The 1,153,433-nt window shown below is 39.8% G+C and overlaps 5 protein-coding genes and 2 pseudogenes across 7 annotated transcripts; 6 read left to right on the top strand and 1 right to left on the bottom strand.

Annotated features, from left to right (window-relative positions):
- Window positions 1–64,085: 64,085 nt before the first annotated feature.
- Window positions 64,086–80,943, top strand: HTATIP2 (HIV-1 Tat interactive protein 2). 2 transcript variants are annotated; one of them, XM_090263180.1, is made up of 6 exons: window positions 64,086–64,143; window positions 64,656–64,851; window positions 66,811–66,918; window positions 77,284–77,421; window positions 79,664–79,725; window positions 80,464–80,943. In XM_090263180.1, exons 2-6 carry the CDS (start codon window positions 64,657–64,659, stop codon window positions 80,687–80,689), a joined length of 729 nt encoding a protein of 242 aa, XP_090119306.1. In that variant the 5' UTR covers window positions 64,086–64,143; window position 64,656; the 3' UTR covers window positions 80,690–80,943. The 2 variants fall into 2 exon arrangements, with proteins under 2 accessions (XP_090119306.1, XP_090119298.1); XM_090263172.1 differs by lacking the exon at window positions 64,086–64,143 and adding an exon at window positions 64,150–64,358.
- Window positions 80,944–84,286: 3,343 nt separating this feature from the next.
- PRMT3 (protein arginine methyltransferase 3) lies at window positions 84,287–190,407 on the top strand. The gene is made up of 16 exons (XM_090263159.1): window positions 84,287–84,454; window positions 84,738–84,873; window positions 86,757–86,839; window positions 87,245–87,294; window positions 87,876–87,978; window positions 88,937–89,096; window positions 90,415–90,559; window positions 94,860–94,925; window positions 105,190–105,311; window positions 119,984–120,083; window positions 135,586–135,664; window positions 150,443–150,630; window positions 152,572–152,658; window positions 172,499–172,549; window positions 172,746–172,833; window positions 188,633–190,407. The coding sequence occupies exons 1-16, from the start codon at window positions 84,427–84,429 to the stop codon at window positions 188,740–188,742; spliced, it is 1,596 nt and encodes a 531-aa protein (XP_090119285.1). The 5' UTR covers window positions 84,287–84,426; the 3' UTR covers window positions 188,743–190,407.
- LOC150018076 (chromatin target of PRMT1 protein pseudogene) lies at window positions 105,596–106,769 on the top strand (annotated as a pseudogene).
- Window positions 190,408–239,027: 48,620 nt separating the features above from the next.
- Window positions 239,028–282,899, top strand: SLC6A5 (solute carrier family 6 member 5). The gene is made up of 16 exons (XM_090267623.1): window positions 239,028–239,045; window positions 240,096–240,611; window positions 243,159–243,297; window positions 246,034–246,165; window positions 246,512–246,685; window positions 253,607–253,748; window positions 256,582–256,714; window positions 262,072–262,206; window positions 263,958–264,061; window positions 266,928–267,052; window positions 271,962–272,074; window positions 272,801–272,932; window positions 273,824–273,923; window positions 276,398–276,498; window positions 280,335–280,502; window positions 282,744–282,899. The coding sequence occupies exons 1-16, from the start codon at window positions 239,028–239,030 to the stop codon at window positions 282,897–282,899; spliced, it is 2,388 nt and encodes a 795-aa protein (XP_090123749.1).
- Window positions 282,900–297,975: 15,076 nt separating this feature from the next.
- NELL1 (neural EGFL like 1) lies at window positions 297,976–1,053,180 on the top strand. Of its 2 annotated transcripts, XM_090263151.1 has the most exons (20): window positions 297,976–298,089; window positions 305,848–305,976; window positions 370,843–370,993; window positions 409,628–409,798; window positions 450,466–450,562; window positions 465,920–465,992; window positions 467,065–467,147; window positions 473,651–473,785; window positions 474,997–475,099; window positions 488,384–488,457; window positions 494,743–494,842; window positions 508,268–508,396; window positions 660,743–660,868; window positions 761,297–761,419; window positions 865,415–865,510; window positions 986,727–986,867; window positions 1,009,830–1,010,023; window positions 1,047,220–1,047,396; window positions 1,051,041–1,051,265; window positions 1,052,715–1,053,180. In XM_090263151.1, exons 1-20 carry the CDS (start codon window positions 298,041–298,043, stop codon window positions 1,052,763–1,052,765), a joined length of 2,427 nt encoding a protein of 808 aa, XP_090119277.1. In that variant the 5' UTR covers window positions 297,976–298,040; the 3' UTR covers window positions 1,052,766–1,053,180. The 2 variants fall into 2 exon arrangements, with proteins under 2 accessions (XP_090119277.1, XP_090119276.1); XM_090263150.1 differs by lacking the exons at window positions 297,976–298,089; window positions 986,727–986,867 and having other exon boundaries at window positions 305,866–305,976.
- On the bottom strand, window positions 483,739–484,738 carry LOC150018073 (L-aminoadipate-semialdehyde dehydrogenase-phosphopantetheinyl transferase). The gene has a single exon (XM_090263152.1). It carries the CDS (start codon window positions 484,699–484,701, stop codon window positions 483,772–483,774), a length of 930 nt encoding a protein of 309 aa, XP_090119278.1. The 5' UTR covers window positions 484,702–484,738; the 3' UTR covers window positions 483,739–483,771.
- Window positions 797,747–798,910, top strand: LOC150018072 (isocitrate dehydrogenase [NAD] subunit gamma, mitochondrial pseudogene; annotated as a pseudogene).
- Window positions 1,053,181–1,153,433: the final 100,253 nt, after the last annotated feature.

The following is a 1,153,433-nucleotide window of genomic DNA, read 5'->3' as shown; positions in this document are numbered from 1 at the left end:
GCTTAGGCTGGCCCCGCCACAGCCAGCTTGAAATTCTTTTTTTTTTTTTTTTTTTTTGAAATTCTTAACAATTATTCCTCATTGTTTTTGACCAAGGGACCCTGCATTCTCATTTTGTACTTGGTCCAGCAAATTATGCAGTTGGACCTGGATTAGAGACACAAGGAGCTGTCCCATTCTATAGTCCCAGACCCCGGACCTTTGCTGTATCAGAATTCTATGGGGAATTAGAAACATAGTTTATATTATACAAACCCCTAAGTCATATAGCCAGTTCTGTTTTATTTTGTTTTGCTTGTGTTTTAATGTCATGCATTGTTCCTCTTATTGGAAGAGAAGTTGTGCTGAATTTACTTTTGTTAAGGCATGCTACCTTAAAATGTCCCTAAAAAGGTAGGAGTCTTTGTCCAAACCTATGAGTGTGTTCTCTTATTAATTCTGGGCTCTGTATTCCACATGGGATTCCTCATTCAAGATCCTCTTATGGGTTCATGGCCAGGAGCTCAGGAGGAAATGAGGTCTTTACTGATGTCTAGGGGAGACTTTTTCTTGGTCTGCTGGATATAGAGAGGGACAAAAGAAAAGTCAGCCTTCTTGTCTCTCAGAGAACAAAGCCTGTACGTAATGCCTGTTGTTTCACAAGCCCAATCACAACTCCAAAGTTGGTGATGGCCTGAAGTAAAACAACATTCACAGAAGTAGAAGAGAAACAAAGGTTAACATGTTTGGACAATGCCCTGTTCAAAATAAAAATGACAGAGTAATGATATTTTACCTCACTGACTTTGGATCTTAGGATTGAAGTAAGATATCATGCCAAACTAGATATGTAAACCCCCTCCCTTTTAAATGTTTCTAATTTTAAGAGGAAATTATTACTAACAGTAACGATCATGACAACAAACATGGAAAACACACTGGGATAATGATTATAGATGTGGCTTCCAATCTTGATTCCTGCATGTCCTACCCTCACTGGTCCTTGGCTGCTTCATCTCAAAAAGATAGAGGTAACATGTGCTATACCCTAAGGTGTTGGGGAATATCAGACTTGACTAATATGTGCCTTCAACCTCTTGAAAGTGGATAGCCTTGTCATAAATGCTTAAAGGCAATTCTAGCATCCTAGACTCTATTATTTGGACACAGAGTCCTTCCCACCTTTGTCCCCTCCCACTATCCCTTCCTACTTAAGCACCTCATTCTTATGGTGCATAAGGGGAGTGTCTGGGTTCCACATCTGAAATGTTCAGGACACCCGTGGGAACTGGAACCTCTGTCCAGGAAGGGTTCTGGAGGCCCTACTCCCAACCACAACACCTTGTCATCTTCATGGGGTGATCATCCCAGTGGTCATCATTTCCTCACCACCAGAGTGTTACCTCACAGATGGAGGACCCAGTCTGTGGGAAAGAAGAGACCATGACTTATCGGAACATATGGTTTCTTAATTCAAGTTAAAATGTCTGAACCCTGTTGCATCTGGTGCCATTTTAGTTTGTTAAAAATGCCACACAAGGCTGTGACTAAAGGGGAAGAAATGGAGAAAAATACAGTTATTACACACTCAAGAGCCGGGTTTTGCGGCTCATTACCCAGTGGCCTCCGTGACTAATTAGGTTTTGTCACTGTTGCTGGGTCATTATGCCTTAATTTTTTTGCATAGTTATTCAGCCGTCACTTGAGGAAAAATGAAGTAGAGAAATACCCTTCTCTGCTTTCCTCCTCTGAATCACTCAGGCTAAAAAACTCTTCGGACAGAGAGTACCCGAAACTGATGAAATGATCATTTTGCCTCAAAGGGACAAAGAAGTGTTAGTGGATTAAAGAGGCGCTTCTTTAACTGATGGCAAAGACCTCATTGAGGAGCGGAGGGCACAATTCAGTGGGGAAGATCATTAACTTTGAAGTCAGTCATCCAAAGATAATGTTTGTCCCTTTGCTTCCTTTGTCACCCAACTGGCCTTAGCAACCTCTATTTTTTAACTCATCCTTGGAAAACTGGGGAAAAATGCATAATAAAATAAAGGCCTTAGGTCTTCTATAGGCCGGAGGCCTAGGTTAATTTTTGCTGGCAGCAGGGGAAATTGAAGACACTGTGGTATTAGCACAGTGGGGCTTGTGTTGGGTCTGGGATGGTAAAAGGACTCATGGTGAGAGGGGAGACATTGGTGTCAATCATGGGGAGGGACACCACAATGGCTGGTAATTGGCGTGGGTCCACCTTCTACTCTGTCCCGCTGAGCTTGCAGCCCCTGGCCCACTCTTGAGCCCCATCACTAACAAGTAAACAATTTATCAGGGTTAGGTCTCCTGCGGGTTGCCCCATCACACGCTTCATTCAGCTCTGGTATCCCCCTAACCCCCGTGCCAGCCCCACCACACACACAAAAATTTACGTACACCGTGCAATTTGGGGCAGACGCACCATGTAACAACAAATTTACAACAGGCCTACCATGAAAATGGCTGTGTCAATATAGCTGCAAACTGGGGTAGCAGAGCAGCTGTGTCGGGCCGAACTGGTGGCCCCCAGAGGATGTCAGGGGAGAGGGTCACAGGCATTGGATCATATCAGAGCTAATTATGACCCCTGCGTTTTTGACACAATTACTCACACAGATGTTCACTGGAATCAATCAATGTCTTATAAATAGCCTAGCCATTTTAATGTCATTCTCTGGATTTGTTTATTCTGGGCTTCATTTTTTGAATGGGTTGTGGGCCTTCAGGAACCAGTGTATGGGGTTTGTGGCCTGTGATGAGGATTTTGATGGAGTTGGTTGTTGTATAGATAATAGGGCACCGGATTGTTGGGAAACCCCAGCTCTGTCTCTTTCACCAACAGTGAGACCTTGCCCAAGTTACCCATTCCTCAGACTGGAAGGGCATGTTTTGCAGATTGAATGAGATTTTGAGGGGCTATATGTCCAGTATGTCAAATAATTCTGTATAAAGAGGGAAGTAACATTTATTGAGCATGTTCTACATGACATGCTTTATCTCATTTAATCCCCAGCAATCGTAGGAAGGAAATGTTGTCATCTACCTTTTACAAATCAGGTGAAGTGAAGCTTCAAAAAAAAAAAAAGAAAAAAAGGAAGGGGGGATAATAGGTATGCAATTTGATTGATTCTATTTCTAGGCTGTTTTGTTAGGGACCAGGAACACCTAAGGAATTTTAAATACACAATCTCATGTTCAGATGGATAAAACACAGTGCTTCTGCCTGGAAACTATTCCTTTGGAAGATTGGGATGGCAGGGGAAATTCTTTTAAGATGAGCAGAGCTGGTTAATACAAGGCTTTTTTTGTTTATTTATCAATTTCAGACATTCTGTCATTGACTTTCACTGTAAAATTTTTATCCAATCCAAGTCACCCCCAATTATTAGAGACAGCATTATTTTATATACCACCAAGAAAGAAAATTCTTGTTATTTATAACTTTAGGATGCTATTAATTATAGGACTGATCCCTGTTTGAGAGAGATTAAAATGTAGAAAATTGTGCATTTTAGAATCAAATATATGTACTTCAATCTCAGCATCATAGGGCTGGTGAATTTTTTCCAAATTCTTCTTGACTCAATATGCTGTTTCTCCTTGCTTTCTCAGATGCCAGGAGTCTGGGCGGGGACACAGCAGCCCCTGCATAAACAGCAAAAAAATACATGAGTGACTGAAGTGTCTGATATTGTAACGTACTCCTGAAGGAACACAGGAACCACACTTCGGGGAGGAGCATTTTCTGTCCCCTCCTGCTCTATACTTTCACCCAAAGATGAAGAAGTTTGGGCCAGAGGGCCTCCCTCTTAGCTTTTCCAGTTGGGAGTTTGGCTGCTCCCAGTTCCCTGGGGTCTTTGTGTGGTGTGGCTTGCTGAGCTCAGAGTGGAGGAAGGGAGAGGGACAATCTCCTCTGTACCATTGTCCTCCCTTGCAGCTGAGACAAAGGAGCAATTTTATGCTAATCAGAGTACATGAAATGAGCATTTTTTACAAATTTTGCTTCTTTCACTTGGAAACCCGATAAATGAGAGGAGCCTGTGCAGCCTCACTCTTCAGCAGAAAAGGCTCACAGCTGGTGGGGCCTTGGCTGGAATGCCTGCAGGCCCGGGAGAGCTTGAGGGAAGGCATCTGGCCTTGCAAGTTCTGTAGTCTGTCCTTCAACTTGGGGCCCCGTGCACTTGTGGCCAGTGTTGCAGCAGCTGGCTTTGTGGAAATGAAGCTAATATACTCACCTATTTGAGGAGAGAATGGTCCATACTAGGGGTTGAGGGGTGTAGTCTCCAGTGTCAAGGAGAAAAAAAGAAGAAAAGAGCCTACATTAACCAGATCTATATACAAGGCAATGATATAGGGAAGCCTTCCAGAATAACGCAAGTCCTTTGAAAAAGCAAAATACACAAGCTGTGCTGAGCACTCACCCCCCCTTCACAAAGTGTCCCCAATCAACCTCCTAGATCTCTTTCAGGCTTCTCAAACTCCTGAGCTCCTGCGCAGCAGGCTATGAGTTCAGTTGATTCCATGCCTTTGACCTTGCCCATGTGGCTTCTGTCATTGGTTGTGGGTTTGTTTATCTACCTTATCTATGACCTTTCCACCTGTCAGAATCTTCTGCATTGTCTTCATGTTCTGATTCAAATGCCCCCCTCCTCCTCCATGCAGCCCGTCCAGATTTCTCATGTGAGAAGGAATGTGGTCTTTCTCTCTTGTTAAAAGATAAACTGAGGCATATTAAAACTTTTAAGAGTTTATTTGAGCAAAAGCCCATTCGAATTCAGTATTGCTTAACTTGAAGTGGTTAGGAGTTCTCCACCAACAGGTCCCAGGTGACACATTGTGACACATTCTGTCATTTACTCATTCATTCTCTCAGCAAACACATAACAAACACCCATCTCCCTGTCAAGCCCTTTGCTAATTGCTTGGAATGTACAGCTGAAGAAGAGCTTATCTTCTCTCACAGGTCGAGAGATAACTTCTTATGCAAATTAGGACACTTTTAAAAGTGAAAGGGAATGCTATTAATAATTACACTGAGTCAATAGGCATAAATTGGGACTGTTACAGGCAAACTGATGGAGATTGCACTGTCCTAGTGGGACCTCACACACTGCACTGGACTTCTTTTCAAGAGTAGGTCCCAAACCCTGGGTTTGGTTTGACTGCTGAGAATACTCATTTGAGCAGCTGAGTTTCCAAGTCCCAGGGAAGAGGACAGAAACCAAGTTATCAAACCTTGACGGCCCAAGGTCAGGAACAGAGATGATGCTGAATCCCAAACTTCAGCCTAAGGTTTCCTGAATCCCTTTGATTCAGAAATTGAAGGTTGAAAGTTATCTAATAGATGGGGCAAAGTTAAGGCCAAGGTAGGCACTAAATAATGACAGTGCTGAGTCTAGTAAGGTCTGATAGATTATGTACCTGTCTTTTACCCCTCCTTTAAGGCAAGCTTCTCAGGGTGTTTGGATGTCTTCCCCTTTGCCCCTGGGGTGCTGTTCCTAAAGGGTTCAAAATATAGGCCTCAGTGGGTTCTCATACCTTGTTCATACAAGGATGGGAAGGGTCCCTAAACTATTTTAGCCATCTTTATTTCTTGAATGCCTCTCATTTCACCAGTGAGAGCCTATTTACTAACATTTATACTATTGAAAAATTTAACAGAATACTAGTTTCACTAATAATAACCCCTTTTTTGACACCAAGTATGGCAATTAGCAATAGTGTGAGCTATTGATCAAGAATTTGGCCCTCTGGAGTGTATGAGGTCTGTCTAGAAGGTATCCAGCCATGTACTATGAAAAATAGAGACATTTATAGAAGATATAAGATTCAAGAAACATTACATGGGACAATGATGCCTCAGTCCCCTTCAAAATAGGCACCTTGGGACCTCACACAGTTTTTCCAATTGCCATCAGCTGCCCCATAGTATTTTCCTGAATCTCATTGATGGTCTGAAATCTCTTCCCTTTCAAAAGTGACTTTAGTTTAAAGAAAAGCCAGAAATTGCAGGGCACCAAATCAGGGCCGTAGTGGGGCTGAGTCACCTCGATGATTTGATGTTTTGCCAAAAAACTCTGCACAAGACGTGATGCATGAGCAAGCATGTTGCCATGATGAAGCTGCCAATCACCAGTTGTCCATAGCTGTGGCCTTCTGAATCATCCGAATAGTTTCTATAGAGGAATGTTCAAGCTTAATGCAAAATTTGATTCAGATTCATTGCTCTACTCCTTCAGTCATTTTGAATACGAGGGCCACACAGTACACACGCTCACTCAACAGCATCTACTGCCCTCACTGACCAGTACAGTGAGGTCATCATTGTTCACTTATCTGTATCCTAGTTCACTCTCCTTGGCGGCCAGGCTACACTGATGTCATGCAAATGGTTCTCATTATTTTATCAATAGCTGGACTTCTTCCAGACAGACTTCCTACTGTTTCCATGATAGCATTAAGTCTACCACTGCTGGATAGCATATTCTTGACAACCCATGAACTAACCACCCCTGGAGTTACAGTTTAAGTTATCTGGCTCATCCATACCATCACACGATTATACTGAAGTATTTTAATACACTGCGGACATTGTAACCCCATACTGCTGACCACTAAACTGAGCTATCAATAAGGCAACTTCCAGAATCATGGGAGAAGGTTTATATGCTAGTTTCTCATTTCCTTCTAAGAACTTCAGTTTCCTCATCTAAAATTGGAATAACTATACCAGCCAAAACTAACAAATAAAGATTGTTGTGAGTTCAAGTGAAATGTAAATTGTTATTCTCTCTTTATGTCTCTGTCTAGTGACCTGTCCCCAGGTTTTTGGAATCACCTATTCAAGTTAATTTAATTGAATACCTGTAAACCCTGAAAGTAAGAGAATAGGTTTAATTTCCAATTCAAACTCTATAATACCAGAATGGTGAAAAATGAAATTAAGCAGAATTTTTGTTTTACTCATGCAGGACTTAATATCCATATGTTTCAGAACATCCTGAAGCGTTCCTGACCTTTTTTTCAGAATTCATCTGAATGTTGAATAGGTCTGGTTTAAGCTTTGGTCTGGAAACTAAGCCCTACTAATTAACATTTGCCTAATCCCCGCCTTTGGATCCAGGGTTGTGTTCTCAAAAAAAAAAAAAAGTGAAAAACAGCTAATTATTAGGGCTTTGATATGAGATTCTAGACATCCAGAGTTTTCCCCCTATTTAAGAGTCTTTGGTGATTCAGAACAGAGCACTTGGGAGATTAACGTAATGTTTCAATATTGTGTTTTATCCTTTGTTGTGCAAAAGGAGATGTTGACTCTTTTTCCAAGGATGGAAATCTCTTTCCTTTTTGCACTAATGTACACAACCAAGACCGCCTCTTCTTGCTTTAACTTAATCAATTTTACTTGGACAGTCTCCCTTTTGTAATTAAAAAAAAAACGGTGATTTCGTTTTTAGGCAGTTTGCTGCTGGCTGCTCTGAATCTATTTCCTCATCTGTCAAAATAGACAAAATGATTTCCCACTTCATTGACCGAAGTTGTGATAACAATTTAAGTGTTTGAAGTGAACCAGCTTTGAAAAGGACAGTCAAATGTACTCAAGCCATTACCTATAGTGTATGTTGCGAAGTTTTCATTCATGGATTTGTATTTTTATGTATTTATTCTGTAAATATGCTTTGAATGCCTTCTATCTACCAGGTAGAAAAGTAAATAAAATTATAGTCACTACCCTTAAAGAGTGTCCAGTAATGCTGGACATAAACTTTTCTCTTGCTTCTCCCTTTTTAAAAAAATCTCCTTTTCTCTTTCCTCTTTGAATTTCATCAAATCTCAAAAGTGACATAAACCCAAACTGGGTTGGCTGGACTCAAGACTGAAACAGCAAGCATTGGCTAACGCTGCCTGAGCAGTAACTTACTATGAGGGGAAAGTTTAGCAAACATTGGGAAACAGTTCTAGACTCATTTCCCTATTAGAAAAGTTATTTCTCAACAACTCAAAAAGTAAAACATTTAAATTATTTCAGTGCTTAAAATTGTTATGAAACAGATATGGTATAAATTTGTGTATGTTTTTCAGTTTAATTTATTTTGTGTTTATTGAAGACCTGTTTGCTCTCTCATGATTTCAATTATGTTGCTCCATTGTCATCGTGTTTCACAAAGGCAGGGGACATTAGATGTTGAATGGGATGTCTAATTCATGCTAAAACACCTGGATGTCCTGCCTACACATTACTAATTTGAAAGGCATTGTGCATATTTGATTTTATATTAGCTGTATATCTCAGTTATTAATTCAATTTTTCATTTTTGATCAACGTAAACAAAATAATACAGCAACAAGCGAAATAAAGAAAGAGAAATTTTGTGATTTAAAAATTGCCAATGTGCCCTGGAAGCCATTCTGCCCTAAGAACTGCAAATACGGCATCAATGATCATTTCTTCATTATCTGGTTTGGAATGTTGCTAAGTCGCCGGCCTCTGCGCCTCTGTTCCCTATGTAACTGATCTCTAAAATCTTTCTTTTGTGAACTGACGTCATTCTGTTTCTGTTCAGTCATCACATACAAATGAAGGACCGCTCTAATGTAGAATTATCATTGGTCAGGAAATATCTGTGATTATTAATCGTTACTACAGAGTCTGATGTAGAATTAGTTCATTTCTCCTGGTGGCAAAGATTGTGTGAAAAAAACACGAGGTTTGGAGTCAGCATTTCCTCATCATCTAAACCTGCAGGACCTAGGAAGACAGTGTCTCTGCAGGTTCTCAGATTCCCTATCTCCAACTGGTAATGGAGAGTTTTTGTAAGAAGCAAGTGAGATGATGGATGCTATTGTAATGCATAAGGCATAATCCAAATATGAATTGCACCTATCACCTTATTTCTAATTATTGAACATTCATGAAGTGCTCCAGAGCTGGTTGCCACACTGCATCATCTCAGGTACTTACAGCTAATTGATGTTGTATCATAATATTAAAGCTTATATTCTTGCTTTTCAGCTACCTCTTACTGCCTCTTTGGAAATGCCTGGACTGTCTGGATTCCACAAGCTATCTTGAAGCCCTTCCCATGTCTAAGAATTGCAGGCCCTCTTGCAGTCATATCCAAGGAACATCTGCTCAGAAAAGCCAGTCAATATTGTGGAAAAGTTCAAAGAATGCAGACCATTAGTAGTGTCAGCTTTACAACCAGGAGGTAATGGCATTAAAGGGAATGGTTATAATACCCAACAATAGTAACCTCATTAACCAGTGATTTATCATGATGAAAAGACCTGTTTAACCTTTGGTCTTCACAAGCTTTCTCCTTTTAACAAAAAGGCCTATTATTTCAAGTTGTCAGGAGATAATTTGTGAGTTGTTAAAGGACAGCTTCAATTACTCTAAAGACAATTACATAGAAACTGTACTCACGGCAAGGTGCCTGCCCAACAATTTTTGTTTTCTTCAAGTCATTTTTCTGGGAACAATCAAAAAGCATAGGAGTTTGATGACTTTTGCCACAGGAATCAATTGCAGTTGTACCTTCTTATGGCCCTGCTATAGCTGTCTGATTACTAATTCGGCTTTCTTTGAAACTAGTGTAAGGGAGACTTGATTGAAAAGGCCTCATGGGCAGTTAAGGTGACCTGTCAAGCTCCTCTGTCATCCCTTGTAACATTTATGGAGGGATGGTTGTGAGATCAACCCAGTTGGGTGCTGTGGGAGGATACAGCAATGGAGAGGGCTGTGCTCTGCCTTCTAGAAGGCCCTAGATTTCTGCGAGGATGGTCTTATAGCTTGTCGTTTTGAGAACCTTTCTAATGGTTCATGGAATGACTGTGTCCCTGTAGGTCTCCTGCCGGTTGGGTCTGCCAGTGGCTGAGGGGTTGCTTCTCTCATGCTAAGGAAATTGATCAGAACATCAGAGACATAGGGACAAAGAGACAGAAGAAGGTACTTTTGGCACCCACAAGGTGTGGGGGGTTGTGCAGTTGCTTGGAATTATTAACTCTGCTGGGTGAATTTTGTCTCTATGATCCAAACTGAGAAAGGAGAAAAACTGTCACATCTGTGCCACTCTAGATTGGGGCTTCTTTAGAGCAAAAACTGTCAGTTGTGACAAATTGAGCCCAATTGTATGGAGGCTTTTGTGAGGTAGACAAATGTCCATCAGGGTCTCAGACGACCACCAAACTCCATTCACTTGTGTCTTCTCTCTAATTTACACCCTTGGGTCCCTGAGGTGACAGACCCCACTATTTGACTGCCTGACCACAGTAAATAATACCCACTGGAGGACTTCTAACTGAAGATGTTTAGAGAAAGCCCACTTCCAGAATGTGAAGGCAAGCATTTCAACTGCTCGCTCACATTGTTCTATTACTGAGGCAGGGGTAAGAGATATTAGAAATGGGGTCATCCTTGATAACACTTGTCTTCAGGGGGTAACCCTGAACCCCAGTGTGGTTATTGGTTAAAATTATTACGCTGCCTTTAAGAAAACATGTTGCTTATTATTTGGGTTGTGCCAATATTTTGTCTTGTATACTGTTTTGAATTTTTGTTCTTAAAGACAAATTTCAAATTTTTATACTAGTATTTTCTTGGGGAATACTATTACCCACTGCCTGGCTTTGGTTGCTTATAAATGTTTTACTTTTGTTATAAAATTAGTTCTTCTGGAAACCTAGGATGTCATTTCTGATTTCATTAGGATGGAAAGTATAAATAACACCCAATTTTATCTTAATAAATATTTCTACCTGATTATGTCACTAAATTGATTTCATCAAAAGATATAAATTTAGACTCTTAAAAGATATCAAGACCTAAGTAATTAAACTAGTAGAGAAAGAAGAGGAAGGTTCTAATAGAATCTATTCTTAAACTGCCATTATTAATTTAATTAGTTTACTTTTGCGTGCTGTTTACTTGCTAACTTCCACAGAAGTCCTGAGGCAGTTTAAATAAATTTGCAAGACAGACAAAATGAGAGGTTAAGAAAGCATATAGAGGAAGGGTTAAGCAGTTGTGAACAAGAGACAGTTTTTTGGCTTAAACCAAAAAGAAATAGGATAAATTACATAACCCTCATTTTATAATAAATGGACATATGTAGGTTTATCAGGAACAGCAGACCCTTTCTGGAGTGGGGAGGGTGAATTCTGGAAAGACGTTCTTTATAGATGGTTTAGTTTTAAACTATTAGTTTCAAAATGAAGATCATTTAGCTCATTATCTTGTAAGGTCCTGGCCTTCACCTTTGAGCAGAGAAAAAGCCTGGACATCAGGAACACTATGTAAGTCTTGCATCCCATTACTTGAAAATATCAACAAACCAGAGGAAATTAATGCTATGTCTATTATATCAACTAAAAAAACTATAAATAAGTATGCAGGTAAATATAGAATTTTAAGTAAAGAAGCTAAGAAAACAGTAAAAATTAGATATATCAAAATCAAGATTATTACAGTATCTCATTGCCTGTGATTGTTTGGCAGACAGTGGTCAGGCCCTTTGGGGAAGAATGATGTATCCTTTCTGTATAACAGTTCCAGATGGGCAGTGGAAGCCTCAGTCCCTATTGAGGAATAAAAACTTTGAAGAATTTGGTGTTTGGGTAAAATTAATGCTCAATTCACTGAAATTTAAGGGTAAAAGCTATTTACTTTAACTATAGTTTATGTATAAAATCTTTCTAACATTTCAGGCACCACTTTGTTACCTAAGAAAGAAAACATGGCTGATTTTTTTCTGATAATTCTGGATCTTACTGTCTTTGGAATGATCATTTTGAAGAGCAATTCTTATTATAAGATAAGCTATAAACCCTTCAAGGCTACAGATTCTCCTTTGTACATCTTTCCTACTGTAGAGCTGAGGAGGAGCTGTAGAGAGAGTAGGTATCTGTAACCATTAATGAATTTAAGGGATTGCAGAAAAGGACTAGGGTAAGGAGACTTCTCTGTGCATTGACCCCAGCAACCAACCGACTTAAGCATTGTTAGTTTGTTTTAAATAAACTCCTGGTAGAAGAGTCTTAGAATTTTAGAACTGGAAGGATCTTCATGTTGAGGTTTGATGTGGCCAATTACTGTTATATTCTTTCCCCTCCAATTTCAGAAAGAGTTGAGAATTAGTCACAGATAGCCTTTGGAGCTTGATTGGAAAAATGATCTTATACTAGAGACCCAATAACATTTCTGCTTGTTACCTGCTTGTAAAGAGACAATTGGTTCTGCAGGACGGACAGTGGCTCAGACCAATTATAAGGGAAACAACTAACACACACATCCACATGCCTCTGAACCTGTCTCTAGAATAGTGCTTCTAGAGTTATCTGTGCTGGAAGACCAATTTTTCCTTTTTTTAACTCCCAATCCATAACAGAGCTATAAATTTGTCACATACAATAAGAATGAATTACTAGGCAAATGAAATGAAGAAAGCAAAAACATTTAATGCCTATATGTACACTTTGAGTGAACATTACATATATATATGTAATATATATATATATGTAAGCCCCTGGCTGGTTTGGCTCAGTGGATTGAGCGTCGGCCTGCGAGCTAAGTGTCGCTGGTTCGATCTTCCAGTCAGGGCACATCAGAGAAGGAAAACTCTGACTCCAAAAAACCTCCGCTGCCTTGCGGCATACCTCTTCAGGGGAAAGGCTAAGGGAGTAAACCCCGACAGAAAATCCGGAGCCGGAGTCCCTAAGGCGGTTTGACGTTGTAGTCAACACCGGCAACTCCTGCGGCGCACCTGAAGCCAAGCTGTATTGACTCCGTCTTTCCCTTGGACCCTTCAGCTGCGAAGAGAGGGGGTGTCTGCTGCATGGGCAACAGCAGACCCTCCATATCACCCTGCCCAGGCTCTGTAGCTTCAGCTTCACTGGAGAGGACACTCCAGCGTCATCGCAAGATGTCGACTTAACACGGGAGGAGACAGATACCGTGTCACTCCCAAGTCGGACTGCACAGCCATTCTCGGCGGTGCAGATAGACTCTTAAGAAGCTACACCATCGTCTCTCGAGACGGACGGCTGCCGACGATATATATGTAATATATATATCATTTTATGTCAAGCTTATTGAGGTATAATTTACATACAGTAAAATTTACCCTTTTTAGGTACACAGTTTCATAAGTAAAAAGGTGTACAGTCATATGACCAATCAGGGTAAGGAATATCATCATCCCAGAAAGTATCCTTGTTCCTTTTAAAATTAAACCCATATCGCTATTCCCAGTCTTTGGCAACCACTGACCTGATATCTGATACTATGCTTTTTCCTTTTCCAAAATGATGTAAATGAAACCATATATGACCTAGCCATTTGTAGCTAATTTCTTTCTTTTAACATAATGCTTTTAAAATGCGGCATGATGTTGCATGTATCCATAATTCATTACTTTTCATTGCTGAGTGGAATTCCGTTTGTATGGGATGTAGTACAATTTTTTATGCATTCATCAGTGAATGGACAGCTGGGTTGTCTCCGGTTTTTGGTTAATTACTATAAACATTCACATACAGATCTTTGTGTGGACATGTTATCATATCTCTTGAGTAAAAATCTAAGGTTGCAGAGTCTTCTGGTAATTGTATATTTAACTTTATAAGAAACTGCCCAAGTTTTCCAAAGTAGCTTCCCATTTTGCTTTCCCACCAGCAATATACGAGAGTTCATTGCTCACCAGCACTTTGTATTGTCATTTAAACTTTCTTCAGCCATGCTAATAGGTTTGAAGTGATATAGCACTGTGGTTTTAATTTGTATTCCTTTAAATAACTGATGAAAATTAACATCTTGACATGAGTTTATTTGTCCCCAATCTCTTTTTTGTGAAAAATCTTTTTTTTTTGCCTATTTTTCAATTTAAATATTTATTCATTATATATGCCAAATATTGCATTATATGTTGAAGATGAATTAGTCTGAAAAAGATCATGGTCTGTTGGAGATAATTAGTGAGCCAAATAATTAGATTATAATATGATAAGAATGGTCCAAACTTGACCATAGAATCATATATGCATGAAAATATTTATTACAGTTACTGAGACATAAGAATGACACAGGCAAGATAAACAATTTAAAACCAATTGAAACATTTTTAAATGAAAATTTTCACTTTAAAAATTTAGATAGTATATGTACAAAAATAAAGAAAAATCACTAACCTGTTGGCCTGTATACTTCCATTCCTTTTTGCTTTACACGTGTTTTTTGTTAATTTACAAAAGGCAATTGTACTACACCTGCTTTTCTACTTGAACATCTTTCTATGATATTAAATATTCTTCTACAACATCATTTTAATGGTTATGAAGGGTGAATTGTACAATTGTGTATACAGTATTCCCTCACTTATCACGGGTATTACGTTCTAGACCCCCCCCCCCCGCAATAGGTGAAAATCCGCGAAATAGGAACCTTGCATTTATTTTAGTATTTATATATTTTTAAGGCTTTATAAACCCTTCCCTCACACTTATAAACTGTTCCCATTCCCTTATTAGCCTTTCCCACTCCCTTATTAACCTTATCCACACTTTTATAAACACTACTTATGTTCTTAAACGTATTCTACGCTCTTAAACCTACATAACTTTAACAACATACGTAAACAGTACTGCAAAATCCCACAATATAGTGAAAAATCCGAGATGAATAATTAAATATAATATTTTTAAAAATCCTGCGATACAGTGAGACGGTGATAAGTGAACCACGATATAGAGGGACGACTGTACATTAGTAATATCTTAAAATAAATTTTCTATTATAGGATACAGGATTGAGCAAAAGTAGGTTTATAGTTGTTTGTATGGAAAAAGACATACAGGCTATTGTTACAATAACTTTATTAGCACTGTGTTTCGTGTACTCACAACTATAAAACTACTTTTGCCCCAACCTGTTTTCAGCTGATTCCAAATTTTAATAATTATAAACAGTGCTCTAATGAACATCTTTGCAGATTACACACTTGAGCAGTATTTTAAGGTAAATTCCTTGTAGGGAAATTTCTAGGTCAAAATATTGAAATATTTCTGAGATTTTGATAGGTGTTATCAAATTGTTCCCTGGTAAAGGTGTATAAATTCATATCTACCATTAGCATAAGATAGATGAACACTGGTGGTAATATTTTTCAAATTTTTAAATTTTCCATTTTAAGTTGCATTTCTTTGATTACTAGTGAAGTTGAATCTTTTCTTATGTCCATTTTCTCTGAGTTATATTATGAATTTTTCATTATGTCCTTGGCCTATATTTTTAACTAAATGCTCATCTCATTTATTTGTAAGAAGGTTTTTTTCTTTTTCTTTTGGTGACCTACCATATTGCAGATGTGCTTTCTCTTGCCATTTCCTTCTTTTAATTATGTTTATAATTTTTCTTTGAAGTTTTAACTTTATGTATTTTAATCTGTCAACCTTTCCTTATAGATCTGCATATGAAGTCAACCATGTAAAGTCCATTCCCACTCTATGATTATTTGAATATTTACCTTTTATATTTAAATAATTAAAGCATTTGGAATTAATTTGGATACATTATAAGGAATAAAGATATAACTTTTTTCCCCCAAATGATGAGCCAGTTGTCCCAGCTTCATTTATTGAATAATGGACCTGAGACATTTTCTCACTTTTGCAAAGTTACTTTTATCAAATATTAAATTCATTATATACTTAAGTACATTTCTGACCTTTTAACTGAGAAAAATTTACTATCTTTTCTGAAAATAAAAATGCACAGTGCCACACTCTTTTAATTACTATAGTTTTATAATATGTTCTGATATCTCACACCTAGCATAACACACACTGTGTCCTTCACATTGATTAAATACAATGCTTTTCCAAAGTGTTCTAGACTGTTTTCAGACCTTAATATTCTGGATGTACTTAAAATTATTTTTGAGTTTTAAAATATCTAATTAGAATTTTTATTTTTTCCATTTGGAATTATTATTGAAATGTCATTCATCGTCGGCAGCCGTCCGTCTCGAGAGACGATGGTGTAGCTTCTTAAGAGTCTATCTGCACCGCGGAGAATGGTTGTGCAGTCCGACTCGGGAGTGACACGGTATCTGTCTCCTCCCGTGTTGAATCGACATCTTGCGATGACGCTGGAGTGTCCTCTCCAGTGAAGCTGAAGCTACAGAGCCTGGGCAGGGTGATATGGAGGGTCTGCTGTTGCCCATGCAGCAGACCCCCCCTCTCTTCGCAGCTGAAGGGTCCAAGGGAAAGACGGAGTCAATACAGCTTGGCTTCAGGTGCGCCGCACGAGTTGCCGGTGTTGACTACAACGTCAAACCGCCTTAGGGACTCCGGCTCCGGATTTTCTGTCGGGGTTTACTCCCTTAGCCTTTCCCCTGAAGAGGTATGCCGCAAGGCAGCGGAGGTTTTTTGGAGTCAGAGTTTTCCTTCTCTGATGTGCCCTGACTGGAGAATAATTTACAGCTTTATAATATTCAACCTTATCATTGAAGGACATGCTAGGTCTCACCATTTATTTAAGTATTTGTTTTAGTTCTTCAGTAAAGTTTCATGGCTATTTTATTTAGGTTCTGCAAGTTTTGGGTTACCAAAGATATTATATTGTTTTTGTCATCACCACTGGCATCTAGTTTTCCATTATATCTTCCAACTGGTTGCTAATTTTTTACGGCATTCTAGTCATAGATCATTATTTTAAAAAACCAAATATCTTAATTGATCCCAATAGTATTTTTTATTGTGGTAAAAATATATAACATAAAATTTACTCTCTTAAGCCATTTTTAAGTGTGTAGTATAGCAATGTTAACTATGTGCACATTGCTGTGCAGCAGATTTCTAGAATTTTTTCATCTTGCAAAATTGAAATGCTGTACCCATTGAAAAACTTCTCATTCCCTCTTCCCCCTAGACACTGGTAACCACATTCTACATTCTCTCTCTCTTTTTTAAAACTATATTTTATTGATTACGCTGTTAAAGTTATCCCAAGTTCTCTTCCCTTTGCTTACCTCCGCCCAGTACCCCCCTTCCCTCCAGCAATCCTACCCCCTTCGTTCATGTCCATGGGTCGGCATATAAATTCTTTGGCTTCACCCTTTCCTATATTATTCTTACCTTCCCCCTGTCTATTTTGTGCCTACCAATTATACTTCTTAGTCCCTGCACCATTTCCCCATTCTTCTCCCTCCCCACTCCCGGCTGATGACTCTCCAAATGATCCCCATACCTATGATTCTGTTCCTATTCTGGTGGTTTGCTTAGTTTGTTTTTGTTTTTGTTGTTTAGGTTCTGTTGTTGATAGCTGTGAATTGGTTGTCGCTTTAATGTTCATAGTTTTGATCTTTTTCTTAAATATGTCCCTTTAACATTTCATATAATAAGGGCTTGTTGATGGTGAACTCCTTTAGCTTCACCTTGTCTGGGAAGCACTTTATCTGTCCTTCCATTCTAAATGATAGCTTTGCTGGATAGAGTAGTCTTGGTTGTAGGCCCTTGCTTTTCATCACTTAGAATATTTCTTGCCAGCCCTTTCTTGCCTGCAAAGTTTCTTTTGAGAAATCAGCTGATAGTCTCATAGAACCTCTTCGTAGGCAATTCTCTTCTTTTCTCTCGCTGCTTTTAAGATTCTCTCTTAATCTTTCACCTTTGGCATTTTAATTATGATGTGTCTTGGTGTGGTTCTCTTTGGGTCTATCTTGTTTCAGACTCTCTGTGCTTCCTGGACTTGTATGTCTATTTCCTTCACCAAATTTGGGGAGTTTTCCTTCATTATTTTTTCACATAAGTTTTCAATTTCTTGCTCTTCCTCTTCTTCTGGCACCCCTATGATTCAGATGTTGGCATGTTTACAGAGGTTCCTAAGCCTCTCCTTGTTTTTTTTTCAATTCTTGTTTCTTCATTTTGTACTTGTTGGCTGTTTATTTCTCCCTTATGTTCCAAATCATTGATTTGAACCCTGGTTTCCTTTGCTTCACCATAGGTTTTGTGTGGATTTTTCTTCATTTCACTTAGCATAGCCTTCACTTCTTCCCTTCTTCATTTGCTGTACTCAAGCACATCTGTCAAGTCTGTGAGCATCTTTATCACCAATGTTTTGAACTCTGATGGTTAGGTTGACTATTTCCTCATCTGTTAGATTGGCCATCTCCTTGTCACTTAGTTCTCCCACTGGAAGCTTGATCTCTTTGCTCTTTGGGGGCATACTTCTGTCTCTTCAAGTTGACAGGCTCCTGTGTTTGCCTCTGTGTCTTAGGTAAAGCTGTTGCACCTGTTATGTTATAAGGGGTGAAGCCTTAGGTATTCATCAGTGCAGGTGACCCATTTCTCCACATTGTGGTGCTGTATGTGGGGGAGGGGTCTGAGAGGAAACAATGCTGCTTGCTCAGCACTTGCCCCTTTTCCAGGCACTTCTCCCACTTCCCATATGGGACTGGCACCCCTCTAGCTGTTGCCCTGGTTGTGGTTCCCAGATTGGGTGGGTTTATGGACATTCTAGGACTGTGGAGGCCTCTAAACAAGTGGACTCTGCTGAGAGACTAGCAGTTTCTTCCTCTGCCCCAACCCCCACTGGTTTTCACAGTCAGAAGCAATGAGGCTTTATTTTCCCTGGCACTGGAACTATGAGCTGCACAGTCTGGTCTGGTACTGGAAGTGCTCTCAGATGTCCCTCTCTACTATTAAAAATGTGTCACTGTGTTTTCCATAGGCTGGACACAGCTGCTGTTGCCACTGTTGCCATTGCCATTAGCATTGCTGTCACCTCCACCACCGACACACCATGTCCTCCCTGCCCTAGCCCACCCCTCGTACCTGTCTGGATGAGTATTTCTTCTTTATATCTTTGTTGGACTTCCATGCAGCTGGATTTTCTGGAACTTCTAGCTGTCTTCAGTTTTGAGATAGTTGTATTCCTTCTTAGTTGTGGAGGGAGATTCAGCCTGTCTACCTACACCTCCATCTTGGCCAGAAGTCTCTACTTTCTCTTGCTGCAAGTTTGACTACTTTAAATATCTAATATAAGAATGAGGCAGTCTTCATCATTTTGTAACTGGCTTATCTAACTTAGTATAATGCTCTGAAGTTCCATCCTTGTGGTAGCATATGACAGGATTTCTTTGCATTTATTTTCTTAGATTTTCAAACTAAAACAATTTTGTAATCTCTAATAATTATAATTTTATCTTTATGAGTTTATATTGTATTTCTCCTAGCACTTCAGCTAATAGTTTCAAATAATTCTCCGTAATGTTCTATTTTAGTTGCATAATAGTTACATTATTTTTGTTTATTGAGGTTTTTTTTTCAAATTTAGGAATAGATATAAATAGATTGATTATCTTACGTTCAAACATTATTAAAATTTTGCAATAAACCCTACTTGGCTATGGTGCATTATTTTTAAAAAATATGATTCAGCCCTGACTATTGTGACTCAGTTGGCTCAGCATCATCCTGAAAACCAAAAGGTCACTAGTTCAAGGTACATGCCTAGGTTGCGAGTTCTGTCCCCAGTCAGGGCACGTGCAAGAGGCAACTGAGAGATGTATCTCTCACATCCATGTTTCTTTCTCTCCCTCTCTCCCTCTGTTCCTCTCTCTCTAGAATCAATAAAAATAAATAAATAGATAAATAAAATATTGCTCACATAGGTTTGCTAATATTTCGTATGATATATTTATATCTCTAATTGCAACCCAGGAGTTTTTCTTAATTGCTGTCTTTGTGAAATTGACCTATCTGTTTTGGGCTATTTTCTTGTAACAATGGGAAACTCTTCGTGTTTTTCTGTTCTCTGTAACAGTATAAATGCATAAGCATGTTTGTTCCTTAAGAGGTGGACTTATTTGTACATTAGTTTTATTTCAAAGCTTTTATTGGAGGCATTAGCCATAATACTTTTAAAAAATAAATCAGGTTTTTGGTATACAATTTACATAGAATAAAATTCACCTGTTTTAGAGGTATGGTTGTTTCCCATAGCTGCCGACTTCTGAATCATCCAAATAGTTTCCATGGAGAAATGTTCAAGCTTAATGCAAAATCTGATGCAGATTCATTGCTCTGCTCAGTCATTTTGAACGCAAAAGCCACATGGTACACAGGCCCACTCAACAGTATCTACCAGCACCACTGACTAGTACAGTGAAGTCATCATTGTTCATGCATGTGTATTCCAGTCCACTCTCCTTGACTGCCAGGTTACATCAATGTCATTACGTTAACAATGGTTGGACTTTTTCTGGACAAATCTCATATATCGTTTTCTCTTTCACTTCTAATATTGGTAATTTATGTCTCCCCTCTTTTTTTCATGATCAGCATGGCTAGAAATACCAATTTTACTGATCTTTCCAAAGAACCACTTTTACTTTCATTGATTTCCCCAATTATTTTTAGTTTTATTTTCTTCTGCTTTTATCTTTATTATGTCCTTCCCTTTGCTTGATTTGATTTAAATTTGATTTTTTTTAGTTGTATAAGATGGATTCTTAAATTGTTGATTAAAGGCTTTACTTTCCAATATAAACATTTAATACTATACATATTCCTCTTGATTATGTCAATAGCGTTTTTAGTGTGAAAAATAAGTTTGCTTCCTGCTTATTAATTTATAGTCTAGGTTGGATTGACAGATTTCTAAATCCTTAATGACAGTGTCTGCATTCTTATCATGGATCAGTTATAAGCATTTTGGTCCACAGGTCACATATGAGTATCTCTGTTTTAGAAGATGAGACATGGGTTCTAACTCATATTTGCTCACCACATGGATGAACAAACAGGTGAGGGCTGGAAGGAGAATATTGTACCATGACCTCTAATGCAGCCAACTAGAAAAAGAGAAGAATGGCCTTGTGGAAACAGCAACTCTTACTACCCCACACCACCCAGAAGAGAGACATGGTTCCAAGGAATCAGACTCCATCCCTCTCCCAACTTAGAGACAGGGCTAAGAGTGCCATTCTAATATCTAAAAGAAAGTAGAAATTCTTCAGTCCTATTTGTATAAGGAGAAAAAGAGGTACTGCTCCCACTCTCCTTGTCACCCTCCCCAATTACCACCCACCTCCCCAACTTACACGCCTCAGAGATAAACTACATTTAATACAGTTAACTAACTAAGCTCACCATACTTAAGTGATATGTCTAAACTCAACCAGCTTATTAGTATTAAAAAGAAAGAATGAAAGGTTTTCTGACTTTTAGTCCAATGTACTCTTTCCACAGTGCTGAATTTAATCATTTTCCTCTTGCCTTTTAGCTTATAACCAAAATGTAGAGCTGTGTGTGTGTGTGTGTGTGTGTGTGTGTGTGTGTGTGTGTGTGTAGAGAGAGATGTAGGTTTTAATTGTTTAAAGATTTTGATTAATCAACTCTGGTTAATAGAATAAATGTCGTATGAAAGAGTTCTGTTTTAAGAAATAGGAATTTTAATATACCATACCGTTAACAGGGAATACTTAACTTTGGAGTCTGAATCTATCTGTTTCAAAACTGTGATGTTTCCACTGTCTCATTTCTTCTCACATGTGATTACAAGCCCCACATCTTAAGCACACGCGGCTTTTCTCAACTGCACAACACCTGCTCCCAGAGTATTGACCCTAGGACACAGGGCTCTAACTAACTGTTCTTATTTTCACTTTACAAGAGGAATGAAGGCTTTCATGGAGTAGACAGTCTGTTTGAAACTGAAACTAGGGTTGAAAGAGCAGTTGCTCCTCTTACTAAATTGTCCCAAGAGCGAGAAGTCAGCCTGCTCTGTCTCCTGCCAGCCAGCCTCCCACTCCCATCCACACCCACTTTACCAAAGCAAAGAAGTATGCATCTATCTGCATAGTCATTAAAATGCACCAAGTCTGAAACTGGCCTTCTCTCCCCCTATTCTACTTCCTGACAAAGGATTGGCGACAAAAGACCTTCTTCCCGGTTTGTAAAACAGTTGTGTAAAACTGGGACTGTAAAGTCACAGTTGACTGCTTTAATGTGGAACAGCTGGGAGGGTGTAGACACACTGGCAGGTTGAGACAGGGACTGGGAATGGTCCCCCATTCTGCGAAGGGTCGACTTAGTCACACCACCTGCTGCCCCTATTATTTCAAGAGCAAACCAGTCATGACAGCCTCAACAGACGGACACACGGCACCAGACGGTGCAAGGGAAGTTAAGAAAAGATAAATTAAGTGATCAATAAAGATAAGGGACCTGCTCAGCAGTAAATGGTGTTGACAGGCCAGACAAAACATGAAGCAAATGGGCATTTGATAATGTGGAGTGTGTGGAGCTTAGCGTCAACCTTCATAGTATTGACATTTTGGAGACTACTGGGACCTTGGCCATGGATTTTCCTGGCTGGGCTAACTTGAGTTGGAGGTGGTTGTCTTTATCTTTGCATTGTACATGTAGAAGGTTTTGGGCCCAATTCAGAAGTGTGGTAAGCCACATACGTGGAAGAGGTCACTGCTGGCATTGACCCAGGCCAAACTAGACAGTGCATGTGGGTAAAAAAATTTTTTTAAGTATATTTCATTGATTATGTTGTTACAGTAGTCCCAATTTTTTCCACTTTGCTCCCCTCTGCCCAGTACCCCCCTTCCCTCCAGCAATCCCACCTCCCTTAGTTCATGTTCATGGGTCATGCATATAAGTTCTTTGGCTTCACCTTTTCCTATATTATTATTAATATCCCCCTGTCTATTTTGTACCAACCGATTATGCTTCTTAGTCCCTGTACCATTTCCCCATTCCTCCCCTTCCCCCCTCCCAGCTGATAACCCTCCAAATGATCCCTATATCTATGATTCTGTTCCTATTCTGGGTTGCTTAGTTGGATTTTATTTTTATTTTTTAGATTCAGTTGTTGATAGTTGTGAGTTTGTTGTCATTTTAATGTTCATAGTTTTGATATTCTTTTTCTTAAGTCCCTTTGATATTTCATATAATAATGGCTTGGTGATATGAGCTCCTTTAGCTTCATCTTGTCTAGGAAGCACTTCATCCGCCCTTCCATTCTAAATGATAGCTTTGCTGGACAGAGTAATCCTGGTTGCAGGTTGCCTTTCATCACATTGAATATTGCTTACCAGTCCCTTCCTGCCTGCAAAGTGTCGTCTGAGAAATCAGTTGATAGTCCTATAGCCCCCCGGTAGGCAACTCTCCGCCTCTCTCTTGCTGCCCCCAGGACTCTGTCTTTATCTTTCACCTTTGGCATCTCAATCATGATGCGTCCAGGTGTGGTCCCCTCTGGGTCCGGCTCACCTGGGACCCTCCATGCTTCCTGGACCTGTACGACCATCTCCTTCGCAAAATTTGGAAACTTTTCCTCATTTTTTTCAATTCTTCCTTCCTCATTGTGCACTGGTTGACTGTTTTTTTCTTTCTTATGTTCCAAATCATTGATTTGAACCCCGGTTTCCTTCTTTTCACCATTGGTTTTGTGTGGATTTTCCTTCGTTTCACTTAGCATAGCCTTCACTTCTTCTCTTATGCGTTTGCCATACTCAAGCATATCTGTCAAGCCTGTGAGCATCTTTATCACCAGTGTTTTGAATTCTGCATCTGTTAGGTTGTCTATCTCCTCGTCTGTTAGGTTGGCTGTCTCCTTGTCGCTTAGTTTTCCCACTGGAACCTTGATCTCTTTCCCTTTTTGGGTCATACTTCTCTGTCTCCCTATTCTACAGGCTCCTGTGTTTGTTTGCATCTGCATCCCAGGTAGGCCTGTAGCTCCTGTTATTTTGTAAAGGGTGGAGCCTTAGGGATTCGTCAGTACAGGGCGACCCGTTTAACCACGTTGTGGCACTGTATGTGGGGAAGGGGTCCAAGAGGGAACAATGCCACCAGCCCAGCACTCGCCCCTTTTCCAGGCACCTCTCCCACTTCTGCACTGGACTGGTGCCCCTCTAGCTGCTGTCCTGGCTGTCGTTCCCAGAGTGGATGGGTCTGCGGATATTCTAGGACTGTGAGGGCCCTTTAAACAAGCGGACTCTGCTGAGACCAGCAGTTTCTGCCTCCACCCCAACCCCCACTAGTCTGCACAATCAGAAGCAATGAGGCTTGATTTTTCCCAGTGCTGGGACCATGAGCTGCGAGGTCCAGTGAGGAGCTGGGAACGCTCCCCAGGTGTCCCTCCTGACTTTTTAAAATGTGTGACTGCATTTTCCACCAGCCCGCTGCTGCGGCTACCGCCGCCGCCGCCGCCGCCACCGCCGCTGCCGCCGCTGCCACCACCACACAATCTCCTCTCCACCCTGGCTCCGCCCCTCCTACCTGTCTGGATGAGTATTTCTTCTGTATATCTTTGTTTGCTGGACTTCCATGGAGTTTGATTTTCTGGAACTTCTGGTTGTTTATAGTTTTGAGGTAGTTGTATTCCTTCTTAGCTGTGGAGGGAGACACAGCATGTCTGTCTACGCCTTCATCTTGGACGGAAGTCCATGTGTTTAAAACTTGAGATTAAGGTCCAGAAAGCTGCCTCTGTCTTTTGAGTTATTTGTTGGACATTTATTCATTCATTTATTTATTCTAGCTAATCTTTAATGAGCATCTATTATGGACTGGGCATAGTGTTAGGACCTAACAGGGATGGGGGTATGGTAATTGTAATAGTGATGATGCTATAAAATAGTAATCATTTTCCTGTTGGATATTTTAGCCTAATGAAAGAGACACCACATCCCACTCTGAATACCCCCACTCTCCAAACCAGTTTAGATATAATCTCTTAAGTGCAACAGTGGAGGGACATACATGTTGGAGAGTGACTGAGTCTGCTTGAAAGAATCATGAACATTTTTACAGAGAAGTATATGAAGGACAAGTTCAAGGGAAAGCATTTCTGGAAGAAGAAGCACAAAAAAAGCACAAGGATGAAAAAAATTGGGCATCTTTCACAGATCTAGATCTGGGGAGTTCTCTAAGCCACAAGCTATTCAAAGTTGAGTGATTTGAACAACATATTATTATTAATATAAATAGGAGGATATAGTGGAGGAGAATAAAAATTTGAATTAATTTTTTGAGATAAGATTTAATGCTTCCAAGAAATGTGGGATTTTCCATAAGGCTGCTCAGGCTTTATCTCCAGATAGTGCTGGGTTCTGTGCTTATTCTTTCCATCAGTACAAAAGTTTGAGACTTGTGTATGAGGTGTTCAGTTTTGTGTCATTGTAAAATGAAGTATGTGGAAGGAGAAGCTGGGATTGGCAGAAGAGAGCAAGAACAAGGAAAGTCAGAGGGGGTGTGGCCTTAGCAGGAAAGATCTTGGTACTTCTTGCTTAGGTAGAGTTTTACAACATACACAGTACTTCTATAGAATTATTTCATTTGGCCTCCCTCATAACCCCATCTATGACTTTGAAATGGGGATAACCTGAGCACATCTGTGGGATTTCTTTTCTTTTTTTTTTTTTTTTTTTTACTATGTGGTTGCCTCTCACTCGTGCCCCTAACTGGGGACCTGATGTGCAACCTAGTAATGTGCCCTGACTGGGAATCGAACCAGCAACACTTGGCTCGCAGGCCGATGCTCAATCCACTGAGCCACGCAGCCAGGGCTGGGATTTCTTCTTTAATATTTGAATTTAAGAAAGGCTCTCTGACAATAAGAAGAAGAATGGACTTGATGGGAAGATGAGAGTAACTAAAATTATTGTGTGCCCACAGTGTGCCAAGCACTTTAACATTTATTATTTTATGTAGGTTTAGCTAAATGTAACAGAAAACTCAAAAATAAGATTAGTTTAAACAAGGACAATTATTTTTAATTATTCATGAGATGTTCAGAGGTAGTCATTCCAGGGCTAGTATGGGAGCCCAACTGTCTCAGGATTTAGACTCCTCTTGCTCTCTGTTCAATCGTCCCCAGGGCCCAAGAAGTTTGTTGAGTTCAAGCCATTGTGCCTTTGTTCCAAGAAATGGGAAAGAGTAAAGAAGGGCATTATAACACTCCTAATTATATATCACTGGCCAAAATTTAGACATGTGACCATAACTAGCTGCAAAGGAAGCTACAAAATGTAGTCTTCTAACTAGGCAGCAGTAGGCCCAGATTAAAAGGAAGAGAATGGAAATTGAGGTCAACAACTAGCAAGTTTTGCTACCGAATTATTATCTAAATAAGAAGGCAGTTCAGAGAATGTAAGGTATAGGTCCCAAGTCATAAAACTGTAAAACTATAAAGCCTTGATCAATTATAGTTCTTCTGAATCCAAATCTGAAGCTACTTCTATTACAGGGCTCCCCTGGATGTGGCTGTGGGGTATGAAATGGTGGTGGGAGGTGGGAGGTAGGAATGAGAAACTTAAAGCTGAAAAATGGCAGTACATTGAATAGCGTGATAGAAATCAGAACTGATAAAATAAAGACTCTTATACCATATTTTTAGTAATTATAATAAACTACATTTCTTGAACCTTGACCACATGTAAGACTTTATTCCACTTTTCTTCCTGTCCCTGCTTCCTCCTCCTTTTGCTTCTTCTTCTCTTTCTCCTTTTTCATGTTTTTTACTCTTTTCAACCCTGGCCAACTTTTTCTTCTCTTTTCTTTGACCTCCTTCCCCCGTATATCCACCAGAGAGTCAACAATTCTGAGATTTCAATCTGGGAGGAGAGTGTGAAGCTCTGCCTTGTCCTCAAACTAAACCCAAACGCTCCACCACAGCTTTCCTAAGCTCAGGACAAGGCTGTGCAAGCATCTGATGCCAAAATGTGATGTTGATTTCCATTCTGCTTTTGTTCCTCATGTGTTTAGTCCCCTCAAAAGGAGGGAGCAGGTGATGGCAGGGCAGGATTTGGGCATGTCTGGGTTCCTTGTCAGGGTACTATCAATTAATCTTTTACCAATTGGAAGAAGTTACCATGAACCAGGTACTGTGCTTAACTTTTTGTGATGTGCAGGACTTCACAAAGTGCACACAACCATCCTCTAAAGGTGTTCCTATGATTGATGAGGAAACCAAGATTCATAGAGTGAAGGACCTGCCTGTGGCGTGGCAGTGACACCAAGATCAAAATTCAGGTCTTTCTGGCTCCAGCCTCTGCTCTTTCTGATGGCTGTATTAGTCCTCTGCAGTGTGCAAAGGGAGCTACATGTGCCTATCTAGCCTTGACTGGGAGCTGTGGCAATCCTCAGGTAAGTGGAGGATCCCCAGTTTTCTAAAGCTGTTGTAGTTTTGGCCATCCTAGTCTTTGATTAATGTTTTGCATCTGAAAACTGATTACAAACCAAATTGGCTGTGGAACTGTTGTCCTGCTATGAACTGGGCTCTAAAACTTGAGTCCTGAGAAGGCCATGGCACATTAGTGTTGCCATATCTACTTAATAGGCATACTGCATTCAAGAATGAGTTTAGCAAACAACTGAAAGCATTATGATAGGGTGTAGAATGTACCAAGGACAGTCATCTTGTGTTTCCTTTGACTGTTCTGCCTTCATGTAGTCAAGCTTTTCTTAGCAATTTCTGGAAATGTTTTTCCTCTTCATATGACACTTGCTGATTTAAATAAGGGAGACATCAGAGCATTATGGAGAAGCCTACAGCAAAATGGCTGAAGACAGGCTCTTCTCCATGGTAGCTTTGGATCTCTCTGATGCTTAATTTCTCTGACATCAGTGTCTTCAGTTGCTTAATAGGGATAACAAAAATGCTGTTGAGTTCCAGAGAGTTAATATTGGGCATGGGTGTGTAATAATGGGCAAACAGATGTCATTTTTTTTTTGGTAACATTTTCAATTCTAGTGTATGAGCATTTTGGGGAAAAAAAGAGACCATGTCTTATTCACTTCAGGTTACCTGTAACCAGAGAGACTAATACTGATGCTACTGTATTCTTATAAGAATTAAATAAAATATTCCATGTGAAGCACCTAGCATGGAGCCTACTTAAATAGATAATGAGAAAATATTAAAACTTTCCCACCCAACTCTTTTATTTTATGTCTCTAGATATTATCACATACTAAACATTAATAAATATTGAGGTAGGCAGGATACCATATCAGTTAACAACAACAGAATAATAACAGTATTAATAATAGTCACTAATGCTTATAGTATTGTGCAGACTCTGCACCAGGCAGTATTCTAAGTGATATATATACACTCACTTAATTCACTTAATCCTCAAACCACCCTTTCTGAGGAGGGCCCTGTTATTATCTTCATTTAACAGGCGGAGAAGCAGGCAGGAAGAGGTTACTTAATTTTTCCAAGGCATCACAGCTAACACCTAGCAAAACCAAGATTTGAACATACACTGATTCCAGAGTTAAAAACATGGACAACAGACCCATGTGTTCAACTGTAAATGGCCAAACATTCTCTATAGCCCCTCCCATCAAGAGGCAGAATCTATTTTCCCACCCTATGAGCCTTGGCTGGCCTTGTGACTTGCTTTGGTCAATAGATTGTGGGAAAGTCACTACAGTTCAGAGCCTAGATCTCAGTAGGCCCCACAGCTTCTGCTCTCCCTCTCTTGAAAGGCTGCCGCCATATGCACAAGCCTGCATTAGCCTCTTTAAGGATGATGTCGAAGAGGGGCCAGCTGTCCTAGCTATCCCAGCTGAGGCCCAGACCTGAGGGTGAGGCCATCCTAGACCATCCAACCCTGGCCACACCAGCCCAGTCCATCAACACCTCCAGCCAAACCACAGAATCATGAGAAATAATAAAACGGTGGTTGTTTAAAACCATTTAGTTTGGAGTGGTTTGTTATGTGGCGAGAGATCAGACTAGGGCTGCTCATCTTCTTAGGCGTTGAGTGTCCTTGGGTGGCCGCTTAGTCTCCCTGAGCCTCAGTTTCCTTATACAAATAAGGATAATTATTCCCACTTAGCAGGATACTGCTTGTTTGGCCTCTGGTATATGGTAAGTAGGTGCTCAAAAATGTTAAATTCCTTCACTGTGAAGAATATATTGTGCAAAGATAAGCTGAAGGGGAATGCAGAGTGGCTAGAAGATCAGCTTGTAGATCAAGATGACCAAAATTTCGGAGCATGATAGGTCAGAAATGCTTGGAACAAGTTAGGGGGTATATCAAATTTTTGCTAATAGAGGACTTAGAGTGTTGGTTGCATCTTCAAGGATCATAGTACTCTTGAGATTCAGTGAATTTCTGGCTTGAAGATTATTATATGAGCCAGGATAAAGCTTTCTCCTATTTTCTCTTCCTCACTATCTTTCTAACCAGATTTCCTTTGAACCCTACTGTCCGTGCTGAGTTGTGGTTAAAAATCTGGCGTACTTTGTTGGGTTAGCCTCTTTTGAACCCTAACTTAAACACAGCAGAGAGTAAGGGCTCCAAAATGTGAGCTGAATTAGCATGAAGCACAGAGGATCCAACCACTTTTACTAACACCGTTACCAGGAGTGGAAAAAATGGTTAAAATAATAAAGGCAGAGGGAGAGTGAAATGGAAACGTTTTATTTTACTGACATAAATGTGCTCGCAGGATGGTTATGATGTTGTGTTTCATTTATTTGGTTTTTGGCTTTTTTGTTCTGTTCGTTTTGTTTTCAAAGATTTGATTTTACTGTGGGAAACGTTTGGTAATGACTGGTATTGTGTTTCTCTGCTATTGCCTATCAGGGTCCCATTGGAATCCCTTAATCTTGCTAAAAGATTCCACTAAAAAGCCTGCAAATGACCCAACTCAGACATTCTGACTTGCATTTGGTGGATGTTTTAATTTGTTCTTCCATTAAAGACATTAAAAGCATAAACTCAATTGAAATGGACTATTTCTGCAAGTGATAAAACTTGCACAGTAAGTTTCACATCATAATTTGAGGATGTGGTGGGGGCTGTGGCTTTTAATTTAAAAAAACCCCTAAAAATATAAGATAAACTTTCACAGAATCTGAGTTGAAATAGTCTCCTATACTTCTCCAAAGTTTTTAAGGAAGAAAACTAAAATTCCAAAATTCACATTTCCCCCACTATATTCTCTGGCTTCTGATCAGTCCACATGTCCCTTCTTCCCTATTTGCTGGTGCAAGTCCTCATCTCCGGGCTTTGCAAACCCCAGCACTGCTGATGAATAAACATCATTCTGTCTGCGGCGCCCCATACACTTGGGAGACAATGTTCAGCTTCAAAGTTCTCAGAATTGCCGGGCCGGTTTTGTTAACAACATTAGTGGGACCTCATTGTTGGTGTGAGGGGCGAGACAATGGAGCATCTCTTACATCATCAAGCACAAGGAGCTCTGTCTCCAGCTGTACAAACAGCACAGGAAATGGATTTTTTTTCCTTCGTGTTATTTTTTGTCTATTAAAATTATGCAAACCAGGCAAATACAACAATTGCTTTGTGAAGCCTCTGAAATGTCTAACCATTCATTTCCCAAATCAGGAGCCTGCGGCACGTTTGATGCTGAGGATTGTTAATCCCAAATGTAGAGAACTAATAAAATAATAATAAAAACAAGGCCCAGGAGGGTTGATCAATTTCAATGATCTCTTGCTCTCTATCCCAGGATTGGACTAGACAGGATGGGGCTGCCTTCAAGTAGTACTTGAGTCAGGGCTGCATTTTCTTCTCCCCAGGCCTCTCATCACCAACGTCTCTCCTTTGTGGCTGAATCGCCTTAGCGGGGCTGGTGTTTGGAGGTGCTCAGGGCCAGAGGAGACAAAGCAGGCCCGCTTCACAAAGGCGAGGGAGCCAAAGAAAGCAAAATTGAATCTCTAGCACCCTGCTCCTGAGTAAACAGACAAACTAATGGGTCTGCCATTTCTCCTCCCATCCAATTACTGGGCTCCAGTAGAGAGAATATGGCAACATCAGCTCACACAAATTCTAATACTCTTAATCCCTTCCATACATATAAACCTCACATCCACCCACATGACTTCATTACCAAAACCACCCAGGCAGGCAGTGTGAAGGAATGGACCCAGCAGCTGCAGAAACCTGCGTTCTTCAAGTTTTAATCAGCTAATGAGGGATATGCAAATGAAAAGCTTATGGGATTATGGCTTGTCAGACAGCAGTTCACCCCTAGTGATAGAGGACTAATACAGGTGTTAGTAAACGCGTTATTAGGCCCTGCCTAATTCAGGTCTATTCATGCTGCGATTGCACTCTTTAGCCCCACCATTTGTCCTCATACTGGGGGCCCAGCAGGAGCCATCCTTAGGTCTGTGGGAGGTCTGATGTGAACTCCTCGCTAAAGATATGAAGTTAATAAATCCAGCTATTGGGTGTTTAGGCGTACATGGCCCCACGAGAGGGGCTTGCTTTCTTTCCCCACAGGGGGAAGGGCCTGAGAAACTGCTGTGAAACAGTCAGAGGGAATTTTACTCAACATTATGCTCCACTTATTTCTGCCTTGCCAGACTCCGCTGGGCCTACACTCCCTGGGAGTTGCACGTAGCCCATCATTTTCTGTTTGTTTTTATGTGTCCCAAGGCTGTTACCTGGTTTCCTACCTGTACAGCCCTTCTGTGGAATATGCAGCTGAGGAGAGGGTAGGAGGCTGACTGGCTTCAATTGGGCAGTTTCCACAGAAAGGCCGCTGCCAGGCAGGGTCAAATTCCCCACTCTGCCTGCTCAGAGGCTGAGGTCCACACTCTTTTTTCTGTAATTCTGAAATCCCCAAAGCTCAGAAAACCAAAGAAGTCCCCCCCACAACTTATCTGGTAGAAAAACCTGGCATGAACTGATGTGAGACTTCTTACTTCTTAAAAGCTTTATATCCCATTGAAGTGCTGTTGTAGACACTGTTGAGTGTTTTATGTAATGTGTTACATGTTCAATGTTATCATTCTTAGATTTTTTTTTTTTAATCTGAATCCTGAAACATATCTGGCCCAAGGGTTTCAGAAAAAGGAATTATGGAGCTGAATAATCAGTTAACCCAGAGGCAATCAAGCATTAGTGGACTTATTTCTTTACTGCTGTTTATTTAACAAATTTTCATAGGCCCAATAGGAGATGCTGATTTATAAAGAAGCAAGGGACACAAACCATGGTGTGTTTGTAGGTGTTTAATGAAAAAAAAAAAGACCCTGATTTGTAATGTCTGCTGATTTCCATGGAGTAAACACTCCTAATGGCTGATACAAAAGAGCCAATGTAACATTAGCTGCCTTGCAAAATTCCTGAAAAGTTAACAGATAGGTCTGGCCAGCTGATGTTAGCTGGCCCCAGTACACCACTGGACAAGTCTTGTCTTCATGTTATTCATAGTTCAGTGCAGTGGTTCTCAAAGGGAGTCCATACGGTCAAAACTATTTTCCCTTTGTACTTAAATGTTACTTGCCTCTTTTTCACTATGATGACATTTGCACTGATGGTGGTCAATCTGAAGGCTTAGCCCAAATCAAGGTGTGGCATGCTAGTACGATCTTTGTGTTTCTGCACCACTGCATACTTTCAGGAAAACAAAAAACTTCAGGCTCTCTTAAGAATTTCCTTGACCTTGGCCAGATTGCTCAGTTAGTTATTGCGTCATCCTGATACACCAAGGTTGCAGGTTCAGTCTCCTGTCAGGACACAGACAAGAATCAACCAATGAATGCATAAATAAGTAGAACAACAAATCAATGTCTCTCTCTCTCTCTCTCTCTCTCTCTCTCTCTCTCTCTCTCTCTCTCTCTCTCTCTCCCTCTCTCCCCCTCTCTCCTTCCTTCTCTCACTCTAAAATCAGTATAATACAAAATTTTCTTGATGAAGTAGTAAGAATTACTAATTTTATTAACTCTTGACCCTTGACTACGTGTCTTTTAAGTATTCTGTGTGATATCCTGGGAAGTACATATAAAGCACTTCCTACCAAAGCATGATGATTACCTCAATGTAAGCAGAGTGTGATTGTTCAAGTCACAATGACTGAACTGAACTAGCTGCTTTTTCATGAAAGGCCCTCTTTACTTGAAAGAGTGATTGATGGACAAACTATGCTTATTTAGGCCTCAGATAAGAAGAATGTCATGTTGCTAAGGACTGGGATTTCAGGCTTGTTGTTTTTGTGGCATTTTATTTTATTTTATGCAGGAGATGTGTAACTCACATTTTTGTTTTCTGTATGCCATATTATTTAAACTAATGAAGGCATCTTGCTGTCCAAAAGAATTCTATTGGCAATTGCTTCTGTAGATTGAATAATTGGCACCACTGCTACTAGCTACATGCCCCCCAAATTCCCTTCTATATGGATCCATGCACTTAATTTTCTAAATTTTGTGGTTCATAGGGCTTGAAATTAGTTTCATGTACAATAGCTCAGTTTTTGAAATGTTCTGGCCTATCCTTGCAAAATTGAGGTAAATACTTATTTAATTGCTACCAGTTTTATATGGATTTGCTAATGTGATACTTTTCATTCTGTCTATGCCAACATCTTCAGAATTCAGAAAGGTGATGTGAGCATCCTGGTACTAGATTAAATTGACCAGGGTGTTTTCAGAGTATATTGTGCAAATGCCTAAAGAGATGTTTTTCTCTTCCTCTAAAAATGCCATTTTTCAGGTGTATGACCTCATTGCTATAGAATTCCACCTTTGGATAAAAACATAGCCAAAGCCAGTGCTTAAGTATTTTGCAGGGTAACTGAAGAAAATTTTCTGGCCTTGAAGTACGTGGGGGTAGGTGTGGAGACAGATGTCCAATAATACTTCTTTTGTCAAACTCTAAAATTGTCTCTTTCTACCTGCCCTTGCCCTGAGCCTAGATTTTGTCAGAGATTTCATTGCCCTAAAAAAAGATATTGAAAGTACTTAGATGCCAGAGTACCAGGCAACCATAAGTACTTCTTGGTGGTTCTGCTTGGTATCAGTGGAAGAGTAATTTCAAGTGAAAGTTATTGAACAGGAAGTCACACCAATATGATATTGGTTCTTAGAATACAAAATGAGCTTTAGTGCTTTTTTTTTTTTTTTATCTGTAATTTTCTCCTTTAAATAGGGGAAAATTTCTGACGTTTTGGTTCCTTTAAAGAAAAGAGGACCCAACTAAATTTCTTTAATTCTTCCATACAAAAGACTTTTTTGTTCCCTAAATAGTTTTGCTGTTGGAAATAAAAACTCAGTAGACTAAGTCCTTCAGCAAATGTTCTAAACACCTAATTTGGGCCAATACCTTGTCTTGGGATTGGCCTGTTAACCTTTCACCTTTTGCGCAGCCTGCCATGGGGGAATGATCCTTTTAAAATCCTCCCAGGCGAAGCCACAACGTGGGATGCTTAAGTCTATTTAACCTGGGGATTTTGGGAGACAGCTTTGCCACACTGTATTATTCATCATCATCATTTGTTTTCTATAGTTCCCTCCCAATTAGTTAGCCAGGGCTTTGAAAATGCATGTGATTTTAATGCTTGTCGACCATTCCTCTGTTCTGAATGGGAGAATAAGAACAGTCTCATGGTACTTCATAAAATGTCATCATGCTTATGTATTCAGATATATTCCATAAAGAAATAGGTGTTCCACATATTAACTTATATGAATAATAACTGACATTTGTAACACCCTTTAGAATTTATAAACATTTTCTTTGTCTAATTTCCTTAGTGCCTTCCTAGATACCTATGAAATAGGTGGCAATTATAAATGTCCATTTTACAGATGAGCAAACTGAAGTTGAGGGAAATAAAGGAGGTTTCCAAAGTTGCTCAGTTTGGCAAAACTGATTTATTGCCTGTTTGTATTTGTTTGTTTATTTTTTTAATTTGTCTAATAAGCTTTCAAAATGTAAATAATTTGTCTTTTCACTTGATTAACTCATGTTTATTAATAAACAACAGTGAATCCAAAGAAGAAACACTCACCGTAAGTCTGTTGTTCTCACAGTATAGGACTGGCAAGAGGATAGAAAAATAAAGCATTGGAGCCAAATAGAAAATCTGGAAAAAGGTCTGGTGCATTTGAGAACTTAAAATACAAGATGTGGTGTTCTATTTCAGTAACAATAAATGGTTCATTTTACCAATCGTATTGGCTGTCCTCCTAGAAGATAAAGATCCTTAATTCACATCTTATGTAAAACACACACACACACACACACACACACACACATACACACAACCTTTTTAAAAGATAGTTTAAATATTTCAATGTTTTAAAATAAAATTGGAAATTTAGGAAGTTTAGAAAAATATATTGTAGAAACCTGTTATGTGGGAAACCTTCCTAATCACAGGGCACCCAGAAACTGTGAAGGAAAGAGATGTTTTTTAACGTGGCAAAATATACAATGACACAATTAAAAAGCAAGTGGTAACCTAGAAAAAATATATAAATATAGTAAAACAAAGTCTTCATAGTTCTACTATATTATATACTCCTACAAATTTTAAAAGGCAAACTTTATTGGAAAAATAACATAAACAGGAAATTTACATAAGAGAAAATCTAAAAGTCCTGAAACACAAGAAAAAGAAAAAAAGGTATAACCTCAGGAGTCAGGGAGATGCCAAATATAGTAACAGTGATATACTACTTTGACCCATCAAATTGGCAAAACAGAAAAAGAAATACTGTTGTGAATTGGAGAGAATGCTAGAAAACCAGCATTTCCATAAAGTAATGAGATGTGGGAATTTGTCAGTAGCTACAAACTTCTTGGAAAGTAATATGGTAATATATTTAAAATATACTTCATTTTAATGTATTAACTTTCTATTTTGCCTCATAATCCTACTTAAAAAAATATTCAATAGAAATAAAAACATAAACAATAAGGTTCTAAGTTCAAAGGTACCTATTATAGCAATGCATATAAAAAACAAACTAAAACTGGAATGATTCATTAACAGTGATATATAGTAAGTGGTAAAATAAAAGAGTATATCTACTCCACAGAATATTGTTCAGCACCTAAACAAATGTATATATTTGTCTCTTAATCCATACAGACCATGATACATTTGTTAAAAAATAAAGAAATGGACTTAAGGCCAAAATGGAGGCATAGATAGACATGCTTTGCCTCCTCACGCAAGCACAGAAACAATTAAAACTAGATCTCAAAACAAATAACACCCCAAACCATCAGAAAATGGAGCTGTATGGAAGTCCAACAACCAAGGATGTAAAGAAACTACATTCATCCAAACGGGTAGGAGGGGCGGAGTCGCGGAGATGGGTGGATAGGTGTGGAGAGGTGGTGGTAGTGGAGGAGGCGGTGGAATGGAAAGTCCCACATTCATGTATGTTGGATAAAAATTGGAAGCGCTACCTTGGGAACAAGTCATCCCAGGCCAGATTGCACAGCTCAGGGTTCCAATGCCAGAAAGATAAATGCCCATAAGTTCTAGCTGTAAAAACTAGTGGGGATTGGAGAGGTAGAAGAAACTGCCAGATTTTCAGGAGTCTTCATTTAAAGGGCCTGCATGGATTTAGAATGTATGCAAATGTACCCACTCTGGAATTCAGCACCAAGGCAAGAGCTGGGAGGGTGCCAGATACATATTGGAAGTGGGTGAAGTGACTGGAAATGGGGCAAGTGCTGTGCAAACATCCAGAAGCCAGACAGTGTCATCGTCCTCTCTCTGAGCCCCTCCCCCTCCCCCCACAGAGTCACAAAGTGGTGAAGCAGGTGGCCCTACCTGGTAATTACCTAAGCCTCCGCCCCACACAATTTACAGGTGCCTTTGCTACATAGGCCATGCTACTAAGACAGGGAGTCAAAGCATCTCTACTTAATATGTAGAAACACAGGGAGGCTGCCAAATTGAGGAGATAAAGAAATATGGCCCAACTGAAAGAACAGAATAAACCCCCAGAAATGGGACTAAACAAAACGAAGATAACCAACCTATCAGATACGGAGTTCAAAACACTGGTGATCAGCATGCTCAAAGAAGTCATTGAGTATGGCAACAACATAAAGAAAGAAATGGAGGTCACAGTTGAGGCCGAGCTGCCTCCAGTGCCCTGGCTCGGTTGGAAACTACTCTGTCCAGCAGAGGTTTCATGACCATGGCAGAACAAATCTATGCAGGACACTGTATTTTGTCTGGGGGATATGGAGGTGGCTGTTCCCTCTAGTGGAGAACAGCACAAGACCTCCATCCCTCGTGCTTTTTATTGAGAAGGATATGCAAGGGAGATACAAGGTCAAAATTCATAAATCATCAATAGCTTTTAGGCACTTGGATTACAGTTGACAATTATAGATTACAAGTACCAATACAGAGAGCACAGTGACCAGTCTGTGCCAGGGTCTGTTAAACATCTTGATGCCACACTGGCATTAGGGGCGAGGTTTCATACATTCCTTGCTAGAGATTGTTTATAGTTAACTAAGAGATAAGAAAAGCAGAGCAAGCTCCAAAGCATAATAAGCATTTTTTAAATACAATTCCCATGGAAACCTCTGAATGGCTTTCGGTCATGTCTCCCACACAGCCTTCCAGTGTTCTGTTGAGTGTTGAGACTTAAAGACAAGCCAGGGGGGCAAGTCTGGCTCATGGCGGGGTTACAATTCCCAAAACCACAAGGAGCGGTTCCCCACAACACTAGGTGAAATAGAGAAAAGTCTACAGGGACCCATCAATGGAGGGGAGGAAGCCAGGATTCAAATCAGCAATTTGCGACATAAGAAATAAGCATTCAACCAGAAAAGCAAGAATAAAAAGAATTCAAAAACTTGAGGATCGTATAATGATCCTCTGGGACATCTCCAAAAGTGCCTACATTTGAATCATAAGGGTGCCAGAAGGAGAAGAGGAAGAGCAAGAAATTGAAAACTTATGTGAAAAAATAATGAAAGAAACCTTTCTAATTTGGTGAAGGAAATAGACACAGAAATTCAGGAAGAACAGACAGTCCCAAACAAGTTGAACCCAAAGAGGACCACATCAAGACACATCATCATTAAAATGCCAAAGGTTAAAGATAAAGAGCGAATCTTAAATGTAGCAAGAGAGAAGTAGAGAGTTACCTACAAAGGAGTTCCCATATGCTATAAGCTGATTTCTCAAAAGAAACTTTGAAGGTAAGAAGGGACTGGCAAGAAGTATTCAAAGTGGTAAAAGGCAAGGACCTCCAGCCTAGATTACTCTATCCAGCAAAGCTATCATTTAGAATGGAAGGGCAGATAAGGTGCTTTCCAGGCAAGGTAAAGCTAAAGGAGTTCATCGCCACCAAACTGTTATTACATGAAATGTTAAAAGGACTTATTTAAGAAAAAGATCAAAACTATGAACATTAAAATGGCAACGAATTTACAACTATCAACAACTGAGTCTAAAGGAACAAACTAAGCAAACAATCAGAACAGGGAAAGAATTATATATATGGAAATCATTTGGAGAGTTATCAGCAGGGAGAGGGAATGGGAAGAATGGGAGGAAAGATGCAGGGATTAAGAAGCATAATTGATAGGTACAAAATAGACAGGGAGAAGCCAAACAACTTATTTGCATGACCCATAGACATTAACTAAGGGGAGGATTGCTGGAGGGAATGTTGGTACTGGGTGGAGTGAGGCAAATGGGGAAAAAATGAGACAAGTACAATGGTATAAAAATAAACTATTTAAAAAATAAAAAGCTAGGACATCCAGAGAGCATTAAAATTTTAAAAAATGAAGAAATGAATCTGATATGACACATTTTTACTTTTTTTTTTTTTACATAAATGTGTATGAACTTACGTAGGTCAATTTAATCATGACAACTCTTAGGGTCATGTTGGTAAATAATATTAATCTCTTAAAAGCTTTAGGTAGCTATTCTCCAACAATCTCACAACTGAGCTATAATAAAAGCAAGTCTCTAACTCTATTCTGCTGCATAGATGAGTATTTATTACAAACAACACAAACAGGTCACATCACCAGTTCTGAAACTCAATTAAGTCCACCTCTGTCTTTTAGTTGCTTTATTAACTATCTTGCATGACAAGTTCCCTTGAACCAGATGTGACAATACTGCAGGGACAGGATTCTGTTTCCCTTATGGTCTATATTAGGCCATCAGAAATCCCTCAAAACAAATAGGATAAGGTCTCAGATACTATCCCCGAGAGAGTAGGCTATAGTCCTTACTAGAGTCTTAAACTCCACCCATGCAGGGAAATGGAGTATCTCTGAAAGAGTTTAGATAAGCCACATAAATTGAAGACCACCAATTTCACCAATGGGATCCCATTTTTAACATCTATCATGCTAGCTAGCTACTTACTTCACCTGTGAAAAACCCACTGTCTGACAGTCAGTGTACTAATCAGCAAAGTGTCCTTGTGTCAATCAAAAGTGAAGATTGTTGAAGCAGTCATACTAGCCACATCTGGATTAGGGCAACTGACTATTCTTGGCTTGTAACTTAAACCAACTAACACATACAAAATATCACACTGTCTGGGTCCAAGTATATTAAAACAAGTGAGCTATATCATAAGAATATGATAGGAAGGAAGATTGTACACAAAAATAATATATTGGTTGGGTAGAAATAGAATGAGAACAGAGATAAGAGAATATTAACTTATTTTTATAGACCTTTATATTATTTATTATAACAGAACTCACTCATTTTTATATTTTAGAAAATCTTAGAATGGATAAAGATGTGGTGCAATGAAATAGTAACCATAAAAAAGAATGAGATCTTGCCATTTGAGACAACACGGATGGACCTGGAGGGTATTACATAGACTAAGTGAAATCAAGTCAGAGAAAAAAAATACCATATGATTTCACTTATATGTGGGATCTAAAAAACAAAATAAATGAACGGACAAAACAGAAACAAAGTTACAGATACAGAGAACAAATTAATGGTTGTCAGAGGGGAGGGGCTCTGGGGGATACATTTAAAGGGGAAAGGGATTAAGAAGTGCAAATTGCTAGAGATAAAATATTCACGGGGATGTAAAGTACAGCATAGGAAATATAGTCAATAATGTAATAACCATGCATGGTGTCAGGTGTCAGGTACTAGCCTTATTCGGGTGATCTCTTCAGAAGTAATTGAAATATCTCATTACTATGTTGTACACCTGAAACTAATATAATATTGTATGTCAACTGTAACTGCAAAATATATACTTTAAATCTTGGAAACATATTTTAAAGATGCAATATCTTTACAAAAGTCAAAGCAAGATGGCCTTTGCACATACTCTTCTTTCTACATGAAATATCTCCCATGAGAAAGGTTATGTAAAATTCCTTTGACATAACCAGTGAGCTCTTCTTTTTTCCCCCAGGTCTCGGTTTAGATCCTATGTTCTCTGCAAAGCCTTTTTTAACTGCTCCAGGCAGCCATGAGCTTGTTCTTTGTGCTCCTATAGCATCCAGAACACTCACAGCAATCCCTATCTGTTTTTCATAATAGGTTATATAACTCATTTTATAAGGGCAGGCAAGAACTTTGCCTTCTTCAATGCTGTGTCTCCCAACAACTGTAAAATAGTAAATCCAGTTGCTAGGTGTATCCTATTCCCATTTGCCTAAAATGACAAATACATGCTGAATTTATGAAAGAATGAATGAATAAGTGAGTGAAAGTTGAGCTATAGCATGTAGGGTTTTTATGGGACTTTTGCCTCCACAATGCTTATGAAATAGGCCCAATAAGATTTCAGACTTTCTTATTCAGTGAGTTTCTTATCATTCTTTCATGAGAGTATATGTGGGTCACTGGCATAATTTTCACTGCAAACACTTGCAAACCATGAAAAGGGAGTAAAAACCTTCTGCTGTAATAAACTGCCAGGCATTATGGCGTAGCAGAGATTACAATACTCCAAACATATCATTTGAGTTCAGGGCTACCACTCAATGTGGAGTTTTGGAAGAGGCATTTCCTACTTATTCAGTTTCAGTTCCATCATGGAACTGTGCTTGGAATAGTGTCTGATACAGAGTAAGTGGTGTACATGTTTGCTCTCATCTTCATCATGATTTTTTTCTGAATTTATGTCCTCACTCTACTGTTTCAGTAGGTATTAGAGTGTTGGGTATGTTTCTTACGATGCACAAGGCTTTATAGTTTTAGAGCAATATTTTCTGAACCTTTCCACACAATAAACTGGTGTACAAGTATTTTACAACTTGTTTAGGAACTTCTTACTCAGAGATTAAGAATCTTGGCTCTAGAACCAGACTTCTTGCACAAAATTTCTCCTCTATTCCTTGCAAGCGATGTGATCTTGGGCAAGTTCTTCAGTCTTTCTGGAATTGGAATAATGGACCTCACTGTGTTGTTTTGGCTTAAATGAGCTAACATAGGCAGAGTGCTTACCAAAAGGGCTGCCACATATTTGTGGATTTACTATTAGTCAGCACAATAGGAGAGGGAGGAAAAGAAGTATACTTGTACTCAGAAACTTAACTTGTTATTTTTTAAAGAAACAAATCACTAAAATGTAACTGTGCTTAGTCTTATATTAAGCTCTGTGCATCATCTCAGTATATCATGATCATAATACTATATATTTCATATAATAATATATATAATGCCTGGTGTATTTTTCTCATCTTTTATTCTATGACATAACTTTGAGATCATTTTCCCCTCTTTCTGTAGACAGTCACTGTCAGCAGGCAGAGACTTATTACAGCCAAGGCTCCACAACGGCCCCCTGGAGAGGACATGCCTTCCCTAATGAACAATGTGTTTACTTAGTATCCTTCTCTCTCTCACTGGCTCAAGAGAAAAAAAAAAAATACACGTGGAAAATGAAAATAAAGAGAAGTTTCTCATTTTAAGTGATAATATATCTTGGACTGAATTCTTGAGAAGTTCCCAAGTTATAATGTCTGGTCTTCTTAGACAGCTAAAGCTGACTTAAGTAGATAAAGTGCTAGCCTGGAAAACAATTGGATTGTTTGAAGGCATTGATCATCCCTTTGCTCTAAAGCACACGCTGGGTTGTATATATGCGTGGTAAGAGTATTGTTGTATATTTAATTTAATAAAGAGCACAAAAAATTTGATCTAGGCTTTATGCTTTACTTCCACAAGCAAAGTAATCTAGATAATGCAGACATTTTGGGGCTGAAAATACCCAGATCAGCACAGCAATACTGGAAATGTTCCATATCTGCAATGTCCTGTGTGGCTGTCACTAGTCACCTGTGGCAACTGAGCACCTGAATGTGGCTCCTGTAACTAAAGTATTGAACTTTAAATGTTATGTCTTTTGAACTTAAATTTAAACAGCCAGGTAGCAGTATTATGTGTGGCATCATGGCTGCTGCTTCTAAGTTCTGACTACCGGGAGCACCTGAGAGCCATGAAAAGGCCTGGAAACCCCCAAAGCGGTAGCTACAGAAAGTAACAGATCATGGTTCCTAAAATACCACTCTCTACTCCAAGCAACCAGCACTCTATTGAGACATGACTGATTCAAGGGCTGGAGCAAGGAAAATAGAAGATAAGCCTGGAACACTTTTGTCGAAACAAAAAGCAAGGATGTGTTTAAAAAATAATGGAGACACATTAAAAAGACAACAAAAGAATTCTGGTTTTGGTCAAGATAATGTAAGTATGCTATACCCTGTCACTTCCACTGACTACAACTGAAAACCCAGAATAGAATGTGTAAAGCGACTATCAGAGGACTCTGGGAGGGGGCAGGAGCAGGACCAGTGGGCAGGAAGCCCAGTACTTGAGGCACAGCCAGCAGTGAACCTCCTGGGTTGCTTCTCTTTTTCCTTCCTAGATATCCTGCTCTCGGGCAGCATGAAACCCAGAACTATATAGGTGGGTAGAGACAGAAAAGACTTGAAGAAAAACTCATGCTTTCTAGCCACAGGACTTGGACGGGGGGTGATCCTATGGGACAGAGGTCTCTGATCTTTCCCTGGCCAACTCCAGCAAGGAAACAGCAGACCTCCCCTCCCCATCAGTGGCAGCTGCAGCGGCGGAAGTGGCCGCTGTAGCTTGAAGCTCTTGGGATTCTCCCGACCTGATACCAGGTGAGCTTCAGCAATGAAGGGCATCCTTCCTCCAACACTGGTAAGGTGGAGGTGGCCACTCCAGGGCTGAGTCCTTCTGAATTTCCGATATCCACCAGGTGAGCATCAGACACAAAGGAGCATTATAGTGGCCAACCGTGCAAGACGGTTGTATCTGCCTCAGTTAAGAAAGCTGAATTTATCAACACTATAGATAGTACAAATGAAGGAAGGATACAAAACTCAGAATAGAAAATACAATCATATTGGGATCTGGGTGCAACCACGGAACAGGGCAGCCTGGCCCTCTCTGTTCCTTCCAAACACCCAGGGTTGTGCTCTCGCTATTGGGCTCTGTGGAGACAGCCATCCACTGAGATGCAGCCTGGAGGGCAAGGGACCACCGACGCTCTCCCACAGCAGACTGTTACTTAGCAGAGACCAAGGTGCCACCTAATGATCACAGTGGGAAATAGAGTCGCAAGACTGTAGCAGAGACAGAAACCACCAAAGGTGGTGTCTACATTCAAGGATCACAAACAAGATTTCTGACTTTGGACTTTAGTTCACTGTCACCGACAGAATACTAATGGACTAGCACTCAGAGAGATCCCAAGCTTGCAAAATAATGTCTCGAAGTTGATCAGCTTCTGTCATGCCCAGATGCTAGAACCCAAACCAATAGGAGAGCACTGCTAAAGCAGTATAGCCTTCAGAATAGGAATTCTCCTGTAATATAGCTTCCTGGAGTGGCCATGAAGGCAAAGGACAATGGGGTTTCTGTCACTCACAAGGTACAAGTTTTTACTAATACAAACAGAACTTTGGTTCCCTCTTTTCCTAGCTATGCTATCTAAAGATGCCTTATATATAGATATTCCTCTCATATATTCCCAGCCCCGAGATCCCCTCCGAGGGTCATGTTTCCAAGTTCATCCCAGCCCTAAGAATAAAACCGAAAGCAGAACACAAGAAAAGATCTTCTTACCTTCGAACCCAGCTGACATGGGAATGTTCTAAACCAGGCCTGGCATCTTTCTCTCAACCTAAGAAATACCCCAGCTTTGATAAACTTCATCACTACTGGTTGCAATTTCTTTATTTTCTGTTTAAATGAGAGTTCAAACTAGATGAGTATTCAGGTTTTTGTTTTTGTTTTTTCCAGATTTGTTTGGGGAATGGGACTCAGGCGTCTCATTCACTAAAGTGTACCCTGTTTAATTAAGAACCATGGCATATGAATGGGTCCCTCTAATTCCCTGGCACAATGCCATGCTTGTAGAGGTTTCTTAGTGACTCTTCCACTGATTACTAATCTGGGGCAAAGCCAACTCAGCTAACCTGTTCTCCATATAGGTTCATTTTGCCTTACGGGTCTTGCCTTGGGCTGTTGTTGTCTTTTGATGAAAGTCTTAAATTAACAAGCTCATATCACTTCTAGCACTAAAACAACCCTTCCTGTTCTCCCTATTTCAAATGAGGACAGTTTCATCCCTATCATTCCAAGACCCCTTGCCCCCAGAAGCTCAGATACCAATTAGCCTCCATTGGAGATTAATAAACAATACAATAATGACGGATAAAAAGACTAATTCTTTGGCCGAGAGAATCACTTTAATTAATTTAATCCTGGCTGAAAGATCAGCTGTGCTCAGGCCTGCTCACCAGCAGGGTCCATTTATCCCAGTCTGTCCCTCCCTTAGAAACCAGGGTGTGCTTGGGAGCCCGCACTTATGCAACAATGAGAAACAGATTGTACTGTCAGGCTTCATTAGAGGTCATCATTAGTATTCCAATTTGAAGACCATTGCTCTAGCTTAAGCTTTTACCAATTCCTCCCTGGCGCATTGTGAAGTTTGGTTCAGCTGCAAAATGTAAAAATTCTCCCCGGGCTCCCAGTGTCAGGATGGGTATCATTTGATGCCTGTCACTCTGCAGCTTAAAGGGCAAATCCCAGGGGAACTGATGGTCCCAGGACTCTTATTTGAAAATCAAGTCACATGCAGCTGCCTGGGATGTGGGCATTTTAAGGAATGAACTTTCTAGGACTTAGCTATAGCAATCAGAAATAGGATAGTTTTGCCATATTTCCCAGGAGCCTATTCCAACTGTTTTCTTGCAAAAAAGCTAAAACTGATTTTTTTTTTTTTTTTTAGTGGAACCAGAGGTAGTGGCAAATAGCAATCATGATCAAAGTGGGAAACTGCTCTGGCCCAAAGCCTTGATGGAGTGGCAGGAAACGACTGTGGTCACCTTTAAAGCCAACAGCTCTCAGAGCACAATCTCAGCTGGCCTTGGGGAGACAGTCTCAGCCAGCTCACTTCACGCAGGATATGAAATTCTAATTTCCTTTCTCTGCAAACTGCCAATTTTGAACTGATTTCCCTCTGCAGAAGCAATTTTTATTTGTAGGTGATTGTGTGCACAGGTGTAAAGTTGTACATGCTTTTTACCCCTCTTCCTGTTAAGTAGATAAACAGCCTAGTCTCTGCCTGGGTTTGGGATTAGGTGATCTCTGCCAGGCGCTGCTCCATCTCCTTTCTTTTCTCACTTACTCCTCTCAGCTTATTCTGGTTATTGTTCTTTTGACTCTTTCAACATGCTTCTCTCATACCTCATTTGGTGCTGGGCCATACTGGGATTTGTTTATTTGTTTGTTTGTTTGTTTGTTTTAGAACTTGTATCTCTCTTGTACTGGATTCTAATCTCCAAATGAATGTGCCGCCAAAATCAATCTCAATCTTTTTCTTCTTTCTTCCCTCCCTTCTTCCCTACTTCCTCTCCTCTCCTCTTCTCTCCCTTTTCCCCTACCCATGATCCACCTTCTCTCTTTCTTCTTTCACTGTCATTGTTTATTTGTAAATTTATTGTCAATGTCCAGGAGATATGAAGTTCAATGTTAAAATAGGGAAATAAGTGAGAAATTCTGTGTCAATTACACTTGTCAACAAACACCTCATGTACAGGGTGGTACATTACTGATGACTAGGTCTCACTGGGGACATTTTAACAAAATCAGGGGAAAAGCTCATTTTTAAATAGCTATATGTACTTGTACACAAAATGAATCAAATTAAACCTAAATCTACTTTGCTGCCATTGTTTCTGTTTCTGTTTGAATATTTTCTGATGCTATATGTTGTGAATGGTCCAGTGTTGGCCACAAGGAATAAGTCTCAACCCAGCATTCACAGATCCATCTGGTAAACTCCACACCATCCTCCCAAGTTCAGTGCATGTCATTATTTCCACGTGACTTTCTCTGACTTCCCCCTTCCCAGTTAGAAGTAATAGCAGCCTTATCTGTGCCCTGTAGCTCTACAAGTACGTGCTGGATGCTAGCAATTTTTACACATCATTCTAGCTCTGTGTTTATGTGTCTGTGAGTACCCTGCAAGCGAGTTGTTGTTTTTTCAATCCTTGTATCCCTAGCACAGGCCTAGCACAGAAAGAACAGTCAGTAAAAACGGACTCAGAGCAATTGTAATCACCACATGGCCCCTGGCCCTCAGACCACCAGACTGTAAGTTCCATGAGGGCATAAAATATGTTCGTCTTGTTCATTGCTGTATCGTCAGCACCTACCACAGAGACTGGAGATATAGCAAATGATCAAATGATCAAAAAATAGTTTAGAAAGGCTCCACTCTTCTGGAACCCAGAGCATGGATCACATTTTAAGTCCCTCAACTCTGCTCCATAGCAATATTGATATTGATGGAGATCCCTGGTATCTGCATGAAACTCTAAAGTTCACACAGCATGGCCCTATAACCTGTCCTATTGGCTCTATGGTACCAATGCCTCTTGGAAGTAGTGAGTGAAGAAAAATGATGATGATCTCTTGGAGTTGCTATTTTACTAGACAGATCGATCAGTTTCACGAGTACCTACTCCCGAGGGGATAGAAGGTGCATGAATACTTTTTGAAAAACTTTATTTATTTATTTTTAGAGAGAGGGGAAGGGAGGGAGAAAGAGAGGGAGAGAAACATCTATGTGAGAGAGAAACATTGATTGGTTGCCTCCTGAACGAGCCCCTACTGGGACTGATCCTGCAACCCAGGCCCGTGCCCAGACCAAGAGTCCAACTGGTGACCTTTCACTTTGCAGGATGATGCCCGACCAACTGAGCCATACTGGTAAGGGTGAAGTGCATGAATATTTATTGAATGAACAAATTAATGAAATATTTACTGAGCATGAACTGAGTATACAGCTCTGGGAAATATGTTTTGAAAAAATATAAGATATAGGTCTCTCTAAAATAGGCCAAGGTAGCTCTCTGCAACCCAGTTTGTGTCCTGCATTTCTGCCCAGAGGGCCCCACTGCCTTTATCCACTTGATCATCTCTGCTTTCTGTGGTTACAAGTCCTACTCGTCATGCAGAGAACACACCCAATATCGTCATTCATACTTCAGCGAAAATTAGTGCCCAAAACTCCGTTCTGCTCCTTAAGTGCCTACTGTAGGGTTGAGCACTGAGTAGGCAGTTTATAAATTTCTAGAATTTGATTGAAATAGGAGTGGAGGAAGAAGAACTCGAAGGAGGGTTTCAATATATATTAAGGCAGCAAGGCCTGCTTGGCTCCTCTTAAGCTTTAAACAGCTACCTTTCCTTCACCTAACTCATGCAAGACCCCATGCATTCTGCAGAACTGCAAGAGAAAAGAAATGCTCTTTGTTACAAATCACTGAGTTTTAGGAATGGTTTGTTATACAACTTTACTACAGAAATAGGTGACTAGTGTTGTAGGGAAAGTGTGGATGAACAGACCGTGCATGTCATGTAAGTGAGGCACATGAGAATTTGGAACTTAATTTGGCTTGTTCTTGGTACACATTGGTGGTGTGCTGTCTGGCTACACACCCTTCAGGCCCAGGGAGGTCTTTCCCAGGTGGCAGGCTCAGTTCTCCTTGGAAAAATGCTTTAGTGCAGAACTCCTTGTAGTACACATTTGCCATTCTTGGGCTTGCCAGGATCTAGTCCCACTGCTTTTGTACAAATGATATTATTGAGATGTAACTAACAAAAAAAAACCTGTACATGTCTAATGTATAAATTTAATGAATATTGGCAATATGCATACATCCATGATACTCTTAACATAAAGTAATCAAACATGTCCTTCAACTTCCAAAGTTCCCTTGTATCCCCTCTTTTTGTGGTAAGGGTGCTTACTTCAAGATGTGCCCTCATAATAAAATTTTAAATGCACAATACCATGTCATTAACTATAGGCACTGTGTTGTACAGAAGATCTCTAAAATATATTTATCTTGCATAACTGAAACTTAATACCCATTGAACAACTCCCCATTTTTTAGCTCCTGGAAACCACCATTCTACATTCTACTGCCTGCTTTTATAAGTTTGACTATAAGTTTGACAATTCATATGAGTGGAATCCTATGGTATTTGTCTTTCTGAGATCAGCTTATTTCGCTTAGCATAATGTATTCCAGTTTTATCCATGTTGTTGCAAATGATAAGATTTTCTTCTTTTTGAAGGCTGAATAGTTTTCCATTGTGTGTATATACAACATTTTCTTTACTCATTCATCTGTTGATGGACATTTGGGTTGTTTCCATATCTTGGATATTATAAATAATGTTGCAATGAACATGGGAATGCAGATAACTCTTTGAGATCCTAATTTCATTTCCTTTGGATATATACCCAGAAGTGGAATTGCTGGGTCATATAGTAGTTCTATTTTTAATTTTTTGAGAAAAACTCCATACTGTTTTTCATAGGAGCTATACCATTTTACATTCCTACCAATAGAGTACAAGGGTTCCAATTTCTCCACATCCTTCCCAACACTTGTTATCTTTTGTGTTTTTGATAATAGCCATTCTAACAGGTGTGAGTTAATATCTCATTGTGGATTTGATTTACATTTCTCTGATGATTCATGATGTTGAGCACCTTTTCATGTACCTGGTGGTGATATGTGTGTCTTCTTTGGGGAAATGTCTTCAAATCCTCTGCCTGTTTACTAACTGACTGATTGCTGTTGAATTGTAAGTAGTCTCACTTCTTATTTCCATTCTGGATACTCCCCATTTGTGTGTAGTCTTGGTAGGAGGTAGTAGCTAGCCCTTACCCCAGAAGCCCAAGATGCTAGGTTTCACTCTCCATTCTATGTGCAACAACACAGACATGTGACATTTGATCAGACACCATCTCCCAGGGACTTTAAATCTTGAGCAAGTAGTGCAAGGATTCCGGAGAACGGGAAGTCATCTGCACTGCAGAGCAGACTTTGGACTAGAGTGTTGATGTGCCTGGGCCTGTGGGTGGTTCCTGATGCTCAACCTTCCAGGTCTCCCATGATTCTTTCACTGTCTCCCAACCTAGTCCTGCAGCATCCTCATACCTATTTAACAAACTTTTTCTTTTTCTAATATTAGCCAGAATCTGTTTTTGTTGCTGCAATAAAAAATCATAATGATACTGTCTGCAAGTTCACTTTTCATCTGCCTCATCCTCTACAGATTCCCCTGTGAAGACAATGGTGTATGTGTCAGATGTTTGAAGGGAAGGACACAGGCGAAAGAGATCTGAGCTAAACATCATAGAGTCTCAGACTTCAACTTCCCTCAGAGTGTCTTTGAAATGAGAATAAACAGACTTGTGCTTTAACAAGTAGTAGGCTAAAGTCCTATAATCATTTTAGACTGTGACTGGAAAATCTGGAAGACTACCTTTCAACCTTCCTCTTTCAGGGCTACCCAATGGTTCCCGATCTTTAACGTGCCTAAGAGTTACCTGGCATATTGTTGAAACATATGATTCTTGGACACCCTCTCCTCATCTTATACCCAAGATTTCAGTGCAATAAGATTCTGATGAGGGTGGTCTCAGAACAATACTCTGAAAAATTCTGAAGCCAGTCTGAGGATAAAACCATTACACAAAAAGAAATATTAGAAAAATTCAGAGAGAAACAAAGGCAGAGCCCTAATCAAGCTGTGCCTGAAGCTATGAATTCAGAAACCGAATTCATTCCTTGTATTATTTAAGCAAAATTAAAATTGGCTTTCTGTTACTTACAACTGAAATCATTCTGACATAAAAATATTTCATTTCATATATCATATGATTAAATAATCACAACCATACCATGAAGAAGGTTTTTGTTTTGTTACTATTTTATGGATAATGATACCAGCTAAAAAAGCTGGACTCTGTGCTTAAATCAAGCATAAGTTAGAGCCAGATTCAAATTTTGCACCTATTCTTACTGGATTCATATTTCACTACCTTCCTGAAGTCTTCCCTGGAAATCGGTCCCACAGTGATATTGGGCCCACAGTAATATTATAAACAGATTCAGTGCTGCAGACATATAATTTAATTGTTCTTAAATACCTTAATATTTCAGTATTTCTCTTTTTTTTCCTCAAACTCTGCTGTGAGCTCCTCAAAGACAAAGACCACATCTTAACTCTCTCACATTCCCACAGTAGCTGCTTATTCAATAACTTAAGACCCATATTTTTACCTCGTTGTATAGTACAGAGCAAGAACTGCAAAACACTCAGTGAAAGTTAAAGCATGCTCACACCACAGATTAGAGCCCATATGGCAAGAAGATTAGAAACTTAAGGACTACAACCACTGCTGAAAATCAAAGAGTGAGGTTTTAAATTTTGTAATATGTGCCCACCATGTCTTAACAATATTAGTAATTACAAAAGCTTATATGTTGCCTTGGTCATGAAAGTTCAAAAATCTGCTCTTAATTTGGCCTCTCAACATGACATGGTATAGTAGAAAGCAATTGTTTTAGACTAGAACACCTGATTGCGTTTCTGGCTCTAACTCTTACCTGTTATGGACCTTTGGGAGGTCATGAACCTATCTGAGACTTTTTTCTTCTTTTATAAAATGGAGAGGACACTAAAACCCATTCCACCGAGTCATTGTAAGTATCCAGTTATGCAATATATGCTGCATAAGTACTTTATACAGTAAATATATCATTTAAGATGATTTGTGTGGCAAGAACAGAAAATCAATTATAAAGTAGCTTAAGTACTCCAGAGAGAAGGTCTTGGCTTTCATAACCATAAAGCCCTGAGATGAATTAGGCTTCACCTCTTTTTTCAACACACACCTTTACTCTGCTCCTCTGATTGGGTGTATTTATTATCAGGTTGGCTTCACTGTTTGTTTTAAGATGGCTATGAGTGGGATTATGGGCTAGTTCACATCCCAGGAAGAAAGATGCTTCCAAACAGCCTTCAACCAGAGGTTCTAAATTTTACTATGATTGGACCACTTATGAATAATGACAGAGGTCTGAATTACCCAGACTGGCCCAGAGTGATCAGGGCTGACCTCAAGACTGAAGGATGAGATCAATCTCATCCAAAGTACACAAATGATAGAATGAGTGATATTTTCCAAAGGAAAGTTAGAAATGGGTGAAAAGGGAAATAAATGCTGTGCGGGCACAAATCTCCACTCCATTGTGTAAATGGCACAGCTTCAGAGTCTGATGGATGTTAGTGTCATAGCTCATTTCGGTATACATTGCGTATTTTACAGTTTTGCTTTAAGATATTGAAGAGGTCTAACTCATGATATTTCCTTCCTTACTTTTTGTTGCCACCTCTGAAATTACTGAGATTACTCACATAATGAGTCATATTACACATTTGGTTTGCAGTATGTGGAAGAGCTTAGAAAACTGGGAAGCACTATGAAATGGCAAATACTTTCCTTGTTACCTTACTTGTCACTAAGGTCCTTTGACCTTGGGGATGTTGACAAGCATGTTAGGATTGTGTGATTCTCTTGATAGTCAAGTTTCTTGGAAATTAGATTTATTCATAAAAGATGTGCCTTATAGGTTCCAAGAAAAAACTTCTCAGCCCAGCCCTTATTAGACAATCTAGCCTTAGGCATTCCTGAAACAGGTGACTCACTGGCTCTTAGTATAATAGCACACTAGTCATTTTCTGTAACAGCTTAATTTGTATAATGATTTACATTTTGTAAACTACTTGACAAGAGTCTAAGAGCAATGGATGGTTACTGAAATTTTGTAGATTTTAGGCCTAGGGGTCAGACTCCTGAGTGAGTGGTATGTCTAATGTACTGAAAACAATCACAAACAAAATTCCTAGTAGTATAATTACTTGAGATCTAAACCCTAAATCTTTATTTCTTTCTAAATTTCCTAAATATCATATGGCTTAAGATAAAAGGCTTCAGTTTCATAATTATTGCATATTTTCACAAACTTTAGCTCATTAGATTCTCACAACCTCCTTAGAGATAGGTAAGTATTATTTAGCTGTACTTTACAGATGAGGAAACTCAACCCCAGAAATAATAAAGGACTTGCTGAAGGCCAACTAGGACATCTCAAGTCCACGTCTTTGGATTTCAAGTTCAGTGTCGTTTCTACAACAGCATGGTATATGTATTTGGAAGTTTATGGGGACTGCTACAAAAATATCAAATTCACTTTGGACTCTAGGAAAAGACTTAAACATCTGTGTTAGTAAGCACTTAGAATCAATTAGTCAGATAGGAATAGAATCTTCATCTTTGGGGAGTTTTTACAAGGTCTGAAGAGTCTCCAGCTTAATCTGAACAAGGCTTCAGAAAGAGTTAAATGACTTAAAGGCTCATCTAACTCTTAAATTCTGGAATCCATATTTCAACGGCATATCATCATCGTAGGAACATTGATTACCTTGTCAGGAATGATTTACCCATATTAAAGCATCTGTTTCTGACAACTGGCATGTTTTACTAACAATTAGGTCCACTTTTGAACCATGACTGCAGAAGGAACTAATGTTCTCTGGCAGTCCATCTTATCCCAGGGAAAGAGAGTAATACCAAGAAAATGAATTCATGTTGGCTCTTTCTAAAATGTGTGATCTCCCTGCAGTTCCAAAAGAAAGAGCCATCCAGTTTTAAACTGAGGAATTTGATTTGCAGATGTAGTTATGCATGTGGCCTATCCAGTGATAATGATTCCTCTCTTTGAATTAGAGTAGGTTTGATTTAAATCACTAGTTTTCCTACAAAGAACACATTTTTTTGTTATTATTGTATATAGTCCTTGCAAATCAGATAGTTGCAGCATGCATTTCAGTATAAATGCATAATATATTAAGAGTAGTAATTTTGTAGCATATGAGAAAACTGAATGATTTTGTAATAAGCAGAACTAATTAAGACAGATGCTTCTGAAGTTATTGGGGAAGATGGTGAATCATCTCCAATGTAATATGGGCATATGGGGGCTATTTTTGGTTGTATCAGTATAACAAAAGTATTGCCAAAATTGTGTTATCTTCAAATAAATGCTTGCATTTGGATGTTTTATCTTAATAAGCATATGTAATTATTTTAACACAAACACAATTTTATTTTAAAACTTAATTACTATGCTTTCATTTTCTTTCATTCATTTACACATAGCTGGATTTGTACCAAAGAGGATAGGAGGCAGAATGCTATATTTTAATTTAAAAAAAAAGATTTTAAAAAATGCACATAAATAGTGTATTTTAGAACAACAAAAGAAACTTAAACTACTAGCAGGCAACTTTACTCTCTTCTTGTTGTTTGTTTATATGCAATTTGGGAATAAACTTAAGTCTCTCCACTTTTCAATTCCCAGATGAATTTTTTTTAATTAAATTTATTATTATTATTTTTATCCTCACCTGAGGTTTATTGCTTTCAGAGAGAGAGGAAGGGAGACAGAGAAACATCAATGTGAGAGAGAAGCATCAATTGGTTATCTTCTTGGATGCACCTGGACCAGGGATAGAACCCGCAACCTTTCGGTTATGGGACAATGCTCTAACCAACTCAGCCACACCAACCAGAGCCTAGATGAATTTTTCATTCAACTGAATTTGTCCAGGCCAGTACTATTAGTAGAAATCTTTCTGAACCTGCAGAATATTTACTGCTATTAAATGTTAGATTCTCATGCAACAATCTTTAGTGAACTAGAGAGCTTCAGTGACTCCTTTCAGTCCTTGGGACTCTTTTCTTTAAACTCTCACCAGGCAACACTTATTTGCTGAGTGATTGATCCCTAGAGACTTATGATTGACACCATGGCAGGACGATTGTTGAACGTCCAGGTGAATTCTTTTCATCAACTAAGGCTTGGCAGTCTTGTCATTTGTAAAAGTAAGGACACCATTATTGTCATTACTATTGTTATTTGATCAGGTACTGGGATTTGCCAAGAAAAATTCTTACTTGCTGGACTCTACTCATAAACCTTTCTTTAACATCATCTTAGCATATAATAGGACAATTTCATTTTTGTGGTTCTGCAAGAACTCTAATTTCTGTATCTGAGTGAGTTGCATTGTGATCTCTGCAGTCATTAAATGGTTTTCTCACCATGAGAATGAATGTGGCAGGGCTGAACTAATTATACTTATTGCCCCAGATGAGGGTGAAAATGAATTGTTTGCTATTGTGATCAGATTATGTATTACTTGCCCTGTTTAGAAGGGGTCAGTATTATGAAAATAAAATTTGGTGATAATAATAGTTACCAGTTATGCTGCAGCTATTATGTCCCAGGCTCTTCCCATACATTGTCTCACTTAATCTTCCCATGAGTCTTGTGTCCCAAGACATTCATTATACAGAAATGTACCCTTCTACCAACCTTTCTCATTCCCCCCACCTCCTAGCCCTGACAAGCACCATTCTACTCCGCTCCTCGGAGTTCAACTTTTCCCCTTCACGTCACGTTTAGGGGCAGGTCCCTGTGCCAGACTTCACAGTTGGTGCTGAGATATTTAGCACTGCAGTGCCCTCTGGTGCTTACAAGCGACTTTACAGCATTAAGACGACCACAGTCCTCTCACTGCCTTCCTTCCACCCCAACTTTCCTCTTCCACTTCAACCGTTGAGGTTGCCCGCTAGTTTTAAATTTAAATGGAGGTTTTAGCAGACTCTTAGCAGATAATGGTGTCTTTGTCCATGCTGGAATCCTCAATGCTTCCTCCCCTGCACTCAAGATTTTCTTCCCATTATTGCTTTCTCTCAACAGTAAATTGCATAAAAGTGGTAAAAAAAAAGAAAAAAAAAAAGACCCCAAAGCAGCTGGTTTCCAGGAGCTCAAATGTTTGAAAGGGAAGCGGCAATATTTATTGAGCTGAGAAGTTGACTGTGTTCTGGTAATTTATTTTTATAATTACTTAATTATGAATTCCCAGTTATAAATAAAGAATCAATGTTAATCAGATCTTGTGAGAGCAAACACATTTTGACAAAGGGCCAAACAATTTAAAAACCCAACTCAAAGGCATCCTTTAAATGACTTAAACAGGAAAAAGAAAAGAAACCCTGAGTTCTTTAAAATGACAAAAATGCTAAAAGATGTAAAAAGATTCTCTCCCCAGAGTAAACAAAAATAACCATTTTTATAAAACCAATAACTGAGAAAATTAAGTTTTTTTTTACTAAACTATCATTTTGATCTAATTGTCCTATGAAGCAACTTAATGTCAACCAAATTGCTTTCTTCCAGATCAGATTTGGCTAAATTGTTTCCAGTTCGCCTTTGGCCAAATCCTATGCTACTCACACAAGCCAATCCGTATATAAGGAATTCAGTCATCAAAATGAAATTTTAAAACTGCTTTTACTGAAATGGTATGAATTCGATTTATATCTTCCCTTATATACTTGCTTGGTTTTTCAGAGTTTTCAAAATCATATAATTTGATCCTTACAAAAAATTGGGAGATTATTTCTAGTTTACACGCAAGGAAACAGAAGTTTGTTGAAGTTAAGGAATTCATCCAAGGCCACTTGGTTAGCAAGTTGCAAAACCAGGATGAGGCCCCAGATCTTTCAGGCTCTAAACCAATTCCATCACAACAGGACTAAGAATATAAATCCTGCCTTGCCCTTAGGGATGACACCTCGGACAGAGTGCGGGGACATTTGCACTCAGTTTCGAGGGAAACAAGCTCATTTTAAGGTTAGAGTGGCTATATCTGTCTGTCAGTGTGTGTGTGTGTGTGTGTGTGTGTGTGTGTGTGTGTCTTTAGCTCTTACAGTGTGATGATATGGAAGAAACAAACAAACAAACAAAGGATTTTTATTTGGCAAAGGAAATAGGCATACAAGTCCAGGAAGCACAGAGAGTCCCAAAGAAGCTAGACCCAAAGAGGACCACACCAAGATACATCATAATTAAAACACCAAAGGTTCAAGATAAAGAGAAAATCTTAAAAGCAGCAAGAGAAAAGCAGAGAGTAACTTACAAAGGGGTGCCTATACGACTATCAGCTGATTTCTCAAAAGAAACTTTGCAGGCAAGAAGGGACTGGCAAGAAGTATTCAAGGTGATGAAAAGCAAGGACTCACAACCAAGATTACTCTATCCAGCAAAGCTATCATTTAGAATGGAAGGGCAGATCAAGTGCTTCCCAGACAAGGTAAAACTAAAGGAGCTCATCATCACCAAGCTATTATTATATGAAATGTCGAAGGGACTTACTTAAGAAAAAGAAAACTAAATAGAACAAAGAGCAGAATAGCAGTCAATAGGGGGGAGGGGGGAGGGGAGAGGGAGAGAAGGGGGATAAGTAAGGGAAGGGTTTAATTAAAGAGCCTGTATAAAAGACTCATGGACATGGACAACGGGGAGGGATATGATTGCGGGAGAGGGGGTGGGTTGGGTGGGGGAGAGAAATTGGGGGAAAAGGGGACAACTGTAATTGAAAAACCAAAATAAAAAAATTAAAAAAAAAAAAGAAAAAGAAGATCAAAATTATGAACATTAAAATGACAACAAACTCACAACTATCAACAACTGAATCCAAAAAATAAGAACAAAATCCAACTAAGCAAACCAGAATAGGAACAGAATCATAGGTATGGGGATCCTTCAGAAGGTTATCAGCTGGGAGGGGAAAGGAGGAGAAATTGGGAAATGGTGCAGGGATTAAGAAGCATAATTGGTAAATATAAACTAGACAGGAGGAAGTTAAGAATAATATAGGAAAGGGTGAAGCCAAAGAACGTATATGCACTACCCATGGACATAAACTAAGTGGGGTGGGATTGCTGGAGAGAAGGAGGGTACTGGGCAGAGAGGAACAAAGGGGAAAAAATTGGGACTACTGTAACAACATAATCAATAAAACATACTTTAAAAAAAGGATTTTTGACTTGATAAAGTTTATAATGTTCTCAAGTATTCCACTCCCCAGGTTGTCCAATATGGTCAAGAAAAGCTAACCTATGTTTGTTCATTCACTCACTCATCAATATTTATTTAGTGCCCATACTCTCTCCTCTCTCAGGCATCATCCTAGGTGTTGGGAATATAACAGTGAGCAAAACAAAGTTCTGCCTTCACACAATGTTCGATCTAGTAAGACAGTAAATAGTATAGCACAGTAGGTAGTTGAGGTTGTAGTGACCTTGTCCAATGCTCAGGGAAAGGAGAAGTCAGTGAAGAGTCAGGTGATGTGGAAGTGTACCACTGTTACATGGAGCCACAAACAGCTGAAGTCGTAGGCTTTTGAAGTTCTGCTTCCCTCTCAGACGGTGACTTTCAACCTTTTTCGTCTCATGGCACACATAAACTGCAGCACACCAAAAAATATATTTTTGCTGATTTGACAAAAACTAGGTATAATTTTGATTCACTCACACCAGACAGCTATTGTTGTGTTGGCTGTTGTCATTTTTTAATTTGAGAATCTAAGGGAAAAGAGGTCAGTGCTACTGAGTGAAAATAGGTATTGCATGTTTTTAAAATTCTTGTGGCATACTGGTTGAAAATCACTGCTCTAGGAGAGTTTTTGTCATTACGGATAATTCTTTATCTGGTCTAGTTTTGTCCTGATATGGAGTGCTGATATCATGAAACTCATAGACTATATCAACATTCTGAGCTCTTACTATGTGAAAGATACAGGAATAAGATTGGGCCCTAAAAGATTTTGATAATATCCCATTCAGCTTTGGCTATATTGTCACAGTATTTGCTCTACTTTTCTCAGTTTTGTATTCACTTCTCATAATGCAACAAATGAATCAAGGCATTTTTGAGAAATCAAAACTATGGGAAGTGTTTCTGCCCTCATTCTATGTCTTCCTAGCTCCCTCTTCCCCCTCTCCAGCCTCAGGCCAGAAGGCAGTTGCAGGACAGCTAAAAGGAAATTTCTTCACTTAGTGTTTTCAGTATAGCCCATCCTGAGTCCTCTATGCTTTGGTTCTCACCTCCTTTTTAACTTTTATTTTATTTTTTTATCTTTTGTAACTTTTAGTTTCATCAAACTGATGTACAGTCAACACAGAGATAACCATTTAACCTTGCTGCTGCCATTTTATCCTCAAACCATATCCCTCCTTTTAATTGACTACTGTCTAAGAATTTATATCTCATAGTCACTGTCTTTCTATTCTAATTCCTTATTCTCACTTTAACTACCCCTATCTTCTAAATCCCTTATGCTCAACCAGCAAAAATATCATGGATTCATAGGTCATAAAACTGAAAGTTTCCAAGGCCACCTTTTCCTTGACTTCGATGAAACAGGTTGTTTCCCTCTTGTAGACATCAGTCATCTGAGTCCTTTATGTCTTATTTCTCAGTTTTCACCTCTACTTTCTTCACCCATGAATAAATGCAACAAATCCAATTGTCTATGACTACTTGTATATGGATGTCTTTTCTGATTTTAACACAATATATCTATATCTAAACTCATGATCATAAAATGAAGTCCTAACACTAGGTTTTGTGTGTCAATCAATTATATAACTAAGCCTGTCAAATTATTACACAACAAGGTCAAATTCTTAATAATTTTTAATCATTTTTTTCTCTCCTCCCATATCAGTTAAGACCTCTAAATAATACTTTTTTTTCCCTTTTTTTCTTCCTCCAAAAGGTAATGTAGATATTTACCTATTTACAGTTCACATAATTGAAATATCCTTCACTTTATGGTGATAGGAATAAGCATAATGGTAACACTTTATGTTTCATTTTGTTTTGTTTTTAAGATGTTTATTTATGATAAGTAAGGACTTTATTTCCAAGAAAATTAGAAATAAAAAATTGCGAGCTATTTCTCTGGATGTGGTAAGGGATCAGGGCAGGGAATTCCTCATGGCTAGGCCAATACCCTCATATGTCAGAAGAGTTGAGATAATTCCTTTCCTGGGCTCTGTGATGGGGAACCTTAGCAAGTGTGGGACCCTACAGGAGCCCACCTATCAAGGGGAACATGAATTAAGGGACAGTCCCGGGCTTTTTACTCTCACTTTTCTCATCTCTACAATGGGAATAATGTTGGTACCTATCTCATCTCTACCTCATAGAGCTATTGTGATGATTATAAGAGGACAGTTGCATTTTGATGCTCGCCAGATGGGCAGGGGTGTTGTGGGGGAATGGGTGAAGAGGTCAGGTGATTAAGAAGTACAAATGGGTAGTTACAGGATAGTCATGGGGAAGTAAAATACAGTATAGGAAATGGAGAAACCAAACAACTTATATTCATGACCCATGGACTAGAACAATGGTGTGAGGATTGCCTGAGGGAATGGGGGTTGCTGGGTGGAGGGGGGCAAAGGGGGAAATATTGGGACAACTGTAATAGCATAATCAATAAAATATAATTTAAAATAAGATGACAATTAAAATATGGAAAGCACTTAAAACAGTAACTGACACAAATTAGGAAATTAAGAAATACAGCTGCTGTATCAGTCAGGATTCTTTCTTACAAGCGATCGAAACAAAAGACAATTCATTGGCCTTAACAATTATATCAAACAGTGGTTGAAGTCTGTCTCTCTCTGTCTCTCTCTCTCTCTCCCCTCTCTCTCTGATTTCAGATTTCATCTGGGTTTCTAAGGATGTGTAATATCTGAATAATAATTAATAGAAACTGATCTTTTAAATACGACATGGTTTCAAGCACTTTGCATGGATATCTCATTTAATCTTCACAATAGTATCTACAATGAGGTAGGTATTTTACAAAGAAGAAAACTAAGGCACAAAGGGGTTAATAGCTAGAAAGTGACAGAACTGAGAATCAAATCCAGCTGTCTTACTCCTAAGTCTCTGGCTTAACTAGTCCTCTGAAGATGTGAATGGGTGAATAGATGAAAAGGATAAGGCATTTCAAATAAGGAAGAATGAAGGATTATGAAAATTTTGACTTCTGATGTTACTAATAAGTTCAACACAGAATTGTGGGTTCCTTCATCTTTGTACCCACAGCATCTAACTGGTAGGCACACAGAAAGCAACTAATGAGTGTTTGACAAATGAAGTAACTCATCACCAGCATCTCCTTTACTCTCTATATCTCCAACATTGCTTTTTTATTTTAGATTTTTCATTTGAGACTACCCATCTCTCCCAAAAGTATTAGCAAATAAACTTATGCACATGGTCAGGTCACTATTTAAAAATGAAGAGAACTAATAATAAGCATCATTATGTAAAAGACCAGAGAGAATTTTTTAACACAGGTGGTTCCCAGGAAAACAAAAATTTCCACCTTCTCTGGCGCCCTCTTGTGTTTTGTGATGGAAAGTAATCAAGAGCGCTGATGGCTTCCAGGAAACTGAACCTGGATTTTCCATACACACATCCAGAACAAGGGTGAACAAGTGCGCGCACACATGAAACCTGGCAGATGAAACTTTTGTTTTCCCTCTCTGCATGTTATTTTAATATTGTTTGTGTTGTTTGCGTCAGGAATTGTAAAATGGTATGCCACTTGGGTTTCCCTAGTCCCACTAGGCTGTAATAACCTTATCAGTTTGAATTTCCTTCAGCTTCTAGAGACTCACGCCACTTACAAAAGGTGCTGATGTGTTTTGAGGAAGTATGTGTCATGTGTGTTATCTGGCAAGACTGTTCTGGTGATATCTCTCTCTCTATCGCTCTCTGGCCAAGGCTTGACTTCCTTGAGAAATTAAAGCTGTAGGTTCTCTTGGAAAGAAGAAAACATAGGCTTTCACATTTCCTTTACTTAAAAGGGCCCTCAAGCCCTGGCCTGTGTGGCTCAGTGGGTAGGAGCCTCGTGCTGCTGATCGATGTTTCTCTCCCTCTCTCTCTCCCTTCCTTCCTCCTCTCTCAAATCAATGAGCATGTCCTCGGGTGAGGATAAAATAAATAAAATAAAATAAATAATTTTTTGAAAAGGGCCCTTAAAGCAGTGCCACTTGTTCTTCAATGCCTTGCAGAGCTTTCTGTTTGTTCACTAGGGAAATGAGCCTTTTAGCTTTCCAAGTCTCCCTGTGCACAGCAGGACTCTTTCATATGACCACTGGAAAGGAATAGAGGCTCAGGAGGTAAATCCAAGGGACAGACCCCACATTGCCTTGAATCAGGTATTTTACCCAAGCAACTGGGTAAACAGGCTCAGATATTTTGGATTCTTAGTTAGACTTAAGCTGGAACCTGCATTATATTTCCATGAAACTGAATAATTTGTGATAACATTACAATTTTTAATAGTAGTGCCTGACTTTCATTTAGTGCTTAGTAGGTACTAAATACATTGCAGAGTGCTTGGCATGCAGCACTTCACTTAATTTTTACAAGTTTCCTATGAAGTCAGTACTGTTATAATCTTCATTTTACGGATAAGGAAACTGAGGTTTAGAGAGATTACATGCTTTGAGAGAACCTGTTTGGTGTAGTTTTTTGAGCCAGAAGACTGCAGTTCAGTTCCAATGCTGGCTCCACCACTTTCTAATTGGGTGACTTTGGGTGAGCTACTTAACCTCTCTGTGCCTCAGTTTCCTCATCTATAACAATAATTCCTGCTTCATAAGGATGTTGCAGGTATAATATATACAAAATGGTTAATGGTACTTGGCATATATTAAGTGTTATATAAGGACTTCTATAAAAAGAAGTGAAGCTCAGGATACTTCAGATCACTATACGGTCTCTCTAGGATGAAGAGTATGTTTATTCTCCTTATGGATATTATTAGGAAATGGATCCTACTAATATGTCCTGAAAACATGGTGAATTTCTCCTTTGTGCAGCAGAATCATCTGAAGAGCTTTAGAAACTACAGATCTTGATTCAGTAGATCTAGGGCAAGGCCCAGGCATCTTTATTTTTCTAAAGCTTCAAGAGATGCCCATGTGTAGCAAGAATTGCAAGTCACTGCCCTAGTACTTACATGTTTACAAAGTTCTTTTCCATAATAAGATCATATTTATTCCATGTTTACTACATGCTAGATACTAAATGCTTTAATTTGCATCATCTAAAAATTCCATGATATAGGTAATTATTATCATTCATACTTTACAGATGGGAAAGCCAAGGAACGGAAAGAAACTTGCCTGATGTCGCTTAGTTAGCTGGTGGCAGAGCCAGGATTTTATACCAGGTGGAATGATGCCACGGCCTGTATGCTAACTACCAGCCTATACTGCCTTCCCATGTGGTACGTAATTTGAACTGTGCCATTCATCTGTGCAGTATGCTGGCTTTGCCATTACCCCCAATTTATGGATGAGGAGACTAAAACTAAGGACTTGACCAAATGTACACATCTAGTTATTTTATAAGTTCTTTGTGTTCCCTCCTTCCCTTTCCTGCTTTGGCTCTTGCCTTCATCTCCTAAGTTACTCTGCCACGAGCTTCAACCAAAAGCCTCTTCTGTCTTTATTCCCTCTGCACACTACTTCCAGCGCCAGCTTCATCCACTAAATATAGAGTTTATCAGACAAACCTTTTGTTTAAAATTGACTTAGCATTTTTCCTGCTGTGTAGTGGGTTGAGTAGTGGCTCCCAAAATGATATAGGCCTCCTAACCCTGAGAACTTGTGAATGGAAACTTGTGTGGAAAACGGACCTTTAGAGATGTAATTAAACTGAGGATCTCCAGATGAGACCATGCTGGATTATGTGGGCAGGCCCTAAATCCAATGACAGATACCCTTTTAAAAGATAGAGAAAAGACACAGACACACAGAGGAGAAGGCCATTTGAAGACAGAGGCAGAGATTGGAAGTCTGCAGCCAAAAGCCAAGGAATGCTTGGAGACATCAGGAACTGGAAGAAGTGAAAAAGAATTCTGTCCCAAAGCCTCCCTCTAGAGGGAGCGCAGCCCTGCTGACACCGGGATTTCAGACTTCTTGACTCCAGAGCTGAGAGAGAATGAGTTTCTGTTGTAAGCCTCCCAGTTTGTGGTCATTTGTTGCAGCCGCCCTCAGACACTAACACCATCTCTACACCTCCTCTTGGCTTTCAGGGCTCATGACATGTGTGGCTTCCCTGCTCATCTGGCCCTGTGTCTGCCCTATCTGCTGCTCCTTCACTGTCTTCTGCAGGGGACCCTCAAGTCCTCTATGTGCCTTCCCTCATGTGGGAAAGAAAACATGCTATGTTAACGGAACTCCCCTCAGAAGGGAACTGTTGATTGAGGTGACATGAGTTGGGAAAGATGGGCAAGAACATGGGGTGGTTGTGGGCAGGGCACCTTTGCCCATGAGTTACTTGCCAAGTCTGCTCCTTGTTTTTTTTTCTTACCCTTTGCTATGTTGTCTCCATTAAAGAGCATGCCCAAGACTTAACAAGTCATACCTCATCCTTGAGCATCATTTGTAAAGTAAGAATGTTTGACAAGTTGGTCTCTGACTCTCTTTCTAGGCTTCACATATAAAGTATACAGAAATACATCAATGCAAAAAATTTCCTTGAGCACCTACTAAGGGCTAAACAATGTCCCAGGAGCTGAGGTTAAAGCAATGAGATAGATGTGTTGCCTAACCTCCCAGATTAGTCTTCCTGGGTTGATGATTATTGTGTTCTGGGTCACCAGGATGTCCAGAGGGGAGGGGTGAGGAGTGTGTGAATGTATAGGGACAGTGACACCCAAAAGAGGCAAGGAATAGGTTTGTTTTATTCTTCTTTGGGGTGGTTGGATGGGAAAAGTTGACATGGTGAATTTGAGATGAAAATTTCCGATACACAACTGAAATGAGAGGTTTTAGAAAGGGACCAGCAAAGGTCAAGTGTATTGGCTGAAACCCTGGATATGCGTGAGCTCAGCACAGTTGGTGAAGAAGAACGCCAGGGATAGGGTTCTGGAGGTCTCCAAGTGTCACACCTTGCCCGGAGCAGCACACATGCTCTCCCGCTCCTGTGACCGGCACCCAAGTTCCCTTGGAACCAGTGAGTCCTTCCCCCAAGTCCCGCCCTCTGGGCGGAGCGAGTCAACCGCGCAGGGAAGTCACCAGGAAGAAGAAGCCGGGTAAACGTGGGCGTGGCCACCTCCGACCCCCGGCGGATCTTGGGGGGTGCCCACCGCAGGGGGCAAGGGGACAAGGAACCCCTGGGCAGGAGGGATGCCCGGATGCACCGGTTCACGGCGCTGAGCGCAGGGGCGGCAGTGGCGGCGGGTGCTGCGCTGGTGGCCGCCCTGCTCCTGCTGCGATATGAGGACGCGGGGCCGGGGGCCGGCTCCAGGTAACTTCTCCGCTCAGCGGACAGAGCTGGGCCCCCGCACCCTTTGGGCAGAGGAAGGAGGGATCGGAACCGAGGGTACCAAGGGGAAAAGAAGCTTCTTGGTGCCAGCTTCTGTGGCCCCTTCCGGGATATGGGTTGGCACCCGCCCTGCAGGTGATTCAGCACTTTCCCCTGGGCCCAGACTGTGGAGAATAACTATCTTCCTCCAGGACGAATAAACATTCCTTGTTCCCCAGGGTAAGCCTGGCCATCCCTTACACATCCTAAGATCAGCATCTGTTGATGTTATTTCTGTAGCATGGCTGAGACAGAGGCGCTGCCCAAGCTCCGGGAAGACTTCAGGATGCAGAATAAATCTGTCTTTATTTTGGGCGCCAGCGGGGAAACCGGCAGAGCGCTCTTAAAAGAAATACTGGAACAGAGCCTGTTTTCCAAAGTCACAGTCATTGGCCGGAGGAAGCTGACTTTTGATGAGGAAGCTTATAAAAATGTGGTGGGTATTTGAGCTGAGATTCAGAATGTACCCGCTGAGATTCTGCCGGGTAGACAAATTTCATGCTTAAAGACTGAACATTGCCCGCCGGTGGTGGAGGCTGCCAGAGGTGATCAGAATGTGGCCAGGATTGGTCTGTGAGAGCCCTTCCCGAAAGCTGGCATCCTAGATTGTAGGCTCCTGTAGGCCTCCTCTCACTGTGGCCTTGGGCGAAGTCCTTTTCTCAGTCTAGGCACCTATAAGGCTGGGCCTCCTACAACCTACTTGTAATGGGAGTCAGAAAACAACATTGTTTTCAGTGTCATTCAAGCTGGGTTCTCGAGACAGTCCATATTGCTTGTTCTGTCGGGTCTCCCTGTTCATACTAATGTCAATGAATCAGAAAAGGCTTTGCAGAGCAGGAACAGTCTATGGCAGTGCAAGTGGGATTATTCTCTTAGAAGAATTTGCCCTGCCTGACTTCCTGGGGCTGCAGCCTTGTGTCTGTAGGCAGAATACCCCTCCCCTGACTTTCATTTACACTTCCATGGTTAACCAAACAATACACCAGACTTCACTCTGGTGTACGCTCCCGATGTATCTGAGGTCTGAGCTTTGTGGAGAGTCCTACCCCTGCATTTAAACTGAGTTATTTATGAACTGCAGTAAATTATAGTGTAATCCTGAGACCCCTTAATTAGAGAACTTGGCCCCACAGGTTTCAGAGGTGGAACACTCCAGATAACAAATGGTCTCACAAATAAATGTTCTTGATTCCTGCAGGTCTGTGTTCACATCGTTTTGCATATGTCTTTGGTCCATCAGGCATCTTCTGTTTAAAATGGACATCTTTGCTCAGACTGAGGCAGTAACATGTAGACTTCATAGTCTGGCTTCATTGGGTGTGTCCAGTACTTCGGGTAATTAGAAACTGAAGTCAAGCTCTGTGCTTTGATAGTCTATTTTGGTGGCACATCTTCTGGTCGGGCATTTCATGCAAACATTTTTCTTCAGCATTACGTACAATGCCAGAAAAATTCTTTTGAAAGAATTGATGGTAGGAAAGGAAAGCAACATTTTATGTGAACTCCTGGATGATGGATGGGAACATAACTCAAACTTACTTTTTTTGTTTTTTGTTTTGGTTTCACAACAAACTTATTAAGTTAGATAAAGGTTCTTAAATTTCAGTGAGCATGAGAATTTCCAAGGATGCTTATCAAAAAGGAAGTTCTTGCCCTGGCCTGGTGACTAAGTTGGTTGCAGTATTGTCCCATACACCAAACGGTTATGGGTTTGATCCCCGATCAGGGCGTATACAGGAGGCAACCGATCAGTGTTTCTCTCTCACATCGATGCTTCTCTCTCTCTAAAAATCAATTAAAAAATATCCTTAGGTGAGGTTTTTTTTTTTAAAAAGTGAAGTTTCTGACTCAGAAGTATTGTTATGAGACCTAAGAATATGCCCTTTTATCAAGCATCCATTGGCTGATTTTAATGTATGTGGTTCATGGATTGGACTGAAGGAATGATTATCATTTACATTCTACTGCTGAAAAACTGAGGCATATAATCAAATAACTTGGCTAAAATTACATGTTTAAGAAGTAGCAGGCCCAACTCCAACCTAGGCATTTGAGATTCCAAACACCATTCCCCGACTACACATTATACCTCATTGGTATTCCTTCTCCTAATATGCAGACAGGTCTTTTATTTTTCCAGGGAGAAAATAATAATTGAACTTGACTTTAGAGATCTGATCACCCCTAGTCCAATTATGTGTACCGTGGCCTCATTAGTGCATTGTTGATTTTGAATTCAGATTAATTGGTTTTTGGTGGGAGAAAATGAGCTTGCAAGATTTGATGTTAAGTGGGCAGACTCTTCAGTAATGTCCTGTAATTTATTCTTTAAATGTAGAGGGGTATATTTTGAAAATAACATCAAGTTTTATATAACTGTATCCTTGTCGTCTAGAATCAAGAAGTGGTGGATTTTGAAAAGTTGGATGACTACGCTTCTGCCTTTCAAGGTCATGATGTTGGATTCTGTTGCCTGGGTACCACGAGAAAAAAAGCCGGGGCGGTAAGGAAGAAATAAACCCTTATCCATTTTCACTGGCTAGTAATGTCAACAATTCCTTTCTTTTTTCTTTTCTTTTAAAGTATATTTTATTGATTATGTTGTTACAATAGTCCCCCAATTTTTTTCCCTTTGCTCCCCTCTGCCCAGCACCCCTCTTCCATCCAAGAATCCCACCCTGCTTAGTTCATGTCCGTGGGTTGTGAATTTAAATTCTTTGGCTTCACCCTTTCCTATATTATTCTTAACTTCCCCCTGTTTATTTTGGACCTACAATTATGCTTCTTAATCCCTACACCATTTCCCCTTCCCCCTCCCAGCTGATAACCCTCCAAATGATCCCTATACCTATGATTCTGTTCCTATTCTGGTTTGCTTAGTTGGATTTTGTTCTTATTTTTTAGATTCAGTTGTTGATAGTTGTGAGTTTGTTGTCATTTTAATGTTCATAATTTTGATCTTTTTCTTAAATAAGTCTTTTTGACATTTCATATAATAATGGCTTGGTGATGATGAACTTTTTTAGCTTTACCTTGTCTGGGAAGCACTTGATCTGCCCTTCCATTCTAAATGATAGCTTTGCTGGATAGAGTAATCTTGGTTGTGGGTTCTTGCTTTTCATCACTTTGAATACTTCTTGCCAGTCCCTTCTTACCTGCAAAGTTTCTTTTGAGAAATCACCTGATAGTCTTATAGACACCCCTTTGTAGGTAACTGTTTTTCTCTTGCTGCTTTTAAGATTCTCTCTTTATCTTGAACCTTTGACATTTTAGTTATGATGTGCCTTGGTGTGGTCCTTTTTGGGTCTAGCTTGTTTGGGACTCTCTGTGCTACCTGGATTTGTATGTTTCTTCCCTTTGCCAAATTAAAGAAGTTTTCCTAAGCTTTTGATTTCTTGCTCTTCCTCTTCTCTTTCTGGCACCCCTATGATGTGGATGTTGGCATGTTTAAAGTTGTCCCAGAGGTTCTAAGCCTCTCCTCATTTTTTTCAATTCTTGTTTCCTTGTTCTGCACTGGTTGACTGTTTTTTTTCCTTATGTTCCAAATCATTGACTTGAACCCCGGTTGCCTTCACTTCACCATTGGTTTTGTGTGCATTTTCCCTTGTTTCACTTAGCATAGCCTTGATTTCTTCCCTGATGCATTTGCCATACTCAAGCATATCGGTCAAGCCTGTGAGCATCTTTATCACTAGTATTTTGAATTCTGCATCTGTTAGGTTGGCTATCTCCTCATTGCTTAGTTCTCCCACTGGAAACTTGATCCGTTCCCTCTTTTGGGCCATACTTCTCTATCTCCTCATTTTGACAGACTCCTGTTTTTGTTTGCCTTTGTGTCTAAGGTAGAGTTGTTGTACCTGTTATGTTGTATGGGGTAGAGCCTTAGGTATTCATCAGTACAGGGCGACCTGTTTCACCATGTTGTGGCACTGTATGTGGGGGAGGAGTCTGAGAGGGAAGAATGCCTCTTGCTCAGCACTTGCCCCTTTTCCAGGCACTTCTCCCACTTCCGTTTGGGGCTGGCACCTCTCTAGCTGTTTCCCTGGCCATCATTCCCAGAGTGGGTGGGTCTGCAGATGTTCTAGGACTGTGGTGGCCCTTTAAACAATTGAACTCTGCTGAGAGACTGGCAGTTTCTTCCTCCGCCCCACCCCCCACTGGTTTGCATAGTCAGAAGCAATGAGGCTTCATTTTCCCTGGCGCTGGGACTGTGAGCTGTGCATTCTGGTCTGGTGCTGGGAGCACTCCCCAGGTGTCCCTCCCTAGTTTTTAAAACACGTGATCATGCTTTCTGCCGACCTGCTGCCGCCGCCGCCGCCGCCACACCACATCCTGTCCACCCTGGCTCCGCCCCTCCTACCTGTCTGGATGAGTACAGTATTCCCTCACTTATCGCAGGTATTACATTCCAGACCACCCCCCCACCACGAAGTAGGATCCTTACATTTATTCTGTACTCTTAAACCTACATAACTTTAACAACATACATATATAGTACTGCAAAATCCCGCAATATAGCGAAAAATCCGTGATAAATAATTAAATATAATGTTTTAAAAAATCATGCAATACAGTGAGGCCTCAATAAGTGGACCGCAGTAGCGAGGGACTACTGTATTTCTTTTTTATTTCTTTGTCTGTTGGACTTCCATGCAGCTCGATTTTCTGGAACTTTTGGTTGTCTCTAGTTTTGAGGTAGTGTAGCTGTGGAGGAAGATGCAGCATGTCTGTCTAGGCCTCCATCTTGTCCGGAAGTCAACAATTCCTTTCTTGCTCACTCTTTTTCTTTACATTTGAAGTGCTTAAATGTAAATAAGATCTTATCACTTAAAATTTTATATGCTGCCATAGCCTTTGCGGTACTTTGAATACCAATGGTAAGTTCATCTTTCCTTCAAAGTAATCCCTGAGTTCAGGCCTGTGTGCTGGGGATATCATACATATTTACATAATCTTGTAAATATTGCTATCACTACATCTCCTGGCTAAGACAAACTATTGCATCAGAGTAAAAGTGCCTGGCTCACGCAGTTAGCAGTGAGCTTTTTTTTCTTTCTCTTCATAAATGTTTTAAAGTTAAAGCATTCCCTCTCACTTGAGTGGTTTGCTTCAACCTATTTTCATGCCAAGCTTTAAACTTCTGGGACAGAACATCCAAACAGAGGCACGATTCAGCTGAAGTGCCTCCAGGGGTGACTCAGCCTCCAACGATGATTCAAAGTGGTGATTCAGCCCTAACTGACTGACGCAGAACTCTTCCAACACAAATTTAATTTTCTTCATAATGGTTCTTTAAATTGCATCAGCCCTTATCCAGAAGTCGGAGTTTACTACACAGTTAGAAGTCAAAGCTTACTACATAGATCTTGGGCAAGTGTTTATCTTACTTAACTTATACTTTGACTATATGCTTTGTCCCTCTGGCAGACTTTACTTGCTGGAACTAAATGTGCCTGTCAAATATGCAGGACCATAATGTTGCCATGGGGGCTTACCATAGGGTTATAAAAGGCCCATGCATCAGAATCATTAGGGGAACACATGCTTAAGAGCTGTTGGTGTATATCAACCAAGGAATTAGGCTCAGTTGTATTTCTCTGGGCCTTCTGATGAACCAAAGGATAATTCTATTTATGCTTTGAGTAGGGATCTATTTCTAAATCTTCTGCAGTTCTACCATGTCCACTTTGGATACAGCTGGATTCTGAGCTCTGTGTTGGGAAGTGTCCCAGGATTTGGCACATTATCTCTCCTAGGATGGGTCACGTTCCTGCTCAGTGGCTAGTGCAGTCTTTTTTGTTCCAGGGACAGTCACAAGCGGCATGCCCTCTAAAAACACTGAAAAAGTTTTGTTCTCTTTAAGGTGCAGCCTGGTTTGGGTGGTGACTCAGCAAAATAAAAAAATTTAAAAAAAACTGCATTAGGCATAGAGCAGTTGATTTCCATGACATAAGGCAAATCTCATAGGGAGCTCTAGGGAAGTATAAATTGTTTTGTTGTATCCAAATTGTGTAATGCAGTTTTAATCAGAGGCCTTGGGTGTCTTTCCTATTTAGAATATTTTTTTAGATGAATTTGTTTCTCCACCTTTCAGGGTACTCAATACCTTTTGTCCTCCAAAATCAGTTTGAAAAGAAAAGATAAATGTAATTCATGAGTCAGCAGGAGAAAGACTAGTAAGCTAAATAGTCCCAGAAATGAGGGTTTAAATGGTTTGAGACCGTAGTGACAGAATATAGGCTGACATTTCCTCCAGAGTCATTTAAAAAAAAAACTAATTTAGAATGTATGCAATATAAACTTTGGCGGTGATGATAACGTTAGGCAGTTTAAAAGAGCTGACAATTCACAAGTGGCTAGGTAATCATAGTTGATGGGGCTTGTGAATTTCCAAGCTCACCTCACCTGGTATTCTGGGTCGGTAGCCAGCTTTTTCCCCTATGACCCTCAGTGTATTAGTTTGCCAGGACTGTCATAACCAAGTGCCATAACGAGGGTGGCTTAAAGGACAGAAGTTTCTGGAGGCTGGAAGTCTGAGTGAGATCAGGATGTCAGCAAGTTTGGTCCTTCTGAGGGCTGTAAAGAAGCATTTTTCCAGGCTTCTCTCCTTGACTTATAGATGGCTGCCTTCTTCCTGTGTCTCTTCACAGGGTGTTTTTCCTGTGTGCGTGCCTATGACTAAATTTCTCCTTTTTATAACAACACTAGAAAAACTGGGCTCAGAACCATGCTATTGTGTATGGCCTCATCTTAACAAATTACATCTGTAATGACCCTATTTCCAAATAAGGTCACATTCTGAGGTATTAGAGGTTAGAACTTCACAGTATGGATTTTGGGGGAAAGCACTGAAACCCATTAAATGAAGTCTATCCAGATTTCTGTTGAAACTAGTGCTACGGATGGGTCTGTTAACTTTCTTCAGCTGTTCGGAAAACCATTTCCTTTAACAGTAGCTGGTTAGATGTGCTAATCTTCCTTTTACATTCAGAAGCTGTCTAATCAATGCAGTTACTTCCTGAGTTGGCCCAATGCATGTTTACTGGGTCAGAATCTGTAACATTGGAGTCTTGGAAAGTGTTTATTAAGCAGGCTCCTTGAGAGATTCTGATGCAGCCAGCTCTCCTCTTGTTAGACCTACTTCCAGTAGTTCTCCTCACCTGTTGGTTTTGCTGGTACCTTAGTCCCAGATAGCTTCGTCTTGCTTTAGTGAGTAACTTGTGTGCTAGTGACGGTTGAAATACCCTTTAAATACTATATCTACGTGGTCTAGAGTGAAGAGCAAAGATGCCACTGAGAATAGATTTTTCCTTTTACTTTTATTTAAAAAAGGATTTGGGTAGGTAGTTTGAGGTACCTCACATCGTAGTTAGGCATGGGCTCCAACAGTCCAGGTTCTTGGATTCTGCTGAATGGATGGTGCCAGTAATGTGATTAATGAAGCCATTGTAACATTTTTTAGGTATCATTAGAGTCTCATGGCTTCTGATTCTAATGATATACTCTTCTAGTCCAGGGGCTTGACACTACAGACTGCTTTTGTACAGCCCATGAGTTAAGAATGTTTTTATACTTTTAAATGGTTAAGAAATTCAAAAGAGGAATAATATGTCATGACATGTGAAAATATAAGAAATGGAAATTTCAATATACATAAAGTTTTATTGGAATATAGCTATTCTCATTACTTTGTTATGTACGGCTGCTTTTGCCTCATGGTGTCAGAGCTGTGTAATTGTAACAGAAGCCTGCAAATCTGAAAGTATTTACTATCTCATCCTTTACAGGAAAAGGTTGCCCACTCCTATTGTAATTTCTACTGTTTTATTTGATGTCTAGGAGGGGACTTGTGAAGTGACAAGGTCCTAGATGGTTTGAGGGACCCAGATCATAGGCTCTGTTGGGACACCAGGTAGCTGTGGGACCTTGGGTATGTGGTTAGCTCCTGTGGACCACTGCCCCCTTGTCTGAGAGGAAGATGGCCACTAAAGCCCATTTGGGCTGCAGAGTTTTTTGAGAGATTTACTCATGAGTCCTTAGAACCTGCTTATTTTTCTCGCCAGAGCTCTTCCTCTAACCAAGATCTTGGTTCCGCCCTGTACATCAAATACAGAGATGCCCTCCAGGAGAGAAACAAATGGGACATCAGATTATAACATTTGTTGTTCATCGGCATTTCTGTTTTCTAGTCTAATTTATAGGGTTGGAATAAAGGAGAAAGAATCTGAAGCAGAAATATAGCTAAGTACGACCCTTTACAGAATGACAGATCTGCCGTTCTTGGAAAAGGATCCCCCTGACCTTGAGTCATTTTGGCATGCTTGCTTGTCATATCAGTCACTGCCAAAATACCTTATTGGACGAGTTGTTCGTAAGCCAGAGTGTTCCCAGTTTTCAAGCATTGGTAAAGAAGATTAGAAGAAATACTTAATAGCTTTGGATTTTAATAAGACTTGAGTAAAGAGTAATTGGACCCCTGGCCAATGTGGCTCACTTGGCTGGAGCATAGTCCCATGGACCAAAAGGTTGCAGGTTCAGTCATCATGAGATTTTGATCCCCATTTGGGGCACATAGGGGAGGCAATAGATCAATGTCTCTCTCTCTCTCTCTCTCTCTCTCTCTCTCTCTCTCTCTCTCTGTCTCTCTTTCTCCCTTACCCTCTTTCTAAAAGCAATGAAAAAGATGTCCTCCAGGGAGGATTAAAAAACCAAAACAAACAAACAAACAAACAAAAACCCTGGAAATTGAAGAATTTGCTCCTTAGATATTTGTGGAGTCTATGAAGATATCTCTGCTGAGTCTTATTACATTGTGTTTACTCTTTCAAATGGGTATGGGGAAAGGAAATTTATAGTGGGAACTTATTTAATCAATTCCTTTTTCTAGAAGGAGTTCTTATTCCTTGCTTAGAGTAGGATACACTGACTATGGAATCTTAAAGACACAATAACATAACGGACTTCATGCTCCCAGAAGACATATGGTTAGGGAAACTATATACAATTTTTCCAGAAGTTGTGTTTCTGGGATATAGAGTAGCTTGTTTTTCTATTATTTTTTAATCTGAGTAGTTAGAGAATAAGAAAAGGTGTTAATAATAAGATTTTAAAGATAGCTCCTTTCTGTCTATAAAAGGACTCCTCATTTCCAAAAAAAAAAAAAAAATTTATGTGTGTTGATATCTCTGAGTCAGTCAGCAGGAACCACTTTTACATTTGGTTTCTAAGGCCTTGAAAGCCATTGACCCCTTTGCTTTTGAGTTTCATTCACCAGCTAAAAGGGCATGCATCAGGGTGGGGGAAATGAACTTCAAAATTTGTGGGCTTGGAAAAATGCGTATTTATAATCAGCTTGAGGGCTCAGAGGATTTGTGAAATCGGTTTGGATTAACAGCCATTGATTGCTAATAAAACAATATTTAGCTTTGTCCGGAGAACAGCGATGGAGAAAGGTATGGCACCTTGTCAACCGTGCCCATTGAGCAGGGATGATGGGCTAAGCGTGGGGGTCCCCGCAGCAGCGTGGGTGCTCCTCCTTCAAGGAGCCGTTGTCACTTGTTAGCGAGGCGGGTGAAAGGAAGGATGCCAGAGTCTGATGGCTGGGGTGGTATTGATGTGCCTTAGCTGACTAATCAGATTGAAAAAGTCTCATGGTATTTATGTCACTTCAATTTTCATCAAACAATTGGAGCCGACAGCACTCTATTAAGGAGAGGTTGATCCAGAACTGAAGCCAAATAAATTAGGGTCTTAGTTTAATCAAATTATCCGTTTACTGGTCCTGGATTAAGAGAGAGAGAGACAGCGTCGGTCTAGAGACCAGTGATTGGCTGAACCTTTCCGTTATTTTTAAAGAAGCTGATGAAAGAAAAGCATTTTAACAGAGACAACTTTAATACACCTTACAAGAAATATTGCTAAAGCCACAGCAACTACAAAAAGGAATTTATTTCACAAGTCAACTATGTCATTTTATTAGGAATAATGAACCTGTTATTAAAATCAGAGTTCTGGTGCATTGGAATGAGGGGAAGAAATAGACATGGAAGAGAAATGGAGTGTTTTAGAATTTCTCTCTGTAGCTTTGGATTGTTTTTCTTGGCATACTTCCAACACATGTAAAATCTCATTTCAGAAAACGGCTCAGAGAAGAATCACATCCCTCTCTCAGGATGTGCTGAGAATTAAAATTGGTTTGCTTCATACTGATTTAAAAAAGCGACAACATAAGTTTGGATCAGTGTGTAGGATAGATCGGCGAGTCCGTTAGGGTTGAATGTCAAAGTACACAACACAAAAGGAGATGGTGTTAATTCATTCACTAAGAGTTAAGTTTCTGTTCCCTAAAGTAAGGCAGAAAAATAACACTGCCCTGAAGGTAGTGATTACAGTTGTACTGTGCCTGATGAGAAAGGAGGACAGGAGAGGCTTTGGAGGTAATAGTAATGTTCTAATTCTTGATTTAGGAGCTGGTTGCAGAGTAATGTTCAGTTTATGAAAATTCATCAAGCTCTATACTTACAGTATGTTTAATTTTCTTTTATGCTTGGGGCTCTTGTTTTAAACTTGAATTCTGTATTAGTTTTTTATAGTTGTTGTAACAAATTGCCTCAAATTTAGGGGCTTAAAACAACATACATGTATTATCTTACGGGTCTGTAAGTTAGAAGTCCAGCATGGACTTTGCTAAGATAAAATCAAAGTGTTGAGAAGGCTCTAGGGGAGAATTTGTTTCTTTACCTTTTCTAGCTCCTCAAGGTCACCCACATTCCTTGGTTCATGGTCACCTTCCTACATCTTTAAGGCCAGCAGTAGGGGATCAAGTGCTTCTCACATTGCTGAATTCTAACTTCTTTTGCTTCCCGTTTCTACTTTTAAGGACTCTTGTTACTACTTTGGCTCAGTTGGATAATACAGAATAATCTTATTTTTCAGCCAGCTGATTAGTTAGCACCTTAATTCCCCCTATAATCTTGTATTTTAAAAATTGTACTTATTTATTTTTTTATAGATGAGAAGAGAGGGAGGAAGGGAGAGAAACATCGATGTGCAAGAGATACATCAATCGGTTGCCTCTCGCACACTCCCAGTTGGTCACCCGGCCCACAATCTAGGCATGTGCCTTGACTGGGAATTAAACCAGTGACCTTTCAGTTCACAGGCTGGCACTTAATCCACTGAGCCACAGCAGCCAGGGCTTTACCTATAATCTAAATTTCCCCTTTTATTCTTTAAGTTAAGATGTTCTTTCAGTTACAGTTGACATACAATTCTTTATTAGTTTAAGGTGTACAATATAGTGATTAAACATTTATATGACATATGAAGTGATCACTCTGGTAAGTCTAGTACCCATCAGACACCATACATAGTTATTACAATATTATTGGCTATATTCCCACGGTATACTTTTCATCCCTGTGACTGTTTTTATATCTGGCAATTTGTACATCTTAATCTCTTCAACTTTTTACCCACCCCCCAACCCCTCTCTCCATTTTGGCCACCATCTGTATCTTTACCATGTAACCTAACATTATATTCACAAGTGTGGGGATTGGGAAGTGGACATCTTGGAGGGGCCATTATTCTGCCTGTCCCAAATATGAATTAGTCATTTTTGTTGTCTAGAGAGAGTATGAGATAAGAATGAACACTGGGTATAATTTGCACTCTGCTCTCAGCTCTCTTTCTTATTAACCAGCAGTTCACCAGACTGCTGGACCTTGTTTTCACATTTCTATAATGAGGGGGGCTGGGTGTGATGCTTCCTCAGGTGATATTTCTAACATTCTATGAAGGGTACATATCTCCATACGAAATAAAACATTTAAGGCCAGTAACAACCACAGGGCAAATTTTTAATTTAAAAAATCCCTGGGGCAGTGATCAACCTTCAGAGTTAAAATCCTCATGATATAAAACCTTATTTACATGATTGTGGGTACCTATGAAGTTCAGCTTTGGTAGCTTTGAGACTTCTCTTCAGCTGTCTTGAGTTTGAGGATGCCAGATTTTTGGAGGTCCCAAGAAATGTTACTACATGGAATTCCCTTGTTGGGACAGGCCCATGTCCTCCAGTAAGGCCTTGGAAATGAGTCTATATTATGTTGTTTGCACCATCCTCTCCCCTCCTCCTTTTATTTCCTCTTAGTTCTCTTCTTTTCTAATTGGATTTGACTTTTCTCTGCTTTCATTGTACTTTTATTTAGACATTTAATTACTTTTGGAGCACCTACCGTGTGCTGGCATGTACTTAATGCTGAGATGTGAATTTGAAAGAAAGACCCAACCACTGCCTTCACTGGACTGAGTCTAGGCTGGGGTAAAAAAAAAAAAAAAAAAAAAAAAAAAAATTGAGTGTGCACTTTTTACTAATATGTAAAGTATGTTGTAAAACATATGCAAAAATTGGAAATTAAACAGACTGTTCTCATAGTGCCTGGGTAGTGTTCTCAGCCCACTTTGAGACCCTACCATGTCAGAGTTGACACAGAGAAGAACAGAGAAAACAGAGGGGGAACTGTAACATTGTCAAATTATTAAAGACAAGGAAATGTGTGACTAAAAGCAGTTTCGCAGCCTGATCTTACTATTCTCTTGCTCCTTGCTGATTTGTTTGGTGTCCGTGCTTCAATGTCATATTGTCTGTTTTTTAATTTTAATTTAATTATTTTAAACCAGAAAAAAAAGTTCACCCATTATCTTTGGTTTTTTTATTGCAGTCTGGGCCATTGGATGCATTTTATTTAGATCCCATTGCCCCCTCCCCAACCCAGGCCTCCTAGCCTGCCACCTAAGATGAGTAGTAATCTTTCAGATAAGCTCACAGCTTTTTGGAAATAACTCATCTTCTTTTACCCTTCAGGAGGGATTTGTTCGTGTTGATAGAGATTACGTCCTGAAATCTGCAGAGCTGGCAAAAGCTGGAGGGTGCAAACATTTCAACTTGCTGTCCTCTAAAGGAGCTGATAAGTCGAGCAGTTTTTTATATCTGCAAGTTAAGGTTTGTGCATATTTCTCTCTTACATATATATATATAGGAGAACCCCATATAACTGACAATACTAAATAATATAGAATGCTAAATAACACAAAAATGCACTAAATGCGTTATATTACACAATTTTATTGTTACAGGAACTGTTTTTTTGTTTTTTGTTTTTTTGCAGGGAAATATTTAGTAAACAGGAGTGATTTGAAAGATAATTTCCAGTGCCTTACCCCCTTTTGATTATATAGTAATCATGAAATGAGATAGGGTAGCTCTGGTCTTGAAAATCAGCATGGAATCTTAACATTAGAAGAGACTTTGAGGCAGTGATTCTTAAACTTTTCCAAGGTAGATGATATTTTATTATTGTGTATGATTCTTGTCCTCAAGGAATTTGTAATATGTTTGTTCTGGAGGATCCCTACATTTATTAATTTGCTAGAAGGTCTCACAGGATTCAGAATATAGTCATACTTATGCTATGATTTATTACAGTGAAAGGGTATAAAGCAAAGTCAGTAAAGTGCATGGAGAAAACTAGGTACAAGCTTCCAAGAGTTGTCTCCCAGTGGAGTTGCATGTGCTGAATTTCTCCAGCAATGAGTACTGTCTACCAAAGAACTTCGCCTGAGCTCAGGAGTCCAGGGTTTCTATGGGGCCAGTCACATAGGCACCCTCAGCTTAGAAAACACTAAGGACTTCCAGAAGCAAAGCAAGTGTTCTACATAAACCACATTGTCTGTACAAATACGTGATTTGGTCATAGTAAACTCCCCATATCAGTCAGGTAATGATGGGAACAGTTCTGAAATCCAAGTTCCCAAGCCAAAGGCCAACTTTGCAAGCCAGCTTTTCTAAGATAGTAGCCTTAGCCTGCTGTGTTAACTCTTACACACACTGCTTAGAGAGACAAAACACATCTCTATAAAAAGCTAACTAAGAAACCTGTCCATATAAAAACTTATATCTGAATGTTCATAAAAGCATTATTCTTAAGAGCAAGAGTGGAAACAACCCAGATATCCATCAGCTGATGAATGGATGGATAAAATGTGATATATACATACAAAATATATTCTTCAACTGGAGAAAGGAACAAGTGCTACAACATGGGTGACCCTTGGAGACATCATGCTAAATGAGAGAGGCCGGTCCCAAAAGGCCACAGTGTGTATGATTCCTTTTGTATGAAATGTCCAGAATAAGCAGATCCCCAGAGACAGAAAGATCAGTAGCTGGCTAAGGCTCAAATGGAAGGGATGAGAGTGAGTACTACTTGGTACTGGGTTTCTTTTGGGGGTGATGAAATAGTCTAAGATTGCTTGTAAAAGTGGCAGAACTCTGTGAATATGCTAAAACACATTAATAAAAAAAAATGTTTTTAAAAAACTACCTAAGATTGGAGGATGTGACAAGTTAAGTGAATGGTATGAACAGGCCAAGGAGAAGGAGTAGAGCATGCTATTTAATTCACCAGCCCTTGAGACACCCCTGTGACTGAGCTCCTCTGGCATTTCTGTTCATAGAGATCCCTGGCATGAAAATTCATGGTTTGTCTAACAAATTTAATTTAAAGCATCATCTAGACACAATCTCACTGTCTCTTAACAGTTGGTGGGGTTTATTAGGAAATGAATGTCTTCTGACCCACTGGAATTACCTGGAAACCAAAAAAGGTTATAGCCTGTAGCATTAGTTCTTTTATGGTTGAACTCCTAACATGTTACTTAGTATCTCTGGATCTGTTTTAATTTTGGTCAAATGAGAGGCTAGGTGACTATGTAGACATTCACTCATTCAGTACATCTTTTTTAAAAAAACTACTGCATATCAGGATTAAGTGATCTCTGCCTTAACTTCTCAGACTCTTTGGAATCTACAAATATAGATTAGGATATTTGCAAGTACAGTGGATTCTTGAACAACATGGGACTTAGGGGTGTTGATCTCCTGCCAATTAAAAGTCCATGTATAACTACAGTTGGCCCTCCATCCACATATGTGGATTGTGGATTTCCTTAAAACATCTGCATGACACTTAAAAAACGTGGGTTTGAACTGTGTGGGTCTATTGAGAAAACCCATGTATAAGTGGACCCATGGAATTTAAACCTATGTTGTTCAAGGGTCAATTCTATTGAGACCTGCAAAAGCAGATTATCTTCAAAACCCCAAGTTATTCTCTCTTAAGCATTATAGTAAGTTGGTCTTGATTAAAGACTAAAACTGTGGGTTGTTTTTTTTTTTCAAACAGGGAGAAGTGGAAGATAGAGTGGAAGAGTTAAAATTTGATCGTTACTCCATATTTAGGCCTGGGTGAGTATTCGTACTGCCTTAGAGTACACCACTGCTGGTTAGTCCCTAGAAGGTAGTTTTTCCTTTGAAGAGGCTGACAACTAAGCTATCTAAGATATTAAAGAAGTTGGCTGGAGGTGGATTATTCTTAGAAGAACCCATCCCTTTTAGCTTTGAAGGAGTGGGTAGATAGTGGCTAGTGCCAGGTTCGGAATAGTGTGGAAATTTCCAGGTAGCTTTTGTTGCTTTCTTTTTAAAAATCCTCTTTATGCACTAAATAAAACCTTTTACCCACTGCGTTCATCTGTTCAGGCTGCCATAACAGAGTAACACCACAGACTGGGTGGCTTAAACAACAGAAGTTCATTTTCTCATGATTATGGAGACTAGAATCCAAGATCAAGATGCCATCGGGGTTAGGGTCTCGTGAGGCCACTCTTCCTGCCTTATAGATGGCCTCCTGTCTGTGTCCTCAGATGATCTTTCCTCTGTATGCATGTGCAGAGAGAGAGAGAGATCTCTGATACCTCTTCCTCTTCTGGAAGGGCGCCAGTCCTGTCAGATTAGGGTCCTACCCTTATGACCTAAAGTAACCTTAATTACCTTCATAAAGGCACTGTCTTCATGAACAATCACACTGGGGGTTAGGGCTTCAACATGAATTTTGGGGAAACACAGCTTAGTCCATCATACCTTCTATGGTCTGAGTGCCATTTATCATCTCTTTCTCTGCTTTTTTTCTTTTTTCTCTCTCTTTAGAGTTCTGTTATGTGATAGGCAAGAATCTCGCCCAACTGAATGGTTGGTGAGGAAATTCTTTGGCTCCTTGCCAGAATCTTGGGCCAGTGGGCATTCTGTACCAGTGGTGACAGTGGTGAAAGCAATGTTGAACAACGCAGTGAGACCAGTCGACAAGAAGAAGGAACTGCTAGACAACAAGGCCATCCATGACCTGGGGAAAGCTGATGGCTCTCTTAAGCCATGATCACACCTGAGAAATGCTTTTTTGTAAACCTCAGCATCCACCTAATCACTAATTTGAGGGTCTAAAAAAAGAGCACTTTAACCATGGCTTCACTATTTTCAGCTGACCAAGTCCAATTAAAATATGAATGTGCTCTGCATCAGCAGTTCAGTACCTGGTTGTACATGTATATACAGTTGACCCTTGAACAACATGGGTTTGAACTCTGCAGTTCCACTTATAGGTGCATTTTTTCAATAAATACTGTAAGTGTACTTTCTATTCGTTATGTTTTTCTTACTATAATTTTCTCTATCTTCCTTTAGTTTAAGAATACAGCATATAATACATATAATATACAAAATATTACTGTTTATGCTGTTGGGAAGACTCTGGTCAGTAATAGGCTATTAGTACAGTTGGCCCTCAGCATCCACAAATTCCCAACCTCAAATAAAAAATATTGCTATCAATCTATAGTTGGTTGAATCTGTGGGTGTAAAAACTTTGAGGGGTGTCAAAAGTTCTATGTGAATTTTCAACTGCACTGCGGTGGCATCCCTAACCCACATGTTGTTCAAGGCTCCGCTGTACATCACCCAGGGAACTTTTCAAACACAGAGCTTTGTAGGCTCTTCCTCAAACCTTCTGAATCTGAAATTTTGGGGTATGGGCACAGGAATCTGTTGTTTTATTTAAGCTTCCCCTCGAGATTCTGGTGCCACTGGTGGGGAGCCCGCTTTGAAATGCTCGTCTGCAGAGTGACAGCAGCAGGGCAGACCTTACATAGCCTGCAGATGACTTCTGTTCTAAAACTGTTGGCATTTATGTCTCCCAAGTTACCCAGGGCTGATTGCATGTAATTGTTTAAGTGAACATTGTGCCTTACTACTTTGTTAGAAGCTATAATAACTGAGCTGATGTAATTCATGGGAGAATTAAACAGAGGAATAAAAATAAAATGGACAGATCCTGGGTGCCTGTTAGATTGTTAGAAAATGCCTAGGTATCAGTGGTAATATGCAGTATTTTGGCCAATGGGATGATGTAATAGCAGTTAATATTTATCAAGTGCTTACTAAGTGCTAGCCCTTACACACACTATCTGTCCTTTAACCGCCTCCCCCCCAAATAATCCTTATAGATGGTACTATTGTTACTGAACAAGGGTTCACTGCCCACCACACAAAGAAGCCAGACTATGGCATTGGCTTTTGAGAAAAGAAAGCTTTATTTGCCAGTTGACTGCCAAGAAGACAGGAAGCAAGGTTCAAATCTGCAGGGCTTTAAGGGGTAGCAGTTAAGGGTTCACAAGTGTTACTTGTGAGTGGTGTTTCACAAGTATTACTCATAGGTGATGTATCCAAGGTTTAAACTTTGGTTCTGGATCTTGTTAAAAACAAGATAGGAGCAGGTTCTGCGGATACACTATCATTCTCAGATCCTAGATGGGGGAAACTGAGGCTCGCTGTAGTTAAGTGCCTTGTCAAGAGACCAAAACTAAGACCCGAAGCTAGGAAATGGCAGAGCCAGCATTCTAACCCAAGTCTGCCTGATCCCATAACTTTGTATTTTTAACCACTGTGCAAGAGCATCCGGTATCTGTGTAATTCCAGGAAGTCCCACTTAATTTTTGCTGATAAGTACATACTGTGGATGAATTAAATAGAAATATTTGGGTTTCTCCATTGGTTTGGGATTCCTATACAGTAGTCCCTCTCTATATCGTGGTTCACTTATCACGGCCTCACTGTATCACGGGATTTTTAAAAATATTGTATTTAATTATTGATCGTGGATTTTTCGCTCTATCGCGGGATTTTGCAGTACTGTATATGTATGTTGTTAAAGTTACGTAGGTTTAAGAGTGTAGAATATGTTTAGAACATAAATAGTGTTTATAAAAGTGTGGAAAAGGTTAATAAGGGAGTGGGAAAGGTTAATAAGGGACTGGAACATTTTATAAGTGTGTGGGAAGGGTTTATAAAGCTTTAAAATATATATAAATTCTAAAATAAATGTAAGGTTCCTACTTCGTGGATTTTCACCTCTAGTGGGGATGGGGGGTCTAGAACGTAATATCCACAATAAGTGAGGGAATACTGTTAACACTGAATATGTAATTGGGTGTTACCAAGGGATTTAGCAGGTTTCCCTTTAAATGTTATACTGACAGGGAGAAGATGGGCCTTGCTGGAGAGTGTTTTGTTGGAAGGATGAAGGAAAAAGTGGGATGTTTCTCGATAATGAAAGGCCTTGAATTCATTTGTTCAGCTTGTTAAATGGCTCCTAGGGGCCATGGCACACAAAGGTAGTGTGGATATATCAGTGAAAACACATCTAACCCTGCGGAGCAGGCAGATACTCTGGCAATGTCCTACAATGTAAAGGGCTTCAAAAGTAATAGTTGATGGATTCTGTTCTCTTGGAGTTTAAAGGGACATAAGTACATCCAGAAGAGTTTAGCATTAATTCAAGGCATCTGTTTCATTCAGCATATTTTTTGATGACCTATTATGAGTTAGGCCGTGTATTATGTGCCAGAGGAAGTAAAGAGACGTGGCCTTAACCTCATGGTGCAAACAGTTATAGGTAACACCAAAAACAGAGAGAGAAAGAAGCAAATGGTAGGTGCTAAGAATGAAACTAATGGGAGGCTGCTGGAATGAAGTGGAACCTACTTAGAAACGGTAGTCTAAGGAACATTCTGCCAAGACAAAGAAGTACCTATCCATCTGTAGAATATTGTTAACAGGTCTAGAGGTGGAAAAATGATGAGTCCAAATAAAAGGCTGGAGGTTGGGGCCCAGGATGAAGGGTTAAGTTGAGCTAGAACATTAGGCAGGATTATGTAGAGCCTGGTAGTCTATTACCATATTCATTTAATTGTATAAACGTGTCAAGACCATGCTAGCCTTTGGGATTAAGAGTCTGGGGCATTACCTACTGAAGTTACTGCTGCCCACTCCCACGTAACCAGTCTGGGGTTTGAATAGATACTAGGAAGGGAAGAAAGATGTGAGACATGGGAAGGTTTGTGTTCTTCCCACACAGCAGCCAAAATGTTACTTTCTAAACACACCTGACAGTATCACTCCCTTGCTTAGACTCAAATCCTTAAAAGAACCCGCAAGGCCTTGGCCCCAAGAGGTGTCTAATACACCCACACTGGCTCCTGCAGTTCCCTCTCCCCCGGTGGACTCCAGAGGGATCAGGGAACCCAGGAGCAAGAGGAATCCACGCCTCCTGCTTGCGTTCTGCCTTCACCGCCAGCAGGGGGCGCAGCGGGCCGTTCTCCCTCCGGGAACCCAAAATGAGCGAAGCTCAGAGGGCGTGGTGCCGAGTGCAAAACTTCTGTTGTGTCTCTTCGCCTCCCCGTGGAGGGCGAGGTCCTCCCACTAACGCCTGCCCGAGCCGGAGGAGACAACAAAGCTCGTGTCTAAACCTCAGACGCTGTGAACTGTTTTCAATGCTTATCTAGCTCGCACTGCGCCAACCCTGCCGCAGCAGAAAGAGGCGGAGCCCGGGCTCCCGCCCCGCCCACACAAGCTCACGTGACCAACACCAGTGTATGGAGGGCCGGAAGCGCTCGCGAGCCAGCGTGCGCGTTCTCGCATTTCTAGGCGCCCGTGAAGTTCCCCAAGTTCCGGCCCCGCGCTCGTTCCCGGGTCCCAGTCAAGAAAGTTCCGCGGCGTCTGCGCGCGCCTCTCATCCAGGTCCCCGCCCCCAGCACGTCGGGCTCCCAGGGCACCACAGCCATGTGCTCGTTAGCGTCCGGCGCTACCGGTGGGTATCCTGGCCCGTCAGCACCCGGCTTGCCCAACCCCCAGGCCGCGCCGCTGTGGGGCCTGGGAAAGACCCCTTCCTTCCCCTGAGCCCTCCGGGACCCGGAGCCCGGGTGGTGGGGCCTTGCACGGAGGGTGGGGGAGGTGCTGGTGAGGGCCGCGGAGGAGCGAGATGCGGGCAGCGTTCCCCAGCAGTAAAACCTTGTCCCCACCCCCTCCTCGTGCGCTGGGGCTGGGCTCGCGCTGGCGCGCCGGGAGCGAATCTGATCCTTTGCCTGTGCTAGGCGGCCGGGGCGCTGTGGAGGATGAGGAAGACCTACCAGACCTGTCGGACAGCGGTGACGAGGCCGCCTGGGAGGATGAGGACGATGCTGAGCTCCCCCACAACAAGCAGCAGACCCCCTGCCTGTTCTGTGACAGGTTCGTCCGCCTCAGCGCCAGGGTCCGGCCGCGTGGGTCTGTGTGGTCTGCCCTCGAGCGCTCCTACCAGGGGTTCGGAGTGAGGGCTTGTTGAGAAGGAAGACCCTAAGTGTATGTATAGAGGGAGGAACTGCGAACTGTAAGCCAGGGTGTCTTCGACAAGCCTCCTGTTTCCCCGTGTGTAAAGTAATAGGGTTTTGGACTGGATCTGTGGTTCCCAAATCTGGTTGTACACCTTTGTCACCTGAGACGCTTATAAAATAAAAAATACAGAGGCTGCACTCTGCACTGCCGTCCTTCTAAATCAGCATTGGGGTCTAGGCATCTTTTATAAAGGCCCTCTATCAGGGGACGGTAACGAATGATGAGTTTCGGAGTCACTAAACTAAAGAATCTCTCAGGACCCTCCCAGCTTGACCATTCTGTAGTTCTCGGACAAGCAGACGGCGTCTCAGGTGTAACACTCCATTTGACCCATTGAAAGAATGACCTTTCTGAGGTGGGGCTCCCCACCTATTGAAAAGGAAGGGATTGCCGCCTTTTCCCTTAGGTTAGAAGAGATTGTGATACCCATCACTTGTTCGAGGTCACAAAGCTGTGGTTTGTCATACCCAAATCCATGTGCTTTCCACTTCAGCTTCTGCCTCTTCCTCTCAACAAGCGTTGACTCAGGCCGCTGTCCTGGCAAATGGGCCCCGTTGGCATTGGCCAGGGTGACTTGAATAAACATTGTCCAGTTGCCCTTACATCCGGGTACAGTGCTGGTTGGTGGTATATTAACTCCTCTGGATTCATCACTGTTCTCATATGTAGCCACTGTTCTCACATGTAGCCGCCTGTGGATAGGGAGAGAATGGCTCCTCATGCTGGAGACGTGGTAGCATTTATTGAGTATCAGGATGGGCGTCTTTGTGGCTGCATCAGTGCTGCAGAAGGGACCTACCTGGGTAAACACTTGTTGAAAGCCCACTGCTGCGTGCGTGCTGGACATGTAAACGAGGTGTTCCTACTTGGCGCCCTCGGTTTTGTGGGTCACATCAGAACGAGGCTTGGTCCTCGTGATGTCTGTAAGGCAAGGACTTTGGAAACACTACAGGATCACATTTGAAATTACGTCACCATGGGAACATGCCAGCTGCAAAATTACATTTTATGCTTTATTTCTGAAAGCCGTTAGAGCAGTGGTTCTCAACCGTCCTAATGCCGCGACCCATTAATACAGTTCCTCATGTTATGTTGACCCCCAATCATAAAATTATTTTCGTTGCTACTTCATAACTGTAGTTTTGCTACTGTTATGAATCATCAGATATGCAGGATGTATTTTTATTGTTACAAACTGAACATAAAGCATAGTGATAAATCACAAAAACAATATGTAATTAATATATGTGTTTTCCAATGGTCTTAGGTGACCCCAGTGCAAGGGTCGTTCGACCCCCAAAGGGGTTGTGACCCACAGGTTGAGAACTGCTGCGTTAGAGCTTTGCCAGTTCAAAGCCTCCAAAAGCAGAGTTGGACACTTAACAGAAGAAAAGAATCTTATACAGGGAATTTTTATATCTTGAGGCCAACAATCTATCAAAGGGAGTTCTCTCTCTTAAAATTCTTTTGATAAATTCAATGCAATTAATTGGCAAATAAATTACCTTTGACATGCAATGGGTAGTTGGTTTATTTTAGGTGTAAAATGGAACTCAGAAGTATGAACTCCCTTTAGAAGTTCTGGATTCTTGACATTGACAGATATGTTTGTTTTCTCTTAATTGGAAATAAAACTAGAAATCAGCAGGATGGGGCATGTGTATGTGTTATGTGTATGTAGCAAGAAATCAATATGTAGACTTGGGGACTTTTTCATGAAACTCTTTTTGGTTTTTCAGGTTATTTACCTCTGCTGAAGAAACTTTTTCACACTGTAAATTTGAGCACCAATTCAATATTGATACCATGGTCCATAAGCATGGTGAGTATTTTTTAGAATGGGAAAATTTAAGTTGTGAAATTTAAGTTTCAGCTTTTGTAGAAACTTACAGTTCTAATACCAACTGCCCAATACTTGGCAGTCTATGACCTAATTTTCCTGATTTGTATTATTAGAAATGGGAATTCTAAAAATTAATTTCCTGTATTTTAGAAATGCAAGAAAAACGTTTCGGAAATTGTCATCTATGCTGGCTGTTTCCCAGTTAAAATATTAGAAGTATCAAAGTTACTGTTTCTAGTTCTTAATAAGAAATTAAAAATATCATTAAGTGTAGTTTAGAGGACAGAAATATTTTATTGTCTAATCAGGGAAGCCTCTATAGAACAGGTCAGTTAAACAGAACTCATATTAAAATAGGTGAATTATCTTCTTTTTCCCCTTTAGGACTTGAATTTTATGGATACGTTAAACTGATCAATTTTATTCGACTTAAGGTAAGTTGGTAGCTTAGTTTACAATTTTGTTTTGAAACTAAAATACCACTACCAGTGGTGAGTAAAAGAATACAGGGAAGTACTATATAAGGAACTGCTTTAAATTTGTGAGTCATCATCTTGGAATCATAGACATTAGGAAATGCCACACTATATAGTACCAAGTAAATGGATACATCATGCTTCCTGGGTCATTTTTAAGTGCATCTAAGAGATAATGTTATGTAAAAAAATAATTCGAAGTCAGATGATGGGAAATACTGATAGTATTTCTGTAAAATCAGGAATAATTTCTAGTGATTTCAAGTACTGTGGTTGCTCTATTTTTTCTGTTGTTCAAGTACTTTGTTCAAATGAGTGTTTTTAGTGCCACTTCCTCCATGTCCAAACAATATAAAATGATGCATTGAAGCCATTGATTCATCTAATCAAGTTAACAAAATGACAGTTGAACATAAATTCCTTAGAGATTTTGTGTAATGTAGACATGATTTCCTTTTTGTTTTAATTGTCCTAGTTTTTGTTAGGGGGATTTTGTCATTATATGCAGTAAAAAAACATGCAGTTAATTTTACATCCAGAATCCTACAGTTGAGTATATGAATTCCATATACAACCCAGTGCCTTGGGAAAGAGAAGAGTATTTGAAGCCAGTATTAGAAGATGATCTTTTACTTCAGTTTGGTAAGATGAACACCCTTTGTGGACTGTTTTAAATATTGTACTATACTTTAAAAAGGCAAATAAACTATTTTATCTGCTCAAAGTTAATTTTTCACTACTCTCCCCTTTCTATTCCAAAACCTCTAGGATACTGTAATACATTTAATTGTCATGTCTCCTCATGCCCCTCTTGGCTATGACAGTTTCTCAGGCTTTTCTTGTTTTTGATGACATTTACAGTTTAAAGAGGTGCTAGTGAACGAACATTTAAAGTGGAACATGCTTTGCATAGTTCAAAGTATCTTCCCAAGGAAGGATTAACTACAAACGAGACGTTAACTTCTCAGTAGAGAAATCTAGACGACACTACTACAACCAAGTGATCGAGGCAGGCATGAGGTTGAATCTTAGTTTCTTCGTTAAAGAGCTGTATAACTTTGGGCTAGTCACTTGATTTTTCTGAAATTTATTTTTTTCCATGCCTTAACATCAGGATGATTATTTATATCTTAGGCTTGTTTTAAGGATGAACTGAGATGTAATGCATATATATGAAAGATAGTTGGTGATTAATAAATATTAGGATTTTTTTCCTTCCACCTTTTTGTTTCTTCCTGGGTTTGCTTCAGTATAATTAATGCTTATATATGTGTTTAATTTAGCCAATGAATGAAAAACTTAGACTAACAGCATGCTCTTTCCGTTCAAATTGAAATAATTTGAATGTTATATATTTATTTAATTTAAAGTACTTTTTTTCGGTTGACTGCATAATAGGCACTTGTATATCCAAGGTGGGGAAAAAGTAGATTTACAGTTAATATGGAAAATAATACAATAATTAATAAATAATACAAGAATAAACTTTGTGTACTCACAATTGTAAACCTACTTTGCCACACCCTGTATTTATTTTTAACATAGTTATATGTCCTTCTTTGTTATAAGATGGCCTGATAATGTCCATTTATTTCTTCAGATGTCGAAGATCTTTATGAACCAATGTCAGTCCCATTCCTGTTCCCCAATGGACTCAGTGAAAATACTTCTGTTGTTGAAAAATTGAAACACATGGAAGCCAGGGCACTGTCTGCTGAAGCTGCATTAGCTAGAGCGCGTGAGGATCTGCAAAAAATGAAGTAATTTATCAATCTTATAGAAAATTAATTGTTTAGACCCCCAAAATAATACAACTAATAGACAGAATGTGGTAAAACATTTCATATACTGGAATGTACAATGCAGATATTAAATCTTAGTATATTAAAGATATGCAATCATATATGTTTTTATACATTGTGGACATCATTAGTTAACATAAAATTCTGTACTATTACCTGTTTTCATATACTTCTTTATAATTTTATACTAATGGTAACTGTTCTAGGGAGTGTTATCCTCTTAAGTGTTTTTGTTTTTTGATACTATCCTCCTTTGAATTACACTGTTTTTAACAGATTTCTCCATTTTACTTTTCCTCTCCTAGGCTTTAAAGTGGTGGGATTAATATTTTTAGGTTTGGGTGAAATACAGGATTAAAATTTTTATTTTTAAAGAATCAAAATGTAATTATGATATAATGTTTAATCAGGAAACCAGATACATAGGATGGTTTTCTCCAGTGAGTAAATTAGTGTTCTACTGGCTGAGTACTTCCCAGTTTAATGTGCATGTAAATCACTTGGAGATTTTGTTAAAACTATAGATTCTGATTTTAGTAGTTCTGAAGTAGGGCTTGAGAGTCTGCATTTCTACCAAATATACCTCTAGCTTTACCTATTGGATTTGTGAGTGCCTATTTGTTGGTTTGCCAGAACGTTCAGCAGAAAGGATAGTACAGCTGATTATAGTTCCCTATACCTGTTTCTGAGATTTTATGCTGGATAACCTAGTAACTAAGAACAACTATACTGTCTGCGTCTTTGCACTTCTCCCCCATGCATTCCTTATAGATTCTTAATATGTTGTGATCAAAGACGGAACCAAGGTTTAGAGCTGTAGTGGGTGGTGTTGGTATATGTCAATTTCAATTTGGGTCCACTTTCTGCCCATATAACCCCTTCCATGAGATAATAGGTTCTAAAGAATAAAGTGTTGAAATATAGTACTACATTGATTCAGCTACTAAAATAAGATTTTGAAATATTAAGAATAATAAAAGTTGAATAAAAGTAATGTACTTATTTTACCCAGTTGAAAGATACAAACAGCAATCATCTGCTGTTGGCAGTGCTTTTGTGGTTTGCAGAAAGGAATGCTTACAACTGGGTTTGAGTATGCCATTGCTTAAGATCCAGCAGGGGGAGCTTTCAGCTGCTTAAGATAGCATGTGCTTTAGAAAGCTCATCACACTCCACACTCCACTCTCTCCCGCCCCCTTCTTCCTCAGCCTCTAGCCTTTCCTTTTTTCATGGTCCAGTAAACCTGTCTCAAGGGTGTATTTCAAATTGATTACAGACAATTTGCTCAGGATTTTGTGATGAACGATGTCAGAACCGGGTCGGCATCTACTACCATTGCAGACCTCCAGGAGGATGAGGATGAGGATGGTGTTTATTTCAGCTCATACGGGCATTTTGGGATACATGAAGAAATGCTAAAGGTTAGAAAAGAGCACAAATGCACCAAATCTATACTAAAGAAAAAATTTAATAAAACAGGTTCTTAATACATATGCTGTAGAACTGCTTTTTTTTTTCTTTTCTTTTTTTAAAAAATCTCTTTGGTGCTTGCTAGCTTGAAAAGGTTACAGAAGCATCAGAGTCATTTAAATTCTGTTTAAGATCATTAATCTTAGCCCTGGCTGCTGTGGCTCAGTGGACTGAGCATCGGCCTGCGAACCAAGTGTTGCTGGTTCGATTCCCAGTCAGGGTACATGACTAGGTTGCATGTCAGGTTCCAGTTGGGGGCACGAGTGAGAGGCAACCACACAGTGATGTTCCTTTCCCTCTCTTTCTCCTTTCCCCTGTCTCTAAAAATAAATAAATAAACAAACAAATTATTAAAAAAAGATCATTAATCTTTATTATGGAATTACTTTTGCTTTAAATAGAGTATTGGTAAAAAACAACTACTGACAATTTCAAGAGCAACTATTAAATAGGAACTAATAAATTACACATTTGTCTTTAAATTACAGAGGAAATGATTAATTTTAGTGTTCTAAATAGCTATACTGGCTTCAGTTTGGGCAAATAATTCTTTGGTACAAAGTTTTATTATGAATAATTCTCAACTGTTATAGCATAACTTTTTTTACATTTGGAATCATTGATATATAGAGGAATTTTCTAAATTGATTAAATCAGGTATTTAAATTTGTTTGATTTTAATTTTTATAATGGTAATGTCCATGTAAAATATAAATAGATTTCTAATTATACCTAGTACACATTTTATTATGTCTTACAGGTTATTAAATAGCAAGATGTAATTTTTTAATTCATTAAAACTGAAAATATCTAACCAGAGTAAAACAAGTGCTGGAATTTAAAAATTATTGAAAATTTTATATGTCTATTCGTGAATTTTAGATGCCACTACTTTTTCTTGAAACCAGAAAACAAAAAATTCCTACCTAAATGCTTCCTCAAAAGAATGTTTTATCTTATGGAAGCCCGAAGACTATGTTTTCCTAAAGCACGTGCACTTAAAATAACCTGGGGATTTAATAACATATATATTTTCTTTTTTCAGTTCTGTAGAACCCGAGAGTGAAGGTTTGCTGATTAATAGTAATTGTAATTACTTTTAAAGCAGTGCTATGTCATATTTTTACTAATGACATGTCATGGTTGTGCTTTTTGTTGTCACTTGGATAATGGCATTTCATTACAAATAATAGTTATCATGTAAGTAATACATTATTTTAAGTCCAGAGTGAAATTGTTTGAAATAAATGGACTGACTGAGGTTTTCTTGTTAAATTAATTTTATTGTGTCTAGAATATTTTCTTTGAAGGAGTTAATCTAAGCCCATGTTTGTCATTTAAAATCACCCCATCAATATGAATGCCATGAACTTTTAATGCCTTTGGTATAGAAATTGTGTTGCATTTTTCAGACAGATAAGGTTGAGACTCCCAGAAGATAGTACATTTGATGTCTTCAGCACAATCATCAGGGAAATCCACTTTGAGCACTTATTTCCAATACCCTGTCCTGGATACTTGTATATATGACAATAGCTAGAAGATTTTCACACCTAATCGTTTATGCTTAAGTCCTTTTGATGTACCTACCCATTACATACAGATTTAAATCCCAGCCTGAAGTTTCCAGTGCTATCTTTTCCCCTTTAGAGAATCACTCTAAGTATCCTTATTAATATAATTCTCCATGCCATATTTCCTCTTAGCTGTTACATAATATGATTATCTCTCTTTGGAGATGAGTTAATTGTTCATAGGAAATATGGATACATTCCATTCAAAAAGCTGTTTATCCATTTTATATTTTGCTAAGTTATGTACTATGGATATACAAAATGTGCCTTATATATTTCTTCTGTTTATCAAAAACATTTCTTAGCATATAGTCTGTTCAAGTTTTTGCTACTATCAGAATCTCACCTGATTTTTATAAATAATTTAAATTGAGAAACCATATATACAGGACTTATTTTTCTCTTTAGAATTGGCCTTGCTTTTACAGGAATATTACTTGGATTTTTTTTGTTACTTAGTCTCAGATATTTCAATGACATTATTTTGACATATGTTGGGATTATAATTAATTATAAATAAAGGTAGTTTATGATCTAATCTTCTGGAGTTCAGATAAAGATTTTTTTTTTAAATTCTAGAGATACAGCTAATGGAGGGATAGATTACATGAACTTTTGAAATCCTTTGCCACTTTGCCTTTCTGAAGAAGAGTCATTGACTAATGTTGTAAATCTAAAATGCATCACTCTCTTTTTCTTTTTTCCGAGAAAAACATTGTTCATCCTGGTGAACATTTATCACAAATCATAGTACCATTAAATATATATATTTTTTACTACATTGTTCTCATTGTATCTGCAGCTGACTCATGCATTCTGTTCACTTTCATGAGATTATACATTTAAAACAATGTTATTTGTATATATAAAATTTATACTATATAACTTCCCTGTTGTCTTTAGTCTTATTAAAATTTTTTTATATTCATAGGAATGATTTCATAATGCTTTACCAGTCTTAAAAGGTTATCTTGCTTTTTAGTATTGGTGCTCTAATTTTATTCTTTTTGTCTCTTTGTTTTTCTCAATTTTAATAGGCTGGTGCAAAAGGCACTTTAAAATTTCCGTATATTACCTTATTTTGAATTGAACTGTTATTCTTGTTAGAATAAGTTTTTAGAAGTGGTTACGAGGGCTAGTCTTATTGGCTTGCATTTTCTTGTTCAGTGGATTTTTCTTTCAAAAATTCGGTTATTAAATTGAAACTGCTCTTTCTGAGGCTCTATGTTAGGTATACTTTGGATTTTGTTGCACCAGAGTGAGCATATGAACAAAGACTGATGGATGTATAGAAAGAGCCTGGGTGAAGGATTGTAGTTGAGTGGAGCAGCAGTGCATGAACTTAGGACAGGAGTTGGGATGCTGATGATTAAGTTAGAGCAGTGGTGAAGCAGTGTGATTGGTGGGCGCTTTCCTAGTGACTGCTTTCCTGACTGATGTTCACCCCTTGTAGGTTTTATTGTGTCAGCGAAAATCAATGGTTATGGTGTAAGAAGAGAATAAAAATGTATGAAATGCTATGTTTTTTAAGTTTTAAAATTAGTTAATATGTGTAAACTTATGTAAACATTAGTTTTTGGGGTTTTTTTTTTAGTAATTCTTAAAAGCTTCCAGGGGAAGATTTTAAAAGCCTGATTTAAAATATTGTTTGTAAAGCCATTAGTAATAATTTTATTGGAAAGCATGAAATTCCTCCCTTTTAGATCCAATAATTAAATAGAACAACTTGTCTTTTAATTTCAGGCTTCCTTTAAATCTTTTATTTTAATCCCAATATTGGCATAAAAATATTTTTGGGACAGTATATGGATTGTAAAAATTTTATATTGTAGTATTTTTTGTCACTTTTTTTTTTTTTTTTTAACATAGTGTGGAACTCAAAAGTAGAATTCCCAGTCTGAGATATTTTTATTCACTTGGCAACAGAGCCTTTTGCTGCTTAATTTGCTGTCCTTATGTGCCTCAACTGAGGAAATTTAAAGGGGAATCAGCTGTGTTCATGAACCAACATAAATGGTAGCATTCAGTGCCTGTCTTGGTTACAGGTCGTGTGAGACTCCAGAGTGTTGAAGTCTCATAATGTGGGCTGCAGGGCTCAAATGATTTACTTTTAAGCTTATGGGATTTTAAGCATCATTTCCTACTATAGACATTTCTAGAAACAAAACAAGATTATAAATCAGAAAGGTGCTGACAAATGACTTTCTTAGAAAAACCATACTCGAATTAAACTTCATTTTTCATATGTAACTGTAACTTTACATTTACCTGTTTTGGGGTTTTTTTTTTTTTTTCCTTTGGTATTTTAAGTAACTAATACAGGGAGACAGGCTCTAGATTCCAGGTCCTATTTAAAGGAGCAAAATAACCTGTTCATCTTATATTAGCTTTAACTATCTATTGAAGTCTTATGATAATGCGTGTCAAGATGAAAATGTGTTACATTTTAAATAACTTAGATTTTATTTGACTTTCAGTGATGTTCTTAAACTTCTTTTGTGTGTATCGGTGCTATTTGTGTTCTGTTTTCTTTTAGGATAACAATATTAAGCTTGGTTTTCCAGGCAGAAAGTAGCTATATAAACTAGCAATATGTGATAAAATAGCAAATAGCTTTTTAAAACATTTTTTATTTCTTTAGAGTATTCTGTAAACACATTTTCTCTGTCTACCTTAGGACAAAATACGAACAGAAAGTTACCGAGACTTTGTATACCAAAATTCACATATCTTCAAAGACAAGGTGAGTAGCATAGGATCCTTAGTTGAACATTTCATGTGGATCTTGAGCAGTAGAAATCCTCTGTGGGGTTCATCATTGTGATAGCAGTTAATATAATGTACTTCCGGTTTTATTTCATGGAAAACTTTTATGATGCTGCTCTGTGGTGCAGAATACTGATAACAGAAATACTGATTGGTACTGTCATTCAATATATTCTTTTTTAAAACTGAAATCATTAATTACAGTAACATACCTTAGTTAAACTTGGTTATCCAGATAAGATTGCTTAAAGCATATTTTATATTTACTGTGATTCCTTTGAATTTCAAATGTATCAGATAAACCCCATACCAAAGCACACTTTTAATTAGTATTCCAGTTTGTAAATTAGTTAATTTTATGAAGTTATTGATAGGTAGGGACAAATAATATAAGGTAGAATTTCTTTTATGTGCTTGCATTTACGACCTCATTTACTTATCGCTTTATGAGGCACTTTAAATTTTACAATTAGTCTACATAATGCTTCGGGTTATTTCAAAGATGAGCTTTCACACTGTGTGTGTTTGTGTTTGAAAACTGTGTAATTTGTTTTTCCTCACCTGTAAATTTTTTTCATTTTTTTTCTTCCTTCCCTCCATTTCAAGCTTACCTCTGAAAGTTCACGTTTTCTGTTTGTTCCTCGTTATTGGAAGTTAGTCCACTAATTTAGTCAAGAATATTATCATCTGCCACTAAAAACTTTGGTTGGGAATTTTTTCCCAAACTTTTCACTTAACATGTATATGATAACATAATCACGTTTTTATAATTCTCCTTTAACCTTTATTTTAAAAAGATACCCATCTAAGGTTATTTCATGGGCTTTACATAATATTACAACAGTGACTGAACACCTTCATATTTTGAAAAATCTCTTCCTGGTTTTTAAATTGTTTGGAGTATAACATGATAGGCTTTTAATGTTCCGTTCCTATTTCCTAACAGTGTTTCACCTGTGACTTAGTTGAAATTTATATGGTGCTCTGATATTTTTTGTCCAAAGCAGTAACTATCATGAAAGGTTTATGATGGTGCGTGTCTCTTTGTTTTTGCTGATTTCCATTATAGACACACAGTGGTTTCACTTTTTAAATCTTAGTTTTATCAGTTTTTTGTACTTAGTTATCTTTTATGCATTTTCTATGTTATTGCAGCAGAGACTAAGAATTGTTTATAGTTTTTATATTTACACACAAGTGTTAGAAAATTTTTATTTAATATGTGTGTCTAAAAAAAACCACTTTGGAGGACTTGCGGTCAAGATAGAGGCATAGTGAAACATGCCTCGCCTCTGCGCACAACTAGCAAAAAATACGACTACACTACAAAACAAATATCACCCAGAATTATCAGAAAATCTAGCTGTGTAGAAGTCCAACAGCGAATGTTTTAAAGAATCCACATTCATCCAGATGAGAAGGAGGGGCAGAGTCGCAGAGGCGTGGAGATGGGAACAGGTGGTCCCACATCCACATGTGGTGGATAAAAAATAGGAGGGATACCTCAGGAGCAAGTGATCCCAGCCCCAGTTCAGACCTCCCAGCACCAGGAAGAAAGTCCCCATAACTTCTGTCTGTAAAACTAGTGGGAGTTGGGGCGGGAGAAGAAACTGTTCTCTCTGGGATTCAGCACCAGGGCAACAGAGGAAGGACACCAATGGCATATGGGGAGAGAGTGAAGTGCAAGTGGGGAGACCACTTCCTCCTGGGCAAAACTCCAGAGGTCAGGCAGCTGCATTTTTCCCTCCGCAAGCCCTCCCCCACATAAAGCAACAGAGCAGTAACACAGGTTGCCCCACCCAGGCTATTACATCAGGTTCCTCCCCATACAACTTAACAGGTGTGCTAAGATGGACTCAAAGCAGCTCTACCAAATGCACAGAAGTAAGCACAGAGAGGCTGCCGAAATGAGACAAATATGTCCCAAAGAAAGAACAGAATAAAATTTCAGAAGGACTAAATCAAATGGAGATAAGAAACCTATCAGATACATAATTCAAAACACTGGTTATCAGAATGCTCCAGGAATTCTTAGGTACTTCAACTCCATAAAAAAGACCCAGGCAGAAATGAAGGTTGCATTAACTGAAATAAAGCTCTACAAGGAAACAACAGTGGAAAGAATGGAACCAAGAATTAAATCAACGATTTGGAACAAAAGGAAGGAAAAAGCATTCAATCAGAACAGCAGGAAAAGAAAATTCAGAAACACAAGGTTAGGCTTAGGTACCTCTGGGACAACTTTAACATACCAACATCCAAATCATAGGGGTGCCAGAAGAAGAGGAAGAGCAAGAAATTGAAAACTTATGTGAAAGAATAGTGAATGAAAACTTCCCTAATTTGGTGAAGGAAATAGACATAAAAGTCCAGGAGGCACAGAGAGTCCCAAACAAGATGGACCCAAAGAGACTCACACCGAGACACATCATAATTAAAATGTCAAAGATTAAAAGTAAGGATAGAATCTTAAAAGCAAGAGCAAAGCAGAGAGTTACCTACAGAGGCCTTCCCATAAGACAGTCAGCTAATTTCTCAAAAGAAACGTTGTAGGCTAGAAGGGACTGGCAAGAAGTATTCAAAGTGATGAAAAGCAAGGACCTACTACCAAGATTACTCTTTCCAGCAAAGCTATCATTTAGAATCGAAAGCCAGAAAAAGTGCTTCCCAGACAAGGTAAAGCTAAAAGAGTTCATCATCACCAAGCCATTAAAGGGACATATTTAAGAAAAGAAGATTAAGAAAACCAGGAACATTAAAATGGCAACAAATTCACAAGTGTCAACAACTAAATCTTAAAAAACAAACAAACTAAGCAAACAACCAGAACAGGGACAGAATCACAGATATGGCGATTATTTGGAGGATTATCTGCAGGGAAGGGGGAAAATGGGGGAAAAGGTGCAGGGGTTAAGAAGCATAATTGGTAGGTATAAAATAGGGGGATGTTAAGTATACTGTCGGTAATGGAGAAGCCAAAGAACTTATATGCATGACCCATGCATATAAGGAATGGGGGTATCTGGTGGAGGGGGGCAAAGTAGAAAATTAGGATGAATATAATAACATAATAAATAAAATATATATTTTAAAAAACCACTTTGTTTTTAGTGAAGCAGATGTGCTGTTAGAAATCTGCTTTATATTCATAGTTAGATTATTCTCTCAGACTTCTATTTTTTCCTTAGTATGTGAATATAGAAATTAAGCATATTTTGGTCTAGGACTCATCAGTCTTGCCAGGCTTCTCAGGAACCAGCTATATAATAATTAGACAACTGGTGAATCTTTTTGAACCTTCTAAAATTTTGTGATGTTTTTACCGTTATTCTATTCCAGTTGTCCCAATTTTTCCCCTTTGCCCTCCCCCCCCACTTCCACAATCAATTCCCACTCTGTCCTCCATGTCCATGGGTCATTCATACATGTTCAATGACTTGTCACTTCCTCTTTCCACCATTATCCTCCTCCCTCCCCCATTCCCTCTGGTCACTGTCATCTGTTCCATGTTTCCATGGCTATAGTTCTGTTGTTTTCGTTAATTTTGTTCATTAGTTTCCTCTTATATGTAAGACCACATGGTATTTGTCTTTCACTGACTGGCTTATTTCACTAAGCATAATATTCTCCAGTTTCATCCAAGCTGTCGCAAAATGATAGGAATTCTCTCTTTCTGCTGGATAGTATTCCATTGTGTAAATCTACAACATTTTTTTTATCTGTTCGTTTATTGATGGGCACTTAGGCTGTTTCCAGCACTTGGCTATTATAAATAGCGCTGCTATGAATATAGGGGTGCATAAGTTCTTTTGAATTGGTGTTCCAGGATTCTTAGTGTATATTCCCAGCAGCGGAATTGATGGGTCAAAGGCAGTTCCATTTTTAGTTTTTTGAGGAAATTCCATACTGTTTTCCACAGTGGCTGCACCAGTCTGCATTCCCACCAACAGTGCATTAGGGTTGCCTTTTTTCTGCATCCCCACCAACAGTGCATTAGGGTTCCCTTTTTTCTGCATCCTTCCCAGCAATTGTTTGTTGATTTACTAATGATGGTCATTCAGACAGGTGGGAGGTGATACCTCATTGTGGTTTTAATTTGCATCTCTCTAATGGTTAGTGATGTTGAGCATCTTTTCATTCATCCATGAGTTATCTGAATGTCCTCCATGAAGAAATGTCTTTTTGTGTCCTTTGCCCACTTCTTAATTGGATTGTTTGTCTTCATGGTGTTGAGTTGCATGAGTTCTTTATATATTTTGGAGATCAAACCTTTGTCCAGTGTATCATTGGGAAATATGTTCTCCCATACAGTTGGTTCTCTTTTCATTCTGATGATGGTTTCTTTAGCCATGAAGAAGCTTTTTAATTTGTGTAGTCCCATTTTATTTTATTTTTTTTCATTTATTTCCCTCGCCCTAAGAGATACATTGGCAAAAATATTGCTATGTGGGATATCTGAAAATTTTCTGCCTATGTTTTCCTCTAGGACTTTTATGGTGTCACAACTTATATTTAAGTCATTTATCCATTTTGAGTTTATTCTGGTGTATGGTGTGAGTTATGGTCTAGTTTCATTTTTTTGCATGTCCCTGTCCTATCACCATTTATCGAAGAGGCTATTTTTCCCCCTCTGTGTGCTCATGCCCCCTTTGTCAAATATTTTTTGACCATAGAGTCTTGGGTTTATTTCTGGGTTCTCTATTCTGTTCAGTTTATCTATGTGTTTGTTCTTAATGCTAGTACCAGACTGTTTTGATTACAGTGGCTTTGTACTATAGTTTGATATCAGATATTGGAATCCCTCCTACTTTGTTCTTCTCTCTCAAAATTGGTGGGGTTATTCTGGGTCTTTTGCTTCCATATAAATTTGTGAAATATTTGTTCTAGATCTGTGAAATATGCTATTGGTATTTTAATAGAAATTGTGTTGAACCTGTAGATTTTTTTGGGTATTATACACATTTTAATGGTGTTAATTTTTCCCATCCATGAACACGGCATATGCCTCCATTTATTTGTATCTTCCTTAATTTCTTTCTTCAGTCTTCTATTTTTTGCCAAGTACAGGTCTTTTATCTCCTTGGTTAAACTTATTCCTAGGTACTTTAAAATTTTATATTTGTTGTTTTAAGAACACCATCATTGTCTTTGAGTTATCTTTTCTTAATACTTTTTGATATGTATAGCATGAGAATTTAAGTGAAAGTAAGTTAGAAGTTTCTTTTCCAATATGCTCCTGAATAGATTTTGTCTTATAATATCTAAGAAAATACTGAAACAGCACAAGTGTGAGTAATCATAATGTTAATTATTGAGAAATGAAGTAATCAGAATATTTATGTATATGGAGCACATCTTAGTGGATTTATACACAGTCACTTTGCGCTTATGTTTTCTTTACTTGTTAATAGTATTATAGAAATGTGTATGTTATATTTTACACTTTCAGACAAAATACATGACCATGGAAAACATAGAATCTTTATAATTATTTTGTGTTCTGTTTACTGCTCTTACTGAAGGTATGAAATCTGCGAAAGTCAGAAAAGGGGCTTATTAATATGTTGAAGGTCTATTTCTTTAGTTCTTTGCTTGACTTTTATGATTTCTCAAAAATACACTGTAACATAAAATATTACATGTATCAGTTTCTAACTCCTTAAAGCATATTCAGGATATAATTTTCTGTAATAAAAGTATTGCTCTGGCTGGTGTAACTCAGTGGATTGAATGCCGATCTGCAGACCGAGAGGTCACAGCTTTAATCCCCAGCCAGGGCACATGCCTAGGGCACATGCCTGTGTTGCAGCCCAGGTTCCCCAGTTTGGGTCCTGCGAGAGGCAACCAGTTGACATATCTCTCGCACATTGATGTTTCTCTCCCTCTCTTTCTCCCTCCCTTCCCTCTCTCTAAAAAAGTAAATAAAATCTTTTTTTATATGTTAGAGTTTTTATATATTTTAAAGATTTGGGATACTCTCTTTTACTATGGGTACAGATTTAGAAAATATACTACCATATATTTAAATACCATTTGATAATTTATAGACTGCTTTCAAACATGTTGTCTCATTGTTGCTATACAACATTCCTGTAACAAGGCATGGCAAGTATTTATTTCCATTTTACACATGAGGAAACTTGAAACCAATAGGGTAATTGACTTACCCTAAAACAGGTCATTAAAAGTAAATAAACCTGAAGGGTTTTACGCCTAGTCTAGTGCTCTTAACCCTCTGCCACTACATTTTAAACATCATTATGCTGAAATACAGTGAGTAATTAGAGTGGGATCTGTTAGTTACATTTTAAGTCACACTTTTTTTTTATATATATACACATACACACAGTTTCTGTTCACAAAATTATAAAATATGTTCTCAAAATTATTTAAATATAATTCTTTCTAAAATGTATGAAATAATGCTTTCCTAAGTTTTATTACTATTGTTTTTGTTTGCTTTTATCTCCATTAGGTAGACAGACTTTATTATAACAACACTAGTTTCTATATCATACATACAATGTAGTGCAAGAAGAGATTTATTTTTCAAAAAGGTGCTTATATTTAAAAATGTGTTTCTTTCTCCTTTCCTTCTGTTCTCTGTTCATCCCTCCCTTCGTGCCACCTTTCCTTTATTCCTTTCTCAATATTGTTTCAACTCACAAAGCTCCTGTGGAGGCCATATGGTTTCTCAGATTCAATTTAACTTTGGGTGACATTTAATTGTGTTATCACCCACTCATAATTAATTTCCACTTGTGGTCCATGGAAGAAATTCACAGGAAGGTGCCTTTTTTATGCTTTTGATTATTAACTATAGTTAAAATTCACTTTTTTCTTTTTAAGAAAAGGTAAATGAAATTTCTTTATGATTTTATGTGTTGGATTATTCTGTTACCATTTATACGTCTTTGATTCTGTCAAGTTTTAGTTTATTTCCTCACTTACCTAATTCTGAACTAGATGTAATAAATAATTATGGTACAGTTAAAAATACAATTTAAAATAGGCTTTAGAAGCAGTTGACCTATGTTTGAATGCTAGCTTTACAGATTACTAGCTATATGATTCTGGACGTGTTACTTTCCCTCTCTGAAACTCACTTTCCTCATTTACAAAGTGAGAACTAAATAAAGAATTTTATATATAAATTATATATGCGTGTGTGTGTGTGTGTGTATGAAAGTCTTGCAAAAGAATACATACTCTAATTGGAGTATATGATACATATCTTTTTATACTTAGTTTTCATCATTCAGCAATTTTTCTTAGAGATAATTCTTTATTAACATTCTTTTATGGCTTATATATCTAACATAAGATGTCATAAGTTATTTTAATTTGTTATATTGGAAACAGTGCTGCATATTAAAGTATAAAATATTAAAAATCTTTTTATATGTGTGGGAGTACAATAAGAAGATAAATTTCTGGCAGTGGACTACCTGGGTAAAAAGATTATACCCTGGATGGTGTTAGTGCTAAACCCATTCATGAGGGCTCGGTCCCCATAATCTAATAGCCTCCTCAAGGCCCAGCTTCTAGTATCATCATCTTGGGGGTTAGGATTTCAATATACACAATTTGGAGGGGAGGGGGGACACAAACATGTAGACCATAATGGTCGTATATCATATCAGTGAGGGAAACACAGGCTTTTTAATAACATGTTGGGACAATTGGTTAGCCATCTGAACAGAAGTAAATTTGGGACCATACCTCTTAGTATATCCCATGGTAGGAAACAAACTGTACTAATGAAACCATAAATGTACTAGAAGGAAATGTATGAGGATGAAATAAGAGAGAATATGGGCACGGTTGTTCTAATTAGGATCACATCCAGAAGCCATAAAAGAAAATATTAATGTGTTTGTTAGGAAAGAATTTCTGCATAGCAAAAATCAGTGTAAGCAGAATCAAAAGACAAATCTATGCTAAGAAAAAACATTGCAAGTCCTATTTTAGAGGTATAATCTCCCTGATTTACAAAGAACTCTTATTTCATAAGATTTGGTAAGAAAATTTTGATTAGAAAATTGATAAAAAAAGGATTAGTAACTCAGAAAAATGGAGAAAGGATATAAGTCGTCGGCAGCTGTCCGTCTCGAGAGACGATGGTGTAGCTTCTTAAGAGTCTATCTGCACCGCCGAGAATGGCTGTGCAGTCCGACTCGGGAGTGACACGGTTTCTGTCTCCTCCCGTGTTGAATCGACATCTTGCGATGACGCTGGAGTGTCCTCTCCAGTGAAGCTGAAGCTACAGAGCCTGGGCAGGGTGATATGGAGGGCCAGCTGTTGCCCATGCAGCAGACCCCCCCTCTCTTCGCAGCTGAAGGGTCCAAGGGAAAGACGGAGTCAATACAGCTTGGCTTCAGGTGCGCCGCAGGAGTTGCCGGTGTTGACTACAACGTCAAACCGCCTTAGGGACTCCGGCTCCGGATTTTCTGTCGGGGTTTACTCCCTTAGCCTTTCCCCTGAAGAGGTATGCCGCAAGGCAGCGGAGGTTTTTTGGAGTCAGAGTTTTCCTTCTCTGAAGGATATAAGTAGATAGTTGACAAAAGAAGAGAACTGAAGATGACTCTGCAACATATGGAATGTTGTTAAACCTCATGATAATGGAAATGCATGTTAAAACTAGACTGATATATCACTACTTTGCATTTGCTAGATTGGCAGAAATTCAAAAGTTTCATTATCTGTTCCATGGGCTCGTCTCACCAATGAGGAAATTGACTTACCCATCGCTGGTGGATTCTTCATGAGTAGAATTGGCCTATGAGGGGTAATTTGGTTATGTCTAGAAGGGTTAAAAATATGTATATATTTTCTGACAATGTATTTTCACAGTGTTTTCACTTCTAGGAATATGATTTAGTCAGGTGTGAATGGGATAGATATGAGGTTATTTACAGCATTGTCATAGTAAAATTTCAAAAACTATCTAAATGCCCATCGATAGAGAACTGGACCAGTAGATTATATGGAATCCTGTCTATAAGCTGATATGGAAAGATCTCTATATTTTTAAATTTAAAAAGACAATGTGTAATACAGTGGGTAAAACATACTTTCATTTGTAAGAAGGGGAAGGAAAAACATGTATTGGGTTGGCCAAAAGTTTGTTTGGTTTTTGTTTGGTTTTTTTTTATTTGTTTGGTTTTTTAAGTAAGATGGTTCTAGTAGCACTTAGTTGTCTTTAACTTAATTCAAAACAATTTTGTTAGATGATATTGTGACAGCTGTCATATCAGTGTGCATTTAAAAGAAAAACATCAAAATTGGTGAATTTTTATGTACCCATTTTAATATTGGAGATGGAAGAAAATATACATTTTTGGCATATTATGCTTTATTATTCGTAGAAGGATAAAAATGCAACTGAAATGCAAAAAAAGATTTGTGCAGTGTATGGAAAAGGTGCTGGACTGATTGAACATGTCAAAAGTGGTTTGTGAAGTTCCGTGCTGGAGATTTCTCGCTGGGCAATGCTCTAGGGTCGGTTAGACAGTTTAAGTTGATAGTGATCAAATTAAGACATTAATTGAGAACAATCAACATTCTACCATGTGGGAGATAGCTGACATACTCAAACTATCCAAATCAATAAAGTTATTGGTGAAAATGAAAAATGTCTTCTATTTTATGGAAAAAACTAAACAGGCTTTTTGGCCAACCCAATATGTGCATAAAACTTCTCTTATTAATTTCACTAATGATAATGGGTATCATTTTTAAAACTTAAATTCTCAAGTTACTAAATTTTAGAAGCCAACTTATTTTATTGTGCCTATACTGTTAAAGCAAGTTGAATGCTTAATTTTGCAAATGGGAGCGAATGTGATGATATTCTATATCCATGATTCCTTTATAACCATATTGTTTTAATTGTATTGAATCAGGCTATTCTTAAGTTAATTCCTGCCATTAAAACTTGAGGTGGTTTATTTCTGTTAAAATTTAGAATTAACTAAACCTAAATTAGTACATGCATGCAATAAGGAAGTTAGAAATAAAATAAGAAGTCTATGGAAGTTGCTTATTTCACATAAAACATCTCATAAATTTATATTGTTGAGTCTGATTGCAACAGAATATGGCCAGATACACTGTTTGGAATTGAAAACAACCCATTGTAATGATACCCAAATACAAATATTACCATACTTGGTAAAGTTTTTTAAATACTAGACCTTTTCAATAACATCTGTTTGTTTGTTTGTTTTTAATTATACCAGGTAGTTTTGGATGTTGGTTGTGGAACTGGAATACTCTCTTTGTTTGCTGCTAAAGCTGGGGCAAAGAAGGTTCTTGGAGTTGATCAATCTGAAATCCTTTACCAGGCAATGGATATCATAAGGTAGATACATTTTAAGGCTTGATTTAAGATTATTTTTAAGTCTGATGATAAACAGGTTTTCTTGTCTTTAATAGCTATCTAATGCAGACTTAAGACATTTTCTTTCAGTAAAAACTTATTACAGAATAGTAAAATTTTAAGTTGGATTGACATACTTGATCTATGAATAATCTTTTTATAGTTCTCATTGATGAAAATTATTTTTATATAATTTTCTGTCTTTTCCAATTATGACTATAAGTATGGTAATTTTATAAAATTAGAAATCATTGGTGGCAGCCATTTTGTTTGGACACCAAGCGGGAGTTGGTGGCAGTCGCTGTGGGGACACAGACAAAAGGCAGGAAAGGGCAGGCTGAGCGAGCCGGTGGACCGGCTGACCAGACAGACAGCCAACAGCAACGAACTAACCTAGTAGTCCACCGCTTATGCACCTAGCCAACCGCCAAATAAGTTAACCCGAGCCCTTCCACCATCAACTCAGTTTCGGCCAGCCTCTGGCCCGCCTTCCGCAGCCGTCGTGGCAGCCCCGGGAGGAGCACTGGTGTCCTTTTCCTTCCATCCTCGGGATTTGAAGATGGCTGCACAGTCAGCGCCGAAAGTTGTGCTAAAAAGCACCACCAAGATGTCTCTAAATGAGCGCTTTACTAATATGCTGAAGAACAAACAGCTGATGCCAGTGAATATTCGGGCTTCGATGCAGCAACAGCAGCAGCTAGCCAGTGCCAGAAACAGAAGACTGGCCCAGCAGATGGAGAATAGACCCTCTGTCCGGGCAGCATTAAAAATTAAGCAGAAGAGCTTAAAGCAGCGCCTGGGTAAGAGTAACATCCAGGCACGGTTAGGCCGACCCATAGGGGCCCTGGCCAGGGGAGCAGTCGGAGGACGAGGCCTACCCATAATCCAGAGAGGCTTGCCCAGAGGAAGACTACGTGGGGGACATGCCACGAGAACCCTACTGAGGGGCGGGATGTCGCTCCGAGGTCAAAACCTGCTCCGAGGTGGACGAGCCGTAGCCCCCCGAATGGGCTTAAGAAGTAGTGTTTGAGGTCCTGGAGGTCTTGGGAGAGGGAGCCTAGGGCGTGGAGCTATGGGTCGTGGCGGAATCAGTGGTAGAGGTCGGGGTATGATAGGTCGGGGAAGAGGGGGCTGTGGAGGCAGAGGCAGAGGCCGTGGACGAGGGAGAGGTGCCCTTGCTCACCTTGTACTGACCAAGGAGCAGCTGGACAACCAACTGGATGCGTACATGTCAAAAACAAAAGGACACCTGGATGCCGAGTTGGATGCCTACATGGCACAGACAGATCCCGAAACCAATGATTGAAGCCTGTCTGCCCTCCTGTGAGAGACTCTTGTTAGTTATCAAATTTGTAAATAACGTTGAGATAACAGATGAGAAGAAACGTACCCGATTGATGCTGGAAGGACCTATTACAATAGACTATGGATGTAACTTGCCACCAGTTTGTGCATTTAATGTGTTCCTTTTATTTTTTTGATACTATATTGTATGAAACCCTTTTATCCTTTTTTGAAAAAAAAAAAAAAAAGAAATCATTGACATACAGGTTAATATTGTTGAGAATGCTCTACAGAACTAAATATTTATATTAATATTCCCTTTAGCAAACAGTTATACTAAAGACTAAGTTTTTATGTCTTTTTTTTTTTTTTTTTTGGACAATATTAGCCTCCTCCTTCAAATTAAAATTAATAAATTCCAAAATGGCTACAAACAAGGCAGAGTGGATTTAGTTTGTCTCCTAAAACTTAATTTTATTCTCTAAAAATACCTCCTTTCTTTGAGGAGATAAGTTAGGTGATTGATTTTACAATTGGCTTATGTCCTAGCAAAAAGGCCTTTATTTGAACTACAGCTTAGAGAACTAGATTTCTTTAGCTTTGTATTTAACAAAAGCCCCTTACATTTGGAACTTAGGAGTAATTTCCAGAATTAAATAATTAATAGGAGGCCTCTCAGCTACTCTTTATTCCCGCAGCTTTATTGAGAACTGACGCACAGTACTATGTAAGTTTGAGGTGTGGAGTGTGTTGTTGTTTTCACACATTTATACATCGCAAAATGATTCTCACCATAGTAGTATCTTATACCTCCATTGTGTCACATAACTACCATTTCTTTTTCGTGGTGATAACATTTAAATGATCTTCCCACTGAGACTTATGTCCTATTCTTAAAATTAATGAACATTTATCTTTCCTGAGTCGTATAACATTTAGATAAGGTTATGTAAAATGTTTAAATTTTTAGATTTTTATAGCCCAATATAAAAGTATAGGCTTGGGTTCAAGTCCTCATTCTACCACTTAGCAGTTATTTGAACATTCATTAAGTTATATCTAGCCTTTTGAAACCTTAATCATTTCACTGTCAAAATGAAAATAATAATGACTCCTTATCTGGTTATGAGTAAGGTCAATAAGTTATAAGTAAAATGTACATATAAATTTCTGACATACTCCCTGGCATGTAGTTGGTATTCTAATGTTAGTGTCTGGCCCTGGCTGGTGTGGCTCCATGGGTTGGAGTGCCGTCCCTTGCCCCAAAAGGTTGTGGATTCAATTCCTGGTTGGGGCATATACCTAAGTTGTGGGTTTCATCCCTGGTTGGGGTGCATACAGGAGGCAGCTGATCAGTGTTTCTCTCTGTCTCTCTCTCTCTCTCTCTCTCTCTCTCTCTTCCTGTCTCTGAAATCAACAAATGTATAATCTGGCGAGGATTAAAAGAAAAAAAGTTAGGTACTGTTACTATTCATTAATCAGTATCAAATTAATGTTAATGAAAAAAATTACATTGACCTTGCTTAGATTTTTCACAGATACAGGTTTGTGGTTATTCATATTGGAGAATATGCATATATGTGCAATTCCATAGTCAAGTAAAATTTTTTTCTAGTTCTTAGAATATCATTAAATACAATGTAATTTTGGGGGGTCCATAAAGAGCATCTTCATTTCCTTTGCATTGCCATCCAAACAGATCTGAGTGCCATATCCCAAAGGAGAGATTGTGTTAGAAGATTATCAAAAATTTAATGTTAATAGTAAGATTGTGATAAGAATTTCTATTAGAAATTTTCATCTTATGAAAGACCATGTCCATTTGTGTATTAATTTTGTCATTTGTTTTTTCTAAAAGGCAAGATTATATGTACTCTTGTTTTAATTCCTTTATGGAAGAAAAGGAAAGGAATAGTGATAAACTTTTTTTTTTTTGTATTGTTTTGTTTCATTTTATTTCGCAGAAGTAACTCTCATTTGTAGTGGAGCCTGGATTAGATCTCCGGCAGCCTGATTCCACAGTCTATCCTCACAGTCAATTGACTATGCTATATTTCCATTTAAGTACTTAGGGGGCATGTATTGGTTACATTCTGTAGTTTGCTTTTCTTAGAATTTACAGACTTTGAAAATCAGACCTTTTTGTTTTGGATAAGTCAACATGGTACTATTTCTTCAGCAATGTTCTCCTTTGCTTTTTATGCTGTGAAAAGATAGCTATTTACATAGTGTTCATAAGCATCTCTCCTTTGTCTTCCATTCATCAAAAATTATACTGTTGAGTGAACTAACCTCTGTTACTCTATTTGTGAATATATCTATAAAAGAATATGCAGGAAACAGTTTTTTGTTAATATCCCCACGATCTACTGGCTCATTATTCTGCCATTTAAGGAGACAGCATCTGGAATCACATGACTTGATTTCTAATTTAGGCTTTTCACTTATTAGCCTTATAATATGGGCAAATTACTTAACTTTTTAAAGCCCTGATTCCTTCATTTAAAATAAGGTTCATGGTAGTGTCTATCTCATAAGATTGTTATAAGGATTGAATCCATTTACGTTGTTTTGCGTGTAACTGCTTACTAAATGTTAGCAGTAATTATAATATTAATTGGAAGTAACAGTGATATGTTTATTTTGGCACCATTGCCTCAAATAATACTTTATGTATTTGATGTTATGTTTCTAAAATGATTATTTATTACAGATGTCCTGTTAGTAAATCTTTTTGTATTCTTTCTATTTTAGAGTCTCTGTTCTCTTACACTATAAAACTTCAAGCTTTAGGCATTTTATCTTGTACTCTCTCTCCTCCCTTGTAATCTACTCTCAACTTCTCTTTTAGTTGTCTGTTATTGCATATTGGAGCTTTTTAGAACTATCATCAGTGAAAAGAACTCTTCCGATTAGTAGGCCTTGCGCTATCTTAAGCTCCTCTGAGGCCTCTTTGTCTGAAATCTATACACAGCAGAATTTCTATAAAACTCCATAAGCTTTCATCTGTAAAAATGCGTTAAATTCTTAAAGGTGGATACTTTTTAAATGCACATTTAATAAAAGAATAAAATATATTCTTTTAAATATATTTCACTTGCAATCCTTGGATTGTGTTCAAAATAATAAAATAATTTTTATCTCTTTTCTCTTTAAAAAAGGGATCTAGTATTTCTAAAGTGAGTTTAGAGTAAGTTTTGGTTTTACTATAAACTGACATATATTAAGGCTCATATGTGTAATGTATATTACATATAAATAAAAATAAAGAAGGTCAGACTTGTTCTGAGGTTACAGACAAGTATAAAGTACAGTAGGTATTAAATTAGCAGGGCCAAGTAGAACTCAGTGTGTGAACAAAGAAGAAATGAGAAATTGTTTCTTATTCTTGCTGTCATACTTGGAACTCTGCAATGAATGATCATTTCAGAAACATAAACTTACCTAGGGATAGCAAAGCTATTCGATTGCCAGGCAATTTTTTACTTTCATGCTCAGGAAGCAGAGGTAGCTTCTGGTAATATTTTTATTACTACTCTGGTTGCCTTTGCGTCTCACTGAGTCATGGAATAGCTCATTATTCAGACTTCTGAATGTTATTGCAAAGGAGTTTTCATGAGAAGGTTGATCCATCATGTAACTAAATGCAATACTTTCAGTCTCGGTGTGACACTAAAGATGCAATCTTTTATAAAGCCTGTGTCTAGAATATTGTTAGAAATGAAACAGAAAAGCCTAGGAAAGATTTTGATCTGTTACGTTCATGTAAGTGTCCTTCTCTAGTTTATAGGACAGGCGCTTCATTTTCTTCATTTTTTTAATCCCTAACACCTAGCAAGTTGATACATGTGCTAAATGGTGAGTGAAGGTTTTTGAGAAGACTAAAGTAACAACACAATGATATAAAAAGTAGGGATAATATATAAACACACATAAGGTTTGAAACAAGATCACAAAATACCTTGCGATAAATTCTTGAAGTAAGGGATGTCCCTTTATTTTTTTTATTTTTTTCTAAATTTAACAGAAATTACATAGAATAGTGAGCCAAAGCTGAAGAGAATTTTGAACTACTTATGAGGCTCAAATGGCAAAAAAATATTTTGCTATTCAGAAGCCATAGAATTCTAATGAATGTGATCAAGACACAAAGAAACTAAATTAATTTCTTCTCCCACCCTACCAACTCCTTCATTTCCTGTTCACTCACTTGTCCTGTCTTGAGGGGACCCTTGACTACCTAACTAGTTCATTGTTCTCTAGAAGAACTCATATGACTCAATATAAAGTTGCATTCATAGCTAAGATGTATTACAGCCAAGGATATAGTCCAGGAGCAGCAAGAAAAGGACACACGTCAGTAAAGAGGCTCCCAAGTAATCCTTCTTCTCTGCAATAGTCACAGCAGGTGTACTTTTCTCTCTACCTGTGAACTTTAAAGATACATGTGAGATGACTCTACCCAAGGAAGTTGGCGTCAGTCTTAGAGTTAATAGTTCTCAAAGAGCTGGTCACATAGGCAGCACATACGTGCTTTGTAGCCAACCATTGTGTCAATCCACATCAGATACCACGTGGTCATCAGGAATCTTCATGTTCCCCTTAAATGTACTGTCATCCTGGTTTATCTTGGTCCACGGCTTCAGGTTTATAGAATAGCATCATTACCCAGTAACTATGTGAATGCCTTAATTCATTCTTATATTTCTCACCTGAATTAATGCATCTTTATGGAACTGGCTCAGTTATTTGTTTTGTTTTTGTCTTTGTCGCCCACAGCTTTCTATCATTCATTCTCTCTAGTACAGCCAAATTGATGTCCCTACCCAGTTCTCCTCCCTTTTAAATTTAAAAAGAAAAAGGAAGGGGGGGGGTCACTTTTGTGTTAAGACAAAAGATCAAGAAGAACTATAAATTAACTATGATCTTGTTATGAGATAGGAAAGTGCTGGTTTCATAATTTCAGTGCCTGTTGGATTAGTTAAGAGATTTACTGAAAATACCTTTTTATTGTTGCAGTGTCATGTTTCTATAGATTAAAGCTATGGTTAGGTTTTGAGCAGGTGTTTTCAGAGGCAGAATTCATTTAGAATGCTTTTATGCTATAAAGTAAGGTTTAGTGAGTAGCCACTTGAGAACAGTAAGTAAAATCTATGGTTTCATGAATGAGATATCAGGCAATGATTAAGGTGAACAGTTTCATGGAAGGTTATCTATGTGAATGATATCTTTGTTGAGTTGTTTTAATACAGAATTACTGGGAATTATGGCCTTTGTTATTTTCTTCTGTGTATTCTTTGAAATTTTAATCTTTTCTGCTATATTTATATTTGAAAAAGTGATTACTGATGCAAATAGGATTATGACTTGTAGCAGACAATAAACAACCTGAGCAGATGGCCTCTTACAGAACACATCTTGTTTCAGCATAAGCATTCTGAAGATATTTCTAGGCAATAGGAATATTTTGCTTTAGTAAGAAGCTTGCTTTTTTGTCTGTGAAGTTTTTGTAACTGTTAAAGCCTTAATAAACATTTCAGTTACACCAATCTCATAAAAAAGAATTGCATTAAATATTTTCTTGAATATAAGCATCCTTTTAAACTTTTGTGTAAAAATATAACATACTTATTAAAAAGTGTATGAAACATTGTAATATGATGACTAACAAGAAATAGAACATCCCAGCACATTAGATCCCACGCACCTCCATTTCCCCTTTCTCAGTGAGATGGTCTCTGTGCCTGATTAACTAGCATCCTGATTTTCATGGTGATCACTTGCTTGCTTTGCTTTATATTTTAACCCCTTAGATGGGCATCTATTTAAGATCATTTAGTTTACTCAGTTTTGATCTTTAAGGAAATGAAATTATATATTATGCATCCCTTTTGTCTAACTTGTTTTACTCAACATTATTTTTCATCTTCATGTTGTGTATAGCTGTAGTTTATTCATGTTCATTGCTGTATACAAGGTCATTGATGACTATATCATAATTTGTTTTCTGTTTTTATGGACATTTCTTATTCTCCAGTTTAAGGCTGTTATTCCTAATTTTGTTAGTAATTTTTTGTATGTGTGCCTGGTGCATACATATGTTGAGCATAGTCAGGCCTTGTTGGCCCTGGCTGGTTTAGCTCAGTGGATTGAGCGTCGGCCTGCGAGCTAAGTGTCGCTGGTTCGATCTTCCAGTCAGGGTACATCAGAGAAGGAAAACTCTGACTCCAAAAAACCTCCGCTGCCTTGCGGCATACCTCTTCAGGGGAAAGGCTAAGGGAGTAAACCCCGACAGAAAATCCGGAGCCGGAGTCCCTAAGGCGGTTTGACGTTGTAGTCAACACCGGCAACTCCTGCGGCGCACCTGAACCCAAGCTGTATCGACTCCGTCTTTCCCTTGGACCCTTCAGCTGCGAAGAGAGGGGGGGTCTGCTGCATGGGCAATAGCAGACCCTCCATATTACCCTGCCCAGGCTCTGTAGCTTCAGCGTCATCGCAAGATGTTGATTCAACACGGGAGGAGACAGATACCATGTCACTCCCGAGTCGGACTGCACAGCCATTCTTGGCGGTGCAGATAGACTCTGAAGAAGCTACACCATCGTCTCTCGAGACGGACGGCTGCCGACGACGACGACGAGTCAGGCCTTGTGGTATATATAACTTAAGATTTCCTAGATATTGCCAGACTGTTTTCTTTTGGGGGGAGTGTTGAGTTTAGTTTCTTAATTTTTCATTCTATTTTTTTCCATTACCATTCAGTCCTCTTCTACCCCGCTCCCCGCCCCCTGCAGTCATGACACTTGTCCATGTCCATGAATCCTTTCTCGTTTTTGCTCAATCCCTCCACACCCTAACTTCCATGCCCCTTAACTGTCATCCTGCTCTCTATCTACGAGTCTGTCTCTATTTTGCTTATTGGGTCAGTATGCCAGACTACTTTTCAAAGTGGTTATACCAATTTATGCTTCCATCAATAGTATGTAACAAGTTCTGGTTGGTATTGTCTTTTTAAAAAAAAATTTTCCAGTTGACTGTATAGCAGTGTTTCATTGCAATTTAAATGTGGATTTCTGTGATAGTTAATGAGTCTGCACATATTCTCATATAATTACTGGTCATTTGTATTTCTTTTAATGTGAAAAATCTGTTTACATCCTTTGCTCAGGTTTTCATTGAGTTGGTTCTTTTCTTATTTGTTGGTAATCTTTATATTTTTTAGATTTTAGTTGTTTATAGGTTTTATGTAATACAAAAGTCTTCTCTCATTCCTGCTTACCTTTTCACTGTCTTTGTAGTGTTCTTTGATGTACCGAAATTTTCAATTTTCTCGTAGCAGCATTCTTGTTTATGGTTGCCGCTCTTTGTGCGTTGAGTAAGAGATACAAACAAGTAGAAATGGAAACTTTTAAAACTTAGCTTTTTTTTTTTTCCCCAGCTTTTCTTTATTGATTATATTGTTACAATAGTTCCAATTTTCTCCCCTTTACTCCCCTCCACCCAGCATCTCCCTACCCCAGCAATCCCCCCACCCCCAAGTCCATACCCATGGTTCCTAAAAGATAACTATCCCTCCCTCTCAGATATTAAGACCCTTTGTAATCTTGTAAAGGACAATGGGTGAAGGTCTCAAGCTCCTCTAGCTGCTTCAAGCTAGACATGGTTGTCGTCCTACCTACCCTTGGGTCCAGACATCCCTAATAAGAGTGGGGGTGTGGAGGGGAGGGTGCCCTTCCCACATGGGGAAGGATCATGCAGACTCCAGGTCAGTTGGCTGTCTCCGGACAACGGTGTGCTTGTTTTAACAGGCTGGCATCCTTGTTGTGTTCTGGGGGCAACAGATTTGGCGAAAAGGGTTAAAAGACATCATTCAATCCATAACTACTAGATGACAAAAGGCAGGGATTAATTTTTCAATGTTCCACATTAGGGGAAAAAAAAAGGGGGGGGGGGCTTCTTTGGAGGAAGGTGTGCTAGGCACATCTCGCCTGTCCAAAACCCTTTTGCCCATTATATTTAGTTTGGGCTGAGGGAAATAGTTTATGTTTCCCCCCTCTCAGACCTCTGGGCCCTTTCTGTCCAAGCCATTAGGATAGAAAAGAGAAACCAGTTTTAAAGTGAAGCCCACAGACCACCCCATTCTTCACCAACCCAGCCATTTAGTTCAGCCAAACCGTTGAGTCTCAGGAGGCAGCGCTGCAGAGAGGATTAAGTGAGGCTTATGCGTACAGACAATCACTCAGGTAATGCAGTCATAGGCTTATGCCCTTTGAAAACAGAAAACATGTTAATTTATGTAACATAACCAACAAACAGGTCTCTAAATCTGTAAGACTGTCTTATTGGGAGGACATCCAGTTGCAAAGCACTTGACATTCTACTTGTCTGCAACTCTTTGGTGATATCACAGACATGGTTTAATTTTCAAGTGAAACCATATTTTAAATGAGAAGAAACTTTTAAGACGGTTAGCTGACCTATTTTACAGTCTACTACTGATCGTTGTGATTTTCCTTGAATAATGATTTTTCTCCCTAAGATTACCCTCCTTGTCTTTAAAGGGACTACATTAAGTCCATTTTTAATTTATCCTGTTCATTTGCATAAACATAACAAGAGCAGCAAATGATCACTTATGAACTTTAGTTCTGCTTTGCTGGAACTTACCCAAGGAACATTTAGGGTGACCCTCAGTCTTCTCTTCAGGGCACAGAAGCTGGGCCACATACCTGGCATTCATCCTTGCCTGTACACACCTGTCCTTTCCAAGTCTTTCTGGTTTTCCATTGTGCCTTAAGGTCCCTTCTAGCCATCTTTCAGGAAAACAACCTTCGTTCCTTCCCTGGAGAGATTGCTGTGGACCGCACAGCCAACCATGGTAGCAGGCCTTTTATCTCGCGGGCTTTTATTACCTTTGAAAGTCATTCCCAGTTCCTCAGGGCTTTTTGGTAACAACTTGAGCCCAAGTATGTCTCCTTTAGGCTTGACATTCCAGTCAAAGACTTGGTCAAAAAAAAGGAACCTCTATTAACAATTGGTCTTATTAGGTCTATGCAAAGAAACTTACGTCATTACTTGTTTAGAATGCCAAACTCTGGAGAGATTAAATAGGGAGAAAAATATACAACGTGAAGGAAAATCTTTGACCTAATATTCACTGAACTGGCATTTCCATTCTTCATATTTTCAGTTTTCCCCCACTAAAAAAAATTTTTTTGTTTGTTTTCCCATTACAGTTGTCTCACTTTTTTCCCCCTCTTGCTTCCCTGTACCTTGCCCCTCCCTTCCCCCACATTCAGTCCCTACTCAGTTGCCCATGTCCGTGGGTCATTTATACATGTTCTTTGACTTGACACTTCCCCTTCTTACCCCCTTCTCTCTCCCTCCCCCCTCCCCCCTTGTTACTGTTAGTCTACTTCTTGTTTACATAGCTCTGGTTCAATTTTGCTCATTTGTTTGTGTTGTTCCTTAGTTTCCTGTAATAGGTGACAGCATAAGGTATTTTTCTTTCGTTGCCTGGCTTATTTCGCTAAGCATAATTCTCTCTAGTTCCATCCATGTTGTTGCAAATGGTAGAAGTTCCTTCTTTCTTTCTGCTACATAGTACTCCATGGTGTAAATGTACCACAGTTTTTTGATCCACCCATCTACAGATGGGCACTTAGGTTGTTTCCAGCACTTGGCTATTGTAAATAGTGCTTCTATGAACGTAGAGATGCATAGGTTCTTTTGAATTGGTGTTTCAGGATTTTTCAGATATAATCCTAGCAATGGAATTGCTGGTTCAAAAGGCAGTTCCATTTTTAGTTTTTTGAGGAAATTCCAAACTTTTCCATAGTGGCTGCACCAGTCTGCATTCCCACCAGCAATGCACCAGGGTTCCCGTTTCTCCACATCCTCTCCAGCACAAGTTGTTTGTTGATTTGTTGATGATGGCCATTCTGACTGGTGTGAGGTGGTATCTCATTGTGGTTTTTATTTGCATCTCTCTGATGGCTAGTGATGTTGAGCATACTTTAATATGTCTATAGGCCCTCTGTATGTCTTCTTTGGAGAAGTGTTTGTTCAGGTCCTTTGCCCATTTTTTAATTGGGTTGTCTGTCTTCTTGGTGTTGAGTCATATGAGTTCTTTATATATTTTGGAAATCAATCCCTTGTCTGAGATGTCATTGGCGAATATATTTTCCCATATGGTTGGTTTTCTTTTCATCTTGCTGATGTTTTCTTTAGCTGAGCAGAAACTTTTTAGTTTGATGTAGTCCCATTTGTTTATTCTTTCCTTTATTTCCCTTGCCTTAGGAGATATATCAGTGAAAATGTTGCTACGTGGGATATCTGAAAATTTCCTGCCTATTTTTTCCTCTAGGACTTCTATGGTATCACGGCTTACATTTAAGTCTTTGATCCATTTTCAGTTTATTCTGGTGTATGGTGTAAGTTGGTGGTCTAGTTTCATTTTTTTGCATGTCCCTGTCCAGTTCTCCCAACACCATTTGTTGAAGAGGCTCTTTTCACTCCATTTGATGTTCTTTCCCCCTTTGTCAAATATTAGTTGACCATATGAACCTGGGTTTATTTCTGGGCTCTCTATTCTGTTCCATTGATCTATATGTCTGTTTTTATGCCAGTACCAGACTGTTTTGATTACCGTGGCCTTGTAGTATAGTTTGATATCAGGTATTGTGATTCCTCCTACTGTGTTCTTCCTCAAAATTGCTGTGGCTATTTGGGCTCTTTTTTGATTCCATATAAATTTTTGAAGTATTTGTTCTAGGTCTGTGAAATATGTTGCTGGTATTTTAATAGGGATTGCATTGAATCTATAAATTGCTTTGGGTAGTATGGACATTTTAATGATGTTGATTCTTCCCATCCATGAGCATGGTATATGCTTCCATTTATTTGTATCTTCTTTAATTTCTTTCTTCAGTGTTAAGTAGTTTTCTGAGTACCGGTCTTTTACCTCCTTGGTTAAGTTTATTCCTAGGTACTTTATTTTTCTTGTTGCTATGTAAAACTCAGCTTTTTTTAAAAAAAGATTTATTTATTTATTTTTAGGGAGAGGGGAAGGGAAAGAGAGGGAGAGAAATATCAATGTGTGACAGAGAGAGAACAATTGGTTGCCTCTCGCATGCCTCCAACTGGCATCCTGGCCCGCAACCCAGGCATGTGCCCTGATTGGGAATCGAACCGGTGACCTTTTATTTTTCAGGCTGGTGCCCAATCCATTGAGCCACACCAGCCAGGCCTAAAAAATGAGCATTTTCAATGCAACCAAAATCATCAGACATTTAGGGATAAATTTAACAAAATATATCTAAGGCATGAATTATGCAGATCATTACTGAGAGTGGATCTTAAAATTCATAATGGAAGCACAAATGACCTAGAAGAGATAAAAATTTATTTTTAATTTTTAATTTTTTTAAATTTAATCTTTATTGTATTTTTTCCATTACTATTGAGTACCATTATACCTGCTTCTCACCAACAGTCACCACACTGTTGTCCATGTCCATGAGTCCTTTCTTCTTTTGCTCAATCCCTCCACCGAAGAATTTTTTAAAAGAAGAATAAAGTTGAAGGATTTATACTATCAGACTTTGTGACTTAATTTAAAGCTATAGCAATCAAGAAAGTGTTGACTTGGCCAAAGATACACATCTAAATCTTAAGGGATAATTGAAAGTCCAGAAATAAAACCATACATACATGGTTAGTTGATTTTTGCCAAAGATACCAAAGTAATTCTGTGAGTTAGTGATAATTTTTCAACAAAGTGGAAACTATCATTTGTGATAATTTTTCCAAATAAGTTTTTCAACACCGTATTAATAGGTATTGATAAGGAAAAAAGTGAACATGATACTGTATGGAAAAATTAACTCAAAATGGAAACTAAAAAAATAAATAAAAGAAAACATAGGTGAAAGTATTTGATGTAAGAAAACAGTTCTTAAATATGTCACCAAAAGCATGAACACAAAATTAAAAAAAGCTAGTCTTTATCAAAATGTAAAACTTTAGCTCTTCAAAATATAACGTTAAAAAAATGAAAAAGACACAGTATGGTAGGGAATATTCACTACATATAATTCTGACAAAGGTTTTATCCAGAACATGTAAAGAAGTCTTAAATATCAATAATAATGTTATAACTGACCCGATTTTTTAAATGGACAAAAAATTTAGACGAGATAATATGAGAAAATGGTCATTTAGCATATAAAAAGTGCTTGGTCATTAGGAAAGTGCAATTTATAACCATAGTGAGATGTCATCAAACAGTTAAATTTAAAAGATCAACAATGCTCAGTGTTGACAAGGATTTGAATCAGTAGGAATGCACATATATTATTGGTAAGAATGTAAAATTGAACATGGACTTCATAAAACAAATTAGCAGTTTCTTAAAATGTTATATATACAATTCCATTTGATAGAGCAATTCTACTTGTACACAACTATTTGTAGCAGCTTTATTCATTATAGCCCAAAGCTGGAGAGAGTCCAGAATTCCACCTACAGATGTGTGGGTGAATAAAATTGGATTTTATCTGTGAAGTGAAATACTACTCTGCAATTACAGAGGATGAACTACATATATACACAAAAATATGTATGAATCTAAAATGTATCCCTATTGAAAGAAACCAGACACAAAAGGGTATGATTCCATTTATACGAAACTCCTCAAAATATAAATCTTAAGACATAGTGGAAAGAAAGAAAATCAGTGGTTGCCTATAGATGCCTATCTCCTTTTGAGGAGATAGAAATGTTATATATATTAATGATGGTGGTGGTCACCCAAGTATCTCTGTATTTTAAAATTTAACAAAATTTACCCTTGAATCCATTTTTTTCTATAAATAATACCTCAGTGAAGTTGAGGGAAAAAATTCCTTTTTGTTAGCAGGAAAAAAATCTTCTGTAATTCACATGTACATCTTTTGAGGATTGACTATTTAACTAGATACAAATTTAGCAGCTAGCGTTTTTAGCATTTTGAAATTCTTTAACTCGTTTATTTCAAATTGCGACAGAGGGGATAAAAAATATGTGCTAATCTTCCTTTCCTTTAATAAAAGAGGACCTAGTAACATTATTGACATGTATTCTTGATAAAATTCGAACTTGTTTTCAGGATGAAGTTTTAAATATTGGTTCAGTGTTTTGCAGTATTAACTATAAATAATCTTGGGCATTTATGAAGTGATCAAAAAGTAATTATATACCCAAGAAATAAGTAAACTTTGAATGTACTTTCAGTTCCACAAAATAATTTGAACAGTTTTTAAGAAATGATATAATTTGACTAGTTTTCAGAATCTATTTAACATACTAATTTAATTCATTATAATTTTCAGACTAAATAAACTTGAAGATACCATCATACTAATTAAAGGAAAGATTGAAGAAGTTCGTCTTCCTGTAGAAAAAGTAGATGTTATTATATCCGAGTGGATGGTAAGTATTTGTAAAAAAAACTACTTTTATTAGTTAAAAAAAAATAAGGTAGTTTTTTGGCATTTAATTGTATTTAATAAATGGCAGAATGGTGGGATTATTTTAAAAAGAACTACAATTTTTCAATGGTACTTGATTCTGAAATAGCACCTATTTACGGGTCATTCATATTCTTTTTAAAAAGAAGATAAATTAACTTTTTTTACTTTTAAAGTCATAAGAAAGAATTACTGTATTATTTTTCTATTTTCTAAGTTTTAGGGACCTAAATATGTTTGCCTAAAAGTCTCCAAAAACTCGTAAGGACTTATTAGGACTGTTTTCTCAAAATTAACATGATGTTGCCCTGACTGGTGTGGCTCAATGGGTTGGGCATCGTCCTGCAAACCAAAAGGCTGCATATTTGATTGCCAGTAAGGGGCCATGCCTGGATTGTTGGCCAGGTCCAATTTTGGGGTGGGTGAGAGGCAACCACTTGATCGATGTTTCTGTCCCTCTCTTTCTCCCTCCCCCTTTCTCTAAAAATAAATTAATTAATTTAAAAAATTAACATGATATTGCTTTTATTGCTATCATACTAATGTCCTATCTTTTTGATCTGTTAGGCCATGTTATCAGTGTCTTTTAGCATATAAAGTAGAACTTACTGGCCTTGTTAGAATAATAAAAAATAGGGTACATATGTAGGTTTATAATTTTCTTTTGCAATCATAAGTCTAAGCAGAATATTTTTAAATGTATGTAAAATAGAATTAATGGTATTTGACAACTGATTTGACTTACTGATATGCCAATTTGATGAAGACAAAGTAGATACTATTTCTAGAGAGACAAATTTTTAACCATTTGGAAAGTTCTAAGCTATAAAAAAAACCTATTTGATACATATATTTTCATTAAATGAAATTATCAAAAAAATTGAAAATAATCAATTGCTTTATAATTATATATTTTTAATAAACATGGTAATAATTCTAGCAAAATAGCAAGGATTTCAGGAAGTTTTTGAAATGTTCAGGTTTAATGTAGTATTAAGTTCCATCTGGAGCCAGTGACAGTCATTGTTACTCAACTGTACACAAAATAGTGTTGATTTTTTTAATGCTAGGGTGGGCTTTTAACAATTCTTAATCATAATGTCGTTATTCTCATATCAAAGAATTTGTACCAGCACTCTGATTTCCCTTATTAATTGAGTGAGAAGATATGAATTTAGTCACATGTAATTGAAAATCCAACATCTCTTTTAGGACTATAGAAAGGTTCTTTGAGGAAAGTACATTTGAGGTATTTACTTGGCAGCCATTTAAAATAGTTTATGCTATTTTGAGTTGATTCTGGTATATGGTGTAATTTAGTGGTCTAGTTTCATTTTTTTTTTTTTTTTGCATGTATCAGTCCAGTTCTCCCAAAACCAGTTATTGAAGATATTTATTTTTATTCCATTGTGTGCTCATGCCCCCTTTGTTAAATATTAATTGACCACAGAGATGTGGATTTATTTCTGGGCTCTCTATTCTGTTCCTTTCATCTATGTGTCTTCTCTTATGTCAGCACCAGACTATTTTAATTACAGTGGCCTTGTAGTATAGTCTGATGTCTGATATCAGATATTATGATTCCTTCTGCTTTGTTCTTTCTCAAGATTGCTAAGACTATTTGCAGTCTTTTTTGGTTCCATATAAATTTTTGAAATATTTGCTGTAGATCTGTGAAATATGCGATTGGTACTTTAATAGGAATTGTGTTGAATCAATAGACTGCTTTGCATAGTATTGTTACAGCTACATAGGTGAGATTGAACACTGTGAAGCGGTGTATAAAGTTAAGCAAAGGATTTTAATAATGGCCAGGAGTTGGGCAGACCCTGAGCTGGTCTTTAACATGCTCCAACCTACAATGGAGTCTAAACGTTGGGTTTTTATACTCATGCAGTCTCTTTGTTTCTTCTTTGGTGGGAAACAGCCCTACAGTATGGATATTTTATTGATGTTAATTCTTCCAATCCATGAACATGGTATATGGTTCCATTTATTTGTATCTCCCATAATTTCTTTCTTCAGTGTTCTGTAGTTTAAATGTTGGCTGGCATGATCTCCATTTCTCTAGAAACTATGTTGTTTTTCTTGGAAAATGCATTTTTTAAATACTCAAATTAGACTTTAATAAGCAAACTAAAAGACAGGCATTACCAAACTCGCTGACACCTGACTTGAAGATTTTTACCAAAGTGATTATAACTAGTTGAATAGTTCTTGCCCTGCCTAGCAGAATCATGCTTTTGGATATTGATGTTCTAGTTATTTTCATTTTAAAATCTGAAAGATGGACTTCCAGCTAAGATGGAGACCTAGACAGACATGCTGGGTTTCCCTCCACAACTAAGAAGGAATACGATTACCTCAAAAGTAGAGACAACCAGAATTTCCAGAAAATCATGCTGCAGGGTGTCCAACAAACAAAGATATAAAGAAGAAATACTTGTCCAGACAGGTAGGAGGGTCGGAGCCCGGGCGGAGAGGATGCGATGGTAGTGGCAGGCCGGCGGAAAACGGAGTCACGTTTTAAAAAGTGGGGAGGGACACCTGGGGATCATTCCCAGCTCCTGACCAGACCGAGTAGCTCATGGTCCCAGTGCCAGGGAAAATAAAGTCTCATTGCTTCTGACTGTGCAAACCAGTGGGGGTTGGGGCGGAGGAGGAAACTGCCAGTCTCTCAGCAGAGTCCGCTTGTTTAAAGGGTCTCCACGATCCTAGAACGTCTGCAGACCCACTCACCCTGGGAATAACAGCCAGGGCAACAGCTAGAGAGGTGCCAGTCCCATATGGAAGTGGGAGAAGAGCCTGGAAAAGGGACGAGTGCTGAGCAAGCGACATTATTCCCTCTCTGACCTCTCCCCCACATACAGCACCACAACGTGGTGAAACAGGTCACCCTGTACTGACAAATAACTAAGGCTCCGCCCCTTACAACATAACAGGAGCAACAGCTCTACCTAAGACACAGAGGCAAACAAACACAGGAACCTGTCAAGATGAGGAGACAGAGAAGTATGACCCAAAAGGAGGAATGGATCAAGGTTCTAGTGGGAGAACTAAGTGATGAGGAGATAGCCAACCTAACAAAATATACTTTAAAAAATCTCAAAGATAATCTAGAGGTATTAATATACAATTTAGATATCAGAACCAGTTGGTATAATAAAAAAATTAGCAGGATTGAGTGAACTTATAAGATTGTCACATTTATGATTTGAACTGTATTGAAAAATGTGCTGGTCTTGGGCTTCTTTGCCCTCAGATTTATTTTAGAGGGCTAAATCTGCAGGCCACTTTCCCAAGGCTTCAGCGACAGCTGACTTCCACTGTATTTGGAGAACTCAATGGGAAACGCTAATGGGAGGGAGATCTAAGGAAAGGAGAAACCAAGGCATCTTTCATTCTCTTTCTCTCGCAGTGCTGCTGACAGAAGCTGTTCCTTTTGTGGCCCTAGTTCCCGCTGGATGGGCCTGCCAGAAGTCAGCAAGCACTGTGTGGCCCTGGCTCTTGCAGCAGTGCCTCTTTTGTCTCTCTAGCCAAGGGGTGGTAGTTACTTCTTGGTGTTACTAATAGTTGCCTTGCTCTCCTCCTGATGACTTCTCTTATCCTTTACCCTATGTGTAACCAACTTCCTATATTAGTTTCCCTCTGTCTTCATAACCTACAGTGTTTACCTAGTTAGACTAATTAACATGACGAGCACCTTTCCTTTTGGAGGATTGGTCAGGTATGATCTCTGCCTTTATCAGGAAGGCTTTGTAACACAAACAATACTGAGTCACTGGAACCTGGAATGAAAGGAGCCAGCTGTTTGGAATCAAGGTGCTTTCAAAAGCCCTTTACTAATAAATCAGTGTGTCCAGGAGGTGATAACTAAGAACCTTCCTGTTTTCTCTTCACAAAGGTGTAAGTTAAGAGTTTGCATTATCTTACTGTCTATCTGCCTTTTAAGCATCAGTGGAATTAAGTCTATCAGATTGTATTAAATGCATTAGGTGGCGCATTAGACACTGTAACTTATGTCAGTTATTCTAAGGCAGTGAATTCTGGATGATCTTATTTCTCTAATGAAATTTGCATTTAAGCTTTTAAGTAGGCTTGTGCTAAACAGTTTTGAGTCATGTTTGTGGTATGGCAATATCATTTATAATATCTTCTAAGTCATGCGGTGTCCTCCTGACTTTGGTACTTCCACTGTGGTTTCTAAGCTGAAAAGCTGAAAAATTCTAATTACATAATTAAACAAGGAGCAGGTATGCTTTATAAAATATATCCAATGGTTTTCACACGTTTCTACTTTTGGCTGAAACAGTAGGCAAGTAGTGAATAACTATTATAAAGCCGCGTTTTCACATACCAGCATTTTAAAATTAAAGTATATTGCATAGAATCCTCTGTCTTTGAAAGATTTCTTTTTACATATAGTAGAAAGGGTACCAGAAATCTAGAATAACCCAATTTTAAGCTATATCATACATCTGTTTCTCTTTTTAAAAGTATTTTCAACAAGGAAGGGCAAATAAAGAATGTACACCCTACAGAATTGGACACAGATGTTTAGTGGACTTGTAATCCAGCATAACAGTGTAGGCATATATGGCAGAGAAATACATCTATTTTCTTATACTATGGTCCACTAACGATTCCATGGCTTAATATAGATATGTTTCCTGTCTCCAGTTGTTCATGAACTTTGCCTTTATTTTGGAAGGTATTCTTTGATAAGAATGTAATTTTAAAAGCCCAATCATTTATGTTATTGTTATTTAATAAAGTGTCACTTGCCTCTTAGATTTATGAATATCCAGATTTAGGCTTTCCTTTAATTTTATGTTTTCATTTTTATGGAATGGAATTTCTATTTGATAAAATTGTTATTAGTTAAATAGAAACAGTTTAATCTCTTCAAGATGTTAATATTTATACCTATGAGTATCTGTTCTCATTTTTCACATTTCACTCTACCAGTGGTGGCATTCTTTATTTTTTTAAGACTTTATTTATTCATGTTCAGAGAGAGGGGAAGGGAGGGAGAAAGAAAGGGAGAGAACCATCAGTGTATGGTTGCCTCTCATGCGCCCCCAACTGGGGACCTGGCCCACAACCCAGGCATGTGCCCTGGCTGGGAATCGAACCAGCAATCCTTTGGTTCACAAGCCAGCGCTCAATCCACTGAGCCACACCAGTATGGGCTGGAAGCATTCTTTATGGCTTTTTTTTCCTGGTAGCCTAATAAAAAACTAAGTATCCCTAATTCTGGTTCAGTTAAGCCACGTTGACTCACTTGGTGTTGCTGTTTTCCATCTACGTTTTTAGCTTGACCTCTTAGAAATACATAGATAAGATCCTGGAATTATAAGATACCAATCACCAGAAATGGTTCTTTTTTCATCTGTGTTATTTTCTGTCATCAGGACCATCAACAGAATTACATATTAAATGAACTTTATGTTTCGTAGTCACTCATGATATAAATTCAAGTTGCCTGAAGTCTCTTGTTGTGATTTTCTATCTAGGTTTGCTTTTCACAGAAGTGACCTAAGTTTTCTCTTTACTCAAATATTCTTGGATTTGTCATTAAAACTTAAGAATTAACTTTTCCCATCCCATCTTCCCCAGCACAGGCGTATTTTTTTAATGTGCATGCATGCAAATACCTGTAACCATAATGGTAGGTTGTCCTTTGTTCATATTTAATATTCTTTATTGTTGGTAATTAGGATTTTATAGCTTGTATCACTCAGAAAACATAGGCTAGTGATTTGGTTTATCAACAGTCCACAAACTAACCATGATGCTGCCATTGGTCACATTTTAAATGAGTGAATGTTGAAATGTTTTTGCTGTTTTTAATTTGTCAGTGAAGCCAGGCATTTCAACCAACTATTATGAAAGATAGTTGGCCTTTCCTGATCTGTTTGTTTTCTTGTCTTAAATGTTACAATAATAATTATATAAGTAGTTTAGTAAGTTAGATAAACTGAAATAATCTTAGAGTCAGGAAGAGTGTAGAAGATTAATTACACAAATTTTCAGTTGTGCTGGCATATTTTTGCATTTCCTCTTTTTGGCAAGATGTATGTTTGTAACTTGAATTTAACACGTTGCATTCAGATGGCTAGAATTCTCGTCATTTGCATAATTTTAAACAAGGTTATTTAGACATTCAGTAGTAATTTTTCATTTGCTTTTTTTATTAATTAAGGATAGTAGTAGTTTGTTAATTTCATGAAGTCATTTCATGAATATTAACTATATAACCATATTTAAATCTTAAAAACCTTCCAGAACAGAGGATTAAAAGGCATTTAAATACCCCGGTACGCAATGTGTTAAGAATTTTTAAAAACTTATATTTTTCTCTTTTATTTATATTACTCTGAAATTTTTAAGCTATATAAAATTGTACATAACCCTGGCTATGTGACTTGGTTGGAGTGTCATCACATAAACCGAAAGGTCGTGGGTTCGATTCTTGGTCAGGTCACATGCCTAGGATGCAGGTTTGGTCCCCAGTCAGGGTGCATTTGAGAGGCAACTGATCCATGTGTCATTCTCACATCAATGTTTCGCTCCCTCTCCCTCCCTTACCATCTCTAAAATCAATAAGCATGCCCTGGGGTAAGGATTAAAAAGAATTTTTTAATTGTGCATGTTTAGTATGTATTGTTTTGTGTACTTAGAATATTTTCTGAAATAAACTCATGTTATGTCCAGTGGTTCAAGATAAGGAAATAAAAGACATACTCCTCAACTCTATACCTCCTGCAATTTTTTTCTTGCATTTCTCATTCCTTTGTTGTTTCATTAGAGAGGAAGATATCTTTTCACTGCTGCATTTCTTGTATTTAAAAAAGCGATAAATAAAAATAACCAAAATGTAGAATTCAAATAAATTATATGCGGTTATATACAATTAACTGTAAAAATATTATTTTGATGAGAAAGATTAGCACTGTTTTAATGTCTTTATTTCTATTTCTCTAGTAATACTTTTTCTGGTTTGCTTAGTTTTTTTTTTTTTTATTTTTTAGATTCTGTTGATAGTTCTGAGTTTGTTGTCATTTTAATGTTCATAATTTTGATCTTCTTTTTCTTAAATAAGTCCCTTTAACATTTCATATAATAATGGCTTACTGATGATGAACTCCTTTACCTTTACCTTGTCTGGGAAGTACTTTATCTGCCTTTCCATTCTAAATGATAGCTTTGCTGGATAGAGTGATCTTGGTTGTAGGCCTTTGCTTTTCATCACTTTGAATACTTCTTGCCAGTGCCTTCTTGCCTGCAAAGTTTATTTTGAGAAATCAGCTGATAGTCTTATAGGCACCCCTTTGTAGGTAACTCTCTGCTTTTCTCTTGCTTCTTTTAAGATTCTTTATCTTTCACCTTTGACATTTTAATGATGACATGTCTTGTTGTGGTCCTTTTTGGGTCTAGCTTGTTTGGGACTCTCTGTACTTCTTGGACCTGAATGTCTATTTCCTTTGCCAAATTTGGGGAGTTTTCCTTCATTATTTTATCCCATAAGTTTTCAACTTCTTGCTCTTCCTCTTCTCCTTCTGGTACCCCTATGATTCGGATGTTGGCACGTTTAAAGTTGTCCCAGAGGTTTCTAAGCCTCTCCTCATTTTTTTCAATTCTTGTTTCCTCATTGTGTACTAGTTGACTGTTTATTTCTTCCTTATGTTCCAAATCATTGATTTGTACGCCGGTTTTCTTCCCTTCTCCATTGGTTTTGTGTGGATTTTCCTTTGTTTCACTTAGCATAGCCTTCACTTCTTCCCTGATGCATTTGCTGTACTCAAGCATATCTGTCAAGACTGTGAGCATCTTTATCACCAGTGTTTTGAACTCTGCATCTGTTAGGTTGTCTATCTTCTTGTCACTTAGTTCTCTCACTGGGACCTTGATCTGTTCCCTCTTTTGGGTCGCACTTGTCTGTCTCCTCATCTTGACGGGCTCCTGTGTTTGCCTCTGTGTCTTAGGTAGAGCTGTCAAACCTGTTACATTGTAAGGGGCAGAGCGTTCGATATTTGTCAGTATGGGGTGACCCATTCACCATATTGTTACACTTGAAGTAGTGCTTTTATTAGTATATTTTTGGCAGAAATAGTTTCCCCTTAATGGAAAGCTCTGATGATTAGTGAGAGCAAAATATGTGTTACCAGATTACCGTATTTTTCTTAATGTGTTCCACCTTTCCTGTCATGCAAACTCCTAGTAGTTTTGTAAGACTTATCTCATACATCACCTCCCCAAGTTTAAGAACTAAGAGTCCTGACATTTAATACGCGTATGGCTCTCTTTGACATTCTCTTTTGTGACATTTTTTAGTTTCTTTTGCTTATTCTTGGGACTTCTATCTTTTTATTGTTTTTCTAAAAGACTTTCTTATTTATTTTGGTCTCCAATCTGTTATTTGGGATTTTCTCATGTCTTCTGCTTTTGCCTGTTTCTGGACACATAATAATAGAATTTAACTCTGTTCCCTTGGAGGTTAGATGTGGCCCTATGGCTTGCCTGACTCCCTGAGCAATTATAATAAGCAGTGCGTCTTCTCAAAATTTAGTACCAGAAATAAATGTTTATTTGTTCGTCCATTTGTTTGAAGTGGTAATTTGGATGTTATTCATTCAGGATAACCTCAATTATCTTGACAAATACTTAATTTCTTTATCAGTTATGTTTGTTTTTTCTTTATTTTTTGGTGTGATTTGATGAATAGGCATTTTTTGTGTGTGTATCAAATTTATCAAAGTACCTTTATGGTTTGAGTTTTTGTAACTTATCTAATAAATCAGTCGATAATTGCCATTATATATTTATTAGATGTCTTCATCTTTAATACCTTTTAACCTCCTTCATAGTTTTTAATGTTTTAGCTTTCTGGTTGCACCCTGGATAAATTTTTCAGTTCAGTCCACCAATTTACTAATTCTAAAGTTTTTTCTAATAATTTGTTAAACTCATCCATTGAGGTTTTTATATCAGTTTTTTACAATTTACTTTTAGGAATTCTCTTTGGTTCTTTTAAAACTTTGCTTGCTTGCTTGCTATTATTATCTTCAAGCTTTTCATTTCATGAATCATAAATATACCTTTTAAAATCCTCACCAGAGGATATGATTTTATTGATTTTAGAGAGAGAGGGAGAGAAAGAGAGAGAGAGAGAGAGAACCATCAGTCAATTACCTCCCATATGTGCCCCAACCAGGGATCAAACCCACGACTTTATTATGTGCCCTGACCAGGGATTGTACCCGCAATCTTTTGATTTAGGGATGACGCTTCAACTAACCTTGCCACATGACCAGGGCAATTTAATTCTATTTTTAAGAGTATAATATTCAGTTATCATTAATGCTTTATTTAACTACTGTGGGTGTTGGGAATATTGTTTTAGAGAAACACATTCATCCCCTACCCTCATCCTTGAAACTGATTCTGTGAGTCTACAATAAGGCCCTCATGTGCATTTGGAAAAATCTTAAGATGATTTACTTTTTTTTTTTTTGATAGACTTGCTGATTGGATAGTTGATTAAATGAGAGTGCCATCTAGTGGAGGAAAGACAATTAAACTAATAAAAGTTTTTAAACCCTTAAAAGAGTATGCAGAGGAAGTTAGCTCTGGTTCTGAGTTATGTTCTCCACAAGTCCATGCCAACAAGATTATTAGCAAAATGTTGAATAAAGTAGTCAGACAAATTATAAAATAGTAGGAGTGGGAAGGGGAGAATTATAGAATTCAAGGACTCTCTACTTGGCAAGTGCACTTAGATTTTTGCTATTTTTTAATTTAATTTAATTTTTTAAACATTTGTATCGAACTTATTCAGGTGACAGTGGTTAATAAATTTTTTCAATATTAAAATAACCCAAACTCGATATTATTTACAGTTCATTATGAGTAGGGTTTATGCAAGGAAGATAATGAAGATTCCAATCAGTAAATTCATTCTCAAAGAACATTGGTATACAAATTTACATTTATATGTTTTTACTTAAAGTATGTTGTTTTCTATTAACAAATGACTGAAAGTCCTAACAACATTGGGTATATTGGATAAAATGCTATCTACAGTAAATCTTATAGAATTTAGAGTAGAATTGGAAAAAATGTCAGATATTGGCTATACTTCAGAAACATATTATTAGGGATTAGATTTTGTAGGCTTGTTTATTTGTTGGAAGTAATCTTTTATTTTTATCTTTAACTTCAGATTATTGACTATTTGTTACTAGACTTTCTACAGATTAACTATTCATTTTATCTCTGCTTCTTCCTTGCCTCACTCTTTGTTTATTTTATTTTATTTTTTGTGATTTTTAAAGAGAGAGGAAGAGGGAGAGAAAGAAACAGAGAGAGAAACATCGATTTGTCATTCCACTTACTTATGCATTCATTGGTTGCTTCTTGTATGTTCTCTGACTAGGGATCGAACCCACAACCTTGACATTAGGATGATGCTCAAACCAACTGGGCTACCCAGCCAGAGCCTTGCTTCACTCTTAAATGCTTAATTCTCCCTAAGGGTATATGGGTAACTCAGTTATTAGAACTGAAAAAAAAAAAAAAAAAAGACAACAGAAGCACCTTATTCTGAAGGCATCACAAGTTTTGTTTATCATTAATTTATTACAAAGATATGAGCAGGAAAATAAGGTTCTTATTTCAATGAATAATGTTAATATTCTAGTTCCAGATTTAGTCCTTTTTTAGTAATTAATTTTTGAAGTGTAAATGCAAGTTTTAATTTTAAGAAGAAAATGTTGTTTCAGTAAGATTTTTGCCCCATGAGTATCATGGGAGAAAATACTGGGTATAATTCTCTTCCAGATGGCACCCCTACAGGTGAAGCAGCAGCCTGTGAAATTACACTCTGAATTACACTGAAGATGAGCAGGGCATTTGGAGCAAAGCCTTCTGATATCAGTAATGAATGGCTTGGTTCAGAACCAAGGACAATTCCCAGGAAATTAAGGGGTATACTATCGCTGAAGGAGTCTATAATAAAATGAAGTTTAGCAAAGTGGAAAGTTGAGAGAAAGGACAATACCATTAGCAATACATATATGAATCTTTTTATCTGCTAGTATTTTTAACTAGGCATATTAATTTATCTCACAAATTACATATTATCGGTTCCACATATATTCTGGTACAATGATTGATTTTTCTAAACTGATAATTTTCACAATAGATGGTGGCCAATAGTTGCCAACTAAGCTATCACTGAAATATTATGAATCATATACCTATTGTAAATTCTAATCTTGTTTCATATGCTCTGTGAGAAATTTTTATTTCAGTACATTTGAGTACTTAATTATAATTGGAGTATAATATAATACAAATACTAAATCTTATTTTCAGTCAAGTAAATCAGTTTAAGAAGCAACATAGAATAATGATTCAGAACTTGACCTGTGTTGTTAGACCAAGGTTCACATCTTGGCTCATTCAACTGTTTCCGTGATTATGAGTTGTTTTTTAAGTCCTCTTATTTTAAGTTATTATTTGACATTCTTGAGCCTCATTTTTTTAAAATTATTTATTTATTTTATTTTTAGAGAGAGGGGAAAGGAGAGAGAGAGGGAGAGAAACATCACTGTGTGGTTCCCTCTCACTGGCGCCCCCAACTGGGGACCTGATGTGCAACCTAGTAATGTGCCCTGACTGGGAATCAAACCAGCGACACTTGGCTCGCAGGCCGACACTCAGTCCACTGAGCCACAGCAGCCAGGGCCTTTAGCCTTATTTTTTATCAGTTAACTGGAAATAACAATAATTACTTTAGGGAAGAATTAAATAAGATAACCCATATAAAGGCATTTAATGAGTATTAACAATTATCACCACTATTATTATTTGAAAGTTTGTATAATAAATTTATAATTTATTTTATTTTAATGTTTTAACAGTTGGCACTCTTACAAATAGGGACTATTTTTCCTTTAACCTATTAACATGTTTTACCAGCTAACCTTTTTCCGTAGTGTAAATAGATGCCTCCTCTTTTAATAATTCCTTGGAGTAAATTATAATTCACTTTAATCAACAGATGAATGCTTATTTTATTAGCATTTGTGTGCATAGATCAAGTTATGTCAGATTGGTAAAGATTTCTTATTTGAATTTCAGAAGTCTCTTGTTCTTTGAACACAGAGATGATGTTAATGGGGAACTAACTCGTACGAGTTAGACATATTATTGGAGTACTGTATCCACAAAAAGACTTTCCACCAAATCTTTAGTAAACATATTAATAAAAGAGCTTTGTTGCAAAGTCTTTCTTTTGTAGTCAGTTATTTTCTTATCAATGAATTAGTGTGTTGGGGGGTAAATGCCAAAGTATAGAGTTGCTAGCGGCAATTTAATTAGTTTCCTTCATAAGTGATTCAACCGTGAGAGCTGTATTTTCTGTAATTTAAATTTATTGTTAATCTCTTGGGAAGATTATTCATTCGGGTTTGCAAACCTTAAATTTTTCTTTTTGTTTGTTGTGGTCAAAGACAATTGTATTTATCCTGTCAAAGAGTTATTTGTTCATAAAACAAATAAGTGAGAACAGTTTTGATTTAGAATGCTAACATTAGGGTAAAATTTTCATAGTAGTTCACCTTAAACATAAAATGGTGAATTACATGCAAAGCACTACGCTGAGCGCTGAACTTGCCCTACTGCTCAGGGCAGTTGGCGGGTGGGCCCCTAAAAGGACAAAGGCAGACTGAAACTAGTATTAATCTCTTACTCATGATTACTTTGTCATTTATTTAATAAACTGCATAGCATACTGTTAGAATGCACTTTGTTTTGGACACCAGTAGTGACAAATTATCTTTCCATTTGTGCTGTGATTACCCCTCCTTGGTGGAAGATTCACGCATTACTGTTCTCTGAAATCTGGAGTACACTGGGGCAGTGTTCCATGAACTATACTTCAAACAGCACTAGTTGTGCAAGGTGTTGATAGATTTAGATTAAAAAAAAAAAGCGGTCTCTAGTCAAAGAGTGGGTAATGCTTGGTTAAAATATGTTCAACAGTCCTCATTACTATAACACTTCTCAGAAGTATTAATGTGCTAGCATGCATTATGAATCTCTAAGATGAGGATGTAGCATCTGGTCTTTCTTGAATCTGTTTCATTAAAGATCCCCTTTCCTCTTTTTTTTAACCAAAGAGAAAGTCACTGGGCAGGAAATACTTTGGGAAATGGTGTTCTAGACGAGGGTATCTCAGCTTTAGCCCTGTAGCCATTTGGCATCAGACACTTTGTTGTGGGGGCTGTTCTGTGCATTATAGGATGTTTATCAGCATCCTTGGCTCTTCCTACTAGGTGCCAGTAGCATTCCTCCACTCCCACCCCCTAGTTGTGACAATCAGAATTTCTGCAGATATTGCCAGATGTCCCCCAGAGGGCAAAATCTACTTGAGAAATACTTCTCTGGATTAATTTTGCAATATTCCAGAGAGTTACAGTTTTGGTTAACAATTTCCATCTGAAATTTTTCTTTTTATTTTAATTTATTTTTTAATATGCTTTATTGATTATGCTGTTAGTTGTCCCAATTTCTTTTTCCTTTGTTCCCCTCCACCCAGTGACATCCCTCCCTCTAGTTGTCCCCCCCCTTAGTCCATGACCATTGGTTGTGCATATAGTTCTTCTCAACATCTTCCTGTCTACTCCACTTTCTCCTACTATGCTTCTTAATTCCTGTACCATCTCCCTCCCTTTCCCCCCTTCCCCTCCCCACCAACCTCCTCCCATAATGTTCCTCATACCTATAATTCTTTTCCCACTCTCGTTGCCTACTTAGTCTGCCTTCGTTTCGGTTCCCTAGCTTCTGTTGTTGGTTGTTGTGATACAGTTTTCATTTTAATGTTCGTAGTTTTGATCCTCCTTCTCCTAAACAAGTCCCTTTAACATCTCATATAACAGTGGTTTGGATCTAACAAACTCCTTCAGTTTTACTTTGTCCTGGAAGCACTTTCTCTGCCCTTCTATTCTGAGTGACAGCTTTGCCAGATAGAATAATCATGGTTGTAGGTTTTTGCTTTTCATTCCTTTGAATATTTCTTCCCAGTCCCTTCTTGCCTGCAGAGTTTCTTTTGAGAAATCAGCTGATAATCTTATTGGGACCCCTTTATACATAATTCTCTTCTTCTCTCTTGCTGCTTTGAAGATTCCCTCTTTCTCCTTAATTTTTGACATTTTGATTATAATGTGTCTTGGTGTGGTTCTCCCTGGGTCCAGTTTTTTTGGAATTCTCTGTGCTTCCTGGACCTGTAAGTTATTTCCTTCTCCAAGTTCGCAAAGTTGTGCTTCATTATTCTTTCACATAATTTGTCAACTTCTAGTTCTTCTTCTTCACCTTCTGGCAACCCTATGATTCGGATATTGACCCGCTTATAGCAGTCCCATAGGTTTCTGAGCCTCTCCTCATTTTCCTCACTTCTCATTCCCTCTTTTTCCACTGGTTGACTGTTTGTTCCTTCCCTATGTTCCGATTTGTTGATCTGATCCCTGGTTTTCTCTCCCTCACCACTTGTTTCGTATGTGTTTTTGTTTGTTTCAGGAGGACTAGCCTTCATTCCTTCTCCGTCTTAAGATCGCTGTCAGGTCTGTAAGCATCCTTATAACCAAAGCTCTGAACTGAGCCTCAGAAAGATTTCACATTTGCTGTCTGGTCAGCTTCGTCACTGGGATCTCTATCATGATCTGTGCCATACCTTTGCTTCCTGGACAGGGCTGTCACACCTCCTAAGCTATAAGGGGTGGAGTCCCGTGCATGCGTCACAACGGGGCGACCCGTCTCACCACGCTGTGGCGTTTTCTGCAGGGGTGTGGGTCCAAGATGGATTCCTGCTGTTCACTCTTTGCTGAGAGACCGGGAGCCTCCTCCTCTGTCCCCACCCCCTCCAGGCCTCACAGTCCAAGGCAATGGAGGTCTGCCTTCCCCGGCTTTGGAATCGTAAGTTTACGGGTCTGGTCTGCAGCTGGGGGTGCTCCCCAGGCTCTTCTCGCCTCCCCCTAAAGATAGGTGTCTGTGCTTCCGCTGTCCTGCCTCCGTCGCTGCTGCTGCTGCAGACAGCACAGCTTGAACTCCCTTCCTTGGCTTCGCCCCTCCTACCTGTCCCGATGAGCACCACTTCTTTATAACTTCATACGCTGGACTTCCATTTATTTTCTGAAACTTCTGGTTATTTCTGGTTTTGCGGTAGTTGTAGTCCTTCTTAGTTGTGGAGGGAGACGGAGCGTGTCAGTCTAGGCCTCCATCTTGGCCGGAAGTCTCTTGTGTTTGTTTCTGGAATTTTTCTTTTGATGAGGAAGAAATAATAGTCTAGAAAGTAGAAGCACAGGTAAAGAAGGTTCTAAAAGAGGAGCCAGATATTTAAATTTATCCGCGTGTGGGGATATTGCACATTTCTAAAATGCATTTTTTTCTGTTTTCTGCAGGGCTATTTTCTTCTTTTTGAGTCCATGTTAGATTCTGTTCTTTATGCAAAGAACAAATACTTGGCAAAAGGAGGATCGGGTGAGTATAAAATTCTAGTTTTAATTACCTGTTTTAGTCTGGCAGAACCAAATGAACCTTTGGGTTTCAAATAAACTATGCATGACTGAGAAAGTTCCCAATAGAGATGAAAGATGTTTTCATTAGATGAAGCTTTAAGACATCCATTTAAATATACTGTTGATAGTAAAACATTATATAAGATATTCAGGACTCAAAGTTAATGGTATTCTCAAGAACACTTTTTATAAAAACATTAAGGACTAGATTTGGAAAGTTTTTGATTTTTAATCCTTATGACATTTAGGTTTTTGTTTTTTTGGTTTTTTTTTTACCAAAAGAGTATTTCATGTTAGATTGGACATTACTCACTTTAGTGGCAAATTTTCCATGACTTCACTAAATATATAAATCTGGTTTCTGTGTGATATAATGAGAACACTTAAATAGTGACTGGTTTCTACTAAGTTGTTAAAACACAACATAGCTAGTCAGTATTTTTAAATGGACCCCCATAAATTTGGAAGGCTTTCTTTTAATGTGCCTGGTGAAATTTATATTAACTTTGCATACTCAGAGTGAGATTATGTTTTTACAGGCTTCTGCTGTGCACAATTGTGTGCAAAAACAACATATGTTCTCTTTCAAGGCAGGGGTTATATTTTGCTCTTCAACGAACTCCTCCATTACTCCTGCAACATAGAGCATCATACATGTTTATTGAATTGAATAGCTTCGGTTTCCCTTCATTCACCTCTCCCTGCACCTTCCCTTTCTCAAAGTGTCAGAATCAGTAAATAGTATCCATGGTCAGAGGACAACTGGTAAAAGTTATATAAAAATGGATGAAAAGGAAACAGTTTGAACTAGTGACATAAAGCACTGGGCCATACTTAGATGCCTTGTGCCAATCTGTGGTCTGTGAAATTACTTTGGTAGTTATGGTACAATGGAAATCAATAAGGCCAAACCATGAAGCACAGAAAAAATACTGCAGTACAGTAGAGTTCTTTTTGTAATAGCATTTAAATGGATTGCCTTTCTTTTTCAAAAGGCTCTCATTTTATTACTGTAATTTCTGCAAACATTTTGACGTATGTTCCTAATCTCTGACATGAACATGGCTAAAATTCTTAGATATGTTGTGTCCTGCAGTTGTTGGCTTTTCTATAAATGCAGTGGCTTTTTTAAAAAAATGAGAACAACTTAATGATTAAAAATTAATAACTATCTACCATTTGTTGATTGTACAAGCTGCCAAATAATATACTCTACTTATGTTATTACATCCTCACAACAGCCCTTTGAAATTTTAGAAACGGGTGGCCTGGATAACACATATTTAGTGGTCAATGCCCCCCCACCCCACCCCTTTTTTTAATCTTAGATCTGTTGGATTTTTTTTTTTTCACTTCTTGTTACTATTTCTCTGCTAAAAGTATATTTTATTGAATTTGGTTTTCGCCTTGAAGTTTTTCTAGGGAGGATTGAAAAAACTGTTTCCATACCTCCCTCAGTGGTATTCATTGATCTTACTGAAGGAGTGACAGCAACTTAATATATTTAAATTGAATTCTTGATGAAATTCATTAAGAACTTAGAACATGCAGATAATGAGGTTACAGTTGAAATAGTGGCAGAGCTGTTTTCCAGCATCAGAGAGATAAAGTGGAGGCTCATAAGTCTAGCTCCTTCCATATTTTTATATACTTAATATTAACACTAAGATAACCTAGAGGTATGTTGAAGAGAGGTCAGCATTTAACAGCCTAAGCAGTGCTGTTGAATGTGGTTTGTTAACAGAATCAAGAGAAAAGAAAGAAATGAGTAACATGAAATAGTTTAGTTTATTTTGTGTATTTGAGTATGCCTTAATGAATATCACCAATCTTCTAAATGCTCGTTTTCTATTGCAAAATAAAGTTTTCCTTTATGTTTTGCAAAAGGAAAGATTTGCTAATCAATTAGCAGTGTAAAGCTTTTTTAAAGAATGACTGAATTACAAGAGAGGGAGACCATTAAAGACCATAAAAGCACGAAGAGACCACAGTTTACTTTTACATTTGGGTTTAATTTATGTCTCATTATATATATAAAATGGCATGGAGTTAAACCTTTATAAGACAGAATCATCCGGTAACTTGATTATTTATTTTCCTTGTTATCACCAAGAAATTCCACAGTACTTTAAAGGTACTTATATATTACTATTACTACTAATAGAAATAATAGATTTCTATTATTAATAGAAATTGGGCTTACTAAGAGTGTTTATACTAATTTCAGCTAAGATTTGCTAATGCTAATTGTGTGTTAGGGATTATAATGTTTTACATTCAACCAATGAAGAGATGAGGAAGGTAACTAAAAAAATGCTTGGTCGTAACCAGTGTGTATTTTTACAACTAGAATTAAGTAAAAACACATAGGATGACCTCATAGAATGCAAAATTTTCATATTCCAACAATATCAAGTACTGCATATCAGAAAAATTGGAAAGGAAATGCAGAGAGCAAGTGAGAGGAAGTGTGTATACTTTGCTTTATTTTTTAACAGCAGGAATTTCAAGAGTATCATTTAAAGCTGACAAAAATCAAGTTATAGGATTATAAGCACATTTAGCACTACAGAGGTAATTTTAAAATTACATTATTGATTAAAATTTAGTAGTGAGGTTTGTGGTAATAAATTTTTTCTGTGTGTTGATTGTGGTGGTAATTTCATGACTCTGTATTTTTATCAGATCACATAGATTTATACACCAAAAAGGGCAAAAAAGAGTTTCACTGCATGTAAATTATACCTCAATAAAAGTCATTTTTAAGAAAAGCGAAGATACATTTCCCACTCCTTCAGATCAAATACATTATGACATGATATGATTTCTCACTTTTCTGAAAAATATATTAAAGCTGTGCGGTAAACCTATGCTCATTTCTGTATTTGTTGCTAGTATTATCAGTGCATCTCTCTTTTTAATTAAAAATAATAATTGGGTGATTAAAAAGAGGGAAGTGAAGGGGATAAACAATGAAATGTACTAATTTTATCATTACTCATAATTAGAGATTAATAAAGAATTTTAAAAATTGAAAAAAGATATTCTCTGAGGTTGTAATTTTAAACTTAGTTACTAGAATAAATAATACTCAGGAAAAAGCAGAAAGACCGTGTAGTGAGCTACTTAAAAACAAAACAAAAACTACAGCTAAAGAAAAGATAATTTAAAATAATATAGTTGTAAACAAAAACTTTCTCATATCGATAAATATAAATAAACTAAACTCACCTATTCAAAGAACAAGAATTTTAGATTGGGTCACAAAAGAAAACCCAGTTGTGTGCACGTTATAAGAGTCACAGATAAAGTTATTCAGAAAAGTTAAAAGGATGAAAATATATTCAGGTAAATTAAAAAAGAGAAAGAAAAATGAAAATATCACTTATGATATTAATACCAAAAGAGGAATTTGAGACAAAATGTTACAAAATTTATCATATGAAACTCCAATTGAATAAACTGAAAATTATTGTAAATAATAATTTAGTATATTATAGAGATACAAAATTAGAAATAAGCAAGACTTTGATGAAAACAACTTTATTACTTAAGGATTCATAAACAAGATTTAAGTAAATGAAAACAGACCTAGCTGGTGTGGCTCATTGGATTGAGCACTGACCTGCGAACCAAAGGGGTCGCCAGTTCAATTCCCAGTCAGGTCACATGCCTGGGTTGCGGACCAGGTCCCCATTTGGTGGTGTGCAAGAGGCAACCACACATTGATGTTTCTCTCCTTCTCTTTCTCCCTCCCTTCTCCTTTCTAAAAATAAAAAAATAAAAATTAAAAAAAATAAAATAAAAATAAATTTAAAAAAATGAAAATACATACCATGTTCTTGGATAGAGAGAATTGACACCATTAAGATGTCAATTTTCCCAAAAATAATTTGAAATGAAATATAATCCCCGAGCATTGACAGTTGTTAAAGATAGGTAAGTACATGAGAGTTAATTATGTTCTTCCCTATTTTGCATGTGTGTTTGAAAATTTTTACAGGATAAATTTTCTAAAATTGCAATGTAATTCCAACCAACATGTTTTTTTTTTAATTAGGGTTAAAAGTTTTTAAAATAGGAATGGCAAAGAAAACTAAGGTGGAAGGGTGGCAAAGTGGGAGTGGGGAAACGAGAAGAATAGTGCTACCAAATATTATAACACATTTAAATCCCTAATATTTACAATAATGTACTTTGGGCTTTTGAATGGACATATGAGTTGAACAGAATAGAAAATCTTAATATAGACCAAATAATATATAACATCTTATATATTAATTAAGGAAGTAATTTACTGTAGCTAGTTGTGTTGAGACAATTAGGTAGCCCTCTGTGTAAAACAGACATAGTAGTGTTTAAGTTTAATCCACACTATAAGTTGTACACAGTACATATTAAATTAGTCAAAGCTAAAGGCAAAAAAAAAAAAAAAAAAAAAGGTAAAAATACTAGCAGGAAACATAGGTGTATTTCTTTATAAACTTGGGTGAAGGAGGCTTTCTAAATAAGAATTTAGAATTCATATGCCTTAGAAGAAAGATTAATAGATTTGATTATATCTCAATAAACTATAAATGACAGAATATGCCATATACAAAGTCATAAGAGAAACTACATATTGGAAAAAAATATTTCAGTTATCACCAACAAAAAGCTAATCACCTTAACATAGACATAGATCTTATAAATAAATAGAAAATTGGACAAAGAATTGAATGGCAGCTCATAGAAAAGGAAATAGATTACTCTTATTTAAACATCTGCTTAGTCTCTGTCATGTTATGAAAAATCTCCAGTCTAAGAAATCTGCCTTACTGAAGATTGAACATAATTTTTCTGTCTTTTCTTCATGAAGTTTTAGCTTTTACATTTAGGCCTATGATTCATACCAAGTTAATTTTTGTGAATTATGTGAAGTAAGAATAGATGTTAATATTTTTCAGCACCTTTTGTTGGCAACTAATTGGCCAAATACATGTAGGTCTGTATCTGTATTCAGTTTGTTCAATCTGTAAGTCTCATCTTTTCACCAATGCTATGCTTTCTCAATTGTTTTTACTTTATACTAAGTATTGATATCAAGTAAAGGGAGGCCTTCATCTTTTTTCTAAAAATTGCTTTGGCAGTTTGGTCATATGTGTTTGTGTGTTTATATGGTTTTCAAAATTAATTTTAGAATCTTACTAATTTTAGAATGTATTGATTCAGAATCTGTCAACTTTAAAAAGAATGCTATTATTATGACAGAATTGGCTTGAATGAATGAATCAATTTGAGAATAATTAGCATCTAAATATCTTCTTTTTTTTTTTTCAGATTTAATGTGTTTTATTGATTAAAATATTACATTTGTGCCAATTTCCCTTCCCTCTGCTCCCCTCCACCCGGTGGCCCCCCTCCCTCCAGTTGTCCCCCCCTTTTAGATTATGTCCATTAGTTGTGCATACAGTTCCTCCCAACCTCTCTCCGTCTATTTCATTCCCTCCTACCATGATCCCCAATTCCTATATCATCTCCCTCCCTCTCCCCACTCCCCCTCCCTGTTGACCTCCCCCCAATATGCTTCCCGTACCCACAGTTCCTTTTCCACTCTCGTTGCCTGTTTAGTTTGCCTTTGTTTCATCTCCCTAGCTTCTGTTTTTTAAACCAGTCCCTTTAACATCTCATATAACAGTGGTTTGGATCTAATGAACTCTTTCAGTTTTATTTTGTCCTGGAAACACTTTCTCTGTCCTTCTATTCTGAATGACAGTTTCGCTGGATAGAGTATTCGTGGTTGTAGGTTTTGGATTTTCATTACTTTGAATATTTCTTGCCAGTCCCTTCTTGCTTGTAGGGTCTCCCTTGAGAAGTCAGCTGATAGTCTAATTGGGACCCCTTTGTACATAATTCTTTTCTTCTCTCTTGCTGCTTTTAAGATTCTCTCTTTATCTTTAATTTTTGACAATTTGATTATAATGTGTCTTGGAGTGGTTCTCCCTGGGTCCAGTCTCTTGGGAACTCTCCTTGCTTCCTGGACCTGCAAGTCTATTCCCTTCCCCAAGTCTGGGAAGTTCTCCTTTATTATATTTTCACTCAATTTTTCAAGTTCTAGTTCATCTTCCTCACTCTCTGGCAAACCAATGATTCTTATGTTGGGCCTTTTATAGCTGTCCCAGAGGTTTCTGATCCTCTCATTGTTGCTTCCCATTTCCTCTCTCTGCATTGGTTGACTGCTTGTTCCTTCTCCATATTCCAGTTTGTTGAAATGAACTCTGGATTTTTTTTCCTCACCATCTGTCTCGTATGTGGTTTTGTTCCTTTCGTTATGAATGTTTTTCGCTTCTTATCTTTTTCCTGCTCTTTTGTGAATTCTGTAAGCCACCTGATAACAATGGCCCAGAACTGAGCCTCTGACAGGTTTCTTATCTGTTCATCTGTCAGGTTCTCTATCTGTTGCCTGGTGAGCTGCATCACCGGGATTTCTATAGTTGTCTGCCTCATTTTGACAGATGCGTTTTGTTTTCTTGGGCCGGCTGTCGGGGGCAGTGCCTGTGTACGCGTCACAATTCAGCAACCGGCGCCTGTCTGCGACCTATTTCGCAGCCCTGTGGTGCTTTCTTTGGGGGTGGGGGTCCAAGGTGGATTCACACAGTTATTCAGCTAGGAGACCGGGATCCGTCCTCCCGCCCCCCTGGGCCTCACTGTTCAAGGCGATGGGGTGGCTGTTTTCCCCAGCGCTGGGGTCGTGCACTGCCAGGGGCTTGACTGCCTCCGGGCTTTTTCGCCGCCCCGCCGCTGACCGCAAACAGCGCTGCCCTCTTTAACTCTTACCTGCCCGAATGGCACCGCTGGTTTATAACTTCATATGTTGGGCTTCCGTGTAGTTTTATTTTCTGGAATTTCTAGTTATCCTTTGTTTTGAAGTAGTTGTATTCCTCTCTAGTTGTAGAGGGAGACCTAGCATGTCCGTCTAAGCCTCCATCTTGGCCGGAAGTCCCCTAAATATCTTCTGATCCTAGACCACAATATATCTTCATTTTTTCAAAGTTTTCTTTATTTTCTCTTGGCATTGTTTTGTAATTTTAAATGTAGAGGTCTTGCACATCTTTTGTTAAATTTATTCTTAAGTATTTAAATTTTTATTTTTCTTATAGTTGGACATTTTTAAATTTCATTTTTCAGTTGGGTGCTGCTTGTATAAAAATACTGGGTTGGCCAAAAATCCCTTTAGTTTTTTTCCCTAAAATAAAACATTTTTAATTTTCACCAATACCTTTATTGATTTGTATATTTTGAGTGTCAGCTGTCTCCAACATGGTATAATGTTGATTATTCTCAGTTAATGTCTTGATTTGATCACTATTAACTTCAACTAGTCTGCTCTCCCACGGAGCATCATCCGGTGAGAAATCTCCAGTACGAAACTTCGCAAACCCCTTTTGACATGTTCGATCAGTCACAGCACCTTCTCCATATACTGCACAAGTCTTTTTTTGTTTTTCAGTTGCATTTTTACCTTTCTTGAAATAATAAAGCATAATATGCCAAAAATGTGGCATATATTATTCCATCTTAAATATTAAAAATGGCTACACAAAAATTCACCAACTTTGATAAGTTTATTTTTAATGCATGCTGATATGACAGCTGTCACAATACAATCTTAACAAAATTGTTTCAAACGAAGTTAAAGACCACTGAGTGCTATTAGAGCCATTTTAAGGAATAAACCAAAAAACTTTGTGACCAACCCAGTACAATTGATTTTTGTTTATTAGCTGTGTATCCTATGACCTTGCTTACTTTTCTTGTTCTAGTAGCTATTTTATAAATTCCTTAGGCTTTTTTACGTACACATTATATCATCTGCAAATAGAGACAGTTTACTTCTATCATTCCATACCTTGTACCTTTAATTATTTTTGGCCTATAACTCTTTCAATAAAATAGGAGACAATAAGTCCATTGAGATATAAATATATAAATAATCTGAAAGTTATATTAATAATGGGACCTTGGCTGGTGTGGCTCAGTGGATTGAGTGCTGACCTGCGAACCAAAGGGTGGTTGATCTCTTCCCAGTCAGGGCACATGCCTGGCTTGTGGACCAGGTCCCTGGTTGGGGGTGCGTGAGAGGCAACCATGCATTGATGTTTCTGTCCCTCTTTCTCCCTCCCTTCCCCTCTCTCTAAAAATAAATAAATAAAATCTTATGGGGGAAAAAAGAAAGAATGGGATATTTGCCTAGTTTCAAAGAACCTCACCACAAACTGTCTTTTAAGTACAATAAGAGAGTAAATATCAGTGTAGAAGCCTAGCAGACTCCACTTAAATCATGTAATCAGGGTTGGCAGCCTCAGGAATGGGAAACATACCCTTCCTGATAACATAGGGAATTTCATACATAATAAAGAAGTGGGCAGCAAAATAGAGTGCAGATATATGCTATTGACTGATCTGTGTCTCTCAAAGGTTTTATATTGAAAGCCTAACCTACACTAATAAGAAATTGCCTCTGTTATAAATTCTAGATTTGCAAATATGCTTCCCTTATTATTTCCCTTTCCATGGAAAACTGAGCCATACAGTTTTCTCACTATTCTCTTAATTTTTGCTTAGTTGCTTTCCTTTTTAGTGTTCTTTTTGTCCATCATTTCATTTCTTTACTTAGAATAAAGTTGAACATTTCCATTTTTCTCACTTTGCCTTGAAATTTTTTTAATCTTCAATTTTTCCTAACCCTTTTCTCCTCTTTCACTTCCAAGAAGTGTCCATTTACTATAGGAAAATGGTGTTTCTATTTCTCTTGTCTTCCATTTGAAAAACAAAGTGTGGCATAATAGGAAAAGTATAGACTTTGCAGTTAGACCATAAGTTGAATCCCTGCTTTGGCAATTGACTAGTTATCTAATTAGATGATTAAGACCAATAATTTGGGGTAACAGGAATGACAGCTCTGCTTAAGACACAGAGGCAGACAAACGCAGGAGCCTGTCAAGACGAGGAGACAGAGAAGTATGGCCAAAAGGGGGAATGGATCAAGGTTCCAGTGGGAGAACTAAGTGATGAGGAGATGGCCAGCCTAACAAATGAGGAAGCAGCCAACCTAACAGACACAAGGTTCGAAACACTGGTGATAAAGATGCTCATAGGCTTGACAGATATGCTTAAGTATGGCAAACGCATCAGGGAAGAAGTAAAGGCTATGCTACATGAAACGAAGGAAAATCTGCACGAAACCAATGGTGAAGAGAAGAAAACCAGGGTTCAAATTAATGATTTGGAACATAAGGAAGAAATAAACAGTCAGCCAGTGCAGAATGAGGAAACAAGAATTGAAAAAAAATGAGGAGAAGCTTAGGAACCTCTGGGACAACTTTAAGCATGCCAACATCTGAATCATAGGGGTGCCAGAAGAAGAGGAAGAACAAGAAATTGAAAAATTATGTGATAAAATAATGAAGAAAAACTCCCCAAATTTGGCAAAGGAAATAGACCTACAAGTCCAGGAAGCACAGAGAGTCCTAAACAAGCTAGACCCAAAAAGGACCACAACAAGACACGTCATCATTAAAATGCCAAAGGTGAAAACATAGAAAGTCTTAAAAGCAGCAGGAGAAAAGCAGAAAGTTATCTACAAAGGGGTACCTTTAAGACTATCAGCTGATTTCTCAAAATAAACTTCGCAGGCAAGAAGGGACTGGCAAGCAGTATTCAATGTGATGAAAAGCAACCTACAACCAAAATTACTCTATCCAGCAAAGCTATCATTTGGAATGGAAGGGCAGATGAAGTGCTTCCCAGACAAGGTGAAGCTAAAGGAGTTCATCATCACCAAGCCATTATTATATGAAATGTGAAAGGGACTCACTTAAGAAAAAGAAGATCAAAACTATGAACATTAAAATGACAACAAACTCACAACTATCAACAACTGAATCTAAAAAATAAAAACAAAATTCAACTAAGCAAACCAGAATAGGAACAGAATCATAGGTATGGGGATCATTTGGAGGGTTACCAGCTGGGAAGGGGAAGAGGGATAAATAGGGAATTGGTGCAGGGATTAAGAAGCATAATTGGTTGGTACAAAATAGACAGGGGGAAGTTAAGAACAATATAGGAAAGGGTGAAGCCAAAGAACTTATGTGCACGACCCATGGACATGAACTAAGGGGAGTGGGATTGCTGGAGGCAAGGAGGATATTGGGCAGAAGGGAGCAAAGGGGAAAAAAATTGGGACTACTGTAACAACATAATGAATAAAATATACTTAAAAAAAAGACCAATAATTTGGGCAAATTACTTTTATCTCTCTTAACTTCAGTTTCCTTTTCTAAAAATGAGGATTATAATCCTGCTTTATAGAGTCTGTCAAAGTCTCAAATGATTTGACATTACATCGTTAATCAATGTTAATTTCCCTCCTGAGTTACAGATGTTAAACATGAGATTGATTAGTGTTAGATGTTTACCTTGTAAAAATGAGAAATGAATCTAAGCATCATGATATTAAAACCTGCCTTTTATATAGCACTCGACTTTTACATAGCTTATTTCGGTGGGCTGTCAGTTGCAGTGAATCAGAGTGCTTAGAGGTTTCTTTTAGTATTTCCATAATTCATTCTCTTTCCTCATCATTATAGCAGCTTTTTCACATTTACTATTTTGGCTTCTTTCAGCGATATTGCAGTAGTATCAATATTTACTCTTGTTTTTAAGTTCATAATACTTCAATACACATTGCAGCTATATTTTTAGACTAGCTAAGCTTTGATGGGCCTATTCACTGTTGTAAATTAATGATGAGAAAATGTTTTCAATTTCCAAATAAGTATTAGTTTTTAAGATACCCTTGTTATGTAAACTGGAAGTTAATATTTTAAGCTTATTCAACTCCCAAAATATTTGCTGATTTAGTGGCTTAGTAGTACATTTATTTTCTTGTGCATATTGATCATTTTATCATTGACTTATTTCATTCAGATCTTTCTTCATTATCGTTCTTATATATTGTGAAAGAATAGTTTATTTTTACCTTTCTCCCCTTTTCTTCTAAACATTTTACTCTCTTGTTCCATACAAGCAATGATGCTCATGTTTACGAGGAATTGTTTCTTTATTCATCTCAGTCTTATCCTTTAGTGTCCAAAAGTTTGTGAGGCATTTTCCATCTTTATCTATTCACCATGTGAGCTGTTGTAGTGACAAATGGCTTCTGGGCAGTGAATCGAGAAGGACACAGATGTCAAAGCTGTGAATTTATAAATGGTCTTTTAAGAGGGTGCGTTTGTCCAATCAGCGCTTTGTTAATTTCACCTACACGAAGGAATAATTATTCAGTTATGCTTCTATCTGACAAAAATCAAATGACAAATGTGTCAAAATGTGAAGGCAAAGGGTTAGTCTGGATTCTGGCAGGTGGCCCAACATTTTAGCCAGCTGTGGAGGTGGATATAGAAGCAAACTGACCTATAACACTGATTACAAGTTGTTTATGAATATTCATGGAACTTACTAAATGAAAGATAAGTAATTTCATTTCTAAATTTTAACAAATACATAAACTGTATTCCTGTACCTTTGTGAAATATGATTAACTTGGAAATATACCTCAACACTAGAAAAAGTAAAAATCATAATTCTGTTTATATTGTTTCTTTTTCTTTCCAACATATTTTCAAAAATTACTTTTAGTGAGATGTCGTTTCTCCTTACTAAAAACTTATCCTTAATTCTTAGTAGTATAACAGTGCATCATATTGCTTCATAGACACAGAATCAGAGGTTAGCGTATTTTTTTTCTACCAAAGAGCAGATAGTAAATATTTTCAGCTTTGTAGGCCATACAATTTCTGTCCCAACAACTCAACTTTACCGCAGTAAAAGCCATAGACCAGAGGTAAGTAAATGAGTGGCTGTGTTTCAATTAAACTTTATTTACAAAAACAGCAGACTGCATTTGACCCTGGCCCATAGTTTACCGACTCCTGATATAGAGACTGATGATATTTTTTATATTTCACTAAGATTTTTAATAATAGCCTGAAATAAAAGGACTCTATGAACTATGTTAAGTTGAATGTCTCTGCACTCCAGAGGATATTCAATTCTCACGTACTGTAACATGAATGGCACGCTCTGACGTAGTACAATGTGGTGGCCCTGATAATACCACCCTCATCCATTTCTTTCTCCTCTTTATCAGGAGTATCTGTGTCTGGTTTGCTGCCTGTTTTTGTAGATAATGTTTTATTGGAACATAGCCATACTCATTTATTTACGTATTGTCTGTGGCTGCTTTCACACTAGAGCAGCAGAGATGAGTAGTTTCAACAAACACCATATGGCCTGCAAAACCTAAAATAATTATTTTACAGAAAATGTTTGCTGACCCCTCATTTATACCCTTATTATGATCCTTTTTAAAGATGAGATTGCAGGGCATTATGTGGGAAAGCCTCTGTGATTGTCATACTAAGTCCCACATAGGATGCTTAAAGAATTTTGCAAATGTATCAGGTTGCTTCAGATTTCTGCTTCTTCAGTGTTTCTCATCTTAAGGATCTGATTTAAGAAATTAAACATGTTTTCCTGTAGGTGATATTCTTGCTGGGTTAGCATTTTCAATAACAAATCAGTTACTTTGAAGAATTTGTATCAACCAGGAATTTCAGCACAGGCAAGAAGGTCACCACATCTGTAGAGGAAGCAGAGGGAAGTACCTGAATTTACAAGGCAGTAGACTCTAGCCCAAGTGCAGCTCTCAACATCTGCCTCACCCTGTAGGGAGGACTAGAGAAACCTCTCATTAGTGGCCAAGCACCAAGTATTTTTTCTGAGTATCTCACCTGTCAGGTGAGGAAGAAGCAATTGCTTTGATGCCAGCAGATCTTATCATGGGCTTTATTTGGAAGATAATTTGGTGCTGCTGCCATTGAATAATAAAATTCCTAGGGCTGTGGATAGAAACAAAGTTTGGGGAAAGGTGAGAGTTATTTCTCTACCATTTAAGTTTGAAGGCTAGCTAATAGTCTATGAAATTATTTCTTCTGTGCATTTCTTTGGTAATATGTACTTGCTTTTAATTTGTTGGAAGAGGAAAATGTCATTTATATTTTAATTTATGATAAATGTGGGTATATTTGAAGGACAGAGTTAATTTTGTTAGTCAAAAGTCAGTATTACTTTAAAATTTTTGTTATAAAGACTTATTATTAGAGGAGAGTTTCTTCCTGAATCACCCTCTTCCCTTATCACTCTTAACACTCTGGGTTTTCTTCTTCCTTCTGTGGCCCTAGCCTCTCAGCCATTTCTTCTCAGCATCCTTTTCTTCTGCACAGCTCTTACATTCTGTTGCTCATCATGTACTCTCCTTGGGTAATCTCATGAGCTCCCAACACTTACATTTCCATTTACATGCTTATGGTCCTAAACTTATATCTTGAACCCAGATCATCTCTTGAATTTCAGACCTGCATATTCAGCTGTTGATTGCATATTTTTACACATTTGCCTCATAAGCATTAAATTCTCATGTGCCTCTTGAATCTGCCCTTATTTACTCCCTGTTATAATGGTTAGTACCACACTCTGCCCAGTTGCTAAAGCTAAAAACTCATTCTTGACTCTTCCCACTTCCTCAGCTCCACAGCCAGCCAGTCTTACAGTCTTCAGTAACCCTTGAAGAAGTCCTCCTTTCAGTCCCACAGCCATCGCTACCTCCGATCACCTGGATTATTACACTTATCTCTTCTTTTGTCTCTTAGTTTTACACACTCCCTTTCAGTCTCCACGTTGCACTCCAGAAGGCCTTTCTAAAACCAAATTGGCTTACCATTATTCTTAGAATAAAATCCAGTTTACTAATGTCATTTGCCTAGCCATGTTTCTTTGATCCCTACTTGCCTTTGTAGCCTTATATCTCTCGGTTTCTCTCAAATTGGAGTGTATGTTAATTGTGACTACATATGCACTCTGCTCGCTCTACCTGGAACACTTTTCCTACCCACCCCTAACTTACTTGGTCTTTAGTTCTTATCTTACAGAATACCCCTGTTCTCTTTCTGTAAGCCATATCTGAATTAGCTATTTCTGTGAACTCCCTTAGTACCTTATAATTCCTCCTTCTTAGTATTTATAACCTCACATATAATTGCCCATTTATTTGTCAAAAAAATGTCTAAAATAAGTGTCTTAAGAGTAGGGACATATTCCATAAATTAGAATAAGTTACCTGGCACATACTTGATGCTCATTTTTACTTCTCTTTTATAATAAATAAGAGGTGGTCATATGAACTGGTCTTCTACACAACTATAACATTCCATCTCATATTTTTTACATGTCACATAATCTTTTTAAATGGTTTGTCTCTTTCTGCATGTTTCAGAGGAATATATAAAGATCTAGTACCTTATCGAAGTCAACATAAGTTTAATATTAATAAATATGTTCATTTCAGGATTATCTAATTATGCCATCCTCTTTTAATTATTTTAATAGCAACCCGTCAGTGAAATCCTTATTTTAATTTTACCATCATAATAATGAAAATATTTTTTTCTTAAAGATTTTTTAAAAGATTGAACTTGGTTATTTTCCTTTATTTACACCTTCATATATCCTCTATTGGTAGTAATCAGTTACTCGTAATTCATACTGATGGATTTGGTATTTATATTTAGTCTTTAAAAATTTCATTTTGTAGTAAAGGGAGATAATGCTAAATTGCTGGGTATTTTATTTCTTACAGTCTACCCTGATATTTGCACTATCAGCCTTGTGGCAGTAAGTGATGTGGATAAACATGCAGATAGAATTGCTTTCTGGGATGACGTTTATGGCTTCAACATGTCCTGCATGAAGAAAGCAGTTATTCCAGAAGCTGTTGTGGAAGTTGTAGATCCAAAGACTCTTATTTCAGACCCATGTAGTATTAAGGTAGGTATTTTACCAATTTTATTCTCTTTAACACTATTGCCACTTTTCTTAATTTTTATTTATGAGTTTAGTATTTGAAATTAAGATAGATTTTGTATGTGGTCCTCCAAACAGTAATTATTCCTATTTTAATCAGTCTAAAACAATTTAAAGTCTAATATTTACTAGTTAACTGTATCATCCCTTTGAAATCCCTTCCCTTCATATATTGAAGTTCCTTATACTTAGGGGTTGAGTCATTTACTTTGACTTAGTGAAGGTGAAAAGCCATTTCTGCTTCATCACCACCTCCTGGCTTTTATTCTACCTTTTATAGCCAGATAATTCATTCGTATCCTATATTCCACACAGTTTAGCTTCTCGTACTCAAATTTCTTGTAGTCCTTTCAGAGTAATTATAGATCATTTTTTCATGAAACTAAAGTCCTACTGTGTTCAGATTTTTCAGTTAATTTCTTTAGTGTTTTAATATCTTATTCTTTACATTGTAAATATTTAGTTTTATTATGAATTTTGCTATGTCACATTTACATGGGTTGAATAATAGCATATTAACTTTTTTAAAAAACAATTTGTCTGTTTTGGTTAGATAAATAAATATAGCCTGTTTAGTTTTTGGTTCAAACATTGTCTTCTCTTTTTACTCACTCTGTTACTTTCATAGCATCAATAATTGTTCTTTGCACAAAGAAGATATTCAGTAAATGTTTATTAATTTCCTTAAATGGATAAAATATTTAAAATTAGCATAGACTAATAAACATGTAAAGTTTTTCCACAAGAACAAGCTGATTAAAATTGCATTCAGCTTTTAAGGAAAAAAAAAATACAGTCTGATTCATGATTATAGGACTGTTTAGTGCTCTGGTACTGATAGTAAAGGATTTATTAGGATTCTTTGGCTCAGGGGTAGGAGTGTACAGTTATAGCCAACTCAACCCTAAGGCTGAGCAGAAAGGAGGTTTGTGGTGGGGGAGGGGAGGGCTAAATTCTCTCTCTAGCGATCTCTTTGCTCAAATGCCAAAAACCTGCTATGAGTAAACAATTGAAATAGAAAATTTGGAACTGAAAAATGGAGATGTTTAAAAAAATATGCTCTCTCTTTTAAAACATTAATGAGTTATTTATTTGTTTGTTTGTTTAGGCAAATACAGTTTGTTCTGTGTTTCCAGTACCACTACAAATAAAATGCAACTACTTTGTAACTTTTCAACTTTCTCAAACTATTTACAGTAGAGTAATGCTTCAGGTATATAGTCCTGTTATGATTTGTGTTCACTGTGTTACAGTCTACTGGTAGAAAGTCAGCCGTTGACAGCATTTATAGCATACTCTGGTCACACTGCTATAGCTGATTCTGTCTACTCCACAGTAACATGGAAGAGGATTTGCACCAGAACAGATTGGGGGCGGGGGGAGGATATTTGGCCATTTGTTTTAGTTGAATCTTCATAGTTGGTTTTGCTAACAAACATCTTCGAATACAGTTACAAAATGAATTCTAAAACACTTTGTCCTTTTCATTAGTATATGTTTTCAAGTTGGCATTTCCTATAAAAATATTGACTGCTATCACAAAATTTATAGCAGATGTGTACCACTAGTGGTATACAAAATTTTAGTTGGAACACAGGAAAACATTTTTTATTTGAAAGTATTTTAGCATATTTTAGAAAAATCTTTAGCACATCAGAGCCATGATTTGATATATACTATTCTCAGAAGAAGTCCAAGTAAAAAATACTAATTTGATTTAAAGAAAAACTAAATGATAGTTCTAGTAGCCCTTAAATTTGCAAACTCCCAAAAGTGGGGTATAAACGATTTAAGTTAGCAAAACATTGGTTTACAGTAATCCTTTTTGCATAAAAGGAAGTATTTATCTGTTTTGGTTTTACTATTTTTAATAAATTATTTTTTCCACTCTTGTTTAATGGGTAGCATATAGATTGCCATACGACATCTGTCTCAGATTTGGAGTTTTCTTCAGATTTTACCCTGAATATCACAGAGACATCCTTGTGCACGGTAAGCTATTTCATTCTACTTTCACAAATTTCACTGGCAGTGCAGTTGATTGTCAGGCTAATGAATTAATTACCACTCTTGTGATAAATGAAAAAGATTATTGCCTTTGACAGTCTATCTTTGCCTTTGTTATGCTATTGAACAGATCCGTTTTAATAGGTCAGTAGACTTCAAAAAAGTTAGTTTAGTTCAGAAGAGAAAGTATTAGGAAACCCTGTTTGCATAATTATTTTTTATATTTTTGTGTGAAAAATAATAAAGAAACTGATGATTTATCTTTTTAAAAAAATCAACCTGGTATAATAGGCTTAAGAAAAGTTAGATCTGGATTCATGTTTGGTTCTGCCACTTAATAGTTTGTTACTTTGTTCAAGTTCCCTAGGTACTCTGTACCACAGACTAATCAACTCCTTTAAGAAAAATGGTAATAATTCCTTCTATCTTGAAAAGACTGGTTACAGAGATTAATGAGAAAATATATGTAAAAGCACCTATAGTGTAACTAGAAATGTTAGGTTATTAAAATACATTAATTTTTCCTAAATAATTTCTAAATATATTAATATATATTAATACTTGTCTTTACCAGGAGACCCATAATGTTAATAAAATGTGGGCTTTTACTTAAAGTATGAATTTACATAGGTGGTATTAATACAAGTATTATATTTTTAAATTATTTATATAGTTTTAGAAATATATATCTTGAATAGTTAAAAATTTTATTGAAAATTGTATTGTCAGAAACTATGAGAAAGAGTATAGTTGTGTTAACTTTGACTCTTCAACCTGATTCCTTTAGATATTGTGTTCAGATGAGCATACAAAAGATTTTGCAGCTTCTTTAATTGTTTCAGTTTATTTTGACCCAGTAATTATTTTATATTGAAATGAGTTTTGCATGTGCTTTGATGTTTTGAGAAGTTATTCTTTTAGTTGAAGTTGGTTTTGCAGTTTTTAAAAGTTAAATATCTAGATCTCAGATTTATAATTTTGGGTCACACATTTATTTATTTATTTGATGAAAAGCAAAATTTCATCCTCCCCCTTAATTTTCCTGAGATTTTCTACTTCTGCTCTCAGTAACTGAAATAATATGGTCAATTGAAGTTACAGAGTACAGGCTTTAACTTCTAAACTTACTGTTTTGATATTAGTAGTCCTTACGAATTAAAGAAGACTCCCTGATTGATGGCAGTTGACTAATCTGTAAAGAATTCTTACATAGAAATGAATTGTCATCACCAGTATTATTAAACAATACTTCAGATCTGCTTTTGGTGACCTTCACAAATGTAAAACTGTAGTGAAGACTTCAAAAACTGTTTATAGTTGTGTGTTTTTAAAATAGGTATAGGCAGATGAGTTTATTGAGTTTCATTGAAATGTTCTATATTTTCTGGGCGTTGGTCAGGATTCTTAGTTTCAGACAGTAGAGTCCAAATCAGCTTATTTAAACAGAAAGGGATTTACTAAAGAGAATAAGATAATTTTCAGACACATTGGGAGAGCTAAAGGAAGGGACTATATTTTGAATTTCTAGAAACAACTTCTAGAACCACATCTTAGACCTGGCCTGCTACCAAGCTGCCTCTGTAAAGTCTAATGCCCCCAACATACTCGGTAAGTGGTAGCCACCACTCACAGTCCCTTTAGAACCATCCTGTTCCCAGCCCCCGGCCTTCTCAGGCTGTCTGGTTTCTTCTTACCCTTACTTAGCATATTCGCTGAAGCTAGGATATGCTGTACCCTAGTTACCAATAAGTCTTGAAAAGTAGTTTTAGCTACAATAGTGTTATTCTGTAGAGTTCCATAACATATATATGGAATCATTTTTTATGTCCCATTATTTGGGATAGAGTAGAAGCAGCTTTGTGTTAAAAATTGCACTTATCCTTCAATGATCATAGTTTTAGTCTACATATTTAAAAGAATAAAATAGAAAGCAACAAAAGAAAAAAATCCTGGTGAAGCGTATTTAATTCAAAGATTATCACAATTTTTGTATTGAAGAGTAACATATCAAATAGGTACTTTCTGCATTTATTTGTCCCTGTACGATCAAAGTTCCATACAAAAAAGGAATCAGAAGCAAACTATTTTCTTGAATCTGTAAAGAACCTTTTAGGTTCACATTTTTATTTCCAAGTCACCTGAATGGTTTTCATATAAAATTCTGGAAATGAGGCAGGAGCAGGGTTTAGGAGGAGGGGGCAGGACACAGGAGTGGACTTGTATATGTCTGATTACCGCTGAATGACATAGTTCTATAACTGACCTTGAGAGGAATGTATAGTTCAGAACAATAATTATTGGATGCATGTGAGGCACTGAAGATATAAATTTTAGTACTTAACATTCAGATTCAGCATTAACTCGTCAGAGATTATCCTTTCAAATAATTAGTCAATATAAATTGTCTTCCCATGGTGATATCTTACAGTCATTGAACACTTGCATGTCAGGCAATGTGCGAATCACTTTAACAGCATTATTTCATTTAGTCCTCGTAATAATTTCAGTTCACCTGTTTTTAAATTCACTGTTCTTTTCTTCATCTTTATCCTTTCTGCTGTTAAGATAGTCGATAAATATTTTTATTTTAAATACTACGTTTTTTAGTTCCAGAACTTACATTTTCATTTTGTTATCATTTTTTAACCAATTTGATCAATTTTTTAAAAATCTTAATTCCTTAACATTTATAATCCTTTTTCAGGGTCTATTTCCAAATTCCCTGAGCCATCTGTGAGTCCACTTCTGTTGCTTTTTTCTTTTACTTATGGGTAATATAAAATAATTTATATTTTATGCTAGACATTATATAAAATAATATTATAGATCATAGTAGGTAATATTTTACCCTACGAGAGCCTTGACCTACCTGTCAGGTAGCCGGATGAAGGGGCTCTTCTTTTATCTAATGCGGAGTTGAGTTTGGTCAGGGCTTTGTCTCACTGTTCATCTCCAGTGTCTTGAGCTCAGGGTTAGGCCACTTTTTCTTGCCAGTTTCCTGGAAAGACCATCAAAATAAAGCTGATTTTAGGGAGGAAGACAAAATCAAGATTTTATGAGGTTTGGAAGAACTGCTTTTCAGTGGGTCTCTCAATCTGGAGCAAGGGGTTGGAGGAAGAGGAAAGGTCCTGGTCTGGATTTGGCACGGTGCATTATCTAGCTGAGAATTGTTGGGCCCTGTGAAGGTTGGGTTTCTGAGGGTTGGGTTTCAGAGTGAATCTTGAAGAATAAACAGTCTAGTCGAGTCATCTGTTCTTGAGAAGAAGCATTTACTCTCAGGATTGGTTGAAAAATCTCTTGTTCATATAAATAGGTTTTCTTGAGGTGCCTGAAACAAAGAATCTCATCTTCTTGGACAAGAGTTTCTGGAATAACAGGATTGAATAGCAATGTGATGTTAACGGTGGTGGTGAACTGTGTAGTTGCGGATGATTTTGGCTTTCGTATCTAAGCACTGAAAGAAAACCTCTCTTTCTGCTTTGGAGCACAGCCTCCAGCTTCATCCACATTCTTGGTTTGCAGAGAGGACCAGCACTCCCTTTCAGGCTTCTCTAAATAATTGTGCACCATTCTAGCCCAGATCTGGCCACTCAAAATTGACTGGGTTCTCCTTGTTCCAGCAAAGTTCCTGTGATTCTGGCTTTTTGATCCCACTCTTTCTGTCTGCTTAACTGAGAAGGGCTCATCCCTCTCTGGAAATAGTTTATTTAGATTCCTTTGCTTCTAAGGTTCATCAGTGGTTTTAATAAAAAATAGGATTGTTTAATTTATCCAGTGTTGTCTTTGTGTTACATCAGAATGGTGGTCTTTTGCAAACCTCTACATACTAACTAGAAATGGAAGCCTTTTTTAAAGTTAGGAAAAATAAAAGTAAACAAGTTATCAGTGAGCCAGTAATAAATTATATGTTGCCTCTCAGTTCTCATTTTGTTTTTTCCTTTTTTTTCAAAAGATACATGTACATGATAAATGCTCAAAATATAAATTTATCTTTGGATGGAGTAAAAATATGTTTTGAGTTACTGTTATCTAAAGCTAATGCAGATGTTATTAAAAGAAACTTTTTAAGTGTTTACAATTCAAAGTTTAGTGATTCCTTACTCATAGTACCCTTTGTTTTCATTTTACTTTTTAATTAAGTTTTAAATTTTTCTAATGGCTTAAGAAAACATCAAGATGAACCTATTTCTTTGCAATAGTGTTCTTTAAATCTTTTTTCAATGCTTTTGGAAAATCTCTGTCAGTAGAAACCTACTAATTCCAAACTTATTGTTGAGTATTAAATCAGTTCTTAGTAGTTTGGGTGTAAATTGACCTAATTTTGACCTTGCAAAGTTAATCAGCTAAAGAAACTAATTATTAAAACACATCTGTGCCGCTTAGAAATAGTAAGACTTGTCTTGAAGTTGCATCATAGATTTTAGTGGGACATCTGGTATATATTTTAATAGGCTTCATTAAGTCAATTTTATGTCTTGAGGGGGGAGAGCATTCTAATTATGTGATTCTACCTATACAGTCAGTTTTAGGTTTCTCCTTGTATGTATGATCATATGAGCTAGAGTATGATCTTGAACTTTCTTCTTTTCTCTGAAACCTGACCCTTTGTAGTTAGGCTTAGATGGTGGTGGAATTCTTAAATCTCTTCATTTATTCCCAGGAACTGTTTTTTGAGTTGTAGTATGTGCTAATAGCTGCAAGTCATTGGGAGTATAGTAACAAGACAGACAGTTCTTCTATTCATGAGGCATTAATGGGGAGACATAAGAATTCACCTTATGGATATTGGATAAACCAGAGTTACTGAGAATTTTATTCCATTTGGTAAAAGCATCGTAGCTGTATAGAAAATGTCCATACTTTTTAGCAATGTAAACTGAAGTTTATAGAGAAGTTACATGTAAGGCATCGCTTCAAAATAGCTCAGCAGAAGGTGGGGGGAATAGATGAAGTAAATGTGTAAAATACTGGTTAACTGTTGAATATAAGTGGTAGGTACTCAGAGATTTTATACTTGCATCTATGTTTGAAATTTTTCACAGTGAATTTTTTTTTAAGAATCATACTGGTAAGAAATGCATAAGAGTGATGAGACAAAGGTACTGCATTGAGATAAGCTATTTCTATACAACTGAGCTCCCTGCTCTAGCTGCCAAAGCTGACCACATGCTTGCCCTGTGTCTTAACCATCTCACTTAAGTCTTTGAACAATAGAAAAGGGTTCATATGTTTACCAAAAAGACATGAAAAAGAATGTCCATTGCAACCCCGAAACTGGAAACAAGCAAAACATTCATCAATAGTAGAGTGGATAAATAATGATGTATTTATGGAGTAGTGTACATCAATGAAAAAGATGTTCTTCATTATATTCTACAACATAAATGAATTTCATGAACGTAATATTCATTTAAAAAGCAAAAAGAAATACAGAAAAGTTTCTATATTAAAATTTTTTAAACAAGCTAAATTAAATGGTGATAAATATCAGAATAATGGTTTCCTTTTGTGGGAGGACTTAATTACTGGAGGGGGAAAAACAAAAGGCTCTGGGGTCTTGGGAATGGTCTCTATATTGATCTGGGTACTAGTTGAGTGTCCATTTTGTAAAAGTTCACTGAGCTGTATCAGCAATTTACTCACTTTTACACGTGTGTTGCAAATTTTATACTTGTATACTTCAGTACCCCCTGGCTGGTTTGGCTCAGTGGATTGAGCGTCGGCCTGCGAGCTAAGTGTTGCTGGTTCGATCTTCCAGTCAGGGCACATCAGAGAAGGAAAACTCTGACTCCAAAGAACCTCCGCTGCCTTGCAGCATACCTCTTCAGGGGAAAGGCTAAGGGAGTAAACCCCGACAGAAAATCCGGAGCCGGAGTCCCTAAGGCGGTTTGACGTTGTAGTCAACACCGGCAACTCCTGCGGCGCACCTGAAGCCAAGCTGTATTGACTCCGTCTTTCCCTTGGACCCTTCAGCTGCGAAGAGAGGGGGGGGTCTGCTGCATGGGCAACAGCAGACCCTCCATATCACCCTGCCCAGGCTCTGTAGCTTCAGCTTCACTGGAGAGGACACTCCAGCGTCATCGCAAGATGTCGATTCAACACGGGAGGAGACACTGTCACTCCCGAGTCGGACTGCACAGCCATTCTCGGCGGTGCAGATAAGACTCTTAAGAAGCTACACCATCGTCTCTCGAGACAGACGGCTGCCGACGACGATACTTCAGTAACACAGTTTAAAATATACAATGGTTGTCATATTGGCTGAAAGAAATTTCTGTGTATTTTTGCATTTTTGTGATATTTCATTTAAAAAATTCATCAAAAATCAAAGGATATCTGGTGGTCAGAAGCTTGAGGAGTAAAGAATTAAAAGAAGCCCAGCATGGCTGGAACGTGTAAACCATAGTGTTTAAAGAAGGTGGGACACTGTCCAGATGTTTAACACCTTATGCTATTTGGTCTTTTTCTGAGATGAGTGGGAAATAATTTAAGTTTTTTAAGCAGAGAGTGATGTGATCTGAAAGGTACTTTGGAAGAATCATGGCTGCAATATGGAGAACAAATAGGAGACCAAAGTGGATGTGAGAAGCCAATGAATAGGCTATTATAGTAGTTCAGGTGAGAAATAGCAATGACTTACACAAAAGTGGCTTTAGTGGAGGTGGAGAAAAGTGGGCCTACTCAAGACCTTCGTAGAAGGTAATAAAATTGATAGGGCTTGAGGATAGATTAGGTAATGGGCATGAGGGAAAGAGTTAACAGTGGTGACTTCAAGGTTTCTTGATTTTACAATTTGATGTGGTGGTGCTATCTTGTATGACAACAAAATCTGGAAGAACAGATTTAGAGGTGAGGATCAGAAGAAACTTGATTATTAATATGTTGAATTTGAAATGCCTTTGAGACAATGCAAGTATTGATAGCCAGCAGGGAATTGGAATACTCTTCTGTGGCCTGGCTTATCAAGTCAGATTTGTGATATATTTGGTCCAGGTAGGATATATGCAGTAGAATCAAGAATGTTTTGTAGAAGGATATTTTAAAAATACCCCCAAATAAGCTAACACTGTTTTACAAAGCATTACATAAATTGCTCTTGAACTGGGATGTATTTTTTAACCTCTGCTGCTTCTTGAGATTAATGGGCCCTACAAGCTTTTTATTAAAAAGTGAGTCCAATGGAGTAGCATCGTGTGCAAATATAACTCAGTCCAAATTAACTATTCACATAATTAAAAACGAAAAAGAGTCTGAGAGGAATAATGGTCTAAATAGTGCAGGTGATTCTACCCTCCATTTTATTTAGTGAGTATATGCCCATTTGGGGGGCAGATGAGGTGGCAAACACATCTGCCATCTTTTCAGTTATGATCCACTTCTAAGTATTTCTCTAGTATGAGCATCTTGCTGGACTGCATGTGATTCTTGTCTCTAAAAAGATAATATTCGTAATACAACATGGCGTCTACTTCATCTGAAGCCCAGTCAAAGAAACAGTGACTTGTGTCATTGCCAGAACTGGTTGTATTGAACTTCATGGGGGATGTTAGTCTGCGGTTCGAAGCCTTATTAAAGGAATTTTTTCAGAGTAATTTTGATTATCTGAGGTTTATGTGACTTATCTTCTACATAATACATGACTATACAATAAAAGGATGTTCAATCCCATGTTCAAAGGGATTCTGTCTAGTTCTGATATTTTTTAGATTTGATTTAGATGTATTGCCTATAAAATTTTGGACACTTCCAATTGATTCCCTCTTATTTTTCATTTTTCCCTACCAGAGAGTCTAGCCTTCTAACCTGGACTTCAGAGGATTTTAACCTTTATAAAATCTGGATTTCTTCAACCCATTTTCTGTGTTTAATTGCCATCCTATCTACTTTTGTACACTCTCCCTTGGAAACATAGCATTAACAAAATCTTTATTTTTTTAAAAATATATGTTTCCCACCTCATATTAACTTTGAGATATGTGTTCATTCAGTAGAATAGTGAGAGGAATCACCTGTATTGTTAAACTGTTATATAAACCTACTTAGAGAGAATGCAAGAGTCCACAAAATGAGGAACCTTGAAGTTGAATAAAATAAGTTGTCCTTAGAGTCAGTAGAGATTCCTATGCTCAATTCTCTTTTGAAAGCCATGCTGTAAAAAGCCCCTCTGAATCTGCATTTTAAAAAATTCATTAATATTGATTCTGAAGACTCCAACTAAGTTATATTATTAAAGGATTTGAATATCAGATTGTTCTAACATTTAAGTGGAATGTTGAAATTCTTAAGCTACAGTATAGTCATAATGTAATTCTGGATAGGTATAGGGTTATGCTTGAAATTAGCAATGCCAAGGGTCAGAATATTTGTGAGAGAAACAATCACACTTAAGCAGGACTGAAATACTTATCTCAAGCATAGCAATAAGCATAAAAATGCTTTATCAAATAATCAATAGGAATAGACTCTTGATTAGAGCTGTCAGGGGAGTTCTCCTTAAACTTATCTCAGAGGCTGCCAATTAGAATTATTAGGTTGTGATAATAAATGAGTTTGACCAGGTATTTTCCTCTTTGATTCAGGCAGTTTTCCCTGCTGTAATGACCTGTAAGGAAGTAATCTTCCCAGTTCAGATTCCCTTTGACTTATGCTCTGGCAGAAATCATCGTAAATATATGCATTCAGATCTTCTAAAGACTGAAGTACCTGATGTTTCCAGATGTCTGGTAAATGTATATGTATTCATAGGAAGGATTAGTCCTTGTGGAAAAGATGAGTCAGGAATTGGAAAAATAAATTTTGTTTATATATATCGGATGATTCATAACAATATTTACCAAAAACAGCTCAATTTTTCTCTTTTTTAGTAGACTGAATGAGAAAAGGACCAATTTTGAAATAAAAGGGAGTTTTCTGAAACTGTTTAAGATCAAAGAGGAAAGTTTAAACAGTGATAGTATAGCACTGTGATTGAAACCTTTTTAAAACTAATGGGCTGAGTTTACCAGTATGATTTTAGTGAAGATGTTTAATTTCTCCAAACTTCAAATTATTTATGTGAAAAGTAGTGATATGACACTAGTACCTACTAGTGTCATATCTCTATGGGTATTATTTTGGATGCTAAAGGAGATAATACATAAAAGCATTTACCACTATTCTTAGTACATATAAAATGCTCATAAAATGATCCAATTAATATTACCATTCACTTTCCTATCTTGCCTTAAAGAAAGGGTTAAGTTTATTTTTAATTCATTCATTGCTTATGGGGGTTTAGGATTGTTTAAATTCATAGATGGATTTACTTATTTCATCAGGATTGAACTGGCCTTTTTTTTTTAATTGGCAAAAGTGTGAATGAAAACTATTTGACATATTCATATACCTAAATATCTAATATACTAGAGAAATGAGACTTTTTTCCAAAATGTTGCATTTATGCAAATCAGCTGTTTCTCAAAGCAAAATCATTCACTTTCTGCCTAGTTTTACAGTCATGTTTTTAATTTCTAGGTCACTAAGACAATGACACAACTATTACAGAATACCTTTTTCTTTAACAACTGACATGTCCCTGGCTGTCCCCAGAGGCTGCGCTATAGTGTTCAGTCTGAGTATTCTTTTCTCTGCTCATCTTCATTTGTTCATTCAGCATCCAACCACATGGATATGGGATGGGCTAGACTGAGAATTATAAGAGCCCTATTTTTGTATTCTTCCCCAAATGATGCCATCAAAAGGGCTGCATAAGTAATCTTTTAGCTGCTTCCTCTGAACTGGTAAATGCCGGTACAGCAAAAGCATTCCCAAATGCCAGTCTCATTGTTTGGATTTCCTTCTTCTCTGAGTCTTGGCTTGGTAATGCCTTAATTTATCTCTCTGATACGTTCAAATGGATAATATAATATATTTTTTAGCTCTTATAGTTGCTCTCAGCAAAGGGGTCACTATATTTTATGTAGACCACCAGTACAGAAACCAGATTCTTCACTGCATTGTTTTTTCACCCCAACAGTCCCCGTCCTGTAACACTTCCCCATTCTCTAAACTAGCTCCTTAATTTGTTAGGTCTCAGTTTAAATGTTAACTTCCTCTGGGCAGCCTTCCTGAATCCTACCGAGTAGATTCTAATATCCATTGAATATTCCTGCACTCCCTGTAATAACACTCACCATACTCTTAATGCTTTTTGTTCAGTGTCTTTTATTCAATTGTAAATTCCTATAGACCCTTAAGGGCAGTCTCACCATACCTGGTTTCATTTTCATATCCTCACTGCCTAGGCATAATACCTGGACGTTCTACCTGAACAGTGAAAACAGCTGTTCATTTGAAGTATATAATAGTGAAAATTAATCTATGCTCTTAGAAATCATACTGGTAGTGACATAACAAGTGTTGGTGAGCATGTGGTGAAAAGAGAACCCATGTGCACTGTTGGTGGAATTGTAAATTGGTGCAGCCACTCTGGAAAAGAGTATGGAGGTTCCTCAAAAAATTAAATATAGAACTACCATATGATTTAGCAATCCCACTCTGGATATATATCCAAAGGAAATTAAAACAACATCCTGAAGAGATTTCTGCACTCCCATGTTCATTGTAGCATTATAGCCAAGATACGGAGACAACCTAAGTGTCCGTCTACAGATGACTAGATAAAGACATAGCATATATATGCAGTGAAATACTACTCAGCCATAAAAAGAAGGAAATCCATTTATGACAACAAGGATGGACCTTGAAGGCATTATGCTGAATGAAATAAGTCAGACAAAGAAAGACAAATACTGTATGATATGTGGAATATAAAAAAGCCAAACTTTCAGAAACTAAAGGTAAAATAGTAGTTACCAGTGGCTGAGGCAAATGGGGAGACTTTGATCAAAGGGTACAAACTTCAGTTTGTAAGTTATATAAGTTCTGAGGATTTAGTTTATGCCATGGTGATTATAGGTAATACAGTATTATATACTTGAAAGTTGCTAAAAATAGATCTGAAGTGTTCTCTTTACAAAACTTTTGTGAAAACAACAAATTATGTGATAATTATGTGATTCTGATGGTGTCAGCTAACAATGTGGTGGTAATCGTTTTCAATATATAAGTGTAGGAAATCAACACTTGTACACCTTAAATTTACTCAATGTTGTATGTCAGTTATATCTTAAAGCTGGAAATAGAAGAAATCAGGATAGTATGATAGATACCTTTGGCGGTGAAGGTGCCTAGGATAGCTAAGTGCATAAGGGATTAGTAGCGTGCTAAATATTCTGTTTCTTGATTTGAGTATTGGTTTCACAGCTGTATTCTTTTTGAAAATTCATCATGATAGGTACTTAATATAACACTTCTGCATGTACATCATACTTTAAGAGGTTTGTAAAGTGAAAATATTGGTAACTTTCAGTGAATATTGAATGTGTAAAATTATAGCTAGGAAGAAATGTAGAACAGCTAGGGTGTGTCAATTTTTGAAATGTTAGAATGAAAGTACTTAGGTTTTAGGCTTCTGAAGAGGTGATTTCTTCTGCCTGCTAAAATCACTAATTAGCAATTTTGAAATTAGGAGGGGGCAATCCAGGTAAATTTTTAAAAATTTTTATATCTGGGAATATTTCAAGTAGGTCAAAAATTGGTTATATTGTGTTTTTCAATGAAAGTACCTTTTAAAAATTTTATTGTCTGTTTTGCTATTTTCCGTATTTCTAGGACTATTTCTAGACTAGTCAGTTTGGCAGTATCCCTTGAGAAGTATATGGCATTTAATGTGTATTGTTCCCTAGAGGAATTATGAAAGAAAGAAAAATTGCAAATTTTCTCTTGGGATAAAATAGAAAATTAATTGAAGAAGGAAGAATCCATAATTTAAGATACAGTTAATAGTGGGAGGAAGTCATAATATACAGTTTTCATATTTGTTGATTATGTTCTCTTAGTTTTAATACTAGTTATCACTAACAGAGTGCATGCTTTTTGCAGCAGCAGCTTGTATGGCTTTTGTTTGTATTTTCATCTGGTTGGTTTTTATACAGTGATGTAAGTTATAATAGTCATTTTTATACATTGTCTTCTTACTCTTTCTTTACTTGCTTTAAACTCAGCCTTTAGCTTTTGAATCCCATATTAACATTTTGAAAAAAAACTCCAAAAAATGAATTGTATTTTTGTTATAGTGATTCTGCTGCATGGATTACAAGCACTCTGTCTCCATGCTTGGATAAACTCCATCAAAAGCACATTATCCTCCTACTTCTGTGGACAGCTGCCTAATTGTATCTGCTGTAACCACACGCTGTTGGAACATGATACCAATGAAGAACAGAAATGATAAATTACTCCCTGCAGGTGATAGTGATAATGATAATTTTTAATTTTCTTCTTCCTCATAAGGTCTAGTCTGATCTTATTTCATTGGCTGCCATCCTATTACATATACACATGATACATCCTCTTTAAAGAAATACTCATCACACCAAAATACATAAGGAAGTGACTCATTTTTATTTCAAGTCCTTGTTCTTCAAATGAGCATGTATGAAATGAACTACATCTACCTATTTATATATGGGATAAACAAGCAAATTGTGGTGTAAAACATTTTTAAATGATTCAATTTACAAGTGCCATGAATTGTTTTTTTTTTTTTTCTTCTTGTGAAATTCACAGAGATGGAACAGCTCATTCTCAAACTATATTCTAATGCTTAGGAATATTTAAGATGCACAGTAAAGTTACATGCCTTTATTATTTTCCTGGGTACTTCAAAATAATTGTGGAGGATTGTCACCAAATTATAAGCATGAGCAGACTATTCCAGAAATTTACTGTATGCATGTGGTTTCCTTTCATTCTGTTTTCTTCTGTCGTCATTGGTGTTCTTATTATCACTCATTCTGTCTTCTCTCAGCCTAAGGGACTTTATAACTAAAATTTTTCTGACTGTGGTATAATTCCATGAGATTTTCTTTATTTAATTGCGGTCTTGCCTTTGCAGATTAACTCAGAGATATTTGATCGTAATGCTTACTTTTCTCCTCAGCAGTTGTTCCCTTTGCCCCTGACAAGATATATTTGTGGAAATAAAGAGGAATTTATTCTGAGGTCAGGTTTTCTAACATATCTGATCTTTTTCAAGCACATGTCAAGCTGTGCTACCGTTATTTATTACCATTGTCTGTTAGTCTTGATTTTCAATTTCCTATGCACATTTGAATGGCTTTTATAAAGAAAGGGTAAGTTCATTGAAATAAATGTTTAAAAGCTCTAGAGATGCCTTGTTGAAATGATGGCATAATGATAACAACATAGTGATACTATATTTGGAAAAAAGGGCATATTTATATTTTGCAGCAAAATAGTTTTGTCCCCACATCAGTTGACATACTTGGTTATAATGGCTTTGCAAAATAAATACCCTAGTCATAGTTCAGTTGATTTATATAACTGTGTTTCAAGTTTAAGGGTATTTTTTTTTTGCCTTTTTTTTTTTTTTTAATCTCTTTTAATTATTAAGGATCACTTATACAGAAAAAAAAAATCTTTTTATTTGAGTGGCATTCTAGGCCCTGCTTGTGTTTAACAGAAATCACCCATTTTTAAACCAGAACTTCCCTTTGGTTTTTCAGAGCCTTCTACTTGCTCATTTATGTGAATGCTAACAGATGAATAGGTTATCTGCACATAATTCTTAATCCCTGGTGAATTTCTTCCTAACATTCCTCATGCTTCTGCCTAATGTGTACTGTGGAATTGATCTTAATATTACCCTCAACCAAATGTTATTAGGAGGGTAAATCTGCATGAGGAGCTGGACATATACTATGATGCATTTCGAAGGGAAATATAAAACAGATGTGATTTCAGATTTATCCTTGTCATAGATCCCTGCCAACTTCTTTTAATCAAAATTAATTACATCTTTTATTTTTATTTTTCTTTTTTTTTTTTTATATATATATATATATTTTTTTTTTTTTGGTTTTTCAATTACAGTTGTCCCCTTTTCCCCTAATTTCTCTCCCCCACCCAACCCACCCCCTCTCCCGCAATCATATCCCTCCCCGTTGTCCATGTCCATGAGTCTTTTATACGGGTTCTTTGACTAAACCCTTCCCTTACTTATCCCCCTTCTCTCCCTCTCCCCTCCCCCCTATTGACTGCTATTCTGCTCTTTGTTCTATTTAGTTCCTTTGTTTGTGTTGTTCTTTAGTTTCCTGTATTAGGTAATATCATATGGTACTTTTCTTTCTTTGCCTGGCTTATTTCACTAAGCATAATTCTCTCTAGTTCCATCCATGTTGTTGCAAATAGCAGGAGTTCCTTTCTTTCTGCTGCATAGTATTCCATTGTGTAAATGTACCACAGTTTTTTGATCCACTCATCTACAGATGGGCACTTAGGTTGTTTCCAGCACTTAGCTATTGTAAACAGTGCTGCAATGAACATAGGAGTGCATAAGTTCTTTTGAATTGGTGTTTCAAGATTCTTCAGGTATAATCCTAGTAGTGGAGTCGCTGGTTCAAAAGGCAGTTCCATTTTTAATCTTTTGAGGTAATTCCATACTGTTCTCCATAGTGGCTGCACCAGTCTGTATTCCCACCAACAGTGCAGTAGGGTTCCCGTTTCTCCACATCCTATTTTTCTTTACTATTTTATTTATTTGTCTTGAGACTTCTAAACTGCTTTTTGGTTATCCCAAATTACCCAGTATTTTTTCACCTATTTTTGGAGGTCTGGGGGAGGGGAGGATTAGTTTCTTCTTTGATTTTTTTTTTTTTAAACTAAATTTATGATAGTTGAATTTGGGGATTGGGAAAACGTTCTAAAATATGTTTGTGTTCTCAGATCGTTTTATGTTTTAATTTTGTTGTAAAGTTATGTGCCAGTCTCTCTTCTTCATTAAGACCTATAGTCTTTAATTATAAATTCGACAATAGTTCTGCCATATTAAAATTGTCATTCTATTTTTTACCAGAGTTAAATATATGATGTTTCACTTGGTGTATGTTATACATTTCAGATTACATCTTCTGATAATGTTGTAAGAGCTTCTTTTAAACCTGAATTTGTTTTCTCTTAAGTTTTATTAGCTTACAGGGATTTTTTTTTTTTTTTTTTTTGGTAACATAGAATATAAGGAGTGCAGAAAACATATATATAGCTTAAAGAACAATTATATAAAGTAAACCCCTTCCAATGAAAGTTACTTACTAAAATCTTTAAAAGTTGTTTTAATATTTTCATATAGTTTGGCGATTTCTTATTACTATGACTATTCCATATACATCTTTACACCTCTACTCTCTGCTTTTATTCAGTTTGTTCTTGCTAATCTCTTTATTGAAAAAAAAAATTTCTTTTTTTTTGTAGAAATACTAGTTGGAGAAAACTTGTCATACTTTTTTTCATTTAGTTTCTTCTACATATTAGACACTGCCCTAGCCCTTAGGGTTACAAAGATGACTGGTTTGGGGGAGTCACTAAAGAAACTGATGCAAAGGTAATGGTTGACTTGAATGCTCTCATGCAGTATTATAGGTCATTTAATTCAAGTGTTAAAAATAACTTATGACCACAGAAGCTGTGAATTTTTATGAGAAATATAAATTATAGATAAGCAAAAAGGATATGAATATACCAAAAAAGAATATGAATATTCCAAATCTATCATCCACTTTTGGTAGATTGGTGACTATCTGTCCAGGTATATACATATAATCACATTTGATAAGGGTCCATAAAATGCATTATTCTCTTCATTTAGTAGTATACTGTGACTTTTTCCAAATCAATAAATATTTATCTACACAATTACTTCTGATAGCCAAATGGTATTCTATTATATGGAGGTATTATGATTTATTAACTGGTAGCCTGTTGTTGAAAATTTGAACTAAAATTGACATCTTATGTCTAAAACTTTGCAAGGATACATAATAATTTCCATAGAATACTTTTTAGAATACCTGGATCATTGAATATGTACATTATGTAAGCATTGTAATTGAATACCTAACATAGACTTAACAGAACAGAGAAGCGCAGAAATCCTAAGTGTAGTATGTGATAAAATTTCCCAAAGCAAATACCCCCCATGTACCTAGCACCTAGCTTAACACGTTGCATACGGGTGTCGAGAAATCTCATCATTTCAAAAAGGCATTTAAATACCCCAGTACGCAACGTGTTAAGAAACAGAATATCACCAGCAAACCAGGATCCCACCATGTAACCCCTTCCAGTTGCTACCCCTGTGGAAGGGTAACTACAATACTGGCTTATAACACTATACATTTTGCTGTTTTTGAAAAGTCTGAGTAAGTGGAATTATATCATGTGTACTATTTCGTGTCTGACTTCTAATACAAATGTTTTTTCTTTTAATATATATTGCTAAGTTCTCTCTAGGAAGGTTATTTCAGTTTATTATCTCACCATGAATGCCACATTTCCCACTAAACTGTGAATATTATGATTTGAAAAATCTCTCCCCAATATGATTAAGGAAAATTATATCTGGTTGTTTTAATTTACTTATTTTCTCTTAAGTAAGTCAAACATCTTTTTTCACATGTTTAGTAATCATTTGAGTTTTCTTTTATAAATTTTTTTTGTCTTAATTTCTTCTGACATGCTATTTTCTTACTTTTATAAGTTTAATGTACAAAAAACAAGTGACTCTTTGTTTTATATATATTATAAATATTCTCAGATTTTTTTGTCTTTTAATTTTGATACTAAAATTTTAAATTTCCCTTATATTAAATCTGTCTGTGTGTGGCATTTTAAAAGCCCTCTTCAGTTCCAACTTTTATAAACACATATATGTTGGTGAAAATTTAGTCTTCCTCCTTCCTACCCACCCACCCACTTTGCTGATCTTCATGATTACTGTGCATTCATCAATAACCCACCATATGATGTTATAATTTTGCCTTAAGCAATCATAAGTATTGTAAAGGAATTTAGAAGGAAAAGGTAGTCTTTTATAAAAACCAACTACTTATTATTTGTGCTTTTGTGTTATTTTTTATGTTTTAGGCTTTCTTCTATTATTATGGCCCATCAGAGTGAAGAACTTCCTTTAAAATATCTTCTAAAAAGTCTGCTGGCAATGAGTTATTTTCGTTTTCTTTACTTGAAAATGTCTTTATTTTGCCTTTATTCCTGAAGGATATTTTTGCTGCATATAGAAACTTAAAAGGTCTTTTTCCTGCTCCCAATAGCTTTTTCTTTTCCATCATGACCTCCAATTATATGTATGTTAGATTTACAGGTCCCTGGGGCTCTGTACATTTTATTTCAATTTTTCTCCTTGGTTTTTCAAATTAGATAATTTTTATTGATCAATCTTCAAATTCATTGCTTTCTTTTCCTTTGCCATCGCTATTCTGCAGTGCAGCCCAGGGAGTTCTTTTGTTTCAGTTATTGTATTTTTCATTTCTAAATATTTTATGTGGTTCTTTTTTTATAGTTTCTATTCTTCTTCTGCGAATCCCTATTTTCTGATTCATTTTAGTGTGTTTTCTATTACCTTATACCAGCATAGTTATAATTTCTGCTTTAAAGGCTTTGTCTAATAGTACAGCATCTGGGTCATTTCAGAGTTGGCATCTCTTGATTGTCTTTTCTTTTTGAGAGTCGGTTACATTTTTCTGATTCTTTGTATGTTGAGTAATTTTGGATTGTATCCTAGATGTTGTACGTGCTATGTTGTGTTGTGTGGATTCTCAGTAATGTTGTCATTGTCTGGAGAATGTTCATGTGTTAGCAGGCAGTCAGCCCAGTTAAAGTGAAAACATAAGTTCTGTTCAGTGGTGTCTGGGCAGACAGTGGTTCAAATCTGAGTTTCACTCTCTAAGCATTTGTTATATTGTTCTGGGTCTCTACTGAACATATATATACTTAAGGATTTAGTCTGAGACTTGTACACGTTTTTCAAATCTTAGTTTCGTTCTCTAAGCTTTTACTTGCTGGTTTGGGTTTTTTCCACACAGGTTTTTTCAGGGATTAATACTGGGATTGTGCCAGTGACTCAGGTTTTAGTTCAGTTCTCTCAGCCTTTGTTATGTTGATTTGGACCTCACCGGAGCTATGTAGCTCAGGGGTCAGGCTGAGACTTGTGCAGCTTTATACATAGAATTAGGATTCCTTCTTTCCTATATTTGTTCTACACTATATTTTTCAGAGATGAAAATTACTAGTTCCATCTAAGTTTAGTTATTGGGTTGTTCCATAAGATGCACTGACTATGTAGTGAAGCTAGCTATAGGACGTGTTTAAGAAACTGAAAACTAAAAAAGTTAATTTAACTAAAGTTTATTGAGAACCTGCTGTAGAACTGACTTGTGCTGGGTAAAGGCCATAAAAAATATAAATTACTCATAGGCTTTACTTATAAATAAATTATAGCCCGATAGGGCAAAATATTAGTCTAATAAGTACTATATTAAAATTGTATGTCATAGCACATTTACTCAGCAAACATTAATTGGGTACTATGGGCCAAGTACTGCTCTGGGCACTAAGGATATAGTGGTAAACAAGATAGGAGATAAAGGAATAAATTTAAGAAAACAGTTAAATTACTCATTGGAAAGGTATCAGGAAATCAACTGAAAAAAAACTATATTTTAGAAATGTTCTCATTAGCTGTGTGGTTTTCTGTAATAATCTATAGCTGAGTACTACATTGCTTTATGATTCTTTTTGATAGAATTATAAATAGTACTTCCATTTTCTCTTGGTATCTGAGGTATAATGAACCTAAAGGTCAGATATTGAATTTGGTTTGGATTAAATCCATATAAACCCTACAGATCAATAAAACTTCACGTTCTCAACAAAAGCAGCAATGTCATGTTCTTAACACTTTATAAGCTTTATTTAATGCCAGTTTTAAAAATAGATTAAATCAAGCTAGTCCCACTAGTGAAAGAAAAAGGAATGATACCATTTAAAGTTAAAACAAAAAGAAATGAAAAGTGTATATTCATCTGAAAAGTGTAAATTCATATGTTAATTTCTTTTAGAGACCTTTTTGTACCATCACAATAACCCTTAGACTTACTTTGGAGTTTTTCTTTTGGATATTTGCTTAAACATAAATTTTATTTGAGTACTATTACTTTTTTTTTTCCAGAAAAATAACATTTAAATATTCCATTGATCTTATTGCAAAAATATTTATAGTAATTGGCTTTAAAATTGGATGCACAATATCAGAAGAAATTCAGTAAGCTGTATTTGTATAGAATAGTATGTTTTAGTTATTTATTGCTGTGTAACAAACCACCCTGAAACTGAATGCCTTGAAGTCACAATCATCTAGATTTATTTGTTTATGATTCTGCAGCCTGGACAGGACTTACCTACTGGTTTTTCTGCTGTTCTCTCATGTGGTCTCTTAGTTTGCTGCAGTTTCTGGAAGCTTAACTAGAGCCAGAGGGTCTAAGATAGTTTAACTCACGCGGCAGCATCGCAGTGGGAGAGTCTGGACCGGCTAGGGGCCGACTGAGCCTCTCTCTTCTTATAGTCTCTCACTGTTCAGTAGTCTACCATGATTATTTCTCTAATAAAACATATTAATTATTTGGTTAATCATGTTACCCTTATTACTATATTGTTTCCATGGGGAAAAGCCAAACTATACTACTTTATTTTTACTTATAACATCCTTTTCAGGAAAAATGGTGACCTGCCATAGCTTAAGTGGTATCTGGTCTTTGAAATAGTTTCTTATTTGCATGTTTTAAAAGACTGAATAGTAAATTATGTCATGTAATTAGTTTAATCATTGATTTTTTTATTTTTTTTAACATAGGCAATTGCTGGCTACTTTGACATATATTTTGAGAAGAATTGCCACAACAGGGTAAGTATTTTGTGTTGTCTCATAAGAATTAATTATGTGAAATACATTGCATTTTATTTTTGTGCCCCAAGGTGTTTGATCATAAGCATTTTGCTGTTATAAGCAATTGGAGCTTGTATGTAATATAGTAGATTAATGTACCATGATATTAAAAGTCTTATACTTCATCAGATAACTTTAAACTCTACCAATGCAGGTCATGTTCTCTACCGGCCCCCAGAGTACCAAAACACACTGGAAACAAACAATATTTCTATTGGAAAAGCCATTTTCAGTTAAAGCAGGTGAGAAAGAAAAGTAAAGGGTGGATGGGGGAATGTCTTATTTATTCTGAAGTATACAGTATTCATTCATTCTACAACCACTTTTTGTGTGCCCACTCTATTTTAAGCGGTATAACAAATACTAAAATAAGATGGCATATCATTTCATTAAAGAAGTAATTTATTTTTTAAAAATTTTATTGAATGTATTGGGGTGACATTGGTTAATAAAGTTACGAGTGTGCAACTCCAGAATACATCATCTGTATATGGCATCATGTGTTCATCACCCAGGGTCAAGTCTTCTTCCGTCACCATTAATCTCCCCTTTTCCATCTTCCATCTACCCCGCGCCCCCTTCCTCTGACAGTCACTGTACTGTTTTCTGTCTGTTTTGTTCTTAATCCCTTCAGCTTTTTCACCCAGCCCCACAACACGCCTTCCCTCTGACAGCTGTCAGTCTGTTCTCTGTATCTGTGAGTCTGTTTCTATTTTGTCTTTTAGTTTATTTTGTTCATTAGATTCCACGTATAAGTGAAATCATATGGTATTTGTCTTTCTCTGACTGGCTTATTTCACTTAGCATAATACTTTCCAGGTCCATTCATGCAGTTGCTAAAGGTAAGATTTCCTTTAAAGAAATAATTTAAAGGCCCTGGCCAGTGTGGCTCACTTGGAGTGTTGTCCTGTACACCAAGAGGTTGTGGGTTCGATTCCCTGGTCAGGGCTCATGTGGAGGGAACCAGTTGATGTTTCTCTCTTACATTGATGTTTCTCTCTTTCTCTATCTGTCTCTCCCTCCCTCCTTGTCTGTCTTTGAAAGCAATGAAAAAATATCCTTGGGTGAGGGGAAAAAAGTAACTTAAAAAAACTTAAAACTAATTTCTGCCAGTTAAAATGTATGTTACATATTATGTAGCTCTTATCTTGAGTACTACAGAATAAGTTAGAAAACTTTTCTTTAACTAATAACTACTACTTACTAACTTGCAAATATTATCAAAAGAAATATTTTCATTTCCCAAGTGACTAAAGGGTAATATCACCTATAAAGGTAAAGTAAAAATTAAAGAGACAGTTATCCAATATGATCTTATTCAAGATATATTTGTCTAGAATGCAGTCCACTGTCTCCACCTCCTCAAATTTCACAGTGTTTAGGGACTGGTCACTTCTGCATTCCTTCGTTTTATACCTCATTGATTGTTTACTTACATGAGCACTCATAGTTCTTACATACTACACACTTAGCTCCAAAGTTAGAATTTGATTATGAAACCTTTTCTAAAATTAGACTCATAATACACATGAGTGTTTTTGTCCCTCCTTTACTGAAAGCTTCCTGACTGTAGAAAAGCTGAATGTACAACAAACTTGAATGAAAAGTAACTCAGCGTACTAGTAAGACACTGGTTCTTATCCATCACTATGGGAAATATCTATATAGATGTGAACGGTGTCAAATGCTGGCAATAATGTAGACAAAGGTAACTTTTATACTCTTCTGCTTGTAGTCTTAATTGCTACAAAAACTTTAGAGAACAGTTTGATAGCATCAAGTTAAGTATAGGTGTACCATCCTTCAAACCAGGTTTATTTTTAGGCATATATTCTGACAGTCTCTCCCACAACCTGCATCCAGGGACTTTCACAACAGTATAGTTTGTAGAAGTGAAACATAACAGCAACCTTAATGTCCATCAACAGAAGATAGATAAATATGATAGTTGCCTACAATAAAATATAGCAGATGAAATGAACCAAAAATGTCTATAAAAAGCAACACTGAACAAAGAAGTTGCAGAATGATTCCTACAGTATACAATTTATATAATTTTAAAGACAGACATATACACACAAAGTAAAAGTAAGAAGCAACACTTAAGAATGAATACCACTGAATTCAGTGTAGTGGTTACTTCAGAGGAGGATAGAAATAAGGTCAGGAAAGGCTATGAGAGGGGTTCAATGCCATATAGCTGAACTGTTTCTTTTAAAAATTGAAGGAACTGTGGAAAAATGTTAGTATTTGACAAAGCTGAGTAGTGGGTCCCAGGTAATCATTATATTATTCTCTATGTGTTTAAAATATTTCACGAAGAACTAATACCTATCTTTCTCAAAGTTTTTCAAAAAATTCAAGAGAAGGGAAGAATTTCAAGGTCCTTTTACAAGGACAGTATTATCCCAATTCCAAAACCAGATGAAGACACTACAAAGAAAGAAAATTATAGGCTAATAACCCTAATGAACATAGATGCTAAAATCCTTAACAAATATTAGCAAACCAGATCCATCAATACATTATAGAGATCATACACCAAGATAAAATGGGATTTATTCTGGGGATGCAGCATTGGTATAATATTTGCGAACTAATAAATGTGATACATTGTAAACAAAATGAAAGATAAAGATCACATGATCATATCAATAGATGCAGAAAACACATTTAATAAAATCCAGCACCCATTTATGATAAAAACTCTCAGTAAAGTGGTAATAAAAGGTTCATACCTCAACATAATAAAGGCCATATATGAAAAACCTACAACCAACCTCATACTCAATGGGCAAAAACTAAAAGTGTTTCCTCTAAGATTAGAAACGAGACAGGGTTTTCCAGTACTCTCATTAAACATAGTACTATAAGTCCTAGCCACAGTGGTCAGACAAGAAGAAAAAATAAAAGGCATCCAAATTGAAAAGGAAGATATAAAACTGTCATTATTCACAGATAACATATTGTGCGTGGAAACCTAAAGACTTCACAAAAAAAACCTAGATTTAATAAATTCAGCAAAGTAGCAGGATACAAAATTAATATTCAGAAATATATGGCATTCTTATACACCAAAAATGAACTATCAGAAAGAGAAACTAAGAAAAAAGTCCCATTTACTGTTGCAACAACAACAACAACAAAAGGGACCTAGGTATAGATTTAACCAACGAGGCAAAAAATCTGCACTCAGATAACTACAGGACATTGAAGAAAGAAATTGAGGAAGATACAAATAAGTGGAAGCATATACTGTGTTCATGGATTGGAAGAATGAACATCATTAAAATGTCCATACTGCCCAAAGCAATCTTGAGATTCAGTGCAATTGCTATTAAAATACCAATATATATTTCACAGAACAGAACAAATACTCTAAAAATCTGTATGGAACCAAAAAGACCCCAAATAGCCTCAGCAATCTTAAGAAAGAACAAAGTTGGAGCTATCACAATACCTAATATCAAACTATACTACAAGGTTATTGTAATCAAAACAGCCTGGTAACTGGCATAAGAACAGGCAATTGATCAGTGGAACAGAACAGAGAGCCCAGAAATAAACCCATGCCTTTATGGTCAATTAATATTTGACAAAGGAGGCAAGAGTATACAATGGAGTAAAAATGGTCTCTTCAAAAAATGGTGTTGGGGAAATTGGACAGGTACATGCAAATAAATGAAACTAGACCACCAACTCAAACCATACACAAGAATAAGCTCAAAATGAATAAAAGACAAACAGAAGTTGCAAAACTATAAAAATCTTAGAAGAAAACGGGCAGTAAAATGTCAGACATCTCTTGTAGCAATATTTTTGCTGATATATCTTCTAGGGCAAGGTTAACAAAGGAAAAAATAAACAAATGGGACTAAATCAAACTAAGAAGCTTCTGCACAACAAAAGAAATCGACAAAATGAAAAGAGAACCCACTTATGAGAGAACATAATTGCCAATGATACATCTGATAAGGGGTTAATATCCAAAATACATGAAGAACTTATACGTTAACACCAGGAAGACAAACAATCCAATTAAAAATGGGCAAAGGGCCTGAATTGACACTTCTCCTAAGAGGACATACGGATGGTCAGTAGACACACGAAAAAATGTTCAGTGTCACTAATCTCCAGAGAGATGCAAGTTAAAACCGCAATGAGATATTACCTCTACAAAATGGCTACCGTCAATAAATCAACAAACAACAGGTGGTGGCGAGGATGTGGAGCAAAGCTAACTCTCGTGCACTGTTGGTGGGAATACAGACGATGGATGCACCCACTGCGGAAAACGATTTGGAGTTTACTCAAGAAGTTAAAAATGGAATGCCTTTTGACCCAGTGACCCCACTGTTGGGAATATATCCTAAGAATCCCGGAACACCAATTCAAAAGAATATAGATCCCCCAGTGTTCATAGCAGTGTTATTGACAATAGCCAAGATCTGTAAACAGCCCAAGTGCCCATCAGTAGGTGAGTGGCTAAAAATGCTGTGGTACATTTACACAATGGAATTCTATGTGGCCATTAAAAAAGAAGGATCTCTTTACCCTTTGCAACAGCATGGATGCACCTGGAGCTTATTATGCTAAGTGAAATAAGCCAGTCAGAGAAAGACAAGTGCTATATGATCTCACTTCTGTGTGGAATCTGACAAACAAAATGGAAACAGAAGCATGGAACAGAACAGACTGACTGCTATTGTGAGGAGGGACTGGATGAAAGGAAGGTGAAGGGACTAGCCAAAACACACATGTGCATAACCCATAGACACAGCAGTGTGTTGGTGGGGGGGAGCGGGGCTGGGTGGGGGTGGGCAAAGTGGGGGAGAAGAGGACATATGTAATAGTGTTAAAATAAATTTAAAATATTCAATTTTTTAAAAATAAATATTTCATAAAATTATAGATTTGATTTCACTGTTGATGCATAAGTTGAATTTAGTAGGTGCAGATAAACACTATTAGAGTAAAGCAGCACCTTGTTATTTTTCACTTTGAGGTTTCGCTGCTATGGAAGCAAAACCTTGATGGTGTCATTTTTCTCCGGAAAAGTTGAGCACAGGAAATCTAAGATGAGGCAGACACAAATGAAATCCTTTTACATTCTCATTTTTTGTTTGTTTTTGTGTAGTTCTAGTATTTGGACTGATGTTTAGGAACTTGAAAGTGTTGCTTTCTTCACCCTAACCAGTCTGTGATCCTAATACTAGAATTTTTAAGGCATTATCAATTCATTTGTGCTTTATAATCTTGAGGAAGATTTAAGATGGCATTTGAAAACTCTCCTACCTAATTACAACAAAATATTATTTGATGTCTGCTGGAAATTTAAAATCCTAACTATTCCTTCCCTAGTATCCTAGGAATTGATTAGACTTTTTCAGAATACTCTGGAGGAAGGTGTGTGATTCCAGTATTGCCCTCTGACACTGTCTGCATTCCCTATTTCCTTCACTGCCACTGTATATGTACTTGTATTTAAATAGTAAGGCCCGTACAGTACAATATAGAAGAATACCCTACAGTAGCACATCTTGAAGAAAGATTTGAAAGGAAAATGTGGTTATTCTCAGCTATGGAAGTATAAAGAAAGGATCATGTAAGTACATACTACCTTTTTTTTTTTTTTTTAACCCTGCTAAGGCTCTGATGGTGGTACTAACAAATAGAAGCCAAAAGTTGTTGGGGCAGAGTACTGAATAGGACATGCTAAATGGAAAAAAGAGCTCTAGAAATCTACGCAGTATGTGGATTTGTTGAGTTTTAAATGAGTACTAGGATGTGCATATGTAAAATGAGATGCCTGACGTCAGGCAAAGCAGCTGGGGCAGCTGTGAATCAAACACTTCTCAGAGTTTACATACAGCTATATAGTATTTAAGTTTCAACCAGCTACATGAGGAGTCCATTTGGACCCTTTACAGCAGAGATTCCAGAAGGACTATAGTTTGGTTGTAGGAACAAACTGTCCCTAGAGTAAAAGCTACTTTGTATGCTCCTTAATGGAGCTTAACAAGCCTTGAAAGGAAAAAACTGAGCTGTAAGTAGTGTTAATGGCAACAAAGGAAAAGAACAAAAGTCAGACACTCAGCAACATAAAATTCATAATGAAAATATCAGTCAATAGAAACAAATAATGGAAGTAACACTCAAGCATGTTGAAACATATAACTACTTTCATATGAACATGCAAGAATATGAGAAGATATGCAAAATCTAAGTAGAACTTATAGGGATGAAAATTACAGTATCTGAAGTAAAATTGTCATTTGATGGAATTAGTGGCAGAAGAAAAGATCAGTGAACTTGAAGATATAGCAGTAAATGTATACAAAATGAAGCAGAAAGAGAAAGCAAACTTTTTTAAAAAATAATGTATCCAGAGTAACCTGTAGAAGCATATGAACCCTCTAATTTAAATGTAATTATAGAAGTTCTTAGGAGAAGGAGGGGCAGAAAATACATGTGAAGAAATAATAATGGCCAGTTTTTTAGTATTTGATAAGAACTGTAATCCACAGATGGAAGAAACCCAGTGAACCCCAAGTAGGATCAATGCAAGAGAACAACATTAAAACACATCATAAATGAATTGCTGATAAACAGGGATAATTTTTTTAAGGTTTTATTTATTTTTAGAGAGAAGGGAAAGGAGGGAGAATAAAAGGGGGAGAAACTTGATCAGTTGCCTCTTGCAAGCTCACAGCTGTGGCCCTGGCCTGCAACACAGGCATGTGCTCTCATTGGGAATCAAACTGGCAGCCTTTCTGTCTGCAGTATGACCCTCAGTCCACTGAGCCACACCAGTCAGGGCGATATTTGTTTTAATCTTAACAATAACCAGAGAAAAAGGAAACATAGAGGAACAAAGAAAGAATAACTTCAAAATACTCACCAGAAATTATGTAAGTCAGATGATAATCAAATAATATTTTCAGAGTGCTAAAACCAAACTGTCAACCTAGATTCTGTATCTAGAATAAATCTATTTTAAAAATGAAGACTGAAAAACTCACCCAGAAGAAAAATACTGAATTCTTCTCTAGCAGAACAGCAATAAAAGATATATCAAAGTAAGCTCTTCAAGTGGATGGGAAAGATTACCAAGTGGAAACTTGGGTCTAAACAAAAGATGGAAAATGCCAAAAATGATAGATGTATGAGTACATTAAAAAGCCTTTATTATCTCATTTTTTAAATTTCTTAAAAGATAATTGACTATTTAAAGCAAAATAACATATTGTGGGTTTTAAAACATGGAGACATAAACTGTTCAGCAATGATTAAAATATTAATGAGAAATTGGAAATGCATTGTATAGTTCTTACATTGTACATGAAGCAATTTAATGGCTAAGTGTGATAAATTAAGAATGTACAATGTAAATCCCAGAGCAACAGCTAAAATATTTATATTCAACCCCAAAATATAGCTAATAAGCTAGTAGTGGAAATAAAATAGAATTAAAAAAAATTCAGTTCAGAAACAGATAGGAACGAAAACAAATAGATAAACAACAAGCAAAAATGGTATGATGGTAGACTTAATATAAAATATGAATGGTCTAAACATCCAGACAGTGGAATATTATTTAGTGCTATAAAGAAATGAGCTATCAAGCCATGAAAAGACAGTAATGTAAATCTCTTCGGTGGAGGCAGGAGGCTAATAGTAAATCTACCCCTTGGTAGTGGACTTTATATTTAGAAGGTAGGAAAAGACCATGAATAGCGAATTTCTCAGACTAGGATTTCTACATTTGGTCAGAAGTAAATGGAACTATAAAATAATGAGCCTAGCTTGTTTTGTTTTGTTTTGTTTGCTATTTTATTCACAGTGTAGTTCAAAACATAGTTCCAAAAGAAGTGCTCTAAATATTTCAGCACTTCCAGCATTGTAAGAGTAAGAGTGAATACTCTTAAAGGAGTTAGAGAACTCTTACTTTAAGGTTAGATTCAGAGTGTGTGTTTTTCCTTTTCCTTTAAATATAAAGTACAGTTTTATTGTACACTTACATGGCAGTGTTTACTTAAAAAACCCAGATCATTTTCATGTTATTTGGCTTTGGAAATAGAATTAAGATCAGGCTATTTCTCTTTCTCTGTATGTACCTAGTAAGTTTTTGTTGTTGTTGTTTTGTTTGTTTTTGAGACTCCATTTATTTTTTTTCTTTTATTTTTTTCACTCTAAGCTTTAATAGTGAAAATAATGAATTTTTATTTTTTCCTCTTCTGGGGAAATGAAATTTCATTGCTCTGGAAGAAACAATTTTTAAAAACCACTGAATTTAAACCACATGAAATGAAATTGATTTTATTCTTGATTGAACCGTAACATTGCTTTGTGGTATATTAATAGACATCTGCCGATGATTAAAACAGGGTGGTGCAGCTCAGCTCCATAGAGAATGTCCTTTGTAGCTCTCACGACAGTATACACACTTAACATCACTCATTTTTTATCTATTTGACACTGATTAATTACTCCGATCTATTCCAATATTGCAGCCACTGCCTTGGCACTTTAGTCAGGCTTGAACAATTGAAGAGAGTTCAGCAGTGTGAATTGTGTATTTATTACTGTGACCTTTCATGCTGTTTAATTAACTTAAATATTAAGGTGCTATTTATACCCTCATTTTGAAATTAAGATTATTATAAAACTAGCTCTTTTACTTGTATTTTAAGACATGAAAATTATACTGAGCTTATAAGGCAGTGTTATACCTTTTAAACCTACTCAGATGTTTTGTTTAATATTGATGCTTAAAAAGTTTTTTTGTAAGAATTTAACAAAAGTATCCATTACTAATTCATCTTGACTTGAGCTGTCTAAATTGAGGAATGCGTAGAGCTCTTATAGGCATATTCTTTAAACCTGAAATGAAGAATTTGATAATGTGCTTTATAAGGACCATGGAACATTCCCGTTTTGATCTCGACGCTAAGGATTGAACAGAACATTTATAAACAAGCCAACTTATATATTTTTTAACACTTCTAAGGCAACTTAAATCAAAGAGGAGCAGCCATTAGGGTACACACACCAAATGGAAGTATTTATAAAAATACTTTACATGCCTCAACAAGAAAGCACAAAGGGTTTATTTTTTTTTAATCTGATTAAACATTCAAAAATAATACCCATCACCACTGATAATCACTGAAATGCAAATCAAAACAATCATTCTGATGGCTGTTTATCTCAATAACAAAGGTGTTTTTATTTTATTTTCATGTATTCATTCGTTCCTTTTTAAAAAAATTCTGGAATAAAAGAAAGTCTCTTATTGAAGTGGAAGACAGACACACAGGTACTATTTTTTGGTGGGGTCTCCCTGCTGAGGGAGGCCCTGGGTGAGGACCACAGTGCCAGGGGGGCAATGGCAAGGCTAGTGCCATGGCCCCATGGACTTGAAGAAGATGGTTTGGTTTCTGATAACACCTGATGATGATGAAGATGGCAGAAATATGAAACTGGAATACATTTTGTGCCTTTTATTCAGGTGCCCCACTCCTGATAACACATCATAAGGAATCAATTCAAAATTCATCTTATTCTAATAAGTGAAAGTAACATTGTTTTCATTTGCTTGTCTTTAACTTCATGAAATTTTTGTTTGTATAGTCAAATCGTCAACTTTCTCTTTTGGTTTCACATTTTAAAATATTGTATTACTATATTTACATAATTTTATTGAATCCTTTTCTCAATAATTTAAAATGTGCCACTTACTATGTACTGAATCTCCATAGTGGATTTTTTGGTTTCTAACTACATTATATTTATCTGTGTTTAGTTTTAAGGCATCACATTTTTTAAAAACAATTCTATAATTTACATACAATAAAAATTCACATTTTAATTTTATAGTTCAATGAATTTTGACAAATGTAAACACCACTTTTACCAAGATATAAAATATTTCCATCACTCCAAAAAGTTTCTTCCTTGGTCCCTTGTGTGGACATCTCCAACTCCTGTACCCAGAACAAGACAACCACTGATCTGCTTCCTATTATTGCATAGTAATTTTACTAATTAGCATTATTAATCTTAAAGTATTAGTGTTTTTTAGAATTTTATATAAGTGGAATTATACAGAATGTACTCCAGCTTCTTTTGCTCAGCATATTTTCATCTGTGTATTAGTAGTTGGTTCTTTTTAATTACCAAGTAGTATTCCTTTACATGGGCATACTTCAGTTTACTCATGCACTTGACTGCTGCTAGACTTTTGGATTATTTTCAGTTGGGGATCATTATGAATAAAGTGGCTACAAACATTCATGTAAGGGTCTTTGTGCAGACACATATTTTCATTTCTCTTGGGAAGATACGTAGGAGTGATATCATTGGGTCTTACAGTAAGTATATGTTTAACTTTATAAGAAACTGGCAAATTTTTCGAAACGACTGTCCAACTTAACATTCCTACCACCATTGTCGGTTCACCTGCTTCACATCCTTTCCAACGCTTTTTAACGTAAGCCATTCTATTGTAAATGTAGTGACATTGTGCTTTTAATTTTCATTTGCCTGATGCCTAATGTTGAGCCTTTTTTCATATAGTCACTGGTCATTTGTTTATCTTTTTTGTGAGGTTTCCATGAAAATATTTAGCTCAATTTTTAATTGGGTTGTTTGTCATTTTATTATTGAGTTGTAAGAATATAAGTATATATTTATATATTTATCTTTTCATGGTCTTAATGTTTTTTTAAGTTTTGTGCTTTTGTGTCTTAATTAAGAAATCTTTGCTACCCTGACATCACAAAGATTTTCTTGTATGTTTTGTCTAAAAATTTTTATAGTTTGACCTTATACATTTAGATCCATAGTCTATTTTGTGTTAATATTAAGAGTAATAGTTTACCTTTTCCCAAATGTATATTGTTGTTCTACCATCATTTCTTGAAAAAGACTGTCCTTTTTTTTAATTTAATTACCTCGTCTCCTTCGTCAAAAACTAATTGACAACATGTGTATAGGTCTATTTCTGAGCTCTATTTGGTCCCATTGATCTATATGTCTGTTCTTTTTTAAAATTGTTTTTGTTATTCCAGATCCTTTAAATTGTCATATATATTTTAAAATCAACTTGTTAACTTCTACTCAAAAAAAGCCTGTTAGGACTTTGATTGGGATTGTGTTGAATCTATGGATTAGTTTGGGAAAAATTGACATTTGCAAAATGTATCTTCCCATTTACTTTAGTCATCTTTAGGATTCTTACAGTTTTAGATGTCTAAATCTTACACATAAGTTGTGACATTTATCTCAAGTATTGTGTGTTGTTGCTATCATGGATTTTTATTTTAATTTCTAATTATTGTTAATGTATAGAAGTAAAATTAACTTTTTATATTGATGTTACATCTTAAAATACTGCTGAATCATCAGTTCTAGTGGCTTTTCTTTTTCTTTTTTCTTTTTTTTTTTTTTTTTGCATATTGCTTTAGGATTTTCTATGTATAAGAAATGTCTAAAAATAAAGACTTTTATGTCTTCTTTTTCCTCCAATCTGTATCACTTTTTTCCTTGTCTTGCATATTAATGCCCTGACTAGGACATTTGATAGAATACTAATTAGAAGTGGTTAAAAATTAAGTCTTTCACCATTAAGAATGATGTTACCTATAGTTTCTCAGATTGAGGATGATTCCACATATTCCTAGCTTATTAAGAGTTGTTATAAATTAATTTTGTCAGATGCATTTTATACATTTTATGAGACAGTCATATGATTTTGTCCTTTTGTTCAAAGGGTTTTTGAATATATATGTTCATGCAGGGTAGCCCTTTAGTTTTCTTCTAATGAATTTATCTTATTTTGATACCAGGATAAAGCTCCCTTGAAAAGTTGTGTTGCAAAATATTCCCTCTATTTTTTGTAAGAGTTTATGTACATTGGTATTATTTTTCCTGAAACATTTGATAGATTTTACCATTAAAGATCTCAGCCCCATTTTCTTTGTTTTCTGATGTATTTAAAGTTATAATTTTTTTCTTTAAGCACTGTTTTAGTTGTAAGCCACATAGTTTTATATATTGTGCTTTATTATCATTCAGAACAAAACCCTGTCTTGATTTCCTTATTGTTTTTATTTTCATTTATGAAATACTTAGTCTGTTGTTTAATTTCTAAATATTTTGGAATTTTCAAGTATCTTTCTGTTACTGATACTTAATTTTATTTAGTTTCAGTTAGAAAACATATTCTGCATAATTTCTATACATTAAGATTTGTTTTATGACCCAGCTGTGATTTGTCTTAGTTTTGTAGATGTCAATAAAGTCATATTGGTAATAGTATAGTTCAAGTCTTCCATATTCTCTCTGATATTCTGTCTAGTTGTTATTGCTGCTGTCAACAAAGGAGAGGTGAAATTTTCAACAATAATTGTAGAATTGTCTGGTTTTGATTGTTAGGTTTGTGTCATGCATTTTGAAACTCAACGTACAGAAATTTATGGTGTCTTATTTTTTAATTGAACAAATTATTTGGAACTGTCTCTCTTTATCTCTGGTTATACTTTCTTCCTGAAGTCAACTTTGAAATTAATATAGCCACTTCGGCCCCTTTGATTAATATTTATTTAGAATTTCCTTCTCCTTTTACTTTAACCCGTATCTTTATAAAGTATATTGGACATGTTTGCATTTAATATTATTACTTATGTTATTGGATTTAATTCCATCATTTGCCATTTGTTTTTTATTTATCCCCTCTGTCTCTCTCTTTATTTTTTCTTTTTACTTTTTTAAAAATTGAATATTCTTTACTATTTCATTTTATCTCTGCCCTTGACTTACTAGCCATACCTCTTGGGTTTGTTTTTATAATGGTCGCAACATGCATCTTTAGGTTATCAGACGCTCTCATCAAATGATATTATACCACTTCATTTGTAGTTAATAACACTCTTGCAACAGTATACCTCCATTTACCTCTTCTATCTTTTATGCTGTTGTTATAAAACATTTCTGTGTTTTAACCCCACAATATCTTGTTACAGTTTTTGCTTCAGTCAATTATCTTTTAAATAATTTTTAAAAAGGAAAAAACAGTCTTATGTTTATCACTTACCTATCATTTTGGGTACTGTTTGTTGCTCCTTTGTGTAAATCCAAGTTTCATTTTCGTGTCATTTTCCGCCTGTCTGAAGAACTTCACCATTTCTCGTAATGCGGGTCTACTGGGAAAAGATTTTGGCTTTTATTTCTTTGGGGAAAAAGTCCTTATTTTTACCTTCATTTTAAAAAGACTTTGGCTGGATATCGAATCCTTAGTCAGTAGGTTTTCTTCTTTTGACACAAAGATATGTCTAGCTGGTGGAAATTCTGAGGTCACTCTTTTCTCTCATCCTTTCTATGTAACATGTCTTTTTTTCTCTGGATATATAAACATAAGCCTTACTTTTTCTGCAGGATGTGTACTATGTATCAGTAATGGTATCTTTATGTCCTGAAACAAATAAAACTATTGGATGGTTTTGATACGTTTTACTGTGTTGTTTTACTACCATATTGGAGAATATTCAGATTCATTATGCCTTAATGTGGGGGACTTGCAGCTTTTTAAAAAAAACTAAGACATTGATTCAGTACTTGGATAGTTTAAAAAAATATTTTTTTAATTTATAATTTTTTATTGTTTATTCTGTTAGTTTTCCAAATTTTTTCCACCTTTGCCCTCCTCTGTCTAGCCCACCCTCCTCTCCCGCAAGTCCATTCCCCACTCTGTTCATGTCCATGGGTCATTCATACATGTTCTTTGACTAATCCCTTTTCTTTCTTTCCACCATTCCCCCCCACCCCACCCCTTTCCTCTGGTAGCTGTCAGTCTGTTCCCAGTTTCCATGTCTCTGGTTCTGTTTTGCTTGTTAGTTTATTTTGTTCATTAGATTGCTCTTGTAAGTGAAATCATATAGTATTTGTGTTTTGCTGTCTGGCTTCTTTCACTTAGCATAATACTCTCCATTTCCATCCATACTGTCAAAAAGAGTAGGAATTCCTTCTTTCTTTCTGCTCCATAGTGCACTGTAGTAGTCTATTGTGTAAATGTATCAGTTTTTTTACTCATTCATCCACTAGGGCACTGTTTCCAACACTTGGCTATTGTATATAGTGCTGCTATGAACATAGGGGTGCATAAGTTCTTTTGAATTGGTGTTTTGGTATTCTTAGGATATATTCCCAGCAGTGGGATTGCTGGTCAAACAGCAGTTCCATTTTTAATTTTTTGAGGAAATTCCATACTGTTTTCCACAGTGGCTGCACCAGTCTGCGTTCCCACCAACAGTGCATTAGGGTTGCCTTTTCTCCACATCCTCACCAGCCACCTGTATTTCCTCCTTAGAGAAGTTTATATTGAGGTCATTTTCCCATTTTTTAATTGGATTGTCTGTCTTCCTGGTGTTGAGTCATATGAGTTCTTTATGTATTATGGAAATTAAGCCCGTGTCCAATGTATAATTGGCAAATATGTTCTCCCATATAGTGGGTTCCCTTTTCACTTTGATAATGGTTTCTTTAGCCATGCAGAAGCTTTTTAATTTGATGTAGTGTTTCCCTTGAGATCTGGAACAGTCTTAATTCAACACAGTACTGGAAGTCCTAGCTAACCACAGCGATCAGACAAGAAGAATAAATAAAAGGCATCCAAATTGGAAAGGTGGAAGTAAAACTGTCATTATTTCCAGGAAACATGATATTGTATGTAGAAAACTCTATAGTCTCCACCAAAAAACTACTTGACCCAATAAGTGAATTCAGCAAAGTAGTAGGATGCAAAGTCAATATTCAGAAATCGGTGGCATTTTTGTACACCAGTAATGAACTATCAGAAACTAAGAAAAAAGTCTTATTTACTATAGCAAGAAAAGAAAAAAAAAAAGTACCAAGGAATAAATGTAACCAAGGAGGTAAAAGACCTGTGCTGAGAAAACTATAGAACTCTGAAGAAAGAAATTAAGGAAGATACAAATAAATGGAAGCATATGCCCTGTTCATGGATTAGAAGGATAGTTTTATATAGTTTTCTCAGTCATTTTTTATGGAGTCTTATTGGGTTCCTCCAGATAGTGAAGCTATATATCTGATGCTACTTGGTGTGATCTTACTCTTACTAAAGCAAGTAATGGTGATCAATTACAACTTAGCAGTCTCTTGTTATTTTTTAAATGGCTCTTGGTAAATAAATGGAAAAAAACTTAAATGAGAAGTATCTGTATTCAAAAGAGCATATATATCATATATATACTATACTTACTATATCACATATACTATATATGATATAGTTCCATTTTGAAGTAAAATAAAATTTGGAGCATACAGTATAAGTGTTTAGGGAGTCAGGAGTAGATTTTTACCTTTATATAAATATAGACTATTTTTTGTGTTTACTGTTTGGCCTGTTTAAATTCTGTTTTCCCATTTACGGTGTTAGTACCTTCAAGGCTAAACAGCCTTGTCATGTGGCTTTGTAAAATACAAATTTAAGTTTTCTTAAGTATAATTTTCAGTTCCTAAGAATGTCATTCCCTAGGGCTCTCTATAACATGTTTTTTTCTCCCTTAAATGCCATTCTATGTGCATGCCTTAAGTTAACCATGACTTTAGTCCTTAGGTAATTAATTCTTTCATTAATTCTTGTGAAACTGCCTTTCATCCATCCCCAGTTTTCACTTTCAGCACACTTTAGACATAACCCTGTTGTGTAATTGTTGATGTAGATATTTGTTCTTACCCTTGACCTCGTGTGACCTCATTGAGGACAAAAACCATATTTTGTGTTTTTCTCTGTATTTAGGACTCACCATAGGACCTCATATTCAGAAGTCCAGTAAAACTCCTCCCCAACCCCACATGACCACTGTAATGTTGCTCTTTTGTAAGAACTTGACAATAAGTTTTTGAAAACTAGTGAAACTTCTCTTAACAAAAAAAGAGAAGTACTGGTGTCCATTTTTACTTTTCTTTTAGACAGTTTTCCTTGAATTCTTAAATACATGTTTTGTCTTTCTTCTATAGGTGAATCCTTGAAAGGAAAGATCACAGTCCACAAGAATCAGAAAGATCCACGTTCTCTGATTATGGCCCTCACATTGAATAATTCAACTCAAACTTACGGTCTCCAGTGACAAAGCCATTTGCAGTTTTTATTGTGGGGTTGAGATGGGTAGTGAGTGGAGGTGGAGGAGTTTTATGTGAGTACGTGGATGATGGATCCTTTCCTCGTGAGTCTCAGTAGAACTGCGGTAGGAATCCAATGTAATTCAGCTAAAGAAGGGAATTCACTGATCCTAGTGGTCCACCTACATAATCCCGTTATTGGAAGTCTGGTCAGTGAGATTGAACCAAATGTGACCACTACATTAAGTTTAGCTGTATTGAAAATCATTTAAATTGTGCTAAATTTGGAACAGAGATATAGTCTTTTCCTGTTTTTAAAGAGTTTCCTGCTAAAATTTTAAACAATAGTTATTACTTAGTTATTTGGTTAATGTTTTATTAAACTAGTAACTATGCATCAGGCATTACGCATTTTATTGCAGATTTCCTCTATTATCAGTATATAGATTAAAGACCAAGACTAAGGGACTAAAATAGCAAAAAGCAAATCACACAAATCATATTTGAAGACAGTTTAGTTGATTAATTCTGTAGTTCTCGTTTTGTAGCTTCTTCCCTTTTTGCAGATATTTAGCCATTAAGTTTTCTAGTACTGCCCAGGAAATCTAATTTCAATACGTTTATTCTAGGTTTCATAAAAGTTTTTAAAGATTGGGGTAAATATGTACTTATTTACTAATATAATACCTTCTTCAGACTACCTTTTTGTGCAAAGTTAAATGTGTAACTTAATATATCATTCTTTATAATTGTATCACTTACAGTTGACTCAGCTTGAAATGCAGAATAAAAAACATTAAAAAATGTATCCAATAGCCATTAGCATTATAAAATGACATTTAAAACAAGTCTTTTAAAAATTGTTATATTAAGTATAATCGACACACAATATTATATTAGTTTCAGGTGTACAATATAGTGATTTAACATTTATTATAGACCTGACAATATGATCCCCACAATAAGCCTAGTAGCCATCTGTCACCATACAGTGTGTTATGTAATTGACTATACAACTGGAAATTTGTACCTCTTATTCTCCTTCCCCATTTTTATTCATTCTTCCCTCCTTTTCCCCTTTGGCAGCCATCTGTTGTTCTCTATCTATGAATCTGTTTTTGTTTTGTTTTGTTTTTTAATTCTATATATAAGTGAAATCATATGGTGTTTGCCTTTCTCTGACTTAAATATTTCATTTACTATAAAACCTTCTAGGTTCATCCATGTTGTTACAAATGGTAAGGTTTCATTTTTTTTTCCTGAGTAATATTCCATTGTATATATATACACCACATCTTCTTTGTCCGTTCATTTATTTACGGCCAACTAGGTTGCTTCCATGTCTTAGCTATTATAAATAATACTGCATTGAACATAGGAGTGTATATATCTTTTCAAATTAGTGTTTTCCTTTTCTTTGGATAGATACCCAGAAGTGGGATTTCTGGGTCTTATGGTAGTTCTGTTTTTAATTTTTTGAGGAATCTCCATACTGTTTTCCATAGTGGCCACACCAATTTATAATCCCACCAATAGGGCAAGAGGGTTCCCTTCTCTGTGCATCCTCGCTAACACTTGTTATATGTTGACTTTTTTAATAGCCATTCTTGCACATGTGAGGTGGTATCTCATTGTGGTTTTGATTTGCACTCCCTGATGATTAGTGGTGTTGAACATCTGTTCATATGTCTGTTGACCATCTGTATGTCTTCTCTGGAGAAATGTTCATTCAGGTCCTCTGCCAATTTTTAAATTGGATTATTTGAGTCTTTTTGAAGTTGGTAAATAAGTCTTAACAAAGGAATTGTTTTTAAGAAAGCAGAGATCTTTAAAGAGGTGGGTCACATGCTTCTTTTCAGTTGAACCACCTTTGTTTTTTTGTTTGTTTTTTTAACAAAACAAAACATACACAAGACAACACAGCATAGTTAGGAGAAGCATGAGCTCTGGAGTTAGTGCCTAGGTTAAAGCCTTGGCTCCAGATCTTACTTGCTGTGTGATCTTAGTCCCATTCTTAACCTCTCTCTTCCTCCATGAATGTGCCAGTTCATGAGTTAATACATTTCAACTATTTACTTAAATCAGTAGTTGACACAGAAAACAGTCAATGATAGGTATAATGTCATCATCATCATCATCATCATCTAGTCGAGGATCTCATCCAAAGAATATGTGACATGTACAGTAGATCAGTTTGAGAATTGTCAACCTCATTAGACGCTACCCTAATACATGGATGGGTGGAAAGATTATAAGAAATTAATATTTAATATAGCAAAAAATGTATCAAAAATTATCTTTTGGTCTTTATTAGAGAACTAGACTTCTGCCAATGAGAAAATTAACCCCTTTCAATGGTAGTGTTTCACATATAGTCTCCAAGATATTCTTTGTGAGCATGACTTCTCTTTTCACCGAGTTAAACCAACCAGCTTGTTTTCACTGTGGATTTTAATTCAGACCATTACTGGAAATGTGTGGTGCAGATAGTACAGCTCAAAGTACTTGAAATTTTGTCTAGAATGGCTTCATGTACAAATTTGAGTAGAGTGGGGTGATAAAACAAAAGTAAGGAAGTCCGTAAGAGGATAAAATGGATTTTTAAAGTAACCGTCTCATTTTTTGTTATTCTTTCTTGCAAGTGCATATTTTTTGCTACTTAAGCATTTATCAAAAATGATTACTCTTCAGAACACTTATTTGATTTTCATGGGATTTTTACCCAGTCGCTCTTGTCCCCCCCCCCCGGCCCCCCAATTATAACTAGCCCAGCCATATTCTGTTCTTTTCATTTAGCCATCCCAGGCTAGAACATTCTAATTTGTGCACCTAAACATTTTATGAAAATTCTGAGAGTCCAAATGTTAGCTCTTTCTTTGGAATCTCTGCCATTAAACTGCTGTGAAAAATAAGTACTTTATCACCCTTGGCGATGATAAATATAATGTCCTTTCATGCTGTGGCAGATGGGCATTTATAGATAGCAAATTAATTCCATCCAAGAATTTTATTTCCATTAAGACAATACATCTTTCTTCTATTTTCTTTTGTGAAAAGTAACATTATTATGTTGCAACGTGTGGAGTTCATCCAAGCATAACAGTCATCTCTATTGAGTAGAGAAATATTTCCTGAACAGAGCATTTTAGAAGGAGTGGTTCCAAGAAAATAGAACTCTTGAAGGTATACAGCAGTATCCCCAACCGCTAGAAACACACATAAATCAGGGAGCCATCATTTAACTCTTAAAGAATCTCTATTTATGGGTAGGGCAAATAGTTTTGGTTCTAGAGTTATTTGCATTTTTATCACAATCTAGATTAACCAATATGGTCTACCTGTGTCTTTCAGCATTCTGCCTCTCTCACATCTTAAAATGAAATATCTAAAATGTGTTGTTTGGCCCTAGCTGGTGTGATTCAGTTGGTTGGAGCATCATCCCATACACCAAAGGGTTGGGAGTTTGATTCCCAGTCAGGGCACGTACTTGGGTAGTGGGTTCAATCTGGGTAGTGGGTTCAATCCCTGGTCCAGGCATGTATAGGAGGCAACCATTTGATGTTTCTCTCACATTGATGTTCTCTCTCTTTCCCTTCCTCTCTCTCTGAAATAAATAAACATTATTTTAAAATTTTTAATAAAATGTGTGAAGTTACCAGTCTGAGATCAGTTCATGCTAGTCTCATCAATCATGTTACCAAGTGGAGGAAATACAGTAACAACACTGGTAAGAGCATTCAACAGGAGAAATTTTAAAAGATGATATACCATTTAGTGCCTGCTGGCCATGCCAAAAATGATCATTCAAGCTGCTGAACGGTAGCATATACCCAAAACATCCAAGTATTTGTTTTTTTCTCTCCAGCACAATATCTATGGAGTTTCAATGTGCGATGAAAGTCAAGGTCAGCAAGATAGTTGAGGTCAAGCGTTATCTACTGCAAGGTTGGCAAGCTACAGCCTGGGGCTATATTCAACTTATTGCTGGTTTTGGTAAATAAAAGTTTATTGGAGCAGAGATAGCTAATGCTATAGGTGGAATATTTCCTCATGTGACATTAATGGCTGTGGCAGAGATGATACAATGAAAAACAAATTACAAGAAATGTTTGTTTGATTTTCGTAATAGGGAGCTGAGCAACGAGAGGTACTCTATTTATGAAGACTTAAGACATCCTAAATTTAAAAATATATACACAGTATTTACATACTTAAGACCAGAGAAAGGTGCAAACAGAACTTATCAAAGGTAGAGATGGTTGAAGCCCACCCACCAGATACAAACTAAGTTGTCTGCTGGACTTCCAAGCCTTAAAAAAGGATGTGTATGAACCTCATAAATCTCTGGGTTTTTAGGAGGGCTCTAGTTCCAAAACTGCCAACATTGTGAGAGATGATTGGGGAGATTGCTTTATATCAGCTCTTTTCAACATGCTTTGGGGCTCTTTTATTATACATGCCTTTTTAATAATCTGTTTTCATTAATATTGTACTAATAAGCTACTTTTGCTGCATGCTGAAATACAGTATTTCTCTCTAAGAACAGCACTTCTGTGATTGATCTGTGAGCTGAACTAGCCACTTTTCTCATGGAACAGCATTTTTACTTGAAAGAATGACTAACAAACTAGCAGACATTGTCCTGCCAAAGAAAAGGGTGAGCTTATTCAAACAAAACAACTGATAGAATTTTTTGCTAATGATAAAATGCAAGTTTTCAAATTAGAATTTTGGAAAACATATTTACCACCGTGACCTTGCCAGTTCTTAAAAAGACAGATTAGTGATTGAAGGGAGGGGAAAAAAATTTTTTTCGTCCACCTTTTTAAGTTCTCAACTGGAACCTCTGGAACAATAGGCAGATTAACAGGAGAAGAGCATACAAATTTATATAATATAAGTTTTACATGACACAGGAATCTTCATATGGAAATAAATGAAGACCTGAAGGAACAGTTGGGCCTGACTTTTTATGTTAGCTTTGCTAAAGAGTGTCAAGGCATGGGGAGATGTGACAGAGCAAAGGTAAGTGTAGTAAACTGGGCAAACTTAGCAAAGCCTGTTTATTCGGATTCCTCTCTGTTACTTAATTTTTGGAGATACTCCTGGTACAGGGTGGGCACCTCTCACATAAGGGTTTTATGACCTGCTTCATGGGAAGGTCAGCAAGTTCTTCCTGAAGGTGGAAGAAATCATAAAAACATCAAATATATGTTTGTTCTAATGGTGGCTGTTGAACACTGGGTTACCTGTTTACTGAGAAGCAGTGGGTCACAGGAAGATATAACAAAGTGAAGAAAATAAGTTCATCACATTTCATTTCTCAGATTCCTTCAGCTTGCTATACTCAGCATGCCAAGGTGCCATATTTTGAGGTGGCATTCCCTGAACTTGGTCAGTGGTAATAGCAACTGTAATTTTTTTATCCTAGATAATAAATCAACATTTTAAAGAACTGCATGATTCTATGAACTAATATTCCCCCTCCCCCAAAAGTGCATAATGTTACAAATAACTATTCAAAGGGCAAGATAAACCACTGGATTCTAATGAAAAAAAAAAGTTTATTGTTTAAGGTTTTACATTGCCACTGACATTTAAGAAACTGCTACTTGTAAAGTTTGGGCTTAGTATTGAAGAGTATATGAGACCATATTTTCTTCGTTTATCTCAATCAAAACAACATAGTGCAGAAGCAGTTGTGAGAATTCAGCTGTGTTCTACTAAAACAGGTAATAAATTTGTAAAAATGCTGTACAGCACTACTCAAGAAATATTTTTGTCTTGAAAATATTTTCATTAAAAAATGTTATTTCTGTTAATATGTGGGTTTAATATTTAGTGAATTAATATTGTTTCTTGGTTTTAATTTCCAGTATAATAAATATTGATACCAGATAAATTCTTTGAAGTCTTTAATATATTTTTTAAATGTAAAGGCATCCTGAAACCAAAAATGTTGGAGAACCCCTGGCCTAGATTATTATAAGACCCTTCTAACTGGTCTTTCTGCTTATGACCTACTCCACCCTACCCCCATCTGTTCTCAATACATTGGCCAAAATAATCCCCAAGATATAGATCAAATTGTTATACCTTTACTTAAACGCTCCCAGAAGCGTCTCATCTCGGAATAAAAGCTGAAGTCCTTATATTTGCCAGCAAAGCCCTACACAATCTCATGCCACGTTCCTTAGCATTTCCTGCTCTCCCACGGACTCACCTCCAGCCATGGCTGGCCTTCCTCTCCTTCCACACAGGACGGGCAGACTTCTATCTGAGGCTGTCCACTCCGCTTAGAAAAGCGCTTCCCCCCAGAGAGTCACCTAACTCAGTCCCTCATCTCCTTCAGGTCTGGGTTCAAAAGTCAGTTTCTTAATGAAATTTCTCTGGCCAATTTAAGGTTGCAAAACCCACACTCACCCACCCTCACTCTTAATCCCCTCCCCTCCTCCTTTTCCCAGCACTTCCTGCTCTCATGTACTATCTGTACTTTGCCAACTTACCTTTTTTATCTATTTCTCCACTAGAATGTGAGCTCTAGGAGGATAGAGATTTTTGTTCATTTTATTAGTTGTATTGTGCACTGGCACATAGTGGGAGTTCGGACAATCTGTTGAAAAATACTGCCCAATAATCTAGACTGGTTCGCTATAATCAATGATATGACAGTTTCTCCTCTTTAATTTCTTGTTTTATTATCTATGAATTAATTATTTTGCCCTTTTGAATTAGGAAACCTGTAACATGATTAGCACGTTTAAATGTTTATTTTTTTCAGATACCATGACATTGTAAAATTTCAGAGCTTAAGGCCATAAGATGGTTCTGATGCCACAGAAAAACCCTAGGTTAACATGAATGGGTAATTTGGTCAGCATGTACACACTTAAATAGTTTGTAATTGACTTGCAGTTGATCCTTTTCATCAAGTAGATAATTTGGTATATTTCAGAATTGACAAAGGGTAGTTCTGCTGTATTGTTAAGTGTGTGAAAATTTCTTGCATAGGTAAACTTCCTTAGAAATATCCAATTATTTGTAAAACATTTTAACATTTTCTTTGTTTATGGATTAATAAGAAAGCAAGGACAAAATTATGAGTGACTCCAAAAACTTCAACATGATACAGAAACTTATAATGTCAATAATTAGGAATATTTTAGCTAATGAGAAATCTTAGATAACTAAAACCTTACAGATAATAGTTTGATAACAATAGTAACTGCAAGTTTTTTTTTTTTTAAGTGGTGTTTTTATCCTCATCTCCATCCTTAAGGTGTCTGAAAGAACAAAATTTTGTGTGATTTGAATACCTTTGGAGTGTTTTCTGAAAGCAAATAGCACATTTCCCTGCTTTGGAACTGGAGCTGAGACCGCAGGGACGTCAATGGAGTTCCAGGTCTTTGTTTCATTAGTGTGTGTGTGTGTCTCCAATGACCCTCCTGCTGGGAACCCTAATAGGATTTCTTCCCCTTACACCTTCCTCTGCCCCTATCCTCATGCTGTTCTTTGGTGTTTGGTTTAATGAGACAGCTCCTGTGATGGGGAGTAAGGGGCGGGGGAGTCTGTCTTTTCCTTAAATAGACGAAAGGATAGCTGAGAGAATTCAAAATTATATTCTCTGTTTCCTGCCATTTTATGTGACCAGCATTTGATGACAGTCCTGAATATGCTGAGCCAGGAAGATCACAGTAGCCACTTAATCTCAAAATCTCGGGCATTGTTGGGCAGATAGCATCTCACAGAAGTTCGTTTAGCCTTAATAATGTGCAGATGCATTCGCTGGGAGGGGAAAGGAGATGGTGCAGGAAAGCAGAGAACAAAGTAGGAACTCTAAAATTTTTCTAATGAAGTGAAAACATGAAACAATCTAGTTTCAATAGAAAAATTGATGAAAGTATATGTAAAATGTTTATAGTAACCATGAAAATAAGAGTAATAGATGCTGGGAAGTTTACAGTGGTATAAGTAAGCAAAATTCTATCAGAGGAAGGGAGCAATGTCTAAAATGAATGCATCAAAAAGTAGATATATAAACATTATTTAGGGATGTAAAAATGACCATGAGAAGATTTAAAACAAATTGTTTGACAAATTGAAAGAGGTTGGTTCTAGGGAGGAGTTTGGTTAAAGAGGACTGGGACAAGGGCCTCTTGTTTTCTTATTATGATCTCTTGTATGCTTTGATTTTATAACTATATATGTTATGGATATATTAAGTAATAAAAATAAAATATTTTAAATTCAACCAAAACTGTTGCCCATCTGACTCCTGTGATAGACGAGTTGGGGCTGGACAGAGAGGTGGAGTGTGGTCTGGAATGTCTGGGTCAAGGTCTGATACAGTATACCAGCTTTTGCCATTGGCCTTGTACAGGTATGGATGCTGAGCAAGAGAATTAGCAGGGCTTGCATTGGTCCTGGTGTGTATGCCTTGCTATCAAGATTTGGGTGCAATACAGGTGATGGTAAAGAGCATTAGAAAGTGTGATTTCATAACTTGAGTTATTTCCACATCCTTTTCATAGCTTGGAGCAGTAGTCTTCTCTTGAATGAGTTACCTATAGAAGATATAGACACAAAATAGCTCTTGTTGGGGAGGGGAACGTTTCTCTATCTCAGCCATGTATACAAGTCACACTTTGGAAAGAGAACTCTCAATTCTATTCTTGCTGCTTATGCTGGAGCTGGAAGGAAAATATAACTTCAGAGCTTGTTAGTTCAGAAATCTATTCTTTTGTTTGTTTGTTTTCTTTTCTACTGGTATCTATAACCACTTGTTCCCAAATGCAGGTTTGCATATGTGCATCCTAGGGAGCCTTAAAGTGCAGATCCCTGGGCACCATCCCAGGAGATTTTCATGCTGTCAGTCTTGAGAAGCATTAAGTAATCTGTAGTGATACCAACGTGCAACCTGGTATCGGAACCACTGCTTTAACCCAGTCTGGTTTATGTGACCCTCACAGCAGTCTTAAGAAACAGAAGACCAAAGTTTAAAAACATTGAGTCATTTTTCTGAAATTGCTCTTACAGTGACATCAGTATCTTAAGTATTTGTGTCTGCAGTGGTGTGCTGCTAAATGTTTAACATCCAGTTGTCTAAGAACAGAACTCCTCCCCTCAAGAGAGCCTTGGTTCGGAGCCTTTGCCAATTGTGGTGGTGTAAATACTCTTACTATGGCTGATTCCAAGCTACCACAATGGTGTCACTGAACATAGAATTAGGAATAGATGCTTAAGAGCACACAGATATTTTCACCATGTAGACACTGACAAAAGTAGACACATGTAGACACAACCTTAGAAGCATAGACTAAAGTGGAGAAAAATAATTTTGAAGTGGTAAGTTTTGAGTTCACTACCTTTGTAATATAATTTATTTACTTGTAAATTTATACAATTTAATAATGACTGAGTTTAACAACTGGCTTTCACAACCCCTGAAAATTTAGCAATCAGCTCAATGAGCCAATGCAAGCCAGCTCTCGTGGGCCCATATGTCTGATTCAAAAGCTGTCTATACTAGTGTTTAATATTAATAGCATGTGACCTGTGGAATGTAAGTTTAAATCTTTTTCTGAAACAAAATTTTAAAGGCTCAGATATGTTTGGGAAATGCTACATGGTTAATTTTCTTCTTTAAAATTATTTAAATTGGCATATTAAAAGTTTTAAGTAGTGCTGAAGTAGAAACCTTATTAACCTCAACCCAGAGCTTCCTTTTTCATGTAATAGCATTCATCATCCTGCAGAAAACCCCTGTGGGACATCCTGTGCATTTGGGGAAATCCTAGCAAAGTGGTTAAAACACTGACTGGAGCCATATTACCTGAGTTAAATCGTAGTTCTACCATTCACTAGTTGTAGGTCTTTGAGCAAATATAATCTTCCTGTCTCAGTTCCTCAACTATAAAATAGGAATAATAATGCCTGTTTCATAGAGTTGATGGAAGGCTTAAATAAGTTGACATATAGGTAAAGTGTTTAGAGCAATGCCACGGTCCTGAAAATTGTTATATGAATATAAACTGTTATAATCATTGTTACTATCCTCATACCACTTGCCCTCCAGCCCAATCATTCCAGTGTCCTTGACTCTCAGATTTCCTATCAAGTGAGGAGGAAGAAGGCAAAGGGATAGGAAGGCAGGATCTCTTGACAGTCTTTCCTGAGTTCAAAGCATTTCTAACCACATAGGAAGGATTTAGGATTTGCCATTCTGCCCAGTACTTGCCAACTGGGACTGTTATTTTAGATGTGCATATATTTAAATAAGAGTACCCTTAACTAGAAACCATTTAGATATCCATGGCACTGGTTATAGAAGTATTTACTCTTGCCATAAAAAAAAAAAAAATGTTTCGCAGTAGGCTTTTTCCTTCTGAGTCAGCATCCTCAAGAGCTGAAATTGTCACCCTTCACAGAAGATGGGCTCCAGGTTCTGACCTTCCATAACTATGTCATATCCATGGCTTTTTCCCAGTCAAGTGAAGGGCATGAACCCCTTCAATGCTTTGCCTTCTTGCCAGCTTAGCTAATTGCATTCTGCCTCAGTAAAAGGGACGGTGGTGAATTAGCACACAGAGTCCCACAGGGCTGTGTTACGAGAAGCTAGCTGTGACTTCATCCTAGATTTGTGAAGATATGATTTAATTTTTTTAAAAGTGAGTTTAGATCAAGGGCATGAAGAGGTCATTCAAAAATATTTATAAAAGGCCAACAGACAAAGTATGTCTAACCTCATTAATAATCAAAAAATAATGAAATTAAGGTGTTTCTTCTATCAGAACAAAGCTTTCATTTTTAATTGACAAAATCTAGTAGTAGCAAAAGTATGAGGAAACCAGCATTCTCTTACACTGTTATTAGGAGTATACAATCTTTTTTCAATACTATTAGACAATATATATCAGTATTTGAAATGCACTGCCCTTTAGCGCAGCAATTTGACTTTGGAAATTTATTACAGAAAGATGAAATTGGACAATTAAATAAAAGTATGTTTAAAGAGGTTGAAAATGGCTCATAATAATAAAAAATCAGAAACAAACTAATTATGTGGTAGGTTGAATTGTTGGTCTCAATCCTTCACCCCAGTCTGCATTCACAAGTCTTCATTGTAAGCAGTCTACTTCCCCATTCCTTGACTTCAGACTTGGCCATGTGGTGGCTTTGGCCAATGGCCTGTGGGCAGAAGTGACAATAAGCCTAATCTTTAAGAGGTCTCAAGGGTTTCTGCTTCCCTTCTTATGTTTCTGTATTCTCCATAGCATGTCCCAGTCAGTTCCTTAGCCCCAGGAAGGAGATGAGAGATACACAGAGGAGAGCCACACATGCCAGCCTGTAAACAGAGCCGGTATGAACTACAATGGTGCTGCCCAGCTGAGGCCAGCCCAGGTCAGCCAAACTGCAGACATGTGCTACATCTAGACCCATCTCTAGCTCTATAAGGAATTCATCTAGAATATGTATAATTTACATAGACTATATATTATATATAATATTTATAAAGACTATTTTAAGCCATTGAGCTTGTGGTTGATTTGTTATGGAGTGGTAGTTAACCAGTACAGTCCATCAAGATAATATGTTGTATGTAATGCCATTACTATGCAGCTATTGTAAATAATGATATGACCTGTATTCACTGACATGGGAGGATGTCTATTTAATACTGTTAAGTGAAAGGAATTAGATTTCAGAACACTTACCTACACATAGATATAAGGAAGTGTTTATTTCTGGGGGTGGTATCAGGAAATTTCTTTGCTCTGTGGGTTTGTGTATTGTTTGATTTCATTTTTCAAAGAGCCTCCATCATTTTTATAATTGGAAATATGGCAATAATCATATGTATTGAGAGGACAGAAAGACAGGTCTTATTAAAATAAAGAGAAAGGCAGTTAGGAAAAGAGGAGCCCAGATTAATGGAGTCCAGATTTGATATATAAAGAACTAGAAGTAGAAATAATAATAGTTAACACTGATTAATGCTTACTCCAAGTATGCTGGTAAGTGAACTATCTCGTTTAGTCCTCTTAGCAACTCTGTGAGGTCATATTTTAACTTTTCCTTATTTTACAGAGAAAGAAACTGAGGTTCAGAGAAAATAAAAAATTGGCTGTGGATTACACAGCTTGGATTTGAACCCAGGTCTGTCTCCAGACCCCACCTTCTTTCCAGTAGACAGACTTGTTCTCATTGCATGGCTTTCAGCAGAAGGAGTCACATGGATAAGTGACAGGAGGCACCAGGTATGGAATCCAAATACTGGAGCTCTTACAGCTTGAGGAACTGGGTAGAGGACATGATAGCATAGAGGACAGGTCACAGAATCTCCCAGAATCAGCGGTCATATTCTCTATCTGCCCTTAGGAGCTGAGTGATCATGTACCAGTTACTTCAGTTCCTCTAACACTGGCTTTCTCCTTCCATGTAAACATAAAAAAAAGTAAGAAAAATCTCCTCTATAGTCATGGGAATCAGTTCAGTGCCTGGCATGTAAGCTACAATTAAATGTTGCTACAGTTTTAATTTAAGTAAAATCACCTTGAAAACTATAAAAGGCCAATCAGACACTAATAATTGCAACCTACAATTTTAGTGAACACAGGATCTAAATGCAAGTAAGTGATCAATGGGCTGAGGAGAGATTGGAGTTGACTGAGAGTGTGCCCCGAGGAGAGCTGGGCTAAGGGCTGGCAGTGGGAATGCCCGGTCGGGCAGGGAGACCTTCCAGTCAACGGATCCACAGGACTTGGCAACTGGCTGGTACCTGGAGATGAATGAATGTGACGGATTTAAAGGCTCACCAAGGTTTCAAATCTGGAAAAAGTGATTTTGATGAAGAAAGCTTATTATTGAATTGTGGAAAAGATGTTAAAAAGTCAGGGGAAAAGAGATTCTCAAGGAAAGATTTGTTCATTTGTTCATTCATTCACCAATGTTTATTGAGTGCCTGCTATGTGTCTGGCACTGTAGTATACTCAAGCAGATTACGTGTGTGGTGGTGGTGACAAACAATTCTTAATCAGATAATCACAAAATAAGTGTAAAATACACCTCTGGTAAATGCAAAAGGAAGAGGTACGTGTGGCTGTAGAAACAAACCTTGAAAATGTTTCCTGAGAACGTGATGATTCAGCTGAGCTCTGAAGGATAAGTAGAAACTAAAACAGAGTTTAGTTCAGGGTGTTACTTTGTAGACGCTTTCCCAGAGGCAGTTTATATTTAGCCTTGTACATCAAAGGTTCTCAAACTGGAGTGAGCTCCAGAGTCATTTGGAGGGCTTGTTCATAGTCAACTGCTGGGACTTACCTGCAGGGCTTCTGATTCGGCAAGTCTGGGTGGGGCCCAAGAATGTGCATTCTAACAAGTTCTCAGGTGATGCTGCTGCTCGATATTTGGGGGCCACACTTTGAGAACCATTGCTCTAAATTAACCCCATGCTACTACCTCTTGCCAACTAACCAAGCTAAACAGGAGCAACTCCTAACTAATTTTTTCAGGTTGCTCCCCACAAAAATCAATTTCTGAAGTTTTTGAAATGTTTTTACACGAGGTTGAATGTTAACATTACATGTTCAACCTTTCTCTTTATTGAAAAAGAAAAAAACATACCACTGTAATCGTAGAATCGCCCTGCAGTTAGCTCTGGGTGAACAAATGTCAACGCACAGTAAACAACTGTAATGGAATCTTGGAAAGGAGAGGAGTGCCTGGCCTCTGGGCCTGTGGTGGGACGCAGAGGACTGGTTCAGTGCAGAACCAGACGGCATGTGCTGGGGGAAAGGGCGGGGGTGGTGGTTGGTTCAGGATGATCCTATAATTTATGGCATAGGAATTCTCCTTGGAAGTTGGGAAAAGGAAAACCTGCCACCTGTCATCCACTAAAAGATTTTAATACTTTTCAACAACAATCTTTAAGATTACACAGTAATGCATAAGCAAAGAGTCCTTCTAAAGAAACCTGAACAATATAGATAAGGCCTCCCCAACACTAATTCTTCCTTTCCCTACTCCAGAACTCATTTATGTTGTCAATTTGGTATTTGTTTCCAGACCCTCCTTTATGCGGTTTCTATGGGAACAATTGATTATTGTTTCCTCTGATGCTATCATACTCGGTATTGTTATACAGCTTACTTTTTTTTTTACTCCTTGGTTTATCCTATGGATTTTCCATGTCAGTACATGACTCCACCACTCTTTTCTTAATTTTTTGTATAGTATTATATAACATAGAACTAATGAGGTTCATTCACACAGGCATTTAGGCTGCTTCCTCTCCTCCCAGTTTTGTTGTTTGTTCTGTTTTTTAGTGATGACAAACAGTGCAGGAGTAAACATTCTTGCATGTGACTTCCCAGAGACAGGTACAGGTGCTTCTGAGAAAGAGATCCACTGAGTCCTAGTATTTGAATGTTTTACATTTTAACAGATATTGTCAAATTCACCTCCTAGTATTACCAGCATGGTCACTGCTTCCTTATATGTGTGCCAGTGATTGGTAATGCTAAATATTTATGCGTTACAGTCCAGTGGGAGAAAAAACAGTATTTCATTCGTGTTTTAATCTTCATTTCCTTTATTACTAGTAAATTTGAGCATGCTTTCATATTTCTATGCTCCATTTAATTTTTGTTGCTGTGAATTGCCTAGTTATGATCTGCCTATCACTCTTCTGGGTTAACTTTTTCATTATTGATTTGAAGAATTCCTTAGATAGTCTAAACAGGAATCTTTTGTTTCTGTGTGTTTTACAATACTTTCCCCTGGGTGCTTTTATTTTAACTTTATTTATGGTGTTCTTTAAGATGGAAAAGTTTTTAATTTGCAAATAGTCAAATCTATCAGCTTTTTAAGAAGGGTTTTGCTCTCTGTATCTTGGTAAAGAGGGCCTTGATCTTTTTCTTCAACTATTTTGGACTCAATAATGTGAATTATCTTTAATACCAAGAAGTTGCAGGCCCAGAAGTTATCTTACAGATGCTGTAATCTAATCATGTTATTTTACAGAGGAGGAAACTGAGACACAGCAGGGCATCCAATTTGTAATACTAACACAACTTCCCCACCTGTAGCTGAGTGACAGTGTCAGGCCTGGAGCCCAGGTTTTCAGATTCCAAGGAAGATGACTAAATCTTTCCCTGATGTAGCCACCATGGCTTTTAAAAAGCTAATATGGTGAGCCACTTGACTGAGAGAAAAATCAATTAACAGTTGGCACTGGGGGCCAGAGGTCAAAAGGTTTGGGGGATACGCATGCCTCTCCCCACAGCCAGTGCCCGTCACTCCCTCATGGGGAGGCAGAATGGCTCCACTGTGGTCACACTGTATGGCCTTGAGGAAGCACTATGCTGCCTCAGTTTCCTTATCTGCATGGCAGAGATCAATAATAACACATACTGCAAAGCTGTATTGTGAAGGTAAGTGAAATGATTTATCTATAAGGACTTAGCACATAATTCAGGTCCAAAAAATATTAGCTTGTATTTAATAATAGCAATGACATACTTTTGTTGTTCTTAGTGCTGGCACTCCCATTTATCTGGGTAAATCTTGAACACAGACTGTCTTGCTTGTCTTGAAATTCCCAGTTTATAGCCTGACACTTTCTGAGTACTAAGGTACTCAGAAAATGTTTGTCAAGTGAAGAATGAGGTCTTCTGGGAAGAACTCTCACTAATAGATGGATTTAGGCTCAGACCAGCTCTACAACGCAGGGTAATACGGAAACCCCCAAATACATACCTCTTGATCCCCGCCCCCCTTCCTCAAGGCCGAAGGCTTCATTACAACAAAGATGCCTTGTTTACAGCTCTATCCCTGCACCTTGAAGAGAACTGGGAACATATGGGCCCTCCATCCAAAGTTATTGAAGAAATGAATGACCTACAGGTATATTTCTGTCTTTCCTCCAGAGGCCCTAACTGGTTTTATTTTCTTTTCTTCCCCTGCTGGGGAGAAGGAGCACAAGGAGTTCATCTTGCTCCCCCCTCCCAGCACGACAGTGTGCTGTAGACGCATGTTTACAGAAATAAACTTGAGCTACAATGTTAGGCAAGCCAGAAGTGCACCCCAGAGAGCCAGAGTGAGCAGTCATCCAGAGTCTCAGTGCTGTGGATGGGCTGAGGGCAGGTGAAAACTTGGCCACTGATCTAAAACCATAGGACAGAAGGTAGAGGGTATTATGACATATTTTTCTTTTGGCTTATTGCTTTTGTAAGAAGTGGCATATATACACAGAAAATTATGAGAGTAACATAAAAAAACGTGACAAATACTGCAGTCCTGAGGCAGCGACTGTTAACATTATGAAGAACATCCTTGCAGGAATTTTTCTATGCATGTGCACACCCACATGTGTTTATGTGCTAGGTTAGTTCAGCTACAAATAACAGATGAGCTAAATACCACTAAGTGAATATCATAGCAGCTCACTTGTCTCTCGCATGGAAGTCTGGGTCAGTGGTTCAGGATTGGGGAGGTTCTCCAGGATGTCAGTCATGAAGGATCATTCCATTTGATACTGTATTGCATATGGCCTCCACCTCATGGTCTAAAGGACAGCATCTGCATTCTAGAAAACAGAGAAAGGACAGACTAAAAAAGACATTGAGAGAGAGGCCAAAAGAATGCGTATTTCTGCTTATATCCCACTGGCCTTAACTAACTTACATGGCCATACCCAGCTGCAAGGGACATTGGGAAATGTAGTCCTTGTTCAGGCAGCCATGTGCCTAGCTAAAAATCCTGTTACTGTGAAAGGAGAGAGAAATAGATATTCAGGGGTATGCAGTATCTGACAGTCTTTGTCATAGTATTCATGCAATATTACATAACAGATTACAAAAACAGTATAATATGGATTATAAGACCTGGAGATAAGTATGGGTTGAAATCTGGCTTAGCCCTTACTCTTTAGTTTAGTCGTCTGTAACTTGGAGTTATAACAGAACAAACCTCTTTCATAGGACTATTGTAAGGAGTGAGTAAGCTTATGAATATAAAAGTATTTAGCATGGTGCCTGACAGACAGTAAGCTTTCAGTAAAGTAAGCCATTAATCTGCTGGGGTTTTCTTTACACTCACCAATATAGCATGGATAAAGTTCTGTGTCATCATCTGTAAATCTACTTATATGATCCTTTGTAATGGCTGCATAGAATTTTTATGTCCAGAGAACATAATTTAGTTAACTAATCCCCCACTGACCACCATCTTAGATTGACTTTAATTTTTTCCCCATTATCAACAATCCTTGCATCAATGTCATTTCGTACTTGCATGATTTTCTCTTTAGGGTAAATTCCTAGATGTGAGATAGCTAGGTCTAACTTATGCATGTTTTACATGTAACCAGTTATCACCAAACACGTGTATTATTAACAGCTAGCTTCTGAGGACACTGGAGCATTCCATTACAACCAAGTTTTTGAGCACCTGCTTTACGCTGAATGTTGTGCTGGTGCTGCATAGGGTCCAGAGAGATATAAATAAGACAAGAACTGCAATTGGGGAGGAAATTAGCAATCAGGATTTGTGAATACAAAATTCAGGAAGTTATGTGTGTTGGTGACTTGAACTAGAATGGGAGTCTGAGAAGGTCTTGCAGAAGAAGTGCTGTTTCACCTGGAACCTGAGACCCCAGACTCATGGGGCTGTATGGTGAGAAGGAGAAGATTAGAGAAGAAAAGCATATTCGAGGAGGAAAGGAATGTGAGTGGAAAGTCTAATGTAGTGGCTAAGGGCACTCATTCTGGAGCCACTGTCTAGGTCCAAGGCATGGCTCTGCCGCTTACTACCTGGGAATGACTTCTTAATGCCTCAGTTTCCTCATCTTTACAATGGGGATGATAGTAATAATATGCTTATTGTGAAGACTGAATAAGTTAATGCACAGAAGTACTTAGAAGAGCTCCTGGCAGATAGAAAGCATATTGCATCAGCTAATATTAATACTTTCATCTTCCTGCCTTTGTTTAAAAGTCTTAACTCAAGACTGAGAGTTCAGCAATCATCATCAAAGCCCCCTATTCATCTTCCCCAAGGGTTCATTCAACAAGTATTGCTGAACACCTCCTAGGGAGAAGGTGTAAACAGAGTACTCCCAGACCCAGGCTCCAGAAACTGTCTGGTGTTGGGAGATATTTTAAATTAAAAATCCCACACAAACAGAAGCCCATTTAGCTACAAACCAACCTATACTGTGTAGAGGAGCACCAGGTGATCCATGAGAGCCTATCAGGGGTGTGTCCAGCAAGGACATGACAAAGAAGCCAAGACCCAGGTGATGAGGCTTCGCCAAGTGAAGGGGGTTGGGAGAGACAGCAGATGAGACAGAGGCAGCAGCCCATGGAGAGACCCTGAGGAGGGGGTGTCCAGCACACAGAATACAGCTGAAAATTACAGAAACTCTCTTCAATCCAGTGTAGAGTTCATTAAGCTCCAGGGAGCTCTTAATATTGTCAACATCTTAGAGAGGCTTTATGCTCCACAAATAAAGGAAAGAACTTATACCCATCCATTAAAAGGTGAATGGAAAGCCTTTGCTAGCTAAATACTGCAGATAAGCGTCTTCCCATTTGGCTGCAATTACCTCGGTCCCAAGTTACATCACTGGTAGTGAAATGATTAACAAAATGATGGTAATGATACCGATGGTAAATTAAATGGAAATAAAAGCAGCTCAGTGTACTGTTCAATGTCTCACTTGGGGACCACTCCTAAGTTGTGTTGTTCAGCTTCCCACTGGGAATTTCCACATGTAAGTAAATATTCTTGGTCGAAACAGCAAACTTAGACCTCTGTACATGGCTAGCACTGAAATCTAAGCTTAGGTTTGCTTCTTTCCCATCCAGGGAGAGCTCCCAAGGCTAATGTCAGTTGAGATGGATTTCCCCGTTTGAAATGTTCCAATGCATTATGTAAATAGAGGCAAACACCTTATAGGACTGACCTCTGCCACAGATCTTGACATCATCCTGCCCTAGCCAAACCAAGTGGAAAATTGGATTTAAAGAAAAAGAATCAGGGCTTCATTGAAACCCAGATGCTTTGTGGTGGCTGGGTTCTCACCACCACAGATCAACCTAAACCCACCGAGAGAAATTACCAACAGATGTGACAAGGAATGAGCATGACAGTTGTGGTCCAGTTCATGTCCTCAGCAGGTTCCTAACTGGTCAGAGGCCCTTTATTAGGGTTTCAGCCATACTCATTAGTTTTTCTAGCAGGGACACCCTACCAGAAGAGTGCGAGCCCTGGGTTATATATTCAGCTCTGCCACTTACTACTGACTGTGATTTTAGATGCATTTTTTAAAAGGCTTTCTGAACACCATTTTTTCCATCTTTAAAATAAATGTAATAATAGTACCTATTTGTGATGTGGCTTTGAAAATTAGAAAGAGAATGCATGTTGTACAGTGCCTGACCCAGACTAATAGCTCAAGAAATCAGGTTGATTCCATTTCAGAACAAATATGAATTAGGTTTTGGACGCTGATTTTTTTTAAATATGCTTTATTGTTTATGCTATTACAGTTGTCCCAATTTCTTTTCCCTTTGTTCCCTTCCACCCAATGACCACCCTCCCTCCAGTTGTTCCCCCCCTCCTTAGTCCATGTCCATTGGTTGTGCATATAGTTCTTCTCAACATCTTCCTGTCTACTCCATTCCCTCCTACTATGCTTCTTAAATCCTGTACCATCTCCCTCCCTTTCCCTCCTTCCCTCTCCCCACTGACCTCTGCCCAAAATGTTCCCCATACCTATAATTCTTTTCGCTCCCACTCTCATTGCCTACTTAGTCTGCCTTTGTTTCAATTCCCTAGCTTCTCTTGTTGGTGGTTGTGATACAGTTTTCATTTTAATGTTCATAGTTTTGATCCTCCTTCTCCTAAACAAGTCCCTTTAACATCTCATATAACAGTGGTTTGGATCTGATGAACTCCTTCAGTTTTACTTTGTCCTGGAAGCACTTTCTCTGCCCTTCTATTCTGAATGACAGCTTCGCTGGATAGAGTATTCGTGGTTGTAGCTTTTTGCTTTTCATTCCTTTGAGTATTTCTTGCCAGTCCCTTCATGCCTGCAGAGTTTCTTTTGAGAAATCAGCTGATAGTCTTATTGGGACTCCTTTGTATGTAATTCTCTTCTTCTCTCTTGTTGCTTTGAAGATTCTCTCTTTATCCTTAATTTTTGACATTTTGATTATAATGTGTCTTGGTGTGGTTCTCCCTGGATCCAGTTTTTTTGAAACTCTTTGTGCTTCCTGGACCTGTAAGTTTATTTCCTTCCTCAAGTTAGGGAAGTTCTGCTTCATTATTTTTTCACATAATTTTTCAGTTTCTAGTTCTTCTTCACCTTCTGGCAGCCCTATGATTCGGATGTTGGTTTGCTTATAGCTGTCGATAAGTTTCTGAGCCTCTCATTTTCCTCACTTTTTGTTTCCTCTTTCTGCACGGGTTGACTGTTTGTTCCTTCCCTATGTTCCGATTTGTTGATTTGATTCCTGGTTTTCTTGCCCTCACCACTAGTTTCATATATGTTTTCATTCATTTCAGCAGGGTTAGCCTTCATTTCTTCCCCATCTTGTTTAAGATCTGCTGTTAGGTCTGTAAGCATTTTTATAACCAAAGCTCTGAACTTAGCCTCAGAAAGATTTCCTATCTGCTGCTTCGTTAGATTAGATATTTGCTGTCTGGTCAGCTTCGTCACCGGGATCTCTATCATGATCTGTGCCATCCTGACCATTTTGTGTTTACCTTTGCTTCCTTGGCAGGGCTGTCACACCTCCTACTCTGTAAGAGGCAGAGCCCCCTGCACTCGTCACAACGGGGCGACCCATCTCACCACGCTGTGGCATTTTCTGTGGAGGTGGGGGTCCAAGATGGCTTCCTGCTGTATACTCTTCGCTGAGAGGCCAGGAGCCTCCTCCTCCATCCCCACCCCCTCCGGGCCTCACAGTCCAAGGCAATGGAGGTCTGCTTTCCCTGGCTTTGGAATCGCAAGCTGACGGGTCTGGTCTGCAGCTAGGGGTGCTCCCCAGGTGCTTCTCACCTCCCCCTAAATACGGGTGCCTGTGCTTACCGCTGTCCTGCTTCCATTGCTGCTGCTGCCGCGTACAGCACAGCTTGACCTCTCCTCCCCGGCTTTGCCCCTCCTACCTGTCTGGATGAGCACCACTTCTTTATAACTTCATACGTTGGACTTCCATTTATTTTCTGGAACTTCTGGTTATTTCTGGTTTTACAGTAGTTGTATTCCTTCTTAGTTGTGGAGGAAGATGGAGCGTGTCAGTCTAGGCCTCCATCTTGGCCGGAAGTCTCCTGTGTTTGTTTGCTTCTGTGTCCCAGGCAGAGCTGTCGCTCCTGTTACATTGTAAGGGGCGGAGCCTTAGGTATTCATCAGTAATGGGCAACCTGTTTCACCATCTTGTGGCGCTGTATGCAGGGGATGGGTCTGAGAAGGAACAATGCCACTTGCCCAGCACTCGCCCCTTTTCCAGTCACTTCTCCCACTTCCGCACCGGACTAGCACCCCTCTAGCTGCTGCTCTGATCGTCGTTCCCATAGTGGATGGGTCTACGGATGTTCTAGGACCATGTGGGCCCTTTAAACAAGCAGACTCTGCTGAGAAACCAGCAGTTTCTGCCTCCGTCCTAACCCCCACTGGTTTGCACACTCAGAAGCAATGAGGCTTGATTTTCCCTGGTGCTGGGACTGTGAACTGTGCCGTCTGGTGAGGTGCTGGGAGCGCTCCCCAGGTGTCCCTCCTGATTTTTTAAAATGTGTAACTGCGCTTTCTGCTGACCTGCTGCTGTTGCCATTGCTGCCACCACCACCACACTGTGTCCTCTCTGCCCCTCCTACCTGTCTGGATGAGTATTTCTTCTTTATATCTTTGTTTGCTGGACTTCCATGGAGTATGATTTTTTGGAACTTCTGGTTGTTTCTAGTTTTGAGGTAGTTGTATTCCTTCTTAGTCATGGAGGGAGATGCAGCATGTCTGTCTATGCCTCCATCTTGGCCAGAAGTCTGGACTCTGATTTTTTAATGTGACTTAAGGCTCTCTGGCCTTGAAGTTACATTGATTTCAGGTTATACAAAATTAAGTGTTCTTTTTTTTAAATAAAATTACTTATCTGACACTTAATAGCAGTTAATTTAGAGAACATCCTATCTTCACTGGATCTTATTTGCCCTGTTGGTTTAAATGAAATAGAGTTAAAACTCTAAGACTTTTAGAAGAAAACATAGGAGTAAATTTTTATGACCTTGAATTAGGCAGTGATTTCTTGGATATGAAAAAAATGTACAGCTGGTAAAAAGAGATGATTTACACGTTGGATTATATCAGAATTTTTAACTTTTGTGCTTCAGAGAACACCATCAAATAAGTGAAAAGACAACTCATAGAATGGTAGAAAATATTTGCAAATCATATATATTGGATAATAGACTTGAATCCAGAATATATAAAGAACACTTACAACTCAACAACAGAAAGACAACCCAATTTTAGAATGAGCAAAAGATTTGAATAGACATTTCTCCAAAGAAGATATACAAAAGATCAATATGCACATGAAAAGATCCTCAACATCCTTAGCCATCAGAGAAATATGATACAAGTGAAAACCATAATGTGGTAGCACTTCATACCCAGCAGTATGATTATAATAAAAAAAACAATAATAGAGTTGGTGAAGATGTAGAGGAATTAGAGTCCTCATACATTGCTAGTGTAACTGTAAATTGGTATATTCACTCTTGGAAAACACTCTGATAGTTCCTCAAAGGATAAACATAGAGTTACCATATGACCCAGCAGTTTCACTCCTGGTATTCAAGAGAAATGAAAATATACAGCCACACAAAAACTTGTACCTGAATATTCATAGCAGCATTATTCATAATAGCCAAAAAGAGGAAACAACCCAATTATCCATTGACTGATGATGACCTTGAAAACATTAGGCTATCTGAAAGAAGCTAGTCACAAAAGGCCATGTTATAGGGGATTACTCTATTTTTATATAAGATTCAGAGAGACAGAAAGTATATTAGTAGTAGTCTAAGGCTGGGGGGGAGGGTTGGGGCGAAATAGGAAATGATCGCTCATGGGTACACTTTTGGGGAGATGTTGAAAATGATTTAAAATTAGATGATGGTGGAGGTTGGTCAACTCTAAATAAATGGAAAACAATTCTGTTGTACACTTGAAGATTAAATCATCGGGGCATGATGATATATTTGGATCTTGCCTATGTTAACATTTTATGAAATAGAAGCACATCTTAAAAGGAGCTTGGCCCTACAGAAAAAGAATGAACATGTTCATGTTAGTGCACAATGAAGGGGGAGGAGCTGGGTAACTTAGTCTCTCTACTCTAAAAATTAGCTAATTAACAAGTTGGCTACCCTATATGAAAATTAGTGGTCAAGCACTTATAACTGCTAATGTTTGATGGGACACTTATCATAGGCCTGGTTTTTTTTCTAAGCACTTTCCATGGATTTCATTTAATCTGCCTAACAGCTTTATGAGGCTTCAGATGAGAAATTGAGGCTTGGGGACCGGAGCATTCAAAGACAGAAAGCCAAGGGGTCAGATGCAAATGCAGAAACTTGATTCCAAGGCCTGTGGTCACAGCCTTTTTTCTGTCCTGCTACCTCTCTCTATTGCATTCTCTGTACTATACATCTACCTGTGTGCAATGAACGTATGTGCTTAATGAGCAGTGAGTGAATAACTGAGTTAAAAATGACCCCTTGTATCATTTCTTGCACTCGTTCTTAAAAGCAGGGGTATGGTCATTTCATTTTTTTTAAACCCCTGAATTCAGCTTTTTTTGATGCCCAGACAGGTACTGTGGTTTGCTTGCAAGGCATACACTCCTGGCTCCCTTTTATCTAAACCAGGATGACTGTTCTTTCTTCTTTTTCCTTTGTAACTGTCTGTAATCCAGCAGCTACTCAGCGGGCTCCTGGAGCTCCGATTGCTCTACACCTGGGAAGTTTGCTACAGAAGCACTAAAGAAGCCAGATTTTAAAGTGCCTGCTATTTGTTTTTCTCTCACCTCCAGTCATGAAGCTTTGTTTGCAACACAGTAATTGTTCTACAGCCAGTGATTCCTCTGTCATAAACACAAGACAATGACTGTGGCAATGCAGTGAACGGTGGGAGACAACAAATTGTGCAGGTCCAGCCCTGACGTCAAAGCTTGTGCTACAGGGGTACTCACCCCTCCCCAGCCCTCCCTTTCTGCCCACATTGGAGGTCCAGCCCTATGCTACTCTCAAGCAGTAGCTTAGGTAAAAGCCCAAACCCCACGGAGGCTGCACAGAAAGACCGAAATTTCTGCCTCTGGTGTGCTTATTACACCTGAGAAACCTCAGGCCAGCTTTGGAGCTTACCATGGACATAAGTTGTAAGGAAGGTTGGTGCCCAGCCCTGGGCAAGAACTGCCGATCTCCATATGGGCACCTGGGCCCCCACCATGTGGGCATCCCTAAAGGGAAAGCCAGGCGTCAGTCCTGCCCAGGTCCAGGCCAGTGTCCCTGGGGAGGTTGCAGGGCCACTGTATCCTAGGAGAACAGCCCAGTCTCCATGGCTCTTGGGACCCCCATTGGGGCACCAGAGGCTCGTTTGGAAAGATGCTTTCTTTACAAATAACTAGTGCTTGCATGAGTGAATTGCCAAGGTCTGGATCTCTGTTTCAAAAAAATTTTTTAAACCTAAAACCCAGAGTTATATAATGACCTCCCGTGGGGTGACAAAACAATACTGATTCCCTGCCCTTTCCACATGCCCCACTGCCTCTAGAGAGGACCTCCTGGTGGTGTTGAGCCCAACCTTGGGATTCCCTGTCTACATCCAATTTACAGGTGATGGAGAGAAGGTCCCAGGGCCATGCATGAGCCACCTGAATGGCCTGATCTCCCAGGGTCAAATGTACTGCTCTAATGAAGGTTCTTCCCTTCTTTAAATGGTGTGGGAGCCCAGAGAGGGGGAAAAGCTAGATCAAGGGGTGAATCAACTATTTCCAGTCCCTGCAAGGAGAGGGTCAAAAAAAAGCACGGAATGGGATGGAAATCATTTTATTTTCCTGACTCCATGGAGATAAAGTAACACAGACATACTTTTATAACTACTTGAAGTGGGTGGAGGTGGTGAGACCTCCCAAACACTTTTGCCTGAGTAACAACAGGCCTTCCTGCCTTCTTACCTGGAAAGGTTGGTCAGATTAATTGGGGTGGGGGCAGGAGGAGGTCAGGGAGGAAAGTCTGGGCCAGAACTGCTTGGGCAAGAAAGAAGAGAGACTGAGTTCTGTTCTCTGTGTTCTGTGTCTCAGCCTTTCCCCTCACAGGTCTCAGTCTCTTCTCTAAACTACTACAGAATGTCTGATTGAAGAGACATTTAATTATCAGGCTCCTAGGATCAATCCCCCAGAGCTGAATGACTGTGTTGTGGCTTGTCAACCCCTCCCTCCCTCTCCATTTTTCAGGCCTTCCTTTCTGCATTTGTAGAATGTGGGGCTGGACTGCTTGGGTCTCTCAAGGCCCAGCTGCTGGGTCAGCTCTGAGGCTGTGCTGTGATTCACTCTGAACCCCAGGCTGAGTAATAGAATCTGAAGGTCTTTCTGTACATTTTCATGATGGTTCTCTTGGGTTTGTTTATCTCTCTCAGACTGTCTCATTCTGGCCTGAAAGAACTAGGCCACAGTCTGATGATCAAATCAACTGATGCAAGACAATTGCTTTCATTTGCTGTTTGCTTCAAATGGGGATGACCAGTTGCCTTTCTAATTAAGCCTCTCAGGATTAAAAACTCACAGGTATCAGGGCTGTTAAAATCACCAGTCCTTCTCAATCTGTCTCAAGACACCTTTCCTATCCTAAAAAGAAACTCATAAATATTGGGTTGGCCAAAAAGTTCATTTTGTTTTTTCCGTAAAACAGAAGACAGATTTTTTTTTTAATTTTCACCAATAACTTTATGATTTGGATATTTTGAGTATGCTATCTTCAGCTATTGGCTTCCAGTGGGCAGAGACCAGGGGAGCTGCTAAACATCTTTCGATGCATAAGACAGCCCCACAGCAAAGACTTATTTGGCTAAAATGTCAATAGTACCAAGAAACTTTGCAAACCACTTTTGACATGTTCAATGAGTCACAACACCTTCTCCATACACTGCACAAACCTCTTTTTGCGTTTCAGTTGCATTCTTACTTTTCTTGAAATAATAAAGCATAATACGCTGAAAATATTGCATATTTTCTCCCATCTTCAATATTAAAATAGCTGCACTAAAATTTACCAATTTTGATGAGTTTTTTTAAACGCATGCTGATATGACAGCTGTCACAATACAATGTAACAAAATTGTTTCAAATGAAATTAAAGACAGCTAAGCACTACTAGAGCCATCATATGAAAAAAATTTAATGAATTTTTTTGGCCAACCCAATAATATAAGCTACCTGTATATGTGATTTAAAAAATTATTATAATATCCATATTTCATGAGAGGGACCCAAAAAATTGAATTTATTTATAAAAAATTGTGTATTTATTCTTACATGTTTAAACTTCAGCCACCTTCAGAGTATTCTCCATTTGATGCAATACACCTATCGAGACATTTTCTTCTACTGCTTCAAACAGTTTTGAACTCGTCGATTTCGATGCCTTCTAGTACCTCTGCCATTATTTTTGTTTCACCTTTTGCACATCAGCAAAAGGTGGAATCCCTTTGAGGAATTTTTTTCACCTGGGGAAACAAAAATAAGTCACTCAGAGAGAGATGGGATAAATAGGGAGGGTAGGGCATAGGGGCCTGCCTTTTTTGGTCAAAAATTGCTGAACACTCATCCTGGTGTGGGCAGGTACGCTTGTAAATCACTCATCATGAATTTGAAAAATGTGTTGAGTCTTCAAAATAACTGAAACTGAACACAGCCTCTCACAACAACACCAGTTGGCACACTGATACAGATGGATTCTTAGAACACCCACGTAGTGAAAGAAGCCTGTATTACAAGGGGCCTGCACTCCAGAAGATAATTTGGGATTTTTTGTTTTTGGGGTTTTTTTGGTGCCCCCTTGTGTTATATATTATATCATATTACATTGCATTATATTATATTGAATTTAGAAGAAAGTAATTTAGTAGAAATAATATATACTGCAATATGGAAATGTTTGGGTACAACCCAACCAAAGACATCATGAAGAAGTCTGAAGCCAACACCTATGCACGAAACCATGTATGTGGTTGGACGTATATGACTGCAATAACTCCAAATGTGCATGAATGCAAGATTGTTGTGTTGGTAACTCAGGTACCATAAGCAATGTCGGTTTTCCAAAATGAGTTCCAAAGGAATTTAAACAACTCTTGATTAAATAATAATAATAATAACAAAATAAACCCAGCAAATTCCACTCCTGAGTATTAATATATGCCCAGGAGAATTGGAAACATATGTTCACACAGAGACTTGTACAGGGATGTTCATAGTGGCATTATTCACAAGTCAAACATGGAAAGAATCAAAATGTCTCTAAATTGGTGATGGATTTTAAAAATTGTAGAATACTGCCAGGGAATGCTACTCAGCAATAAAAAGAAACAAACTATGATCCAAGGCACAATGTCAATGAACCTCAAAGAAGATGATGCCAACTAAAAGAAAGGAAACACAAAAGACTGTATATTATATTATTCTTTTTATGTGAAATTTCTAGAACAGTCAAATCTATGGAGACAGTAAGCAGATCAGTGGTTGCCAGGGGCTGGAGGTAGGAATGGGAATTGACTGCAAACAGACACAAGGGAACTTTTAGGGTGATGGAAATGTGAAACTGCATAGTGGTGATGGTTGCCCAACTTATCAATTTTACTAAAATCAATGAAGTGATTAAATAATTGGTGTTGCTTTAAAAATGAGTGAATATTATAGTATGTCAGTCACAACTCAATACAATAATTTTTAAAGATGCACTTTACCCTTGATTTACCCTATTATTATATACCCATGAGGTTTATAGATTCACTGACCAGGTATTCCAAACTCATGGTTTAATACTGAGAAGGGGGGCCACTTGTATAATCCAGAATATATGGTTTGGGTTTTATTTGGAATCCAGTTACATTGTTCATCAAAGTTTCCAGGTATTCACATGCTGGCTAGCAGGTACTATAAAAGAGCATTTTTCTAGCAAAAAACCATGTATATGATTTTTGCTAGCAAGGGCCACTTCTTCCTTCTTCTAGAAATGATGTTCTCAAACCAGACACCCTTTCTTTCCTCCAAAGTTCTATGTCCTGGGTAGCCAGCACCCTGGATGATAAGCTCTGCTCTGAGCTTAAAATACTTCCTGCTAGAATTAGAGCCATTTTTCTCTCTGCTCTTCAAAACACCGGGCCAGAAACACCCTCATTTCCTAGCATGTTAAAGTGATCACAGAGTATCTTTGAACAATTCTCTTTCCTGGAGAATAAGAAGGGAAAGAAGCAACCCAGACCAGATGGATCTGAACTGAACACACTTTTCTCGGCACTTAATTTCCCTTACACAGAGCACAAAAGGCATTTGCCAGCCTTCTGGGAATACTTCCCAAGCAATGCCTGGAGTTGTAACCACTCAACAGCCATTAACCACATTGAGCCTCACAGGGCTTAGCTCCCCACCCACCACTGAGGAACAAGATCAGAAACTACCATTCACCCTGAGAAAATGTCCATAAGTAGTATCAACCAATCTTCCCCAATAAAAGCAGACCATAAGCAATGCTGACAACCATACTCAGGAGAGCCTGGATCTGAAGATGCAGAGGAGAAGAAAAAGAAATATCCAAGATAGCCCCTGGAAGCAAAACTTTCCATCTTCCCCAATTAAGATGTCCATACCTCTGTTGCCATTTTTGTTAATAAAAGGCAGCATTTTCAGACATCATTTCTGCTTCACCTCTCATATCATCAGCTGACAGGTCAAGTCTATTTAGTGATGGGTCTTACATCCATTCTAATTTTTGCATCTCTACTGCCTATTTCCTAGTTCAACAAAGTATATTGGAACTATTGGGACTCTGTTGACACTCAGCCAAGAGCACAAGTTCTAAAGATGCTCCTTACTAATTGTGTGATCTCCAGCAAGTTGCTTAGCTTCAGTAAGTCTTGGTTGCTTATCTGTTAAAGGGGGAAACCAGTGCCTAATGCTGACTGTTACTGTAAAGATTAAATGAGAGCTGCGTTACAAGTGCCTGGGGCTGTCACTATCTACCAGGGGCTCAATAAATATCTGTTGGACTGAAGAGAAGCGAATAGACTTCCAGTTAAATGTGATGGAATTGACATGTACTTTTACTTTTATTCCTTCCCAAAACCACACTAAAATGGTAACAAAGAGATAAAAATAAGTGTAAACTTACAAGGACACATGGAACAAAAACAGCATAGTCCTGCTCATTGTGATTTGTAAATGCAAAGGAAACAGAAGAGAAAGCTTCAATGTCACACCTCTGTGTCAGTTATCACTTGCATAACAAGCCACCCCAAAACTTTAGTTGCTTAAAACAAAAATCATTTTATTCACTCAAAGTTGTGAGTCAGCGACTTGTGCTGGGCTCAGGTGGGTGGATCTTCTGCTGGTATTAACCAGCCTCACTCATTTGCAGTCAGTGGGTAGCTGGTATGACTGAGGGCTGGGCTCTGCTGGGATGGTTTGGCTTCTCCTTCCATGTGGTCTCTCACTGTACAAGAGGCTTGCTTTGCTTCTTCACCTGCTGGTCTCAGGGTTTCTAGCGGCCAGAGAACAAAACCCAATGCATGCCTCTGCTTGTGTCACATCGGCAAGCCACAGATTCAGTGGCCAAGCCCAGATTCAATGTGAGAAGGGACTATACAAGGTCACAGATACATTGACTCCTTGGGGAGTGTTACTGTAACCATCTACCACAACCTCTGAAGCACATTTACCATTTTTCCCAATTGATGTGATCATGTTTCTATTGCCCTTGTTGATACAGTTGCTGAACGGTGGATCAAAAGAGATAAAAGCAAGGGGGCAAGTAAGATTGACTTAATGGACCAGAGAAGATGGGAACCAAAGCCTGAGATGGGGGCACTGAAAAGGAAACTAGTTCGTGTTCCAGTTCCCTGGAGATTCAGAAATTGAACACACCAAGTACATCCAAAATTCAGAGCACAGGTAATGCTAAAAACAAAAACAATGGGATGAAAGTGTATAAGAAGCACTGTCTTGACCATCTGAATCATTGCTCCTGCCCAACATAGCCCAGTGAATACCCTTCCAAATCCTGGAGTTGAGGTATACTCTGTGGAGAGGCAAAACCAGAAATACTCTTATCTTGGGGCACCAGGCACTGCTGAAAATGGAGCACCGCACTGAAAACAGGGGGATTAACCAGCTGACAGTAAGAGAAAAATAATGGGAAAATTAGATGATTTCACAATTAATAGGAGTTCCAGAGAGAGAGAGAGAGAACAGAGGGGAAAAAGGGAAAAAGTTATCAAAGACTTCAATAAAAATTCCTTTGGGGAAGGGGGCTGTGCAGTGAGGAAGGAAACTTTATTGAGTGCAAATAGCTCCGTGGTAATACAGAATGGCTGTAAGAATGAATGGGCTTTATGGATTTCCTTCTGTAATAATCACCAACTTGCTGTAGTAATGTGAATCCCACAGATTGGCTTCAGGGGTTCTGACTCAGTGCTGTTTTTTTTTTTTTTTAAGATTTTACTTGTTTATTTTTAGAGATAGCGGAAAGGAGGGAGAAAATGAGGGAGAGAAACACTGATATGTGAGAGGAACATTGGTCTGTTGTCTTTCACACACACCCCAACCTGGGACCAGGCCCGTAACCCAGGCAGGTGCCCTGACCAGGAATCGAACCAATGACCTTTCTCTTTGTGAGAAGATGCTCAACCAAGTAAGCCATGCTGGCCAGGGCCTGAGTTGGTGCTGTTTTAACTAGTGGAAACGCAGATGATCTTTATCAGGTCTTCACCCCAAATTCAATCACTCCCTTTGATTCTACCTCTGATATATGGCAGCCCACCCCTCTCTCCAACACCATGCCTCTGCAACAGCGTCTCTCACCGGTACCACTGCAGCATCTTCCCAGCTGGTTTCCCTGCCTCTCGTCTTCCTTATTTCCCTCAAATATTCTCCCCAGAGCTGCCAGCATGATCTCTGTAAACAGCAATGGCCCGGTATAAACTCCATAGGCTGACATACTTGGCCCTTCATGCTTTGGGCTCCCATCGATCTCCAGCTTTATTTCTTGCCGTCAGTCAAGCTTGTCTCCAGCTGTACTGAGTTTCTCCCCACCCCTCACTTTTGTCACACTCTCGTTTTCTGCCAAGTCTTTGCACATGTGATTCCCTCTGCCTAGAATACTATTTTCTGCTCTGACAGACCCATTGGTTATCTACTCAGAATCCGCTCTTTTCATTTTGCCTAGAGAATCCTGGAAATCCTTGATCTCAGAGAGGGCGGTCCCAAGCCCTGGTCTAGAGGTGGCCATGTTACCCAATTCTGACTAATTATTTGTACAAGGAAGTCACTATGAAACATCTGGAAGGATTTTCCCTATCTGATAATAGGAAGGTATGTAAGCAAAAACTCTCAACCCCATGCTCTCCTAGTTTTCTTTCCCAGAAATTCATTGTGAGACCTGGACCCACTGTAGACCAGTGGGAGAAAAAACGAGATACTTACTAGATAGAATTCAGACTTCCTAGAGCCTCTGCACCAACGCTAGAAACTCTTAGCACCAGACATTTTGTTATGTAGAAAAATAACCCCCTCTTGCTCATGCAATAGTTGACTGGGCATTACTTGAAGCTGAAAATATTTATGCTGGATGTAGCTACCTTTCCCAGACTAAATCCTGCCCCTTCTTCAGGCCTCAGCAAAGTCACCATTTGTAACACCCGTATCAGATTAAAGAACCCCATTCCCGACTCTATGTATTTACAGCTTCTTTAATTACAACATAATGGCTAAAAGCACAAGCTCTGAAGCCAGATTGCCTACCTACTACTAGTTAGTAACCTTGGGCATATTATTTATTCTCTCTGTCACTTAGTTTCCTCCTCTATTAAATGGGAATAAGATTATTACTAACCTTATCTGATTGTCACAGGGATTAAAAATGCATGTAATGTACTTTGTAATTGGCTCTTGATGATCATTCAATTAATGATTGCTGTTATTAATTAAAATAAACTTCATCATACTCTACCACAATAGCCTAATACTCCTCTCCCCCAGTAGATCATAAAGATCATGAAGGCAGAAGCTGCATCTGTCTAGTTTAATGCTATGTTCTTTTTTTTTAATCCTCACCTAAGAACATGTTTATTGATTTTAGAGAGAAAGGAAGGGAGTGAGAGAGAGAAAAAAACATCAATGTGAGAGAGAAACATTGATTGGTTGCCTTTTATATGCACCCCAACCAGGGATCGAACCACAACCTAGGTATGTGTCCCAATCAAGAATCAAACCCACAACCTTCTGGTGAATGGGACAATGCTCTAACAAGCTGAGCCACATGGCCAGAGGGCTATTACAATATTCTTATGGATACCTGGCCTAGAGATATTGCACTGTAAGTCTATTGAATACACAAGCATATACCACACAATGTGAACAATATATGAAAAGTAAACCAAGTCAAACATTAACCCAAAAGCAAAGGCTTTTTTTCACATGAAGCCAGTGAAAGGAGTTAAAAATAAGCAACTTAGTGAGTTCTAGAAGGCTACTGCAGGAATAATTTCCACTGTTGGCTCAAAGGACAAAATACCCATGTCCTCATAAAGCCCCTGGCTAGTGAGCTTCACTCATTCAAGAAAAAAAAAAATCACTAATCAGCCAAAAGATATTCAACAGTCAATTGTTGGGCCAATCATCCATAAGCCTTTTCCCTTGGCCTTGTTCAAATCTAGCCTCTAAAGATGGAGTCTGTAATCAAAGATAGAATATGGGATATAACTATTAATCAGAGGCAAGCAATTCCACATAACCATTCCCCAGTATCGTTCTTGTTTTATGTTGATTTACCATGCTCTTTCTTGCCACTCACACTGTCAGCAGGCCAACTCCCTCTCTGTTGACCTTCAACTCATCCTTCACTTGGGCTGGAACATCATGACAAAGTTATTCTTTGGAGTGTGTGTGTGTGTGTGTGTGTGTGTAAAGTAAAGAAGGAAAAATCTAGCACGAGTGATTGTATCCATGTATTTTCTGGTGACTGTGCAGTTTTATTCCTTCATGTTTGATTTACCATGACAGGTAAATCAGGGGAAAATACTCCCTGGTCTTCAGAAAGCTTCTACCATTGATCCTTGTGATAATGTACTTTCTTATCTCTTTCTTTTCCTCCCACCTTAAGCAATTATGGCATCTTTGCAGAGCTCAGTAACTGAAAAACTGGTTTAAAATATGGCAACTTTTTCTTCTCTAAAGATTTTTTTTAAATAACATATAGAACTGAGGGAAAGAGAAGAAAAAGGGAAGAGGTATGCATTTCAGTGAGATCCAGAAGGATGAAAATTGAATTTATTTACTATTTCCACATTACTTTTTAGGAAGAATTTGAAGAATGGCACTAATTTAATCCTTTGGGTAACACAGAGCTGGAGCCACATGAGGAATTTTCCTTTAAAAATAGTTTTTAAATATTTTATAAAAATATTTGTAGCCTCTGGATCAATCATATTTTAAACTACCTTAGTGGGAAGATGTCATCTCCAGAGATCACTCCATAACAGAGAAATAAACAACAGCAATAATAATATCAGCAACAGCTCACATTTATCAAGGATCATGCTTAGCACCTTATTTATCTTTACTCCATTCATTCCCAACAAATCTTTGATGTAGGTTCTATTATTAGCTCGTTTTTGAAAAAAGGAAGTAAAGCCTAGAAAGGTTAAAAATACCTTGCTTGAGGTCATGAAGCTAGTAGGTGGAGGAACTAAGACCCCACTCTAGGTCTGATTCCAAAGCCCACACTCTCAACCATAGGGACATGGTTACTCACATAACATGCATGACCGATATGGGGAAGTAATCTAGACCCACTGCAAAGCTGCCTCCAGTTTTCTCAGGGGTCTTCCATCTACATGTTCATGATTTGAGAAGCCTGGTTTTCATCAAAGGGGTAACTACAAACAAGAATGTACGCAGGAGGAACAAAGCGCAGCTGGCATGTGTACTTTTCTTGTTCCAGAACTATTTTTAAAGATGACATAGTTAGGCAGGTATTTTTAATTTGCAACAACAACAAAAGTCCCCATAACTTTTGGGACCCTCCATAAACCCAGAAAACTTCTGGGGAGGTAGGCCCTGCAGTCAGTTTTCTGGGAACATCCCTCATCCACCTCTCACTAGCTGTATGCTCCTGCACAAATTGCTTTACTACTTTGTGCCTCCTTTTTCTTACCTGTAAAGTGAACATAATAAGAGCAGCTGCCTCAAATTATGGGTCCAGAGGGCAAAGTCCGGAGCCACAGAAGGTCCCCAGGACTAGAAACCTAATGGAATTTGCCATGTTGGGTTTTGGAATTCTGAATTTCTTTTCATTTTCCCCCTTTCGGAATGGGAATGTCCATAATTGCCTGTTTCACCATGGTATTTTGAAAGCAAATAACATGTTTTCTAATTTCACAGTTTCCCAGATGGAAAGGAATTCTGCCCTAGGATGGATCATACAGAGTCTCACCCATACTTGATTTAGATAATTTAAATTATGAAACTTGGGACTTTTGAACTGGTGCTATTTAAATGAGATTTTGGACCCAAGTTGATGCTTTAATGGGTTGAAATGTTGGGGAATATTGGGGTAAGGTGGATGTATTTTGTATGTGAAACAGATGTGAATCTTTTGGGGTGAGAGGCAGACAACAGTAGAATGAAAAAATGTTTCCTACAAAAAGATATTCATGTTTTCTCCCTGGAACCTGTAAATGTTGTCTAATATGGGGGGAAAAAAAGTCTTTACAAATGTGCTTAAGAATTTTGAGATTGTGAAATTATTCTGGATTATCCAGGGGGCCCCTAAATACAGTCACATGTATCCTTATAAGAAGTTGGCAAAGTGAGGATTTTTTACATACAGAGAAGGTGATGTAAAGACAAAAGCAGAGATTGGAGTGACGTGGCCCCAAGCCAAGGAATAATGGCAGCCACCACAAGCTGGAAGAGACAAGAAACAGTTCTCCCCTAGAGCATTTGGAGGGAGTACAAACACCTTGATTTTAGCCCAGTGTTACTCATTTTGGTATTCCAGAACTATGAGAGAATATATTTCTATTGTTTTAAACCACCTAGTTTATTGGTAATTTGTTACAGCAGCACCCACTTCTAACTACCAAAATCTGTTTTAGTTTCTTGTGACTCCTGGAGTTACTGGGAGAATTAAATTATTTAATACATATAAAGCCCTTAGAACAGTGCTTTAAAGCATTATTTTTTTTTTTTTTTGTATTATTGTGGGCATTGGAATATTTTCAGGAAATAAGATTTTGCAGGCGTCCTTCAATAGGGGTCCATGAATGTTCTGGGTAATTTGTGTGTAAAATTTCGTGTATATGTGAATATGTATAGTTGTACATTAGTTTGCCAGGGCTGCCATAACAAAGTAACATGGACTGGGTAGCTTAAACAAAAGAAACTTATTGTCTCAAAGTTCTGGAGGCTAAAAGTTTGAGATCAAGGCATTGGCAAGATTGGTCTTTTCAGAGGGCAGTCAAGTAAAATGGCTCATTGGTCTTCCAGTCAATCAGGGAAGCACAGAATCCTTAAGTTAGTTACATGGGCACTGCCTCCATCTGACAAAAGACCCATGCACCGGTCTGGGGCGGGATCGATATAATGCTGTATGGAATATACACTGTGTTGGTTAGAGTAGTCCAAGATGCTGTAACAGTGACCCCAGATGACAACAGCTTAGATTAGATCAGAATTATTTCTTTTATGTCATGGCTAAGAGATAAGAGATGCTGGGCTGTCGGTAGCCCTGCCGTTCTTAACATCTGACTCTTACTTGTGCGTTCAAAGCAGTGGCTGCAGCTCTCATCACCTCGCAACCAACAGGGACAGACATTTGCTCAGCAAGAACGGAGAGCATGTGCTCAAGCTTTTTGAGGCAAGTCCTGAGGACATACATCGTTTGCTAACATCTCGTGGTCCAGAAGGTTGTGATTAAGGCTCACAGAGCTGTAAAGAAGGCTTGGGTATGTCATCTTAACTGGACTGCCAAGAGCTCAGCTAAACTCACTTACTATGGAAGAAGAGAACAAATAGTGGGGAAGGCAGCTAGCAGACTGCCACATATGGCTCGAGAGAGCTTGTATTGTTTTGTTTTTCCATTCTGGACCTATCCTGGCCCTATCCTTAAGGAAATAAACTTCCTTTTTTAAAAAAAAAAATCATTTCTGTTTTTATTATTTGTTTCAAGGCAATTTTAATATCAAAAGAGCAATACAAAAGGCCTAAATACAATGAAGGAACACATTCCCCCATTAACACCAATGACAATTCTCTTTCAACAATTTCGCTTTTTGCCTGTTGAATGGAATGGGAATTTAATAAATTTCACTGCTAAAAAAGTAGTACAGTGGGTCTCATATCTCCATACAACCAAGTTGTGAATTGAATGTTTATAATGCTTCAAATAGTTTAAACCTGATACCACGCCTTCATGTTTGTAGTCCTCAATAAGATTATTTTAGGGCAGTGGTTCTCAACCTTCCTAATGCCACGACCCTTTAATACAGTTCCTCATGTTGTGGTGACCCCCAACCATAACTAAAGCATAGTGATTAATCACAAAAACAATATATAATTATATATGTGTTTTCCGATGGTCTTAGGCGACCCCTGTGAAAGGGTCGTTCGACCCCCAAAGGGGTCGCGACCCATAGGTTGAGAACCGCTGTCTTAGGGTATTAGCAACCTGCCATTCAGAGAACAAACCATTGATTAAAACCACAATGATTTAAGGCTCACAAAAGTAATATAGAACCCAAAGTAAGTGGTTAAATACATGAACTACTTGTACTGATGTCTATTATTTGGTTATCATATAACTATTAAGTTGTTTCTTAGTAAATAAACCCTTTAAAGGCAAAATTCACCTCATTTGAGCTTGAACCAGAAGTTCAACAATAATCATGACATGCACAGGCTTATTGGCAAAACTGATATACAGTGTCTCTAAGTCACTATGCTCAAGGTTAAGAGTGATGCATGTTCCACTTTTACATTTCACTAAACTTTTACATGTTCAATTCAAGATTTTAAATTTCCAGGTTTTCATTCCTCCAAACTGTTTGAAGACAGTGTGCCACAGACTCAAGACTTCTGTTTCTCCCTCTATGTCCTTCAAACAAACATTTCTCAAGTGTCTACATGTTCTAGAAGGGGAATTTTTCAGAGGTGACCACTTCTTTGGAATAGTCTGTTGCCATCAAGCCTCTGAAGCAAAGGGAGGGGGAAGAGAAAAAAGCTGAAACACACAGTTCATCTGATAAGTTTTATATTAACCATTTAAAGCTGGATAGTATAAGAATGTGGCTCTTTTTTTTTTCTCAGGAAGTCTGAGTTTTGGTGTGGAAACAAGTACTTGGTTTCCCCACCACCACTTTCTCATCATGGGACTGTCAGGGAAGTCCTGACTGGGGAGTGTGGTTGTCTATCTATCAGGAGTAAACGCCCAGGCACTCAGTTCATTTTGAGCTTGTTCCAATTTGTCTTTAGTCTGTTCCAGTTCATCGTTCATTTTTAGGAAAAACAATTGATTGGTGGGTCTGCTGTTGTTGATCTCAGCTGGGCAGCACCCGGCTGCTGGACTTGCTGCGGGTACTGGATTTGAGGAGTACCCTCTGGCACCTCTTGGTGCTTGGTTGCTAGTTGGGTCACAAGGTTATATTCTCTGCGTGTAGGCTCTTGCTGCTGTTGCTTTAGTTTTCCTTCTGACCCCTTGTAGCCAGTTTAAGAGACCTTCCTGATGATGTTTCTCTTTAAGAACTACCCTTCTCCTACCACAAACACACACCTGCATGATTCAAACTGATCTGTGGGCCTAGACACTGGAATCATGTTTTATAATTTGCCTAGCTCTCTCCATTCCATTATTCTATTTGATTTTCACCTAAGCTTTGAGAGTGAGACACAGCAGGATTTATTATCTCCATTTGACAACTAAGAAACTAAGTGTCAGGAAAGCTAGTAATTTGTCCAAGGTCACACAACTCCACAGGTGCTAGACTCAGGGCATCTGATACCTAATTTAGGGCTGCTACCCTTTAGATCCGTAGGGGAAAAGACTGGAAATTGGACCGCAATTCAATTGGAACAAATTTACTCATTCTTATCAGCAATCGTATGGAAGTGGTGATTGAAAATAGTTGAAAAATATGAGAGAAACTTTACCTTTCTCAGGCATCTTAACATTACCTGGTTTTTCTCTTCTGACTTCTCCAAAATCCAGAAATGTCATGTTCTCCTCTGGCAATGCAAATCTCTCTGCTGTTGCGAACCTCCACCAGGATAGCTGGTAGTATAAACCTACCTCTCCTTTTCTTTCTTCACTAACTAGGCTTTTCATTTATGGATACTGAAAGTATCAGCAAGGTATAAGGAGGGAAGTGATATAATAAAGTTTGCACCAGGGTATAAATGTGTATTTTGTTATTTGAGAAGTATGTTAAATTGTTTTTATTTTTTTTTAAACTTGCTTATCATGCTGAATAAATTTTGAATTGGTGGAATTTCAAAGGGGGTGGTGGGTGGCAGAATAAAAATCTTTGTGCTTGGGAGGATATTTTGGCATAAGGCATTCCTCAGATGACTATACTACTCCATATCTTGGCCTGGTAGGAGAATCTGTCTTAAAATAAGATTAAGGGATCATAGTAGGAGGCTATCATTAATTAAGCACCTACTATGCATCAGGCTTTCCTCTTGAGCACATTATCTGCATGACCTAATTCAAGTCTCATAACACTGCTGATAGAAAGGGGTAATGGTTCTCATTTAATTGTATTATTTCCGTTATTTTTTTTATTGAGGTATAATTGACATATAGCATGTTTCAAGTGTGTAACATAATGGTTCAATATCGTGTATATTGTGAAATATTCACTATAATAAGTACAGTTAACATCCACCATCATACAGTTATAATTTTTTTCTTGTGATGAGGACTTTTAAGATCTCTCTTAGCAACTTTCAAATATGCAACACAGTATTATTAATTATAGCCACTATACTTTACATTATATTCCATGACTTATTTATTTTATAAGAAGTTTGTGCCTTTGACCATCTTCATCCATATCTCCTACTCCTAACCTCTGGTAACTACCAATCTGTTCTCTGTATCTATGAGCTTGGGTTTTTTTTTAGATTCCACACATAAGTGAGGTCATACAGTATTTGTCTGACTCTGTCTGACTTATTTTCTTAGCATAATACCTCCAGGTTCATCCATGGTGTCCGAGATGGTAAGATTTTTATGCTTTTTATGAATGAATATATTTCATTGTGTGTGTGTGTGTATGGCCATCCAGTTTTACCAACACTATTTATTGAAGAGACTGTCCTTTCCCCATTGTATATTCTTGGCTCTTTTGTCATAAATTAATTGACCATCAATGCGCAGGTATATTTCTGGGATCTCTGTTTTGTTCCATTGATCTATGTATCTGTTTAATGCCAATACCATACTGTTTTAATTACTATAACTTTGTAATATAGTTTGAAATCAGGGAATGTAATGCCTCCAGCTTTATTCTTCTTTCTCAAGCTTGCTTTGGCTATTCGGAGTCTTGTGGTTTCATTCAAATTTAGGATTTTTGTTCTATTTCTATGAAAAACACCATTGAAATTTTGATAGGGACTGCATTGTATCTGTAGATTGCTTTGGGTAGCACTTATATTTTAACAATATTAATTCTTCTAAGTAAAGAATATCTTTCCATTTATTTGTTTCTTCAATTTCTTTCATCAATGTCTTATAGTTTTCAACATACATGTCTTTCACCTCCTTATTAAATTAATTCCTACATATTTTATTCTTTTTGATGTAATTATAAATGAGATTACTTTCTTAACTTCTTTTTCTGATAGTTTGTTATTAGTTTGTAGAAATTCAACAGACTTTTGTGTATTGGTTTTGTATCCTGCAACTTTACTGAATTTATTTATTATGTTGAACAGTTTTTGGTAGTCTTTAGGGTTTTCTATATATTATATTATGCCATCTGCAAATAGTGACAGTTTTACCCATTTTATGGATGATAATAATAACAGCTGCCATTTGTCTTATTTGCTACATATAAGTTGAGATATGAGATTTTGTGAGATTAAATAAACTGATCAAGATCATAGCTAGTAATAAGATACCCAGTAATAAGAATTGCAATTCAAACCCTGAACCCTAAGACCCTAAAGTTGATGATATTTTTAACATAGCTTCCTCTGATTCCTGGCATTGTATCACTAAAGCATTTTTCTCTGGGCAGAGGAACAACAGTGAATTTCATATATCCATCTTCCCAGTGCACTTTTAATCAAGATCCATTTAGTACCAAAAATAATTTTAAATGTATTGACTGATATATTTTATATTTCTATGACATATAGACACATATAGTAAAGTGTTCAATATATTGAAGTGTTTAGTAAATATTGTTAAGTACAAAATGAAAGTGTAAAATACATAGATGATATGATCACAGTTTAGAAGGAAAGTGCATAAACAGACATGATATGGAAGAATATTTACCAAAACATTAGGTGGTTATATCTCTATAATAAAATTAATGTATGGAAGTGAATATCTTTATTTTTATCTGTTCATCATCCCTCCTGCACTTACTCTGATAGCTGCAATTTACTACCCCACCTTTTCTTTGGGAAATTGCTTCTCCTTCTTCATGTGGCTTTAATGGGACTTCCATTCATAGCCTGCTGCCCCACCATGCCTAAGAGTTGGACACATGGCCAAGTCGGGACTAACTGAGATACTGTGTGATTGGTCTAAGGAGTAGGAAACAAGCTAAGTCAAGCATAGCAGCTGCTTTGCGCCCCACCCCACATTACTTTGTCTCATCTCTGAGTTTACCTGCAGTTATGTTGGACGGTTTCTGTCACACTGACAGCTTCCCACCTCAAACACTCAGGTCTCTTTGTTTCTCTATTGGAGACCTTTTTCCAGTACTATGGAAACTTGCTCAGCCCAAATGCAGAGTCCACACAAGAGCTGGGGATTAACACCCACAGGGACAGTCCTCAGCCAATTAGGGATGAGAGTCTATGGACAAATTGCCTCCTAGCTTCCCTGTCCCCTGGTGGGAGAACTCTGACATGTGCTCCATGGGGTGCCTCGGAAGGACCCCAGCAGGCCTGAGCTCCAAGTGCCTGCCCACAGTCTCTTTATTGACTCCTCTCCTGCCCCTGTCTCACTTTCCTTGCTGCCTCAGTTGGAACCCTTTCCCAAATGATCTGAATCGAAGGCCTTGTCTCAGAGTCTGGCCCGTTAGAGTCCTTTCCCAAACTTCCGAAACTGAAGTAGAGGTGTAGCTATCTCTTTCCCCTAGGATGCTAATTATGAGCATGGAAACTGAGAACTCTGAGTGGCATGACTTCTATGACATGAGAATCTGAAAACATGGGACAAATGGACAAACAGGGCTCAGCCCACCTTGAGGTTAGCTCCATTTTGACCTTGACCTAGCCATGACTTGATACCTGGAGCTTCAGGTAGTTTTGTCCATTCCAACTGAAAGAGTCCGAGTGGGATGATGTTTATTTTTTACTTTCTGTTTGCACTTTTTTCTAACGAAATACAAAGAGAAAAAATTGAATGCCAAATATGACAAAATAATATTCTAAAGGGAAAAAAGAAACCATTGGAAATGTCTTTGATAATGTCACCATGTGTGGGCACAGTCCACCTTTTCCTCTTAATATCAGTAAAACCAGGCCTTCATGAAACAATGGAGTCATTGAACCATGAGTCGTCACAGACAATCGCACTCCCCAAATGCTCCCACAGTGGTGAATGACAGAGGGTCTTTCCTTTGTCAGCTCCACCAATCACCCAGACTCTTAGAATGGTTTGAATGTAGCTTCTCATTTGGCCCCAAAGCTGTGCCCAAGTTAATGACTTGGAAAAACATGTCATCATCCCTATAATCTGCAGAAACCAGAAAGAGCCCTGAATCAGGTATTTCCACTGCAGGGGGATTGTTCATAAATCCTGCACATTTCGACAATGTTTGCATTATTTATCACAACTGTTTAATTAAATCCTGTGTAAATAGATGGGCTTATTTGTTTGGTTCTAATGGTTGTAAAAATTTGGATATTGTGCATAGTGACATTTACAAATATTTGTATTTAACAAGTAATATTCTTTTCATTTAAAAAATTCCTTTATGCTAGAGAGAAAGCTGGTTTAGTTTTTATAGAAACCTATTATGGCTTTTTGTTCTCATGGCTTTTTGATAGCCAGAGGTATTCACAGATTGCTGTGCGTCATTGGAAAAAGGAACAGAAGCAAAGCAGAGCACTGTCACTCCCTGCTCAGAGCTTGGGTCCATCTTCATACACAGCTGCATGCCTGTGTCTTGAGGCAGGCATCAAAAAAACTGGTCCAGATAAGATGGATCCAATTCTCAAAAATGTACAATTTCTTTCAATACTAATTTCATATTTAGGAACCTATGCTAAGAATCCAAATTAAAGATGTAAGCAAATACAAATAGAGATAGATATAGATATATAATGCAGTACTATTTATAATAAACATTTGAAACAATCCAAATATAAACTAATTGTTTAATTAGTTAAATTGTGGAGTATTAATACTAAGAAAATCTGTGCAGTAATTAAAAATGATAATGTAGATTTCAGAGCAGGGGGGCAGAGCTGTATCAGCAATATAAGTAAAAAATACAGGTTACAAAAGGCTTAACATCACTGTCTCAATTTTGTAAGAACAAAAACTATATCTCTATGCACATGAAAGTCTAGAAGGCCTGACACTAAAATGTTAAGAGGGTATATTTTGGAGTGGTGGGAATATATATATTTTATGTTCTTCCTCGGGCTTTTCCAAATTTTCTACAATGATCATGTAGTATCTTTATAATAAGAAAAAAATTAAAACCTAATAAAAACATAATATGGTTTAGAGAAGGCAATAGGTGATATATAAGAATTAAAGAGACTATTCTGATTTTTAAATCATTCATTCAAAAATACTAAGTGCCTACTGTATGTCAGTCCAAGTAGAAATACAGAAACTTAAAAATAAATAAATAAAGCTCTTCTGCTTTTGAGGGGTTCATGATTTAGAGCACTTTCCAATAGAATTCCCTGCAGTTATGGAAACGTTCCCTGCACTGTCCAATGCAAGGAGCTTTGGGGCACTAAGGATGAAATAGGGCCCTGGCTGGTGTGGCTCAGTGGATTGAGCACCAGCCTGCAAGCCAAGGGTTTGCTGGTTCAATTTCCAGTCAGCGCACAAGCCTAGGTTGTGGGCCAGGTCCCCATTTGGGAGCATGAGAGAGAGCATGATGTTTCTCTCTCTTTCTCCTTCCTTTCCCCTCTCTCTAAAAATAAATTTTAAGAATCTTAAAAAAAAATAAAGTTTAAAAAAAAGAATGTAGTTGGTATGACTGAAGAAGGGAATTTTACATTTAATTTTAATATATTAAGTGTAGGTAGCCACATGTGGCTAGTGCTTCTGTAAAAAAAAAAAGGCATACATGGAAATAATTATAATGCTCCAGGTACTACAGAAGCACAGACACTAGAGATATTAACTCTGTTCATAAAAATCCTCTGGGAGGGAAGGAGGTTACTGAGCAGAAGGCAGCAAAGGGAAAAAGAAACTGGGACAACTGTAACAGCATAATTAATTAAATATACTTTTTTTAAAAAGCCGCTGAGAGGAGTACATTTGGGGCAGTAAGTCTAAAGTTTCGTTAGGGTACTGCAAATGCAAAGACATAGAATTATGGCGAGGGTGGCATTTTTTAGAAAGACAAAATAAAAATAAAAACTAAACTAAACAAGACACCGGGCAAAGCTCATGTCCCTCATCAAAAAAGATGAGGCAGCTAAAACTTGGCCACCAAATCCAGTAATATTAATATCTAGAGAAAGAGTCATTTTGTTACATCTCTGGGGGCAGTGTCACACTTAGTAGTAGTAATAGTGAGTAATAGTGTGCCTATTCTAGGGAAATAGTACCATTCAAACCTACTAAAACCCACTTTCTCAAGGTAGGAGGAGCTCTTACTCTGTGCCAAGCACTGTGCTAGAAGCTTTCATACACTTTATCTCCTTTAATCACAAGAAGAAATCCCATTTTACTGAAAAGGAAGGCAACTGGTAAAGCAGGCCTACCCAAAAAATGGTAAGAAAAGAAAGCAGAGGAAAGAAGTGTTGTTTACCAGGAAGTCATCAATGTTGTCATTATGGAAAAATTAGATATCATAAAATCTTCAGTTTAGTATAATTTTAATTTGTTTTATAGTTTTATGTATATAGCAAGAGTGGGATGGCCGGAGCAAAGCATGATCATATTTTAAAGGCTTTGTCCTTCAAAGGTCTTGATTAGGCCCAGTTTTACCCCAGCAGAGCTAGGAGACAGAAACACCAGGACTTTGGAAAGAAAGATTTGCCAAATAGTGGTAGCTTAGATTCTTAATTAACTAATTTTTTTCCTGAGCTCTACTCTTCAGAGAGAGACAGCAAAATAGATGTATGCTGGAATACTTCCTAATTAAACTACCCTGTTTGGGGAATATCCTCATTAATTAAAGTAGTAGGTTCTGGTGCTGAATTTTTAATTTTCATTTATATTTTACATATATTTATAAATATGACAATTATAACCATTTTTTAAAACACAGTCTTTCCCTCTCTTTTTCTTTTTCTTCTTTTCTTTTTTGTGTTCACCTCTTCCCCTCTCTCACCTCTCCTCTCCACCCACATCAATACCCATACTGCCCACCAGTAACCCTAGGTGTCGCCTCATGTGTGTGCTCCTGCTTTTTACTGGATATGTCTCTCATCCAACACACACACACTCAGTGAAATCATATTATGCACACTTTGATACACCTGGCTTTTTTACTCAATACTTCATGAAAATCTGTCCAAGCCAACTGTGTGGCTCTAAATTATTCCTTTTAACAGCTGCAAATCATCCCATGATTTAGACATAATATTGATCTAATAAGGATATTTTCCCCCAGACTTTCATTCACCAAGTATGCCATAGTAAATATTCTTGTGCTGTGCTATTGTTTGGAATAGATTCCTAAAAGTGGGATTTCTGGATCAAAAGATGGTGTGGTTCTTTTTTCTCTCTTTTTTAAAGAAAAGATGGTGCTCAATTGTTTCTAACTGGCAAGTGACCTTGTAGACTCAATTTTCCTCTCTGAACCTCTCTTTTCTCACTCCTAAACCTGGCACGTGGGACTCTAGATGACCTTGAATGTCCTTTGCAGCTTATTCGGAACTTCTCTGCTTCTGCGCCTGCACCCACTGCCCTGTGTTTTGCTGCAGTGAAGTGAGAGTCATTACTCCTGCTGACTCAGGAGCAAGCATCCTGCCTGTCTGAGTCTGGAGAATTTGGACCTACATTTTTTTGCATACAGACTAGTTACTTAGCTGAACCACTGATTTCCAAGTACGAACTCTTCTGAAATGCTATGGTGAGGGAAGCTTGCCGTGATTAGTTCATGTCTCCTTGGCGTGGGGGTCCAGGTGAGAACTGGACAATGCAACAATGCAGCTGATTACAAAGCTCTCAGCTTCTGCTGTTGATGTTGAGATTTACCTTGATCTAAAAAAAAAAAAAAAAAAGGTGCCTGAGAACACACTCATAGCAGCCTCTGTGTTTGAGCACTTTTTCAAAATGGTCCCAATTTTCTTTTAATGAAGATACGTAACTTCATTATTGTGTGACCAAACCACCAAATGGGGTAGGAAAATGTGTACAGTGATTATCTGCTTTGTAAGGCTTTCTATTCTGTCCATGTCTCCTCATACTAAACCTCTGGACCAAAGAGAAAGAACTGTTTTATTTGCTAAATCTGAGGAGCTTCGAACAGATGATTATCCCAAACAGAATAATAACCATCACTTTTGGAAAGCATACCAGGCAGCCAGCCTCAGTCTAAGCACTTTACATGAATACTCTCATTTAATCCTCAAATGACACTTGAGGTAGGTTGATATTCTTATTATTCTCATTTTATAGATCAAGAATTTTCCCCAACGTCACAGAGGTAGGGGGTGGTGTAGTCTGTCTGCAGAACCCACTTTCTTAGTAGAAAACACTGCAGTGGAATGAGGCAGTGGTAGGCAAGTGGGACAAAAACACTGCATGGCTTCTTGGCAACGTCACCTAAAACCCACATGGAGCGCTTACATCCATCAGCTGTAGAGGTTTTAAGTGTTTATGGCTCCCATACCAAAATTATCTGAGCTGAGCACCAACACAGGTGCTCACGTTATATCTGGAGTGTGGGGTGAACTGCGTTGGACACAGACCTGGGCACAAATCCTGGCTCCTCCAGTCCACCTTGCAACTTGCTTCCCCTGTCTAACTGGCCTGGCAGATCTGACTCCCCTGTTGCCCCGAGGAGGAGAGGGGGCAAGTGCTACCTAACACCAGGGTAAATGTTGGCGAAACACATTTTTCTCCTCCCTCTCTCCTTCCCTAGTGCGAAGGAGGCCAGGCCCTCTCCCGCTCCCCTGCCTCGGTTACAGTTCTCCTCTCCAGCCTTGGGACAGACCCTGGCATCAGGGCTGCCATCGATGGCTTCTTTTTTCAGTTAAATTACCTCCTCCCCCTCCATACTGCGGGGTACACACGGGTTTTCAAATATAGCTATTTATTTGCTTATTTGCAAAGGGGTGGCGGTAAAAATGATCGAGGGCAAAATCAATTGCTATTTTTCATCTTTGACAAAGTAATTAAGGCTGTAGTGACTGGCTAATTCCGTCCGAATGGCTGCACCGTGATGGATGCGGATTTATGGCCTCCTCGGCGGCCGATTATCACTCTAAACAGGCGGCCTTGGAGGGCAGGGGCGGGAGGGCAGGAGCCTACCCAGGGCGGACTTGCGCCTTTTATTCTAATTCTTTTCTTTAATACTGAGGCTCTCTCCCTGGCACTACTGAGCACGGACACACAGCCCTATATACCCAGCAAGCTGTCCCTGGCCTTCTGCCCTCACACCCTACCCTGCCTTCGGCTGTTGTCTGTCATTCTGCCCCAACATGGGATTCAGAGAGACCATTCTCGGCCTGCAGGCCCTCCCTCCACTCTCCATGCTGCCCCTCCTTTCTAGAATCTTGCGGCTGGAAGTCGAGGGAGGTAGGGAGCCAAAGCTGAGCCTCAGCTAAAGCCCGCCCCCCACACCCCAGGCGGCAGCATTTCTTCTGCGTCAGCCACCTCTGACGGGCCTGATGCTAGACTGGCTCCTTGCAGGAACCCAAGTGCGCACTTGGTTGGGGAGGGCTAAACGTCAGGCCTGGGGACTGAGCGGGCACTGGCGTCACTCTACCCAGAGCCGCAGCTGGGGGCGTTCTCCCTGCCCCAGCGCTAGCCTAGGACGTCTGTGTGCCTCGGTCATCGATGCGCAGGATGGAAGCGCCATTCTCACGCGGCACTTTGCGGGAGTGGCTCAAATGCAAATTAAGGAAACAGGACAGAGCCTTTGGTAGTCGTGACTTTCCCTGGTGAAAGTTGGCCCAGGGCCGGTGGAAGGAGGCCTCCACAGACCAAGGGATGCGCCTTGTGACACGAAAGCCGGGGGCTACCCCTTAAAGCTCTCACATCATGTTTTGGCTCTGTGGAAACTGGGGTCTGTTTTGAATGAAGCCCTGGACAGCCCCCACCACCACCACTAGGTTTTCCCTGTGGGTCCCAGAGTCTAGAGTGTTTCCCAGCACCCACCAAGCCCCAAGCACATGCCCCAGGGCTTCTTGTCTCCCCCTGCTCTCCTGAACTTCCTCTCCAACCAGATCTGACCACAAACTCACTCACCCCTTTCTCCCTTTCTTGCCTGGTTTCCTTCGGAGCGGCCCTCCAGGGAGTTAGATGCCACCTTCCCCCCACCACGCCCCGACCCTGTGGGAGGGGTAGGGAGATTTTCCAGGTTCAAACGAGAATTTATGAGCCTCAGTTTCCCCAGCTTTAAAACTGGGAGTTTCTCAAAGGTTGTCGTCAGTGCTAAATGAGACAATTCACAAAATGCCTTGCACAATGGTTCAATATTGAGAGCTTAGTAAATGTTAAATCAAAACTACAATAAAACGCGGCCCGAGGCTCTCAGGGAAGGTCTTTTCCGGGAACCTATCTTTCAGTAACAATGCGGACCTTGGGTCCCCAGCCCTCTCCGCTCAGAAGGGCCTGGCGGGCGAACCTGTGAGTGGAGGCATCCAAGTGCTCCGGAGCAACTCAAAGGCGGCAGGAGGGGCCTCCCTCTTCAGTGCCCTGGGCTCTCACCGCAATCTACCTCTGCAGCTTCCGCCTGCCAGCCCAAGAGGCACTGTCCTCCCCTGAATGGGGACAACCCAGCTGCTCGCGACCCTGAGGCGGTGGTGGGTCGGGCTGCTGACAGAAGGGAAGCGACAGAGTGCTTCCCGTATCTCCCTCCCCATCCTGGGGGTCAGGGTTTACCCGAACCAGACCCCCAGGAAGAGGGAGGAGAAGCAGTTTACCTAGGAATCCCCTTCTAATCTCCAAGTACCCCTTCTTTGTAAAAGTGTTTTTTCTTTCTTTTAATTATAGGCATTGCTTTGTACCAAAAGTAAAGTCCATCTTTTTATCGCCCCGGCCACCGAAGAAGTACCGCAGGCAGCATATCTTCCCGTGGCTTCCAGGGCGGCCAGCCCTGCCGCCTGATTTGCTGGAGATCTTGATTTGGAGGGTCTCTAAGACCTTGCCTTCCAAATCAGGCCTGGCTGTTGTGGATTTTTATTAAGAGGGCTAAGGGGGAAAAAAAAAAAAAAAAAAGAGTCTCCTTTGACTTGAAAAGTGACTAAAGAACCAGGTCAGTGTTGGAAATAATTTCTTTTTTAGTTCTCGAAAATATTTTCAGAGCCGCTTAACAGATGCAATGAGAAATTCATAATTTTAACCAGGAATTTCTCATGTATTAATAGACATAAAACAGGAATGCAAATGCCAGACCTCTTTTTTTTTTTTTTTAGTGAAAACCCAGGATCCCTCTAACACTGGTTGTCTGGAAGGGTAGGGCTGTGCAAATCTGAAGTCCGCATACATGCAGGTGGGTACACCCTTATAGGAGCAGCACCTATGTGCAGCCGTCATCACAGAGCTGTGGTGGTATGTGCAGACAGAGCCTCCTCAATCCTTTTCGGGGTAATATTCTGGAATCTGCTGCCTGCAGATTTGGAGAGGCAGCTACGGGATCCAGTGGAAGAGAAAGATGGAAACATGGTGATTTAACTCCTTCCCCTGTGCCCACCTCGGCATCCTAATCTGCTATTCGTCTCGCCTTGGGTGCAGTGGGACGTGTCCCTCCCATGTTTGCCTTAATTAGGGAGAGGCAAAGTTCTGTCATCTCCTCCCACCGCTTCGGTTTAGTAATCAGACCCACATGAGTCACACCAAACACGCAGCCCCCTCCCACCGGAGTGACAGCAGGCCATCGTACTCTCCTCGGCTGTTGTCTCTTTAAAACTAGAATCCATGGGGGTAATGATTTATCAAACTTGTATTATCAAGAAAATGTCAAACGAAGGGCACCTTGCTTTGCACTGACGCAAACCTGGCCTTTCCCAAAGAGATATAGAAAGCGCCTCTCTTGCTGGAGCCAAACCCAGTCCTGGCAATAGCTGTTTCACTCTCTACCCATTCAATCTCTTGCCAGTGTCAGACATGGTGAGTGTTTGCTTTTGTTCTTTTAAGAGAGGGGGCTGCGGGGTTAGAAAGAACAGATTCGTTTTGCTTACTTATTGTTGAAACATTCTGTACATTTTAAAAGAAGGCGGGAGGACAGTTTTCACAGCCACCTAGAATTTGCACTTGTGAACATCACCTGAGGTTGAAAAGACGTTTCCAAGGCTGTGGAACTGAGAGGTTGGCAGAGTCGCCTACCCGCGGGATTCTGGGCACTGTCCTTGGTGCTGAAATCCGGTGCCTATACCGAGGCTAGCTGCTCTGGGTCCTAGAAGCTGTTCAGATAAGAATGCTTGCTGGAGTCAAGGTACTTAGATTGGTGCAATTTAAGGAGTTCTGGTATGTGCACTCATGAAAGAAGGTTCAGTGAAATATGTGCAGTTGATGTGAAAATGATAAGATGATTATTCTCACAGTGTCATAATAATTATTGGTGCTAATATTTAGGAAGACTGGAAAGATAACACAAGGGGAGAAAGCGGAGGGAAAAACCACCACTGGCAATTTTTTAAATTTGAATCTCAAATGGGAGAAATCAAATGAAAATTAGTTGTGAGTTTTGGGTCCCCAAACAAGTGTAGGGCCATGAAGGATATCAGACTTATGTGAATAGTTATTTTGGGTTGGGGGGGTGGGACTTTGCATGCTCTTTTACATATCTGGGAATCTGGGAGTGTATGTAGGTTGTGTAAGATAACAAACCTGGTTACTATCTTGTACTTTGAGTCTGGTTTATTATTGTTGTTGGGCTGCTGTTGTTATTTTGGTCGAAAACCTTATCCCCACCTTTGCTACCTGGCGGACAGGGATGGATTTGGGGACGCTGGGATTCACACAAGCAATCTGGCCTGAAATGCTTGCAGGTGCCTGGGCATCAGCTTTGTGGCCGCAGCTTGTCTATTGCTTATGGGAAGAGAAAAAAAGGCAATGTTCATTGTTGAATGACAAAGGAAATGGGGCGGAAAATTAAAGAATCTTTCTACAGTGGTGATGGGGACATGGGCACCCTACAGTCGTGATGTGAAATCCAAGGAGGGCGGGGAGCTCATAGCTGTAGGGCTATTTCCACCCTCCCCTTTACCGCTCCAAAAAAAACGTTTCTGCCTCTTGTAGTTTGCCTCCATCAGGGTGGAGAATACTAGCTTCCTTATGTCATCTGGTTACTGACCAGATGGGCAAATCGAAAAATACTGATTGCAGTTTTTCTTGGAAAAGGAAGAAAAGTCCATATTTCAATTTGTTCCTTAGATATTGTGTCTGGACCCGAGTTGTGAACATTTCTATATGTAGATACAGGTAATTTCAAAACTGCCCTGATTTTTTTTTTCTTTGCACGAATTTCACGTTGTATTTGCAGGATTGCGGTGCTCCCAAGGAAATGAATAAACAACCAGCCAACAGCCTGGAGGCAGCCGATGGCTCCTGCGCACCCAGGACGAGCCCGGAGCAGGAGCTTCCTGTGGCCTCCGCCGCGGTGCCGCCACATGTGCCCAGGTCCGCTTCCACCGGCGCCCAAACTTTCCAGTCCCCTGATGCGCGGGTCTGTGAGGCTGAACGCCAGGGATTGGGGGCTTGCAAACTCAGTAGCCCGCGGCCGCCTGCCGCCTCGGCCGCTCTACGGGACTTGAGTGAGACTCGTGGCGTGCAGGCTTCCCTTCCTGGGGGCGCCGGGCCCCACAACGCGCTGCATTGTAAGATTCCGGCCCTGCGAGGCCCAGAGGGGGATGCGAACGTGAGTGTGGGCAAGGGCACCCTGGAGCGGAACAATACCCCGGCTGTGGGCTGGGTGAATATGAACCAGAGCACTGTGGTGCTGGGCACGGATGGAATCACGTCTGTGCTACCTGGCAGCATGGCCACCGCTGCCACCCAGGTAAGCAGGTCGCGCTTGGCCCGCTCCACCTCACAGGCGCGCGAGGTGAGCAGGCCCCGGCGGGTGCACGTGTGCTGATGGGGATACTGGTTGGCAGTGCCAGGTAATGGATGCGGGAGGCAGCTTTGGGGCTTCGGAAGCTCGCGCTGCGCTGGGGTCTCAAGTTCAGGGCATGAGGGCTGTAGTGACCCTGCCAGAGGGATAGGGAGCTCAGTTAGGAGCTGCCCCTACGTATCCCTTCCCACCTTCAGTAGTAGCGGAAATCTCGGTGCAGACTGATTTAGCAGGTGAGACAAATAGGTCCCTACCCCTTTCTGCAGACACGACTACCCCTCTTGCCAATAACTGGATCTTTAATTTTTTCTTAATTGAAAACGGAGAAATATACAGAGCAAAACCCTGATGAAATAATAGTTTTGAGTTCTATAGCCTTTTCGCTGTGAGTTACCATTTATCTCATGAGAACTCATTTGATGAGAAGTGGGTTTATATGAGCCTGCTCCTGAGGCTTAGGTTCCAGAGCCCTTCCAAAACCTCATACATAATTTTGTCATCACAATTTTGGGTGTTTTTTTTTTTGTTCATTTGTTTGTTTTCCTTCTAGAGGGTCTCTGTCAATTGTATGAGCTTCAGGCTCCACAAACCTGGAATCACCACTGCATTTGATCCTTTATGCTCAAAGGATCATGAAAAACCCACAGAGAAAATCCCAGTCGTGGATTAGGGATGAGAAACTATTACTGGTGGCCCCCTCTCCCATATAGGCTTCTGTTTTCCTCCCATTTCCCCCAGTCTCTCTCCCTCCTCTGATATCTTCTTTCCTCTGTCCTATTTCACCTACTTCAGGTTTTCCCCTCCCATTGCCTGCCCTTCCGCTATCTCCTCCCTGGGCTCAAGGGTTAAGCAGATAAAAGCAGAACATCCACCTGTATGAGATTTTGGATTTATACAGCCCTTTTGTTCATAATCACTCTAGTGTTTGTACACACACACACACAAACACACACACACACAGGCCCAAGGAGCAGGAGCGCAGCTGTTAAAACAACTAGAAATGAACATACACTTCGGCTTTCCCACTTGCCTTGTTTTGGGGGTTAACTTCTGGAGCGTTTGTCTGTGTGTATAACTGCCTCTGACAGCATGTGCCCAACAATGTGACCCCAGGTGGAGGCAGAATTTTGTTTCACATGTCTTGTTTAACCTCCGCACTGCGGCAAAAGCAGCTGGAACTCCCACCCTTCTAGCTCTGGAATAACTGGAGGGTGGGGGTGGGGCTGGATGTGGTATGTGTAGGGAGGAGTGTAGGGGGTGTTAACGATGTTCAGTATAGATCAAACCCTTTCTTTGGCTATTTTCAGCTCTGCCCATCTTTCTGTTGCTGCCTTCCTGACACCTACCTCAGCCCTTCTTCTTTCTCCCCAAGACTTCCTCTCCTCACAGCTGCTTTTTTCTCCTCCATGGGCTGTGGAACAGTGTGTAACAAACCAGGTTGCTGGAATAGGAGGTAGAAGGTGACTGAGCAGATGAAAGCTGTGCAGTGGCTTGGGTCCCTAGAAGCTTTGTGGGATGTATGGTGTCCTGAACATTTTCAGAGTTTTATTTGAGGTGGCTCTACCCTCAGCCTTTTCTGCTTAGTAGTGAGGCATTCCAGAACCATACTGCCCCAAGAGACCATCTTAGAGGTGAGCCCCAAAGGTCCACAGGCAGCTAGAGCTGGAATGTGCTTCAGGGGACAGTTATTCTAAGCCTCTCATTTTACAGATGGGGACACAGAGGCTCAGAGAGAGCAAGTGGTTTGCAGGGATTATCCAGCTGGTTACTGGTAAAATTTAAACCAGAATTTGAGGGATTAGCTGTCTCTTATCATATCTACCTTCTCTATTACACCCCTTGTTCAGCCCTCACATCTCCCTCCTGCCCACCTCCCTTACCCCAGTGCTGAAAGTCCTCCCCCCAACTCCCCCCCACACACACACACAAGGCGAGGCAGGGGCTCTGGCTGGCTTCAGGCATTGCAGCTCTCTTTCTGGCCTTAGCACAGACTCCAGAGGGAGGAAAGGCTGAGGAAGGGGTGCGTTGAGGGGTCTGCGGAGGGAGGGGTTTGTTAGGGACCTGCTTGCTGTGATCTCTAGGCATGATATTGGGGGCCTGCTTGCCTAATGAACTCTTGGTCAGGGGTTGGGGATCAAGGGACCTGCTTGCAATTTACTGACTGGTTCAAGGTTTGGGGAAAGCTGCTTGCTGGGGTGCCCTGACTGCAGGATTTGGGCACGAGGGGTTCAGGGGTCTGTTTAAGATGGGTCTCAGATCAGAATTGGGAGCCTGCTTGCCGAAAGACTCTCAGTGCAGAGTTGAGGGGTGAGGGTCCTGCTTGTAGATGCATTCTGTCTTTGGAATTGGGGTCCTGCTTGCGGATGCATCCTTGGTTTTAAAGTGGGAGCCTGCTTGCTGGGAAGGACCCTCAGCAGGGGGGAGGGTTGGATGGGACCTGCTTGCTGACCAACCTGGGGCTGTTATGCCACAATGTGCTTTTCCGCCCCCCAGGAGGACGAGCAAGGGGATGAGAATAAGGCCCGAGGGAACTGGTCCAGCAAACTGGACTTCATCCTGTCCATGGTGGGATACGCAGTGGGGCTGGGCAATGTCTGGAGGTTTCCCTACCTGGCCTTCCAGAACGGGGGAGGTATGGCTTTTCCCGTCTTTCCACCTTTGGTGCTGTAGGGTGGGCACTTGGAGGTTGGGGGGAGGGACCCAGATCCCCAAGATGGGCCTGGAGGGGAGGCTCAGGACAGCCTCATTCCACTCCAGCCCCATCCCCTGTGGGCACCAGTGCTAAGCCAGAGGGCAGGAGCTGCCACAACCATCTGGCACTAGATCCAGAAGGCTTTTACCTGGAGATGGAGTTCAGGGAAGAGGTGGGCCCTCATGATCCCTCACTGGCTCTATGTGGGAGGCTTGGTCCTGAGTCAAGTGGGCATTGATGCAGGTCAGGCTGTAATTTGACAAGTATTCAGGGATCAGTGTGCTTCACGCACCTAAATAACTTTGCAGCCAGTAGTTTATGTGGTCCTGGACAATGAATTAAGGATGTTTTAAGATTATAACTTGGAAATCCCAGCCTACACAGGAGACATTGAGAATGGGCACTTGGGATGGTGCTGAACCTAGCTGCGGGAGAACCAAGGCGTGAGTGGAGAGGGGCTGGGGGAGATGCTCTCAAAAACCTCTCAGACATGTCCCCTCACATACATCCTCTTGGAAATGAGAAGGGCATATTTTGACTAGCAAAATCATTTAGCAGAAGTGGAGTTCATTTCGTTTGCCCTAACTGGGAGTGGGCGTTGGTGGGAAGAAAATGCTTTTGAAAGAAAACCATTTCTGAAATGGTGAGGACACCAATTAGCAAGCACCCACTGCCGGACCTCTAGGATCTGTTGCACCTCTTCTGTACCCATGAAGGAGGGACTTGGCACATCCACGTCCTCTTTGCTGGCTCTCTGGATATTGTGATGCCACAGGCCAGGGGCTGCCCCCATGTCGGTTGACAAGTCTCCCTCTAGAAATAGGAATTTGTGCCTAGAACGCCTTCCCACAGCTGTTCAACTGGACCAAAGAGACCAGAAATGTGCCCCTAATTCCTCAAATTAGGCAGCTTAAGTTTTCCTTTCTTTCTTTTCTTTCTTTTCTTTTCTTTCTTTCTTTCTTTCTTTCTTTCTTTCTTTCTTTCTTTCTTTCTTTCTTTCTTTCTCTCTTTCTTTTTTTGTCTCTTGGGTGGTCTCAAGGTGGAATTTGGTACAGAGGGACAATGGACAAGTGCAGCGCCACAGGACAATTAAATGGGGAAAAAATGTTAATGTCCCTTCCTCCCCCTTGCGAATGAGGACAAGTTGACAAGTACTTATGAGGATCACAGAGCATTTGCAATCAGGGTGCCCTGGAAACTGAAGAATGTGTGCCGCCCCCCAAATCTAGGCACCACACCTGGGTTTCCACTTGGTTTTCCACAGGGAGTCCCCGGACCAAGATGCAGCAAGTGGGCGGAAGGTGCTATAATAAAGCTTTCAGTGATAGGAACTGGGGTGGGTACGAAGGACCAGGTGGGAGGGAGCTCCAGTCAAGAGAGTTTGGCGGGTGCAAGTGCCCGTACTTTGCTAGCCTGGGGTCTGCAAAGTGCGGGGCGGCGCGCGGGCACAGTGGTTCCCGGAACTGCGCGCCCAGCCAGGTGCAGGGAGGGGAGAGCCCGACTCTTCCGCACTGTGGCCGGTGGTGACCCCCAAAGCCTCAGTGCTCGGGGTGGGAGCCCTCCTCCTCCTACTCAGGAGCAGAAGACATGGATTGCACAAACCAGGTCTTTCTCAAAAACCCTGTCAGGAGAGGACAAAGCAGGACCCTTAATTATTACCGCTCAGCAGCCCAGGGCTGCCGCAGGGCCTTCCTCACCCAAGCGGAGCGCCTCCAGGAACCCCCTCCGACAAGAAAGGTCTGTCCTCCCGACAGGAAGTTGGGAAGAGGGTGCGCAGAAAGAGTGGATTAGAGGAAGATCAGCTTTCCTTCTGCTGGGCAGTGTTCTGGGCTCTGTCATCTCTAGCGCTGGAATTGGCCTGACCCTTGCAATAGCACTTCCTGGTCCAAAAACTTTTCAAAGATCGTGGCTGTTCCCCAAGCCTTCAAAACAACCTCACAGAATCTTTGAAGGGAAAGAACCCCATAGTTGAGATAAGATACACAAATAAATATTGTCAAGTGCTCAGTGCCTGGGAAAGACACCATGGGAGGGAGATAAGGGAGACTTCTTGGAGGAGGAAGCATTTGAGTTGACCTTGAGGAATGGAAGGGACTTCTTAGGTGGAGAGGGGTGTTGAGAAGTGTGTGATGTCTGAGGTGGTGGGAGAGGAATGGGTACCTGGTCACCTGTCTGTCAGAGCAGGCCTAACCCTAGCTGGCCAAAGGTGTGCAGGTAAACTCAGGTTATAAGCCAAGGAGTGCTCCCAAAGTCAAGCTTAGCAGATGTTAAATCCTTGGGGGACGGGGGTTCTGATGAAATGATGAAATTTCACCAAATCTGACTCCAGCAATGAGTCAAAGGCATGGATTTGTGGAATACTGGAAGGATTTAACTTGGGGACATTGAAGTACTTTGATGAGAAACAGAAAAGATTCAAACTGAACCAGCACACACAACCCTAGCAGCTCACAAACTTAGTGGGGAACTGCAAAAAGGAGTGTGTTTGCAGGGCGCCCTTGTATTTTTTTTTTAGACAAGGGCTTTCAAATGTCCCTGGGTGCCTGAGGTTGAGCTAGACCATCAGAAGCTTCCTGGCCAAGGAGAGGGAGCCAGCTGCCCCCACAGAGGGTGAAAGTGGGCCCAAGCCCAGCCTTGGACTCCCAGGGCTCTCACTTCCCATTCTCTCTTTCCAAGGTGCTTTCCTCATCCCCTACCTGATGATGCTGGCTCTGGCTGGGTTGCCCATCTTCTTCTTAGAGGTGTCACTGGGCCAGTTTGCCAGCCAGGGGCCAGTGTCTGTGTGGAAGGCCATCCCCGCCCTGCAAGGTGAGTCCACTCTGCTTCTCAGCCTACTCAGCCCTATCCTGCTCTCTCTGGCACCACGAAGCCCCAGGGAGGGAGGGTAGGGCTGAGTGATGAGTAGAACACACTCCTTCCTTCTTTATTTGATCAATTCCACCTCTGGGGCCCTCTGAAGAATGACCCAAGATCACTTCTGGTATCATTCCATTCCTGATAGAAGGCCTCAGTGTCCTTGGTAAACACAGAAGCCCTTCCACCATTAGTGTATCCATCTGTCAGAGAGAATCAAGACCTAGGTCTCCACCCTTGCCTGACTAAGAATTCCATAGGATTTGGGATGAAAAGAATCCCTGAAATTTTGTTTCCACAGGCTGTGGCATTGCAATGCTGATCATCTCTGTCCTAATAGCCATATACTACAACGTGATTATTTGCTACACACTCTTCTACCTGTTTGCCTCCTTTGTGTCTGTGCTGCCCTGGGGCTCCTGCAACAACCCTTGGAACACACCAGAATGCAAAGACAAAACCAAACTTTTATTAGGTAAGTGGATATAGCTACATGAGGTGAAGTACCCATTCATTCATTCTTTTATTCAATAAAGATTAATTGAGCACATATTATGTTTGCCAGGCCCTATGCTAGGTGCTGGGGCCACAGAGATTTTTTAAAAAAAATAACAAGTATACTTAATTCTAATATTTAAGGAGCTCATGGCCCAGAAAGGGGTAATAAAATGTTTGTTGGCTCAGGAATAGCTGGAGTGTTTGTTTAAAATACAGATTTACAGGCCCACCAGAGAGTCTGATTTATTAGATTTGGGGGTGGGGTCAGGAAATTTGCACTTTAGCAAGGTCCCCAGGTGGCTCATATGCATGGTACAGTTTGAAAAGCAATGAGGTCCTAGAGTCTAGGAGAGTGATACCAGCGATCCTGGGTTCACACTTCACCAAGTACTGCTCAGTGCATGAGGTAGATATCAAAACAGACACCTCAGCTAAAGACCTCCATGAAAATATACATAATGTGATACTACAAGAAAGGATGTCTGCCTGGGGTGACAGGGAGTGTTCCTGGGGGGCTGTTTCAGATCAGAAAGCCACTGCGACTTGAACTTGGGGGAAGCTGTCAGCTTCTTGGGTCAAGAGCAAGTGAGTGACTGTGAGGAGGCACAGGCAGGTTTGTCAGCAAGGCTTTCTGGTCCATAAAACATCTCAGTCCCTGAGGGTACATGCATCTGTATCAGGTAACTCCTCTGAGTATGAGTTTTCCTCATTTGAAAAAGCAGGAACAATAACAATATCCTTCATCCTGCTGACCTCATGGGATTGCTATGAGGAGAAAAGAAACGAAAGGATAGAAAAGCAGGGGGGGAATTATAAAACTCTAAAAACAGAAGGTGCCAATACCATCAGTCACATTTGAATGCTCTGGTCATTTGAACAGGCACCAGAAACAAGTAGTTGCTTTTCTCCCCAGATAAGCTGTCATTTTCGTTAATCTGGATCTGTGCTGAGGTCAGAATCCTGGGATTTCTATGAGATTAGGTTTTAGTCCTGGCCCCAAATCAGCTCTTTCCCCCTTGCAGAATGCGACATTATTTAACCTTCAGAGTGTGCTAAAAGAGAAAGGTGCATCCTTCCCTCCCACATCCCCAGAGAGATGCACATACCTAAAGGCTGTTATTCACACTGGAGTATTTTTACACACACGGTCACGTATATACATACCATGACCAAGCTCCACCTGGAGAAGCTTTGAATAAAACTGAAGAAGAGCTCAAACTAGGGACACATGCCCACTAAATTCAAACCCTGTGCACCTGGAAGTGCCTGGGAATGGGGGGTGGTGACCTGCGGAGGTTCCCAGGTGCATGGCACACTAGTGGTATGACCAGGAAAGTGTCCTTTAGACTCTCTGGGTCTCAGTGTCCTCATCTTTATAATCTCCCTGTTTGCATATTCTCAGGTTAGAGCAGTGGTTTTCAACTCAAGTTGCTACATATTAGAATCACCTGGGGAACTAACAGATAGAACCATCAGTAGTGTCTATGCCAGACCAATTAATTTGGATAATCTGGGGATGGAGCCTAGGAATCTGTAGTGTTAAAGTTTCCTGGGTTCACCTGAGGGTAGATTTCAGTTTGCCTACATCCTAGAGGTCACCTCTGCCAAGCCACTGAGAGAATTCCGCTTGGCTGCTGTTTACCCATTTGCAATCCAAAATCAGCTGCCAGAATGGCTTCCTGAACATAGTCGCCATGTTAGTCAAAGTACATTTTCCAGGATGTGGGGTCTGGAATGGAGAAACATCTCAAGGTCATCCCAGGGTCCATCCCGTTCTTTCCAGACCGTGCCTGGGAGGGGAGTCACTTTCCCGGGAGTGCCTGCTGGAGGGGGGCTGTTGCTTTGACTCAGTCTCTATGGGGGCATCGCTGGGGGCTTCCCTCAGGGACCATGTGGGTCATAGTGATCAGTGCCTCCTCCAGGAGGAATAGTAGTTCAGAAATACCATTCTCGTGTCATAATGAAATCCACTAATGTTTGTGCAGCACCTTAACACAATAATAATAGCTGGCATCACTTACTACATGCCAAGCACCATGTTAAACCCTTTTACTCATATTACCAATATTAACATGGACAACAAGCCAACGTATGGCTTTCAATATTATTTCTGCTTTCTAGGTGAGAAAAACTGGAGCTCAAGCTCATAGATAGCTCTGTGGTAGACCTGGGATTTGAACCCAAGTTTGTCTGCCTCCCAAGGCCCTGGTCCTAACTACCATGCTAAATGCTCCCTGGTCTACAAGTAGCTTCATAAATGATGTCTCTGGTATTCCTAATAAAAGCCCTATGAGTTCCAAGGGGCAGGTGACATGATCACTATTTTTCAGATGAGAACGTAGACTCAAAAGCCCAGAGAGTGGAAGTGTCAGGCTGTAAGTCACAAGGTCAAACCAGCACTGGGATTTGGGTCTCATGACCCCTGATTCTCTGCTCATCCAGGGTTCTTGAAGAATTCCTGGTCCAACAGGTTCTATTCCATCGGTCCTGGCAGAGTGACATCAGTGCAGGTGTTTCCTAACTATTTGTAGCTGAGGTTTTATGGGATAAAAAGGAAGCTTGTCTGAACAATAGTGTTCCATGTCTCAGGACTTGTCTTGAGGGGGGAATCAGAGACGCACTTAAAGACTATACATGATTGTTCATTGCAGCCACATTTCAATCTTGGAAAACAGTAGAAACACTTAAACATGTGACAAAAATTTGAGTAATCACTGAATAATTCCATGGTTCCAATAAAGTCTAGTGCATACATATGATAAGTTTTCTATAGTCATTAATAATGACTATTTATAAAATAGGGGGAAATCTCACCATATTATGTTAAATGTGAAACAGTACATATTTATAGTATACTTTTATATTTCTTAACAGTATGTGCCCAGATAGAAAACATTTAGGAAGGTGATATACAAAATGTTAACTGGCAGATATGGGGCCATTCTCTCTTTTCTACATTGTCTATCAAGGACATATAAAATAAATATGTTATTATCATGTATATATATGTATACATGTGTTTTGTTTTGTTTGAAGCAAGCTCAGCAGGTAGATTAGGCCAGGACTGTGGGTGGGGGTACCCTTGGTTGATGGAGCTTCCAATCTGGCTCACAATAACCCGGGGAACATTAAAGACAGAGTAAAGACATTACACAGCTAAGCTCTTAGTGGACTGGCACAAACCAGAAAAACTAAGCAAGCTCTGAGCACAGAGAGACAATGGACATTTTTCACTCTGATTATTCCCTGGGAGCATATGGACAGGCTAGGCAGATCTTATCTCATTCTTAGCTAGTGCTTTAAATGTTTTCATTTGTTTGTTAAAAAGTGAGATTTTTTTTTTGTGCAACCCCACCCCAATTTCTTCTTCTCTGTGTTATCTACACAGGAGCGTGTTCCCTTACTGGGAAGTAGTATTGGTCCTTTAGGGTGACTTAGCCAAGGTGATGGTGGTCTGACTTGCAGAGACACAGGCGGCTTTATAGCCCCACTGCTCTGATGGACAAGTCAGTAGTTCAGACAATGGATGTCCCAGGCTCTCTCCCAAATGGCTATTCTGAGAGAGAAAGTGTACCAGCTCCTTCCCCCAGTGCAGTGTTCCACAAATAACCTTATAAGCTCAAGCTCTTCTTCACACCCCTGTAACCCACCCTTGTGATAGCAGGCAACTAAGTTCCAGGAGAGAGGGTGATAGGTCGCCCGCCATTATGACCTTCAATCACAGCAGGGAGGTGTTTACCCCAGGGCCAGCACTGCCAGGAGCCCTGCCTCACCATCCAGACGACAGATACCCACACCAGCCCCAGAGAACAGCCCTTGCCCGTCCATGGGTAGAAGCTAAGTCTGCCACACATGTCTTAGGTGTATTTTGTAAGAAGTACTGTCTTCCTTAGGGAGACTCAACCATCCAGGTATCTGTAATGGAGAACGGCTGGCTAACCCGTGCCCTGCCAAGTGAGACCAGCGACTCTTCGGTGAAATTAGGAACTAGCTGGGTCATTTAAAATGGGAACCACATAAATACAATTTCTATTTCTGGAATGGCTTAATTTTCATTAGACCTTTAATTAAATGACTCCTTTTCTCCCTAGCCTTTCATGTGCTTTCATTTATTAATAATTGCCCGAGTAAAGAGAATCCCATTCAAACAGCTTCCAATTTAGAATGATCATTATCACCGTTCTTTGTTCAGGGTTGCTGGGCCGCAGAGCTCTCGGAGGACTCGGCCGCGGGCAGACCTGAAGGCGCGGAAGCACGCTTCTGCCATCCGGTGGTAGGAAGGGATATTGCAGGAGGCCGGAGCCTGCAAGGAGCCCTGCTGCAGTGCCGCAGGAACGCTTTGACCTTGCACTGCCGCGGCGCAGCGATCCAGAAACACTACCTAGGGAGGCTGCCCGCGCGCTTCACAATGGCTGTTTTGGAAGCAAGCGATTTGGCATTTGCCCGCATGTCAGCCATCTCTTTGTCTTAGGATATAGATGCACTTTTAGGCAGAGAGCAAGAAATATCTAATGTGCTTAGTGACAGAAAAGGGATGTGGATGGTGCTTTAAGCGTCTTCAGTCAGGTCACTATTGGGGGAAACGAATGCTTCCTCAGGAAGTATTTAATACTTATTAGTTCGGAATCCTCCTGGAACTCTGTTATTTAATTAGCCTAAAGAAGAAAATAGTGAGTAAGAAGGTATTTGGAGGATTCTAAGAGCAGTGATTCTCAACCCCAGGAGATCTTGCGGGAGGTGGTTAGCAATGCTTATAGACATTTCTGGTTGTCACAGCTGGGGGATGGATGCCCCTGGCATCTAGTGGGCAGAGGCCCCAGGGTTGCTGCTAAATATCCTGCATTGCACAGGACGGACCCGCAACAGAGAATGATCTGGTCCAAAGGGTCAGTAGCATTGCTGTTGAAAAACTCTGGCCTAAAAAACAAATCAGAGGGAAAGGACTCTTCTAATTATTGTGATAATTTTTATGCAATCTTATGAGAAATTCTGGAGGATGTGCGGGAGGCAGTAGGTAATCTATGACTGGCAAGTAGGATTGTGGGAGGTGATGTTGAGGACTAGAGATGCTCACCCCATACAATGGTGTAACGATGATGATTGAGTTTTGGATAAAGTTTATTGAGGCCAACTGTGTGCTGGGTATCGCGTGAAATTTTTTCATTGGTAATCTCAATTTGGTTCTTGCAAAATACAACTCTTATCAAAAAATGGAGGCTTGCAGAGATCAAGGAACTCAACTAAACCCTCAGGGGTAGTGAAACTCTGGAGCCCATGGTCATGTCCACTTTGCTATTATTTCCACAGAGGGAATAAACTGGGAGTCCACACACTGCATTGGGGCTGCTTGTGCTTTTCCTGTGGTCCACAGCTTGACCTCATGTCCAACATTTTTAAATGGATTTTTTGCATTTTTGGTGAGAACACCTGGGAAAGTGTGATGCTGATGGTTGGAGTACTCTCTGGTTTCCTGGAGGCCCCAGCTCTCTTTGTTACCCTGCGTTTTATGCCCTCTCCGTTTGTGCCACCAGCTGGTACCTGAAGGTGTTGAGTTCATGATCCCTGCTCTCTACCCCATGGCAGAATGTTAAAAGAGCAGGAACTCCAAAGAAAGAATGTTTGCATCCTGGTTTTTCTGTATGACTTTGGCCCCAGAGAAGTATCCTCATAGGGCTGATAGGAGGCCTCAATTAGTTAATATATATAAAGCACTTAAGACAGTACATGGTAAGTGCCATGCATGTATTAGTGTTGTTGTTGCTGTTACTTTTGCTTCTTTATAAAATAGCATCCTTTGGGATTAGTACTGGTGGACTGTCAAGTGGTCAGTATTCATAATGTTGCCAGCGATGCAGTTTAATATGGTCAGAAAGACTTCAGCCCCTTCCTATTTAAAATGAGGAAAATTTTAAATTTCCGGTTTGATGCTGATTTCACAAGAAAATGACTGTTAAATTGTCCAGTACAGTGCCTGACACAGTAAGACTCACAAGGTCAGTTTTCTCTCCCCATCCCAGCCTGGGTCAGGCATTCTCTATTGACATTTTAGACTGGATCATTCTCTCTTGTAGGGATTGTTCTGTGCATTGCAGGATATTTAACAGCATCCTTGGCCTTTACCCACTAGATGCCAGTAGCTCCCTGTCTTCCAGATGTGACAACTAAAAAATGTCTCCAGAAATTGCCAAGTGTCCCCAGGAAACAAATGCATCCCCAGCTGAGAACTCCTGGGTTAGGTCCTGCTACAGGTTCACAGGCACAGCACACGGTTGCTGCCCCACTAACCCATGTGAGTGCATTGAAAGCCATGTCACATTTATCTTATAGTATTTACTATATGTCAGCCATCCTGCCAAGCAGTGAGTTCAAGGTGAACTAATAAGTAAGGCTTCTGTGGCAGTAGCTCTTCAGGTGGTTTACTTATGTCTGATTAAATTTATTTCTGCAAACCACTTACTTTCAGCAGAGTCCTAAGGAGCTGGGTTTGAATCCCGATTCTCTTCCTCACTAGCTTTATGATTTCAGAAATTACTTAACCTCTTTGAGCCTTGTACTCATTTTAAAAACAAAGGTAAAAATACCTACTGCATAGGCTGTTGTGAACATTAAATGAGATAATGCGTGCAAATTATACAGGGCTTATTTCACCACATGGGAAGTGGTCTGTAAGTGAGAGCCACTGTTACCAAGACAAATCAGTGCTCTGAGGCTCCGTGATGAATAAAATATAGTTCTGTGGTTTATCTCCATCTAGTGTGGATCAGTGAAAACTTTCCCAAAGTTACTCTTCAATATTTGGCAAATCATCTTGGCTTTTGTTTTTAACTCGCTACTAAGACACATGTGTATATAGTCTGTATAGATGTCCCTGCGTTTCCATTTGTTCCCTCCTGAACAGATTCCTGTGTCATCAGCGATCATCCCAAGATACAGATCAAGAACTCGACTTTCTGCATGACTGCCTATCCCAACCTGACAATGATTAACTTCACCAGCCAGGCCAATAAGACGTTTGTCAGTGGGAGTGAAGAGTATTTCAAGTAAGGTGGCTTTTTTTTTTTTTTTTAATCACTTTCTAGGAGAAATCCAGTGAATTAATGAACCTTCAACTTGCAGACAGGGGGTGTGGGTGGCTGGAGGGGTGGGTTGCTCCCTCTGCACCCTCCCTACCTGTTCAAGTGATCAGTCAGGAAGATATTTCCCTGGGTTTGGCTTCTGAGAGCAGATGGTTGTGCCTCTGGGCCTGGAGATGAGAGCTGGCTGAATGCTGGTGGGGACAGAATTGCTGCTGCTGTAATTCATGGTGTTGATGCCCAAAACTTTGCAAACCCTTCATGCAGTTTGATCGTCTAAGCAGACCTTCACCTGACTAGTTTTCTTTCCCTCCTTCTGCATTTGAGAAGCAAAAAGTCAGAAACCAAGTCATGGTCAAGGATTTAAAGAACTAAATCATTTTTTTTTAAAGTTTCACCTTAGGTTTGTGCTTTCTACATCTGTATTGCCAGACACTGAGGACTGACATTCAGGGAAACTAGAAAATCCTCAGCCATTGCAGGACAATTTAGGAAAGTTCATGAAGTTATTTCTTAAGGGAGGTGAATGTAGGTAGAGCTCAGCGGGCAAATAAAGAATGTTCTCTAGTTAGGCCTAAGCTGGGGGTTGTAAACCTGTGCGCTTGGGGACCTTGCAGGGCCACCTGCCCTCTTGTCAGGTGAATGAGCGAAGAACAAACACACAGGAAGACAGAGAAGGGTGGGGGCTGGGGCAACCAGAGAGGATGCCTACCCCTGCCAGGGAGGCGGCTGCTGCTGGCCCACGTCACTGTCTCGTGGGAAGGTGGGCAGTGCCCCCAGAGTTGCCCTGTTACAAGGGAAGTTGGAGATAAAATCTGAAGCTTCATGTGTCTATCTCACTTTAAATGTTAGCAAATTAATTCAAATAAAACATTGGGCAACCCTGGCTGGTGTGGCTCAGTGGATTGAGTGCTGGCCTGAGACCCAAAGGGTCACGGGTTTGATTCCCAGTCAGGGCATACACCTGGGTTGCAGGCTGGGTCCCCAGTTGGAGGCGTGCAAGAGGCAACCACACATTGATGTTTCTCTCCCTCTCTATTTCGTTCCATTCCCTCCTCTCTAAAAATAAATAAATGAAATCTTTTTAAAAAACACTGGGCAAATAAAATGCATATATCAGTGGGGTCCTGGTTTGTGACCTTTACTTAGATAATAAAAAGTGGCCACTAATATTCCTACTAGTTGCCCAATTGCCATCCATTTCTATGCCAGATTTCTCTCCTGTGCAGACTCAGTGGGTACAGAACAGAAGGGGGACTTGGGCTGAATGATAAAATGATCCCCTTTGGAGATAATGTAGGAGCAGTGAGGGTGTGCGGTGATTCACCCTGAGCACCGAGTAACCGAGTGTGACCTGGTGGTTACATGAAGTCTGATCATATAACCCATGTGGTGAGGTATATTGTAACAGGATTTGTGAATCAGCTTTCATTGGTCTTTACTAATCCTCTGGGACCAGTCTTAGTTTCCAAGAGGAAATGTTATTAGGAGTTTCTTGGGACTCATCCAAGAGCCCTTATGAAAGAATGGAGTATTTGAGGTGGCTAAGGTACTATGGGATTGTTGATTAAGTGATTTACCCATTGCGGGGAGGAGTAGGTCCTTTTAATTGCTCAGGGAAGGTCTGGAAGCCCCTTCGCTTTGACCCTTGGTCAAGTCTACTCAGCTCTTGATCCCAGGTTGCCTCAGGGGTTGAAACTGAAATAGGCTTTCTCACCGCAGGGTACAGCCATTCCTGTTCCAAAAAGTGTGGCTGTGCCCTGCAAGATGGCCTCTTAGGTTGTCACTTGCTAGCTGACCAGAGGGGAGGGGCATGATACTGCTGCCTTCAGTTTCCTCAGCAAATCAGAAAGTTCTGGGCTATCCCTTTTACAGTCCAGTAGAGTCTAGGTTCTGGCCAGGCCTTTGCTCAGGTCACAGAAAACCACCAACCAACGAACACAGCCCTTTTATCCAGGATGGGATGGTCCAGGCTTATCAGAACCCACTGTCCCTACAACTGCCTCCTATCCTCAGGAGTGAATCTGCTTGCCCACCTACCAGCCAGGCTAAAGCTACTGCAGGCATGTGGGGGTCTCCAGGCAGGTCATGACTTCTTCAGCATGTATACAGGTTGTCAGCAGCAGAGATACAGGTAACCAGCACCCCCTGTCTGTTTGCAGGTGATACCTGTCTTTGAATGTGTTCCATGGGTAAGGTCCAGCCAGCATGTGGTCACATTTAGCCAAACTCAGCCTTAGGACATGCCCAAAGCAACTTGAACTAAAATGCAGAGCAGCATGTTTAGTCATTTAGCATCATGACCCTGTACTGATTTTTAACATTGAAAACGATACAACTACTATTGAAATACATCCTCATAAAAGAGTTCGACAATAGAGAAAACACACAAATATCATCCTTGACAGTTTAGAGTTTCTGTTAGCGATGTGACCTTCCATTAAGACATCAACCTTGGTAATGCCTGTTGCAGGGCTGTAGTGGGGTCCCCCCTGTGCTGTGGGATGTGTTGCACTTCTCCTGAGGCATGTCCTGATGACGGTAGAGTGGACATAGTCTTGTATAGAGTCTGTCCAGGCCCTAAGTGGCCTGCTAGCACATAATGAAGAACAGGGACAGTCTAGCTGGTCTGTCTGCCGACAGCTGTGGGCAGGAGCCCAGGTCAGAGACTCCCTCACAGTCTGATCTGATCAAGTCCCTCCCTGATGGGTAGGATGGGGGTTGCTGGAGTCTGTTCAAGGCTGCTGGCTCTGCTAGGAGAGTAAAGGCTTCCTCCCTCCCTCCCTACTCTTTCTCTTAGGTACTTCGTACTGAAGATTTCTGCAGGGATTGAATATCCTGGGGAGATCAGGTGGCCTCTAGCCTTCTGCCTCTTCCTGGCCTGGGTAATCGTGTATGCATCTCTGTCAAAAGGAATCAAGACTTCAGGAAAAGTAAGAACTTGTATTTACCTAAGAGAAAGCTCTGGAGCACCCAGGGGTGATTGTGCCATGAGCAGGTTAAAGAGCACTGAAAAGGGACTCAGGAGACGCAGGCACAATTCTGATTCCAGCACTGAGTAGCTGTGGGCCTTGGGGAGTGACTTCACTCCTGTCTGTAAAAATGGGATAAGAACACCTTTCCTTCATGGCTCTAGTAAGGCCTGAATGAGACAACTGTACACAGAGCTCCTGCTGTATGGTGGGGTGCAATGATTAGTTTCCTTCCCTTCCTGTTGGGGGCTGCCACTTCATTCAGCAGGTGGAACATCCCTGACATGATTCAGTCCCTCTCCCTGAACTCTAGAATGAGGGCTGCGGGCCTTTTGCCTCTTGGTCTGGCTGCCAGGTCTGTTATTGCTACTGTCAAGACACTGGGAAAAGATCAAAAGTGTGAAGTGATTCCCTTCTTCTCAAGCCCGACCGCCATGTTCTCGGCCTTTCATGCCCTTCTTCCAACTCCCAACCCAACACCCCTCCACCCCGTGTGCCCCCAGCACCAATGGGCGGCCCTCCTGCCAGTGGGATCTTGGCGATGCTTGCTGAGCGACACCTTGGCTGGCCCTTTGGAGACGCTGAAACTCCCACCGCAAGCTCAGTTCCAGGGCAGGAAGGCCAGGAGTCCAGGAAGCCCAGGAAGCCCAGGACACACGGGGTGCAGCCCTGGGGTCCCATTGTTTTCTTTAGTCTGTGATGGGTTAGGTGTAGGATGTTGTCACAGCCTGCCCTTTCCCTTGCTTTAGAATTTAATCCTTGGTGCTAGATTTTATGGGCTTCCTGGAATGGGACTCGCTGAGCAGCCCTGAGCAGGCTTTTCTTTTAGATCTGCTCACTTATCTCTGCTTCATTGAGAAAGGTTGCCAAATTGGGATCAATGATCAATTTTTCTTTTTTTAAAATGTGGAATAATGACACAGCCCTTGCGTGTGCAGACATTAATCATGGAACATTCTTTGGAAGCCTGGGTGAAGGCGGCTGAAGCTTCTTATTATAATGGACTCTTTTGTGATTGAAATTCCACCAACACAGTCATTTCTAAGCAGCGGGAATGTCCTCCTGCAGCTGAGATAAGCTCAGTTCCTCTTGCCCAGGGGCCCTAGGAGACGAGATTGGCTCCTTGCTTCCTATGAGAACTCACTCTTCCTTTGAGCAGCTAGAATTCCAGAGGCAGGGGTGAACGAGCAGGCAGCCTGCAGGTCAAATGCAGCCCATCTGACCGCAGGGGCTGCTGTGCCCCAGAGTTATGGCAAAAGCACAAAGCTAACCTAATTAGCTAGCACAGGCTGGTGGGGCCTTACCTTCCTACCTGTTCAGGGCTCCCGCTGTGAGCAGGATGCAGCCAAGTGTCAGGCCAGTAGGCTCACATCAACTAGTCATTGTCACTCCTGCCAAGTGTAATTCATTACTGTTCAAGTTTAATTCCTCTGACAGTACCTTCTGAAACAGGTGCATTCAGAAGCTCCCCTGGCTCAGGGGAGCTCGCTGGCATAGAGCCTCTGTGTACACCTGACTCACATTTAGGGCTCCCCAGGATTTATAAGTCAAACTGTGGGCCCTTTTAGTTCAGCAAGATCACTATCTGTGAAGTAAGTGCATCATCCCCACACCAAGCCTCAGACCCAGGTGAGGTGAGCAAGTGCACAGGGTGTGAAATTTAAGGTGGCACGCACTCTCAGGTTCCTGTATATGCTGGTTGAGCCCTGAGAATGGGTGTCTCCTTAAATTTTGAACTCCAGGTGCTTCACTTGCCTGTCCTTAGCCCTGGCCCTGCCTCACACATTTCTGATCTGCGGCCCACAGGGGGCCATTAGAGGGCTTTCAGGAATGGGAACACAAGAGCTGGAAAGCTTCAAGGGTGGATCCTGGCTCCAGCTGGGAGACCTTGAGCCAGATATTTAAACCCTTGCAATATACAACCTGAGCCTCAGTTTCCTCCTGCACAAAATGGGGCTAGTAATAGCTGGTCCATAGAGGGGGCCCCAGAAATGGTCATATTTGAACAGTCTCCCATTGTTAAATGGGAAGAGTTGTCTCAGCCAGTTAGACTGGTGGCAGTCTTGGGGTTTTCTTCCTGCCGGCCTGCTGTCTAGGTCATGTCCCCTCCTTGCCTCCTTCCATCCTCACTTCCCATCAGCCTGTGAAAAGATTTTCCTTAGTTGTTACCCTGCCCCTGCTGTCTTGGTGGGGTGAGGAGGTCAGACTGGTCAAGGCCATGGCCCGCCCTTGTAGGCATCCCCTCTCCCCAGCCCCATCTAACAGATGGGGGACAGCCCAGGCCATGGGGGGAGGGCAGTTTTCTCCTGAGATGTCAGGTGCCTTTGGTTTCATAATGTCTGTATAGAAGGGCTTCCTTAAGAGGAAAGAGAGAAGCAGGTTGGGCAGGAATAAGAGGGAGCAGGCCGCCCCTCCCCCACAGTGTCTAGCAATCCAAGTGCCTAAGGGCAGAGGGAGAGGAGATTGCTGTCCTGGGGACCGGAAAGAGACTCCTGGGTCAGTAGAGGTAGCAGTGCAGATGAAAGGATACCAGCCCATCCCTGTTCTGTACCCAGAATGAAAGAATTTGGTCTTGACCTGTAACTGGCTTCAGAGGAAGAAACAACTGCTCATTTCACCTCAACTGGCAGCCTGCCCCATTTCAGCTAATGGGAGCACCCTTTTGGTTGCTGAGGCCAAACATTTTGGGATCATCCTTGCCTCCACCCTCCCCGCCCCTCATTCCACATTAAATCGGTCAGGAAATTTTGTTGGCGCTTCGTGCAAGATAAACCCAGTGTCTGATCATTTTTCCTAGCTCCTGTTGGCATGCTGATTGGTACCTTACCCTCCTTCACCTGGATGGCAGCATGGCCCCCCTAACAGCTGTCCCTGCTTCTGCCCTTGTGCCCTGCAGTAGATTGACAACAGAGCACAGTGGGTAGTAGTTAAAATGTTAGATCATGTCACTCTGCCCAATTTCTGTGGCAGCTCCCATGCCCCACAGAGTATATCCACCCCACCTCCAGCAAGGCTCTACAGGATCTGTCCCTACCCCCCCACCCCCAACCCCTCTGATTTCCTCTCCTGCCTGTGCTCTGCTCCTGGCTGTTCCTAGAAGTCAGACACAGTCCCGTCTTAGGGCCTTACTCCAGCTGTTCCCTCTGTCTCGAATGTTCCCCCAGATTTCAGTTGGCTCACGTTCGCTTCCTTCAAATTCTGGCTAGTTTTGCAATGAGGCTTTCTGTCTGCCCCATTTTAATATGGCCCTCTTCCCGGAGTCCCCTCTGCATGTCCCATCCCCTTTTACTTTGCTCTTTTTCTTTTCTTCTGGTGCACGCATCCCTTTCTAATATGCCACAAATGATGCTGTCATTACTACTGGTTGCCCACCTCCCTAGCTAGAATGTAAGCTCTTTGAGGTCTTTGTCATGTTTACTGATATAGCCCATGTGCTTAATGAAATGATCCCAGGAGCTATATCTTAATCTCAACCCTAACCTACCCCCAACCCATTCCCTGCAAGCCCCCAAATCAGTCCTCATCCCCTGAAACCCCAGTGTCTGCCAGTCACTGGATCCTCCTTGCCAGGCCCTAGAGTTGGCGTCTGTCTCCTCCCCAGGGTGCAGGTGCCCCAAGGTGGGAGATGGCAGGGGGGAAAGGAGTGACTGAGCCAACAGTGCTCGCCCAGTCGGCTATCCATGCCCACCCCAGGGACCAGAGAGGGCTTGATGGGCTGAGATGGGAGCTTAACTGCATCAAGCACCCTTCCCAGTATCTTCTAATGCACTTTCGGATGCAATTGGCCTGTGAGCTGAAGGCTGCCAGTGCCACTGAGACTGGTGAGACCTAGGCAAGATGAAAGCAGCACTTCTATTCTGGTGCCCCTAGACCTGTACCACTTTGAATGGGTTGTCGCACTGTACTCTTCCAACAGCCCCAGTTGGATAACAATATGCTGTTGTTATCGCCATTTTGTGGTGTGGAAACTGAGACTCATAGAGGTTAGATCACTTCTCAACACAGCCCAGCTCATAAGTGATGGATCTGGGATTTGAACCTAGGTCCGTGGAACTGTAGAGCCTGAGCTCTCACAGCCTGTTCTCTTCATCCACCAAGCCCTGATCCCAAGGCCTGTCTTCATCCCTAGGTTTGATTGACAGATAAGGAAGGAAATCACCTCCCACCTATCGCCATCCCTAGCCAATCACAGTCCCCAAGTTCTGCTGATATTTCTTCCCAAATGTTTCTTGACTGTGGTCCTTCCCTCTCCTCCAGAATCCAGGCACTTCCTTTGGTGGGCATTCAAGGCCTCCTATGACGTGGTCTCCTCCCATGTTCCTGGTGTCCCCTCACCATCATCACTTTTAGCCTGAACTTGATTTTGTCCTAACAGTGGTTAGAGCTTTGCCCTCACACACCTGCTTGCCCACTTTCTTCCTTCACTTTCCCACCTTGCCTCACCTCATTGGCCTCTAAGATCCAGCTCATGTGTCATCTCCATCAGTCTTTTAGTAAACTCCTGGGTTGAGCACAGCACCCTCACCTGGACCTCATAATCTCCTGTGTGTATTATTTAGCCTATTAGTCAGACACTGTCTCTGTGTCTTCATGAGTCCTTTCATCTTTATGCACCTAATGTCTGGCACAGTGCCCAGTTCATAGTAGGCCCTTGGTAAATGCTTGTTGAACTTAATTGTATTTAATGATGATCTATTATAAATCAGACAGTGTGCTAGGGGTTCATTTGATCCTCACAATTATACATTTTTAAGAAAGGTGCCCTTGTCCCCGATTATAGATACAGAAACTGAGATTCAAGAAGCTTAATAGTTTATCTAAGTTCTCAGAGCTATTCACTGCTAGAGATGCAATTTCATTTGAACCTAAATGTGTCTAATTCTCAGATCAGGATCTTTTCACCTCACCAGGCTGCCTCACTTAGAGTGTCTATATAAACAAAGATGGAACGCTTAAGCTAAAAGGATGAATCTCTAATGGTGGGATTTGGGGCATCGAGCAGAGGGTGGGCTGGGAGTTAAGGTGGGGTAGGAGTAAGCAGCTGGGTGGGGAGAGATCTCCCCTCACCGTCTGTATCATGGGCTGACTCACCCCACAGCCGTGGGTGTCATCCACAGACTTAATTTTGGTTCCCTCTAAGTCGCCTTTGGTCTGAGTGTCTTCCCCGTGTCCCCAGCCCTGGCAGAGTTTGGGGAAAACTTCCCAGATGCCCTCGGCATCAGGCACTTGTGTACAGGTGGCAGACGCCGCTCTGCCTCTGTGGAAGCTCCTTGGGCATGTCCTGCAGGTCTGCTCAATCTGTTGGATGGCTCTTCCAGGTGGTGTACTTCACGGCCACATTCCCGTATGTCGTGCTGGTGATCCTCCTCATCCGCGGGGTCACTCTGCCTGGAGCTGGTGCTGGCATTTGGTACTTCATCACGCCCAAGTGGGAGAAGCTCACGGATGCCACGGTGGGCTTCTGGTTTCATATATGACACGCTGCGGGGGGAATGGCACGCTGGGACGCTGGCTGCATGACGGAGGGGTTGGGCCTCCTCCCACAGGGCATCTCGCTGCTCCCAGTGACAAGGCCCTGACAATCTTGGAATGGAAATCTGTAATGAGAAGTGGGAAACTGGGCGTTTTCAGATTCCTGGAATAGTTGTCCTACAGCACGGATAGCTGCAGAGGCTGAAATGAAGGATGAAATCCCCTTAATAGCTTTGGGCCCCTCGCACCACTTATCTGTTACTAATTATAGTGTGTTGGAAGTGGAGTTCTTCGGGCTGGGAAACAGCAGCACTTAGGTCGACCACAGGTGATTCTGTGTTAAAGGGCTCAGACGCGTTGGAGTACTCTGGCGCCCCAACACAGGGCCAGCACACGCTTGTGCTTTCTCTGTGCATCCTCCACACAGGTGCATCTTACTCTAAAATTCCCAGTGCCCAAACCTCCAGGTGAGGGGGTGTTTGTTGAATAAGAAGTGAGTTCCCTCACCTTAAAGAAGTATATGCTTTTCCAGAATATGCTAAGAACACATAGCCAGGATTGAGTTTGCACATAACAGAAACCCCTCAAATAAAGGCCACTTAAGATAAAAGTTTATTTCACTTGCATGCCCTAACGCAGCCCAATAGTAGACAATCAGGCACTGATCGGGTAACTCCAGGGTGTCATCAGGGACCCAGACTCCTGTCTTTCTGCCCTTATATTCTCCATGTACATAGTTTCCATATGGCTGTCAGCGCTCCGGCCATCATAGCAGTATTCCAGATAGCACAAAGGCATGAGAAAAGGGGCAGAGATAGCATTCTCATGCTCTTTAAAAGTGAAGAAACCCCAGAAGTCCCACATCATACCTGATCTTCACATCATTGGCCAGAAACTAAATAATATGATTATCCTCTCTTAGCTGCATGTCCCCTTGATGCTGGGAGGGGGTCCTCTGGCTGGACAAAGGGCTGTGTTAAATGGGACCACAGCTTCGTTACTGAGGAGTACAGGAGAGTGGATGTGGAGGTAGGCCCAGCCTTCGCCAATGTCCGCTTGAAATTTCTCTTTGTGTAATTTAAGCACAATTTAAAAGCCAGATTTCATATATAAAAATGATGGGAAATCTATCATACAAATCATATAAATCTCTAGCTCAAACTCTTGAGCAGCCTTCCGGAGTTTTATGAGGACAATTAAGAGAAATCACCAGGAGAACCGAGAGGCAATGTCAGCCAAGTTCAAGAGGCACATGGCACTCTATAACCCGCTCTACTGGGGCACAGAGGCTGCTTGACTACAATGAGGAGCTGTAGAATTTCAGATTTTTAATGGCAGTTATAATCTGTAGGAACATTCATTTTAAAAGGTTTATGTCATGTGTCCACAAATATGTCTCGCTGCAGCAAATTGTTTTTTGAGAGTGACTGCAGCTGAAGAAAGGGCTCTCCCCTCTGTATGGTCTTCCATGGTAGGGAACAGAAGATGAAATGTGTTTGTACTTTACTGAACTCCTCTTCTTTGATTCAAATGGAGTCAAAATCCCCCAGGTAATTCACTGCCTTTTTGGCTTCCAGCACAAATGAGGTTTCTCAGCTACATTGGTGCCAAAGTCATCTTGTCCCTGAGTGCCTTTGCCTGGAGAGGTGACATGGCATTGGTCATGGCAGACTCTCCTGTGTGGGTCAGCCTCTCTCAGCGACCTTGACTCCTCTTTCCTTTTGTCTGCCAGGTGTGGAAAGATGCTGCCACTCAGATTTTCTTCTCTTTATCTGCTGCATGGGGAGGCCTGATCACTCTTTCTTCTTACAACAAATTCCACAACAATTGCTACAGGTCTGTGGCAGCTTTTCAAGTCCCAGAGGGGGCTGGTGAGTGGGACTAGGGCCCCGGGGCAGGAAAATGGAAGGAGACCACATCCTCATACTTTATCCGAGGTAGAGCCGGAGAGTTGCCTCTGGCATAGGTGACCCCACTGCTAAGGACTAGCTGCTGGCTTTTGGTGGCCTGCACCCCAACTTGTACTGAAGATGCAGACACATGGGATGGAACAGAGCCTCTGGCAGCACTGAGCAGCTGGCTGGGTCCTGGGGGAGTCACTGTGTAAGCTATCCAGTCCATGGTATAGTTGCATGGTAGTCATTGTTCAGTCACTCAGAAAATATTTTCCTAGAGAGCACTGTAAGAAAAGAACACCTTGGTAATGGATGTGTTAATGAACTCAATGGTAGAGGTCCTATTACAATGTGTACATATATCAAGTCATCATATTGGCCCTGACTGGTGTGGCTCATTTGGTCAGAGCATCGTCCTGCAAAGTGAAAGGTTGATGGTTCAATTCTCGATCAGGGCCTGTACCTGGGTTGCAGGTTCGGTCCCTGGTCAGTGTGTGTGAGAGGCAACTGATCGATGTTTTCCTCCCTCCTTTCCCTCCTCTCTAACATAAATAATAAATAAAATAAAAGCATCGTATTGTATACTTTAAATATAATACAGTTTTGTCAGTTATATCCAATAAAGCTGAAAAAATACAAAACTTTGAGTCCCCCTCCGAGATCTATTAATCTGAATGTCTGGAGGTGGGGTAGGCCCAGGAATCTGTAAATGCAGACAGGATCCTCAGGGGGGTCCGCTGACGGTGACATTTGGTTAGTGTGATGTTGGGGGCTCTGGAACTCCCCAAACCTGACAGAGCCTGACCAGTTCCTGCAGGAGATTATATTGGAAATTTAAATATGTCTGTGACAAGCAATAGCAAAATAAGATCCATTCTCTTGGGGAGCTGATAAAAAAGGAAAGGAAGGAAGGAAAGAAGTAAAGAAGTAGGGAGGGAGGGAGAAAGGGAGGAGAGAAGAAAGAAAGGAAGGGAGGAAGAAAGGAAGAAAGGTTGGATGGAAGGAAAGAAGGAGAGGAGAGAGGGATGGACCTTGGAGTCAGACAGTTGAGTTTTGACTTTACTCTTTACCAAAACTCCAAGGTGTGGGCAAGATATGTTCTCTGAATCTCTGTCTTCTCATCTATAAAATTCAGATTATATTTTGTTGAGGGATAAAAGATGATGTATACAAAATTTTCAGAGCAATATTTTGCACATAGTATATGCTCACTAAATGGCAGTTGCCATTATTATTGTTGTTAATGTATGGGATATTTTGTGAAGCAAGAAGACAAGATTCTAGTTAAGCCATGGCCTGGGATGGCTGGGATGGCCTCACGGGAGTGAGATCTACACAGGCCAGATTTCAGCAGGTGCAGGGGAGGAGGGAATGTTTCCAGGTGGCAGAAACAGCTTGAGTTGGGAATGAGTGGGAATGAGTGTGACGGTGATGTGGGGCAGGAGCAGGTCAGGGGGACTGGATCTGCAGATGTCTGCATGGGGGCCAGAGAGAGCCTTTGTATTAATTAGTCTGCTAGGGCTGCCATAACAAATGCCACAGAGTGGGGGACCTGAACAACAGAATTTTCTCACAGTTCTAGAGGCCAGGAGCCCAAGATCAAGGGGTTGGCAGGGCTGATTTCTTTTGAGACCTCTCTGCTTGGCTTGTCGATGGCTACCTTCCCCTTGTGTCCTCACATGGTCCTTACACTGTGGCTGTATCTGTGTCCACCCTAATAACTTATATTTAATTTAATTACCCATTTAAAGATGCCATCTCCAGATACAATTACATTCTAAGAACTGGGGGTTAGGAATTCAACATACGAATTTTAGGGGCACACAATTCAGCCCACAACAGCTGGAATGACAGATGATGGTCCTTGAATTTCATTGGCCACAGCTTCTCACTAAAACGAATGACCCGAGAATCAGTGTGAACTCCGGGAAACATTGCTCTGTGCTTTGTTAGAAATGAAGCTGCGTGGTGTGGCAGAAGAAGGAGCATGGGGCCGAGAGGCAGGCAGTCTGGTTAAAAAGTGCTGACCTACCATTAATTAGCCATTACCTTCCCCTGGGCGTCGGTTTCCTCATGGGTAAACTAAGGGGCGGGCAAGGCGGGTTGTTTACTGAGCACTTGTCTGTGCCAGGAGTCATCTCGTTCTGTCCTCACAACAGCTGCGAGCGAGGTAGGGTCATTGCCACCATTTAAAATCAGAGGGGAAAGAAGAGACTTGCCATTAAGATATAGGAGAACTGGGATTTGAATTTGGCTTTGAGGCTCCATCTAGCGGTGACCTCTCTCCAGTCTAGGCTGGCTGGGGAACTGCAGCCTGTTGCCGGCAGAGGGCGCCGGGAGGCACACACAGGGCTGGTTTCTCCCCTCTGCTTCTCCTTGCTCTTCTTGGCCTGGGTGCCCCAACTTTAGTCTACCTTCATACCTTGGTGGCATTTCATGGTCCCACGGCCTTCTCTTCTGCGGCTCCTGACCCCGAAAGGCCCCATCTGCTCAATTTCTGCTCTGATGGACAGACTGGGGTCAGTCCGTGCAGCGAGGGAACACTCGGTTTGCAGCGTGTAGAGTCAGAGGTCCTTGGACAGGGCCGTCAGGGGAGATTTGTTTGAGCCTTTTGGTTTCTATAAATTCAGCCCAAGGGAGTGCGTGGTCAGGACCGGTTTTTCCTTTCCTTGTGGCTAAGAGAAGACAAGGCCAGCCTGCAGCGAGTGCATGTTGAGAAATGGCATGTGCACACAGACACATGTGCACACGTTGTGTCCTTCCCACTCACCACGCGCACCTAACGGTACTCTGGTCTCTTCCTCCAGGGACACTCTAATTGTCACCTGCACCAACAGTGCCACAAGCATCTTTGCCGGCTTTGTCATCTTCTCAGTTATTGGCTTCATGGCCAATGAACGCAAGGTCAACATTGAGAACGTGGCGGACCAAGGTACAGTGTTGTTGTCACCCTGCTGCTGCTTCATGAGATCCCCATTTAGGCTCTGCCGGGGAGTTGGCTTTCTGGAACAGGACGGTGGGTTGCACAGCCTGGGTCCCCCTTTGTGAAGGGTCAGAGATATGACTTCAGTAGAAGCTCATGCAGGGTTAGGGCTGGCTGGTCCCTAACCAGAGGGGCTGCTATAAAAGCCCCTGTCCTGCCCACTCCCACCCTCCACTTCATTTTCTCTTTTCCCTCTTACCTCAGCTCCAGTCTGAGTAAGGCCTCTCCCTGTTGCACCTGTTGGTGTGGGTAGAGGACTCAGTAGGCAAAACAGTGTCCCCGGAGCTGAGGCGGACACAGCCTGCGGCAGGGTGTCATTCTTTGCAGAGGACTCTAGAAACTGAGTACTAACACTTCATGAGAGCATTGACTTCAGAGCAGCCTTTTCCTGACAAAGCACTTTCCCAATTGGTAGGTCAAATGTGCTCTCAGGGCTTTCTGCTTAGTGAGCAAGATAGACCTGTAATTTTTTTTTCCAGTGGGTGGAAAGGTTGGATGGCAGCAGTGGGAAGGATGTAGAATAAATGTTTACTCTCTACCCAACTCATCCCTATGTTCGTGGCTATCATTTGTGGGGCACTTCCGAGTTTACAGAGAACCTTCATTTTCATCTCATTCAATCCATGTTTCTAGCATAGCATTTTGCAGAGAGAGAATGTTTAAAATTTTTATTTAACTCTTGATTTCCACCCAGCCTTGTTCTCCAAATTTGGGTGTTTGGTAGGTTTGGGGGAATTAAGGGCTTTCATTGTGGCTATTATTGTCCATCATTATGATCATTCTCTAATCAGACCTCCAGGGGATGCCTCAGCATGGGGCCCAGGCCAGGGCAGCTTCGCTGTGCACTTACCTTTCCTCAAGGAGCCCACTGCAATCCTCAATGATGGCTCAGATCCCAGCACGTGAGGGAACTAAGCCCTACAAATGTCACCTTTTTGGTGGGCTGCCGGGTCTCTCATGGCTCTCCCAGGATAATGAATGAGTGCTTCGGTTAAGGAGCCAGCATGTTTCAGAGGGTGATTATCTCTTTCCGGGGAGCCTGTGAAACCCCAGGTGTGTTTGGTTCTGTAACAGTGCCCTGAATTAGGGGAGCTGAGCTGGTCGCTCTCCTCTGTGGAAAATCCTCAGCTCCCTGGAGGGCAGGGAGGGACAGAGAGAGGGGAGAGGAGACTCTGCCTTCAGGGGTGCGTTGCACCCCAGCTGTCCTCCTTTCCTTTCAGCACAGTGGCTGGAGCAGGTAGGGTGCTGCCCCATTTTCTAGCAGATCTGAGGTGGTTTGTTATTTCTGTGACATCACTGTCCTCATTGTGAACCAGTGGCCCAGCCACATTAGTTAACACATCTGAGCTCTTTTCTGCTACAGGAAAGGGATTTGGGAGCTCATGTCCCTAAAACCCACATGGAATCCTGTTTTTCCTTTACATCAAAAGAATCAGGCAATTGCCCATGTTTCTCTCTGAAACTGCCCTTTCCCGGATTGTTTTTACTTCCTCTGATTTTAACAAGGAGAAGAACACTTCTAACAGGTTCTGACATGTTGTGTTAATCCTGGGTAGTTTCTCACTGACACCAGCACAGGGACAGTGAGCTTCATTCCCCACAGGGGAAGGGGCAAGTGGCCTGTGAGGACTTCTCCCTGACCCCATGGGGCAGCTGGCCCTGCTTATCTGAATTTGCATGCATGAGAATGATTTGTGGGTGTGTTTGATTTCCCTGGTATAGCGGAGGTTCTGATGAATGCCAGGACAGAGATTTGGGGTCAGGCCTGCATTAAGTGCCAGCTCTCTGCCTCTAGCTGGACAAACTTGGCATATAGACATGCAGTACATTTTTGCTGACCCAACATTAGTACCTGTGGTTTGGTCTTTAGTAAAAACATGTTCCCTTTAGTGACCTAACACTCTATTTTGTTTATGGCTCCCTTCTAAGGGAAGCATTTTTTGTCATAGTCATTACCCCAAATCTCAGCTATTCTGGAGTTTTGGGGGGCTGTGTGTTGGATTGGTGATGAGAGCAAGCTGTCCCCGCCTTTTACAATGAGCATAAGGAAGGCTTCTCAGGCATCTACTCCGGAAAAGCAGCTTCCTGGAAAGCCAACCTTCCAGCATCATACACATGGCTACCTGTGTAGCGGTGACTCATGGTCAGAATTCAACCCAAGTCCTACTAAGATGCTCATCCAACAGCAGGAAGATGGGGTTAGACCAGAGCAGATGGACACAAATGTGCGCTTTGTATTTAGAGTTCCCAAGTCTAGTGGTAACTGTCAGGGAACCGAACCACTAGGAAGTGCTGCCTTGGTCCCCTCACCCCTAATACTTCAGAGACTGTGCCAATCAAAGTGAACACACTCAAGCAGGCCTGACCATCCAGCCATCTGTCTATCATCTGGATGCCAACCCTTCCGCCCGGAGGCACAAGGGTTCAGGTGTATCTTCTGCAAACTCATCCATTTGTAATAGATTTCACAGCAGAGTGGCTATTCCCCATGTGCTATGACTCTTGACATATTGCATTAACCAGGGCACCTGGCTGTGTCTTAAGTGTCTCTCCAGGATAAAGGAAGCTGTCACTCTAGGTCTCTGGGGGCCTGTCTCAGTTGCTGGCATGCAGAGTCCCTTTGATCCCCTCTTGCAGGAGGAGTATAATAGTCTGTGCTTCCTGAGCCTCACCATGTTCAGGCATTGTTCTGAGCCCTTTAATGATACCAATCTATTTAATTCTCACAGAAACCTGACGAGGTAGGTAGGTACTATTATCTCCATGGCATGGGTAAGGAAACTGAGGTCTGTGCCAGAGAGAGCAAGTCTCACCTGAGATCTCACAGCCTGCTTTCCAGTGCCTGGGGCCATGGAGCCTGGACTCCACCCCTGGGCAGTGCAGCCTCCGTTGGGGTTGGAGAGACAGACGCAAGGGGCTCACCTGGGGAAAATGCTGCTGTGGCTCAGATAATCCATATTTTGAGGGGGAAAAAAAACTGAACTCTACAAAATAATGTAAAAATGTATTTTTAAAACCCACATCCCAGCCATTTTGGATGAACAGAGCTTGCTGGAAAGGATGCCTTCACCTGTGTACTTTAGGGAGGCAGCTGACGTGGAAGCAGCCACATAGTTTGAAATCTTTCTCACCCTGAAAAAGCAGTAAAAAGCCCAAAGGGCTGAATCCTGTTAAAGCGATTAGCCAAAGTCCTCCGGGAGTGGCCATTTCAAGACCTCTTGCCCACTTTACGGGCCTGACCATCGCCAGAGCACTGCCTGCCTTTCCTGGGGTTCTTCATTTGAGACCTGTTTTCAGCTGCAGTTGAATACAGATTTTTCTTTATGGTTCACATAGGGAGCCTTCCGAGGCTGGCTCTACTGTGTGCTCAATAAATGCAAAAAGCCGGGGTATCTGAGGCATTGGAGGCTTTATACTTTACCCCAAGGCCCTCACCTGATACAGTCCAATTTAAAAAGTGTTGTGCTTGAGTTGGAAAAACTCTGGGTGCTGCGATTTCTGGTTTCTACACGTGCATGGGCTGTGTATTGCCCTGGCATTCACTTGTCTCTGCCCTTTAGCATTTAGTTTTTTTCTGACAAGGAAATTCACAACTGCCCATCTTTAGCCATCTTAGGTTACAGTAACCTTCCCAGTGAGCCCCAGAGGCAGGTAGGAACCGCTGGCAGGGCTTTATGATGGCAGAGAAAATGACAGCTCAAATCTCCTCCACCAAGATTACATGCAGTATTCCTTGGAAGACCCTACTCAGAACTGCTGATTTCCAAGTTCATTGTTCACTTATCATAGAAGCTAATGTTCTGTAAGTGTTGAGTGAGGCATTGGTCTCGGTGCTTTGCCTGCATTTTCTCATCTGTTTTTCATAACCACTCTGTGAGGTACTATTGTTGTCCCCATTGTACAGAGGGGCAAAATTGAAGCTCGTAGAATTAAGTTACTTGTCTAGGGTTGCACAGCTGGTAAGTCTTGGAGTGTGAGTTCAGACCCAGAGCTGTCTGACCATTAGAACCAAAACTTTGTTAACCCTTACACTATCTATGATTTATCATCCCTTCTCTCCCAGCTAAATTCCCCATGGACTGACAAGCCCCATCTTTACCAAGCCTTTGTAGGGCAAGACCCTAAAAGGGTTAGTTGTATTTATGTTTTATGTAAATAGATTCTCCTGGAGGAGTGAATAGGAGAAAGGATCATTATAAAGGGACAAATGATGTCATTCTGGGAATGTTCTAACTTTAGAGCAGGGTGCTCAACCTTAGCACTATTGATGTTTGGGTCTGATAATTCTTTCTTGTGGGGATTGTCCCATTCAATGAAGGATGTTCAGCAGCATCCCTGGCCTCAACTCACTAGATGCCAGTAATTGTCCTCTACCATCCCAGTTGTAAAAATAAAAAATGTCCCCAGAAATTGCCCAGTGTCCCCTGGGGGTAAAATCACCTTTTGTGGAGAACCACTATTCCAAAGGGTAATTATTATATTCTTCCCCAAGTCATCAATATAAAGATGGGGTTTTTGTGTTACCTTCATGGCATACAGCTTGGCCTTGGGGTCTGAGTCTCTGTCTTGGCACTATTTTTGAGCCTCTCTTCTCAGTTCCCCAAAATATGGACCTTATTTCTCTGGTTTTTCCCTTCAAGAAGCTTGAGTTGAGATCTAATTAGGGAAATGGGTAAAAATAAGTAAAAACAGAACAAACAAACAAACAAAAAAATCCAAAACCAAAAAAACCAAAACCAGTAGGAGCAGCGTATAATAAGTAACAATTCAGAACTTCCATGGAGAAAGCCCTGTGGGCTTTCAGGAAGAGGGGCCTGGAGCTGGTCTGGTCTGCAATGATTTGTCTTATTCTTTCCAGGGCCAGGCATTGCATTTGTGGTTTACCCAGAAGCCTTAACCAGGCTGCCCCTCTCTCCGTTCTGGGCCATCATCTTTTTCCTGATGCTCCTCACTCTTGGACTTGACACTATGGTGAGCCCCTTCCCCTCCCATTGCTTCCCCAGGCTCCTTAGAACCCTCCCTTCTCCTGGGTCCTGTGTCCAGCCTACAGCAGGGGATGGGCTTAGCGAAACCTGAATTTCTTCTCTTGAGCGATGTAGACATGCTGAGGTGCCTGTCTGGGGCTCAGGATAACCTCCTATTTGTGGGCGATTCGTGAGATGGTGCCAAGGTGCCATTTTCTCCTTCTTTAATTCTTTGCTCCATTTTCTGTGCAAGTTTCAGCCTGTGTATTTCCCACCCTGGTGTCATTTTGCCAAAGCAAATCCTGTGGGGCTGGGTAAGGAAAAATAATAGGAAGTCAGTTTCACGGAAATTGCTGTAGGGCTGAGACTACTTACAACCAATCATGTTGACAGGCACTCAGAGTTTAGTAGTTGGGTGCAGAGAGGGTTTTTCCTCAAGTAGAAGATCAAATGCAGGTAACGTGGAGGAGAAGAATTTACTTCTCATCAAAACACAGTGAAACTTCATGTATCCTGATGGGTGAGTATGAGTGCAGAGTCTGGGGGGCTGGAGCCACAGTTTATAAAGTTCATATCCTGCTTACATTCCCCAACCAGGCCCAACAACGGAACGCAGTCCTAAAAACCAAACCTGATACAGACACCACTTTGCCTGGTGGGAAACACAAAGGCTTTGGGGCGCCTCTGGACTGTGTGGTCTATCTCTGATGCCCTTTTCCTGGCATCTTTCTAGTTTGCCACCATCGAGACCATAGTGACCTCCATCTCGGACGAGTTCCCCAAGTACCTGCGCACACACAAGCCGGTCTTTACTCTAGGCTGCTGCGTTTGTTTCTTCATCATGGGCTTCCCAATGATCACTCAGGTGAGTTGGGGTGGGGAGATGGGGGCTTGGCAGCTGTCTGTCCTTCCAGCCTCAGCTCTCAGACCTCATAACAATCACCAGATCACTGCCAATGCTGCAGACATGGCACCAGTTCCTTAGGGCTTCTGACCACAGAGGGAAATATGTCAGCTTGGCTACTAGTGGAACTTCCAGCGTCTTCCTAATTGAGATGTAGCCTTCTGGAGCCAATGAAACAGGTGTGACCTACTTTAAAAAAATACGAAAATCCAAATTTACTGACCAGAGACATTTCCAGTTGATTATTCATCATAAACAAGAGTCTCCAGCCATTTGAGTTCCTTCTAGTCCTCAGTGGCTTGGTAAGTTGAGTATTAGCTCACTCAGTGTATGTATGACTTTTGTTCTGTGTGTGACCTTGGGCAAGTGACCTTGGGCCTTATTTTCTTCCTCTGTAAAATGATGGCTTGGAATGAGATAGTCCTTCAGCCTCATGTATTGTAGAGACTTACAGAATGAGGTAAAGATGCAGGAGGATGCATGAGGAATGCCCAAAGACTCCTAAAGGTTATATGAAGGTCAATCAAACAGATATATTGGTAGAAATGACCATCTATTGCTTAAAGCAAAAAACAAAGCAATCTGGCTGCTCTCACATACACACCTTCAGAAGCTGATCTTGGCCTTTTAGGAGTAAGGTGTTAGATCGTTTTCTGTGCTGCGTCTGTTGATTGGCTCCAAGTCTCTGAGGGATGGCTTCGCTAACATGGTGAGGCCTCCAGCTTGCGTACTGGGTCAGCTTTAGGGAGGGGAGATCCTCCGACTTGTGTGTGTACCCGACCTCCCTCTCCTCATAGAAGTGGGAGAGAACCTGCAGCCAGGCTTATTGATCTTGTTTCTCTTCCCTGCCAGGGTGGAATTTACATGTTTCAGCTTGTGGACACGTACGCTGCCTCCTATGCCCTTGTCATCATTGCCATTTTTGAGCTCGTGGGGATCTCCTATGTGTACGGTAAGGGGACGGCCATGCCTGCTGCTGTGGTAGAACTTCATGTGGGTAAGCGGATTTTCCATAGTTAGTATGACAATGAAAGGGCTTAGTTGCTGCTACTTAGGCAACATAAAAGAGCTGCACCTTTATTTCCAAGCCTCAGGACTGCTTTGATGCAGATTTAATAGGGAAACAGCTTCGATGCCTCTTCCTTCAGTTCTCTCCCCTCACGTAGGCCCAGAGGGTCTCTAGTGTGCAGAGGCCACCCACTGAAGGTGTTGGTAGTACTAAAGGTAATTAATACACGAACAGCTGTCCAAAGATGGTCAGGTCTGCTGCTCAAAGCATATGCTTCTTTCCTGCCTGTGGACCCCAGGAAGGAACCTGGAGCCCCCTTACCTCGTGGACTGACCTCCCCAGAAAGGCCCCAAGAGCTCCTGTGGCCCAGTCCCCTCAGTACAACAGCCAAGGCTCAGGAGGAGGAATGCAGTCCCCCAGGTCACACAGTGAGCTGGAGGCAGAGCAATGTTCAGGGCGTGGATCCTAGCTGCTGGGCAAGTGCTCTTTCCACTGCACAGCGCTGGTGGTTGTCCCCTTCAGGGTTGCTTTAAAGGAGAGCTGGAAGCTCTGTGTGACCTGAGAACTTCCAGAGTGAGTGAGAAAAGCTGCCTTTGCTGAGCCCTCGACAGTGTTCTCAGAGCCAGCCACAAGGTGTGGCGACATTCTGGGTCTGAGCGGGGCACGGAGTAGAAGTAAATGCCAAAAGCTGAGGTCCACTCATGGTTTCAGGGTCCATTATTTTGTCCATGGTGGCTACTTGGACCTTTTACCATAACATAATAGGCTAAGGAGAACCTTTTTGTGCCCCGAAGGAATGCCGCATCTCTGCTTTCACCCCCAGCAAGAGACTGTCTTCTCATATAACTCCATCCTGCCCCACTTACACGTAGCAGAGAGCAGGTGTAGGGGAAACAGAACCAGGAAGGAGAGGTCTGGGCTGGGGATGGGTGCCCTGGTCAGGGGAAGGCAACTAGTCTAGCTGGCGCACAGGGAATCGGGGTGGGGGCCCTGGCCAGGTAAAGGCAGCTAGTCCGGCTGGCGCACAGGGAGTGGGGGTGGGGGCCCTGGCCAGGTGAAGGCAGGTAGTCCAACTGGTGCATATGGAGTAGGGGTGGGGGCCCTGGTCAGGTAGGTAGTCCAGCTGGTGCACAGGGAATGGGGGTGGGGGCCCTGGTCAGGTGAAGGCAGGTAGTCCGGCTGGCACGCAGGGAGTGGGGGTGGGGGCCCTGGCCAGGTGAAGGCAGGTAGTCCGGCTGGCACACAGGGAGTAGGGGTGGGGGCCCTGGCCAGGTGAAGGCAGGTAGTCCAACTGGTGCACAGGGAGGTGATGGCAAAGGATAAGAGATGGCAAGTGAAGGCTGGAAGAGGAGCCCCAGAGACCGAATCCCCCACTCCTTATGGGGCTCAGGACCCAGAAATCTAAGGTACTGGAGATTTGAGGAACAGGAGGAGCAAGTGGCCAAGGTCTCAGGGAAGCATGCCTGAGGATGTGCATGGGATTATTCTCCGTGGGAGGAGGCAGAGGTGCCCACCTTGCTCAGAAATGACCCAGAGGACGAAGGAACGAGAAGAATTAAGCTGAGACTGCTGGTCCCCTTGTTAGAACCACTGATGGTGAAGGAGACTCAAAGCCACTTGTGTCCCATTAGCTTAGTGAGACCACAGTCCTGAGAGACCTCAGGAAACAATACAAGAAACCACACACTTTGAAAACATTTCTTAATGGCTTATTCTTTCAAGGAGTAGCTTGAAACCTTCTAAGCCAGAAGTGTGTGGGGATGGTGGCTATGTGTGGCCATGAGAATAAATGTCTCCTCTGTGTGTTACTTTAGTTGAGTTAAGCAGTGACCAGGAAGATAGCAGTCCTTTGAGTTCCAGCGACGTGGGCGATGTTCCACTTGGAATTTGCATTGGTTTTGCCTGACGTTATCCTCTTACACGGAGCAAAGATAAACTGATTCATGGAAAATTGTCCTTGGGAGGGTGGCAGACAAAAAACCAATGCACAATGACTCACTCTGAATTCCAAGGCTTTCATAGTACACTGTGCTTATTGACCTCAATCTTAAGTGGTTTTGCTAGAGTTGTGGCTAAGCACATAAGGCCCCCTCTGAAAACAGCCATGCAGGTGAATATGCCTGGCTGTGGCAGTGCTGAGACACCTGGGCTGGAACAGAGCTTTTTAGATGTCATCATGGGGAGGACACTTTTGAACCTTACTGCAGAGAATATTTAGTGTCTCTTTAAATGTGCAATTTTCCCTAATCTTCCTGGCAATGAGTTATGTCTGATAGTTTCTTGCATAATAGGGGTCATGTTGACAGCAGGCGGGGGCCATCCCTAGCCAATGACACGTGAGTGAGGGGCTCTCGTGCTGCCCCCACCATGCCCCTGCTACTGCATCTCATGTTGTGTTTCCACTTGTCTGTTTGCAGGTTTGCAAAGGTTCTGTGAAGATATAGAGATGATGATCGGCTTTCAGCCAAACATCTTCTGGAAAGTCTGCTGGGCATTTGTCACTCCAACCATTTTAACTGTAAGGACTGCATGCTTTATTGTGCAGAGAGCACCTGGCATCTGTATGTGGTGCTTCCTGTTTGCATAGGGATTGTGCCTATGTGAGAGCCTGGGAAGCTGGGCGGGTGGGTCTTGTTCTTGTCTTTCAGATGTGGAATAGAGGTGAAGCAACTTGCTTAACGGTGCTTAGCCAGTTGGCTGCAGAGCACAGTTTGGAGCATCTTATGGCACATTTCCCATGGCATCAGTCATGCACTGATCGCAGATGACAATCACATGCCCCATTGCTGACCATGGTCCAGGCTGTGTTCAAAGTGCTTTGTGTATATCACTTCAGCCCCACCCCCCGCCAGCAGCTCTATGGGGTTAGCATTATCATCATCTCCATTTTACAGCTGAGGAAACAGATGCCCAGAGGTTATATGACTCGCCTAGCATTGCCACCTAACACTCAGCAATGGCCTGGGTTCAAACCCAGGCAGACTGACTGAAGAACCCTTGCTTCTAACCACTACTCAGTACAGACACTCTGTAACTAGTATAGCGTAAATTAGACTTTTAGTGTTCATTTTTATTGCTCTGAGGACTCTTTTGTCATCCTCAAATAAGGAAATGACATTTTGAGATCATCTTACTAATTAGAGCCCTTCATGTATCAGTAAGTCTGCACAGGGACTTAAATGTTCATCATGTCATCTCCTTTCTTGTGCCGTAGGCTGCAGGCTTTGCCTCCATCCACTCTTCAAGCCCAGTAGTCCATGGAGACCTTGCGTTTCCCCCTCCTCCTCCCTGGTGGGCAGGTGTCATCTCCCAAGGCTACAGGAAGCCACCAGCTGTCGTTCTGCCTGTACCCAGCAGGTGGCAGTAGAAACCAGATTAAGACCCTTCTTTTACTACACAGTACCGGCTTCTCTAAAGGAAAACAAATGAAGATGGAAGTAAAATTGTAAAGAAAAGACATGTTTTCCTTTTTAAAACTGTCACAGAGTTAGTTTTAATCAAAACACCTCAATTTCTTCCCGAAAAGACAGAAGCTTACACAGAAAAACCATTTGGCATTTACCTCCCTCTGCTTCTGAGGCCCACATTGGAACTCACATTGTAGAGGCTGCAATTTGTCTGAATAGCGCCCCCCTCGGATTCGGGGCATGACAGCTGAAAGGAAGGGAGATAGATTTTCCGGTCTCTTGAATTCAAGACTGAAATGTGTGTGAAGAACTCGGGTTTACCTAATTGGTGGCAAGGAAAAGCGACACTCTCCTGCCTCCGGTGTTCTCCGGCTCTGTCGCGCTTTGCTTTGTTCCCCCGTTACTGCTATACCTGACTTAGTCTTGGTGAAATCAAAGTTAGACTCTGTTCTAGATTTGATGTGTCTTTCCCTCTAGTCCTGGAAGAGATTAAGCTTCAGAGAATGTGATTATATTCTGTAGAAACGTCTCCTGATAATAACCAGCACTATTTGTGGAGGTCTAGTAAGAGGCAGGCGCTTCATGAACAGTGTCCCTAAAGTTCCAACCACTTGGCTTGGCCGGTGATTCTTTGCCCATTTTGCAGCTGCGTGCAGAGGCTTGGAGGGGCTCAGGGGCTTGTCCAAGGCCACAAAGCTTGGAGGTTGCAGAGTGAAGAACTGAATTCAGGCCTAATAAATTCCTAAAAACCCAGTGCTCTTTAATTTTTTTAATCCCAGTTTGGGATTAAAATAATCTTCTTTATGAGTAGAATATCAGGGAAAAGGAATTCTGGGGACTTGCTGTGTTTTCTGAGAAAGTCCCTCAACTATGCTGTGCTTTACTTGATTTCCATTATAAAACTCCTATCAAGAGACCTGTGGAAAGGTCCAGAAAATAGCCTGAACCAGATTTCCCTTCTGTGCTTGGAAGCTAGGGACAAGCGGAAGTGGGCAATTCTGTCATCGTTGTCAACCAATGAGTCTCTGTCCTGACCTTGGGCTGCTGTCAGCAAAAGGGCAGGGGTGGCCTAAGTCAGTGGCTGAATTATCATCTCTCATGGTCAGGCTCATCAGAGGGCAGAGTCTTATCAAAGCTGACTTGGCCGAGAGAAATTTATTGCAAGAACAAGTTTGCACGGATAAGTTTGATATGATATTTGTCCAACTGGAAATGGGTATAGAAGGACGAAGCTTACCTCTTTTTTTTTTTTTTTTTTTTGTGCCATTTGGCCTTTTCTATAAAATGGCTATTTGTGGTGTGCTGGAACAAGCTAAGATTATGGGTTTAAATTGCTGCAAAACCTCTGAAATAAAATTGATCATTTTTATATGTGCCTTCATGGATTTATAGGGCTATAAATATTTTCCATACAATTATTGTATACATAGTCAGATCACGTTACTGAATTATGCACACACATAAGCAGATGTATTGCTATTTATATAGTAAATGAAATGGAGCAACTTACCATAAATACATTAGGCCATACTTCTAATAGACGGGTTAATAAAGCTTATAACTCTAGGGTCCAATGTTTAAAAGGGGCCTAGAGTAAGACATCTCTTTCCAGAAAAGCAGTTTTTTTTTCCAACAGTTGTCTTCAGGCTCATGCTGCTTTGAATTGACATATTGCATTGTTACTGCACTGAAACACTCGCTCGCCCCAGCAGCCCGGGCTTTGCAGCAATAACATAGATGCTGTGCATTTGTACAGCTTCACGCTTTCCCAAAACACTTCCATAATTCAGTACAAACATTTTGGGGCAGTTATTTTACTGCATAAGATAGAACAAGAAGGGTGGGGAGGAGGGGAGAACACATGCCGTTATTATCAGGTATGTGGTTCCTGGCTGATGCTGCCATAGGCAGGATGAATCCAAGGACAAATATAATTTCCTCAGGGCAGTGCTCCCAAAGACTTGGCAAGTGGTTGGAACCCCTGTTCTGTCTCTTGGGCACCTCCTTTTCCAGCACATGTCTTCCCTTGCTCCATTTCAGCTGCACTAACCAAGTCTCTATAGAGGGTTCTCATTGCCATCGCCAGCCAAAGTAGGCGGCGATAGGAGATGATGGGTAGAAAAAAAACTGTGACCACTCTTAAAATTGAGGGGGAGCTCTGGAGTAACTGCCAGACTCCTGCTCCCAGAAGACTCCTGTGTCCTATGCAGGGTGTGATCTATATACGTTTTCTAGCAGAGACATAAAGGTCCCTCAGTTAATTAGTAGTAGAGCTGAGATTAGCCTTTTGGCCTCCTGGCTATCTGCCCACCATCTGGTGACGAGGACCCTTCACCTTGAGTCAGTTGAAAGGGGACTGTGCATCCATTCTCTTTGTCCACCGCTTATTACAGGACCACTCCTTCAGCTCTGTCACTGCGTGGGGACCACTCTGGGTCTCACTCAGCAGCTTTAGAGTCTGCTCCTGGGTGCTGGCCATTCCCCGTTCAAGGAGAAGGAGGAGATTCAATTCACTTTGTAAAAACAAAAACATAAACTTAACAGGATTTATTTCTTGTACTAAAAGCTGATGGTCCATCACAGAAAGTACAGAGAGCCCCTTAAAAACACCCACCACCCTGCTCCCACCTCCACCCATCCGTCACCTCCTTGGTGTGTGTATGTCCTCTAAACTCATCCTCTCAGCCTGTCTGTGTGTCCATCCCGACAGGTGCATTGCTCAGGTCCTCTGGTCAGCAGCTAAGTATGAGTGTTGGCATTACCTCTTTGAAAGTCAGTTTGTTCATTTGGAAAATGCATTACTAATACTTCCCTTTTAGGGTCATCCTGGGTGTCAGAGGAGATAATAGGTTTGTGAGCATCAAGCCCCTAGCAGGGGCCCCGTACCTGGTGGTGGAACGAAGGGCAACTTTGCCACCTCACTCACGTGTTTCTCTTTGCTTCCCAGTTTATCCTCTGCTTCAGCTTTTACCAGTGGGAGCCCATGACCTATGGCTCTTACCGCTACCCTAACTGGTCCATGGTGCTCGGGTGGCTAATGCTTGCCTGCTCTGTCATCTGGATCCCGATTATGTTTGTGATAAAAATGCACCTGGCTCCTGGCCGATTTATTGAGGTAAGTCTGCCAGCTCCTTTCACCTGCCATCCCCTCCCAAGGGAGAAGCTCTGAGAGCCCTGTGCATTAAACAACAGAAGTTATTCTAGGGGGAGAGTTGGTGATTAAGTGATCACAGTTGCCACCGTTTCTATTAAACCCATTTTTATTATGTATTATTCCTCTAATGGAGGCCCCGAGCCAATCCGCAGGCTGCGCTGTTATTATGCTATTCCTCAGTGCGGCGACAGCGCTGGGCCATCCATGATCCAAGTGCTGCCTCTTCCCCAGAGCTTTCTGTTCCTCTGCCCTCACCCACAGTTTAAATCCAAGTGTTTGGGTTTTAACCACACAGCATACCTTCCCCTTCCTGATGGTCCTCTCTTTCAAGGCTCCTACCTTCAAACATCTATAACCATGATATTAAAAATCACTACCCTTCCATTGTGCCTGCATTAGGGATGGTCGAGGGGTCCACGCTAATTAAAATGTCACCACCCTGTAGAATGTAATGAAAGGTCCAGAGCATGGCTGTTAGAGATGAGACTTGTCTTTATTTATCAGTTAACCCCTTCCTGGACCTTTTTCTCAATTATAGTTAAAACAAAAATGCCCACACACTCACTTTAGAGCAGATGGGAAGGGGTCTGACTGCCACGTGTTGAGCCACCACCACGTGTGGTCAGGTTTCTGTTATTTATGACAAGTCACTTGCTCAGACATGCCTCGGTCTTGAAGACCCAGAGGTCTGGCATTTCAGAGCAGGGTTTGGCCCAGGGCCCAGCAGCATCAGCACCACCTGGAAGCTTGTTGGAAATGCAGATGGACCGGACTCCAGCTGGGCTCCACTGACCCTGAGTCTTGGGGAAGTGGGACCCTGGTGTCTAGCCTTAACAAGTTCCCCAGGTGATTCTAATGCACACTCTGGTTTGAGGGGCATTGAATTAGACCAAAGTGCAGAAACACCTGCGGATGGAGGGTAGCGCGGACCAGCTATAGGGGCTTTACTCTTTGTCAGCCAGATGGAGAAAAGAAAGGGGGGGTCTCTGGGAAGTCCTGTGGAGGCTCAGGAGGGAAGAACCGAGATGGGAATAAAGCCTGTGAGTAAATGTGTAACCAGATGTCCACACAGGGGGAGCTAGCCTTTGTTTGCACTGGACTAGGAGAGAGACAGGTTTGGCAAAGGGAGATGGAGGAGTCTTCTCTCCGAGGCAGCATTCCTGTTTTTATCCTCAGGAAGTTCTATTAATTGTCCCCTTGATGTAAGTAACTGTGGCCTCCCTGACCCCCAGGGAGCTTGCACGGTCCCGGATGAACCTCCTCACCAACTGAGCCAGAGAGCTCTTCCCCTCTGAACAAAAGCTGTTTTAGCCTCTGCTACTTGTGTGTTAGGCTGAAATTCTCTAAACTGATGAGTCAGCTTTATAAGTTTACTATGGTTGGTTTGGGACACAAAGGTTGCAAATGGATAATTAAGGGGACATTAAACTAACAGCTGTGAGAAGCAGCTTCACTTGAATAGTTGATAAACATGTAATTGTTTCCTCTTATGTAATCAGAAGTATGTGTTCCTTCCTCTTTCTAAAATACATTTTTTTTTCAGTCAAATTATGCTTTCTGTAATATGTTCAGCTGAAGGATTAGAGATATCATCATTATTTTTAGCTTGTCCGCAAGAACCCAACACTGCTGTCCCTAGTCAGAAGCATATATTTTTGTGAATAGATAATTAAAATGTTTTCTCACTCTTGGCATTATATCTTTGGGGTTGGGATTTTTTTCTGGCCCTATTTATACTTTTGGGAAATATGCTAAACAAAATCCAATTATTTTGATGTAGCAACCCACTGTTGAAACTACAGAACAAAAGTAATTGAGCCCACATGTCCTTTGCAAATTGTGTTTGGCAGTGGCGAGAGAAACGTGTGGATTCCCTTCATTTGGAGGGGAAAAAATGTGTAATTAAAATCTGGGTCTTTTATCCTCTATTAATCTTGTGCAAGGCAAACCCTGAGCAATTGTAATATTGCTTGCAGTGTGATGTAAATAATTTCAAGTGAGCCAAACCCAGTCTCTTTAATGCATCGTAGCCTGGTTAATTAATGGCTGATCTTCCTAACTGCTCCTTCTTGTGGGGGACCACTTGGCTCAAGGGGGGTGTTCTGGCAAATGTGGTTGCACACAGTTTGGGTGTGTGGGGTGGTGTCTTGGGAAGAAGGTGTACTACTTCTGTGACCTCGTGTATTTTTGGCTTCTTTGCAGAGGCTAAAGTTGGTGTGTTCCCCGCAGCCGGACTGGGGCCCATTCTTAGCTAAGCACCGTGGGGAGCGTTACAAGAACATGATCGACCCCCTGGGAACCTCCTCCCTGGGACTCAAACTGCCAGTGAAGGATTTGGAACTGGGCACTCAGTGCTAGTCTGATGGCACAGGATGGCCCAGACTTGATCCCTGTTTTCCTCGCTGCCTCCCCCTAATGTTTTCCCCAGCTTTCTTCCCAGTTTTCTTCTTTCTCCCCACATCTTGGTTCGTATCTGTGCATGAGAGTGGTTACGTAGGACATAGTGTCGCATGCTGTAGCGAAGAGCTAGACAGGCCGCCTGCAGCGCTGAGCGCTGTTTGCCTGTGTCCATGGTATCAGTTTCCAGTAGGGTCGGTCCCCTGGGCACACGCTTTTCCCCACAGGAGCGGACCAACTAGGGGAGCGCTTGCCAGTGACGTCACAGTGGGCATGTGTGATTTGGTTCAACAGAAAAATATCCATGTGTGTTGTCACTGGTGGTGCCCATAAGGCATGCACTGATTGGCAGAGTCATGGGTCTGTTCATTTGGACTCAGCACTGTTGTGGAACTGAGCTGAGCAGGGTAGTGCTCTCATTCAGACACAGAAGGATCAGCACAGGGTACATTTGGAGGGTCAGCAGTGGTCAGGAAGTGTTTTAGGGTAAGACAAGGCCCGTGGGCTTGGATACCACCAAGACGATTCACCATTGGGAATGTTTCCTTCATTTGGACCGATGGTCTCAAGTGTGCCAAGGTCTCAGATACTCGACTCTGAATACGGCGAATCTCAGTGAAGAGTCCGTTCTCTTCCCTCAGTTGTCTTTCTTTTTTTTAAATAACCATATTTGTGAGTGCTTTTGGTCATTTCCTCCACCTCTGCACAAGAAGCCATCTTATAATTTGTGCCTGATTTTGTACATTCATAGTAGAGCTCATTCCAGTTTCTACATGACGTTTAGCTCCATGGTTCAATGTCATGATCCCGTACTTCTTTTCTAAATGTCTTTCTATAAGCTATAGGCACCTTGCCTTCCAACCTCTGGGAAAATGAGACTTACCCTGGTTCTGTCTCTATGTTATATATATAAGACACAAACTCTTAAAAGACAGGCAACTTCTCAATTTTTACTCTTTTCATTAATAGTCAATGCCAATTGTGGTCATAGAAAAATCAAGAAAATGGAGAGTTTAGTAGAAAGTAACCATAATATTCACTGTGCTGTTAGTGCATTTTAGGTCATGGTATTTACAGAAATTTCTGATAAATACAGCTTAGGTAAGTAGTGAGTGAACCAATTATGACTATAGCTTTTAAGAATACATTTAGCTAATTCAATTTTAAGAGTTCCCAATTCACAACACTAATAACTGCATGCTAATGAGAGCAAATCACATGTTTGCAGAGATTGGGGAAGCCATAACCTTTGTTATCTTCTGGTATCCTGAACATGCACAGATGAAGGTTTTCAAATGTAATATGTGTTCATGTAATGTGTACTCACAGTGGTGTTTTCTCTCCATATAAATAGCTTATGAATCCCTGTAGAGATGGTGAGTTTAGAATAATGTAGTCTGGGCTTTTGTTTTTTATGGTAATAATATCTAAACCTAAAGTTATTTCCTTTAGGGAAGACCATTTCAATCATTGTCATTTTCTTTTTTATGTTTTTCCAATCATTTTCTTATTTGTCTTCATATTACAGGGTCTCGGGCAAAGTTTTCAGTATAAATCTTGTATATTGACGTGACATTTGCATCCTGTTCAACCACAACTATACCCAACAACAGACCTTAATGTAACATTTGTTAAAAAAATGACTCGTTAAAAAAAAAAAAAAATCTCAACTCATTTTACTGAGCTTTCCCTTTTCTGGGGCAAATATCATTGCCATTTGCCAGTTTTCAAGAGTAGCTTATGGAAACTTTTAGAAAAGGAAACAGAGATGGGTTTGAACTTCAGCTTTTCATCTCTTTTACCTGCAATGCGTGTTGGTTCTTCCCCCTCCCTGATCTCTTTTTCTGTCTTGCTCCCAAAGCTAGAACTTACTGGAATCTACCATAGAAACTAAACCCTGAGCTCCCCTTGCCCCTGTGTTTCCCACAGTGACCTGTCTGTCATTAACACAGGTTTCCCCAAGAAAGTCATATTGCTGAGAAGCCCCCGTTATTGTAGTAGATTTCATTTAGTGGCACCAAGAGTTATCCTCTGCCATTGACACCCAGAGGAGTGGGAGAGGCAGGGGTAATAATTAAGGCTTGGAAACTATCAGCAGCCTTTCCAACTTGAAGGTTGATGAAAAGAGCTGAAAGGTGTTAGCATTCTTCACAGGACCTGTAAGTTTGTATCAGGATGAACAGTTTTTGGGTTTTCTCTCTCGCTTCTGGGCTAAAGCTTGAATCTGATGCTGGATGCCAACCCAGTCTCTGCTAATTATTGCTTTTGTAATTAAAAGGAGGGGGAAAATATCGCATGGATGCTGCCAGGTTTGTTTTGTACAAACTGCAAGTTAACTTCATGGTGAGAATGGGGACCTCCTCACCAGCCAGTGGGTTCTACAGCTGGGAACAGCTGCATTGGGGTTAATTACAATTTGTTCAGTAGAGACCCAGTAGCTGGTCCCTGAGCAGCTGGATTTTTCCTTTTCCCTACACTTTCCAACTTTTATATACATTTTCCTTAAATGTGAAATGTTCTGAACTTATCTGGGAACAGTTACCTTGTACATTTAATTTTGCCCATTTCCATAGTTATAGTCAACTTGGAGGCTCCCTTTGCCAGAGATGCGTGTGGTATCTGAGCTACTTGCAGTCATTGGGAATCTGCCCTCCCATAGACTTGGCTGAGACCCTAAGCTGTGAGATGTGTGTGACCAGACGGGTGTTTCCCTGCTGTGCTAAAATGCCCAGTCAACTGGAAGAAAAAAGAATGAATGAATAAAAAAGAAATGAACAGCATTATCATGAACTGCCACTGAGCGTTCCCCTGCAAACTGGAGAAAAAACGAGTTGCCGAGGAAAGATGTTCATTGGTTCACTGTGCAGAGTGTGGGGTGTTTTCCACTTGCGAAGTGATTTCCTAACACCAACAAATGCCAGAAGCCCATTCCGAGTGAAAAAAAAAGCCATATGTTAAAAACAGTAACTCTGTAATATCCTTAAAGAAGGAAAAAAATGTATATTTCTTAACTGTTGGTGTTGTGGCTTCTTACGCCAATATTTGTGTAGCGTATTAGTAATTTAATCTTTAGAGCTATGTGTTTGTCGTGTATAAATGTGTCCAATCTGGTCTTTTTTTTTCTTTTACCTTTATTTATCGCATGAAATCTGCGGTCAATGAAAATCAATGACCTCAACGTCTTTGAAATCTTCAATGCGTTTTTAACATGTAAGAAATGTAATCTACTTGTATTTTAGTGAGCAGCACTTTAGAAAGACATTTAACACAATGACTGTTAAATGGATATAAGACTTGGTTTGTCTTCATGCTGATGTTGCTTTGGAGTTGAGTGTTCCTTGAAGTTCTCATTCTGTTCTCTACATGTGCCCGAGTGCTTCCTGACCACCTTCGCCTGTCAGCGTGGTTTTCCCATGCCTAAAATTAAGATTCTTTTCCTGTTTACCCCCTTGGTCCTCTTCCCAGAGACTTGTACAATAACCATTGCTTAACATGTGTGTGAGGGCAAGATCACACTGCTGCTGTCGCAGCTGAGTCTGGGTTTGTGACACACTTCTTGAAGGCAGATGACTTGAGCAGAGGCATGCTGTGTGGCAGGTGATCTCGCAGGGAAAAAAGTTCAGGGTCCATGAATGAGAGTCTCCCATCTGTCTCATGCTGGTTATCATGCAGAAAACTTCCAGGCTGGGAGCAAAGCTCTGGGTGATTGAATCATGGGACTAATTTCTCCCCACAGCGGCCCTAGGATTTGTAAAAGTGAGGCTTCCTAGCTTCCCCACGTTTTCTTTCAATTGTACAGAACGATTGAGTAGTTTTGAATTGTGGTCTCTGCTCGGTCATCTCTGATCAGCCTGCAGCCAAAGAGAAAGTGTTTGCAGATTGGGCATTGATCACCTCTGAAAAGCAAGCAGTGGTTTGATTTGCCTGCTGGATTAAATACATCTTCAGGTAACCATTTGCCTTATAGGTGTATTTTATTGTTAGGATGATACTTAGTAACTGACTAGGAACTGTTTTGTCTCTCATTGTTTGGTCTTTTTTTGCACTTTATTATGGACCTATCATGGAATAGGTTTATTCTTAAATTGCGGACGTGGCTAATGTCCTAAATATAGGCATCTTGTGTGGTACTGTTGCCTATGGATAAAGATATGTTCCCTAATCAGGTCCTTATATTTTTTCATTAACTGTACACAAAGAAAATATATTATGTTACAAATGATGCATCATAGATATATATCTTATAGAGCACATAGTAGATACTGTGTATTATTCATTTAAGAGGTCATTATTCTTGAGGCCCTACCTCAAAGTTTGTATTTATGTATACAAATGCAATTTATTGTATTATATATTTGCTTATAACTGAAATAAATTAGAATTTATCCTAATAATGTATGAGTTCACAAAACCCTAAATAAATGTCAGTGTTTAAAACAGGATGATCACAGTATTGTGTCTATTACAAACACTTGACCCATATTCTTTCTTTACAAGTGGCCTTTGGGTACCTCTAGGATTGTTCATTTTTGTTGTGAGAAACATGAAGCAGAAATGGAAGACTGTCCTCCTGTGTAAATGAGATTTGCACTGCTGAAGAGACAATATTAATTAAATTGTTATATTCTTAACCATCAGAATACAACACTGTTTGCTGAATTATTAATTACCCCTTACAGAGAAGGACAGAGTGGGAGGGAGAGAATCTGAATAGAGGGACTGGGCAAGTTAAATCCTTGGGGGTGTTTTAATGATTCTCTTGTCAGTTTTCAATTCCACTTTACTTCAGCAAACAGGTACACAGTTCCTGTATTGAGTTAGACCCCAGGCAAAACTGAATACAAAGTAAAACAGTTCCAGATCTCAAGGAACTCAGAGACAGGTGGTAAGACTACTCACATTAAGCAAACAAACATATCAGTGAATGCCATCTCTCCCCTTGCAAGAGGTTGGAGCCCCAGGTGTCCTGCCCAGAGATGGGCCCTGAGCTCCAGTGTCCTGTGGAGAGACTGGCACCTGGACATTTCCGTTGCTTCCCATCAATCCCGAAGCTTGACTCTGTGGTCTTCCAATGAACACAGCGCACTCATGCCCACACCTTGGTCATCTACTTCCAAGTTGGCAGGATGAGCTGGGCCACTTTTGATGGGAAAAGGAATGCCCTCCCAGATTCATGTTGGCGACCACATGCCAAGAGCATAGATGTCTATTTTGTGGAAATGAGAATTCCACACACACTAAGGCTTGCCCATCACACTGTGCTGCAGTGGGCAGACAGAGCAGCAAATACCAAACTCGGCATAGGACCTTATACATTGCAAGGGGCAGAAGAGTAGAGAGCTTCATGGGACCAGAGTTGAGAGCTGACTCATCATCTTTGATTTTCCTTCCTGAGATCCCTTTGCTCAGTTGTATTTTCTTTTAACTTTTATTGGGAAAATTCTCAGACATGTATACAAGCAGAGCATACAGAGCAATGAACTCCCGCATCCGTATTACTCAGTTTCAGCAATTGTCAACTCAAGCCCATGTTTCTTTCCTTTATGTCTCTCCCCATGCTGAACTGAGACTTTATTTCTTTGTAGTATATCTAAGTAGATCCCAGATATCATGAAATTTCACTTCAAAATGTTCTGGGGTATGTGCGTTGATGCTGGAAATCAAGACTTCTGTTTTGAGGTAAGTTTACACGCCTCTCGGTCCAGGTGTTTAATGATACGAGCAGCGAGCAGCGAGCTAGACTTGCTGCTGCTGACAGTCTCTGACTGCTCAGGACTCAGGATCTTAAAGACATCCTGTGACTTAAACAGAATCTTGCTGAGTACTCCATCTTCCCTGACGTTGATAAGGAAATCAGACAAAATTAAGTACAAATGGTATTTAACCTTAATTGTTTTCTGAACAGTGCATCTGTTCCTTAGCCTTAAAAGAGTAAGTGATTAGATTTCTGTTTTTCTGTCTTTCTGTCTAGGAATGCTATATAGACTTGTTGGTCAGGAAGCGTTCTCTTTAGTTAATCCTTTAAGCTTCCTCTGTTGTAAGTTTCAAGTATTTTGTAAACATTCCCAGGATCTGCCTGTGAGCTCTTTCCTGGGCCCTCCCTGTTAATTAGCATATCTATAAAATCCAATAAAAGGAGGATGAGGCTTCCTGCTCTCCGCTGTTGGTCTGAGCGAGCCACAGTCCTCCGTGCGTACTGGCTATTCATCCTGCTTATTGGAATTACCTCAGCGTCCCTGGCTATATTTAACATCATATCTGTACACTACAGTGCGTATGTGTGTGTTTCTGTTCATATCTTTTACCTGTTGATGTTTAAAAGAAATTTTTGATTATAGTTGACATTCAATATTATATTAGTTTCAGGTATACAGCAAAAATGGTTAGACATTTATATAACGCACAAAGTGATGCCCTGATAAGTCTAGTACCCACCTGGCACTATACACAGTTACTACAATATTGACTATATTCCCTACGTTGACTTTACATTCCCATGTTGTGTTTTTTATACCCCTTTTAAGTAGCCCTTCCCTAATTGAGGACAATGACAAAATGTGGGAAGCTCCTTGCTCACATAATAGATAGCAGGACTAACCTGCTAGGTGAACAGGAGTCTGGAAGGAGCTAATGTGGTGTTTGCTCTCATAACTCTCCAGGCTTCCGCTGTCCAATCATTCTTCTTGTTTTCATTTGGCAACAGTTCCTCCCCCTGGACTTGGCAGGTATTTTCTTACTGAGCTTGCACCTCCTGCCTTTGATTCTTCTCTGCTTTTGTTCATGCTTCCTTCCTCCTTCTTCCCTGACATCCCTCCTGGAACCAGAGATTCAAAATCTCACAGTTGCACAGAAACCCAAAGTCATTTATTCCAGCATCTCTGATACACAAATCCCTCTACAACAGTCTGTTTGGTGGGAACTGGGTTTACAAAGAGATGTGTGTGAGATGAGTAATCAGTGTCTGAAAGAGTCACCCTGGGGGACTTTTACAACAGAAAACTCCTCCAGTGCCTTTAAAGTAGCTCAGCTTGACAAAAATTGGTTTCACTTCTCTGATTTACACCCTCTACTCTGCAAAACAGGGACCATATGTGGTTTGAGCAGCTCCGTTCTTGCCTTTTTGTGCAATCTGTAATTTTATGAGAATCTTGATACTGCAAGTGATTTAACCCAGTCCTATTCCATTTTCTAGGAAACGTCTTCAGACACTTGTAGGATTAAGAGAAAGCAACGACTGGAATATAGTTTAGACCCACACTGAATCAGAATCCCATTGTTGTCATTTATTGATCCGTTCACTCATTTATTTATTCTTATGCTATACTCAGTGTCTCAATTATTCATATGTATCTTAGTACCTAATAGTTTGTGACACATAGTAGATACTCAGTAAATGCATTTTTAGATTGAACGAGCAAGTATTGAGTATTGGTTCTGTACAATGGACAGACCTGTGTGTTGTAATGTAGAAGAAAAACATGAGTGAGATGAGGTCTTTCCCTCTAGGTTACTCCGAGTGAGTGGGGCTTTAAGACAGGCACACACATTGGCATATAGACTGGAAAGTTTGCCGAGGGCCACAGGAGGACTTAGGACAAAAACATATGGAGAGGGTGCAGAGGAAAAAATTGCCTCTTACTGAGAGGCTTAGACAGGATCTCTCGAGACAGGGACATGGGAAGGATTTTGATCATAGGACAAGCTCTCTAGGTGGATGAAAGCAGCTAAGTGCTAGACTGGGGGTAAGATGGACCATTTCAAGGAAGTGGGATGGACAAAATTGTAGAGTAGAGCATATGCTTGTGGTAAGTAAGAATGAAGGCTAAAACTGTAATGTAGAACTTAACAAAGGCCTTCAATGCCAACGCCAAGAGTTTAGATGCTGCTTGACTGGCCACAGGGAACAAGGCAGGTTACTGAATAGTGGAGACATAGTTCCTGGTGGAGGCAGCTAGTGTACGAGAGACAAAGCAGTGTCCTGGGATCGAGTCCCAGCTCTTTTTCTTATTAACACAGTCTCTGTTTTCTCATTTATAAAGATAGAACAGTTATACCCCTCTCACAAAGTTGCTGTGAGGATTAAATAGAAACTCATATGTGAAGATGTAACATTGCATAAATGTTGGCTGTTTATGACCAGATCTGTGCATCTGAAATATTGACCTGGTTGCAGTGTCAAGGATAGATTGGAATGGGGAGAGACTTGAGGCAAGGACACTGGTTTGATTGTGCAGGAAACCAGCCTTTTCAAAATGTTAGCTGTGAATTCCACTACACCAGGTTATAAATGCAGAAATATGGGGCTCCTTCAGCACGTAATCTCTTTTCTGACTCATGTGACTGGGGCCACCAGGGATCTTATTTAAAATTCAAGCAATTGGCATGGAGGTGACACCAGCTAGTGTGAAAGGACATGGCAGTGAGGTTGGAGCATGGTCCTGGAGACTCTTGCCCTGCCCGGGACTGTCATATTAGTTTCTGGATCTTGGCGGAATCTCAGAGTCCAGAGGATGTGCTGGGGCAGATGGCCTCCAGGGTCTCGGCCTGGATGTTTTAATCTCATTACTTGGTTCTCCCTCCTTTGTCCTCTCAGAAAGCAGAAGCTGAGGGATTCTGTGGTCATTTCTGAGGGATACTCACTTTGCATCCTGACTGCCTGGCACCTGCCCCCAATGCTGCTGTTGGGGAGACAGGCACAGGGAGAGCTTTGGGCCCCACCTTTAAAGTTGCATGAATTTGCTCTTTCTTGGCTGAGGGCTTTGAGAAAGATGGCATTAAAAATGAATCACTCTGTCCCACCTGCTCAAAAGTGGAGAGAACTGCTAAGTACAGGTCCATGACATTCATGATGTGCATTCTCTCTCCTTGCCTTCCTGTGAGTGCTTCATAGTTCTACACACCTTGTGTCTTGAGGTGAGGGGAAGAATGATGATGGACTTGCATAAGGCCAATATTGGCATTTTGCAAAGAGGATTGGTTGCAGAGACTGAATGTCTCTGAATTTCTGTCCCTCTCTTTTTTAGTAACATCTCTGACTTAAGCTAGGCTTGTCACCCAGCTAAAATGAGACACTTCCCAGTTCCCTGCAGCCAGGTATGGTAGGTGGACTATATTTCTTTACTGCACCCCAAATCACATGCAGGCTCTGTTCTCATTGTGGGTGGATTGAACTTCTTGTCCATTGACTTTCATAGCACATGAGCAGAGTGACAGTCAGTTTTGAGTCTATATTTTAGGAGACCTGGACTATTTTCACTTGCTCATTTGTGCCTCTTTGTGCCATGAGAAGAACTTGTCCTGGCTAGCCCCCTGGTCCAAGGAAGATGAGAGACAAGTGGGACAGAGCCACTCAAATGACACACAGACCTGCTGTGAGAAGTGACAGCAGCTTAGCCACTCTAACCTGAGGCAGACGTGCCTGGCTGAGGACAGCCCAGAAGAGCTGAATCCTAGCCAACTTGCAGCTATGTGAATGAATGCTTAGTTATATGTCACTGAAATTGTGTGGTGGTTTTTTATGCATCAGTAGCTAACAGGTACGTAGGGACTGGACATGTGATTTGGTTCTGCTCAAGTATAAGTGGACATGGTCCATGTGACTCCTAGGCATGTTCTTCTCCTTCTCTTCATTTTCTTCCACATTTGCTGTCTGGAATGTGAATATAATGGCTGGAGTACCAGCAACCATATTGAACCATAAGGACAAAAACTATATTCTCGGGGTATAGTTGTTATTTAGGAGTTTTCCTATTATATGAAACCAGGTAGAATCCTAACTCATACAAATAATAAAACAAACTGGGATAACTAGAAGGAGACCCAGGGCACCACTAAAAAATGTGGGAGAATATAATGTCACTTTGCTGGTGAGGAGAATTTTTGTGGACCGGGACTCTGGAAAATAGTCTAAAAGCATTGGAAATGACTCTTTCATGGGCAGAGCCAGTCTCATGAATGGATGTGATAGTTTGTTGCCTAAAGTAACTAGAGCAGGCTCTCCCTGTTCTGAAATTCGTGCAGTGGATATTCATCACCTTGCGTCAGGAGGCCTGCTCATGGGACCTGTACTCCAATGAGGAATGCTCCATTTTCCCTAACTCAGTGCGAGTAAGTATGAAAGGATACCTTCCTCCTCCTTTTCCTGCAGTGTAATGGTAGCAGCGTTGAGCACGTGGGACTTCTACTAGAAATAAGGGATCATTTTGAGGCCTGGGAAGAAAAAGACTGGGTGAGTGCTTTGTGGGCAGCCCAGGCCCCTGGGCGATAGAAAGAGTCTTGGTAGAGGAAGTTTCCAAGTTGACCAAGGTGATCATCTCTTCTCCACACTTTTGGTCTCCATAGTGAGGGATTTTCTTAGAACACTCCTGGCCTATTACCACACTTTCTACTCTCTTCACTCCTTATAGAGGAGGGAGACAGCCATTGGTCCTTATTTCTCAGTGAGTTCTCTTTCATTTTCTCTCTTAATCCAGGCCAGCAGGAGGAGGTGGCTATACTGAGGTCCAGCCTGGAGGAAGGGCAGGTGACCCATTCCCTTCTGGCTTTCACATTAGGCTATGTTATTCCAACACTGTCTCTATATTCATAAAGGTGCTGTTAGGCCTCCTGCTAACTTATTTCTCGATTGGTCAGAACTCATGCAGGGAACAGGGCTGCTCCCTACTGGGCTCCCACGGACCTCAGCAACAAGGCTGGATTCACAGGCTTCATCCCAGGAGAAGCAATAGAGCTTAACACTTCAGGGCACAGATTGTGCCTGAGTTTGAAGCTTGGTCTAGTCACCCATTTGGCAAATGGTGCAGTTTCCATATCTGCCCAATAGGTATAAAAATCCCACCTATCTAACCAGGTGGTTTTGAGGAATGGATCCATGGAAAGCCCTTAGAGTAGAACCCATACACAGTTACACTTAAAAAATGGAGCTGTTACCATTGTGACCGGCGTGGGGATGAGGCCAGCTCTAGGGCCTGTTGGAGGGAGGTGCCTGCTTTTCCCTGGTCTGTATCAACGGACAACATGTGCTCACCTCACATAACACTTAACAAAACCTGTATACGTGCACACCTTGGTTTTTGTCATCAGAGACTCAAAACTCGTCTAAGATTATTGATGAGGGGGATTTCATCCAAAGAATTATGAGATGCCTTTATCTACATGTCTATCTATAGATTTTTCCATTAATCTTCCTACATATTTATACCTACCTTTGCTCTACAAAGTATTTGAAGCAACAAGACAGAAGGACAATAGTTGACTTAGCAAAATACGGCTCCCTCTCATTTGGATGTCATTGAAGTTGATTTTAGTAATTGCAGTAGAGAATACTTTATACAGCATTTATACATTCATATAAAAACAGAGGGACATGCTCAGATATATTCATTCAACTCCTCTTTATGATTCCATGTCTGCTTCAGAGATTGAAAATACCCACCCAGGTCAGGCTCACAAGTTCCAAGAGCATCGGGGCTGCTATGTTTGTGAAGGCAACTGGGGTGTTTTTGCACTTACCTAGACCCTTACTAGCAAATTTGTGATTTCATTAGCCTCCTAGAGCCGCCATTACAGAGCCCTACAAAGTGGAAGGCTTAAAAGAGCAGAAAGTCTCTCACAGTTCTGGAGATTGAGAGTCTGAAATCGAGGTGTTTGCAGACCCTCACTCCCTCTGAAGCCTCAAGGGAGGGATCCTTTCTGGCCTCTTCCAGCTTCTGGTGGCCCAGGCACTTCTTGGCTTGCAGCTGTAGCACTTCAGTGTGTGCCTTTGTGCTCACATGGTGTTTTCCTTGTATGTTTCTGTCCTCACATGCCATTTTCCTCTTATAAGGACACCAGTCATGTTGAAACTGGCATTCACTAATGACCTCATCTCAATGTGATTACATCTGCAAAGGCCCAATTTCCAAGTAAAGTAAGGTATTGGGAGTTAAGACTTCAACATATATATGTATTTTTTTGGGGGGAGGTGCAATTTGATCCATAACAGCACTATACTCTCATTACCACACCCCCCACCCTCTGGTTTTACCAGGAAACTTGTTCCATGTCCATATGTGAAAGTAGCTGAAAGGCTATTTGGCCTTGGAACTGCCTCTAGCTTATGAATTTAGTTTAGATCCTAACAAGTTCTTGCTTTTCCTCTGGGGGACTTGCTGGCCCATGTAGAGTTGGCAGTGGAGCAGCTCCGGGGGCCAGTGGGACAAGGCAGTCTGACTATTGGTGAAGGCCAGTGAGGAGTGTCAGTTCTCCATGCTGCCCCCAGGGAGAGCATGCCTTGATTCATTTAACAAACACTTGGTGAGCTCCTAAAATGTGCCAGGTACTGATCTGGGTAGAGAGATACAATGGTGAGCAAGAATAACAAAAATCCTAGTCTTGTGAAGCTTACATCATATCAGGGAAGACAGAATAAATGTCAACGAGAACATAATTATTTCAGATACTCAGCACTATAAAAAAAATAAAGTAGGGTAAGGGGACAGAGTGACAGGGGCGAAGGGAGAGTCTTTAGGCAGAGTCTCCCTAAGGAGCTGACATTTGAGCAGAGATTTGAGTCATGTAAAAAGTGAACCATGTGAAGATTATGGAAAGAACATTCCAGGCAGAGGAAACAGCAAGTGTAAAGACTGAGAGGATGGTATGAACTTGGAATGTTTGAGAATAAACGATATTTTCAAAGTAGGAAGGAAAAGTGCAGAAGGAATTTTGAGCAAGGGAATGTGATCTGATACGTGTTTTAAAATGGAAGATTTATGACCTTGTTGAGATAAACTCTTGTTACTGTTAATGCGTGTGATGCTGCAAAGCTTTGACAGAACATATGTATGTTTTGCTTTATTTTTAATGGAACATGCTAAAAGCCCCATCCTATAGGACCCACTAATTACACAGAGACTTGAAGATAGAGCTCTAAAGGTCTTGCTCTAAAGGTCATGATTTCCCATTGTTGGGGTCACTGGGACTTCTAGGCATTCTGGGGTTTCTGAGATCAATAAAAAGGCCTTTGAAACAACAGTTCAAAGTGACTAAAGGTGGCTTCTGCAGAGGGGAGGGGGCCTGCCTCTCACAACATAGCATGGTTTGTGGGTGTCCCCACTCACAAGGCCTAACTAAACTTGAGGAATTCCATTTTCTTCAAGATCTGTGATTTTAATGTTAGCTTTAAATGTAACACGCTCCAGGAAAGTGCCTGGAAAAAGTGCCGACTCTGTAATGAAAACACAAAGAAAGTCAAGGCAGACAGATCCTCTCTGGGCTTGAGTTGAATCCCAGGAGATTTGGAGAATTATTTTAGTCTTGACATCAGTTTACCTCTTCCTCTTTCAGCTCAGCTTCTGGAGAGGGCAGCACACTTCTCTGTTGACTTCCCTCCTTCTGCCTCAGCTGTCAGGAGCTGGGATTTACCTGCATGTTCTCTTTCTTTATCATCTGCTAAAGGACCACAATATAAAGGGCCCAGTGGGACAGTGGCGTGCACACAGAAATATCCAGAAAAATAAGGCAGAGGTCAGAAGAACCTGTAGACGAAACCTGTTCTCTTAAGAAGTAGTGCTGCTAGTTTGGTGACTTCCAGTGGGGACTCCTGGGGGTCATAGTTATGTAAGGGTCTGGAATACGGGAGGTGAGAGGGGGCACAAGAAGTGACTAGGGCAGGTCTTTAGTAGTGAAGTGGATTCTGGAACTTTGGAATTGGTTCCTGGCAAACGAGGGAGGGTTGTTCCAAGAAGCTTCCCTCTCCTCCTCTGGGACCCTCCTGTTGAGAGTACTGTATTAAAGGGGTGGCGTGGGCTCTCAGACAGAGTGGCCCAGAGTGAGCAAGCTGGGGACCTTTAAATCATGCGGGGCTCATTGGGTATAAATCAGAGGTTCTGCCATCTGATTTCACGATTTTTGCATTTAGTTATAAATTGCATTCCTGGACGGAAGTGAGACAACCTGAGAGGTCTTTATTGGGAAGGCCCCGGACTGGAAGGAGGTCACAGAGAGAGAGGAGGACTTCTTTTGTTGCCCATGGGTGGAAAACAAAGCCCAGCTTTTCTCTCCAGGGAATGGAGCTGGGATGGGGGGAGGGTCCCAGAGACCAAAATGTGGCTATATAAGCAGAATAGGGCTTTTGACAAGGCCATCATTAAGACAGTCAACCAAGGGGAAAAAAATGATTGGAAATTTCCCCTATGTGGCAGCATAGAACTGGAATGTTTGCACATAGGTTCCCCAGAACCCTACCATAGCTCGCTCCAGCTCGGGGACCTTTCTGATGCACCCATCGCTCAGCGCCCTCTCCCTGCAAACCTACTCCCCCACCTCCACACGTGTATCCGGTCAGAAGGGCCTTCAGAGAGAGCAGTCAGAAGGTACAGGTGGTGAGCCGGCACTCAGCCATCATGCCTCGCAGGTCCCTGTGAGCTCCTCCCCACTCAGTTGCCTGAGCAAACCCCGACTAATTGTTTTCCGGGGAGGGCGCTGGGCTCGCTCCTTGGCGCCTTCTCGGTCTGGGTTCTCCCCTCTCCCCGGGATAAAGGCCACCCCTGAAGGCTCCACAGTTCTTCGTCTCGGCTGGGATGAACTGTGGCAACTTCATCAGCGCCCACCGCAGCGCTGAGACGGCGGTGGCGACAGTGGCGAGGCCAGCTCGGCTGGGCTGGAGCGTGTGAAGCAGCAAGGGCACCTAGCGCCTCCAGCTCCTCCCTTTTAGCCCCGGTCCCGGGACTCCAGCTTCGGTGCTCCCAGTAGTAGCAGTTGCTGCACCTCGCTGCTTCGCGGGCAAAGGAGGAGAATCCGATCCCAGCACGCAGCGCAACCTGACGGAGTGGCGGAACCCTGTGCTCCGCTCCAGTTCCGAGGCTAGCGCACCCGCAGCGGGGGCTGGGCTGGAGCCCCGCACTGTCGCCGCCCGCTGTGGGGGGCGGGCTGGGGGCGTGGCGGCCGGGGCCGCCTTCCCGGGCGCATCTCTGAGCGCAGCACTGGGTGCTGCCGAGCCACCTCCCCCGCGGCCCGCTAGCAAGTTTGGCGGCTCTGAGCCTTGAGTGCCTCGGGATCCAGGCGCATTTGTTTTCTCCTGGCTTCCCCGCGCCCCGTTTAGCGGGGACCCTCGGGAGCGATCCGATGGATGTGCTTTTAGTTGTATGGTTCTGTTTGTGCACCGCCAGGACAGGTAAGAACGGCTGGGGCGGTTAGAGAGCTACAGGGAAAGGGGGGAGCCCCTCCGCTGTGCCCAGCGCCCACACGAGCGTCGTGAGACCTGGAGCCGAGCTCCGCTGGTCCGGGGAAGGGCGGTGCAGCGTGGATAGGTCTCTCAGATCTCTCTGCCCTGCTCCAGGTGAAAGGGTGAGGAGTGGGACTCCCAGGCTGGATGAACCCCTGAGGAGCGACCCCTTCCAGGGGGACGCGGCCTCGCGGACGCACGAGTGAGGGGAGCCGCCGAGGGCGCGCATCCTCCTACTGCTTGTAACCGGCTTCCGGGTGGAAACCCACGGTAGGGCGAGCCCCTGAGCCCCGCACCCCAGAACTTGAAAGGTGCTCTGGAAACCGCTCTCCCTCCGTCCCGCCAGGCCGAGAAGGGGCAGCCGTGGGAATTGCACCCGCAGAGGGAGCGCTTCCGGCCGGTGGGCGCTGCCGGAGCCTGGGAGGGCGCGGCGTGGGGTGAGGGCTGCGGGTGAACCGCGCTCTTCTCTTGTCCCCTCCTGCCTCTCCCCAGTGGAACTCCGGGAGTATTTTATCCCGCACCTCTCCCCATTTCCCTGTGCCCAAGGGCTGGGCGCACAATTTTTAGAGAATTGGACCGGTGGAGACAATCAGGGAGATTTTCTCAAGCTCCACACCAGTTTTCCCCTGCTATAATTGCAGGTTGTGGGATGGGGGTGGGGGCAAGGAAAATTGGCGTTATTTTCTTAAGTTCCCACTTTGTTCTGCCTCCAGACACGCAGTTGTGAGGACTAGCGCGCCTCCTTCCTTCAGCTTCTACTCGCCCCCCACCCCACCCCCATGCCTCCTGGGACTTGGAGATCTGCTGTCTGCCCTCTAATCCAAGAGGCTAGTAGATGTGGAAGCAGGTGGGGTGGGGTGGAGTAGGAAATTGGCAAAATTAGGGCTCTCCGATGAGGGCTGGTGGGTGTGGGGCAAGTTTTCATTCCTACCCCATTCAGCCTCTGTGCGCGCTGCCGGTTTTGCACCCCAGCATTTGGTGTGTAGTCATTCCCTGCCCTTTTTATCTTTTCCGCTTTTACCGCCCTTATTTCCCTTCTCCAGAGGCAAGGCCTCCTTCCCAGACGAGGCACGAGTTTATCCGGAGAAGCCTGGGGAGGGGGGCCTGGTCTTGGTTGGTTCAGAAGTTCCCTCCGCTTGCCCCCTGGCACCCCTCTTTGGCAGTTAGCCCACCAGAGGATACTGGAATTGGGCGTCTAGGAGATCCTCCTTGGCTCATGCCATTTTCCCAGGACTGAGAGGACAGCAGGATTCCTTTTGCCTAACGGAAGAGCGCTGGGTATGGACTTCACGACAAAAGCCATCTCCATGCCTTTCCTGTCTGTTTCCCGACACTCAAAGCTTAGGAGACGCCAAGGCTCAGTCCAGCCGAGAATAGTTGCTTCTTGAGTTTGAGGCCCATCCAGCTGCGTTTGTCTTTTAAAACCAAGAACAAACTGGGAGAAACGCGCCCGCGGAAAATCAGGACAGGCGAGGCTAGTGCACAGCGTGGGCTTGTGCGCTGAGAATCCATGTATTTAACAGGAACGAGAGAGAGAGAGAGAGAGAGAGAGAGAGAGAGAGAGAGAGAGAGAGAGAGAGAGAGAGAGAGAGAGAGAGAGAAAACTAGGTGGGGGAGGGGCCACCCGTTGGTCATTTCACGTCTCAAGTGCACCTCACCACCGAGTAAGCCTAACTCCTTTGTTCTTATGACTCCTTTGAAAAGTCGGCCAAAAAACTGCCCTCTCATGGGAGTGGGCTGTACCTCCAGACGCACGGCTTGTGGAGAGCTTAGAAAACACGGTCTTTCCCCTTTCCCACACCAAGCTCCTTTACATCTTGTAAAAAATTATGTTGTAGGCAAGAGTCATTCATGCATTTATTCATTCATTCCACACACAGTTGAGTGTCTTGCTGGCTGCGAGGACTGCTTATGCAAAGAGGAGATGTCTTGGTCCTTGACTTCCAGGAACTTACAGTTCAGCTGGTAACCTAGATAGAAACTGGGAAGCTTTAAAAAAATTAAATTCATTGGGGGTAACATTGGTTAATGAGTAGGTTTCAGGTGTATAATTCTCTTAATACATCATTTGTATATTGTGTTTTGTGCTCACCACCTAAAGCCTAGTCTCCCATCACCATATATTTGCCCCGCTTTTATACTTTGCATCCTCCCCTCACCCTGCAAAGTATTTTTATTCTTTTTCTACAGTTTGATGGGGGAGGGTGGGGAAAGGGGTGGGAGTGGAAGTTTGTCTTGAGGAAATACAGAGGAGGAATAGTAGGGATGAATTCTGGGGAAGGGCGGTGGGTGGTCAGGGAAGGCTTTAATCATGAGGCAACACCTGAGAGTGGTCTCAAAGGCTTTGTAGGGAGTTTTCCAGGTGGATGAAGTGAGAGAGGCATCCAGGCAGAGGGCCCAGTTTGCGCAGAGGCAGAGGAGCATGGAAGGGTCTGCCCATTGGTTGAGGCTGGCTTCCTATATGCCACCTGGCAGTACTTGAACACCAGAAGCCACATATTTCTTATGCAAAAATCATCAGAAGAGTCAGAGATAAGGGAGGGGGGGTTATATCTTGATTCTTTCACTTAGAATTTATTGTAGTTTGAGGGCCATGAGGAGCAGCTCTCTGAGGGCAGCCTCTTTGATTTTGCCCCGACCATCATTTCCGCATCACCCGTTCATCCTCTTAGGTAGCAGAGGCTGCTTTGTGATTAGTTTATCAGGAACCAAACAGCTGCCTGGAAAGTTTGTCAAGTGGGATAGTTGTTATCGGTGCTCTTAACAGTCCAAGATGAAATAAACACGTGGGACACTTAGTGAGCAGCTCAGATACCCCTGCCTTTTAATGGAAATGAATCGATGATATCAGGCACATTTTAATTAAAGCAGCACCGCAGTGCAGTAGCGGTTACATAGGAAAAGATCTAATGATAGGTGTCACAGGACGCTGCTTAAATTGCCCATTGTTCAGAGAGCTTGTTTCAGAGGGTCAAGCAGAGTCAAGAGAGGAGGTGCCATTTTCCATTTGTTTTTTTATGGGTGAAAAATGATTCTGGGATTTCTAGGTACATTACTAATCATGAAACTTTAGAAGGCTGAAATAATTGCAGTAATACCACATTATGTCCATGAGTTTTCTCCAATGACTTCGAAGTGTGAATAATATAAAACTGATTGATTACTCCCTTTTGGGTTTCCAGTTTGTTTTAGTCACCAAGGCAGGGAGTGGAGGTGGCCCCAGGGGCCAAGTGATTGCCTTTTGCTGCCACCAGCTGGACAGGAGAGATTTCCTTTTTGAAACACCTATGCTGTTGGTTAGCTATAAACTGAATGGAGCTGTGAATAGAGCCCCCAGCCTCTAGTGATCGTGTGAAATATTGGCTGATTGGAACAGGCCTAGAGCATCTTCTTCAAGGATATTGCTTTTGGGGTATTAATGACTTCTGTAGGAGTCCGGGGGCCTAAGTTCTATCAAGTGGCTGTGAAATCCTGCTGTAAAATGAGGTCTTGGAGCATCTGTCCAGCATCATATTCCTCTGCCTGGACCAGGGGGAAACAGCGGCCGTGGTGCACAATGAGCTAGATTAGATTTGAAGTGAGCCAGAACCAGGAGGAATCGCTTAAAAGCTTAGGCCTGCTACCCTGTGGGTGGGCTGAGTGGGTCTTGGCCTTGAGTACTCACTAGACGGGGCTTGGGATCAGCTGGAAGCAGCAGCAGCAGGTGTCTAGGAGCTTAGGGTGGAGGTTCCCCATCCCAGAGCCAGGCCCCAAGTGCTCTGTGACACTGATGTTCTCCCTTCTAGGTTTTTAAAAAATATTTCTTCTCCAGAAGCTTTTTATCCTGCTTAATTCTAGTTCTTGGCTTCAGCCATTTGTAGAGCAGTTATGGCCCAAGTAGAAAACTTTAATAGAGTTTCCTTGTAAAGGGCAGCAGCTCCATGCTTGGACAAGAAGCAGAAACATTCCAGTAAAAAATTACTTTTAATGGAACCAACACTCATACTATGTAAGGTTCGGGAGAGGCCACGTAGGCACTATCTTATTAGTAGATTTTCTGATTCCTTAGGCAGTGTGCATGGTGCTCTCTTTTACATGTGCTGCTCTTGGCACGAGGTGTTTCGTCCTGAAGGGGACCAAATAAAGGAAGAGGAGAAAACTGAATCCGGAAGCTTAAACGATTTCTCTTCTTCTGTTTTTATGGGATGTTTTCATGACAAGAGCAATCCAGTTATCTTAAAGCCAGGGAAGCCCCTTCACTTGTGGGTTGTGTAGGTTGTGTGGGTGGGTGGGGTGGCGAATATAGATTTAATGCATAGATTTCACAAAGCGAAGCCAGAGTGAGAGCCTTTGTAGGTCAGTTCGGCAAGTGGCGGGGTTGCGAGGAAGAGGGCCATCTGTGCCTTTTGTAGGGTTCCACTGGGGTCGGGACCAGGGAGCTGGAATGGTCTAGAGAGGTGATCTTATGAAAGACAGATGCAGCAAACTCCAGATGCGCTAGGAATGTCCACATAGTTACCACGGGAACCTCCCGAGGCTGGGAGGCAGGTGTGATCATCCCCATTTTACGGATGAAGGAACTGAGGCTCAGAAAAGCGAAGGGATTTTTGCAAGGGCGCAGCGTTAGGGTGGGATGAGACAGGGCTGAACCTAGCTTGTAGTTTAGTGTTGTATCCACAACACTTTCTGGGTTGAGGGTGCTGTGTTCTCATTTGGGGACGGGGACCCATGGGCACCACTGGGGTGTTCTGTCAGTTCCACAGAATCTGTCTGGGGGCCTTTTAGGCTTGTCCAGCTGCAGGGCTCCTAGTCTGAGAAGTTGGGCATCTTAAGGATGACAGTCATAGTCGATTTTTAGTCCCTGCATGTTAGCTATTGCCACAATAATATGCATAACCAGCCACCAAAAACTCAGTGACCTAAAACAACATTTATTATTTAAAATTTTATTTGCTTATTTATTTATTTATTTTTAGAGAGAGAGGACGGGAGGGACAAAAGGAAACATCAATGCCTCTTGCACACCCACAGCTGGGCACCTGGTCCACAACCCAGGACTGTGCCCTGACTGGGAATTGAACATGAGGCCTTTTGATTTGCAGAATGATGCCCAACGAACTGAGTCACACTGGTCAGGGCTAAACCAACATTTATTTCAGTACACGTCTGTCGGTTGGTTTGGTGTTGGCTGATCCAGGTCATTGCACCCAAAGCAGTGATTGTGCATCAGCTTATCTGTTAATTAACTGGGCCCTAAATTCAAGGCACTGGGGCTATAGGGGTGCTTCCTTTTTCTCGTAAGGGCCCATTCCCCAGATCACTTTCCAAATTCCTGTCCAAAGAAAGACCAGCAAGGAGGTCCTCATGATTTAATTTCTGCCATATAGGTGTAGAACGCTATAGATCAAGCTGAAATATTAGTTTCTTTCCGGCCTTTTCAAGGTCATCACGAAACTGCTGGTACCTGAGCTCACTTGGAGAGAAACATCACCAGCCTCAACAAGAGGCTCGTGCTGCTATGACTTGGCTGGTAGACACCCATTTAGCTCAGTGCTTCTTTGCACACAGTAGGTACTCCGTCAGTTTTTGTGAATTGAGTCTGTGTGAGGGATGAGCCGTTTCAGTTAGGTAGGAGAGAAACTTAATAAAACCATAAACACACACCATAAAGCCCCCTAGTGACACCCCATTGCAATGAGAACAATACCTGTCCCCTCGCTGTGGCTCACAGGCAGGCCCTGCTCTTCGGCCTCATTTCCTACGACTCTCCCCTCCCCCAGTCCACTCTGTTCCAGCCACACGAGGCCTTTCTCTGTTCCCTGGACACACCAACTTTGTTCCTGGTTTGCACTTGCTGTTCTCCAAACCTGGAAAGCTTTCCCCCCAGATTTCCCTTATCCAGTCCCTCCTCATCATTTAGGTTTCTGCTCAGAAGAAACTTCCCTGACCATCCTTACTAAAGCCCCAGGCAAATTGCTTTCTATGTCGTCCCTCTGCTTTATTTTCTGCATGGCACTTACTGCTTTCTCAGATGACCTTGTTTATTGTTGGCCCTCTCCCCACCCCCTGCCCTGGGAATGCATGCTCAGTGAGGACTCGCCAGGGCCTAGCAGTGTGTGTGCTACATAGTAAGCCTCAGTAACACCTGTTGGAAAAGGACTGAATAGATGAACGAATGCAGAATGAGTGGAAGGATGGGTAACTGAGTCTTATAACTGCTGCATTTGCAAGGGGAGAACTTTAATTTTTTAGTGCAAAGGACAAGGGGAAGCCTGACAAATTGAGAAGGCGGTTATATGCACTGTTCCTTTAATTTAACCCCTGGTCTGCCTAGCCGGTGATGGGCTTCAGCTTCAAAAAGCCTTCACTGACCCACCTTCTGTGGACAGGAGCTCAGATTGCTGTGGAAGTCTCTTGTTTCCTCACAGCAAGACTAAGGATCTGGTAGATTTTCTTCTTAAATCTGTGAGGCAGGGGCTGAGGCAGGGAGGACAGATGAGGCTGTAATAGCTCATGATGTCCTGATGAACGTTCACTCAGTCTCTCTGGGACAAATTGGGCTCAAGCTCTCCAGACCTTGCCTCTGCGCCTGCATTACCATTAGAACTTGACAGCTGTTGCTGATTAAAACATTCCCAACTGTGCCAGCAGAACTGCGCTATTGAGATGCTAAGTGTAGCTAGACACAGCCTTATGAATGGCTTAACCACAGCCTCTCAGAGCAAGCTCTGGCCTTATTAATGTGTATAATTGGGAGTCACTTTGCAGTCATGAGGGTATCATTCTGTGGAATGCCCCCCTCTCCCGCCCCTGGAGGGTTCTGAGGCAGCCTTAGAGATCTGCCATTCTTAGCTGGGGCAGCAGGGGACTTGGGGCCGTGTTTCTCTGCACTAAGGTTTTCCAAAAAGAGTAGTCAGAGTGTCTAACTTTCCATTTAGAAGACTGTCCCCTTGGATGGAAATGAACATCCGCTGTTACAGGGAGCCTCTTTTCCGGCCAGTCCCTCTGGCATGCTTCTCCTCCATGGCCAGGATCTCTCTCTCCATGGCCTTCCTCTTTACCGCAGGTGGTTGTGCCTGATTCATGGGGAGTGCTTTGCAGAGGTCTCCACTGGTGAGGGGGTGTCCGATTTCACTGCTGCATAGGTCTCTGAAGCCACAATTATCAGGGCTACTATTCTGTACCCACAGTCCCCAGATTTGAAAAAGCTCGGAAACCCAAAGTTTCTTTGTAACTCACCTGACAGCAAAATTTACCCTGAGCTCAACCCACTGGGTGGCAAAACTTGACCTCAACTGGTATGACTCTATTTATAGTGTTTGTTTAACCAATTAGAGGAAAATGTTATACTTTTTGCTCAAGAAATACTGTATTTGATTATGGGGTACTGATTCAGACTTTGCTGAAGGTAATACAATATGACATATTACCTTTCAAACATATGACACATTGCGAATATGGAATATATTATATTAGGCCCTGCGGATTTAGGACAAGTGATTATCAGTGTGTATTGAATGAGGTGGGAGTGGGAAAAGGGGCAAAGAAAGTATGATGCCACTGGGGTAATGGAGCAGGGTTGCCTTCTTTTTCTCCCAGCAAGAGCATCTCCAACCACTGATCACTGGCTTCTCTGTATTCGCTGCCACTCCTGGCCCCTAATTTCTGTTCTGTATTACTGCCAGCAGTCTGCATTTTAAGCCAAGACAGCTTTTTGTTCCATTTCAGTGCTGGGCTCTGGGATGGACCCCGACCTCCAGATGGATATTATCACTGAGCTTGACCTCGTGAACACTACCCTTGGCGTCACGCAGGTGTCCGGACTGCACAATGCCAGCAAAGCGTTTTTATTTCAAGGTAAAGGTACTTCTTCCTTTGCGTGGGGCAGAGCTTGGGGAAGAGGTCTGCCTGAGGAGTGGTCACTGGGTGTGTATGGTTGGAAGATCATCTCTGCTATTTCTCTTTTGTCATAAGGAATGTTCAGAAATGCTGAGGGTGTTCAGATATTTGGGGGGAGGGTGTGTTCTGATGGTACAAGGGGGGTGCTAGAGGACATGGTGGTGAAATATTTGGCTCTCAGTAAAATATTTCTCTGGGGATTTTGGTAGAGATGTCAAGTGGAATGAAGTCCTTGAAAGCCATTGGCCAGCCATGTTATTTTCACAGGATATTTCTTTATTATCTGCATATTTACCTACAACCCTACCTTTTCCTACATCTCTCATCTAACGGATAGCTCATGAGCACAGAGGGCGTTTTATGGCTGTATTCTCTTAGGGGTGTAGCTTAGTTGGCTCTGCCCACTAAGTTTGACTACAGTGCATTACATCATTCAACAAGCATTCAGAGGCAGTATCATGTGCTTTTTAAATGCATGGGCTCCGGAGCCCGACTGCCTGCGATCAGTTTCCTATCCTGCCACTTACTGGCTTTGAGACTTTGGGCCGTTACTTAGCCTGATTCTCCTTGTGTCCTCTTCGAAAATACTCATACTGACCTCATGGGGCTGTGGCAAGGGGCTAACCCGGTGAAGTGGTTAAAACAGTGCTTGGTACATCGACTCTCAGTAAGTATTAGCTGTTATTACGGAACTCCTACTGTGAACCAGGCAACGTGCTAATGGTGGCTCACCAGTAAGAGTGAATAAGTGCAGCCCCTGCTTTAAAATAGAGTGAGGAAAACAGCCATTACACAAGGAATTATTGAATTCCAGTTGTTACAATGAAGGCAGTGTCAAATAAGTGTAGTCCCATCAGATCTGACTTACCTGGGGTGGGGGGATGGTAATGGTCAGGGAAAGGCCTCCCTGGAAAGGGCTATGTCAGTCAAGACTTGAAAAATGAGTAGAGAGGCTGGTGTAGGACGGGGTGGGGCTCAGAGTGTTTTGGGGAGAGGAAACAGTATGCATGCAACTCCTAAGGCAGAAACCAACAGAAAGATGAGAAGTGTGGCTGAAGCGGGGTCAGTGGCTGGAGAGGTAGGCAGGGGCTCATTTACATTGGACCCTGTGGGGAGAACTGCTATTTAGCTGATATCCACAGGTTTGGGCATAGTGCTGAGTTATGGTCGGTGTCCATTCTGATAGGTGGGAGGCACTAGACCTGATATTAACTGTTGTAAATATTACCCCAGCCTGTAGGACAGGTGAGTGGTTTTGTACGTGTCTCTCAGAGTGTTGGAGGCCTTTGTGGAGACTGAAGTGGGGGAGTGACCTGGTCAGACGTGGTAGTCAGGCAGCCCGGATAGTCCTCTGTGGAAATGCTTGGCAGGTTTTTTTTTTTTGGCTCATTTTTATGAAGATAACAAAAAGATTGTTTTAGAGTGACTGCACCAATATTATGGGATGAGATTTACATATTTACTGTGCAGATAATTTAAGCCTTATTAATGATATATGGAAAATCTACAGTTATTGTATAATGATACATAACAAGACTACAGATACGTCCATTTCCACTTAATTTTACTAAGGAGTTGAAGTAAATAAGCTGGGCATGGATGAGAGAATACAGGCTGGATTGCTTTTCTCTTTGCTCAGTTATTGTTGAGTGACCCTGAGACTCTGGACCTGGGCGAAGCTGCTGACCTGTCAGCAGAGTTGCTATGGAAGCCTGGCTTGTTGGTAAGCTGCGTGAGGGCAGAAGTTGCCTGTCTCACTGCCCCTAGGTCTCCGGGGCCATGTCTTGTACATGGCACATCGTAGTGATTCATAAACATTTTGAGTTGAATAAAAATGTCTTCTTTCCATAATACAGTTAACTACGAAATGAAGACCGCATTTCTTCTGTCTAATGTGCTCTACAAAAGGATATTTTGCCTGCTATACTCACTATTCATTCACTCATTTATTTAGTCCACAAGTGTGGGCTTCCTGGGCTAGAACTCGGCTCTCTTATTTCTGTGTTCTTTGGAAACTGCTTCTGGGATATCTACCAGGCTCCCACCACAGGGAGGGAGTCTTAGCTTCCTTGATGGGAAGTATAACTTCATTATGGGAGTTTACCAGAGGAGGGATTTCCCTCATAAGGACCTTTGTGATCACATTGTACCCACTTAGGTAATCTCTCCAGCTCAAGATGGATAATTTAATCACATTGTAAAATCCCTTTTCTTTTTTTGCCACATAAGGAAATGTACTCACAGGTTCTGGCAGTAAGGACATGGACATTTTGGGGGAGAGATTATTTTACTTTTTGTAAAGTCTGCTCTCTGGCTCCCTACAATATATTTCTGTGGCATCTCAGTATCTCAACTCATTATAGCAGCAAGGTGAACCAGACTGCATACAACACTTTGCTTGGAAATCTCCTTAGCCAAATGTCCAAATCCACCTTTTACAAGTTTTGCTTCCCATGTGGGTACAGGACGCAGTATGGCTAAGTTTTCTGCCCCTTTGTAACAAGGACCCTGTATCTGCTAGTTTCCAATCCCAACAATGTGTTCCTCATTTCCTTTTTAGCCCTCACCAGCAGTATTTTTAATATTCATATTTCTGATAGCCTTTTCACAATGATTTAAATGTTCTCTGAGATTATAGTTTTTTTTTTTTTTTTACCCTTTTCTTTTCTTCATTCTGAGTTTTCACTTATCATTTATATTTGTACCAACAGTGTGTTCAAGGCAATCTAGGCTTTTTCTATCATGGTCCTTGAATATTTTTCAGTCTCTTACAAGGGGGAACCCAAAGAAACTGGAATTATCTTGAGGGGGGCGGGCCCCTTGTAGTACAGGCTTCTACGCTAGGTAAGTATTCTAGGAACCCATTTGGGTCAGTGTGCCTGCTGCACTGCGTTCAGCTTAAGTGAATTTTTTTGATGACTCTTTCAGTGAATTTGTCCATTTTATGATGGGTGATTTACAAGCACACCTGCCCACACTGTGCTGAATGTTCAGCAGTTTTTGACCAAAAACGGCATGACCCCCATGCCCCAGCCACCTGATTCACCTGATCTCCCCCAGAGAACTATCTTTCCCCCCTCAGGGTGAAAAAAGTCCTCAAAGGGAAATATATTTTGCCGATGTGGAAGAGGTGAAACAAAAAATGGCAGAAGCACTAAAAGGCATCAAAATTGATGAGTTCAAAACCTGTTTTGCGCAGTGGGAAAAACATCTCCATAGGTGGAGAGTACTTTGAAGATGATGGAAGTTTACACATGCAGAGTAAATACACAATTTTATATAAATAAGTTCTGGATTCTTTTGGGTCCCCCCTCATATTAATCCACAAGTCCCCAAGGCCCCAAGGCTGCTTCACGTTTTTAGTTATTTGTTACAGCTGTACTCCACTCCCAGGTACCAGACTCTGTATTAATTCCTATTGTTGCTATAACAAATGACCACAAATTAGTGGCTTAAAACAGAACATATTTATTATCTTACAGTTCTGGAAGTCAGAAGTATCAAATGGGCTTTAGGGGGCCTGAAATCAAGGTCTTAACTGAGCTATGTCCCTTTTCTGGCTTCTGGAGGCTCCACACTCCTTGGCTCCTGGCTGTGGCTGTCCACCCTCTGCTTTGGTCATCAGATTGTCTTTTCTGATACGGACTCTTCTGCTTCCTTTTCTTCCCTTATAAGGAAGCTTGTAATTATATGGGGCCCACCCAGACAACCCAGGGTAATCTCCTCATCTTGAGATGGACAATTTAATTACATTAGCAAAGTCTCCTCCACCCCTCATATAAGGTAAAATATTTACAGCTTCTCAGGGTTAAGATATGTATAATTCTTTTAAAAAAAGATTTTAAATTTATTTTTAGAGAGAGGGTAAATGAGGGAGAAGGAGAAGGAGAGAAACATCAATGTGTGGTTGCCTCTCATATATCCCCAACCAGGGACCCGGCCTGCCACCCAGGCAGGTGCCCTGACTGGGAATCAAACTGGCAGCCCTTTGGTTCACAGGCCAGCACTCAATCCACTGAGCCACAGCAGCCAGGGTAAGATGTGGATTTTTATTGGGTGGCGGTGGGGTGCATAATTGTGTCTACCACAGGATGGTTACCTGCTGTTGGGCAGAAATATAAACACTATGATGTTTCCAGTATGTTCCAAATAAGTCCTACTTTGCAATGCAGCACTGTGTGATACAAATATAATGGAGTAGTACCTGTAATTTTAATTTTTGTAGTAGCCACATTAAGTAAGGAAAAAGAAACAGGTTAAATTAAATTTTATTATAAATTTTATTTAACCCAATGTATAAAATTATTTTTCAGCATATGGCCACAAATTAATAAACATTTTATCATTTTTTACAAAGTCCTTAATACCTAGTTTATATTTCATACTTACAATATATGTTAATTTGGAAGCAGATTTTCATCTGGAATAATTGAACTGTATTTAGATTTCATAACATTTAAACTTGAAAAAGTAGGTTTGCCAAGTTATTCCATACATGCTTACTTATCATATTTTAAAGATAGCTTTATGGAGGTATAATTGACTTGTAATATACTGTGCGTATTTCGAAGTGTACAATTTGATAATTTTGATATGTGAGGATATCTGTGCTATCGCCACAATCAAAATTACGAGCAAATTTAATCACTCCCAAAACTTCCCTTTTTAATCTTTTTATAGTCTCTCCCTCCTGCACCTTTCAGCCATTATCCCCAGGCAACTACTGATCTGCTTTCAGTCACTGCAGAGTAGTTTGCATTTTCTAGAATATTATATAAACAAAATTATATGATAGGTCCTTTTTTTCTGGCCTGGATTCTTTTACCAATTATAGTTATTTTGATATTTGTACGTGTTGTAGCATATAAAGGGCAATAACTGGGTCTTACCTTTATTTTCCTCTCTCTTTTTAAACCAAAAAGACAAACTCTATATTTTCATCGAGATATTTATGAAACAGAACCCACGGGCTGTTCACTTATGAGGAGCTCAATTGCCTGTCTCCAAAAGCATAACTCTTAATATCAGAGTTTGGTGAAAAGAAAAGGAATTATTTATTTAAAGGTTATATAGTTTTAGATTAATGGAGGATTTCTGCCATTAAGTCTTACTTTCTTTAAAACACCCACAAACACGTAGTCCTGCCTCCCCTGCCAAACAAGGCTAGTTTTAGAATAGAAAAGTTAGAGATGCCATTTGCCTGCTTCCCAGATACAGTTCGGTCTTACTGGCAGCTTCCAATCATTCGTGTCTGATTGGGGAGGTCTTGCCTGTGTCCTGGTGCTCTCCAGCTCTTAATCCAGAACCACATGGTTCTCCCCTTTTACCTCCTTGCAAACCCCGTGGAGTTCTCCCTTCCCTTTCAAAGCTGCATGGTTCTTTCTCTGCAGATGGCTGCTGCCTTATTTTTAAATCCCTGACTGAGGCCTGTGATGAAGTGGGCATGATAACCGGTTATGACCATTCACAGAACCTTGCGCAGGCCCAGTAAGCTCTTTCCTCACCATTCTATGGTCAAAACCCCTCCAGTCTCCTTGGGGCCTTGGAAGAACCAAAACCATTTGCATAACTAAGTCACTCACTACCAGCCATAGATAATGCAAAGGCATCTTGAAAGCTGTCCCCTTCCTCCATTCCCAAACCACAAGCTCTGGGGAATTTTGCGGCCCTGATCTGTAACATTTAGACCATTTACATTAATATGATTATTGACATGATTATATTTAAATATATAACTTTGCTATTTGTTTTCTACCTGTGCCATCTATTCTTTCTTCCATTTTTCTGCTTTCTGGCTTCTTTTGGATAATTAAAGTTTTTTTGTTATGATTCTATTTTATCTCCTTTGTTGGCCCATTAGATATAATTTTTTGTTTATTTTAGTGGTTCCTATGTTTAGGACTTATCACTATACACCTTCAAGTGATAGTATACAACTTTATGTGTAACATTTCAGTAGTTTACTTTGCTCCTCCTGACCATTGTTCTATTATTGTTATACACTTTATTTTTACTTATGTTGTAAGCCCCATACTACATACATTGTTATTATTTTTATGTAATAAGTCAATTACCATTTGAACACTTATAGCTAATAAGAAAATCAGTCACAAGTAGTTACTGTTTTCTGTGTTCTTCAGTTCCTTATGTGGATTCACATTTTCATCCATTTGTCATTTTCATCCTGTCCAAAGGACTTCCTTTAACATTTATTTGAGTGCAAGTCTGTTGGTGATGAACTCTTTCAGATTTTGTATGACCAAAATAAAAGTCTTTTTGTTTTCATTTTTTGAAAGATATTTTTGCTGGGTACAGAGTATTGGGTTGGCAGTTCTTTCCCTGTAGTTTTAAGAGGTTGATCCATTGTCTTCTCACTTCCATAGTTTCTGAAGAGAAATTTGTTGTCATCCAATCTTTGTTTTGCTGTAGGTAATGCAATTTTCCCCCCTGCTTTTAAGGTTTTCTCTTTATCACTGACTTTGAACAATTTGGTTATAATGTACCTTGGCATGGTTTTCTTCATATTTCTTATGTGTGCGATCTATTGAGCTTCATCAAATTTAGAAAATAAATTGGCCATTATATCTTCAAATATTTTTTCTGTCCCAATTGGCAGGAAATTCCAATTACATATATCTTAGGCTGCTTAAAGTCGTTCCACAGCTCAATGATACTTGGTTCATTTCAAAAATTGTTATCTTTTCTCTCTGTACAGTATTCCCTCACTTATCATGGGTATTACATTCTAGATGCCCCGGTGATAGGTGAAAATCCGTGAAGTAGGAACCTTACATTTATTTTAGTATTTATATTTTTTTAAGGCTTTATAAACCCTTCCCACACACTTATAAACTGTTCCCAGTTCCTTATTAACGTTTCTACTCCCTTATCAACCTTTTCCACACATTTATAAACACTACTTATGTTCTTAAACATATTCTACACTCTTGAACCTATGTAACTTTAACAACATACATGTACAGTACCACAAAATCCTGTGATATAGCAAAAAATCTGCAATAAATAATCAAATATAATATTTTAAAAAATCCCACGATACAGAGAGGCCATGATAAGTGAACTGCAATATAGAGAGGGACTACTATATATAATTTTTGATAGTTTTTATTGCTATGTCTTCAAGATCACTGAACTTCTGTATTGTCTGCTGTTGGTATCACTCAGTAATTTTTTAAAATCTCATATATTATAGTTTTATCTCTGTAAGTTCAGTTTTGATCCTTAAAGCTTTTTTCTGTGTTTTCATCTTACTCTTTGAGTAGATGGAATAGAGTTCCAATAACTGTTTCAATGTCCTTGACAGTTAATTCTAATATTTGTATCAGTGCTGGGCCAATTTTGATTGGTTAATTTTCTCCCAATGCTACATTTTTTTTCACGCCTGATGATGTTTGATTGACTGCCAGGCATTGTGAATTTTACCTTGTTTGGTGCTGAATATTTTGTATTCTTATAAATATTATTGAGTTTTATTCAAGGACACAGTTAAGTTACTGGGAAACAATTCGATTTTTTTTGGGTCCTAACATTTAAGTTTTCTTAGATGAACTGGAGCAATGCTTGTGCTAATAGCAATTAGCTAATTATTTTTGATCCTTCTGTACTCTATCCAATCCTCATGAATCATGGAGTTTTCTACTTTAATTGGTGGGAATAGGTACTATTCTCAATCCTGATGATATGCTGGGCACTGTTACCTTTTAGGTGGTGGCTCTTTGTTCTTGGGTAGTCTTCTCACATGCATGTACTGATCATACTCCACTGAGTACTGATCATGAAAGAGATCCCTTTTTTTCCCTCTGTGCTGTTGTTTCCTCTCATGAATACTGTCCTGTGAAATCTTGGTGCCTTGGTCTTCCCAGATTCTCAGCTTCCTCACTTCAGCTCAGGGAGACCACTGAGCTCTTTCTGAGTTCCTTCTCCATATGCCACAGCCAGGGACCTCTTACCAGAGCAGTCAGCTTGGGTAATTGTAAGGCTCATCTCTTTTGTTTTTCATCTCTTAAAGATCACTGCCCTTCAAGGACTGATATCCAGTGTCTTGGAAACTGCTGTTTCATTGAATATTCATTTTAAATTTAAATTCAAATTAATTCAAGTTAAAATTTATTTCCTCAGTCACACTAGTCATATTTCAAGTGCTCCACTGACATATGTGGCTAGGGGTTACTGTATTAGACAGTACAGGTCTAGAGAGGCTTACAGATTTTACTGTTTTACCACTGCTCAGTGAATATGGGAAGGCTACAAAATCCTCTCTCTCAATGTTAATATATGACAGCAACTAGCAGGCTACCTAAGCTCTTTACCTCCATTTACTCATTGATAAAATGAAGTAATAATAGTACCTACTATATGTGGTTATAGTGAGGATGAAATAAATTAATACGTAAAAAGTGCTACAATAGTACTAACCTTAATTCATTAAATGTGAGCCATTTTTAAGTAATAGGGTATAACTTTGACCTTCTTTCCTATGTGTATCAACTGTCTTGTGCGTTAATTATGTCAGATTTTTTAAAACATTTTTTTTCTTTTATTGATTTTTAGATAGAAGGGAAAGGAGGAAGAAAGAGGGGAAGAGAAACATCAGTGTGACAGAGAAACATCAATCTGTTGCTTCTTGCAGGTGCCCCGACTGGGGGCTGAACCCACAACCCAGGCATGGGGCCTGACTGAGAATCAAACCCGTGACCTTTCGGTTTGTGGGATGAAGCCCAACCAACTGAGCCACACTGGCCAGGGCAATAATGTCAGATTTGAACCTGTAGAGATAGATTGGAGTAGTGGGAAAAAGCAGAGGATTAGAGAGTGGGCAGAAGATTAGGGCTCAGTCCTTTAGGTGTATTAATTTATTTCTTACTCACTACAATCATAAAGGTAAGCACTATTATTGCTCCTTTTTAAGCAAGGGGTAAATGAAAATACCTTGAGGGAATACTAAGGGTTATCAGTAAATAGGTCTCTTAATGTTTTCAAGCATTAGTTTTCTCATCTAGAAATGGGAAGAATACACAGACTGATTGCAAATGACAGCAAGTGAGAAAGCACTTTGAAAAGTGTAAAGTGTAAAAAATGAATTTATCCTTTCCTTCATTAATTTTTATTTCTTCTCATAATTTACCATTGTAAGTCCAACTCTGAGCTAATGTATATTAAAGTAGTGAAAAAAACCTTTATTTAAATGGAAGCCCATTCATAATATTGTTAAATTTAAGTAGAAAGCACATTTAACTAAAACCACTCCTATCATCCCAACTCTGAAGTCTGATAGGATTTATTTTGGGGCTAACCAGGTGTTAAGGTTGTCTTTATTACTGTTCCTGTAGAGGGCAAAAAATAAAATAAAATTTTTATTCTCTTCTTGCCTAAAACAAATTATATTTTATTTGGGATTGGCGGTAGGAGGCAGGGAGAATGGATGCCTATGTTTAAGACAGGCATCCATCTTCTCTTAAGCTAAAAAAACATTTTATATACCAGCATTAGAGTTTTAAAAATCATTTTGGAAGACCCCTGCTTTGCCTTGAATGGGACTCAGAAGATCTGAGGGTCTGCAACTGCACTTCTTCCTGACTGGCAGTGCCTTAGTGTTAAGTGGTTGGGAGGACGTGTTGTCTGTTGATGCTTCATTTATAAGTGAACTAGAATATGGATGAGCGAACATTCTTTGTGTTGCTTTTTCTGCTTCCAGGAAAGTGCTACCTTTCAGGAGTTCTATTTTAGGAGTTTTCTAAAGAAAAAAAAAATAGCATCTTTCAAGTAACTTGTTTTATGTGACAAGGTAGAACAAAGGCTAAAGTGGGATACTTCCAGAAGATTGAGACTTTTAGAACCTGTTTGCATTCTAGGATTTTTATGCTAGATGTTGTGGAAGACAGAGGTGCATAAGACAAAGACCTTGACCTCAGAGAGGTTATAATCTAGAAGGGCCAACACAGCACGCCCTCAGAAACTCAAGTGTCATGGAGAATAGCATTGGCTTGCAGTAGGGTGTGGCTTAAGTCCCAAGTTTGTTGGAGAAATTTCTTCTCACTGGATAACCTGGGGAAGGCTCCTCGGAGGAAGAAACACCTGACCAGGCCTTGGAAGATGACAGGAATGAAATACTATGTGGTTTCTGTTACATAGGAGCACTGCCCATGTGTAATCATTGTCACAAAACGGTGCTGGTAGCTTTAGCTGTAGCTCTTAACGCTTAGAAAATTTGAGTAAGACGGAGCTCCCCAAAGGGTTTGTTTAATGCTGAACATCCAGATTTCCCGCCACCCACTGTTGCCCAAGTCTGAATTGTTTTTTCTGTTGATTGGATGCGCTTCGTTGCTAAGTACCTCTGGGAGCATTTATGAGTCAACCTCACTTTGAGTGGAGTGATTTAGTATAACTTTGCATTTAATCAATTAGTGGAGTGATTCAATTCACATACCAGCATCTCCTGAATATAGGTATTTTTGCTCTTGCCGCAGTAACAGTGGAACAAGCTGCTAGAGTGGGCTTGCAAGTCCCTCTCTGGGGCCAATTAACACCTGCACTGGCATATTTTAGAACGTCATTAAATGGTTATGTGACTAAGTGTATATCGTAGAGCAAATAAACTGTACTTATTTCCAAAGTTTGAGCATTTCTGACATGAACAGTAAGTCTCTTTTCCCAGTCTCCTTCTCCCATCAAATAGTATAGTTAGGAAAGTGAGATGAAGAGAGACAGCAGAGAATGTAAAAAGGTACGAATTCTTTTAGAAACTATTAGGTACATGAGCCAATTCCACACTAACAAATTGATGTTGGGCAAGTCACTTTACCTCTTGAAATTTCTTTTCTCTTCAGACACTGAGTAATAATGTCGTGTCTATGCTTTAAGTTATTATAAGGGTTAATTTAGATTATATAAATTTATTGTAAGTAATAAAAAGAAATATAAAGGTTAATCAATATTATTAAGAGTAGTTATTCAGAAAGCATACATTATTTAGTGGGAACCTACTATGTGCTTGGCACTCTTCCAAGCACAAGGAATATAGTGGTGAGCAAATCAGACAAAATCTGGCTCTTAAAGGGAAACAGACAAGAAGCAAATAAATAAGTGTAAAATTGGTTCAGATAACTTTAAACCATTTATGTATTCAGGAAAATTTTTCTGTTTTGTGTTTTTCTCAAGGAGTATATACTTGCAATTATTGGTTGAGCTTAATAAGAATGGGTAACTGTTGTCTGAACTGGATTTTTTTAAAAAGAAGGATGATCTCAACTTCTAAAATTTATTTGCCTTTTAATTCTTCTACTAACACTTCTGTATATGGACTGTTTTATATCCATCACACAGATGAGGAAATTCCAGACCCAGGGAGTTTCAGTAACTTACATTGTCTGTAGTGACAGACATAGGATTTGAACTCAGGAGCCTACGCCTGCAATCTATCTTTGCCCCACTCCAGCTCCCGGATGCTTTCCCCTAATTCAGGAGAGTGGGAATGAATAAATATGTGCAATGTGATAAAGATGTAGCTTCTCTTAAGAGAAACCAAAGGACATCTGGCAAAATATCTCTTGGCAGGTATTTTAAATCAACCAGGACAGATGGTATCTTGTCAGCTGGTGAATTCTGTTTAATAGAATTTTATGATTCTTCCACTTGGAAGGGCTTGCTGAATACCTGGGGATGAATATCTAGTAATCTGTTTGGCTGCCTAAGGGGAGCATGCCAGAAAATCAGAATAAACACATAGGGCTCCACTTTCATATGTATCCATTCGGAATGTAGTCTCTGTGGCCATTTGACCAGGGTTTTCTTGAGAGAGCATTGTGGGAGAAATACATCTGCATTGGCTACAGTACTCTTTGATGAATGCTGTGATTCTTAATTGGGATTTATTTTAACATACGGGGAGTAAATTCTGCCCTGTGGGAACACAGCTCCAAAATTCTAATGTAAATAAGTGGAATAACGTAATTTGATATGGTAATATTTTAATAAATACCACTTTTCATAGACGCAGCCAATGCAAGAAGTGGAGCCAGGATGCACTGATAAGCTAGGCTGGTTTAGCCCTCATGCTTGCAGCCTGTTAAGAAACACAGCACACAAACTGCCTGCCAGCGTGGGGGTGCAGTGTAGGCATGGAGCCGCGGGCCTGGGGACCCAGGTTGGAGCTCAGCTCTTTCACTGTTGACTTTGGGGTATATTACTTACCTTCTCTGGGCCCTGGGTCTTCAAAGTTGTAGAATGTTTTTAGCTTGACAAGGGATTGCTTTGCAAAACAAAAGGCAAATACAGACAAGCACAGAAGATTATAGAAGCAACAATGCAGCAGCTGTTCCCCAGAATCAACAAATTTGTCATATTTGCTTAGAACCTTAGAAAAATTACAGAGTAAGTTGAAGTCCCTATGTTCCTCCCCTAGTTCCTTTCCTCTCTCAGCCTCCCTGACAAGCATCACTAACAAGGTCGGTGAATATTCAGTTCATGTGAGTGTGTGTGTGTGTGTGCACTTATGTTACCATATGTACATATTTGTATGTGCGTGTATCGCAGATATATAAGAGGGAGGGCGTATGTATAGTGGTTATATGTGCAGCCTTTGAGACCAGACTGCCTGCATTCAAATCCTAGCTCTGACTCTGACCAGCTGTGTAACGTTGGGGAAGATCTTTAACCTCATTTTTTACATGTGTGATAAGGAGGTAATAAATCATCTGTTTCATAGGATTGTTCCCTGGATTAATTGAGTTGATTCATATAACATATTCCCAGTATATTTTTGGAAATAGAGTAAACATTCAGTGCATGTTAGCTATTGCTTTGCATGGTTTTAAAAGGTTTTAAAAAATATATAAATGGCATCATACAGTATGGATCTTTCCGAAACTTAGCATTTTACTTACCACTATTTTTCTGAGGACATATAGATCTAGTTCATTAGTTTGAACTACTGCATAACACCACACTGTATTCATTCATTTGCCTGTTGATGGGAACTTGGCTTGGTTCAGATTTCTGACATTATTTTCTCTTGTGCAAACTCTTGGTCATTTGTCCATATCCCTAATGGTGTTTGCTTCCTGAACATGATACTTCCAATATGATCTGATCCTGACACATCGGAGCATCCCCTCCTTGTTCAAGTTCATGTTTCTATTACTGCAGCCCCATCACAGAATTAATCCATAATAAACTTATTGTGGACCAAGATCCCACAGAGGTTTGTTTGTATGTTGTTTTCACTTATTACTGCTAAGCTCTGACTTCTCCCTTTTTTTTTTATCTTATGTAGTTGTTTTTTTTTTTTTGTACCCATGTTTATATCCTTATGTTCATTACCATTAAATTTCAGTGCTATCTATAAAGGGAGAGGGTTGGATAAAATCACCAAGGTCACTTGCAGCTCTTTAAAACGAAATTGTTTTTTTCAGAGTAGCATTGTCCGATAGAATTTTCTGTGGTGATGGAAACGCTCTATATCAACACTGTCTAGTACTGTAGCCACCAGCCACATGTGACTGTTGAACACTTGAATTATGGCTAGTGTAACTGAAACTAAAATTAAAAAAAATCCTCTCCTCAGGACATGCTCATTAATTTTTGAGAGAAGGGAAGGGAGTGAGAGAGAGGGAAAGAAACATCGACGTGAGAGAGAAATGTCAGTCACTTGTCTCTTGTTACACTTACTGATCTGGACCGAACTGGCAACCCAGGCTTGTGCCCTGACTGGGAATCAGACCCATGACCTTTTGGTTTACAGGACGATGCTCAACCAACTGAGCCACAGTGGCTAGGGTGAGGAACTGAATTTTAAATTTTACTTAATTGTAAGTATTTTAAATTTAAATTTAGATAGCTACATGTGACTAATTGTCATTCGATTGGACAGTGCAGTTCCAGAGAAAATGTATTGTAGTTTTAAAAGATGAAGTTGTATGTATAACATATAGGAGGAAACAAACAAAGGGCTAGAATGGCCTGTTCAGGGTCAGAATGCATTTACTGGGTGTTCTAATATTGACTTAATGGATTTTTTTCTTTTATTTTTTTTCACTGAGAATCATTTTTGTTCTAGGCACAATACTAGGGGCTAGAGATACAGCTGTGAAGATGACAGTCAGGGTCCCTGCTTTCCAGGGACTGCCCGCCTGGTGTGGTGGCCCCAGCCCTAGTTTCATGTTAGGCTCACTTAGGAAACTTGAAAAAACTGTGATGCTGAGGACCCACCTTTAAGAGATTAGGATTAATTTAATATAATGTGGGACCCACATTAGACCTTGATAGTCATGTCAAAAACTCCACCAATGACAAATCGGTAGTCAGGGTTAAGGGTCTGGTCTTGTGGAGTGTAAGTGCCCTTCTGCATAAACAGCTGGAGAGGGTCCTGTTTAAAGTCCCACTTTGGTGGAGAGGCTTTCTGCCTCTTCTGAAGTCCTCTTTGTACTCAGATGGGACCCAATCCTCTCACCCCAAGCAGGAAGGACTGCCTGAAACATGTGGGCCACGAAATCAGTGTGTTGTGTAATCGTGTCAAGCCTGGGAACATGCGAAGAGAAGCTATGAACTTTACTTCCTGGCAAACTTAAGAGTCTTCAAATTGGGTTTCTCTGCCCAGTCTTTTTTTTTTCATCTACAGGCTTGGTCAATTTTCCAGGTTCTAGAACTTGAGACTCTGAAACTCAGCCCCAGTGGGATTAGAAGAATAAGGGGCCAAATGTTTATGAGGCTGAAGGACTATTGGCTGGACCCTTGAAGGAGGAGGAAGTTTAGGGTTGTATCAGCCAGTATGGCTGGATTTCACTGTGGCTAATCACAACAAGAGCTGGTTGGTCTCCACATGTTCATCATGGGACATCTGGGGCTTCTTGACCAGGCAGACAGAGCATCCTTTACACAGGGCGTTGCTGGCCGTTAGGACAGAGGGAAAAGAGAGTGTGCAAAGCACAAGCTGGCCCTGAAAGCTTTTGCATATCACTTTTGTTCAAAGCAACTTCCATGACCAAGCAGGGCAGGGGCCTTCCCCAGGAAAAGGCAGCAAATATTTGTGAATGTTAATACAGTTTATTATAGTCTTCCCTTCTCATCACAAATATTTGTTTCAGTCTCCTTTCAGCTCACAAAACACACTCACACCCCTGCCTCTCTTTCTCAGGGGACCATATAAAAAACTTATGCAGTCATGGCCAGAGACTGAAAGGCCAAGATCGTGTGCTGGGTCTTCACATTAGCTATTCCTTTCTCTCCTCTTGTGTCAGATACCCATGGACTAAAAAAGGCAAATTATCTGCTTCTCATATACCCAATATACAAGATTATAACAGGGCTAAAATACTTAAATATTTTTGGAAAGGGGAAGAATGGAAGATATACAATTACAGCAATTTGAGGGTTTAATGGGAGAGCTATTACAAGAGCCCTCAGGGAAGGAGCATGTTCTTCTGCTCCTTGGATGTAGATTTCCAGTCTGTTGCTTTCCATGGCTCTGAGTTTTACGTTCTAAGGGGTCTCTTCTCTTCCTTCATCCTCTTTGGCTGCTGAAAAGCTCTGTCAATCCACTTCTTCCCCATGGAAGGTGGTGGGCCAAAGTATTGTTTTGTTTCTTGAATAGTCTTTTATCTAAGATTGTGTGGCTCTTTGTCTATAAAACAAGGATACTACTTAGCCATTTTCTCATCTATTTAATTCCAGTCAGATCAATGGACCAAGATCCACTCTCACAATTAATTGTGATTACCTGGAATCTATTGGGTTTTCATGGACAAGCCGGAGCCTCGGACATTTTTTTCCAACAGAGAGGATGCACTGGCGTGACCTTAATTTGTTCAAATGTTTTAACTGGGACAGAGGGTGCAAATCCTTGATTTGATTGTTGCCTCCTGGCTGAGTTTTGATTGGCCTGCTCAAAGTATTTCTCAGTTTTATCTTTTGTATTGTTTGGAGGTAGGGAAAAAGTTATCCCTTTCAACCCTACAAGTTCTGGAATTTCTGGACTGTATTCCCTTTCATTTTCATCTCCAAGGTGGCCAATTGTTTTCTTGCTTGTATTAGTTTGCTAGAGTTGCTATAACAAAGTAACACAGACTGAATGACTAAAACAACAGAAATGTATTGTCCCACATAGTTATGGAGGCTAAAAGTTGAAAATCAAGGGGTTGGCAGGGTTATTTCCTTCCAAGGGTTGTCAAAGAAAGACCTCTTCCATGCCCCTTGCCTGGAGTTGTAGATGGTTGTTTTTTATGTCTTTTTACATTATTTTCTCTCTACATTTATTTCTATGTCTAAATTTCCCCTTTTTATAAGGACACAGTCATATTGGATTAAGGCTCACCCTATAGACCTCATTTTAACTCATTAACTCTGTAAAGATCTTTAACTTCAGATATGGTCACGTTTTGAGGTACTGGGTGTTAGTACTTTAATATGTGAGTTTTTGGGGAATACAATTAAATGCATAACACATCAAGACACATACAACTTTCTGTTTTTTAAGCTCATCGGGTACGTTTTTCTCTTGTAGTTTGTTTCAGATGACAGCTTTACCAAATATTTCATCATATGTATAATGTGAGTAAACATCTTTCCAGCTTATAATAGTACAGTTTCCTTCTGCCCACTGCCTTAAGCCAGTGTCAAATATTTTTAGTTTATTGTTGTTGTATCAGTATGGTAGCACCCCAATTCTTACAGCAATTTATGTATCAACAAGAAGGCTAGGTATTGTGACAATACACAACTATCAAATCCTAGTGCTTTACAGTATCAATAGTTTATTTCTTGCTCATGCCACTTGCCCGTCATAGACTGACTACCTCCTCCTTCATATTTTCCTCTCTCTAGACAGTGTGCAGCCTCTGTCAGTGGGCTGGCCATTGTGTGACAAAGGAGAGAAGAAAGGAGTAGCATCCGCTGGTCCGAAGTGATATGGGTCACTTCTGCTCAGGTTGGACTGGCCAAAGTCAAGCTTTAAATTAAAGGAGATGGAGAGTACAGGTCTCTTTCAGCTTTGGGGAGGTGGGGGTGGGGCAGGAGAAATTTGTGAGCTTGCACAACAGACTTTGAATATGTTTAGAGAAGTTCAGAGAGATGGTGGACCAAATTCGTTACCTTGGGACTAGGCAGGTGGGAAGGCTAGAGCAGGGGCTGGAGAGAAGGACTTTGGCTTTGGTACTGAGATCTAACTGGAGTTCGCACCAGAAGAACCTTGTTTGTCAGAGACTTAACAGGTTAACATGTCAGAGTTAAAGGAATCCTTGGAGGAAGCATAGTAACCTTTGTATTCCAGAACTTTAGGCTGCAGCTCTGTCCCTTAGTAGCTGTGTGACTTTTGTCAAGTTACTTGACCTCTCAGTCTGTTTGTCATCTGTCAAAGAGGAAAGCAGTATTAACCACATTACAGGAATGTTTTGAGAGTTTCCACACCCCCCCCCCCCCCGCCACATGGTAACTGTGTAACCTTGGACAAGGTACTTAACTTATATATGCCTCAGATTCCTCACCTGTAAAATGGAGATAATAGTATGTATTTTGTAGGGTTGTTAAAAAGGATGTAATGATGGAAGACACTTAAGCCATTGCCTGGCTTGTAGAAAATGCTCAATAAATGATAATTGTTTTTATTGTAGTTAGCCTAGGTGATACACAGTTTCAGACTCCTGATAGGTAACAGTCTCCTGATAGGGTTGTTGCTCAGCTGCTCAGGCTGTGTTCATAGAGCTCATCTTCGAACAGTCCACGCACTCAGGGGGAGAAGAGAGTTTATTATTGACCCCCAGCTCCCATGGGACCAAATTTCCCTCATGAAGCATCTGTTCTGAGACTTCTGGGCTGCATGTGGGTGGATGCCAGGTGAGCCCTGCGATAGTTCCTGTCTCAGTGGCACCAGGGAGTCCCCAGAGCGTGAGGTGATGGTGGGCGGCGTGGCAGAGGGGAGGAACTTCTGGGTCAAGCATGTGAGCAGCCAGAGTGTCTGGGAGCCGCCTGCCGGGCAGACGGTGAGTCAGCAGTGGTGCTGGTGGTGGCTGTGGCACCACTTCATTGCCATGGGAACAGTGTAAGTGGCTGCCCATGGCCCTCTCTGGCCTTGAAATTCAAAGTGTCTGAATCTGGAGTGTCTTAGAAACATAATCACCTTTTTAGCCTCATTTTCTCTTTTAAAGGAGAGTTTTGAGGGTGAGGAAATGGATGCCCAGTGTGAAAAATGATTTATTTAGAATTATACAGCTTGTTAGTTACAGAATAAAAAATAGAATCCATGTCCTATGAAGAGTTAGTTCTGAGGTATCTTGATCTTTAGATCTCCAGTTTCAGCTCATGTTCATCCATCTACCATCCATTCATCTGTCCGTCCATTCATTCACCCAGCCACCCACCCACCCACCCATCCATCCATTCATCCATCCATCCACTTACCCATCCATCCATCCATCCATCCATCCATCCATCCATCCATCCATCCACTCATCCATTCACCCACCCATGCACCCATCGATCCACTCACCCACCCGTGCACCTACACATCATCTCTGCTTGGCATTTACTGAGTGCCTCCCTTATATCTGGTGCTGTGCTGTGCTGGACAGTTCTCACAAAATAACGGGGCACCAGGAGAGGAGAAGAACTGATCTGCCTCTCCTGATGTCATGGTTGGGAAGGCAGGCTGTCTGTGGAGCTCAGCCAATAGGGAGGAAATTGGAGGCACTCCGGACGCTTGATAGATGGAATGACTTAGGTTGTTAAGGCCAAGGAAGGAGGAAAGCAGCTGATCCATCTCTGGCTTGAGCTCCAATGTATGTATTGCTAGCAGCTCTGAAATGTAGGGAAAAGACGGATTTCCCAGGAAGACACCTGGCTTCTCTGAATCCCATGGGATCTTACACAAAGCCTCCCCACGGAACCAAACCATGCAGGAGTCCGGCGGCTCAGTAGCTCTAAGGCACTGTGTGGGCACTGTGAACTATAGGCAGGTCCATGTTATGCTTTCTATCCTCTAGCAAATGAAGATGTAGTTGGAAGATAAACTAATATGTATAAGATTATTAATAATACCATACCATTAATATTAATAGTTACAGTGTTTGGGTAGGAGGCAAATGTTTTATCTCAACAATCTCAACTTAGATTCCATGGATAAGCTTTAATAAGTCTGTGGACCCCCTGAAATTGCATGCAAATCATGGGTATATGCATTTTTCTGGCAAAGGCTCTATTGATTGATCACAGATGTAAGCAGTCCATTGCATGTCATCCTTGTAGCAGCCACATTCTTCAGATTAGAAAGCTAAGACCCAGGGAAGGTAAGGGGCAGAATCAGTGTTTGAACCCAGTCTTCTCTGACCCCACGGCCTGTGCTTGACCCACTCTGCCACCGTGGGCTCTCACAGTATTTATAAGGGGAAATGGAGGCAAGCCATGCTTGGTCCATTCCCACAGCTCGAATTTGTGTCCAGCAATGTTGTGTGGAAGCTGCTCTGAACAGAAAGTCGGTGTTCAGGGCCAAAACCCGAGCCCTGGGGTCATTCGGTGAGGGGAGCAGCAGTCTGAGGGTGGTGTGCTCCTGTTGGGCTCCCGAACGTGCATGATGAGGGTGGCAGTGGGCAGCTGTCCCTGTGTCCACAGAAGCAAGGGCCAGTGTGTGACTTCATGAGGCGTGTAGTTTATACTTAAGGAGGAACTTCCTGAGTTTAGAGTGGGTAACTGAAGAGAAGTTGTGTTAACTTCCCTGAGCAGTCACAGTTGGATCTGCCTGGATTAGTTTTGTCTCAAATCAGGGGAAGGATCCATAGATCTTTGAAAGTTTCCTTTGGTCACAGTTTTCCTCTGTTTCTAAATACACTATTCTTTTGATGTCTGAAGGTCAGTGGTGACTTCACTGGTGTGTCCAAGCCTGGTTCTCTCATGTCCTCATCTGTAGCCCAGCAGGGGGACATATGATACCCCCACCCCTTAACTTGGCTATTCACCTGAGGAGGTTGGCACCTCCACGAGACACCATGGGCTTCAGGGGCTTTGTGGGTCCCTTCACCCTGTGACAAGCTGCAAGGGTTTCATGGTTGTACAGCACTTTGGAGATGACCTGTTGAAATTTGGCCATACAGATTGAAACCCCATGGGAACCCATTCTGTTGGGTTTACTGGGCTGATGGTCATGGCTGAATGAGAGAGGCGGAGAGAGCTGGCGCCTCTGGAACTTGTGGCCAAAATAAGCTTTGAACACTGGAGAGTGGCAGCTAGATGAGGTCAGGAGGAGGATCGCCATGGGCATATGCATAAGGGGTGTAGAGGGGTGCATGTGAGGTCTGTGTGGGAGTGCACGTCTGTGGTTTTGGGTGTGTGAACATGGACAGGGGGGTGTGTGCCTGGGTGTAGGGCTGTGTGTGTGTGATTGGGAATTAAGACCTGGGTGTGAATTCCAGACTCACTGTCTGCCAGCTGGGTGGGTTAGTTAATTTACCTCTCTGCATGTCAGTGTTCTTGCCTGTCAGATAATAATAATAACCTCCTTACAGAGTTACTATAAGGATTAAAATAGAAACCATGCATAAGAAAATGCACTGTTCATGCTCGGCACTGCTCAGTGTAGAGTCCATTCCATGGCAGCTGTTAGTGATGTTTGTGATGGAGTAGGTGTGTGCGTGTGTATTTGCTAAGGGCGTGCATATGTGTGCCCACTGCTTGGTTTGTTCCCAGCTGTCTTAGCAGACTCTCTTTGACTAAGGAGCTTCCCTTATGCAAGACCACAGGTGTGCTCTCCAAAACTTTTTTCTAGAGAAGCATTTGATACCGAGTTCTGCTGTTTCTAGGACTTGCCCTGATTTCCTGCTGGGATTGTTCATGCATTTGCACTGCCTTTTTGGATCTTTTTCCCTCCAGCCATTATTATCTGAATTTGTTCCCTGTGCCACTCACTGGTGGAGGGAGGAGAGGACTTGGGCAGAGAGCGGGGAGGAGAGAAACATTCATGTGAGAGAGAAACATTGATTGGTTGCCTTCTCACATGTGCCCCAACCAGGGATCAAACTCGCAAGCTGGGTATGTGCCCTGAGCAGAAATTGAACCCACAACCTTTAATCTACAGGACAAAGCTCCAGCCAATAACCAGGGCTTTGTGGTTTTAAGATAGGAAATATTATGCCCTGGCCAGTGTGGCTCAGTTGGTTGGAGCGTGGTCCTATAACTGAATGGTTGAGCATTCGATTCCTGGTCAGGGCACATGCCTAGGTTGCAGGTTTAGTCCCCGAGTCCCCGGTCTGGTGCATACAATCCTTGTCAAGGTGCATACAGGAGGCAACCAATTAATGCTCCTCTCTCACATCAGTGTTTCTCTCTATCATTTCCTCTCTGTAGAAGCACTAAAAAAAAAAAAAAAAAAGTCCTCGAATGAGGATAGAATAGGAAATACATTTGAAAGTGGGTGGGAATAATGTACTAGAGACACCTAAGGATGAGGCAGTGGATGGGGGGTTGATAGCAGGAGCGAGGTCCTTGAGAAGGTGAGGGGGGCTGGAATCTCATACCTGAGAGGTATGATCTTAGGAGCAGTGTGAGCTGATTCTGGGTTCAAGGAGGGAAGGCAGAGACCGATGATTACAGAGGATAACCAGTACAGGGTATCAAGATTGGTAGACCTTTGCAAAGATGAGGTCATTTTCTTTATTTTCTCAGTGAAATAGGAAGTGAGGTCATCCACTGAGGGCAAGCAGAGGTGGCAGAGGGTTGAGGTGAGAGCAGAAGGTGTGACATAGGAGAAAAGAAAACGGGGTGATGCGATGGGATAGAGCGTGCCTCTTCACATGCCTCCCATGCCCTCATGGCGGGCAGCTGGGTAGGCGGGGGTGGGGGTCAAGGCTTCCTTCACAAGGCTCACTGATCTTGCCCCAGAGAACCCAGGAACCCACTGGCTGAGGAGGGCCACCTGTCAGTACTCAGGTGTGACACAGACTTAGATCTCAAGCTGCCCCCAGTGAGGAAGAAAGTTGGACAGTCAGCCCAGGCTTGAAACTGAACCCCCTCACTTTGGTTTGGAATGGTCTTTCATCTTTAAGTTCTAGAACTGTCTCGACTTTTCTCCTCCTCCAGAGAGGACTGCAGTTGGCTTAGTCCCTGGGCTTCTCTGGCCTGCACTGCACTGACCCTTGTCAAAATGGGGCATTAATGTACTTACTTTGTAGAACATTCTGTATTTATTTTAAAAACTGTAAGTGACTTTATTTTCACTGCAAAAAAGGAAACAATCCTAAAATGTACAAAGCAGAAGTTACTAATTTTGGCACCTTTTCTCTCTCCGCACACCGTCTCCATCCCCCAATTCGTGCATAACCTTCTCTCTTACTGTTAACTTTTTATATTTTTACTGTTACTTTTATTAGTTCCCCTTACTCCAGAGCTCACTCGGTCTCTTGTGTCTGATAGTCTGGTTTGAGTCCTGCCCTCTTGCTTGCTGCTTTGGCTCTACTGATATTCTCCATTGACAGAATTTGGGGCAGGGGAACATCAAGATGGCCCCGGGGTATCTGCTTTCAGAGATATCTGGGTTAGTGCAAAATATGGCCAAGGAGCAAACTGAAAGGGCTCCCATTGGCCGGGGGGGATGGGTGGTGGTGGCAAATTTACTCACAAAAGCCAATGATTATTGCTATCAATTGAAATACATTTTTGTTAGAAATCCATAAATGCGTGATAATGCTCAAAAGGATTATGACCTATGACCCTGAACAAGTTCTTTAAAAAGAAAATTATTTATTTAGTTTTGTTTATTTATTTATTTATTTATTTTTAGAGAGAGGGGAAAAGATAAAGAGAGGGAGAGAAACGTCAATGTGTGGTTGCCTCTCACTCGCGCCCCCAACTGGGGACCTGACATGCAACCTAGTCATGTGCCCTGACTGGGAGTCAAACCAGCGACACTTGGCTTGCAGGCCAACACTCAATCCACTGAGCCACAGCAGCCAGGGCCTGAACAAGTTCTTTTAACTTCTTTGTTAAAGATCTCAATTTTCCCGCCTTTAAAACAGGGAGACAGTAGTATCCAGCTCATGGCACTGTTGTCAAGATTAAGGAATATAATTCCTGCAGAGAGATTAGCAAGCGATTGGCATATTGTGTTCAGTAAGTGTCAATCACAATTAAAATTATTATTAATATTATTTCCATGGAATACTTTGTAAGAGTATGATAACTAGTCCAAGTATAAAAATTCAAAATGGGGAAAAAATCAAATATGTACTGAGAGCTACTATTATCTAGGTACTATGCAGCACTCTGAGTTGGAACTATCAAGGATTACAGTTTATTCATATGTGAATTTGTTTAAAGTTGATCTTCCATACAAGGTATAACCTCCATGAGTTGAGGTTCTTTATGGTGTTCAACTGCTGTATCTTAGCAATTGGGATAGTATTTGTTAAATAAATGAAGTAATGAAAAGCACTCAGTTGAATAGCATGGAGAGGGATTTCTACAAAGTATAAGTAGTGTGAGAAAGGATAATAGAGAGGATTGTGAGAGGATTTTAAGAGGATTGCAAATGTTTCTGCTGCGGGTTAGAGGGGTATGAGTGTGCATGTATGCATGCATGTATGCATATGTGTGTGCATGTTTCCAGGAAAGCATCCCTGAAGAGGATGCTCAGAGCCTGGATTGGTGGGGATGCCTCTCATCAGGCCGAGAAGAAGGCAGGAGACATTCTGGCAGTGAGCGGGTGCATAGAGGTGCTCAGTGCCGGCAGACCGAGTGAGTGACAGGGAAAGGCATGGAGGCGCTGGGTTCGCTGCGCCAGGGAGAGCCGATGATGGTCAGTCGCTGCTGGTTTTAAGCGGAAGTGCTTCACCTTAGTAGACACAGGTCCTCGGAGAGAATGGTTCACGCTGCTGTGGAATCAAAATCATAGTCACTTGGCTGCTTGTATTCTAAGAAAATTTCCTCTTTTCAAAGAGGCTGTTTCTCCATCCCAAACCCCCCACCTTGTTCTTCTCTGCTAAAATTGAATAAGAGACTGAGCTCTGGGCTTGGACTTGGATTCATGTCCTAGCTTGGCTGTGACTAACTTCATGACCTTGGACCATGTTTCACTTATTTCTTGGGGTATTATGAATTGCCAATGAGGTAATGTTGGGGGTGGGGAACTTTGTAAACTAGTAAGAGCTGTGGAGATGCTAGGGATTGGGGCTTATTTATTTATCCCTTGGAGGTGGCAGTGCCCTTGGTCTTTAACCCCAAGAAGTGGAGCCAGACTTCGCTTAAATCAGCGGTTCTCAACCTGTGGGTCACGACCCCTTCGGGGGTCGAATGACCCTTTCACAGGGGTCGCCTAAGACCATTGGAAAGCACATATATAATTAAATATTGTTTTTGTGATTAATCACTATGCTTTAATTATGTTCAATTTGTAACAATGGAATACATCCCGCATATCAGATATTTACATTACGATTCATAACAGTAGCAAAATTACAGTTATGAAGTAGCAATGAAAATAATGTTATAGTTGGGGGTCACCACCACATGAGGAACTGTATTAAAGGGTTGCAGCATTAGGAAGGTTGAGAATCACTGGCTTAAATCAATGTATTCCTTGAAAGTGTGGTTTCTATTGAAGCAGCAACTCATTCAGGTGTCAGAACTGGGGGCAGAGGTTCAGGAAGGGCTCTTTTATCACCTTACAGCTGCGCTGTTCAGTATAGTAGCCATAAGCCACTGTGGATATTTAAATTTAAATTAATGGAAATTAAATAAAATGAAAACTTCAGCTCCTCCGTTGCAGTAGCCACATTTCAAATGCCCAGTAGTCATGCTGAGTTGGTGGTTGTGTTGGACAGCTCACAGTCATTGCTGAGAGCCCTGAGGGCTGACCTGCCTGGGAAGGGGCAGGCGGTCGGCACGGGGTCAGCGGAGGGCGGAGAAGATGCTGGTGCCTTCCAGGGCCTGTTGACATGGCCCAGTGAGGCCCGTGGGGGAGAGAGCCCTTGGGTAAGAGTGAATTCATGCCTCATCAATGTCTCTCTGGCCTCCATGCTATATTTGGGGACAGGCAGGACACACACCATGTGGTCAGGTTGCTTCTTGGGAGCCAAATGCTCATCACAAATGAATACTGTCTCTCGGCCTCCTGCTGTGCTTCGCAGCTCTTTAACATTCGCAGCAGACAATAAGCCAGCCATTTTTGTCTGCCCATATTTACATTTTCTATGGAGGTGCAGAGTCTGGGAGCTGCAGAACAGGAAAAGCCCCTGTGCATTTCTGTCATTCCCTGACAGTGCCTTCTCAGAAACCTTGGGAAGGGAGAGTGACAGGGGCCCCTGGCTCAATGGATGTGCAGTGGGATTTGGGTGGGTTTCAGCTGGGTAATTGCCAGTCATGTTAACAGACATCCTGCCCACCCCCCCAACCATTCCCTGGGCACAGAGAGAAAAAGTGACCTCCCCTCACTGTGCAGGGCTCCCCAGACAGCAGGGGATGGGAAGAGAAATGACTACATGGAGGGACCGAGAAAACTCAAGGGGTCTAGATTGGAGGGGCGGTTTTGAAAGGACTCATCCAGAGACAGACGACAAGACAAAGAAACAGTCACCCTGGTACACCACCCTTATGCTGGGAGGCAGAGTCAGAGAGGACTGTTCATTCACCCCGCAAGTATTTACTGAGCAGCTCCCATCTGCCACACACTGGTCATGGTGCCCAAGCCACAGCCATCACAGACAGTCGCCCCTGTCTGCGTGGACATTCTGCTGCAGTGCGGGAAGCAGAGCCAATGCTTCCGAGTTCGAACGGCAGTTCAGACACTTTTCTAGTACACTCAGGCCTCCTCACTGCCCTGCGAGATGCATGTTATGATGATCCTCAGCTCTCAGAAGTTAGGTCACTTGTCCAAGGTCATTCGGATTGGAAGCGGCAGAGCTGATCCTGAGTGTGGCTTCTGGTCCACACTGTCCATCCTACCCTGGGCTTTGCTGCTGCTGCTCCATCCACAGACAGAGAGGGTAGAAGGTGTTCCTGGAGGGAGACAGACTGAGCAGTCCCTGCCATCCTGGGGAGCAGCAACCCCATCTTTGTGATAGGTGGCTCTGCATTACCCTGGGCCCAGGCTCTTTCCCCTCTCCTTTGAGTTGTTTTCCAAACCTGAAGAATCCTGAAGATTTCTTTGCCTTGCGATGCCAATAAGGGCACAGCAGCCTCCACAGCTGTCCCTGGAACTGGAACTCTTGAGATTTAGGACTTCTTCTTTTTCGGTCCCTGATGGAGAAGCCGCTTAATAGCACGAACCAACATTGTCTTTCCTGAGCATTTTTTAAATAGATTTTATTTATTTATTTTTAGAGAAGGGGAAGGGAGGGAGAAAGAGAGGGAGAGAAACATTGACACACAAGAGAAATATCAATCCGTTGCCTCTCGCATGCCTCCAGTGGGGGACCTGGCCCCCAACCCAGGCATGTGCCCTGACCAGGAATCGAACCAGTGACCTTTTCACTTTGTGGGACAATGCCCAACTCACTGAGCCACACCAGTCAGGGCTCTTTCCTCAGCATTTGATTTCTGCAGGCTTCAGTAACTTCTGTTTCAGTGATGTCAGGAATATTCTTTGTCTAGCAGCTCTTTGCTTGCAGAAAACGAACCTGAATCTACTTTTTCTAACATTTTCCTTTCAATACGCTGGTGTTTCCTTCCCACCTTTCTGAAGGTTTAACTTTCTTGAACAGCTTCAGCCTTCTTTGGTTCCTTCTCTGCCCTTGTTAGGCCTAATACTGTTTACTGTTACTGAGCCTTCCCCATTTTTCTCTTTCCTTTTCTCAACCAAAACTATTTTTAAGCTATTCTGGTCCTTCCTGGATTTTTGATGTTCTCCTTGCAGAGTTCAAACGGCAGCTTTCTTTGCACACGCTGGTCCCCGCAACCTTCATGTCCCCGATGGCTGCTTTCCCTTCTGCCTCGATGCACTTCTGGTTCTCAGAGTCAGTGGTCCAGGTACAGACCTCTGTCCCATCTCTCCTGGAATCCTGTCTTGTGTCACCACCAGCAGGCTTTTCTTCTGTCTTAGCTCCGCAATGTGTCACATTGCGTCACTTGGCAGAAGGTCTTCCATTCCTGTCTGATTTTCACAGATGGTATCACCTTCCCATTGATCAAATGGACCCCTATGTGCCTGAAGTCCATGAGCAGTGTCAGGATGGATATATAATATCCCTGATTAAGAAAAAGGGGGCCGAGGCATCTTAGAATTTTCCCCTGTTAAGCCACCGAGATGATCAGATTCTTTCTTTCATCTCTGTTAATATCCCTATGAACTTTCCAGAGATTGGGGCTGCCTTAGACAGTGTCTTCCGGGGGTGGTGGTTACTTCAGAGAGAACACAGACAAAGACACCCAAATCCACCAAGGTGAATTCAGTCATACAGCCAAGACTTCTAGCAACCTCTCGCAACTCCTGGAGTTCTGGGACCTTGTGCTCATGGAGATTGGATGGGGCATTTGGTGAGGCTACTAAATACGTAATTTTCTGTTCCACCAGTCACCCCTTCCTACAAAGTCCCAAGGAACATATCTGCTGGAGTCATGCTTTTCAAAGTTCAGCATGCATATGAAATGGCTGGGGATCTTGCTTACATGTGGAATCTAATTCAGTAGATTGGGGTGGGTCTGAAGACTGCATTTCTAACAAGTTCCCAGGAGGTGCTGATTCTGCCGGTCTGTGGGCCACACTATGAGGAGAAAAAGGCTGGAGGACAATGAGCGAGCAAAGGAGTATTTTCATTATTAGCTGGGGCTTCGGCCTCAAACTCTGGTGCATTCCTCTAGTGAGGTGGACTCTGTAGGAGGAAAGACTCCTTTTTCCGAGAGGAGACTGTTTCTACCCTAGGCTTCATTATATTCCTTATTTAGTTCTCTTGGGGACATGGTGAAGAGCTTTAGAGGACACATTCTCCTAAGCTGGAGAAGTTTCTGGGCCATGTTTTACCTTAATGGTTAGAGGCAAGAAAGGGAGTTCAAAAAGGTAGTGAAGGAAACCAAGAAGGAAATGACTGGAAACCATTCCAGACAGGAGCAAACACCTCTTTCCTAGACTCGAGGGTCCTGGCCTCCGTGGGCCTAGCCTTCCCCTCTCCTTCTGGCACACTGGAATCCGCTCTCTGCAGTGCTTCTGTTTGGAGATAGAACAGGTGTGCGGGAAAAAGAACTCTTCTTTGTATTCTCTTCTTCTATCTGGAATGGCTCTGTGCATACCTCTCCAATAGATGGACACCGCAGGAGAGCTACACTGAGCTCATGTAGTTTCCGAACCATCTCTAGTCAAAGACTCTGCAGAGCTCTAAGGGCTTGTGGGAACCATGCCACGGCTCTGAAACTTTTCTGATTGAAGTCCACTTCCCAAGGCAAAGACCCAAGGCTCACCTGCCAGACCAATCCCGACCTTGTAGATAGAGGTGAGGTGTCATAACAGTGATATATGACTGTTTAAAGTTTTTTTGGGCCTTCCTTTCATAATTAGATGTATATCATCTTTAGTCACTACCCAGAACCATGTATGAATCAAATGTGAGCCATGAATCTGCTCCAGGTTTTCTGCTGCCTCCCTTGTTTGCTTTCTGTCATGCATGGGTCCATATTTCCCTATGTCCTTTGCTGACTTCTCCTCAACTGCCACACTTCCAAATGTCGGACTGAATTCTGTCTTCAGGTATCTTAGGTTCTCCATCTCTTTAGGTGATCTCCTCTCTTCTCATGGCTTCAAATACCGTCTCTCCACTGACAACACTCCAGTTTGTATTTTCTAGCCTGCACCATTTTCCTGAAAGTCATAATTGAGTATCTAACCACCTAGTTAGCATCTCAAACATAAGATTTCTAAGCCACTTACTCCTAGCTCTTGTACATTTTTAAAAATTTTATTTAAAAAATTTTTATTGTATTTTTTCCCATAACTATTTAGTTACATGTCCTTCCCTCCTGCAGTCACCACACTGTTGTCCATGCATGCCCATGAGTCCTTTTTCCTTGACCCCTCCATCCCCATAGCTGTCATCCTGCTCTCTTATCTATGAGTCTCTCTCTCTTTCGCTTGTTAGTTCAGTTTGTTCATTGGATTCCACGTATGAGTGAAATCATATGGTATTTGTCTTTCTCTGACTGGCTTGTTTCACTTAGCATAATGCTCTCCAGGTCCATCCATGCTATTGCAAAGGGTAAAATTTTCTTCTTTTTTATAGCCAAGTAACATTCCACTGTGTAAATGTACCATAATTGTTTTATACACTTATCCACTGATAGGCACTTGTGTTGCTTCTGTATCTTGGAAATTGTAAATAACACTGCAGTGAACATAGGAGTGCTCATGTTCTTTCAAATTAGTGTTTTGGGTTTCTTCAGATATATTCCCAGAAGTGGGATTGCTGGGTCAAAAGGCAGATTCATTTTTAATTTTTTGAGGTATCTCCATATTGCTTTCCACAGTGGCTGTACCAGTCTGCATTTCCGCCAACAGTGTAAAAGGTTCCTCTTTCTCCACATCCTTGCCAGCACTTGCTGGTTTTTCATTTATTGATGATAGCCATTCTGACTGGTGTGAGGTCATATCTCATTATGGTTTTAATTTGCATCTCTCTGATGCATCTTTTAATATGTCTATTGGCCATCTGTGTGTCCTTTTTAGAGAAATGTCTATTCAGGTTGTTCTTTCCCCAATTTTTAATTGGATTGTCTGTATTTTTGGTGTTGTGTTTTGTAAGTCTTTTACAAATTTTGGATATTAATGCCAAACAAACAAAAGCCCTGGACCTGAAGGCTTCCCAGGTGAATTTTACCAAACATTCCGAGAAGAACTAATACCTCTCCTTCTCAAACTATTTCAAAAAATTCAAAAGGCCGGAAGGCTTACAAGCTCATTTTTTGAGGCCAGCATTATCCTAAATCTAAAACCAGATAAAGACACTCTAAAAAAAAGAGAGAAAATTATAGGCCAATTGTAAGCAAATTATTGTCCCTGATGAACAATGATGCTAAAATCCTCAATAAAATATTAACAAACTGAATATGTCAAAAAGATAATACACTATAATCAAGGAGGATTTATTCTGGGAATGCAAGGTTGGTACAGCATTCGTAAATCAATAAATTTGATTCACCACATAAACAAAAGAAAGGATAAAAACCACATGATCATATCAATATATGCAGAAAAAGCATTTGATAAAATCCAGGACCCATTTATAATAAAATCTCTCATCAAATTAGGAATTGAGGGAACATACCTAAATATAATAAAGGCCATTTTTGACAAACCCATTGCCAGCGTCATACTCAACAGGAAAAAACTACAAGTGTTCCACCTAAGATAGAGAAGAAGACAGAGATGTCCGCTTTCACCTCTCTTACTCAACATAGTACTGGAAGTCCTAGCTATTGCAATCAGACAAGAAGATGAAGAAATAAAAGACATCCAAACTGTAAAAAAAGAAGTAAAACTGTATTTGCAGATGACCTGATACTGGACATAGAGAACCTCAAAGATTCCACCAAGAAACAACTAGAACTGATAAATGAATTCAGCTAAATAGCAGGATACAAAATTAATATCCAGAAATCAATTGCATTTTTATATGCCAACAATAAACTGACAGAAAGAGAAATTAAGAAAACAATCCCATTCACAATTGCTTCAAGAAGACTAAAATATCTCAGAATAAATCTAACCAAGGATGCAAAAGGCCTGTATTTGGAAAGTTATAAAACATGGAAGAAGGAAATAGAAGAAGATACAAATAAGTGCAAGCACATACTGTGTTCATGGATAGGAAGAATTAACATCATTAAACTGTCTATGCTACCCAAAGCAATCTATAGATTCAGTGCAATTTCTATAAAGCATCCAATGACGTATTTCACAGAACTAGAACAAAAATTTCAAAAATGTATATGGAACCACCGAAGGCCCCGCATAGCAACAGTGATCCTGAGAAAGAAGAACAGAGTTGGAGGAATCACACTACCTAATATGAAACTATACTATAAGGCCATAGTAAGCAAAACAGCACGGTACTGGCATAAAAAGAGACATATAGATCAATGAAACAGAATGGAGAGCCCAGAAATAAATTCACGCCTTTATAGACAACTAATATTTGACCAAGGAAGCAAGCACATACAATGGGCTAAAGATAGTTTATTCTACAAATGGTGCTGGAACATTGGACAGATAGGTGCAGAAACATGAAACTAGACCGCCTTCTTATACTACGTACAAGAATAAATTCAAAATGGATTAAAGACTTAAATATTAGACCCCAAACCATAAAAATCCTAGAAGAAGACATAGGCAGTAAAACCTCAGACACTGCTTGTAACAATATTTTATCTGATATATCTCCCCAGGCAAGGGAAACAAGAGAAACAAATAAACAAATGGAAGTACATCAAACTAAAAAGTTTTTGCACAGCAAAGGAAAACATCAACAAAATAAAGAGACAATCCACTGAATGGGAGAACATATTCATTGATACATCTGTACATCTTTTTACCCTAGGAGTTCTCCATCTCAATAAGTAACCCCATCGCCTACTCAGTACTCAAACCCCAAACTTAGGGATCATCTTTGAGCAACTCTTATCTTTACATCCCTAAAGCCATCCATTAATTAATACAGTCTCTTCTACTTCTAAAATAAGGTAGAGCCAGATAAGGCTTTCTACAAGAAAGGTTTTTAGTTTGGATTTTAAGTGTATTTGTGAGTCATTGAGAAGTGTTAAGCAGAAGAATAACAACCAATCACTGCTGTATGTAGGATGCTCTAAAAAGGTGCAAAGTGGAGGGCAGAATACCAGTTAGGTGGCTATTTTGATATTCTAAAAAAAAGCAACATAGCTTGGAATAGGACTGTGACCATGAAAATGATAAGAAGTGATCTAATTCAATAATAATAAGACTTATTATTTTATATAACAAGAAGTCCTGCAGGAGGGAAGCTCAGTGGAACCAACAAAAATTACTGCCCCCCTTTGTGTGCCACCATTCTCAGCATGTTGGTTTTACTTTCCTCATGCATGCAAGATAGTTGCCACATTGCCATGCATCACATGTAAGCAACACAATATGCTGCAGGAGAAGAGAACTCATCTCCTCGGGGGTGTCTCTGTTGTCAGCCGAGAGAGTATGAGCTCTGCCATGGGCTATGTGACCTTGATCAAATTCTTAAACTTCCCTGGGTCTCTCTCCTTGATGTACTCATGGAAGGAATCGCACCAGATAATCCTTGAATCTATTCTAGTTCTATCATCCATCCATCGTCCATCCATCCATCTGTCCATCTGTCCATCCATCCATCCATCCATCCATCCATCCATGCATCCATCCATCCATCCATCCATCCATCCATCCATCCATCCATCTTTTCTCTGACATACATTTACTGAGGGCCTGCTTTGCCCCAGGAATTGCTATAAGCAATAGAGCTAGAATGTGGAACCAAACCAATGAGGTCTCTACTCTCATGGAATGTATAATCTCATGGGAGAGACAGTCATTAAATAATTATAAATAATTCAAGGTTGCTATGCGATTCAGCTCTTCCACGGGTGTCTGACCTTGCTTGGGTGACAATTCTTGGTTTAGTTAGTTTTGAGAGTAGGGATGGGAGAAGGTGGACTTCACACGCTTTGGTAAACATCAGGGACTAGGGTAGACTAGGGTAGGCAAGTAATTAACATCTTTTGAAAAAGAGGAAGAACATCCAGTTTTTCTAGGTTAATCTTTCTCTCTTGTAAAGTGAGATATAATTAACATACAGTACAATGAACAGATCCTAATTTAGTTTGATGAGTTTTTGCAATTGTATATACCCATAAAACCATCACCCAAAACCAAGATATAGAAATTTGCATTAATAGCACTCCCCTCCACCCACTCTTCCAGCGGCTTAGCTTTGCCTGTCTTTGGACTCCAGACAAATAGAATAATGTGTGTGTGTATTTGTATCTGGTTTCATTTTGCTTAACATAATATTTTTGAGATCCAGCCACATTGTTGCATGTATCAGTGGTTCATTTTTATTGCCACTTAGTCTTCCATTGTATGAATATATTTTCATTTCTTTTGAGTAAATATCTAGAGGTGGAGTTCCTGGGTCAGAGGATAAGTGTAACTTTGTAGGAAACCACTTGAGTTCTCCAAAGTGGTTGTTCATTTTACCATCCCATCAACAAAATATGAGAGTTCCAGTTGCTTTACATCCTCCCCAATATTTAATATTGGTTTTAATTTGCATTTCCATGATCACTAATGATGTTGAGTACCGTTTGTGTGTGTGTGTGTGTGTCTGTTTCCCTTTCCTTTATCTTTGTAAAGGGTCAGTTAAAGTCTTTTACTCATTACTGTTTTTTTAATGATTGATTTGTAGGAGTTCTTTACATATTCTGGCTACAAGCTCTTTGTCAGGTTTATGCATTGCAGATATTTTTCTCTCAGTCTCCGGTTTATCTATTTAATATTCTTCCTGGAGTTTTCATGAGCATAAATTTTAAATTTTGATGAAGTCCAATATATTATTTATTTATTTTGTGGTTTGCTTTGTGTGTCTTGTCTGAGAAACTTTTGCTTATACTCTAAACTAATGAAGAAATTTTTTTTTCTCAAAACTTGATGTCTTCAGCTCTTATGTTTAGGTTTATGCTGCATCTTCAATTAATTTTTGTGTATGGTGTGAGATACAAATTGAGGTTCTTTTTATATAGATATCTAGATGTTCTGGTACCATTGGTTAAAAATATCCACCCCCCTACTTCATTAATTTGGTGACTGTCAAGAATCATTTGACTATACCTGTGTGGGTCTATTTCTGTATGCTCCATTCTGTCCCACTGATATATAGCTTTTTTTCTTAGGCTAATACCACACTCTTTGGATTCCTACAGCTTTAGAGTAAGTTTTACAATCAGATAGTATAGTAATTCCAATTTTGTCCTTTTTTCATAATTGCTTGATAATTCTAGACACTTTTCCATTTTAATTTATATGTTAAACATAAGCTTTTAATTTCTTCAAAAAATCACACTGGGGTTTTGATATGTGCTGTAGTAAATCAAGGTATGAATTTGGGATAATACACATCTTAAAAATATTGAGTTTTCCATGAGTCAACTGATGAACATGATCTATCTATCAGTTTAGGTTTTTTCACTGTCTCTTAGCATTACTTTGTAGTTTTTAGTGTAGAGGTCTTACATACCTTTCCTTAGATTTATTCTTTAAGTTTAGATTTTAAATGCTATTTTATATGTCATACCACTTAACTTTCATTTAAATTGTTTGTTGCTGTTTTATAGAATTGCAATAAATTTTTACATATTGATCATATTTCTTGAGGCCTTGATAGATCTACTTATTTGTTCTATTAGTGTTTTTCTTTTACATACTCTATAAGGATTTCTTTATTTGCATTGATAGCTATTAATGGCAGTTTTATTTCTTTCTTTCCAATCTTTTGTCTTTGATTTCTTTTCTTGCCTTACTGCACTGGTTAGGATGTGCAGTACAATGCTAAATAGAAGTGATGCTAAACATTTTGTTCCAGTCTTAGAGGGAATGCATTAACATTTTACCATTTAGTGTTACCTGTAGGTTGTTATTTTTTTTAAAGATGCTCTGTATCAAAACAGGGAGGTTGTCATCTATTCCTAATTTGCCAAGAGTTTTTTTTAAAATTCAGGTATAATTGACATGTAACATTATGTTAATTTCAGATGTACAATATTTGTATATGTTGCAAAATTATTACCACAACAAGTCTAGTTAATATTTTTCATTATGCATAGTTATAAAATATTATTATGATGAGAACTTTTAAGATCTACTCACTGAGATTATTTTTCCCTATCATCATGAATGGTAGTTGCATTTTTGTCAGGTATTTTTCTGCATCTATTAAGATGATCTGATGCCAATTCTAGCTTTCGTTAGCTTTGGGAGCAGCCTTTTGAACTGCGGGAACTGTAGGAAAGCATAAATTTATGAATATCTCTTATACAAATGGCAAAGAAAAACTAACTCTTTTTAAATAATTTTCTCTATTAAATATAAGTTGTCACTGATGAGACCATAAAATTATTCTTTGCCCAAGTTATTGCCCTTTAAACAGAAAATTTCAAAGAGATGTCTTATGTTCCAGAAATTATGATGGTTTTAAGGTTTTATTGTTAATTAAGTCTGGGAGTAGAAGAAAAAGGTAGGGATGGATACCATGCTTGGAATAGAAGGTGTACAATTAACAGATGACACAGAGACACTTTCTCTCATTAGGTTCAATCTTTCCTTCTGGAACAGCAGTTCTCAACCTGTGGGTCATGACCCCTTTGGGGGTCGAACGACCCTTTCACAGGGGTCGCCTAAGACCATCGGAAAACACATATATAATTACATATTGTTTTTGTGATTAATCACTATGCTTTAGCTATGGTTGGGGGTCACCACAACATGAGGAACTGTATTAAAGGGTCGTGGCATTAGGAACGTTGAGAACCATTATTCTGGAAGAATGATCTTAATATGGAACAATGTGGAGCAGATAGGAATAAGAGAAAAATTAAAGCCCGATTTATTTACAAAATGGAAAGGGAGCCTCACAGTTCCTTAAACAAGCTCTAGCCCTGAGGCACAAATGAATCTCATCCAGAGAGACAGGGGAGACTGCGTTTTAATCATTCAACCTTTGTCCTGCAATCTTAGGGAAATTCCAGACAATGAAGGAGGTGCTGAAGGGCTCAATAAATATCCTCATTATTATTATTTAATGGAGAAATTGTGGATTCCAGAAAGCATGGCCTAGTGATCGTCTCATCTCTTCTTGGCACAATTCTAGATTTCTTTTTGAATTTAACAGATGGAAACATTAGAAGAGAAATTGTTGACTCTCCTGGATCTGGTTCAAGAAACTCAAATGCCACCTTTCTCTGATGGCTTCTTGGTCCCTGAAAGGCAGAAAGCAGTTCAGTTTGGCCTGTATGCTCCTACATTAATTATACTTGACTCTAGCCCTGGCCACATATTTTCTTGTAGTTTGTGTCCATTTTCTTCAGTAAACTACCTCTTTAGAGGCCAGAGCCAAATTAATCCTCTGTTGTATTCCCGAGTATAGCACAGTGACTGGAAATGTGAAGGCACTCAAATGGTTCCTGTGATAAAAGAAATGATTGGACTTGCCAGACTCACATTTTTAAAAGAATCTATGTACCACCAAACTCTTATTTGCAATAGATCAATAGCCAACTCAGAATGGCTTGAGCAAAACGGAAAGATTTTAAATGGCGTATGGAACCAAAATTAGAGATAGAATAACCTTGACCTCCTGGATTAAGGTGCTTGAATGAAGTCATTATGACTTAATTTCACTTTCTCTTCATCTCCTTAGCTCAGCTGTGTTTGGGGCTGGTTATATTTAGTCAGGCTGTCCCCTTGGGGAGCAAGCGACCCCATGCTTATATCCTATGCTCTCCCGAACCTCAGTTGAAAGATGCCTCTGTTTTGGTCAATAACTAAAACAAAACTTTTGGGAACTCTGTCTCATTAGATTGTCATGGCTCATATATCCATCCCTGAGCCAAATGCTGTGGTCAGGAGAAGGGATGATGCCGACTGGCCAGGCCTGGATCACACATCTCTCCATGGAGTTGGGGGGTGGAGTCCACCTCTGAACCATGTAGACGGAAAGCGGGTGAGTGGTGGTTCTCCAGAGGAAAACCATGGTGTAGGTACTTAAAAAAGGTAATGCACATGATGAGCCGGACAAATGTCCAAGTACCTCTGGGTTCTTGATCAGCTCATCCATTATCTCGCAGATAAGGATGCTTTGATTTCCCTGGGCCTTTAGCAGTCTCTCAGGAAGGTCTTTGCACAAGATGGTTAAGTGTGAGCTTGTTGATGATAATATAGTTAGGAGGATTTATTGTTGGTTGAACAAACATATCCTAAAAGTGTTGATTCATGAATTGATGTTGACTTGAAAGGCCATGTTGTCTGATTTTGTACATAATCCTTTCTGGGCTGGCATTTTTCAGCAACCACTTGGATGAAGGGCATCACAGGTATACTTATCAAACTTTTAAGCCCCTGGAACTTTGGGTTTCACAATTTGGTAAATTTGCAGAAAAAAAAAATTTTAAGATATGACACAGGATCTTCAACTTTTATTTTTTCCAAGTAAAGATGTAAATACATTAACTATCATCTATTCACTTCTCCAATATTTTATTAAGATATTTAATATCAACCAAGGAGGAAGGACATGATCTCATTAAAAAAACAGCCCTTTCCAAAAAAGAATAATTGACTGCCTTATACTGACATGGAAAGAAAATAATGTAACAGATGTAGCTCCCAAAATTGCAGCATAAAAATTTAATTTTCAAAATGACAATGAATCTAATTTCTGAAAGTTTCTCTATAGATTTGTCATTTTGTAGATTTATATTTGACAGTGCATTGTAGCATAGAGCTTTGATGTCAGTCTGCCTTGGACTTGATTGTTTTTTTAGAGTTTGTGGAAAGTTTGGATTCATCTAGCTCTGCTGACAAACACAGAGGAACAACACTCTTAATGCTATTTCACTCAATTCAAATATTTGGCATTATACAAAGAGAAGCTGGGAAACACATCCCTCACGCCTAAGCCATGTACACACTCCTGTCTGGGCCGGCACACCCAGCCTTTCTGCCGCTTCTCCCCACAGTGCAGGGAAGAAGCTGTGGCATCTGGTGCTGAGGTGTGCAGAAGGGATGTTTTGTGTGGTGGATGGGGTACCCTCCCTGCAGGGCTGCTGCCCCCTGGGGTGCTCAGGCAAGGGCCCTGATCATCTTGAATGCGGCAGGCAGGAAAGGAGCTGAGAAGGATGCTGAAAACTGGGAAAAAGAGCCCTGCCCTCCCTCTCCCATTCCGGGCCATTGGAGATCCTGCCTGCGGTCCCTAGTCAGGAGCTGCCAGTGGAGGTGGTGAGGAGTGGGGAAAAGGGCTCCCTCACCCATGTCAGCATCTGCGTGCTCAGTGGCTCATAGGCTGGAACCAGGGGCTGAAACTGACAGCATGGAATTTCATAGGGATTAAGATAAGGTGCTTCGCAGGGGTTCTGAGCTCAGCTACACAAGAGCAAGGTTATCATGAGAAGAGTCTGTGTGATAAAGGGCCTGGGCTTTTTAATTGGCTTGAGTTCAGCCTGAGCCAGAAGAACTCGTGCCATTAGTCTCAGGCAACCTTAATAGAAATATAATGTCCAGATCATGGGAGATAACAGCTGTGCTAGAGCGGGGTTATTCTGCACCGATAATTATTTTTTGGCGGGTGGGTGGGGCTTGTGCTTTTGCATTAACAACATCCCTGGCCTAAACCCTCTGGATGCCAGTAGTACCCCACCCCCACCCCAGGACAAACAAAAAAGCTCTAGACACTGCCAACTTTTCCTGGGGGCGGGGGCAAAGGGCCCTCAGTTAAGAGCCATTTGCCCTGGACTCTATTCTGCATGTGCCAGTTGTGCAGCTGTATTCAGTTCTGGGCTCCCTGCTGTGTGAGGAGAAGTCACACACTGGATTACCAAGCACGGAGGAGTGGGATGGGCCAGGGGGAGGTGTACAAAAGCCTTGCCATTAGAATGTTGAAGGATATTTAGACGGGAATGTTCAGACCGGTAGAGAAAGGACTCTGGTGATGGTGTGCATTGGGGAAGGACACCCCAGCCCTAAATCCTTCCCTGCTCTCCTCTCCTTCTTTCTCTTTTTCTCCTCCAACATTTATTTTTCTTTGTAACTCATCCCTATCATGCCTCTCCCCACTTCTTTCTCTGGCTTCATTTACCTTTCCACCAACTTCTTAAATACTATTTTTTATTGTGATAAAATATGTATAACTCACCCTGGCTGGTGTGGCTCAGTGGATTGAGTGCTGGCCTGTGAACCAAAAGGTCACTGCTTCAATTCCCAGTCAGGGCACATGCCTGGATTGCAGGCCAGGTCCCCAGTTGGGGGCGCATGAGGGTCAACCAATTAATGTATGTCTCACACATCGATGTTTCTCTGCCTTTCTTCCTCCCTCCCTCCTCTCTCTGTAAAAATAAATAAATAAAATCTTTGAAAATATGTATCACACAATTTACCACTTTCACCATTGTAATTCAGCAGTACTATTACATTCACAGTGTTGTGTAACCACCTCCATTGTCTATTCAAAAATGCTCATCACTCTAAACAGAATTCACCTGGTCTTATCTTTCTGCCTCCCCATCACTGGGCACAGAGCCTCACTGGAGTCCCTGACCTTGGATACGCCATTCCCAGCCTCCATGCTCAGCGTGAGTGGTAACACCTGGCTGGCTAGAGCCCTTTATAGTCCCTATCAGCAGGTCTCAGCGGGACTCTGATGGTTTCCCCTCAGTTCCTACGTATCCTAAGTCCTTCACGCCCTATATGTCCCAGCGGCTCTTCCAAACCGTGCCAGTGCTCTTATTGGGCTCCACCTCCGTCTCCTCCTGTCACACCATCTATAATCTTGTCTTTATAGCACAGCACTTTGAGTTTCCCTAACAGGACTTTATTAGGCTCTTTTCCCTCCAGAATTGCACCCTGTTATTTCTTATCACTTGTCTTCTCAGCTTTAGGCTTGGTTTCCAAGGGTCATGTGATCCTTATTTCTAAATGTTGTTCCACCTGAACCTGTGATCATACCTCCTGCCTCCAGAACCTGGTGTGAGAGCCGTACCTGCCCTTTCTGGAAATTTTTTGGTACATTCCTTCTGCTTCCTCTTCACAGGCTGTGTGAGTTTTGGGATGCCATAACCAATACCTCAGCTTAAACAACAGAAATCTACTTCTCACCACCATTTTCAAAGCTGGGAAGTCCAAGGTCAGGGTGCCAACAGGGTCAGGTTCTTTATTCGCTGGACCGCAGAGGTGTGAGTTGATAAGCAATCCAGCAGGTGCCCACTCCAGTGGAAGACGGAGCTGTCTCCTCACTGCGGCCCAGGATCCAGCCCCTCGGAGGAACAGCGTGTTTCTACAGTTAAGAAGGAGGAGGACTCTTATTCCAGTTTCTCCACACTTTGTCTCATGGCCCCTAATCCTTGTTTCATGCAGGACCCAAAGATCTCTGAAGAAAATAACCCCTCTCCTGTGAAATCTTATCCCTCTAGACACAGAAGCTCAAACCCTGCCGAAGGGTCTGGGGAGGAGGGAGCCGCCATCATTCTCTGCCTTCAGGCTGCCATTCTGCTAACAACAAACACCCTTCTGTTCCCCGCACCCCCTGCACAGACGCCCCAGAGCATATAGTGCTGTACAGTGTGGGGTGGGGAGGGAGCTTGCCTATACTGTAGGGTCTGCGCCTCGGCTCAGCCCCCCGCCAGGCCTCTCACACAAGTGAGAGGAGATTTAACACTGCAGTTGAGAAGTACCAGCCTTCTCTGTACCATCGGTGGAAAAGAGACGTTTTGGCTGGAGAGCATGTGACGTAATGTTCTCAAGTGTGTTCAACTGATCTTTTTAGTTGACCCAACTGGTACCCCTGGTTTACTTCTCTGCTGCTGAGCTTGTGTCTAGGATGCCAGCTGGTTTAGATGGTGATCGGAGAGCCCCCAAAACATTTGGGTACACGCTGATGTTGGCACAAATGGAGATTAGTTGTTTTTTGTCCCAGATTGTGAGTTTCTAGGAAAAAGTGGATCTGAAAGTGTTGTCCTTTCTCTGCCCTCCAAGGTCTGGGTGGGAGGAGGCGAACGGAGTGTGGAGGGGAATGCCCAGCTAGCGGAGGTGGGGGGGAGTGACCCAGCCGGGCTCAGAGTGGTGGAAGTCCGCTCCCAGATCTAGCAGGCGAGACGCTGAGATTTACTAGTTGAGATCCTTTGACTTAAAGATAGTATTTCTTAGGATTTCAAGCACTGTTGATATTGATACACATGAGACTGAATTGGGAATCTTTATCCTTCTTCTTTGTTGGTTTTTACACTGAACCCAAAGTTTGGTGTCTAATCCCTTTTGATGGTGTGTGAGAAAAATTTAAATGACAGCTGCCAAATTTCCTGGCTTTTCTGGCTTCTGAACTATCGGATCTGAAGGAAAGTAAGCTCAGCGAGCAGCTTCAAACCGGCAGCTCCTCAGAGTGCCACACGCCGCAACTGTGTATCGTCCTGGGGGAATAAAAATTAGATATTTTTCATGAGTGTTCAGGATGCTGCCTTATTTATCTGCCAAGGATTCAGATTCCTCTTGCTGTTGCAACTGCAAACATGTTTGGCTCCTGAGGGTCAGCGTGGGGCATGCAGCTGTAGTGGGAGGAGAATTTATTTTTTCACCTGCACCTAACCAACCACCTTTGAGTCGCCTGATGTCAGAAAGTGTCAGTCGGTGGTGAGATATAGTTTAATTGCAACACGAGATTAGATAAAACCAATATGACTAAACTGACCCCCTCAGGACCTACAGCCTCAATGTATTGATAGTACCATTCCCCTGGGTTTCAGACGGCTTCTAGTTGCTTAGAAGGGCACCCCAGTTCAAGACTACCTAGTATCTTGGAGTAATTGGTTGAAGTTAAAAAGCGATACAGACTTGGCCCTGGCTGAGATGCTCAGTTGGTTGGGGTGTTGTGTTGTCCTGTACACCAGAAGGTTGCGGGTTTGGTTCCAGGTCTGGGTATATACGTAGATTGAGGGTTTGATCCCCGGTTGGGGCACATATGGGAGGCAACTGATGGATGTTTCTCTCTTTCTCTTTGCCCATTCCTGACTCTAAAATCAATAAACACATCCTCAGGGGAGGACAAAAAAAAGAAAAAAAGAAAAAGAAAAGAAAAAAATAAATAATACAGACTTACAATTTCCCCAAAGAAGTTATCACTGTGCACCTTGCACAGTAAACACAAGAAATCAACACATGCTTAAGCTTTGGCATTCTGATTTTCTCGCCTATACCAGGGTTTATTTTCTTTATTTTTTTTTTCCAGTTTTTAAATGACTTTTATTAATGTTTCTTAGAGAAATAAAACAGTATACCCCATATTATTTTGGAATTACCTTATCATAACAAGTCTCAAAGTTTCAGTGCCCATCAATAACCACTTAAATGCTATATCATTAGTTTTCTGTGTTCTTTGCTTGTGATTAATAATGAAACTATGAAAACTTTCCATTTGATATTTCTAAGCTCTATGGAAAGATGGCAGGTGAACAGTTTTTCATCTTAAAGATTTTTTTTTTTTTTTTTTTAGCTGCACAAAAGATGGTTCTTTATTTATTTATTTTTTTCAGATTTAATGTGTTTTATTGATTAAAATATTACATTTGTGCCAATTTCCCTTCCCTCTGCTCCCCTCCACCCAGTGGCCCCCCTCCCTCCAGTTGTCCCCCCCTTTTAGATTATGTCCATTAGTTGTGCATACAGTTCCTCCCAACCTCTCTCCGTCTATTCCATTCCCTCCTACCTTGATCCCCAATTCCTATATCATCTCCCTCCCTTTCCCCATTCCCCCTCCCTGTTGACCTCCCCCCAATATGCTTCCCGTACCCACAGTTCCTTTTCCACTCTCGTTGCCTATTTAGTTTGCCTTTGTTTCATCTCCCTAGCTTCTGTTTTTTTTAAACCAGTCCCTTTAACATCTCATATAACAGTGGTTTGGATCTAATGAACTCTTTCAGTTTTATTTTGTCCTGGAAACACTTTCTCTGTCCTTCTATTCTGAATGACAATTTCGCTGGGTAGAGTATTCGTGGTTGTAGGTTTTGGATTTTCATTACTTTGAATATTTCTTGCCAGTCTCTTCTTGCCTGTAGGGTTTCCCTTGAGAAGTCAGCTGATAGTCTAATTGGGACCCCTTTGTACATAATTCTTTTCTTCTCTCTTGCTGCTTTTAAGATTCTCTCTTTATCTTTAATTTTTGACATTTTGATTATAATGTGTCTTGGAGTGGTTCTCCCTGGGTCCAGTCTCTTGGGAACTCTCCTTGCTTCCTGGACCTGCAAGTCTATTCCCTTCCCCAAGTCTGGGAAGTTCTCCTTTATTATATTTTCACTCAATTTTTCAAGTTCTAGTTCATCTTCCTCATTCTCTGGCAAACCAATGATTCTTATGTTGGGCCTTTTATAGCTGTCCCAGAGGTTTCTGATCCTCTCATTGTTGCTTCCCATTTCCTCTCTCTGCATTGGTTGACTGCTTGTTCCTTCTCCATATTCCAGTTTGTTGAAATGAACTCTGGATTTTATTTTCTTTCCTTCTGTCTCGTATGCGGTTTTGTTCCTTTCGTTATGAAAGTTTTTCGCTTCTTTCATATCTTTTTCCTGCTCTTTTGTGAATTCTGTAAGCCACCTGATAACAATGGCCCAGAACTGAGCCTCTGACAGGTTTCTTATCTGTTCATCTGTCAGGTTCTCTATCTGCTGTCTGGTGAGCTGCGCCACCAGGATTTCTATAGTTGTCTGCCTCATTTTGACAGATGCGTTTTGTTTTCTTGGGCCGGCTGTCGGGGGCAGTGCCTGTGTACGCGTCACAAATCAGCGACCGGCCGGCGCCTACCTGTCCGCGACCTATTTCGCAGCCCTGTGGTGCTTTCTTTGGGGGCGGGGGTCCAAGATGAATTCACACAGTTATTCAGCTAGGAGACCGGGATCCGTCCTCCCGCCCCCCTGGGCCTCACTGTTCAAGGCGATGCGGCGGCCGCTCTCCCCAGCGCTGGAGTCGCGCACCAGCAGGGGCTTGGCCGCAGCCGGGATTCCTCGCTGGGGTCGCGCACCGCCAGGGGCTTGCACAGCCCGGATTCCTCGCCGCCCGCTGCTCCGGGTGCGACCGCAAACAGCACTGCCCTCTTTAACTCTTACCTGCCCAAATGGCACCGCTGGTTTATAACTTCATATGTTGGACTTCCGTGTAGTTTTATTTTCTGGAATTTCTAGTTATCCTTTGTTTTGAAGTAGTTGTATTCCTCTATAGTTGTAGAGGGAGACCTAGCGTGTCCGTCTAAGCCTCCATCTTCAGGGTTTATTTTCTTAAGGAGTGCTAGAAATGTTTTATAGTCTCAGCTTAATCTTCGATTTGTCAAGCTCCACAGGCAAACCCACAGCTTTGGAAGTTTGGCAAATTGCTCATCCAGGAGGTGGAAACCTTATTCCTCCCAAGTTCTAGGCAAGTGATGACTTTAAGATGTCTTTTTGCTTTTTACATATTTGGAAACAAACCTGGGGGGAAAGAAGTTGTATTTGGAAGGAAACTCAGAAGCCAGATGTATGTGTGATAGAACAAGATGCTTATAGATTCACTTTAAAAAATGAAACCTCAAAGCTTGATGTCTGCTGTCTCTGGAGCCGCATGATAAGTGCTGACGGTTTTGCAGAGCCACGGGTTACTGTCCTTCCTTTTCACATTTATTTCTTTGCAAGGCAGATTGGAGCCTGAACTTTGAAGGGCCCAGCAGCCTTTGCTTGGGAGAGGAAACTTCTCAAAAGAGCACCATGTGGATGCTTTAAGTATCTTGCCAGGCAGGTGCGGTCACAGGAATGATTTTTAAGAGGTCAGGTTGTGTGCTTTGTGCACTTGTTGGTAGTTGTGATTGTGTCTTTCGGAGTCAATTGCTTGATGTGCAGTTTCAAGCCACTTGCACAGTGTGCAGAGCGCCCTTTGGTGTTTTGGATTTGTTCCCTAATTGTTTAGAAATGTCCTCATTAAAGGACAAGGTAAACATGGTTTCAGGTGTTGTGCTGAAGGCAGGAATGGTGGGTGGTGGGAGGGGAGCTGGGAGGAGGGAGCACAGCACGTGGTCCTTCTTTGAGATCAAAGCCCACCCCAGAAACAAAGGCTCTCGGAATACAAAAGCTCTTTGTATACTGAGCACGTCTCCTGGTAGGGATGAACCCTCTCCAATGGCTGCTATCAAACTTGTCATATTTTATTCATGAGTTGTGGTGTGCCTGGGTGAAATAGGAAAAGCAAAGCTCCAAATCATAATTATGGCATAAAAAAAGATAAAATAGTTATCATTGTGACATTTTTGAAGAATTCTTAAATCTCTCCAATAATTCCTCTAAAAAAGTTGCATGGAACGACTCGGTGTGTGGCGTGTATTGATGCTGGTTGGGGCTCCTTGGCTCAGCTGCATGCGGACCCACACTGACAGACCGTGCATGCGGTGAGTCCCAGCATAACTGAGCAGAGGCTCCAGCAGTAATCACGCATCAGTAGCGATGCTGACAGGCATCTTAGCATCTATCATGTTCATGTTAGTACTCTGCAGTTGATCAAAATATTGCATTCCTGTTTTTTTTTTTTTTTTTTTTATCTTATGAGATGTGGGGTTTGGATCATTGGGTATGCTTGGCATGGGGAGATTTGGGGGAATCGTGGCAGGAAAAGCCCACTTATAAGTGTACCTACAATCTGTCCATGTCGTGAGACGGCAGCAAAGAGTTCAGGAAGGCAGCAGTCGGTTTCCATCATAAATTTGAAGAGTAAGCAGAAGCACTTTTAAAAAAGCTATACCAACCTCACTTAAAAAAAAAAAAAGCAAACTGTTCTATAGGCCTCCTCTGCTGACATAGGGCTAGGTTGTTCCTCATTTATTAACTAATTTATTCGGAGACACCTGTCAACCCATAACTTCTCGTGCCCAGGGCCACTCCCTCTCTGGTTCAAGTTGTTTATGGTTTCAGTGTAAGATATTCATTCACTTGGGACTCATTTTCATCACCATGGGTTCTTCCGTCCATCTGTGTGCCTGTGTATGCTCCTAGGTCACCAGCTATTTGAGAAAGCTGCTGGTGAAGTCTTTCCAATGCAGTCTCTGCATGTGCCCAGCTGCCACAGTCGTGTAAGACCCTGGCTCTCGGGCAAGGGAGAAAGTGGTGGTGACACACCTTTTCCAAGCTGTCCATTAGTTGAGTGCATGTTATTTGTCGCGTAGATACTGTGATACAAGTATTATGTTTATATTTGTTACTGTTTAATGGAGGAGAATCTGAGTGTCAGAGGGGTTACATGACCTGTGACTCAGACAATAAGTGTCAGGGATGATGACAGATGCCAGCTCTTCTGATCCCAAATTCCACTTTGACACAGGGCGGTGTTTCCCAAACTTCTTCATATCATGCCACACTGGGAAAATGACTGTTTTTGCCAAAAGTGCTCTGCCTCGTCACACCAAGGGCTGAGGGGTTTCCAAACCTCATCCCTGTTGTTACCAGGGCCACAGCATCTGTCGAGAAATACCCATGTGAGCTGGGAAGTCCCCAGAAGAGCAGGGAATGGAGGGGGTTTGTGTGGGCTCTGGGTGTAGAGGGCGTGTGGTATTAGCACAAGCTAGACACGTGCTGGGGAGTGGCCACGATCTCAGATGTTGAGTGGCATGCGCTAGCAAGGAAAGGCCACACTTGGTGACATCGTGCCCTGTGCCTCATATCCTCAGCGCCAGCATTCCCTGCATTGTTGTCTGTGGGAATGTGGGCTCTGTGTTGTCAGGTCATCTAATGTTTTAACTAGATTTTTATATGAAATCTCCCAATGTCCATACCATATTCCATTGGCTCTAGGACACACCTGTTCCATTCTCATCATTATGTAATAACTGGTCTTACCATCAGTCGTGTCTCCAAGTTACGACTAACAGCTTTTTGTTTTCTTTTTATGGTGTGGAAAATATTGGTATATCTTACCATCTGTGGCACCTTGGACTTGATGAAATGGGGTGCGCGGGTTGGGAGGGTGTACCTAACTCTGGGGGAAAAACCAGCATGCTGACGCTGCACCCAGCCCGAGACTGGTCAGTTTGCCACTGTGACCTGGAGCCAGGACACCAAGCAGGACCCAGTTCTCAGTTGTGGCTGCTTGTCGCATCATTTGGGATAAACAAATACATTCTAATGCTGGCTTCACCCCAGACTGTTTTTCTTCTGAGTCTTGGGGGGTGAGACACCTTAAAGGAGAAGGCCCCCACCTGCCTGGGTTTCACTGGAAAGGAGACACACAGTGTGGTTGGTATTTGGGACTTGGCACAGTTTTCTGCCGCAGTTGGCTTTTCGATACCTAATCCATGCATAGCCACAGCATTATTTTTTGATATTTCATTTAAACAGAAGATCTCAGCATCATAGAAGCTTGTCCAACCCACTAGTGTGTGCCTCAGCCTGTGTAGTGGGGTCAGGTAAGGTGGGAGAGCAGCTTACCGGACTCCTGCTTTGATTCTCCCTCTTTTTTTAAAACATGAGACTTGGGAATCTCTTCTCAATCTTTGAGTGACTAGTTGGAGAAAAATCGTTTCTTTTTTTTCTTTTTTTTAAAGTATATTTTATTGATTATATTGTCACAATAGTTCCATTTTTTTCCCCTTTGCTCCCCTCTGCCCAGCACCTCCCCTCTCCCAACAATCCCCCACCTCCAAGTCCATGCCCATGGGTCATACATACAAGCTCTCCTGCCTCATCCTTTCATATATTCTTCTTTTAAAAAAAAATTAATTAATTATTTTAACAATAAAAAATAACAATCCCTCCCTCTCAGACTTAAGACCCTTCATAATCTTATAAAGGACAATGGGTGAAAGTCTTGAGTTCCTCTAGCTGCTTCAAGCTGGACATGGTCGTCGTCCTACCTACCCTTGGGTCCAGAAATCCCTAATAAGAATGGGGGTGTGGAGCGGAGGGTGGCCTTCCCACATGGGAAAGAATCGTGCAGACTCCAGGTCAGCTGGCTGTCCCCGGACAATGGCATGCCTTATTTAACAGGCTGGCATCCTTGTTGTATTCTGGGGGCAACAGATTTGGCAACAGGGTTAAAAGACATCATTCAATCCATAACCACTAGATGACAAAAGGCAGGTATTAATTTTTAAATGTCCTACATTAGGGAAAAGAAGGGCTTCTTTGGATGAAGGTGTGCCAGGTACATCTCACCTGTCTAAAACCCTTTTGCCCATTATACTTAGTTTGGACTGAGGGAAATATTTTAGGTTTCCCCCCTCTCAGACCTCTGGGCTCTTTCTGTTCAAGCCATTAGGATAGAAAAGAGAAACCAGTTTTAAAGTGAAGCCCACAGACCACTCCATTCTTCACCAACCCAGCTACTTAGTTCAGCCAAACCATTGAGTCTCAGGAGGCAGCAATGCAGACAGGATTAAGTGAGGCCTATATGTACAGACAATCACTCAGGTAATGAGATCATAGGCTTATGCCCTTTGAAAACAGAAAACACATGTTAATTTATGTAATATAACCCACATACAAGTCTCTAAACCTGTAAGACTGTCCTATTGGAAAGACATCCAGTTGCAAGGCATTTGACATTCTTCTTGCCTGTAAATTAAACATCTTTGATAATACCACAGACATAGTTTAACTTTCAAATGAAGACAAATTTTAAATGAAAATAAACTTTAAAGATGGTTAGCTGCACTAGTTTATAGTCTACCACTGAGCATTGTGATTTCCCTTGAATAATGATTTTTCTCCCTAAGATTACCCTCCTTGTCATTAAAGGGAGTGCATTAAGTCCATTTTTAATTTAACCTGTTCATTTGCATAAACACAAAAGAGCAGCAAATGATCACTTCTGATCTTTAGTTCTGCTTTGCTGGAACTTACGCGAGGAACATTTAGGGTGACCTTCAGTCTGCCCTTTAAGGCATAGAAGCAGAACCACATACCTGGCATTCAGCCTTGCCTGTAAACACCTGTCTTTTTCAAGTCCTTCTGGTTTTCCATTGTGCCTTAAGGTCCCTTCTAGCCATCATTAAGGAAAACAACCTTCATTCCTTCCCTGGAAAGATTGCCATGGACCGCACATCCAACCAAGGTACCAGGCCTTTTATCTCGTGGGCTTTTATTACCTTCGAAAGTCAATCCCAGTTCCTCAGGGCTTTTTGGTAACAACCAGGGCCCAAGCATGTCTCCTTTAGGCATGACATTCCAGTCAAAGTCTTAGTCAAAAAAAACCTCTATTAACAACTGGTCTTATTAGTTTTATGCAAAGAAACTTATGTCACTACTTACTTCTCTAGAATGCCAAACTCTGGAGGGATCAGATAGGGAGAAAAATATACAGTGTGAAGGAAAATTCTTGTCCTTCTAATATGCACTGAACTTGCTTTGCCATCCTTTATATTTTCATTTTTCCCCCACTAAAAAATTTTTTTGTTTGTTTTTCCATTACAGTTGTCCCACTTTTTTCCCCCTCTTGCTTCCCTGCACCCTGCCCCCCCTTCTCCCACATTCAGTCCCCACCCAGTTGTCCATGTCCATGGGTCATTTATACATGTTCTTTGACTAGACCCTTCCCCTTCTTACCCCCTTCTCTCCCTTCCATCTCCCCCTTTGTTACTGTTAGTTTATTCCTTGTTTACATACCTCTGGTTCAATTTTGCTCATTTGTTTGTGTTGTTCATTAGTTTCCCGTAATAGGTGATAGCATAAGGTATTTTTCTTTCATTGCTTGGCTTATTTCACTAAGCATAATTCTCTCTAGTTCCATCCATGTTGTTGCAAATGGTAGAAGTTCCTTCTTTCTTTCTGCTACATAGTACTCTATTGTGTAAATGTACCACAGTTTTTTGATCCACTCATCTACAGATGGGCACTTAGGCTGTTTCCAGCACTTGGCTATTGTAAGTAGTGCTGCTTAAAGTAGACCCTTTAGCATCTCTCATAATGCTGGTTTGGTGGAGATGTATTCTTTTAGCCTTCTTTTGTCTTCGAAACTCCTTATTTCACCTTCCATTTTGAATGAGAGCCTTGCTGGGTAGAGTATTCTTGGTTGTAGTCCTTTGTTTTTCATTGCTTTGAATATTTTTTGCCATTCTCTTCTGGCTTATAGTGTTTCTGCTGAGAAATCTGATGATAGCCTTATTGGTGCTCTCTTGTATGTTATTAGTTGTTTCTCTCTTGCTGCTTTTAGGATTCTCTCTTTGTCTTTGAATGTTGCCATTTTAATTATTTTGTGTCTTGAAGTGGGACCTGTTGGAGTTCATCTTCATTGGGACCCTCTGTGCTTCCTGGACTTGCATGACTCTTTCTCTCCTCATGTTAGGGAAGTTTTCTGTCATTAGTTTTTCAAAGAGGTTTTCTATCCCTTGCTCTTCTTCTTCTCCTTCTGGAATTCCTATGATACGGATATTATTACGTTTCATGTTGTTCTGCAGCTGTCTTAGAACCTCTTCAGTCTTGTTCAGCCTTTTTTCATTTTGTTGCACTGTCTGGGAGTTTTTGTCTACGTTGTCCTCCAGCTCGCCGATCTGATCTTCTGCTTCCTCTAGCCTGCTTTTAATTCCTTCTACTGTGTTTTTCAATTCAGAGATTGTATTCTTCATTTCCTCCTGGCTCTTATTGATAACTTCTATGTCCTTTTTCATGCTGCTGTAATTCTCAGTAAGTTCCTTGTAGTTTTTCTGGAGTTCCTTGTAGTTTCCCTGGAGTTCTTTGTAGTTTCTGCTGAGCTCATTGAGCTTCTCCATAATCCATGTTTTGAATTCCATATCTGATAGTTTGCTCCCTTCTATGTCACTTAGCACTCTTTCTGGGGATTCTACTTTTCCTTTTGATGGGGGGCTGTTTCTCTGTTTCCCCATTTTTGTGACTCTTATTGTTTGTTGCTGCTTCTTAGAATTGAAAAATCATTTCTTTTTTTGAGGCTTTGTCTTTAAGGATGCTCCTAAAGCTCATGTACCTGTTGGTCCATCAGCAGGTATTAACTGAGAGTCCGCTATGCGGCTGTGTGCCAGCCGCTGTGCTGGGTCCTACTTGTGCAAGAAGAATTTGATGATCATGATGCCCATGGAGGCTGTTGGTCTATGTGCAGGGAGGAGAGAACCAACAATACAGAGCATTTGTTCATTTAACACACTTATTGTACATCTATGGGACAGGTACTGTTCTGGGTGTTAAAAAGGTAGCAGGGAAAAAGCAAAGTCACTGTCTTCATAACCCTATCTTCTAGCAGAGGTGGACAATTGCAAATAAACAAGTAATTATATTAGTAATAAATCAGTAACTTTAGATAGTAACATATACTATGAAGGGAATAAAATAGCAATACTATCGAGAGAAAGAGAGGGGAGAACTGACTTTAGGTAGGATTACTGGGGAAGGCTTCCTCACACAGGTGATGTTTGAGCATATGCCTGAATGCAGGAGTCAGCCATGCAAAGATAATATTAATGATCACTTAAATTTTTAATGATGGACACTTTGCATGCCCTGGGCACTGTTCTAAATTCTTTCTATTAGTTAACTCACTTAATCCTTATAATACTCCATACTAATCCAACAAGGGAGATGGGTATTATGGGCCCCATTTTACAGAAAGGAAAGCCAGAGGCAAGGGAGGTTAAGTCACTTGGGCAAGGTTTTAGGTCCAGTAAGTGGCAAAGCTAAATGTTGAATTCAGGCTCTTTTGCTCCAGAGCCCACGTTCTTGGAACAACTAGTACAAAGGCCCTTGGGATCAGAAAAGTTTAAGGGGCTCAGAGATGGCCGGTGTGGGTGGAGGTACCAGAGGGGACGAGAGAGCATTGTCAGGGCCAAAGTGAAAGCCTGGTCTTCATTTCAGCCCCGGCTGCAGCACCTAGTCCTGAGGGGTCTTTCACGCCATATTGAGTTAGGGTTTTATCCAAATTGCATGAGGCAGTGTGGTTGGTTGAATAAAGAGTCCCTCCCCCTAAAAATACTCCTGTTCTAATCCCCAGAACCTGTGACTCTGTGCAACTTTGTGGATGTGATTAAGTTAAGGATCTTTAAGTGGGGAGATGATCCTGGATTAACCAGGTGGGCCCGGTGTAATCATAAGTGGTTATGAGATGCTAGCTGCTGACTTTGAAATGATGTAGGAAGGGGACACACCTAGGAAAGCTGGAAAAGGCAAGGAAATGATTCTCCTCTAGAACCTGCAGAAGGAGTTTGGCCCTGGGAAAACTTGGGCTTTGGTCCCGTGAGCCCCATTTTTGACTTCTTTAGAATTAAAGTTGGTACATTTGTGTTGTTTAAAGCCACAAATTTCTTGTAGCAACATCAGGCAACTATTGGGTTGGCCAATGTTTTTCTGTATGATGGCTCTAGTAATGCTTAGTTGTCTTGAACTTCGTTTGAAACAATTTTGTTTTGTCAGTGTGCGTTAAAAAAACAAACAAAAAAACCTAACCAAATTGGTGAATTTTGGTGTAGCCATTTAATATTGAAGATGAAAGAGGATATGTAATATTTTCAATGTATCATGCTTTATTATTTCAAGACAGGTAAAAATGTTGCAACTGAAATGCAAAAATAGATTTGTGAAGTGTATGGAGAAAGTGCTGTGACTGACAGAATGTGTCAAAAGTGGTTTGTGAAGTTTCTTGGTACTATTGACATTTTGGCTGACTAATTCTTTGCTGTGGGGCTGTCTTATGCATTGGAAGATGTTTAGCAGATTCCCTCACCTCTACCCACTAGAAGCCCATAGCTGGAGATAGCCAACAGACTCAAAATATCCAAATCAATAAAGTTATTGATGGAGATGAAAAATGTGCCTTTTATAGAAAAAAAAAAAAAGTAATGGACTTCTTGGCCAACCCAATAATACAGGCAGCTATTTGAGGGTTTTAAGTGACTGATATATGATTTGAGTTTGAGAACGATCTCCTTGATTCTCAGATTGATACATCGGTTAGAGGGAGAAAGAGTCAGAAAGAGGGGAAGCCAGGGGAGAGGAGGAAAGACACGGGTGGAAGCAAGCAAGCTGAGATACTGGGTTTGCTGCAGTCGTATACTCAAGAGGCTTGAGGGTCCTGGTGGTGACAGGGTGGCACTCTTGGGCTTGGCGATGAATGGAAGTGCTCGGAGGCACCTGAGAATTCGAGAACCGGCAGAGGAGGGCATGACAAAGCTTCCAAGTAGTTGCAGAGCCAGGAGGAAGACTGGAAGACAGCAGGGCCAGAAAGACAGAATGCTTCCAAAGCAGGAGAGAGGACCTCTGGGAGGCTGCCAGAGGTCAGTTAGGCTGAGGATGGAGAGCTGGTAGTTGGATATGGCAAGATGCAAAATTTGAGATGTGTCAGCACGAGTGGTACTATGTACTGGCCAGAGGTCTCTCTCCAGACCGAGCCTGTCTCATTCAGCATGGTACAGAGCCTGCTGCAGAGAACATGCTCGACAGATGTGTGCTGGAATGGGTGAAGGACTGAATTTTGAAGTGGAGAGAAAAAATCACTCTTAGCTGGGGCTCCAGAAGCTTCGCGGAGTTCGAAGAATGGGGCTGGGCCTTGAGAGATGGGCGGGGTTTGGATAGGCATGGATGGGGTGGCTGGGACTCCAGGTGGGAGAAAAATTGAGATGCAACTACATGATGGAGAAGCTCCTCACCTGTGCCTGGCACTCAGCGCTCACCCTGGGGCCTGAGAGGGCTTTGCTCAAGCATGAACTAATAGCCACTCTTGGAGGGGGTAGTTCAGGGAGCCCAAAAGAATATCTGCTGGCTAAGTGCGATCATACCCAAATAGACTCCTTGAGAACCTACCAGGCACCCTTTGAGATGAATAATCATAAAGACACAATTTAATTTACTGAAAACTGAGTGTTGCTACCCTAGGACATGTAAGAGTCAAATTATTTGCAGCAATGATTAAAGACCAATTCTCTGCAAAATTGACATTTTTATTAAAAACAAACAAACTTCAGTAAAGGGGGATTGTAATTTTTGCCCTCAGTTGTAAGATCTTGTTTGGGAGAGTGGTGTTGGGGTCCCCCTGGGAAAGTATCGAGACTTGGAGCCCCGCGGAGGCCAGGCAAAGGAAACGAAGCCTGTAAGACTTGACCAGAAAACTGGGTAAGCTGGATGCATACATGCCTTGATGCTATAGCCAGTGGGCCCCAGTGAGAAAATGCTTTATGTCCTTTGAAGCTTTTCCTGTTCTTTTACCTCGCTTGATCACTTTAACGTACCAGCAGCAAAGGTTTTAACTTAACCCAAAATGAACTCACCCTCCCTATTTTACAGTCCTCTGAAATCTTTGTGTCCACCACACCCTGACCTGAGAGAGAGTTCAACCTTCCTTCAATTGTTATCCCTGAACAATACCTGTTTTCTGTAATCAGCTCTGTTTAACATTGATTGATGAGCTTATGTGCATGCTATATGTCCTTCAGCTTAACTGCACTCAATAAAAGTCCTTGGAGGAAGGCAGTCGAGGCATTTGTCTCAGACATTTGCCGGTCTTTCCTCCCCTAGCGCAAGCTGCCTGGGAAGCCTTCATTTCATCTGCGACACCAGGGGATCTCTGTGGGTTGGGGGCTCCAACAGAGTAGTAGTGAGAAATTGGTGGAGAGGGATCTAATAGCCAGAGAGCAATTGGCTTTGAGTTCAGGAGCAAGCAGCATTTCCAATGGTTCATTTTAAGGGCGACATTAATGTTTAATATAATTGGATTAAAATCTCTGAAGAGGAGGTCAGTTTTCAAAGAAACACAGCAAGTCTGCAAGAAACCATACCCACAGCTCCCTGTTTGGACAGATACACCTGTTTCTTGGAGCTTCTGCTCAGACTAGAGTTTCAGGTGTCCAGAAAGCTTTACTGTCCCTTCTTAGTGCAGTGTTGAAAGGGCAACAATTGCAGTCTCCCTGGGAGACTGAAAGTATAGACACCCTGTGGCCCACACAGATAGATAACTGGCCAGGGAGCCCTCCCCAGCAGTGACTCTGGAACTAAGTAGCTAACAAGGCATGTAATTAGATTAATGCATGTGATCTAAGAGCTGAACGACATGCCTTTTAGGACAGTGGATGTAAAGAAGCTTCATAGAAAGCAATGCATTGAGGCATTCCACAGTATTACTCCTGTTAGGAATATTCAGAATACTTGCAATAATTGAGAAAAGAACCTCCTCCAGTGGCCGTGGCCAGCGTGGCTCTGGTAGGTGGTTAGTATCAGGCTGCAGTGGTGGTGAGCAGGCACAGGGCCTTATTCACCACTTGGCTGCTGCTGGTTTACCTGGGACTGATGCCGCTTTGTAATTTCTCTCTGATGCGGAATGTTGTGGAAGAGATTTTTTCCCTTTCCCACATTACTTTCTTGGCTCACATAGTGACCAGGCCTGCCCTACCTTAATAGGCTAGTTGTTTCTGGATGGGTCCCCTTTAGCTGCCCTCTTTCCCTCCTTCATCTCATTTGGACAGAAAGAAATTGCCAATTGGAAGCTTTCCAAGCCCCTTCCACCTGCCCAGGTACAGACTTCTGCAATGCAGAGCCCCTGACCCCTCCTAGTATTGGGTCATGCCCCTCACCTCTGACCACTGGGACCGCAATAAAGCAGATTTTACCTCCCACCCTCCCCTCATTTCATACTTCTCGTTCATTCCTCCTCCTCTGTCTGAGCATTAATGCTGCCCTCTTGGTCCCCAAGTGCCAGATTTGTGCAGCTTCTAGGGTAAAATGTCGCTGAGGCCACCAAAGTAATTTCTCATTGAGGCTCTGACAGTTTGCTAATTAATATGATTTTGGTCATTGCAGCCTGTGTTGAAGTTGAACCAATTTCCCAGGGGTGGAAAGTCAGACATTAATTCACTAAACCATCTAAATTACTTGCATACGAGAGAGAAGATAATTTCATCAGGAGTCTTTTCCTGTGGTTTGACATCTAGCTCTGTGGGTTGTGGACTTTTAAGAGCATTCTCTAGTCTTATGACAGAGGAACATGGATTCCTGACAGAAAAGTTATATAATTAAGATTCCCCCCATTACACACAGACTTAAGCTGTGTGTCTGCCTCTATGAGGGGAGGCGGGTTCTATTTGGAAGCTGGGAAAGAAGTCACCAGCACTGTTTTCTATCAGGCTGAATACGAGCTTATCCAGAAAAGTGTTGCCTTCTGCTTCTCTCAGGCACAACTGTCTTTGCCCACGAACCACGGGAGCTTACCTTTGAAACATTAGCTGCTCACCCTAGTAATTGCTCCATCCTCTAATTTAATGAAAGCCTATTAAACCGAAACAATAATTAACATGAGACATCATCTCTGTAGGAGGTTTGCATATTAAAATTACTTGCATTTCAATGCAGGCAGATTTTTATTCTTGAAACACAGCATTTGAAGCCACATGTAAAAATGATTTATATTGAACAATCATAAATTAGAGCTCGGCGGTTAACATGGTACCCTACTGTTTACTATGGAATTTGAGTCGATGTGGCAAGGTCAAGGCCAATGCAATATTTAAAATGTCTCTTTCACAACTTAGAATTAGGACTGTGCACAAAAGGGAACTGATTATAATTAGGTCAGCCCACCGCTCTGAAATTTTCAAGCAGGCTAGAGATCGTACTTCAATATATGGAAGAGTTTAGGGTCCTGGAGGAGGGATGCCCCTTAGGTAGGGGAGACCTGGCATGGGAATGGAATGGAGTGAGAAAGTTTAATGATGATTTCTTGTCTGGGGTTAGGGAAGCTATTCAGAAATATATAAAAAGAGCTGCAAAGTGGGAGTCAGAAGAGGGATCTTGGGCAAGCCACTTCCATAAGCCAGAGATTCCTTATCTTTTAAGTGAGAGTATTAATGCCTACCCAGTGGGTTATTATGACTATGAAATGTCATCATGTATAAAAATATATTGGCAAATGTTAAACTTCACACTTTAGGGCGTAGATTTCTGAGCCTTCTTTGAAAAGCTTCTCAGAAACATTGGTTAGGGGAAGGGAAATACTGAGCATGAGCTGTGCACTAGTCATGTTCCACATATTCTTTCTTTTCACATTTTTAAAAATCCTCACCTGAAGGCATTTTTTTTTCATTGTTTTTAGAGAGACAGGAGGGGAGAGAGAGAGAGAAATATCGATGTGAGAGAGAAGCATCGATTGGTTGCCTCCTGTATGTGCATGGACCAGGGATTGAACCCATAACCCAGGCATGTGCCCTGGCTGGGAATTGAACCCACAACCCTTTGGTTATGAGCCAACACTCCAACCAGCTGAGCCGCACCAGCCAGGGCTCCACACGTTCTTTCATTATTCCTTACTGAATCCTACAAGATGGGTGGTATTACACCTGTGTTACAGGTGAGGCAACTCCAGGGTGAAGGAAGGAAGCTGAGTTATCCAAGGTCACCCAGAGTTTACATGGCAGAGCTGGTGTTCAGACACTGGTTGGGCTGAGACAGATGGAGGGGGCTGCAAGGCAGTGGTGCATCTGTTCTCTTAGCAAATTTCAGATATACAACACAGAGTTGTTAACTCGAGGTGTCGTGCTATACATTACACCCCTAACGCTTACTTATCTCATAACTAGAAGTTTATGCCATATGCAGTGCAGTCTTAATCATATTAGATCTTTTCACCAGTCTCCTCTTTTTTGTTCTCCTGCCTTGTGATTCAGATAAGGCTGCATCCATCCATGCAATGGCTCTATTCAGAGGCATCCAGCTGAGCTGGGGGTGGAGGGATAAGGATTGCTGGCGGGTTGCAGTGCGAGTGTGAGGACCCAGCCTAAAGAGGAATGGTTACAGCGAGCTAACGTCTTAGTGACGGGGAGGTGTTGGCGTTCCTTACTGGCATTTGAAATGTTTATAAGAAGAGCTCAGCTGCCTCACCATGCCTGTCTTAATTACTAAAATTATGGGGGCACCGGAATCTCTTTTGATTGAGTCACATAATAATTACAAAAAATTGATTAATATCGTGTGTCACAGGGTTCCTTAGGCTTAGTCCCCTAACAGAGGAGTGGGGGGTGCTCAGCGGGCTTTATTATTCCTTAGCTCATTATTTAAATGTGCTTTTTCTCAACAAATTGGGGTCATAGTTGAGTGTCTTTGATAAACTTCTTTTGCTATATTATGTTCCAGATTTTGGAGTCAAGCTAGATTAATTATTAATGCGATACACATTTGGTTAGCTCTACCATGTGCCAGGCAGTATGCAGTGTATGGAGTACGTGTTGGTAAACTATTCTGCATGGAACTTCCCATTTAGTGGGCACATGGCCATTCATAAAATGATTACACAGATGAAACCTTGATGATAATGAAAATACAATGAAAAAATTCAGGGAACCCAAGCTGGCCAGGGCTTGTCGAGCAAACTGGACTGAAGGGGTAGCAGTGAAGCTGGCACCCAAAGAAGAGGGAAGAAGAGAGAGGTCACTGTAGGTGGGAATGCACCGAGGTGGGGAGGCGCAGAGCCCCGGGAAGAAGGAAAGCCTTGTGTGGCGGGAGTGTGGGAGTGCGAGGGGGTTAGGCGAGCAGAAAGAGATGGTGAAAAAGCAAACAGGGCTGCCAGGTGAACGCCACAGAGTGTCAGGCGAGAGTCAATTTTGTCTCCATTCAGTTGCCGTGAGCCTGGGCCGGCCATAAAACTTGTCTGCGCCTCAGTTTTTTCACCTATAAAATGGGGAGACATTGATATTTCACTCACAGAGGTGTTTACAAGTAGATTGTTCATAAATAGTCCCTGAGTGAATATACTTGGTCAGGCACCAGGTGTATGATGGTGAATGGTCTCTTTTCATGCTCCAGCATTGAGATCACACACACTGGTGACTAGCACATAGAGCACCATGAAGAGCGTGCTGTGTAGAACCAGCCTGTCATTTGGAATCTCAGCACCATGTCTTCCAAGCCCAGCATCTTTCAGAACATTACCTAAATTCTATAAGCCTTAGTTTTTTATTGTCTGTAAAATAGGAAAATAATAAAGTATTGTAAGTGAAATGATATGTGCAAAGCAGTTAACCTTGCATTTGGCAGCATAATAAGCCCCACACATTTGCTTTTTGTCATTCTGGCTTCTGGAGCTAATGGGGGTTTAATGGGATGTTATTATGAACTTGTTAGTGGAGACAGAAATTCCTACATATTTAGTGGGACTCTCCCGGTATCCCCACTACTTTCGCATTGTGACTGGCTCCTTTGAGAGCTGTTTGGATCAATAGCACCTGATGTCCTCAAAGAAGGGCTTCAGGACCTAACATTGGGACACATGTCCCCTCCTCCTGTCTCTTTCCCCCCTTCCCTCTGCCTCCAGCAGGACTTGCCCCATGGATGGCTGTCCTGAATTGGCAAATTTCCTCAGTGCTCAGAAATGAAAAGCCAACAGCCATTTCAAATGAACAAGTGCTGCTTTACCTTTTGGGACCTCTCTGACCACGAACTTATACCGGACTCAGGACGTGTGCCATGTCCTGTATTAGGACTCTGCCCCGCGCTGAGGTTCTCCGTCGAACATGCTGTAATTACGTCAGATGTCTCCTGGAACCTCCATCAGTCAAGGCTGAGGCGGGCTGCCCCCGGTGTGTGTGCTCTGTCCTGTTTCTGGCCGCTGCTGTTTTTGCTTGTTCAGTTCACCAGTCGTTGGAGAGTTCTTTTCAATATTAGGTCTAGTAGATGCTTTCCTGCTGGACTTTTAGTGAGAGAGATGCAGAGAGAGAAAAACGTAAGGATAATGGAAACACGTGAGTGTTCACATCTGCCCAGCGATCCCTCGACGCATGCCCTCCCCCGCTTGGTAAATGTTCATTCATTTTTTTTGACTCGGGCTCAGTGATACATCCTCCACGATGTCATTCCTAGCCTCCACGGGCCCTCTACTTCCTTTGTGCGTTGCCCTATCCTACCTGTTGTCGCCGGGTGACTGGCTTGCTTTGGGAGCTACCCTCGAAGGCAGTAATTGTGTTCTTACCCTCATGTTCCCCTGTGCTCAGCACAGTGCTTGGCACACAGCATCTGAGTGTTGACAATGAGCATCACCAGCCTTCTCACCCTAGAGGTCAGGGAAAAGAGAAATGGGGCTGCTTGTGTATTAGGGAAGGGTGTGAACGAGTCATTTATTCTTCCCTTCTCTGTTCTCCAGGCTCCTCCCCCAACACCTTCTTACTGGTGTTGAATCATCGCATTAGCATTTTTAGTGTTCCTTTCAAAATGACTAGGTATAGCTGGTTCATCCCAGGAAAGAAAAAGCGCTTAACCCTTGCTGCTGAGTTAGCACTCCTTAACAAGATCATGCAAAACCTCTGAGTATTTGGAACTACATTCTTCCTGCCGCCCGCATCTTTTTAAAAATGTGAAATGTTCACCCTCAGTGGCGGCTGTGTGGGAAATTACTGTGATTCAGGGGTAGCCTTCAGGTGCACTGCCAGAGGTCACAAAACAAAAAGCCTTGCAAACAGACCAAATTCAGGTGCTTGAATCATGCGGCTTATTACATCAATTTAAACTATCCAGGTGGAAGCAAGGGAAGGAGATGGAGCGGACTGACACACTTGGCACAGGGTACAAATCAGGGGGAAGGGAGGATAGGAGATCCCACAGGATTTGTGGCTTTCCTGTTGTTCATATATTCAACTTTTCTCTCCCTCTGCCCTGTCAGCTGTGTTACTGATACTGTGGTTACGTGGGCTGGAGCTGAGGTTATAAAACAGGGGGTCTAGTAGAAATGGAAATCTACTCCCTGAATTAAAAACAACAACAACAACAACTCTTCCCATTCACCTAAGACCATAATACATCCCAGAGAAGCATTTTTGATTACTGGTTCATAAGGTGCAATTGACAGGTCAGCTTAGAGGATCTTTAGGGGGGAAAATTAAAAAAGGAAGGAGGTCCAGAGGATGGGAGGTGTCTGAAGCCAGCTTGCTCTCTCTATTGGAGAAGCTCAGGGGAGAGTACATCTGCCAACAGCTGTAGTTCGCCAGTTAATTTGGTGATCAGTGATGGGTTTTATTTAACATTTCTCAGAGTGAATGTAGGGCCACAGAAGGAGTGGAATGGGTGTCAAAGTTGGGTGTTGGATTTAGGGATGACATAGCTGTCATTCTGAAGGTGGCATGATTGGTACATTATGAGTTGGTCCTTCCACTCCTGTCTCTTTGTAAGCAACACTCTTATTCAGTTCTTTTTCATCTGTGTTCAACACACTTATGTTCCATTTATTCCATGTTTGTTGACCACATTTCACAGGTTTCTAGCTTGCTATCTATATTTAACATGTCCTATGAGCTTTATCCATTACACTTGCTTTTGTTGTTCTCTCTAGCAGAAGTGAATATTTTAAGATACAGCAAACATACATTATAGTGGTCGAATATGCAAGTATAATATTCACTGTAGGGTCTCAATTGCTTTTCATTGGTTGCTTTTTTAACTCCAGGAAAAAAGCAGGCTACTGCAAAGTAGCTGACATATCACTATTTTCAATAATTGACAACTTTACATTTATGTTGATCTGAAAAATCAGTGGCAGAGAAATATTGTAAAATTCGGTGTGTACTAGATAGAAAACACCCTCAGTAGCCTATCTCCCCCACCCCCCCTGTTTTGCTATGCAGGTTCATTTAATTAATAGACAAAGTGGTGAGATAGGAAAGAAGGTGGAGATCATGGAGTTCAGGTGTGGAGGTGAGGCTCTGGAGGTCAAGGGTCATATGCTGGGGGCCACAGCGAGGTATCTGCTCAGATCAGAACAGTCTTCAGTCCTTGGAAACATGGTCCACTTTTCTTGCCTCTGTACCCTAGGAAGAAATGAAATGACTTTTTTTTGTGTACTTTTAGCGGGTGCATTATTGTAAACATTTACTCAAAAGAGTGTCTCTGAAAGTGAGGATGTATGTAAAATCTCTATGTATTGAAATTGATGTTTTTTCCATCGCACTCTGGCGAGTGTTAATGGAGTCTTTACTTCAATGTGCCAATCATTTACAAAGATAAATGAGAAAAGCTGGTAAAGGAAATGTTCTGTTGCCTAGGAGACCTGGGTGGTCAGAAGTGTGGTGGGACTGGATTAGACCATTAGATGAGGTGTCCTGTGCAGAGGAGGGGCTGAATTGGCGCTGAACATCATTTTAAAAAATTTTGTAGCTCTGGCACTTGTGAAGTACCCATCTCTCTCCTAGTTTTCCCAATGAAATCCCTTTGTTCTGACTAATATTTGTGGTTACTTGAAGGAACAATATCAATGACAGAGATACGTGGAAAATAGGTTAATTCAGTAGGTCTTTATTGGATGGCTGTTTTCCGCCAGGCACTAAGAACTGTAGCTACAACAGTGAATAAATAAATTATGCCGGCCCTCATGGAGTTTGTAGCCTAGTGGGAAAAGAAAGGAAATAAAGTGAGAAACATGAAATAGATTATGATATAAGGAAATGACAAATTGATCTCAATACATATATTAAGATAAGTGACATGGTGAGAATAACCAGAGTGGTGTGTCAGACACTTATGGAGAGCCTGCTTTGGAGGACCTGACTGGGAGGTTGCATTTGCAGCGAGAGTTGGAGGAGGAAGAGCCAGGCCTGTGAAAAGAACACTGTGGGTAGAGGGACAGGAGAGGGGCCCTGAGGCAGGAGTGGGCTTGGGGAGCTCTTCTCGCCACCAAGAAGGGTGTGATATTAGGTGGGAGAGGTAAGCAAAAGTTAATTTACATTGCCTTTCAGACCATGCTAAAGAGCCAGGATTTTATCCTGGGAGCAATGGGCAGCAATTAGAAAGTTTTAAGCAGGAAACTGAAATGATGCTGATATATGCTTTTAAAAGAGCCCTTTGCTATGCAGAGAGTGGAAAAGAGAATGAATTATGGAAGCAGGGAGACAGTTAGGGAGCTATTGGGGGTGCCCTAGAGAGACATGATGGCAAGTTGGACAAGAGTTTTAAGAGTAAAGTTGGGAAGAAATAGACAGACTCCACACATGGGAGCGCTCATGACTTGCTATTGGATTGGATAGGAAGTGTGGAGGAAAGGGAAGAATCAAGGACAAGTTTTATTTCCTTGACTTGAGAAACTGGGTGGTTCCATTTACTAAGCCTGGGAACTTAAGGAAAAAGTTCCTTTAGAGGGTTGAGGAGAGAACAAGAGCTCTCTTGTGGCCACATGCAATTTGAAATGCTTATTGGACATTAATATGGACATACTAAGAAGGATATTGAATATATGAGCCTGTTGCTTAAGGGAGAAGTTGAGGTTGCAGATACAATTGGGGGGTCATTTGGCTATGGAGGGGGATGATACCGCCCAAGAGATGAGAAAACCCATAACCAATACAGTATTTATACCCCTTTTCCCCAATGGGCATTGCTTATCGATCATGGCCTTCTTTTCATTGGGCCCAAGCTTCAGAATCTTCTGAGCTCTCTAGGCAGTCACTACCAATCAGTGGATTGCTAACTGGTGACTAAAGAGTAAATAGTAAAGAGGAAAAAATAAGTACACATATAAGTTAACCTTGAGAGTCAAATGTATTTTTTTTTGCTGGCACTGAATTCTAGGTTGAATTTATCATGAAGATCTTTGTCTGGCAGTAATGATAAAAATAATGTTAACAAACGTTTGCTAATGATCTTTAGTTTACAACAAAGCGATTTGTTTGTACATTTATTAACGTTTGAACATCATCCTGGACAGTCTTTGGCTGGGGTTTCGTAGACGGTATAGAAGCGTTCTCTAAGTGGCTCTCTCTTATCTCAGCGCTTGACCAAAGCTGACAGCATGCCACTTAACAGTACAGCAGTGAAGGCCTTCTTTTGGGCAGAAAAACAGATGTTGTCCAGGTAGGTTTATGTTGGTTGAGTCATCTTCCTGGGTTGGGTGCCTCCATGGGAGAGGACTAGTCTTCGTGCCATTCAAAGCCTGGCTTGCGCGGATGGTAGACTGTGGCGCAGACTTGAAACAGCTACTTATGGGGTTACGGAGGATTAAGCTCAGGAGGCCCCGACTAATCACCTAGTCCACATCCTCATTTTACAGATGGACAAACTGAGGCCAAACCAAGGTCAAGAATTCAAGGATTTCTTTTTTGTTAAAAGCCCCTTTTCAGGATGAGGTTCTCAAAGGTCCACTTACAAGTCTGTGATGCTGCTTGGGTGATCTTTTGAAGTAATGTGGTTTTCAAAGGCTCCCCCTTGCAGCCCTGGAGTAATAACCAAGTAGTTCTATGGTCAGTGGACGTGATTTGGGAATGAGAGAAGTTCCACCAAACCTGCCTTTGGTGTTCAGGTGTCATTCTTTGAAGAGTTTTCTCTAACTGGGCTCCCTGGCTGCCCACTTTCTGATGCTAGCAAGTGTAGTGTAAAATTAAGTAGAAAATGCCCAGTTTATTATGACAACGGTGAATCTGAGCATGAAATGATGAATGTCTCTCATTATGCGGATGTTGCAGGAAGGTTTCTGTCCAGGAGCAGGATTAGCTGGACTCTCAGACCTCTAGGCCTATTGAACTGGCCTGAACTTTCAATAAATATATCATGAGAAAAGTCTTACCCACTGAATGTTTACAGAGCAATTCCAGGCACTTGTATAAACCACGAGCATGACTTGTATTTATTCTTTAAGCAGAAGCAGAGTTGTCTGGAATTATTAAAGCTAGTGCATCTCTTTGGGGTATAAAGCAAGGACAGATTTCCCGGATGCATTGTGGAGAGAAGGACACAGAGTCCATGGGAAAAGTGGAATTGGAGCCTGCAGAGTGGGTTGGATCCTGCTAGACTAAGGATTCTCTGAAGTTGGCACCCCATTTTTTGCCTATTATCTTATTTGCAACAACTTAATCTGTTTGCAGCAGGCCCAGTTGCTCAGGGTCTTGTCAGAAAGTCACTGGCCGATTGTGAACCTGTCCAAGTGACAGGTGGGCACCGTGGCAGAGATGGCACCTCTGGCTTCTTCATTGAATGAAAGCAGCTCTATGGCGTGGTGGATGGCATCTGAAAATGAAAAGTGTTGACCACAAGGGAAAATGAAAACTGCAACCTGGATCCTTTGCACGTGGCATTTTTAACTGTGCATCTTTTTCCCTCTTCCTTCTCCTGTTCCCTCTCCTCTCTTTCCTTCTGTATTCTTTCCTTCTCTTTATCCTCCCCTCTTTCCCCACCCCGTTCCTCCTGCTCTTCCTTTTTGACTCCTAGATACAGAGAGAGAGATCCACGCAGCCCCTCACGTGAGTGAGAAATTAATCCAGCTGTTCCGGAACAAGAGTGACTTCACCTTTTTGGCTACAGTACAGCAAAAGCCGTCAACTTCAGGAGTCATACTGTCCATTCGAGAACTGGAACACAGGTAAGAAAGCTCTCCCCTCAAAAATCTATGTAGAACTAATGGAGTGCACAGAATGCCTTTGTATTTAGAGGTGATAGCTCCAAGAGAACATTCAGCTAGCTGAGCCCCCATTTCTGTTAAACACATCAATAAATTTACTTTGCACTGAGAATTTCCTTTGGGCCAAGTGGCTTTCTTGTTTGCTCTCCAAGGACCACTCATGAATGTCTTTCTTACCTGTCATCTATCTTCTGGGATACTTTACTCGTATAAAACCACAATTTGTCCATCATATTTAGCCCATTAGGCAAGTTAATTTTACTAAGTATTTATTATGTAGAACTGTGCTTGACACTGGGAATATAAAGGTCAATGATATAGACTTTTTATTCTAAGGATCATATGAGCTAGCAGGGAAGATAGATAAATACTTATCATAAAGTATTATAGGTGCAATGCTAATAATTTTTATTTAAGAAATAAAGGTAATAGTAGTTAATCCCACTAAGGGCTGTGGTAAGCCACAAAAGGCTTCAGGAATGATGAAGGAAGAAAAGTGAGTAGATATTTGACAGGCTAAATGGAAGGAGTGAAACATTGGAAGAACAGCATCCTAGAAATAGGTAGGTGGGTGAATACAGTAGTACCTGACATAATTTTGAGCACTGATAAGTGCCAGGCATTGGTCTAAACATTTTACACTAAACTTATTAACCACGTGAATATTTTAACTCATTATAAGTGAGATACTGTAGGTTTTTTTGGTTATGTGAGTTAATTTGAGGCTTTTTGGATTTTCTTAATGTCCTCGACTGGTTTAAATATATAGGTAATACCTCTTTTATAAATGCTTCTGATAGAATCAGCATGAATATATTATGGGCTCATAATTTGATTCTGGGGAGGCTGGGAACTCTTTTATTATTGAAAATGTTCATTTTTTTTCTTTCTTTGATGTTGTTATTCAATTAATTTTAAGATCTTCTTTGGATCAGCTTATATTTTGCCAAATCATATATTTCATTAGGTTTGCATTTTAGAGACAAAGAGTTGGACATTTTATTCTCTTACTTAATAATAATTTTGTATTTGTGGTTATATCTTTTTGAATTTGTACTGTGAAATATATGTATCTTTTTCTTGACTAGGGTCATCATGAGATTGTGTAATCTATTTTTTTTAATGAAATAGCTCTTAGTTTTTTTCGATCAAGGTTACTCTTTTTCACTTTAAATTTATTGATTTCTGTTTCTTACCTCCATTTCAATCATTTCGTTGGTATTTTTACTACCTTCTTTAGTGTTTGTTTTCAGTATTTTTGTTCACTGAATGCTTTATATTTTCTTGTGGGCATTACTTTGAATATAGCCCATTAATATTGCTATATGATGTTTTCATTTTCTGTACTTTCCTATAATTTTACGTTGCAGTGGGATATCCTCTTTGATCCAACTTAGAGGAGTTTTAAAAAATTTCAAAGTGATTAAATTAAAAATAGTTAATGGGTTACTTCTGGTTTTATTTACAGACATAAAAATGTGCTGTAAGACTCTTAGACTTTTGAATTTGCTAAACATTTTATTCTGAATTTGAGTTTTGCTGAAATAATGGTCATGTAACATGCTCAATGTTTTAATTTTGCAGAGCATATTTAAAAAGAATGGGTAGCTCTAGTTTGTATAGATACTTACAGATACAACTTTGTATTTAATACTTTTCAGTTCTGTTATTTGTCTTCTATGCCTACTTATTTTTACTTGAATTATGATATTCTGAGAGAGGTAGATTAATAGCTTCTATTGTGATTAGAATCTTATCATATTCTCCTTGGGTAGGTTGAAGAGCCAGGCAGGCCTGGATATGTCATGCATTTCCTGTACCAAATTTCGCTGCCCAGTACAGGGAATTTGGCCTAGTTGTGGATGAATGATAAGAGAACATGGATATTGGAGTAACTAAGCAGTCTTGGGATATTTCCCTTTTAGTTTGTGCCCAAATATGTAAGAGTAGTGCAGATAAGAGGCTTGATCATCTAGGGTATTTTTTTTCCCCCTTCCAAGTAGTACTCTTGGGCCCATAATGTGCACTCAGTAAATAAATATTGAATATATAGATGATTCATTTTCTCTCTCTCTCTGTTTAGGGCTGCTTAGAAATTCATAGCTACTTTCAAATGTCCACGTGGAATATGTTGTCCTAGGCACAGATGTTGCCCTGGATATACTTACTACAGATTGACGCTGCACAGGACAGTGAAAAGGGCAAAGGTGTTGATATCTGGAGACTGAAATAAATAATACCTTGAGTTTTTTTTTTTTTTTTTGTGAGGATTAGAATTATTTGCAAAATACCTAGCATAATTCTTGGCACAGAGTAGGAACACAACAAAAAAGGCCATTTTAGTTTTAAGTAGAAATAAAAAAAGCCATGGTGGTGGTTGCGGTAGTGACTTTGGTAGTGGCCTTGGTGGTGGTGGTGACATTGACATTTGATATTTACATCTGATGCAGAGGGAAAACAGGATACTGAGGAGTGGCCAGATAAGCAACAGTAACTTCCTCTAGTTCAATGGTTAAAGGGAAATGATGTATGAGGGGGGACCTGCAAAAAATCTGGAATTATCTTCTGGAGGGCGGGACCCTTGTAGTACTGGCTTCCCCAGCTAGGGGAGTGTTCTAGGAACCCTTCTGTATCAGTGTACCAGCTGGTGGTGTTGTGAGAGGCTGCATGTGGCTTCAGTGATTTTTTTTTTTGGGGGGGGGGGTCGTGGGGGAGACTCTTTCACCATGTTTGCTCATTTCATGATGGGTGATTTACGACCACACCTGCCAACACCAGGCTGAGTGCTTGGCAGTTTTTGACCGAAAACACCATGACCCCTGTTCCCCACCCTCCCTCTTCACCCAATCTTGCTCTAAGTGAATTTTTTTTTTGTTTATTTTCCTGGATGAAAAGAGTCCTCAAAGGGAATGGTTTTGCCTGTGGGGAAGAGGTGAAACAAAAAATGACAGAAGCACTAAGCGGCATCAAAATCAACAAGTTCAGAACTTTTGAGCAGTGAAAAAACACATCTCAGTCTGTGTATTGCATCAGATGGAGAGTACTCTGAAGGCGACTGAAGTTTAAATATGTAAGAATAAATAGACAATTTTTATTAATAAATTTCTGGTTTTTTTAGGCCCCCCCTTGTATATCACCCAGACTTGATGGTGGTATTCAATTCCCGAAGTTCACCTTTGCTGATGAGCACAACAGGGGGACAGCGTTCAGAGTCTGAACACTATCCCTAGCCATTGTGTGTACCACAGGAAGTGATCATCCAATTGCCTTTTCCAGAAAAAGTGCAATTTCTGCTAGGCTTCTGGTTATTCTCAGACAAGGCTGTTATTGAATTAATGGCAGAAGAGTTCATTCAGTGGCAGTGGCAACTTCCCTTCTAGGCAAAGGCGGGCATCTCATACTTGGTGGGGGTTCAGCAGCCAGAGGTGGATCATTTGAGAGGCTGTGATTCCTTAAACTAGGGTGACCTTCTTGGCACTGCAATACCTGCAAACGTCCTGGGTAGCTGAGCCAATTGAGTTCCCATGACTATCTTAGTTAAATAGATAAATGAAATGGAAAACTTAAGTGTGAAGATGATCGAGAAATGTACCTAGGGGCAGTAATTGAAATAGACTCTTATGTAGCGGAATGAGCACCCTTACTCTAATCTGCGTTTCTAATTTGATGGATTCGTTTTTTTATACCAATAGAACACATTGGAAGAGCAACAAAAATGAATCTGTCTTGCTGAACTGTCTTAATGACAATGTCTTAATGACATTGTGGATTTAATGTTTATTTTTTTGTAATTCAAGTGTGTTAATATAGGGCTTTGTTAAAATGCAAAGCTTAATTAACATAGATTAAATCTAACTGAACATTCTGCCAGTATATGCAACTCTATAAGACATAATGGTAAATCTTCTGTTTTTCAGTTTTATTTCTAAGTGATAGATAAAATTAAATCCAAGCATAATTACATAGGAAGCCGAGATCTAGGCACTCAAGAAATGTCATCTCCCTTCTTCTGGCTTCTTTTGACAATTCTTAATTCCTTCCCCAAATATTCAGAAGTGAAAAAAGTAGATATGCGGACCTTCTGACCAGTTGAAATGGTAATTAGGTGTTTCATATCAAGAAGTTGTTACAGGTAATCCAAGCTAATGGATTGTCCTAATGAAATGTATTTGGTAACTGCAGTAGGTTTACCTTCCTAATTATGAATTGCTTGAACTTATATATAAATGCTTTGGTACTGTCAGGTAATTTGCTAAGAATATCATAATGAAGGGTAGGAAATTCCAAGATGAAGCTAACCCAAGAAAAAACATTTTTCTTGTGTGATTAACAATTGGAGATTGACTTTGGGTGACAAACACACAATACAATATACAGATGATGTATCATAGAATTGTACACTTGAAACCTATATAATTTTATTAACCAGTGTCACCCCAATCAATTTAATTTAAAAAGACAGTACATCTCCAGAAATTGAATATCTTACAAACATTTAGAAGTTTAATTTCTTCCTCAAGGAGATATAGTATAAGGCTTATATATATATTTTAAAAACGTAGATCTTTTCTACTGTTAAATTGCTAACATTTAGGAAGGAAGGGAGCAAAGTTGAAATTGGAATCTTGTCTTAATGCAGATCTATTCATGCTGCTTTCAAAGTATACAAATGGTCTTCACATTCTAAGCATAAATGGAGAGGCTTTAGGGTTAGAACTATGCTCTGGTTAGACTGTGAGCTCCCTTATCAACATTCAGGAAATAGTCATGAAAACCCACCCCATATCATGTGTGGTGCTAGATGCTGGGCTGTGATTGTAAAGCATGCAGTGCAGGAGAAACACCACCGTGTATGGCTAGTGCCCTGCTAGGGGGAATCCAGGGAGCGGAGAGCAGTTTACCTTGCCTTGCCCAAAAGGAATGGAAAGTCCTTTCACTGAGAATTATGTTTATTAGGCCAAGGGGAATAAGTAGAAATGAGCCAGGAGAAGATGAATGGAAGAGGGTTCTGGGTGCATGCAACGTAAGAGATGGAGATCATGGTTCATGAAAAGAACTGAAGAAAAATTCAGTGTTATTGGTGGGTGGGGAGGGTCTGGGTGGGGACTAAGGGACAAGGTTTGGGAAGAAGTGAACCTGGAAGGATCGGGTAAGAGGCCAGATTATGAATGGCTTTAAAATCAATGCACAGGGTGTTAGCCTTTACTCCAAGGGCAAATGGGAGCCGTGAAAGATGTAAGTGAAGGTGTCGCATGATGCGATTTGTGTTTTAGAAAGTCACACTGGCTGCTTAGAGGAAAATGGCACGGAGAGGGCAGCACAGAGACGGGGACCAGTAAGGAGGTTGCTGCTGCTGTCCGGAATCCAGATTCTAGCTGAGAGGCTGAGTCCAGACTAGGTCAGATAACAGTGGTACAGATGGAGAGCTGTTGATTAAGAGATAATTAGGAGATGGCGGGAACTGATTGTAGTTCTGTGTGGCATGTTGGAGGCTGGAGGGAGAGGAGTCAGGGTGATGCTCAGGGTTCTGGCTCAGGTTTCGGGGGAGTGATGTGCCTTGAGAAGAAGGGTGGGGAGGTCATGCCACAAATGCAGTTCTTTGAAATTTACTTCATTGAAGGTTTCAGTTGAATGCATTAACCAAACTCTAGAGCAGCTGAAAAGGGTAGTGAAGAATGGGAAATACTCCCTGGTGAACGGGACCACTTACTGCTGAATGGAAACTTCTTGAAGAACCCAACAGCTAGAAGCTGAAAATGTGCATCATCTAGAGGTGCTTCCAAATGCCGGGAGACAGGACACCTGGAATCTGGGTTTCCATCACTTTTATTTTTATGCGTAGTGAGTGTAGATACAGCTTGAAGGCAGAGTTTAAAGGCTTCTGTGTGCCTAAGAAAGTAATTTTCAGACAGAAATGAAAATGAATGGCAGAGTCTCATGTCCAGAAAATGAGTTTTTTTCCAGGAACACACTAATTAAATAAAATTTAAATATTTGTCAGAAGAACTGAAGCTGTTCAGATGACTTTTGACCTTAATTGAAAATGAGAAGTATTATAGCAAGAGAGTGTAATGTTTTGGGCAAATTGCTCTTGCTTGCGTATATGCATGTAAAATTTTGGATTGCCTAATGTTTTAGAAATGGACAGACAGCAAATGTAGCCATTAACCTTTACTTTTTAGTAAAGTCACAATTTCATTAGTATTTATGCATAAAATCATTTGAGTTCAGTGGAATTCTTCTAGAGAATTAAAAAAAACCTGTCTTCTTTGACTTTCTTTAGAATTAGTAGTTGTGAAACATCCCAAACATCCCCCTACCTGGGTAATATTTGGTTCTGTGGAGAGAAATGTGGATAGATGAGCCTTGTCACAGATGAAGGAGGGACTTCACCCCTGACTTGCTGAGTGTTAGGTGGAAGGCGCCCCAGGCTGTCAGTCACTGATGAGGGTGGTGCTGGGCTGGGAGTCAGAAGACATGGGCTCCAGTCTCTGCTCTGTCAGTGAATACCCATGAGACACTGGCCAGACCCCTCCCGGTACCTCAGTTTACTTAGCTATCAAGGCGGAATTTACTCATTTTAAGGTACTAACCTGTGTCAGACACTAACCTGATCATAGGCACATTGGTGGATTGTGCAGTAGTGAAGAGGGCATGCAAGGGACCTGTCCTCAGGCAGCTAGTATTCTAGCACGGCAAATCAGAGGGTGCATATGGACACAATTAAACCAAATGATAAATGTCGTGCAGGAAAATAAAACAGGGTGAGAGGAGAAGATAGGCCAGAGAGGAAGGGACAGTTGAACTGAATCTAAGAAAAAGCCAGCTATGAGGAAATCAGGAAGACGGGTGTCCAGGGAGAGCAGACAGTAAGCATGATGGTCCTGCAGCAGGACCCAGCCTGGCGTGCTCAGGGGCTAGACTGAGGGATGGTGTGTATGGGGCTTTGCAAGGTGAGGACGAGGACAGCGGTGGCTCGAGGTGAGATGACAACAGTTACAGCTGCCTTGACAGTTTTACCATGTGTGAGAGAGAGAGGGCTTCTTAAATGACAGTGTGGTATTTACACAGGCTCCATCATTTCAGGTTCAAAATGATTCATTGAGCCCTAGCTATATGCAAAGAAAGTTTATATGCGAAGAAAGTTTACCCATCCATCAGACTTGTTCCTTGGAAATCAAAATAACTTCTTAATTTGTGAAACTACAACAATTACACAAATGAACCAATAAACTCAATTAGGTTTTTTTAATTACCTAGATTCCCATTCCCACTTTTCATCACTGGAGTTGGTTGCCAGTAATCCTAGCCTGGTAGGATGATTTGGCAGTTTGCCATGTGAAACATTATCATTTCACCTGGAGATACCATAATGAGGTTCTTCTAGCTGTTAATAGCCTCTCTTGAGAGGTGGAAGGCCTCATCCCCAAGAAGACAGACATGGCACAGAGGTGGACAAGTGTGTGTGGTGTGGAAGTGAGGCGCTGTGAACAGGGCCTTATGGCTGGAGTGCAGCCTGCAGAGCAGGAATGGCAAAGACTTGGGGTGCTGATGTTGGCAGGCTACTGATGAAAGGAGACCTTGCAGGATTTGTTAATGAGCATGGACTTTATGTTATAAGATAGAGGTTGAAACTGCAGGCCTATAATTGGCTTGCAGAAGTGCTTTATTTGGCTCACGTTGAAATGGTCGCCACAATATTTTTCAACTAAAATTTTTTAATCATCATGAATTAGTTGCCAACACTTAAAAATTGGGTGATCTGGCCTGAAAATCAGCTTTCCAGCTTATCTTATACATGGGTGCAAGAATTTCACTTTTCTTCTAACTCTACATTAATAATAATAGTAAAAGAAGTAATAAAGCCCAGCAACCAACACATGGGCTCACAGGGATAGGAAGACAATTGGGAAAGCTAGTGGAAATCTGAAGAATGCATGTCCTTGGGAACATAGATTAAATTATCTTTTTCTGGATATTGTATATTCAGTGTCTTGAGTTTATCTTGATTCAAACCAACAAGCGGTGGGAATGCTCTGTAGCTGTTCCCAGCATTCAGAACATGACCGTGTACTTTTTAAAAGAACAGATGAATTCATCTGGTCCTTTTTGACTTCAGCATTGTTCACAGAAGAATACTGGGCTGGACAACGGAGCTGTTGGTCTGTCTACCCTCATAGGGTGACAGCTGTCTGACTGAATTTGCGCTTCTCCTGACACAGTGAAAGGGGAGGCAGAATTGACTGCTACCTAGAATGTGCCTGATACTTGACCTCATTAGCTCATTTTGTCCCCATCACAACTGAGGTGAGATAGGTGTTATTTTTCGATCTTTGAAATCAGGAAGCTGCTGGTCAGTGAGGTTGAGTAATTTATACAAGGTTATGTAGACAGAAAATGGCAGAGCCAGAGTACAAAGCCCAAGTCTGAAGCATTTGAAATATGACCCAGGAGGGTGCTTAAGGACTTTGACCCAAATTCTTATTATTACATAAATATCATTTCTTCCCCTATGGTAAGCTTCATGTGAGTGATTCTAGTTTCGCTGAGCTGGCCATGTAGAGATTGAGGCAATTCCAGTCTGACTTGGCACACATCACTGCCTGGCACGGGAGTTCCCCCAGTAGGTTCTAAGGAGCACCGGGCCTGCAAGATAGTCTTGTAGAACAAGAGTTAGGAGGTGAAATAAACTTGAGAAAGAGGACACACCTTCTTGGAGAATCTCAATGAATGTTAGCATAAAGGCTCTTTAAAACCATGTAATAAGGTACTAGGCACTGTGTTAAGCACTACCAAAGCATTGTTGCATCAAATCTATACAAACAGTGAAGTTGGTTCTACAATTATTCCCACTTCATGGATGAGGAAACAAGTATAGAGTGTCGGTTGCTTTGTCAGGGGTCACCCAACTAGTAAAATGATGGGCATCTGGCCCTCAGCACATTTTCTTAACCAGTACATTGTTAAACGAGCTTACCATAGCATTTCCCAAACTTATATTTATCATGCAGTGCTCTGGGGAGCATAATTTAGTATCATTTGGTTGAATTAGGCTTCTAACAAACACTGGGAAATGCATGTGCAGCATTGATTCAAGGCCACCTGCGCAGTTGGGTTAGAAAGAAGTAGTTTGGAGAGTCTCAGAACCTTGAACATGGTGGAATGGGTGAGTGCGCCAGGGAACTGGTAGTAAGAGGCCACACAAGGCTTGATGGCATTGAGCCAAGTTCGTGTCTCCTTAGTAACTGGTTCTTGCACTTTGCCTTTCTGTGGTGAGCAATGCCTGCTGAAAAGGCTATTGTCCAAATGCTCCAAACATGTCCAGTGCCCAGCCAGGTTTTTGTGTGCACTGAGGGCAATGCCTGCTGCCCTTGCCACCTGGCACGTTCAGAGGCAGGAAGATGGTGCCAGGCAACTGCGATATTACTTGTCAGATGAGACTTCTTAGATTGATGAAAAGGTGCAGGCGAAGGTAACATTCCTGAGCTGTCTAGTCAATGAAAAACACAACCCACAGGCTTTACTGTTGTCATATTCCCTTAAGCCAGAGTGGGTCCCAGAAATGGGTGGACTGGCTGGTAAAATTCAGATGCTTTACATTTGAGGAAAGCCATGAGAATTTATAAGAATCTTTTCCCACTTCTTTTGTAAAAACTCTGAAATATGGTAAGTACAACAACGGCACGGGTTCAAAATTACTTCCCTTTTCATCTTTTGGAGTACCTGGGGGACTCAAAGTATTGTTTACTACGGCTCCATGGTGCCTCAGCGATGTGGAGGTAGTCCCCCTGACCCCTTGAGGTCTTTCCAGGGAAACTGTTTAGGAGGATCTGTGGTGGGTGTTATTGGAGGGTGAGATGAGGTTCTCCATTCAGACCAGGTAGCCATTGAACTTGAACCCTAGGACAGTATTCAATGCTGTGTTGATGGCCCAGGAAGTCTGCCTACAGACATTTCGAGCAGCTGTTTTGAGGCACAACTCTTGGTGCTCTGCTGTTTTTGGAAGACTAGAATAATTGCTTATTTACATGCCTGGAGAACAGTGAGGTTTCCGAATAAAGCCTGAGGTTAGGTCGCTGCAGGTACACGCAGAACTTAGGAGGTGGGTCCTTTCCTGAGCACGTTAGTGGAAAGTGGCCAGCGCTGTGTGCCCATGTGCAACCGTGGCCGGTCCAGCGTCTTCTGTCAGCTGTGCTCTCTTCTTTACTCCTCTGAAGAGCTTCTAAACACCTTTCAGAAACCAAGTGCTGTGCTAAGTGGTGGGGAGGTTGAGATGAGCCTTTGGGTAGACAGATCCGTCAACAATTACAAGCCACCAGGTAAGAGTTATAGAAGGGGCCAGTCATATCCTGTCGCTCCTTTGCTCAGCACCTTTCAGTTATTTCCTTATGGATTCAGTATAAACCCCCAAAGCTTCACCATGGCTGCAAGTATCTTTGTGATCTGGCCCCTACTTGGCCCTCCGATCTCATCTCCTGCACCTCCTACATTGTCACTCAGCTCAGCCATAGAGGCCTCCCTGCTGTTTCACATACTTGCCTCTGTCCCAAGGCTATTGCACTCATTTCTGTCATCTGAGAACACCATTCTCCTGCAGGATTCACGCATTGCTTCATTCAGACCGCCTTTCATGTGTTTATGCCTTACTAGAAAAGCCTTCTCTGACAGCTGTATCTATAATAGTGCCCCTCCCCCGCTCCTGCCATTCACTAGCCCCATTGCCCTGCTTTATGTTTTTAAATTTTATCATCATCTTACACAACATATATTTCATTGATTCCCCCTCTTCCATGACATAAGCAACTCAGATGCAGAAACTCCAGTTCTGTTCTTTGCTATATCGCCAGCACCTTAAACAGTGCCTGGCACCATTCAGTATTTATTATTATTATTATTATCTTAATCCTCACCTGAGAAAATTTTTCCAGCACTTTTTAGAGAGAGAGTAAGAGAGAGAGAGAAACATCAATGCGAGTGAGAAACATCGATTAGTTGCTTCCTGTATATGCCCAGACAGGGCACCAAGCCTGTACCCTAGGTATGTGCTCTGACTGGGGATTGAACTCTCAACCTTTTGGTTATGGGATGATGCTTCAACTAACTGAGCTGCACTGGCCAGGGTGCCATTCAGTATTTACTGAATAAATAAGAGAGAAATTAAATGCTGTTGAAACACAGAGAAGGAAGCCACTAACTCTTTCAGGGAAAAGTCAAGAAAGGGCTTATAGAGAAGGTGGTATTTCACCTGGAACTTGATGCATAAGTAAGAGTTGGCCCCGTAAAGGATGTGTGGGCTGGGAAGGTAGGTGACGGTAGGGAGGGACTGAGGCTATTTCTGGGTGTGACAACAAAAGCAAGGCATGAAGTATTAAGCCTTCCCTCCTTCTACTCTCCTCCCTCCTCTGGCTGCCTCTAGCACACAGATTACTAGCTGGAAGAATTTACCACTGAGAATCTTGTTCTCAGGCTCCCACACACAGTAAGATATGTCAAGTACCTGATTGAGCTTAAGCATGATTATGGTGAGGTTGGGGATGGGTGGCTGTATTCATTCTAGTTCAATGAGTATTATCAGCTTATAAACAGCTTTTTATACAAGTTTACAGGGTTTTCAGATCCTGGCAGAAGAATTATAGAACATCTTCAATTGATTGTAGGGTAATAATCTCCATCTCCAAAAGGATTTGTTATGATTGTAAAATGTCCAGCTGTTTTCATATGTTTAAAACTCAGTATGAAGTTCGAGGTCCACTTGGTTTTTTTTTCTTTCTTACTTTGATACTTGGAATTTTAACTGAACCTCTGTAGCTAGATCTTTAAAATTAGATAATGTTCAAACACTGTAATTAAGTTTTTTAAAAGGGCAGCAATAACTTAGAAACCAGCAGGCTCAGCCTGGCTTCTGTAGTGATTCACATGTTGCTAATCTGAATACCAGTGCTTCTCTCTTGATCATTTACCTGCTACTGGGAACACTTGCTTAGCCAATGAGGATGAATCATCAGAAAGCTCTTAAATATTCTCAAAGAGATGAGCTGAGGGCCATTCTCTAGATCTCTCTGGGTAGGCAGTAGTAATAGGTCCAGATCTTTTGTACTTTCCTCTTCTTTAAAAAACATTTTATTGAAGTTTGATTGACATACAAAAAGCTGTACCTGTTTAGTATATACAACTTGATGAGTTTGGAGATAAGTATGTATCCATGAAACCAACACCACAGTTTGTACTATCTACATATCCATCACCTCCAGAAGTTTCCTCCCATCTCATTATTATTATATTATTATTATTATTATTATTATTGTTATTATATAATTTATTTTACGTTTGTGTGTGGTAAGAACACTTAACATAAGATCTGTAGTCTTAGCAAAATTTTAAGTATACAATACAACATTTTTAACTCCAGACTCTGTGCTGTGCAGCTCTTTTCTTCAAAGAGGCTTATACTAAGGGTATCAAAGTGCTTAAGTGAGTAACTGTGTTTAGTCAGGTTCATAGCAGGCTCATGGGTGGCCCCAAGGCAGAACTGAGAGCCAAGTCAGGCTAGCAGTGGGTGGGAACAGGTCATGAGTTGGTTGGTGGTTGAGGCTATACTGGGTCAGTGAGCATATACAAGTTTGATGATTATGTGGAGTAGTAGGTTGGAAGCCTGGCAGAAAGACTCCCAGAAGCTTGCAGAAATTGAAGAGGTCAAGGTCAAGAGGATGACTTAGTACACTGGCTTAATCAGAACTCAGGGAACACTTGGTTAATGGCCATCAAGCCCTCCTAGAAAGAAATCAGAGTCGGCAGCCGTCCGTCTCGAGAGACGATGGTGTAGCTTCTTGAGAGTCTATCTGCACCGCCGAGAATGGTTGTGCAGTCCAACTCGGGAGTGACACGGTATCTGTCTCCTCCCGTGTTGAATCGACATCTTGCGATGACGCTGGAGTGTCCTCTCCAGTGAAGCTGAAGCTACAGAGCCTCGAGAGACTATGGTGTAGCTTTTTAAGAGTCTATCTGCATCGCCGAGAATGGCTGTGCAGTCCGACTCGGGAGTGACACGGTATCTGTCTCCTCCCATGTTGAATCGACATCTTGCGATGACGCTGGAGTGTCCTCTCCAGTGAAGCTGAAGCTACAGAGCCTGGGCAGGGTGATATGGAGGGTCTGCTGTTGCCCATGCAGCAGACCCCCCCTCTCTTCGCAGCTGAAGGATCCAAGGGAAAGACGGAGTCAATACAGCTTGGCTTCAGGTGCGCTGCAGGAGTTGCCGGTGTTGACTACAACGTCAAACCGCCTTAGGGACTCCGGCTCCGGATTTTCTGTCGGGGTTTACTCCCTTAGCCTTTCCCCTGAAGAGGTATGCCGCAAGGCAGCGGAGGTTTTTTGGAATCAGAGTTTTCCTTCTCTGATGTGCCCTGACTGGAAGATCGAACCAGCGACACTTAGCTCGCAGGCCAATGCTCAATCCACTGAGCCAAACCAGCCAGGGTGGTAGAAAGAAATCAGAGTATAGCGGATGTAAACCATTAGCAACAAGGTAATTATAATCTTCTATCCTTAGGCCATAGCATAGCATTACATGGCATAAATGCCTAGTGTATGTTGATTGACTTAATGAGATAAACTTTTCTCCCCCCCTGAGATAGGAAGTCTTTTTCTAGGTCAAGAGTCACCTGTAAGGCAGGTCTGCCCAGTGTGGCAGATGTAGACAGCGCAACACCCCAGAAAGGTGTCAGTGATGTTATCTGTTTAAAATGAGAACTGTGAAGTTGGATTTTCCAGCAGATTTTGACAGCTACCAAGTGTCAGTGCAGTCACCATCCTCACAGTCCTTGTGGATGCTGGAGCTGAGCATTGAAGGATGGGTATGAGTTTCTAGGTATTCAGGAATGGCAGAAGGGCAGTTACAAATGCTGGGTGGGCCGGTAAAGGTTAGAGATGAAAGCTTTGGAGGTTGGCAATGTCATTAGGAGTCTTGGGTGCTTCACTTTTCCTGAAGACCTTGCACTTGAATGAATGAATGAATGAACGAATGAATGATGAGTTTTTCATGTAGGCAATGGGATTTTCATGTAGGCAACGAGGGTAAAGAGGCTTAAAGCAGGTTTCGTTTCCACTGTGGAGGTTGATTCCTTAAGGTGCATCTAAGATGCTTGGCCTTGGAAGCTGGAGAAAACAGCTTTGCCCCAGGGATGCAAACCATCCTGAAGCGTGAAGGAATGCACTGCACTAAAGGGAGAAGAACAAGGTCTGTGAGGGGAATGCTAGATGTGTCTCACGGAAGCAGTGAGGGCTTTTCAGCACATACACCCACATCCCCGTGAACTGCAGGCCACAGTGCATTGTTGAATATTTTAATTATGTAAGCAGTTTTTAAAATATGCATTTTAGGAATTGTTATACATCTGAATCTGAATCCTTGGGAATTTGCTCTATGAATCTCAGTTTTAAATAAGTTTCCAGACAATTCTACTGCAGGCATTCTGTGGACAAGCATGTGGGAGTCACTGTGAGCAATTTCTAGCTATTCCTTATGCTGTCTCTCAGAAGGCCGGAGAGAGAAAAGAGTCATCCAACCAGGGCTGGAAGGTAGGCCAAGGCTCATGAAAACCCTCCAGAAATCCCCCAGCACCTGCTACAAGGCCCCTGTACTGATTAGGATACAGATTAGGCTGCTGACACAAGGACCAGCAGAACAGGGGCTTAGACCAGGGGAAAGTTTACCTCTCTCATGCAGCAGTTTGAATGTAGGTAGTGCAGAGTTTGCAGCCTAACTGGGTCAGGGGACTAGGCTCTTCTGTATGGTGGCCCTGGGATCTCTAGGGTATTGCCCTCTGCGCATAGTTCAAGGCGGTTCACTTAGCCAGCAGGAATGAGAACAGAATGGAGAGCATGCTCCTCTCCTCTTAATGTGATTTTCCCTTGGGCCCTTGTGGCCAGATCTGGGCCACATGGTCACACCTAGCTGCAGGGAAGGTGGCCTTTATTCTGGGTGGCCATGTGTCCTACTAAGATTCCATTACTAAAGGAAGGAGGGCAGAGTGCACCTTGGGGGACAGCTGACTTTTTCTGTCTGCATTAGTCTTTCTGATCTTTGCTGAGAGTCGTGGGCTCCTCTCTGGGCCTGTGAGTGTGAATTCCTAGAGAATTAATTTTTATTTCACAAATCTTGGTGAGGAGTTGGTTGGGGGAGAAATACCCCTTCAGGAAAATTATTGAAAGCTTGGCTGCAGAAGCTGACTTCCCTGGAAGTTTTCACCTAAAACCCCTCCAAGCAAGAAAGAGCTTTGGCTGGAGCCAATCTAAGTATTGACTGACACAGTTTAAATATGCTTGTGCTTCGTGAACATGACCTTTGCATAAAAGTGAAGGAGATAGATTATTTGTGGATGAGTGGAGGCGGAGGAGCTAGCATTTGCTGAGGGTATGCTTTTTTTGTGTTAACTGCTTTCTATATAGGTTAGTACATTATCCATCCAGCAGACCTGAACTTCAAACCTGGATCTATTGCTTATTGGCAGTTGGTTTAACTATTTTTTTTCCTGAGGGACTTAGGCTAGAATTACAAAGAAACATCCTTGGTTTTAGGGTGAGAGTGCAGAGAGAAGGAATCAAGTTGGGTTATTTTAGTCTCAGTGTTCTCATCTTTCAGATGGGAGTTCTCATGGCACCTGTCAAGACTGATGCACAGTTTCTAATCTCATTGAACCCCTTATATTGTCCTATGATCTGGAGAGCCTGTTTTCATTCATATGATGATTCAAATTCAAAGAGACATCTGTGGAACTATAGACAATGCCAGTGACATGTTATCAAGTGAAGTGACAGGAAGCTTTCTCTGTGGCTTAGAGGGATTCTTGGGGCTTATGTTAGAGGACTGTTTTCTTATGGACAGTTTCAGCTAGGGATGTACTGTATTTATTTGTTGCTCACATAACAGACCAATACAGGTATCTCTGGATAGTCATCTCCCCTGGGCATCTCTTCTTTTAGTGGAAAGTTAGAGACCCAACCTTCTTTCACTTGTCATTCTGTCCTCTTCATTCTGTGCTCAGGATTGCTCTGAGGGGTGTCTTCATTCCACCAACCAGGAAGAGAAGGATTGCAGGGAGGAGGTTTAGGGACAAATCTGGAAGCAGCAAACAATAATTCCTATTTTAACATTATTGATAGCTTCTGTGACTTTTAGTGAAACGGTCTATAACAGATCCAATTTTTGTTATAGGCTAATTGATATAAACAAGAGTTAAATTCCTGTGGCATCTCATCAAAGTTATAGTGAGAGGACACTGAACAAGGACCTGCTGTATATCAATCAGTTGGTTTCTTCTGTTTCATTTTGTTGGCTGGGATTCCAGCACATGGCCATACCTAAGAGTGAGAGAGGCTAAGATATGGGTCTAGCTCTGTGCCAACAAGAAAAGTATGTGGTCTTGGTGAGAAGCTAGCAGTCTCTTTCATGCTGAGTTTATATGAATTATCTTTCTTACTTTTGAAAACAGCATCTTCCCTGTGGGGAGAGTGGCGTGGTTGTGAAAGATAAACTTTGCTTAGTGACTTCCATATGTGGTGATGGGCACAATACAGTAAAGCATATGAGGTCTTCATGCCACACAGTGCCAACAGTCTTGGTATGTCTTTGCTGATACCACCAACTTTGTGTCCTTCACAACATCCCAGATACTGTGTCATGGAGCAGAAAGATGATTGTTAATATGGTATTAAATCTTGGATCCATCACTTAGTCAGATCTTAGTTATCTAGGTCCGATCACTTTATATCTTCGAACGTTTGTTTCTTTATATATAAATGAGGTATAATATCTTCCCTATGGGCTTATTTTGAAGATTTGAGATAATGTCTGGCACACAGTAGGCACTCAATAATAAATAATTGGTGGTTGTTGTTATTATTATTAAGCTACTGTGCTTTCTGTTTGTCAGCCCAAAAGGCATGGGTTAAATTTTTCTTAATGACTTTGTTTTACTTTGCATGTTCTGTTCTTGTAATAGCTATTAAAATCATTCAGATTTGAAACCTGATCTCTACATTTAACTTGCAAACGCTGCAGACTCAGAAAAGAACTAATGTTAGTAGTAGTAATAATAATAATATCTGTCCTTACCTTTTTCACTAATGAGCCATTTGCTTAGCTCTTTTCCAAGGCTTAGAATAGAGGCCTTGTGCCTACTGATGTCATGTTTGAGATGGCTGGAGCTATGTGCTTTATGGAACTATTTTGGGGTTCCTCTTCCCCGGTAATTGGTTATTGCCCTCTGCATGCCCTCAGGCCTCCCCTGCTCTCAGACACCTACCCGATCTCAGGATGGGAGAACCCTTAATTTCGTTCTCTTGCTGTCTTTATCCCTTTCTTATATATTTTTTCCCAGAAAGTCTCTACCAGTTAGTTTTAGTGGCTCGTCTTCTAGCTGTTTTTTTTTAAGGTTTTACTTTTCTGCAACTGTGTGACAGGTGGAAAGTGGATTTGACTGCTGGAATGAGGGTGACTTTATGGCTACCCTTGATTTATTGTAAGAATGATCCAGTGCCGGAGGGAGATGAGGAGAGGCCATTAACCAAGGTCTTCTTGAGAAAAAATACATTCGAGAGCGAATGTCTAGAGGATCCAGTCTCTCCTTTTTCCCAAGTATGAAAAGAAAAATGTTACAGACTTTTCCATTGAGATGTCAACCACTGGTATAGCCTCTTGGGCTCTGCCTTTTGGATAAGCAAACAGTATTTTATTTTACAACATTTTTCGTCTAATTTTAGACTTGAAGGAAGTTGCAAAAATGGTACAGAGAGTTCTTGTATGTCCCTCACCTAGTTTCCTCTAACGTTAACATCTCGCATAACCATGGAAACGTTAAAAAAGCAGGAAATTAAGATTGTGGTGGGACTCTGAACCAAATTACACATCTTATTTTAATTTTACCAGTTTCCCCACTTTTTTTCTTTTTTTTCCTGTTGCAAGATCCTGTCCAGGATAGCACATTGCGTTTAGTTACTATTTCCCCTTAATCTCCAAAATGTGACAATTCCTCTGACTTTCTTTGTCTTTCATGACTGACACTATTGAATAATGACCAGTTATATTACAGAATGTCCCTCAATTTGAGTTTCTGACATTTTCCTGTGATTAAATTATGCATTTTAGGGGTCATGTTAACCTTGATCACTTGCTTCAAGTGGAGCCTGGCAGTTTTCTTCACTGTAAAATTTTATTTTTCTTTTTGTAATTAAAGGAAGCAGTAATTTATAGAGGTCTTTTTTAAGCCTTCAGAGGCTACCTTTGAATCATTGAAATGACAAGGTGTGTTGCTGTTGACCTGTTTATGGAAGAAGGACTAGGATAGGGAGGTACACGCCGTCTTATATTAACCCCGTTGCTCTCCCCAACCTCGTTCTTCACCTCACTTATCTAACTTCCTTATGGCTTAAGTAGGCCGGCAGAATTTTGGCTTACATTTAATTGTAAGGTCTGTTAAAGGACATTCTTAGCATGAAAAACAGTGTTTCTAGGCCAACTGGGAAAGGGAGGAACTCTTCTTAAGAATGCATTTTCAAGGTAGGCAGGGATATATTTTATGTAACTGTGAAATTCCTGATATGGAAAGAAATTACTTCATTATCTTTTAGGTGACTTGACTTTTGAAGTTTTTTTGGCATTTGAAAGCAATTGCCCAACAAACTCTCCAGTTGCAGCGGAAGTTTTAGTCACAGTTTCAGACTCTAAGAACTTAGAGTAAGTCTCTGATCTCCTTGTTGGCATTCTTTTCCAAGAGCAGAAAAGCATAACCCTGAAATGCCCCTAATATCCAGTGAATTTCACCTCCAGTCCAACCTGCACATTTCAACAGCCATATTCATAAGACCTACATACCGATAGTGTGGCCTGCAGACCCCCAGAGGTTTTTTTTAAAAAAAACTTTTTCTATTACAGTTGTTCCACTTTTCCCCTCATTGCTCCCCCCCCCCCCCGTCTCCCACAGTCAATTCCCATGCCATTGTCCATGTCCATGGGTCATTTATACTAGTTCCTTGACTAGATCCTTCCCCTTCATACCCCACTTCTCGCCTTCTCCCCTCCTCCCAGGTCACTGAAAAGTCTGCTCCTTTTCTACATGCCCTTGGTTCAATTTTGCATGTTGTTTGTGTTGTTCATTAGTTTCCTGTATTAGGTGATATCATATGGTATTTGTCTTTTGTTGCCTGGCTTATTTCACTAAGCATAATTCTCTCCAGTTCCATCCATGTTGTCGCAAGTGGCAGGAGTTCCTTCTTTCTTTCTGCTGCATAGTATTCCATTGTGTAAATGTACCACAGTTTTTTGATCCACTCATCTACAGATGGGCACTAAGGCTATTTCCAGCACTTGGCTATTGTAAACAGTGCTGCTATGAACATAGGGGTGCATAAGTTCTTTTGAATTGGTGTTTCAGGACTCTTTGGGTATAATCCTAGTAATAGAATTGCTGGTTCAAAAGGCAGTTCCATTTTTGAGGAAATTCCATACTGTTTTCTATAGTGGCTGCACCAGTTTGCATTCCCACCAGCAGTGCACTAGGGTTCCCATTTCTCCACATCCTGGACAGCACTTATTGTTTGTTGATTTGTTGATGATGGCCATTCTAACAGCTGTAAAGTGGTATCTCATTGTGGTTTTTATTTGCATCTCTGATAAGTAGTGATGTTGAGCCTTCTTTCTTGTGTCTATGGACCTTCTGTATGTCCTCTTTGGAGAAGTGTTTGTTTAGGTCCTTTGTCCATTTTTTAATTGGGTTGTCTGTCTTCTTGGTGTTGAGTTGTATCGGTTCTTGATATATATTTTGGAGATCAATCCCTTGTCTGAGATATCACTGGCATATATGTTTTCCCATACGGTTGGCTCCCTTTTCATCTTGCTGATGTTTTCTTTTGCTGAGCAGAAACTCTTAAGTAGTCCCATTTGTTTATTTTTTCCTTTACCTTGCCTTAGGAGATGTATTGGTGAAAATATTACCATGTGGGATATCTGAAATTTTCCTGCCTATGTTTTCCTCTAGGACTTTTATGGTGTCATGGTTGACATTTAAGTCTTTGGTCCATTTTGAGTTTATTCTGGTGTGTGGTGTAAGTTGGTGGTCTAGTTTCATTTTTTTGCATGTCCCTGTCTAGTTATACCAGCACCATTTGTGGAAGAGGCTCTTCCCACTTCATTTTATGTTCCTTCCCTCTTTGTCAAATATTAGTTGACCATATAGACCTGGGTTTATTTCTGGGCTCTCTATTTTGTTCTACTGATCTATATTTCTGTTCTTATGCCAGTACTATGCTGTTTTGATTACAGTGGCTTTGTAGTATAGTTTGATATCAGGTATTATGAATCCTCCTACTGTGATCTTCTTCCTCAAGATTGCTGTGGCTATTCAAGGTCTTTTTTGGTTCTATATAAATATTTGAAGTACTTGTTCTAGGTTACCGGTATTTTAGTAGGGATTGCATTAAATCTGTAAATTGCTTTGGGCAGTATGGACATTTTAATGATGTTGATTCTTTCCATCCATGAACATGGTATATGCTTCCATTTATTTGTGTCTTCCTTAATTTATTTCTTTAGTGTTATGTAGTTTTCTGAGTACAGGTCTTTTACCTCCTTGGTTAAGTTTACTTCTAAGTACTTTATTTTTCTTGTTGCTATAGTAAATGGGATTTTTTTCTAGTGTCTATCTCTGATTATTGTTGGTGTACAGAAATGCTGTCAATTTCTGAATATTGACTCTGTACCCTGATGTTTTGTCAAATTCACTTATCAGGTTGAGTAGTTTTTTTGTGGAGTCTATAGGGTTTTCTATGTCCACTATCATGTCATCTGCAAATAATGACAGTTTTACTTCCTCTTTTCCAATTTGGATGCCTTTTATTTCTCTTTCTTGTCTAATTTCTGTACCTAGAACTTCCAAGACTATGTAGAACAGGAATGGAGAGAGTGGACATCCTTGTCTTGCTCCTGATCTTAGGGGGAGTGCTTTCAGTTTTTGCCCATTGAGTATGATGTTGGCTTCAGGTTTCTTGTATGTGGTCTTTATTATGTTGAGGTATGCTCCCTCTGTTCCCATTTAGCTGAGTGTTTTAATCATAAATGGGTGTTGTTCTTTACCAAATTCCTTTTCAGCATCTATTGATATGATCATGTGAGTTTAGTCTTTCATTTTGCTTATGTGGTGTATTACGTTTATTGATATGTGAAAATTAAACCATCCTTGCATTCCTGGGATGAAACCCACTTGATTATGTTGTATGATCTTTTAAAGGTGTTGCTGGATTCAGTTTGCCAATATTTTGTTGAGGATTTTAGCATCTATGTTCATCAGCAATATTGGCCTGTAGTTTTCTTTCTTTGTTGTTTCTTGACCTGGTTTTGGAATTAGGGTAGTACTGGCTTCATAGAAAGAGTTTGGGAGTCTTCCCTCTTCTTGGATTTTTTGGAATAGTTTGAGAAGGATAGGCGTTAGTTCTTCCCTAAATGTTTTGTAAAATTTGCCTGTGAAGCCATCCGGTCCAGGACTCTTGTGTGCTGGGAGTTTTTTGATTACTGCTTCAATTACACTAGTTGTTATTGGTCTGTTCAGACTTTCTGTTTCTTCTTGATTCAGTGTTGGAAGGTTATATGTTTCCAGAAGTTTGTTCATTTCATCCAGGTTGTCAAATTTCATTTCATGTAGTTGTTCATAGTAATTTCTTACAATCCTTTGTATTTCTGTGGTATTGGTTGTGATATCTCTTCTTTTGTTTCTGATTTTGCTTATTTGGGTCCTCTCTCTTTTTTTTCTTGATGAGCCTGGTTAAAAGCTTGTTGATTTTGTTTATCTTTTCAAAGAATCAGCTTCTGGTTTTATTGATCTTTTGAATTGTTTGTTTAGTCTCTATGTCATTTAATTATGCCCTGATCATGATTATTTCCTTCCTTGTAGTTGCTCTGGGCTTTGTTTTTTGTTTTTCCTCTAGTGCTTGTAGCTGTAGGGGTTAGATTTTTTATTTCAGAGTCTTCTGTCCTTGTTAGATAGGCCTGTGTTGCTATCAACTTCTCTCTCAGGACTGCCTTTGCTGTGTCCCATAGGTTTTGGACTGTTGTATGTTCATTATCATTTGTTTCCAGAAACTTTTTGACTTCTTCCTTGATGTCATTGTTAACCCATTCATTATGTAGTAGCATGTTATTTGTACTCCATGAATTTGAATGTTTTTGAGTTTTTTCCTTGAGGTTGGCTTCCAGTTTTAAGCCATTGCGATCTGAGAAGATGCTTAATATAATTTCAATTTTCTTGAATTTGTTGAGGTTTGTGTTGTATCCTACCATGTGGTCTATCTTTGAAAATGTTCCATGTGCATTTGAGAAGAATATACATTTTGCTTCTTTGGGGTGAAAGGTTCTGTATATATCAATTAAGTCCATTTCATCTAGATTGTTGCTCAGTGTCACAATATCCTTCTTGTTTCTGTGCTTGGAAGATCTGTTTATTTGTTGACAATGGGTGTTAAAGTCTCCTACTGTGAGTGCGTTGCTCTCGATATCCTTCTTGAAGTCCTTCAAGATTTTCCTTATGTATTTGGGTACTCCTATGTTGGGTGCATATATGTTTACAAGGGTTATATCTTCTTGATGGACTTTTCCCTTAAGTATTGTGAAATGTCCTTCTTTGTCTCTTTTTATGACCTTTGTTGTAAAATCTGTGTTGTCTTGTGTAAGTATTGCTACCCCAGATTCTTTTTCATGTCCATTTGCTTGAAATATTTTTTTCCATACCTTCAGTCTGTGTAGATCTTTTGTTCTGAGGTGGATCTCTTATAGACAGCATGTATGTGGACCATGCTTTCTGATCCATTCAGCTACCCTATGTCTTTTGATTGGTGCATTTAATCCATTTACATTTAAGGTTATTATTGATAGGTACTTATTCATTGTCATTTTTTGCCTTTGCACCTTTGTTCCTCTCTGTCTCTCTCTGTTTCTTCATCTTCTTAAAGCAGATCCTTTAGCATCTCTTGCAATGCTGGTTTAGAAGAGCTGTCTTCTTTTAGCCTTCTCTTGTTTGGAAAACTATTTATTTTACCTTCCATTTTGAATGGGAGCCTTGCTGGGTAGAGTAGTCTCGGTTCTAAGCCTTTGTTTTTCATTGCTTGAAATATTTTTTACCATTCCCTTCAGGATTATAGTGTTTCTGTTGAGAAATCAGCTGGTAGCCTTATTGGAGTTTCCTTGTATGTTAGTAGCTGTTTCTGTCCTGCTGCTTTTAATATTCTTTCTTTGTCCTTAAGTTTTGCCATTTTAAATTATGATGTGTTTTCAAGTGGGCCTGTTTGGGTTCATCTTCATTCTCTGTGCTTCCTGGACTTGTGTGACTTTCTCTCTCACCAAGTTAGGGAAGTTTTCTGTCATTACTTTTCCAAACAGGTTTTCTATCCCTTGCTTCTTTTCCTTCCTTCTGGTATTCCTATGATATGGATATTATTTCATTTTATGTTGTCCTTCAGCTCTTGTAAAACCCCTTCCTTCTCTTTCAGTCTTTTTTCATTTTGTTGCACTGTCTGGGAATTTTTTTCTATGTTGTCCTCCAGCTTGCTGACCCAAACTTCTGCTTCCTCTAGCCTGCTTTTGATTCCTTTGACCATGTTCTTCAATTCAGAAATTGTATTCTTCATTTCCTCCTGGCTCTTATTGATAGTTTCTATATCCTTTTAATGCTGGTGTAGTTCTCAGTAAGTTCCTTGTAGCTTCCCTGGAGTTTCTTGTAGTTTTCTTTGAGCTTGCTGAGCTCATTGAGCTTCCCTATAATCATTATTTTGAATCCCATGTCTGATAGTTTGCTTTCTTCTATTTCACTTTGCACTCTTTCTGGGGAATTCCTCCTTTCCTTTTAATGGGGTGTTGTTTCTTTGTCTCCCCATTTTTGTTACTCCTCTTGTTTGTTTCTCCTTCTTAGATTGATCTGCTTTGAGTTTCTCTCTGTTGTGACCTTCTGTGGTAGGATTCAGTGGTGCAGTCTCCTTGACCTCCTGAACTTGATGCTCTTGGGATTCCCTTTATGCTGTTTATTTGTGCTATCTGGTTATACTTGGGTTTTGATTGTTGTTGTGTTGCTCTTTGGTGTGTCCTTCCCTCTAGCTAGCCAAATGAGAGTCACTGGTCCCACGGCATCTTGTATGCTGTTACAAAGTTGCACTTTTTTTACTTCCTGGATCTCCCCCTGGTGGCATCAGATCCGTCCCCGTCTGGGCCTAGGAAGCCTGTTCAAGACTGCCAGAGATCTACTGCCTTTGTCTGTCTCCTTTAGTTTTTAATCTATCTAGTAGAGGTTTAATAATTATTTTTGGAATAAATGAATGAGTACATTAATGAAGCTCTGGTTTTTATTAACAGCAATAAATTATATATGGCACATCTCACAGCTTATTGTGATACATCAAACTACTTTGACATTGAAATAGAAAATCATTGTAAAAATTAAAGATTCCTCGTCAAAGCAACATTAAAATAATGATGATAATAATAGTTGGCATTTATTGAGTTTTTATAACAATCTAGTTATGATATGTACTTTACATACAATATACCTTTCACTATATGTTTTAGTGAGAGCTCAAGTGTTCTTAACAGAAGCAGCCAGGAATCACTAGACTGTTTCCTAAGGCAGTTATGCTCAGATTCCAATACTGTGGAACCATCAGCACCATGGACAGAGGCAGGCTCTACCTGGGCTCTGTTCAGAGTGTTAGATATTTCCAGCTTAGGGTGACTATCCTTTCTCAATGCACCTCTTCCATGATATTAGCCTTCCTAGTGACTCTTAAGTTTGGGTGGTAGTTTCAGTTATGGATGGGGGAGTCTGTATTGCTGCTCATAGCTTTTCATATGAGAGAGTTTGGTTTAGGCATAATTGTCCTGGCCTTGTCTTTAGTCAAGTCATTTGACTTGGTTTCTTCACTTGCTAAATGAAGATAATGATAGTTCCCATTCATAGGATTGTTCTGAGAATTCACTGAACTATTGTGCAAAGTACTTATCAAGCTGGCATATGGTGAGAACTTGATAAATGTTAGTAATTTTTATGAATAGTATATTATTTAAATGGTGTTCTTACTAAATTACTGTCTTGATGAGGAACTTTTATTTGCTACTAGAGTGGTTCTCAACTTCAATGTCAAATCAGTTTGATGTATCACAGTGAGCTATGAGATGTGCTGTATATAATTTATTACTGTTAATAAAAACCAGAGATTTAATAATGTATTCATTTATTCCATAAATAATAATCAAGTGTCTACTATATTTAAGGCCCCCCAAATGCAATGATTTACAAAAATATACATGGTTGTATGTATATTCAAGGAGCTTGCAGTCAGTGGGAGAGGCAGACCTTAATGAAATGAGTGAAATATATAAATAGAAGCAGGAAAGTGAGATCATCCCATGAAAAATCCTGGGTGGTAGAGGAGTGCTCATGTAGTGAAGTCTTCCTAGGAGGTTATATTTAAGGTGAGCAAAGGATGTGTAGAAGTTCACTAGGTAAAGAATGGGATTAAGAGTGTTCTAGGTGTCAGGGGTGGAATGTGCAAGTGTGTTGTGGTGTGAGGGAGTGTCATATGTTTGAAGCTTTGAAAGCGGGTTGATATGCAGAGAACAGAACGGAGAGTTCCCAAACTGAAGCTGGAAAGATGGGCAAGGGCTAGAGCATGTGGGTTCTTGGTGGCCATGTTTAAGAATTCTAGTCTTAAGCTCTATAGCAATGAGAAGTCATTGATGGGGATTGTAAGCTTGAAGGAGGGAGGTAGCTGGAAGGATTGGACATGGTTGGGTTTTTGTCTTAAAAAGTTGACTTTGGATTGGAGGGGATCAGAGTGGATGCAGGTAGACCAGTTTGGATAGTATGCAACTGCTAGTAAGAGATGGTGGTGGTTTCGAGAAGGGTGGTAGTGGTAGAGAAGGTGAGGAATAAAAGGATAGAGTAGATAACCTAGGAATCAAAGCAGTAGGACTTGCTAATGGGCTGCACTTCAACCCCAGGGGAGAGAAAAGGGTCAGAGGCAATGTTCAGTTTTCTAGCTTTCATTTTGATATGGAATATGATGGATGAGGAATGGGTTTTGGAGAAAAGATCAGGAGTTATATCTTTAAAAAAACATGTTTATTGATTTGAGAGAGAGAGAGAAAGAGAGAGAGAGAGAGAGAGAGAGAGATGAGAGAGAAACATTGATTAGCTGCCTCCTACACATGTCCTGATCAGTGGTTGAACCCCCAACCTTTTGGTAAACAGGATGATGTTCCATCAAGTCACACCAGCCAGGGCAGGAGTTATGTCTTGAGTTTACAGAAATTGAAGGATCCAAGTGAAGTTGTTGAGTAGACAGTTGGCTATACAAGTATACAGCTCAGAGGACAAGTCTAAACTGGAGATAATAAATTTGTGATTCACTTATTGAAGAAAGTACCTCAAGAGAGTGGAGTCAGAGTACATTTGAGCACTGATTTGACATGCTTTCTGAGAGGAGGGAGAAAGGACCAGAGTTAGAAGTAATGTACCAAGAATTTTGACACCTATGCGAGTGTTGCGTGCCTGTGAACATGCTTATTGGTCTTAACAGGAAATGGTCTGAGAAATACAAAGCTGTAGGATAAGGGCTACATGTCAGAGATTGGTTCTGTATTAGCCCCTTCTGTGTGTTTCCCAGCTCCTCAGCCCTCCTCTTTGTATGCATGCTATTCATATCTGTTCCTTTTTTCTGTTTCCTGAGAGTGCCAGGCACATTTATTATTTCATGGCCTTCCTTCCATTTCCCCCTCTTGAAGCACCTTCCTTATCCCTCTCCCTCTATCTAAATAGTTCTGTTACAGCTACCTCCTTTTGGAAACTTTCCTGGATTGCAATTCAAGAATGGATTCCCCCCCGCCCCCCTTTCTTTAAAGGTCAGGCTTGTAATGCTCTCTGTTTTTCTGTTATTTTTGTTTTACCTCATCAAGTGATATAATGTTATGTAAATTCCTTGAAGGAAGACATGTATACCAAAGGTTTTTAACTACTCAGTGCTTGCTACTTACTTAACACTTAGTGGTACCTCTTGTATGTGTGGTTTTCAATCTTGCTTTCACAGTATGCAAGCCTGGCTTAGCCTTGAGAAAAGGGGCCTTTAACTAGTCGTCATCCAGATTTGTGCTCTAAAGGAGTAAGTGACTTTAATTTTTAGTGAGAGAATATGTATTAAGTGATATTGGAAACTGTAAGGATAAAGAGGAAGCTGTGTGTAAGAAAGATCTCTTGTTATAGTAAGTGAAAAAAAGTGTAGAACAGTGAGGCTACAGTGCTACCATCTGTGTTAGAAAGGTGGGGCAAAGCCCTGGCTGCTGTGGCTCAGTGGATTGAGCATCGGCCTGTGAGCAAAGTGTCACTGGTTCGATTCCCAGTCAGGGCACATTACTAGGTTGCACGTCAAATCCCCAGTTGGGGACGAAAGTGAGAGGCAACCACACAGTGATGTTTCTCTTCCTCTCTTTCTCCTTTCCCTCTCTCTAAAAATAAAATAAACAAACAAATAAATAAATAATTAAAAAAAAAAGAAAGGTGGGGCAAAAAAGAAATATATTCATATTACTTTTATAGCAGAAACACCGCTGCAGAAAGGACAGTCTATCAGATTATGTGGAAACACTTGGACAGCTTTATACCAAAAATGAAATTCAACAAGGACCATATACCTTTCACAAAAATTAACTCAAAATGGATCATAAACCTGAATGTAAATTGCAAAACTATAAAATTTCTAGAAGAAAACGTAGAAAATCTATATGACCTTGGGTTTGGTGATGAGTTTTTATATATTATACCAAGAGTATGATTTACAAAAGAAAAATTGATAGATTGGACTTTACTAAAACTAAAACCTTCTGCTCTGCAAAAATCATTAAGAGAATGAAAAAACAACTCATGGATTAGAGAAATATTTGTAAAGCAGATATCTGGTAAGGGAGTTATATTTAAAACATACAAAAAACTCTTAGAACTCAACAGTAAGTAAACAAACAACCCAATTTAAAAATGGGTAAAAGATCTGAACAGGCACTTCACCAAAGAACATACATAAATGACAAACATATAAAAAGATGCACATTATTTATTATTAAGGAAATACAAATTTAATAATAGATACTGTTACAGAACCCCTGGGCTGCTCAAATTGAAACAAACCCATGGGCTGTTTGGTTAGGGGCCCGATTGCCCGCCGCCTAAATTATAACTTTCAATACCAGAGTTTACTGAAAAGAAAAAGAATTGTTTATTTAACAGTTATATAGATTTAATTATTTGCGGATTTCTGCTGTTAAGTCTTATGTTCTTTAAAACACCCATAAACACATATCCTTTCCTCCCCCTACCAAACGAGGCTAGTTTTAGAAAAGTTAGAGATACTGTTTCCCTACTTTTTAAACACAGTTCAGCTTTACCAGTAGCTGCCAATCATTCAATTCTGATTGGGTAGATCTTGTCTGTGTTATGGGGTCCGCCAGCTTTTAATCCAGAACCTCATGGATTCTTAGCCTTCTTATAAACTACATGGTTAGTCCTTTGTAATTCACATGGAGAGCCTTCTTTTTCAAAGCAGCAAGGTATATCCCTTCCTTAAAACTCCATCATCAGTTTCCCTTAAAATGTCTGTTGCTTACTTTTAAATCCCTGACTGCATCCTGTGGCAAAGTGAGTGTGGCAACCAGTTCTAACCATCTACCGAACCTCACCTCACGCAGGCCCTGTGTGCTTTTTCCATACCATCCCCCAGTCCAAAACCCCTCCCATCTACCTGAGGCCTTGGGTGCATTAAAGCCATTTTGCATAACAAAGACACCGGCCCCTAGCCTCAGGCATGTGAAGGCATCCTGAAAGCTGCTTCCTTCTCCCCATCCCCCAGCCTGCAAGCTCTGGGGGTTTTTGGACACCCCTGTTTCTGTAACAATACCATTACATACTTAGGTTACATGATTAGAAGGGCTAAAAAAAAAAACAAAAACAAAAAACCAAAATACAACGGACAATACCAATTGCTGGTGAGGCTGCAGAGCAAATCTCATTTATTGCTGGTGGGAATGTAATATCCATACAGCCACTTTGGAAGACAGTTTGACATTTTTTTCCAAGCTAAATGTAGTCTTACTATACAAGCCAATAATCGCACTAGTAGAAATTTACCCAGTTTATTTGAAAACATTTTTTTGCACAAACCTGCACACAAATATTATTAAGCAGCTTTATACATAATCACCCCCAAACAGGAAGTGACCAAAATATACATCAACAGGTCAATGAGTAAGTTAACTTTGGCATGCTATTCAATGATTTAAAAAGGAGTGAACTTTCAAGCCACTCAGAGATGTGAATGAATCCTATATGCACTTGGGGATTTCCTACCAAAGAGGACAGTAGGAAAGAGAAGCGGGGAGGGGTAATTTCATGGTAGAAAACCTGACAAACACTACCTTGGTCAGACAGGTTAACACCAAGATTAATGTCAACACTGTTGTGGATTGTATGCAACCGATATAATGTTATGACAATGACACTTGACCTCTATGGCTGTCCTTCCAAAAACCTACAACCCAACTCTAAGCGTGAGAAAAACAGACAAATCCCAACTGGGGAAATTCTTTGTAGAATGCCTTATCTGTACTTCTCAAAATCCTCAAAATCATAAAAAAAAAAAAAAAAAAAAGAAAAAGAAAATTGTGATCTATCACAACTACAAGGAGTCTTAACGAGATTTTATAACTCAATCCATTATGGTGTCCTGGATGAGATTGTAGAACAGTAAAAGGATTCTAGATTAAAAACTAAGGTAATCTGACTAAAGTATTGTCTTTAGTTAATAATAATGTATTAGTGTTGGTTTATTAACTGTGATAATTGTACCGTATGAATGTGAGATGTTAATAATAGGGAAAATGACTGTGGCGTATTTGAGAATTCTCTGTACTACTTTTGCAATTTTTCTGAAAAGCTAAAACCATTCCAAAAAAGTTTTATTAACAAAGCATTGCAGGGATAACCCATGAAACTAGTAACAGTGGTTGCTTATGAGGGGCACTGGGTTCTGGGAAAACGGAATACAGGATGGGAGGAAAATTTTTCACTGAGCATCTTAAAGATACGTTAGTTTTGGACCATGGAGAGAAAAATTTTAATAAAGTGAAGACAACCAAAAACCTTATATTTTTTGTTTGGGAACAATAATATTCCTTGTTTTAAAGTCTTTAATAAAACTCAGTAAGATGTGTAGAAAGTGCTCTATGTGTGTTGGCCATAACTACAACTCCTGTTATTATTTTGGTTCATATTTCTTAAGTCTTGATATTTAGAAACATCTTAATTTGAGTTCCTGGACATCTGAAGCTGTACCCTAGGCTTAAGGTAAGATGTAGTTTTGTGACTCTAAGCTTCATTCCCTCTGCTGGTTGGCTTAATAAATATTAATATTCCACTGTATTTGGAGGGCTTTACAGTCAAAACCTAATGAGCCATTTTCTTTTTTGTTTTAGTAAACTAGCTCATTGTTGGTTGCTTTCATTTTAAATTTCTTCTCCCAATTAAATTTTTTTTCTATCTTAACTTTCCAAAGTTCCATGTTTTTTCTCCTGACTCTCAGTATCTGGGGAAGTTAGACACAGCCTTTATTTACTTCAGTAAGAATAGCAAGGCTACACTCATGCTTTTTAAGGCTGTAATGGAACTGTTTTGAACAGGTGTAGAAAACCTTATTTTTACATTTCATTTAACAGGGAATATTTTATTTTCAACAACAGAGGCAGTTTGTAATTGCTGTCACCATTGATCTCTACCTTTGCTAAGAGGGTTGAATGCAGAACTAATATGTAAGTTTACAGCTGGAAATAAAATCACCAGGTAAAGTCTGAACAAAGGAAAGGGGAAGACAGAGAAATACCTCTTCCTGACAAAAGGCAGCATCACACCTTGGTGAGGCTGTTCCTTTCCATGTATGCAGAAAGAAATAGGAAGGACAATCATGGTTACTAGTTATAATTGCAAATAATCACAAATGTTATGTCATTTATTCCCTCAGAAGACACTTGTGAAGAGTAGAAGCTTAAAAAAATGATGTGTCTTGTTTCCATTCTGATGAAGTGGCTGAGGCAGGGCTTGAACACAGGTCAGCTGGACTCTGAAGCCCCTTGTCTACCAGGCATATTTTTTCTTCTGGTTTATTCTTTTCCTACTATGCCATATTGCTCTGAAGGAAGGAAAAAGATGTTGGGAGTAATGGAAGTTTGTTCAGGTAAATTAGGACATCCCTTTAACTCAGTCAAATAACTCTGTAGGCTGGAAGAGAATTGGGGGCTAGAAACCCAATAAGATAACCTTATTTAAAAAGGACCATTGAGGTGATCACTTCCTTGAAGGTTGAGGCCAAAGTGTTGGGACTTGACACAAAGATCAATGGATCAGTGCAAAAGGTACCAGTGTCTTGCTTTGATGTTTATTTCTTTTCTTTTCCTCTTAAATCCTCACCTGAGGATATGTTTAATGATTTTAGAGAGGGAGAAAGAGAAAGAAAGAGGGAGTGAATCAGGAAGGGAAGTTGGGAGGCAGGGTAAGGGAGAGACAGAGAAACATTGGTGTGCGAAACATCTATTGGCTGCCTCCCCTTCGTGCTCTGACCGGGGATGGAACGTGCAGCTGTTTGGTGTACTGGACGACACTCCAACCAACTGAGCCACCTGGGCAGAGCTGGTATTCATTTATTTAAATAGCTACAGTAATTTATGCATTAAAAATATATTATTTATTGATATTGTTTAGGGTTTATTATTTGGGCAGAACTCCATTTTTAATATTAGAAAAACATGCATACTTATAAGTCTGTGGGGATGTACACAGAAAATTGGCACTTTGAGGTTTGATCATTTGGCCAATGACCTCAGGCATTTAGTAGAGGCATATCTAAATTATAGTTTCCATTTTTCAAGGTAAAACCAGGTATATGTGAAGTTAGAGTGTCCCAGTTTCTATTGATGTGTAACAAACTATGCCCAAATTTATTATGCTGGCAGATTCTGTGGGTCAGGAATTTGGATGGCATCCAGAGGGATAGCTTGTCTATATTCCACAGTGTTTGTGGTTTCAGCTGGGAGAACCATCTGGAGGTGTATTCACTCAGATGTCTGGTTCTTACTGGTGGTTGGCTGGGATATCAGTTGGAGCTGTCAATCAGATCACCTACATGCAGCTTCCCTAGTCTGGCTTAGGCTTCCTTACAGCATGGTGGTCTCAGGGTAGTCAGACTTCTTACAGTGACTAAGGGCTACAAGCTCAAGTATTCTGGCAAACAAGATAGAAAATGTATTATACTTAATGATCCTGCCTTAGAAGTCACCTAAATTCAAAGTGAGGGGCATAGATTCCACATTTCAGTTGGAAGAATGTCAAGATTACATTGCAGAACAGTGGGTAAGATGGGAAATGATGTTGTGGGTATTTTTGGAAAGTACCATTTGCCAAACAGAATATTAGTTCATACAAGGCAAATTATCGGTCATACATAGGACAGGATGTGACTGTATTCATGCCTTCTGCCATTGCTTTCTATTTATAGTCTAGCAATAGCTTTGTGTCCATGGTTACTTCTCAGTTTTTGCCTTTTCCTCAGTTCCGTGTTCCTGTACCTCTCCTTAATGAGTCAAGGGAGTCTATTGAATAACCTCCCAGTCTAAGAACTGCTAAATCTAAGAAACTCTAAATCTCTGTGGGTTATTATCGTTAAAGATTTATTTTTGTTTAGTCCCAGCTCAGTGTTAGTCTGTGTGAGGAATGGTGTCTGCTTCATTTAGTTACTTAAGGACCCAGGTTTTATTTCATTTAGTGACACCACCACGCATAAGGCCTCAGGATCCTCTACTATTAAACTCTTTGCAATTGGCCTGGATAAGGCATAGCCTCTCTGGCCATCGTCATGTTCATGTTTTGTTGGTGACAGCTAGTCATGTCTTGTGTGTGTCCAGGGAGAAGGGTGGGGCGTGAACATCAGCTACGTCAGCTCCATCAGCTCCATCTACCATCTCCCATCCTCTCTGTTCCAGGCTGTGAAGGAGCCTGGCACCTGAGTGTTGTCAGAAGAGTCAAGGATGGAATGAAACTAACTGACCAACCAATTATTCAGTTTCTTTTCAAGTTTATCAGTTTGCAGAGTAATAGAGGAATTTAGATGTGAGCTGAACTTTGGAGATTATTTAGTTCTGATGTTTCAGACTATTTTTGTAATTGGATCTCTTATTCAAATGAGATGTTACGGAAAACTCCAATTTATAGAACAGATGAGAGTGAAGCCTCTCTCCTGCCCTATCCTTTTTCCTGCCTTAGACTTTCAGGCCCTTCTGAGGAATTCCAGGGCATTGTGGGTCAGATCTACTCACTTTTTTAACAGGAAAAGCTGAAGCACAGAGAGGCCGAGGCATATTTGCCAAAGATTTCATGGATGCTTGTATATAGGTTTAAAGTTGAAATCAAGTCTTGGTATACTGGGACCATTGCTCTATGCATTCACTTAAAAATTGTTCCATTGCTCCCACATTCCCCACAGTATGCATAGTCCATGAGGCCTCGACCTGACGTAGGGCACAGTACCTCCTCCTGGTGTTCTTGGTGCCTTCTCTGTATTATCCCAGCAGTGGGCAGTCCTGTTGATTCTGGATGGGGTCTGCCTAGCACTTAAGCAAGGGCTTAGGTTTAACAACATTTAGGTATGGAAATACTGGTAGAATTTAATATGAAAACACTTGTGACAGATGATGGGAAGGTCAGTGTAAGTGTTAGGATACATGCATAGTTGTGCACAGCCCAGAGAAGTGTTTATTTGTGGCTGCTGTATTTAAGGGGAAATTGATTCATTTTGTCATCCCTAGAGCATGGGGGCCAATGTGGGGAAGCATCTGAAAAGAGGAATAAGGCAGAATCCTCATCCAGGGTGGTCTCATAGTCTAGATGGGGGACAGAAGTATGAAGGAAGATGCTGGGAAAGCTTGGTCTGTTGTTTTCAAGTATTGGCAGGATGAACAGGCTCTTCTGGGAGCGCAGGCAGTTCATTGGAACATCACACATGGCTGAGGTCCAAGGCTAAGGGGAGAAGTGCTGCTCACGCAGTCTGGCTGGTGATTTGATCCCTTATGCAGCTTCTCCCCCTCCCCCAATCCCGAGAAGACCCTAAAGCACTTGAGGCCTGAAGAGAGAGGACTGGTCAAGTCATAGAAGTCACTAGACACTTGCTTTCAGTCACTTCCAGGGCTGTTCCATTCCCTGGTGGCACCACAGGGCTCTGACTTATAGTATCAAGATTTTGCCTCCCTCATGGTGACCAGCTGCCAGGAAGTAAAGCAATACCTGGTGTGCTCCACTGCGGTGCTTCTTAAACTCTAACGTGCACATGAATCATCTAGGGGTCTTATTAAAATGCAGAATCTGATTTATGTAGGTCTTGGTGGGGGCCCTGGAATTAGAATTTCCATAGGTGATGATGGTGCTCAACTATGGAACATAACTTGAATGACAAGGCTTTGCTGCAAATCCCAAATCTTCCTTTCAGACTATATCCAAAGCCATCAGGCCACTTGACCACCTCTCTCCAAGTTTCTCTTAGGTCTCAGACACACATCTCTATTAGTAGAGGTTTACTGCTTGGAAATATTGCATTATTCCCCTTCCAGCACTCATGAAACAGTTTTATCCAGATAAAACTCAGCCATCTTAATGCCTGTGTCAGTTCTAAGACCAATTCAGCAATCATCTACATTAAAAAAATAAATAAAAAACACATCATCCTGCCCTGGCTCGGTGGCTCAGTTGGTTGGAGCATTGTTCCTTACATCAAAAGGTTGCGAGTTTGATTCCCGGTCAGGGCAGGTATGGGAAGCAACCAATCGATGTTTCTTGATTTCTCCCCATGCTCCTTTCTTCCTCTCTGACTAACATCAATAAACATACCCTCCAGTGAGGATTTAAAAAAACAAACAAAAAATCTCCATGTCATCCTGGTTTTCATCTAAGTTGTTTATCATACAGCGCTTTTTGAATATATGTATGATGCTATCAGAAACTTTACTCAAAGACACAAGTATCCATCTGCCTAAAGATAGAGAATATTTTTTTTCTTGTAGCTGTATACTTGTGATTACCCCACGGTGACCACTTTAATGCTTTGTAAAGTGATCTTTAACATATCTGTTTGTGCAGATGATATAATACTGTATATAGAGAACCCTAAAGATTCCACCCCAAAACTGCGAGAACTGATAAATGAATTCAGTAAAGTAGCAGGATGCAAAATAAATATCCAGAAATCAGTTGCATTTTTATACACTACTAATGATCAATTAGAAAGAGAAACTAAGAAAACAATCTCATTTACTATTGTAACAAAACAAAAATAAATAAAGTGGATGACGGGGGTAAAAGAGGGTAAAGGGGGATAAATGGTGATGGAAGGAGATGTGACTTTGGGTGGTGAACACAGTACAATATATAGATGATGTGTTGTATAATTGTATACCTGAAACCTATGTATAATTTTATTTAACCAATGTCACTTGTTCACTGAGGCCATAACCCCAGGAATAATGATTAAATCTGGTGAGATGTATCTGCCTCTTCTTGTTTTTTTTATTTTTTTATTTTATTTTTATTTTGGTTTTTCAATTACAGTTGTCCCCTTTTCCCCTAATTTCTCTCCCCCACCCAACCCACCCCCTCTCCCGCAATCATATCCCTCCCCGTTGTCCATGTCCATGAGTCTTTTATACAGGCTCTTTAATTAAACCCTTCCCTTACTTATCCCCCTTCTCTCCCCCTCCCCTCCCTCCTATTGACTGCTATTCTGCTCTTTGTTCTATTTAGTTCCTTTGTTTGTGTTGTTCTTTAGTTTCCTGTATTAGGTGATATCATATGGTATTTTTCTTTCTTTGCCTGGCTTATTTCACTAAGCATAATTCTCTCTAGTTCCATCCATGTTGTTGCAAATGGCAGGAGTTCCTTCTTTCTTTCTGCTACATAGTATTCCATTGTGTAAATGTACCACAGTTCTTTGATCCACTCATCTACAGATGGGCACTTAGGTTGTTTCCAGCACTTAGCTATTGTAAACAGTGTTGCAATGAACATAGGGGTGCATAAGTTCTTTTGAATTGGTGTTTCAAAATTCTTCGGGTATAATCCTAGTAGTGGAGTCGCTGGTTCAAAAGGCAGTTCCATTTTTAATCTTTTGAGGTAATTCCATACTGTTCTCCATAGTGGCTGCACCAGTCTGCATTCCCACCAACAGTGCAGTAGGGTTCCCGTTTCTCCACATCCTCGCCAGCACTTGTTGCTTGTTGATTTGTTGATGATGGCCATTCTGATTGGTGTAAAATGGTATCTCATTGTGGTTTTTATTTGCATCTCCCTGATGGCTAATGATGTTGAGCATTTTTTCATGTGTCTATGGACCTTCTGTATGTCCTCTTCGGAGAAGTGTTTGTTCAAGTCCCTTGCCCATTTTTTAATTGGGTTGTTTGTTTTCTTGATGTTGAGTCGTATCAGCTCTTTATATATTTTGGAAATCAGTCCCCTGTCTGTGATGTCATTGGCAAATATGTTTTCCCATATGGTTGGTTTCCTTTTCATCTTGCTGATGTTTTCTTTTGCTGAGCAGAAACTCTTCAGTTTGATGTGCTTTTTATGGAGAGACAGATATTTTATTTCATTTTCCATTAGCCTCAGAGTATCTTGAGAACAAGATCTCTATTTAAATCCTTTTTTAGTCCTTCATTATGTGTTCAGTAGCATCTTGAATACATTAATGATTGACCAGATAATCTCTATAGTCTTTTTTGACCTTTGAAATTCTGATTGTTTGATTCTTCTAATGTTCTAGTTGCTTAGGAGAAATTTGGAGGATTCTCTTAAAATGGATGTCTTCTATGTTAAGGGATTTCTTGTTTTGCAGTCTTATAAAATATGTATTATATTTATTATTACTAATAAGTATGTATGTGGGCCCAGGAACCCGCTGCAATAGTGTAAGTATTTGGAGTTGGAAAATGTAATTATATAATATGTAATGTAATAAAATCATAGAGTCACACACACACACAAAGTTTAAGTAACCTCCTCAGTTTATGACCTCGGGCCTGATTCTTTGCCTCGTGCAATTGCGATAGGTCAGAGGCTGGTCTTGACCCTGCTTCCCCTTGTACTGCTCCCTTGGGAAGATCCCTGTGAGAGATGAGCAAGAGAGATGCCTTTTTCTTTTTTTCTAACGTGAGATTTGGGAATCATGAATAATAGAGGCTGAGTTTCATGATACATTCATTTCACTTCTCATAGAAGGTGAATTTTGTGTTTTAGCTTAAATACAGTCAGGTTGGTGGGGTCAGGCCAGCTCGACAAATGAAAGGAGAAGCAGTAAGTCCTTCCAAGTCTGGCGTTGACCCGGTTCTCTGTGTAGGCGAGTCATTTCTGTATTGTTCATATGAATGAGTTGCTGGGAGATAGTGCTAGTTGAGACCATCTTTGCTACTTCGACATCCTGCCTTTGAGATGGGCAGAGAACTGGTAGAAAGGACACAGGCCGTCAAATGAAGACCTGAGTTTAAATCCTGACTTGGGTATGCAGATCAATTCCAGAATCTCAGTTTTTCACTAATGAAAAAGGGGGTAATAATATCAGTCTTGTAGCTTTTTGTGGGTGATGAATTAGACAGTGTATGTTAAAAGCCCAGTGCAATGCCTGACATTTCCTGACAGATGAGGTGCCCTGATGAAGACACTTGTCTTCAGGAGAGACACTGGAGACTAGTGGGGTCTGCTTCCCGTGAGAGCCTCAGAACTGCTATGTGTCTGAGGAGTGTCCCAAAGCATTTTGTGACTGAAGTGCAGACCACTGTGGTGGTACTAAGAGTTTTTCATGGATCTGGAACATGATAACAATCTGGGGAAAGAAAAAAACTCAATTCCATGTTTTATTTGATGATGATTTGAAATTCTGGTTCATACGTGAGTAGTTTCAATGTTTCCTACCCTGCTTATCTAGGAATAGTTGTCCACTTACAGCTTTCCGTGCAGGGGGATGTTAGAAAAAAGCTTTACTAATCTCTTTACTCTCTTCACTCTGACAGTTTAATCCCTGATATCCACCATGACTTCTGTTTTTCTTTAATTCTTGAAAAAGTAAAAGTGGCAGTCATAAACATAACAATAAATCCATTCCAGGTGAATAGCCTTTTTTTAGACAATAGAAAGAGGGTTCTGAACTGCTTTCAAGTATTTAAGACACACTGCCCAGTGCTTTGCTAATTAGTTTGTGGCCAGTCACCTTGCAACAAATCAATTAATGTCCATATCAGAGGCTCAGTGTGTCACCTTAAGGGCCCTCAGGGGAACTGGGTTCCATGTGGTACAGTTGATTTTGGGTTGTGGCCCTTTGTGCTGTGTTTCAGTAAGTTTAGATTCTGAGAAACCTAGTGGTAAGCTGCTAAGTAGCGAGGACTGATGATGCCTGTAATGTACAGGAGAAGAAAACAAATCTTTGTTGCTTCCCATGCAGCTATTTTGAACTGGAGAGCAGTGGTCTGAGGGATGAGATTCGGTATCATTATATACATAACGGGAAGCCCAGAACGGAGGCACTTCCATACCGGATGGCAGATGGACAGTGGCACAAGGTCGCTCTGTCAGTCAGCGCCTCTCACCTCCTCCTTCACGTCGACTGCAACAGGTATGTCTTTGCCTTTGGATCTTTTGTGATCTGCCCTTGAAATCGAGTCACTGGGAAGGGGGAGAAATCAGGCCCCTCTAAGCCTTGCTGGGAAACAAAATCCAGAGACTCTAATTGTAATTTAACCTACCTAATGGGCCACTAAGTGTGTTGAAATGACCAACTGTAAAACGCTAAGAAAACAATTCATTAGGATGAAACAGTATCCTGTGATTATGAACAAATGTACAAAAGGTTGATTGGAGACTGGGGAATATTAAGTGCCCCCCAGTGCACTCCAGGCACTGTCTGAAATTCCACGGAGCTGTGGTCAGAGTTAACTATGATATATTGTTGTTCAGTTCATTGCACTTGGAAGCGAATAAGCCAGTCTACCTTAGAATGAATCCAAGAAACTCGTGCTACTGAAGCATCTAATTCTATTTCACTTCAACAGGCACAGCGTGACTTAAATATCTTTTCCAAATGGAGACTTTTAAGAGGCTGATTTTGAATCTTTTGGAATTGATACCATCCATTCTCTGTGGAGGAATGAGCCTTTTAGCTTGTTGGAGGTTGACAGGGCTATTTGTGAGGTCTGAGGAGTTTCACAGGAGGTGGTGGGTTGGGGCGTGAAGGCGATACTGGTCCCCAAGTCTGTCGTTGGAGTCAGGTTTACTGCCAGCTGAAAAAAGGAGACTCTCAGTCTCAGTTGGATCATTTGTATCTGGACAGCTGGGTAATGGTGGTCAAGGGGCATATTTTGATCTCACCACAACCCATTGAAAATCCTATGGGAAGTGATCTGAGTCCTATTACAGAGAAATTTTTGCATTGCAAGCACTGTCCATGAATTGTTTGTTCTCATTAACATTAACATCAAAGTGAAAATGACTGTTCAGCCACAGGACTTGCTCCCTTGGGTCCAGAATAAAGAACAGGCATGTTGGGGACAGCCTCCCTTCTGGAACCTGAGAGAAGGAAGGATAATCCAAGGTCAATCAGCTCCAGACTACATTTCTGTTGATGAGATATTTAATGTGCTCACCACCCTAGCTCTGTAGTCTCTTTTGGAAGAGGACCTGGATGGGCAAAGAACAGAAACTAGTGTCAGTCTTAAGGGAGGTTCTGCCATGTTGAAGTGAGTCATGGTCCATTTTGATGTCTTCTATTTAATGTAATTTCTGGGTTTCTGAAGAATTGTCCAGATATAATATGTGTGCATGGACAGAGTATCCATAGAAACCACTGGCTTTCTACCCTGCAGTCCTGGGCTTGGCAGCTGAAATAAAGCCAGCCTCAAGCTGCTGTCTTCATGTATTTTATCCTTCACGAACTGATTGCCTCTTTAAGTTATGCCTCCTTTAGTTCTCTAGAATTTAAGGCTTTCAGGTAGCACTCTTGCTCCCTCAGCCACCAACCATATGCTCCCCAATGGGAAAGCAGAGGAAGGAGGCACTGCTCTTTTATTGCTATGCAATTTTTTGCTTCCTGCATCCAAAAGTTTCAACTTTCCCCCCCTCAATGCTTTTTTGTCTGGAGAAGAGAAAAAGAGGAGAAAGGATATGTCTTTGCTAATTTAATGTTTTATGACTTCACAAATTCTCTGGTCCCTGTGAGATCTTCTCCCATCCTCAGCCACTTTTCGCTGTGTTAATTTGGGCAAGTTAATTTTCTTTGCATTTCAGTTTTTTAATGTGTAAGCTGGGAATAATAATACTAATATATACGCATGGATGAGAACATTAAGTGCTATAATCCATGGGAAGTGCTTAGGGTGGTTGGTGCTCAATGGTGGTGGTAGTTATTATGATTGTTGATTCTGCACCTCTGTGGTGCCTCTTTGTCTCCCAACTTTTGTCCACTCCATATCCTTCTTGACTACATCGACATCTCTATCTGGAAAGTAGGGGAGAGGATGGGAGAGCTGGAATTCATAATATTCTCTAGGGTCAACCATATTGATAAAGAAATTCTGAATATTCCTTCCCTTCTTTAGAAATTTTACACACTTTGGTTCACAGCATAACATGTTGTTTTTTTGTGTTAGATCTTGGATGGAAAATATAAAGGTGTTGCCAGTTGATGATTCATGGACCCAAATACTAATGAGTTTTTTAGGTAGGTCAGGAGAAAGAAAGGCCTGGGCAACAGGAGAGGTAAATTTTGATTCTGGTGTAGGAAAAGTCTAGAAACATAGTTCCCAAACCTGACTGCACATCAGATTTGCTGGGAAACTTATAAGAAAATATATGGGTAACCAGGCCCCATCAGATGTACTGGATCAGATCCTGAGGAGGTATATTTTTAGCAGACTCTCCATTATAGTTTTTATGCAAGTAGTCTAGACTGGGTGTATGGACTGGCACTTCAAAACCACTGGTTTAGCTAGAGGGGGAGAAGCTTGGGCTGCAAGAAATAATTGGAGGACCCTGGAAGACTAAGTACCTGAAGCAGACCTCCAGTAAGGAGAAGGAAAAGATTAAGGAGAGGGTAATGCACCGAACAAACTCACCTTCTTCATAACTTTCTTCCTGGCCAGCACTAGCAGATTTTAGGGTGGTGGAAGCTCTGGTTTACTTAGCAAGGTGCTGATCTGCTACTTCTTATCCAGGCCACCCTCCCAAGAGAAGGAATTTCACAACAGCTGGCTTTTTACTCTGTAAGTTATGCATTGACTCCCATCATGAGATTCTTATGTTGTGAAGCCTTTTACCTTTAGAATTATATTATTTTATTTTTCTCAACTCATCACCCACAAGAGTTCTGCTGGTTGGATGATCAATGGTGATATGATAGATAACATTTATGAAGATTGACTGTGCTAGGCAAAGGGCTAATTAAGCATTTTACATAATTCATTCATCCCACATTCAATGCTGTTATTTTTCTCATTTTAAAGTGATGGGACTTAGGTTGCATTAAACATATGCCATCCTGTGGCTAATAAGTGGCAGTGCTGGGATTTGAACCCAAGTCCGACTCATGAGTGTTTGCTCTAGCTACTAGACTGTTCAGCCCAACAGTGGGGACCATTGGCCCTGGACTTGGAACTGAGGGAAGGCAAGAGCCTGGTATAGTGTGAGCAATGTGCTCCTTTCTAGTATTTTCCTCCTACATGTTTTATATTACTGATCATTGGAATTGTTTGCTGAGATGTTGAATCTTAGTATTATTATTTTTAGACTTTATTTATTTTTTACAGAGAGGGGAAGGGAAGGAGAAAAAGAGGGAGCGAAACACCAGTGTGTGGTTGCCTCTTGCACACTCCCAACTGAGGACCTTGCCCACAACCCAGGCATGTGCACTGACTGGGAATGGAACTGGTGACCTTTTGGTTTGCAGGCCGGCACTTAATCCATTGAGCCACACCAGCCAGGGCAGATGTTGAATCTTATTAATGGAACCCCAGTGCATTGGCTCTGGGGTGTGTGTGTGAAGGGACGTACATTTATTGTCCCTATTGCAGGCCAGGTAATGTGCTAGGCATGATATTCCTTAGGCTATCCATGTAGGGACAATTTATTAGACTTAGATTTGGAATCAGAAAGGTTCAGAGAAGATAAGTAACTTGGTCTTAATCACATAATGTAATAAGCATAGAGCCAAAACTTTGAGCTGGGATCTAACTCCCAAACCTTAGCCTCTCCACCTCTCCACACCACCTGTGTAGTTCATGTACACTTCCCAGCACAGAGTTGCAACCACACCAGGGAGTCTTCCCAGGGGAGAGATGCTGCAGAAGGCGCAGGGGCTATAAAAACATTTACAAGCAGGAAGAGAAGATTTCCCAGGCCATTCCATTGGTCTGAGGAACTCTTAAGTGTGGCAGGATTTTCTACCCTTTTGAAGTTAGAATTGAGAAGCAGCGCCTTTTCAGACCTGATTACACAATTGTCAAAGGAAAGTGACTGCTATTTTCATCGGCAGTTTAATACTCTCTGCTTGCTACTGAGACTTAAACCTTTCTTTCTGCTTCAGCTGTTTAGCTGGGCTTAGTTAGAAGCCCCCAAAGTGTGGGTAGCAGCTTACCTCAAGTTAGAAACATGAAAGGAGTCATGTAGTTGGGTGGCCAGACTGCCTTGGGTTTTTCTTGAGCTGCCTTTATATTAATAGTTGCCAATAAAGCCCAGAGTGAAGTCTGAATGCACCTTCCTCGGCGTCTCCCTCTCTCTCCACTGCCAGCTCACCCTGAAGCCTGTCCCCATCACTCAACACCCAGAAGTCACTGACATGTGGGATTCAGTGCCAAGGTACCCTTTCTCATTCACCACAAAAGAACTTTCCTTCCTTTTTTTGGATAACTCTTAATTATTCATCAACCCTTCAAGTACTGTATTGGACATACTATCTCTTCCAGGCTGTGGAGGGTACAATGAATCCATGCCGTCAGGAAGCTCCTGGCTTATTCATTTAGTCATTGTAAATTCTGAAGTCACCGGGGCCCCCACAGTGATTGGCTCTGGTTCCTGGATTCAGAAAGAGCGTGGACTGAACCGTGTGAGCAGGCTGATTCGACAACTTGTAATAACAGCTGAGCAATGGAAAGAACTACAAATAGTCACTCTCAGCCTCTTGGTCTTCAGGTGACAGTGGAGCTGAGCTTCTTGACAGATAGGGGATGGACTCACAGGTGTTTCTAGTCAAGTGGCACATTCATCTAGCCTTTGTCCAGCACATTTTGCAATATGCAGGTGTCCTCACTCTGAGCCAACCTCCTCTTGCCTCGCTGCTGGAGAAAATTCTCTTACATGATCACATTGCAACAGAGACCCAAACTCTTGCCCCAGTTTTTCAAGACTGTGCAAGTGTGCACAGCATGCTTGTATATGCACACATACTTCTGCAGTTTGATAGTCACGCTGACAAGAGGTTAACTCAATGATTATAGTCTAGACAATAAACATTTAGATTTTACATTTAACACATGCTGTTTATTCACTGCAGAGCACATTCAATTTTTGCATACAACTGATCTTGAAGAGCATGCAGAATCAGAAAAATAAACTTATTGCAAATCACTGAGCATGTCAGTAATTCAAGGTTTCTGTCTAATATTTCAGAGTAACTTCTCAATGTGAGCATCTGTTTATATCTCTAGGTTTTAAAAATGAGATATGGTGATATGGCATCTTCCTTTCCAGAGAGCTCTTAAAGTATTTAAAAACATCATCATATTAGATTTCACATTCCTAAAAGTAGTTAAGATATATATATATATATATATATATATATATATATATATATATATATGCATCAACTTCACACAAACATTTTAACTTAGAGGAGAGGGAAATTAAGAAATGACTATCAAAGTTTATAGCTTCCAAAAGAGCCAGGCCAAGACTCTCAATCCCCCCCCCCCACTGATATATTATTCACTTCATAAACAGTAACACAGGCACAAAACTCATCATAAAAATTAACTAAAATTAAATTGAGATGCCAGTATATGCCTCATGTCCAACTAAATGAGCAGTTCCTGATCCTCTGTCCAGGAAGAGGTGACAAGTGAGTTAGGAAGATTAGACATACCCATGTGTGAATCTGAGTGACGGTACAAGACAACCATGTAAGAGATGTCCTAAGGGAATACGTGATGGGTTGCTGGAGTCCTGGTAGGGACAATCAAGTCTGGGAGACCACAGAAGAGAGAGCTTCTGGGAGTGTGGAATAGCCTCTTAATTTCTTATCATCTCAGGCGAGAATGCATGATGATTTCTGCAGCTTAACAGTTTTGCCACTGTGTGGTTTGCTTCTGTACCAGTCACATGAGAATCGGGACAAAGCCAGTCATGGTATCGGTGAGAGAAGAGTGTGTATGGGTGAGGAGTGTCAAGTTGGCAGTGAGGGAAAGCCTGCAGGAAGAGGCAGAGGAGGAAGTGTGAGAGGGGAGGAAAGGGAACCAAGATTTCATCTCTATGTGACCAGGCATATGAGCTCTGATGTAGCCTGGACTGAAATGAATATTGGACACTTCTCTTGATTTTGCCATTTATAAAGTGGGATCTACATGTAGTAATCAGAAATCAAGGAATCTATGTCTTAGCTTTTTATTGAAGATCATTCATTCATTCATTCATTCAGGCCAGGAACTGTGCTTGCATCTGTAAAATGGGAGTGATAGTAACTTTTCTAACCATATGGTTATTGTAGGAATATAGCAACCATTGGTAAAATCTTCAGAAAACTTCAAGCTCCTATATAAACATATAGCATCATGAAGTACTATGGACATATACCATCACATATGTTAGAATATCATATTACAAGTGCATTCAACTGAGTCCAGTTTTCACCTGTATAAAAACAGTGGCTGATGTCCCATGGACCGGGACGTGGTGTGTAATGTGGATCCATGGTGCAGTGTAGGGTTTGAAGTTGGTCATGTCCCTGACCTTATCCTGACTGCCAAATCCTAGGCAAGGTTCTCCAATAGTTTGTCTTTTAGTTTCATGGTGGGTAGTACAGCCCAATGGGACACAGTTTTTATGCCCACAGGGTCCCTCTAAAAATATGGAACTGAACCTGAGTGGGGAAGAAAATACCCCCTTCAACATGATAAGATCTTTTGTTGATCCTGTCAGGGCCTTGTGAATGTGGCCTGGCTTCTTTCCCTTTTTATTCCTGTGGGAAAGGAGGTTCAGAAATTTAATTTCCCCTCCAGAACTCATGAACCAAAATTATCATAGCTTTTATGAGGGGATGTAAAGCCAGGTGAAGTTTTACTGAGTGTTATAATTTCCTGCATCTCCTAAATAAAAGAGATATGATTTGCTTCTCTACTTTGAGATTCTAGCTTTTAGCACAAAACTGTTCTTGGCAGAAAATTTGAGCTGAAAGAAAATGTTAAATTTGTATGTCCCTGGGAAAGTCTTTTACTGTCTCTGGGCCTTAGCTCTCTAGGTATACAATGAGGGGCTTGAACTAGGTGATTTTTATGTCTCCCTCCAACTCTGACCTGGGCATCTCTCTAATTTGCTTAGTGAGATGCTTAAATAGAGGGCACAGGTGTTTTTGTTTTTGCTTTTTGCCTTCAGGACCATGGAGAGCAACCCAGTTCGCTCTCTTTTCTGTCACTTTTGTAGTACACCAGCAGGGGGTTTGAATCATTTGAATTGATACGTGGGAAGATAGTGCAGCATGGTACTGGTGAGCAAAGACTACTTACCAGAGATGGCCACTCTTGGTATCTCACTTGCTAACCTCCTTGCTGGAGTGGATGCCAAATATGCATTTTTGGGTGATAAGGGATGTTGGTGTCTTGTCCTTTCCACCTTGTGCTCTTTATTTCTTCCAGTGTTCTTTGCCTCAGACATGTGGCAGTGGACAGCTTTGGGTAGGGTGGGGCATGCAGGCTGCCTTGGCCATGGGGACCTTGGTAGTGTGATGACCTACAAGTTAGAGCAGTGTATGTAGCCAGCAGATGATGGATGGTCGTGCTATTGAAAAACAACACATTCTCTGAAGGGGAGAGAAGACTTTGCTGCCAAACTGTGGACACTTAAATAATGGGAGAGAATGAATCTAAAGATCTAGGTGGCCAGTGTAATACATTCAAAGTTGTAGATACTTTGGCAAAGTAGAGAGTGGCTGCTTAATTGTTAAGGCAGCCTAGACATTACTGTGTTGGGTGTCTCATTCTACTGAACCCCACATCCCCCACTTCTGCCATGCTGTGGACCATGTGGCTTATTTATTCCAACCTCATTAGGTGGGTTTCAAGTTTAACTTTGCCCTATCTTCTAATGACATCAGTAGAAGACTTATTTTTAAATTTGCCTTTTCAAGAACCTTTATCTTTTCCTCTTGTTCCCTGGCGGGTTTAAATATACCTTTGGTTAACTGTGGGCTCAGTGGCAGAGAGAGGTAGGAGGTGGAACGATGAATTGAAGTATATGATGAGAGAGTGGCCTGCATCTCACCCCCTCAATCTGTACTCCCAGACTTTCAACGTTGCAAATGGAAAGGTTAAAAAGAAATAAAATAGAATCTTCCCTATATATGGGGGTTTGTTGGCTACTTGAATCCATGAGCAGATTAACAAGAAGGCACTTTATTGCATACATCGAGGTAGAATAGAATGGAGAGGAAAATAAGACTTCATTTCCAACTCCTAGTGATTTCATCTACAGGCCTTCAGACCCATTTTGAGTTGTATTGTATTGTATGGATGGGGGCCTACACAGGATGAATGGAAGAGAAATAGGTTACAAGAGAAATAAATGTTTTCTGGTAGGAAAAAAATATCGGTGCTAGCATCTTTATTGTTGCAATTTCACTCTGTCCTTTTTGATGGATATGCATGGTTATTTCTTTTCAAAAGGAAAGCAAGGAGAGAAATAAAAAGTCAAACCAGAACGATACATGTTATGGAGCTCATTTTTAAAACATGTATATTTATATATTGATCGTCTCTGTTCCATTATGCCTTACTGGTTAGAAAAGAACATTGGGAAATAAAAAATGCACGAGCCATGAGGATTTTTTAATTGGGAAAAAAAAAAAAGAACTCCAAATATGCACTAGTTTTTGTCATTGAAAATAATTGATTTTCTGTGCTACCATAAAGAAATTTATCTATCTTTCTGGAAACTTTAATTAAATTGATATTATAAATAGTCACAGCCAGAGCAATTGGACGCAAGGAAACAGATACACAGTTGTCCTGTTCCGCTACTATTCTTTTAGGGGATGCAGTGAGTGTGAGGTGGGAAACCTGGAAGGAAAGTTTTCTCTGCATTCTTTCCCCTGCTCTGACCCCACATTCAGTTGACTTTTGTCCCTCAGTTCATCCTTAACTTCTTGTGAGTGCTTCTCCCAGCAGGCGTTCCAGAGCCACTAAACCAGCGGGTTAATGTATTTAGGCCTGCACTTGAGGGTTTTCCTGGGCAATTAGAGTGGAAATAATTTCCTTTCCCCTCCAAGGGCTTGTGTAATGCTGTCTCCGTCTCTTCCCTGGGAATGTCATGCTGCATTTCTAGTCATTAATGTCCATTAGTCTGAGGGTATCACTTTTCTGACAGCAAATTTCACACATAGGAACTTAACAAGGGAAGAGCTGGGGCCATCAGCTGGCTTCTTTGGGATACTCCCAATGCCTATATTACCCAGAATGGCATTTTATTTCCACTGGAGGTAAACAGCTTCAGGCTGTGATACATCCTGGTATGCTGATAATACCTGCTCTCCAGGTCTGATGCTGCCTTTGAAGCCGAAGCAAGGAAGGAGCTGGGGAATGTTTGGTACAAATGTTTTGAATTCTTTGACATTTCAACCTCAGAGGCCCAGTACCCTGCAGGGAAACTCAGACTTTTTTTGCTCAGTTGTTACTGAGTTGAGGTTATGTGTTTTGTAGTTTGTTAGAGATGATGTCTATATTCAATTGATCTTTACTATGGCCCTCTGAGGTGGGCTATTGTGTAGTTAGGAAGTTGCTGAGAAGTGACTTGCCCAGAGGTCCACAGTAAGTCAGGGGCAGACTGCAGCTAGAGACCAGAGGCCCTTTCTTATTCTTCTTCAGGGAATTTATTCTCTACCAGTCCCTCCACCTTCTTTTTTCCTTCTCTTCTTCCTCCTCCTGCTTTTTAACACCCTATGTGACAAGTTAACACTTCTAACTTCTCATGGAAAACGTCTAAGGCAGCGATTTTTAACTTTAAAAAAATCTCACAGCATGTATAAACTTATCACTAAAATTCTGTGGCACACCAAAAAAATATATGTTTTGCTGATCTGACAAAAAAAGGTATAATTTTGATTCATTCACACTGGATGGCTGTTGTCATTTTTTAATTTTACAATCTAATGGAAAAAGAGATCAGTGCCCCTGACTAAATAGTCAGGTGTTGCAGGTTTTAAAAGTTCTTGCGGCACATTGGTTGAAGATCGCTGGTCTAAGGTATCACATTTACACACTGAAACAAAAGCCAAGTCTGATTATTACTTTATGAGATAGGGGAAATTTGCAGGGCTACTTCCCTGTTGGATCAAAATTTACCTCATTATCAATTCTAACCACTGTTGGTCTTTAGACTCTAGAAGGCTTGTGTGGTATTATTTTTAGATTTAAAGACTCTCCTTTTTTCTTAGACTCTTGAGTGTTGATAGACAGGTTCATGACCTCAATACCACAAAGATATTATCGGGCCAGGCCTTTGAACAACCCATCATCCTCGTATGATTGGTATGCCTTGCATGTGCCTCTGTGCTGATGTATAATGGCCAAGGACCTAATCTTGAATTATGACTGACTGCAAATGAGCCATTCGGCTATTTCCTCAAATGTGAAATAGATGCATTACACTAGTCTCCAGCATTACATGGGTGGTTTTACATTGCTCCAGTATAAATTCTAATATTGACTGTTTCAAGGTGGTAAACTCCCTCTGTTCTTTAAGATGACTTTGCAATCACATGTTCACATTCAAAACTACTGGTGGTGAAATAAAGGGTTGGGTGGTAGGGCACCCCATTTACGGGGGCATTTGTCATTATTGCCTCTTTTATTGACCTCTAATTAGGTATGAATGAGAGCCTGCAGGAAATAATAAGAGTGAGGCACAGGAAGTCGGTGAGCACATTGAATTCTGAGTAATTGTCACAGATGACAATTTTTCATGGATCTTAGAGATCAGTGTGATCTCTTAAGGACTTCACACTGCAATTCTGGTCACCAGATTTTTTTCCCATGCCAACACACACATACACACAAGCTCATTTAATGTTCTTGAAGTTTTAGGCTTAAAGTTACAATACTGCATATTGCTTACAAAAATTTTGCAGTCTGGTGTGTGTCTGTCTGTGTGTGTGTGTGTGTGTGTGTGTGTGTGTTTGCATTAGATTTCCCACTCCTCTGATCTCAAGATCTCTTAGTTTTAAAAGTGTATCATATTCATGTAAGCCACAGGATCTCTTACACACCAGTTCTAGACTATCAAGTTCACTTTTACTTATCCTTAATTTTCTGGGCAAAAGAAAGAAGTCTCTTGTGTTTTACATTTTCATGATAAAATAGTGTTCATTTTATTCAGAGTAGTTTTTGATACTTTGATTGATATCTGCCTTTCCCAGGAGCTGTAAGCATCCTGGGAGCTCACCATTGTATGACCATGTAAGTATATCACAGCGTTGTCACAGAATAGGCAGTTAATTCATATGTGTGATTACCTGAATGAAAGAAAGAAAGAAAGAAAGAAAGAAAGAAAGAAAGAAAGAAAGAAAAAAAAAATGAATGAATGAATGGAAGAGTTCTAATCTAGGGGACTGTATTTGTGGCTTTTGGCCTATGAGCCCAGCCTTCTATAGATCAGCGATCCCCGACCTCTTTTGCACCAGGGACTGGTTTCATGGAAGACAATTTTTCCACGGACTGGGATTGGTGAGGGGGACAGGAGACAGAGCTCAGGAGGTGGTGGGAGTGACATCCAAGGACTGGGAAGAGGGAGGTTGGGGACCCCTGTTCTATATGATTCCCTTAGTTCAGTCTCCTTGTTCTTTGCCTCGATCTCCTCATCTGTACAGAATGGGCATCATCTTTGTCCATTCTACTAGTACAGGGTTATTGTGAAGATCAAATGAGAACCTACATGGGAAAGTGCGTTGTAAATTTCAGTGTGCTTTGTGTATATCAGGCTAAAGGAGCGGTGAAGTAATCCTAGCATTTCTGCTTTGAACTTCTGAGGATTATTCTCTTTTCGATGAAGGCAGTTAATTTTTAAAAGGCTTTTGGTGATTTCCTGGTTTGATTCACCTCACAAGGTGAACCATGCCTTGCTCTCATGTTGAATCCACATGTGTCCTATGTTGGAGGGAGCTCTGGAAGGCATGAAGGAGTGGAGGTAATTTACAGAGAGGATAGGAATATAAACCCATCACTGGGAGGATTAAGGGCATGTGCCCCCTCCACTGGAGAGCAAACACAGCTAACCACACGTGTTTTGCTTGTATGGTAGATATATCATCATCCTAAAATTCTGTGGGTGTGTTTCTTAAAACTGCATTTGAGGCCCTTAGTAAGGGACCCCCCTCAAGCCTGTTAAATTAAGCCTTTTTTGGCAGGGTTTCATGAGTGTCTCATGGTGTGTTGTTAAAACCTTATTGTGAAACTCAATGGATATATTTTTTCTTTACTTTTTATTATGAAAGGTGCTTGCCTGATTCACAAAATTAAATAAAAAGAAAAAAGAAAACATATACAGGAAGTTATAAGGATAGGAATTCTAAGGAACAATGTGATGGTTGGGGTGAACATTTTTGCAGTATAGATTTTAGCTTTATATGATAGAATATCTAAAACTTATTATAATGCATTTCCTATGTAAATTACATAACATGTAATAAAACTACTGAAGAACATAAAAAATATAAAAGGTGCAAGCTGTTTAAAACCATACGCTCTGCACCACCCTGCCCTTAATTCCATTCCACAGAAGTCATCATTAACAATTTTATTTCTTTTCTAGACTTTTTCTTTGCATATGCAAACACATTTTTTTCAATAATGAGACAGCCCTGAAAATATTGTTCTTCAATTTGCTTTTTCATTTCACAGAATAAAGCTTGATGCACCATTGAGGTGCAGCAGGAATCTATTCAGGAGGAGCGAGGGCTACTTTGTTTCTGGTAGGACAGTCTGGGCAGCTCTGTGCCTTGGTGTGTGTGGAGCAGTCTTCACCTGCAGGCTGCTAGCCTCCTGCTTTGGGCTGTGATCCATGCCTCTGGCCAGTCCCACACAGTGGTGACTGTAGGGATGGGGCAGGGAGGCCCTGCCCTTGGGTCAGCATGTCCTGTCTCAGCTGTGTAGCTCAGTGAAACCATGCCAGTTAGCCTATACTGAGATGGGGGTTATAAGATTGAAGTGGGTATGCGAGGAGGGTCAGGGGCACAATGCTAAGTCTTATTTTGTGTGGCTGAAGTGAAGCCGATGCTGTCTAGAGTGAGGCCTCAGGTGCACACAAGGAGAGGACATGTAGTTTAGTGACTAAGTGCACATGCTTTTGGAGTTGGGTGGCCCTGGGTTTTAAATCTGACTCTGCCACTAGCTTTGTGACCCTTGGCAAGTTACTTTACTTTTCTAAACCTCAGTCCTAAGATAGGGATAATAATGATGCTTCCCTCATGAGATTACAGTTAGAAGTGATCATGCCCATGGATTTGATAGGACACTCCTGGTTGCAAGTAGCAGTGGCTTAAACTCCAAGGGTATATAGTGTTCACATAAGCAGGAAGTTTAGTTGAGGCAGTGCTTGAGATGGGTTAGTGCTGAGACAGGTCCTCTGGGACCAGCACATCCCTGATATCCTTCCATCCTGTCATGCTCGGCATGCTTTTCCCTACCAAAGGGTCCCCATGATTGTCCTAGACCAAGCATCCTTCCTTCCTCGCTGCTGGCACATTGCTCCCGCAGCAAAACTGAGGCACTTTGAGCAAAGAAGAAGAGGCAATGGCTCTTGGGAAGGCTGTGAACTGTGTCACCAGCATACCAGTAGTTCAGCACTGTGCCTGGTGTCCAATACACACCTCCACGCTGCCGCCTTTGAATTTGATAGTGATGGTTCTTCTTCTGTGAAGCTGACGCGAACAGGAGGACACATTCAAGGAGACACTACCTGTGTCTGGTTAGTCAGGGGTCATTTATATACATGGCTGTTCCTGCCCTCAGGGAATCTTCAAGACTATGATCAAACAGAGAAAAGACTATCGTGGCTCCTGCCTCCAGTGTCTGTCAACCCCACTGGCAGGGGTGGCTCTTGTTCAGCTTTCACTTTGGGAAACCTGACCCCTGCTCAACTGCTTGGGGCTGCCGCCCCCTCACATGTCCTGTAAACACAGCTGCCTTTCCCACCAAGGGCCATGGAGGCCCAGCTGAGCCAGTGCCCCATGGCAGCTTTTGTCCAGGCCTGCCTTCCCGCCTGCTTGGTGGGGGTGCTACTTACCTCCCCTGGAATTAGAGTCACGCAGCAATGGATGTGACGTCTGCAGGTCCAACTTGGAGAAATTCTGAAATCTGGAGGCAGATTGCAGCAGAGAAGAAAATGAATACAACCTTTACAGTATCCGTGAAGATGTTCAACATGTAAATTATGTGACTGAGCCTTGCCCTCAAGCTCTTCCTTGCTAAGTGCCACATGAAAAAGGTGACCTGATATTTGCAAGGTGAACAATCACTGGGATTCACCAAAATGTCACTTCCTTCAAAAGGGAGGGTGCTTAGCTATGGGCTCCCATCTTCCCTCCAGGGGGAGACAGCGGCTGGTGGAAAACCTTGCAGTCCAGGCTGGGTATCTTTCATTTGCTTCTCCAGCAGTATTCTCTCCCCTCTTCTCCACTCTGCTCTGTGTCCTAGCAAGCTGACCTGCATGGGTTGTAGCTGGGGGCTCCTTTGTCTTCTAGATTCTGTCTGAATTTCTTCGGCAGGAAGAATGGGCAGGAGGTTGAAGGGTGGGAGGAGAGGGTCTCTATTCCCCTGGTTCCTTCTCTGTGGGGTCACCTTGGGCTGGCTGTGCCCCTTAACTGGAAGCCACAGGCCCTGACAGGTGGCTCTTTTTGGGTTCCTTGCCTTTTTAGGTATACGAAGGAAAGGGTTCCTTAATCCTTTTTTTTTTTTTTAAAAGAAACAAACTCTGTAGCAGTGTACCATTCCTTGTGGTTTATCGACTCCCTGCCTATACTTCTGTAAATAATTTCTTTAATATACTACAGGAGTTCTACCTTAGCCATGGGGTTATGTTTCATGACCCCAAGTGGATGCCTGAAGCTGTGAATATTACCAAACACTATATATACTGTTTTTTCCTATATGTGCATACCTATGATAAAGTTTAATGTATAAATTAGACACAGTAAGAGATTAAAAAAACCAATAACAAAGTAAGAACAATTATAAGAATATACTGTATAAAAGTAATAGGAATGTGGTCTTTCTCTCTCACTTAAAATATTTTATTGTAACCAGCCCTTGCTTACGGTGTCCCTCATTTGCTTGCTGCAGTCTTAGTACAGGCTCAATCCTTTCTGCCTCAACATGTTTCTGTTGCCTGGAACACATTTTCTGTTAGTCTTCCACCTACAAATTTAATGTTTTTTTTCTGTCTTAACTAAGCTCTTACCACATACTGTGGCCACAACTTCCATAGTTTGAGGTGCAACAGCAAAACTAGCACAAGTTTCATTTTGTTTTACAGTTTCATGGACAGAGACTGATTCTTAATGCAGAGCTTAGCAACCTCAGCATACATTTTGTTTCGTTCCTTATCAAGTTGAGAAGGAAGCACTTGGTGGCCTCTCTGTGGCATCTCTGAATTGCCAGCATCACTACCCTTGCCCTTGGGGGCCTTTATTGAGTCAGATAAGGGTGACTTGAACGCAGCATGCACTACCCTACCTCGACTGCCAGTCCGATACCTGAGATGGCTGCCGAGTGACAAACTGGTGGGCCGTGTATATACATGTGCTGGACAGCGAGATGACTCACACCCCAGGTGGGATGGAGCAGGGCAGTGAGATTTTATCATGCTACTCAGAACAGTGCGTGGTTTAAAACTTATAAATTATTCCTTTCTAGAATTTTCCACTTAATATTTTTACTACAGTTGACTGTGGGTAAATGAAACCATGGAAAGCGAAACTGCATATATGGGTGGGGGGGGTATTTTCAAATGACTGAATCTCAGTATACATGTGTCCCCCGCTCTCTGAAACCTAAAGAGTGCTTAGGAAAACTTTCATAAGCCAAAATGGCAAAAAGCAGAGTAGCCCCTGCTTTCTAAAAGTTTGCATTATACCATTTTGCCTTTATAAAAGTCCTACATTTTTTAACCAAAAGAAATCCAAACAGGGTTTTTACTTTTACAAAAGAGCTGTTACCATAATAGAGGTCTTTCATTTTAAAAGCAAAGTGGTGTGACATGAACTTTCAGAAGGCAGAAGACGCCTGGGATGGCTGTTTTCCCCTACGGCCCAGACCACTACAGGTTCAAAGTCAGAAACCCCAAATCAGTCTTGGGCTTTGCTATTTCCTTTTTGTGTGTACTTAGGCAAATCTTTAACTTCCATGAATCTTGAGTTTCTGATCATTAAAACTGGGGTGACAGTAATCCTTGCTTCTGTCTACCTCACCAGAAAGAAACGAAGAATGTTAAGAATGGCATGTGAGCCCTGGCCTGTTAGCTCAGTTGGTTAGAGCATTATCCTGATACTCCAAGGTTGTGGGTTCAACTCCCAGCAGTGCACATACAAAAAATAACCAATGAATGTATCCATAAATGAATCAACAAATTGATGTTCTCGCTTTCTCTCTAAAAGCAATAAATACAAACTTAAAAAATAGAATATTATGTATATTTAAAAAAGTGTCATGTGAACTGTATGTGCTGTGCGTGGGGAGGGGTTATATCACTGTGATATACCAGGACCTCGAAGTGGGAATTGGGAAATGGAAGCTTTGAGGAGAGCCCACAGAGCTCTGGATCCTCACCCACTTATCCAGCACAGTTAATGAGAAGCAAATCCAACAGGAGGGCAGGACCCAGCAGATTATCCTTCAAAGAAAAGCCTGCAGGAACTTCTCTTCCATTCACCTCAGCCCACAGGTCCAGCTCATGCGGAATACAGATGAGATCCATCCCCTCCAATTACCGACACATTATTTAGAGGTGACATTAGCCTCAGCTGAGATAGACTCTCTAATAACACCTTTGCTAAATATAATGATGTGGTCAGAAAAGAGGAAATTGTCAAAATAATGCCGAAAGACGTAGATGAAAAGGCCAATCCTGGCTTTTGTTTCTCGCTCTCCAGAGAGTACAGTATTGGCAAAGGTCAGTATTATTATTTGTGTTCTCGGTAATCTGACACTGATAGCTAAAAAAGAACAGCGGTGATAGTTATATTTATATTGGGAATGACTTTTATGCCCTTCAGAGGTACTTGTGAAATTATCTTGATCATTTTCCTGTTTACAATATTATGGTGTGACTTCCCTGACCCATAATCCTGACCTCCAGTAAAGAGGAACATGTCTTATTTTAACTGTGTCCCTAGCACCTGGCCAGATACCTGACATGGAGTGGATACTTGTTTGGGCATTTGTTAAATGAATGAATGAATTAACAAATGAGGGAAAGAATACTCTTAAGTGGCTGTGGTAGTCCTGAGAGAAAATTCTGGGCCTTGAAGGAGCTGACATCTAATGTTTGCACAGCATTGAAGAGATGGGTGTAAACCCACAATTCCAACACATGAAATGCTCAGGGCCCGAATAGAAGCAAAGACACAGATCAACTGTTAAAGGATTTGAATGTGGGAGAATCTATTTTTAGTGGAAATGAGGAAGGTGGAACGAACCATGGCTTGTGAGTAAGGCTTTAGATTTGAGCCAGACTCTTGTATTCATATCTGTCTCACCACTTAACAGTGGTTTCCCTTTGCCTAAATTAATTGGACACAGTTTTCTATTCAGTAAAGAAAAATTATCGTATCGTATCGGCAGCCGTCCGTCTCGAGAGACGATGGTGTAGCTTCCCAAGAGTCCATCTGCACCGCCGAGAATGGTTGTGCAGTCCGACTCGGGAGTGACATGGTATCTGTCTCCTCCCGTGTTGAATCAAGTGCGATGACGCTGAAGCTACAGAGCCTGGGCAGGGTAATATGGAGGGTCTGCTGTTGCCCATGCAGCAGACCCCCCCTCTCTTCGCAGCTGAAGGGTCCAAGGGAAAGACGGAGTCAATACAGCTTGGGTTCAGGTGCGCCGCAGGAGTTGCCGGTGTTGACTACAACGTCAAACCGCCTTAGGGACTCCGGCTCCGGATTTTCTGTCGGGGTTTACTCCCTTAGCCTTTCCCCTGAAGAGGTATGCCGCAAGGCAGCGGAGGTTTTTTGGAGTCAGAGTTTTCCTTCTCTGAAAGAAAAATTATAATTGACCGTATATTATGGGTTTAATTGAAATATGACAGGGGACCCATATATAGATTTATGTTTGGCACATAGTAAGCACTCAGTAAATATTACTTAATAATAGTAGGAGGAAAACATTAAGAAATAAAATTCAGTTAATTCCAGCCAGTAGATTAGAAGACTTGGGTTCTAGCTCTTGCTTTGCTACTTTGTGACCTTTAGCAAGAACTTCCCTTTTTCTGGGCATCATTCAAAATGAAGAGATTGAACTTGATGGTTTCTGGATGCCCTCAAACTGTGATTATATGTTTAGACCTCGGCTTGAAGGGAACACAGTAATTCTGTATTAGAGAGTATAGTGTGCAAGACTTTCCTTCTGATTTGCATTTTTTCTGCTCATACTATAATGTTATTTAAGAGAAAAGAATCTCATGTCTCTTGTGCCCCTTTACCTCAGCACTCAAATAGCCTTTGGGTATGGAGGAGGTTCTCAAATGCACAGTGGTTGCTTGGCTGACTGATTTGGTTGGGTGTTAGGGATAGAAGGAGCCCCAAGGGGTTTAGAAGAGAGAGAAAGGAAATAGTAAAGGATCATTCCATTCTTAAATTTCTAACTTCTTAGTGAAACATTATCTCATCCTCATTCACATATACTTTCATTAAAAAGAGGGCAGTCGAGTGTGGACATAAGAAAGAAATAGGAAAGGAATGAATATTTATCTGACACCTACTGTATCTTGGGAGTTTACACCAAGATCTCATTTAACCCCTGGAACAACCCTAGGAGATGTGGGAGCAGGTGTTTTTAAGGTTCTTTATTTTCACTTTGACCACGAAAAGGCATACTCGTGGAGGGTTACCCCATCAAAGTCCCTGAAGTAGGAGGCCGGTTAGAGGTGGCATTGAAACCCAGGCCTGAATGACCGTGAAGCCATTGTGCTCTCCTCTGCTGTGAGCTGATCATTCTGCATCTCGCCTCACGTCCGCAACACTTAGTCCAGTAACTTTATAAACTCAGTTGATAAACTTGCTTCCTGCCTCACCCAGTAAAGAGAAACAATCAGAAGAGAACCCATCACCGCCTCCACCAGCTTACCTGCTCCTGTACTGTGGACTCTGCATTTCCTATTACTGTGCATGTTCCACGTGTTCCTGTTTTGGGCTATTCCCTCCATTGTTCAACCTTGTTCAGGACATCACTTCAACCATTTTCCCTCTCCTGCATCATCAGGATTTTTCCCTCCATAGGACTATCTTAAGCAGCAGCAAAGCATTCTCTAAACCCATTATACAGAAATAAAAACTTTTCCTCAATCCATATTCCTCTCCAAATGATGCCCCTGTTTCTCTGCTTCTCTTTATAGTAAAAATCCCAAGAAGAGCTAGTAAACACTATGTCTTGTCTTGTCTTCCTCCTCTCCCATTTCCTCCTGAATCCATCCTAGTCAGCTTTTGGTCCCTTTTATCATACCAAAGAAACTCTTATCAAAATCACCAATTCCAAAAGGTTCCACCCAAAACCTGAAATAAGCTTCCACTTTGTTTTTTCTCACACTCTAAATATAATTTATCAGCAAGCTCTGTTAATTTTATCTTCATAATAAATCTAGAATCTGACCACTTTTCACTACCTGTACAACTATTAGCCTGCTCCAACCACTATCTTTCATCTGCATTATTATGATAGTCTGCACCAGGTTTTCCCAATTTCACTAGTTTGCTATGTTCCTATTCCCAGTCTATTTTCAACTCGTCAACTGGAGTAAATTAGGTCATGACAGTCCTCTACTCAGAACTCTCTGAAGATCTTCTCATCTCACTTAAGAGATTGAGCTATAGTATGGCATGAAGTCCAAGGTAATCTCCCTTCTTGCTGCTTCTCCACCCTCATCCCTTACAACTCCCTTCCTTTGCTCCAGACACACCTGAGTGCTTGATGTTATGTTAAAATTCCACATGCACTCTGCTTTGGGGCCATTGTGTTTGCTGTTTGCTCTGCTTGGGATACTTTTCCTTTATATATTTTCTTGACTTGCTTCTTCACTTCTTTAAGTTATTGAAATGCTGTCTCATCAGAAACTCTCTCACCAGATTGTCTCCATCTCCTTTACTGTTTTTATTTTTTTTTCATTTACCACTTCCTTTATTTGCTTATTATGTGTTTGTACCTCCTCCTCTTTCTATATCCCTCAAGACGGCAAGGATTTTTAAAATATCTGTATCTTCAGAACTTAGTACAGTGCCCACCTTGCATTAGACAGTCAGTACATATCTGTTGAAGGAAAGAATGAATGACTATACAACGTCCCTTCCTTTGTATATTATGTCACTGATGGTTGAGCACTTTGAGTTCTATATGCAGTTAGTACAAATCTAAACCAAACCATAAAACGAAGCAGATGGCATTGATTTCTTGAGCTACCAAATGGCTAACCAGTGGAGTCACCCAGGCAGACAGGCTTGCAGGGCCTGAAGGATATGTGTGACGATGTTTTGCAGTAGGTATGTAATGGAGATACTGCTGGTCTGGTTGGAGGTGCAGCTGGGCCTCCTCCTCGTTTGGGACCTAATCAGTGATGTGAAGTCAGTCAGATGGAGCAGGTGGGATGAGGTGGAGGGCATCGTTGAGGAAGAGTGTGAAGAGCTACTGTATGCGAGGCCCCATGCCTTACAAATATATATATTTCAATACACATAAAACCTAGAAGGCGTCTATCACCTCTTCATTTTGCAGAGAGATTAACTAATTGTGCTAAATTCTCCAGGCTTAGAAGAGTTAGAGATGGACTTTGTGGCACTGAAATCTCCTTGGTGGAGAGGAAAGGGAAAGGCATAAGGAAGTAGCCCGAGGGGTCTCTTCAGATGTTACTATGTGTGTGTGTGTTCTAACACACAGCCATATGTCCAGAATATTTACATTGAAATGTTTACTATCTTTTTCAAAAAAGTATGTCAAGCCCCCTCTTTTTGAGCCAGCATAATGCTGTAGGGGATATAGAATTAAATATGTATTATATCCTCTAAGAAACTTATTATCTTATTTGGAACATAAAACAATACATAGACTAGTAAACTGTAATGCACATTAGTATTTGATGCAATGCTAAACTGTATATCAACTATTTTAAGTGCTATTACAATTCAGAAGACAGATACATCTATACCGTTCATTGTGCATTTATTGTGTTTTATGTGTTAGATCCCATACTAGTTTCTAGGAATATAGAGATAATGGTGATGGTGATAAGAGTAAAAATATTAAATACTTACTATATGATGAGCACTGTTCTAAGTTCTTTAAATATGTTTTCTCTCTTAATTCTCGCAAGAGCAGTATAATGTAGGTACTGTTATTATCGACAGTTTTCAGATGAGGAAACTATCTAGCAGTGGTGAAGTAATGTATATGCTTAAGGTTATAATGCTAGTGAGTGGCAGAGTCATGCTATAAACCAAGTTAATTAGTTTAGAGTGAAGTTTTAACCACCTATACTGAAGAAAAGGTCCATGTTACCAAGGATCCCAGGATGTAGTTGGGATATAGGCAGGTAAATGAGTGATTTCTGTACTAGTGTGGTAGGTGCCACTGTAGTGTGGTAAAGGATGCTATGAGAATACAGAATTGGTGCTGCTATTAATCTTGCTTGGGGATCATGAAGTGGGGATATAGGAAACTTTCCTTTATGCCTTGATTTTTCTAGGAAAATGATTGTCTAAATCCAAATCTCTCCACCTTCTGTTCAAAACATTCATAGATCAATAAGCAGAACACATGAAAGTATACATACATTTTCAGCATAACTGGAAGCAGAGAATGTTGTAAGCTTCAATGTACTTGAAAATAGAAGAGCAGTAACATGCGTACAGAACCATTAAAAATGAGGAAATACTTTAGCTAGTGTAAATTCTTTAAAAATTAAATTCCAATGTAGAAAAGAATACTCCCAACCTGAATCAAATATCCTTTAACAAATCTTTATAGATATGAAAACTCACTTTTAATTAGAAATTTGGAAACTCAGAGTAGAAGTATACAACCAAACCAGGATATATAAAACATGAGGTGACTGAATTCAGGAAAGAATGAAAAGAGAAAGACAATATTATTTTCGTAATGAAAAATAAATTACCAAAAATCCAAAGGAGAATAAATTTAACTGAAAGAATTATAAGGGGAGGATTTAGGAAAGGCGTTGAAATAACCAAGAAAATGAATATGAAATAGAGAAATAAAAATAACCAGAAGAAAATGGTTGATAGAGAAGACAGATGAAGATGATCTATCTTATATATATAGTTGAAGTTCCTGAAGAAGAAAAATGAAATAATTGACTAGAACTAATAAAGTTATAATGTAAGATTAGCAAAGCCGTCGTCGGCAGCCGTCCGTCTCGAGAGACGATGATGTAGCTTCTTAAGAGTCTATCTGCACCGCCGAGAATGGCTGTGCAGTCCGACTCGGGAGTGACACGGTATCTGTCTCCTCCCGTGTTGAATCGACATCTTGCGATGACGCTGGAGTGTCCTCTCCAGTGAAGCTGAAGCTACAGAGCCGGGGCAGGGTGATATGGAGGGTCTGCTGTTGCCCATGCAGCAGACCGCCCCCTCTCTTCGCAGCTGAAGGATCCAAGGGAAAGACGGAGTCAATACAGCTTGGCTTCAGGTGCGCCGCAGGAGTTGCTGGTGTTGACTACAACGTCAAACCGCCTTAGGGACTCCGGCTCCGGATTTTCTGTCGGGGTTTACTCCCCTAGCCTTTCCCCTGAAGAGGTATGCCGCAAGGCAGCGGAGGTTTTTTGGAGTCAGAGTTTTCCTTCTCTGATGTGCCCTGACTGGAAGATCGAACCAGCGACACTTAGCTCGCAGGCCGACGCTCAATCCACTGAGCCAAACCAGCCAGGGGTATTGGCAAAGTAATCTCAAATAATTAGGGGGGGCTAAGAGTTTTTAATTTAAAAAATTACTACAAAATTATAATAATCAGAACAGTGTGGTACTGGCATAGGATAGACATATAGACCAATGGAATAGAATAGAGAGCCCAAAAAGAGATTCTCACATGGTCATATGGTTAATTGATTTTCAAAAAGGATGCCTACCAATGCCATTCAATGGGGAAAGGACTGTTTTTCAACAAGTGGTGATGTAAAACAGAATATCCACTTGCAAAAGAATGAATTTGGATTCTTTACCATTCACTACATACAAAATTTAGCTCAAAATAGATGCAAAGACCTAAATTTAAGAACTAAACTCTTAGAAAAAAACTTGGGGAAAATCTTCATGACATTGGATTTGACAATGATTTCTTGGATGTGACACCAAAAGCACAGGCAGTTAATGAAAAAAAAAAAAAAAGTTGAACTTCATCAAGATTAAAAACTTTAGTGCATCAAATGACACTACCCAAGAGTTAAAAGATAGCCCACAAAATGGTAGAAAATATTTGTAATTTATATATGATAAGAGAGATTATTCTTTACATTAAAGAACTCTTTTAATAAACAACCCAATTCAACAAATAACAACCCACTTCAAAAATGGGCAAAGGATTTGAGTAGATATTTCTCCAAAGATACACAAATAGCCAATAAGCACATGATATAATGCTCAATATTTTTCATCATTAGAAAAATAAAAATAAAAATCACAATTAGGATGACTATAATAAAAAAGGGAAAATAACTGTTGGTTAGGATATAGAGAAATTGGAACCCTTGTACATTGCTGGTGGGAATGTAAAAACAGTTTGGAGGTTCTTCAAAAAGCTAAATGTAAATTACCATGTGACCCAGCAATTCAGCTTGCAGGTGTATACCCAAAAGAATTGAAAGCAGACTTGAACAGCTATTTGCATGCCAATGTTTATTGGCAAAAGACAGAAACAACTCAAGTGTCCATTAACAGATGAATGGTTAAACAAAAAGTGATACAGTATTCCCTCACTTATCACGGATATTACGTTCTAGACCCCCTGCAATAGGTGAAAATCCGCGAAGTAGGAACCTTTCATTTATTTTAGTATTTACTGAATAGTACCACAAAATCCCAAGATATAGCGAAAAATTTGCGATAAATAATTAAATATAATATTTTAAAAAATCCCACGATACAGTGAGGCCGCAATAAGTGAACCACAATATAGAGAGGGACTGCTGTATAACCATGCAATGGAATATTATTTAGCTATGAAAAGAAATGCAGTACATGCTATAACATGCATGAATCTTGAAAATGTTATGCTAGGTAAAATAAGCCAGACCCAAAAGGACAAATATATGATTCTACTTATATCAAATGTCTAGAGTAGTCAAATTCATAGAGGCAGAAAGATTAGAGGTTGACAGGGACTGAGTGCTGGAAGAATGAAGAGTTACTGCTTAATCGTTAACGGAATTTCTGTTTGGGGTGATGAAGAAGTTTTGGAACTAGATGGTGATGGTTGCACAACATTGTGGATATAATTAATGCCACTTAATTGTATACTTCAAAATCATTAAAACAACAAATTTATATTATATATTTTACAACAGCTTAATAAAGTTGATAATAAAGACATATATATATATATATAGGAGAAACAAACAAAAAAATTTTTTTAGTGGGGGAAAAAATGAAAATATGAAAAATGGAAATGCCAGTTCAGTGAATATTAGGACAAAGATTTTCCTTCACGTTGTATATTTTTCTCCCTATCTGATCTCTCCAGAGTTTGGCATTCTAAACAAGTAAGTAATGACATAAGTTTCTTTGCATAAAACGAATAGGACCAGTTGTTAATAGAGGTTCCTTTTTTTGACCAAGTCTTTGACTGGAATGTCAAGCCCAAAGGAGACATGCTTGGGCTCAGGTTGTTACCAAAAAGCCCTGAGGAACTGGGAATGACTTTCAAAGGTAATAAAAGCCCACGAGATAAAAGGCCTGGTACCATGGTTGGTTATGCGGTCCACAGCAATCTTTCCAGGGAAGGAATGAAGGTTGTTTTCCTGAAAGATGGCTGGAAGGGACCTTAAGGCACAATGAAAAACCAGAAAGACTTGGAAAGGACAGGTGTGTACAGGCAAGGATGAATGCCAGGTATGTGGCCCAGCTTCTGTGCCCTGAAGGGCAGACTGAGGGTCACCCTAAATCTTCCTTGCTTAAGTTCCAGCAAAGCAGAACTAAAGATCGTAAGTGATCATTTGGTGCTTTTGTTGTGTTTGTGCAAATGAACAGGATAAATTAAAAATGGACTTAATGCAGTCCCTTTAATGATAAGGAGGGTAATCTTAGGGAGAAAAATCATTATTCAAGGAAAATCACAATGATCAGTGGTAGACTATAAAGTAGTGCAGCTAACCGTCTTAAAAGTTAAAAAAAAAAAAAGACATATATATGTAACACATAGACACAGGCAGTAGAGTGGTGATAGACGGGGGTGGGGTCAGCGTGGGGGTCAAGGTAGGTGGAGGTGGGCCAACTGGGGGAATGGTGTTGGGAAGAGGTTTTGAATAGGGCAACATGCGCAGGCTGCAGTGTGCAGATAATGTTTCATTGAGTTGTACACTTAGAACCTGTATGATTTTATGAACCAATGTCATCCCAATAAATTCAATAAAAAATAATGCAATATGCCAAAAACATTGAAGTATATACTTTAAATGGATAAATAGCATTGTCTGTGAATTACATCTCAATAAAACTATTAAAATTACAACCCAAGAAAATAAAATTTGAGCCTACATATTGAGTGGGCTAATAATCATGAATGTGAGAAAACTGACCTGTAAAGCGAACTCTAAGACATATTCTAGTAAACTTATTAAATTTTAAATAAAAGAAAAAATATTCTCATGGCTTCAAGGCAAAAAGACTAAATCACTTACACAGGAAAGAAATTTAGGTCGGCATTAGACATTTATTCAGCAACATGGAAAACAAGAAAAAGTGGCATTTTCAATACAATTGGCTGACAGAGTGTGAGAGAAGTTTCCCACCTGAGTTGAATCTTGGCGTACTGTATAGCCAGGTAAGTGTTAGGAAGGTGTCTCAAACGAAGGGACCAGAATATATAGAAATGGGACTGCATGGGACTTCTAGGACCTGCAAATAGTTAATTGTGACTGGAGTCTCTGTAAAGTGGAGACTAATAGGCTTTACAGTTCATCAAGTAACTCATTTATTTATTCATTCACTTAATTGATATTTCATGAGTGTTGTTATTAAGTGCCAGCAATGCCCAGTCAGTTACGTGTTATGAAGAGAGTTATTGTGAGATCTCTATGAGAAGGTGAGGGAGAGGCTAAGGAGACCAGAGGAACATGCATACAAATTTTCATTTATGCATGGAAATATAGCATGGCCTTGACTTGAGTAAGGCTTCGGTTATTCTAAACATCCTCTCAGGTGAAAATTTGCATTTCAGCCTTCCCATCAACCTAGTGTTGGAAGTATAAGGGGACAATTAATCCATTTAAGAGGCATGGGGAACAAAACCGGTTCATCCACTGGATAATCGCACAAGCACAGAGAGACAGCTGCACCTGGAACTGATCAGGCTGATGCAAGTGCAAAAATCAGTGAAATGAAAACCATTATTCTGGAGCATAATTCTGTGCCTGGCCCTGGCCAAGGTCCTGGGGGTTCCAGGGCAAATAGAGCCGGTTTCTGCTTTCAGGTTGCCCATCAATTACTGATTACCTCATAGGGCATAGGTGAGGAAGGCACCAGGGGAGGTGAGATCGGATACATTGTCTTCCACATGCACTGGTGAGTGGGTGTTCTAGGACTTAACAGCAGTTCCTCATCGGGGAGCAGAAATGTTTGACTTCGTGTATCTTTCTGCATATTTTCATGTTTGTTAAGACATGTAGGTTGTAAGTAACTAATATCAAATCGGATAACTTAATAAAAAAGGGCAAGATTATAAAAAGGTTACCAGATTGTCTGATGGCCTGAGCCTAAGGAAAGGGATGCAGCTGGGTCACTGGGGGAATCTGGAAAACCAACAAGCTCTCAGGTGGCTTGATACCTCTTTACTTAGGTCAGTTCCAGATCAGCATTGGGCAATAGTTTTCAAAGCAATTACGGTGCAGTATCTCACCAAGACTAAAAATATAGGTAAGTGAGGCTGGCATCATTTTCTTGATGTAAAAGGTGAGGTGGTCATCCCAAGAAGATGAAGTTATTTCTCCCAGGCCACATCCCGAGTTCAGTGGTTAAATCCATAATTTAGAGTAGGGGCCTTCTGACTCTTTTATCTATTCTTTTCCCATTTGTTTTCTTCAAAACCTTTTCTCTTCTTATAATTCCCTCACCTTCTTAAGTTTTCTTTTTATCATTCATTTTGGTTTTGAAATTAAAGGAGTCACCTGTGTATCCTTAATAATGGGCTTATTTGAGACAGCTCTGAAAACTGTCTCTAACTTATACCCTGTAATCTGAACATGAAGGGGCCACAGCAATAGGGGATAATTAGAGAGAAGAATAGGATATCTCAGTCATCTCAGTGATTTTCTTATTACCATCCATGAAATACCTTATCAGAAATGGGCCATTTTAGTTTAAATGATCAGACGGAGTTTGAAACACATTTGAAAGCATCAGACATTTTCTGAGCTCGGTGTTGCAGCCTCCTTGTTTTCCAAACTCCAATTTTTCCTCTACGATGAACAATAACTTTTTGATTAAACAGCTGGCAGTTACTATTGAATGCCTCGCATTCAATAACAAAAGTCTTCTCTCAGAAAGGAAATGTTATCTAAATTGCTTTGCTCTTCTTCAGTGATTGCGAATGTCTAAAGTCTGACAGGACTGATAGCATGAAAAAATAAAACTTTCTCTCAAGACGGTGATGATTACTTTTTTAAAAGGAAGAGCCCCAAACTAGATGAATAATTCAGCGTACTTGCTACAAAGCAGAACTCAAGGCACACAAGTTGTCCTCCCTGTAAACATTACTAAAAACAATCAAGTTGTATTGACACATTTGTATTGTGAAGACTATAGACAGCAACTGAAAGAGAGGAAGAAATAAACAGGAAAGCCCCACTTAGTAGTCGAGAGCCTTCTTTATTAATGTTCTTAATAGGAGCAGCTTCCATTACTCAGTGAGTGTCATGTGCCCAGAACCATGCTAAGTCATTTACACAGTAATTCATTAGTACCCCAACCTCAGTCCCTTCTTGCTCCCTTGCTGGCATTTCCTGCTGGCTGAAAACCAACTGGAGTCCAAAGGAGAGGGAACCTGTCAGTCTTCTTTAGCACAAAGCAAGGCAAAAAGGGGCGAAGAGTATATCTGGAATGGGCAAATGGAGATATCTAGTTTACCTAATTCATATTTCTTCATAGCATTTGCCATTATTTAAAATTATAGTTATTTGTTTCCTTGTTTGCTATTGTTCAACTACACTCTAATGCAGGCTCCAGGAAGCCAGGGACATAATGTTATTCCTGTCAAAATAAATTTACAATAGCCTGTATATATTACCCATCTATCTATCCATCTGTCCATTTGTCCATTCATCCAACTATCCAACCTACTTTCCTTCCTTCCTTCCTCCCTCCCTCACTCCTGCCTTCCCTCCCTCCCTGCCTCCTCCTCTCTCCCTTCCTTTTTCTATACAAATATTTAATAGAAAATAGTTAGGAGAATCCTTGTACTTTTTTATATGCACCACAAAAATCAGGGTTCCTCAAGGAGTTTTCTTTGTAATCCTTTCTTGTTTGTTTGTTTTTCAAATAGATAAACCTCTAGAAATGGCTCCACAGAGGAGAATGTGTCCTCTCTGCCTCTCACTCTGCCTTGGTGATTTCCTAAGCAGAGTTCCCACTGCTCTCTTCATCAGCTCTCCTCATCAGCTAGCGTGGCTGGAGAGCAGCAGCTGGAGCAGGAGCTCCCAGTCAAGCCTGACTTGACTGCTTGAGGGACATGGATGTCAAGTCAAGACTCTGTCAGAGAGATTCATTTCTGTGGTGGGGCCAGGCTGGCACCTATAAGTCTGCTTTGATGAGGGGCCTAGGAATCTGTAGTTTTGAAAAGTTTACTAGGCCAGGTTTGGATCTTCTTGGTGCTTTCCAAGGTCCTGAAAAAATAAAAAGTTCAAAGAATACTAATCCCTCCCTGAATCTTGGAGATGCCAATGTTTTGTGTGACATTGCTCTGTGGTTGTACCAGCGCTAGATGGAGAGGGGAAAAAATATTCCCCTTGTACATTGCCTGCTAGCCCCTGACATATTTCACATGGGTAGTTAGGAAATGGTCAATCATCAGGCCTTTGGGAGGCATCCATTTGCTCTGGGAAGCTTTAAACCATTACATGAGGATGTCAAATACACTCTCTGCATGACAGATGGCTTTTGGATGTTTAACATTAATATAACAAGGAGCAGATGGTGGTTGGATCCAAAGACCTTCGGTGTCCTTTCCAACCCTGAAAGTCCTGCTTATCGTAAGTGTGTGCTTTCTATGAGCCGCAGTCTTTTTGACTCACTGTAACGTCTAAGTCAAAAAGTCTTCCTTCAGATGAGGAATAAAATGGCTTACACTAAATTGTCATCCACTCACGAGTCTCAGCAAATATTTTGGAGGCAGCTAGCTGCTGTTAGTTAGCAGGGCATTTTGCTTGAACTCCTAGAAAAAATGGGGCCATTGTCCATGGCTTCAGGGTGCCGTCAGAGGCAACACCTACGAAGTGATTAGGAGGCTCTTCCTCTCCTCTCTATCCTATCAGATTGCTGCCCCTAAGCACCTATTTTATGGAGATTATAAAGCTGACCCTGGATACGATTGTCTAACCAGTTGAGCCCAGTGGCTGAGAGGCGGCTTCTGGTATTTTTCTTCTGAAAATCCTTCAAATGAAAGTACCTTTTAGAGTCTTCTGTGAAGTTAAGAGTGTTGGTCTTACCTAATAGCTTTAATAATGTTCCACTTAGAAAAAGCATTTTAGAATTTACAGCGTACCTTTATGTGCATTACCTCTTTTATGTGCATCAAACACCCGTGTGGTAGGAATTATTATTGAACATTTATGAATGGAGAAACTGGGGGCCTGGAAAGGGCCGGTAACTTGCCCCAAGTGCGAATAGTAAAGGTAAGACACAAACAGAGGTTTTCTGGTGCCAGCTCAGTGATCTTACTGTATCTCTCACTCTGTTTATGTACCCCACTGGTTGACTATTGGACTTCTAAAGAGCAGAATCAGTGGAGGAGTAAAAGGCAATATGGCAGGGCAGGAATTTACATGTGGGTTTGAACTTAGGCTTCAGCAATTTCCTGAATGCTATCAGGCAGGTCCCTTAGCCTTTGTGAACATCTATCAACAAGGCCTTGCCTTTTAAGGTTATTTCAAGGACTATAAAGTAGGTAAAGTTCTGGCATATAGTCGGTACTCACTCAAGGCAGTCAGTCTTTCTCTGTCTCTTTGAGTTTGAGGTTTACCATCTTTGCCAAATGATCCTTTCTCATCTGCCAGGACACCTGCAGGAACTGGAAGTTCACTGCCTCCCAAGGCTGTTCCTTGCCTCTGTGTTTTATGACTTCTTGAAAGTTCAAGTCTTGAGCCAAAAGTTCTTCCTTGTAGCTTACACTTTGTTGGTATACAGTTTTCCTCTTTTAGCTTCATAGAACAAGTGTAATCCTTCTTCCGCGTGACAGTTCTTCAAATATTTGAGGACTTTATCATGTCATCCTTAATCTTTACTTCTTCAAATGAAATGTTCTCTGTTCCTTCAACCATTCATCATTTGATTTGGCTCACAAGACCCTCACAACCTTGCTTGGTTCTTTCTAAAGTGTGTCTGTTTGTCATCTGAGAAATTCCTGGGCAGACTGACTCAGATTAGAATGAGATAATTATCTTCTCATGATGCAGCTTAATATCACAACATCTTTTTGACAGCTTCATCTTAGCCCATTGATCAAAACGGCTAGCTATTGCTATTGCCCTGACTGGTGTGGCTGGGTGAGTTGGGTGTCATCCCGCAAACTGAAAGGCCACCGGTTTGATTCCCAGTCAGGACACACGCCTGGGTTGTGGGCCAGGTCCCAAGTTGGGGGCGTGTGAGAGGCAACTGATCTATGTTTCTCTCATACATCAATATTTCTCTCCCTCTCTTTCTCCTTCCCTTCCCCTCTTTCTAAATATAAGTAAATAAATTTTTAATAAAAAGCCTAAGTTTTTTTTTTTTTCAATATGTATTTCTGTTCAGCCTTAGATTTCATGTCTGTCTTCGAGAAGCATAGTTCCTAAGCATGGGACCTTTCATTTTTACATATTAAATTTAATTTATTTGATTCAGCCTTAATTCCTGTCTATTAATGTCTTTTAATTCTGATGATATTATTTTAAATGTTATGACTGAAACAATCACACCAATTTTGTATTTTCCTGCAGATTCAATAAACACATTTGATATTATACTGCCAAGTCATAGGTGAAAATGCTAAATAGGACAGACTTATATGAGGTGGTTGTTTGACCCTGATCAATCAGTATCTCCTTGGGATGACACCTGAATCATAAATTTTTGGCACAGAGTAAGAGATGGTAAGAGGTAGTGGAAGAGAGATATTAGGGGCATAAAAAATGGCTAAGAAGGGGCAAGAAAAAGCAGAGTTTGACAAGTGTTTTCTAAGTGGAAGAACAGCTCAAAACAGGGCTTGATGTCTATGGGAAGGCCTCTTCTCTCTTTGGAGGGTGTTCGCATCCTGCCCGGGCAGCAGTATTTGCTCATCGCGTTTGAACACTGCTGCCTTCTCATTTACCACAATAAGGGTGTCTTCTTCCAGATTTCAAGTTCACCTTCTCATTTTTGTTTGCATTTGTATTCACTCTGCAGCCCGCTGCTAAGGAACAGGTTGGAAACCCTTTGAGCCCTGCCCTTACCCTCTGTCAGCATGGATTTAGGCTGGCATTCAGTTCTTACATGTTGGGGGCAGACCACATTTATCCCTGAAGTCCTTCTTCCTGATTAGTCTGTTTTCTCCTGTACAGCACCTGAGGTGCATTTTTAAATCTTGTCATTTGCTGAGTATCTTCTGGTTTTGTGAAACAGATTAGTGGGAGGGGACTTCAAAGCTCCCCTTTGGGGGAATTCCTGTCATGTCCTTGTGGTACAAGCCCGTGTGATGTGTATTCCATGTTTGCATGGAATTAACCACAGCCAGGCAGTTGACATGGAAATCCAACAGGTAGCTGCTGTCGCAGTGAATAAAGTAAGCTTTGAGGAACCATTTTGTAGATTCCCACGGAATAAATACTCAACAAATGTCGGGGCCAAGAATAATGCTAATGACACCAAAGATGTCTTTTGTTTTTCTAGAGGAGATCAGGAACTTTGTTATTCTCATCTATGCAGTCCAGAGGGGGAAGATGGTCTTATGCCCCTTTTATCATAAGACTCGTGTGCAAGGTCACCCACCAACAGGTTAGTGAGTGGAAACAGGGTGGCAGTTGCCTTGTCTTCTGTTTATAGACTTGCTCCAAGGAGCACCTTGATATTCACTAGTGCCAGCTAAATGGCAGCGAACACGGGGATGTATCTAGCAAAGGAAGGTCACCCCAACTTTCCTCTCCAGGGAGAACATGAACATTTTTCTTCAGTTCCAGTCAAAGCCCAAGATAAACTTCTTCACTTATCATCTTGTTTGGGCTTCATATTGTCTTATTGAACAACAACATAATACATGTCGATTAACATGGTTTCCATTGGAAATTTATTCTTCTGTGTAATTGGCAAATGTACTGTGACGTCTCTTTAGAGGCCTTTCTTCATCCAGGTAAATAAAAATCCAATATTCCTTCATAAGGAGTGTTGTTGAATCACTGCATTTGCTTTGTGTTGCGCTCTAAGGGTTTTAGCTCTTAACAGAAAATCGAGTTCTTCGCAGACTATTCACTGGCTTTGAAGCAGATAGGAAACTTGGTCAGGAGGGTGTTATTCACCAAAGCTGAGACTAAAGAGAGGGTGTACCCTGTGAAGAAAATTCCTCATGTGAGCTCTGACTCAGTGACTGACTTTTACAAGGGGCATGTCATATCCTTTTTTCATTGTTCATTCCTCTCAAGCAGTTTTTATACTTGACTGGAGGTTTAATTTTGCATAGTATTGTATTAGAAATGAGATCCTTCCTCTTTAAAACAACATGAGATAGTAATAGCATGTAAAATTCCCATAATTCTTTCAATCCTGCTTAATAGGCAGCACCTTTTAGTGCAAAAGGCCTAGAAACGTGATGAAGTGGAAACTAGGTTTTCTTTAGCCAAAAGAAAGTGTAGATTTTAGGTAGTTGTGGAGTAAATACACTACTTGTATTTGATCACCCATGGGAATGTGATAAATTTAGGTTGATTATAATGAGTCAACTTAAGCAGTAAATTGTGTGCTTGTCAAAAGGACTGTGCTTAACCTAATTAATTTTCAAGCTGCTGACTATTTTCTTGCTCTTTCTGAAATACACCTGTGGCTTTCCTGTTAGTGAGATTCAAATAGTCACCCCTCTCTCCTTCTTGGGTGAAAAGCAGTGAGCAGAGTTCATCCTGCTCTTTCTTTCAGGCTTTCTTTGTAAATCTCCTGTGCTGGGGACCACGGAGGATGACACTTGAAAAGGGTCACACATTTCACTGACTTCCATTGGATGCTTTTCCTCATGATCATCTGCATAAAGCATTTAGTGTGACTCTCTGATTTCTCAGCCTGTATTATTTGGTTTTGCAAACTGCTCATCATAAAGTCTTTTCCACTGTAATTTAAGACTTGTAGGACTATCTGACTATAACCCTCTCAGAAAAAGATAGTATCAGGGAACATTCAATCAGTCAATTAATCAATCAATCAATCAGTCAGTCAATTTATGGAGTACGCACCTACTTTGACTAGGTACTCTTCCAGGTACTAGAGATACTGATATGAAAAAGATAGGCAAGGGCCCCAATTTCAAGATGATTATAGTCTGATAGGAACAGACGATCAGGAAAGAGCTCAGATAATGTTGGAGAGTCATTTGCACTGATAAGGGTAAAGCAAGCCAAGTGATGAGTGCTTTGGAGTTACTTTATCTGGGAGGGTCTGGGAAGGTCTCAGTACAGGAGACCTCTGAGCAGGTGCAGTGATGTTTCTGTGAGTGTTTTTGTCCCTCTACACTCAGCACATACTCAGTGGTTGTAGCAGTCAGGAAGTGCAGGCACAATTTGGAGGGTGGAAGTGCTGGGCCCAGATGTACCAGGAAAGCTCAATTTCTCCTTCCTTGGCAGGGAAGTCTGGGAAAGCAGGACCAGTCAGGGACAGAATTTTAGACTCTGTTGGGTAGTGTGAGGGTTCAGAGTCATATTCATGAAGCTCTGGAGAGTATATCCAAATGGGTCATACAAGTGGGGAGGGTCTCAGAGAGCTGTGAAGAACCAACAGGTAGGGCAGTTAGGATATATAAAAGGTATTATATAAAAAAGTGTATTAAGAGCAGTCTGAAATAAGAACATAGAGTGAGGGCCTCTGCTCACTGCTGACATTTCTGTTTTCCCAGGACCTTTGTCTATGGATTGGCTAAATCCAGTTATGGTCCCAAATGGACCAAGAAAGTGCCTAGTACTGGACTGGGAGAAAGTGTTAGGTGCATCGTCCTGTGGTATTTTACACATGTAAAAGAAGCGTATTTTTTGTTGTTGGTTTGGTGATTGTGTGTCTAAACACACAGTCTAATAAATTATAAATGATTTCTTCTACCTCTTTTTTCCTGAGCCCTTCTCCAATCTTATGTGTTTATGATGAACTTGCAACAAAAGTCAAATTCTTGTAAATGTCGAAGAATTACATATTTTGGAAGGATGTAAATGGTATTAAATAGTACATTTGCTTAGAATTTAGATACATAAAACTGACTGACAGCTACTGGAAAGGGGGGCAGGGGATGGAATGAAACATGGTGAAAGGTTTAACAGAAGAATATTTATGCACAGCCAACCCGTGGACACAGACTACAATGTGGGGGCTGACTTGGGAAGGGGGAGTGTGGGTGAGTGGGGGTGGGGAAGGGGAGAAAAAGTGGGAACAACTGTAATAGCATAAAAAAATTAAATTAAAAAAGTATTTTGAGTAATTTACACAGAATTATGGTTGGAAAGAATGAAAAGAAGCTAAATAATAAAAATACTGGCATTTTAGAATGTCATGTCATATATACTTTGTCCCCAAATTTTCTTTTTAATCTGAAGTTTTGTATCTAAATAGATTGTCAGTTTGTGCCATAGCTACTCCGGTTAAACAATAACAGAAATTAGTGCTATTAATTCCTTATATTTCCTGTTGCACAGTCACTTGTTCTAGCTTTTAAATTTGTAGAAGGTGAAAAGAAACTTAAGACTTAAATTTTTTCAAAGTGATGGAAGCTTATGACAAAACAGACACTACGTTCTTGGCTTTTTTAACATTGAAGTCTCACACTCTTAAATATACTTCATGTGACAGTGATGTCATTCCTTTGAGCTATGTCCCAAAGCACAAGCAGGCATCTGGGTTACTGATCATCACAGCTCAGTGGATTCCTTCGGTGTGAGCCGCAGCCAGAGGGCTGCAATGGGTCATGTGGCCTGTGTAGCTCTGCATTCTCAGGCATCTGTGAGTGTTAGAGAATGGCAGCGCCCACTATGTTCCCAGGGCATTATGCCTATTTCATGTAAGCCTCAACACCATGCATACAGTCAGCAGTAGTGTCCCCATCTTTCAAATGAGGAAACTGAGGTACAGAGAAATTCTATAACTTGGTTAGTATCATATAGCTCGTAGAATGCAGAACTGGAACATGGACCCAAATCTGTTTTTATCACAGTTCTTATTGTCTCTGCTATGCCACACTATCTCTGATATCTCTGCTTTTGGGGTGTGAAAAGACAACAGGTCTCCTTTCTATTTTTTCTGGGAGATATATTTGTTAGGGTACATAATATTAGTCACAAGTACAGAAAACCTCCCTTATCTCAGAGTTAGCATAGAATTTATTTCTTGCATATATAGTGTCCATTTGGGTGTGTCTAGCTGACAGGTGACCTTCTAGTCATTACTTAGGGGTCCCGGTTCCTCCATCTGTGGCTTTGCCCACCTCTTTTCCCCCAGTCTCCTTTAGTCAACTGAAAGAGCAAAAGTGAGAGAGAATGTGAAAGATGCTTGAGGGAGATGTTTTTTGGGGATGAGGCAGGCCCAGAAGTGGTGCACACCCCTTTCACTTACGTTTTATAGCTCTACTTAGCCATGAGGGAGTTGTAAATGTAGCCTTACTGTGAGCCCAGAAGGAAGAGAAAGTGGCTTCGGGGAGAGCTAACCAGTCTTGGCCGTGTGCGTTGGCACATCACCTTGTTTCCCCTTTTCCTTCCCGACGAATAAAGGAATTTTAATTGATTTGAATAGCACAGAATTGGGGGTCTGGGTTCAAATTCCAGCCCTGCCATTCACAAGCAGCTTAACCATGGACAAACACACCTCTCTGTTGGTGGTGGAGTGAGGATGAAGTGATTAATAATATATGGAAAGCCTTCAGTAAAATGCTAGGCACACACTGAGTGCTGTTATGTCTGAGTGTCAGCTTCACTTGATTCTTTATTCCATACTCAGCTCTAGTGTCCTCGTCTTTGAAAGTCCTCTCTGACTATGGCAGACAGAATTCTTTCCCCTCTGCTCCCATAGATCATAGCACTTACTGAACTGAGTTGTAGGGTGTATGCATGCATATTGTCTGTCTGTCTCAGGCATGACCCAGGGGCAAAGACTTGGTTGTATTAATTTGGCCTGTGCATATCCCCACAGGCAACACAGTGTCACACACATTGTAGACAGATTGTTGATGGAATGAGAAGGTTCTATTGCTGACCACACTGGAAACCCAGCAGTTCGCTATAGGAGCTTTGACTGTTGTTTCACTTGACTTGGGTGATAATAGATTTAAGTGACAGACTGCTGTGCTCTATCTGCCTATTCCACGAGCCTGTCAACCTAAACTGTACCCTAAGGGTTCTGATTGTATTTGTCGGGCATGTTGGTGCAGGGTACAGGTAGAAATGTGATAATCCTATTTCTTGGTTTATGATATGTTATCAGCATTTCTCTGTGCAGTTATCCTTTCTCATTCATTCATTCATTCATTCATTCATCTATGTCTTCACCATTCATTCCCATTCCCTTAGGAAGACAGTAGTATGTACTTTACATAAGTCTTTAAATTTGTCTGTATTCTTGGCCAATTGATATAAAATTATTTTTGTATGTGTGTTTTTAACTTATAGACTTTATAGATCCTTTTGCTTTTTTCCCTCTATATTTAAAAGTTTTTATTTAAAAATAATTTAATTTTTCAGAAGTGTTTTAAGAATGCCACAAAAACAATCATATACTCTTTGCCCAGGTTCTGCTTTTTCTCTCTCTTTCCAAATAATAATGTGTGTTTACATATATATGTACTTACATGTATACACATTGTTATTTTGAATCCTTCGAGAGTAGGTTGCAAACATTACGACCCCTCTCCCCTCAAAACTGTAGTGTGTATTTCCTAAGAATAAGACATTTACTTAAATATATACCACCCAATTCTCAAAATCAGGAAATTGAGCATCAATACAATACTATTATGTAATCTGCAGTTCTTATTCAAATCTCACCAATTTTCTCACTCCTGTCCTTTATGGGATTATTTTTCCTGCCCCAAGATTCAATCCAGGATCCTGTTTTGTATATAATTTTTATGTTCCTTTGGTCTCTTTTAATCGGCAACTGTTTCTCAGTCTGTCTTTATTTTTCATGACACTGACATTTTAAAGAGCACAGGCAGTTAGTTTGTGAAATGTCCCTCAGATTGGGTTTGATACTTCCTCATGATTAGATTTCCTCTGTGTGGGCTTTTATATATATTTTTTGTACTCTTTTTAAGCTCTCCTCATTTTGCTATATCTGTATTCAGTTTGTTGATTTTGCTTGCTGCACGCACTTCTCTGATGAAGACTTGGAGCAAATTGGCTGGGCTGCCGGGGAGGCAGCAAGCACCAGAATTTTTCTTGTCAGGGGCATGGGGAGGATCAGGAAGGTCTCCTCATGGGAACTGTAGCACTGGAAATCACCTTGCCCCTTCAACATGGGGGCTGTGGGTCCCCACGCTGCGTTAGCTGATAGTGGGTGTGCCTCGGGTGTTTGCATCCTCAACTGTTTCTAAGTCACAGGTAGTTCCTAGGTACGTGGTAGATATGGCAGGACAGGAAGTTGATATTTTTGATTTTTCTTTCATTCCTGCGTTTGATAAACATTGATGAAGGGTCTGCTCTGCTCATTGGAGTTCACCCTCTTGTAGATTGAAAACCAAAAAGTGCTTGAATCGAAAGCTCCTCTCAACCCTGACCGATACAGATGTTTTAAAGTGAAGGTTAAGATAAATAGTTTGACCACATTTTCATTCCTTGGTAAAATGGTCTTATAGAACATTAGACCTCTGCCCTTCACCTAAGCACAGTGTTTTCTATTTCTCTGGCTGCCTCCTGAAATTCACCAACATGGAGCATAATTTTTCCATTGTTATCTCCATAGTGCATACCTAATTCTGCATTCTACTTCCTCCAGTGAAAATTATTTTGTATGCTTTACCATATTTCACAACCTGCATATTTATTACTCTTAATGACTGTTGTAAATTTTATCAAGCTAATCTGTTATAACTTACACATTTCTCTTATATTGTAAATTTGTCTTTTTCCTAATTTTAGGAGAAAACTTAAGGAAAAAAAACCTTTATAGCCTGTTCTTGTTTCAAAGCGGTTTCCATAGACCGTTTAATTTGAAATGGTTCATTCTGACACAAAAATTTGTTGAATTCCTGTGGCGAGAACACTGCCTGTCTTTTTGAAGGAAACTTATTTTTCTTTGCTTATGTCTTGAGCTTCCATTTATAATGAGTGGAAAGATAATTAGTAAAGGAGAAGCTAATATATTTAGAGCCCTGTCAGTTGAAATGTCTGTGAATACTTTGCACGGATATTTAGGAGACAGCACGTTTCTAGTGGGGAATAGGGGAGAAATGGATGATGCGGATAAGATACAAGGCTGTGGTGTGACAGCTTCCAATTGGAAGAGTCTTGTAATCATTCACTTGCCTTGATACAACTGGGCAATCTTTCAGTTCTTCCACACTTTCCTTCTGAGAGCCACTGGGGGAATGAATGCATCACGCTCTGGCAGGGACAGCCAGCTCCCATTCAGCCAGGAGGACTGAGTAGTTGTTAGACCACTGAATCTACCTGGAGATGACGCCTCCTTTGGCTGCTCTGAGCAAGAACTGGAGAATGCAAGGAATGGACAGGACCATCATCACACACTGGATTTCACAGATGGTCACTCTGTCTTTCCTACCCAGAATCTGCTGAGCATCCAAGGACAAGTTTAGTTCCCAGGCAAGCTTGTCTTTCCTCTTCTCAGCACTCAGGTATACATGCCAGGGGTGGGGTGGGGCCTGTGATCAGCTGGTGGTTGCAGGGACTTGATCTAATGAGAGCACATATCTAAATATTTGTGACTAACTGGGATGTGCTACATCAGGACAGTTGAGATAATTCAGTTGTTCAGTAGGTACTTTAAAAGATCCTGGGGCTGTTGTCTTCTCTGTATTAGTTACGTGTCTTCATATAACATTAGATGTGAAGATATATGAAGATTTTGTCTATGTGCAGAATTTTGTCTTACTTTTTTTGCTCCATGAGGGCAGGACCTCATGTGTTTGTTTAATTGCTATATCTCTTGTTGCTACATGTGGAGCTCAGACCATAAAATATGCTCAATAAGTATTTGTTCATTGGATGATGACTTCGGTAGCTTGATTTTCTAGACTAAGTGTATTGCCACCTGGGAGCTGCTACTCACATATTTAGAAGGGTAAAGCAGGTTACTGTAGACAGGAATAACAGCTAAATAAACTGAGTCAGGGAGAAGTGATGTAAAGAAAGCTCATGGGCTTTGGAACCAGGCAGTTGGAGATTATATCCCAACTCTACTGCTTTCTGATTGACCCATTTATATTCCCTGAACCTCAGCTTTCTCACCTGTCATATGGATAAAACTCCTTTACTCACAGTTTGTGGAATGTTCACTGCTCAGAGTAGACACTCATGTTACCCTCTGCCTCCTTCCCCTGAAAAAAAGGATAAAGATAGAAAGCGATGAGAGGCCCAGATAATGTGTCCAAGTGTTAGAAGAGGTCATTGGAGTACTTGACCACTGGTTGACCTGTAAGCTGGCCCTGGGCAATTGGAGGTTCCTCACTCCATCTGCTATCCTGGGAATGTGCATTCCATTCACTGTTCCCACTCTAGGAGCTGCTCAAAGATGGGACCTTGAGAGAGTAATGTGTTATTGAGTCCATCTGGACTGTTTACATGCCTCAACTCCAGGAATCCCTCTCGGAAACTTAAGATTCTGGCGGGTGGGTGTGGACATCTCCTTTCATGGGCTCCCAAGACAAGCCTCCTAGGCAAGTTCTCTTGCTTATGAAAACTGCCACCCACCAACTGGAGTGGTCTGCCTCTTTCTTCAGTCTCTCCTTGCCCTCTGGGTATGGGGTCCAATTTTGAATTTCACCCAGGGAACTCCTGAGGTTGTGAAACAACACCCAAGTGTTGTCAAGAAACAGATCTCTACATTCATGTTACCTACCTGTCATTTAAAACGTGCCACCTATTGGTTCCATGTCTCTATGGCAGAAGCTACTGCCATGAGTCCTTCAGACAGCATGTGCATGTTTTGGTTCTGCTTTGAGCCTCTATCATTAATTGTGTTCTTTGCCTCTACAGGATTTATGAACGTGTCATAGACCCTCCTGAGACCAACCTTCCCCCAGGAAGCAATTTATGGCTTGGTCAGCGCAACCCAAAACATGGCTTATTCAAAGTAAGGGCTACTTTCTACTTCTACCTTGTACTTTTTTGTGTGTTTGACATGAATTAAATCTTTTAATCTTCATAATTTTATGAAGTAGGTGCTTTGTAACTCTCTGCGAGGCAGAGAGTGAAGTGACTTGCCCAAGGTCACACAATTCATTCTAGCGCTAGGTATGAATGAGACACAATGTGGATGATCCTTGAAATGTTTCTCATTAGCTTCATTAAAAAAAAAAAAAAAGATTTTATTTATTTATTTTTAGAAAGAGGGGAAGGGAGGGAGAAAGAGAGGGAGAGAAACATCAATGTGTAGTTGCCTCTTGCTTATCCCCAACTGTGGACTTCACCCCCAACCAGGGACTTGGCCTACAACCCAGGCATGTGCCCTAACTGGGAATTGAACTGGCAACCCTTTGGTTTGCAGGCCAGCACTCAATCCGCTGAGTCATACCAGCTAGGGCCATTAGCTTAATTCTTAAGGTAATCTTTAAATTGGTTTTCATTCTCAGAATATATGTTAAATCATTTTGGGGGTATGTTTAGATATACAACAGGAAACAGATATCACTGTCTAGGAGTTTTGATTTTCTGTCTATAAAGAAGACGGCACAATAACTGCATTATGGTACTTTATAGGAACGTGGGGCTACAGTGATAAACTGAAGAAGTTAAAAACATGAAATTTTAAGATAGTCTTGTTCTTCAATGGAATGGCAGGATTTTGCTTCTGGCAATATGGTAGAATAGGTATTGTAAAAATCCTCATGCTTCAAAATGCCTATAAATGCTTGATAAAACAGAGCAAAATCTTAAAATTTATTATTGCACTTCTAAAAAAGGAGATTTGTAGGGTCCAAATATATGGAGGGGAATGAAAACCAGAATGATGTCTGCCAGTGACAGGAATTTAGACACTTGAGTTTATGCCTTATTTATTTACATTTAACTTTATTGAGACATAATTAACTATAACTATGTAAGTTTAAGGTGTAAAATGGGTTTACGTGTTACACCTATGCATTGCAAAATGATTACCACCGTAGTGTTAGCTAATACCACCATCTCATAATTGCCATTTCTTCTTTATGGTGAGAACATTTAAGATCCATTCTCTTAGCAACTTTCAAGATTATAACACAGTATTCTTAACCATTATCACTATGCTGCTGTACATTAGATCCCCAGAACTTACTCATATTGTAAGTGGAAGTGTGTACCCTTTGATCAACTTTTATCCCTTTCCCCCTCCCCAGCCCTGACAGACAACCACCATTCTACTCTCTGTCTCTATGAGTTCAGCTTTTTAGGTTCCACATGTAAATGACGGTATACAGTATTTGTCTCTCTGTCTGACTTATTTTACTTTACCTAATGCCCTCAAGGTCCATTTATGTTCTTCTTTCCTGTGGCTGTAAACATATTATTCATATATCCATCAATCTGTCTCACATCTTCTTTATCCAGTCATCTGTTGACAGACACTTAGGTTGTTTCCATGTCTTTACTATTGTGAATAATGCTTTTATGAATAAGGGGGTGCAAATATCTTTTTGAGGTGGTGTTTTCATTTCCTTTGGATATATATTCAGTGTAATGTGAATCTACCCAGACGTGGTGAAAGTGGGCACCCTTGTCTTGTTCCTGATCTTCAGGGATATGCTTTTAGTTTTTGTCCATTGAGTATGATGTTGGCAGTAGGTTTCTTGCATATGGCCTTTATTATGTTGAGGTATGCTCCCTCTGTTCCCACATTGCTGAGTGTTTTTATCACAAATGGGTGCTGGATTTTGTCAAATGCATTTTCAGCATCTATTAATATGATCATGTAATTTTTGTCTTTCATTTGTTTATGTGATGTATTACATTTATTGATTAGTGAATGTTATACCATCCTTACATCCCTGGTATAAATCCCACTTGATCATGGTGCATGATCTGTTTAATGTATGGCTGGATCTGGACTGCCAATATTTTGTTGAGGATATTAGCATCTATATTAATCAGAGATAATGGCCTGTAATTTTATTTCTTTGTTGTGTCTTTACCTGGTTTTGAAATTAGGATAATACTGGCCTTGTAAAGGGTTTGGAACTCTTCCTTTTTCTTGAAGTTTTTGAAATAGTTTGAGAAAGAGAAGTGCTAGTTCTTCTTTGAATGTTTGGTAAAATTCACCTGTGAAGCCATCCGGTCCATGGCTTTTGTGTGCCAGGAGTTTTTTTTATTACTGCTTTAATTTTGTTGGTTGTTACTTTTCTATTCAGGCTTTCTGCTTCTTGATTCAGTTTTGGGAGAGTGTATATTTCCAGAAATGTGTCCATTTTGCCTAGATTTTCCAGTTTCTGGCATATAGTTGTTCATAGTAATTTCTTACAATCCTTTGTATTTTTGTGGTATCAATTGTTACTTCTTTTTCATTTCTGTTTTTATTTATTTGGGTCCTTTCTCTTTTTTTCTTGATGAGTCTGGTTAAAGGTTTGTCAATTTCATTTCTCTTTTCAAAGAACCAGCTACTGGTTTCATTGGAACAGAATAGAGAGCCCAGAAATAAACCCATGCCTCTATGGTAACTTACACCATGCACCAGAATCAACTTAAAATGGATAAAGGATTTAAATATAAGTCGTGATACTATAGAAGTCCTAGCAGAAAACATAGGAAGTAAAATTTCAGATATCTCACATAGCAGTATTTTTGCTAATATATCTCATAGGGCAAGGGAAATAAAGGAAAAAATAAACAAATGGAAGTACATCAGACTAAACAGTTTCTGCATGACTAAAGACACCATCATCAAACTGACTGTATGAGAGAACATATTTGCCAATGATATATCAGACAATGGTTTAATCTCCAAAGTATATAAGGAACTCACATGACTCAACACCAGGAAGATAACCCAATTAGAAAATGGGCAAAGGACCTGAATAGACACTTGTCCAAGGAGGACATACAGAGGGCCCATAGGCATATGAAAAAATGTTCAACGTCAGTAGTCATCAGAGAGATACAAATTATAACCACAATGAGATATCACCTCACACTTGTCAGAATGGCTATTATTAATAAATCAACAAACAACAAGTGCTGGCAAGGTGTCAAAATGGACTTAAGAAATGAAGTACGATAAAGTACGATAAGGAATTCGTGATTCAAAATATATTGGATTAGTTAGCTTTTGATGCTTAGAAAATCAACTCAAAACTTAATGGCTTGGGAGAGCAACCATTTATTTAGTGCACAATTTAGTGAATTGTCAGTTCGGGCTGGGTTTAGCAGAATGCTTATTGTTCTTCTTAGCAGGTCCACTTATATGCATCTTTGGTTAGCTGCTAGGTTTTCTGGGCAATGGCTGTACTTGAATGGCCTTAACTGTGATGGCTCCTCTCTGTTTCATGTAATCTTTCATTTTTTAGCAGTCTATCCCATGCTGTTTACATGGTGCCTGAACCATGTTTCACCGGTTGGGCAGAAGTGTACACAGCCTTTCGAAACCTAGACTTGAAACTTGCACATTGTTATTTTTGAACCATTATCTTCACCAAACAAGGTATCTGGCCACATGTAAGGGTATGGGAAATAGACTTCCGAACTTTTTATGGGTTATCTACACATTCCCACTGCACAGGGCAGCAGTCCAGCAAGAAGCAAACGATTTGGATAATTTTTGCAATCTACCGTGCATCACCACCAAATAACCCCTGGGTTCAAACTGTTTTATAGGGAGTTCTATAACATCCAAGGAAATAATTTCAATCTTATATAAACTCTTCCAGAGAATAGAATAAATGAGAACACTACCCATCTCATTCATGAGGATACTCTGATCTTGACCTGCCTACCCCCAAATAATTACTGAAGTGAATATAGCTGTGTGTGTGTGTGTGTGTGTGTGTGTGTGTGTGTGTGTGTGTGTGTGTGTCTGGGTGTGAGGAAGACTGAGTCGGTCATTTCAAATATGTTTTTATCATCAATAAGTGTATTATCACTCACCACATTAAACAAACAAGGAGAAAAAAATCCTGTGGTCATCTTGAGGAAGGAAAAGCACTACATAAAATTCAATACTGATGCATGATAAAAAATTCTTAGCAAAATAGTAATAGAAGGAAACTTCATCAAACTAATAAAGAGTGTATAAATTGAACATGCATGAAAACATCATACTTTCAGTTTAAATATTAAGTGAATTCCTGTTAAAATCAAGAACCATACAAGAATCTTTACTACAAGTGTTTCTTTACAAGTAACAAATAAATAAAAACTTTAAAGATTATAAATATAAAAAAATGTAATTATTCCCAAATCAAATAATTATCTGCACAGAAAAAAAGATTCACAAATTATTAGAACTACCAAGACTCTTTGGAGAGTGCTGGATGTAAAAATCAAAGATGATCAATTGCTGAGGAAAAGTAGCAGCAGCAACAAATGTGCAGTTAAATAGAATACTTCATTTATAATATCAAAAACGTGTAAAGTACTTAAGAGCAAACCATAAAAAATATATACATGACAATTATGGAATAAATTATAATTTAATAAAAGTTATTAAAAGAAGATTTAATTGGAGGCATATACCATATTCTTGGAGATCAAGGCTTAAAAAGAATAAAAATGTCAATTCTTCCCAAATTGATCTCTAGGTTCAATGAACTTGTAATTAATTGCCAACAGGATTTTATTTTCTGATCTAATCTGCAAGCTGATTCTAAAATTAATATGGAAGACGAAAGACCAATAATGATGTTTCTAAAAAAGTAAAAGGAGGAGCTTTCTCTTTCAGCTATGAAGACTTATTTTAAAGTTATAGCAATCAACAGAGAGAATATAATATCAGTACAAGGATTGGCACATGAACTGGGAAAACAGAATGGAGAGACTTCATTATATGTGAAAATTTGGAAACTTGATACATATTTGAAGTGGCATTCCTGATTAATGGGGAAAGGATGTATTCATTAATAAGTGGTTAGGAAAATCAGTTATTTAAGTATTTCACATATGCTATAATAATTGAGGTAATTGATTTTGTGTAAAATTCCAGGGAATTTATTTTTTTTAAATATTTGGACACCATTCACAAAAATCAATTAAAATTACAGTTGAATTAAGTACCAAAATGTAAAAGCAAAACTTTGAAAATTTTAGAAGATAACATAGGAGCTTACTTTATGATTTCAGTTTAGAGAAGAATTTCTTAAGCAATATTAAAAACTGTAAAACCATTAAAGAAAATATTGATAATTTTATATATAAAATAAAAAAATGTTCATTAAAGAAGACCTTGGCAACAAGACCAATGAGCAAAGAAATAATATCCATTAAAGAAATGCTATACATTAATAAGAAAGATTCTCATAACTCAATAAGAAATCAGGCAAAAGATATGAAAGGGCGGTTCCCCAAAGTGGGAACATGAATGGTCAATGAATGTATTAAAAGGAATTCAGTTTCAATAGTTATCTTGGAAATGCCAATTAAAACCATTATCAGATACCATCTTTTTTACACTCCAGTCTAGCAAAATGGAAAAAAGAAAAACAAAAAACCAACAACAATGAACAACAAAAACACCTGACGGTATTAAGCGGGGCTGAGGCAGTTGACCCATTGTGATGAAAACTTGAATTGGTGGAATGAGTAAGAACAATTTGGGATTTTCTGTATAAATTGAAGATTTGCATACTTTCTGACACAGGAACCCAACTTCTGTACACATCAAAGAACCTCTTGCTCATGCATCAAAGGATTTTCAGAGGAGCATTTTAAAAAACATTTTGAAAACTTGGAAAAAAACTAATTGTCCATTAGTAGGTGGATATTTATCTACATTGTAGTAGAATCTTACAAATGAACACTAAAATCATTGAAATTGAATAAAAATTGATGGTTTGCAATTATAATATTGAGTAAAAGAGCAAGTAGCAGGAGAAAATTATAGTACTAAATAATTAATGTTTCAAATGTAAAACAATTCTATATATTTTACATATCCATATATGTAAGAAAATAAATGCATGGGGATGATAAGCAAAAATTCAGAATAGTTTATTTCTGAGAGGACAAAATGGGAATTTTATTAGGGATGGACACCCAGAAGGCTTCAACTATAGTGATACTATTGTATTTCTTAAGTTGGCAGGTGCATTTATAGTTCTTTGCTATATTTTGCTTTCAACCCTTTTGTACGTCATAAATATTCAAAATACAGAAGCATGTTATAATTTTTCAGGACAGTGATTCATATATGTATGAGCATATATACATACACATACATACACATACATTCACATACATATATATGTGTATTTTCATGTTTCTAAGAATCAACAGAAATTTGTTCAGAAGTCTCAGTTCCAAACTTGGCTCACTTTTAATGCTTTTTCTTGTTTTGTAGCTAGTTAGTTTCTGGTGAAGATATACTTTTCCTGGAAGCCTTGGGTCTATAATGAAGGGTTGCATTTATTGTACAAAGTCTCTGTGATTGGCTTATGCCTCCGCTGCTGCTGTTTTTTAAGTTTTCAATAATTTTAAATAAGAAACTCCGCAAGTTATATAACTACTCCTGAGTATATTTATGTGGGTGTTTACTTGTTAATTATTGGCCATTTTCTCTAGATTGTAAGTTTTACTTTGGTCAGAACTGTGTCTATTTTATTCAACAAAGGCTTAGAAAAGTACCAGGAACATGGTTGGCAGACAGTATACTCTTAAAATGATTGAATGTAATAGCTATGAATTTGTCTTCTTGTTTGTAAAGTGGCAAAGATATATGTCATAATGTAGAGTATATAAAGATATGTTAAAAGGACCTAGCACATAGTAAGTTTGCAATATGCATTTTTTTCCTTTTTTTTCTTATGTATTTAATGTTCGTTGTGTGCTTAACACTATACTATAGAAATGATAGGTGCTTTTTCTGGTGTTTGGTGGCTTCTGTTTGAGTAGGGAGTTTGGCTTAAGAGAGGGAGAACAGTTAGTCCTATTATATATTCCAGCTTGATGAATGTATGGTTCTCTGAACACGTAAGGACCCTTCTACTGAAGAGCCCACATTCCTGATAAACACAGAAGGCACAAATGGTGTTCACATACTTGGATGTGGACAAGAGTACCAACAATTAGTGAATGCTTTCTATGTTCCAGACCTTGTATGGCCCTATACATATTACCTCAGTTAATTATAGTACCCTTTAGGAGAATCCTGATGAGGTAGCTATTATTATCCCTATTGTATACATCAGCCAGCAGAACTCAGAGAGATTAAGCAATTTGCCAGTCTTAGGTGATGGAAATGGAATTTAAGTTTAGGTCTTTTTTAAATTTCAGTCTTGGCTCATTCACCCAAACTTTAATTCAATAAACATTTTTAGGGTCATGCTTACCATGTACTAGTCACTGTGTTAGATGATGGTGACATTTCATTTAACTGCAGCATGTCCCATGGTAGAGACAGATCCTGTTGTCTTTCTCCAGGGCTCCCGCCCAAAGGAATAGGTGGGCCCAGTGAGAAGCATCAGAAGGGATGGCATTTCCACACAGGCCGTCTCCCTAGGGATCAGGGTGAATCTCTTTGCTCCCTGGGAGGTGTAGCCAAGGCTAATGGTTCTTTAGGAGGGAACCTTCCAAAACTCATCTTCCGCTTACAACCCTGTGTGTCCAGCAGTGCTTCTGGCCATCCCTTGGTAGGGTGAGGTGGCAAGGCTAGGGAAAATATGTCAGTGTCTCATTACAGAAACTATCTCGATCAATTTAACGCCCTGTAAAAGAGGCAGCCCTTCTCAGGTGAGTCAGCACATCTTCAGGCTTTTAATATTTATCCTGTAGAAGCTGTCTCCTGAGTCCAAGAGCTATGCCTGCTTTATTGCTCCAGCACGAAAAAGGCTTAGTATGTGTTTTCAAGTTAAAATAGCATTATTCTCTATTTTAAATATTAATACTTTGCTTCCTAGGCAATGTAAAAGCAAAAATTCCTTCCTCGTCAACCCTGATTTCTGGGCCCTGGTGGATCCTTATGGATTGTGCATTAAAAGTGCTGCTGATTGAAGAGCAGAGGCTGGTGCCTGGCACGGAAGGCTCTAGCATTAGGTACTTCCTATCAGAGACACAGAACAGAGTTTGGGGATTTTTTTCACTTCAAAACTGCATGCATGTGAAAAAATAGCTGGCCAGTAGTGTTTGCCCTGTCTGAATCTTCTGATCGTCATAGGTTTTCATTATCAAGATGGTTGACTACCACTCAGTTTCTCTTTGATGCATTCTGAGCTGATTATGTTACTCTTTCAGGAGGTAAAGAAATAAAGAACAAGCGTAGGTAAGTGGCAGTGAGTTAAGGATGCTTCAGTGGCTTGGGTCTTTGGGCAGTTTCTAAACGGCTGAGATCTCAGGAAGAATTCATATTGCAAAGCCTTTCCCAGAAGCCCTGTTCCCTTCTATTTCTCTGTTAGGTGAATTAGGGTCTGAAACCTTTTCCTTCCCTGGACTTCACTGTCTCCTTAACAGCTGAGCTGTCACTGGGAAACAAAATGAATTAAAATTTTTTAATGCCACAGCTGTTTTTATTTTTTATTTATTTATTTTACCTCAGCTGGTTCCCATCATTCCACAGATGGTAAACATATGTTTATTGGCACATAGAAAAAGTGGCTATATTGGATTCCTCCCATCTCTAATTCTTATATTTCCTTTCATGCAGAAAGTCAAAGTTGCAGAGCTGGGGAATCTTATACATTTGTAGATTAATATTTCTGTGCATTAAGACTTTGGAAACAGCAGGAGAGTTAATGATATGCTAATGAGCTGACAGTTTTTATTGATCATAATGAAAGTCAACAAATGTCTTTTTTGGCTTTTATGCAAGCTGGAATATTTTATTAACTATCTTCAGGGCAGAAATACATAATTGGTTGCATTTTGAAAATCCTCCTTGAGTCTGACTTTTTGTTAGCCGGTTGCCAAAGCTTGGGTCCTTGCCAGTTTATAAACAGAACATATCTTCATCCATATATTTACTTGCCCTGCAGGAACTCTTCCCCACCCTCTTCCCTTTTCCCTTTCAAAGCGATTCGTTTCAGTGTTTTAGCATACAAAAAAATACAACCATTTTCTTCACTGTAAACAGAGTTCTGAAGGAAAATAAGAGCATTAAAAAAGAATTAGCGTTTTTGGCGGCAAAGCTGCTTTTATTTGTATTAGAAAGCTCTGAGTCTTAGAAGGACTTGCCTAATCTTAGTTATTCCATACATAAGAAAGTAATAATGGCATGATTTTTCTAATCGTTTTTTATTGCATCTTCCTGTATTTCTTACTGTGAAATGAGAATTGTTCTTGGACCAATGGAAATAATTGGGCATTAGTTCTCCAAACAAAAAACTTATCTGGTGCAAATTTATTTTTCAATGCCTGGTGAGCTGAGTGCAGGAGAGGGCGGCAACAGGTGGATGTAACAAAGAGAGGGAAAATCTATTTTTCTTCCTTTCATTAGTACTAATAGTAGAAGTTTATTAATCTGGGCCCTGCACCATAGGGGTTTATTTAGCTACTCAGATTGGCTAAGGTTTAACATTGTACTCACGATGAGAAGATGGATAGTTTAGCAAATTAATAGGGTAAATAAGATCTCAGGGGCTGGGTATTGGGCTACTTAAAAGGGTCTTTGTTTTCCAGCACTGAAAAACTATTTTAGCAAACTGTTCACATCTAATGCAAGTAAATTCATTATGGACAGTTGCATAGTATCTATCAGTTAAGGCAATTAAGATAGGACCTTATTTTGATGAAAACACCTAATTGTAGCAACATCTTGTTACCTCTTGCAATTCTAAAACTTTCTCAAATATGTTATTATTTACATATGTCATAGCGGCTCCACACTGGTGTTGGAGTTAGTAGACCTGTAGTTTATGGCCTACAATTCAGGTGTCTTTTGGGAAAGCTACTTAAAATATTAAAGCCCTGGGATTTTCATAGGTCAAATGACCGGGTGATCTGTCTTACCTCTGTAGTCCTCATTGGGCACATAGCAAGATCACCTCAGAAGCTTTTACAAAATATTCATGACTGTCCTCCCTCAACCTCCTCTAAAATTCTGAGGTGTATCACTAGTTTAAAAACTCATATCCTATATGTTCTTCACAGACTTAACAGCTCTGAAAAATGTATTGTCCAATATTGTGCAATTCATAGTTTTCAGGAGTTTTATGCTTTTAAGATACTTATTGTGCCTAACATGGGAAATATACTACAATAGTAACTGCAGGGGATACTGTGATGAAAACATATGATTTTTGCCTTCATAGTTTTGATAATTTAGTAATTCTGTTGGTGTCATTCAATTTCAAAGCAGGAAGGTTTTACTCTATTCAAATATTGAATTTGGATGCTATTTTCACCTCTCTGAACTTTTAATGAGTAAACCCTTTTGCTCCCAAAGAAACAAATAATTGACAGTAGGGCAGGGTTTTTTCAAAGTGACTTTTTATCAGAGTCACCTGGGACAGCTTTTAAAAATGAAGGTTCCTGCCCTGGCTGGGTAGCTCGGTTGGTTAGAGTGTCATCCTGATACACCGAGGTTGTGGTTCAATCCCTGGTTAGGGCACATATAAGAAGCAACCAATGAATACATAAATAAGTGGAATAACAAGTTGATGTCTCTCTCTCCCCCCACCTCTAAAAATCAGTCTCCCCCTTTCTCTCTCTAAATATCAATAAATTTAAAGAATTTTTTAGAAATAAAGATTCCTGGGCCCCCTCCAACCCTACTAAAACCAAATCTGGCTGTTGACCTGGAATCAGAATATTAAACAAATAGTCAAGGTGATTCTTAAGAAACTCGAAGTCTGAGGAACACTACAGTGATGAATGACCTGAAATAAAGCATAGATGTGAATAAATGAGATCAAATGAGGTCAGCTAACATATGCCCAGCTAGAGTTGCATTTTTCAGTTAAGTGTAGGTACATATGACATTAAATAAGGAGAAATAATAGAAATGATATCTTTTGAGCCCTTATTTCACATCTTTTGGGAGAAATTACAGTGCTTGAAGGCAAATTCATATCTATAGAAGTCTTCATGGATGATTTTTCTGGGAGAAATAAGGCTGATGGAGCTAGTTTGTAGTTTTCTACTGTATACAACTCCTTTTCTGTAGTTTTTTAAAAAGAAAAAGCTACATGCTTGACAAATTCTTCTTTTACTGATGAATGTCCTTGCACTAAATAGACCATATGGTAGTTCAATACAAGACCTTCTGGTTCTTATTCTGGGGAAGGTGCTGGAATATATGCACATGTATGTCTTCACATGCATACACACAATCAGAATTCTCTGGGTTACATTTGGTATTTATACAGTATATTGCCACCCTTCTTTTGAAATTACATTGTTTTAAATAAATTAACATTCCATTTTGATTTATTTGGCAGAAACACATTTTCATGCCATTTTGTGGGCTGACCCTCATGACCCTTCCTTAGAAAAAAATAAACAGTACTTTGAATTTTTGCATTAATGGGAACTGAAAAACTGTCAGCCCTTATTTCTGTTTTTGTTCAAATCAACATCATCAACCTTTACCTAATGATCCATGTAACAAACAACGGTGTGCCAGAGATTAATAGTAGTAAAGGAGAGAACCGAGGAGGGAAGTAGGTAGAAGAAAATGTGAGAGAGGGAATTTGTAATTTATAATGTACCAAAATCAGTAGTCACATTTTAAAAAAGTAAAAGTGCTGTGTATTGCATTATGTTGCTACAGGATGAGTAGATGAGATATAGTTAGCAAATGGATATTTGTTATTTATCCTTCAACTTTAATTCAGAGCCTTGCTGGGTAAAGTAGCCTTGGTTGTAATGTCCTTGCTTTTCATCACCTTGAATATTCATAACAATCCTTGAAATGTTTCTGTTGTGAAATCAGATGACAGTCCAATTGGAGCGCCCTTGTAGATAACTACCTGCTTCTCTCGTGTCTTTTAGGATTCTCTTCTTGTCTTTAAGTTTTACAATTTTAATTATGATGTGTCTCGGTGTAGGCCTCTTTGAGTCCATCTTGTTTGGGACTCTGCACTTCCTGGATTGTGTGTCTTTTTCTTTCACCAGACTAGGGGAGTTTTTGGTCATCATTTCTTTAAATAGGTCCTTGATTTCTTGCTATCTCTCTCCTTCTGGTATTCCCGTGATGCAGATGTTGTTATACCTCATGTTGTCCCAAAGGTTTCTGAAGCTACCCTCATTCTTTTTAATTCTTTTCTATTTTTGCTGCTTTGCTTGGGTGTTTTTTCCTACCTTGTCTTCCAAATCACTGATTCAGTTCTCTGTTACATCAGACCTATAGTTTATTTCTTCCAATTTACTACTCATTTCAGATATTGCATTCTTTATTTCTGAGTGGTCCTTTTTTGTTTTTTCTGTGTCTTTTTATATGCTCAGTATCCTTATAATCATTACTCTAAACTATCTGATAAATTGCTTGCCTCCTTTTCATTTAGTTCTTCTTCTGGGTAATTCTCTTGTCCTTTTATTTAGGGCCTATTCCTTTGTCTTTCCATTTTGGCTGCCTGGGGTGTTTGTTTCTATGTATTAGGTATATCTTTAAAGACTGTGGTTCAGACGTATGTCAGATACTGCCTGTGACTGACCCTGGACAACTTGTTTGGAGCTATCAGTCATACTCAGCTTGTGCTCCCTCTGCTGGGCCTGTTGTGTGCAGAAAGAACAAGGCTGTGCACCAAGGCTGGCTTTTACCAGCACCGGGTCTGGGGGAGGGTCAGCTAAAGTCTCAGAGCTCCCAGAGATTCATCTTAGCTGTTAAGCTTAATCAGTGATAAAGCCTCAGACTGTACTCAGCATCCCACTTTAAGTTCCACAGTGTGGGGCAGAGTAATTTCTGCAGGCAGGACTATTGCTTCCTCTAAGGCTGATTCTTCACAGAGGTGAGCACTATGCCTGAGAAAGATAGCTTCTGCAGTATGGAGAATTACTCAGCACAGGGATCCTGGTGGCTGTTCCTTCAGGTCTCTCCCCAGAGCCACCAGCCCCAGACTTTTCTCATGAGTCTCTAGTCTACTCTGCCCTCCCTTTGCTGGAGCCCAGGGTAAGTGGCTGCAAATGGAATTTTGTGTGTTAGCCTTTTAGGAGGCTCTCTGCATCTCCAGCCATCTCTCTCTGGTGGATAGAAACCCCACACCTTTTTACAGCTGGGTTTTTATCTGGGTTCCTTTCCTGGTCCTGGTGCTGTGGGCTGGGGAGCCCTCTTTGGTGTTTAGACTCCACACTTCTCAAAAAGGACTCCCCATCCACTGAAATATCCCTCTGGAACTTCAGCTGCTGCCTGTGGGAGCCCAGCCAGCCCTCTCACGCCTCCTGTGCACTCCCTACCAGTCTCATTGTGGTGAAATGGTTTCTTCTGTCTGTGCGTGGTTATAGGGCTTCTCTCCAGCTAGTGTTAAGTTGCTTAGTCAGGATGATTTCTCTACAATTTAGTTTAATTCCAGTTTTGTCCTAGAAGGAGATTTGTGCAGCTTTCACTTACTCATCCGCCATCTTGAATCTCACAAATGGATTTTCCATTTGCTGTTGGAAAGGTAATACTACAACAAATGTATTCCAGGTTTCTGAGTGCTCTTTCCATGGCTGATAAAAATAAGAATAATTTAGGGTATTCCAATAAACAGGTAATAGAGGTTCCTGATTCTTTCCTGGTCCATGTGCTTTCACCATTTCATCATCTCAGATGACAGAACATCCTGGTTTACATGGGACTCTCCTAGGAAAACCCACATAGTTGGGTCACTTCAAACTTATCCATATTCAACCTGATTAGATACAAGTTTTCTAATGTGATATTCAGTTCTCTGCAATAGTCTGTTCTTTCATGTAGATACATATACAACTTTCTCCTTAATTTACCTCTTTCTTTTACCTTGAAAAGTAGCACATGCACAGAGATATAAATGGTGACAGTTTTAATTTGAACACCTGTTTCGTTGATCCAGCCCTAGAGTGCTGGAAGGATCTTTAGCTTTTGCATATAGTGCAATACTTCTCCTTCCAGATCAAGCAATTGAAGCTCAGAGAAAGTGGGTGTTGTTGTCTAAGTTCACTCAGCCCGAAATGGACCTAGAACTTGAACCCAGGTTCCCTGACTTCCAATCCCATGCTTTTCTCAAAGTTCTCAAATGTGCTTGAAAGGTACCCTTTCCTCTTTAAGGAGTTCATTCACTTTGAAAAACTGAGCAACTTCGCAATAGGAAGAAGCTGGTACACTTAGATTACACTCCATTAATTGCTCCCTGGAATTCTTCTGCAAGAGATTATGAATTCATATGAATTCATATTAAGCAGCAGTGGCAGGGACTTCCTTCCTGTGGTGAGACTGTCTTATAATCATAAACACTGCATCATCCTTGAAGAGGAAAGGTTAATAAATGTGCCTAACTCTGAGGAAGAGGGCCTGTGATCCTGTTATTTTTATTAATATTTTCAATTAGTGTTTTACCTTGAAATAATAAGCAGAAAACAGCATCTGCTGTTTAGAAGATGAGCACATAAATGTTAAATGTTACTTCCTTTGAAAGACTTGCACACTATCTTAAGCCAATATTTTATTTATAGATTAAGTTCAATATTCTGAATGGGATTCTACATTTTCCATCTGTTCTGAAATATCTCTCTCATCAAATCAGTTAAACAAAAACACCTAGAAACAGAATCTTGAAATGAAACTGGAAAACTCCAAAGCTAAGTCATTATTTTCGTTGAGAGATGGCAGCCCAACTGACTTCTTAAATTAGGGCTGTCCTTACAGAATTAATTACAGAATTAAAAGACTACCTTTTACTCACAGTGAGATGTTGAGCAATTCTTAAGATTTCCCATCCCCAAGTCATGTTACGTAGCTGAGAGCAAAGATTATTAGGTAATATTCCCCAGGTCTAACTTTATTTACTTGACTAAGTGAATCAATAGAAACATTTTAGTTTAATATGTTTCTATTATCTTTTTGCTCCCACTTAAAAAAATTCTGTAAATTAGGTTTATTGAATGATCCAGGATGATAAGAGCATTGAGAAGAATTTTTACTGCATCGATGACTTTTCAGTCACATAGTTAAGAAATATTTACTGATGGATCCTTAGTGCTATGCTGACTTTTGCCTCAACCAGTGGTTTCTAACTATAGCTCTCTCAAGATGAATGCACATTTCATTTCTAGAAAAGGATGGCTTGGAGTAGTGCACTGTCCACTAAGGCCAATTCACCTTTTGAATGAGGATATCAGTCTTGTTTTAAAATAATCTGCCCTTTGAGAACATGTGAATGGGTAACTGCAATCTTGATCTTTGCTTTTCTCTTCTGTTACCAAGGGGATCATCCAAGACGGGAAAATCATCTTTATGCCGAATGGATACATAACACAATGTCCGAACTTGAATCGCAGTAAGTAGCAACTTAAAGCATTTGTGAGTTTTTAATATTCTATAACTTGTTTATAATATCAGAAAAATAGGTCAGGAAGGGTATGACACACTCTTTATGGTATTGACTGATGAGGTGGCAAGGTTAGTGAAAAAACTTAGCTCTACTATGTACTTCTGTGTCTTTAAGTTTCTAAAAAACTTACGTGTATTATTTTATTAGCTTTAATTAGAATTAAAATTTGAAGGTAAGAAACATTACATTAGCAGTTTGGGTTCTGTAGGTTGGTCCAGAAAGATATATTTAATTTAATTATATGTATTTTAAAAAACTTTTTTGAATTGTTCGTCGTCGTCGGCAGCCGTCCGTCTGGAGAGACGATGGCGTAGCTTCTTGAGAGTCTATCTGCACCGCCGAGAATGGCTGTGCAGTCCGACTCGGGAGTGACAATCCCTGCTGCACTTGTTACAGGTGAAGGCAGATGGCTGTTGTTGCTGCTGTTATTTCTTTAATTTTTGAGAGTTAGTTTCCAGTCCTATTGCTATTTATTACATTTTTATTTAAAAATTTAAAAAATTATAGTTTACATTTAATATTATTTTGTATTAGTTTTAAGTGTACAGCTAGTGGTTAAATGATCATATATACTTTACAGTGGTCCCCTGATATTTCTAGCACCCCATCTGGCACCACACACAGTTATTACAATATTTTTGACTATTCTATTTCCTATGCTGTACTTCATTTAAAAACTACTCTTTAAACTACTTGACCTGGATTTTTCTTGCTCTTCTTCTATGATGGATGATTTGCATTTTTTCCAGTCACCTCTCTATAAATATGAGGTTTAATTTTAACTTATAAATATTATACTGCCTTTCTTTTCAGCGAAGTCCTTTTTGCCCTGTTCTTTTTGTTTCTTAATAAAAGAGAATGATCTAGACCTGAAATCCCCTGTGATTTTGACAGTTTCAAAGTAATACTTGAACAGAAATGCAAAAACTTTTCTACAGAGGCAAACAATTGTGGTTTAAAAAATTTCGTTCTTATATTAACACTGTATCAACATTTATTTTATCTTCTCTTTATTGAGCTTGCCCGACCTGTAGTGATTTCTTAAGCCTGGTGCAAGGAATAATGGATTTACAAGAGCTTTTGGCCAAGATGACTGCAAAAGTAGGTATCTGAATTTCACTTGTGATGTTTCATTTTTCTCCATGCTAGCTGAAAGTTAGAGTGATATGCTATAATGGAAACATTTTTAGCCTTGGCATCTGTAATATGTTACTATGAGAATGGTTTATTCTTACTGAAATAGTATTACTTCTAGTAAACATAACTATTTCTGTCTTTGATACTATTAAAATGCATTAAAATATTTACTTGAAAAATGTTTAGAAGAAAGAGGCAAAATGTATCACTGTTGATTCCCTGGGAGTGGAAAAAAATTTGCCCATTGGCTATTAAACTTGTAACACTGTGAGATGTTATATATGGTCAGAGCCAAATAAGCTGAAGCATTTCATATGTAAGAATAATTGCCAATAATCAGAAGGGGCAAAATGGCTATTGTTAGGAAGAGATGACTATCACAGAAAGGCATTGTATCACATTTTTAATATATGATTCATCTTGGGATGGGTCCTGAGTTCAACAGGGAAGGAAGAAAAGTTTGCCTTTCAGCACTTTCAGTTTTATAATTCTGTATCTTTTTCTCCTCTCCATGACCCATGTAACAAGAATCTTGGTGGATCTGCTGTTTGCCAGGTGCTATGTCAGATACAAAGGAGGCACTGGTGAACTAGACATGATTTCCACCCCAGACGGGTTCCTGCTGAGTGGCAGAGCCAAACATGGAAACAAATAGGGGCTTAATATATATTCATAAAGTTTAGATTCATAATGAAAGCCCCTGAGCTTTGTGGTGAGAGGCATGAAGAAAAAGAAAAAGAAAACATGGCTAATGCTGTTGTTATGATGCTAATCAGTCGTGGACTGGAGTTCCAGCCCAGGGCAAAGACAGAATCAGGTTGGGCCTAAGAGACATTATACTCTGCGAAAGGAAGAATTTTAATAACACGGAAAATGATATATGAGTCCTATTCTACCGGTGGCTGGGACGGCTCTCTGCCATCAGCCACAGCACCTGGAAAAAAATTGGTGGGCAGGTGTTTTTTGGTGGAAGGGCTGTATTTTGGATGCACAGGTTGTGCTGCTGAAACCAATGTGTCTGTTTCAAACTATGATTTTGGCCACATTCCCTTCTGTCTGAAAAGGAGAGAGAGAACCCTTTTCTGAGAGAGAAATAGCCTGAGACGTGAGAGCCTGAAGCATCAGCTCTCACTTCAGAGTACAGTGGAGATGGGAAATGCAGGCAATGATTTGCCTTCCCAGCTTGTGGCATGGAGAGGCTTTTATTTCATATTGTGGGGAGCAGCTTGATCTCAGTACCATGAATCAGATTGTAGCTTGCCACCAAACTTTTGGAACCAGAGACACGTCACCTAGTCTCTGGTGATTGTGGCTGTCCCCTCCCTGGCTCTGAGGCTGCCCCTTCTTTTCTCAGTCCATCCTGTTATAGGCAATGGCGGTCTTTTATTTTTAATCATACGTTATCCAGGAGTCACATTGAGCTCTGTCCTCAAAGCAATATTGTGTAAAATGAGTATTTGTGAGGCAGAAGATACTTAATTGTGAGCAATGGCAAGCATAAAATAATTCAATCTACCTTCTCGCCCTGCCTCTCGCACTTTGGAAGATTTATAAGTCTGTTTCTTTTAAACCCTGGATAGAATAATAATTACACAACTTGGGTACTTCCGTTTTCACTGCATAGTTTGGAATCTGTGATAATGTAGAAGAGGAGTTGGCAATCTTTTTCTGTAAAGGGCCATCTAGTGAATGTTAGGCTTTGCAGGCCAAGAGGCAAAATCGAGAATATTATGTAAATGTTTACTTTATTTAAATGTGACCAGTTAAAATATAGCCATTGAAAAAAGGTAAAAATGACTTAGCTCATGAGCCCTATAAAAGTAAGTTGTGGACCAGATTTGGTCCATGGGCCTTCATTTGTCAGCACTTCATCTAACAGAAGCTGGAAAGAAACTCATACTAGGTCATATTTATTGAGTATTTACTCTGTGTTATTTACAGTGCTTCAACTTTTTATATTCCCTGTCAATTTAATCCTCACAACAATCCTGTGAGCTAGGATTGATTTATTAGCCTCCTTTCCAGATGAGAAGACTTGAGTTCCAAGAAAGTTAGGTAATTTTTTTTTTTTTAATTTAAGTTATCTAACTTTTCTCAAGGTAGTGGATGGGAGAGCTCGGACACAGACCCCAATTCTGAAAGTTGCATCATGACTGAGAAAGTTTATAGCCAGGAAAGAGAGGATTAGAAAGAGAGATAAGAGGCATGAGGCAGGAGTGAGTGATGGAGGTGGACGCTGCGTCAGGGGGATGAAGGTATCAATGAGAAGAGCTATAAAGAGGGAGGAAAGGAGGAAGATGTATCCAGAGGGTACTGTTGGGAGGGAAAAGTGAGCAAAGAGCCCCTAGCAGCTTATAATGGGGGAAGGTTGGGGCAAAGGCAAGGCTCCTTAACCCATTCTCTTTTGGTTGCTGCTTCTTGTGTTCCTTGGAAATATGTGGATTTTTCTGAGTCCGGACCCGAGTCCTGCCAGGACCATGCAGGACCACCTCATAGCACGTCATCTCCTGAAGGGTTTTTGGATCACAGAGACAGCTCAGAGTCAAACTGCAAACAGGGGGTGGGCCCGGTGAATTCTCAAAGAACGTATTTCCCTCTAGTCAGTGTGCCAAAATCTGAGGAGCAAGATCTTCTTCCTGTGCCTTGTGAAAGCCTTGTTTCCTTTTTATTTGGTCTGAAACTGAGGTTACAGCCTTGGGGCTTCCTTTAAAACATCCTGTTCTCTAACTCCTCTCCTGTGTGCCCTGTACAGCCATTCAGGTGGAAGCTCAGGGGTTCATTGGACTTGGTTTTTATAGAGATGCCATGAGACAGGCAAGGGAGATTTGGAGGCCTGGTCTGGTACATGGCACACACTGGGCATTCAATAAGCAATGACCGTTGTTAATTATATTGTTAAACTTAGAAAAAAAAAAATAGGCAACTATGTGGGAAAGGTGGTCCCTAAGAAAATGTACACCTTCCCCGGTGGCTGGTATCACACAGCCTGGCAGAGGCAGTGAGTTGATGTCAGGGCCCTAGTTTAGAGCCAGGTGCCAGGAGGTAGCAGCAGAAAATCCTCACACATGGGTCAGAGTGGAAGCCATGGGATCCTCACAGAGAAAAACTCAGTGCACAAGCCGGACAGGAGATGGTCGCCAAAGTCACATCAAACTGAACAGATGCAGACACTAGATAAGCCCAGGGGTCAGGTCTGCCTAGGAGGGCTTTTCTCCTCTGAGGTGGGGAGGTTTTAAAGGAAGCCCCTTGCTGGATAGAGGACAGGTCCTGGGCATAGCGGTCAGGATACGCAAGAGCCCTCTTGAAGAATCCTAGCACTCTGGCAAAACCACCCATTTTCCGAGGCGGAGAAGGAGCAGGGAGGCTGTCCCCTGCTGCTTCCAGTGAATGATCCATCAGAGACCACTGGTCTCCTGGGGTACTCTGGACATTTTCTCAGTATGGGAAGCACCACCTGGGCCAGGTACATTGCACTGCAGTGAGGCTCTGCCCCACTTTTTAAGCTCAGGATGAAGAGATACTGGAGCCTAGGAGTTTCTAGATTCCTTCTATTTAAATCTTGGACAAATCTATTTATCCAAATCAAGTAGCATTTGGAATGGCATTTCGGCTTGTAATATATTTAATTTTGTTTTGAGGAGCTCAATAATGATTTTTTCAATTAAACTTAAAGGTTTAACACAATACATCTAGCAAATACCAAATAATAGTGTTTCAGAGAAAAAAAAGCAATCTACTACATGACCAGTTATTGTGAAAATGGCTTCTGCTGTCTATCTTTGAAGGTATAGGAACTAAGAATAAATGATTTGGTCCATGGTTGCTTACATAAACAGAATAAAGATGGTAAAACAGAATAAAGATGTAGACTTGATACTGTATCTACCTTGGATCTGCAGGCATTCTTGGAGAAAATAGCAGGTAGTATAGGAATAGCTTTTGAAAATGAATTTGTGTAAATTCAGCATGCTAATATCAGTGACAGAAAACATAATTCAAATTTTGATTCAGAGTTGTTTTTCTCCTTTATTGTTGCAACAGGATGTAGCAGGGAGAGCAAGGAAGGCAAGACTATACATTAAGTGTCTTTTAAAAATTAGTTTTCTGCGTTACTGTCTGTGTCTTTCTGACACACTGTTACGTTACAGAGTAGGGCTTTTCAATGTTATCAGAAAAGGCTAAATAAATAAAGAAAACAAAAATGAAGTTCAGAAGGTAAACAAAGTTAGTCCTGAGAATAGTTTTTATTATACTAAGACTGAGGCTTTCCTTGGAATTGAGTTTTATAGTTGAGCATAGCTCAGTCTTGTTGGACATTACTGGAAACTGCCAGTATTACTCTTAGGCAAACTCTTAGATTTTCTGGGAACTGGGACAGATGTAGAGTTGCCTTTTGGGTCCTTCAGTCTTTCAGAAGTTTGCTTGGAGTGATACCGACACTAGAGTTGTTCCAGGTTTCCTGAGTGAGATGGGCACATTTCCTCCCACAGATACCCGACTCAGAGCTGGTTTGAGGAGGGATGCAGATCTAGTTCAACTCTTTCTTGTTCAGTCCCAGGTCAGCCATCAATCACTACCTTTCATAGGAACCACTGGGCTGTAGAATGAAGTAAAGATAATGTGCGCTGTTGTTCACTTCCTTTTTATCTTTTACCTACACATGGTTTTGATCTCATGTCCTCACCAAACTCTTGGAAGTGTGTTTTCCTTTTGTGTCCTAAAGAATTCCCCAAAGAACTTAATTATCCTAAATTCTAGAAAGTTTATGAACAAGCTGGAGTGTTGAATGTAACCTGCATGTTAAAAGAGTCATGGGAAGCTAGTATTTCCGGCAAGGTCCACTCTCAGTTTCTTCAGGGCTGATTGGGGCATGTGGCTTGTCTAGGATCCTGTTTGGTCTTTTCTCTGCCCATCAGTACCACCCACAAAAGGCAGACTAGAAATGAGATTTCTTGAGAAATTCCAAAAGCTTGGAGGAAGAGGATGAAATAAGAGACAAAAACCAAGGGTGGAATTACATATGAATTCCACTTCCAGAGAGTGGCGCTGTTCTCAGTAACTGAGAGGGGTCTGCATGGATTGGAACCGTAGTCGATGCAGAAAGATCAGAGCCATCGTGGCCCAGGTTCAACCATCATATCTGAAATACTGACTTGAAATAGTCTTAGTTGGATCAAAGATTGACTTGGTTTCCTGTATGGGGCACATGCTTAACATGTGGAGGCACAAGTATGATTGAGAAGGAAAAGAAAGCCTATTTGATGAATTTTTAGGAAGTTCTATTTGTTTTTTCAACCATGTAAGGAAAGGGGAAGAATTGGGAAATATTGGTACTGGACTGTGTTACTCCTTCATGTGGGTGTGGCAATAAGAGAGATGATACCGAAGTTCAGGATTTGGCACCGTATTTTGGGAGGCAAGCTGGAGTAGGCCTCATGGAAGGTGATCAGGAGAGAAGATTGGAACCATATTGAGAAGAGCTATGTAGGCACCCTGCGGGGGCTGGCTGTGGTCAGGAGCGCACATGAGGACTGGATAACCTCAAATGTTTGAAGAGAGGTTCACTCGCGCAAGGGCAAAACTGGATGTAATAGGAAAAAAGGAGAGATTGGGAGGGCTCAGGCCAAGAAAGATGTCTAAAATCCAGAGCTAACAACAAAAATAAGTATTTCCTTGCAAGATAATAGGTGTCCCACCACTGGAGATGCGTACACAAAGACTGAATCACATGATAGGGTTACTTGTGAGGACATCTGAGCTGTATAATACCTTTCAAATAAAAGATTCTAAGACTCCGTGATTAACGATAGCAGTCAGGTGACTTAGAAAAATGAAAAAAGTCCTTTCACCAAATGTTGGTCTTCCCTGGGGGTTTGGTTGCCTCTTTTGACCTTCGTCTGAACACCAAAGTGGATTCTTGGGACATTCTGTTTGGAGGATTGTGAGCTGGAGAGAAACTAGATCCTTCTATGGCTTTCCCTTTTTCTGGGCCCATCTCCCCAGGATTTTTCCTGAGAGAGGAAGCAGTGACACTCCAGTTTGTAAACCATGAGATTGTGGTTAGTGTGCGAAGCAACGGAGAAGATGTAAGCGCGTTGGAGTTCCTTCTTCCGGCCCCTGTAAACACTGTAATGAGTCCTTGAGAACACATTCATTAAGAGGGCTTCCGTGTGGGACTTCGAGCTGCAAGCACATATGTTTCTGAACACCCTGGGGGGTCCCTGAGATACAGTTCAATGTCTCATTTGGTGCTCATTAGACCATGGGAGCCAATATGCCTTAATTTAAAATGATTCCACCTCATGTAACAGAAAAATATTCAATGCCAAAAACAGATCTAAGAATCTGAGCTGCTCTGAGCAGTTTTTCCCCTTCCTACTTGAATTTATTTTTTCTTGTTGCTAGTAGCTTTGTTAGGACAGTGCAATTGAATTACAGAAATTACAGCTAGTAACTCTTGTTTGCAGCTAAATTATGCAGAGACGAGACTTAGTCAATTGGAAAACTGCCATTGTGAGAAGACTTGTCAAGTGAGTGGACTGCTTTATAGAGACCAAGACTCCTGGGTTGATGGTGATCACTGCAGGAACTGCACGTGCAAAGTAAGACTGTGAAGAAATAAAATAAAAACATTATTTTTAACTTTACTTTTACTGTTTACACTATTATAGATGTCCTCATTCCTCCCCCCTCTTTACCCATCCCCCCGCTTTTCTACCCCCTTCTCTTGGGCTGTCATCACTGTCGTCTGTGTCTATGAGTTACGCATATACTCACGTGTTCTTTGGCGAATCCCTTCACCTTCTTTTATCCAGTCCTCCATCCCCCCTCCTCTGACAGCTGTATCCATTCCTCTGTATCTGTTTTGTTTGTTTTGTTCATCAGTTTATTTTGTTCATTACGCTCTTAACAGGGCAGTTTCACTAATTATCATGTAATCTGGTTCTTCCATATATAATACTAACTCTAAGAAGTATTACTTTTGTACTAAGCACCTGTTTAGTAATCTGTGCTGTTACGAAGGGAAACTGGAAATGAATCATTTCATATATAAATGCTTGGAAATTAAAATCTACTCTGTCTCAACAACTCACTCTAATTTGATCTAATATTATTATAAAAAGCTTACTGTTTGGAGTTTGGAGGTTAGAATATCAGAGGGAGAAAGAACTCCTTTGATTTTTCAAACAACCTAGTGGTTAGCTTTATTCATGAACTTTTCTGTGCTAGAATAAATTTTGAAATGGGGTTTAATTAGACCCTAGGTGTTTATATTTATTTTGCAAGGTATCCATCTTCTCTTTCAGAGACTGTCAAGACCCCTCGACTTTCAGGGTATCCACCATTTGTATATGCCTTCATCTGTTTCGGAGAATTACAGGAGCCCTCCCACCAAATTGATATGTAAACCCTGCCCAGTTGAAATTATTTGATGCATATCTGAAGAATGCCATTATTTGTCTGAGAAAATACAAAACAAATTGTTAGAGCCCCAACAATGATTGGCAGGGTCTGCAAAAGGTATTATTTATGTTCCTGAAAAAATAGGCTTTCTGTTTTCTGCCTAATCTACTTAGCCCACATGGGCAGGTGGAAAGGAGCCAGTGATATATATCAGAAAAGTAATTGAGGTGGCATGGGTTCATTCAGGCTGGAGAAAATATTTTATTTGTGGCCCTGGAACGGACTGAGAATTTCTCACATGGCTTCTGTTTCCCTGATGAGGTTTCTGGGATGAGCTATGAGCTTTTTCCACAGAGGGAACTTTCACAGGGCGCTTCTGAGATGCCTTTCCCTGTCCTTCCTCCCTCAGAGTGGTGCTGTGGAATGCCAAAGGATGTCCTGCCCCCCTCTCAATTGCTCCCCAGACTCCCTCCCCGTGCACATTGCTGGCCAGTGCTGTAAGGTCTGCCGACGTAAGTACTGATCGAGGGTCAGAGTGGCCCTCTGCACTTTGAGATTTATTTTCTCCCCTAAAATTTAGGCCTCAACTGATTAACATTAAGGAAATGAAGCACCAGTAGCTGATGTAATATTAAATGCATGGTAAGAAGAACTGCTATATTTTAATCACCTGTGATGTGACAGGCACCTTATATAAGTTATTAAAAAATATTCTCACATTAACTGTAATTGCTTTTCTTCTTCCCATTCTATGTAGAAGGACCTGGTGTTCACAGGGATTAAGTCACCTATACAGGATCAAACAACTGGTAATGGGTGGCTTCCGTAGCTAAAGTCAGGACTCCAAAGCTCCATGTGTTTGATCCTTCTCATCCTGAATGATCAACTTAATGTCCAAATTCACTGTTTTGACATTCTGAGGTCTTGGCCAGATGTCCTGTTATTGAAAGATCTTTGTTAGGAATTTTGGGATAAATTTAAGATATAATACTAAGACAATTTTCCTCAGAGTTGGCTTGTCCAAGTTATATAATGATTAAAAATCCTTTTCCCTCTGTATTGCAAAGGGCACTATTTCAAGTGAAATAGTGAAGTGAACATAGAGATAAGCAATGAGTACAAGCTGTCATTTAGAATGCATGTTAGGTGCCAGTGACCCTGCTTATTGAATCCTCACCTCAAACCTTTTGGTGGAGATTATTATTATCCCAGTTTTACAGGAATCTTAGGCTTAAGGAAGTTAACTTACCAGAGTCACAGGACAGGTGAGTGACAAAGGTGAAATGTAAAACTAGTTCCATCTGACTGCAAAGCCTGTAGTCTTTCCTCAAACCATATGGTCTTCTGTAGAAAATGAGAGTTTAGGTTAGAATTGTGGCATCCTGTGGATAATTTTCAAGATCACTTCCATGTTGAAAAGCACCAACATCATTACGTTTCAAAAGGCAGTGAGTGGTTTAGCTTTTTGTTAAGAACAGCGTGTTACCTAATATGACAGTGGCAGTGGGGGTAGCTGGTCTGGTCACAACTGCCCAAAACTTTGTTAAACACTTTCAGAAGAAACATTTAAATAGTCTATTTTCTCATGGTTGGCAGAGCACACTCACTACTCAGGAGAGTGTATTTGGAGTTATCTAAAAATATATACTTTCTTGTTTCTGTTCCAAGAGCTTTGGATGTCACATCTGCCAGTACATATAGCTCAAGTGCCCAGCTGTTGAGCTTACAGTTTGACACTATTATGGAAAGATAGTTTTTAGTAGGTGCAGATATTTTTTTTTCCAGTTTTGATATTTTATGTAATAGTCAACAGAGGAAGTTGAAAAACTATTGGAAATTTGTATTTAAAAAATATGAGATATTTTAAATGTTCTTATGAGTTCCCTGGACAGATCTGTGAATGCTGTTTCTTAGAAGCTGTTGTTTGGCCTTGGGGGTAGATGAGTCTTTTAGCTGTTTTGTGTTTTAACCTTTTGATTTTCTAATTGTGAGAGAAGTGTGTTTTGTGTAACCTCTGGAATCCACAGAGAAGAGTAAAGATACAAATGGGAAAATTTCCCATAATACCACTACTTGGAAACACTCTTGAAATTTTAGTGGACTTCATTTTTTAAAAAATTATTTAATGTACATTTGAGATCTTATTGTGCAGATAATTTTTATCCTAGTTTGTTGACTTACCATTATCACTTAAGTGTATTCCTATGTTTTTAAAAAACCCGTATAAACCTCATTTTCATGAGCTTCATAGTGTTCCATTGCTTGGCTATTGCATGACTTATTTAATCATTTCCAAGTTGTTGTATGTCTAGATTGTTTCCTACTTTCCACTCTGATAAATTACTGTTTAATATGTTTTGTATAGAAAACACATTTTTGCATTCTATATTTTTTTAAGGTAGAATTCTTCAGAGTAGATTTACTGGGTCAAAAGTCTGACATTTTCAAGTGATGCATATCAAATTATTCTTTCACTAGAAGTGAATGGGGTAGTTATTTTTTTTAATTTAATTGGAGAATTTTAAGTTTTAAAAAAAATTTTGGTTATTTGCCCAATGTTACCTAGATATTGATACACAGACTAATTCATAGTATTTTATTTAGGTAGTACTAATTTTCTGAGTAGCTCCAATTGGTAGTTTGACATGTTTATAGTTTAATAAAATGATAATGGAGATAATTTATTAAAACCACTATGTACAAAAATTTTAAAAAAATGATACAAGGCACCTCTGGTAATTAAAAGGTTGAGGACCTTTGGCCAAGAGGATTTTCATTTTTTACTTGTTTTTAATATAACTATGCATGAAGTGGTTACTCAGTGCTAGTGCCTGGAATAGTGACGAAAGGGCTCCCGTCTGCTTCAGAGGGCTCACTTTTAAGTGAGAGACGTGGTTCACAGTGTCCAGCATTGTAAGTGCAACCGTGTGAGGCATGAGATGGGGCACTTAGGGTGCAGACGGACAGCCTGTGGGTGGTGGGAGAGGACGTGGGCGCAGGGCCTGGTGTGCTCCTCAGAGGAAGTAGATCCAAGCTAAGCATTTCTAACCTTCTAGTAGATGACCGTGCAGGTGGGTCGGTGGGATGGAGGGGAGGAGAATGAGGAGCGATAAAGCAGCGTTCTAACAGTAGTCAGTAGAATTTCTAGAGTTTTCAAATGCCTTCACATCAATCAGAAAAAGATTGCAGAATATTTCCTTTTGTTGTCCCTTAGGATAAAGTTTCCTAAGCTACTTACTCTGTGGGTTTGGGTGGGGGCAGTATTCTAGGGACCCTGAGAAAAGGTATTGATTTGGCTCAGGCGATGCAAAAGCAGATTGTTTTGTCTGCGGACTTATTAAGTGTTTATGGCCTTGTCATGGCTTCAGGAGCTGCAGCACTTACTAAGGACAGCATGTGATTGGAAGTAGGAGAGAATTTGGTCTAAGTATCCATGTCTTGGTTCACTGCTTATAAACAGTACTTTGTCCTCTTTTGAACAAGAGCCCCTCTTCAAGAGCAAGGAGATTTTAATAGTGGAGGTGTCAGGTCCTGATACTAGAACATTCCTCCGTCTGTTTAGGAGGCATCAGGGGAAACTCGAGAGCCTTCTAGACTCCTTAGCTGTGGGCATGCAGTCTAGGGAGTAGCATGGGAGTCTCATTCCGCAGACATTTGTTGGGTATCTGCTCTATTCAAGGCATCGAGCATACCTTAGCTGCCCATTAGAATCACCCGGTAAACTTCTAAATTATAGATTCCCAGGGCCCCACTTTGACCTAAATTAGAATGTCCAAGCAGTGGTGTTCTGGAGTCTGTATCTTTTTGGTGGGCAGATTTGAGAACTGTCAGAAATTTGAGGAAGACAGGGAATCTTCACCTATGCAAAAGAGCATTTCCAAAGGGATAGAGGTGGCAGAGGGAATGGGAGATAGTCTTTCTGATAACAGAGGGTTCTTATGGGTGAGTAGCAGTAAAGCTGCAAAGGTGTGTTGGGGGTGGATGATGATGATTGTGTCCCTTCAATTTGCTCAGTCATCCTTACCAAGGTTTCTCTCCCAAACACTGTCCTTAGTTCTGGTGCAATAACAGGCACATATGGCGCTTCCATTTCGTCAGGCACTGTGTTAAGCCCTTTTATGTGTATTAATTCATTAAATTTTTCAACACCTGAAAGTCATAGGCCCCACTATTGTCTCCATTTGACAGATAAGGAGGTGAAGCACAGAGAGGAGAAGTCACTTGTCCAATGTCTGTGAGCCTCGGTGGAGCCAAAATAAAACACAGGTAGTCTGGCTCCAGATCTGATGCTCTTAAACTCTCTCTTCTACTCACTACTGTCCAGGGAGATGCATGCACCACCTCATTACAATAGAGGATCATGCAATATACACTCTACATGATATGCAGTGGTAGCATAGGGAGGGGAGGGATTAACTCCATCAGAAACTTGTGTGTGTGCACGTGTGCATGTGTGTAAGTGTGTATGTACACTTGCGTGTTAGGAAAACTTCATAGGGGAAGTAATAGCTGAGCAGGGTGCTGACAAATGAATAGGAGTTTGCGCTGTGGACAAGGTGGATAAGAATACACTTGCCACAGGAAATTGCACACGCAAAATCATGGATGTAAACACAGCATTGGTTTTGGTACTCAAAAGCAAGATTTTAAAGCAGGGTTGTGTCATGATCAAAGAGCTGCTTTTACAAAGGCTGCTGCATCGAGAGAGCTGGAGGGGGTTAGGTGTGGGATTCATGCAGATTCCAGGTGGAAGTGGTGACACTGGCAGGTAAGCACTGCCCGGGGAGAAGAGAAGGCAGGGATGGATGTGAGTGGTTGCTAAAAACTGGCGCATGGTAGGTACTCCATAAGCACTTTTTGCATGAGACAAATGAATCAAGGACAGCCTGTAGGGGAGAAGCTGTCAGATTCTGAGTAAGCGCTGGTGGGGAGACTCAAAGTTGATGAAGTGAAATAGGGCAGGTGGAAGAAGTAGTTGGGGCAGCGCTACATTCTGTGTGGTGTGTTTGAGTTGGAGATGCCTGAGGAGCAGTCAGTTTGATGTGGGCGTCTTGCTCCAAGGGTTCTAGGTAGTTTGCCCATAAACATCTTTGCTGCTAGTGTGCTTGCTGCAGGCATTTTCACTGTGTAATTGCTGAAAGGCAATTTCACTATGAAAGATAGAAGGACAAAAAAATTAAAAGGGGACATAAGGAGGACATAATGCAACATGAAAAACTTAGTAACAAAATTAAAAAGACTTCATTGCAAAGAAGGAACATACATTGTCTTTGAAATCTTTTGTTTATAGTATTATACTTTGGATACATTTTTGGCTTGTTGATTTGTTTCTGCTTTCGAGATTGCAGTTTTTTGATTTTTGTTTTGCTGAATTTTCCTCTTTTATTATAAGAGGTATCATTTTCCAACTAAAGAATTGATGTTTAAGGCTCTTAAAGACTGTTGCAAATTAGTAGTTGTCTTTTTTCTACTTGCCATAACTTGATAAACTTTTGATTTTGATCGAGGGGAGGTGATTGTGCTCACCAAAAGATTTGCAGAAACTAATATGTTGTCAATTTTTTGCATAGGATGCATTCTGGCTAAGATTTATATAATGTAAAATGGGAGTACTGTGAGAACTTTATCAATGGAGAAATGAAGTGAAATTGACAAGTAGCTTAAATACATTAAACCAGCTGCAGGCAATTGATTTGTTAATGGAGAAATGAAATCTAATTATCAAGAAGTTATTTTATCTTTTATGGTAAAATTGCCAATAGTTGGTTAGGTGGTGAAAACGTGTGATGAAAATGTGGCAAAGATGTTGACAGCCAAATGACTGGCTGTGGCTCGTACGGGTGGTACCTGAAGCCAGCTGTATGAATGAACTCACAGAGGGAGGGAGGATCTGTGGGTGTCCAGCCTTTCTCATCTGGTGCTCTCTTTTACACCAAGTGCCAAATGATGGCTGAAGTATGCGCAGGGTACAAGACCTAAATAAAGACAGAGCAAGCCCATGTCCACATCTGATAGGAGTGCTAAGTTGTACCTGTCAGTTGTTGATTCGATGCGTGCCCAAATGGCAAAAGTGTCCAATCATTGCACTAGAGAAATTAGGTTCAAATTTCAGGGCCAGAAGTCTGGGTGCAAAAAAGATCAACTGGATGCCTCTTTTTCTACATCCCCAGTACACTGATGTCTGACATCATGGAGAAGTGTGTGTTGGTGCCGAGTTTCAATTTCATGGTCAGACACTGTGAAATATCCTTGTTTGCATGTCCCCGCTGTGATACGAAGGGCTTCGGGTATCCATTTACATTTCTACTCATACTGAAAGCTGTTGGATTGGAGTCCCAAATGCCCCAGCCAGAGGCGTCGGAGCCTGATTTGCCTTATGCTTGCATTTCCTCAGACATCAAAAATCAGTCTTTTGGCTGTAGAGCTAAGGTTGGATAATGATTAGGACTGATGTTAGGCATATGGAGGAAGACAGTGGCAGGCAAAGAGGGGCACTGCCAGAGAAGTGGGGTGAGTGTGAGACAGTAGGGGACAGTCTTGTCTCCTCCAGTGGTAATCCTGAAAGCTGTCCTAAGGTAATTTCATTGTAGACACTTGATATCATGATCATAGACACTCCTACACTAGTGCCAAAGCTGCAAATGGCCGGGGACGCAGAATCATGGTGGTTTTTTTTTTTTTTTCAATGTTAATAGTTTTATTATAACAACAAGACAGATGACAGTTTCTCCTATCACCATTAGATTCATGCTAGGGATAATGCTTCCTATATTATAAATGCTATTTATCTGTTTAAAACACAGTATTTACTATACTTGGAATATTTGGGCATGCTTAATAAAAAAATTATAAAACATTCCAATTTTTTAGAACTAAGCAAGGAATCTAATTTTATACAATTTACATACAACTTTCAATTTTAGTATGGAAACAATAAAATTATTTCACTTTCTGATATTAAACAATAACAAGACTAACTCCCCAAGACGTGCACTACAACCATATAATATTGGGTTGGCGAAAAAGTCCATTTTGTTTTTTCTATAAAAGACACTTAATTTTCAACAATAACTATTGATTTGGATATTTTGAGTATGGCAGCTATCTCCTGCTATTGGCTTCTAGTGCGTAGAGGCCAGGGGTGCTGCTAAACATCTCCCAATGCATAAGACAGCTCCACAGCAAAGAATTATTTGGCCAAAATGTCGATAGTACCAAGAAACGTTGCAAACCACTTTTGACATGTTCAATCAGTCACAGCACCTTCTCCATAAACTGCACAAGTCTTTTTTTTTGTTTGTTTCAGCTGTGTTTTTACCTTTCTTGAAATAATAAAGCATAATATGCCGAAAATGTTGTGTATCTTCTTCCCTCTTCAATATTAAAATGGCTGCATAAAAAATTCAGCAATTTCCGTGAGTTTTTTTTTAATGCATGCTGGTATCACAGCTGTCACAATACAATCTAACAAAACAGTTTCAAATGAAGTTAAAGACAAAGCATTACTTGTGCCACTGTACAGAAAAAACTAAACAAACTTTTTGGCCAACCAAATAGATTCTGTCATCAATGTGATGGTCTTGGCATTTTAAATATTATGTTTCCACTTTAAATTAAGTTCTGTTTACTCAAAAACAGGCAAAGACAATAAACAGGTAGTTCATTAAAAAGGGAATACAAATAGCCAATAACAACACTGACATATCAACCTCTTTTGTAATGAAAGAAATAGAAATTTTAAAAAAATAAGGTACCATTTTGCACTTATATTGACAAAGGTTAAATTAAAAAAGAAAGATAGCATCTACAGTTTATCAGGGAGTATGCAAGTGGGGGGTGGAAAGATGGTCACACATGTAAAGGTAACTGGAAGTCTAACTTGCACAGCCATTTTGGAGAGCAATTTGGCAACACTTATCAAAGCTCTAAAAAGTTTAATCCCTTTGAATCAACCATTCAACTTCCAGAAACTTTCTCAAAAAATAACTAAGCATACACCTCAAATGTGGATAACAAGATGAGTCACTGCACCACTGCTTACAATCAAGTCTGCAGACAATCAAAATGTCTAAAAAAGAGGAATAATGAATAAACTGAGGCACACCTCCCTTAAGGCAGGCAGTGGGCTTCCCCTCCATGCCATCCTCCCAACTTCACCTTAGCTTCTACCTTAGAGAGTCTATTTTCTGGAGTCTAAGGATCAGCTTTGTCGTGATCTGATCTGAGTGAAGGGAAAATGAAGGGAAATCTGGGGACTCCTGGGAAATGGACTGCTCACTGACAAAACTGAGATGTGAGGGAAAAACACAAAAGCCTTTCCTGACTTTTAGATGCAATTTTATGAAGATGTGAAGCTGGGAGTTACAGCAGCAACTCCCATGACCATGAAACAAGTCTAAGGCAAAACAAACATGCTGAGGCAAAAAAGTATCCTTAATGACACCTCTGAACTGTGTTGTACGGGATAATAAATGTTCTTTGTTACTTAAGTGAATTATATTTGGACACTGTTACTTCTGGTCAAAAGCATCCTAACTGCTATCAGCCATACAAGAGAATACTTTAGAGCCATTAACAGTTTTGCCACAGAATTATTTATGAACACTAGATGTGCAGTTAAGAGAAAAAAATTACAAAATAGTATGTTCCCATTTTTTAATTAAATAACAAGTATATTAATATGGATTCATTTGCCAAGAAAAAGGTTTTAGAAATAGTTATCTCTGATACAGTTATGTCTGAAGGAGAGGAATTTAAATGTTTTCTTATTGCATATTTGCATGCCTCAGAGATATTGTGGGTTCAGTTCCAGACTACAGTAATCTTTTTGCTGGTGGAGGGTCTTGCCTTCCATTTGTAAAAAAATGTAATACCTGTGAAGTGCGATAAACTGAAGCACGATACAGCAAAGTGCAATAAAACAAGGCATGCCTGTATCACTTAAGATTCTGCGCCCCTTTCTATTTCTTCTGTCAATTCAATGCAAATGCGATTCTGAGGAGAAAGAAAAGGTAAACATATTTCTACTAAGCTATCTTGAACTGGGAGTATGCTATTTTAATTGGAAAAGTTGTTTTTATTTTTCAAAGGGTTTTGCAAAATAAAATTTGATAGTATCAGGCATTTTTTTTAGTGAATACAGAATATTACAAACAGTTTTTATTTCCCTTTGTTATTTATCATATCATGACTTTGTACCATTTCGTATCAGAATTTCTTCTGTGAAACAAAAACAGTCCCAAAATGAAGGATCTTCAGGGGTCATAGGAACAGCAGATGATATCAAATCATTGTAAGTAAGAATAGTAAACTGCCTCTGGGATGGTTTAGAATCATCTTGAGATGAAGCATCCTCATGTCTAGGTCCATCGGGTTTCCTAAGAGCTACTGCAACAAAATGGTGCTCATCTATTTTACTTTCCTCAAATGCCCATTCTTTTTCTTCTTCTCCATCCAGAAACAAACGTGTTTCTTTATAAACCTGGCCTATATCCAGGTTTAATGGGGATATATCAAATTCAAGACGTTGCAATTCAAATCCTAGTCCAACACCTATGGCTTTTATGAAGCTTTCTTTCAGTGCCCAATTCCTATAAAACATATCCAGCTGAGTCCATTCATCTTTAAAGCTTCGGATTGTTTCCCATTCTTTGTTGGTAAACTTTCTTTTCATAATATGAAAGAATTCTGAAATTGAGCCACGACCTGGAAAACTAGTTTTCATTATATCAATTCCAACTTGTAGCTCAGGTTCAGCAGCAAGTACAGCATAGTCCCCTTGATGAGAGATGTTAAAGTTGAAATTGGGGTAAGGGTTCAATGAGTCTTTTGCAAGAACTGGTTTTCCTTTTGCAGTTCTTTGCAAACGAATATTATTCCAAGGGATATTCAATTTCTCTGCAATTAATTTCCTTATCATAAGACGACCAGCCATGGCTGCCTTAGCGTCCCGGGCAAAGACGAACTGGCCAATGCGCTCCTTCTCCTCAGGTTGGATTGATCGAACCGCCAAGAGCCATTCGGCTCGGCTCGGTAGCCAAGTGCCGCAGGAAAAGGCCCAGCGCACGCCTTCCATTGCTGAAACCAAGCAAAGCTGCTTGGCGTGGAGAACCATACGCTGAAAACGAACCTAGCCGCCGCTGAGCCTGATGGCGGGGCTGCAGAATCATGGTGGTTTTATTTGCAGCCCCCAAAGCATGCTGCCGTGGGAGGGCATAAAGTTCAGTGGACATTTGATTTTTATATCAACTGGTGGATTTGAGGGCTGGATGAGTCCCAATGTGCGCTGTGAATGTAAACAATAAAGTGCTCTTATCTCCCGGTAGGAGTTTTGGGATGAGTTGGGGGAAGAGTAATCAAGCATGTGTCTTAAGACAAGATAGCCAGTGTGCTCATACCACTGTGGGGGTGGCAAGGGGCAAAATAAGGAAGAAAAGTCTTATTTCTCTGCTTCCCAGCTTGGGCCAGGAAGCAGATGGCGGATTTGACAGCAGGGCATTTAGCAGAACTGTGACTCTGGAGCGAGCCATCTTTCCAGGTTGGCCGAAGCTGTGCTGGGGAGTGTGGGAGTTTATTAGACAGGAATTCCAGGCTTTGGAATATATGGGCTCCTCATGCAAGCAGGCAAGGGCATTAGGGAATCCACGTCATCATTAGGTCCAGTGAGTCATGATTTGTCTAGAAAATAGAGCCATAAAAGATGATTAGGGATACACACACACACACATGCACACACACACACACGTATGCATTGTGTACCTTGGTATTTGTCATTAATTCATTCTGATGAGTGGTGAGCAAGCGATGATGAAGCATTCTCTCCTGTGGGGTGGCATTGTGACTCGTACCAGTTCTAGCAAGTGCGACAAGTGGCGAGCAAGCGCCGATTGATGAAGCAGTTTTTCTTGTCAAGATGCGATGAGTACCGGGTTTGACGAGTTCTGAAGCCGATGCGTGCTGAGCTATGGCTGTGTGTATGTTTATATAGTTAATGAGGATAATAAGGACCCGATCGAGAAAATCACATTGATTCTCTACTTTTTTATTGTCATTGCTGTTTTGTTCTGAGACCTTTGGTGTCTGTTTTAATGTTACAGAGTACAGAGACGTGGATGACAGCGTAGGGAATATAGTCAATAACATCCGGATGAGCATGCGTGGGGCCAGTGGGTACTTGAAGCAGCGGGAAGACCATTTTGTAAAGTACATAATTTTCTAACCACTTTGCTGTACATTGGAAGCTCCTAAAGTATAATATTGAATGTAAACTGTAATTGAAAAATAAAAATAAATTAAAAAAATTGCATCGTATAGCAGAAAGAACTCTTATCTGGGGATCAGGAAATGTGACTGGCTTTTACTACCAACCGGAGGCTCGTTAGTTCTAGCATTATTTATTGTTACTGACACTTAAGCCCAGAGAGGCACTGAGGTTGGGGCTGGCGATAAAATTATGAATAGACACAGTCCCTACCTTTACAGTGGTTACAGTTAGCAGGGGAACTGTATAATTAACTGGGCCACTGAAGTAAAACGTGATATGTGCTGTGTTAGGGCTAGATCCAGAGTACAATACCATCACACAGTCAGGGCATCGCAAAAGTGTTAAAAGTTAAGAACAACTTATTGGGGGAAGTGAGACCTAAGTTGAAACTGATGGGTGTATAGGAAGGGAGGCTGCCAGGGAAGGTGGATGAGGCAGAGTTTTCCTGGAGGAGAGAACAGTATATGCCACTCCCAGGAGGGAGAGAGAATTCCTGGCCAGAGCATTGTGGAGGTGTGGATGTTTGGGAAGGTGAGTGAATGCATAGGAACTGGTGAGCGAGGAAGCTGGAGAGAGAAAGAGGAGGCGCATGAATGGCCTTGAGTGCTGAGTTAAGGAATTTGGACTGTATTGAGGGCATGAGTGATCTGTAATGATTTTAAAGCAGGGCTTTGTCTTTGCACTTAAAAAATGGCCTGACTTTTGTATGGGGAAGGACTGGATAAAGACTGAGACCAGAACACCTAAGCCAAGTGAGGAAGTTCAGGTTCATTAAACTGGAGGATGATGATGGCTGAAGGAAGACTGTCCATGGGGAGGTGGTGAGGGATGGAGAAAAGGAGGTTGACTTGAGAAACTTAAAGAGGGAGCTTTGCTAGAATGTGGGTACTGATTGGACAAAGGGAGGAGGTGAGAAGGATCCCACGTGGTGGGGTGTGGTGCTGGGGGCTGGGGCCATCCACTGAGAGTGAATTTGAGATTGAACAGAGTTGAGTGAGGTGTGTGTTGCAGCGGGTCAGGTTAGGAGGGAAAACAAAATTCCAAAATGGAGATTTGTACTTTATCAGGAAGTTCTGTCAGGATCTCCTAGAGTAGGAGTGAGATAGAGGCGGAAGCAGACTTGGGCAGGAGAGGCTGAACCGCAGTGCAGTAACAAAAGCTACCTCAATCATTCTTGCAGGGAGTTCTGGGGCTGAAGGACCTTTCAGAGTCATTCGCAGTTGGGACTATAAAGGCCAAAACTTTGTACTCCCTCCATCACCCACTCTTGCCTGAAGGGGACTTGACACTTGGATAGGTGGCTCTCTTTAGCCAAGAACAAGTCCTAAGTCAACCATCCCAGCAGCTGCAGGACTGTGTCCTTTGGCCATGGGAGGGGGGCATCTGGGTAGCACGCAACAGCTTCCTCTCTGGGATCATGAGGTTAAGTAAACCAGTGCCTCTGGACTTGCCCCTTCTTGTGGTGAACAAGAGCTGGACAGGTTCATTGCCAAGGTCCCTACATACTTGAACATTCCATGAGTCATAGCATCCTAGAACTAGGACACTATCACATTTAATCAACCTGTTTTTAACAGACAGAAATGGAGGCTGTGAGAGATGAAGTGATTTTTATAAAACAAACAGAAATTGGTGGTAGGGATCTCTTAGCGTGCATGTCTTCACTTCTGCTTCTCCCAAATACTTGGGCTGGAAAGATCCTCATCTGGGTGGGAGAGGGAGTGATCAGGCCTTTGCTTCCCCGTTCCTGTTGATGTGGCTGGAAAATCTCGTGGAGACACATGAGGGTCGTATCAAATTAACATATTCTTCACTTGTTTAAAAGTAGGTCAGCAAGTTGAGGCAAGGACTGTCCCAGTAGAATCTAAATCAAGTGGTGGGAGGTCCATTTTATGCTTCTCTTTTAACTTTTTTGCAAGGCCTGTCTACTCCATGTCCCCACTAGACCGTGAAGCTCACCTTTCCAAAGGCAGTCTCTCCAGGGTGTTGATAAAGCATTTACTTGGCATGGCCCATATTTCTTAGTTGTCTCTGAGCTTCTTGGGGACAGATAGGCTAAGGACATGCACTTTTCATGATCACAAGGGAAAAATGGCATCTTTCTGCACTGTGGATAAAGTTCTGATGAATGGAACATAGGTGAGTTCCCTTTCCCCTAGTCATTCATCTTAGAGCTGGAGTGTCTGAATCAAAGCTCCTGCTCCTCTACTTCTTGGAGATGATAGCTGCTTCTTGGTTTTAACTTCTAACCACATTAGTTCACTCTCTAGTTCTTTCTGCCACTGCGTCATTGAAATAGTTGTATATCCTTGGTGCAAAGGGCTCATGACAAACGTAATTAGGATGGTAGTCTGACTGGGGATTCAGCAGTTATCCCCACACTATTCCCATGCCTTATTCTAGACAAAGAGATTTGTGTCGCTTAAAGTCAGAGAGTCTCTGATCCGTGGAATCTATTGGAGTTTGATGGCACCTCTGAGGTTATTTTGTTCCATAGTTTGTCTGTCTGACCCATTTTTTTGTTTTATTACAGCAAAATGTATCTATGGAGGAAAAGTCCTTGCAGAAGGCCAGCGGATTTTAACCAAGAGCTGTCGGGAATGCCGAGTAAGTTTCAATCTTGTGATCCCTGTCGCTTGCGGGGAATTTCAGATAGGTATGTTGGCTTTAGATAGGGTTGTGGAGTGGAGCATGTTGGCCTGAGTGGGTCCCTGAGGAGGAAGACTCTCTGTGGTGCACTGAAGTCCACACACTGTCATTGTGTGGTTAGCCTGTGGTCAGCTGTGGGTCAGGTAGCCTTGGGCAAAGCTATTAAGGGCAGGATGTGAGAGGGGAAGGGAGATAGAAACTACTGTGAGTCAGGGAGTTGGTAGGTAGCCCTGGGGGGGAGGGGTTTTGACTTGTGTTGGAAGCAGTCTGTGATGCCAGCTGTGGACAGTGTCACCTCGACACCCAAGCGTCTGATACAGTGTTAGAAAATGCTTCTGTCTCCTACCTGCCTCCTCCCGTGTGTTTCTTGAATGAAGATGTGTAAAACCATAGATCTCATCCAGTAATCATTCAACAAACATGCGGCGAGCCACTGACAAATACCAGGATAGTGCATCAGTGAACAAAACAAAGTCCCTGTCTTTATAGCACTTGTAGACTAGTGGAGGAGACAGGCAGTAAGAAAATAAACAAATAAATGTACACTATAATGCCAAATTCTGTAAACAATGTAAGCAGGCTGAAGGGCTAGAGAGTTGTAAGGTGGCCATCTGCGAAGGCCTCTCTGCGGAGGTAGTATTTGAGCAATGTGCTGGATAAAGTTTGGAAGCTAGCCATGCAGTTGCTCGGGTGAGGTCTCATCCCAGGAGTGCCAGAGTGAGAGACCGAGGGAAGGAAGGGAAGCATGGCGAGCCAACGCAAGGTGGCTCATTAGGGCAGATGCAGCCCCACAGCAAAGCCTGGCTGCTTTGGTGGGGTGTCATTGGAGATGCTGACCCGAACCACTGTGTCTCAGAATAAGCCATCTTTGTTGGTGTTTGTCCCACATTATTTCATTTGCTGGGGAAAAGAAAGGACTGTATTTCAAAGATAGGGGAGGATGAGGCATTAGAGGCCTGCAGAACCTCTCAAGAAGCTTGGATTCAATTCTTTATGGGGGTTGGGGGGATTTGGGGGAGGGATGGCTGTTTCCTACTTCCTGTCTCTCATTGGTCAGAGTCTACCTCAGGGGTTCACTTCCTTGAACTTCCCTATTGTATTTCTCATTTGCTCCCTCTTGGCTGTCGAATGTGGGAGATTCCATGACCCCAGACAGTCTGGTGTGCATGCATGGGGGTGGTGGTCTCTGCACCAAAGGATTCTGTGTGCAGGAGCTCCTAGGCTGTGGCATAGGTGGGGATCATGTGACAGCAAGGGCTCTGTGATCTCTCCATTGACAAGGCAAACTGCCAGGCCTGGGAGTGGGCCAGCTGGTGGGTGGTCTCCAACCTGAGGCTGGCACATTACCACCTAGGGATGTTGGGCAGATTAACCGAGATGAAGCAAGTGAAGAACTTGGCAGAGTGCTTGCCACAAAGTAAGTCCTCCATGAATGTGAGCTGTCCTTATTCTGTAAGTATGACCGTACATGTCCTCCCCGACTGTAAGACACACGTCATGATCTCTGTATTTTGTTTTGCTTCTAAGGGAGGGAAAATGATTTGGATTCTAAAACCCCTCCTTTTTTCTTCTACCTCTGGGAAAGCTGGGATTACTAAAGGCAATTTTGCTCACTTGGCTGATGACCCCAGTATCTGCCATGTATCTGTCCCTTACACCTGACCATCTCTTTCATTTCCGGAGCAGAAGCAGTGGGGTCACAATGATGACTCGATCTCTGTTATCATCAGAGAAGATCAAGACAGGCATCATTTGAGGCTGGGAAAATATGGGCATGGATTTAAGTACCAGATTATTGGAATAGTTTGTAACAGTGTTCTTGGCTCATGGTAGTAGGTGCCCTACACACTTCGATTTCTCTTTTACTGCGTCTGTTTTGTTACAGTTTTGCAATTTAGAAAGAAGTTGGGGCAGACAGGTTACCCTCTTTGCATAAGTGGTATGTGTATATGTGTGAATAATGTCATCCTCTTTAAAAAGTCATTAAAACGGGGGCAACTGTAAAAGAACAACAATTTAAAAAGACAAAAAAAAGTCATCAATTTCTTCCTTTATTGCTTTTCTACAGTGATTTACTAAATGTTTGCTTGGTGTAGAAAGAGAAGGGTCATTGACAGTAATATTTAACACTTAGTATTTTCTAGACACTATTGAAAATATTTTAGACATATTACCTCATATACACATCAGAATAACACTATGAGGTAGGGCCTATTTTTATCCCCATTTTACAGGTGAGGAAATTAAGGCACAGGAGATCAGAGTCACAGAGCTGGTCAGTGAGCTAGGTGGGATCTGAGCTTGTGTTGTCTAGCTCTTAGCCTGTTCTCTGCCACTCCTCATAGTGTTAAACTTATTTGGAAATAATACTCATTTCTGAGTTTTAGAAGAATAAGTACAAGAGGATTGAATTATCACTTGTTAATCCACCTAAGAACCAGATTGGTTAGGCAATGGCTCTTTGCTTTCTTTGATAAAGGGTGGCATTATAGAAGGCCATAGAAAGAGCCTTGGAACACATTTAATAGATGTTGTCAGCAGGGAGAAAGGATGATGGGTATAGGATTGGAGGGCCTCAGGTCTTCTCAAGATTGAAACCCTAATGCCCTATGGTACCTGTTCTATGTAATGAATTAACTTCTCTCCAGGCATTTCAGATGGTACTACGTAACTACTATCCTTGGGAGAATTGAGCACATAATTAGGTAATTTTCCGTGATCTGTGGTTCAAATTCAGATATCCCCAGTTGACAAAGGGCTGCCTGGAGATTCATCCATTTCCATTTTCCTGGGGTCACTTTAAAGCTTCAGCACTACCAGTTAGACAGGAAACAAAGTCTTATTTCAAATAGTTTCACCAAGTTTTTCTAGAAGTTAATATATTAATTTTTAAAAATCAAGATGAGCCCTGGCCAGGTAGCTCAGTTGGTTAGAACATTGTTCCAATACACCAAGGTTGTGGGTTCACTCCCTGGTCACAGCACATACAAGAATCAATCAATGAATGCATAACTAAGTGGGACAACCAATCAATGTTTTCTCTTTCTCTCCACCCCCCTTCCTTCCTTCCTTCCTCTCTCTCTTTAAAATCAGTTAATAAGTAAAAAAATTTAAAATATCAAGATGAATAATATCTTCTAGCTGTCTCACTCAATTTTGTGTGATTACTGATGCCCTGCAATATTTCTTTAGGCCAGCAACAAATTTTACTTAAAGATGTGAATTTCATGTTATTAGGAATTCAGGTTGAAGCACAGTGATTAGTAACTTAAAAGTGTTTCTATTTGACCAGTGACATGAGGGTGGTAACCCTAAATTAGAAAGACTGGAAGAATTGTATGTTCCCTCCCATGCAGAGTTCCAGGGGTCATAAAATAACATACCGTAATCCGGAGGATGAAAAATGTTAATCATTAGATTCTTTTTACCTGAGATAGTTTTGAAAATAGAGTTTAAAAAGATTTGTGCCTAATTATGTGGCTTGCCTAAATGGATTTGGTTGCACTTATTATTATCAAATTCATGGAAAATGGTTTGTCTCTATTTAAACATTTGGAATGCTTTTATTCATTAAAGAGGTTAAAGGTTGATTATAATTGTTGACTGATTTAATAAGCAATCAAAGCAAGCATTTTTATTTAAAAAGAAACTTTCATAGTGATGATTTAAAAAATCTAGCATTTTAAATATTATTTTACAAAAGCAAATACAACAGAAGATGTGGAATTTGGAATATAGGGGGAAAAGTGTTATAAGGAAGAAAATGGAATTCACTCCGGCATCTTACTATCTAGAGATAATTTCTCTTAATAGTTTGATTTTTGATAGTAAAAGTGAAGTTCATGTTATCATCCTAGTTTGGGTTCTCCCAGGGCCAAGGGTTTATACAGGTGATTTATTATGGTAGCTCTCAGGAGAAACCAGCAAGAGTGTGGGAGATGCAGGAGAGGGGAGGGCAGGAAACTGAGCAGGGGAGAGTTTAGGTGGAAAGCCTGGAAAACTCTGATCCCTCAAGGGGTTCGGAGTGTAAATTATACTCCAGCTATTGTCTCTCCTCCAGGTGAAGAACCTCCCATGCCTGCTAGTCACTGGCTTTGGGCCTTGGGAGTGGGAGATGCAGAACTTGCAGGTAACTCTGGTTCTTTGCATGGGCAAAGGGGCTCCAGTGCCCTAGGGCGACCTCTGAGTGCCACAGGGATGAGCCATGAGCAACAAAGCATTCAGAAGCTGGGGATAAGCACACAGAACTGATAAAAGAGGTCCAACAGCATCCACTATTCTTACTTATGCAAGGAGGCAGGAGGTAATGAAAAGATATATTAATATTGAAGGCTAGAAGTAGAGGCCATAATGGTAAGTAATTAAGCATTGCATGTTCCTGTGCATTTAGCTTATGCTCCTGAAAGTAAGGTCATTAACTTCTATTGGTTTGTAATAATTGGTTTGATTCCCTGTTGCAGAAAGGAAAGGTACATCTGATAGACACTTTAGCCTTAAGACTGGTGCTAACTTGTGGGGCTACGTACCACCCAGCATGGCCAGGGTTGAGGGGTGGGAAAGCATTGTAACTGAAAAGGTGAACTGAGGAGGAATAGCAGAATAAATTATCGGATCTTTAATCCTGTTTTAAGGTAGAATCATGAGAAAAGCAAGAAAGCTGGTTGTCTTGGGACAGATCAAGGATGGAGAACAAAGGGGAAGAACAAAATGAAGACACCCCAAGGAATGCTAGAGGCTGAACTGTCTGGGCTGAAATTTATGAGAAAGGCCAGCAAGCCATGGTGTAAATTATCCAAATGATGAGTAGTTGGAGATTAAATTTACATTTGACATTTAAAGTTATGTTTATGCTCATATTTAACAATGGGTATGCCTGATAGAATGGGAATTCCTGCCAAGTTAGTGAACTCAGGGATCACTGGCATGATAGTCTCTTGGAGATGAAAAGTCAATACCTTCCTCATCCCTCTTGGCTTCCAGCTCCACCTGTTCTTCCATCTATGTTAAAAATTACCTTTTGGCCTTAAATGAGACTCTTATTCTCAAGCTTGCCTCTTGGTTGACTTAAACATCCCTTTAAGATTAGAAGAAAGTGAAGTATATGATTGTCTAACCATTAGCATACCTGCAACTAATACAAAATAATAGCAAATGTAAACTGTAATTGAAAAAAATTAAAAATGAATAAAAGGAAATGCAAGTGAGAACATGCTATACTTATAAAAAATGGAAGCGAAAAACAACATTTTAGATAAAATAAGGGGCTCTCAATGTCCCTTTTAATAATAATGGACTAATTTTTAAATTCAGAGCAAAACTGAATACATATGCTCATAATGTGAACGAAGAGGACCTTTGGTGAAGTAAGGTCATAAAGATCCACCTGCTGGTATTTAAATTTTTATTGTAAGTGATTCTATTTATATGTAGGGAAAATCTGGTGCTCATCTAAATGATCCTCTTTAGCTCCTATGTATGTGTATGTCTTGGCTCTTTGTTTCTTCTGCCGGGAAAGTCCTTTTCTTATTTTATTCCATTATTCAAGTTTCCTCAACGGTGGCATCTTCATAATTTCTCCACACCTGAGCAGAATTAATTATTCTCCCATGACACATTATCATACCTTAATTAGAGCACATTTTCTTAAGGACGTACAGTGTTTATTATAGTTCCTAGTTTAAGAGGTTTTTTATTTCTCTTTCATCCAAACTGTGAGCTCATCAAGGGCAAGGAAGATGTCTTATTTTCCTCTGGGTTCCTAGGGCTTGTGCTCCATTAGGTACTGACTCGGGCTCAGAGAAGCTCTAAGAGCTCATCGGACATAACTCCCATCTCTGTGTTCAGTGACGTGGTGCTGGTAGCTCAAAATCTGCCATCGTTGGGGTATTTGCACCACAGAAACCTGCAAACACTACAGATGAGGACTCCCCACCCAACAGTCGATTGTTACAGTAATTTCCCAGAACACTGGCAGTGACCTTCTATGGCACAGATCAGACTCAAAAACCATTGGTTGAAATTGAGGCTCTTTTGGTACAGAAAGGGGAATGTGCCTTCTCCTCCAGGAGGCTCGCCGATTTAATTTCTGACTTTGTCTTGATTGTGGAACTCTTGGAGAACTGTTAACTATTGCAGGTTGTTATCACTGCAGGTAACTGTTAACAAGAGCATTAGATCCTGTTAGATGCATATCATCTACTGAAAATATGAACCTTTTTTCTTTTGTTTTCATTTGATTTCCAGGGTGGAGTTTTAGTAAAAATTACAGAAGCATGTCCTCTTTTGAACTGCTCAGAAAAGGACCACATTCTCCCAGAGAATCAGTGCTGTAGGGTCTGTAGAGGTAAGTGGGCTTGGTGGTGTGCTGAGCGTGGCCTGGGGGTAGGAGTTGCTTTGGGGATGTGAGGGTTTAATGAATTGTTTGGTGGTAATAGCATGGGTTCAAAAAGTCTGTTCTGCTGCTTAGAAACTTGGATACCCCATTTACCTTTCTCAGTCCTAGTCTCTTTAATTATAAAATGAGGATAATAATAGCATCTACTTCATTGAACTGCTGGTAAGGATTTAATGGGGTAATGTGTAAGCACCTAGCATTGTACCTAGCATGTGATAAATGTTCAAAACACAGTAGTTCTTATAATAATGATAATGATAGTTCCTGCAGTAATGACCATTATCATTCCATATTTCTCACGAGTGGGATTGGAAGCATTTTTTTCAGCCCTTTCCATGGGCCAATTCCTACAGCCAACAGAGCATAACTTACAGTAAAATTCTTACTCATAGATTCATATACAATGTTTAAACTTCTTTGAGGAAAAATGGTCCAGGTAAGTAACACCTAATTGCTACTTAATTCTTGGGCAGAAATTGTTCTGCTTTCTCTTCTTGAAATTCCCTTCTTTCCCAAATTTATTCTCCTATCTTCAGACCCCTCAAATATCACTTTATCTCTGAAACTTAGAATTCGATGAGGAGATCTGATTAGGAGATCTTTAAGTTTATTTGAAATCTTCAAAAACAAATCCAGTGAAACTTAATGCTATTTTTTGGAAAGTATACCCACCATAAATCCTCCTCCACATTCTCAAATAGTGAGTTAGATCCCTTTCGGCTTACTGTGGAAGCTTCTAGAGTTAAGAAGAATCAGCAGTGTAGCAGTAACCTTGTGTTTTACTGGTTAACAATCTTCTTCAGCATGAAGGTTGGCACCTATTTTCTGTGAAGGGCCAGAAGGCTTCCCTTGCAACTACTCAGCTCCACTGTTATATTGCAAAAGCAGCATAGAAAAGAGGTATGTAAATAAACAAACGAGTGTGGCCGTGTTCCAATCCAATTTTATTTACAAGCACAGGTGGCAGCCCATAATGTGCTGGCGCCTTCGCTAGCACCTTCTCATATATAAAAATGTTGTATATTATCATGGAGTGTTTCATCTTAGGCTGAGATCTCTCTCTGGCTTGGTCCTGAGAGAGTAATATTTTGGTAACATTCTCAGGAGCTTTAGCATGTTGAGAACCATGAATGGCTCTTAGAATCAGTGAAGCGATAACCATGCCATCACAGTGTCTTCCTTTACTTATGTGCTCTTGGGGCTACTAGCACATTTGCCGCTGGGATGCTTTAGAAATACCTAATGATTGACTGGGATTTTCAGAGGGGTGCATTTATTGGAAACTGATAGGGTAGTTAGATAGGTCTTGCAATTTAATGCAAGGTCTGTCAATTGCTGTTCGTTGAGGTGCCAAGTGGATTCAGTTTATGGAAATCCTTTCTGATTTATGGTTTCATTAGAGCAGAATCATTGATTATCTCGCAGAAATTCAAGAGACATTTTATTGCTGTGCCCCAGTTTACAATAGGCCAGGTGTGGCTGCTTCTGCTAGCACTTCTATGAATGCATGTGCTCCTTTTCTTTCCCAGCAAAGATGCTGAGAGATGACATCTCATTAAACACTAGACTCATTTATGGCTCCCATTGCTAGCAACCCAGTGGCTTTCACTGCCTCTTCTTTGAGGCAGGAACAAGGCTTCAGGGATTAGACCATAGTTATGACAGTGATGCTTTTCTTCATCTTCCTTCTACCTGCTTTCTTCTCAGCCAGGAAGTTACCAACTCTTATTAATCAGCTGATGGGCTTTTTTTTTTTTGGAAAGGATGTATATTACAGGGATTTATGTACATTTTGATAGGAACCAGAGCATGTCTTCAGAAAACATGGTGGGAGGGACTTCTGGTGGGGGGTGGGTTGCATTAAACTATTGAGGTATGTGGGTTCTTCCGGGTTTCTCCGTTCTCCTCCCATCTCGGAATTCAGACGCTGGACTGGAGAAAGCATCATTTTTGATGAAGGCCCTTTTCAGCACCACTTACCATCATTACCTCCTTGCTCTCTGTTGACCCATAACAGAGAGGAGCTCAGACACCCTGCCCGCTCGTCCACACGCTGAGGCTTGCTCTGCACATCCGACAGTTAGAAAATAAAAGGCATGTTTGTCTGGGCAGCGGGGAATTCTTTCTTTTTTATGAGAACCTAAAATGTATATGACAGTTAACAAAAAATCAATCAAAGGTCTATAGTCTCAAACTGCGCTCTCGGTGAATTTTACTCCATATCTTTTAATTCCAATTTATTTCCCAAGAGTATCTTTAGAAGTAACATGATAGTTGCTCATGATATTGTGGGAAATACTTTTCCCCGTTGACTGCTGTTTCTTTACCTTTCCCTCCATGTTCATGTTTGCTGAGTGGAGTCTTGCAAGAGGAGGAAGGGGTTGGCCAATTACTGCTCTGACAAGACTTAGAATGCCCAGTGTGCCTCTGCTAAGGCGAATTATTCAGTTCTCCCCCTCCTCCTTTCCCCTCTCTAAAACAGAAAGTAATGAAAAGGTGAGAAACACTCTATTTGTATGTGAAGTAATTTTTATACCGTTTGCCATGTGGACTGAGATTGTGTGCTACCTGGCAGGGATCAGGGAGCAGAGAGGTAGGACTCAGATGAGCGGAAATGCATTCTCAGGGATGAGCACAGTGGTGGGTTTTCGCCTGTCTGGTTTCAGCCACCCTGATGATATTGGTTATGGAAAATGAAGTGGCTGTAGCCTCTTTCACTACCCACACCGAAGGCCCTGCAATTAGCATATTTATCATCTCGGTCTGTCTTGCTGTGAATGTCAGGTCATTAGTCTGAGGGAAATCACCCCACAGGAGTATTATTTTTCAGAGGACTAAGTTAAAACCTTACTCATTCCTGCTCAGGAAATGGAAGTTCTCTGGGGTTTATTTTCTTTAGGACTGATGAGCCACCCTATGTGAGGAGGCTTAGACTGGGAACTTGAGAAAACAGAGTACTTTCTGCTTTCTGATCTCAGTTGGCTGATTATATAACATCCAGAAAGCTCTTCAACTTTTAAAATTATGATTATTATAATGATGGCATTTTATGAATTAATTCTTTAAATGTAGGAGGCAGGGTAGATGAAGGTATGTTTCTACCATATCATTCTGTTATTTTTATGTCAACAGCTTTGAGTGAAATTAGTTTTAGCACTAGCTGATAGGCTCTATATATTTGTATATGTGAAATAATATTAAAACCCATGTTGCTGAGATATGACTTGTTTCCTCAAGTTATAACTTGGCTTGATTTGAAAGCTATTATTTTTTTTTTTGAGTCATGCCCATTTTCTTATATGATTTCATACTTGACCACCCCCAATTAACTAATCAAGAAGAGAGGTGAAGACTATAGCTTTACACTGAGTTTTCCTGTTTTTAGGACTTAAACCTAAGATCTTAGAGTTAAGAATAATGGGCTATGACTGATTTAGGGTGTTCCCTATAGTAGCCGAACTGATACCCTGACTTGGGGCTCAGACACCTCAGGTCATGCCAAACACTGTAAGTAATTCCTTTGTCCTTTAGAGAAAGAGAAAGGTAATCTGAACAGGTGGTTAAATCCTCAGGGCTGAATAGTGCAACCAGGATGCTCCCAGGGAAGAAACTGCCAGATAGTTAGGAGGGAAGACATGCAAAAAGAATCAAGGTGATAGACATTGGCAGGGAGAGGCCACTTTGCAATTGCTGGGGCCAAGGTCTCAGTCACCAGCAGCATCCCCAGAGCATCCCTAATCACTGCTGCATTTTTTTTTTGTTGTTGTTGCCTCAGGACAGTTTCTACCAGCACCTTGACACTTGTTTACCCTCATCATCCCCTTGAGATAATGCCCATATATATATAGCAGGAGCCTGTCTGCTTAAGTGTGAGGCCATGAAGTGGAGCAGGGAGGAGTGGGCACTGGAGGGGCATCTCTGCTCCTGCCTGGGGAGAAGTAATACAAGTATGCATGGGACCCCAGCAAGAAAGATCACTCATGAATTGCTAGTGCTCACAGTTAAAAGGGAAGAAAAAAAAAAAGCCAACAATCTTGAGTCTGTATTTTCAGGATTGCTCCAGGAAAACACACCAATCATTTGGCCCATCCCAGAATTCTTGAAACACTCCTCAGGGTGTAATTTTCTTCATAATGGACTCTAATTGTATCTTCAATGTTGCCAATGACTTTAGAGGGTTTTGCTGCATATATAAAACTTTCAGTGCTGGGGAAAAAGTTCTTTCCGACATCTGTTCCGAATGAGTTTATCTGTAATTTTAATTCATGTTCACTTGCCTTGTCATCTGGCCTGGGCTGACACTAGTTGAGATTATTTGTACTATTTAGGAATTTATGCTCTTCAATTAAATCCTCCCAAAGAGTCTTGGAATCATATGATCTTTTTTCCTAGCCTTCTTCACCATTTTAGGTGAATCTGTAACTGCAGTGGTTTTAGGGAAAGGATTTCAGCGTATTTGAGGTGAAAAGAGTCTGAAAAAGGGGCACTTAGTGAGAATGTAACTTAGTGCCTAAATAGAGGAATTAGCAGTTTGTAGATGGGTCAGGTCCTCTGCATATTGATAGATGGATCTGATCAAACCCTGCAGCCCTGGGCTGTGTGGGCACAGGAATGACAGGGCTATGCATTAGTCTGGTAAAGCTGAAAATGGAGGGCATTTGCAGTAGAGTGCAATTTCAGGGGGTCCATGACCTCTGTGGTCCTGAAACCGCCACAGTGGAGCAGGGTCCAGGGAGCCCTCAGAAGGAGGCACATTGCCCCAGATAGAAGACCTAATGTGAAGGCCAGGCTTCTTAGATAAGAAAACTCTTTTAAGTGTTGGCTATTGCAGAAAAAACCAATTGCTTTCTAAGATAGAACCTGTGAGGGTCCAGAGCTCAGTCTCTAACAGGCCCATCCCCCCATGGCCAACCCTCTGTCCATTAGGAGTTAAATGTTCTCACCCCCCAAGGGCCCAAGCTTCTATGCTATGCATGTTGGTTATGGGTACATAAGGGTGTCTGTTTTTCATAAAGGCTCTTTGGGCCCTATCCCTCCTAGCCAGTCCATGGGTGGAGCTGTCTCCCTACCATGGAACACATTATATTCAGTATACCTTTGCTCTTTGTGTGACTTTCAAGATTGGGCAAGCAGTAGTGATGTGAGAGGGATTGGCTTTCTAGGGTTTGAGTTAGGGTAGGGTAGGGGATTCTGGAGCACATTTTCAGATTGTCCAGGTACATCATTTCAAAAGTGATGTTGTCTGACCTACTGGGAGATACAGTAGGGGCAGGAGATTGAGGACAAGCGATGGAGCTCTATGCAAATCAGACTTTACCTTATAAAGAAACCAAGTCCTGCCCAGAGATAGTGGCCCATTCATTCCTTACTTGGCAGAAGTTACAGTGGTAAATTATAAAGATGCTTGTCCAATGTTGGCTACAGAAGCCAGAATAGTTGGATTGTTTTGCTATAATTATAAAGGGTACAGTGGGGGATTTGGAGAGTGGCAATGTGAGGGGTTTCCTTGTAACAGGCTGGGTTTAGTATATGCATATTAAGCCAGTGGATTTAAAGACAGCATACTGTTTTACAGCTGTTCTTGGTAACACTGGCAACAGAATTGGAGACACAGGGCCATGAGAGGTAGTTCAAATTTTAGACTTTCCTAAGCAGCAGAGAAGAAGTGTGAGCCCAGTGTTTATGTTTCTTCATTAACTTCCTTTAGCGTGATATGGATACATGCTGCTCCAACCTCATCATCCTTACCGTTTTTTGAATACCTCGTGTTAGGACTTGTCTTTGTGATACATTCCCGGAGCACCTTGCCTCTTTTCATCACAATAGCTCCTTGTTACCTAATACTCAACATCGGTCCATCTGCGCTGGAGTGTAAAGTGAATGAGGACATGCTTATGCTGTTCACAGCATTTTTCACTATATGCTTACTGCCTAGCACCATGCCTTAGGTACATGGTAGGGGTTTAATACATATTTGTCAAATGAGTGAATGGTACCTCTGGTAGGAACTAAAATTAAGGCGGTGTTTCAAGTACCACCGGAAAACTCTCTTCCACAGCTTTGTGTCTTCTTCCGAGCATCTGCTCACTTTCAGCACTCCTAGTGAGAGCTCTGAGTGGGTCGCATCCATCTTGGTTTCTCGTGCATGCATGGTGTTCTCTTGTGTGGTAAGTTATTTTTCTTCTGACTTTGAATTTTTAAGTAGGAATTGATAATGGAGTGTGTCTTGGAGAAAGAAACAAGGTTTGTTCTTTGGAAAGATTCAAGAATATCACAGACGAGGAAATGAGAAAGGCTGATGCATACTGCTTTCCTCAGGCCAGAGACAGCATTCTTTGAATGTTCCTGGGTGATTAAAATCATGGCTGGGCAGCTGTGTAGGGTGATGGATAGAAATTGAGTATTAGAATCATATTTGGGTGTATGGTTCTCTTTCACCATCACCTTCTGTGTAACAACTGTAGGGAAGGTTGTTAACATCTATGAGCCAGGGTTTATTCATCTTTTTTTTTAATATATATTTTTTATATTCATCTTTTTTAATCCTCACCCCAAAACATGCTTGCTGTTGTTAGAGAAAGGGCAAGAGAGGGAGAGAAACATAGACGTGTTAGAGAAACATGGATGGGTTGCCTCTCATACATGCCCCAAACAGCCTGCAACCTAGGAATGTGCTCTGACCAGGAATCGAACCTGCCACCTTTTGGTTTACAAGATGACACTCCAGTCAACTGAGACATACTGGCCAGGGTTGGTTTATTCATCTTTGAAATGCTTTTAATTTTTAGTTTGGAGGACTGTGCAGATTTAGTCATTAACTCAACAAATATTTATTGAGTGCCTATAGTGTATCAGGACACAAGGTAAACAAATTTGCATGATTATTTCCCTTGAAGAGATGAGCTTCTTTTATTTATTCAGCAAATAAACACATAATTAGTAAATTGATAACTGCCCATTATCACAATGGGAAATTGTGATAATTTCTGATTGGGAAAGAATAATGGGGCTTTATGTAGACTTGTGGGGAAAGGAAGCCTTTTCTGAGTAGGTGATATTTAAGCCAAGACTTGAAGACTTAAGTTGAAATTATTTTGGCAGGGATGTGTAGCAATGAAAAACCCTGAATCAGGGAAGAGGTTGGACTATTTAGAGGAATTAAAAGTAAGTCTTATAATGGTTGAAGGGGATGATGGCAGGAGAGAGGGAGCCTTGTTTGTTGTCTCAAGTCAAAGTTGAGGATTTTGTACTTTTCTTAAGTAAAATGGGGAGCCCTTGAAAGGTTTTTAGGGGGGAGAGTGACATGATCCAGTGTATGTTTTAAACTGATCCCTTTGTGTGGAAAACAGATTAGAGATAGACAAGATGGGGAACAGGAAGGCAAGTGAGGCAATTTCAATTTAAGAGATGATAATAATTTGGAGTAGGTTTTTATTTTTGTTTTTATTGCTGTGGAGTGGAGGAGAAAGAGATAGATAAAGAGATATTTATGAAATAAAATTAACAGAATTTTGAAGTGCTGGTATTTGAGGAGCAAGAGCAAATATGACTCCTAGTGTTCTGGTTTGGTGGCTAAAGTTGTCATAGGTGGATGTGGAGAACCCAGGGACTGTGGGTTTGGGACATAAGGTGAGCTGTGAGGTGCCCGTGAGGACATCAAAATGGGATGTCAAGTGGCCTGGTGGCTATAAAGACAAAACCTATGTAAAGTGGGACATCCTAGACAGTCAGTGTTATTTCCTGTGCACTTAGAGGGGACTGTGGACCTTTGTTATTACTACTAGAGATGGGTAGATGTGCTGAACTAGAGGCCAGAAATTTTGGGGTGCAAGTGTTTCAATTTCTGCTAAGAACAGATTGCCGGAACCTGCAATTGGATCTTAAATGGACCTACTTAAAATTTTTTACAGGATATAGAAGACTTGAGACCCAAAAAATTATCACAGAATAATCAGTAGTAGTTATTTATGCCAGGGTTTTATTTTAAGCCAGGATCTATGTCTGATTCATTTCTCTCAACCAAAAGCTTTCTACTGAAGAGTTATTGTCTTAGTGGTTTTATTAAGAACTTTAGAGTCAAATCATGACTCTGCCACTTCCCAGGTGTATTACCTTGGATAAGTAACTCAGAGTCTCGGCCACATTTTCCTAATTTGTAAAGTGAGGATAATGGTAATCTTTAGGGTTGTTTTGTGAGGGTTTCATGAGATAATGCGTGTAATATGCTTAGCACTAAGCCTACCTAGCATGTTGGAAGAAGTCAACAGAGAGCTTTTTAAAATTAAGGTGTTCTCTAAATTAGTCCAGTGCTTAGTTAAAAGTCATGATTGTGTGCTTCTAATTATAGGAGAATAATTCTGGAGATTCTAGAGTCACATATTAAAAATAGTCAAGCAAGATAACTTGAGTATTGAACAGTTTATTTATATATGTGTGTGTGCATTTGTGTGAGTGTTTGTACTACAATCTGGTCACCGCTTCTAATTCTGGAAAAGAAAACACTGATTTAAGAAAGAGGGTGACTTTGAGGAATCTCATACATCAGACTGTGTTGATAACTAGCTGAAGAAAAAGCTACCAAGAGCTATCCAGAGGACTTGAGAAAGAGACTAATCTCTTAGTAATCTAAGACAAATACCCAGGAAGGGAAGAATCTGTGTCTACATGTCATGCTGTTCAGACACCTCAGATAAGAAAGACAAAGCCTTTAGAAGGATTGTGAAGTGTGGAGCAGTAATTGAGGATTTATGCCTTGGCAGCCGACTCAGATGCTGAGATGGGGTTGTGAGAATGAAGGTGACCAGCTAGGGTGATGAGAGTTCTAAAACTGGATTATGCTCATGGCTGCACAGCGGTACAAATTTACTGGAAGTCATTGAACTGTATCTTCATAGTAGGTGAATTTTTTGGTATATAAATTATACCTCAGTCAAAATGTTTAAAGAAAGAAAAATGGTGACTAACAAACCTGTCACATTTGCCTTCCAGTTGATTAAGAGGGGGCATTAAATACCATTATATATTATTTCTTCTATTCACTTGCTCATTAACTTACCCTCCCATATTTCTGCCCATCTATTTTTGTATTCATTTATGAGCCATCCATCCAACTAACATTGTGTGGGAAGCTCTTGGTTGAGAGAAATGAATCAAACATAAACCTTGACTTGAAGGAAGTTGGGGTAAAGTTAGGATATTTTTGTTAAGAATATTTGGAATTATGCCCTGGCTGGTGTGGCTTGGTAGATTGAGTATTGGTCTGTGAACCCAAAGGTCACTGGTTTGATTGCCGATCAAGGCACATGCCTGGATTATGGACCAGGTCGCACACATATCGATGTTTCTCTCTTTCTCTTTATCCCTCCTTTCCCCTCTTTCTACAAATAAATAGATAATCTTAAAAAAAAAAATTGTAATTAGCCATGGCTGGTGTGGCTTAGTGGTTGAAACGTTGTCCATAACCGAAAGGTTGCAGGTTTGATTCCTGGTCGGTGCAAATACCTAGGTTGTAGGTTCATTCTGGTCCCCAGTATGGGCATGTGTGACCCCTGATCTGGATGCATAAGATCTGTGGTCCTGGCGCAGATCTTCGGTCTGGGTGTCTATGATGGCAACCAACTGATGCTTCTCTCACATCAATGTTTCTCTCTCTCCCTTCCTCTCTCTATAAAAAAAGCAAATGAAAATGTCCTGAGGTGAAGATTTAAAAAAAAAGGATATTTGGAATTATGTAGCAGAAAATATACTTTGAGAATAGAAGGAACTAAAAATTGTAGTCCATTAGGATGTACATGTGCAAAAAAAGAGGTATCTTCTTTTATCATTTGGATTGTAGGATACTTAGGAATTTGTTGCTCTGGGAGGACAATGGAATAAGATAGTGATTAACAACCGTGGCTTCAGTTGGACCTGCGTCCATCTCCGTGTAACTTCCTCAGGTGCGCTGACTTCTCCAAGCTACAGTCGCCTCATCCATTTCATAGCGTTGTTGATAGAATTGAAAGGGCTAATGGGTGTGAAACACTTAGCTGAGTGCCTGGCATCCAGTGTGTACTCAGTAAATGTTAATTATTGTTATTATACCCGTGCCAAATTATTTAATGTTTTTCAAACTTACCCTTCTTCATCAAGGGTTGGAGTCCTTTTTTGCCCACTACTATTTGTGTCTTGCTTCTTTGCAACTTTCTATCTCAGATGAACCCAAGTTCAAGTAGTGCATCATTTAGAAATTATTTTTCCTTCCCTGAAACATTATATAACTAATACTGCTCACATCTCACTTAACATAGATTGCCTTATAGTTATGCTACCCTTGTATTTGGCTTATATGCTCTTAGGGTTTGTAATTTCCTTGTTGGTGGAGAATTTCTCAAACATCTTTGCTTTGCCTCTAAAGGTTTGCATGGTGTTTCAATTCACAGAGTGGGTGCCTCATACATACTGAGTGAATGATTAATCACTTGTGAGAAGGGCAAGTAGGCACTGAATAAATACTGCTTGAATGGAGGTCTGGATAAATTTTAAAAACACAGGTATTTTGGGATAACAGGCCCAACCACAGTGGATTTGACATTAAGGTTGGTTTGTCCCATGGCCTTTCACTGTATCTTGAAATACAAATTTACCAAACTCTTTGCATTACGAATTGACATGCCACATGCTTGATAAGGAGACATGCATTGGGAAATCAACAGTTTTGGAGGGACCTTCAAATGAATGTGGAAGGCAAAGGTCAGTTACAGTTTCCTGGAAAGAAAAAGGCACAGACAAAGGCTACAAGTAATAATGGATGCACATATGACATTGAGTCAAGCTTCATAATCAAAGAAATCATGGCAACTTAATTATTGTTCAATCTGACATGGGGATGGAAGTCCAGGCACTTTCTCTGGCAAAGAGAACTATGACCTATAAAAATTATCACTTTGGTAGCAAAAACATCAAGTACTTTTAGTTGTAATGCTTATTGTAATCCTTTCATGCCCTTGTAGATGTATTCTTGATGGACAGAGGTTTTAGACTTCCAGCAAGTTGAATTCCTATTATAATTTTGACTGGAGCAATCAGCAGTTCATAGGTCATAGGTGGTGTGGCTGAATGTGATACTATGCTCACCTAAGCCTTTGGATTCACTCTCTTAACATTCTGAGGAGCAGCTATGTCTTCACCTTTTATTTCTAGGTTTTTCTAGCTGAGCGGATATATGATATTGTGACAAGCACATGGGACTTTAGAGCCCCAGCATCTCTGCTTTTTAGCTAAGATGATAGTGAGTTTGAGCTTCTCTTTTCTTATCTTGAAGTGGAGGATAATAGTGTCTTCAAGTTGTTTTGAACTTTAGTCATCATTGTCAGCATTATCATGGTCATTATTATTCTCATCATAGTGACTAACAAATATTGACCTCTTAATGTGTATCAAGAATTGTTCAGAGTGCTTTACATGGATTAGCTTGCTTATCTCTTTCTACACATATCATTAAGATATGTAACATTATGATCCCCATTTAAAACATCTAATATAATGCCAGACATATGTGCCTAAATTTTATTTTTATTATTTAATAATAGTTATTATCATCTTTAAGAATAAGTACCACCTAAATATTGTTGATTAAAAATTCTATTTGAAAGAAAAAAGTTCTAGAATGTCATCAATGAAAGGAACTAAACATGAAGTTTATATACTTCAGTGATTTTTGTAGTTCTTCAAAGCCAGAAATTGTTGCTCACATGATCAATATGTCGGTAATATCAAAGCAGAGCTATTCTGTTTGAATCAGGGGTGGGGACTTGAGCCCTACCTGACAACTCATCTGTGCCTCAGATTCTGAGGAATAGTTCAAAAATCACTGATGTCATGCATCCCAAGTATATACAAATATATAGGCAAGGTGATTTATTGTTTGTTAGCTGCAGGCCCTGAGTTAGAAATTAGGTCTCCTGACTCCAAGATTTATTGTTTTCTCTGAGACCACAACACCGGGTGGGGCAAAAGTAGGTTTCCAGTTGTCTGTGTGGAAAATAATACAATAATTAATAAATAATGGAAGAATAAACTCTGTGTTTTGTGTAATCACAACTGTAAACCTGCTTTCACCCCACCCTGTGTGTAGTATAGCAGCAAAATTAGTCACAAAAATGTACTGATTTAAAGATAAATCAGTTTTATATACCTCATCATATTTGAATTTCACAGCTTTTGTGATAGGTATAACCTATTCCTTCTAGTTCACCTATAAATGCTGCATAATATATACATTTTTTTGAGAATGTGTGTAGCTGGTAATAGAGTAAGGGGGGGAAAAATCAGAGACCAAATATATTGAAAAAGGGCATTCCATTGAGATAAGCAAACATACTGGAGCTGGCTATTGCCCCGAGGGCAGTATCTGATCCTTGGTGGCTGAATCTGGCTTCTAATGGACACCGTGTAAGTAGACAGCAGACAAAGCCTGGGGCTAGTGTGAGATGCATAAATGAAGAAACTTGGAGGGTGAATCCTCAGTGATTGAGTATGAAAAATCCATTCTGCAAAAGGAATCTTTCCTGTCAGTCTTAACTCTAGATGGGGAGGGGGTTCGGGGGTGGGTTGTGGATAGAAGAGACATGCTTGCATTTTTGAAAGCATAGGGCCTGAATTTAGGTTCAAGTCTCATGCTTCATGACAAATAACTCCAATGTCCATTTGTAGTATGATGGATAGAATAAATTGTGGAAAATCCATACTCTGGAATATTATACTGCATTGATGAATGAACTGTGGCTGCAGGCATTAACATGGGTGAATAGAAAAAACTGCACTATAGAAGATAAGTACAGCATGATTTCAGTCATGTGAAGTTCAAAATGGGCAAACTCAATGATCTATTATATAGAAATAAGCACATATATATGGTGAAATTATAAAAATGTGTAAGGGTGTGATTAACAGGAAATTCAGGATAGGATAGTTATGGCTGGGATGGGATTCCTTGGGGAGGTGTAGTCAAGAGGTGTTGGTAATATTTATATATATTAATTTTATGTATTTTCTATGTATTATAAATTTTAGAATAAAACACTTATAAAAAGACTAGTCATGTAAGAAGGTGGTAGGAAGAGAATTGAGAATTCAGGATCATATGGATAAAAGCTTTTAGGGAGGAACAACTTTACCAAGTTTGAATATTAGAGGGAAGAGAAATCTCAGGCTTGGGATGGTCCCAAGTTTTCTATTCCTACTTTCTCATCCCCTTACCAGCTCACCCTTTCCTATCACAAGGAATGTTTTCACACATGGCAATATGTAATAAAAATGTTTCATGCTTTCCTTATTACTTGGCAGTCTTTTATTCTTTTCATTTATGATGTAAAATACATGTGCTTCTCCTAGGTCATAACTTTTGTGCAGAAGGACCTAAATGTGGTGAAAACTCAGAGTGCAAAAACTGGAATACAAAAGCTACTTGTGAGTGCAAGAACGGTTACATCTCTGTCCAGGGAGATTCCGCCTACTGTGAAGGTAAGTAAGCTATTTAATGAAGTCACTTGTGAGGAATATATTGTTGGTAGGTGTGATTGAAGATAGAAAGCCATCACTTGGCTCTGGTCCTATTGGGCTCCTATAAGAAATTCTATCAATTTCCTAGGGTATCTATTCTTCTGGCTTGTCCCGGCTGCTTAGCAGCATGCGAAAGCAAGACCTCTGAAGGTAGTTATGAAACACAGCAAAACAACAAAGGCAATTGGGCCTTATCAGATCCCATGTTCTGCTATCACTGTATTTAACAATCAGTGGAAAAACCGCAGACCCACTATCTTTTGTTGTCTCATTTGAGTACATTGCCATCTCCAAGTTCAAATAAATGGTATGGCGTAGAGCCTTTTTTCCTAATGATGCTTTTATACTAGTTTATACCCAACTGCCATATTCTTTACTTGCTAAAGCCAGCATCTATTTTTCAATTGTGTTTTTATGACTGATTCATGGGTTACTAATTTCCAGCCTCTACTAAAAGTCATAGTGATAGATGGACTCATAACTTTGGCACATGGACTAATGCCATTATAGTGGGCTAGTGGCTTCAGGCACCAATGACTCCAATATTCCCTGTAAGCAGCAGAACTCCTGTGTCTTATGTGAACCTCTGTTTTCAAGCTCAGAACTCACTCAACTCTGCTAGTGCAGAGCATCGTTCAGTCTTGTTCCTTTAATATACCAGAGGATCAGGGATGGGTTTGACCCTGGTCTATGATTATAGTGCCCTAATATCTGAGGCCATTCATTATCAGGTGCTCACTGGCTCCCTACCATGCATTGAGAGAGGTTCTAATAGGAGAAATATGGCTATGTGGTTTCTCTCTCCTGGTTGGACCCAACCACTCCTGTCATCTTCACTAATAATATACTGAACCTTGGTGATCTGTTTATTAGGTAGGTAGTTGTTTTGAATGGAATGAATGTTGCAAAATCTCAGTGACTCTCTCAAATGGTTTGGTTCTTGAGTGGGTCAGGTAGTCTCAAGGTAAAGACAACTGATGACAATAATGGTAAATTCCTTTCCATTCTGCTATTTTATGTGGTTGACTCCTGCTTAACCTTTTGGCCTTGACTGAAGACCTCTTCAGTTATTAGGAAATGCGTCTAATTAACACTAGGGCTCAGTATCTGGTAGGTAGCCTCTCTTTGCCATTCCTTCTGAAAGATTTTCTTCATTACTGCCTTGGTTTGTGTTAACAATGTAGTTTAACTAATGAATTTTTTTCCTCTCCTTCTCATCTTTTTTATTTCTTTCTGTTGCTTACCTTTATAGATTTGAACTTGATTAGGGAGACATTCCACTTTGGAGGATGAAGGTACCCCTTTGGTCATGAACCTTTTATCTACCCATTAATAGTATATTACTTATTGTTAATTTTGGAGGACTATTGCAATATTTCATATTAACATTTTAAATATTTTTATATTATTTTCTATTGTCATAAAATGTTATTTTAAAGATTAAAAAATGTGAACATTCTCCTCCATGTACCATGAAAAAATCCTACAGCAAGGTAATGGTCGAAAAACCTAGTTTCTTACCTTCTACTATATCTGGGGATAGACTCTGAACAATGATAAAAGTGATAGAAGGAACCTCAAAATAAATTCAATCCTAATTCTACCACAGGTCCTTCTGTTGTCCATCTGGAACCAGTACACTCACCATTCCTGATGCCTGTTAGCTGAGAGCTGGCAGAATCGGAGAGGAAATTGCTGGTGCAAGTGTTTTTGGGGACTCTGATTCTGTTCTTGTTGCTACATTTCTTTATTATATAGAATTAACTCCAGGAGGAGCCTTGGGTGATATTAAAACTGCCCTTTGAGTGTGAGGCCTTATTTTATTTGTCATGCTGAGCAATTTTAGGTCTTAATTACTGTTTCTTTTGGATGTACTTATTCTCAGCTTAGTGTATGTGCCTGGCCTGAGACCACTGTGCATAGTGGTGCCACCTTGGGTCATGGTGATGTGCTTGGGCTTCAGTCATTTCTCGATTATCATGGAGGCTTCTTACAAGTTCCAGAGGGCTTGTTGGTGGAGAGAAGAATAGCACCTAAGAAGAAGTGTCTAAGCATTAGAGCTCATTTATGGTATAAGAATGGAACTCGGAGTAATACATGGGACGGATACTGGGCATCTGGATGGGAGGCACTGAGAACCAAGTAGAGTGAATATCTGCTTTTAGAGCAAATGCCCTTCTTTCTTTTTGTTCTGCGTTGCTCAGCATGTTGGACTTTGGGCTTATTTTTATATATTGCATAATGGCTATCATAGCCCCAAGCATGTTGTTCTTATACCAGTGTCCCAAGGAAGCAAGTAAGGAAGGGTCAGGCTTAAAACCTTCTCTCGGCAAAGTTCTGTCTTTTTATGTTTAAAGAAGGTCCCCCATAACTGCTCCTGTGCTCACCCCATCCTATTTTTCAGACCTGGATTACATCCTCCTCACCCCTAGACCAATGTTTGAGAAAGATGAGTGAGATGACTGTCACTGGTTTGGGCTAATTGTGTTCAAGCCTTAGAGCTGGAGTGGGTTTTCCCTTCCCAGAGACCAAATGATCTTTGTCCTTGACCTGAACCAATAAGGGTTGTGGCGACAGGAAGTGTGTAGTAGCTTTGGGTGGGCAACACGCTATTGTCTACTCCATTTTCTTATGACTAAATTTAGCTTATGGCCATTTCCCTAGCTCTGGTCTCAGAACTGCCTGCTGGGATGACCTGATAGACATGGCTGGAGGTCGCCAAGCACCCACCTGGGTACCAGGGACTCAGGGGTCTGACTTCATTGTTTCACCACAGCCTTGAGAGAAGTAGATATTTATGAACTGCTTCAGGCAAGTTATTTTTTACTCTTGAGTAAATGGAGCAAAAATGACCCACATTGTATAAGCCATGATGAATAAGACTGGCTTGCAAATTTTAAAAAATATTATCATTGTCCAGGCTATCTTGAAAAGCCTATTCAGGTTCTCCGTGGAAAAAGAAGCACAAAAGACTTTCAAATTTTTTAACTTCCTGGGGTAGTAGCAGAGATACTATATGTTAAGGACTCCTGCTCTGCAGAGATTGCCAGAGAAACTGCCATAGAGAAGATATTGGAACTCCTAGCCAATCAACAGAAGATAATAAGACCCTTTGTCAACTCTTATACAATTCACAGGGGGTCATTTTATATTGCCTGGTCCAACTCAAGCAGGAACATCCTCCATTTTGACCACTGTTTTAGTTGGATTTTGGTGTTTTATGAATCTGGTATCGTGAAACTTTTTACCTTTCTGATGACATTTTCAATGGGCTGGTCTTAGTTTCCAATACATTAGCTTAAATTACCGGTAGTGTCTGAGCAAAGTATAGCCATTGGAGTCTACTCAGGATCTTATTTTCTGAATGTGGAGTTTACATAAACAGAGTAACTCTGTTATATAAACTGTTTCTTTCTGAAGTAAAAGTTACTTAGGAGAATAAAGAATAATGTGATGTCATATGTATCATGCAGTCTGTCACAATATATATGCAATTAGCATTAAATGATAATACCTTTTACTTACAAAGTTCTTTGAAGTTTTCAAACTCCTTTTATAGATAGTGTCCTCTTTGAGCCTTACAATAAGCCTGTGACAAAAGTGTCAACATTCGCTATATTAATGCCATTTTTATGAGTGTGGACACTAAGATAAAGAGAAATAAAGTAAAGATAATACTCATTTCTACTCTAGCGCTTTATACCCTACCTCCCCCAACCCCACCTTCTTATGATGTTGTCCTGTTCCTCCTGATTCAATGAAATATGAGTGGATGTGAAATACATCATTTTAGAGTAGAAGCTCTGAAAGCTATTATAGGGTTCCACTGCATTCTCTTTTCTCTCTAACATAAAACTGGCCTTGTTAAGTGGAGGGCTGGGGTCACAGAATGAAGATGACATGGAGCAGTGTGACAATTGCCATGTGATAGACATGTGGCTTGAGTGAGAAAATTGTGTAAGTCACTGAAATTTTGGAGAGTACCATTATCTGTTTGTTACCTTTGCATAATTTAGCCTCAGGCTACTGATATACCTGCCTGAATTAGTTAATCCTTGTAGTTTCAGAAAAACTACCCTTAGCTCAGTGCTTATGACCGAAAGCGGTTTTATATAGAGCAAGCATTGAGAGTTAGTAGAAAAAGTACAGGTTGTGTAGATCTTTACTAGTCTGCTGTGGCCTTATTGCCAAGCAGTAGATTTGTGCAGACCACAAGAGTTGTGAATTAATGCTTTTTTATGGTCAATTCCCAACATGGGAAATTGGATTTCCCAATTAAGATGATAACGAGACAATGCATGTCAAAAACTTAGCACACTACATGGTATTCACTAAATATTTAATGGATCACAACACTTATCATATTATCATCAACTTATTAATGTTTATGAGGATCTTTCTTGGAATTGGAAGAGTTTGCAGTCCTTGAAAGTCAATATTTTGAGAAAGTGAGTTTTCCACACCTATATCTTTTGGGAGAATTGGCAGGTAGCAGGAGGAATTGTTCTTAGTTGGAAGGACCAGGTTTTATCAGTCCAGCCAGGAGCATACTGTTGGCAGTGATAAGGATGAAGTCATTTCTTCCTTGAAAAAACGTGTGGAACTGTATTCAGGGAGAAACATGAATAAAGCTGTATTTAAGGGACTGTGTTGTGAAACAAAATCACCTGTATTGCTAAGAATTTAATAATTTTATGTAACAAAGCTACTGAAATGTCTGAGACACAGCAACTGATTAGCAAGGTGATTTATAATGTCTTTTACATGACTGGAGGTGATGACAAATGGTCTGACACTTTGAGTGTGAAGAGGCTGGGAAAGTGACAGAGATGTCAGAGTTCAAAGAGAAAGCAGATTCAGAATAGCTCAGGGGTAGATTTTTATTGGATGCAAAGCTAGCGTGAGTGTACTTCCATAGAAACAAGACTGTAAATTCCTGATTAAGAGAATGCGTGGAAAAATGTCTAGTATGAATAATTACAGTTCTAATTATCCAAGGGTTAATCAGGTAACCCTATTTGTTTTGCATGAAACTTATGATCCATGGAGCCTGATTTATACACAAATTTGGGTGTTAGTCTTCTGAAGTCCTGCTTTGGACTGCGCAGGGATCATGATAGTATAAAAGCTTAACTGTAAGCTGCTTCTCCCATTTATTTCCAGGGATTCACAATGCTTAAGAGAATAATACTTTTTGGTATTCTTTATTAAAATATAAAACATTTTATTTAGCCTGAAAGATTATTGAAGAGATCTGGTACCCAAGTATCTGTCAAACTTCCATCCCACTCTCAATCCCCCAGCTTTGCAAGATAGAATCTCCAGTCTATGCTTTGCCTATAATAACCTACATGCCACGTCCCTGCCAGAGGCAGATGTAGGTGAGCTTTTTTCTTGGTTCTGGCTTTTCCTGGCCTCTTTTCTATTCCCAAGGATACTTTGCAAAAGCATCCACCAAGTCCATGGAATGCTGACATGCTGCCTGCTTACTTTATTCTAGGTAAACTGTACTGCTGTTACTTACTACAGATTAACTTTCTTCACCAAATTACAAGAGAGAAATTGTAGCTCTCTCTTTCTTTTGACAAGAAGGGAACCATTTTTAAAAATTGTTTTGTTCACCCAATAGCAAGAAAGCAAACAATCCAACTTTAAAAAAATGGCCAGAAGATCTGAATATACATTTTTTCATACATCCTAACAGATGGCCAAAAGGCACATGAAGAGATGCTCAACATCACTAATCATCAGGGAAATGCAAATCAAAACCACAACGAAGCATCACCTCACACCTGTTAGTATGGCTATCATCAAAAGGACATGTATTGGTGAGGATGTGGAGCAAAGGGAACACTTATGCACTACTGGTGGGAATATAAATTGGTGCAGCCATTATGGACCAATGGAAGTTTCTCAAAAAATTAAAAATAAAACTACTACATATATGACCCAGCAATTCCACTTCTGGGTATTTATCCAAAGAAAATAAAAACACTAATAGAAAACATATATTCATCCCTGTGTTCATTACAACATTATTTGTCAGTATAGTAGCAAAGATCTGGAAACACCTAAGTGTTCATGAATGGATAAAGAAGATGTGGTATATGAGTATATAATGGAATACTATTCAGCCATATAAAAGAATGAAATCTTGCCATTTGCAACACCCACATATGATTTAGCTTATATGTAGAATCTAAAAAACAAAACAAAATTCCTAAGGAGAACAGATTGGTGGTTGCCAGAGGAAGAGTGGGGAGTAGGTAAAATGGGTGATGGGGGTCAAAAATATATAACCTTCCAGCTATAAGACAAACCAGTCATGGAGATATAATGTATAGCATGGTGACTATAGTTACTAATACTGTACTGCATATTTAGAAGTTGCTAAAGTAGATCTTAAAGTGTCACAAGGAAACTAGATAGGATTTAACTAAACTATCTTGCTCCCACTTTCTTATTTGCATTATTTCCAAGGCTTCCCATGGTATCATCTCACCTGTACTTGTTCTATCCCCAGTGTAACCCCATGTTCCTAAGTGACCCCATATCTTCTTCCAAACAAAATTCACAGCCTCTCATCTGCTGTAGTTCTGAATTTTATGTTAGAAAGAAAGCAATTCATGCAACAAGATTACACATATTTGTAAATGATTGATATTCCACATAATGTTCCCAGAGGTAAATATATTCTTAAAAGAGGATGCTTATTAATTAAGAACATTCTCAAACTCAAATTTGAAGTAGCACAGCAGAAGAAAATGAAAAATTAGAGCAATGTGAATGTGGAAGGAAGAGCTCTTAGGTAGAGGCCTGGAAGTTTTTCTTCGTAGCCAGCTTTCCTCAAATATTCCTGTTTTCTAGCATTTTCCCTACCTCATTTCTTTTTTCTTGACAACTCCCAGGGCAGTGATATAGTGAAAGAACATTGCACTAAGGATAAAAAGATATTGATTGATCCTGGCTCCAATAGAACAAACAAGCAAAGGGAGGGCAAATTTTTTCTTTTCTTGACTTGAAATGTCTATCCTTTTCTGCCCTGGAACATTAGAGTTCCTGGTTCTAAGGTCTTTAGACTCTGGGACTTACAGCAGCAGCCTCCTGGTTCTTGGGCCCTTGGCCTCAGACTGAGTTATACCACACACTTTCCTGGTTCTCCAGCTTGTAGGTGGCAGACCATGAGACTTCTCAGCCTCCATTAATGGTGTGAGCCAATGCCTATAATGAATCTCCTGTTACTATATTTCTACATATCCTATTGGTTTGGTTTCTCTGGCGAACTCTGACTCAATCTACCAGCATATATATTGAGCCACTGTTAATGTGTTGAACCCACTGCTAGTCATTATGGAATTTATAGAAGTGATGATGCTACATGTGGTAATTTAGGTGAATGGCATCTGCTGGAATTAAGCAGTTTGAAGTCTGCAAGGTTGTACATAGTGGCCCTATCAAGGGCAGAAAGAAGAGTCAGAACTAGAGTCTTGTTTCGTTCTTTCAGCAAACGTTAATTGAGCACCGACTGTGGCTGGGTTCTGTGTTGGGTTCCAAGGATTCAGAGATGATTAAGTCATACTTCCTATCCTCGAGAAGCTCATTTGAAAAGAGAAGAGACCTTGTTACCAAATAATGAAAATGCAATAGGATTTGTCCCATCCTAGGATTGGAATATTGTCTTACAAGTGCACTGGTAGGAGCCACGCCTTCTGCCATTGGAAATCTATACAGACTGCCCAGAGGAGGTGACGTTTGAGTTGAATTCTTAAGGATGAGGAGGAAGCATGAGGGAAGGCCATCCTCAGTAGAGGGATCAGCATCTATAACAGTAAAAAATGAAATGTTTTGCATGGCTAGAGCATAAGAAGTTTGGTAAGAGATGAAAAGGGAGATATGGTCAATGGTCAGACGGTGAAGAGCACTGTAAACATGCTAAGTAGCTTCAGTTTTATTCTGTGGTGTGTACCCACGTAGGGTGCAGGCATCACAACAGGTGGAAAATTGGGTCCAGTGGGATATGGCAAAAATATTAGAACTTGTATTTGTTTAGTTTTATCTCATCCTTTTATTTTCATTTTGGTGTAAGTTTTATAGTTTACATATATGTTAGTATAATAATACACACATATGCTTTATTAAATAGATAACTCTTTCCATGTAGGAGGTATATGCTTCTAAATTATCAATATAATGCATGGTCCAAAACAGAAATCAGTGTTACAGGCTGCAGAGTATCTACTGGAAGGTCTGGGGTGGGAAGTACATTGTCAGATTGGTATGTTAGGAAGGTCATGGTCATGGTCACCTGGAGGCAGCATTGGCTGGGAGACACTGAAGGCAGAGAGACAGATTCGGCAACACTGCTTAAAAAATTGGTGTCTTAGTGGGTTTTCGGGCTTGGTCATGATGGGTCCTCAGGAGATAAATTCTCATTGAAGTCATGAAGATAAGCTTCTCTGGCCTTGCTTGGTGCCTTTCCCCAAATCCTTCCAGACACATTACATTTGATTCTTGGCCATGACTTTCCTCTGAGGGTTGAAAACTTCAATACCTGGCATTTTTCCATGTGAGTGTTTTTTGCTCTGCTCTTAGGTGAATCTGTCAGAGAGGCTGGACGTTACCCAGAGGCCAAGCTTGTGAGGATGTCCTTAGGTGATTTTTCAGTGAGGTACTTCATCTTAAGTCACACAGACATCTTCTGGCTCACTGTACAGTGTTAGGACTTAACAGTGTCTCTTTGAAAGACATAATTAATGCATATATTAGGTTACATACAATACTTAGCAGTTTTATGTAACAAAAAAAAATGGAAGGAGAAAAGTCTGCTCATTTTTCAGGGAGTTTTAATGCTTTAAATGGAAATGGAAATTATTAGATTTAAACTTTTTTTGGTTACTTAAAACATAATTTAAAAAAATATGCTCACCTGAGGATATGTTTTTTTTTTTAATTGATTTTAGTGAGAGAAGAGGAGGGTAGAAAGAAACATTGATTGGTAGCTTCTTGAATCTGACCGGTACCTGAACCCACAACTTGAGTATGTGCCCTGACCAGGGATAGAACCCATAACCCAATGGTGTCTGGGCTAACGCTACAACTAACAGCCACCTGGCCAGGGCAAAACATAATAACTCTTGATTATTTCCAAGATGCCTACTATTTAGGCAGTACTGAGAAGAATTGAGCTCAGTATATTTTTACTGTGCCCTTGATATTGTGACTGGTGTGGTGCCTGCTGTGGCATCTGATTCTCGGTGAAGTTTGTCTGGGCAAACAAGAATTACACTCTCAGAATAAGTGGGGAAAAATAGCAGAGGAATAGGGTGAAGATTTGACTTAGATCTGGGGCACCTGGGTTTGCCATCCTGGCTCTGCCATTATTGGGTGAACTTTATCAGGGATCTTCATCACTCTGCATTTCCCCTTTGTAAAGTTAGTGTGCTAACACCTATCTTAGTAACATCTTTTAGGAATAACTAGGAGAACATGAGCAAAAGGTCTAAGGCAGGATTTAGCATTAAGTATGATTTTAATAAATGTTAGGTGTGAATGTAATAAATGCTCAATTCGACATAATTAAGTCCTATAATATTGGGCTGGCTGAAAAGTGCATTTAGCTTTTTTCCATATGATGGCTCTAGTAGTGCTTAGTTGTTTTTTAACTCCATTCAAAACAATTTTGTTAGATTGTATTGTGACAGCTGTCATATCAGTGTGCATTTAAAAAATAGCTTATCAAAACTAGTGAATTTTTGTGTAGCCATTTTAATATTGAAGATGGAAAAAAATACACAACTTTTTAAGCATAGTTTGCTTTATTTTTTCAAAAAAGGTAAAAATGCAGCTGAAACACAAAGAGATTTGTGTAGTATATGGAGAAGGTGCTGTGACTGATCGAACATGTCAGAAGTGGTTTTTGAAGTTTCTTGGTACAATTGACATTTTGGCCAAGTAATTCTTTACTGCAGGGCTGTCTTATGTATCAGAAGATGTTTAGCAGCACCCCTGGCCTATGCCCACTGGGAGCCAATAGTGGGAGATAGCCACCATAATTGAAATATCCGAATCAATAAAGTTATTAGTGAAAATGAAAAACGTGTCTTTTATTTTACAGAAAAAACTAAATGGACTTTTTGGCCCACCCAATATGTAGTTTAGGACTATGTCAGTGAGTAGTAGGGAAGGAGGGGTCTAATTGTTAAAATGAGCAGCAAAGACAACATATGAGTACGGTCTTGAGATCAGGCAACAGTGACTGTGAAGGATGACAGACATTTGGTGGGGAAGTCTAGGGTGCTGTGGGTGACTCAAGCTGAGACCGTAGTTAGCAAAGGTAGAGGTGGGTGAAGAGGTTAATGCAAGAAGAGGTGAGGATAGCATGTCTGGAAACCTGGAAGTACAAGAGAGCAAAGGAGCATGCAGCGTGTTCGGATCCCAGGGTGGGCGACTAAGAGTGGTGAGTGCAGACGGAGGCAGAATTGGGGGGTTTTGCTGGCTAGATGAAGTTTGGATTCTACTCTAATGGCAGCAGGGAGTTGTTGAAGGGTTTAAAAAAGGTGAAGTAAGATCTGATTTGTATTCCTGGAAAGTCATTCTGGCTGTGGTGGAGGACAGAATGCAAAGCAAGGCAGGAACTCTAATTGTCAATCTGTTGTAGTAATCTAGGCAAGATGTAGTGCTGGACGTGGAGGTGCAGGAGGGCCACAGGTGATGACCACAGGACTGGCTGATGGATTGGAGATTGTGCAGCATATGAAAAGTGAGCTTAGACTCAGTTGTCTGGTTATTTTTTTCAGTAGCCCATCAAACTCTAATGGCTGGCTTTGTGGTTTCCTCCTCTGGGCTGTTGACAGCAGTTTGTTCAAACCTTGATTAGAGTTCCCATTACACAGGACCTTAATTATTTTTTTCCCTTTTTTTACTTATATTTTTCCCATTACTATTTAGTCCCCTTCTACCACCCCCACTATCCCAGCAATCACCACACTCTTGCCCATGTCCGTGAGTCCTTTTTCTTTTTTGCTCAGTCCTTCCGCCCCCTCACCTCCTCCCACCCCCTTAGCTATCATCCTGCTCTCCATCTATGAGTCTGTCTCTGTGTTCCTCATGTGGTATTTGTCTTTCTCTGACTGGGTTATTTCACTTAGCATGATGTTCCATTACTTTTTAAACATATTTTGTAGGTTAAGAGCTTTTCAAAGGCCAGGGCTGTGTCTCATATATCTTTGTATCACCAAGACCAGGTCTAGGGCCTGAAATGTATAATAGTACATACATGGGGAATACTTTCTGGACAAACCAATGAATAAACAAAGGCATGATTCCATTAATAAACTTCAGTGCTCTATGGCGCCTGTCCACTAAGATGTTTAGCATTTCACAGAATGATCTTGTTAATTTCTTTTCCAATTTAAAGTGGAAAAAGCCACCTTGAAATGCATGCTAATTATGGCTTTCACATCTTTGCAAGAACCTTCCCCTCCTCCTTTGACTATTGAAAGGATGTGCAGAAAGCCCAGTGCCAGCAAATAGCTTCTAAGGAGCTGCTGTACAGATTTGTGGACTTCTCACTCATTTCTGGACATGTATCACTTTTCTTGCTGCTGCCAAATGCTGAATTTTGTTTTTTGATGCTGACATTTGGCTCCTCAAAATTCTAATGGAGACTTTTCTGAGCTCAGCTAAATAAGCCTGGTATATCAGATAAGATAGTTCACCTGTTGATGCTTCCATCATTGTGCAAATTTTTGTTTTGTGTTTGACTGACAAAATAATACATTTATTTGTTTAGGCTTCTGTTATCAATCACCAGAATGCACACCTCATGAGGGCTGGGGTTGTTGGATTGCTTTGCTCACGGTCCAGTCCCTGGCACCCTGTCCAGTGCCATTCAGTGTGCTACTGAGGTCTTCATACTTACTCAATCCAGACTCTTTCGACTTGGTCAATAAAGAATATGAACATCGCACAGCTAGTAAATGACAGAGCCAGGATTTCATCTCAGGTCCTCTTGACACAGAAAGTGATTCATGTAGTCCTGCAGAATGATCTAGAGAAAAAATAACTACAGTTGATTCCCATTATACTTTCTCTATTTGCTAGGATATATCTGGCTAGGTGTACATTTCCCTCAGTTCTAGTCCAGGGCAAACTTCTTACAGAGAAGTAATATTGTCTCTGAACGTGCATTTGTCTTTCTGACACACCAGCTCAGCATTTTACAGTAGGTAAGGTAAACAGAACATCCTTTTTGTCAGTTGCAGACAAGTTCTCAGGATTCTTGGGATCTTTAGTGAGGTCTCTCTTCCTGGGCTCTTCTTCCAGGAGTCCAGAGGAGATGGGTGATTTCTCTCATATTGAGGCTTCAGTACCTCAAGGTGGCCTGGGGAGTACTCAAAGGAAACCTGTTCACATGAAGTTTGAAGTGCTTAAGTTTGAGGACTTCCTACATACCTGGTATTGCAGTCTACTTCCGAAAAGTGGATTTCTTTCTCACATCCACTTTGATGAGTTGTAACTCATTTGTAGTGAATGATTATTCACTTATGCTATTCCTGTAGCTGGTAAAAATTAGGAGCTTCCTTTTAGTGTTTTTGGACACATCTAAATGCATTACCTTCCTTTTTCTCCAGTCCAAGGTAAGAGCTTGGGCTCCCCTGAGGACACAATTGAAATTTACTGTTTATTGTGATTAGTTGTGGTATAACTTTAAAAATAGACTTGTTGTTAGTGGAGATTTTATATATATAATCTGTTCAGAAGGTATCCAGCCATATCATATGAAATGTAGAGACATTTATTGAAGAAGATATAAGAAACATTGTACACAGGACAATGACGCCTCAGTCCCCTTCAAAGTAGGCACCTTGGGACATCACACAGTTCTTCCAATTGCCATCAGCTGGCCCATTGTATTTTCCTGAATCTCATCCAAGGTCTGAAATCTCTTCCCTTTCAAAGGTGATTTTAGTTTTGGGAAAAGCCAGAAGTCACAAGGAGCCAAATCTGGGCTGTAGGGGAGCTGAGTCACCTGGGTGATTTCATGTCTTGCCAAAAAAACTCTGCATAAGGCATGATGCATGAGGGGGCACATTGTTGTGATGAAGCTGCCAATCACCAGTTGCCATAGCTGTAGCCTTCTGAATCATTCAAATAGTTGCCATGGAGGAACAAGCTTAATACAAAATTTGGTGCAGATTTGTTGCTCTACTTGTTCATTCATTTTGAATGCGACAGCCACACAGTACTCATGGTCACTCAAGGGTGTCTACTGCCCCCACTGACCAGTACAGCGAAGTCAACATTGTTCAAACATAGGCATTTCAGTCCACTCTCCTTGTCTGCCAGGTCACATAGATTTCACGCAAACCATTCTCATTATATTAACAATGGCTGGACTTTTTCCTGACAGACCCTATACATAAATAGTATGTTCAGGCTCGATTTTTCACTTTTGAGTATAATTTGTAATACATTTTAGTGTAGGCAATGAATGTCCGCAACATGTAGTAATTGGCCAAAGCACACTGAAATTTATTGGGTGCTGAGTGAAAAGCAGCCCATTCAGTATCTACATCCCTGCCCAGCTTTTGGTTATTCACTGGGCACTGAGTATTGAGCCCTTCTGTTGAAAATATAGAAGGGTCAGGTAAATGTTTCAGTTGTATTTACTGTAGCATTCTTAAAGTTTATTCCACTTGTCCTAAGAGTGGAGGGAAAAATGATTTTTGGTTCAAATATATGTTTACATCATGTATATGCCGGATATCAAAATTGCATATAATGAATTTGAAAAGCCCTCAGAAAACTGTTTTTAACCTAACATCTGATTAACTTATTTGTACATGTAATCATCTTAATTAACACATGAAACCATTATCATTCCATGAGACTGTGGTTCTATGGAACACATTTTGGAAAGTGGTCCTTAATGTTTTTACTACATAATCATAGGATATAGTAATACTTACAAATCTGGGGATGCCTAGAAATCTCTCATTTTTTATTTTGCAAATGTCAGGAGTTTCTACCATGACTATAGTGAGCTGTAAAAGTTTAAGAAACTCTATTTAATGCAAGTGCCTACAAAATGTTCTCATTCATAAATTGCCCGACCTATGCATTATAAATCAAATTATTTTTGCATAATAAGAGAATGCTTCATGTTATTTTCTCTTATTTGATAAAGTTTGGGTGTGATGTTGCTAAATATGTGACCCTTAAGTATGTGTATGAGTAGAATAAATATAATAAATATTTGTATAGTGCATTGTAGTTTATAGAGTACATTAAAATATATTATTTCCTTAATCTTCTATGAACTCTAATAGGTATGGATCTCATTCTTATTTTATAGATGAGGAAACCAGAGGTCCAGAGCTAGGTACTGAACTCAGTTAAATTAAATCTTAACCCAGGTTTAGAGCTCTTTTCATGTTATCCTCTCTTAAAAGATACTCAAGGTGTTTATTGAGCACACAAGGCACTCTAGCATGGAGATTAGGCTCCAGGAGGTGAGTGATTTTCGTCTGCTGCTTTCCCTGCTGAGTTTCTAACAACGAGCCTCAGCTGGCACGTAGCAGCTGCTGGATAAATAGTTGTCGAGTGTATCAGTGAGTGAATGAATCCTAACCATTGTTGCTGCTAATATTTATTACTACATTTTATAGACTTATATGTTAAATATATCACTACATGCTTTTTAATCATTTTTTTCATATTATACCCTACTAAAAAATATCACTATTCTCATTCCACAGAAGAGGACCTGAAGCTAGGAAAAGCAAAGGGCTTCCTGAGGTTACCTGGTTAGTTAAGTAGGGGAAGTCAGATCTCTTTGCTTCTACAATCCTCGAGCTCATCTCTGCAAGTGGGAACTGAGGCTCAGATGCTGTAATTAAACCTGCGTTGTTTTATACTTAGTCGAGCAGTTTCTGTACTAAACTACATCTTTTTTCCAGATCTAATTCAGCTCTGTGCTAAACAAATGGTGATGTTGCTGCCACAACTCAGTGAGAGTGTGCCGAGCATTTTATGGGCTTGCTTCATTTAATTCTCACAGCTATTATTCCCGAAAAACTAAGGCTCGAGGAATACAAATGACTTGCCCAAGGTTACACTGTTAATGAATGGTATGTCTGCAGCCCAGGCTGTATTTGATCCATGAAAAAGCAGAACAGGACAAAAACGAAGAGCAAGTCTCAAAGAAACTTAAGGACTTTACTGAATTTTGTTTTCATGTTTTTTTCTGTTTTTACTTTCTCTTCTTGTTGTGGGCCCTGGGAGCATAATTTGGATAACTTAGACAGGGAACAGTTTGGGCAACGCTTGATTCACGGTCTTAGGTCTCACAGCTAAGAATAAGTCCCTCCTCCCCTTAGATTCAGACTTGTTTCTTAGATCCCTTTCCCAGCCCCTCCTCTGTGGAGAACTTGACCTGGACCATTTTACCTTCCCACTCTCGTTCCCTTCCTCCATCAAGACCAGGAGTCCTTTGCCTCCATTCTCCTCAATCCCTAGGGTACTCCTGCTTAGGTATCTGCTCCATCTCCCTTCTCCTCCTCATTCCACCAATTCCCTCATTTTCTAATTATTACCAACATTATTGATAGGACATGCTCTTTATAATGGCCACAGGTATCAATAGTTACACTTCAAAACGAACGAATCAGATTCAGCAGGCGCCTCATATTTAGCAGACAAAGGATTTAAATTAAAGGATTAATCAAAAACCTCTTAGGTGCACTTAGTTTCTGGCCCACTGAACCAAGTTCTTCTCTTGAAAGGTCAATGATTTTTTCCATAATTTTAAGCTGCTCTAAGAAAGGAACTGTAAACCCTTCTGTTTATTTGCTTTTTAAATCTCTCTTCAGTTCACTTAGATTGTGGTTGAACATAATAAATCTGTGGTCTTCTTTTAGAAAAAAGAAAAACAAACCATAAAAAGAAACCTGGTCTACTAAAATGAAGACACTGTGAGTGTTGACTCTTCCTGACTAGATGTGTGTGTTTACAGATACATATGTTTTGTGTCAGAAGAAAATTATACCACTGGGTCTGCTTGTATTGTCATTTTGTAAAAAGCATGCATTACTTACCAGGTTTCCCAGAGGAATAAAATTATCTTTGCTTTGAAATACCATCTGCTTTAAACCAGGTCCCTTAAAGTTACATATATAGAAAACACAGTCAAACTGATTAATGATGTGCTCAGAGAACAGCTTATTCTTATTAATTGAAATTATTGATGTTCTGAGGAGGAAATCTTCGAACCCTTGTGTGCCCCTTTGTTGATGAAAAGTCTTCTTTAAATTCCTGAATCCATTTCTTGGCCTTTGAGTGCACATGGCTGTGCTCACTGTTGAATTTTTGCCTGGTGATGGGGGATACACAGAGGGCCACTGGGCTGACCCTGGACATTGGTTCTCCATCTCTTATTGATAGTGATAGCTATGGATGGCCAGTTTGAGGCTCATTGCCTCTACTTGTATGTACTTGGCGAACAGCTTCAGGGGTTACTGTTGTGCCCTATTTATCACCGGGCAGTTCTTTACGAAGTGGCACAGGACAAAGGGATCCTCCTGATGTCTTACTCATTGTTTCATCTCTAACACCTGGTATGGTTCCTGGCACATTGGTTAGAAAGTGTTTTTCTAAATACCAATGACTTAAAATAGACATATTTGAATCACTGAGGTTTTAAGTATTTTGAGTAGTTGATCTCTCTTCCTCCCTCCTTTTTTTTTTCTTTCTGAGTGTACTGAGCACTTCTTGTTCTTAAGTACTTTGCTAGGTGCTAAGACTACGAAGTAAGGAGGAAATTAACATTTCCTAACTCCATCTTGCACATCACACATAGTATTGGGTGCTTATACATAGATTGTCTCATCTAATGGTATAATACACTATTCAGTAGATTTTTAAATTTTCATTTTTAAAGACAAGGCTATCAATCCCGGAAGGATGATGCCTAGGACTGACATTTAGGTCAGCTCATATATGCCTGTTCATTTATTCAGGCATTTCCTGAATGTTGCTGAGCTGCAGAACCTCTTAGGAAGTTCAGTTTCAGCGTCAGAACAAAAGTTTTAGGGGCCCTGTCAACTTAAAAGATTGTAATGTCTCCCTCCCAAAAATAATTAGATATATTTTAAAAGTGTTTTTTTCTTTTTTCTTTTTTTTTTTTAACTTACTTTATAGAGATGGTGGAAGGGAGGGAGAAAGAGAGGGAGAGAAACATTGTGTGAAAGAAACTGATTGGTTGCCTCTTGTACACCCTCAACTGGGGACCAGGTTCACAACCCAGGCATGTGCCTCAACTGGGAATCAAACTGGTGACGTTTCAGTTCCTGGGACTGTGCCCAACCCACTGCGCCACACCAGTCAGAGCCAAAAACAATTAGACTTTTTTGAAAATAAAAGTATAAAATAATGTAAAGAGGTTCTATAAAGTTTTTAACTTTTCTCAGAATAGCTACTTTAGAATTTTAAAAATATTATACATCCATTTATTTTCAAAACTCTGTCTCCCTCTCCTGATCCCATCCCTTTGGTTTCCTGATGCCCTACCCTGTAGGCTGCCTATTGGATGACTCAGCAGTTTTCAGACCATGGGCTTCTGATGCACAGCTATGGAGCAGTTCACCAAAGAGTTGGGGTTCTACCTTCTCCTAGGCATGTAATGTTTGCCATAGGGCATGTAGTTTTGGCCAGGGAATTAAAAGCAGAAGTGATATGTGTTGCTTCTAAGCCCAAGTATTTAATTGCTGGGTAAGAACCTCCAAAGCTCCTTCCCACTGGCAACTGCAACCAGCCATCCTGGATAAGGGCTGCCCTGGTTTCTGAGGATGACGGAGATCCAGGACCCCCTGCTGACTAGCAGTGGATGTGTAACGTGAAATACGTTAACTTTGTTGTTTCAGGCTACTGGGATATGAGGGCAGTGTGCTATCCCAGCGAAACCCATGATAACTCTGTGTGGAAAGTGCCACTCTGTGTGACACGAGGCACTCAAAACTGAGCTGTGGAGGCTGGGTAGTATTCTGCCAAGCAGACAGGGAGGAAGAAGGTTGTTAGACAGAAGGAAAGACATATATATTTTGACACCTTTATTTATGAAATTTTTTTAAATTTTAGAAGTAATTTTAAAGAAGTGTGAGAAGTTGAGAAAGAATTTCAGTAGCAAGCACGGATTGCGTATCTGGGGGTAGCTCTGGGGCCATCAAAGGAATATGTGGATATGACAGGAAATGGGCTGGAGAGCAGGGCATGATGTGATGGTGAAATGCAGTTGAGTAGTTTATTACACCCACAATATGAATTGTGTGCGGGGGAGTGGTAGGAGATGAGGCAAGGCAAGTTCTTCACTCTTAACGGTGCTTGGAATGCAGTCACTATGGAAAACAGTATAGAGGATCCTCAAAAAATTAAAATAAAACTACTTAATGATCCAGGCAGTTCTGCTTCTGGGAACTATATCCCAAGGAAATTAAAACACTATTTCAAAATGATACCTGCACCTCAGTATTCATAAAAGCATTATTTATAATTGCCATGCTATGGAAACAACCTACGTGTCCATCAGTAGATGACTAGGTGAGGAAAATGTGATTTTATGTATTTATTTATATCTGTACACAGTGGAATATTATTTAGCAATTAAAAAAACAATGACATTTTGCCATTTGCAGCAACATGGGTGGACCTTGAGGGTATTATGTTAGGTGAAGTAACCAGACAGAGAAAAACAAGTACTTTTTGATACCAGTTATATGTGCAATCTAAGAAAAGAAGAAAAAAACAAGCTCAGACACAGAGAACAGATTGGTGGTTGCCAGAGGCAGTGGATGGGCAAAATGGGTAAAGGAAGTCAAAAGGTACAAACTTCCAGTTATAAAATAATAAGTCATGGGGATGTAACACACAACATGGCCACTATAGTTACTAATACTGTGCTGCATATTTGAGAGTTGCTGAGAGAGTGGATGTTAAAAAAGTTCTCATCATAAGAAAAAAATTTTATAACAATGTGTGGTGATGAGTTAACTAGATTTATTATGGTGGTCAGTTCACAATATATACAAATATTGATCATTATGTTATACACCTAAAACTAACATATGCCAATTTTACATCAATAAACTGTAAAAATAAACTAAAACTATAGTACCTAGTAGGCATCCTACATCTGAGCAGAGCAGTGCCACCTCAGGCCCATAGCCTTAATTTTGTGATGAGTTAGCAAAAATCATCAGACCTTTGGCAAACTCTGTTGAGCTTAAAACATCTGCCTTGGCCCTTCCTATTTCTCACTTCTAGTTTTCCTTATAGCAGTAAGCTAAGAGAATTGAGTTTCCAGCCAGAAAAATTTCCCCTGAGAAACCAACGTAGTAAAGAACCAACAGTGGTATATAAGTGCGCTGACTGTATTGACTGAGTTTCTTTGATATGCAAGTGGCAGAAACCCAAACTCAGAGTGGCTTAAGAGGAGAAAATGTATGGATCCAAATAACTGAAATTTCAGTATAGTTTTTAGGCAAGGCTGGATTCAGAGCTTAAACAATGTCACCAGGATTCTCTTTCTTTCTCTCTTTAGCTTTTGTTGGCTTTATTCACAGTCATAGCTTTCCCATTGCTCCCACCAGTTCAAGCTTTTCTTCCTTACTAAGTAATCCCAGTCCTTTTAGCAAGTCATAGAATTGAGTTTTATTAATCTGGTTTGGTTCCAGTACTTGACCCTGAACCACTCATGGGAGCCAGGAGGCTATGACACGCTCATTAGCCAGTCCTGAGGCACAGCTCAATGCCTGGAAAGTGACAGTGGGGGCCGCTTCCCCTCAATCCGTGTGGACTGAGAGCAGAGGACAGCTGTTTCTTTAAAGGAAAGTCAAAATGTTGTATCAGAAGTGCAGGATAGATTCTGAGTAGGAAAAGACAGTATCTATTCTCTACTGTGATGTCTTCAGATTTTTCAGATGTGGGAACTGTAAAAACGATGATAGTGATTGCATGGAGAAAGCACTCAGGTGATATTTAGAACTGGGTTGAAATCCCCCATTTGCTACTCTCTGGTATGTGATCCAATCCCCAGGTGCCTTGGTTCCTTACATGATAATTGGACAGAATGGTACTGTCCATTGACGCTGCTGTGCAGGCAGAGAGATAACAGGATATTGCCCACGTGGTATCTTAAAAGATTATCTAGCCCCTTCTTTGTACGGGTGTGGAGGGTTAAATGAGTTGACCAAGGTCTTGTAGTCACTGAGGGCAGAACCGGAAGTGGAGCCTCTGTCTCCCAACATTAAAGCCAGAGTTGTAATAGCATTCATAAAAGTGCTCTGGAAGATGTTAAGAATTATGCCAGTGTGATTTGCTATTTTTTAAAAGTTGTTTGTGTATGGAATTTTGATTAACCAAATAATTTAAAAAGCATTGAGCTCTCTACCTACACAAAAGATGTCTATGGTTAGTTATTTAAGATCTCTTTGTTATGTTAAAAAACTCCAACCAATTTACCTTTGTCTTAGTAAATATTTTTCAGATGCCACCTTTACTTACAGTAAAGTTAGATCTGCTTATTGTTACTTTAAGATGAAATCTCAATTTTGATTGTTATGAGCATAATGTAGTGGGAAGAGAACAAACTTGGGGATCAGAAAGACTTGGGCTTCAATTCTGGTTTGGGTTCCCATCAAGCTTTGTGACTATGGGCAAGTTATTGAACCTCTGGGAGCCTGCAGGTCTTCATCCTTTGTTGCTTTATATTACTGCTCTCAGAAGCATTTTAAACTATTCAATTCCTATCCTACCTGTATCTTCTTAAACTGTGCTGTGGAATTCTTGCTCCCTTTTGGTTCACGTTCCTTGCCCCAGTCATTAAATGATGGAACTCCTTAAGGCTCGATCTAGATGTTGTTTCTGCTCCCTCTTGGTTCCCTGAGCCCCACCTGCCTCATCGAGATCAGTGCTTTGTTTAGCTCTGATGGATGAATGATTAACACCGTTAAACTGGACCCCTAGCTGAGACCTCTCATCTAAACTCCATGCCTGCGTGTCTAATTACATATCTGACAGCTCTACTTGGATGTCTCAAAGGCATCCCAAATGCAACATGGCCAAACAGATGTATCATCTCCCCGGGAACACCTGCTCTTCTTCCAATATATCCTCTCTCTCTTGAATGATAGCTCCAACTGTCCTGTTACACAAACCACAGATTTATGAGACATCCTTAGAGCTTTCTTCTCCTCCACCCCAGTGTCTAATCCATCACCCAGTTTGCTTACTTTGTCAGCTGAGTATCTTTTCAACCCATCCACTTCCTCCACATTCACTGACTCCTTTTAGCCCCAGTTTTTCTTGTTTCTAATCTCAACTGCAGTAGCCTCTTAACTTCCTTTATTCTGGCTCTACTTATTTTCTCAGTACCTTACCTTATTTTATTTTTAGTTTTATTTCATTCAATATTATTCTGTATTAATTTCATTCAGTATAATTCTGTATTAGCTTCAGGTGTACAACATACTAGGCAATCATGTCCTTTACACAGTGGTCCCCCTGATATTTCAAGTATCCACACCTGCCCCCATACTTAATTATTACAATGTTATTGCCTATATTCCTTGTGCTGTACTTTACATTTCTGTGACGCACAGTAATCTTTTCAGTACACAAAACTGATTGTCCCATCCCTCTGGCCTTAGTGCCTGGATTCCCATTGCTCCACGGAAAAAGATGCATCTTTATCACAAGCCACAGGGACCTTTAGGGTCTTGCTTCTGGTCTCACTTTGCACTGTGCTTTCTCATTCACTTTGTTCATAATACGAGTCTCTCACTAACAATCTGCTAGTCCCTCTTCCTGCAGAATCCTTTTGCCATTACTTAAAACTTTCACTTACTTATCTTTTACTGTTTCTTCCGGTCCCAGATCAGTTACCACCTTCACCACTGGGGTCAGGTGTTTAGTATATACTCTGCTAGGGCCATATCTCCTTTGTTGTAGCCTCAGAATGCTAATTTTATATTTGCATACTTTCTTGATTATTCCCATTATCTCTGCCCTGAACATTCTATACCAAGCACCCAATAAAGGATTGGACATATTAGATGACTAACAAGTATTTGGATTTTTTTGTGTGTGAAAATCCATGGTCTTTGAAGCCAAGATCTGGATTTATATGCTGGCTTTGCTTCTTACTTGTTACCTGATTTGAGAGAATTACTTGAATTCTCTGGGTTCTCAGTTCCTTCATCTGTAAAATGTGCTAGTAGCTCTACTGTGTAGGTTGGAATTGAGTGAGATAATGTAGTAAACCACCTGGTATGGGCCTGACACCTAGCATCATTTCATTCTTTTTCCTCTTCGACCCCCCTTAAGAATATGATAGGTTGTGTCCACAAATGATGGGAAGCTCTTCTCTACATTTTTATGGTCTTTGCATCCATCTCCTTTGTTAACCTGGGCTGTGTGTGCATCTCCCTGACTCCTACTGGATGCTGTTCATTTTCTTAGTGATGAGTTACCACCCAACCATCCTGTGTCTTCTCAGTGGACCATGCAGAATCACATGGCACCTTAATGGCCAACATTTATGGTGATGGGCCATTTGTAGGGAGATGGGAGTAGTTTGCTTAGTTTTGAAGGTACATTAACTCATTTTGGTCACTAAGACTCAATGATTAAATTTCTTCTCAGAGTCCCCAAACAGCATCTTTGCTTGGACCCTTTTTTATTTCAAACCAGGTTCCAATGAATTAAAATAATCCACGTTGAACTGACCAAATGAGTGGTTTGTTCCCAGTTATGCTGAGTCTCTCAAGCTTCTGGGTTGATTAGGTCAGCTCTGTTTGTTGTGGAGAATATTAGTAAAATTATTTTTTGATCTGATTTACTTGGTCAACTCACCAAAATGACTAACTAGTAATCTTGAATACCTGTGAAAGAGAACAATGGATGTGCCATTAGGAGGAGGAGGAGGTCAAATAGTTATTTTTTAATAGATGTCCTGCTTCATTCCATAAAGTGTTTGAGGTGGCTTCCAAGAATATGAAAAAAGAGTTAAATAGTAGAAATGTATTTTAAACTAAAATCCCACTAGGCAATGTAATCATACCTAGACTAGAAAAATAAGACAGGCAGAAATTTTGTACCTGAATTGGTTAGCCTAAGAATTATATAATTAGTAAAATCGGGATGTGTCTATTTTACTGAGCAAAAGAGGAACCCTGATCAGTTATAAAATTGACATTGTCCTTGCACAAAAATCATGGCATTTCCTTGGGAGAAGGAGCCTTTTAGATTCAGGGCCAGGCCACTGCTGCCACTGTCCTGTGTGGCTTCCCTAGGGGACTTTACCTCCTTGACCTCTGCTTCCTTCTTTGTCATGAGGAAGTTGGAAATAGTCACAGGCTGGCATCCTGTGGGCCGTATTTAGTTGCAGGCACTTCTCTCTGGCTCATGGGGCACTTTGGAAAAACTTTAATTTGATGCCTCTTGGCAGAGTTTGCAGGCTTCTAGTTTGCCACCTTCTCCTCCAGTACCTCTTATACCTGGCTCTCCCCTTTGGAAGCCAGGACCCCCACCCTCCGCCCTGGAAAGCAGGTTAGGTGGCACCTCAGGCTACTCTCAAAGGAGTAGGTGCTTCATCAGGACTTTTCAGGGTCTCAGGACCCTTCTTTCACATTCTTCAATTTTACAGTCCTATCCAAGGCCCAGTTCTCTCCCATGACAGTGTCTGCCGCATTTCAGATGGGAAGGAAGGGGAAATTGTCAGGAGAGATGGCATTTGTCAGCTGACCACTGTCACCATTACCCCTAATTTGGAGATGTTTATCCTGTCGGATCAGGTTTTACCAGGTGTTAGTGGCTCACAAATATCAAACTCTATCAGAAGCTCCTGGAGTCTGATGGCTTAGCCCCACCCCCAGTTTCTGATTCATTATTTTTTTGGGAAGGCGGGCTCGATAATCTGGCATTTTAACACGTTCCCAAGTGATGTAGCATTCTTCCCTCATGCCTGATGGCATGAACATGCCTTGGAAAGTCACGGTTCTAGACATTGGGGCACCTTTTGACCTTTCTTAAGCTCACACCTGTAAAGTAAGTGACTGTAGACATCACATATGCCGTACATTACAATGCAGTATTCCCTCACTTATCACGGGTATCACGTTCTAGACGCCCCCGCGGTAGGTGAAAATCTGCGAAGTAGGAACCTAACATTTATTTTAGTATTTATATGTATTTTAAGGCTTTATAAACCCTTACCACACACATATAAACTGTTCCCAGTCCCTTATTAACCTTTCACACTCCCTTATTATCCTTTTCCACACTTTTATAAACACTACTTATGTTCTTAAACATATTCTACACTCTTAAACCTACGTAGCTTTAACGACATATGTATACAGTACTGCAAAATCCCGCGATATAGCGAAAAATCTTGATAAATAATTAAATATAATATTTTAAAAAATCCCGCGACACAATGAGGCTGCGATAAGTGAACCGTAATATAGAGACTGACTACTGTACTGGGGGAGTCTAGCACTGTAAGAGAATCAGAGAATTCAGGCTTGTCCAAGCGGCTCTCCTCTTCTCCCCCTAGTTTTACAACTTTTACTTACATAGCAGTATGTAAAAAAAGCATTGTTCTATGTGAATAAATGTCAAAAGTTACAAAAATGTTTATTATTATGTAAGTAGACTGAAGAGTTAATTATTTTAAAGAATTAATACAAAAGTAAACTGCAGAACATGTAATGCAGTATTTGCCTAGTACAGTCTCTGGCATATGGTGGGCAATAATCAAAATGACTCTTTTAAGGGCTGAAATATTATCTAATTCTAATGAAAAAGGTTGAAGCCATTTTAAATCAGGTAGATTTAGCTGTAGACAGAACCTACTTAATTTCTTCTCCCTTTGTAATCCTCCTCAATCAATTTGACCTCAGTTATACTTTTTCTTGTCTAATAAAAACCTATGCATCATAGGCCCTGGAATCAGATGGCCCAGGTTGAAATCCCTCCTCTACCACTTAGTACCTGTGGGTGTTGGTCAAATTACTTATTGAGCCTCACTTTTTCTTATCTGAGTAATAGGGATAATAATAATACGTACATCATCATACCATGACTCTTAAGGATAAAATGAGTTAATATAGGTGAAGGGTTTGGAACAATGTTTAACCTATATTTTAATATTATAACAGAAGTCTTGCCTTCTCCAGGACACTATTTTGTGGAAATGACTTCTTGATTTTGAAAACCATAATATATTGTTGTTTCCCACTTAATCAAATAGAAAACTGAGACACAAAGAAGGCTGTGATTTGTCTGTGTTTACAAAGACTAGTAACCTTCCCCAGCTCAGCCTCTGCATTCAGCTACACTCATAACTCCCATTAGAGAACATAAATATGATGCGATTATTTTCACTCTGCTCTTTCGTAGTTGAAATTCCCTGTTGTTTAAAGAAATACTGTTTCCATAATTTGATAAATTCCCCTTGCATTTCCTTCTGTTTTATCAATGGGGTGATGTGGATCCCTTCTTCAGAGCAGACCTTAGTCATCTGAGTCAGAATCAAATGACCTATCAGAGTAAATAATAGCTGTGAATTTAATCACACATGCCTTACTATCATCTGCTTGTAGAAAATAATGGCAACATCGTATGCTCCTAATCCTTGCATATTTTTCCTACAAGCATGTAACCAGCACATGGGAGAGCTGAGTATAAGTCCAGGTCTGTGCGGTACTGAGCCCTCTCCCTGTTTTCTTCAGTTTCTGAAGCGGGAGCTGGTTTGCAGTCTCTAGTACTGAACCTCAGTGGGGTGAGTGAGGCTTGGAGGGGGATAGGAGTATAGCCTGGTTTGCAATTCTGCCTCCCCTTGGGTATCCAAACACAGGTCCTTTCATGGATCAGCAAGTAAGGTCTGTGACAGGTCATGTGGGCCCTCCCATTGCATATGTCCCTGACATGGAGATTTACTCTGGTCTCTCATATCTAACCCCCCTGCCTTTTATCTCCCTCATTCACCAATAGCCTCCAAATAGCCTCTTGCTGCTGGGGTTTCTGTACTCAACTGGTATGTTTGCTGGATGTGGCCCTGTCAGAATAGCTGGCGTCCGGTTGTCTTTCGCAGCGTTCACTTGACACACAGGTAGCCTGCATTCTTGATATGATAATACCGGGAGTGCAGGCCACTCCTGTGCTAACCTCTCTTGTGCCATGCCCTCTCTCTAATACTCTTCTCCCTCTCTTCAGACACAGAGAAGATCAACAGTTCGTTACCTAAGCCGAATTCTAGCTGAACAGCATCCCAGTTTCTTCTTGCTGGCATCCGTAGTCTTTTGGAACCATCCTTCAGTGACCAAGGCATTTCTCCCAAGCTAATGACTCTTAACACATTACCCTATCTTTCTGCTCCATAATCTTTTGCTTCTGTAGACAGGGGAGGGGGATGGAGTTGCAATGGTTCAGATAGCAGGACATGCAGAGGGTGTCTGACACCCATGTTTTTACTTTCTTTCAAATTTGGTACTTAATTCCTTTCTGTCCTCAGCTTTGAGGCTGGTTCTGGCTATAAGGAGAAGCAGTCTGGTCAGCATCCTACAGCACTCATGCCTCTGTGTCTGGACTGCAGCTGTTTCCTTGGCCCTGCCCTGTGGCTGTCTGCTGGTGCTTTTCAACCCTGGATTTCTCAGCTCACTATTCTCTTGACCCAGCCCCCATTCCTGAAAACCAACTCTGATATTTGCTCAGTGGATCCAGTTTTCTTGGATGGGTGCCAGCTTCTAGGAGCGGGCTTTATCCTGATGAACTATCCAGAGAGGGTCAGAGTGGCCACCATGGCCCAGTGAGAAAGCCTGGAGCAATATTTCATCACCAGAGAGGTAAGTGTTAGGCAGCTCAGGTGGCTAAGAAAAGACCCAGAGCCAGAAAAGTCCAATTAAGGGGCTTTTATTAGCAGGGAGACACTGTGATCAGGTGGGCTGAGTCCAAATAGGTTGCAGAGCCAAGGGAAGAGGTTAGAGGGGTTTTTAAGGGTGTGCAGTAGACTCCCAGGGGGGTGAGTGACCCTGATAGTTGGTTCCAGATCTCCAGGGTCTAGGTGTTTGCAAAACAATAATGTCCTCTGGTTAGGGTTGGTTGCTTTGGCAATAGAAAGTCCAGGAGATTTATGGCCCTTGTTTCTGGGAAATGCTCGAGGGGGAGGGGAAGAGGCAATGGGGGTTCAACCAGTGCTCAGCAGGATGCCGGCAGCTATGCCTCAGTCGCCTCTGATAATAGGGAACCTTGTGACTGGGTACATGGCTGCCAGTGCAAACTCTCTGTGTTTCAGCACAGTCTGTGGCTCAGGTCCTCCAAGTCCCAGTACATCAGGTGTCTTGTCTACTGAGGGAGGACATGGCCCGGAATGTCTTCCCAGTCTCATTATTTCTCTCTGATACTAACATTTCTGGCAACTAACAGTTTTATTGTAATACATTGTCTTGGTTCTGCACATCCATGAGCTGGGCTGATTTATAAATTCACTGTGTAACTGCCGCTGAGATTTCTAAGATATTTTTTTAACAAGAGAAAGGCAAATTAATTTACCATTATTGAGTGTCTTCTAAACTTCATCACATGCTCTCATTTAATTTTTCCAACAACATTGGTGGTAAGTGACCCTATTCCTATTTGAAAGAGATGTAAATTGAGGACCTGGGAAATATACTGAGTAAATCACATGCCCAATCTGGCCACAGCCTGTGCTCAAATTGAAAACCAAAAAGATGTGATCCCCAAAGCCTTAGTTCTTTGCTGTACATAACAATGGAAAGACAGTGGGGGAGGCTTTCCAGGCCTGGCCTGCACTTTGGCACCTGCCTGTGGGTGGTTGGTTGTAGGAAGTGCCATCGATTTCAGTAGACACCTCTGGGCCCTGTCCCTGACCTCCTGGGAGGACGGGAAAGTTCTGTTCCAGGTCTGAGGAGTGGCTTCTTCTGTACTGGAACCTGCTCTGGGGACAGTGCTTGCTAGTCCATACCAGCTTCCCATCCTCCAGGCGTATCTTTACGTTCATTCCTCGCAGCAGCAGAGGAAGTTAATTTGGCAGAAGGAAATTAAACTCAACTCGTATTCTTCATTCCCCTTGAAGTGTTGTACTCGAGGAGAATCACATTCCCAAGGTGACAGGCAGAAAGGGCACAGCAACCCAGGTCCTTCCTTTGTTCCTTCAAAGTCTGTGTTGGATGCAAAAACAAACAAACAAAAGTTGAAAATATTTATATTTAACTCAATAACATTTTTATGAAGACAAAGGTATTTACATGCATGGGCATTAATTCAGAGGTACAGGCTGCTGAAGATGTAAGTAAGAAGAGTTCCTGGGGCAGTTCTGTAAAAAATGGCTTTGCAGAGGGGAGGCAGCCAGAGACTATTTACATTCAAATGTGTTCTCAGTGACAATTCTCATACCAACAGACAGATGGGGTTTTCGGATTTCTTGCTTAGTCTGTGTTTTTAATTTCTGTCCTTTTCTTTACATTGGCTTCCTTACATATTTCACTACTGTTCAGGACGATGGAAGCTAGGCTGTGCAGTCTGCCAGAGGCTTGAATGGTCTAAGGGAGTTTTGGTTGCCGTCAGTTGTGTTTGTAATTTTTGCCTTCGGGAATTTAGGCGGCAGAGATCCTTGGAAATTATTTAGCTCAACCTGCACAGTTTGTATATCTGGAAAGGAGATCCAAAGCAGTCAAGAACCTGATTGGAGTTGTTGCTTCTGTCACTCACAGGTCCATGGTCCCTCCAGCTGGTGCAGGTCAAGGTCAGGTGAATAGTGATTGGGACACCCTGTCTTTGACCCACTTCCAGGGCTCTTGCCCCTGGGTCAGAAGGACTACTACTCCCCCAGCCCGGAGTGTCCTTTGACCTCTGCTACCTGTTCACTGCTGTGGGATGCTTTTGCTTTTAGTGAAGCAGCTTAGAATGATGCTTTCCTCTTGCTTATGTGCCTGGCAAAACTCTTACATGATATTCCTGGCTACATGTAGATGCTATTTCAACAAAGCCTTCCCGGACTTTCCTAGATAGACTTTGATATTCTCTGTAATGAGTTTCCAGATTATATGTTTTACTCATTGCGATTCCCCTGGAGCAGTCCTGATGTCATGAGTTGTTTGAGGGCAGAGGCCAGCCTGGGGTTGGTGCAAAATGAATGCACAGCGGTGCTGGGCTGCAGCAAGATATTGGTGAGACTTCTGCTGCAGCAAGCAAGGGAGCTCGCCCTCACTTCTTACTTAGGCATGACAGCAGTGGACTGCTTTTGGCGAGTGTCCATTAGCTTGGCCAGCAAACAGAATTTTAATGAATATATTTAAATGGGTTTTTTTTTGTTGTTGTTGTTGTTGAAAAACAGAAGGAAAGAAATTTGTGTGCATTTGTGTGCACCAGTGTGATGTAATAAGGAACAGATATTTGGTCTTTGTCCCCCATCCCCTTTCCTGAAACTCCTGGCACACAGCTCCTAAAATCCTTGAGTTCTCCTGAAGTGCTACCTGTCTTTTTGTATGCTAATGAGGGAGCTCCTGGGTGGTCTCTGAATGGGAGCTAGTTGCCAGGAGAACTAACGGTGTGATTAGAGAGTCAGCCTTACCCTGACCTCTAGGGAAGGGAGAGGGGCTGGTGATTGAACCCTCCATAAAACCCCAACTGAAGGGTTGCAAGAGCTTCTGGGTTGAGAACAAGGAGACATCTATGTGCCGGAAGAGCCCAGACTCCGTGGGACAGAAGTTCCCATGCTCAGGACCCTTGTAGACTTCACCCTATGTATCTTTTCATCTGGCTTTGTAATCAGTTGGTGATAGTAAGGAAAGCACTTCCCTGAGTTCTGTGAGCTGAATACATTAGCGAATAATGGAAATCGAGGACGGGGTCATGGAAAGCCAGGTTTATAGACAGTCAGAAGTATGAGTGGCCTGGCTTTGTGGCCTTTGTGATTGGCGTCAGAATGGGGGCAGTGTCTGGGGACTGAGTCCTTCGCTTGTGGGATATGGGAAAACATCCACACATGTGGCATCAGAAGGATTTTGTGAGTACAGGAAACGAGGGGGATTTTCCTTCAGTTTTTCTTTTATCCGGCATCACCATTTTCTGCATTGTCAATGAGATCTGATAACCAAATACGGGTGATTCCTATTTTCTTTCATATTTTCAAGACAATAATGTAAAGGTCAATAAACTGTGATCATCCTATAATCCCCGTCTGGCTTACAAGTAATGTCCTGGTTAATCAAATCAACTTCTAAGGAGTCTAGCTTACTTTGGATACTTTTGCAGCATGTAGAGGTTTGGGACCTCACATTCCTTAGCTGTTGTTTAGGATTTATATGCCAGGTTTGGAGACACAAGCATCCATTTCCACCACATAAGCACATGATCAGAAACAATCATGATCCAAACTCAGCAGGCCAATTTTGAAAATAAGCCCTGAGCACCGTCAAGAAAAAACACGAAGAGCCCCGGAGCAGTCAACTGCTGCAGTAAGAGAAGTCTGATGAAACCTATGTGAGATGGAACAGTTAGAAATATCTGTAGCGCATCAGAGCCTCTGCAGCTCACAATAGCATGCCTATTTTTAGGATCTGATGTATTTATTGTTCCTGGTTGAAGGAGCAGAAAGCCAGTCAGCTAAAAGCTATGCTTTCAAAGCATCCACAATCAAAAGTAAGAAAGGACAGCAAATGGATTGCTAATGAACAGAATGTTTGTTATGTTCAAAAATGTAAAACCGAGCAGTGGAAATTTGAGGAGGGAATGCAAATTACATATGTCTCTAAAGTGGTAAACAAATAATATTTATGCCTGTGCTTGCAGGAGATAGATAGTCCGTGTTTCCCAAATATGCCATTGCATTTACGAGTGAATTAGTTTAAATTTTATATTACAAGTGTCAGGCCTTAGAAGAGCTAAACTAGAGTTATTTGTTGTCCCCTGAAGTTATTCTAGTTATTTTCGTTTAATATCTTGCTGAGATTATATGAAAGTGAATTTTAATTTCTAATAAGGTAACCATATGCTTTGGAGGGTGTTGCAGTAAAGTGTCATAAATAATTATAGTTTCTAACAAATTCAACCCCTGTGACAATCAGATCTTATTTTAACAACCCATGTGAGTCATGGATTTTAGGTATTTCCATATCTCCACCACACTGTCCTTAGAAATCTTGAAATAACAACATGAGAGATACCCTGGTGGAAACTTTTTCCTCCTTTCCCTTTACTTACATAATGCTATTTTCTTTTGGGAGTACAAGTTCCACAAAGGAGGCAGGTATCCCACGGGCTTAATGGTACTTTTGTCCCCACTCCTAATTGCTGCAAAAAAAATTTGGTTGCATTAGGTAATAGTGCGTGTATTGTCCAGAGGAATTAACTGGGCTCATCCTTTTCATGTGATTAATAGTTACTAATTTCAGTATCTGTGAATAACTAAGTGTCAGAGGGAATTAAAAAACAAAAAATAAAAACAGCCTCCATAAATAGCTTCACTCTTTATATCCCAGAAGAAGAGGGGCTCCATTTCTTAATTTCTTATCTCAGCTCTTCCCTTTGTTTTTCCGTCACTCAGCTCTCTCTCTGCTTTACTGTGTGTCAATGAATAAGTCAATTAGCATGTATTTATATGCTGGGCAGTGTGGGACAGCCAAGGAGGAGTAAGGCCTGGTCTCTGTCTTCCTTCTATCACCTCCTGGGAGCAAAATCAGTCTCCCTAGAATGCTACAGAATTTGAGTAAAAGATGAATGGACAGGGTTTCTTGAGGAGGGTGAGAGCTGACCACTGAACAGGATTTGGATGGAAGGGCAGAATAAAAGAAACGTTTTATGCCTGTTCTACAAAGGTTTACTTTTACTTCATATACTTATCTTCCAGTATCAGGGTTGAAATCAATACCCTACAATTCGGTGTGTAAGAATTAATTTTCCCCAGAGTCATCTAATTCCCCTGCTTTATTCTTGGTAAAAGAAGAGGGTGGGAATGTTCAGTTAGCAGCCCTGTATCTCTCTTAGTTAGAGGAGTTCCAAATGAGTTTAAAGCTAGAAACCAGATCGCAGCAGGGTTTGAGTCAGTGCTTTTCTGGTGGTCAACCGTTAATAAAAATGTTGATTGGATAAACTATATTTATTATAACCAGCAGAGGTTTATCAATTATAGTAGGAATGCCATAGAAGGAATCGCTCAACAATTAGATGCCACCAGTCGAGCGGCTTGGGAAAACAGGATGGCACTGGATATGATATTGGCAGAAAAGGGAGGTGTATGTGTAATGCTCAGGGGGCAGTGTTGCACCTTTATCCCTAATAATACTGCCCCTGATGGATCTATCACTAAGGTTCTGCAGGGACTAACTACCTTAGCAAATGAGCTAGCAGAAAACTCAGGTATTGACAATCCCATAACAGGATGGTTAGAAAACTGGTTTGGCAACTGGAAAGGAATGATCTCATCAGCTCTGGTATCCCTCGTAGTGGTAGCAGGTGTCCTCACAGCTTTAGGCTGTTGTATTATTCCATGCCAGAGAAGGAAAACTCTGACTCCAAAAAACCTCCGCTGCCTTGCGGCATACCTCTTCAGGGGAAAGGCTAAGGGAGTAAACCCCGACAGAAAATCCGGAGCCGGAGTCCCTAAGGCGGTTTGACGTTGTCGTCAACACCGGCAACTCCTGCGGCGCACCTGAAGCCAAGCTGTATTGACTCCGTCTTTCCCTTGGACCCTTCAGCTGCGAAGAGAGGGGGGGTCTGCTGCATGGGCAACAGCAGACCCTCCATATCACCCTGCCCAGGCTCTGTAGCTTCAGCTTCACTGGAGAGGACACTCCAGCGTCATCGCAAGATGTCGATTCAACACGGGAGGAGACAGATACCGTGTCACTCCCGAGTCGGACTGCACAGCCATTCTCGGCGGTGCAGATAGACTCTTAAGAAGCTACACCATCGTCTCTCGAGACGGACGGCTGCCGACATCTTCAGCTGCGAAGAGAGGGGGGGTCTGCTGCATGGGCAACAGCAGACCCTCCATATCACCCTGCCCAGGCTCTGTAGCTTCAGCTTCACTGGAGAGGACACTCCAGCGTCATCGCAAGATGTCGATTCAACACGGGAGGAGACAGATACCGTGTCACTCCCGAGTCGGACTGCACAGCCATTCTCGGCGGTGCAGATAGACTCTTAAGAAGCTACACCATCGTCTCTCGAGACGAACGGCTGCCGACATCTCTCTTAGTTGAGAGCTATTATTTGGCTGAACTCAGTCTCGTTTTGGGAAGCCTAAAGGTTCAGTCCATTTGTAGTTTAAGGCTCCCTCACAGCTTTGGGAGGCTTCCCCTTTCCCTTCATCTTCTCAAGGAGGTGCTTATGTGTGTTCTGGCCATGGGGCTGGGATGTCCGATCTGAGTTTTATGGTCCCAAGCTGCTTCGCTCTATCTACCATTGGGTGAGATGTTGTTCATCTTACCCAGCCTATGGGTGCTGTGTCCCAGTCAGTGTGTCCACGCATGAGTGCTCCCAGGAAGCTGCTCCCTCTTGGTGACCAATGCTCCATCTCTGCTGTCCCCAGGGGCTGCTGGTTCTGAGACCTCACCACAGCTCCCATCTGCTCATCTTCCTGGGCAGTACACCTTGGGATTGTTCTGTAGTTCACTCCTGTGATGCCTCCCTGGTGACCTCCCCAGCTCGCATGCTTAGTAACCTTCTCATGGTGGGGACCCAGGAAACTCTGGGGCCTTTTTTTCTCATGCGCAGGATCTGAGGAACCACTGATCCTCTCTGCGTAAATGATCTGCCCTTTCTGTTTAACGGCAGTTTCTCCCTGTTGATGTGGGCACACACTGTTAGAAGATCTTCCAGACTTCCACGTGGCAAGTTGAGCAGCGGATTCTTTGTTTTTTACATCCTTTTCTCTCCTCTCTAGATATTATATCTTCTTGTTGATTCAGCCCCCACAAAGTTAAAGATCTGGGGGTATTAGGTCCTTCATACCTTCATTCTTCATAGATCCTCTCTTGATCTCCCCTATCTCCATGATGACCCCACTGGAAAGACTTCAACTTCTTTGTATTTAGGAGGAACTTCTCCTACATCATATTTTCTTCTTCCTTAACCTGTGGGCATACCTTCCATTTTGCTCTGGGAAAAACCCCTTATCCTTAATGATAAAGAAAAACTATAGGGGAAGAAAAACCGCCATAAAACAATTAGATAATCAAGAGGAAAGTCACATCAAGAAGCATTTGACAAAATTTATGTACTAATAAATATAATGTATGACCAGATGGGCCCAACAATATTTTTCTGGTTCAATGAAATAATGGAATTTACTGTCTGCTTTGGATTTTAAGATTTCAATTCATCAATGTTACCAAGCAAACTGAAGCTTGTTCACGTGGTGCCTTGGTGTATGGCCTAACAATTAGTGTTGAGAGAAACACGTCTTTATTTATAATACTCCAACCTTGGGGGAGGGGCTTGGAGCACTCCTGCTCGGAGACCTGTTCTCCCACAAGACTCAGTACTTCCCTTGTTCCCCAAAAGGCTATAAACCAAAACCAAGCCCAAGAGTTCCCCATTCCTTATCCGTCAGCTGCCCTTCAGGATTTGGGGTATGTTGTCTTTAGCCTTCATATAGTAGTGAGAAAAGCATGTGCCGTGTTACACTGGATTATGGTGAAGTCCTGGAAAGGCACAAGTCCTAAGAGAATGTGTCCTCTCCATATGTCCCAAGTTCCAAGAGTCCAGAAAGAGTTTGTATCTGCTGGGCAGAGTCCCTGGTGGCTTCGGAGTCAGCTAGAGCTAGTATGACCAAAGCTTTCTTACTAGACTAGGCCGCAGGGCGGAATCCTGACTACAAACTGCATAGCTGCTCGCTGCTTCCCACATGGCTGCTACAGCATCTTCCTACATCAGGGCACCCACTTCCATCATGCTCTCCAACATGCTCCTTCTTCATGGCTTCATCATGCTCCTACATCATGGCACATCTTCTTTCACACCAGACCTCATGGCAGATGGGTGTGGGGGTGGCGTCTAGATCCTTTCAAACTGTATGACCCCCTTCTTCATGGCTCCTCCCTAGTTTTAAATGCTGACCCCTGAGCACCATACTGTCATTCTTATGAGAAGTATCTTAAACCTTATCATCATCCCCCCTTTTATCCCTGCACCACCACAGCTTTCCTTCAGGAAAAGCCCCTTGTCATTGCTAGGAAAAGTATCTTATCTAGCTATCAGCTTGCCATAGATCTGCAAATTACCTTAAAAGTTGTATTATCTCCTTCCTTCATCCCCCAACCACAAGCTCTGGGGACTTTGGGGATCCCTCCTCCACTCTGTTACACTCTTATCAAATCAGTTGTATGTGTGGGATATGATAAGACTAGATGTTGGACATCATCAAAAAGCCAAAGGATGACACATGAGTGTTTATGTTCCTCTGTAGTTTACAACCCAGAGGACTAGGATCAGATTTGGAGTCCATCTCCCCAAACTAGCCTGGAAAATAGAATAATGTTAAATTCTGCATGTCACCCTTGATGAAAACCTGGAACAGAAAAAGGGCATCAGTGAAAAAACCAGTGAAGAATGAAGCCTGGAGTTTAGTTAGTAATAATGGACCAGTGTTGGTTTCTCAGTTTTAACATATGCACCATGGGAATATAAGATTTTAACATTAGGGGAAACTGGATTGAGGTATTCAGGAGCTCTCTTTGTTATCTATGCAACTTTTTTTGTGAATTTAAAATTATCCCACAATAGAAAGTTTATTTAAAATAAATTACTTGTACCTATGGACAAAGCCAGAAAGCAAGAAGCAAGTGCAACTGTTGTATTCATTGTTACACTCATGTTCGTATATTTTAAAATATATTCTGTTCTTTAATGCTTTTAGAGTATTTTTAAAAATTATAAAAATATTAAGTAGTTAAAAACCCTATGTTTCTTTCTTTGGATATAGAAATTTTTTTCATTGTTTTATTTACATGTGCTATTTTCAACAAATGGCCACTTAGCTATATATAAAAAATGAGGAGGCTGCCTCTCTTCCAACACTTTGGAGAGTCTGATTAAACCATTCCAGCATTTAATTGATTTAGTTAAAATAGCATATATTTTTTTCAAATTATCTTTTAGTTACAGCTGATTTTTTTTCCAGTTACCATTTCTGAAGTTTCTTTTGTAAGAACATATTTTTGCACTCCTAGTTTACAATCTTTCCTCCCCACGGGGATGATGGTGACAGTTTTCATTAAGTGCCTTGCACATTGTCCACCACCTTTTTGTGCTCTCCCAGTCCTGTTGCCACCAATATTATTATTCTTTCCTACACGTGGAAGCACCTCCACACAAAATACACCTCTTGAGCTACTGAGCTGAAGCAGCAGCTAATTTAACAGCGTTGGCTGGGTCAATAATGTTGACCAGTAGAAAACTTCAGCTGTCATCTTCCTGCTGGTCTGCATTATTAACTTGGCAGTGTAATGAGTGCACTTTAAAATTACCATCCGTGCATGCTTTTGTATAAGAGGTGGTTGGATTAAATTCAATCTGTTGTTGGCAAGGATGATGAAAATTGCATGTCTTCTTACTTTCTTGTAAAGGCTAGTTTTAGGAAACTTTTCTTTCTGTAAACTCAGCTTTTCTTAAAATGAAATATACATTTTCAATGGGAACCAGATAAAGGATGATGCCTACCATCACTTGACAAGCTACAGATGTAACTTGACAGTTAAAATTAAATAAGACTCTTATTATCCATTAGGCTAGACTAGGGTTTGCAAGAAGACTTATGGTATCCAAGGTTGAAATATGTGGTGGTTTGTAATATATTACATTTTATGTTGTGTCCCTACTTGAAGCCATTGGTGGACTTCAGATGCCAGGGTTAGGGTATCATGCCTATAAAACTGAAAGAAACCTTCTAACAGTAGAATACTGTACATAAATAATGTTTCTATGAATTGATTCTGTGACCATCCTGTCTTCTGTTTTCTAATAGTTAGGGCTCCATCAGGCTTTAATATGATGCTACCTTCTCATCCGGCTGCTGGCCTGTCCACAGCTTTGCTTTTGTTCTACATGCTGGTTTTCGGGATCCTGGCAGTACTCTGTCTGGTGTATGTCATTTTTAGTGTTGCCAACACATGTGACCAAAAAAGTTCAACTGGTTCCTCAGACTTTCTATTCTAAAAATCCATGCCCCATTTTGAATTTCCTTTGGTTGCATGCTATTTCAATTTCCAAGGCAAGAGTGTGAAGGCTTTAAGGGAAGTTGAGGAGCATCATTGCATTCACTCTGCAAAATTAGTATCCCTACCCTGGTGCTGAATTGGTGCTAATACTACCATCCAACAGTAATGGTGGCATTGAAAAGGGGTGACTTTTAACATGCTTACTAATCCATGCTTTTTCTGAAGTTTGTTTTTTAAAAATCTCATTGTTAAAAACTTTAAACCCTCTACAAAAAACCTCAACTCTCTTTACTGGAGTTTTTCCCTTACCTTTAAGGGTGTGGGCTTTTCTTAATTTGAGTTTTAAGCTGTTTTCACTGGAAATGTATCTCAACTTCAAATAAAGTGGCTTCTATTGTTCTTTTGTTCATTCTGGTATCAATGTTTTAGCTTCTAATCTTCCACTTGCTCTGTAAAGGACATTAAAACTCCAGTGTGTTTGCTAATTATATTTGATTACTTGAAAGGTCATATGAAGGCTTTGAGTATGTGTGTGTTTGTGTGTGGGGGTTTAGAGCGTTGACGGTTGATGTTTCTCAGATCCCCAAAGGGCAGATAGATGGGTTTGGACAGAGGTGTTGGCAGTGATTGACTAAATCACAGTGAAAGACATGGATCTAGCTTTGGGAAACTTCCTATCAGCTGACAGTCATAGTTGTTGGACCTTGAATAAGAAGCTCGATTTGGTTTCCTCTTTCACTGGTGGGTGGTGAGCTTCAAATTTCACTGTAAAATGGCTCAGTGTGATCTACGTAGAGCAAGTTTTAAAACTTTTCGGTCATTCAGATCATGCTTTAGGGACCCAGAGCTAGAACCTCAGAATCTTTACTGGTTGTTGATCTTGAGTCAAACTCCTCTGGAAGTGATAGATTTCTTTATTTATTTTTATTTTTTATTCTTGGTTTCACTTTTATTGTATAGACCTGGACAGTTTGTTCTAATGTTATGCTCTTTACAGAGTATTCTGTAGACGATGAATAATAAACACAATAAAGAACAACTTTTGCTATTTATAGTTCTAAAAATATCATATAACTCTTCAGATCATCTAGTCAAACAGAACGCACAATTTATAGTGACATATGTTAATATCTATATCCTGAGGTTCAGACCATTTTTTTTTTCTCTCTTGGCAAAACACTTGATATATTCTTAGGACCTATTCACTATTTATCTGTTACATAAAAGTCATGCAAAGTGCTATAGATTAGTAATGATATGATGTTAATTTTTCAAGGACATGTTAAGGTGTGTGTGTGTGTGTGTGTGTGTGTGTGTGTGTGTGTGTAATACTGATAGACATTCTCCCTGTGTGTTGGATGCTTGGCATTTGGTTTTGTGTGAGATTTACAAAACCCAGATAAGGAGTGGAGAGGTGGTAAGAATATACAGTGTTTTGCTAAGATGGAAAAAAATGTTCTGAACCTGAAGGTGATGGATTCTTAATATCTACTCTCCTAACTGGTATGGACATATATACTTAACAGGAAAAAAAGCTGAAGAAAACCTAGGTGAGACAAAGCCAGCTCTTAGCAACTTTAAAAATCCTATTTTGAAGTCAAGAGACTCCATAGGAGAAAATATAATGCCACCAGACTCATCCCAATGGAGTGCATGTGATCAGGGTTTACATAAATCAGATAAATTGCTTTTTTACAAGCTACAGAAGAAGATGTGAAGCTTTTGCTAGACATTCTTTCTGGACTTAAATGTTCTTTGTGTAGCAGAATGTTAAAATACAACTCTTTCTGTCCCGTGGAGGGATGCTCAGAGGCACAGAATAAAACAACAGGGGAACAGCTTCCTCCGTCCAAAGTGAGATGCTGGACCACACAAGCAGGCCTTATAAAGAGATACCTGGGAACCCTTGACCACTCACGTCATCCCTTTAAAAGGTTGGGGAAGGAAGAAAGGAATTGGTGAATGGAGAGAATGTGTCTTCGGACAGAGTGTTAAACTCTTCCCAGCATTGGGAATGGGAGTGCCTGGTGAGAAGAGCTTCAAAGATTCCCCCAGAGAATCGTGTGTTTCCAGGAGGTCCGGGAAGACAGTGCTCTGGTGTCAGACCCGCACCTTGCAGATCCGAAGTATGAGAGCTGGCTAAAGTAGCCCTGGGTAGCTGGGTAAGGGGCTGCAGTTGAAAGGACCCATACCCCCTTTCATGCATTCCTTGCATGTCATTGTGGTTCTCTGGAAAGGAGATGCGGAAACAGAATTTGAAGAGCAGATGATTTATTGGGGAAGACGGGAATGCATGTGATAAATGAAGGAGGAGGAAGCAGCATTTGACAGGGCGAGCCCCAGACCACCGGCAGACCTGACAAAGTTTTGGACCATCAGTGGTGACTTCTCAAATAAACAGTGTTTGTTAGAGGAGTCCCATCTTGAGCACAAATGACCTGCCCTTCGTGCCTCCACAGTGCTCAGTCACTGGCTGGGGACAGCCCAGGAAGAATGTGGCCTCAGTTCTGATGCTGTAGCGGGAGAGTGACGCCAGTGAGGGCTGTCAGCTAGCTGTGCCTTTCACAACCGAACAGCAAAAGTCTTTCCTGAAGAGAGATCCAAAGCACAACTCCATGGCTACCAGGAAGGGCAAATGCTTCTCCATGCATTTCCCAACCATGCCAGCATTTCCATAGCAAGTATTTCTGTGGGGAATCCAGACAACTCTTAGGGACATAAAAGGCTTTAGACTAGAAGAATGTGGAGGCTGATCAAGAATATTCTTTAAAGATTACCTATCTTAATTAATGAACACAAGAGAAGACTAGGAGGTTTGGGGCATTCTGACCATTTGGCCTTTGGTAAACGTTATATCCTAAGAGTGAATGGGAAATGCTGAGGGCAGGGGGACTGGTTGATTGGGAAGTCTTCCTGCTGGTCATTTTATCCCATTCTCTATCAGAGAGAGCTTTCATCTTAACAAGTAAAGGGGAGCAGGATGCTACAGAGCAAGGAGCAGCTATACTTTGATTGAAACTTTTCTCAGAAAGGGTCTCTGTGGACCCGCACCAAACAAGCCTCCCCCCCCCCCCAACCCTGCCTCCTACTGCGTCCAAACAGGGTGGCATTTACTGTGGCAGAGGTGCTGTTGTCTGGGCACTGCCTGGCTGACATCTTGTGGCTCTCAGCCATTGGGAAACTTTCCTCCTCGATTGAGTTGCCCTGGGGAGGCACACTGCCCTTCACCTTCCTCTCTACCAACCCTGGTTCCTTCTGCAGCTGTCACATGCTGCCTCCTGCCACTGCCATTTGCCTTGGGGTCTCCTCTGCAGCCTTTGGCTATACTGGGAGTAACCTTGAATGCTAAGAATTTCACCTAACGCCCCCAAATTCCTCTGCCCCTAAGGTGTTGCACTGACTCCTTAAACGCATGACTGTAATTTTTAACCACTAATAGAATGAATATTAAATGAATTATTTCATTTACTAATGAAACTGATAATTTTTGTATTTTAAAATGTGTCTTCTATTCTGATGTATTAACTAATTGATAATTAATTGAACAGCATTTGCAGGGCATCTCCTATGTTCCAGGCTTTGTGTTGGAATGAATTTGAGTATAAAGTAATTTAGATTTTATTCCTGACTTCAAGAGGCTTATAGTCTTTATGTTTTTCTGTAAATCATACCCATAAACATATAACTGTGTTTTTTCTTTTAACTTTATTGCTGTGTTCCTGTTCCTTTGATAGAGTGGGTCATATTTGGACAGCTACTCCTACATCAAGAAATGCTATGCAAAGAAGCCCAAAGCCACAACAATGCAGTGGTTACTTGCCTGCCATTTTTATGTTAAGTCACATTAATCTTGTGTATTGGGCAGCCTGGAAAGTTGTGGCTGACAGGAGCACTAAAGTCATCTAGCTCAGATTCTTTATTTTGTGGCTCCGAGACCAAAGCTTGAAGAAGGCAAGATATTTGCCCAAGGTCATGGATCCTGTAAACAAGAGAGAGTCGGGTTATGACTCCTTCTCCACAGTCTTTGCCTTGTTCTGTCTTGTGTTGGTGCAGAGACCAATAGACCTTGAATCATGGAAGAGATTTTGCCACTGTGTGAGCTGCAGGATGGGTTGGATCCAGGATCCTCAGCTCTAAGGGCATGTCTGACTCCAAGAATCAAACTGTGAGGATTAATGCCAAATTCCCTTTTGCATTCTGCATAAATCATACATTAGTAGCCTCTAAATTTTGTAGGCTCACATTTTAAGGTAGAGAAGTGTTTAAATACAAAAAACAAATGAATCTTTCTCCTGAATGTTTGTAGAGTGATGGATATAAGAAAAAATGAAGGATCCGTACATATTCTCTTGCGTGTCTGTTGTCTTGAATCCCTTCTTTAGCTTCTCTACATAGAACACTTTTTATTATTTCATCCATCTCTAGTGCTCTGTGATCTTACCTGCAGAACTGATGGTCTTCTCATCTGTGATCCTACTACATTTTTTCATGCCCCATCTAGCACTTGTGACGGTGACATTTTGCTACCTCTCTCTGGGTTTTTCTTCCTGGCTGTGCTGTGAGTTTGACTGGCAGGGACTGTTGTATTTACCTCTGCAGCTTTAAAGCCTACCACAGATACTGGGACCTAATCCATGTTCAGTATATATTTGTTGAAAGAATAGATAATAAAATCTAATTAATTAGAATGACTTAAGTTTACATAACAACATATGTAGTAATAAACACTAATGCAGGCCTTTTCTGATTACAGAGTGTTTTTGTTTATTGCCTTCGTTGATTCTAATATCAGCCCCATCAGGAAGGCAGTGTTCTCACCATTGTTGTAGGAGGGAGGGCACAGGAGCAGAGAAACCATTATCATTTAGTGTTATTTAATGGCAAAATTGAGAGTCTAGTCCAGGAATTCTGGCTCCAAACCACCATGCTCTAACTTCTCCATGGAGATTTTGAAACTCGAGGCATGGACTGCTGCCAGTTTGGGACTTCTCACGTGTTCATGATTAAATGAGAAAAATACAAGCAATAAGTGAGTGTTTAATAATGCTCAATTAAAAATAAAAGATTATTCTGTAGGTTTTTGTTTTAAAATGTCCTCTTTAAAATAAAAAGATAGTGGCAACATATGGTATATTTAAAAATATTTATTGTCCCAAAAAAATATTGGCAGTAACTTGTAAGACATGCATTATTAAAGAATTTTTGGAGCGTGACCAGTCTGATAAACTGCGAAGCCTAGGAACCGCTGCTACCTCGGTGGAATAACTCAATTAGTTAATTTTTCTCCACACCTGCCTTTTGGAAAAGAATGATGTAAAAACAAGCTCATATCAGGAATTTAATTAAGACAACATCCACCCCGAAACCATCCAGGTCATATCCTGGAATCAGAATATCCCAAATCGAATTTTTCATGTTTACTTCAGTTACAGCCCTGGAAACTGTAGTCACATTATTCTTAGGAGCTTGTTATTTTATCATTACAGTATTCATTGATGCTTAGGGACAGTTAACAATACCTATTTGATGATATTCCACAATAAGATTTAGAATGAGTTTCATTGCTACTTCTCATTTAAGCCTCATCTTAAATTAATATTTAATATTCTATTAATTTTCACAGCATTTTAGACAACTACCTTTTTCTCTGTCCCTACAAATTAGGTAACATCACAGATTCCCCCACTTTTTGATCTAGGGGCTAAAACTGGGAGTGGAGGATGAGTGTAGTTTGTCCCAGGCTTCATGTCCATTGTGTGGCCATTGAATGGGACTCTGGTGGAGCTTTTGCTGAGAAAGGAGCATTAATGGGTCATCAAACCGGTGGCATTTGAATCCCCCTTCATAGCACACGGGTGCTACTGCCTGATCAGTGGCATTTTGCTGCCTCTTGGCCCTTGTCCGTATGAATCAGTGGCCTATATTTCTAATCTCTTTTTTTTTTTTCCCCCTCGATGAAAATGGTGTTCGTGAGCATCAGCATTAATGGCACAGTTTTGCAGCCCCGAGGTTAAAAGCTTTCCGATGTCTCATTAACTCACCATGGCATTTCATTTTTAATATTGCCTATGCACTCTTGCTTGAGTCATCACGGTTCTATATTATCACCATTTGCAGAGGCACACAGGATGGTGGTGGATGCTTCGGAGATAGATGCAAACCAAAGTGGTGTGTGCCACCTTGGTGAGCTTATTCTTGGCTAACAATTTTTAATAACGTTAGGAACATACCAGGTGACACTAATATTACAAAATGGGAGTAAAGCAGACTTTGGGCTGGTCTGGGCTTGAAGCCCATCTGTGTTACTTGCCTGTTGTCTTGGGCAATTCACTTCACCTTGAGTGAGTTTTTCTATCTATAAAATCAATGTCATTGTACTAATTTCACAGATTTCAGGGGATGATTAAATAAGAGAAAAACACCTAGTATCTAGGAAAGTACTCAGATGGACTCTGTACTGCGTGTTATTTTCCTGGTGACACTCAAAAGAACTTTTAATCCAATGCTTTGCCTGGCATTGCTAATACTCAGAATGGCAGTGAGTTATAGATGGTGAGAAGCCTGCCGGCTCCCTCAGTACACTCTCGAGGCAGTCTTCGCTGTTTGTATGGGATGCAGGATGTGGAGGTCTTGACCCATCTCTTCAAATCCCTTGCACTTTCTCAAGAAGTGGGGCCATTGATATGACTGGGTCAACATTGTATTTCAGCAATTGACCCACATCCTCAAGAGAAGAAGATCACTGTGCATGGCCTCCCTTTTGTTCGTCTTTGCTCCATGGGGTGCATGAGTTAGGCCTTGCTCCCTCCACAGATCCAGCCATCTCTGGTGTTCAGTTCTTTCTTTTGTACACTGTCACCAGTGTCTAGGTTCTCTTACACAGTGACATGGTCTCTTACACAGTTGGGCACAGAGGGATAAGATTCCAGGACTTAGGGCTAAAGTCCCCCCAGCTATATCCCATTCATATGAGAGCTCTGCCCTGGAGTTTTGGGTACTTTGGTACATTACCTCTCAGTTGTCATTGCCACTTACATGACTGTCTCTCTGACAACTTCATAGGGAGGTGGGGAGGCTGAGCCAAGGTCAATTTCTTGGTCTTTGATGGAAATAAACATTTATGTCTAGCAGCCTCTGACACTACGAGTCACTGGGAAAATGAAATAGAATGTTAAAGTTAGAGTAAATGTTTCATGGATATCTGCCTGTGGGTGGAGTCATGGGTGACAATGCTCGGAGAAGGCAGGCTGATCCTGCTTCACTCTTGGGATTTGAGCAGAAGGTCAGAGACCTCTTCTCTTGAACAAGGCAGCATCCCTCTATTCCAAACTCAATTCTTCATCCGGTCCCATCACCAGGGAAACCAGAGAAAACAGTCAGCTCACGTAGTGTCATTTTCTTATCCTCTTACTGTCTGATTATGTTTTGTTTTCCAAACTTGAGGTGGGGACAGGTGTTTTTGAAATTACTGGAACCTTTAAACTTGTTACAAATGTCAGTTCTTGTGACATAGTCTCCCCAGAAGACGTAATAACATGTGGCATATTGATAGGATTGGGGCATTCGCAAGCAGTGTGTATATATCAGGCATGGGGTGGGAAACTGTAGCAATGATTGTGTGAGTTATCGCTGGCTTGGGGCTGCTCTCTGTGTACCTGCTGCAACTCTGGTTTGGATCTTTTCACATGCATATTTTACACCCTGCCAGCCTTCCTGGCTGGCATTCTTTCCCCTCGCTTGCAGATTTCTCTGTTTTGTTAGAAACAAGGCAGCCAGATGCTATCCTCTTGGTGGCTCCAGTGCTGGGTTTGTGTGGGAGGGGTACACACACATTCACACTCATTTGCTGTTATAGGTGCTGTGTAATTATGATTTAACAGTGAGTAATTTTATCACATCCTCCAATTCTCAGATTAAAGAACAATGATAATAGGATTAGATGCCTACTCAGAAACAAGCAATTTTTAAAATTTAGGGGTGGCCTACTAGATAAGACGATTTCTCTGACACTTTGTATATATAGCTAAAGATGTAAATGTTAATAGAAATATCCATACTTATTTATTTGCAAAGGCTCAGATGAAGTTTGTACTCCAACATGAAGCCTTCCATGACTTGTACTAGAGACATGCCAAGTTGTTCAGAGCTGACAGCGACTTTATAAATCATTTAAGGCAACCCTCTCGTTTTATGGTAGGGGGAAAGAAACGCCCAGAGGAGCAAAATAAGTTGCCTCAAGCTTGCCTTCATCTTCTTCATGGAAGAGGTGGAACTCATCAGCTCTCACTTAACTGTTCCCACTCGCTTTCTCTCAGCTTCTACAGTAATTATAGCTCTGAATTCCCAAATAATTAGAGACTGGATCACACATTTTGGAACTTCTTACTTTGCTTCCTTATTGTTTCATACGTGCAAACTTGTCTAATTGATTTCAGTGAAAATATGTTGAGGGTCAAAGCTTTTCTACTGTGAAGGCTCAATCAAAGCTAATCATTTAGTGGAAAGAGCCAGTAAATACTCAGTGATGGATTGAACCATTCATATATTTTATCTATGTGATTCTAAATAAAAGGATACTAGGAAATTTAAAACAATCTGAATGTTTTAGATTTCTTTCAGATGTATGGGATCTAGATTGTGAGTGTCTTGGGACAAAGTTTGCATTATAGTAATTTTTCGATTACCATAGTAGGTGCTGAAAAAATATTTGTTGAATAAATGAATGAATGGATAAATGAATGAAAATGTGGGTCAAGAATGAAAAAGAAAAAATGCTATGGAACTGAAGTGCGGGGAGAGGAACAATTTATAAGGAAAGGCCAGCTTCTCATGGTCGTCCTAACACGTGTCCTTGGCTCAAATGTGAGACAGGCAGACTAAGAGGTCTCCCTGTGGGGCCTGGGCCCATGGTAACACTCTTTGGTCTTGTCTTGACACCTCTTCTACTAACTCACTAACTGTGAGCACTTGAGAGGGAAAGAAATATTTAACATGGAGAGGAAGATACAGTTCCTAAAATGTTCTTGAGGTCCCATCAACTGTAGCAATTCCAAATGCCAAGGAAGGTGGCCTCTCCCAGGCTCCAAACAGGTTCCTGGGATAGAGAGCCAATGGGGCCATTGGTTGGTGGGGGGTAAACCTTTATAAAGACTCGGATGGCCTTGGGCCTCTGTTTATTTAATGTGATCCCAAATTATTTTATTTCAGGGTACTGTTGTAATTATTGTAACTACTTATGATGGATTCCAATAATGGTCATCTCTGACTGGTAGCTGCCCCAGCAGAATTCTTTGAACACCAGTTCACCCAGTTCAGCATTTGCCTTGACATCAGTCCTCACGGTGTCTCGCGTCAGCTTCTAAGTAGTCTCCCGGTATTTAGCATCCCTCAATCATGCGCTCATTCATTCAACTGACATTTACTGAAGATCTTTTGTTTATTAGATGGTGAGCAGAGTACTGAGGACATGAAGATGAAAAGATGCCTTTGTGTTCCCAGTGCTCCCTGTGTGGTGGGAAGAGGAAAAGGAGACCTCAGGCTTTAATTTGGCTTCATAGGTTCTCGTTCAACAAGCCTGTGGCTCACAGAGGCAGAGAGATGTGTCATAGGGTTACCCAGGGATCACACACAGGGGGCAGGCGCTTCCTGGGGTGCTAATCACTACTCAGGGTCTGCATCTCGCGTCTCAGAAAAACCCTACTTCAGTAGTTTGCTGAGAGGAGCTCTGTCTCTAAGGGCAGGGTTATATTCGACATGCTTGTAGAACTTGATTATATATGATATCTCCAAATGTCAGTTCCGTAATTGGCAGTAACTGTCAGGCAGGTCAGACATTTATCTCCGACAAACCAGTGTATTCTCACTTTGAAGGGAAAGAAAAGGATCAGAGGGCTCAAGGGTTCCTTAATGAGCATGTGCTCACAGGAAGGCTTCAGTACTGGCAGGTTCTGGTAGGCTGCTCAGCCCGTGTGGACAGTACACACGCCCTGTGAGGCGGTGGCCCTTCTGGAGCGGTCATCAGACCCCTCGGTCCTCAGGACAGGCCCCGCCAACTTCCCAGTCCCTTGTTGTTCGGGGATGTGGCTGGTTGCTGTTCGGAGGTGTAAGGTATTTAGAGGACTGGATTGACTACGTGTCTTTCAGACTTTGCTCCACAAATATATATTTTTTTCTCTTAGAGCATCATATTTCACACTACCTTAATTTTTTTTTATCAAAATAAAGCATTTATATATTTTTTAATGCCATAGGGTCACATGGCTGGTGATGAAAATAGCTATCTGCTGCGCACCCTTTCCCAGAGGATGTTTCTTCTGCAGTTTCTTCCACTATTGCATTTTTTCCTCAAGGGTGTGCTTGCATTGCTATCTTTTACACAGTTTTATTCATTATCTGTTGTCCTTCTCTTACAGTAAATGAAGATTCAGCTGGTTACCTACTTGCCACCCTGCCTTGCCTGCCCTTTTTCTTACCTCTTCCCACCCTCCCCATGGTGCTGGGATTAGCAGGAAGCCTCAGGTGACCTTTGAAAGGGCTGCGCTGTGCTGAGTGTGCGGTTTTCATCTCCACAGCCCAGGGCATGGTGGACCAGGATTCAAATCCCATGCTCTGACCTGACCGCTGGGACTGCAGACAAGCTATTTCAAACTTAGGGCCCTGGCTTCCATCCTTCTCAAAGTCAAAGTGGTAATAACTGCCCCCTAGCAAGTGAGGGCAGACATGATAATACAATGTATGTAAAGTGCTCAGACCTGCATGCCTTAAAAACAAGCTGACCTTGAAGGGAGACCTGCAGGGCTCTTTTGAACAGTGAGGAGCCATAATGCTTGATGAGAACCATTTTTTTTTTTTTTTTACTGGTGAATTTTTTAAGCAGGTAAAAGGGGGGGGGGGAGCATTCTCTCCAGTCACAGATCAGTTTTTAATAAATCTCAGCAAACTGTCCTTCACTTGCCCAGCTTGGAGGCAGGTCACCCTCTGGAGTCCCTTCCCACTGCCGCTGCCCCGCCCCTGTCTGTTCATGGTGTTTCTCCAGACAGGGGACAATGCCACTGATTAGGCTTCCTTCTGCTCAGCAAATTACAGTCACACTGCACTGCTCATTTCTTGAAATTACTCCCAAATCACCTTGATTGGGGTTTTCAGTGCTCCTGGGCTCTTCAGTCACACATTTATAGACATTCTCCATTGTAATTCCCCAGATGGCTAATCTCACCTGTTGTATGTGGATTTTACTAGTTTAATTCCCAGGTGGCAACCAACCAACCGTATTTCCCTTCTCTTTACTTTCTTAAGATCTAATCATCCTGCAGAAACCAACTTCAGAAATTCCCTTTTAGTGAAGCCTTGTCAGCCTCCCAGTTAAGTCAAGATTCGTCTGCTTTCCATTGTATGGACCAGTCCCCTTTCTCCCTGTTATTGTATAAACTGGGTTCTCTGGAAGCAGATGCTGCTGAGGTGGAGTAGGGAGGACGCAGGACTGGGCAGAGGGAGAAGTCCTAATGCCAACACAATCAAGATCAGGAGCAAATATTTTGTGTCCGAGTTGTGACTTGTTAGACCAAACTGACCAGGGCTTTGTACGTCCATTTAGAGTTGCTCGCAGGCTGCGCTGGGAAGGGCATGTCTTCCAGACCAGGCATCTCTGTGCAGCCAAGGTAGACCCTGGAGGAGCTATAGAGGCTGTCTACTGACCGGAGCCTAGGAAAGGGCTAGTTTGGTTTCTAATCTTGAAGCAGTTGGTGAAAGTCAATGACTGGAAGACTAGGCTGTGGAAGTCACGTCAAAGGAGGCATCGTGTCAAAGGAGGCAGCCTGTCACGAGGAAATCACAGCGCCTGTGCTGAGAGAGCTCAGCCGCAGTGGTCTGGGCTGGAGAAGCAGCTGTGTTGTGAGGGGTGAGTGTGAACCAAGCGCCTATAGGTGAGAAGGAACGTATAGTGCAGCGCACAGCTGGGTCCAGTGTAATGACTAAAACCGTGGGCTCTGAGGTCAGGCTGTTTGGATCTGAGTCCTGACTCCACCGGCCATGTGAATGAATTCGTGATCTGGAGCAAGTTACCAATTCTCTGTATTAGTTTCGTCCTCTGTAAAATGGGTATAGTTATTTAATTCGATTTTTTTTTTCTGGTGTTTTGTATGAGTTCTTTATAAATTTTGGATATTAACTTCTTATTGGATGTATCATTGGTGAATATCTTCTCCTATTCAGTAGGTTGTCTTTTTGTTTTGTTGATGGTTTCCTTTGTTGTGCAAAACCTTTTAAATTTGCTGTGGTCCCATTTGTTTGTTTGTTTATGTTTTCCCTTTCCTGAGGAGATATATCAGGATGGCAGCTCTCTCTTTGGGTTGCTGTGAGGATTCAATGGGTCTTACATTATCTGGCAAGAATGTTTTTCCTCTCTCTTTCTTTCCTCTTTATTTTAGAACAGCTTTAGATTTACAGAAAAATTGCAAAGCTAGTACACAGGTCTCAGTTTCCTTTATTAACATCTGAAGTTACCTTGGTGCATTTGTTACAATTAACGAACCAATTTTGGTATGTTGTGATTAATTCAAATTTATACTTTTATTTAAATTTCCTTTGCTGTTACTTAATGTTCTTTATCTATTACAGTGTTCCATCCAGGATACCACTGTATTTAGTCATCATATCTCCTAAGGCTGGTGCAGTTTCCTTGTTTTGATGACTTGGGCAGTTTTGAGGATTACTGATCAGGCGTTTTGTAGCATGCCCCCTGATTGGAATTCGTCTGATGTTTTTCTCTTTATTAGACCGGGGTCACAGGTTTTGGGAAGGAAGTCTCATGGCTATTTTTTTTTTTTATACTCTGGGTTATAATCTGGTGCTGCTGTATTTGGTTGCTCTCATTATTCTGGCTTTGGCAAGGAGGGCTCTTTCAGTTGCTTCCTGTGACAGGGATTTTAAGTTTGATTCAGCTTGGTCAGATCAATGACTTTGCTGGGTTTAATACAACAGATAGCTGGGGTTCTCAGCAGGGGTCACCTGGGTTCTCACTGCCTTTCACTGAGATAGGATTCTTCCAGTTGCCAGAATGTGTCTGCCATATCCCCCGCAGGACTTCCTTGCCCCTAAAGTGGAAATTCTTGGAGTGGAATCAAGCTTTTTCATTCTGTTTCCTTATCTTCTCTCCCTGTTCCACTCTAAATTCTGTTTGAACACTGGGAAAGATCCTCTCTAGGACAGGTTAATGAAGAAATGGAGTTTAATATACCGTTTCCTCAGCCTCACAATGCTGGCCTTCCTTGTGGTCTGGTCTTTTATCTAATCTAGCACTAGACAGGCATATTTTTCAGCTAAGCCTCACATTTATGAGGCTGATAAACCCATCATTCAATGTATGCATGACTCCTGGCTTAAACAGTTATATTTCTGTAGTTATTTGCTTGCAATTGCTCTAATCTCAGGACATTGTGAACCCCTGGAAGGCAGTGACTATAACATATTTGTGAATTTATTGTCTAGCATAGTGCTATATTAGAGGTTTAACAACGTTGATTAAATAAATACAGGTCTGGAAAGGTAATTCGTCTGCTTAATTTGGTGAACTTAAATTCTTACCATTAACTTAGATAATAAAATTGATATTTAAGGAAAGTCATAGATTATCCCCCCCCTACATTATAGTTGTTTTATTATCAACTTCTTAAAGCACTTTTGAAAAAATAGCCTTGATTTTGGCTCTTTGTTATCCTTAGCTGAACTTTCTAGTTGCATTTATTAGATAATTTTCTTCTTGGCTTTCATTTATGATTGGATATATTTGTTCAACGACTTGAACTTGATCCACATTTTTTTTTTTTCAGATCTCTCCTCTTTTTCTTGTTGTATCAACTCTTTTTCTTAAGGTTATCATCTATTGACAAATTTTCTTTTTGTTTATCAGTTTCGGTGCCCCCCCCCCCCACCCCTTTTTTTCTTATTCTGGGAGTGTGCTGCTCAATTTTTTTTTCTAGCTTTAACATCAAGGAGTTTGATTCATATATTTGTTTTCTTTATTGCTGGATGCCTATACAAAAAATGAGCAAGCCTCTTGAGACCCAAGTGTGAATGAAGCAAGACTGCCAAGGTAGGGCTCAGAAAGGGAGGAGGAGGAGTGATTCATTCTCGCTGTTGAAATTACTGCTGCGGTTACTCAATATGAGCAAATGGTGGACTCAGGACTTGCTCTGCAAATCAACACCTGCTCCCTGTGGTGATCACAGTTGCAACTTGGGGTGACCTTGGTGATAAATGCCTGTCCTGGCTGTGTGGGTGTGACAGTATTTGCCTTTGAATGTCAAACTTCTTTCTCCCTTTCACAGTCTGCTTTAACCTGCTAGCCTAAGGTGACTTTACTTGCTTTGTGGTTTATTTGTCCTGTGGCCAAATCAATGCGGTTATGGAAAGGTCAGCAGCTTCTAAAATGCCTTTGGTTTGTAATGAAATGTAAGGCCCATTTTCAAGATACTTTCCCACCCCCTTCTTTGGCTTTTTCTCCGTTCCCTCCCACCAGGAATCGATTTCAGGACCCCATCTGTGTTTTCCTCTGATTCTTTTTTATAGGTGTCTACACTGCACTTAAGTAAAACACGACATTGCTCCATTTTAAGAAGGCACATCCTGTTGGAAACACAATATGTTCTCTGTTCCCACATACCTCCTATAATTATCCTTGTACCATCACTGTTTTCGGGTGACTGTTTTGCCACATAAATGGCCATTTAGACCTGCTTTATGTGGAAACAATGTATAGAGCTTTTGTGTCTGAACACTGAGCTGCAGGATCCTATTGCACTTGCCTTTTGTGTTTCCAGTATTGGCAGAAAATAACTGTGTCCCACAGATCCTGCTGTGGAAAGAGGCTCTTCCATTGTGGTGCTTATTGGCATTGCTGAATGGTAATGGGTGGATACCAGATAATGAATGTATATCAGAAGCCTAACCTTTCTACTTCCATTGTGTGTTAGGAGAGAGGACCATTCAGGGCAAGGTGAGTATAATTACATGCTTTCTTTTAAATGACAAATCAGTTAAATAACAGATCAATTTTGGCTTAATTCACCCACTTTCTCCCTTCGGATAGCTAAAAATAAACATTATCTAAAGCTTTGGGATAAATCAGAGAAGTAAACATATTGCTTACTCTCTCTTAGGCCTTGGAAGCATTTGGTTGGGTACCCTTTGCAAACACAAGCCAATCATGTTTTCAGCAGCTGGTATGTCCCCAGGCCCCTAAGAAAGGCACATAGGTAAGCCATGATTTAGTTTCTCCATCGTTCTAGTTTCCTTTCTTTGTCCTCACCCACAAGAACTCTTGTTCTAGCCATAGTGAAGAAATCACAGGTCCTGTAACAACCATGCCCTTCGCCAATTGGTGCCTTGCACATGCTGTGCTTCCACCTTCAGTTGCCTTTCCCTGCTGGACTCTTCTGCTCTATACCAGCAGGAGATACACTGGCTCATGACCCATCCCTGTTATACCTTCAGTGACTCTTTGCTCCCCGCCTGTGGAATTGACCATCTTTAACTTCGTGCCACACCTGTTCTTGGCACATTGTTTTACCTGTCTTGATACCTGGCAGTTTTTGGCTCATGTGTCTGTCGAGACCGATGCTATCTGGTAGAACTGTACGTGGTGAAGGGAACCCGATCAATGTGTGTTGGCCGACAGCCACATGTGACTGTTAAGCACTTGGAACGTGGCTAGCGCCACTGAGGAATTGAAAATTTAATTTAATTTATGTAATTGGCTGCTGCTACCATATTGGATATTATAGGTCTAGACTAATGGTTTTCTTCTCTTTTTAAGATTTTTATTTATTTTTAGAGACAGCAGAAGGGAGGGAGAAAGAGAAGGAGTGAAACATCAATGTGTGGTGCCTTGCGTGAGCCTCCAACAGAGGAACTGGCCTACAACCCAGGCATGTGGGAATCGAACTGGTGATCTTCTGGTTCTCAAGCCAGCGCTCAATCCACTGCGCCACACCATCCAGGGCTAGACTGATGGTGTTCAAACTGTAACATATGTTGGTATCACTAGGAGGGCTTATTAAATAAAGCACAGACTTCTAGGGCCCATCCTTAGACTTTCTGATTCAGTGGGTCTAAGGTAGAACATGAAAATTTGAACTTCTAATTGGTGCTTAGGTGATGCTGATGTTTCTGATTGGGGGCATCATATTTTGACAACAAGTAATCTAGATCAGTTTTGGCAAATTATAGCTTCTTGACTAAATTTGACCAGTGACCTATTTTTGAATATGTTTCATTAGAAACAGCCTGTCCATTTGTTTGCTTTGTCTATGGCTCCTTTCACACCATAATTAGAAATTTGAGTAATTATAACAGGGATCTACATGTGAAGGCAAAAATATTTGCTAGCTAACCCTTTAGAGAAAAAGTTTGCTTACCCTTCGTCTCTATGAATGTGACTTTATTATCTTTAGAGCTTTGGCCCCTGCAATAGCGTGTGGTACAGAGAAGTCAATGAATGAAAGACTGCATGCATGAATGAATGAATGAATGAATGAAGCAAGCATTATACAGGATACCAGTTGTGTATAAATATTGGCTTTCTTTATGATAGATTGTTGTACGCTTTCACATGTTTTTAAAGCAGTCTATTTGAGTCATTTTCCCTTGAGCCTTGAGCTGTTTAAAATTCATGTCCCTTAGCAATTAGCTCAAGGTGAAAGCTTTGATGAAAGGACTATGAAATGGAAAAGCCACCTATCTGAAAGGTGGGGATATTGCCTGTTCAATGGAGTGTTAGTAGTGGTCTAATTGGAAAGTGATTTTATCCTGGGACTAATAGGGCAACCTTCACTCAGACTGGAAGAGCAGTCTCCAGACCTCATCCTGGCACCTCTGCTGTGCCCTTCTCGAGCAGAGTTAGGGGAGCTTTCCCATTGGTTTTTGTTGGCACTCCCTCTAGGCCACTGAAATCACAGGTGTGCAGAACAATTTCAAGGTCCAGATACTGTTAACTAAAAGCTTTTTTGAGTCCCATTAAAGTGAAGATTGTGGCCTTTAAACACTTTTTTTCTTTTTCTTTTACACATGAGCAAAGTAATTTGGGCAAAGAATAAATTAGAATAGTCTTAATTTAGCAGCATCTAAAATTGTTATCCAATCTGAAACCTGAAGTTATTGTTGATTTTTTTCCTTTTCCCTATTTTTTCATATCAGCATGGTGATTAATGGGGGTAAACCTTGTATAATGAATGCCTTGGTCTGAAATCCTGCTCTACTTGTTATAAGCTATGTGACCCTGGCCAGATTACTTACCCTCTCTGGCCTCAACACCTAGGTGTTTGTGGGAAAGTCAGCTAAACATTCTGTGCCTCAGTTTTTATGCTGGATTATGTGTTGTCAACCCGGCACTACTGCCACCAGCCCCATCTGAAGGCCCCATCTTCATCCTGTTACAGAGAAACAAGGAGACTTCCCCCAAAGTCTCCTTCTCTGTTTGATTTTGAATTAGAGGCAGCCCGTGGCAGGTACTGTGTGAGTGCTGGGAGGCAGAAGAGAGGCCACTCTTCTCCAGGAGCAATTGCAGCCCCACAGCTGGGCAGATGTGAGAGCCACAGCAGTCTCCCAGTGAGCTCTTGTTAATGACCTGTTGGCCTTTATAGCTCCAGGCAGGGTGGAAGTTTCCCGGAGATTCTTTAGACTTCTGGTGACTTCCTGGGGAGCTTTTGAAATAACTGATTTCATTGCTATGGTCTGAGATCATTGACGTTTGCTTTTCAGCTTTTACTCCCCTAGTGCTTCCCAACTGGATTAATTCTGCCTTTTCCATACCTGGAATCCATAGTGTGACTCCTGTTTTCCTAATCAAACCCTGCCTGCTGCAGTATTCTCATCAATTAAATACAAATAATCATAGTACCTGCCTCATAGTACTAAATGAACAAATGTGCCTGAAGCTCTTTGAACATACTAATCTTTTGTGTGCCTGTTCCATGACCCAACCCCTGCCCCAGAATATGAACTCTACTCTGTGCTAGACACCCTTGTTGGAAGTCTCCTTTGCTTTCTGTCTTGTTTGCATAATATATATCCATTCTTTACATTTCTAGCAGGTTGATATTTCTAAATGCAAATTTGATCACGTCTCTCTTTTCCTTACCATCAGTAGCTCCTCATATCTATGAGATGAGGTAGAGACTAGGTCTGCGGAGTGGCCGATGCATCAGCCCTGATGCATCCTCATTCGTGCTGTAGCCCTGCCGAACTTATTGAGGATCCCCGGACTTAGTCTTGCATTTCATACATCTGTGCCTTTGCACAAGCTGTTCCATCTGCCAGGGAGATTCCTTTTCCTTTTGTTTATGTCATTAATGTTTCTACCTTCAATACTTTGCTTAAGCATCATCTGGTTTGAAATCCTAGGCACAGCTGGCCATTTATTTTTCCTTACTACTGTTTGAACTTACCAGGCTTACCTCAAAGTATTCAAGTGAAATATTTGCATGTTTGTCTCTTTAATTCAGTAAGATATTTGAGTTAAGAACCTTTCTTATTCCTTTTAGATCTTTAGCCCAGGTAGGGACTAGAATAGTTTTCAATAATGCATATTCAATGAATGGATGAACTTCCATACCAACATAGGCCTGAAAACGTCCAAAGGAGTACACATGGCCATGGGAATTAAAGGCCAAGGTGTTACAGATTCTGTCATTCTGTAAAAGCTGTGCCAGAGTATATGGGACAACGGGAATTGTTTTGGTCAGTGGCTAAAAAGACTGATCAGTTGAATTGTTAGCAAGTGGGAACAAATGTAGTAACTTCTATGGCTCTAATAGTGTCAGGTGTTTGGGTTTGATCTTTCTGATTAGGAGAATATCGAATTCTTCAGGGTTGTTGTTTTCCTTTCCATTGGCCAGGCCATAGTCACTGATGTTTAAATACAGCAGGCACGTTAGATCCTGACTGCCTAGTAGCAAAAGAGTTGCTCAGCTGCTGATGTCAAGATGAAGCCACTGTGTAATATGCTTATGTTTCCCCACAAGCTGGTGCAAGGGAAGACGCATATTTTCAATGACTTCCCGGCTATAGTTAGAAATTGTTAGCCAGTGGGTTTACTGTGATAATGCTTAAATCTGTTATTTACCAAATGGTACGAGTTAGAGATGGATGGAATGTGGCAGAATCCTTATTCCTTTTTCATCCTCACAGGCTGCTTCCCATTCAGCATTTTCTGTATTCTACTTTGTTTTAAGTATTCCTAATGTTTGGACATCCCCCACTTTCTACTCAAGATGATTTAGTCATCAGAATGTAGTTGGGGAGTTTTCACTTTTTGTTTTGCTTTAATTGGTCTTTGGAAAGCTTTACTCTCCTGGGGATGGCAGGGAGCTGTAATGCAGTTTGACATAAATGGTCTGGGCTTGATCCCTAGCTCTACCACAAACTAGCTTTGTGACTTTAGACAAATCACTTAACCTTTCTGAGTCCCATGTTCATGCTCTTTTAAATAGGAATGATTACAACTGCTATTCTTTTCTCTTAGGGTGTATTAGTCTCATTAAAGGCTTTTTAGTTCTTGGGCAAAACAAGAACTAGTATTTCTTTTCCTCTTATTGAGTGTGCCGTTACACAAGGAACATAGACTCCCAAGCAGTGAGTGAGACACTGCTGAACTTTACATCACCCCCTATCCTGCCAGCATCCAGTGGGGGCAGAAAGGGTGATTATGTGTGGCCCAAGTCGGGAGCTGAGAGTTCAGGTTTTCCTTTTATTCCAGGTGGAGTCTCATTCACTCTGATGACAGAAAGGAGAGTAGAGTCATTGTACACTCTGCACGGCCTTGTTGTCTGGTTAGGGGCTACCTGTATTTTATTGGTTCTTAACTGGGGATGCTTTTGTCTCCAAGGGAACGTTTGGCAGTGTCTTAATACATTTTTGTTTGTTACAGCCACAAGAGAGGAGGAAGGGATGCAACTGGCACTCAGTAGGTAGAGGCCAGGGATGGTACTAAACATCCTACAATACACAGGACGAGACTTTCACAACAAAGGATTATCTGGTCCCAAATGCTAATAGTGCTGTGGGTGAGAAGCATGGATGTATTCTGGTTTTTTCTGTTCCACGCTTCCTGGACCAGTCAGGATGCGCCACATCAGGATGCAGAGAACCCAGGGGGAGGTAATAAGCACTCCTGGTGGCCTGACTGAGGGCCATTTCTTGATTTATCCCTGGATCCAATTCCTCCAGGATTTTAGCTTAGGAGCCTAGTACTTGCTTGTTTCATTAACTTGTCTTAGACTCCTCTCTGCCCATTGTTCACCTTGGAGTAGTTACTTGCATCATTATAACCTGATGGCTAATAACATGGACTTGATAGAACGCCCATTTTGAATCTTGGCCTTGACACCACAGATAACTCTCTGTACCTTCTCTTACTTGACTATAAATGGCAATATTAGTATCCATGTTATATCATTATAGTTCAATTAATATTTGGAAATAATAATATTATATGCCAATTAATAAGCACCTAGAATGATGCTTGGCACTTAACAAGTGCTCAGCAGATTTTAATCATTATGTACCCAATTATACTTCAGAGTCAGAACACCTCAATATAGCATCCCTAGGTGGTTTCCATACCATTTTTATTCATTTGGTTCAAACTTTATTTCCTGCCTAACTTTATGCCAGACACAGTGCTGAGCAGTGGAAAATAAAAAATGCTCTAAACAAACCCATAGGCATGTAGGTACATTTATTACTACCTAGTTCACTTATTGTAATAGAACTATGCATGCCCTACTATGGCAGCTCAGAATTGGGAGTGGTTAATTCTACCCAAGGCCATCTGGGAAGAAAGTTTATTTTTTTATATTTTTGGAAGTTTAGATTTCAAAAGATGACAACGTACATGGGGGGAAGGGCTATCTGGACAAAAAGCAGAAACTTTTCTTTATTTTCCAAGCCTGAGATGGCTTATCTCATTGAATCTTCTCCACGGTTAAGCTGCTTCGTCTCCCTGACTGGGTATCACTTTTGAATTAATCTCCCTGACCTGCAGTAACAGGAAGACATCACCCCTTGTCTCTTGCCATTTCCCTATCTTGATAAAAAGCTTGTGTCAGAAAAGACATTTTTGTGTGGGAGAGTCGCTGAACGTGCTCTTTTCATTCTTTTCTTGCTTGGAACAGATACCACTGTAGGAAGCCTCCAAACGACCACTAATTTTGGGAGCCCACACAGTAGCTGGACGTTGAACCAAACAGCAGTGATTGGGGTAGCCATTTGAACTGGTTCACCCTCGTCATGATCAGGAAAGAAACCCTTCCTCGTAGGAATCGGCTAGCTGATAGAGTAGAGAGAAACTTTGGACTTCCAAAAAAAAAGTTAAAATCTCTTTCCTGGAGTTTTTAGACCTTCAGAAGGATACCCAAACTACAAAGTGCCTTTTCAACAGAGAAACAGGGATTATGTTTTGCTTGTAACTGTATTTTAATGAGCTACATTTGCCTTAAGAGTTGAGATAAATGTATTTATGTTCTGAATCTTATAGCCAGTCTCTTGAGCCAAGCCACTGGTGCTGAATGCAACAGTGAGTATCGAACGTGGCTTAATGGGGCTGATGAGGGAGGGGTGTGAATCTGAAGAGCGCTTTTAGAACTTTAATCTCACACTTACATGAGATGTGAGTGAATGATCAATTAATTATGGCCCATACAGTTGTAGATAATTGCTCCTTCTCTTTCAAAGAAATTTGGTTCCCCAAATAGTGGCTTCATCTTAGGCATGGGGCTTAAAAATTAAACTTTTTTTTTTTTTTTAAATCATCAGAGCATGTCCTGGGGAAAACAAGTCAGATGAAGGATCTATTATCGCTAACTATAATTTTGTACCTTTAGAGGAAGCATGTGTGCTGATTGCATGCCAATGGCCGTTCTTTGAATATATGCAGGCTGCAATAATGTACATGGGACCTGGCCGCTTGTGTTCTTGCATGGGAGCAGCCTCTGCGATGTGAGATGGTAGTTCTGGAGCGGTGATAGGCCCATTTGCAAATGTGTTTATAGTGATTAAACTATCACAAGAATGTACCACTTCACTTGAATTCCAGGGGGACTGGTTTCATTAGCACTATGTTTTGGGAGAAGCAAAGTGAACTTCCTGTCCTCAACATCAGACCTTATCCACCCTTTGTTCTACTGCCTTAATGAAGACTGCAGTTTCAGGCTTTCTCAACCTTGGCCTGGTTTCTGTTTTCTTGGAGTGGGGGGTGGGGAGTCCGGGTTCGGGCCTGTTTATGCTCTGTAGTGTGGTCAGCAGCACACCTGACCTCTACCTACTAGATGCCAGTAGCATCTCATCTTCTAATTGTGACAATCGAAAATGTCTCCAGACATTGCCAGTTGTTCCCTGGGAAGTAAAATGCCCCCTGGTGGAAAACCACTGTGTTGTTCGATGCTTCATTTATACAGAAAAGAAAGGAACCTATTGCAACCTGTCAGTTTTATGCTGGACAATGCACAAGGTTCTTTGGCATGGTTATCTATAGAGGATCATATGTACTGATTTTCCCAGGCAAGTCTTGTTTTATACCTGTGGACCCACCAAATTTATTTATACCATCCCTTTCACTTTCAAAGTGTACAGATTTAAATGATTACTTTTACAGACACTCTAGTTTTCAGGACAATAATTCACATTTTCATAATTGCAGAAAAAGAAATTAGGCTCAGAAATTCAAATGATTTGCTAAAGGTCACGATATACAGATACTTAACTGGGTTGCTAAACCTTGAAATCAGGACTTATATTAAATCTAAAGTCCTATCAATTGTTTTGATTTTTCTTTCTGCTTTCCCCATAGCAATCCAGAGTAACACTTAACATTAAAAAAGTTTCAAGAGCAGCCATGATAGTAAGATGTGTGAAGAATTCATCCTTCTCAGTATCTAGAAGGAAAAGACAGAGTTTAGAACTGGACAGTCCTAGATTTATTTCAAGTCTGAGTTTGATCATTTACTTTTTTGTGGCCTTGGGAATGCCTCCTCTATCTCTGCCTATGAAATAGAGAAAATAAACTGCACAAGGTTACAATAAGGATTAAATTACATGAAGTATGCACCAGTATGGCACCTGGCATATATTAAGCACTCAGTAAAATGTTGATAGATGCCGAGATATAAAGGAAAGCAGGCAGAATCCTAGGGCTGTGATTGGCAATCAGGATTCTGAGCTGAGGGCTTATTTGCCATGAAATGTTACTGTCAGGCTCTCTGGCTCTACCACTTACTAATGTTAGTTAAAATTATATTATCTCACTTCCTCATGGATCACATTGAAATAGCAATAGGATCTAATGTAGGATTGTTTTGGAAGAGTTAACTACATATAAACTTTTTGCAAGAGTGCCTGAACAAAGTAGATTTCCATGACTGTTCACTTTTATTTTTATTATCCCTCATGAAAAATACTCTATGGATGACAAATGTGAATGAAAACAAACTTCCCTAAAACAAGATTTATCAAGACAACAGGATCCTCCCCCTATGTTTAGGTTCCAGGGCTTATTCAAGAATCCCAAATGCCATCATTTTTAATAATCCAGACGTTTTCCATTTCATCTTGCTCGTTCATGTAAATTGTGGTTCATTCAATGGGAATAATTCCCCTCAGCTCATCAATGACGTGTTCTCTCTCTATTTCATCTCCCAGTGATCTCTCTCTGCCACAAATTCCAAGTTTTTCTTTATGAAGCACTGAAGTGCCATGCTTGTCTCACTGGCTAAGGATACTATATAAACCAGACAGGAAAGATTAGTTACATCGATGTTGCGCAAACCGTTCTAGTTATATTAGCAATGACTGGACTTCTTCCGGACAGACCTCGTACATTCTACCTCCACTTGATGTGCAGAAGGCATGCATGTAAAACTTATATTCCGCATGTTTCATCCTCCCCAGCCTGCTTCTCTTATTCCAGTTGCTCACATTGCACATTTAATTTATTTGCAAATCCTGTCAACTCAACCTTCAGAATATATCCACAGTCTCTCTGACCACATCTCACCATCTTTATTACCATTATCTGGTTTAGGTCGCTATCCACTCTCCCCTCTATCATTGTACTAGTCTCTTAGCTCCTCTCTGCATCTGCTCTTGCACCCTCCCCCCATCTCTTCTGCACTCTGCTGCTGTTGTGATCAGGTTCAAGTGTACATCAGACCTCTTCAGCATCTTCCTAATTCAGTCAGCATAAGAGCCAAGTGTCAAAGCCCTACCTAGTCTTCTTTGCTCATACCTCTCAGGGTTCACCTCCTCCTAGTGTTCCCCATACTTAGCCTCTTCCTGCCACACTGACCTCCTTGCTGCTCTGCAGATACACCAGACAAGCTTCTCTCTCTGGGCCTTTTGGCTCATTCCCTCCGTCTTTCAGTGTTTGACTCACCAGTCACCAAATCAGAAAGGTCTATTTAAAATTGCCTATCAGCCCAACTCCCTGTCCTCCTTCTCCATTTTTATACAGGGGTTGGCAAAAGTTGGTTTACAGTTGTCTGTATGGAAAAAGACATGCAGGTTATGGTTATTACAATAGCTTTATTAACTCAAAAGAATGTCACAATGCAGCTGTATACCTACTTTTTCCCACCCTGATATTTTCCATAGCGATCATCACCATCTAAGACACTGCAATTTAATTCACAGTAGATATTAAGCAATGTAAAGGCAGGGATTTTTGTGATTGTGTTTATTGTTGCAGCACGTAGAATAGTGATGTTCAACGGGTGTGCCTCAAGAATTTTAAAACATGCACTACCTGACTATTTAGTCATGGGCACTGACCTCTTTTCTCTGAGATTGTCAAATTTAAAAAAAAAAAAAAAAAAAAAAGACAACAGCCAACACAATAGCTGTCTGGTGTGAATGAATCAAAATCATACTGTTTTTTGTTTGTTTGTTTTTTAGTCACATTGGCAAAAGATATATGTTTTGGTGTGCTGCAGAATTTTAGTAATTAGTTTATGTGTGCCATGAAATGAAAAAGATTGAAAATTGCTGCTCTAGAATATTGCCTGGTGCATTTCATACATGCATTAAATATTTCTTGAATGAATTAATAGTTTGTGCATTTTCTGTGTGTCCGACACTGTGCCAAGCATTTTGCATTCATTATTAAATTGTGAAATATCTTTACCATGATCCTTTGAATGAAATAATCTTATTGCACCTACTTTACAAACGAGAAATTTGAGTTTGGAGAGATTAAATTATCTTGCTCAAGGTCACACAGCTAAATTGAAACATGGGTCTGCTTAACCCCTGCTTCAAACAACTGCATTCTGCTGGCTTTTAATATCCAGCCCAGATACTGACTCCCCCAATTTCCTAGAAACACATGCTATTTTTAGGCCTCTTGGGATATTTCTTACTCAGTGGCCTGTGAAGGATTAACAAGCATTCTTCCAGGGAAAGGAGGAAAATCAACGCTAGTGATTTTTTCTTTCTTTCACTGAGCACAAGGGGTTGGGTGAGGTGAAAGTTTAGGGAAAATTTTATTTTAAGTGACATTTATAGGAAAAATGTTTCAGTTCTTGCAAGGCAATAACCCACCATGTCTGAGAGGGTCAGCCAGTCTCACAGGACACCTCCAATTGGAGCCAAAGGCGGCTCCCATGGTTACTTTGGGGACAGCCTAACTCAGCTGTGTCATCTGCATTTCTGGTTTTTCTGCTTTGTCCTGCAGGGCAGGGACCATGTCTGCTATTAGGAGCAAGTGAAGTGCTAGAGACTTAACAAAAATAAACAAGACTGGATTCCAAACTTGTCGAATAAAGGATTAACATAACTGCATGAAGTCCTTTCCTAAACATTCTGACTTTGAGAATCTTCACACCAGGCCTAGAGTTGATACTGATCTTTGTGCCTGTTTGCACCTCTGCTGTACTGTTAACTCTCCTCGGTGTTGATGGGATTATATGCAGATAATGCTTTGGTTCTCTCCCAGCAGGGCTGTCTCAGCGTCAACCACCTCATAGGTTCTGGGATTCTTCAAATGGACCAGAGGGCAGAAAGTCAGTTTTAAAGAGAATTTTCCTACTGCTTACAGTTCCTAAAAGACCTTTTATTTTTTTCCTTTTTGTTTTGATTTTTAGCAAGAGGCAGTTTAGTTTCCCTGAAACCTTAGTGCTCTCTCTGGAACAGTTTATTTTTGGGGGGTGGTGGTGGTGGTGCGGAATGAGCAGTTCAAAGGCAGTACAGCAGGGAGTTGTACTGCTGTGGTGGGCTTGGTGGTGGAGAGGAGAGAGTGAGCTGAGCTGTCCTTGAAGGCAGAATTCCTCTGCTCCTTATCTTTTTCAGCAGCCTGGCCCATTTTGCACACGTTAAAAAACGTCAGGCGGATTCAAGTCTGCAGGAAGAACATGTCTCCAAACTAGGTTCTTGGAAAATTATTTCTTCCCTGCAGAATCCATCTGAAAATGGACAAAAAAGCCAAATGTAACTATATAAAAAAATCTCACGTCCCTACACTCTAGAAGCCATTCTGTATTTCTGAGGGGATATAAGTATATTTTTCACCTGTGCAGAAGCTTTTCTTCTTTGAGGCTGTTCCTGGGAGATGCTGACTTAATTAGTCTGGGGTAGAGAGGGCATCTGTATTTCATTAGAACATCAGTATTTTCTTTATCCTTTAAAAAAATAATCACCCAAGGGTACATTTTTACTGATTTTAGAGAGAGAGGAAGGTAGAGAGAGAAACATCATTGTGAAAGAGAAACATCAATTGGTTGCCTCCCATAGGCACGTTGACCAGGGACTGAACTTGTAACCTAAGTATGTGCCCTGACCATGAATCGAACCTGCAGCCTTTTGGTGTACGGGATGACACTCCAACCAACTGAGCCAGCCAGTCAGGGCCATCAGTATTTTCCTTTAAAGCTCTCCTGTGATTCGCCTTTGCAGTCAGGACTGAGAACTGGTGCTTTAAGTTATCTCTGGTCTTGGTGCTAAGAGAATAATTTCTTCCTGTGGACTTAATGTTATGCTTTGGCCAGAGAACATATGACCCATTTAAAGCTTAAAACAAAGTAAAATAAAAACATTTAGGAACTACAAGGGCTTTAAATTAATGATGCCATGCTGAAGACTAAATCTGTATTTTTAAGGTCAAGGATAACTAATGAAATAAGACGCTGGGATTAACAAAACCAGTTATATTCATTAATGTATTTCCCCGAGAACCAACTGTGTCTTAGTCTGATTTTATTCTAGTCATCTTTCCTTCTCTTTATACTTTTCTCACCCTCTTCTCTCTCATTTATATCCACATTTTCTCTATTTCTTTCTTTACCTTCTTCTTTGATTTATATTTTACCACCTCCCTACAACTGTTTTTTTTTTTTTTGTATTTGGCCAGAGTACAAGATCAGGTACATTTTGTCTTGTCTGCATGTTTATTGAGGAATTGTATATGTCTCCAGTGATTTATTTTAAAAGCAAATTCATTGGACAGTTTATATTTCATGTAATTTGAAAAGCTCTCATAATTTTTATTTATATGTTGCCTTAAAAATTCACATCCCCAAACTCTGCTCTCTTCCTTACGTGAGATGTTGAAATCTAATAGTAATAGATTTCTTTCCTGAGTTAACACAATACAAGTTAAATTAGAAGCACCTGAGCCAGCTAATGCTCTCCTTTCTTCTCTTCTCCATTGTGGGGTTGTTAGTGTTAAGTGTTGCAGAAACCAAGCACAGAAGGGCACAGATTTTGACTTGTCTTTGGAAATGAAGGGATTAAGTGGATCACAGAACCATTTGCTTATCTGTACACCTCTTGTTTGGTGCATTTGTTCTGCTGTGCCTTATTGACATTCGCTGAAGGCAGAAGAAATGGGTTTTGTTTTTAATAAGTGGCAGGCAAAGTTAAGCTTAATTTAAACTTCACAGCATAATTAGGTCTGTACTATCTCCCTATGACTTACACTTTTTTTTTTTGTCAATGTGGTGCTTTTAGAACACATTTGTTTTGTCCCATAGATTTATATCTGCTCAGTTTCCTGGCTTTTATCATCTCTTCCTCCACATCTCCCTCCTTCCCCTCACCATCCACACACTGTGATCCCCCAAACGCACTAGGAGAACCTAACGGCGGTCTGAGTGCCTTACAGGGGCCTCACTTACCAGGGTTGGCTCTGAAAACTCCATTTTAATGGCATTAGCGAGGCTAATCTGATTTTCTGAGATCCAAACTTACTTATTCCTATACCGCTTGCTGCCATGCGTCTTGGATTCAGGCTCTCAGTCCCAAGGGAAAGCATGAGGGGAAGATGGGAGCAGGAGAGGGATCGAATAAAGGGCACAGAAGCACATTTGAGTTAAATAAAGGAGAGAATCACTTCATGGGTTAGCTTCCAGCTTTCAGTCTGCTCTCCATTCATCCAGTCCTCTAACGGAAAAGAAATGGAAAAACCATTAACTGCTTTTATTCTGATGGCAGGTACATTATAACTGAAAGCAAGATTGAAGTTCTTAAAATTTCTTCCTCCTCAGCAAGATCTCTGGGAATCTGCTGAATAGGTACTTGAGAGATTGCTGTTACAGAACTAAATGAAGCAATCGGAGGCTCATCGTGATATATTAGATGATAGGTACGCACAAGTTCGGGAAAGTGACAGCCTGTAGTATTGGATGTTAGCTTGTGAATTGAACTTTAAGATTGCATTAGGTATTTCTTTAGGGGTCAGCAGAAGATCCTTGGTCGAACAGGTAGGTTCTGTAAGAAAATTGTTACTATGCTTGCATGTCTGGGTTTAGGAACTGTTGGATGGTTAGGAAGGGTTCTTAATTTGTTCTGGTTCAGGTGAAGGTCTTCTCATGACTAGAAGATAGGATGTATCTCTGTGGTTGGATGGTTTGTACTTTCTGAGCTGTGATTTGACCTTTCAGTAGCACAGGCAATGGTTATAGATGAAATGTCTTGGCTGAGGCTCATGTTTTGGCCAGCCCTTTTGATACTTAGCTAAAGCTTTTTGTTAAAACAGAAACCTGGAGAATTAGGCTCCTTCTGTGTTTGGTTTTCAGTTATATATCTTAGGCCAGTTAACTTACTTAATTAGAACTCAGTGATAATGAGAAGCAGGATATGGTCTCATATAATTCAATTTCAGAGACATTTTATCTTCATCTTTGGTTTATTTTCTTTTGATTTTATTTCCTTGTAGCATGTTAACTTTTTGAACTTAATAGGGGTTTAAGATTGAAATGTAAACTGGTTGGTGCTTTTGCAAAAAAGAACTTCTAAAACTTATTTGTGAATTTTGTTTTGTTCAGTTTGAAGCAGCAATATGTGTTCATTTTAGAGAATGAAGATAAGACCACCAATGATTTCAGCCCCCCTCCACCCAGAAATAATTACTATTTATGTTTTGGCACATTTACTTTCAAGCTTTCAATATGCATGTGTTTATCATTGTCAATTTTTACAGCAAAATCTATATTTTAATAAAATGGATATCATACTGTTAATTTCATATTTCCCCTCATTGTTATATTATTAGCATTTTCCTACAGGTGTAAATCGTCATTTAGGAAATGATTTATAATGGCTGTGTAACACTGCATTGTACAGGCATACCATTCCCTGCACTTAATGATTATTAGATATTGAGGTCATTTTCAGCCTTCACTTTTATAAATAATACTTCAGTGAACATCCTTGTATATAAATCTTGTTTAAATCTTTGACTGTTCTCGTTGAGGGAATATCAGTTTGCATATTTAAACATTTTAATGAATATTAAAATATTTGAAATATTAAATTTAAAATTGAAATAAAATTATTTCAAAATAAAATTTGTAACATATTTAAATACTTTTAAATATTAAAATATTCTTATGTTGATATTTGAAATTTTTTTCAAGTAAAATGCCATTTCTACAAGGCTTGTGAATTCTGTTAAGTTCTTTAAATTTGTTGACAGATTCAACGTAGCATTATGTTCTGGGAAGAAATTGAATTAAAAGTTAGAGGACTTAGATTGAGGACAAGTTCTATTTCTTAGTTGCATGACTTGAGGAAGGCAGTTGAAATGTGGCTAATGTGAGGAACTGAATTTTAAATTTAATTTTAATTCATATAAATTTAATTTAGTCTCATATGACTAAAGGCCAATTTACTGGACATCACAGGGCTAAAGAGTTTTGTTTTTTTCTTCCAAGTGTACTGGGGAACTACTAATTTGGTACTGCTTTATGTTAATTTTTTTGGCAAGAGGGAGCCCATACTACATGGATAAATAGATTTGATCCTGAAACTGTCAGTATAGGCCAGTGGTTATTACAAATTCACTGAGATAGTATTATTATATATACAAGAGATACATAATCCTTACAACTTCCTTTTCTGGTGAGCAGATAAAATTTTAGCCTGCACTTTCCCCAATGCCCGAATAATTCTTTAGGAATTTTGCTTTATTTAAGGATTTCATTTCCAATCTTGGGATGATCTGTCCTTCTCTCTTCTCCCAAACATTGAAACCTGGCAGTCATTTGGTCAGCAGTCACTTATATCTTTTTTTTTTTTTTTTTTTTTTAGCTCCGTCTTCTTTTTTAGCACCTGCAAGTGTCTCCTGCATCCTTGCAAGCTCAGATAGTCATTTGGAGGAGAGTTTGTTTTGTTTTCATCAAACATTACTAACTCTTATCAAATAGGCACTTATCAGTACATTTATTCTGCCTTACTGCTGAAAACGAAAGTGTCTCCTTTTTTTCTAACTGGCTAATTTTCTTTGTAGAGGACAGATATATTGGGAGCCTTTCTTGCTAGGCATGAAGAGAGGTATTTGTTGGTAGTTAAATAATAGAGCAGGAAAGTAAGTAAGTCTTTTTAATGGCCCATTAAGTTCATGAATAAAACAGATGAAACATGATACCTCATATTGTCAACTGAATACTGTTTACTTATTTATAGTTAGGGTTTAACACCATTGGTTTATGAACAAACTGCAAGCATCCTATTCTCCCAGGGGCACCAAGGCATTTGGGATTATTTATACGTGAGCCATGAGTCCATGAAGGTCAGATTACCTTATTGCAACTATACAAGAATAGGGAGATAATAGGTTCAATCAGCGAGGCAATAGTTTGTAAATGCTTTTGTTGTTTTATTTGCCTTTGGTTGTTTTTTGCAGAGATGCTATTGGTTTGATGAGTATTGGTGATAATAAGTATGCAATCCATTTTCCACTCCTCTCCATTTAAAATGGCTATATGAATTAGATGCTAACTCAGGAAAAGCAACTATATAATTCAAAAAGAGAAGGCCAAGGGTAATTTGTACTGGAACGAGAAGTGCAGGCCTGTGGTTTGGCTAATAAACTGAAAAGGACTAGCAGTGATGGCTCATCTTCTGAATCTTTTCCTTTTATTCTGTCAGCACCATCATTGTAATCGCCAGTATTCACTGAACACTTATCATCTTCCAGGTATGCTTCTAAAAGCTTGTTTTTTAACACTTCAACTACTATTTGATGTAGATTCCATTATCATTTCCATTTTCAGTTGAGGACAAAAACACAAATTCAGAAACTTGCGCAAGTTCAGACAACTGATAAGCAATAAGGCTGGGAACTGAACCCAGACTCCCATGTCTGACTATTACTATTATGCATCATTTTAGAAATACTCACTAATGTTACACATATTGAATTCTGTGATTACAGAATTGATGGTATAAGGAAACATTTTAGGTGTGTTTTCTGCAACAGTTAGGTATTTTTTTCTTTTCTCTCGCATCGCAAGATGTCTGGGTACTGGTTCAGTGATGCATTCAAGGATCCCGGCTCTTTTGTTTTTCTTCCTCCCACATGTGGCTTGTTTGTTTTCATCCTCAGCCTTGCCTCATGGTATCAAGATGGCTTCTGTACTTAAGACAGCATATTCTTATTCAAGGTAGGAAGAAGGGAAAGGTAGCAGCAGCTATATCTGTTTCTTGAATCAGGAGAGAAAAGTTTCTTCCTGAAGCTCCCACAGACACAATGTCTCCTGTCTCATTGGGTGGCATTGTGTCACGTGACTGTCATATTTCAGACTCTACAGTAGAAGGTAGGCATGGAAGGAATTGGGAATGGCTATTGAGATAGCTGATAACAGTTTTCTGCTACAGTGGTATGCTGGAAGCTTAGATTGAAATTTATTTGGTGAGATGAATTTTCTGGGACTCACCTTGATAAGAAGGTCACATAGTAGGAGCCAGGAAGTCCCACTTGCATCGAGTCTGCCTTTTTCATACTTTATTGGTGAAGGCCTTGAGACCTTGCATGTGCAGCCCCAGCCCCAAACCAACCCCAACCCCGGAGCTAAGCCTATTTGCACCAGCCTGTGACTGGGATCTGAAATTAATCAGGACCCAGGCTTCTGCAGTGCCTGGCTGTGAGACTCTTGTTTCTCTCTTTTGCTGAGTGTACTAGTTATTCCCTAAGGGTTTCTCTAAGGCCTATGGCTGGTGTTCAGCCTTGATTTATTGATTCTACTTGAGACCCTTGTTGGCACTGCAGCACGCTGGGCAGAGGTTAGGGCACCTGGATTAGATTTATGCAGGCCTTTCCCCTGGGTGCTGTTCATCGAATCATGATACCATCACTGCCAACTCCTGTGGCCTGCCTGGTTGACATGGCTCCCACTTATGTATTAAATTGAGATGCCACAGAGCAGTCTCAGGTTCAATGTGATTAGGATTACTGCCTAGTTTATTTGCCCTCTTCTCAAGTTTGCTCCTTCCTGACTTTCACATCAAATGCTTCCTCTTTTTATATGCTTCACTGCCAAGGCTTCCCGAGCTGTCAGCTTTTCGTGCTGAAGCTTTCCTGTGTCCACACCTTCCCGCTCCCGGGGCAGAGATGCCCAATAAACTGCTTGGGTCCCAGTCTCTTCCAAAAGTAGCCAATTTTAACCTGGCCTGAGAGTGCCATGGTAAATACCGTTTCATTCTACGTTCTGATATCTAAAATTCCACAACTAGGAAGTTGTTCCTCATTTTAGCCAATTTAACAAGGACTTACTGGGTACTAACTGGGTTCTAGGCCTGGTGGTGGGAATACACTTACATAATACATTGCCTTTTACGTGATAGCCTAGCAGACCAGGCCAAAATCAACAGTTATCATAAGTCTGATGGCTTTATGAAAGAAAGGGGTCGTACACAGTGGGAATGCAGGATGGTCTAATCTAGCCCAGGGAGCGTGAAATGCCTTTCTGAGGAATAGCTGGAGACCTGTAGGTGAGGGAGCAGTGAGGAGTGGTAGGTCCAGCACAAGGGCCAGTGTGGTATGTTCAGAGAACTGAAAGCAGGGCCAGCTTCATGGGCAGGCGACCTGGACTGTTGCACAGGGTTCTGGACTTAGAAAGGCCTCACCCTTGGTTTGATATTCTGCTGTTGCCATCTTGAAATTGCAGTAATAATTTTTGCCCAAAGGACCCAAGTTTTCATTTTGCACTGGGTCTCACAAATACTGAAGCCAGTCTAGACTGAGAGGAATATGATATGCTTAAGGGTCACCATCAACGGTAGATGGAGAGGAAGTAGGTCTGTTTGTGAAAAGAGAAATAGCTATGGGAAGGTGACAGTATGATCTCTTATTTAATAATTTATGTTCAACAAATATTAATTGAATGGCTACTACATATGCCAGACCCTGTGCCAGGTACTAGGAAATTATAGTGAACAAGACCGACAAAGCCCTGTTCTTACGAAGCCAACTTTCTAATGGTGGCAGGACAGATGATAGCACACACTATGTCAAACGGTGAGAGTAGCGCTCTGAAAAAGAAATGCAGAGGGTGGGGAGAATGATGATGGCAACATGTTGTGGGAGGGAGTGTGCTGTTTTACATAGATTCGCCTGGAATGGTGTGGTCATGGCGATGGAGCATGATGGAAGAATGGACAGGGGTAGGAGGTGAGTGGAGAGGTGGTCATGAGGCTCTTTGTAGGTCATGCTAAGTAAGGACATTGGGTTTCATTCTGAGATGGGATGCCATTGAAGAGTTTCCAGCAGAAGAATGACATTTCATTGATACCTGAAAAATAATAATTCAGACTGTGTGTTGAGATTAGACTGATGGGAGATAAAGGGAGACAAAGGAAAAATCCATTGTGATAGTATTTTAATAATGTAGCACAAGAAGGGGTAGCTTGTTATTAGAGTCTTAGTGGAAAAGGTGGTAAGAAGCGTGGGTTTCTGGATGGGTGTAGTGTGAAGCTGATAGGATTTGTTGGTGAGAGTGGATATAGAGTGAAAAAGAGTGAAATTGAGGTTGATCCAGAGTTAATTATTTACATGTGAGTGAGATTAAGCATATCGAATTCCTTAGAGCAAGTTTGATAAAGCAGGGTAGAGAATTCAGGGAAATGATAAGGAAACAGTAAGGCTGGACACGTTTCAGAGAAACATTATATGCTTACAATTTTGCCTTATTAACTTGCATAAGAAAGCTACTGAAATTTATCTTATATTTTCTGCAGCATTGAAACAAAGCATTACTGCAAAGATAGATACAGATAAAGTTGAAAAGACCCCAGGACAGGTATATGAAAGAATAAGACATATTGGGGCTTGATGAATGGCTCCTTCTTTAGACTAATTTTATCACTTATGCTAATATTTCTCAAATGTTTATCTGCCAACAGATACTGCCCTAGTAACAGTGAAATCACCATCAACACTTGTTAAAAATAGAGATTCCTGGGGCCCAGTCCCCCAAATTGTGATATACTACTAAGTTTGTGTGGTATATAGTTTATAACGTGTCCTCTGTTGATCCCAATGCATAGATGTTTGGAAAACTACTTTTATAACATCTTTTTTTATGGCACTTTATCAAAGTTTGGCCAAGAAAATTCTGGACTAGCAAGAAATCAAATAGTAAACAAGTAAAGGAATAATGTATTTAATGAGCAAGCCAGCTATTTAGGCCATAGGATAAAACTCTATTGGTCTTTGTTTCTTTTAAAACCTGGGGAAAAAAGAAATCAGTTGTCAACAAAAGCTAGAGTGTGGTTGTCTTTCCTTTTGATAGTAATCAATAGACTAACAGTGTTGTCTTCGCTATTTGCTAAAGGATAAAGAAAAAAGAAGACTACATTTAAAATGTGGGTTCTGGTACCAGCAGCTCTGTTACTAACTTGTTTTGGCAGGATGTGCTGGATCTGGGTCACACCGGGCACTTGGGAGAGTTTCAGGACTCTTGAGAGCCAGTTCTTTAACACAGTCCATATGTAAAATTAAATTGTATAAATTTACAAATAAATAAATTATGTTAAGAACAAAGGTACTAAATACTGAAAACTCATTACTTCCTAATGATTTCTCTAAATTTTACTATTATTATCTATTATCTTATACCTGTATGGTGGAAATGTTGTATAATGGTTCTACAGACTGATTTTACATATGTTGAAACCCTAACCCTTAATGTGAGTTTGTTTGGGGATTGTTAAGAAGGTAATTAGAGTTAAATGAAATAATCAGGGTGTAGTCCTGATACAGTAGGATCAGTTTAGTTGTCCTTATAAAAAGAGACATTAGAGACCAGGCTTGCTCGTGTGCCCCCCCCCCCCCACCCCCGTGCTCTTCCCTCCCCCCCCACCCTCTTTGCTGTGTGAGATCACAGAAAGAAGGGAGTTGTCCACAAGCCAGGAAGAAAGCCTTCACCAGAAACCAAATTAGCCAGCACTTTGATCTTAGACTTCTCAGCCTCCAGAACTGTGGGAAAATAAATTCATGCTGTTTAAGCCACTCAATTCATGGTATTTTATTAAGGTAGCCTGAGCAGACTAAGACAAATGGCATGCTTTTGTGCATTTCTCCCCAATTCCACATTTAGTGACATCATGTCAGTAGTTTGAAATCGGCTGTGGTGACAGTATTTACATCACAGAAATGAATAAATATTACAAATCAGAGTTTTTTGATTTATTGTTTTGTTGATTTTCTAGACCAGTATTTGAGAAATTATGGTCTATGCAACAAATCCAGCCCTGGACTATTTTTGTATATTCAGAGAGTTAGGCGTGCTTTTTCATTTTTTTAAGGTTGTAACAGCAAATAAGCAAAAAAAACACAAAAAAGAACATATGACCCAGGCACGTGTGGTCTGCAAAGCCTAAAATATTTACGGTGTGGTTCTTGCTAAAAATGTGTCTTGTAGTCTGGCCTATTCTAAGCAACAGTGATGGAGAAAGTGTTAGTAATACGGAATAAACTTAAAAGCTTTTCATGTCTATAGTAGTTATACTGTGAGTAGTTACACTGTCAGAGAAGGAAAACTCTGGCTCCAAAAAACCTCCGCTGCCTTGCGGCATACCTCTTCAGGGGAAAGGCTGAGTAAACCCCGACAGAAAATCCGGAGCCGGAGTCCCTAAGGCGGTTTGACGTTGTAGTCAACACCGGCAACTCCTGCGGCGCACCTGAAGCCAAGCTGTATTGACTCCGTCTTTCCCTTGGATCCTTCAGCTGCGAAGAGAGGGGGGGGTCTGCTGCATGGGCAACAGCAGACCCTCCATATCACCCTGCCCAGGCTCTGTAGCTTCAGCTTCACTGGAGAGGACACTCCAGCGTCATCGCAAGATGTCGATTCAACACGGGAGGAGACAGATACCGTGTCACTCCCGAGTCGGACTGCACAGCCATTCTCGGCGGTGCAGATAGACTCTTAAGAAGCTATACCATCGTCTCTCGAGACGGACGGCTGCCGCCGACGAGTTACACTGTGAGTAGTACCAAAAATTGAAGAAATGGTATTTGAAGATTCAAACACTGTTTTGCAGTTCAGCAAAGAGGCCTCTCAGCACTGGCAATTGAATGGAGTTTTGAAATATGTGTTTGGTGTTTCACTTTCATCCTGCTCATTAGTGTAAATAAAAATATCCAGCAACGTTCATGTTGAAACTTCACTTTTTCATCAGTTGCAGCTGTAGTTTTTATGGGTGTAATAATTCAGCAAAAATCAGCAAAAGCATTTTATGAGAATCAACTGGCTACGTAGAATTTATAATAATGATTGTTGCATGTTTTATTATTATTTTTAATACTATATATCCTTTGTAGCTGTAAAACTATGATAAACATAGGCACATATGTGTGTATATTAGTTATGGAATTGTTACAGAATTAATTGCTATAAAGTTGTTGGCTTAAAACAGCGTACACTTATTATTTCTCAGTTTCTGTGGGTCGGGAGCCTAGCCAGATTAACTGGGCTCTCCGCTCAGGGTCTTCCAAATCTGCAGTGAAGGTGTTAGCTGGGCATTATTCTCATCTGGAGACTTACCTGGAAAGAATCTGCTTCCAAGCTCCCTCAGATTGTTGGAAGAATTCATTTTATTACAATGTTATGACTGAAGGCGCTGGCTTCTTTCTGGATGTCAGCTGAAGGCTGCCCTCAGTTCTTACAGGCCACCCTCAGCTCCTTGCTTGTGGGCCCCTCACATGACAGCTCACTTCTTTTAGTCTCCTCATTTGTAAAATTAAGATGTTGGACAGTTATCTCAGCCTGGGCTTCAAGGAACATTTGGAGATTCACAATGCACATTAGCAGCTGATTAAAAACCAAAACCAAAAACACTTTAACCTTTATTCATTCAACGTTTTATAAACTTGCTTGAGCAGGGAACATTTTTAAAGTGAAATAATCATTTAACATCCTGTGGAGTTTGTGTTCTTTAGCACCTTTTTTGGAAAGCTCTAGCCCAGGTGATTTCTAAAATCCATTAGCCCTTAATAATTTTATCATATTTTTACTTAACTTTTATATCCCAGCTCAGGGCCTTTGCATCGGCTGTTTCCTGTACCTGGAAATTCTTTCTCCAGATCTTTACTTGGTTAGCTTTTTCTTATTAACTCAAAAGTCACTTTTTGACAGAATTCTTTCTTGACCCTCCTAGTCTCTCACTACTTTCTCTGGTGTGTTGCCTTTTTTGATTTTATCCAATGCATCTATCACTGTCTGAACTGAAATAAATTTTTGAAGAGAGTTGGAATACATAGAGCAGTGTGGTATGTGGACTAATGTTGCTTTGAAAATGTTTGTTAATAGAATGTGACAAGAAAAGGAGTGAAAATCACTGCAGTCACTAAGTATGCTGCTATTTCAGATGACATTTTTTATTTCTCAACTTTTCTTTTTTTTTAAGCTAGACCTTGTTTATGAAGGAAATAGTGTGCTGATTTACGTTCAGGTATAAACTCCTTAACTTGTGGACTGTATCAAAACATACTCAGAATACCCGTTTTGGGTAACATTGGATTAGAGAATAAGGAAGAGTTGAAGGACCAAGGAAGGGAGGAGCTGGAGTAAGACTAGGTGGGAGATGTATGGCAGGTCAGAGGTTATTGGTGGTGGTATGTTTAAGAGAAAGGGGAAAACTTCCAGATGAGAGAACCCACAGGAATTTTTCTTTCTAAAGCACATATTTATTCTGCCTTTAGAGAGCAGTTTTACATAAGATTTGTAAAGAAAAAGTTACGAATGCTGAATGATTTTCTGGATGGGGAAAAATTCAGTACTTTGGGGAAGATCTGTGTTAAAATGTCCAACATCAAAATGCCAATTGGTTCAGTTTTTATCATGCAGAACAAAAAGGTGTAATAATATAGCAGGTTTGGCTTTATTGAGTCCCTATGCAGTGGCTAACAGAGAGGAAAATCATTCTTTAAAATGCACAGAATTCGAGGGTAGGAAGCCCTAACGGTAGTCTGAGGTTATTTCTGAGCTCACGTAGATCTCCAGTGTCTGTATGCCCTTATTCCATTGATACACAGCTATGTTTTTTTTTTTTTTTTTGGTCTTTTAGTACTTTACTACAAAGCCTTTTTTTAGGGGAGTTTGGCTCTATTGCAATCGAGTCAAGAAATATTAATAGTTTTGTAGAAATTGGCCTTTAATATTTTTACTGATATTAAGTAACACAATTATTTCTAACATAATGGAACATACACATAAAATATAAGTAAAAAGATTTTTCCTCCTAATCTCATCAGCCTAAACTTATCACTAATATTTTCATATATTTCCTGTCAGCTTTTTTTCTGTGTTCAGATATCCTTTGTTTCTTTTTCACACAATTGAGATCATCCTAGGCATATTTATCCCTTTTCTAAATCTAGGCATTATGTCCAAAGCGCTTCTCCATGTCCTTAGAATTCTATGTAAACATCAATTTAAAGGCTGAATAAAATCGTATCATAAAGCTAGAGTAAATTATTTAATTACTGTTTGGACATTTTAGTCGCTTTGATTATTTTCTCTTTCAAAGGTAAACATCTCTTGACTCAGCTTTGTATACATTTTGAAGGAATTAAATGATAACTATGTGAGTGTGTGCAAATGTGGCATCACATGTCAAGGCCTGTAGCTCTCTAACCCTTGGGCAGCTCCGATGTTCTTGCTTCTGTTGCCTTTGTGTTCTCAAAGTCGTGGATTTGTTGGCGGCGCTGGCCTGAACCCTTTTCCATATGAGCACAGAGAAGGAGCTGGTGTTCCCTTAATGGGGAATTTCTGTCTCTTCGGGTAGTGTTAGCCAGCCTTTGACTTCTTTGACCTTCATAGCCAATCTTGAATAGAAAGACAAGAGGGAGTGGTTTCCCTAATTTCAGTGGAAATCAACTGTACCTATGTATTCATGGTGAAATATTAAAGTACTTAGCACTCATACTGTCTTGGGTAATTAGGAAAAAAAAAAGCTGTTCTCTGACCTAATGTAATTTCTAAAGCCATTACACAACCTTTTTGCAGCATGAATCGGTAATAGACCTTAAAATCTAAAAGGATACACTTGTGAGCAGAACAATTAAAGGAGAGAGGGGAAAAGGGAATTGTCAGTGTCCTTGCTTTTATAATCAGTGTCCCTGTCATGGCTGTTTTGCTTTTCTTTTCAACTTGCTGTTGTTTTTATAAATACTTTATGTACATTATTTATGAAATAGCCAGACCCCCTTCTTGTACCTATTGACAAATCACATGTAACATTCCATTGAAGAATTCAGAGAAGAACTCCTTTGACTGTAATCTGGACATAGTCTAGTGAAGAGAAGAGCAGCACTTGAGTAAGAGGTCCTGAAGGAGCTGTACCACTGATCACGTAGAAACACATGTCCCCCAGTAAGTCCCTTAACTGCTTTAAAATTCATTTTCCACATCAACAAGATCGAGCTAATAATGCCTTAATTACTTACCTTTCATAGTTAATAGTTATTATTAAAAAAATAAGGGGTTATAACTAACATAACATCCTAGCATTAATGGGCGAACACTCAATTGATATTTAAAATTTTAAGTAAGCAGCCCTGACTCGTGTGGCTTAGTAGACTGGGCATCGTTCGGCAAAGTGAAAGGTCACTGGTTCAATTCCTGGTCGGGGTACATGCCGTGGTTGCCAGCCTGGTCCCTGGTTGGAGCTGTTATGAGAGGCAGCCCATCAATGTTTCTGTCTCACATCCATGTTTCTCTCTCACATTGATGTTTCTCTCTCTCTCTTTCTCCCATCCTTCCCCTTTCTCTAAATAGAAATAAATATAATGTTTAGAAAATAATTAAATTGTTAAGTAAGCTGAAAGTCAGGGAGTCAAATAAAGGGAATCTGAACTTTATGGTTAGCATATACCACCTTTCATAACGCTTATGGCCACTCTCGAGAGACTGTCTTCAAAGAGAATGTGTAAATTGCTCATAAGAACATATTGCTATTTGCTGAAAAAGCCGAGCTTTGAGCTTTGATCTTGTTTTTTATACTGTATAAGCATTCACAAACTTTGAACAGGGGAAAAAAAACAAGCAAACAAAATTATAGGCCTTAATTTAAATATGTTTATTCTAATAGTTCTTAAATATGGGCAAACATAAAATCAGGTATATATTCCTGATAATTATAGCTCTTAAACAACTACCAAGGCAAACCAATTTACTAGTAAGTATAAACAAAACCACAGACCACTAAAGCACAAAGTAATGACTTTTATTCAACAGGACCGAGGAGAGTGTTCGGCTGAAATTGAATCAGTACTGGTGGTGTGTCTGCTGCATGGATTCTGAGGCCCAGGCTCTTTGAATTTGGCTTTTGTACATACTAACTGTGGCGTGATGACTTATCTGTCTTCATGTTCACTATTTGAACCATTGTTAAGAAAAGCATGTTCTAAATATCGTTTGGCCTTCATTTGGATTGAAAACATCCTCTATCAATCATATTCACTTGCTAACATTACTTCCAAAAAACCTCGTAGATAGCACAGTCCATTGTAAAAAGAAACGGGCACAAAAAGTGCATGGTAGTACTCAGTGAGCATTCATTTAAATAATCCCAACATACTTATAAGAAAATGGTAGGATTCTTGTCAAAATGGATTGTACTGTATAAGACTTAGGCCCCTCAACACATGTACCTATTCCTAATGGTACATTTTTAGGATACTGGGTCATACTGCTTTGCTCTTGAGTTCACAGGGAAGACAGAGTCTTGGAAGCAATGGGACAGGGGATTGGAAAATAAAATTTTGCAGGTATTATTGAACTTAGTAATGTAAGAGTCAACAGTGATGTTACTCCAAATAGTTTAGACCTATGCCAGAAGCTCAGTCTGGACACAGAGAGGCCAGAAGTCTCTGTACCAGACGCTTCGCTTTTCATCTCTTTTTGGTGAGCACCAGCCCTCTGTCATGCTGGCCTGGGGATTTGGAGGTGATGATGCTTGAATACATCTGATGAGAGGTGATTGGGAGGGCAGGGAACTGTTGCCGACACACATTCCACACCGTGTGTTTCAACACTGTCAGAAACTGAATTTTATACTATTTGGCTTTTGGCCATGACAGCATGTATGATACAAAGCAAGCATTGTGAGATTTTGTTCCTTAAAATGCCTTTTCCCCTCCATTTTTAGTGAAGGAACATGTCTTTTGGTAAATTGAGGACCCAAAATGAACAGTAATTATGGACCCAGTGCATCAGAGCAGCTTTTTAAATTGTCATGAGCACACTGAGAGTTGCTTATGGGGCTGTTAATAACTCACTAAGGTGGAAGTGGGAAATGACTATGAAAAATTTTACCTTTTAAGAAGAGCTAAAGATGTTTGCAAAAAAAAAATGGGTAGTGCTCTTTGGGGTGAAAGGAGTGTGCAGGCAGAAAGAGTACTTCTATTCATTCACTAAGTTAAAAAAATATGTGACTTTGGGTGGTGGGCACGCAATGCAATATACAGATGATGTATTCTAGAATTGTACACTTGAAACCTATAAAATCATATTAACCAGTGTCGCCTCAATGAAATAAAAATTTTTTTTCTGTGAACCTGCAATGGCCAAGTATTCAGCTCATTGCAGGGGATACAACAGTAAAGAGATTGACAGGGCCTGGCTCTGAACTTGTGAACGTTGCATTCTGGTATGGCAGATGGATATTAAGTATGAAAATAAATAAATAAGATGGGAATGTGGCTTCTGCTTAGAGAAATATAGGGAAAGAGGCACATCGTATCACTGAGGAGTCTGGCAGAGGCCATATTTTGGAGGGCCTGGGGGCTATGTTAAGAAATTTTTAATAAGTGTAAGGATTTACTGCTAAAAGAGTCTAAGCAGAGGCAGAACACGTGACTTAGATTTTCATAAGATCCAACATGGTTTTATGAAGAGCACATTGGAGGAGGCAGGGTGGAGTAAGCGCTCCAGCAACCCTCTCTAGGGAGAGGATGGTGATTGGATGGTGGCGGTGACAATGGAGAAAAGTCAGATAAATTTAAATCGATAGTGCTTACAGATAGATTGAATATAGTGGAGTAACAGAGAAGGAGGCATGAAGGATGACCACAGAGTTTCTGGCTTTAGTAACTGTGTTGCTTTGGGGGGGGTAGGGGATTCAAAAATTCTGTTTGAGATATCTGTGAAATATTTATGTGAAGATGAGTAGTAGGAGGTTGGACATATGAATCTAAAGTTAAAAAGGAGAAGTCTACACCAGAGACATAAATTTGAGAGTTATCAAGATATAAGTGATATTTGAAATCATAAAAATGGCCGTGATCATCAAGAGAAAATGACAAGGGCTTAGGCCCAATCCTGAGGACTATTAAAGGTTTGAACTTGAGTGGAGATGGAGGAGCCAGCAAAGAGGACTGATAAAGGGTGCCCAGTGAGATAGAAGATGCCTTTGATGAGAAGGCAGAATCCTAGGAAAGGGTTTTAGAGAAGTTATTTCTGGCAAATGCTGCTAAGAAACTTTAGGAGATCAGAAAGATACCTGTTTGATTTGACAGAAGGTCAGCTGTTGGGGATTTTGTCAAAGAGCAGTTTCCATGGGAGCAGTAGGGGCAGAAGGCTATCAGGGAGGAGTAGGTTGAGGAGAGAATTAAAAGTAAGATTGTGGAGAATCATCTATGGGCAACTCTTTTGAGAACTTTTGAGGGATAACAGAAAAATGGATCAGAGGCAGAGGATAGATCAGAAGACAAGGTGAAGTTTGTTTTTGTTGTTTGGTTGTGTGAATCCATGTTTATTTTTAAAATGGGAGATATCAGAGTATGTACAAATGTGGATTGAAGGATGCGATAGAAGAGAGATTTGTGAGGTCTAAGAAATGGGATCATTTAGGGAGCCAGTGAAGAAGAGAAGTAGAAAAATGCCCATTGGTGGGGATGGACATTTATCATTTTCATAACACCAAGTGAAAGATAGATGTGAGGTGGAATATTGATTTGATGGTGGAAAGACGAGAGTGTTTCTATACAAGGCAGTTTGTTTTCTCTATGGAAGGTGAACTGAAATTGTCAGCTGAAACCCACTGAGTATATATAGGTGGAGTCTGGAAGAGGTGAGGGCTTGACTAGTTTTCTCAGAGGTGAAGAGGAGAGGTTAAAAGGAATATGTAGGGGTGCCCATTTGATGCTCCATAAAACTAGTTGTGGGAATTTGATTTTTCTGAAACTTTCAGTTGATTGTATGAAGGCCAAGAAAAGTGGGGAGTTGACTTCATAAGTTTTAGGGCTTTGTCTAGACAAGTATATTTAGGAACAAATGGCCGAGAGGGATGAGGTTAAGGGAATGAATGAAAAGAAAGACATGGGCGAGTGGTATTCCATTGAAACTACTCAGACATAAGAAAAGATGAAATCCTGCCATTTGTGACAATGTGGATGGATTTTGAGAATATCATGCTAATTGAAATAAGTCAGACAGAAAAAGTCAGGAACCATATGATTTCACTCATATGCGAGATGTAAAACTGAAAACAAAAAAATGAACAAACAAAAGCACAAATTCATAGACGCAGACAACCATATGGCGGTTACCAGAGGGATGGGGGTGGGTAGTAAGTAGTAAATGGTAAATGGGGTCAAATATATGGTGGCAGGAAGATTAGACTTTGGGTGGTGGATGCACAATGCAAAATACAGATGATGATGTACCATAGCATTGCACACTTGAAACCTATATAATTTAATTAACCAATGTCACCGCAATAAGTTTAATTAAAAAAAGAAAGACATAGAATCCAAGGTATAGAGGGCAAGTGAAGAGAGGGAAGGGGCTGGTGAACAGTGAGCAAGTGAGCAGTAGATTAATGGATTGGCAGCTTCCATGAGGTGGAAGGATTGTGGCAGAAGTGGAGCAATGCTAGTGAGCTCAAGGCAAAAGAGACAGTGAGTGGTTTGAATGTAAGAGGCTCAAAACGAGATCGTAGGAGGTGGTACGATTTCCGACGACGAGGTCTAGGCAGTGAGTAATGGTGTGAACGGCTAAAGTGGGTTGAGGAAAAGGTGTAGAAGGTGAAGAGGTCTGGAAATTGAGAGTCCATGAGACTCTTTCATTTGTAATGTTTTCAGCATTTCTCAGACTGTGTTCTGTGGTGTACAGGAAATATATAGGGACAGTTTCATAGAGAAGTGTGTTTTTGTTTAAACACTCTTGGTAAATACTTTATGCCTTTTTATAACTCCTCTTCCCCCCACACATCATATTTGCATGTAGACTACTCCAAGAAGTTCTGATAGAAAGGTACTTGTTTAATTAAATGACTTAATGCTAATTCTATTTTGTAACTTTTTTTCTGACATCCTTGTTTCTTACACTTTGCTCAACTTTCTTGATCATTCTCACAATTTTATTCTTCTACACTTACATAGTTGCACTTCAGTAATTATCTTGTGGACTTTAATTGAAATTGAATTAAACATATAATTAAATTTCAGAATAATTGCCTTTTAAACATTATTTAGTTTTATCGCAAATACCTTTCCATTTATTTAGGTACTCTTGAGTCTCTAGGTAAAGTTTTATATTACGCCCCCCCCCACCCCCCACATATGTCCTTCCTTAATAGTTCTTCTTAATGTTATTTCTGGTTATCTGTTTTTGTACTGCTAATATTGTGATTATCTTTTTCCATTATCTTTTTACCACTTTATTGCTGGTGTTTAAGGTTGCTATTGATTTCTATATATTCACTTTGTATCTGTTTCTATCACTGAACTTTTTTATTAGTGTGAATGACATTTTAATTGATTCTCTAAGGCAGTGTTTCTTAAGTTTCAGTAACACATTGACCAGTTTTTATTTTATTTATTTATTTATTTTTAGAGAGAGGGGAAAGCAGGGAGAAAGAGAGGGAAAGAAACATCAATGTGGGAGAGAAGCACCCATCCCTTGCCTCTCTTATGTGCCTTGACCGGGGACCGAACCCGCAACCCTGTCATATGCCCTGATTGGGAATTTAACCAGTGACCTTTCGGTTTGTGGGGTGACACCCAACCTACTGAGCCACACCAGTCAGGGCAGGTATTGATAAATTTTTAAAGGAAAACATATTTTGAACAATTTGTGATGATTTAAATTATTTTTTAGCATAATTAGAATAACAGTTCTAAAATATAAAAATTTGTAAGTAAAAATAGCACTTTTTATTCTGGTAGCTCTTAATTACAAACCACAAAACTAATAAGTGTCAAATTAACCATATTCACTGTATGTTAATATATTAATACATTATTTTGCTGAATTCAGATCAGGGCTTGAGATGCGGCAGGGTCCTGACTGCTGTAGCCCAGGGTCATGGGGTTCGTGTGAATGGTGCCCCCTGCAGTTGTGTGGTGTGGGTGGTCCGGGACCACACTGTAGATCTATGTTGTGGTTTTCTTCTTGCCCCCTCATTTCTTCACATGCCCGTTTTCCACATTGGAGTGAACTGTGTTTAAGCTTTCTGAGCTGCGTTTTTTAGGCCATAACAATAAATACAACACTTCTTAAGCGTTCTCCTGCTAAGGCATTGATACAAAGAAAACTGTTTGAGGCTGGATATCCATGCACTGGCATCCCTTCCAAGCCTCCCCCACAGCGTGGTGGGTCTCAGAGCACGCAGGTCCGTCCCAGCAAAGATCTCAGCTTGGTATTGCTGCCTACAAGCTAAATCTTTTGAAGACACACACAGCTCTGCAGTTCACAGCAGCTCTTCATTGCAGGCCCAAATTCAATGCTTTAAAAGTTAAGTGGAAAAAATAATATATATATATAGATGAAGTATTAGTTTGACAGCTGATGCCACAGACAAACACAGATGTAGATGTCAGTCACTGGCAATGGCTGTGCTGCCTGTTAAACATTTTCAAAGCCAACGAATAAAAATAAGATATTATCGACCTTCATCAGAATTATTCACTTGGCTTGCGCCACCCCCTCCCATCATGAGATAATATGTATGGTTTTATTTAACATTGCAGTATCAAGAGTAGGTGGGGAAATCAAAAGACCCGCAAAGTTTTCTTTTTATTCTTTTACAGCTTGCTTCAGTCTTCTGTGAACTAAGAATTTTAATTAGAATCTTGGAAGTGACAATCTGAATAGAGATTACTTAAAACTCATAAATTATATAGATGTAATTTTTGAGACAGTCTATTTTAAATTGGCTTTTTCCCGCCCCTGAGAAGTTGATTTAATAAGTGTCACGTTGCGTGTTAGATAGCACAGACTCTGAAGGGACTGTTGAAATTAAACTATACAGTGTTATCTGACTCAGACGAGAGGAATTATTTCTAAATCGGCCGTGACACATAAAATATGCAAGCCTATGCCCTGAACCAACTTACAAGGCTTGGGTTAGGGTCAGCAAGAGCCTCCTTCTGAGATAAGTGGTTTTCTAAAAGTTTTGTGCATTAATATTTTCATTTCCCATAACTGGGATTAGGAAACGTCAGGGTGACCTCTGAATCAGTTAACTGCTATGGGATTTAGTTCTCTCATCTGTTAAGTGAGGGCGCAGGACTCTGAGACATGAAGATTCCATGTGATTTTGACATTCTGTGAGGGTAAGATCTGTTCTAGACAGCCAAGTGGCTGGGCCTCTGTAGACTTAGCATTCAGGGGGTTACTCCTAAAAATTCTCTACCATCCTGCTCGTTCTCTAAGGTTGTTCCAGCTGCTGAGGTCTAGGTCCTGTTAAGGAAAATGGATTCCAGTGACAAGAGTCTTGATTGAGGAGGAGCATCTTTCACTCTCTGGACTCTGTGCCCCATAAAATCCAGTGGTTGCATTTTACTGGAGGCCATTGGCACAGAGGCCATTGGAGAAATTCTCAGGCCTTGGAAACTTTCCCTAAAACATACCCAGTAATTGTTTAGCAAAATTGCCTTTCTTTGTATAAGCGTTATGTTTATAATAGGTCTCCTTCAGGCTGCAGGGTGCCTTGGGCAAATGTGCTTCTCTGATAAAACAGATTCTTGGTCAAAATCAATTGCTGTTTATATGAAATCTAAACAATAGGAATACCAACAGCAACAAAAATTTTGATGTAGCTTTTTTGGTCATTATCTATTTTGTAGGTTCTTCCTACGTATCTTCCAAAATATGGTTTCTTTTCCTGATATTTAACCCTTTGAGTGCCAACATCGCTGTGAGAAATGCTGACAAATTTTCCCAAAAGTGCCAGCGTCGCTCCCATCAACTCTTTTCTCGATGCCTATAAATGTAAATAACAATGGAATAATCCCTATTTTATGTTTTGTTTCCTTTTTTTGTACCTCAGGTTATATTTTTCTCATGTTGATCCAAATTTCAAATTTTTACGCTTGTTCAAATACTGACATATTCTGTTATAATTTTTACTTACATTTTAAATCATCCCTTTAATTTAGTTTATCTTTTCAATAATTGTTGAAACTCTATGCAGTGTGCATGATAAGGAAGCTTTTGCTAATGGACATTTTCATTGCTTCACGGTATAGCATTAGCATTTTTTCCAGTGTCTCAAAAGAGTAGGTTTATTGCTCTCACAATGGAAATACGGAGAGTCCTTGAGACATATGACCACCTCATATGGAGAGATAGGAACCTGAATATGGATATGATATAGAATGGGGGACCTTATACCATCTTACAATGAATTAGTCTTTCTGATGAGGAGACATTGTTTACTGAGGAAATGTGAAGTGCTGCATCTTAGGTCCATTTCACCAGTGAGGGAATCACTGAGCGTTCTTGAAAGGTTCTGATATCCTCTGACAATGACTTAGCCTTTTCAAACGAGGGGAACATTGTTTACTGTGGAAATGTGAAGTGCTGCATTGGCTCTCAGGGTATCCCTCTAGGAGGTTGTAAACACAACAAAGGTTAGTCTGTCTGTGTTGGAGCAGATTTGGGTGTCACCACTGCCCGATGGTGTTTGTGGTAAACGTGCACTTTCTTCTGCTTTGAATAAAAAGTATCAAAAGTTGATATCCTCTGGGTGAAGCGATATTCTTATCATACTAGAGTGGATCATTCTTTTGTGCTGCAAGAGCAAGACTACTTTTGAGAGTCGTAGATGAAGAAAAGGATTCAGTTGAACTTTAGCCAGGGAGTGATCTTATATGATTTTTATGACCAGTATTCATTCATTTTGTGCCCGTGATTTTTTATATGGAAAGACATTTATAGCAAAACTGAAAATGAGTGCCCCAATGAAGAAAAAGGAAACTTTGCGTGAAGGAGAAATTTCTAAATTGATCAGCGATGAATCGAGTGACAGCGATTTTGTGATAAGTGATCTTGAAAGCAGTGCATCTGAAGATGAAGTAAGTGAAGATGAAACTGAACCATCTTCTTCTGAAAGTGATGCTGGTGAAAGCTGTTGGGCTGAGAGTGATGCAGACAGGCAGGACACAACACAACCTCAACATCAGTTTGCAGAGCTTCCAGGTGTGAAGCGTACCCTGCCGACTGATTCTAAGCCAATTGCTTATTTTCATCTCTTCTTCACCGAAGTGCTGCTGAAGCTGAAGATCACCTTCAGTCACACAAAAACTTGTCCCCCAATTCTAGAGTGAGTTCTTGGAAACCAATGACCGTTGCAGAAATAAAAGTTTTTATAGCTTGTATACTGAACATGGGCATAATTACTAAACCAAGCACGTATAGCTACTGGTCAAAAAAAGAATCTTTGTCAACCTTGGCACATGTTCTCTCGTAACCGATTTCAGTTATTGCTGAGGTTTTTTCACCTTGTAGACAATTCCAAAATCCCCACTCCTGATGTCCCATCTTATGACCCATGTGCTAAATTTCAGCTAATAGTTGATAATGTCAATCGTATCTTTCAACATTACTATACGCCCCACCAACAATTGAGCATTGATGAGAGTTTGGTTGGTACCAAAAGTCACACAGATTATTGCAGTACTTGCCAAATAAACACCATCATCACTGGGGAGTAAAATTTTGGATGATGTGTGATGCAGTGTCAAATTATTGTCTTGTATTCTATGCTTACCTTGGAGCAAAAAGTAATACAGACAAAGATAATGTGAAAAAACATGGTTTGGCCTATACTGTAGTAACTGAATTGCTTACCGTAGAAAATTATATGAATAAAGGTTACCACATCTTTTGCGACAGCTCTTTTAGTTCGATTCCCCTGGCTAGGTACCTCTACTGAGTAGGGACATACATTACAGGAACACTTCGTAGGAATCGAAAATTTCTCCCTCACCAGATTCTACAAAAGTTCAATGTGGGAGAGGTAAGATTTTTTGCCTTCCTGTTACTGTGTGGGTTTAGGGAAAAGAAATCTCAAAGAAAGCAGGCACTGCTCCTTAGCTCTTATTCAGGTTCAACAATGTTAACATAGCATCAAAAAGAAATATGACACCAATTTCCAAGCCAGGTATCATATTGGAATACAGCCGATACATGGGAGATGTAGACACATCTGATATGATGCTTTACGTGTATTTGGATGAAAGAAGAACACTGAAGTATTGGAAGAAGGTTGTGTTCAATGTATTATCAAGAATGCTGCTGAATGCATACATTCTTTATAAGGAAAATTTTTGAGGTGGGAACAAACCAATGTCTTGGTAGAACTTCAATATCTCCATAATAGAAGGGCTTGCCAGAGAATGGCATGAGGTTAGAGACACTGAACAAATCCAGTAATGAAGAAAATCCCTCTCATGTATATGGCATAAAGATGCTTCTGGAAAGAAAGCTAAGATTGTGTGAGGAATGCTCAACAGCAGAAAGAAAAATCAGGTCAAGAACTGTATGTGTGAGATGTGACAAAAGGCTGCACCCAAGATGCGACAATAGCCACAAATGTTAATATATAAACATTTCATTATTATTGTATTGCTTTTGCATTTAATTTTTGTTTATAAACTGTTTTTCACTGTTGATATCTATTGATATATGTCTCAAGTATGAATGCCGTTTGTGTTCTTTTTTTGTATGTTATAAAGTTTTCTGTTTTTTTTCAAAAATATATCAATGTTTGACATACTTCTTCCTTGTTATCCATGGTGCTATGTGCTTTTTCAAATTATAATCATAGGTTTTATATTATGCTATATATTATACTTCAAAAGCCATATTGAAGGAAAGAATTTATTTTTCTAAAATAATTGTTATAATAAAATATTTTTTTTCAGATTTAATGTGTTTTATTGATTAAAATATTACATTTGTGCCAATTTCCCTTCCCTCTGCTCCCCTCCACCCGGTGGCCCCCCTCCCTCCAGTTGTCCCCCCCTTTTAGATTATGTCCATTAGTTGTGCATACAGTTCCTCCCAACCTCTCTCCGTCTATTCCATTCCCTCCTACCATGATCCCCAATTCCTATATCATCTCCCTCCCTCTCCCCACTCCCCCTCCCTGTTGACCTCCCCCCAATATGCTTCCCGTACCCACAGTTCCTTTTCCACTCTCGTTGCCTGTTTAGTTTGCCTTTGTTTCATCTCCCTAGCTTCTATTTTTTAAACCAGTCCCTTTAACATCTCATATAACAGTGGTTTGGATCTAATGAACTCTTTCAGTTTTATTTTGTCCTGGAAACACTTTCTCTGTCCTTCTATTCTGAATGACAATTTCGCTGGATAGAGTATTCGTGGTTGTAGGTTTTGGATTTTCATTACTTTGAATATTTCTTGCCAGTCCCTTCTTGCCTGTAGGGTCTCTCTTGAGAAGTCTGCTGATAGTCTAATTGGGACCCCTTTGTACATAATTCTTTTCTTCTCTCTTGCTGCTTTTAAGATTCTCTCTTTATCTTTAATTTTTGACATTTTGATTATAATGTGTCTTGGAGTGGTTCTCCCTGGGTCCAGTCTCTTGGGAACTCTCCTTGCTTCCTGGACCTGCAAGTCTATTCCCTTCCCCAAGTCTGGGAAGTTCTCCTTTATTATATTTTCACTCAATTTTTCAAGTTCTAGTTCATCTTCCTCGCTCTCTGGCAAACCAATGATTCTTAGGTTGGGCCTTTTATAGCTGTCCCAGAGGTTTCTGATCCTCTCATTGTTGCTTCCCATTTCCTCTCTCTGCATTGGTTGACTGCTTGTTCCTTCTCCATATTCCAGTTTGTTGAAATGAACTCTGGATTTTTTTTCCTCACCATCTGTCTCGTATGTGGTTTTGTTCCTTTCGTTATGAATGTTTTTCGCTTCTTTCTTATCTTTTTCCTGCTCTTTTGTGAATTCTGTAAGCCACCTGATAACAATGGCCCAGAACTGAGCCTCTGACAGGTTTCTTATCTGTTCATCTGTCAGGTTCTCTATTTGTTGCCTGGTGAGCTGTGTCACCGGGATTTCTATAGTTGTCTGCCTCATTTTGACAGATGCGTTTTGTTTTCTTGGGCCGGCTGTAGGGGGCAGTGCCTGTGTACTCGTCACAATCCAGCGACCGGCGCCTGTCTGCGACCTATTTCGCAGCCCTATGGTGCTTTCTTTGGGGGCGGGGGTCCAAGATGGATTCACACAGTTATTCAGCTAGGAGACCGGGATCCGTCCTCCCGCCCCCCTGGGCCTCACTGTTCAAGGCGATGCGGCGGCTGCTCTCCCCAGCGCCGGGGTCGCGCACCGCCAGCGGCTTGACTGCAGCCGGGATTCCTCGCCGCCCCGCCGCTCCAGGTGACCGCAAACAGGGCTGCCCTCTTTAACTCTTACCTGCCCAAATGGCACCGCTGGTTTATAACTTCATATGTTGGACTTCCGTGTAGTTTTATTTTCTGGAATTTCTAGTTATCCTTTGTTTTGAAGTAGTTGTATTCCTCTCTAGTTGTAGAGGGAGACCTAGCGTGTCCGTCTAAGCCTCCATCTTGGCCGGAAGTATAATAAAATAATTTTAATGCAATAAATGTTTTGCTAAATTGTGTCAAAGAACACTGCTTACAAAAGAAGAGTGTATTTACTGTATGTTGTGAAATTTTCAGCAAATTATTTTGAATAATAATGTCTTTATAGACTTTTTTCATAAACTCTTCATTTCTCAGCAAAATAGCCTGGCATTTTTCACACGAATTTTAGTAATTACGCATGGCACTCAAGGGGTTAAAGTACACATGTTCCTTGGTATCCACAAGGGATTGGGTTCCAGAACCTCCAGATATACTAAGATCCACAGATGTTCAAGTCCCTTATATAAAACAGCATACTATTTGCATATAAGCTATATACATCCTCTCGTTTACTTGAAATCATCTCTAGATTACTTATAATACCAAATAATGTAATTGATTTGTGAATAGTCGTTGTACTATGTTGTTAAGGGAATAATGATAAGAAACAAAAGTCTGTACATGTTTCGTACAGACTCAGCCATCCAGGACTAATTACATAATACTCGTCAGCAACTACATAACATTTAAAACAATTTTTTTTGGTCTGTGGTTGGTTGAATCCATGCATGCAGAGCTCAAGGATACAGAGGGCTGACTATAGTACATTTTCATTGCAGAAAAGTTGAAATGTAGAAAAATATCAAAAGACAAAATAAGATCATCCATAATCCTGTTACCTAGAAATAAACCTCATTTAACATTTTGATATGGAGTTTTCCAGTTTTTGCCTTTCTCTTCTTCTCCTTCTGATCTTAGTCTTTCTTTACGGTGAATACTTTCATTTTAGAACAGTAATATATTGTACTTACTATGTGGTAAAATACTTTTCCTTTTAATAATATATTCCTCAACCTAAATATTCAAGACCATAGGTTTACATGGCTTCTTGCCTATATCTTCTGTGTATTATAATTCTCTAAAGCTTAATATTTTTGACCATGTATTATTTTCATAATCAGGAAAAGTTATTTGGATTATTTCCAAGGACACACAGAAACTAATATTATTTTCCCTTATACCTTTTCATATATGCAGGGACTTTGTTGATTTAAACCTTCTATGTCACTTTGCCATTTACTAGCCAAAGGACCTTGACTTTGAGTGAAAAAATCTAGGATATAGAAGATGCCAGAGTATAAGCAATGTCATTGTATACAAGGTCAAGTCCTCTCTCTAAGGAGATTTTAACACCAGTGGGCATGGTTCCTATAAGATATTAATGATGGACTTGTGGGCGATTGTATGGGTCCATGAATGTTATATGAAACAAATGTGTACAAGGCTGTCTGGTTTAGGCTTAGAAATTCATAAGATCATTATAAAAAAAGTTTTTAAAAAAGAACTCAGATATATTTTGATTTATTTAATCTGAAAGTGTATTAACTTTACATGCTCCTATCTTCTATTGTAATAAAACAATTTGGGTCTGACAGTCATCTTCTGAAATGAAAACGTGTTTTAATGAACTGGCATTTTCCAAGCTTTAAGTGAAACTAGTGTTTGAATTAGTCTGTTTAAATTAAACTGTTGTTTCTTTTTGCCTTTATTAGTAAGAAAATCTGTGTCATTTCTTGTTTCTCTGCACTGTGCAGTGAGGTTTGTTTCAGAGGTGGCATGAGAGAGACTTCTCAGCATCCTACCCTGCTCCCAAGGTGATGCCTAAACTTCCAACTGCTGACACCCGAATGGTGATCTTTGTGTTTATCCTGTCCTAGTAAACCAAGGTGATCACCCAGATAGCATATGAACAACAGGCAATTTTTAATTACTCTGATGGAAAATTTTATTTCACCAGGAGAAAGAAAAATTGATATTTTAACAACTCAGAGAAATTAAGAGCTTCTTGCTTTCTGATATACCCTAGGGTCTGAATAATTAACATGACATGTCTGACTTCCCGTACCTGGAGGACAGGTGTCCTCTGTGAGACCCAGGGAATGACAGGACATGAAGATGAATCAATAGGTCTGCTTTCTACTAGAGCTTCTTCTATTGCTGCCTGAGAGAGACTCATGAAGATGCCCTAAGATGAACTAAGTGGAGTAGGCTGTTGCTGGATCAGAGGTTGCACCTGTATTCTTAAATTTAAAAAAAATTAGTTCATTTATGACATCTTCAAGGGTCCATGTGCATGTGCCCAGCAGTCCAGCAGTAGTGAAGGATGTTTTATGCCAATGAACCAACCACACGGGTTTAGGTACATTAACTAGGTAAATAGGACCTTCGTGTCACTCTGATTCCGCTGCTCCCTTGAAGGCTGTGTGATCACCATTCAGTTCCTGGAGCCTTTTCCAGAAATTCATAAGCTCATTATAAAAAATTATAAATGAGGCTCGAGCCTCATTTAGCCCCACTGTGTCTCTGGATTCCTATAGCCCCAGTTTTGAATCTTGGTTCTGCTTCTTATTAGCTTTAGGGCCTTAAGCAAGTCACCACTAACCTCTCTGAGTCTCAGTTTCCTCTTCTGTGTTTGCTAATTTATATGAAACCTTGACTGGGCTAAGGGGTACCCAGATAGTGGGTAAAACATTTCTGGGCACATCTATGAGGGTGTTTGAGTCATTCGACTGAGTGAAGAAGGTAGCCCTCACCACTGTGGCTGGGTATCATCCGATCCTTGAGGCCTGAAACAGAGCAAAATGGTGGAGGAAGGATGAAGTCTGCCTCTTACTGAACAGGCAGGTAGGTCTGTGTTTTCTTGCTGTTGCATGTTGGAGCTGCTGGTTCTCAGGCCTTTGGACTTGAGGACTTAACACCCACGCCCTCCGGGTTGCCAGGCTTGTGGGACTCAGACTGTATTACACCACTGGCTTTCCTCTTTAGCTTATAGGTGGTAGATATGCGGGGCTTCTAGGCTGCCGTAATGGTGTGAGCCAGCTCCTATAATGAATCTCCTCTTACATCTACCTAAATATCTGTCTGTCTGTCTTATTGGTTCTGTTTCTTTTGGAGAACCCCAACTAATACATCTTCTGTATAGTGGAAAGGGTATTTACTTCTTAGGAATTTTATGAGGATTAAATTGTTATAAAATACATGTTTAAAACTTTGATAAGATACTAACAAAATCAGCCCAAGTAATGAGAGAGAAATGGTTGGGCTGGAGTGGGAGTAGGATCTACTCAAGGTGGAACTGATGTTTCTTTTGTGTTTTGAAGGGTGCACGGAGTTGGGCAGGTGAAAATAGGGGGAAAAGCTCTTACACGGGAGAATTTTAGGTAGGAAGTTAGACTTTGGAGTTTAAGATTTGGTATCAAAATCCAAATTCACTTTGTACTAGCTGGCCTTGGGCAAGTTATTTAACCTCACTATGCCTAAGTCTACGCATCTGAAAAAGAGATTTCTTGTAAAGATAAAGTGAAATACATTTCTTCAATTGCCGGATATGGTACCTTCCTCAAGAAACATTAGCTGTCATTAACATTTGCAAAGGCTTTACAGGGAGAGAAAGGGAGATAGTCCTCTATATTCTTGACATTGCTGTTGGCAAAAGTTCCCTTTTACCTCCCTCTATAGAAATTTGAGGTCTAGGGACTTCTGATGCTTCTCCACCTACCCCTCCAATTTGACTGGTGGGATTTCCAGACGTTCACTGAGCCATGTTTCCATAGAAGAATCTGAATCTGTTCTCTATTCTGCAGGGATGGGCTTTGCTTTTCTGAATTTGCCAACATCCCACTCCACCCCCAACTCCTGTCCCTGGCTCTTCTTTAATGGAAGTCAGTTAGGCAGGATGTACCTCTCAGGCCAAGCCATTCTCTAATTGTCTATTTGTAACTGGTTGGTTTATTCTTTTTAAGGTAGTTTCTTTTCTTTAATATTTAAAAAAAAAAAAACTAATTGATTTTAGAGAGAGAGGAAGGGTTGGGAGGGGAGAGAGAAAACATTGATTTGTTGTTTGTTGTTCCACCGATTTATGCATTCATTGGTTGATTCTTGTATGTGCGCTGACTGGGGATCAAACCCACAACCTTGGTGTATCGGTGTTAGAAACAAGGTCATAGTGACTCCCAAACCAGTAGCAAAGTCATTGGTAACAAAAGGCAAATGTAATTGAAGGGTCTTAAGGGCAAATGTAATTAAAGGATCTCTGAGAAGGGAGTGGATAACATTAGCATATTCACAAATCACAATAGGGGCATTTAGATGAACGCGTTAGATTGTACCTCCGGAGTATCCAGTCATGGAGAAATGGGGAAGGAGGAGAGGGGAGGGGAAACTAGTTGCGCTAGGGTGGGGAAGCTAAGACTATAAAACCAGGTTCCTTTGTCTACTTGGGGCGCACATTCTCCTGGCTATGAGGGTGCGCCCGGCTCTGCAGACTCGTAAATAAAGGCCTCGTTTTACTGCTCAAGTCCTGTGTCCCAGTTTTTATTGTGAGCGTTTCTCACAATTTGGGGGCTCGTCCGGGATCCTCCGCCTGTATGTGGGAAGGGCTCTGAGCCAAGGTGGGGAGACGCGTCCTACCCGCTTTTGGGTGGCCCGCTTGACCCAGGGCCCACCCGCCTCAGTGTCCGGAAACGACCCGAGACTTCTTGTTGGGACAGCAGTGGATCGACGCAGGGGGAAACAAAAGCAAACACCGCGGCAACCAGGCAACCTCGTGCACGGGCCAAGGTAGGAAAATTGGACTTAAGTACCGCCTTGGTGGTTGGGCATCCTCGGGAAGCTGATTGTGCATGTGGCTGGTACGAGTTGTGCGTGTGGCTGGTACGAGTTGTGCGTGTGGCTGGTACGAGTTGTGTGTGTGGCTGGTACGAGTGTGGAGTGCCTCTCCGCTGGGTCCGCTGTCCCGTGAGGGAGACGGCCGGAGTGCACCTCCGCTGGGTCCGTTGTCCCGTGAGGGAAACGGCCAGAGTGCATCTCCGCTGGGTCCGTCCTCCCGTGAGGGAAACGGCCGGAGTGCTCTTCCGCTGGGTCCGTTCTCCCGTTAGGGAACGGCCGGAATGCACCTCCACTGGGTCCGTTGTCCCGTGAAGGAAACGGCCGGAGTGCACCTCCGCTGGGTCCATTGTCCTGTGAGGAAATGGCCGGAGTGCACCTCCGCTGGGTCCGTTCTCCCGTGAGGGAACGGCCGGAGTGCACCTCCGCTGGGTCCATTGTCCTGTGAGGGAAGCGGCCGTAGATGAACGAAGCATCTCGGTCTGTGTGCAAGTAAGCGAGTGTGGAGTACCCCTCCGCTGGGTCCGTTAGGTTGAGAACACAGCCGGATTCAGCCACGGGAATCAGCTGAGGATGGGAAATGGAAATTTTAGGCCTAGGGGTGGGGACCAAAAGTAAGGAAGAACAGACAATGGTAAATTATTGTTGTTTCCTTTAGCCAAAGGAACCCATTTAGGGGAAATCTGTCTCCTAGCCCCTATTTGGGTCTGATGAATGTTGGGTTTGTCAAGCCCTGGTCTTATATGTGTGTTCAGTTTTTTTGGATTGTTTGTTTGTTTGTTTGTTTTTGGAGAAAGAAGAGAGGGGCATCGCTGTGTGGTTGCCTCTCGCTCGTGCCCCCAGTTGGGGACCTGGCGTGTGGCCTGGTCGTGTGCCCTGACTGGGAGTTGAACCGGCAACACTTGGTTCGCGGGCTGGTGCTTGGTCCACTGGGCCACAACAGCCAGGGCCAGGCATCAGCCTTTAAGGAAGAGAGGGAATATGCTCTCTGCTGATCACCACCTACCAGCAGATCCGCAGGTCTCTTCCCTGTAAAAAAGAAAAAGAGAAGGCCTGGGACCCTCTGTCCTGTCTCCCAGTGCCTTATAGCCCTGGCCAGCCGGCGACCAACTGGGCAGATGCACCGTGGACGGACAGTACAGACGGAAGAGGCCAGGAACACCTAGCAGATACCCCACCAGTATCCGCCCCCATGACACCTAAGGCGCTGATGGCAACTTATCTAAATTAAGAAAGGAATTGAAACAATGTAAGCAAGACCTAAAGAACTTCCCCATTCCCTCAGAGCAGCCGGTTTCCCCTTAGGGAAGTCTCCAGGGGTCCAGGACATATTAGATATGTCAAATGCTCCTTCAACAAGCACTGAAGTTAGAAAATTCAAACGCAATATGAAGCGCTTGGTAAAGGACCCCCTTGGACTGGCAGAATAATTAGATCAGTTCCCCGGACCCAGCATATACATGTGGACAGAATTAATGTCTATACTAGATATCTTCAGTGGGGAAGAGAAGGGAGTGATCAGACGGGCTGCTATGAGGATATGGGAAAGAGAACATCCCCCCGGTCAGGAAACTGTCCCGGCCTAACAGAAGTTTCCCAGTATAGACCCTTATTGGGATAACAGGCCGGAGGCTAGGGCTCAAATGAAAGACCTTAGGAGCTTCGTCATCAGGGAAATCAAGGAGTCCGTTCCCCATGCACAGAATGTCTCCAAGGCATTCGAAATACAGCTCCATCAGATCCCTGCAGAAGCTCAGGGACAAAATGAAGTATTCTGGTCTAAATCCAGAGAATGCTGTGGGACAGGGACTCTTAAAAGTCACCATTGTAACAGAAACTGGCCAAATATTTGTAAGAAATTGCAAAAAGTAAGTGAATAGGCCAATTAAAGCAACTGAAAAACTCTTCAGGGAAGCTCAGAAAGTGTATGTTAGAAGAGAGGAGGAGAATGAGGAAGTAGCCCTCTTTAACTCTCTAAATCCGGGAGACAAAGGAACTGTTTTGGCACCAAACTGCGCCCAGGTAAAGGCGCCTCCCATGGCACCACCCCTTCCGCAGGTAGGGGTCGCTCCCGCGGCACAGCCCTCTCCCCAGGTGGGGGCGGTTCCCGCGGCAGCATCGGAGGCTCCTGGGGCGCAGCCCCCTCTGCAGGTGAGCGTGGCTTCTGCAGTGCCCACCCGTCTGCAGATTCAAGGGACTTCCCTCTCAGTACGCCTTTTGGTTATGGCCTCTGAAGTGACTGCAAAGCCAATGACTCCACCTCTGCAGGAGGAGAAATAGGTCTCTCCCCCCAGAGCCTGCATGAAGGTTGTGATTTGGACACTAAGCCTCATAGGTATACTGCCATTTAGGGTAAGCCACGTGAGTGCTCCACCATGGTGGATAAGTCACGTGGGTTTGCCACCATCTTGTGGGTGGTACTTATGGGTGCCACTGTCTTCAAAGATGCTGCATGTAATGCTGCAGCCATCTTTGAAGTGGGCAAAATGGTGGGTTAGATATGCTCTTAAGGTGATGTGCTTTGTTTGCAAAATGGTATATGTCTAAACATTCAAGTCATTGCTGCATGACAGGTGTTTGCAAGGTCTAAGCTTCAGAAAACTGCAGAATATCTACAAATCTAGGGAAATTTTAGCTGCTAAATACTGAGTTTGGGTAGAGTCCTTTACAGTGTGGAAAAGAATTGGAAGTGGGTTATGGTTAAATCTGAATGGGTAAATATATGGAAAGTTTGTGAATGTTGCAGAAAGTCTGTGGAAAGTCATAAAAATGTATAGAAAGGTTGTGAAAGTTTTTAAACCTGGGAAAAGGGAAACCTCAACTACTTGTGGTCTAATTGTATGGTTACTGTACCTCTGTATTGGCATTAAGCCATTGGGGACCTATGAAAGGTCATTTGGAATTCCCTGTATTGGTTTGGCATTTAGCTGTTGGAGACCTAGAATTCTCTGAGGCCTAGGAAGGGTCTGGAATTCTCTGTATTGGTACTGGCCATATAATCTGAAAGGAAAATTGAGGTTTCCCAGAGAAAATTTAAAAAACTTCACATGTAGGAAAGTGAACAAAAGAAAGTATAAGGCATGGAAATGCAATTTTAGGGAATATTAGAAGGACAAGAATTTTCCTTCACACTGTATATTTTTCTCCCTACCTGATCCCTCCAGAACTTGGCAATTTAAAGAAGTAATTACATTAGGTTTCTTTGCATAAAACTAAAAAGACAGTTGCTAATGGTGGTTATGTCAGCCGAGGCTTTGACTGGAATGTCATGCCTGAAGGAGGCATGCTTAGGCTAATGAAAGCCCATGAGGGAAAGGCCTGGCACCTTGGCTGGTTGTGCGGTCCATGGCAATCTTTCTAGGGAAAAAAAAACGAAGATTGCTTTCCTAATAAATGGCTAGGAAGAAACTTAAGGCACAATGGAAAACCCAAAGGATTTGGGAAAGCATGGGTTTTACAGGCAAGGCCAGAGGGCAGGTGTGTGGCTCAGCTTCTTGCCCAGGGGGCAGACTGAAGGTCAACCTGAAGAGTCTTTGTGTGAGTTCCAGCAAAGCAGACTTAAAAAATTTATAATATCAATCGCTGCTCTTGTTGTATTTATGCAAATGAATAGGCTAAATTAACATTGGACTTAATGCAGTCCCTTTAATAACAAGGAGGGTAATCTTAAGAAGAAAAATCATGATTTGAGGAAAATCACAATGATCAGTGGTAAACTATAAACTAGTGCAGCTGTGTCTATAAAGTTTATTTTAATTAAAAGTTTGTTTTCATTCAAAAGTTAAACCAGGTCTGTGACATTATCAATAATGCTTAATTTACAGGCAAGAAGAATGTCAAATGCCTTGCAACTGGATGTCTTCCCAATAAGACAGTCTTGCAAATTTAGAAATTGGTTTGTGAATTGTGTTGTGTAAATTAACATGTGTGTGTTCTTTCTGTTTTCATAGGATATAAGTCTATAATCTCATTACCTGAGTGATTGTCTGTACATAGAAGCTGCACTTAAGAAGCCCATCTGCACTGCCGCCCCCTGAGACTCAACAGTTTGACTGAACTAAGTGGTTGGGTTGGCGAAGTATGGGTTGGTCAGTGGGCTTCACTTTAAACTGGTCTCTCTTTTGCTTAAAATAACTTTCACCAAGGAGCTCCTTCCCCAAACTGCCAACCTCTCCAGTGCAACCCTCTTCTTCTGACACTGAACCAGCCACAGACCTTAAGTCAGGAACCCCATGTGGCTGCCAGAGTTTATGGCCTAAAAGCTAATGTATCTGACATAAATCCAGTAGGGTGGCTAGGTCTTCACTTAGTGACAACTACTCCTTCCCTAGAAAATCTAACTTCTCTCAGCTACACCTCAGAAAAGACTCCAGAATAATCCAGCCAAGGTAAAAGTTTTTAAGGTATATTAGATCTCAGACAAACCTTAGAGATAGAGACTGGGTACGGAGACGCAAATGCTTGGGTAGAATGGGTCAAATTTGCTGTTAATTCCCTGAATAAAAGCAACTGTTATGCTTGTACCACAGGGAGACCCCAGGCACAGGTCGTACCATTTCCACTAGGCTGGGTGGGACTCTGACCCCTCAGGAATCGCCTGTATGCTCGCTCTCTACCAGGATGAGAATGCATGGGGAAATGGGACTTGCAGAAGCTTGTCTCTCCTCTTCCCTCTATAAGGAGTAATGGGACTCAATCCCTCCCTTCATACTCAGTGGGGCCCATGAATTACTCTTCTTGCCTCTCTAGGTGGGAAGCGAATTCAGGTACCCCTGCAGAAGAACTCCGAACATGCACTCATACCAGAAATGCGAGCCACCTTCACAGTGGGGCCGGCGACTATATTCCCCTCCAAGTCCCCAGAGCAGATGTCTGGTGGTATTGTGGGCAAAGGAGTCTCTGGAAAATCCTACCTGACAGGTGGAGTGGAACCTGTGCCCTGGTTCAATTGGCTATCCCATTTACCCTAGCATTTCCAAAACTGGTCCAGACTAGACTGCCCCTGTTAGGGAAAAGAGGTCAGTGGTGCCTGGTGGATCCTTTGATCCTCATATCTATATTGACGCAATTGGGGTCCCCAGAGGAGTTCCAAATGAGTTTAAAGCTAGAAATCAAATAGCAGCAGGGTTTGAGTCAGTGCTCTTCTGTTGATTTATTTATTAAATGCCACCAGTTGAGTGGCTTGGGAGAACAGGATGGCACTGGATATGATGCTGGCAGAAAAGGGAGGTGTATGTGTAATGCTTGGGGGGCAGTGTTGCACCTTTATCCCTAATAATACAGCCCCTGATGAATCTATCACTAAGGCTCTGCAGAGACTAACTACCTTAGCAAATAAGCTAGCAGAAAACTCGGGTATTGACAATCCCATAACAGAATGGTTAGAAAATTGGTTTGGCAACTGGAAAGGAATAATCTCATCAGCTCTGGTATCCCTCATAGTGGTAACAGGTGTCCTCACAGCTTTAGGCTGCTGTATTCCATGCATTAGAGGTTTAGTTCAAAGACTAATTGAGACTGCACTAACTAAACAGATGCAGCAACTTTTCATAATCTCCTCCTCCGAGAGACCAAAGGGAATCCTAACCATGAGGAAGAAAGTCAAGAAATCCTCCTTAAATTTGGAGGAATGGTTTGAGTAGTCAATTTTCCAAAAGAGACAGGGGGAAATTGTTAGAAACAAGGTCATAGTGACTCCCAAACCAGTAGCAAAGTCATTGGTAACAAAAGGCAAATGTAATTGAAGGGTCTTAAGGGCAAATGTAATTAAAGGATCTCTGAGAAGGGAGTGGATAACATTAGCATATTCACAAATCACAATAGGGGCATTTAGATGAACGCGTTAGATTGTACCTCCGGAGTATCCAGTCATGGAGAAATGGGGAAGGAGGAGAGGGGAGGGGAAACTAGTTGCGCTAGGGTGGGGAAGCTAAGACTATAAAACCAGGTTCCTTTGTCTACTTGGGGCGCACATTCTCCTGGCTATGAGGGTGCGCCCGGCTCTGCAGACTCGTGAATAAAGGCCTCGTTTTACTGCTCAAGTCCTGTGTCCCAGTTTTTATTGTGAGCGTTTCTCACATCGGGACGATACTGTAACCAACTGAGCTACCTGGCAAGAGCGCAAGGCAGTTTCTGATATCTAGAAGTAATCTGTCCAATATGGAAGTTATTCCTGTGGCTATTGATAGCACTTAAATGTGATTAGTCTACTTTGAGATGTGCTATAAACATGAAATACACATCAAATTTTGATGAATTAGTGTGAAAATATCTCAATAATGTTTATGTTACATTTTAGGATAATATTTTGGTCATGAATTATGTAAAATTTATTGTATCCTTTCTTTACTTTTAAAAAGCTGGTTACTAAAAAATGAAAATTGCATAGCTAGCTCAGATTTGAGGCTTCACATGATATTTTTCTTGGGTAGTGCTGGTTTGGAAGTATGAAGAGACTAGGTGAATCCATTTACCCTAGATCTTAGTGGTAGTCTTCAATCCAGTTATTAATGAATATATTAATTTGATCCCTTTTGAGTAATGTTCCTTTTTTATTTTCCAGACTAGTTAAAAACCAAAAGGTAGAAACAGTGAACTTTAGGCTGCTTCTCTATAGTATGTTTGAGGGACTATATACTGACATCAAGTATACTGCAATTCAATTCTGACACTAAGCAGCTGGAATTAGCTCAGACACCACAAGTTCAAGGGCACAGTTCACAATGTCCTCACTTCACACCAGCTGGCTATAAACCTGAGGGGTTTTATGACCTTCCACAGATTTAATGATTCCCTCGAAAAAGTAACAGAACTTAGGAAAGTTTTATCATTAAGTTACAGTTTTATTATAAAGGATGCAAGCCTGGAACAGACAAGTAAAGACACACATGATGTGTGTGGGGGACGTTTGAGAGGGTCCCAAGCCTAAAACTTCTATGCTGTGTCCTAGTGGAGTAAGAGTGTGCCACCCTCCTACCACAACTGTGTTCAGCAACCAGGAAGGTCCACTGAAGTTGGGTGGCCAGGGTTTTTATAGGGATTTTACTATGTAGGTATGAATGATTGAATCACTGGCTATGTGAGTGAACTCAGACTCCAGCCCACCTTGCCCTGCAGGTCAGGTGGCTCAAAGCTCCAGCCCCCTAATCACATGGTTGACCTTGTGACTAAGCCCCATCCTGAAGTTATTTAGTGCCACCTCATTAGCATAAACTCAATTGTGATCCAGGGACTCATGAATAACAAAGACATCTTTATTACTTGGGAAAATCCAAGAGTTTTAGAAGCTCTGTATCAGGAGCCCAAGGACAAAAACCAGACATGCTGTTTGTTATACAACAGAGTGAAAAGCCCAGTATTCAAAGAGTAAAGAGACTGGTTGAACACTCAACCTGTATTTATCGAGCTGCCAGACATTGTTCTAGAAACTTGAAATATATTATGAACACCAAACATCCCTGCCCTCTGGAAACTTATATTCTAGTAGGGGTAAAGACAAACAAGAAATAAACCAACACCCTAATAAATAAATCAAATACAGAAGATATTAGAAGGTGGTGCAATGGGAGAAAGCAAAAATAGGGCAGGGGTTGCCAGGCTGATATGGTAGCAGTGGCAACAATAGGCTGTAATTTATAACATGGTGGTCGGAATCAGTCTTGTAAGAGAGTGGCATTGAATCAAAGACGTGAAGGAAGTGGGAGTGTTAGCTGTGCAGAAGTCTTGAGGGAGAATATTCCTGACAAAGGAGGCCAGTGCAAAGGCCTAAAAGCAGAAATGTTCCTGGTATGGTCAGGAAACACCCAGAAGGCTAGTGTGAACAGAGTTGCAAGAGCAAAAAAGATCTAGGAGAGGAGAAAATTATAGAGGGAGCAAGGAAGCCAGATGATGTAGGTCGGGCCTTGTAGACCATTGTGTGACCTTTGGATTTTATGCTCAGTGAACTCTTCCACTGGAGAATTTTGAGTAGAGGAGTAACACGAATCGACTTGTTTTGAAATAGATTCACTCATGCTGCTATGGTGATAACTGACTATAGGCAGCAAGGATAGAAGCAAGGGGACTTGCTTTGAGGCGATCGTCATTAACCAGGCAGGAGATGATGGTTACGTGGAATAGGGTATCGGATAGAAGAGGAGGTGGTAACCATGGTCAGATTCTGGATATATTTTGAAGGTAGAATTAATAGGATTCCCTCAAAATGTGCAGCTGAGCTGTTGAGGTGAGACTGGGCACTGGATGTCTTCTAAGCCATGGAAAGGAGTTTGGATTTTGTCCTGAGTCCAGTGTGAAGCCATTCAAGAGTATAAGCAGAGGTGTTGCTTGATTATGTTAGTATTTTACAGACTCTGGAGGGTCTATGGAGGAAGGATGGGAAAGGGGGAAAGAGTGGAGGATACCGGGAATGGGGTTGCCATTTAAACTTGTAGGTGTTAACTGCTCATACTTTGAAGGACCCAACCCACTTCATGTTGTGTTGTACAAATTGAAACACCCCCACATGTTCTATTAAAAAGCAACTTTTACTGGCAAAGGAGTTTTATTAATTTTATTTTTGAAATTACTTGGCCTGGGTTATACATTTTCTTCATGAATGCCTTTGATTTCTCAGCGATCATTATGTATACTCAAGACAAGTGAGAAAAATCCGAGAATGTAAAGCTAGCTCTGCAAATGTACATTTTAATACTTTATGAAATTGATATAATGGTACATTTTATAGACAAATCAACACATAATATTGATTATATAGTTTTCTTTTTGTATTTTTAAGCACATACTTTTTTTTCCCTTACAGGTCTTAAAATTTTTTATAAGCTCCTAAAAAGCTTATAGGCTTATAAGCCTAATGGATTAAATGATCCTGGATGTTAGGATAATGGGAAGCTGTTTCATTTGAGAGGGATCTTTTAAAAGGATCTGGTTTCCACTGGCTTTGTGAAAGCAGGGTTTTAGGGAACTCCAAGTATAGACAGTGTCGTAGCTTTTATTATATAATTTCTACATTAAAAAAAAAAAAAAGAAAGTCACCTTGTGTCTCTTGGATACACTGATGTTAGATTTGCTAGAATGAGTTGGTGAGTCTGCTCCTTGACTCAATTTGCTATAATATGGTCTGTTCATGTCACTGTGGAACTGTTTTCCACCCTGATTCAGTGAGGGTGTCTGGAGAATTATTAGTAGGCTTCAAAAGATACAAAGCATTGATTTTGTTTTTACCACCCTTGATAATGGATTCCTTTTTTATTTTTCTGGTAACCTGCATTGGATTGCATGTGTTGAATTCAAAGAGCTCCCTAGTCCTAGCTGTATTATATAGGGCCAGGTGTTAGCTGGGGAGTAAATAATTCTTAGGGGACACCACTCATTTTAACTCTCAAATCACCTTCAGTTGTTACAAAGCAGGGCAAAAGGTTTTACAATGAATCTGGGAAGAAATGTCATTCTCCCATTCATCTGAATAAGTGCCTTCGTGATTAAGTGTTCTGATTTTCAATGTGTGACTGAAGAAAGAAAATATCAGTTAAAAAATCAAACTAGCAATCTCTGAAGATCAAATATTTTCCTATTATTGTCATGGTTCTCTGGCTTAGGAACATTTATAAACACTTAATTCCTTTGTGGAAAGCTCATCCATGTCTGCCCTAGCTGTCCTTAATTCATTTAAAATTTTAAATATTTCAATTTACCTGATTTGTAGCCTTTTTTCTGAGTAGGATTCCTCGTTCCACTTTTAAATGAATACAGTTCATCAAATTTGATTGTTCTCTTGTTCTCATTTGCTCTGGAGCCCTTGCTTTTAATGAAACAAACGGCTTTTCAGGCTGGATATCTGAATGACAAACGATGACACCTTTTTCTCCTTTACTTTACTTCCAGCTGCCAACCTCTTCATAAAGACATTACGTCTCCCAGTTCTTCTGGTATACCACTTTTATAGCTTAATAATCAGCACTAGAATTGCATTCATCATCTGATTATCTCACAGTTTGTATTGGCAGTTGTCCATTACAAGTATTTTACTTTCTTCACTTACTCTCTAAGTGGAGTTGGTAACAGGACGTTTTTTTGCTTTTGCTTTGGTTCTTAATATACCATAAAAATGTACAACAAGAGATAAGTGGGTAAAATATGGGCTGTGGATTTAGAATTTTCCATCTGTCACTTTTCCCTCCCCTGGGTACTTTGGGCAAATTGATTTATTTCTCCTTGTGTTCATCAGGTTACTAGTCTGTAAAGTGACAAGTTATTATTCGGTCATTCGCTGTGCATTTATTGAGAACTCAGTGCCTGGTAATGTTCTAGGCACTGGGCATATAATACTGAATTAAAGACTTCCTGCCATCTTGAGTTCCTCCCTTATATTAAGTCTTGAGTGAGACAGGGAATGAGGCTGTCTGGTACATAACAATTTCTGAATACAGTACTGCTCCCTTGACCTTTCTTCACTTCATGGTAAGTGAAGTATGTTTTTAATTCTTTTACTGTTTCATTTTTTGTTGGTTTGCTTTCAAATCTCAAAGGGGCATTTGTGGTGAAGTCATAGTTTTTAAACATGACAGCCCCTAACAAGTACAGGGAGAGCAAATGATCAAGGGGGATTTCCAGATAGCACATTAAGGCAGATGTCCTAGATTCTAACTGTTTGTGAGAGAGTTGAAACCTTCTGCATTTGCAGACATGATGTTTTCTGAAATCCTTGTATTTTCAAGTGGCGTTCAATCTCCCTGGCGTGGGCTGGGATGAAACACTCAGTCTCTAATTGGAGTAAGGCTTGCTCTGCTGAGACCTTCCATAGATTGGGGAAAAGACATTTCACAGTGCTCAGTGGAACATCTTCTGGTATCTCTTTGACTAAGGGGAAAAGTGGCAGAGCAGTTTTACAGAGAGGAGGCTCTGCATTGAGGAAGAGTACATTAACAAAGGAGTCTGGGAATGAACTAGAGGCAAATGCAAAATGCTTAGGGAGGCACTGACTTGGTCTGTCCAGAAAGTATCCAGCCAGGTGGTAACATGAAAAATAGACAGTTATTGAAGAAGATATAAGATACAAGGAATATTGTACATAGGACAATGACACCTCAGTCTCCTTCAAAGTAGGCACCTTGGGACCTCACACAGTTCTCCCAATACCATTAGTTGCCCCGTTGTGTTTTCCTGAATCTCATCAATGGTCTGAAATCTGTTCCCTTTCAAAGGTGATTTTAGTTTTGGGAAAAGCAGAAGTTGCGGGGTGCCAGATCTGGGCCTAAGGGAGCCTGAGTCACCTGGATAATTTGATGTTTCACCAAAAATCTCTGCACGAGACATGATGCATGAGTGGGTGCATTATCATGAAGAAGATGCCAATCACCAGTTGCCCATAGCTGCAGCCTTCCGAATCATGTGAATAGTTTCTGTAGAGAAATGTTCAAGCTTAATGCAAAATCTGATGCAGAATTTTTGCTCTACATGCTCAGTCATTTTGAATGTGATGGCCACACAGTACACATGCTCACTCAGTGGCATCTAATTGCTCCCACTGACTAGTACAGTGAAGTCCTCATTGTTCACGCATGTCCAGAATAATCTAGTCCACTCTCCTTGGCTGCCAGGTTACATTGATGTGCAAACCATTCTCATTATATAAACAGTGGTTGGACTTTTTCTGGACAGACCTTGTATACCATAAATAAGATATATTTCTAAAACTCTGTTATCTATAGTCTTTTTCTCTCAGATCTGTGATCTGTCACTTTTCTTGTTCATAAAAGTCCTTTTCATAGATGGTGATGTGTTCATTCTGGTGTCTAGTGGACTTTGGGTGTATTTTAGACCCTTCATCAGGGTGAATGCAAGTCCCTATGTAGGAAGGGCCCTGCTTTGTAGAGCAGAGTAATAGTGTGAACAATGGCTACCATTTCTGGAGTGCTAACCATGTGGTATTTTCTGTTGTATACTTTGATATTTATTACCTCATTTAATCCTCACAGTAAACAGTCTCCCTGTTTTAGACATAGACAGAGATAGGTTAACTAATATTTGCAAGGCTATTGAGTTAATAAATAGAGCCAAGATTTAAAGCAGGATAGTCTGAGTCCATAGTCTACCTTTTTTACTTTAAGAGATAAACAATGGATAATTCTATAAGAATTATAGAACACCTTGACTGGCCTAGAATGGAAGTAAAAATTCTGTATGGGTCTTACTCTGATTTTCTTCTCATGCAAGTACACATGTTTTCTAGAGTTTTGATAACTCATCAGCTGACAATAAGATAAATGGGAACAGCCAGTGACTGGGACTGCTGAGAGTACAATCAGTATCTCAGCTTTGATGAGTGGAATGAAGGAAAAAGATGAGGCCAATCTGCTGGTAATAGAGATTATCTGCTATTGACCAACAGATTCAGGAGCCTTCTGCCTGCCACAGCTGTGCAGACTGGCTAGAGGGGAAATGAATAAGTCAGTCTTGGGGCTGGATTAATTGTGCAGGACTGCCTTTAGGAGACCTTATGTTTGCCTGAGAGAAAACCTGAAATGCTTAGTGTGTATTAAATAAATAAGTGGTTTGAGTCTAGGCAAGCTCCGGAACTAAGGCAGTGGCACAGGGAACGGATTAGTTGTAAACAACATGTATGTACAGGTATGTGCACTTTCCTTTGGAGTCTTAAATCCTAAAGAACAGAGCCAGACACTGCCTTTCATTCAGAATTTACTGTGGAAACACTCCATTTGTCTCTAACAGTCTGGGATTGAAAACAGTGAATCTCTCTGCCCACTTGGCAAGAATAGAAGACCTTAGAATGTGGGAACAGATGTATTTGTTTTTCAAACCTTTTGAATGGTTTTTTGCATGGGAAGTTATTAGAAGCCATACCTGTATTTGTGGTGAGGGCTTCTGGAGGTTGTCAACACTATTTAAAGATCTCAAGAAGTAGGCCATTTGGAGCATTATTGTTGGCACCTCACTTAATGATATTACTCTGGAGGGGTGGGACTGGAGGGGAAGCAACCTAGAGAGTAAAATCTGCATATTTAGTTTAGTAAGTCTTGGCCTTTCATGAAGTTGTGTAACCTGATTGTATTTAATTTGGCTAGTTCTTCCACACAAAGGGTTGTGTGGCATACATTTATTAAAGGTCTTAAAATTAGATCGATTTTTATTTTGCAGTATTATTTGGACAGTTTTTGATTTTTTCTTGAAATGATTGTGATACTGTAGGCTGGGAATTACCAGTTAAGGGCCAGAGTCTGTACTGGGAAATATGGACTTTGGAGACAGAAAATCAGGCTTTCATCTCCTCTTTACTACTTACTGCCTGTGTGAGCCTGTTTGGGAAATGATTTAACCTTTCTGAGCCTCTTTCAGGTCATTGTACATTTTCAGAAAGATGAAGTATTGGGCCGAATGCCTAACACAGAATAGGTGCTCTCTTCAGAGTAATTTCCTTCCATTTTTCTGGAATATGTAGTGCTCAAAGACAACTACAGTGTTGTCAGGGACCACATGGTCAGTTGAATTGAAGGGACAAAATTATTCTTCTGCCCCAAATGGCATGCTTATCTCACACCCCAAGTAGCTTACTTATCTGGTTACTCCCAGGTTGTTTCATTGAAGTAACCTGATGCCAAAGGTATACTGATAATTATTCCAATATACAGCACTGTGCTAAATTAAATAAGAAAACTCAAAGGAAACTGGCTATACACTAATATTTTTTCATATACTGTTCCCTCTAGGGCTTATAGAGAGAAGATTTCAGGAGTTTAAGAAGCCATTGTAAACACAGGAAGGTTTTAGAATTGGCAGACTTGGTAGTTGAGGATGTTGCATGAACTTTGAACTAGAGTTCTTTCTTCTCTTCAAATGGAGTTGTGAGGGTGAGATCTCAGAGGCTTCAGCTAGAAGCAGAAGAATTAGAAAACCACACAATGGGGCTGGTCCAAGAGCAGTGAGTCTATTATTGCTGCTCTCAGGGGCACCATAAGAGTTCTGCTCCTCAAATTGATCAATATTGATCTTTTTAAAACTTGCGTAAAAGTACATTAATACACAGAATGTGCTTATTTGGAAGATCTGCTTCCATGCTTTTTCCTAACTTTGGCACTTGATGCTTCTTATCTCACGTGGAGCCTGGTATTCGGCATGGTGTGATTCAGGTATAATGTCTCAATAGTTTGTGTGAGTTGCAGAGCCCTGTGACATTAAGATTTGCATCTGAAGAAACTTGAGAATCACTGTCCAACATCTAAGCCCGAAGATGCCTTAAACAGCATCTACAAGTAGGAGAGACTCTTAGCCAAGCAAACTATCCTACTTGCCAGATGAATAATGTCAGGCAACATTTTCCCTCTCTTGTTGTGACCACTGGAGGCCCTACTTATTCTTCTTGCTGAAAAACTGACAGACATGTGTCCCATTACAAAGACACCAAGTACTAGGAGACCGACCTCCTATATTATGTAGTCTAGGTTTGCCTCAGATCTTAGAACATTAGCATAGTTACAAGGTTAAGAGCATGGCTTTGGATTTAGAGTGCCTTGGTGGTTCTTTTATTTTCTTTTATTTTTTTAAGATTTTATTTATTTTTAGAGAGAGGGGAAGGAAGGGAAAAAGAGAGGGAGAGAAACATCAGTGTATGGTTGCCTCTCATTCATCCTCAACCAGGGAACCTGGCCTGCAACCCAGGCATGAGTCCTGACCAGGAATCAAACCAGCAAGTGTTTGGTTTTCAGGCCAGTGCTCAATCCACTGAGCCACACCAGCCAGGACTAGAGTGCCATGGTTTTAAATCCTGCCCCATCACTTATACAGTACCGTGCAATCCTGGCCAAGTTTTGAGCCTTCATCATTTGCAAAATATAAATAATTAGTAAATCAGGAGGTATGCTCTCTTTGGTGAAGGGCTCAAATCTGGTTTGAACATTGCTATAACCTCAGTACCCATAGCAGATACTCAATAGGTATTACTTAAAGGAATTAATAGATATTATATGTTAAGCATTTAACAATGTATCTGGCATCTATTGGTCTTGCAATAAATGGTAAGGATGGTAGTAATAATAGTTGTTGTACTATTACCATTAAATTACTGCATGTACCCAAATAACACTACAACAACCTTTTATAGCTGAAAGGAGGACTGGATACCTTTAAAATGGCATCCCCCCCAAGCAGCCTTCTGTCATTTAGAGCCCCTTTTCTGTCATTGGTGTGGCTGTGGATAGGTCTCTGGCCAGCTGTTATTTTATCAGGCAGAAACTTGAGGAAGATCTGACTTTTAATACGTCTTTAGCTTGTGTTTCCAGACTGTTGAGGATGGCTCTCAGAAGCAGCAGGTAGCTCATGAACTCAGACATTTGGATTCAAAGCTTAATTTTAAGAAGGGGAGGAGATGGAAAGCTCTTGGTGTCCTTTAGCTCAATAGGTGTCTTAATGAGAGGATCACTCTGGAAAGCAGTTCTGTTTTCTGCCTTAAAGAATGAGTATCTCTGAATGAAACTATTTAGCCCTCTTTTAGGACTGGCACCTTTGATGTCTGTGTCGGGTTTCTTTTATCTCTGATGGCTCAGTTTGTCTCACCACAATGAGCAGGTCTTCAACATGCTGCCCCATTGGATCGCAGGAGCCCGTGAGAAGCAAAGAAAATTGGAAGCAATAGTCTCCTCATTATCAGGAGAATAGGATTGCCTTGTCACCTATATATGCAGGAGAGAATGAATTTAAACTGGCAACTAAGATATCTTTATCAAAGCTTGGTCTATTAACTTGTTTAGCTTTGTACTGGAAGCCATTAGAGTCTCTGCCATGGCAGATGAACTTCTGGATAGCTGATGCAGCTAACAGCCAAATGCCATCCAATAATCGAGTCAATAAATGTGAGAATTATTAAACATGAGCGTAATGGCCTGGAATAGAAACTGAATGCTTGTAAATTACTCCAGTGTTATTTGAAGGAAAGAACACTGTAAGTTGAAATATTGAACTTTATACATCACAATTCTCTCACTGTTATTGTCTGATATAGCATCATCTCTGGATTTTATTGATAATTCTTAACGAAAAAATAGCACCCTACCCCCCAGCTTCGTAACTTTGACTTGTATCCTGTTTTCCTTTTTAAATATAAGTAGTTGATTATGCAAGAACATTCTTTAGCCTGAAAGTCCTTAGTGTTTTCTATTAGGAATATAGCACAGTAACAATTCTTTATATGGATGGGAGATATAAAAATGACAGACTAAAGACAGGTGGTTAAGTTGTAACAAAATACAGCACATAAAGTGTGGCAAAGATTTATACAGAGAAACAGGACTACTACTGTTCATGCCAGAGAAATCAGTAAAGAGGAACAGAAGAAGGAATGAAGAACATGTGCTTCAAAGCTGTAATGAGATATGTTTATCCCAGGCAACATCGGGAAGGAATATCATGGCCTAATTTTATTGTTTCAGAAGCAAAACATTTCTTTTTCTCTTGATTATTTAGAATATGTACCATTAGCCATATGTGTACATCTTTACTCAGCAATATGGCTGTAGCTACATTTCATTAACATGTATTTTACTTTCTGCTCAGATACACAACACCCCAAAATATGCCTCTGACCATTTAATCAGGCTTGCCCTTTCTTTTTTGATTTCCACATCCTTTGTAACATCAAAGCTTTTGGAACTGTCTTTTCCTAGGCCATCTCCCTCTCTTTACTTCTCTGTGGTTGACACTCTAGGCTCCTCATTGCGGGTTTGGTAGACCGACTTGGAGCCTCTCAGCACCTGGAAGTTATGTTAAGTGCATGTCTGGTTTCATCATCTTGGAGTGAGATAGCAAACCTCAATCAGCTCTAGCACTTTGCACATAATTTTTGGTAATCATCATGAGAATCTTTGAATAGGTTACTTAAGATTGATCTGGAGTCTCAATGCCTAGAGATTTTAAAGAAGGAATCAGAGGGTATAATTTCCAGGATGGCCTGGTTCTGTTTCTTGAATGGAAGAAAGAAAAGTACAGATATAAGCCAATTTGGTCATTGAGTCTGACAATTAGGGGAATCTGTGATTGGATGTACATGAATGTCAATAAGTACGATGTATCTAATGAGTGAACTGATAATTTTCAAGTTGAGTTCTCCTGTCACTGCTCAGTGTTAAGCCAAAGGAGAAGCCAGTCCCTCAGATCTCAAGTCTTAGTGGACTGGGTAACACCTTGATGCATATATCCAATGTGTGGCATCACAGGTGGATGCTATCAGGGCTACCTGGTGGGCTGTGAAGACAATACGCCAGCACACAAAAGGAAAGTGTTACTGTATTATGAGTAAGCACAGTCAGGGAAAGCTTCCTGGAGGAAGTAGCATTTACCCTGAGGTTTGAAGAAAGTGAAGTGAAAACAGTAAAAATAATTCAGTAGTCTTATAACTTTACATTTTAGTAATATATTTCTAGAAAAACATTTTTCTAGCTAGGTTCAACCAATTGATCTAAGTGCTATTAAATAGGGAATAAGTAAATCTTTTCCATTATTTGTTGAGAAATGTAAAAAGAGAGAGGAGGTAATTTTAAAGAGGCTTCTTTTAGGCAAAACACAATAAAGGATGGAAATGCAGAACTACCTCCTTCCAATAGCTGTTGGATTTAAAGTACTGAGGAATTTAAATAGCAAACCTTTGGAATCATATATTAGAGAATGAGAACAAGGCTGGGAAAGCCAGTCCTTAAGCCTAATTAATTGAGGATGAGTTTTTGTGGTTTTTGGCATTTCTAAGAGATCAGGACCTTGCTACTCAAAGTGTGGTCTGTGACAGGGAGGATCAGCATCATCAGGGAGTTTATTAGAAATGCAGAAACTTAGGACCCTCCTAGACCTACTGCATCAAACTTCTTATTAACAAGACTCCTATGTCATTTGTCGGCACTGTAGTGTTGAGGAGCGCTGCTGTACCAGGCAGCAGTGTTCTCAGATGGGCAGCCTGTTGTAATGCACTGATGCCCAACTGGCAGTCATCATGTAACAGAACCCCTGGGCTGATCCGATTGAAACAGAACCCACGGGCTGTTTAGTTAGGGGCCCGATTGCCCGCCGCCAGAATCATAACTCCGAATACCAGAGTCTGGTGAAAAGAAAAAGAATTGTTTATTTACACAAAGTCCTGCCTCCCCCTCCCAGACCTGGTCAGTCTTAGGAAAGTCAGAAACACCGTTTCCCTACTTCCTAGGCACAGTTCAGCGTTACCAGTAGCTGCCAATCACTCAGTTCTGATTGGGGAGGTCCTTTCTGTGCTGCGGTGTCCTCCAGCTCTCAATGCAGGACCGCCTGGATTCTCAGTCTCCTTGCAAACTGCCTTCTTCCTGCAAACCGCATGGATCTCCTCTCCTTCTCCAAGCAGCCTGGCAAGAGCCTCTTCTTAGAGCCGCCTGGAGACCCCTGCTCCAAGCCAGATGGAGGGAGCCCACAAGAGCCAGAGAGTGAGGGCGTGAGGGCCAGAGAGAGCCTGAGAGAGAGAGCCTCCTAGAGCTGGAGCCAGCCCAAAAATGTCCGCAGCTCCTTCTCTTCCTCCCTGCCTCCTCTCTCCCCCTGCGTCCTCTCGCGCAGTGGGTGTTGCAAACCGTTCTGACCATTCACAGAACCCTAGGTAGGCTCTGTCTGCTTCTTCCCTACCAGCCCACAGTCCAAGATCCCTCCCATCTTCCTGAGTCTTGGAAGTGAAGCGGATCTTTGCAACAATGTATCCAGCCACTAGCTCCAGGCATGCAAGGGCATCCTGAAAGCTGCTTCCTGCTGCCTATCTCCCAGCCAAAAACTCTGGGGTTTGTTTTTGGACTCCCCTGTTTCTGTAACAATCAGAATCAGAGTCACCTGAGTAATATATATATTTTAAAAGCAGTAACTCAGATCTAACGAATTCGAAGTCAGCGGCTGGGGTGTGGGGAGGTTGTAGAGATAGTGTACAGTTTCTGCAATTCCAGGTGCTCCCTTAGACATTCTCATAATCCATGTTTGGGTGCTACCAATGGTTGTGAGGCTGCAGCAATAGTAATTCTTAACTGCAGCAGTTCACTAGCATCCCTTGTGGTATTTTAAAGAGAAATCTCAGTGTGAGGGCCAGACCTCCAGAGATGCTAATTGATCAGGGTTGAAGTTTACATACCACCAAGTTCACCCATACATGAGTATTTTTAAAAGATTTCCAGATGATTCTGGTGTGCAGCCAGGCTCGAGAACCCCTGGAGGAAGACTAGCTGGAGGCTGTTACACTTTCCAGGTGGAAGACACGAGAAAGTGTGAACTTGGGCAGACTCAGTGAGTGAAAGAGTGTGTGGCTGTGTGAGGCAGCGAGCGATGTGGGGGAGAATTCAGAGAATTCTCAGAGCAATGTTGAAGTAACAGGATTTCCGAATTAATTTTGCATGTGGTAGAGAAGCAACTCAGGAATCTAGGATTATGCCAGTTTTATTTGACGGACTGGGTGGCTCGTGATACCTGTGGACTCCCTTAACTCTTTCCTACGTGGGGCTGCCTTTCATACAGAAGTTAGGGAGACAACTTGATGTGTGAAATATTAACACCTTTATGTTATCTACGGTATGATTACATTCAGTGGGAGCAACAACAGTTGTATCAAAGAAATTCCTGAGTGCATGAGCTTAGTGCCTTTTAAACCTGCAATTAAAGATAATCTTTTCGATCTGTCCATCCTTGTACAGAACCTTCCAAGTACCTCTCTGTACCTTCCCTAAAGGTGAGTTAAGATGTCTAGTACTGGTGTTGTTCCAACATGAATGCTCATTTACACAAGTCTGCTTTTATTATAATGTCACAAGCAAGAGGAAGAAACTTCGTGCTTGAAGTAACCATGAGAGGTATGCGCTCAGATTTGTCTTTGCCCAGATCTCAGCTCTACAGCAGTTTTGGCTCACTTCATTCTTAAACTCATAACAATCAAAATTCCCTGCAGTGTTGTCCTTATCTTTCTCATTTTCTATAATGGTCACGGAGTTCAGAAGAAACATGGTTATTGAGAACAGGAAGGAGAGAAGCCTGATCCTACAACAAGTTGGAATCTCTTAGAATCTCTAATTATATCTCTCTTGGGTTCTTATTGATTCCGGATGAAGTCTTACGAACACATAAACAACTGATCTCTTAAACTGTTAACTATAGATGACTAAACAGTTTTCCAGAGTGTAGAGGAGATTTTATTGACTCCTAATGCTTATGGGTTTGGTTTGTGGAAACACCCCTTTCCTCTCTGTATGTGATCTGCACAGCTAACATGAGGAAGGTTGGAAGCAACATCCACTCATCCCCATCACTAGCGTCAAGCATGGATGTGGGTTGTCCATCACCTGGAAATGGGGCTGACCCTGTGTGACAGGATACTACGTTCTGAGCTGGACAGAGCTGAGAATTTTCCTTAGCTGCCCCTCATTGGCTCCTCACTTCCCTTCACTGGAGACTGTAACGATACTTGTAAGCAAAATATGGAACATTGTTGTCATCTGTGGTTAATTCATACATGCTGCAGTAGGCAGGGCAGGTGATGCAGAAAATGACCTGAAAATAGTACTTGTGCTAGGAATCATGTTTTTTTTTATGGGCTGAATTACGTTAAAGAAAGACAACAAGCCGTCTCAGCTTCTTGGGACATTTTCCCCCCCCCAGGATGATAGAGCCAGGAGTGAGTAATAAGAGAAGACGCTGTCTCAGGCTAGCAGAGCTCTTTTTGTGAGTGTTGGCAGAAGCTGGGCTACATTTTGTCCTGTCAACCAGCCTTTCAATTTTATATATGGAAGGACAAAAAGCAAGTACCCCCGAGAACAAAAGTGTTGATGGAAAGGGTCATTTACACTCAGTAATCACTAGTTCTGACTTGTTCTGTGTGTGTTCATTTAAAGATGTAAGAAAAGGAAAATAAATGAGCTTTTTAAAAAATTCACCAGAAGAGGATAAGACACTAGTATCCTAAAGATGTAGAAGAAATGCACATCCTTGTAAATGATGCACCACAGGAAACAAAAGGCAATTTTAGGTGGTATCTCACTAAGCAGGAAATAAAGGTATGTAATCACAAGGAGATACCCGAATGCTATAAAAAGCCAGTGTAAGCTGAAGTACAATCCAAAATGATAGAAATATTAATTGAGAGGGCAAACTGCTGCAAGAATACTAAAAATTTAAGAGCAGAACTAAAATTCCCATACTGTAGAAAATAGCAATGGGAGATATTTCAAACTTGAGAAGTTGTCTTAGAAAGCAGAGGGAAAAAACAGAAAAGAAAAAAGAAAGAAAAAAATAGGTCACAATGTTTTAGATAGTATGCACCCATAATTGTGCTTCACAAATGAAAAATTGAAAGCAGCATAGATTAGCAAATTATATTGTACAATAAAAATTTATAAAAGTAAAACATATGTTCATTCATAGAACAAAAGACTCCAGGTAACAGTAACAGAAGAGTTGTACACTTAAATATATTTTGATGATCCCCCCCCCCCCCACAAAGACAAAGTATTTTAAAATTTTATAAAATCCCACAGAGGACAAAATAAAATCAAAAAGAAAAGTAGAGCTCAAAGAAACAAAAATCCAATGGGTCCTAGACTTCTCTTCTGCAAAACAGCTATCAAAAAATACAAGAAAAATTATGTTGGGTTTTGATGGAGATTATGTGATTCAAGAAATGCCCCTCTAGTCAAATTGTGCTTTATGTATGATCACACAGAATGTCTAAGGGCACAGATTTCATCCATTGAAAGAGGTACTTCACATAATCAGGAAGTAACTTAAAGAGCTTGGGGATGGAGTAATCATTTGTGAAAAAAAGAAGAGTGAATATCAAAGCTGGCTGTGCTTAGAAGAAGACAGTCCATTTTTATATAAATTAATTGCTAAGGAAATACATAGTTAAAAGATATAAACCTAAAGAAAAAATATTCAATAAAAATGGACGTGAAAACATACTTAATTTCATATTTCATGTGTGACTCTGAAGAGATACGTTCCTCCCCTCCCCCCATTCTCTATTCTCCCCTCACTTCCCTCTCCTTCCCCTCTATATCCCTCTCCCCTCCCCTCCCCCTCCCGCCCCTTTTCTCCACATACACTACACACACATGTGTGAGAGGGAAAAGGATATGACTCTGGTTCTGAAAATCTTAAAGGTAAAGATAGCGGGCCAGTCTTCCAAATCACCACAGAAGTTACAAGCAAACTATTCATAATCATCTTAATAAAATGGACAAATAAACAGATGTAAATGGCAAGAGAACCTAAAACATAGAAAGTGAAACATAAGATAACAAAAAATTAAGCATATGGCATAAGCTAAACATAAACAGTTAAGGCAAAAATTCTGCACTTGTGTTTTAAAAATCAACAATGTTAAGGTTATAAAGAGCTATAACTAAAAAAATAATAACAGAATTCTGTATTTGGGTCAAGGTATAGTTGTCAAATCTGAACAGAAAGAATCAGGGAAGGCAATATTAATATCAATTGAAATAAAATTCAAGACAAGCATTAAGAGAAATGAGAATAGTCACTTAATACTGATGAAAGGTGAAATCCATAATAAAGACACCGTAGATATGAATTTGTGCTTACTAACAAAGCATCAAAACACATAAAGCAAAATCTGTTAGATAAGCAAGGAGTAATTGACAGAAACATAATTACAGTGGCAGATTTTTATGTACTGCTCTCAGTCTGAGATGAATAAAACTCAAAAAAGGCATAAAGTTTAAACAATTAATAAAGGTGAATTAATAGATATATCTAAAAATGTGCAGCCTGTGGTGAGTAAACCTATTTTTCAAATATTCACAGAGCATTACCATTGATGATAATAGAAAAACACAGATAAAGTGCCTTAACCAGAAATTCATCAGGCTATAAAACTTCTCGACATTTGGCACAGCAAAGCTCTAAAAGAATGACTGTAGTTTTAAAAACCTAAAAACCTCATCTGAGTACTCAGGAATGTCTATTAAAAATAATCTCTTAAATAACTATTTGCTCAAAGAACAATTAAAATACAAACAACAGATTATTTAGAATTATTAGAACATGGAAAATAAGCACAGCGCTGCATGCCAGATTTATGCTACGTGACCAACCCTGTCTTTTGATGTAAAGTCATACTTGTATATACTTTTGTTATTTTGGGAAAGGGCGCATATAGGACTGATTAGAGCAAAAGCTTTGCTATGGGGACTCCAGATGAGGAAAACTGAATGGGCCAGTTGTCCATTGCTAAAGAACTATAAATTCTGGTTAGGGAAGGGAGATGTTCGAGTTTTATAATGGTTTTGAAAGTGGTCCCTGGATGAGTGGAGGAGAAGACAACTGGTGAAGAGAACGGTAGCCTTGGTTATGGATATATTGACATCTGATTCATTACTGCAATAGAACAAGATCACAGCAGTAAAAATATTTGTATTAGGAGCTTGGTGCTAAGTGATTTATGAATATTACCTCAATTGATCCTCATCATACTCCTGTAACTAGGAAGTGGGTAATTGTCTTGATAATATTGTTTTCTTTTTAAGTAAAATGTAATTGACGGTTTTATTTTTTTAAAGAGCAATATGGGCCATCATGAAGCATTCAGCCCTTCTAAGAAAATATTGAATGAAATGTATATCTCTCTCTGGCCTCTCTTAGACCCCAATTGTGCTCCTTAGAAATAATCACTTTCCCTGTCTCTTCGGTGTCCTTCCAGTGATATGGTATGCATATTTAGGAAAAATGTACATAAACACTTGTGCATGTATCCCTTTTTGCTTATACAAATGGAAACATACGTATCGTCCAGAGCCTCTTTTCCTCTATACCGTACACACTGGATATAGTCCCACACTGGAAAAATACAGAATTGCCTTATTCTTTTCTAGTTTACATTGTATTTCTTGGTGCAGCTCTGGTGTGCTTTATGTAACTAGACCACTTGGTGAATATTTCAGCTGTTTCCAGGTTTGCTTTTACAAACAATGTTTTGATGAACCTCTTTGAACTTACCTCTCTGTGCATATGGTACATGCTTATGTTCATCGGTAAAAAAAAAATCTTATAAACAAATTATTTCAAAGGTGTGTGGATTTCAAATTTTGCTAGATTTTGCCAACTTGCCTTCTAAAGAGTTTGTAATGCAAATCTTAGGGATCCACAGCATCTGGTACACCAACTTCTTCCTGTGCTTGCTCTCTGATATAATTTCCTCTTATCCGTGTACCTTCTGATTCACTGTCCTTCTCTTCATGCCAATTCCTGTCATTATTATTTTTTAGTGTTTATTGATTTTTAGAGAGAGAAACATTGATTTGTTGTTCCACTTATTGATGCATTCACTGGTTGATCCTTGTATGTGCCCTGACTGGAGATCAAACCCACACCCTTGGTGTATTGGGATGATGCTCTGACCAACTGAGCTGCTACTTCATCATCTTACTTGGATGAACCCTCTCAGCATGTTGATTTCTCAGTTTCATGAACTTATCTCTTTTGACCATAGCCATCCACCTGCACCTTATCATGGTCTCAACAATATTTGTATGCTGATGGTTTCCACGGTCATGCTTAAAAATTTGTTGTCAGAATGGTCAGCACTTCTGAAACCTTAAATCAATGCATTCGTGAGGCAGAAAATTCTTCTCTGCATCTTCCTTGCTCAATGATTCCCATAACAAAAAATTGTTTTTTACCTCATTGAAGTGTTTAATCTATTGCTCCTACCTTTTCATGATTCTTAGGACCTTTCATACCTTTTCTTATTGGTACTGGTTAAATTCCATGCCCCCCATCATTATGATCACTTTCTTGAAAATACTCCTCAGTGCCTTGTCCCTCCCTCCCACGTGGTATTTATGTTGACTCAGTTGTCCAGCTTCTCCATGTTGTTCACAGGTAGCTGACCATTAGCAGAGAGTAATGCAACCAGGTGAGCTGCTTGCATTTTATACTCAGGATCACGAAATTTCACTTAAAAATTCACCATTATTCAACAGTTGTCTCCTGTTTTACCAGTAAGGAGTTTTCAACCTCTCCTCCGTCTGCTGTCATTCCTACCCTTAGTTTTTGACCATACTTTATGTGTCACTGAGAAAAGCAGAAATATGAACCCTGGCTGCTGTGGCTCAGTGGATTGAGCGTCGGCCTGCGAGCCAAGTGTCGCTGGTTCGATTCCCAGTCAGGGCACATGACTAGGTTGCATGTCAGGTCCCCAGTTGGGGGCGTGAGTGAGAGGCAACCACACAGTGATGTTTCTCTCCCTCTCTCTTTTCCCCTGTCTCTAAAAAACTAAAAAATAAATAAACAAATAAATAAATAAATTATTTAAAAAAAAAGAAAAAAAAGAAAAGCAGAAATATGGAGACGAGAACTACTTCATCATACAGCCCTGACCCACCCATGTCAGCACCCAGGTGTCCCTTTTTCCTGCTGTAACAAATGCTCTTCCACTGATCAAAGGCTGGTCCTTCTCTGTGCTCTGCATACACCCCTTCACCTTTCCAGGGGCCCCACTCTTTATTCTGCATCCTCAATTTTACACTTTCTCTTGAGTATATTTCCTTTAGTATCCTATCATAACATTTCTTGGTCCACATCTCTTAACAGCCCCTGCTTCTAGCCACATGTCCTTTCAAGGTTTTTTCTCACAGTTGTCTCCCTAGGTTGTTTCCGGTTCTTTTCTCACTCCCACCTGTTTCAATCCCATTTCCAGCCTGATGACCCTGCTCTGATTTACATGTGGCAGATCCAGGGGACAGCTCTCTGTTACCATCATATTGACCTCTCAGCAGCATCTGGCTTGGGCTCGTCACCAGCCACCTTGTTGGGACACTTTTCTTCTCTGTTCTTCTGCTATAACACCTATTCCTATTTCCCTCTCCAACCTGGTCGCTTTCATGGTTATCTTTGTATCTTTGTGGACTCCTTCTCTACAAACTCAAACCTTACATGTTTTCCAGGAGACCTAGCCTTTTTTGTTCCCCCTATACATTCAGAGGACGTGATAGCAAATTAATATCTTAAGCCCAAATCTTTTCTAAGCTCTGAGTTTGTATCCAGTTGCTCAATTAGTGTTTTAACTTATAACAAATGCACTCCCAACTTTCTACTATAAACATGTCCCTGGCAGTCTTTACTATGTTCTCATATTATACCACTACCCATCCAATTCTGATGCAGCAAGCATGAGAGTTATTCTTCTTGACTTCATTAACTAAGTCTCCATCTGGAAGTTTTACCCAGTTTACCCAGAAAATGTAATCAAGTCCATCTACCGCTCCTCATGTTGAAGTTACCATGCTTTTTCTTGTGGACTAGTAAAATAGTTTCCTTTCTGCTTTTTACTTCTCCATCTTCTCCCCATTTCATCTTGTCTATACCTAGCAGTTGAAGTGATCTTGGTAGAGAAACAGAAGTTAAATCACATGAGCACCAACTATATGTTTTACGTAATTTGTGCGGATTATCTCGTTTATTTTGAAACAAGCGTATGAGGCAGGTATTGCTATTGCTCTTCAGCAGGCTAAGTAATTTGCTCCAAGTCACACAGATAGCAGGTAAAGGAACTGAGATTTAAACCCACGGTCATTGACTCTGGAGCCCATGTCAGAATCACCAGGCAATGCTCTTTCATAAAAGTGTACCATTTTCCTCCTAACAACAACTTGAACTCTTGTGGCTTAAACACTTACCTGTATTGCCTCTGGGGGCCTTGAAAATCACAGCTGAATTCTTTATAATAGTGGTCATTTATTTTTCTGGCACTCAACCTCAAAGGGAGTCTTGTTTTAGGCAGCTGAATTAGGACAAGCTTTTCAGAGTTCTATCCTGAACTAGGGGGCCCTAGTCAGATCAATGGGGTTTTATACACAGTATTTTATGAGGCTGTTGACATGGACTCAGTTTGGCAAAAACACTTTGCTCCACCCCGGAAAGTACAGATTCATTTAGAAAAGCACAAAGTGATTCTGTAGAAATAACATATTTACATACTCATTCTCTGCAGCTGTCGAGCGCCCACTGGTCTCTTATCAGTTAATCATAGTAATCAAAGATGTAGCGCCAGAGTGCTGTCCTTAGATGACAATTTCCCCATGAAGGTTTGCATAAAAACAAGCACCTTTAGTTCTTTGTCTCCAATCCATCCGCCCTATGCTGCCAAATTCATCATTCTAAAAATACAGTCCAGCTTCACCAAGTTCATGATTTGAACCTCTACAGCTTCCTACTGCCTGCTGGGCAGAAAGAAGCCAGACCCTCTTATTTTGGCGTTTTAGACCCTCCAGAATCTGGTTCTAGTGCTGTTTTCCCCAGACTGATCTTTGCTTTTCTTATTTAATGTATGTTACACTTTCAACAATGAACTAATTGCTTTTTCTTACACAAACTCACATTTTCTCACCATTTCTTTGTTCTCTTTGTTTCTTTAATCTAAAATGCTTTTTACTCCCCAATGGCTACATTTAAAAATCTTTATGTAAGGCGTGAAAGCATATGGCATAGTGTTTGGTTGGTGTTAGATTAGAGTCACTATTTGCTACTCTTTACTTGATTTTCTTATAGCATGACTTTTAGCAGAAGAGGGTCTCAGAAAAGCGGAGAGCAAGCCGTGGATGGAGAGGTTAGGGGTCCTTGCTACAGAGAGTTCAGGGGTCTCTGGGACTACAGAGAGCAGGGACTGGGCTGTCTGGGGCAGCGAGACCCTCAGGCTTTGAGAGGAGATATTCTGGTGGATAGGGGTTACTGAGTCCCCAAACCAGCCAAAAATAGTGGGCATCTGGCTCATGTGTAGTAGAGAAAAGGGAGCAAGTTTGTAGATGGGAATTAAGTCAGCACTTTTTCTTTTTAATGGGGTCATTTGGAAGGTCAGAAATATCACAGGTGAGGACCATGGACGTGACAGAAGAAAATGGTTACCCGTGTAAGGGACAAATGGTGGCAGACAGCAAGCAGGTTGCCTGGAGAGTGTTACTGTGGGAGGCAGCAGAGGGCCTTAGGTCAGAAGCTACACGGAGGGGTTTGCCCAGGCAGGGATCCCTCTTCCCAAACTTGGCTGCTAAATTTCCTTTGGAAGAGCCTCCTGGAAGAAGAAGTGGCTTGGGGAAAATAATACCTTGCTCAGGTCACACTGCTAGTTGTATTCCTTATGGTGCTAGCCTCACCAGGGCGTACATGACTCCTCAGAACACCCTCTGTGGGCAGTTACCTGATAAATTGTGATTGGATTCAGGGCCGATCACACACAGAGTGAAATGTGCTTTGATATAGGACCTCCAGTTTAGAGTGTAGACATCTCTCTGCAAGGTTTTACCCTCAGTGACTGACATCCTGACAGCGTGGGAATTATTCATCTGTTGTAATACTCTAATCTTGGGTTGGATCTTTTCAACAGCCCTCACTCTTATATAGTACATGTCAGATTTTTTTATATGATTGTCAAACACACAATGAAAACGCACTGTTATATGAAAAGTGTTATTTTGTATAAAGTGAACATTATTGCAGTTTTCGTTATCCAGAGTTGGAATTTTGTTTTTAAAAAATACACAAGGAGCCTTAAAAGTAAAAATGGCTGAACGGGAACATTGCTCATGGTTGTACACGTTGTGCTTTGCACGGCTCCAGGAAGCGGTGTTCTCATATGTTACTGGAGATTTGTATTGTTATTAAGGTGATTTTTAGGTAATGGCATTGAAGTGTCTTGAGAAAGAGGTCCCTTTGTCTTCCTTTTTAGTTCAAGTCTGTAGTTGCATCTTGTAATTGGACTATGTCCTGAGATTCTCTTGAGCTCTTTGGTCTTTGGTATATGAATGTAAAGGTTAGAGTCAAGGATAATTATTTATCCATCACCTAAATTTCCAAGTCCTTCTGGCTATTTCACTTGTGTAAAACAGAGCAATATGCCATTCAGCCAACACTTTTTAAAAAATTTAATGATGGAATGATTAGAATAGTACCTGTTGCATATGATAGTTGGGAAGATTAAAAAGAACAAGATAATGAGTACATTCTAAATATGGCATTTGGCTCAATAGATTTAGTTGTTGTATTGATTGCTTGATTTATTGATAAGTGAAATTGACTGTGGACTAAGCAGTCCACGGATGAGAGTCTGGCTTCCCGTATTAGGATCTTCTGTAGCTCATGGCAGAATGGTAGTTTGCTGAGGCAGCTCTGCTGGAATATCAAGAGGGTGCAGACACCATGGTCATTTCCAGATGGGTGCTATTTGTTATCTGTTGGTTTGTAAGTACAAGAGATTGCCCATCATCTTACTGTGCTTGGTTCCCCTTTGTCCTGATGGCACAATCGTACTGCATTTGTGTCTCACTTCTTTCATTTTTCTCCTAATACTAAACTTGTAAGACTTGATGGCAGTATGTGCATAGACCCAGGAAGGTTAACAACAAACCATCCAGAATTTTTTACTCAGTTTGGTTAAGAGCACAATTTCCAGAGTTAGAACGATCTGATATTGAGTCCTAGTTTTGCCTTTTATTAGCTTTGTGACCTTGGACTAGAATTTAATGATGCTGTACTTCAGTTTCTTCATCTGTACAATGGGTATAAGAATGGCAGGTGGATCATTTAGTTGGAGCATTGTCCTGCATACCAAAAGGTTGTGGGTTCTGTTCCCGGTCAGGGCACAAACCTAGGTTGTGTGTTCGATCCCAGTTAAAGTGTATACACTAGGCAGCTGATCTGATCGATGTTTCTCTGTCATTTTGATGTCTCTCTCTCTCTCTCTCTCTCTCTCTCTCTCTCTCTTTTTCTCAGAATCAATGAACATATTCTTGGATGAGGATTAAAAAAATAAAAAAGAAGTACCTGTCCCTTATGGTATGGAGGTTAAAAGAGATTGTTCATATAATATGCTTATAACAGTGTCCAGCACATAAAATTAAGTAAATGTTAGCTGTTATTCTTACACATTGACAGCCTTGGTTCCCATACCTGCCCCACTTCTTGGGCACTTGCAGCTGCTTGGGAAACAGCGATGTTTTGAGCCAAGAGTTTCCTGCGATAGCAGGGTGCATCAAACCGAACCGCGTTCGGACTTGATTAGCCTCTTAGACTCACAGCTGCGAGATAAACAAACTGAATTCAATAATACCTTTTTCTTCCCCTTATAAAGCAATGCACTTCCCCCTTAGGAGTTCGGAGTCGAAGCCATTCACTGCACGGCTCCCTCCCTGCTTGCTAATTCCCTCAATAAACTTCTTTTTCTGCTTGCTGCATCTTGGTGGTTTTCTGAGTGACTCCGTTCCTACACACATGTGTATAGATTTAGGTATTCATTGAAATATTTATTTAGTGCCTATCATATGTTAGATATCGTTCTAAGTATTGGGGGTACAACGGTGAGCAAGACAGACAAGATCCCTACTCTCATGGAACTTAAATGCTGTGGGAGGAGACAGACAAAAACCAGGGAAACAAATAAACGAACCCTGTGTTTCAGGGCAATAGAAAGAATGGCAAGTGACTTGGGGAGGTGCTAGTTTATCTAGGTCTTCAGAGAGGCCATGTTTGAGGAGGTGCCCTTTGAGTCAAGACATGAAGGATAAAAAAGGGACCAGCTTTCGGCAAAGATTTCTCTAGATAGAGTATTTCATTCAGACAGAACAAGAAATTTCCCAATGCAGAAATAATTTATGTTCAAAGAACAGATAGAAATTTGGTGTTGTTAGAGCAGAATTGGGGACAGGGAGGATCGTAGGAATGATAGGATGGAGTCAGGTCACATAAAGACATAGGATAACAATTGTATTTTATTCTAAATTTAAAGGGAAAGCAAAGGAGAGTTTTGAGCAAGAGAGGGATTTGATCTGTGTTATATTAAAACAAAAAACAAAAAAAACTCAGGATGCTGTGGGAGTAGTGAACTTTGAAGGACAAAAGTTGGTGTGGGAATACCATGAAGCTGTTGTAGGATTTTTCATACTCATGAGCTCCTGAAGGGCAGTTGCTTCATCTTTGCATCCTCTGTTTGAAATGCACCACTTAGTAAATGCTTGTTGGAAGAAGGAATAAAAGGAATGAACCAGGAACCTCTGTAAGTTCTATGCACGGGAAGCAGCTCATCCCACATGGGCTTGTAGGCGGGGGTTGTGTCATATCCTAGCCTCTGACCAAACCCAGCTGTTGTAGTCTTAGTAATGGAAAGTGAATGACTATTCATTCCCAAGGTCACAAGAATGGCAAAAGACTGAAAAAGAAGGACACGTGTGCTCTGTATCCTGTCTTCAGCCTCTAGATTTTCAAGCAATGAACTTTGTAATGTTAAACAGCTCTGTTTCCTATTTGGAGGTATAGCTTAGTTTAGAATAAGAAGAATTTTTGTTTTTGAGGTCTGCTAAAATCACTAATGTTTTTATTTAACTAAGTATTTTTTTTTAAGTATGGAGTAGAGGGAATTGAGAGAATTCTTGCATTATTATTGCTGCTACTAATAGATGACATTTAAGCTGAGTCTGAGTACAGTTTTCACCCCCAGTGGACAGCGACTATCCATTGACTTCCGCCATTTAGATAAACTTAAACTGAGAGCACGGTGTTCTTCACTGCATCTGGGAGATTCTTATTTCATCATGGTCAACCCTCCATGCTTCCACTCACTTTCATAATAATACATTAATCCTTTATCAAACTTTACCCTAAAATGGGTTCTCAATCCAGATAAAACTCAGCACAATTTTGAAATGAAAAGCACCACTTTTAAAGGTAGATAGAAAAATCTTGAATAGGCGTGAAAAAGCAATGAGTAACCAGTAGACTATTGAGGCTTTAATGGAATCCTTTTTAACTCAAGATAAAGTTTGCCTTTGACACTGGAGGCAAAGGAAAGATGCTAGCTTTATTCTGGAGCCAGAAGCAAAACACTTAGAATAAAAATTTTCACTAAACTTCAAGTATTGAACAAAGAAGAGTGAGAAAATTTTATGTTCATATCCTGGGACTTAATTTTTTTTTTTTCCTGTTTGAGTCACGTTAGGTATTTAGTGCCTATGGGATCCGAAAAGAAAAAAAAAAAAAAAATGAAAACAATCCCTTAGTTCCTAGTGTTGAATTAGAATAGATTTCCAAAATTCATTGAAGGAGATATTTATTCTCTATTTTTTTATTGTCACACTGAAAAATGTCATCATTACATGTGAGTGAGATATGAGTCTTTTAAAACCAATAAGGATCTCTTTCTTGCTCTGACATTATTTATGAGTGTTCCAAAGTTGATGTCCTGTGAAATGGATTGGATGTGAAAGTGCTATAAATGAATGCCAGGATGAGCTGGACCACAGCAGGAAGGAAGGAATGCAAAAGGTGCTGATTCCAGGTACCCTACTTTCCTTTAGATCAGGAGTCAGCAGATTGTGGTCCTTATGCTAAATCTTGCCCGCTATTTGTTTTTATTAATAAAGTTTTATTGAAACAGCCATACTTGATTGTTTATGCATTGTGTATAATGGTTTTCATGCTACAGTGGCAGAGTTGGGCATTTGTGACAAAGATATAGCCCACAGATGTTAATGTACAATCTGGCTCTTTATGGAAAATGTTTGCCAACCCCTGATTTAGATGCAAGTTTAATTCCAAAAGCAGATTGGCACTCTTGATGTTTATCCAAATGAGTTGGAAATATATCTATGCAAAAACCTGCACATGACTGTTTACAACAGCTTTATTCATAATTGCTAAAACTTTGAAGCAACCAATATGTCCTTCAGTAGATGAGTCGTTAAATAAACTGTGGTATATCCATATAGTGGAATAGTATCCAGCCCCCCAAAAGAAAGCAACTATCAACCCATGAAAAGATATGGAGGAACCTTAAAGATATGTTACTAAGTGAAAGAAGCCAATCTGAGAAGGCCGCATACTGTATGATTGCAACTATATGACATTCTGGAAAAGGCAAAACTATGGAGATAGTAAAAAGATCAATGGTTGCCAGCGGTTGGGGGTGGGATGGTGATGACTAGGCGGAGTGTAGAAGATTTTTAGGGCAGTGAAATACTGTGTATGTTACCATAATGATGGATTCATACCATTATACATTTGTTCAAACTCATAGAATATACAACACCAAGATTGAACCACTGTGTAAACTATGAACTTTGAGTAACTGTGATGTGTCAGGGTAGGTTTATCAGTTGCAATACTGGTACCTCTCTGGAGGGGGACGTTGATAATGGGGGAGGCGACGCATGTGTGGGGGAAGGGAGGATATGGGAAATCTCTGTACTTTCCCTTCAATCTTGCTGTGAACCTAAAACTTCTTTTAAAAAATAGTCTCAATCAAAAATAAGCAAAAAATAAAATTGTCTAACAATCATCTAGGCTGTCAAACTGACTATGTGTGTATGCTTCTGAATAATTGTTGTACCTTTTTTTATATATTTTTTTATTTTTTGTATATTTTATTGATTATGTTGTTACAATAGTTCCAGTTTTCACCCCTTTGCTCCCCTCCACCCAGTACTCCCATTCCCCCAGCAATCCCATAGTTCATGTCCATGGGTCGTGCATACAAGTTTTTTGACTTCACCCTTTTCTATATTCTTCATTTTAAAAAAATTAATTAATATTTTATAACAATAAAAAATAACAATTCCCCCCTCTCAGACTTAAGACCCTTTATAATCTTATAAAGGACAATGGTTGAAGGTCTTGTGCTCCTCTAGCTGCTTTAAGCTGGACATAGTCATCATCCTACCTACCCTTGGGTCCAGAAATCCCTAATAAGAGTGGGGAATGTGGAGGGGAGGGTGGCCTTCCCACATGGGGAAGGATCATGCAGACTCCAGGTCAGTTGGCTGTCCCTGCATCATGACATGCATGGTTTAACAGGCTGGCATCCCTGTTGTATTCTGGGGGCAACAGATTTGGCAACAGGGTTAAAAGGCATCATTCAATCCATAACCACTAGATGACAAAAGGTAGGAATTAATTTTTCAATGTCCCATATTAGGGGGGAAAAAAAGGCTCTTTGGAGGAAGGTGTGCAAGGCACGTCACACCTGTCCAAAAGCCTTTTGTCCACTATACTTAGTTTGGGCTGAGGGGTATATTTTAGGTCCCCCACCCTCACCCCCAGACCTCTGGGCCCTTTCTGTCCAAGCCTTTAGGATAGAAAAGAGAAAACAGTTTTAAAGTGAAGCCCACAGACCGCCCTATGCTTCACCAACCCAGACACTTAGTTCAGCCCTGTTGTGCCTTTAATAAAGTCTACTGTCCTAGATTTTTATATGCCTTGCTGTAGGTTTATAGATGATCGTAGCCATGCCTCAAGGGACATGACTCAGAGTATGTGCTTTAAAAGATACATAGCGGTGTTCCGATCAAAGTAATCTTGATGGAAGTAAATGCTGTTAACAGTGTGCTTCCATATGTCTGGGTTTATGTTGTACGTTTTTTTGTCTTGTTAATTATAACAATTACCCTGCAAGGTAGAGTTAGAATTTCATATAAGGAAACTGGGGCTCAGAGAAGTTACTTGCATAAAGCAACAAATCTAGTGAGTCAGCCCAGATAGAAATCTGAATTTGACCCCAACTAAACTCCGTAGATGTCCTTTCTATCACCTCATTGCCTCTTTCTGGGTAAGCTATAGCCATAAGCCAGGTAAGTTCAATAGATTTGTACTGGTAGCAACAAGTCATTTTTCCTTAACTTCACTCTATCTTATGCTGTAGGTATAGGTCAAGGAACTAAATATTTTTCCAGCTGTAAGATGAGAGAATATTATTTCTTACCAAAGACTGCTATTCATAGCTCATGTCTAATTTTTTAAAAGTATATCTTCAAAGTGGTTCTAGAGGTCAGCATTACACTTCTTGGGAGATTTGCAGCATTTTTTTTCGGTAGAGAGAGACATACTCCCTTCAGAATTCTCATCAGCATTAATTTTTCAGAGGTGCAAAGTCCTTCAAAATGCCACAGCTAAAGGTTGTTGGGGGCATGGAGAATATGGGATCAATTATATGGGTAACCTGCTACGATTTATCATTTGAAGATAGCATCTATGTGAATTGAAAGAGAGGCTAGTCAATATCACAGCACAGAGGTAGAACTCAGCCAGTGTAACAGTATTAGAGATAAAAAAGAGAGAAGAGAAGCCCTCTCTGATGGATGGGGGCTGGGGAGTAGATAAAAATGCTGAGAGCGACAGCTACTTTAATATAATTGTTCAGAGTTAAGCAGTGCTAAGTCAAAAATTATTCATTTTCAAGTACAATAATCAAGTGTTCATCTTGGACCAATAGCAGAATCAGATTTAATAGTTTGGAAAGGTAGAATATGTTTTAAACACATAGGGAAATTGTTTTAATTTTGTTAATGTCTCACTTCTTATTCTCATCTTCAAGGTGGGTGAAAGGCATGAATAAAAATAACCAAAGTTGTGACCCCTTGAAATTCATCTAAAATTTTAAATTACATTAAATAAAAGTATCATGTAGATTAGAATGAAAAGTAATTGTGGATGAATCTCTTCTCACCTTTGGACTATGCCATTCCTCTTTTAATAGCTTCTTTTTATGGCCAAACCCCTCTTTTAGGATGCATGTTGGAATGGCTCACTGTATAAATTCTGTTGGAAACAAAGCCAAGTTCAAGACAAAGTTCACAAAGCTATTTATTCATAAACTTGTGGCAAAGGAATCCATTGCCACTACTTTTAGTTTTGCAGGGTTTGAAGGTGTCTCTAAGGATAGTCAGTTTTATTGAGTAAAAAGAGGAAAGGCTGAGATGGTCTCTGATTGGCAGGAATCCTATTAAGATGGGCTTTTTTGGAAGTGGGAGAAGCTTTCTAATTGCTGTTCAGGAAGATTGGCAAGGGAGCAAGAGAGCAGTTGAGGGCATTTCAAACAAGGAAGGAGTGTTCAGTGTTAGGAATGGAAGGTATTCTATGGCTGACCATTTTTTGGAACAAATGTGTGTTGAATGGGTGCATTTTGGGGCTCAGACTGTCATATGGTTTCTATTTGATGGTGTGGAGGGGGGCTGCCTTAGCAGGGAGTTTCCTGATTCTCCTTGTTTTCCTCACTGTTGTGAGAGAGGGAGGCAGGGCTTCTCATGGAAACTAGAGTTTTCCTGAGCCAACTGTCTTCATCTCTTTGAGCTCAGCTCCCATCCTGCCACTTTCTGTAGTTTGAGATGTGCAATGAATGATACAGGAAATAAAGGGAGTCCCCAAAGAAGAGAAATGGCCCAAGAATGGGTGTTAAATGGCCCAGAAATACTTGGCCTCAGCTGCGTTTATAAAGGCTAGTTCATCTTCCGTGTTGTTTGTCCTGGCTGATGGCTTGGGTGTTAGCCACAAAATGGCGATTAACACCCCCCTCTAGGAGGGTAAGCAAACTGAGCCATGCTATGGATCATAAATAACAGAAGAGGGCATCGGCGTTCTCCCTGCTTGCTTGTTCAGTGTTTCTCTCTCCAGGTCTAAAGGGGGTATTTTGGTCGATGGTGCATGTGGAGGCATAGTACCGGCAAGCAGCAGTGAACCTCGGGGTCAGGCTGGCTGAGACTCGGGCTCAGCTCTGTTGCTTTTTAGCTGTGTGACCTGGAGCTCCTGGAAAGGCCTGGTGTCTTGAGCAGGAGAAACCAGGAGGGGTATCAGTGTTATAGTGCAGAGAGGTCTGCTGAAACTTTGGCTTTCTTGGCCCATTTATTTGCAAAAGCTTTATTTTCTTTTTCTTTTATTATTATTATTATTTTTTTTTTATTTTATTTTTTGGTTATTCAATTACAGTTGTCCCATTTTTCCCCTTTTGCTCCCCCCTCCCAGCCCATCCCTTCTCCCACAATTATATCCCTCCCCGTTGTCCATGTCCATGAGTCATTCATACACGTTCCTTGACTAGACCCTTCCCTTACTTATCCCCCTTCTCTCCCTCCCCCCTCCCCCCTACTGACTACTATTCTAGTCTTTGCCTATTTAGTTCGTTTGTTTGTGTTGCTCTTTAGTCTCCTGTATTGGGTGATATCATATGGTATTTTGCTTTCTTTGCCTGGCTTATTTCACTAAGCATAATTCTCTCTAGCTCCATCCATGTTGTCGCAAATGGCAGGAGTTCCTTCTTTCTTTCTGCTACATAGTATTCCATTGTGTAAATGTACCACAGTTTTTTGATCCACTCATCTACAGATGGGCACTTAGGCTGTTTCCAGCACTTAGCTATTGTAAACAGGGCTGCTATGAACATAGGGGTGCATAGGTTTTTTTGAATTAGGGTTTTATATGGACCTTAGCAAACATCTTTATGAGCACGTGAAAAGGAAGATCCTTTCTGCTGGTGTGGTGAAACCTCCAGCTTCCTGGGAGACGCATGGCAGAGCTTCACCCAGACAGAGGATGCATTGGTTCTGGGGCAAAGAACACCCCAGTATGTTTTCTCCTAACCAGCTGTCCTGTGATTAGGTACAATCTCTTTATGAGCATCATATTTTGAAAGAGCTGGAGCTTTAAAATAACACAAACTCAGTTTTTAACCCTGACTTTGCCATCTGCTAATCTCACAATCTTAGGAAACTTAACTTTTCCAAATATTAATTTTCTTTCCTGTAAAATGGAAAATTAATGCCTTGCAGAATCATGTAGACTAAAGCTAATGAATGTACATTTTCTGGCACATAATAGGTATTTAATAAGCTGTAGCTGTTTTTATGTGATTCGTATATTATCTCAGCAGTCCTTTTGTTGGTAAATATCTTCTGATTGATAAATACCCTTTTCTCTAAAGACCTCTTCTAGAACTGGAAACTATATCACCTTACTCAATAGATTTTACCTTGCTATTTAAAAAGCTTAGACAAAGATCTCAGAATATGTTTTTAGCATTATAAAATATACCTCGAGGAATTTCCAGCTCATTGAAAACTTACCTTATGTAATTCTAGTTTAAATAACCCAGTTATGTGAAAAAGAGGACATAATGAATAAATGAGGTTATTTCTAAAGCTGATAGTAAATGTGCAGGAGCTTGGGTGATAATTTATGCAAGCTCATTTTCAATTTTAGAAGGCGAGTATATTTTTAAAACCTTTATGAGTTTTCAGTGAGGAAACTAGGCATAGAAAAAGTGATCATTATAGAACCAGCTCTTATCTGACCATGCTTGTAATTCTGAATTTAATTTTTAATATTGAAGATGTTCATCATAGGTCTTATCTCTTGCTGTGTGTATTATTTATCCATCTTGCTATTATTTATCCCCAATCACTTATTTTCAAATGTTATTGGCCCATGTTTGATACTAGGTGCTGTGTGTGCTGGTTGTCAAGGACACAGAAATGTAAGGCAGCTGTCTGAGACCTAGAACTTGTCACCTAGGAGGTACAGAAACAAGGGTAAGGCAGGCAACGGCGTGGTAGAAATGTTTAATATTGATTCAGGACCAAGGGAGCAGGGGGCATGAGTTGTGCAGTTTGTTGAATCCCATGGTCTAAATACCCCCATCAGATGACTAATGTTGAGTCGCTGACTGTGGATTTGGGAAGATACGTGCAGAGTCAGCTTTCCGGAGCCTATGCAAGCCAGCTGCAGCACACCACTGAAGGTCAAGGTCCCCGCCGGAGACTCCAGATGCCAGACCAGAGTGGTTGTCCTTGTAACCCATAAATTCCACCTTTTACCACCTGGGCAGAGTCCTCTTGGGGGGAGGGTTAGGTACCATGAGGTAGTTACCAGCAGTTCTGCTTCTTTCTTGGCCAGAAAGACCTCTCCAGCCTTCAGTTTGGGTCCTCAGCTAAGGATGTGCTTATCAAATGCGTACCTTTATTAGGCCTTTGATATTGTCCAATATCCTCCACTGGACCTGCTGGGGTCACACGGCCCAGACTGTCCCAACTTCTTATCACCTGTCTTCTCACAGATCCTACTTCCAATCCTATTTTGCGTCTTTGAGCAGATTCTTTTTTCTGCCTCTTCTTTTTCCTCCCACTGCACTGTGTTCTTCAGAACCTCTGTTGCCTTATAAACAAATACTCCCGCACCCACAAACTCTTCCCAGAACACCCTGTCATCTCTCAGCCTCCTTGACTTCCTCTGGGAATACAGCTCTCCTGAAGCTGAGTGGAGGCTGCGTTTTCTTCAAATGTAATGTACCCTGGAGCTCAGAGACAGTATCGTCTTCTTCAAAGACAGCTTCTCTGCATCTAGAGTAATTTCTTCCTTCCTCATATAAAAACCTTTTCTGAAGTGCCAGCCATCTGCTCATAACACCTGTTATCCCTTCTAGTGGCTGTCAGTGACAAATCTCTGGGCTGCCCTTCTGCCCCTCACTCACTGAGGTCTCCGTACCTAGTAGCTCAGGCTCCTTCTCCATGCTAAGCGGTGCTATCACTCCGTGCAAAAGTCCAGCCTCAAAGGATTTTGTTGTTGTTGTTTTTGTTTTTTTAAATCATTGGGGCTACAATCATCTTCACTCCCATATCACTTCATTATGCTCTTGACCTTGCCATCACTGAACTGCCTTACCCCTAAAATCATGAGCTCCCATCTCTTGGTAGCACCTTCCTGCTGCCAGCTCATGCACGCTTGCGCCACTGGTTGACCCACTGCGGACAGACCCCTGCCTCATTCTACCTGTGCTGTTCTTCCTGTGGTCACCAGGGCTTGCCCGTCAGATCCACCTGCCACATGTTTCCAGAGTGATCTTTTAAAAATACACCCACGATCATGCCCTGGTGTAATACACTTAAATAATCCTATGTTAATGTACTCATTCATTTATAGATCTATAACAATGAACTAAGTAGTCAAAAACTGGCTCTCAACAGGCAAACATTTTTCATCACTGTTTTCTTTAAGAACGAAATAAAAATAGTTTACAATTTGCCACCCATGCCCCAGATTGCTCCCTTCAAGCAGATTGTATTTTTGTGTAGTGCGTCTGTTCCCTAAAACCACACACTCCCATCCCTCAGTAGCATCTTTCAGCCGCCGGCTCGTGGACCTCAGAAATGAAGTGCGCACTCCTCAGCACGGCGTTCAGGGCCGGCTTTGATCTGACCTGCGCGCACCTTCCTTGTGCTGTCCCGAGTTTGATCTGGTTCCTAACCCCACCTTTCAGTTGTGTGAAGGCACATCCACAGGTATGCCTGTTTCCTGCCCTTGGTACCCCCAACCCCCAGAGACTGTTTTTTTTTTTTTTTTTTTAATCCTTTCCCTTTTGCCTTCTCCCTTTTCAATCTGTGAACATCTCATCATTTATGATAGCTCATGTCACACCCTTTCCTAGACAGAATTTCTCATTACCTGCTTGTGGCTCTTCCATGCATAATCCCTTCCTTCAGCTTCAGTGTCTCTCTTTGTTTATGCCTCCGGCTTCTCTGATACTCTGTGGAAGTTATGACCAAGTGGGCCTCATCTCCGGGACCCAGTCACCCAGCATAATTCCTGGCCCCCTGAGCTCCTGAGAGCAGACCCCGCATGCTGGGGCCAGGCCTGGTCAGGTAAGCACTCTCAGCTACAGGCCTCGCAGTGAACACCTGCCTGTCCTGTCCTTGCCTTTCCCTAAAGAATGGAGCCATCCTTGCAAAGACTGGTGGAAATTTCTCATGGGTATTTTTAGAGAGCCCCGATGGTACCCTTTGGGAAAAGAATCATCAGCTTGAATAAGATGCTCCAGGGATATAGGTGTGTAAGGCGCTGGGGAGGAGACTCATTGACTGTGCTCTGGGCCTCTTCTGTTTCTTCAGCTTTTTTCCTTAGTAAATTCTTTTAGATACACTTTGATAATATCTCCCAATTCCATCTCCATGTCTCTTTTTTCTCTGTTTCTCTCCCTCTGTTCTGTGGAGGGGTTGCATTTTATTTTATTTTTAAATTAAATTTATTGGAGGTAATGGTTAATAACATTATGTAAGTTTCAACTGTACAATTGTATATCATCTGCGTATTGCATTCTGTGCTCACCACCCAAAGTTTACTCTCCTCCCATCACCGTATATTTGAGCCCCTTTACCCTCTGCATCCTCTCTCCCACTTTCCCCTGAGGGAGTATATTTAGAAATTTTTAAATCTGTTTGCCACTCCTGGGTGTATCTCTGAATTGGACCTCAATGTGTATCTAAAAGAAGGGGTTTTAGCATTTTTTTTCAACCTCCAGGAAATGTGGTGAGGAGGAGGATGATGGTATCATGGGTATTTTAAATTTGTTTTTCCAAGATTAGCTTCGTTTTTCTAATGTAGGAAGATTGGTTCATCTTAGTTTATAGCCTCTTATTTATTCAAGGCTCTTCTCTTTTATCTTGCAACTCCTCAAAGGTTTCCACTTAAAAGGGATGAATTCTAAGTTGTAAAATTTAGGTGTTTTAATTTCTTTCACAATTTCTTGCACAAAGACATTACAGAACACACACACACACACACACACACACTCACACTCACTCACTCTCCAAAAAGATCAATTGTCATGCCATCACATAGTCCAAAAAAATTGCAGCTGGTCTCAGGCAGTGGAGAAAAGAGCCCGTGTGCCTGAGCAGGTGGTGGCAGTCTGCTGTCACAGCAGGGCAGGGAGGAGAGAGTGACTTCCCTTTCTCATTTTGTGAGGGAACAAGTAGAAGAGGGTCCCCAAGGCTGGGTAGAGCGGTGAGTAAGGCCTGTCAAAATTGGCTGCCTTTGAACCAAAAACATGAGGAGAAACCCTTGAAGCATTTGTTGAGACCCTGTGTGAGGTGCATGTAATACATGCTGTCTCATTGAGTCCCCCAACCCTGGATCCTCAGCCATGGTGGAAACCCAAGTTCAAGTTCAGATGTGTCACATAAGTTTCCCAGAGTAACACTGATCAGTAACAAAGCTGGGATTTGGGCTGAGCTCTGCCACGCTTTTTCTAGCTATGTGGCATTCAGTGTCTCGCGGGCATACCTGTTTTCTTTTTCCCCCAGAAAAAAGAATGCAGGCTTGGAATTATTCCCGCCTGCCCCCATTTGCTTTTGTTTTTGTTCTTAAAACAGATTTATTAAGATATAATTCATGTACCCTACAATTCACTGATTTAAAGTGTACAAATCAATTATTTTGATACATTACATTATTTTATGATTATTAGTAGAATGTATGTAACATAAAACTCACCATTGCAGCCATTTGTTAAGTGTACAACTCTACTTTCATTCACAATGTAGTAAAGCCATCACCACTATTTCCAAAGCTTTTTCATCACCGCACAGAAACCTTGTAACCATTAAGAGTTAACTCCCCATTCCTCCAGCCCAGGGGAACCTCCAATCTATGGTGCAGCAGAAGTAGAAAACAGTTTGGTGGTTCCTCAAAAATCTAAGCATAGCCCTGGCCAGTGTGACTCAGATGGTTGGAGCATCATCCTGTGCACCAAAGGTCACGGGTTCAATTCCCAGTCAGGACCTAGGTTGAGGTTCAGGCCCCTCCTGGGGTGTGTGAGAAAGGCAACCAATCGATGGTTCTGTCTCACATCAATGTTTCTTTTTTTTCTCTCTCTCTCTTCCTCTCTCCCCCCCTCTGTAAAATCAATAGGCTTATCCTCTGGTGAGGATAAAGAAAAAAAAACAAAAAAACAATCTAAGCACAGAATTATCAGGAGGCTCACAATCCCAATCTTAGTTATATCCCTAAAGGAATTGAAAGCAAGGACGTGAACAGGTCCTTGTACATATACCAGTGTTCATTATTCGCATTATTCACAGTAGCTAAATGTTGATTGTCCTTTTTCCACTTCATTTCAACCATGTGTCTGAGCCTCTACTTTACCAAAGCCACTTCTTAATTCTCTTTTATGTACTCAGCTTCCAAGTTAGATGTTATTCCAAATCGAGGTAACCCAGTATAGAGCAATGTTTCATTATCACCCTCCTGAGATATTTTCTGACACTTGTCTCTTATCACTCTCCCATGAAATTTTAATACCACAGATACACTACGTATCTTTTCATGTACCGTGGTCCTTTGGAGAATCACAAACTTTTAATTATCTCCGAGAGTTTTTGTCTCCTTTAGGAGCCAGTTGCTTGCCTCTCCTGGGAGTGAGGTCACTGTGGCTGGAGATTAAGGCCCCACCTTGGAGCCAGGGCTGCCTGGGTTTGGGTCCTCGCTCTGCCCCTCACCTGCTGTGTGACCTTGGACAAGTTGCTCAGTTCTAGATGTCCTCATTTCCTGACTTGTAGGCTTGAGGTGCCGAAAAACAGTACCTTCAAAGGGATTTTTGAGGATTAAATTGCAATATATGTAGGGCAGTACCTGGTCTTTAGTAAGTGCTATACGAATGTTAGCTATTCTTATTTTTAAGGGGTTCTGTTTAAAAATAGTTAAAAAACCCAGTGGGTTGTCTGGAACCAGATTCTCTTCCATTTCCCTCCTTTTGAATGGTGTTTTCCATTCCACCTTTAGACTGTGTTTTCAGAGGAAAATGGGTTACTCATTATTTTGTTAATGTCCCCCCCTTTTCTCTCCATCCATCATTTTTTGTGTGTTTTCTCAGTGATCACAGTGCATAGGAACCTAGACTTGATGAATTTTAAGGACCAGCTTAAACACTTTATGGTTTTGGTTTTTATATTAGCACACATGGATTCAGTCAGATGTGTAAGAATCTGGGATTGGGAATAATATTGGTTTCAATTCAAGATGACTGTTTTATCTAAAGAATCTCTCCAGGCAGGGGAACATGAGAAGGAGCTCATTTCCTGGGTACATTTGGCTGATCATCATTCTTCATACAGGTGCTGGGGACCAGGTTTTAGTTTTATTTTTTAAGATTTTATTTATTTTTTTAGAGAGAGGGGAAGGGGAGAAGGGAGGGAGAGAAATATTGATTGCTTGCCTCTCGTGCACCCCCAGCTGGGGACCTGGCTGGCAACCCAGGCATGTGCCCTGAGAATCGAACCAGCAACTTTTCAGTTTACAGGCTGGTGCTCAATCCACTGAGCCACTCCAGCCAGGACAGGACCAAGTTTTATTGAAACAAGGTTGTGTTCATTAACTACCTGCTTATAGGTCCACAGGCCCCTGTTTGTGTATTTTGGAGTCTGGTATTCGATGCTGTAGTGAATCAGATCTAAGCTTCCAGTAACACATCTTTTATTTTTAAAATACTAAAGCCTATATACATTATTTTGATTGTGTGGAGAAAGTGGTGAATGAATAATTTGACCAGATGACTACAGGAAATTGCTATTTAATCGACTAAGGAATGTGGGTATTCTTATTGAGAAGGGGGAGCTAAGGTGGCCTTGTAGAGAGACAGAATAGACTAGATACCAAATTCACATTCCCTGATGTTACCTTGTAGCTGGTTAACCTTTTATGGACCCATAAAATAAAAATGTTAATATATACTTACTTGTGTGAGGATATAATTAATTAATACATGCAAAGTGCTTAAAACTTCGCACGTAGTCATGATCAGTAAGTGCCTCCTATGATTATAATTAATACTTCAACTGACAGAGGACATAGGTGGCCTTGTTGGGAATGTTGCATCTTCATACCTCATCCACTCCCAGCCAGCTTTCCTTTATCTTTGGAAAACAAATGAAGAGAGCCCAGCATCTCCCCATCCTCCCACCCCTCAGTCCACCAATCTGTGTTTGTGTTTTAGATTCTACAGATAAGTGGCATCCCATGGTATTTGTTTTTCTCTGTCCAACTTATTTCACTTTGCATAATGCCCTTGGGTCCATCATGTTGTCGCAAATGGCAGGATTTCTTTCTTTCTTAGTGTTAAAAAATATTCCATTATATATACACACACACACATATACATACACACAGATACATACATATACACCACACATATACACACACACCCCTCACAGCTTTATCCATTCCTCTATTGGTGGTCAAAGAGTACAAAGTTTTAGTTGCAAGTTCTGGAATCTGATGTGCAGCATGGTGATTATAATTAATAATACTGTATTATATATTTGCTTTTTTTGTGCACGCTACAAGAACTCTGAGCAGGTTGTACTAAATACTGGTACGCCCTGGCTGGTTTGGCTCAGTGGATTGAGCGTCGGCCTGCGAGCTAAGTGTCGCTGGTTCGATCTTCCAGTCAGGGCACATCAGAGAAGGAAAACTCTGACTCCAAGGAACCTCCGCTGCCTTGCGGCATACCTCTTCAGGGGAAAGGCTAAGGGAGTAAACCCCGACAGAAAATCCGGAGCCAGAGTCCCTAAGGCGGTTTGACGTTGTAGTCAACACCGGCAACTCCTGCGGCGCACCTGAGGCCGAGCTGTATTGACTCCGTCTTTCCCTTGGATCCCTCGGCTGCGAAGAGAGGGGGGGTCTGCTGCATGGGCAACAGCAGACCCTCCATATCACCCTGCCCAGGCTCTGTAGCTTCAGCTTCACTGGAGAGGACACTCCAGCGTCATCGCAGGATGTCGATTCGACACGGGAGGAGACAGATGCCGTGTCGCTCCCGAGTCGGACTGCGCGGCCATTCTCGGCGGTGCAGATAGACTCTTGGGAGGCTACACCATCGTCTCTCGAGACGGACGGCTGCCGACGACCGACGATATATTTGAAAGTGGCTAAGAGAGTAGATCTTAAATGTTATCACCACAAAAAAGAAATGGTAGTTATGTAATGTGATGGAGGTTTTAGGTAAGAATTTGGTGGTAGTCATTTTATAATATACAAGGGGGGACCCCTTAAAAAACTGGAATTATCTTCTGGAGGGCAGATCCCTTGTAGTACAGGCTTTCCCTGCTAGGTGAGTGTTCTGGGAACCCATCTGTATCAGTGTGCCAGCTGGCGTTGCTGTGAGAGGCTGCATTTGGCTCCAGTGAATTTGTTTGGAAGACTCCACATGGTTGCCCATTTTGTGATGGGTGATTGACAAGCACACCTGCCCACACTGCGCTGAATGTTCAGCAGTTTCTGACCAAAAACAACATGACCCCCATGCCCCTGCCCTCCCTATTTACCCCATCTCACCCCAAGCAATTTTTTTTTGTTTGCCTGGGTGAAAAAAAATGTTCTCAAAGAGAAACATTTTGCCAATATAGAAGAGGTGACACAAAATATGGCAGAAGCACCAAAAGGCATCAAAATCAATGAGTTCAAAAACTGTTGGGCAGTGGGAAAATGTTTTGATAGGTGTATTGCATCAAATAGAGAGTACTTTGAAGGTGACTGAAATGTAAATGTAACAATAAATACACAATTTTTTATGAATAAGTTCCATTTTGGGGGGTCCCCCCTCATACAAGTATATCAGAACTAACACATTGTACATTTTAAAGTATGGACTATTATATGTCAATTATATTTTGAGAAATTTGGGAGAGGGAAGAATAGCTGTCCAGTTCAATCAAAGTAATTCACAAAGGCCATCAACTTTTTATGAAGGTGTCTTTCTAGCCTTTTCAAGACTCAAAACAAAAGTCTATGTGAATATTTCTCCAGTCCCCTTTGTGGGAATTAGCCACTAATACCTCTGTAGAACTTGGACGGTGCTAATCAATTTCATGTTCATGTGATTGCCTCTCTGCTGGGTTAGTACAGGTTCTGCATCGTCTGGCTTTTTTCAGTTAGCATGAAAGTCAGCAGGTAGGTACCACTTCCCACTAACCTGGGGATCTTTACTGCCTGCGGAGCACTGCAGTCTCTCAGTAGCTCTTGATTTTCCTTTTCCAGGTAGAGAAGACAAGAGACCATGGTAGCTTCTACATTTCCAGTGTATTCTTTGATGAGTCTAACTCACACCTGACCTGTGTGCTTTTGTTGGTACTGCTGGCTGAAGTAGGTTCCAACACTGGTAGACTCAGAGAGGCAGGGCACAGTCTGAGGCCAAAGCTGCTTTAATCACCTTTCACTCAGCACGCTTCTTCCCTTGAGGACACTCGGGAATGGTTTGTGGACACTGTCCAAGGTCAGAAATGCCTGACTGGGAAAAAAGTCATGCAGTGGTGTCTTATGATACTTTTTCAATGTCAGCTAGAAATTGGTGTGGTGAGATTCTCAATGGCACAAAGAGATGTGTCACTTAATGACAGTACTCTTTGACTCTGAAATCGAGCCCCTCAGTGGGAAAACATCTTAGCATAAATTTCCAAATATCTGACCTAATTAACTGTGGAAAATATTTTAAAAATGTCAGAAGTCCAACAATCTAATTTATGCTTTATGATGTATTTAACCTTGTGTTAAAAGACTTCTTTACCATGCATGGCATGGTCAAAAGGTTATTTGAATTTTCAATCTGTAAATATTTGATCTAGCAGGCAACATGTTTGTTTGACACACATCTTAGAACATGCTGTGGATATCCATTTCACCAGGCAACTGAGAAATTTAAATAAAGAGTTATTATACCAGCTGGGGGCAAAAGTAGGGTTACAGTTGCTAGTCTGCAAAACACACAGTTTATTCTTTTATTATTATTTATTAATTATTGTATTATATTCCATAGGGGCAACTATAAACCTAAATTTGCCCCACTCTGTTAGTCAGCTTGGGACCTCATAACAAAATACCGCAGACTGCTTGTCTTACACAACAGAATTTTATTTATGCACAATTCTGGAGGCTGGGAGTCTGAGATCAGGGTTGCCAGTGGGTTGGGATTTAGTGAAAGCTGTCTTCCTGGCTTGCAGATTGTTGCCTTCTCTTTTGCATCCTTACATGGTGGAGAGAAAGCAAAGCAAGCTCTGTGGTGCCTCTTCTCATAAGGGCAGAAATCACATCACAAGGGCACCACTCCCATGATGTCATCAAAGGACCCATCTCCAAATAGCATCACATTGGAGGTTAGGGCTTTTAATATAGGAATCTAGAGTGAGAGGCACACCATTCGGTCAGTAGAAATTAGGTAGGCACCTCCCTAGCTTGTCTTATCATTTCCCCTCTTCTCTTCTATTTTTGTCATCTTTTTGCCTTGCTTTACTTTCATTCTCTTCCCTTCTTGTTCTTCGCATTCTCTGCCACCCCTCCCCTCCCCTCCCTTTCTCCTGCCCTTCCCCTTCGTTTTCTTCCCTCTCCTTCCCATTGCTCTCTCTCTCTCTCTCTCTCCTTCTCTCTCTCTGCCCATTAAAGCTCATTGTGACATCTGTTGGTTGAGTCTGATAGGCAGATAGGATTTCCTTGATTCGGAATGTTTGACAAAAATAGAGCCAATATTTTTTTTTAAAAGTTTAAATTAATGTAACATCTCTGGAAAGATCAAAGACATAGCTCACCATCTCTGGAAGGAAATCGTATAAAGAGGGTAAAGAGTACAGGCTCCGGAGCCATGCTGTCTGATTCCTGTCTTGGCCGTTCAGGGGCACCTTCTAGATATGTGACCTTAGGCAGTTTATTGTACATTTCTCACCTGTAAATTTAAGTTGATTTTACAAAATGTGCACCTCACAGAGTTCTATGAGTATTAAATAAGTTACTCTATATAAAACACTTAAGACTATGGCTACCCCTGGCTGGTTTGGCTCAGTGGATTGAGCGTCGGCCTGCGAGCTAAGTGTCGCTGGTTCGATCTTCCAGTCAGGGCACATCAGAGAAGGAAAACTCTGACTCCAAAAAACCTCCGCTGCCTTGCGGCATACCTCTTCAGGGGAAAGGCTAAGGGAGTAAACCCCGACAGAAAATCCGGAGCCGGAGTCCCTAAGGCGGTTTGACGTTGTAGTCAACACCGGCAACTCCTGCGGCGCACCTGAACCCAAGCTGTATTGACTCCGTCTTTCCCTTGGACCCTTCAGCTGCGAAGAGAGGGGGGGTCTGCTGCATGGGCAACAGCAGACCCTCCATATCACCCTGCCCAGGCTCTGTAGCTTCAGCTTCACTGGAGAGGACACTCCAGCGTCATCGCAAGATGTCGATTCAACACGGGAGGAGACAGATACCGTGTCACTCCCGAGTTGGACTGCACAACCATTCTCGGCGGTGCAGATAGACTCTTAAGAAGCTACACCATTGTCTCTCGAGACGGACGGCTGCCGACGAAGACTATGGTTAGCACATAGTGAATGCTATATGAGTGATATCTCTTATTGCTCTTTTATGGCATTATTAAACTAGGGCTCTAATTTTTTACCATCTAAACTCCTTCTACCATTTTCCTGTCACTGAGGCTTCTTGTCACTTTTACTGTATCATTGTCCTTGTACTGTGTTTTTTCTAAGTGAGAACCATTTATTTGTTCTTAAAAGGAGGGGGAGAGAAAGGGGGAGAGAGAGAGAAGAAGGGGAAGAGAGAGAGGGATATGTTTTAAGAAAAAAATAGACCTTATTTGTGGAAGGGACATGTTTTGCATGTGTACCTTGTACCTAGCTTCTGTAGGCACTTAGTTTCTTTTTCTAGATTCCATAGGCACTTTATTTTTCTCTCCTTGCTTTAGGAAGAAAGCTACAAGCATAGAAAAGCATGGAACATTGGATAAAGCACAAATCCCAGGGCTAGAAGACCTTGGTTCTGTTACTAGCTCAGCAATTATCTGTGCACATTTGAGCCTCTCTTTCTATCTTCTCTGGCTTCTACTTTCTCACCTTAAAAAAGGGCATTGTAATCCACATTTTGTCTGTTTCACTGCATTTTTGTAAGTACAAATCTGAAATCATATAAACCTTGGATTTAAAAAACATTCTATGTGGCATAGGTGGAAAATATTGACAGTTCTAATATGATAGACTACTGTCCAAGCCACCATGCACCATATTTTTATAACTCATGATTTCTGCGGTCAGGAGACTCAAGTCTGATACAATTGCTCTACAATTTTTCTTACTACTCCATGGAGAATTTACTGTTGGTTTTGTGTGAATACCTGTTCGCTAGCTATAGCTGCTCTTCATTTTCAGGGTCAATGCCAACTCAGTTCACACAGGTATCAAGAAACAGTGTGAAGAGTCAGATTATTTTGATAGTATTTTCCAGGATTTGTGTCTTGGGAAAAGCATTTGTATCATCTTCAAGCTCCTTAAAACAAAAGGAGAGGGTGTGGTGCAAGAGAAACTGCTTCAGGGACAAGCAGGCTTTCCATGAGTAAACAGAAAAACTTAAGTGTATTAACAACTTTAGAACCTGGAGGTTATGGAGATGCTCTCTGGGTCAGCTCCCTCATTTTACAGTTGGGAAAACCGATGTCTTAAGACGAGAAGTGATTGCTTAGTGTCGAAGTTATCCAGTTGAAAAAGCAGGGGTAAAACTTATTTCTTGACTGTCAATCTGGTGCGTTGTCCAACAGTCAGAGCAGAACCAGTGTGCGTGGGATCACAGAGACCGGGGTTGAAATTCTAGGTTCTTTGCTCGTAGTTTCTGATGTCAGGCCATGGGATGGCTGGGAATGCAGAGATGAGATGCATGCGGTGCTTGGCACAGAGCACAGTCTCAGTAATTACTGGTTTTCTTTCCCTACTCCGTTTCTTTTTTAAATGTATATGCCTTTGCCCTCCCCGACCCCTTCCTGGTTCTGTCCTTCATGAGTTGCCTTTTTCTAGGCAATTCCTATCAATAAGCCTGAGTCAATCACGTCATTTTATTGAGAGACTTTCTTGCATTTGCTTCTGTCTCTGCAGCCCGACCCTGCTCACTAATTTAATGATGATGAGGCCAAATTCTGGTCTGTGTGTGCTACGAATTCTCTTACGCGGATGGAGGCTGGTGATATGTGAAGAATCATTATGCCACATCAAGTTTCATTTTAAAGCCCATAAATATACCTTTTTAAAACAAAACAAACTTCTTCACCATCCTGGGGAGGGACATAAATCTTGTATTTTTATTACCTCAAAAGACCACCAGAAGATGAGCTCTAATATTTCAAAGGTGACAAGCAATCTATACGAATGAATCGCAATTTGAGCCCCATTACACTTGAATTGATATATGCTGCAGTGGGGTTTATAGGAGTTTCTCTCTAATAAAATTAAATAAAAAAATAACAGACTTTTCTGTCTCTAGTTTCTAATGCTGTAGTGGGTGCTTGATAGTCTTAAGCAACCGCGGTAGAGACTATATCAAGCTGTGGGTTCCCGCTAGGAGCAGAATGCTGCTACCTGTTTGGGGGAGCTGGGCCACTGGACCTTGAAGTGTGAAAGCCTTAAGGACCGATTTAAAAGGGCCAGAGAAGCAGAGATGCACAGGAGAGTGAGGGTCACAGCCGAACAAATGTTATGAACAGCATTGCACACGAACATAGAATTTGGACATCTGCTTGTTTCCATACACTTTGTAGCAGCATCAGAAATACTTAAAAGTCATAGGATCAAAACATTATTGAGGGCCAGAACCGGCACAGTGAAAACAATGCCAACTTTAAGGACAGACTATGGTGATTCAGATCTAGGCTGTTATGTTTACTGATTTCAAGCCTTGGGCAAGTGACCAAATAATCTGTGAGCCTCAATTTGCTCATCATGACATGGGGGTACCTACCTCCTTCTTGTTCATCAAGAAGAAGAAATGGAGGGATGAGATACTACCTTTAGAGTACCTAGCATAGTGTCTGATATATAGAAACGACAGCTATTTTTTAAATATTAACCAGGTGCCAAGGGCCATTCCTAGTTTTACCCTATGAAGATATATACTATTAGTCTCTTATTCATCCTGGTATCACTCTGTACCTAATGATGTGGGTTTTTAAAAAATTGATTCATCCTTCCAGTAGATGTCATATAAATTGTAGTTCTTAGAAAAGCCTCCTCCACTGATTCAGACTTTTATCTTGAGCCTGGACTTGAGTGTGTTCAATTTCCACCTTGATGGTCAACCTAGGGCTTAGCCTCTTCTTGCCTCCTGCCCTGTGGGTGAATATCACACTGACAGAGACCATTGTCAGAGAGAGGGGTGGGGGAGGGAGAGAGGGAGAGAGATTGGCTGCAGGCAGGGAGACAGAGTGCCATCACCATCTGGGCAAAGGTCAGGTGGCTTCTCAGGGCTCTGGTTATAAAGTCCTCATTGCTTTAGGCCAACTCAGTTTTTCTCTCTCTGAGCATCTGTTTATTCTTTCATTAGGGACTCCCTTTCTGATTTTTTTTTTTTTTTTTTGTAATTATTCATTACTTTTCAGAATCTTTTGTCTGTAAACCAAAAACAACATTTGTCCTGGGTTCTTTTTTAAAATCTCGGTTGTTTGCTTTTTCTCAAGATTGTTTTCTCAGGATATCCCAGATCTCTGAAGGTGTTAATCCTGTTTTGATTCTCTCTGTAATCAGTTTTGCTTTTGAAGCACTCTTGAGTCCTGTTGAAACTGTCTGCAGGCTTGCGCCTTTCCCTGAGGATGGAGAGCAATTTTTCTTTCAGCAAATGTTATCACTCCGTCCCCCAGCCCCATCCGGAGCTGGGGAAGTTGTCGATTTCTTCCTTTCTTCCACCATCGTGTCTCCAGGGGCCCAGCTGGGTGGCTCCAAACACTTTCTTTCTCTCCTCCTCCTCATTTATACCAGGGAGCAGTTTTTGTATCTGGTGGGTGCATGATGGGGGATAAGCAACAAAGATAACATTGTGACAGTTTAATTTTCTGGTACATTTGTCAACTTCCCTGCTTTATTTCGGCGCTGCCTTTTTCTGGACTGCCACCAGGAAGTTATCAGATATGTGAGAGCTGGACCTATCAGTGCTGTGAACTGAAGACAGACCTACTCAAAGATCCCTCAGCAGGGCAGCAGGGGTGTGGGGCCAGCGGTGGGGGGCGGCCATGGTGGCAGGGGTGTGGGGCAGGGTTACCTGTGGGGAGCAAGGGTTAGATAAACCTAGGTGAGAAGTCTTCACTGGGGTTTTAGAAAGAAACATCCCCTTGTCCAGTTTCTGAAAATATTTTATTCCAAGCCTTAGAGTCCTGTGAAACAAGGAAATGGCTTGGCTATTGGAATTAAAATAAGCTTGTGATAGTCAAGTGACTCCCTCAAATCTAGATGGGGCAGACAGCTCTCAGCAGCTACCCAGTGGCTGCCAGGCACTGAGCCAGGGTTCCCCTCTGGGAGGAGCTGACAGGGGTCCATGACTGGGAATCATTCATTGCAGTCAGCAGCTTGGTTGGCAGCTGAGGCCCATGGGCTGGCGACTGAATTGCCTCTAAGGCAAGTCCTAACTAGTACCTTGTCTTAAAGAATGGCTGGGCATCCCAGCAGAATGAGATGGATTTAGTGTGGCTGTATCGCTGTGCGTAAAATACCAACGTGATTTAGCCTTCAGCTTGCCCCCCTCCCATTCATTCTTTAACTATAGTGATTTTTAAAGACAGAAATTGGATTAACGTCCAGACTCCTTCACACGGCCTACCGGGCCCAGCAGGATCTGGCTCGAACTTGTCTTTCATTTATTTTTAAACAGGCAAAACTCCTTCCCTCTAATGAATTCTTCTCAAACTTCCTTTTCTGTCCAGTATGTTATTCCTCTCCCCTGTACTTGTTTCATTTCCATAGAGAATCCTTCTCTGACCATCTGAGGAGGGTTGGTCACGTCCCCCTGTTGAAAGGTCTCACACTCGTGACAGAACTTTGCAAGTTTTGCTCACTGGCTTACCAGGTGGTGAGGTCCACAGTGGCATTCTGTGCATCCCTCTTGCTCAGGACTTAGTAGAGGGCTAGGTAGTGTTCACGCTCAGTCGTGTAGCCAGGCTTCACTTTGAAAAGGAGGGGCTGGTACTGCTGTATTATGTACCCGGGAAGAAAACTGGTGTTTGATGACTAACACTAATGCCAACGATCCCCGTCAATACCGGGCTTCTCTTGGTGCTCCCCAACTCTCACAATGATGTCTTCTTTCAATCTCCTGTAGCCATTCAAAAAATCTTATAGTCGGCAATAACTAAATCACCTCCAAAATCTTGATGTCAAGCGCATTATTCTGTGACTTCATTTCCTAGTTTTCCAGCTCATGCGCTCTAGTACCCTCACTGTCATAATTCCCTGCCTCCATCAGGATTCCTGATGAAATCTGGGCTCCCCAGCAAGTACCCTCTGAGGTGGAGAGTGATATACAAAGATGTTTATCAATGACTGCTATAGGGATGGAGAGGAGACAGGATGGGTAAAGGGTGAGTTAGCTCTCTCCCTCTGAGTACAGTACTCTGAACCTGGGATAGTCCTTTAGAATTATCCTGCGTTGAGCTAAAGAGAGCCCATCTTTATTGTAGGTTGCCCTCAGGATGGGAGGGTGACTGGGGATGAGCTATCTCTCTGGTCAATGTAAGAAACATTCAAACCTGTTAGAGGATTTTTTGTGAGTTTATTTGAGCCAAACTGATGACAGTTGCTGGGAAGGGAAACCTCAATGGCTTGAGAAAATGCTCCAGAAAATGGCAATTCTGCACCCTGCTTTATGTTATACATTACAATCAAAAGAGAGGGCATAGGGGTGGGGGTTACCTGACATCCATTGGTGACAGATTAGGGAGAGGGGAGAAAGCAAAGTGGGGAAACCTTTGGGACTGGATAAAAAGTCAAATGATAGACACGTAGTTCTTTTACGTAGGTGGGTATAGCGCAGTTAACAGTAAACAATTCACATGATAATAACAACAACGAGGGAATTTGTGGTCTCCGCTTTGATGCTTGTGTGGTATCTGTGCTTTGAGGGGTCTGGGAAAAGGAAATTACTTTGGAATTCCAAACGTATGTTATCATAGATGCAAAGAGACAATAAACAGACTTAATTAAAGATTGACTTGTGTCAGCGAAGATCCTAACCTGGGACCTGATTACCTGCCACAAACTGCTTTTAGTTAGGAAGGTTTAATTTCAGACCATCCTATGTGGTCACTTTAGGTCTCTGAGTTTGTAAGGCTGCCATGCAGGCCTCCCCAGAGTTTGTCAGGTTAGTATGTGGCCCCTTTTTCCATCCACACACTTCAAGCAAGGACAGTTTTTCTAGAAGGCCGACAACTGAAGGTCATTAGCAGGCAGAACTCCCATTCACTAGGAGACTAGGTTCTTCAGTTCTGAAGAGATACCTAGGCAGCGCAGCGGCCAGCATGATGCCAAAGCCTTAGATAAGCGCCAAGCCGACCTTTGTGTGCTTGCATCCAACTGTAATGACCCCGTGTATGTCAGGCTGGTGGAGGCCCTTTGTGCTGAACTCCAGATGAACCTAATTAAGGCTGATGACAGTAAGAAACCAGGGGAATGGGTAGGGTTCTGTAAGATCGACAGAGAAGGAAAACCCCATAAAGTGGTTGTTTGCAGTTGTGTGGTGGTTAAGGACTATGGCAGATTTTCAGGCAAACGATGTCATCCAGGAGTACTTCAAATGCAAGAGATGAACAAATAAACTTGGCTTTTGTTTCTTAAAAAAAATTTTTTTTCAGTTGTCCACCTCCTCCTTCATGTTCTCACCTCTCTGCTTAATTGTGAACTTTCTTGGCATGTCCTTATCATCACCTCTTTTCTTACACACCCAGTACCCTTGTATCACTTTTTACCCACCAACTTTGCCTAAAAACTCATCTCTGGTTATAATTTTTCAGTTACTCTGCACTTGCCCCCAATATCTGAATGAGACTGGAGAAAAACACGTGGCCATGCTGACTGCTCTCATTTAACATTTACACCCACAAATCACAAGGGGCTCCTACACTGCACAGCCTGGTAAATTTTCCTTTCCTCTTCGCAGATTATGTTTTTATACCTTCTGCCTTCTCCTTAAACATCCAGTACCTCCTCCCTCTCCTACTTCTTTGATGTTACCCTCTCTTCTCATTTCATTGAGAAAATAAAAATAAGCAAATGGGAACTACTTTATGTCCCACCACCAAATATATCAACGTGTCTCCACCTCTTCCCTTATTTCTTGACTTCTTTTCTTGTTGTAAAGATGACTTGTTCCATTTGTGCACTGGAGATCAACTTCCCTTGGCATTATGTAGGACTTTGCTCCTCCAGAGATCTGCTCTCTCTTCTACGTCACCATTTTTCTTCACTTGTACTGAATCATTTCTAACAGCACACAGACATGTTGTGAAACTTTCCGTCTTTCAATAAGACTCTCTCATCACCTAGTCTTCCTACAGTGACTACCTATTTTTATGAGAAAATATCTCAAAAGGTTTGCCTTGTTTTTCTGTCTCTACCCCGTCATGTTCTGTTCTTTCTCTAATTGATTCCAGTCAAGCTTTGCCCTATTCCTTTCCCAAAACTATTCTTATTAGGTCAAGGACAACAGTGAACTTCTTGCCAAATCCAGTGGTTAGCTCTGTCTTTAACTTGGACAACTTCACAGCAGCAGGTAACAAAAGTGATCATTACTCCTTCCCTGAAGCACTTTTCGTCTTGACTTTCACATCCACTTTTCTGTGAAGCAAAGTGTTTAAGGAGAGCCAGGAGCCAACTTGTTGGAGAATTCTAATTCCCTGAGTGCCAGAAAGAGCTGAACTCCATCTTATGCTCATGTGCAGTTACTGCCCCATCTCAAAGTTCTAGGAGAGTTGCCTCCACACCCTTATATAGTGTTTATATTCCTGTTGCCCATTTGTTTTTATTATGCCTTGTCTTGGATCATTTTTGGAAGTACGTGGTATTGTGCCAATAGAATACTTTGTTGATTGCATGAATTATTTCACTAATTTCTGCTGTATTATGTCTATATCATAGTTAGTTATGGAAGTCTTGCTGAGTCTCCAAGAACTCAATTACCCCACAATAATTTTTATTTCTAGGCTGACATATCTTTAGCACTGAAAAGAATATCTACTTTTACTCTTAAAATAAATGAATAAATGAGGTTTCTAGTGACTCAAGATAGCTGTTTCTATTTTCAGTTTCTATACATGAAGGAAGGGTATCAGTATTTCAATGATACTATTAATAGAAACAGTATAATTGACTAATTACCATTTTATAGATGCTTTCATGAAGTAAATTCTAGTTAAAAGATTGACTTCTGAGTTCAAATCTTGGTTATAGCATGTTCTCACAGGATAACTTAGTAATGAATATTTAACTTCCCTGAGCCTCAATTTTCTAGACTTTAAAATGTGGGTAGTGCTATATGTCATTCAGGGAATTGCATGTGGATTAAATTAGATAATGCATGTAAAGATATAAAGCAGTAGGTTCCTAGCTGACCCTATGACAAGCTGATGAGGATTTGGGGACTCGGAGTGGTTACACGCAAGTCACAGGCAAGTAAGTAGCAGAACCAGAGCTTGAGTTCACATTTTTTATCTTAGATTCCCATGCCAGGTTTCTATCCTTCCCTCTCCTTAGCCATTACACATAAGTGGTCCAAGTAAAATGAACATAAAGTCACTTTAATTTTATCATGAACTTTTATGAGAAAGGAGGTGATGCTCTGACCTCCATTCTAAAGAGAAAAAGATCTTTTTGTTGAATCAGCCCATTATTCTATCACATGGAATGAAATCTCCAGGTCAAGCGATGAAAGGAATTCATTTGCATTAGGCGACAGCTGCTCTATGCATTCACAGTACAACATGGACGAAACTGGCTGCACCATCGTTTTGTAGCAGATGGATTAAAGTATGTCTTAGTAAGTCACACAAGCGGAGAGCGGATGGATTCCCTTGATCTTGCTGATAACAGCTATACCATGTACGATGGCTACCTAATAAATATTAATTAGTATCAACTCACTGGACACAGAACAATTTGATTTTGGACATTAAATCAAGCTCCCTCCACGATGAAGGATTAATAATAATAAATTTATTCTTTATGATTCCCGGGCTTTTAAGTGTTGTCGCACCAAGCATCTTTCTTGAAATACTGTTTGCTCAGGATTGTATCTAATGCACCAGTTCATCTTGCACTTAAGCTTTTGGGTTTAATGCATCTTGTTTTTTCTCACGGTTTCAATGGGCGTTTGCATTTTCTGATTTCATTGGAAGATGATTACACTCCAGTTGAATCATTCGACTAACTGTGATATTGCTCTTTATTTTTTCTCTTTCAGATATTGATGAGTGTGCAGCTAAGATGCATTACTGCCATGCCAATACTGTGTGTGTCAACCTGCCTGGCTTATATCGCTGTGACTGTGTCCCAGGATACATTCGTGTGGATGACTTCTCTTGTACAGGTGAGCATTAAGAAGCTGAGTCAACCCTTTTCTGCGTCATGTCTGTGTTCCATTTAGCTTCAAGTGCACTAGGTACTATTTTTGCCCAAGTAGTCCTTCTCTTGCATTATTTTACCCTCCCCTTTTGAGAAAAAAGCAATAAAAAAATTTCATCTGCATAATTTAATTCCACTCTCTGTATTTCTGCCGTGTGTGTGATAATACATGCATGGTGTATGGTTTGAAATTGAAGTTCTGGTTGCCTATAGTAACATTGGGAGATTTAGAGCCAACAGTTCTAAATTGTATCAAACTATCTCCTTCCATCATGATGAAATGTTTTTGTCTGTAAGAAAATGTACTTTGTACTCCTATTGGGAAAGACAAGGATTAAATATAAAGGGGAAGCAGGAGTACCTGATGGGCAGGGACTGGGCATATAGGAGCTATGGAGACTTTTGATTGATATGCTAATAGTCCACTTCCTCCCTCTTCTCCCTATATCACTGGGCTATTAGTACTAAGTTGGGACTCCAGGGACTGTGGTTGGTGCCCTTGTGTGAGTAATACTGGCTTTGTGGGGCATTTGGTTTAGGTACGATTATACTTCCAGTCATGTATGTGGACTCACGAACAGTTAATTGGTTAAGAGTGGTAGAAGATTCTGAGTATCCCTTCTCTTGGTCAAACTCATTTAATGAGCAATCTGAAACCTATAAGATTTTAGCCATGTTGTACCTTTTCCTGACTCCTGCATTTTTCTCTTTATCCTGATAACAGTGGCATATAAAAGCTGAATTCTTCACCCAGAATAGAATGCCACTCTTTTGTTAATGTATTTTACTCTGAGTAAGAGTAAAGGAGTAGAGTTGCAAAAGTTAGGGAAGCAATGTTTGTATGTCCAGATACCTTTGCCATGGATTGTTGTCTATTTCTAAGTTACTATTCTGTAGCTAAGGGGCTGTTGATCTCAGATTGATGGCGGTTTCTGAGAGCTACAAAGGCCAGATCTCATTTATCTATCTTTTACATAATATAACTAAAGTTCCTAGAGAATAAAAAAGAGACCCTACAATCAGAGCATGCTGAGATCTCAATATTTTAAGCAGACAAAAATCTTTCGGACCTCTAAACAAACACAATCTAAAAATCTATGATATTATAGATGACTATTTCTCCGTTCCTAATAGCAAATCAATGTCTTGACTTATTTTAACCCTAAGACTGGAAGCAACCAGTGAATAGCCTCCCAACGCAGCAGCACAGTATCATGCAACTCAATAAGCCTCAATTAAAGCCCCGCTGTGTGGAAGGACCTGTTGAAATTATACTAGAATTCCACCTCTGCTTTTCTTTTTTCACTGAGGAAGGCAGGCAGGCACTGGTGCTTGTTGAACAGCTAATGAATAAGGACAGGAGCTCTGTCCAGTGGTATATATATAGGACCAGATGGAACATGAATTATTTTAAGAGCTACATGCAGAATTACTTTTAGAAAGGAAGCTGCATTGTCTGGAGTCAAAGGCAGGGGTGTGGATATCAGTGGGTACCCCAGCGCTCCTCTCCCCACCTCCAAAAAAGACCACACAGTTCTGAAGGAAAATATCAGTGCACACATAGGCACCTACATGCTGACTGGTTTTATTTATGGGTGTGTATTTTGTCTGGGATGAAACAGAAAGGTTAGAACACAGGAGAGAAAAACAAGAGGGGGGAGGGAACAACCAGTCAGAGCGGAAGTCTGGGTGCCGTGGAGGACAGACAGCCAGTGACGACCATCCAGCAGAAGGAAAACTGAAAGGCCCTTTAAGGGTAGAAATATTTAATGTGAGGTCTCCTTATTGTTTTGCTATACAGTACACACTGCAAGTCTTCCTTGTGGCCCTCCAACCTCCAGCAACGTCACCCTCCCTGAGCACTAGATAAGACTCCCCCCCCGCAGTGGAATGCCAGTTAACATGGTAGACAACAGATAAGGTACACGTGTATATAGGATGCTGAGACCTCAGAGGCAGAGGTAACCATGCCTATCTCTTTCTCTCCCCCTCCCCCAATTTATACTTATACACACAGGCATCAATTTCACCACAGCCTCCTCCCAGGAATTTCAGAAATCTTGATGATGGCTTTGAACTTCATAGGTCATAGAATTGGGAATAAGATCTTTTTCTTTAAAGACATCTTCCTTTGGTCCCAGATTGCTTCCTACTTACTGCCCCATTCTTCTGCTTCTATTTGCAGCATAACTTCCTCATTAGTGTGGGGTTATTGCCCTCCTTGACACTTACTCCTCTCATCCCCCCTGCAACCCTCTCCTCTAAGGCTTTCACGCTTACCATTCCACAGAAACTACACCTATCAAGGTCACCACGAACTCCACAGTGCTAAGTCTAATTCTTTTCCCTTCTGTGATCTCTCAGCAGCACTTAACAGAGCTGATCATGCCTTCCTCTTTTAAACACATCATATTCTTGACTGTTGAGACATCATCTCTCCTGATTTCCCTTCTATCTCACTGGCCACTCCTGCCCAGTCTCCCTGCCCAGTTCAGGTTAGAATGCCATAAAGCTCTGCCATGTCCCCATTCTCTTGTTCACCTGCGTAGTCTTTTTAGATGCCTTTGTTCCATCCTAGGACATTTAACAGCACTTTTGTCAATTATACTTATATTTCTATCCAATTCTAATCTTTCTGCTGAGTTTCTGAATCAGATAGTCCACTTTGACATCTACGCATATATGTTTCATAGGCATTTTATGTTCAACATGTGTAAGACAAAGCTCTTGATCTTTTCCCATCCTGCAAACCTTCTCCTCTTCCAGTTTTCTCCATCTCTGCAAATAAAAACACCATCTGCCCAGGTTTTTGAGCCGAAAGTCTAGGTGTCATACTTGACTCCTTTTCTTCTTTTGTCCCTATACTTTCAGGCCATTCACCAGTCTTGCTGACTCTACTCTCCACCCCCTTTCCCGAGTCTGTCCACTTCTGTCCTTCCTGTACCACCAAACTGCTAGGCTGCTGCTGCAGTGGTCACCACTCTGCACTTCCGGCCCCAGCTTTCTGCCACTAGAACTCTCCTCACATAGCAGCTGCAACAAACATTTTAAAGCAGAAATTATACAAATCCACTTAAAACTCTCCTGTAGTGTCCCATTACACAGAAAGTCAAATTCATACTTTTTATTTTAATATAAAAATCCGTAGGGCTTTTCTCCTTTCTGCCTCTCTGGCTTGATCTCGTACATTTCCATCCCTGTCATTATGGGGTGGCTACCCAGACATTCCACTTTTGTTTTCCATTCAACAAACTAGTGCTTCCCTAGGACCTTTGAATGACTTGTTGCTCCTCCTTCTTCCTCTTGATAGTTGCCTAACTGGCTCTTTCTTGTCATTCAGATATCAGCATAAACATGATCAATGCAGAGAGACTTTTTGTGATGAATATAATTAACCAGCCATTTTTCTGTCTCATCACCTGACTTCAATTCTCTGGATATTACTTATCACTGTCTTAAGTTTTATTATTTATATGCGATTTCTTAAAAAATTGTTTCTTTCTTTGATGATATAAGCTCTGAGAGTATAGACCTATTTTCTTTTATTCACTACTCTATCTTGGCTACTTAGGACATAACCTGGCAGAAAGCAGTGATCAATAAATATTTATTAAGTGAAGGAATGAACAAATCCACTTGACCTTGGGTTTATTATTTATTTCTCTAAATTTCATTTATAAAATACTGTTTATGTATGTTATACCTTTAGGTTATTGTGAACATAAAATTATATATGTGAAATATTTACCATGGTACTTAGATCACTCAGGAGAGGATGTTCTGCAGTAACAAATAACCCTAAATATGAATGACTTAAAATAACAAGATTTTGTTTCTTGCTCATGCATTATGCCTATCATTGGTCAGTAGGAGGGATATTGAAGTGCATCATAATTACTTTGGCATACAAGATGATGAGATAATCACTATTGTGAACATTGCTGCCACCAAGACAGGGAAAAGAGAGCCTGGGTGATCTTGTGTCAGCCATTAAATGTTCTCACCAGGGAATGATACACTCGTTTATCCATTCTACCCATAACTCATTGACTAGACTAGTCACGGGTACCACAGCAGCTACAAGGGACAGGGAAATGCAGTCCTGCCTTGTGCCTAGAAGGATAAGAAACCAGAAACATTTGGTGAACTGAGTTAATTACGGACACTTAATCCATTCTCAACAAATTTTGTTCCTTTTGACATGAGGAGTTGTTGATTAAAATAACCTTTCTTTTTTAACATCAGTTCACAATGTGATGGGGAAATTAATCTCAAAAAATAACTATGATATTAAGCACATTGTATTAAGCTCTATGATGGGAGTATAAGCAAAATGGAATAAGAAAAAGATGCTTAATTGCCGATGGAGTATTTGGAATGTGTTTTACAAGCCAAGCAGAGCTACTGGAGTTGACCAGGGCATGGTAGCATGCATTGCCTAGGTGATATTAGGGTTTTCCAGTGGAAAATATGGATGGGAATGAGGAGACCTAAGAGACGAGTGTTCTCCCTGGCTGTAATTTCTCCTCTAGACCAGATTCAACGATCTGCATTGGACACTCTCATGGTAAGCTAGAACTCTGCCCTGAAAATAACCCTGTTTGGCCAAATGTGCTCTTCATGCTCTACGACAGAGTAGCTCCCCGCCTCCAATCTCTGTCATTTCTTTATTGGCAAAGAACACTTCTTCCCCTAAGTGGTTATTTGCCAATGTAATAAATGAGGTGTATAATAGATGTCTACCACTGTGTCTTTTCAATGTTTCATTTCCAGAAGACAATTTGCTGGGAGAAATTGACAGGCCTGAAGGCACCCTTTATTTGCCCTGAGTTCCTGACACAGCATTTCTTATTAACCATGTTTCTTTTTTCCAAATATTGCAACATCTGCTGCCACTGTTTGGTTGATTTTCCAAGTATATCAAGGTCATTCCCCCTCTTTTTTAGTATGCCACTTAGCCTAACTTTTTCGAAGTCAATAGTCATACTGGAAAGTTCTGTTTGGTCCAAAATTAGTGAGCCTAGAGTTACATCAGCTTTGGTGATACATTGATTTATTGAATAATTAATCTATGCATTTATTCACTAATTTATTCATTCATCATTTTATTTTTATGTCCAATATGCAATTACGAGTGATATGGCCACCGAGATTCGTCGCAAATTACTACTGTGCTCAGGGAGTTCAGTGTTCATGACACAATTTCTTCAATTGAGAAAACTCAAATGTTTGGTCACCATCAAGAGTGTTCTAGTGTTGACCAAATTAATCTCTCTTCAAATGCTTAGTAGGTTTTAGATAAGTATTAGGTGTTTAATCCCTGGTCGTTGTGGCTCCTTGACAAGTTCCGAAGAAGAAATTCCAAAAGAGCCTTTTCCAGATCTATGTGCTAACAGTGGTCCTTTCAGAAAATACCACACCTGAGACAGTAAATGTGGAGCATGATCCTGGAGGGGAAAGGCAATGTATCAAACAGAAAAGAAGCCTTAGATTTTTCCTAGTTAAAATGTTAAAAATAAAGCCCTGGCTGGTGTGGCTCAGTGGATTGAGTGGCGGCCTGTGAACCAAAAGGTTACCAGTTTGATTCCCTGTCAGGGCACATGCCTGGACCCTGGTTGGGGACCTGTGAGAGGCAAGCTATAGATGTTTCTCTTGCACATCAGTGTTTTTCTTCCTCTCTTTCTTTCTCCCTTTTACTCTCTCTAAAAATAACTAAGTTAAAAAAGTAAAAAAAAAAAAGCACTTCATGGGATAATAGAGTTCTGAGACCTCAATATTTATGACAATTATCTAGAACTTAAAAATGTGTTCTAATGTAATTATTTTATACCTGGGACCTGGGGATTCCCTATCATGATAATTTATTATATATGAGGCTCTGTACTTTTTTGTAGAAACGTTTCCCTTGGCCTTTGAAAGGGTGAAATCCAAAACAGTGTCCTTTGGGCGAGTTTTTAGCTTTGGAATTTGTGTGTGAATCTAAATCACATTCTCTTTTATAAGAGATCCCTGAGTTGCTTTTGTTCTCATGAATTTTAAAACTAAGGAGTGCTTGAAATTGAGATGGGGGGGATCTTTTCTGTATACCTTTTTATTTTTGGAATGGTCAAGCTACTTGATTTAGTGGTCTTCGACTTTCTTTTATCTCCATATAAACTGCTGTGCTTAGGCTGTTTGATAAGATGTTATCATTAGATACTCAGGCAGCTTTAAAGGAGAATGCTTGTGATTTACGTCGAAAGCATGCAGTGGTAAGACAGGTACTTGACAGTAATGGCTAAGCATTCATTTTTATGCCAAAAACTTCCCATGAAGGTAAGAAATAAAGGGAACAAGTGAGATAACAAATGTGCCATGTGATTTTTATTACCCTGCTGAAAGGATTTTTATTTTCTCGATATTGACATGGGTGAAAGCTTGAAGTAAGTATATGTTTGAAATACCCCAAGAAGGCTTAGTTAAAGAGTTAGATATAATCGTCTATTATTTTAATGGTTTAAATTAAGTAGTTGTAGTGAAAAGAGGTTAGGCAACAGTGTAAAGACTTAGGAGTAAAAATTAGCTGTTAAAAATTTTAGATGAGTTCTCTGGAAAATGCTTTCTTGCTAAGGTTGATGAAATACAGATTTCTTTCAAATATGAGAGACCTGATGCTTTCTCATTGGGCAGAGACATTTAAATGGAGCTAAAATAGAACATTTGCTACCTCGATAGAGCATGCTGGTAAATTAACCACTGATTATCCTTATCTTTCAGGCACATAGCATGTAGACTAGTTTTACTTTAGTGAAAAAGGCTGTATCAAATGCTTTAGGATGCAAAAATACTTTTTATTATAGATACCAGACAACACATATTGATATGTTGAATAAGAAAAGTGAAATTACGACATGTACCACTGGATATTTCAAAACCCAACTCTGTGCTCTGATGGTTGTTAGGAGACATTTGCCTTTTGTTTTGATTTCTTTGGCTGCTACATGCTTTTATTTGGGTTCTTATTTTAAATAGTTGAGTCTGTTACTCTCCTTCCCCTTCAGAGGAGGGATGTGACAGTATCCAAAGCAGGATTCCAAAATCCTAATTCTTCAGGACAGAGCTTTTCAACCATTAACTTAGGTTACAGTCACCTAGGACACAGATAAATAACACCAGCCAAAAAAGTGCATACCTGAGATCTACCCATTGAGTTTTAATTTTCACTTGGTCTAGTGCTGTGACGTGGCTTTGGTGTTTTTTATAAAATGTCCTGGTGATTCTCATGTGCAGTCATGGTTGAGAGCCCCTGCTTTTGTAGAACAGAGAGGGTTGGACAATGGAGAGAATATCAGAGGGCAATTGGAATGAAGAATCACCCTCTATATTGTAGACTAGAAAAGGTGCCCTGGTACTGGTGGTGGGGTACATGGGTCAGGAGGGACTGAGAGCAGAGCCTTGGATGGCTCCTGGTGGAAGGAAGGGTCCTGCCTCCAAGTCCACACTCTGGGGTGTGTCAGACTCTGGAGAGAGAAGCCTGAGAGATGCCTTGCTGGTGAGGCCTCATGGGGAGATCCTGAAACATCAACTGGGACGTGACTGCTGTGAAGCCTCAAAGAGCCCTAAAGGTAAGTGGGGCATCTCCATGGCAACCTGTGTGTTTTATGTGTCAGGGACCAGACGGCTCTCTCTGCCAACGTCTCAGTCATTTGGAATCCTCTAGAGCAGCGGTTCTCAACCTGTGGGTTGCGACCCCTTTGGGGGTTGAACGGCCCTTTCACAGGGGTCGCCTAAGACCATCGGAAAACACATATATAATTACATATTGTTTTTGTGATTAATCACTATGCTTTAGTTATGGTTGGGGGTCACCACAAGATGAGGAACTGTATTAAAGGATCGTGGCATTAGGAAGGTTGAGAACCACTGCTCTAGAGCCATGACACATTCTGATGGAAGCATGGAATCCTCAAAACGACTGAGACAACGTTTCCACTAGCCCCAAAGAGTAGGTGTTCAGAACCATCCTTTAAGGTGAATTGAAAGAATGAAAGGAAGCTACCTTACATGCACATGTATGATGTGATTGGGCTTCTCTTCGCTTCAGATGTGAAAGAAAGAAATCAACAAAAGGAGAAAACAAGAGACCCACTAAAAAAGCATTGTGGGGTAAAAATTAATGGGATGTTTGGTTTTCCAGGGCAATTTCTCTTTTCTGTATGTAGTCCTAGAAAGCCAAAGACTGGATAGTTATTGAATTTAGTAATAGTAGTTAAAATAATGCTAAGCTGTATTAAAGCCAGCAAATATGTCTTAGGGAGGATATCAAAGGGAATTCCCTTGAGATTTCAGGATGAAAATAAGTCAAAAAGGTTGGTCCAGTGTCTGGATTCTTTGCTGGGTTTAAGTGGGAGTTCACTTTTATTCCAGCTTGTATTTTACTGTGAAAGATCTGAACCAAATTGGCTGCTGCTCAGCAACTGGGATAAATGATGGAGCTTGCCCCCAGGTTGTTTGTGTGCAAACCTATTAAGTAGCATTGCCCTTGACCCAAATTCATCATAAAAGGCTTGTTACTATTTCCGCCCACTCTGTTGTTAGAGTCATGCACTTAGAGTCACAATTAAGCTTTCACAAAAAGAAGGAATTTGGGTAGGATGCTTCAGCACTTGTAACATGGTTCCGCCTCTCTTGCAGCCCGGCTTCCATCCACATTCGCGTCAACACAGTGAGTGCACATTTCTCTTTAATAACCCAGGGAGCTATCTTATATCGTTTATTTCCATCTCAAAGACTTCGTAAATGCATAGGTATATCCATTACTATACCTTCCTGGGGTACAGCCAGGTATCTTTAGATTTTCTTTTCTCTAAGATAATTGAGAAAATACATTAATTACCATTGGAACAGAATGAATACTCCGAATTCTTGTGGTTAAAATCTAGTATAAATTCTCTGTTGCAAGCTTCGGCTATGCCATTCATTTACTTTATGAATTGGGAAACCACTGAAGTTCTGTGTGCCTTCGGCAGCAGCCTCCACACATTCTCATATGAAAGATGAAGTGAGACAATGTCGGCGCCTCAGTTCAGGTGATTTTATCTGAAAGAAGGAAACCCCCTGACTCAACAGGCTTAAATGATGAATTCACCTCCTCATGACACAAAGGGAGAGTGTTTCCAGAATTAGCTCATTCAGCTGCTTCCTGACACAATAGGACAGGCTGTTTCCACCTTTTTATTTTGTTATTTTCGGCACGATAGTTTGAAACAAATCTAGCTCCCTTCACTGGCTCAAAATGGCTGAAGCGACTCCAAGCATTACATTTCCCCAGGGTTGAAGAAAACAGTATTTCATTTCTAGAGTCCTTAGTTAAGGCCAAGGATGACTTTATCAGAAGTCCATCCCAGCATATTTGTTTTCATGTCACACTGACAAGAATTGTTTAATATACCTATTAATAAAACATACCTTAGAAAGGCAGGCAGTTTCCATGAATCAGCGTTTATCTCAGGTCCCATCTTTCTTTATGGTACTTTGCTAACTTACATCTAAACAAAATTTTGGTTCCAAGGTGTCAGAAACGCTCACAACAGAAACGCTGAGACACAGGACTTCAGCAGTAGATGAGGCTTTTTTCACTGGTCTGCAGAGCTGGGCGCACAACAAAGGTATGCCCACCCAAACAGAAAAACAGGCTGGTTTTATACTAACGTGAGTAGCCCCTCCAATTTCCCCTTCCTCCTCTGTTTCTCCGTGCTTGGATACTCCGGAGTTACAATCTATCATGATTAACTAAATTAACTGAGGTTAGTAATTTCCTAAATTTTTTGCTGAGCTGTCTAGCTACATTTTTCCATTTCCCGATGTTTGGTGCTTAATATCTTTCCCCTTTGATCTCAGAGGCATTTGCGCTCAGCTGCGGAAATATCACTTCCTAACTTGTACGTATGTATGCTAATACTGTTGACTTTGATTCGGAGACCCCCCCAATTCAAGATTTAATTACATTTTTCATTTGCTGCTAATTATTTCCTACTTTTGTTTGATAGTCACCAGTTTCTTTGTACCTACAAAGGTCAAGAGAAGATGCGCGCGCCTGTGTATGTCTGTAGATCCCTGCGCGTGCGTGTGTGTATGTGTGTAGATCCACAATTATATAAGTAATCAACAGTACCTATTATATTCACAGCTTTGAAAACATTATTTCAAGCTCAGAGTAATTAGAAGAAATGCAATTAGATACTAATTATGCTAAATTTATGTATTTGACTACCAATGTCTGATTATACAGATATATATTTACATATATGTCAGCCACCCACTGCTGGAGATGGTTCAGGAAATGAGCACCTTCATACATTGCTGATAGGAATGTAAATTGATAAAAAAATTTCTTGAGGATGTTTTGACAGTGTATAATAAGGCCTAGAAATGTTTATTTATAGAAACTTACTCCAAGGAAACAATTAGTTAGAATAACTTATGTGAGAAGATTTTTATAGTGGCCATTTATTCCATTTGTTATTTGTAACAAACGAAACTAGAAGCAGTCTAAATATGAATTAATGGAAGCTGGATTAAATAAATCACAGTATATCCATATGTTAGAATATGATGAATATTAAAATAATGTTTTGAAGTCTATTCAGTGTCAATGGAAAAATCTTACCATATAGTATGATGAGATTTGAATAGGTATGTATACTATTTTTCAATTCAAATAATAAAAAAATAAAAATCATGTATGTATATTCACACACATGTATACACAGACAAATAGAAACACATGGAGGGATATTCCCCCAAATAAATAATAGACAGAGAGTCTGTGCATAGATGTTTATACATGATATTTTTTTCTTTGCACCATATGTATTTTCCAAATTTTCTGTGAAATGAAATATAATGCAGTGCATCTGCATTATGTTTTATTATCAAAAATTGTTATTAAAATATTAGAGAACAGAAAATGCTAAAGGTGACTTTGAGTTTATTTCTCTAAAGTCTGATGTCATCCCACTACATAAATTCTTTTTTAATGTTTGTGACTTGGTAGTGCTAATGCTTTTTACCCTTAGTGACATATCAATAGATTATGGGTATGAACGGAAGTAAGAGGGGTGGCTTTGTTTCATCATGTTCCTGGAGAATTCTATGGACCAACATGACAATGGAGGGACACTTTTAATGATAGTGCTTTTTTTGCTATTTGGAGGATCCTGGAAGGTGATCCAATAGGCAGGTCCTATTGGAGGTCAACCAGAGAATTGCCAGGGCAGCCACAGTTATGGCCAAACTAAACCGGCGAGTGTGGAACAATTCTAGCCTCACTGAGAAAACCAGACTGCGCATCTACCAAGCCTGCGTACTCAGCACTCTCCTCTATGGCAGCGAGACGTGGACCACCTACGCAAGGCACGAAAGGAAACTCAACAGCTTCCACATGAGGTGCCTGCGACGCGTCCTGCATGTCGCCTGGCAGGATAAGGTTCCCAACACCGAGGTGCTGAAGCGAGCCAATATGAGCAGTTTGCACGCAGTTCTTAGCAAGAGACGCCTCAGGTGGCTTGGCCATGTCAAAAGAATGGATGCAGGCCGTATCCCCAAAGACCTCCTCTACGGCGAGCTAGCAGAAGGCAAGAGGATGACAGGGCGCCCAAAACTGCGGTTCAAAGACATCTGCAAAAAGGACATGACACAATGCTCCATCAATCTCAACACATGGGAAGTTCAAGCAGACGCCCGCCTAGCCTGGAGGCTCGCGGTCAGGCAAGGTACGTCACACGCAGAGGCTGCGCGCAACGAGGAGGCGGCCCAGAAAAGATCGAGGCGGAAGCAGCATCAACAGCAGCAACAACAGCCATCTGCCTTCACCTGTAACAAGTGCGGCAGGGATTGTCACTCCCGAGTCGGACTGCACAGCCATTCTCGGCGGTGCAGATAGACTCTCAAGAAGCTACGCCATCGTCTCTCGAGACGGACGGCTGCCGATGATGATGATGACGATGACCTGCCCTATCTTTCCTAGGCCCTTCTGGTAAGGTTTCCAGATTCAACGCAGTTGGTCCAGTTATTTTTGGACTGTGGCCAAGACAGAGAGAGACCCTGAGGGAGACAGAAAAGAACCAGGATTTGCATAGCAAAGTGACCAGGAGGTGAGAAGGAGGCGACAGGTTCCATACTCAGCACTTACTTTTGGACTCAATTGAAGAAGCTGAGATTCCAAATAAGGTTTCTTTGGAAAAGAGTACAGCTTCTTAAAAAAAACAAAAACAAAAACAAAAAAAAAATCTTTGCAAACGAATATAATAACTTATCTAATCCTTGATTCTGTAAGATATAGTTCCTGACCTCCAGGAAATAATAGCCTTTTGGGGGGGACATAAAATTTACACATAGGAAGAAATTTTTAGGGAGTGTAAGTGAGTGCTAAATTGTGAGGTGGGGCAGTAAATGCCGTGGGGAAGGACGCTGGTGCTGGAGAAAGAAGGACATTAATTAGTGTATGGTAGAGATTAAGTGTTTTCCACAGGAGGGTGTCTGAAGCAGTTTGATTTTGATGTTGAATGGGAGATCTGGTGTGAGAGAATTGAGAAACAACAGGGTGATGGGTGCTTTAGAAATCAGTCTTCTTGTTTGTTGATGTAAAGTGTCACCTAGAAGTGACCTGTCAGAAGGTTCTGAGTCAGACAAGCCTGGGTTTCTTCCCTGACTCTGGGCATTTATCAGTAGCATCGAGTTCTGGGAAATGGACACACCTTTCAGAATCTTGGAGGAGTGAATGGGAATTTATGAAGTGCTTGGAAGAGGGCTCCACACAGAGAGCATGCTCAATAAATGTTAGCCGTTATTGTGTTTCGTAGTTGAGGGATCTAACTTGAGAGGCAGGGAGGTTAAGGAATTGTCTAGAGCCACAGTCTAGAAAGTCGTGGAGTAGAGATAGGAATGCAGGCCTTCTAACTCCAGAGACTCAAATTCAACCTCAAAGCTCTTTTCAAGATACCTTTATTGTTTGTAAAAATTTTATTGAATTTATTGGGTTGACATTCATTAATAAACTTATAGAGGTTTCATGTGTACAGTTCTATAACACATCTATATATTGTATTATGTGTTTACCTCGCAAAGTCAAGACTCCTTTTGTCACCATTTACCTTCTTCTGCCTGCACCCATCCCCCTGTTCCTTCTGGTAATCACCATATTGTTGTCTGTGTCTATGAGTTTTTTGTTTGTTTTTGGCTTGATCTTTTCACTTATTTCACCCAGTCCCCCAATGCCTCTCCATTCTGACAGTTGTGAGTCTGTTCCCTGTATCTATGAGTCTGTTTCTATTTTGTTCATCAGTTTACTTTGTTCATTAGCTTCCACATATCAGTGAAATCATGTGGTATTTGTTTTTCTCTGACTGGATTATTTCAGTTAGCATAATGTTCTCCAGGTCCATCCCTGCTGTCACAAACGATAATATTTTTTTGTTACGGTTTAGTAGTATTCCATTGTATAAATGTGCCACACCTTTTTTTTAACATCAACTTCTGATGGGCTCTTGGGCTGCTTCCAAATCTTGGTTATTGTAAATAATGCTGAAATGAATATAAGGGTGCATATATTCTTTCAAATTACTATTTCAGTGTTCTTGGATATATTCCCAGAAGTGGAATTGCTGGATCATAAGGCAGTTCAGTTCCATTTTTAATTTTTTAAAGTGTACTTTATTGAGTATGTTGTTATATTAGTCCCAATTTTTTTTCCCGTTGTTCTCCTCCGCCCAGTACCCCCCTCCCTCCAGCAGTCCCACCTCCCTTAGTTCATGTCCATGGGTCGTGCATATAAGTTCTTTGGCTTCACCCTTTCCTATATTATTCTTAACTTCTTCGTGTCTATTTTGTACCAACCGGTTATGCTTCTTAATCCCTGCATCATTTCCCCGTTTCTCCCCCTTCCCCCTCCCAGCTGATAACTCTCCAAATGATCCCCATACCTATGATTCTGTTCCTATTCTAGTTTTCTTTGTTGGATTTTGTTTTTATTTTTTAGATTCAGTTGTTGATAGCTGTGAGTTTGTTGTCATTTTAATGTTCAAAATTTTGATCTTCATTTTCTTAAGTAAGTCCCTTTAACATTTTGTATAATGGCTTGGTGATGATAAACTCCTTTAGCTTTACTTTGTCTGGGAAGCACTTCATCTGCCCTTTCATTCTAAATGATAGCTCTGCTGGTTAGAGTAGTCTTGGTTGTAGGTCCTTGCTTTACATCACATTAATGCTGCTTGCCAGTCCCGTCTTGCCTGCAGTTTCTTTTGAGAAATCAGCTGATAGTCTTATAGGCAACCCTTTGTAGGTAACTCTGCTTTTCTCTCGCTGCTTTTAAGATTCTCCATTTATCTTGAAATTTTGGCATTTTAATTATGATGTGTTTTGGTGTGGTCCTCCTTGAGTCTAGCTTGTTTGGGACTCTCTGTGTGTCCTGGACTTGTATGTCTATTTCCTTCCCAAATTTGGGGAGTTTTCCTTCATTATTTTTTCACTTAAGCTTTCAATTTTTTGCTCTTTATCTTCTCCTCCCAGAACCCCTATGATTTGGATGTCGGCATGCTTAAAGTTGTCCCAGAGGTTCCTAAGCCTCTCCTCATTTTTTTCAATTCTTGTTTCCTCATTCTGTATTGGTTGACTGTTTATTTCTTCCTTATGTTCCAAATTATTGATTTGAACCTTTGTTTCCTTCCCTTCACCATTGGTTTTGTGTGAATTTTCCTTCATTACATTTAGCATAAGCTTCACTTCTTCCTTTATGCGTTTGCAAAACTTAAGCATATCTGTCAAGCCTGTGAGCATCTTTATCACCAGTGTTTTGAACTCTAATCTGTTAGGTTGGCTATCTCCTCATCTGTTAGGTTGGTTATCTCCTTGTCGCTTAGTTCTCCCACTGGAACCTAGATCCGATCTGTCTTTTGGGCCATACTTCTCTGTCTCCTCATCTTGACAGGCTCCTGTGTTTGTTTGCCTCTATGTCTTAGGTACAGCTGTTGCACCTGTTACATTGTAAGGGGCGGAGCCTTAGGTATTCGTCAGTACAAGGCGACTCATTTCACCACGTTGTGGCAATGTGTCTGGGGGAGGGGTCTGAGGGCAGAATGCCACTTGTTCAGCACTTGCCCCTTTTCCAGGCACTTCTCCCACTTCTGTATGGGACTGGCTCCCCTCTAGTTGTTGCCCAGGCCATTGTTCCCAGGGTGGGTAGGTCTGTGGACATTCTAGGACTGTGGGGCCCTTTAAATAAGCAGACTCTGCTGAGGGACTGGCAGTTTCTTCCTCTGCCCCAACCCCCACTGGTTTGCACAGTGACCAAATCTTAGCTGGTGGTCAGTACTGAAGCCCTAAAACCTCTTTACCAAATTCTCTCCTCCCAACCATCCCCTTCTCACCAAGTAGTGTTTGAAGCACTTCAGGGCATGCATTGAAATACATTTGGAGAGCCACTTGCCTTGAGAAACTCAACCTCTGTAGATAGTGTTCAGACTTTTTGGGAATAGGAGCCCGCAGTAAAATGCTTTAGTCTGGTGGATTAAGAAGGAGACAAGTAAGAAGAGTATTTCATGTGGTTTGTGACTTGCAAGGAATGCATTTCTTTTTTCTTTTTTTGAACAATGGAGAAAACATAGTTGTTCTTTTCTTTTTGAATTCTCACCTGAGGATTGATTATTGATTTTAGAGATAGAAGAAAAAAGAGAGAAAGAGAAACATCGAAGTAAGAGGGAAACATCAGTCAGTTGCCTTTGTATGCGCCCTGACCTGTACCGAGCTTTGGGATGTGTTCTAGAAGTTCCCTTGGAACTTTTAAGTTTTTTCCTGAGAAGGGAAACCTGTTCACCTGCAAACACCTTAGGCCTTTATCAGCTCTGCTGACTGGCATCTTGTTAGGTTTAGGGGGACAGCCACAGGACAAATTGCTTTCAGAGAACAGATGGAATGTTAGAAGCTTGGTCTAGGTTCAACTCTAGGATGAGGTCCTTGGCAATTGGGAAACGTCCTTGGAGAGGGTTATAGCAGAGAAACATGTAAAGAAAATAACAGTTTAATAAAATCCTATAAGAGACACTTTCTAATTGCAACAGTAGTATATGCATATTGTAGTAACATTAAGAAATAGAGAAGAATAAAAAGAAACTGGAAACTTTTATTAATTTAACGCTATAAAGCAATTTCTAATGAAATTTTGGAGTATTCCTTTGTAATCCATTTTCTGTGCCTACTTCTGTATTCTGCATTGTGGACATCACACTGCATCTACCACTTAATATTTTAATTTTTTATACTTATTTCATGAGTTACTTCAAAATATAACTATTCATGCCTGTAAAATATTCTATCCTATGGATGCATTATTATGGCTTTTACCATATTGGAGAAATATTAGCATTTAGTTGCCTCTTCTTCACTGGCTTTCTTACATACCTGTGTTTATTCTTCCTCTGTTATGATCGATGGTGATCATCGTTTGCCTCATTTTGGATAAAGAGTGAGTCAGAGAACAAAGCTCAGGCCAGCCCCAAGCAGGAAATACACATGCTTAGGGATTTCTGACTGGGGAGCAATCAGTTTCTAAGGGGAATTATAAGGAAAAGTAGAACATTCAAGAACTGTGTAATCTTAACACAGGTCATGGTGGTGTAAGGACCCCACATAATTTTTCACATAACACTTTCTTACTAGACAGATATCCTTTATTGGGCTATTGCCTTGTGGATGTGTTTCCCATAGTTCTGTTTCCTTATTGAATTCTTTCTCCTTTAAAACTCAAAAAGTGTTGCCTAGATCAGCTAGCATTCCACCTCCCTCCCTTTGGCATTAGTTTTCCCAATGTGGCTCATTGGTTGAGTGTAGGGAAAGCATTATAGTATCAGGATGTTCAAACAGTTGGGATGTTAGAGACATATAAGACATCAGAAAACACTTTGAAATTATGGTCATTTGATTCTGAATTTTGATGAACAGTTGAAGAAGCATGCCCAGAGAGGCTTGTGGATTATCTAAAACTTTAGGGTATTTTATCATTAAGAGGAGATATATATCTCCATCCCAAGCCAGTGATTCATTAAAAATGTGATATTGATCAGAGGAGGCAGACATTATTCCTGCCTATCAGAATGAAAGGATGGTGAGGGGACACTTCCTATCTCAGCCAGAGTGTGTGGTACTAAAAGATTGTTATGTCACAGCAACCCAGGCTGAGTGGCTTACAGAGCCAGGGAGGAAAGCAAATGAAGATATACGCTGTGATGCTTTTCTTGGCCTCAAGCAAACTATCTATGTATCTATGTATCTATCTATCTATCAAAGACTGGTTGGAGTAGTTCACGGCTTTGGAGCTAAGCCCATGAGGAATTCCAGAGAGCAGTGCCCTCTCTCTATTTTTAGGATTTAGAAAACTGATAAGTCATAGAATAGCACAAACATACTCTCATGCTTAGCTCTCAATGCTACTGAAGTTTTGCATTTACTCCACTAGTATTTGAACATAATTTAGTCTCTTCTCCCATCTCTTATTGCCTCTTGACTCTATTCTTGGGTTTGTTAATCTAGCTTTTCTCCTGGTACCTTATTTTCTTTACCTTTTACATTAACTTCACTTATGAGTGTGCATTATTACTGATGACCAAACCTGACAAGTGATGAGTTAAATGAGAGATTCAGGCTCAAAAATGCCATAAAACAGAAAACAATAGGTATTGGCAAGAATGTAGAGAAATTGGAATCTTTGGCACTGTTGTGGGAATGTAAATGGCACTGGTCCATCTAGAAGGTATCCAGCCATGTAATAGGAAAAATAGAGACATTTCTTGAAGAAGACACAAGATACAAGAAACATTGTATATAGGACAATGATGCCTCAGTCCCCTTCAAAATAAGCACCTTAGGACCTCACACAGTTCTCCCAATTGCCATCAGCTTCCCCATCATATTTTCCTGAATCTCATCAATGGTCTGAAATCTCTTCCCTTTCAAAAGGTGATTTTAGTTTTCAGAAAAGCCAGAAGTTGCAGGGCATCAAATCTGGGCTGTAGGGTGATGAGTTACCTGGGTGATTTGATGTTTTGCCAAAATCTCTGCAGGAGACATGATGCATGAGCAGATGTGTGTTGTGATGGAGCTGTCAATCACTAGTTGCCTATAGCTGCGACCTTCTGAATCATCCGAATAGTTTCTGCAAAGAAATGTTCAAGCTTAATGCAAAATTTGATGCAGATACATTGCTCTACTTGCCCAGTCGTTTTGAATGCGATGGCCACACAGCACATGTGCTCACTCAATGGCATCTAACTGCCCCCACTGACTAGTACAGTGAAGTCATCATTGTTCACATATGCACATTCCAGTCCACTCGACTTGGTTGCCATGTTTCATTGATGTTATACACACCATTCTTGGTACATTAACAATGGTTGGACTTTTTCCAGACAGACTTCGTATATCCATAATAATTTAAAGCAGGATCTTGAAGAGATGTTAGAATACCCATATTGATAATAGCATTATTTTATAATAGCCAAAATGTGGAAGCAACTGAAGTGTCTCTTTGACAGATAAATGTGGTATATACATATAGTGGAATATTATTCAGTCTTAAAAAGGGAGGAAATTCTGACACATGTCACAACATGGATAAACCACAGAGAACGTATTAAGTGATATAAGCCATTCACAAAAGGGCAAATACTACTGGATTCTACTTCTATGTGATACCTAGAGCAGTCAAATTCTTAGAGATGAAAAGTAGAATGGCAGTTGCCACGGCTGTGTGGAAGGGAGCCACTGTTTAATTTTTCAGTTATTTAAGTTTAACAAGATGAAAAGAGAGTTCTGGTGGTGGATGCTGATGATGGTTTCACAACAATATGAATGCCTCTGAACTTAAAAATGGTTAGGATGGTAAATTTTGTGTTATGTGTATTTTGCCACAATAAAATAATTAGGAAAAGTATCAGGGAAAGAGCTCAGAAATAACATCGATGTAGTTTTCCTTGCTTCCCTTACACATATTGGGTATCAACTTACCTTATAGCTTTGGTAGTTTTTTATTCCTTCATTATTTATTTTACACTCATTAAACAAAGAAAGATGGAGAAATCTAAGCATCAGGTATTATTGCAGATGTCAGGAATACATCAGTGAATTAAAAAGACAAAACTTTGCTATTAGTGGAGCTTCTGTTTTAGTTGAGGGGAGAGTCAACAACCAAAAGGTAAATATACAGTATGCTGGAAGATAAGAACGACGGAGAGAATTACAGTGAGGGAAGGGAGATGGGTGTGCTGGGTGGGCGGGGCTGGAATTTTATATGAGGTGGTTTGGAAAGGTCTTGCCGATAAGGGGCGTATAAATAAAGACATGAGCGAAGTGAAGGAGCAAGCTGTGCTGGTTCTGAAACAGACAGACAAGCCATCTACTGAATGACTCAGGATTAGATAAAGCGCTTGCTAAATCAGTGAACTTTTGTCACTCCTTTTCTAGCTCACACCTGTCTCTTGTATGCTCTGGTGGAATAAAATATATTGGTTTCATGGCTGTTATATGCCTCAGAGACTTTTTTCACACGGTCTGGGTCATGGCTGTCTTTGTAAGAGTTGAAGATGATAGAAGTCAAGCCATCATATAAATGGAGTGTTATTATATTTTCCTTTAAATGGAAAGCAAAGCTTTAATGGCCCCAGCCATTACTAGGACAATACCCCTTTTAGAGAAAGTTCAAGAAGGGGTACATTGAACACAGCATGTAGGGAATTAAGTGCCCATGGCCCATGATGGTTAACAAGGCCTCCACGTTTAATTGTACAGGGTAGATGTGGCGACTGTAGAGTTAGGGCCAGAAAATACCTCTAAGCAACCAGGAATTTAAAGAGCCTTGCTTTTTACTTTATTTTTACATCTGTAGTTTTCCCTTTTCCCTACTGTTGATAAATAATTGAGAAAAGAAAAGAATGTTAGAGCCCTGGCGTTTTAATGCAGACAACAAATACATTATGTGATTGGTCCCCAAACACCCACAGGCTTTTGGCAAGAAGGTCAGTGTTTTGTATTTGGTTGGCAGCATGTCCTTTGGGGCTTTGTAATCAATTGGCTTTGCTTTTGTGGCTAGAAGAAAGGGGAGGACTGTGTGTATGAAATGCACAGGACTGATACTGTCATGGTCCCTAAATAGCCTGCTCAGCAACAGGTAATAGATAAACTGGTGGGGATTGGTGGACCGTGCAGGCTGGCTCAGAGAAAGGGTTATTTGAAGACACCTGATGGCATCAGGTAATTGTCTTGAAACCCAAATAGACATGGTCTATAGTACCCCACTAAGCATCAGGGAACCAGTGCGTGCTGGCAGGGGAGGAGGGATGTCAGCATGTTTCATGTTGGAATTTTTCTTCTGCAACTGGAATGTGCCCGCTGACCCAATTATGGTACCTATTTATTCACTTCTGAAAGTCCTCTCCAATATGAAATAAATTCTGAAGCTGGCTTCTACAGCTATAATTGTTAGGGTGATTCATGTTTAGAAACAATGATGTTATCCATATATTAAGCAAATAATTTGGGTCAGTAATCACAATGAACGCTCATGATTGGTTTGCCAAAGGGAATTGAGTTGAGAGGAAAGAATTTGAAGTGGGTTACAAAAGAGACTTAATTTTCATCCAGACTAACAGGCTACATGCCCATGGGTAAATCATTTTACTTCTTTGGGCTTCAGTTTCATCATCTGTAACAGGAGAATATTAGATTATAAGTAGACTTTCAGTGGGCCTGTTAAACTCTTACCTCTCTGAAGCTAAGGATCAAGGCCTTTTACCTCTTTAGCCACAGTGCCTGTCATGATAGGCACCAATTTGTTCCTTTTTTTTTCCCTTTTCTTAAATGCACCTCTGTAATCATGTGTCGCATTGCAACTGCAGTTTTGTTTGATTTGTAAAACTTTATTTTAAAGGTGCCTTTTAGTTTTATATTTAAAACTTTTTAACAGATGCTTTAAGGGAATGTGTGATTATCATACTGACACACTCCTCTTTTGCTAGTGTTTGTTTCACTGAATATTTCATATAACTCCTGCATATTGACTTAGGCCATATGATGTTTTATTAACCACTATTGACTTGTGACTTGGAATCATCATACAAGTGATCAAAGAACCGTCCTTTGCACATCAGATTTCTGTGAAGGAGAGCTGGAGACACAGGGTCAGGAGGGACAGCTGGTCTCCCCTTTGAAGTTCTCCCATGCTGAGTTTTGTAAATGCTTTTGAACACCTGTTGGCAAATGTCACCCGTCTGATATTCACTCACCTCTTTGTTTAAACTGCTACCCACAGAGCCAAATCTTGTGGTGTAATGAGAATGGGTGCCCCTTGGGCCATTCCTCAGGGAGTGGCCTGGGGGCCAGTGGAGGAGATGAGAAGAGGTGGTAGAAGATCCTGATAAGAGTAGAAGCAAAATATCTGACCACCTACATACGTGTCTCAGCTTTGACTATCGCTAGTTTTATGACTTTGGACAAAATGCTTTACATAACTCTCCCCTTTCTACTTTGGTGCAATGAGGGTGGAGGCTTCTGTGTTCATGTCTCTGAGAATCTATGGTTCTCAGTGCTGTGAGCGATGGGGAAGGTCAGAGGAAAGGTAGTGCTCCAGGCTGGGATGGCCAAAGAAACCTGATTTCTGTTCATAGCTTTGGAGCTGTGAAGTGGGCTTTTATGACTGGTACGGTGAGGAGAGACCGAGGAAGAGGGCCGAGGTGCAGTCAGCACGGCTGGCGCTGCACCCTCACTGGCCATGAGAGCTCTTGAAAAGGTGGGGCATCCTTAACCAAAGGCTTTCTTGGCATTCAAACCCCTGATTTTGACAGTTCTGATAATCACTCATTTAATAGCAAGTACTTGTTGAGTGGGAAAATGTAGATTAAATTAGTAATCTGCTTGTAGCTTTTCTTTTTCTTTCTTTCCTTTTTTTTTTTTTAAACATCTCTTTGTAGACTTCTTGAGTGATAGGAAGGAAAGAAAATTGTTTATCTCCTCATAGGTATGGCAATGATTATACAGGGTGGAGCAAAAATAGGGTTACAGTTGTGAGTACACGAACACAGGGTTTATACTTGCACTATTATTTATTAATTATTGTGTTATTTTCCATACGAACAACTGTAAACCTATTTTTGCCCCACCCTGTACTTCTTGGGAATGTATAGACTGGTTCTATGAGTGTTAACTCATGAAGGACAAAACTAGAGATGTGTGTGATTGTCTGGTGCAAGCCAGACTTGGAGAACAGCTGAAGACAATTCAGGATCTCCTTGTTGATATGACCAGATTTACCCCGGGGACAGAGGATGCATGGTGCAGAGTTGAACCTCGGCTTTGGAGCCACAGAGATGTGAATTTACATGTTAGCTCCACAACTCGTGGGACCTGCAGTGAGTACTTTAACCCATCTGAACATGTTTCCTTATTTGCAAACTAGGAATGATAACAATAGCTATACTTCTTCTTATGCCATAGTAGGAGAGTTAAGTGAGCTAATACATGCAAAATCTTTAGCGGAAGTTGGACCCATATATTCAGCAAATAAAACAGAACTAATATATCTCACAATACCTGCAATATAGTAGTTGCTCAATAAATATTAAATTCCTCTTTCCCCTTATTTACTTTATATGCTTTAATTTGATTATGTACATTTGAAGTAAAGTATTTAACCATTTGAGTGCTATGTGTAATTGCTAAAATTCATGTGAGAAATGCCAGGCTATTTTGCTGAGAAATGCAGAGTTTATGAAAAATGTCTATAAAAACATTATTATTCATAATAATTTGCTCAAAATTTCATGACATATAGTAAATACACTCTTCTCTTGTAAACAGTGTTCTTTGGTGCAATTTAGCAAAAAATTTATTGCGTTAAAATTATTTTATTACAACAATTATTTTAGAAAAAATAAATTCTTTCCTTCAGTATGGCTTTTGAAGTATAATATATGGCATAATATAAAACCTATGAAAAAGCACATAGCAACATGGATAACAAGCAAGAAGTACGCCAAATACTGCATAAATTTTTGAAAAAAAAACTTCATAATGTACAAAAAAATGAACATAAATGGCATTCACATTAGAGACATATATCAATAGATATCAACAGTGAAAAAATTTATAAACAAAATGCTAACACTATATTGTGAAACAATGAAAATGTCCATTAGCAAAAGTTTCCTTATCATGCATACTACATAGTTTTGATGATTATTGCAAAGATAAATGAAATTAAAAGAACTGTTTAAAATGTAAGTAAAAATTATAACAGAATTAATATGTCAGTATTTGAACAAACGTAAAAATTTGAAATTTAGATCAACGTGAGAAAAAGTTACATCAATATATAACCTGAGGTACAAAAAAAGAGAACAAAACATAAAATATGCATTATTCCATTGTTATTTACATTTATAGCCATCGGAAAAAGGGTTGATGGGAGCGATGCTGGCACTTTTGGGAAAACTTGGCAGTATTGCTCACAGCGATGTTGGCACTTAAAGGGTTAAAACACTGGCTTTTCTCTTTTGAGAATATTTCTCAGGTTTTGGTCCCTAAGCTTGGTATTTCATTCTCCTGCCTGAATCCTTGCAAACTCTTTTCAAATTCTAAAATGTGAACCCCTCCCCACTACAGTGGCTAGAACAGAAGTGGTCTTTTACCCCATGACCTTAAACTTAGACATGAGTGCTTCACTCTCAGCTTGATGAATTTAGGGTGTTGCAAAACATATCTTTATGATCTACATATCAAACGTTGATTCAGCATATACTTGAGTGTCTGCAGTGTACTGGGCTTTGTGCTCGGTGTGGGACAGGCTGCAGGGCACAGGACAGAACGCACCCCTGCCATGATGGTGTTTATAGTCCAGACAGGGAAAGAGTTGATTAAAAAACACAACTTGTTATTTCACTTATAAGTGCTGTGAAGAGAAATGAAACAGGGTAAAGGATTAGGAAATAAATGATGTGACCAAGAGGGCTGTTTCATAAAGGACACTGAAAAGCCTAGGGAGGGAGGTACTGGGCGATTTGAGCCAGAATCTGAATGAGGGGACAGTAAAAGCGATGCAAAGTTCTGTGACGCTCTAGTCAGAGGGAGCACTGAGTACTAAGTTCCTACAAGAAAGGATTGAGCTTAGTGTGTCTGAGGAACAGAGAGAAGGCTGTCCTGCCTAGTGTGGGAGGTAGGTGATAAAGCTTAAATCAGTAAAAAGAGATCAAGCCTACAGGGCCATATAGACTGTGGTAAGGAGTTTAGATTTAATCTAAATGTTATGGGAAACCATTGAAAGTTTACCTATCTATAGCAATGGTAGGATGGTCCTTCTTGAGCACAACAGTGGTTATACTCTGTTTGTTGGTCAGTCAATATGTATTTATGTAGCACTTTCTGTATTTCCAGCCATGTTGGGGATGGCATAGGGCTTGTGGGTGTTGGTGAGTTCAGAAATGCCTCTGTCTGTAAGGAACTTAATGTAGAACTGGGACACAATTCTGTTATACTTGGAATAATTTGAAAGCAATGCTCTATACTGTAGTACTCACCCTAAGTAGAAAGGATGGTAAAAGAAGGAGGATGCCCTGTGGTTTGGAGGAGTTTTTAAAGAGTGTCTGCCAAATTTTGAGGAACCTTTGAGATTATATGAGGCTCCCAGAGTAGATCAGACATGAATGGCTATAAACTCCTGATCTAGGCATTCATGTGATTGATCTACTACTACTATGTTTTGGAAGAAGAGGGATTAGATGCTCAGAGACTAGTTCGTGGATTGCACAGTAAATTTTTTCATTAAAGTCTGGGTAAAGCTGTTGGTCTTGGCTGATTGGATAGAGAAAATTAAAGAAAGGGAAATATAAAAAACAATTATTTCAGTGTTAGTATTTTGTGAAACTGGAAAGATGGCATTTCCATGAATGGAAGTGACATTATTGGGAAAAATGAGTCATTTTGGTGTAGAAATAATTTGGATTGCATTTGTAGTGACAGTAGAATATTAAGACGTGTCTCGTCAGTGGAGTTTAATAAAGTGAAATGGTATTTGATTATATTTAACTGGATGATTCAAGAATGGCAAATTCAAGTTCAAAGATGCTGCTGCTTATGCTGAAGATGATTACTACTACTTATCATCATCATCATCGTTGTCATCATCATCATTATCATTATCATATTTTGGGTTAGTGTCCATTTTCTCCAATAAAAGCTATGGTGCAAAAATGGTCTGCAATAGCCAACTTAATCACAAGTTTAAATGGAAACATTTTCTTTACCAGTCTAGTCCAAATTGCATTACCAACTCTCCTTTATGGACCAAAATGTCCAGTACTCAGCAGTAAAGAAGTGAAGAGAAGTCAAGTTGGCTGGGCCTACCTTTAGATGTACAGTCCTACCTGCAGTTAACATGATCCAGTATACCCTGGCACATGATTCAGTCTGATTGGTATGCACTAACCTTAGAAGAGAACACTGAGGCAAGGAGTAGAGAAAGCAATGAGATCTCCTCCCTTCTTACAGGGTGAATTCACTTACAGGTGGATCGAAATTCCAATCTGACATACACCTGAGTTAGATACTCGTGATAGACACTAGATCATCCTGATACGGACATGTCAACTAGCACAAGAAAAGGTGTGAAGAAATATGCACGAGGCCAGTGTTTTGGGGGAGAACCCCTAATAGAGGCCCTGAGTAGGTGGGGAGGAAGAAGCAGCAGCATTAAAAGTGGCACTAAAATGAAGAGATTGTAAAACAGAAATAAAAGGAGGAAAGAGTCGGTGGTCAGTTGTATTGCTAGAGGATCATATGAAGGCTCAGGAGGGTATGGACATTATATTTGACAAGAAGAGAGTCAATGGCCATATTCTAAGAACAGAATCATTGCTGTCCCCAATAAAGGATTTAAAAAGAGATACTTTGATAGAAAGTTGCACAGTGGTCAGAAATTGGAGGATTTTGGCACTCAGGTGCTTAGAAGGAATTGTTGAGCAACCTGAAAAGGACAACAAGGTCAACTGAAAGATATTTTGACCACTTCAAGCTGACTTTTAAAAGAGAAAAGGTGATGGAGGTAGAAGAAAGTAAAGCGGGGATAAATGGTGATGGAAGGAGACTTGACTTGGGGTGGTGAACACACAATACAATATACTGATGATGTGTTGTAGGATTGTGCACCGGAAAGCTGTATAATTTTGTTAACCAGTGTTGCTCCAATAAATTCAATAAAAATGAAAAGTGAATATATATCAAAAGTCACAGTTAAAAATGAATATTTGAAAGCTACATGGGAGAAGTGAATTGAAGATGCTTAAGAGGGTGGCAGGGGACAGATGGAGGGGCTGGTCTTGTGGAAGGGGACAGAAACCTTTTATTCTATGGCTGGAAGGAAGAGTTGCAGGATAGAGGCAGGTAAACTCGTAGAGACCCATACTCAGCAATGCACCTACTCCATCCTTTCATTTGCTGTGTTTTCTGCAACATAATTTCCTCCCTCCATCTTTCACAAACCATCAAAACCAGTTCAACTTTAGGTAAATTTTAATGTTAGACCCCACCCTACCCCACCCCCTACCTCCCAGGGACCTTTGCACTAGAGTCTACACTTACTGCTCTGACACATTCTCAGCACTTTGGTTTGTGAAGGTATTTTGCTATCTGAGGATGGGGAAAACTAATGGCATTGCCAAGCAACTAAATCTGGGGTTGAGAGCTCTACATGAGTGACATTTAATTCATGTTCCTTCAGTGCCCTTGGGGAAATCTCATAATTGCTCTCTCAGTCTCCCCATCTGTGTAACTGGTATAAAACCACCTTCCTCCTCCCTGGGGCGTTAAGGCAATTACTAAGTTAATGTTTTATAAATCACCGAAAAGATTCTCAGCACAAAGTGCTGTCATTACCCACCTACCGGATATGATGGCACACATAATGATATATTTATTATCTTGTGTTCCTTCCCACGGCAATGGCCCGTGCATTTGTAAAGAGATTGTCGTTTCTCTGCCAGGGCAAAAGCAGAGACCATCTATCACCCAGCGACACACCGGCACAAAGACAAAAAGTAAATATATGGTTTGTTGTGACCGAAATGGTGTATTTGGTGGAGACCCTGTTGTGAAATTTTCTCTAAAAACTGCTCCCCACCTTTCTGGGAAAAGTATTTAAAATAAAATGAGACGCGAATGCTTCTTGGGACATGCTGGGTTTGAGATGTCAAACCATGAAATGTGAACTCCAGCTGTGACTAGGCATGAGTTATCAGAGTGCTTAGCAACTTTAAAAATCACGTTCAAAAAACGATAAAGTCGCGAATGTTATGGCTCATAATGGGGAAGGTGTGATAGTTTCTGTTTGATGGAGGGGCCCTCCCTTTTTGCAGGGCACCCATGCAAGTTCCCCTTTATGTGGCTTTGTGTCAGGGTACTTGGACTACTAGGGACTCCAGCATGCAACTCATCATATTCAAGGAAATATCGGACTCTGTTTCTATTAAGTCAGCTAATGATGATGCAGTTTGTCATGCAATATCCTCCTTGCAGTACTTTTGTAAGAGTAACATAAGTGGGAATATTGAGAGCGTGTACTTCTTTTTTTAAACCCTTACCTGAGGATATGTTTCTTGACTTTAGAGAGAGTAAAGGAGAGGAGAGACAGAGACAGAGACAGAGACATGAGAGAAAAATCTCGATCAGTTGTCTCCTGTACATGCCCTGACCAGGGATTGAACCCACAACCATTTGGTGTACAGGACAATGCTCCAGCCAACTGAGCCTCCTGTGACCAGTGTAGGGCTTGTGCTTCTAATGGAAGCTTAGTGAGTGACATCCTCCAGGTAATGCAGGGTGGCATAGATAGAATCAGAACAAAACAAGTTCCTCCCACCTCCATTCCTAAAATACTGTATTAAAGTAGGAGGGAGGGCTTTCTCCATAAAGTAAGAATTTGATCCTTTCTCATACATTCTCTCAGTTGCTATTTCCTACATGTGCCATCATGAACAGTGAGACCAGAAATGGTACAATTCATCCAGTGTCCATCCTGCCCCAGGACCATTGCACTTGCTGCTCCCACTGCCTAGAATGCGCTTCCTCCTGACCAGTGCCTGGCTCATTCCCTCTTACGTCAGGCCTCTAACAAGCCTCCATGTCAGCGAGGCTTCCTTGGCTGCCTTTCTAAAATTTCAGTCCCTGCTGACACATCCTTTCTCCCTTCTCTGTTTTCTTTTCCCTCCTTGGAATGTATCATTGTCAACCATGTCACACATTTCACTCATTTACCTTCTTTATGGCCTGGTTCTCCCTTCAGAATATACACTCCATGAGGGCAGAGAGATGTGCCTAGTAATAGATTAGGTACTTAATAAATGTTCACATTGTAGGTGATCAATAAATATTTTGTGTCCTGTGCACTGCAGTAGGTGCTAAAGATACAATTGTTGGAAATAAAATCCAATTGTAAGTAGACTAAACCATAAGGGGGACTTATTGGCTCATGTACACAAACATTCAGTTGTCGAGCAGTCTGGTGGGACTGGCTTGACACAGAAACACAGGGATGTCATCAGGACTTGATTATTTTTTCTTTTTCCCATCTCTCTGCTCTGACTTCCAAGGTTTCAACATCATGCTAAAACTCCTTGTGATTACAGTGGGTTCCAATAGCAACATTCTGTTTCCCATGTGGGGAGACAGGGAGGATGGTTTCTGAAAAACTGTCAGAAGTGCTAGAAAGCTTCTTTCCCTGAAGCCCCCACCTCACATGTCCACTCCCAAACCAAACACTGTGACCTGTGATTGTGGTGATTAGCTTGGCTTTAGTCACACGCTCCAATCTCAGGAGCCTGGGGTGGACTTGGTACCTCCCAAAGTGCCGGAATTCTGTGTGTGTGTGTGCATGTGTGTGTGTGTGTGTGTGCATGTGTGCCGGGGTGTGCAAGCCAAGGTAATGATAAAAAGAAAAACAAATAGATAATAAAGAGAGAACTGCAAGCCCTCTAAAACAGACAAGATCACTTGTTTCACAAAGCCTAAGGTCTGCTGAAGGAATTAAGTATGTAATTGGACTCCTGTGCTTTGTGCTATGAAATGGGAACATGGAAGTATGGGTTTAATGAGATCATATTTATAAAGCACTGGAACTATTGGACACATTGGAGTCCAATAACTGCTGTTAAGATGGCTTTTATTGTTCCTAATTCAATGCACAGAAGCCTTGGGAGAGTGTTACGATGGTCATCTCTTTTGACTCTCACTGGCCTTGGCCCAGCATTTAGCCAGTGAAAGTCTGCCTTTGTGAGGCATCTGCTTCAGCTCACGAAGGACTTGCATGGTAAACTTTAATGATTTATTTATCTCTTGTTTAGGTCATATTATAAAAAGGAGGAAGGTGAATTTGAATTGTTTAGCTTAACTTTTATAGTATTTTGCCAGCTCTTGAGTGAAAATCTTTCCTTTCCCGTTAATGCAGGTATTGAATCGGAGAGGCTTAAGTGACAAAGGGAGATTGGTGATCATAAAACTATCATCCTCATTTTATGAATGAAAAACTGAGGTCCAAAGAAATTAATTTATTCCAAGGTTACATGGGTAGTTAGCGACAGAACTGCTGTGAACCCAGATCGGTAGATTCTGATTGAGGATTTTCTAGGTTACATATATGTCAGGATTTTCTTTGTTATTGACATTGGGGAAAATACATGAACAGCTATTTCTGTCGATCCCACAGAGTAGCCCCTATGACCCAAGAGAGTAAGAAACTAAGTGTCTTGGAAAATGTGGTTTTCACAGATGAAAAATGGTTGATTTTATCATTTTGAGAAATCGAGGACTCAGGTCAGCAGATCTCCTGTTAGGATGAGCCTTTCCTTTTCTCTCAAGAAAAATGCACTGAGTGGTAATGGAGTATACAGGACATTATCCTGGGGTGGTGAACAGTGATTGTCTCACTGAACATCTGTTCCAACCCCTGCAGGCTTGCCTGCCTATTCTGTAAGGACCGGCATGCTGGAACCTACATTCCAAATTCCCTTGATCTCAGGGTTCCAGGTTTGATCAACTATGACTTAGGGTCTGCCATGTGGGTGCATTTTTGGCAGCTTTAATCAGGAAATGGGTATATGGGAAGAAAGGAAGTGATGGAGGCTTCCATGTTGCTGGTTTAAATCATAGCAGAAGTTTAGAGTCAGTCTCCTGCTTTTTATGAGCCTTTTTGATTTGACACCTTCCCGATCAGGGCAGACTTGGGGTGGTTCTGGAGTAGTGGGCATTCTGGCTCTGCAGCTTCCTAATTGTGGCAGAGATAGTGACTTCCTTAGCATCTCAACTGTGTGTTGTGGTCTGGGGAGTTGTTCCTGGAAGTTCAGCCTGGAATCTGTTTCTTCAGCCTTTCCCTCTTGCCTCCTGCTTCTCACCTGCAGTCATGTGCCGTGAGCTGGCTTGGGTCCTGCTGACCTTGGAGCCAACACATCATCCTTGATCTGCCTGCCTTCCAAATTGTTTTATTTGAGAGAGTCGTAAACATCAGCAATTAACCCCTTTTAGTCAAGTCACTCTTGTTGCTAACCCTGTTCCTAAGGCTCTGTAGAAAAGGAACACAATATAGCATGAACTAAAAACGGTTTCCAGGTACCTGGAGGCTGAATGTGACTCCTTCCGGGTGGTCCTGACTGATATGTAAGTAAAATGAGGTTGAAATATATACCAATGGACAGAAATTCTCAAAAGAGCAGCCTGAGTGGGTTGCAGGGAGAAGAAGAGGGTCTGGGTCAGGATTTTTGCAACGACTGTGTGCACGCGTCTCCAGGTCAGACTTCCTCTGGGTGCCGTTACCAGTCATTAAGCATAAGACTCAAAGGTTTGTTTGTCCTAATTCGCTAAAACTCAAAGATAAGTTTGGATAAACTTTGTGTAGCAGAGCAGGATTTTTATTTTTCTAATAGCTGGTGAGAGTTCTCTTAGAGAAGAATCTTTGCTTAGGAAAATAATTCGATAAACTCAGTGGTTGCAATTGAGGGAATGGAAAGGATAGTTAGAATGTCCAGTCACAGAAATAAACAGGACTTTGAATTTGATACAGGAGAAGGAGAAGGAGAAGGGAGGGGGGAGACTAGCTGATGACATGATGTGACTGACGTTGGGGAAATGGCTAGCAAAAGTCCTCACTGGTAGACTTGACCTGAGGACTTCTAAGAACATGGATAGCTTACGTTCATTATGCTAAGTTTACATAGAGGAGGTGTAAGGCCCTCCTCATCAAAAGTAAATAATATACAGAAGCGTTATGAGGGTATTTTTCCCTTTTCTTTTTAATTTTATTCTTTCAGAAATTAAGGAAAGGGCTGAGTTTCACATCTAAATTTATTTCATGGGAAACAAGAATAGCGTGCCTCAAACAGCGAAACTATTTATAGGCTTAATGAATTCTATCAAATTATGTGCCTCAGCCTTGACTTGTTGGAATTTATGTAAATCTAAAATAGGGCTTTGGACTTGTACCATTGTGCAGCAGTAGGTCAGGGAATCTCAAGCTGACAATTAGGTTATGTTTCTTTGCAAGGAGCTCTCTGTTTGTAGACAGGTTCTCCATTATAAAGTCTCAAGGAGACCTAAATATCTGTCAGTGTTTGACAGTCAGGCAGAAGGTGAGATGTAGGAGTTTAAAAGAAATTCTGTGTTGACCAGGTGAAGGAAGTTGGGTTAAGACCAGTGTGAGGACAGAGAGCGAGGAGATGGACCGTGAGGCCACCAAAAACAGAGTCGAGGTGTACGAAGGTAAATAAAGAGTAGACCCAAAAAGCAGGAAAGGGAAAAGTATCAAGTCAGGATTGAAAGGAAGAGTACACATCATGTTTCAAAGTGGTGTCTTGGAGCGGGCGAGAAAGGGAAGGACAGGAGCATTCAGGAGCACGCAGTGGGGCACGTGTGAATATAGGGAATGGAGACAACCTTACGCAAAGTGGCACGACATGCAGATCTGTATGGTTGTTTGGCAGGAAATGTCAGATAGGCCTGGTGATGAGCTGATGGAACGATGCCCCAGGAAATGAAGGAAGCACCTTGGGACAAGTTCCTGTGACGTGGAAATTAGAGGCAAACCACTGTTTTTCTTGCATATTTAATGTGAGGAGAGTGGCATAGTGATTGAGTCCAATAATCTGCGATGTACGAAATAGGCATTCATGCTCACACCCCTGCGTCTGCTTTTGTATTAGAGAAACAGCTGAGAAAATAAACTCTTGACAGAACAATCCATGTGACGCTTTTAAGTTTCAAATTTGTCAAATCTCTATTGAGAAAATTAACATGGGATTGAGATAGATTTTATTGCTGGCAGGACTGTCCTATGTCTTATGCTGTGATTTTCCTTCCTACTCTTGTCTCTGGGGCCTTATGCCCAGGGGGAAGGCTCCCGGACACAAGGAGCTCTGGATATTTGCACCCCAGAAGTCTGCTGCTCTTTGTGTGGTTGGCTCAGGAGCATGATGGGACATGAAGGTTGCAGCCAGAGCAGGTGGAAGGCCCTGGTGTCCATTTTAAGAACTGAGCTTTATTCAGAGGCTGAGAGAGAGAGCCGCTGAAGAACGGGCCTGAACAGAATGCTAAGTGTGCACTGTGCTTCCAGGAGCAGAACATGCTGTAATCGGAGAGCGTGGGAGAGAAAGGCTGATGGGCCCTGAGCCCCAGAGGTGAGGTCGGGCCTCTGAGAACTGAGAAGTCTTTAACGTGCTCTTCCCCAGTGCTCCTCACCTCCAGCTCTGGGGTCAAGCAGGCCTCCTAGGGGTGCCTGCTCCTCCACACGTGGGCCTGCACTATGAGCAATCATTTTGTTCTGCCCCCTCACCACAAAACTTGAATAATGATAATACCTAACATATAGGGTTTTTATGATGATTAAATGAGTTAGTACATGCAAAGCACTTGGAAAAATGCTAGGTATAGAGACATACTATATAGTTAGATATATGTGTATGATTATTGTTTTTATGTACTAGGCACAAAGAACAGTGTACTGAATATGGACTTTCTAATTTTCAGAATTCTAAGAATAGGGATTTTTATTATCACTATTTTACAAATGAAGAAACTGAGACTTAAATAACTTAAATAATTTGTTTAAGTAGTAAATGGAGGAATTGGATTTTAAACCGAGACAAGCCCAATCTAGAGTTCTAATGTTAAACTATATGAAGTGGTTAGATGCCTAGCACATACAAATGGCTCAGGAAATAATAGTTAGTATTGTGCGCATTTGAAATGGAATTGTTGTAGGGTAGAGGAAGAGAGTTCATCCACACAACTGAGATAGAAAGATGTGGGTTGGTGACACTTAATACTAATCAAATGTCAGATGCAGAGGAGAAATGTCACAGTTAATATTTGGGTACACAGATTAATGGTGCTTCTATCACTTAATTATCTGATTATTGATACATAAGAGAAACTATTCAACAGTCAAATAAACTTCGTCTTGGCCAGGTGTTCTAGATAAGTTTGAGTAGGGCAGATCCAGTAAAGAGATGGCTATCAGCATCCCCCCTTGACCTTGGTGGTGGACCTTATCCCCTACAATGTGTTCTGTGGGAGCCATGTCAAGATCAGAATGGTGGGCCAGATAGACCAGGAGTTTGATGTGAGTCAATTTTTACTTTTCAGCATTGGTTTCCAAGGCTGAGGAAACTTCCTGTTACAACATCAGTGGCTGGCCTCTATTTCTGCTCTCCCTACTCTCTCTCTGGGGGTTAACCCAGGGCCTGGAATGAAGCAAGTTCACAGAAAGTATTGACAGACTGAGTGTCTGAGCCTGCGTGTGAGTCTGCCACTCTTGGGCTACGGGAGCTAATGGAGATGATTGCATTGCTTTTCAGTTTCAGTCTCTTCATTTATAAAGTGGAGTAATAATGCTTATCATCAAAGGTCATAAGGATTAAATTACATACTAAGAATGAAATTCTCTTGTGTGGAGTCTGATACATAGAAGGTACTAAGTGCATATCAGCTGCCTTCCCTGCTCTATCAGCCAGGGGCTGACGGAAGGAAACAAAAGAATGCATCCCCGAATGGGGCTGCACAGAGGCAGGGGTGGGGTTAAGTAAGGGTATCAAAGAGCAAAGGTGAAATGCCCAGTGTGAGCAGCCATTACCATCCTTAGGGCTGAGAGATGTGGGGAGGGAACCTGGTGCTGAGGCAAGAGACAGCCAGAGCGGCGAAGCTGGGGCTGCCCGTTCGGAGCTGTTGTCTTGGAGGCAGGAAGATGCAGACCGAGAAAGGGGCACCGAATAAAACAAGGAACTGGGAAGAGTTTCCCATCTCCATCTTCTGCTTTCCAGCTAATGGCTAGCCAGCAGAGAGCGGCCTGGGTGACGCCATCCAGGGCAGAGGAGGATGAGAACAGGTGGAGGAGAGAGGTGGGTGGATGGCAATAGACACTCTGTAGTACCCACACCAAACAGTAAAGAACGAAGATAAGGAAAAAAAAAATACAGCACTTTTAATCATCTAGAAAAGCATCATTTCCTGCTTCAAGGGCTTAAGAGTTCTAATGCATTAGGTTTCTAAACATGGTACTGAAGGGATTCACTTAGAGTATTTTTAGTTATAGCCACTGCAGTTCTGTGGGACTTTAATAGCTGCTACTTGAAAAAAAAATTTTTTTTCCATGCTTAAATGAATGTGGGAAACACTGAGTTGAACAAAAATAGATTTATTTACTGAAAGATTTCTTAGAGCCTTTGCTAACGAAGGAGCATTCTGAAGCTCTCTGTGGGAGCTGTATGGCATTCCCCAAATCTGTTTTCTTGGAGCATGTTATGGATAAACCGTCCTTGGAACATATTGAGGGAAACTCTGGTCTGGGAGTTCCAGTGTAGGGAACATCTGTGACCTCTCCCCTCTGCTTCTCAGATGGAAGCTGGGACCCAGACTCCTGAGTCAGAACCTGCAGCGGCCACACGTGGCAAATGCCTGTGTGTTAGATTCCCTTCCGACGTCTGATCCCTTCGAAAGATAGTTGCCTTGCGTGAATTTGACATTAGCGGGCATATCCTAGTGGAGACTTAAGCTGTACAAATAGTGGTCTTCCAGCTGAGGCCTATAGTGACAAAGATTTATTTGATTTGTCCATATTGGGCCTCTGCAGGGCATGCTGGCTGTGCTCACATTCCTGGTACCATTTGATAAGTGTCTTAAGTGTTTATGACACTGAACAATACAGAAAGGGCTTAACACCATCTCTGTCACCAGGGAACTCAAAATATTGCTGTAAAGGGACAAGAACACGTAAACCACCCAGAAAAGCATTCTACATTGCCCTTGATCAAAACGCACTATAGAAACAAAGGAAATTCAATAAGTGCTGGTAGTTGTGCATAATAGAGATAAAGAAGGCTTCTCCAAGGATGCACAGCCTCCTCTGGGTCTCACAGAAGGTGCGACTTTAATAGAGAGAGACAGAGATAGAGATTGAGAGAGAATGGCATTTCAGCCAGAAGGAGCTGCAAAAATGGGAATATCAGGGGTTTAGCAGGTCAAGCATGTTTTCCTTCAGGTGATAGATTCATGGAAGGGAGGAATCAGGCTCTGACTGTTTTCCCTCTGAAGCCAGACCGACTCTGCTCTTGGTGGATTTCCCTTACGAGGGGTTTATGAGCCTTAATTCTATCAGTTCCTTAAGTTGCTGATGAACAGCGTTGGGTTCAAGTTCTCCCTGCAGGCTATAAACGTACTTTTCACCCACTGAAAGTTAATTAGAGGAAACCACCCCCTGCTCACCTTTTACACTGATTCATCTGCAAGGAGCCAGTAAATTGGATTGGCGACCAGGTTGCATTTCACTGGCGGTATTTTCTTTCTGCAGAGATATTGCCAAAACAGAAGCCTTGTGAGTCTCTGAATGTGAACAGAAAGTTTTCCGTTTTCAAATGTGTCTGTCTGATAAAACCCTATGATGACATAACTCATTATATTACATTAGCTGAGGGACCACTTTGCAGTCCTGGGACATAAATCTTGCGTGTAGAGAAATAAAGACTTATTTATACTGGGTTTATCTGTTTGATTTTGCTGGTTCTTTTTCATCCCTCCACTTTCTAGCATGAGTCGCAGCATATGGAAAAGAGCATCAGGGAAAATCATGAGACTTTTGTGGCCATTTTGCCCTTGACTTTGGTTCTGCTTAGGCAGTGGGACTATACATGGTAGTGGCTTGGTCATTGCATCGACCTGAGCTTGACTTCCCTCTGCCTGTAGCCTGGCTGCTAAGGAATTTTAAGTTGACAGCTTGGTATTAGAAGCATTCCTTCCCACTATAGCATGTAGGTTTAAAACCTAAAGGAACAGTCCTGCTCTTCATTTACTCATTCTTTTTTTCATTTAGTCAAATATTTATTGAGCACCTACTATGTGGCAAGTGCTGTCTGTGTGCACATAGATGTGGACAAGATGCACGGAATTCCTATTGCTGTGTAGTTTGTGTTCTAGGAGGTGAGAGGAGACACATAAACAGGTTTACTTATTTACTGCATACATGACAGTTGCAGGTAGGAATGACAACAACTAGTTCAAAAATACCAGCCAGTGATACATGCTATGAAGAAAACAATACAAGCTACAGCTACCAAGTGACTAGGTTTCAGGGGAGGCCCATGTGAAACTAAGTGGTCAGGGAAGGCTTCTCTGAGGAGGTAGTTTTGAGCTGAAGAATCAGAAGGAACCAGCCATGTAGAGACCTGAGAGGAGGATATTTCAGGAAGACAGAAGAGCATGTATAAGGTGTGTGTACTGTGATAGTGTGTATGGGGTATAAGTATGCATGTATGCATGGGGCATTTGTATGCTGTGTGTGGAATGTATGTGTGGGTGTTGTGGAGGGTATGTGTATGGTATGTGTTGATGGAGTGTGCACAGTGCATGTAATATGTGTGGTGCATGTGGTGTGTCTGGTATGTGTATGATGTGTGTTGATATATGTAGTATGTGTGCAAGGTATGTATGAGGGGGAACCCCCAAACATCTGGAATTTATTTGTAAAAAATTATGTATTTATTATTACATGTTTAAACTTTAGTCATCCTCAAAGTCCTTCCCATTTGATGCACTACACCTATCAAGATGTGTTTTCCACTCTTCAAAACAGTTTTGAACATGTCGATTTTGATGCCTTTTAGTCCTTCTGCCATTTTTTGTTTCACTCTTTCACATCGGCAAAATATTTCCCTTTGAGGACTTTTTTCATCAGGGAAACAAAAATAAGTTGCTTGGCGTGAGATTGGGTGAATAGGGAGGGTGGGGCAGGGAGGTCATGCCTTTTTCTTGGTCAAAAACTGCTGAACCCTCAGTGTTATGTGGTCAGGTACACTTCTAAGTCACCCAACATGAAATGGACAAACATGTTGAAAGAGTCTTCAAAAAAATTTCAGTGAAGCTGAACATAATCTTTCAAAACAATACCAGCTGGTACACGGATACTGATGGGTTCCTAAAACACTCACCTAGTGGGGGAAGCCTGTACTAATAATGGGCCCACCCCTCAGGATATAATTCTGGGTCTTTTTGAGTCTCCCCCCTTGTATGATGTGGAGGTGTGTGTGTGTATGTGTTTGGTATAAGTGGAATGTAAAGTTTTTGTGTGGTGCCTATGCTGTGTGTCTTGTGTGTGTGGTATGTATGTGTGATATGAGTGGTGTGTGTGTTCTGTGTGCATGCTATGTTGATGGTGCATATGGTGTGTGAATTTCAGTTGGATCTTGCAGACTAGTTTAGCCATCCATCATGCTTAATGACCTTGGTTATATTTCTTTACCTCTCTCAACCCCAGTTTCTACATCTAAAATCCAGAATGTCAATATCTTTGCCTCATATGCTTGTTTCAAGGATGAAATGAGATAAGGCATATAAAATTTCTCAGCACAGTGCCCAGCACAGAGTAAGCCCTCAATAAGTGTTCTGTGATGGTGATGAAATCTTGATGAATTTGCTTAACCTTGTGAGTCCTACTTTCTGTATCAGTTAAATGGGAATAACTTATTCACAGCGCTTTGGCAAAAATCCATGAGTTAGTATCCTCAAACATCCATGCCAAGTTAAAGCAGTGCACAAAGGGAGGTATCTCTCTTAGTGTCAATTTGTTGAAACATCTTCCTCTATTCATTAGGCCTGGCTTCTTTCTTCCAAATCAACAGAGGGTCTGCTGCCTCTTCCCAGTCTTGCCTGTCACAGTGGCTGACAGTGTTGAAGTAGCTTAAGGACACCAGTGCCCCCTGAAGGGGAGGTGCTTGATTTCCTGGGCTTGGAGTATCTCTGTGGTTAGACCACTCATGAAGGACCTGCACAAATCTTTTTTCCAATGCCTGTTGTTTCTTGTCGCAATTTTATGTTTTCCGGCAAAGGAAGGCAGGGGTGGGGGCTGTTGATAGCTTTTTGCTTGCACAAAACACTTGTCCAGCAGTGGTAGCATCAGCGTGGTTGAGAGAATTTATACTTTTAATCTGTTTCCTGACCTGTTCTCCGCTCGCCACCCCTCATCTCTGCCTGCTTTTCCCAGTGTTGTAGCCATTTGACAGGTGGTATGTTTTTGCTTGACATTGATTAAAGTTCCAACTCTGCTGCTCAAAACGAAGTGCATACTAAATGTTGAACCAGCAAAGACGACTGCACTTTTGGCTGAGAGACATCATTTCAAAATATATTTTTGAAAAGTTCGGTCTGCATTTGTTTTCTTGTCAGAATGGTTCTGAGCATGTTGGGAATTGGAGGAAGGAAAGGACAAAACTGGGACTTGTAATAATAATAATGACCTTGATGAGCCATGATAATGCTGCAAGCTCTTAGCTGTCAAGTTACTAGCGTTTTCATCTTATGAAATCTCAAACACAGCTTTCGCCTGTGCAATTGACAATTGTGAAGATGAGCCTTAAAATTAGAATGCCCTCAAATGAGTTTCTTTTTAATTAAACAAAAATATGCAAAGAAGAAATTAGAGAGGTCTTTTTCCTCTTCCAAGAATGAGCATGAGAATTAAATATTTCATGCACAGGGTAATTTATATCTTTGTATTCTTTTCTTAAGCTGTCTATTCCCATGAGCTCTTACCTAATTATATCCTGAGTGATTTCAGTGGATTGGCCTCAACAGCTTCCCTGTCTTTCTGTATTTACATAGACTTTCTCACAAAAAAGCGTGGTCTGAGTTCAGAAGTGTTTTCTGTAATTTCCATTTACGTCGCCACTTGGCAACTTTGAATGACCTTTCTAAATTTTTTTTTTATTTTTATTTTTTGAAATTCATGAGCTGCCTTTTTCCTGTTGATGCAGATGGCACCTAGGTGGTTGGGAATTTTTATGTTTCCCTTAACCTTCTTAGGGAAGATGGATTTTAGTTCAGGGATTTAAAATGCAATTGTATTTTTATCAGGTATTTTATAAACTATAAAATTGCTAGTGTGTTAAATAGATGTCTTTGATTTAACCAGATGGGCCATTTATTAAGCCCAGCTGAGGATGACAGACTGGCTGTCACAAATGAGAAGCTTGGCTTGGGGTTTTATGTAGGAGTTAATGTTGTAGGTGTGTGCCCATGTGTGGGGGTGCATGTGTGTATTATTGCAGGGGTGGAAAGAGAGAGCGTGCATCAGTGTGGCTGGGAATAACCTAAGGAGGCTGGTGTTTCAAAGAGGAGAGAACAGGGAACTGAGAGGCCAAGTACCGTTGTTGTAAACTGTTTCCTGGGTTAGCTTTGAGGCAATAAATTGTGATCCTTGCCAGGGAAGTGCTGGGGTCCGGGGGCCGAAGCCAGAGGACTAAAGGGTGAGTGGGCGAGTAGCAAGGCAAGGCAGCACATGTAACTGATGTTTCAAAGAGCTTGGGTGGGAGAAAATGAAAGAATCGACGGTAAAAAGAGAGAGAAAGAGAGGATGGGTGGGAGAGGCTGAGAGTGAGTAGATAGGGAGAGACTTGGGCCTTCACTTGAAGACAAGGTTTCAGTCACAATCTAGAGGCCAGGTTTGAATAGCACATAGATGAATGAGTTCACATAGAAAATGCAGTCTTGACATACAGAGGGCCCACAGGCGTATGAGACAATGCTCAACATCACTAGCCATCAGAGAGGTGCAAATTAAAACCACAATGAGATACCACCTCACACCAGTCAGAATGGCCATCATAAACAAGTCAACAAACAAAAAGTGCTTGAGAGGATACAGAGAAAAGGGAACCCTAGTGCACTGTTGGTGGGAACGCAGACTGGTGTATCCATTGTGGAAAACGGTATGGAATTTCCTCAAAAAACTAAAAATGGAACTGCCTTTTGATCCAACAATTCCATTGCTAGGATTATACCCAAAGAATCCTGAAACACCAATTCAAAGGAACCTATGCACCCCTATGTTCATCGCAGCGCTATTTACAATAGCCAAGTGCTGGAAACAGCCTAAGTGCCCATCAGTAAAAGAGTGGGTCAAAAAACTGTGGTACATTTACACAATGGAATACTATGCAGCAGAGAGAAAGAAGGCACTCTTACCTTTCATGACAGCATGGATAGAACTGGAGAGTATTATGCTAAGTGAAATAAGCCAGGTGGTGAAAGACAAATACCACAGGGTCTCACCTTTAAGAGGAATGTAATGAACAAAACAAATAAATGAGCAAAATAGAACCAGAGGCATGGAAACAAGGAACAGACTGACAGTGAACAGAGGGGAGTGGGGATGGAGGTAATGGGGGAAAAATTATGACAACTGGAATTGAACAACAGTACAATTTAAAAAAGAAAGAAATAAGAGAAAATATAGTCTGTGTAGAGCAGACCTTCTTCACCCTGAGAGTCAGTACAGAAGGAGGAATTATGGGTATGTCAAAGAGATGGAAGTTCGTAGTTGGACAGAGGGCAGGAGGCTGCAGGAGTTTAATGGGGCCCATTGGAACTGAGGACATCTGCTGAGCATAAGGAAGGGTGAAGATTTGAGGAGAGTGAGAATGTGACTGAAGGTATGGGAAAGGGAGTTTCCCAGAAGGAATTATTAAAAATAAGTAGCTAATCTGAAGTGTTGAAAATCCTGGTGAAATAAAAAAGTGTAAATTTCCTGCAAAGCCAGTCTTTCTCAGGAAGCGATCTTTCTCCAGCAGTGCTCAGTTGCTTTTGCCGGGCTAGGAAGGCCCAGTGTAGGACTGAGACTTGGCCTAGCCCGTGGAAGTGTGGCCTGTGGAGAGATGGGAGTTTAAGGGATGGACTATGGAGTTTATCTAGGCTAGATGGTCAGAAAAAGGGATGGGACCAGGGTCCATAGTTTGAAGAGCACGTGCAGTAGGAGAAGGGAAGTTGGGGACCTAAAAGGAGGGAATTTGTGGTCAGGGGCCAGAATATTGGCATTTAACATTCCTGATATGGAGCACTTCAAGGTCATGGCAATACCCAGGAGGTGATTATGCAAAGAAGATGCTGACAGGGGGAGAAGGTGAAGATGATTAGATTTGATGAGATCAGAAACTTGTAAAATACATTGGGTAGTGTTATCCACAGAGATATTGAAATCAGGAAAAGGCTGAGAGTTGGGGTAAAAACTTTGGGGGTAGTTATGAATATACACTGAATTAAAAAAAAATTTCCAGCATTTCTTAAATATTTACCTTTGGTATTTTGGGTGTCCTTGCTGACTCATTCAATCTAAATATCTCTGCAGGATTTCATTTTTGTCTTCACATAAATAGAACATGTAGTCTTAGATATACTTATTTGTAATGAAAAATTATGCAAGCATATTACAGCAAGCATTCTGTATGAAAGCAAGTATTTGATGTTTGTTAAATGATTAAAATGTTTACCATCAACTTCTGTGCATTTTTGAGAATTCTACACTGAAGATTGACAGATTACATGCACTTATCTTTATAGTTTTTTGCATCACAGTTTTTGCTGAGACATGAGAAAGCAAATTGTCTCAGCCTCAAATGAAAACTGCAATCTTAAATTGATTATATATGTTGGCTGCTGAATTCTGTATTCATATTTCTCACATCCTTGTTCTTCAATAACATTTTTCTTCTTTGGGATGCAATACGATGTAGTAATTTAGAACATCATCTTCGGAGCCAGAGATTGCTGGGGTACAAATAACTACCTGTAACCCCTCTCTAGCTTTATGGTCTTGGACAATTAGTTTAACTTCTCTGTGACTCATTTTTCTTATCTTTAAAACGAGTGTAACAGAAGTTCCACCACATAGTATAGTTGTGAAGATTAAATGAGCTATAAGGATTAACTTAGTACTTAAAAACAGTGCCTAGCCATTCAGTATAAGTGTTACCTATTATTATTTTCCAATTATACTTTATGTCAATGCATAATTAAAACCAGAAAAGCTGGTGCTCGCGTTGCCTGTCATCTACCAGACCCAATAAGCAGAGACAAGGATTGAATCTTTATGGGCGTTTTATTCAGATGGTAGGTGACCTGAGAAGACAGCGGGTTTGTACCCTAATAGATTGTCTTAATATAAAATGGACCCTTTTATAAGGAGAAGAGTAGGTAAGGGGGTTGGAATTCTGGGAAATGGTTAATTGGATAAAAGCTGCATTGTCCTTTCATCTGTGTCCTGGGTGGTGTGGTGGTCCCTGTGCCCTGGGCTGTGTGTGGTCTTTGTGTCCTGGGGTGGGGGGGTCACCCTGGAGTACAATGGCTCAGACACCATCTTGATTGCTTGCAGTCCTCCTGAGGCACAAAGGTGGAACTGGTTACTGTTTCCTGGAATCAAGATGGGTCCTACCTCCAGTTCCTGAAACGATAGCTTTTTACATACATTGATTACTAAGCTCATTAGCTGTTACTTGAAACAAAAATTTTCCAACATTTGCATCCCCCATCATAATCACTTGAATGCTAGATGTGTTCTGCTCCCTTGACATGTCATAGTTTTACCTTGGTTCTTCTTAGTTCCCTCATGTGAAGTCTTACAACATCCCTAGTAGATGAACATGTCTCCACAGTAACTGATCAAATGGCATAGTTTTTTTATGTATTTAGAAAATATTTTTTTTAGTCTTCATATCATAGCTAACATTTCATTTAAGCTTCCTATTTGTATGGTGGGACTGAGCGGGCGAGTTCCATCATACAAATAAAGACGCCTTTATTAAATTCACATTTATTAATTAAATAGTAATACAGTCTTACCTTTCTGTCAAGGTATATTTTTGTTCTTCCAGAGAGCTGTGTGTTTTCATGTATATTATGCCCTTTGTTTTCTGAATTAGGGCATATGGTGGTAACATTATTGACAGACTAAAAAAGAAATGGAGGAATGGAGAGGTTGCTTATCTTGTCCAAGGTCACATAATGATCAGTATGGTTCTTAGTTTTTGTACTTATTATACTGAATATTGCCAGTTTGGTTTTGATCTCATACCTTGTTCCTAATGTCTTTCTTATTCTTGAGACCAAGACCCTGGCTCTCACAGCTCTGGTGGACATGGGTCCTGGTGCCTCTGCCAGAGTGTCCATCTCAATAATTATCTATTACTCTGTATCCTCCAGAGCTGAGCCTCTGCCTTATTCTTACCCATCACTCTAAGCTCCTAGGCTTTGATTCCTTTTGCCTGTGACCAGTTTCCCTGAATCTGCCTTCTTAGATCTCCATGCATCATACATCCATCTCAGTTCTCCAATGGGCTTAACTTAATAGATCTGTGATTAATTTAAGTAGCAAAGAAGTGTACTGGAAGGACATGGGAATAGGTGGATGGGAGATGTGAATCAAGGGAGTAAAAGGACATCCAAGATTCTGCTTCAGGAATGGTCTGAGGAAGATCCGTGGGTGGTACTATTGTACTTGAATACTCGCAACTAAGTGTCTGGTTTCCCCAGTCTGGACACTCAAAATCATGCCACTGAAATATCAAACCTAAATTTCTGCCGTAGTGGGTAAGTCTCACTGGCCAGTGCCTTTGCTTCACTTCTCAAGGGGTAACTCTCCTGAGAGTGCATGTATGGTCTCTGCTGAAGTCACACATCCATGCTCTGGGTATCCAGGTATGGGAGTGGGGGTAGGAGAATACCTGCCCTCTAGGTATTTATAGTGCTATGACTGTTCTTGACATAATTGTTAGACTGTAAAGATGCTTAGCTGCTGGACAGTTAAACATAGTAGTTCAGCGTAACACCAACAATTCATCCTTGCATTGGTTGTGAGAGCATCCATATCCCTTCTGCCCGAGCCACATACTGTGTCTAGTTTTAGGACTCAGACCCTCTTCATCAGCTCTACTCAACTGGTCATCTCTCAAGACTGGATGATGTCTCAAGACCTAACACTCGGAACCCAGTTATTCCCAAAGGTTTTAGCAGTTTCCTCAGGCATCTCTTGTCCTGCTAGCTAATATGCATGTAACTCAAAGAACAATGAGACTCTGTCTTTTTTTTTTTTTTCCCAAAGAAAACTGCGTTTGGATTTTATTAAGTACAAGCATATTTATTACTTCTAAGAAGACAAAGACTACCTGTGAACCTGCCTCTCCCTTTTTAAGTTGAGGACAGGTAAAAACTTCAGGGGATAATTTAAAGTATCAAAAACTGCTGTATTATACCATGTGGGAAATACCGAGTGTCCTCAGCTGGGGACTGTTTTCTGTTCTTCCTTTGAGGCCATTTTTCTCAGCTAATATTTCTTTAGACCCTGTCACAAACACCTGGGTGTTGCTCAGAATGTCTGCTATTTGTAAATATCATCTGACATGATGTTCTTTAGGTTAATTATTCAGAATGCAAAGGAGTTTTTATGTCAAATCACTTTCCAGTGTGTGGTGTGGTTTAATTTTATTGTGTGCCCTTTTGTTCCTGAGTAATTACGAGGGGACAGATTCTCCCAGCTACACTAGAGTCTAGAATCCATTAGCAATTTATATTTCCCTGATAGTCCACAACTGGAGCCTATATCTCTGTGTGTGTAATCATAACATTTGAAATCTTCTTATTAAAGGAAACAAATAGAGCTTTCAGTGAAAGTAATTTATTTATGAATACTTTAGCAAGTTTTGAGCATTGGATACTTTATTTCAGGGCAAGAGAAACTTGACTAATACAGTGTTTTCATAGAACCAAAGGAAACATATGTTACTATTTTTGTACTATTTGTTACCGGATTCATGTTCTCTTTTAGCTCTGCTGCAGGTGAGAGGTCATCTTTTCCCTGTGTGTATTCTTCCACTCACTTTGGGACATGAGGTCCTTTTATTTTAACACACGGTTTTAAAATAGCTTATTCAACTTAAAGATGGATAATTTTCATGGATTTATTATTTTAAATGATTTTAGCCTCTTGATACCATATATATTTATTAGTAGCATTTTTTATTTAAAAATTATTTGGAAATATTTAAGATAAACTAAAAAGTTTAAGGAGTAATAGAATAGTATGAACAACTTATCTTAGAGACCTTTCCATTCTTCCCTGGCCCTTGTTACCAGACTAAAGGGGTCTGTTTGTCTGCATACATCAAAGCCCAATCAAATGCAAACAGGAGTTTGCAGCCAAGGAAATAAGGGTTTATTAGTTGGGGAAAATGGCACCAACCTAGAGTCACAGGTAAGCTAAGGTTCAAAGACCTGGCTCCCCAGTGGCTTCCAGGGGATGCGTTCTATCCAAGAAAAAAAACTATTAATCATGGGGGCTGAAGGAGTTGGGTTGGTGGGCTCTACTGATTGGTTGGAACCAAGATAGGGAGCAGTTGGTCATTACAGGTCCTTGTGTCACCATGACATTGTTTTGTCAGCTTTCAAGGGCCTGGGACTGAAACACAACTGAAATCAAGATGCTTTAGCTTGACCCAAAACTGTTTCTGTGGTCCACAGACTTGAGGCTTTGTTCTTAAGACAGTCTGATGCTGACCAGAATCTGATGTCCTGAGGGCTTAATACTTAAAGAGTGGAGTGGACAGAAGGAAAGGAGAAAGGGTCCTATTAAAGAAATGGAGTGATAGAAGGACCACTTGCCTTCCATCCAGGTTATTATTTCTCTGGATCTTCCTCCCTTTCTTGTTTAGAACTGTCACCATCTTTCCCCTCCACTCCCCCAGCTTCCATAGGACAGCACTCTTTAAATATAATGAGAGTGATATATAATCAACACCTTTCCTAGTCAAATTAAAAAGTAAAAAAATGATAGTCAATTTTAATAGTTTTTACTCAATCTATTACATTTAAAATATTCTAATTCAACATGTAATTAATGTAGAATTAGTAACAAGAAGTGTTCTTTTATTTTGCACTAAGTCTTTGAATTCTGGTGTACAGTATATTTTACACTTGCAGCACATAGCGATTTGGGATAGCCCCATGTGTCCACATATTGTATTGTGCAGCTTCAAGAAGGAACATCTCTCTCTCTCAGCTTGCCTCTGAAGAGGGAATCTTCATCTCACAGCTAACTCAGAATTTTTGCTTGCTTTGTTTAGTTTTTATGCTTTAGTGTGAGCTGAGTGGAAAGGAGGTGGGCCTGAGCAAGTGGAAGTTAGAAGAAGATCTGTACCAGGGAGAGAAGCGGGGGCAGGGCGTCTGCTGGGGATGACTAGATGACTACACTTAAAGACATAACCCTTCCAAATGGATTTTATTGGTTGGTGGGCTTGTCTTAGAGTAGGATAATGTGCTTGTATGTTTCTGTTCCTAGATATAACCAAGTTTTAAGACTCTGGATTGTTTCTATGCCATCAGAAAAGTATGAAGCTGTATCCCCAAAATGCATTCAGCTTAGGATTTGTTTTTCATTGAAATTGGTAGAATCTGACCTTCAAGATCTTGAGTCTCTTAGACATTGCAGAATTGTGGCTGGGGCCTAGGAGGCAATTCTATGCAGAGATAAGCATAGTACTGTGGAAAACAGGCACCAGTTTAGGGACTGGTATGATATGAGCTTTTTGTGTTTATAATTCATATGTTTTAAATACTCCATTCAGCAATTTCATTGAGAGATGAATGTGCAGAAAGATATAATTTGCAGCTGCTATATATGCAATATGACAGGAAGACCTGTCATACTGCTAAAGTATGTAATAATAGAAATTGGTGTAATTTGAAGAGATTGTATTGAGACAGAAAGGATTAACTCTGTCTAAGGGGCAGTGAGACTTTAGAGTTCATTAAGGGTATGAGAGGAGTGTGAGATGTCAGAAAAGAGAGGCTGGCCAGGAAGGTAGGAAGGGAAGAGTCCTCAGGCTTAAACCTCATCCTGTAGAGTTTAGCTTAAAACACAATGCTTTAGTGGTCTTTTGGGATGGAAGGAGGGAAGGCTATCTGAGGAGAGATTATTTTGAATCTTTTGAGAGAGTCTCGATGAAGGACAATGATGGTCAGAAGTAAGTCAATGGTAGCGAAGATGGGTTTGTGAGCTGCTATTTAAAAGATAAACTTTTAGGGCTTGGTGGCTATTATGGACCGAGTTGTGTCTCTCTGCCCCCAAATTCAGAGGTTGAAACCCTAACCCTCCATGTGACTATATGTGGAGATAGAGCCTTTAAGAGGGTAATTAAGGTTAAATGAAGCCATAATAAGGGTGGAGCCCTAGTCTGATAGGACTACTGTCCTTATAAGAAAAGTAAGAGACACAGAAGTGCATGCTCACAGAGGAAAGACCATGTTGAGGACACAGAGAGGTGACCATTTATAAGCCAGAGAGAGGCATCCTGAGAAACTAAACCTGCAAATGCCTTGAACCACGGGAAAATAAATTTCTGTCATTTAAACAACCCATCTGTGATATGTTGTTATGGCAGGCCTAGCAGATTAATACAGTGGCTGATTTCAAATAGATGTAAATTATAAATAATTTTTATTTTGGGGGCTTTTTCATTATTTTCTCCACACTCTACTTTGTGACAGGCCTGAGAAACAAGACTGCTTAAATACTTTATGGAATTTAAGAGGCTAAAAGGGCTAAAGTAGAAGAGTTAATTGAATACTAAGGCAACTGCATGAGTCTCAGATTTTACACATGATGTTTCTGCTCAGCCCCCGCAAGCTAATAGGAGAGTCTGCATGACCACCTCTGGTACTGAAGTCACCATGGGAGTGTTTCTTTCTTCATTATCTTGATTAGCCCAAGTCACCTGCATGGCCGAGTCCTGTTTTCACTTGTCACGCTGCATACACTAGATATTACACTTTTTATCTCATCCAGAGTGCTTTATTGCCCCACTCCTGAAAGAAACTATGCTACTATAAAACTGCATTAGTGCTTTTGGCTTTTGAAATTAAAGTATGGTGTGAAAGGAAACTCCGTTCTTCTAATGAGCATTCAGCATTTTCTGTTTGTTGCATTCTTGTCAAGAGGATGGAAGGAGAAAAGTCATCTGGTTTGTGCCTTACTCTAAAGAGTTTTAGTTTGGGATGGAAGCAGAATCATGCATGTGAAATCTTATCTATGTGTTATCACGTGGTGCTTCTCTGGATGACTTTATTTTTGGCAAACATTCCTCACTGGGCGCTTTTCATTTATTTTTTGTAAAGATTTTTATTTATTTATTTTTAGGGATGAGAGAGAGAGAGAGAGAGAGAGAGAGAGAGAGAAACATCAATGTGAGGGAGAAACATCAGTTGGCCCCCAATCAGGGACCAAACCTTCAACCCAGGCATGTGCCCTGACCGAGAATCAAACTGGTGACCTTTTGCTTTGTGAAACAATGAGCCACACTAGTTGGGGCATTTTTATTTTTTTATTTCTATTCAATTCAATTATTTTCTCACTGACTTCTCATACAGGCTTGATTATTTGTTTCAAGTAATTTACTATAAAAGTCCTTTTAATTCATAGCATATCATACATAAAGCAAGTCTTAACTCTTTGTGTTGTTTGTTGTTCCTAATTTTCAAAGGTTGACTTTAGAAAGCATTACAGAATTTTCCAGCTAATGGCCTGCTGGTGCCATTATCAGAGGCAGAATTCTTCCCCTGTGTTTCTGTCTTTCCTTCCAAACTGCTGAGATCTATGGCCTGGGATGTGTCCATTTCTTAAATCAATACCAGGAATTTTTTGCCCTTGTGATCTCTTAAAGATAGTGGTAGTTCAGTAACTTTAAATACTTTTTTATATGCTGATTACTTCAAAATTTATATCTGTAGTCTTGAGCTCTCCTTTGGGATCTAATCTTTTAAATCCAAGAGTCAAATTGGAAATTGCCTGAATATCAAATAAGCATTTCAGACTTTCTTGTATGTAAATAAACTCCTTAATTCCTCCAAACCTGTTTCTTTCCCAATCTTTCCTGTATCTGTGAATAACATTGTAATCCATTGAGGGGTTTGAGCCAAAACTTTGATCAAATGAAATAATAAGAAAGGGAAAGATATGTGGCAATCGAAAACAAATAATAAATATGTAGATGGCATAAGTGGAATATATCAGTTGGTAAATGAATGTAAAAACATGGAAGTTTCTTACTAAAAGACTAAGACTTTCAGAATAGTCTAAAAAACCCAAAATGTTAATAAAACCGTTTCTGTCTCAAGGTTAAAATTTTCAATAGCTTCTCTTGTTCATGGGATAAAGTTGGAACACCTTACATTGCATATTAATTAGAGATCTTTATATATTCAGTAATAGGAAACAACTCAAATTGACTTAAGCAGCAAAGGAAATGTTGCTTACAGGTGTAAGACTGATTTTTGAGAGAGGGTTGACCCAGTAACTGAATGATATTATTATGACCAGTTTTCTTTTTCTTTATTTCTTGGCTCTAATCATACAGTATTGCTGCACTCTTGGGCAAAACCTCCTTTGTGGTCTGAGAGTGTCTGTGAGCAGTGACATGCTTTTTGGTTTTAAGTCCTAAGAAGAAAGAGAGAATCTACTCCTGGAACAATTCAAACAAAAGTGCTGGGATTAATTGTTGTTGCTTTTCCACAACAACTGTAGGCAATGGGATGGAGCATTGTGGTTGGTTTAAGCCAGTCAAGGCTTATTCCTGGAGTGGATTCTTCTCAAACACCGAGAACGCAGAATTTAGGGTATTGTTAGAAAGGAGGGAATGGCTCAGTCATGCAGTTGGCAATTGACAAATACTCTTTACAGATGCTCTCAAAGATGCTACATGCTCCTTCTGGCCTCTGACCCTCTGCAGTGCAAGGCTTCTCCCATGCTCAGTATTCCTCAGTTGTGAGGGTCGTCTTTTTATTCCTTGGACATAAACTCTTTCTTGCATTAGGGCATGTCCACTAGCTATTCCCTCTGCCTGGAAGTCTTTCCCCCCAGAAATTCACATGGCCTGTTCTTTCTCTTTCTTTGGATTTCAATTTAAAATCACCGGCCTAAGACACCCTTCTTTTGACTGCATACCTAGAATTGACCAAATGGTACTTTCCACCCACCAGCTCACCCCACCTTAATTACATTACATTATCCTGTTACTTTCCTTTATAGTATTCATCAAAACCTATAATGGTCTAGTTCACTTACTTGCTTAATACTTATTGATTATTTCCCTATTATATTTTAAAATTTATGGAGAGAAAGATTATATCAGTCTTATTCCATACCAGATGCTTAATATGAAGAAAAATGCCTGAGAACCCAATTGGGTGTTTAATAACTATTCATAAAGTAATAAATGAATGGGTTCTTAAAGCCATAAAAATCTCTGTGTTTAAGGAAATTTAAAAGGTCATCTCTGACAAATGACCATCCAATCTCTGCCTTAAGCATCCTGGTGACATGGAATTTACTCTTTCTCCAAGCACTCCATTTCATCTTTGGATATCTCCAACTATTAGAATGTTCTTCCTTCTTATATTGAATTAAATAATAGTGTCTTAGGTGACCCAGATAGGCTGATGCTAGTTCTATTCCTTGGTGTCCAGCCTGTGTAAGATATTCTCTTAAGTTGTTAAAGATAGCTGTCACATTCTCCTTCCTTTCTATAACTTGTTTTCTGTAAATTTAGATTTCTCCAATTTTTCCATTCACCGCTTATCTAACAAAGTTTTGATTTTCCTCAGCATTGCAGCAACCCATGCATTTTCATTCTGTGGTTTGTGTATATGCAACTGTGCTCAGCGATACCCACAATATTATTAATTGTCCATTGAGATCGACATTCTCCTGCCTTGTTTTAGATATAGTAATTCTCTTCAATTGTCCTAAAATTTCTTAGCTTCTGATTTCAATTGAACCTGTGGTCAGTTAAAGCTTCTAAGTATTTTTCTTCAAGTGCTGCTGTCAAACCTCCTGGCCTTCACCTTGTAAAACTGTGCATATTTTTAATGACTCATCTTTCTTTTTGTTGAAACAGGCAGAGAATTGTTTTCTGAGGAAGGTTTGGTGAGGAGGTCGGGTATTCACATAAACTCCTTGGTCCTGCCAGAGGACTTTATTGCTGCTTTCTCCGAGGTATTTGTCAGAGCATATGATTCAATTCTCTATCAGTAATGCAGTATAGCTGCTCTCTGAATTCTGACGTGAGATAAAACCTTGACACTACTATTATAAAATCCTTATCAAAAACTCAGGATTGCCTGAAGGATATTCAGTCTATCCATCATGCCAAATGCTCTAAATTATACCTTTTAATCTTGCCAGATCATTGGAGCAAAGTCTGTTGGTGCCTTGGCGCTTACTTTTTTTTTCCCCACTTAAAATCGCTTTTGTCAAGTGGTGTTTGGATTTATAAGGGATGTAATAGAGAACAGCCAAGTGGAATTTGTTGTTGTTTCTGCTGTCGGGATGTTGTTAAGGATGTCATTTGAAGTATCAACAACAAGAATATTCTCCTTTTTTATTATAAAGTTGTAAGAAAAAATATTTTCTCTTTCAGTATCAAAATGGAGAAAAGCTGAAGCTCTTTTGAAAGATTGGCTTGTTCCTATTTATGACATTGTGTATCTGGTAACTGTCTAGGTTTCTCCTTTTAATTTGACTAGTGGGAGCTTATAGTTGCCTTTTGGCTCATACATAATAATTATGTAGGACAATATGGTATGCAGTTCTGTTGCTAATATTACTGTTGACTATTCTCATACCCATATTTCTGTTAACATTGAGATATAAGATCTGGTTTATAATTTTCCATTATGTCATGAGTGATGCTAATTGAAAATTTATTCTGTGAGTACTCTTTTTCATCGCTGTTTTTCTGTTATCTTTGGAGAACCCTTCCCTTCCTTTGTTTTAGCCTGATAGGACTATCAGTCATAATCCCTTGATCACCTTTTGGCATAGGGGTGGTCAAGGGACTAGTTTGAACTCTTGAACTCATGAGTGGGCATTTGATTCAAGACAGGTCAATTATTTAGAATAAGCCCAAGTCGTGTCTGTTGGAGCTACTGAGAAAACTTCTTTTCCCTTTGGTTCATAATTGTAAAGGTGTGGGTTTCCAACCACTGGTGGCCATATTTTCTTCCACATGGTTCTCTTCCTCATTGCTTCTTTATGATGATCCGATAAAAGAATAGACTGACATGCAAATATAGAAACAGAGGCAAACAAAAATGAGATAGAGATATAGAGATAGAGGGAACAAACACTTTGAAGACATCATTTGAAATCCAGTGGGGCTTAAGGCAGATCCACCTTTACATGTAAGAATTCTGTGCAACAATATAGTCCTATTTTTACTCCAAACAAATCAAATTTGTTTTCTGTCACATTTACCTAATATATAAAATTATCTTTTTAATTTACTATATGGATTTTTGTAAGCATTCTTAAATATATTGTTGAATTGTGTGTGTGTGTGTGTGTGTAAAACATGCAATTTTTTAAAAAGACAGATATAAAAAATTATACTTACCCGTATATAACTGCATTTTGTGACACTCATTTCCATTTTCTTGGCCTGCTGCTATGATCCTTTTGGATTTAAATTCTATTTTCTAATACTTTTTCTTTTTACTAACATGCTGCATCATCTGTATTTCTGGTCAACATAGATATCCATGTAAATCATTGGCCGAAATGATAAACACAGCAGATCTGGGCACATACATGTTTTTTAGAGACCGCTATACAGTTAGGCACAGCCCATTCTTATTCAGGATTTGGATTAGGTCATTTTTCATTAGTGAATACAAGCAGCCTTGGCCTTATGGCTGCTCTCTAAAAGTTTTGTTGCTATTCCGAAACACCACCTTTTCTATATTTCCTCATTCTACTAATAGGATCTCCTAATAGATCTCATTAAATTTTGGGGTGGGGTCCTAACAAGATGGTACACTTTTTAGTCCCACTGTTTAGGTATATATTTATAATCGTAAAAAAGTCAGGCATACTGTAGACCTTGTGTGTGATATAGATATGGAAAGAAGAAAGGTAAATTCTTCTGTAACCCTACCCAGGGATAACTGTGAAATTTTTTTGTAGTATACATTTACATATGTGGCATTTACCTATGCAGTCACTTTTTTGGTATGTATATTTATATGTATACAGAGGTAATTTTTTTACTTCTCCCAGAGATAACTATTCATTGTTTGGTATGTATACTTTTATTGCTTTCTATGCACAAAATAAACATACCTTTGTGTGTGTGTTTTTAATCCATGATAGAAGCTTTAATGAATTGCTTTTTTTACTTAACAAAATGTGAGTACTTTCCTGCATCATTAGCATTATTAATGCCATATGGATTGTCTCTATTTTTGGATATTTACATGAGCTTCTTGCAACTCTTGAACAAAGCTTTCATACTCTTTTAACTTTTGTCTTATAGCCTAAAGCCACGGAGGTTTTGGCTCCTTTGCATTTCTGAATCAGGATATATATGCTGCTCTGACTTTTCCCTCAAGAAACCTATGTTATTACTGTAAGGTTTTTCTTGGGGTTTAAAGTGGAAGTTCCCTATATTAAATTCAATACTACAGTGCTCTTCCGGGGCTGCAGGGCATATGCAGTTGGATTTCTGATGTTTCTTCCTTAGTCTCCTCTCCTAATTATTCTCTAAATTAAATCAGTCTCCCTTAATACTTTGTTATTGCATATCTATTTTTAGAAAGATATTTTTATTACAATGAAAATAATAAAAATATTTATGCAATTGAAATTACATATGCATGTGTCTGAACTTCCTTTGAACCTGGTAAATGTACTTTATGATGATCTGGTTTTCAAAGGCCCAGACAACTATTGCACATTTGTTTTCAACCATCCCTACTGTGAATGAAAGTCCAACAAGGACGTTTGAAAAATATACCCCAAGGGCTATTTGTTAGACCTACCTGTGCAACACCACAGGCTCACTGATGTCTAATCTAGCCTGTCTATCTTCTCAGCACCTTCCAAATCTTAAAATCCTAGACTACGTGTTATTAGATTTTAATTAGTAGCAAATCACCAGTAGAGTTCCAGATCCGTAGACCGAGGGATTGCCTACGCTTGTTCACAGTAGGTTTTCTATGGCTCCTGGTTTCCTGTATCATATGTGACCTGGAGGAGGCAAAGTCATGTCTCAACCAGCCAGGCCCACGGTACAATGACAGAAGGCTGATTTTGTTGTGCTTCTCTTCAGTGAATCACATGCTCCTTTTCCGTGATCATACGGTTGATTCCAGCTCCGAATCCACTCTCTCCTCTCCTCTCCTCTCCTGGCTTTCAGAAGATAGTCTTGATTTCAGGTATTATCCCCCCAATATTTGTCTTTGCTCACCTTATCCTGGGTGTGTAGTTACCTTTCCTGAGGGATTAGTCTCAGGGTCTATTTGTTAATTCTTTATTTTTTTTTTAAATTAAATAATGACATTCCGACAAAAGTGCTGCTTTGTGGAATATCTGGCATATGCACACACTGTGCCAGAAGCTTTATGTGCATGTTTCAGGCTAAGGCTATTTATGAACATTTTCAGAAAAATAACTTTTATTTAGTTCTTTTTTAAAAGCAGCTTGCAGCTTAATCTAGATATTTCTGGATAAAAAAGGTGGGGATCCCTGGCTGGTGTGGCTCAGTGGACTGAGACTGGCCTGGGAACCAAACTGTCACCCATTCGGTTCCCAGTCAGGGCACATGACTAGGTTGCATGTCAGGTCCCCAGTTGGGGGCGCAAGTGAGAGGCAACCACACAGTGATTTTTCTCTCCCTCTCTTTTTCCCTCCCCTCCCCTCTTTCTAAAAATGAATAAGCAAAATCTTTTTAAAAAGGTGGGGAAAATGTGGCGTTTAAAATTGTTTTGATTTAATCTTTATTGTATTTTTTTATTACCATTTAGTACCCTTATATCTTCCTGTCCCCCAGCAATGACCACACTGTTGTCCATGCCCATGAGTTCTTTATCCTGTTTGCTCAGTCCCCCCACCCCCTCACCTCCCCAACTCCCCACTAGCTGTCATCTGCTCTCCGTCTATGAGTCTGACCCCATTTTCCTTGTTAGTTCAGTTTATTCATTATATTCCACATATGAGTGAAATCATATGATATTTGTCTTTCTCTGACTGCCTTATTTCACTTAGCATAATGTTCTCAAGGTCCATCCATACTGTCATAAAAGGTAAAACTTTTTTTTTTAATGGCCAAGAAGTATTCCATATGTTGGCAATTGTGAATAATGCTGCAGTGAACATAGAGATGCTTATGTTCTTTTGAATTAGTGTTTTGGGTTCTTTTGGATATATTCCCAGGAGTGGGATCACTGGGTCAAAAATACGATGCATTTTTAATTTCTTGAGTTAACTTAATACTGCTTTCCACAGTGGCTGTACCAGTTTGCATTCCTACCAACAGTGCAAAAAGGTTTCCCTTTCTCCACGTCCTTGCCAGCCCTTGTTGTTTGTTGATTTATTGATGATAGCCATTCTGACATTTGTGAGGTGATATCTCATTGTGGTTTTAATTTGTATTTCTCTGATGCACCTTTTCATATGTCTATGGGCCATCTCTATGTCCTCTTTGGAGAAGTGTCTATTCAGGTCCTTTGTCCATTTTTTAATTGGGTTGTTTGTATTTTGGTGTTGAGTTTTGTAAATTCTTTATAAATTTTGGGTATTAATCCCTTATAAAATATACCAGTGAATATGTTCTCCCATTCTGTGGGTTGTCTTTTTTGTTGTTGATGTTTCCCTTTGCTGTACAAAAAATTATTAGTTTGATGTAGTCCCATTTGTTTATTTTTTCTTTTGTTTCCCTTGTCTGCTGATAAAATATTGCTAATAGCAATGTCTGAGATTTTGCTTCTATGATTTTTATGGTTTCAAGTCTAACATTTGAGTCTTTGATTGACTTTAAATTTATTCTTGTGTGTAGTATAAGAAGGTGGTCTAGTTTCATTTTTCTGCACATATCTGTCCAATTTTCCCAACACTGTTTATTGAATAAACTATCATCAGCCCATTGTATGCACTTACTTCTATCAAATATTAGTTGACTATAAAGGTGTGGGTTTATTTCTGCACTCTCGATTCTGGTGCATTGATTTATGACTGTTTTTATGCCAGTACCATGCTGTTTTGATTCTATGGCTATATAGTATAGTTTGATATCAGGTAGTGTGATTCTTCCAACTCTGTTCTTCTTTTTCAGGATCACTGTTGCTATGTGGGGCCTTCTGTGGTTCCATATAAATTTTTGAAATATTTATTCTAGTTCTGTGAAATACATCACCAGAATCTTGATAGGAATTGTGTTGAATCTATAGATTGCTTTGGGTAGTATGGATATTTTAATGATGTTAATTCTTCCTATTCATGAACATGGTATGTGCTTGCACTTATTTGTATCTTCTTCTATTTTGTTCTTCAGTGTCTTATAATTTTCTGTGTCTTTTACATTCTTGGTTAGGTTTATTCCTAGGTGTTTTTTTCTTTTTGTATAATAGTAATTGTGAGTAGGATTGTTTTCTTAATTTCCCTTTCTATTAGTTTGCTGTTGGCATATAAAAATGCAACTGATTTCTGGATATTAATTTTGTATCTGCTACTTTGCTGAATTCATTGATCAGTTCTAGTAGTTTCTTGGTGGAATCTTTGGCATGTTCAATGTCCAGTATCATGTCATCTGCAAATAATGACAGTTTTACTTCATCATTTACATTTTGGATGCCTTTTATTTCTTCTTTTTGTCTTAATTGCTGTGGCTAAGACTTCCAGTACTATGTTGAATAAGAGAGGTGAAAGCCTCTGTCTTGTTTTTGTCTTCACCTAATATCCCTTTCTTATTCTGGATCTTAGGGGAAACGCTTGTAGTTTTTGCTTGTTGAGTGTGATGCTGGAGTGGGTTTATCATATATGGCCTTTATCATGTTTAGGTATGTTCCCTCCATTCCCACTTTGCTGAGATTTTTGATCATAAATGGGTGCTGGGTTTATCAAATGCTTTTTCTGCATCTATTCATATGATCATGTGGTTTTTATCTTTCATTTTGTTTATGTGGTGAATCAGATTTATTCATTTGTGAATGTTGTAAAAATGTGGTATTTTTTAATGTTGGTAGTTCATTGGGCTTATAAAGCTTGAATCTTTGACAGATGTGTGTGTGTTTGTGCGTTTGATGCTAATATGCCTTGATTTTGTAGAATACTCTTTTCTGAAAGCAAGTTGAGGCTTAGAAACAATTGGAATTACAGAATATGATTCTCTCTATTACTATATTAAATTTACTTTACAATAGAAGTCACTGTGGGATACCCCTAAATAACTAGCTCTCCCCATGCATTTCAAATTTGATTAGACTGCGAAAATTTAATTCACATTATAATTAACCTACAACTTCTCAGAAAGGTATGGAAAGAACAGATTTGGGGTATGAGATACATGCTATTCAGGTATCCTTGTTTTGAAGAGTTATTGGAAGGAAGAGGCAAAGTGGTAAATTTCAAACTTTACTGTAGAGGCCAGTAGAGGGAAAGTTAAATTAGACTCTGGCAGATTTTTCTCAAAATACCAATCCAACTTCAGTTCTCTCTTTTGCTTATAATTAGCTATGTACAGATTTACAGAGCACTTTCACATTTTCTTCTAGTTTTATAGCTCTATACTCTGTCACATGGAGGATGATACTTTCTTTCCCCCCCTGCCTATCAAAACCTTCCCACAGTTTCATACCTGGCACACGTTCCACTTTCTTTGTGTAATCTGTTTTCATTACTCCAAGACAAGGCAGGGATAGCCCTCTCTTCTCTCCCCTTCAATTCAGTTTAATAGATATTTGAGAACTAATTATGTATTAGGCAGGATGGAGAATAAGATGAGATAGGCATATTCTCGGTCTTAAAAAAGAGGCAAGCATAAAAATAGTACTTGGTACTGTGTCTGATATATGGTGGAAGGCATTCAATAAGTGTTTATTGACTTGATTAGTGCCTTGACATCTAGAGGGTGTGTGTGGGCACCGGTATGTGTGTTTATAGTAATGACATAGAAGAAAGCCTGACCAAGTCTGGAAGTGTGTTTTTGGGCTGGGAGCAGATTCAAGGAAGTCTTAGAGTAGTTAATAAACTGTTTCATTTTTTAAAGTGGTGTTTTGTTTAATCATCATCTGGGGATATTTGAGAGAGAAGGAAAGACAGAGACAGACAGAGACATCGATGTGTTGCCTGATACTCGCCCAGACAGGGGATTGAACCCACAACCTTTTGGAGTATCTCAGATTATAAGATATTTGGTTAAGTGTATTTTCTATCTCAAAATAGAAGTGAATAACAGACAATGGGGATAGAAGAAAGGAGAAAAGGTGCCAGAGTTGTGGCAAAGCCTGCGGCAGGGTGGGGTAGCTTGGAGGAGGGGAGGAAGAAGGAGCAGTGATAATTCCTCCCATCCCTTCCACTTGAGAGACTGCTTAGACCCTTTGTTCTCTGTCTTTTTTGTGGTTCAATTCCCATGATGAATAAATTCCCTGGGTGTGCGCAGATTAGCCATAACCCCACATCGCTTGTGATTTCTCAGTGCAGGTTGCAGAACAGATGAGAAAGGCTGCAGGTTGTGTGTAATTAATCGCTGTAATCCTACTCCACTTCTTCGCCCCCCAACCCACCTCCATGCAAGTGCATGAGAGGGAACCTGTAATTAGGATCAACTTGAATCCATTCTTATTGACATTCAAGAAGTAAATCATTCTAAATTTCTGTACCTTAATGATGAGTACTTGCAAATCACTCGCTACTCATCTCTCATACAAACAGGCCATGCCGGGTTAAATATGGCTTGGCACTCTATGTGAAAATCCTGCTTCAGGCACAAATAAAATATCTCGCAAACTTTTTAAGTTTACTGAATTGGTATCTAAAATTGGAAGCAGTGTTACCACGGCTCTCTCTCATTTCCAAAAGAAATACCCTATTTACTTAGCTGTTTCCTATCGATTCTGCGCTCTGGTATGTTAGTGAGCCAAGAGTCACATTAGCACCTGGAAATGACATCTTCTCCTGTGTTTGGTTTTGGGGACTTTCTGCGTGGCTGGATTTTTATTTCTAACTATTCTTCAATTTCATGTTTGTTCTGTCTCTCTCTCTTTCTCTAACTCAGGAGTTGGTGTCAGATCTCGATTTTATTGTGAATGCACATATGTTATACCCTGATACAGAGATATCCCCTGGCTGGTTTGGCTCAGTGGATTGAGCGTCGGCCTGCGAGCTAAGTGTCGCTGGTTCGATCTTCCAGTCAGGGCACATCAGAGAAGGAAAACTCTGACTCCAAAAAACCTCCGCTGCCTTGCGGCATACCTCTTCAGGGGAAAGGCTAAGGGAGTAAACCCCGACAGAAAATCCGGAGCCGGAGTCCCTAAGGCGGTTTGACGTTGTAGTCAACACCGGCAACTCCTGCGGCGCACCTGAAGCCAAGCTGTATTGACTCCGTCTTTCCCTTGGACCCTTCAGCTGCGAAGAGAGGGGGGGTCTGCTGCATGGGCAACAGCAGACCCTCCATATCACCCTGCCCAGGCTCTGTAGCTTCAGCTTCACTGGAGAGGACACTCCAGCGTCATCACAAGATGTCGATTCAACACGGGAGGAGACAGATACCGTGTCACTCCCGAGTCGGACTGCACAGCCATTCTCGGCGGTGCAGATAGACTCTTAAGAAGCTACACCATCGTCTCTCGAGACGGACGGCTGCCGACGACGACGATACAGAGATATGAGAAGGGATTTTTGGCAGAGCACACTTAATCACTGCAAATATTTTCCATTGTTATTTGGATTCATGATGAATTTTAATCAGGTGGAAAAATGTTATTAATTGGCCCAATTTAGAACTCAAAAATAATCCACTGAAATAATGTGTGACAGTGCTTGTTGAAATTTATGCATTTCTCTTATTTAAGATAAAAAAAATGGGATGCTAAGCTAGATATTAACCTTTCTCCATATAGCCTCTCCACAAACAATGGTCAGATAATTGTTGGTCACCGATGAAGTGGAAGCTTCTGATCATAATGACAGGAGGGATTGTCACTTACTGTTTTAAACAGTGCTGTTTTGCTTTTGGACATATTTAGATATTGGCACCTAGTTTTAAAATATCCTCCTTGGAATGACTGCTGCTGCTGTCTGATTCTGACTTACAGTGCTGACATTGAAGATCTTTGGTTTCCTGAACCTCTGGGCTTATCTAACCTGAACTCCCATGTTTTCCTGTGTAGATTCCATTCCATTCCATAACCTTCCCTTTATCCACCATGCTTACTCCAGCTTCCAAGGTCTTGGCCTTGAAGTCCTCTTTCTCCCTACCCCTCCACTATCAGAATATTCTGTTATTTCTTCTTGCTAATTCTAGGCTTCCATATTTGTGTGTGTGTGTGTGTGTGTGTGATCGGATGTTTTTTTAATGTGTTTTATTGATTATAATGTTACATTTGTCCCAATTTCCCTTCCCTCTTCTCCCCTCCACCCGGTGACCCCCCTCCCTCCAGTTGTCCCCCCCTTTTAGTCCATGTCCATTAGTTGTGCGTATAGTTCTTCAACCTCTCTCTGTCTATTCCATTCCCTCCTACCATGATCCTTAATTCCTATATCATCTCCCTCCCTCTCCCCCTTCCCCTTCCCTGCTGACCTCCCCCCAATATGCTCCCCATACCTATAGTTCTTTTCCCACTCTCGTTGCCTGTTTAGTTTGCCTTTGTTTCAGTTCCCTAGCTTCTGTTGTTGTTTCTTGTGATGCAGTTTTCATTTTAGATTTCATAGTTTTGATCCTCCTTTTTCTAAACCAGTCCCTTTAACATCTCATATAACAGTGGTTTGGATCTAATGAACTCTTTCAGTTTTATTTTGTCCTGGAAACACTTTCTCTGCCCTTCTATTCTGAATGACAATTTCGCTGAATAGAGTATTCATGGTTGTAGGTTTTTGCTTTTCATTACTTTGAATATTTCTTGCCAGTCCCTTCTTGCCTGCAGGGTCTCCCTTGAGAAGTCAGCTGATAGTCTAATTGGGACCCCTTTGTACATGATTCTTTTCTTCTCTCTTGCTGTTTTTAAGATTCTCTCTTTATCTTTAACTTTTGACATTTTGATTATAATGTGTCTTGGAGTGGTTCTCCCTGGGTCCAGTTTTTTTGGAACTCTCTGTGCTTCCTGGACCTGTAAGTCTATTTCCTTCCCCAAGTTTGGGAAGTTCTGCTTTATTATATTTTCACTTAATTTTTCAATTTCTAGTTCATCTTCTTTGCCCTCTGGCAAACCAATGATTCTTATGTTGGGCCTTTTGTAGCTGTCCCAGAGGTTTCTGATCCTCTCATCATTTTCCTTGCTTCCCGTTTCCTCTCTCTGCACTGGTTGACCGTTTGTTCCTTCTCTGTGTTCTGGTTTGTTGATTTGAACTCTGGATTTTATTTCCTCACCATCTGTCTCATATGTGGTTTTGTTCCTTTCATTATGAGTGTTTTTCGATTCTTTCTCATCTTTTTCCAGATCTTTTGTTAATTCTGTAAGCCACCTGATAACAATGGCCCTGAATTGAGCCTCTGACAGGTTTCTTATTTGTTCATCTGTCAGATTCTTCATCTGCTGCCTGGTGAGCTGCGCCACCAGGATTTCTATAGTTGTCTGCCTCATGCTGACAGATGTGTTTTGTTTTCTTAGGCTTCCATATTTGCCTTGAAAGGGAATGGTTGGTAGTGATGAAGGTTTCTTCATCTTTGTCATGGGTTGCTGTGGGGATTAAATAAGCTAAAACATCTTTGTGTAGTGTCTGGAACATAGTAAGTGCTGCCCAAGTACAGATGTCATGAATTTTTTTGGGGGGTGGGGTGGGGCGGGTATGTGTGTGTGTCTTTATGAACTTTCTGCCCCATCCAGCTTGGAATTCTAATAGCTTCGCTTTGTCTTGAATTCTCCCTCAGTTGTTTCATTGAAGTAAAATTTGTTTCTCCCAGGAGGAAAGATGAGATTGTTCCCAAGGTTGTGGGATTGTGGTGACTGAGGAGATGCTTGTCTCAAAAGTCCCTTTGTTTCCCTCAGTGGGATGATGGAAATAAGATAACAGTTCATTTGTAAATCACAGGGTGGATTCTAAAAAGCTGCCTGTGAACCTGTCCTGGTCCACCTGAGGTTATGAGCCTACAGTGTTAACAGGTGACAGCTTCCTGCCAAGTTTCATCCTAGGAGGCTTAAACCAATTAGTATTGCTGTTAACTTGGAATGGCCATGATAGCATTTTGGGGCCTTTAAATTTGATTCCACTGAAATGACCTCATTATAATTGAGAAACAACGAAGGATTCTTTACAGGAAAGAGAGAGGTCAGCCTACATTTGTGTCACATCCAATAGATGTGCAGTGAGCACGGGTCCTCTCTGCTCTTAGGTGGCCGTCAATCAGAAGTTTAGTTGGCAGAATACATGCGAATTCCTGTTGTGAATCCTAACTGCAATTTCTTCAACTCTTGTGTTTATATCTGTGTTTACAAACTCCAATAGGATTGGTAGAAGGAGTAAGGGGTTCTCAGGACTGAGAAGTCTAACAGTAAATAATGAGCTCCTAGGTGGGAATAAAATATAACTTGCCTGAAGTTATATTATTAAATTAGTGTGACAATAGCACCAAGATTCAGTTTTCCTGGCCCTAATTATTTAAATGTGTTTTTCCTCTGGTGGCAGGGCTGGTGACTTTAGGAGCAGTAAGAGACCCTTGTAGGTGACAGGCTTGCCTGACGCTGCCTTTCCTTCAAAGCCAAGAGGCATTGCCTGTAGCCCATGTGCTTCGCCAAAGACCCTAGGCTTCTTGAGAGTTATATTAATAGGTCACTGTGTCAGCGAGGCACAGACTTCAGGATGCATAATCATACCTGGAGAACTAGTCGCAAATGCTGATTCTGGAGCATCTACCCCAGAGAGTTGGAGTTAGTAGATGGGAGGTGAGACCTAGGAATCTCCATTTTAAAGATCCCCAGGTGTTTTGATATAAGTTCTCTACACTTTGAAAATGATAACACCAAGAACTGTGTGGCGGTTTTGGTGCCAGCAGTGTGGGAAGCACAAAGGTGTCTGACTCTCTTATTGATCTCTTTAAATTTCTCACTGACTGTTATAAACCATGTAACATCTGATACTTCAGTCTTGTCTGAGAACTTCTCTGTGTCCTCCCAAATCCCTTCATGCTTTGCCTTTTAAAAAATGGAGGTGGAGCATTACTATGGGTATTAATGAACTGGTAGTATAGATCTGACTCTATACTATCATTCTGCATCTGTCTTGTTTAATTCATTTAGTGTTCACTACGAAACTATGAAATAGGTACAGCCATCTGTTTGACAGATGTGAAAACAAATTCATAGTGGTCATGGATTTGCCCAAGTTCACTCAAATAATGAATTATAGAACTGAGATTCATCTCCAAACCTTTCATTCTTTAAAGCTCACGACCTTTCCATTACAAAGAATGTGTAACATGTTAGAGTATTTATCATCCTCTTCCTCCATCCTGACCCTTATTCACCCAGAGCCTTGTTAATGGTCTCTGGGGACATTGATAGACCCAAGGTTTAAAAAGTGATGTTATCTGGTCAAATTGAAGTCTTAGGCACTAATAAGAGTTGCCTAAAATTGGTCAGTGAACTAGTAAGGGTAGTTTTTTATTGTACTACTTCTCAAAAAAGGATTTCCTTTTTTCCTGTGTTGATCCTCTGTTTTGTTGGCCTTGTCTGAGGGCTCCAATTACCATCTATTTAATGAGACTTGATCCTCCTCATCCAGGGGTTTGCTGTCTAGTTGAATCGATGAAAATGACCATGCAGTCACCCAGAGCACTTCCCATCCCCCTTCCCACTGTGAAGGAAGAAGAGTGGTACACCAGAATATTTCAAAGGTGCTTTGCTAGGATATTAATTAATAGTATTACCATGAGTGACATAATGAGAAATTCACTTCTTTTTCAGTCCTAAATTTTCACTATTAGGACATTTAGGTAAGTTTTAAAAAATCCATGTAAAGGAAAATATTAAGGAAATGATAGTAGAGGCTGTATTGTTTGTGAGGCCACAATTGGTGGCCTGTAATAGCTCTCAGAGATGGCAAAGAATGACTGTCATATGATGAATGATTGGGATTTGTGAAATGCTGAGGAGCTGTGTCTTGACTGGGCAAAGTAGAGGAAAAAGTCATAATGTAATAGGTACCTGAGCAAATATTTCAAACTACCCAGCATCTTCCAGACTAGAATCAGTGATTTACAGAACAATTAATTATTTTCTGGGTTCCAGCTTTCAAGTAGCATAGGAGTTCCATGATAGTCTTACTCATTATCAGATCAACAGCTGAACCTTTTTTTTCAAATCCTCACTCAAGGATTTGTTTATTGACTTGAGTGGTAGAGGAAGATGAGGGGGGAAAGGACAAGGAGAGGGAGGGAGAGAGAGGGGGAGGGAGGGGAAAGAGAGAGAGAGGAGAGAGAGAGAGAGAGAGAGAGAGAGAGAGAGAGAGAGAGAGAGAGAGAGAGAGAGAGAGAGAGAGAGAGAGAGAGAGAGAGAGAGAGACCTCAGCTGTCTCCCATATGCACCCCGACTGGGGATTGAACTCACAACCTAGGTAACTTGTATGTGCCCTGACCAGGAATCGAACACACAACCTTTTGGTGTACGGGATGATGTTCCAACCGACTGAGCCAACTGGCCAGGGCAGCAGCTAGCTGAAGTTTTATCCCTAGAAAACTTGGCCTGGAGCTAGGTCCTGAAAATATAAAATATTTTGGAGATAAAAATGATAAAAAGAGAATATTTCAAGCAGGGACTAGCAGAAATATAGGCTTAGAGTAAATAATGTATTTGGAGGGTTTTGAAGTACAATGAGAGAGAGTTGTTTGATCATATACTATTAGAGTTGGCTGTTGCCATTATAGTGATGCATCACAAAGCATCTCAAAAGTTGATGTGACTTAAATAATATTTATTCTCAAGGAAATTGTGTTTTGGCTGGGACAGCAGGTGAGCTGAATCATGTTTTTTATGGCAAAGGAAAGTGCAAGACAAGCCAAACATTCCTGCATACACATTTTTAAGCCTCTGCTTATAACATATCTGTTAACATCCACTGGCCAGAGCAATTCACATGGCTGAGAACAAAATAAAAGGACAAGGAAATATACTCTTTCTTTAGCAGGAGGAATAAGAAAGTTACCTGGCAAGGAGTGTGGATTCGTAGAGGCATGAAAAATGGGAACCAGTAATGCAATCCACGACAGACTTAAACATGAAGTTGTAATGGGATATAAAATTATAATGATGATGCATATCTATTATGGCTAATGTTTAGCAAATAATAATAAGTGCTCTATCACCAACAGATGTTTGATAAGTGGACATGAGTGTATACAAACAAAAGAACTGGAAATCAGTGGTCTTAGATTTAACATGATTAACAGTGGTTTTTGATGTAATTTCTTGACCAGAGCATGGTGTGAAGCAAAGAAAGCAAAGAGCATTTTTGAAAAGTGAATTTGATACCCAATCCATTTCATGAGCTGCTCAGTCCTATTGCAACATCGAAGCTGCTCTTTCTTACCCTTCACACTCTCTGAGCTCCTCCCATACAGCTAATTCTGCTGTGTTCTACCATGGACCCTTAAGCTCCTGTAGTTCTTGACTTTATCAGTTTTTGTATCCACGTATTTGCAAATGTATGGTTACTAAGTGCTGGATGTATCCTCTATAAATGCATGTTTTTATAAAATCCTGCGGCTCTCTTTTGTCATTCCTTATTTGAAATCTGCTCCCCGTCTCCCCGGCTTATTGTTTTCTTCAATTGTTGAGGAAAACTTCTTGAATTCTCATCTTTCTAGCCTAAAGTCAGGCACTTGTTGCTCATTACATGTTTCTCCATCAACATTAGAAGCAAAGATAGAACCAGAATGGAACTGTTGGAGCTTGTGCCAGAAATCTAGCTGATTTCAAGACTTTCTTGAAATTGATAGCTTTATATTTTGACTTTTTGATAATTCAGATTATGCTGTTCATCTTCATCAATGTCTCATATATATTTTGGTGAAGGTTTAATTTTTGACACATTTAATAAATATTCATATTTCTCTAATTAAACTAGTACTATGTGAGTATTTTATAGGTTAGTTTTCTTATATTATCTGTCTGTATTTCATGGAGTAGAATATACCTTTCTTGAAAGGATGCTCAGTTTTGATCAATGCATTATTATTTTCTTGCATTTTGTTTTTTGAGAGGGATGAAAAACATTTTGGATAGTTGTTTCAACGTCAAAATTTAAGATAAATGTAACTATTAAGGGTCCCTTGATCTAAATAATAAAGCCATTTATTCAACTAATATCTCCTTAAAAAGGGACCCATATTTTAAAACTAAGCTTGTTTCTCATTGTCACTTTCCAATTTCAATAATTTTTTGAAAGAAATAATAATAAGAGAAAGAGAATTAACCACAAGCTTCTATGAAGGACACTACACATTTTTTAAAAGTGGGTTACAGAAAAACCATACTTTGTGTGTGAAGTCAATATTTACCTGCTCTGCATTGAATGATGAGATTATACAATTTCTTTTCCAGTGCTAGTTTTGGACAAATGAAGAAAAAAATTTAAGCCCTGGCTGCTGTGGCTCAGTGGATTGAGCGTTGGCCTGCGAACCAAGTGTCGCTGGTTCGATTCCCAGTCGGGCACATGACTAGGTTGCACGTTAGGTCCCCAGTTGGGGGCGCAAGTGAGAGGCAACCACACAGTGATCTTTCTCTCCCTCTCTTTCTCCTTTCCCCTCTCTCTAAAAATAAAACAAATGGACAAATTATTTTTTAAAAAAAGAATAATTTTTATTTATGAATCTAGGAGCACATTTGTTCTCGGACTTCAGTAGTGTTTGTTTATATAGTAGTTATAGTTACCGTCCATCCAAATTTGTAGACAAATGTGACTATACTACACTTGACTTAAAGAGAAAACTCAGTGAGTAACTAACTGCCTTTTATTTGCTTCCAGGAACCACATTTTGCATGTGGTTTGAGTTACGAGTAGTCTTATCCATCTCCGTTTACAACGAAAATAAAAAAGTATTTGTGCAACAGTTTAGGACGGAAGTGAACCAGCTTTTCCTGCAAAGGGTCCGGTAGTCAGTATTTTAGACATTATAGGTCATTCAGCCTGGGTAGTGACTAGTTACGGCATTGCAGATTTGTTCCCGTAGAACTTCATTCACAAAAAGGTAGCCAACTAGGAGGAGGGCTGGATTTAGCCTGAGGGTCATATTTTTCCGCTCTGGAGGGAAAACAATTTGTGGTTGTTTCCAAAGCTGAGTTTATAGTAGATGCTTTTTGTTGTGCAAATTAGGGAGTGTTAGTTGGAAAACAAACATTTAGATGACTACATGTGTTCTAATCTGGCATAATTAAGTTGTGACTGATTCTGTTTGCCAGGCTGCTGCTCCTGTTTCCTATCAAAACATTTATGTAGAGATTCTCTTTTGGCCTCTGACATGATTTCTGAGCAAGCAAAAAAGACTTTAAGATCAAGGGTAGAGGCTCTGACTGGGTAATTAAGTTGGTTAGAGCATTGTCCAATACACCTAGGTTGCGCATTCAATCCCAGGTCAGGCCTCATACAAGAATCAACCAATGAATGAATGAATGAGTGGAACAACAAATCAGTGTCTGTCTGCTTGTCTGTCTGTCTGTCTATCTCTCCTCCCCAGCCCCCTTCCTGTCTCTCTTTCCCTTTCTCTCTCTCTCTAAAAATCAATCAATAAATATAAAAAATTAAAAAAAAAAAAACAAGAGTAGACAATTTTTCTTTTCATGGAAAAGATATGAGTTGGTAAATAATGTAGAAATAAATTGTCCATGTCTATTTATTTACAGCTGGGAGCTGTTTAGGGTTCACTTTAGGAGGGAGAATTTTGTTCCTCCTCTGGCTTAGCAGCTAAGACATTGGTCTAGTTTTCTCTGAATTTTGTCTCAGAAGCTCTTTGGCTGCGATTTCAGCCCTCCCTTCTATTTGTGTCTAGTGCGTTCCAAGTCCCTTCTCCAGGCCAAGGTGTAGGCATCCCTGTTTTGGTCAGGTCATCTGGAAAGCCCATTGCAAATCTATCATCATGAAAACATCCCTACCTGTAAGGAATTTGTATAATACTTTATTTGAGCCAATTGCTGGGAAGCATTATCTCAAATACTTCTGAGAGTAACAGTGTTGCAGTTGCTTTTATGTATTTGATATTAAGGAGGGAATTTAAAGACAAGGACATGAAAGTGGGAGAAAGCAAGGTGGGGATCTGATTATAGGATAGGTAACAAGATTTTATGTGCTCACCAAGTGCTGACACCTTCCAGGGTATTACTTCTGACATTTCAAACCTGTGCTAACCTAGGTGCCCAAAAACAATAGGCAGGGCTTGCTTAAAAGCTTTAACTAAAGAAGTTATAGGCCTGGATGTGACTACCCACCATGCCCTGCCCAATGAGGAATTTATCATTAGATAGCCCTTTCCACAGAACCCCCATTTTCATCTACAAATCTTTTGTCTAAATGTTTAGCTCTTTCTAAAAAGGAGGGGGGAGAAGGGAAGGGTCAAGTCAAGGTGTAACAGAACCTACGGGTTGCTTTGATTGAAATAGAACCCACGGGCTGTTCAGTTATTAGGGGCCCGATTTGCCCACCGCCAGAAGCTTAGCTCTCAATACCAGAGTTTGGTGAAAAGAAAATGAATTTTTTATTTAATGGTTATATAGATTTAGATTATTTGTGGATTTTTGCTGTTAAGTCTTATTTTCTTTAAAACACCCACAAACACATAGTTCTGCCTCCCCCTAACAAACCAGGCTAGTTTTAGAAAAGTCAGAGATACAGTTTTCCTACTTCCCAGACACAGTTCAGCTTTACCGGCAGCTCCCAATCATTCGATCCTGATTGGGGAGGTTTTGGCTGTGTTGTGGTGCCCTCCAGCTCTTAATGCAAAACCACATGGAGTTTCCATCCTCCTTGTAAACTGCATGGAGTTTTCCCTTTCCTTTCCAAGCTGCATGGAATTCTCCCTTTCCTTTCAAAACCACATGGTGTTCTCCCACTAAAATGTCTACTGTCTACTTTTAAATCCCTGACTGCATCCTATGACGCAGTGGGCGTGGTAACTGGTTCTGACCATTCACAGAACCTTGTGCAGGCACTGTGTGCTCTTTCTGCACCATTTCATGGTCAAAACCCCTCCCATCTTCTTGGGACCTTGGAAGAACTAAAGCCAGTTGCGTAACAAAGACACTAGCCACTAGCCATAGGCATGCAAAGGCATCTTAACAGCTGTTTCCTTTCCCCATTCCCCAACCTACAGATTCTGGGGATTTTGGAGACCCCCCATTCTGTAACAAAGGCACTAGTATAAATGCCCCAATGGACATGGACAACAGGGTGGGGGTTGAATGTGGGAAGGGGGTGAGCAGGGTAGGGGAGCAATGGGAGAAAAATGGGACAACTGTAATAGAAAAAACAATTAAAAAAGAAAAGAAAGCCTTCTCTGTGGTTTTGTCTAATAGTTGAACACCTGATTTAAAAAAAAGTCTCTGCTTAGAAAATTGCATTTTGTAGGTAAATCCTAAATCCTACCTAATTCTCTTTTTTTTATAGTCTAGTTTTAGTAAAATACATGTACCTTAATGGAGTTTTAAAAATTGTTACTAAACTCATTGGGATGACATTGGTCAATAAAATTAGGTTCCAAGGATACAGTTCTGTAATGCATCACCTGTGTATTGCATCCTTCTTGATTACCATTGGTGGAACAGGCAAAGCCAGCAGCCAGGGTGGCGGAGATGCTTTTCTGAAAGTGAGGGTGCACCTCTGGTGCCTGCACTGCCCTGTGAAAGCCCACAAGTCTTTGGGGAGCTGAATACTCTTTCCAAGGGAGCAATTTTAGACCTTTTAAACCTAATTTATTAGTTGTCTTTGATATTCTGCTGGCTTTCATTTGATATATAGGAATGAGTGAGACTTTCATATTTTATTTATGGAAGGAGCAGAAGAAATAGCACAAGGTGAAACCAGGCAAGTGAATTTATTCAGGGAATATTTCTTGAAAGGAGAAAAGTAGCTGTGATCTACTGAATGCCCCCTAAGTGCCAGGGCTGTGTGGCTCTGAGGAATCGGAGGCTGAAGAGTCGGTAACTTGTTGTTCTCAGAGGCAAGAACTGGCAGAGCTGGAATCAGAGCCCAGTTCTGACTCCAAAGCTCCTTCTCCTTCTCTCCACCACAGTGAGACATTAGCAGTCCATACTGATTCAAGGAAACAGCTGGGAATTACACCTGTTCTTTTACTCCTTCTGAACTAAATACATCCTCAGTAAGAAGTTTAAATTTTCATAATATTAGAGATAGAAAATGTCTCCACTTAGTTTTGTTGACATTTGCCCCTTTGTTTTTTTCTTGATTGTAGCTGGCTAAGCATTCTCATTTTCTTGACTGGATCACAACAAAACTGCAGAAACCTCAGCTCTTTGTTTAAAGAAGGGAAAGTGCAACACCTTGAATTATCATCATTACTTCTTCCCTTCTAGTGCACCAAAGGGGAGAGGCTGCTCTCTGAGTGTGTGGTTCACCCTGTGAGAATAGTAGTTACATTTTTAATACTGCTGCTGTGCATCAGGAATTATTCTTATACCATACAAATATGGAGGCACATAATTGTCATAAGAACCTTACAGCATAGGGACTACCATTATCCCAAGGTAACACATGAGAACACAGAGACGCAGAGAGGTGAGCTGACTTCCCAACTAACCTTATACAACTACAAAATAGAAGAGATGAGATTCAGCCCTTGGCAGTCAAGAAAATAGGCTCCACTAAAATTTGCAAGTAGGGTCCACCCAGAAGACAGAAACCATACCAATTATTTTAAAAGAAAGTCTTAATATAACAAACTCCAACTATATATTAAAGAAAAAGGCAAAAAGAGATCATTAAGGTATCACAGATGAAGCCTCTTCAGGAAGCAGCTACCACCTTGGGCTGGAAGAACAAAAGCGTGAGGCTGGAATTATTAGCATTCAGAAGCTTGGAGAAGGGGTTTCATGGAGCTGAAACTCCGATATCTGAAAAGGGGGCGTTGCTTTGCACATGCTAGTGTGCCTGCGGGTAGAAGAGTGGTACCACGGGACTGGCCCATTGATGCCTAAGGAGGAGGTGCCTGCCCCCTGGTGTTGATCTCTGGGAATGCTACAATAGTGGGTCTTCACATGTTGGAAAACTTGAGCCTGTGACTGCAAACTGCCACTGGCAGAAAATTGCTGCTGTTGGATTGAGGAGTCATTGCTAGGATAACCACTAACAGGAAGGAAGCAAACAAAGCAGAAGAGAAGGATGAAGTTCCTTCTTCATTTTAAAATCTTGCGGTTCTTTTCCAGCACCCTTATGGGCAGCTGGCAAGATAAAGGTGAGGTTTTCAGTGCCTTTGTCCCAGCTTCACAAAGCAGAGTTGGGTTTGACTCAAAGCGCAATTTTCAAATTGAGAAGTCTGTTCAAGATTTGGGGGGAGGGTTTGCTATTTTATTTAGTGATCTGAGGACAGTGAAATCTTACACTTATGAATATGGTGAGACTTTTTTATTAAATTATGAAGTGTCTCAATCAAGGGCCAGCCCAGTACATTGCACATAGTAGGTGCATAATAAGTTATATTGCTTAAATGATGTCAGAAAGATATGAGTATAGATTTCTCTCTTAAAAATAATTTCTGTAGGTTTTAGAATATCTGTTCATATGGTCCACTGAACAAAGAAAGCTTGAGAATGAGTATATTATTCTCAGGATAAGGGCTTGTTACATCCCCATGAATGTACAAGAAGGCTCCAGTGTTTGCAGAAAAGTTTGCAAATATTGAAATAATATCTACTCTCTTTCCCCTGGTGACATGATCATTAATTAAGGAAATAGGGGCCTCAATCTGTCTGGTGTCATTCCATCTGCTGGGCCATGGCCTCGGAAAAGGCAACCTGAGATTTTCATTCGTATTTCAAGGAAGTCTCCCAATTGGATGGCAGCCCTCTGATTCCCCATGTTACCTGTCCAAGGGTAATGGATGGCACCAGTGGGAACGACATTGACCCAATCGCTGCTCTTTCATTTTAATGATGTGATTAGAATCAGGTTTGTGGTGCCAAGTTGAACAGGATTAGGCATTCAGTGATGTCTCTGAACAACAACAAAAAATAGGTGAGGGACAGTAAGAAGAAATAACTTCATTAGTGTGAAACAAAAGAATCAAAACAGCTGTCTTTCTATTAGTAAGTTTCTTTTTCTAGAGTCAAATGGAAAGAATCATTTTCTGTGTTTTCTTACATGTTGGCTCACAGTATATCTTCCAGGTTGAGTGGGACAATGTGGTGTAGAAGCAGTAGCATCATCCCGAGCCAGGGTGCTGGAGTGTGAGCCCCCAGCAGGCCAGGAACTGCCATGTGACTTGGATAAGTTAATTTGCTTCGGTGCCCTCTATTTTTCTCTTTGCAAAATGAAGAGGTTGGTCGTAATCATCGTCCCACGCTTTCCCTCCTCATTCCCACGCTTTCCCTCCTCATTCCCACAGTCTCTTCCCTTGTCTTATTTTCTATGGCATTCTAATATGTGGTGTCTCAAGTAAGTCAGTTGAGAAGAGACCCTCCCTTTTTCAACACGTACATCAATGTCTGAGAAAAAGCACACGGCATTCCCCAAAGACTACCAGTTTTTCTTCAATATGATTTAATTTATGATCTCTTCTACTAAAGTGAAGGTCGCTGGTTATATTGATGAGTGGGTTTTGATTAAAGTGAAATCGTGTGCTAAGTAACTTTTGCCTTAGGTTCTACATTCTGAGACGGAAAGTTTGAAGCACTTTAGTAGTGTAGGGACCCGTGCATTTTTTCACTCTTGTAGATATAATGTTGAAAAAATGTATATGCAATATGAAGTAGATGTGTTACATTTCCAAAGGGAAAACTCAGCTAGAGCATTTTGTTTTATTTTGGTATCAACACAAATCTTTTTTGTGCTTTAACAGCTGATCACAGAAGAATTGTCTTCATTCTTTCATCCAGTACATCCAACCTGAAGGTTTTTATCTGACGTGAACACCCAGAGGTGTTGTAAAAGAATTCTTTTTTTCTCTTGATGTCCACTCCTTTAGATTATAAATAAACAGTCCAAATATCACTTGTTTCAATTTACAATTCTTTTTAATTTGGCTAAGGACATACCTGTGTTTGATTTAAGACTCTTTCATTTCTTATCACTTATCCCAAGCAATCTACTCAACCTTTCTGAACCTCAGTGTTGTGAAATTAAGATCCAGCTTCCCACCTCACAGGGTTGTGGTGAGACTTAAAAATAATGGTAGGTATGAAGGTTTGACTGCAGTCTGGCCATACATCAATTCCTTCCCAACTAATTTTGAACCTGCTTCTTGAATTACTGTTGTTCATGAAGAAGGAGTTGCCTTGGAGCACCATATTTGGACTTTGATCAGTGTATCTGTTCCTTAGAAGTATCTTAAACTGTTTCTAACTGAAACAAAAGGACTTACTGTAAGGCTATTGGGAGCTTATAGACTTGCTGGGTAGGATGGAGAACCTCATGTAAAAAGAGATAGGAATCCAGGAGGTGCCCGATGGCCAGCATTCAGGAAGGAAGGAGTAGTCTCACAGTAGGAAAGGTTGAATCGATCAACCTAACAACCACTTCTTCTTCCCTCTTATCTTGCTCTCAAAATTCAAACTCGAAGGAAAAGAGTAGTCTGATTAGCTGAGCATAAGTCACGTGACTTCTCCTGGGCTTTATGGGATATGTTAAAAGGGCGGCCCCATTCTCTTAGATCCTGCAGCAGGAGGGAAGTTCCTGGAATCACCTTTCCACCACAATGCACATACTAGTGGCAAAGGATTTGAAGTTCCCCATAAGGAACCCCGATAGCAATAGGAAGGGGAAATGGATGCTGGATGGAAAAAAAAAAAAAAAAGCCACTATCAGTGACAGTGGGCATAAGCATACATCTTGATGTGTTTTTATAGACCCTGAATCCATCAGTTCTCAGTCTTTATCTTGATAAACTTAAGGATCATGATTGATTTTAATTTGTTCTCCTAAGCGCCTTTTCCATCTCTGAGGATGCTTTAATTGTTAATCCCTGACTTTCTCCAAGTCTTGTTAAGTCTTTATTGAACCCAGGCAACCAGAACTGCCCAGTGTTTTCTGTGATAATGTAGCATGCAGGGAGAGGATAATGTGCTTGGTTTTATGTCCAATATCCTTGGTCAGCAGTAATGTTATTTATTGGAGGATAGCAAGTTTCATTTTTTATCACTTTGGCATCTAGCAATGCAAAACCTGTTGGTTCTGGGGAGACCTAGCATCTTAGAAATAGAGAAATATGGATAAACAACTGTAATAGATACTATTTGGGAGAAGGGAAAAAAATAAACAAAGACCCACATTTGTACATAGCCCATCTTTACTTTGAGTGCAGAAACCCTTTGGTTTGAGATTTAGGTCCAGGTTGATTTGGTTGTCAGTTCTGGTTTTCCAAATGTATGACCTTAGATAAGTCACTTTAATGTTACTGAGTTTCAGTTTTGTCATCAGTAAAATAAGAATAATAAATACCTAGCTTGACAAGATTAAATGTGATTTCATACGATTATGTTTATTAAAACTTTAGCAAAATATCTGACATATAGTAGAGATAGAATTTAAAAGTCCCATCTTCTCTTCCCCTTCTTGCATCAAAGATACAAGAGAATCTGAAATAATTGAAATCACTGGATCCTACTGGGGTTCATCAAAGGGAGACTTTGCAGAAGAGGTGAACATGGACCTACTCTTTGAGGGAACGAAACAACATGAGTTCATGAAAAGAAGCATTGATAACATGAGCAGAAAAGAGTCAACATATCTGAAAACTGGAACTCAGGAAGGTCAGAGTAACTGGTTAGAAAAGGATGGGAGATGGCAGTGAGATGCCAGTTGAGGAGGTCAGGTTTGACTTGGGACGTTTTTGTGTGCAGGAGCCATAAAATCAAAGCAATACTTAGGATGAAAAATTCCTTCCATGAAGACCCAGCTTATCTCAAAAAGGAGATTGACTAGGCTGTTAAGCAATGAATACATTCCTTTCAAATTTATGCCTATTTATTATTAAATTTTGTGCAGTGTCTCTGATAAAGAGTGCTGATTCTGTGACCTGTCACAAGCTCTGTCCTGACTTCTTCTCTTTAAACTGTCTCTGTTAATTGTAACTCTGCCTCTGCTCCAGAATTACTTAATTCAGACTCATATACTTATGATGGGCATTCTACCCAATTTTCAGATGGAAAAAATTAGACTCTGGGAGAGGACATGAAATGCCAAAGATTTTGGAATTTTGGAAGCATAATGTAACAGGAAAACCATGGATTTTTGGTGCATTTCTTGCACTGTACTAAATGCATAAACTTGGATGTTCTCTTTGGAACCCCAATTCTTTTCTCTGTATAGCAGGGGTGACAATAGTTGCTTCAAAGATGGTTGTGAGGTTGCAAATAAGAGAGCCTCTGGCAGAAGACCTCAGTAGGTGTTAGTCCCTTCCTGTCCTTTTGGAACTGATTCATGTTGTGGAATTTCAGGAAAGTGTGTATCGTCCCTTAGGAGAAGAACACCAAGGGAAAAGATAAAGCCACAGAAGTAAAGAAGGGTAAATGCATATTTTTCTTGCTTCAGTTCTTGTTCCAGAGTTGGTATCATTTGGGGGAAAGAGGTGAACAGCATGTCTTCCTTAGTCAGTGTGTCTGGGGCGGGGATACTTCTTATCCTTCTGGTGGTAAGTCAAGCTGACATTTGAGGGCGAGGCAGGTGGCTGTCTTCTCCATTAAGAATAAATGCATGCCAGCCTTTATTGCACTGTTCTGCAAATGTATTTGCCTCTCAGGAAGGTTTATGTGCTGGTAATTTTGGGGACTTGATTCCTTTCAGCTCAGACATGGAAAGACTTTCAGGTGGTCCTGTGGCCTTTTTTCTCACCTTTGCTTATGATCACATTCTTGAAATTTACATCCATTAAGGCTACAAAGGCTGTTCTCCCAAACTGGAGGAATATCGAACCAGGATTTGAACCAAGAAGAACAAGAAATGAAGCAAAGCCTAGTATACTATAAGACAGAATGGGTAGAGAACAGATATGCAAATTTGAGAAATTGGATTTAGGTTTCAGAGTTTCCTCTTCTCTGCTATGAGGCCTCTGGCTATATGACCTTGACAGTCTGATCTTGGCTATTCCTAGGGTCCATTCCAGCATAATTTTTTTTTTTTTTTTGTGACACTAGAAGGATATTCTTTTAATAGTATTTCCACAAACTATTACAAATATATAGAAACATTTAAAGTACAATGTAATGAACAATCTTGTGCCCACTGTTGAATCCTGTCAAATTTTTAACATGCTGCTATCATGTCATACATATTGTACCTTCTTTAAGAAAAGTTACAACCTGCTTTACTGTGTCTGTATACCCTTCTTGGATCTCACTCCCCTTCTTCTCTCTTTAATTGCCATGCATGTTTTTATTTTATTCTACCCATATATCTATAAACAATATGTAGCGTTTGACATGTTTTTAACTATAAAAATGATATAATACTGCCTATATTCAATTGCCATTTGCTTTTGTCATGCAACATAATGTTTTTGAGATTTATCCATGTTCACATATGTAGCTCTAGTTTTCTTAATTTAATTGCTATCTAGTAATCTATTGCATGAATAGTCCATAATTTACTTACCTTTTTCATGTTGACTATTTTTTACAATGACAAATATTACTGGAATTAATACACTGGTATAATTCTATCATGCACATCTTTAACTTGCCTTGAAATTGTCAAATTGCTTCTAAAGATTGGAATGTCATAATTCAACTTGCTTATTTCCAGGGTTATTTATTTTATAAGTACTATTTGGTAGTTCCAGTAACTATTAAGAATTCTAAGTTTATTGTCTTTGTTTATTTAATACACACTTTGGCTATGTACTGCACTAAATATAAAAATCAGAAAGATATGATAACCTGGTGACAATGAATTCTATAGTGTAGACAAGCCATGTGTACCTATAATTATCATCATGTAAGAATGTCTACTTAGTCCATTGGGCTCTACTAATTTACTAGAACCACCTTTCTTAAGTTTAGTGGAAGCATATTACCTTAAAAAATCTTTTGGTCTGCTATAAAATTTCTATTTTTTTTTAACTTGGAGTGCTTCTGACATTATAAAAATTAAATATTAGTTGGGATACAGATATGTCTTAATTTTTAATAAGTTTGCCTTGGATATAATCAAAGTCCTTTGGGTATATTGTTTAGCTGCACAGAGTATTATAACTATTACAAGAGGAAGAAGACTTTCTGGTGTTGTTTGAGTTGAGTACAGATGTTTGCACAGATGTTTGTTGTCGTATTTAGCAGTACTGACACTGGAGTCCCCAGAATGGCTGTGTAAATGTGGAAAGGTGCTCGCTCACTGCTTGAACAAGTCAACAGGCCTCCTTTCTGGTTTGTATTATCAATCAAATTCACAAGACGTAATAGTCCTACCCAGCAGCAAGTTTACTCAGCTTCAAGAAGAGAGCATGGGACAGGGGATACTGCTGCATGCACAACCCACAGTCCCACAGAGGCCTGGGCCGCCCAGCACAGCTTCTGGTGTCCAATCACGGTGTGCCGTTTGGTTTGCTCCCAAGGTATGGGGACTGACTCTCCTCTGGGCCACATGGGAAGAGGGAAGCTGTGGGGTCTATAGCCCTTCAACTTCAAAACCTTGAGAGTCCCCTAGTACCATACATGGAGAGAAGTATGCCCAGTTCCCATTCTGAAGTGCAACTGCAGGAATCAATGACTACACATTGACAACGAAATGCAGCGTGCTTAGGGATGGATAGCCTTGGACCAGTAATCAGTCCTTGGCAAACATAACCACATCTTCACTTACCTCTAAAGAGTACATATTTCCTCACTTAATATTGCCAAAAGTACAACCAGGCGTCAAATGTTTCTCCAGCATTCCCACAGGCTGCAGGAAGAGACTGTAGCCCCTCGTTAATTCTTATTTGTTACTCTGCCTTCTGTTTACTAAGCCTCAGCACTTTGTGGAGACAGTGGGAGAGGTAACACAGTGGAGATGGCACTTTCTGCCTCCCTGGTGAGGAAGACTTTGCATTTCATATTGGGCGTATTCTAAGGTAGCAATGTAATAGGGTGGTTTGAGAGCATGGGTGGGCTTTGAAGTCAAGCAAGTCCATGTTCAGGTCCTGGCTGTACCACTTTCTAGCTGTGTGTCACTGTGGTAGGCAGAAGAATGGTCCCTGCAGAGGACCCACATCCTAATCCCTGATAGCTGTTAATATATTAGTTTAAAAAGCAAAGGATAATTAAGAATGGAGATGGAATTCAGGTTGTTAGTCAATTAACATGAGACAGCTACATTATCCTGGATTATCTGGGTGGGCCCAATGCAATCACAAGGGCCCCTATCAGTGGAAAAGGACAGGAGAAGAGAGAGAACCAGACAGATGGTAGCATGGGAAGGACTTCAGCTGGACACGGCTGGTTTTAAAAGTGCATGAATCTGACCACGAAGCAAGAAATGTAGGCAGCCTGTAGGAGCTGGAAGAGGCAAGGAAACAAAATCTCCCTTTAGGGGCCTCCAGAAATAACACTGCCCTGCCAGCACCTTGAATTTAGACCATTTTTGGACTTCTGACTTCCAGAACTGAAAGATGTTAACTTGGTATTACAGTATTCCCTCACTTATCGTGGGTATTATGTTCTAGACCCCCCTGCGAAGTAGGAACCTTACATTTATTCTACACTCTTAAACCTACGTAACTTTAACAACATATGTATACAGTACTGCAAAATCCTGCGATATAGTGAAAAATCCGTGATAAATAATTCAATATAATATTTTTAAAAATCCTGCAATACAGTGAGTCCGCGATAACTGAACCACGATATAGAGAGGGACTAGTGTTTTCTAATACACTCCATTTTTGGTAATTTGTAGCAGTAGCAATAGGAAACTAAAACAACACCCTTTCCCTCTCTGTGCTTTACATGAACCACCATTTGATTATAGGAAAGGGATGGAGCAATAGGCGGTATTCATGCCAATGATGGGCACTGAGTGAAAATTTTCCTTTTAGACATTCTGTTACTTATAGCACTTTCTTTTTCTATTAAGGGCTAATAGCTATTTTTTTTAAAATTCCAAATCTTAGAGATGTGTATTATTTTTTAATTGCAGCCTTTGCTTCTAATGTCTGAAAGTAAGCACAATGATGTTTGCTTAATTTGAGGATGAAATGGAAGAATCACATATTTGCCTAGGATATAATTATCATACCTCCCCTCCCACAACCACTGAGTAATTTAAAAAGGTGTATCAATTTTCAGTGAGTGGAATGGCGGTGTTCTCAGTTCTCCTTGTTTGCTCATGATTAAACATTGCACAAATATTTATGGTGAATTTTGATTGAATATACAGTTGAATAGGTAAAATTGGCAGATAGAATTAATGCTTGTTTGTCTTGTTTGCTTTTTAAAGTATTACTTTATAGAGGTCAATAGCATATCAGGTGTGTGTTTGTGTATGTAATAATGGAAAGTCAACATGAAGCTATTATAGTTGGTTATCACTATTTCCATTTCCAAAAACATGGCAATAAGCACTGTTATAGATAGAGTGTTTTCATGTTCTTAATTTTCAGTTGACTCATGGGCACATTTTGTAGTGGCAGATTTTTAAAGTGGGTGCTTCCTGTGGAGATCTTACGAAGTAGAGGTTTGTTTGGATTCTACTAGAAACCTATCAGAAACTTAAAACTGAATGCCAAAAAAGGGGGCATGGTTATACTTTTCTAGATAAATAAGTAGTCTAGTCAACAGCAGTTACATCATCAGGTCTACCATTTGAGCTGTTCCTGCTCCCTCTTAGGGAAAACTTATCATCATAATATGTACTCACCCTATTTTCAGTCCAAGGAAAAGGAGCGAGTTGGATATTTTGTAGTCTTTAATAACCAAGGTTTTTGCAAGTCTTTTTCTTTTTTTTTTTTTTTTTTTTTTAATGATTTAATGTGTTTTATTGATTAAATTATTACATTTGTGCCAATTTCCCTTCCCTCTGCTCCCCTCCACCCGGTGGCCCCCCTCCCTCCAGTTGTCCCCCCCTTTTAGATTATGTCCATTAGTTGTGCATACAGTTCCTCCCAACCTCTCTCCGTCTATTCCATTCCCTCCTACCTTGATCCCCAATTCCTATATCATCTCCCTCCCTTTCCCCATTCCCCCTCCCTGTTGACCTCCCCCCAATATGCTTCCCATACCCACAGTTCCTCTTTCCCTCTCGTTGCCTATTTAGTTTGCCTTTGTTTCATCTCCCTAGCTTCTGTTTTTTTTTTTTTAAACCAGTCCCTTTAACATCTCATATAACAGTGGTTTGGATCTAATGAACTCTTTCAGTTTTATTTTGTCCTGGAAACACTTTCTCTGTCCTTCTATTCTGAATGACAATTTCGCTGGATAGAGTATTCGTGGTTGTAGGTTTTGGATTTTCATTACTTTGAATATTTCTTGCCAGTCTCTTCTTGCTTGTAGGGTTTCCCTTGAGAAGTCAGCTGATAGTCTAATTGGGACCCCTTTGTACATAATTCTTTTCTTCTCTCTTGCTGCTTTTAAGATTCTCTCTTTATCTTTAATTTTTGACATTTTGATTATAATGTGTCTTGGAGTGGTTCTCCCTGGGTCCAGTCTCTTGGGAACTCTCCTTGCTTCCTGGACCTGCAGGTCTATTCCCTTTCCCAAGTCTGGGAAGTTCTCCTTTATTATATTTTCACTCAATTTTTCAAGTTCTAGTTCATCTTCCTCATTCTCTGGCAAACCAATGATTCTTATGTTGGGCCTTTTATAGCTGTCCCAGAGGTTTCTGATCCTCTTATTGTTGCTTGCCATTTCCTCTCTCTGCATTGGTTGACTGCTTTTTCCTTCTCCAAATTCCATTTTGTTGAAATGAACTCTGGATTTTATTTCCTTTCCTTCTATCTCGTATGCGGTTTTGTTCCTTTCGTTATGAAAGTTTTTCGCTTCTTTCATATCTTTTTCCTGCTCTTTTGTGAATTCTGTAAGCCACCTGATAACAATGGCCCAGAACTGAGCCTCTGACAGGTTTCTTATCTGTTCATCTGTCAGGTTCTCTATCTGCTGCCTGGTGAGTTGTGTTACCGGTATTTCTATAGTTGTCTGCCTCATTTTGACAGATGCTTTTTGTTTTCTTGGGCTGGCTGTGGGGGCAGTGCTTGCGTACGCGTCACAAATTAGCGACCGGCGCCTGCTTGTCCGCGACCTATTTTGCAGCCCTGTGGAGCTTTCTGTGGGGGCGGGGGTCCAAGATGGATTCACACAGTTATTCAGCTAGGAGACTGGGATCCGTCCTCCCGCCCCCCTGGGCCTCACTGTTCAAGGCGATGCGGCGGCCGCTCTCTCCAGCTCCGGAGTCGCGCACCGCCAGGGACTTGGCCACCGGGACTCCTCGCCGGGGTCGCGCACCGCCAGGGACTTGGCCACCGGGACTCCTCGCCGGGGTCGCGCACCGCCAGGGACTTGGCCACCGGGACTCCTCGCCGGGGTCGCGCACCGCCAGGGACTTGGCCACCGGGACTCCTCGCCGGGGTCGCGCACCGCCAGGGGCTTGGCCACCGGGACTCCTCGCCGCCCGCCGCTCCGGGTGCGACCGCAAACAGCACTGCCCACTCCAACTCTTACCTGCCCAAATGGCACCGTTGGTTTATAACTTCATATGTTGGACTTCCGTGTAGTTTTATTTTCTGGAATTTCTAGTTATCCTTTGTTTTGAAGTAGTTGTATTCCTGTATAGTTGTAGAGGGAGACCTAGCGTGTCCGTCTAAGCCTCCATCTTGGCCGGAAGTCCCCGCAAGTCTTTTTCAATCAGTGCTTTAAAACCCTTTAACTCTAATGAGTGATAACTATTTGTAATATTTAAACAATTAAAATGAATACGACTCTAATGCATACCCTGACAATTTAGTTCTCATTATTTCTCTCTTCTGACATGAAGTATGTGGAGGAATAGCTGGTTATTTGACTACTAATACATGAAGATTCAAAAGTTAAGATTGGATAGATAATGGAGTAATTTTTAATTTTGCAAATAGTTAATTTGCCTTCTACAAGAATAGAAATTCTTTTTAAAGAGGTTGGTGACAGGAAAACTTAAATTTGAAATATGATAATCTCAGTCAATTATATAAAGAAGGAATGTGTCTATTGATATTATATAGCTCATAGGTGGGAATTGGGTCAGTTTTCAAGAACTAGATAAGGATTGGGTCTGAATACACGGACAGTAGAGGGAACCATGTGAATAAAAGGCATTTCATTTCAGAAGTCTTGAAAAATCAAATGAATAAATATTTGAAAGTGGGTTGCATTTTAGAGCCAGTCAGCATTTTTGGCATAACCATAGGGCAATGAAGAAGCATTTAAAAAGAGGGGAAGGTGTCTTTATATATAGAGAAATATCCTTCTGTATGTAAATCTAAAATGGAAATGGTTCAGGACTTTGTGTCTAGGAGATGCTGAGTACTCTGAGTGGCACCTCTTTAAAATTACTAAACACAGGGACATTTCACAGATAAGAAGTCATTTTATATGATGTTCATTTGTTTGTTTCTTTGTTTGTTTGTTTTGAGGGACAGGGATACAGGGGATGTTTTAGAGACTATTTGCTCCTAGAAATGCCTCTGCAAAGGGAGACGTCGATATCAGATTTTTAGATTCCTAGGATTTGGTCTACTTTTATGAAGAAAACATATCTCAGGATGTTTATACTTGAAACACTTAGCTTTTTAGATTTTATAGGATTAGACGCTAGTTGCGTTGGGCTCTCTGGGGAGCCACACAGATGTAGATCATTTCCATCCCATCACATTTCATTCCTTTTGAGCCTGATGAGAGTTATAATGTCAGTCCTTCACACTGGAAAATTCTCCAGGTATGAACCGAAGGACAGAGACTAAACACATATTGAACTTTAATCAGTATTAAAGTATCTCTGTAGGGCAGACTAATGTCACTTGCTGGGTGGCATTTCTAGGGGCTCTGTCACCTGCCGCAATATGTGTCCTGTGGCCTTCACACCCCCAGCCTGCACCCTGCACCCTCCCATCTATACTCAAGCAGGAGCTCAGTCCTGAGGCTGTGCTTGTCCACAGTGAGACATTTAAGGCTTGGCACCTTCACTGGGTTGGGCTTGGTTGTTTGTTTTCCAAATTATCTTTTGGAACATGTTTTCCAGATTATCTTTTGGAACAGCTAGAAAAGATGTTAAAATAGAAGGAGCAGATAGCTCAGTCGTTTTCAACCTTCACATCTATTTTGGGAGATTTTAAAAATACTTATGTCTGGACCCCACCACTGAGATTCTGATTCAGTTGATCTGATCTGTGGCTGGACATGGGTTCATGTAAAAAATTCCCTGCATGATTTAATGTGTGGCCAAGAACATCTGAGAGCCGGATTTATACTTATGATTCTCAGTGTGTGGTTCCTGGACTAGCAGTATCAGCATCACTTAGTATCATATTTGGAAATTGAAATCCTCTGGCCCTGCCCAGGACCAGTTGCATCCGAATCTCTTTAGGGGTAGGATTCAGCAATCTGTTTTAATAAGCTCTCCATATTCTTATGGATGCTAAAGTTTGAGGACCTCTGATATAGACTTGACTTTCTAAAGAGGGCAAAAGGCTTGGGGGTGCACTCCACTGATACCATTGCACTAGATTGTAAGGATAGTCAGCACAGATTCAAGTCAAAAAATAAGTGAGATACCGCTTCTTGCAGAGTGAGCAGAAGGCAGAGATCCATGATATTTGGGACAGAGATTTCGGTATTCCAGGGAGTTTTGCTACTAGGAGGTCATATTTAGTCCCAGCATGCTGTGATTCGAGTGTGAGCTTCGGAGAGATGCTTCTCTAGGTTTAAATCCTGAACTTGGTTTTTAATTAGCTTAGGACACTAACCTTTCTGAGTTTTGTTTTTCACATAGTTAAAACAGGGATAGTAGTTACTACCTTTCAAGGGTGTTGTGAAAAATATTTTTATATGGTAATAATAATATCAATAATTTCTTGAGAAAGCATTTTGCAGCAGGCACGTGGTAAACATGTACTCTTGCTAGATATTTTTCAATAATTTTATTCTAATCATTACACAGTATATAACTGTTTCAAATTCTTCCTGTATCCATGGTAAATATTGTAAATTAACCCCAGCAATCTTCCCAGGAATAGGGCCCTATAGGACTTTCTAATAAAGTATTCTAGGCAGCCATGATCAGACAGACCTGGCTTTCAAGATAAACCTAATTATCACCCATGGTTAGGAATGCAAAGAAAAAATGCTATTTCTGTTCCTCTATTTATTTCCTGCCCACATTTGAGGAGCACCTGATATATCAATGTCCGACAGATACATAATGCTAGCAACGTGTATATTTTAAAGTGTTCTGGTAATCACATTAAGACAATTAAATGAAACAAATGAAATATTGTTAAATTTAACAAATTTATTTAATGCAGTATAGCCAACATATTATTTCAATATGTAATCAATATAAAAAGCTACTGAGATATTTTACATTCTTATTTATGGACATAAGTCCTGAAACCCAGCGTGTATTTTACATTTAGAAGACACCTCAGTCCAGACTAGCTGTATCATAAGAGCTCAAAGCCACATGTGAGTCATGGCTTCCCTAGTAGATGGTGAAGCGTTAGGTCTTTAAGTCTAGGACAGATACAAGGACTAGTCATAGCCCCAGCAAGCTTAGCATTTATTCAGTGACTCAGCAGTCACGAGCAGATAATAATATTTTCTTGCACGAAGTATTGTCAGCAGGCAATACTTGGCTTTTCCTGAAGAACAGAGTAATGTAGTCTGCGTGAGAACAAAATGCCTGGCATTTTTTCAGGCTCTCTTTCATTTTCTTGTTTCTACATCTTGCGTGTCTGGTTGCAAACATCACCCCCACTTGGAGCCTGCAGATACTACACTCTCTGACTCTTCTCGCTTGCTTTGAATGTGGGGTTGACATAGTGCCACTGATGGGTAATGTGTTTCTCCTGTCCTGCCTTGAATTTGTTTGTGATAACATGGCAACCCAACTGCATATTCAGCTTGTGCTATAATATTCCGGTGCGGTGCTAAGCAATTCACGTAGAGGACATTGGGAGCCCAGCAATGGCTCCCCACCACACTGCGAGTATAGTCCTGCTGGCTTCAAAGGACCTGCTTGATCTGACTGATGGCTACATGGAATATCTGATGTTCTGCCGTCATCCCATTTCCTCACTCCCCTTCTTCAAACTGGGCCTCCTGACTTTTCTTTTTTCCACTTCAAGCCTTTTCTTGGCATTCTCTCTGCCTAGAATGTGGTTCCCAAGGATAACTATGCGGTTTTCTTCTTTATTTCATCCAAGTCTATGTTAAAATCTTTTCAGAGAGGCTTCCCAGACCTCTTTATCTGACTTAGTGCCCTCATCCCTCCTCAACCCCTCATCCTGCTTTCTTTCCCCCATATTAATTATCACTACCCCAAATTATGTTGTATATTTCTTCGCATATTTATTTGTTGGTTGGCTTCCTCTGCTAGAATGTGATCTCCGTCATGGCAGGGAAATTATCTTTGCTCACCATTTTGTCCTACGAGCTTAGCATGGTGCAAACACACACCAGGTGCATGATAAATATTTGAATAACATTGCATTCAGCCCTGACCAGTGTGTCTCAGTGGGTTGAGCATTGTCCTACAAACCAAAAGGTTGCTGGTTTGATTCCCAATCAGGGCACATGCCTGGGTTGCAGGCCGGGTCCCCCGGTTGGGACTCGATCGATGTTTCTCTTATACATCGGTGTTTGTCTCCCTCTCTTTCTCCATCTCTTCTCCTCTCTCTAAAAATAAATAAAAATAGAATCTTTTTTTAAAAAGAATACTATTGTATACATATTATCTCACTTGATCTTTATTTGGCCTTTTTTACTCCAGGAGAAACGGTGTGAGAAATAACCAATCACAAGTGCAAGAGCACACAGTCGTCCAGGAGCAGAACTGAGACTAACCTCAGTCTCTGTGTGTCCAGAGCTCAGATTCTTTATCACCACTTTTCCCCTCTAGGCAGGACAGAACCTTGTCTCTGGCCTCTATCTAAGCTTCTGGCCTCTTGTAAACTCTCCAGAAAGACCTTTCGCTTTGTTGGTATGATTTCCTACTTCCTCCCCTGTGAATCCGTTGGTAGAAAGCATCAGCCAGAGGAAGTGGATGTAGAACTTGGTAACAGGTTTTTGACTGTGCTGTCAACATGTGCATTGAATTTCCCAGGGCATCATTTAGTTGGTGTTGATGAAAATATATTTTGATTGCTGCAAAATTGCCCCCCACTTTGGGTTCCTTTTGAGGGCCACCCATGTTAGGTGATAACTGAAAACTTTGTGGAGTAAGGGCGATGTGAAAGAACTGATAGAGAGTTTTGGAAGTCAGAATCCAAGGTCCAGATGTCAGCAGGGGCATGGTCCCTGGGAGAGAATTCTTCCCTGCCTCTTCCAGCTTCTGGGGCTCCTGGGTTTTCTTTATGGTGGCAGCGGAATTTCATCTCTGCCTCTGTCTTCACATGGCCTCCTTCCTTTGTGGATCTCTGTGTGTCTTCTCCTCTTCTTACAAAGGCAGCAGTCATTGGATACAGGGCCTGCTTTCATCCAGTGTGGCCTCATCTTAACTAATCACGTCTGCAAAGATCCTGTTTACAAATAAGGTCACATTCTGAGGTTCCAGTGCACATGAATTTTAGGGGGAACTTATTCAATCCACTACCGTAGGGTATGGAGGAAGACTTCAGTAGGAATGAAGAGATATATTGGAAAGCAGGGCCATAGGACTAGCACATTTTCAGGGTTGTGTTTCCCTTTGATTATATTCTGTTTGCCTTTGGGACCTCAGAGGTCAACAACCGCCAGTGCACTTGCATAGAGTTAGAATCACTGACGAAAAAGGAGGAAAAGACACCTCTCCTCTTTGCCAGTCTTTCTCCCATGTTTCTTTTGTTTTTCTGCACCACCACCTTGCTTCACACCAGGAATCCCTAAAGGATATGACAAACTTCTGTGACAAAGAACACTATCAGTGCAGTATTATTTTTCTTGCCGTGTTTCATAATAAGGCAATTTTCTTCCAGGTTCTTCTGGGTAGTCAAGGAACCAAAAGAAACACAAACCAACCTCTTCACAGCAGAGAGATAAAGGGCCTCAGAAAAAGGGTCACTTTGGGGGATGCTTATCTGACTGTTACATAAAAGCAAGGTCAAACAACAAGTTCACTTCTTTCTTTTGTTCTCATTTTGGGTATTCCTATTGGGCTAGGTATTTTAAAAGAAACCCAGAAACATTGGACCACAGTTCAGCTTTTCACTAATTTTGTAGTTTAAAGATACATTTCTAAGTATCCCTGTGGAACAAGACTAACATTCACTAAATCCATATTGCTTGGCTGGTGAGCTGCTAGACACTCGTCCCGGCTCTCTGTTCCTCTTCCCATCAGCTCTGTGTGATGGGTCTCACTGCTTCCATTTTCAGGGGACACCACTGGGGCTCAAAGATGTTAGGCATTCTTGCTTAGATCACGAAGTCAACAAGTGACAACGCTGGATTTGGACTTGGAGCTTTGGGGACATAAAGGAGGGTAACAAAGCTCTTAGTAAAATCTTCTTGGAGTTTTTGAGAAGGGGTTCATGGAAGACATAGGCCAACAACACACTGTGTGATGATGATGGTGGCAGTGATGGTGAGGTGAGGGCCTCTGAACTTTTTGGAGCACCTACTATGTGCGCCAGTTGATACAAGGTGTTTTACAAAATTTCTTTTCATAAATATTCATTATAGAAATGCTTTTTGAACATCTCCACTGTTGTAGAATCTGTACAAATTTGAGGAACTAGAGATGAAACCAAGTTTTCTACTCAGTGGCGAAGGCATCCTTGTCCCCATTTTACAGACACAGAAGCCAGAGTGAGTGCAGCTGTTTCTCACATCTCTCGGGATTTGTATCCCAGTCTGTCAGCCGCTAAAGCTTTGTTTTTTCCATGCAAACCTGAATATACCTGGAAACCATTTTCTTTCTTCTTAAAAAAAAAAACTAAACAAAAACAACCCCCAAAACTTCTATTTTTTAGTAATGAAAGATACATGCTGATTGTAAAAACTTTAAAAGTACAAAGTGAATAAATAGTAAGTCACTATTAATAGTTTATCATACATTTTATAGAGTTTCTATTTATGTACAAATATCATATATAAATAATTAATATCGTCGTCGTCGGCAGCCGTCCGTCTCGAGAGACGATGGTGTAGCTTCTCAAGAGTCTATCTGCACCGCCGAGAATGGCTGTGCAGTCCGACTCGGGAGTGACATGGTATCTGTCTCCTCCCGTGTTGAATCGACATCATGCGATGACGCTGAAGCTACAGAGCCTGGGCAGGGTAATATGGAGGGTCTGCTGTTGCCCATGCAGCAGACCCCCCCTCTCTTCGCAGCTGAAGGGTCCAAGGGAAAGACGGAGTCGATACAGCTTGGCTTCAGGTGCGCCGCAGGAGTTGCCGGTGTTGACTACAACGTCAAACCGCCTTAGGGACTCCGGCTCCGGATTTTCTGTCGGGGTTTACTCCCTTAGCCTTTCCCCTGAAGAGGTATGCCGCAAGGCAGCGGAGGTTTTTTGGAGTCAGAGTTTTCCTTCTCTGATGTACCCTGACTGGAAGATCGAACCAGCGACACTTAGCTCGCAGGCCGACGCTCAATCCACTGAGCTAAACCAGCCAGGGCCTAAATAATTAATATATATTGCATATAACTTGCCATATTTAACATATAATGTTATATATCCAGGTAGAAAAGCATTTGATTGACTAATGTCGTTGCTGTGGAGAAATTAGAAAAGATCTATATAAAATATAACAAGAGAAGTAAAAGACTATTTTATTTACATCACACACACAAAAAGGAAGGATGGGAACTAGTTAGTTTCCTTCCTCTCCTCATCCCCATCTTCTCTGCCACCCCACTACCAAATCCATTCTGCCCAAAACCCTTGTCAGGGCTTTGAGTCAAGGACAGCTTCCAGACCAGGTAAAAAGTTAGTCTTCTTTTTTTCAATGAGAACAAATTGCCCAGAAGGCGCTGGGATTTTTGGTTTGGTGTTTGGAAAGGTAAACATGGTCTAAAGTCAAGTAGTTTAGACCCAGGAGAGGGAAGATGGAGATATGTAAGTTCTTAAAGGGGTGTTCTCAGGGTGGGGAGAATGGATTTGTGGGACACCAAAAAATTCAGGGCCCTGCTGCTAGGGTACCTGCTCTTGGCAAAGGTCTCAGCATCTGAATTTAGCAGAGAATTAGGACTTCAGGCTCCTTTTTACAGAGTAGGGCAATACTCAGTGTGAAAATCAAATAGCTCTCTCACAATCTTGCGTCTAAGACCTGCAGGGCTGTCGTGGGTTCCTAAAGAGGGCAAAGTGGGGTGGAAAGGATCTTATTAAGGAACGAGGTTTGGTTGTCCCTTCTGGCAAATAGAGGGCTTAGAGTTGTATTTATTTTGACTTAGAAAGTTGTTTCTTCAATTCAAGCACAGTGTTAGATTATAAATAACATATGTTGTTCCTGAGCCTAAGGCATAGATTTTCACATTTCACATTTAAGAAGTTGGGGATCATTTTATAATTGATGCATACATTTTATACATAATTGCTTTTCCCCAAAATATTACCATTAAGTAAATGCTGTTTTTAATTAAGAAAATATGGCACATTTCTTGAATATTAGCAAAATAACATTTCTAATCCTCATTTGCAGAAAATCATTCCATCCAAGAATGAATTCCAATGAGTTTTAACATCCCTGTCTTACAACATGGGCACAGAGCTAAATGTGTACTAATTTCAGAACTTTCTTCTTAATAATTTTAATACCTTTGTTGAGACATAATTTACATAGGAAAATGTTCAACTATTTAAAGTGTATAATTCAGTGGTCTTAAATATATTTTCAGAATCGTACAGCCATTATAATAATCTAGTTTTAGAACATATTCATCACCCCAAGGAGAAAACTGGTACCCATTAACAGTCTTACCCCGTTCCCCCTAGCTTAGCCCTCGGTAATCAATCTCTATAGATTTTCCTATTCTGGACATTTTATGTTAATGGCATCATATAACATGCCATTTATTTAGTAAAATGTTTTTGAGGTTAATCCATGATACATGTTGTACCTATGTAGCAGCACTTCATTCTGTTTTATTAGTGAATAATATTACATTATGTGCTATACCACATTTTCTTGGTACATTCATCTGCTGATTTATATTTGGGTTCTTTGTCTAGTTTGGCTATTGTGAATAATGCTGATACGAACATTTGTATGCAAGTCTTTGGTTGGATACGTGTTTTCCTTTCTCCTGGGTATATACCTAGGAGTGGAATTGCTGAAAGATGTGGTAACCCTGTCTTTAATAGTTTGCAGAACTGCTGAAGTAATTCCCAAACTTTTTATATTCCCACTAACTGTGCACAAGGGATCCAGTTTTGCCACATTATTGTAAACACTTACTGTCTGTCTTTTTGATTATAGCCATTCCAGTGGGTGTGAAGTGGTTTTGCTTTGGGGTTCCCTGGTTACTGATGTTGAACATCTTTTCATGTGCATATTGGCCATTTGTATATCTTCTTTGGAGAAAGTTCTATTTAAATTTTTTTCCTATTTTCTAATTGGGTTAATTTTTTATGACTGGGTTGTAAAGGTTCTTTATATATTTTGGATTCATGTCACTAATAAGATATATGATTTGCAAGTATCTTTGTCACAGTCTGGGGGGGGGTGTCTTTAGCAATTCTTTACGAAACAAATGGCCTGCCTCAAAGAGAGTCCTTGGCACATCCCTTTCTCCTCCTCTCACAAAGTCACTGTGATAAATAAATATATCAACATATCATTACTTGATAATGTTTCATTTATAAGCTCTCTCCTTCTCGTTCCTGTAGCTACCTGATTCAATTACCTTTTTTCTTGTCTTATTCTCCTTGACCTTTCTACAACTTTTAATGCCAAAGGTAATAACACTCTCTTTTACTGTCTTTGTTTTCCCTCCCTCTCCTTTTCTCTTCCTCTCTTCCCTCCTCCCTCCCTTTCTACCTGCATTCCTTCCTTTTATAGATGGGTATTTGTATTAGGCACTGGCTAGGTTTCATAAGCTCTGCTAGATGCTAGGAGTAAAGAAGTAAAAGGTATAGTATTTTTTATCCTCATTTATGCTCCGGTAAAGCAGACAAACATTAATGAAACACACAAATAAACATAAAATTATAACTGTGATTAGCTCTTTGAAGGAGAGATACTGGATGTTATGTGAATATACCACAGGGAAAACTTCCCAACCAAGGAAATCAGTTCTTTCTCTGGGGAGATGAGTTGAGACACCAAAGGTAAGCAGGCGTTAATTGGGCCATTAACTGGGCAGAGAGGGGAGGACATGTGAAAATGCCTGTGACCTGAGAGACCAAGGAGATCACATTTCAATTCCTGAAAAATCACTCTTACGGGCAGTATGAAGAATAAGTTGAAGGGGCAGTAATGAATGTGAGGGGAAACTACTGAGAAACTATAGCAGTCACCAGAGTGATGGTAGCTTAGATGTGGGTGAGATGGTGGTAACATGGATGAGGGTGGTAGCATGAATGAAGGGGGTAGTTTGGATGAGAATGGTGGAAACAGAGACATAGGAATGAATTGGAAAGATACTTAGGAAGAAAAATCAATAAGGCTTGGTGATGGATTCATTATAAGAGATTAAGGGAGTTCAAGAATGACGAAAACTACATGGTTCTATTTCTTCGGCATGGTTTGACTGCCTTGGTTTAAGTCTACCATACTATGATGTTGAGCCACTTAAAACCTCTGTGGCTACTTCCTCATTTAAAAAATATGGATGATAGCCCTGGCTGGTGTGGCTCAGTGGATTGAGTGATGGCCTGGGAACCAAAAGGCTGCCAATTCAATTCTCAGTCAGGGCACGTGCCTAGGTTGTGGGCCAAGTCCCTGGTCGGTGGCATGTGAGAGGCAACCAATCGATGTTTCTCTCTCTCTCTCCTCTCCCTCCCTTCCCCTCTCTCTAAAAATAAATAAATAAAATCTTTTAAAAAATATGGATGATAATGCTTAACTCATATAAATGCTATAAACATTACAGCAGCATCTAGCTCATAATATTTGCTCAATCCATGTACTAAATTAATAAATGTGTTCATAGTATGTTTATGAAAAAATCCTAATTATTAGTGCTGTTTAGAAAAGTGGAGAAGGAAAGTGACTAGTTTCTTTAAAATTAAATATACTGAGTTCTCACTGGTGTGGCTTAGTGGGTTGTACATTGTTCTGCAAACCAAAAGGTTGCTGGTTTGATTCCTGGTCAGGGCACATGCCTGCGTTGCGGGTTCACTCCCTGACTGGGGACATGAGGGAGGCAACTGATCAATGTTTCTCTCTCACATTGATGCTTGTCTCCCTTTTTTAAAATCCCTCCCTTCCCTTCTCTCTAAAAATAAATAAATAAAATCTTAAAAAATTAAAATTAAATACACTGAAGACCTTTGGGTCCTTTCAAGATGGACGAGCTCCATTTCTCCCAGGTCCTTCTTCTCACAACTACAAATCTATTGGGTATAACACAGCAAATACCCAGGAAGACTGAAAGGTGAAAATAAAAAGGTGGACTACTGAGGAACAACAAGGTGTGAGTTTCCTTTTTGCTTTTTGCCTCTCAAATATCCCCAGGGAGAGCTAGAGAAGCCTGCAGCCTGAAACCATCAACAGGCACGGAGAGGAAAAGTTCCAAGAGAATCCAGCTCCACTCCTCCTAGGGAAAGGCCTAGGGAAAGGAGGGTGGGGGCTAAGGGAACAGAAAACCTTTTTGAAAATACCTATCCTACTTTAGTCGTATGTTGGTGGAAACCTGCTTGACAGAAGCAAGCAGTGCCCTGATTCCATCTCTGTGCAAATGCCAGAGGGGGCCAGCATGGAGCTCTGCCCTCACTGCACCCAGCTGCGTGGAGAATGAACAAGCAGTGCAATGGAAGGCTGATTAGCACTCCACTCTCCCAGCTTCATTGTCATTGGGACCCAGCAGGGTGCTGAACCTCCAACTCTACCCAGCATTGACAGGCAGTATGAGATAGAACTAGCATTGTACCTAATGATAAAAGACTGAATGCTTTATCCTAAGGTTGATAAGAAACCAATGGTATCAGCTCTCACCACTCTTATGCAGCCTACCACTGGAAATCTTACCCAGTACAGCAAGCCAATGGAGGGAAATAAAGCATACAAACTGGAAAGGAAGAAACAAACCTAGTCCTCTTTATGGGTGATATAATTTTTCTATGTAGGCAATTCAGAGGAATTATGAAAAATATTGTAGAATAGGTGAGTTCACCAAGGTCTCAAGGTATAAAATCAATACACAAAAATGAAATTTGTTACTATATACTAGCAAATGATGTGTAGAAACCAAAATTAAAGACATAATATCATACACAGTTGCTCCAAAGTAAAAGGAAATACCTACTTATAAATCTAATAGAACATGTACAGGATTTGTATGCTAAAAATTGTAAAACACTGATGAAAAAAATCAAAGAATGAGTAAATAGTGTTCATGGATTGGATGGATCACTAAAATAATTCATCTATATGTTAAACATGTATATCAATTATCCACAAATTGATATATATGTTTAACATAATTCCTGTTAAAATCCCTATAAGACTTTTTATAGAAATGGACAGGCTTAATCTAAAATTTATGTAAAACTGCAGAGGAACTGGAACTAAAACAATTTTGGAAAAGAAGACTATGTGATATGAAGGCTTTCTATATACCTAAAGTAATCAAGACAGTGTTATTGACAGAGTAGGTCAATGAAAGAAGAGAAGACTCAGAAACAGAGCAACTCAGATATAAACAATTGGTTTTTGACAACGATACAAAAACAATTCAATGAAGCAAAATTGCCTTTTCAACAAAACTGTTAGGGAAAATAGGAGAAAAATCTGTGGGACTTATGGTTATACTAAGAGTTCTTAGATATGATGTTAAAAGCACTGTCTATAAAATTAAAACTAGGTAAATTGAATTTAATCAAAAGTAAAATGTTTTGCACTGTGAAAGACTGCTAAGAGGATAAAATACAGCGATAGACTGTGAGAAAATAAGTGCAAACAGCACATCCAACAAAGCCTTATATTTAGAGTATATGAAGAATTCTTAAAACTTAACAGAAAATAAATAAATAAATAAATGAACAAAAGACATAAACGGATTTCTCACTAAAGAAAAAAGACAGATAGCAAATGAGCACATGGGAGGATGGTCAGCATCATTAGCTATTAGCAAAATGCAAATTAAGATCACAGTACAGTAACATGACACACAAGTGACTAAAATTTAAAAAATGACAAGACCAAGTGCTGACAATGATGTGGAGAAACTCATACAATGCTGGTGGGAATGTAAAATAGTACAGCCATTCTGAAAAATCATTTGGCAGTTTCTTACAAAACAAAACATGCACTTATCAGATGACCCTGTAGTCACAGTTTGGACATTTATTCCAGAGTAATGAAAATATACATTCACACAAAAACATGTACACAGATGTTCATAGCAACATTACTCATAACAGCAAAATACAGGAAGCAATCCAAGTATTCTTCAATGTATGAAGAGTTGACCAGACTGTGATATACCTAGGCAATGGAATACCAGTCAGCATTAAAAAGAATAAACTATGGACACATACAACAAACCGGATGGAATTCAAGGACCTTACGCTTAGTGAAAAAAGTCAAGCTCAAAATTTACTTACTGTTTAATTCCAGTTATATGACTTTCTCAGAATTATACAGAACATATTCATAGTTGACAGTGGCAGGAATTGAGGGTGATGGGTATCAGGGAATGGGGAGGAGGTGCAAACACAAAGATATAGTATGATTGTGTTGGTAGTTACACACATTTACATGTGGGTAACATTGCTTACAACTACACACATGCATACACACATACATACATGTGCAATGAATGAAGTTTAAAAAATGGTATAAACTGAATTAGGTCTATGGACCAATTTACAGTAATATACCAGTGTCAGAGTTCTGGTTTTGATATTGGACTCTAGCTATGTAAGGTGGTATTGAGAGAAGCTGGATGAAAAACACAATTGACTCTTTATACTGTTTTTGCAACCGGAAGTCTGTAATTATTTTTTTAGTAAATATTACCTATACAGTGGCCAATGTGGTAGGAATTTTTTTAGCACAAAATAAAGTGGGGTTTTGGAAAGAATGCAAGAGAAGGAATGAAGAGCCGGGAGTTTGAGTTCCAGATGCAACGCGCTCCAAAGCCCAATGTCTTCATCTGTAAAACATGACCGATAAGACCTGCTTGGCATATCCCAGTGAGGTTACTGTCGCAATTTTATAAAATATAAAACATTTCTTTGAATGGAGAAAAGCCCCAAGCTAGCAAGATCCTAAACATGAGACATTTGCAGCCACAGCTGAATTGACTGTTTCAGTAACTTGTGTGAGTCCTAATTAGTTTTCTAAGGAAAACAATGTGTTAATTGACAATGGCTATTGATTAAAATTGATTACAATGCTACAGAGGTGGATTAGTTAGTTCTTCAGAGCTATTCTGTAAAAGAGGAAAGAAGAGGTAGGAGAAAGCACTATGTGAAGATGACAGTGCTTCATGAGAGCTCAATGAATGTTAGCCAGCATAATGATAATTATTATCATTATTATCTTTTGTCCTGAGAGGTTTGGTACTCCAAATACACTATAATCAAACTCAGATCATACATCAACAATCTTAAGCATGCATCTTTCACCTTCCCAACCCATAGTCTTCTTTCTTGGTGACCATAATTAAATCTAAGCAAATTCTTCCTTTGGATCCTCAGACACGTATTGTAATTCTTCTTCAAAAGCCTGTGTATTCACAGCCTTTCTGCCTGAGCTACCAGCCAATAATGGAAAGAGAAAGTGTTCTTAATCAATTTTTACCACCAACCAACAATTATGTCTGCTCACAAGTAATTGCAGTAGTAATGGTAATAGTAGTGCTACTAGTAATAGAAGTAGTACTATTAGGGGTAGTAATAACAATAGCAACAACAAGGTTGAAATAGATTATACTGATGGAACACTTACTAGTTGCAAAGTGCTGTGATAAGTATTTTACCTGTAGTAGTTTATTTAATCCTCACAACTGCCCCAGGAGATGGGTTCTATTATTATCTGCATTGTACATATTAGGAAACTAAGACATAGATTCACTGAGTGACTCAAGTTCGTGTGGCTAGTAAGTGCCTTTTGTGGATAGGTCAGTTCTTAAGTGGAAATTTGGGGCCAGTAGAGAAAAAAACCCAGTCTTCATTTGTGGCATTATGGAATCACTCCCATGTGTCTTGGCTTAGCTTCAGCCACATCCAAATTGCTTCCGGCAGCTCAGTGATGTGGTGGTCACCCCTGATGTCTAGAGTCACAAATCTGAGCTCCCCCATGTACTAATTTTGTGATCCTATGCAGGTTATTTAATGCCTTTTTTTTTTTTTTTTTTGGTCTCAATTACTTCATTGTACAATGAGCAAACTTAACTTCATATGACTGTTGGGATAATTAACTGATATATGCACATTGTTTAGTGCAGTGCTTGGCACTCCTTAGACTCAACAATTACATGAAGGAGTGAGGGTTGTAGAAGAGTTAGGCAATACCAGAGTTGTAGAAAATACACTGTAATTCCTCTCTTCAAAATTAATTTGTTAATAAAACATTATGATCAAACTTATAAACATTACCACCTATTGTGATGTGATTGCCCACAAAGAGGTAAAGATATTCAATTTAATAAAAGTTTCAAGGTGGATGAAATTCATGTGGTATGAAGAGCAGGACAAGAAAGCTTCTTGGCAAGAGTATGGGTACGGAGTGGTGGGTGGAGCCAGGTAGGTGTTCCAACTACATTGGGAGAGTGTATTTTGAGTCAGGGAAACAACGTGACAAAATAGGAATGAACTCGTACATTTGCAGGACAGTGATGGACCACCTCATTAGAGAAGAGGGTTTGCTTTAATAATATTAGGAGATAAGGTGAAGTAGATGTGTTAACTCAATGGGGAGAATCCTTTCACAAGGTACCTGTATATCAAATCATCACACTGTACACTTTAAATATCTTAGAATTTTATTTGTAAATTATGCCTCAGCAAAGCTGAAAAAAGAAGACCAAGTAGGTAAGGATAGCCCAACTTTTGGAAAGTTGCATAAAACAATACCTTGCTTCACACTTTTTTTTTTTTTTTTTTCCTGAAGTGCCCTTCATAGACAATTTTGGCTAAAAAAATTATGACCTTTTTTTAAAAAGACTAGTTCAGGAGTATGTCTGAGAGAGGGCTTTTCTTTTTATTTCTTTCCTGCAATGGACTCTTAGTTCATCTTTGTTTTTCTTATCTGGCATGACCACACTCGCAGGTTTGCAGGTCATTCTGAGTTATGCCTGTTATCCGAGTATAATTATTAGCTGAACACCGTCTTTCACTATAAAATGTTTTGTTTGTATAATAAAATATAAGATCACCTACTTATAACTCTTATCTCTCCTCCCTTGTTACATATTGCTGTGTGGTGGCCCCTATTAAAAATGTTTGTTTGAGCTTAGATCATATCTACTCATTTTTTGTATTCCCAGTAGAGACACTGATAATTCTATATTAAGTGAATTTAAATAAGGAGGTCGGAAAACTTTTGTGGTTGAAGTCCATATTATTGGACTTTTTTTTTATCCCTAAAATCATCTGGTATTGCACTTGCCCACACCAGGTGTTTGATAGGTCTGTAAATTTGATCAGACACTCACAGGGTTATACTATTTTTCGAGTTTGCTGGAGATGACTTCAGCACAGCCTAGAAGTGTGTCCTCATAAATCTTCTCTTCCCGTCTTACAGCTAGCTAACTAATGCATACTTCTCACTGACAATTTGGGTTGGTCTTCAGGCCTAAGAAAGAATTTTCTTCAGAAAAATCGAAGGTGTTAAATCAAGAGTCATGTGTGTCTCACTTATGTGAGGAATTTAATGGACAAAATAAGCTGGTGAACAAAACAGGACCAGAGGCATGGATACATGGAACAGACTGACATCTCAGAGGGAGGGCGTAGGAAGAGATCGGCCAAAGACCATACATGCATATATGCACAGCCTGCGGACACAGACAGCAGTGTGGTGAAGATGGGGGGTGGGGGCTGCATGGAGGGGAGTAAAGGGGTAAAAATGGGGGACATCTGTAACAGTCATGTGTATGCTTCAGTTCAGTTGCATGTGGGTGACTAAAACAGCTCTACTTTGTAGAATTTAACCTTTCTCATTACTGGATCTCTTTTAGGAAATTTAGAATAAAAATTAATGAAGGTACATGATATTTCATTTGTCTGCTACATTGATCTAATAGGACACAAGAGTTAACAAACTATTGAATTTTTAGTTTTGTTCAATTAGTGTTATTTCTTTGGGGTTTTTATCTGGTATTTCAATTCTTGTTTTATAATTTTTTATGATTGAAGAACCCTACTTGATTTTTCTTCTTAAATTTTCTAAAAAGCTATACCAGCAGATGTTAGAGGGATTAAAGAACATAAATTTTCTCATATTGTTTATTTATTTACAGAGTAGTCATTTAGATGACTTTAAACTTCCTGATTATGAACAGAAAGTATAATTACCTGTGAAATCATGATTTCTAACTTGGAATCTTTCAGTCCATTTTGTAGTGTTAAATTGTGTGTCCCCACATCTTTTGGGTTAAGGATGCCACCACTATTTGTATATACAAGGTGTGGCAAAAGTAGGTTTATAGTTGTGAGTACACGGAACAGTTTTTTATTGTGTTATCATGTATTAATTATTGTATTTTTCATATGAACAACTGTAAACCTACTTTTGCCATGCTCTGTAAATAACCATATTACTTCACATTTAACCCAGAGGTTAAATTCTGAACCCTTTGTAAAGGGGATCTATGGAAAATTAGAGTTAAACTGCGGACGGCCCTTAAAGTGTCATGTGAGTACCGCTGTGCCGGCCAACATTCCCTGTGCCCAGTGCCAGCCAGTTCCTCAGATATAGTTGTTGGTCAGTGCTCTTCTGCCAGGCTACACTAACTGTCTTCCTTTTCAATTTCACTCTCTTTGTTCACAAGAAGCCACAGAATCTCTTGTGTAGGTTTGTCTTTTGCTTTTTCTAACCTCAGAGGGAGGACTTTCCAATCTCAGCACCATTGACATTTCGCACCAGTGAATTCTTTCCTGTGGGCGGCTGTCCTGTGCATTGTAAGATGCTTAGCGGTGTCCCTGGGCTATCCATGAGATTTCAGTGGCATGCTCTATCTCAAATCATGATAATAAAAAATATTGTCAAACCCTGTCAAATGCTTCAAGGGGTGGGGAGGACCCCCAGTTGCCCCCTGTTGAGAACCACTGTTTTGGAGCATCTGCAGAAGCCTTTGCTGAACATGGGAGAAACAGTGTCCGTAGAGAAGCACATGTGACTTGTACAGGTTACTTGACTTCTCGACACTCACTTACTTTACCTGCAAAGTAGGGATCGTAACAGCCATCCTTTAGCATTGTTGAGATTTCAACCACATCAGGCATAGGAACGGCCAGGCACGCCACAAGGTCCTGATACATGCTGGTCACTGCCGTTCCTGTGTGGGGAGTTCCAGCCCCCACCCCCCTTTTTTTTTCAACAGCAGTGATTCCAACTTAAGAAAAAGTGTCTCTTTCTTTCCCCCTTTAAACAGAGCATGACGAATGTGGCAGTGGGCAGCACAACTGTGATGAGAATGCCATCTGCACCAACACTGTCCAGGGGCACAGCTGCACCTGCAAGCCGGGCTACGTGGGGAACGGGACCATCTGCAGAGGTAAGCTTGCTGCCGTAGGGGCGCGCTGGGAGCTGCCACCCTGCCTGGGCTCTGGCGTCTCATGTGGCAGACAGCTTTCACCTTTCTGGTGGCTGAGCATGGTCAGGGTTTCTGTCCCTGGTCTGTCAGCTGGCAAGGACACTACCGTGTGTCAGAGAAGAAGAAAAATGCTGTGAGTGTGCTTTTGGGGTCAGATGAAAAAGGTGTATGTGTGGGTCAGGGGTCATGGCTATACAAAGTGATGACTCTGTTCTGCTTGGCCTCTTGGCCTGAGTTTGTAAAGGACACTTTTGATTGCTTCCACTCCCAGTGAAGCTTTGCTCAGAGGGCAAGTAAGTGGTCACTCTTGAGGTCCCTTCTGGGGGACAGCAAAGGGAGGGGGTGAGACTTCCAGCTGCTTTCTGTGTTTGTAGCAGTTCAGCATGTAGTATAAAATTCAACTTCTTCCTTTGGGTTCAGCATTGGGTCTCTGCCTGGCTTCTCTCAGCTGGCCTCTCTCTTTTTTCTCCCCCGCCCCCCTTTCTCATCACCGCATTGTTCCCTCAACATGCCAACCACATTGCTGTCACAGGACTTGGTGCTTGTAGTCCCCTCAGCCTCCATGCTCATTTCTTTCAGTGTCCCCTCATCACACACACTTCATTTGACCATTCTATTTAAAATAACACCCCTGTTACCTCTTAATTCTGTGCCCTATTTTATTTTATTTTCGCTAGCAAAATCTGATAGAACATTGTCCCTTTCTGTGTTTCTGTATTATCTGCCTCACCATTGGGATGGAAGCTCCGTGAGAGCAACCACTTGGTCTTTTCTCCATGCTCTGTCCCCAGCAAATAGAATGGCACCTGCCATATTGTAGGCCCTCATTAAATATGTGTTAACTGACTGAATCAACCAGAGGAAGGAGACACAGTCACATTGGAAAAGAGGCAAAATGTACCCGTAAATCCCTAAAAATAACCCTTCGAGTTATGTATTATTACTACCCTCATAGTAGATGTAACAAAACTGAGACACAGAAAGGTTAAGTACCTTGCCCAAGGACACACAGCACATTATTCTCTACCCATTGATTTTCAACCTGTGTACATGGCATACTGGTGTGCTGCAAGAATTTTTAAAACATGCTATACCTGACTATTTGGTCAGGCACACGACCTCTTTTCCCTTAGATTGTCAATTAAAAAAAAAAAAAAGACAACAGTTAACATAACAATTGCATCCGGTGTGAATGAATCAAAATTATACTTATTTTTTTGTCAGATCGGCCAAAAATATATGTATTTTTGGTGAGCCGAAGAATTTTAGTAATTAATGTGTGCTGTGAGATTAGAAAGGTTGAAAATTGCTGTTCTACAGAGCTCACGTGCTGATGGTGAGAGAGGAACAATCTACAACAAATAAGTCACCATATTTATGCGTTAGATTAGGGGATAATTTTAAAAGATTGATTTTATTCTATTGGTGATCTTGAGGTAAACAGCCTCACACCTGACTGAGAGTATAAATTGGTGAAACTTCCTAATGGAAATTTGACAAAAATCTATCTATATTTATAGATCCGCAGAGTAATGGAAGACTTCTTTTGATTCCATTGATTTTACCTCTTAAAATGTGTTCTGGAAAAGCCCATGCTCTTGATGAGCACAGACAGTGCTGTTTTTGCAGCATTGCTTATATTCATCAAAAAACAGAAACTGCCCAAATAATCATCAGTAAGGGAATGATTTAATTTATTTGACATATCATTTCATGGGATAGAGTGGTTTGAAACTTGAAGTGTATGTATGTGCACACATGGCACACATGTACACTGGGAAATCTCCAAGATATATTTCTGAGAAAAAGGGAAGAAAAATAAATAAAACCAAGTCACAGGACAATACCTATAGCATACTCACATATCTAATTTATTATTTTAAAATGTCTGTACACATATTTATGTGAATGCATAGAAACTAGAAATGCATTTATTGTCTTCCCCTTGGGTGGGTGTGTATGTGTATGTAAAATATCACTCACTTATTGCTATGAATTCTATATTGTGTACATCTCTTATAATGGGAATTTATACATGGATATTTGTGGGGGGGGGCTTAAGTTCCACAAGGCAAATAAATAAACTAGTGCTCAGCTTTTTAAAAAGAAGGCTGAAGCTATTTTCCAAAGCAAAACAAAAGAAAGCATAAACATTCATAGGGTTCCCTGGATTGCCAAGCCTGTTACTGGTAACTGCATGCTGGAAATCTGAGGAGCAACACAGTGATTTGATTTTTATGCATTTTTTCTCAGAATTATGTGGCCTTGTCAAATAATATTAATTGCGCTAATTTAGGGAGTTTGTGTTTGCTAAGCCCTCTCATGCCATTGTGATAAGTAGTCGTTTCACCTTTATGGAATTTGAAAGTCCAGCTGTGGAAAAAATATGAGTTCAAATAATGTTCCTGGTGTCCACAGACCCTGAAAATACATTTTCCTTTGGAGGTTATAAACTAGGGAAAATAATTTTCTTACGGTGATTCTCATGGTCCATTATGTTGAACTCAGTAAGGCGGAGAGAATCCTGTGTTTTGCACATGTTGCTTTAGGAGGCAGTGCAGTGTCATTGAAGAACCGGATGCACAGGTTGGAGAGCTGAGGTTTAGACCCGACTTTATCACTCGGGAGTTGTAACTTCTATAGCTGTATGTAGTAAAACTGGCTTCATACCACCTTATGTGTTATCCTACAACGTTATTGCAAAGGATTGTTAAAGGAATATGTACCGATGAGTTTTAAATTATCAAATGCTATAAAAAGTGAAGCCAGTATTGTTAATGGTACAGTGATGAAGAAGGAAGAGGCAGCTCATGGTTTGCCTGAGGCTCAGCTTCGCAGGTGTTGCATTAAAGAAAAAAAAAACTGAACAAAAGACCCTCTACCTGCAAAATGATTGAGATATTACATTTTGATACTTGCTTTATTGCAATACTCACTTTTTTACAGTGGTCTGGAACCTAACCTGCAATGTCTCAGAGGTCTGCCTGTACCCAAATTTGTGTCTGTTTCAGGGCATACATTTTATAGTTGTCATTTCCACCTGTAACAGAAACAGTTACAGAGGGTGGTGGACAAGGATCACCAGACACCTTCAACTAACTCTCCTTCTTCCTTCTTCCTTTTTCCTTCTCTTCTTCCTCCTCCTTCTTCTCCACCTCCTCCTCCTCCTCTTCCTTCTTCTTTGTCCTCGTCTTATAAGACCTTCTCTAGACATGGTGTTGTTGATAGAATTGACATCTGGATAGAAATAAACACTGTTCCCACTTCTATTAACAAGCAAAATACAAGGCAGCAGTTTCTCAGACAATACCAGTTGGTGTGAATTCTCTCACATGGACTTGCCTATACTGGCTGATGCCCATGTGAGGAGTTTTTTGGTTTTCTCACATGAATGGAAAATACCAGTTCAGCTTCAACAATAGTAACAAGTTTGTATGTGCAAGGTACCTTGCTGGGTGTGTTCTCGTATGTTATCTCATGTAGTTCCCACCATAACCATCGGAAGTTGACAGCGTTACTCTATTTCACAGGTAAAACTTAAATAAGACAGAGTTGAATCTGATTTAACCCAGTTAGTATGACTGTCTTTAGTGTCTTCCCTCTTCTCCCTCCTTTCCTTTTCCTTTATCTCTTTTCCCTGTTTCCTACCCCTTTTCTTTTCCATTTCTGCTTTCACTTCATCTTCCTCTCTGGCTCTTCATTTGTTCATCTTTTAACATGCACACTCTGTCTCTTTGATATTCTGACTAGGGACTGTTAAGGGAAGAGAGAGTGCAATGACAATCTAAAGTTTTTTTAAAAATTTGCTGACAGTTTTATAAAACAAACTAAAGTACTTTTGAAAATAGGCCATAGCTGTTGCTAAATATTTTGGCATTTGGGCTTAGGTGAGCAAAACATGTGCAAACTGTTTGAAATCGGATTTGCACGGCCTGCTGTGAGGGTTGGGCTGTCTGGGGGAGGGTGTTTACCTGCTGACCCAGTCCTGTGATAACCTGGGACTGAGGGTGGGCTTTACCTAGGCCGTTGTCAGTAAGTAGCTGATAAACTAAGCCTTCTTTGCTCTTGCCTGTCTTAGGGGCTGAATGTGATGATCCTTGAAGATGTTTTTTTCTGAATGACTGATAATATTGACATGTATTCATAAACATACTGTGAGTGTGAATTCTGTGTCTGGAACCTAGTTTCAGGCACCAAAAGAACAAAAGACAATTAAGATGGACCACTGGAGATTTCACCACTTAGGGTGAAAAAAGGACTTAGCAAATGCTTTCAACCCAATAAAACAATTTACAAAGGGATATTATCTCATGGAAAGAGGCTTACATAGAATTACTTCTAACATAGAGCCACGTGAGAGGCATTTTAGGTGTTAGCTAGGATTCCTTTGTTTTTGAGTAAGAGAAATCTACCAGCAGGAGTGGTTGTGTAACTTGCAGAGCCCAGAGGAAAATGAAAGTGGGATCCTTGTTCAAAAACTAGGAAATACCTGCTGTTTAAAGGTAATAAAATGTAATGTTTTATCAATTCTTCTGTGGTCTCTTTCTCAATCTATTGTGCTTTTATTTGCTATTTAATGTCTCTTCCCTGGCCATGGGGATAGTCTTGGAGTAAGTGTAGACTGTCAGAGGAGCTTCAAGCCAATCCCTCCACTTGGCACATGCACGTGACCCACGGACTACAAGGCTTCCCTCTGCCCTGACTAGGGTGCTCTGACATGGCTGGGACAGGGAAGGTGAGTCAGGTAGCTTTCCTTCCACCGCAGTCCACGGCAGATGGGCAGCCCCAATAGACTGTGGTCTCCCACCAGTTCCCTCATCACCCACAGAATGCACCCGAGTGCTGCCAGCCATGGGTAGGGATGACACAGCTATGTTCCACCTGGACACACCCAGAGCGTGTAGTGTCCAAACTCAACTCTCCTTGTGCCTGTGCACAGGGCCCTGCTGGGTGGGAGGGAGAGGCTGTGAGCGGTCAGGGGAATGGGGAGCTGAGAACCCATCCTAGAGACACAGGCAGGCATTGGAAGGTGGGGCTACACATGAGCTAAGGCTCCAACCCCCCATCTCATGCTCCAGTGTCCCACGGGACCTCACATATAAAACACAACTTTAAAGATAAAATTATTGAGAACTTTAAGACGGTGACCGCAGAGCGTTAAGCTCCATATGTTGGTCCCTGTGCGTGAACCCCTGTATGTTGGACACTGGTTGCATGCCTGTGAAATTGGCGGTGTCTGCTGGCATTGACAAGCTTTCGAGGTGTGTCATAGAACCTGAATGCAAAAAGGTGACTGGGATTTAGAAACAGATGGCTGCTGGAGCTGTAGGGCTGATAATGCTCTCCTTCTGTCTCCTTCCCGCTTCTCTGTGGGTTGGCTTCACATTTCTCTCTCTTTTTCAAAAAAGAATCAGAATTATTTACGTGAGAAATCAGAGCCAAGGAGTTTTTACATAAAAGCAAAAGGCTGCCTGGGACACAGAGGTACTTAAGCTGCTCAAGCCTTCCCCCCAAGCTGAGGAAACCACAGCCCGCAAAGGCAGATATGCAAACTGACTTCCATGTCCAGTCTGCATTGCTAACAGATGACTGGCTTTCAAAGGAAATCATTACAGTAAACTTCAATTCACTGTCTGGTTTCCTGGAGCCAGGGGTGAGTGTTTGTTCCAAGGCACTTCAGAGTCTTGCAGTGCTCTGAAGTTCCTCATTGTGAGCGTGATGGCATTGAGGTGCCTATAGAGATTCGTGGCTTCCTAGTTTCTGTTTGATGGGATGCTGGGTGAATTGTTCAAGAAAGATACAGAAAGTCAGGAACAGGAGGCAAGAAGAGGTTTGATATAAACAGAAAGATTAATACGACAACTCATGTTAAAGATGTAAATGAAATCCTGGATTAAATAAGTAATATACATCTCTCACACGCACAAAGATGCTTTCGGAGACTCACAGGCAATAGGGGAGGAAGAGAAAGCTAAGTTGTTTTAATAAGATATCACTGATGATAATAAAATTGATAAACTGCTGCACTGTGAATCAGAGAAGATGGTATTTAAGGATTTTAAAGCAAATAGTAAGGGGAATAAGGAGAGCCTTTGGCAAAAGTACTTAACAGCACTCTAGACATAGACTTCAAATGTGGTTAATGTAATGAGGAAGAATTCAGGAAGATTCCATCTATAATTCTGCCTTTAGGTGTAGAGACAACTGTTAGCGAGAAGGGGTGAGGTTGACACATTGTAAGATGACTTGACCCATTATGAGGCAGGTCCTTTGTAAACAGGTATTCATATTGATAAACAGGTAAGACTTGTGAGTTTATTTCTAAGAGTACTCTTCTGGTTATAGAGCAATTTCATAATATTTTGAGGAAGCATTTGAAACACTACCTTACATCCAATTCTTTCATAAAGCTAGAAAGCAGGAAGATTAGAGGTAGCTCAGGATTAGACCCTGTCAATAAGAAACATTTTTGCACCAAATATGCACTACACTTCTAGCAATTAGACGCACTGAAAATTTCCCACCTGTAGAAGATGATGTGGAAAGATGTCCCTTTGGTGTACTTTTTTTCAGGATCACATTGAAACAATTGGACCAAGTCAGATGAATATAAGAAATGTGACTTTCAAAAAGTTTTTATGACTATTAGGTGATTTAGCCACACAAAAATAAAGACAAGACTCATGTGGGTGTGGGTGACAAAATGCTTTTTAGTTAAGTTCAAGCAGTTACCAGAAAGTGTTCTTAACACAGGGATACAAATTTTGACATATATGGGTAAAAAATAATTTGTCAGGAATATGCAGAACAATACCGCCCTGCTTAAATGCCATGCTTAAATATGTGTAGACCCAAGGAGGGGACTACAGAATGAAGACACAATTTTCTCCTAAACGAAAACTATTTCCTACTGAATAAATTCTAAACTCTTGAGCATTCAAGATGCTATAACAACTTGGTCCCATCTGAATATTTCCATCCTCCTCTAATACAATCTCATCTGTCCCCATTAACTCACCATTCACACTCAGGGTTAGCGAGCCATTCTTCTAAAAGGCCAGCCAAGATGATCTCAAGCCCCCTTCCCTTTATTGGGGATCATTTACTATAGTGGAGCAACCTTTCCCATGCTCCTCTTCTTCCGATTGAAATCCTATTCATCCTTAGCCCAGTTCAAATCCCATTTTCCCTTGATTTCTCAGAATACATTTTCTCTTCTCAGTCTGATTATGGTATTTAATGTATTATGCCTTATTAAAATTTGCTGTTTGACTTTCCCACTAGTATACGACCATGTGTGCTCAGTAAATATATATTGATGCAAAGAGAGAATTGGCCTGTTTATCTGATACAAATCAACTCTCCTCTGTGGCCTTTGATGTATTAATTACTACTGATTCTCACCACCATTCAGAAAATCAAATAAATATTAAAATTGTAAAGTAGATGCTTAAATCATATTTATCTTAATGTTTTAGAAAATCATCAATGGACCTGCTGTTTAAGTTCAAAGACATTATCTATTGTACATAGAATATGAATATTCGTTTATTCTATTTTGTTTTATTTCTATAGATACTGAATGTGCCCCAGGGATACTGAATATCCTATGGATACCAAACATAATTATGTCAGAATTGATCAAATCCTTTAGCCTAATTTAAGAGGTAAAGCAGCCCAACTGTGACTTCTTTTTTGCATTTATTTTTGCATTGATTTGCATTTATTTTTTGCATTTATTTCAAAATCTTCTTTATTTGGCCCCCTTTTATTCTCATTCACTTAGTTACTCAGCAATCTTAATATAGGTTGGGATAGAACTAGAAGGCAGTTAACATGCTGGGCAGCCAAAGCAAGAAGGGAAACACAAGTTATTAAAGACATAAGTCTGCCCTTTGTGTTCTAAGAGACTTCCATAGACACCCATCCATCCCAGTGTGGCATGTGCTGTTGAGTGGGACATTGTCTTTTCACATTGTGTTCTGGATCCACTGTGACTGGGGGAAACATTTACGAGACTCACATCAGTATTCCATGATGTGACTCAAAACAGCATGGAATCCATCCCTCTGCTGGTCCTTTAATTTTCAACCACAGGTAAACTTAAGATCACATTATTTCATAAAATTGGAATGTTACTCTGCCACAGCCTTTTGGAGGTTTGGAGTGATAACATTTTCCTCTCTATTCCTATAGGTTGGAATCAGTAGAAAGTAGATGTGAACCACTGTGGGAATTGCGTGTTGCCTTTATTGTCATCTTTCTGGGACAGTCAGGCCCCACTTTAGGGCTCATCCTTTCAGTTGTAGGGTTGAAACTGGAAGAGAGGATGCAGGGATCTGGTCAGATCTTTGGTCCAGTATTGGCACAGAGCTGAGAAAATCCGGGGATCTCCGTATGCTGAGAGCAAGGGTCTGAGAGAGGATGTGGCTTACATCATGCTGGAGCCATGGTCTAGGACACACTGTGCCAGTCTTCATCAAACTTGCCAATCAAACAGCCATCCTCATAAAGGGAAAAGCTATGACGTGGGTACAAAAACAGAGAAACCTTACTGTTCCACTATCATTTTCTCCTGAGGGCTGGAAAAGATAGCATGGTAGGCTCTCACACCCCCACTGCACCAGCTCCAAAAATGTTTACCTGTTTTCTCATTATTTATTTATTTATTTATTTTGAATCTTCCTGAGGATATTTTTATTGATTTGAGAGAGAGAGACAGATATTGATATGAAAGAGAAACATTGATTGGTTGCTTTCCCATAGGCACGCCAACCTGGGATCAAACCCGCAACTTTTCAGTGTATGGGATGATGCTCCAACTAACTGAGCTACCCTACCAGGGCAATGCTTACCTATTTTAGATGCACTATTACTAGTAATAATAAAAGTAGCTTGGTAGTAATGTTAGCATGAGTATTTGTGTATCTGTTTCAGTGTTCAGCAATGTTTACATAACTTCAAACCTGGCAAATTCACCATCATGCAAATGCTTACCAACAACCCTGTTACTAAATTTAAACATGGATGTATTTGTTATACTCCTAAAAGGGTGGGCAACACTTTATAATAATGACTTAATTATAAGAGAAGTAAGAGTCTCTAGACCCAGCGAAGATTATTATGATTAAAGTTTAATGATGTCTTCTTTGAAAAATGTGACTGAAACTAGAAAATGAAACTGATTGTTATCAAGAGATATTATGTTCATCAACTTACTAAAGAACTGCAGGCCGAGACAGCTCTGTTACAGCCTTGAAACCAACAACAGTTCATGGCAAGACTGGGGCAAGGGTAGGGGGCTTGTGTGGCACAAAACACAATATATTGGTTGAGTTATTTTGGCTTAACAAGGCTGGCCTTTATAGAGTCTAGTCCTGGCTATTAATATTCTGGGGAAAAGAAAAGAATCTCTCAGATGCAGTTAAAGCACTTTCCATCACTTACCAAAGTCAGTGCTTACCTTTTCAAGTTTGCAGCCCAGTGGACAGTAACTACATCCCTAGGGGCTTAAAGGAAACATGTTAAACCAGCTTGTATCTCAGCAGACATGGAGATCTGACACTTAGACAAGTGCTGATTCTTTTGAATGCATTTTGAGGTTGTTGCACTTTGGTGAGTTACATAGATGTTTGTTACCCATAATTGTCACATCTGAAATGACTCATGAGATTAGCAGAGCCGTATAAATATATATCAGTCAATTTTATTTTAAAATAGGCTACTGAACATTGACTTTCTGTTGAGCAATCAATATAAGACTGTATTTCATTCCTAAATAACAATTCTCAGTGGACCAGGAAACTTTCTTTAGGCAATATTATTGAAAGATGTTGTAGTCAATCTCTAGGCTATCTGCTGAATTCTGATCTGTTTTTGGGAGCTATAGTTCACAAAATCTTCAAAGTCTTTAACAACTAGAACTATTCTAGAACAGTGCCAGTTATACTGGACATGCCCATAGCAACTCAGAACAACAACAAGAACTATAGTACGTGATTGGCTGCCATATTTTAAGGCAAGGGTGGCTTCAGTAGATCTGGTCCCTTTTAATGACTACTGTGCAACTAGCAGTCAGGAGCCTTGGTCAAGTGCTGTTGCTGAATCTGCCTGGGCCAGATACTTCTTAATACTTAGATACTTCCCTTGACTCCATTCTTTATTAAGGAAACAAAGGATCAGTTGAAAGAACATTTACAAAGAATGTTCAGATATTCACATAACTGGGGGGTAGTGCTAACTGCAACCATTCCTTTATGGGATATTGGTGGAATGCTTAGCTAGCAGCAACCAGTAAAATGTGCTGTGGTTAGCACTTGCCTGCTTTCACCTTGCTGTCTCACCCTGTCCCCTACATGATGATGTGTTTCATCATGCATGTTCCTTTGTTTTATAGAATGAAGTTACATATGCTCATGGCAGAGTGCCTCAGCTCTGCTGACAACTGCTCAAAGCTTCATGTGTAAAATACAGCTGTCTTCTGTCACAACCACACTGAATTTCATGTCTGTTTCCTTTGCTTTGGCCAGATTTCTATGTGCATGGTTATTGCCAGGGCATTTGGGTCACACCTTGTCCTGTGATAATGAACCAGTCAAGTGACCTCTTCTCGTTACTCATTTCCTCATCTGTTAATAGACGTAATGACACTTTCAAATTCCTTCTCACTCTCAGCTCCTAAATGGAAAAAACTGTAAGGTAAAATGGATAAGACATATGAAGCTACTTGTGTAAGGCAAGGAAACACAGGCACGCTCCAAACTTTCAGTGGGTCCAAGGCAGTAAATTCTTATGTATTACTCATATCACTGTTCACTAAAAGTCAATGATTAAGTGGAGGGTGAGCTCCACACAGTAATTAGGAACCCACTTCCCTTTCATCTTGTGCTGTGACCTCTTCTTGGTTCTCAGAATCCTTACCACTCCATTTGCAGATGGGGAGCCTATGCTCTGACTCACCTGGCCTTGGGCAGAACTCAGTCCATAGCTACATCTTACAATAGAGCAGAGTGTTCGTGTGCTTGGGAAGGAGGGGAAGGCACAGGTGTGTGTGGGCTCTATCACTGTGCAATGTTGCTGCTGCGAATGAAACTGAGTGAAAGTGGTTGCATTGTTATTTGTAGAAAACAAAACTCTGTATGCAATTCTGAAGTGAATTCTAGCTGGTGCACCATGAAGATCACTTGTGGGCTCCCAACTACTAGGTAGACTGGGAGTATTCAGGGCTTAAGCATTTCTCCACTTGCATGAACTCATTCCTTTCAGCCCTGTCATTACCACTTCTATCTAGCTTACCCAAACTTCTGATCCTGCCAGTTTTTAGAGAAATTAGAAACTGCTTTAGAGTCACTTGAAAGTAGTGTAAACAACTCAGAATCATTAAATATCCTTTGCGTAGAACTGCCAGTGACAAGGTAAAGTAACTCTCCACCTATGCCCCAGGTCATTAATAATTCTATTAAATAATGGAATCCTACTTGTTGATGTGACAATTCTCTTTCTGTGCTTAGTGATCATTCTTCCCCTAGTTGGTGAATTTTCTACTTTTAAATTTAGAACAGAGAAATCATCCATCGGGTCCCTTGCATTATGTTCTTGTATCACCTTACTCATTTGGAGATAATAGCTTTTTTTTATTGTGGTGTATTCTGAAAGATATTGGGCAGGGGTAAGGCAAACATTCAAGTATTTATTTAAATCTAGTTTAACGATAGTTTTAATTTTATTTAGGAATAATGAACTAATTTAAGATACTTTTTTGTAGGTACATTATTACAATTTCATAAAATGAATATTTGGCTTATATAAACAGCTTTATAGGTAAGGGTGGATTTCTAGATATTCCTTAAAAACATAGTCTGCGTTTGGCATTGTGACTAGATGAGACTGGAACATGATTTTGATTCAGCTTCCAAGACTATTTAAAAGTAGGAAACAGTCTGACATCTAGATGGAAAACACTTTTGCTTTGCAGAGGTTTACACAGGTAAGGATGTCGAGCCTTGGTATATTCACTTACACTATCCCTTTGAAGTTTGTATTAGGTAGAGAAAAAGCCAGGTATAACAAATTTCTTTAAAAAGGGCTTGCTTTATGTGTAACAAAGCAAAACACACAGGTGCATACACATGCGCCTGCTCTGATATTAGAAGATGTGAAGGCTCTAGAATAGCATCGACCAGCTGAGATATAATTTAAAGCACACATATTATTTAAAAGTTTCAAGATGCTGCCTTAACAAAGGTTAGAAGAACTATGCTCAAAACATGCCAATTCAGACATTTTAAGTGCTCACCAGCCACCTGTGGTTAGTGGCTGCCTGTCCAGCTGCTCTAAATCCTTCAGGGCAGGTTTCAGTTAAGAAGCAATTAATAGGGCACACTCACTTGCACTCCTAAGCACACTGAAGAGATCCTTGGAGAGGTAGCAGGGAACCTTTCAAGTAAGAAATGGTGCTTTTCCTGAGTTTCTTTGCTATATTGAGCGGCCCAGGTCTGGCTTTCAGTTGAATGCGAAACTGTAGTGTTCATTAAGCAGACGGCTGGAATCCATAGGCCAGGATTTGAGAACATCTAATTCCTTCTACAGTATAGCATTTCCTGTCTCAGGATGGAATTTCATCATAAAGTCAGGTATTGAATAGAAATGAGGAGCATTCATCAAAACTCAAATTATACTCAGATAAAGAGAATTAAAAAAAAATCAGCTCTATAGCATTTACTTTGGTTGCATTTCAAGATCAATTTCATATTAAAACAATTTATAAGATAGCAGACATAGTACTTTTCATAATAACCTGTTCAGTTTGATGATGCTTATCAACTTTCAATAGTCACATGTTATGCAGTCTCTTGTAATAGCCATTAGCTAGAGGAGAGCCATGCATTCCTGAAGATAGGGAAACATGGCAATTTGTGGATAATTATCTGACACACTTAAACACTAAGTGTGATGATACTTGAATGCTGAATTTACAGATAATAAAACCTCATTATTTTAGACCCGGATAATTTGGAATTTGTAATCATTTGATTGAAATTGAAATAGCAAGAGGCAGCCTCAAACATTGTAAATAAAAGGGCTTTTGAATGTGACACTCTTGAAATTAAATCCCATCTCTGACACGTACTTTGTGATCTAGAGCAAATTCTCATAACTTCACTAAGTTAGCTTGCCTGCGTAAGGAATAAAAGGAAATGACACAAACTATATAGTATACGTCACCACCCGTCTTTTCCAGTTTGGCCGCATTCCAATTCATTCAGCACACTCCCAGAAGGAGTGATTCTTGGTGGCACTCCTGCGGGTAGGATGACAGAGTGGTGAATGGCATGGCTTTGGGAGCGAGCTAGACAGCTTGCTTGGAAGTCTGGCTCCTCTTCTTAGCTAACTGTGCCATCTTGGACTAGTCACTCAATCAATCTGTTCCACACTTTTACAACTGGGAAAATAATTGTATCTACCTCCATGGGTTGTTTGGGCAATAAATAGGGTGCTTAAGTTGCTACCTGGCTTATAGTGGGTTCTACTGAGTATCTAGCTGTCTCCCCTGTGACTCTATGCTGAAGACCCTCCCATGCTTCCTCATGACTTTCAGGATGGAATTGGCACTTACACTGGCCTTCCTGGCTATGGTTCCCACCTACCTCTCTAGCCTTATTTTCTGACACTTCCTCCCCCTTCAGTCAAACTACCTACAATGTCCAAGTCTTCCTAGCTCAGTGGTGAAGCGAATGGATTTTTGGTGCCAGTCTGCTGGGTTCAGAAGTGGTCTCTAGCACTTGGCAATTTCATGACCTTGGAAATTTCTTAAACTTCTCTGACTTGAGGGTTGAATAATGTGCTTGTATCTATTATGTTCTCAGTAACAATGTCCTCCCTTTGAATGAAATACATTCCCCCTCTTTTTTTTTTTTTTTGGCCTCTGCTTATTCTTCAAAATGCAATTTCAGTGTTACCTCTTTCAGGCAATTGTCTTTCACCCCTGCTCTGTGTTCCTGCATATCTGTTTTTCTTGGCATTTATCACACCATGCTGTAAGTGCTAAATTGCTCAGTCTATCCCCCTCACTGGCCTGGGAGGGCAGACAGCATATCCTAGTCACCTTTGCGTTCTTAAATCTTAACACAAAGGGGTTATTTAATAAATGTTCATTGAGGAAAATAAGTAATGAAACAGTCATGGAGATTAAGTGAAATAACTTAGGTCTACTATTTGGCATATAGTAGAAACCCAGGGAACACTAATTTCTTTTCCTTTAAAATTCACTTTTAGGTATCTATATCCTGTGGAAAAGGGATTTATCCTTTACTGAGAAGATTAAGACAGTCAATAAATAAAGTTCCTGCTGAAAGCACAAGTATTCTACATTTGGTGTCTCCAAAGGATGTGACTTCGGTCACCAGAGTAGTGACTGAAATGATTTGGTGCACCAGATTTAATTATTGCATTTAACATAAAATGTATTTTCTTTTTAGTCAAAGACTATTGAAGCAATATAAATATAAAACTCTAAAGAAAGTGTGACCATTTACCCCAAGCCCTCCCCTGTGATGACAGTACCAGCTAGCATAGATTGAAAACTGCAAGCTAGGCATTGTGCTAAGAGCTTTACAACGTATACCTCATTTAAGTCACACCAGTTCTCTAGGAAGAAGGCAGAATTATTCTCCCCATTATATATATGAGGAAACTGAGGCTTAGAGAGGATGATCGAGGCAATTAGCTATGTAGTGTAGACCAGGAAGAGGTTAGATAAGGAGAAAGGATTGTCGTAATACTGGAGTTGTCATGTGTTTGGGTACCAAATTGTCATATGGATACAAGCTTGGAGAATGCTAAGACTTTTTTTCCGTGGAATATAGGCCATGTGGAAATAGTAACACTTCTCTTGAGAGAATTATAAGAAAGCAGACTTTTGGGGCACAAGCAAAAACCTAATTATTGCTGTGTGGTGGAAGGAGCATTCTCTGAAGAAGATGAGGATTTAGGGAAATTTCGTTTCCCATCAGCTGAAGTTTTAGAAGTCATAGCCCACATCTTTGGGAGAAAAAGGAGCAGCAGGAGGGAGAGAGGAAGCAGCTGACCCAACATTGAGTTTGAACTGAGATTGATCCAGGGGAGGGTTGCATTTGGAGTGATAGAAGCGTATGGGGCCTGGTTAATTAATCTCAGTATTCCAAGGTGGTTTGTGAGGTAGAGTCAGAGGAATGATCGCTGCAGAAACTGGATTACAGACCATTGAGGAGAGAAAATGAAGCCAGCTAGAGTAGAGAAAGATACCTATTGTTTTTGCCACCCAGCATTCTTATACTCTGCCGGTAACCATTCCTGGTTTTCCTTCCAGGAGCCCCGCCGCCTCAGTTTCCGTTCATGTGGTCCTAGAGTGGGAACCCATAATGCTTCCCTGAGATAATTCAAGCAGTGCATTTTCCTGGCCAATATACTACTAAGATTATATACTACAACTACGTATAATGATAGAATGGTAACTATGATTTACGTAGCAATTTAACTGTTATCAATGTAATTTTCACTCTGTTATTTCCCAGATATCCCTGAGAGAGATTCTATCTTCTACCCGGCTTTATAGATGATGAAACTGAGTTTAAAGAGGGGAAGTAACTTACTCGAGACCTCACAACAAAGACATACTAGTGCTCAGAGTCAAATATAGTTTCTCTGAATACAGACTATACTTTTCTTCCAATGTACCGATCATAAAGGCTACCAGATACTGTCATATCCAACTGGTGGCACTCATGAGAATGTAAGAGTGGGCTATTAATGATGTCATTGGTACAACAGGCATAAAACAGTACCATATTAGACAAACTTTGGTAGAATGTGTGGTCAAACAAGAATATGTCAGATGTTTAAAATCAGGGAAGTTATGGTCAAAACAACACCAGTCTTAGTTGGGGAGAGAGGTGTTGGGAGGTTTGAACAAGTTATTGTAACAAGCTGACAAATGAAGGTGGGCAGACACTAGTGAGATAAATAAGATCAGAGGTTTGTGTAGCAGGGCAGTATGAATAAAAAAGAGAAAACCATGGATGGAGAAGGAGCAGTGTGGACCAGTAGTGACAAAGGGCATAGCAAGTATATGAAACTCTCCCTCTCTACCAACTACCAAAATTGCCAAAGAATTGTGGGCCACTGGTCTATGCCAAGAATTTCTTTTCATAGCATAAGGCAATGAAAATAATAAATGTGCCTCTGTGAAGTCAGCATATGTTAAATGTAAGACTAACTGTGAGACTAAACGAAACATTCCTAACGGTACCTGAAGAAATTGTAACAGAAAAAAAAAGCCATTTCCTTGCTATTTAAGAAATTGCGTTATGGAAATTCCACCATCAGAATGAATTAATAGATGGCTTAAAAAAATCACTGCCCAGCAAACAAACACATACATTTTATATATTGAGTAAGGTTACTATTAAAACTACATTGGCTCAGTTTAAAGGAGAGGAACTTGGCATGAGGGAAGCGGGTGGGTGAAAGGGGAGCTTTAAAATTGGGCAGCAGGAGAGCACGCGCATGCCCAAGGCAGCTGGAGTGTGTTGTACGTCCTGGATATTCACCTTGTCCACCAGCCATTTCCCGCAAGCTCAGACCAGGCCTGTCTTTGTTGCTAGCTCCGTGGTTATAAAGGTGACAGACACACTGGTGATCACTGGTGAAAAGACCAACAAACTGAACTGTGCTGTCTGGTTGGTGAGCTTCCTCTTTGCAGTTAAGTGGCATTTATATATTCTCTCTCCTCTTCACAGTGCATTTCACAGCCATTTCTGAAAGAGCCCAGCTGTGCTGAGATGGCCACTAGGGGGGATGCCATGTGATTGCTTGCAGCTCAGGGACATCTGAGAGCAGCTGAGCAAGCCCTGCAACCTTGAAACACTCGTTGAATTCCTTTCCAGAAGCACATTCCTTCACTTTTCTCTGACATGAACAGGAGCACAGGGAACGGTCACAATCTGAAATGACAGACAGGCTGCCCAGAGGGGGACTAATTTGTAGAGGAAATGCAGTCTATAAATTAAGAACCAAGAGACTAAGAGCCTGATGGACTATCTCAAGGTCTCTAATAAAGCCTAGTGGGAATGTCCTTGGTAAGGGGGTAGATGGGTCTTTGAGGAATGGTTTGGGGTGCTAGCCCTTTCCCCGCCACGGTTAGCAGGGGTTTACATTGCATTTGCCTGGGCACAGTAGCTGAACTTCTAAGTCTAACACTGCAGCTTTCTTAAGTTTGTTGATCATCAGTGCTCTTCAGACTTCCTCTATTTCCCAGGAAAGTAATTGCCATGTTCTTTTAGCGGCTGGAAAACAGAAGAGTTCTCCTTATGAAACCCTCAGGATATATTGTAAGGCAAATAGGCCTTTCTGCTTGGATCATCTACAACAGAGCTAACAATTATACCTCAAGTTTGATAGCAAAATAGCTTTTATGAACTAGATTGGGATGGAGGAACTGAAATACAGTTGACAAGATCACATCCAGGCAAACATCTGGGGTGGGGTGTGGTGGGGAGGAAACCGCTTCAGTATCTGGGAAACTAGAAATGAAGACTTGTAGTTTCTTCTCATACATTTGTATAGTAATCAATCTGTATCTCCTTTCCTGTTTTCTAAAGCGATATGATTATTGTGTTTCCTGATTGCACATTCTATTCTTTCTGTTTTTGTATTTGTTTGGCAAAAAATTCTAGCAAAATAAAATTTAGAACATATCCAGTTTCTCTAAATAGGTCTTACTCTCTTGTGCTTATCTGTCCAGATTCATTATTGAGCTTTCCAATGAGGATCATCACCCTCTACTCTCTTTACTTTCATGCTTTTGTACTTGCTGGTATTGCTGTTTGAATTTTCTTTAGGTTTTAACTGTTGAGGAAAATTTTCCTCCTTTTTAAAGAATCAACTCTAGCCTTACCTTCTCACTGAGGACTTTCCCTGTTCCCCTAGCATTTAAACATACTCCTTTTCTGCTGCCATTGCAAGAAATTCTTACCTCCTTGTCAACACTTAGCATATTTATTGCATCTCCTCCCTTTGTAGCTGTCTCCTCCATTAGGCCATGATTCCCTTAAAGGTAGCACTACTATCTTTCTTATTGTCATAACCTAGTATAGTGTGTGGTACATAAAGAACACTCAATGAATGGATGTTCGTTATAAACCATTCATGTTTATGGCATTTATTTTTCCAAGGTTCCTTAGTTTATATCTATATGATATATAATTTTTACCTCTACTGGACAATCTCTGTATTATTATATTATTATATCTTGCTGAAAACCTAAGAGAGATGTATAAATAGGGGGACTCGAACACACAAATGCTACATAGAATGGATTTACTTCTGTATTATGCAGTTAACTAACAATCAGAAGTGAAAAACTGCTGACCTGAAGCTAAGTAGAAAGCACATCCCACTGGGTTGCCCTTCGTGGTGACAATTAAGATCTAGAAGGCAGATCTACTGTTGAGTCTACTAATGTTGGCATTTTTCTTCTTTCAAAGGTAATATAACTCTTCACTTTGGCCTCAGAAAGATACAACTACTTTAATGCCATTGTTAGAGATACATAGGAAACAGGGAGGAAATGATTAACACCCTTAAACATTGATTATCTATTATAAACCAAATACTGCACTAGTATTTATAGATTCAAGATGAATAAGATGTCTTCCCTGCCCATGAAGTTGTTATAATGTATGATGGGTAAACTTTTGATGCCTTTACAATTCTATTGTACTTTAAAGGAGGTATCACTAGAAAGCAAAGTGGGAGTGACTTGCTGTTACAAGGAGTCAGGAAAGGCTTTACAAAAGAGGTCACTTTTTTTTCTGAGTTTCAAGGGACAAGTAGGAGTTTGCCAAATGGATATGAGGAATAGACATTTTGGGCAGAGGAATAGCATGAGCAAAGTTATGGAGGTACAACTGCTCATGATCTTTTTGGGGAAGAGAGTATGATGTGATGATGGCTGGGGGACTAGGTTAGTGGAAAGCAGAAGATGAAGAGAGTTTCAGGAAGTGTCCAAGGGATTGGCTGGGCCAGTATCTAGGAAGTCTTGAATGCTCACTTCTAGAGTTTGGACTTCAATGCCTATGGAGCTGAAGAATGAGATGTTCACATTGGTATTTTACAGAGAAAAGAAGATAGAAAATACCACGGATGACTTTCTCAAGACCCTTGTAGTTAAAAGACCATTATTTTCCTGATTTCCAGGATTTCGCTTACCTAGCTCTTGGGAACCCAGCTTATATCAATGAAGCCATTGACCCTACTTAGTAGATTGGTTTTTAAGTTTAATTTAAATAGAGTTGTCCTTACCATGTGCTTAGAATGGAATAATATGTGGGCAATAAATTCTGAAATGTAATTTATATACAATTACAATTTACACTGAATCCTTTAACCTTTCTATAAACTACAGCTCAGCATGGTTTCTCAGTTCATTTAGTCAACAGATATTTACTGAGTGCCAAGACTTGTTCTAGATACAGTGAAGATAGCAGGAAACCAAACAGACTAAGTCCCTGCAGTTGGGCAGTTAGATTGTGCAAATAAGTAATTAAGTATATAAATGTGTTTTCAATTAGTGATATCTACCAAGAAGAAAAATAAAGGAGAGTAAGAAACTATAGAGTGAAGGCTAGATGGAGGCTGTTCTTTGATATAAACAGCCTTTCTGATAGGGTGACACCTGAGAAAGACTTAAATGAGTACGGAGGGAAGCTGCATAGTTATTCAAGAAAACTGTCCCAGGCAGAAGGAACAGCTAGTGTGAAAGCCCTGGGGCTGGAGGTGCTCGAGGAGCCTAAAGTAGACCTGGCTGGAGGAAAGGATCAAGAATGGTGGCAGCCATTCTCAGCAGATCAAGGGCCACATCACCAGGAATTGGCAAGTCTGGGTTGGGTAGGTGTTTCAGATTTTATTCTGTGTTTCAAGGGAAGTCATGAGAAGTTCTCTGAGCATAGTAACACCATTAGATTTGTCTTCCTGAAAGGATTACTCTGGCTGCTGTGAGAGTGTTAGACCAAACACAGGCAAACATGGAAGCGGTAATTCACGTGAGAGCTGGTGAGGATAGACGGTGGTTGTAGCACTGGAGGAGTTGAACATGGTTGGATTTGGACAAAAGTTCGAATTCAGAACCAAAGGATTTGTTGATGGATTGGGTGTGAGTCTAGAGACAATAAGGTATCAAGAGGGATGATTCCAAGCCTTTTGGTGTGAGCCAAAAACAAAACAAAACAAAAAAAAAACCAACACCTCTTGAGGTAGACAAGATGACAAGAGTCCAACACAACCAGTTTTTCCTGCAGCATTAGAAGCGATTCAGGTTTCTGTCATCCAGCACCACATGAATGTATTCCTGTATTTTGGAGTCACATTGAAGGAAACGAAAAATAAATACCATGTCTTTAAACATTAAAACCACATTAGAGGCATGCAGGAATAATACAGACTGATGTAGACAACTACAGATTCCCGTCCTCCATATTTTACTCTCTCCTTTTATAGCAAACACATATTGAAATGAAGTGAAATGGCAGAAGGAATCACCAACAGGCTCCATGTTTTTCCCATTGTTCCTCCCTCCCTCCCTTCCTTCCTCTCTCCTCTGCCCATTTTCCCTATCTTACCCTTATGCACTGCCCTGCTACTCACAGAACATTAAATGTACAAATGTCACTCCACCCACCGTGAGCTGAACTTTTCCCCCTGATACACTCTATACTAACTGCCATGGTTGAGTTAGATGTTACAAACGGGGAACTAGCATTTTTTCAGAAAAGATGAATGAAAGTAAAAAGCTCTTTTTAATTTTCAGATACACAAACTGATACTTCACTTACATCCATACGTTTTATATGTAAATTTAGAGCAGACAGACAACCTTCCGAAATAATTTTATCAAGCAGTACCCAAGTAAAGTAGACCACTCATATACAGAAAACACGAACGCTGTCACCTGTAACTGAATTTAATTTCAACAACCCTAGCACAGTATATATTTGTCGGGAAATTGTTATTCCGTTTTATCAATAATATTCTTTGTGACATCCAGACCTTGAGGAGTACCATAGACAGTCTTTTCCAGCTTTCTTTTCAGTGGACTATGCTATTATGGAATTCATTTCATATTGGCTCATTGGGGACATGTTAACAAGGTACTAGACAGTTGATAGATAGGTTTCTGCTCTTCTGTCGGTAATTAAATTTGACAAGCAGTATTGCAGGATGCCTCAGGAAACAGAGGTTACTGTACACGAGGCTGTGTTAGCATCATGAGAATGTCTTCATTAGATGTCCCTTCGTGCAGCCGGAGGAACCCGGGATGATGTGGCTGGCACTGTGACTCTTCAGACATGGCTCATTAGTAGCTTGTTGTATTCTGATGTATTTCATTTTTAACACCGTTCCTGCCCGTTTTGGGACAAAAGCCGTAGAGAACATTCATTTTCCTTAGGTATGCCTGTTCTCATTCTTTGACATTCCATTCCTAATGGGAGTTCAGTGAAGAGAAGTGTTTTAAGTTGCTGGAGAATCATCTGTCTTCTAGTTGGTAACCCAGCAGACTAATGAATATGCATCAGAGTCCTCATCTACAGGAGGGAAAAATGATCTTCCATCTTGAGGATTCTCAAGGAGCCTCTCTCTTTACTCGGCATGTTCTAGATGGGTACATTTTAACTCATACTCATATTGTCCCTAAAATATTTTTAAAATAGGTAACACTTTTGAAATATGAAGATAAGTTTAGAAATAATTTCTTTTTGGTAAGGAGATAATTATGAATGAATGTCCATTAATTTTCCCTAGATGACATATTAATACTTTACATCAATTTCTCAAATTGTTAAGTGGAGGAAGGTTAAAATATTAAGGACTATAAATATTCTTTAAGTGGATGTGATAGTAAAGGACCTTCTTCTACACCTTACTGAATAGACATTCAGGTGATCAGTGGAAGCAACTGTATATAGTTATCGAATGTTTGCTTAATAAGTTGTTACTCTTTAGAATGTTAGTCTGTCGGTTCTTAGAATTTTTAAATTATAGTTTTAGACCATTCTGTCTAATTTGGAATTGAGATAAAATGAAACTGTTTTAGTTTTATTTCTTTTATTATTTTAGACTGATATAAGATACTCTGAACTATTGCATTTGCACCAATAATAATGATCATAAAGTTCCATTAATCTAGACACTGTTCAAATCGCATGTACATATTTAATTCTCACAAAACTCTTTGAGGAAAATATTATTACCCTCATATTATTAAATAAGAGGAAACTGAGGCAGAGAAATTTTAAAAGCAATTTTCCCAAGGTCAAATAATTATAAAGGAAAGAGTCAGAACTAGAACACAAGCAGTCTGCTGACTTTTAACTTTTAATGTTTTGCTGCTCAAAGGAAAAGTCAGTTTTGAACATTAAAAAATTAATTCGTATTTTGATAAAATTTATACACGTGTGTGGTTTAAAGAGGTAAATAAGAAAGCTTTATAAAAATTGATTTCCTGGAAACTTTTCTCATTTCCTATCCCTGCAGGCAGCCACTTTCAGGCTTTTAACAGAATCATTTGGTGTTTTTTTCCATATCTCTAAATAGCATGTTTCTTTGCTACTGCTTCATATTCCCAATTTTGGTGTTTCTTACTGACTTAACCACCACAAAAGGTGGGGATTTGGCCATCTTTCACACACCTCTGCATGCATCTTTTTGTTAGATCAATATTCTGTGTTTGTGTTCTCATGGCTATGTGTATGCTTGATGAATGAATTATCGAGCATATTTGATTTCCTTTCTTACACAAGTCTTTGTTCCCTGTCATTAATAATCATCTAGTTTATCATCTTATTACTTACTATGGATTTACCATACTTCATCCCCAAACTTTCACCAGTAGTTTAAATACCCTCAAAGACATTAACTCTTTCATATTGTTAAGTAAATTTTCTCCAAAGGTTCATTGATATGTAGGCTCACTATAGCCCATGACCTGGAAATCTCTCTTCAGCACGAATCTGGGGATCCTCTTTGCCTCTTCCTGGGGTGGTAGCCCTTGATCCTGTATATCATGCATACTTTTTCTTGGCTTTCTGCTCTGGCTGGCTGAAGCGTATTTGTCATTCATTACATGACAAAGTGTACATAGGAGACAAAAATTTGGGGAGCCTGATTCTCTGAACTTTTATCTCACTTTTATTAAAGTATTCATTTAAAAATTGCCTAGAGAGCCCTGGCTGCTGTGGCTCAGTGGATTGAGCATCAGCCTGCGAGCCAAGTGTCGCTGGTTTGATTCCCAGTCAGGGCACATTACTTGGTTGCACGTCAGGTCCCGAGTTGAGGGAGGCAACCACACAGTGATGTTTCTCTCCCCCTCTTTCTCCTTTCCCCTCTCTCTAAAAAGTAAATAAATAAACAAAACAACAAACAAATAAATAAATTATTTAAAAAAATAAAAATAAAAATTGCTTAGAAAATGATCTGGCACATAGCAAGCAAAAGATAGGTTTTTAGAAAATAATTTTATCTTTATCTTTGATAATTTAAAAAGGCATTAAGTCATTTTTAAAAGATTTTGGGAGCCATTGTTCCTTTGACTTCTGGGTTGCAATATGGGATTTGGTTCTTCTATTTTATTATTTTTTCCTATTTCCATATATTTATTATTTTCACTCAATATCTGGGGATGTTTTCCATTTTAACTTCAACCCTGTTACTGATCTTTTTCATTGTTGCTGTCCTCTTTTATACTTCAAGACCACTTCTTCTCTTTGTATGTTTTCTCATGGCATATTCTTTTTATTTCATAATGTAATGTATTTTTATCTTAGGACAGTAATGGTAGTTTATTTGAAGTGCTCTTCTCTTAATGAGTCCCTGAGTGCTCCTTATTGTTTCTGTGTATTAATTTATTAATATTTTTGGCTTCTGTATTTTATGTTAGAAGCTTCCTTCAAATGTTTGAGCTTGGCTCTTTGCTCATACGTAAGACCTGAACTATAAATCACTCATCAGAAGTTCAGTACAAATGGGTATGTGATGGTTGACAGTGGAATCCATTATAGGGTGATCTGGGCCATTCTCTTGGGGAAATACTTGATTGCCAATATCTGTAAATATTTTATTTTTAGTTCATTGCTTTCCGTAGAAAATACTGTTCTAAACACCTTCCCAGGGAATCTAAACTCATTTACAACATTCTGTTTGCTATATAAACTTATTTCCTGTGAATTCAATATTGAACTTTCACTCGGTTGTGTATGGTGTTCCCCGGTGTATGCCGTAAATGCCCCCTTTTCCCCTAGGTTGGTGGAGGGGCAGTTATGTAACTGAGCAGGGGATCTGGTGTTACTTAAAAAAAGAAATCTCACCAGAGGATATGTTTATTGATTCTAGAGAGAGGATGGGAGAGGGAGGGCGAGAAGGTAGGAGGTGGGAGAGCCAGAGAAAGAGAATGAGAGAGAAATATCCAGGTGAGAGAGAAACATTGACCAGCTGTCTCCCATAAACATCCTGACCATGGACCAAACCCTCAACCTAGGCACATGCCATGGCTCAGAATGAATCCTGCAACCTTTTGGTGTACAGGACGATGCTCCAACCCAGTGAGCCACCTAGCCAGGGCCCTGGTGTTACTTCTTAAAAGAGACCTTCAACCCATCTTTACCTGCCACTCTCAGAGGTATCTGGTGTTGCTCATTCCTGAGCCTTTTTGTGCAAAACAAATAGTCTCTTAACTTTTCTCACTCTTTGTGGTTAAGCTTTTTCAGATATGAAAAATCAATCATCAATCCCTCACCTGCTTTCCAGCATCCATTTTTGTTGTCTCCTCTGTCATTCTCCTTGTCCTTGTAGGTGTATAATTTTTTTAAAAATCCCCCTAAAATAAACATAATTTAATGCGATTTCAAAAAGGAACACATGCAAGTGCATGCATTTAACCAAGCATTATTACTTGGAAATGTTTTTGTGGCTACCTTTAGTTTTGTATAATTACAGTTTATCTGTTCGGTGCCTGACAGTCTACCATGATGATCTTGTTTTGTGTGAAACCCTTCCTTCCCTTCCTAGGGATAGGAGTGGGAGCAGAGGTAGCACATGGAGACATATAATAGAACAGAAGAAGAGAGAGCAGGTGTAGGGAAGAAGCACAAGCTTAGGCCCTGGCTGGTGTGGCTTAGCTGGTTGAAGTGTTGTCCCATGGACTGGGAGGTCATCAGTTTGATACCTGGTTGGGACACGTGCCTGGGTTGTGTGTTTGGTTCTTGGTCTGGGTGTGAATAAGAGGCAACCGATTGATGTTTCTGTCCCTCTTTTTCTCCCTCCTTTCCGTTCTCTCTAAAATCAGTAAGCATGTCCTCAGCTGAGGACCAAAAAGAGATGCACAAGCTTAGGAGGAAGAGGCCTGAGTTTGAATCTTCTGCTGACTTAACAGGAGTTATTAATCCACTATGAATATCACTTTCCTTATTTATTAATCAGTGAGAACAACACCTACCTCATAGCTGCCTTTTTTGGAATTGAGATAATAAGGTGTTATCTAACACAGCCTTGGATCTGGTGCCCAGTAGAGCCCACTTTCCATCTTGAAGGAAGGGAGAGCATTTGCAGGTGAAGGATGTAGAGGCTGGAGGGAATCTCTTCCAGAACAGTGGACAAAAATAGCTGGCTTCAGAAAGCCATCTCCAATTTCCAGATTCTGTAATTATTATCATAACCTTATTAAAGAAATTGGTTCACCCTGATTTAACAAGTGTGAGTGTATGTTTTAAGGATTATGATTTGGGGCAAATTGGAAATGGGAACATTTGGGAAAACCCACAGTGCATGGTTGCCTGAGCTGGTGTCAACGGTGTGGTGTGTGTGTGTGTGTGTGTGTGTGTGTGTGTGTGTGTGTGTGTGTGTGTGTATTGAACTAAAAACTGAGGCTGGCTTAACAGGAAGGGCTTAATTGGCTCATTCATCCAGCCATTATTAGCAAAAAGAGATTCTCTGGCCATATCCTGTTACGAGGAAAGCTTCTGAAATGTAAAAAGTGAAAAAAAAATTATGATTACACTTGTGAATAGTTCTTGGAAGATCATAGTCCTCCTAGATAGGAAGAGAGAATTTAGAGTGACTTAGTCAAGGCCTAGGTAGTATAAGAAAAGTATTCAATAGAGTTGTTCAAGTAGCTGTAAAGTTTATTTAGAAGGAAAGATAAAAAGTGAGCTGCCTCTAATTTACCTGTGATCTTGAGTCTTCACCTGTCTTCTTTCCAAGAAAGGCTAACGCTGCTTAAGCATTGATTTTGTGGCTAGACCATAATCTCCACTGTTTCCGACAAAAAGAAACAAAAAATGAATGAATGAATGAATGAATGAACGAATAATGTGAACTCCCAACCCCATCTTAATAACATTGTGTATGTGTGGTGGGGCGGCAGGGTGGGGGCAGGGCAGGGTTGTTCCTTTCCTAAGTGTAAACAATATCCAGAAAGCTCTTCTTGTCTTGTTTTTTTTTTAAAATTATTTATTTGTTTATTTATTTATTTTTAGATAGAGGGGAAAGGAGAGAGAGAGGGAGGGAAACGTCACTGTGTGGTTGCCTCTCACTTGTGCCCCAAACTGGGGACCTGGCATGCAACCTAGTCATGTGCCCTGACTGGGAATCGAACCAGTGACACTTGGCTCATAGGCTGATGCTCAATCCACTGAGCCACAGCAGCCAGGGCTCTCCAGAAAACTCTTCTTAGTGTAAAAATAAGTGTAGCTCTTCCTCAAAGGACTTTTATAGTCAATTTGGTATTGTGCAATTGTCTTGTCTTTTGGAAAACAAGGACAACATCTGTGGGTTACTGTAAGTCTGACTCTCCACAACTCTCAATGAGAACTGTGTATCTCCATCAACTCTTCTGTGGTTATTAAATAGTGATGGAGTGATAGGAGAAAATGTGTTAATTGGACAGTAGAGGAAATGGAACAAATTTTATGTGTATTGATCATTTTAGGAAAATCAGTAATAAAACAATGTTCATAACCAGGTGGTTCTATAGGAGAACATGAAGTGGATTTCAGGAGTTTTCTGAGAGAGAATGTTTTAAAAATTTTGCTTTTATTAAGGCAAAGCTTTAGTAGAAAGTAGTATTAGTCATTGAAAAGTTATTGTTTCTCTTTTTTTAAATGCACATTTCCCTTTTTAAAGCAGTTATCTCTCAAAACCTGGTGTTTTTATTTCAAAACCTTAAATGTTTCTCTGGTGCCTTCAGGGTAGCATAAATTTTCTTAGTTTGACATTCAAGTTTGTCTGTCCTCTGACCCCAATTTACTTTTCCCATTTGTCTGCCACTCTTTTCCTACATAGACCTTTCCTTTCAGCTGAACGCAGTGCTTAGTGTATCCTACAGGCCGTTTAATTTTGCCTCCGTCTCAGAACTCTTCTTCTTTCCTTTGCATATATTTGCTGCTAGCCCTTCTTTAAGGTTTGACAGAGCCCTTTCTTAATCATCATAGCCCAGGTACCTAGTCATTCCATCCTCTGTACTCTTCATGTCTCAGCTAAATCACTCAGGATCCATTTAGCAGCCCCTGGCAAGTCACATCTACCTAATGTGTTTAGGGTAACACTGCCAGGAATATAAGCTCCTTGAAGGCTGCAGGTTTTATGTTTGCTTCATGGAATTGTTTTCTTTCTGATATTAAGAGATCCACTTATATGTCGCTTGTCTGCCTATCTATCTAGTATTTTCTGCTGTCTATTCCCATTGGAATATAAGTTCCAAAAGATGTAATGAGACTTGCCAAGGTCACAGAAGTCTTTCATAGTAGACAGTTGGCTCTGGTGCCCACAGCCCCATGGAGATTGTCAGGGACCCCATCATTGCCACTTCTAATTTTATTTAACCTCTCAACAAGATATGGATGCTGCCAACCACTCACTTCTTGAATATTTCACTTCTGTTGGCTTCTGTGACATTTTCTCCCCATTTCCCTCCTGCCACTTAGATTATTTCTTTTCTAGTCACCCCTCTTTAATAATTCAAATATTGATGATATCCCAGTTTTGTCATATTTTTTCTGTGCTTTCTCTACAAGCATCTAACCAGCCTAGTATTTCCTGACCTTAGAGGCACGAGACATTACACTGTCCCAGTCAGTTGTGACATATGTCAAAACCACTCACTGATTCATAAACCTTAAGTTACAAGCACTTATGAATGACTGGCTTTTTAAAAATAATTAGATCCATCTGAAAATTACCATTATAAGGATGTCACAGTCATTCATTTACATTTTAATAGTATAAACTTGCTTGTGTGAGGAAAGGTGGAATTAGAGTGAGCCGGAAGTGAATTGCTTATAATTCATTGCCTATTTTATGTTGGCTGAAAATATCCTTGAACTATGGTTATTGATGTGTCATTGATAGTTACACCAATTCTGAAATGTAATGTGTAGACTGCAGATTTAAGTTGGGTTTGCTTCTTTGATTTACCCACGAAGGAAGAGAGATGAAAGCGGTGTATGTATGCATCTACACATGCATAGCCTAGAAATGAGAATGAGGCTGTAGTTACAGTTTCCAAATCAAAGGCAATGTGCTCATCCAAATGCCATGTGCCATGAAATTATTTATATTAACATCATAACTAACTATGACATGCTATATTTTTAACCATAAAGTATGAGTTATTTTTATCTTTAGTAGCACGTGCTTACTGTTTATAATTACCAGAATTTGCTCTTTAAAATATTGTTTTATATCATTGTTATATGTCATTAACCTATATGTTTTTCCTCAAAAAATGATATTCTGAGATCATTACATAGATGATTTTACTCATCTTTTGTAAATATGACCTATAAAAGCCTCTTGGGAACAGTGCTTTATTTGACCAACTACTTCAGTTGTGTGTGTTTGGTTTTCATTACAATCTGAGTATACTCCAGGGAGTGTGTCTCATATGAATGCCATTCATCATCTGTCATAACAGAAGAAAAGTTGAAAACCTTGGCTTGAAGCTATTTTATATACTCCCGTATGGTTAACTCTCTTCCATGCGTGGATTACCTATGAATCTCTATCATTACCCACAATTCTTTCTCTGGACCTGCAGATATATATTAAGCCACCCACTGGGCATCTTTATGTGGATGTTCCAACAGGCTCCCAAAACACATCACAGCTGAAACTGAACTCACTTCTAACCTATTTCCCAGCCCAAACTGTTCTTCCAGTGTTGTGTATAGTATTCAATGTCTCCCAGGTGACTAGCCTAGTTTATTTACCTCTTAAATGTCTCTGGAAGTATTTCTGTTCATTCTCACTGCCTTCAACTTAGCACAACTGCTCATCATTTTCTGTTGGGACCATTTCATCGCTCAGTGGTTCTCAAATTCCAGCATGTATCCAAATCATTTAAATGTATATTATTAGATCCCAACTCCAGACTCAACTCCAGACTTTCTGATTAAATAAGTCTAGGAGAGTTCTAAGAAATGGCATTTTAAACCAGTTCCCAGTGATCTTGATGCTGCTACTCTAGGGGTCCCTTTTTGAGAATCACAGTGACAGCCTCTTCAATCTACCTGTCACCAGGCTGGCCACCTTACTGTTTATCCTCCAGATTGTCCTTCCAAAGTATCATTTTTAAAATACAAGTCAGATTATGTCTCTCTCTTACTTAAAACTTTTTTACTGTGTCAACATCACACTTGTGATAGACTTGGTTGAACTTCTGCTGCTCAAATATGTGAAACCATGGCACTTTCATCATGCTAAACCTACACAACATATATCTTGTTTTTGTTCCATTGAGGATAGGAGCTTTTTCCATGGTCCAGGAATGTAGGTCAGTCTGACTATTAAAATCTCAACTGCCATCCAGACCCAAAGGGTTTTCTTTCCTTTTTATTCATACCTTTAAAAGATTTCTTCTCTTTTCTGGTGTTATGAAGAGGACTGGAGTGTATGCTTATGTAAGGGTGTCTGTTGGTAGGAAAAAAAAAAAAAAGCTGTGTATCTGGATCTGGGTCATTTTTCTGCCAGTGTTTTCTCCTGGTATTATCATTTGCCCTAGCCTCTGGCACTGATGGTGGACAGCTGTTATCTCTCTTATTTGACATATTAAGTGACAAACAGGTACCCAGCTGGCTCTTACTCTACAGCCATTTTATATCAATTTTTAGGAAGAGAAAGCAGTACTGCTTCCCTTTTTGACTACCGGCAGGATGTCTCCAAGCATGGCCAGTGCTGGCTCTGATCTCACAGGGCCTCGTGAGGAGGTAAAGACAGGCCCTTGATATGCAAAGTGTGGTAAGGCCTCTAGCAATCCTTGGGAAAACTCTCCTCACCTACTGCCATTCTCTGTTCATTCACAGTGATATGAATTTGTTGGCTCTGTGATAAACTAGTTTCTTCATCTGTAAAGTGGGGACTGCCATGCCTACCTTGGTGGGTTAGGATGATTCGTGTAAAATATCCAGCACAGCACCTTAGATGGGGGGAGTGTTCCATCATGGTAGACCTTATTAAGTCTGCATGTTCATCATTTGGATTTTAACGGCCTTTTGGAAGTCTTCATAAGTAAGTCACCTGCCTCCTCCAATAGTCACTAACCTGTATCAGGGCTTTGGTGACTGACAGTCAAATATTTGAGAGTGGGATTGTGACAGGTTTATAATGAAAGATATGCTTAATTTTCAATAAAATGGCATAGCTAGGATGGCTTTGGGAAGTGTATAAGTTGCCTGCTTTCCAGGGTTGATGGGTTGATTTCTAGAAATATCAGATATTAATCCTTGTAGCTCTGAGCTGGGAGAATACATTAAATAACATTCTACCTCATAGTGAAAAAAATCAAACCAAAAACACAGTGAAACATGAGCACAACCTGTTCAAAGGGTTAAATAGAAAAATACAACAATATCAAGTGTTGGTGAGGGTGTGAAAAGCTATTATTTTCTTACATTGTTGATGGGAATATAAAATGGTACAACCATCTTGAAAAGTGTTTTATTTTGTTTTTAAGTTAACAACAATAAAAAGGAACAAACTCCAGTAGGCAGAAACTTACTAAGGACATCGTTGAACTCAGCACCATCAATCAACTGAATTTATTTGACATCTATAGATTACTTCACCCAACAAAAGCAGAATACACATTCTTCTCCAGCCCACATAGAACATTTACCAAGGTAGACCGCATTCTGGGCCATAAAGTACACCTTACCATATTCAAAAGACTTCAAATCACACAATGACTGCTCTCAGGCCACAGTGGAATTAAACTAGAAATTAATGACAGAAAGATAGCTGGGAAATCCCAAAATAAATGTGGAGATTAAACAGCATGCTTCTAAATAACATATGAGTCAAGAGATCTCATGAGAAATTTAAAAGACTTTGAACAAAGTGAAAATACAACTTAACATAGTTTGTGGGAAGCAGTGAAAGAATGCTCAGAGGGAAATATATAGTAATGAATGAATATAGGGAAAAGAACAGAAGACCTAAAATCAGTATCTAAGTTTCCACCTTAGGAATCTAGAAAAAGGAGAGTAAATTAAATCCAAAGTTAGCAGAAGAAAAAGAACATGAAGAATTCAAGAAGAAACTAATGAAAAGAGGAAATCATTAGCGAAAATCCACAAAACCAAACACTGTCTTTGATAAGCCTCTAGTTAGGCTAACTAAGAAAAAAATGACACGAATTAATCATATAAGAAATGAAAGAGGTAGCCTCACTATAGATCCTATAGATATTAAATGGACAATAAAGGAATGCTGTGAACAATTTCATGTACATAAATTTGATAACCTAGACAAAATAGACCAATTCTTTAAAAGACACAATTTGCCAAAACTCACACAAGAAGAAATAGACAATCTGAATAGGCAATACAAGCATACCTTGTTTTCTTGTGCTTTGCTTTATTGTGTTTCACAGATGTTGTGATTTTTACAAATCAAAAACGGGACCCTCTGCTAAGGTCCTCACTATGACTCACTTCATTGTGACATTCACTTCATTGTGGTGGTCTGGAATAAAACTCCCAATATCTCTGAAGTACACCTCTATATAAAGGGTAGAGAAAAAGTAGGTTTACAGTTGTTTGTATGGAAAATAATACAATAATTAGTAAATAATAATATAAGAATAAGCTCTGTGTTTTGCTTATTCACAACTATAAGCCTTCCTTTGCCCCACTCTGTATTTTAAAACTTGAGTCAATACTTAATAGCCTTTCACAACAAATTACCAGGTGGGTTCACTAGTGAATTCTATCAAACATCTAAGGAAAACATCATACCATGCCTTGGCCAGGTAGCTCAGTTGGTTAGAATGTCATTCTGATATGCCAAGGTTGGGGGTTAGGTTTCAGGTCAGGGCACATACAAGAAGCAACCAATGAGTGCATGAATAAGTGGAACAGCAAATCAATGTTTCTCTCTTTCTCTCTCAAATCAATAAATAAAAATTTAAAAAATTATACCAGTTCTATAAACATATTTCAAAGGATAGAAGCAGAGGGAGTACTTTGTAACTCATTTTATGAGATCAGCATTACCCTAGTAATAAAACCAGATGAAGATATTATAAGAAAAGAAAACTACAGGCCAATATTTCTGACGAGCACAGATGTGAAAATCCTGAACAAAACATTGGCAAATTGAATCCAACAATGTATAAAAAGAATTATACATCACAGTCAAATGAGATTTATCCCAGATATGCAAGGCTGGTTGAACATTTGAAAATAAATTTATACAAAGTAATATTGAATATAAACTGTAATTGAAAAAAAATCAATTCATGTAATCCATCACTTCAACAGGCTAAAAAAGAAAAATCACCTGGTTATATCAATACATGCAGAAAAGCATTTGACAAAACCCAACACCCATTCATGATAAAAGCTCTCAGAAATAGATGGTAATTTGAGGCATTTCCTACTTGGCACTATGGCTACTCTCAGACCCCTCATGAAACCCAAGATTGTCAAAACAAGGACCAAGCCAGGCGATCACATATCCTAATTGTTTCTTATGCTTACAAAGAAATAGCTAGGATCTTATGCCGAGGCCTTGAGACTGAAAACAAGCAAACAAACAAAAATTAACAAAAATTTATATAACGACTTTTTAAGGATGACCCAGGATACTTTATGCTAATATAGCTTTCTACTTCTCTACCTGTAATAATGTTGTCTCACATCACATCACATGAAGCAAAGATATGCAATAATTAAAATGCTTATGATTAAAAAAAATAGGACCAAGTTCATTTGGCCCCAGTAAGACCAATATGTCAAAATTAAGTGTAACTGGCAGAAACCCAGAGGCATTGACAATAAGGTGTACAGAGATTCAAGGGCCAGATCTTGATGCCCAACATTGGTTATGGGAGCAATACAGAAACAAACACATGCTGCTCAGTGGCTTTTGGGAGTTCCTGATCCACAACGTCAAGGAGCTTGATGTGCTGCTGATGTGTAACGAATCTTACTGTGCTGAGATTGCTTACAATGACTCCTTCTAGAACTACAAAGCCATTGTGGACATTAGACTCACCAATCCCAATGCCAGGCTGTGCAGTGAAGAAAATAAATAGACAGCTTGTGCGTGCACTGTATTTGTGTTAATAGAGCATAAAATTCCACCAAAAAATAAAGGGTAACTTCATCAAATTGATTTAAATAATACCTACAGATATCCTACAGCTAACATCATACCTCATGATGAGAAACATGGATCTTTCCCACTAAGATCAGGTACAAGTCAAGGATGTTCCCTCTTACTACTTTCTTTCATTACTATACTGGAATTTCAAACTAACACAGTAAGACAAGAGAAGGAAATGAACACAGATTGAGAAGAAAGACATAAAATATTTGCAAATAACAAGATGGTCTGTGTAGAAAATCTGAAAGAATTGATAAACAGAAAAGCTCCTTCAACTGATAAGTGTTTATAGTAAGATTTCAGGATGCAAGATTAATATGTAGAAGTTAATTGGTTTCCTGTATACCAGCAATGAATAAGTGGCATTTGAAATTAAAGATACAACATGAGTTACATTAGCATCCCCCAAAATGAAATACTGAGGAATAAATCAAACAATATGTATGAGATCTACATTAGGAAAACACAAAACTCCAATGAACAAATTCAGGGAAGAACTGAATAAATTGAGAGATCTTCTATCTTTATGAATAGGAAGACTTAGTATATTCAAGATAGCAATTCTTCCCAACTTGATCTATAGGTTCAGTGTAAAGTTAATCAAAATCCCACCAAAGTCACTTTGTGGATATTGACAAATTGATTCCAGAGTTTGTATGGAGAGGCAAAAGACCCAGAATAGCCAACACAATATTGAAGAAGAACAATGTTGGAGGATTGACAGTATTTGACCTCAGGACTTACTATAAAGCTGTAATAATCAAGACAGTGTGGTATTGGTAGAAAAACAGATGACTAAAGTAATGTAAGAAAGAGATCCCAGAAATGGACCCACATAAATTGTCACCCAGTCTTCAGCAAAGGTAGTACAATGGAGCAAAGATAGACTTTTCAACAAATGGTGCTGGAAAAGCTGGACATCCACATGAAAAAAAAAAAAAAAAAAAAAAAAAAAAGGACTAGACACAGACTTGAAACCCTCCACAAAAATCAACTCAAATGGATCATAGACTTATATGTAAGATGCAAAACCATAAAACTTCTTGAAGGTAACATAGGAGAAAACTTAGATGACTCTGGGTATGGCAATGACTTTTTAGATACAATACTAAAGGAAGGATCCATGAAAGAAATAATTAAGAAGCTAGACTGAATGAAAATGAAAAAAACAACTCCTCTGCAAAAATACAATAGCAAGACAATGAGAAGACAAGACACAGTTGGGAGATATTATTTGTAAAAGGCACATCTGATTAAGGACTGTTACCCAGAATGCACAAAGAACTATTAAAACTCAACAATAGAAAACATCCTGATTAAATATGGGTCAAAAACCTTAACAGATACCTCATGGAGAATATACAGATGGTAAGCACATGAAAGGATGCTTCACATCATTTGTCATCAGGGAAATGTAAATTAAAACAATAGTTAGAAACCACTACATGCCCATGAAAATGGTCAAGAGCTGGAACGCTGCCAACACCAAATGCTAGGGAGAATTTGAAACAACAGGAACCCTCATTCATTTCTGGTGGGAATGCAAAATAGTATAGCCACTTTGGAAGACAGTTTAGCAAGTTTGACAAAACTCAGTCATTACCATAGGACCCAGCAGTTGTGCTCCTTGTTAGTTACCCAAATGAGTTGAAAACTTATGTCCACACAGAATCTGCACATGGGTGTTGATAGCAGCTTTATTCATACCTGTAAAACTTGGTAACAATCAAGATGTCCTTTACTAGGTGAGTGGAGAAACAATGCTCTATCCAGCAACGGAATATATTATTCAGTGCTAAAAAGAAATGAGCTATCAAACCATGAAAAGACATGGAAGAGACAAAACTGCACGTTACCAAATCAAAGAAGCCAATCTGAAAAGGCTACAATAATATATGATTCCAATTATATGAAGTTCTGGGAAATGCAAAACTATGGAGACACTAAACTGATCAGTGGTTATAGGGGTTACGGCAGAGAGAAGAATGAATAAGCAAAGCAAAGAGGATTTATAGGTCTGTGATACTACTCTGTATGATACTATAATGATGGATACATGTCATTAGAATTTGTCCAAACTCAGAATGTACAATACCAAGAGTGAACTCCAATGTAAACTATGGACTTTCAGTGATAATGATATGTATATGTAGGCTCATCAATTGTAACAAATGTGCCAGTCTGATGGGCAATTTTGACAATGAAGAAGGCTGTGCCTTTGTCAGGGCAGGGACTGTATGGGAAATTTCTGTACCTGCCATTCAATTTTGGTGTGAACCTAAAACTGCTCTAAAATATGAGCATAAAGTCAGTTTTGTTTTTTAAAGTATATCATACAGAGCTTAGCACACTGAATGTATCTAATGAATTATTATCCAATTTCAAAATATATTTTCAACAGTGTAACACATCACATCTCTTGAGTTCTCTGTCTCTCTGACAGCAATAGAATGTCTGTCCAAAATAGAATACAGGGAAGGTGGAACAATTGTGACTTAGGCAAGAACTACAGATTTAGAATTTTATCAAAAGAAGCCAATTCAAAACAAGAGCAAGAGCACATATATTTACATAAATTAAATTAATCTCCAGTTAATGATCATGGCAGTGAAGATGCTGCCAGCTGCCAGTTGCTTTATGAAGGCTATGTTCTGATCTACAATTCTGAGCCATTCTTGGGAGATTTTACTTGGCAACGAGGCCTCACTGAGGAGCTTCTCATTTCAATACAATATTCCTCCATCAGCCACATATGGTGGGCGGCACACTGTGACCATGATTCCTGGGGATGACATTGGGCCTGAACTTATGCTGCATGTCAAGACTGTGTTCAAGTATGCATGTGTCCCTGTGGACTTTTGAGGAGGTGCCCAATAATTCCACTTCCCGTGAAGAGGACGTTCACGATGCCATCTTGGCAGTTCATCAGAACCGTGTGGTCCTGAAGGGCAACATCGAAACTGACCACAGCCTGCCACCATCTCACAAGTCCTGCAACAACATGTTTTGTACCACCCTAGATCTCTACACTAATGTCATCCATTTTAAGAGTCTGCCGGGTATGGAGACCCAGCACAAGAACATAGCCATCTTCGTTGTTCGGAAAAACAACAGAGGCTGAATACAGCAACCTGGAATATGAGAGTGTGAAGGGAGTGAGAGAGAGTCTGAAGATCATTACAGAGGCCAAGTCTTTGTGTATCGCCGAATATGCCTTCCAGCTGACCCAGGAGAAGGGGCGCAAGAAAGTGACCGCTGTGCACAAGGCCAACATCATGAAACTGGGAGATGGTCTCTCCCTCCAGTGCTGTAGGGAGGTGGAGTCCCACTATCCTCAGATCACCTTTGAAGCCATAATTGTGGATAACATTACCATGCAGCTGATACCCCAGGCCCAGCAGTTTGATGTCATGGTGATACCCAGTCTTTATGGCAACATCGTCAACAATATCTGCACAGGGTTGGTTGGAGGGTCAGGCCTCGTGCCTCGTGCCAACTATGGTGCCATATATGCAGTGTTTGAAACAGCTGCACGGCAGTCAGGCAGGAGCATCACCGATAAGAACGTGACCAACCTTACCGCCATGCTGCCTGAGGCCTGTGTCATGCTGGCTTACCTCCAGCTCCACTCCTATGCTGCTTCCATTCACTCTGCAGTCCTGGCATCTGGAGAACAAAGGTGTCCGTACTCCAGACATCGGAGGCCAGGGCACTACATTGAATGTCATTAATAATATCATCAACCACACCAGTGAAGTCAATTAAATGGACAGTGCTTCAGAGGATTAGCTATCAAAGACCTTTGTGACCCATTTTTAGCTTACTCAACCCACTGAGACGCCCTGCCCTACTGTGAGTATGGACTCTTAGAACAAACTAAAACTAGCTTCTGCTTCAACTCAGCAAATAAGTCTGATTTTTTTCTATTAAATTAAAACACCATAAATATTGGTCGTTTAAATTTGCCAGACCTATTGAGCTATTTATTGAGGAAGTCTTCTCTATTTTAATCCACCATTCATACTTTTCTATGATATGATAAATTAAATAAGTCAGAGCTGTTTGGAGAGTCCTGTGGCTTTCCCCAAACTTGGCATATGTATTTTCTCTTTGTGTTATTAAAATTCAGGAAACCAGCCTACAGTGAAGTCTGGCTTCTCTCTAGAGGTTGTTAATGAGCTAATTAGTGCAATAAAATTTGCCTACAAAGTATACATTGTAACCTCAATAATAAATAAAGTACTAGAGAGCTGAACTAGTGCAGAGTGAATCCACTCCCTCTTAGATATGCCATTTTGTTTCCCATTGTCTGGTTTATGTTAGGAAAGTATTTTTCTTGTGTAAATTTTCATGCATGGACATCCCTGGATACAGCGGCTCTCCTGGAGGCAGAGTCTTAAATTCGTTCCAGGTGGGCTTGAGAGTCTATGAGGTCAAATCCCTCATTAACAGGTACTGGGCCCATGATTCTTTGATGGACTTTAAACTCCATGCTTAATGCTTCACAATCTTTTATGATTTACTTTCTTTTAGTCTGTCTTTCAAAGACTGTACATGAGGAAAATGAAAAGCACTGAGCTAATTTACATGTTTAATGTCATCTTACTCTATTTTATTTACAGTATTTTGAAGTTCATAGTTGGGAAACAAAAAAATGATCATTGTATTAGCACTTGGAAATTATTATTACTCAATTAAGAAGTAAAAACAATGACTATAAAACCTTAGAGTAGTTCTTTCAGCAGGAATGGCCTGCAGGGGAAAGTAAAATTGAGAAAAACTGAATCTTTAATATTTTGGAAACCTCTGTGTCTCAGCCATGACCTTCAGACACTACCATGGTTCATGGACCACAAGTTAGACATTGAACTTAAACCTCAGTTCCTCATGGTTTCCGAAAGACTCTGGAACCTTGATCTCACCTGTCCTCATTATGTACAAAGTCAGGGCCAACGTTTGGAAAATGAAAAGCTAATATATGGGGATTCAGTTTGAGGAGGAAATGACTACTTTAACTCTTTCCAGAGTCTTTCTTGTAGAAAAGGGCAAGCAGGAATCAGTCAATTGTAAACTAATCGCGATGTTTTCTTTATTGAGCACTGGACATGTCCATGGCCAGAGCTGCCACTGGCCCCTATGTGCCTTCCTCTGGGTAGACCTAGACCTGTAGCAGAGCCATGGTTTGATGAACGGTTGAAGGGTTGGACTTTGGCCTGAAGTCCTCCCACTTCCAATGCTGCACGAACCCTTACTACCTTAACCTACATCACCTACTCTGTACCCCTTTTTCTTATCTATGGCTAGTGGAATTTATTCATGGTACAACCAGCCCGACTACAAACAGGAGCCCAGCTCTTGGCTTCTATCTGACAATGGGAGTTATGCTGGTAGGCACATTTGAGCTGAAGTTCCCCTCTCTGTTAAGGATGGTTATCTCCAGAATCTTCCCACAGTTCTTGGACCAGATAGCTGTGATAAAACCTAGTATACCATAGTGGAGTTTCCCATGTATCAGTGTTAGCTTTTTCTCACGTTAACTACGAACATCTCTAGGGCCAATACCATGTATTCTTTTTCTTGTCCGCTACAGCCCCTAACATAATGACTGGTACATACAAAATAATGTATATTTATTGAATCAACAACAAAAAAAAAACTAATGATATGACTAATACTGTACCCATTTCTTATATGTAAAGTGAGATAATAACTTTACCTACCTCGTAAGGTCCTTGAGACGACTGAGAAAATGCACAGGAAGCTGAGAGCACCACACCTGTCACATGGTTAAGTGCTTGGTGTATTTTAGAAATTATTATATTAATCACTATCCCTGTATGCCGTTCTAAAATCACATTCTGAATTATATTAATTCATTACTGTCTTTGGAACTTAGTGGCTAAGTTGCTCCCTTTGCTCTTTTAGTATGGGTTTGAAACTGACTTAACTAGGGGCGCAAATCATATTTGCTGATTCGTCAAGTCCCTTTATCTCCTTTTCGTTTCTTGAATCCAGCCACGTCTCAGCTTTCTCACTGACGCCTCCTTTCTCATTCGTCTTTCTCATCCTGGGTAACTTCCTAATATCTGTTACCTCTAACTTGTGTCCTGCCTATCATTTAGCCTCCTTAAGTCTATTTTATACAACATATTCAGTGTGACCTTTCCAAAAGGAAAATAGGATCATGTAGCTTCCTCACCTAAAACCTCTTATTCAATGGCGTTCCTTTGGCCTTAAGAGAAAGTGAGCTGAGCGTAGCATGAAAGGCCTCCCATGTCCTGACCTCTGCTTCCTTCTCCATGCTCACCATTGCACTTCCTTCTCCCCACCCCAGTACTAGCCCAGCGGGGTACTCCAGAGAGAGGGCTGCATTCATTGTTAAGTGTTCTATACTCTTTCTAGTTCAGGCCTTCGCACATGGCCTTGGTGCCGCTCCCCTTCAGGAGATGATCTCATCCTAGAGGACTAAGCTTAATCATCCCGACCTTCGGGAAGCCCTCCTTGACTAACTCTCTTCCCATTCTCTGCTGAGATTGAGGGGAGTCACTCTCCCAGCTCCTCCAGAGCTCCCTGTATATCCTGCCTGGTGTTTCTCTCTCACTGTCATTACAGGCTTTCCTTCCTGCTAACCTTACCGCTTAGGGCATTCCTGGGCCACAGGAGTGATTGAGTCAGCACTGGGGCATCAGCACCAAGGACAGGGACAAGCTCTTAGTTTATACTCACTCTATAAATATGTATGAAAAGAAGATAGGAAGGAAGGTGACAAGAAAGGAAGAATGGCCTGAACTCACAGCGGGGAGTGGGAGACTGGAAGAACTAAACTATCGCAAAATACTCCTGTTGGCTTCTGCGAACCTTTCTTTACAAGCTAGCTCCTCTTAAAACAACTCTAAAGCCCTCAAGAAAGCAAAACAGGTGGTTGGCAGGCAGCCTTTGTTTCCTGAGATTTTTTTCTTTTTTCCCTTTTTATTGAATGTATTGGGATGACACTGGTTAATGAAATTATACCGTTTCAGGCACACAATTCTACAACGCATCATCTGTACACTGTATCGTGTGTTCACCACCCCCAAGGCAAGCCTCCTTCCATCACCATTTATCCCCCCACCCCCTCCTTCACCTCCCTGCACCCCCCTTCCTGAGAAGATTTCTGTACTACATTTATTGGACAATTTTTTTTAGCCTTTATCAGTTTATTCTGCTTTGTTTAAAGACCTGATGTTAATAAGAATAGCAACTACAAACTGTCTGATTTTTCACTAAATTAACTCCTCCTCCTTATGGCTCTGTCTTAGTTCAGGGCCTTACAAATCATTCACTCACTTAGGTTGCATAGCTGACGTTTGTCTCAGCTCTTCTACACAGGAGCTCTGTGTCATTGGATAAATCACTTAATTTCTCTGATCTCTAGTTTGTTCATCTGTAAAATAAAGGTAAATACTTACCTTCAATTTAATTTTGAAAATTAAATAAGATTGCTTTAGTAGTTTGTGACTGCATAAGAAACCACTTCAAACTTAGTGGCACTTAACACAAGTGATTATTGTCATGACCAGATGGTACTACTTCTCATCAGTATATTTTCTCAAGGACTGTTAAAAGATATCTAACCTCAAATTCTGACATCAGTAAAGTTCAGTACAAAGTTAGACAGCTAGACAGTATTATTTTTTAAATATCTCTACTCACCATCATCTTCAGTTTTCCTTGAGGTCTGGTATGCAAAATCTTGTTAGAGGACAGCTCTCGATTTTGGGGAGAACATGTATCTGTTTCAAAGGCCAACAGAGGAGACTTCTCTCAGAACTGAGGACCAGGAAATCCTGTGTTTTCCACCATGAATTTGTGTCCTCCTCCTACTAGATAATATGAGGTACATAATCCATTGCTGATTTCCCACATAGTCTTGGTTACTAGGGAACGCAGGTAAAAGCCTGAAACATTTTTTTTCTCGCTATGAAGTTTTCTCTTTTCAGTCTATATTATTTTGATTTTAATTTATTTTGCTTTATTCTCTTATATTTTGTTTTACTATGCATCATTTAAGCAAAAGAAGAAGTTCAGATATCTGGATATACAAGAAGTATTGTGGAAAGAAATGCAAATTAACATATTTAATTATTTAAGGCTGTGGCTAAAACACACCAAAGTTAAACACAAAAGGCAAAACTGGGTTCTGCACTTTCACATTCTTTTTCTTCATTCCAACCCATTTTCAACATAGCTGCTTCTCAAGATTTTGGGTGACCTATATAGTTCAGGATGGGAAAGGCAGAATATCCAGATAAATGAGACTATTTGCTGCCTGAACCAAGCATCAAAAACTGAAGAGGGATGACATTTCAAAAAATGGTAAATCATAGTCAAATTATTTTTTATAGTAATGGCAGACAAAAAGAGACAAAACTTACAAATGAAGTGTCTATTAAAGCAAGAGAATAACTAAGATAATGTATAAAGTAGAAACAAAGCAATACTGACTTTTGAAAATAGGAAAAATTTGAAGAAATTGATCCAGTTCTGGGTCATTACAGAGATTGCAAAACACTGATAGTGTTACTAAAGGCTCAGTTGGGAATATGCAAAATATCTGCTGGAAGCTGATTATAGAGCTAGACATTTTTTGAAGGTAGCACTTGCTCCTTGGAGTTTCCCTGACAGCTTGCACAACATGGGGACTCAATATGGTAAAGTGTTATTCACACCAAAATGCATTTGCTTATGCTGATATGGGAAGCTACATGTATTACATTTGTGATTGTTCCATGAAGCACAAGTAAAAGAGAACGGAGACATATTTCAAAGACAAAAAAAATGACTCAACTTCACAAAAGCAATTTAAAAAATTGGAAAGCCTTGCTACCAATATTGTAAATGCTTAAAAACTAACATAGCCTTAGTAAAAGAAGTTTCTGTTGAGGAAGACTAGTCTTCTAATCAGCCTCTGATTTGCTATAGTTAATGCGAAATTTAGTTCATGCAAAATGGATGTAAATGAGTGAATATTGCTACAAAGAGGGAGAAAAAATACATATCTAAATACAAGGTGATTTCTCCCCCTTTTATATCCCTCAGGAAAAAAAAAAAGGAATTGCCTTACATTGAAATTCTTAGAAATATTCTCCTGTTATCAAGTGTTCTCTTAGCTCTTTTATTTTGAACAAGGAGAAACTGTTTGGAGGAGGGAAAAAAATGACATTAGCCATGCCATTTTGTGATTTTTTTAATAGATGTTATCTGGAGAATAAATTTTGGAAAAAGGAAAAAAAGTCCCTCAACAAAAAATAGGTTATTCTTGGGAGAATGTTCTCACAACTTCAAGTATTAAGTATTGTTATATATATGCCTTTTAAAAATCACATAATAAGACAGCTTAGTTTTATGGTCACATTTAGACAAATGGGGAAATAAGTCCTAATATTATGCAGTTGGATTCTTGTATTTTCAATGAAAATATCAAATATGGATTAAAAAAATGCTTTATTTCAGTGACTTAGACAGATTGGATGATGACAGGCTTGGAAAACTTCAGAGAAGTTGAAAAATGACTTCAGGTTGGGAAAGACAGTGAAGTCAAGATTCATGGGAAGAGGTTGATGAAATTATTCCATGATATAATGGTAAAGAAAAAGTAATATTTCTAAATTAATCAATTATTTAATATAGCCCATTAAATTATTTAATAACTTGTGCGTAAGTGAATCTACAAATCAAATATTATACATAGTTATCTACTTAATATGTTCCTCAAAGTCATTCAACTTTACCCAGAATATATTCCTTTCTTCCTTTTTTCTTGTTTTAGACTTTATCATTAATAAATAGGGACTCATTCACCTCATTTGTGGGGTTGCTTCTTAGGTAGGCATTTACATTATATCCTAAATGGAACATTCTATGGGAAAAGTAAAGAAAGGATATTTTGAACTTATTGTGCATTCATATATAATAGCAAAAGAGGAAGTTGAGATATCTGGATATACAAGAAGTATTGTGGAAAGAAATGCAAATTAAATTGTGTTTATTTAAGGCTGTGACTAATGCACATCAAAGTTACTTTATTTTTCAAATCGATGAAAGATTTTATTTCTGTGAAAAGGTATGGTGTCAAAAATCAGCTTCACTTCAAGCCGTTAAAAAAAGATGTTTGGAAGGCCTGATTTTTAAATAAGTTGTTTTCTCCAGGGTAAAAAAAGTCTCTGGGATTGACCCTTTTAAAGGTATTCATGTTGTAATGGAATGAAGTTTTTTTTTTTCCTTTAATCCCAATTTTATTTTTGCCAGCAGCAAGATGCTTGTTTACACAGTAGCTTCATCTGTTCGTTCATTCACTTACATTTTCCACAATGCTGTTTGTCTTCCACTGAGTGTTTGCTTTGAGCCGGTGCTAGTGCTCTGCAAGCCGCTGAGGTTGCAACTTTCAGAATCCAGGCCCCTTCTCTCTAGAATCTCATGGGGTTGAGGGAATCAACAGTCAATGGGCATTTATAATGGAGTATGCTATGTATTGTACTGACATGTATGAGAACACACAAGAGGCGAAACCAGAAAGAAGAGGAGTGGGGAAAGGGAGAGAGAAGTAAGAGGTGGAGAGAGGAGTGGTGAGTACGAAGACATTGACAGTTGGGAGAGCTGTCATCACAAGCCACCATCTGCCCATGACCTGATATTCAAAGATTTTACTTGCCCCGTCATTTCTTTTCTTGAATATAATTATTGTTGAACTCCTTTTACCCACAAAACCTTGCCCTGATTATGTTTATCGATAAGGTGGGATTTTCAAGATTTCAGGTGAATGTCTGATTCTTCTATGAAGTGATTTTTTGGGGTGTGGTGGAATGATGAGTTCTCTATATTGATTCATTAACCCGAGTAGACACCTCGTCATAGTTAGCTCTAATTCTTATGATTAGAAGATTTACTGTTTTTCTTAAGCTACTGCCCAGCCCAGTTGCTGCCTCTTCAAAGCCTTTCTATTCGTTTTCGTATTTCCCCCTGTCAGTCTCTGTGAGCAAGCAGGTTTCCTTGTTTTGTTCTTTCCAGCACACTTCTTGTTTTCTCCGCATCTCCTCAAATGCCTTCTTGATGGAGAAATAGGTTTCTAGGAAAAGATCCCTTTTCTTGCCTTTTTGCTAAGTGAACTCCCTGCACTGATACCACTTAGATCTCTTACTCCTTCTGGAAATGGCCTTGGCGTTCATCTGAAATCTTATGTATTACCCTCCCCTGCCTTCCCTAATTCTACTCCTCTGATTGGCCAGAGAAGCTGTCCATAGGCCAGCCAGTCTCTGCCTGGGTCTATCACAGTTCTAGTCACCACTTCTGTGTAGTAGGGGCAGGGCGTGTGCCATCCAGATTTCTCCATGGCAAAAACGTTTACCGCACACCGGGTGCAGCTAAATAACCAATCTAAGTGACAAGACTTCTTATGAGAATGACCCTAATACTCTTCTATCTGAAAAAGTCATCATCTTTTTTCCAAGAAGCAACCTTTCTACAAAAAAAAAAAAAAAAAAAATCAATGGTCAAGCTCTCTATCTTCTTCTCTGAGGCTATTTGGTATCTGTTTAGAGCCCTCTAGAAATGAACAGCTGAAGGTATGAGCATTACTTGACCATGGTTACTCTTTTCATCCAGATCGACAGATGCTTGTCACAGTCTCTGAATTTCTCGGGGAGAGAGCTTAAAATGCACAGGAGGAAGAAATACTTCTCTCCCAGAATCCCCGCTGAGCTGATAACAGTCTATGGGAAGCCATCTATTTAAACAGAAATAAACATGCCTTGGGAAGCCAGGAGACTATTTTCAACTTTATTAAGCTATTTTCTGCTTTATTAAGAAATCTGTGTTTAATTTTTCCAAACATCTCCAGTCCTGTTCATTTAGCTTTCCTCTGTGTGTGACTCAATTAGAACCCTTGATGAGAATGCAGACTTTGCATTCTGCTCCTAAGAGAAGCACGTTGCATTTGGCGAATGGTAGAGAACCTGGCAGACTTCCAAGGGTCTTGTCACGAATTTGTACTTAGCTGCCTCTTCATGAAAAAGCATATCCCTGGTTAGATGTTGCCTGTGCTTCAGTCTGGAAAATTTTCTCTGTGGATATATTTTTTTCCATTTTAAAAAGCTCCTTTGACCCATATAGATTGGTTACCTGAAATAAGTCAGACAACGCTTTAGTCAAGGGTTAGCAATTTGCGTGCGTGTGGGAAGGCTAAGAGTCAGACAGTAAATATTTTATCCATTGCAAGCTGTATGGTCTCTGTTGCAGCTCTTCAGTTCTGCCATTTACAAACAATGGGAGCCACAGACAATAAACGTAGCTGTGTTCTAATAAGACTTTATTTATGGGCACTATAATTTAAATTTCACATAATTTTCATGTCATGCAATGCTGTTTTCTTTTGATTTTTAAAAAACTTTTTTTGTAGAGAGAGAAGAAGGGAAGGAGAGAGAGAGAAACATTGATTGGTTGCCTCTTGCACACCCCCAACTGGGGATCTGGCACACAACCTGACATGTGCCCTGACTGGGAATAGAACTGGTGACCTTTTGATTCTCAGGCCAATGCTCAATTCACTGAGCCACACCAGCCAGGGCTCTCTTGCTTTTTTTCAATCATTAAAAAATGGAAAAGCCATTCTTTGCTCGTGTGCCCTACAAAAGCGAGCCTGTGGGCCATGATTTATGAACCCCTGCTCCCTTCAAAGGGGCTGAAGTAATGAACGAGAGAGAAGCTTTGATCTAATGTGACTTCATTTTCCAGGAGGGAAAACAGGCAGTGAACATGAAAACATACAAATAATGAATGTTGTGTCAAATTCTAAGGGCTAGGAAGAAAGAAGAAAACAAAAAAGCTAAATAAAACATAGGTATTGTGACTAAGGACAACTGGTGGTAGAAGAATGAGAGCGGCTTTAAGTAGTCAGGGAAGGCTTCTTCAAGGTGGCATCCTAGTTGATCTCCGAATGGTGCTGGGGAGATATGAGAATGGCTGGTGCAAGTAGGAGAAGGAGCAAAAGCAAAGCCCTGCATTGTGATGCTCTGGTGTTTGAGGAAGGTCATGTCAAAGGGAAGGAGGAGGGAGGGCTGCCCAGTGAGAAAGGAATGCAGTGATTGGCCAGGTAGGACTCTGGACCACAGAAAGGGCTTTGGGATTTCTTCATGTTTTGATGCTAGACCCTAGGTAGGTTTAGAACTAGAAAGTGATGCGAAATGGTTTGGCCTTTGTCCAGGTCGCTTTGGCTGCTGTGTGAATGAGGGACTGTGGTGGGGAAGAAGAGTGGAGGCCACGAGGGCTGTCAGGGGGCTAGCTCCAAATAGAGGCCTTTCCATGGATTCTTCTAACATGTTCTTAACATGTGCATCTGGTAGGGGCTGAGGAGAAGGTGGAAAGTAGAAATATAACATTCAGCTCAGGTTGGACTACCAAATGACATTTCCATCAATGACACTACCAAGAAGTTAAAGTCCATGCTAGATAACCTCAGTAATGCTCACAATGATAGCTATTTGCGGGATGCTTGCTAGGTGTGTGATATTGCTTCATTCAGTCCTCACAGCAGTTTTATAATTGTCTATCTACTTTATAGATACAGAAAGTAAGATGCCAGTAGGTTCCTCAATGGGCTACAAGTCTCAAAACTGGTGGGTGGAAGAGAGAGTTGAGGACCTATGCTCCCCTGGCTCTGAAGCATGGGATTTTCTCATGTTTCAGTATCTATTATTGCATATCAAAGTGTTATGGCTTAAAAGAGCAGTGACTTATTATTTCTCATGATTTGGAGGCTGGTTGGCTCAGTGACTGGTTCTTTTGCTCCCTGTGTTATTGACTATGATTGTAGCGTAAGACTATAAACAGATGGGAGCTCATCAGGGCCTGGAATATCCAAGATAACCTCATTCCATGGCTGGCAGCTGGTGCCAGTTGGCTGGGTATCTCTGTTCTGCATATGAACAGATACCCATCATTAGGCTAGACAGGCTTTCTTACTATACGGTGAATGGGCTGCAATAGGGAGCATTCTAGAAAGGCAAGTGCCCCCAGTGCAAGGACTTATCAAGCTCTGTTTGTATTAATATTACACTTGATGATGTCATTACCTTAGAGCAAGTCCTATAGACAAGTCCAAAATTAAAGGGGAGACTCCACATGGGAGGTGGGTTCATGCAGGTCAACCAGTAATCACAGCTCTGCCCTTACACAGAAATGTCTGGAAACTATTTCCTCCTTTGTGATGTAGCAGGACTCTTCTCAGCAACTAAGGGTAAGTTAAGGCACCAGATCTGTATTAATTCATGTGTTGACTACACATTTATTGGATTTCTCCTATGAGTGAGGCACTTATGAAGAAGAGCTGAATAAGAGGTGCTAAGAGTCTAGGAGAAAATATTGTGCTACCAGATGACCTAAAATATGCAGATATAGTTTGGTGGATAGAATATATACCTTAAGATATATTACAAATTGTTCTTATTGGAAGGATGGATAAATTTAAGAAAATATTCTTATAAATTATATAGCTTTCTTCTGTTTGCTATGATTTTCTGTATTGTGAAAGAAATGAAAGCATGTATTTTTCCAGAAAATTAGAGGGCTCTGTGAAAAGTCTATTTTTTTAAAAGATGAACTTTGAAGAAGGTGAATTTTATCTTCTACTGTGACCTCCAGCTTTGTTTAATCTCTTGACTAGTTTAGGTCACTAAGCAGTATTAATTTTTTTTCATTGAAACCTTCTTGGCATCAGCTTCCTGTAAACACACACACACACACATGCCACTGGCATGAAAAGTTCCAATCTACTCATCTTCTGTATGACAGATCTCTGAGCAATATAAAATTTTACATGTAAATAGATGCTCATTTAATTTTAATGAGTCAGGACCTGCTGTTCATTATCATAATATAGGTGTTTGGTATTCTAATGAGATTTAAAAACAAAAGAAGGTACAATACCATTTAACATGCTTAAGATATTTTAGACATTGCCTAAATGCCTTCTATTTAATATTTCCTTTTGCCTTTGTACATGTCTGTGATGTAGATAGATACTTTAAGTAACTTTATTTACTAAATAAGGGAGTTTTAGGTAAAAGAATTAACTTACCCAAGACATGGAGGCAAGGCTTGAACTCTGCTGCTTTTGATACCCAAGCCCATTTAACCTTATCTTTATGTAACACAGAAGCAGCAAGAGGAGGAATATTGGCATGGCTTCAGGAGACCTGAGTTCTAGTCCTAAGGGCTGAACTAATGAGCTCTGTGATCTTGGACAAATAAACTTCTCTTGCCTGAAAAAAGAAATTAACTGTTTTTTTGGAGCACAGTCATTGGCAAAACATATTTCTGAGCTAATTTAGAGCCTATGTTGTCTTCACAGTTTAGGTGGTATCCTCCACATTCCTAATCTCCCGTATCCTGCTCTGCTTTTATTTTCTCTCTCTTTTACTTAATATTTATCACCTAATATTCAATATTATCTACTTAGTTATTCTTTATTGTTCATTTTCTTTCTCATCTTCTCCAGAACATAAGCTCCAGTGAGGGCAGGGGTTGTTGTCTGTTAGTAAAGTGCCTCCAGAACTTCACAGCACATAGGAGGCCCCTAAATAAATATGCAGTATACTTTTTAAAAAGGAATATGGGGGTAGAAGACACGAAGAGACATTTACAGATAAGGAATATGGTGTGAGAAGGGACAATAAGACCCTATGTGTCTTGGTTTTTGAGGAGTTTAATTTATGTCAGGGAACAATGTGGGGCATGATGAAGACCAGACTGTAGGTAGGATACATAGTGGAGGAGGTCTTCAATGTCTCGTACAAGAGTCCAGATTTTATTTGTTAAGTGTTAGAAAGTCAGTTTGGTCACCGACACTCATTAGGGCAGCAAAATTCTTGGGGTGTGATGGCTGTTTCTCAGAGATAATCCTTGGGGCTTAATTGTATGTGGAAGTGACATTTAACTTTCTGCACAATTGCATGGTCACTCTCTCCTGGGAAATGACAAGAGCAATAAAGGAAATACGAAATGATGTTATACTCTGAGTTCAGGGAGAATAAATGTGCAGATGCAGATGTGTTATTTCTATTTATGATAATTGAATTTTAAATTTAATTTAGCAGGAAAAATCTGCTATTTAAAGGATTGTTGCACTGTAAAAGACTTGAGAAACACATAGTTTCTAGGGGTACTTAGAATATCATTTGATCCCTGATGGGTGACAAGCATAAATGCATCCAAATTAATCATAATTGCCATTCTAGCAAGTAAAATGCAGCAATGTCTTTATCAAAGGGATGCTTCCAAAAGATTTAAAAGACTATGATAAATAGCAGAGCAAAAGACTCATGCTACAAAGCCATAAATAGAGGCTACCGAACTCTATACACTGCATGATATTACATTTATTATAGACATTTCATGAGCATTTTAAGAAAATAGCTGCATATTATTCTATTTTGAGCATTTGCAACCATCAGCTTAGCCTTTTAAACACCTTTGGGCATTTCAGTTTTCATAATGATAACTAACATTGCAATGAATATCTTCATGTATTTTTTTCTGTATTAAGAATTGTTTTCTAAAGAGATCATACAGTAGAATTACTAGGTCAATGGATATGAATTATTTTTGCATTAATTCTGTCTGCTAATTTGGCAAGTGGAATTTGGCACTTGTTAATGTTTCTTTTTTATTACTAATGCAATTGATATTATATTTAATAGCTGGTTGATTCTCGTATCTAAAATACCTGCTTGTGCACTTGGACATTTTATCTTTTGGAGCGTAGGGCTTTTCATTTGGATATCATACTTAGAATTCTGTCTATGCAGAGGCCAAGCCTCCCAGTCAAGCCAAATAGTCAATACACTGAAACAATTAATCAATTCATTGGAACAGTTGGTCAATCTTCTGACATGATGGGTCATTTCATCTATGCGAGTGGATCAATTTAGTGAAACATCTGGTGGAATAAAGGTGCACATAATAAATCATGTTGGAAAGTAAAGCTGAAAATTAAATTATCAGCTGCACAAGCTAGTCCATGCCTTGCTCATGAGTTCACACCCACCTCCTTTCTGATTCTTTTCATAGTATAATAATAAGGATGATAAAAAGTTCAGGAAACATCTGCTTCTCTGTGTACATTAGGAACTTCTGCTCTAATTGCAGTATGTCAATATTTTTATCTTCTTTCTAGTTGGACGTGCTGAGAGTAATTGATTGTCCCCTTGAAATTAACAGCCTCAACTCTCTCCTTTCAGTGACCCTTCGCCAGATGAAATTCTCATTGACTTCATTTAATAAATGAGGAAGTTCGTTCCCTCATTTATCATGGGTTGCACTCTGCATTTGGATTCATGCCAGACCCAGAGATAAGATGATGGGAAACTTTTTGAAATTATGAGTGCAAGGTGAAAGAGGGAATTTTTTTTCCACTTGACTCTGTGGAAGTTTTTTGTTTTTTTTTTTTTAGTGATATCTTTCTGAGATGTAATAGCATTTAGGGGCCATAGGAGCCATGGTCAGTAGGCATAAAAAGGGTCCGAGTTCTTTGAATCTTATCCCATGTCTTGAATGGGAATCAATGCTTTAACTATAGGTTTGTTTTATGAAGAATTAGTGTGTTAACAGTGTACATTTTCCAATCTGTTCAGGTATACAATTTATGTATGTTTTTCTTTGGGTAGGTGCTCTAAAAATAGACACGGACTGCATTATCGCTGTGTTATTGTTCTGGTGGAATGAGCCTTGGTGGTCCTGCATCAGGGGACACTATTTTTTTCGGGCGGGTATCATTTGATGTCAACATCAACAGCCTTTGGACTAATTAAAATTTAACAAATGTTAGTATCCATGTGGCATTAACAGGATTATACCTGTTCTGTTATAGTTGAAAATATTCCAGTCATTTAACCCATTTGCAGCTAGTACCAAATACGTATATACAGGGGTGAGTACAAGTAGGTTTATAATTTTAAGTACACAAAACACAGGGCTTATTCTTGTATTATTTATTTATTAATTATTGTATTATTTATTTGTAATGACTATAAAACCTACTATTGCTCTCCCCTGTGTGTATATATAAAAATGCATGTGTGTATATGTGTTTTCATAAAAGTAAATTAAGATAACAGGAAAATGGGAAGTTTCTTTTTCATTTTCAAGTTATTTAACACTGATTCTCAGACATATCCACACATATTTACAGATACACACACAAGAAAACACCTTCCCCAAAAGAGCAATGGATCATAATAAATGTATAACTGTTTGCAAGTCAGCCAGACAAGGCTGCTTTCTGGTTCTGTGTTCTGAATGCCCAGCTATAGCAATGGGCCAGAGATCTAACCGCATCCCTCAAAATCCAGCCCAGGATGGGAGCACTGGTTGTGTATCCATACTATGATAAAGTGTAGTGACCCAGCTCCCTAGCTTTAATTCTAAGCTAAAAGCTAAAAACCTAAAGCCTTTTATATTCTTTCAAAGGAGAGGTCTAACTGAACCTCTGCACTAAACAAGCAGATTGAACCACAGTTCAACAGCCTGGCAGATTCAAATGATCAAGAACCCAAGACAAAATTTTATTTGGTGAGTGATGGAAACAAGGAAACCTCGATTCAGAATTAATTAAAAAAAAAAAAAACTGTCAAGGGAGTATGGTTCTCTATTCTTATTTCACCTTAGAAGGAGTCAGGGCTATTTGTCATAGATCAGAGCCACACTAAACACAAAGTTCTTCTGGAATCAAATGCTAAGCATTATTAGGCACATGTGAAAAATAGCCTGAGCTGTGGAGGATCAGACAGCTCTAGGTTGGAACCTTGACTTTGGCACTTACCACTGAGCAACTTTGGGCAAGTTATTCAAATGTTCAGTCTTGGTATCTTCATCCATAAAATAGGGATAAAACAGTAAACATTTCGTGAGGTTGTTGTAAAGCTTAAAGGAGATATTGCATGTAAAGGAGTGTATAGTGAGTGTATCATGGTAGGGAGTTATTAAAGATAACAATATTAATAGATGTAGCACTTGTGCTGAAGGAAGCCAACAAGATTTGAAAGTGTAATTTCTGAGCGAAGACAGCAAGAAAGCAAGCTGCTGAGAAGGAGGGCAAGTTCAGCCTTTCTAAACTCTCCTTCTGAGAGGGTTGATAGTAGGTGACCAGGGAGACTAGAGACCTGTAAGACCCTGCATTTCCTTTTTAGCATTTGAAGAAATATGTCTAATGAGTATGTAGGTATGGGAGCAGCACAAACTATCTCTGTAAGGAGTAATTAAGTGTCTTACTCTCTTACCATAGAGTTTATGGTTCCCTTTCCAAGATTACTATGTCTTTTAGGAAGAATGCTGTTTTCAAAGGTAACATCAAGATCTTACTTGTTTCTTTCATTCTTCCCTCTAAAATTCTATTCCTGTTTTCTCTCTCTTCTCTCCAACTCACCACCAAGTTCTTCAGCTTTACTTTGAAGTTTATCTAGCACTGGGAAATCATGTTTTTGTGACATTATCTTGTGATTGCATCATAAATCACTGACATTATTTATAATTATACACACAAGAAATGGTTTCATTTCTTCCTTGAACTGCTTATATACTGTGTCCAGCATGTTCCTTTTTATCATGCCATAGGGTTGATGTCACATTATAGCAATTTGACATAGGTTGGTGGTTTGGAAGCCTGGCAGTCAAGCAGAGAATGAAGCTAACAACCCGTGTGTGGGTTCAAAGGCGGGAAGGACTTTGCATGCTGGAGTAGAAGGGGAGCAGGTCCAGGAGGTAATAGGGCTGGATCCTGCAGAGCCCTGAGTGCATGTTAATCATTTGCATCAGTATTTGATTAGCATCTGTTTGAAAGTTTTAATTTGTATACAATCTGTCATTGAAGTTGAGCTTTCCTTTGAAACTTCAGCGTAGGGGCTGCAGACACTGGGAAGGTAACCAAAGTAAGTAACTTTATGAGCTGAAAATTAATCTGTGTGTTTCAGTAACAAATCTGGAGCTTTACTGGTTTCTCACACAGAGTTTAATGACTCTGCAGAAGCTTATTGATGCTATCAGGAAACCGATACATTTGTAAGAAGAAATGCATTATCCATGCTATAAAGTTAAATGTTGCATTGCAAAGCAATATACTAAATATCTCTTTAGTCAATTTTTGTAAGCTAAATGTTATAAAATTATATTGGAGCAAAAGAGGCATCATAAATCCATGGGGAATGGATTTCTTCAGGAAGTTAATTTTGTTCGCCTATATTGATAGGCAGGTTTTAATTACCTTTTTACAAAAGTGTGTATTCGCCATGCCTGGGAAAAGATGTGTGTTCTTTCGCTCATATTGTCCTTTAGTGTCGCATATGTCTAATTGGGGCTTTGAAGACATGCATTTTAAAAACTACTTTTTGGTATATTAACATAAAATCAAATGCATATTATTTATCTCTTTTTAACACAAATGTGAATAACATGTCCCTCTGTACCTAGGATTCTATTTAAGAACGTCTAAAATAGATCATGGTCGTACACACCTAGGTTAACTTTAAATGCAAAACTTGGAGCTATACACAGGCATTCTATGCATATACTGTATATTGTATAATCCTAGGGTTTTGCATAAAAAGAAGTTGAATAATGTCTTCTAATATCTAAGGAAATAACAGCTAGCATTTACTGAGAAGTTACTGCATGCTAGGCACTTCACGTATTGTCTCATTTAATCCTCACAAACTAAGAGATAATTATTATATAGGTGAATAAACCAAGGTGCAGAAAGGTTAAGTGACTTGTTCTGTCTACACAGCTTGCAAGAGTTAGAGTTTGGAAATGAACCCAGGCAGCCTGAATGGAGATTCCATGTTCTTAGCATCTGACAGTGAACTATTCCACTGGGGGATGGCTCTTTTAGAAAGGATGTTTCCTTTTATATGGTAAGGTTTTTTTTCTGTCTCTTTCTTTTAGGAATGAGGACTTTGTGCAGCTTGGTGTTAACACATATCTCCTCACATAAGCTAACTCTCCCAGAAGGATAATTGAATGATAGCACTGATGGTGAGAATGATAGCAGCCTCTGCTGATCAAACCCTGATTACATGTCAGGCACTGGGCCTGGAGCTTTACATTTTCTCATTTCCTTCTTAATTTTCTGGGGAAGGTATAAGTATTCCCTTCTCACAGATCAGACACAGAAGCGTAAAGGACTGAAGTAAACTGTCCTTGGAGTGACAACGGTAAAAATGTAGTCGCAACATGGATGGAACTTGAGAATATTATGCTAAATGAAATGTCCAACAGAAAAAGTTAAGAACCCTATGATTTCACTCATATGTGGGATATAAAACTGAAAGTAACAAATGAATAAATAAGAAAAACAAACAAAAACTCAGTCACAGACAACAGTGTGGTTGTTACCAGAGGGAAGAGGGGGCAGAGGGTAGAAATGGTAAAGGAGGCCGAATATATGTGACTGAAGATGATGTGACTTTGGGTGCTGGGCACACAATGCAATATACAGATCATGTATCATAGAAAAATGTACACTTGAAACCTATATAATCTTGTTAACCAATGTCACCCCAATAAATTTAATTTAAAAAAATTAAAAATTAAAGGGTAAGAATGTAGTATATGTCTGAACAATGTGTAAGTTTATGCTCTTAACCTAGTCCATGAAATTGTCTCAACTACACACATTTTGCATGTAGGGCAGATATGGACAGGTCTAAAAGCCAGAGATGGAAAAGGGACATATTTTATAGTTTATCAAAATATAAGATCTGGCAATGCAGCTTTTTAAAACCGAAATGTCACTGCATTTAATTAAGCCATCTCCTTTTCCATACCTCTCAGGGCAGATGGAGATCACAGTATCCTTCCTTCTTATAAGTAGCTGTTTATATTTAAGTGTGCTTCCTCAGCCTCCTCTTCTACATGATATAGAGGAACAGGAAGTCATTCATGCCCCTGAATCCATTAGGTTTTTGTCAGCCAATTCTGAAGACCTTGCTGGTTTCTTTAGTTTTCTTTTTAAAATTCAGATTCTTAAAATCGTTCCTAGTAATGAAGCTTGCCATTCTGGTATCTGACCCTGAGCACTTACCATTGACCCAACCCAGTATTAGCTGTCCTTCATGATTCACAGAAGCGAGCGAGGCATGATCCCTTCTTCCAAGAAGCATCAAATTCAATGAAAGAGACAAAGAACTCAGAGAAAATGTGACCTGTTGAATCTTCTCTCAGGAAGAGGACCTTAGATCTACTGTAATGAGTCTTGTCTTCACGGCTTTAACTTCTTAACCATTTCCAAGCACCTGCAAAGGCCGTTAACATGAGATAATTCCCAGTTTTGCTGATACACTGATTTGTATCTTTTACATTTCAGAATCAAGTCATTAGGCGCTCTGCAAACAGACAATTAGTCGATTAACTACTCAACAAAGGTTTATGGAGCATCTCATGTAATGGCTGAGAGCACACACTCCAGAGCCTTTGTTCCTGGGTTCCCATCCCCATTGTCACTTCCTGACGCTGCAACCTTGAGCAAGCTTCTTGGCTTTGTCAGTCCTAGTTCCTCACCTGTGAAATATGGATCATAATAGAATTGATGCCATAGACTTATGGTGAGATAATACGAATAAAGCATTTCAGCACAATATCTGAGGCATAGTGAGGGCTCAACAAATGTTAGCTGTTATTATTGAGAGCCTCATTCTCCAGGTGTTCCACAGGGTGCTGAAACAAAAGGAAGAGCAAGCCCAGAGGTGGTCCTTGCTCTCATGAAGCCAGTCTTAGAGGAGTGGCATGACTGGAGCACAGGAAGCAGGGAAGTGATGGTAGATGAAACTGGAGAGGGCATAGGAAACCTGTAAGTGTACCATTTAGCTTTAATCCTCACGGCAGTGGAATGCCATAAAGTGGTTAAGAAAGGGAGGTGACATTTTAGATTCACATTTGTAATGATGGCTGGCTGATGGTGGATGGATTGGAAGAAGCCTGGTGGATGCAGCATGGGGGCTTTGTACATGCAATAGCCCTGATGGTAAACATGTTTGCATGCAGGGCAAACATGGCCAGGTGTAAAGGCCAGGAATGGAGGAGGAAAATATTTTTCAGTTTATTAAAATATGAATTCCTCAAAGTCACACAACTAGTACATGGTGAAGCTGAGGATAGATCCACACTCTTAGTCACGTGATGTTGCTTTGTGCGGTGATCCAGGCAAGACACAAGAGTAGCTTGACGAGAAGAGAGGCAATGATAGAGGGCAGCGCACAGGCCCAAGAAGTGTTTATGTGGAAGAATGGGCAGAACTTGGTGAGGGTTTGGATATGCCAGGCAAGTCAGGTTCTCTCTGTGTGACTCAACTGAATTTAGTGCTTGTCAAGGGTCTGTGGAAGTCATTGACATTTCTCAGATGCTGCTGCATTGGGTGCTGTTCAGAAGCAATGTATAAATCTTGGACATTTGCAAAGGTCTTGGGAATTCTCTCTAAATAGTTGCCACATTTTGGGAGAATATTTAGAACTTTGTAATTGTGTCTCCACAGTTAGTCACTCTCCAAGTTGAATGTAATAAACAACATTTCCCTCCAATATATTGGATGGTGGATTTTTTTCCTCTTTAAATATATTGCAGAGCTTTAAAACTTTTCACCAGTGAAGCAGTGTAAGAAATTTTTTTTAGGATATTTTTTTTCTTGTAGAAAGGATTAAAAGGAAACGTTAAGTTGCAAGTACAATGACTTCCCAACTATTATACTCTTATCATATGGCTATATTAAGTTTGCTTCTTATTCTAAAAGGCCTATTGTTTCTTGGTACATATTTGGGACATTTTCTGAAGATGAGTTGGTCAAAAATATGTTGTTTTTTAGTAATATCCTCAGTACTCCAGCTTCCTCTTCCCTGTGTGCTATTCAAAGCTCTAATCCTCTCTGCTCCTGCAGCTAAATCCCTAATACTTAAATCTGCTGATACCCTGGGGACTTTTTTTGGAAAATTTCTAACATGAAAATAAAGTCAAGTTAATGACTTTTATTTGACATCATGCCACCCAAACTTCTTTCAGACACTTGAGGAAGACCCATTTTTTTTTACACATTTAAAGAGCTTATTTTCCTCCATTATAAAGATTAAAATGTAGTCAGTTCAGCAATTATTGAAAAACATGGAAGAGTAAATACAAGGAAGGAGAAAACAATCACTCGTTGCATAATGTTACTGTTCAGAGGATACCACAGCCTACATGTTGATCTGTTTCCTTCCAATCTTTTATTCTATCTTTAGGGTCATAACTGTGATAGATGGACAGTCACAGAGGTGGAGGCGGCCTGATTCACTTTGGTCCTGCCTTGGTGAGACATCTCAAGCTGATTTTATGATCTTATCTGGTCTTCCCATGATCAGGTGTCCCCATCCCTGTTGTGCCTCTAACATTGCCAGGGCTTCCTTCTCTAACTCTGAGGACTGACGTGTCCTAGGTTACTGAATGGAGAGTTATTCCCGTAACAGATGAGTTAGATATGAACTGGGGAAAGTCTCAGGCTACTGGTGAGTGGCAGTCCTGATGGGTCATGTTCAGGAAGAATGCTGGCAGCTGGTCCTCCTGGACGGCAAAGAGAAAAATGCCTGGGTGTTCACTTGTCCCACAGAGTGTGTGATTATGGGGTGGTTTCCTCCTGCAGATAGAGCTGGGAGAGGGGCCAGGAAAGGACTGAGCTGAGCCCTCAGGCTATAATGAAAACATTGTGTAAGCACAAAGGCTGGGGTAGGGACACAAATTATTATCTTGATATAATGGTTCCTTATTTTGTGTAGTTCTGATTGTGATCATAAGATAACATTATTTGCCTATATAGTGCTTTACCCCTGTTAATTTATTTCATCTAGTACAAACACTTCATTTTCTTAGGTGAACATATATAATGATACTGATTATAATAATTATTATTATTATTTGCATTTATATAGGGTTTATGGAAACTTGTCTAAATAATACACAATTAGTAAGTGGTAAAGCTGAGTTTGAAACCAAAATTCATGCACTTAGTCATTAAATGCTGTTGTCAAAACTCTTTATAAGCTTAATTGTAGTCACTGCATAAAATGGCATTTATTGTAGAAATTAAGATTTACTTAACTGTTATCTTACTGATGTAAAGAACTATTATTACATTTTTTTCCAGTTATAAATAATGCGGTTGTGGTTACCTTGATACATAAAGCTTTGTTATTCATTGCTTCAGATTTTTTTCTTTAGAATATATTCATCAAAGTGGGATTATTGACTCAAAGTTTATAAACAAGTCTGTGGCTTTTGATATACATGCCAAATGCCCCCCCCCCCCCCCCGTTTTTTCAAGAGTGGTTTAATTTAATTCATACTGCCATCAAAGATTTGTAGAGCTTTATTTTGTCTCTCTCTCTTTAGTACCTATGCTAAGCCTCCTAGGTGGAAGGCACTCTGTTGGCTTTCAGGGAGATATTTCTCTCCGGGAATTAGATTTTTCCTTGGGGAATTTGATATTCTACAAGTAATTTTGGCCGTGGAAAATAAGATGCATGGGGGAGAGAATGAATTTTAGGCAAAGGAAGCATTAGCAAAAACAGATGTTGAAAAGCAAAGCCATTGTTTTTGTGAACATAGGTTTGATTTGACTAAATGTTTGTGGGTTGGGTGACTCAAACAAAGGGGTTTGACCCAGGGCAAGTCACATTAACTCTCTGGGCATTCATTTAATAGGCTATAAATATAAGAGATTAGATTATTTGCTTATAAACTTCTTAAAATTTTATTATTTAAGATTTTATTTATTTATTTTTAGAGAGATGCAAAGGGAGGGAGAAAGAGATGGAGAGAAACATCCATCAGCTGCCTCTTGCATGCCCCCAACTGGGGTTCTGGCCAGCAACCCAGGCATGTGCCCTGACCTGCAATCGAACTGGCGACCTTTTGGTTTTTTGTCGGAGGACGCCCAGTACACTGAGCCACCCAAGTCATGGCAGCTACTTAAAATTTTAGTATTAGTTATTATGTAATCATGTAAGTTAAATAGGATAAAAATTCTCCATATCTCAAAACAAATTCATATGTTTCTTGAATTCTAAAAATAAGTATTTATTATGCGGAAGGAGGTACAGGCTCCAGGCTCTATATGCTTTCAAACGAAAGCTCTTATTTCAGAAGATAACTAATAATCCTGGAAGATTCATGGGGGTATATGTCAATTGTGAACAGTTTAAAACTCCAAAGTTCTTGTTCTCTCTGCAGCCTATACGGGTATTCATTTGTTTCCCTGACCTTGACTGGATTCCATAGCACAGCATGTTCTTACTCTTGTTCTGTAGAGAGAGTTCCTTACAAAATTAGGGGACTCATCAGTCAAGTCAAAACTGACACTGGCACACAGAGATAGGGCAGTATGAAATCCGTGTTCTTAATCCAGGAGGCACCGTCTGCTCTTTGAGGTCAAGGAGGCAATACTTTAGGATGGTGGCCACAGCTTTCCTAGATGTTTGTATTTGAAGGGCACACAATAGTTCCCCTTTTTCTAGAAAATGATTTCCTGGGGCTAATCCATCTTCCTGAAGTTACTGCTTTTGTAATTTATCAGAAATAAGGCCACTGTGGCCCTACCACACCATAAATGTCTTATCCATCCTTTAAGGGCCCTCTGAAGTGCTCCTTCCTCTAGGGAAGAAGTTATCCCATGATGCCTCTCTTTTTAATATCATCTGCTTGATCTTTTTTTTTTTTTTCCATCTCCCTCACTACTGTGTAAATTTCAGGGAAGAATGCATTTAATGCATTTAATGTATCTGTGCATTATTCTCAACATCCAAAACATACTAGGTATTCAATAAATGTTTGTTAAATGGATACAATAAATGATGGAGTAATTTTCCCATTAAGAATTATTCTTCTGTTATTGTTCCTATTATACTCTGTTTCTAATAGAACTTAAACATGATAGTTGAGAATACCTGACCTAGAATCAGACTGTGGGGTTTGAATCTTTGCTGTTGCTCTTTAGAGCTGTGTAACTGACCATGGCAAATGGCACAAACTTCTTTGTGTCTCAGTTTATTCATCTGTAAAGTGGGGTTACTTTATAAGGCAGTTCTTTGGATTAAATGGGATAATACTAGTAATGAATTTAGAATATTGTGTTACTTTTCTTCATCATTATTTGTATGCATGTTAATAGAACTTGTTAACTTAGAAGCTTCTTTAAAGTAGAGCCTCATTTAACTTTGAATCTTAATTCTTTACTAACAGTGAGGGCTCAGCAATATTTATCAAATATAATTGACATAGAAATTTGGACAGTTTATCTCTTCAGAGCACTAGTTACTGTTAAATTTGTCAACTTTATGAACTGCTTTAAGCTGCAAACTCCATGAGAGCTGAGATTATTTTCATTGTTTACCTCTTTTGTACATTCAGCAACTAATACAACACCTGGCATACACTGGTTGCCTGAATGGCATTTGCCAAACTGCTGAAGACCTACAGGTAACGTAAACCCGGTCCTTGATGCCAAGGCACTTTGGAACAGTTCTTATTTGAGCTAGTTTATGAGATTTAGAGGAAGCAGAGAGAATAGCGCCCAGGAGAGGTCTGATGGGAGGGAGAGGCAAGGGAGCTTGGGATACACCTCAGATCCCCCTAAAAGATGCTGCCCAGTAAATCACTGTATTTCATTTGCCCTAAATCACTGCATATACCTCTATTCCTGCCAGAGCCTCACTGCCAAGCCTCAGCAGGATGGTATTCTCGTCTTCCTCCCCTACTGCTAACAACAGTCTTGTTTCTCTTTACAACACTGGTTTCGATTCCTGTTTAAAGCAACTATATTTGAAAGTGAGCCTCTGTCATTGACATTGCTTATAATAATTACTTTATTTATCATCTTCACCCTGGCTGGTTTGGCTCAGTGGATTGAGCGTCGGCCTGCGAGCTAAGTGTCGCTGGTTCGATCTTCCAGTCAGGGCACATCAGAGAAGGAAAACTCTGACTCCAAAAAACCTCCACTGCCTTGCGGCATACCTCCTCAGGGGAAAGGCTAAGGGAGTAAACCCTGACAGAAAATCCGGAGCCGGAGTCCCTAAGGCGGTTTGACGTTGTAGTCAACACCGGCAACTCCTGCGGCGCACCTGAAGCCAAGCTGTATTGACTCCGTCTTTCCCTTGGACCCTTCAGCTGCGAAGAGAGGGGGGGTCTGCTGCATGGGCAACAGCAGACCCTCCATATCACCCTGCCCAGGCTCTGTAGCTTCAGCTTCACTGGAGAGGACACTCCAGCGTCATCGCAAGATGTCGATTCAACACGGGAGGAGACAGATACCGTGTCACTCCCAAGTTGGACTGCACAGCCATTCTCGGTGGTGCAGATAGACTCTTAAGAAGCTACACCATCGTCTCTCGAGACGGATGGCTGCCGACGACGATTTATCATCTGAAAATAAAATGCAGAAGTCTTCTGCAAACTGCTCCAGAGAGCATGGGGAGTGGGGCAAACCCTCCTCCTTCATGAAAACACTTAAAAACCTCACGTTGTGCAGTGGCATCACCTGGGTAGTCTGAGACTCACGGACACACACCGAGGGTGTGGTGAAGCACCAGAATGTGTACTGAAAACTCTTGGTGTGAATATCATGCTGTAGTGGCAAGGAGCTCAGTGTACTTTCTTATTCTTTGTTCTCACATTGTTCCTGAAAAGTATGTGGTATGGTTCCCATTTGACAGATGGAGAGGCTGTACCAAGGCAATAGGCTCAAGCTGCACAGTTTATTCCAGCAGACTCTGTGTTTCTGACTCGTAGCCAAGTGGGAAGTTCCCACATTTGCTTCCTGTTGGTCCCATTGGCAACCTGAGAGCAACAGTAACAGCTTCCCTTACCTGCCAGGATGTTCTGATTTTACTTTCTACTTGTTCTCCAGGACGACCCCCTTGAAATATGCTTTCCATGAGCACTTAAATATTTTATGTTAATAGTGATGGAAGTCAGATTTCAAGTAATACTTCCTGTGGTTTATTGGCCCAGTTAATTTAACATTAAGAAGGAAATGAGAAAGAATAAAAAGCATTGCACATTTCCATTTGCAAATGTGTGCCTGGAGGAAGCTGTTAGACGTGGGGCAATCAATACATTCCAGAACTCTGGTAGAATTGCACATGACTCTGACATTAGTTTCTGCAGGTTGTAGGTTTTGTTTCAGAGCTCTTTCCTCCATCGTCTTTACGGGATGTGGTGTTTTGTGCCACGCTGATGCTGACATTCCCTGGCTCTGAGAATGCAGCCTAGGAGCAGCGCATGCGCAGTGGGATGCTGTCTCCCAGGCGATTTGTAATTATGTTGCCCTGACAGGTGCTCATTGCAGGGCTTCACTTCCTCCCCAGCCTCAGCGATCCATATCCTCCTCAGCAGTAATCCTGCCAGAGAGAGGGAGAGGTTGTGGCCCAGGGGAGTAATTCTCATGCAGAATTCTCATCAACCCTGTGATCCACAGAGGTGATTCAGGGGTCATTGCTGAGGGCGAGAAGGAGGTGTGCCAACAGCACTACAGATTAGGTTTGCTTTTTATCTCTTATGTATGTGTTGCCTTTTTTAAAAGGGAATTCTACTTAGTTAAGAGTCAAAAAACACTGATCAAGACTAGGAGAGAGCTAGTAATAACAACAGACGCTTGCTGACGTCTGCTGTATGTTGAGGAATATGTTAAGCTCTGGATCTGTATTCTGTTACTCAATCCTCGTAGTATTTCTGTTTGACAGATGGGGAAGCTGAGGCTCAGTGACAGGAAGTCATTTGTCTAGGTCCTAAAGTGGCAGACCTGGAACTCTTTTCCTTTCTCATGTTTCTTTCACAAGGCTTCACTGGGCAATGGTACAGTCCCCTACCTGGCGTGAAGTGTTGAGGTTACAGCAGTGTGCAGAAGGACACAACTCTGTCCTCCTGGGGCTTTATAGTCCACAGAATTTGAACCCAGGTCTGTGTGACTGTGGCAGTTAGGTCCTTGACTCTTATACCATGTTGTTTTCAAACCTCAAACCCTGGGGCCTCCTCATCTTGAGATGAGGGAAGGTAAGAGTGATTGAAAAAACAGATGTGTGACAAATAAGTCAGACTGTACTCACTTTCTGGAGGACAATGTGCTCCTAGAGTCTAAGTCAGCTGCCTCATTTTTCAAGGACGCATAAATTCATGGATGACTCTGATTCACAGAACAACGCCTTCTCAATGTTAAGCTATGACTTTAATTGTAGTGTACAGTAGTCCCTCGTTATATCGCGGTTCACTTATCGCGACCTCAATGTATTGCGCGATTTTTAAAAATATTATATTTAATTATTTATCGTGGATTTTTCACTATATCATGGGATTTTGCGGTACTGTATTATGTAGGTTGTTAAAGTTACATAGTTTTAAGAGTTTAGAATAAATGTAAGGTTCCTACTTTGTGGGGGGGTGTGGAACGTAATACCCGCGATAAGTGAGGGAATACTATAGTGTAAACATCACTAGACTATGAATTACGAAGACCTTGTTTCTTGTCTTGAATAGCATGTCATCTTGGGAAAGTTATTTCACTTCCTTAGCTATTTCCCTGTCTGCAAAATAACATGCGTGGATGGTATTCTTGCTTCTTCCCAGCTCAGACGCTCTGATTTTGAGTTTGTGAGTGCTGGAAGCATATGCTTTGTTTGGAATGGGATGTCCCCATACTACAGTGACTTTTACATTTTTTTGACTATTACCAACAATCTGAAATACATTTTAAATTGTGACTAAATATACAAGCATACACACATAGACACACTTACCAGGAAAAAACTTCCATAAAAATACCATTACTTATGTAATATACTCTTCAATAATTTATTGTATTCTATTATATTCTAGTCCGTTCATTGTTTCATTTTTTTGTAGAAGTGTTGACCAAGAGCTAATAAGTTGATTTCATATTGATTTTATAATCCACTAACTGTGCCTGGTTTCATGAAATCAGACTGCCTAAGAGAGTTTCTCAAGGTCAAGCTACGTCTGCCATCTGCCTCCTGCTTACTTTGGAAAATTAAAAAAATTATATATATATATTAATCTTCACACTGTTGAGCAATTGCCTCACTGCCCCCCCCCCCGGATGGTCATTTCTCCATTTTTAACTAGGCAGACAATCTCCCCCAATTTCCTGCATGGCCTTATGATGCATTAGACCCTCTGCGATCCTTTAAGTGAATTGAAAGTACTGCCCCCTTAGGATAGAAGCACATGCCATTGTTGTGTGAAGAAGTGATTAGCCAATTCAGCTTGAAATAAAACTGCTTCACTCAGTCATCAAAGAGCTCTTTAAAATTCTCTAATGTGTGGAGCTTAACTGGAGAGAAAAAATAATCACCCATATTTTGTCAGCACACAACAATATGACAAAGCCCTTGCAGCTTGGGAGGTGGCTTTACTATTACCAAGTTGCTCTCCTTTTTGCCTGATGGAGAAATTATTGTGGTACTTAACAGGTTTGTAAACTGAGGCTGAGAGCCCAAAGGCTTGGGGTCTCAGACAGTGACTCTGTCGCATCATGAGACAGAACAATATTTAAGCTCATCTGCTGTTCTCTCTGTGAAGTCCTTGCTCACAGGACTTCTATTTTGTTGCTTGTGAAGCTATTACCAAGGTTAGTGGAAAAGGAAGTGGTCATTTAGCCAAATCTATTGGAATACTTAATTTCTGGTTCTCCCGCATTTCCGTTCTTCATGGGTGCCGTTTTATTTTCACCCCAATTCTTAATGACCTAGAAAACACCTTTCAATTTAGTGAGCCATTTAACTCTGCTGGGTATTCTGCTCTAGCCAGGGTAATTTATTTCTGAGTGTGCCTCTCACTTTACCTCTGACATGGCTCTAAGATGACTGTCCTCTTCAGTTAGTTCTCAGCTACACTGTTGCCTCAAAAAAGCCTTTTCTGACCATTGTGCTTCACTGACTTCCTGTTTCTCTGTCCTATTACTCTTTTTTAAAGCATTTTTTTTTTTTTTTACTATATGAAATTGTCTTACTTATTTGCATTCATGTTTATTTTCTGAAGGGAAGGACTGTATCTGTTCCCCTCTGTAACCCGGAGGCAGAACATTGCCTAATAGATTTGGGAATCGGTAAAAATTTGTGGAATCACATTAGGTGTTTACTGTCCACCCTCTAACTCGAAACTAGAAATAATCTCTACTTTCTGTAGTTCTCAAAGAACTTGCTCTTGTACTGCTTTCTGCCTTGGCTGGTCATTTCTAATGCAGACATTCACATCTGCTAGATTATAAACTTGGAAAGGAAAGTGCAAAATTTTATTTAGGAAATTAACATTTATTACCTACCTATGCAGTCTCATCACCACCCTGTGAGAAAGTAGTTATTGCCCCATTTTGCAGATGAAAAAGCTGAAGAGATTTGTGCAATTCATTTAGCGGGTAAATGGCAGAGTTGGTATTTACACAAAAGAGCATTTGCTTCTACTTTCTTTTCTCATTTTTATATTCTTTTGGGCTCTGCGTGGAGAATTATCTTAAGTGTTTTTCAAAATCAATGAATGAAATTTTAAAATAAAGTAGCTTCAGTCTTGATTCTCAGCAGTTCTGTTGATTCCTGCAAAGGGTCTTACATTTTCTTCTACTATTTTTTTCTTCATGTTCTTCAGATAACTGTGGTGCTGGTGGTAGAAGTACCTGCTTACCAGAGAAATCCTGGTGGTAACTTCTGTGAAACAGATTGAAGTTTTTCAGTCAACATTAATATTTAAAGTACCTTTGGGTTCCAGACAGTGTGGTGTGAGTCTTATGAAAAAAGATTAAACAAATACAGAGTCTGCTCTGAAGCAAAGTACAGTCCAGTGGAGATATTTAGTTAATTGAATGTTCTGAGAAATCAGGGCCCTGGCTGGTATGTCTCAGTGGATTGATCATTGGCCTAGGAACCAAAGTGTCACCAGTTCGATTCCCAGTCAGGGCATATGCCTGGGTTGCAGGCCAGGTCCCCACTGGGGGCAGGTGTGCGAGAGGCAACTGATCAGTGATGTTTCTGTCCTTCTCTCCTTTCCTCTCTTCACCTCTCTTTAAAAGTAAATAAATAAAATCTTTTAAAAATCTGGGTGTTCTGTCAATTGGTGGACCTCTTTGCCAAAGTGCTGGAGAACACAGGTTACTCAAATTGCAACAGTTGTTCTGTCTAAATGACGTAAGTAACAAAAGGGACAACATTAGTAAGCAAGTGAAGGGGGAAAAGTAAGGGCGAGACTGGGAAGGAAGAGGAGGAAGACATGATGTTATGCGGTAAGGTCTTGGAAACATTTACTCTCTACTGAGAAATGTGTTTTCTTTCTACTCTTAGTAAAAGAGAATAATGTATTACATTTCCCTTTTCTTCCCTATATGTTAAAATTTTCCTAATTGTATTTGATTTTTCTTTATTTTAAACATATTTGTATTCTATTTTTGTAAATTGATACTGACTTTCTCTTTATTAGTCTTTCTGTGTGTCTTTTTAAATGTTTCTTCTTCCTGTTGGAGAAATAAAAATCTCTGAGAAAACTTGAAAAATATAAAGAAGTACAAATACAACTATTGTTTCATCATTTAGAGAACATACTATTGTTCATTCCTTTCCAGTCTGACTACCTTCGTTTTTTAATTTTATTTTTATATCATGTTTTGTCATAATGAATACATGATTCTGTTTTCTGACCTGTTCCTCTTAGAATTTATTAAGCATTTAGATTGTTTCCAACATTACCCAGGTATAAATCATGCTTCAGAGAATATATTTTTACACTAATCTTTGTCTATATCTCTGATTTATAGCCACTGAATAGATTCTTGGAAGTAGAATAATTAGATCAGTGCTTTCCACAGAGGCGAAACCAATTTAGTTTCTCTCCAGTACTGCAGGAGAATGCCTGTCTTGCCACTCCTTGCCAGCACTGAATGTTTTCTCCTAATTTGTTGACTATTTTGGAGTAAAAAAATTAATATACCACTGTTTTATTTTTTATTTTTATTTTTTTAAAGTATATTTTATTGATTATGTTGTTACAGTAGTTCCAATTTTTTCCCCTTTACTCCCCTCCACCCAGTATCTCCCTCCCCCAGCATCCCCCCCCAAGTCCATACCCATGGTTCGTAAAAAATAACTATCCCTCCCTCTCAGATATTAAGACCCTTTGTAATCTTGTAAAGGACAATGGGCGAAGGTCTCAAGCTCCTCTAGCTGCTTCAAGCTGGATATGGTCGTCGTCCTACCTACCCTTGGGTCCAGAAATCCCTAATAATAGTGGGGGTGTGGAGGGGAGGGTGGCCTTCCCACATGGGGAAGGATCGTGCAGACTCCAGGACAGTTGGCTGTCTCCGGACAACGGCGTGCTTGGTTTAGCAGGCTGGCATCCTTGTTGTGTTCTGGGGGCAACAGATTTGGCAAAAAGGGTTAAAAAGCATCATTCAATCCATAACTACTAGGTGACAAAAGGCAGGGATTAATTTTTCAATGTTCCACATTAGGAGAAAAAAAAGGGGGGGGGGCTTCTTTGGAGGAAGGTGTGCTAGGCACATCTCGCCTGTCCAATACCCTTTTGCCCATTATATTTAGTTTGGGCTGAGGTAAATAGTTTATGTTTTCCCCCTCTCAGACCTCTGGGTCCTTTCTGTCCAAGCCATTAGGATAGAAAAGAGAATTCAGTTTTAAAGTGAAGCCCAAAGACCACCCCATTCTTCACCAACCCAGCCATTTAGTTCAGCCAAACTGTTGAGTCTCAGGAGGCAGCGCTGCAGAGAGGATTAAGTGAGGCTTATGTGTACAGACACTCACTCAGGTAATGCGGTCATAGGCTTATGCCCTTTGAAAACAGAAAACACATGCTAATTTATGTAACATAACCAACAAACAGGTCTCTAAATCTGTAAGACTGTCTTATTGGGAGGACATCCAGTTGCAAGGCACTTGACATTCTACTTGCCTGCAACTTGAATCTCTTTGGTGATATCACAGATATGGTTTAATTTTCAAGTGAAACCATTTTTTAAGTGAGAAGAAACTTTTAAGACGGTTAGCTGCCCTACTTTACGGTCTGCCACTGATCATTGTGATTTTCCTTGAATAATGATTTTTCTCCCTAAGATTACTCTCCTTGTCTTTAAAGGGACTACATTAAGTCCATTTTTAATTTATCCTGTTCGTTTGCATAAACATAACAAGAGCAGCAAATGATCACTTATGATCTTTAGTTCTGTTTTGCTGGAACTTACCCAAGGAACATTTAGGGTGGCCCTCAGTCTGCTCTTCAGGGCACAGAAGCTGGGCCACATACCTGGCATTCAGCCTTGCCTGTACACACCTGTCCTTTCCAAGTCTTTCTGGTTTTCCATTGTGCCTTAAGGTCCCTTATAGCCATCTTTCAGGAAAACAACCTTCGTTCCTTCCCTGGAGAGATTGCTGTGGACCGCACAACCAACCATGGCAGCAGGCCTTTTATTTCGCGGGCTTTTATTACCTTTGAAAGTCATTCCCAGTTCCTTAGGGCTTTTTGGTAACAACCTGAGCCCAAGCATGTCTCCTTTAGGCTTGACATTCCAGTCAAAGGCTTGGTCAGAAAAAGGAACCTCTATTAACAACTGGTCTTATTAGTTCTATGCAAAGAAACTTAAGTCATTACTTACTTGTTTAGAATGCCAAACTCTGGAGAGATCAAATAGGGAGAAAAATATACAACGTGAAGGAAAATCTTTGTCCTAATATTCACTGAACTGGCATTTCCATTCTTCATATTTTCATTTTCCCCCACTAAAAAAATTTTTTTGTTTGTTTTTCCATTACAGTTGTCTCACTTTTTTTTTTCCCCTCTTGCTTCCCTGTATCCTGCCCCTCTCTTCCCCCACATTCAGTCCCCACTCAGTTGCCCATGTCTGTGGGTCATTTATACATGTTCTTTGATTTGACACTTCCCCTTCTTACCCCCTTTTCTCCCTCCCACCTCCCCCCTTGTTACTGTTAGTCTACTCCTTGTTTACATACCTCTGGTTCAATTTTGCTCATTTGTTTGTGTTGTTCATTAGTTTCCTGTAATAGGTGACAGCATAACGTATTTTTCTTTCGTTGCCTGGCTTATTTCGCTAAGCATAATTCTCTCTAGTTCCATCCATGTTGTTGCAAATGGTAGAAGTTCCTTCTTTCTTTCTGCTACATAGAACTCCATTGTGTAAATGTACCACAGTTTTTTGATCCACTCATCTACAGATGGGCATTTAGGTTGTTTCCAGCACTTGGCTATTGTAAATAGTGCTGCTATGAACATTGGAGTGCATAGGTTCTTTTGAATTGGTGTTTCAGGATTTTTCGGATATAATCCCAGTAATGGAATTGCTGGTTCAAAAGGCAGTTCCATTTTTAGTTTTTTGAGGAAATTCCAAACTGTTTTCCATAGTGGCTGCACCAGTCTGCATTCCCATCAGCAATGCACCAGGGTTCCCGTTTCTCCGCATCCTCTCCAGCACAAGTTGCTTGTTGATTTGTTGATTATGGCCATTCTGACTGGTGTGAGGTGGTATCTCATTGTGGTTTTTATTTGCATCTCTCTGATGGCTAGTGATGTTGAGCATATTTTCATATGTCTATGGGCCCTCTGTATGTCTTCTTTGGAGAAGTGTTTGTTCAGGTCCTTTGCCCATTTTTTAATTGGGTTGTCTGTCTTCTTGGTGTTGAGTCATATGAGTTCTTTATATATTTTGGAGATCAATCCCTTGTCTGAGATGTCATTGGCGAATATATTTTCCCATATGGTTGGTTTCCTTTTCATCTTGCTGATGTTTTCTTTAGCTGAGCAGAAACTTTTTAGTTTGATGTAGTCCCATTTGTTTAATCTTTCCTTTATTTCCCTTGCCTTAGGAGATATATCAGTGAAAATGTTGCTATGTGGGATATCTGAAATTTTCCTGCCTATATTTTCCTCTAGGACTTTTACGGTATCACGGCTTACATTTAAGTCTTTGATCCATTTTGAGTTTATGCTGGTGTATGGTGTAAGTTGGTGGTCTAGTTTCATTTTTTTGCATGTCCCTGTCCAGTTCTCCCAACACCATTTGTTAAAGAGGCTCTTTTCACTCCATTTGATGTTCTTTCCCCCTTTGTCAAATATTAGTTGACCATATGAACCTGGGTTTATTTCTGGGCTCTCTATTCTGTTCCATTGATCTATATGTCTGTTTTTATGCCAGTACCAGACTGTTTTGATTACCGTGGCTTTGTAGTATAGTTTGATATCAGGTATTGTGATTCCTCCTACTGTGTTCTTCCTCAAAATTGCTGTGGCTATTCGGGCTCTTTTTTGGTTCCATATAAATTTTTGAAGTATTTGTTCTCAGTCTGTGAAATATGTTGCTGGTATTTTAATAGGGATTGCATTGAATCTATAAATTGCTTTGGGTAGTATGGACATTTTAATGATGTTGATTCTTCCCATCCATGAGCATGGTATATGGTTCCATTTATTTGTATCTTCTTTAATTTCTTTCTTCAGTGTTATGTAGTTTTCTGAGTACAGGTCTTTTACCTCACCTCCTTGGTTAAGTTTATTCCTAGGTATTTTATTTTTCTTGTTCCTATGGTAAATTGAATTTTTCTTTCAGTTTCTATCTCTGAGTTTTTATTGTTGGTGTATAAAAATGCCTTTGATTTCTTAATATTGACTTTTATACCACTGTTTTAAAGTGAACTTTTTGATTACTGATAAGATTGATTTTTCACCTCACTTGTGTATCGGTCTTTTGCAAGTTTCCTTATGTTAAACATTTTTTCTTATTTTAAAACATTTTTAAATTGAAGTATTATTTACATTATCATTAAATACAAAGATCTCGAGTGTACTTTTCAACAAGCTATGAAAAATGCCTGCACTTGTTTAATTCCATCCCTATCAATCTATAATCATTTTCATCAACCCAAAAGTTTCCTTGTGCCCCTCCCCCTCCAAGAGGCCACCACTGTTCTGATTTTTCACAATAGCTTTTCCTGTCCTAGAACTTAATAAAAACGGAACCACACAATGTACAACTCTTTTGTAACGAGCAAAAAGCTCATGATAATGTTGTTGAGGTTCATCCACATGCTTGGGTGTATCAATGGGTTATTTCATCTTATTGCCGAATAGCTTCAGTTGCATCATATGTTCCTTTACTTCTTGATGTATTGCTTCCTTTAGTTCTCTGAACTGATGTGTGGTAGCTGCTTTGAAGTCTTTGTTATGTTCAGTATCTGGGCTTTCTCACAAGCAGTTTCTGTTGTTTGCTTTTTAAAAAACTTTTTCTGTGTATGGGTCATAGTTTCCTATTTTTTGAGCGTCTCATTATTTTTGTGTGTGTGAAAAAGGGAGCATTTTATGAAAAAGATAATATATTGTAGCGACCCTGGATGTTGATCCCCACACCCAAGACTTTTTCATTTGTTTGTTTATTTGTGTAGAGAAACGATCGGACAGTTTTATTGAAGCCAATTGACCTTGGAGTGTGATGTCTCTGATGTTGCTCCTCAGAGGGCAACCTTGGGTAGCTCTTAGTCACCTTGGAGACAGTGGTTTTATCAGCTCTCTCTTCAACTCTTTCTCTAATCTCTCCAGCAAACCACCTCCCTCTATTGGTAACACAAATAGCTCTCAGGCTCCACTAATTTCTGGTTGATTGCTCAGTTGTTTTTGACCATACTGTGGAACATAAATTTAGTCTGATCCAATTAAATTCAGGTCCTTTAAAGGAGAATTTTTTGAGGCCCGTCCTTGAAGTACATGCTGACCACAGGAGGTCTCTTCTGAGCGGTCTCTGCCTTTGCTTCTCTCTGGTAGAGCTGTCATCCTGTGGGTTAAATTATTGCTCCTTTGAAGGTGTCAGCCTCTTCTTAATTCCTTGTTATTAAAATCTAATTTTTTTTTCTTGAGAGTACCCTAAAACTTGAACTTCTCCATACTCCTTTCTAAGTAAAATTAGTTTCTTTGGGCAGAGCTTGGAGCGTTCTGTCCTTATGGCCTTTTGAGGCTTGTTCTTAAGTTTAGTTTGAGTGATTCTAACATGGCCTCATACCCTAGGGCTAACTGACTCTGTTTTTCAACGTGGCCTTTCTGGCATCTCTACTGAATGCCCTGGGTAAGTTCTTTCAGCTGTTACAACTTCAATGTCTTCCAACCCTTTAAGCTCTAATATGTTCTTCAGGTCACAGTGCCCCATTGGCTGTCCTTTGCCTTGCTTCTTTGAGTATTCCTCCAAGGATGCACAGCTTTGTGTTTCAAGATCCAAGGAGAACCCAATGCAGACTTTCTAAACTTTCTCTGTTTAATTAGTTTCCTCCTCCCTGCCCTCAACTTCCAGTCACCACTGCCTCCTCAAAGTTGTTAAATAATATCAATTGTTTTAGAATTAATGCACATTTATCTTATGTCAAGAATTTAAGGTCATTCTTGGGTAATATGAAATTAACACAAATCATACCGTATGCCTCTATTTAAAAGATAAAATATGCTTAAAATCAATAAAAATGGAAATGAGGACATAAAAAGACTAAGACAAGCACTAAGGGGCAAAGCCGCCGCCAAGGTGGGCAGTTCTAATTTAAGACAGTATTTAAAATGACCAGACTTGCAGTCAAATACCTACGTTTGAATTCTAGATCTATCACTTTTACCTTTTGAACTTGAACTCCACTTTCTAGGTCATGGTTAAGGTGAAATCAGATAGTGTCGGTAAAGCGGTTCCTGACACGTCAGCACCATGGCCACTATCATGGCGGTGGTTACGGTGATAAAAATCAGAAAGATAAAGAAGTGGTGATGCAAGTTGAGTGACGTGAGCGGGCAAGGGTGAAGGAGTGCGGTCGGCCTTGGTGTCTTTATAAGAAAGCTAGTAGGATAGTGTGAATTATGTGCACGTAAGCTTGATTGTGCATGTATGTAGGTAGGTAGCATTGTTATGGGGTTCCCTAACACCCACCTATTTCTGCTTACTGTTTGTGTCACCATACAGGGGTGGGAAAAAGTAGGCTTACACTTGTGAGTATGCACAACAGAGTTTATTATTGTGTTATTTATTTGTATTACAACTGTATACCTCATTCAGTTCCTGAATTTTGTACAGATTCATTAAGCATTGAAGCATTGGGCAGGGAAAGCAGGGTGAAGGGCAGAGAGAAAACAGAGGCTCACCATGTTTGCATGACCTTCTTTATTCCAGGGAGTCAGTCCAGTTTATCTGTTCTCCAAAGACACATGTGTAAACTAGACCAGATAAAAATGGCTCTTTCCTCCTTTGCTTAAAGGAAGTTTGTAGTGAAAATCCACTGTAATAGGAATAAGGGTTACTGAATTGCAATTCCCTTTTCTCCACTGTTGAGCTGTATGATTTGGGGCAGGTTCCTCTACTCTTTGGTTCCTATTTTGGTGTTAAGACCTATCACCTAACGGCCAGAGAAAGTCCTGCATGTGTCTTAGAGTTCATTCGTTTACTACTTTGTGTTAGGTGCTGCATTTTATGCTGGGGACACAGAGCTTGTCCTTGTCCTTACCCTCAAGGAACTTATTGTTCAGCGATATGGACAGAATGAAACAAATATGGATAGTGAGCACTGCAAAGGAAATGTACAAGGTGTCATGGGTGGTAAACAGTGCAGGCCAGGGGTTGGCAGATGCCTTCTGTAGTAGGACAGGTAGTTAATATCATAAGCTTTGGGGACCAATGTGCAAAATGGAGCAAATGTTCTTACCAAAACGCCAGTAGTCTTTTTCACATTTCATGTTTAAAAATAAAAACCATGCTTAGGTCACATGGTCTTTACAAAAACAGATGGTAGCTGCGATGTACTTACCCCCAAATACACCAAGTAAATAGTACATGGTATTATACCTCTTTCCAGACAACGTTAATGGGCACAGTTCTTTTCAAGGATTTGTGTGAACGATAGCTCCCTGTCTCTGCCTTTATCTATCTCTGTTTCTCTCTATCTCTTTCTGTCATTTTTAAACATATCTTTGTAGACTTAAAAATATAATTTCTGTCTTTTTAAATCATATGCTATCGACTTAAATTTTAAATGGCATACATGCTTACCAATACTTTTGTGATATTTTAATGCGATTGCCTTTGTGCCTTTTCTGAGAACAGCTTTCACCGTTTAATTAATTTTCATACACTGTTCTGGCACCTATCGTGGGAAATTACTGCAGTTGTCTGGGTTCTATGACAGGGGCTGAGCTAATCCATCAGTATGGGGTGCTGTGTGTGCCGAGGATGCTGCAGAGGGAGATTGTGACTGGGTACTGAGGGAGCAGCCAGGGGGAGAGAAAGTTCAAACAGCTAAAACACCTAGCCGTCCCAGAGCAGAATTAATAAACATGTTTGTTTTGACTGACTATTGATTTATAGGTTTAAAAAAATTTACTCTGGCTTATGTGGCTCAGTGGATTGAGTGCTGGCCTGTGAACCAAAGGATCGCCAGTTTGATTCCCAGTCAGGGCACATACTTGGGTTGTGGGCCAGGTCCCCAGCTGGGGGTGTGTGAGAGGCATCCACACATTGGTTTCTCTCCCTGTCTTTCTCCCTCTCTTTCCCTCTCTCTAAAAAGAAATAAGTAAATATCTTTTAAAAATGTATTTGTACTTAATAGAGTCAAAGGCATAATAGCCTCTATGAACACACCACGTTATTCAGAGAGCTCCCCCAAAAGGAATCAGATTCAATTAGAAAAAAATATTATTACCTTTTAAAACTTATAATATGAAGAATGACATTGCAGAGCACAAAAAACAAGGTTTTTTTAAAAATGATACTTTAAATGCTTGAAACAATGAAAATATTCTGAATTTATTTATTCTCTTATAAGCCTATCCTGATGTTTTATTTATTCTCTTATAAATCTATTCTAAATATTTATTTATTTTTTTTGTAGTTACACCAAGAAGTAGAAAAGGACAAAAAAGTCCAAGTGTATTCAATTTGAGTTTATCAGATATTTTCTTTATTCTTTCTCCCTTGCTCTCTTTCTCTCCCTCTCTTTTTTCTCACATTCTTCTTATCGTCTCAGTGTCTTGACTTTTCCTGATCGCATTTTATTTAAGCTGAGAAAAAAGTTATGACTGGGGAAAATGCCAAAGATCTAATCAAGAAATTGTCAATAATAACCATGTGACTCAAGCTATAAATCACTTAGGATTAAGCATCGCTCTTCATCTGGGTATGAAATTTCCAATGCCAGTTATTTGTTATCTGCCAATGGAGATTAAAATGTCTCCTTCCCAGGAGATCTTTCAGAAATGGATGGGTTCCCACTGTCAGGGTGACTGGGAAGCTGCCTGCTGGAAGACGGCCAAGTGAAGCTGATGACATTGCTGGGTCCTTTCTTCCCTAAACACTTGCATCCATTTCTACATAGCATCCAGTTAGAGAGCAAAAGTTTGGTCAAGCCATTATGTTTTATATATAAAGCACAATATATTTTAATAGATTAGAACAATAATTGACTAAAGATCTTTATGTGGTGTGTATATACATTTTATATATATATATGTACTTATATATAAATATGTACCTATTTTATATATATATATATATGTAAAATCTCTGTGTGGTTTTCTATCTGGATGTATTTGTTTAACGAAGTGGAGGAAGAAATTTCTATGAAATTGCTGTCATTAAAATAATAGTAGCTAATATTTACTAAACATTTGTGATGTTCAGGTGCTAATTCCTTTACTTACATGTCTAATCTCACTTGATTTTTCACAGTCACCTCATAAGGTAAGAAATTCATTATCTTCTCTTACAGAAGAATTTCTAAGACATAGAGATGTTAAGTTATCAGCCCAAAGCCACATTATTTGTTAGTGGGAAGGCCAGGATTTGAACAAAGCCTCTGTTCTTAAACACTGTACCATCTCCTTTCTTCATAAACTTTTCCTAATTTGTAGTTCTATATTACTTTATGTATCTTTCTATAATGTTCATTTCCTCCCATGACTGTGAGTTTACAAGAGATTGCAGTGCTCATTCATGTATTCTCTAAGGTGGTGTCTGGCACACGGTGGGAAAGATAAAATAAATATCCTTTAGAAAGTGAATGAGCAGTATTATATAAGCATACTATTATATAGCAATAGCACCAAGGATAACCTTTGTATCTTGTTTTGTAGATTACACAACATTTTTATCAGTTACCAGCAACTATTCCCTTTGTAGCACTGGAGAGTAGCTGACAGAACTTTGTAGTATCTCATTGGCCCAATAATGCCAGCTTCCACCATGGGTACTGGTTTTGCCCCATCTATAGCATAATTCTCAGAATAGGAGATCCACGGAGGTTTTCCAGATGAGCCTCTTACCTCCTCCTACCAATTCCTTGCTGTTTTCATGGAGCTCTTCTTTATCTCCTAATGATAAAGAGAAGTAAAAAAAAAAAAAAAAAGGTTTTTCCTCTTGAGGTATATTATCTAAAGCTTTTCTTCTTTTTTTCAAGTAAATTTTAACTTATCCTAATGATCATAATAGTCCACACTTGGTTACTTACCATTCTCAACATTTTACATGATGTATTAGATCATTTAATTCTTACATGAACCTGATAAGATGTTATTATTATCCCTGATTTTTAGATATAGAAACAGATCCAAAGAAAGTTTAAGCAGTATGTCAGGATCAAGGACCTGGTAAATCTGGGTCCAGAGTGTACAACCTTAACCCCCACACTACTACAACCAGTAATTGTAACTTTTATGACACCTAGCCAGTATTGTGTTGATCTGTCCTCTGCTAAGTGATTGACATTTTTTTCTTTAACATATTCCTGAAAAAGTGTCAGCAAAGTACATGCTATTATTTTCCACATTTTGCATAGGAGGAAACTAAGACTCATAGAGATTAAATCAAATGTCCAAGTTCATATAACTAGTCAGATCAGCAAACATGGCTAATCAGAATCAAGCCTAAAGACTGAAAGCCTTCCACTTCTGAGCAAAGTTTGCTTCTGTTCTGTGTGACTGTTGGCTCTTACCACAGTTCATCCCCAAGTCTCTTAGTGTTAGTCTTATGCAAAATCAACGTTTTATGTGCATCACTTAATGCACATTATTTAATAGATTAAAAAGCCCTCCAACATCATCATAAGAATAGATGATGTTTTGTAACTTGTTTCAATGCAAAAAGTTCTTCATGGAAGCTGAAGCGAGGCAAGTGGCTAGGGTCTTCTTAGTGAAATGGCAGTTTTCAAGATCCTTGTCTTAGGATCACTGAATACAATATTTCCTAAAAATGGATCTGAAATGAAGGGGCCAGAAACTACTTGTCAGTCTATATCATTTATATCATAATAAAGTAAAGATGTTCTCTTTTTGTTTTTGCCCCATGATAAAAAAAATAATAATGTCTGTATAACTCCATTACATTTGATGTGTCATTGTATTAATCAGGATGGAAAGACTGTGTCATAATAATAGCAAACCCCACCATCTCAGTAGCTTATACTATAACTTTTTCTTGCTCATGTAAAGGCTGATGAGCGTTGGGTTGCCCTCCTCCTCCTCATGATGATGCCATATGTTCCACATGGCTTTTAAGGTCACTACAGCAGCAGAAAGAAGGGATAGACAAGACACATGGAATCATAGACACATGTCATTTCTGCTCACAGCCAATTGGATAAAACAAGTCACATGACCCCAGCCAATTGCGAGGGAGGCTGAGGAATGTAGAGGAGCAAATGGTTATTTGGCCAACGATGTACTGACCCATTAACTGATTTTTTCCCTCTCTCCTTCTGCCACCCTGCTCTTTCCCCTCCCACTTTTCATTCTTCTCTTCCTATCTTTCTTCCAGTGCTGGTCTTCCTTTATTGTTTCTTGATTCCCTTTTATTCTGCTACTACTTAACAAAGGTTATATCTATTGTGCCAGGCACTTCATGATCCTAAGAATGAGTGACATCTAATTTCTGTGCCTTAGATGCCCTCTTGCCCTAGCCCGGCTACTCTGTGCCAAGTGGTTTCTAAGTTGAGGAATATACAAGGATCAAATGTGATTCATAACCTCTAATTGCTTACAGTCTTGTGAGAGAGATGTGATATGTAGACAATGAAGTAATATAAAAAAAGCACGTGTCATACTTTCTATGGGTAATGTGCTGTGGGACTTGATTCAAATCTGTTCTGTACTCAGCTGCATTTGCTAAATGCCAGTCAGATCACTTTGATTGACTACATGTTAAGGAAGTAAATGTAATCTTCTTGTGTGAAAGGACAATCACAATTGGAGAAAGCAACATATGTGGTTACCATTATGGACAGTGCTATCAAACAGGTACAGCTGCTTCCCTGCCTCACTTCTCATTTTCTCTCGTTCTCGCTTCCACTGAATTGTACCAGCACCTGCCTTAAACATTCAAACTTGTCCCAGGCTGTGTTCTTCCATAAACTTAAGTTACTCTATAATTTTAACTCCTACTTTGATTATAATATGTGTGTGTTTATCCCCGGGTTGGGTACTGATTGATAGAGAAGAAATATATGTCATTTTCTTGGAAAAACTCATGATTTTTGGCAAGACTTGTCTAATTTGTATAACCATAGAAATCAGCTAAGGCAGAGTGTTGCGTGTTAATACATATATATCGGGATAGAGTTCAGGAAAAGAAGAGTCACAGCATAAGTTTCTAGGATTACAAAATAAACTATTGACTGTGGGCAGCTCTTTTTTTTCCTCTGTGGTTACCTAGCATCGTCAAACAGCACAAACACATATTTAGTGTATTCTGTACACATTTTTGAATTCTCACAAATCAGTTTGTGGAAGGCAAAAGCGGAATCTTATTTCAAGTGGGAGACTCCAACATTTGTAAACAAGGCCCCATGGTGGCAATTCAGACAAAGTAATTAGTGTTTATGACTGTGGGAGTCCGGAGTGTATGTGATGAATTGTATTAATCAGGCGTGAATTGATACTGGAGGGTAAGGAAAGATAATTTCTCCAGCTAAGTACACATGGCCAGTAGCTGAAACTATTCCCCAGACCAAGCCATTAGCCTCATAAAAAGTAATTTATTAAGTGCTTATTTGCCCATCACACTATGGTAAATGCAGAGCCAACCAGCTCTTAGAACCCTCAATCTTGGGTGAAAAGATAAACTGAGGCACCTTAAAATTTACAAAACTTTATCTGGGTAAACATCTATTCAAATAGAGTAGCATTCTAATAACAGGAGCTAAGGGAAAGGCTTTTTTAGAGCAGTCATGGGAGCAAAGCAAGGACATTGTTTGATTGGCTACAGCTCAGGTGCTTGTTTTACTTGAGAAAGTCTATTTGGTTGGCTGTTTTTGTTTCGTTGTTCTTAAGTTTCAATTTCTTGACCTTGAGGCATTTATAGGAATTGACTCTGGCTTAGGTTTTTGTTTGCTTACCCAGGCTGCAGATGCATCAAAATCACCTCGATCTGATGGCCTCCTTGTTTAATTACTTGACATGTATAATCTATGCGGGTTTGGAGGAAAGAACAAGCAAGCTTCACACAGACTAAAGAGCTTCAAATAAAGAAACTTTCATATTTAATAATACCTTTTTTTCTAGAAGAAACCAAGTGAGATCTCATTTTCCTTGTTTAGATTTCCAAAATAGCTCCATAGTTAGGAGACCATGTGAGCTTGTTTATGCATAAATGATCAAAATGTGTAATTGACCCAACTATATTCTTATTCCCCCATGGGAGACGTGTATAACAGTATCATGGACTAGGACTTCTGTGATGCCAAGGCCAAGTCTGACCTGTCTCCACTGGATCCTGAGTACCTGCAGAAAACTAGGGTGAGAAGAGGTGTATAAAATCATCATTTGAATGAGAAAACCCTAACTTCTGGTTGGATTCAAAAGGATAATTTCTCAGGGCATTCCCATAGGAAAGATAGCCAAAACTTTGGTGAGCACCTGTCATGTCCCAGACTCTTTACTGGGGAATTTATGTAATCCCAAAGGAGACCCTTTCCTTCATTTTAAAATGGGTATACTAGCATTCATTCATTCCTCCATTTATTTATTTTAGGAAGTAGAAAGAATCAAATACTAGCATGTATGTGAAGAAGTTGGTACTGTGTCACAGAGCACATTTTTAGTTATCTTAATCCTTTTATTCAGCAATTTTACTTTTCTCTTCTTTCTTTTATTATTCTCATAACCCATCAAAGATGCCTTGCTGTGATTCTCTGTGCCTGTTTAGACTGGGTGCATAAAAGCTCGTCAGAGATGTTGACTATACCTTTGGTCAGCATTATTTTTAAGGAAATGAGGCCCATCTCCCTCTTCATTAGTCTCCTCCTTTTAATATTATGGAATGGAAATTTCATCATAACTGAAGCCTAGACCCCTAATGCCTGTCATTGGGACTATTGAATTTCCTTCCAGGTTTTCCTCTTGTAATTCATGCTCCTCTTTGCTCTGGGAGAGAGCTTTCCAAAATACAAATTTTACTATGTATTCTCTTGTGTAAATCCATTTAATCACCTGGCATTTCTTACAGATAAATTCCAGACCTCCCAGCATGACATACAAGACTCCTCATGACCAGACCCGACTTCCTCTTGAGACCAGTAGAATTCAACTGCTCCTATGGATGTTGCATGTCCATGCATGTGCATGACCTTGTGGTTCTATGACTTTACTTTTGATTATGCAGGTGCTTCTGTCTTGCACCTTTTCTCCTTTTCCTTATCTCTCTTCACTCTGCTCATTCTTTCATAAAAAGCTCATGCTTCCAGCAGCCTGAGGAAAGCTTAGATATCTTTCTTTTTTTTTATTTTTTTTATTTCTTTTTTTTCCCTTTTTAATTTATTTATTTATTTATTTTATTTTGGTTTTTCAATTACAGTTGTCCCCTTTTCCCCTAATTTCTCTCCCCCACCCAACCCACCCCCTCTCCCGCAATCATATCCCTCCCCGTTGTCCATGTCCATGAGTCTTTCATACAGGCTCTTTAATTAAACCCTTCCCTTACTTATCCCCCTTCTCTCCCTCTCCCCTCCCCCCTATTGACTGCTATTCTGCTCTTTGTTCTATTTAGTTCCTTTGTTTGTGTTGTTCTTTAGTTTCCTGTATTAGGTGATATCATATGGTATTTTTCTTTCTTTGCCTGGCTTATTTCACTAAGCATAATTCTCTCTAGTTCCATCCATGTTGTTGCAAATGGCAGGAGTTCCTTCTTTCTTTCTGCTACATAGTATTCCATTGTGTAAATGTACCACAGTTTTTTGATCCACTCATCTACAGATGGGCACTTAGGTTGTTTCCAGCACTTAGCTATTGTAAACAGTGCTGCAATGAACATAGGAGTGCATAAGTTCTTTTGAATTGGTGTTTCAAGATTCTTCGGGTATAATCCTAGTAGTGGAGTCGCTGGTTCAAAAGGCAGTTCCATTTTTAATCTTTTGAGGTAATTCCATACTGTTCTCCATAGTGGCTGCACCAGTCTGCATTCCCACCAACAGTGCACTAGGGTTCCCGTTTCTCCACATTCTCGCCAGCACTTGTTGCTTGTTGATTTGTTGATGATGGCCATTCTGACTGGTGTAAAATGGTATCTCATTGTGGTTTTTATTTGCATCTCCCTGATGGCTAATGATGTTGAGCATTTTTTCATGTGTCTATGGACCTTCTGTATGTCCTCTTCGGAGAAGTGTTTGTTCAGGTCCAGATATCTTTCGTTAATGGTCTCTTACCACTCTGTGTACTGATTATCAGGAATTTAGGATATCGTATTCAAACCATCCATTAGTACTTGTGGCTTTCACAGTAGCCTGCCCACAGGTCAGTAAACTTTTTCTGTAAAGAGCCAAGGAATAACGACGGGGCATACAGCCTCCGTCACTTGTCAAACCCTGCCATGGTAGTACAAAGGCAGCCAGAGACAATATATAAGTTAACGTTCTTGACTATGTGCCAATAAAACTTTATTTTCAAAAATAGATGGCTGGGCAGGTTTAGCAAATGAGTTATAATTTGTAACTTTGGATAATGAAAGTCATGTCTTAACGTTTCTTAGTATCTCCAGCACTTAGCATGGGGCTTGGAACAAAGGGGTTGCTCAGTAAATGTTAATTGAACTGGGAGTGTGTTAGCCCCTCCAAAAAAGCACACGCCAAGTGCTTATTCTTGTTTGTATTCAAAGTACAGTCAGGTGGCTGTTAAACGTTTTCAATTTTGTATCCAGCAGGTGTGCCTCATTTGAGGACATAAGTGAGCGGTACTTACTAATTTCTCAGATCATGCTCTAATAAGGAGATCCATGCATTCTGCCACAGCATTTAAGGCTTCTTGCTAATTTTCTCAGGTATCCCATTGCCCTCAGGTCTTTTAGTCCTCCTTGAAACCAGCCACAGTGCTGTCTGTGACCTGTTTATTGAAAGCTTTGTAACTAAGTACAGTAATAGAATTTTTCAATCAATACCCAATTGTAGCAGGAGCCAGTGAAGAGATTTCAGGGCAGTGGTAACATGCCGAGATAACTTGGTGTCACTAACAAATCACGCAGCAGAGAGAAGTATTAATTGAGTTCCATCAATCACACATGTGGGCATTGGGCCTGAAATTTGTTGTAGAAGCAATGGTATCGCATGATGTATATTTGGTTGTGTAAACTCAGACAGCAAACTCATCTCAGATCTGCTGAGTGACACTTAGCTGCCCTAGGTCTCTCATAACAGCTTTCTGCTTTTCCCCATTCAAAAATTTAATACAGTAGTCCCTGTCTGTATTGTGGTTCACTTATCGCGGCCTCACTATATTGTGGGATTTAAAAATATATATATTATATTTTATTATTTATCATGGATTTTTCGCTATATCACGGGATTTTGCAGTACTGTATATGTATGTTGTTAAAGTTATGTAGGTTTAGGAGTGTAGAATATGTTTAAGAACATAAGTAGTCGTCGTCGGCAGCCGTCCGTCTCGAGAGACGATGGTGTAGCTTCTTAAGAGTCTATCTGCACAGCCGAGAATGGCTGTGCAGTCCAACTCGGGAGTGACACGGTATCTGTCTCCTCCCGTGTTGAATCGACATCTTGCGATGACGCTGGAGTGTCCTCTCCAGTGAAGCTGAAGCTACAGAGCCTGGGCAGGGTGATATGGAGGGTCTGCTGTTGCCCATGCAGCAGAACCCCCCTCTCTTCGCAGCTGAAGGGTCCAAGGGAAAGACGGAGTCAATACAGCTTGGGTTCAGGTGCGCCGCAGGAGTTGCCGGTGTTGACTACAACGTCAAACCTCCTTAGGGACTCCGGCTCCGGATTTTCTGTCGGGTTTACTCCCTTAGCCTTTCCCCTGAAGAGGTATGCTGCAAGGCAGCGGAGGTTTTTTGGAGTCAGAGTTTTCCTTCTCTGAAGAACATAAGTAGTGTTTATAAAAGTGTGGAAAAGGTTAATAGGGTAGTGGGAAAGGTTAATAACAGACTGGGAATGATTTAAAAGTATGTGGGAAGGGTTTATAAAGCCTTAAAATATATATATAAATACTAAAATAAATGTAAGGTTCCTACTTCGTGGATTTTCACCTGTCGCGGGGGTGTCCAGAAGGTAATACCTGCGATAAGTGAGGGAATACTATAGTCTCTCCATAGGAATCCTGGGGTATCTGATGTTTCCAAGAGGGAGTATAGCCTAAAAGAGACTTGGAAGTCAAAAGATCCAAAATTCAAATTTCTCTTGTTCCATCTTTTAACTGTGTTTTATATATGAGTTAGATTCCATGCAGATTGTGAGTTTTTCTGTCTTCACCATGGAGACTGTGCTTGACTGCCTCCTCACCGTGTTTCAGTGCCTTTCAAGTGGTATTTTGGCTGTACAAATGCCATGCGATGATAGTTGTGTTATGAACACCTCAGTTATTCTGCTTCTCTGGAGAATGTGTCAGCCCTAAGTGAATTTTTCTTGTAATTTAATTCATTAAGTGCCAGAAGTTCAATATTAACATTTTTTAGAAAACATTTCTCAAAGATTGCTCAATGAACTAACTGCTTTATTAAGCAAATAGTTAATGCAAATTTAAAGCCTTTGTTGCTCAGAGGTAACATGTGGAATTGTATCAGTTGTTGGTGTGGCAGTTGAAGGCGCTGTTGGCTACGGGGCTTACCTATGACCAGGCTCTGGCTTCCTAAGTAGCTTGGCTTTTGCCTTCTGGAAAATTCTAATTGGCCAGTTTAATTTAGGCAATTTGCCTCTTTCCCACAAAGGCAAAGTGCAGACTTGGAGAATTACTTAAATAATGTTATAGTTGGAAGGAATATTCAACACCATTGAGTTCAACCTCCTCTTTGAAAGAAAGGAAACAAGATCCCGAAAGTGTAATGACTTGCTCATGATCACACAAAAAATGAGTGCCAAAGCTGACACCCAATTCCTGATCTCCTGATGACATCAGCAATGATGGACATTTGCACAGAGCTTTATATTTTCCAAAGCATTTATTTGTCTGTATTTTATTTGGACCTCTCTGAAACCCTGTGACGTTGACAAGGTATAGAGGCCAGTCCCTCCATTTCAGAAGTGTTGTAACTTCTAAGGGCACCCAGTTAGTATATGGTCAGAAGAGATGTTAGGGACACGAACACACATGTTCTGACCATAGGTCCCGGATTCATTCCGGGCCATCATAGTTTATGCTTCTAAACTGTGCCTTGTCTACCTAGATTTAATACCAGTGCTGCATGACATCAGGGGCAGTGCGGCTTTGCTTAGCGCTCTAAGTTGTCTTCCTAAAAAAGATGTCTTTTGCCAATGAGTTCTCCATGTTTTGTAGCTATTTTCACAATGTGGCTGTTGGTACACTCTGAGTTGTCCACAGGACTTAACACCTTATCTCTGGAGCCCATGCCCCTAACAACAGCAATACAGGTACCCTCATATCATATCAGTTTTACCCGCTTGTACTCAGTTGACTTCTGCCTCCCACCTCATCTTCTGTCTCTTTAGGTTCCACGAATATTGAATGAGTTGAAGTTCCAAATACATGGAAGTCAGTTTTTAATTTATTAGTAGAAAATCCTTCATTTGGGAGCTATATTAACCCAACTCAAACTGGCATAAGCACACCAGGGAAGTTACTGGCTCCTGATATTAACGATAGGGGACAGACCGGGCGTTGCTAGACTCACGGTTTCCAAATGTCTATGAGGAAAACATCTCTCTCTCTCTTCCCATTCCTTTAGTCTGAATATTCTGTGTTAGATTTTTTTCTGAGATAGATGACAACTGGCAGTGATAGACTTATACTAGCCAAATAATTCCATTAGAATGAGAGGACTTCCTACTACTCCTGGCCCCACAATAGCATCAAGGAAGCATTCTCAAGTTGAATTGGCTTAGTTATATATGTCTATTCTGAGAATTGGGACATACAATGTACTCAACCCAAGCCACGTGAACTGAGAGTAGGGATAAGAGGTATTCCTGAAATTTTAAAAAGATACATTGTATAACTCTTAATGGGGAATGGATGCTGAGCAGGCAAAAACAGAAATATTCAGTGCATGCACTAAAATGCCTACTTCCATGTTTACTCTGTTAAAATGCCTTGCTCCATTTTATTCACCTGAAAAGCTTCTATTTATCCTTCTAAACCCTACTCCCAAACCATTTATGTGGATGATTTGGGGGTAACAACCTTTGTCTTACCTCATCAGCAACATGGGATATGATAGCAATAAAATCAGATGTTAAGCTAGTTGTGGACATTATCTGGCCAGTTCATGCCATGTGCTTAGCACAGCCTTTGGTGAGAAGTGAGTGCTCCATGGATGTCAGCCATGCTGCTGCTGCTGCTGCTGAGGACACTGTGGCATCTTGAAGAGACAAGTGCTGTGAAGAAATGCAAAGTAGAATGGGGGCCTGGAGAGCGTCTGTGGTGCCATTTAGGAAGTTATTGAGGGTGGAACGGGTTTCTGAGTAGGGATCAAAGGAGGGGAAGCTGTGAGTCACAGGAACAACTTGAAGAAGAATATTCTAGGCAAAGTGAACAACAAATGGAAAAACCCTGAAGTGGGAGAGAATTGGCTTGTTTAAGAAAAGGCATCATAAGAAATGAATCAGGTGCCATTTTCCTAAAGATGCTCAATTTTAACTTTCTGTAGAATTAGAGACACACATAACATTAAGCACCAAGTCATTGTCATGAGCAAGAAATTCTATCACTTAATTTCCCTTCTTGAAAGTTTATAGCTGAGCCAAGCCTGGGATTTTTCAGGCAGAGCTCTGGGATCCAGGGTATACCGAGTGCTTTACACTGATGGTGGCACAAGGGACCCCTGGAACAAGACACGTCTGGAAGAAATGCCCTGGTTTGACTTGAGTGGAGGAAAATGTTTATAACCTAACCAGGTAGAGCCAGCAGTGATGGGGCTGAGCACGAAGCATCATGACCCCATATGACTGGGAGTTCAATAGCAGGATGAAATGTTGCCATGCACCTTGGGTTGAACTGTCTTCAGGAATATGTATGTTTTTTCCTGTTTAGAATTTCTTAGATGGAGTCATGTAGAAAACATTAGGTGGTAGAAACATGATCAAGCTATTTCCGAAAGCTTGGTTCTATTTCTTCATTACGATGACACTTTGAACATGAGGTGAATCACAAGAATAGCACAGAACATGTTAGAGCGAAGAACATTCTTTGTATTTGCATCCTTTTCATTCAGTCATTAAACACATGCTGTCCATTTATCTGACATGTACCAGTCCCTATTCTGGGTGCTGGAAGAAATACAGAAATGAGGATTTCAGGATTCTTGCTCATTTGTAAGCTTGATTAGCAATAAATTGTATGTAAACAAGTAATTTCAATATTATGTGGCCAGTTGCTACACCACTCAAGAGCTGTGTTGATTTAAGAAGCTATTAGTCCTCTTGAAGCCTCTATGTCCTTATTTATAAAGTTGAAATGACAATGGCACCTATCTTATAGTATTTGGGGGTAGGATTAAAAGAGAGTAACAGTGTTAACTGCTTAAGGCACTATCTGGATATAGTAAATGTGCAGTGATTTTTCTAAAGTCTGTGATTATAGCAAAGGTTTGGGGTAATAAGGGAGAAGAAATACCTTATTTTCCCTGTGCCTGAGACAGTCCCTATAGAAGGGATGCCATTTGAACTAGGTCTTGGAAGGATGAATTGGTAAGTAGGGAAGAACATTACAGGGTGGAGAATTATGCAAAATACTATGAAGTGTAGTAGGGGAGATATTTACGGTTGAATTAGGTAAAACATGTTGAGAAACTTACAGAAAATCTTTTTGTTTTTTTGTGGCATGCTAAAGAAGACTTCCATAGATGGGGATGAAGCTCCTTCACAGGACTTTAGGCAAAGGAGTGAGGTGTTTGGAAATGATGTGTATCTGAACAAGTAGCAATGATTGGGAGACAAAAGGTCAAAAGGACATTTGGTGACCATGTACAAGTGTGGAATTGTGGAGGGGAATTCTGTATTAAACCTTCAACTCTTCTTGAATGTTAAAAGAACACAATGAGAGGGACAAATTATTTTTTTCTTTGACAGCAGGAGGTATACATGTGGTGGTTTAGATGACTATGAGATGAAATTTACCACTCTTTAGTGATGTTATTTTATAGGAGCTGGCAGCATTAACATGCCTGAGAATGTTCAGCCTGTTCATGATTGGTATAGTTGAGGGGAAATGTAATTCGCAAGCACCTGCCTGAGTCTATTTGGCAAATATTGGAAGCATCTACCTTAGTTTGATCAGCATGAAAAGCTGTTCAGGAAATGCACTGCATTAAGAAAATATTTGACTAAAACCCCAGAAAATGGTTTGGGAGTTTCATAGTGTTCGGTTTATTTTTTTTGTTGTGGTTGTTTTTATATCTACAATGCCTTGTCTTAACTCTGAATGCCTTTCTTTGGGGGAAAAGAAAAAAAAAACAACACCAAACTTAATCTATTACATTTGCTTAGTAGAAAGTTCTCCTTTTTATTTAGCAGGGAACCAAATATGAGATTGATTTTGATGATTTAAGTTTTGGAATGTGTATGTAGGATTGCCTTTGATGACTAAGGTACCTTTCTGTGTTTGCTGCTTGTGTAGTAAAACAGTATAGGTTTCGGTATATTATCATATTATAGTTTAGCTTGATGGTCTCTTGTAGTGAACATCAGATGGAGGTGCTAGGTTGGTCAATGTGTTGTCAGTGTGGTTCTATCTGATTATAGCAATCCCTATGAAAGCAATAAAATTAACATGCATTGACTTGGCCTTTCATTATCTGTTTCACAATCTGCTGGGTTCTAATCATTACTATTACCTTGCAGCTCTTGAAACAAGTAAAGGTTTAGTCCTCTCACCATCTCTTGACATAGCCAGAAGACTTTATAAATCTGATAGACAGGGGTACATTTTCGCAGTCATGCCCGGGAGGTTGCTACTATGAGCTCAGGTGTCTCCTAGTCTGAGAGACTGTATCACCCACTCTCCTCTCTCTTCATGTGCTCTTCTGATCTTCATGCTGAGAACTGTTATCTGTCCTCAGCTCCCTGCTTCTCACCTTTGATGTGGCTTCTGCTCCCGAAGGCTGATCTCTCCCTCTTACTTCCCTTCTTTCCTGTCTACTCTTCTCAAGTTCTCAGCTTTTGTATCTAGTGGTCATCAAATCCTTTTATTTCTAATTTCTTAACACGGTGAAAACACACTTTGGATAATAATAATCATTTTCTTTTTCTGGCAATGTTTTCTCCTGTGTTCAATGCTTGGACACTGTTTCTGCACTCTAGCAGATTCTTGGGTGTGGTATCGTTGGATGTGGTATCATTCTGGTTGTTGGAGGTTCCTGATTCCACTCTTGAAAACAGCAAATAGAAAATGATAGCACTGTGAATGGCTAATGAAAGAAGAAAGAAATAATGTAACTATTGTGGTAGACTTTATTTAAAAGCTTAAAGCCACTAATGTTGAACGAAAATCTATGTTATGGTTAAGAATTCTTGTTCTCCATTGCCTAGTGCACATCTAATGCTACTTACACTATATTTTCTGTTACGTTGGAGAAGAAAATAGAAGCTAAAGCATCTGTAGAAGGCCAGTGTTTGATGCAAACACCTGAGTGTCTTCTCTCATGATAATAGGAAGCTTAAATTACCTGGTGAGCGATAGCTAAATCTTTTGCTTGTTTAACAAGTCTACTTCATGATCTGTAATTAATTTATTCAATAAGGAGTTATTGATTATGCATTTATGTGCCAGGAGCTGTGTATGGAACTGAAGACATATTGATGAAAGACATGGTCTGTGTGCTTGATAGGCTCAAATCTATTAGGTCAAACAGATCAGCAGGAAGGCAATTAGAGGACAGTATGGTGTCAGTGCTGTGATGAAGTGTGCCAAAGGGGCGTAGACCTAAGAGACGTCGACACCTGCAGAGGATTTCTATCAGAGTTTAAGTCAAAACTGACGACAAATGTGTTGCAGAATAACAGTTCTTCAGTTTCTTTTATGCATTTGGAATAATGGAGGGAATGTAAGGAAGATAACATGACAGTGAAGAAATTAAGGCAAGAATTGGATCATAGGATGATTAAGATTATGTGCTCTCAAAGGTGGTTATACCTTCAAAATGTATTATTTCTGGAATTTCAAAGGTGTATTAACCTAGATGCACAAGAACAATGGACAGAAATTGCTTAAAAATATTTAATTAAAGAGTTAGAGGCCTGGGGGTGTGGCTGCCCACCAGGACATTCCAAGTTAGGAATTTACAATTTATTACATTATCCCTTTTCTGTCCATAGGAGAAATAAAAGACAGGACCTGCAGCCAATTGAATAGTGCCGCCCCCCTCAAAGATAAGTTTAAGTCCTAACCCCTAGTACCTGTGAATGGGACCTTATTTGGAATAGGGTCTTTGAAGGTCTAGTTAAGGTTGCTGTGGCGATATCGACCTGGATTTACCATGGACTTAAATGCAATGACTGGTGTCATTAAGAGAGAAATGACAGGGAGATTTGACACAGAGGTACATGGAGAAGGTGCTGTGTAGACAAAAGAAGAGACTGGATTTAGGAAGCTGCAAGCCAGGACAATGGCAAGCATCACAGGCAGCCTCTGGAAGCCTGGAGGGAAGCCTGGAGGGAGGCCTGGAATGATTGCCCCTCAGGCCTCCGGGAAGAGCACCCCCCCCCCCCTCAACAACTTGATACCAGACTGTGAGAGAATAATTTTGTCTGTTTTCAGTCACCACATCTGTTGTAGTTTGCTGTGACAGCCATCAGAAACTAGGGCAGACCTTTAACGAAGACGGGAGGCCTAGCTAGGGTGGGACAGGGTCATCCACCATAAAATGCTTTCCAGTCCAGGAGACTTTTCAAGCTCAGATCTAGAGGCCAAGGAGAAGTTACCCAATTTACCAATGGGGAAAAGAATTACAGGTAGAGAACATACATATAAATGTAGCCCATATGATTAACAGGAAAAAAAAAAAAAAAAAAAAAAAAGCCTCCTTATTCCCAAATTCAGTAGAAGGCAAGTGACATGCTGCTTACCCAGTATGTCTCTTCTTGCCAAAGAGCTCTCCTCTGTCATGCAGTCTCCCTGGTCCACAGGTGACTTCTCTCACCCCTCCACTTCTATAGCTCCAGTTGAGGGGGCATTCTCATTTGGATCGTTATAATAGCTTTCTAACCAGTCTGCTTTCATGATTGCTGGCCCCGCCCCATGCTGTATTTTCTGCCACACAGCAGCCAGAAAGGTCTGGTTAAAACCTAAGTGACTTTAAATCACTCCTCAGCACAAAAGTTTCTGATGGTTCTTAATTTCTTTCAGAGAAAGGGAAAAACAAGGTCCTTAAGACCCTCGGAGAACTGACCTTCCTTGAGTTTTCTGTTGCCAACTCCTATGACTCAGCTCCTCGCCTGACCTCCTTGCAATTCCTGGATGTCCTAGGAATAGTGCCATGTTCCCTTTGCCCAGAAAACTCATCACCCCACTATCTGTCTGGTCTGTTCTCTGTCATTATTTTTGTTTCTGTTCAAATGTCAATTTATTAGGCCTTCCAAAGACTACCCAAAGTATATAGTAACCGCTCTCCAAACACTTCTTATCTCTTTACTCTGATTTAGTTTTCCCCGTAGCACTTAACTGTTATCTGAATTTTCTGTACTTTTGTTTACTGTTTGTCTTCTCGCCACTAAAAGATAAGCTTCATAAGATCAAGGACATTATATGCTCTAATCATTGTTCCGTTAACTGCTTAGCAGAGTACTTGATGCTTTGCAGAATTTCATTTGATAGTTTTTGATGTGTTAACTGCCTAGCAGAGTATGTGGTGCATAGTAGAATTTCAGTTGATAGTTCTTAGATTTTTATGAAGTGAGAACTTTATAAGAAAAATGAAACTGATGAGAATTGCTGCACCCATGCTTTATTATAATACTAAATAAATTTTAAGTGTAGTATTATGCAGCACAGATTTCTAAGACCTGCAGTGGATTCTGATATTAATCCCACATTGCTTCTCACTAAAATAATAAACAAATGAGCAAACAAAAAATTGAGGATGGCCCTTAATCAATGTGTCTTTAATGATGCATTTGATCCATTGTGGATCCTGTTCAGTGAATGTTCTGATTCCTTGTTGGCTCATTTTTATTGCAATGGTGTTTTTTTTTGTTTGTTTTTTTTTTTTACTTGAGTTTTCTTCTGCTTACTCTTATATAAAGAAAGGATAGAGTCCTTAAGGTCACATGTTATTAAATGATTTCTTTGGAAGGCTTTGCTCCTTTCCTATGTACTCTGAAAACTCTGGCTGAGGCTGTGAGAGGCCCTGTGTTTCTGTCCCTTTATTCTGGGTTCTCTGTACCTGTCTTTTCTTGGCTACTCTAATCAGATCCAATGTTCTTTGCATGGTGTGGATATGGGGAACATAGTTTAAACTTCTCTCCATGAGAAGATTCCTTTCCAGCTGAGAGTCTGAGCGGGGAACAGCTCCCCAGCTGGGAAGAAAGATGGACATCAGGAAAACCCCTTGGTAGCACCCTCAGGAAGTCGTGCGCCAATCTTGCTTAATTTCTTCATGGACAGTATCATGTGGGCTAATCTAATGGTTAGAAAAGCAACCTCAGAATGTTTGGAGAACTGTGCCTGGTGGGATAAGAGTGCTGGTGAAAAGTGGCAAGGGGTAGGTCTAGAGAGGGAGGCAATATATCAGGCTCTGTGCTTCTTGCTTTCGTATTTGTCCTGTCATTTAACCTCCATGGCAACTTGAAGAAGAACTATTCAGGTCTCTATTTCACCAGTGGACAAGCTGAGGCTCAGAAAAGGTGAGTAACTTTCAGAAAGTCACACAGCTCGTGATTTATTCCAGGTTTCTCTTACGCCAGGGGCTGTGTTCTTTTACCTCCACCATGCTGCCTGTAGACTAGAAATATGTTTTGAGGGACTTGAGCTTAGGTATTTCAGAAATAACATTAGCTCAAGAATGAGGGCAGCTCATGTAATAGATGAGATATAGCTGAATATCTGGAAAGACTGCTAACTGGGCCATGGTGAAGGATCAAGGCCCGGCAGGTGTAGGCAGCATGAAAGCAGCCATTAATCAGACACGCTTGCTTAAGAGGACCCTGAGTTTTGACTTTGAAGGCAGCCAAAGAAAGATCAAATATATATTTTTGAATCCTCTGGCAAGCTGAGCTCTTTGGAATTCTTCGCATTCTGCAACATGGCAATTAATAATTCTAACTCTGAATTCCTTGGTTTAGACCTTCAAGTATGGACTTTAAAAAAATAATACCTCTTAAAAAACACACACAAATGACAGCCTAATAACCTAACCTAAAGTTAGGGTTTCTTTTACCTTCAGTTTCCAATGTCAGTATATTTTTGCCCAAATGGGTTCTCCCACTGTGTATGTAAGTATATGAGTAATACTAATAATAATGGTGATGATGATGATGTCAATAATACTTAATATTTTTTAGCACACCTGGATCTAAGTGCTCAACTTAGAGGAACCTCTATTTCTCATAACCATATAAAGAAGGTGGTGTTTGTACTTTCTATTCTGTCATGAGAAAAATAAGGTTTCCAGATGTTTCTAGATTAGCTTGAGGTTGCACAGCTAGAAAAAGGTGACCCTGAGGTTTGCATCCAGCTTGCCCATGTTTCAGGGTCTGTCACCTGACAGTCTGGGTGTCAGTCTGTGTTAGGTACTGAAGTGGTGGGAGAGGGGGGAGTGGAGCTTACTGCTAAGGTCATTCTTTTCTTTTCCCTCTTCTCTTTCTCCTTTCAGCTTTTCTCATCCATTATTTCTACTTTCTCTCCTCTCTTCTCCACTTTTTAAAAACCTCCAGTTTTCTCCCATTGGGTGAAGTTGGCCTCGCTTCTCAGGCACCTGACACTATGTCAGAATCCCAGACCCTCGAATTCTGTGTCTCTGCTTTGTAATTCACTGTCTCTTGGGCACGTCACCTAATGTCTTCCCTCTTAGTCCCCTCAATTCATTAACAATGAAGATATCATTACAGATTACCTTTTAAGATTCCTGGGAAGCACTTTTTAAACAAAAGCATGAAATACATTACAAGTCTGAGAAACTGCTCACATTTCAAGACAGAGATGGGAAATGGCGAAGCCCTCCCCAGAGCTCCAGTCCATCGACGTTACCCAGCTATGCTCACTGCAGCTTGAAGGCATAACTCACTCAAGATTTAGCATCTAATTCCGTATGGTCATATAAAATCGCAGAATGCTTTTCCCTGGGAGAATTTGCTGAAATTTATTTCCTAATAATGTCTACACTGTGACCTTCATGGGTAAGATATGGGCTTCTCCCATGTGGCAGGACAGTAGGAAGCCTCTGACCGTGTCACCCGGGCTTTCTCCTCAACTGCTGTTCACAGGGAGCACCTTCAGCTCCATTCCTTAGTGCACCTGTAATCGCTGAGCACCCAACTTCCAATTGCTTTCAGAGTTTTTGTTGCAAAGATATAATTTGACCATTGCCTTAGATTTTACATCCTAGTGAGTCCTGACCTGAATTCCTGAATTTTGCTTTTTGTTATCTGAGTACCATCTCCCTCTCTGTTCCTCTTCTTCGTTTTTTGTCTTAACCTCTCATCATTTTCTTTGCACTTGATCCCAGGGCTCGAGAAGCACTCAAATTCTGTCATCAATTTGTGTGCTAGTTAGGAAAGGCAGATTTTGAAGGGTTTTGATATTTGAGAAGAAAATACTGCACTCTGTGAATTAAGCTGGAGAGAACGAGGCTGACAGATTGAAGAACTAACCTATACCGAGAACATACTATGTGTGAGCACCAGGCCTAGTACTTTGTGTGCACAATCCCAGTTAATCCTGGTAACACTTATATGACATAGATTCTCTTGTTGAACTGATTTTACAGATATGGGATTTGATGCTCAAGGAGTTGAAGCCAGTTTCCAAAATCACTCATGGTGGTAGTCATTTTGCAAAATATAAATGTATCGAGTCAACCTGTTATATATACATCTAAAACTTACACAATATTATATGTCAGTTATGTTCTATCTGGATGACGCTGGACAAAATCATTCAGCTAATAAGGGCTACAATCATGACTGGAACCTAGGTCTCTGCTACCAGACTCATGCTCTTAACTGCTAACAGAGTTCCGTGTGGAAGAATTATCTAGGCACCAGGTTATTTGGATAATGTATAGTGATTTAGCACTCCCAAGGTGCACGAAATCATAGCCGGATATTCCTCACTTCCAAGTTCTTAGCAATTTCCTATCGAATTGCTCTTTCTTTTATATGATTCTTCCATTTATAAATTGCAGAGATTTTCACCTCATAAATACTGACTTGTAGTCAACGTTTTGACTCTGACTTCTTAGGAAAAAGCCACCACTCTTATTCTGGGTGAAATTGAAATTGTGGAAAAATCTGACAGCATCAGCAGTCCTAAATCCTTTGTATGGCCAGCAGGTAGCTGGTGAGAGAGGCAGGGCAGAGCAGCTCTTCTGTGAAAGAGCCCAAAGCCTGCGTGTGTAGGACACCATCTCCAGCCACTGCTCCTTCATCCTCCCAGCATGTCTACCAGAGAGCTGAAGCCACTGTCCCTTCTGCCCAGGAGCACTCGATGCCTCTGTACCTTTGTGCACGGTGTTCCTGCCCCATGATTCCAACATCCTTGGCCCTGATCTGCCTGATGGTTATTTTTCTGATTCAGCTCAGATCTTGGCTCTTCTGGGGAGCTAATCTTGACCATCCAGGCAGAAACAGTCCTTTCCTTCTCTTGACCTTGTGCAGGCCATATTGCTGGGATCTGTAAGGCACTATGTGATCTGCACATTCCACTTCTCTGGGCCTTGGTGGGCGCTTGCTGTGACTTCTGCCTGGAAGGAGCTACTATTTGATAACTGCATGCCTCACTCATTCTCCTCTTTCAGTCTTTATTCAGATGCCACCTTTTCAGTGAGGCCTTTCATGGTTACCCTGTTTAATCCCAACCTTCCCATTGACGCAGACCCTGTCATCCTGCTCTGCTGTTTTACTTTTATTTTTATTTTTTTATCACATATCTTGATTTTGTTATTTCATGTCTCCCCAGTAGAATATTTGTAGTTGTTCTACATAAGCCTTGATTCTTAGAGTAATCCTTGTTACAGAGGCTGCTCAGTAACTAATTGTTGAATGACTGAGTAAAGGGCTGTCTATCTTTTCTCAGCTTTGGCACTGTTGGAATTTTGGTCTGAATAATTCTTTGCTGTGGGACCGTCCTCTGCATTTAGGATGTTTAGCAGCCTCCCTGGTCTCTACACACCAGTAGAGATACCAGTAGCATGGCCACAGTTGCGACAACTAAAAATGACTGCAGATATGACCAAATGTCCCCCCGAGGAAGGATTGTCTTTAGGGAGAACCACACAGTTAGTCTCTAAGATCCTGGAGAGCAGGGATCATATTTTATTAGAGTATCTAGTGTCTGGCATATAGTAGATGCTTAATAAATTTTTAAAGCTGATTGACTTGATAACTGCATGTCATATACTCATATCAAATTTAATGATATAGTTTTATAGACAAGGTTGTCTTATCAAACTTTTTATTTTCTTCATATGATTAATTTACTCTGTCAGCAAATATGGGTTTAATATCACCAGCATTCAAGAGGATATAGAAGAATGAAGAATTTGCAAAAAATATAACCCTGCTCCTTAAAAGTCTCACAGTTAGAGAAGCCCATATACAGGCCAAAAATACCCATGCCACTCCCATCGAGTTCATTCTCTGTAACAGAGATTACCTATAAAGGCCTACCTAGATAGCCAATATTTCAGCTTTGCAGGCTGCATGGTTTTTGTTGCAACTACACCCATAGAAAAGAGCCCTTTTAGACATTTTCTTGTCAGCCTTTTTGAACTAATAACAACATCCCAATTTGAAGACATCAAGATTCATTTACAGTGACTATGTGCCCCTATCCTATCTCAGAAGTTTATGGACTAGAAGAATATGGCAATTATTAAGAATGTGTGAAACAAATCCGCAGTTTAAACTGCAGAGCTAGTGAGTTGGGAAAGCAAGTCATTGGGTCGTAGTTTCATTCTATCAATGACATAGAATACAGTGCAATGCAGAACAATACAATACAACACAATGGAAGGCAATACAATGGAAAAGCTCAGAATGCCTTGCCCACACTAAGAGTAAATATTTTATTTCTGGATGTCTATGTGTGTATATGAGGGTTTCTGATTTAAAAGTTATTTCTTACTGTTCAGTGCAGTAAAAAGGGTCAGCAAAGCACTGTCTTCAACTAACTAGAATAATGGACAGAACAAAAGAAAAATCTAAAGGCGGATATTCAGGCATTACACTCTTGTGCCTTAAGGCAACTAACAAATCCAGGAAGTGGATAGAGATGGGAAGATGGAGAGGGTGGTCCACAGGTTCTAGAATTCTCCTGCTTCCCTGCAAGGCTTACTGCATTCTCCTCTAACATTCAGTCTGTAATCTGGACGTTAGTTATAAACACCTGTTCATTTTCTTCCTCTACTCCGGGCTCTTCCAGGGGATGAAACCTTCTCCCATTTTTCTCTACCTGGCAAAAATCCTGTTTGTTATTCCAAGCTGAACTCAAATGCCAACCTTGTTGCAAAGCTTTGCCCCAGTCCACCAGGCACAATTAATCATGTTCTCCTTATTCTCTCAGCACTTTATTCGTACTGCTACAATAGCATTTGTCACATTTTATTATGCTTGGTTTTGTGGACGTGCCACCTCCTGCTACTCGATTGTGAGTTTCTTAGGGATGGGGCCAATTTTATGCCTAGTTGCAGACTCCTTAGCAACTAGCACATTATCTGCACATGGTAGGTGGCCATACCCTAGAGGGAGATGGCTTAGTGATGTGGTTGGGACTCTGAGTGTGAATCCCAGGATGCCACTTAGCAGAGTGACCTTAGATATCTCATATAACTTCTCTAAGCCAACCTTTGAGACAATTGTCTGCTGACAGTGAGGACAACATGACGAAAGCAGAGTTACTGTGAGGATGAAATGGAATATTCTTTTCATGCAGCACTTAATAGGTCTTTGATAAACAGAATTACCATTACTATTCTTGTTACTGTTGTAAAGGGGAGAGTGGAAATGGCTCTTAGGGCCATGAATACACCCACATATAGTAAGTAATAAGGGGTGAAGGCAATCTTTGGGCCATTGATTAAATCCTTAACTAGGTAGTGCACTTTGAGTTTAAGACCAGAATGATGATGTGAAAAATTGTAATTGCAGACATCTGGGAGTCAGGTTTTGTATACCAGACTAACCATCTAGATCAGTGGTTCTCAACCTTCCTAATGCTGCGACCCTTTAATACAGTTCCTTGTGTTGTGGTGACCCCCAACCATAACTAAAGCATAGTGATTAATCACAAAAACAATATGTAATTATATATGTGTTTTCTGATGGTCTTAGGCGACCCCTGTGAAAGGTCATTCAACCCCCAAAGGGGTCACGACCCACAGGTTGAGAACTGCTGCTCTAGATGCTTTTCACTCTCAACTTTTCTCTATATTTTAAAGCTGCTTTGTTCAGGGGGGAGGTATGGAGAAAGAGATTAAAATAACAGTTTGGCTCCTGGAGAGACACAGTAGATTTAATTGTGTAAAGTTGAAAGAGATTTTCTCAACCTCAAAACTGTTGACATTTAAACCAGATAATTCTTTACTATGCAGGGCCATCCCATGCATTGCAGGACGTTCAGCAACATGCCTGTCCTCTGCCCACCAAATGCTGGTGACACCCTGACCCCACACGCCTTCTTGTAACAACCAAAATATTTGAGACAACCTTTGGTAAATATTGTGTTCCAAACAAGGTGAGGAATAAACTGAAAAGCAAACACGGAGGTAATGATATCACTTTTATTATTGACAGAGCTGGATTGGAAAACGTAAGTTGAAATCTGTAAACCCAGCTAGTCTGCTAAGAGTGAACACAGAAGAATCACCAGGTCCCAGGGAAGAATGTGTCGTCAGGGAGGTGGGGGACACTGACACCATCTAAAGGCAGCTCACTCACAGGAAAGAAATGAGGTGGGCATGGAGTTTTGCTACACATGACCAAACTTTAAATATTCTCTCTCTGTTTTGAATTTTAGGTGCACATAATCAAATTAATTACCATCTTTGGTTCATGACACCCTATAACCATCCATGGTGACTAGCTTTTATTTATTTAGACACCTTGATATTTTAATGATATAATTCACAACTAATAGCTTAGTATCCTAAATAAACAAGAAATGTTATTACTCCCTCTTTCTAATCATATAGCACTTCCCAGCCCATCCTCTTGCTTTTCCCATCTGAGATGCATCAATATGATATATATTTTCCCCAAAGTTATCAGTAGAATAATTTCCTCAACCTCCCCAGGGGCAGAATGAGCAAAGCCGGCAAAGAGAGGTCAGAAGTGATCTCGGGAAATGCTTCCTCAAGGAAAGCAGTATGGAAGAACTGGATTTCCTTCCAACAGATGGGGCTGAAATGTGTTTCCTTATTTTCTCAGGATACAGGGTGTCCCTTGAAACTATATGTATGCCAGTAAATCTTTGAGAGGATCCTGAAAAGTGTTTAGAACTTGAAGGGCTATTACTTTTTATTAGTGTAAAGGTATTTTTGTCAAATTGAGCACGAGCCAGTGATACTGGGCATCCACACGCCTGGCATGTGCAAACCCACCTTTCCATTTTGTTCCCCTGAACATCCAAGTCTCATTTCACATGTTGAGATGTTTTGACTATAAAAAAGTATTCTTTCCATGGGTTAACTCTTCCTTCATTTTGAGTTTTGTGATTTTATTTTCTTGTACAATGAAAAGAGCCCTTTCAAAAATAGAAATCATACCATTTAGAGTTGACCCAACCCAAAGTATCCCCAGGGTATAAGCTAGTAACAAATGGCACGATGAGGACAGGCTCAGGTTTATAATCTCATTTATATCTATAATCAGTTCAGGGCATACTTCGGAATCTGGGAAGTGGTTGACAAAGGAGCAACATATTCGCGATGCCTGAGTTGTTCTGAGTTTGCAAAGGTGCTGCGATGCCAATTTCCATTGCAAAGCACATTCATACTGCTGAGATCGTCAAGTCCAGGAAAGAGTGAGAATGAGCCCTTGCTAAAGAATTAGCTCCATAGTGCAGGGATCTTTGCTGTCTAGTTCACTGCATCTCCGGAATCTGGAACAGAAACTGGTGCACAGTAGTGTTGTTCTTCTGAAAAGTGGAGTCCTGGTGATAAATAGCAACAATCACACGTAGTTTCTGGTCACACTCCACTGGCAGTGCCCTGTGCTGGGTCATACATACACACAGGTATAGCTACTAATTGATGCATTCTCTAAAAAGCACTGCTGTTCTACAAAGCTGCTTAGTGTGGCAAGGACTAAAAAAAAAAAAATTCATATTAATCTTCATACTGTCTTTGCCTCTTCCCTCAAATTTGTATTTCTTCACAGATTATCCAGCATTTGGAGGTGGATGAGTGAATTCCATACTAGATCTTAAGGAAGGAAACTTTTGGTTCCATTCAACCTTTGGCTGAGTCACATACCTGAATTTAACCTGCCCACCCGAAGTGTTATTATCATTACTGTTTTGGTCTTGAAGAAACTTAGGTCCAGAGGGGTGAAATAATTTACTGCAGGTCATACAGCTAATAAATACACATACAGGATTTAACCATGTGGTTCCCCATCTTCTCAGAAGCTAGAAGGGGATGTAGTGGTGACTTGGATTCTTGTTTTGGTTATGCCATTGACCAAGTAATGCTGTGTGAATTATAGGTCCTCAGAGTATCAGAGTCCTTTTCCTTTTTTTGGAAGTGCTAGGTTTATAGTTGATCAAGAAGAGCGTGTCCAGATTAAATAATCTAGCCACAATCTTTACACTAGGCTACAACAGTATACTGTACTTTGATGTTTTACAAGGTATTCAGAGGAAACTTGCTTTGCTCTTAATTTCTCCGTAGTAGCTTAAGTTTTGAAGGACATGCTTCTTCTTTGGCTTTGTGTTTTTCAAAGTTGCTTTGGCATTTTATGTAAGTTTCATGTAGGCAATGAATTTCTTCTTTATTTTAGATCAATTCCATTTAAAATAGTATAGGCTTAGATGGGGTGAGATGTGATGAGGCTCAGACAATAATGGAGATTAGACTTTAAGTGCATGAACTTGAACAGCTCCCTACCTGCCTTCTCTAATGCTGCTTGCACAATTTGGACATTTAAAAAAAAACTTTTAGTCAGTTTCCTTAGCTCTTATGGAACTATTTTTTTAAAAAGGGAGAAACCTACCTATATGAATACCAGATTGCAGATAAACCAGAATTGTAATGTGTAACGAGTAGGTAATACTTTGAATCTTAATTCTGCTCCTTCCTACCTGTGTAGCCTTAGATTGGCCACTCGATTTATGAGCCCCAGTTTCACCATTTTTATATTGAAAACAAAAACATCTCTCTGATAGTTCCATGAAAAGGGCTAGTACTACTCTTTCTAGAAACTAATCAAGCATAGGTCACAAAGTCATAGAAACCCATCTTGGTGAAACTGGACATCTTATAGGATGGGTTCATTGTCTGGGTATTAGGTAGACAGTTCTTTCCTGGTCTGTGATGCACAGTCATAATGGTCTTTCTATCATTATAGTCAATTTTATTGAACAAAATACATCTATGAATATAAACTCATTTCGTCTTTATAGCACACCTTTTATTACGTACATCCTTAGAACATCGTGAACATTATGCACATCTCTATAGTCTTAGGATATCACAGGCATTTCATGCTTTCTTCAGAAACCTTCTGTTATCATTTCTGTTTAAGGGCGGAGTAAATCGAGAGCACACGTATATTAGGAAAAAACACTGCGTCACCTAACCAGGTCTACAGATCTGTGTGTGTGTGCATATGCATGTGTGCACATGCAGATCCAGATCAAGTGTGTTTTGACTAGGCTACTAAAAAACCCACGCTGAACTTCCTGCTTCCAGACCCCTGTCTTCTTTTCTTGCCACTTAAGATTTTCCTGAATAACTTTATATGTCATTTTTAGCTTGCAAAAATGCTGTTCTCTCATAAACTTTATGGAGCTGCACTTTAAATACCTTACTTGAAATGTCAATCACCAGAGCCAAAAAGGTGTGATTTTTGGGACAAGAGATTTTGTATATATATATTTATATATATGTAAGGTTTTTGTGTTAAACATACCAAGGCAAGGCTATATACATATATTCAAGGTAGTTAAGTGCTAGAAAGAGAAAATGGTATTCAAATACCAAGATACACCATGTCCTCTGGCAGGAGCAAAAGGAACTCATGATTAATTGCCAAGCTACTAAATGTTAAATCATACAGTGGATATGAAATGATGTGGAAAATGAAAATATTGTGAGAATTTCTGTGCTCTTCAACTATCATTCAACTACCTAAAGGTGTTCCGTGACTTTTTGAAGTTAGACCCATATTATTTATGTGATAATGGCAAAATATAACCATGATATTTTTCAAGGCTGACATTTTCTAACTGCAATTATAAATAAAATAATTTTCTCACATAGCTCTCATGTGAATAAAAGAAACTCTGGGTTAACAAGTTGCAAACATCTTCATTAGTGAGAAATTTTGCAGCATTAGTACACTGAATTCTTGGTTATCCAGCAAGGTTGCAGAATAAACTATTCTGGATGGAAGTGTTGTAGAATTGTTAGAGGAAGAGTGTTCCTGTCACAACAACCTTCAGAATAGAAGGCATTAGGCAAATAGTTTTTGAGCATCTACTATGTACTCAGATATTAAGGTTATGGAACAATGCAGAGCAAGAAGAAACATGGTACTTGTCCTTATCAGCCTCATAATTCTAACAGGTGAGACAGGAAATGATAGGCAATATTACATTATAAACAATTATAATTGATACTGCCAAGAAGAGGTGCATGGAGCTATGCTATGTGGGTGTGTAGTGAGGGGAGTTAACCCAGTCTGTGAAGGCTGCTAGCAGTGTCTCACTGGGAAGGAGTTGGGATAAATTTGCAATGCTTATCAAAAGGCTTAATAAACTCCACACTCTCTAAAAAACTGTATTTTCACATGGAGGCATTCTCCCTAAAGAAATAATTTGGGGTGTAAACATTCTAGCTATACTGATAAGGCTTCGATTTTATTACATAAATATTGGAAACATCTTAAATATTCAAAAATTCGTGGTTAGTTGAATTTATTAAGTTATCAAAAATTGTATCCTATCAAACCTTATAAGAATAACAGAAATATTTTTATTGTAATAAGATGTTTAAAGAAAAATGTCGTTACAAAATAGAATTCAAAATGTCTTTGCCTTCGTCCCAGTCCTATCCTTTCTGGTTACTCAATTTATCCTATTTGATTTCAAATGTGTCAATAATGGTAACAATAGTAACAGTAATAGCTGCTTATACTAGCTACCATTTAGCACATTTCAGCTCAGTGCTAAATATTTTACCCCATTATTTCAATTGATCTCATGTACACCAGTGAAGTATTATTACATTTACTTTGTTTTATGTCCCCAAACTTTTAAGTATGTCAACACAGCTATGTACTCCCTGTGCAACGAAGAAAGAATTGTCTCAATGTACATACTGTTCAGCATAAGTTTTCTTATTCCCACATTATCTAATGGCAATTCCCCATTCTTTTGCAACAGCATTCTGCGAAGAGGGATGCAGGTATGGTGGAACATGCGTGGCACCCAACAAATGTGTCTGTCCTTCAGGATTCACGGGAAGCCACTGCGAGAAAGGTAACCTTAGCCCTTTTGAGGGGGCAGGGATGGGGAGAAAGTTTCAGAGAGAATGGAAGCTCTTTCTCTAGGACAGAGATTTTTCAACCTGTATGCCGCAAGAATTTTTAGAACATGACCAATACCTGACTATTTAGTCAAGGACACTGACCTCTTTTCACTTAGAGTGTGAAAAAAAAAAAAAAAAAGACAACAGCCAAAACAACAATAGCTGTCTGATGTGAATGAATCAAAATTATACATTTTTTGTCACATCAGCAAAAAATATATTTTTTGGTGTGCTACAAAATGTTAGTAATTAGGTTATGTGTGCCATGAGATAGAAATGGTTGAAAATCACTGTTCTATATAGTATTGTGGGTTGACCTGATACATTATGTTCCACTGGGGGGACGTAGCTCCCCAAAGTGGATACATTTGATTACTTCATAATTGGCATCCTCCCTCTGAAAATAGAGCTTCATTTGCTCTCTTTTCAACATTTCTAATATAGCAAGGTTGCGTCTTTCTTAATAGCTTGAAATGTGTCTTTTTAGTGTTAATTGGTGATAAAGCCTGACGAACTGACCTGCCCCAGTTATCAGCTATTGGGCGTAGCAGCATGCAGGACTGTTGAAGTTACAACAATATGCTGTGTCAACAGAATCTAAATTAGAACCACATGCTCCTTGTTTAAAAGCACATTCACTAACTGCAGCAGCAGGTTTATTGGTGTGCCTGGGATGTGTTCTAATGTTGGTTTATTAGGAACATTATCATTCCTGGTCCTGATAATGTAAGCCAATTAGTATTTGTAAGATTCCATTATGTGCATCTTTCTATTTGCAGTAAATTTAGTGTTTACACTTGGTGCTGTTTGTTGAAAGCAATGTTCTTATTAATTGGAGACATACCCCACTTGAGTGTAAATTAAATTGACCTTCAGTGCCAGTGTGCCAATATATATACATATATCATTGCTACCTAGAGATCTTTGCTGTGTAAAATTGAATATTTTGTATTGTGTTTTTCTGAGTCTGGAATATCACACTTGACACTTCTCATAGTGCAGCATAAAAATATGGAAATATGATGATGTATTCATTATCCCTATTATTCAGTTAGGGAGAGGAAGTCTTTAATGCCAAATATCTAAGCAAAGCTCTGGTTTCCTTTCCCTCATGTTTAAAGGTTTCTGAATTTATATAATATATATTTTTAAATGATTCTTTTTATTATACCCCAATTTGCTCTATGATTGCACTGCACTGCCTGTATATTTATTTTTAAGGCAACCAATCCTTTCAAAAAAATGTCAGAATTTAACTATGCAAAATATTCAACAAGGGAGTCAACAAACAATATGTGCACTGTTGTTTCCATATTTTGTGATATCATCAATGAATCAAATTACATTTATTAAATGCAAATTAATTGGTTTGTCCTTAAAAAAGACATTAAAAAGCCAAGGACAGACTCTGAGCAGCAGGAGAATTACCACATGGAACTGGAGCGTTCTTGCCAAAAGCAAAGAAACTTAATGGTAACTTAGTATTGCAGTGCATTTGATTTTAATTAGGTTTTTTAAAGTGAAAAAAGAAAAAACATCTAAAGGTTTCTCATTATTTCCTCTAGCACTGCTACGTTTCCCTGCAATGAATATACAGGAATTAATGGGGACAGAATGGTGAAGATGATAGTGTTGATGATGATGGATACTACCCATAACGTTAAACCATGTACTATGTATTAATTATGTATCAGGTCTTTTAAATGCATATTTTAATATTAAGAGTAGATTTTTTAAAAGATAAATACTATTGCTCCTACTTTGTATATGGAAAAATAAAGCTTAGCCGAGTTCAGTAAATTCTGCAATGCCACAGTCAATATTAGAATTGAGAATAAAATTCAAGTTACATTCCACAAAGTCTGCATTATAAATCCTTGCATGTTTCTCAAGGTAATACATGGACTTCCTGTTGAAATCCAGATTCCTGGGACATCACCTCAGACCTGGTAAAGCAGAATATCTGAGGGAGGGTCCATGAACATACACTTTCACCAAGCACCTCAGATTGCTTGTTATAAACCAGTTATTATTATATTATCGTGATATTTAACCAGACCCTCTACTCTAATGTTCTTATGCTTTTTACATTATAAAGAACTGTTGTAGAACATTGACTTTAGACCTGGGCCTAGGAAAAATTAACTATTGTTTCTTATGGCTTGTTGATTTGACTTACATCATTTTCTTTGCTCAGTAAGTGGTTGGTTGAATTGCTGCTTACATTCTGGTCTATAGCCTGGAACAAGGAAGGTAGAGATAAAGAAAAAAGTCAAGACCAGAGGCAAAAGTAAAACAGAGATAGGCAGGACATGAGTTCCTATAAAAAAGTTAAAGTTAAGATTAAGTGTAACATATTGTATTTTTTCACAGTTATGATAAAGTAAAAAAAATAAAATAAAACAAGGTTTCTTTGCATATGAGGCTATCGGTAGCAAAACCATTCCAGTTAATATTGGTCATATTTGAATTCTATGAAATTTTTGTGTGGATAAAACAAAATAAATATTTTCCAATTCATTGTGTGCAAGGGATCTAGAAGAATTATAAGACAAATACTGAAAACCTATTCCATATCTTGTCCGAATCATTTTGTCATGTTGATAATTAGCAATAAACATTGTTATTTTCTTTGCCATTGAATAGGGATGCTAGATTCTTTGAGACTTAGGGTGCAAAGGAAAAATGCAAATGAGTTGTAATTGTCCATGGCATGATCACACTAAATCTCTGATTTGCTCTGTTTTAATTTCAGAGCTAACTAAATGGTCCCATTTGAGCCAGATAGAATCCGCTTATATTTAGTCTTAACAATGTTTCTCTTGGTCCTCCTAGTTACTGAATTTTTTCATTGCTTGTGATACTTAGCCTTTCAGATTTCAAGTACCATTAGTTAAATTACTGAGATCACTTGTTAAAGAAAAAGCCTACTTGGAGTTAAAAGTCCCACTTTAGTATGTAACACAAAGATTGGAACAATGCTGCATTTATTTTATATTGATAAGATTTTAGTATACTTAAACTTTTATAATCCTACTCAAGATAAGCAAACAGTTTTACCTCTTGGTTTCCGAACAACATATTATGTTGGTGCTTTTTATCCTTTGGTCTTCCTCTGTGCCCTTAGCTCTGGTGTGTGGTTTCACATTTAACACTGAGATGTATAGAGATGAGTAAGGAATCAGTAAGAAATGTAGTTTTGCTACTCTGAGGATAGAAAAAGGCTCTTGGTAAAAGCTCTCTTCTTAACCTAAGAGAACTGAAAGGATCTGATGCCACACTGATGTGATGGAGCCTGTTCAAATGTAAAATCAAGGAGCTACGTTACATCTAGAAATATGTTACCTACCATAAAACAGCAGAACATCATCCTCTGAGAAGTGAGTCACACTGTTTTCTACTTGGCATTAAGGACATTAGCTAACGACAATAAGTAGAGATTAAAAATATGGTCTTAAACTATGCCTACTTAGGGATTCCTTAACCTTGACCCTTTTGACATTTTGGAACAGGAACTTCTTTGTTGTGGAGAGCTGTTCATACATTGTGGGATGCTTAGCAGCATCACTGGACTCTACACACTAAGTAACTTTAGCGCTCTGACTCCTAGTCATGACAATCAAAAATGTCTCCTGACATTTGCCAACTACCTCCTGAGAGGCAAAATCACCTTATTGACAATGCCAGGTCTAGATGTAGCATTTTAAAGTCTTAAAATGTGTGTGTGTGTGTGTACAGACACATATATATGTTAGGTAAATGTATCTCAGTGTTATTTGATAACAAACCAGTTTTGGTAGACAAAAAAGCATTTTTAATGCATCTCTAGCATTTTTAGAAGTGCTTAGGGTTATTATTGTATTTAGAAAATTCTTGAGCATTCAAGAGCTAGGAACTTGCTGCTATCCCTCATGTGCTGTATAGGGCACATCTTCTAATGGTCTCAGGGACCAGACTGATTTAGAAGTTGGGCCTGTTTTATGTCCACTGTCTCCCATTGATGGAGTGATCTTGTGGATGTTCTAAACTCACCCAAAGACCATGTGACTTGAACCCATGTGTTCTCCTGAAGGAAGAAATAAATCCATTTTTTTTTAGAAGTTTTCAATGTATGTAGTAAGATGATAATTTTATTTGCTCTAAAGTGTTTTTCTTTATGACAAGACTTCTCAACTAGTCACTTTTATTTTAGTAGGAGTGTCAACTGGAAATACATCAAGATGGCTGTTTGTGATGGTATTGATGAGTCAGCTAATTTTACTGTATTTTCTACTTGTATACTACATGAATTATAAACTGTAAATATGGTTGTGTAGCTATCAGGTACTCATAACCAATGCCTTGTGAATGAGACAGGGAGAACTGTACAAAACTCACCAAGCTATAGGCTAGACCATAGTGTAGTGTAAAAAAAATAATAAAATACAAGCTGTTATTATAAAAACAACAGACCTTGACTTTTCCTGCTTTTGCTTCTGAAATGGGTTCATTTACTATAAATATCATTCAATAAACTCACATAACCATTGAACCTCTCACAGTCTCCAAACCTTTCTAAAGTATATTAAACATTTCATCAATAATATTCTGGAAATCAATAATAACAACAAAGTTTAACTGCATTATTCATTTACAATGTAATCACAGTAGTTCTTTTGCCTATTTGATTACCTGAATTTTATAAATTTTCTACAATAAATTATAGCAAGAGGTGATTTTTTTTAAAGCTTAAAATTAAGAGAACATAAAAGTCATGAATAGGACTTCCTTTTTCCAAGTTCCTGAGGATCTTTTAACCTTTCTAAAGGGAAATGACTTTTTGCAAAATAATTTATTCTGTTCTTTTCTCTGTGCCTCCAGGGACTTGCAGATAATGTAGACAAAGGGTAATAGTTTGTCCTGGGCCTATTATCCATCCGGTGGGTATAAAGAACGGTCAGGAACAAAGACTTCTATATTCTTCCAAATTTTAATCTTGCCCTCATTTTGAGGAATCTCTACTGGTGTTCATCTGTTTTTGATTGTGCTACTCATCTCAGTTTCCGGGGAAATTTCTGAAAGCTTTTAAGAAGGTAGATATTATCCCCATTCTGTTATGGGAAAAGAGCTTCCCAGCTATCACAGGACCATAGGGGAAGGCACCTGGGGAGAGGATGAGCACAGATGTGCCTCTTCAACATCTTAGCCATCTGGAGATTTATTTAACTTTTCTCAACATGAACTTTTGGGTTGTCTGGCACATGGAAATGGCAGTTTCTATTTTTAACATTATGTTGTGGTGGGGCAGTTAACAGATGCCCAGGAAAGAGTAAGCAGTGCTTTTGTGGCATAATTTTAAAAGGAAAATATGAGGATTTGGGGTCTCTTTGAGTTGTTCATCTCGTTGAAGCCACCAAAAAAAATGAATACCAATGCTCTTATAAAATTTTATTAAAGTTATAGGAGTATGGATTTATTTGAGGAGCTATTCCCTTCACTGTGTCTTTGAAGAAATCTGGAATGGCAGAGGAGGGGTGTTGCACTGGAACATGAGAGGAACTCAACGTTGAGCTTAGCTGCCAAACCTAGAGTACTTTGTTCAGAAGCCCCTTCGTCTTCTTCGTTCTACCTGCTGAACTTTTTTCATTAAGCTATGATGGAGAAATTGAGCTAAAAATCCAATACAATTTCCTATGGCTTTGAAATGGAGTTGCTACTTAACTCTCAGAACTAGTTGGGACTGTTTAAAAACCCTGTTCTTTTGCCCTGGCTGCTGTGGCTCAGTGGATTGAGCATTGGCCTGCGAGCTGTGTCACTGGTTCAATTCCCAGTCAGGGCACATGACGAGGTTGCACATCAGGTCCCCAGTTGGGGGTGCGAGTGAGAAGCAACCACACAGTGATGTTTCTCTCCCTCTTTTTCTCCTTTCCCCTCTTTCTAAAAATAAATTAATTAATTAAAAAAATCCTCTTCTTTTTAAAAATTATTTTCAAATGTCTCAATTTCAGTTGACATATAATATTATATTACTTTCAGATGTACAATATAGTAATGGGACATTTATATAACTTACGAAGTGATCACCCCAATAGTCTAGTACCCATCTGATACCATATAGTTTTTACAATATTTTTAACTAAATTCTCTAGGCTGTACTTTACATCCCCATGGCTATTTTTATAACTGGCAATTTGTACTCTGTAATCCCTTTATCTTTTTCATCTATCCCCTCGAGCTCCCTTTCGTCTGGCAACCATTGAACATATGAGGACATGTGAAAGTGCTATTTAGCCAGTCATTAGTGGAATTGGGGTTCTAACCCATGTATGACTGAATCCAAATTTCATATACCTTCCAGTATCATGTGCCTCTTGATTACATTATCTGTGTACAGGACAAATTAAGCTTAATATTACGTGGGAGGCCAAACAAATTATGCTCTCCTGTGAGTAATGAACCATAATTTTCTACTTGATAATGTATGTTGTTTTATATCTTCCTTTCAATATTTTTCTTGTGCCTAGGGCAAGAAGAGAGTAAAAAAAGTAGGGGTTAAGAGCACAATCTCTGCAGCCATATTGGCTCAGCTTAAGTTGAGGTTCCACTCTTTACTGGAATGTATGTTATTGGATCAGATATATGTATGGTTCTAAACTTCAGTTTGCCACTAAAAAGGGGATACCAATATTACCTACATCGTAATATTGTTGTGAAGTTAAATGAGACAGTCTATTTAAATCACTTGGTAGAGCCCCAGCTGAGTAGCTCAGTTGGTTAGAGCATTGTCCTGATACCCTAAGGTTGCGTGTTTGATTCCAGGTTAGGGCACATACAAGAATCAACCACTGAATGCATAAATAAGTGCAACAACAAATCGATCTCTCTCTCTCTCTCTCTCTCTCTCTCTCTCTCTCTCTCTCTCTCTCCCCTCTCCCTCCCTCCCTCTCTCTCTCTCTCTCCCAATAAAATTTAAACACACACACACACACACACACACACACACACATTTTTCTTAAATCACTTAGTAGAGTGCCTAGCAAATAATAGGTACCTAGACATTATTTCTATTGTTGAATCTATTCTCAATATACTAGGTCATAAAACTGAGACTCAAATAATAAGCTACTTTCCCAAACACACTCATCAGGAAAATGATGGAGCCATGCTTTGTATCCATTTTCTACTACCGAAGTCTCTCTATTTCTTCTACCAGCCCTTAGGCCTGCCTCTATACCATTTAAATGTAAACTGGTTTTATTCATGACATTTTTACTAATCGATATTCTCTCTGTTCCCATAAACATTTATTTGATTTCCTACCAAGGTAATACATATTTACTTGTGCACTGGAGTTTTGCTCTAGGGAAGAAGTGAGTTAATTCAGCACCTGTGTTAGCGGCATGTATAACTTAGGTATGGTCCTTGGGAAGGATTTTCTTTGGCTATCATTTATTTCTTGTTTCTTGGAGTTAAAATTGAAGATTTAAGACTGAATTCTCGCTGTCTTATTGATAACAGGGCAGCTTGTACATAGGCAGACCTGAGACCTCACTGAAAAGGCAACCCCACTTGCCCTTCTGTAGATATTTTCTTACCCCTTCGTTGAGTTCTCAAATTCACTTAAGAAACACAAACATTCCAATTTTCCTTTTTATTGCTTTTTTAAAAATATTTTTATTGTATTTTATTACCATTTTGTCCCATTATACCCTCTCCCTGCCTCTGCAATCACCACACGGTTGCCCATGTCCATGAGTCCTTTATCCTTTTTGCTCAGTCCCTTCACCCCTCCCCTCCCCCCAGAGCAGTCAGCCTGCTCGCTATGAGTCTGTCTCTGTTTTGCTTGTTAGTTAAGTTTTCATCAGATTCTACATATGAGTAAAATCATATGGTATTTGTCTTTCTCTAACTAGTTTTTTTCACTTAGCACAATGTTCTCCGGGTCATAGTAATAAAAACAGCATGATACTGACAAAAAAAGAGACACATAGGTCAATGGAACAGAATAGATAGCTCAGAAATAAACCCATACCTTTATAGTCAATTAGTATTTGACAGAGGAAGCAAGCACATACAATGGGCTAAAGATAGTTTATTCAATAAATAGTGTTGGTAAAATTGGACAGATATATGCAGGAACATGAAACTAGACGACTTTCTTACACCACACACAAGAATAAATTCAAAATGGGTTAAAGACGTAAATGTTAGACCCAAAACCATAAAAATCATAGAAGAAAACATAGATAGCAAAACCTCAGACATTGCTCATAGCAATATTTTATCAGCTATATCTCCCCAGACAAGGGAAACATAAGAAAAAAAATAAACAAATGGGACCAAATAAAAATAAAATGTTTTTGCACAGCAAAGGAAAACATCAACAAAATAAAAAGACAACCCACAGAATGGGAGAACATGTTCACCAATACATCTGATAAGGGGTTGATATCCAAAATTTATAAGGAACTTACAAAACTCAACAGCAAAAATACAAAGAACCCAATTAAAAATTGGGCAAAGGACCTGAATAGACACTTCTCCAAAGAGGACATACAGAGGGCCAATAGACACGTGAAAAGATGCTGAACATCACTAATCAAAGAAATGCAAATTAAAACCACAATGAGGTATCATCACACACCTGTCAGAATGGCTGTCATCAATAAATCAACAAATAAGAAATGCTGGTGAAGATGTTGGGAAAGGGGAATGCTTTTGCACTGTTGGTGAGAAAGCAGATTGGGGCAGCCACTGTGGAAAGCAGTATGGAGATATCTCAAAAAAACTAAAAATGGATCTGCCTTTTGATCCAGTGATCCTACTTCTGAAAATACATGCAAAGGAAGCCAAAACACTAATTCAAAAGAGCATAAGCACTATGTTCATTGCAGCATTATTTACAATTGCCAAGATATGGAAGCCGCTCAAGTGCCCATCAGTAGATCAGTGGATAAAACAACTGTGGGACATTTGCACAATGGAATACTACTTGGCCATAAAGAAGAAGAAAATTTTATTCTTTGTGACAGTGTGGATGGACATACAGAACATTACCCTAAATGAAATAAGCCAATCAGAGAAAGTTAAATAACAAGGAAAATTGAGACAGACTCATAGATGGAGAGCAGGGTGACAGATAGTTGAGGGGGTGAAGTTAGAGGGTGGAGGGATTGAGCAAGAAGGATAAAGGACTCATGGACACGGACAGCAGTGTGGTGATTGCTGGGAGGAGGGGAGTCTAAGGGGACTAAATGCTAATGAAGAAAAAATACTATAAATATTAAATAAAAAAACAAAATATAACAACAAATTAGATCAAAAGCAGTACTGCCTCATTAGAGAATTTTAAAATATTTCCTGGTATCTGGTGAGCCATCTACAAGCACTGGACATTATTCAGTAAAACTATCATATTTGATATGATTATAATTTATATGCACAGACACACATACGCTATATACAGAAAGGTGTACTGGGATGGTTTTGATCTCACTATGGCTTATCAGGTCCTTGTGTGACTTAGGACATTTCAGGACAAAAAAAAAAAAAAAGTATCATTTAAGTGATTAATTCAATATTGTATTTAACCTACATAAAAACTTTTACCTCCCCACTCATTAGCCTGCCACAGTCTGTGAGGTCTACAGTAAACAGGAGATGTAGGCAGTTTTCCTTTTTTTCTTTCGATATCATATTTTAAAATGTGCAGGTGCCATGAATCTTACCCAGGATGAGAGACTTGTATGGGAAGAGAATAAGGTATCATGTGACTGATCTTCTAGCATTGAGGCTGTCTGGATGGCCAGTGCACAGTTGGTGGATGCTTTGTCCTTTGTGAGGTGCTTTGTTGAGGGTCTTTGATCCCCAGGGGCTTGATGTGGACAATGCTTTCAGCCTTCTGTAGCTCTGAGCTTGTGAAGGTCCACTTCTGTGTTGTGCCTCCTTTGTACTGCGAGATTTATATATGATTAGGGAGCTGCTTTTTTGTGGGACCCCCCCCCCACAATCCGTCCAAGTATAGGCCTCTCTTAATGTGGTCTTTTTATTTTTGCTCTGCTGTGTGACTGAGGCAGCCCAGGACCGATGCACTGACTTTCATACTTCAAAGGGATGAGTCAAATACTAGTTGCTGTGTCCCTCACCATCCAGGGGACATTTCTAGGTGTTCCTGAAGTTAGGTGCCCTTGGTGGTGTTTACAGAGGAAGTTCTTCCCTCTCTTTTCTAATCAAAGGTGATCTGGAATTGTCAGCATGCCAAACAGCTTTCTTTAACAAAGTCCCCACTTTTGGCCTCATCAATATATCTTGCTGAATTTCTAGGCCTTTGTTTACAAATCTGGAAAGTGGTTAATGATTGATGGTTAATGTAAGCACAACTGAATTTTGAAAGGGTTGTAAAGGTAGTCTAGCTCCCAGCTTTGAAGTGTAGGAGTCCTTAACATATTATTACCTACCAAAACTCTGACATGGGAAAAATTCACCTTTAATATTCCATTACGTTTGATAACAGGATATTACCAATAAATGTTTGATAAATGAATAAACGAATGAATACAAACAGGGACCTTGAATTTCTTATGGTCTAGTCTTTTCATTTTATAGATCACAAGTTATAATAACTCCAATTTAAGTCTCATTTAGAAGACACATAGTTAAAGTATATGATATTGAGGCTGGAGGCAAGAAATGCCATTAAGAGAATGCCATTAAAAAGAATAGTGTAGAAATTTTGTGTATTTTTAGTAGGCTTGTCAATTTGCCTTTTCAGAGAGCAAAGTGAAGGGAGCTGATCTTTAATAGGTTGGCCTTCCCCATCAAACAAATGAAAGCTATTAGGGATTACCTTGCCTAGTTAGTAATGCAGAAAATAATTTCTCACTATTTAGATGACAAGAAGTTCTTGCCTCCCATCAGGCAAACTCATTCTATTGAACTGTGAAAGTCAGGAGTTCGGTGCCTACACTCATTTTTGATTTTATGCCCCAGGCAGTGCAGACATCAGTGTAACTTGAAGCATGATGGCTAAACAGAAAGGAAACTCACGTTTCTGTGAAAATATGAACAACTGGAGCCCAGAAGTTACAAACTTTTCCCTAGTAACTGGATCCAAGATTTCTTTGTATCCCAGAATATGTACTGCACCGTTAATCATGTGGAAGAAGACTAATTGAAGTCAGTAGACTGAAGGAGAAGGAATATAACTCGTAGGATTTGCATCATTCTCTCCTAATAGGATCTACTGATTAGAAAAGGTAGTGGCCTGAAAATGTTCACTTGGGTCCAAAATAGGAGGAATCGAACATTAAGATCTATGCATTCGTTTTGGCAGTGGTTGATAATATAAGCAGTTTCTAACTCAGTGGGCCAATGTGGTTTTAGAGCATTCTTTAATTTAAAGAGACCTTAAGTTATCTATGGGTGACTGGGATTTTGGCTTAGTAGATTAAGTGCATGAAGGGAAATTCTGGAAGATGATGTTAATAAAAATATTTTGCTAAGAAAACCTTTCAGTACCTCCTCAGTACTTACAAGATAAAGTCCAAATCCCGTGGTGTGTAATATAAGAGACCAGTCCCATGACTGGTCTCTGCCCACCTCTCCAGCTTTATATCCTCCTTTTCCTTCACATACATCTAAAATTCCAACCCATTCTAAACTACTTCTGTTCACTGAAATTCACCTTAATGTTTCAAATCTCTGAGTTTCTGTTTGTAATATTCTCTCTGCCTCAGACACACATAACAGGCTTATATGTTGATTATAAATATGTGATATTAATTTAAAAAATAGAAAAGTTGGTGATTGCAAGTCTCCAATAATTTAGAATGCTCCTGATCTTTCTCTCAAATTTCTCCTCCTATGGTCTTCCTCATTCCAGTTGATGACAAAATGTGCCTTTCACATTTTCTGCATCGGGCTCTTGAAATCATCCTTGACTTCTCCTCTCTTTTGCTCTATACATCCAAACCCTTGCTCTGCCTTCAAAAGATATCTAGCCCTGGCTGGTGTGGCTCAGTTGGTTGGAGTGTTGTCCCATAAACTGAAAGGTTCGTGGATTTGATTCCCAGTCGGGGCACATATGTGGATTGTGATTCAGTGCCCACTCAGGGTGGGTACTGATTGATGTTTCTCTCTCAAAGCAATTTCTCTCGCTCTCTCTCATCCTCTCCCTCCCTGCCTCTCCCTCCCTGCCTCTCTCCTTCTTTTCCTTCTTTCTCCCTTCCTCCTTTTCTCTAAAATCAATAGGCACATCCTCAGGTGAGGATAATATATATATATATATATATATATATATATATACCTAGAATCCACAGTTCATATGATCTCTACCAATACCACTCTTCCATGTGACATTCTAGTCTGTAATCCAGATTAATGTAAAAACCTCCTAACTCATCTCCCTTCCACTGTTGTATAAATACAGTCTTTTGCAACACAGTAGTCAAAGGGATAACACTTATTGTTAAAAAAATAAGTTAGGCCCAGTTACTCCTCTGCCTCAACTTCTCCATGTTCCCTGTTGTCACTCAGTAATAGTCAAAGTTGTTACAATGGCCTGCAAAACTCTACATGCTCTTGGCCCCCTACCCTATTACTCCTGTGCCCTGGGCATTGCTTGTGCTCCCGTCTCTTGTATGCCTTCCCTTCCAGTCTCCATGATTTTCCTAGGACACACTAGTTGTGTTTCCCTTACTGTTGGATTTGCGGGTAATTTTCAGGGTCAGTTCCTTCATGTCATTTAGGTTTCTGCTCAAGTGTTATCTCTTCAGAGAGAGCCTCACCCTTAACTAAACATATCACGTCCTCCTTGAAACTGTTTTGTCTTCAGACCAGTTATCATTGTCTGAATGCAATAATGCTCTCTTGTGTGTGTGGTCTGACTGCCTGTCCATACTATAAACTCCATGAGGGCAAGGTGTGTTTGTGTTATTGCCACTGTGTCTCCAGGGCCCAGGGAAGTTGCCCCAAAATTGAATGAATAGATAACTTAATAGGAATTTCTTGGTTTTTGTGTTAGTCCCAAAGTCACAATACTGTTGTCATGATATGTCTTGGGGAGAATGAGTAAATTATTGCCATCCATCACACACTTCATCCCTGATATTTTTAGATCATATGTAGTCAGAGTTCTCCTTGATTTTTCCTTCTCCCTCACTTTTCCATTTAACCAGTCACTACAGTCTGTCTGTTTTCAACATTTCACTGCCTAGTCTAAACCACTGTCGATTGTTTTCCACCTGGAATGGTGACAGAAGACAAATCTCCAGGCTGCAAGTCCTGTTCCTCCCTCACAAAAAAATGTTCCTCCTGCATTGCAACCAATATAATACCTAAAAATCAAATTATTTTTCTGTTGGAAAACCTTAAATGGTTTCCTGTGTCTTTGGAATAAATTCCAACCTCCTTTCAGTTATTGATGACTCTGAGCCTGTTCCCCATTCAGTTATGATCAATGCTCCTCCCCCACTGATCTTTGTCAGATTTTCTCAAAGCAATGGTTGTCCTTCTTCACACCTCTGCCTGGGATATTTGCTCTGTCTGGAACTCCTTGGCTTCTCTTTATCTACTTTCCTTCTCACCCTACCCCCATCATATCCAGTCCCCATCTTCCCTTATTCTCTCACATGGATCCTAAGTGTTTCCTCAGAAATATTTTTCAGACTCCTTAATAATGTTAAGCCCCCTGCCCTGTGTTCCATATCAACCTGGTTTTCTCTTTCATAAAATGTATCACATGTAATTGTTGTGCACCTGTTTTTTATTCCCTTTCTTCCTACCACTCATCTCTATAGCATAGCCAATATATATATTTAACTTCTATTCGTCCCCCAAAGACCATACAATAGTAACTTATATAGCAGTTATTAACTCACATTATTTCCAAAACAAAATGGTATGTGCCCTAACCATTTTTCTTTCATCCCTCTCCTGCAGGTCCCATTGTTCCCCATCCAAGATGTTAACGATAAGATATATAAATAGCACTTTATGAGATTGGCATAATAATATGCTTCTGAATGACAGAAACATTAGCATTTATGAAGAAAACTTTGATATATATACAGTAGACAGTTCATTTCAGGATGATAAGCAAGCCCCCACCCCCCTTCCTCTCATAGACAAGCTGTGGCCTGTCATAGCCCATCCCTGATCCTGACAAGCCTGCCCAGATATGGCACCTCCTGGTTCTGGAATGCTCAGCAGCCCCTTTTTAATTGTCTCAATTTGTTTGGACTTGTTAAAGAACTGTGAATTGGACTTTTAAGTACATTTTGATTTACTGTCAGCAAATCATTATGGCACTCTTGTTTATTAAAATGGTGGCATGCTTTAATTTTTCCCAAAGCTTGGTCTCCAGAGATGTGAGAATACCAGTCACTGTAAGTTGCCCAAAACCTCCAGGCATTTGGAGATGTTTACACTTTTTTTCTACAAATTTTCTACAAATTTTCCACAGGGTCTCTAACAAAATCAATCCTTCCTCAGTCTCTGAAGATTTTAGTAAGAATAGTGAAGGAACTATTTAAATTACATAGCAATTTTTAATGCTTAGGCTAAACCTTAATTTGAGCTGGACCTTGTGCTTCATGTTTGACATATATTATTTAAGCCTTATAACTCAGAAGCCTGGGATCAATCAGCATCTTCCAACTCCATATTACTTGTGTATTTTTTATCATGTAATTTTATATTGTTCCCATTTGGCCATTTTCAAGCATGTAAACATAGCTGAGGGCCTTTGCACCTGGTGTTCTCCTTCGGGAATGTTTTTCCTCCATATCTTCATGACTAATTTCTTTACCTCCTTCGGGTTTCTACTCAGGTATCGCTCCCCAGTGAGACCTTTCCTGCCACTCTATTAAAATCACAGTCTCAAATCTTGCCTCAAACCATAGTACCTCAATTCTCTGCTTTTTTTCTCTCATCACACTTATCACCATTTAAGGCTGAATATATTACTACCAATGCTGTTTATTTCACTTCCCTCAGAGGTTGAGACTCTTGTCTATGTTTGCGGCTATTGCTCCAGCTCTCAGGAGAGTGCCTGGCCCTTATTATGCACTCAAGTATTATTTATTGAATGGCTGAATGATTATCCTCATTTATTGAATAAATTGAGTTTAAGAACTACATAGTAATATGCACAAAATCATAGTGCTAAGAAGTGCCAGGTTGTGATTTGAACAGTTCTTTGTACCTCAAAGCTCAGAATTTGAAACACGGTCCTTTGCTGCCCTTCTCAAAAAAGCAAGACATTAAAAAGGCTTTGACAATTGTCAGAGCTCACTGATACCACGTTGATATTTTGAGGACCTAATTTTGCTTATTATACTTTAGTTAATGCTCTCTTCTTTAGCATGGGACTGGTGTAATAGTAATATTTCATATAGTACAGATCTTCAATATGTGTTCGTAGGCACTACATCATTGCTCTTTTTTTCTCTCTTAACAAATCCATGACAGATATATTATCATCATCTTTATTGTACAGATGAGGAAACTGAAGCTAAGAGATTAAGGAAATTGCTCAAATGTGTCACATTAATAAGAAGGGCAGCTAGGACTTGAATTCTTCTCTGGTGGTTTAAATTTTCCTGCTTTAACTTTTTTTATTGTTGTATCATGCCACCCTCAAACGCCCTCCTACAGGAGTGTTTATTTCTCTTGGCCCCCAAGTCATTCCTATAGATGCTTAATTTTGAAAGTGTCAGAGGATGCCATTGTAATACCCTTTAGCCCATTGGGCATTCTCATAGGGCAGTGGGGGGCAGGCACAGTATAACCTTGCAAGCTGGGTTGGCCACTCACAATATGGCATTGACCAAGTTATATAACTTCTCAATCTGTAATTATCTCTCAACATTGTTCTAAGGATTAGAGAAAGTCTGATTAGTAAATAGTAAGTGATAATAAATCAGTAGATTCTACAGAAACACAATATACAGAGTCATCTATAGCTTTTGTATTTGAGGCAGTATTATAAATTGTACCTAATATTTTCACAACTTTATAATCACAGACTCTTTCAAAGGCATTTTCTTTTTAAAACATCTTAAGAAAGCATTGTGAAGTTAGATTAATTTTTATTTTATAAACAAAGAAACATATTCATAGAGGTTAAAAGACTTGTCCAAGTTTTTATAGAATTAGGAAGTATTCTAATAATACCAGCTCAGTTCCACCTTTCCGATTTTGAACTTGAAATGGAATAAAGCCATTGTGAGCCTCTCGATAATGATACCACTCCAACAGGGATGAATAATTAAATATTATCTGAAAAATACCCCACACAAGTTAGGGCATGACAGACCACATCCTCGGAGAAGTGAAATTTTATAAATCAGAAGGAAGCAAGATCTCTGAACAGATGTTTGTAGGGAAGTATTGTACAAACAATTTGGAATTTTCTGGAGAGATCTGAAGAGTTTAGTATGTACATGAAGATCCTTCCTTTATTTAACACACTCACTTTTTTTTTCCTCAAGGGAAACCTATTTTAATGTCAAGTGAATACATTTTTATGATGTGAACTATCTTGCTTAAATTTTAGTAGTTAGTAGCTCCCAAGTCCTGGGCAACTGAGAGAAACCTTTTACCTATTTCTCAGTCTATTAACGTATCGATAGCTAGTATTTTTGAGGTGGCTATATACCAGCCACTATTGTCAGTACTTAAATGAATTATAGGATAGAGACTATTATTATCTTTATTTTATAGGTAAGGAAGCTGAGGCTTGAACAGCTGTTAGAGCTGAGATTGGAATTTGCTTCTATAAAACTATTGGCAGTTTCTGTTGTTCTAGTAAGTTGCTACCTGCATTATTGAAGGCATTCCCCCCAAATGATTTCTTGCATTATGTATTTAAATGCTTCTCTCTTTCTCTATCTTCACTTTGTGAAATATATAGCAGAGTTATTATCTAGTAAAATTTTTGATTTGTAAATGTCACGTTCTGTCCCCTTTTACTGAAGGGGGATTGCAAACCTTGAAATTCTACTACTAGTGCATGAAGAGGGAAAAGTGGGAGACCTGGAAAACTCAAAAATATTAATAAATTTTATTGAATAATAGAACATTTTCTGTATCCCAGACTCCCTCTCTCCTGTCCTCTTCTAAGACCCCACTAAGAGGGACCACTGCCCTGACTTCTGATATTATAGATCAGTTTTGCCTGTTCAAGCGTCATAGAAATGGAAACCAACTACATGGCCTCTTTCGTGTCTGTCTTCTTTTGTTCGACATTAGATTTGTGGGATTTATCCATGTTGTTGCTTGTATTTATGGTTTTTAAAATTTCATTGTGGAGAACTACTCCAATTTGTGAATATGCTAAAATGTGGTGTTGGACTTTTGGGTTGTTTTCACTTTCGGTTTTTTTATTATGATAAATATTCTTGTACACATCTTTGGGTGACCACATATAAGTGTTTCTATTTACTTATATATATATATGTAGGGATGGATTTGCTGAGTGTGTGTAGGTACCATTTTAATAGGTACTGATAGTTTCCCAAAGTGGCTGTATCTATTTCTATTCCCAGTAGTAAGAAATAAGAGTTACAATTGTACCATAACTTTATCAATGCTTATTTACTGTCTTTTTCATTTTAGCCATACTGCTGTGGTGGTATTCCATTGTGGTTTTAATTTGCACTTCTTTATGACTAATATAGTTGATCTTACATTATATGATTTTAGTGCTTTCTGAATTACCTAGTCAAGTCTTCAGCCCTTTTTTGTATTGAGCTGTTTTTCCTAATACATACAGTTTTAAAAGTCAAGTAGTTCTTCATGACTAGTTATGAAAAACAGCACTTCCTTCTTCCTATACTACTCTGTTCCTCCTCTCCAGAGAGCCAGTTATTTTCTTTCCTACATCTCTAATATTAATATTAATAATATTAGTAATATATTTATGTTATGATTTACCCATTTTAGGCATTATCGATTAACCACCAAGGAATATAAAGATTTAGTTATCTTTTGACCACAGGGCACATGCATGCACACAAGCACACATTTACACATAATGAATACTTCCCATTTCCTTCATCTTTTAATTTCATTATATCAATATTTGGTGTTTACCTTATTATGTCTATGTAAATGATATTTATAAGTGAGCTATGGAATTAGTCATCACTATTTCTTTTCTGTTACACAGAGCTTGCTTTCCCTGGATTTAATGATTTTCTCATTTCATTATTGTTGTTCATTTTCTTAGTTTTTTAATTCACTCAACATGGTTTGAATCTCAGATTTCTCTCAAATGATAACATTCTTCCAATACTTTAAAGTGCATTTTATGTTTTCTAACTTTACTTCAGAGGGAAAGTTTTCAAAGCCCTTCTGACATTCTCATTTTATGCTGGAAGCTCTTTGGATCTTCTTTCAACACAGTATCTTTTTGTTCAGTCCCCCTGTTTCCTGAATATTGTTTATTTCTCCTTTTTCAGATCACCCCCTTCTTTTTACAGAATAGATATTCAATTAGCTTCTTGAGAAAGAGTTCATAGAGGATCCATTATTCAAATGTTGCACATCTGAAGAAGTTTTTACACTCCTTTTATATTTAGCTGATAGTTTGGATAGGTATAAAATTGTAGGCTAAATAGGATTATTTGTCAGAATATTGTAGGAATAACTCTATTGTCATATTTTCCAGTGTAAATTTTGAGAAATGTAGTTCCATTTTATTCTTGATCATTTGTATGATACCTACTTTACTCTTTCTGAAAATTTTGTCTCCATTTTAAACCTTAGTATTATAATAGTTGTTGATAAAGTACCTTTGTGAGGGTTTGTTATTAAACCAATGTTCTGGGCATTTTGAAGAGCCTTTTAATTTGGAAATTCCTGGTTTCATTTTGGGATTTAAAAAAAATCATTGGATAATTTATTACCATGCATATTTTTTGTTCTTTATTTTCTGTTATTTTGGTGTCAGATTTTTAGATTGGTCTTTTAATTGTTTTATTATTTATGTCTCATTTTTTATCTCTTTATTTTATTTTTTGTTCTCTTCGGAGGTACTTAAAAAAGATATTTTACCAACTTTATCTTCCTAAGATTTGCTATTCATTTCTGATATCCCATTTTATTATTGTTTTCTGAATGCTATGTTTTTATTGCTTTTAGTTCTTGTAGATAGTATATCTTTTTTGATGTTTCTGAGTATACAATAACAAGAACATTTTTAAGTTGTCTTATTGCTTAATAGAGTTTGTTTTATATAAGTTGATTTTTTTCTGCTACTTTGTTTTTGTTTTTGCTTTTTGTCAAACATCCCAGTAGCCTTAGATATCTACTCACGTTTATGAGTAAGACATCAAAAAGTTGCTCAAAAATCTAGTTTACTTGTCAGATGTTGATGTAAGTGATATTAGTTTATTCTTTTCAGCTATTCAGTTCTTACAGAGAAGATTCTTTTAATCTAATGGAAGGAATTAATTAAATTTCCATAAGAATTAAACTTGTTTGCTAGCATTCTGGAAACTAGGTAGGGAAGGTAAAGTAAGAGGTTTCAAAATTCAACATGTAAATTTCATTTAATTTTCTTGTGGTTAGTATGGTGTCTAAACTTTCAACTATCTTTTGGGTTTTAATGGTACCCTCTGCTGGGAATAAACCTCGAGTTTTTGCAGGGTCAGGAGAAAGGCAGAAATCTGGCTAGGTTGAGAGAGTAGCTCTAAGGAATCTTAACTGCTTCTTTATCTAATTTCAAAGTAATTTTGTTCTTTTAACCTCACTGTTCCCAACAGTTCCAGAGATAGATAATGCCACCAATTCCTGTGTTCTGTGGTGTAAATCAGGGGGCTTCTTGTCTCTCTTCACTACTGTCAGCTACTGTCAGTGAGTCATTTTTTCTCATGTCTTCAGAGTGAGTTAATACTTATCCATCTCTTTTCAACTTTCCAAAATTATGTTGCCCTTGTCTCCTCTCCAATGTGTTTTTTCTTTGAGGGTTTATGACCTTTATAATTTTCTTTAACATTATTCTATTAATATTTGATGAAGAAAGTAGAGGCAAATGTGAGTATTTAGTCCAGTGTCTTTCATTGGAAGCTAGTCCCTCGGTTCAAAAATACTTTCTGATCTATAAGTGAAGAGTTACAAGAATCCCTGGACAACATGAAAATGTATGTACAATAATAGTAGTATAATTGAGCAGACCCTCCATATTACCCTGCCCAGGCTCTGTAGCTTCAGCGTCATCGCAAGATGTCGATTCAACACGGGAGGAGACAGATACCATGTCACTCCCGAGTCGGACTGCACAGCCATTCTCGGCGATGCAGATAGACTCTTAAGAAGCTACACCATCGTCTCTCGAGACGGACGGCTGCCGCCGCCGATGATTGTGAATTGGTCAGATTATATAAAATATATTTCTTTTTAAGAAAGAAGATTCAGAGAAGGAATACAATTTTGTTTTATAACTATCCCATGACAATTACTTTTCATAAAAAACATTAGAAGAAATTTTCTTAAAAAATAAAATAAAATAAAACACATTTCCCCTTTGGAAGCAGAGTATCTTTCTAATTTCAAAGCCCAATAGAGCATTATTTAAGTTGTAAAATGTCTGAATTATTTCTTTACATTTTCAGGATATTATGAAGAATTGGGACTATAAATTGTCATTCTCCTAAGAATAGTTGTTGGCTTTTTAAAAAGTATATATCAAGAGCTATTTTACATGAAATTTCATTTAAAATATTATTTCAAATGATTTGTAAGTGAGCCTTTAAATGGCTTGGGAAATGACCAAGGGAATATAAGTAAGAGGAAATGGTAAAGGGAAATGTAGTACATAATTGGGGTTGAATGACCATCTAAATATCACAGAGGTTAACACTGGGCTCAGTCTTATTTAACAACTTCATTAATGCTCTGGAAGAGGGAGAATTCAACAAGTTAATTACATCTACAGATGGTGCTTAGTGGAAGTTACAAATAGCAGTGAGAACTGAGATATACTTACTATAGAGAGTCCTGGTGGTCGAGAGCTTTGAGAGCTCTGAGCACAGAAGAGCAAAATTAAATTTGGTAAGGATAATTATCATTGAATACACTTTGCTCAATGAGAAAAAATAGGAGTTAAACTGTAAACAATCCGGACTAGAAAATCGTAGAGCTAAAAGAAATGTTGTGTCAGGTGAGTTATTTAAACAATAGCAGAGCTTTGTGACTCTAGGAATAAATTCATTTTAAAAAGACAGTGCACTTTTAAATGTAGTTGTATGCCTAATATTCACATAGCATTTAGCTACCAGGAGACGGCTGGCTTTACAAACACAGTAAGAATTGCTTTAACTCTCAGATATACTTACATTCCAGTAAGGTAGATGGATTAGAATCTCTCAAATATGTAAAGTAGATTAATGAGGTTAAGATCAAGAAATGATAGAGAAGATGATAGTCACATGGGAGGAACCACTGAGAATGGATTCACCATGAAGTAGTTGATTTTAACTTTTAAATATGGACTATTGTGTTAATGTGGTGGGAAAATGAGAAGACTGGTAGATAATTTTATATGCTGCCTCAGTAGTACCACCCACGGTAGGGGAACCCTCTCAGACCTGGGTGTTGGAATAGCTCATCTGATTTTAGTGGCAAGGTCAACAGAATAGAATCCCACCAAGACCTGAGGACAGGAGAGAAGCCTGGGTTAAGTTACAGTGATAACCATTAGAATGGAAATCATCTCTATGCAAAGACACACGTGGCAAAGATGTCAACCACTTATTGAGCACCTCACCTGTGTCAAGACTGTTCCAAGCACTTTACATAAATTAACATCTTTAATTCTCACACTCACCCTACAGACTTAGACATCATTCTCATTCCCAATTTGCAATCAAGAAAACTAAAGCCTAGAAAATATAAGAAAATCACCTAAGGTTAAGTGCTAATAAGTACAGAGAAATTGGAATTCAAACCAAGGGCTTCCTGCTTCTAAGATCTATATATGGTTCTCTCTTCAACTGTGTTACACCATCTCTCATACTATATTAGCATAACTAATATATGCAGAACTCATAGGTGTATGTATAATATTTTGTTTGGTCTTCAGAGTTTTAGGTACTTCATTCTGGGACTCTTATTGACAGAGCTGTTCTTGTATATGAAGTGTGTGAGCAGAATTCACTCTGTGTAATTTCCAACCTAAAGTCATTTTAAAGGAAGAATGTTTTGTGCCTGAATTAATTGATTATGCTTCTTGGGAGGGAAGACACATTAACTAATTAACATGTAACAGAAATTACATAATCAATGCCGTTCCCTACTATTGTCACTCATGTAGACTCCTACAGTCCCCATGTTTTAACATTTAAGTATTATTTTCAAGAGATAATGCTTGTATTTGTTAGAATAGTCAAATAGTCTACAAGCTTAGTTGGGGAGATCCATTAAAAGTCTATCTGTCCTCCAGCGATAAGTTTCCCTGCACAGAAAGAATAATTACCAATTTCTTATGTATAGGTTACTAGGCCACCAATTTTGTTTTATTTTTTATTATATTATTATTCTTACTATTATTATTACTTAGTGATTTCTTTTATCCTCATCTCCCAACCCTCTCCACTTTAGCACCATCAGCTTATCTTCTATATCTGTGGTTCTGTTTCTGCTTTGTTTTATTTATTTATTTATTTATTTATTTTGTGTTTTTAAATTTAACATATAAGAGAGATCATAGAGTGTTTTTCTGTCTTACTTACTTCACTTAGCATAATACCCTCTTGTTGCATCCATGTTATTGCAAATGGCAAGATTTCATTCTTTTTTATTGCTAAATAATATTCAATTGTATATATGTACCACATCTTTATCCACTCATATATTGATGGCCAGCTAGGTTGCTTCCATTTCATAGCTATTAATAGTAATGTTGTAACAAACATGGGATGCATATATCTTTTCAAATTATTTTTTAGTGTTTTCATTTTCTTTGGATAAGTACCCAGAAGTGGAATTGCTGGAACATATGGCAGTTCTACTTTTAATTTTTTTGAGACATATCCATTTTATTTTCTGTTAGTGGCTGTACCTGGATGGTATGGATTTGTTTAGAGGCAATGAGGATACCTGTGGATATAAGAGGAATTAAAAAGATGGCAAAGAATTACAACACACTTTATAATTTTATTTGGAAGCAACTAGAATTGGAAATTTTCTCATGAAAAGTGTACTGAGAACCACTAAGAAATGGGAAAATGGGAGGAAAAGAAATAGACAACTTTGCCAGAGAGTAAGCAAGATTGAAGGGGGAAATCCAGAAGATAACCAGTGGGAAGAGATGTCTAGGGTGACTGAAGACTTTAGATTCTCTCTCTCTGCCCTCTCTTTGAAATGAATGAGAATTACTCAAGCTTCTGCATTTGTAATAAAAGTGAGGTGGTCTGAGTTGAAAGTTAATCACATTTAGTAAAGTCAAGTATCCCTTCTGGAAGAGATCAATCAAGTTATGAAAAAATTTTAGTGAACCAGTAACTTTGGAATCTGTATTTGGCCAGATAGAACACATGGAAAGAATATCCCGTTTTGGTCTCTGGAGCCAGAGAACTAAAACATATTTCTCTCTAACTATGACTTAAATGACTCAGTTTCTAGGTCTCACTTCACCCACTGAAATGGCATTGGTGATTATGGAGAAATTTCTTCACAACAGAGTGGAATCCTTTCAATTATTCCTGTAACAGTAATCCCTCCTGTATTTAACACTGTAAGGGAAATATCACAGGTCATGTTACCATACAGAACCTTGAAGAGCATGAAATATTAAGAGCACAATTCTACTTTTTGACATTCATAGAAATTACATTGGCCTCTCTGAAAATAACACCTGAATCAAAGTCTCAAAAATGAAGCAGCCTGAAAAAATAATAAAAAAGAAACATCCATCCTCAGAATTAACCAAGTATGAGAATTTATTGATTTAGGGGGCGGGGGCCAACACTAGCTGAGAGGACAGCTGACCTCCAGAGACCAGGTCGATTCCTGCAGACTGCGCTTGTCCTTTTGCTGCCTTCTTCAATTCCAGGAACTGGAAGTTGCAAGCTTCGGCAAAAGCAGGGTTCACTTGCACGTACCTGGTGATGAAATTCCCTTCATCCTGTCAATGACTTCTTTTGCCCCAGTGCTTGTTGTCAAGGCATCAGTAATTGAGAAGTCCATACCCTGTGAATTTGCTCATTACCTGCAGTGTTACCTTTTTCCTGAGGAGAAAAATCTATAGGGAACTTAAGCTTGGAAGAGGGAGGTGTTGGGTGCAAGTGTTTTCTAAGGCAGTTTTCCAATGTCAGCCAAGGAAATCACCACATTTATAATATTACTTAACTCAGGCACATATAAAAATATTATAAAATAATGTGTAATTCATCTAGAAAATAAAAATCGTAGTCAAATGCGAGATGCCGGAGCAGAAAGAATTCGTTCCAGTGAAACAGAGGATTTCTAAAGAAAAGACTAACATAAACAGTGACCTAGCATTGAGGGCCACTGAGGCCTTGTGCGAATTGCCGAATTCACATGTACAGTAGTCCCTCTCTATATCGTGGTTCACTTATCATGGTCTCGCTGTATCGTGGGATTTTTAAAAATATTATATTTAATTATTTATTGCAGATTTTTCACTATATCGCGGGATTTTGCAGTACTGTATATGTATGTTAAAGTTAGTAGGTTTAAGAGTGTAGAATATGTTTAAGAACATAAGTGTTTATAAAAGTATGGAAAAGGTTAATAAGGGAGTGGGAAAGGTTAATAAGGGACTGGGAATGGTTTTTAAGTTTGTGGGAAGGGTTTATAAAGCCTTAAAATATATATAAATACTAAAATAAATGTAAGGTTCCTCCTTCGCGGATTTTCACCTATCGCGGGGGGGTCTAGAACGTAATACCCGTGATAAGTGAGGGAATACTGTATTCTCTCAGCCCATAAATGGTTGCTAACTGCTTGCTATGTACAGAAATGATTTAAAATAAATCCAGATCATGAACTACCAGGGGAGATGAGAGATACAAAATAGTTATGAATACAGGACTTTAAGTTGATAAATTCTGTAGGAGAGCCATAAAAATACTTTGGTAACATTTTAGAGGAGGTATATTGCTTCTGTTTGGGGGGAAATGGAGGAAGGGTCAATAAAATTGCCGTGAGTGACAGGCATTTGGATAGAACGTTCAAGAATGACTCAGTACATCCAACTCAAAAGAGAAGCGGCATTCCAGACAGAGAAAATGGCATATACAGACTTTTGTAGCGTGAAATCACAAAAGCGCCTGGGGAAAGCTGAGAGATCTAGTTTGAAAGGGAGTTTGGGATGCTACTTGGGTATTTAGCTCAGATGCGGAAGGATGCGTTAGTCATGCCTCTCCGTCGTTGCACACCGTCTTGCTATTGTCAGTTCTGTCTCTCGTTTATTGCATCTCTTCTCTCCCGCTCACTACTCCCATGCCTCATTCCGCCACACAGACAACTGCCTAACATGTTTCTTTTCTTGTGTGTGTTCCTTTAAATGTGAACTTCTGGTGGGTTTTTTTTTTTTTTTTTTTTTTTTTTTACATTTTGATATCCAGTTTATTTAAATGGTACAACGTTATACAATTTACTATGATTCTTCCCTTTTAAAAGCTTAGCATCTTTATGTATTTATTTACTGAGTAAAACAGTAGTTTACTTTATGGTTGTATCTTTTGGAGGGGATTAGGGAACTTCCCTTTTATTGATAATCAAGAGCAGTTTACTTCAAATGCTATATGGATAACAACAGCAAATACAGTTACGAGTCAGCTCTGCTTTGAGTTAGTTGTAAGTCAGAGAGGTGTTGAAGAGAGAGAGCAGGGATAAAGGGCCCACCTGTTGGGCTCAGGGCATGAGAGTAATTAACATCTCTATTTAAATGTGAAATTTAGATGGATTGCCCTGTTTACTTCCAGTCCTCTTACTCTGACTGGAGAAGCTGCATGGTACAGCATTATAGGTGTGCTTCCATCACATTTTTCCTCACACATTTCCCCTCTGAAATAAACCCAGATAGCCACAATTCCCCTTTACTGCAGCCATTGTTATTATAGCAGCACATTCACTGTCCCTGTGTGGACTTGGGTGAGAATCTTCCGGGTTCATGGATACTGCACTCTACTGTGTTACTGTGTGGTAATATCTCCTCTGTGACAGCTGTGATGCTGATGATGGGAAATGATGGGGATGCTGCTGATGGAAGGTAATGGTGATGCTTATATGGAGGTTGAGAGAGATGGTGGTGTTAACTCAAGGAAAGAACTGTGTTAGTGCCCTTATCTAGGCAAGGCAGCTTCCTTTTCCTGGCTATTTCAGTGTAGCATTTCCAACTGGTTTAGAATTTCGCAGATGGAATATCTATGCAAATATAGAGGATTATTTCTGTATGCATTACTGGTAGACTGTTCTATGATCGGATACTACTTTAACATCTAATTCTGTGTTTTTCTCTCCCCCTAATTTTCACATTTCTTTCACTTGGATAAAACCCTAGTTTGGGTCACAGAATTCCTCCTGGAATATCAAGATTGAAGATGAGCACCAGATCTTCTCTTGTTCAACTCCTACCCCATTCTCCACACTCCACCCACAGCTTGTTTTCTTATGAACTCAGTTCAGTTCAGTGATTTTCAACTTGTGTGCCACAAGAATTTTTAAAACATGTAATACTTGACTGTTTAGTCAGAGACACTGACCTCTTTTCCTTTAGACTGTCAAAAAAATGACAACAGCCAACACAACAAGAGCCGTCTGGTGTAAATGAATCAAAATTATATCATTTTTTGTCACATCAGCAAAAAATATGTTTTTTGGTGTGCCGCCAAATTTTGGTAATTAGTTTGTGTGCCGTGAGATGAAAAAGGTTGAAAATTGCTGCTCTAATCTGTTTGCTGTTGTTTTTTGTGTTCTGTAAAAAGAACCCACTCCCACTGAAGCAGCACATTTCATCAAATTTTTATAGGTATTCCTATTTTCAGGTAATAACCTTTCTTCATGTAAGTCAGCTGTTATTCCTACTTTTCCATCTCGGAACCAATTAGGAAACTAACTCCTTCTGTGTAACAGCTTCCTGGTAGCTAAGTGGCAAATTTTAAGTTTATTCTCATTTAACTTCCCTTTTTGGATTTGACCCACAGTTCCAGGCTGCCAGATTCATTCTGGGTCATAATTCTGCCATCCTGTGTATTCGGAGGCCTCCCACCAGTTTCCTGTATCTGTAAAGTTGGTAAGCACACAGTGACCTCTGTGTCTCTCTCCAGTTCTTGAGTTGAGGGAAACTTTTATTTCTGCCCTGCCAAAATCAGTCAGATCTGAAAGCAAAATCATCATGCACTTACGACTTCTCTGTGCCATAAAAAAGGAAAAAATTAGACTTTCAGTTTTATTACTATGTCATCTTTTAACATTTATTTTCCTATATAGTTGCACTGATTTCAGTTCTCTGTCTGGCTGTCCACTTGTTTCATAGTTAATGATTCCTGCCCACATCTCCCTGCCAGGGTAAATCACTAGGCATAGAAGTCATAGGAGACTGAAAATGTAAGATGAGAGAGAGAGAGGGGTGGGGGGAGAGAAGAGACTCACTATAAGGGTCCTAGGTCCTAGATCAGTCAAACAGATAACACATTTCAGACACCAGTGATGGCCACAATGACAAATTTCACAGTGTGTCTGAATGTCACAGAACTATAGATAAGATATGGCAAAGTAAAGCACCACATTCAGTCTCTGCTCCTTTCTTTCTACTTTAAATTATACAACCCTTTCTGTAGTATCAGTTGTTAATGCTGAAATACCACTTGGCTATAAAGCAATCTTAATAGAATATACAAGGTATCTTTTCAGTGAAACCATAAACAATTTTTTATCATATTTATTATATAAATCTTTAACCAGAGTTGCTTAGGAAAAAAATATATATTTCAGGCAATGTACCTCACCATGTCACCTGCAAAATGGAAAGCTGTCCAGGGTACGGTATAAGAAACAGGTAATTAAGAGGGGCAATTGGAAGGACTTTGCTACTTTGACAAATAAAAAAAACAGCATCTTTTTCCAAATTCTTAAATCCAAAATGCTTACCTTGCAAACTAAGGCCCAAGTGAGGACTGTGAAGGACTGTCACATTGAGTCATTACGTATTTGTCCTGCATCCTACTAAAGTCAGCAATTTAGGTAAGTTATATTATGTTCCCTGTGGTGACATGACCCATCCAATGCAAATTGACCTGAAAAATTATTCTGAGTTCCTGCTGGAGGCAAGATTAGTCTGTAACCTCAGAACTCTCCCAAGGATTTGTCAGAATATAGCTGGTAGGGAAATGTGCATCAGTACAGCTTAAGGAAAGGGCTTGAAGCAGGTGTGAATGATCAGAGCAAGCAAGGCAGACCCCTTAGCATTTCTGATTTTGAAAGTCATGAAACATATTTGATCTTACAGCAGGCCATATGCTAGAATATAAGGAGTGTGTGTTTCAAGTCAGGCATCCTGGGTGTACGTCAGTCTCCACCTGCCAATAACTTTGTGACATTTGCAAAGTCACATGATCTCTTCAAACTTAAGGTATAAAATGGGATAATAACCTCTACTTTTAGTGATTAATAAGTGCAACAATGTAGGTGTAAACTGTGCATTGAACATAGCATATTTTTAAAGATTTTATTTGTTTATTTTTAGAGAAAGGGGAAGGGAGGGAAAAAGAGAGGGAGAGAAACATCAATGTGTGGTTCCTGTCACGTGCCTCCAACTGGATACCTGGCCCACAACCTAGGCATGTGCCCTGACTAGGAATCGAACCTGTGACCCCTTGGGTCTCAGGCCGGCACTCAATCCACTGAGCCACACCAGCCTAGGCTGAACATAGCATATTTTTAAAGACAGTCTCTATCCCTCTTTATTAACTTAAATCTTTTTAATAGGGAAAGAGTTAGGTTGCCACTTAAATGTTAGAAACGATGTTCAAATCTGATATCAGCTTTAAATATCTATACATAGTCTCAAAGAAGAGATGCAGGCTTATATTATTCAGTTTGTCTTCCAGTTGGTCCTTCCAGTTGTCAAAAATTGGCCATTGTCATGCTTGGTTTCTCATTTAACTTTCTGGGTGTCAACCACAGTAAAATTTTTATGCAGATGAGTTTGACACCTACACTCTAGAACAGTTCTTTCCTGGTCACATCCCCTACTTCCAGCACCCTCCTTTCCTCATCCTCTTCCTAATTGGTGAAGAAAGTAATCATATTATCATCTGTAGGCAAGTATTGAAGAGCTTAAATAAGAGATCCATTCACAATACTTAACAGTTGAATAGTGATTACAGTTTTTGCATGAAATGCCAGTGTTCTAATGGTGTAACGTCAGAGTGTCCCACATTTATGCTGTGCGAGCTGTGACCTGAGCACATAGGTATTCCTATAATGTAGTCTCTTCACTCCAATATCGGGTTGCCAAGTGTGCTAATCTGGGGAGAAAGGCAGAATTAAGAAGAAGAATTGCAACTGCAGAGTACTCTATTTAATGCATGTTGGAAATCTTCATTCCTGCCCTGACTGGTGTGGCTTAAGCTGTTTGGGCTTTGTTCCACAAAGCAAAAGGTCGCTGGTTCAATTCCCAGTCAAGGCGCAGGCCTTGGTTGTAGGTTCAGTCCCTAGTCATGGCACATGTTGCAGGCAACCAGTCGGTGTTTTTCTCTTACATCAAAATTTCTCTCCCTCATTCCCTCTCTCTAAAAATACATAAATAATATATTTTTTAAAAGAAATCTGTTTCTTTTTTAAAAAATTATTTTCCTAATTCACCTTTTAATCTAGAAGATGTATGTTCTTGGTACCACTCTACTAAAGAATAAAAATAGGCTTTATCTCTCATGATGTGAGGGGTAGTTTAACTATAATTCTATAGCATAAGAGGATATCTGAAAAAAAGGTCTTCCTTCGTCTCCCATCAGCAACATGTTAAGCCTACTGAAGTTTCTGAACCCCTCCATTCACTTCTAAAGTCACCCTGAAATAGAGCTGAGTATTGCACTCTCTGTTTTAATTGGATAATGATGCAGAGGTGAGAACAGCTGAGAGTTATCTGGCCTATCGATATTGGCGAATATCTGAAGACTTGAGCAATGACTCAGTTATCAATATCTTCAGGGAAGTCACTAACAGGATCAAATAAGAGGTAGCTGACCTCCTGTGGAAGCCACTCTTTGCTGCTGAAATGGGTGTAAGTTATTCTATGTAGATTCAGGTATACAGGGAAAGCCACATACTGTATTTTTATTATCTTAGAGTATAACCCCTTTCTGAGTCCCCATTTCCTAGACTGGTGGGAATTCAATATTTACCATATTGAAGAGCATTCCTTCCCAGCGTCCTATGAAGATCTCAGGGTCTCAGGAAGCACAGAACATTTGAGTATATCATATAGTCTAACACCAGTCAGTGCTAGGATGCTCATAGACCAAAATTTAGATTGGGAACCTTTAGAAGTGATACAAATCCAACCCAACTTACTTTAACCAAAAATGGGTAATGTTTTCCATATTATTGAAAAGTCTAGGGGAAGATTCTGGTCTCAGGCACAACTAGATAAAGGCACTTAAACAATGTTGTGAATCAGTCTTTTTCTCATATATGTCTTCATCTGGGCTGGTTTCATTACCAGCAGGCTCTTGCCCTATGGTGAAATGTTGGCTGCCTGCCTTACCAGGCACCCACTCTCAGATGCTGGTTATTCTAGTAGATAAATAAAAGAGTTCTTTAGCTCTTCCTTCATTGGATCTTATTGCACTGTTTGGATTAAGTGGTACTGGTAGATCATCCTGCATGAATCACAGGGACTGAGAAAGTCAAGAATCTTGTTGAAAGTATGGGGAATAGATGTTGGACATACAAAAACAATCTGTGTCTACCTGGGGATGGAAAATGGGAGTCTTCCCAAACTGGGAGTTCAGTTTTTAGGGTCCTGTCTTTCTAGGTATACCATTCACCTCTCTCTGTCAGTGCTAGCTCTGGCTTTTTTGTGGGGTGCTGAGGAGGAGGAGACATAGACTTCCACTATCTATGGAATGCGTCTTCCTTTACCCCTTTATCTGTGTTGCAGAAAAGATCTTTCCTTCCTGCTCCCACCTCTGCTTCTCCCTCTAAGGACACATTAGTTCTGTTTCATTGTTAAACTTTAGTTTTCACAAAAGACATGTGACCTGCAAGGAAATTTGTTTGTCAGATCTGAAATATAGTAAGAGCCTGGCTATTTCTGGAATGACTGAAGGGAAAAATACAAGGAAGAGACTGAAAGTAGTACCTCAGTACCTTTTCCTACTACTTTTGTTTTATTCTCTATTTTCTTTTACTTGATCCACAGTAGATCACACACTCAGAAGGGACTGGCTGATTGACTTAATTCCTGCTATTTTTCAATTAGTTTTTTTCACATAGAATTTAGGGGGCAGAATAGTACAGTTCAAAGGCTTTATCAAGAGTTTTGGAGTAGGTGGCCCCTACTAGAGCAATTAAAGTAAGATCAGATTTTCTGATTTACAGTTTACAAGTTCTTGATCAGTTCTGCTTCATAGACCCCTAGAAATTCTTGTCCTAACTATGATTTTACAGGCAAACTTATGTGACTTGTTCAAGAAGCTAGAAGAACACTTAAAACTACCCTTTCCTTGCTGTGATGCCAGACACTGGCATGAAAGAATGACACTTATTATTACTGAATTGTCATGGTAGCCTCATGTGAACTGGAAATAATGATGATGAGGATTAGAAATCTTAGACACTCAGCATGCAGCTGGTGTGCCCAGAGTTGGGATTAAAACTTAATTTTGTCTTTAATCCATAGTTCATTATCAAAAATGAACATTACTGCTCAGATCTCTATCTGGGTCTCCTAAATCTCCATCCAGGGGACTTTTCTCGATGGCCTGAAGGAGTCTACTCTCTGTCAATGTTTTTCAAATTCTGCTCCTTGGAGGAGCTCTGTGGTTTCAGCAGCTACCGTACTATAGTGTACTTGGGGTGGGATGGGGGCCAAACAGCCCATGTGATGCCCCCCCACTCCCACTTCAGCCAGAGCTGCTCTGCCTTTTCATCTCTTAGATAAGGGCATTGCAAGCGAGCTTGCATTTGAAGAAAGGTTTCACAGAAAGATTTGGGAAGAGCCTAGTCTCTGGATCTCTAAAGGCTTCTGTTGGCTGTGTGGCTCTACCCTAAGGCCCTCTGGGCCTGCCAAGCTCTTCTTCAATCATGCAGACCACCTTGCTGCCCCAGTCTCGCTTCCTCATGGCTGTCTCTTGGCTATGCCATCACATATTTTCATAGTGACATGCTTAGTATCCCAGCAATGACTAAAATCGATGGTCCCAAGCTAATTTTGTAAACAACATAAGAATATTGTGACTTTGGTTAGTTTTTTTATTTGTATTTTTTTTTTCTATTATCATTTACGCCCCCCTCGCGATAGGCCCCCACCCCCAATCACCACACTGTTGTCCATATCCATGAATAAAAGAATAGCTTGGCTTTGGTTAGTTGCGGGTTTTTATTGTAGTTTCATTTTTCACTGTTGTTAACCCTTTGAGGGCCAACGTCGCTGTGAGCGATGCTGACAAATTTTCCCAAAAGTGCCAGCGTTGCTCCCAGTGACTCTTTTTCCGATGGCTATAAATGTAAATAACAATGCAATAATGCATATTTTATGTTTTGTTCTCTTTTTTGTACCTGTTATATATTGATATAACTTTTTCTCATGTTGATCCAAATTTTGAATTACGCATGGCACTCAAAGGGTTAAAAGAAGGAGGATTCTAATTTTTGTGTGTGTTGTATTAGTTCAGACCTGTCATTGTGTTCTGTACTAACATAACATGAAGGTCTGTGGCCTGAGGTAATTGAGGTCAGTGGAAATGTTTCCAGGGAAGATAATACAAGAAATTAGATTCTGGGCCATAAGAAAGTTGGCCCAAAACAAAATGTTCTCCCCTTGTACTATTTGCTTCCTTAGGATTTTCATTAACTCCTCTGCTGCATCAATTATCACCCCCTAGGCAGATGACTCACCAATCTATATTCCTAGGCGTAATTCTTTCCAAATCTAGATCCACATGGTGCTTTGAAATTGATTTCTCAATATGTTGAACCCTTCACCTAGTCAAAAATGGACATAGTATCTTTTCTTGTCCTTAAGTAATTCTTTCTGCTAAAAATTTCCATTACCGCCGTCCCCCCCCCCCCCCCGCCCTCCTTTGCAAGTCTGCTCCTAGCCATAGCCAGGAATGAGGAACCTATAACTGAATTAAGTCCTGACACCTGGAAAGATGCTTACCGGGCCAGGATGGACCCCGAATACAGTACATGTTGAGCCAACTGCATTCTGTCTTCCAGGGATTTTAAAACAGAATGCAGTGACTGAGTGAGTGCAGTTAGGAGCAGAGCTGGTGCTCGAAAAACTAAATTTATAGGGAAGCAGAATAAGACCTTTGAAATGGAAGCCAGCCTTTGGCAGGAGAAGAGAGAAGCCAATGAAAGAGATCTGGAAAGAATAGATTTTTGATGGTTACCTAGTTTCTGGCAAGATCAGCACCACTTGCTGTCTTTGGGTTCATTGAAAGTTATCTACATATTTTTAAGTAATCGTAGTTTCCCTTGAATTTAAGTGAGGTTTTTGTCTCTGGCAACCAAATTATTCCCAATTGGGGCATTTCTTTTCCAATAATAATAATAATTCCTGCAAGAAAATTATTAAGTGATTACTTTTTTCCAGTTATAGTACTACTTAGTGCTTTATCTTAATTCACTTGTGAATTTCAGAACACCCTTATGTAATAAGGATTATACTCTTTGTACATACGAGGGAATGAGGCTTGGAGAAATCAAACATCTTGTCCAAGGTCATTTTAAACTATGTCTGACTTTTGAATTAGAGAGTTAACCATCTCACTAATGTGTTTCTCTATTTCTATTAATGCTGCTTTTATCACTCAGGTTCAAAAGTTGAATCTATTTTAAAATTACTTATTTTGCATCATTGACATCAAATTAATTCTTTGAATTCTCTCTTGAATTGAGAAAACTCTGTTTTTAGTTGCCAAGAAATCAGGAGAAGGCAGTGAGCTTATAGCAAAACAATTGATTTAATAAGGAGACTCTCCAGCGAGAGGGGGAATTAGATCAGGACCAATTGTCACCCAAAGGGGTTCGGATACTGGTTTTTAAAGCAACAAACTGTGCTAGGGGAAGTATATGTTGTATAAGTTTCTACTGGTTACTTTCTATACTTTAGTGAGTTGTTGTTCCCTTATTGGCTAGGGGGTTTCACCATCTGTTTCACCGTCTGCCCTGTATTCTTTCTACTGGAATGTGTTTTGTCTGTTCTCAATGTTCCATAACCGCTTTTCTTTTCTTTTCTTTTTTCTTTTTTCTTTGCAGTCATTCTTTTCTTTTCTGTCCTTTCCTGTTTTTCTGTTCTGGGTTGTTAATTCTGTTACCTATCAGGCCTCAGTACCTCTAGTTCACAGTGTTGCAGTGACAGCTCTGTTTTCTATAAAGGTCTCGGTCCAGTTTTTTTCTGTGAATTGTTTGCCAGATCATCATTCCAAAGCCCACCTTTAATGGCATGACTCCGCTCCTGAGAATTCTTCAGTGGATCCCATTACCTGCCACACTGGCATTCAGTGCCTTATCCAGTATCTCTCCAAATTAATTTTCCTACCTCATGCCTCATCCGTCCCACACATTCATCCTGTCCTACTGAACAAGAAGTACTCATTTCTCCAAAGCGTCCTCGGACATTGCTGTTTTGGTGCTTTTGTTTCTAGTTTCCTCTACCCCACAAGGCCTTGTTTCTTCCTTACCAGTTGAGATCCTATTAACTTTCTATGGTCCATTTCCAATGCCCTCTCTTCCACAAAGTATTTCCTGATTCTTCAAGTTGGATATCATCTCTGTCTCCTTGAACCCTCAGAGTATATTTCTTATATGTTTCTCCTGTAACTTCCCTTTTTCTTGTGATACAGAGTTATTAATTGCACATATGGAGTGGCAAGTATTTGGCCTATATATGATTGCTGTGCCCACAGTGGGCAGCATGAGTTCACTGCTGTTCTCTACCCCAGGGTCCCGGGTATTACCTCAGAATCCTTTCTAACATAACACACATGAAAGCCACTTTCAGCTGATTGGAGTCATCATGCAAAATGAAGCTTGGCTGGCATCCTAAATATGGTAACTCCTGCTATTTTTCTTACCTGGTCCTACGCATTGAACTCAGCGCAGCAGTAGAGGTCCAGACCCTTTGCTGAGGATGGTTTGGCTCCTTATTCCCCATCTTATTAAGTCAGGGCACCGTTTTACGCAAACAAGGGAAGGTGGCCAAATGTTCCAGGACTTTGAGTTCTTTTGCTACAGTTTTCCCAGTATCTCCATTTATACAAATATAGATGGTAGATCACTTTTTTAAAAAAGGCAACTAGCCTGTTAAAAAACCTCAAAGTCAAAAGTTGTTTTAATGTGAGCTCTGATTTTCAGTCTGCAGATTTTAAGTGTGATGTGTATTCGCAATTCAACTGGTCAGATTTTAGTTGCACAGACACTGGCCTAGGTGCATTGTCACCTTCTCTCAGGTCATAAATCAATGTTTGAAGGAACATGTATGTCACTATATACACACATACACACATTGACAGTAAGCACACAAAGAATGAAAGAATGCAAGGAAGGATGAACCAAAGGCAAGAAAACACAACACCATTCAAACGGGCTTTAAGTTTTTAAATTTCAGACATGCAGATTTCATTGAGATTTCATTTATGTTGGAAGTCATTTAAGTAATTACATACTTCAGATGAGTATTTTTTTTTTTTTTAGAAAAGAGCTTACTTGATCACTGTTCTTAATTACTTTCTGCATTGCAGTATTTTCCCCCTTCTTTTTATGTGGGACTTCTTTTCTTCTTCTGGTGCAATGGAAATGTCAATTGCTTTTTCTTTTCCATTGTTCCATCCTGCAGATACGAGAAAACAGACCAGTTTGAGAGAACAAGATGATTAATTGTCTGTGGTGCAGCAAGTATTACCTGCTTGTGTCATTCATTTCATTTCCATTCTGTAGTAAACTGAGAAATCTTAGCTGTTTGGAAAGTGCAGTGCCAACTGGGGAAATACATTCTGAGTAATTTCAGGTTCCATCGGGTTTTGCTTTAAAACTAAGAGAGGGAGTGGGGTAGGGAGAGGAGAAAAGAGAAAGTTTTTTCCTCCACTTTTTAAAATTCTTTTTTATATTTCCTGTTCTGGGCTCCATTCCAGCGGTATATTCTCATGATTCAGTAATTTATCACCTAACATAAATCAGGTCCCAGTCCCAGTTAAGTGTGATTTGTTGTATGTGTGGATTTCTGTTTATGGTATCTTTATTGAGATTTTCAGCAATGAGATATAATATGTAATCTCTACCGATTTAAAAGCTTCATGCTGTTTGATCACAAAAGTGATTTGCTTCTTCCTTATATCAGTGGAGAAAATATTTGATCCACTTTGGCCTCCCATGCAGTCCCCATGGTGCAGGGTGCCTGAGGAACTGCCCACTCTGCCTGCAGCGTAGTGTGGTGCGTGCCTGTCTGTAGGATTAGAGAAGCAATGGCTCGCGGCTGATCTACAGCAGTTTAGTTACAGAGGGATTAGTTTAGCAGAAGGCCAGAATTTCTTCTCCCTTCAACCTCTTCCCATCCCAACAGATGGCATATACAGTGATATCTTCTGAAGAGATTATAGCCTAGCCTGTTTTTGTCCTCAATATGCCAGATGTGATAGAGAGAGCTCCAATTTGGGAGTCAGATTTCCCAAGTTCAAATACTGGTTCCCTCATGAATTAGTATCATAACCTCAAGGGAGGTATAGAACTTTTTGCTTCTAATTTTGTTCCTCTGGAAGTGAAGAAAATAATAGTCTAATTTACATGGCTGAGAGATTAAATGTGATGCTTATGAAATGCCTGTGCATAATGACTATCAGAGTAGGCATTCAGGAAAAAAAGTGTTAGTATTCTGCTATATATGGAGAGAGAGAGGGTAGGGGGAGAAGAAAAAAGAATCACACGAAGACTCTTTATAGTTTCATTAAGGTTTTGTAAACCTGTTTGTGGGCTTTGCTTGGTTGAACAGTTCTCAGGAATTCTTTATTTACAATCACAGCCTTGAGGAGTATTTATGTCAATGCAACAGCTTTAATGTTCACACCTGTGCATGAATATGTGTCTATCAATAACAATAAATACCAATGAACCTTAGTTGGGGTAAGGGAGAGTAAAAATACTTAATGGAGGTTTGTGTTAAAAATTATTTGGGTTCCAGCCCTGGCCGGGTAACTCAATTAGTTGCAGCATGATTCCCTACACTAGAAGGTTGGGGGTTCGATTCCTAGTCAGGGAACATACCTGGGTTGTGAGTTTAATCCCTAGTCCAGGTGCGTATGGGAGGCAACCGATTGATGTTTCTCTCTCACATCAATGTTTCTCTCTAAAATAAATGTTAAATTAAAAAATAATTATTTGGATTTCATAACAGCACTGAAACTAGGTTTGGTGAGGGAGCACTCACTTGAGATGCATAATAAAAAATAGAAATAAAAATCCCTCAGTAATCAAGGAAATAATATTCTAGTACAACATTTAAAAAAAATAAAAATTAACATGAAAAATTTACTGTGAGCCAAATACCAAGTTTTTAATAAAGAGAGGCTCTGACAGAGGTGGGATTCAGGTGCCGTGAGTGAGTTGGGGCAGCAAATACTGGTGTGAAGGTCAATGAAAGTATGAAGCATGTGAGCTGTTAGCTTGTTGGGACAGGAAGTGTGGGCTGGGAGATTTCAGAGAAGCACTTGGACAAGCCTCGCAATGACTCTATCAATACGATGTGAGGCTTGTACTGATGATATTTTTTACCCCATTGCGTTTCCATAATAGGAATATGTGGCCCTCTAGATTTTCATTTTTTTTTTTTTTTTTTTTTTTCATTTAGATGATTACAAGTCAAGTTTTATTTTTTTTTTTCAGATTTAATGTGTTTTATTGATTAAAATATTACATTTGTGCCAATTTCCCTTCCCTCTGCTCCCCTCCACCCGGTGGCCCCCCTCCCTCCAGTTGTCCCCCCCTTTTAGATTATGTCCATTAGTTGTGCATACAGTTCCTCCCAACCTCTCTCCGTCTATTCCATTCCCTCCTACCTTGATCCCCAATTCCTATATCATCTCCCTCCCTTTCCCCATTCCCCCTCCCTGTTGACCTCCCCCCAATATGCTTCCCGTACCCACAGTTCCTTTTCCACTCTCGTTGCCTATTTAGTTTGCCTTTGTTTCATCTCCCTAGCTTGTTTTTTTAAACCAGTCCCTTTAACATCTCATATAACAGTGGTTTGGATCTAATGAACTCTTTCAGTTTTATTTTGTCCTGGAAACACTTTCTCTGTCCTTCTATTCTGAATGACAATTTCGCTGGATAGAGTATTCGTGGTTGTAGGTTTTGGATTTTCATTACTTTGAATATTTCTTGCCAGTCCCTTCTTGTCTGTAGGGTCTCCCTTGAGAAGTCAGCTGATAGTCTAATTGGGACCCCTTTGTACATAATTCTTTTCTTCTCTCTTGCTGCTTTTAAGATTCTCTCTTTATCTTTAATTTTTGACATTTTGATTATAATGTGTCTTGGAGTGGTTCTCCCTGGGTCCAGTCTCTTGGGAACTCTCCTTGCTTCCTGGACCTGCAAGTCTATTCCCTTCCCCAAGTCTGGGAAGTTCTCCTTTATTATATTTTCACTCAATTTTTCAAGTTCTAGTTCATCTTCCTCATTCTCTGGCAAACCAATGATTCTTATGTTGGGCCTTTTATAGCTGTCCCAGAGGTTTCTGATCCTCTCATTGTTGCTTCCCATTTCCTCTCGCTGCATTGGTTGACTGCTTGTTCCTTCTCCATATTCCAGTTTGTTGAAATGAACTCTGGATTTTTTCTCACCTTCTATCTCGTATGCGGTTTTGTTCCTTTCGTTATGAAATTTTTTCGCTTCTTTCTTATCTTTTTCCTGCTCTTTTGTGAATTCTGTAAGCCACCTGATAACAATGGCCCAGAACTGAGCCTCTGACAGGTTTCTTATCTGTTCATCTGTCAGGTTCTCTATCTGCTGTCTGGTGAGTTGTGTCACCTGGATTTCTATAGTTGTCTGCCTCATTTTGACAGATGCGTTTTGTTTTCTTGGGCCGGCTGTCGGGGGCAGTGCCTGTGTACTCGTAATGACCCAGCGACCGGCGGGCGCCGTTTGGCGTCACAAATCAGCGACCGGCGCCTGCCTGTCCGCGACCTATTTCGCAGCCCTGTGGTGCTTTCTTTGGGGGCGGGGGTCCAAGATGGATTCACACAGTTATTCAGCTAGGAGACCGGGATCCGTCCTCCCGTCCCCCTGGGCCTCACTGTTCAAGGCGATGCGGCAGCCGCTCTCCCCAGCGCCGGAGTCGCGCACCGCCAGGGGTGGGACTCCTCGCCACCGGCCGCTCCGGGTGGGACCGCAAACAGCTTTGCCCTCTTTAACTCTTACCTGCCCGAATGGCACTGCTGGTTTATAACTTCATATGTTGGACTTCCGTGTAGTTTTATTTTCTGGAATTTCTAGTTATCCTTTGTTTTGAAGTAGTTGTATTCCTCTCTAGTTGTAGAGGGAGACGTAGCGTGTCCGTCTAAGCCTCCATCTTGGCCGGAAGTCCCTAGATTTTCATTTTTGAGGCACCTTAACCAGAGGCCATATTGGGAGAGGGAAATTAATGATGACTAATTTTCAAGTACAGTGTTGGCAAGTTTGCAATTAAGTTTCAAATATTTAGGCATTTTCACACTCAAGAAAAATATTACTTTATAGTTTTAAAACAGTTCGATTGATGGGAAAAAGAATAGAATAGTATCTTTTCCACTTATTTAGTTATTTTCCGTGAATTTATAGTTATCAAAAATTGTGTTTAAGAGAAAGCAGGTTTTCTCTTTGGAACCTGGTCTAGATATTAGAAACTTGTTAATTGTGTTTGGGCTGTATTCTGTAAATTTATAGATAAATAGAAATTAATTTTTATTGTTATTAAATAATAGCAGCTATCATTTATGAGCGCCTACACTGCACCAAGCAATGGACCGTGTGTTATTCCTCTTTATCTGCTTTCATGTGTAAATGAGCTCCACAAGGTGGGTTGCGTACAGGTAAAGAATACGAAGTCTGCAGCAGGTAGGTGAGATCAGGATGACCCAGTCTATCAGTGACAGAGGTAAGAATTGAGCCCACGTTCTCCTAATTCTGATGTTCATGTCTAGTAAATAAGGAAAGGGTTGAGTCTTGAGTGTCTGTGCTATTTTTTTAGAGGCAAATGAATTCACAGAAAATGGAAGTGTCAGGGAGAAAAATGGTATCAATGTCAGAAATGTTTACCTCCTTTGAAAGCTTCCAAAAGTCACCTTCTATAGAAACACGGTGAGTAGAGGAGTATGACCTCCTTCAGCATGACTGCTGATGAGAGGGTGTGGGACATGGCGGGAGGAAGGCCAGGTCGGGCCAGATCAGAGGCCTGAGTGTAAAGTATTTGGGTCTGGTTCTGCCTCAGTGTTTCCCTGGCCTCACCTGCCCTACCTGCACCAGCCTGACTATTGCTCCTGGGTTGTTTTGCAACCCAAAGCCAACCAGGAGGTATCATAGGCTGTTGGAGTAAATCTGCAGATCTGCAGACATCCCGGGCAGTGGTCCTGGACCCTGATCATGGTCACGCTCATTCCTCTCCTGTTATGTACGGAGTGTAGTGTTCTGGATAACCCAGTACTTTGGCCAAAAAAGAAGTGGGCAGTAACAAAACACATGAAAAAGTTGATTAAATCCAATAAAATTCTGATTGCCAATTCAGAGGACTCTCAGGCCCTTGCAGTGGCTCCCTCTCCTGGTTTTAAGGATCAGTCACGATTTGACAGCTGCTCAGGACTGCTGAGTCATCTGTGATTCCTGGAGATAGGACAGGGGATGCACCATGGCTCACGGTGACACTCAGAGTGGCTGGCGGTGGGGATGGATGTAGTAAATGGACTCTCAGCTGCTATCTCAAGGCCAGTCAGAGAAGCTTCGCTTTTGTGGTGCCACATATTAGGTTCCTATATCAGGTTAGTTTTGAAGGAAAAAATTGACTGCTTAGAAAGACCAGCTTAAGTAAATCTTGAATCGGATCCTATTCCCTCATCTCACTTTTATGAAATCTGAGTCCCAGAAAGGATAGGTGTCTTGCTTGGAGCCACACACTGGGTTAGTAACTAAGCAAAAATAGGAGCCTGAATCTTCTGACATCTGGCAGCAAGTTTGCTCCTTATTTTGCCCTGGTGAGTCTACTACCTGTTCCAAGGCATCTGAACCACCTTGTCACCCATCCTCCTCAAATTGTTGTTGTTTGTCACCTCTGGGGAATAGGAATTGCTCTGCTATAGACAAATATTTTTGGAGGCTATGGCAAGGTATCAACATTTATTTCCTTTTATGACCTGCCACAATTTGAATCAGTTTCTCTCGAGGTAAAATGCAGGACATATTTCATCAGCTGTCAGAAGGCAGAGGGCCTCAGTGGGGGCACATTAAAAGCATTTTGGTTTATATTCCTCCTATAGAGGCAGTAATAGTGTGATCGAGGCTTGTATTGCACATGATGGTAGTAAAGTCTTTACAGCCCTTCATTTAATGACAGGCTGGTCTTTCTGAAGCCTTGCAGGACAAACCTATGAAGAATTAGAGATTAGGGAGAAAGAAATTCATGAACTTAAGCAACCATGGTTATCATCCAGAGAGATTAATTAATGTGTTTAATGAGCCTGAAGCAGGTGGAAGCTGCATGGGGGTTTTGTGCCACTGGGTCTGGTAAAGGTCTCTGGAAACCAAGTGAATCTGAATATGTTTATGAAGGAGAGGTGGAGGGTCAAGGAAGAAAGAACTGGTGGAAATAGAGTGTATAGGGTGTTTGGGATTTTTAAGAAACATTTTGATTCAAACACACACCCGTGTGTGCGCACACACTTCATTTTGGGTAGATGATGGAAACTATGAATAATCTCCCCCAGAAATATTTGCATATATTACCTGAAAGTGTTCAAGAATGAGAAGATTTTAGTGACTGGCTAAAATCTGTCCACTAGCTCATAGCATCCATGGATCACAGCCTAAGAATCACTGATGTAGCAAAAGAGTGAGTTGGTTTATACTATATGCTCTTTTCCCACACTCTTTTGCTTTAATGAGGAATTTCCAGAGCTTTTATAAGTATACTGCTCCTTTCTTCCTTTACCTAATCGTTTTTCACAGCCTCTTGGATTTTAAAGGGCATTTTATGGAGTGGGAATGGGGCTATTTGAAAATGGTATTTCCATTATCAAGTGTCTTAATATGGGATACTGTGGGTAACTGGACTCCACAGATAGTTCTGGAATAGTTGCAACCTGCATTAATGCAAAGGCCTCTCCTCCCCTCCTGAGTTTCCCAAGGACAACCACGTTTCCCAGGGCAATTTCCACCTTTCCCTTGTTCAACCTCAGAATGAGGCATTAAAGAACAAAGAAATGCCCAAGAGAAAGGCATCATCAGGAAATGGAGAAAACCAGAGGGCCAAGATAATCTCTAAAGTACCTCCTGAATTACTCTGTTAAGCAGGCCAGTAAATGCTTTTCACTTCTTCAGGGCTATTAGACCTAACTCCCTGACACCAGACTGAGTTGGAGCTTTGACTGAGGAAGCAGAACTTGTCTGAGAAACTCACAACCCAGAAAGTGCAATTAGAGTATCATTTCTTCCACCTTCCCTTGCCCTTGCTCTCAGCAGTTTTATGGAAGGGAAGGCCAGAGCCATTAGAGAAAGATGAGTAAGTGTGTCTTTGCTTTGCTGCCCGTGTTCAGAGGTGCACAGTCTGATGCTGCCTTGAAGCCAGTTGCTGATTTAGGCAGGGTGGAGTCCGTGCCTCTTTCCCAGATTTAAAAAGGACTGAATTTCTCTGTATGAAGTTGATAACACCAGACCGTCTTGGTTCTTTTTTTTCTTTTTCTTTTTAGCAGTTTGATAAGTTTCTTTTCTTATTGAATCTGTGCATGTCCAGATTAAAAATGTAATAATGATACTAGGTTTATTGATCTCTGTTTCTGTGTTTGGCTCTTATTTCTTCTTTAATTTCTGCCCATCTTTTCTAGATTTTACAGCAATGGTCCAGGGTAGTAACTGTGTCACTATGATGTCCCTCCCTTTGATGACAACTGAGCACCCAGGCTGAGACGTTTAATCCCTTACTTTGCAAAAAAAGTATTGCCTACTCTTTCTCTTCCAGTTGCTTTACTTAAAAAAAAAAAATTAAGCAAAAGGAGAGATGTTGGAAGTTTCTGATTTTCTATTGTCTGACACAAACACTTGAAAACAAAGTAGAAGCCATGTTTTTGGGACTCGGAGACCCATGCCAGGTGACATTTTACTTGTCACTAGTTAGCTTCCGTTTACCAGGAACTGATGTTTTCACAGTCCTTAAAATTCAGCATGCTGCCAAACTCGGGAGTAGTGGGTGGGATGGAGGGTAAACCAACGTCTGATATTTTGTGCTTGCAAAAAATTATGCCTCTTGCCACAGCGGAGCTATGCCATGTTTTGGTCTCCTAGAACACCTGCTGCTACCACAGTGGAGGGAGCAAATATCTTCCTTCAGAGAGAAAATAAAACTCCAAGCAATATGTCTCCAAATATATTCTGCTTCTCTACTAAAGACAAAGATTATTGTCTGTTTTCTGCCCACCCATTGATTATAGTTGACCTGTTTCTTTCAGGCTTGGGAGTAAGTTCAGAAGAGTCAGAGCTTAAAAAATTGGGTACTCTTTGCAGGGTAATATGCTAAAATGAGTATTGCCTTGGCTAGGACAATTTAGTGCTTCTAACTGTGGCACAAGGCCACCTCCCTAGCAATTAGTGAGATGGCTGGCTTCATAAATGGTGGCCTCTGTGGGCAGTCACTTCCCCTTCAAAAGCCACTCAGCCTCTGTGCCTGTACTCCCTGCATTAATCAGTCATTTGTAAAGAAAAATGAGGAGAAAGAAAAGGAATGAAATTGACTCTTGATCATAAATACCTTTTTAAAATTTTATGCAATAAGGCCATAATTCAAAAGATAAATGGATTTTCTATCTTCCTTGCTTTTCCTTAATTCTTAAACTGGAAGATGTTAACATAATGTGATAATGTTTACATATGGGATCTCCTGCCTCTGCTGAACACAAAAACCATGTAATGGGGAATTGGCACTTCAGTCATCCACCTAAACCAGGGGGCTGGTGACAAGTGATCCTCATAGGAAATGGCACGGGAGGCAACTTGTGGGTTACCTGATTGAGCTTCCCTTGCTAGGACACATGTGGAGTAAATTCTAGGCCCTTTGTTTTCCTTCAATGTTTAGTTGAGTCAGGACAATAGTTGTGTAAAGTGCATTTTAGTTAATTTATATGCTGTCTGATACTTCATGTTGGTGGTTTATTTAATCCATATAATCCCCACAACATTATGAATTTATACCTTTTTTATGGATCAGAAAATTACGGCAGTAAGAAATCATATAATTTTCAAAGAGCCATAGCTGGTAAAGTGGCAGAGTGAGAACACAAACCCAGACAGTATAGCTCCAAGTTCATGTACCTCAACAGTATAACATACTGCCTCTTAATATTGAATGAGGTACTATGTGTAAAGGATTTAGAACAGAGCCTAGACTGTAGTGTGTGTTATGTGAGTATTTTTTGTTTCCATAGGTTCTTGTTGTTTTTCTCCTTTTATTTATGCATAGTTGGTGTCCAGTGGCTTTTAAATGATGCTTACATAAATAATTTAATGAATAAAGATGTACTAGAATTTGTTTTCTCTGGTGATGCCATGCAATTCAGTTCAATTCAGTTCAGTCCAGTAAATACTGATTTGCAACATGTACTGAGTTTGATACCATAGATACAAGGCGTTTAGTCTGGCACAAGGGCACCGGTGGTAAGTAGGCAACATTCAGACTGTATTTGTTAAATCCTATAGCTGAGATCAGACGCACAAGTCTCGTTGCTTTATTAATGGAAAGGGAGGGTCTTTGCATCAGGATAAATCAGTGAGGACCCAGGGCTGCAAAGTGAAAAACAGTATTTTCTTCCCTGAAGTAGATTATATTATTAGTTCAAGATTTTTGTCTTCTCTTTTTTTCTGGGTCCTTTTCTTCTAGGTTGCTAAACTGTTCCTTATTAGGTTCCTCCCCATGGAAGAGGATACTTCCCATTCTGATGACATTAAGTTTGGCCGTATGACTTGATTTAGCCAATGGAATATCAGTGGGAGGAGCTAGTGTCACCTCTGATCAGAAGCTTGAAAAGCCATTACATGGTTCAGTGCTCTCTCTCTCTCTCTCTCTTTTATTTTTTTGTCTCAGCCATGAAGTTGGCATGTTTAAAACAGGTCGTTCATTCTGTCTGGATTCCAGAGTGAAGAGGATTAGGCGAAGCTGTAGCCAACCTGCACAAACATGTAAAGTGAGTGGGAATTAAACCCCTGTTGTAGAAACAAATATACTCGGGTTTTTTATTATGGCAGCATGCCTAGCCTAAGATAACTGCTGTATTTCCCAAGGACAGAGAGAGAATATCCCCAGCCAGTCTTCCTCTCAATGATCCCTGCTCACATTTGCATATTCCAGAAAGTCTGGATGAGTGAAGAAGCAGATTGGGGCGCAGCTGGACACTGTGTTCCTTTGGTTATGCCACACTTAATATAACCCCTTTGACCAAGGCCCTTGTACTTGGAGAACTGGTCATACCACCCACATTTATAAAATAGAGGCAGCAGACTCTGATAAAGGTGAAAGCTATTGAGACAAAGGGAACGTTAGGAAGACAAAACCCAAAATGATCTTTTATAATCCTGAAAAGGCAGTTTCAAGATTTTTTTTTTTTTTAATTGCCACATAAGAGTGAAAAAAATAAATCTTAACAGCTAAGTTTTCCTATCCATTGTCATGGAAACCATCAAGTTTTGTTTTTTTTTTCTTTTTGTATAATGCTGAGACAATTAAATGTTAACCTAGGTGTTAGTAGAGAGAAACTGCTGTGTTGCAGAAGAAGAGCCTTTGATGGATCACAGAAATAAGAGTCCCACTCAGTCATGAATTCAGTTTTCCCTATAAGTGTTTGTAGCTACCATTGTCATCAAAGGCATGTGCTACCACTCTCCTCTGAAAATTCTGTTTCTGGTCCCAAGGAAGAAGAGTTTTCACTGAAGCAGTTAGTATTTTGCACATATTTATAATATGACTCCAGAATATAATTTTACCTAATCCTTTGGGGAGAAACAACAAGGTGGACACTTTGATGGAGGAAGAGCTCAACTACCTAAGGAAGAGTATACATAGGTGATAGCAAATATACAGTTTCAGAAAATGATAAAGAAATTAATTCATTTAGCCTAGGATAAATTCTGCTTTCACCACACACAGATCACATCACAATAAAGAAAAATGTCTCTTATTCCTAATGTTTATATGACGCTTCCTCATTACCTTGACCTTGCACATGCTGTGACTCTTAGTCATAGTTTCTAGCTGCCTCTCAACAGTTGGATATACTCTTACTTTTCTATCTTTTATTGAGTTAATCATATCTACCTTGCTGTTCCCACTTTATCTGTCTACCTATCTACTCATTTTAATCCTCACCTAAGATATGCTTATTGATTTTAGAGAGAGATTAAAGGGCTGGGGAGAGAGAGAAACATCAACCAGTTGCCTCCCATACTTGCCCCAGCTGGGGATCTAACCAACGACCTTGGTATGTGCCCTGAGCGGAAATGGAACCCACAACCTTTTGTTATACAGAATGATACCAAATAAAAGATCCTTAGGTATACTAGATTTGAATGTCTTACAACAAAGTAACCAGGAAAGCCCTAAAAGATGAAGGGACAAAACAATCAGATTGGATAACAGACACCCACATGGAATGAGAAGAGATGAGAAGAAGAAAATGCCAATGAGAAAGTGTGTAAATTTTGCAAAAAGAGGAAAAGACATTGCATTTATGAAACAATAACATGGTGCTATAAAATGAAACATTCAAAACTAAAAAAATCTTTGGACATTAAAAAAGTGTGGTAGACTAGTTAGAAGGTCAAGTTGAGGATATCTGAAGAAAAGAATAATCCCCCCCCCAAAAAAAAAGAAAATAAAGAAAAACAAATAATAAAATTAATTAGCATGTTCAGAAGGTTAATTCTGGACAATAGAAGCTTCAGAAAGAAAGAAAAAAAAATCAGAAAACCATTGTCAAAGATTTAATGAATAAAATTTCCTAGAACTCAAGGATGTGAGTTGCCATACGCAAAGAACTCACTAAATATCTAGGTATAATTTTTAAAAATCACATCATTGTAAGATTTTAAACAGCAGATAGAAAGGGAGGGATATAAATGCTTCCAGAAGAGATAGAGAAACTGGTTGGCATGGACTTCCTATCAGCAGTATTGAAAACTTAGGACAATAGAAGAAGGTATTCAAAATCTTGAGGGAGTTCGAGTTTAGAATTCCATACCCAGCTAAATATCAATATGTTAGGAAAATTGTTGTAGATAGACTAATGTTCCCCAAAGATGTCCATGTCCTAATTCCCTGAACCTGTAAATAGACTACCTTCCATAGCAAAAGGGATTTTACGGATGTTATTAAATTAAGAATCTTGAGTTGTGATTATCTTAGATCATCAGAGTGGGTCTAATATAATTACAGTATTCTTTAAAAAATTTTTTTTTATTGTTGACACTGTTATAGATGTCCCCCATTCCCCACACTGTCTTTAGAATGATCAGAGTCAGATAAGAAGATTTGTACACAGAAGGAAAGGAAGGCTTGAGTTATACCATTGCCAGAAGGAGGCAGTGAGCCAAGGAATACAGGCAGCCTTTAGAAGCTAGACAAAGGGAAGGGGAAATGGATTCTCCCCTAAAGCTTCCAGAGGGAGCACATATTTTAAATTTCTGATCACTCACACCGTAAGATGGTTAATTATTGTTTTTGTTTGTGGTCATTTGCTACTGAAGCAATTGGAAACAGCACAAAGATAAAGACATGTTTGAGGGTAGTTATTTAGAGTCTACAGCTCTGCAGCTACCTATTAATCACTTATGAAGATAATGACAATTCTAGGTTTTGAACACAGTTCCCAAAGTGCTTCCATGCTTGCTTTCTTAGGAAGCTACTCGACATGGGATTCTCCAAAATGAGGCTGGAAACCATGAGTATGTGGAATTTGGCAATGTGAACATCCACAGGCAGGAGAGGAATTTTAAAGGATGGGACATATGATTATAAAATCAACTTGGGCCAACCATCAACAGTGTTTACATAGTCATAATAATGTACACTAAGTAATGGCAAACAAAACATGTGATAACTATGCTGGGACATACAAGTAGCAGAGGACGCAAAGGCGTCTTCATCTTCCAAACAAGGAAGTCAATTTTAAAAAGTTAAAAATCAGAAAGATCAAGAAATGAGCATTAACAGCAAACTGTCTGTAAATAAGGGGGGCGGGGGGAGTAAATAATGAGGCATAGCTAAAAGAGAAGAATATACTTGCCTTTTGGGCTGCAAATTAGAAACAGGAAGGATTTGACACTCTTAAACCCTGTTTATATATTATGTAGGCCTAGAAATAAACAAAAAGAAATGCAATGAGAGAAGACAGGGAAGGAGAAAACCTTTGTTCACTGGTAGAGTCCATTCCTCTTATTTCACTAATTCTGCGCTTCCTTGAAATTGAGTTTTCCATTGGACGTCTCACAGCATAATGTCAAGTGTCTGGTTATGAGTCTGCTCCCTGTCAAGTGTCTGGTTATGAGTCTGTTCCCTGCACTTGGCCCTGAGCTCTGCTCTCATAGAGCCAGCACGTGGAAGCAGTGGGCACATAATCTGCCTGGGCTGAGTTCTAGGCCTGATTCATCATTTTACCCCAGGATCTAGGAAAATTCCTTGCATACACTGTATAGAGGTTGAATAAATGAAACTCTGGATGAAAAACAAATGAACGCATAATCATTATTATGATTTTGTGAGCATCATAAATCACAGATTAATAATATAAGAAAGAAGATACTTTTAAAGATTTTTCATGAAAAGTGAGTGTTTGAAAGGTTCCTGAAAAGGTGTGCACACGTCTGTCTATACTGGCACACACATTGTTTCACCTTCAGAACTTTAAAGCTCATTATTTAATTATGTACACTTTCAGCGAGGCCCATGTGTACTGTTTTGAGTAGGCTGATTCCACGGCTGAATCACTGTGGTCATTTCAGTCACGAAACACAGTATGCACCACTGCACCGGCTATCTGGTTGGCTTCCTGTCTTCAGTTGCGATGCATTCCTCACAATTGCCAAATGGTAGTGATTTGAAACGGTCTATGATGATTACAATTATTTCAGTTTTTTAGAGCAATTATATAATACTTTTTTAAAATTTTGATTTATTTATTGTTTTTCTATTATAGTTGTCCCACTTTTACCCCTTTACTCCAACCATATAATACTTTTAGAACAATTTCTATTTCTCCCCTCCCCCAGTGATTAGGATTACCACATCAGTGGATGCCAAGACAGAGGAAGAGGCATCCTGGACTTGGGTTTGAAAACCTAAATTCAAATCCTGTCTTTATAAATCTTAATTAATTTTTGTGACTGTATTTATCAATTATTGTTGCAATAATCCTATGTATAAATTCCAAAAGGCAGCGGCTTACAATAGCAAACATTTATTTTTCTGACTACCAGGATGACTAGGGCTCATAAGAAAATGGGCTGGACTTATCTTGAGGTAGTTATTGGGTTTAGCTATATTCCAGAGATCTATTCATTCTCTTTGAACTTTCAGCTATTGAATATTTTCTTTCCGTGGTGATGGCTGAAACACAAGAGCCAACTTATACAAAAACATTTTAAGTCCTTGGCTTGTGTTTCGGTCTCTAATCTTTTATTGGGCAAAGCACATGATCAAGTCCAACATCAATGGGGTATATGTCAATCAGGATTTAATTAGATAAATGAGCTATTATAAGTATTTTGCTAATAAGGGTTTGTACTATAGTAAATTGATCTTGCACTCATGTGGAAAGAGCTGGTCAATTAAAGTCTGGTAAGGGGGGGGTGTCAGAAGAAGAAGAAGCGGGTGGTGGTGGGTGGGAGGCTTTACACTGATCAGTCTGACCTGGTTTGGGCTTTCAAGAAGCTGGTGTTGAAGCTAGGTAGAAAGGCCTGGTGTACATGTACCTATGATCAAAGGTAGAAACTCTTGATTTGAGGATAAAGTAATAGAGATTTATAGTGAACGTATAGGGTACTTCAAGGAATTGGCTTTACAAAAACTTTCTAGTTTCAACTGACTTGAGAGAGAAGGAAAGAAGAGTTAATAGAGGGTTAGTGTTACATTCTGAGGTCAAGGGAGAACGTGCGGGGCTAATATCTTCTGTCTTGCAGTTTCCTAGAGTCCTTGGTAAAGCTAGGGCTATGATTGTCTATGGAGAATAATCATTAATGCAAATAATTTTCTGTTAAAAGGAGTGAAACGAGTGTTTTCTGGTGTCATTCTTTGCCAATTTAGGTACTATTAACTCACAAATTTATTTTGGGAATTTCTGATCAAGTTACTATATTTAATCTAGTCAAAGGATTTTGTATTCAGTTACTGATAGATAAACATTTTAGGAGTACTAATCTTTTATCACTTCTCTCCAACTTTCTTAATTCTTTTTACTTGATAGAATTTTCAGGTAGAAAAGCAGTAATTGTCTTGCTTCGCTTAAAAGAAAAACTTCAGCAAGGCATTTATTTTTGCAAGATTTATGACTTAGGAACCTTTCACTTTCTTAAAGGAACTATAATGACCACACTTCCTAGCTGGCCTACCCCTGCTGAGGAAAGACTTGGCAATCTCTGTAGGAAAGAGCTGAGGAAGGAAAGAAGAAAGAGAAGGAGAATGTGTCTACTTCACAAATGATAAAATATGGCCAAAGGGTTGTTAGAGCTCATGCTCTAGGAATTCTGGGAGGTCTAAAATGCAGCAGCATCAAGTGACTTGCTGGGCTGTGATAATCTATGAAAAAAAAAATCTGTGGGTAATCCCATCTGGTCTCTAGACCTGCTTAGCATCGCTACTGGCATTTTGTATATGGGTAATAACAGCCTTGCTGTCACTTCCCTTATAAGCCTTTGTATTGCAGTGTCTGATTCATAGCCAGCATTTGAGGCTTAAGATCCCAGACCAGTTTATTTTGATTCTCTGGTCCTACTGTTTCTAATTGTATTGAATTTTTAAAACACTGATGTGAATTCCGCTTTTACATTCACAAGCAGTGTTTTTAATTTGCTCATGCAAAAAAGAAATCGCTTTAATAATTTGATTGCTTTGTTCATGGAAATAGTGATTATAAAACATTTAATATTAAACTGAAAAGTCAAAAATGTTTTAAAACATCTTTAAGACAATTATACAAAGCTCATGGGGTTAAATATTAAAGTAACATTGACAAGTTGGAAGGAGTGAAAGATGATTCATATGTCTTAACTGATTTTCAAACCAGTGCTTGAATCTGAGTTTCTTATTTTAGCTCTTAAAGTGATAAAGGGGAAAATTTTGACTTTATTAAAACTGGCATATGAATGTAGAAGCTAGTTCCTTGTAGCCAGGGAAGCCATCTCACGCAAAGGGGCTCCAATCCTGTCTTCACTATGAACGCCCTGACTTGAATGCAGTGCACAGCTAAAGCATGGCTCGCTATTCCAACCAAGTTTGTTACTCCAAACCAACTCATTCTGAGCTGCGTTATCTTTGAAATTCAAATGTCAGATAATTTGCAAATCACTTTTGAGGAGGAAAATACTTATGATGTATTTTCCCTTGCCAAACTGGGATGATGACAAAGCCTTTACTTATTTTCTGGTTAGAAGAGGCAGTATATGTCTGTGAGATAAACAGACCATCTTGGGCAGCTTGGGATATGGGTTCACAGGATTTCAGAGAATGTCTTTGCCAGGAACCCTAAAACCTCAGAGGGGTCACCACCTTTTAGAGGCAGGAAGGATCCTAGGACTTATCTATGTCGACCCTTTGATTTGTTGATCTGTAAAATGATAAGACTAACATCTGTTTACTTTAAAGAGTTGTGGTGCAAATTAAGTAAAATAAGCAAAATTCTATGTAGTGCTTGGAACATCTTAGACACTTATACATATGTTCTTCCATCCATTTCTACGGGTATTAGGCTTTCTTTGTGCTTTCTGGCATATAACACAAATCCATGGAACAAATGCATGTAAGAGAAAGATGTTATTCTGTTGTTATCACAACTAAATATAACACCTGCCTAGTTACACTGCCTGTTAAAATAGTCTACCAACTATCTCTGATCAACTTTTCCAAGTAAGAACTTAACTGAAATCCAGATTTTTGGACCATTCTTGCATCTCTTCGGTTTGTCTTGACTAAAGATACTTATTGTTTTTAATGATATATGTACTTCTGTAGCATTTTATGAATAAAGAGAATGTTTTGAACTCTTGTGGACATCATTTTATACTTTGTGCAAATTGGAAAACTGAGGACTCAGCCATTTTGTCTAAAAATATCTACAACCAATCTTAAATTTAATTTTTTAGTTTAATTTTAATTGTTTTTAAAGATTTAATTTATTTATTTTGAGAGAGAGTGGTAAGGAGAGAGAGAGAAACATCAATGCATGAGAGAAACATTGATGGGTGGCCTCCCGCATATGCCCCAACTCAGGCATGTGCCTGACTGGGAATCGAAACAGCAACCTTTTGCTTTTCAGGACGATGCGCAACCAATTAAGCCATGCTGGTCAGGGCTTAATTTTAGTTTTTAAAGGTGGTTTGAGAATTAAACAAAACTGGTTTTAGAGGATTTTTTTTTTTTTTTTTTTTTTTTTTGGTGGAGTGCTCTGTTTCCACCTCAGGTATGCGCTCAATCCCCTTAAAAAGAACGCAGTCTCCTTAGGTCATATCACATGATTTGTGGGGTAAGACAGGGTCACCATTCAGGCTTCATGAATGTCAGTTAGCAAGAGATGGTAAAATGGAAAACACCTCAGCCTGTAGCATATGCCAACAGGCATTCTGCCTAACTCCAGGTGAAGTGTGCTTGTCCCACCGTTCCTCAGTCCCCTGTGGCATTTTTGATATTTGTATTTCCTTGCTTATCACACTGTGCTATTATGATTATTTCTCCCTACCAGACTGAGCAACTTGGAGGTAGTTATTAAGTCTTTTCCATCCATGTGTCCTTTACAACTACAGTCTGGACTACAGTATGTCTTCGATGTATGTTAAAACAAGAAGCAAATCATTAGGGAGTTAATAATATATATATTTTTAAAAAATTTGTGTGACTTCCCAATTGAAAATACCTTTAATCTAATTCTTTCAATTTATGGCACACACTATATTATAATTTCGTGATCTATTGATTCAGAAGGATGTTTGAGATACCTGCTTTCTTCTTGCCTGTATCTGCTTGGCTAACTTCCTCTACTTCCTTTATTTTATGCTCATGCACTATCTTTTCAAAGACGCCTGCCATCACTACCTATTTAATACTGCAGCGTGTTCTCCTGCCTCAGTCCTGGCATGCCTAATGCCCTGTACCTGTTCTCTATTTTCTTTTTCTAAAATATTACATCATCAACTTATTACAGTTACTATTTACCATCCTTCACTAGCTGGGCGCATGCAAGTTCTACTAGGCTGGATCTGTTGACGTGTTTTGTTCACTGATATATCCCAAGTGTCTTGATGGACATCCAGCTATAGTAGGAATTCAGTAAATACTTGTTAACGATCTGAATGCAAGATATTTAAGCAACAAAGTGATAGTCAGCTCTGATCTTTACACCATGTTCCTAAGACAACAATTGGGATTTGGACATCTCATATAGATTTTCTATAATAAGGCTGGAAAAGTAAGAAGTCTAATGATCAGAAAAGTAGTTTATCCGTGTATAGTTTATCCATGCATTCTAATTCGGATCTGCTGAAGTCCTGCCATGGTTGAGAGGGATTTCCTTCCATGTTAGCACCAATGGGACATCTGTGCTTTGGGGGCCATCACCATTGTCCTGGCCCTTCTCCCTCTGCCTACCTCTTTGACACTTTTTCATAGTTAACCATGTTATGTCTTGAGCTGTTATCTCTCTATCAACAGAAGTGAAGTTCAGGGTTTATGAATGGGGACTCTGAATTCAAACTGCTAGCATTTTTTTACCTTGAACCCATCTTTACTCATTGGATGTGCAACTCTGGGCCATTTCCGTTATCACTCTGTAACTCAGTGTTCTTGTCTACGAAATGGGGATTATTCTTGCATCTTTTTTGTTGGGCGGTGCTACAGAGGGAGAATATCTTATGTGTAGCTGCTCTAATAGAGTCTAGCATATAGTAAACTCTCAAGACTGAAACTGAAGAATGAAGTAAAAGCTATTTTAGTTTTGGTTTAAGTGTACTATAGGTTTCATGAGAGTAAAGACCACATTGGCTTCACACATTTTCCTCTATGCCTTGTAGAACAGAATGGCAAACATTATGCCCATTTACTGAATGATTCTTTCACTTTTCAGGACCCTGTTTGTTTGGTTTTTAACTACTGTGAAGGCTGATGCTCTCATGTTGTCCCTAAAGATACCTATGAAAATAGAAAACAAAATGAATTTCACATACTGACGACATTAGTTCTTAGTATAGTAACATTTCTTTGAAGAACCTAGGGTGAAAACACTTGTTATTGCTGGTTCTGAAAGATATTAGCTTACTGATTTTCTGCTGTAACTAAACCTTATGTCACTCAACTGAAATTCTAACAATTGTCAATGCCCACCAGCCAAGGGACATTAGGATAATGTCCTTGAAGTTTTATGTTTATTACTTGCTGTAACAGGGGCTATTGTATATTAATGGGAGTAGCAGTTTTCTTGACAAGGAAGTGCTGGAGTATGGCTGTTACATGATGTGGTTTGTATTATGTGATTTGGGAAGGTTTTAAGGAAAAAGGAGTCTGTCTAGATTGAGTACTTCAGTGAGGAAGGGATAATTGCATCATTGGGGTGTCTTAATAATTTTTGTCCAGAAATCTGTAGAAATTGAGCTGAGATAAACCTCAAATAAGAGTAATAAGTAAAAAATGTGTTTTGTTTTCCTTGAAAACTTTGCACTTGTGATCACCAGTTACAGCCTTAAGAATGTACATATTGACTAAAACTAAAAAAAAAAGTATATATTTGCATCCACAGTCCAATTTATTGATTTTTCCCTATTCTTGGTACTTTTATTTATTTACAAAGAAAAGAAATGAAAGGAAAATAGTTAAACGAAAGCCTCCTAAAAGTTGAAAATACCTTATCCTTTAATTTTATTTTAATTCTCATGTTTTATTGATAGACAGGGAAAGTGGGGAGAGAGAGGGAAACATCAATCGGTTGCATCTCAGACACTCTCAGCCTGGGCACCTGGGCTGCAACGCAGGCATGGGCCCTGACCAGGAATCAAACTGGCGATCTTTGGCTTTGCAGGACAATGCTCAACCCACTCTACCACACCATCAGGGCTCAGTCTCTTCTTATATCACACCGATAAGCTGCCTTACGCCCTGGTGAATAGTGCAATATTTAGAATACCATGCTGGGCATTCTTGGGAAAGAAAAAATGAGATATAATATTTTCCTTTAAGGAGCTTTCAGTTTTCCAAAGGGAGACATGACAATAATAAAGGATATTAAAGAGCAGGGAAAGAACATTATTAGCGCCTGGAACATAGTATGGAAATGTTTATTGATTCAGTGGTGAAGTGTCTTGGGAGCTGAGGAATTGTGTCTCAAGAAGAAGGTGTTCATAGGCAGCATCCAGAGCTGCACGGAGGAGTTTAAGGAGGAATAAAATTCCTGGGATTTGGGGAGATCAGTGACATTGGTGCCCTTAAGAGAGTAGTTTCTGCGGAGCATTGGGGTCCCGTGACTATTCGCCTTTCTAAGAGGTCTACAACTCTCATTTATTCCTTATAGACCAGAATTATGTTAAAGGCTTTCCCTCTGATGGTCACATTTACCAGAGTGAATGTTTAATTCTGTAAAATTTATGAAAAGTAGGATTATAGGTGTTATCTATACTTAGTTCACAGTTCTACAGAGCCTGCTGGGTTTTTGCAAATGTTTGAAACTCCTTTATTGTTAAATCTCTTTCATCTTACCACCCGCATCTTGCCTACTACGATTATTTCTGAACCAACATTGAACAGCCTCTATTCTCCAGAATACACTGTTTTCCCAGACCAGCCTTTGGCTCAGAGTGTTTGTTCTTTCTTAAATGTTCTCCCTGTCCTGCCTTTCAGAAAATTGCCCATCTTTGTAATCCCTCCTATTTATTATGTTTTTCAGGACAACCCTGAACCACCATATCATCTCTCATTCTGGTGTGTGTGTGTGTGTGTGTGTGTGTGTGTGTGTGTGCCACTTATTTGTCATTTGGCATACTTTGTCATGTTCTGAATTGTCTTCTGTTGTGTTTTATCCTCCCAGCTGTATTACATGCTCTCTGGAGTAAAAGTTATGCCTTGGATGTTGCATTTTCACAATATTCTACACTGGTCTCCTATGCACAACCATTAAAGTCTGTGTGATGTTGTTGCTTTTGCTTTAGACAGATCTGGATTTAAATCATAACTCTGAAGCCACAGTTTTCCAGATCTAAAATTGGGATAAAGATACCCACTTTACAGAGCAGCTATGAAAATTTAAATGAGGCATGATAAGGGTTTGACATTCTAGTTTCTTTATAAATGTTAGTTATCTTTTCTTGTCAGTTATTTGACTGATAAGATCTGGCATCAGTGGGAAGTACATCTCAAACAAGATGTCTCATTAATGCCTTGGCTAAATAGATAGCCCAGTATTAAATTTATTTTGACCTTGTATTTTATTGGATACACAGTGAAAACTTGATGAAAAAGATCCTGACTTAGTGGAATACGTATTTAACCAGTAATTTTACTACGTTACTTTTATTACCCCTTAGAGAGATATTTTAGTAATGCACAGAAATGATTTAGTTAAAACAACTAACAAAATAAGAATATCTGCAGGTTCCTATAAAGTAAGTTCATCTTCAGGTTTAACACTCTGATCTTGAGTCACCAGAAAAGATTTATTTTGTTTTCCATTCTAAAATAGAAAAGAAAGTAGACTGATTTTTTAAATGATTTACAGTTTCAGCCAGTCTCCCTGTTTACCTGATTAATCCTTATTCATTCTTCAGCTGTCAGTTAAAATAAATACATGATAAGAAGCCTTTTCTGATTGCCTAGGGTTGCGATTCAGTGCCCTGCTTCTGGAATCCCACAAATCAGCCCTTTATTAACCCTGGCTAAATACTTCCTGACTTGTCGTATCCAACACTAGAGACTGAGATTCATGACTGCATGGTTCCTGTTCATCTCGATCACAATGTTTATTGTCTACCACCTCACACTGCAGCTCCCCCAAAGAAGCCACTCAGTAAGCACTTGCTGAAGACAGTAGAGGAAGGATGCTGGACTACATTACTTCTAATTACATGAAATTAAATTATTCACGGCAGTCCACTTGTGTCAGGTACTCCAATTAAATTTGGGAAGGGTCATTTAAATATAGTCCCTCAATATTGACCATATTGAGTTAGTTCGCATATATTAATTGAGCATGTATTATGTACATGGAACTCTGATAGGTTCAGTAGAGTCATGTCTTGTCCTCAGAGATATACGAAGTCTGTCCAGAAGGTGTCCATCCATGTAAAATGAAAAATAGAGACATTTGTTGAAGAAGATACAAGATACAAGAAATGTTGCACACAGGACAATGATGCCTCAGTTCCCTTCAAAGTAGGCACCTTGGGACATCACAGAGTTCTCCCAATTGCCATCAGCTGATTGTTATAATTTCGTGAACCTCATTGATGGTCTGAAATCTCTTCCCTTTCAAAAGTGGGAAAAGCCAGAAGTCACAGGGTGGCAAATTTGGGCCATAGGGGGATGAGCCACCCATGTGATTTGATGTTTCTCTGAAGAGCTCTGCATAAGACGTGATGCATAAGTAGGCACGTTATTGTGACGAAGCTGCCAATCACCAGTTGCCCATAGCTTCAGGCTTCTGAATCATCCGAATAGTTTTCGTAGAGGAACGTTCAAGCTTCACACAAAACTTAATGCAGATACGTTGTTCTATTTTCTCAGTCATTTTGAATGTGATGGCCACAGTACACAGCTCACTCAGTGGCGTGTGCCACCCCCACTGTGAAGTCATCATTGTTCATGCATATGCATTCCAGTCCACTCTCCTTGGCTGCCAGGACATCAGTGTCATGCAAACCATTCTTGTTATATTAACAATGGCTGGACTTTTTCCAGACAAACCTCAATGTATAATTCAAATCTGCACTCAGCACCAGGTAGAAAGAAGCTGGTCTGTAACAGATTATTGGAGCTGAGGCACCACTTGACATTGACACCTCATCATTGTGTGAATTTAGAGCTAACCTAAGTGAGAGGCAAGGCCAACAATGTAAAAAAAGTAAAAATGGATGAGGACACTAGTAGTTGAAGACCCTTGCTGAAGTAACAAACATCCAATCCTGTGGAGAATCTTTATGAGTTTGAGCCAAACTGATGACAATGGCCAGGAAGCAAAATCTGAACAGATTGAGAAAATGTGCCAGAGAATTGCAGTTGTGCAGCTTATTTTATACATTACAGTCAAAGGAGGAGACATAAGGGAGAGTTACATGAGATTCATCAGGATAGTTGAGGGAGATCAGAGAAAAGAAACAGGATGGGGGCGGATCTCTGAGCCTGGATAAAGAGTTCCATGAAGAGACAAATACTTCTTTCACATTAGTGGGTATAGGACAGTTCATTAACATTTTTATAGCACACAGAGATGGCTTTTAGGGAACAAAATAACAATGAAGGTTTCCTTGTGTCTTGAGGGGCCTGGAAAAGGTGATTCCTCTGATATCGCAAGGGTATGTTATCTTAGGTGTAAAAAGACACTAGACAGGTAAGGTAAAGATTGACCTTTGTCAGGGAAGCTGCAGGCCAAGGATGTGACTGCCCATCATGACTTGCCTTTAGTTAGGAAGTTTTATATTAAGACCATCCTATGTGGTTACTTTCAGTCTCTTGAGTTTGTGAGTGCAGGCCTCCCCTGAATTTATCAAGTTTAATATGTGGCCACTTTTTCAGTCACCCTCTGAAAGGGAAATTGGCCACTACTATTAGCTTTACTGTTCCCTGTAAGTAGAAGTGTTTGTCTTCTGCTTTTTTTATTCATTTGTTTTCATTCTGCACTTCTTATTGTGCACTTATTATGAATTAGAGAGATGGCTAATGTTTGATGATTGATTTTCAGGGTTCGTATTAGTGAATTATTGCAGTTGTTTAGATTAAGACCTCCTGGTGAGAAGCAAAACATCAGTCATGAAATTGAAGGGTCGTTTCTTTTGTTTTCCATTCAGAATGGAAATAGAAGGGTATTTTGTCCTTATTTCATTTAAAATGGAAATTGTTCTTTTCCTGATTTTAAAAAATGCCGCAATTTCATTGTAGAACATGTAGATAATGAGTCATAAAAGGAAAAAGTAATAATCCATGTTTTTCCTCTAACCAGCAATAATCCACGTTAATATTTTATGTCTAATTACACGTACTTTCTCTCTCTCTCCTCTCTCTCTCTCTATATATATATATACACATATACACTCCTACTAACAACACCTTCCCAATGCATATAAACTGACATCACATTTTACAATGTGAAATTAGATCATGCTATAAAAAATATAAAATTTTTCCCTTTATAAAATATCATGAATATATTTTTAGACAGCAGACCTGCATTGTCATTGCCCTAAGTGGCTTCTCAATGTTGAGCAGCAGATAAAAATTTGGTCATTCCCTGGCTTTAGAGCTACCATGATTTTCTGTGTACTTCATCTTTGCATGTTTGTGCACATCAGTCCTCAGATAAGACTTCTGGAAGCGAAATTGTTCCCTTGTATTCACAAGTTTAAGGGTTCCGTTACACAAATTGTTTTCCGTAGAAGTTATACTTATTACTGCCCCTCACCAGCTGGGAAAGAAAATGCCATTTTATTACCCTGCTGGCATTGGATATTATCATTATTTTGAGTCTTTGTTAATGTTGCATTTGAAATTAGATTAAAAGTAAATTTTCTGATTATAAAATAATTCATCTTATTGATCTCAGAAAACTTGGTACTACTGTTGATTACAGTTCCTTATATTTCCTTTGCATTTTGTTCACATTTTACTCTACCCAGTTAACCTATATAACATTTTCAACTTTTTAACCTTGTGATTTTTCTTAAAATCATATAAAGAATTTTACACGCCATCAAAACTTATTTTTAATTATTATTTTAAGTGCTGCATAATGTTGACCAAATAATGTACATAGTTCACCTGAATACAGGTGGGGCAAAATTAGGTATACAGCTTTTCATATGGAAAATAATATAATAATTAATAAATCATACCAGAATAAATTGTTTCACATACTAACAACTGTACACTTACTTTTGTCCCACCCTGTGTGTGTGTGTGTGTGTGTGTGTGTGTGTGTATATATATATATATATATATATATATATATATACACATGTAAGCACACATGCATATATTCTTTTTAACACTTTATTGAGGCCTAATTGACATAGGGAAAAAAAGTACCTGTTTCAAGTTTACAGTTTGATAAGATTTTATATAGGTACATACCTGTAAAACTATCATCACCACAATCACTGTGGGGAGAGTATCGATCAATCTTCAAGTTCCCTCATCTGTCTTTGTAATTTATTTTTCCACTGTTCTCTGCCTCCCCTGCAACCAAAACTACTTAGTTGCTTTCACTCACTATATATTAATTTGCTCTTTCTAGATATTTTAAGCAATGGAATCATACCTCGTGTGCTCCTTGTTTGATGTTTTTTACTCAGAATAATTATTTTAACTGTCTAGTGGTTGCATGTGTGTGTGTGTGTGTGTGCGGTTGTAGTTTTATCTCCCTAACGACCAACAATATTTGGCATCCTTTCATGTGCTTATCTGACATTCACATGTCTCTTATTGTGAAATTTCTGTTCTAGTTTTGCACTCACTTTAAAAATTGTTTTGTTTGTTTTGTTTTTATTGAGTTTTGACAGGTCCTTGTATATTTGGATAAGATTTCTTTATCTGATATATGCTTTGCACACATTTCCTGCCAGTGCATAGGCAGTCTTTTCATTCTCTTAACAGTTTCTTTTGTTCTTCTATGGATTGTGCTCTTGGTTGCATCTAAGAAATATTTGGCTAACCCATTGCCACAAAGATTTTCTCCAATGTTTTCCCTAGAAATTTTAATGTTTTAGATTTTATATTAGGTCTATGGTACATTTTGAGTTAATTTTTTTAAAGAGGAAAGTATGGATCAAAGTTTTTTCTTTTTCATATAGATATCTATTGTTCCATCATCATTTGTTGAAAAGACCTTTTCTCTACCAAATTGCCTTTGAGTCTATTTCTAGATTCTACTCTTTTCCTTTGATCTATTGGTCTATCTTCAAACCAACACCACATGAATTTATCACTGTAGCTTAATAAGTCTTGGAATAAGGTATATTTAATTCTTCATCTTTTTTCTTCTTTTTCTAAATTATTTCATTATTTTTAAAGCTATCAAAACACATTTTCAACATTTGCTTTGTTGGTGACCTGTTAACACTAATGAAAATGAATAGTTACAATGCATCTGCAGCTTGCTTCTGGAAGGTCAGAAAAAAGGAAAAATGTATTGCCATTCTATTATTATTCACTTAATTAAAAAAATTCATTCAAAAATATATAGACTCTTTTGATCTGATAATATAACTAAAAACAAAACAGACAAACAAACAAAAAAACATACGCCATCTGTGTCCCTCTTTTTTTTTTTCCTTACAATTTAACTGTTTTCGCCCTGATGGATAAATTTGGGAGATGTCCAATGAATTTTCTGCAGAACCTTAAAGGAGAAGAAAACAAACAATAAAAGAACACTGTTAGTTTAAAAGGAAAAGACTTCTAGGCTCAGTCTGTGATGGTGAACTTTGAAAACACTTCACGCTTTGAACATTGATTTTTATAGCTGTAGATAGAAATATGATTTATGGTGTTGAGGAATGAGCTGACATAATGGATATGTCAGATGATGATACTAATTGCAATTTGGATGGAAATTAAAAATGGAGTCATGTGGTAGAAATCCTAACAACTTTGAAAGTACAATTGGGAAATGGAAAATGTTACTTTTGTACAAAGTCACTGGAGACCCATATTCCCTCCGGAAGCACTATCATGTTCATTTCAAGTCTACTCGATGAGTTTGGAAAAAAGGCTCTATGTTGACTCATTTATCTGGAAGGAAGAAAAACTTGTGCACACAGGAAAGGAAGGGTGGAACTGCATGCCATGTGGGTCACTTCTACATCTATTATTGCTTATAAAATATTTTGAATAACCCTTCCTTGGCATTCATGTTACATAATGTTCCCTGATTTTTTTATTTAGAATAGATTATAATAAAATATATGCATTTTAGTAACCATAACTGCAAATATACATTTAGAAACAAAAGGTGGGGAATGAACAGAAGAAAGCTTTTGTGCCATGCACTGTGCTAGATATTTCATTTGTATCTTCTGCTTTAATTCTTTCAACAACATAAGGCTGATATGTCATTTTAGCGATTATAAAATTAAGGCTGAGATTGGTTCAGGGACTCAGAAAACTAGTAAGTGTCAGAAACTGGAATTTAGCCTCATGATTTTATGATTCCAGAACCTATGTTCTTCCTAAGACAATTATCCAAATATATTGACTATTATAAAATAACTGTGAGCTAGATAATAAAGAGGCTATTTTTCAGAGGCTGCATTCAGACTACTGAGTTGCTAATTTCGTTTATATCGAGTCACCAAAAAGAAATGTAGAAGATTCTGGGGAGATAAGATCAGGAATTCACATTAAATGATATTCGGTGGACTTAAAAGACTATGATATGTATTTTGTCTTTTTTTTTCTATTTTATTTTTTATTGTATTTTTTCCATTACTATTTATTCCCACAACACCCGCTTCCACCTCCACCCACCTCCTCCCATACAATAACCACATTGTTGTCCATATCCATGAGTTTTTTCTCTTTTTTATTCTGTTTTGCTCAGTCCTTCCACTTCCCCCATCCACCCATCTCAGAGCTGTCAGCCTGCTCTCTGTCTATGAGTCTGCCTGTTTTGCTTGGTAGTTCAGTTTGTTCATTAGATTCCACATATGAGTAAAATCTTATGGTAATTGTCTTTCTCTGGTTTATTTCACTTAGCATAAAGTTCTCTATGTCTATCCATGCTGTCGCAAAGGGTAAATTTTTTTTTACAACCAAGTAGTATTCCATTGTGTAAATGTCCCATAGTTGTTTTATCCACTCACCTACTGATGGGCACTTGAGCTGCTCCCACGTCACAGCTATTGTAAATAATGCTGCAATGAACATAAGGGTGCACATATTCCTTCAAATTAGTGTTTCGGGTTTCTTCACCTAAATTCTGAGAAGTGGAATCACTGGGTCATAGGGCAGTTCCATTTTTAAGTTTTTGAGGTTAGTTTATCTTTTCAAAGGTAAAAATGAGAAGAAGTGTATTTTATATATTTTTACATGTTTACTATTTCTGGAGCTCTTTAACCTTGTTTTTTTTTAAATTTAAATTTCTTTCATGTGAAGAATTTTCTTAAATATTCAATGTACTGTAAGTGGGTTGGTGATTGATTATCTCAGCTTTTGTTTGACTAAAAATGCCTTTTTACACCTTCATTATTTAAATATATTTTCACTGAATAGAGAATTACAGGTTGACAGTTTTTCCTTATAATACTTTAAAAAATTGTCTTTCTGGTTTGAATGTTTTTGAAGAGAAATATGTGGTCATTCTGATCATTACTCCTTTTATATGATGTATTTTTAAAATTTGGTTGTTTTATTAGATTTTTTATTCCTGGTTTTTATCCATTTGATTAATATGTGCCCTGGTAAGGTTTTCTTTATATTCTTCTGCTTAGGGTTTGTTAAGGGTATTTGGTGGGGGGGGGGTATTTAAGATTATGGTTTTCATCAACTTTGGAAAAATGATTGCCATAAGTTTAGCCCTTCTTTCCTTTATTCTTTTTCTTTTGTACAGCTTTTTAGAGCTCCTTTCTTTCTTTAAAGGATTTTATTGTTTATGATGTTACAGTTGAAGCCCTTATTTCTTAAAATAAGTTATTCTCTGATACTCATTTATCCAGGTTTTCCCCAGTTATTTGTGTATTAGACTGGTTGATATTCTCCCACAGGTCACTCAAACTCTGCTTGTTTTTTCTGTTTGCCTCATTGTACATATATCCTCTTGTTATGTCTTTAATTTTACTGATTTATCATCTGCAAAGTCTAATCTGCTGTTTGTCTCTCTCTTTCTGCAAAGTGACCTGAATACTGGTAGTATGCCAGGGAATCACTGTCCTGTACTGCCTATTCTCTATAGTCTGAAAGAGTAATTTTGTAAATTTCAGTTTTCTAGTTTTTTAATGCAGGAGTGTATTTCTTTTGGGGGCAGAGTGAAATTATTCCCTCAGTATATTTTGATATTTTCTTTATATTGATCTTGTGTTGTCATTTTTGACATTCACCTGTATAAACAGATATTTATTGGCAATCTATTCCTCTAGATTCTATAGAAACAAAAAGATGAATCAGAATCTGGCTCTGTCCTTAAAGCACAAGATAACTATATAAACAAAAATGCTATAAAATAAGACAGGGTTTGTGGAAGAAGAATAGTGGGAGTTTCATCAGAAATATGTATGTGGTGCAGAGGAAGATACACACTTGTTTTACTGACACCAGAAAATCTTTTTAAAGAAGATGATTTTTTAAGATGCAGTTTCTTTAAACTGATACATTGGCTTCAGAGTGCCAGGTTCATTTATGTTATCCCTCAATAAATTTCCTAACCTTGGGTTACAAAGACAAACAGATATGGTGCATCCCTTAAGGGGCTGGAGATTTAGCAGAGGAAAAATGTATAAGTAAGTAAATTTAAGGAAGTGTTCTGGACTGAGTAGGAAATGATATGTGTTGAATTTCAAGTATTGGGGAAGAAAAGGCTAAGACTAGCTGAGCAAGCAGGAAGTCTCAATTAAAGAATTATTCATGATGCTGATTTCAACAATTGAATAGTTCTTGGCTGCATAGGTTGGGATAATGTGTTGTGTGGGTGGAACACCATGGGGAAAAATGGAAAAATCTCAGAGACATGAGTCATATTGTTGTGCTCCATAATCTAGAATAAATTTGAAATACAAAAACCTCAGAACGTGTTGGAGGTGAGTACTGGTAGAGAGAAGACTGCAATGGACAGTTGTGTAGGGTTGAACATTATTCTGTGAAATTCCATTGACTATTGGTTAAGAACAGTGAGATAAAATCATTACTTCCAGATGTTCTCCTTAAAGATAGGCATGACTAGTGGTGCCCTACACCAATATAATCAATAAAAGAGTAAGAAGCTTTGGGGGAAATTAATTACATTTCAGACATTTAGGCTTTAAGTTCCCAAGGATGCATCTACTTAAAGAAATCCAATACACCTTTAAACATAATGTGTTCTCATTGTAGTTTATGGAAGAAGTTGGACAAAGGCAAAGTTCGGGATTTATGAGCAATAGGTTGTTGCCAACACCATTAGTAGAAATGAACTAGTGTAGAGGAAACGTGAAGAGAAATAGATGAGCTACAAAGTAATTAGCCCTAGTTGGGGGGTGGGGGGAATGGTTAAGGAAATATGAAAATTGTGTCTGGGAAGCCAAGGGAATTAAGAATTTCTAGAAAAAAATTTATCTGTGTCATAGGCTTACATTTCATGTGTGGTAAATAGGAAGGGCAATATGCTGGACTGTGTAGTTAGGAGGTGAGCGGTAATATTTTCTAGTGGAGCGGTGAGGGCCCAGTTCAGATGGCAGCAGAAAGAGAAGTGATCGAGACCAAGGCTGAAGACTAAGCACTTCCCAGGAAACCTGGATGCAACAGGAGAAAGAAGGCGATGGTAACAAAGAGGGGCACTGGGTAGAAAATTATTATTTTTAGAAGGCAAAACACTTGAGTATAGTTTAGCCATTGTCGAAAGAACCAGTAGAGAGGGAGAGATTGAAAATTTAGCAGGAAATAGTCTTAAAGCGGTGTGGGTATGGTGAAACCATCTCTTTCATACACAGCCGGTGGGCGTATAAATTGGTATAATCTTTCTGAAAAGCAACTTGATAATGTGTGTAAAGAGCTTTAAAAATATAGCTTTTGACCATGTAAGTCCACTTAGAAAATTCTACCCTGTGATAGATAGAATCAGAGATGCAGATGAAGGTTTATGTACAGGGATAATAATAATTACAGCATCATTTTAGTAATAGAAAATGGAAACAATCTTTATGCCCAACAAAGAAAGCATAGTTATATAAATTATAGTGTGTTCTTAGAGTACTATACAACCATTGAAATTTTACTTTCAAAGACTTAAGTTATTGGGGGAAAATGTGCTTGCAATATGCTGTTGAGTGAAAATGAAAAACAAAATTTAAAACGCTGATTAGAGAGTGTAATCTCAAGTGTTGAAAATGAAAATGTGGAATTTAAAATGGAAAATGTAAAAAGAAATAGGAAAACCTAGAAAACTGAGGAATGTTTCAGCAGTGACCTAGGGATTAGTTTTAGGTAGAGAAACCCTTCTACCTAAAGAAAAAGAGACGGATATTTGTAGATGTGGGGGAAAAAATTAAAAAATTTTCCCATTAAATGAGAGGCAAATCCTTCTTCTTCATCATCACAACCCCACAATATCAGTAACATATGAAGGACTAATTCTGCATCACATTTTATACAATATTATATATTTTTAGTGTCCTCTCAAGGACACTCCAGCGTCATCGCAAGATGTCGACTCAACACGGGAGGAGACAGATACCGGTTATAAGCTCATCCGATTGGCGAAGGAAACGAGCGCCAGGGGTCTCCTCTGACGGTGGGAGAGGTCATCGCACCTCACTGGACAGCTACCGTCTCGCCATGGCTCGCCTGCCCCACTGGGTGCGTGGGGATCAGAGAGGCGCCTCTCGAAAAGTGGGCCACAAAACACCCGCACCAGTTAATTCCAAGCAAACAACAAGAAAGAAGCCTCCGACTCTTCGCCTCGCTAGCTGGAACATCAGGACCATGTGCCCCGGACTTACTGCAGACCTTCCGTGGATCAAGGGTGCCAGGAAAACCGCTGTCATCGATAGGGAACTGGCACGACTAAACATCGACATTGCGGCTCTACAGGAGACCCGGTTGGCCGACAACGGAACTATCAGAGAAACCAACTACACCTTCTACTGGCAAGGGAAGTCTCCGGACCAACCAAGACAGCACGGTGTTGGGTTCGCTGTGAAGAACACGCTTGTTAACTCCATAGAGCTACCCACAGGAGGCACAGAGAGATTACTTACCCTCCGATTGTCAACAACTTTCGGCCCAGTCAGCATTCTTAGCGCGTATGCCCCAACCCTCTGCGCCACCACCGAAGAGAAAGAACAGTTCTACCATGCACTGGACGAAGCGTTATCCAAGATCCCCAGAAGTAACGCTCTCTATCTCCTTGGAGACTTCAACGCAAGAGTAGGAGCCGACCACATGGCCTGGCCCACCTGCCTTGGAAACTTTGGGAGAGGAAAGATCAATGAGAATGGTCAGCGACTGCTTGAGCTTTTGTGTCACCACGGCCTGTGCGTGACAAACACATTCTTCAAGTGCAAAGAGATCCACCAGGTGTCATGGAGGCACCCCCGCTCCCGTCATTGGCACCAGCTTGACCTCGTCATCACCAGAAGAACGGATATTGGCAGCACCCTCCTCACCCGCAGCTACCACAGTGCAGACTGCGACACGGACCATGCCCTCGTGGTAAGCAAGGTGCGCATAATGCCGAAGAGGTTGCACCACTCCAAGATGAAGGGTCGCCCACGCATCAACACCAGTTGTGCCAGCAACCCAGTTAAGACCCAGCAATTCATCAACAAGATGGAAGATGCACTCGGCGAGGGAGTGGCGGCAGATGACATTATCGAATCCAATTGGCCACGTCTCCGCGACGCCATATACAACTCCGCCATTATTGCTTACGGGAAGAAAGAGCGGAAGAACGCTGACTGGTATGAGGCTCACTGGGAAGAAATGGAACCCGTGATCGAGGCTAAGAGGAAGGCCCTACTGGCTTACAAGGTCACGCCCACTCCCAGTACACTTCAAGCTCTACGGGCTGCCAGGAACCAAGTCCAGAAGACCGCCCGCCACTGTGCCAACACCTATTGGCTAAACCTGTGCAGAAGCATTCAGGAAGCCGCCGATATAGGCAACGCACGAGGAATGTATGAGGGTATCAAGAAGGCAACAGGCCCAATCCCCTCCAAGATCGCCCCCCTTAAGTCCAAGACAGGTGAGGTCATCACTGACCAAGAACAGCAAATGCGGCGGTGGACCGAGCACTACCTCGAGCTGTACGCAACGAAGAACACCGTAACAGACACTGCTCTTAAAGCCATCCCAGACCTACCAGTCATGGAGGAGCTAGACACCCCACCTACTGCGGCAGAGCTCGGCAAAGCCATCGACCGCCTCGCTTGCGGGAAAGCACCAGGAAGCGACGGAATCCCTCCAGAAATCCTAAAGAGCGGGAAACCAGTCCTGCTACAGCCGCTCCACCATCTACTCTGTCTCTGCTGGAAGGAGGGTTACATCCCCCAGGATATGAGAGACGCCAACATTATCACCATGTACAAGAACAAAGGAGACCGCAGCGACTGCAACAACTACCGGGGCATCTCTCTCCTCAGCGTCGTCGGCAAAGTATTCGCCCGGGTCGCTCTTGCCCGCCTGCAGACCCTTGCTTCCCGCGTCTACCCAGAGTCCCAGTGTGGCTTCAGAGCTGGCCGATCAACAGTGGACATGATCTTCTCCCTACGCCAGCTGCAGGAGAAGTGTCACGAGCAGCATAAACCACTCTACCTCGCCTTTATCGACCTCACGAAGGCGTTTGATCTGGTCAGTCGAAGCGGACTCTTCAGCTTGCTACGGAAGATTGGCTGTCCACCACATCTGCTTGCTGTGGTCATGTCCTTTCACGACAACATGCACAGCACGGTGTCCTACAACGGCGCAACCTCTGAGGCCTTCCCAGTCAGCAGCGGAGTAAAGCAGGGCTGCGTCCTCGCGCCTACGCTGTTCGGAATCTTCTTCTCCATGCTCCTCCAATACGCCTTTAAGGACTGCAGCGAGGGTGTCTTCATTCACACCAGATCCGATGGCAAGCTCTACAACCTGGCCCGTCTACGAGCCAAGACCAAAGTCAAAGAGGTGCTCATCCGTGAGATGCTCTTCGCCGACGACGCAGCTTTGACGTCACACTCCGAAGAGGGACTCCAGCAGCTAGTCACTTGCCTTTCCCATGCATGCAAGGAGTTCGGACTAGCCATCAGCCTGACGAAGACGAATGTTATGGCTCAAGGCACGGGGACTCCCCCATGCATCACCATCGACGGATACACCCTGGAGGTTGTCAACGACTTCACTTACCTCAGGTCCACCATCTCGAGCTCTCTGTCAGTCGACTTGGAGGTCAACCGGAGAATCGCCAGGGCAGCCACAGTTATGGCCAGACTGAACCGGCGAGCGTGGAACAATTCCAGCCTCACTGAGAAAACCAGACTGCGCATCTACCAAGCCTGCGTACTCAGCACTCTCCTCTATGGCAGCGAGACGTGGACCACCTACGCAAGGCACGAAAGGAAACTCAACAGCTTCCACATGAGGTGCCTGCGACGCGTCCTGCATGTCGCCTGGCAGGATAAGGTCCCCAACACCGAGGTGCTGAAGCGAGCCAATATGAGCAGTTTGCATGCAGTTCTTAGCGAGAGACGCCTCAGGTGGCTCGGCCATGTCAAAAGAATGGATGCAGGCCGTATCCCCAAAGACCTCCTCTACGGCAAGCTAGCAGAAGGCAAGAGGATGACAGGGCGCCCAAAACTGCGGTTCAAAGACATCTGCAAAAAGGACATGACACAATGCTCCATCAATCTCAACACATGGGAAGTTCAAGCAGACGACCGCCTAGCCTGGAGGCTCGCGGTCAGGCAAGGTACGTCAGGTGCAGAGGCTGCGCGCAACGAGGAGGCGGTCCAGAAAAGATCGAGGCGGAAGCAGCGTCAGCAGCAGCAACAACAGCCATCTGCCTTCACCTGTACCAAGTGCGGCAGGGATTGTCACTCCCGAATCGGACTGCACAGCCATTCTCGGCGGTGCAGATAGACTCTCAGGAAGCTACGCCATCGTCTCTCGAGACGGATGGCTGCCGACGACGACGACGACGACAACGACGACGATATTTTTAGTATTCACAGTAGCTACTATTTAAGGTATGTAAACCAAGGCATGGAGAAGAAGTTACACACACTAAGACATAGCAAAGTTGAGATTCATACCCAGTTCTGTTAGTCTCCACAATCTAGTTCAAAGCCTTCTGGACTGAGAGAGGGGTGGGGCAACCTTAATAGGGAGAGACTTAAAACTTGCATAATCATCACTGTGAGGAAATCAAAGAGAGCTGACCAGAGACAACAAGAAAAAGACAGGGCTGACTGGTACTGAAGGTCTTCCTGAGATCATCTGTTTTGAACGTCACCAGTTGACAAAATTATATTGATTTTCTTCACATGCAGTTACATGCCTTGATGTAGGAGAGGAAAAAGGAGAAGATTGGATTAATTGAAAATGATGGTTTAGTAGGGATTTTCAGTGAAAAGAGGTGGTCTTAGCAATAAATGAAGCTGAATAAGATTTATAGGAATTTTATAAGGGGGTGAAGGAAAGGATAATGGGAAGGATGGAGAGAGGGACTGCAGTATTGGGGGTGGGGCACGGGTAAAATGAAAAGGGCTGAAGTGGAACGTTGATACAACTTTTGGCATCAGGAGGGTAGAACACTTGGAAGTTAGAGAGTATAGGTGAACTGCCCAAACTTCTGTGCCCAAATTTCTGTGATTACATCCTTGCTGTGATGGGAGAAATCGAGTGGAGAAAAAGACTCTGGTGCATGTTTCAATATGTTAGTAGATTAAATGGAGTGACCAGAAGCTCTCTAGATGATAGAAATGTGAGGCAAAGCAAAGGTGGGAAAGTGGGGTGACGTGAACCTCAAAAGATGAAAGGGGTGTACATAAGGATCAATAAACTAAAGCTCTAGTATCCACAAAGCGCAATACGAGAATGGTCCTGAACTTTATAGCTTTGTGGCATAGTATAAGGAGAAGAATTTCCTGTTGAAGAAGGTTATAGCCTCATGCTTTAGTACATTGCCTGATGCACAACTAATGCTGGATGCTGAATGTCATTATGTAGACAAATGAATGGATATGAAATTAATGGGTCTACACCAGGAGATGGAGGGATCCTGGGAAGAGGTGAGATGTCAGGGCATGGGGGCTGTTGACCTTGGAACAGGGGGTCCCATAGATCATAATGGAAAGCGCTTGTAGAGAAAACTAGAAATGGATGAACAAACATGATGGGCAAGTGCACAGAATAATAGATGGATGTGAGTGGTGCAGAGGTTTGTTAATTGGAAGGAGTGGTGTTCTGGCTTGTGGCTGAGGATAGCCGGCATCTCGGATGTGCCTTTCACTGACCATGTGGAGGATCTTAAAACTGGGACGTTGGAAGATTGAGTAATCTGAGAAGCCAGCAATGTTAGAAGCCTGCAGTCTTTGCTCAGTATTTAAATGGCAATGGGCAAACTTCTATGATGCTTTTTAAGGATAATTCTGCCTTGGGGATTGCAAATCATTGGCAGGTCTTCAAAGTTCTCCCTTCCCAGAGGAATTGTTGTGGCTTGAAGTAACTATGGAACAGGGTTTTATCTGGAAGAACTAGGCATCATAGAGCAGCTTGGATGAAACTACCAGTACCCTTAAGTAGAGCCCTTTTTACGTGGCTGGGGATGGATTTGGCTCTTTTGTCCAGTGTATCTGAGCCCTCGGTGGTGTAGCGGGGGACTTCTGGTTGCTAAAAGCCTAAAGCCTCAAGTCTGTCAATGGCCTGCTTCCTTTTTCTGCTTTAACATTTGGTGAGAGCCTCTGAGGTAATATAACCTTTTCTCTGTAGCTGACATGTCAGTAGGATGCATATAAAGTATGATAATACATATTCGTTCTGAGGCAGGTGGGTGGACTAAATGAATCACCTGAAGAGAGGAACACCCACAGCTCCCTCCCATTGTCCCTGAGGTAATATAATTTTCGAAAGGAAGAATTATTGACATCCAGTGAATTGTGAAATCAATATCTATATTATTTACTGAACACATGCTGGGCGTTTTTACCAGAATCATTGGTAAACACCTTCAATCATAGATTCCCCAGCTCCTTGGATGGGTTTGTGTTTTAATTAACATTCCTTAACTCCAGGAAACTGGAGGCAGATGGGAAACGTTGTTAATAATTCCACAGTTGATACAATCATTTCTGAAACACAGAAACAACTCATAGCTCACTGATTATTTCAGAGAACAAAGCACTCCAAATCATTACAAGTGCTCAGTGACATAGGAAATTGAGTAGTCCCGTGAATGAAGACTGGGTCAGGGGTAGAAGCCTTGGGTTTGAACTCAGGCCACCATTTACTAGCATGGAGATGAAATCTATACTCTCTTCTCTAAGCCGTTGTCTTCTCATCTATAAAATGAAAATAATTCTTATCCTTACAGGGTTGATAAGAAAAGTAAATTAGAAAATTTATTTGAATGAACAACGCACAATGCCTGGCATCAGGCCAGTCCTCAGTAATTCACTCAAGGTTCATATGTGTAATTCGTAAGGGCCCTAAGAGTTTATCAGTGCCCAGTATCCACTCAGTGTTCAGTCCTCATGATAATTCAGCTTTTCTTTAAACTCTTAAATCTCTGCTTTGAGGATCAAGGACAATCTACTTTTCAATCTAGCTTCTCAAACCTGAATTTCAGAAATCAGTTTAACTATTTCATAGAGCATTTTCCAATATATTTAATGCCAGACCTTTCTCCCCTGTAAAACCTATTAAACTCTTAAGGAATCACAGTTCTTTGGAACACTTTATGAAACACTGATATAAGGTTTCCATCCCCCTCCAATTGTTCATGGGTTGGAGTCAACAGCAGCAGCAAATTAACGCTTATTACAGGATGATTGTGAGCTAGGTTCTGCTTATGGATTTTTGACTACACAGTAGTCCCTCTCAATATCACAGTTCATTTATCGTGGCCTAACTGTATTGCGAGATTTTAAAAATATTATATTGAATTATTTATCATGGATTTTTCGCTATATCGCAGGATTTTGCAGTACTGTATACATATGTTGTCCAAGTTACGTAGGTTTAAGAGTGTATAATAAATGTAAGGTTCCTGTTTTGTGGAGGAGTCTAGAACGTAATACCCATGATAAGTAAGGGGATACTGTAAAGACTTACTTATTCTTACAGCATCCTTTGGGGGTCAGTACTGTTACCACCACCATCTTGTAATTAAAGAGACAAAGGCACAGAGAATTTAAGCATCTTTCCTAGGATGACAAAACTAAGAAGCAGTGGAAGATGGTTTGAAGACTGACAGTTTCTGTAATCCCAGTACTAACCTGGGGTTCAATCTGCTAGTGTGGTTCAGTGGCTGCCATGAGGAAATTGAAGACCAAGAATTAAAAAGAGAGCCCGCTGGGTTGGTCGACTCCTAAGGGTCAGCGAAAATGTGGAAGCTGGGGCAAAGCATTAGGAAGCCAGAGAAACAGAGCGCAAAACAGGAGCAGTGAGCTGAGAATAAATGGGGAGAAGTGTGAGGTGTTTTTTTTTTTTTGACTGCTGCACACTGTCTGTGGCTTGCTTTTATCTGTCACTTGTGGTCTTGTGTGTGGGTAAGCCTGCTGAGTTTAAATGGCCGGTAATGGGATGGACATCTTGGTTCAAATGAGAGAATTTCATTAAATCAGGCCATGAAACTCTATTTAATGTGTAGAGTCATACAATTTGAATTAAGTAAAAGCAAAGCATACTGGGTCAAATAAATATATCCAGGAAGGCAGCAGACATTGATACATCCTGTTTGGAGTCTAAAAATTCTTTCATGTGTAGGAATTTACTTACTGCATTGTGACGGATAAGCAGTGCTTGTTCCTTAGCTTAGGCCAAAGCCAAGGTCAGAGTCCTATTTTAGAAGGGTTTATAGCTTTGTGAATTTACAGTAAAATGATTAAAATGGATATATTTTTAAGACCTGTCATTCTCTCTGGGGTTAAGGAGGCTCCCCTATTGGGAGATGGGAACCCTATGATGGGTAAAATAATCAAATTATATTTGATTCACCATACAGAACATGTCATATGGTTTGGAGGACATTTGGATAGGAAGATTAAGCTGCTGTGGAATCAGTCCCTCTCTCCATCTCACTCCAGGGTACCTGATGTGAACTGATTTCCTCTTGACCCCTTGTTCATCATGCATATACTGTAAGAAGCTGAATTCTCAGTCAAAGGTGATGACTCCTCAGAGTTAAGGGGCCCCCTTGTGCTCATACACAGCCAAGAAGCTGTCCTCATCTGCTTAACTCATGCAAATGGTACATATTTTCTGTAGCCCAAACTCAAAATAATTTGAGAAATGAATGCTTCTCCTCCTTCCCTATCCCCATAGCATAACTCTGGAGAGTTGCCAAAGAGGGGGAAAATATCTTCCCAAAGTTGCAACCAAGCACCTGTCCCTGAGTGGAAGCACTCTTTGGATACCATTTAGGATGGACTGGATGAGGCAAGGAACCACTGCAGAAAAAGTGTGGCTAGGATGGCATCAGGAATCCAAAACAGGTTCCTTAAACTAATCCACTAGGAAGTAATTCCCTAAAATCTATCCAGTTTAGTCTCAACTGCACTACAGAGTTCAGGTTTAGGAACCTCTCTTCTTCCAGCCTTTCCAAGGCTTGGTGGTGGGTCCCTGTCCAGCAGAGCAAATGAATGAAGAATGTGCCAAAAGAGGAAAACCCTTCTCTATCATTTGGACGATGGTTGCCTCCCACTTCCTGCTCTTTAGTGCAGTAAGAGTGGTAAGTTGTCCAAGACCAAGTATAAGGTATTTGATGGTGTTTGGAGAATTGCTCATTTGCTGGTTTGATTTTTAATGAGTTGATTTGTAGCAAATTAATGTTTGGCTACATCGAACTTGTTTCCCACCAGCCTTCCTCCTTCGTGAGGGTCACAGACTGGTGTGGATGAACGTGGGACCTCTTCTTCTGTATTTTACGGCACTGGACTCCTTGTTTAACCTTCAAGTTATCCTTCTCGGCCCTCAGCGGCTGAGTACCTAAGCCATGAGCAGTGTTGTGAAGGTTTCTCATTTCCAGGGCAGACCTGTCATCTCTCTCTAGTTTGGCAGAGTCTACCCTGGAAAGATTTCTCTTCTGAATTCCTAAGCCTAAGGGGTAAGAGCCATATCTGCCACTGAGAGAATACCTAATTCAGACCCCCTCTGTTGTTCTGGTTACTAATGCTGAATGACAAACCACCCCGCCACTTAGTGGCATAAAACAGTGACACTTTAATTATGCTCATGGCTCCTTGGGTCAGTGCTTCAGATAAGACCAAGCAGGGGTTGCTTGTCTCTATTCCCTGATGTCTAGGACCACACAAGGAAAGATTCTGAAGATAGATGTGACTTGAATGGCTGGGTCTGGAATCATCTGAAGGTTTCATTACTTACATATCTGGATCCTATGCTGAGAAGAGTTAAACGTTGGGCTCAGTTGAGACTATCTACCAGGACAACTGCACATGACATCTTCATATGACCTGGCCTTTCTCACAGCATGGTCATTTCAGGGTAGTAGGATCTCTTCCATGATGTGCTGGGATCCAAATTCATGTGTTTCAGTAAACAAGGTGGGAGCTGCATGGTTTTTGTGACCTAGATTTCAATACCACGTATATTCGCTTCTGCTCATATTCCAAAAGTTGTCATAACCTGCCCAATGTCCAGTAGATAACTATACACTCCCACCTCTTACAGGCAAGTAGCAGAGAAATGCTGGCTATGTTTTAAAACTGCCACATTTGGTGACTAGCAATACAAAGTAATGAGATTCCCTTTCAACAGGTCCCAGTATCTCTCCAAATAGACATGTGTTCTTTAGCACAATCTACCTGGGACCTAGACAGTTATTCTAGGGACAGTTCCATGGCTTAAACAAAATCTCAAGGTAACAGCTCAGGACCAGTTTGGGAGGCTCAGGAGAACACCAGCATCATTAATTTGTAGTCATTCTTCTCTTTGGGTGCCAAAGGACATTCCCTAGCTTCATCATCTGTTTTGATCGCTGGACTTCATGGGGTGTACTTTAGCTGTCTCCAAATTCAACAAGGGCTTTGTGCTGCCTCTGGAAATGTTCACCATGAAACGTTGGGACCAGTGGGCCACATCATAAAAAAGAAATATTAAATATGGGTGTTGAGTCTGGTATTGCTCTTAGTGATGCAATCACATGAAGCTAGTTGCAGGAGACCATGTGTAAATCAGATACCAATTGACTAATTTATATGGAGAACTATACTAGCTAAGGATACTTTCATTCACCAACTTTCTCAGTCTTTCCCTAGAGGCATTCTGCATAACAAAGCAAGCAATAATTAGTAAGCTATTTGGTAAGTATTGACCAAAACTCTGGAAGGCAGGTATGATGTCATGATTAACTTGTACACTCAGATGCCTAGCCCTGTCTGTTGTGTGTGAGGCTCACAATAAATGTTTGGTGAATACATAGAACAATACTTTAGAGTGGTAGAGATTTTAGGGAGCAAGTCATCTGATGGCTTGCAAACATGCCTAAGGTTCTTCAATAGGGGATCTGGGGATCGCCTTTGGGATAAGTGGGCAGGAAGTAGCAGGGGCCCTAAGAGCTGCTCCTCTTCTGTTTGTTTCAGATATTAGGACTCTTACTGAGATTTAAATTTTGACAGGCATTCTACCGATACCAAATATCAGCAGCTAATAATAGAAAATATTGGCAATAATAATGGTTATCAATGAGGAAACTGAAATTCCAAATAATTATGTAATTTTCCCAAAGTCACTCAGTTAGTTAGAGAATGAGCTGGCATGCCAACTGGAAGCCTCCCACTGCAAGACCGGACCTGCTTCTAGTGTGCAACATGCTCATGATTGATTCCCTGGGAAGCTGGCCTCTAATTGCAATGAAGTTCTCCATCCATCTCTTGACAATTGCATTTGGCATCTGTCCAGAACCCTTTTGCAGCATTTTCCTTTTCTTTCTGAGAAGCCACACTTGACATTTCTTATAGACTTTCCTCCTGCCCCAGCTTTTTCCTCTCCCCCCACCCCGAGCCTCATTTATTCACTTTTTAATTCCTTGGACAGCCTCACAGGCAAGTTATTTTCTGGTGCAAAGACAAAAGGAGCAAGGAGGATATATTGAACAAGCAGGCAATAAAATCCAGGCAAACCCTCATCCTAAAACACCATTTTCTTTAAGCATTGTTATCCCCGCTATTGTTCATCCTGTTCTATCCATTTCCTTGAGCTGCCATCTCCTGTTGATCCTTTAGAGGTCAGAGCAGTCCTGGTAGCTTGCTTGCATGTAAAAAGTACAAACCATTGCCCCATAAAAGCTTTTCTCGGTCATCTTTAGCTGGCTGTGCAACTAACCTTGCCGATCACACTACTGACTGTCCTACCTGCAGTCAGTTGTGAGTGTCAGAAAAGTGGAGTGGGTCAGAGATGAAAGTGCTCTGAAATCTTGAAATCTTGGAATCTTATTTTACCCACAGCAAGACCGACACCCAGAGAGGGGGAGTCACTTCCTCAAGGCCACATAGCTAATTAGTGTATGAGAACTGGGTCTCCTGATCCGTGGTCCAGGACTCTATTAGCAATAGCAGGCTTATTTTTGTTTCCAGGCTAAGGCAATGCCCTCCAGATATAGCTCTGGGAGTGACACAGGCTCCCAGTACCACAGAAGACTACTGATGTCCTGTGAGCCAGACATGGCACCCAACTTAGCTGAAGTCAAGTGCAGCACACACACCTGGAGGGTTGTGCAGATCCCGTGTACATCAGTGAGGACAGAGACACAGCTCGCAGTATTGGGAGCTGAGTTCTCTAGCTGTGCCAGCAGCCTGCCACTGTAACTCTTCGTTATGACAGGTAACTGGGGCATTAGCAGTGTGCTCGCCAGAACAAAAGAAGGTGGGCACAGATGGTATAGGGACCACAGACAGGTGTTTCTGGTATGCCCAGTGAAGAGATGAGTGATGACTCCTGGTGTGATACAGTAGTTTGAAGGCTTATTTTTTAAGTAGCAAAAAGCTTTATTTATTTTTTTAAGATGGAATCTTACCTGGAACTCCAGTGCATAAAATGGATAAAAGCAGAGTTGCTCTGATTGAATATGGGGAGAGAATAACATGTCTGTCCTGTCAGCTCCAGGCAACAGAGTTTGGATAGTAATGATCCAGGAGGACTTCTGTTGCTAGAAGGAATTTTGGAAATTTCTAGTGATGCTATTGGTTCTCATAGTGATCAGAGGGGGTACTATTATTATTTTGTGGGAAGCAGCCAAGGATGTCAGAGGTAGAGGACAGTTCTAGACATTGAAGACTTGTCCCATATATTCCGTGATTCATGTGAATATCTCCCCAGACATTCATGCAGGTGAAAAAGCAATTTGTAAATAGCTGAGCCTAAAACCCAACACTGTTTAACAAATGACAAGTAGTATTTATTACACAGTTTTCATATGCACTGCATTTTTCAAAAATGCTGCAACTAGGGTACTTGGGGGAAGAGTGTACTTTTTTTGTTTTATTGGATGTTTCATTAGGAATTGCTCACCAAGAGACATACAGAAAGAATAAAATGAAGGATTCTGGAACCAGCCTGCTTAGCTTATGATCCCAGACCCTAACTTAGGAGTTGTGGGTGTGACTTTGGCCAAGGTACTTAACCATTCTGTGGCTGCTTCATTAGCTATAAATTGGAGAGAGTAACCATGCCTACTCAAACTGTTGGGAGAATTAAATGATCCAATAAGATAATGGACTTAGAGCAATTCCTGGCACAAAATAAGTGCTATGACTTTATAATGGGAAATTGTATCACTATGGCAATACAACTGTGGCTCCAACACAATTACACCTGCGTTGTTCTGCAGAGCCAGCTGTATTCCTGATGATTATGATATGGATATGGATATGCATATTTATGTCTTCTTTAAAAGTATGAACCATAAGAAAAAGTTAACTTACCAGGAGTAAGCATCCAACTGCCTTATTATGTTGTCTAGGGTAGTCATGCCCAGCCTTTTACATATTGGGTATGTATTATTTTATTATAAATACTTTTTTGGTATCTTAAATTTGTGCTAATTTTTTAAAGATTGTACATATAGGTAGGATTTTTGTTGTTGTTGTTTGTTTCTTTACGGTTGCCAAGATAGAGAACCTGATTTCAAGTTGCTCAAAGTCCAGTGTTTTCCTGGTATAGACAAATGAAACACCTGAGAACTCAGCAATATTAGCATTGGGTGTGAGATAAGGGAGGTGTGCTATGGGCATGAAGGGTGTTGGTTCGCAGCAGCTTGAATCCAAAGGCATTGTAAAGAAAAAGATTACATATATCTTTGTGCATTTCCAGACTGTCAGATTTCTCCCCTTTTCAAATTAAATTGGGACACACAATAGGCCTTTCTGAATGCAAATGTTACCCTCTATGCCACTCATCACCCCTCCGACAGGTTCTTCTGAAGAGTGTAATGAAGAATAGAGCTTGGTTAAGGCTTTCTAAACTTCATCCAATACAAAGCAAGTAATACCTAACCATTAACGAGGGTTTACTCTAAGCCAGGTGAACCTAAGATTCATCTAAATTCATCATGCATCTAAAATTCAAATATAATCACATCACTTTCCCACCTAAAAGCCTCCATGGCTCCCTTTGCCTAGAATCAAGAGGGTAACATCCAATGTTCTCTGTGATATCTTAGACTGTCTATGACCTGGTCCCATCACCTTCATTTCTCACCTTCTCTTGCCTTTAATTATATATTTCAGCCATATATATATAGATCTCCCGATGACCTCTTTTCACATTTTTGTCTTCATCTTTTTAAATTACCCAATATCTACTTTTTATTTACTTACTCTTTGAACACTTGGCTCCAATGTCACCCCTTCTAGGACATCTCCTGTTTGCTATAGGCCACTGGTGCTACCTGTCCTATGTACGTACCTGGCAGCTTGTGCATCTTTCTAACCAGAGGTTGCCACAGTGCATTGACATTTACTAACCTGTGAACTCCTCAAGGACAGATGTCCTGCCTCCCTCGTTCTGGTATTGCCAGCATCTGGCAGAGTAGAGCAGAGTGGATGCTCAGAACATGTTGGCAAAGCAGTCCTGATCCAGAGGTTGTCCCACGCATCAGTTAGGAGCTCTGACTTTGGCGCTCAGATCTTGTATTCCCAGTTCCTGCTGTGTCACCTTGACAAATATTTTCATAAATTCTTTGAGCCTCCACTGTCTCATTTATGAAATGATAAAAATAGAACTATCTTCACCATGGTTGTTGTGATAATTAAACATAATCATGAACTTAAAATACATAGCAAGCTGTTTCTCACCTAATTGTCACTTATAAATATTTGTGGTCATCGATTCTCATTGATATGTTTAGAAAAGATTATACCCAAATCCAAGACAAAAGCACATCTATTTAAGGCTACAAACCCTTCAGAGAAATTTTCCCAGGTTTACTTCCTTGCCATTTGCTAGCATTTGTCAATCTGAACAGTCAGAAAACTGCAGGGAAAATGGCTCTGTACATGGATCACATTATCTCCCACTTGTTTTTTATTCTCTTTTCAATGGTTTCTTTCTCTGTGCTTAAGAGAAGATTATAGACTTGGAAAGGAATTCAGAAAGTTAAGGGAAAGTTGCCTGGGGAATATGAATAAAATTGAGCCCAAGATAAAATGATCAAGCCTGCCACTTTTTCAGTCTTGCCCCCTAGAACACACTTTAAAACTATGTCAGTCTGTGTTTTTTTTCTGACTTATTCTCAGGTCTTTATGATCCACGGAGCCATGTTTCCCAGCTGGTGAGCTGGAAATAAATGGCAGACGTATGATATTTCCCTTAAATGATATAGATTTTAAAGAACTGAAAATAATTCCAAATATTGTATTAATATGATATAACAATATAATAACAACCATATATTGTTTGCCTACTGTGATAAGCATTTTCCATTTTTTATTACATTCAGTAATCACAACAATTCAGTGAGGAAGTTACTATCATTACCCTCATTATAGAAAAAAAGAAACTGAGACTTGGACATCTTAGGATTTGTGCAAGATCGAAAGTTATAATAAGATGCTAAACCAATTCTCTGTGATTGCCAAGGTCACACTCTTCATCAGTTCACTGAACAGACACACACACATCAGACATGTTCCTATGCATGTACATGCAAACATGTGTGAAAGCAGTAGATGTAGGCTCCTGAGTATATAGAGCTGCAAGTGGAGTACAACAATTTTTTTTTTTTTTGCTTCACATTAAGTCCTTGTTGAGTCTTGTCAACAAATAAAAAAGAAACAAGGTTTAAAATATTTATTTAGGATTCCCAGTCAGGGCACATGACTAGGTTGCATGTCAGGTCCTCAGTTGGGGGCGCGAGTGAGAGGCAACCACACAGTGATGTTTCTCTCCCTCTCTTTCTCCTTTCACCTCTCTCTGAAAATAAATAAACAAACAAACAAACAAATAAATAAATTATTTTAAAAAATATTTATTTTGGCCTGTTCCTTGAGACCACAAAGTTCAATTGAGTTCAATTTCTTTAGCATCAGTCAATGGGGACAAGACTGATTTTTTTTTTCTCAGTTAGTCTTTGAACTGTCCAGGCTCTCAGAAGGAAGATACAATGTACACTGTCTGTTTTTTTTAGAAACTTCTCTGCCCAGCTGTGGCTGACTGTTCAGTTAACACTTCCAGTTACTGGAAAAATTTAATTCATTCATTTTCCTGATGATCAAATCTCCTTCCTGTCTCCAGCTTAGTTCATCATTAGTTTGATTGTACTTGCAGATATCAGAGATACTGCTTATCAACTTGCTTTCCCTTAATGTACATTGTTGAACTTTAAAAACTTGGAGCATTGCAACATTATTTTAACTCCTGCCACTGAGCACATAATTCTTTTGATTATTATTGAGTCATAAATTATCCTCTGGCCTTTAGTCACTGCCAAGTTTGCTGTTAGCTATTAAGAGCACATTCTGAGATGCCTCTTGGAAAGTAAAATTCCCACTGTTTGTTACATGTCTTGTTATCTCATTATACTGAGAGGAGAATGACCAGGGTAATATTGGAATCAAATCAGATGGGTTGGAATGAAAAACTAGGGAGCAGTACATAGAAAAATAATGAAAAAGCTCTGCTTTTCTTGGATAATATGTACAATCTGTGTTGTTGATGTTTGCTGAGATGACAGGAATGTCCAAGAGAAAACAATCAAATAGGAAATGTTGCTAATAATTTCTTCCTTCCTTCCTTCCTTCTTTCCTTCCTTCCTTCCTTCCTTCCTTCCTTCCTTCCTTCCTTCCTTCCTTCCTTCCTTCCTTCCTTCCATTTAAGCCATCCATGTTAATACCAGTTTTGGATGCTTACTTTGTATGAAGCACCGTGCAAAGCTCCCAGATTTAGAGAATGGAAACATACAGTTAATCAAACTCAGTCTTAGCCTTAAGTTGTTGTTGTTTTCTAATAGCAGAGGAGGCGAAAGATGCAGGCAGAAAGGTAACTAACATCCAAGGTGAGGGAAGTGTTCTGCCATCCAGAGGCTCAGGTAAACCTACAAAGTTAAGAGGAGAGATTCTCCCTGCCGGGTAGGGAGGGAATCTTTATGACTATGGCAGCCTTTGAACTGAACTTTTTAAAAAGATGCGTGTGTTGGGGATGGGGACAACATCCTAGATGGAGGAATATAGAACAATAGAGAGATGAGAAATCTCATGTTTTCATTAGTTTCCTCATTCCTGCTCCATGTCTCCGGGGCTCTAGGCCAGTCATCTTTGAGCCCTAACCTCTTCTGACCCTTTTCCACTGATTTTTCCCAGATCTAATTCATTTGTTTGTGTTAGAAGGATATTCAGAGCCTTCTAGGTGACCAACTGGCTCATCTATTGATTTTTCAACATGAAAATATCATTGGTCTATATTATTCATTTGAGGTTATTTGTTCATATTTTAGGGAAAGATTTATGAATTTATGAAAGATAACCTTAATTGTACTTATATAACATTAGATTATTAGGGTTTCTTTTCTTTCTTTCTTTCTTTTTTTTTAAGGAAGGAAGGAATACTTTCAATTTTCCCCTGATTAGAGGGATAACTGTCATCTTAGCTAACTTGGCATTCCCTTTGTCAAATGTGATTGGGCACAAGAAAACCTGGAGAAGGATCTGGATTTTGGGGCAAGATAATTTATATGTAACTGGGTCTTTTGGGGAGCAGGGGTGGGGAGACAAATGAGTTGGGAGAGAATTATTAGGTTTACCTGAGCACTCTGTAGAATGATACATTAGAGTCAAACTAGGCTTAGAGCTCAAATCTTTCTACTAACTATATTAAAAAGAATAAAATATTTCTTAAAATTTCACAAATCTCTGTTCTGACTTGTGGAATGCTGTCTTTTTCTGTGTGAGGGATAAGGGAAGGAAAATAGAGTATTTTCTAAATAACATTATGTACCATGTACTAGTTTTAAGATATTTCTCCTTTACAAAACTATCTCTTAGAATATCATCCCACTCATATTAAATTGTAATCTCAACACAGACCTATGAAATTCTGTATAATCTGGCCTACATTGATCTCTTTCTTCTCATCTCCTGCCTCTGTCACCATTAAATTAATTTAGCTGTATTGGCTTTCTTCTTCATTGACTATAATAACTTCATTTCTTCTTTGAAGTTTTGCACTTTATCTTCTGCCTGGAGTTGTCATTGCCCCTGAGAGTCTGTGGTTCTCACTCTTTCTTCATCCTGGTCTCTGCTCAGACAAGCCTCCCTGACTACCTGGTGTAATATAGATTTTCTCCCACCACTGATCTGGGCTGCTTTCCATCCGATTCGCTTTCTCCATCCCATTTAAGACTTATTAACATTATGGTATATAGTAACAGATTTATGATCTGGGCTCCTCTCTACATTGTAAACATCGAGGAAACACAGACTTCTTCATTGCTTACTGCCAAATTCCCAAAGTCTAGAGCAATACCCAGCACATCGTGAGCATTTAATCAAAATTTATTTAATTTGCATTAAATATTGCTGTCCCTGATTTAGAGGAGCATATTGTGGTCCATAGAGATTGGAAATTTACTCAAGATTGCCAGGTGGTACTGAAGCAGCTGAGAATTAAACTATAAAGCTCCTTAACCCTTTCCTCCAGAATAACTTGAAAGTGCATGCCATGGTAAATTCCTCTCTTGTATTGTAGAGTTTGACATAAGTGCTATCTTCCTTCCACAATACCTCTGTTATAATTGGGTGTTTGTTTTTCTCAGTTCCCATTTCAATAAAATCTAATCTGGGTTGTCATCTTTTGTAGAATAGCTATGGTGAGTGACTACATATGGTAATCATTAATGAATGCACAAAGTATATTAACTATAGTTAATGCAACTAACACTGAAGATGATTCATCCTCCCTCCCTCTCCCTTCGTCCCTCCTATTACTTGACAAAGCCTTTTCACATCTCTTATCTCAATTCAAAGACTATTAGAGCTGGGTGACATCTCAGAGAATAAGAGTGGAAAGGGATTCTTTCTGTGTCATGAATTGTATGTCCCCTGTAGTGTGTCTCCACATTCTTTCTGATATGGCCAGCAGCCTTACAACCTGCATGTGAGAAAAACTAAAGAAAAAAAAGCTAAAAGCAAAATCTCTCTTAATGCCCTAAATGTTTCCTTTGCCTCATGTTACTATTTGTTATAACCCAACTTCCCTGAAAGCTCTTCTATTTATTTTATCTATGCTTTTTAAATTATGTGGAGTCATGATGGGGCCATATCTCAGTGCCGTTTTAATTGGAAATATTGATGTCTGAAGTTGCGCCCTGCCGGGAAAATTTTAATTATGATCCACATGTCCCCAGTCTGAATGGTTAATGGTTTTGTGTTAAATTATGATGTCATTCATAGCTATCTGTTACTTCCCACCCATATAAGGGGAATACGCGTCTGCATCCTTTGTCACATCACTTACCGTGTTCCCTGTAGGCACCATTGGCAAAACTGGCCATTGGACTTGCTTTCACCATTAGTATGAGTGTGAATAGCATCTAGGTTGCATCCAAGCAGATGCTCCCTATTACAAGAAGAAGCTTGTGATACCAAGGGGCTTCTCTCTCATCCTGATGTCCACAATTAGAAGAAATGCGGAACAAATTCACAGTAGACCTGGAACAGAGCTTGAGCTGACTTGCAGCCTTATGTAATATGTGCAAGAAACAAATGTTATATTGTTTTTGTTGTGGTTAATTGAGAAATGTTGTGTTTGTTATCTATAGCACAAACTAATAGAGATTCATAGAAGGAAAAAGAAAGAATTATAGAATCTCAAGGTTGAAGATACGTCAGAGGTCACTGAGTCCTGTATCACACTTATTCTAGAACATCATAACACATTGCCATCCAGCCACTGCTTGAAAATCTCTACTCTCAAAGAGCAACCCTGTCAACTACTCCAGCATTTTAGGAACTTGTCTTACTCAAGTAATATTTTAAAGGTATTGCTACCTCCATGACATCATCCAAGTTGTACCTGCACAATTAATTACATATGATTCCTCTTCAATTAAACTCTTAAATAAATTTACTTTTCAAGGATACTTGTTATCATTACCAGAAATGTTTTAATTGCTTGCTTTAAAAAGAAGGTCATCTGATAAAAATACATACTATGGAAAGTAGACATTATTCATTCCAGCTATGCCTTTCTCTCTCTTTATTAACAAAAATTATTAGGAAGTCTTAGAGAATTGAGCCCTACTCCTTGTCACTAGGAAGATAGAGAAATTAATAAAGGGTGATCTAGGGCTGTTCAGTGCCTATCCCATTTGGGGACCAGCAGGAGGACCGCAGAAATTATACTGGGTGGAGCAAGGACAGTAGTGCTTCACTCAAGGGACAGTTTTTAAGACTGAAACTTTTTAAACAACTTTTTAATGATAATATATTGCTATCATGGATATTTATTGAAAAGTTGATAAAATTCCAATTATCCTTCCACTTTTGTAACATCACCTCTCCCCAGTCTTAGTCACACCCCTCATACCCCCAATGAAGATCTCCAAGTCAAGCAACATTTTCTTATTTGCTATCATTCCTGTCACTCTGCCCCAGTCTCCTACCTTGGCTGTTCTCCTTCTTGTCAAGTTCCCTCACTGTGGTGCAGAGAGTGAAACTTATGTTTGAACAGTTTTATTGGTTCAAAAACTACTTGAGTAAAATTCACTATTTTTTCTTCTATCTCCCAAATTTATTTAGCACATAATGGGAGACTTTGAAAAACAACAGATGACTAATCATCAACTCTCTTTGGTCTAACTGCAAAAGTCCTTTCCTTTCTGAAGTATACAGCGAACTTTTCCTGAAACTTTTACTGTTAGTGTTGGAATCAGGGAAAATCTCAAAGCCATTCTAAGCCCAGGGGCTACTTTTGGTTTAACCATTCAGTTACCAAGAAGGGATCCAGGGCTGCTGTTTCTGCAAATTGCCTCCTATTCCCATTCAAGAAGAAATGCAAATCAGTCAAGTGTAAGATTGTACATAGCAGCAGGACCTAGTCAAACAGGGTGGGGAAGAAGGACAATTTCACTGTCTGGGGAGCACCTGCTGTCACACAACCTGGCAGACCCTTTTGTAAGTGAAGCTATTAGACTGTCCATTTGACTTGACACCATCCGCACAGACCTGCTAAATTGTCACACTTCTCTGACAGAAAATCCTGCACAGTAATTCCGTCTTTGAGTTAAAATAACTTTCAGGTCTCTGTCTACAGGGGAAGTGTCTGGACTGCTCAGCAATGAACACCTGATTTAAGCTCCTCTGTATGTGTCATGGGAAGGAGAGTGTTCTTCTCGCCTCCAGGAAGTGCTCATTAGCATATACATGTGCCTAACCAAGAGCACTCGAGAGGGGAAAGCAGTAGTTCAGCCAATTATAATGTTATGGTGTTCTGATCCTCTAAAAAGACTTAGTTTTAATAGTTTTTTCTTTAACATTCCCCTCTTAGACTGCCTGGGCTCGAACTGATTTTTACTATTGTGGCTTGCTGCTTTCTACCCTTCTTCCCAGCTTCTTTTCTGGCTCCTGGCTATATAAGCTTGGACAGATCACCAGTCACTTAACATCTTTGAGCCTCAGTTTATTTCTCAACAAAATGGGAATTTACAGTGCCTTCCTCAAAGACCATTGTAAATATCAGTGAAATCACATATGCAAGTCCCCTAGGATACTGCCTGGCATGTATATGCTCAAGAAATGGTGTGTAAATCAGAATTAGACTGTATGAAATATTAAATCATGTTCCTTTAATGTGAATGCCTCACAGGTAAAATCTGTCCAGATTCACAGAGCCTATAGGGCAAGCCCACACGGTTTCTATTTAGATGAGACTTAATGACTATTGAAGAAAGCTCAGAAAAGAGCAGCGAATATAATAAAAGGTCCATGAGGTTATGCCTCTGAGGAAAAGGTTAGAGGAGATGGGTTCTTTAGTCTGGGCAGGTGAAGATTACAGCATGACTTAGTAATGGTCTTCACGCATGACTGATGTTAGTAACTGGAAGTGACCGGAGGGTTGCATTAAAGTCGCAACACATCCTTCTCCTTCTCCCTAGACCTGCTAGATATTTCCTAAGAGCGCAAGCAGATGGAATAGACACCTATTGCTAACGACAATGGATCTGGAGGCTGGATTCGAGGAGAAAGCCCCCTGCCTGTGTACTTGTCCGAGTCAGGATCTAGATGGCTGGCCCCTGGATGTTTTTGAAAATGCGCTGCCTCCTGGACTCCAGGCAGTTTCCTTAAATCTGCCTACAGGCTGTGGTCTTGCCTCTTAACTTGAGGTTTACCCTCAATGCCTTAAACAGAGCCTGATTCACAGTGACTGTGTGACAGTACTTGCTCAAGTACTTTTATCTTTTGAAAAATGGAGGTAATATTCTACCCCTTCGGTTGATGCACATGACATATACTAACATGAAGAATGCTAGTTTTCTTAATAAAAACTATGGTAGTGGTGTAGTAATAGGAGAAATTGTACAGGAGGATCTGGATAACTTCTGTCTTCCTCTAGAGTGTAAACCCCGTGAGGATGGATTGCTTACTCGCTGATGTTTGATGTCAGTGACTCTCAATGGTGGCTGCACAGTAGAATTTCAAGGGAGCTTCAAAAAGAACACTGAGTCCAGGGACTCAGACCAGACTATTTGAATTCAAATCTGGGTATGGTGCAAGAACACTGCCATTTTTTATAACATGCAGTCAGGTTTGCGAATCAGTACTCTAGCTGAGTGTGAGACTAGGAGAATAGAGCGGGTAGCTAGTATGTATTTTGATCCCTATCCCAACAATTGTGAACTCCTGAGAGTTTCTGAATCATCTTGAAAAGAGTAAGAGTATGATTTATTTATAATACATTGGATTTTTAAAAATTCTTTTAACACTGAATCTCCATGGAAAACAGACACAGGATTCAAGCTGGTGTCTAAATATTTTATGCTCTCTAATATTTTTACTTATCTCCCATATAGATGACAGAAGCTGCTTCTTTCAAATATGTGGAAGGAAGGAAGGCTTTTGATGTCCATCTTTTGCAGAGTTTTATATTCTTCTTGACTTTTATGCCCAACATCTCTAACCGAAACACAAAAATGTGGATATATTATTTTTCTAGAGCCAGGGCCAGCATCTCACATAGAAGGTTTTGCATTGTTTAAATTTACATACCAGAGAGGTATCTGAATTTCTTCTAGGGCCACAAAAGTTTATAGGCCATAATGATATGTGTATGGGAGATCAGTATCTGGAGAATCTTAAAGGAATAATGAGCATTTGGCAAACAAATAAAGGATCCCATATTGGATATTCAAAATAATTAGCTAGAATAATACAAAAAGGGAAGAAGGAGACTGTGTGTATGTGTGACATTTAGATCATCCTTTCGTAAAGTAATTACCAAAATCCTGATCAGTGAAGGGGAAATTATCAATAAAAGGCGTTCTTTCCTCTCCCTCTTGTTTTCATGATTTCCTTAGAATATGGCCAAGCTTCCCACTTAAGAATCTAAACTGTTTCCAGGAAAAATATTGCTCAGCTGCAATTTACCACTGAGAGACAATGTACTGTCTTTTTACCTGTGGAACATGGTGTTTTTTAAAAATTATAACTGAAATGAAAACAAAGTTGTAGAGTTTTTAAACACTAGAAAACTTACTGTAAGGACTTTTCTGGACTTGTAGACCCCATTTGTTAAACAGTTATTGATTCTTATGACAACTGTTAGGCATCTATAATCTTTATAGAAAAAGAATGCCCAGCACTGCCTTTTTAATATTAAGTGTGCTCAGTAATTCTAACAGTTACCTGTTGGTGTAACTGTTCTGTACTAATGGCCCCACTAAAAGCCAGATTCAGGTGCCTGAAAATAGATCAAATCATCCTTTTTTAAAGTCGAAGAACTTCACTTGTTTAATTACTTAGAGGCCCAATCGCTTTATCCTTAAGTGTGGTTGGGAGAACCACATCTAGTGTTTTCTGCACATATCCCATGACCCCAAAGAGAGGAAACAAAAATGGCTCGTCTGAAGTGCATGCCCACTATGCGATTCCTGCAAAGTGCATCTTCAACAAGCTGAATGAATCATTAGACGGGGTTATTTAACATGGTAAGTGCCAAGCCTGTTTTGTCTTCCTCTCCATCTAGTATATATAGTGCCAGTCACCGGTGACTGACATGGTGCTTAACGTGCTAAGGTTACCCACCTAAATGTAGTCTGGAACTCATGAGTACAGTGATTTAAATATTGTGTCTAAGGCAGCGGTGCTATTTTGGCAGTAATCAACCTAGTGGTTTAGCTGCTGTGTATAAAGCTCCTGGCAAAGCAGTTTTGCACTGAGTATGGAGATGTTCTTACACAGTTTTCTTAAAAGGCATTTATAAAACTTTTTTCATTTAGATTTTTGCTCCTTATCTCTCCTCTTTACTCTCTTCCACTTCTTCCTATAGTTTTACTTACTCTCCTTGTAACTATCTGATATACAAATTTATAGATACACACTTCAAGAGTTTGTATACCTAGGTTTGTGTTTACATATATGTTTATATTATGTATATATGTGTAGCATTTATATATGTTCATGCATACATATGTAAGTGTATATTATCTGTACATAGATATACTTCATATATAGACATCTATGAATATATGAAAAGTCATAATAACAATACAAATAGCCAATATTTAACTTCTTTTGACATACAGAATGTCAATTTAAATTCAGCAGACTCAGTGATTTAAAAATTGTTAAATGATAGTGTGGAGAAACCCCAATATTCTCAACCTTTCCCTTATCGATAGGCATATCCTTGTTGCCTTCAGCAGCAGCAGTGCCTCAATAATTATCATTGTACATACATCCCAGATAACAAATGCTCTTGTATCTGAAGGAGATATTTTTGTTAGGATATAGATTTTTACCAGGGTCATTTGCATATACTATTAACAAAAACATAATTTTAATAATATTTTCTGATATTTGCAAAACTTCTAATTTTGTCCTGTAGGCTAAAAAATTTCTGAATAATAATAATCATAAAGTAGTGATGATATCTGCCTTTTTCTTACATAATTTTAGGGTTCAGCCATTGAGATTGGTGCTACTATTTTTGACAGACTTCAGATAATTCAGCAATTTTTAAATATTTCTAGATTATTATACAGAGTTGTTATTTGGAATGGTTACTAAAATTCATCAGATGTCTTAAGCATCTATTGTTTTAGAATATTATTCATACAAAATAGCATTTGTAATTCATAAACATGTTTGGAGGCATATAGAGTGAAAACTCATGAATAAAACCACTTAAAAAATAAGAGATGTTACCCATAATTTGAATTTATATTACTGTCTTTCACTGTTCTATTCTTTTTGTCCCTTATCCTTAAGTACAAAATCTTCCTAGATTGCATATTCATTATTCCCTTGCATTTAAAAATATTTAGTTTCAACACACACATAACATATATACTTAAATAAATGTTATATATTTTTACTGTTTTTTGAGCTTTATAAAAATAGCATAACCATATATATTTTGGGAAATAAATATGTCCACATCCTACCACCTTGTAATCCTACTCTTAGATATACACCAAAGAGATATTCATAAATATGTGTACAAGAGATATGTCGAAGGTATATATCATCAGTATTTTATATAATAGCAATTATCTGGAAACAATCTAAATGTTTCATAACAGAAGAATAGATAAACAGATTATGGTATATTCACATAACATAATATTATACATTATTACAAATAAATGAACAACAGATATTTCCAATAACATGGATGGATCTTTTTAATATAATTTTTATTAGAAAACAGCAAGTCATAAAAGGCTGCATCCATTTTTACCTCCAGTACCTAGAATCACTGCTTTGTTCCTACCATGAACTTTGTTCAGGTTATATCTGTTACAGTTTATTCTTATTATTAACAGTGGCATAATCCTGTGCTCTTAAAGTAGTGTTGAAAGGTTTAGTTATGTTTACAAACTTTGTGCGAAGTTTGGTGACCATGTGCTTTTTAGTGTGTAATCTCATTTGAATTTGATTAGCACCCTGCAAGGAAGGCATTATTTTCTCCATTTAGAAGAGGAAACTGAGGTCTAATATCATACTTAAAATTATTAAATATAAAACAGAACTAAAACATAGTTTCTTGCTTTTATTTAGTACTTTGCCCCCTGTATCATATTCTAATACCCAGGACATTTAAATATTTTAACAATTGTAGGGGTTTAATTTTGCCATTGATGGCCCTGATGGTTGTAGATGTGTTTTATACTGTTTATTGTCTATGATTGTTTTCATGGAATAATATTTTAATATAAATAGTCCCTGAAAGTATGTCTTTGATAGCATGCATAAACTGTAAGTCTTCAAATGTATGTGTGTGTGTTATCTCAGTAATTTTTTTTTAATGCTAAGGATATCTCAAAAACTTTTCCATGGAATAAGAAAAATTTGTGTCTCTGAATTTGGCAATTTAATAGAGACTTTTTTATCATTTTTATTCTTATTCAGTCTGACACAACTGAAGGTGCGTGCTTTTGTACTGGGAAATCGCTCTGGTAGCTGTCTCACATGTTACCAGATGTTATCTAGAGTTAGGCACACACTGTACTTAAAATCTCAATTTAGAATGTTACGTTGTAGAGCTTGCTTTTTCTTTGTATTTGTTAACATGGAGAACATTGTGAAGACTATTTTATCTCATCTGCATACCTCATCTGCATATCTCATCTTAGTATGCTGTAAGCAAAGTAGCAGGAAACCCCATTATTTGAGTCATTAACAATGAACTGAGCAAAAGAATATGTTATCAGTTGTGGGTAATAATGGGTGCATTATTGGGATTTAAACTGATTTATTCCATATGCTCTGACTACTACAAATCTGTTATAAATGACAAAAAACATTATTCACCTCTTATTTTCCACCCTATGATGTAATAGTGTAGGTCAGGTTCTCCTCTGTGTGGCCCTAGATCACCATTCACATGACTGGTGGTCTCTTTGTGGTGCGGTAAAAGTGTAGTAACTAAGTAAGGCTTATATATAATAAGTGTTTTTATAGCTCTTCTTACTGCACTTCTCCCTTCTCCGATATTTTGTACTTATCTCCCAAGTCTCAAAAGTTTAATCTGTTCTAACTTTGGCCCTGGACAAAGCTCATCAACACCCTTGCCTTTGGTCTTTGGCAAACATACCATAGCTTTGAAATTCTGTCCTTACTGATGCATGTTGCCAACTCTCTCCCAGGAAAGAACTTGCTGAAGGCTTAGGAGGCAGATGGTGATGGTCTCTGATGACTTACAGTTGACAAATTTCCTACAGGTGCCACAGCATTGATTTCTTATTGATAATATTATCAATTATAGAGGGAGGGCATAGCGAGATAAAAATTCACAAAGCTGGAGAGGTGAGTACAGATTATCAGTGTAGGGAAGGAGGATCCTATCCTGGATAGTCTTTATTGAGGGACTACTGTTGACTTTCTGACACTGGATTAAATGGGAAAACTGAAGAATAGAGAGGCCACATGACAAGCAAGTGATAGAATTAAAGTAAGAGCTTCTGGCTCCAAAACCCGTAATCTTATGATTACAAAATACCACAGGAAGCGCAGGTTTTCTTTAAAAGCTTGTCTTTGTGTTTACTTCCATCCTGATTGTTTGGGACTTTCTCTGCCTGACTCAGGCAACTCTATTATCATCAACATTTACCCTGTGACCCGGGGGAAGTATGCACTCCTGGGGTTGCTTTGGCCTGATTCATCAGAATCTTTTTCAATTTGATGTTGAAGAAAGTTATGATAAAAATATATCTGTTGCCTGCTGGTGTCTTGTTTTTCAGTCTTCATTATGGTTTCTTGTCTTTCAGACAGTTTTGAGCTTTAGGATTTCTTTGGCAGTCAGATAAATAACAGTGGCCCTTTCTGGTTGTGCACGCACGGTGTGACTGTGCAGGAAAGGAATAAAACAGATACAGCAAATGTTCATGGTTTTCCTCTTCGAGCAGGTTCCCGGAAAGACGGCTGCTATTTATAATGTATATAGAATAATTCATTTTCTGTGCTTTGTTCTTAAAGAAAGAACACACAGTGTATCTTGAATGATAAGTAGGAAATTGAAAGAAACAGGAATGAGTAAGCATAGAGGCTCAGGTTTATGTCATTTTTTTCAAGGAGTAAATTGAAACTCCCCATATAAACCATGTACAGCCGAGATGTAGCTGTAGGATCAAGAGACTTAGATCTACCAATGTTAAGACAAAAATCAAATCAAGAAGTATGTTTCTCAGCAGCAGGGAGGATCGGGAATTCTGAGTTTGAATCCTATTGTATCAGTCTGTTGCCATGTGTCCTGGATAAACCGTTCTATTGATATGAGCCTGAATTTCCTCATTTGTGAAATGCAGATAATAATTTTCCTAGTGCTCCTTTTAAATGCAATGATATGTATTACATGTGCCAGTACAGAACACTGTACTTGGCACAGCTTCCTTCCGTCATTGTAAACATATGTGAACTAGAGACTCAGTCTGATGATCTTTAAATTTCTTCAAAATGCCAAGATTCTCTCTAAACTTTACATCTGTGCTGTCCAGAACAGCAGCAGCTAGTTAACCATTTGAAATATGACTAGTGCAAATGAGCAACTTAATTTTTAATTTTAATTAATTTTAATTTTATAATTAAAAATTTTAAAACTGAAGCAAAGGAAAATATTCTTTTCTGGCATAGCTTTATTTTGGCAGGACTACCCTTCACTTTAACCATTGTGTTGCGTTAAGATATTGTCAGGGTTGTAGTGTGACTGTTGACTTCTTACCATCTTTCTCAGTATCTCATTAAATATTTTATATTGATTACATGTTGAAATGATAATATTTTAGAGAGTTGAGTTAAAGTATATTATTGAAATGACTGGAATTCCTTTTTATTTTCCTTTTTCTATGTGGCTTCTAGAAAAGTGGAAATTTTACATATGGCTAATGTCATTCATATTCCCATTGGTCAACACAGATGGCACCAAGGCTGACACCTGCTGCCCAGAGGACAGATCCACTGCTGTCTGGAGAGTTAGAGGAAAGGTCTGGCCTGGCAAACTGGAGTATGCTTATGACAAGGCTGGCGTTAGTTCCTTACTGTGCCCAGGTAGCAGATAACATCGACATCGCTTCTTCACTCGAGGAGCTGAGTGTAAATCCAGTCGTGTAAAAGCTATTCTCAGCCAGGTAGACCCTGCAAATAATGTCTAATTCAGGTGCCTCTGTTTCTCTGAGTCTTCATATACAAGTACTTTCTTAGCCAATTTTGGATTTTCTTTGATGACTGTCACTTGGCTCTTTTTTTTTTTTTTTCTTTTCCTATTTTTGACATCCAGCAATTGCTTTTTGAACCCTCCTCACCTCCCAATGTTTCTTTGATCCCAATTTTAATATAATGAACACTATGACATCACTGGGAGACACAGCTTGCGTCCTCTGCCTACTGCTGGGTCCAGGAAGTACTTAGCTGAATTTTTCCCTTGCCAAAGCCATACTGAATTAATGAATAACTGACTTTTCTCTCTCATTGTGAGCACTCTGGTCCCATGAGAGCTTTGTGAGAGCAGGGACCTCGTCCATCCTCCAGGGTTTAGAGCAGCAAGTAAACAGTGAGGCAGGATCTGGAACTCATGTCTTGTGATCACAAAGCCCACTTACTGTCTTCTATTTACACAGCTTCTTCTACCTTCTGACTCCAATTTTTGTGCCTAATTGAATAAGCTTGCAGGATGCCTTTGAAAGTCTTGATTAACTTGATGTACCTATAATGGGCTTTGGGAAACTTGGTTTTTAAAACTTCTTACTCTGTTTGTATCTTTTTCTTAGTCATATGGGTTTGATTATTTTTCTGCTCTTCCTTTGGCTTCCAGAGAGGATATACACTACTCTAAGTTTAATTTCTATGCATTTTTGTTCATTTTAAACTTACCAGTCACTAGCTCCTAGCAGAACTTCCAAAGTTATGATCAGCTTCTCATTTTCGTTTCATCCCCAGGCAGTCACCAGATACCACCCATTCCACCTTTATATCTCTCCTCTCTGCACACTCTATGGCTATCACCCTTGCTATCCCTTGCTTTGATTATTTCAATTTGATGAAATTCAGAGTTAAGAAAAACTTTCCTAATAAAGAGTTTTTATTAAAATTATCCATAAGTTTTCTTAAGAAATGAGATAAAACCTCCTTCTCATATGGGCCTTAGGATATCACCTTATAGGACCAGCCCTCTGCTAAGGCCCTCGAGGTGATTTTCCTGTTTATGACCAATCCTTCTCCAATCTTTGCTAACTCATGTCTCCAAATGAGCTTTCCAAAATAGAAGTGTGACTATGACATGTTCCTGCTGAAGAGCCTTTGGATGATTCACCACTATCTGTGTGATGGTCACTAAATTCGAGTATGATTTAAATCAAGGCCTCTCAGGAGGAGTTCCATCCAACCTCATAAACACATCTTTTTCTCACCTGCTCCTCCATAAGACCTGCAGGGCAGCCACCTTGAACACCTCCATGTTTCCTGAACACTCTGCATTTTGTCCTGCAACCAAGTTCTTTACATATGGCATTTCCTTGGCCTTGTAATACTCTTTCATCTCCATCAGTTGAACTCTATTTGCCCTTTAAGGCCTGCTTAGCTACCTCATCTATGAAATTTCTCTAATTCTTATCCCTGTCTCACCAGCAGCCCCCTTCTTCTCTTTTAAAACAACTTGTATTGTCCCCTCAACTTTAACATTTAGAATATGTTATATTTATTTGTTTGTCTATTTCTTCTCTACCAGACTATGGAATCTCAGGTGTGGGGACCATGTCTCTTCTCTCTGTATCTTCTGTGCTTTGTTCTTACCCATTTCAGTAAGTGACTGATGACTGAATGAAGTTGGACTTCTGAGTTTTCCCCCTGGTGCACACATCAAAATCTCAAAACCATCTGGTTAGTTACCAGCATGTCAGAGTCTCATAAAAAAATATCCTAATATGATAAGACAGGTTGGAAACTAATTTAAAAAATCATGCCGGTGCATGTGTTAAAAATACATTTGTAAATGCAGTGTGCTATCTTAAAATAATGATTTTTTAAAGAAAGGTCAGCACCCAAAGTGGGTTGGATTATTTTCCTTTACAGAATTGTCAGTTTGGCTGCTACTTGTTAATTGACAAGTTTATTCTAACATCCTCAGAACTCGGAAGCAGCCTGATAACAGTGATGCTGAATTGCAGAGTCATGGTGCAGCTGCTGTTCAGCAAAGTAAAGCCTCAATTCCCCCAACAATGCACAGGTCCACACTCACCCCAAGTCATGGTGCTTAGTCATGGTTGGGATGACATGTTTATGATTTTATGGCCTAATTGGTCCCAAGCCACTTAAGAAAATAATACGGTATAGTGAACTGTATTCTTAGTAGGAGCCACTCTTTAAGACTGTTGAAGTAGAATCTGGAGTAAAATTGCCTGGGCTTTACTCCAGCTCGGATGTGTTCTCATCATGTGATTTGGGATTTCTGTTTCTTCATTAGGTATGGGGCAAAGACTTTATGCAGTTGATAGAGGGATTAAAGAGGATAATGTATTCAAAGTGCACAAAATAGAGATTATCTCAAGATATCTAGCAACTTGAGTCCATTAAAATCCCAAGCCCTAGATATAGATGTTAGATCCACTCTAAACTTTCTTACCATCTAATGCCATCCTTCACTACCAGCATGGAGGAAATCAACAAGTATTTGTTGAATAGATGCCATGGTTTTAGGATTATGACCAGACAGATAATAGTGTAGGGGTCATTTCAGTTGCAGGGCAACCACTCTATCTTGTCCAAGAAAGAAATGGAAGAAGAAAAGACAGGGCTTATCACATCATACACTGAACACACATTATTTTTTAGGCACTTTGTTAGGTGGGTTTATACTATGTGTATGTAATCTTCACTGTATTTATGTAATGTATTCCCCATACTTTAGACACAAAGGATCAGGATCATACTCTTACAGGTCCTAAGGACTTGTTCAAGGTCATACTTTGGAAGAAGCAAAGTCAGGATTCAAACTCGGAACTGCTAAATTCTTTCCATCAAGTCACAATGCCTGGGACATTCTGATCAAAATGTATCTTTATAACAGTTTTTTCTTCTTCATTGACTATCTCCTCTTCATATATAAAAAAAACATATTCCAGAAAAAATTGGATTTATATTACTTTTGTGAGTGAGGAGAACCTGAATCTGAAAAATTACCTGAAGTTTGTTCATTTTTAAAGCTTTTATCCTCCTGGGACATCTGGCAGAAACAAAGGCTCATTCTTTCTGGAGGAACTCACCCTAAATCAGGTCTTGCAAGGTACCCACAGATGTGGCTGCATTGAACACAATCTTCCATCCGATGTAGATGTATTGATCACTATCTTATATCAGATGTGGCTGCACTGAGCACAATCTTCCATCTGGTGTAGATGCATTGATCACTACCTTCCATCAGATGTAGCTGCATTGAACATAATCTTCCATTCAAAATCTCTAAATAATATGAACAGGGCGTCAAAAATAATAAACAGAATGACATATTCAAGGGTTTCAGAAAATAGAATTGTTGAACCCAATAGATATTTCAGACATTCAAGTATGGAAATAAATTTGTTGAATGCAGCTTACGTGGTTTTTTAAGGTACCTCAGATATTTCTTGAGATGAAAGGCTAAAATTAATGATAAAAGTATACAGCTTATGAAATTAGAAAAAAATAAAGTGGATTAAAAGAATAAATTGAAGGGAAAAATCTAGCAAAAATAAGTGAAATAAGAAATGAAAAATGGAAGATAATGAAATACTGAAGTTATTTCTTAGAACAGATCCATTATACAAACGAACCTCTCATGGCACTAATCGCGGAGAAAGAGACAAGGACAACAGTTATTAGAGGCAATAGGGGAGACTAAGTACAGATACAACTTAGTCCTTAAAATAAAAATCTTTTATGTTAAAACTTGGAAACTTTGATAAAATATACATATTATTAGAATAATATCATTTACCAAAACTGAGTCAAGCAAAAATGTAAAAATTTTTCATTCTGTTAGTTACAAATCTATACTCACCCAATGATACACATAGATGTCAATACCTAAGGACAGATATTATATAGCAGAATCAATTGAGCGTGCAGGACACATACAGTACTGATATTTACAAAATATTTCGGGTAACGAAAAAGGGGAAATACTTTACAATTTTATTTAATATGCATAGTATACATATATTAACAAACTAATCAAAATCAACTTACTAAAGGAAAATCATAGTTCAATAACACTTACATAAAAGATTCTTTTTAGAACAAATATAAGGAAAACAGCCTAAAAAAAAGATTGTGTTTTTAAAAAGTCATTAACAGGTTGCTTTTATCTTACAAATTCAAGATTGGTTTACCAGTACCTACCTCATCAATATAATTCATTACATTAAATGGTACAAGGGAAGAAATATATTGAATAATTTCAAATAGAAAAGCTTTCAATAAAATTTATTCACTGTGTTACAGAAGCAACTGAAATATGGGCTCTATACCAAAACCTATATCAAGTCTCTAATTTAATAATGAATCAATAGAAACTACCCCTTAAAAAACACAACAAAGTAAAAGATTAAAAATCACTTCATATAAGCAGAAATTAACTTCTGTTGATGAAAGAAACCATCTTTTCAAATAAGTGAAAATATAAGCCATGTGCCTGGAGACCAGATATTATATTTGCAACAGATATAAACCAACAAAGGTATTATTTAGAACATATAAATAATTCTAAAAATCTATATGAAAAAGATAAAGTGGACAAAACTATAAACAGATAATTTACATAAATAAGAAAAATCAACATGCATATGGAGAGATGTTAAGTTTCACTACTAGTCAGAGGAATCTAAATAGAACAATGAGATACTGTTTCACAGCCACTGTGGTAGCAAAACTTCTGATAATCCCAAGTGTTGAGGAAGAAATGAAGCAACAGGAAAAATTATACACTTTTTGCTGGAACATATATTCATATAAATTTATAAACACTCTGACCTAACAGCTCCACTTACAGGGATATACTTGAGAAAATCTCGCTAATGCACACCAGAACGCGTCAACAGGAATGTTCACAGCTTCACTGATTATGATTGCAAATGTCTAAGAACTAACTTCTTATCAAGCAGAGGATAATAGCACGGAAAGTGAACAAATCAGGCTTCCTCCTCTCAATGTGAGTAAATGTCAAAAAAATGTTGGCTGAAAAAGGCAAGTTGCAAAAATATGTGTGCAGTCTGATGCCATTTATATTATTTTTAAAATGCAAAAGAGTGCCATACATTGTGCAGGATTTATACATAAATATATGTGGGAATGATAAAATGGTGATCGGAATGCTAGTTAAGTCTAGGAAAATGTGATCATGTAGGCATACAGAGGAGTCATCAACCATATTAGTAATGATTTATCTTTTTGACTTGGTGGAAATATTGATGCTTTTATTATCTTTTAAAATTTTTTGAATTATTTAACATTTCATAAAAATGACAGGTGAGCAATAGAAACTATTAGTATTCTCATTGTATTCATGGTGATTAAAATTAATTCCAAAACTGCTGAGGATTACTACTACACATACATCGTCAATCCTCGTGTTTGATCTATCAGGAGAGTCAGTGATGCATGCACACGGTGATAACTCAGGAACTGAGCATCTCATTGAAAAGTCCAGGGACTGAGGTCTAATTAACATCTCGGGCACTTGTGTTGAATGACAAGACCTCTCCAGCCCTGTAGGAGTAGACCAGGATGACTTTACATGATTCTGTAATGTTGATGAATGCATGACTGGTCACATCTTGTTTGCAATTATAGATCATAAGCTTTAGTGGATGCCTTTTAGAAGTTGTATTTATAAATGTGCAGAGAGGCAGAGAATAGTGGCTGTATCCAATAAACACCATAAATAACCATGCTGGAGTGGAACACAAAATGCAAATGCAATTTAGATATGCTCTATGGAATTTGTAAAACATTTTCTTAAAGCAGAACTGGGCAAGTTCCCATTTCTGCCCTGTAATTGAATTGTTGTGGAAACATGAGGGAAAGTTGAATCTAGTCTTTTTCTTGGTATCAATCTTTCCCTTCTCACATTCTCTAGTTGGTGTATGTAGAACGTGTAAAATAAGAGCATACATTGAGGGCTAAATCTAGACGTAACTTGAGAGGACAAATTGCAAGGCATTTGTTTTTGCCCAAATCTGCCAACATATCATAATCCAGTCTGGCAAAATGTGTTTAAATGATGGTATGAATTCCTGGAACATAAAAAGATAAACATATGGTGTGAGCACTTATTTCCAAACTGAGCTCGTGAGCCCCCTCAGGAGTTTTGTAATCATCCCACAGCCCCTCTTGTCCTTGATTTATTGTCCTTTTGACCACCCTGCATGTGATCTTCCTCTTCATTATGTGACCCGTTTTCATGTTGACTAGACACTTGTACTCACCTCTCCTAGCTAAGACCTCCTTGGCTATTCTTTACTTTTAAGAATAACTTTTATGGGTGCTTAGTATTTTCATGATATGCTTTTAAATAGTTTCACTGAAAAGAATGGAAACAGATTGTCATGGTGCGTGTCTCATCTCTTTTCTATATGATCTTGGACAAGTGGCATAATTTGTCTGAGCCTCTGTATCCTCATCTATAAAACAGAGATAATAATAGTATCTGCAAGGTCTGTCCGGAAAATATCCAGCCATTGTTAATATAATAAACGGTCTGCATGATGATATAAACTGGCAGCCAATGAGCGTGGATGGGAATGACCAAGCATTCCCATAAGTGACACCTTCATTGTACAAGTCAGTGCAGTGGGTGTGTAGATGCCATTGAGTGAGCGAGTGTACTTTGTGACTGTCGCATTCAAAACAACTGAGCAAGTAGCACAATGAATCTGCATCAGATTTTGCATGAGGCTCACTTCCGGCCAAGATGGAGGCTTAGACGGACATGCTCGGCCTCCCTCTACAACTAGAGAGGAATACAACTACTTCAAAACAAAAGATAACTAGAAATTCCAGAAAATAAAGCTACACGGAAGCCCAACGTATGAAATTATAAACCAGCGGCGCCCTTTGGGCAGGTAGGAAGAGCGAAAGGGGGCGGTGCTGTTTGCGGTCGCACCAGGGACAGCGGCAGGGAGGACAATCCCGGCTGCAGTCGAACCCCGGCAGCTCGCGACCCCAACGATGGGAAAAGCAGCCACCGCATCTCCTCGAACGGTGAGGCCCAGAGGGCGGGAGGACTGATCCCGGTCTCCTAGCGGAATAACTGCGGGAATACATCTTGGACCCCCGCCCCCACACAAAGCGCCACAGCGCTGCGAAATAGGTTGCGGATCGCCACTGGTCGCTGGGCAGTGACAACAAAGTGCCACAGAGCTGCGAGAAAGGTTGCTGGACCACCGCCGGTCGCTGGGTTGTGACGACAAAGGGCCACAGCGCGGCGAAAAAGGTTGCGGATCGCCACTGGTCGCTGGGTTGTGACGAGTACACAGGCACTGCCCCCTTTAGCCAGCCCAAGAAAGGAAAACGCATCTGTCAAAATGTGGCAGACAACTATAGAAATCCCGATGGCGCAGCTCACCAGGCAACAGATGAAGAACCTGACAGATGAACAAATAAGAAACCTGTCAGAGGCTCAGTTCTGGGCCATTGTTAGGTGGCTTACAGAATTAACAAAAGATCTGGAAAAAGATGAGAAAGAATTGAAAAACACTCATACTGAAAGGAACAAAACCGCATACGAGACAGATGGTGAGGAAATAAAATCCAGAGTTCAAATCAACAAACCAGAACATAGAGAAGGAACAAACAGTCAACCAGTGCAGAGAGAGGAAATGGGAAGCAAGGAAAATGATGAGAGGATCAGAAACCTCTGGGACAGCTATAAGGGATAGAATATATGGATTATTGGATTGCCAGAGGGCAAAGAAGATGAACTAGAAATTGAAAAATTAAGTGAAAATATAATAAAGCAGAACTTCCCAAACTTGGGGAAGGAAATAGACTTACAGTCCAGGAAGCACAGAGAGTTCCAGAACAACTGGACCCAGGGAGAACCACTCCAAGACACATTATAATCAAAATGTCAAAAGTTAAAGATAAAGAGTGAATCTTAAAAGCAGCAAGAGAGAAGAAAAGAATCATGTACAAAGGGGTCCCAATTAGACTATCAGCTGACTTCTCAAGGGAGACCCTGCATGCAAGAAGGGACTGGCAAGAAATATTCAAAGTAATGAAAAGGAAAAATCTACAACCACGATTATTCTATCCAGTGAAGCTGTCATTCAGAATAGAAGGGCAGAGAAAGTGTTTCCAGGACAAAATAAAACTGAAAGAGTTCACTGTTATATGAGATGTTAAAGGGACTGGTTTAAAAGAAGGAGGATCAAAACTATGAACACTAAAATGAAAACTGCATCACAAGAAACAACAGGAGCTAGGGAATTGAAACAAAGGCAAACTAAATAGGCAATGAGAGTAGAAAAAGAACTATAGGTATGGGGAGCATATTGAGGGGAGGTCAGCAGGGAAGCGGAAGGGGGAGAGGGAGGGAGATGGTATAGGAATTAAGGAGCATGGTAGGAGGGAATGGAATAGACAGAGAGAGGTTGAGAAGAACTATATGCACAACCAATGGGCATGGACTAAAACGGGGGCACAAGGGGAGGGAGGGGGGCCACCGGGTGGAGGGGAGCAGAGGGAAGGGAAACTGGAACAAATGTAACACTGTAATCAATAAAACACATTTAAAAAAATTTTTTTGCATGAGGCTCGAACATTCCTCTACAGAAACTATTTGGATATTCAGAAGGCCACATCCATGGGCAACTGGTGACTGGCAGCTTCATCATGACAATGCTCCCATTCATGTATCATGTCTTATGCAGGGCTTTTTGGGAAACATGAAATCATCCATGTGACTCAGCCCCTAGAGCCCAGATTTGGTGCCCTGCAACTTCTGGCTTTTCCCCAAAATAAAATCACCTTTGAAAGCGAGGAGATTTCAGACTACCAATGAGATTCAGGAAACGATGATGGAGCAGCTGAAGACGATTGGGAGAATTGTGTGAGGTCCCAAGTTGCCTACTTTGAAGGGGACTGAGGTGTCATTGTCCTATGTACAATGCTTCTTGTATCTTGTATCTTCTTCAATAAATGTACCTATTTTTCATATTACATGGCTAGATACCTTCTGGACTGACCGCATATACCATCAGGTTTTTGAGAGAATTAGATGAACTAATACTAGTAAAGTACTTAGAAGAGTGCTTGGCAGAGTAAGCACTCAATGGATGCCAGTTGTAATCACTGTTATTATTAAGATGATACCTCCTATACTGCCCTGGCTGGTTTAGCTCAGTGGATTGAGCGTCGGCCTGCGAGCTAAGTGTCGCTGGTTCGATCTTCCAGTCAGGGTACATCAGAGAAGGAAAACTCTGACTCCAAAAAACCTCCGCTGCCTTGCGGCATACCTCTTCAGGGGAAAGGCTAAGGGAGTAAACCCCGACAGAAAATCCGGAGCCGGAGTCCCTAAGGCGGTTTGACGTTGTAGTCAACACCGGCAACTCCTGCGGCGCACCTGAACCCAAGCTGTATCGACTCCGTCTTTCCCTTGGACCCTTCAGCTGCGAAGAGAGGGGGGGTCTGCTGCATGGGCAACAGCAGACCCTCCATATTACCCTGCCCAGGCTCTGTAGCTTCAGCGTCATCGCAAGATGTCGATTCAACACGGAAGGAGACAGATACCATGTCACTCCCGAGTCGGACTGCACAGCCATTCTCAGCGGTGCAGATAGACTCTTAAGAAGCTACACCATCGTCTCTCGAGACGGACGGCTGCCGACGACCTCCTATACGTTTCAGCAAATGTATTCACTGGAATAATCTCGTCCTTCCTCCAACCCAGCATAGTTTCCTACAACTTTCCTATTTGAATTACATAAGCCAAGAATTACTACTTGGCTTACTCTGTTTGCCCTCCCACAGTCCAGACAGAAACCCAGAGAGGCCTTCCACTGTGCTTGCCATCCTCACTGACAACTGTCTGGGTGGTAAGCAAGACAGAAAATCCCTGCCCTCATGGGCTCATATTCTAGTGAAGGAAATGAGACAATATACAGATGTTCATACCAGGTCATGTCAGATGCCATGAAGAAGAGAAACAGGATGATGGAGTAAGGAGCCATTAGAGAGGTGACGCTACTTTGAAATGGTGGCCAAGGAAGGATTCTTGAAGATGCTGGCATTTGAACTGAGACCTAATAATTGAGGAGCAGGTTGTATGTATTAAGAACATAGGAGGAGGAAGCAATGAATGCAAAGTTTGTAGGACAGGTGATGAATTTGAGAGAGCCATGGCATCCAGAGTGTTGTGAGCTAAGGGAAGTCGTATGGGATGTTTGAGGAGGTAAGGAGGGTCCAGATATTGTAAGGAATTGCACTCAAGTTCAAAGCTTATTAAAATCCAAATACAGTAAAAATCCACGCATTAGAGAAAGTGGGCCTAAAGTATTTTATTGTGTGAAATGCAAGGATACTTCATAACATAGTTGAGGAAATGGCCGGAATGAGCCTGGCCAGGTAAGGCAGCTCCCGGATCTGCATTCACTCAAGCCTTGCTACTACTTGGTGCCCCATGGTGGTGATTGTCCTCAGACTTCATTATCACAGGGAGGATGCTTCTAGTTCCTCCTTCCGGCTAAAACACACAGCTCTTCCAGAAATGTTCTGTGCGCTGGTACCCACTTGGTTGAAATGATCCCAGAAGATGGAGCTACAAGAATACTGGCACATGAGACCCATTCTCATTCCGGAAACGGCCACCTCCTGTTTATTCTGGCCTTGCCTTCTCTTTTACTTCTGTCTCCCCAAAAGATAAGCACCTGATTTCACCTCTATTTGAGGATGAGGGCTAGGCAGAGAATGAAAGCTAAATTTCACTAGATAATCGTGTTGTATGTGAATTCATGTTGTCAGGCTGTATGCCATCTCAGGATTTTACTGCCTGAGAGAATGACATTGTAGCTTTGATTTTTCTACTTACTGCATTTGACTTATAAATATGACAGTTTTATATTTTAATTACATATATACTTGTCTCCTTCAAGGAATATGAACTCCTGAAAGTCAAGAACAGGCTGTATAGTATTCCACTGTGTAACTGATGTTTTTATTCACCTATTACAAATGGTAGTTCACATCTTAGTTAATAGTCATAAAAATCTCAAAGCAACAATTATTATCTTTACTTTCAAGATGAGCACAAAGAATCCAAAACCACACAGTAAGCAAAGGACAGATCTATGAATTCAACCCCAAACCATCTGGAAACATAAGCAACATGACCATAAAAAAATATTTGTAACAGATATAAACCAACAAAACCCATTTACCTTCCACGTCACCAGAACAATGACCTGAACTCCTGAGCACATTGCTGATACATAGCTAATGATCAATAGATGGCTGGTGGGTTATAAATGAAAACTATTTGGTCATGTTGGAGTAAGAAAGTGGGGTGGCACTTATTTGCATAATCAAAGCAAGCATTCAAGGTGATTGGGCACCAAATTTATTCTCAGGGTGATTTGACACACTCAGCTGCATTCTGGGACCCCAGGTAGCCTCGCTGAAGCTGCCACAGGAAGGGTGTTTGCCAACGCCCATCAGTCTCTCTATCCCTGCTGTTCAATTAGGTTCTGCCTTATAATTCTCTTCCTGCCATTGTCATATTACTCACTGAATTATAGTCAACACCACAAGAAAAATTAATGGCTGTGACATAACTCTTGAGTAACAGGAAGAGAAGCCAAATGCAGACTGTTTGAATTTATTAATTAACAAGGGTATTACCTTTTTTCCCAAAACATTGCATGAAGTTGGTCTTTTGCTTTTGCAAAGAAGTCATTCCTTAGTGAATGGGTGTATGTACGTGTGTATAGCGTCCAGAAAATTGCTAGCTAGATATCTGGAAAAAAATACTTTTCCAAGATTATGCTGACCCAAATATTTACCATTTCATTAACAGAGAGGCATCTTTTTCTATATATATTAAATTTATTGTGGGGGATATGAAAAGGATGGAAAAAATGTTGGACTTTTGCAAAGAGATGTCTGAGACTCTGAGCCCATCAGAGATAATCATGTCATTAAATAGGCTAAAACGGAGTGAAATAACAATATTTTGAAAGGTAAAAGTTACCTGCAATGGAGCATGGGCTCTGAAACCTGAGATGAACAATCACTTTGCAGGCATGAACTCATTTAAATATCACAATAATATGTAATAGCTGTCATTTCCCCCACTTTAGTCCCATGGACTATAGCAGATAATACCTGGGTCTGTAACCAGTAACTGGCAGAGCCCAAGTTTGAACTTGATCCTGGTTGAGAGTCTCAGCTGCCCTGACTTCCCTGTCCCTAGTGAGCAGGAGTAGTGATGGCACATCCCCCCACCTGCGTTGCCAGGTGTGTGTCCCAGGACTGGGCACAGCAATGAACTAGTATCAAAATATTCAAATTTCTATTTACATTAGTTATTATCTTATTGAAAATAAGGATGTCAGACTTTAGTATTCTTTAACTGTCAGCTATTTAATTGCAAATAATTGACCTGGCAACATTGTTTAGTTAGTATATGAAGTGGTACAAGATTGTTTGGCAAGGCCTTCAGAATCGACTGAACAGGTGACAAATAATACTTTAGAAAGAGCAAGCATTTTTGTGATATTAATACATAATATAATTAGCATTGCTAATTTACATTAATTAAAATATTTGCCTTATGACTTTTAGTTAACATTGGATTATCTTTGGTATATCGTTAACATTTGTTTATATTTGGTATATCAGAATGCTAGTATAGGGGTTGTGTACTAAGATTATTTATAATATCAGGCGTGTACCATACACAAAGTTTAGAAATTTTGTTGCCGTGGTCAGCATGAGGGCGGCCTCCCTGGCAGGTGGCATCTGCCAAGCATGAGTCACGTGAGCCATGTGCGGACTGCTCTGCAGTGGAGAGTCTCTGCCTCATTTAAAGGCACAGCCTCTGCTCATCTCCTACCAGTTGTTGCCACGTGGCAGCGTGGGTCCCATGCTGCTAGATCAGTTTTTTTTAGGATGCCAGGAATCCAGAATTTGTGTGTGCAATCTCCAGATTCTTACTGTTGGCACCTGGGTTGGCTGTTAAATAAAACTCGCTGGGTGCCAGGCAAAACCATACAATATGTGTGGGCTGCTTCTGTTCCCAGGGCTGACCATTGGGGTTGTCCATCCTAAGGCCACGGAACAGATCTGGCGCAGATGGTTGTGCCGTTGTCTCTGTCACAGGACGCCCTGCCTTAGGAATTGGGAAACTGCTCTTAGTACAATTTCATTCCTGTCCCATTTTGCTCAGGACCGATTTTCAATGTATTTGTTCTTTTGCCAATGTCATTCTTGAGAAGCCAGGAGTTTGGAGACAAAAGTGATGCAGATGGTCCAGGTGATGGTAATGAATGATAGCACCCGTCTTAGAAGGAAGTTTTCCTGTAGCTTGAAGATGGGGATAAATCAACAACAATAAGAAAAAGAGGGAAGTGCTCTGAAGGATGACTTTTCTTTAGCAATCATGAATGGGTACTTCAATTCTTTACCCATTCTTCTTTCCTGTCTGTTTTCAGGCATTCACGTGGTTTTTACAGTACTGACCTTCAGTAGTCCTCAATGTAAACAATCAGTGGTCTTCTATGGCTGTTGTTTTTGTGCTTCTTTCTGAAAATCTCAGTCTTGGGTGCAAGCCAGGGTGGGACCAATGTGAAACAGAGAAACACAACAAAAGTGAAATTTCAGGAGATGAAGATGGAAACCATAGAAGTATCACCAACAGCAATCAAATTCCATGGCAGCATGTTAACTTATTCTCTCTGGGAGAACCTTCCATTTGTTTGCCTGCCACTAATAGGCTTTCCTTTCTATCCCCAAATGCCTAAATAGTTAACACGTAAGGCTACAGAGAATATTGAGCCAGGAGCCAGAACTTCTCAGCAGGGCTGTTCTCCACCTTGAGCAGTTTCTCTCTGGGCCTCTGTTCTTCATGTCTGAAGGGAGAATCTGAACCCTGAAGTGCCTGATTCAGTGTGGGAGTGTGAGGATCAAACAAGATGCGGTAGATGAGAGCATGTTGCCCATGGCACGGTGCTGCACCTGCCCGGCGGATCCGTCTCATTGCCAAGCCTACAGCATTTCACATCAAAAAGACTCTCTTGGGAACTACCTGGTCTGAATTTGATTTTGAAGTCAGAACATTGTCTAGAGATGGCAGGGAGTAGGTTGGCACCTCCACTTCGGTTCACTGCAGGTTGCAGGGATGGGAGCAAGGGAAGCTCTACTGAGCTGAGGGAGTAGCTTCCTGCAGGCCTGGCTCTGGTTGTGTCCCCCCAAAATTCTGTAGTTTCTCAGTGCAGAGCTACCACCAGAGAGATGTTTGTTTCTGCGTCTGTCTCCATCAACAGGCTGGGAGGACCTCAAAGGAAGAGGCCATGTACGGTTACTTAAGATTTCTCAGAAGGTGCCATGGAGGGACAACATTGCGTAGTAGGAGAAAGAGAGTCTTTGACATTAGTAGCCCTGCACTTGAACCTCAGCTCTATTGTGTATGATCCTGTGGCCTCGGAACAGTGACATAATCTCTTATCTGTAAAATAGGGAGAGTAAGCTCTACTTCTCAGGCCTGCCATGGAGACTAACACCTAGTGCCTGGGCATTTAATGTTCCTTTCTTTCTCTTTTAAAATATTTCAGCATCTAGAAAAATTTCTGGCTGGACACATGTTGGGTGATAAATATCTGTGTGTGTGTGTTTCAAGCATGTCTAGCTGTTTGGCATGACTACTATAAACCGTTGTTGAACTGATTCATGGTATATATTATTATGTATCTGTCCAACCAGCTAGGAGACCTTGGGTAAATCACTGCTCTCACTGAGCCTCAAATCGTCTGTGTGTAAAAGGATGGTAATTGGACTCAATGTTTGCAAACTGAGAGCTCAAGTTCAAAAAAAACATGTTTCATGTGTTCTGCCCTGTGTTGGCCTAATGGGTATTGAAAATAATAGCAACAATAATAACAACAACCACCTTATAGCCAGACTTAGCCAGTGAACCTTCAGCTGTGTGAAGAAATGGTCTTTGTGGGATTCCAACATGACATGGTGTGGGGACATTTCCTGTAGCTAAGTGCTAGCTACTCCCACGGACAGGGCATGTTCTCTGTCCAGTTTTCTTAGTCCTGGGCTACAGCATCTACTTATATTGCCTGCTTGGAGCCTCTAATCCTTGGAGTGTATGGCCTTGAATATGGTAGCATAAGACTCGCGTTCCTCTGTTCCTCTGTGATTCAATGACTTCTGCTCACAAAGAATTTAGACATTCTTAGTTATCACTGATATTACAATGGTCAAATCACACAATTGAAAAGGACATACGATAAATGACCACAGGCAACAGTATCATCCTCTAATTCATTTCTGAGTGATTCTAACCTCATGTAACCTATACTCTCAGTAGTTGGTCTTCTCTGGATACCTAAGTGATTTCTCAATTTGAGTGGTTGTGTATTCAAAGAGAAATGATTTGTACTTTTCATTTCCTCTTGGAGTTACTTGGCCCTGGCTCTGAGCTTTCTAGGTTTCCAGGATTCTGAGGTTGACTCATGGGGCTAGTTCAGTCTCTGGATCCCTTGTGAGCAGCATCAGTGCAGCAAAGGCATTTTCAAACCAGATGCATTCAGGATGCTATGGAGCTACAACCAGACAACCCAGCATAAGTGCTCTTTGCAAATCTTAAACCTAGGTCCATCTGTCAATAAGAATGCGCTTGACTTTTCTTTTTTGATTTTTTTTTTCCAATTCACAGAAGAGGGGAATAAAAGGGGCAATTTTCTCCCTTTCAAAAACACAAATCACAGAACTTTGTGAATTTGACAAATAAAAGCTTTAATTTTTTTCCCAAATACCTTTTTTATTCTAATGGTTGCCATTATAATGTCTGTCATTACACAATATGAAATAATTTTTTTCTCTAGGTATAATCAGATGGTGACAGAAATATGGTAAATCTTTCTAAAGGATTTACTTTAATTCTCCATTTCTCACTGGGGGCTGAAGCCTCTCTGTTTTATTTGAAGGTAAATTATTTATCATGTCTGCATAAATGCCTCCACTATGAATAATGCAGGCTATTGGAATACTTAAAGTAAAAAATATGGACCTGTCCCTGAAGGGATAGGTTTAACATCTTGCAAGAATAAGTTTAAAAGAAACTTGCATTCTTGCATTTAAGCAGGAAAGCACAGTATTGTTAAAGATGGCTTCACTAATGTTTTAATCAAGGATTCTGAAGTTCATAAAGATACACAGGATTTAATATAATGGCATAAGGGGAAAAAGTAAAACATAGACATTTCAGTACCCTGATCACATCGGGTCACAAGGGATCAAGTTTGTTGAGAGTGACAGTGTGACCTCTTGAAAGGTAGAGTAACCTACTGAAGTTTTGGAATCACAGAAAAACACATTTCATTTGTTAGATATATTGCCTTATAGAAATGAGTTGTTCTCTTTTCGGCTTTGGTTTTCTTTCTAAAAAAAAGGGATATGAAAATACTACTGGTTAGAATTGCTTTTGTTTGCAAGTAACAGAAACTCAAGTAACTGTGACTTAATCATAAAATCCTTAATTATATCTCATGATTTAAAAAAAGAATCCTGGCAATATGTAGCTGTAGGGTTGGTTCAGCAGCTCAGTGATATCAGAAGGCTAGTTTGGTACGAATGTGATTTTATTGGATTCCCCCCCACCCCCCGCCATGGTACCAAGTAGGCCTCCCCTCCAGTCATCAATTCTTCCACCACGCTTGCTAAATGGAATGACTATATCCGGAATTCTGGCATTTCTCTTGAAAAGCAACCTCACTCCCACTCTCTTTTCCCACAGAGTCCCCCTTATTTCTCATTAGCCAGAAATTGACCACCTACCTAGATCTAGATGAGTCACTGGGAAGGGGGAAAGGGATAACGTGATTATTGTAGACCCATGGTGCTCAAAGTGTGGTCCTCTGGACAATTTTGACAAGCTTGTTAAAATACTAATTGCTGGGGTGCACCGCTGGAATTTCTGATTCTCTATGCGGGGTAGAACCTGATACTTTTCATCTCTATTTTATTTCCTGCTGGTGTGAACGCCTCTAGTTAGATGACCACTCTTAGAGAACTACTGACTTAGATCAAGAATAATTCAGCCCCTGAGGCTGGGATATGGTCTTACTTTCTTTTTTTCTTCTTTTTTGAGATTAAGGGACCACTATTCTTTATGCAAACAAGTCAAGTTCTTCTAGAAAAGAATGGAAGGCAATGTGTCAGCCTCTATCTAACCAGAACACAAAGACCTCAGTGGTGATTAAGTGGGGACTAACTGAATAGAGAAAATTGTTTACAAAGGTGCTAGGAGAGTTCAGTGAGCAGCTAGGGGAAGCAGGAGTGCCCTGGAGGTTAGCACTGCAGGGAGCCACTGCTGCTGTGTGGGCTGCAGAGGCATGGCCACCGGCAGAGGTGCCACCAAAGGGAGAGCTTATGGAAAGAAATGCCCTTTTCCTCCGAAGTCTCACCAGCGCCTCCGGCCTGCTACACCTGGCTGAAAGCCAGTTGGCCAAAGAGTCTGAGAAATACACCTCTGAGCTTCAACAGAGGAAAGGCAGGTGCCACATCTACTGCAAACCAGTGAACTAGGGATTCATGAAGCTCTTTCTTACATGTAAGGTTGACGGAAGAATTTAAAAACATATTTAGAGTAATTAACACCATGCCTATTACAAAACAAGGTCTCAAAAATGGTGATGATGATGACAGCAACAACGGTGATGATGTTGAGATGAAATGTTTTATTTTTTTTCCCAAAGAATTGCCAGAACACATTATGGAACACTTAATAGTGTGAAGTTTGTTCTGCCATCTTTCAGAAGCCTCAAGCAAGACTCTTATACTTAGCTCTTAGAGTGACATTGACATCTATATTTACCTTCTTGGCCACAATAGGTGCATATAGCAAGAGCTCTGACCTGATGCTAAGAGGAGAACAGAGATCTGAAGGGCTGAGGAGCATGCCAAAGGAAAAGTTACAGCAGCCCAGAGCAGCATGGTTTTGTGAGTCGGCGTATCATCTCACAATATGCTGTAGCGTAAAAAGAGGGCTAATGGGACTCTGTTGTTTTTGTCCTCAAAATACACCCCCCATTCCAGTAATGGCTTTCCAGTATTTCTTGGGGAACCTCCTCTTCTCAATGTTCAGTTCAAGATACTTTACTTTTTTATTTTACCTTTATTGCATTTTTTTTCCAATACCATTTCATCCCATTATACCCCCCAAGTGGAGCTGATTTTACTTCTAGCTCCAGGAATGGACTGGTAATCTAGGCATGGCCATAGTAACTACTTCCTGGCTCAGCAAGGGACAAAATTCAGACCAGTGAGGCTTAAATCTTGTGGGGGTTTTTTGTTTGTTTGTTTGTTTGTTTGTTTTGTTTGTCAATACTATTGTTAAGAATCTCTCTTTTCAATGGATTTGGAATGATGTTAGCCTTGAACAGTGGGGGGCCACTATATAGAGAGGCTTCTGCTTAAAGGGAAGCTAATATATTGAAGGGCAGAGTGGAGAGGTAGAGGACGTCTTAGTCCTGATGATAGTGCTTGATTACATGTATCCCAGAGGGTAGAATCCCAGGACTTTTCACTTATGTGAACCAATATGTTTATTTTTTAGAGAGGGAGGGATGTGAAGCAAGGTTCAAGTGTAATTTGCAACAGATGGTCCAAAGTCAAGGGTGCTTCAGCACCCACTTATTCATTCAGGTACTCATTCTAGGCTTCTCTGATTGCTCACTTTCTTCCCACTCCCCTGGATCTGTATTTCACAATTACTCCTCCAACCTGTGTTCCTGACTCTTTGGTTTTGAGGTACAGAATCATATAGTTTGTGTTCCCTCTGATTCTTAGTATTGAAAACTTGCATTTGACTATCCTGTCCCAGGTTATGATAAGAAGTATTCCTTCTAGTTTAATAGAGTTTTTGAGATGTTCCTATGTTGTCACTAACCCTACCTTATCTACTTCAGCCTTTAGGGCAGGACCAGTTATATTGTAGAAGTCTAGTTCACTGTCTTTTAATAGTTTTTTACAGAGGGAAGTCATATAACCAACATCATTGACAGCATTATTCCTAACACGCACCTTTCAGTTTAATGGGCCCAAACTATGGACAAATCAGGACTTACGAAGAAGAAACAGTAATAATGATATCTCCATATATTTTGTGTAGCAGCTCATTGACTTCCAGAGCTTGTTCATACCTTGGTTCAGTTTTGTTTGTGAGACAGACAAAACATGCATTAAAAATAATTGCGGCTGGCTAATGAAACAAATGGGGTGCAAAGAGGTCACTTAAACCTTATAGCAGCCATTTAGCTGGTTAGTAGCAGGTGCAGGCATAAGCCAAAGCTCTGATCTCCCACCACCTAGGGTTTAACAGCTGGAAGAGGACTGAAGTATGCTAGAGCGCAAGCTTTTCATTTTAGACTTAGAAAATTGAAACCTTGACACATGGACTGTTTTGGCATGGACACAGTTTCTCTGTGGCTTTGTGGGGATTAGAAATTAGAGAATGTTCATTATTGCCGGCCTAATGGTTGCCTGCCTAGTTTTGTAGAGTGACTTTACTTTGATCTCATTCAATCCTTAAAACAACATTATGAGCTGTGTAATATCATCCTCACTTAAGAGCCGAAGAAACTGAAGCTACACAAAGATAAATCACTTGCTCAGAGTCACACAGCTAGAGGGTAACAGAGTCAGGATATCTGACTACAAAGCTTTGTCTTGTGTGCAGGTTGTTCTCTTGGCTCTTGACTTGAAGCAGAAGACTTCTCCTCCTTCAGCTGCCTACATAATCAGTGACTAGTGCTGTGGCTTTTTTCTTGTTGGCTTGTTTTGGTTTGCAGAGATTGTGTCTGCCTGAGTTCTGACCTGAGCACAGCCTTTCCCCTTCCTGTGGAAAGGAGTCTATCAACGCAGAAAATGCTGGCTGTAGCGGGAAAGCACCCCAGACTGTGCAATAGCTCAGTGAGACAGAAATGGCTTTCTTGCTCATAGAAATAGTCCATGACAGTTTCAGGTCTGTGGAAGGCCTCTGCTCTACACATTCATGCCAGAAGCCAGGCAGACAGACACTGCCCTTTTTAAGAAGCAGCTTCCAAGGTTTCCTTGTACCTTGGTGCCCCACCCCCAACCCCACCCCACTGTGGGCAGGTGGAAATAGCATGGAGGCTCATAGGAGAGGTTTTTGAAAGCCACGTTGGAATAGCCTTATTTCTAGCATGCAAAGCTGGCATGCTAGGGACACAGCCTTGGGAGCCAAGGAAGAGGAGAAAGGAGAGCTAGCCTGTTTCTACCTCAGAGTCTCTGCTTCATTTACTTGTCTTTTTAGTTCCCCTCAAACATTCTGATGTGTGCCCTGTTGGATATAGTCCTGGCATTCTGCAAATATTAGACAATAATTAGGTTTGTGTTCGTTATATTTGTGGTCCTTTAAGTTACTGATTGCACTTAAATTTAATTTTTGGGAAGAGAGAATCCATATTTAAATGGGCTATCTATTAGAGATTCATAGATTCCATTCCTGAATGTTTTACAATATTACAGTTATCTCAAAATGCAAATGAATATTTTTGAAGCTCCAGAAGTCATCTGGCGTTCCAACCAATTTCCTGATTACAACTTAAAATTAGTTTTTTCCCCTCTTCTGTTTGTTAGTGGCAATATAGAGCCCAAACTTAATATCCTATACAATAGAAGAAACATAATAGATTTTTCTTGAGTCTTTTTTCTTCATCAATCCAATGAAGTTCATTTTTATTCATTTCAATCTCCAGGTGAGAAAATGAAGACTTGGAAAAATGTGTGGTGGCAAGCAGGAATTTGAAGTTCTGTTTGTCTCCAAAGCCCATGCTCTTAACCACAGTTTTTTTTTTTTTTTGTTTGTTTGTTTGTTTTTTTACATTTCAGATGCCCTGACAGACTCTTACGTGTGTGGAGCACAGGGACTTTATCTTTCCACCTCTGTATCACAGGGTGTTGTACATGTGTGCTCAATAAGCTTTTGTTGGATGAATGAAAGTATCAGAAGTTTTTCTTACAACTCATCCTATCCACTATACAAATGCTGAGAAAAGATGTAATCCACGTGCAAGTTAAGCCAGTGCTTCACTGTGAACTTGAACCAATTACAATTAATATGAAATACAAAAGCACTGTATCTCCTTGGAAGTAAGCTTTAACAAAACCTTGATTGCTTTTATAAATTTTCAAGCAGCAAATCTGTGAGAGAGGTTATCAGATGAAGGATAACTCATCCAATTCAAAAGACTGAAATTTTACAAGGATCAAAAGATTTGTTTGCAAATAGCCTTCGGATTAAATGCGTTTGCTTAGGACAGATCCTATGAAGAAAACCTTGGGTAGTCGTTTGTTTTTCATTGTTAATAAAAACAAACTGAAGCTATAGGTAAGATCCTTCACTGAAGGCCATTATAACTGTCTTTTTGTTGCCTATTGTGCCACCTTAAAAATCTCTAAAGATTAGACATAAAAGCAAAGTCCTAAATAGAAAATACATGGTGTCTTTTAAAGATAAATAACATGTAAAGATTAAACTAGCCCCATTACATTTAGTTTTGTAGATTGATTTTGCATCTTTGTGATTTGCAAACAGCAGGGAATATTATGGTCTTCTGAATCTCTGTTAGAGCTCTTTTTCATTGATCCTTTCATTTAGTTCATTATCATTAATTTTTTCATCCATTCATTCCCACAAACTCTTGGAGGGCACCTTCATATTTCTTGATACTATCACAAAAAATGTAAACCTAAGATGTCTCTGTTTTTGACAAATTTGCATTTGAGTGATGCACGCAGAAAGAAAATACCTGTGATATAGAGTAAGAAGTGTGCTTAAATGGAAGTGTGTATATAGAGCGTCCCTGAGAGTGAGGCACTATGTACCTGCAGGAGCTGGAGAAGGTGACAGTGGCTGGGATCTGAAGGATGAGTGTATATCTCTTCCCCTTGATTGTGAGCTCCTGGGTTTTGAGAATCATGTGTTTTGTTGCCCTTCCAGCTACCACAGCACACAACAAAAATATCCTTGGCACATATTTCCAGTTCAACAAATAAATCTTATTTTTTCATAAAACTTCCTCTCTTGATAGATTGAGAAGATGCTATGATAAACGAGTGACAAATACAGGTTCTAGCTAGTTCTGCTTCACCACTTGCTAGCTGCGTGGCCTGGGTGGTGATGCGAGTTTCTATGTAGCCAGCCCTTGGCCCAGACAATATGGAGATGGGTACTATAGGTTCCACTCTCCACCCTCCAGCAGCTCTTGTTTCCTCTGCCACATTTTCATGACTATGCTGAATTAAACTGAAATTTAAACACAATCCTAGGACTTCACCATAAAAGGAAAAACTGATTACTTTTGTCCGTTTCCTTTGGGATGGCTGACAACCCATGTGATACAGCTGGGCTCCCTGTGACTTATCAGAAATCCTTGAAAGATAGAGGTAGATTCCACAGTGACCTCACTGAGTCCCCGTTCCCAGGGCACCTGTCTCGTCCATTTGCCTGTGGCAAGTGCTGATGGGGAGAAAGAAATTTCTACAGACAAAGGCAGCCACAACCCATTTATAATTTTTAAAGCCCCCAGATGTCGCCGTAAAGCTTCCGAGTGTGTTCTGGACTTGGGTCTGCGGTGGTTGCTTTTAGTGCCATGGTGGCTGTGCAGAAGAAACAGCCAGTTTTGTGAGCACAGCAAACATGGAAGCATCGTCACATTTCACTGACTCAACTGTAGCCCACCTGTGGGTTCCTCATGACTTACTGTATCCTTTTATACACGAGCCCCCTGGATAGTAGAATCCCAGAAGCCAGGATCTCAACATGCTTAATCTAGGCTTCCCAGAAGCAGGCACTGTGATAAGGATTTGAGAGCAAGTAGTATTTTAATATATTTTCTACAGTTTCCATAATGAATCTACTCTATTTAGAATAAGGAAAAAAAAAGAATTCTTTAGTCACCACCCTGTATCAAGATATATGAAATTGTATTTCAGTGTCCTTCCTTCCGGGTGTTAATATACTTTTTATTTAAGTTCAAATTGAAGAGTCTGAACAATGCTGTATCTTGCATTTTGAACCTAATAATAAAAGCCAAGCTTTCTTTCCTCCCATGTCACAAATTCTATAAACATAATTTTAGTAGCTTCACAATACATCAGTCGGAGGTAGCAAGACATCTTTGTCCATTCCCTTGTTGACACGCTCAGATGTTTAGGTGTTTCTAATTCTTTGTTGTTACTAGTAAAATATCATTGTATATAAACTTTAAAAAAATGGGAGCACCTCTCAAGTAGTCTGGCTGTATAAAAAATGACATTTTTGGCTTTAGTGATAAACCTTGCACCCAGAATAGAAAGGTATAGCCTTGTTATCAGGTGCCAGTGTGTGTGTGACGAGCTCTGGTTATTCCCAGCGAGTCCCTGGCAATGCAGCTCCCAGACAAGGGACAACTCTACTACTTTTCTCATCTTTGATGCAAGTCGGGGATTCCTGGTCTCTGGGGAAGTTGTACAGGGACAACTGTCTGATTGTCTCCTCTCCCTATGAGAGCCCTGCACAGATAACTTTGGGCCTGTTGAGTCATGGAAGCTTGTACTGCCTTCTCTCATCATCTCATCTAGGGAATAAAAATATCTGAGAATTGAAAAGATATCTGCTTCTCATTGGCCACCTCTCCTCCTCCTAGAAATTGCCCATTATATCAAGGGCCAGAGGAATTATTTGTAACATGTTCAAATAATTTATCCTCCAAACAGAGATGGTTTTAGAGTGAAAGGGGCAGCAGATGGAAACCAGGCCTGTTTCCGGCCAGGTAGGATTGTTTTGTTTATTTGAGAAGCTTTTGCTTTTGTATTTCCTGGTTTCCCACAGCACTAACTGTGGCTAGATCATTGTTACCTAAATAGTGTTGGTAGTCTAGAAGTGGCAGGGTCTATGGGGCTCATGGCTGCCTTTCTAGGAGTTTGGAAATAAATGCCTGAGGAATAATTTGCTGCTGCTCCACTGCAGAGTTCTTTGAGCTGAACATAGAGGAGTTACCTGTGAAAATCAGTCTTCAAGGTCTGTGTGTGTCCCTCAGTAACACGTACTCAAAAAATACCGAACTGACTCCGTCGCCTCGAGGCAGCTCTTCCTCTCTGTGACACATAGCCTCCAGTCACTTCTCTATTTCAATTATTGAAATTTTTAGTGACTTAAGGCATGTCCCACAGAACCACACACCTGTAAAATGTCAGAAATGACAACGTAGTTGTTTCAAACTCATTTTCTGGGGATTTATAATAAATGGACACACAGCCTGACTGCAGTAGTGGAAGGTACCATAGAAGCACCGGGTCCTGAAGGCTGGTGGCCTTTATAAACCTAAGGGATGCCATATGTCCAAGAACTATATGGACCCAATCTGACAAGCCATAAGGGAAGAAGATGGCAATTGCCAGAAAAAAACAAAACTAAAGCTGGGGTTGCCCAGCATAAAGAGCTACACCTTTTCTCTCTCTACTTGGCTGGAAGCTATGAGATGAGTGACAGGTTTCAAACTACATTTGCAGCTCCGTGTACAACTTGTCCAGGTAATGGAACTACCGGTAGCTGATTGCCATGAGCGGGGAACTGTTGAAAAGACACCAAAGAAGGTTTTAATAATTATGTGTTATCCCCGTATTAATTGTATTTTTATTCATATAAGACTGCCAAGGTTCAGATATTTCCAGGAGACCGAGGGGACGATTCCCAGCCAACAATGGCTGTCTTCCAAGAGATAATTACATGGAGAGAATGAGCTGACCTTAGCATCACAGTTGACAGCTCATCTTTCTACAAAGGTGTCACCTGCTTCAGCTCAGTGGCAAGCCTTTGGGCTAGAGAATCTATGCATGATCAGGTGTTGGCTGTTCCTAAAAAGCCAGATCTTAGAGTAAACAAAGCCCAGAAGACTGCCTTTCATCAGTAGTAGATGAAAAATGAGGATCTCTGATTGACTGTCATAAATCAAGTCCTCGAGTAAATCAGCAGTTAAAAGAACGAGAACAGTAATTCCCAAACCGTGCTCCTCAGAACACCTGCACTCCCCAGCCAAATATATTTTGGAAACAGTACATATTCTTCTTCTCCTTTCTAAGTTTTGCAGGGCATATAAATGTGTTAAGTCTGAGACTGCACTACAAAAAAACATTGTTTTAACAGAACACTATTTAATCCAGAGTTCCCTGAACTTATTTGTTCATGGATATGATCAAAGAATATCAAATACTATCTGGAATTACCATTTTGGAATTATTGAGTCAGAGAAAAGGCATATGAATTCAATAACAAAACCGTGCTACACATCCTCAATTTAATTTTCGATGACACAGGAGCCTACACAGCATTTGGAGTTGGGTATGTCCTCATGACCATCAACTCTCATTCATTGTTCAATATAGGAGAACAATATATCCAACAATAAAGCTTTCAATTTGGATTCTGCGAAAAATGGAATCTGGTTCTTCCGTAACTTTCATCTTAGGTGGCTAACCAGTTTTAATTGACATGTTGGCATGAGCATGTTTTAGGTGTTTGCTGAAAGGCTAGTGTCAAACAAAATTAATGTGCTGGTGGGCTTGTGTTTTTCTCTGAGGCAGATATTGATGAATGTACAGAGGGGATCATTGAGTGCCACCACCATTCCCGCTGCGTTAACCTGCCAGGGTGGTACCACTGTGAGTGCAGAAGCGGTTTCCATGACGATGGGACCTATTCACTGTCCGGGGAGTCCTGTATTGGTAAGCAGCTCTCAGCCATGCCCTCCATCCATCAGGCCCCTTGCAGAAGGGACGCCGGCTTTGGTACCCTGTTCCACTCCCGCTGTTCAACTAGGTTAAACTCATCAGTTTTCAAATTTCCTCCCTTTTCAACTCAGGGATTAGGCCAGGGATTATCCAGTGTGGCGTTTTAGAATTTTTATACAGCAACTGAGGCAGTCGGAGGACAAAGCTAGGTCTGTATGCTAAGTTGCTGGGTTCTTTCTAAAGGGCATCACGGTGGCTTGCTGGAATTTTTCACTGTTTGAGAAACATCTGTGAGAGAGAAGGAAATGTTGCTGGACTTCAAAAGCTTAGTTTAACTCACAGCTTTTGTACTTCAAAGGTCACTGCGCCTCTCTGAGCCTTCACTTGTAAGTATGTAAAGATGTGGATAATAATACATGTGCATTGTTAGGATGAAATGGGATGCCCTGTATTTAAAGATGATAAAGCTTTGAAATGATGCACAAACATATAGTGGCATTAACCTTATCATTGTTGCTATTACCACTGTCATCCTTGCCAGGTGCCCCTTAATCCCTCTTCTGCTTGTGGTTCTTTCTATTAAATGCTGAATGGAAGAAGTTAACAGATGGAGTTCTTCACCTTCAAGACCTTACAACTTTCATGAAATCCAAAGCGCTAATCAAAAGTTTAAGGGTTTCTATGAGAACCTTGGCCAGTCGGGTTATTTCATACCATGTGGACTCAACTGAATTCTTGATGCTCAGTTGGGCAGACCTAGAGGGCAGGCATTCTGACCATGGGTCCCCAAAGCTCAGACTGATGGATGAGAATGTGTGTCTCTGCTCACTGCATATCTCTTTGTTTAGAGGTTGCTACAGAGGTCCACTCAATGTTTGTTTCTTCCTTAACTTCTCCCTAGAATTACCTTAAAGCAAAGGTGAATTAGGGACCAATGGGCAACAGCATGAATTAGCCACCACAGTTTTGACATTACTGTTGAGAAGCCTGCTGTGTAGTTGTTTGAAGCATGGACCCTTGAGCCAGATTGTCTTCAGTCAAGTCCCAGATCTGCCACTTCTAAGTAGGTTACCTTGAGCAAGGTATTACCTGGCCTTACCTCCAGTATCTCATCTGTAAAATGGAAATGTTCATAGCTAATTCATATGAGTGTTGTAAGAATTAATTGTATCTGTTACATGTTCAATAAATGTTAGTTATTATGATTTTAAGTGTTTCTGCATATTCAGCACCCTGCCTCATACTCTACACGTTTCTTTTATCATTCATGCAACCTCAGCGAGAGATTTGCATTTATCCTGGGTCTTCATATTCTTGCTTCACATACAGCTCTGAACTCCTGTGCATGTGCAGCTCAGTGTAAATAGATGTTCTGTGACTAGGACTAGATCAAACAGCTCAAACAGTATAAGCAGGCCCCCAGGAAGCAGTCTTTGATGTCTTCCCGGGAGCCATCACTCCTCTCTTCTGCTAACTCTAGAGCTTTCTCTGGTGTGTTTCCATAGCTTCACTTACCACACCACCACACAACTATGTGCTCTCTGACTAGACTGTGAGCTCGAAATGAGCTTTATTCTTTATCTTTCCAATGGTGCCCTTTGGTAGCAGGTGTGCAATCATTGAGAAAATGCAATCACTTCGTGTGCCTGATAAAGAAGCACAATCCCAGAAAAGATGAAACTTTGCTCCCTGCCACATGGATGTTCTCCTACAAGTGGAGACTCAAGCCTGGGTCAAGGGTGACTCTAAATCCCAGATCTCAGGGCGGTCTCAGTTTATACTGGTCATTTCTATATAATTATAAATTTTATCAGTTAGAGCCCTGTCACTCTCATAAATGTCCCTGATAGGATGACAGATATCATGGTCTCCTCAACTGATGATTTCTCTCTGTTGTGCTGAGTGGTGGGCCCTGGAGGGGGTGGGCGGGGACTGAAGCTCCTGCACTCCCTGAGGGGGAACTGCTTATCTATGAACTGATCGCATTTAGTCTGTGCAGGAAAATCTCAGCAAACTGGATTTCTTGGCAAGGGAAGAGTTGTTTTGATTAGTGGCATTTTTAACTTGGGTAATTTTTAATCTGAATTCCCTTTTATTTCCACACTTTTAGGAATATCTTTGTAAATGGGTCTCAATTAGAACAGACAGATGAGCATCATTTTTTAGTCTTTGGTAGTGCAGGGTACTCTGTTGGCTCAGAATTATTTCTTGGTGAAAGAGATATATAAATCAGCTCATGTCACTTTTCTGTTTTCAACCTTGTATTGCCTTCCCATTGAATGTAAGATAAATTTCTAACTTCTTCACATAGACTTCAAGGCTGACTCTTGGATTCATGCCCTACATATTTAGCCTTTTTGATTTTTTCATACCTTGAACATGACAGTGAACTCACCCAATGTCATGGCCTTTGCTGTTCTCTTTGCCTGGAGCACTCGACTCCTGTCTTGTCGCATGACTTTGTTCTTTTTTTATATAATTCTCATCCACAGAACCACTTTTTCCAGGAGATCCTCCCTGGCCATTCTGTCTAAAGTAGTTCTTCCCCAGTCACTTCATTATATTCATATCATTCCCTCTTTCCTACATCTTTTTTGGCATTTTCTATTCTCAATTTCACCATGCATACACATTTGTATAAATGTCTTCTGCCACAAAGACACAAATTTCCTGAAGGCATAGAACTCATCTGTTTTTCACCACCAACCCTAGGACAATGTAGGCACATAGTAGGCATTTGATGCAGAAATGATTGAAGGAATAGACAAGCGAAACCATATCACATCAGGCTCATTTTCTATTTAGTTCGACATAACTCACTCTGTAGAGTATGGTGCATAACGCGAGACATAAAATATCATAAAATCATGTGAGTTTTAATTCAGAAAATAAATATCTATTGAGAATAACCATCATGTCAGCACAGTGTTAATTAAGCCTTATGGCAATATGGGTGTGAATGAGATAAGTCTCATTCTTGAGGCATTTATAATCAGAAATGCTCTGAATCATAACAATATATCTTAATGGCACTGAAAATGATCACATCAGAAGGAGCCCTAACTAACATTTGCTACTAATGCTCACGTTAAGAAAATAGCATCTAAAACAATCTTCAAAAGTATTTTCCAAGTGTTTTAGCAACATGTGCTCAGCTATGCGTTTTCCCCACATAATAGCAGAAATGGCATGCATTTGCAATGAAAATGTGGCCAGCCATTGTAGGCTGGAGCACTGTTGCATGTCATGCTCCATGCCATTTTTTGTTAGATGAAGGTGATAACACCTGCTCCGTTGACTTCATCAGCTACTGTAAACATTGAGTGTTACTGATGTCATAAAGAACAGTTCTCATGCAAGATTTACTACTCCATGACCAAAATTTATAAGTTTTGCCTATTTCTCCTGAAGTAGATCATATTATTGAAGAAATGACTAATCTTAGCTATAATAAAGGCTGACAGAATCGCCATTCTGGAGGAGTTTAGTACAGTGTCTCTCTCTTTCTCTCTCTCTTTCTTACTTTTCAGTGTATCTTTATAACTGCAGGAAAGGGCGTCACACAAAAATTAGCCAAGTAGTATTTGCAGAAGAGGATGACAGGGATCTGTTGCTCCTATAGGCTACAGTGTACTCTGTGGGCACAGTGGTGGGAATCAATGAGTCTTTTTTTTTTTTTAATTTTATCTTTTTTAACATTTTTAATTTATTTGTTAGGGTGACATTGTTAACAAAATTATATACATTTCAGGTGTTCAATTCTATGATACACCATTTGTATCTTGTATTGTGTGTTCACTTCCCCAAGTTAAGTCTCCTTCCATCACCATCTATCTCCCCTTTACCTTCTTCTACCTGCCCCACCCCCCTTCCCTCTGGTAATCACCATTCTGTTGTCTGTATCTGTGAGGGTTTTTATTTTATTTGTTTTTTTTAATCCCAATGATTCTTATTTTAATCTAAGTTGTGAGCAACTGCTTTTTTATCTTGGCATAATTATCTGGATAACTGAGAAATGAAAACTGATATATAATTAACAGTGGCATGTATTAAGAGCAGGATTTTATGTATTTTAGAAATAATATTGAAACTCCCTTAGATGTCAATCTGTCTCCATGATTCCTTGTGCATATGAATCTTTATTCTCCTCCGCTCCCTCTCATACTCAGCATGGATCATCAAGCCTACTCAAATACATCTTTCATTCTTGGCAAAGCCAATACTCTCTTTTCTCTGCTCCTTTGCTAGTATGCTTTTTCCTGACCATCCCTCTATCCCCATTTCCACTTGTCAAAATCCTGATGAGGTCCTTCTCCCTAAGCCAGTGATTCTCAAACCCGCCTTATAGTCGATTCACCTGAGTAGCTTTTCAAAAATACCTACAAAGGGACATCACACCCAGAGATTCTGATTCAGTTGATATATTGTGGGATTTAGACTTAAGTCTTATTTTTTTAAGCCTCCAAGTGATTAGAAAGAGTATTCAGCTAAGATAGAGAATCACTGTCATAGATTTTTCTATAATAATACAAAGTGCCTCCCTCTTGTATGTCCCCATATTTATATGTGCGTACCTCTTTTATGGAACTTAGCAGGTCAGGCTTGTCCTTTTTATCAGTGCATTATAACATAGAGCACAGTTGAGGTCTTCTGTTATCCTTCATATATTTGTACTGAATTAAATTATATTGGTCATACTTTTTTTTGTATCAAAAAAGATTTTCAAATCCTAATGAACTCCATTGTATTGATCAAGAGCTATTCTTATGGGACGTGGCACCTCTTGGCCTCCCAGGACTGCCTGCTTCATGGAACATGGTTCCTGGACTCTGGAGCCTGCTCTCTGGTCAGTGGAACTGGCCCAGTGGAGATTGTCCTGTCAGACCATGCTGCTGCAACTGTCATCAACATGCAAAGCCACATAGAACAACCAGGGAAGGTTGGATTGGAATCTCTTGGGAAGGAAATTTCAGTTTTAACTGGTTGGTGTGCCCAGGTTGATTGAAATGGCCTAAGAATGAGTTGGTTCTGCTGTCCCTGCCCAATGTGTAGTTCTCGTGGGATTGGGGATGAAAATGGCTGCAGCCTGCAGATGCTCCCCATGCGAAACCTCGCCAGGGGGTGGGGAGTAAGGCAGCCTGAGCAGGTAACTGTGTGATCTCGTGGAGAGGTGGGTGCTAATTCCGCACAGGCCTTGATTCAAATCCCAATGCAGCCACTTTCTAGCTAAGCAGCACTTGGCAAGATATTTAACCTCTCTAAGCCTTCGTGTCCTTAGCATACAATGATTAAAATAATACATGCTGGTGGAATTTGTTTCTAATAGAAATATTCTTTATGCAAATATCCTGGCAAATAATAGGTACTAATAGTCAATATTTAATCTCCCTTCACCTCAAATTCCTCACCTGTCAAATGAAGACAGGAACAATAATACTAGTAAGAGCTGACATGGAGAGTTTATTCTGTGCCAGGCACTGCTCTAAGCAATTTGCAAAGGTGCCAGCCTCATAAGCTCTATGGGCTGCCAGGAACAAAGTCCAGAAGACCGCCCGCCACTGTGCCAACACCTATTGGCTAAACCTGTGCAGAAGCATTCAGGAAGCCGCCGATATAGGCAACGCACGAGGAATGTATGAGGGTATCAAGAAGGCAACAGGCCCAATCCCCTCCAAGATCGCCCCCCTTAAGTCCAAGACAGGTGAGGTCATCACTGACCAGGAACAGCAAATGCGGCGGTGGACCGAGCACTACCTCGAGCTGTACGCAACGAAGAACACCGTAACAGACGCTGCTCTTAACGCCATCCCAGACCTACCAGTCATGGAGGAGCTAGACACCCCACCTACTGCGGCAGAGCTCGGCAAAGCCATCGACCGCCTTGCTTGCGGGAAAGCACCAGGAAGCGACGGAATCCCTCCAGAAATCCTAAAGAGCGGGAAACCAGTCCTGCTACAGCCGCTCCACCATCTACTCTGTCTCTGCTGGAAGGAGGGTTACATCCCCCAGGATATGAGAGACGCCAACATTATCACCATGTACAAGAACAAAGGAGACCGCAGCGACTGCAACAACTACCGGGGCATCTCTCTCCTCAGCGTCGTCGGCAAAGTATTCGCCCGGGTCGCTCTTGCCCGCCTGCAGACCCTTGCTTCCCGCGTCTACCCAGAGTCCCAGTGTGGCTTCAGAGCTGGCCGATCAACAGTGGACATGATCTTCTCCCTACGCCAGCTGCAGGAGAAGTGTCACGAGCAGCATAAACCACTCTACCTCGCCTTTATCGACCTTACGAAGGCGTTTGATCTGGTCAGTCGAAGCGGTCTCTTCAGCTTGCTACGGAAGATTGGCTGTCCACCACATCTGCTTGCTGTGGTCATGTCCTTTCACGACAACATGCACAGCACGGTGTCCTACAACGGCGCAACCTCTGAGGCCTTCCCAGTCAGCAGCGGAGTAAAGCAGGGCTGCGTCCTCGCGCCTACGCTGTTCGGAATCTTCTTCTCCATGCTCCTCCAATACGCCTTTAAGGACTGCAGCGAGGGTGTCTTCATTCACACCAGATCCGATGGCAAGCTCTACAACCTGGCCCGTCTACGAGCCAAGACTAAAGTCAAAGAGGTGCTCATCCGTGAGATGCTCTTCACCGACGACGCAGCTTTGACATCACACTCCGAAGAGGGACTCCAGCAGCTAGTCACTTGCCTTTCCCACGCATGCAAGGAGTTTGGACTAGCCATCAGCCTGACGAAGACGAATGTTATGGCTCAAGGCACGGGGACTCCCCCATGCATCACCATCGACGGATACACCCTGGAGGTTGTCAACGACTTCACTTACCTCGGGTCCACCATCTCGAGCTCTCTGTCAGTCGACTTGGAGGTCAACCGGAGAATCGCCAGGGCAGCCACAGTTATGGCCAGACTGAACCGGCGAGCGTGGAACAATTCCAGCCTCACTGAGAAAACCAGACTGCGCATCTACCAAGCCTGCGTACTCAGCACTCTCCTCTATGGCAGCGAGACGTGGACCACCTACGCAAGGCACGAAAGGAAACTCAACAGCTTCCACATGAGGTGCCTGCGACGCGTCCTGCATGTCGCCTGGCAGGATAAGGTCCCCAACACCGAGGTGCTGAAGCGAGCCAATATGAGCAGTTTGCATGCAGTTCTTAGCGAGAGACGCCTCAGGTGGCTCGGCCATGTCAAAAGAATGGATGCAGGCCGTATCCCCAAAGACCTCCTCTACGGCGAGCTAGCAGAAGGCAAGAGGATGACAGGGCGCCCAAAACTGCGGTTCAAAGACATCTGCAAAAAGGACATGACACAATGCTCCATCAATCTCAACACATGGGAAGTTCAAGCAGACGACCGCCTAGCCTGGAGGCTCGCGGTCAGGCAAGGTACGTCACGTGCAGAGGCTGCGCGCAACGAGGAGGCGGCCCAGAAAAGATCGAGGTGGAAGCAGCGTCAGCAGCAGCAACAACGGCTATCTGCCTTCACCTGTACCAAGTGCGGCAGGGATTGTCACTCCCGAGTCGGACTGCACAGCCATTCTCGGCGGTGCAGATAGACTCTCAAGAAGCTACGCCATCGTCTCTGGAGACGGACGGCTCCGACGACGACGACGACAGCCTCATAAGAGGCTAAGGAGGAGTTGTGAGGATTAAAGAAGATGACGCAGATAGAGCAGACTCAGCACTTGCACTCTGTGTGCTCAACAGTGTGAGCTGTCATTACTAGCTGAGCGCCAAGGCCACGTGCCCGGCATGGTGCCAGGGGATTTCATGCAATGTCTGCTTGAGCTCTCACAGCTACCACAGGAAGGACACTCCCTTACTTTCACCATTTTAAAGATGAGGAAAAGTCCCAAATATTAAGATAACTTGTCCCAAATTCCATAGCCCATAAATGGCACACAGAGGCCACAAGCCAGGGGTATTTGACCTCAGAGTTTCTGCTTTGTAGTATGTTAACACTGTAATGCTTTCTGGACAGGAGTAAGATCAGCAATGAGCCCACAGGTGGAGAACATGCTCTGTAGAGCAGCTGGGGGTCATTGGGAGAAGACGAAAACAGAATGGGAGAATATGGGTGCAACCCAAATGGACAGGTGCATGATTCTCTCTGGACCAAGAGCATCAGGGAATTACGTCATCCACTGAACTCAGGGGCAGTATTGTGGGGCTGGGGCAGGATGTCAAGGTGACAGGTTCTTGACAGTTAATCTGATATCACTTTAGCCTTGACAGTGATATCACTTGGCTATCCACTGATGTCATTAGTTTCTTTGCACTTTTGGTGATAAGAATCCAGAGTAGAAAAAGGACAGTGGTCATGAACATACAGTAGCAGATATTAAATCAAGTGAGAACTGGGTCCCATTAGACCTTCTGGAAGCTTTCTGCCTCCCTTCAAGTCCAGCCTTATATACATAAGCCCTAAGATGATCAGCACACTGGGTAAACTGGCTATATTCTGGGACATCTAGGGGAAGGTAAATGTATCTCATCAGGTTCAGTGCTAAACACTTCACGAAATGATGTTGGAACAGAGTTCATTGCACTAAACTCAGGCATGGACCCAAGGCTCTTTGTTCACCCCTAGCCTCTCTGGATTGACACAGCACAGGGCTGCGTGCTTTCTCTACTTAAACTTTGGGACTAAAACTAGACATTTTGGGGAATTTTCCTAACAGGACATCAAACTAACTATACAGTCTATCCCATAAGCCACCCCTGGTCTCGTTTAGTAAATTTTCAATGACAATTTCCCTATTGTTCAGATACCTTCCTAATGGCTGTCATGATCAGCCGTGGAGCAGATAAAACAACTTCAGACTTTGAAGCAGTACTTGGTGTATGGAGAGCCAGAGGACCACCGCTCTAGTCCGGGGGAAGACAGCATGGGTGGCAATGAAGAAAAGAAAAATTAGAATGCTATTAAAACAAAACTCTTCATAAGTATCATGGTGGTGTTATATGTATTGTATCCATAAAAATAAATCTGCTGTGGTCTTAGCACTAATCTAGATGGTATGGAGGATGCAAAGAATTTATTCATTAACGAGTTTAAACCACCAAGTTGGAGAAGAAAATAAACATATGTGAACTAATCAATAGCATTCTGATCTGACTGCAATTAACTATAAAACTGTCAACATTGTAAAATATGTAGGTGATTACCCAAGAGTCATCAGAGAGACCCTGCAGTTGTACAGACTGCACGGGGACAATTAGACCTGAAGGATGGGGGCGGGGGGCTGGTAGGTATATTATAGGGATAAAAAATACATATTGATAATAGCTAAGATTAACAGGTTACTTCATGTTCTAGGCACTCCTCTAAGAACTTTACACTACCTAACTCATTTGATCCTCAAAACAAGTCCACCAGATGGGAATTGTTATAATCTCTGTTGAATAGACCAAAAAAAAAAAAAAAACAAAACAAAACAAAAAAAATCTGAGGCATAAAGATGTTTAATATGTTGTGCGTGATCATATAGCTATTGCCTGGTCAATTTCTTCTTCCAGAAAATGTCATTTCTTTCTCAGAACTGTCTATGTGTTTAATATTTTTGAAATATTAAGTGACAAGAATATTGCCTTCTTTATTACCTGCTAAGGACTTGCTATACAAGTGCTAATATAATAGCCATATTTTTATTTATTAAATGCCAACTATGTGCCACTTAACCTTCAAACACTCTTCTTGAGATAGGTATCTAGTGAGGGGAAACACATCAGGCTGCATGGCCATGTGTGAAACAGCCCATGTTTTTTCTGCTCCCACAACTGCTTCAGTCGTTTGTTTATTCATTGGAGGTAACTTATGAAAGGATTAAATTAAGGTGTGAATAGTGATGATTATTCACCTAATTGCCTCATTTTCTACCTCATTGTGTTCTTGTGGATACACCCTGGTATAACATGCATGATTTCTTAACTTAGTACATTTTGCATGGGTGTGAGGAGGAATCAAAATTTTACTCTACACCAGTGTATTTTGGAGGCCATCACATAACTGAACACAGGTCACCTGGGTGCATCACCATGTTCCGTGCTGAAAGGTGACCTTAACATGATAGGAACTTCTACTGTGAATTGCTATGTGATGATGTCCAATCAACGTCATGAGGATCAAAAGCTTATGAGTCAAAGACAGGCACACCTGATAAGCAGGTGAGGAAGCTGGCTCACCTCTGCCTGCAGCTGAGACCTGAGTGGCTTAGTGTCTCCTGTCCCCAGCTACACTGAACTAAGAGTAAGAAGCATAGCTCTGCTTTGTAGGCCACGTAGTTTTGCCTGGAGTCTGCTTTCTACTTGGCTTAAAGAAAGTAACAACAAAGTGATTTTGACTAATTGAAGCCTTTTCCTTGCCCTACAGTTGGCACCAGAGGTTAAAACCCAGCTGGGGCAATGACTCCTACAGAGCATTTATCAGACTCTGGATCTTAGGATGCTAATGCTGGGGTATTTTTCAATAATGGGTTCTATTAGGAAATATATCTGGGAAATTCTAAATTAATGGAACTTAGCTGGGTTATTAATTGCAGGACTTTTCAGAGCCTTTACTGTGCATTGTTAGTGTCCCAAAAGTATTTGGCTTTAAAATTCCCTTTTCTTGCAGGCAGCTTGTGGATTTGCCACTCTACAGTTTATACTAACTGAAAAACTTAAGAATGAATATAGCCTACTCTAAAAATTTCTAGAAAGCCTCCTTTATTCAGTATCATTGAATAATGAGTTGTTCAAAAGAGAATATTTTTCAGTTCTGCAACAAGAACTTTTTGAGCACACTAGTTGTCTTTTAAATGCCAGCAATTTTTGTACTATCATTTATTTGATGTAAGGAAATCATTAACATATGACTTTTTGTCTGTTGCTCTCTTTATTGTTGTAATCATTATAAAACAAAAATCACTTAACTCCACCATACTGTAATGAGCGATTTTTCCTAAAGGCTTTTTAGGTATGAATAGCTGTCTTGTCTCTAAGCTAAATGGGGTCAGTCCTGTGCTTTTGACATACTTCTTCTTCGAATAGATATTTTGTCTCCTTTTCATTGTACCAGCCTACCCTCTAATTTTTAAATAATATCTTGACGATTGCTCTCCTTTCCACTGTGCTAAATGAAGAGTTGGTAATGTGGCGTCTCAGGCCACAGCAAGTCAGCAGCAGTGATTAGCAGCCAGTTGCTTATTTAGATTCTAGGGATGTAAAGCATGGAAAGTGGAGGGATGAGGGTCTCCAGAGGCGCTCCATGTCAATTTTGTGTTGTGCGAACGGGCCCAGTGGGAGTTGGGAGGAAAGGAAGCACGTGGAGGTGGATACCATGAAGAAGGCTTTATTGGAGGCGTGGATGTGCACTGACTGGTGCAGGAGGAATAACGTTGGCTGATACACAGGAAAAGATGGACCATTTTCCTGAAAAGGAGCTTTGCGATTTGGCTTTTTAAATTTTTTTTAAGGCTTCCTTTTCACTGCAAACTTGGCTTTTTTGGCACGATCAAGCAACAATAGAGCCACTTTGATTTCTTTTTTCTTTTTTTTTTTTTTTCCTGAACAGGATTTGGAAGCCTATACCCTGCAAAATCTTTTTTTATAGATTTTAAATAACTTCCTGGGTTTTTTGTTTGTTTGTTTGTTTGTTTTGTTTTGTTACTTTCTTCCTGAATAATTGGCACTTCCAACTGAGTGACAATAGAGTAGGGTATTCCTAAAAATAGTTGCCTGAACAGTACTGCCTATGAACTCAGTGTCTCATGGAGCTCAGGGCAGTGATTCCAGAAGCATGATCCTCAGACCTGCAGCATCAGCACCACCTGCGAAGTTGTTAGAGATGAAAATTCTCTACCCCACCGCAGACCAACTGAATCAGCAAATCTGGGAATCAGGCTTGGAGACGTGTTGCTTTACAAGCCCCCAGGAGCTGATTCTAATGTCCACTCAGATTTGAAAACCACTTCCTTAGTTATTTGAATGCCTTTCGAGGTGTCCATGAATGCCCTGAGACTGCACGCAAGTCTGCGTATTTGTGTGTACGTGCACCTTTGAGATAATGAGATTGTGGCAGGATCAGACCATTAGTCTAGCTTCTCTTTGAAGAGACCGTTGCAGGGAACCAGTAAGATGCTGTTGTGATGTTCCAAGCATAGAAATGGACGGGAGTGGATAAGCTGCGTTATGTGATGGTAAGAATTGTGTCTGCTTCAGTTAATTGCAATGTCTTTTTAGAGAGGGACTGCACCTTCATTGTTTAATTATTACCTTTTACGTATAGTGAACATCAGTTAATATTTAGAGAATGTGTCCGTTGGTTGGTATATTGGAGATTTACCTTTTGGTCTTTGCAGGAAGTTGCTGTATTTCTTTTTTACAGAATCAGGAACCTGCCATTGCGTGATGAGGTGGGACAAGCCCGACTTAAAGTCAAGATGTCTGTGTTTGCACCCTGACTCAGAACCTCACTAGCTGTGTGGCCGTGGGCATGTTCCCCAACCCTGTGGTGCCTTTACTTCTTATACTGGGGTACAAGAATTTCTGAAACCAGGCCTCTGCACGCAAGGGTACACCAACCTGGAAGAGGAATCATCCTCTACTCAGTGGTTTGAGGGGGAAAATGAGCTATCCAAACAATCATGACTAAATTAGAGATTGGAAGGCAAAAATAATTTTTAAAGTAGAAAACATTAAACCTCAGATACATTTCAAACTCACGGTTTCCCCTTTATGTATGTCCTAGATTCCAAGACTTGAGTTCACGCTTTCCTGCCAGGGAGGCAAACTTGGCATAAGATGTTTGAGAAGCGCTGAACTCTTGACCCTCATTTTGGTTATCTTTTACATTGCAATGATGATAAAACTAACATTGTAAGTTTTTTGGAAGAACAAAATAGGTCATGAATTTGAAAGGATTTTGAAAAACCTGAAGAGTATAATATACGGAGACTATAATAAATTATTGTTATTATACATAAGAAAAAGATAGAAAGCTCTGTTTCAGGAAGATGTGTTAATCGTGACTCAATGAAAGTACCTGGGGATATCCAGGAGAGCACAGCATCCGCAGGTTCCTTAGGAAGATACATGAAAGGAATTACTTATTGTTAGCATCACCCTGTTAAATTTCAACCTTCCCAGGAGCAGGAGTTTTGCCTGATTATTTGCTATGTTACCCTCAGTGTCTGGCATATCATATGTGCTCAGTAAATATTTGGTGGATTAGTGAATTAATAAAGGGACTCAGCGCAATCATTTCTACTACTAATGAAAACATTGGTCCCTAAATGCTGCTTAAAGGAGCTGAGCTGGGCCCTAGGTGAACAGGATCAAGAATTCCTATTGTTTATACTCTAGCAGCCTAGCTGGTGTCAAATATAAACAAAGCTGGACACTAACGCAGTAAGGACAGTGATAAACTGTTGCAATAGGGAGCGGGGTGCAGTGTGAATTGAACTCAGCTTGCGTTTGTGCAGAGGTGACTGGGCATTTTCAGAGCAGAATGAGAAACAGGGAGCAGGAAAGTAGGGGTTGGAGGGTTTCGGTAGGGCCAAGGAAGTGGCAATTTACAAAGAGCAGGAAGGGGACTTCGGTGCATGTGAATCCTTCCCATCTGGGTTTGTTAACTGGCTCTCACTGAGTCAGGCTCCTGTTCTTCCACATAGGCTGGGAGGCAGGCCTTATTTTTAGCTGTTGGCTGGAACAGACAGAAATTTCTTTGGCAGCCTTGAGCTTTCCCAGGCAGGAATTTAAGGCCGCCGGAGTCACTGAGAGGCTGCCTTGAGCTTGGAAATGATGCTAGAGTTTGTTCATAAAACTATGCTGGTGTTTTCTAAGGTATGGAGGTGGGCGGATAAAATCATGTGTACTTAAAGTCTGCAGAGTCGATAGGCTGAAGCCTTGTCAAGAAGAGGGCTCAGAGGAGCATGACTAGAGTTTGCTCATGGAGAGATTCTTTGTTTTTCGTTGGAAACCAACTTAGTTTTGCCCCTTAGAGGTTTAAACTCCCTTAGGGTGCAAGACATATTCAAAGGTCTAGACCAGAGAGGGCTCAAGCCTCTTACTCCTTGCTTCATTCTCCCTTGACTTCACCATAAGCCTTCTGGATCTTTCCAGAGGATATTCCTTCAAAATTGGAGGCAGCCCTATATCTGTTTTTACCGTATCAGTTGATTAGGAGAAGAAATATGAAGAGAGGAGGAAGATCCCTCCTATAGAGTAGTCCCTCTGTATATCACAGTTCACTTATCGGGGCCTCACTGTATTGTGGGACTTCTTAAAATATTATATTTAATTATTGATCGTGGATTTTCTGCTATATCGTGGGATTTTGTGGTACTGTATACGTATGTTGTTAAAGTTACATAGGTTTAAGAGTGTAGAATATGTTTAAGAACATAAGTAGTGTTTATAAAAGTGTGGAAAAGGTTAATAAGGGAGTGGGAAACGTTAATAAGGGACTGGAAATGGTTTATAAGTGTGTGGTAAGGGTTTATAAAACCTTAAAATATATATAAATACTAAAATAAATGTAAGGTTCCTACTTCGCAGATTTTCACCTAGCGCGGGGTGTGTGTGTGTGTCTAGAACACAATACCCGCGATAAGTGAGGGAATACTGTAATTCTAAGAAATCTCTTTGTTATCCTGAAGCTGGCTTCTTCCTTTCTCCTCTGTCCAGTTCTCCATCTGTCATCATTCATATTCTAGCTCAGTCCTAGAAAGGTGAAAGGTACTCATATAAAGTTGAAAGTGGATAAGGTCTTAGAAAGTATTTTATATTAACTCCTCTATTTTACCAAAGAGAAAACTGAGGACACAAAGGACAGGGTTCTTTCTTAAATCACAGTTCAATCAGATTCAGTTTTAACTCATATTTTTACATTTCCTGGTAGGTGAAATACACTGTAAAATGTGTGGTGGGAGACAGAAAGATAAATAAAGCAGAGTATTGCTTTTGAATGAACAAGAAAAATAGAAAATTATGTTCACAACTAAGCATACCAGATAATATAAAGAGATGCAGTAATAAGTGCAGGAAGGGTAATTCTTTACACTTGAGGGTGAAGTTTTGCTAAAGACATTAAACAATAAAATGAATATAACAATGCCCAGGTTTGGGCATTGACAAATTTATAAAAACGTATTTGTTCTACTTCTCTGTGATGCAGAAGCAGCTATAACACAACTACCATCCCACCTCTGAGCAGATATAAAAATGTATAAATCTAAGGTCATTGGCATCCATACTGTAGCCTCCGTGCGGTAAAATTCTTCTTGGATAGCAAGTATTTTAATATGTATAGATTTTTAGATTTATTCTCTCCACTGCTCAGAATTGAATTGATTTTATACAGATTTTATCACTAGTTAAGCATGACTTGTTCATGGCAGAAAATAAACTAACTTGGTTAATTTAGAAGGGTGCTATCCTTTTATTTTATTCTTGTTTTCCTACCTAGGAAAAACCATTTTCTCCACCTGCAGTAAAACACCTAAATGTGTGCAGCCTATAAATAAAATGTAGGTGGCGATCAAGGCAAGTTCATGGAGTGTCTGAACACTCTATTTTCAATATTAGTCACTTAATATGATCACCTGGTATCTGAGGAAGGCTCGTGAGAGAGCTTGGAGTGTTAGCATTCATGAGTTTGGCTGCCCAGTGTACTGATCAAAACTGTGAAAAATTGTGTGAGAATTCAGAATTCAAGTGAAAATCCTCAGTAAATAGATGGGTGGAGGGGTTGGCTGCATAATTAGAACTCGGGGTTAGTGACACAGATTTGAGTACATCCTGAAGAGTTAGGACTGTAAAATTCATGAGATGGGTTGATTCTTAGGAGACAAAAAATATACAGAATGAAGAGAAGCAATAACAGCAGCTAAATATTTTTTGAGCAAGTACTACATGATAAGCACGTACTTACTCATAAATTACCAGATTATCCCAGGGGATATTTTTATCAGTCTTTTTCAAATGGTAGGACCAATGCTCAGAGATGTTAGGCAAATTTTCTGGAGTCATACAGACGGTAAGTTGCAGGGGTAGGACTGTGATGACGTTGACTCATTTGTCCCCTTTGCCTGGAACATTCCTGATTTTAGCTGTGAACGTCATCTATCTCAGGGAATCCCCCAGTCCCAGGCAAACTGGAACAACTGGTCACATTTACTGGTCCCCATAACTACTAGGTTCCAAACCTTAAGCTTTGAATAGTTATGTTACTCTGCTTCCCCTGAGGAGAAATGAACCAAAACGCAGAAGTAGAACCTTAGGAAATGTGAATAACTAAAAAAATGGAAGAAGACTATAAGGTCCATATTTAAGGGATCATGTTGTATTCTTTGTCCATTTTATCCCCAGTCCATAGTGCTGTGTCTAAGACAGAGTAGATGCTCAATAAATATATGTATAATTAGTTAATTGATTGATGCTTGGTTACTAGTGAATCAAGTAATTGATGAATGAAGAAATAAGATGAATACGCCAATATTATATCCTGGAAGGGTCAAGAAATGAGCTATAGGCCAAAATAATAACTATTTTGTTAAGTAAAGGTGAAAACTAATGATCATGAGAACCTTCAGGATTTAAGCTTGGAAGGGGTCACACGGAAGCTTACAAACATTTAGGAGGGGTGTGGGGCATACATGGAGGCAGCTGCTAGTTGTAGACACTAGGAAATAAGACGTGCATCCAGGCAGTAGATAAGATAAGAGTGACCCCAAGCAAGGTGTTTTCTTTTTCCTTTGCTTAAGGGAGAGCCTTCTCAGTTATAGGAAAAGAGCAAGTCTCACTGGAGAGTAACAAAATTACACACTGAGCCATAGAGAAACACCATCGGATAGGGTTTCTTCCTGACTCCACACAGACTGGAGGCAGTAACAGAGACTGAAGAGTTACTACTGGAGGGGCATTGGAACTTCTTCCTACAAGATAAGTAATAGCATCTCCAATAAATGAAGCTATAGTTCACTGATCTCTCAGTCTTTACCTTTTCATGCTAAACCCCTCACGGATCATTAAAGCAAGGTGAGTTTGAGTCCCTCACTCTACTTGTAAATCTCCTCTGATGTATCCTAAGTATGTCAAACCACTCTTAATAGTCTATACCCTAAAAGGCACATGATATAGCCAAGTGTGGTATGATTAGCACATGATAGAGCGTGGCTGTCGCCTCTTTTGTTCTGACCTGAAACATACTGTGCAGCTTGAAATTTCATTATCTTTGCATGTTGCAAGCCCCGTCAGACCTCAGATTTTTCTGCTCGTTTTTTTCACCTGCTTTGCTGATGTGTATATTTTTTTCTGTAATTTTTTCTCTGCCCTGTAAAGGAAGTAATACTGCTTTAGCTTTGGGGGAGGCATCTGTGCTTTCTCTTGTTCATCATTAATAACCCCCCAAGCTCTGTTCTCATTCCCACGCTACTAATATCTGGTAATGATTTCCAAGTCTGAGGGCTCACAGCAGGATTTTCAAACCCCAGGTTAAATTTGGTTTCTGGTGCATCACCTGTTTTGAGTTTGAAAGTAAAACTAGCTGTGTTGTGAAAATTACTCAAGGAAGAGGAAAGGGGGGTAATAAAAATAAGTTCTCTCCTTTGACCTAACTGCTACCAAATCACTGGGAAAAAAACTTTCCCTTGATCTCCCAAATCAACTTGTAGAAGTTCCAGCTCCTGAGGCAGGTACCATTACCACTGTTACACTATTAAAATTTCTGCAAAACCATTTTTTCTTGAAGGGTGGGAAAATTGTTTGGGGCTAGCTTAGATTGGTTTGCTTGTTGCTGATAAAAATATCTCTGAGTTGTATTTTCTTACATGCTCACGTAACCTAAGAACCTCAAATTAAAGAACAAAGTAGATTGACTAAGCACAATCAGACATTTTTTTTAAAGCAAAATGGAGTACAATTGTAGCTTTCAGAAACTGTGGAAATACCAATGCAAGAAAATCAGTTCAAATATAAGCTTGGCAGTGGAATTTTGGAAAAAAGTCTCATCTGAGCATGGAGCATTTAAATAATGGATTTACAAGGAGCAACACAAGGAAATCACAGAGAGCCATTACTTCCAATAAGGGAAAAAAACAAGTATACTTTAATGATTATGGATCTGAGTGTGGAACATTTTGCCTGGTTTTTATTTCATTGCCTCTTTGTCATGGGTGGTCTGATGATGTGGGTAAGTATCATGGGTGAATGCCTTTGTGTTTGCTCAGCAGAGAACAGCAGTTGCTATATGTAAATAGGGTGCCTCCTCCCTTGGGATGCCTTGGGATATGTATAATAGATTAAGTTGGTTTTGTGCAGAGCAAACAGGTCTGTATTACCAGGAATATGAATAATGTCAGTTTCTGTAATTGCTAACATCTGGCTTTTCATAAATCTGTTAAATTGCATGGAAGCAGAATTAGATTTCTGTGTCATAAGTAAAGCAATTACATGGAACTCTGTAGGCAATATGGTCCTATATTAAAGTGTGAAATCCTTTCATGCTGGAGCACCAGAAACAAACCCAGGATTTGCACCTTGTTTTTAGTGTCCACACGAGGTGTGTTCGTCTCTATGCTCAAGTTTCTTAATTTATGAGAGGAAAACACTGCCAATGTGTTTGCAAATTTGTGGTGTAAAATAACCAAATGCTGAAAAAGCATATTATACTTGGGCATTAATTGCCAATTTAGACATTTTAGAGGAGGCCGTAAATTAAATATCCTTTTGTAGACACTGTTGGTGGATCTGTTGAAATTACTCTTCCAGGCAATTTCTTTAGTGATTTATTAATAGGCCTCCCTCTGCCGTTGTTTTCAAGCATTTGACAAGAAACTGGGGTGGGGAAGGAGAAGGGAAGGTTGCCTTGCTATTTCAGTGTGGTTCCTATTTTGCTGTAGTTATCATACTTTGAACCATACCCAAGGACTTTTCCAGTGAAAACTTAACAATTAAATGTATTCCCTGAAGGAGAATAAATTTTGGCAAACTTGGCTCTATAACAGTATCAGTCTGTAAATGTTCTGAATTAAAGTAATTTAAATAACTACATTGAATGTCCTCCACGTATTTATCATGTTGTACTCGGCACTAAGAAGAGAAAAATGAGAATATTTAGTATTTCCATTCAATGAGCTCACTGGTTATCTATGAAAATGAATATATTAAACATGTAACTCCTGTCCTGGCCAGTGGCTCTGTTGGAGCATTGTCCCAAAAGGTTGTGGGTTCAATTCCTGGTCAGGGCACATACCTAGGTTGCAGATTCAGTCCCAGTTTGGGGCATATATGGGATGCAACTAACTGATCAATGTTTCTCTTTCACATCAATGTTTCCCTCTCTCTCTCTCCTCATTCCCTTCCTCTGCCAAAAAACAAACAACAACAACAAAAAAAAAACAATAAACATATCTCAGATAAGGGTTTAAAATTTTTTAAAAATCATAACTCCTAAGAGATAACTATCAGGATGGCATTGCGTATAAGATACAGAGAAAGCAAAATGTCAGTAGTGACTGTCTTGCAGAATGAGAGATGGTGATGTTTGGTCCCAATTTTGATGCATATATGGGAGTAAAGACAGCAGAGTAAGGGAAGTGCTTACCTTTTCAATGAATTAGCTTATACTCCATCCCATTTCATATATGCTGAGAAAAAATAGGGATAGGGAAGGGCGGGGGGAGTGAGTACTCACATAATAAGAAAAGGCATGTTTGAAGTCACTGACAGAGGAAACAACATGGTCTATGTAAAACCCACTGCTTTTCAATGGCAAGGGGAACAGACAGAAGGTAACAATTGAAGTGTAGTACTGGGGCTTATATGATATGCTACAACTTTGAACCTTTTCTTATAAGCACCAGAGAACCACAGAGGGGTGGTGAGCAGAGGAGTGACATGGACAGATTTGCTTCTAGACCACCACTCCCGAGTGGAAGGTGTTTGGAGTAGTGATTCTCACCTGGCTGAACAGAGCCCAGATGTTTGCATCCTACTTTCCACCAACTAAGTCCTTCTGCAGTGGTGCTGACCAGGCCACCGTTACTTTTTAAAGGTTCCCAAATGTTTATTATTGGACCCACAATTAAAACTCACTGAATTAGAGTGAGAAGTGGCTACAGTCAGGGAGAATAGAAAGGAGGCTAGTGCAATAGTCCTGGTGATAACTACGAAGATCTGAGCTTACACAGAATTTGAAGAAATCTGAATTTTATTTTTTATGAGTATGCATGTGATGAGCTATCAACTTACTATCTATATCTCCTAGACCTGTAAATGTGATGAGAGAAGTATAGATTATTTTAATTGTGACTTTCAGCAAAAACTGGGGAGTGAGAATAATGCAAAAGTATCACTTTAGTATTGTCATTTAAATAGTATTCTATATACTACCTACTGTCATTACAGTGGGAGTGCAGAAGAGGTGAATGGTTACGATGAATTGGCATCATATTGGGAGATACTTAGCTGAGAAGGTGAGGCTTGAACTCTGTCTTAAATATTTACATTTATTAAATCAAGAAACAAATATTTACTGAGTCCTTACTATGTTATCTACATTTTTATTTTCAATGACCATAGATTATGTGGGTATGGTTTTATATAAGATATAAATGAGGGTCAGAGAGGCTAAATACTATGACCAAGGACATAGAGTGTGATATGTAAAATGACATGTACATACTAAGCACTGAATTACATGGGAGAGCTTATTTTCTAATGTGGGCCGCCTGACTCCCACATTCAATGCTACTTATATATAGTTAGTGAGATTGAGAGCAGAGGAAGAAGATCGAAGAGATGAGAGAGGTTTGAGGCAGGAGCATCATATGGTAAAATGGGTTGGGAATGACATGGGCATGGCCAGGGACAGTAAGAATGTAACTGAGACCTGATTGTAGTTGATCTGGAATCTAGGCATCTTAATTTGGGATTATTTCCAGTTTTCAAAGGAGGCATCACTGTTCATTTACTAAATGTCTTGACTGAGGCTACAGTTGGTGGGACAAAGACAAAAAGCAAATCTTGGAATGAATTAGCTTGTGGAAATATGATTGGGATTCCTTAACATCCTCTACTTTGTACCACTGCTGTGAAGCCCAGTTTTATACCAATACAGCGCATGCATTCAGACAGGAAGAGTGGGTCATTCATGTCTCACGATTTTTAAGTCACAGTAATTTCAGAGCCTAACAAACTTTGAGAATAATAATTATATTATTCTCCAAATTTTAACCAAAAATACTAAAGAGGATTCACATAAGATCTTATCCTTAAAAATGAGTTGCAATGTCTAGAGGGAAAATAGTTGAAAGTAGATAAAACCACAGAACATACTGAAAGAAAGGCACAGACCACTAGACCTGGAGCTGGCACAGAACAGTGGACAGAGCTCTGGTGCATCTGTCATAAGGCTCAGGACCCAGTTCTTGCTGTCACATGTACTAGCTGGACGACCACTTAGCTGTCTCTGTACATTACTGTCTTCTTTTGTAAAATAAGAATAACTGTTTTGTCTTGCAATCCGATGGCATAATTCATGAGTAAGCTTTGAAAAACTTTGAAATAATAAATAAATATAAAGAAGTAGCAGTAAAATTGATATTATGCTTTTGAGTATTTTATTGCTTTGAGCACTTTAGGGGGAAATGCCAATGACAATTATATTCTCCTTAATTTAGTCCCTTAACCACGTGCTTGCAACATTATACATATTTCATGTGAAATTTAGGATGTAGAATAAGTTAATTTACACTGATCTTATTATGACCAGTAATTATCTGCATATACTCCTCTTTCTCCTTATCACCTTCATGAAGACAATGTCTTACATGTCATGGAATATTTATACAGCCTAGTGTGCAAAGAACCTTGCGCATAGCAAACTTTGGCAAAAATGTATTGGAATCAATGTTGTCACCCGAAGGATATGTAAAGAGCATGACAGGTGATGATCGATGGTGTAGGATACCCTGATAGACAAATGACCAATGTCCTCAAATTGCATAAAGATCGTCATAAATAAGAAAAACCAAGTAAACTTTTAAGTGGTCTCAGAACTAATACCAAGAAGTAGAAGCTACCAGTTAATATGTTTCATTTCAATTCAAAATAGACATTCCTAAAAGAGTGAGAATGATGGAATTGGCTGCCCAGTGCTGTAAGAGACTGCCCGCTGGTGCCGGATAGCTATGTTTGGATTGTTGTTAAGGTCACTTGAGCTTTGAATGCCCAGGAGGGCTGATTGGATTTATGTTTTCTTCCCATACTTGGATATCAATGAAAAACAGCAAAATATATCTGTGGCTTTCATCAACACCCATGTCATACCCCACTGTAACTCCGAAATGTTTTCTTATGTGGTAGAGATGCTCTCGGCGATTAGGACAGTGAGGCTTGATTAGGAGAGCACCTCCCAAGAATTATTCCCTCTTTTTTCATCCTTGGCCCCAGGATCTGCAGGCAGCTTACCTGGCACAGGGTTGCCCTAATTGTCCACTTGCTCCTACTCAGTGGCTACTCTAGTCACACCTGGTCTAAAAGACCCAGCTCTCCAAGGGTGTATCTGCACTGTTAATGGATTAGCAGCGTTTATGGTCTCTCGATGGTATAGTTCTTGAGAACATTCTAAAGTTAATTCAGAGCTGCTACTAGATAATTTAGTGACTGGAATGCAGTAGGTGTGAGTTTGAATCTCAGACCTGCCACACACTAGCTGTATGAGAGTGGGCATGATAATTAATAATTCTATGAGCCTCAGCTCCATTTTTTGCAAAATAGTGTTGAGAACAGATCCTCCAACACAGAGCTGCCTTGCAGAGTAAATGAGGTGATGCATGTGAACAGCTTAGCACAGTACCTGGCACAAGGTAAATGCTCAATAATGTTAATTAATGCTATTGTAAATGATTATTTTCTAATCATTGGCTAGATTCAAAAGCTCTATGCTTTCTTTATTGCAGACATTGATGAGTGTGCCTTACGGACACATACCTGTTGGAATGATTCTGCCTGTGTCAACTTGGCAGGGGGCTTTGACTGCCTCTGTCCCTCTGGGCCCTCCTGCTCTGGTGACTGCCCCCATGAGGGAGGACTGAAGCGCAATGGGCAGGTGTGGACCCTGAAAGAAGACAGGTGTTCTGTCTGTTCCTGCAAGGTAAGATCGATGTGGTGCTGCGGACATTGTAACCTCTTTTCTCTTCCTCCCCACTTCTCCCCCCACCCCACCCCCCACTTGTTGACTCCTGGGTGGCCTGTTCTCATCCATGCTACAGCTAATGATGATGCTCAGTGGCAGGCATACCTGCTCCCAATGAGAAGTGAGGTGTGGTTTGGGAAGCGACTGCAGAGCACAGGGGTTGCAGGGCAGAGAAGCCAGTTAGTCCTCCCTCTGAGAGCTGCAGTGCCTTTAAGGTTGGTTGGGTGAGAGCTTTAATGATCCTTCATCCCATGCATCCCATGCACACACAATCTTGCTAATTAAAATGACTCTTTGCCTGATATGAGCACCTGTATGAAGTTGCTCACTTTGGTGGTGACGTCATCCAGAAGAGCAAGGCTCAGAGACTTGCCTCCAGTGGTCAGAGACAGGCCGAACTCCACTCTGAACAAATGATAATGATAATACAGAGGCCTTCTGGTAAATGATGTCGTCTTTGTTGTTTTCCGGCCAGGCTGTTCCTCACATGAAGTTGCTCGGAAGTGAGTTTAATGCTTATGGGAATAAAATTCTGTCGTCGACTGGTTTTGCTTTATGCTTTGCAAAATGAGCCTATCAAAGTGTTTGATTTCCTTGTGCTTTACTTCATCTTCTGTTGGTCTTGCCTCTTCATTTTCCTTTGAAAGTGCTTTGCTGTAGCTCTTGCATTGTATTGTTATGTCTTTTCGGATGAGACTGTTTAATCTTGGGCTTTATGGGCACGGGAAGCACAAGAAATTATTTGCTTAGTAGCCTCTTAGAGAGCTGGTCTCCTGAAAAATTCAGAGTGCTCCCTAGAAACAGTTGAAACGAACCTTGAAAAACTCCAATTCATTTACCTGCCTTCTAGTCTGCCTCACCTCCAGCAGACCTGGGGCAGCAGTTTAGGAGAGCTGTATTATCCAGTCTTTAGATCATGACCCCACATCACCCATTTTTCCCCTTGAACTTAAACCTAGTTCAACACATCCAGACTCTGGTCCATTGCCCCCATTTTCGGGGCACCTCCCACCTTGCAAGCACCCAGTAATTTAAAAACAACATCACGTTTAATATAGTTCAACTTTAAAAGATGAAGACACCAAGTTTCTAAGTTTTAGGGCAAGTAACATGTCCTAAGTACCTTAAAATATCAATGTTTAAGCTGGGACTTGAGTTCCACTTTCTTGCCCCGAATTTCATAGTTTTCTCATTTTGCCATATGGCCTGCAACACTCTACAGGTGATTTCTGTTGATACAGTTGGTTTATGTGAAACCATTAAGCAATCATTCAATCCAACTTGACTGAGCTCAAACTCTCAATGCAGTACTATGTTAATGACCGTGTGGGACATTCCCTCAGGAAATCTTCAAGTAATTAAATACAATATTTAACCATGTGGCACTGACTCAAATGGGAAAAGCTTTTAAAGAGAAAACTCATTGTGAGTTAGAATATTTGAGAAGGGCTTATGGAAGAGGTTGGCAGTAGATCTCCATTCAGCAAGCAAAATGTGGGAAATTTTCTTTATTAGTTCTTTTCCAGAAAATACTGTTTTTCTAAACGTTGGAGAATGATAACAATCTGACCCCTTATCCATTTTAGGCTTTCTGAATCCCCAAGTCCTGGAATAGACAAAACGTTTTAGTTGTATCTTGGCTAGGGTATCTTGGCTAGGGTTTTGTTTTATTTAAACCCATGATAAAGCATGGAACTTAGGAATTATTTACAATTTCCAAGGCTTCATTAATTAACTGCGCCAACAATTCAAGCAGCCCAAGTTGACATATTCTGCTTTCACTTGTAAACTTTCTTTGAAGTCTTAAGAGAATTAGACTGAAGTTGCCACAGAATATAAACAGTACTTTTAATCATATTTTCTTAATGTAATGCACCTCCACCACCACTGTACCCCTTTATGAATAAAGTACTAGGCTCATTTCTTTACATACATATTTTTCTTCCAATTGTATTTATTAGTCATTAACTGCATATCTCCCAAGAAGTGGTGAAGGCTGAAGAAGCTTTTATCTTAGGAGCTGAATAAAACCCCTAAACCAAATTCTGTAAATAACACTCAACAACAATTTATTTGTGACCCTCTTTGTTTGTTTCTATTATTTGTAGTTGAAAGTGTTCCATTCTGACTTTTTACATTTTTTATTATATTTTAATTGCAGTTGGAATATATGTTATATTACATTCAGGTATATAACATAGTGATTATTTAGGCATTTTTGATCACACTGTTGAGTCTGGAACTCATCTGATACTACACATAGCTATTACAGTACTATTGACTCTATGCCCTGTGCTAAACTATAAATCCCTATGATTATTTTTATAACTGGCAATTTGTAATTCTTAATTCCCTCTCCTTTTTCACTCATTTCCCAACCCCTCTCCCATCTGGAAACCATCTGTTTTGTTTTCTTGTTTATATTGTTTTTTAGATTCCACATCTAAGTAAAATCATATGTTACTTGACTTTCTCCACCTGACTTATTTCATTTAGAATAATACCCTCTAGGTCCATCCATGTTTTCATAAATGGCAATATTTCATTCTTTTTCATGACCAAATAATATGCCATTGTATATATGTACTACATTTTTAATCCAATCATCTATTGATGGACCCTTGGGTTGCATCCATATCTTGACTATTATAAATAATGGCACTATGAATATAGGGGTGCATGTATCGTTTTGAATAAATATTTTGGATTTCTTCAAATACTCAGAAGTGGAATTGCTGGGTCATATGATGATTCTATTTTTAATAATTCGAGGAACCTCCATACTGCTTTCTACAGGGTCTGCACCAGACTGTATTCCCACCAACAGTACACAAGGGTTCCCTTTCTCTATATCCTTGTCAGCAATTGTTTTTCCTTTATATATTGATGATAGCCATTCTGACATGTTTGAGGTAATATTTCATTGTGGTTTCAATTTGTATTTATTTCCCTGATGATAAGTGGCATTGAGAATCTCTTTATTTCTATTGGCCGTCTGTATGTTCTCTTTAGGGAAGTGTCAATTCAGATCCTCTACCAATTTTGTAATTGGATATTCTTTTTTTTCTATCATTTTTTTTGGGGGGGGTGTTAAGTTGCATATATTCCTTATATATTTTGAATGCAAACTCCTTAGTATTATTGGTGAATATCTTCTTCCATTCAGTAGGCTGTTTTTTGGTTTTGTTGATTGTTTCCTTTGCTATGCAAAACTTTTAGTTTCACGTAGTCCCATCTATTTATTTTTCCTTTTGTTTATCTTGCCCAATGAGACATAGCCAAAAAAATGTTACTAAGAGCAATATCAGAGTTTACTGCCAATGTTGTCTTTTAGGATTTTTATGGTTTGGGGCCTTACTTTTAAGTCTTTAATCCATTTTAAGTTTATTCTTACATACAGTATAAGAAAGTGATCCATTTTTATCCTTTTGCCTGTATGTGTCCAGTTTCCCAACATCATTTATTGAAGAGACTTATTTTTACCCCTTTTGTGTGTGTGTGTGTGTGTGTGTGTGTGTGTATGTGTGTTCCTTGCCTCCTTTTTCATAGCTTTGTTGACCATATAAGTATGAGTTTATTTTCTGCTTTCCCTATTCTGTTGCATTGATCTCTGAGTCTGTTTTTTATGCCAGTACTGTACTGTTTTGATTACTATAGATGTGCAGTAGTTTGATATCAGGTGGTGTGATACCTTGAACTTTGTTCTTTTCTCCCAAGATTGCCTTGGGTATTTGGGGTCTTTTCTGGTTTGATATAATTCTAGGATTATTTGTTCTAGTTCTGTGAAAAATGCCATTGATATTTTGACAGGGATTTCACTGAATCTCTATTGTTTCGGTAGTATAGACATTTAAATGATGTTAATTATTCCTATCCATAAACACTTTATAGCCTTCCCTTTATTTGATTCTTCTTTAGTCTTTCTTTAATGTCTTACAGTTTTCCAAATACCAGCTTTTCACCACCTTGGTTAAATTTATTCCTAGGTTTTTTTGGGTTTTTTTTTATGTAATTATAAACAACATTGTTTCCTTAATTTCTTTTTCTGATAGTTTGTTAATTGGCATATAAAAATTGAACTGATTTCCAAGTATTAATTTTGTGTTCTACTACTTAACTGAATTCATTTATTAGTTCTCATCATTTTTTGGTGGATTCTTTAGGGTTCTCTAAGTATAATATCATGTCATCTGCAAATAATGACAATTTTACTTTTCCACTTTGAATGCCATTTATTTATTTATTTATTTATTTATTTATTTATTTATTTTGTCTGATTGCTGTGGCTAGGACTTCCAATACCTTGTTGAATAAAAGTGATGAAAGAGGATATTCTTTCCTTGTTCCTAATTTTAAAGAAATACTTTTAGCTTTCCACTGTTAGCTGTGGGTTTGTCATATATGACCTTTATTATACTGATGTATATTTTGCCTATTCCAACTAGGCTGAGTTTTTATCATAAAAGGGTGTTAGATTTTGTCAAATGTTTTTCTGCATCTATTGATGCGATCATATATTTATCCTTCATTTTGTTTGATGTATCATGTTAATTTATTTGTGGGTATTGATCCAGATTTGCATTTCAGGAATAAATCCCATCTGATCATGGTATATGATTTTGTTGTGTTGTTGAATTTGGTTTGTGTTATAGGTCTGGGGAGAGCGAGAGGAGAAACGACAGGAAAACAGGTGAGGAGTTTAAAAGGTTTATTTGGTCAGCTCAAGCAAGCGGGCTGAGACCAGGAGGCGTCAGCTGCAAACAGAGAAAGGCAGGGGTTTTGGAAAGGGGTAAGGGAGAAGGAACTGAAGGGACTCTGTTGATAGCTTTGGGGGAGCCTGTCCTGGAAACACAGAGGCTCGCTGAAACAGAGAAGTTACTAAGTTCTTGCCAGCAGGCTACAATATCTTTGAAGGACATGGGCAGTTACTAACATCAGCAGGAGAGGGCAGCAGATTCAATGGGGTTTGCTAAAATTTTATCAGAATTTTCTGGAACTCAGGTCTTATGCCTAAGATTCCTGCCTTTGTTTTGTTGATTCTAGGGAGTTGGGCCGAAGATCAATTCTTCTGGAACTTCTTCAAGCTGAGATTAGGATGTAGAGCTGTCCCTATGTTTCTTCTTGATAAGGCAGGGTATGGAGTAGGAGCATGTCCCCGACAGCTTGATTCGTGGGAGTCTGTACTCTTCTGCAGACAAAATGTATTAGGAGGCATATGAGACAGGGACCTAGAGACAAAAGCAGATTCTTAGTACTGGGATTATTAAACGTATTAATATTACTCAGAGGGGTGAGGAGAAATAGGAGCAGAGTGTCTCGAGCCAGGAGGGGTTACTGGCAGCATTTATTTCTACATGTTTTATGATGTCAGTGTTTTCTTTTAAAACTTCTAGATCTTCTACAACCTGCCCACTAGTGTGGATATAAAAACAGCACGTCTCGTTTATTAGAGCACAGGTTCCACCTGCCTCTGCAGTAAGTAGGTCTAGGGCTTGTCTGTTTTATAGGACTTCATCGGCCAGACTGTTTAAGGATCTCTGTTGGCTTTCAATCGCTGTGACAGTTGCATTCCAGGATTCCTGCATCATGATTGAGATGTTAAGGACTGATCGTTCAAGAAGGGGGATCCCAGAAAACCAGGAGAGGCCCCCCAAAATGAAATGGCCTGTTCCTGGTTTCTCTAAAATGGGATTGTTATGGGTATGATATCTTCATCTGTGCCAATTCTCTTTGTCCTGGGAAGATGTTGAGAACTTAGTGAGGTCTCTAAAACGGACCTGAGATTATGGATGAGCCCTGATGTAATCATTTCAGAGAGGGCCCAGGGTAGAGGCTTCAGGGAGCAGTGTAACGATAGTACAAATGCCTGACCAGTATCGGGGAAGTATGAGGTAGGCCCTGTCACCACATAAGAAGAAGTATCCCGTTCCCATAAGAGATATGGCTGTGGTGAACCCCTGAGGCCGAGAGTGTTTGAAGGAAGTGGAGATAAAGAGATCAGAGGGGCTAATAATATTCCTTCCTGTAAAGAATTCGTTGACGCACAGAGGAGAATATAAGGGATTGGACTTGCTGTATGTGTGAACAGGGCTCTGGCAAAGCATGTTGCGGAAAATAAGCTGGAAGATATTATTCTTTGGGGGCAGTGGAGCAATTTGATCACTTTCATGAAGACTTGCAATGTTGGTGATGTTGAAAAGTTGACCTGTTTCCCTTCCTATTCCAAGGAATTCTCTGCTGGTTTGTGAACTATTATAAGGAAATATTATTTCGGAGTAGGTCTTTGAGGCTCTACGGGCTCTGCCTCCCCAAGTTAAAGAACAGGTTTTATTATAATATTTATTCTTTGGGGTTATTGGTGTCCAAGTGAGTGTAGAGGGGTTAAAATATAAGGTATGGTTGCAGTAAGAGGTATCTAAGCGGCCTAAATATTTGGACTGCCTATGAGAAGAGGAATGCGAGAAACAGATGAAGGTCTTATCCATTAGGCGGGTAACTTTTCCTATCGGCTCTGAAGGGCTGGAGAAGTCTTGAGCTTGTAAATAATCAGGCACTAATTGCATAATTTTCTGTCTGGGATAAGTCTGATTACTAAAATCTATGTGGAATCCATGGAGCTTAGGTTTTATAGTTATTAAAGTTTCAGGAATTATAGGAAAGGCCTGAACAGCTATTAATGTGGCCTGCGTAGTTTTGGGACCTATCCAGAAGTTGGTCCCGTTTGTTATTTGTGCTGTTGACTGAATAGTAGGTGCCAGGGTGTGCCTAGAGAGCACAGCAGTTATGGAGGTTAGAAGGAAAAAGAAGGGAACTTGAAACAGGGTGGAGAGACTAATGATAACTGCAGCCACTGCATAAGCTGTTTCCAGGTACATCCAGTCTATGAATTTTCCCTGGAGGAATGCGTCCCACAGGAAAGTTAGGAGGTCTTACTTTTTTTTGTGATGGGAGAAGGGAACTGAGCAAGGAAGTCTAGCATAAGGGAGTAGAGGCTTTGGGGAGTTACCAGAGGTTTAGGAGAAATTGGTGGTGAGGGTGAAGGTGGATTCATAGATTTTAAAAGGATGTGAAAATCTCCTAGAGTTTTTAGGACAAAGGCAAAGAGGAAAGACAATCAAGAAGTAAGAGATGCCTCTGTACTTAGCTAGTCTGGTCTTCTTCTTCTGGTAGTCTTGTAAGCTGGAGACAGGTGGGCAAGATAAGCTGGGAATGAAAGCAGGTCAGATCTGTCTTTGGTATGGTGGCTCCAGTCAACGTGGAGGTTTTCTTGAGCCTGGAAGAGTGAATCCATTGAGCCAGTCCCCAAAGTTTGGCTGCTGTTGGGGTAGTTAGTATGACCTGGTAAGGTCCCTCCAAGTGTGGGTGCAGGGTTTCATGCTTATCTGGGGGGACTTTAAGAAATACATAGTCTCCTGGTTCTAAGAGGATGGGTTTGGAATTTCTGTGGTAGGCTTGGGAAGGACTTTGTGAGCATGCTCTCGTAGTAATTGTCTGGTGAGTACTAGGGCGGGAATATAATCACCTAAGGCATTTTGAGAGGTTGGAAAATTATTAAATAGGAAGGGTGTGCCATACATGAGTTTGAAGGGGCTGAGAAAGGTAGGCACCCTTGGAGTAGCGCAAATTCTTGCTAGTGCTTGAGGGAGCAGAGATACCCAGTTTTCTCTTATCTCTAAAGACAGTTCGGTAACTTTTCTTGAAGATTGGGGTCAGTAAGGTATATGGAACTTCCATTGGATGTGGAGTGAACTGGCTAGTTCCTGAGTTATCTGGGACATAAATGCAAGACCATTATCGGATTGAAGGGTTGTGGGGACCCCGAAGTATGGTATGATGAAATATAATAGGACTCAGGATACTTCTGACACTTTTTCTGAGGTAGTGGGGAAAGCCTCTATCCAACCAGAAAATGTGTCAACCAGAGTTAGAAGATATTTATGTTGCTTAACAGGGGGCATGTGGTTGAAGGCAATCTGCCTGTCCTGTCCTGGGAAAAGCCCTCTGGCCTGATGAGTTGGGAATGAAGGTGGGCGCTTAATTCCCCCTTGAGAAGATGTTTGGCTGCAAATTGTGCACTGATGGGGGATATTGTGAAGTATGGGGCACAGGTTCAAGCAAATAATTAAAGGAGCAAGGAATTTAAGTAAAGGTCAGTAGCCTACATGTAAGGCTTCATGAAAATGAGTTAGAATTTGTTCAGCTTGTTCTAAAAGAAGGACTACTCGCCCTCCTAAGGTCAGCCATTCCCCATTCCAGATCACACCCTGTTCAGGAAGGGTTTGTATTTCTGATGATGTCTATTGAGGCCATACAGAGGGGATGGCTAGGAGTTGTTTTTCTGAGGCATTGAGTGATGCTGCTTTTTAAGCCTGTCTGTCTGCTTTCTCATTTCCAGTGTTAATTTCAGCTGAAAAACCTTGGTGCCCCCTACAATGAATAACAGCAGTGGGGAAAGCTAGTGGAGCTTCTTGTAAGAGTTTAAGAGATTAAATCATCATTGGTAATGGAGGAGCCTTTGAAATTAGAAAGTCTCTTTCAGCCGCCTTGCTGCAAGTGAATGGAGGATATGGTATGCATAGCAGGAGTCTGTGTAAATGTTAACCCTTTTATGGCCTGCCAACCTCAAGGCCCATATTAGGAGTATTAATTCAGCCTGCTTGGAAGAAGTCCCACGGGGCAAGGGCCTGGCCTCTACTGTGTAAGTGTGGGGCACAATTTTATATCCCGCCTTTTGTCTCCCCTGGGTGACAAATGAACTTCCATCAATAAACCAGGTATCCTCGGGATCTGGTAAAGGTGCCTCAGAGATATGTGGAAATGGAGATGGGAGATTGGAGAAGACCTTGAACAGGAATGTGGGCCTTGTGTGGATCCAGACAAGGGAAGGAGGGTCGCCAGATTGAGAGTGGTGCATTGAGAGACAGTTATATGAAGAGTTTGTAAGAGTGTAAGAAAGGTCTGGTGGGGTCTGGAAGGGTGTAGGAATCTATGGGCCTGATTAGACAGCAGATTAGAGATGGCATGTGGAGAATTAACTGTTAAAGGTTGGGAACAGGTAAACTTCTGGGCTTCACTTATGAGAGCTGTTGCCACTGTGAGAGCTCTGAGGCAAGTGGGGCCTTCCTCTGGCTGTTGGGTCTACCTGTTTTAACAGGTAGGCAGCAACTTTTAAATCTGGTCCAGACTTTTGTCCTAGGAGACCCTGGGCCATACCCTGCCTCTCATCCGTGTATAATACAAAGGGCTTGTTAAGGTCTGGCAGGGCTAGAGCAGGAGCGCTAATTAAAGCCTGCTTTAGGGGACTACATGGCCTTTTAATGGGCTGGGAGGGTGGTAAGGGCTCCTGAAGAGGCCCTTTGACAGCCTCATATAAGGGTTTGGCTAATAAGCCATAGTTGGGGATCCAGTTCCTGAAATATCCCACCAGTCCTAAGAAAGATAATAGGTCTTGCTTGGTGGTTGGGACCGGCATGGAGGCAGTTAAATATCGCTGATCTTGAGTCATTCCTTTTTCTGATGGTGTTAATTTGAATCCTAAATATGTGACTGAGGTTTGAGAAAGCTGAGCCATTTGGGCTGGTACCCTATATCCTGGCTGGGCTAACTGGTTTAGAAGAGTAGCTGTTTGTTCTTGGGAGTCAGAGAAACATGGGCTACATAGTAGGAGGTAATCTACATATTAAAGAAGAGTGTAAGGGGAGAGGTTAATTTGACTGCTGATCATGAACCAATGCCTGGCTGAATATGTGCGAGCTGTCTCTGAACCCCTGAACCCCTGAGGAAGTACTGTCCGTGTCAGTTGCTGAGAGGCATGTGTTTCAGGGTCAGTTGCATGTGAAAGGGAATAGATCTTGGGAGTCTGGATGTAGGGGGATAGTGAAAAAGGTGTCTTTCAGGTCTAAGACAGATTAGTGAGTGGTATTAGATGCAATAAGGGTTAGGATTGTGTATTGATTAGGAACTACAGGGTGCAGGGGAACCACAGCCTGGTTGATTATGTGTAAATCTTGGACCAGAAGGTAAGTCCCATTTGATTTATGAACAGATGGGATGGGAGTGTTATAGGGGGAGTTAGCAGGTCTTAAGAGACCTGACCATAATAAGCGAGTAATGGTAGGTTTAAGACCGCTAAGGCCTCAGGGGATATCGGGTATTGGGGATAGGCAAGGAATTGCATAGGGTCTTTAAGTCTGACAATAACTGGGTCATGGTGAGTAGCAGTGATGGGAATGTCAGTGTCCCATACTTCTGAATTAACAGGCTGACAGGAAATAATGGAAGGAAAAGAGTGGGGAGTGGTAAATGATTGAGATGGAGAGAGGAGAAAAATGCCATGTGAACTCTGAGGAGAGGGAAGGAGTATCTGGGCTTTAAGCTCTACTAGAATGTCTCATCCAAGTATTGGCATTGGGCAGTGAGGGAGGACTAGAAATGAGTGGGTAAAAACATGTCCTTCTAAGGAGTATGGAAGGAGGGTAGTGGAGGGTTGCGAGACTATGCCATTAACTCCAACAATCGAGATTGAGAAACTGGTAAGTGGCCTGGTGTATTCAGGAAGAGCAGAGTAAGTGGCCCCAGTATTGATGAGAAAAGATATTGGCTTACCTGCTACGACAAGAGATAACCGAGGTTCCGTTCTGGATATTGGTATGGGGGCCTGTGCGCTCCCTGGACACCTTCAGTCCTCTGTGGCAAGTCCTAGAAGTTTAGGGAGGTCAAAGCATGAGGCTTGGTTTGATTGGGTAAACAATGTCCTCTGGTCTTGTGGGGCCCGGGGGCAGTCAGACCTCCAATGTTGAGCTGTTTGCACAGCGGGCAGGACATTGTAGGAGATCGAGGATTTGGGCACTTCTTGGCCCAGTGTCCAGGCTTTCCACACTTGCAGCAGTCCCTTGGAGGTTTCTGACTTCTGCCTTTTGATGGGTAAGGTTTGTGGGACTCTTTTAGAGCAGAAGCCAGTAATTGGAAAGCCTGAGTTTGAGATTGGGCATGTTCCTCATCTCGATTGTTAAAGACCTTGAAGGCCAGATTAGCTAATTCAGTCTGAAGTCTGACTAGCTTAAGGGCCTGCCTCTATTTTTTGGAATTTACAGCATATGTCAGAAGCTGACTGGGAAATAAAATGCATATGGAGTAGCAGAGTGCCTTCGGGGGAGTCAGGATTGAGGTTAGTGAAATGATGAAGAGCCTCTCACAACCTAGTAAGGAAGGCAGCAGGATTCTTGTTAGATTCCTGGGAGATCTCCTTTAGTTTATCATAATTAACTGCCTTCCGAGCTGTATTCTGCATCCCAGCAATTATGCATATTACCATACAGTCACGGGCTAGGCAGCTGGGACTGTCCTCCTGGTATTCCCAATGAGGTTCTTCCTGGGGGACTGCAGTGCCTCTATGGGACTATGGTTTGGATTTTGACTATTGAGCATGTCAGCATGCTCCTGGGCAGCCGTCCAAACCCATTCTCTCTCCTCAGTGGGCAAGTAGAAAGAATGATATAAACTTCTTGCCAGGTAAGGTCACAGGAAATAGTTAAATATTGGAATTCTTTGAGAAAGTGAATGGGATCAAAGGATTAAGATCTGAGGCACTGTTCGAACTGGGAGAGATCAGACAGAGAGAAAGGTAAATAAATTGGAATGGGTTCCCCCTTGGCCCCAGCCACCTCTCAGAAGGGAAGGACAGGTTGAGGTCTCCCCTGGGTTCTATGGTAGGGAGTGGGATAGTCTGATGTTGGGTCAGGGGTAGAAGCAAAACCCTCCTCAAGCAGACGGGTGGCTGCAGCTCTTTCCCAGTCTGCTTGGGCTGCATATGGAGGAGGGGGAGCAGAGAGGAGGCAGTCCTCTATAGGATCTGAGCAGCTCAAAAAGGAGCTGTAGATATGGAGCCTCACTCCATTTGCCCAGATGGCAACAGTAATTGTCAGTGTTGGTCAGGATTGAGGGATCAGGGATCCCATTTTTAGGCCATACAGACCCATTCTTTATTTTGTACTGTGCCCAAGCCGTATTACAGAAAAAGATTAATTGCTTAGGCCTGAGTTCTCTATCAATTCCTTTTAAGTTCCTGAGGAGACATCCGAAGGGGGTTGCCTCACGGAGGTTTAGACAGATCACTCCACATGATTTATAGGGAGTCAGGGAGTCAAAAGGCCAGGCCTTCTCCAGGCTAAAGGAGAGTCACAGGGGACGTCCCACCTGAGAGGCTGCTAAGCCGGAGAGGGGTTTGGGAGAAACAGGAGGGAGGTGTCCCACCATCCTCTGTACCCAAGGGTCCTGGAGCCCGCAGCAACTCTCACCCAGTGCTGGGATTTTCCAGCAGAAGTGTCCTGGATGCTATAATAGTACCTGGTGTTGAACGGAAAGAGTGCTGTTGGGAGAGGCCAAGCTCCTTACCTGGTAACCTTTGCCAGTGTTGATGCGAAGGTCAGGGAAAGAAAGGCCGGCTCCTTCTCACTCTCCCGGATTTCGGCACCAAAATGCTCGGTTCACTGCGAATGAGAGGAGAAACGACAGGAAAACAGGTGAGGAGTTTAAAAGATTTATTTGGTCAGCTCAAGCAAGCAGGCTGAGACCAGGAGGCGTCAGCAGCAAACAGAGAAAGGCAGGGGTTTTGGAAAGGGGTAAGGGAGAAGGAACTGAAGGGACTCTGTTGATGGCTTTGAGGGAGCCTGTCCTGGGAACAGAGAGGCTCGCTGAAACAGAGTAGTTACTAAGAAGTTCTTGCCGGCAGGCTACGATATCTTTGAAGGACATGGGCAGTTACTAACATCAGCAGCTACTGAAGAGAGGGCCACAGATTCAATGGGGTTTGCTAAAATTAAACCAGAATTTTCTGGAACTCGGGTCTCATGCCTAAGAGTTTGCTAATATTTTGTTGAGCATTTTTGCATCTATGTTCATTAGGGATATTGGTATATAATTTTTTTGTAGTGGTTTTGTCAGTTTTTTTGAATCCTGTAATGCTAGTCTTGTATTGAGCTTGAGAGCCTTCCTGCTACTTCATTTTTTGAGGGGGACAGTTTGAGAAGAGTGGGTATTAATTTTTCTTTGAATGTTTGGTAAAACTTACCTGTGAAGCCATTTGGTCCAGGGCTTTTGTTTGTTGGGAGTTTTTTCTTTCTTTCTTTCTTTTTTTTTTTTTTACTGATTTGATTTTGTTCAGAGTTATTAGTCTCTTCAGATTGCTTTTTGTCCTGATTCATCTTGGAAAGATTGTGTGTTTCTAGAAATTTATCAATTTTTCCAGGTTGTCTGATTTGTTGGCATATAATTGTGATGTTTCCTCATATGTATATTTTTTGTATTTCTTTCTTTCTTTCTTTTTTAGTAATTTATTTATTTATTTATTTTATTTTTAGAGAGAGCGGAAAGGAGAGAGGGAGAGAAACATCACTGTATGGTTGCCTCTCACTCGCACCCCCAACTGGGGACCTGACGTGCAACCTATCATGTGCCCTGACTGGGAATCAAACCAGCAACACTTGGCTCGCAGGCTGATGCTCAATCCACTGAGCCACAGCAGCCAGGGTTTATTTTTTGTATTTCTATGGTATCAGTTATCAATTTTCATTCATTTATGATTTTTTGTACTTGGACTGTCTTTCTTGATGAGTCTGGTTAAAGGTTTATCAATTTCACTTGCCTTTTCAAAGAATCAGCTCTTTGTTTCATTGATCATTTTTACTTAATTTTTTAGACTCTGTTTTGTTTATTTTATTTATTTATTTATTTATTTTTAGAAGGGTTTCTTTGGAGGAAGGTATGCCAGGTACATCTCACCTGTCCAAAACCCTTTTGTCCATTATACTTAGTTTGGACTGAGGGAAATATTTTAGGTTTCCCCCCTTTCAGGCCTCTGGGCTCTTTCTGTCCAAGCCATTAGGGTAGAAAAGAGAAACCAGTTTTAAAGTGAAGCCCACAGACCACCCCGTTCTTCACCAACCCAGCCACTTAGTTCAGCCAAACCATTGAGTCTCAGGAGGCAGCAATGCAGACAGGATTAAGTGAGGCCTGTACGTACAGACAATCACTCAGGTAATGAGATCGTAGGCTTATGCCCTTTGAAAACAGAAAACACATGTTAATTTATGTAACATAACCCACACACAAGTTTATAGATCTGTAGGACTGTCTTATCGGAAAGACATCCAGTTGCAATGCATTTGACATTCTTCTTGCCTGTAAATTAAACATCTTTGATAATGCCACAGACATAGTTTAACTTTCAAATGAAAACAAATTTTAAATGAAAAGAAACTTTAAAGACGGTTAGCTGCACTACTTTATAGTCTACCACTGGACATTGTGATCTTCCTTGAATCTTGATTTTTCTCCCTAAGATTACCCTCCTTGTCATTAAAGGGACTGCATTAAGTTCATTTTTAATTTATCCTGTTCATTTGCATAAACACAACAAGAGCAGCAAATGATCACTTATGATCTTTAGTTCTGCTTTGCTGGAACTTATGCAAGGAACATTTAGGGTGACCTTCAGTCTGCTCTTCAGGGCACAGAAGCTGAGCCACATACCTGGCATTCAGCCTTGCCTGTAAACACCTGTCTTTTCCAGGTCTTCCTGGTTTTCCATTGTGCCTTAAGGTCCCTTCTAGCCATCTTTCAGGAAAGTAACCTTCGTTCCTTCCCTGGAAAGATTGCTATGGACCGCTCATCCATCCAAGGTACCAGGCCTTTTATCTCGTGGACTTTTATTACCTTTGAAAGTCAGTCCCAGTTGCTCAGGGCTTTTTGATAACAACCAAAGCCCAAGCATGTCTCCTTTAGGCATGACATTCCAGTCAAAGTCTTAGTCAAAAAAATCGTTATTAACAACTGGTCTTATTAGTTTTATGCAAAGAAACTTAGGTCATTACTTACTTCTTTAGAATGCCAAATTCTGGAGGGATCAGATAGGGAGAAAATATATACAGTGTGAAGGAAAATCCTTGTCCTTCTAATATTCACTGAACTTGCATTTCTATTCTTTATATTTTTATTTTTCCCCCCACTAAAAATTTTTCTGTTTGTTTGTTTTTCCATTACAGTTGTCTCACTTTTTTCCCCCTCTTGCTTCTCTGCACCCTGTCCCTCCCTTCTCCCACATTCAGTCCCCACCCAGTTGTCCATGTCCATGGGTCATTTATACATGTTCTTTGACTAGACCCTTCCCCTTCTTACCACTTCTCTCCCTCCCATCTCCCCCTTTGTTACTGTTAGTTTATTTCTCGTTTACATACCTCTGGTTCAATTTTGCTCATTTGTTTGTGTTGTTCATTAGTTGCCTTTAACAGGTGATAGCATAAGGTAATTTTCTTTTGTTGCCTGGCTTATTTCGCTAAGCATAATTCTCTCTAGTTCCAATCATGTTGTTGCAAATGGTAGAAGTTCCTTCTTTCTTTCAGTACTTATGCATTGTCATTTTCCCCCTTTGTACTCGTGTTCCTCTCTGTCTCTCTCTATTTCTTCATCTTCTTAAAGCAGACCCTTTAGCATCTCTTGCAATACTGGTTTGGTGGAGATGTATTCTTTTAACCTTCTTTTGTCTTGGAAACTCCTTATTTCACCTTCCATTTTGAATGAGAGCCTCGCTGGGTAGAGTATTCTTGGTTGTAGGCCTTTGTTTTTCATTACTTGGAATATATTTTGCCATTCCCTTCTGGCTTGTAGTGTTTCTGCTGAGAAATCTGAGGATAGCCTTATTGGAGCTCCCTTGTATGTTGTTAGTTGTTTCTCTCTTGCTGCTTTTAGGATTCTCTCTTTGTCTTTGAATGTTGGCATTTTAACTATGATGTGTCTTGAAGTGGGCCTGTTGGGGTTCATCTTCATTGGGACCCTCTGTGCTTCCTGGACTTGCATGATTCTTTCTCTCTTCTCTTCATGTTAGGGAAGTTTTCTGTCATTAGTTTTTCAAAGAGGTTTTCTTTTTTTTTTTTTAATGTTTTTTATTGATTATATTGTTACAACAGTTCCAATTTTCTCCCCCTTGTTCCCCTCCCCCAACCACCCCCCTCCCCCAGCAATCCCCCCCAAGTCCATACCCCTGGTTCGTAAAAATTAACTATCCCCCCCCTCTCAAATATTAGGACCCTTTGTAATCTTGTAAAGGACAGTGGGCGAAGGTCTCAAGCTCCTCTAGCTGCTTCAAGCTGGACATGGTCGTCGTCCTACCTACCCTTGGGTCCAGAAAACCCTAATAAGAGTGGGGGTGTGGAGGGGAGGGTGGCCTTCCCACATGGGGAAGGATCGTGCAGACTCCAGGTCAGTTGGCTGTCTCCGGTCAACGGCGTGCTTGGTTTAACAGGCTGGTGTCCTTGTTGTGTTCTGAGGGCAACAGATTTGGCGAAAAGGGTTAAAAGACATCATTCAATCTATAACTACTAGATGACAAAAGGCAGGGATTAATTTTTCAATGTTCCATATTAGGGAAAAAAAAAAGTTTCTTTGTAAGAAGGTGTGCTAGGCACATCTCGCCTGTCCAAAACCCTTTTGCCCATTATACTTAGTTTGGGCTGAGGTAAATAGTTTAGGTTTTTCCCCCTCTCAGACCTCTGGGCCTTTTCAAAGAGGTTTTCTATCCCTTGCTCTTCTTCTTCTCCTTCTGGAATTCCTATGATACAGATATTATTACGTTTCATGTTGTCCTGCAGCTGTCTTAAAGCCTCTTCAGTCTTGTTCAGCCTTTTTTCATTTTGTTGCACTGTCTGTGAGTTTTTGTCTACACTGTCCTCCAGCTCGCTGATCCGATTTTCTGCTTCCTCTAGCCTGTTTTTAATTCCTTCTACTGTGTTCTTCAATTCAGAGATCATATTCTTCATTTCCTCCTGGCTCTTATTGATAGCTTCCATGTCCTTTTTGATGCTGGTATAATTCTCAGTAAGTTCCTTATAGTTCTTCTGGAGTTCACTGTAGTTTTTCTGGAGTTCTTTGTAGTTTCCGCTGAGCTCATTGAGCTTCTCCATAATACATGCTTTCAATTCCATATCTGATAGTTGGCTCCCCTCTATTTCATTTAGCACTCTTTCTGGGGACTCTACCTTTCCTTTCGATGGGGGGTTGTTTCTCTGTCTCCCCATTTTTGTGGCTCCTATTGTTTCTTGGTGCTTCTTAGAATGATCTGCACTTCCTGGATCTGCCCCCGGTGGCATCAGATCCTGTACCAGTCTGGGCCTAGGCAGCTTGTTGGAGACTTCCAGAGATCTACTGCCTTTGTCTGGCTTCTTTAGTTGTTAGTCTATTCAATTTGTGATTAGCTGTCAGGCTTAAGGACCGTGGGTGTGGCAGCTTAATTCCTGTAGGCAGGGCCTTTGCTTCCCCTCAGGCTGATGCCACTTGGCCGGGAATGGTCTGCCGGTCATGTTGTGATGTAGCGGCCTTTTCTGTCTCTCCGTGGTTATAAGACTTCTTTCCAGCTCGTGTTCGGTTGGTTATTCCAGATGATTTCTCCAAAATTACGTTGTAAATCCAGACTAGTTCTGGGAGGAAGTTAGTGTAGCTTCCACTTACTCCTCCGCCATCTTGTTTCTCCTGTTTTGTTTATTTTTGCTGTTCTTTATTCTTTGCTTCCTTTACTCATTTGGAGCTTTGTTCTTTTTGTAGTTCTTTAAGTGTATATTTGAGATTTCTCTTGTTTCTTGAGATAGGCCTGTAATGCTATAAATTTCTGTTTTATAACTTCTTTGGATGTGTCACATAGATTTGGGTAATTGTATTTTCATTTTTATCTGATTTCTCCCTTGATCTCATTGTTTGCTAATTCATTGTTTAGTAGCATGTTATTTAGCCTCATGTGTCTGTGTGTTTCTCAGCTTTCTTCTTGTGACTGATATCCAGTTTCATACTATTGTGGTCTGAGAAGATGCTTGATATGATTTCAGTCTTCTTAAATTTATTGAGGCTTGTTTTGTGGCCCAACATATGTGGTCTTACCTGGAAAATCTTCTATGCGCACTTGAAAAAAATGTATATCCTGCTGCTTTTGGGTGAAGTGTCATAAAAATGTCAATTATGTGCATTTGCTCTACTGCGTCAATAAGGCTTTGTTTCCTTGTTGATTTTCTGTCTGGATTATCTGTCCACACAATGCTGTGTTAAAGTCCCCTACTGTGACTTTTTATTACTGCCTCTCTCTCCCTTTTGGTCTGTCAACATTTGCTTTATATATCTAGGGGCTCCTACATTGGATATGTAGATGTTTATGCGAGTTACATCCACTTGTTGGACTGATCCCTTTATCATTATGAAATGCCCTTGCTTGTCTCATGTTACAGCCCTCTTTTAAACTCTATTTTGTCTCACAAGTGTTGCTACCCCAGCTTTTTTTAAAATTGTCATTTGCATACACTATTTTTCCCATTCTTTTACTTTCAATTTGTGTGTTTCATTTGATCTGAAGTGGATCTCTTGTAGGCAGTTTAAATATGGATCTTGGTTTTTTATCCATTCATCCACCTATATCTTTTGATTGGGGCACTTAGTTCACTTGACACTTAAATTGAGCATTGGTAGGTATATAGTTATAGCCACTGTATTTAATGTTTTTCTGATTATTTTTGGTAGTTCGCCTCTGTCCCTCTCTTATTCTCTTGCTCTCTTCTCTTGTATGCTGTTGACTTTCTCAAGTGTTGTGTTTGGATTACTTTCTCTTTATGTCTTGGTATCCCTTTTAGATTTTTGCTTTGTGATTCATATATACCAAGCTATGTTTATAGCACTCTATTTTAAGTTGATGTCACTTAAGCTCAAACACATTCTTTAATCAGTACATTTTTAATCTCTCTCCCTGTTTATGTTTTTGTCTTTATTTTTTATTTTGTGTGTATCTTAATTTATTACTTTAATTACACATGATCTTCTACCTTTGCTTTTAACATTTGTATTAGCTTTATAGTTGATTGATCCAATGTTTTTACAATGTCTTTGCCTTTGTCAATGAGATATTTTTTTCTAACCTCAGTTTTCTTATTCATATTTATATTTTATTTTCTACTTAAAGAATCCTCTTTAATACTTTTTTAAATACTGGATTAGTGGTGATGAACTCCTTTAGCTTTTTCTTATCTGGGAAACTCTTTATTTGTTCTTTGATTCTAAATGATAACCTTGCTGGGTAGAGTAATCTTGGCTGTAAGTCCTTGCTTTTCATCACTTTGAAAATTTTGTGCTAATCCCTTCTGGCCTACAAAGTTTCTGTTGAAAACTCAGCTGACAGTCTTATCTGAGCTTCCTTCTACACCACTAGCTGCTTTTCTCTTTCTGCTTTTAAGACTCTCTCCTTTGTCTTCAGTCTTTGTCATTTTAATTATCATTGTGTCTTGGTGTGAGCCTCTTTGGGCTCATCTTGTTTGGGACTCTCTGTACTTCCTGAACTTTTATATCTGTTTTCTTTGCCAGGTAAGGGAAATTTCTCATCATTTTTTACACAGGTTTTCAATTTCTTACTCTAACTCTTCTCTTTCTGGTCCCCCTATGATGCAGATGTTGGTATGCTTGAAGTCATCCCAGAGGTCCCTTAAATTGGTTTCATTTCTTAAAATTATTTTCTCTTTGTGCTGTTGCACTTGGGTATTTTATGCTACTATGTCTTCGGATTGCTGTTTTGATCCTCTGCTTTATCTAATCTGCTATTGATTCCTTGAGTGTATTCATTGCAGTTATTACATTCTTCATTTCTGACTGGTCCTTTTTTACGGGTTCTCTTTCTTTTATGAAGTTCTCACTGAGTTCATCTATTCTTCCCCTAAGTTTCTTGAGCAACCCAATAAACTGTGTTTTGAACTCTGTATCTGGTAGATTGCTTGTCTCTATTTCCTTAGTTCCTTTTTCTGAAGTTTCTCAGGTTCTTTCATTTGGGACATGTTTCTTTGTCTCCTCATTTTTGCTTACTCCCTGTGTTTCTTTCCATGTGTTGGATGGATCTCCTATGTGTACCAGTATTGGCAAAGTGGCCTTACATAGTAGGTGTCCTGTGGGGCCCACTAGCACAGTCTCCCTGTTCACCTGAGCTGGGTGCTCCAGGGGTGTCCCTTGTGAGGGTTGTGTGTGCCATCCTGTTATAGGTGACTCTTAATTGTTATTGGCAATCAGTGGGTGGGACTGACGCTCTAGGCTGACTGGCTGTGAGGGCTTACCTTGACAAAAGCAGATGCTGATTTGAAGTGCTGACCCCATATAGTGGGAGTCACATTAGTAGGACTCTGGGGTCAGCCAAATTCACCCTTTGGGTCTGTCACTTAAAGAGCTGGTTGGGTAGTGATCTGATGTGGTCTGAAGCCAACCACCAGGTGTTTTGGTTCTGGAGCCTCTTGGAAGGGGCTCCTGTGTAGGCCAAGGTCAGTCGCCACTTGTGCCAAGCCTGGCACAGCCTGGTGTAAGCTACAGAGTGATCTTCAGTTGTTTTCCACTTGTGCTGGTGTTGGAGGCCCTTGGGAGAATCTATTGCTATAGACCATGGCTGGCTGCCACTAGTGTCTGGCTTGGGACCATGATGTGAGCTGAGTTCAGCCACTACTTGATCCAGGCTTGGGGTACTTAGCAAGAGATACAGGGCACACTGAAGCCAGCCACTGCTTTTTGGGGGGTTTGTGGCCCTTTGAAAGATTTTAGGGAAGTCCATAGTGCAAGCTAATATAGGCTGCTTGGGTGGAATATTCTTTGGAAGGGGTTGGCATGTCACATGAGTTGAGTGAGATAGAGTCTCTGGGAATCACCAGGCCAGGGAGAATGGTGCTAGCCAGGTTAACGGCGAGCACAATTTGATGCCCCCACTCACTGGGCTGGCTGGGTGGGAGGAGTGCCCAACAAAAAAACAATAGTGCTTGTTAGCACTTCCATTCCTGGAGAGCGGTGCCATGACCCAAGCTACTCCAGCCCTTGCCCTGAAACTAGTCAATTTAGTTCCTCCCCATATGTTCCTGGCTCTTTTTGAGCACCTGCCCCTGCACTGGAGCCCAGAATAAATGAGTTTGTGAGCTAGCAAATCCATGTACAGGACCCTCAATAGGACACATAGTTCTCCAGCAGCCGTTCATCTCACTTGGATGTAATCCCACTGGTTGTCATAGTCAGATGTTATGGACACACCTTTTCCTGGCACTGGTGCCCCAGGCTGAGAAGCCCAATGGGGAACTGGGACCCTTGCTCCTTAGAGGGGACCTCCACAGTTGAGATATCCATCCTAATTCTTAATTGCCACACCATAGTTGTAGGACCTTCCCATTCCACATCTCCAGTGCACCTACCAGTCTTGTTGCGGCTTCTTCTTTATATCTTTATTTATAGGCATTCTTTTACCTAGTATTCAGGTGGAGCTCACAGGTGGTTATTCTGTAATTTAGCTGTAATTTGGCTATAGTCATGGGAGGAGGCGAGCACAGCAGTTACCTACTCTGCTGGAAGTCATAGGAGTTCTTCTGTTCTATTCTAATTTGATAAGAAAAAAATCCCTTCTACTTATCAACCAATTCGACTATTACAGTGACATTATCTTGAAGGCTAAGAAATAAAATCAAAGTTGTGATATAAAGTACTGGCTTTTTAATCATATTCTTGATGATTCAAATAATAAAACTAAATCCCATAAGCCAACAAAGGGTCAAGGCTTACTTTAAAGAAAAGCAAGGTCAAAACTCATTTAAAAGCCCACTTTCCCCTTGAGAGTTAATATACCAGGTTAGTTAGTAGTGAATTATGTCAATTGAAAAAAAAAAAAAAAGGCCTTGAAACATATCCACAGCTGAATGGAGTTCAAAGATAAAGCTAGGCTAGCACAAGTGGATTTGGGCTTTTATTTAGATGCTGAGTGCTTCCTTGGCAGTGGCAATATTTTGTGCACATTTGACCACATAATGGAATAGTCACAAAATGATTGCTGAACTGGTCAGAACCCATGCTTCTTCAGCATTATCCAGATCACAGAAACCCAAGGTGAAAAAATGGTCCTCTCTCTGGGCTTGATCCCTAAATGTTAGTTACAGCCCAGCTTCTTTTCATAGCTACCCATCTGTGGCTCTTTCATTCATAAATTTGTCCATGGCCTTGGGAAAAGATCTTTACTTTTCATATGAAGAGATCATGGGTTTATTATAATAGATTATAGGAAATGCAGCATTTTTATATTGGAGATCATGGAGATGAATAGCGAAATGGATGCACAAACAATTAACCAACTGTCATTCCATGGCAAAGTCATGAACAGTTTGTTGTGGGAACATAGGAAGAGAAAGTGTGCTCTATTCTAGGAGGTTGCAGAAAGCAATAGGGAATGACTTCGCTGAGTAGGTGGCCTTTTAGTAGGACCTTAAATGATGATGAAAGACTTAGTCAAGTAGAGATGTAAGGAAATGAATCCCAAACAAAAAACAGCAAGAAGAAAATTACATAAGCATAACAATATATATTGTGCTAAGGGAAATATGAAGTGAACGATGAGATTAGACTATCAGGAGCAAGTAGGGTATGGGAAAGATATAGCTGGCTATGAGCCTGAAGATAAAGCCTGGGCACAGAAACATGCCATTGAATTTAGACTTTATCCTGTGGGCAGCAGAGCATCATGAGAGATGTTTCACTTAGGATTGGCATGGCCCAATCAAAATCTGATTGACAGCATGAGGGAAGGACTGAGGAGATCAAAGCCTAACAGAGAGATACTACTTAGGCTGAAGGAAAGGTTCAGGAGAGCAAAGAAGGGAACCTGAAAGATGGATAGAGAGGTAAGATCACATGGAAGATAACGCAGAAATGAAATGATGGGTCCTGATGTATGATGATGTCATATATTCAGCCTCTGTTACAATGTGTGCCCTCATTCTGTGGGCAAAAAGGAAGCTTAAGAGTGGCATAGTTGAGACTTAGCTGCCCATTTTCCTGGGTAGAAAGAGTTCAAGTGCAACAGACAAGATATAATACTGAAGACCTGAGCAATACCAGGTCTTGAGTTTTTCTGGGAATTGCAGCAATGGGTAGGAAAATGCATACCATAAATAACCAAACACCAAGCACTTCATAATAAAGTCAAGGCCAAATTGCCATGGCAACACAGAAGAGGGGCAAAGTGAGGAAGACCTCTGCCACAAGACTGCCTGAAATGCTTGCCATTTTATCTGGTCTCATATAAGTCTTTCTCCAGAAACTGAAGAAGATGGCTGTGGTAGGGTTCTTTCACTTCTTTCAGGCAAGGAGAGAATAACTCTGTCTACAAGGAACTGGCAGTAATATAGTCCTGCCATTCTCCACATTCACTTACAGGGTAAAGAACAGGGATGAATCAGACTGTGCCTGGGGCCAGGTAGAAGTTAGTTTTCTGGAACCCTGCAATCTACTCATTAAAAAAATAAAATAAAAAGCTTTTCTTTGTTTTCTAAACCTAGCATGCAGCATTGTCAATACTTTCCTGCCGAGGGTTTTCTTGATGGCAGGACTTGGCTATAGAAGCAGTAAGATTACATTTCCTTTTCTTTGAAAGATGAATATATTGGCTGGTTTAGTCCAGCCCTCAAAGCTCTTGTCAAGAAACAGGGTCTTTATGTCCATGTGCACCACTTCATCTTCTTACTGTGGTGTTCCAAACCCTGCCTTGTCATTGCAGGAGCTTGAGGGTGATACCATGCTAATTCTCTAATCGACTGGGCACTTTGTTTTTCCATCAGTGGTTTGCAAATGTTTCCTTGCACCAGAATCACCTGGAGGGCTTGTGGAACTTTGATCACTGACTTACCCTCAGACTCTGTGGTTCAGTAGGTTTAGGTTGGGGCAAAGTGATTTGCATTGCTGACTAGTTCCCGGGAGATGCTAATGGTGCTTGCTGGTCAGAGGACTACACTTTGAAAACCATTGCCCCAAGAATCCTTCTGATCTCAGTTCACCTGAGATCATTTTTTTCCTACCCTTTAGCTTCCTTGTGATACAAATTCTTTTGTTATAAAATTCCATATTGGGATCTACCATATTTTTTGCACTGTAAGATGTACCTGACTATAAGATGCACCTAGGTTTAGAGGAGGAAAACAAGAAAAAAAAATATTCTCAACCAAATGGTGTACTAAAATATTTAATAAAATATAACAATAATATTTCAACCATGTAAAGTGAACAGCAATCAACAGCGGTATTAAGAACCATCATCACTGTCATTAACAAATGAGGAGAGACTTTAAGGTTCAAGTATTCTTCTAGTTTACTGGGAACCCCAAGAACTCATCATCACTAGTGTCAGTATTTATGAAGCTAGGTTGCTCACAATCACTGATATCACTTGCTTCACTATCTTCATACTGACCAGACGCCCTGAGGTTCAGCAGTAAAGTGGGACACTTAAGCGTCCCCAGGGGTTTCGTGTGGGCCCATCGCTTCCTCTTCTAACAGCTGTTGCCACCGCGGACAGGTCAGGTAATACATATCACAGTCCGTGATGCAATATTTGCTCCATAAGATGCACAGATATTTCCCCCCCACTTTTTTGGGGGGAAAAAGTGCATCTTATGGAGTGAAAAATACGGTAGTTCTTGTTTTGTTATTACATAGAATAGTCATTTCCTCTTTCTGGGCCTTGTTTCCTCTTCATTAAAATGAGACTGAGTAAATGACCACTAAAGGTTTTCAACCCTAGGAGCTAATTAAATAAAGCTAATGAACTAGTTTGTAGGGGTAACCTGAAGGCATAATTACTATTTTATGAAGCAGTTGGATATCACAGTCCAGTAAATTTTTATGTGAGGAGGTAGAACAGATAGGTCTAGAGTACCACCCTTAATTTTATACTTATATTAAGGATCAGAAAACGTTTTTTGTAAAGGGCCAGATAGGCTTTGCATAACTGTAAAGGCTCTGTCTCAAATACTCAACTCTGACATTGTAGTGTAAAAGGAACTATAGACAATATGTAAGTGAATGAAGGAAATCACGTTCCAATGAAATTTTATTCATAGAAATAGGTGACATCCAAATTTGCACTATGGATATCAGTTTGCCAAACCCTGATTTAAATTATTATTTAATTTACATAAATAATTTTACCTAAGTCCACCTCTTTGATTTAAAAGTTCTGAAACTATAGAAGAAAGAAAAATAGTAAAATTATGCAATCTGGAGTAAATGTATCAATGTGTTGACTATTCAGTAATAAAATGTGTAATTTATATCATAAAACCTATAATTTTGCAAGACATAATAAGAATAAATTAGCTTTTCTATATGCTAGGAAAGTGCATGTTCCTGCTTTTTTAAAATTCAGAAGCAATTTAAATATTATAATACTTATTAGTTGTTTATAGCTGAACTATCATTATAAAACTACATAAAAGCATTTAGCTTCTGTGGTAGAAGGGTGGGAAAATACATCTTTGGCATTTAAGTGGGGATTGTTTTGACCACTCCATCTGGGATAAAGGTCAAGTTCTGGGAATGACCCAGAGATCGATGGCAAGGATTACTTATCATCAGTTGGCTTCATTTTCTTGCCAAATTTGAATTCTAGTGCAGTTGTGCTCTGTGAGCTGAGGTTTTATAATGGCATTCTCATTGAATTAATGAAGCCACCTGTGACATTTTCATTATTAAAAATGATTTTCGTGACAGTTACCCTGCAATTCAAAGCCAAAGTGAATATAGCCATTGTTCTGAACATGTTAGCAACTAAGAGGGACCCATTTGGCATTTTCATATAATTGATGAAATATGATACTGCTTTATTTTACACTAACCTGGAGGCTATTCACTTATTCTTATTCATCCTTTTAACCCACACCTTGGGAGAAACCTGACATTCTGATTGGGTCTCATTGCTCGTTGTACAGTAGCCACTTCTAGAAGAATCTACTTCTGTGTTTGATATTGCTCATGGATCTAGCCATATGGATTCTTGAAACCTGTTCCTTCCATACTTGGGGAAATAATATTGTGCCCTCTGTAGCTGAACTGACTGGTGGTGCCATGTCATAGCTATGATTACTTTACTTAGCTTCTGTTGGTTAAACTAAACCTTTAGGTAGTTGTTTTAGGCAATGCATACACAAGCAAAATATGTTAGTGAGTTAAAAATAATGATATATGAGCCGAAGACCTATTGGGAGATTCCTAGGATCTGGGCATTTCTTTGTCCAAACTAGCTGAATTCTGACTCGATTCATTGCTTCGCTAGAGTCTTTTGCTCTCTTTCCACAAACACATGCACACATGCATGTACATGTATATATATATGCATACGTATGTTTTTATGTGTGTAGATATTGTTATACAAAATTTCCTGGGGCCAATAGACCAAGAAAGGCTGTCAACTCCAGTGTTACATTTACATTATGAGTTTATTAAGTGACCTTCTGTGGTAGGAATTTGTGTGATTCAGTGGTGCAGACTCCTTCTTCTCCTTAACTTGATGCTCTTGGGATGCCCTTTATGCCTTCTATTTGAACTCTCTAGTAGTATTTTGGTTTTGTTTGTTGTGTTGCTCTTTGGTGGGTCCTTCCCTTAAATTAGCTGAGAGTGACTCTGCCCGCTTCTGACAGTTGTGGAGCTGCCTCTCTGGCTGATGCTTCTTGAAGGGGAGTAGTCTTTTCATGAAATTTCTCCCATAGCACTAAGGTTGCGTCTGCCATGGGATCTGGTCTGCTGCTCCCCATTTTTTCTCCAGAACCAGCATCCAAAATTTTCCAAAGTTCCTTTAGTTCGTTTCAGCTTCTGGCTGCAGCCCAGGTCAAGCATGGCAAGTATGCTTTTTTCCGCCAGGGTGCTGGCAGGCACGAGGGCCTGGGGGCGTTCCCCTGCTCTGGTGGGTGTGCAGACCAGGGCCGGTCCCTTGCACCAGGTGGGCGCTAGGCCTGGGGCTGTAGGTGAAGGGGCCAAGCGCACCCCTGCAAGTGGGCTCCTGCGTGTGTGTTCCTCAAGGATCTCGTCCTGCCCCCAGACCCTCCTCCCCGATCCACACACACACACACATAAAAAATCAATAAATCAAAACCCACACACGCATGCACGCGTGCGTGCGCTGCTCCCGGCCTCCCAGAGCCAGACGCCACCTGGCCAACTCCTGGCTCTGCAAGTGGGCACAACCTGGATCTCCACCTCCAACTGCTCTCAGGGGAGACCCAGGAGCATCGAGAAAACTTTGTGCTCCTTCAGCCGCTGCCCAGGGAGCCAAGCCAGACAGAACTCGCGCCTTCTCCCATGTCTCCTCCGCGAACCTCACCAGATGGATAGCTCAAAGGTGGCCTCTTCCACCGCCGGCATTGCCAAGGCTCAACTCCCACCAGTACCCAGATGTTTACAGATGCTCTGTCCACATTCAGCTGAAACTATAGACCAGTCTCGGTAGCAAGCGAGGGCAGTCTCTCCTCACTCATCCACCATCTTCAGCACTTCCTTTTGTTGTAATTTTAAATGAGATTAGTTTTTTCTCTTTCTGATATTTTATGTTTTTATATAGGAACACAATAGATTTTTACAGATTGATTTTTATATCCTGCAACATTGCTGTATTTGTTTATGGATTCTAATAGTTTTCTGGTGTAATCTTTATTATAGAGTTTTATACATATAGAATCATATAATCTGCAAAAAGTGACGGTTTTACTTCTTCATTCCCAATTTAGATGCCTTTTGTTTCTCTTGCCTGATTGCTCCAGCCAGGACTTCCAGTACTATCATGAGTAACAGTGCTAAGATTAGGCATCTTTACCTTGTTCCTGGTGTAAGGGGAAAGTTTTCAGTTTTTCACCATTGCGTATGATAGTAGGTGAAGGTTTGTCATATGGATATGGTCATTATTAGGTTAAAGTACTTTCCTTCTATAAACATCTCAGTGAATGTTTTAATCATAAATGGATATTGTTTATGTGAAATGCTTTTTACATCTACTGATAGGTTAGTATTTACAATTTTTAATTTTATTTTGTTAATGTGGTGTATCACATTGATTGACTTGTCTATGTTGAACTATCTTTGAGTCCCTGGAGTGAACTTCACTTGCTCGTGTATAATTCTTTCAATGCATCGTTTATTTGGTAGTATTTTGTTTAGGATTTTTGCATCTCTGTTCATCAGAGATATTGGCCTGCAATTTTTTTTTTTTTTTATGTGCCTCTGCCTGGTTTTAGTATCAGGATAATGTTGGCCTCATGCAATAAGTTATGCAGTATATCCTGCTCTTCAATATCTTGGAAGAATTTAAGAAAGATAAGTATAATTGGTCTTTGAATGTTTGGCAGAATTTACCAATGACATCAGGCCCTGGACTTTTGTTTATTGGGAAGGTTTTTGATTACTCTTTCAATTTCCTTACTAGTGATTGGTTTATTTATGTTTTCCAGTACATTATGGTTCAGACCAGGGAGATTTCTTCTAAGTATTGAACTTGCTGTCATATAGGCTTTCAGAGTATTCTTGTGTAATCTCTTGTATTTCTTTAGTGTCCACTGTAACTTAGTCTCTTTTATTGCTGATTTTATTTACAGTATTCCCTCACTTATTTTTTTTTAAGTTATTTAAAGATTTTACTTATTTATTTATTTTTTAAGTATATCTTATTGATTATATTGTTACAATAGTTCCAATTTTTTCCCCTTTGCTCCCCTCCGCCCAGCACCCCCCTTCCCCGACAATCCCCTCCCCAAGTCCATGCCCATGGCTCACTCTTTCATATATTCTTCTTCTTTTTAAAAAAAATAATTAATTAATTAGTTAAATATTTTAACAATAAAAAATAACAATCCCTCCCTCTCAGACTTAAGACCCTTTACAGTCTTATAAAGGACAATGGATGAAGGTCTCGAGCTCCTCTAGTTGCTTCAAGCTGGACATGGTCGTCGTCCTACCTACCCTTGGGTCAAGAAATCCCTAATAAGAGTGGGGGTGTGGAGGGGAGGGTGGCCTTCCCACAAGAAGAAGGATCGTGTAGACTCCAGGTTGGTTGGCTGTCTCTGGACAACGGCATGCTTGGTTTAACAGGCTGGCATCCTTGTTGTGTTCTGGGGGCAACAGGGTTAAAGGACATCATTCAATGATGACAAAAGACAGGTATTAATTTTTCAATGTCCCACATTAGGGAAAAGAAGGGCTTCTTTAGAGGAAGGTGTGCCAGGTACATCTCACCTGTCCAAAACCCTTTTGCCCATTATACTTAGTTTGGACTGAGGGAAATATTTTAGGTTTCCCCCCTCTCAGGCCTCTGGGCTCTTTCTGTCCAAGCCATTAGGATAGAAAAGAGAAACCAGTTTTAAAGTGAAGCCCACAGACCACCCCATTCTTCACCAACCCAGCCACTTAGTTCAGCCAAACCATTGAGTCTCAGGAGGCAGCAATGCAGACAGGATTAAGTGAGGCCTATATGTACAGACAATCACTCAGGTAATGAGATCGTAGGCTTATGCCCTTTGAAAACAGAAAACACATGTTAATTTATGTAACATAACCCACACACAAGTTTATAGATCTGTAGGACTGTCTTATCGGAAAGACATCCAGTTGCAAGGCATTTGACATTCTTCTTGCCTGTAAATTAAACATCTTTGATAATGCCACAGACATAGTTTAACTTTCAAATGAAAACAAATTTTAAATGAAAAGAAACTTTAAAGACGGTTAGCTGCACTACTTTATAGTCTACCACTGGGCATTGTGATCTTCCTTGAATCGTGATTTTTCTCCCTAAGATTACCCTCCTTGTCATTAAAGGGACTGCATTAAGTTCATTTTTTAATTTATCCTGTTCATTTGCATAAACACAACAAGAGCAGCAAATGATCACTTATGATCTTTAGTTCTGCTTTGCTGGAACTTACGCAAGGAACATTTAGGGTGACCTTCAGTCTGCCCTTCAGGGCACAGAAGCTGAGCCACATACCTGGCATTCAGCCTTGCCTGTAAACACCTGTCTTTTCCAGGTCCTCCTGGTTTTCCATTGTGCCTTAAGGTCCCTTCTAGCCATCTTTCAGGAAAACAACCTTCGTTCCTTCCCTGGAAAGATTGCTATGGACCGCTCATCCATCCAAGGTACCAGGCCTTTTATCTCGTGGACTTTTATTACCTTTGAAAGTCAGTCCCAGTTGCTTAGGGCTTTTTGGTAACAACCAAAGCCCAAGCATGTCTTCTTTAGGCATGACATTCCAGTCAAAGTCTTAGTAAAAAAAAATCGTTATTAACAACTGGTCTTATTAGTTTTATGCAAAGAAACTTAGGTCATTACTTACTTCTTTAGAATGCCAAATTCTGGAGGGATCAGATAGGGAGAAAATATATACAGTGTGAAGGAAAATCCTTGTCCTTCTAATATTCACTGAACTTGCATTTCTATTCTTTATATTTTTATTTTTCCCCCCACTAAAAATTTTTCTGTTTGTTTGTTTTTCCATTACAGTTGTCTCACTTTTTTCCCCCTCTTGCTTCTCTGCACCCTGTCCCTCTCTTCTCCCACATTCAGTCCCCACCCAGCTGTCCATGTCCATGGATCATTTATACATGTTCTTTGACTAGACCCTTCCCCTTCTTACCACTTCTCTCCCTCCCATCTCCCCCTTTGTTACTGTTAGTTTATTCCTCGTTTACATACCTCTGGTTCAATTTTGCTCATTTGTTTGTGTTGTTCATTAGTTGCCTTTAACAGGTGATAGCATAAGGTAATTCTCTTTTGTTGCCTGGCTTATTTTGCTAAGCATAATTCTCTCTAGTTCCAATCATGTTGTTGCAAATGGTAGAAGTTCCTTCTTTCTTTCAGTACTTATGCATTGTCATTTTCCCCCTTTGTACTCGTGTTCCTCTCTGTTTCTCTCTGTTTCTTCATCTTCTTAAAGCAGACCCTTTAGCTTCTCTTGCAATACTGGTTTGGTGGAGATGTATTCTTTTAACCTTCTTTTGTCTTGGAAACTCCTTATTTCACCTTCCATTTTGAATGAGAGCCTTGCTGGGTAGAGTATTCTTGGTTGTAGGCCTTTGTTTTTCATTACTTGGAATATATTTTGCCATTCCCTTCTGGCTTGTAGTGTTTCTGCTGAGAAATCTGAGGATAGCCTTATTGGAGCTCCCTTGTATGTTATTAGTTGTTTCTCTCTTGCTGCTTTTAGGATTCTCTCTTTGTCTTTGAATGTTGGCATTTTAATTATGATGTGTCTTGAAGTGGGCCTGTTGGGGTTCATCTTCATTGGGACCCTCTGTGCTTCCTGGACTTGCATGATTCTTTCTCTCTTCATGTTAGGGAAGTTTTCTGTCATTAGGTTTTCAAAGAGGTTTTCTATCCCTTGCTCTTCTTCTTCTCCTAATGGAATTCCTATGATACGGATATTATTACGTTTCATGTTGTCCTGCAGCAGTCTTAAAGCCTCTTCAGTCTTGTTCAGCCTTTTTTCATTTTGTTGCACTGTCTGTGAGTTTTTGTCTACATTGTCCTCCAGCTCGCTGATCCGATTTTCTGCTTCCTCTAGCCTGTTTTTAATTCCTTCTACTGTGTTCTTCAATTCAGAGATCGTATTCTTCATTTCCTCCTGGCTCTTATTGATAGCTTCCATGTCCTTTTTGATGCTGGTATAATTCTCAGTAAGTTCCTTATAGTTCTTCTGGAGTTCACTGTAGTTTTTCTGGAGTTCTTTGTAGTTTCCGCTGAGCTCATTGAGCTTCTCCATAATACATGCTTTCAATTCCATATCTGATAGTTGGCTCCCCTCTATTTCATTTAGCACTCTTTCTGGGGACTCTGCCTTTCCTTTCGATGGGGGGTTGTTTCTCTGTCTCCCCATTTTTGTGGCTCCTATTGTTTCTTGGTGCTTCTTAGAATGATCTGCACTTCCTGGATCTGCCCCTGGTGGCGTCAGATCCTGTACCAGTCTGGGCCTAGGCAGCCTGTTGGAGACTTTCAGGGATCTGCTGCCTTTGTCTGTCTCCTTTAGTTGATAATCTATTCAATCTGTGATTAGCCGTCAGGCTTAAGGACCGTGGGTGTGGCAGCTTAATTCCTGTATGCAGGGCCTTTGCTTCTCCTCAGGCTGACACTACTTGGCCGGGAATGGTCTGCCAGTCACGTTGTGATGTAGTGGCCTTTTTTGTCTCTCCGTGGTTATAAGACTTCTCTCCAGCTGGTGTTCAGTTGGTTATTCCAGATGATTTCTCCAAAATTGCGTTGTAAATCCAGACTAGTTCTGGGAGGAAGTTAGTGTAGCTTCCACTTACTCCTCCGCCATCTTGTTTCTCTCCCTCACTTATTGCGGGTATTACGTTCTAGACACACACACACACACACACACAAACACGCGCACGCGATAGGTAAAATCCGCAAAGTAGGAACCTTACATTTATTCTAGTATTTATATATATTTTAAGGCTTTACAAACCCTTCTCACACACTTATAAACCATTCCCAGTCCCTTATTAACCTTTTTCACTCCCTTATTAACTTCCTACACTTTTATAAACACTACTTCTGTTAAACATATTCTGCACTCTTAAACCTATGTAACTTTAACCACATACATATACAGTACCACAAAATCCCGTGATATAGTGAAAAATCCGCGATAATTAAATATAATATTTTTAAAAATCCCACGATACAGTGAGGCCATGATAAGTGAACCGCGATATAGAGAGGGACTACTGTATTTGAGGCATTTCTCCTCTTTCCTTAGAGAGTATCAACATATGTGTGTGTTTTCTAGCTCTCTTCTTGAAGTTAATTTCCTGTTTCATACTGTTCTGCGCTCCAATATATATGGTCTATCCTTGAGAATGCTCTGTGTGCACTTAAGAAGAATGTGTATTCTCTTTTTTGAGTTGGAAAGCTCCAAAAGTATCAATTAAGACAATTTGGTCTAATGTGTCATTTAAGATCAATATTTCCTTAATGACTATCTTTTTGGGTGATCTATCCATTGCTGTCAACGTGATATTCAAGTCATCTACTATCATCATTTTTGTCACTTTCTCCCGTTAGGTCTGTTAGTAATTTCTTTTTATATCGTGGTGCTCCCAAGTTGGATGTCTTCTTGATGAATTGTCACCTTTATAATTATAAACTTTCCATCTTTGTCTCTTTTTACTTTTGTGTTTTGAAATGTATTTTGTCTAAGAACTGCTACACCCACTTTTCTCTGGAGGCCATTTGCTTGAAGTATCATCTTCTGTCCCTTCACTTTGTTGAACCTATGTTTGTCTTTGGGGCTGAGATGAGTCTCCTGTTGGCAACATGTAGTGGGTCTTATGTTTTAATCCATTTTGCTACTCTGTGTCTTTTGATTGATGAATTTAGGATGATTGTTGATATATGAGGAATTACTATAGCCATTTTATCTTTTGTTTTCTGGTGATTCTGTATCTCCATCACCCTACCCCCCACCCCTCTGTGATTCAGTGTTCATTGCAGTTTTGTGGTTTTTCTCTCAATTTTTTCTCCATTTTCTTTTTATGTTTTGTGTCTTAGTTCTGGATTTTGTGTTGTGGTTACCATTATGTTTGTATAAAATGTCGCATGCATACAATAGTAGTTTTTCTTCTAATTGCTGTCTATCTTTATTCATCTGTCCCTGTTCAGTCCTTTCCTTCTGTCCCTTTTATGATTTTGGCAGAAATTATCCCTTTGTTATGCCTTCATTACAAATTGCTGTAGTTATAGTATATTTAATGCTCTTTCCTCCTTTAACCTTTATGTTACAATCAAGTGTTTAACAATTTATTTTGAAGTATATTTGTAATTTTCTGCTTTTTTTTGTAATTAATTTTTGGTAGTTTGGTAACATGTCTTGGAGGTCCCTTTGAATTGATATAATTATGCATTCTGTTAGCTTCCTCTATTTTATACTCTAGTTCTTTTCTTAGGCTTGGGAAGTTCTCATAGATTATTTGTTTGAATAGGCTCTATGTTCCCTTCATCTCTTCTTTCTGGTATACTACCTAGTATCCTTAGGTTTTGCTTTATAATATAGTCATATAGTTCTTGTAGAATTTTTTTTCATATTTTTTAAAACTCTTAGTTCACTCTCTTTTTCCTCCTGGGTCATTTCTAGTTTTCTATCATCAAGTTCACTAATTCTTTCTTAAATCTGATCTGCTTATTTACAATGCTCTCTAATGCATTCCCCATCTTATTTATTGAGTTATTCAGCTCCAGTATTTGTTTGTTTCTTATAATTTTTTCTTATAATTGTAATCTCGTTGGTAAAGTACTCCTTTTGGTCATTAATTTTTTCCTGAGTTAGTGAACTGCTGCCTTTCCAAGTTTTCTTATATATCACTGCATTTCTTTATGCCTGCAATCTCGAGATCTCTGTTATTTAAATCACAGTAGTTCATGACTCTGAATTTTGTGTCTGTGTTCCCAAGTAATCTTGGTTGTAATGGTATTTGATGGATTGTTTCACTGTCAGTGCATTTGAGCTAGTACTCTCTTGTGTAGATACCAGTTTGCACAACAATTCAAAAGATTATAAGTAGGGTGATTTATTTGTCAGTAGATGGTATTATAGCACAAATTTTTGTTTTCTCTTACCTGCACTATTTGTGCTTCCTGGGTCTCAGTTTAACTGCATTGCTTTGATTACAAAAAGTGCCTCATATTCACCTTGATGGTTGGTGTGCTGTATGTGACTGGCTCACCTGTTATGGGGACCAGCACTGTGGTTGGGGAATGTGGCAGGTGGTGGAGAAGCAGTTTTGCTAGCTCTCAGAGCTGCCTGCTTTTTCAGCTCTGTTTTTGGCTTTACCAGCCTCTGCCAGGGCCTTTTAGGAAGAAGGTTCATCATCTAGTGGCTCTACCCTATTTGAGTTATGGCTTTGGCCCCACTTTTTTTGTTTAAAGCTTCCCAGCCACCTCTACCCTATTCTGCCATGATGGGAGGGAGAAAGAGGGGTACCTTTTTGAGGACAGAAATTGCTTTTGCCTCTGTTACACTCCAGGCCAGAGTGTGAGGGCTGCAACCCAACACCTTTCCTACCACTGCATTCACTGGTGCCATGGTGGGCACCCCACTGTGGCCAACCATCTCTGTCCATTCCAACACACCCACCTTCAGATGTCCTGATATTTTATGTGTGTTTGTGACTTGAGCAGGGGATATGTTGTAGAGTTAAGTTGTCTGAATTGTAAATTTAAGAAGAGAAAATAATGGAGTCTTTCACTCTGCTGTGATGCAGGTGTTAATCCCTATTTCTTGTCATTTCTTATAGTAATAAAGTCAATGCAAACATTTTAAGAGAAATAGTTTTTAATGTATATATGTAGGCAGAATATCTCCTTTTCATTCTCCATAAAAAAAATGTAAAGCATTTAAAAATTTCCACACTAGTTGACAGTAAGGTTATATCAGCAAGTCTCATTCAACATTGTTATTGATGAAGTAGATGAAAACCTTGAGGGAAGGTCCATCATGTTTGCAGATGTCACTAAGCTATGAAGAAGGACTAAATATGGTGGGTGACAGAAACTGGATGACAGAAACAGCATTTAGAAATCACTGTGACAGGCAGGCAAGATAAAATGGATCTGACAAGGTAAAATACCAAGTTTTACACTTTCTGCCCCCAAACAACCTGCACTTGATGGGATGGGGCTTAATGGGGTTTTAGTCTTCATTAAGCTCAAAATAAGTCAACATGATGATATAACTGAAGTAAATAATAAAGGAAATATTGAAATCGGGCTGCACCAAAGAAAGAACAGTACTTAAAACAACCACTTCACCCTGTGTTGGCCAGACCATCGATGAAGAATTACAGTTAGTTCTCTAACTGAACCACTTTCTTTAAGAGATGAAGATGTAAAGTTCTACTCCACGTAATTATCAGGATTAAACAAGATAATGCATAGAAACAACAATGTATGGCACAAAATAAGTTGAAATTATAGTAGATTATTATTATTGGAAATTCTCAAAACTGTTGAAGAAGAAGGCAACTAACAGGACTCAGAACTATGAGTACTGGTCAAAACGCTGGAGATACTTAACCCAGGGAAGAGATGATTCAGTGAAGACAAATGCTTTCTTCTAAGAACAGAAGAGTTGAAATGTGACAATTGGGTTTGGGAGTTCTGTTACTACCAAGGGTAAGCAGAAGGATCAATAATTAGAGGCAATAAGAAGTTCAATTTTTATCACTGAGCCATGTACAGAGATGTATACCTTAACTTTCATTACACCAAGTTCCTTAAGAGTGGAAGTATTCGAGTACAGGCTTGATGATGTTTGAATATACTTACTCTAGACAGGATTAAAGTGTAGGCCAAGAGGTTTGGTTGTATGTCCTTTAAGGTATCCCTGGCCCCGAGATTCTTGGTTTTATATGTACCCAACAAAGTAGTTATAATTATAAATAGTGGCCAGAAGTCTCACCTTACATTTTCAGCTTCTTCATTGTCTGAGGTGAAAAATTACTGTGAAAAACTTACATAAATGAGATATGCTGCAAAATGTTCAGTCTTAATATTTGAGTGCTATTGACCTTCAGTTCTTCATAGGTATCATTATCAAGTACCTTTATAATTTCAGAGCCATTACTGTAGAAATTTTACTGTGTTTATAATCTGGGAAACTGTCTCAAGGTGGAAGGTGGCAACTGATCATAGCCCCTCAAATGAACAACCTAAAGACTGTGTTGTAGGGTAAAATTGTTAGGAAATCAGGAAGACCTGGTGGTGCTGCTTAGAGAATCACTACCTCTGTGAAACTGAATAAGACATTTAGCCTCTCTGGGCCTCAATTGATTCTTCTGGAAAAGGGTATGGTCAGACTTCTTCCCATAGTTGAGGCAGAGAATGCATTTGAATTTTAGTATCATTATGCACTGGGAGGAGTACATAAGTAGCATGACTTTTCACTCAGATGAGTTCTTGATCATATATGCATTTTTATTTGTTTAGTTTAGTTATAACTTTACTTAGAAATATGATTTCTAAGGAACATTTAGAAAAAAAGAGTGTCAAAGAATATATTGACTTTTTTTATACTTAGAAATGGCTTTTTCCATTTTCCCTTGGGCTGCTTTGAAGGCAGGTTCAGGCAAAGACAAGGTGTGAGTGTATGTGAGAGAGTACATGTGCATCTGTTTGGAAAAAACAGGAACTTGCCAGGGGCATACTTTTACTCTAAGAAATATTTCCTATGTGCTCTCAAAAGTATGAGGTTTGGGTCTATAGTGCGGCTCTCTTATTGTCTCCCTCATGAAGAAACCTTCTTAACCTCATTTCTACACAGGACGGGAAGATATTCTGCCGACGGACAGCCTGTGATTGCCAGAATCCAAGTGCCGACCTTTTCTGTTGCCCAGAATGTGACACCAGGGTCACAAGTCAGTGTTTAGATCAAAATGGACACAAGCTCTATCGAAGTGGAGACAATTGGACTCACAGCTGCCAGCAGTGCCGGTGTCTGGTACGTCAGCTTCTTCTAGAGGGTGGTGGCCCTTTCCTCTGGATATAGAAAAAAAAGAATGTTATTTTAGATTTTAATATACAGATAATAGTATAATCAGATTTGAGATAGTCCAGAGAAATAAAGCTTAATTTCTGGACTTGGTTCTTTCTCTTTAAAATTATACCCCAAACAAAGATTTCTATGGATGTAAAAACTGTTAGGACACATTATCATAATAAATTATGATGTTTCATCTGTGAGGAGTCATATGTAATTATTGTGAAGAGTCATATGCAAATCATTACTAAGTCAACTTCTAACAGAACTTATTGGCTGCATTCCATAGTTAAATTAATGACTCAGTCTAAAGATGCTGTATGAAAACAAGTAATCAGAGAAATTATACTTTAAATTTCTATTGGATTTTCTAAACTCTTCTGTTGAATGTGCAGATAATAGAATACATCCTTCTTAATGATTCCTAATAAGGAAGAACATAACTCAGATAAATTAAAACCATAGCCATTTTTTCAAACTTCCATCTTTAGAACTGGCTTCCAAATGAGTCTGGAAAATTTTATTTCCTTTTCAAGAAGCCAGTCATCAGGCATTTAGAAGAATTGGTATTAATTTTAGACATGAACCATAGATACATTTCAAAAATGTATCCTCTTCAATCCCTAGCTCCTAAGTTTACTCTTTCTTAGGAAAATTGAAGCAATTGCATAAATAATTACTGGAGAATAATGTGGGTCATACTTAAGAAATATTCATTGAGAGTTTGCCTCTATCAGACTCTAGGCAGGTGATATAATGGTTAGCATCATAAACATGATCTGCCATCAGGCTGATCAAAGGCCAGAGCTTTGTGAGGCTGACCAAAAAAGTTAGACATGAGTTTGCATAAATTATATAATGAGTGTCATGATAACAGAAAAAATAGTTATATGGAGAAACAATTCTTCTCTAAGCAGCTCAATGGAGCCCCAGTGGCTGGATTCTGAGATATGTGGACACTCGATTTAAACTATAATATGAAAAGTCCACTAACTACTTAGCACATTCAAAACCATTATGAAATGATTCTCCTGAATTTGCCCAACCTTAACTTTAAATGTGATACTAGCAACTCCATGTATGACATTGTTGAAATATTACAGTGCTTCAGGTTTCCCTTTGACATTAAAAAAAATGTATTTCACTTTATATACTAGCCAGTATCTAACCATCTACTCATTTATTTAGTCACTTGATTAGCATTTATTGACCAAAACTGTGCTGAGCATCAAGGAATGAAAGAAATAAGCCCCAAACATAAAAGCTCAAAACTTAATGTGGAGTTGTATTGATAATTATCATGATAAAAAGATCATTAGAGGCTGCCATTGACACAGCAGTGGGAACTAACTCTTTCTGGGGATGCAGTATAGATGGTCATGAAAAGTACCCTGGGGGACTTCTGGCCAAGATGAAGACCTAGACAGACACACAACATCTATCTCCACAACTAAGAAGGAATACAACCTCCTCAAAACTGGAGACAACCAGAAGTTCCAGAAAATTGAGCTGCATGGAAGTCCAACAAACAAAGATATAAAAAAGAAATACTCATTCAAACACTCATCCAGGTAGGAGGGGCGGAGCGAGGGCAGAGAGGACATGGTGTGGTGGTAGCAGCGACAGCAGCAGGCCAGTGGAAAGCAGTCACACATTTAAAAAAGTCAAGAGGGACATCTGGGGAGTGCTCCCAGCATCAGACCAGACAGCACAGCTCATGGTTCCAGCACCGGGGAAAATAAAGCCTCATTGTTTCTGACTGTGCAAACCAGTGGAGGTAGGGGCAGAGGCAGAAACTGCCAGTTGCTCAGCAGAATCCACTTGTTTAAAGGCCCCCCATGGTGCTAGAACATCTGCAAACGTGCCCACTCTGGGAATGATGGACAGGACAACAGCTAGAGAGTTGCCAGTCCCATATGGTACTGGGGGAAGAGCCTGGAAAAGGGGTGAGTGGTGAGCAAGTGGCACTGTTCCCTCTCAGACCCCTCCCCATGACACAGCGCCACAGTGTGGTGAAATGGGTTGCCCTGTACTGACGAATACCTAAGGCTCCACCCCTTACAACATAACAGGTGCGACAGCTCTATCTAAGACATAGAGACAAACACATGAGCCTGTGAAGATGAGACAGAGAAGTATGGCCCAAAAGAGGGAACAGATCAAGGTTCCAGTGGGAGAACTAAGCGACGAGGAAATAGCTAACCTAACAAGCGAGGAGATATCCAACCTAACAGACGAAGAGTTCAAAACACTGGTGATAAAGATGCTCACAGACTTGGCAGATATGCTTAAGAATGGCAGACACATAAGAGAAGAAGTGAAGGCTATGCTAAATGAAACAAAGGAAAATCCACACAAAACCAATGGTGAAGGGAAAGACACTGCGGTTCAAGTCCATGATTTGGAATATAAGGAAGAAAAATACAGTCAACCAGTACAGGAGGAGGAAACAAGAACTGAAAAAAATGAGGAGAGGCTTAGGAACCTCTGGGACAACTTTAAATGCGCCAACATCTGAATCATAGAGGTGCCAGAAGGAGAAGAGGAAGAGCAAGAAATTGAAAGGTTATGTGAAAAAATAATGAGGAAAACTTTCCAAATTTGGTGAAGGAAATAGACATACAAGTCCAGGAAGCACAAAGAGTCCCAAACAAGCTAGAGCCAAAGAGGACCACACCAAGACACATCATAATTAGAATGCCAAAGGTTAAAGATAAAAAGATAATCTTAAAAGCAGCAAGAGAAAATCAGAGTTACCTACAAAGGGTTGCCTATAAAACTATCAGCTCAAAAGAAACATTGCAGGCAAGAAGGAACTGGCAAGAAGTATTCAATGTGATGAAAAGCAAGGACCTACAACCAAGACTACTCTATCCAGCAAAGCTATCATTTAGAATGGAAGGGCAGATAAAGTGCTTCCCAAACAGGGCAGAGCTAAAGAGGTCATCATCACCAAGCCATTATTATATGAAATGTTAAAGGAGATTATTGAAGAAGAAGATCAACACTATGAACATTAAAATGACAGCAAACTCACAAATATCAACAACTGAGTTTAAAAAATAAAAACAAAAACAAAGTCAGCAAACAACCAGAACAGGAACAGAATCATAAGTATGGGGATTATTTGGAGGAATGGGGAAATGGTGCAGGGATCAAGAAGTATAATTGGTTGGTACTAAAAAAGACAGGGGAAAGCTAAGAACAATATAGGAAATGGTGAGTCCAACGAATGTATATGCATGATGCATGGACATGAGCTAAGGGGGGGTGGGATTGCTGGAGGGAAGTGGGGTACTGGGAAAAGGGTAGCAAAGGGAAAAGAAATGAGACAACTGTAACAACATAATCAATAAAATATAATTTTAAAAAAAAGTACCTTGGAGAAGGTGATACCTGTAGCAGCTCCTAAAGGACGAGGTGCATTGTTCCCATAATGATGCCAGAGTAGGGACGAGGTGCATTGTTCCCATAATGATGCCAGAGTAGGGACATTCAGTGAGGACAGTGATGAGAATTATTGTGCCTCTTTCCCCTGGTGGGACTTTAGCAACAGAATTGTGCATAAGAACAGTGATGCTGCATTTTTTGCTTTCTCTCTACAGGAAGGAGAGGTAGATTGCTGGCCCCTCACATGCCCCAACTTGAGCTGTGAGTACACCGCCCTCTTGGAAGGGGAGTGTTGTCCCCATTGTGTCAGTGACCCATGCCTGGCTGATAACATCATCTATGACATCAGGAAAACCTGCCTGGACAGCTATGGCCTTTCAAGGCTCAGCGGCTCAGTGTGGACAATGGCTGGATCTCCCTGCACAACCTGCAAATGCAAGGTAATTGGTTGGCCTGAGGACAGCTATGCCATGAACAAGTGCCAGCAAACACTTGCAGAAGGTCAACTCCTGAGATTTCTGAATGAACAAGTGCTAGGGGCTATGGGGGAAACACAGGCAGCATTTACTTCTCGCAAGAGATAATGTGCCTGAGTGGATCAGAGCTGCACTGTGTCCAAAGGTGAATTCCAAATGAACATGAAATAAAATAGTCTTCTCTCTTGCAATGAAATTGCAAAATGTTAATAATTGACACAAGGCCTGATTATGGCTTATTTAAGCTATTTTGACCTATGTATTAAAAAGAAAGGGAGAAATATGACTTTTCATCCTGCAAAATATTACAAGCTCTGTTATGAAATTGTCACAGGAAAACACTGCTCTATGAAGTTGTTCACTTTGTTTAATAATCACAGTGCTCAGTGTGGGGACCTGACACTCTTGCTACAGGATTTCATTGTGATTGTTTCTCTCTCTTTTTGGAGGGGTTCCCATGAGGCATCCTCATGTGTCCTTAAAATTAAACACTGATTCCATCCTCCCGTCAAAGCTCATGAAGAGCAGTGACTGGAGCTGACTTGAAGCAAGGGTGAGGCAATGTCTAATCTTTGCCAAAATGTCTGTTTAAGATTCCCGTGATTAAGCCTATTAAAAATACTAGCTTATTTGGTTTTATCAACTCCTTCCTCAGCCTCAAGCATAAGTAGAAAGTTCCCAACTTGCCTTTTTATGCTCTTATGAATGTAGATTTTATTTCTTTTTTTCTGGACAGTATCATCCTAAGATGCAGCCTCAGTAGAAAAAGTATATCAAACTTCTTATAGCAAAAGAGCCATGGTTCCACATGTACCTGCAGCCCAGCAAACACAATGGCAGGGGATGTATTATTTCTACATAAGGTTTATTTAGGAGGAGTTAAGGCATATTTACATTAACACATCTAATTGATTTTAATGAATTTCTGATCATTTATACACCTAAATATGTCCTGTTCTTTTCATAGTCACCATGAGACTCTGTATTTATTCTCAATATGTCAACCTACTGGAACCCATTTTGGAATGTGCTTCAGGTTCTTGTGGTACTTTTGGTTAGCTTTATTCCTGGAAAATTCTCTTTCAGGAAATTATTTTTTAAAAGAATATCATTTGGAGTAAGTCCAGTGAATAACTGGTGTGAACAACTTGGAAATACAGGGGAAAATGTCCCAAACATGAACTGAGCTCAGACAAGGATATGACATTATGCTGCCAGCAGAACCTGTCAGGAGGCATCTGGAGGGTCTCATATGTTCTTTCTCCATCCCTGCTCTTTCTTTTGTAATTTTTCTAGAGCATTAGTGGAGTTTGTCTCAAACTGTAGATGATCATTTTGAATATAAAAGTATACACTGCTAATGTATTTATACCCTATGTCTCAGTTAGCTAACGCTTGTTTCTTGATGCACAGAATGGAAGTGTCTGCTGTTCTGTGGATTTGGAGTGTCTTCATAATAACTGAAGTATTTAAAATGCACTCATCATGGGAGAAGAATGGACAGAATGACCATCCAACCTGATGAAGAACAGGAGTTGGTGTTTTGTTTTGTTTTGTTTTTTGTCCTGACAATTACCAAAGTCTCCATCTAAGGAAGGGGTTTGGGGGTGGCCTTTTTGACCTACCACTTTGCTCATTCTTGCTAACTAGTCTAGGTGACCTACAGTGCAGTGCATTCAAGTCTATGGCTGTTAAAAGCAGTTTCCCCGTGTTGTAAATCACATTTCCCTAATCAGATCATTTGAATACATTTAAGTGATCCCATGGTAAAGGTTGATGTATTTCTTTTTGTTTTATTTTGTGTACTAACATAACAGAGACTCAGCTCCATTTATTTCTTTATTTTCTTAATCTTTGGATCAAATTCTCCAAATAAAGATGCCTGTTGTGATTTGTCCCATCCACTGCATACTTACTATTGAAATCCCCATGAAATGTATTGATAAACATATGTATGTATAGTCTAAGTGTATGATACTAATATTACAAACTATTAAACACACTTAGATACCCAGTCCTTCTGCTAAAATGAGCTGAAAGCCACTAAAGAGAGGAAAAACACCACAAACATAATGAAATGGCTACATAATTATTTTAAAAAGAACTTTCCACGCCCTCTACCACACAAAGTGAAACAAAATCTTAAGCCACCATTTATAAACAGCAATGCCTACATTGAAAAGAGCAACCTAAGAATAGTAGGTAAACCAGAAAGAGAAGACAGGGATAAGGGAACAGGGATCATGCTCAAAGAAAAATTGATGAAAACCTCCCAAGCCTCAGGGAAGACTCAGACTTAAGAATAAAGGGAGCTAACAGAACACCTAATTATATCAATGCAAAAAGACCTCTATGTCACATGTTATTTAAACTCAAAAATTAATGGCAAAGAATTCTCAAGGCAGCAATTGAAAAAAAAAGACTATAATCTACAAAGAAAACCCCATTAGGTTTCTCAGGAGAAAAATGAAAAGACATGAGAGAATGGAAGAAAATAGACAAAATATTCAGAGAGGAACCATAAGCCATGACAATGTATATCCAACGAAGTTATCCTTTAGATATGAAAGATAAATAAATACTTTCCCGGACAAACAAAAGTGGAAAGAATTTGTTACCATGACATCTCCATTATAAGAAATATGGAAGGAGTGCTTTTACCAGAAACAGACAGACAGAAGTATACAAAACTTTGAGTAAGTTGACTTAAGAGAAAACTGAAGTAGGAAACTGAGCAGTTACTTCAGCATAGGTTTTAAACACTTAATTATAACAAAGTTGAAAGGGTAGAAGGGGGAACTTAAAAATAACTATAACTATTGCAATTTGCTAAGGAATGTACAAATAAAAAAGCATATTGTATGACAAAAAAAATTTAAAAAGGAATGTGGAAAGGGTGGAATGGGTATATGTGAATGAAGGTAAGAGGCAATTAGAAGAAAAAGAACTATTGTATGTGTAAGACAGTTTACACAAATCTAATGTTAACAGCAAACAAAAATTAGCAGCTGAGATGCAAAACATGATAAAAGAAGAAAAGAAGAAAGAAATCACAGAAAACTGCCAAACTAAAATAGCAGAAAGAATCACAGGGGAAGAAAAACAGTGGAGATACACAGCAAGCAGGAAACAAAAGATAAAATGGCTTTAGAAAGTCCTTATATGTCAATCATCACGCTAAATTTAAGTGGACTGAACTCACCAATCAAAAGGCACAGAGTAGCAGGATGGATTAAAAAACAAGACCGAACTATGTGTTGCCTGTAGGAAACTCATCTCAGCTCCAAAGATAAACATTTGCTTGAAGATGATACCTCAAGAAAATGCCTCCAAAGAAAAGCAGGTGTAGCAATACTTATAGCAGACAAAATACATTTCAAGATATGACACAAAGATGGACATTTTATAATGATAATGGGGACAAATCATCAAGAAGATGTAACACTTCATATATATGCACCCAACTTGGGAGCATCACAACATATAAAGCAATTGCTAACAGACCTAAAGGGAGAAACTGACAAAAAATGAAACAAGAGTAGGGGCCTGAATACCTCATTCAAAGCAACAGATAGGTCATAGACAAAGTGGACTTAATTGATAGAAGTTTCCATCCAAAATGACAAAACACACATTCTTTTAAGTACTTATGGAACAGTCTCAAGGATAGACCATATGTAAGGACACAAAATAAGTCTTAATAAATTAAAGAAGATTGAAGTCATACCAACTATATTTTCTGATCATACTGGTGTGACACTGGAAATTAATTATAAGAAGAATATTGGGAAAACCACAAATATATGGAGATGAAACAACATACTACTGAACAATAATTGGGTCAAAGGAGAAATAAAGAAGAGATCTAAAAATACAGAGACTAATGAAAATGAATATATGACATACCAATATTTGGGGGAGGCTGCAATGGTGGTACTAAGAAGTTTATAACATTGAAGGCCTACCTCTATATATACAATGGAATGCTGCTCAACCATAAGACTGAAATACTGCCATTTGCAACAATGTGGATGAATCTTGAGAGTACTGTGCTAAGTGAAATAAGTCAGATGGAAAAGGTCAAGAACCATATGGTTTTACTCATATGTGGGACATAAAACAGAAAGCAACAAACAGAACCAACAGACTCATAGATACAGACAAGAGAAGTGGGGGTCGCCCTAGAGGAAGAGGAGTGGGTGAAGGAAAGGGGGTCAAATATATGGAGATGAATGGAGACTAGACTTTGGGTAGTGAGCACATAGTACAATATACAGAGATGAATTGTACACTTAAAACATATAATGTTATTAACCAATGTCATCCCAATATATATAATTTTTTTTAAGTTCTTAAAGGTCAGATGTTGACAGTGGGGATAAATAGATGGAGCACAGGATTTTGGGGGCAGTGAAAATACTCTATGTGATACTATCGTCGGCAGCCGTTCATCTCGAGAGACGATGGTGTAGCTTCTTAAGAGTCTATCTGCACCGCCGAGAATGGTTGTGCAGTCCAACTCGGGAGTGACACGGTATCTGTCTCCTCCCGTGTTGAATCGACATCTTGCGATGACGCTGGAGTGTCCTCTCCAGTGAAGCTGAAGCTACAGAGCCTGGGCAGGGTGATATGGAGGGTCTGCTGTTGCCCATGCAGCAGACCCCCCCTCTCTTCGCAGCTGAAGGGTCCAAGGGAAAGACGGAGTCAATACAGCTTGGTTTCAGGTGCGCCGCAGGAGTTGCCGGTGTTGACTACAACGTCAAACCGCCTTAGGGACTCCGGCTCCGGATTTTCTGTCAGGGTTTACTCCCTTAGCCTTTCCCCTGAAGAGGTATGCAGCAAGGCAGCGGAGGTTTTTTTGGAGTCAGAGTTTTCCTTCTCTGATGTGCCCTGACTGGAAGATCGAACCAGCGACACTTAGCTCGCAGGCCGACGCTCAATCCACTGAGCCAAACCAGCCAGGGTTATGTGATACTATAATGATGGGTATATGTCATTAAATATTTGTTCAAACTCATAAAAAAAACAACACCAAGAATGAACTGTAATAGAAACTGTGGACTTTGAATGATTATGATGTGTAAATGTAGGTTCATCAATCATAACAAATTTACCACACTGGTAGGGTATGTTGATAATGAGGGAGGCTGTCCATATGTGAGGAAAGGTATTTGAGAAGTCTGTATACCTTCCTCTCAATTTTGTGGTGACCCTAAAACTGCTCTAAAAAAATAAGTCTTAAAGTTCTCCAGCATCTTGGGAGAACTCTTTATCACCCAAGCATGTGCAAGTAATTAAATTCACCCCGTTAAAAAAAAAGAAAAAGGCCTACCTCAATAAATAAGAAAAATTTAAAACAACCTAACATTACACCATAAAGAACAATAAAAAGAAGAATAAACAAAGTCCTAAGTCAGTAGAAGGAAGTAAATAAAAATCAGAGTGGAAAAAATGAAATATAGAGTACAAAAAAAATAGAAAATTAATGAAACAGAGAACTGTTTCTTTGGAAAGATAAAATTGAAAAACTCTGGCCGGACTCACTAAAGAAAAATGCAAATTCAAATAAATAAAATTAAAAACAAATAGAAGTTAAAATAACACAACAGAAATACAAAGGATTATACAAGAATACTCTGAAAGCCTATATGCCACCAAATACAGTAACTTAGAAGAAATTGACAAATCCTTAGAAATATATAACATACCTAGACTGAAACATGAAGAGTTTACTGGAAAACCTAAATAGACCTGTCACTAGTAAGGAAATTGAAACAAAAGCCCAGGCGCAGATGGCTTTACTGGTGAATTTTACCAAACATTCTAAGAACAGTAATACCTATCTTTCTGAAACTCTTCCAAATAGTTGAAGATCAGGGAAGACTTCATAACTTATTTGAGGAGGGCAACATTACGTCAATACCAAAACCAGCGAGGAACACACACACACACACACACACACACACACACACACACACACTCAAATTAGAGGCCAGTATCTGATGAACACAGATACAAAAATCCTAAACAAAATACAAATGGAATAAACAACGTAATAAATGTATCATACATCATGATCAACTGAAGTTCATTCCAGGGATGCAAGGATGGTTCAACATCCACGAAACAATGTGATACCCCACATCAACAAAATATGAGTAAAAACTGTATGATCATATCAATAGATGCAAAAATAAGCATTTGACAAGATACAAAATCAATTTATGATTATAACAACCAGTGAAATGGTTATAGAAGAAAAGTACCACAACCTATAAATACCATATATGACAAACCCTCACCTACTTTCATACTCAATGGTGAAAAATGGAAAACTTTTCCCTCTGGATCAGGAACAAGACAAGGATGTCCCCTCTTTTCTTTTATCCTTGCCTGAGGAAATGTTTATTGATTTTAGAGAGAGAGGAAAGGGGGAAGGAGAGAGAAAGAAACATTAACTGGTTGCCTCCTGTATGCGTCCCGACTGGGGCTCAAACCCACAACCTAGGTGTGTGCCCTGACTGTGAACCAAACCCACAATCTCTTTGGTGTACGCATGACACTCCAACCAACTGAACCACCCAGCCAGAACAGGATGCCCACTCTTGCCACTGTTATTTATCATAGTACTGGAAGTCCTAGCTAGAGCAATCAGGCCAGAGAAAGAAGTAAATGGCATTCCGAATAGGAATGGAGAAGTAAAACTGTCATTTTTGCAGATTATATGATTCTATATAGAGAAAATATTAGTCTCCACCAAAAGACTATTAGAAGCCATAAACAAATACAATGAATTTGCAGGATACCATATCAATCTACAAAAGTATGTTGTACTGTATGTTCTGTATGAGATAACAGAAAGGGAAACAAAACAATCCCATTTTCAATTACAACAAAAAAGGATAAAATACCTAGGAATAAACAACAAAGGACGTGATGGACCTGTATAGTGAAAACTACAAGACATAGTTGAAAGAAATTGAAGGTGCAAAGAAATGGAAAGATATTCTGTGTTCACAGACTGGAAGAATTAACATTAAAATGGCTATTACCCGATGCAATATATAGATTTAATGTAATCCCCATTGATATCTTAATGACATTTTTTCACAGAAATAAAACAAAAAAATCCTCAAAATGTATGTAGCCACAAACCTCAAAGAGCCTAAGCAATCCTGAGATAAAAGAACAAAGCCAGAGGTATCACATTCCCTGACTTCAAACTATACTACAAAGCTGCAATAATCAAAACACCATAGCACTGGAAGAAAAGCAGACACAGATATTTGCACACAATACTTTCAATAAGGGGCTAATATCCAAAATACAGGGTAGAAAAAAAAGTAAGTTTATAATTGTGAGTACACAAAACACAGTTTATTCTTTTATTATTTATTAATTATTGTATTATTTTTCCATACAATCTGCTATAAATCTGCTTTTGCCCCACTCTGTATATAAAGAATTGATACAACTCAAAACCAAAAAACAATCTGATTAAAAAATGGGCAGAAGACCTGAACAGAGACTTCATCCAACAAGACATGCAGGTGCCAACAGATCTATGAAAAGATGCTCAAAATCACTAGTTATAAGGCAAATGCAAATCAAAATGACAATGAGATATTACCTGGAGAGGATGTGGAGAAAAGGAACCCTTGTATACTGTTGGAGGGAATGTAAATTTGTGCAGCCACTGTGGAAAACAGTGTGGAGTTTCCTAAAAAAATTTAAGACTAGAGTTACCATGTGATGCAGCAATCCCTCTTCTGGGTGTTTACCCCCAAATTTTGAAAATTCTTACTTGTAAAGTACATTTATACCCATATGTTAATTGCAACATTACTCACAATAGCCAAGACATGGAAACAACCTATGTGTATTTAATGGAATAATAACTAAAGAAAAGTGGTATATTTATACAATGAAATTCTATTCAGTCATAAAAATATGAAATTTTGCCATTTACAACAATATGGATGCATCTTGAAAGTATTATGCTAAGTGAAATAAGGAGATGTAAATGGACAAAAACCATATGATTTCAGTCGTATGTGGGATATAAAAAAAAGGTAACATGAAATTTATAAATGCAGACAACAGAATGATATTTACCATAGAAGTGGGGTGTGGGAAGGACAGAGGGGTAAAAGGAGGTCAGATACATAGTGACAAAGAGACTAAACTTCAGGGGGTGAGCACACAATAAAACATAAAGATGTATTATAAAGATGTACACCTGAAATGTATATAATGTTATTAGTGTTACCCCAATAAATTTAATTTAAAAAATAAAGTTATTTATATGCTCAGTAGTTATTTCACAACAATGAATGTTTTAATTTGAGCCACTGTCATACTCTTAAAATAGGCAATTATTGAGTTATACAAAATGAATAAAACGTGCAAATGACTTTTTATCTGAGCTGAGAATTCAAACTTAGGTTGTAGTTTCAAGTAAATACATCTTAGTGGTTTATAATACCTAAGACTCCTGAATTCATCATTATTCTGAATCAGGTAGGTTCATGAATTTTTTTTTCTCTCCTAATATCAAGAAAGAACTACTTGTTAAGTCAGTTATGTTAAAAAATATTTTAAAACCCAAATATTATTAATAAAAAATACAAACTCAGACAACCACTATTCATTGATATTTGTCCAATAAATATTACTCAGTATTTTCTGTGAAGATGTTCACTACAGGAAATCAATTTTGTGTGTTAAATATGACAGAAGCATCTTAAATATTACATTTGATAACAGCTACTTAGTTTGGTAAATTGGAACACATCTCCATTTTATTTTAATTCTTTAAATGTAATCATGATGAAAGTTCTATGCTTTAAACACATTAAAAACAAATTTGAGAATTTGAATATGATTTATTTTGAAAATATTTATGACACCTCCACTTGAAATACCTTTCAATGTTTATTGGGAAAACAAAGATATTTACCAGTCTAATATGCAATCATACAGGTCAGCAGTTGGCACACTGTGGTTCCTTTTGTCTAATCCAGCCCTCTGCCTATTTCATAGAGCATAGTGCATACTCTCTTCTGCCGAAGACGTACAATTACAGAACTAAGCAGTTCCAACACAGGCCGTGTGGCTCACAAAACCAAAAATGCTACCACCTAGCCTTCTACCAGACATTTTACCAACCTCTAGTATAGATGATGGCTGAGACTAGTGGGTATTTTAGAATGTACATTTCCATTTTTTCCAAGGACATGTCAAAATTTTACAGTTTTTTTTTGAATTTGTATGTCCAGGGTGGGGCAAAAGGAGGTTTATAATTGTTTATATGGAAAATAATACAATAATTTATAAATAATAATACAAGAATAAACTCTGTGTTTCACATACTCACAACTGTGAACCTCTTTTTGGCCCATCCTGTCCATGTGTGTGCCCTATTGCAGAGCCATGCTGGTATTTTACAATGACAATCCTAAAATTCAGTATTTTCTGCTTTTCATTAGACCTTGTGGGGTAAATTTAATCTGTGCTAACTTGATGTCAAAATGTAATTGCTTTATAGCAGCACAATTTAAACTATTGCCAGCTGCTATCAATAAGAGGTTTATTTCCTATAAAATAATCGATGACATTTTTCTTATTAAAAATTATTGAGTTCTCTATACATGAGGTACTCTGCTAACTTCTGCTGGGGAAATAAGATGAACCACATAGTCTTACCTTTTTTGAAAATTTAATCTGTTTTTTTTTTTTCCATTATCATCCAGTCCCCTTATATCCACCTCCCCCTCAGCAATCACCACACTGTTGTCCGTGTCCAGGAGTCCTTTTTCCTGTTTGCTCAGTCCCTCCTGCCCCTAATTCACTCCTAGCTGTCCTCCCGCTCTCCATCTATGAGTCTGTCTCCATTTTCCTTGTTAGTTCAGTTTGTTCATTAGATTCCACATATGAGTAAAATAATATTTTTAAGATCACCATTGTGTGGGCCTTTAGAAGGTGCTGACAATCTTTGAATCAATTAGGAGATCTTATTGAAATAAATTACTGCCTGAAATACCTTTTTTATCCAGAAATTGAAAATAGAGTTACTTTAAAAATAATGTGATAACTCTCTTGATGGAATCTGCTTAACTCTTATGCTATAATTTGCAGTGTAAAAATGGATGTCAATTTAATGAACCAAAGTAGTATTTGAAAAATCTGCTTTCTACAGATGATAACCATTGTCTGCACTGTCACAAGTGCAAAGATGCTAATATATGCATTGGTAAGAAACAATGATGAAGAGATAAGCAATTATGTAGTAACCTTCCAATTATCAATCAATAGTCTGAAAGCATTGTAAATGAGAATAGAATATGAGAGAGAAAAGTCCTCTATATTAACTAGATATATCTATTAAATTAAAATTTTGTCTTATTCTTTCCTTTGTTACATAAGAAATATAGAAATGCATATATATTATATGTAATACATGCTACATAGATATATCAATATTTAATATATACAGGAGGAGGCAAAAGTAGGCTTACAGTTGTTGGTATAGAAAAAGACACACAGGTTATAATTATTACAATGCCTTTATTAACTCAAAAGAATGTCACAATGGCACAATAAATCTGCTTTTGCCCACCCCTGTACAATCTATAGTGCATATAAATTAATTGTTTATACTTAATATATATTAATATATCCCAGAGATTCCCCTCCTCTGAGCTTTTTAGTTTGGTGCTTGTGCCACTGTTATGGGCTTGTAATACACATTTTCCTTGTTACAATAGGCTATCGGCTAGGCTATGTGCAATCTAATTCTTCAGCATCCAGCATAGTGCTTTGCCTAGAGTGGTTTTTCAATTAATTCTTTTAGAAATTCATTATCTTTTTTATTACCAAAAGTTATGGGATAGTGGAAACTATCAATTGTAGTGGCTTTCAATTATTAGGTAACAACACCTGTTTTAAAATAAAAATTTATTCAGTGCTCTAACATAAAAACCAGAGTACAGCGGAGTTTCTTTCCTTGGACAGGTTGGAGAACCGGAGTTCCTTTCATAGCAGAATACAGCCTGAAAGTCATTGACCTAATGCTTCACCCTCACTTTACAGATAAAACCAACACTCAGAGAGAGACTGACTGACCCAAAGTTTATAACGAATTAGTCATAGACCTAGAACTGCCACCTAATCCACAGTTTTTCCACATTTCAACTTCAAGTGAGCTTTTCTTAATTCTTCTTAGTGAATGACAATAAAACACAATCATGAATGAGCTGTAATATCTGTTTATTGTCTCTTTGTTAACACATCCCTCCTGATTGTGATGTTACATTATGAAAATTATGATAAGAGAAACTGAGAAATGTTCAGATTAGAAGCCCAGACAGCATATCAAAACCCAAAGTGCAACAAACTATTTACTCAATCACCCAATCTCATGCTTTATAGGAAAATAACTGCAGTAAAATTAAAAATCCAGTCATCCCCTTCCTTAAGATTAAAAGACACACACACACACCCCTCAGAATACAATGAAATCATATTGAAAGCCAATCCTGCATGTAGTCTATTTTCTGATATCATTATTCATTCACTCATTTATCTTTCATTAAATTAACATTAATGTGTCAGGCTCTTCAAATATAGAAATGAATAGACAAACTTGGCTTCTATTTTCCTGGGCCTTGTCGTCGTCGGCGGCGGCGGCGGCAGCCGTCCGTCTCGAGAGACGACCTTGTAGACTCACATGAAAACTATGAACAATAAACCACAGTATAACTACAGACTATATCAGTGCCAAGAAGAAAAAATGCTAAGTGATAAACTGAAGGGGAACTGCAGAAGCTCACTTCAGACAGGGTGAGGTGATCGAGGATGACCTCTCTAAGGGAGTGATGTGCCAGCTGAGATCTGGAGAATGAGAAACCACACATGCACAGTAAAGTAAGGAACAGTGCAAAGGGCTGCAAGGTGGAAAAAGGCTCGGGGTGTTGAAGGTCATGTATGAGTGGAGCCAGATAGCCATAAATAAAGGAGAGAATGGGATGAGTGAGATTGGACAGGTAGGCTGGAGTGAGACTCTCAGGCTATCATCACGTCAGGGCCATAGTCACATTTGCGTTTGGAGATCAATGGGAAGTTATTACATTAGGTGGCATGATGTCTTTGTCCACTTCTTCATTCACTCACATATTTATGCCATCAGTAATTTTTTAGTTATCAATGAATCCATACCTAATTACTAGTTAACAAACATTATAAAAATCCTGTTAAGTACCCAGGAAGGATATAAAAGATGACATTATTTTTCTACTAAAAGTTTCAGATTTAGATTAGGTTTTCAGAAAGCAAGACAATGGAGAAGCATATAGCATGTCCAGAAATAGATTCCAGGAACATTTATCAAAAATTGGGTCTTTAAGTCAGTTGCCTGTGCTGTAACCTCATTTGATTTCTTGGTTTGTGCACATTGGAATCATAATCAGTTCTGCGGTTCGTAACTGTGATGTCATCTTGTGTCATAGCTTCTAACAGGGACAAGGGAACAGTGAGGAAAAAGGGGATCTGATTAATTTGAGAACATAACAGCCACTGCCATTGCAATAACAACAAACCAGAAATATGGCAACTCTCCAAGACGGTGCCCACTACATAATGCAAATGTTTGAAAAGAAATTATTTAATTACTAAAAAGTGACGTTAACGTAGTTTGTAGCAACTCTTCCATAGCTGAAGTTGGTAAAATTTTAAAACTAAAAAGAATGTATTATTGAGGAATGAAGTCAATACTTGAAGTCACTTGAATTATTGACGTGAGAAGCCAAAGGAAATATTTAAAGGCAGAAATGCAAATTTATCTAGTTATTGGCAGTTGGTATGTGACTCTAACATGATTAAAAAATTATCAACTGTACTGTTTATTTTTTAAAATCCTCATTCAAGGATATATTTATTGATTATTTTTTTGAGAGACTAGGGTCGGGGTGGGGGGAGGGGGAGGAAAAGAGACAGAAACATTGATGTAAGAAAGAAATATTGATCTGTTGCCTCTTGTACATGCCCTGACTGGGGATCGAACCCACAACATTTTGGTGTATGGAATGACAATCAACTGAGCCACCAGGCCAGGGCAAAAACTTTTAATTCTAAAAGGGACACGAACACAAGTTAGTATTTTAGCACTATTGCTTCAGTAAAGAACCAAAAGCGGTTCCAAGATTGTGACAGAGGAGAATGCTGAAGTCAGTCACCCCTTCCAAAGAACACATCAAATACACACCTAATGTAGAGCACAATAACTGAAAGAGCACACAGAGAAGGTTGGGGCGCACCGTGAAAGCCCTTAGGAGCTCAGGGAATCAGTGAGAGCCATTGTTTGCTGCTGCACCCACGTGCAGATAGTGGGTGGGAGCTTTACCCAAGTGCTCAGGCCAACCTGCAGGGCTCCCGCAGTCACCGCTCCTGAACTAGCTGCAGCAGGAACAGGGAGGGGTCACCACAATGCGCAGCCCAATGGGGCTGCCCTGCCGGATCAGACAGAAGGAGGTGAGCACACATCAGCCCCGCCCCTCTTTCCATTCTGACCTTGGACAGCCAGACCACCAGGAGCTACTGCACGCGCGCGTACACCAGGATGCCCTGCCCGGAACCTACTCCCTCCGGCCAGAAGGCACACAAAGCACGACACACCCCTGCCCCAACTCCAGCCAGCCTTATGAAACCTTTCGTGACCCCACTTCTACACAAAACCAATTGTTTTTTAAGTTTGGGAGAGATAGCTGTTTCATCTAACTCATAAGAACAAACACAAAAAGTCAAACAAATTGGGGAAATAGAAGACTATGCCCCAGATGAAGGAACAAGAAAGAGCTCTGGAGAAAAACTCGAATGAAACGGAAATATGTAATTTACCTAATAATGAATTCAAACAAACAAAACACACACACACACACACACAATATAAAGACAGAGACACCCAAATAGAAACTAAGGAAAACCAGCAAATCAAAAGGAAAAAGGTCAAGAGATGAAAAAAAAGAACAAAGGACTACAAAAATAACCAAAAAACAATGAACAAAATAGCAATGAGCTTATAACTATCAATACTTTATCTTTAAATGTAAATGGATTCAATGTTCTAATCAAAAGACATTGGGTGGCTTAATAAAAACACATCTATATATTACCTACAGAGATTCACTTCAGATCAAAAGACATACACACAGTTTGAAAGGGAAGGGATAGAAAAAGATATTCCATGCAATAAGAAACAAAAAGAAAGCTGGTATAGCAATACTCATATCAGACAAAATAACTTTAAACAAAGAATATGACATGTATATTTAATTGTATGTGTGTATACATACATACACATATAATTAAATATTAGCAATAAGAAATATGAAATCCTGCCACTTGCAGCAGCACCGATGGACCTAGGTGTATTATGTTAAGTGAAATAAGTCAGACAGAGACAAATACTGCATGATTTCACTTATACGTAGAATTTTAAAAATCAGAACAAACAAAATGAAAACAGACTCAGAGAAACAAAGCACCAACTGATGGTTGCCGGAGGGGTGGGGGTGGAGGAATGGATGAAAAAGATACAGGAGAATATAATCAATAATAGTGGGGTAACTTTGGACAGTAACAGATTGTTACTAGAATATGTAAATGTTGAATCAGTGTGCTGTATACCTGAAACTAAGATACATTGTAAGCCAACAATACTTTAATTTTAAAGACAAAAAAAAAAAAAAAAATGTAAAGAACCAAATGAAGGTAAAGGTGGGAAAGGAGAAATCTTCTTTTAAATGTAAATAAAAGTATATTCTTTTGATCAAAAACATCAAACACTAATTTAACTTGGGGAACTTCTTGAAGACCTTTTAAAGAAAATAGAACAAAAATTGGGGGGTGGGGGTACTACATGCCATGATGTTTAAAAATCGTGAAGTATTGCCTTCAATCATGCATATGGAACAGAGCTGAGATAATTCTGTTGTGAACCAGGCACTGCCGGAGAGCAAATTTCCTTAGATAATTTCACATATAAAATTTGAAAATGACATTAAAGGAATGAGTCAGTAAACTAGAAATCAGAGTTACAGAAATTTTAAACAGATTTTAAAATATCAAATGTCATAAAAGACAATGTAATTTAAAAAAGCTCACAGAATAAGAGAGAGGGAATCATGAGAAGACAGTGACATAAACAGTGTGTATCTCATAAGACTCAGTAGATTGTGAGCCAATAGCTGCCAGTTGAAAATGTGGGCCCAGTATTCCCAGACTTTTCCATTTTACGAGAGAGAATGCAAGTTTGGATTTTAATGTGAGTCTTAAACTCTGCATCCAAGTTTAAACAAACACATTCCAAGGTGTACTTAACATGTCTGTAAACTGACATGACCCACACAGTTTGTCACAGGCTTCTCGCTTAGAGCCACAGGAAACCCTAGAAGTTATCTAATACTCCTTGAAGGTTTATAAGTCAGTAAATGAATCACTTTTCTTTGTACCTTAACTTCATTCTTCCATTTATAATTCACTTTAATCATATGAAATTTATTAGTGCCTAAACCCCAGAATTTCCTTGGTATGTTCTGTGTCTGTTTCTGCAAGCTGTGTATGTTGATATTCCTGTTGTTCAGTTCAGTTCTTCTGGAACTGGAACCCTTGCTTGTAGGTGAGTGAGAGAAACATCAGTATTCTATTTAGCTTTTGGAAGGTCTCCTCAGTCACTGTAAATATTTCCATTTCTGAAACAAATGGTGTGTTCATAGGAAGTACTCATTCAGAAGGCTTAGGATCATAATGTCTTATTCTATCAAAACTGCTCGTTGCCCAGGGAACAGCTATGGATTAATTCACACAACTGTACTACTGATGATTAAACGTGATGTGGAAGGCCAGTGGGAGAATAAGAAAGCTGGACCCAGGATCTTTCCTGTTCCAACCTCACTCTGCTTCACAGTCAGATAAGATACAGCAGACCAGCAAAGCCCAGGTAGGATAGCACAACAGAAAGCATGGGACCTGCTGGCTGGAGAGATGCAGAAAGGGAAACACAGTATCTTCTCATTAACATGGCAGAGCATCTTGACAGCTGCAGTGCATCTCAGAAAGAAATGCTTGTCATTCCTTTCTGTTATTCAGCAGAGAAGGAAAATCAGAGAGTAAATAAAAAATTAAGCAGGCTTGCAAATTTTTGTACAGGTATCCCCTGTATAACACAGTACTTCTATAACACAGTTTCGTTCTAACATGGTTAGTGAATTGGGGAAAACTCCGATATAACATGAAATTAGGGAAATCCCCATACAAAATTGAATGTGATAAAAACTTTGAAGAGCAAAAGATAACTCATTTAAAATTTTTCATTTGAGCGGGTACGTCATATGACTATAGAAAATATCCAAGAATTGCTGGTAGAAGAAGAAAGTGATGAAGCAATTTTGGTGGAAATGACATCTGGAATGTGCCAGGGTAACTTAGGGGATGATAGCAGTGATGAAAACAAAGAAGAACTTAAACAGTTTACTCTAAAAAGTGTAAAGAAAGTCCTAAACTTAGCCAAACAGTTGAGTCTTATTTCTTAAATGAAGATCCTTTTACTGAAAGGAACACAAAGTTTAAGAGAAAACTTCACATGTAATGAAATTTATAAAGATTTCTCAGCTAAAAGCAAGCAATCTAAAATAACGGATTTTTTGAAAAAAGTAGAGCATAGAAATCAAGATAATGCCGAAGAAAGTTCAGTGGATGGATGAGGATATCTTGTCAAAAAGAAAACGCATTCAGTTAATGGAGCTTAGTGATGATGAAGAAAACATTACTTGATTCATATTAATATGTAATAGTTTTGATGGAAGTTGCTTTAATAAAGACATTTCCTTTAATTATAAAAATATAATGGTATGTTTTTAAAATTTTTGGAACCTAATCCCCTTTTTTTGTACTAGTTCTTTGTTTCATATAACAAGGATTTGCATAACACAGCATTTGTTAGGAACCTAATAACTGTATTATATGGGGGGTATCTGTAATTGAAGAGAGTGAGAAGGGACTCCATATTATATTGAAGAGTATCAGGAGTAAAACTGGTCTTACGTATTAGGCTCCTGTGGCTACTGTAACAAATTATCACAAACCTGGTATCTTAAACTTACAGAAATTTGTTTCCTTGCAGTCTTCGAGGCCAGAAGTCTGATACAAAGTGTTGTATAAGCAGGGCCATCCTCCCCCCAGAGGCTCTAGGGGAGAAGAGAATCCTTGCTTGCCTTCTCCAGCTTCAGATGGCTCTACTTGGTCTTTGATTTTGTGGCCATAACACTCCAATCACTGCTGCCATGGTCACATTGCCTCCTCCTGTTATCTGTGTGTCTCTATCTTATGTGTCTCTTATAGGGACACTTGCCATTGGATTTAGGGTTCACCCAATAACTCAGGATAATCTCATTTCAAGATCATTAACTTAATTGGCCTTTCCAAGACCCTGTTTCCAAATACGATAACAATCACAGGTTCTGGGACTATTCTAGGGTATGAGTCCCAGTGTCACGACTGAGTTGAGTTGATTGTGAACATATTACTATTTTGCCTAAATAGTAGCATCCTTATTTTTTTTTAAAGACATTAACACCACACACTATGAGAGGTTTTTTATTAGATTAAGAGCTACTTTATGAAGTTCATAAATTTTACAGATTTTCACTGAATAATGGTTACTATTAAGAGAATTGTCCTTGAGGCTTTGTCTCATGTTGACGCTTCTGATACTCTGTTGCTTCATCCTCTTAGGCTGCTACATAAATAACAGGTCAGGGGTTGGGTCAAGCTCTTCTTCAGAGTTTAAAACAGCTGAGCTGTATTGATGAGTCACCCAAAAATACACAGCTTATCTGATTTGTTTTCTTCCGCTCCAAGGATAGGAATGAGGAACTTGAACATCTGAAGTTGCCTTTAGGGGGAAAACTATTCTAAAAGGATGAGAACCTGTTAACAAGGCAGGTAAATCCTGCAACTACTCACTCGAAGGAATTCTAGGGTCAGACTGTGTGGGAAGTGGAATACTCTCTGCTGTCAGGCTGTGTGGGAAGTGGCATACTTTCTGCTGTCAGGCTGTGTGGGAAGTGGCACAATGGGAAACGGGAGTATCCTAGATAAGCATTGCAAGCAAGGAGATAATGATTGGAAATGATTACCTACTGGCCAAAGGACCAAAAATCGCACAGTAAAGAGCCAGAGGGTAATTTGAAACCATTTGATATGATAAATATTATAGTGCTGAAAAAGCTGGGTATTGTTTCCTTGGAAAACCAGCCAAGGAGAAACATTTTACCTTTAAAGCTACATGTAGAATACCCTATTCCTCTGCTGTTAAGAAATGGAGGGAATTTTGGAAAAAACAATACACCTAGTGACACATTTCAAATAATAAAGGACAAAATTAGCTTTTTAAACTACAGAGAAGCCTTTAGTAGATTGACTTAAATTTCCCCTATTTTGGCAGCTTCCACAAATCTACTCTTAGTTTCCACAGTGCGTTCATGATCATGAGTGCACTGAAGTGCTCTCTATTGGATTTATTCAATCAAGCCAGATCAGCCACTATTTACTGAGTGCACAAGACATAGCTACAGTACATGCGGATAGTTAAAAACAAAACCCAGCTGTTCAGAATGAAGCCTTGCTTTTTAAGAGGTCCCAATGAGCCCTGGCTGGTGTAGGCTAAGTGGATTGAGTGCTGGCCTGTGAACCTAAAGGTTGCCAATTAGATTCCTGGTCAGGGCACATGCCTGTGTTATTCGTCAGGTCGGCAGCTGGGGGCACACAATAGGTAACCGGTCTGTTTCTTTCCCTCTCTTTCCCCCACTTCCCCTCTCTCTAAAAATGAATAAAATCAAATCTTTAAAAAATTAAAAAACAATAAAAGAGGTCCCAGCGAGTGACTGAAACAGGTAAGCCATCTCCTATCCCATCCAGATTCTGATACTCATTGTCATAAGACAAAGAAAGAATCAACAAATGACTGTTTTTCACAGGGATAGGATTAGATAAAGTATAGACATTAACCCTGTATATCATTAACCCTGGCTGGTTTGGCTCAGTGGATTGAGCGTCGGCCTGCGAGCTAAGTGTCGCTGGTTCGATCTTCCAGTCAGGGCACATCAGAGAAGGAAAACTCTGACTCCAAAAAACCTCCGCTGCCTTGCGGCATACCTCTTCAGGGGAAAGGCTAAGGGAGTAAACCCCGACAGAAAATCCGGAGCCGGAGTCCCTAAGGCGGTTTGACGTTGTAGTCAACACCGGCAACTCCTGCGGCGCACCTGAAGCCAAGCTGTATTGACTCCGTCTTTCCCTTGGACCCTTCAGCTGCGAAGAGAGGGGGGGTCTGCTGCATGGGCAACAGCAGACCCTCCATATCACCCTGCCCAGGCTCTGTAGCTTCAGCTTCACTGGAGAGGACACTCCAGCGTCATCGCAAGATGTCGATTCAACACGGGAGGAGACAGATACCGTGTCACTCCCGAGTCAGACTGCACAACCCTTCTCGGCGGTGCAGATAGACTCTTAAGAAGCTACACCATCGTCTCTTGAGACGGACGGCTGCCGACGAGACATTATCATAATGTTTTTAGGGAAAGGAACTCACATAATATTCAAAAAGCATACATGAGATGTTGCAATTATCTGTTTCAGATACCATTAGATAATTTAAGAAAAATACAACTGCTTAAATTATTTTAGATTGTAGGGAAAAATTATATATTGAAACTCTAAGGCTAAAAGTTTTGGAACACATGTTTTGATCTGTTTTTCAACCAGAAGTATTTGTTATATACTGTGTATTAATCCAGGAAGGAACAGAATAAAATTATACTGGCTCTTGTCCTTGAGGAGCTTAAAACTTTTAAGCAGTTATAGACTATGAATTTAAAAATGATGTGCCAAAAGTTCTGACTGAGGTAAACATAAGATGTTAAGGAATTTAAAAAAGGAGCATCTAATCCATCCTTTGAGGGGAAAGGGTGTCAGAGAAGGCCTCAGGAGGACTGAATTGATTTGGAAATATTCAAGGGAAGACTGCAGTAAATAGTGTTACAAGAGATGAGAAAAACATTAGAAAATTCATGGAGGCGTGATCATCGGAAAAATTTCCTGAGATGTACTGGAACTGATCTCCAAAGGAGGATGGAGCCAAGGCCCCAAGAAAGAAGCTGACAGGCAGAAGAGTCTTAGGCTGCCACAGGACAAGCCAAGTGGCATGTGCTTGTTAGGAGCTGTATATTCCAAGGCAGTAACCACCTTGATGGGCCTACTTATCTAGATAAGAATATTCCTTTCAGGTGATAGGGCCCCACTGCTCTCAGTATGAACTAGCATTCATTGAGAGCAATTTAATTCTTAAGATGGGATTGGTCCTGTCAAGCACCAGACACTATTTTGCCGAACAGTGATAGGGTGGACTCTATAGTTACTTCATACTTCAAGAATATAAATGTGAAATGGGACGTAGGGGAAAATGATAAGAAGTACACTTGAAGAGGGAAGCAGGAGCCAAGTTCTGGAGGGTTGTGTATGTCAATGTATGGAACAAATATACATTGAGCAGGGAAAATCACTCGATAATCCAACTTGGAAAAATGGAGAAAAACTGTTTCAATATTGACTTTTCAAGTAAGTTCCTAGTGGCCATAACCCAGGGCTCACCAGCAGAAGCTAGGAGCAAGGTGGGATCTGTCCTGTTGGATAGGGGCCACAGGAGCAAGCTTGCCTGGGGAGAGCAGGAGGCACAGAAAAACCCAGGCTCTGTGGAGGACATTGTTTAGGGCAGAGGGACAACAGAAACACCCTGGCTTCTCCCCTCCTCCTACCTTTCTGGTCTTCTATTGGTTCCTCTTTTTTATCCTAAGTCAAAGGGAGGAGGAAGTTTGGATAATGTAATGGAAAAGGGGAAGGAGTAGGGAGGAATGTAAGAATAAATCAGCAAATGACTGGTGGGCATTTTGTCAATCAGACCAAAGATAGTGCTTGCCCGTAAATGCTAAAAGTCAAGCATCTGTTTTCTAAGATATGTGCACTCTTGAAAAAACAAAATCACCTTTCCCTTGGATGGCAGCCAGTTGTAAGTTGGACTTGATGTAGGTTAGAAAGAAAACAGGAAACGGTACCTTTGTTGGGATTTAATGACCTAAGGAAGTTAGGTCTCACTTTCAATGCCACACCTTGATATATTATGTCATTAACTTCTTTATGTATTTTGCCCCCTAATAACTTCTAAAGTAGGCTCCCCAATGGCAATACTATTCATTGTAAAACTGATTTTTATTTTGTCATTTTGAAAAACTATTGAACATAATATTAGAATATTATGTCCAGAAAGCAATAATACATGCTATCCAAGATATTTCGAGGATGGAAACATTTAAATATAGCAAAAAAATTGGTATAATTCATCATATTTACAGATTAAAGTAGAAAAAGGATATCTCACAAAGACAGAACATTTCTTGATAATATTCAAGATCCATTCTTGTTAAAATAAAATACCAAACTGAGAATAGAATTTCATTGATCTGACCAAGCATATCTACAAATGAAGTACTTTTAAATGGGGAAACATTAAAACCTTTCCCTTTGGGACCTGCAATATAGCAATAATTTAGCTTTATATTTGAAGTTTTAGCCTTAAACTAGGAAGAAAATGTTACTTAAAATATAAATTAGAAAAGAACATATATAAAATTCATATTATTATTTTAATTGTTATGATTGTATTTATGGAAAATTCAAAATATCTATAGATGCATTATTAAAAGAAGCAAAACATTAAAGAAAATGTTATAAATTATTCAGAGAAATTATTTAAAATAGCTTAAATTATTAAATAAGAAAGTTTTACAAAGCTGTTGTTTCTAAAATCAAGATGGAAAAATAATTTTTTTAAATTCTCAATAGAGGATATGTTTATTGATTTTTAGAGATACAGGGAGGGAGGAGGAGGGAGAGAGATAGAGAGAAAGGGAGAGAGAGAGAGGGAGAGAGAGAAAGAGAGAGAGAGAGAGACAGAGAGAGAGAGAGAGAGAAACATCCATATAAAAAAGAATACTAATTGCTTGCCTCCTATGTGTGCCCTGACTAGGGGTGGAACCCATAATTTAGGTATGTGTCCTATCCAGAAATTGAACCCACAACTTTTTGTGTGTGCAGCATGATGCTCCAACCAACTGAGTCACCTCGCCAAGACAAAAAATAAATTTTAACACTACATTCTAGCCACAGGTACATAAAAAAATACCAAATATAAGTGACAGCACCATCAAAATTTATGAAATATCTAGTACTAAGTCTAACAAAAGTTGTTAAAATCCTATAAGTGAGAATAATACAATTTTACTGAAAAAATAAAAAAAAATACAGTGTGAGAGATATACTATGTTCTGGAATATAAAGAGTCAATATTTAAAGTTATGTTCAAATTGGTGTAAGGAATTAGTATTATCCCAATTAAAACCCCAATAAATGTTTAAGTACATATATTGGCAAGACAATTCTAACATTTTTATAGCTACTTAATGATCAATAATAGTCAAACTATATCTACCTGGAAAAAATAATAAGGTAAAAGACTTGTTCTACAAGATGTCATTATTTATTATAAAGCAATAGTAATTCAGTCAGTGTGATATTGACAAGTAAACCAATAGAAGAAAATAGCAAGCCTAGAAATAGATGGATTCAAATTTTCACCAAGGTGGCATTGCTGACAATAGGGAAGAGATAGACTGTTCAATAGTAATGAAGGAATTGGGTATTCATGTGGAAAAATATAAAGTTGATTCACTACTTTACATCAAAAAAATAAAATAAAATTTCAGATAGATCAAAGATCCATATGTGAGCACATGAGAGTATTTTCATAATCTTGGGAGACAAGCTGTAAAAGTACTACGCTTAGAGAAGAAAATGAACACACCTGGCCATCTTAAAATTGAAATTTTTCTCCATCATAAGGCACTATAACAATGTGAAAAGGCAAGTGAAGTAGAGAAGAGATATTTGCAATAAGCTTAATCAATAAAACTGTCTATATTCAGAATTTTTTAAGACATTTTATAATCCATTTAGAAAAAGAAACCCAAAAGAAAAATGAGCAACAAACTTGAATAGGGATTCACCAAAAATTAAAGTAAGGCAGGCCAGGAGCATGGAAAAGGGAACTCAGCCTCATGGGTTGTCAGGAAATGACAGGCGAAAGTCGCAAGGCTGGTAACTACAGCCCTATCAGGTTGATGAAAATTTGAAAATCTGAAAAGTACAAAGATGTTTAAGGTTACGGAAAAATCACATACTATTGTTGGAAGTCTAAACTTTTACAATTTTATTTGTCATTGTTTTCCAGTGTTAATGATCTGTACATTTAATGACTCAGGAATTTCAGTGTTAGATATTTACCCAAGAGAAAGTTGTGCTTATGTAAACCAGGATACCTGCATAAGAATATACATAGCAGCATTGCTCAGAATGCCTGCAAACTAGAAATGCATTAAAGGTCTTTCAAAAACTAGTGTGGATAAAAAACAACACAATATGTTTGTATAAAGTGAAATTCTATACATCAACAAAAATAAATGAATGCAGCTGTATTACAAAAGCAATACTTGCATCATTCTAACCTTGACTGATAGTGGTTTTATAGGTATTAATTCTATAATCATTCACTAAACTATATATTTATATATTATTTTTTCAATATAAAAGTTTTATTTTAAAATAAAGATTGTATCTCATCCCTCTGAAAAATAAATAAAGGAAAAGATGCATCCTTACACCCTGACTGGTGTGGCTCAATTGGTTGGGCATCGTTCTGCACAGCAAAAGGTTAGGGCACGTGCCTGGGTTGCAGGTTTGGTCCCTAGTTGGGGCATGTGGAGAGGTAGCCAATGTTTCTCTCTCACATTGAAGTCTCTCTCTCTTTCTCCCTCCCTTCCCCTCTCTCTAAAAATAAATAAATACAATATTTTTAAAAAACATGCAGACTTGCCTTTAAAATGGTTACAGTCTGATATGGGACAAAGTTGAAGGAACCATTACTTACTTGGTGCTGGTTCAGTATAATAAAGGCTATAAGATAGGACTATGCCTTGTTCTGAGATGTCACATAAGAAGTGAGCAATTAAAACTTAACTCAGTCGAGGCAAGAGTCTAAATATTAAATAGCTTGTTTTTTCTTACACTTAACAGGTGTCTCTCCTACCCTTTCATGCAACTAAATATTGAGTTGGCCAAAAAGTTTGTTTAGTTTATTCTGTAAAATGGCTTTGATAGTGCTTAGTTGTATTTAACTTTGTCTGAAACAATTCTGTTAGATTGTATTGTGACCAATTATCAGCCTGCATTAGAAACAAAACAAAACATCAAAACTGGTGAATTTTTGTGCAGCCATTTTAATATGGAAGAGGGAAGAAGATAGACAACATTTGCGGCATATTATGCTTTATTATTTGAAGAAAGGTTAAAACACAACTGAAATACATAAAATAATTTGTGCAGTATGTGGAGAAGGTGCTGTGACTGATTGAATATGTCAAAAGTGGTTTGTGAAGTTTCTTGGTACTACTGACATTTTGGCCAAATGATTCTTTGCTGTGGGGCTGTCTTATGCACTGGAAGATGTTTAGCAGCACCCCTGGCCTCTACCCACTAGAAGACAATAGAGGGAGAAAACTGACAGACTCAAAATATCAAAATCAATAAAGTTACTGGTGAAAATGAAAAATATGTCCTTTATTTTATGGAAAAAACTAAATGGACTTTTTGGCCAACCCAATAGAAGATTACCTATTGCATAAGGATTGTTAGTGTAGGGAACAGAATAAATATTCCAAATTAATGAAACCTTGTGAATCTCGGTGCAAAGACTTGTGCCTCCCTGGTCCTGTCTGGAACATGAACTTAGAAGCTTTACCGATGCCCCTTGTGCCACACGAATGTGAAAACAATAGAACAGGGATGGCTGCAATGGATGGGAATGGCAGAATAAATGTTTGCTCTGCTCTGGTTCCAAAGTCACATGAAACAGCAACTGATTCTTCCCCTGCCTATGGAAAGGGGACAGAAATTAGCTGAAAGAGGGAGCCTGCAGATCAGAGGAGAACCAGACACAGAACATGGAACTTGCCAAGAAGTCACAAACGTTGACCCATTTCTGTGCCACCGTATCCCCATTCTTGTTCATTGCCTGCCTGACAGAAGGGGACACAGCTGAGACAAAATGGGATACGTAGCCCCTCAAAAAGATGCTGGCATCGAGAGAATGGATAAGATTGGGGGTGAGGCCCTCCTCCCACATTTGGGTTAGCTTCTTCAGAACTTAGCATCGAACTCTGGCAAGAGGACAGGGAAGGTTAGGTTTGGGGAGAGGCAGTGACAGGATTTAAACTATGAATGGACTAAGAAAACAGAATTTTAGTGAATCTGCTTAGAAGTTGCTGGTTGACATTTTCTGGATCAAGCAGAATGGGGGCTTGGCATCATTAATTAAACCGAGTTATGTAAAACAAATTATTTCGTACACTTGGGCTGGGGGCCATTAAGGTTTTTACCTGCAGTGTAGCTATCAATTTCCATCTCAGTTTTCAGGTCTGTGTGCATTTGATCTCAATGGCTGCTCTAGAAGCAGCATCCCACGGGCTGGGGGAAAATGTCTAAGTGAGCTTCCCCACATAGAGACAATGCTTCCTTGAGCAACCTTAATTCAGAAAAGGCTGCACAACATGGATTACATAATCTGAAAACTTAGACAAAGTCCTTCTCCTGGAGGATACATTTAAATGCCTTATAATTTTAGTTTCTCCTATTGCAAAGAAATTCTCTAGCACTTAACTGTTCTAATTGGGGAGAAAGGTAATTAAGGAATAATTTTCCTGTAGTGATGTCTGTGGTCTTCTCAAATGAACCAGCTTCTAGCATAGCTGTAAAGGTTTCCTCCAAACCGAGCATGGTTTACAATAATGAAAGCCGATGATTTACTGAGTTAGGAAATGAGAACGGATTATTGATTTGCTATAACAAATCTATTGCAACAACATCAGTGGAGAGTGATAATGGACTGTACCACTTGTAACAAAGTAAATAGCCATTTTTATATTACTTGCTTTCTTGCAAATTGGCTACTAGCCATGAGAGTAAAATATATGGTTGTCTCATATCTGAAAGCACTACACAAATTGCACTAGAGGAATGCATTGAAGCACCATGGAACATATGCCGATATTTATAACTTGAGCTCAGGCTGAAAACTCCCCATTAAAAAGTTCACAATTCTCCTTATTCTTTCTCCACCACTATTTAGGTATCATTGCCTCCACTCTTAGCTGCTGGAGTTATTTTGGAATAATGTATAATTGCTTTTCACCTCACAACACTAAAGAAGTACTGTGGGGCCCTTATCGATTTGTCATTTTCATGACAAAATGTAAGTTATTCTCTGGGCTCACACTTCTTGAAAAAAAGGAAAGGATCCATAGCAGAATAGTAGAAAGGCATATCAAGAACCAGGAATGCAGTTTTAAAGTAATTGCTGCATAGAGTTTGTGCTGATTTGGAGCAAAACTTGGGTTTTTATTCTGTCTTCTTTATTTTTTTTTTCTTTTCTTTTTTTTTATTTCTATCGTATTTTTTTTTAATTTTATTTTTTGTTATTCAATTACAGTTGTCCCATTTTTCCCCCATTGCTCCCCCCTCCCAGCCCATCCCTTCTCCCACAGTCATATCCCTCCCCGTTGTCCATGTCCATGAGTCATTCATATACATTCCTTGACATGATGTCTCTCTTCTTTAAGCACTCCTACACACTTGGCTGTCAGGGGAAGCAATCTAAATACACTCATCTCTGAGTCACTCCAGCAATATTTTTTCTCTGCCAATATGGGTGAGCTGAGTCTGCAAGTGGTTTGCTAATGACTATATTTGCAAGCAGGATGTTTGGAGTGGTATGGAACTGCAATCTACTTGTGCCAAGACAAACAGGTGTTGCCTCAGTTGATATTCAAAACTCACATTAAGAGGCGCATTACTTTTGAATGTGACAACATATTTTAGTCTCTAACCAGAAGAGTGGATTTGTGTTCAGAAACCAGTTTATTCCCAGTTACAGGTGCTGTATCACTGTTCAGAACAGGGTTCCCAAACCCTGTCATGTGAACCGGGTGGTCCAAACAGCCTCACCAGAGAATCTGTGCTATTTTAAAGAACAAATGGAGGCCCTTTCCCCTCTATTCCTCTTGAAGATTATATAAATGAGTGGAAGTAGAATATGAAGATAACAATCTAAAAAACCACATGTAGGGCCCTGGCTGGTGTGGCTCGGTGGGTTGGGCATCATCCTGCAAACCAAAAGGTCACCAGTTCAGTTCCTGGTCAGGGCACATGCCTGGGTTGCAGGTTTGGTCCTCAGTTGGGATGTGTACAGAAAGCAGCCTTTTGATGTTCCTGTCTCACATTGATGTTTTTTCCCCTCTATTTCTCACTCCCTTCCCACTCTCTAAAATAAAAATAATAATAAAATAAAAATAAAAAAAAATTAAAACCATATGGAGGGATGCAGAGAAGTCAAAGAGTTTATCACTCTGATCTACTGGTGGTAACATCAGAGTTCTTCTGTTGGAAAGGATTCTGGGGACACATCTAGGCTCAGTGGGGAAGCAATGTCACATTGAATTCTGATCTCTGCCTGAGCACAGAAGATGGAATAGAATGCATTTCATGGTTCCCACCTGTGACATAAAAGTTTCTTGCATTTGTTTGAAGTTTCACAGTGGTTGGAGCATTTTTATATGTTGCAGATCATCTAATCAACATTTGAAGTAGAAATCACATATTCTCTTTTCTAATGCAAGACCTTTACAAGGGGTCTTTGGACATAGTACCAAGATGATACAAATATTGCCTACTAATTAAGAACTTGCTACAGACCTTGTAACTAAAGGTATGCTAGTGCAATCAAGCCTTTCATGTGTTCATAAACTCACCACGAATGGTTTGTTTAGAGAATACTACATCTGTCAGGCAAACCTGAAGTAGAGAAAAACACTGCATGTTTAGTTTTAGTCTAATGTTTGGTTTCCATGAAGTCCATTCTCTCTTTCCCTGGGAATTCATTTTATATCATGTATTTTCATTTAAATATTGATGCTTATTCCTCTCGAATTCTTACATTATCTTGAACTCTGGAGCTTTTGTATTACAGAAAAAAAAGTTTTTATTTAAATTTTATTTTGATTTGTTTCTTACTTTGCCCTGTTAGGCAAGTACTATTGTACATGTCTTGAGTACATTATTGGATATGTAGCCATGCTTTTACAATGAAACCAAGTCTATTTTACAATCAAATATATAGAGATCTACATAGGTACATTGGTTTTATAAAAGTATATTTCTTTGTCTATTTCAGTTGTCCTTAACTGGAGGTGATTTTGCCCCTCAGAGGGCACCGGGCAATGTTGAAAACATCTCTGGCTGTCATACTGAGCACCAAAGAACTGCTACTAGCAGCTAATTGTTAGAAGCCAAGCATACTGCTAAATGCACAGGACAGCCACCCACAACAAAGTTATCTAAGATTAAGAGACCTGCTCAAGCTCATCTTGTAAGCCATTGTAAAAATTTTTACTCATCTTTTAGTTAATAACCTAATTAAATAGCACAGAATTTTGAAATCAGTCATAAATCACTGTTGAAATGTATCATTATAAACTTGAAGTATTAATAATCTTCATCACTAATAATTATAAAAATAGACTAAATGTTATGACAAATGATGGCTCAAAAACATTCAAGGATGAAATAATAGAATATATGCTCTGACCACAGTGGAATTAAACTGGAAATCAATAATAGTAAGATAAAAAGAAAATATATAAATGTTTAAAGTTAAAGAAAAGTACTTCTAAATTACCAAAAGATGAAAAAGGCTATCGAAGAGAAAATTATGCAATATTTTGAAACAATTATAAAATAATGAAAATGTGATGTTTTAGTATAAAGCAGTACCTACTGGAAAATTTAAGCTTTAAGTGCACATATTAAAAAGAACAAATTAAAAAATCAATAAGTATTCAATCAAGAAGTAAAAATATGAATACAAATTTTAAAAAAATTATATATGAAATCCCAGGGTATATAAAAAGCAAATATATGATGACTAAGTATAGTTTATTCCAAAAATGCAAGATTAGTTTCACATGTGAAAAATATTCCGTGGAATTTACTACTTTAAAAGAAAAAAATGGGAAAACAAACATATGGTCATCTCAGTATATGCAGAATAAACTTAGAAAATAAAATTCAGAGGACTTCTGGTTAAGATAACAGTGTAGGTAAAAGCTGTGCTTGCCTCTCCCACAACTGCATGAAAATTACAACTAAATTATACAATATCCATCACTGAGAACCACCTGAAAACTAACTGAATGGAAATTCTATAACTAAGGATATAAAGAAGAAACCAAGTTGAGCCTGGTAGGAGGGGATGGTTATATAGAACAAGCGAGTCCCTACCGATGGTGGTGATTAAAATTCAGGAGGATATCATGGCTGCAGAGGGCCCCTCCAAAGAGCAAGATCCCAGCCCCATACTGGGCTCACCATCCTTGGGCTCCAGTAATGGGAAGAGGGGTCCCCATAACACCATTCACCCTGTCCTGGAGATTCCAAGATACCTCCCCATCCAATTCATATGCCCAACCCAGGCCACTTCCAGAGTCTTTTCCGCATAAGAGGCCTGCCTCAGCTCGTGCTATAGACTTTCCTAAAATCTCTCCAAGGTCTAAAACCCCAAATAAGCAGTGGCTGGTTTTGGCATGCCCTGTATCTCTTGCTAAGTGGTCCCAAACCTAGCCCAAGTGGAGAGTGGTATCAATCTGCATTGTAACTCCCATCAGGTGACCCTAAACCTGATATAACAAAAGATGAAATCAGTGCTGGCTTGAAATGACACTTCAACTGAAAGTCTACAAGCCCCGCACAAGGGTTGGCTGGCCTCAGCTCACTTTGTGATGCCCACAAAAAGGTCCCAAAACAGTCACTAGTGGAAGCCAGCCTTGGTACATGGCATATCCTCTCCCAAGCACCTCCAAGTTCAGCACAAACAGCAGCCAACAATAATCATGTTGTATCTTTTATCAGCTTGTAACCCTAAGCTGTACACAAATAGTGGCTAACCTTGACCTGCACCAGAGGCCCTGCTAAGAGGCCTCAAAACCAGTACAACCAGGGGCTGGATTCAAACAACACCAGAGCACCACCCAACCATCTCTACCAATGACATACATGAAGCTGGCACCAGACCCTTGCTAAAGTGACTCTTGCTCCATGGGGTCAGTCCCTGCACAACAGTTTGTCTGCTGTAGTCACAGCCAGTCAGCTCCAGGGATCCATTCTACACACTGATGTGTCAACAGCAATTGGGGCTGAACTATAGCAGGAGGGCACACACAACCCACACAAGGGATACCCCTGGAACAACTGGCACAGGTGAGCAGGAAGACTGTCACTAGGTCCCACAGGACACCTACTACACAAGGCCACTCTGCCAAGGCTGCAAGATTTAGATCTATCTAATACATAGAAACAAACATAAGGAGCCAATCAAAATGAGGAGACAAAGAAACGTGTCCCAAATGAAAGAACAGAACAAAACTTCAGAAAAAGAACTAAATGAAATGGAGACAAGCAAGCTACCAGAGATGGAGTTCAAAACAATGGTTATAAGGATGCTCAATTAATGTAGGGAAGAATAGATTAACTCCATGAGAATCTCAACAAAGACAAAGAAATCATAAAAAACAAAATTCAGAAATGAGAATACAATATTTGAAATGAAGACTACATTAGAGAAAATCAATACCAGATTATATGGAGCAGAGGACTGAATCAACAATCTGGAAGATGAGGTAATGGAAAACACCCAGTTGGAACAGCAAATATTAATAGAAAAAAAGAATTTAAAAAATAGGTATTTATTTTTTTGGAGTGATTATTTTGTAAGTTGTATAAATGTCTAAGCACTACATTGTACACCTGAAACTAATATAATATTGTATGTCAACTGTAATTGAAAAACATTTTTTTAATGACGATAGTTTAAGGGACATCTGGGACAGCATCAAGCATATCAATATTCACATAATACATTTATCAGAAGGAGAAGAGAGTGAGCAAGGGATTGAAAACTTATTTGAAGAAATAATGACTGAAAACTTTCCTAGATCATGAATGAAATAGACATGCTGGTGCAGAAAGTACAGAGTCCCAAACAAGATGAATCCAAAGAAGCCCACACCAACGCACATCATAATTAAAATGCCAAAGTTCAAAGACAAATAGAGAATCATAAAAATGGCAAAAGAAAAGCAGTTATTGATGTACAAGAGAGCTCGGATAAGACTGTTAACTGATTTCTTAACAGAAACTTTGCAGACCAGAAAGGACTGGCCAGAAATAGCCCATCTGTGTGAATGAATCAAAACGAACCTACTTTTTTTGTCAGATAGGCAAAAATATATTTTTGGGTGTGCCACAGAATATTAGTAATTAGTTTGTGTGTACCATGAGATTAAAAAAAAAAAGAAGACTGAAAACCTCTGCTTTAAGAAAGCTGTATTTCTAATCTGTGGCACGTAACCCTTTTGCTTATCCTGCTAGATTAAATCACAGGCTCCATTATCAGTGCTATGCTGAGGGAAGGCATGCAAATGGAATGTAGACTTTCCCTGTGAGGAGCATGAAAAATGAACTGGCACTAGTAAATCCGTGCAAGTAACACTAACAGTTACCCCAGCTATTTCTCTAACAGCAGGTCACACCAGCACTCGGAATGTAGTTGTGCCTCCTTCAAGTTGAGAATTTGTCACAAAAGATAAAATACTACCATTTGTGACAACATGGATGGATCTTGAGATTATTATGCTCAGTGAAATAAGTCAGCGGGAAAAGGAAAAGAACTGTCTGATTTCACTTGTTTGTGGGATATAAAACATAAAGCAACAAGTGAACAAACAAAACCTCATAGATACAAACAATAGAATGGAGGGTACCAAAGGGGACAGATGTGGGAGGAGGGTGAGGAGGGTAAAGAGGGTCAAATATGCGCTGAAGGAAGGAGACCAGACAAGGTGGTGAGCACATACATAATAGAGTATATAGATATTGTATTATAAAGCTGTACGCCTGAAATTTACATAATGTTATTAACCAAGATTACCCCAATAAATTTAATTTAAAAAAATTCACCAACATCTCAGTTTTAAGACACCTATAGAGAAAAGTCATTTACACTGCAATCTTGGTTTTAGTTAAAGAATTATAAAAGGAAACTGTGTGGCACATTGAGTCACCACAGACAGACATACCTCAGAGATATTGCAGGTCCAGTTCCAGACCACCGTAACAAATGGAGGATCACAGTAAAGCGAGTTTGTATCCTGATCTTCCTGGGGTAGGATCTTGTCTTCAGTTGGTAAAAAACGGAACACATGTGAACTGCAATAAAGAAAAAAATGAAATAAGGTACGCTTGTGGAGCCAATGACTTTTATGTGCGTGTGGCGGTGGAGGGTGGGAGGTGGATGGGTGTGGTTCCTAAAGAGTTGATAAAAAAAAGTCATTCATAAGAACTGCCACGAAGGTTTGACATTTCTGGCACCTGGGTGTCTCCAGCACTTTTGTGGAATGTGGTGATGTAATGGGTTATTTTTTACTCTTTGCCATCCTTTGTGTTTTACCTCAGTGGCAGGTTATTTTTGCTCACGTATCCTAGCAACCCCCCCTGGCTGGTTTGGCTCAGTGGATTGAGCGTCGGCCTGCGAGCTAAGTGTCGCTGGTTCGATCTTCCAGTCAGGGTACATCAGAGAAGGAAAACTCTGACTCCAAAAAACCTCCGCTGCCTTGCGGCATACCTCTTCAGGGGAAAGGCTAAGGGAGTAAACCCCGACAGAAAATCCGGAGCCGGAGTCCCTAAGGCGGTTTGACGTTGTAGTCAACACCGGCAACTCCTGCGGCGCACCTGAAGCCAAGCTGTATTGACTCCGTCTTTCCCTTGGACCCTTCAGCTGCGAAGAGAAGGGGGGTCTGCTGCATGGGCAACAGCAGACCCTCCATATCACCCTGCCCAGGCTCTGTAGCTTCAGCTTCACTGGAGAGGACACTCCAGCGTCATCACAAGATGTCGATTCAACACGGGAGGAGACAGATACTGTGTCACTCCCGAGTCGGACTGCACAACCATTCTCGGTGGTGCAGATAGACTCTTAAGAAGCTACACCATCGTCTCTCGAGACGGACGGCTGCCGCCGCCACCGACGATCCTAGCAACCTTGAGCCCCCTTTTGCTAGCTGACTCTAGCTGTTATCTGGCTACCCCAAGGACATGAGAATAGTGTCGGGCCAAGTATTTATCAGCTAAAGTTCCTTCTAAATTAGAAAGTGTGTATATCTGTAGTTTCTCACGCCTGTGTAGTTTTTTTTCTCTTTTGTTGTTATCTAGTTACCCCAAGGACATAGGAATAGTTCTGTTGCCTTTAAAAACCTTTTAGTCTGTAAGGCGGGGCGGCTCTCCCATTTCTGCTTCTGAAGGTGGGAAGACCCGTCCCTGGCCAGGTAAATAAACGCCATAAATTTACTTCTAAATTGCCTCGTGTAAGCCCTGGCTGCTGTGGCTCAGTGGATTGAGCGTCGGCCTGCAAGCCAAGTGTCGCTGGTTCGATTCCCAGTCAGGGCACATTACTAGGTTGCACGTCAGGTCCCTAGTTGGGGGCGCAGGTGAGAGGCAACCACACAGTGAAAATAAAAAAATAAAAAAAAAATTAAAAAAAAATAAATTGCCTCGTGTCCTCTTTGCTCGCTAATGCTCCATAACAGTGAAAGCAGGCCAAGTGTGTTTGGCCAGTTAGATTTAAATTCCCAGATCTGCACTTCTTTTCTGAATAATTTTAGGAATACCCTAACATTTGCTTTTCTTTTAAAAACCATTGCTTACCTCAGAGTTTCATATTTAAAAATTGTCTTATATTCTGATAAAGATTAAGGATTATCTCTTTGCTTCCTCCTTTTCCTGCTTCCCTTCTAAAGACCTCCACATGTGAACTTGTAAGTGACGTGTGCTTTATAACACCACAGGAACTCCTGAGAAGCTTCTTAAGGATGTTTTAGTATTTGAATCTCTGGACCCCTCAAGACAAAGTCAATTTAGGCTCTGAATAGCAAGGACTCCTGTAGTCATATCCATGTGTGATGATATTAAATGCAGACCAAAGACAGAGCAGGTTGTGCTAATTATAATACAATCATGAACATGAAAATTAGCCTGATCATAACTGAAATTCCCAGCACCTCCCTGGCCTCCTGAAAGAAGCGGATTACCAGGTCTTCTTCAAAGATAAAGAAGGGACAGATACTAATTACCTAAAAAAAAAAAAAAAAACACCAGAAGCTCAATCAAGTGTCTTTTTAAAAATTTTTTCTTTTGTCTTATTTAAATGCTTAGTAGAATTCACCAGTGAAGTAGGTCATTTGGGCCTGGTCATTTCTTTGTATGAGGAGGCTTCCAGGTTATTTATTTTTATTTTTTAGTTTTTTACTAATTCAATTTTTTAAACTTGTTATAGGCATATTAAACTTTTCTGTTTCTTCTTAAGTTGGCTGTGGTAATTTGTGTCTTTTGGGGAATTTGTCCATTTCATGTCAGTTATCTAATTTGTTGGCATAAAGTTGTTTATAGTATTCACTTATTTTACATTTCTGTAAGGTGGGTAGTGTTGTTCCTTTTTTCATCATTTAGTCTAGCTTAATATTTGTTAACATCTGGTTTAATTGTTTTTTCTGTTGTTTTTCAGTTTTTCTGTTTTATTGGTTTCCAGTTAAATTTTTTTTATTTCCTTTCTTCTGCTTGCTTTTGATTTAGTTTACTATTCTTTTTTAGTTTCTTAAGGTGGTAGGTTAGGCTACTGTTGGTGGTGTTTCTCCTTTTTTCCACTTTTTGTTGTTGTTGTTCCATCATAGTTGTCTAATTTTTCTGCTATTGCTCTTCCCGACCTCACCCACCTCCCCTGTCTCCCACAATCAATCCCCAGCCTGCTGTCCATGTACATGGATCGTTTATATTAGTTCCTTGACTAGACCCTTCCCCTTCTTTCAGCCCTTCTCTGCCTTCCTCTTCCCATTTGGTTACTGTCAGTCTGTTCCTTGTTTCCATGCCTCTGGTTCCTTTTTGTTCATTTGTTTTGTTCATTAGGTTCCTGTATTAGGTGAGATCATATGGTATTTGTCTTTTGCTGCCTGGCTTATTTCAATAAGCATAATACTTTCCAGTTCCATCCATGTTGTTAGAAAAGGAAGAAGTTCCCTATTTCTTCCTGCTGCATAGTACTCCATTGTGTAAATGTACTACAGTTTTTTGATCCACTCATCTACAGATGGGCACTTAGGCTGTTTCCAGCACTTGGCTCTTGTAAATAGTGCTGCAATGAACATAGGGGTGCATAAGTTCTTTGAAATTGGTGTTTCAGGATTCTTCAGGTATAATCCTAGCAGTGGAATCACTGGGTCAAAAGGCTGTTCCATTTTTAGTTTTTTGAGGAAATTCCATACTGTTTTCCATAGTGGCTGTACCAGTCTGCATTACCACCAACAGTGCACTAGGGTTCCCTTCTTTCCACACCCTTGCCAACACTTGTTGTTTGTTGATTTGTTAGTGATGGCCATTCTGACTGTTGTGAAGTAGTATTTCATTGTGGTTTTTATTTTCATCTCTCTGATGGCTAGTGATGTTGAGCATTCTTTCATGTGTCAATGGACTCTCTGTGTATCCTCTGTGGAGAACTGTTTGTTCAGGTCCTTTGCCCATTTTTTAATTGGGCTGCCTGTCTTCTTGGTGTTGAGATGTGTAAGTTCTTTATATATTTTGGAGATCAATCCCTTGTCTGAGGCATCATTGGCAAATATGTTTCCCCATATGGTTGCTTCCCTTTTTATCTTGCTGATGTTTTCTTTTGCTGAGCCGAAACTCCTTAGTTTGATGTAGTCCCATTTGTTTATTCTTTCCTTTATTTCCCTTGCCTTAGGAGATGTATTGTTGAAAATATTGTTATGTGGGATATCTGAAAATTTCCTGCCTATGTTTTCCTCTAGGACTTTTATGGTGTCACATCTTACATTTAAATCTTTTATCCATCTTGAGTTTATTCTGGTGTGTGGTATAAGTTGGTGGTCTAGTTTCATTTTTTTGCATGTCCCTGTCCAGTTCTCCAGCACCATTTGTTGAAGAGGCTGTTTTCATCCATTTTATTTATACTCCATCTACCTTTGTCAAGTATTAATTGACCATAGAGACCTGGGTTTATTTCTGGGCTCTCTAATCTGTTCTATTGATCTATATGTCTGTTGTTATGCCAGTACCAGATTGTTTTTACTACTGTTACCTTGTAATATAGTTTGATATCAGGTATTGTGATTCCTCCTATTATGTTCTTCTTCCTCAAGATTGTTGTGGCTATTCGGGGTCTTTTTATGTTCCATATAAATTTTGGAAGTATTTGTTCTAGATCTGTGAAATATGTCATTAATATGTTAATAAGGATTGTGTTGAATCTATAAATTGCTTTAGGTAGTATGGACATTTTAATGATATTAATTTTATTCCATCCATGAACATGGTATATGCTTCCATTTATTTGTATCTTGCTTAATTTCTTTTTTCAGTGTTCTGTAGTTTTCCGAGTATAGGTCTTTTACCTCCTTGGTTAAGTTTATCCCTAAGTTTTTAATTTTTCTTGTTGCTGTAGTAAATGGAATTGTTTTTTTTTTTAGTTTCTATCTCTGATAATTCATTGTTGGTGTATAGAAATGCCTTCAATTTCTGAAAACTGACATTGTACATTGCTAACTTGACAAATGCACTTATTAGGTTGAGTAGCTTTTTTGTGGCATTTATAAGGTTTTCTATGTACACTATCATGTCATGTGCAGTTAATGACAGTTTTACTTCCTCTCTTCCATTTTGGATGCCTTTTATTTCTCTTTCTTGTCTGATCTCTTTGGCTAGAACTTCCAAAACTATGTTGAATAGATTGGAGAGAGTGTACATCTTCATCTTGTTCCTGATCTTAGGGGGAAAGCTTTTAGTTTTTGCCCATTGAGTATGATGTTGGTGGCAGGTTTCTCATATATGGCCTTTATTATGTTGAGATATGCTCCCTCTGTTCCCAGTTTGCTGAAAGTTTTTATCATAAATTGGTGCTTATAGGAGACCAGTATGTAGCCGCTGTGCCCCACATACCATACTGCTGGTCCCACACTTCAGGGGGATTTTAGAAGTAGAATAGTAATGCAATGTACTCTTTGAAGCTGATGAAGCCTGCTTGCTCTTTGTAGCCCAAAACTCTTATCAGTAAAATGTGAAAACAAAATGTTTAAGTAAAAAGAGACATCTGGAGTTCTATGATGTGCCTTGGTGCCTCACAGTCTTGCTAGCTATCTCCTTATGTTGATTTATGCTTCCCTTTGTTCTTATTCCCAACGATCTGGTGGAGGTCTGCATGCTTACCCCATGCATTTGTGCACATAGCAAACTCAATAAAAACCCTGACTAAGAAAGGTGTGATCAGTGATATCCTATGAAAGACACTCACTCTTCTCTCTCCTCAGACAACATGTTTCTGAGTCAGTTCTTTCATCTGTGCCAAGGGATCTGAGGGACAGGTACCCTCCCAAGTGGCACTGAACAGGGGCCAGCGAGAAGGATTCACTGGGGAACCTCACAGGTGTTGAATTTTAGCAAATGCTTTTTCAGCATCTACTGATATGTTCATGTGATTTTTGTCTTTTATTTTGTTTATGTGGTGTATTGCAGTTATTGATTTGTAGATATTAAACCATCCTTGCATACCTGGGATGAATGCCACTTGATTGTGGCATATAATCTTTTTAATGTGTTGCTGGGTCCAGTTTGCAATATTTTGTTGAAGATTTTAGCATCTATGTTAATCAGCAATATTAGCTGGTAGTTTTCTTTCTTTGTTGTGTCTTGACCTGATTTTGGAATTAGGTTAATAGTGGCTTCATAGAAAGAGTTTGGGAGTCTTCCTTCTTCTTGGGTTTTTGAAATGGTTTGTGAAGGATAGTAGTTATTTTTCCCTGAATTTGCCTGTGAAGCCATCTAGTCCAGGGCTTTTGTGTGCCAGGAGTGTTTTGATTGCTGCTTTAATTTCACTAGTTATTATTGGTCTATTCAGGCTTTCTGCTTCTTCTTGATTAAGTTTTGGAAGATTATATGTTTCCATAAATTTGTCTATTTCCCCCAGGTTGTCAAATTTCTTGTGATACAGTTGCTTGTAGTGATTTCTTACAATTCTTTGTATTTTTGTGGTATCAGTTGTGATTTCTCCTTTTTTGTTTCTGATTTTATTTATTTGGGTCATCTCTCTTTTTTTCTTGATGAGTCTGGTTAGAGGCTTGTCAATTTTGTTTATCTTCTCAAAGAAACAGTCACTGGTTTTATCAAATTTTTGAATTGTTTGTTTAGTCTCTGTGTCATATAATTCTGCTCTGGTCTTGATTATTTCCTTCCAAGTGCTCTGGGCTTTGTTTGTTGTTGTTCCTCTAGTTCTTGTATATGTAGGGTTAGGTTGTTTATTTGAGCTTCTTCTATCCTTTTTAGGTAGGCCTGTATTGCTGTGAACTCCCATCTCAGGATTGCTTTTGCTGTGTTCCATAGGTTTTGGGTTGTTGTGTGTTCGTTTTCATTTGTTTCCAGATAACGTTTAAATTTCTTCTTTGATCTTAGTGTTAACCTGTTCATTACTCAGTAACATGTTATTCAGTATCTATGTATTTGAATGTTGTTGAGCTTTTCCCTTGAGCTTGGTTTATAGTTTCAAGCCATTGTGATCTGAGAAGATGCTTGATATAATTTCAATTTTCTTGAACTTGTTGAGGCTTGTTTTCTGTCCTAATATATGGTCTGTCTTTGAAAATGTTCCATGTGCACTTGAAAAGAATGTATATTTTTGCTTCTTTGGAGCAAAAGTTTCTGTATATATCAATTAAATCCCATTTGATCTAGAGTGTTGTTCAATGCCTCAATATCCTTGGCATTTCTTTACTTGGAAGATCTGTCCATTGTTGACAATGGGGTGTTACTATCCCCTACTATGAGTGTGTTGCTGTTGATATCCTCCTTGTATTTCTCCAAGATTTTCCTTATATATTTGGGTGCTGCTATGTTGGGTGCATACATGTTTACAAGGACTTTATCTTCCTGGTGGATGATTATTCCCTTAAGTATTATGAAATGTCCTTCTTTGTCTCTTTTTATGGCCTTTGTTGTGGAATCTATTTTGTGATATAAGTATTGCTACTCCAGTTTTTTTTATGTCCATTTGCTTGAATTACTTTTTTCCATCCTTTCACTTTCAGTCTGTGTAGATCTCTCATTCTGAGATGGCTCTCTTGTAGACAGCATATATGTGGATCATCTTTTCTTATCCATTCTTCTACCCTATGTTTTTTGATTGGTGCATTTAATCTATTTATATTTATGGTTATTATTGATAGTACTTATTTATTATGATTTTTTCCCTTTGTATCTGTGTTTCCCTCTCTCTCTTTTTCTTCATCTTCTTAAAGCTGACCTTTTAACATCTTCTGCAGTGCTGGTTTGGTCGGAGATGTATTCTTTTAGTCTTCTTTTGTCTGGGAAACTCCTTATTTCACCTTTCATTTTGAATTAGAGCCTTGCTGTGTAGAGTAGTCTTCGCTGTAGCCTTTTGTTTTTCATAGCTTGAAATATTTTTTGCCATTCCCTTCTGGCTTGTAGTCTTTCTTTTGAGAAATCAGTTGATAGCCTTATTGAAGCTCTCTTGTATGTTATTTGCTGTTTTCCTCTTGCTTCCTGTCAGATCCTCTCTTTGTCTTTGAATGTTGTCATTTTAATTATGATGTATCTTGAAGTGGGCTTGTTTGGGTTCATATTCATTGGGATCCTCTGTGCTTCCTGGACTTATGAGAATTTTTCTCACATTATGGGCTGGAATTTTTCTGTCATCATTTTTCTAAACAGGTTTTCTATCCCTTGCTCCTCTTCTTCTCCTTCTGGTACCCTTATGATACAGATATTATTACATTTTATGTTGTTCTGCAGCTCTCTTAAACCCTCTTCATTCTTTTTCAGAGGGGGAGAAGCAGTCATAGTAGTGAGTAGTGACAAGACAATGAGAGAAAGAAAGTAAAATTTATACTGTGTATAAAAAAGGGAGGGGATAAGACAGAATGAAGTAGGAGAGGGGAAGCATATAGTATTAGGTTTAAACAGAAGTTATAAAATATATGTAAGATATATTTAGATTTATATAATATACTACATAATGTCTTTTTTTATCTTTTACTCCCATCCCACCTTTATTAATCTTAGCTCATAGGTTGTTGATAGTGCTGTGGTAAAACCTTTTCTCTCATTTGGTTCCTACTTTTTCTTCTTATTCATCTTCCTTATTGACAGGAAAAATGGTATGGAGATGCTGGAAAGGTGATAAATAATGAGTGCAGATTGGAAATAAGTCATAGCAAGAGAGAAGATAGAATTTAAAATAAAAATAAGAATAGGAAATCAGATGGTAAAACTGAATGAGAAAAGGGAGGCACAAAATATAAGATTTGAAATAAACTATAATATAAAGACCAGCTACTTATAGTGCACAGAGTGGGAGGACAAGAAATGACTGTTGAAAGGATATGCAGGAGACAGAAAACTCCTGTACAAGATCACAGTGAAATTCATCTCCATAGTATCTGATTTTTTACCACTTTTCTCTTACTGGATCTGCCCCTTGTGACGTCAGATCATGTCCTAGTCTAGACTTGGGCAGCCTGTTTGAGACTACCAGTGTTCTGCTGTCTGTATCTGTCTCTTTTGGTTTTTACTCTAGTTGCTCTGTAATCTGCAGTCAGGCTTAGGCACCATGGGGCGGGGCCGAGTAGTTTCTTTGGGCAGGGCTATTGCTTCCTCTCTGGCTGATGCCACTTGGAGAGGACTGGTCTGTTTAAAAGATTTCTCCTGCAGTACCAGGGATGAGGCAGCACTGAGGTCCCATCAGCTGCTCCTCCAGCTCTCTCTCCTCAACACCACACCACCACCCCAGACTCTCCCCAAGCATTTCCAGTCCACTCTTCCCTTCCTCTGCCAGAGCCCAGGGAAAGGAGGCACCTGTGTGCCCTGTGCTCTCTCCTCAAGAATCTCTCCTTGCCTCCAGCCATTCATGGCTCCTCCACAATCCACCCCAGACACTTCACAATGAACCGGCTTCCTCTGCCCACCCATGGCTGCAAGGCTCAACTCCAGCCAGTGTCCAGTTGGTTGTCCTGATGATTTTTCCACAATTAAGCCAAAATTCCGGACCGGTCCCCGGAGGAGACCAGTGCAGCCTCCGCTCACTTCTCCACCATCTTGACTCCCTCCTACTAACAACCTTATAGTACAGGAGGCCAGAAGTTTGCAATGAGTCTCACCTATAGTCTTCTATTCTTCTTTAGTCTGAGAACCTTTTCTTTCACCTGGGACTTGCCAGCTGAGGCCAGTGCCACTTGAATCTTTTTCCTGGACCCCACAGAAAGCTTGATATTTGAATAGGACTCAAATTACCTGAGAAAAATATAAAAATCATAATCATATTTCAAATGAATTACAGTCAAAGGAACTTATAATTGTATATCATTGTTTAAATAACTGAAACTCAGCTACTTAGTTTTGAAAAAATGTTCTTTTACTTTCTGTATCTCTTTCTTTACAATTAGAAACTCACTTGAGGGGAGCAGATGATCAATAAATAGCATTATGAAATCAACAATGCACATTAGATCTTTATCAACTTAATATGCCTATAAAATTTTGCCTTGCTCATTTTTCCAAAATAGAATTGTACCCAACAGAAATGTTTGTTGCACAAATAAACATGTAGAATTAGCATGAGTTAAATTTCTATAAGATTTGTGCAATTTAAAAAGTAAATTGAAAAGTTAGAAGCAATAAATAACACATAAGAAACTATGGAAAAAGTAGGTATTAGAACAGGCAAAATTAAAAGGGGCCTTTAAAATGGGAAATCGTCACCTGAAAACACTTAGAATTAGCTAAGTGTTTTATAACAGGACAGAAATTAAAAATATATGAATTTGGGGATGTTCCTTTATTATTAATATGAGAAGAAAATTTGACACTATTGTATTAGTATTAACAAGAAAGATGATGGAAATCTGAGTGAGGATAGTTCCTGTGTCTTGGTCCCTGCAGCTCCTGACACCTGCTGGAAGCCCCCAGCACTCCCCAGAAGTCCCTGGGAGCCCTTGTAGATGTTCATCGCACACCTAGATGGTATCACAGTGGTTGAAAGACCTGGAAATCCTGCAACTGAAGCAGCTGGGGAAAGCTGGGAGTGTTAAAAGCAGAGAGAAAGAAGAAAGGTTGCTAATTAGAAAAGGATAACACAGCTTTCTTGGCAGGTGCTAGTTAGATGATTCATGGCAAAAGATTCCTTGTTCAGTCACCAAGTTCAATGGCTCAGCCAGGCTGCCTTCTATTCTTCCAAAAAACCAGAACAGAATTCAGGGTGAGAAATATTTTTTCCTCAATTCTGCTAGATTTGTAGGGCATAAGGCTGTGGTATATCTTTCTACAAATCCTAAAATTCAGCTCAGCATACCTCAGAGACATGTTCCATAAACACAGATGTTAAAGTTCCCTGTAGTAAAATGATGATGTAGCGAAAGTGCTAGCCTAGCCATCCACCAGCCACTCCCCACCACTGCACACATACACATTTTCTCCGCTTTATAATTAAGTTATCTGAAAACAACCCAATGTTCTCCACGTTGTCCACTTTGCTTGGAAACCTGCTGTTGAGCCAGTTATTTCTCCATGCTAATATGGAACAGATTTAGGCCAAGACCCTCCTTCCAGACAGTCTGACTCGAGTAGATTCAGATTAGATTTAAAATTTTGCTTCTGAGAGAATCCACCCCCAAAACAAAAAGAGACAGAAGATATGTCTTTTATGAACTAAGATTTATATCTCAATTAAGCTTATTTCTTGCTTATAATATTCAATCCTATTCAACATGTAAAATACATTTTCAAAAGAGAAAACTTTCACGGGAAAGGCACAAAGGAAAGATAAAAAAGAGTTTGATGGTCTCTAATAGAAAATCTCTGAGTCACACATTTTCTCTTTGTTTTTTAGAGTCAGTATGCAAGTGTCTTCAAAGTGACTAGAGACTTTAGAATTCAAAGACAAGTAAGCCACCCAAATTTCTTTGTGGAATTGGAGAATGGACCATCTTATTTATATGAAGTGTCAAATCAAACATTTTAGCTCATAACCCAAACAACAGAACCTTTTATTTAGATTATTTCTCGGTGTGTTTTGTCAGTTGGTTTGAAAATAGCCTACCTTGTTCTCAAAAACATTTAAGGTAGTTAAAACAAAGCACACATCTTAGTAGATTCAGGAACTTTAAATAGAGAAGAAAATTGAAGCAGAAGGAAATGGAGGGTAAAGGATTAAGGTGGGACCAAAACTCAGTTCAATACAGTAATGGTTGCTTTTTGCCTTGCATCAGGTGGAGAGCAAAGTTGTCATCAAGCTCTCTAGCAACCAATCAGTGTAGAGAAACATTACTGTCTGCATAGTTCAGAGTGGCCAAAAGATGGAAAATGAATCAGTGACTTTAGAAAAGCAACTTTTACATATTATCAGAAGAACACATTTCCTCCCATGTACTTCTAAAGACAGGATATCCTGTAACATAATGAGCAAAGTCTTTATTCTAAATATAGAGTAAGTTTCAAATAGCTGTTTCAGGTAATGCCTCTCAGTGCAGGCCAGCAGCCATCACTCTAATTATAAACACATTAAACCACTTATAATTTACCAGAGAGAATGTGAGGTGGAGTGATATGATGTAGCACCAGAATGAGATTCCAAGGATCTAGTTCAGAACTGAAGTAGATAACATAGAATTTAGATCAGTGGTTCTTGCCCTGGCTGCGCACTAGAAATGTACTAACAAGCACACACCATTCCGGATAAATTAAAGCATAACCTCTGTGGGTGAATTGCACCGAAGGTATTTTTTCAAGTTTCTCAGATGAGTCTAGGCAATGATTGAGAAGAATTAATGAACGGCATAACCTTTTGTCAGTGCCCCATAAATAATGCTTTTTAGCTATTTTTGAGAAAGTGACCCATGGTGGGTCTGAAAGTCTTATCTAATGAAAAGTACCAAAAGTACAACTAATTATATTGCAAGAAGAATAAAGAGCCATGTGCTACAACTGTTTTTCATCTAAAACTGGATGATCAAGATAACAGTTCTGTGCAGAGAGAGCCCTATGGACAAAGCTGTATTGACTCCGTCTTTCCCTTGGATCCTTCAGCTGCGAAGAGAGGGGGGGCCTGCTGCATGGGTAACAGCAGACCCTCCATATTACCCTGCCCAGGCTCTGTAGCTTCAGCTTCACTGGAGAGGACACTCCAGCGTCATCGCAAGATGTCGATTCAACACGGGAGGAGACAGATACCGTGTCACTCCCGAGTCGGACTGCACAGCCATTCTCGGCGGTGCAGATAGACTCTTAAGAAGCTACACCATCGTCTCCCGAGACGGACGGCTGCCAAAAAAAAAGTTCCTCTTGAGTATCTTATGGTCAAACTTAATATGTTTAAAGTAAAAAAGAAATAGTCTATTTCTATCTTTGCACCAATTCCTCCATCTGGATTTTCCATCTCAATGAATGGCAGTAACATTGACCCAAATGTTCAGGTCAAGAACCTAGTAGACGTCATGGATTTTATTCCTCCACTTCCCTTAGGCTCTTCAGAGGACAAATTGACTTCTTGAGCATAACATTAGCACCACTGGGGAGCCTGTTAGTCATGCCAAAGCTTAGGTCTCTGGCCAGCCTTACTTAACCAGAATTTGCCTTTTAGCAAAAATTTTAGTTAATTCATATGTACACTTGTACATGGAAAGTACTAACCTAGGGGACCAAGCTTTAAGAATTAAGCAGTTGTGCTGTATAGATCAGTATCCCCTTTGCTCTTTAAAATGGGGGATTTGGGGATATTTTTGTTTAATAAAATTGGGAAACACCATATAATGTATAATTTAGGTTTTCAAAATTTCTTACAATAAAAATATGTTTTATTCTGTTTAAACCAGCTTTATTCCCCCAAAACCAGTTAATCCAGTCAATTTATTCTTTTTCTCTCTGCCTGTATGTATTAACATTCCCTGAGACTACTATTCCATTCCCCTGAGAAACATTGTTCCTGATAGTCTCTCAGTTATTATTATTGGTCTCAGACTTTTAATTCTTTTAATTCTTTTGTTCACTCATCCATTCTTAAACAAATATTTGCAACTCTGCATAGAATTGACTCTGTGTAAGACCTTCTTCTATCATACATGCTGCAGTGAAAACAGTGTTAGTCCAAGTTGCATAGTGTTCATGAGCATGACTTAGTGGAGTCTTTCTCAGTCATATGGGATGGGGGTTATAGTTACACAGTCCAGTGCTGGTGCTTGGGCAGACCTCAGGGAATAGTGGGCAGGCATAACTGGGGTGTCATCAGCAACCAACACCCTTGTTTCACAGCTCTCGAGGGCAGTGGTTCTCAACCTTCCTAATGCCGCGACCCTTTAATACAGTTCCTCATGTTGTGGTGACCCCCAACCATAAAATTATTTTTGTTGTTACTTCATAACTGTAATTTTGCTACTGTTATGAATCGTAATGTAAATATCTGATATGCAGGATGCATTTCCATTGTTACAAATTGAACATAATTAAAGCATAGTGATTAATCACAAAAACAATATATAATTATATATGTGTTTTCCAATGGTGTTAGGAGACCCCTGTGAAAGAGTCATTCAACCCCCAAAGGGGTCGTGACCCACCGGTTGAGAACTGCTGATCTAGGGAATTCTGTCTCTGAGATGACAACATCCCATTCTCCTTCCCACATAGCCCATTCGGCACTTTGTGGCTGTTTCTAACTTCTTTTCCTTCTGAGCTTCTATGGCTGATCTTGGTTCATCACATTCCATTGGAATAAAACATTGATGGGTCAAGAGTTCCACAAAGTTAATTTGTTTTTCCCTGAACCATACCCCTGTCTTGGGAGAGATATCTCCAGTTGTATATTTTGAATGCCTCTGTGTTGCAAGATGTTTTTCCACTTGCTTACTTATGATTAGTCAAGATTCAATGCCAGCATCTTCTCCAGGAAGACTATTTTGAATCCCTATTCAGAGATTCTATTGTGTTTGCATAGTATAAGATCTTGTGTATCCTAGTTACATTCACTTATCACATCAAATTGAAATTTTCTATGTTTGTCTTTATATCTCTTTGATTAGTTCTTAAGTTTCTTAAGGAAGGAGTCCTCATCCATTCCTCACTGTGACAACATCCTCCAATTCCCTTTGTTACTCATAGTAGACAATCTCAATGTGTGGAACATTGAGGGCAATAATTTGCTAGCTCAAAGGGTCTGTCCCTGGGATAGGACTTTTACCCTAGACCAGGGTCTGGCACATGGAACAGCTTTTTCATCTGTTTTGGCACCTTCTGATGACAGTGGTGGCCTGTGCATGTAGCCCAATCCACACTGATGTCTGAGTCTCCACGGGCCAGCTCTCATGGATCCAGGAGGCAGTTGGCTGCATGTCTGTCTGCTCTGGCCTGGAAAATAACTCAGTCTCCAGGGTTAGCTAACATGAGCGGTCTGTTCGGTCAGCATAGGGGTTTTTCCCACAGGCAATCACATGGATGACAAAAAGCCTACAAGCAATAGAGCCAGTTTTTATCCAAATGTTTTCTCCCCACTGGGAGCTTGTTTTATATGCCAATACCTGTTAGTAGCCTGACCAAATGACCAGTCCCTTAGGCAAGAGTAAGGTCAGGCAGGACCATGTGCTTCCACTACAACGACCCTAAATGCAGCATTTTTTCTAGCAGGCTTCATGGATGAAGGCGAGCAAGAGGGTACAAATCTACAGCAATGCAATATTCAGTAGTAAGAATCCTAACAATGGAGGTTGTCAGGGCCTGAACGAACCCACCTAGAGCTGATCCTGGGCAAGGTCTCAGTGATGATTCTCCCAGATCTAAAACTGGAGAGAATTATCTTTGAACCCCTCATCTTGGTGTCAGGGATATGGGGATAACGACCACCTGAGACCCAAGAAGTGCAATTCTCCTTCCTCTTCCTGTTGAATTCTGACCTTGGCATAGGGCCTCTGGTACACCCTCAGGACGGAGGGTCCTCAGCCTAATCGCTAGCCTAGTTTGTGTGTGAAGGCTGAGGGGGCCCAGCAAAGCCTGGTAGGGCTCCGTGACTCATCTCCAGTCTCATTGGGTGGAGCAGAGGGAAGAAGACTTGTATAAATCACAGCTTCAACAGTATCTGGTTGGCTGAGTTTCTGGCCATGAATTACCTGGGGGTGGGTAGGAGCTGAGACTCAGGTGGGCCAGCAGGCTCAGGGCATCACCCTGGCGTCCACAGTGGGGATGGTAGCACTCAGAAGCCCATTGCAGGATGGCATACATGCCCTACCAATGACTGGCTCTGTGTGGCTTTGGTTGAGGGGAGCCCAGTTGCTGCCCTCACATTGCCTTTTCCTTGCTGATCCATCTTTGAGGCTAAAGGCTCTGGGAGGATGGTGAAGAGCTTCCTCTCCATGGTACCTTGGAGCCTGAATGAGCACAGCATCAACCTGTCCTGCTGCAGGACAACATGGGAACAACTGTTGTGGCCGCTGGTGCTGGAGTGCAGCTATCTTAGTGTGGCTGCTATTGGCATTGTCTGAAGGAGGCGACCTGCAGCATTACCACTCACAAGGTGCCACACTCCCTCACTACACTTGAAAAGATCCCCTCCTTTATTATGTAGGCAAACTAACCAAATTTCTACCATTTTTTGGGCCACTGAGCAAAGAGATCCTGAGGCACATGAGTCTCAACAACTTTCTCTGCTACCGGGAATTATCAGCACCAGCGAACTGCTGGAGTTATGGGTGCATCACAGCTCAGGGCCTCCAATGACATCTGGTCTCTCTGTCAGAGAACCACAGTGAGGGTCAGGGCACTTCTCCCTGCTTTTCTCAGAGCGTCTTGGTTGGATTTCTAATTTGACCCATTGGGTGAACTCAGCCAGGCTGTCATGGACCAAAGAGGAAGACCAGTGGTGCCCCAGTGCCCTGAAAGGTGTTTATAAACTATCCACGAGCACTTGCCAAGACCCACTGGTGAAGCGCTCTAAGGAACCCTCCAGCTTTTTTGCACTTCCCAAACAGCACAGTGCTTAACTGTCAACCCTGCTTACTGTGTTGCTTTGTCAGTCAGGACAATGAGCCAATTGAAAGTAACAATCAAGCCTTTTTCCCCCTTAGTGTGACTGGCTCCTCAGCATTCCATTTTTCTCAACCAAAAGGCACTGAGCAAAGGTCAGGTGACATGCAGAGCATCTGGGGATAATCTCACTGCCCATGCTAAGGCACACCACACAAAGTCCTCAGCATTTTTAGGAAACTAGGTGGACAGCGGTTGGACAGAGCAAAGGCCTGGGAGTAGAAAAGTACTGAGTCAGAGGGAAGAAAAGCGCCTCAGTCAAGGCCCTAGATAAGCAGGTCATGGTGGAGGTGCCTGGGGATTGCCTTAGCCATGGCCTCCAATAAAAGAGTCTTCCAATGGGAGTGTCTTAGTTAGGAAGACAGATATTTTATTCATATGAGCATTGCTAGTTTGGGGCGTTGGAGGGCTGACTGATCCGCTGCAACTCCCTCTAAAAAGCTGTGCACCAAGTATGTGGGGAAGCCAACCTTCCCCATGAGCCAGACAGACCAAGCCTTGTGATTGTGGTCAGGCCTGAGGGATCACACATTGGGTCTGGCTTGGAGCTGGACTCCTCATAGATAATGTAAGTAGGTCCAGGTAAATGAAGAGACAAGGGTGGAGGAGGGAAAAAGAATTAATTGTTGCAAACAGATCTGATGCCAGAGACAAATGAGGCCCTGTCCTGTCCCTGCTCTATAACTCATTTTCTCTGTACTGCACCAACTTCAAGGTATAATTTCCATAAATCTAATTTTTCTTTTTATTTCTGTTTCACTGTGATTGGGACAAGGAGAGGTAGATAGCCAAGTCAAGCTATTATCCAGGTGTGAGAATCAGGAGCCCCAAGGAGGCCAAGATGAGACTATTGAAGTTGTCCTTTACATACCTTGCATGTCACTGCTATCACTAGCTCCCAAGGAGTATAGTTCCTGACTTCTTAACCATTTCAATCTTTAGCAGAAAATAACAGCGCACTTTTGAAGGATGTTGTGACCAGCAGCACTGAGAGGGTGGCATGTCCTCTTTTTCTTCTCATAACAATGCCTGGAGTGCACGCCAGGCAAAGAACACATACTGCTGATTGCCAGTTCCACAGGGAAGGGGGAACATCCCACAAAGAGAGGAAGAGTGGAGAAATAACTTACAATTTATTGAGTAATGAGCCTTGGTACCTCGGTTTTTAATTTTGAAAGCACTGTGTAATGAGCTATAGAAACGCAAGTTGTTTTCCCTTTCTTGGATTTCTCCTAACTCATTTGCCACTAGTGTTGGCACCCCAGGAGGATAGAAATAACTTTATTTCTGCTGCCTCAGGTTTTCCGCCTAAAAATAGTTGGAGAAAAATGGGGGGAAATAGTGTTTTATTTTCTTTATGAAGTGATCAAAGGGATTTTAGGCATATAACCAAAGAACTAAGTGTTGAGAAGTCAGGGAATACAGAACATCTGCAACCAAATGAACGTTCTCAGGGGGACTTGAAAATGCATGCAACTGACAAGATAAGAGTTGACAGAAAGAATATCAGCTTCTGCTTTGGTATGGCTGTGATCATATTTCTCATCAATTATTTACAGAAGGAAGATCTACATTAAAATTAATCATGAAATTCTGAATCACTCCTGTACATTAATAATGAAGCCACTGCACCAAATGTGAACAGACACTGATAATAGAATATGAAATAATGCTTAACACGCCAAGGGAAAGGGTCTATTTAAATGAAATGCCAAGAGTATAATTATCCTACTATCATGAAGGCTATGGTCTGTGACCCAGAGTGGCAGCCTTTACCTGACAAAAAGTGTCAGTATTGGTTTGATCTGCAGTTGTCATATCCAGAGCTATGTTCAGGGATGCCCCAGCCAACTACCTTTTTCTTTTAATTAAATGTATTTGGATAACATTAGTTAATAACAATATATAGGTTTTGGGTATACAATTCTATAATATGTATCCATGTACAGTATGATGGCTACTAGAGGAGAAGGGGGGTGGGGGAAGATGAAGAAGGTAAAGGGGGCTTACCAACTATTAAGTACTGGGGAGTTCAAGTGTCACTTGAACCATAGTGAATGGTCCAATAGAATTTTGGGAGGGTACATGGACTAGCTAACTCAGTCTGGACACCCAGGATCGAAAACCTGAGCTCTCAGATGGAACACTTCTCTTTTCCACCCCTTCTCATCATCCAGTATGAAATTTATATACCAGTCTAAGTCTCCCTGGCCCTGGCTGGTTTAGCTCAGTGGATTGAGCGTCGGCCTGCGAGCTAAGTGTCGCTGGTTCGATCTTCCAGTCAGGGTACATCAGAGAAGGAAAACTCTGACTCCAAAAAACCTCCGCTGCCTTGCGGCATACCTCTTCAGGGGAAAGGCTAAGGGAGTAAACCCCGACAGAAAATCCGGAGCCGGAGTCCCTAAGGCGGTTTGACGTTGTAGTCAACACCGGCAACTCCTGCGGCGCACCTGAACCCAAGCTGTATCGACTCCGTCTTTCCCTTGGACCCTTCAGCTGCGAAGAGAGGGGGGGTCTGCTGCATGGGCAACAGCAGACCCTCCATATCACCCTGCCCAGGCTCTGTAGCTTCAGCGTCATCACAAGATGTCGATTCAACACGGGAGGAGACAGATACCGTGTCACTCCCGAGTTGGACTGCACAGCCATTCTCGGCGGTGCAGATAGTCTCTTAAGAAGCTACACCATCGTCTCTCGAGACGGACGGCTGGCGACGAGTCTAAGTCTCCCATGTGAGTTCATTCTTGATCAGCTATGCTCACAAGGACCTTCTTTTTTTAAAAATTATGTAGTATATTCTTTTCCTTGTCATATTCAGCATTTAGTTTACAATATCTAAATGCTGCTACTAGCACTAAATTTTCCTATTTCATTCAAGAATATATTTGAGATGGTATCTATCCTCAATATTTTTTTCCAGGTTGAGGCAGGTTTCTAGTCATCTTTCCTGGCTGTGCATTAAAGAGTTCCTGTGGCCCTGGAAAAAGGCCTTTGGGTATTGGGTCCATGATAACCCTGACCCTCCTCTATCTGACAAGAATTTAAGAACTTGAAAGTTTAGAGGGAAAAAAGAGGCAGAATGACATGCCAGGAAGTGAATGGATTTCTCAAGAGACAAGAGTTTGTTTGGCCTTAATCACTTAATATACTTAACGCAATTTGGAATTATCATTTAATTACACTTGGATCTTCCTATGTAAATGGGAAAAATAGTACCCATGCCCAGCCTCATAAGACTGTCTGAACTGCTGAATATTAAGTGCATTGTATATTGCAAAAAAGCTATTCACAGCTACCCAGAAGGCTGTTTGGCATAGTGGGCAGGGATACAGACTCCAGGCATACCACTTGGGTTTGAATCCTCACTCTGCCACTTCCTGGTATGATGTGCTGTCTCAGTGGCTTAGTTTCCTAATCTGAAAAATAGGGATAATATGTTTCCCTGTGCATAATACTCCAGACAATGCCAGCAAGCAAGTACAAAATAAATATTAATTATCATTGCTTTAGAGAATAAATAAAAACATACTTGTATAGCTTTTAAGTCAGTGCCTGGCACAGAGTAAGGTCTATGTATATATACTACCACTGATGCTGTTACTACTCTAATAATGTTAAGAAATAGACTAAGCGTATAGGATGATTTCCACAGATTTCTTTTTCTGGTGTGCAGAACCTTAAGAATGTTTCTGTTTTTCTCAGCTAATGTTTTACTTATTTAATTATTTGAAAACAGTTTCTGGTATAACCTGTATAATATTCTCTCTGTACGAGGCTACAAGTCATGCACACTTCATCACGCTGTGGTCAGAAGATTTCAAATGTCCTTAAAAGCCATTCATGGTTTAACAGACATGGCGGATGGAGCACTAAAGAAGAAAATTTAATGTTTTCAAATCCAGAGGTACATAAAAGGACATACCTGCTTCCAGTCAGGAACCACATGTGTAGTGGAGTAATCCCAAAAAGGTGAGAAAAAGTGGTTGTGACAGAATAATTCAGAAATGCTTTCTCAAGGTCAAATGGCTCTTCTACAAGTCATGGCTCTTGTGGAAAACTCTGATGGTCCCTGGTGGGAAGGGGCTATGTTCTTCATGGCAGAAGCTCCCCCGTATTCATGTTCTGTCAGCCAGGGCAGGTAGCAATGCAAAAACGGTCCACACAGTATGTTACACAGAAAAAGGTCAAAGGCACCATCATTCTTTTCCTTTTTGGAGCCCCCATGAACACCACATCCTTCCTTATCCATCTGTATAGTGCAGATGGAGTAAAAGTACTGAATTCTTCCAATCAACAGGCAGAATCTTTTCTTTTGTTGTGTTTTTTTTTTTTTTTTTTGACACCCATAAACACAGCAACTATCTGTCAGAAGCATGTATATTTGGTCTAAAAATCCATCTTTGTTCTCCCAGGCAATGTTGCCTGACAACACTTTGCTTCAGTGGAGACTCTGCAAGACTCACGCCCCATCCTTCTGCTGCTCACCTCCCATTCTCCTGCAGAGCTGCTGTCGGGAAGACCAAAACAAGGGGCGCCAAAGCTGAGCCCCTGGGGCGGTGCTGGAGGCCCCATGCTGCTCCTCTCGCATGGCTAGACTGACTCTTGTAATTTAAAGCACAATTTCCCAAAGTGTATGTGCTCCAGGATGATATTTATTGGATGTCATGAGACAAATAATGCTTTCCACAGTCCAGTGGCCTTGTAAGTTTGGAGATTTCTGAGATCTATGAGGTTAAATAGGTTGTTTAATGCCAAATTCCTCAGGACCTGTAATGACACATTATAGTTTAGTATTCTTAAAAAAAATCAGCTGGTCTCTTAGCCAGTACATCATCAAGTTACTTGGAATGATTTCTGGAGCGTTGTGCTGAGAAACCTAAAAACAGTCCATTAGAGGGAGGAATGGATAAAGAATTTATCTCTCTGGATTCTTTCCATCTCTTGTCTTTCACTGGTTAAAATTCTCCTTTCAGGGAGTCATTTGCCCTGCATTTTAGGGCTGGGTCATCCAGCTAGATGGTAAGTGGCGTCAGATTCCACACACTGTCGTGTGGGCATGGCAGGAGCAACTGAGAACTCTGATCTGCAGCTGGTCTTCCTGAGTGACTGAGCAGAGTAGCCAGTGTACAGCCCCACTACTGAGGTGCAGAGGCGGCCGAGAGACAGCCAGGCAGGGGAGGGGTAGGCATGAAGTGGGGCAAGAGAATCTGAGAAAGCTGTGTCTTTTTTTGACTCTCTTTACATCTGTGACACATGCTAGATGCCTGATGTGAAGCAAAACCAGTGCCAGAAGACTGCAAGGAGGCCCTGGGTAGGTAGAAAAGACATTGGATACATGCTTTTGCTCTGAAGGAATCTGAGGTCGGAAGCTAGTATAGGGTACAAGAAACCACCAGAGAAGAGTCTAAGAAAACTAATGCCAGCAAAGAAGATTCAAATTGAGTTCTGGATTGTGTTCTGAGTTGCCAAGTGAAAGGTGGTTCTGTAAGATGTTAGAAAAAGAGATGGTGGATGATGGCTTTGTGCAAAAGGCCTTGGAAGAAATATGGAAGTCAGATAGGCTAGGATGTGGCACAGTAAAAACAAGAGGGTCTTACTTGAGTTTATTTTGGAATGGTATATAAAAATTAAGCTCATTCTCCACACACCCTCCCCAGCTTCAGCAATCACAGTTAAGAAAGAAGCCTTGAGCAATGAAGTCTTTGTGCCTGAAAATTACATCACATTACCTAATGCAATACAGGTAGAAATGTATTTCGAAAGAGTGACTCTATCTCAACCAAAGCAGTTATTCAGAAGAGGAGCAGGATAAAGGAAAGAGCTGAGATCTGAGCATCTCCCTGGGGGGAAAATGGTAATTAGAACTAAGTAAACATCGGCTTTACTACTGATTGGAGAAAAGGGGTAAAATTCCATTTGATTTTATGAGATGACCATGGAAGCAGAAGTATTGTAAAGAAGCACTTTATTAATAACACGAATGGAGACCACCCAATGTTACAATGATCCTTGTTTTCATAAACTCAATGAAGGGAAAGAAGGGCCTGATTCTGTGATTGGTGACATACTTTTTCCATACTGTCACTTTTCTACAAGTGGCTGGGAGTGCTTGGTCAAAACACTATGAACGACTCAACCCAGAGAGTGGGTTATCTCAGCGAGTTTGGAAGATGAACTGGAGTAAAGACAGCAGAAGAGCTAAAACAGCCATGGGATTTTAAGTAAAGTTGAGAGGGAATATCAATAGCAAGCCTTGAGTCTAAAAGTGAGATTGAGATTGCAAAGGACTAAGAAATAAAAAACAGAGAGAGAAAAAGAGAGACAGAGAGAGATTCAGAAATAGATTAAAAAAATAAAAAGCAATTTTTCATGTGTAATTATGTTAAATACTTACATATATTAGCATGTGTCAATTCTCTGAGAAGATTAGTGGACCACATATATATTAGGATTGACCAATTATTGAGGAAACTAGAAATCAGAGAAGCTAAATAAATTCCCCAAAGGTCATACAGCTAGCTCTTATATAGCAAAACTGGGATTCTCTACCTAGATTTATTTTATTCAAAAGCACATGTTCTCCTTTAGTATTTTAAATGACTTGTCAAACCAGAAGAGTCCTGAGTTATTTCTACACAATTTAGGTGATTGTGATATGTATTTTTTTTTATTTTATTTAATCCTTACCCAAGGACAGTTTTTTCATTGCTTTCTAGAGAAAGAGGAAGGGAGAGAGAAACATCAATGCAAGAGAGCAGTATCAATTGGTTACCTCCCATACACACCTGGACTGGACATCAAACCTGCAACCTATGTATGTGTCCTGACTGGGAATCGAAACTGCAACCTTTTGGTTATGGGATAATGCTCCAACCAACTGAGTCATACTGGCTAGGACAATTGTGATATATCTTAATTTATAAATGAGTATAAAAAAATTGGGTAGGTTAGTTTCACTTTAAAAAAATGGTCAGTGTCCACAAACCTGAAGATATTAATAAGCAGGATATTGCCAAAGTCATAACTTGTGAATTTTTATCCCAGCTCTATGACAAATTTGGGGAATTTGAGGAACATCATTCCTCTTTCTAGGTTTCAGTTTTCCTGTGTCCATTATGATAGGATTAAATTTGTTGTCCAAAAGGACAACATTCTGAGAGTTCCTCAAGAGGTTAAAATAGAATTACCATATGGCTCAGCAATTTCACTCTTAAAAATATACACAAGATAAACAAGAGTACACATTCACAAAATAATCTGGTTATGAATACTTATGACAGCATTATTCAAAATAGCCAAAAATTGAAAATAACCCAATTTATATTATATATTACGTAATTTTATTATGTAAAATATAGTATGTAAATTTATATCCCTGTTACCAGTAGTTTATGCTTACCTCCCAAAGTGTCTCATGCTATTTTTGACTGCTCTGTAGAACAGTTCCTTCTTATATTGAGCAAAACTCTCATTCCCAATAAGTTGAAATCTGAATGCTTCTGATTCTATCTGTGAAGATGCATAAATCAGTAGTCAAAGTTCTCCTTTCATCATGACAACTATTCATTAATATGTACATATCTACCACACCCAGAAGCAAAGAGGTGAGCTGGAATAAGCACAAGAATTTGATTGAGATAGACAGACCATAGCCTTGAGCAAATTACTTTAACATCTCTGCGTTTACTTCCACATATGTAAAATGAGAACAATAAAGTCCACCTTGCAGAATTCTTAATGGAATTTGTTGAATAGCTTATTTTTAAGTGCCTAGCCTTGTTTTATCTTTTTCTCTTGTTTTATTTTGTTGCAGGATTAACTTATCCAAGACTGATTCCAGGGAGGCTTTCTGCCAGAACAGAAGTTAGCATCCTACAGAGCTCCTTGGTAACCTGCCACAGCCCCAAATAGTGGTCTTCTATCTCTGGGGACCCTAAAACTATCTCGGGGGGTTTGTATCATCAGCATTATTTTTCTTATTATACCCAGATGTTATTTAACTTTCTGACTCTCATCCTCTCATGAGTGCCCAGTGGAGTTTGCCAGATACTGCCTGTCAGGTGATATCACAACAGATAGGGTGCAGAAGCAGATAGAAGAAACCAAGTGTTTTCCATTAAGTCAGACAATAGGGGCATTTGCAAAAATGTAATACAATGCCACTGATTTTTCCTTTTGCTATTTTTTTGTGTTTTTTTTTAAACACAGTTTAATTTAAAATGTTATTGTTTATGTTAACAAAGGAAGGGTTTATTATTTTTAAGTGAATTAATAGTTTAATAAATTTATGTTTTTATTTCATTTAGTATAGTAAATATCAACATATATCACCCACATGAACATATACTTTTAGAGTTTTCATTAGTTTTTAAGAGTTGAAAAGAGTCCAAACATCAGAAGTTTGAGACCCACTGGTCCTAGGCGATCAATCCTGATAGGGTGCTGAGATGGGCTAGCACTGTAGGCTTAGTCATACCAGGAAAGGGGCTGACACTTAGCAAGACCTACTACATCCATATGTGTATGCAACAAGCAGCAGAAACTCTTTATCTGACACTTCTTTTACCTCAGTGAGTTTCCACTAATGAACTTATTCCAAGCAGAGTGTGTTTACTTCTTGATCATTCTTCACACATACTCATTTGGCATCACTGACTTAAAATTTCTGTTAAATAACATGAGTTCAAAAATGAAATCCAATTAGAGGTTCTCAGAAGTAAGGTGAGTCAAAAAATATGAAGAAGAGGTTTCTAGTCAAGATGGAGGCATAGGTAGACACACTTCACCTCCTTGCACCACCATAAGAAAAATCACAGCTAACCTTAAAACAAAAGCACCCAGAACTGCCAGAAAATCAAACCATATAAAAGTCTGACAACCAAGGATTTAAAGGTGTCATTTCATCCAGATGGGTAGGAAGGGTAAAAGTTGGGAGCTGAGCAAAGAGGCTGTGGTGTGGTGGTGGTGAGGCAGCAGCTAGGGCTGGCAGAATGGATGGTACTACATTCACATGTGGTGGATCATGTGATCCCAACCCCAGTCCGGGCTGCACAGCCAAGGGTCCAGCACCAGGAAAATAAAGCCTCATAACTTCTAGCGGTAAAAACCAGCGGGGGTTGGGGCAGCAGAAGAAATTCCCAGTCTCTTACGACAGACCATTTAAAGAGCCTTCAAGGTCCTAGAACATGGGCAAACCCACCCAGTCTGGGAACCACCATAAGGGCAACAGCTAGAGGAGCCCAAGTTGCATATGGGAAATGGGGTGAAGCGACTGGAAATGGGGTGAGTGCCACGTAAGCCTCCAGCAGCCAAACAGTGACAAAGCAGTGAAGCAGGTTGCCTCACCCTGGCAATTACCTAAGGCTCCACTCAATACGATGTAACAAGTGTGCCAAGAGGAGAGTCAAAGAAGCTCTACATAATAACAGAAACAAACACAGGAGGGCTGCCAAATTGAGGAGACAAAGAAATATGGCTCAAATGAAAGAACAGAACAAAACCTCAGAAAAAGAACGAAATGAAATAGAGACAGCCAACTTATCAGATGCAGAGTTCAAAATACTGGTGAGAAGGATGCTCAGAGAACTCAGTGAGGATGGCAAAAGCATAAGGGAAGAAATGAAGGCTACATTAAGTGAAATAGGAAAAAATTCACAGAAAACCAACAGTGAAAGGAAGGAAGAGAGGGTTCAAATAAATGATTTGGAAGATAAGGAAGAAATAAGCAGTTAACTAGGACAGAATGAAGAGATAAGACTTTAGAAAAAATGAGGAAAGAAAAAGACAACTCTGGGACATCTCCAAAGGTGCCAACATCTGAACCATAGGGATGTCAGAAGGAGAAGAGGAAAAGCAAGAAATTGAAAACTTATTTGAAAAAATAATGAATGAAAACATCCCTAATTTGGCAAAGGAAATCAACATACAAGTCCAAGAAACACAGAGAGTTCCAAAAAAGTTAGACACAAAGAAGACCACACCAAGACATATCATAATTAAAATGCCAAAGGTTAAAGAGAAAGAAAAATTTAAAAGCAGGAAGAGAAAAGATGAGAGTTACCTACAAAAGAGTTCCCATAAGGCTGTCAGGTGATTTCTCAAAAGAAACTTTGCAGGCAAGAAATATTCGAAGTGATGAAAAGCAAGAACCTACAAACAAGATTACTTTACCCAGCAAAGCTATCCTTCAGAATAGAAGGGCATGAACTGCTTCCCAGACAAGATAAAGTTAAAGGAGTTCATCATTACCAAGCCCTTATTATATAAAATGTTAAATGGACTTATTTAAGAAAAAGATGAAGATCAAAACTATGAACATTAAAATTACAACAAACTCACAACTATCAACAACTGAATCTAAAAAAATAATCTAAGCAAACAACTAGAACAGGAACAGAATCAAAGATATGGAGACCATATGGAGGTTTATCAGTGGGAAGGGGGAAAGGGGAGAATGGGGGAAAAGGTACAGGGATTAAGAAGCATAATTGGTAGGTACAAATTAAACAGGGGGATGTTAAGAATAGTATAGGAAATGGAGAAGCCAAAGAACTAATATGCATGACCCATGGACATGAACTAAGGTGAAGAGAATTGCTGGAGGGAACGGGAGTACCAAGTGGAGAGGGACAAAGGGGGAAAAATTAGGACAACTGTAATAGCATAATCTATAAGATATACTTAAAAAAAGAAAACTACGAAAAACATTTGTCTCCCCTTTTTAGATTATAGAATTTTAGATTTTTCTGGTTTTATGTACGGAGCCAAGGAGAATTATTGGCTATGTGAAAGCGTGAGGTTGTAGTCACTTTTGATAATGTTGTCATTAGTCTTAAGTCCCAGAGATAATTATTATGTTATGTTGATAGGAGGAAAAATTACAAGATTGTTTGGAATACATGACACATTGTTGCTGTAGCAAATCTAGTTTGTTTATGCCTGTTAGTATCAATGCCATTGAAGAATCTACAAATATACTGACTTGCTCAGGCCTATGGGAACAATAGCAAATATGATTCAAGCAGAGGCTTGATGTTTGCATGTAATATTATCTTTTCTTGCTGCTCTAGCACCCCAAGCCACCATGTAGACAAGCGTAGGTTAGCTGGCTTGATGTTGAGAGACATGTGACTTGTGTCCTAGTTACCCACCCACCCTCATGGAGAGGAAGTCAACTCTCAGATATGTGACTGAGGATATTCTGGACCAACCAACTCCCACTCATCCCACACATGACCACAGATGCATGAGCAAGGAGAGATGAAAGCCTGGGCACACCAGAACTGCCTTGTGGAACTGACTGTCCTAAGCTTTAAATTTTGGTTGGCCAGCTATAGAGCTACAGATATTTGATATGGAACTTTACTGTAATGTTAATACTTGTAGAAATTCTTATGAAAACTTCTTTGTTACTGGTTTAGTCTGTTACATTACATGAGTTCTACTGAGGAAGCAAAGGAGCTAATAAGATCTGTCAAGATTTCTCTCTGAATGTGTTACCCCTGAGCATTAGAAGATTTTGATGTGAATGTGTTTGGCAGGGGAGGCTAGGGGAAGGCTAGATGAATAATGACAGAGTTTGGAGTAGACTCATTTGTTTGCTTAACTGTAACAACTTTTTATTTTTCATTCTGAGCTTTGCTCTTCTCCAATGAATGAGTTGAAGGACTCAACATTTTATTTTGTTTGCTCCAGGAAATTTTGAAAATAATTCTCTGCTACAGTACCATAAATAATTATGAGTTGATCAAATAATGGTTATTTGATAGCATAGTAGAGATGAATGACTTATTAGGAACATCAAGCTGGTAGCAGAACTCGAAGCATGAGAAGACAAAATGCAGCTGTTAGGAACAAATTAGTAGAAGAGGTCAGAGTGGAGATTCAGTAGAAGGAACTACCAAAGCCACTTACTTAAATCTTCCTTAGAGGCATTTGACAAGGGTCAGGCACAGCTGTCTGTGGCTGTCTAGACCTGGAGGGATGCACATGAGTGTCAGTAGGATTAGCCCAGGCCTGACAAAGTCTTTTTGGAGTAGGAACAGGACCATTTTCTTTAAGCTTACATGCTTGGACTTTAGAGTTGGTAGGAATTGGAACCAAATTTTAGCTCCACCACCGACTGGATATGGGACCCTTTCCAATACATGATCTATAAAATGAGATACTAAAGATCTCTAAAAACAAAACAAAACAAAACAAAACATACATGTGAGAGTTGTGAGAATGACATTTGCCTTTTAGAACTTATTTTTATTTATTTGGGTTTTTTGGTGACACTACAATCTATTTATGCAAAGAAAATGTAACATTCTTTCAGGCCACATTATGACTTTTGTAGGCTTCAAGGTGATTTTGCCTTTGGGGGCCCCATCTTCTATAGAAACACATTGAAATTATATTTTATGACTACATTGGTATAAAGATAAATGCTATCCTTGGCTTTAAAAGTTGTTCTTTCTTCTAATTTTAAAAGAATTTAAACATTTTGTGAGGAAAAAACCTAAGAGATCTAAGCATTCTCACCACCACAAAAAAAAAAAAAAACAAAAAACTAAAAGAGGAAAAGATTTAACAAGGTGAGGTGATGTGATGTATGTGTTAATTATCTCTGTCTTGGTAATCTTTTTACAATGTGTAGGTATATCAATCATCATGTTGTACACTTCAAATATATACAATCATATATGTCAATTATCCCTCAGTAAAGCTAGAAAAAGGGCCCTTGCCAGTGTTGCTTGGTTAGTTGGAGCGTCCAGCTCAAGACTGTAGGTTCAATTCCCAGTCAGGATTTATGTAGAGGGGGCAGATGATCGATGTTTCTCTCTCACATCCATGTATTTTCCTCCCCACCCCCCGCTTTCTTTCTAAAATCAATAAACAGATTTTAAAAAGCTAGAAAAAGCAAAAGCAATAGAATTTCTAAGAACTTCTGTCAAGATCTTGAGAAGGACAAAGGGTGGAAGAGAGTCCATTTCAGAAGGTGATTTTTGAAATTAATAAGGTATTTTTGAAAAAGGAACTAACCTATGAGATAAAAGATAGCTGGTAAGTTTAAAGTTAAAATCTTTTCAAAATATTTTCACTGCTACTCGGCAGTATGTACATGCTTGTGTGGGGGGTGGGGGAGGCTGAGAATAAGGAAGACTGGATCAGTTGTAGAAAACGAAAAGTCACTGCTGATGTGTCCATTAGGCACAGTAGACACAGTACTAGGAGCCAGAATACTCTCTTTCACAAATACCCATGAAGTGTAAGTCTCCTTGGGCCCATTATCTACATTGTTTTGGTCTAGATTGCTAACATCCCATGAGAAAGGAAATAAAGACAAAAGAAGAAAATATAAATTAGAAAGCATATCACAAAAATAGCTCAACTGTTAAGTATATTCAAGATATAGATCTTTGGAAAAGATTATTAAAAACATGTGTTTCTGGCAAAACTAAAAAGAAAAGAAAAGAGAACACAAAAAGTGAAATTGCTCGGGGAATAATTTATGCAAAAATGGTGTAAAATTACATATTGTATGTACATACAAATGTGAACATCCTAACAAAGTTTTTTTCTGTTAATCAAACCGTATAAATTAATGAAATAGAATAATTTGAAACAGTATATGAAACTGATGCAAAATATTTTAACTGTTATCTAAGAATTATTTCTAAAAGTCTTTTGAGGTCAAATGTTTTTATTGTGGAGTCTTTCAAACTGTGTTAGCCAATTCCAATGCTATATAAATCAATTTTTCCACAAACATAAAAGATGTAAAGCCATTCAATTTACTTCATGAGGCAAGCGCTGATTTCAGAACATTACAAAGATGGCACATAAAAAGGAAACTCTGGATTAAAGAGACTTATTTATTCAAAATAAAATGTTAGTGAATCAAACCCAACAGTGCATCAAGAAAATAATATATACCAAAAAAAAAAAAAAAAAAAAAAAAAAAAAAAAAAAAAAAAACAACCCAAACAAACTACTGAGTTGCAAGTATGATTATTATTTTGGAATTTAAATCATGTAAATTGGTCAAAAAATAAAAATCCCAAGTGACTATTAAAAATCATTTGATAAGTTTTAATTCTTTTAAATGATTTTTTTTAAAGTTATAGATGCTATTTTCTTTTTTTAAAATTTATTTATTTGTTTATTTTATTTTATTTTTTAGAGAGAGGGAAAGGAGAAAGAGAGGGAGAGAAACATCACTGTGTGGTTGCCTCTCATTTGCACCCCCAACTGGGGACCTGACATGCAACCTAGTAATGTGCCCTGACTGGGAATCGAACCAGCGACACTTGGCTCACAGGTTGACGCTCAATCCACTGAGCCACAGCAGCCAGGGCTAGTTTTAATTCTTATTCTGAGTAATATAAACTAGAAATATAAAAATTACTTTATAATATTCTAATTACATCATCTATCTGAAAATAATTACAGAAAAGTTAAAGGAGATAAACTCAAGACCTAACCACTAAAAAGGGATAAATTATGCACCATTACTTTATAATAAAACATTTTATACATATAAAACTATTCATAATGTACACATAAGTTACCTTATACACACAATACAGGAAAAGAATTTAAAAAATATATGGAGCAGGGTCCTCTCTGATTTGATTTCACTTTTACATAACCATCTGAACTCAGCAAGGATAAAGGGTATTCTGAATTTTGTCTTCTATTATTCCCTTGGTATATGACCAGACAATGTGCTGGATAGTTTGTATGTGTTCTGGTTCTACATAAATTGTATCATGCTGTATATACTATTTGCAATGTACTCTAAACTTAATATCATCATAAGAATCTCTCATGGTGATAATTGTAGCTGATTTTATTTTATTTTATTTTCAATCTTGTTTAATAACATAGTGCTTGAGTCAACCACAATGTATGTTCTCTTAATCTGTAGATGGATATTCAGGTTATTTGCTTTCATGTTTGATTATTATTATTATTTTTAAATTACTTATTTATTTGTTTGTTTTTTTGTTTATTTATTTTACTTTTAGAGAGAAGGAAAAGGAGAAAGAGAAGGACAGAAACATCACGGTGTGGTTGCCTCTCACTTGTGCCCCCAACTGGGGACCTGACGTGCAACCTAGTAATGTGCCCTGACTGGGAATTGAACCAGTGACACTTGGCTCGCAGGCCGATGCTCAATCCACTGAGCCACAGCAGCCAGGGCTTTATGTTTGATTATTTTGCTATGACCATTCTTAGGTCAACCTCCTGGTACACAATGCCAAGAATGTTTGAACAGACACAGTGTTGTCCATAGAATTTTCTGACACGAAATATTCTGAAAATCTATACTGTATAAGTAAAATTTAGGGCAATTATATTTATTATCTTTATTCAATAATTAATTTTTTCTGTTTTTTTCTTCTATAACTGCACATGCATTTGCATTAAGCCTTCTCATTTTAATCCCTTAATTCATAGTCTTCATTTTGATTTTTTTTGTCTAGCCTTTTCTGTGGTTATTCCCACTCTTCTTTACCACCTTCTATTGGATTAATAATACGTTTCCTCATTTCTGTGTCTTCTTTTTCTTCCAACTCTCTATCTCTGGTTTTCAAGCAGTTATCCTTGAAATTTTATCATCTATATTTACTTTTACAGTCCAAAATTTATCAATGTGTTTTCTATACTGTTAAGACAATAAAAAAATTTAACAGTGCTTTAACACTAATTATTCTACCTCATCTTTACACCATTTTTCTTTCATTGGTATTTTGGTATCAATTTAGTATTTTAGCATAAATTCTCAAATTGGCATTAATTTTGTAGAACTGAATATTGAAAAATCTAATAGTAGTATCATTTTAACATATCATTGGCATTTTTATAAGGTTATATATTTTTCATGGGCATTAGGAAAAATCCATTTTTATTCATCTTGACATATTTTTAAGCCTCAATAGAGTTGGGTATACTTGCATAAACTAACTAACTAACTAACTAACTAAATAAATAAATAAAAGCTGTCTTTCTTTCTACCAATATCTAATTGGATAAACTAAATTTATAACCATGACCATGCCCAAAGTGTCACATTTGAGAGGAAGGTATATTTAATTAGATAGGAAGCCTGCTCTTCAGAAATAAGGACTTTACTTTTAATGTGTGGAAAAGATGCTTACGAGACCATCCAGGAATTGGTCCAGTACCTGTTCTATGCTTTGGAATTATGCTCAGTAAAAAATGCCATTTCTTAGTAGACAAGAACTTTTGATGAAACTGGAGAATTTCATAAAGAAGAATATGTTCATTCAGTTATAGATTCTATAGTTGAAAGCTGCTAGTTGCAAATTGGATGGTTCTTGCTTTATAGCCTCAAAATGGATAAACAAACGAGAGCAGTAAAAAATATTTGTAGCCAAATAAAAGTGATCAAACATGACTCTAAAGGCTTTGCCAAGGCTCCAGACGGAAGTTAGCTCTCTTCTTTAGTTCTGTTAAACACATAGTAAGTTTTTACGTACTAATTATCACCTCTTGTTGCCTCTGTATAGATAAAATACATCAAGTACAAGAGAACATGAAATTAATGATACTCAGGACATTTGTGGAACAGCTAGCTTTATTCGGTCAAATCTATGCCTTAGGTATAGAGGTTAGCCATGGTAGAGGAAGGGAGGAATGAGGGGAGAAAGTGGATGAAAGCAAAAGGGGAACTAACATTTTCCTGAGTTTAGCCTAGACAAGTCTGAGTGAGGCACAATACCACCCCTGGCCTTCCTACCAATCACGAAAACCACAGTGGGAGAAGGGAGAACCTTTGTCAATGGTGCCTGCATGGGGGTGTGAGTGAAGGTTCTTAGATCTTAGCTTTGTGAGCTTTTTAAAAATTTTATATATACATGTATTTGAGTAATTTCAACAGAATTTACTCATGGGTATGGGCAGAATGTCAGAGAAATATGAAAGTGTAATGCCTTGAAGCTGGTAACAGTGGAGCACCTTTACCACGGCCAGGTGTGACAATACGGGGACCTAGAAAAAGAGAAAGCCAAGTATGGCCAGGCCCACGGTGGGGTAAATGAGATGCTTCGTGTGCAAAGTTTAAGGAGGGACCCTCAGGGTCCCTTGTCTGGCTCCTGCAAGGGCATTAAAGTGCAAAGACATTTTTTAAAGTTTTTATTATTTATTGAGTGGATATAAGAATATTTATTAAAATAGAAGTTCCAAAAACCTTTTGAGCATTCTCAGCATCATCATTGGAGTGAACATGGAAGTTCACAGGGGGCAAAATTGTCATGATGGCATGTACTAACATTTACATCGCTATCAAAACTTGCCTTGTACATATATTTGCATCTCCATGGGATAATTCTACTGAGTGAAATATGTCACCAGAAAGAATGGAAGGACTTTTCTTTGTCCTTAAGCGTGGCTGGAATTAATTTCTCTAAATGGCTCCAAAGCGTGTGCTTTCATTCTATAATCCATCTTAAGTGTTTTAAAATAGAAGAACTATCAGATCACTTAGCAGAACACAGCCTATTGATGCCCAAGAAAGGCCGATTTACATTCAGTTGGTGCCAGGGCTAGCAGCATGATTGATATCATTCAGATTTGAGACCTGGAGTGATAAATAGTTACACACAGCCAAGCGCCACACTTCAGGGCTCGTGGGCCACTTGTGAATTATGTTTTTGTTTTGCCCCTGGTTCTTGTAGGTTGGAAACTTCTTTTTCATAAAGTAATCAGTGATAGCATTTTGCATTTCTGATTTGTCGCCTTTCTCAAAAGGCCTTCACTTGCGGTTTATAATGCCAAGTGGCACAGTTTCAAGCTGCCCAAAGAGATATGAAACAATTGGAAAATCAAATGTTTTCTTTTTGTTATCATGGCAAAAAGTATAGAATTCTCTAAAAGCTTCTTCTAAAATGCAAGGACATTAAAGTGCAAAGACATTTTTCAAAGTTTTTATTATTTATTGAGTAGATATAAGAACATTTATTAAAATATATGTAAATTAAATAAATAACAACAAAGGAAACCTGTATTTTCCCCACCCATTTTAAGGGAAAAAATTAATTTCTTTTGAAATTTCCTCTTTGCTCTTCCCAGATCCAATTCTGTACTCAGTTATAGGTTTAAACAATTGTTTTCTTTAAATGTTTCTGAATCATGTATAAATGAAATCATACTGTGTGAAAATTTCTGTGATTTACTTATTTTCCTCTAACAGCATATTTGCAATATTTATACATGTTGTTACTTATAGCTATAATTCATCTTCATTACTTTGTATGATCCCATTATATGAAGATACCACAGTTACTTCCCAACTAATGAAAACTTGGATTGTTCTTATGCTTTTGCAATCCTGTTATGAATTTTCTTATATGTGACCATTCATTCCCATTTATATCATATATTGGTATATGAGTAATTGTAGTGTAAGTTTAAGGTGTACACCATTTTGATTTGATACACTTTTACATTGCAATGTGATTACTTATTTACTCTATATAATAACTCTATGAGGAAGATACATTCATAACCCTACTTTAAGGATAAGGTAACTGAACTGTAAAGAAGCAAGGTAAAATTCCCTGAAGTTGCATATCTAGTAAGCAGCAGACCTGGATTTGAACCCAGACAGCTTGTTTCTGCACCTCTGTACCATCCAGTAGAGCCTGAAAAACACTCAGAATAAGCTTCAAGCAGAAAACTCCACTCCCTCCTAATGAACTCCATCCTAATGATGAGAAGACATCACTGAGATCCTCATGGTCTAACTCTCAGAAGTATGCACTGCCAAAGGTCACTCCTATAGGATAATCTAATTTTATTTTATTTTTTACATTTGAAGCTCTAATTCATCACCTATGTTTTGAAATTTTTAAATATAGATTCACGGGAAGTTGTATAGAATGTGCAGGGAATTCCTATGTATTCTTCACCCAGTTTCCCCTCTGTGGTACCACCTTGTATAATATTGTACAATACCAAGCCAGAAAATGGTCATTGGTATCACTCACAGACTGTATTTCGATGTCACCAATTTTACAATGCATTAGGAGTGAGTGTGAGGGTTGTCCTATACGATATTATCACAGGTGCACATTTGTGTGACCATCACCACAATCAAGATAGAGAACTGTTTCATCAGCACACGTCTCCCTCACACGGCCTTCTATACTCACACCTACCCTTCTCCTCATTCATATTTAACAGTCAACATCTAGAGAAAGCCTGTGTGCCTGTCCTCAAGTGGTTGCCCAAATAAAATCTTAAAAAAGAAAAACACAGAAGGCAAAAAAGTGGCAATTATGATTAGGCAAAAGCACTAGCTGATCCTGAAGTTTCTTGATTTGGGTACATTTTTTGGTTACGTTTGGATACAGAGTAGCTCAAGTCTTTGCTTGGAAAGTCTTTGTTCTTTGCCCAGAAGAGAGCAGGGTCAGAGAAATACATTTTCTTCATCATTGGACTGAAGTGGGATGGGCAATTCATGGTTCTATTATCAATTGGATTAGCTACCAGAAAACATGAATAAGTGTCCTGAATCTACCATTTCTGATCTTATGACTGTGCATTTACTTCTGTTGCCTCAGTTTCCTCCTTTATGGAATGGGGATAATCAATGTAAGATCACTTTATAAAGGTTTAAACTCAGTGCTAGCATAATAGAAGATTGGTCAAAGGGTCATCTCTTCCTCTCTTGCATACTCGACTGAGCAGAAACTACACATCTATCTTCCTTTTAGAAAACATCTGCCTTGCTGCTGACTTGAAAACAAAGTGCCTTGCTGAGACACTGTGTAGGGATGACAACAATTTGGATTTCTGAAGCACATGCTGTGAAATATGTGATAGAAAATAATAATGTGTCAGGTATACCTGATTTGTCAGAGAAAACTGAAGGACACTTCTCCCTGGCTAAGATATTCATCAGTAAATGGAGGTCACACAGATAGCATATGACTTATGTTTCTTCTAGTTGATCACACATAAGCTGAGCTCCAAAACCTTGGCATTTTCTTGGGTTTTAAGTTTTCAGTTCTGAGGAAAAACAAGACAACAGGGGGTGCAGTAGACCCCAGCATGGTGGTGGGGGGTGTGTGTCTCACTTATTGTCTTACGGTGTTATATATACAGAAATACTTCTGGTGGAATAGCAATAACCCCAAACCGAGGACACAGAAGACATCCATTATGGACGGAGCCCGGTCATATTAATGGTACGAGGTCTTGGGCAAATCACTTGGCCTTTTTGAGTTTCAGTTTGTTTATCTGCAAGCTGGTACACAGTTTACTGCTCACCTATATTGTATGTTGTTATGATGAGTAAAATTTAAAAACATATGTAAAAATGCTGTGTGAATTGCCAAATGGTATATAAAAGATGTATGTGTTAATATACATATGAATTTCCAAGTGACATATATGGTACACATATATATATATTCACTTATGGAGTATATATATGGGATATATGCACACAGGTATGCATACACAAAAACACATATATTAGATATCATTATAATAGTTATTGTTATTTTTCAGAAAAAGGGATATAGGCATGTGGAATTATTTTACTCCTGACAGCCTAGAAGCTGAGAAGCAATTATCAGCTGAAAACTGGTATGCTGTGACACTCAAGATACATGGTAATGACAAAAACTCTTTTTCCTAGAAGAGTGTGTAAGATACAAGAACTCATAACACCCTGGTTGATATGGCTCACTTGGTTGGGCGTAGTCCCACAAACTGAAAGTTCATGGGTTCAACTCCCGGTCAGGGCACATGCCTACGTTGTGGGTTTGGTCCTGTTCAGGGTAAATAGGAAAAGCAACCAGTCAATATTTCTCTCTCACAGTGATGTTTCTCTCGTTCTCTTTCTCCCTCTCTTCCCCTCTCTCTAAAATCAGTAAGCATGTCCTTGGGTGAGAATTAAAATACAAACAAACTCATAACAATTTAGAATCAGAAGAGAGTTAAAAATCTTGCAAGTTTAAGTTCCAACTCCCTTACTGTACCAGAGGATTAACTTGCTCATCAAACAAAATGACTTACTCAGATTAGAAATAGATACTAGACTGTAATAAATGGGGGACAAGAGAAAGACTCTCTTTTTTCCTCTCCTCTCCTCTCCCTTTCCCTCTCTCTCAAGATCCCATAGTGCGGGAATAACTGTACATGGGGAGAACAACAGCACAGGAGCGTTGGTAAGTCCTTTCACAAGCACAGTTGCTTTAGTCCAGATTCACGGCGACTCTAGTTTTATCCTGCCCGTTTGTCAGAGGAGAGACTCAGGCACCTTATTCCAAGGCACATAAGTAGCACGCTTATAAATTCAGTAACGTCTTCTGATTGAAGGCTAGTTCTTCTATTTCTTTTCTAAACATCATTCACAGCAAAAAATAGAGATTTTTCCCAGATTGAAAGACCTGCTCTATCTCCCATGATGGCTAAGATCTTTTCTACATTCTAGTTGATCTAATATGAAGTTAACAAATGCCAAACTCTGCTGAGAAGAGATTTTTTTTTTTTTTTGGAAAATCACTAACTTCTTTAATAACGTTAGTATTACCCAACAACCCTTGCGAAAGTGTCTGAGTAAAGAATTTGAGCAGATATTTTAAAAATCTCATTGCCCTGAAAATAGAAATATTCTCCAGGTAACCATGTTAAAGGAAAATAGAGTTATGATAATTGAATCCTTGTTCTGATTCTGGACAAAGACTTACTAAGTACTAGAAAAAATACCAAAGTTTATTTTTACAACATTACAGTTTAATTGGGGAAATATTTAGAAATACTAGTCCTGTAGTAAGGTTATTTTTTATTATAATATATGACTATTGTGAGCTATGTCAGTCTAATTATGTGTCTAAGAAATAAAAATGAACTTGCTACATAAATAAAATCTTTTCAACCCTCAAGAGTGAAGATAAATGATATGGCCCTTATGGGGCACTGATTCGAATTTGAAAATCTGTATTTCTAGGCTCTGCTGAGTTGTTAGGGCTCTTATTTTGGAATGCAAAAATTGTCCCCAGCATCCATCATCCAGTTTCTTCCTCTAATTCAGAAATGAGCTTTAAAAAATAAGCAGTAGATGAAAACCTAAAAGAAATGTCATTATTTAAGACCAGAATGAGCTGTGCAGGCCCTTCTCACAGGACTGTGTACTGGTAGTGTTTCCCTCATCCATGGACTGGAAGACAACACAAAAAGGATGTAAACTTTGTGATAAAAAAAAAAAAGTGAGTTAAAATGTTGTTTAATCTGTTTCTAGCTGTATGTTCTTGGGCATAAAACTTGATTTCTCAGAGCTACTGTCTCTTTTACCTTTAAGAAAATGGAGATGAAGGAAGTGCCTTGCAAGCATGAAATGAGATAATGTATTTGTAGTAGATCTTGCCTTCCCTAAAAGTTTTGAACACTCTTTCTAGATTTGAGTATTTTATCATATTATATACCCAACATTCCAAGGTCAAATGAAAGAAAAAGCAAAGCTCTATTTCCTAGGCTGTCTCGCAACAAAGATGTAAAATTGTGACCTGGTTTCTACCAATAAGGTCTTGCCATCCCAGAATTTAATTCAGAGGTAAACTACAGGGGAAAACAGGTGGAATTCAGCCATCAGGAAATGTAGCAGAGGAAGTGTCATTCTGGATTTGTGTGAAAGAGGCAGCAGTTTCCCCATCCTAGAAGGTGTTTGTTGAAAGGCTGGACTTGAGCTTGTTTCCCCAAACTTTTCAATACAAATTATTAATGCCCCTTAATAAATTTATTTTTCCTTAACCTGGACAGGCTGGGCACCTGTGCCAATGCATTGAAGATCAAAATTAAGCAAAGATAACCAAGAGGCAGCCAAGTGGGCCTCTTGAGTCCCTCATAAATTTACTCTTGCCTCCACTGTGTAACAGCATTTCCACATTTTCTGACACCAGAGCCAACTACTGCTGCCAAAATGGTGACTTCTTTTCACTTGCTGCTCCCTGAACAGAAGATGCCCAAAGTACTCAGGCAGAAGCTATAGTTTACAATTCAATGGGACTCTTCTGTCCTATGACCCCTTAGGATGTCAATACTTTTAATCCTGCAGAGCCTGAAATGTCAGGGATGATAAGAAACTAAGCCAAAAATACCAAACAAATGAAACAAAAAACAATCTCATGGTCACCTTTTGAGAAATTATTATTATATGTACTATTTTCACTATAATGTCTTTCCTCCATCTAGACCTCCTGTTTCTGCTTAATTCATAATGAACTTTAAGATAGAAATTTGGTGAATTAGTTATCTACTACTGAGTACATCAAAATGAACTTTTAAAATACATGTAAGTGATAAACTTATAAAGATTTTTTAATGACATGGGAAAGCTATAAGTCAAAAGCCAAATATGAAGTTCTGGAAATGGTGGCATTTTTTTTCTGCTGCCCACTTCCCAACTCTACTTTCAATGAATTAAACTGTGATACATGCACTTGGAAGAATGATTACATTAAGACTGCTGGGCATCAGAGATTAATTATTTCATACACCAGAAATTGCTAAATGTTGCATCAACAGAAATATTGAAAAAAAACTACTGGGGGTTGATCCACGACTCCCCCTCCTAGGTAGAGATATGTCTAAGAAATAGGTAGTAGAAGGCCATTAACAGCTCTCCAATGACACCCCCTAAACAGAGAGGATTGGACTCATGTTAAAAGCAGACTTTGATACTGCTGTATGTACATCCATTCTTAGAATTTCATCTGGTTTGGGTTGAACAGCAGCACCACGATGCTGCCAGCCACATGGGAGGATACCTTAGTTTTGCTCCTGGGACAAACTGCCACACCAAGCAGAAAGCAGAGCCCAGAGTTAGGGCCTTATTTGATAAGTGTTGATACTATGCTATCTGCAGCTACTGGTTGTTCACATTAATAATTGATTAAATATCCCCTTTTGATCCAAATCTAGCAGGTGAAAAAGTTTAGCAGACTCCTATATCAGAAATGAATGCAGCTTCGGTTTCACTATCAGTCACCACAAGGCAAAGGGAGATCTGTACAGATGCACAAAGAGGAAAAAATTTCAGAAACATGAAAAGAGTCTGCAGTTCAATGAATCTTCTCCGAAGGTTAAAAAACGTAGGATTAAACTGAAATAGACTTATTTCATGAAGTTAGAAAGTTAAGAAAAATTTAAAAGATATTTCGAAACTATCTGATGCATTTCTGAAGGCATTACTAACTGTGTAACAGTCACTTAGCTAGGTCTAGAATTGTGGGGTCACATATTTCCCCTTAGAGCTTTGTAAACAGTGCTACTTTGTCTTCAGATTGTGTTTGCATAGGAGAACTTTGGGGTCCACCTAACATTAACCTAGTTAATGTTTTTCTGAGATGCTTGGGGGACTCTCTATCTTCAAAGTATAAAGACTCAACTAGCCTATATTTGGAAACATACTCTACTTTTTTGTTATGTAAAAATATATATATAAGGTACATTTCTATTTTTAGGTTGAAGATACTGTCATGGTGAAACAAGAATTTTCCCCTCAAACTATAAATCTCTTGATTAATGATAAAACACTAGAGGTGTTCCCAGTAAAATGAGAAAGAATAACCATTTTACTTAACACCATTAAAAGTTTTAAAAATGAAGTAAAATATAACACATGTAGGAAGCAGTAAAATTATCTCTTTTATAAAATGACAGAATTATCATTACTTGCAGGAGATTTAACTATCTTATAAAACTCAATAAGACCAACAAGAAGAAAATTGTAAGATGGTTTAATACCATGACTGAAATAAAACCTACAACTAAAAACAAAAAGAAAATCAAAAGACTTTACATTAGCGATAGAGTTAAAAAAAGTAGTAAAAATAACAATCTTAATAACGGCATAGAAAAATATAAATAATTACAGTAATATGAAACATGTAGGAATCATGTTGAAAAAAATTACATAGACTCAAATAAAAGGAAAGCAATTATCCCAGGAAAAACCAAAGTATTACAAAATTTTAAATTATTTTCAAATTAATTTTTAAATTGATTTACACTTAATTAATAAAAATTTTCTCTCTGATAAAGTACCTGGATAAATATTTTCTTATACAAAGATTAATTTTCCTAAAATGTAATTAGAATTATTTTATTTTGTTGGCATAAAAATTTTTATTTTCTCTTGGATGACCAAGCACGGAAAACCACTTTTGAAATTTTTAAAAAGAAGAGTTATAATTAGACTTTTGGCCCCATTGGATTTTAAAACATATTAAAAGGTAAGTAATTAAAAATGTAATACTGGGGGGAAGAATTAGTGAACAAATCAATTGATAGCACAGAAAATGACTGTGTGTGCGTGCGTGTATGTGAGTGTGTGTGTGTGTCTTTAAGAAAATAGAGGTGAAAAAATATGTATACATATTTAGTGAATTATAATATATATAAATCACTTGAGGAATCAAGGAAAATTAGTCAAGTATTCAGAAAAAAATATGGTCTTTTTGACAAACAATACAGGAAAAATTCTAAATAGTTTAAAGCAGCAGTTCTCAAACTGTGGTCCCTTGAAACATGGAGGTCTCTTTAAGGAATCTACAGGATTAAAAAATTATAATAACAAAGGTTGTTATTAACTTTTTCCCCCCACTGTGTTCACATTTGCAACGATGCTGCAAAAGCAACAGTAAGCAAAACTGCTAGTGCTTTAGCATAAATCAGATCAATGGCACCAATGGTACTTGTAGTTGCATTACCCCTGCCATCACTAGCAGGGGAAAAAAGTCAGTTTTGCCTAAGAATGTTCTCAAAAAAGCAGTAAGAATTATTAACTTTATTTAATCTTGACCTTCTAATGAGACTTTTTAATATCCTGTGTGACAAATGGAAGATATGCCTGTGGAAGTATAATGGTGGTTTTGAAGAAAACAATCTGTGATTCAGTTGAGAACTCAACTAGTTGCTTTTTTCATGAAATGCTATTTTTATTTTGAAAAAGCAACTGACGGGTAAATTATAGTTAATGAATAAAAGGAGCCTATCACATCAAGAAACACAACTGGCTGCATATGTTGCCAATGAAAACATTTGAGTTTTCAAGCAAAAATTAGAATTTTGGAAAATTTGTATCCATCATGAAGAGCTTGACAAGACGTGTCTCCAAGTACTTAAAGACTTTCCTAATGAGATAGGTTATTATAATACCGAATGTGATTGTTTTGATACTGTATAATGAAATGTGCTAAAATCTGAAAGATCTGTTAATTCAGTGAACCAATATTTGCCAAATGAATAGGGCATTATATTCTAAAATCATGTATGAATAAAGGATCCATTTAAAATGCAAAAAAGACATATATTAATGGTTTCAGATTCCTCATTGTGACTGACATTTAAGAAAATGACTCGGTGAGTTTTGCTGTAGCATCAGATCTCTCTCTCCCTCTTCCATTGTCTGAAAGGTCTGTGAAAAGACTACATTTCCAATGACGTAGCTCTGTGAAGCCAGATATTTTCCACATATTTGATCAAAACAACTTATCAAAATTTAATTGAATGCAGAAGCAGAGTATGATAATCTAGCTGTTTTCTTTTAAGTCAGGTATTGAAGATAGTTGCAAGAATATAAAGCAATGCCACTCTTCTCAATATTTTTTTATTTTCAGAAATAGTTATTTTCCTGGAAAACATCAATTATGCAACATGTAGTGAGTTATTATTTTTTAATAATTTTTAAATTATTCATAAATGTAAAATACCTCAGCTTTAATTTATAATACAGTGTATATGGCAAGATACAACTCACATAAATAAAAGCTCTAAAAAGTCAACAATAATTTTTAAGAGTGTAATTAGATACTAAGAACAAAAGAGTTGCGAATCACTGTATTCATTTCTAAAAACAAAATAAAACACCGGAAAAATATCAGTAGTTACTTAGTTTCACTCTGCATGGAGAATTTGACATGCAGACAAGCAAGGGAAGAACTACCAAAGAAAAAATTTAGTAAGTCATACAACATACTGTAAAAATGTGAACTGCTTGTGTATGAAAAATATCTTCAATAGTTTGAAGAGCCATACTAAAGACAAAAGATATATTTGCCAAGTTTAGTTAAACAATTTTACAGATAAAGATTCTGTATATATCAATTTAACAAGATAAAAAGTATGATTACAGTATGAAAGTAAGAACAGCTAAGAGGTGTGGAAATAATACTCATACACACACACGGTCATGTTCTCACATTCTCACAGTCTTCTTTATAACCCAATAATTGCCATATAAAGAAGACATAGTTGCTTTTTTTTGTCTAACAAATTAGCTATTTTTAAAAGAGAAAACACTCACTCTTGGTAAAAAATAAAAAGTACAGCTTCAAGCACGCGTTCAGGTACTATTTGAGGGAATATAGAATGGTGCAAAGTTTATGAAAGGTGGTTTGGTGAATTTATGAAAAACCATAACTAGGTTCATATTCTTTGACCCAGTAATTTCACTTAAAATAAGTTTCATCAAATAATCCCAAATTAGGGAAAATATATATTTATATAAAATGTTCTTAAAATTTAATCTTTGTTGTATTTTTTCCATTACCATTTAGTCCCCTTATACTCCCCTCCCCCCAGCAATCACCACCCTGTTGTCCATGCCCATGAGTCCTTTTTCCTTTTACTCAACCCCTCCACCTACTAACTCCCATCCTGCACCCCCACACACACAAGCTGTCATCTGCTCTCCATCTATGTCTGTCTCTGTCTTGTTTGTTAGTTCAGTTTGTTCATTTGAGTCCACACATGAGTGAAATCATATGGTATTTGTCTTTCTCTGACTGGCTTATTTCACTTAACGTAATGTTCTCCAGGTTCATCCACACTGTGGCAAAGGGTAAAATTTTGTTTTTTATGGCCAAATAAAATTCTATTGTGTAAAATGTTTTATAGGATTATATGTAATATTTAAATTTCATAACAAAATACATTAATTGAAGGCATAAAACTAATATATTCAGTACAATATTCTATACCCATTAAAGCTATATTGTAAAGAATTTTTATCAATATGTAAAAATACATAAGCTATAATAATGTGCAAACAAGGAGAATATAATATTGCATAAGCAATATAATCCTACTTATATATAGTGTTCCGAGAATGGGGGGAACACATTTTTCTCTGCATGAAGGACAAATCACTTTTTCTTCCTGTCTTTGCCTTCTGCTTTACTCACTGTCTATAAATGTTTAATTGCATTGGTCTAGTCTCTCAGACAGTGACTGAACTTCTAATTATCTAATTATACCCTCTAATTATTTAGGAAACTGTACTTATAATTTTTTTAAATCCCTGAAGAGAAATTCTAATGTCCAGAATTCTACAGATTCATAGATTCATAAAATGGTATAACCTCTCTGAAAAAAGTCTGGCAGTTTCTTCAAAAACTAAACATATAACTATCACACAAGCCATTGATTGCACTTCTGGGCATTTATTCCAGAGAAATGCAAACTTATTTTTACACAAAGCATGTACATGAATTTGACAACAGACTTATTCATCAAAAACTCAAACTGGAAACAACCCAGATGCCCTTTACAGGTGAATAAATTCTGGTTTATCTATACCATGGAATACTACATAGCATTTAAAAGGTATGAACTAAATATAGAAGCAACAACTTCGGTGAATCTTCAAAAATCATGCTGAGTATAAAAAGCCAATCCCGACAGATTAAATAGTATATCATTCCACATACATTGCATTTTGAAATGGCAACATTATAGAAATGAAGACTAGACTAGTGATTGCCAGAAGCTAAAGATGGGAGGGGAGCAGGTAAAGAGGGTGGTAGAGCGTGGAGAGCAGGAAGACAGGGCTACAGCTATAAAAGGAAGGATCTCTGTAGGGATGGAGCTTTTCCGTATCTTGGCTGTATCAGTGTTACTACCCTGGCTGTGCTATGTTACTATAGTTCTGTCAGATATTTTCATATGGGCAAGTGTGAGATATCTGGTATTATTTGTTATGATGAAAAGTGATTCTACAATTATGTTAATTTCAAAAGTTTAATTAAAATTAAACAAAAGGACACAAAGTATAGGTCAAAAGCAGAAAAAATATAAAACATATGAGCTCTATTTTTAATAGTAAAGGGAAAAGAAAAGATATGGGAAACATGCCTTAATACTTTAAATGTCTTTTTTTTCTGAATTTATAGCAATATTTTTTTCTATCCTTCTTTATAACTGAATGTACTTTCTAAACTTTTTTAAAACAAATCTGTGCAGTCATAATCAGAAAACAAAAATAATGCTGTGTACTGAGCATCTTAATTGGGCTATATAGTATCCTAACTACTTTATATGCACTACCATGACTAAGTGAGTTCATGTTTGTAAAGGAAAAAGAACACTAGGTCATAATAGCAGTTTATGTGTCTTTTTTAAATAAAATAATAAATATCACTTAATTTTATAAAACCTCTATAAGATGAGCACATTATTAGAATCATTTTATAATTGAGAAAACTAAGGCACAAAAGGTTAAAAGCTTTCCTAAGCTTACACCACTAATATGTGCTTAGATCAGGATTCAAATCTAGACACAATTTTTAGGTCTGTAGTCTTCACCACGACAAATTTAATGGATGCAAACTGTGCTCTCCAATTCACTCCTGGTGGTCATACATCTGATCTGATCATCTGCCCCCACAGCTTTTTTGTTTGTTTTCCTTAACATAATTTATTCTCTTGCTTGGAGGAATGGGATTAAAGACATGTACACCTTCCTCAAAAGTATAGGCACTTAGGATGGGACTAAGAAAGAAGAAAAGTTAAAAGGTTGAAGTCAGCAAAAAATGAACGTCTTCCTCCACGTTCAAGCTGCTACCTTCTGGAGGGTAACATGATAGTGGAGAGACTAATGAAGCAGTGCCGCCGTGATAGGGCTGTGAATTTCAGCTTTATGTTCATGAAAGTGTCCTTGCTGTTGGAATTTCATTTGACTATTTCCCAATTTACAAAATTTGGAAACTAACAAATGTTCTATTCATCAGCATGAATTAGCAACTATCTATTCTTTAAAGACTCTGATAGTTACTGTTTAAATGTTATTAGCCAAACAATCTTTTATACTACTCTTAATTACTATAGACAGATGAGGCCATACACTCTTAGAACAAAGTCAATTAGAACATATTTTACAACATAGAAGATATTAATACAATACTGTTTACCATATTTGAATTTGATTTTATTTTCCTCAAAAACATTGTAAAGAATCATCTTTATGACCATAACCAACAATACTTTAACATGACTGTACTGGGATATCAAGACAAACTAATTAGAAGTAATGTAAAAAATTTAAAATTAGATCTGTTAATGGAGAAACTCTCAGAAACTCGGTTCTTCTTGCCAACACAGCAAAGAATTACAGATCAGTAACTCTGTTAGTGTGCAAGCAGGGTTTATTGGTGATCCGTTCTCATGAAAGAGAATGGACCCAGCTAAGGTGGCAAGCACCAGAGCAGGAGTGGCCTGAGAGAGCCAAGAGAGCAAGTCCTTTGTTCTGAGGACTTATATAGTTGGTGGTATGGGGGAGGGTAAAGAAGTTACCTATTGATTGATAGGTAAAGGGGAGTGTGCTCATTTTCCAGAGTGGGGGGATTGATGGGCTTCTTCCTTAGGGCACTTGTGGATCCTTTCCAATCTTTCAGGCCTCGGAATAAAAGCACAGTTTCAAAGGTTTTCTTTCCCAAATAGTGGAGATGATACATAGAACTTCACGGACTGCTGAGTCAGTGGGTGGGACATGTATCCGTCCTCCTTCCTGCCTTGGTTTGCTATTTATTCTACCTAACAGATCCAGCATTTCCATCAATAGGAAATTGTGACAGCAGTAGGTTTATAATAGCAATAGAAATAATTGCTATTATTCGCTGAGGTACTACATATGTGATATTCAAAGCATACAAGTTGAACAAGCATGGGATTTGAATATCAGATAGGCAATAGCTGAAACCCCTATGACATCACTAATAAACAGTGGCAAATCATACACATTAATTCACATATATTTTTCTTTGATTTATTTCCTATTTTTGTATTTTGTAACAGCTTCTTTGAGGTATAATTGACAAAATATAAACTGCATATAAAGTATACAATTTCATATATTTCTGACATACATATACCTATAAAATTACTAACACAAGCAAGATAACAAATATATCCATCACTCCCCAAAATTCCTTTATGACCTTTTTAACCCAACCCTCTGATCCTTTCTTCCTTCTTTTCTATCCCCTAACATTGATCTGTCTGTCACTATACATTACTTTGCATCTTCTAATTTTACGTAAATGAATTAATACAGTATGTACTATTTTCTGTTGAGTTCATGTCACTAAGCATAATTATTTTGAGATCTCTGTTGTGTACATCAATAGTTCATTGATTTTTATCACTGAGTAATATTACATTTTAAGAACTTATCACAATTTATTTATTCACCCGTTAGTGGACATTTCAATTGTTTTCAGTTTTTGGTTATTACCAATAAGTCTGCTGTGGATATTTATGTATACTTCTGTTTCTTATAGGTATATACCTACAAGTGAAATGGCTGTGTCATATGGTAGGTATATGTTTAACCTTTTAAAAGTTACCAGTTTTTCATAGTTTATTTTTAATCCTCACCCAAGGATATGTTTACTGATTATAGAGAGAAAGGAAGGGAAGGAGAGGGAGAGAAGGGGAGAGAGAGAAAGAGAGACATTGATGTGAGTGAGAAACATCGACTGGTTGCCTCTCACACATGCCCTGACTGAGGACCTGAGGCTGGAACCTGCAACCTAGGTATGTACCCTAACTGGCAATCAAACCTGCAATGTTTTGGTGTATAAGATGATGCTCCAAGCAACCGAGCCACCTGGCCAGGGCCAGTTTTTCATAGTTTTTATGAGATGTCACATTCCCATCAACACTATGTGAGAATTCCAGTTGCTTTACATCCCTGTTTATATTTGGTGTGGTCAGTTTTTAAAATTTTATACAGTTTATTAAGTATGTAGTGTTATCTCATTTTTATGTATTACCATCACCACCATGTATCTCCAGAACTCCTTTCATCTTATAAAACCACAATTCTGTACACATTAAACAGTAACTTCTCATTTCCTCTTCCTTACCCTCTCAGGCCACTGACAACTACCGCCAGACTTTCTGTCTCTTGTGATCTGTAATACTCAAAGTACCTCATATACATGGAAGCAGATGGTATTTGTCCTTTTTGACTGACTTATTTCACTTAGCATAATGTCCTCAAGATTCGTCCATGTGGTAGCATGTGTCAGAGTATCATTTCTTTTTAAACCTGAATAATATTCCATTGTATGTATACACCACGTTTTGTTTATCCATTTAGCCATCAGTGAACACTTGGTTTGCTTTCACATTTTAGCAATTGGGAGTAACACTGCATATACAAATATCTCTTCAAAATCCTGCTTTCAGGTCTCTGGGGCATATAACCAGAAGTAGAATCACTGAATCCTATTGTAATTCTATTTTTGAATCCTTATTACATTTATAATTTAAATTATTTTTTGTTAAATAATTTAAATTATTTCCCAGAGTGGCCGCACCATTTTACATTTCTGTTAACAGTGCCACAAGGGTTCAAATTACTCCACACCCTTGTTAACACTTTTTTTTTTTTTTTTGGTTGTTTACTTTTTGAACGTCTTTTCAAGTGCTTATTTGCTATCCATATATCTTCTGTGGGAAAGTATCTGTTGAAACTCTGATCATTTTTAATTGGGTTATTTTTTTTTATTCTTGAGTTTTAAGGGTTGTTTATGTATTCTGAATATTCTGAATACCAGTCTTTTATCAAATAAGTGAGTTTCAAATATCTTCTCTCAGACTTAGCTGAATTTATCATTTTCTTAAGAGAATGTGTTGAGTATAAGTTCTTAATAGTGATTTTATTGTGTGTAACTAATGTCTTAATAAACAAAAGAGCAGGGGAAAGTTGATTTTAAAATATGAAGAAATAAAATATTGTAAAAATGCAAAAGTTATTCTTAACTCTTGTCCTATTCTGCACCCTGTTTCCACGTGCTTATTAAAATACTTGGCCTTCCACCTTATTCCTGATGTCAGCTACCCAGGCATTGTTGTTACCCACTCTCTCATTTTTGAGAAGTGAATCCCCCACCCCCACCCCGTCTCTCACTATTCTTGACAGGCCCTAGAAAGAGTCATCTGTAATCTCAATCAATGGCTACATTTCTGCAACCAGGTCACCATGTTGTCTGTTACTTTTTTGTCTGTACATGCAACTACTCCTCTTGCCTCTTGAAAATTCACTGATTTCTGGACCTTTCTGATGCTGACTCAGATCTAAATATAGCCTGGGTCCTCATTTCTTCCTTCCTTTCCTTCCTTCCTTCCTTCTGCTTTTTCTTTCTTCAGTAACTATCAGCAAGGAGTTGTAATAAGCACTAGGAACATGTCATCAGAGTATCCCATGCCTTCAGTAGAAGAACTTGAGAGAAATTTAAAAAAATTAATCATCTGAGGTATAAAAAAATTACAATTTGCTAAGGTGGTGTATACAAAGAGCATATTAGTTAATCCAAGAGGGGCAGGAAAATTGTCCTGAAGGTGATAACACTAATTTATCACCTGCAGCAAGAATTAGGGTTATTGACACTATTTTTATCACCATGTGAAGCTTCATCTGTACTGAGGGCCACTCCTCACCCTGGCTATAGATTTTTTTTTATCATTTACTAGACTATAATCTCTGCTGCATCAGAGCTTTCTGAAGCTTGAACTGCCTACAGTTTATCCCATGTAACAAGAAGGACTTCTGGGGCCAGCTTTTCTTATTAGCGCTTGACATTATTCAACACACTGTTCCTGGAATAGGGGCCCTAAATTAATTCCACCACTTTACTGTTGTACTGCAGTTTTAATTCAGTATAAAAAAATAGTGAGAGGTGAAAGAAAACATTTAATTAAATATTGTATGCAGCTGATGAATGTATACAAAAGCATCATCCAAGGGGTATAGATTTTTATAACGAGATCCTTCCTTTGACTTTCTTTGACTTCCAATCCTATTTGAATTTTTACTCTGAAAGGCTGATTGTTGTTCTCTTTTACTTTCCATTTTACAATAGGCTTTCCTGGAAGAATAGCTGAGTTGCTTCCACTTGCTGTTAGCACAGCAGGGTCCATCCTCATGATGTTTCAACTCTCACAGTTACCCTGAACTGCCAGAACAGTTCCTGACTATCTTAATGAGATTTAACACCCCAGTTCTGATGTTAAAGTAAAGTTTTTCTAAAGAGTTAAATCAGCATCTAGTGAAGATCTTATTGTGTGCTATATTGTCAGTAAAAAGATAAATATTTCCCATAGCTTAAGCAATGACCTTGAATTTACTAAGGGAATTAATACAAATGCAGGAAACTTGGCTGTTTTTATTGACTACAAGACACAAATTAGAGATTGTTTGTAAGATGCTTTCATCACACTATTTATTCTCTTAGGGGGCAAATATTCTCTCTTGAGCCCTATCTCCATGAATGTGTTTTATAAATTTACTCCGGGACTGTAAATATTAAACCTTTCCATACACACTATTGTACATTCAGTCACCCATTTAACAAAAATATCCACTTAGTTTTTTCCATATGCTAAAACCAGTGCTAGATGTTGGGGATAAAAATGAACAAAGTACAGTCCCTGCACTTGAGGGTCCCTGAAATATGGAGACAGAGAAAACAACAGTCAATTTCAATACACAGTTGTTAAGAGGAGAATCTCTTAAGTTCCATCAAAGTAACCCTCCTGGTCCATCTAAGCCACCATGTATACGCATCAGACATTCCACTCAGAGGAACAAGTGCAGCTTAGCTGATGGGCAGGTCTGTGAAAAGGAGAAGCCTTTGGGGCTTTCCTGTTCAACTTCCCATTTGCGGAGAACATGAGCTCTCTGCAGCCCTGCACTATCTGGTAGGTGTAACTTGGCAAGAGAGATTCTACCCCAAGGAGGGCAGAGTGGGCAGCTGCTACAGTTATCTAGCCCTGCCTGAAGGGAGATGAAAAAAATTAAATGCTGGGTTGGATGCAGATGTAAAGTCAGACTTTTAGCTTTAGACAGTATCAAGTTGACATTTTGATTTCTGTCTTCCTGTCTCCAGTGACTCTGTCTCAATAATAGAGATATATGATCAGATCACTGGAGAGGAGAAGGGAGGGGCCGTAGGGGGAGGTTGCCAGTGGCAGCGGTAAACAGCCTAGGATGGAATTGGCTGAGAAGCTGAATGCCTCCAGAGCACATGGCATTATGGGCAAGAAGACTGAAAATAAAAGGAGAGCAGAGACTGCCTCTCTGGCTCTCTTTTTCCTCAAGGATGCCTGGATGGTCATGCTGCTGCTGGATGTATTTCCAAACAGACTGTATTTCGGATGGGAGAAGAAACTCTGGGCATAGCCTAGGATCAGGCTGGCCTGGCAGAGGGTGGCAGGGTTATTTTTTGGGTGTTCTAGAGGGGACAAACTTCAAGGCAGAAGCCTGCCATTCTTCCAAAATTGTATAGTTTTTGTATCTTATGTTGTTTTAGTCTATAAACTAACCCTACAGAAATAGGATAATTAAAAACTAATGGAGGAATGATGGGGAACTCAGGAGTTAAAGAATTTAGTCTTAATGATAGACTTGAGTGATTAAAGCTGTAACTAAAGAGTTAAAGAGGTTAGCGTTAATTGATAGGCTTAAGTGACTAATGCATGTATAAAGCTGTTATCCCAAAATTATGTAGCTTTTGAATAAAGACTCCTTTTCTTCACTACCGGACGTTTGCCTCCAGAATTTTTCCTAGAGGGTGGTGGTAGGCAGCAGGACCCCATCTGCTGCTCAGTAACATCAATTGGTTTCGAACTTTGTAGAAGAATAAAGGGAAGTTAAAACTTCATTTAACCAGTCTAAACCCTAATAAAAGTGACAAGGGTTCAGATGCCATTTGAGTTTCTCTCTCCTTTCCCTTCCCCTTTGTCTTCGCTCTAATCTCTCTTTCAAAATCTTTCTCTAGAATAAACTCCTCCATTTTTTCCCTTCTTTCCTATCCCATCACTATTCTTTTCTCTCTCCTCACTTTATTTCAGTCACTCCTTTCTCCCTTTCACCCTCATCTTTCCTCTCAGCCCAATCGTTCCCCTTCTCCTCTCCTCCTCTTCTCTCTCCCTCCTTTCCCCTCTTCCCTCCACCCCCCTGCACTCTCACCCTGATTCTCTCTCTGTCTCTTTTATTCCACAAATGTTGACTTAGTGCTTTTGCAAGATTTCACTTTGCATGCCAAGCACCCAAGTCTTACTGGTGCGATATGACCGCCAGAGAAATTACATAGGAGGAAAGATATATGGAGTGAGTGTAAGAAAACCCACAGTCTGAGAAAGGACAGTCTGTCAGTGGAGGCTATGGCCTGATATTATTACCTTTGGTAAAGCCATTGGTCAAAGTGATTATCTGGAGGCTAGAGGAGTACTGTCCTGAAGTGAGAATTTAAGACATGGGAGCTAGTCTGGAAGTCCAACTCCCATCTTTTCCCATACTAGACAGAAATCTGTTCTCATTTTCAGTCCAATATTTATGCTGTCTAATGGGAATTTTAGAACTACAAGACCCCTTGTGTTTATTATCATTTGTATTAATTATACATTTTTATTCAGGTCTTTACATGTCCAGTCTAGTATCCACAAAGTTACTTTTTTCAAAATTGGTGTTTTGTTAACTCATAAGATAAAACATTTTTGTCTCAGATAATGTTGGATTAGATTTTTACCCTCCTTCCTGATCTTTTCAGATAGAGATAGAATCTCACTTTAATTTGGTCAAATAAATTCATGATTTTAGTGCTGGAAGTTCATATTATTATAGCACCAATTATTAACTGTACATACTTTGTGCTGGATACAATCTTCTTATCATTAAAATTAAAAGCTTAAAGACAAACATAACATTTACTTATAAAGGTTTTTGGAATGTTACTCTAAACTCATTTACATTAAATAAAAGGAATACTTCCTGATGTTGGAGGGAGATGAGGAAAGGAAAGAACAAGGAGAAAAAAGGTTAGAGCTTCCACTGAGGAGAAGCTGAGAAAGAAGCCATTCAGGTAGACTGAGTTTGCCATCAATTCTTTAAAACTGTGAACTCTGCCCACAATCATTTAAAGGCTGTCATGTGGAAGACACAGGTTGGCTGTTATAATTGATCTCAGACAGTAGGACAAGGGATGATAGGGAATGTGACAATTATTTTAATTCAAGACAAAACAGAACTTTATAGAGCCAAATATCCCCAATTATAGAAGATATTGCATCAAAAACTAGATGCTAAGCCCTTTACTATGGGTCTTAGCTCTGTGTACTGTAGTGGGTTGAATGATGGGCCTTAAGAACCTATAATTTAATCCCCAGAACCTTTGAATGACTCCTTATTTGGAAAAAGTCTCTTTTACATTAAGGAACTTGAGGTGAAAGTATCATCCTGATTACCAGGGTGGGCTCTAAATTTAATAACAAGTGTTTTAAAGAGGCGCAGAGTGGAAAAGGCTATGTAAAGATGGAGACAAAGACGGGAGCGATGTGACTACAAGCCAAGGAAGATGGGGAAGATGGACAAACCACGGAAGCTGGAAGAGGACCAGAAAGTCTTCAGATCCTCCAGAGTCCTTCTTCCATCTTGATTTCAGATTTTTGGCCTCTAGAATTTTGAAGCCAAAAATTTTTTTCGCCATTAAATATATGGTAATTTGTTACGGCAGCCATAGGAACTAAGACAGGTACTAAAACATGTGTTATCCCCGTTTTGCAGCTAAGACACTGAGGGACACAGAGGTTAGTAACTTGTTCAAAGTCATGCAGCTGCAGTGACAAAATAAGGATTAGAACCTGGCAGTCTGGCTCAGAACCCACATTCATAAACACTGCACCATATTAGTCTCTTGGTAGTGAATTCCCTCTTTCTGAGACTGTTCAAATGAAAGTTGGAAAGTCTCTTGGTGGGGAGGTGGCATTAAATAATCAGGAATAGTAGATTAGAATTTCCAAATACCATTTCATTGTATCAGTTTAAAACCAAAATTCTGAAGTGGCGCTTTAACAGTCTAAGATTCAGGAAATTCAGGAATTTGTATTTTTTAAAGTAGCCCTCTTTCCAATTAATTCTCATAGTCTACTCATGTTTGGGAATGACAGGACTGGATGATTTTTGTAGTATTTTGCAGTCCCCAGTACCTGTGTCCCTGAACTTCTGGTTGCCCTCCACTCATTGTGTGTCTCCTCCCCAAAAAGCAGGAGGCTGAGAAAGGTCAGGGCTGCAAGGAAAAATCAGTGTGATTTCTCCCCTTTCCCTTGTGTCATCCATGTGGCCTAGGGTTACAGAGTTGTTCCTTATGTTTCTTTATGAGCCAATATAAAGTTCTAAATGACTAGCTGAATAAGTTCACGGTTTTACTACTTTGGTGTTTGCAATAAAAAAAAAACAGACATGTCTCAAAAGTAAGAATAGAGAAGGGAGAAAGTACTTCGTGAGTCCAAGATAAGAAGCTTAATAATCACAGATGGAAATTCATAATAAACAAGAGTCTGGAATGAGACAAGCCAACACGCTAGGATTTAATTTGCTCTGGAGTCTTGAGGGCTGTCTAGGGGATCTCAAAAGGGAGGCTTGCTTTTGAAGAGATATTTTTTTCATGTATGTGTAGACCACATTTGCATGTGACTCCTAAAATGCAGAAGTTGAACATTTTAATTGCCAGAATTATTATCCTACAAGTAAGGGGAGAACCGGCAGAAAGATTGTGGCCTTTCTCGCACAAACAGAAAGGAGGGCCCAAATTGAAAGGAGCAGTTTGCGTTTGGCCTCCCTGACCACAGCTTCAGAGACCTCATCCAACTTGACAAGGTTGTGTAGCTTACTGTGCTATGGAACTGCAATTCGAATTTCTTTCAAAAACCTTGCGCTTTCCCACTAAACCAGTGGTTCAGTGGTGCAGGGAGCACCAAAATCTCCTGGAGAGCTGGTTGAAACAGACTGCTGGGATCTACCCTATGTTTCTGACCCAGTAGGTCTGGAGAGGGACCCAGGAATTTGCATATCTAACAAGCTCTCAGAGGATGCCGGCTCACCCTGCTGGCCCAGGGCCCACACTTTGAGAACCACTGTGGCACTAGATCCCTGGGGGAGGATTTAAGAACTGCAGCCAAATGTCCTTCTGCTAAAAGGATTTCAACGGAGCTTAGACCAGAAATTGCAAACTGACAACACTAGACATCTTTGTTTCATGTGATAAGTTTTAAATTATTCATTCAGTTGTCAATATTATAAATTCAAAGCTTTCAGATAAAAATCAGAACATCTGGCATAGCAAAACTCAATGGCAGCTTAGTATTAGCCTTTTCTTTAAACAGAATGTGAACCTTCCAGCCATTTCAAATATCTGCTTTGCCCTACACTTAATAATAATATAATAGGTGACATTTACTGTGTTATTAAGTTCAATTGTTTGTCAGTGTTCTAACAGCTTTATCTGCATTAACCCTCACCACCCTCAGTGAGGAGTGTTTTACTCAGAGTAAGATAAGGCTGAGGGAACTAATAGGGAGAAAAAAAAAAAAAAACTACTTGGGCTCAGATGCAATAGAAGTTTATTTCCACAGCTCACTCTTATAAACTATACTATCTTGCAAATGATAACAGCAGCACTAGTTGGACACTGTTGGTAAGTACTTAACATATATAAACTCAACTTTCACAGCTTTATGAGGCAATATAACTATTAACATTTTATAGAAATGGGAACTTCAGCAGAAAGAAAGTAGGCAGCTTGGTTAAGTTCATATAGGTAGTGTTGGTAACACATGTACTCGGATCTAGGCCACCTGCCTCCGGAGTCCATCCTCTCCACTCCTGTGCTGTGCTGCAGGCATTCATGTCTGTGACTGAGCTAGACCCATGCCTTCTTGTACAGATGAGGAAACTGAGTATCTCAGAGGTAAAATGACTTCCTCAAAATTGCCAAATGAGTTAGCAAGAGAAGGCATGCTCTTATTCAGGAATAGGACCCCCAGTGCGAATTTGGGTCCACTGTCATTGTCCTACAAATGGCAAGAGGTTAAACAAATGGTACTGAGGTTCTACTCATTGTTTTTATCTAAAGATGGTCTCAAATGGACACCCCAGTTATTCTCACCTTGGTGGCACATTGGAAAAGCTCACTGATTGGTTATAGGAACATGTCAGGTCCCACTCCAGGCCAATTGATCAGAATCCTTGAGGGATGATGTCCATGATACACAGATAGATTTAGTTACCGGTATTTGTTTATTTAATGCTATTTTGGAATCCCTGGTGATTCTAATGTGCAGCTAGACTTGAGAAATGCTGGATTACACTGTCAAGATATGCAGATTAGAGGCAATGGATGGTTCTTAAACATTGATGTTGTCTTTTTCTGGACATTGTATAGGTTTCTGTAAAGACATCTGGGTCCATGTGCAACAACACCAAAAGCATCCCAAAAACAAATGCAATAATTACTTGTTACTGATGTGTGTCCATGAATAATTGAAGAATCTTACTTTACTGTGGCTCCTGATTAAATTCTGCAACTGAAGGGACCTGGGCTCCTTCTTTTAAAAATAAACAGACTTAATTTGTTGAATGGTGCTGAATTTTTTGATTAATTTCCATGTTTATTACTCATGCCTCTTGTCCCCAGCTAATCTGACATTCTTTCTGCTGTTTATGTGATTGACTTGTGCAGTAACACTGCAGAAAGTGATGTTTGAAAAGCTGTCATGTCCCCAAACCCCTTTGCTCCTTGTGACAACTATGTGATTGGTCATTGTTGGTTGAATAGGGGGAACAATTAGGAAACTGTACACCACAAATTGAACTAGACAAGTAAGTTCAAGTCCTATTTCAAGTCCTATTCAACTTCATAGAGGTCAAATAATGAGACTTATACAAGCAATGCTTGGCAGCAAAACAACATTAACTTGAATAAGTATATTTAGAGTAGTTCTTCTGTAACATTTACCATGTTTTATCATACTTATGCTTTTTAGGATTGCTTTCTTCTGTGAGAATTTAGACTCTGTAAGTACAGGAACTGTGTATTTGTTATCATGTCTCCAAGTCCTAGCATATTATTGGTCCTAAATATAAACATTTTCCTAACTTATAAATAATTAAGTGAATAAATGAGTTAGGCATCAAAGACAGAAAAATAAATAAGACATGATTTCTGTTATTGAGGAACTTATAAGATTAAGAAAGAAATAAGAATGTTCAAGAATTAAAACTCAATGTGGTAAGGGAGATAATAAGGTAGGTATGAAGAAGAAAAGAACTCTTGTCTGCAATCTTCCTCCAAGGTATGAACAACCATAAAGGTTAAAATTCCTTGAATGTACCTTGTTTTATAGATTTGAATCTGGGACAATGTAAATAATTTACATAATTTTGAAACAAAATTAATAATTAAAAAATTGCCCCTAAAATCAAAAGAAAAGTGAAACAAACGAACCTAACTGTGGGTCAAGTTGATGCAACACAGAGAAACTACTGAAAATGATTTTAAAACTCAACAAGTTGAAGGCACCTACTTAATTGAATATATCAGGAATTCTCTCCTGTTGATTTACCTATTTACTATCTGTGAAACAGTATCGCAGGGTTAGTCCCCAATTTGCTCATGCTTCCCTGTGTCCACGCTCTTAGCTCTCTACTCTCACACTGACTCTGGGCTTGTTAAGTCATTTGCTCAAGTTGCAGTAATAAAACACCACAAGCTGGGTGGCCCAAACAACAGACACTGTTCCACAATTCTGGGCTTTAAGTCAAAGATCAAGATGTTGGCAGGAAATGCTAGGAAAGGATCTGTTCCAGCTTCTCTTCTAGCTTTTGGTAGTTCCTTGGCTTGTGATATAATTTCAAACTTCACATGGTATTATCCCTGTGTGTATCTGTCTCCAAACTGCCCCCTTTTATAAGGACATATTGGATTATGTCATATTTATAAGGTCATATTGAATAGGGGTCCACTCTACTTCAGAAGACCTCATCTTAAGTGATTACATCTGCAACAACCTCTACTCCAAGTAAGTTCACAGTCTGAGGTATGGGGGTTAGGATCTCAACCTATGGATTCTGTGAGGATACAACTAAACCCAAAACACTTACTTTGTCAAGGAGCTAATATCAAATATGATGAAGTAGAGTCTGAAAACTGCTTATACTTTGGGGCTTGCTTTCCTTTACGCTTAAAAAAAAATATTTTTATTTTTAGAGGGTGGGAGGGAAGAAAAGAGGGATGTGGGGGGAGAGAGAGATAGAGAAACATAAATTTGTTTTTTCACTTATTGATGCATTCATTGGTTGATTCTTATTGTGTGCCATGACCGGGGATCAAACCCACAATCTTGGCATATCAGGACAATGCTCTAATCAACTGAGATACTTGGCTACTTGGCCAGGGCTTCTCTCTTACTAACTTTAGAAATTTGTCACCACCACCATATGACCAAGCTTGGACTAGCCTGCTGGATAATGAGGGAACCTTGTCTGTTTACCTCCATGGAAAGTTCACACCTAACCCACGTAAGCAAAGATACCCAGCTGACCTCCATAGAGAAAGCCTAATGGGGATGAGCAGAAGAATCACTTAGCTAAACCCAATTCAAATTGTGCTATAAGTGAAATAAAAGTCTATTGTTTAAAGCCACAAAGTTTTGCTATACATCAAAGAGTAACTTGTGTGTCATGTGACAACTCTCAAATTTTCAGGCTTTTGTATGAATAACTTGATGTTACCAACAAGAAAATTGGTAAATTTAGCCAGCGCTCAGTCTGGTCTCCTTCCTTTTCACTGTTGAAGTGAACAGAGAGATTAAAAAAGAAAGTTCCTCAATAAATTGCCTTGCTGTATTGTTTAGAAAAAGAAGAATAAAGGCTTCTTTCTCAACACTATTGTTTCCTTCTATGATCTGCTATTTAATGAATGTTTATATGGTTATCATTTGATGAACCAATTGTTTATTTATTAATCAGAAAATCCTTAATTCAGCAAGTTGATGTAGCATCTGTAGGCAACAAGATGTTTACATAAAAGATCTTGGGTATGCTATCCATATCTAAGATATAGACATCTTTTATTATATGTATTTTATATCATAGATTTATAATCTCAGAGTTAGAAAGGGCCTTAAAGGTGATTTGTTCTAATCTCTTATTCCAATAGCAATCTTTCCTTTTCTGCTTGCATGCTTCTCAAGATGAAAGGCTCATTACCTCATGTGGAAGTTAATTTTATTGTAGAATAGCACTGCTTGTCAGAAACTATGTCCTGGTTTTGACCTCAAATCTGCCTTCTTGTAATAGGCTCTGAATGCCCAGTTTCCATCAAGGCTCTTTCTTCCCGGTGTTTTGGCACTGGTCCCAGTAACAGCATATATACCTCCTCTTCCTATGGTAGGCCTTCAAACATTGGAAGACATGACACACCCCTTTCTGTTTTTTCTTAACTGTAATGATCAACATTCTGCTGTGCATAGATATGATACTATAATATATCTTCTCTGAGAAGGAAAGTTCTGATAAATCCAGAGCTCGCCACCATTCTTAAACAACAATTTCTAGAACAAATGGAGAGAATATCTAAAAGAATGACTTGGGGAAAGGTGGCATTAGCTACACACAAAAATATATAATAACATGAAATATTACTGTTTGTGTTCTTCTGTGGAAAATACTAATGAGGTGTTCAAAAAACGTGAACTTGAAATCCCGCTTAATGTTTTTTATAAGAACTGTGTCTCAAAAATTATTAGGATACTACATGATTATTTTCTAAAACTTCCCTTCGTTCTCAAAAGTGAGGCTTTTTGAGATGTTAGCTGTTGGAGGTGATACTGCTGAGATGATCCTTATTTTCTATGGACTTTTGCTGGGCAGTCAGAAAGTGACTTGTCCCTCCAGCTATATCTCTCCACTCTTGAGGGAAAAAACTGACAGGGGATACCGCTTGCATCTGCCAATGCAGAGCACATTAATCCTTGTTTCCTCCACCTCTCACTTGACCTAAGTGGCCTCTAGCTGAGGAGTGCTTCTATTGAGGAAATCACTGGGGGAAAGTGGCCACTCTTGCAGATAATCAGCGAAGTTTAGTCTGGTTTTTCTCATTTCCAGAGACTGAGTCAACTTTTGGAGAATGTTAAATTAGGAAATAAACACACAAAGCACCACATTAAAGGTGTAAGGTACAAGTGCTTCAAGTAAGAGGAAATAGATTCAGATCCTGGTTCCTCCACTTCCTACTTAGGTAACCATGGGCAAGTTGTTGAATCATTTTAAGTCTGTTTTTCTTACACAAAATGCTGATAATAATTACCACAGAGCCTCTTGTGAGAACTTAATTAGGAGATTTTTTAGTTCATTGAACATGCACACCCACCTTAAAGAAGCAAGTATTAGTATTTATACCAGTCATCAAATTATAAAACAAAATTATTAAAGGTAAAGATGCCTTCTTAGCATATCGAAAAAGTAGTTATTCTTAACCAAACCAATGCAGCTGTGGCAGAGGAGCGTATTTTATTGTTAAAAAGTGGGGAGGACAGAAGAAAAGTTGTTAAATATTATAGTTCAAACATGAGACAGCTCTGTTTTGCCCAAAAGGGGTGGGGTCCTGATTATGTCATGTGACCAGAATTTGATTTCTAGTCTTCCATCTAATAGCTATGGTTTTAGATAAATCTAGATTTCATGCTCTTCATGCACAGAATGAAAGGATCCCTCTATATACTATGGAATGGTTCTTTTAATATTGTATAAAAATTACATCTTGCTTTTTGAGTTTTTGTTAGTCCCAAAGCATCCAGGCATCTCTGCCTTCATTGTTTTGAGTACATAAACTTCATCTCCTTTGGTGTTTAGTAACAACAACTCTATGCTATTTTATATTGTCTCTTTCCTGCTCTGCACTTAGAGATGAATATGAGGGTTAAAAATTATAGGCTTTTTAAATCCTCACCCAAGGGTATTTTAAAAAATTGATTTTAGAGAGGAAGGGAGAGAGATGGAGGGAGGAGGAGGGAGAGAGAGAAGACAGAGAAACATTAATCAGTTGCCTCCTGCACGAGCCCTGACTGGGGACTGAGTCTGCAACCTTTTGGTTTACAAGATGATGCTCCCATCACTTGAGCCACCTGGTCAGGCCTTAGAGGTGATTTTTAAGCCAATGTAGTATCACACTGATTAGTCCTTAAGAGAGAGGACTTGAGCGCACATTAAATTCTTCATCCTCAAACTCCTACCCATTACTCCTACCATATCTTGCTCCCTCCCCACACACCCACACATACCATGCAGCAGCCTCAGGATCAGTTGTTCAAGGTTTTGTGCACCTTTAGCAAAGTATGATCTGTCACACAGTAATTTACTGAGGATCCCATCACTTCTCCTAAATTTGAGAACTTTGAAAGAAAAACGCATTAAATCCTAGTACCTGAGACTCAAAATATTTATTAAGTGAATAGATAATGATGAAGATGACAGCAGTTGACCCTTTTTGAGTATTTTCTGTATATTAGGAATTCTTCTAAGCTCTCTATATAAATGAATTTATTGAATGGGTACAACAACTCTATGAGATAGATACTATTATTTTTACCATTTTATAGATGAGAAAAAGGAGGCACAGAGTGTTCATTACACACCTTGCTAGGCAGGAAGATTCAGAGTAAAGGATTTAAATGGGGCATTCTGCTCCCAGTGAATAGTCAATTAAACACTATTCTATAATGTTTCTTCTGAATGACAAGACAAAAAATTTATAAAAGAATAAAATAGGCAAAGATACCTTTCCAATACACACATATAGAATCATAGTGATCGTATTCTGGACCTGATATTACCACCTTTGTGGGGTCATGTTTACTAAATTAGTTCAACTTTAGTGTGATAGGCGGGATAATGACCTCTAAGTATGGTCATATTTTAATCTCTGGAACCTCTAAATATGCCATTTTTCATGGCAAAAGAAAGTTTGTAGATGTTTCTGAGGTTTCTGAGATGGGGAGATTATTCCAGATTATCGAGGTAGGACCAATGTAATGAGAAGGAGCCTTATAAGTGAAAGAAGGAGGTAAGAAAGTCAGTGAAAGATTTGAAGATACTAGGCAGCAGGCTTTTATAATCGAGCATGGGACCATGAGCCAAGGAATGCAGGTGGCTTCTAGTAGCTGGGAAAGAAAAGAAAAAGATTCTTCCCTAGAACCTAGAAGGAAAACAGCCTGTCTTGATGCTTTGATCTTAACCTGTTAAAACCCAACTCAGATTTTTAACTTCCAGAACTGTGAGAGAATAAATGTATTGTATGTTACTAAGTTTGTAGTTTTGGGAAATTCATTATAGCAACAATAGAAAGATAATACAAGGTCTGTCCATAAAGTATTCAGCCATGTGCTATGAAAAATAGACATTTATTGGAGAAGATGCATGATACAAGAACATGATACATAGGACAATGATGACTCAGTCCCCTTCAAAGCAGGTACCTTGGAGCCTCACACAATCGTCATAAGTTGCCCCATCTTTTCCTCAATTTCACATAAATCTCTTCCCTTTCAAAGGTGATTTTAGTTTTTGGAAAAGCCAGAAGTCACAGGGCACCAAATCTTGACTGTAGAGGAGCTGAGTTACCTGGGTGATTTGATGTTTCACCAAAAATCTCTGCATGAGACATGATGCATAAGTAGGCATGTTGTCGTGATGAAGCTGTCAATCACCAGTTGCCTATAGCTGTGGCCTACGGGAGAATCCAAATAGTTTCTGTGGAGGAATGTTCAAGCTTCACACACAGTTTTTTTTTAAATGCTATTGTTGTTCAATTACAGTCGTCGCAATTTTTCCCTTGTTGCTCTGCACCACCCACCACCACCTGCTCCCATAGTCAATCCCCACCCAGTTGTCCACGTCCATGGGTCCTTTGTACTTGGTCCTTGACTAGACCCTTCCCTTCCTTTAACCCATTATCCCCCTCCCCTCTCCCCTCTGGTCACTATTAGTTTGTTTCTTATTTCCATGTCTCTGTTTGTATTTTGCGTATTCGTTTGTTTTGTTCATTAGGTTCCACTTATAAGTGAGATCATATGGTATTTGCCTTTTGCTACTTGGCTTAATACTCTTCATTTCTAGAAAATTTCATGCAGATTTGTTGCTCAACTCACTCAGTCATTTTGATTGCGATGGCCACACCATACACATGTTCATTCAATGGCGTGTACCGCCCCCACTGACTAGTACAGTGAAATTGTCCTTGTTTATACATAGGCATTCTAGTCCACGCTCCTTGGCTGCCAGGTTACATCAATGTTGCGCAAACTGTTCTTATTACACTAACAATGACTGAACTTATTCTGGACAGATGTTTTATGTCAGGTAGAGTGGTGGCCTCTGGTAAAATATTTAGTGTCAGCCTTGAAGGAGTTTTGTATGATAGATTGCTGCTACTTGAGCAACTAGAGAGCACAGTTTTGTCCTATGAGAATGGCAAAGATACAAATTTTGATGGGATAAGAGTGAAATAAGTAGTCTTGTGTTTCTTCTTGGACAGAATAGGGAGGCAGCCTATACTGGGTGTTTCTAAGTCACTGAGCCCTTGCGTTGGTTTGGTGGAGGCAGGATAGATCATTTGGAAAGTATGTTGTCACTTCAGAGTCACACACTGTTGATAACTGAGAGGGGATACCATGGCTGGTGTTAGAGAGCTAATCCAAGGGGCTTGAGTAGTCAGCAGTTCCAATGAACAGGGCCTCTGGGGAAGTGACAAACTCTGATATAATTCAATAGGTGGCACTGAGCAGGATTCACTCAGCACAGAGTGCTCTGGTAAGAGTCTCAGTCCTGGAAATGTCTAAATTTAAGGCAGCAACCCTATATGTTGGAGCAAACCTTACTGTGTTAAAGGAACAGTAACAAATTCTCTTTATGTACTGTGTGGGTGTGGATTGAGTGTCGGCCTGCGAGCTAAGTGTCGCTGGTTCGATCTTCCAGTCAGGGCACATCAGAGAAGGAAAACTCTGACTCCAAAAAACCTCCGCTGCCTTGCGGCATACCTCTTCAGGGGAAAGGCTAAGGGAGTAAACCCCGACAGAAAATCCGGAGCCGGAGTCCCTAAGGCGGTTTGACGTTGTAGTCAACACCGGCAACTCCTGCGGCGCACCTGAAGCCAAGCTGTATTGACTCCGTCTTTCCCTTGGACCCTTCAGCTGCGAAGAGAGGGGGGGTCTGCTGCATGGGCAACAGCAGACCCTCCATATCACCCTGCCCAGGCTCTGTAGCTTCAGCTTCACTGGAGAGGACACTCCAGCGTCATCGAAAGATGTCGATTCAACACGGGAGGAGACAGATACCGTGTCACTCCCGAGTCGGACTGCACAGCCATTCTCGGCGGTGCAGATAGACTCTTAAGAAGCTACACCATCGTCTCTCGAGACGGACGGCTGCCGACGACGACGACTGTGTGGGTGTTTTATGGAAGCATTACCAGTCAGTGACAAAGGAAAAAATGATTCAGCAACTGGAATTGGGACTGTTGATTAACACTTGGGGAAGAATTAATTCATTTTGGTTTCCACATTTTATAAAGAATATAAACTTTGGGTAGATTAAGGGTTAACTACATTAAAAGAAGCCATATAATCTTCATCTTCAAATATGAAGCTTTTGAATATTGGTGTCAATGGGACTTTTTAAGCCTAAAAGCCACAGAATAAATTAAAAACAAGCAAACTTTTATGTACATGTAAGTTAAAACTTTCCCCTGAAGAAAAAGCCAAAATTAAAAGGAAGGCAACGAGTTAGGAAACAGAAATGCATTGAGTCTGACAGGACATTTCTACTATAGAGACGCCTATGAAGAGAGAGAACAGAAAGTCTCTAATAGATAAATATGTAAAAGACATGGACGATTCATAGATAAACCTGCAAAAAACATGGGCAATTCATAAAAGAATAAAATTAGATAAAAAACAAATGGAAAAATTCTCAAACTCACTAGTAATCAAATAAAGCAAATTAAAATGAGATACCATTTTTGTTTATCAAACCAGTTAATATTTTTAAAAACCTTGTAATATCCATAATAGCTTTCATAAACTGCTAATGGGGTATACAATGACACCACTTTTGAAGATATAGTCTAAATTTGAACTTTTTTTCTAAATAAATAATTGTAATATAAAAGGTCATACATAAAATTCTCAATCATAGTATTATTTGTAGTATAAAACATTTAGAAAACTTGAATGTACACAAATACAATAAATGTTTTCAAAATAATTGACACTATCTAACCTATGGAATGTTACTCAACAATTAAGTTTTTTTATTTGCTAATTATTACAAAGTAAAGCATACAAAACTATAGTTCCACAATGATTTAAAAATATTTTTAAAAACCTATGTATAGAAAAAACTGGTAAAATACATCAAAATGTTAACAGGGGAAGAGTTCTATAAATTCTTGTTTTTCTGTGTTTTCTTTTTTTTGGGGGGGGGTGGCTTAATTTTAAGAAGCATGAAATTATTTAATAACAAATTTTGTAATAGAAAAATAGATAAATATTAAATAAATCTCTGCTTGCTTCTATTTAAGAGGGAACTTGAGATAAACTCGTGTATATAATATAAATAAAAAGATGGCATTCCATTTATAAAAAACAAGCTGAGAAATCTTCTGAGTATCACTGCTTACATTTAATGGGAACATTTAAGCAATACCAGTAAGTCTCAAGCAGATATTTAATGTGGCACTAGAAGGTTTTGCTGTTGTTTTAATAGTAGATAAGTTTCCTTTCGTAGGAGAACGGACAGTTTCTTTTACACACACCCACAGAACCTGGTGCCACCTCTCTCCTCTTTCTGCTTATTCTAATTACGTGCAAAACACCCAGAAGGAAATAACTAGCCTTTTGATTGCTTGCCCTGCAAATTCAAACATGAATTGACAGCAAGTGCCACATTACCACGTAGAACACAAGAATGCTGATTAAGTCTCTATAAGACTCTCAGCAAACAAGGTAATGTATAGAGGCATGGTATTTATTGTACAATCACCTGGATTTCCATTCACCTTTGGCATTTTATGAATTATACCAATTTTATTTTGTTATTGCACCTGCTACAATAATTGGAGAGAATTTTTGGCAATGAGAGAGTAGATGTGTAGAGCTAGGTTATTTCAACACTTACCTACCTGTTGCTTGATCCTGAAAGTGATCAAATTAGTCAAAACAAAGCCGATTCCATTTATATTTTGTATAAGTGCTTCCTGTAGTTGAATTTGCTTCTATGGTCTTTCCAAGGATGAGAAATACACATAGTTGAGAATTTTGTTTTTGTTTTTGTTTTTTGTTTTTGTCTTCAGCCAGGACAAGAAAGAGGGGGCTGTTTGGAGAGATGTTAACCTCACTAGGGAACAGTCTCGAAGGTTTTCTGATGAAACTGTGCTGCTAATAATTAGTCAAATTCAGCTGCCTGCTTTTATGTCTCCATTGTCTTCCCATGTGGGTTGTAACAGGTGTCATGAGTTTCAGAAAGCAGCTGCATCTATGGCCATAAACCCCCTCTGCTCTACCCACTGCATAACTATCCATCCAGCAGAGATCATCTTCAGTTTTGAAAGCCACAGTCCCTTCTAATTCCTCCTTTGCTTGCAAAGAATTGCTTGGCAGAATGGGCTGTTCTAACGGGTATGCCATATTCAGTGAGATGGCCACCATCTGTTCTACCTTCCAATTACAAAGTAAATGGAAATCAAAGGCAACAGTGTCAGAAATACCACATAATATTTTCTGTTCATTATGTCTTTTGCCTGATGTGGGTTTTAAATTTTTCATTTGGAATGTGTTGAAGAATGAAACACGCGTTCTTTTTTATTACTGAGACACAATTAGAACATTGGTATCCAGCACAGAGAGACAATTACTCTGAGTGAGATGCAGGTGGGCACACTTAGCATCCTGTTCTTGTGGGGAAAATGGAGTCAGTCAGGCTTCCTCATGGGGATGTCCAGGGCACGAGAAGCTTAGAGATAATTAGACTCCCATGAGCAGAGCACTTGCCATTATATAACCATTGATGTTATATTTTGGTGAGCAGCTGGCTTTGTCTATGCATGATATATAGGGAGGGTGGGGTCCCTACTGGTGGGGGTGAGCAAGCAAGAGACAGAGTGTTCCAGTACCTGCAATAAAGGCATGTCAGATATCCCCATGGTTCCTCGTATTTTCTTCCAGCTGTCCAAGTCCAAGTTGAATCTGCCAGGCCTTGAGCATTTGCAGAAGAGGTTTCTACTACATAGTGGAGCTGACCACTCAGGCTTGCAAAACTCATAGAATGTTAGGGATGATATGATTAAACAGTACCTCCCTGAGCTCCTACTCCCTGGAAACCAGTAAACGAAAGAGTTGCACAAGTAGGTATTGTGTCATTGATGTTTTTGCATGTCTGCCCAATAGGCAATGGATTTTCAGGAAGACTTGAAGCACAAAGTAAATATTCCCACTGAGGTGTGCGTGTGTACATGTGTGTGTACACAGAGGGGAGCTGAAGGAGATTGAGGTGACAGGTTAGGAGATATGAAGTAAATGATGATCATTAAAGAGAATTAGGTGCCAATGACAGCATGAATTTAAAATACTGAAGTTGAAGACACAGTGCTCTAGTGGCACACAACCATTCTGGTCATTAGCAATAAAGGACTAAGAACCAGTAACCATACTAGAGGTCCTACTGGGAGAGTCATAATAAGCAGAACTAGGTCACAGGGTATCCACATAAGTGGGCACAAAACATTTTTAAAGTGGTCTATTTCCTTAGCTTTGTGTGTTAAGAATCCACTATTTTTAGGTGAAGAGAAACTGGAGATTAGGGTAGAAACACATCGAATACGGCTTGTAGTTGGGTTTCTAGGACTCTGTACCATCAGCAACATAATTGTCAGTATAGTATCTTCACCCTCAATTAATGAGTTTGGGTATTTCCCAAAGTTCTATGCTAAGGAACCCTTTAGTTATCTATATAATTTGTATATTGACTATTATATTTAAGACTCCATTGCTAAGGATGGACAAAACCAGAAAAATTTAGCCCATGTACAGTATTAATTTGTTTTATTGAACACTTTACTTATGCACATGAATGGATTATGCATTTGCAACTCACTCAAGCTGTCCACCAAGAATTGGCATTAACTAAATTGTCAAAACTCACCCCTGAACTGTGAACTGTTTAGCTATCCAAGAGGAATATAGCAATAGGACCGTTTCCCACTAGGGTATGCTTGCTAGCTTTGATGTGCTTATATTAAAATAGACTCATTTGTCCTGTTTTTTTACATTCTCATAGGGGAATGAAGCGCATCCATAACTTTGATAAGGTTATAGTTAAAACATGAGGGCCTAAACGTAGGCTCCTGCTCAAGACCAGATGACTCTATTAGTAAGCTGTGTATAACTGAAATTGTTTCCATCAGCATAGCCAACAGTAGGGGCCCCAGTGCCTAATATTAAAAATAAGAAATATTAGCCACCTGATCCTCTTTCTTTGTTAATAGTAATGTGTTCTACATTTTGTCTAGATGACAGGTCATTTGCGGCCATGAATTTGGGAACCTACATTTATTTATTTATTTACTTGCTTACTTATTTATTTTAGTTACTTGTATTTTTTAAACAGCTTTATCTAGGTCTAATTGAGATGTGATGAAGTGCACATATTTAAGGTAAACTTTGACATACGGATACTCCTGAGAAACTATTGTCACAGTCAAGAGAATAAACAATCATCATTCCCAAAAGTTTTTTCACTTTGCAACCCCTCTCTTGCCTCTTTCCACTCTCCATACCAAATAATTGTTGATCTGCCTTTTGTCATGATAGATTGGTTTGCATTTTCTAAAGTTTTATCTAAATGAAGACATGCAATATGCAATTGTCATCAGAATTTTTTTCAACATAATTATTTTGACATTTATCCATTGCTATTGCATATCTCAACAGCTTGATCCTTTTTATTGCTGAGTAGTATACTAAATGGATTCACCCCAATTTGTTTAACCATCCACCTATTGGTGTGCATGTGAGTTGTTTCCAGTTTTGGGCTATTACACATAATGCTGCTTTGAACATTCATGTGCAATGGGATGTACATGTTAATTTCCTATATTTTATATCTCACAGCAGCAACTCAAACTAAATCAACACTCTTCTGGCATCTGGGATGAACATTGAAGGCTTTCCTAGAATGTATGAAACCCAATAACAGGTGACAAATAAGTGGAAATCTGGCTCATGTATTTACTAGCTCTTCTTCACTGATTTTATTTATTTTTGCATGAAAATACTGATTTTTAACCAATAAAAACTTACTAGATCAGCTGCTAAATCCAGCCCCTGAGTCTATCTTCTAAAATAACACACAGAGAAACACAGCTCAAATAGACTCTTTTTCAGAAAATGATCATGCTTTAATTTTAGGAAATACTTTTTGCCATATTTAAACATTTTGAAGATGTGGATGCATCTTTCAGTGAACTGATACACTTAATGTAATATAGT

This window comes from Furipterus horrens, unplaced genomic scaffold (genome assembly GCF_987537825.1).
Source record: "Furipterus horrens unplaced genomic scaffold, mFurHor1.1.pri manual_scaffold_2, whole genome shotgun sequence".
Classification (NCBI taxonomy): domain Eukaryota; kingdom Metazoa; phylum Chordata; class Mammalia; order Chiroptera; family Furipteridae; genus Furipterus; species Furipterus horrens.
This window is presented reverse-complemented; position numbering and strand designations above follow the sequence as displayed.

What these genes read in the sequence shown, in the direction of transcription:
- HTATIP2 (XM_090263172.1), top strand. Translation starts at nt 64,246, where the DNA reads ATGCACCGGTTCACGGCGCTGAGCGCAGGGGCGGCAGTGGCGGCGGGT. An exon ending in AGGAAGCTTATAAAAATGTG is followed by an intron (nt 64,852 to 66,810) that starts GTGGGTATTTGA and finishes CTTGTCGTCTAG; the next exon opens with AATCAAGAAGTGGTGGATTT. An exon ending in TTTTATATCTGCAAGTTAAG is followed by an intron (nt 77,422 to 79,663) that starts GTTTGTGCATAT and finishes TTTTTCAAACAG; the next exon opens with GGAGAAGTGGAAGATAGAGT.
- PRMT3 (XM_090263159.1), top strand. Translation starts at nt 84,427, where the DNA reads ATGTGCTCGTTAGCGTCCGGCGCTACCG. An exon ending in GAGGATCTGCAAAAAATGAA is followed by an intron (nt 89,097 to 90,414) that starts GTAATTTATCAA and finishes AATTGATTACAG; the next exon opens with ACAATTTGCTCAGGATTTTG. An exon ending in CACATATCTTCAAAGACAAG is followed by an intron (nt 94,926 to 105,189) that starts GTGAGTAGCATA and finishes TAATTATACCAG; the next exon opens with GTAGTTTTGGATGTTGGTTG.
- SLC6A5 (XM_090267623.1), top strand. An exon ending in GGCCATCCCCGCCCTGCAAG is followed by an intron (nt 246,166 to 246,511) that starts GTGAGTCCACTC and finishes TTGTTTCCACAG; the next exon opens with GCTGTGGCATTGCAATGCTG. An exon ending in CTCTTGGACTTGACACTATG is followed by an intron (nt 272,075 to 272,800) that starts GTGAGCCCCTTC and finishes GCATCTTTCTAG; the next exon opens with TTTGCCACCATCGAGACCAT.
- NELL1 (XM_090263151.1), top strand. Translation starts at nt 298,041, where the DNA reads ATGGATGTGCTTTTAGTTGTATGGTTCTGTTTGTGCACCGCCAGGACA. An exon ending in GGATGACTTCTCTTGTACAG is followed by an intron (nt 660,869 to 761,296) that starts GTGAGCATTAAG and finishes CCCTTTAAACAG; the next exon opens with AGCATGACGAATGTGGCAGT. An exon ending in GGGAAGCCACTGCGAGAAAG is followed by an intron (nt 865,511 to 986,726) that starts GTAACCTTAGCC and finishes TCTCTGAGGCAG; the next exon opens with ATATTGATGAATGTACAGAG.
- LOC150018073 (XM_090263152.1), bottom strand. Translation starts at nt 484,701, where the DNA reads ATGGTTCTCCACGCCAAGCAGCTTTGCTTGGTTTCAGCAATGGAAGGC.